At 39.9% G+C, this 1137200-nt stretch overlaps 5 protein-coding genes across 16 annotated transcripts; 4 read left to right on the top strand and 1 right to left on the bottom strand.

Moving 5' to 3' along the window:
* The first annotated feature begins 22648 nt into the window (after nucleotides 1–22648).
* Nucleotides 22649–40149, top strand: PYROXD1 (pyridine nucleotide-disulphide oxidoreductase domain 1). Of its 2 annotated transcripts, none has more exons than XM_040565797.1 (12): nucleotides 22649–22850; nucleotides 26803–26883; nucleotides 27978–28097; nucleotides 29522–29650; nucleotides 30943–31016; nucleotides 32059–32219; nucleotides 33239–33339; nucleotides 34358–34487; nucleotides 35026–35138; nucleotides 36738–36860; nucleotides 37132–37269; nucleotides 38087–40149. In XM_040565797.1, the coding sequence occupies exons 1-12, from the start codon at nucleotides 22770–22772 to the stop codon at nucleotides 38333–38335; spliced, it is 1500 nt and encodes a 499-aa protein (XP_040421731.1). In that variant the 5' UTR covers nucleotides 22649–22769; the 3' UTR covers nucleotides 38336–40149. The 2 variants fall into 2 exon arrangements, with proteins under 2 accessions (XP_040421731.1, XP_040421742.1); XM_040565808.1 differs by lacking the exon at nucleotides 22649–22850 and adding an exon at nucleotides 22975–23049.
* A 3263-nt stretch (nucleotides 40150–43412) lies between these two features.
* RECQL (RecQ like helicase) lies at nucleotides 43413–62342 on the bottom strand. The gene is given in 20 exon segments (XM_040565825.1): nucleotides 43413–44084; nucleotides 44284–44413; nucleotides 45279–45498; nucleotides 47065–47156; nucleotides 47931–48069; nucleotides 49691–49808; nucleotides 49894–50042; nucleotides 51267–51359; nucleotides 51913–52060; nucleotides 52270–52277; nucleotides 53277–53475; nucleotides 55067–55095; nucleotides 55098–55197; nucleotides 56064–56091; nucleotides 56093–56123; nucleotides 56126–56239; nucleotides 58133–58330; nucleotides 60409–60478; nucleotides 61403–61557; nucleotides 62218–62342. Coding segments are annotated over 18 exon segments (2001 nt in total). The 5' UTR covers nucleotides 60425–60478; nucleotides 61403–61557; nucleotides 62218–62342; the 3' UTR covers nucleotides 43413–43895.
* Nucleotides 62343–62380: 38 nt separating this feature from the next.
* GOLT1B (golgi transport 1B) lies at nucleotides 62381–75448 on the top strand. Its single transcript, XM_040565816.1, is given in 6 exon segments — nucleotides 62381–62541; nucleotides 66164–66255; nucleotides 67972–68035; nucleotides 68038–68149; nucleotides 71455–71536; nucleotides 72923–75448. Coding segments are annotated over 6 exon segments (414 nt in total). The 5' UTR covers nucleotides 62381–62516; the 3' UTR covers nucleotides 72962–75448.
* A 6788-nt stretch (nucleotides 75449–82236) lies between these two features.
* On the top strand, nucleotides 82237–148861 carry BCAT1 (branched chain amino acid transaminase 1). Of its 2 annotated transcripts, none has more exons than XM_040565780.1 (11): nucleotides 82237–82635; nucleotides 100429–100500; nucleotides 117538–117738; nucleotides 121085–121195; nucleotides 122060–122179; nucleotides 124115–124278; nucleotides 126837–126979; nucleotides 132581–132666; nucleotides 134603–134743; nucleotides 135927–136001; nucleotides 141306–148861. In XM_040565780.1, the coding sequence occupies exons 1-11, from the start codon at nucleotides 82627–82629 to the stop codon at nucleotides 141345–141347; spliced, it is 1164 nt and encodes a 387-aa protein (XP_040421714.1). In that variant the 5' UTR covers nucleotides 82237–82626; the 3' UTR covers nucleotides 141348–148861. The 2 variants fall into 2 exon arrangements, with proteins under 2 accessions (XP_040421714.1, XP_040421719.1); XM_040565785.1 differs by lacking the exon at nucleotides 82237–82635 and adding an exon at nucleotides 100272–100290.
* A 105147-nt stretch (nucleotides 148862–254008) lies between these two features.
* SOX5 (SRY-box transcription factor 5) lies at nucleotides 254009–899398 on the top strand. 10 transcript variants are annotated; one of them, XM_040565757.1, is made up of 19 exons: nucleotides 254020–254119; nucleotides 331602–331822; nucleotides 408927–409013; nucleotides 446670–446732; nucleotides 558807–558968; nucleotides 640329–640560; nucleotides 673707–673917; nucleotides 733022–733108; nucleotides 746503–746675; nucleotides 749098–749166; nucleotides 796907–797030; nucleotides 810366–810451; nucleotides 840080–840226; nucleotides 862972–863149; nucleotides 867919–868091; nucleotides 883771–883879; nucleotides 884752–884925; nucleotides 891350–891566; nucleotides 894877–899398. In XM_040565757.1, exons 6-19 carry the CDS (start codon nucleotides 640330–640332, stop codon nucleotides 895178–895180), a joined length of 2283 nt encoding a protein of 760 aa, XP_040421691.1. In that variant the 5' UTR covers nucleotides 254020–254119; nucleotides 331602–331822; nucleotides 408927–409013; nucleotides 446670–446732; nucleotides 558807–558968; nucleotide 640329; the 3' UTR covers nucleotides 895181–899398. The 10 variants fall into 10 exon arrangements, with proteins under 10 accessions (XP_040421696.1, XP_040421691.1, XP_040421684.1 ...); XM_040565750.1 differs by lacking the exon at nucleotides 254020–254119 and adding an exon at nucleotides 264570–265127; XM_040565762.1 differs by lacking the exon at nucleotides 331602–331822 and having other exon boundaries at nucleotides 254009–254119.
* Nucleotides 899399–1137200: the final 237802 nt, after the last annotated feature.

The following is a 1137200-nucleotide window of genomic DNA, read 5'->3' as shown; positions in this document are numbered from 1 at the left end:
TTCTTCAGATGGCAGTTTGGACACAGAAAGATACCCCAGAGACTGTCTAATTGAATACCCTGGGGGCAGGTTAAGAAAAGTGAGAATGGAACAGATATGCAGAGGATATAGAAAGCAGTAATCAGAAAGCTCATAAGCAATCACCTATGGCAAAGAAATGCATTTATGTAGACCATGCTAAGTTCTGGAAACCAGAAAAAAAAATGGAGAAGTACAAGCAGCACTTCAGCCAGACAGGATTCTGAAATAATTTCTACCATACCACAGAGTACATATTATTTTGTAGGCATAAATCATAATGATAGGTGCTAAAGAGCTCTGTACTATCAGGAATACAATTCTGACTATGATGTATCTTGTATTGGGGAATAAAACTAAAGAAATCAGTCAACATCGTAAGACAAAAAGTTCCTCCCCAAAAGTGCCCAAGGCAATTGGAAGGGAGCATACTTGTTCCTCAAATCTAAAATGCTCAAGTCCCACACGTAGAAGTATGTATTTCCAAAAAAAGGGATTTACATTATCAGTATGTCAGCAGAGTTTTATCTTATGACTCAGCCCATTTGAGTGAAAATATAGCCAATTATTCTTGATAGAAATAGCTTCATACTATTTTTTGTTTCAGGGATTGATTTGGTTCACTATGGAAATTTAATGAGGAACACTAACAGAGGAAATACAAAACTAAAACTGTGCAGCTTTTTAACTTGTTCATGGTGGTATCTGTTAAATATATTGTCTTTGGAGATTAACTTTATTTTTCAAATTAAGAAATTCACGATTTGACAAGATCATTGGGTTTTCTTCCCAACTCCTAGAGCTTTAGTTCAGCTAAAGACAGCATCTTTTGTACTCTGAGGTCTTCTGCAGAACTTGGCCAAGTATTCAACTTCCTCGAAGCTGATTATTCCAATGCTTAATGCATCTTAGGCTCTCCAGTTGCATATAAACTTTACACATTCATAATACATATTGAACTTCTGTTCTGTTCAACTACAGGAGCAGACTTCATCTAAATGGAAAATGTTCTAAATCTTCCATGAGCCATGGTCACTGTGACTGATAATTTAAAAGGAAAATTCTCCTGCTCCAAAACATAGACACTGAGACTCTATTTTTAACTACTTGGAGTAATATTAACTACTTGAAGTTTCAGTGCTCACGACAGCTTCATTAGGGCATTCAATGAAAGAATGAGCAATGACAAAGCCCAATTCGCTTTGCTTCCTGCTCGAAGAAAACAAAAATCTGGATAGTTTTAAATTCAGAACTGAAATTCACAGGAATTACACAAGAAATCCACAGCTATGGATGCTTAGCATCTCACCAAAAATGGGCCATTTGTTAAAGCTTGCATATCATATAAGAAATAAATAATCCACTCTCTAACACAGGCCACAAGGGCTAGTTTATCTTCAAAGCATTAAAAAAAAAATCATTGAATTGAAAGCAATCCTAAAGAGCTCTACTGAACAGAATACAATTACCCACATAGTTAAAATCAATGATGTGTGCTTATGAGAGATCTGTATTTTTCCTCTATTCATTCTGCTTTCAGGTCTGCTTCAGCTACAATCCTACTTTCACTGATGCTCCTTGTCTTTCCTCAACCCTAATGTTGCTCCCTGTTGCACACTTTTCCCACACTTGTTGAAATCTGCATGTGATTCCATCTTTAGCTTTTACCCAGTTAAAAATGAGAAGTATACAAAACAACTATTATTATTTATTTTTTTTATTTTGTATCTTCAATTCCTGTTCTAGACTGAAACTTTTTTTTAGGGGAATATAGAATAATGGCATGATCCTTCAGCTTCATGTTTAAATCTTCTAGGCTGCTCTCTACTCTAAGAGACAAGAGTGGGGCAGTTTACAAGTACTAAGACTTTCCTTTAGACCAACCTAGAATTTACTAGTGGGAATTAATTTCCTTCCTGCTCACAGGCTGGCTCTGACCTTGAACAAACTTTTGTGTCTCCTGAGGAAAAAAAGAAAGCAAGAACTACTGCTTCCCAAGAATCTCATGAAGTGCAATTGAGACCAAAATTTTCCACCAAACACTTGTACATCAGGTGAGATGGATGATATCTGGCAGCGCAATTCTGATTACACATTAACTAAAACAGTGACTTTTTTTTTTTAACCCAAATGCCTTTCATTTGGGAAACATTTGATACCTTTTTTGGACTCAGCTGAACATGGATATCCTTTCCCCATGTTCACATGTGCATACCTACCACTCATATAGACATTCAGAGACCAAGAACACTTCTAAAACTATTTCACTAGCTCACTTACTGAATTTTCTGGAAAACACAAGAAAATAAGACAGAACAAAATGATGGAACTGAAAAGCTATATATTGAATGAACCTACTTTACTAGGTGTTCTTGCCTCTTTTTTTCCCTCCAAAAACTGAAAGAGCTACATGATGCATCAGCACTGCTGCAAACCGTCTTTCTGACAATCTAGCATCTCTTATAGCTAGAAATATTCTTTCATGCCTGAGATTTTGAGCAGGATTCTTACAGCTAAACAGGCTGCAGGAGAGAAAAAAAGACAATTTTCACCACTGAATTTATTATACTTTTTTTTTGATCATGGTTATCATTGAGTAAACTCTCATTACTGGAGATACACCTAGAATTATAACCCTCAGGTCCATATAGGCAGCAATAAACAATCATTGGATTTATACATTTTTCCCAATACTGACCAATCAGAATGAATATAAGTCTATTTATTTGTTGGAATAATTATCTGGCTATATGGTTTATTTTCTAAGCCATACTATTCAAAAAATATTTCTATGAATGCATGCTGTGGTAAATCACATTTCTGAATTGATCTAGATTGGATAGGTTTGTGTATTGTGACAAATCTTTTACAAAATGTGATGAAATCCTGCTCAGAAAAATGTGTTTATTAGCAAGGGCGTTATGGTGCCCAATAATACTGACAGAAGTCTCTGTCTAGATTTAAGGCACACTACTCTTTTATAATTCTCTTCACCCACACTAAAAAGGACACTGCTAAGTCAACGCAGCAAATGTCCTACAAGAAATACTGGTGTATATGAAAGGGTATCTTTATTTGTAAAAATATTTTTAAGGAGAAGGGCATATTTATTCATGAACAGGGAAAAGACCAGGGGACAGTTTCTCTCAGTTTCATTTGGGCAACTTTGAAGGGTACTCTATCTAGGTAAGGTAAACACTGTCAGAATCAGGCCACAAATTACATGTTATTTAGTCTACCTATATCTTGTGAAATCATATATCTATATAAAGGAAAATTATAGATCATTTCAAACAAGAAATTGGTCCTTGACTTTGTAAACTGAATGGCTTGAAGTCAAAAGAACTGTGCTGATTCATGCTCCTGGCTCAGTCCTTATTTTTGTCACCAGTAAATTCACAGGGATTCTGTATTTACTTAAGAATATTTTACAAACCTATAAAAAACAAAGGGAAAAAATAATATAGTGTATTTTATGTAACTTGAAAGATGTTTGTGAAATATCGATTTTTGAAAGTAATGTCCTTATTATTTTTACTTACACAAGGCCATATTTTCTGGTCCCGGTAAAGTGATTGTTAAGGTTGTGGTTATTCTGTCAAACAAGGTTTTGATTTTAAACCTTGACCAACGTGTTTATAATTTAATGAATTCTGCCCAGAAGATAGGGCCATACTGACCTTTTCAAAGAAATTATATGACAAAGGAGAAACCAATTCTGACAGCTTCCTGCTATTAGAAAAATTTCATGTTCCAAAAACTTGTGATCAAGTTGAGCCTCTGATGCACCAGCAGAGTTAAATGAGAGCATCTGTGTTAAAATGACTCATCAAAAGGGACTAATGTAAAAAACACTGCAGAAGAGTTTCTCTCTCTACACATGATTCATAAACCTAAAAAAAAAAAAAAAAAAAAAAAAAAAAGATAGAAAGCTCTGCACTTGGAAAGTAAGAAGCCAGAAGACAGGAAACTGTCACATTTTAATAAATAACAGGATAACAGGTTCTTTCTGAAGATTTTATAAAGTTACTAAGCCTAATTTTCCTTGCACCCTCAGTCTTGTGCTGTTGGAATCATGATTTTTAAGACTTACTAGAACATTTTAAAAATAATAGACCTATAATGTTTTTTAACTTTGTGTGTGAGAATATACAATTTGCCTATTGGAATCTGTGTGCTAAAGACAAAGATGCTACAAGTAAGTTACAACCCATCTAAATCCGTGCAATTAAAGCCAGCAGCTATTTCATACAGTTTTTAGTTAAACCACTAGACTCTTATAAGTCCACAGTTCTGAAGAAGTAAGGGAGGTACCAGAATTTATCACTAGCTGCAAAGATGTCTCAACCAGTACATCTGCTGAGTAATCTCTTGGCCTGCATGTGTAAAAATACAGTGCTTACATATCTTATTCAGTTTAATTTACTTCCACAAGAAGTTATTTCTGGGGTTATTCTGTTCTCCTGCAAGATGAGATTTGAGCTGCGCATGGGACTTGCAAAGGTCTCGTCTCCTGTGTTAAAAACTTCTCTGTTGTTCAGCATTTACACTGCCATTGCTGTCAGAAAACATGGTCAGAGAAGGAAGATCAACTTTGAGGTAGGAAGACCAAATGTCATTGAAGTTCTGGATGTTAAATGGAAGACCTATGTATCTACTTCGGGGAAAACAGCACTTCCCTCTTCATAGCAACATTTATTCAGTCTGGTTTGAATTCAACATCAGCCAGTGCTGCTTTTTCAGGTGCAACCTTCAAATTTATCCATGGATACATGTTGACAAACAAACCATGCAAAACTTGGTAATATTCCAAAAATAATTTTCTTTACCGGAGTTCAAGAGTTGAGCCCTTAAAGTAAGGAATAATGTGGTCTGTAACAATCTTGTGAGAAATCTACAGCCACTACAGAATATTTCTATCACCTCTGCAAACAACCAGAAGCATGTGGTATCAATTTCACAAAGTCCTCCATTAGAGTAAGTTGAAATACTCTTACCATTTCTGTACAGATGAGAAGAAAGTCACACATGAAACAACTGAATATTGTCTTTCTTCCACCCCTTAGTCTGAGGACTAAGGATAATCAAAGCTCCATTTCCAGAACTACAAATCATAGTATGACTTCTTACCACCACCTGCCCACCTGTGAAATGTGTAAAGCATTTTGAGATCCTGAAATGAAATTGGCCACAATACGCCATAAAAATAACTGACACGGAAAGCTGTGAAAAGCAGAAAAATAAATGGGTTAAGTAAATGAACTTAAAGTAAATCTATTTTATAGCCATGAGGCTATTAAATAATCTGTTTTAGATTGTAACCATTTGCTCTCTAAGTTTCTTAACCAGAGATTGGGAGAGCTTGGAAAATATCACTGGGGAAGTTCACTACATATCTTTCTCTGAGTTCATGTAATTGTTAGACTAGATGACTGGCTGAAAGAGCCTTTGATCCAACACTGTATTGCTGAACTTATGCACTCAAGGAGGAAGTATATGGTATTTTATTTCTGTTGCACTGTATTCTTTTAAACTTACAGTCAGAGTTTTATAAATATCCATATATAGAATTACCTGTGTATACCCCGATTTGCCATACACTACAGATAACATCGCAGAGTGTGGTGTTCTATGTTGTAGTAAGAAGCCGTGTAATGTAACACATTTAAGATTTCAGAGTTTTAAAATACTACATAGAAATTACGTACTGAATGAAATTGGTAATGGCAAGGTATCTGTAATAGCAGAGAAGAGAAGAAATCTAACGTATAATATGCACTGCAGTTTTTCACCATAAGCCCCTGGAGAAATGATAAAAAATAAAGCAGTACACAGAACTTTCTGTCTCTGTTCTGATGGTTTCATTTATCAACAAACAAGTTTAGCTCCATGACAAGACTACAATAAGGGAACTATAAAGTTAAATGTGACCAAATGTTATTTGTTTTAGCTATCAAAACTTATTACTATCAGAACCACTGGCAATGTCACAGGCCTGCAAGAAAGAATCAAAAGCTGTGTTTTTTAAAACTATTCTTTTTAAAACAGTTAACACACAGTATGGATAGATATTTTTTTTCCTTACCTTGTGCCTCCAAAACAAGCCAGGGAAAACAATAACGCTTGAAAAAAAAATATTAAAGGTTAAATCTTTATTGTAAATGAAAATCTCCTGGGGAGAATTACACGTACATGACTAAATCACTGGTGAAGATTTTATGTAAATTCTGTTGATATGCTAAGCTTCCTGGCCACATCAACAGAAGACCATTGCTGGAACCAGTTTCAGAAACATTGCTAGGATGGACAAATAAAACTGATCTGTGGAAATAAGAGATTTGAAGCACTTGATTTAGCATTATCCACAAAATTAACTTACATACCATTTATCATTTCTTCCAGACCTGGAAGGATAAAAACAAAGGATAAAAATCCTGGTCCACAGGTAGGGGGATGAAGGGGCATCTCTGACTGCTCTAAACTACCAGTAGCCTCCTGGGTTGATGCTAGACTTGGCAAGGAGAAAGCAGCAAAACAATTTGGTGGTTGGGTCATATCACTGTTCAGTAACCCCTGCAGCAAACTATCCCCAACACTGCACCTGGACTTGATTTCATCAGGAATTCATTTCCCAACTCCAAAAGGCATCCCAGAAGCAAACTAACTTTTACACAATGTGGATAACCAGGAGAATCAGGAAATGAGTAAGAGCTGGGAAGAACTGATAAGGAACTAAAATATGCAGATTAGTTGTACTGATAAAAAATTTCTGTTAGTCTTTAATTCCTATGACTGGCCTCGCCTGCACATCCCCACACCCTCTGCCCAGGAGTACTATTATTAATGCTCAGGCATGAACTTTGTTGCACCTGGCTCCTGGATGGGTCTTGGGCTTCTGCTACAGTCATGTCTCGTGATGGGACTTCCTGGATGGACCTGGCTCATCACCACCCCCAGGCAGCCTCTCCATGCTGACAGCTGCATAGGGCTGTGCCTGTGGGTGAGGGTGAACCCTGCCTGCAAGTCATACAAACCCCAGGCTCCCTGATCAGCTTTCCAATCCCCCTTACCCCTCTGGGACTCCTCATGGGAGGTGCAGTTCCCTCTCCACATCTGACTTCAGGGTCCTCAGTCTAGTTCCATGGCTCTGACCAGCACACCCTGAAGGGTGGGGAGGCAATAGAGAGCACTAGGAGACCTTAATGGCCTGCCCTGGAACCCCACCCTGTGCCTTGGTGCTACATGTCGCTTCAGCCTGGGGTTTGCAGCCTTGCCTGCACCATGCTGCAGGTGCGCCTGTGCCCAGCCTAATCTTCACCTGGGCTCCTGGACCTGCACCATAGTCCTGCCACTTGCTTTTCCCAAGCAGCCTCCCTGGATGAACTCATCCCCTGCCTGGCACTGCCCCATGGGAGCTGCTGCTGCCACTGCCCTGCCAAAGTACTGGGGCAGCAGCCTGCCTGCCATGCCCCAGGCATCCCAGCTCTCCTGGCTCCCTGGCTATGGGGGCCAGGTGTCTTCCTTAGGCCCATGGCTCAAGGATCTGAACTTAGGAGAACATGTAGTTTGAAATATCAAACCTGGTTGCAGGACAAGCTGGTGTTGAGCCACTTGTTCCATTGGGTCCTTTGAAATGTGAGCTGAGCCCAAAGCCAGGGTGAGGCACTAGGGTAGGGCTTAGTGAGGAAAAGGTGAGCTGTAGCACTTTCTGCTGCTAGTTCTGTGGACACCAACCCTGACTTCCGTGACATTCAATAAAGCACCTCTTAAGCAGTTCCTATAAAGTCTGCAATGATTAGGGAAGGAAAAATCCCTATAGTGCTAATTTAGCAGGACTATCTGCACAGTACAACATGCCACAAGGCTGAGACCTATGAAATACGGTGTGCCCTCTACTGTCCAGTGAGCGAGACTGCTCTCATGAGATCTCATTCATTACTTCTCTGCTGACCTACTAGTGAAGTATTTCCATTGACTTTGAAAGGATTAGTTTAAAATATATATATTTCAGAGAAAGTATTGTTCTGAGAACATCATTTCTGAGTGTTCGGGACACGAGGAAACAAAGAGACAGAGTGACACTTGCTATTTAGCCATTGCTAGAAAGCAGAAGAGGAAGGGACAAACACACATACAAAAATAATGCTATGAAAAAAAAAAAATCTTTCCTGAAAGAATATCACTTCCCAAAGCTGAATTGCGAACCAGACAATTTGCTGAGGTGGCTCTGTGCTTGACCTATCTGGAGCCAGCCTTCTCCTCAGACGTCACAATCTGTCCAGGGGCAGTGCAGGTGACAAGCAGAAGCCGGTAGCTGGCAACAGAGCAGCATAACGACCCCTGATACTGTAAATTGCCCCTACAGAACTAATCCAGGCTGGCACAGATAGGCACAATTAATGTGAAGTGACACAACTGTGATCTGATAATGAGGTAACAGAATAGAACTGTCAAGAGTGCTTCCCTGGGCAATGATAAATGATGTCATCTCTATTTCAGGATGTTTCGGGTGGAAAGAAAGCTTTAACCACACAGACGATGGGAGGAGAATGAAAGGTATTATATCCAAGAATAACAAAAAAAGAATAGCAAAATAGGTTATATTGCAAATTACCCATATATTTGGGCTTACGTTCTTGCTGTAAACCACTGCATTGTGCATACTGAAAACAGCCATGCTCTTTTCCTTGAGTGGATCCTGGTTAAGCCCAGAGGCATTGCCAGGTACCTGGGTATACATCCATCCCAACTATTACTTTGATCTCAACATGGTTGATTCACAGTGTGGTTACAAGGTGGCTAGGAACTACAAGACTTGCACAGGACTTCAGTAGTGTTCAGGGAATTCCCCCTTTCTGGGTCTTCGGAGTCTCTAGTATACACTTTCCTATCTGCCCTCTCTTACCCAGGCAAGGGTGGCAATTTATGTAGCCATTTGGTAGCTTAACCAACTGATTGTTCCAGACTAACAACAAAGCCTCTAGACCTCCAGCTTGTCCCTGCAGTGCCAAGCCAAGGATGTTTCTGGTGTGCAGCTGGTTGGGCAGCCAAACGTAATTGCTGGTGACAGTAAAAGGTATATTTTAGGCCCCGCTAATGAAAAGTAAATTACTGGTCTACCAGGGCTTGTGCCCTGATGAAGAGGTGCAGTTGCCCCCTGATGAGAGGCTCCAAGCCAATGTTGACTAGACCAAGCACCACTGAGGGTGCGCACCTATGTATAGGCAGACATAGGTTCACACACCTCTTGCAATTCTTCTTGATCCTCATTAAGCCATGACAGAAATTTGGGGATTCTAGCTTCAGAACTCACATACTGTCCAAGACATCAATTCATCTGAATATCCCCCCAAAACTATGGGGGACAAACCTTTAACCATTGAGTCATACCACAAGTACAAGAAAAAGTAATAAGGAGGAAAGATGATGAACGACACAGCAGCAGCAAGCCTCAGATTTTCTCATTTTCATTATACAGGTTACAAATTTCCAGAATGTTTGGTAGACTGTAAGAAGGCATATTGGCTGCTGTTAGCAGTCAGTAGGTCCAGTTATAGTGTTCATATGTTTTTCCTCACGTTTAGAAATTTTGAGTTTGCTTAGGTATTTGCTGTTGTCCAGTTAATTCTAGAGAAATGGGAAGATGCCAGGATTTCATTTTTACAAGCTAGCATTTACACAAGCCAATGAAATAATAACCCAGTTTCCCATAGGGTGTTACACTAACATTTTATTTGGCAAATACATCAATCCTTACCCCAACAAATCATACTATTAATGAGGTAAAATATTCCCCATGCAGATCAGCAGCTCCTTCACACCAGAAGGCTAAAAATAAATACATTGTCCACTTAAAAAACAACAACAAAACTTGCAAAATAGTACAAAAGCTTTCATGAGGTTTAATTTTCCAAATTAGCTACAAGTGACTTACAAATAAACAATTAATTAAAAGAGCTCCATATGGCTGTATTGGGTTTATGTGGCAAGGTTTTGGTAGAGGGGATCTGCAGGGGTGGCCTCTGTGAGAACAGTCCAGCAGCTGCCCCATGTCAGATAAGGGCCAGTTTCAGCCAGCTCTGAAAGGGACCCACTGCTGGCCAGAACCGAGCCAATAAGCGATGTTGTTTGTGCCTCTGTGAGAGCAGATTTAAGAAAGAAAAAAAAAAAATAACAAACAGCAGCTGGGAGAGCGAGGAGTTAGAACCAGCCCTGCATCCCCCAAGGTCAGTGCAGAAGGAGGGCAGGAGGTGCTCCAGGCACGTAGCAGCAGTTCCCCTGCGGCCTGTGGAGAGGCCCCTGGTGGAGCAGGCTGTCCCCCTGCAGCCCATGGGTCCCACATGGAGCAGATCTCCACGCTGCAGCCCGTGGAGGAGCCCGCGGTGGAGCAGGTGGATATGGCCTGGAGGAGGCTGAGGCCCACGGAGAGTCCCCACAGGAGCAGGCTCCAGACCAGGGGCAGGGAGTGACTGCAAAGGAGCGGCGGAGATGAAGCGTTAGGGACTGACCGCAGCCCCCATTCCCCATTTCCCTGCACCACTCAGGGGGAGGAGGTGGAAAAGAGTGGATAGGGAGAAGGTGTTTTTACTTTGTTTTTTTTGTTTGTTTCTCACTGCTCTAGCTTGTTAGTAATAGGTAACAAATTTTATTAATCTCCCTACGCTGAGTCTGTTTTGCCCATGACAATAATCACTGAATGATCCCCCTGTCCTTACCTCAACCCTCGAGCCCTTTTCATCATATTTTCTCCCTCTTTTCCTTTGATGCGGGGGAGTGAGAGAGTGTTTGTGGCAGAGCTCAGCTGCCCAGCTAGGTAAAACCACCACAGTAGCATGCATATGAGTATACAGGGCACTACTGATTTCCCTTCTGTTTCTGGACCCCAGGGTATCCTAACTGAAGTGTTTTCTGACTGGGAATTACCTAAAGACACCATCAGGATAACAGGTCCTCTCAGCCACGTCAAGATTCATGAAAAGTGTGAGACACATACTCCGGCTCTCCCATCTCATGCCCCTCACCACAGTGTCAACACTTTGCCATCACTGTAATTTCCACTTTTCTTTGTCCCACAGGCACTTGAGAGCATAAGACAGATGATCAGCACTCTGGTTCGACTCGCTGGATGGGTTTAGTTATGCTCTGAGCCAAGGAGAGAGTCAATGAAATAGTGCTGTAGCCAGAGCTCCTCCTGTAATACACAACACAGAGGAGTGCATCTACCATGTGAGTTAATGAGCAGCATGTTAGATGTTTTACCACTTGACTGGTATCTGTCTCCAGCCTGCAGCTTGACAGAAGAATCCCACCCACTGGGTTTGCTTTCCATATACTGTGCAGAGCACAGCAAGCTGTAATCATACAGGTGTCATATGCAATGTTGGCATCTGAGGAGCTGTGCACATTTCACCACCACACAGTAACTGCTGTAAATGATACTGATCCTGCTCCTTGTAGGACATATTAACCTGTATGGGCCTATTCATGAATGAAACACTCTTTAGAGACCCACATCTCTTCTGCTGTCATCTTACAAGAGAGAACACAAAGGTTAATGGTCAAGTAACAGCCATACCCATATAAACCTCTCATAGACCCTGATAATAATAATGCATATTCATACCCACACAAATTAAAACAGAAGCCAGTCAACGTGTTTTCACTGACAAGTTTCTGAATGTTTGCTAATTGCTGTACTTTCAACTAATAAAATTATTATGACAACATGAAACATTAATTTAGCTGGTACTTAATTTTATCCGTTAATTTATTTTCAAGTCCAATGTGTTAAAATTATAATGCTTGGCACACAGACATTTCTTGGGAGAAAATCTGAGTACTAATCATTACAGAAATAATGAAAACATATTAATTTCTGGATATCTTGTTATAGAACACATCAAAGACAGCTTAAACAATGTGTGTGAATGCACTAGGATGATAATATGATGCGCAAGCATATTATAAAGGCATTTTCAAACAATCTGGTGATCCTGAGCAGAACATCATTGTACATCCAGGAGTCAGTGATCCCCAGAGAGCTAACCTGGCACAGTAGGTGCAGGCTACTGTGCTGCACACATCCCTCATCCACAGGACGAACTTAGCTAACTAATTGTAAAGCAGGAGCCCGTCATCAGCTTGCAGTCAGTCCTGGTGATTACGGGGCCATGCCCAGCTGCAGGCAGGCAGCACCTCCTGCACAGGGGTGTGCAACCCTCCATGTGATGGCTAATTCAGGCATGTGCATCTTGGCCATGACTGCTGCTTACGCTAACAGAAGTCCATTTCATCAATGTCTGTTTCATCAATGTCCATTTAATTAATATGTGATTAACATTAAATAATTCATGTGCATTTGGACACAATTCAATGTGTCATGCCCCATGCATTTTCATAGTGCCCTGTAGGGTTTGGCAGGACCAACAACCCCAACAAGCTTACACAGAAGGATGTGAGAAAAGGAAGACCCCTCTCACTACATACACAGAAGCTGCCTCTTTAGATGACATCATTTCCCATGTGTTTTCATATGTTTTGGGGATTTGCTTGTTGCCATTTTTTGACACTGTCATTTGATCTGTTTTATGTCTAGAGAAAGTATATATAAAGGAATGTACAAATATATATTTATATTTTATGTATACCTAGACACACATTATATATGTATATATATATATGTGTGTGTGTATATACATTATATGTACATTAAGATATATAAAGTGTACTGTTAGATTATAGAACTTGTTATTGATGGTACATGAATATACCAGCTATGTTGCTGTGTTCCCAGCTGCACATGCTGATCACAGAAGGACAGAGAAAGGCCTGTGTTACATAGGCAGTGTATGGGCCCACTTGCCTGCATCCAGTCAGACAACAGGTCTCATTTTAGAGGCTCAGTGGTCCAACAGTTGGCTGCTGAGCATGAAGTATACTGGATATAACATATACCTACCACCCCTGAGGAGCTGATCTAATCAAACAGATCAATATATTATTAAAAGAGCAAATGCATGTGCTGCTCTCCTCTCACAGTGTAACTGGCCAACAGTGCTACTGCAGGCTAAAAACAATTTCACTAACGATGTATGCTTCACAGTCTATACCTCCTATCCTAACATCTTCTGCTGGGACACCAGCTCTGTGAGGTACAGTCTGGGATGTTGATAGAGCCTGATGACACCCCAAGGGCCAGAGGCAAGTGCAAACACCACACCCCTAAATTGAAATTCATCCCTGTGGAAACCTTGACACATGGACCAGGAGCCATTACTTAATCCTAAAGGAGCAAGACAACATCCCTCATAACATGCCCCAACTTATGCCATATGTAAAAGTCTTTGTTTTATCTCATACAGAACTGCTATGTGAAGCCTCCCAGTAGTGCTTTTGATCTCTGCATTTTGAATATCAACAAACATGAAGTGCCAGTCTCCTGCCCTCCAGACACACCAAAGACTCCACCTCTGCCCTCCAGACACACCAAAGCTCCTCTCTGTCTACTAAACCTCATAAGCAACCAGACAGCTTGGTGAAATTTGCACCATCATGTACTGGGGTACATGAAACTGGGCATGGAGACTGATGGCAGGATATCTCTTTTGGTCCTAGCTCCAATGTCACTGTTATCCTACACTTATCCTCACAACCATTATTTGTTTTGTTACTCTCATATTATTAATTGTAGTAATTACTTTATATAAATCTCTCTAGTAGCCCAAAATCTTAATGGTATAATCTGCAATTTACAGCATCTGTAGGAAAGGCCAACTGTTTGTGGATCAAGGGGCAGAAGGTAGTGATCCAGACCAGAAGTCCATTGTACATTGAAGAATTAGTGATCCACAGAGCAGTCAACCTGAGTTGTCCAAATCTGTGCTGTGCTGCACATACCACCTGGCCTTCAGTCTTGTGCTGTGCTGCACATAATCCTTGGCCACTGAATGAATTTAGCCTGTAGATTGTAATGAAGAGCCTGTCTTGAGTTCCTACCAGGTACTGGCAATTACACCGCTCACATGGCATTGCTTCTATATAAAAGTGCAGTAACAAGTTCTCATGTGAACATCCTTCTTGTTGGATAGTAAAAATTAAGAAAGAAATGCTTTCTTATAAGAAAATCCTATAAGAGCTCAAAAGATGAAAATGCTGGGTAACCATTCCACAGGCAGGATCTGTATGGTGTGTTCTCACTGAAGACCCATCTATTGTTGCACAGCTTTGGGCTCCCAGTCCCAGAGGGACACAAGATTATCTACACTATTGTTTGTTTCCTTATAGTGTTAGCTCCAATAAATGGCATTTTTTAAGCAATACTTTACAGAATCTGAGTGTCTTTCTTACTGTAATCATAATGAACTAGCACCTCCTGGTGCCAAAACATTCAGATGTTTTCCCAGAAGCAAGTCTGTAGTTTTAAATGTGATTCAGATTAACCTCAATGATAATATTACATCTGTCTTTCATGTGAACCAAGTGCTGACTGACAAAAAAATCATCTTGGAATTTTTAACGTCACTCAGCCTGTAAAAGGTTCTGTGCTCTCTTAAGACTTTATCACTTCTCCAATTCCCTTCCAAAGGCTGCTCAAATAGTATGTGATTTTCAGTTCATCTTTATCATTCAATCAGTGGATTGGGCAGTTCTTGCCTCCCTCTGGTCTCACTGTCTGAATAATCTTTTCATCTGCTTGAGAAATGGAAGACAGTGAAAGAAAAAGAATTCCTTGTAGTATGTACTGCTCTAAAGATTTTATTGTCATAATCAGTACCTTAATTCGTTATTCATGACTGGTACATTACTCATATTCCCTGACAAAACCTACCATCTCGGCCCAAATCAAGAAAGACCTACACACACCTGAGGTGCCCAAACACACTTGCAAAAGTGGAAGGACAGTAGAAATATGAAGTTCTTCACCACTGGCAGTCAGTGGACTCTGCTTTTTGCAATTAGAGCCATGATCTAGATGTCCTTACTCTGTTCCAAATCACAGTGGCAATTTAGCAGAGGATACGGGGTAGTAGTAGTGACCAAGTCAACCTGTAACTACACATCATTTTTTTTTCCTTCATAGAAAATAGAGAACCAGAAAAAGCATTCTGCTTTACGGACAAATGGATTTCTTCCAGATATTTTTTGTGGACTACCCCAGGCCAATGCCTACTCCATCTATGCTCTACAGCAAGGATTATACTATTGGAGTTTGGGGGGATTACGAAAGTCACATTTGTGTATGGATTGTGCATGTTAGATAGGCAAAACCAAGCACTGAAGGTTTCATTGAAGCACACCTAACAGAGGCAGCCAACAGATGTATTAGCTGGTGCAGAAGTCTGTGGGTTATGCTTTGGGAGTTTCTGGACTTTTAGGGTCCAGTATCTTAGGGAAACTCTTGGGAACATTCTGAAAAATCTCAGACTGCCTGCTGCTGTCAGGTAAGGATGAGGTAAGGGGAACCACAAGCATATGGACCAGAGAAAGCTCTAGCAGCTTCTAATGAGCATGTTATCTGCTCTTGACACAGGACACCTGAAGCCTTTGTTACAGCCTCTACTAATTAGGGAGGGTCAAGAACCCTCTAGCTTGGGTGAGGCCTACGTAAGAACCAGACCTCGAGTATGCCTCCTAGAGGTGGCAGTTTGTGTAGAAGGGGATAAAGAAAGGGTCCTCAGTTGAATTTGGATCACTGTAACAGTCGTGGGTATGGTAGTGACACACCTTAGAGCTGTTTCTCCTAGAAATTGTTGGCCCGTCTATCCCTTTAATGTGGAAGTTTCAATGCGAACCAAGCTTTAAATGTTAGATGTAGCCTTCCAAGTCCCAAACTGCTGGGAGTGCCTGGAGCCTCTCTCTAATGCCAGAAGAGATGGCCCTCTGTCCTGCAGGAGGTGTGCTCTATTGAAGGAGCTGTATCATCAAGTAGAAGATTTACAGGAGGAAGTTACAGGCTGTTGTGGTGGTTTTACTCGGGTGGGCGGCCGAGCTCCACCACAACTGCTCTCTCACTCCCCCTCCTGAAAGAGGAATAGGGAGAAAATACGATGAAAAGGGCTCAAGGGTTGAGATAAGGATGAGGAGATCGCACAGGAATTATTGTGACGGGAAAAACAGACTCAGCATAGGGAGACAGTAAGATTTATCGCTATTACTAACAAGCTAGAGAAGCGAGAGACAAAGGAAAGAAACCAAAAGCACCTTCCCCCCCATCCACCCTCTTCCACCTCCTCCCCCCGAGCGGCGCAGGGGAACGGGGGAATGGGGGTTATGGTCAGTCTATAGCACTTCTTCTCCGCTGCTCCTTCTCGGTCACTCTCGTCCCCTGTGCTGTGGGGTCCCTCCCATGGGATGCAGTCCTTGCTGAACTGATCCAGCGTGGGCTGCTGACAGGCAGCAGCTCTTCAAGAACTGCTCCAGATATGTGTCCATACCATGGGGTCCATCCCACAGGAGCAAACTGCTCCAACCTGGATCCCCCACGGGCAGCAGCTCCTGCCAGGTCACCTGCTCCTGCGTGCGCTCCTCTCCATGGGCTACAGGTCCGGCCTGGAATCTGCTCCGGCAGGGGTATTCCACAGGCCACAGTCTCCATCGGTGCAGGTCCACCTGCTCCACCGTGGTCTCCTCCACGGGCTGCAGCGTGGAACCCTGCTCCACCGTGGTACTCCATGGGCTGCAGGGGGACAACCTGCTTCACCATGGTCCTCACCACAGGCCGCAGGGGACTTCTGCTCCGGCGCCTGGAGCACCTCCTGCCCTCCTTCTTCACTGACCTTGGCGCCTGCAAGGCTGTTCCTCACTCCTCTCACTCTCCCAGCTGCTGTGTGGCGCAGCATTTTTTTCCCGTCTTAAATATGCTCTCACAGGGGCGCAAACAACATCGCTTATTGGCTCAGCTCTGGTCAGCAGTGGGGCCCTTACCTAACATGGGTTCTTCTAGATTCTTCTCACAGAAGCCACCCCTATGGCCCCCTGCTACCAAAACCTTGCCACGTAAACCTACTACAGCTGTGCAGCATCAGTGAAGATGAAAGGGAGATGGACAGGTTCTTCTCTGAGACACAACAGCGTGAAGAGTGTCAGACCCCAAATGCAGTAGAGAAGCTGGCAGTGTCCATCCCCACTGTTAAGGTAAGCACAGCCTCTGGAGAATGGGAAGATAGAAGATGGTGACTTCTGGTACCCAGAAGAAGGCTCCTGTTCAGCCTGAGTTGCTTACATCTACAAAGTAGGCTCCTAGCTTTCAAAGCAGAAGAGGAGTCATATGTATCTGTAAGCAAAGATCTAGTCCACCTAGCCCTAAATCATGCAAAACATGCAGGAATAAATGGTAGGTCATTGCAATGGGTGACTTCCAGCTACATGGCGCACAGGCATCCATCTGTTGACCTATCAGCTAGAGAGGTTTGTGCTGTCTGCCAGGGAACTAGATCTGGGATATTGTGGAGGGACAGAGAAAGCTTGTCTAACCCTCTGACTACTACCCCCTACTGTTATTCCTTGTTGGCACAAATGATACTTCCAAGGGAAACCTAGCCAATAACAGAAGTGGCTATAGAGCCCTGGAGGTGGTAGTCAGGGGGTGTGAGGGCCCAGGTGGTGTTCTCAATTCCCCCACTGAGGGGAAAAGTTACTTACAGGACAGTTCAGCAACTGGCTATAGAACTGGTGTTGGCAACAGGGTTTGGGGCTCTACGACCATGGACCCTCTTTGCAAATCAAAGACTGCTTGGGAGAGAAGGGATCCAACTCACTAAGCATGGCAAAGGTATTCTTCCCAGTACTGATAGCTGACGTTGTAAAAAGGGATTTAAACTAAGAATGTTGGGGAAGAGAGAGAGTAACCACTTTGAGGGAGTTATGGGCAGAATTGAGTAAAGGGCATGGGGTGGTGTGACAGGAAGGGATCACAAAATCCTCAAAATGATGGTCAGTCTCAGCCTTCAGATGTAAACAAGGAAGTGTCTAGAAGGCCCCATTATGGAGAAATCCCCCAAACCTGTCTAGAACATCAACACACAGGGATGCCTCTCTAAATTGCCCATATACTGATACAGTATGGGGAATAAATATAATTGCAGAGCTACAAACTCATTGAGACTATGGATATGAGGTGGGATAGCTCCCATGACTAGAGTGTTGTAATGGAAGGATACAGGCTTTGTAGGAGGGACAGGCAGGAAAGATGAGGAGGAGAAGCTGCCCTCTATGTGACAAGAGCAGCTGGAGTGCATGAACTACTGTACTTGGCGTAAGTCTTGTTCAGGCTTATGAACCACAGTAGGCCTCTGTGCCTGTTCCTTGAACTGGACAGCTCATCAATAATAGAGCACCAGGTGGATGTTCAAAGCCATGAATAAAAGGAGGCACTCCCTTAAAGCAGGTACCCATTGAAATCCCTCATGGGGAAATGATGGATCACTTCAGAGTTCAAGAACAATACGTTAAGGAATCTGAGTTTGACTACAAGCCAATTACTTTATCTTATAAAAAGAGCGTCTGGAGAAAGCCTATTTGAGCTCTCCAGGGATCACAGCAAGCGGTAATCCTTGATCTCCCCCTGAGCTCGGACGTCTCTCATGGTACCCCTGAGGTGGAATGTCTTTCAGGGCTGATTCCTCGAGGATCAAAGCTCATCCACAGACAAACATTGAGAAGGGTGAGTAATTCACCCAAAGTGGGGGTGGAGAGGGGAGGGAGTTTGTAAGCGTGCAATTGAACTTAGAAACACCTAATACCCTTGTACTAGGTCTTGTGTGAACCTTGCCATTCTCGAACATTTAACTAAGTTCCTGTTTCCATTAGAGCAAATTCTGTTGAAATCACTGTGTTAAACTGGCTGATGATTAAATGCTGATTAAGTGCTGTTAAGAATCATACAATCTATTTTTTTTTTGATTTACCATAAGAGCATAAAAAATTGCTGTTAAATCAAAGTTGTGTAAAAAATCTATTTGCATCAAACTGGTGTAGTCAGCAGGATTGCAAGTAGTATCACAGAATGCTTACAAAAGCATGATATTTAACCAAATCCCACACCTGGGGAAGAACAGCCCCAGGTACCAGTATATGCTGGGGGGGCCAACCAGCTGGGAAGCAGCTTTGCAAAAAAGGATCTGGGGGTCCTGGTGGATATCAAGTTTGTGGCCTTGCCACAAAGAAGGCTAATGGCATCCTGGGCTGTGCTGGGCAGAACCTTGCCAGCAGGTCAAGGGAGGTGATCTTTCCCCTCTAGTCAGCACTGGTGAGGCCACACCTTGAATGCTGTGTCCAATTCTGGGCTCACCAATACAAGAAAGACATTGACACTCTGGAAGGAGTCCAACAACAAGCCAAGAAGATGATTAAGGGAATGGAGATTCTTTCCTGTGATGGAAGGCTGAGAGATCTGGGACTTTTCAGCCTAGAGAAGAGATGGCTTGGAGGAATTCTTTACTGTGTGGGTGTCCTGGTTTCAGTTAGGACAGAGTTAATTTTCCTCCTAGTAGCTGGCAGGGTGCTATGTTTTGGATTAGAATGAGAAGAGCGCTGATAACATGCAGATGTTTTAATTGTTGTAGAGCAGTGCTTACACCAAGCCAAGGACTTTTCAGCCTCTCTCTGTCCTGCTAGCAAGCAGGCTAGGGATGCAGCAGGAGCTGGGAGGGGAAAGACCCAGGACAGCTGACCTGAACTGGCCAAAGGGGTATTCCATACCATCTGACGTCATGCTGAACAATATATAGGGGTGGCTAGCCGGGGTGGAGGGGGGGGCCGGCTGCTCGGGGATTGGCTGGGCATCGGTCAACGGGTGGTGAGCAATTGCATTGTGCATCACTTATTTCGTACACATTATTACTATTAATACTATTATTATTATTGTTGTTGTTGTTATTCTTTTCCCTGTCTTAATAAACTGTCTTTATCTCAACTCACAGACTTCACTTTCCCGTTTCTCTCCCCCATCCCGGAGAGGGAGGGGGGAGGGTGAGCGAACGGCTGTGTGGTGTTTGACTGCCAGCCGGGCTAAACCACAACAGTGGGTTACAGAGCACTGGAACAGGCTACCCGGGGAGGCTGTGGAGTCTCCCTCCCTGGAGATCTTCAGAAGCTGCCCAGAGATGGTCTTGAGCAGCCTGCTCTGGGTGTCCCTACTTGAGTGGGGGCAGCATGGATCAGATGACCTTCTTAGGTCCCTTCCAACCCTAAGCCATTCTCTGTGAAGGTTATGCAATGGCATGGGAACCATGGTGGGTGCACAGTGACTATTTGGAACATTGAGCTCTCAATTAATAAAGAAAAAAAAATGTTTAATGACAGCCATCTACTTGCATAGTCTCACATCCTCTGCTACACTTTTCCTATGTATGCGTACTAGGAAGTTTGGCAAGAAGTCTCAGGAATTAATTTTTGATGGGTTACTGATATTAAAGCCAAGATCATTGTATTTCCTACATAAACTAAACATTATTAGTCTGGAAAAGTTTTTACAGATCTGCATTTATCATCCATGTGCTGTCAGTTAGAAATTAAGGAGGTTGCATAATTGTGAGCAACTGTTTTCAGTCTTAATTTGACCCACTGTTTGAAATATTTTTTTACATTTTTTGTGAATGGAAACAGTCATAACTTTTCTTAGTTTGCACAAGCAAATGCTCCAAGTAAAATGAGTTCTCTTGCCATTTATTTTATACTGCAGAATAAAATCCTTGGAAGGTATTCTTGTACTTGGTGACGCAAGTCTATCCAATTTTTTTTTTGCACTGTTTGGGTCAGGTCATTTACTCAAGTAACTCACAGTGGAATGGGATGTGTTCAGAGAACAAAATTTAGTTTATGACCAAAATGGTCAGCAATTCTCTGGACTGTGAAATTACCTCCAATGCTAGGGAAAAAGTATTTGTAACTAACTGCCATTAGGAAGTTGCTGTTTTGAAGACTGATTGATGTCTTGGTAGCAATGTCTAAAAAGGTATCAGCTGTGAAATTGTGTCATCTTCCGTGGTGCACACAATTAGTAGTCTCATCTTCTCTTCCAAAAGGGAAAAATAGTATTAAAGAATACTGTTCAAATTAAAAATATATGTTAAAAAGTCTCAAGTAAATGGACTGTATAAGCTTGAATTCATTTTAAGCGTGTCGTACTGAACAACTAGCATTGCTGGGCAGTTCATCACGTCGCTTTGTTATTTTTATACACTTCTCACATTAATCATAGTCTCTTAAATTACAAAAGTTATTTACTCCAATCACCAGAGAAAACTGCAGGTTTACCACCACCAAAGCCTGACAGGCCACCTCCAGTGGCGTTGTTTCTGAACAGCAGCAGGCGCCCATAGGGGAAGGACCATGTACCGCAGTGCAGCCACATGCTTCAACAAAGGATTGCACGTCTTCGTTTGGGAGTTGTGTGGGGGGACACAAGTGTCTCAGAAACATCAGCTCATTCTCTAGTTGACTTTATTATTTTATTAATTTTTATTTTTTATCACTTCTTAGAAGTACATGATGATCCAAGCTACACCTACAACACTGCATTCAAAACTCTGGGCGGGGGGGAGGCCTGTGAAAAACGAACGCAGTCTCGTGTTTTCATGTTTTTTTTCCAGATTTCTGGTTAAGGAATGAAGAAAGGCTTGAGTTTTTTATTTCACTTTTGTGATATATGGAGTAATAATTCGTGTCAAGAAGATGGTTTATGTTAATAAAGAAGGGGAGATGTGGGAGTGTGGCCATGGGGGTCGACAAGCCCCATGGTTGGTGATAACATCGGACTCTTAACGATGAGGCCATCAGGAATGTAAAGAGTTTAGAGGGAACAAAGAAGGATGATTCAGGAGACGCCATGCCGTCTCGGGTTGCTTGTTCTCCAGCCGTTAAGGCATGGAAGTTGCTGGGGGTTTGCTGGTTGCCGGGCGAAGTTGTTCGACTAGTGAAGAGTTAGTGGAAAAGGACTGCTGTGGGGCGAATAGTGTAAGAAGGGAGCCTGTCCTCAGTATGGGATGCAACACATATATAATGAAGTTATGTCATCAATAAAGAAGTAGCAGTTACTGATATTGAACAATGAAAAACACTGAGTAAACTGTTAAAATTTGTTGTTTAATGTTATATGATAACCATATTATTAGTGTGGCTTCAAGGGTTAACGAAACGCGGGAAATGACGGCCTCGCATAAGTTAGTGTCAATCACATTTTGTTACTTTCGGGAACCTTGTGGAGGGCAGAGCATGCGCAGAAGAAGAGGGAGCCGGTCGAAGCTGCCCCTGCGGTCTGGACGAGATAATTATATACGAAGCGGGGACAGGTCATACATATGTATAGGCGTACTAGGGTTTCTTATGAATATGTAAAAGCAATATTCTATATATTTAGAAAGTTCAACGGTTGTGCGTGTTGGTAGAGCATAGGCTTTCCGCGCACCCAGCGCTGTTTACTTGCCTCTTATAAATATTACTAAATTCAGATTGAGTTGTATCTTCATTTATAACACTTTTCACTCCTCGTAATTATTTGCGTGTTCTCAGCGGTCCCTCGACAAAGCCCACGAAAACGCTGACGAGCAAAGCCAACGCCAAGCCCAGAACAAGTTAAGTCCACAAACAGAGCGGACGGGGACGCGCCCCGCCCTGCCGCCAAGCGAGGAAGTTTGGGCGTAACCGCTCGCCGTAGGCGAAGTGCCGCCACCGCCTGGCGCTTCCCAGCAAGGAAGCAGCGGCAAGCGGCGGCCCTCTCCTTGCTCGCTGCGGCGCCCGGGGAAAGCGGAGGAATGGCGGCTGCCTCCGGCACGGCGCGGAGCCGCTTCGTGGTGGTGGGCGGAGGCATCGCGGGAGTCACCTGCGCCGAGAAGGTGCGGGCTGCGGCCCCGCCGCCACAGCGCGCATGCGCGGGACCCCAACCGGGGGGGGCGAGGGCAGCTACTCGGGGCGCGGCGCCATTTTGGCCGCGGCGGTCGGGGTGGCTGGTGGGGGATTGGTGGTATTCGGCCGGGGGACGAAATGCCCATAGGGGCAGCTGGCGGCGGGTCTTCAGCTTCATACAGTGACTACGTAAGCGTTCTGTGTCTCCCCCAGTGTTTTACAAAATTTTATTCCTTTTAAAGGAAACAGTATTTTATAAATAGTATAATTTATAGAGTAGTGAGCACCTCCAAGATCATTTGGTCCTACCACCAATGTCACCCACTAAACCATGTCCCTAAGCACCAGGTCCAACATTTCCTTGAACACCCCCAGGGACGGTGACTCCACCACCTACCTGGGCAACCTGTTCCAGTGCCTAACTAATCTTTCTGAAGAGGAATGTCTCCTCATTTCCAACCTGAACCTTCTCTGGCACAACTTGAGGCCATTCTCTCTAGTCGTATCACTAGTTGACTTGGGAGAAGAGGCCAACCCCCAGCTCCCTACAGCCTCCTTTCAGTTAGTTACAGAGAGCAATAAGGTCTCCCCTGAGCCTCCTCAAAGCAGGATTGTACTACAGCATACTCAGCTGTCTGCCAACACTTGCCAAGAGGGTAAAATTGCCTTGCACGTATTCTGATAACAGTTTATGAAGGCTTCATAAAGAAGGGGTTAAACCTTTGTATCATGAGAAACTTGGCATTCTGTATGCCAGTCGAGAGGTCAGCAGATCAAAAGATAGCCGTGTTTATAGCCATCCAGGACTGTACCATGACTAGGAGGAAGTTTGCTGTGCTGTGCTCCTTGTCATGAAAGCAGTGCATCAGTTTTTACGGAATCCATGCTTAGGGCTGCACACCTGTGGAGATTGGCCAATCCCTTCAGCTTTCCCTGAGCTCAAAAACTCTAAAAATCGCTTTGTTCACTTCTTGGTTTCAAGGTTTTTGGTGTTTTCAAAGTAGCAGTAACTGGAGGGAGTTTTGAACCCATAACATGGAATAAAATGATGTAGATATTAGTTCAGTGAAAAATATTCTAGTTGTCAGACAATAAAGCAGTATAAAGACTGTTTCAGATACATCGGTTCTCTGGTGATGAAGTGATATTATTTTATTTCTGACAATCTTGGGCATTTTATGTAAAACAAATGCAGAATAAATTACAGGGGAAAAATGATTGTTCTCCACCTGTATGGAATCGGTTTGGGTTTCTACCACTTACTAGTTGTTCTTCCTTTGATTTTTTTCACAGTTGATGCAATATGTGGGCTCTAATACTACAGGCACTTAAATACTGTATTAATATGAGTTATTACTTAAAAATTGTTTAAACTGTTCACAGAATTAAGGGTACTGTGTATCCTTGAGTGCTTGCAAGAATAAGATTTGGGTCAATATTTAATATTCCAGGAGACTGTGTTTGTCTGGAGGTAATATAGAATCATATGTAATTGGTGTGACCCTATTTCACAATACAGGTTTTTCAAATATATATTTGATGTATATAATCTTTAAGATTGCTTTAAAAGCGACTCAAGTTTGTTGTTTTCTTGATAGTGTTTCAGCAGCATTAATGCCAGAGTTAGGGGTTCATTTCCTTCCAAAGCTTGTAGTGAGTACCCCATACAGAGTCACTGCTCTGTGAGCTCACCTCTTTTCTTATGCTCTTTCCTTTACCTCACCCTTAATTTTTTTTTTCACTGATAGTTTTTTTCTTTTTTTTTTCCTGGAAAACCCAAATCAGATTCTTACATGATGACAGAGACTTGCTTCTTTATTTTTTTCATCTCCATTAAAAATGGCCTGGTGTGTTCTGGAAGGAATTCAGTGCTGTACATCTATAGCTGCCAGCAAGCATGAAATAAAAGGGGAAGATTGAATGCAATCTTTCTCAGTCCTGATTTTGAACAAGTAAGATTCCCTGGAACACAGTAGTGGCAATAAACAACTTCTCCATCATACTACATTTCGGGTATGTACTTACATGATGCCTTGTAGTTCAGGCTTCTCATGGTGCTAACTGAGAACAGTCATTGTTTCAGGTCTGTCTTAAAAAGTTCACTTAGAATTAGGTACTTTTAAAGTACATTTCAAAACAGCCTGACAGAATGTCTTAAAAGTTTTTGAGCTGTTGTTGTAAGTTTGGGGAAGTGGTGCTTAGGGACATGGTTTAGTGGGTGACATTGGTAGTAGGGTGATGGTTGGACCAGATGATCTTGGAGGTCTTTTCCAACCTTAATGATTCTATGATTCTATGTCTTACATAATTTCTACTTTCCATGTTTATGTTGCAACAGTTCTTTCCGATTTGTGATGATTTGCATGTGTACACATGTATGGTTAAACTTAATATTCTGTCTGGCAGATTTCTAATTTCAGTATTTTCACAGAATCACAGAATCATCTAGGTTGGAAGAGACCTTCAAGATCATGTAGTCCAACCTCTGCCCTAACACTAACAAGTCCTCCACTAAACCATGTCACTAAGCTCTACATCTAAACGTCTTTTAAAGACCTCCAGGGATGGTGACTCAACCACTTCCCTGTGCAGCCCATTCCAATGCCTAACAACCTTTTCAGTAAAGAAGTTCTTCCTAATATCCAACCTAAACCTCCCCTGGTGCAACTTTAGCCCATTCCCCCTCGTCCTGTCACCAGGCACGTGGGAGAATAGACCAACCCCCACCTCAGATAAAGAATGCACCAACCTCAATGACACTGAATGAAAATTTCTCACAACCACTCAATCGTAGTAAGAGGGGGGTGTAAGCATTAGAGCATGTGTAAGTGATGCAGAGGACATGATGTCAGTCTAAAAAAGTCTGAAAAACATCTGATGATGATTACCTAATCACATGCTGTCCGTGGCATTCTGAAGTTTTTCTGAAGCTTGTTTATTACGTACAAACGGGAGCAGCTGCAGAAGCACATCGTGCTATTCTATTGAATGAACTTGTCAACCTTTCTTTTTTCTGTCTATATGCAATAGTTAGGAAATACGTGTTAGGGATTCATGCTATAAGGTGTGGATTACATAAAGTGTTCACATAGCCTCACTAAATCCATTTGTGGTTTTATGCCCAGAGTATGGCCATGTTAATTTCCCTTAAATCAACAACAAGATTTAAAAACTTTGGCCTTCAGATTACTATGTTAGACTCCTTGTATCGGAAGTACAAGGATATATGCTATTCCCTTTATAGCTCAGTTGCACATGTATGACACGAAACACGCTTCCTGACAGCTTATACAGCCATTCTGTTAACATGTAGAATACAGGTGACAAGGAACTGTGGGTTTTGTCAGTGCCTCAGTGATGAGTGGTTTGTACTTGAAGGAGGTTTTTTATATGCTGTGGAAGAGCAATGCAGCATTTAAGATGGAAATTCTTCACTTTGGCTTGGGGCCTGTAAGAGTTGTGTGTTGCCTATAACACTCTGAAGGTGATAATCCTCTTAGCAGTTCAGTAAATTACATTTAAAATAACCAATAGGAATCAATATTTTCTCTGTCAAAATGAAGTCTGTGAACAATTAGTCACTGGTACTTAATAAAAAAAGTACTTCAGCAGTTGGGAGTCTCCACAAATCATGTGATCATAGTCGTCCTCCAGTTGGTCTTCAGAATATTGTGAGAATTGTCTTTTGAATAGTCATTTTTACAGTGACTGCAGTTCTTGAAGATGTATTTGTATGTGAATGAATTAAAATCTTGGGTCTCCAAATTCAATTTGTTTCAGTCATTCTGTCTTATTCTTCCCTAATCTTGAAATAGCAGTTATGGTTCGATGAGACTAATGTAAGGTAGCAATGCATATTACTGTTCCCCAATAATTTTATTGTCTTCAAGTCAAATTCTATGGATAATTATTTGCTCATCATGATTTTTGTTTCTTTATAAGCTGGCCGTGGAATTCCCATCAGAAGACATTTTTTTAGTGACAGCTTCTCCAGTTATAAAAGCTATAACAAATTTCAAACAGGTAAGAGAGCTTTAATTTTTGTTATGGTAATACCTCTTCAGAAGTTTGTACATGTACAGAAAATTTAGAGTCTAATCCTGAAAATGTCTATGATTATAAGAAAATGCTTGTGATTGTGTGTTATTTTATAGTGGTTCATAATTATATTCACAGTATTGGTGAATAAGCAAAGATTGAACTGGTTACTTACATGATTGAAATTCTTACTGCATTTCTACTGAAGCTTTATTACACTACTTTGTTAATGGGAATTTTTTCCCCAGAATACCCATGAGAGGAAGGTGCTTGCATGGGGGAACATAGAATCATAGAATCCTTGAGGTTGGAAAAGACCTCCAAGATCATCTGGTCCAACCATCACCCTACTACCAATGTCACCCACTAAACCATGTCCCTAAGCTCCATGTCCAACCTTTCCTTAAACACCCCCAGGGACGGTGACTCCACCACCTATCTGGGCAACCCGTTCCAATGCCTGACTGCTCTTCCTGAGAAGAAATGTCTCCTCATTTCCAATCTAAACCTCCCCTGGCGCAACTTGAGGCCATTCCCTCTAGTCCTATCGCTAGTTATCTGTGAGAAGAGGCCAACCCCAGACTCTCCACAGCTTCCTTTCAGGTAGTTGTAGAGAGCAATAAGGTCTCCCCTGCGCCTCCTCTTCTCCAGACTAAACAACCCCAGTTCCCTCAGGCGCTCCTCATAGGACTTGTGTTCCAGACCATTTATAATATAATGTGTAACATTGAGTTATTCTATCAAACTTTAACAAGCAGAACAAGTAGGCCATAGAAATGCACCAGGTAAATTAAAAAGCAATGCTGCCAATTCTAATAATACAAACCACTATAGCAGTTATTGCATCCGTCAGGGTAAGTAGCTTTAGAATGAAATTCTGTATATTACTTTGACTCTACCAGGGATGTGCATGATTCTGTACATAAAAAAGTACTTTTAGCAGTGTCACAAGAACATGTTTGAACACAATTATGTTGTGACTTCTTTACCGGAAATGAACTTAAAACATTTTGTTGCAAATTTCAGAAGTAAACATGGATAAATTATTCATATTTTCAATCTGTCTCTGATTCCTACAGGTCTCCAAAACACTTGAGGAATTTGATGTAGAAGAGCAACCAAGTTCCTTATTAGAAAGACGATATACCAATATTAAAGTTATACAGTCTGGAGTAAAACAATTGAAAAGTGATGAGCATGTAAGCTACTGTTTTCTCTGTTTTACTTACGTGTGCTTTTTCAAGTTATTAAAAAATCAGATCTAAGAAACACTTGAATGTTTTTGGCGTGAAATTCTGTTCAAGAACATTCTGGTTATTAAAACATAAGTTACTAAAATTAGAGAGAATACCTGCTGACTTTAATTTCACATATCACTTATGCTGTTTTTCAACTAGAAATATCTACAGAGGATGTAAATATAGATCAAAAATTGCTTGTTAATTAAGAAACCATATCTTCTAGATTTAATTCTTTGACACTTTAGATCTGTGGCATTGCATACTTGATTGGAATAGGAGGGAAAACTGTCAATGAAACCAATATTGTATACCAGTATAGGTGTCAGAAAATTTCTAACCCTTAACTGGAGGTCTCTGTGATTCCTAAATTACTGCTTGTTGCTACAGAGACAAAATGGTAACAACTTAATGGTGCACAGAAAATGTATTCTCAGAAGAACCAGTATTTCCAGCATTTCTTCTTTTTAACAAGAAAAATGTTGCAAGTATGAGCAATGTGCAGGTCCTATTTAGAGTCCAAGTCAGCTTGACATATTTTTTTTTCATTTCAGTGTTTATCAGAAATTCACATTCAGATTCTGAACTGTTCTTGCTCCTTTTAAGTTGCAGAGCTATGATTTCAGTCAGATTGTAACGCTATTAATGTTCTGAATCCAATTTTATTATTGTAGCCTCATTATTACATTGTTTTATTTTAGTCTCTATGGACTCCAGTATTTCATGTATGTGGATTTGAAGGATCTTTTGCCTGTTATCCCCAAATCTTTAAAAAAAGTCCCGTTGTGCAAAAACCACTGCAAACTAGTTAGCTTCTAATCTGGAAAAAAAAAATCATGTTAAGCTTTAAATATTGCTTGCTGCAGAATGATGTAGCTTGTTTATTGCCTACCCTTTGTCTTTAGCAAAGAACAGAATTTGCAGTATTTCTAAACTGTATTCTAGCCAGTCCCTAATTAACCCAACTCTACAGTTGTTTAAGTGTTTTGAATGAGATTCTTAATTGCTGTTTTATAGTAGTGCATAGGTCTACATCTATTACTGGGGTGGGGGGGACATGAAATCACAGAAACTGATTATGTCAGCACAGATAGTGAGTAGAGAGTGCCACCAAGAGGTAGTCTTAATATTTCATCTGTCTTTAAGCATACATGTTCCACCTTATTGGTCATAATATATTCTATACTTAGACTTGTAAGTTTGTAGTGAGTGTAATGCAAATAAAGTAACACATAATGAGAGAATGAAAGCTTGCTTTTTTTTTTTTAAGGAACTACTTACAGCTTTTAATATCTGCAAAATAGCTTAACATTAAGAAAAAAATAAAAGATAATGTTCTCTTAGATGTCTCCGTTAGTTTCTTGTTTCCTCTTAATTTTTAACAGAAAATTTTCACTGAAGATGGGAAAGAGTATACGTATGAAAAACTTTGCCTGTGTGCTGGAGCAATACCAAAATTAATTTTTGAAGGAAACCCATATGTATTAGGAATCCGGGATACTGACAGTGCACAGGTAAATGCTCTTTGGACTTACACTTATAGAATATATTCGTGCTTCTGATGCAAAATAGTAAAAATGGTTGCGGAGTGAAATGTAGAAACATAAGGTACTGGTTTTTATTATATGTCCTTAAATAAGAACATTTTCAGTAACAGAGAAATAGCTTTAAAATAGCATTCAATAATTAGTCACTAAATTTATTATGTTTATAGATGGCTCATAGTGTTTGTAACATGAAAATCTGGAACAAGTGGTGTTTGTTCTTTTGCCTTCCAGGCAGAAGCCAATTTGAAATGTAAACAGGAGGTAGGCACCAGTAGAAACTTCCTTGAAAAGGTGCATCTAGTGAACAATATGAAGGGCTGCTTCTCACAGTGAAAAGCTACTGAAGGACTGATTTCTTAGGGTTCTAGTGTAGCCTCTCCTTACTGTGCAGAATGGAGCTACAATTGTAGACAAAGATGTGTAAAAAGTTTTCACATGACTGAATAGGCTAATACTTCAGTGTGGAAATAGAAAATGAGGTTTGACTGCTATAGATCTTCAGATTGAGAGGAGGAACAGGGAAAGTAAGCACTGATTCTCCATAACATGAGCACTGTAGTTCATCAAATGACAATAAAAAAGGAGATACCTTTTCAAGCAAACTGAGGTGAAACTATGAAATTACTGTTGTGGTTTGTTTTGGGTATTAAAACTTTACCTGAGGTTTGGTTTGGTTTTGTTTTAAAAAGGATAATCAAAAAAAGAAGTTGTATTGGGTTGTATTTCTTTTATTTCTCTGGACGCTAAAATTTGATTTGGAGACTTGTTTCTTTTTTAAAAGTTTTTTGGGGAAATAAAACTGGTTCTCAGATTTGCTACAAATTATTTTTTAAATTCCTGAATTATGATCAGGGATTTTTAAATTGCTAAATGTCTCTATCTTTGCTCTCTTAGTGTTGTACAAATTATTGGGGATGTTTTACAAATTATGATAAAATTGGATTAATAGATAGATATAATAATGCTAATGGTCTTTAGAATAGAGAAATGTTTTCTGGATTCTGTTACAGGCTCTCTTGATTTTGCTTAAATGTAATTACTTCTGGCTCAGTTTGAGACTTACAAGGCTGTGGAAATAACTTTAGCCTTTAATGTGGTAAAACTTCACAGGCTTGTGAAGTTTCTGCAACATATTCTTAGTATAAGTGAATGTATATGAGTAACCTGAGAAAATCAAAATAAAAAGACTGAGGGCAAGAAGATACTAGAAAGGATATATTTGATTAGTTGGGGTTTAATTTTTTTCTTTTCTAACGCAGGCTTTTCAGAAGCATTTGGCCCAAGCTGAGAGAATAGTAGTGGTAGGAAATGGTGGAATTGCACTTGAATTAGTGTAAGTAAACTACTAAGTTGAAAATATACATATGCAAATAAAATCTTTACCAATTTGATGTTAAATCTTGTGTGCGTGAGTTTAGGAGAAGGTTGACGTACAATAAAGTTATAGTTCTTAAGGTACTTAGTAATAGAATTTGATTAAGAACCATTTTTCACCATATGGTGGAGCTTACTGTCACATAAAATTCAGAAAGCTTCAAAAGAAGCTTTAACGTTCAAGATGTCAAGAATATACAGCGTTTTTCTAACTTGGCACCAACAGAAATTTCTGTTTAGGATATAAAGAGCAATATTTAAATTATAAAACTTGCCTGATTTGTGGAGGCAGAAGAGGTAACAGGAATAGAGAGGCAGCTTATCTTGCATCCAGCCAAATTTAATTTGATAGAATTCTGAAGTGTCTTATGTGACCTTTGTCACAGGCAGGATATCAAGCCATAGGGTCCTACAGTCTGATAGATTGCAGAAACATCTGTATTATACAATTACATAGTCTTGTTTTGCTTTGCGGGGAATCAGTTCTTGACTTGGATTGCTACTAAATTGATGATGACTTAATGATCTTGAAGGTCTTTTCCAACCTAGATGATTCTATGATTCTATAAATCATTCTCTGCAGTCTAGTTCATGTTCCAGGTAATACATCTTTGCAGTTTTTCTGATGGATATGAACAAGATCTGAATGCCTGTTGCCAGCAGTGGGCAGTCTGGACAAAAAGACACATTTGTTTTTTCATTGTGGGGAACAGGAAATACTAAGTATTATTATTACAAACTTAGCCTGCCTTTCCCTCCTGCCCTGTGTTCAGTTGAGACGTGCTGGTGAGAAGGTATAAGCTGCTAATTTGAAGATTTTTTTTTATGGTTTCCTTACGTGAATAGTTAGAACCTGTAGTAGATTTTATAGGTTTGAAAGTCTTGGATCCCTTATTTGTAGCTTCTGGAATTAACCTTGCACAATTCTAATGGTCTTGCTGAGAGTCACAGACCCTTTTCTGAGTAGTCTGTCATTTTATCCATTGTTTAAACGTACGCAGGTATGAAATTGAAGGCTGTGAAGTAATCTGGGCTATCAAAGACGAAGCCATTGGGAACACCTTTTTTGATGCAGGAGCAGCTCAATTTCTTATTCCAAAGCTAACTGCTGAAAAACGAGAGACTCCAATTGAATGTAAAAGAACCAAGTATACAATGGAAGGTATGGTGTTTTAGTCTCCTAGCACTGCAGCAGCTGCATTTAATATTAAATATAGCCCTGAAATGAGTTAATTTAGCAGACCATAAATAGCTTACTATTGTTACCAGTGGAATTTCCTTCTTTAAAAAAAAAAGGCAATACAAAAACTCAATTAATGTAGACACCTGACAGCATGTAACAGTTAGCACATTTTGCAGTATTAGTTATCTTTATGTCTATGCCAAGTTTAAATTTGATTTTCGGTATTCAATCTGCTGAAGTACCTTCTCTATTATTTGACATATTTTAATGTTTTTCTGAATTATGTCAGCATTATGGAGGACGGTGCTGTCCCATACTAAGGTATCGGAGGACCAGATGAAACCTCACAGAACTTTTACAAATGCAATGAAGCTGTGTTCTTAATAGCAACAGTTAACTAGAACTGCATGAACAAATATTACACAAACATATATATGACCTATAAATTATAATAAAAAGAAGAGCATGAGTCTAGACTTCAGGTTGGAAGAATAAGTTTTAAAAGAGTCAGCCTAAACGTCACAAAGTGACACCCAATATTCTTCACTCGTATCATCATGTTAGAATTTGCAGCCTCATGGAGTGGAAGCCACTTAGTGCGCATTTGCTAGCGGATGGACATCAGTTTCACTATTAGCACTGACAATAAGCAACTGAGTTCACAGCTGGACTCTAGAACTCCAGTGCCTCAGAAGCTGTTGGGAATCTCTGTAGCTCTTACAGGTCCATGCAGGTACCTAACGGTGCGTGGTTGGTTCAGAGATGAGTAAGTAGTGAAAGGCATAAAACCAAAAGGTGGCAAAAATACTAGTTTGGAGTCTGATTTGTCTGCCAATTAACCATGTTTGGGACTTCACCTTACCTTGTTTGTTAGATGTTTTTGTCTTCCCTTTTGGCAGTTGGATTGTATTTCTCTTAATTGGGAATCCTTCTTCTGAATTCTGTAGGCAGTGAAGTGGGTATGCTAAATCTGATATTCTCAATCTCTCTGTCTTCAGGAAGTGAGAAAAAAGAAAGACCTGTAGCAGCATCTGACAAAATGGGCAGTGCCTTAGGCCCCGACTGGCATGAGGGCTTACATCTTAAAGGGACTAAAAAGGTATGGTCATAACCTTGCTTACATTTGTTTAACTGTTGCTTTAAATTGGTAAGGATTACAGAATTTATGATTATGAAATATAACATTTAGGGTTATTAGAACAAGAAAAATAAGATGTGCTCGAACGGATTCGTCAGAATCACATAGGAAAAAATGTTAACACAAATAGAATTGTTTTCTGTTTCAGGAGGGAGGTGATAAATCAGATCCACTGCCATGGTTTCATCAATTTCCTATTCATGCTGAAATAAATGTTGGCTTGCACATTTCTTCAGGACTGGTGTCAATCCTAGCTTTAAAAAGAAGCAATGATACCTCCGCTCTCTTAATTGTATCCGCCTTATGTGTATTTTAATATGTGAAAAAATAGGATGGTAGAATCTGTACAGAGGTACAGTTTCCTTTTACAGTATGTAATGAAATGCTAAATCACCAGTGCATACAAGCATTATCCTCAGATAGTGATCAGTTATAGATTCTACAGAGATGTCCTTACAGTATTAACTAAAGTATGTTCAGGATATTCACAGATTAATGGCCGTTAAAGGCTGTGGAAATGTGGAAATGATATCTTCTTTTTCTCTTTTTACAACATTTAAAACCTAAAGTGATTATTGTTATCAGAAATTAATTCATGATAGAAAATTGAAGGATTTGAAATCTTGAAAGACAAATTGACTTTTATTTGTCTGTTCTGATAAGTTCTGTATTCCCTTTTTATAAACTCAGGGGAACTGGAATATGCTTTCTGGCATGCTAGAAAAATCTATAAATTGTCATGATATTTAAAGGAGCGTCAGATAGCTGCTGAAAAAGCATATAAGTTACTGCTTACTGTGATTAGATCTATGCCAGATATGAAAGAGTGTGGGAACTTGGCTAATGTGCAATGCTGTAAGATGCGATATATGGTAGTTCTTTTTCACAGGTTAGTAATGCCTCAATTTAGGCGAAGGTGCATTTGCTATTAAAAATATTGTTAATCATTATGTTTATATTTTTGACAAACTTTCTTTAGTTTTCTCATAAAGTACATATTGAAAAACTATGTGAAGTAAAGAGAATACACCTACAGCAAGAATTTTTACAACTGCAACAGATGTCTTTGGCTTTTCCTAAGGAAGAGAAAAACGTAGAACCAGATGAGGGTAGGTGTGACGAAAAAAAGTGTGCTAGTGCCGATTAGAAAAGCATGTTGGAGATGAAGCAATGCTAGAGCACGTTTGATCTTGATTGCTTGTGCTAAAGGAAATGCAGATTTGGAAAACCAGTCCTTTATTTTTGTAAATTAAATGGAGTTTTAGCAATTTATAGCACTTGAACATTTATGGGCTACAAATAAATTACAAAATGCTATGAATCAGACCCTTCTTCCACAAAGTCATCTAACTACTTTGTGCAGAATATTTGTTCTTGTGGCAGCCCAATAAATGAGGGATTTGATTCAAGAAAATTCCAGAGAAAGCTAATAGTAGGGAACTAAGCTCCAAGTCTCATTTTCTGGTCCTGAATGAAAGTAAGAAGTGCTATAGGTAATCTCTGTGGGTATTATTATTATTTTCATAGCTAATAAACTTGAAATCTCAAATCATTTTTCTTCTTTATTTCATGTCTTACGGTAAGACATAAATAATACAGTAACTTCTGTTGGTTACATTCTCAGGGCAAAATTTTCCACTTTTTCAGTGCTATGGCCTGTATATGTGGAATTAACTAATGCAAAAATTTATGGATGTGATTTCATTGTCAGTGCAACTGGTGTTGTGCCAAATGTCAAACCATTTCTTGATGGCAATAATGTAAGTATGCTGATTTACTTTGAAGTTTAAACTGTTGGATTTTTTTAAGTAAGGGAAGATGAGTTCTTCCAACTGGTTTACATTTCTTTTGACATGAAACAGTGATTTGAAAGGTTTTGAATGCACAGCATCTCAAAATAAGGTAGGTATGTTGATACTGGAAATATCTACTAGGATAAAAATGAATTTCATTAGTGTTCTTGGCTTATTATATTGCTACTCATGATATATACACAGTGTATCAGTAGATACAATATACACTGTTAAGATGAAGTCTGTACAAAGAGGAAAACATTTCTGTAATTGGTGGTTAATGCGGCAAAAATGTAGAAACATTTTTGTGTTAATTGTGCACCATACACTTGTCTTTAAAATCTTTAAATTTTCTGCTGGGAAGAAAGAAGGCATTGCCAGTAGTCTTCATCTAGGAAAGTGAAGTTTAAAGGTGCTATTATTCATCAAGGGAAGTCACATGTTGAACCAAAACATGGTTGGTGATTATGGAGTTTGTAGCTGCCATGTGAATTTTCAGGCTTTGAAATCATTCTGTCTCCATGGTAGGGTATTTGGTGTTTTGCAGTTTCTTTCTATTAGGAAGTAAAACACTATCCTCTGAATAAAGCAGAAGAAAATTATGAAAACATACACTAATGTTGAGCCATGAAATGTTTCAAGGCCTGCATTATAAAATTAGGAATTAGATGTTTGCAATAGTATTTCTGGCCTATATGTAAAAAAATAAAAAATGAACTTTAAGACTAGATGTCCCTGCAACGTATTTGAATTTTGGCATGCTCTGTTACTTCGCTGCCAGGTATCAGTAATAATAATGTTGAAAAACTGTGCTGTGTTCTAAAAATAATACTTAATGTTTTGTGTCTTACCATGGAGCTCTTGCCACTCTATGTCATCTCATGTTAAATAATTTTATTCGGTATGCGATGCTACTGTAAGGTATTTTTTAATAGATGGAGCTTTGAATTATTTTAAAGGGTATGTGAAGGTCACTTGTGAAATGCAACGCTGATCTGTTCTTAAACTTGGTGAGAAAAAAATGTGTGGATTGGGAGGAAATTCTACTTTTGTAGGCTAATTTTGGTTTTGCTTATTTGAAGATTTGACAAGACTAGGGATAAATTCTGCGGGGGATTGGGTTGCGTTATAATATGGAGAATATTTTTATAGGGATGATTGCAAAAAAATACTTTGTTGTGGCATTCTTCAGGGAAATCAGTTTCATTCCCTTAAAAATGAAGAAGCCTGAAGACTGATGTTTGAATGTGTTTCTCTTAGGGTTATCAGTCTTTTCTAATTGAGTCAAATTAGATGGGAGAATGAACAGCCATAGATCGTTTACACCAAATTCCTTTTTCTCTGTTGTTAAATGAAAAGCAGAAGAGCATCTTGCTGTGTTCCCTTAGTATTAATTCATACTTTATATCTTCAAATGTTTCAATTAAGCAGTAGTGGATTTACTGAAATTTTGTAGGGAAGTCTGCCATTAAAAAGCAAATGAGACAACCACTTAACATGTATAAAGTTAAATCACTCAGTTAAAATTACTATTTTTCTTCAGTACTGATCTGTGCAAATACTTAGTTTGCTATAGGTGAAGATGGAGGTCTTAAAGTAGATAAATACATGCACACATCCCTGCCAGACATCTATGCAGCTGGGGATATCTGCACAGCGTCGTGGGAACCTAGTCCAGTGTGGCATCAGGTAAATTAAACAATTGTGTGCTCAGGAGCAATGCAATCTACAAAGTAAATTACACACTGTTACAAAGATGGGAGAAAATGATTAATTGAACTGGAAACCAGTAAGTAGACAATCCTGGGTGTGTTGATGGTAGATAATTTTATCTCTGTGGCTGAAAACCAAGTTGTTCAGCCTTTCTGACCGCAACAAAAATACGTAGTGGGCACTGATGAGAACAGTGAGCTTCATTCATTGCACAGTGACACATATCTGTGTTGGTTTTTTTTTTCAGATGAGACTGTGGACTCAAGCTAGGCAGATGGGATGGTATGCAGCAAAATGCATGGCAGCAGATGCTTTAGGGGAATCTATTGATCTGGATTTCAGCTTTGAACTGTTCGCTCATGTAACAAAATTTTTCAATTACAAGGTAAATACACTCTATCAGTTTTAAACCACTGAGTAACACACGTATTGCTTGTTTATATTCACGTGCTAACACTGAGCAGATGCTTTAAAGGGGGAATGGTTTTAAACTAGAAGAGGGGACATTTAGATTAGATGTTAGGAGGAAATGCTTCACTCAGAGGGTGGTAAGGCACTGGAACAGGTTGTCCAGAAAAGTTGCAGATGCATCATCCCTGGAGGGGTTCAAAGCCAGGTTGGATGGGGCTTTGGGCAACCTGATCTAGTGGGAGGTGTCCCTGCTCATGGCAGGGGGGTTGGAACTGGATGGTCTTTGAAGTCCTTTCCAACCCAAGCCATTCTTTGATTCTATGATACAATTCTATGATATCGATGAAACAGCATTCTCTATATAATAATTAATCTTTGTTTTTCTCCATTCACACTGACTTTGAATATTGAAACCAAAGAGGACAAGGTATATACAGACATATTATAAATTTTAATTGGTGAATACCAGCTGATCTACTTCACAACTCTGCATATATTCTTATTTCATTATCTCTTCATGTATCTTACTTCATTAAGATTCTGCACATAAAGAAATTCAATACAATTCAGCATGGTAATTGGATCATTATTGTTTTTAGTGATAACATTTCCAGGTGAAGGATTTTTAATTATACTGTAGCTCTGAAAGCCAGTGAAAGGGGGATTTTTTATTTATATTTTATTCTAGGGACAAGTATTTCCATGTTTATATCATTAGAACTGTTACCAGTGAAAATACTAAAAGCCACTGCACTGTTCTTATGAGTGACTTTTCTTTTTCCTTCTGTTAGGTGGTGGTTTTGGGAAAATACAATGCTCAAGGCTTGGGTTTAGACCATGAACTAATGCTGAGATGTACTAAAGGACAAGAGTATGTTAAAGTGGTGATGCAGAATGGACGAATGATGGGCGCTGTGCTGATTGGTGAAACAGACTTGGAAGAAACGTTTGAAAACTTGATTTTAAATCAAATGGATCTTTCAGCCTATGGTGAAGATCTCCTGAATCCAGATATTGATATAGAAGATTATTTTGATTGAATGAAAACCCATTTCCATTTTGTATAAAGTTTTGACATTGATTAATGGCTGATAAAACTGCTTCCTTGGGATTACCAGAAATCAGGGATAAGTGCAATTCCTTATTAAGATTTTGTGTTAATATTGTCAACTTACTGAAAAGCAAATTAGGTTAATCTGTGTACAAGCATAGGAACAAAGGCACGTGAATTAGTATTGGCAGTGAATTTTGATGTATGTTAGACGAAAACATGAGAACAGGGCTCCAACACCCCTAAAAAGCAAGCTTTGCTATGCTGTTAAGATAGCACTGCATTTACCTGAATGCAGGGTAGCTTTCACTGTTGAAAAGAACTTAAAGCTCTATGTAATACATGTTACATCCAGTGCATTCTTGCTTGGGGAAGAACTATCTATAATGTGCTACCATCCATTCCACTAGCATCCCTCCACTGCTCAAACCTGTGAGTACTTGCTGAAGGTTTCAAGTCTCTTACAGCTGATTACACTGTCTCTTGCAAGCTGGCAAATCTTTATGGCACCGGGCACTCAGCTCTTGCCACCTGGAATATGGCTTACAAATATACAGCAAGCTGTATAACTTTTTTTCCTTTTTTCCGTAACTTAATTTCTAAAAGAAAAGTATTTTCTACTCAGCTAAATGCAGAAGACAATCTTTGAACTATGAAAGCTAGGATGAAGTGTCCTTGAGATGTTAATTGAGAGCAGTATTTATTTTTTTAAACTGTTTGTCGCTTCAGCTCTCTAAGTATTGTGGTAAAGCTGCACCAGTGCATCTTGCGTGATTTTCAGCTGGACCACTGCAGGGGTCTACTCCAAGGAAAGGCTAACACTGTACCACTGGTGGCTGTCACTTGCCTCCAGTGAGTGAACTTCCTCCACCTTGCCAGAATCCTGTGGAGCAGGTTGCTGCATCCAGCTTATTTGGCAGAGGGTACTGGCAGACTTCTAAATGCTGGAAAGCTACAGGAAAAAAAGCTAGAAAGCTACAGGAGCATGACCCTAAGTGCAAAGTTGATAGGGATGTTTTGCAGTCTCAAGGCTAATTGGTTTGCAGGGTTTTTGTCTGTTTGGTTTTTGTTTTTTAGATTTTGTATGGTTCCCATATCCTGATGGAATTCTTCACAAACAACTATTACCATCACAAAAAAATTATGCAGGAGGATTTCTTGGCCACTTTCTGCCCTCTTCTTTTTTATACCATCTTGCGTATTGGTTCCAGGAAGGAATTTATGGAGGTACTAAATTCAAATTTTACTTGTGGCAACTAGTGACAAAATATATTACTAAGTTGCCAACTAGGGTTTAAGATTTAAATTTTATTTGAAATAAAAATCATAACAGGCTACCTGGATGGATGTTTAGTTATACAAGATGCACGCTGGTAATCATGATATGTATGTACAGACTTGCTTAAATCAAGTTCATTCTTTTTTGTTACTAGTAATAATTCAGTGTCTCATTTCCTAGGTTATAAAGCCCAACATTTCAAGCTATTCCTTAAAGTACTCCTTGTATTCCGTAGTGCTGTTCATAGATGTAAATTGTTTCATACTTGATTTTGGTTTTGATCTGCAGTTGTTACTTGGGAGTTAAGATTTAGGTTTAAACTGGGAGCATTTCATTGTATGAAGTTGGCGGTACATGTTGGGATTTTTCCCAGAAAATAACTAGAATTATTCTGAAGAGAATGACTGTTTAATTAAATTAATTAATTCAATTTTTGGCAAAGGATTCAGTTAAATGATAGGTGAAACTCTAATCTTTTGACTGAAGCTTATACCAGAAAAATAAAGATGAAGAGTTTATTTTAATTATCTGAGATTTTTTTTTGTTTTAAAATATTTAAGTTGATACACATCTGAATGCCTGAACGTGTCCAAAATGAAACCAACTAGACAACCAGAACCTAAGTTTATAATGAGTTTGACATCAGCTTACTGATCATTGGCTGCTAAAATCTTAAAAAATAAATAAATAAAAATCTAGCAAATAGATTATTCAGCCTCTTGTGTGCCTAACTAGCTCTTGCAGTCAGTAGCAGCTGTTGGGTCTTTACCACTATGGTAGCATAGTTACCTTTTTCTGAAAATACCAATGTACACATGCATTTAAGGAAGTCAACTACTTCTTTACTTAGCTGTATGTGTAGTAGAAATACATTCTCCTGCTGTCTGCAGCCCCTCTGAAATGAGATGCAAAAAAACGCTGTAACTGAAGATTTTCCCAGGTCCACAGAGATTGTCAAGGAGAGACTGTGACTCACAATGCCACCGTTGAGTCAGGAGGGCAGTACAGGTAGCTGAATTCCTCCATTACAGGTAAGGTTAGGCTTGAAAAGAAAAAGGCTTCCTGGCACATCCTTACATAACACAAAGTAGGATTAAACCAATAAGACACTGATAACATTTTAAATAATTTAGAAGATACTAATTGCATAAACGTACGTCTTTCTGAAAAGAAAGCACGTACTGAGCCCTCCATTGCAAAAGAAATGAAGCTCTTAACATACACTGACACTTGGCTGTATTAAAAAGAATCAGCTTTTCTGGACTGTAAGCACTGCTTCAGGTTGCCCGAATTTGAAACAAGGCTAAGTCATGGGGTTTGCTTATTGCTTAGAAAAGGGTATCACTTTCTTCCAGTCTACTTAGTGTATGAAAATGAACCTTTAACTATATAAAAAGGTTGGTATTTATATTTGACTAATTATTATAAAAATTTACAGAAATGTTCTGTGTTCCACAGCTACCTCTGAATAAGGCTTTGGTGGAGTAGATTTAAATCACTAGCAATCTTTATTTTCAGGTAATTTCATTAAGTAGGTGGCAAAGCTTCATCTGCTAATAATTCAAGGCTAGGGTTTGTTTAGTAAGAGAAGTTGAAAATGTTGCAACTAATACTGAGCAGCATGACCAGCCTTTTAAGGAAACAGCTCTAAACTACTTCTAGTTCAGCTAGAATTGATGCATATTCAAACCAGCTATTTTAATGGCGGTAACAAGATACCCATACAGCTACCACTGCATTTAAGACTAGCAGAAAAAGTAGAAGATACTGATCCAAGCTGCAAGTGCAGTTCAGCGTAAGAAACAAGATCTTGTCAAAGATCATCTGCTGTAGGGTTTGGTGCCTTTAAATACATGTAAGATAATGGTGCCCACAAGGCTCTAAGTTGAGATCAGTTTCAAAGGAGTTGATGAGGGTCATTTCCTGGTTAATGAATTTACCCAACAACATTTTGTAGTCCTGGTATTAGTGTGTCAATATACCTCATTTTCTAGTTGAGGAGAAAGGGGAAATACGGAACCCTGGGGCAAAGAAAGGGCTAAATTTTCACTTGAAGAAAGCTGAAGTCACCAGAACTACAAGCTCGTGGGAGCTTAGCATTTACTTGTGATTGTCAGAGCAAATGAATCTGTAAATGAATGTTCTAGCCTTAGGCATTTGAATGCAACAACAAGAAAAGTGTTAAGATTTACTCAAGTTCTTAAAATTTTTTAACAAAGTAGTAAGCACATACAGTGTCTACTTCATTAATGGTAGCCAAAGAGTACAAAGAATCAGTACAGTAATTTGTATTAAGTATTTAAAAGCACATAAAGGACATTATCTGTTGGCTCTTATTTTCAACTTTCAAGGTGTTCAAAGGTACTTTTAATACACAACCATGACATTCGTATCTTTGAGCTTAAGCACTGCTTAAATGTTAAGCATAAACAGAACAGAAGCCCAGCAGTTGTTACCAGAATTGAAAGTGTAGACAAGGCTGCTCCTTCAGCCTTATTGTCTCAACCAGGCTGTTCTTGCTGCCAACCCTGACAAATGCAAGTGGAACAGAAAGCACTAGTGCTTGGTAGCTGCAAAAGACTTTACCAGTTACCAAATACTCATGTTTTTTTTCCAAATTCATCAAGGTAAGAATAACTCAACAATTCTTTTTATCTTCTGTCCCTTTGCACGTACTATATCAAGGTCTTCCGATGTTCAACTTTAGGCCCAGAAAACATTCAATGTGGAATTCAGTTTTCCTGCCTCCCTCCTTGCAAACATCCCTCCTGTCTTCAAAAAGGAGGATCTCCAGAATGTGCCAGTCAGCATCACCTTAGCAAAGCATGCTGATCAACCCAACTGACTGAGCTAACTGCCCATGCAAATACAGGGATAGCAATTGATGATGGATACCTTGACTTCAGCAAGTCTCTTGACATGCTTTCTCATAATTTTCTCATTGCTAGAAACATCAGAGATACAGACTGGATAAACATACAACAAGGTAGGAAGAAAGTTGCCTAGACCACTTGATTCACAGAACTGAGACTGGTGGTACAAAGTCCAACTGGTCGCTGTTTACTAGTTAAAATTTAGGGTCATTAACAATCTGGATACTGGGATGGGTGTACTCCAGCCAGGCTGCAGATGATGCCAAAGCTGGGGGACCTGCTGCTGCACTGGAAGGCAGGGCTGCTGCTGTACAGAGAGACCTAGGCAGGCTGGACACATGGGCTGACAGGGAACCTTAAAGACAAAAGCGAAATCCTGCACCTGTGATGGAGTAGCACCAAGCAATGGTACAGGCCAGAGCCTGACTGGTTAGAAAGCCGCTTTGTGGTAAAGGACCAAAGCTCTCAGTAGGTAACAAACTGAACGTGAAGCATCTGTGCTGCAAAGGCACATTGCTAACAACTGCACAGTAGACTACATTTACCAAGAATGTAAGCAGCAGTTTGATGGATGCGACTCTTACTTGTGAGATGATAGCTACAGTGCTGGGTTCATTTTTGGACTTCCCCCTAAAAGAAACTGATACACACTATTGAGTCCAGCAGAGGGCTGCAAAGCTTTCCAGGGACTTGGGGAGAGAAGCTGAGATAACTGGATTTGTTCCAGATTAAGAAGAGAAAAAAAGCTGAAGTGGAAGGGGATCGTTGTCTTGAACTACCTAATGGAAGAGCATAGCAGCAATGGGGCCAGACTCTTCTCAGAAGAGCACAGTGATAGGACATGAGGCAAAAGGCAAGCTGCAATACAGGAAGTAACCATTAGCTCTAAGAAATTTCCTTTATTCTTTTTTTGGCATGAAGCTGCTCAAACACCAGAGCAGGTTCTGAGAGAGGCTGCAAAGTCTCCATTCATGGGGATAATCAAAACTCAACTGGACGCAGCCCTGAGCACACTGTTCTGACTGGACCCACTTTGAGCAGGAGGCTGGATTAGATTTCTGGAAGTCCCTTCCAACATGTGACTCTGCAATATTTACTATAGTAGTTTCTATACACTAGACTTCCAAAAGAGTTAATAAAGGCAACACAATAATTACTTACAGTTTGTAGTCATTGCTGTATCGTAAGATGCACACAATTATTTTGATATCAAGCAATTTTCCCTTAACCACAAGACTTTCGCTAGACTTGAGGATTTTAAAGATCCTTGTTTAAATTAAATTTTAAATTTAATTTTAAAAGCACACAAAATACCATTACTAAAACACAAATTGAGCTTACACACTGGATTGTCTATGGAGAGGCAAACATGAGATCCTAAATGTCAACTGTACGACTCAGTCAAGAACTACTGGCTGGTCACGTCCACCTGCTTGAAGCTTAAACTTCTTTGCTTTTAAGTTAGATCCACAGTTATGCCGCTTACGTTCTTGTGGCTTCTTCACTGCTGAATCTTGGACAGTCTCTGAAATAGTCTGAGCATTTTCACTACTTCCTTTTGAAGCTGAAGACTCAGATGGTTTATTCTGTAAGTTATAAACAATTCTATTAAAATTCTAACATTGGTTTTCTTTCTTAGTGTTCCCATGCAAAAGAGAAGATGATGTCTATTTCAAATTCCATTGATTGTATTATTATACAAAATAAATTGAACAGGTGCCAACCTCTTAAAATAAACTCTAATGGAAAGGTATACATATAGCAAGTTGGTACAGATATAATTACCCTGTGAACACTCTTCTTGTTTGTTGTCCCTTGTATTGTGATGTGGTGAGCCTCATTTTTCAGCAGTCCCGCTTTTGGTCCTATCTTCAGGTAGGATATTGTAGCAAATGCCGTGAAGCTGAAGTCTTCCCTGTATAAATTAAATCAGTTTTATACAGAACATTGAGAACAAAGTCAGGATAGAGCATGCAAGTAAAAAACGGGACACGTATGGTAACCCTTCTGATTGATGTTCCAAACAGCAGCTTGATTCTGCCTTACCTAGCCAAGCGGATAGTCACTTGATTTAGAGTGAATCTGGTCAATGCTTAGCATAGTTTAATTTGTGGACTTTTATACATATGCACACACACGCACATCTCAGTCTTCTGGAATACATGCAGGAAAATGAGGAAAAATGTAATCGGTCATCTGCTCACTCTCTCTAGAGTATAAAAAGTCAGCTGCATAAAAGGATGCAAAAAAATCTAGTCAAAGAATAAAGGGATTAAATGTTTGATTTGTGCATATTCTTGGAATTTTCTGAAACTATATGAAAAAAAAACGTATGACAGAAAACTAGATTACACAAGAAGCACTGCTGTTATTTTCGCTATGTTTTCTTAAAATTTCTGAATACCACTCTCCACATTAGCCAGCCTGTCCTGACTTAAACTCTATATGGGCAATCCCATTTGCTTTGCTTATCCATGGCATGTAAATAATATTCAGTATAAATAGCAGACTTCTCTGGAATGAAGCTTCCTGCAGACTTCTAACTGCAGAAGACCCCAACTTTTTAAAACTGTGAGAGATGCAGTGTTTCGAGTATTCCTACAATTCTATTTTAACATTTTCATGTAGAAATACAGTAGTTTTTATTTTTTAAAAATACATTAAACACTTCTGAATACAAGACTACGGAATATATCCATTAATATTGTAGCGAAACAACATGGCAATAAAGAAAAATGACTACTAGTTGTTCAAGAAGAAAGGAGTACTGCTATACATACCTCAGATACTGCTGCAGCAGTAAATGGGCAACGATTCTCTCCAGTTCCTCTCGAGGGAGCTTTGGTGGAGTAACTTCAGCCACCCTTAATTTTGATACACCTTTCCCAGACCATGCATCAACTAACTTCAGTGGAGTGAGTTTCTCACTCATGTTTTCAGCTTGCTCAAGTATCTTGATTAGATCCCTGCAGTACCCTGTGATATCCATTTTCTCAAGTGCTACAAGTAAAAATGACATAATATTACATTGTAAGTCATCACATATAGTTATTTAGATAGGATCCATATGTACATTAGGTGTGTATGTATATATAAGCACTTTTACATGTATAGATAAATCTTTCTGTATATGTATATATGTGCCATGTAATACCAATGCTTTCAGTGTTTTTTTTGTTTGTTTTTTAAACTGTAACTTAACAAATGGAGCTGTAACTTTTCATCTGTCCAAGTAGGATATACTTGCAGTGAAATTTACATTTATCTTTCTACTTTGTTATTAAAACACTTGCAAGCATGTTTACAGGTTTATATTACAAATGTTTACATTACAAACTGCCAATTATTTCAAAGAAACACTTCCAAAACATAATATTTGTACAGTAGCTACTATATTATTCTGCAACTGGATTCATTTTTCTCACCCATAATACTTATTATGGAAAGATCAGAGGTCAAAGAAAAACTGAGGAACATACGCAAGGCATTTCTTCTCTCAAAAACACTAACTGACAAAATAAGAGAGAAAAAATGTCACTACACAGATTATCTTCATAATGAATAATTATTACACAGCAGTAACACACGTATCCAAGCAGAACATAATGATCATGCTTCTACTGCATGATCAGATCATGGCACAGAATTACCCCAAATACCTTCCTCCAATAATAAGAATTAACTACTGAAAAGCCAGTACTACTCCTAGGTTTCCTCAGACCTCACTTATCTGTCAAGAGACCCTGATGGTAAACCAGCAGAACAGGCCATATTTCAACTATACTTCGCTACATTGCACCTTTAAGTCTTGGGTACAAGCCAGATCCATACTTTCTTCAACCTCTGAGCCAGGTATAAATTTCACCTATGCCTTGATTTTGCCAAACAACTTTATTATATAGATAGAACTTTATAATGCAAAAAAAAGTTAAACATCTTTGTTTTGTCCACTTTACCTCCAAAAAGCATACAAGAAAAAAGAAAATGTAATTCCCCAGGATGCCTGTGGGCAAAACGGAAGAACTTGTGTTCGATAATTGCATTCTACTGAAATCATCCTCTTCTACCATGCAGACTAGTTTGTTTCAGCTCCTCTCCCAAATTCCATGCATATCTGGCCCATATGCCTTCCCTCTTATAATCCTAACTTTCTTCTAAAGGAAGAGCACATGCTAGACAGATGTTGTGCCGTTAGAGCTAGCACACAGAAAAACCCTGAATTAGTGTGCTCAGTGCACACAAGCATCACATGCACACTCCTGACAAATGCAGGACTCATGAGCACGCAGCACTGAAATCCTTTGATATTTTACTGCTAAGTCTGAAAGATATCAAGTGTTTGGCATCATGCAAAAAGCCAATCTAGGAGGTATCCTGCTAAACACCCTGTATTGAGCAACACTAAATCACTGTAAACTGATGTTCATGACAGAAGTTGCACCTTGGAAACAGGCAGTATCTTAAACACACTTTACAGAAGTTGCTTACAGTTGGTTTAAACTAGATTATTTTTAAGCTAACCTTTTCCATGTTCTCTCTCCTCGTTTGTAAATACGATTTACTTACAGTTTTCTCTGCAGCAGTTATCACACATTCTGTTGCAGTGTGCAGAATCCCATACTTCATCAAAATGATGGGCTATGAGGACCCGGCGACACCTGAAAGAACAGAATAGCAAGAAGGGGCTATGGAAGATAAATTTACACACCTATGTTACGAATCATGAAAATGGCAAAAGTTCCTCTGGTTCAGCTTGTATCTCAAAACAAGCATAAAGAATTGTCTCAGGAAAATCAGAAGACAAATAGTGCAACATAGTATCCCTGTCAGTCATGCTAACAGGAGTAATCAATAGCTTTCAGTAATAGTAAATACTGCACTGGGGACAGTTCTGTTAAAGCAGAAAAGTAAGTATGATCTGCAATTCCAGTAGAATGAAAAAAATCTTCATAACAAACTGATTCTTAGAATGAGACCAACAAAGGCTGCGTTGAATGCATGAATCGTCTATAACACAGAAGTGTTTTCCATGACGTATTCAATACAGCTCAGTATAGCAGATAAAGCATTAAACACATCTGGATTCCTCTGCAGCCATCAAACACTGTTACCTTAGAGTAAAAAACACAGTGTTCCAGTACTTGCTCTGAATGGGATTTGAAATCCAAACACTGTTTGTTGACAGATATTTTATGTCAATGTAACAGCTTCCAGAACATTATCCTGAAGCTGACAAGCAACACATCAACATTGAGTTGTGTGTAAGAGTACACATAGTAGGCAGCCAAACTACAAACCCCAAAACTCAAGACTCTGTTACAAAGGCAGTGTTTCTACACCGTGCTGTCTGTTTGTTGTTAAATAGCCTTAAAAACAAACTACAAAATTAGCCTATTTAAAACCTAAGCAACCTAGCCACTATAGTAACTTACTTGCTTGCATTCTGGCAGTAAGACACCATATCGTACAGCTTCTCTTGCCCTACATTTTCCATCACTACCATTGAGCTGATTCTGAATATATCTCCAAAACCATAATACAAAATGCAGTCAGCTTTTTGGTCATCCCTACCTGAAATGCATTAAAACAAACACAAAATGTAGAGTTTAAGCATCTTCTGGTACAAATTCCACTCTTATCTGCATTGGCTTCTGCAGCCCCCATAGAGTACACCACTGTAACAGACTATCAAGCATAATATATCAGCCAACAGAACATAGCATGATACAGACTAGAAATAAAATATATTTAGAACAGTCTTCTACAACTACAGACTCAAGCAAACTAAAAATAGTACACAAAGATTCAGATTCTTAAACGACTGAAATATAGTATTACTGTAACACTGAAAATCAATGCAATCACCATTTCCTCACCCTACATCTCTTGGAAAATTCTATCCAAATATATATTGAAGCCTAATTCATACTTGATTAAAAGACACTGTGACCTTCAAATATCTCATTATGTATTCATGATAACAAATGAAGAGAGACTTATTTATGATTTGACAAAATACTCAATTTAAAACTAACTGTGCCTTCTATAGCTGAACTTAGATCATCTCTTCCTTCCTGTTGGCCACCCCTCCTGATGATGTGATGGGTGCCCTCCTAATGTTTGCAAGATCCAGAGAGCTGAGAAGGCCTGAAGAACAAACACTTTCTAGAAGTTTAACATAAAACAGAAAGGAACTACTTCACTTGGATAGGTAGTTGGAGGAAAAAGGCAAGTTTCATAAGCTAAGTGATACTTAGTGCTTAATGACCCTCCACTCCCTGCAGAAGAATCCCATTTAAATAAAATTATGTAAAAAGGAAGCAGATAAAAGCTTGTTGAAATCACCCTAAGTTGATAAACACTGTGAAATAACTATTTAGCACCTGTAAGACCACTGCCTCACCTATATCTACACTTCCTGTTACGTCCAGCACTATCTAAAAGTAACCAGATTCTAGTGCAAGCATATACAAACTCCCATAAACTTTGACGGCTTTTATATTTCTTTATCCAACATTGAAGCCAAGTTCTATCATAGAAGCAGAGTTAACATCTCAACCAATTGCCCTTCTTGGTCCTTACAAGGCTTTCTTTCACATATCTGTCTTTGAAAAAATAAGAGTGAGCACAAGCTAAAAAAAAAAAAATAAATAAAAATCGAACATCCAACAACAACAAAAAACACATTTTTTTTTTTTAAAGCTACACCAGCTGTTTAGTGCTGATATACACTGGTCAACCCTTAAAATTCTAACCCCCAGGCTCCCCATCCCACCTGTATTTCTGTGGCCAGTAAAATTCAGAGAGATCATATACCATCTAGAGAAAATCTGAGCAGATTATGCATCCCGGTTGCTATGCAAAGAAAACAATATCCTTTCTGTGACAAATCTAATCAATGTCACATCAGGGAATTATTCTGGTATGCCACAGATGCCACAAAAATCAAGTAATCCCAAAAATGCTGAGTAAAGGGCTAGATATTCAGTTATTTTTGCTACACTACAGTGCAGAGGCCTCAGACCATGAATGGTTTTTGTATCTGCTTTAAAGACTCTAAGTAGAGGCACAGTGGCATTATACACTTTGTAGCCCAACTCACAGACATGCACATGTATCTGAAATGAAAGAACAATTTTACTGGTTAAATAGATGTCAGCTGATGCTTTGCAAATGCTGTTTACTACAATACCTGCACGTCCGCTCTCTTGGTAGTAGTTCTCCATTGACTTGCTCATGGAATGATGAATTACAAACCTCACATCGGGTTTATCAATTCCCATGCCAAAAGCAACAGTTGCCACTACAACCTGAAATAAGATTAAGAAACCATCAAGGTACTAAAACACAATTTGTTTAAATGAGACAGAAGTCTGTGAAAAGTATCTACTTAACCTGGATTTGATTTGCTGCCCATCCTTTATGAACTTTGGTCTTATATTTAGCATCCATATTTGCATGGTAAGTCCCTGCCTTGATTCCCAGTTTCTGCAAACTCATAGTAACTTGCTCAGAGTCCTTCTGAGAAAAGCAGTACACTATTCCTGCACAAAAGCGAAAGATGCCTTATTGTAATGTCTTCAAAAATATTAAAAAACAACGACAACAAAACAATCCCCAATACTTAAGGAGAAAAAAATTTAAAAAAAAAATTAAATAAAAATCAGTAAGTGGTCCTCATGCCTATTCACATGTGGTATTGGTAGCCATGAATGGAATTTAAATAATCAATTTGAAAAAGACAAAATAGGCAAAAGGTAATATTCAAGTCCTCCTAACAGGCTTCCTACACTATGCAAAAAGTGGCTTTCTTATCTTTTAGGGTTTTCTCCTACTGCAGAGAAAAAGAGTTCAGTCTCCAGCTTTGGCTTGTAGACTGAAGAGAAAATATGGATGCCAATCTGCATAATCATGGCAGTATTCTATCAATGTTCAAGGTAGACAATGCTTGTTAGTGCATGTAAAGTGGTCCCTTTATTAAAGGGGTCCATCATGTCCCTCATGACATCTGAGATCTCACGTGAGATGTTTCAGATGAACTTCAGGTGTTCTCAGTTAAATCAACTTTTGTCATTAGTCAGTTTGGGCTAAGTCTACAATTACACACAAAGCCATGCAGTTTGTAATAATTTCAGTGCAGTTCTGTACACAGGGAGTTGCCCATTACAGCCACAGAGTTCTACAGCAGAGACAGGGACTGACTGCTGCTCCAGAAAACTGGGTCCTGTTGCCTTTGTAATATGACTGTCCTCTTGATTTGCAGTACATAATTCTACTGGATGCATAAAGTCCAGCTTTTACAGTTCTACCTTCATCACAGAAGCACAATTCACCCCATCATCCATCCATCCCGGGCACTGAGTAATACATTAATTTTATGATCAAATATGAAAAAGAACTGTTAAAGGTATTAAGTACACTAACACAGATACTATATGGGAATGAAGTAAGAACATACAGAACTTTTTTGAGACTTGTTTTTACTGTCTTAAAAATTGCTATTATTCTTACCCATGTAAACATTGTCCTACATAAGTCAACATTATATTTAATACTTCAGAAGATACAAGTAAACAGTAAAGAATGAAAATATTAATTACTCAAGGTAGGGATCTTATTAAGTTTCATCTCTTTTAACGTTGACTGTTCAATGTAAGGGGAAAGTGGAATTTCTCTATATGTTTCTCCATATGTTTCTATATGATCATTTGAAGTCATTCCTATAATGCTGAAGATTATAAATAATAACATGCTTTTACACTGTTTACCTGAGAGCCCTTTGTATCTTCCGTTAATGACCTTAACAATGTCCTCAATGAAATCTTCATTACTTGAAGGTTTATGCCGAACCTCAAAGGAAAATACACACGTGTCAGAGAGTTCTTCAAGGTGGTAAACAATCTGTCAAACAATTCTATCACCCTACTTCTCCCAGTACAATAAATACAACTGCTCTGTCATTTAACCAAAATTACCATACTTTGATTATGAAGAGAAAGATTACATCTCAAAAGCCCATAGAAAAAAAGCCCACAAATTTTCCCACAAAGAACAGTGAAAGAAGATACAGCCAGACAGAAAATACAGTACAACACAATAATTCACACCTTTTGCAATGATATGACATACTTTCCAGTAGGTTGCAGCAGTCTGAGCCTGCTGCCCACCTCTCCCTGTACACAGCCCTATCTGTGAAGCCTTGCTCACAGAGAACTGGGCAGCCCACATTCCTATGCAGATGATTGCAAGTTCAGATCAAGTCATTAAACAACACCGTCATTAAGTTGCAAGCTATATATTATGAAAATGGGTAATTGGCAATCTATCCTGAAATTCATCAGCTGCAACTTACAGAAGATAACATGACTGTGATACAGTTCAACAAACAGGTAATAAGAACATACCTCATAGTAAGATTGGGCCGGTTGAAAGATGCAGTAAAAGTAATGCATTTCTGAACATGCAAAATTGTCTGAGCATCCTTTAAAACATGATTTGTAGCAGTTGCAGTTAACCCAATCAAGGGAGCATTGGGAAACTGTCTTTTCAAGATACCAAGGGACTGTAGTCTAAGCAAGAATACAAAAAGGGGAAAGAAAATGTCTTATCCCACAGATCCAAAGTTTAAAAAAAGATATTCATCTTGATAGTATTATATGGGATAATAATGCAATAAATGTTGCTGATATTACTATTACTGCTAGTTACCACAGAGCTAATTTATATATCCAACTGAAGTAATAAGAAGGTTGTACTTAACAAAATGATTACTTTCTCTTCTAATTGAATTTTATAGAAGTCACAATTCAAAAGGCAAAACTTTGAAATAGAACTTCTTAAAAATTATAAAAATTTAAGTCGCATTGCATTAACCAACATTCAGATTATTTTGCAGGTCTGTTTTTAAGAAGAGGGTTGTTTGTGTTTTTTTGTAAATACAGCTTTGATAAGAAACAAGCAATGTGGAATTTGAAAAAAATACTGAATAAAGACTATACTAAGGAAATATTTTAAAAGGCTCAGTGCTGACAATGTCTTGTTGCCTCCAAACAGAAATGCAGCCAGAGATACATATCTAAATTCCACATTGCCTGTTTCACTTGCACCAGCTCTTTGCTCAGACACATTTTTTTTTTTTTAAATCAAAACTGCAAAGGTTGACTTCACAGTTATTTTTGCACCAAATCAAAGTTTTTCTTTTAAAGGCAAAGAGACAGTAAGTTGGTTTTCTACAACTGACAAGTTAAGAAACAATCTGAAGCACCTTTTCTTTCCCCGAAAATCAAGGGCATTATTTCAAACTGCTTTAGAAGCAATTAAAATATATCACATGAATTTCCAAAGCATTATCATCACCTCTAATGCAGATATCTTATCAGATTATGAGCCTTGGCATCCTAGAATTAAATTCATTACCTCATCCAGAGTGCCAAAAGAGTGGTATAAAAAATTACCCATTTTTTTCCTGTAGCAGATTAAAGATGACTGTACTGGCTATATTACAGGAGGCAGCCAAAAACAGTTTCATTAGCAGCTTTTCAGGATACTGACAGCAAAATGTATAATGAAATTGCTGCAACTTGCATGAACTTAGCTCCTGGACAAGGACAGAGCCATTTGCAAATTAAAAGTCCATGAGCTAACACAGATTCTTGCCATACCTAAGTATGGAAGTACTTATTTAACACGTGAAGAAAGAACTTGGCTTTATTCCAGGCCTAACTTAGTATTTATTGATGCCTGAATAACACTGCAAACTGGATTACTAATGAGCATACCAGGCCTGAAGTCATGGCCCCACTGACTACAACAGTGGACCTCATCTACAGCAATGTGAGCAAGACACCCCGCTTGGTAAGCTTTCTCTAGCTTTGACATGAACATTTTGCTTTTTGCAATCTTCTCCGGGGTCACATAAATGAGCTTCAGTTGTGAATTTCTGTTTAGCATTTCAGTATGAACCCACTTCACATGTTCCTGTTCAAAACAAAAGGAGAAATCAGAGGCGAACAAACTAGCGCAACACACTGAAGTTGCTTACTGCTAAGATTCTTAAGAGGTTATTAACAATCCAAAGGGGGGGTGACTAACACAGACTGATAAACTGTTACATAGTATTTACTGCTACTGTAAGTCTTTGCAGCTGATCACTACATATAAAACATTCATTTTTATACTTGGAAAATTTGTTACAGAACTTTGAAAAAGCAAACTATTGAAAGTTTGTCTTTGTTTAGGCGTGTACTATCTGCATTTTCCCATTAAGCTATAACAAACCAAACAAACCTGTGGTACTACAAGTACCAACCGTAACTTCTATTACTGAATTTTCAAAGTGCTCTACCTCAAAGCTCACTCTAAGTTTGGCAAGTTGCATCAGGCCACTTCCCTACCAAACACGCTCTCATGTGCAATTTAATGACTACGGCCTCCTGTCAATCAAGAAAAAAAATATTTCACTATGAAAAGTAATTGACTAATAACAGACCGGGAAATACATTGCTTGCTGGTCTCAGGATCGGTTTACCATCCCAAAGTAAAATAAGTAAAAGCCCACATTCCTCACCATGTCACTACTAGATAATAATAATCACCTCCTCCAACCTTCTTTCAAATCTAGAAACTGAGTAAAAACATAGAATAAACACCAAACAAAGGTAGCTCACATCCTTTAAATAGCCCCACGAAATCTATTTATTCCCTGAAAGATGTTGGCTTAAATGTGTTCTTGTTATTAAAACAAGAAAACAAGAAATTTCCATGAGCCAGCAGTGTGCCCTGGTGGCCAAGAAGGCCAACGGGATCCTGGCATGCATTAAAAGGAGCGTGGCCAAGGGAGATGATCCTCCCCCTCTACTCTGCCCTGGTCAAGCCTCACCCGGAGTACTGTGCCCAGTTATGGGCTCCCCGGTACAAAAAAGACATGGATCTTCTGGAAAGAGTCCAGCAGAGGGCAACAAAGATGATACGGGGCCTGGAGCCATCTTCCCTATGAGGAAAGACTGAGAGACCTGGGTCTGTTCAGTCTTGAGAAGAGAAGACTGAGAGGGGATCTTATTAATGTTTACAAATATCTTAACTGTGGGAGACAGAGGGATATGGCCAACCTCTTTCCAGTGGTTTGTGGGGGCAGACAAGGGGCAATGGCCACAAAATGGATCACAGGAAGTTCCACACCAACATGCGAAAGAACTTCTTCACGGTGAGGGTGACAGAGCATTGGAACAGGCTGCCCAGGGAGGTTGTGCAGTCTCCTTCTCTGGAGATATTCAAGGCCCTTCTGGACGCCTACCTGGGCAGCCTGCTCTAGGGAACCTGCTTTGGCAGGGGGGTTGGACCCGATGGTCTCTCGAGGTCCCTTCCAACCCCTACAATTTTGCGATTCTGTAATGCTAAACTCGATCATGTTATCCATACCACAGCATATATCTGGCAAGATACTGTTGACAGAATGGCATTAGCTGCTAAAACCGTGCCATTCATTCAGCATTCATAAATAACATGAACAGAGGACCAGACACCAGCATGTATTTCATAAAAAGGCATCAAATTGGGCAGTTAATCATACCTTACTGCTTGAAGCATTTAATAAAGTGCAGAAATGCCAAGCTGTTCCAGAACCATGAGCTGATCTTCCATAAGTGATATCAAAGGACATATCACGAGTGTGAAACCTGTAACAATAAATTATTTGGGCATCTGAAGCATTGTTTGAATGTTGTCATCTCGAATACATTTTAAAAACAAGCAAATGAGAAAACTATTACATCAATCCTGTTCTGTAAGAACTGCGCAACAGGAGCTTAAACTTCACGCTTAGTAGCGGATTCCTCTCCTAGACAGATAAGAGAGCGACAGGTCACATAGGGATATATTTGATCAACTGCCTTTGACATGAACGTTCTCTTAGAATCCAGACCACAAAAAAAATTGTGCTGCAACAAAGTATAAGAACTAATATACAAAGCAAAGCAAGTTAGATTCACAGCTGTGTCATGAGATAACATAACTAAGCAATGCTACGTATTGGTAGGTTAGATCTTTCCAAGCAATTGATGGCTTATTTAAAAAAAAAAAAAAAAAAAAAAAAGGTTTGAAAACTACAACTGAATACTTGTTTTTACAAATGAATACACAGAGTGTCTCCCAAATAAAAAACTGGATCTAAAACTTCAGAATGGAACAGAAAATAACAGGTAACCATACTTCAATAATTTACAAGCTGTATATAGAATTAAGAGACAAGAAAAAACTAATGACAAAGTGTTACGTTTTTAAACACTAGGGAAACTTTTTAAAGTAATGACAGGAACCTAAATAAATTATTTAAATTTAAATCACATCTAAATGGCACATCTGTTTTAAAGGTGCTACTGCTCCTTAAATAAATTTAAAAAAACAAACAAAACAAGTATTGCCAGTAAATCTCTCCCTCAAATCTTCATTCTTCCCTCACCCCCCTATATTGTGATATCAGATTCCAATGTAACACGCATTCTTCAAATAGCTACAGAAGAGAGTAACTATATCAAATTGTTTATATATTGTTTCCTCCCTTTACATACATCAGAACAGACAGCTGGTACTGATAACAAAGGCTCTTCCACCACCTGTAGGCATGACCAGAATACATCCTTTCCTGCCATTACAGCATTTACTGTTTCAAGTTGCAAGGACCTGAACTTCTGGAGTTTAAACTTGCTCTGCAGTGCAGTTTTTATCTTCTCATACCATGGAAAATCTGTTAAGAAAAAAAAAAGTATTTTATAACTACTTTCTTAAAACATATGGAACAGTAATTTACATATACAATAACGAGATCTGAAAGTGATATAATTTCAAATATGTGAAAGTTTTCAAAGATTCAATAAGGGCACACACAAACTGAGTCTGTATAAACTGATTTCTAGAAGATATACCTTGGAAACCCTATGAAAATGTAAACACAATCCACCTCCAGACTAAAAGCTTTCATGCACATAAATGTGAACTAATATTAAGAACTCATAAGTAGATGAAGGACTTTAAAGTGCTAACGATCTAGTCAATTGATTAGTCGAAATTAAATGGAAATGAGAAACACACTCTGAAAATAATAATTAAAAAAAAAAAAAACAGACAAAAACTCCTACAGCAGCCTTACTATTAAATTGCCCAAATGCTTCCTTCATACAAATGCAGCAATTACAAGTAGAATAATGAAGGCAGGGTTATCACTTGTTCCATATTCCAGAGATAATAAACATTTTAAAAAAAGGGGGGTGGTGGCAATCACCCAAAATAATAATGCGTTTATAACAGTTTTATTCTTTTTCCCTAAAAAGAGTTACAGACATGCACCATTTTAAGAGATAATACTTTCAAAACTTGAATTTCAGATGCACCAGGACGCATATTAACCATTTTCTTATTAATAAAATAAAGCTACAGAAAAACTGTGGGAATTCCAGTCCCCACTTCAAGCATGCAAGAATTAACTCTGGGACATGAGGTGGCATAGCTTCCTAATTTACAGAGATCACAGCTAAGTTCCAAAGTTCTCTGAAAACAAGAAAAGCTTCCCAATGATTTCAGCAAGCTTTATACTGAGACCAAATTTAGCTGTACTTCTATTCTATATGTAAATATGCAGCATCTGATTAAAATAGGTGTTAGGTTTTTAAGCTTAGGAGGAGAGAACAAGGCACAAAGACACCCAAACATATCAATTTCTTCAATAGCAGTGATTTGCAATTATGAAGTATCAATATGCGCATAATGTTTTACCAAACCTGGACAAATATAGGTTAGGCTACAAAATCAATTTCATTTAAAAACAAAACAAACCACAAAACAAAAAAAAAAAAAACACAAGCTACATACAATAGATACAGGCAGGCACACTAACCAATGCACTTCCAATTACACGTAAGTAAAAGAGGAGGAAAATAATAATAAAAGATCTAAATTGAATTTGCCAGGAATAACACAGTCAAGACCCACCAGCTATCTAGGACTTTCAGTTAATGTTTAATTTTAAAGATGGCACTTCCAAAAGAAGAGCAGTCCTCACACCACCATGGGACACTTGTAAGTTGGACCAACTCTACTGTAATAACGTATGCTACATGACTCTCAGCAGTCAGCATCCATCTGATTTGCATCATTAGGTAAAATGGTGGGGCTAAAATAACCCACAGGAGAAACCACGCATTGAAGCAAGAAAAAACAGAGAGACAGTGCAAAGTATCTTCAGGAGTGCAAGACTTATTAACAAATCCTGAAAATATCCAGACTAATTATTCCGTGATTATTTTTGATCTAAAAATAAGTATTGCAATACATGCAGATTTACTCTTGGATTCTTTTAGCAACTCCAATCAAGCTGTGACTTTGCAGCAAGAAAAGAATAAAAGTAGTTATAACAGGCCATTCTTGTCATAATTCTGTCCATAAGAACTCAGATTAGTATTAAGAAATGTCCAGGGAGGTAAGTACAAATATTAACCCATGTAATTAAGATGGCAGGCCACCCAGCTGAACAAAATGAAATGGAACAATATCATTATCCAAACAAAACTCTGTATGAACACATTTTTCCCATACATAATTAGATTAACTCTGTGCTAGAATATTTGAATTTGACTATTCAAACCTTTTTTGTTCCACGCTTCAGCTGAGGTTTCAGTTTCTTTACTTCCCCCTGCCTCCAAGTCTTCTGAGGACTTCTTTATCAGCCCTTTTAACATTGTCTTCTTCTGAACGAGTTCTTGCTGTTTATCCAGAAGCTCCTGAATCTGCATCTCCACTGCCTGCAGCTCATTTTCAATTGAAAGTAATTCCTCCTCTAGCACTGAAGAGAAAACAGGGTGAAGGCAAAACAGTGACTACTAATCACAGTTCTGAAGGGCATTGTGTTTCACGTGTTGATCAAGAATAACTGAAATTAAAAATAAACAGCATCTAGAGAAAAGACAGCATGATAGGCCTACCAGTTAAGTTTACACCATCTTAATCTTTGTACGTACCATGTAAAAATACTTAGCAAGGCTTAACAACATACGTGATTTTATATGACCTATTAATTTAAGAAATATACTCTATGTTGTCATTTCCAATACAGTGTATGAGAGATATGCAACATAACTAATAGAGAAAAAAATCACCTCAACCTAGTTTCTCAGAAACTCTGAGAAACTCTCTGGTGTCTCACAAGAGAAATGCTTGCCATTATCTTCTTTTCTGCAGATTTATATTGAGCAATGAAAAGCAAATTGCATCTGCCTGATATTAAAGCTGAAAGAGCTTCAATGAGCACAAAAGCAGTACTCCAGCCATCCAGCCATTTGCAATGTGAGCACAATGTTAGCACATGTTTATCAGAAAGCATTTACATGTAAGAATCAACATTAAACTCAGCAAGCAAAGGTTTTCTGAAGATGGAAATAGGGTAATAGCAGAAAGCTCTATTTCTTGCATCCAGATCTCCCTTCTTATGCAGTACCAGAGCATTTGCTAAATGTCAAGGTTTGAACATGGAGGACAAAAGCTTTTACAAACACACACTGTTCAAATCGGAAAAAGCTGAAGCAAACACTCCCCAAAAGGCTGACTTACATAAGTGAATCCTTGGCATGGATTTGCCTTTTTACATCCTTATGTGCATCTGTGTGAATTATGGATTGTTTCTAGAACTCAGGCCCCCAGGTTCACAAAAGTAATTAACATTTAACGCATACCACCACTTCCGAGACAGGTTAGCAAAGCATAAGAAATGTCTTTTCTTTTTTTTCCCTCCAAAATAACTGGGTTTGGCCAAAACATAGCAGATACGATAATTTGCTTATGGGAGTAAAATGATTCATATGGAAAAAGATATCCTCATTATAAATGGCACAAAATGGGGATACTTGTCTTCCAAAATGCCCACTTTTATTCAGCAGGAATGAGTTGAAAATGTCTTAAAATATGAAACATACTGTCAAAGCACTGAAAGCCAAGTCATTTGGCCAGATAACCTACTTACATTTTAGTTTTTAATCCAAGAAACAAAAAGTGATTCAGTTCAAAAAAAAAAAAAGAAAATGCAGGAGGATTGAACCAGGTGATCTTTAAAGGTCCCTTCCAACCCAAACCATTCTACTGTCTTATGAAAAGACCTTTTTCTTCACATCTGAAGCATAGAATCACAGAATGGCTCAGGTTGGAATGGATCTTAAAGATCACCCAGTTGCAACCCCCCTGCCATGGGCAGGGATGCCACCCACTAGATCAGGTTGCCCAGGGCCTCATCCAGCCTGGCCTTGAACACCTCCAGGGATGGGGCATCCACAGCTTCTCTGGGCAACCTGTGCCAGTGCCTCACCACCCTCTGAGAGAAGAATTTCCTTCTAACCTCTAACCTAAATCTCCCCTCTTTCAGTTTAAAACCATTCCCCCTTGTCCTATCATTATCTACCCAAGTAAAGAGTCCCTATCCATCCTTTTTATAAGACCCCTTTAAGTACTGAAAGGCTGCGATGAAGTCACCCTTCTCTTCTGTAGGCTGAACATCCCCAGCTCTCCCAGCCTATCTTTGTAGGAGAGGTGCTCCAGCCCCTTGATCATCTTTGTGTCCCTCCTCTGGACCCATTCTAAAAGCTCCGCATCCTTCTTGTGCTGGGGGCTCCAGACCTGGATGCAGCACTCCATGGGGCCTCACAAGGGCAGAGCAGAAGGGGACAATCACCTCCCTTGACCTGCTGGCCACTCCTCTTTTGATGCAGCCCAGAATGCAGTCGGCCTTCTGGGCAATGTGTAACAACATAGAGCTGACACACTCCTTTCTGCATACATTAAATTCATATAAAGAACAATGAAGAACATCACGTGATCGAGTCTGTTAGTCAAAAGACAGCAAAATGATCATACTGAATACTAATTTTGGATTACCTGCAACAGCTGCCATCTCTGGAGATTACAGAAGGCTATCCTCAGGAGAATTTGCTTAACCAAACTGTCACTAATAATAAAGAAAAAAAAATCATTACTAATCTTTCTAAACTTAGAACAAATTTACTGCAAGAAATTTTTCATTAATATATAAGGTGTTAGTATAACAGGTTAAGTATAGGTTCATTTAATCTGCCAATAATATTACCCAACTACGTGACAACACACTTTTTTCCCTTCTGCAAAAGAGACAGATATGAAGTCATAAACAGATCCTAAGGCTACACAGAGCTTACCAGCCTTCCAATGAAACCATGTGAATTTTGACCAAGACTTAAATTTTACAAAACACTCTCTCTTCCTTCGTAATAGATGAATGGTGTAATATAGACCAGTCATTGACCTACCTTAGGCCTACCTTTTTTTGGTCTCTTCAACAACTACTTTACAGAGAAATCAGAACAATTACATTCTGTCCATTAGAAAAGTATCCACCATAATACCTGGAGGATACTCACGCAGAAAAAGTGAAAGGGAGCAAATTCAATGGACCTGCACTAGAAGCTGATCCTACTGTATCCTACCTATTTTACTGTGTTCCTACAAATGGTGGAAAAATACATACATAAACAAAGACTATGCAAATAAAGGACCAAATTTGTCAGAAGAATTTGTATGCAAAACTAAGTCCCACACTTCAGACAGAAGTTGATAGGATAATTCAGCAGTTTCCATGTCACCCATGAAATCTGAGTTACGGTCCTGTCTTTCCACCACCTGCCACTTACACAAAAGCATCTGGAAATGTTCGCCTTTCCAAAATACAGAGCAGGGAGGGACACAAAGAAAATCAGTAGCTACAGAACTGACAAACTGCAAATGCAATACACTACTTCTGTTCCCCCCAAATAAACGCAATAGTCACAAATACCACCAGGCTGATAGCTCATAAGCCATTTTCTTATCCAAAGAGTGGGAAGCAAATTAAACTTACCTATAGAGGTTCTCCTCTATGGTGCTGAGGCTCTGTAAGCCTTTAGTTTAGATTCTGCCTCTAAAGAGGTAGCTCAACATACCTTCCAATTGATTATATAACAGCACTGCCAGCAAAGTCCTCATCTACCCTTTGACTCCTCAAAAATGCAGCTCCTAAGAAGCCGAATAAAGATGAACTCGTACCTTATGAGCCACAGGTGGACAAAAGCAAGTGAAAGCATTGTGCCCCTTAGGTAGTTTTACCCCACTGTACAAACAGCTGGTTACTACCACATCATCCCATTAGAGCTTTTCCTAAGTCACCCTGCGGCTCAGCATCCTGGGGCTGGGAGCTCCCTCACCCCCTTCCCTCCAGCCCCCGACTTGGAGCTCTGGGGTACCCCTGTGCAAGGGGCACGGTGCTCAGGGAACCCAGCCCATCATAGAATCAGTAGGGTTGGAAAAGACCTCCAGTACCATCTGGTCCAACCATCACCCTACCACCAATGTCACCCACTAAACCATGTCCCTAAGCACCAGGTCCAACCTTTCCTTAAACAACCCCAGGGACGTGACTCCACCACTTCACTGGGCAACCCGTTCCAATACCTGACTACTCCTTCTGAGAAGAAATGTCTTTTAATTTCCAACCTGAACCTCCCCGGTGCAACTTGAGGCCATTCCCTCTAGTCCATCGCCTTTACAACCGCGGAAGCGCCACTCACGCGACGGAGCAACAGGGCACAACCTGCAGGCAGCCCCAAAACCCCGGCGCGCACCCCATAAACCCCTGACTAAAGGATCAGATTTATTTCTTTTTAAAACCGAACCCACGTCACAGACCAGCACGCCGAGCGACCGTTCCCGGGTCCACCCTCACCTCCAGCCGCCCCCGACGGGGCTGCCTCGGTGCTTACGGCCGCAGCCCCGAAACAGCCCCAAAACGGCCCCAAAAGAGCCCAATACAGCCCCAAAACGTCCCCACCGGCTCCCGGGCCCCGCCTCTTCCGCTGCCGGCCTCCTTTCAGCCGGCGGCGAGGCGCAGGGGCTGCGTGTTTCCGGAGGACGTGGCTGCTGCAGCCGTCGCCGCTGCTGTACTCCCGCCGCCGTTTGCTTCTCCTGCCGCCGCCGCCATGATCTCGCTGTCGGACACGCAGAGTGAGCGCCGCGCCCGGCCCGGGGGCGCTGAAGGGGGGCCCGGCGCTGGGGCGCCGCAGCCGAGGCTGGGCGGGCCGGGCCGGGCCGGGGGAGCGGAGCGGAGCGGTGCCGGCCCGGTACTGGTGCCGGTGCCCTTCGCCTTGTGGTGCTGTGTTGGGCTTTGAGAGCCTCCCCGTGGGGCTCTGAGAGTGGTTAGAATAGAGCAGAATGAATGGGAGTTCAGTGCTGAACGAGCAGTAGCTGGCAGGTCGACCCCTTCTAATGCACTTCCTGGGTGAGCGTCAGAGGTTTTCTGTAGGTCCCCCTTCGGTGACTGCACGGTGCCGCTTACAGCTTGCTCCCGTTGAAGTAGAAGTTCACAGGTGGCGTTGAAGGGGTTATAGGGAGAGGGCCAGCCACGTAATCTAAAGTAAATAAAAACTTGTATGGTAGTGTGGTCTTGTCTCTACTGGGAGTTAGAGATGCTGAAAGGGAAAACACAAAGAAATCAAAGAGGGTCCACAGGTATGTAAACTGCCAGGTAAAGGAGAACGTTAGGCTTCTGGTTTAAACTAATAGCACGCACATGGTCCTTTTCTAGTATGGCTGCTGTGAAAGGAAATAAGGCTGTGCAATAACCACTGTAGTGTCACTTGAAGGAGGATGTGTAAAAGCTGTAAAAAAAATAAAGTTTATATCTGAGTTTATTTTGATAGCTGGGTACTGAGAAAAGATACTGAAAACCCAGCTAAGGCAAAGGATGAAGGTGGGCAGCAAAGCAGGCTAGCAAGATTCCAGGTAGAGGATTTTTTGAGCTGATTTCATGCTTCGTTACTGAATAGGTACTAGCTGTTTAATGTTAATTTCAGTTTTGTGACCCATTAAATCATTTTGGGCTTTGCTTTTGTCCATTCACCTATCATCGTGTCCAGACTGTTAATTGGAGGAAACAAAAATCTCTTCATGATGAAGAGATCTGTTCTCTGTTTTTACTTTTCTTGTTTAGGACCTTCACCTAACTCCTTGTGCTGGCTCTACTGCCTTTAACTCTCTGCGCCAAGAGTAGTAGGTAAATATGGTATAGTTTGGGGTTTTCGAATTATTTCTCTGAAGTTCCAGAGATCTCTTCAGATATTTTGAAACTCGCTCCTGCTTGGAAGAAAATAGTTAGCTGTAGAGTCATTAGTGAAGTCATGTGATAAGTACCTGGAGAGGCACACTGCATTAGTTGACATTTGAAAAAAAAAAATCTAAAGCTTCTGAAGGACTATAGTGCATGATTCTATTCTTGTTTTCATACCAAAGGACGTGCTATTGTTTTCCCTGAACTTTCACAACCAGTGTATCTTAAGTTTTAGTACTTGCTAAGTGATTTTGATGTAGTGCTGCAATATTCTCACAGCTCATGGAATTTTCACAGAAGCATTGAGAAAGCATTGCTCCCACCTCTCAGGAAATCAGTTGCTTAAAAAAAATAAAAATCAGAACATCAAGTGGTTAGTGTGTGTTTCTGTGTTCTAGACACTGAAGCTGTATTTGAGTAATATAGTAATATTCTGGTGTGGGAGGGAGAAGGCATTCAAAACCAGCTCACACCCTCTATAATACTTCCTTCTTTATTGTTTGCAAAGATGATGTACACAGTAGCAATGCTAGTCATACTTAACTTTATATTCTTGGGGGGGCTGGATCTGAATTCTAATATGAATCTGATTAGTAACATTTCTTTGAGATGAGTTCAGAAGTACTTCCCTCTGCCAATATCTCATCTGCTTTCAGCAGTAATTTTTAGCATGATAATGGTGGGCTCTTTTCGTTCTTTTTTTTCCCCCTCTGCTAACCAGAGAATATGGTTGGCTTCTGAAGAGAATCTGAATCTGTTGTAGCAGTAGGTGATTACAAATGTGTTTCAGGTGAATACAGGAGAGTGTAGAGTAATAAGTGCAGCAGCTGTTGGGAGTCAGCCTCTGCTTCTTGCTAGATCCCTACTTTGTGCTGTTTCTGAAGGAGGAATGAATAGTCGCTTCCAAGGGTTGCAAATCTGTCTTACTGGCAGCTGGTAACTCTTTTGGAGCCCTGCCTCCAAGTATTTTCCTCCCAGATTGTTTCTTGCTGCTTCTGAAGTAAAGAGCACTAGAGAAAAGGGCAGACAGCAATTGTTGTATTAGTTTCAGTCAGCAGTTTCATTGAAAATACAACTTGCAATTCATCTATGTTTCATCATAAATATTGTAAATGTCTGCTTAATTGTAATGGGTTATGTAGTAGTTTTAATCCTGAGTGGTTAAAATGTTCATAGCATAGGTTTAATGTGGTAGACAATATTGTACAATTACAGATTTAACACTGTGGTCTGCAGCCTTGCTGAAAGACAAGCCCTTGAGGAAGTTGGGGAATTTTAATGTTTCTGTACTCTGAGCTGTTCTGAATTTATTTGCTACAAATAAACTTTTTTGTTGTATACAAGTCTGAAATAGGCACTATGATACTACTTTTCTGCTAAGCTCTTCAAGCAACAATAAATAATCAAGTAACTCAACATTGCAGTCAAAAGGGCAAAAAAAAAAATACCTGCAGATAACTGTTCTGGCTTTAATTTGGCTAAGAGTAGTGGTGAAGGTTTTGGGTTGTTTGTTTTTGAGGCTAGGCCATACAAAAGTACTGGTATCTCCAATGTATGCTGGATTGCCAACCCATCTCTAATAATGCTGTTGTTTATTTATCCTGTAGGTTTCTAAATTCTCTAGTCATAAGGACAGTGGTAATGTAACGGTGAGCGCATGGATAAATGCAAAGGCTTTTGCAGCCAGGTTGCTGCTGTTCCTTTTCCTCTGCATTCAGTCTGTGTGAGAGTCAGAGGAAGGCCTTAAAAATTTAAGTTTAATAGTAGGATGTATTTGTATGTATGTTCTTCAAAATGCCTTGGAGGCTATTGCTAAATGGTATCTTTAATCATAGCTTGACACTTCTAGCCTGGTTTCCCAGACAAGCAAAGCTTCTGTCCTACTCTTGCCTACCTAGTGTTTCTTGACCAACCTTTTCAGACAGGCAGAACTCAGAGTATCTGCAAGTTTTGTGACAACTGGCAGGGAACCCAAGCTAATATTCAACAGCAGTCAGCACATGCAATTTGGAAGGGGCCTACAGCATTTGTCTGGAATGGTGTTTAATCCAGAAGTTGGGTGGAAGTGCCATGTGAGGCCTCAGGGATGGGAAGGATGGGTTACTTGTGTTACTGCAACAAACAAATGGGATAAGAGTTGCAAATGGAAATCAAGGTTTCATTTGTTCATAAAATTCTTTTCTCTATGCTAGCAGTAAATCAAAAGGGATCTTTGCCATATGTGTATATGCATACATGCTTTTGTTGCGCTCAGTTTCAGTATATAGTTTCAAATATATCCTTTTTATGATAAGCAGCTTCCACCGGCTAGTCTTTCTCTAGCTGGTATTGAAATAACATATCTACAAGACTGCTTTGTTTGTACACTCAGAAAAGTTTAAGTAGTCATGAAATAGTCTGTGAGCTTGTCTGTGAATTTAAAATGTCTTTATTAGATGTTGCAGGTTTCTCACGATTTTTATGCATGAGTTCTTCTGGTGCCATGTTCTGTTACATACTTGATCTTGTTTCTTTTTGCAGAGATTGGAATGGGTTTAACAGGCTTTGGAGTGTTTTTCCTTTTCTTTGGAATGATACTCTTCTTTGACAAAGCCCTTCTGGCTATTGGAAATGTAAGTGTGTACTCTTCAGTCTTAGATTCTGCACTGCTCATAGTTAAGTATATGATATATTGTTCTCTTTTTAGTTTAATACGTTAAATTGAAACTAGGTCACAAAAATACTGTGGTAACTTGGTGTAAAGGAGTTATGCTCATGATTTGAGTGAATCACTTTTCCCAATTAAAGTTAGAGCAGCTCATATCAATCTAACATCATACCTCCAGGTCAGGCCTTTGGTATGTTGTTCAGACAAGCAACACCTTGTTTTACAGTTGTTATGCTGATGCAAATAAGATTTTTAGGTTGGCTGTCATTACTAAGATGTTTCTTTTTTTGTGATCTTGTAACTGTCAAAGCTAAGTATCTATTTGGATAACAATACTAACATGTTCTGTGTGTTCTGTTAAACGTTGTTTTGCTGTGCTTTATCAGGGAAGAGAGAAGTGTGAATTCTTGATCTGGGCTTAGAAGAGCCAATTGCCTTTCATAGTAGTGAGCTGTAGTAGAGAGCTGTAATATCTTCAGTCTTTACCAAATGGAAGTTTTTGCTTAAGCAGGATTAAAAAAAAAATCCTAGTGCTGATGCATAAAATTCCCAATGCAAAACAAATGAAAAATAACATGGTGTTTCCTAAATCAGATATTGCTGTGCCTCTGCTGTTCCTAGCTTTGCCAGCCAGTCAAAGCACACAGCCTGAAAGACACTTGTGTCCTCTTTTGCTGATACCTAAAAGTCTGTGGTCAAAACTGATCAGTTTCTTTCTGTGGCAGCAGCATCGAACACTCAGATTTCCTGGAGGAAAATTCAAAAGTATGCATTTGAATTTGGGTGCATGGTGAAAGAGTAAGAAATAAAATAACACGTATTTTTTCTTAATGGAAGGTGGAAATATGAGATCCAGTTTAGGGAAAATGATGAATAGGTAGGAAGAGACAATGAAAGGCTCTGTGGTAGCCAAAGATAATGCAAGAAAAGGTACTGTATCCTTAGAGTTTTTTTAAAAAAGAAGTGGTAAGAAAGTTTCTTAAATAACATTAATGGATGAAGTTCAGGTTTATGTTAATCTTGAGTAAAATCTGAGATACTATCCCTCTTCAGCAAAAATGTTGGCCAGGTTTATGCTTACAGGATGAAATAACTTCCTGGTTGCTGAAAGATGCTTAAAGTGGCTTTAAATAGTCTGGAGTAGCATGATAGTGTTCAGCCTGTATTGGGTCTAGTAAATAGTTAAAGCTAAGGAAGGTAACTGATAATATCCTACAGCTTTTTTCCTGTTTTGCCTTTCCACTGATCAGCATGAGCTTTTGCAGGTGGCCATGCTGCAGAACAGAGGTGCTTTTGTGGCATGTCTGTTCCCAGTACCATTGACAGCTAAGATTCCTAAAACTAAGCTTCAGCACCAATTGTGGATAACGAGGGTACTTATCTTACAGGAAAGACAACTGTTGTCACCAGGTTTTCTGACTTCTATGTGTTTGTCAGAGACCACAAAGGTACACTTCTTGCTATTTTTTTAAGCAGATAGGTGAAAAATTTAGAATGCCAGGTACAGTGCTTTAAGATGGAGTTTACAAAAGAAAACACTGCCAAATTCTCTCTTGTTATCAATCTTGGTATTAAAATAAGTTGTGCAAAAATGCAATCTAATGTTTTAGAACATATATGCATTCTAAACTTAGGAATATAATTAGCTGTTTTCTTTATTTGGTTGGTTTTTCTCTTCTAGGTTTTATTTGTGGCTGGCTTGGCTTTTGTTATTGGTTTAGAAAGAACATTTAGATTCTTCTTCCAAAACACAAAATGAAAGCAACAGGCTTTTTCCTGGGTGGTGTGCTCATAGTTCTCATTGGTTGGCCTTTGATAGGAATGATCCTTGAAATTTATGGGTTCTTCCTATTATTCAGGTAAGACTTCTTTCCAAATTGCTTTCTGTATTGGTATGTGAAAAAATAAATGTATTTGTTTAGTGGTGCTGTATTGCAACTGGCAAAATAACATTATTTGAATGCTAACTTTTGAAGGATCTTCATTTGAAGTTGTTGGCTTACATTTGCAAGAGGTGAAAATTTGGTGTTATTCAGGACTCAAATCTGCTGATGTTTGTGAGGCAGATACCAAAATGATTTTGGTAATGTTGCTTATATCTAATCAAATAATTGTACAGCTTCAAACTATTTGGGAGCCCAAATTGTTAGCAGTGCTAAGTTTAAGTATTTTCTTCTTATAGGCAACTTAAATACCTAGGGTGTTTTTTTTTTTGGTGGAGAGTTTGCTCTTCTCTTTGATAAATGAGGCAAAATAGTTGGTTACAGACATCCTGGTTTTGTAAACTTACTTTTAATTACTGTGGTAGCCCTGTGGAAAGATGGTGTGTGTAATGTTTCATCACACTTGTGCCCTAGGATAGTTAGAATGTATGAGGTGCTGGTTTTAGTTACTGTTGTCCAAAATGCATTAATTATGAATTTTCTTGTTCTTGAACAGCAATCTTTGTATGTGTTACATCTTTATACATGTTAGAAGAAATATGGTGCATCTGGCACAACATGTCATTGCACTTCTTAAATGTAATTGTAAGGGTGAATCCCTTACAATGTGTATATATTTTTATTTACACTTCCATGGTTGAAGCTCCATACTCTGGAAAACAAAGTAGAAAGTGTGCTAATAAGAAAGAACGGGGGCTTTTATTGGTTCTTGGACTTCTAGTCAGAAGAAGACTGTTCAGTTAATACTTATTAATCTAATACAAGGCCCACTGAATCTTTTTCAGTGTTCAGCTGCTGGCTAAATAAGTCGCTTGTACCTGAAATCAAAACATTGCATTCATACTACTCTTTCTTCTACTTAGTAAAATGGTATGTTAATCTGACATTTAAACTCTTGAGATATCTCGAGTATTTACCTTGTTTCCTATTGAACATACAGATTTCTGAAAATTTGTCTTGCAGTTTTAACACATTTCTTATTGTTTTACACTGCATTATTCTGAACTCAACATTACTGCAAATGTTCTGGAAATCACTATTTCACTGAATACGTTGTCACTTCTTGCACATGTCACTTGGGTTTAATCAGCCAGTACCAAGTGGAGTAGAGTATCTTTCCAAACAGAATTATAAATTGCTATGTCTAAGCAAATATGATTATTCATGGATTATCTGTTTGTGCTAGCTAGGGGCTATCAGGGTAAAATAATGTTGAAGGGATTAAAGAAGGTCAGTAGTTTTCCTTAAGTCAATAGGACTATCTCTTATCCAGAAGAGTATCAACAGTGGATAAATAATTCTAGGTGAATGCTTCTCACATGTTTTAACTTAAAATGTATCTAGACAATCTCTTCTAGTGCTTAATAGTTGTCAGAATCTTAATCTCTTGCTACAATGTTGGCTAGCTACTACTTCAAACAAAGGTGTTTTGTTTTGCTTGATTCATTCATTTCAACCAAGGTCACCTTTTTGGCAACTTTTTCCTTTCTGAAAAAGGAAAAAACGGTTCCTTTCCTCATGCACCATTTTACACAATTCCTCAGGATCACCCAGCTTGTTTGCATACCAGGAAATCTTCATGGTTATCACTGGTCTGTGAAGTACATAATTCCCTTAGGCCCAAGGAATACAAGATCAGCATATGCAGTTTTGGATTTGTTGTATCAGCCTGTTGTGAGGGTGGGAATTTCTGCATGTCCTAATGACTTCAGTTACATGGCTTGCCAGGATTTTTATATGAAAAGCCTTTATATTTATCAGGAGCAATTTAGTTGTTCTACTAACTACTTCAGCTAAGGTGCATTTGGGTGATACTGTATTATCCTTTATTCAGTCTTATGATTTGTAAACCTCTAAAAACAGTTCCACTAGGTGTTCTGGTCGCTGAAGAATTTTTGTGTGTAGGTTGTCATCTCGTATAGCTGGACTACTTTTACACAATCATTTTTCACATACCCTGTAGAAGTAATAGCAGAGCCCCTGTTGTGCACAAAACAAAGGTTAGGTACTGGTGACCAAAAATACGAAAGAGGTGACATGATTGCAATGATTTCATTTATTTAGCATGTATCATCTCACCGAAGTGAGAGAGCCATGACTGCTCTCTTACTCTGATTTGGAGTAAGTAAATTCTAGTAAATCTGGAATGTCTGTCCCTTTTTTATTTAAGATACTGCCACAAGTTTCCTATCAGAGGTTTAGTCCTTCACCATACCTTCATGCGCTTAAATCTTATTCACTGGAGAAGGCTATTACAGTACAGTTTCTTGTTATACTCTAAACTGCTTTTGGAGCCGTGTTCAGATTACAGACATCCAAAGTTATGGCTAAAAACTATCCTACCCATAATGACTATTTCTTATTCTTGGCTATACCAACTGTTTAAGTGTCTTACAAGCGGTTCATGTGCCCTGCATATCATGATTTACTGGATCAGTGAAATGATCTGGTTTTTTTGAATAATAAGAAATCACAAGGACACGTTGCTGGTATATTTAAGATATGCTCAGCAAAAAGCTCTTACCAGTAAGAGGATGGTGAATAGTGAAATCTCGCTGTTCTGATGTGACTGAGGTTTCATTATGTGTTAATCCTTGTTCTATGGAGAGAGTATAGCTCAACTCAGAATGCCAATAGCAGCTGAATTGCAACAGTTGACTGCAAACAGCTGAGAAACTGCCACAGAAATTTCTTTTTACTGCTGCAGATACAAAGTGGATGTTAGACCATAGCAGCTATCCTAGGCAGCAACCCTGGCTCATTGTTCAAATTTCTGACTTTATGTGAATTTGTCAAAGAAGTGAATGTTCAACTGTCATGCTTAATTTTATTTATAAATATGAAGATTGCTATATATAGTTTCAAAGGGAATTACTTGGAATTAACTTGAAGTGTTTTTACATTGAGTATTGCAAGAATGTGTTGTTAGTTGGGAGCATCAGTTCTGTTAATTAAGTTGGATATTCACTTAGTTACTTTTTTTGAAGAACTGACTCAGAGTTATGAAGAAAATGTTTATGTCCATTTAAAAAAGCTTTTTGTGGTTTTTTCCTTTCTCTGCTGAATGTGTTCATTTATTTGGTAAAATAACTTTCAGTGAAGAAGCTACAGGACTTTAATAATCTTGGTTTTAAAGTTAACTTCTATTTCTTCATTTCACAGCAACATTGGAACAGTCTAATTATAAAACTAATAATAATCTTCTGATATCTTACCTAAAGGGGGTTCTTTCCTGTGGTGGTTGGTTTTATTAGAAGAGTTCCAGTCCTTGGTTCTCTCTTGAATTTACCTGGTATAAGCTCGGTAAGTGTTTGGTACTCGACGTAAAATTTGAAGCTTTTACTGTTTTTTTGTAATTATTGTTATTCCATTGTTTTGCAATAGTAGAAATGTATTGGAATTAAAGCAGATATACTCAGATTCACTGCTCCAAAGTTGTATTCCTGTATAGGTCTTGCACCATACAGATGAACTTCATTCCCAGTGAGAGGATTTTAAATGTAAAAGGAACAAAAAGACACTGTTGTGGAAGTTGCCCCTGCTTAAGCGTTGTGAAGTAGAAAGAGCGCTGAATTGTGACTCAGAATGCCAGGGTTCTGATTCCTGCCTCACTGTTGGCCTGAGGTGACCACAAAGAGGCAAACTGTGCCACTGTTCTGTGCCTGATCTACTGTCTGTCAAATGAGAAGGGCACTGTTCTCCTTTGTGCAGTATTTGGATATATGTGAAAAGTGGCATGTGAAAGCAAAGAGGATTGTTCACTGTTAACACATACCTTGTATGGTGAATCCAGAAACTCTTATGATTCATACTCATTCATCAAGTACAATATTTATTCAGGTCCCTTGTACCAGATTAATTCTTGCTATTTACTAAGCTTTGTACTTCTTTCAAATGCAGTTTTCCATTTTCTTGATTTAAGTAGTCAGGGCTTTGAAGACAGTTAACAGGTGCCAGAAAGATGCTAACCTAGGTAGGGTGTTTTGGTCAACTACTTTTACTGTGCTAATTTCTGTATGTATTTTGCCATAAATATTTTTAACCCTGGTTTTCAAAGCTACAGTTTTAATAGCTACTACTTAAAAATAAATAGCGGGTATAACTCAGATGTAAATAGTCTTTTTTAAAAATTAGTGTTTAAGATCATCTGTTCCAATCCTACAGTTTAGGCCAAGTTCTGGCTCATTTGTGATCAATTGAATGCTTCACTTGTCAATTGATCTTGTCTACTCATTTAATTTGATCATAATGGGGTTAAATCTTGTTATAACAAGATAATTGTTAATGTTTTATTCAAAGCCTACGTAGGCTCAGAAGAGAATCCACAGTAATGGTCAGTTGAAATATCTTACTTGGTCTACTAATGCATGTGTGGCTGATACTGTATTGTTTTGTTTTAATCATTAAGCTAGCAGTGGTATCTGCATTCTTATTTCCTTTTTCATTCTGTTGCATCTTCATGTTGCACTGTTAATGTCTATATGAGAAAAATGTCATGCAGAAACACAGTTGCAATGTAAGACTTTTAATTTTCACAAACTTAAATCATGAAATCTTGGTGAGTATTATTTGACTCTCATTTTCAGTCGCATATTAACTGTGCAAATAGCAAGTTATATTTGAGAGTAATTACACTGTACATAAATGTAATGCAGTCTAAAACTTTTCTACTTTTCTCCTTTTCTGCAGCTTGTAGATAAAGTTGGAGAAAGCAACAACATGGTATAATGACAAGACAGCAGAAGACTGATTCTAAACTTACTGTATTATTTATAAATCCTTTTGAAGAATACTCAGCACAAAGAGTAAGTTGTGTACAAAGGAAAAGCTTGTAACATTCTTTATGTAACAGTTTAATTTAAAATGTATAGTCAACAATAACATTAGAAAAGAAGCTCATCAAGTATGCTTCTAGGAAAAGTAACTCCAGAGTTCAGGAAGTAAACTGAAGAGGTGAAAGTCATGGAATAACATGTTACAACTGTTCAAGACTATTTTTGTTGATTTTTTTTGAAAACATGCTAGAGGCAATGAACCTTTTTGGATTTAAAGGTGCCTGTACTTTACCTCCTTATTGTCAAGGTGCAGTAGAGCAAACAGGCCTCCATTTTTAAGGGTGATCCCAACTTATCCAACCCTCTGCTTGCTACCCTCAGTGTGCAAAAAAAAAAAAAAAGAAAACTTCTTGTGTAACAAGAGATGTGTCTCTTGCATGAAAGTTAAGATGACTGTTCATCTTTAAGTGTATTGTGACAAAAAAGGAAACCCTACACTGTTCTGTTGTAAACATTTTTGTAAATATGTGGCTGAAATAAAACATTGTTATCTTAATGTTTCAAAGCCAAATGTAAGTTTGTATTTGCCTTCCTTTTTGGAATACGCAAAAGGTCAATCTTTAACTTCAGTCTTAAATGTTGGTTCTGAATGTGTAGAGTTCAAGAGGGAACTCTGGAAACTGACTTATGCTCCTTCCAGTTTGTTCTCCTTGTATTATGTCTGCATCTGGGTGAGAATGTAGCCCCTTCTCACTAACAAGAACTTTGAAATATATTTGGTTCACAAAACATGCATTTGGTTAAGGTGCTGACATGAACCTTGTGAAATGCATCTTATCAAAATATGAACATTTGTTTTTAAATGGTTTGAAGCTAAGGTTTCTTTGTTTATTCTGGAACTACAAATTGACTTTTATTTTTTACAGTAATAAAAGGAAAACTTAAAATTCTGTGTATGTGAGTCCATTGGGAGTAAATTGTGCTAACAGGCCAACTAAAGATCAAGTGTCAATCTCAATGTGTTTAGTAAATTGTTACTTGGGTTATCTTCAAATAATTTAAAACTTCTGTCATTCATAACAATTTAGCTGTTAGAGATTCTTATTTAACTTGGAATAAATGTCCCCTAATAACGTGAAGGTCAAATTTCTGCTTCTACTGGAATGTTAAACATTGTGCACTTCCAATAGATTTAGTTTCATAGCGTCCTCACTTTAAAAAAAAAGTTGTATTTGTGAAGGTCTTGCGGTTTTCTGTTGTTCTTAACTTTTTTTCCTTAAGTATAATGCTAAAAACTTAATTAAATGCAATGGTAGTGTTTCAAGTAGCTATGTAGTCTTAAAGGTCTGACAGATTTTTTATTATACAGTTAAAATTGGTATTTTTTCAGAACAACTGTAAGAAGAATCCTCACATACTAACCATTCTGGAAGTTGCTACAAAGTTTTTTGTATAAGGCATAAGTTTTTTCACTACAACTGCATTAATGCCTGCAGCCTACTATTTCTAGCTTCCATACTTAATTTGCTTTCTTCTCAAACAGGCACAAAATAATTCAGTGGGGGAAAAATATGCCATGACATTTATAATGAACATCTGAAAAAATCAGTTTTTATGAATGTGTATATGAAAAGTTGGCTATATTTGCCTGATAGCGTTTGTCTGTTACAGTTTACAGACAGGAGTAAATATGACTTGTGGCTCCTACCTCAGAGATGAACCAATTTTAACTGCTCCTGCAGATCTGTTGAGTGCTAAATGACTAGAAATAACACTACAACTGTTCGGCGAACTCATCGTATCTGCTTTGGTAGAGCAGTGGTCCTTACTGTGGGAATCAAGTACTGTTTAAAGCAGTATTTACATTAGAAGTCAGCTACCTGAAGATTTTTCTTCCTGTCTTTTGAAAAATAATCTAATGGGAGAGGTGGATTGTACCACATGACTCTGGAACTCTGACTGAAAGCAAATCACGTGGTAAGCTGAAGTACACTCACCAACAAGAAATCTCATATCTTTCAGAGGCGATGAAGGCACTGTGTATGATCTTCTAGCCCTCTGTAGGCAGCTCATCTTGCCTCTATTTAATTCATTATTTATTTTTAAAAAGTCGGTTTTTGTCAGATGTGAATTGTTGTGAGAAGCATCTGAGGGAACAAAATTGTATGTTGAATTTAGCTTTGTCTTTATCCCTCAAGGTAACATTGTCTTTCAGGTGGTTTTGTCAAGATAAATGTGGGTGGCAGCAACAGTCAAAACTACTTAGCCTTAAATGTTTCTGTCACTGTAAAAATCTCTAACAGAAACATGTTTGGAACTTTTCCCCTTTTAAATGTAATTTATAACTGCTGCTTCAAAAATCATAAGGATGGATCTTATTCTGAGCAAATTAATATTGTAAATATACTTGTCATACCTTGAATAAATGGGTACCTTTTTTATAATGTCTGTGTCTCCTTATATGCACATTTTAAGTGTTTTGACAAGCTTTCCTTTCCAAAGGTTAATGGGTATGCTTTGCGTACTCATACACTTATGCAGTGTAAGACAGCCTTGCTGTCTTACACTGATGTTACTTGCATAGCAAATAGTCTTTGATTAATCTTAAAAAGGTTGCCTCTTACAATAAACCTTTTACATAAGCATCCCCCTCTTTCTTCTTTAGGCATCTTTCTATACATAAGATGTTACTTGTTTTTGAATCAAGGAGCAATCCACATGTAATGCCTGGCAAATAGGATTTCTCAACTGCAGTATAACCCGTGAAAGCCTTTCTTCTGCTTTGTTTCTTGCTACTGTATAACCTCAAGCACCTTGAATTTCAGTACTTTAGTCAGAATCTGTCTATTCATGCTAGAGCTACAACTGGAGGCATGTTCTCAGCTGGTCGTTCCCATTCTAGTTTCAAACATCACAACAACAGGGAAATCACAATAAGGTGAAAAATGCTTTCTTTGTTAAACTACTCTGCCCTCTTCACACAGGAAGAGAGGAAATAGTTTAGGAGGAAGAAAGGCACATGTCTAGCACTTAGAGCAGGTCTTGGTCCCTGTGCTTTCAGTTTGTCGTGGATATGAGCATTACTTCTCTATGTCCTAGAGAGAGTGACCTGATAAGCAGGCTCACTATTCTGTGGTAATGTGCAAGCTTACAGACTGCTGCTGTTTATTTTCAGAGAGAGTAGGAAAACACCAAAGAAGGCATTTTAATTTGTTGAGGTGTTGTGTTGCTTCTGTGTGCTAGTTCATTCCTTAAAAACTTATTTTGACTGAAGTTCCAGCCTCTCACTTTTACCAGAGTTGGTTCTATCCTAAGAATTCCAAAGAGTTAATGCTTTCTGATTTAAAAAGAGGGAAAAAAAATCACAGCTACACCCAGTTATATTTGTTAAACTGTGTGAGATACAATGTTAATCTGTGTAGTTCATGGCCAGTTACTTTCAGGGAACAGTTGCCATTTATTAACCAAGAATAGAATACTTTGCAGTTGTTATTGCTCACAATATGGTACCACTATTTTCAGAGCCTGTGTCAGGGAAGTTTTTTTTTTTTTTTCAAAAAAAAAAAGCATCTCCTCTGCTGTAGGCATTACAGGCAAGGCTTCATTGAATTACTGTTTCCTTGCCAGACTTCAGTGTACAGACTATTCTAGCTGCTGCCCTTCTGGTTTGCTTGATTACAAAGACAAAGCTGACAAGTGGAGTCCACTTCCCTAAATTGACTATCGTGTATGTCTCCCTGCCATCTCCTTGGATGACATCACCAAACCTTCGTCTCCATCTCTCTGGCTGCTGTGTCCTGGCTTCCTTTGGCTGTTAACTTCTACTGTTCAGGTTGTTCTTACTAGCTCTGACAGCACTAGCATGCCCTTTCAAGACTAACCCATCAGAATGTGGCTTTTGTGGCCCCTATTTGTTCTCAGTTTTTCACCTGTAGTATTGGTCTTGGCATATTAAAGCATCTTTTAGAAGACTTGCTTAGTCCAGTGAAGAAATTCTGCAGCTGCTGTAATCCCTCTTCCAAGCCAATTTCAGCACATTTTTATATGCTCAAGCATCTTCTTCAACCATGTGACAGTTTGCAGGAAAAAATGACAGGACTTGATGTGGAGTAATTTGGTGTGCAATTCACGATCTCAAATTAGGTATTTGTTAAAAGATCTTGAGAAATATCCCCAAAACCCGTTTGTGTATTTACACTGGTCACTAATGTCTGATTTACCTGCACGCCTGGAGGTTTGTTTGCTGAAGCCCATGTACCTGCCAACAGATACCGGGGCCACCAGGGGAGCTACGAGGAAGAGAACAGCCGGGGAGCCACGTGAAAATTTTTGGCTGCATTGATGTGTACTTCTGTGGAATCATCTTAAATTCTAATTTAATTTAGACTGGGGAGCTGCGTTGGGGTTTTATACTGTCAAATGAGTGTTGAACCTTTTACAGAGAGCCACTGGCTCCGAAGTGCTTTGAGCTGGCCTGGCTCAGAGCTGGCAGTATTTGAAGTAGTCAGGTTGGAATTCAGAGATTGGGAAAGTCACCTTTCCACCTGCAACAACATAGTTGCCTCACTGTCTCCTTTTCACTAGTCAGTCAAAAACATTTCCGTAAAAAGGTCAAAGAGTGGGTTGCTTTTGGTGGAAACTCAGGATTCACGTGGCCCAGGTGATGAAGCACTAGGTAGAGTCACCTGATCACCTGCATGATCCACAGCTGCTCCTCCAGTAGCAACTAACCTCGTTTAAAAAGTCCCTTGGAGGCTTTGGTTCAGCAGTTGTGTGGATGTTTTGTCTTCTGGTGTGGGGAGGGTGTTGGCCCTAGTCAGCAGAGCTGTGTGGCAGGCTGCTGGAAGCTTCTGGAAGCAGCTTACAGGGAGGGGCCTTATGCTGCCACCACGACTGCTGCTGAGGGGACTGTGAGGACGCGAGAGGTGAGCTGCTAGGGAACTAGCTGGAAGAAACTTTGGAAACAAACTGTTCTTGAATAATTCCTAGGCTGTAATGTTTTTCTTGCCTCTTAGGATAGAAACAAACGACATGTTCACAAAGTGCTTATTGTGTAAAAAAGTGTAAAAGTGCTGTTTCCCTGAATGGGTGGAAATGAAAGAGCAGGAGATGTGTTTATTCCCAGTTCCAATTACCCTTGCATATATGAACATTTCCCCTTCAGCCTTTTCCTCAGTGTTTTTGTGCTTGTCAGGTGTTCTGTTGGTGAGTTTCCCTTCATCTTCTTTCATGACTTCTTTAATGTTTCTTTCTGAGTGTAATTATGAGATCTGTACTCCTTTATGGTGATGCCAGTTTAAACGCTTTCCACCCCTTAGCATGTACACAATTACTTCCTACTCTCATGCTTTCTGGGGGGCATTTTTAAACCCAGCTCATTCCAGCAATCGGCTTTACAGCACAGCCCACACACGGTTAAGTTTGTGCATCTGAGGAGGTGGCAAAATGGCACAAGGATAGACATGAGGAAATGAGCAGCAGGGAAAGGTGCTACTACAGAAAGATCTTAGTTCTCTGTACATTATATCTACTGAGACCTGACAACTAAGTCAAGCCTCTCTTCTGAGAGGTGAAATGAGTTTATGACTGAGAGAGCCTCCTGTGCCTTCATCTTTCCATTTCTACAAAAAATCCTAGTAGTTTTTTTCTCCTTTTACAAAATGGATACAAGTCATTGCAGCCACAAGTTTCTATGTATAAGGTTTACTATTTTGGCTTCTCCCATTAATTTGTTGTAGTCCCAAATAATGAAGCCCTAAACAACCTGTCCTCTGAAATAATTTAACAAATGACAAATTCTTACCCTAATATTTTGTGTGTATAAACACACACGTTACATGTGTGCACACAAAATCTGTGTAATAGACAGTTGTTTTCTATTAGGAAACATCTACAACACTGACCTTATTCTTGTCCAGAGGTTTCTCCTTCACTTACATCAGAATTTTGATAGCTTTCCAGAACTGTATTTCCAGTCCTGCAAGGCAGCCTTACTAAAATATTTCCTACAGTTACTTTCTTACTTCTGAGTGAATTTGGTTTTGTGACTGAAACCAGTCTCAGATAATTTTCCTGACAAATATTTCAGAAGTTCTTATATTACATCCTGCCCCCGCCAAACAAACAAACAAAAAAAAACTTTGAAAACTGTAGAAGATCAACATCAAATTTAATCACTGATTTGTCAAAATTATACTTTTTTTATTGGATAAGGATTGCTTTCCACATGCTTTACCACAGAAAGTTTTCAAATCTTTTGTTCTCATTCCACTTCAGAAGGAAAAAAATTCTCAGGATCCCAGCTTTCTGTTAAATAGAAAACCCGGTTTCTACCTACCTTCACCCTATCCTTGTTATGCAGACCAGTGTTATAAAAGGAAACCTTTCAGAGTGTATCAAACTATGCGTTTCTGCCCTTCGTTCTTCATAGAATTATGCAATTATACAAGGTACCTCTTTCAAAATTCACCATTTGGTTTTATAGAGCCTTTTTTTTTCTTTCTTTCTGGACATTAGTTCCTCATATTTCTGTGGCTTAAATGAGAGGTTATTCAGTTCTGGCTCGAATAATGAGTGAAACCCCTTCAGTCATCTGCAAAAATTCTACTCATGAGCCCGCAGCAAAGAGAACAAATGCTGTGCTGATCTGCACAGCAACAAAATGAATGGAACATGCTTAATTGCAGGGTTTTGTGGCTGTTCTACAAACCTAATCTGCCTCTAGGGCCCCAGGTGTTGAAGCTCATATTCGCCTTGTGGATCTCTAGAACTTCTGGTAACTCTTTGGAGTCAAAGTGTTTAAATTACCAAATTCTCTCATAGCTGTTAAAAACATACTCATTAGAACTTTAGAAGTTTACCTGTGCTGTCTTGTGTTCACAGAATGCTTTGTATTAAGGAAAATCTAGCATAGAAATGAATAATGTCCTCTTTTATGAAAATGAAATATTGAGAAAGTAGAAAATTTATGTTCTTATTGATGGATCGATACAGTTAATTGAAGATGTACAGGTAAAGAAGATAAAGCTGTGAGTGTCCATTGCATTATAACTTCTGGAGTGTTACATAAGGAACTCAAATTAGATTAAGGTAATACATGACAATACTGCAAAAATATATCTGTATCATAGAATCGCAGAATGGTTTTGGTTGAAAGGGACCCTTAAGGATCATCTCGTTCCAACCCCCCTGCCACGGGCAGGGAAACCTCCCTTGTCCTGCTGGCCACGCTGCCTTTGATGCAGCCCAGGATACAGTTGGCTTTCTGGGCTGCAAGCGCACATTGCCAGCTCATGTTGAGCTTCTCATCAGCCAACACCCCCAGGTCCTTCTCCTCAGAGCTGTTCTCCATCCATTCTCCACCCAGCCTGTATTTGTGCTTAGGATTGCCCCGGCCCAGATGCAGGACCTTGCCCTTGGCCTTGTTGAACCTCATGATGTTTGCACTGGCCCACCTCTCAGGCCTGTCCAGGTCCCTGTGGACGGCATCACTTCCCTCCAGAGAGTCGACTGTACCACGCAGCTCGGTATCATTGGCAAACTTGCTGATGGGGTACTTGATCCTACTGTCCATGTCACCACCAAAGATGTTAAATAGCACCAGTATACCACATTTACTAATGGCAAGTTCACTTTCTGGGGTGTTGCAGCAAGAAAAGCTGCAAGTTTTGAGGGAAGTTCTGTAGTTTTGGTGTCCTTTTTCTGATTTTTATTTGCAATTTCAGGGCCAGTTTGGCTATTAATAAAAATATCTCTTTTTAACATATAGCCAGTAGAGTTCATTGTTTTGACTTCGCACAAGAGGATGTACCAAACATCCTCCGCAATTCAGGTAACATTTCTCCTTTCTCTTTCTTTTCCTTCTCCTTTTAATTAATCGGTTAAAATTTAAGAAAGAGAAGAGAGAGTCTGCAACTGGGAAAATGATATGGAAATGGAGGCAAATAGAAAAGGGACAAGGTTTGCTGATGAGACTAAATCCTTCAGGGTATTGTGTTAAATAATTCAACGAAACTAGAGCAATCTGCAAAGAGTTGCAGAAAGACTATGAAACTGAGTTGTCAAAATGACATATAAAAATGTCTGTAAATATAAAAGGATGCAAATGGAAAAAAAAAAAATGGAAACATTGGTGAGTTGTGAATGACCCATTATCTTTCAGGAGAGAAATCTTGGAATTAGTCTGTAAAAATATCGTTTCAGTTTAGTGGGGGTGAAAGAAAAAAAAAAGAGCAGTCAAATTAGGAAACAGAACATCAGGATTATGATGATAAGAAAGAGGAAAAAGAGAAAATGAGAAGCAAACCTGGATATCTGCATTTTGAGTGTTTTCTGTAGTTCAGGTGCCCATCTGAAAAGCAGCTGAGGGAGCTGGGATTGTTTAGCTCGGAGAAAAGAAGGTTCAGGGGAGACGTAGTTGTACTTTACAATTACCTTAATGGAGGTTGTAGCAAGGTGGGAATGGGGCTGTTCTCCCAAGTGATGAGAGAAAATGGTCTCCAGTTGTGTCAGGGGAGGTTTAGGTTGAATATTAGAAGAAATTTCTTTACTGAAAAGGTTGCGTGGCACTGGTACAGGCTACCCAGGGAAGTGGTTGAGTCACCATCCCTGGAGGTCTTCAAGAAATGTGTAGACATAGAACTTAGTAACATGGGTTAGCAGTGGACTTGTCAGTACTAGGTTAGAGGTTGGGCTGGATGATCTTAGAGGTCCTTTCCAACCCAAACGACTCTCTGGCAAAAGACTTAACCATGTGATTTGTCAAGATGAAAGTAAGCAGGTTGTGAACGTTACATTCTGGTTACACCGGGGTTTTCTCTTAAGAAGAGTTCCCAGTTTTCCACTATGACTGCACAGTGTCGCCAGCAGGGCAGCAGCCTGGCTCTCACCTCCGGTGCTGGTTACCTCCCACCTGCCAGGTGCCTGCACACAGAGATGGAGACTAGGTACACCCCAGCTGCAGGGAGCAAGAGCAGTGGAGGTGCAGGCCATGCTGAAGTTCATGGCATTACACCCAGGGCCCCATCCTGAACCATGCAGCAAGCCCACCTGGCTCGAAACCGAAGGGCCTGCGTGGGCCCCTCCTGGGTTTCTTGCAGCAAGCAAGTTGTGCGTGGGGTGGTGGGCTTGGGGTGAGCCTGTTAGGAGCTGGGGACTGGCTGGCTGCCGAGGGGTGATCTGCGAGGTGCTGCCGTGTCAGGCAGCTGGGAGGCGAGGAGGAGGAGGAAATGACTCAGAGGCTGCAAGCGACGACTTTCGGAGGGTTCGCGCGGGCAGGGAGGAGAAGGAAGGCGCGCCGGGGAGGACGCGTTCCTCAGCCCCAGCCTTCAGCCGCGGCGGGGCCGATTTGGGGACGTGCGGCCGGGAGGAGGGAGGGAAGGAGGAGGCGAGGCGGGGCGGCCGCAGCCCCTCGCCCCTTTCCCCCGCGGCTGCCGGCGTGCGCGCCGCCCTCGCCCGCTGATGCAATCGGAGCCCGCAAGCGGCGGCAGCAGCAGCACCGGAGGTGCCCGCGGGAGGATCGGGCGGCCCTGAGCCCGCAGCAGCACCCGAGGGAGCGGAGGGCAGGCGGCAGGCAGCCCGCACCGCCGCGGAGCAGGAGCACCCGCCCCGGCTGCCAGCATGCTCAAGGTAAGCGGAGCCCAAATCCCCTCGTCCATCCTTCCGGGGATGCAGAGTAGCGGAGGGACTTTGCCTTGGCAGACAAGGAAAACGGTAGCTGGCCGCTTTGTGTTTACGGATTTTGATGCTCTGGTTTGTTATTTATGCCTGGCGAAGGAGCTTTCTGTCCCCGAGAGGTTTCTCGTTTGAGAAGCAGGATGTGTGTGATTCTGTCTCTTTCCATGTTGTTTCATTGCAGTCAGCATACGTGGAAAAGAAATAATGAGCGGGGAGGGAGAAGGGGGAAGGGAGGCATATAATTTCCTCTGGGGTTTTTCTTACAGTTTATTTGTAACATGGGACACTTAATGATTAAAAAGAAAAGAAACTGTCAAGGGTATGGTGTGCTGGCAGGCATCATGCCTTTTTATGCCTGTGAGTTTGTTATAGGTCTTAGGTCTGCCATTGTACTTAAAATAGACTTTGGGTAAAACCCAGTAATGTACGTTTAGAGTTTCTGAGTAATTTCAGAAATAGCTTTAAATAATGAAAAAGGAGTTGCTGGTAGTGAATGCTAACATGAGAGATGAGCATCTGTGGGAACTACCCTTTTACAAGTCGTGTTTATGTTCTGCTTAGTGAGGCTGATCTGAGGATTAAAATGAAGTCTTTGCTTGTCAAGACAAAGGGCATCGAGGTAGCAGGGGTGCTTTTCAATTAGATTGAGGGAATATCACAGCAACTTTATACCCTGTGGAACAGTTTCGCTAAGAAAAATACTTGGGTTTTGAAGAAGGTCGGTGCAGGGCTGACTGTGAACTTCACAGCTGCAGCCTGATGCCGAAGTTAACAGCTGAGAAACACAAGACTGAGTTATCTGCTGTCCTTGGTTAACTGTAACAGACGTAATAGGGGCACAACAGGTATGTGCCTGGCAGGTGTCTCCCCAGTTCCTCTCTGCTGCTGATAACAAGCATTGCTCTCATCCCACCTGGGATCTTGCCACCACTGCTCATTCCTGGGTGGGCACCAGTGGTGCAGTGCTACTGGTGACGGTGGGTGTGGAACAGGTGAGGGCTTTGGAGGGGCCTCATGGGGCCCTGGTGAGTCCCGCAGCTGGGGAGTGCAGCAGACCAATCCCAGCAGAAAGCTGATCTGAAACAGCTCGGGAAAAATACCACGCAGCTTCCCCCTGCAAGAGTGCTTTGGGACAGAATGCAAGTGTGTCAAGGAGCAATACAGACTCCCACATTTCCTACTTCTTTTGTTGAATCTGTTGTGAGTCTAGGAAAAAGGGCTTGATCTTCTGAGGTGTTATCCAGCACCTGACAGTAATGCTATGGCAAGCCCAGGTGGAAAACAGGTAGCAAGACAAACTATGGACATGCTTGCTTGCTCAAAGCAGCACTGATTTCTCATTGGATTCTTCCCAACTGCACAAAACCTGACTTTACTTTGTATTTTAACTGTGGAAAAGACAGTGTGAAGCAATAGCCGCAGCAGTAGAAGATCTGTACACTCTTGTCACCCTCATGTGGTGTAGCCTTGGGCAAGTTGGTTCTGTCTGAGCCCTTTACCCTTTCTTTGCCTCATCTATTCAGACTGTAAGCTCTTCAGGGTTATGGCTGTCACTATGTATTTGTAGAGCATGTATCAAAGATGCAGAAAATTACCAATATACTCCTGCAAAAAACAGTAACTTTATGAAGGTATCAGTAAACAACAGCATTATTACAGCCTGGTATCCCTTCATCTCCCCATTTCATTTCTTGCTTTTAGTCCCAATCTTTCCTTTCCCCTTGAACCATTTCCACCCTCAGCCCTCTCTTTCTGGCCTGTTTGAAGGAATTTTATGTATAAGAAATGAATTGTGCTGCTGGTTTCTGCAGTCCTGCCTTGTCTACCTATTGTGCTGATGGTTACTGACAGGCCTAGCTCTCCTTGTGGTGTGTGATCCAGTGGATGTTCTGATTTTTTCCTGTGGAAACAGAGTATTGAAATCTGCCACAAAGTCATAGGCAAAAAAGAAGATTACAAAATCGGGAGGTAGCTTTAACGCAATTGACATCTTGCTAAACCAGCCAATAGGATATACTTATCCTTGGTTTAACTTGATAGGTGAAAATAATTCAAGTGGAATTCGCTAGTGATGAATTTGTCCCTTGGAGGCCAATGTTAGGAAAGGAGATAAAACAGTTCATTAATTGCGTAAGCACTCAGTTTGTACTGGAGGAGTTCAGCCATTTTAAAACAATTTATTCAACCTGAACATGCTATAGAATCAGAATAGACGTTATTTCTGTAACTCCCTTTTGTTATGCTGCTTGCTTAAATGAATGATCATAACCAAATGTCTAGCAAACTGCAGCTTATTAGTAGGCTTGAAGCCAGGACCTTCAGTGTTGATAGAATGAAGGAGCTAGGGGGTTAACTGTTCACAAAATTTGCACAATTCGCCTTCTTAGGCCATGCGCCTGGGGACTGGCACCTTTATGTCACTTCAGTGACATGTGTACTCTGCAATGTTAGATTGCTTCGTCAAGGACTCTGGGCTCAAGCCACTCAGTACTGATGGTGGCATCTGACAGTAAATTGTGGCTGCCCAACTGCCATGATGGCTGCGATGCAGAGATCGAATGCATGACCTTTGCCTTGAGTATCTAAATTCTGGTGATCCTTGGGCACAGATCAGAGTAGTACCTGACCCTAATTCGTTATTCATAGTCACTCGCATGCCTGCAACTCAATACTTCCACTTTTTACATTGGGATTAAATGGATGGGTGGTCCCATTTACCTTGGAAACAATTTTATTACTTTATGACTATCCATTAAAGGGACAGTCAATATTACCTCATAAAATAGAGCACCTGTCGTAGAAGGGCAATTTAGCAAATATTAACATATGCTATTGCAAATGAAAATCCAGTATTATGCTTACGGAAAGGCCTAATGTTTCCCCTTCATGTGTGTATTAAATGATCTAAAAGAGTTGATTTCAATTGTTCAATTCATGTTATCTTTAAAACAGTCAAGAAGTTCTACCCATCTGTCTTGTGCATCTTGGCCCATATCTTATTATTGTTTTTACAAACTAATGTCATAATAACCTGCAACAGAGTTACTCATTTACTTTTCTTCCCTTGAGGTCTGCTGCTAGTTCCAAGCTTTATTTTAGGGTACACCTGAAGTGCGCCATATGACTTCTTAGCAGGTACACAGCTATTGCTAATTCAGTTTGCCTATTAAAGCATTTTGTACACCACTTGATAAAAGCACTCATTGTAAGCACAGAAGACAGATTGTTTTCCCTGGTAAACGAGTAAGGCTTAATTCAGCAAGGTGCTGATTCTACTCATTTCCACCAGTGTTCAGAGAGATCAGTGCCACTTGTTTAATTTTTAGATTGTTGTCTTAGTGTCATCACTTCTGTAATAAATGCCTGAATTTGGATTATCCTTACCAAGAATTAACTTTCTTAAACTTTGGCATCGAGGGACTGAGAGAACTGGACTTCTTCAGGAGAAGAAGAGGCTTTGGGGGGGACCTAATAGCAGCCTTCCAAAATCTCAAGTAAAATCAAGGAGATAGGCACAGGCTCAGCAATGATATATGGCAGGAGGACAAGAGACTCCAGCATAAACTGAAACAGAAGAATCTCAAACTGGATATGGGGAACAACAGTCAGGCAGTGGGATGGGTTGCTGAGGGAAGCTCCATGGTCTCTTTCCCTGTGGGCTCTCAAGACCCAAGTGGATAAAGCCCTGAGAAACCTGGTCTGAGCTCAGAGCTGACAACGTTTTGAACAGGAGGTTGGGCTAGAGACCTCTTCAGCTTGGGTCTTCCTGTGATCCTGGACTCTGCAAGGAGTTCCCCAGTAGAAAAGCTTCTGAACTAAGATACATTTTTAGTCTGGTCTTAGTCTTTGACATAGTAGTGCGGATTGGTACATGTCAGTGGAGGGCTTGCTATCCTTTTAACGGTCTGCAAAGAACTCTGTGCAAAGATGGTTCTCAAAGTCACTAGACAGATTTCTTTTTGAAAGATCACTTCTTTATCATGTTGCTATAGTAGTAATACCTTGTTCTTCTCTAGTATTCTCCACCCCCCCCCCCCCCCCAAAAAAAAAAAAAAGATTGAACAGTAATGTTGGCAAGTCTTTTCGCAAGTATGTTACTTTATTTGGGCCTTTTTATTTTTCAGGAGTCTTATCATTTTAATTATGTCATTAGGATCCATGGTACAGTTTATTAATGCTCATCAGCGAAGAAGACTGTACCTCTCCCCTATACTCGCAACATCTTCCCTTGAAGTAGCATACTTTTTTCCCCATTTACATTGGAGAGCCAAGGTAGTACTTTTTCTTACAAGCAGAATAAGTTGTTTTTGTTTTTTTTTTTTTCCATACAATGTATTTTAAGAATAATTCTTTAAACAAGGATTGTTGTACTAGTAGGAACTGGCCATAGCAAGGGAAGAGGTATGTCATAACTTCCAGTAGCATACAGTGACTACACAAGCACAATTTCTGCCACAGCTGTACAGATGCATGCACACACAAAAAAAAATTACACCGTATTCACATTCTTATATATTTGAGGCACTTGTCTGCCATAAGCTTTCTAAGTAAATAGATATGCCAGTAACCTATTTTATGTACATGAGAACTAAATTGCAGACTCTGCCTTAAACTGGATTAACTGTCTTTAGAAAGAGAAGTTGCAGTTTGGGAGACAAACAAAAGTAGCTTTCACATGCTGGGAAGTGTCTTAATTCTGTAACCATAAGGGAAGTCCATTTGGTTGTTCAACTATATTGGGTTCAGTTCACTTTTTCTTCTTTCCATATTCTTCTAACTTTTTCTAAATACGTGCTTTTTTCTAAATCTGATCCTGTGCTATGTCCCAGTCCATTCTACAGCCATGGAATAAAAGACAACTTCTGTAGCCAATGCTTTTTCAAATTGACAAGGGTCTGTACCATTAGAGGATTTGAACATTTACAGGCTGATTCTCTTCTTGAAGCCATCAGTGACATCAGCATTCATTCCTGGTTCTCCAGTAACCTGGAAATGCTGCATTTACAATTGTTTCTTTTTGGATCTTCTTTTATGTGGTTCTTCTGTAGCCAGCATTTTTTATTTTTTTTTAATTTTTGTCTTGTCAGTTAGCCAAAATACTTATTGTGACACACATAAAGTTCATGTTCTGTCCTGCCATTCCCAGGTGGACTGGATTCCAACAGGACAAATCAGATCCAGTTCTAAAGTATTTTAAGATGTTTACTAGCTTCATTAATTCAGAAACGATGGGGACATTCTGGTCAAGAGCATTACTATTCATGTGGGTTGAAGCCGGACAAAATCCTTGGTTCATGGGGGGTGTTATAAATAAGTCATTTATCACAGTAGATTGAGCAGAGTAGGGCTGGTTGATTATTGTTCTCTTATGATTCAAGATTGTATCAAGTCTGCATTAACTGCAATAGGTCTGTTTTTCTCTTTGACATATTACAAAAAGGGACTAGTACTAAAGTTATAATTTTTCTAAGAGAGACTGTATCGCTCTTAACTTGTGATGACCTTTTACCATGCTGTAATTTTGGCAGAGATGGTTGCTTTGTGTGCTTAATGTGAGCTTAATGCTGCTACCTCTACAAATACCTCATCTGTGACCATACTTTTTCAAGGACACTTTTAATGTGCTGAGTGTTATTTTGCTCTTGAGTTCCCTTGACAGAATCCAGTTTGCTCTGGGCACTGTCAAAAAATAATAAGTGATTTCAGATGAAGTACTTGCTCACAGGGAGTTCAGAGAGGACATGTAGGGTAACTTTTATGCTAAAGCATTACAGTGAAAATTTTGGAGTGTTATGATGCCTGTTTTTTCCAATCTTAGTGTCGTTACACAGTTGAATATACACTAAGCAGGTGGAGTATTTAGCTTTGTCACTAGTCTAATAGACTTTACCCTTTTGAGCAGGTGTCATCAGTAAAAACATTTTTTGTGGCTGTTATCTTGATTTATGTTTCTCATCTGATGTTTTTCCACACTCAAGGAAGCAATGTTTGATAGAAACGTAGTTGTTCTTTTTGTGGGTTGTTGGTAAGCTTCCACGTCACCATTTACATTTGCTTGGTGTGGTGGGTTATGCTTACTACCTCTTACTGAACTCATAAAGACTGTAAAACAAGAGAAGTTCCTAACATATTCTAAACTGGATGTCTATCACACAAATATGTGCCTTCTCTGTACCTTGCTGTTAATTCAAATAAGCAAGCAAGCATTGGCATAGATGCTGTCTTTAACCATGTTCCCAGAACTTTCTTTGCAGGTTATCTCTGTTTCTCATTCCCTCTACGCCAAAAGAAAGGCTTCAAATTCCTTTCTACTTTGTTGAATTGAGTCCAGTTAATTAAGTCAGTGTTTGAATGCACAGCAAAGGACACGTCACAAGGATATAGTCCAGGCATTGCTAACAGCCAGGAAGAAATCTCCCATTACTTCAGACCAATTATGCCAAGTTGAAAACCCACCAGAGCTAGTATAGACAGCACCTCGGCAGCCATCACCTCTGTGCTGTTATACAAGAATCTTGCGTAGGGCACAGCTGCACGTGAAGAGTGCACAGCCAAAACCACATCAATAATTTCCACTTGCTCTCCCTTGAGAAGAACTGTAATGGATGTGATGGGTTTGCACAAGGAAGAGGAGCTGTAGATTCAGTTCCTGGGGAGCTGTGCACGCCCTGTGCCTGCATCTGTCAGCCTCCCAAGGAATTCTGTGAAGCAACAGCCAACACACGTGAGGTGTGCTGACGGGACAAGCTATGTCTAAATTTCCTGTCTGTATAAGAGAGATTTCTATCTTCCTTCAGTTAGGTGTTGTGACTATAAAGACAGGATAAATTTTTAAGGCTTTCAGGTATTACAGTGAGAAGATTTGTTTAAAGATTATAAATAATGGAGGTCTCAGTTCTTTATCTGAAACAAGGAGAGTAAAATAACTGCAAGCATCACAGAGATTAGCCCACCATCAGACCTCAAGAAAAAGCACAGTATTTGCAACACCTCGAGCCAAAGCTTTGTGTTTTTTTTGTGTTTTTTTTTTTTTTTCCTGGGGAGGGTGGGGGGGGGGAGGAGGAAGGAAGGTGGGGAGAGTGATTTCTACCCTGGCTTTTGTCACGCATCTCAAGATACGTACTAGATCACTCAATTCATTGTAAGCTTTGAAAGCTCAAGCCATAGTCTTCCTGCAGCATGGTGGCCAGGCATCTAGGCAGAACATATATCTAGGTGTGCCCAGTTTTGTCTGCAAGCAAAAAACAGGGACTCTGCTCAGCTGTTTGAAAAGGCCAATGTAGCTAAAGAGGCACGGTAATACCAAATTCTCCTCTGAATAGACGGGTGGAGTGTACTTGCGGTATCGAGCCCATTCAGATCCCAAGTTAGGTAGCTGCTGCCATGATTTATCAGCTTCATCTGTTGGAGGCATAACAGCTAAACAAACTGCTTGGGGAGCAGGGAACAGGCTATAACTGCACCAAAAGCCTCACGCAATTCAGAAAGTCATGCTTCTCATGCTTTTGCACCACGGTATTTGATACTCAGTGATGAATTAAATAGGCTGTGCAAAGTTATCAGGGTTAAATGTGATAAGCCAGCATACGTCTGTCCTTTACAGACCAGCAACCATGTGCACTGTTGCATAATGTTTTATTGTACTTAGTGTTACTCGAAAGCCAGCTGTGTAAGTTACTGTTTTATTATTTCTAGTGGGAGTGTATGCAGGACTTCTGGGGGCAAAAAGTAACTCCAAAAGCTTTTTATTATTTCCCCAGAGCTTCTGTTTTCAGTGTGTGATTCATCATTGCTCAGTGTCTTATGTAAACCTTTATTCCAGTGGAAAATGGACTTAAATAGGACACAGTCTAAGTACTCTGAGAATAGCTACAAATGACCCCTTATACATGCCAGTGATTCAGGCCTGACCCTGTATTTGGTGCAACTGTAGTTATAAGCAAGACTGGAAACAGGAGTATGGCCTTATATACAGGATTTCATCTGCTAGTCTTTTTCTTTAAACATGTCAGTTCTCATCTTGAAATTCATCACTGTATCTGCTGTGATTTTTGTTTTGTTTTATTTTGTGTGTGTGCTGTTTTGTTTTTTCTCCTTAGAGTCTACAGTGATTTCTTTGCAAACTGCAGCTTTGGTTTCCCCCACTAAATTGTCTACTTTCAGTTGTACACCCTCAGTAACTCTTCAGACAAAGGTTTTGTTTGTTTCTGCTGTGTATGCATTCATCGTTTTCACATTATCATTTGGTAATTACATCAAGCCACTCTCCTTGGTCATCAGCTGCAGGATCTCTGTGTACTTTCTACCATCTGAGAACTTAACAAATAAATTTAAGACATATTTTATGTATCTTTAAGTTAGCTGTCTACTTGACCTGTATGGCTGTACCAATATACAAAATATGGACAGTATAACCTATGCTGGATGCCTGAGGAAAATAAGCAGAATAATTTTTATTGTGCTTAGGCCAACCTTGTGTAACAATGTAGTTAAAAATGTATCCTGTAACTCTGGTTCACGTTGCTATTAAATCTTAAGACTTTAATTTAGTACCTGACATTATGGAATAGATGAGCAAAGGGAAAAAACAGAGAAAAGGTAATGAGCACGAGCTTCCTTGTGGTTAACAGCAAAGTCCTTTACAGTTGTAGGAGAGAGTATTAAATAGCATTTATGCTGTCTTCTGTCCCAGTGTGACGTAAAGGATCTCATATCAATGAGAACAGGGCCTAAACACAATAAACCCATGGTGACTTTCAGGATTTTTGTTTATTTTGTTTGAGCACTAACCATATCATATAGCCATAAGATCGATCTGTTTAGAAAACAGGTGGATGAATTTATAGGTCAACTAGATCCAGCTGGCTGCTTTAATGTTTTTCTTTATGCTATTCTAGCAAACAATGCACTTGTTAAAACCTAATTAATGCTAGAGTGGACAAACAAATCAACAAAAGAGGCACTCAGAGGCACTGTTCATAGGAGTTAGAGATGGAAGAGATCTATTAGGTCATCTGCCTGTTCTCCTAATAGTACAAGACTGTTTCCTTTTATCAGAAGGGATGGTTCTGAGCAAGAGGATGAGGACAGAGAAAAATGTCAATGGAGACTGACAGAGCAACAGGAGGGTCACAGGGAGGAAAACCGATGTGAACAGAATGAGCAGTTGGCTTAGAAAACAAGGTTAAAGCAGATTGCATTTGGAGGTTATTTGCAAAGAGGATTTCTTTAGAGAACTTACCTGTTTCTGTAAAGAAAATAGGAAGTAGGATTGTATGGTTGTACAGGAAATGTATCAAGACAGATCTAACTGTTGAACAGAGATGTATGGCTGATTTATGTCCTCTATTGGATTGAAGTGATGGCTTTCAATGCTTTTCAAAAGGGAATGATCACCTTCTAGACTCCATGTTGCATATTTCAGAGCTCATCTAGTTAATTTTTTGAAATATCTGGAAAAAAAAAAAAAAAAAAAAAAAACTTTAGCCTGAAGATGAATAGATCCTTAGTTAGGTTCTGCTATCTAATCTGTGAGTTAATAGACTATATTAATTATTGTGTTTGTGCTGAACTCATTTCTGCCCTCTAGCCTTACTGATAAACCAGTTTGTCAAGCATGCATTTTTGGAGGTTTCAGAAATCGTTATTCTTCACCTTGCCTTCCAGGTGAACTGATATAAGCTTTCTTGTACAATGGATTAGACGTTACTGAACTTCAGATATCAATTTAAACACTGAGTCAAAGAACTGGCATTTTTTCCTAGACATGTTTCTCCCTAGAGTGCTGACAGCAGTGACTCTATATTGGCAATGTAGCCTGCACTTATTTAATCTTGTGACGCTATTTTAGTCTGCTTTCAGAGTTCTGATATAGCTATTAATGATACTAAATATGACTCTTGGACAGATTAACTGAATATTTCCACTGATTTATGATCATTGTTTTAAGGTTTTTCTAACCAATAAGTTGTGTTCATATAAACTAAATAGTCTTTTATTTAAACGTAATAAAAACTGTGATATTTGTTTCAAGAGGAGTATATTTTAGTTTGGTTAAGCTACTTAAATTTCTTTATATTAAACTAAACAAACTACTCAAGCCAAGAAATAAGTGTCTGCACTTGGAGTGCTTTGATGATAATCTATTTCAATTCAATCTTATTTTATGCAGTGCAGCTGTCTTAGATAAAGAAACTTTTGTATATTCTGACCTCTGATGCTTTCACTCTGATGCAAAATCATAAAGATCATGATTAAATTAAGTGGAAGCTTTCTTTTTCAGATATGATAGTCGCATTTTATTCTCCTTTATTGTATGCTGCTACTATGCTGCTTCTCTGTGTAATTAACATTAGTGCCAGCTCAAGGAATGGGGATGAAAGCAGCCATGGTAAGGTGATAACACCCAGCTAACAAGACATCAGTGCAGATATGACAGATAAGAGTACTCTTAAAGAAAGGGAAGCACAGAAATCAACACTCTTGATTCTTGGCGAACTAAGTGGAAAGCTAAGCACTGAAATTGCCCATGCTGAATTGTCCTTTGTTTGTTTCCTTGGTGCTGATCTGTGTATGCATTGAGGTGTATCAGTGGAGTTGCTCGGTCCATGTTCTTTGAATACATCATTGAAGACCATTGAGCCAATACACAGAGTGCTCTGACCCAACAAAAATATAAGTCTAAGATCTCTGGTTTGATGAGTGGTTAGAAACACCATTTAAGAATTAGTCTTCCTGCTCCTTCTGTTTTGTTGATTTTGAAAAGAGTAGATGTAAAAGAAGTTGTGAGAATAAGCTTTGTGACGGTAGTGTGTAGTAAGACATGCTGTCATGTGAATAACCCAGCTGATGAACTTACTTGGTGATGATGGTATTGTAACACACACTTGTGTATGCACATGTTCATATACATACAACACAAAGACGCTTTTAAAATATTTTTAGATCATGCACTATTCCTATGACATCTGAAGTAGATATGTCTGGCTGTTAGGTTCCATAAATGAGCTTCCTAGGCTGTACAAGTCTTTCGTAATGGTCATTAAGTAAATGTCTTTTTAGTTGATATCAAAAAGTGTTGTTTGACTCAGTCCTACAGCACTATTAAGAATTTCTCTGTCAGACAGTGGGTCATTCTTTTTTTTTTTTTTTTTTTTTTTTTTTTTTTTTTTTTTTTTTTTCCTTTTATTTTTCTTTTTTCCTTTTTTTAAAAAAAGCTATGATCATTAATGTTTTTTCCTGCAAAATCATCTTCTATGTGTTGTGGTTGTGAAATCATATAACATTTCCTAGAAGTAGTTGAAAACTGTTTTAAAAACATGGAAATATTCTATATGGCTGTAGCAATACACAGAATACGTGGCATATGCGTACATTGCACTCTATTTTATATCTGGAACAGAAAGATAACTCTGATTTGAATGAAGGAGTACCTGTCATCACACGCTTAATTTGGCTTGCCTATAGGCAGTACCATTGTATAAGTCATGTATTAAACTTACCGATTTGCTAGATTCATAGATTTTAATAAATACTGTAATTTCATTATCCTCCTGTGTAAATCAGAGCGTGAAATATTTCTTAGACACTTAATTGCCAGAAGCAAGCATTGGGAAAAGCAGTAAGACACTGTTTGAGCTTGGAGAAATGTCTCAGAAAGGACTCTTTTAATTGAAAACTGTTTTTCATATGACTTCTGACTGAGATGAATGTTCCATTTCATCTTCACTGTGGCCTGGTGACTGCTGCAGGATAGTCTTGGTTTTCAGTTTCTCTGCATAGCAGGAGGTGGGGTCACCTCAGTATAAGGAACCATATACAACCATAGCTGAGTGTCTTTGGCTTCTTTGCGTTCTTGTCCTTCATGAATAGCCACCTCCTGCCAACAAAGCACTGACTACAATTCCTTTGTAAGCAGCAGCAGAATGGAGTTGGGTGTCGTGTTCCCTGCTGCCACCACTACTCTCACCAGGGCACTAGAGCTATTAGTAAAATTCTGACTTAGTGTGGAGTAATCAGAGCTGTCTGCAGGCTGACTTGGGCACACTGACGGCATTCACAGAGGTGTTCGCACAGAATTTGGTACTAAATGTCCCCAAATCATTTTATCAAGAAAGCTGAACTTGAATGATAAGTTCCTTTTGTAATCTCAAATACTAGTAGCCCTGAGAAACATGCCTAAGAAAGAACTGAGTGTTGATGAAGATCAGCAGTGCATCAGTTCTGTGGGGGAGATGAAACCAAAAAGATGGTGAAGGAGTTTGTGAAGCTGCAAATCTTGAATTGTTTTGAAAAGCAGCCAATATAACCTCCTAGCTGAAAGAGTGAACTCTATAGAAATAATTTGCAATCTATTTCTTTACTCCTGCCTTCCACTAGGGAAAGCTTTCTGTTCCCCAGTGGTGAGAAGAGTTATTGAACAACATAGAAAAAATAAGTGAGCACTTAAAAATAAGTGAGGCTTCTGGTAATCTTCAGTTTCTATTTCATAACAGGGCCAGCCTACAGGATAATGGGGTAGCTAAAGCCTAAGAAGAGCAGTTTGACAAAGGATTGAATAGAATCACTCTTTATAGAATAGATAATCCCAAGTGAGAATGAAAACATTGATGCTACCACTGTGTCTCAAATGCTATCTAGTGTGAGAGCACAGGAGGAACTAAGACGTGTAGTCTCAGAAATCTTAGGAGTGTTTAGGTAGAATACAGGCCGATTTTTGTAGCAGAAGGTTCTTTCAGCTAAAGGATGAGCAATCTGTCTGCATTAAAAAGGTGGATTCTCTGATTTGAAGAAGCCATGAGCAACGAAAGGACACCTTAAAAGATAAGAATAACTAGATACAGGACAAAATGGCAATAGTGAAGTTGATCCCAGGTCAGTATTTTTGCTACAAGATCTCATGTCTGTAACAGAGTAACAGTCAGAATGTGTGCAAAGACAGCAGGGAAAGCCAAGAAGCATTGATTGGAGCATCCTGATGCTAAAAGATGTTGAAAATTCTCATGCCTAAAGGAGTCTGAGGGCCAAATGCAGGAGGTAAATATTCAGGTTTGAGGAAGCTCTAACAGATGGCAGGTGACAACTGTGAAGCATAAAATTTCCAAAAGTGCAGGTAAGTTACACAGTGGTCCTTCACTTACTGAAAAGAGACTAATCCTTACAATAAAGCTATATCTTACGTATCTTAGATTTTATTGTTATTATTTGATTGGAATTATGTACTAATGTGAGGAGGTACTTTTATCCAACCAACTTTATTGTGTTTAGTTTTGTAAACACCAAAGGATTTGCAAGAATTATTATACCATTGAGCTCCTCTATAAAAATAAATGATAAATTATTCGTTACCAGGTCTTTATTTTATTTGCATTTCTAAATGATACAGGGACACTTAAAACACAATTTTAAACAAAAATTAATCTGGAGTGTAATATGTCACACTCTTTTCTCATACAGGGTCTATGGTAATGATAAAAACCAGTGTGCAGTTTCAAAATTATCCAGTATTTTTTAGGGAAAACTGTGAAATACTGTACTATTTAAAATTTACAAAGAACAGTTACATGTACCATAAAGAAAATGTTGCTAGCTCTGTGCTACAACTTATGAAGTTATGCTTGTGTAATGCATCTTGATATTTTGGGCTTACAAGGGTTTTACAGACCTGAGTCAGTTTTGAGGAAACATTGACCCTGTGGCTCAAATTTATCTTTAGGATAACATCAGTGTTTTAATGGATGCAGTTTTAAATCTACCATGCTATTAACAACAAAGGGCAAATTTATGCTTGGCACATCTCTCTTGGCAAAGTTGGCACTAAACCAGGGAGTAATTTTCCCTATTGTATTAACAACGTTTCAGATTTAAAAGTCATGGAACCATTAAAATATGACTCCATCAATTAGAAAGCAATTGTGGTATGTCTTTCTAGTGCTCAGGGATTAACTCAATATAATTTCAGTGTGGTTAACAAAGGCAGTTAGCTACTTGCTTTAAACATATTTTAAATCTCTAAAAAAGAATGACTACATGGAGAACAGGATTGGCCCCAATGGCACGTGCCCAAAAATGAGCTGTTGACTTCACTGAGTTCAGTGGAGCCTTGAACTGAATGACATGATCAAGCCCCTAAGGGACTGTTCCTGTAGGTGGTCCACGCTTGAAATTCACCTAAAAGTTTTGTATCTTTTTAGAGATGAAAGCAAAGATTAAACAACATCCAGCTTCTATCCTCTCTGCACTGATGTCAACACTTGCTTTAGGGCAACTTCATAAAGCAGAGATGAGTAGAAACTGAAGAATCATGACTATCTGTTGTATTTGCTGTTACCAACAGTTATTCTTAGGAAATCCAGTTTTGCATAGCAGATGTTAGAGAAAAGCCACCCGTGGAGCTGGAGCTGCTGGAGAAATTTGTGCTTATACAGCTGGCAGCTACCATCCTGTCAGCTCTGCCTCCATTCTAATTCACTACAGTGTGAATTAAAATCAGTTGGCTTAATTAGTTTTGTCTTGGTAATAAGTTCTGTCTTAGTAATTTGATCTTCTTCTGTGATAAGGTCACCTGCTTAGTGGGTTAAGGGAAGGCCATGGATGTAATTTTTTTGGATTTTAAAGGCCTTTGATACTGTCCCTCACAGCATCCTTGTGAACAAGTTGTCCAGCTGTGAGATAAACAGGGTCATGCCATGCTGGGTGATGAACTGGCTTGATGGAGAGCCAAAAGGGTTGTAGTCAACATTTCTAGCAATGACATGGGTGCAGGAGTTGAATGCATCCTCAGCAAGTTTGCTGATGATGCTAAACTGGGAGATGCTGTTGGCTTTCTGGAGGGACAAGAGGCATAGCAGAGGGCTCTAGATAGATGGGAGCACTTGGCAGTCAGCAATGGCATGAAGTTCAACAAAGGGAAATGCTGGAGTGATGGTGGGCACAGGCACAGCCTGGGAGAAGTGTGGCTGGGAGCAGCTCGGTAGAAGGGCCCTGGCGGTGCTGGTTGGCACCAGGCTCAGCATGAGCGAGCAGTTTGCCCTGGCAGCCAGGAGGGCAAACTCCATTTGGGGTGCATTGAACACAGCACAGCCAGCCAGTCATAAGAGGTGTTTCCCCTGCTATATTTAGCGTTGGTGCAGCATCACATTGAATATCATGTGCAGTTCGGGGCTCCTCAGTATGAAAATGATGGTAAGGTCCTCAAAAGCATCCAAAAAGAGGGCAACAAAGGTGGTGAAAGGGCTGGAAGGCATGTCCTTTGAGGACACTGGGTTGTCCAGTCTGGATGGGAGAGGCCAAGAGGTGACCTCGCAGCTCCCTGCAGCTCCCTGAGGAGGGGAGGCACAGAGGGAGGTGCCGGTCTCTGCTCCCTGGGACCAAGGACAGGGCAGGGCACATAGGGATGGCCCAGAGCTGCACCAGGGGAGGGTCAGACGGGGCATTAGGAAAAATGTCTTTACCGTGAGGGTGGTCAAATGCTGGGACAGGCTTCCTACAGGGATGGTTGATTACCCAAGCCCCTCAATGTTCAAGAGGCATTTGGATAATGCACTCAATAACATACTTTAATATTTGGGTGGCTCTGAAGAGGTCAGGCAGTTGGACCTGATGATCTTTGCAGGTCCTTTCCCAACTGAACTATTCTAATCTAATTGACCTGCAGAAAAAGCATCTGTTATAAACTGATGGTATCATGGAGGTCTCCTGGGATTTTACCACTGAATTTGGAGGTGTATGAAGAATTAAAGGAAAAACAAGGACCTGTTTATACAGTGCTTAGTTCAGGCTGTCTCTCAGTTTAAGTAATACTTCAGTTCTGTTGTGGTCTGATACAAAATGCTGTTGACCAGACTCTACCAAAAAGACTTGTTTTTCTGGAGAATCTCCCCTTTGTTCCAAGGTTTATGGCAAATGAAACACTTTTTAAAAAATATTGTTTGAATAGAAATTATGTTTGTACATTGTAAAGGGATTTGTGATTTATTCAGCAGATCCTCATTTAGTTGATAGGAAGGAGTCTGTAGTTGTGATTGCATGCCTTACTGTAGAGGGTTAGGAAAAACTAAAAGAGGAAGAGAAGGGCTAAAGCTGATACTTAGAAAAGGCAGGAGGGATGTTATTGCCTCCCTGGGCTGTTGGGGCAGAAAGGGAGGAAGTGAGATCTTCTGTGGCTAGGAGTTTGTTTTTTCTTTTGCTGTTAGCAAGCCTGCTGTCCATTAACGGCTCAGTGATCACACTGTTTTCCCCCCACTTCCATTTGCCACGTTCCGAAGATCTGCAGAAAGGAAAAAGATCATGTTGTTTGCCTCGTGTGGGGGTCACGCTTTGCAGCCCGTGCAGCTCCATGCCCACAGGACATGACGGCTGCTGCAGGCTTCAGCTGGCCAGTGCTCTCCACGGCACTGCCACCCGCCCTTCACACAGCACTCCTCAGAGGGTGAGGGCTGCCCCGGATAAGGTCTTGTAGTCAGTCCACGAGGTGAACCTTTGCCCCAAAAGGTTTCCTGTGAACCTCTTTCCTTTAGGGGATTAAACCTCTGAGCTAGGCCTTTCCTGCGGGGGGGGGATTTCCCACCCACCCTCGATGCAGCTCAGCTGAGGGGTGGGAGGGTGAGAGGCAGCCACCATGTGAGGAGCCAGGCTGGTTCCTCTCAGGGCCTTTCTTTGCAGGGCTGAAAGCCCATTGTCTGTCGCCTCGGCAACAACATCCCTTAGTGCCTCTGTCTTTCCCTCCCTGCTTCAGGGAGTCCCTGTGACCAGCCTGCTGTTCCCCCCCAGGCCCAGCCATTTTCTGCCACATCTCAGCAGCTAGCTCTCCCTTTTGCCATCCCCTCCATCTCACCAGTCACGTTGCCCTTTAACCATTCTTCTTCCCTTCATCCCTTTCATGGCCCATCCTCCCAGGCATCAAAGATACTGCTCAGAAACAAGAAACACTGTCAGGCTGTATTTGTCTCCTTCCCTGCATGTGGTTGGGTGTAATATGCATTTTCCTGGCCACTGGCGAGGAGGTCTAGCTAGTGCAGGAGAGTCCACAAAGGTGCTATCCTGATGCTGTGAGAACTGGGGATTGTGGCTTTGGATAGATTGCTTGCACCTGTCCCTGTTAGCCTTCTGATGCTGAACAGAAGGATATCTAAAACCATCACTCCTTTTCTTTTAGCTTTTTTTTTTTCTTTTAGTGTTGTCAGTGGCAGAACTCTGAAGTTTCACATAGTAGATAATTCAAAATACTTTGATTATATATTTTTATTGGTGGGCATTCCTTATCACTGCCTTATTTTAGCAAAGGATTTACTAAAATCCTTTTCCTCTCTCTTCCATTCTGCTTAGTCAGGCTTCTCTGAATAAAAGCAAAGGCAAATCTGCTGGGTTGGATGCTTTAGTAGAGAAATTGGGATCTGATGAAATTGTGGAAAAACACAATGTATTTATTCAGTTTGTAATGAAATACCCATGCCGTTATCCATAGATTTATACCCTTCAGAGCAATAATCTAACATAAGAAGTTGTCACTCCTACTGAAGTCCTGAAATAGTAACACAAAATAACACACCTGAAGTGAAACTGAAAACCTAGAAGGTGGAAAATTATGCTAAGAAACTACAAAGAAAGGTCTTGTTGATATATTTGCGGATGATGAAGTCTGAGTGATCATTCAGTTTAATCTGTCTCTAAAAGAATTAGAGAATTAGCTGAATGTGTATTAACCTTTCTGCAACAAGTATTGAATTTGATTTTTATTCCTTATAGGGCTGTCAGAACGAGTGCATGGCTGGAGGATATTCAGGCGAAGCAACAAAACATGTGACTGAATCTTTCAAGGTATGTTGTTTGCTAAGAGATGAGTGTCTGGAGCATTTCAGTAGGTGGTGTCAGACAGCATCCATAACCTGCTAGTGATTGTTTTGCACGCATACTTAGCTACTGACAAGCTACTGTTTGAATTTCATAGTTCCGTAAGTTGCATTTGCTAAAAATGTTTTCAGTATAGAAATTAAGAAAGTTACAAGAAGAACTTTAATTTGTTACCATTTGATGTACTAACTAGAAGGTTAGGAGTCATTAAGAATAATTAATCTATTATAAGTGTTTTTTTTAAACTTGTCTGCTTCAAAAGCAATAGCAAGATTGATTTTTTTCCACATTAAGGTTTTATTGTGTTTTTGTTTTGTTTGTTTGATTTTTGTTTTTCTCAGACAAAGTCTATGTAATGCTCTATACTTTATTATTGTTAAAACTTGGCATTGTGAATGGTGTTTAAAAGTAGTTTTTACCATCTGGTCTCAAAATTACAGAGCTAAGAATCTCAGAAGGACTCTAAAGCACACCACAGCTCTGGCATATTATCAGCACTCAATGAGCAAACAGTACTATGATAATAAGGAATGCTGAGCAGCTGCCAGGAACTGCCATGAAATTGAACCCCTCTTTTTTTCTTTTCTTTAATCTTGTGCTTAAAACTGAGCTCAGTTAAGATACCACTCTTCTCCTCTGCCTCCTTACTGAATGTAGTGCTAGTAACTAAGAGCTCATTTTAAACAGAATATGGACACAGATGCCAACTTCTAATTTTCTGCTGAAAACAGAGAACATCAAATGTGGTCCTTTGAGTTCTACCTTCTGTTCTCATTCCTTTTTATTTTCTGCCTCTCTTTTGTACTTCTCTTGTATTTATTCCTTATGTCACATATCTGTAATTCTTTCTTTCCCTTGCTTTCTCTGCTTTGCAACCTTTAAAAAGCCTCATCTATCTTTTGCAGATGTTTTTTTAAAAAAAATTACCCAAAAACTGTTGACCTCACTTGTGCTTTTTCAGCAGTTCCTTTCCTGTTATTGCTGACTATTGTCAACAGTACAGGAGATGAAATTCTAATGATACACTTTGTAACCGTCACGTTCTTCCTGAATTTCTCGGGCAGTGTCACGGTTGTGCAGTCTTCTGAATTATGCTTAAGTAGTTATTTCCCTTTTAGCTTCCAGGCTTTAACCATATATAGAAAATAAATGCTGCAGAAAATGTGTTGGCCTCCTTGATAAGACTTATTCTGATGCTGGTCCCTTTGAAAATAGCTAAAAATTCTTAAGAGCCCATGACTGCAGGATATGACAATGTAACAACATGTAATTGATATTTTTTTTCCCCAAATCTCAACCCTCTCCAGTTCTTCTCTTCCTTATTTCTTTGCATTGTGTCCCTCTGGTAATTCTGCCCAAAATGATGTTTTAGGATGAATTTTCAACCTGAAGATCTGTTTTTGATATATCCAGCCATGCATCCAGATTTGGAACTTCAAGATTTCACATGTATGGAATGCAGAGTTTTGTGGAATCACCTTTAAGATATAGACAAGATAGATTTCAGTAGATTCATTCAGTAGAGTGTGCTAGTGTATTTAAAAACAAAAGTTGCTTTAAAGAAAAGTATCTTGTGTAACTGCACTTGTTGGCATAGTCCAGAAGGAGGACAGACAGAATGGCAGCAATCTCTGGTAGTGTTTGGGTCATGGGTGAAGTAGGCATAAATTAAAGCAGACTTGAGACAGATTTAAATTACACTGTCAGTCAAGTGGGTCCCTTACCAAAGCTTCAAATATTGAGTGGCACAAAACTGGATTTAATCCATTTTCCTTTCTATCTATACTTGCATATCAGCCAGCATGGCAAATCATTTTAGTGGAGAGTCTGTGTGAGGGGAAAGATATACTAGCAGGTGGGACAGATGGTCACAGAGGGAATAACGCTAGAAAAACAGCTGGCCTAAGCTAAGGTCTAATTTGTAAGTCCATTCCTGCCTTATGGCTTTGTTTCTGAAGATTAGCTGCTGTCACCAGGAAAGGGGTACAGCTCTTCAGAAAATATTGTACCATGGGACATGTGTGTGTATGTGGAAGTTATGATGGGGATATTGCAACTGATTACAATGTCATGTATAATTGCTGTCTCTTTAACTTCATTATCAAATTATAAAGAAAAAGGCTTATAAACGAAGGAAAAATAGCACTAGGCGATGACAAATAAAATAGCCTGGGTTCATTCTAGGGAACTTCACAGACAGTTCTGGGAAAAAGTTAGTCGCAACTTTAGAATCTATAGATAATGGTATTTCAGAGTTGGCCCATGTAGCTGACTGTGCTGAAGAAAGCTGCAATTTTGTGCCAGTGATTTCAGTAGTTCAATATTGTGGGAATGGAAATATAGATAACAGGCATGGTTTTGTTTATGCTTATAAAAACATTATTTGAAGTGGATAGCCAACATTTGAATCCAAGATTACCCCTCTGAAGACAGTATTTCATTTTAGAATGTACTGCTGTGCTTTTTAGGTGTGGGTAGGCTTTGAATTTTCCTGCGATTTGTCTAACTTCAAAAGGTGGACTTGAAGTGTTCCCATATGCTGGAAGGAAGGAAGGAATACAACATAGAGGATCTAGAGAGCTGTGAACCCCACTGCTAGCTGTTCACTGTTTTCAGTTCTCATGGAGTTCTCTCTAGTCAATAGGTCAGAACTGGCAATTTTCATGTTAACTGCAACTGAAATACCACAATTTGACTCACTTTTCAAGTTAAAAATCTCATCCTGATTGCTCTGTGATTTATAAGGTACTTAATCTATTGCATTTAGAGTTATCACACAACCAGTGGAACAGATAAACGTTATTTCCTTTGACATTTCTTATGCTACAGCTTCCTGTATTGTAGAAAAGGTCAAATATCCAGAACTAAATTTACCCAGCTCCTTCTACAGTGAAATCTTTATCTTCTCCTCAACTATTGTTTGCGCATATATATATATATATAATATATATAATATATATATATAATATATATATAATATATATATTATATATATATATAATATATCACAGAATCACAGACTGGTTAAGGTTGGCAGGGACTCCAGGTGGATTCTGAAGATCTCCAAGGAGGGAGACTCCATAGCCTCTCTGGGCAGCCTATGCCTATGCTCTGGCCCATGCACAGCACTAAAGTGCTGCCTGATGTTTAGATGGAACCTCCTGTGCTCCAATTTGAGACCATAGCCTCTTGTCCTGGCACTGGGCACCACTGAGAAGAGCCTGGTTCTGTCTTCTTTGCCCTCCCATCAGATATTATATACATTGATAAAATCCTCCCTGAGCCTCCTCTTCTCCAGGCTGAACAGTCTCAGCTCTCTCAGCATCTCCTCATAGGAGAGGTGCTCCAGTCCCTTGGTCATTTGTCTATCTATCTATATACATACATACATATATATATATGTACACATACGTATACGTATGTGAAAGTATATATATAAATGGCTGTGGTTTGTGACTATAACCGAAAAAGTTATACTTGTAATTTTTGTGCATTGTGAGCACTGGATTTCTAGGAGAGGCATACAAACCCACTAACTGAATGTTCAGTCATCCTTTCTACCACCAAATGTATTTCAGAATGTTGCACCAAGAAGTGCATATATTTGGTTTTGCTATTATATATGTCTTTTTGCATTCAGTACTACCATGAAACAGCACACAGCTATGTCTAAGGCACTTTATGATTCGAGGTTAGGGAACCTCTTTAATGAATTCATTCTTCTCATTGTGCTGTCACAAGACAGTGAATGTTGTTTGGGTAATGTAGTGGTGTGCTTCCATACTCATTCTAATTTGCTTTGTCTTAATGTGTTTATTAGCTCTGACTTTGGAATCATAATACTTGGTCTTAGGAAACTAAAGGCATCTATGATTGCCTTTTATTTCCCTCATGTTATCAATCGGTATGAAGAAAGATGATTTAATTTTTATGTAGCTTTTTCATGGAATTTATTTTCTTTTGAGAGACTGACACATGGAATACTTTGAGGTATTATCTGTTATGATTCTCTATGCTTTTGATTATCTGAAGCCATGTAGAATTAGTTGGGCATCTTATTGGTGCAAAATATAGTTTTTTTATATTTTAATTTTTAAAGGTGTATCCACTGTGCCAAAATGGTGCAGACTTTCTGGCTAGTGAGCTGTACTAAAGCAGAATAAAGTAGCTGTAGTTCATGAGTGGATCTGGATTGATATGCTAATAAGAGATTTATGGTAGTGGAATGGAGTTTCTGTGTCTGGACAGCTCCTCATGTTACTCCAAGCAACTCTTGGTGCTCCTGTGCTGTCTTCTACAGACAGAGCCAGCCGTCCCGGGCTTCAAGCCAGAGGGATGTGAGCCCGTGGCAGGCTGGAAGCTCAGCTGGTGCTGAGTGCCATCTGATGTGCCCTGTTGAGATCTTGGACTTGCGAGGCGGAATGCAATGCTATGCTACTATGCTTGCATGGCCTCCAGTTAGACACTAGCTGATATCTAACTGTGCAAGACAGTGGATAAGAGGGTATTTTCTGTAACAAGGTATGTTTTAGTATTTGTTTCTTGCATTGTTGTAGTGGTTTAGAGCCCAAGTTGTGAACTATCTACCAATGTGCTAAGTATTGTAAGACTTAAAACATGAAGATTATTTCCTCGCTATTGGTATAGTCTACAAATAAATAAACAAAATCTCTGACAGTTTTTCCAGAGGCCTAAATCTGTAGTCTATTTCACCTTTAAATAAAGTATGAGGAAACTGAAAATGCAATTCCAGAGCAGGCATTTGTGCTTCAAACTGGGAGACTGCCAATTCAAGTTTTACAGGTATTGATTTATTCTTACAGGTCTCTTCACCCAGATGTAGCTGTTCCTTGTAACAGGACCTTTAGCTGCGTGTTTTAAAACATGTAGCCTTTGCATCATATGTCTATGACCTTGGCTGGTTCTCTGCAAAACATTGTGCTCATTCTGTTTCCCTGCCTTGTTTCACGTTCTTGACAAACAATGTAATAGCATTAAAGATGAAAATAAAGTCTGTATCTCAGCCTGAAAAATTATTAAAGTATAAATAAAGTAGTATTGCAGGAGTAATCTGTGCAGTTAAAATGTAGGCTAGATACTGCTACTTTATGCAGCATTTCTTGTTACGTAGTATATGTTAGAAAGCGTTGGAAAAAAAAAACACATTTTTTTCTTGTGGAGGAAGATATCCCTATTTTCTAAACAGTCTATCAATGGAAAACCTCACTAATGGTAGATTATACGTTTGCTTTAATGAAACTTCACTAGTTATCATGATTCACTATCATGATTATACTAATGTAACTCAAGCGTGCCTATAATTCCTACCAAATACAGTAGGATGTAGTATTCCTTATTCAGGGAATTTTGACATTTTGACATATTAGGCAGTTACGCTTTATTTAGAAAAATACTGTCTTTGTGAAAATGTTGCTGACAGATAAAAATAAGCAATTCTCCAAGGGCACTGTTTTTTAAAGAGAAGTGTTTCTCTGCCAAATTTTCTTACTTCCCCTCCAATGCAATGATTAAAACATAAAACCAGATAATTCTGTATTTATTATGAAACATCTTTTAAAATTTTGAACTAATTGACTCTCATACTGACATAATACTGGAACATGGTCAGAGTTTCACTTCTTGAAGAGGTTAGGAAGAACATAGCACTTTTACTCTTATTTTATATGAGCAGAGGGTAGAGTTTCTGACATGACCAGAGCATGTGCATCAAGGGAACTCTGAAATGTTTTTTGGCATGAGGACATACGTGCACTTGTAGTTACCAGTTTATGTATAAGGCTAACTGCTTTATGTATAAAGCAGTTTTACATGGCTTATATTTTCATACCCCTTCCTTTCCACCTTCTTCTCAATTTGTCATTTTCTACTGACATCAATAAGCTATTTACCTGCTAAAGCATATGGGAACTCAGTAAGGTTTTTTATCATATTGCAGCTGTTGACTTCTATCCTTTTTTTTTTTCTGAAAATGCCCTGCTTTTCCATATTAAATTCTATTCTTATATAAATTCTATATAATTTTCTGTTATACCCCATTTTAAATGTAGATTGAGTGGATAAATAATAAAAGAAGTTCATGCTCTTTAAGTTGTATGGGGAAATATTGGCTGCAGAAACTTCCCAATATCTTGATGCAGTAATGGGCAGTCATTCTCCAAAATGAGTATAGAGGAATATTGGTTTTATGTAAACTGTCTTGAAGCAGTAAAATGACCAAGTGGGGAGTTGTGAGTGGATACATATGTATGTAACGTCATCCAAATGGCGTAAGTTTGGTGTCTTTGAGCCACAGGTCATCCAGCCCAGTGGGACTGTCATCGGCATTAGATCAGGTCAGCTCTGGCTTCATCTACTGAGTGCATCTACACATTTTTCATGTTTTCACTTTTTTTCTGAAACAAATTGGAGAGTAATAATATTATTAGACCGCAGTTACTTCACATCACTTGATTATGATTCCTAGTAGAGGATATATATGCTGTGGAATTACTTCCAGTGATTTACAATCAAATACATATGCTCACCTTCACCTGCCAAGAAGGAAACCAGCTACAGCACAGAGAAGATTGAGGGCCAAGTGGTTTTTGTGGCATTGTGCAATGCCTGTCTTGGTGCACAAAGTCGTGTAAGTATTACTAATAATAGCTGGGCAACACTGACTGCATTTCATATCTGCTGCTTTCATTCCAGTTATTTGGAAAGTATGCGTCTAGGTCAGAGTAATGATCAACACAGTGCATTTGCAGTTGTGTCCTGTTTTGATGAGGGTGAGGAAAAGCCCAGTGTGTGTTACTGAATGTTTCAGTGATTGCTGGTCACTAGGAGAAAATGGCTTTCTCTAAGTTACATGCACAGGTGGAAGATCCACTAATGCAGCTCAATTTTGCTGATGACTCTATTTGGCAGATCAGCATTTCTAAATCAAGTCTGTTAACACACAGTAGTAGCAGCAAGCAGAGTAGTGTCACTGCTTCAGGACTGGAGGAGCCAAGAAATACTGCTGAGCACAAGTTCTTAGTGCTGTGGAAATAAGTCACTGTGATTCCGCTGTGGTACTCTAAGTGATATTTTCCCAGCAGTCTGCGAGTAGGTTTCTCATGTCATGGGGGCCCCACAGCTACAGGGGTGCTTGACATCTGTGGCAGCTCTATACTGTTTTAGCTTGGTGGCAAGTAGTAGTTCTGTTTCTCTTCAGATGAGTAATGTCCCCCTAATAGCTGCAGGCTAAAGCAAATAGGTTTTCTAAGCTGTAATAGAGAAACTGATTGTCCAATTATCTGAAATTGTAGGATTTGCAAATAAAGCTAATTGTCTTCAACAAATAGCAGGAGCTTTTAACCAAGATAAAAGAAAGATGTTAGAGAGCCAGGGAACTGTTTTGCTAAGTTAATTTATAGCGCAAAGAAAGTGATGCTTTATCTTCTTTTTAACTAGGTGGTGAAGATATAGTTGGTGTCTGTAAAAGCACAGAGGTTGTACAAAACATATGGATTTATTTTTTTCTGGACTTATTTTTCATAAAGTGAAGAGTTATTTTAAAAATGCAAGACTTTAGCACCAGCAAGTAATTCCCAATAGAAACTATATGACTCCAAAACTTATAAAATACATTTTGTCCATATCTGCTTCCAAGAGTTCTTAATTTTCTCCAAATAACTTTGTTGTATGAAGTCCCCAGACTTGATATTAAATGTTTTCTTTGTTGAACACACATGAATAAGAACTGATATTTAGGAAGAGAATTTAGTGTTTTGTTTGTTTGTTTTTTGTCCCTCCTGCCCCCCCCCCCCCCCCCCACTTCTGCTTGCTCCACCACCCCCTTTCTGCTTGCTTCTGAAATCATCCCTATATCTTAATTCTCATGAACTAACAGCCTAGAGGGCTGAAAGAGTTTTATCCTAATCTCACGCATAGTACCTATTTCTAGGAATAGAAACTTCTACTGAATAGAATGAATTGGAACAATATGACAGTTTCTGTGGCAGATCAAGCCATGAAATTCATGGCAATTTGTAAAGCTTATCTTCTGTCTACCAGTGTAAAAGATGGAATTAGGGAAAAAGGCAGGTGCAATTAACTGAAGGTTTGAAGTAAGTCCTTAAATCTCTGTAAGAGACTGTACCGTGAAAGCATTTTATATTCCCAAAAAGAGAAGTTTTTCATGTTGTGTTTTTTTTTTTTGGTTTGTTGGTTTGGTTTTGAAATTCCATGGGAAATGATCCTTGTTGTTCCCTTCCAACTTGGGTTATTCTGTGACTCTGTGATAAATTTTGAACGCCTTCATTCTGTGAATCCACTCCCCTGCATGTCTGCAAGCTCATTAAAATCAGGGTAAGAAGATTTAATTGCAATTGCCCAGGACTTGGGCATGTGAGATTATGGTTCTATTCTTGGCTATCCCACATAACACATTTGCATGTTTCTGATGGCCAGGCTACTTAGCTGAAGTATTTCAAACTTTGTCTAAAATTTAGCTTTGCAATTCATTTCTTCCTTCATTAAGGCAGATAACCCTTAAAAATAAATAAATAAATAAATAAATATTTCACTTTAATTGTGTGAAATAGAAATGACAGTATTTCTGGAATCTGGAGACATCAGCATCTCTAATCTTTGTGCACCAAATTTATGTTTTCCTACAGCATTATTCAAACATCTAACACTGTGCCTCTGTACAAAAACGTGGTATTGGTAAAATGTCACAGATCTTGCTATTGCAGTTATGTGTCACAGGCCAGTGTGAGCACTCAGCTTGTGTTAGACTCAAACCTTCTTCTAGGCAAACTTTCTAAAAATGGAACATTGTGTTTATGCTACAATGCGGAAATACAGTGGCTGTAAGCACAGAGAAGCACCGCAATGTTAACCAAGTTGACAGAGTTTTGAGAAGGAGCAGTATATACTTAGTGAATAACATGAGTAGTGTTACTAATTAACGTGTTCTTTTAGTGAAGAAGGGCCCTAGGTATTTAAGGAAATGTTTGAATATGAGTCTGAGAGGGCTGCCTGTGCAAGGAATTGGGCTATTATAGACCTGCAGTCTGTGATCTCCCTTATTGTCCTATGTGGAATTGCTTATTTCTAAGCAAAAACCCAGGTATAGCTACACTGCATACATGAAGTGCTAAAGAGGATTTTTATATAACTAACTTGGCCAGCCATATCAGTGAGCTGCAGCAATGTGTTTTTCAGTCCAGTGCAATGACTGCGTTAAAGCTTGCTCATGCTTCCTCTCTATTGACATTTTGATTGCCCTAGTTAAGTAGAACAGCTGTTGGCAAAAAGTAGTGGTTAATATGACCAAAATGTAATGTATCAATATCCAGTTTCTGCTTCTCTGTTTAACAGTCTTATCAATATCCTGATAGTTTATTTTAGGTGCTAGTTATATTTCAAATGTTCTCTGTAATTTGTTGATAAATGAGATACTAGATGACTGTGTTTTTAGTAGATCTGAAAATATCAGAAGAGAACCAGGCTAATGAGAAAGGGACCTAAAATATTACTACTATTACTAATAAAGGAATACTAGTCCATTTAAGTTTCCTGAAGCAGCAGAAATGGGTGAGGCTGTAAAGATTTGGGTAGTTTTGCCTCCCTTATGATCCAAACTTCTATAAAGCTGGAGGAAGGGGTCTTGATTAACTTTAATGACGTTTGGACCAGATCAAAGGGAGTTGGTGCAAGGCAACATTTGAGCAAATGAAGAACAACTTAAAATTTAGTTGCTGCCATTTAAATCAATGATAGTATGCATTATCTATGTGCTCCAGTGCTTTGTAGGGCAGGGCTAGTTTCTTCAGTGCTTTCCCTACAAGCTACCCAGACTAGTTTTCCACCACCTTTATTTCCCTTCTGGAGTGTTTTGGAAGCTTGAGATAGCAGTTTGAGTTGGTCTGCTGCCATGTGTTCCCTTTTCACCCTCTAGGCAAGAAGTTTATGTCAATTCCAACCACATATATGTTGCCTTGTTAGGATTCAACATCAGTTTTTTATGTTACTTGCCTACTGTGCCAAATCAAACATTGCCGCATCAGACAGAGTGTTCATCAGGTGAGGGGAAAGGTTAAAGAAGTCAACAATGCGCTGTTCTCTCCCTTTCTTCCCATTGCTTGGGGATGTAGTAGAAGCTCATTCTTTGGTTTGACAAATATTTGATAAATATCTGTTGTGAATAGATTAGATACATACTTTGCAGAGAACAACATCTAGACAAAGCTAGACAAAGTCCTTCCAGACGTATTTTCTGTTGCTTCTATGATTAATTCACAAATGATTCAGGGTCTTGACTGTCTTTTGCTTTGTCACTTGCTCTGTTTATTACCCAATGTACTGTGAACCTGATGCAATGTTTCCAGGCCCCAGTCCAATTACATGTGCTAACAAATATTCCCAGATGAAGTCTCAGGGAACCTTTATGTTGAAAAATTTCTGGATATTCTTCCTGAGGTTGCAGAATATATTTTATTTTGTTTCTTTCTCTCTCTCTCTCTCTCTCTCTCTTTTTTTTTTTTAATAGAAGGAAGATTTGAATTTTCTTCCTGCTGTAATCTTATTATATCTTGACACACTTTCCATTTTCAAGCCTCAGGCTCCGCTGTAAATTTAAAATAGTAGCGACAGTAAAGGGATTATAGAATAGGTTACATTACTTTTTATACTTACAAGCTAGTAATAGATTTCTAAGAATTTTTTAAAACTTTTTTATTCTGTTTTATATTTTTTGTTCTGTTTATTATTTTCTTATTCTGATATAATTCTTATTGATCTTATTGTTTCTACTGTAGACTTTATTATTGTGATAACAGCCATGCTGGGCTTAGCCCTATACAGAAAGTGATGGTCTCTGCCCCAGAAAAAAGAAAGCTTTTCCAAAGAAGATGAGGATGAGAAAAGAAACAAAAGCATGGAGTAGTGGTTTGTCCATGGTTAATAGGAAGTAAATCTCTCATTTTTTGTTCAAATAGACCATGCTGCTATGGCGTCTGCTAGTGATTAGTGGGTAGAGGTGAGAGGTAGTAAGTCAGACAAATGAGACAAATATAAGACATGCTAGAAGTTGCAACTGATTGCATCCACTAAAGCAGTGTTCAGTATTTCTGTTTCTAAGACAGGATTTAGGAATAGGCAGAGTAAATGACTGTTTATTTTGTCCTAGGAGAAGAAAAGGACCAGTTGCCTTAAGTCGACACAACACACAGCCTCTACAACTTTTCCCATTTCCTGGCTGCATAGCCTGGCACTGCTGCTGTCTTGTCTGATGCCACTGGATGGAGGAGCTGGCATGCCATCCCTGATTTCTCAGGCTTGGCAATAGTTTGGCACAAGCCATCTCTGTTTATGCAGTAGTAGCTGTTAAGCATGATTTATGATGTCAGCCTACAGAAAGCAGGACCATGTGGTGAAGGCTCTTCCTGGATCAGGTTGCAATTCCCTGTGGGCTGCTCATAGTACCTGTTCTACAGAAGCAATTATGTGCAGCACACGGTAGCCTGAACCCTGCAACAGGAGGCTGCCGGGCTGGAATATCTCAGAATGAGCTGAGAACATTGCTTAGGTAAGCAGAAATAAATAAAACGTGGGCAATCCTCTGCCACTTGCAGCCTAACATATGGGAAGAGAAGGAGCTTCATGCAGTACAGATCATTTGCTCATTGGCTGCAAGGCCAAAGAGAGTTTGTCCAGGAGAAGGGAGGGTTTCAGCTTCCAGAGGCTGGAGGAGCTTTTCACTCACCTGGTTAGTATCCTCAGCCTAGCTTCTCCACTGCTTCTCCTTAGCAGTGCAAGCCTCCTCTCCTCAGTCTGTCTCATAGAAGGAGCCTCATGTTGAAGTGGCCAGGCAGAAGGTGTTGAGGGGAGGAAGCAGCTGTTCCAGCAGAAGAGAGGTGTGTTTTAGGGAGGGCCCAAAGGCAATGATGACAGTGCCACAGTCAGAAAGACAGGAGAATGACATCCTCATCCCTGGTGCCCTCCTCAAAACCCTTCTGTTTCATTCCAGCCTCATTCTGTCCAACTCCCCCAGCTACACTTTGTTAACTTTTCCCTCTATAATAATTCCTTACGCTCTTTGTAATCTGTTTCCTCCTCAAAATCTACTCCATAACTGCAACCTCAGTTCACTGTTCACAAGTGCAAGGGCAAAACAAGTTATTCAATTTTATCTGTGTTTCCATGTCTGTTATTGCATCAGAAGGCCTGATCTTTCCTAGGATATGCTTAAAAACTCAGCGTAAGTAATAAAAAGATAATTGCAGTTGCTTTGTGATCTTGAATGAATCACCCTTACTAGAAGTCAGAGAGATTACTTATTTCGTAATAGATTACAGTCAGTTTCACTGAAAGTATGTTAATGTTTTGAGGATGTCTGCTGCAACTTGCTGTTACAGCTAGGTAACTTGTAAGCTGTTGTACAGCTGAGGCTGCCAGTTCTGTTTGTACTCAGGTAAATGATAGAAATGCTAGGCCCAGTACAGAGTTTAGAAAAGTTAGGGTTACACCTCTTACAGCTCCTCAACTCTACTATGGTCTAGTAGTTTCAGTGCAGTGAAAATTGCCGCAGCCAAGGGTCATTTGGGAAGGAACTGGCAAAATTGGATGGGAAGAATAGGACAAAAAACACCATCTGCACCGACCCCAGGCAGCTCTCTGAGGTAAGAAAGGTAGGAGTGTAGTAATGGAAGTAAAAACTCTGGACTACTGTCCAGAAGCTACTGTCAGCTCCAAATCCACTTATGGCTATTCCACGGGCTGGATGGAATAAACATTAAAGTGACATCTTGGCTATGGGCACCAGGATGTCTTGCTGCAGCTTTGGTTAAAATTGACGCTGATCAGCATGTCATATTTAATTTGACTTAGCTCATTTACAAGATCTAGTTTGATCAAATGATGAATTTTAGTTTCAGGAGGTCACAGTGCATCTTCACTGGGCTGGGCAGAGCTTCAGTCTGGGTGAAGTCATGTTGGAATCAGCAGGCACTTCCCAGATAAGGGGCTATTCGAAAACATGCACCCAGTAGAGACAGTGACTGTTTGCAGTGCAGCATCTATATAAGCCTTTAAAAGCAGCAATATCCAGCTGGCTTCCCCACCACCCCTTTCTGCCTGCTGCAGGCACTCCTATTTCTTACAGGGTTGTCCAGAGTTGGGACCTAGGCACACAACTTGTAGGTACTATCCTGCTGTGACATGGAGAGTTTACAGGGCTGAAACTCAGTCCTTGTCATTCTGCTGTAGGCAACAAGGGTGGAACAGCTGTGCTTAATAGACTGTGTTTATCATCTATTTCTTCATCTCCATTTTCCTTTTTGTCCCAGCATTTACCGGTTTTGCTTCCAGTTTAATGGCATTATTAGGTGGCAGTGTCAGAAAGTGCTTAAGAGCACACTGATAAACAAAGCAAGCGAAACACAAATGTAATTTAAAAATGCCCTGTGTATTAGCAGTACAAACAGCAGGGTTCTGGGTGGATCTTAATGCCAAACTTTAATGCTGCTTACAGGGCTGGGGCAATGTTGACAAAGCAAAGAAAGAAATGGCGATTTATAAAGGTCATAGGTGATGCCATGGCAGTACCGTGATAATTTTTTTAACAATGTAAAAGTAACAGGCATTGATACTTAATCAGTACTCCTGTATTAGTCAACTGCCCTTGCTCTGCTCTCTTTGTGCAGGTTCTTTTGTGTGTCCATTTTCCCTCCCACTGGTGCTGCTTGAACAACAGCAAAAAATGCTGGGGCAGGACTTCGGGGCAAGCTAAGTGAAAGGGGTCTGTTGGCCAGGTGAGGTGTTATGTAGGAGACTTATTGCTCAGGGACCTAAAAGAGGTTGAGGGTCCTGGAAATACTCTGTACCGCAGATGACACAGTGAGAAGGAGCACCCCAAGGTGGGCTCTCCAACCACCACCACCCTCAACTCCTTTATTTAAAATAAAAAATAATTTAAAAAATTCATTGCAGCACTTGATGGTGTCTTGACATAAAAAGCATTAGGGTTTTGCTCAGTAAAAGCAGAGAAAGAGAGAAATACAATAGAATGAATAAAGGGGGAAGATCCTTAAAAAAAGAATTGTGAATAGTAATGGCCAAAAATAAAATAAACTCTCAAGAGAGATTTAAATTATAACAGAATTTGTCAGCATTATGAGGATCAGGAAAATTGCCTTCTTGCATGTTTAATGATTGCTGCCCTATTACTCTGCACTTAAGCTTATTTTTGAGCCCTTTTGAAGGATGTTCCTACTGCTGTTTGAAGGGCAAGTCAGGTGTCCTACCTGATGTTGGGTCAGGTGTTTGCAAAATGCCTGAAAGAAAGGTGAAGAATAGGTTTTCCTGTTGCTGAAAGAGGTGAGAAACAGCAGGTCAGCTCCTTGTCCACAGTTTGCGGCTCCAGGAAGCTCTGTGGTCTGGGAAGCACTTGCTTCCTTTCAGGACAAGCGTCATAGGCTTTCTGCCATCAAGTGACTCAACCTGAAAGCTAGTCTGGTGATTTCTGTTTGTGACTGCAGAAGGTCCCCAGTCCTTGGGGCTGAGAGCCAAGCATCCTGGACTATTGCTCTGAGCCATAGGCACTGCTGTGGGACTGTCACACAGCAGTACCTGTTTTATTGAGCTTGCAGGAGCGAGTTCTTGGTCCGGCTCTTGTCTCTAATGAGCCAGAACAGGAGTGATTCTGGCTCTGGGCCCCTCTTTGTACTAGCTGTCAAAACACGGCAGTATGTTCATATTGAGTGACATATTTTATTAAATTATTACTCATGTTATAGAGACTCTTTCCAAGGATCTTTTGAACCTCATGTCTCCAAAGCTGGAGAATATCTTTTATGGCAAGATGACTTATTTGGTTAAATAAATCCAAACGCTCCCATGGGATTGTTTCTTTGCTTATGGCTGCAGCTTGCTACTCCTCTACATGTGCTTGTGGGCCCATCAGAAGGACCACATTAAAATCCTTCATCATTCTTGAAGTAAAGGCTATTTGTTAATACAGTTGAGCTTGCCAAACTGTATTATGAGAGCCGCCTTACAACTATTGTGCTGCGCCCAAACTGAGGAAGGGCAAAATGTGGCCATACAGGCAGAAATCAGCACATTGGTGGGATTTGTAAGGGGGACAAGCCTGAATATGGGGAACATATTCTTGTTCCCCGGGCCACATTCAGTGTCAGGATTAATTACCTTAACAAAATTGGACCTGACATAAGACTGAAGCTTTGACTTGAGGGAGTGCTATTAATACCCCTGGCAGTAGGAGGAATCTTTAGAAGCCATGATTCAAGCATTTCTGCCCTGAGATAAAGGCAAGGATGTAATTGTGTTCTACATCAGTACTTAAGCCCCATTGACATCCTACTCCTGCATAAGTGTTTCCCTGAGCACAGTATTGCATTGTGGATATATTGCAATGTGGATATATTGCAAACACTCCTTTGTGGCTTTTTATTTCCATCCATACTCTTCTGGTGTGATATCTTTGTTTTTTTTTTTTTCCAAGTGCATGATAAGAGGTTGTCAGGTAAAATTCATTTTTATTTTCAGGGCATCATTAGTGCTTTTCCCATTGAGCGTTCACTGTCAGCAGTACAAAGGGTACTCTCAAGAGTTAGAGTAACTGCTTTTCATCAGTTTATGATTAGTTCAACCAAGGCAATGCATACTGTAATATCTAGACAAGTCCTATAATTGGAGATAGTTTGAAACAAGCTTTTAGCTATTCATGTGCTCCAGCTCAAAGTTAATTTCACATCTAAGCCATTAGGGAAAACAAAAACAAAAACACCAATAAGAAACAGACCACTGTTATTAAAGACATCTTGAAAATCAGGTTGTTGACAGAGATGGTGCCTGCGTGTTGTTTCAAAAGCTGGGACTAGTTGTTCTTCATTTTGTAAAATATATGCAGGTCTGAAAAGCACAAGTTAGAAGTTAGTGTATCTCTGGCAGACCCTCCTTTTTAGTGTCCAGACAAGTAATTTGAAAAGAATCTGAAGTACTGCAGTATAGTCTGTTTATATGCACCCAGCATAGAGGAGTAAGGTTTTTGCTCTGGGTTCTGTAGTAAGGGTCAATGCTTTCTGAGTATGTTAGGAAAGAAAACGGAGCTTCAAATGGGATTTTTGAGTTCTTCCTTCACTCTCTGACCAGCACAGCTTAAATGCTCAGAAGCTGTAGAAAGAGAATGAGAGAAGTGGATCAAGACTGTCCACTTCATAGCTTTCTCCTGTTGTTTTGCCCCTATCTATCTATGAAGGGAAGTGACGTGCCAGAGATCCTGCTTTCCTTCTTCCTCTGCTGTTCTTTACAATGATTAACACTATATAAGCTACTATGAAAAACATTCACTCTCTCCTAACCAAAACCAATACAAAAAACTATGTTGTGTTTCTGCAGCTAGTCATGGCTCGTAAGGGAAAGTCTCTACTGTTAATCATGCAGGAAAACATTTAGCCTTCTTTGTGCTAATAGGATCTTTCTAGGAAAATACAAATGTGAATGAACAAACTGGTGCAAACCCAAGTAACCTGCTGACTCAGGTCTCTCACTCTGGTTTATGCATTAAAGGCAAATCAGTGCAACATACTTAGTTGCGAGGAGGATTAGGTTCTGATGATCAGCTTAAGTTCTGGGATACAGCATCTGGGAGTTTCTGGAACTTGTATAGATGTGTTAATCTGATTGTCCAAGAAATTTTCATCTGATAATTTTCTATTTGTGTGTCTGTGGTTTTTTTCCCACCTTGTGCTGCTTTCTTCACTTAAAAGTGCTTCAAAATATGTGAACAACTGATCTAAGCAGTACGTGTGTATGGGTGCATACATAATACGAATGCTCTGGCAACTACTTAGAGGTAGACACAATTAACAATTCTGTCTATAAATACCCCTGCAGATAAATATTGTATTTTTCCATGTTCACTGATGCAGGAGTATTTTTCAATCAGTCTGACTTAATACTTTATTACTTTGGGTTTCATGTTTTTTTCAGGCTTCAGACTTGGTTATCATACCAGCTACGACTTTCAAGGAAAAACCAGACCCCAATGGTCTGGTATTTGGAACTGTGTTCACTGATAATATGCTGATGATTGAATGGTCTTTGGCTTCAGGATGGGAGAAACCTTATATTAAACCACTTGAGAACCTCTCGTTGCATCCAGCCTCTTCATCTCTGCATTATGCTATAGAAGTGAGTACCCAAATCCCTTTGGAAACTGCTATTTTTTTTGATTAGTTTCTGAAAACTGTAACTTTCTAATACATGAACTATTACTGCCTTAGTGTTTGAGTTACATTTTGATCTGATAACCGATGCCCTTTCAGAATAATTCCCTATTTACAGCCAAGGGTATGTTTTATGTTGGTATAATTCAGAACCAGCTCTGGTCTGTGGATTCCAGCTCACTTAACTTCTTAGCCTAGTGAAGGTGAACCCTTTCCTGTATGGTGGCAAATTCATGTGAGAGTTCATGAGTGTTCTAGATCACTGACGGGATCAGTGCAATTGCTGTCATTGATGTGACATAATGAAGCCCTGGATAAGACTGTGTGAGATTCCAAGAGTAGCTTTAATTTGAGGACTGAACACGCGCTTTGTGAAATTTATTTTAAGCTGTTTTAAAGGCTTGTAGCTTGGATTGCAGGACAGACTAGACAGATGCTTGTTTGCACCTCCAAACAGGTCTGGAGAACTCTAAACAAATTCTGAGGCATCTGGCATATAGAAGTGTATTGACACAGAGAATATTCAGCAAGGAACTTTGGAAAGTGAAATGTTAAGTCGGAAACCAGCGTGGTTAATAGTTTCCGTGCTTAGCTACTTACTGTCTAAAGCTGCCTTTTGCGTCTCCAGAGCAGCTTCAGCACTACTCACATCTGTGTGAGAGCTTTGGTAGGGTGCACAGAGCTACCTGGGAGCATACAGGAGAAATGGAAGCCTGCTTCTCCTCCCATCTCTGTGTAGGTGGGAGTCTCTCCACTGAAGTTAGTGGAGTTTCTCGTGCTTCTTTATTATTCTTTTTTCTTTCTTTCTTTTTTTTTCTTTTTTTTTTAACCTCTAGTAAATTGGAAGGTTCGAGCTTTTCCCTGTTTGTTGTCCCTGTGCTCCTCCCTTCACCATTTTTTTTTTGTGCTTGCTGTTTTTTCCCACCTCGTTCCCAAAGGTCCTGTGTAAATTACAACAGGCCTCTGTGACTAATGCTGCAGCTCTTGATCTGCCCAAGGAGTAAGAAACCACGCTGGAGTCCCAGATCTATATTTCACTCTTAGTAGCATATTGCTTTAATGCTTGGCCTCTGGCCCAGTTTGAAGTCATTGCTAATATGAATATGCTCTTATTTTTTTTCCATTTTTTTTTTTTATTCTTTTACCCTTACTGCATCACGTTTCCTCTAGCCAAGAGGACAGACAGAGGAGAATCTGGTGCCAATGCTGTGGCTCAATGAATACACAGTGGGTATAAAAAAAAAAAAATGATGCATTTGGCATTCCCTCCCCTTTCTCCTTGCCTTCATGATGCAGTGTGATTGTCTGGATCTGCTGAACTCCAGATCCAGTTCCTGTGATGTACAGATGTCAGATAATATTGTTTGCACACCACTGTAGTAACCAACCATCAAGCAACCTATGGTGCAGTTGCTCTCATTCAAGATGGGCATTTGTGGAACACATCACTGTCTCCCTTTTTAATAAGTGTGAGGTTTTGCTGAGCTCTGGAAGGTTAAAAGTATTTTGGAACAAAGATTTGACAGCTTGAGTACGCTTTGTGTTTCAGTAATGATGTGATTCTTATTTCTCTCAAACCATTGATCGAATCTTAGTAGTAACATTCCTTCCTTTTCCCTCTCATTAAAATTTCTGTGAATGTCTTTGGAAGAAGGGTGGGGGGAAAAAACTGTTCTGTGATAAGAACTTGTAGCATTATAGAAATGTGGTATTAGTAACTGATTCAATCAAAATCATATCAAAGTATCAACCATTACACCAGCTGTGCCATTAGTGTTTTTTTTTTTCTTTGTAGCTACAATGTCTATCTTAGGAACAGTTTGTTTGTTTTGTTTTGTTGGTTTTGTTTTAATATCTGTGTACAAAGCTTTTAATAAGGTTGGTATTGCCATAGGAATAAGTTATATTTTGAAGGCAAAAAGTTCTGGGTTCTAATTCTGGTTCTCCTGCATAATTTGTGCGTGGCCTAAGGAAAACTGCCAGGATTCCTGCAACCCAGTTACAACACAATTAAAATTTGTCATGTGGAAAGACCTAACTCTGGACTGTACAAAAGCTTTCTAAACATTACATTTCACTGATCCTTATGGGAAAATATTGTAGAATGTAATAATAATGAAGCCTCGAGTATTCTATTAATATTACTTACACACAAATGTAAGAATCTTTTTCCATAATCAAAAAACTGCATATATAGCCTTCAACCATTTAGAATGAATTTGCAGGCATTTTTTGGGAAGCAGTCAGGAAGAAGTCTGAGGATACTGACAGAAGTGATGTAGTTACATTCATGGAACTTACAGTAAAAATTAATGTACAAAGAAATGCTTCAGAAAATAATTTCTAAAAATTGGAACTCTGTAAGCATGAATGAACATTTAGCACTTAATCCAAACAATATTTTTACATATGTATATATTAATATGTTTATATAATACATGTGTTATCTATCTATAACTGAAACTGGAAATTATCAAGCTGTAACTGCAAATAACTATGGATGTTTTGTGGGCATAAGTTTTTTATTATTTTTTATTTTTGCTGTGGTTAGAGGACACTGTAGAGTATTCTGCTGAGAGGGCAGGGTGGGATAAGAATTTCTGGTAAATTTATTGTCAGCATCAGTCATCCATGTTCTGCAGTTTGATGGGACAATACTGACAAATTTAAGTTTCCTTTTAAGTATAGATAAAACATTGCATACATTATTCCTCTAGTATAAAGCTGATGCACCTGTCTCACATGCTAACTAAACCCCCTTCTACAGCATAGGAGCGGATGGGAGACGTAAGTCACCGAGATTTTGCTATGACTACAGCAAGAACTGCAACAGACTTCCCTTAATTACCATATCAAACTCTTCTTGCCAAAATCTGTTTTGGACAGAGCCCTTATAAAGATTAGAATATATCATTGAATTCTATAGGCCTTTTTCATAAGGGAGAGTACTGTTTGGCTAAGCCTTAGATATCAGTCAGAATATAAGGGAGTAGTTAAGTCAAACGCATGCTACAAATTTTAATTGTTGTAACCAAATTATGAGAAGAATGTTTATCAGTAAGTTCCCTGGCAGAGAAAGATGTATCAGAAGCACGGACAAGTCATCTTTGTAATATAAACTTTGTAATACTATACCTCACAGGAGTGTGTTGCAAGGATTAACTAGTCAGCATTTATGCTTTGAGTACTGTGAGCAGGAAAGTGAAGTTCTTTCATTTCCAAACAGCATGTTCTACTTTTGCACAGGTCATCATGGGATAACATGCCTCAATTAATACCTGACTTCTTTTCCCTCCTTTTTGGCTTGGTAGTTGTTTGAAGGAATGAAGGCTTATCGAGGAGTAGATGGCAAAATCCGCCTGTTCCGGCCAAGCCTCAACATGGACAGGATGGCACGATCGGCAAGGCGAACAACTCTGCCAGTACGTAGCCAAGGCATCTTACTCTCCTTAAGTCAGAGTGTATTTTTATTTTCGGAGTGCAAATCTCTGAAACATTATGGTAGTGTAACGTTTATCAAGTATGCTAACTCTTGAATAGTTCTGTTAAACTCTAAGAGATCCTATTCAGTGAATGGTTGGAAGTTATTTTTTCTGTTAAATCAAAACAGTGTTTACCTTTCTGCATTGTGTCCCTACTGCCTCAGGTGTGCACAGTCTATTTCTGAGGGGTGAGCTCTGCAAGCATGCAGACAGCTTCTGTTTGCATGTAGACAGTTGATTAAATTGCTCTGTTGCTAGTGTTCTTGTTTTTTATCTCAGTTAAATCCTTGACCTCTGAGTGCCTTCACTTTTGGTTTTGCTAGAACTTCATGCTGCTTTTAAGTAGTTGTATATTGGCCAATGAATTTCTTCCCATGCTTATTAGCTTTGCAGTAAAACTGGGAGACTTGGTGCGCCCTTTGGATCTCTAACCCAAACCCCTTCTGCAGAAGAGATGTTGCTGGAGCTCACAGCACACTCTCGGAAGTGAGGGGGTTGGCTGCACAGGGAGTTCTTTCCATGTGCTTTGAAGGCAAGAAGGGTCAATAGCTCCTTTTTCCTAACTCAGGAGGATGCTTTGTAGCAGCAGGAGGGCATTTGGGATAATGAATAAGAAGGCACAGAGGCGAAGACTGTAGGATTTTAAATGGGATCTTAAAGAAATGAATTCAAGGAAGGTGGTGTAGTCCTATGAAACCCTATGGGCTGAGGAAGTGTTCCCCTTAACATATGGATCTAAAGGACTACAGGTTTTTCAGGTTATATTTCTCTGTTTTCTTTTCTCCCTTTGCTTTTCCTTCCCAGAGTTTTGACCAGAATGAGCTGTTGGAGTGCATCCGGAAACTTGTGGAAGTAGAAAAGGAGTGGGTTCCATACTCAACTGCTGCCAGCCTGTATATCCGTCCTACCTTAATTGGAACTGAGGTTTTAAACTTTCTTTTTCATTCTTAATTTTTGTGTATTTAAGCACAAAGCAAAATCCTTCATCCATAAAGGCAAATATGCAGCAGTTGGTAGGCAACAGTATTGCATTTCAGGGACAATTTGTTTTTATGTTCTTTACCTCTGAGTTAGTCACCTGTAGCTATACTTCACAAATTTATGTTGACCACACCACCATCTAGTGGATATACTGATTCAGATTACAGAAAGTAAAGTGAATCATTTGTTCTAGGAAATTACAGTAAAACCTAAATTCTATTTGTTTTTGTATTGTAAGTATAAATGCCTTTTATACGGTAATGTATGCCTTTAAAATATTAACAATCAGGGGAGTATGTGAGAGTACAGAAGTTAGAAGCAGGAAGTGTATTTTAATTAAAACATTATTTTTTTTAGCAGCAGCAAGAGAGAAAGCTAGAGTGGTAGATCATAGGACAAAGAAACTAAAGAACTTGTGGTTCCCAACTAGACAAGTCACTTTTCTGCAATATCCATATCCTTATGTAGCTAGCATACGTGAGCACTATACACACGTGTTCTAGGACTTCATTAACTTAAAGTCTGTAAACTAGTTGCAGATTTGGGGATGGAAGGATCACCACTCAGCAACCATAAAGTGTTAATATTAAGAGGTTTTTCTCTTTCATTTTTTTTGGAAATTCTTCTGCTGTTGAGATTTGTTTCAATCAAACAAAATTACTGACCTTTTTTGAATCAGACCAGTTAGAAAACCCAGTCTCCTTTTATATTTTGAATAATTGTGTAAGAATGATGAAAAATACCAAGACCTCAATTATTTAATGTTTATTTTGTTAAAAGTTTTGCTGAAAGAGTAAGGTGGACAGAAATCAAAAGCACCCTCTTTACACCTGAGGAAGGCTTATGTGAAGTTTCCAGTAGTTCCATGTTTACCTTTTTATTTCCCCCCTTACTTCCCAGTCTAGCTTCATGTGCCTTGTGCACAGTATTTTGCTTAAAACTTTTGTCCAAGTCTTCTTTAGAAGAATTCAGTTCAATAATTACTAGTAGTAGTAGTGGAGACTTAACATTAGAACCCAAGGATGAGCTTGTTCTTTTTAGGAGACTAGTTCCTCTGAGTGGAGAGGAAATAGTAGCCCAAACAGCTGCCTGTAAGATCCCAAGAATTGCATATGGTCCAGAGTCTCCAGAGGTCCCTTCCAACCTCAACCATTTTGTGATCACTCTAGAGCTTTGCCAAGTATCATATAGATAAGCAGAGTCTTCAGCTGGAGAATTCAGACCTTGACCAGTGTCAGGCTTTTCACCTCTGTCTTCAGGTGTTGATAGTGATGACTTGAAGCATGAGAAGCCATCTCTCCGAAGGGGTAGGGGAAAAAGTGGTACATTCCAGATTATTTTCTGTCCTGCTGTGTGAACTGTTTCCAGTAGACAAATCATTTTAGATTGTCACAGAGCCAGCACCTGACTCTACCAATGCCAGTTCTAATTGGCATTGGCTGATTCTCATCACTAATATAGCTGACAGTGGTTTTTCCGCCATTGCTATTGCTCATGGTGGTCCTTGCCTCCCCAAAAGATTTTGCAGACTACTGCTCTAATTAATTCATATAATTATATAGTGTTTTTTCTTGAGGTAGTTTCTGAATTCTCAAAAGCTTGAGATGATTTGAGAAGATTAAAATAATATTTAGACAAGTGAAAGAGCTGTAAATGAGTGGTGACAGTGCATAAAACTAGTGTTGTCATGTTGCTTGGGATGGGGGGGAAGTTATATAAATATTTCTTCTTCATTGCAGAACTTTGCATTTTTTAGGTAAAAGCACTCCACTGCTGCAATTTCTCAGAAAGCAGTATTTCAGAAGCTAATTTTGCAGCATCTGATGTTTGGAGTGAAGTAAACCTGTAACTTTACTTGTTTACATTCCTTATTTTCAGCCTTCTCTTGGAGTGAAGAAGCCAACTAAAGCCCTACTGTATGTCATACTGAGCCCTGTGGGCCCTTACTTCGCAAGTGGAAGCTTTAGTCCAATATCATTATGGGCAGATCCAAAATATGTAAGAGCCTGGAAAGGAGGAACAGGGGACTGCAAACTGGGAGGGTAAGAAAACCTGATTCTGCATTTGTACGGAATCTATCTCCACATACCACATATCTCCACATATCCAAAGGAGATGTGTTTTTTAGTGAAGTGTCTAATCCAGCAGAAGTAGAGGTATTAGATGTAGCAGTTAAGCAAACGATATACTATGACAAAGACTTCAAAGTAGTCTTTTATGAATATTACCTATACAATTCAGTTGTGTATTTTGTTTGGATACTACAGTCAACTGGGCTACGGGGCGAGACAATTTTTACAGGCTCTCAGGCTGAGGAACTGGACCTGGAAGGTGTCCATGTAGTACTTTGGCTCATTTCCCTTGCAGAAGTTGACACTGAAGATATCACTTCTGTGATGCAGCTTTCAGTATAGCGGTCTGCTGCCAACCAGGCAGTGAGCAGCATTTACTGCTGACCTCCATCTTTGGCAGACTGTCCTGACAAGCCATCTGCAGTTAGCTAGGGGAGTATGGGTGTTTCTGGAAAAGCATGAGACAATTAGCTGTGTATATGTGACTGTGGTCTGGCAGTTTTCTGCTGAACTAGGCTGAAGTGCCACTTAGGTAGAAACATAATTGTGTACGTCCAACTACTTGAGTTGTCAGAATTAAGCTGCTTAGGGCTTGACTGGAGCAAGCAACTTGGATGTGGCTAAATAAATGACTTAATTGTGCAAATGTGGTCTTTGGTTTAAGCAAGGCTTTTTGTATTTACCTGAGAGTTTCTTTTCTAGGCAGGAAGTTAATAGCTGTCAAGTGCTGCTCAGCTGAGCTACTAGAATAATCAAATGGCAAGAAAAGAGCTTTTCTACCTTTGGTCTGATGCTCTGAGATTTTGACCTCCTACTTGTTGCTTTTTGTTGAGTTTGAGAAATATTTTGTTTCCTGTGCGTTCTTTCATCAGCTGTTAAAAAGAGAATACTCTGGAGTCACTGTTGATTTGATTTGCAATTGTGGCCCAGAGCTGAGACCTGAATTGCAGTGCAGTCTGCACTTTGGGGCTGCTGACTTGGGGGTTTGATGGTTGTTGAACATCAGAAGTGAAAGGGTTTTTTTGGTTGGTGTTTTTTTTTGTCTTTTTTTTTGTTGTTGTTGTTTTGTTTTCCTCCCAGAGCAGCTACAGGGTGAACATAAATTATGTAGTTAAGTTCATCCTGTAGGCAGCATTTTAGGAAAACACTTGCCCCTCAAGGATGTGAAATTCATCAAGGCTAATCTGCAGCTCCTAGAGCTACTGAAAAAAATAAGTTCACAGAATCACAGAATTGTAGGGGTTGCAAGGCACCTCTAGAGATCATCGGGTCCAACCCCCCTGCCAAAGCAGGTTCCCTAGAGCAGGTTGCCCAGGTAGGCGTCCAGATGGTTCTTGAATATCTCCAGAGAAGGAGACTCCACAACCTCCCTGGGCAGCCTGTTCCAATGCTCTGTCACCCTCACCGTGAAGAAGTTCTTTCGCATGTTGGTGTGGAACTTCCTGTGATCCATTTTGTGGCCATTGCCCCTTGTTCTGCCCCCACAAACCACTGGAAAGAGGTTGGCCATATCCCTCTGTCTCCCACAGTTAAGATATTTGTAAACATTAATAAGATCCCCTCTCAGACTTCTTTTCTCAAGGCTGAACAGACCCAGGTCTCTCAGTCTTTCCTCATAGGGAAGATGCTCCAGGTCCCGTATCATCTTTGTGGCCCTCTGCTGGACTCTTTCCAGGAGATCCCTGTCTTTTTTGTGCCAGTGAGCCCATAACTGGACGCAGTACTCCGGGTGAGGCCTGACTAGGGCAGAGTAGAGAGGGAGGATCACCTCCATTAACCTGTTGGCCACACTCCTTTTAATGCACGCCAGGATCCCATTGGCCTTCTTGGCCACCAGGGCACACTGCTGGCTCATGGTCAACCTGTCGTCCACCAGGACCCCAGGTCCTTCTCTGCAGAGCTCCTCTCCAGCAGGTCATCCCCCAGCCTGTACTGATACATGTGGTTGTTCATTCCCAGGTGCAGGACTCTACACTTGCTCTTGTTAAACTAGTTCTGTGAATGTAAACTAGTAACAAGAACTTGTGAACTAGTTCTTGTTAAACTAGTTCTGTGAATGTTTTTTTACTAGAAAAGAAATAGCTTACCTCTGAAGATTCTGTATTCCAAGAGGTCTAACTACTCATCTGTTCACTTGACATATATGAGATTAGGTGGATAGTTTTGGTTTTGCCTTTTTTAAACCATGCGCTGAATGAGAATTACTGCATCTGTCCAGGATTCCAACCGCTAAATAAAGATGAATCCTTTACTAAGGTGTCTAATTGCAATGATTAGAACATCCAGAAAATGGAACAAGAATTATTTCTGAGAAAATTTGGATGGATATATTTGAGCTGTTGATGCTACTTAGTCCTTCAAAATTTTGGGTTGTAGATACAAAATGATCTAGTAAAAAAACAGTGAAGTACTTCTAACGGAAAATGAGCCCTTTTCAATAAAGGACATGGGCACTGAACCTTGCACAGAAATAAGAAAATACCCAATGAGATACTCATATGTTTGCTCTTTCTTTTTGTTTCTGAAAGGAATTATGGTTCTTCTATTTATGCCCAGCAAGAAGCCCTGGAGTTAGGCTGCCAGCAGGTTCTGTGGCTCTATGGAGAAGATCACCAAATAACTGAAGTTGGAACAATGAATTTGTTTCTCTACTGGATAAATGAAGATGGAGGTATAGTGACACACAGCATGAAAACTATTAGAGTAGACAGTTGGGATCATAAGGCAGGTATTCATATTCTATGTACAAGGCTTCTAGAAGCTAATTGGACCCCCAGAATGCCAGCCGTCATCCACTTCTTCATCTTAGTGGGATAGTTACCTCCTTCCATAATCCACAAAATGATTGTTAGAGTGTCAATCATAAATTTTTAATGAAATGACTTAACAAAGGGAATGTCTATTCCCTTCTGAGGGCTTATAGGTGAGTTCTACCATTATGAAAGAGGAGATTCCAGAGCAGCCATGAGCAATGCCTAACAAATAACATACTTAAACAGCTGAACCATCCACATGCTCAGAAGGACAGAGTCTAGTCACGTATGGGTAGCATAGCAGATTTGCTGTCAATTTTAACTGTGTGCTTTATCTTGGAGATGTCAGAAATAATGCACATATACTAAAGCCACTTTATGGCTGTGCAACTCTTCAAACTCTTCCTTTGCGTGTGGGTTTTTCCCATCATCACTTTCCAGCAAGTCGCATGTTTCAGAAGCATGACCAAAAGTGCTTCAGCATCTAGCTGATAAAGCGCTCAGCTCTTTCTTTGAAGAATTTGAATGTCCAATGAAGGCAGACAGAAATGTGTCAGTCAGCATTCTACGTCACTGGTGTTCAAATGATACTTTCAAGATATGCCATTCTTATAGCAGTGTTTAACTTTTTGCATCTACACCTCTGAGCAGTGTACATGTTGCTTAGAAAACTATCTAGTTAATAAGCAGACATCTATTTAGGCATCTTGGAAACACCCACTGGGCATGCAAGTATTCAGTGCTTAAGAACAAATAGTTGCACCTGACTACTGGCTTAGAAGACTACATAAGTTTGAGTCCTTAGAAGAATGAGCCAGAATATATGGTGGTGAATGGAAGGACACCTCCTGATTTCCATGAGTGCTGGTCCTCCATGAAAATTGTCACTGAATTTTTGCATGGCAGCATATGCAGGGTTTAGACTCTGATTTAGTCATAGTGCCGTGGGTATCCTTGAAAACTGGCATTTTTCTGACAGTGCTCATCTGCAGTATAGAGACAGCTTTCTGTGGGGACAGCAGCATGCTTTGGATAGTGTAGTGTAATGGGAATGCAGCTACTTGACTCCTATCTCCAGTTTCATTACTTGTTCTTCTGCAAACTCTTTACCATTTCTGAAGGAGTGAAATGATGTTTTCTCATTGTTGAATAAGTCTGTGAAGTCTTGTGGATGAAACTGTAAATATGAGCAATCTCGTTGTTATAACAGCAGTGGACTTGTCAGTGTACTTAGATGGCTGAATTCACGCCTTTTGTAACTTCACTAGAGACATGAAAATAGATTTTGGCTCATTTTGTCCAGGGAAAGGACAGTGAAAGGGGGACATAATTAGAATTCAATGTTCTCATTGTACTTAAACCAGGAATATGCTAGAATTATCCAGCTGCAGCACCGTACTGTTCCAAAGATCTGCCAATCACTGTATTACCAGCGCACCGCTGAATAGTACCATTGTGAGGTGGCCGTAGCAAACAACTTGTAATTCATGCCACCCAGGCTAACTGTGTACTGGCAAACCTGCCATTTCACGCAACATGGTCATTAGCATCATTGGAGCACTTTGCTCTCTTCCAGTGTGTTGATTAATGCTTAATTTATGATATCTTTGGTTGAAAATCACTCTTGCTGCCAATATGTGCTATCCTATATCTGCCTTATAGCTTTACATAGTGATTTTAAGTGTTTGCTATTATTTTCTCTCACTTCACAACAGATACTTAGGCTGTGTTTTTGTTTTGTTATGCAAATTCTGCAGCTGAGAGAGAGAGTGATCTAACACAAAAAAGTGAGGCAGAAATTGCAAATCATCATCAAAAGGAAAATGCCCCTGTTTGTGTGTTAAGAGGTCACTGTAGGATAGTCTGAATGTGTTCTACGTGGTGTGTAACAAACCAAGGACCCAGCTCAGTAAAGTCCACTCTAAAGAACATCCATGCTTCCAATGACAGCAGGCTTTTTTTTGTAAGCCTTTGCTATATATTTTCAGTTACAGCATTGTGACTAAACATGACACATTGTCTTAGGTAGTGAGGGAGCCTGGAAAAATGTCTCATTTGTAACATTGTGGAGGAAGTTGTAGGAAATTAAGTAATTTCTTGTAAAATTATATGATATGCTGTATGCTACTTTTGTGTTCCCCCGTTCCTCTGGTTGAGGCTTGTGATATGACCAAATCTGGATCAATGCTGTTGCATAAATAAGGGAGCATGATATTCCATTCGTCAATAACTATTTATAGTTTATGTTCACAAAATGAAAATTTTGTTCACCCTGCTGTACTGTCCACCTGCCTCTTCAGAGTACATAACAGTCCCAAGAGGCTGTTAACACTAAACCTCTTATTTCCTTTGATAATGCTTTTTCTTCTTCCTAGAACGTAAGCTTGACTTTGTGGAAAACATTAAAATTTAAATGTATGTCCAACCTGAAGGTTGCTAACTATGAAATCTGTACACATTTGCCAAAAATTCAGTTTCTTAAGAGTGATTTGGAACCATTTGGGCTCTACTTCTAGCTTTACTGTTAAGGCACTGTGAAAAGCAATCAGGCATTATTTACTTTTTTGTGTTGTTATTAAAATGGGAATTAATAGCACCCACTTCAAAACAGCATACATAGGGTTAAAAATTTTAAAGGACTTACTAGAACACTCAGGTAAAATAACATGCAAGCTTGATTACTGTTCTGTAAGTGGAGAATTATTTCTGCTGTGGGAGTATGTTGTGTAAGTAGACTACTAACAATGTAATTATTGTTTCTTCTGCTCTAATAGAAGTTCATAGCAAAAGCATGGAGGGAAGAGCAGCATGAATGATACGGCAGACAAAGAAAAGGAGAGAAGTAATTGAGGAAAGGAAATCAGCAGAGATGAAAAGGTGGAATGATTGCATGAGGGGAGAGTAGAAGAAAAGCCTAAGGGAAATAAGGAGAAGAAAGAAATAGAAAGGTCCAGAACAAATTTGGAACAAAAGTCAGCCATTCACACCCATGAAACCAGGGTTCACTGGGTTCTCATTGACCCTGAAGTTCACTTCATATACATTATCATTTTGGTAAATTTCTCTGCATTGTTGTTGTTTGACTAGTACTGAAGGCATCCCATGTTTGGAATATTATCTGCTGTATGTTCGTAAATGCAGGTGTGTTAAAATTGAAGCTATGTAAAATGCAAGAGTTCATTTTAAAAATACCTTTAAACTCTCCGTGGGAGTTCCATTGTTATGTCATGCCTATACCATGTCTGGTGCAATGGGTCACTGGACTTAAACTGCTACTATTATAACAAGTAATAACAATAGTCAAAAGAAGAGAAACCCCAACATTTTCCTTTAAATGTTGTTTTACCCTTTTCTTACTGCTATAAATTCTAAGGCTCCTAGCCCACCAAAATAACTCGGAAGGCAAACTGACCCTGAGCTCACAGCCTGCATTCCTGGAGATGGACAATCTGGTGTCACATGGAGCCTGCTTTGGCATCGATTCACAGAGAGAACAAACATTTTGGCGTGCCTTGTTGTATAGTATTATCAGCTCTGCCAGATACCCAGGGGAGCAAATGTTCTTTAGGTGGCCCTAGGCTGGTAGGCATCATATGTATACTTGACAAAATTATACAGAACAGGTTGTTTGAAACATTATGAGACTCCCATGTCCTGTCTGCTCAGTGCTGTTTGGGGGATGGTCTGACCTGGCATCTTTTCAAAATGGCTCAAATCAATTAATAAGCTTTGTTGAACTTAAACGGGTTCTGGCCAAGATTTGTAGCAAAAGCACCAGAAAGAGAATGTTATCAGGTATGTAGTAACAAACTTTGGTATTAAGGTCCATGTTATTTGAAGCTTTCTGCTAGAGAAAGACTTGTATATGACTGTGTCTGCAGAGTCCATAGCAGGTGAGGTTGAAAATGCACTGTCAGCTTTCTACTGTTCAGAATGGAGGTCTGTGGCTCATGGAAAGTTTTCAAGTCCTCTTCTTTTGGTAGCTGTGCCAGAATTAGGATGTGATGGGCATCGTGATTAGGAGTGAAGAACTTTGTATTGTTCCTGACTACACGAGAAAGAAGAGACCACTGCTGTGCTTAGGAATCTGAGATAGGTTAGGGAATGGTACTACTGGTGAGTCAAACTAGAGCAGAATGTATATAGCCTAATCTAGGGCAGCTCATTACACGTTTTGAGATGATAGTTTATGTCGATTACATATGTGTGTGTGGATCCTCATAAAAGGAATGTGGAAGCATAGGTTGGAAAAAACATCTGTTTATTAATATAAATACATCCAGAGTTGGTTGCATTAAAAAGTAACAGACGTTTCCCAAGAGAATGGACAATGAGTAGCAGATTCAATGAACAATTCCATTTATTATCCTTTGTTCTTCTATTCCACCCCAGCTCCCAAAGTCCTGAGGAGGAGAGACAGCATGCTGTAGTCAGCCTGGAGCTGTGTATGCACTAGCTGCCAGGCAGTGTTTGTGCACACATTATCTATCTGACTGCTGCAAACAGGGTGTTCAGCTGCTAAGTTCAAACTGGTCTCTCTCAATGCAAGGATGAATAGCATGTTTCTCTCTTCTACCCAGCTGCAAATTCTTGCAGGACCTTAAGAGATTTTTTACGGCTGCTCCTTCTTCAAGACTGGTTCAAACAGGCCTAGATTCAGTGATTGCTTGCCATGAAGGGTAAAGGGGCATAACGACAACATAAAGATGCATATCTTGTTCTTTGATTTGTTCTTACCTAGGTGACAAAAAAAATCATGGTTTGTGGATTTAATGAGCTGGATAATGTTCAACAAAAATAGGGGATCCTCAACGGGAAGGGAAAATGGTTAGAAAAAAATATGGAGAGTATTCCTGAAAGACCCACTGACTGTAAATTTAAGTATTTACCAAGCATGAATCACCATGTATTACTGTTTCATTAGTTAGTGTTGGATGAACATTTATCTTTTTTATCTAAGAGGAAAGATCATTAAGGAGGTCTCTTTTCAAAATGCATTTGGCAAGGTTTTTACTGCTTTGCTAATTCAGTAAATGAGCTTCAAAATTCCTGGCAAATGTTTCATAATAATGTTTGGAATACTGAACCCCATATTCCTAAATAAGCTAAAGTGGTTCAGGGAAAGTCATGATCTTCCCTGGCATTATTATGCCTGGCTTTCCCTTGTGTCTCTCTAGTCTGAGTTTGAAGACTGAGCTGTTCAGTGGTTCCCAATAACTGTTCAGTGAATCCATTATTATGGAATAATGCTGAGGAATAAATCTTACTACTAGCCTTTACCATGTATTTATTAATATATTAAATGTATTTATTCCCTGTCCACTCATGTGTAGTCAAAAGGTTTCAAACACTCAACAGTAATGTGTTGGAGTTGAATTTGAGCAGTTTGTGTTCACAGAACTCTGAAAAATGTTGCATCTTACAGGGTAGAAAACATTTCTGATAACATTCAACAAGTTTTTGATTTTCATTTTTGGTGGTTTTTGACTTTTTTGTTTAATTTCTCTTGTATTTGACAGAAAACGAACTGGCAACCCCACCTTTAGATGGCATCATCCTTCCAGGAGTGACAAGACAGAGCATTTTGGATCTGGCACGCAACTGGGTGAGTGTTTTGACCTTTCCGATAATGGTTTCAAACATCATGTTATAACATCTACAAAAATATGTATTTCTGCTCTTCAGTATCTGGAAGTTCAACTGGTCTAGTCAAATCCATTAACCTAAATGGGAACTAACAAGCATATTGGTTCATAGATTCCTAGCAACTTCATCAGAATACCCAAAACTGTCACAGAGAACAATAATGAGCTTGTTAAAGTAGCTTCATATAGTATTTAATGTGAAAATTGTCATTAAATCCACTAGTACCAACAACATCAAGCAAGGATAGAAACAATTACCTTGTGTGACCACAGCTATACTTTAGTTATCAACACTGTCTGCCTGTCTCTCCACTTATTTCTCATGGTTGCACCCTTACTCCTAATAGCTAGCATGAAGCCTAAAATTAACCCACAATCTTAGTCATCTATCTGCTTACAGATTCCAATTGTGTAATGTACCCATCCCAAGTACCTATATGGCACTTGAATGGACTAGCTCATATCTTAAAATGCAGGGAACTCTTCACTCTGCCTGTACTGTATTTGATCGTACCTTGGTAAAAATACCATACAGCCAAAGGTTCATTTAGCCCATCCTCCTGTTTCCTGGTTTTGCCCAGGGTTATGTTCAGGGAGGAATAACAGGAATAAGGTAGGCATGTGTGACACTTTTCCCTTGGTGTTCTCTAAGCTTCCAACTGCCTGTAGTTGAAAAACTTCCTGAAATACAGTTTGCAGTTGAATGTAATGAAGAGAGCTAAGCATAATGAAGAGAGCTAAGCACGCGCTTCATGGGGTACATATGTCGCTTGTTGATCTATATTGGACTCTCATGCATCTTTACTCATACTAGTACTACTGTGATCTAGATTAAAACTAGTATAGATATGCACATGCACCTCTCAGACTTGTCTCCTTTACAAGACAGACAGGTATTCCTGGTTGCTAGGGCCTGTCAGTGAGACATCAGAGTCTCTCTCACATCAGTGCTCATGAATAATTAGGTGTCTTCTACTCTCTCAAAAATCGTTCTTATCTTCCTGTCCTCCATTTACTAACCTATCTGAAACCTTGCTTACATGGTGTCCCTGCCTTTCTCTTGAAATGCTGTCTTTTCCAGAGCTAATCACATTTCTTTGCTCTCTTTTGCACCTCTGTTCCATGTTTAAAAGCTTGCATATAAAGCAAGGGCTAAACTTTAGTTTGGCCTGGTAGGACGATAAAGTCTACATAAAGCCATGACTTGAATGTTACAAAGGTCAGTGTTTACTATTGCTCTTTAAAAGCTTTCCCTCAATCAGTTGCTATTCGTTCTTCAACACTTATAGAAGGTAAACTTTTTTTCCTTTTTAAAGACTGTCCAATGTGAATTGCTTTATGCATACCTGCAGTACAGTTAATTTCTGTAGGTGACAACTGCATGCAGACTGCAGGGTAAAATTTCACCAGGTGTTACAGAAAAGTACTGCATCCAGCTGGCATTACAGGTGGAATTAACAAATGGTATTTTGCTTAGGAATCGTCCAAGAGTGGGATGGAAAGTTCTTGTACAAGAGTCGTTTTTGTACAAACTTCTGCACTCTAGAGACCATAAGTAGTCAGATCCTGTGTCACATAACCCATGACAAATTCTGCTGTATTATTCCCTAATGCAATATTTGACATTGTGTGCCAAATCAAAAGGAAGTGCCACTTAGTCATCAGCATTCTACCTGCCAAATCACTGGCTTCCTTTTTGTTAGAGTCTATCTTGTGTGATACTACGAGGTTGGAAAAGATCACAAAATCACAGCCAAAACTTAGCTGGTTGCAACCGGACTAAGTAAAAATACGAGATAGTTCTATTAGAGATGTTTCAACCATGGAAAACAAACAACAACAAACACCATAATTTGTTAAACTTTTTACAATTTCTGTTTGATTCTTCTTGTGCAGGGAGAATTTAAAGTGTCTGAGCGATACATCACCATGAGTGACCTGACAGCTGCCTTGGAAGAGAACAGAGTGAAGGAGATGTTTGGTGCTGGAACAGCCTGTATTGTATGTCCTATCTCCAAAATTTTGTACAAGGGCAAGGTAAGATGGTTTTTTTGGCCTCTCCAGAATTTTCTCATAATGAATTGTAGTCAAAAGAAAAACAAAACAATCAAGCAAAACAAAACAAAACAAAAACCACAACCAACAACAAAGAAACCCACAAATGAGGTAGAAAAAGAGTGCTGCCTGAGGCTTGTAAAAAGATGGACAGTGTCAGTATGTTATTTGCCAAATGAGTTACTAGTATGTTGTCAGAATAGGGCATTCCCTCTCATCTTCTGTTTGTCTGTTTTCTTAGTTAAAATCACAAAATCTCAGTTCCTGAAAATAAGTGTAATAGTTCCCAGCCTGTTTGGAAATAGAGAAAAATAAATTCTTCAGCCTTCCTGTTATTGAGCATTTTTTCAAAAATATCAGGCTTCTGAGATAGGTGAGGAAGGGAACGATTTCTTCAGGGAACCAAATTTTTGACCCACTGCATTTTTTCTTCCTTAAGTTCATCTCTTTGTCGCCCCTCATGCCAGGGAGCACTGCTCTGATGGAAGAGCTGTGTCAGGAGGATGCCCATCTTCTTCTATCTATTATATACAATGTTGGAGATTTCTCCTGTACAAGTGGAATTCCACAGGATAATTCTTCAGCCTATTGGGCTGACTTGATGCTGTTAAATCAGAGCAAAGTTAGTTCACAAGGCTGGGGAATTTCAGCTGAACATATGGGAGTGTTTTGTTGCATCAAATATGAGAAGTACAGTAAAAGTATGTAAAGTGATAATTCTTGAATTAGTAAAATGGAAAAAATGTACTGATATTATCATGTGGTAAGATAATATGAGACATCCAGGTGCAGAGTACTGATAAGTAGTGTGGATTACTGTATGTAGCGGTTCTGCCTTTGCCTGTACAATTAACTGTCTGTTTTGGATGGATCTTTTGGAAGGCTTAGATTGGCATTTGTTCAAAAACAGCATGACAGTACAACTAATTTAACTTTTCAATGGCTGAGCATGCTCTCCTATAAAAACATTACAACAAACCTTACCTACTTTTAAGGAGGACTAGGAAGCTTGATAAATACTTATTCAAATCCTTGTTGACCCAAAGGGATTTATATTTATATAAAGCCATTATTATATGTTATTTTCTCTTTCTCTTCTCTCTCCATCTTATCTCCCTTCCATCTTCTCCACTTCCCCACCCCAACCTTCTTTACTCATTGTTAGCATTTGCACATTCCATCTATGGAGAATGGACCTCAGTTAACAACCCGATTCCTGAATAAGCTGAGTGATATCCAGGTAAGATGTTTGCTCTTCTTTAACCACGTCAAATAATAAAAGGTGACAATATGAAAACATTGGAAACAAATATTTTTAATAATGGCGCTATAGGCATAGTATTATGTCTTAGTTTGCTGTGGTTGATCTATCATTTTCTCAAGATGAAAAAAAAGTTATATGGATGGAGAGTGGTATATTTTTTCCCTTGATCTTCCAAACTGGGTATTGTTGCAAGATATTACTGTTACCCGTAAAAATCCAGTACAGTTGTTACAAGCTTCCCTTTGAAGGGAAAAATAGATGAAGCATCTTAATAACCACAATCATAGATGAGTATGGGCTAATCAATAAAGAGATATGTGAAGTAGTAAGCACTCACTAGGTACAGCAAGCTGATCATTTCTGTTTCTCAGTACTTTCCAATCACAAGGCCACCTCTTGTTCTTAAAACAGTTTCTTCCTCTGTGATTTGCTAAATATCACATTCTATATGGAATCTCTGATTGTCCTGCATGTCTGGGCATGGAAATCAATATTGTTTCTTTTACCATAAATGAGCAGAACATGATGACCCTCCTTATTTTATTTGACTGTTTTCTTTTCCTTTTTTTTAGGGTACTTAATAATGTGGGGGATTTGGGGATAGGAGTAGGTATTGGTAAGTTGCTAGGCCCTTTATTTTAGATTTGATAGTAGTAGCTGTTTGCCGGTGTTGTCATGATTTTTCATCTGATAGTTACTGCTCTGCATTCTTAGCTTTTGGCTCAAGGAGGTTCTTAGACTTGTTACTAAAATTTTTATCTTCCTGCCAGTGAACACTGAGTTCTGTTGCAGTACCCAGCAACTGTATGGATCCCTTAAAATAATCAGAACTTCTTAAGACAGATCCTAAAACTGAATTTTCTGTTTTACAGGCCTTTTATGAGTGTGTAGAAATAATCTGACACAGGGTTCTTTTGGTATTCTTCTTTAGTCTTGCTTCTCTACATATTTTTAAAGTTCACAGGTACTGGTCTCCAACATAACCACATTTTTTTTAACTTTCAAATATTTTCTAAGACTGGTAGCTCAAATATTGCAGCAAAACCACTTGACTGTTTTTCACTAGAAGGATGACAAGATCGATGTCTTTTCTTTTTCAGCATTGCTGGCTCAATAAAGAAGTCCTGATATTGTGTTACTTTTGTGTTGGTGGCTGAGTTAACTTTCATGGAAGGCAAAAAGATGCTCTTCCTGCCACATTTCTGTTGTTTCAGCTCTGCCAACTATAATGGCTTGTGATCTGTATCTTTCTCTTTAAAGACTAGGACTGACAGCTAGGAAGAAGCATAGGCATCTTTGGTTCTAAATTTTATGATTTGTTGAGGGAAGGGAGAGGCTTAGTACTCTGTGTTCCTAGGTCAATTATATATAATATTTTTATCATCTCAGTACACGAGAAAGGCTACACCATAGACTCTCTCCAGAATCCTGCATACCACAGTCCCATTTCATCTTTCTCATCCCTAAGTGCCTAATAGACCACATCACTGTTGGTGTCCATCACTTTATTCTTCTTCTTGCCATCTGTCTGGTTTTATGTCAGGGACAGGCTATGGACTGTGTAATTTTATTGATATACTTTTTATTGTGATATATACTGATCACCGTTCCATAGTGCTCTGCTCTGTTAAAGATATCTTGTTAGTATGTCAAGGATCTTTAACATCTATTATCATTTGTGTAATTCTTGTGTTATCTTCTGATGTCTACGTCATGCTTTTGAAAGCTAAGTTAGGGCCTTCAACAATGTATGGTCAGTTTGAGTCTCCACAGATCGCTTCTAACTGCAGTCATGGAACAGCTCGGCATCAGAAAGAGTTCAGGCCAGTTCTAGCACCTTCTTTTTGAACATTGTGTGTGAGGAGTTAGGTACTGCTTTAGCCGTTTGTATTACAAGACAAGCAAGTCCATTCTGTAGAAGAATGGATTGTGAAATCCAGAGTTGTTTCAGAAGACTGCAGTGGAATATGGGTCTTCCTCCCCTGGCCAGTAGATAGTGAGTCAAGATAAATCAAGATAGATTTATCCAACTTGTTCCCTGAGGTTACCTTCCTTCCCTGCTACCCCTCTCCTCCTTGCCCATCCTCAGCTTTCCCTTTTCCCTCAAGGCTCAGGAGGAGGCTGAAAAATATGCATTGCTTCTAACTTTTATCTTCTTTGGACCTTTATACATTACAACTATGCATACAGAGTTGAATGTACTTAGCATGTGTTCGTTAGTTTCAGGCCAACAGTAAATCCATCACTCCTGGAATCTGCTGGATTGTTACATACACATATACTTCTGTGTTTTCTTCCTTCTTTAAAAAAGCCAGGGGAGTTTGAATGCTTTATCATTAGGAACATGGTTTTAAAGATACTCATGGCTGCCTTCTCTTTAAGAGTCACTCAGCATTTATTGGTTATGTTTCTGCACGTTCCTACCTGTGGAAGTATGAGCTTACGTCCAAGTGGACAACAGAGTGTCATAGAGAAAATGATGCTGTAACACACAAAATTGAATAAATAATATTCATGAATGTCAAGACATTTTTCAGGCTCTTTCACAGAGTTCTTATATATATTCTACCAGAAGGGAAAAAGAAGAAAAGATCTCTTTGCAGCATCACTGGACTAGCATTATTATCGTTTGAGCAGTCTGAGACTGTTACTCCAGCGAATGTGCAGGTTCTGAAGAATAAAATGCAATGGAAATTACAGACAGACATAGCTTCAGTCTCTGTGCCATTGTGTTGTCTGAATTAAGGCAACGTATCTATTTCATGCTGGACAATGGACATTTGTGAGATAGTGATAGCTGTCAGTACCAACAGTGTCCTGGGTTTGAACCTATGACCAAGAGGTGCAGGGATCCATATCCAATATCATTATACCGACTCCTTTGAGTACAAAACATCCTTGTTTAATGTTTTCAGATTATCTTGATTATTGTGTTTTCAAGTCTGTTTTCATGCTGCTCATTGTTCTTTTGCAAGTCTTGCGTGTTCAACAGGATTTCTCTGGATTTGAACAGCTGTTCAGTGGGAACTAGAGCTAGAGTGACAAATTAGAAACTCATGGGCAGAACTGATTTAATTTCTCACACCAATTGAGAGAGACAGTAGTAGTACTGCAATATACATTTCCCTTCCTGTCACTGAGTGGAAATCATGATTACTTAAGGCCAATAAAGATTTTAGATAAATAATTTACAATGTATACAGTAATGGTGTACTTATGAATGGATTAGTCATAGAAGACTGTCTTCTGTAATTGCTTGAGTTAGGAGATACAGACATGAGATTCTTTTGTTTGGAAACATACTCACTGAAATACCAGTCAAATATTTTTGTGGTTTTGCATTCCATACTTCGAGAATAAACAAGCTTTTGCTGTACTCTCTAAAGTGTAGATCAGGATGCAACTTGGAATAGGTGAATAGAAAGTAAAATGTATTGTTTATACTGCATGAGATAAAATACGTTTAAACACTGAAGTCAAAGACAGCAGTGAACAGAGATTTAGTCAAAAAGCACATATTTCTCAAACTCACACAATTTATATGGGTAGACCAGTGGAAGACAGCTAGGGAAGGATAATGGATGTGTTTGTTTTTACAGAGCAGGACCTGTGGGAGAAAAAGAAGGATGGGATTGCCTAGCCTAAGGTCACAATGTTCTCGACAGAGGCAGAAAAGGAAACTAAATCTGCTTTTATTTCCAAAATGAAAACGTCTTGACTGTGGTCAGAATCTTCATTCTCTCTTTAATTCTGGAAGTAGGTTTGAACCATAGTCAAATGGCAACTCAGACCAGACCTTGCAATTTCTGAAATCAGCATCAGAGCATTATGATACTACCTAGAGCCATCAAGACTTCCAAGTAATCTCCTGTCTTTTTCCTGCTTTCTGATTTGTGAGTGGTGGGGGAGTCATCTTTTCTCTGAGAAACAGTGACGTGAAGGTCAAAGACTTTTTTTTTCTCTTCCATTTCCCCCATCCACAACAAAATTGCCTCACATCGGGGTAATTCAGTACTTTGTGGTTAAACTAATGATACATCTGTTTTTTCTTGGTTACAGTTCACAAGGCAACCACACTGACATCTGGGAATGTAAATTGGAGATCCTTTCAATGAGTAATTCTTTCCAAGGTCCTGTGCAGCACCATAGCAGTGTTTAGTCAACTACATTACAAACTGCAGAACAGACACACCAAAATTAATAATGAAAAGAAAAAGTAGATATACACGCAGAGCTCATTTAGAGGCTTTACTTACCAGAGTAAAGAGTAAAATGCAAGCAAACTGAATGTTATTTCCTTGTGCATCTAGAATTGTGTTCTGGCGTATCCTTATCTGGAGATGTTCTCTCTTCCCTGTGTTAGTGTGTCTTTATCTCATTTCCTGCTGATAGAGAAGCTGGATTTGGAGGAACTTTCTTTTACCCTCTCTTGGAGAGAATAGCAAGTGATCTTTTCAGCATATATAAAGCCTCCAAAAACAGTACTTTATTCCTTGCTAAAAAGTGTTTTCAAGCTCACTGAATATGGTACTGTAAGGGGAAGGGCTCTCAAGCTACATCCACCACTAGTCTGTCCACCTCTGCTTTACTTACATATGAACCATATGTGCATTTTTGCAGCTCTCTGGAGTGTTGTTTACAGGACTGGTGACAAAGAGCATTAGAACGCAGAGCCAATTTAGCAACCAAAAGTGCTGCCTTGGGACTGTGTGCTCCCCTGGAAGGGAAAACAGACCCATGTAGTAGGTCACTTTCATTTCTGCCTGGTGATCCTACTGGTTCATGTATGGGAAGACACCTTGTTTTATTTGGGTTGCAATTCTCTCTAACTGCATTCTGTGGTATTTGTGATTGGTTTTATTTCACGTTCAGTCAGAATGTTGCAATAAAATGACACCTTGAAACTAGAAAAAAAACGTGTGTGTTTACTGGAGCTCGAGCAGGGGCACACTTAGGAATAAGTTAGTGATCCGACCTCAGGGAATAACAATATCAAATTGATGGAAAGCTTTAGCGAGGCAGGACTATTCTGTATCATCTCTAATTGAGGATCAGAATCACCCCTTTATAGTTTACTCATTGAAGGACGCGTAAATCTGCAAGCTACTTTTAGGCTTTGCTCAAATCAAAGACAGAAGGCATATAAGAAATAATGTAAGCTACTATCAGGGTGCTGGATATGAATCCTTCTGAGGATAGATCTAAGAAGAAGTTATCATCATTACTGTGCACTTTTACTTTTAACTTTTATTCTTAAACTCCATTTTTGCTTTTTTTCAGTATGGAAGAGAAGACAGCGATTGGGCTGTGCTGGTGTCATGAAGGTGAAAGAATTCAGACCCTCCAGACAGAACAACCACAAACAATGACAACTTCTGTAGCTGCCTGTGTGTAGCATAGTTTCTTTATCACTTTACTTCCCAGGATGATTGTTTCCACAATCCAGCAAATGTGAACACAATCATTTTGTTTTCTACTGTAAGCCTTTTAGTAGAAGTCTGTCTTCTTGGTAGAGGTGCTAAATGTTAGGAACAGAACTTTCCTAATGGTTTCTTAGTGCCTCCTTGTGTCTTATGTACAGTCTAAAAATTTGTAAAATGCTCTTCAACTGCTCTTCAGTTTGTTTTGTTTGTTTTAACTGCCATCACCAGCAGAGCAAGTTGTATAACACAGACATCGCCTGTTAGTTGACCGCAGGGTTCTATTGACATTATTCTGCCTTTTGCTCTGTGTTCAAGAAACAGTTAAGTTTAGCCATATGCTCTTTCCTTTTGTAACCCGCTTGTATGGGAGATTTCTGAGTTTACATAGTCCCACAGATTCCTTCATCCATATTCTTTCAAATAACAGCTCTGTCCTTTAGGCCCACACACTGAGTGGATCTAGCATGCAAAATGCTCCCTGATAGACTGCTGCTTTTCCCTCCACGTGGGGATAAGCAGTGGCTGCCTGGGCAGGACATACCTCACTAATAGCTGAATACATCCTCCTGTACATGATGTTCAGGACTGAGCTAGACCATGCTGAAACAAGAATCACTCTTTGTTTGGCCTAACAGAGAGCTGCTGATGCAGTGTCGCCTTCTGGTGAATGTCTAGAAAATAACATTAAACAAAACAGTGGCTGTGAAAGTTGAACCGCTCTTCATTTGTACAAAGTGAAAGCAACCAAAGCAACCTTTGGAACGAGGATGAATTAAAAGGAATTTCCTTCAACATCTAGTCACATGATTTAGATCAGGAAAATATTTTCTCATCCTTCACTGCTCACTGTGAAACGTACCCAGCCTCCATTAATTACACGTGCATCTTAACTGGGTCTTCCTGTTTAAGGAGCAAGCTATGTTGTCAGCAGAAAATACCTAGCCCAAGACAGAAAGAGATTTAATGCAAACCCTGGTTTTGTTCTGATGAAGCATATTCTTCATATTCCGCTATTCTCTTACATGCTGTCTTGATATTATCTGGAAACATTATAAAGTATATATCCCATAGTTAGAGAAACAACATCTGTTTACTAAGAAATATCCTGTAATATTTATTAGCTTTGTCTTTTTGCACACTGACTTGTCAAATGGCTTTAAGATATCTCTAGCCAAAGAGGATGATCATATTCTGTATCAATGTTCCGAAGTGCTACTTCAGTATAAAACTGGTGGATCTTTATTGACACTAATGGAGTTCAGTAAGAAGAAACATTTATTTCCATAGTTTGCAGTAGAGATGCCACCAGTATTAAGGGAAATATTTAGCACTTTATTGTATGGTGTTTTTTTTAATTTTATTTTTTTAAGAAGACGACCCAACAACATCTCTCCCATGCTTTATAAGTTTTTTGTAGTTACTGGCATCTGTTAACATAGTTCAAAAAGGCAAAGTAGAATTTCTAATGGACCATCCATGCCTTACACAACTGCTGAAAAGTAGCATTATGGCTTTCCTGTTCGTTTTTGGTCAGATTTTAAAGACATACCCCTACTTAGCCATCTTTTTTTTGCTCCCTCAAATCATGACTTTTACTGTCTTTCACTGTGGTCCAATCTGATCTTTTAATGAAGAACAGTTGAAGGTTTTCTCTGACAATGTAACTATTGTTAAAATATTAGACAGTTTTGTCTTTAGAATACAACTGCAAGCACAAAAATTTGTTTCACTTACAGTAGCAATAGTACTGTGTGTCTGCTTTTCCAACCATTTGAATTGGTATAGTGTGCTGGTCTTTGTTCAGTATCTTACTACGTGTTATAAGCTGCTGGTATTCTTTCATTTTTCTTTAAGAAGGTGGGTAGAAAAATTAACAAGAGGAATATGTCAAGATGCAATGTGGGGTAGAGAGTTTTATCCAATGAGGCAAGTATCATAACTAAAGAGTGCCTTTAACTAAAATGTGGTATGTAGCTTTGTAAAAGTCATGTAATGAGCAACCACACATGGCTTCCTGTTACTGAACTGTGTAAATTTGTCCCCTTATGTTCATCTTAGATTTAGCAGCTAAAGAAAAAGTGGAAGTATCTAACTTCAGATATATGGAAAAGTGGTTGAACGATCCATTAGCATCTCAGAATCTTGATAGAGTTGGTGGGTATCTCGTATCAAAAGTCCCCATGAAGGTATGAGAGTACCAGCATTAATCTATTCACTAGTTGGAATGAATAAGGACCAGTTTGAATAATTATTTTACTGTGGTCTAGAAGCTGAAAGTTGTGTAAAACTCTTCTTAAATTGGATGCAAGTAATTTAATGTGAGGAAACCAAGTAGTTTCATTTATCGTGGTTTGCACTGTTGCCTATACCAAATAGAGAAACACCTCTCCTTCTATTGTACGTATTCAGTCGATGGAGACTTCAAAATTAAAAGGGTTGAAGCTGGAATGACCCACAGAAATGCATAAACTTTTCTAGCAGAGAAGAATGAAAATGTAGTGTGTGTATGGTCAACTGTTGTCTTTAACGTCTTGGTTACATGTTTTACTCTAGCTGTGGCTGTTTCTCACATGAAACTCAACATTGTGGTTGTTTGTAAATCCAGGTAGATAGATTCTAGATTTTAACATTTAAAACCTAAATAAAGGGAGCTATTTGGTCAGCATCATACAGGAAATTCTTCTGATCTTGCGTGATGTGCTACCCTGTATTCCACCGCTGTTTTTTATCCTGTTAACCAAAGGAAAGAAATAATATGGGTAAATAATTGTGTTTGGTATTGTGTTCTCCCCTTTTTTTTTTTGCCTGTAAAATTTCTTTGAGGGAATTGTGGTATTTCCTGAGCTACTAATAGATTGTAAAAGAACATCTGCACATCTCTTTTCCATGTGCCCTATTTGTTTAATTGCAACAGATTTACATAGAAAGAGTATGGTACGTCATAACTAGGCAATTATCCATTCTTCATTACTTAGTTATGGTTCTGTTAATTGATCATTTAAGACATAAGATAGTCTAACATTAGGAGAATTTGAGACTGTTCAAAAAAGATCAACAAATTAATATTGTTGTGTGATATTTGCATAATTGTCTGCAATTATTTAACGTCTAATTGGGTTGATCAAATGAGATTCAGACTTTCACATGTTTGTGCTTTACAAACACTGGTACTTTAAAATGATAATGATGAACTCTAATTTTTGTATGTTCTTTCTTCTCCCTTTCATTCTTTTGATTATTATTTTCAGTATTGAGCATGTCCTTAATTTTCAGTTTGGTGAGTATGATTCAAGTTTCAGGAAAGAAGTCCTTCAAATGAGTGATCGTTTCATGAAATTGGTATTTCATACAGACTGTTCTGATGCCAAGAGTTGTGGCATCAGCAACTGGTGTTACTTAAATAGATTATTAACTGTAATGAGGGCAAATTCACTGAGGATTTATAGTGACAAACTTGAGTAAGAATGCTAATAAAGGTCTCTGCTTAGAGTAGATAATCTTTTCAGTCTGTAGCAGAGCAAAGCAAATGTGATTTTTCTGGGATGTAGAAAGGAAATCTGACAAGACAAAACCCAAGGTAGTGAGACATCTCTGCCCTAGCCTTTACTTACACCTGTTCAGCTCTCTCAAGCCAAAAAGCGATTGTCTTCCACTCTTCTTTCTAGGTAAACTCTTGTTTAGAGCTTACCTCATTCAACAGAGAGATATTATTGGTATTCTCCTGCACACTTTATATTCTTATTTTTCCTCAGGAATGAACAACATTAGTTTGGAAGAATTTGGATATTTGAAAGAGTGATTTGTAATGTGAGTTTTTTGAAATGTCTGTGTACTACATGGACTTTGATGGAGGTAGACCGAGAAACAGCTGGGAGTGGTTCCATAGCCACCTGTTTAGAGGGGAAACCCTCTTGAATTCAGTGGCCTCTCCAAAACAATCTACCTAATCTCAGCAGATTGCTTAGTGTGATCTGTCTGTTGATAGTGCCTTGCTACAAAGTAGAATACAAAGATGATAGCTCAGCCTGTTAGACTATGGCACATTTTTCTCTCTGCATGGGATACATCCTTCCAATGGTAAATTTTAATATCCTAGTGGCAGGTTTGTATACTGAGAGGTGGGAAGGTGTAAACAACGGCTGAGCATGGCCTGCGGTAGGCCATTCTTTTGTATTTCTCTCCCTGCAAACAGATTTGCAAACGCTTTGCCTCTGCCTCTCCTGTCATGATGTCCTTTGGTCTCAAAACCAAAAGTGGCCCTTTAAGCAAATTTTGCATTGGTTTGCATTGCAGCAGTAGTGATAGTTTATTTAAAAAAAAAAAAAAAAAAGTTTTCTTCATCTTGCAGGTGTTCAGGGATCAGAATTGCATTTTTCCACCTGAGCATGTAATGCCTGAACAGACTGACCCTAGACAAGTATTCTAATCTATTTTTAAGTGCAGAGTAGTAGTAATACCAATCCTACTGCTTTTGACTCTAATCCAAAGTTTTGGGAAAAAAAAAAAAAAGCTTATTTTATTACAGATCAAATAAGCTTTCCAGAAAGCTTTTTAAGCAGCAGACAAAGATACCTAGTACAGTACAATACTTCCACTCTGAAGCAATCCTTGAAATTATCTTGATTATGCAGAAGTAAAAGGTTATCTGACTGAGAAATATATTTAAGTTTTGCTATGTGAACCCATAAACAAGTAAAATACGTAGTTCAGAACATATAGTAACATGCAGAAATTTCATGAAAAGAAAGTTCACCTCCTCCTCTCAAACAGTGCTATCTTCTTTAAAAGTGATGCTTGGAGGAAGCATTGTACCTCTCAATGTAGAATCATTAGACTGCAGCTCTTCTAGAGGTACACTTTGCCACATAGCACTGAGACAGACATCTGAATGAATCTTGGCTACAAGTTTTCTGAATTGCAGTCTTTAGATTTTGGAAGTGTCAGAGCTGTGTTTTACTGTGTTTTGTCGCTATCCTAAAGATTTGGAAAAATAATAATAATCTCTTTGCATAATAGCAAAAGAGATTACTGATATTGTATTGGTGGAAAACCATGCAGTTGCACTCCTGCCTATTCCTTGCTTTAAGCCCGATGGTTAGTGGGAATTTCAGGATATTTTCCCTGACCACGTAAAATCTGAGTGCTGTCTGTAGCACAACTGGCGAATATAAACAACTATCTCCATAAACAAAACTTAACTTCTTCCTTACTCTCAATGATAAAGTACATTGGGACCTAGCGTGTGTGCAATACTGAATTAGAATAGTCAAGCTTTAGATATTAAATGAAATTTTGGAATTAGTAGCTCAGATGGAAATAAATATTACTGATTGCACCAGCAAGGTTTACCACACCCAACTTTTCTAAAAATGCTGGTGTTTAAACTCATTAGTAGTAATAGCATGGCTAGACACTTGTGCCTGTCTTTGAACATGAATTTACCCTGAGCTTGCTTATCGTAAAACTTAAATTATTGTCTTAATTTGCCACAGTTCTGAATTCTCACTCCATGCGTTAAAAAATAGAATATTAAATTTAATGTGCACAGGAGGATCTTAGGGAGGAATAAAGAGGTTGATAAAGCATTTTGAAAGTCTTTAAAATATCTGGTGAATGTAGTTAAGGCAGAAAAAGAGAAGACAACTTTGTGGAGAAAAATAGCTATAGCATACCAAATGATTTTCTAATGCTTTGGAGTCCATCATATTACGTTTCATCCTCCTGTCCAGGATCATTTTTGTTATTGACCAAAGAGGCATGCAGGGAAAAGTAGGTCAAATATGCTTAGTGCTTTTTTTTATTTTTATTTTTTTAACCAAGCAAGGGTTAGGAAAGTTTCTAAGAGCTGGTTCTCTTGATATTGCTAACTCTTTAGGACTTGATTTTCTCATGTTTTTAGCAGTCATTTAAGTGTGAGATGGAAGAGCTCAGAAGTTATCTTAGGCAGTACTATCATGCAGGAACAAATTGATTTTCACTTTATGATCACGTTCTTCAAGATATGAACATGGTGTCTTTTAAATTTTGCATCTTTTTATAAAAACAATGCCTATCATTTTAGAACTTGATACAGTGTCACTGAGCAGTTATCTTAAACTATTACATCCTGGTAGATTAAGAGAAGAATGCAAGCATTCTTATTCCTTATGTAATCACCTTCCTGTATACCAAATCCCCTCTTTATTACGATTTGGTCTCTGCTAGAATTGTGACCTCTTCAGGTGAAATAACAGGTATTTTCTCTACTGTGTCCTGCAAGTGCACCCTGGGCTTTTTGATAAGTACTAAGAGCTGGCAGCAAATATCAGAGCAAAAAGCAAAGTCAAAAGTCTTCTGTCTCCAGAACAGGTATGCTAGGTATGAGAGTAAAATTGCCCATCTCCTTACTTCAGTCAAGAGTTCAGAAGATCATTAACATTCTCATTCAGTCCAAAATAGTGACAACCCAGGTATACCAAATGTCTAGTAGCATGGTAGATTGCTATTTATGAATGCTCCTATTTGATTGCTTAAATGCCTACACCTGTGCCTACATTCTTCATAATTTTAGCCCTAGTAGCTGAGTTAAAACCTGCAACACATTTATATACGTCATGAAAATGTAAAATAATAGATAAAAATGAATAGTAGTGATCCAGACCATCTAAAATTGAGAAACTTTTCTACATGTCAGTGGCCTATTTTGTTCCCATAAATTCTATTCATTTTCTAATGGCCCAGTAGCTGACCAGAACTGCAAGTAGGAGACCAATATATCATTAATTCTACCCAATAGTCAAGAATGTTGACAAAGAGTGAATCTATTCCCTCCATCTCCTGGGACAATGGTTTGGAATCTAACCTGGCCACTACAGTAAAGATTGACAGAAGATTCTTTGCCATGGTGGAGACAAGTAGGAGTTTTATCTAAAGCTATTTGCAAACAATTTCTGTCAGACCAGTAAATTTGGAAAGACAGATATCCCAATCTACCTGACCTTCAAGGCATTTAGAAGGCTGCAGTAGTAGTTCTTGGAATTGTAGCAGTGGGAAATCAGCAACTTAAGAGCGAGAAGTAAACACCTCTGAAGGGTCTCCGTTGTCTTAAATGTTAAAGTTAACAGGGTATTTTACAGGGATCTGAGCATATAAAAACAGTAAAGGACAGATGTGTGGAAAAAAAATACTGGATCAACTAAAGGAAACTCTACCTCATTCTTCTCTAAACGCTTTGTAGAAGCACAATTAAACGCTCCTAATGGCATTGTTACGTACAGACCATCTGGCATGAAAGAAACACTTTATATTTGTATGTCTATAAATCCTGTAATAACTGTATTTTGCTGGCGGTAGAAACAGTCTATACTATTTGCAGTTTTCCTCATCAAATCTGTAATTATGCAATGTTTCTGTCTCCAATAAAGGAATTTAATGGGTACCTGTTTTTGGCATGTTATGAAATCATCACTGTCAAGTACAGCTAACTAAGCATAATTACCCCATAGATGGGAGCTGTTATGAATTATTTTCTTGAAGATTGGCTTGAAAGAAAGAAGAACTACTGAACGAAGTGTGGCATTTAAGAACAGCTGAATACGATGCAAGTGGTGAGAGATAAGCTACATCATTGGTCAAAATGCAGAGCCTATATTCTGCCTTCTGGCTTCCACCGAAGTCCACGGGTATGGCACTCGTAACAAAGGGAAGAATGAGGCCTTACCCATGGCAGGCATGCATCTGCCCTGCCAAGCCTGGAGGCTGAGATGGTTGTTTCACTACAGTAAAATGCTGGGCAAATCAAGTAGCAAAACTACCTACCCGCTAGCCATGTTGTCATGAAACAGCTTATAATATGTCAGGACCATGTAGCAGTGATTGAACACAGCCCCCAGTTCTAAGGGGTTTGGGGTGATGAACTCAAGGGAGAGAAGCCAGAAAACAACGTTATACTTTGTGCACTTATTTCACAGTGCACTTTTGAGTAGTCATTACTCTAAAGCATGTCAACCAGTGGGAAGCCCTTTGAAGATGGAAAGCACTGGAAAGTGAGTGTCATTAAAATCTTGACATTTGCCATGTGTAGTAGCTATATTTACAAAAATACTTGACGTATTCCCCTTTTTCATGGCAGGGAATACTGTGATTAAAGGTAGTACAGATCCATGCTGTGGTAAAGTACACAACAGGGTAAATTTTCCATCTGGTTGGCTCTCAGTGAGTTCAGAGAAGGCTGGCAGGGGTACAGGACACTTTAAAGAAGTTGTAGACAGGTAAGTATTAAGAGTTGTTAATTGCTGCTGGTGAAACAAACCTAACATGTCAGAATCCAACTCTATTCCTGTGTTTTTGACCTCTCCGCTTTCATCCTAAGGGAACCTTTTGCAACTGTAAGCTTGAGCTTTAGTAAGTTTTCAAAACTCATTTATCCCAAGTAGTTATAATTTGAGGACTCATCCTGCAAGGGACTGAGTGGGCTGCAAACATGGACAGACCTGTGCCTTTAAGTAAAACTTGGAAGACCCCTTTTTTTCCCCTCCCTTTTGAAACATCCAAGTAACTAGCAATAGTTTCATTTAATAAAGCACTTGTAGCAATACCACCACCAACACTGTGTGCTTGGGATGGAGTGTATCTATTCCAAGGACTATGATCTGTGGGATACAGAGTCTTGTAAAGCTGATGTGACAAAAATAGTCTTTAAAATATTACAAGAGGAGGATGAAGCAGAAGCAAAAATACTGCATTCTGTACATACAGAACAGGACAAAAGAAACCAGGCTAGAGATTCCAATAATGTAAGAAACAGGTCATTTTTAAGAATCCCAAAATTCATTGATTTATCGTTTTTTTTTTTTTCTCCTTCCTTTTGCTCAGTGTTCTGTCATTGTGTCATCACTATGGTGATTTTGATGAGATTATGTGATTTCAGAACAACTTTAGACAACTTTTGTTTTATGATTTAAATTTTTATATCTTGCTCATGGAACAATTGTTTTCAAAGTTTCAACATTGGTTAATTTACACTCAGTAATATATAGGCATTTACTCTTTACTATGATGTAAAGTATAAGCCAACTTGTTTGTTTGTTTGTTAGATGGAGTTGAAGAGAATTCCTACAAAATTCCTAGAAAAATATCCTAACTAAACTCTGTTTGTGGGATAAATACCTGACTTTAAAGGATAAACAGAAAAACAAATGTTTTAAATGGGTCAGTCCTAACTACAGACTGTGTAAAATACATCCACCCTTTAATTTTAGACACTTTATATATCAAAGGGACTTAATAATGAAATATTTTAAATTATATTCTGATAGAGTGAGATAACAATTACATGTCTAAAGCACATATGCATATTCATGGTCTACAGAAAAATGTCTTTAGAACAAAAGACTGATCAGGTTGATACTGATTTGATAACACCAATGATACAGGCATTTTGTAAATGCTTGGCACACAGGTCTTTCATCTTCTGTACACAGAAGATATTTGATGATCCTTCTAGGTCTGCCAGAAGACAGGTGTAGGTAGAGCCCTGGTCTAGATGGTGACTGTGCAGCTGTAGCTGCATAGCAGTATGGAAGCATGTGCTTTTGCAGGAATGTACATGTGAGGGAGGTGACTTTAAACCTGTCCTGGTTAGATATACAAAGTAAATACATACCAGGAGGCTGCCACTACCAGAGACACTATCACCTATACAAGAGGTAGGGCTGTACTGACTCCCATTTTTAAAAGGGATGAAATTCATCCGGTGTTGCGCACTTAAGAAGAAAACAAAGACTGTGACTCACTTGCCTTTTAGTGAAATGTACATAAACCAACACCAAGCAAAGCCAGAGGGAACATCTTTCTATTCATCTGGTACTGCCTCACACCCTAAGTGAGGTGACTTTCATGTTCTGAGCTGCTAATGAAGAGAATGGCTTTGCTCTTCCCATTTCCTGCTGCTTGATCCCCACTCTTCCCTTGTGGCAGTAATGGCACTAAAATAGTCTAAGAGAGACCAGATCACTATTTGACCACAGAAAGGAAGACGTACACAGAGCCCATGTGTGGGAAGAGTAGGATTGCCCTTTTAGTGGTAGCAGTTTTTAAGGGACTAAGCCTGTTAAGAAGTCATATCCATATGAAATGTTAGGATTTCCGTATCTCCCAGATGCAAGCCACTTTTTTTATGGCTCTTAAATTTATATGCACCAGACCTTGCTTAAGTCATTAATGAATTCTGTGTTCATGTTTTTTCTTCCTTTAGCTCATGCAATCCTTGTGCCTGAGCAAAGACTGTAATGTTTGATTTACTGTGAGGTCTCAGGTTAGAAAAGAAACAAAAGTCTGAAAAATTTTGTATCTTCATCATAAAGGTATGGCTGAAAACTGATTAAAATAAAGATAGTGAAAAATACTTAAATCTTTTTAGTAAATCTCAGTGCCTGAAAATTTGAAGTAAGAAAAATGCCACAGCTCAGACTACAGCACAGCTACTGCTCCAGTATCTTTTACCTCTTGGGATGGGTCACTGACCACCCCATTGCTTTGGATCCCACCAGCTAAGACTAATTTTTCTCCCAAGTGCTTGTAAACTTAACATCACTGCCTTTGTCTGCCGCAAACTATGTCCTTACATCATGCAAAGAACAGAAAACCTGAGTGGTTTATCAGCTGCTTGTATTCCTTTCAGGAAAATGACATCTCTCAATTATCATCCAGTAAGCATCACCCATAGCACGTGCTTCCTTTGCCATTCCCTTGCAAGGTGGAATATTTTTATGGCTCCTGAGGAAAAACTGTTGTGCTTGAGCTAAATTCATGGTTAGAAATCCTTCCTAATCCCAGCAGCCAATCAGGTTTTTTTACAGAGGGTTCTCCCTCCAAAAGGGGCAATGTCAGTTGAGGAGAGACCCTGTCTGTCCTGATCTTGTTGTATCAAAATACTTACTTAGTTATCAGGTGGTGGCAATCTTCCATTATACAAGATTGCAAAGTCATTATGGGTATTGTGTAGGTGAGAGAAGAGTTACTTATCTATGGTAAATTGCTTTACTGAGATAAATTACATTTTCTCTTGCTCTGTTTTGGTATCTTCATCTACCCGTGGTGATAGTGTTGGGCTGGGAAGTACTAATAGCTGCTATCAGGTGAGTCATTAATCTGAAGATCTTCAGATTTATCGTGGCTGTGCCAAGGGCATTTCAGGTCACACAGTTTGTTGCCTGTGTGTGTGTTAGGGTAGAAAGCAGAGAAACATAGTATTGTCTGTTGTTTTCTGAAGGAGCAATCAAATTTTGGGGAATGTAAGGTTTATTTACGTGGCACATTCAAGGATTCCTGCATGAGGAACCTAACTTTTTGTAGTTTGGTCCCATTATATTCCTGATATATGAGTTTATTTTCTAACAAATATACAAGGTAAAGAGATAGTATTACCTAACTCATTGCCTGTTTTTCACTGTCGTGGAAAGAATCTGGTGAGACCCTAAATGCTGTCTACTTTCACCCTTGTGCAATATGACCTCCAAAGAGGCAAAGCATAATTTTATTTTATTTTTACTTCAGAGACCAGACTACAGTGTATCAGCCTAGGCAGTTTTATTTAACAGTATATGCATGAAAGCCTTGCAACTGCTACTGGCATTATGCATATTAAGCATAACCAATCAGTAGATTTCTTTTAGGTTAGATGGGTGCTCTGTCTTTGAAAGATCAGTGCTGCTGTGTTTCTACCTTACAACTCCTTACCTCTGCTAAGGGGAAACTTAGGAGCTTGGTTGCACCTCTTATAGCTGCTTAACTCTCAGAGTCCATTGGAAGGATTCCCTTTGTTAGTCTACATGCTGCTACATGCAAATGAGAACTTATTCCATATTTCATTTCACATTCCAACAAAAAAAAAAAATAAAAAAGAAGAACATTTGTACTCTTTCCCCATTTTTTCATATGTGTAATACTGGAAAGCTTTCTTAATACTAGGACAACATCAAATCATCAGCTAAGACAGATGTCAATACGGCCAAAGTTCAAGAAAAGCTTTATGGAAATTCCCAAAATTTTACAGGATAGGAACATATTTAAACACAAACTTTGTTTTCTGAGCATGCATAGATCTCTGCCAGAACTTGCAGCCTCTTTGTGGTAACTTCTTCCTGGAAAGAGAGAGTAACATGAGCAAGGCTTTATTATCTGTTACTATGATTTAAGCAACAGGAGGAAGAGCCAGCAATGTCTGACCCAGTGAGACTATCATCAAGTCATCTATGAAGGTCCGGGCAGAATTCCTCTGCTGTAGAGATGTTTAACCTGCTTTAACTGTTGTTGTTGCTTTCTCTCTGATAAAACAAATGCTGTCAGGAAAAATAATTTTGTAATTTTTAGTTTGTGTAAAGCTCGTAGCCAGAAAAATGTACAGTTTTCATTAAAAAAAAGAAAAGTATTTTTTCAGGGAAAAAGGAAAATTATGACTCACAGATCATCAGTAATCAACTGAGTATATTTTAACAATTACTGTTTCATTCAGTCTTAAGATTATAAGTTTGAGATCTTTCATGGGAAAACTGAAAATCAAACTGCAATTATAGTAAATTGCTAAAACCTTGTTGGCTTTTAACGATCTATTTTTAAAAGATACTGCTTCTCTCAGTTTCCTCTACAGTGCATAATATAAGTTTATCAGATAAGTGATTTTCATTAGGGGAAAATTATAAGCAATCTGAAAAGGAAGAGAAGATTAGCAGTTAGCCTTCATCAGTTACTTTCAGTGCCTTTGAGCAAAGCAGGTAACTCTCCTAGCTCCTATTTTCCAGCTGTAAAATGGGGTAATAGTTCTCAGCAAGCTGAGAGACTCCTGTGAGGATAAATGCAGAAGAACAAGCTGCATGATCAATGAGCAATGGAGGGCCATATGTAACCGAAGACAGATTCCACCATGGCTGCCTTCTCCACATTAATTTGTAATAGCATGCTTACTCTTTCAATTAAACCTCACAATCACATTTCTGCCAAGCTTAGTGTTGCTTCCAGTTTCAGTGAAACTTCACAAGTTGGAACATTGCCTACAGCTGACAGTGACATTTAAATGCAAGAAAACCAAGCTTATTCATGGCCAAACCTTGTATAATGCCAAGCCTTGTCAGTCTATGGTACAGATCTGGTTTAAACAAATAAACATCTAGTTCATTTTCACTAACCTTGGAAGAGTTTGCATCACCTAAATGCTCTGCTCTGGATCCAAGGGGTTATGGGTGTTCAAAAGTGAAGTATTTATACCAACAAGAGGCATCTAGGCACGGTGCTATGTTTTTGCAAAAGGGTGCTTGGTCACTTGAAATGTAAGCCCTTTTCTGTTTTTCATGTAGACCAAATATAACTTGGACCTCAGAGGAGGTGGGCAGGTTGTGAAAGGAAGGTCTTTCTGTGCCTACTTGTTCAGTGGCCATTTTTTTTTTTGCATATATAGTTTTCTTAATAGAGGACCAGCCGTTCTGCAAGCATAAAGTTATTTTATGTTATTAACCAGGATAGAGTAAAAGAATCCACACAGTTGAGACTTGAAACATTTACTCTGTTTATTTTTGTGATCTTCACCCAAGCCCACAGAACTAGGAAACCCCACAGCCATCTTGGGGGGGGGGGGGGGGGGAGGAAGAACACATTGCTATTGCTTAGGAGAGAAAAGATGGACTTAAGTTGCAGTTCAGTGACTTACCCAAGACCTTTCTGCTACAGAATTGCCTGTCTGCATGTGCAGTTCATAGCTGCAAGAGCCCTTTGGTGCTTGTGTGTTAGTAAAGAATCGAGCATCGTGGACTGTTGCCTGGCCAGGGCAGGATGCGGTCAGGCTGGCTCTGCTTTCTGTACCTGCAGGAGAGTCCCCTTCACAAGGAGGCTATTCTGTAGCTGCCTTCTGGCACCACGTTTATTTAGTTGACCAGATAGTCTTTGGGTGTACAAGATGAGGTAAGATGGCTGAGACATAGAAAGTAATACCCATGCTTGGCCTCTTCCTTTCTGCCCACAAGTGAACTATTTTTGCTATTTGAACTCACTCTGTAGTGTTGTTTTTTTGTTGTTGTTGTTTTGTTTTTTTTTAAAAAAAGTGAAGCACCTATTACTAAAAAGACTCTTCCATGGCCTCCACTGCACAAGTAAGGGCTGACATCTGCCCTGGAACCCCAACAGTCAGTATCTATTATGTTCATGTCTGTAGCTTGTTCCTGCTTTGGCTCTTCCAGGTTAACCTGATTTTCAAATGCCTGAACTGCAGGAACATTCATTCCCTGATAAAACACAGAGCTCCCAACTTCTCTTCATTTAGCTTTACGCCTAAAACCTGTCTTATCTCCAACAATCAGGCTGTGACCCCTCTGATTTCCACTGGTGGAATAACTCTTTATCACAATTCTAACTTTCCAGGCAAATTATTATTTTAACTTAAGATGTATGGCTGGATTTTTCTTCCTCCCTGAAGAAAGATGTCCATCGAGAGAGATGTGCAGCTTCTTGCTCCCCTGGAAACAGTAGAAGATGCAAGAAGTGGTATTGATTTTCATGCTAAAAAGAAAAAAGGAAAAAAAATTAAAAAGCCCTGCATGTTTTCTGTTCGCAATAGCTTCATCTGAGTAAACACAACACTGTGAAAGAGAACAGTAAAGCCTCTGTGAGGTAGCAGTGGGTTTTTAGACATGCTATACATACTCAACCTCCAAGCTGGCTTACAACATGTCTGATGTACTGTGCTCTTATGTCTATGTTTAGGTGCCTTTTATCAGTGCAGACATACAGCTGCAGCTCTACCGTGAAGCTTCATTTTTTGCTTATATAGTAAGACCATACCTGGCCACAACCCCACACAGGAAAAGCTATACCAGGAAAACCACATTTTTGCTAGAACAACGGAGTCATTTGGGGCTTTGGTTGGCACAACTCTGCTGGGGAAATCACAATTCTCCATGCTCCTAGTTGGCATTGCTGTTAGCAGAAGTTTGGAACAGAGTCATAGTTTCACAGGACTCTCATAGTTCAAGAAGGACAGATTGCCTTTGAACTTACTGATCCCAGGAGACTTAGGTCTTTGGTGTTTTTCTTTACAGTCCTGGGAGCTTGTGTGAGTTAGAACAGTCTTTTGCAGAGCTTTTGTAATGTGCTGTGATTTGTTTTAAACAAGAATACCCCTTCTTCACCCGTAGCTGCTTCTACCACACTATTTATAGGAGCAGATTTGTGTATTGTCTTCTCCAGGAGATAATCTGTAACAATTTTTACTCTAACCCATAACCTTTTTTTTTTTTTTTAAATGGCGAAGTTTGCCATTGGATTGGGAAATTAGATCTTGTTCCAGTTACCTTTGTGGCTTTAAGTCTTGTGCAGGAAAAAATATCTCAACCCTACAGACAAAATAACATTCCCCCTTTACCCTGTCAGCCAGCACCCTGCCTCAAAAAAAAAGAAAGTGAAAACAAATATAGAGAACAGAAGTAGAATGTGTATTTAAACATGAAACCATCTATATCCATCCTGCCAACAAACACAACAGTATTAGTCCCTTTTATACTTATTTTAAAACTTTAGGACTATGTTTCTTCCAAATCAAACAAAAACTGAAAGAAAATCCCTCTTATGCTGAAACAATGTACAAAAGAGAACATTTGGGAGAACCTACTGGAGAATGGATTGCAATCATCATTATTCAATTACTTAGAATAGAATAGTTCAGTTGGAAAGGACTTCCAAAGATCATCAAGACCAACTGCCTGACCTCTTCAGGGCTAACCAAAAGTTAAAGAGATTCCTGTTTCCTTACAAGTTTATAGAGTCTTGCATCACATTCTCTACTTTTTCATTAATATGCCCCAGATCATAACCAGTAGCATTTGTATTCGGAGTAATTTTTAATTTTTTGGTGTTTGAATTTCAGCCTGCCATTCACCTGTCAGTCTTTATTATGGTCTCTTTATTTACATTCTCCTGGTGAGAGGATGTCCTTGGCATACACAGGACAATGTTATGCTCCTAAACTCTCCATGCTTGTTGCCTAGAGAGGTGAGGGAATGGCCATGTGGCCACATTGGGCTACAGTATATTAAGCTGAGGTAATCGCAGTCTTAGGTAGAACATGCCTGGATTTGGGTTACTTGATTCTCATTTTGATTTCATGTTCACCCTTCAGATTCTTTGTGAGGAAGAACAGCTTCTGACAGAAGAAGTTTTCATTCATTTACAAAAACCAGGAAGTCATTAGCATGCTGACTGCACGATATGCTGGCTTTCAAGGATCAGTAGTCTTGCCTAACGCAAAATCACGAGTCAGGTCTTACAACCTTTTGATACAACCTTAAAAACCCAAGTATCATTTGCAAAATAAACTAAATATTTGTATCCCTCTTTCTTGGCTTCCATGTTTTTAAACTGCATGATGTGCATATTCCACCTTTTTCTCCCCATCAGATGTGATAAAAATTATGTTTAAAGACAAATCTTTCTTGTCTACAGCAAGTGGAGCTTTTTTAAAAAGTACTAGGTATTGTGGAGCTTGCAATAAAACATAGGCAGCTGTTTACTCTCTAATGGGTATTTTTTTCTAACAATGTTAAGAGGTCCCTACTTCATGGCTGCAGATATTTTGAAGTAGTGTTGCTCCAGCAATTTGTCATCCCTTACCTCACCATTTCTCAGGAATCTTTGCTGCCATATCTATTGGAGTCATCGCAGAGTCAGACAACATAATTCCAGTCTTTGCAGGTTATCTATAGCAGCACCCTGGTTTAGTGTTTTCAAATGTCTACCCATCCATCCCACTGACTTGAATTGTCATTACTGTGAAAAGTCTTTACTTTTTTTTTTTGTGTGTGTGTGAAAAATATTGCAGTATGACTAGTTGATTACAGTGAGAAACAGAGATTAACAGCATTGTAACTTTGTGCTAACATGTCATGCAGCTAACACACATCAATTCAGATGTATTTGAATGTTATGGGGCTGTGCAAAGACCCAGTCTCTGCTCTTTCTGTGCAAATCAGCACACCCTACTCTCTAGACCTTGTTTCTCAATAGGGTTTTTCAGGATTCTCGTCTTATTGGGGATATGCATTTGTAAATCACACACAAGTAAAAGTCCCAAAATCTTTGACAAGAATATAACCTTCAGCTTCATTGACTCTTCAGAAGCATTGTCCTCTCCCCACCAGCCAGCAATGCTGACCACTTTGTCTCTGTCCCAGGTGTTTGGGGTGTGCCTTGGCTGCAGCTGAGCTCAGGGGACTACTCACTTCTTTCTCTTCATTTGCCAAGGGTTTGGGCCTACAAACTGTGCAGAGTCTGGGCTTACTTTTTGTCTGTGGTAGATGTACAGTGCAAAGGATTGTTACCAAAGTACAAGTGGGATAATAGGGTAAGAACAAAATGAATGTCATAGTATTCCAGGATGAGCTTTAATTAAGAAATTTTAGAAATCTTTCAAGAAAGCTGGTTCTCCCAGTAGTTCCAGATTGAATAAATTTGCTAGGGTCATACTCCAGACCTATAGATGTCTTCTCTGGGAAATTGCAAGGCTTTACTCGTTAGCTGAAAGCAGAAGAGCTCCTTGTAGACACAGGGATGCTCCAGCTGGATTGCTCAAATCCTACAGCCAAGGCTACTGTCAGGAAAGGGCCTGTCTCACTTTCTTACCAAACCAGTGTTTTATTAGTTAGCAATAGATGGCGCTAAATTTCCACCTGTCCAACACTGTCAGCCAGAAAACGTATTTGAAGTAATTAGGCCTGCAAGATAACACTTAAAAGGGTTACTGCTGAAGTTGATGAAAGTGTGTGGGCATAGAGAGGCAGAAACGCCAAGATGCTTCACCAGCTGGAGAAGTCTTAGGTGAGATAGTCTGGCTGCCAGAACAGGCTGCCAAGATAGTCAAAGAGAAGGAGCCAGGAACTAGAAAATGATTTGCAAATTCTTGAGAACAGCTATTGCGATCCTCGTGCTGGCGGGGTCAAGTAATGCCTGTCATTATCAGAGATTGAGGATCCCAGGCCAGGCATGTTAATCCCACTAGAGATTCTCAGTCTAGTTGGTGGTTTGTCACAAACTCCCCTTGTTCTGGGATTAACCACAGCACAGGGGACACATCCAAGCTGTGCCAGTTGGAGCAAGGCTGTGCTGGCAGGACAAGAGGGAAGGGCTTCAGAAACCTTCCTACAGGCCTGCTGGCTCATCACCCCGTGGCTCTTGGTGCTTACAGGTGTGCGGGAGAGGGTATAATTGTATCTTGCATGAAGCAGAAAGAAGGAAGAGGTTTCCCTTACTGAATTTTGTGCTCCTTTTCTGGTGGTAGCAGGGAACACCTCCACAGTGCGGGTCTCAGTGCTTGCAGTTTTCATTGCTTTGTTTTTTCATTTGTGTGGTAGTTCAGCATCCTGGATGGGACAGGTACACGTGAGGAAAAAGACAGATTATTGCAATAGCAATTTACTCTCATGCGTCATGCTCTGGAAATGAGATTCGTAGGAAAAGAGGTTGTCCTGCTGGGAGCTGGAGCACTGCTGGTGCCATATGGCCTTCTCTGTACTGCTCAGTTAGCTATCCTTACCTGGCCACGCTGGACTGCTGCATGCAGCCCCCTCAAGGCTTTCTTAATGATGCTCAGCCTGCCGTCATGCAGGATCCAGTCCGAGATCCCTGCTTTTTAAGGTGCAGATGTGATGTTACTTAGTGAGGAGTGGAATGGGGAGAGGAGGCGTTTGCCCTGATTCGTTGGGAGGAGAAAGTATCTCTTGCTGCTAGGCAGTGCGTATCATTAGCCCTCAAGTGCTTTGACAGAGACACATATCACAAGGACTGCTCACTAACTTGTTTTCCTGAACCATTTTTCCCTCACAGACACACTTAACACCATGACTCTTTTTTTTTTTTCTTTTTTTTTTTTCCCCTATGATGGATAATCTTGTTCTACATTTCTCAGAAAGCTTCTCCTCAGAGCTGTTTTACACAATGCAGTGAACAGTTAGAATATCTTGTGGATGATGGCTGCATTGCATGCACACTTTGTGGTATGCTGCCTTCTTTATTAGGAGGGCAGGGGCTGGCACTGCTGGAGACAACACAAGTAAGGGTGTGCAGAGAGAAAAGGAAAAGCCCCCAGTTTAAAATCCTGACCAAGGATGTGGATGAGGCACATAAGATATGGAGACATAGTTCAAGGCCAGGCTGGATGGGGCTTTGAGCAAACTGGCCCATGGCAGGGGTTTGGGACTGGATGCTCCTTAATGTCCCTTTCAACCCAAACAGTTCTGTGATTCTATAATTTTGCTCAGAGGCATACCTGTATCAACTAGGGAAGCACTTTTGCTTCTCTGGTGCTTGTCATTTGAAAATGAAAAGCAAAAATAGAAACCTTGTAATAATTTTGCAAAATCATCATCATCTGTCAGTTCTGACTCTAGATCCAGTAGCACATCAGGAAGAAAAGCATCCATTTTTGCTGTCCAGCCATTCAGAATGTGACTTGCCTGGTGTGAGAAAAACCATCCAGGTTTATGAGGCTCATCTGGACTCATTCCTGCATCTTTCCAGCCAACTAAATGCTTCAGGACCTAATAATTCTCCTCCTAAATAATGCCTACTGCTTTAAAATGTGACTGTTCACCAGTTTGGCACCATCAGAGCAACATAGAGTGAATCTAATGCTTGAAATTTGTAGCCTAGAGAATTGAAGGTGGAAGCCAGAGCTGCACTCTGCTTTTGCCCTAGCCTCTTGCCCCTCAATAAATTCTTTCACCCAGGACTTCAGTTTTCTCTCTCTGTTCCTCTAATTGCACTCACCTCCTAACAGTGGTGTGAAAAATGATTGTTTGCATCTCTGTTCAAAGATCTAGTTAGAAATATTGTTATTATTATTACAAGGTAGCTCTCTGAAGTACTTTGCAAGAGAAAATATTGCTAGAGACTGAAGTTAGAGAGAGTTAAAGGAGTCTTCCTGCCATCAACCCACTTTTTCCTATCTGTGCTCACAAAACTATCTTGTAGCAACATGTGGGAAGGGTCCCCTGTCCTCTTTGGCAAAAACTTAGAAGCCCCAATGCCAAAGACCTTAAAGACTCTTCATTGACAGATGTTTGTTTATAAAGACTCTAGAAAGGCTGTGGTACACATCTAAGATCGTGAGACTTTCAGGCACTCAGCTGATGGTAAATGTAGGCTATTGCCCCTTGGTTGCCTGCCTTTGGTTTTGGGAGCCCTGCTGCAGGCAGAGGGTTTAGAAGGGCTGCTCTTGGTGCTGGTGGCTCATGCTGTTTTGAGGGGGAGAAGAGGTGGCTGCTGCCACTGAGCAGCAGAGCGCTCCTCCGCGTTTTCATATCGTCAGAAAAAGGGTGCATAGAGCAGAGACTTAGACCCATAAATCCGGTGTAATTAAAATACTGAACATTAACTGTTAAAAGCACTCTGAGCAAAAAGACTCCGAAAGACTTATTTAAAAACAAACAAACAAACAAACAAAAAAAAAAACCACAGAGTTTTCAATTATTGCTAAATGAAGCAATAAATGCACACACAGTTAGTGATGTATCCTAATTATTATACTAAACTTCTGCATTATTTGTAATGCACTCTGACTGGTGAGTGCAACAAGCTGCACAAGGCAGAAATGATTCTCCAGTGTCTCCTTGCTTCCAGAAGGTGTTGCTATTATACAGCACTGTTAAAGACACACAAAGTTGTGCATAAAGCAGGGTGGAATAAAATGTGGTAAGGCTGGATAAAAAATGTACACCATACTAAGTATATAGAATCCAGTCACAAGGATTTCTATTATGCAGGGAAAAGAGAGCCTTTAGTGTAGTATGTGTCCACAGTATAAATAGTTCGGCAAAATGTAAACACCAAATATTTCCACCAGAGATCCTTGCAACCTCACATACAGTAGCTCTACTTTTCTTTTTCATTAAGGGCTTCTTTTAATAAAGGGGCTTTTGTGGACTGAATTGGGAAAAATAGCAGCCACCTGTAACTTTTTTTAAACCTAACAGTACATATAGTACATCTATCAAAAGGGAAGGAATTTGAAACCTGCAGACTTTTTAAAGAAGCAAGTTCCACACATGATATAAAACAAATGCCATGTGTGCACCAAGCCAAGCAAATTAACAAAAGGGCAGGGGCATTTCCAATATTGCTTAAATAACTCAGGCTTAATAATGGGCTCTTTTCACACATGCACACAAAAGCTAAAATGTGTTTAAGAAGAAAAACATGCATTTTCATTGTATTGCAAGGCAGGAATCCTGATTTTTTTAGAAAAGCCATTAACCCTAAGCACATGAATTCTCTGTGGGTTTTCTGGGGGGGGGGGGCGGTGAATGTAGCACCTTGATGTAGAGGTGTTCTCTGTGGATAAAGAGGAAAGATTGGTTTGCCTGGAATGTTATGCATTGCTTGCTTGCCAGAAGTACTCTCTTGAGGCCCTTTCCTCACAGGAGAGGCATCACAGATGTCCCCTGGGTGCTGCTCTGTCTGCGATCAGTATTCAGAGGGAAGCCAAGTGCTGTGTGGGTGCAGAGACTGATGCGGTGCAGAGGCTGGTTTTCAGAGAGGCAGAACTTGTGCCATTCCTGTTACAGCAGGGTTGGTGTTTTTGGATGTTCAACAGTTCTGTGTTTAAAACCATGAAATGTTCCTAAAGGTGGCCCTTTAAGTCAGGGTGAGTATATTCAGTTAAATCACTTTTCAGAGTTAGTAAGTCCCTTATTTTCCATAGCCCCAGATTAGTTACACACCCGTTTCTTAGCATGACCTGTCAACTTCTGCTCTTGGTTGCTGGCGTGCTAGTGGTGAGCTATGGTGTTGCTTTACAGGGATCCAGATTTGTTAGGATTTCCTTAAAAAGGAAAAAATATTTTTAACATGATCATGCTTATGTTTTTCAGTCCAGTGGAGAGTGACAAAGAGACAGGACAAAAAGATACCAAAAAAGTGACTCATGCAGGAAATTTAAAATTACGCGTTGGTTGATATAAACAGTCCTTTGTATAGAACTGTTGTTCCCAATCTTCATTGGCTTAGAATAAGCAACACAACACGCCACACTTTGCTTTTCCTGTTGGCCTGCATTTAAACTTCTCAATTTCCTGTGGCCACAGCAACTTTAAAAGGTCTTGTGAATAAAACCTTTACCCTCCCTTCATACGAAACACAAAGGACCTCTACCACAGATCCAGTAGAGATGAACTTGGACTCCTCTGCTGCAGTGATACAGAACTATGTCTGACTACAGGACTTAAAAATTTCTACCTTTTGACTCCAGCCCTGCAGGTTTGTCTGACTGCATTCAACCGGAGTCTGAGGACAGAGGTGCCTCTGTGCCACTGCTATACTTGCAAGGTACCTGGAGCTGTTGGTGGCTTGTTCTGCATCTGAGGCATTACAGAGTCTCTCTGTGCCAACTGCTCGAATGCAGTAATGCTCCAGAAATTCCCCAGGCAGCATTTTGTCAATGCCAGGGGGCAACGGTGTGAACAAGAGCCACCTGCACCCACTAGAGATGGTGTCGCAGCAGGGGAACCCTGAGCAGTCAGCTTGGGTTTATTATGGTCCCTTTGTGCTTCCATAGTGTCAGCCAAGATTTTCCTCTAGCTAAAAGCACTTTGCAAACATTAACAAATAAACCTATGATTTAAGGTTTTGTTCCCCTTTTGAAAACACAGAAATATGCCAGAGAATTAAGTTGTCCAAGAATCACAGAGAAAATCACACCAGGGATGTGAACAGAATCGAGTGGTTCCTCATTCTTTTCCAGCCATATCTTTTCCCCCCAAATTTTTCTCAGTGGTTTCCTATTGTCTTGCCATGAAGTTAGATCCATTTTTTTTCAGAGAAGAACCTCACCTTTCTTTTTGTCTGTTACAGGCCTTAGAAGTTGTTACTCCTAGGGAAATAATGAGTCTCATGACCATTACATTCAGCTGCTTGGTTATGTGATTTCAGTGCCCTTGAATTAGAGCCTGAACCCTGATTCAGCCTTGAATGCAATAGTTCAGACAAGCAGGCACATTATTGGGGATCAACAGGCTGTGTGATGGCAGCTTAGATGCTGAGGCTTGATGCCACACCAGCTCCTCGTTTCACTGGTCTTTTCAAAAGATCTGGCTTAGTGTGCAGGCTGGTGTGGTGTTTTTAGCCTACCTGAAGAGCAGCTGTTATGGTTATTCTGTGCTATCACACTAAAAGGAGACTTCCTTTTGTTGGGTACTTTGGAAGTGAAAATTGCGTCATAATATAATGGCCCAGTACGTGTGTGAAACACTTGCCTTCAATGGACAGATTCAGAAATGTTTATCCTGTGCTTATGTACATAACTGTGTGAGCTGCCCTGAAGTGGCTGGGCACCAACAGCCAGTCTCTGTTGGACACTGTCCTTAAAAAGTGAGAGCTGTGCTCCCTGCCACCAGTTACAGTTCAGTAGTCATTGTGCACTAGATGAAGTTCCTGGATGGGCATATTTTTTTACACTGTTCATCAATCAAATGAAATATCTTAATGTAATATATATGTTTGAACATTAACCAATTTAACTAGAAGAAATAAGCCATCACTGTTTTCCAACAGTGGAACCTTCCTCACCTGCTCCCCTTCAGATAGTATTGGTGTTTTTTTTGTTTGTTTTTGTTTGGTTTTTTTTTGGATCCAGCTGTAGCAAAAAGGTAGATAACTGCTATACAGTTTAACAAACAAGATATCAGACTTTGGAAAGGACCTTTTGTCAGCTTTGAAGGAGTGTTTGGTACTACACTGTTTCATTCAGTATCTTAGACGTAGAGCTGGCTGAAATGAGGTCATATTCTCCTCTCCTCTTTTTCCTAACTTTGTCATTTTTTAGCATTTTTTTAAAACAAACAAAAAGAAATAGGAGATATTCGTCAATTTTAGCTGACAAATGAGAGTGTCTCTGCCTCTCCCTACATTTTTCTTTTTCAGTATGGAAAGGGAAGGGGAGGGGAGGAGAGGGGAGGGGAGGGGAGGGGAGGGGAGGGGAGGGGAAAGGAAAGGAAAGGAAAGGAAAGGAAAGGAAAGGAAAGGAAAGGAAAGGAAAGGAAAGGAAAGGAAAGGAAAGGAAAGGAAAGGAAAGGAAAGGAAAGGAAAGGAAAGGAAAGGAAAGGAAAGGAAAGGAAAGGAAAGGAAAGGAAAGGAAAGGAAAGGAAAGGAAAGGAAAGGAAAGGAAAGGAAAGGGTGAAGAAAAAAATATGAGGAAATCAAACTGGCAAGAAAAATTCTTTAAACTGAAAAACTGAAGAATTTTAAAAGGGGAGAACACTTAATTGCAAAACACTTTTTTCAATAAAAAAATATATTTTTATATCAAAAAGGGCTTCAGAACAAAAACAGTACAACAGTTATCTACATTGGTGCTGATTTCCCTGCCCTGGTTCTGCATTACTTGCCTACTGTGATAAACTATCAAACTGTCTGTGGTGAATGCAGAGTCCTCTGGCTTGGCCGGCTGCATTCTTGACCTGGCATTTGGTCTGACTGAAGCTGAGGCAGCTGAAAATAATGACTCTGTCACAAAGTGACAGTAGCCCTTTTCTGATCCGAGGCAGCACCCCACCCCTCCTAGGCAGGCAAGGCCAGCCTCTAACACCAACAGGCTAAGGATTTCAAAGGCCTCTTATGGGCGGCTGTGTCAATGGATCAGTCAGATTTCAAAACAATCTCTGGCCTGCCTGTAGCGATGCAATGGACCCTCTTGAACAGTCTGGTAACAGAGCAATCCCTGATCTCCAGTCTGACCAGCACAGGTCACTGCTGCCTGTGAGCAGCCGGTGTTTGGTAAGGAAGCTCACTATGCTACCAGCTGTCAAAGCCAAAGCAAAACAATTGCATCATGCAGGCATTTTTTTTTTTTTTTTTTTTTGTCCCATGCAGGAAAGAAGACTCTGTGTAGTAGTCATCAAGCTGCAATGTGTAAGGTTTTGTTTTGTTTTTCAATGCCGAGCAATCTGGTCAGTCATCCACACTTAACTGAACTCGGTGTGTCGCAGTGCCAGCTGCTTGTGGCCTCTGTGTCCTTACACTGGTCAGTCATTGGAAATATATGCTTTGTCCCTCTCCAGACCATCCAGATTTTAACAGGGCTTTCCTTTTGGGAGTCTGGGGGCTCTTCCCATAGCAGTTTTAAATGTATCCCTCAGAGGCTGTAGGTGTGAACAACGTCCTTCTTCCTCCCTTACCTAACATCCTTGCAGCACCTATAGAGGGGTGTAGGCAGAAGCTGGCCCCCGCTGTTGCTCTTCCTAGTACCAAAAAGCATCCTGGTGTGTGAGCCTTCCTTGTGGCAGAGAGGGAGGAACAGAAGGCGGGAGAAAATCCATCTACAATTTTCAATAAACACACAAATTTTGCTGGGGAAATGGCCCGTACATGGCTTGCTGGCTGGATTCAGCAGCAGGGGAGCCCACAGTTAATCAGCTTTGCCTTTGCCACTGAGTTTCACAGCAGCTGGAGCTATGTCCCATAGGAGGCAGAGATGACTCAGCTGCTGGACAAACAAGAAATTAGTACAATAACATTGAGAAAGAAATACCACAGTGAGCTCCTACCTCTTTGCCCCCTCCCCTTACGTGAGGCTGTATTAAAAAACAGCCCTTGGCTGGTGGTTCAGAGAGGAATGATTGACATGGTAGGAGGACGGAGAGTCGGGGCATGCGCTGGGTGTGCTTTGGCCAGGACACAGCTGGGAAGGAGGCAGGGGGGGCTCCCTTGGCTGCTCTGGGAGTTCATGCTGGGCCAGAAGCCCTGTCCACCTCCATCTCTTTGGTATGCGTGTCCCTCTGGCTTACTGTGGGCAGCCATAGCAGTTTTGGAGACAGGCTGAGGGCAGCCAAGGAGGAATGTGTGTCTGCTCCTTGTCTGGTCTAAGAGCTGAAGTGAGTGGGGAGAAGGCCTCCCAGAGCCTGGGGGAGAGCCCGGTGGGAAGCGGCTCCTTCCCCCTGCTGCCCAGCCTTCACCCCTTTGCAAGCAATGGCTGAATCCACGCAAGGCTGAAGCAGTGTTAGTGGGAAGCTGACAAACTTGCCATTGAAAGCCTTACATTGAGGTTTTTGAAACCTCAATGCACCAGGGACCCATACTGATCTTTGAATCAAGCTAACCCTGGAAACCTTCTGTGTCTGATAAATAAGTGAAGAATATCTCAGGCCGTCATGTAGAAAAAAGGCAAAAGAGAGACATGTGGCATTACTGCTCAGTTCTCAGTCCTAACATGTAAATGTCTGGTGAAGTAACTTAGGATTTTCTTCCTGTATGTGAGATCCAACATGGCACTGGATTTGTTTTTTATCTGAATGATGAATCTGTCACCTGAGGGAGAGGTCTAGCTGAGGTGGCAGTCTGGGATGGCGAATCCACTGACCAAGGCTAGGGAGTCCCCCCAGGCATCAGTACTGCTGCATTCACATCCTTTGTGAAGCACCTGCACTGGGCTGAAGTCTCTCCTTCCAAGTACTTGCCAGGTAATACTGGTAAGTTTTGCAGTACATATATACCACCACAGGTCAGAGGAATATGAAAGATGCTTATACAGACAAACAAACCACAGAAAAAACATCTCGAAAACAATCAAACTATTCATCTTACATACTCAGGTGGTAAAAAGAGAGGATTACAGTTGTCATGCAATTAAGAATTCCTAGAAAGAACTCAGATGCTATCATATGCCAGATATGATTTGTATTTATAAGGATAATTCCAACGTGTCAGTCAAGAGTGAAATGCTGGGCGCTTGAGGGACATACATTGCCCACACAGTTGGAGGGAAATAATTTGTGATCCTAGTTGTCCTTCACTATCGCTGAGTATTATTTAATACTTTGATTTCAATAATGCCCTGGGGCTTTGATTAAGGACTGGCAATGGGCTAGAGCACAGTCAAACTGTTCTCACTGTTACTGCAGTCATGCCCTGTCAATGGAGAAATCATCTTTCCCTTGAGTACTCTCCTTCTGCAGGTCTTCCTCTGCTTTTCCTAGTCAGCACACAGGCATGTCAGCAGCTTGCCCTCTGAGCAGTGAGATGTGCTTATTGGACATTTATCCATGTCCTTTTAGATATCATGCACAGCATTTAATTTTGATTTGTGTGTGCTTTCAGAGATGCAAAATGCTGAGCAGTTGGTGGGGGTAATTGCTGTCACTGCCTGATTTCAGACACAAGTTCTTGTTCCTGTCTCCCAGTTGTGGTTCTGGCACTCCTGGTAGGTGACCCTATGTTTCATTGGAGTCTTACTCTTCCTGATACAGGCAACATAAGGGAGACAAAGAAAATAATATCTTTCTCTATCTAGAATTTCACATATATTCAAAACTGCAATATATTCTTTATGTTTTTCTCTTGTTCTCTACTACAAGTAACAAGCATACATGTTATAAACAGTAACAGCATCTTGGGATTTTGGGATACATGGCTTTGGTTAACTATACCTGGCACATCCACTTTGTTTATAATGTTTTGAGGTTGTCATGTGTGTTTTTTTCTGCTCAGCCACTGATCTTGAAGTGAAATGTCCCACGCCTTAATGCTTATTTTTTTACTCAGTAAGTACCCTCGTAATCCAAGTAATCCAAGTGACCTCATGCAATTTCCATAAGACAAAACTTCACTTAATCCAGTCAGAGAAAGCAACAACAACAACAAACACATAAAATCATAAAATCAATTAGAAAATATTAAAATAAAAAGGGGGAAATGTTGGCATAGTTTGCCTGAGTTTGACCACCTAGATGAGGGAGCAGATCTCTTTGAGTATCGGTCTTTTCCTCATGAAAAATTATCATGCAACTGCTCTTCTTCAGATGGAAAGAAACCGAAAAACTATTCTTGGTTATCTGGGCTTCAGGACTGGCAAAATTTACTGTATAACATGTCCAAGCCAAGAAATCAAGATAGATTCATTCCCTGCCAGAACACTTACTGGTTCATCTCTTAAATGGAGCTGTTGCCTTTTGCTGTCCGTGGCCTACTGTTAAATTAAACTAGGATGCAAGAAATACACCAATACTTCTGTCATATCTACTAGTGAAAATCATTCTAGTGCAGACGTCTCGTCTTCACACTTAAGTATCTTCCAATGACTAAAGAATATGTGATATTCAGTGTCCCTAGAGAGGGACAGGTCACCAGTAACAAGTATATATTAAAAAATCTGAAGAAAGCAATGCTGTTACAAATATATCTAGATTAAGAAAGGTATGACGCGTGTAGGGAGGCGCATTTGATGCCTGTAAGGAGGTGCATTTGAAGTGCTTCTACACAAACGCACACAGTATGAGGAATAAAATGGATGAGCTAGAAGTCTTGGCCCAGTCCCACAGCTACGACATCATCGGCATAAGCGAAACCTGGTGGGATGAGTCCTGTGGCTGGTGTGTTGCAATAGATGGTTATAGGCTCTTCAGGAGGGACAGGCAGGGTAGGCGAGGTGGGGGGGGTGGCGATGTATGTGAAGTATGGGCTGGACTGTGTGGAACTTCAAGTTGGCGATGGCAAAATTGAGAGCCTCTGGGTAGGGATTAAGGGACGAACAAATAAAGGAGATGTCATTATGGGAGTCTATTACAGACCACTTGGCCAGGATGACAACAACGATGAATTATTCTTTCCAGAACTAAGAGATGCCTCGAGATCAACACCCCTTGTCCTTGTGGGGGACTTCAACTTGCCAGATGTCAGCTGGGATCACCACACAGCTGACACGAGCAAGTCCAGGAGGTTCATAAAGCACGTAGATGATAACTTCTTGGTGCAGGCACTAAGGGAGCCAACTAGGAAAGGTGCCCTCCTAGATCTGTTGCTGGAGAACACAGAGAGGGTCTTGTGGGGGACATGGCAATTGGCAGCCGTCTCGGTCATAGTGACCATGAAGTGGTTGAGTTTAAAATTTATGGTGACAGAAGGAAAACTGTCACCAAAACTTCAGCCCTGGATATGGGGAAAGCAGACTTCAGACTCCTCAGGGAACTAGTCAGCAAGGTCTCCTGGGAAACTGCTTTTGAACGCATTGGTGTCCATCAGTGCTGGTCAATCTTTAAGCACTGCCTCCTAAAAGCACAAGATCAGGCAATTCCAAAATATCAGAAGTCAGGCAGGTGGGGCAGAAGGCCAGCCTGGCTGACCAGGGATCTTCTACTGGAGCTTAAGCGAAAAAAGAAAGTGTACGGCTGCTGGAAGGAGGGTCAGAGAACGAGGAAGGAATACAAGGATGCTGTTCGTGTTTGTAGAGAGAAAATTCATGTGGCCAAAGCCCAACTAGAGTTGAAGCTGGCCATGTCTGTGGGAGACAATTAAAAAGGTTTTTTTAGGTATGTGAACATTAAAAGGAGAAACAAAGAAAACATAGGTCCGCTACTTGATGGGGAAGGTCTCCTCGCAGACAATGACATAGGCAAAGCAGAGACGTTTAACGCCTTCTTCACCTCTGTCTTCAACACTGATGATGGGCTTCGGGACCCAGGGTACCCTGAGCTGGAGGACCATGACAGTGGGAATGATAAACTCTCAACCGACCCTGAACGTGTGCGGGATTTGCTGCTCCACCTGGATCCATGCAAGTCCATGGGTCCGGATGGGATTCATCCCAGGGTGCTTAGAGAGCTGGTTGACGTCATTGTGGGACCTCTCCCAATTATTTTTCAACGATCTTGGGAATCTGGAGAGGTCCCAGTAGACTGGAAGGTGGCAAATGTTGTGCCAATTTTCAAGAAGGGTAAGAAAGAAGACCCTAGCAATTACAGGCCTGTCAGTCTCACGTCAGTGCCTGGTAAAATTATGGAGAGGATGATCCTTGAAGTTATTGAAGCGCACCTGGGGGACAATGCAGTCATTGGTCCCAGCCAACATGGGTTCATGAGGGGTAGGTCCTGCCTAACAAATTTGATTTCCTTTTATGATAAGATCACCCATCTAGTTGATCAAGGGAAACCAGCTGATGTGATCTTTTTGGACCTCAGCAAAGCTTTTGACACGGTTTCCCATAGGATCCTACTGGACAAAATGTCCAGCATACAACTAAAAAAAACATCATACAATGAGTGAGCAATTGGCTGATGGGCAGGGCTGAAAGGGTTGTGGTAAATGGAGCTGCATCAGGCTGGCAGATGGTCACTAGTGGGTCCTTCAAGGCTCCATTTTAGGGCCAGTCTTCTTCAATGTTTTTATAAACGATTTGTATGTAGGACTAGAAGGTGTTTTGAGCAAATTTGCCGACGACACCAAAGTTGGAGGAGTTGTGGACTCGTTTGAGGGTGGAAAGGCCTTGCAGAGAGATCTGGACAGATTGGAGAGCTGGGCAATCACCAACCACATGAAGTTTAAAAAAAGCAAGTGCCGGGTCCTGCACCTGGGATGGGGCAACCCTGGCTATACATACAGACTGGGTGACGAGACGCTGGAGAGCAGCCCCGCAGAGAGGGGTCTGGGGGTTGTGGTTGACAGCAAGTTGAATATGAGCCAGCAGTGTGCCCTGGCAGCCAGGAGGGCCAACTGTATCCTGGGATGCATCAAGCACGGCATCGCTAGTCGGTCGAGGGAGGTGATTGTCCTGCTCTACTCTGCACTGGTGCGGCCTCACCTCGAGTACTGTGTGCAGTTCTGGGCACCACAGTACAAAAAGGACATTAAACTGTTGGAGAGTGTCCAGAGGAGGGCGACGAAGATGGTGAAAGGCCTAGAGGGGAAGACATACGAGGAACAGCTGAGGTCACTTGGCCTGTTCAGCCTGGAGAAGAGGAGGCTGAGGGGAGACCTCATCGTGGTCTACAGCTTCCTCGTGAGGGGGAGTGGAGAGGCAGGTGACTTATTCTCTGTTATCACCAGTGATAGGACCCGCGGGAATGGTGTTAAGCTGAGGCAGGGGAGGTTTAGGCTGGACATCAGGAAGAGGTTCTTCACTGAGAGGGTGGTCGCACACTGGAACAGGCTCCCCAGGGAAGTAGTCACTGCACCAAGCCTGTCTGAATTTAAGAAGCAATTGGACTGTGCACTTAGTCACATGGTCTAAACTTTTGGGCAGACCTGTGCAGTGCCAGGAGTCGGACTTGATGATCCTTATGGTTCCCTTCCAACTTGGGATATTATATGATTCTATGATTCTATGATTCTACGATTCTATGATGTGATGAGAGCTACAGGGTAAAGAGCTTGAATAGGAAAACAAATAAGGAAATCGGTAGTATCAGTTGTAAAGTCTTCATTTATTCTAAGAAAGAATTAATCATGTATTATTATTATTCATTCACTTTTATCAAAACAATGAACAAACAAAACAGCAAAAAAAACACTTGCACAGAAGCCCACTTCATCTGTGAAAATGGTTTGTTTAATTTATCAGACATTTGTGAAGCATATTATCACTCTGGAATTATAATGCTCGCAAACATTACCTGTCGAGGAAAGTAACTGTTAATATTTCCTAATTTCAGGGGGAGAAATAAAGACTAAGGAGGTTAGTATCAGAATGGAGAAGAAAACCAAGCTTTTCTGCTCTCTCTTTTTCTTTCTTTCTTTCTTTCTTTCTTTCTTTCTTTCTTTCTTTCTTTCTTTCTTTCTTTCTTTTTCTTTCTTTCTCTCTTTTTCTTCCTCTCTTTCTTTCTTTCTTTCTTTCCTTCTTTCTTTCTGTCTCTCTCTCTCTCAAGCATTAGCCCATTGAATGAAGATGTCCTTGCCTCTACAGAAAATATAGAATGCTAAAATTGTTCCAGAGAAGTTGCTGATGACAGCTCAAAGAAAAAAAATGTACAAATGCTGTAAGCAGTAATTACACACCCAGTGTTTTCCATATTTTGCTTTGCTCATAAATATTGATCCAATCCCATGACTGCATGTAATGTTTCAATAATCTCTGAAGCCTATTTTTATTTTCTTGATTTATGAGAAAAGTTTGGGATCTTGCCAACCCAGGAACTCTTTGTTGGAACTTTTCTTCTGTTTTTCCTTTTTGTTGGAACTTTTCTTTGTTTATCCTCTCAAATAATATACTAAGACTAACCAAACTGTTGAAAATCATTTTTGAAACTCAAGAAGACAAAGGGTTAATTTAATTAAACAGATTAAATATCTGATTATCCCTTACTGTGCATTTTAGTTAGGAATTTACAGTTGCTTTCAGTACATGAACAACTCTCATCTTGCAGTGTATAGTGTATATACTGACTTTGTATTTATATATTATATACTGACTTGGTTCAGTGTTAAGTGATCATTCAGTATATACTGTGGTGAAAACTCAGATCTTCTGTCTTCTCCCAGCGTTGCTAGGAATGGGTGCTGTACAGGCCACCATTCACCTTTTAATAATTCAGTGTCATAGAGTGGCTGGTTTAGCTGAGTATATTCTAATCAAAGTTAGCATGAAAATAACTGTCCTTTAAGTTAGAAGTCCCTCCTGAGTTTTGAAAATTTTGTTTTTTGTCATTGTTTTTGTTGCTGGTGGTTATTTTTTTGGTGGTGGTGGTAAATGTTGGAACAAATAATATCCCATATTGGTTCTGTAATTAAGATACGCTTATGTTGGCTCCAAAGGTCCCTAATTACATCTGCGTTAGGGATGCTCTTAGAGAGAAGATAGTTATTTACAGTTTCTGCAGAGACAGAAGAGGATCTTAATCTGAAGCGTAGGGAAAACTCAGAAGAGTAGCCCTGGGCCACCATTTATGTTGTGAATTATTTCCTGGAGGTACTACTGTAAGTGTGCATTGTCCCATATATTTTACTACAAAGGGATAGACATTTATATTTTGGATGTAGCTTTTCAACTATTGGCTTCTACTTGATTAAATCAATGACAAAATTCCTTAGATTTTAATACTGCAGTCTTAAGTCCCTGAATAATAGATGCTACTCCCACTGAAAATGGCTTTCAGTAGGTAGTTTATTTCATCCAAAGTTTCCTGAAATGTCCTAGGCTTCATGAGCCAAGTTCAGCTCTGTAAGCAGATTCTTAAGGCTAAGTGTAAAACATTGTCAGAAGAAGATAGGTACATAGTAAAGGTCTCCCATAGAAGTTCTTTCTTTGTGTTTGATGAAATAAGTCAGAGCAAAAAGACTGAGAACCTCACAGTATGGAGATAAAAAGGTGTGGATCTTCAGGATGTAGCATGCTAGAGGTTTATGGCAGATTGCAGAAAAAGGGCAGTAGTGAACTGGATTAGAAGTATCAAAAAAATAAATAAATATGGCCACAGCCTGCCAGTGACAGAAAGAGTCATCTTGAAGTTATCTGTGTTTGGATGCTGTCTGGTGATCCAGGCAGAATTTGAAGTAATGCTTCCTGTCTGGCCACTGGCAGCCTCACAAACAGCAAGAGTTAAAAATTAACAATCTGAAGACAAGTCAAAATACACTCCCTGTCTGTAAAACAAAAAGTACTGCTTCAAACTCAGCCAAATCTGGCTGCTCCCCTATCCCCCACAATCACCATCATAATTACAGCAGCTGATTTTCCTCACACCCACCTCAGTGATTTCTGGGGGTTTTGGCCAGGTTTACATCCCCATATGATCCAGCCTACTTTTACTTATGTTTAGCGCATTGTGTAATAAGCAAAGCTTACATAAGCTAGGCACTGTGGCTTCAGCTTCAAAAACCTTCATCAAAAATAGGAGATCAGAAGCAAGATAACAACTCATGTAGTTGCTTTCCTAAGCATGGATACAGAATTAACTGTCTTTAGGCTAAGTGCTCAGCTGTTTCAAATCTGTAGAATCATTAATTCCTACTCAGTTAAGCTAATTTACACCTTGCTAAAGGTCTGGCTTCTCATCAGTGAGCATCCCAATATTGAAAACTTGAGAGTAACTAGTCAAAAAGAACTGGGATGAAATTTTGGCACATTAAAGCTAGGGGGAATTTTCTCATTACCATCAGATAAGTCCTCCTCTTACTCCAGAACAGCCAACTCTTCAAAGTCAAAAAAATGACACTGCAGTGAATCTCTGTTGCTGTTGTGAAACTGTTCCCATTTGAACAGCTAGAAGTCTCTGCTCTAACTCATTTTGTCAGGAAAAGGTAAACAGAAATTGAGGTTTCCTCACAAGAAAATGTTTGATTATCCTATTGAACTGACACAAACTGGATTCAGCGAGCTATAGGTGTATGGAACATTTTCATACTTTTAGACTATAATAGGATTGATCATGTTACTCTACTATCTTAACAGCCATGGATGGGGATTCTCTTGCAAGTAGGTACTGCAAAAATATAAAGTAGGAAAGCTTATGTGGCAGTGGATATTATCTAGGTGACATCCACAAGCCTGAATGTGATGTTTTCCAAAGGTTAAGTTGATTCCACTGATATTGTTTGGGGAGAAATTGCTTCTGAAGGAAAAAGGTTTTCACTTGTTGGGTAAGTCTGTGATCATTGTTACATTGATGTAGACACAAAATTATGCTGCTGAAGTTAATAGAGCTATTCCAAAATTATGCTGTAGCAGAGATCAGTCTCTGGTTTTATATTTTAAAACATCTGAGCTCTTATAAAGCTAGCATTCTATACTTTATGCAAAATAAAATAGCAAAGGCATTACTAGTAAAGAAGTTGAAGAAGTCCAAAAAAAGGCTGAGATACAACCCAGGAAGTTTCTGTATTTAAGGATTTATTTTTTTTCCAGTGTCTCTGCACCTTCAAGTTTGTTTTTTTGATTGTTTGGTTTTGACTTGTTTTTGTTGTTTTTTGTTTTGCTTTTACAATCTAATCTTTAGCATAATGGGACAGACACAAAGCCTTGGTTGAAAAGCTCCCCCTAGCCTGTTGCAATATTTATAAAGCTGTGCTTTTTAAACACGCTGCAAGATGGGCTTAGTAAAACAAAAGGCATTATAATTTATTGTTCCAAGATTATTGATTCAATAAATTAAGAATAATTTCCATGGAGAGTAGGAGCCCTAGCACTGTAAAAGTTTATTTATCTGAGCTTTAACTAGCATTGATTAGAGTATTCAAATTGTCCCAGTACTGTATAATTGCTCTTTATAGGTAGAATGCCCTCTGCTGTGCAGGAGACAGTAAAACAAACATTCAGCCAGAAGTGACAATGGCTCTTTTAAAAGCTAGGATTTTTATTTTATTTTATTTTATTTTTTAAAGAGGGAAGAAAGAGTTTGTGTAACGCTTTAAAAACACAGCCAGCTTTGGCCGAAGTAACTTGTTACATTGCCAGCACAGACACGGAAGACACTGCTATTGTTCTGAGAGGTGCAAGACATAAATATACTAGTTATATCCTTATATTTGACTATATCCAAATGAGAAAACCTTTTTCTGTTTTTTTTTTTTTTTTTTTAAAGTGCTATGTTGCACTGAAGTGCCAGGTGGAAATTTTTGTTACGTGTGTTTTTTTTCCTTTCTCTATTTTGTTTCTGAAGTGCCCACTGAACCTGTTCAAGGTAACTATGAAGCTATTGTAAATATGTTAATGATTCAAGCAAAACAAGCCATGCTTCCTGATTCACATTCACCATGCTGGGTTGCTCAGAAAGGAATATTTTGCCACCAGGGAGAAAAACAGCTGATTCAGTCCACAAGCAATTGCATTCCCTTTATGTAGAATACTTAGGACAGTTACATTTTTTAGACTTAGATTTATGACAGGTCTATCTTCTGATATGTATGATAACACTGCTTTTATTTTACAGCTCTGTTGATGTAAAAGATTAACAGTACCTTTTCCCTCTTTTGGTTTTAATAAAACAACGAACTGCTAGAAATGTCACTTAGAACCACAAGTTTGCAATAATTAAAACAAATTATGCATCTTAGTAACCCAAGGTGGATGATTAATGCAGGCTTTACATGATTGTTTGTGTTAAATTGTTTCTCCAAATGCAATTCAGGAATTTGAAGTTGTCAGATTAACTGCTGTATTTACTGGTCTGTTTGATTAGGTGAGCATAGTTTTATATTCCCTCTTGGAGACCTAAATAGCAACCATTTCCTACCAAAACAGCACACAAAACAAAGGCCCCATTCAGAGGACTATTCAGAGTGGGCAATGCTCTATAGCCCTTTGTATCCTGGAACAACATGGTTACTGAAGTGCCTCTAAAAGGTACAACATTTTTTTTAAAAGAAAACAATAATGACCATTATAATAGTAGTTGGAATATTACATTTTAGTCTAAAGGTAAATACCTTCTATCATAAATTAATGGATTAATTTCGTTACTAAGCTTAAAGACATATCTCAGAGGTCTTTATGATTAATATAGTAAAATAGGGTTTAACAAATGCTGTTAAAAGGATGTCTAATATTCATTTGAAATTTTAATTCACGCTGCCAGAGTTTGTGTCCACTCTGAAGTCTTTTCATGAACATTCATGGAGTTGAATTTTAAGAAGCATTCATAGGAAATGAATCCTAGGCTTGGATGTGTGAATTCGTAACTGAAGTGAATTTTAATTTCTTCCTTTTGGGGCCTTTTGCACCAGAAACTTGGTCATAAAAGCCAATCAGGGAATGGAAATGATACCGTGCGACTTTCCTCCCCACTATTACCTTAGACAACAAGTGCATAGTAAGCACAGCTTGAACTTTGATCATCATAGTTCAAACATCAAGATAAATGAAGTGTTTACAGTAGGTTTTGATGAAAAATGTATAGTACTTTTCTATGTCCAGAAGAGATGCTACACATTTTTCTCTTGGTCTGATGATTTTTATATCTTCTCAAGAGCAGCTTTGCTGGGACAGTGGAAAAATACTGAGGAATACTGAAATATTGCTAATAACTTTTTGGTATTTCTGGGCAAAGCCAACTCGATTGCCACATCATTCCTGAGAAGGGAGGGAAACAGGAGGGAACAACATCCTTCATCACCTCTTGATGCAACTTCTTTTTTTCCTTTTGAAGTGTAACTTTTGGTAAGAATAACTACAAGCAGCAGTGGAGGTAGGATGGCTCTGCCTGTCAACATCATGTTCTAATGGCCAGTAGTGTGGCTGGAGGAAAGCCAGCTTTGTATGGAAAGACTTTAGTAGGAGCACACTTACATGTAATTCTGCTTGATTGCTTTAAGAAACAAAGGGCCAAACTGTTAGGCTCATTGCTGACTTTACACTCTGAAGAAGGGACAGAGGGGTGGGTTTTTTGGAAGAGGGGACATGGTTTCTCCAGAGCAGGAAGTTTATGAGTAAGAAACCCTTGGAAGCTGAGTATTATGGAGAAATATCCCTTTCTTGCTCTATTTTTACACTCTTTCTCAGGCATCCACTTCTGGCCACAGTTGGAAGCAGAATTGTGAGCCAGATGGTCTGACCTACTGCATTTTTTTTCTATTTTTTTTCTTGGGAATATTCTTTCTAGAGAAACATGGTCCCTTTGTCATTCATGTAGCAATACGTAGAGTAAGAGAACACACACAACATGGAATTTAGGGAGATCAAAAAATATCTGCCTTCATGTTGCTTTCTTGTGCAGGTTTGAAGGAGTCAAACAACATGTGGGATGAATGCCAGTGAAATTCAGAGAGGTTATTGTGGCTTTCCAGCTCAGGAAGCTATAAAGTCTTCAGCAGCACTGAATCCAAAGTAGTCTTGATGAGGAGTCTTGGCTACTGCTTTTTCCTCACCCTCATGGAGAGATAGATGATGCTGTGCTTGGTTAGCATGAGCAATGTACCTCTGGGAACTTTCTGTGGGCCCTGTGCTCTGGGTCGCTAAAACTATTTTAAAGCAATGAACTACTGGAAAAATCTAATGAATGTGTTTCCAGCTATTGGGCATGTGCTTCTTCTCCATAGACATTTAAATTATAAAGATCTTCAGGATATGTCTCTGCGGTGTGTTGTTTCCCTTCTAGAATCCTATGTAAACTATGATGGATGGCTGTCAAATATGGGCATACTGCTCCCCAGCCTGTCTCCCAGTCATTAGTGGCAAAGGGGACACAGCTGGGTTGCTGGCTGCGTCTCTACACCAGGAGTGAGGCAAGGATGGTGTAACTAGAAGTAGCTGTAAGAGTTGGGAAACTGCTTGTTGGAGAACACCCACACGGCTCACAAAAATGCCCTGGGTGCTGGAGGAAATGAGGAAATAGAGAATCTCTTATACTGTAGTCTGTAGTGGCTTGATTAGGCACAGTGTTGCTCTGATAGTCTCAAGGACTAGATGGCTAATTACAACTGCAGAAACAAAATGAGGAGCCTTCTTCAGCAAGTAGGGATGTTAGAGTCCTCGGGGTGGGGTGGGGGGAACAGGAAAACTTTTAATTAAATTTATTAAAATTCAGTTAGGAATTTACAGTTCACAAGAGTTCACACTCCTAATGAATAGATGAGTATATTTCAGTTGATGGTGAACTATTTCTCCACCTTTTCTGCAGTGCTAAGGGGAAGCTGCTTGTACCAGCCACATACAGAAAAGCAGCCTGGGAATCTGGACTGTGATTTTAGTTTGAAGGAAATGTGGATCAGAGGAAACTGCTCTCACACCCAGAGATCATAATTGTACAAAGTTACAGTATATTCCTGATGACTTCGGTAGCTCCAAGGGATTTCACTGACTTCAGAAAATCCATATGATACAAGTTCCAACTGCCCCATCCAGATGACCTTTATACTGCTGTCACCATTCTCATAAGAGGCCTTTGGGAGCTACTTCTGATCCTGGAACAAGAGGCAGAACTGCTCTGGTTTGGCTTGTTCCCCTCCCAGAAGACCCTGCTTGGAAACAGAGTTCCCAGTGTCAGTGGGATGTTGTTTAACAAACTGAGACGGCTATGTTCTAGTCCACTACAGGATCAACAGTGAAATCTTGCTGGCCTGTATGCATCCACCTTGATGGCTTAACACCTTTAAGGCATGACTTGAAGTGAGGTGTATAAGCCCACAGTTGCAATCCCACCAAATCTTTCTCCGCTGTAGTGATACCTTTTGCTATTTGCATTTAAATTCCAAGTAAAATTATTGAGACCAGGTGTATTATTAGAAGTGCTTCAAGTTGAGCAGCTGAACATCACTTTTTCAGGAAAGCCTGGTTTGGTCCTCAGAGGGACCCAGCCTGTTGGGTGTTCTCAGGGTCAGATCCTTGCCATATACTCACTCACTGTCTCCTTGGGCTTCTTGCAAAGTATTCCTAAGCTTGTCTGCTTGTCTTTAGAGATGACCTTCACCCACTTTTTTCTTTTTTTTTTTCTTTTTCAAATTAACAGTCTACTGATTAGTACATTTGTTTCCACTTCCTTCTGACAGTGAAAATGTTCTCTTCCTCAACCGATCATTACATGTAAAACATGGTACCTTAGTAGGGACCAGATCCTGACTCTCTTCTCTGTTAAGTAACTGCCCAGTTACAAAGACATCAACTCACTGAAAATGCTGTTCTTTGCCAGAGCAAAACAAATCTTGTAGTGCCAAAGGCACTCAATTTCTGAAGGCTATTCCAGAACAGCAACCACCTCATAATAAAGCACTCAAATACATTTTTCAAAAACTAGTAAAATAACTCTGCATATATGAAGCATAATTGCACAGCCAAGGAGGATTACGCTATTTTGATTTTATTAGCTGACTCTTCTTTTAGAATGAAGTATCCAAAGATGACATAAAGACTTTTGACCAAAAATAAACAAACAAAAAAACCCACAAAACCTAAAAAATGAAGGGCTTTCTATTGAAGTTTTTCTGCTTTCCAGTTGGTATTCATTTCTTTCACAGTAGCACAAATCTCCAAAAGGACCAAACACCACAAAAGATGTCAGTCTCTAGGTCATGGATGACACGTATCTTTTCAGTTCTGAAAGGACAGGTGTTTTGAAATGATACCTATTCTTGAAACTGAATTCTCAGTGAGACCCACTGATGTTAGGCACTCAGCTTCTGCTGCTGAATGTCATTGTATTTTGGAAGCTAATTTCCTTTGAAAATCCCAGCACAAAGGAACATCAAAGAGCTATGACTTCATATCATAAAGAGCATCATATTATTGTGAAATAAAAGAAGGGAATATATAGTGAAGGGTTTTCGTTTGTTTGTTTGCTAGCTTTTCTTTCAAGACTCCATTGCCAATAGAAATCTTAGGAAAAAGTGGAGACTGCAGAGTCTATTAAGAAGAGATAATTTCAAAATATCTGTGGCTAAAAAAACTCCAAAATATTTTGTTTCAACAAAGTTCAGAGTTTTTAAGGAAAGAGGATGCTATTGAAAATGATGACTAGCAAAAAAAAGTCAGTCTTCTAACACAAACATTTCAATGGAAATCTTTCAGTTAGCTAAAGATGTGCTGTCATGTTGGGGTAGGGACAGGGGACTGTGTTATTTCTGGCATCACCTAGGTCAACAAGCAGCTAGAAGAGAGGATCCTACAACTGGTCCCTATGGAACGAGTACATTCCCAGAAAGAGAAAGTACCTTGGGAGGCTTAGGAAAAGATGAGGAAGGTTTATTTTCCCTTTTTTGGTTTCCTGCAGGTTGAAAGGAAATGAGACACATCCCAAATCAAATCCTGCCCAGAATGAACAACCTGACCGCTTTATCCTGGACACTTTATCCCAGCCTACTCCACAATGGAAAACACTATTGCTGGTAGCCACATACAGCACACAAATAACTCAGCTCTCAGTATACAGGCTGCTTTTTGCAGGACTAACATTTTAAAAAATCTACTATTGAGATTTCCAGAAAGGAATATTTTCATTGTCTTTAGGCTGCCTCTACTGCCTGCAGTGAGTGATTTTTTATCCTCTCAGTTTTCAAGGATCAAAGGCAGGTCAGTACTGAGCATCTGGAGATCTTGTCCAGTATTGCTGAAAGATGAAAGCATTTGATAAAGAAATCATTAAGTGTCTGATTTTACTGAGGTATTAAGATGAGTACTGCCCCTAACATGAATTTTACTGACACAAAAAAACTCCTTAACTATTAATATGAGTTGTCTGTCTGGTTGTGGAAAAGAGGGAGAATTTGCTGTAGTTCACACACCTCATCTGTTGCTAGCCCCACAACAACTCAAGTACTGTTTTTCGGCATGGCTATTCTCACTTTAAGTTTGCCTAGCTCTAGAGGTGAGTAGGCAATTTGAGCTAATTCTGTAGGAAATGTATAACATGAGATGGCTAACTTAACCGAATTACTTTACAGCACAGCATGCTGAATTATAACTCTTGTTGCATGAATCCTTTAAACACGTTTATTTAAAATTCCAGAGTAAGTAGACCCCTCTGCACTATATTAGAGTTTGCAAGAGATTTAAAATTGCCTTGAATAAATAAATGGAATCCGTAATTGAGGTATCTCTAGGGTATCTAACCTTATGCTTACAAGGGCAGAGTTTGTATAGCTGCTGGAATTTTTGCAGATAACCATAAACAATGATTGTTGACTGGATTAAGACACAGCCTTGTCTTCTGCTGATCTGCTACTCAGGACCAAAAATGGTTTGCAATTGTGGAGAGTTGTGGTATATACAGTCCTGGAGCTCAGAAGCGTTAGATTCACTGGTAACGACTGAATCAGTTAGTTAATGAGTCTGTGAGATCTGGCATTGGCATCCCTTAGTTCACAGCAGTCAGTAATATATAGACTCAGTGTGTATACATGCTGGAGCTTAATTTGCAATCCTACTTAGAGTGGAAAAAAATGCCACACTTAAAAAAAAAAAAAAAGCAAACAGGGTTCTTTTCACAGTGGACAGAGAATACTGTTAAACAGAGGAAGCACAATATCCCTTTTCATAGCAAGAGATCAAATGTCTGCAGAAGAGTTTAATTTATACTTCTTCATGTGCCAGAGCTGTGTCTGAGACATTGCAGCATTTCAGTTCTTTCAATCAGGTCATAGTTTCCAGCACAGATGACTTCATCCCTTTTAAAATAGAACAAATAGAATAAATGGAATTCCACATAATCATGGTAGGAGCTGGGATTATAGGAAATTAAAAGATATATTTAAAAGCAGAGGTCTGTGTGGTAAATAATCATGACACAGAGCTTGGAAAGCAGTGCTTGGTCTCTTCTCAGCAGTTAATGGGCAACTAGGGTCTTAGGCTCTGCAGCTTTCTGTAACATGGGGATGTGGGTGTATCCTAGAGGAGGATGACGAGAGTGATGGTGGATAATGTGCAGTATCACATTTTAAAAAGTTGCTCCCTTTTCAGGAGAAATATTAAAATAATGCCACTTGACCCTAAGACAGCCTGGACGAACACTGGCTGGTGTGAATCTGGCACGGGCTTTATAGCCTGTGCATTGCTGCACTGGAAGCACTCTTTTGATTGCTTTCCCCAGTTAGGTCCTCTGTTCCCTAGCTGCTACAGAATATTTCACATCTCCCTGCCACAGCTCTGCGTTGGCAGTGGGAGAAAAGGTGTTGATGAATTCTGTCTCAAATTTCTGCATGTCTGAAGAACGCCCTTATAAAGTACCAGCATATATTATACTGATATCCCCCAAACAGAGAAATAGCTCGCTGCAACCTGGAATACTTTGAACTATTGCAGGAAGACAAGTGTTTGCGGTATTTATTACAGCGGGAGAAAATGAAACTAGAAACATTTTTTTCCTTAATTATAGTATTTGCCCATCACTGCCCTCATTGTGATCCATGTTTTGCATCAAGAAAAGAGCTGTCAATACCTTATTGTAATATGAAAAAATTGCATTTTGCATCAGAGCTATTTTATTAGGCAATATACAAGCACACAGTGAAGACAGTCCTTGCTCCCAAAGGACTGTTTTGTCTACATAACTGAATGACAGACTCAGCTATTACATGTGTTATCTCAAGTCACAGAAGAATTTAGTAGGGAGACTGGGAATAAAATTATCTTTTCCTGAGTCACAACCCTGTGCCTTTAAAGATAAGATCACTTGGGTCATGTATGTCTTATGTATGTGCATGTGTGAATACATTCACATTTGTCTAGTATAACATGCAGGCTGGACTGTGGGTCTGCATCTTCCATATTTGTATCATTTTTTCAAATCATGGCTCACTATGGTAATGATTACACGGACAGGCTAATTCCATTTGAGAAAGTTTTTGTTTAAAAGCAAGTAAAACTCTGAAAGGAAAGGCAAATTCATCACTGGTGAGATGGCTGAATGCAGTCACATGCTGTTATAATATAACTTATCCTTAGGAATTCAGGCCTCCAATAGGCCTGCCTACCAGATAAGCTACAACAAGATGAAAGTGAGTTGCATCAGATTCTTGTGCCCAGAGCACGCAGTTCAGGCTCTGTTTCTCCTTCATTCAACCAGATGTTATACAAGAAACAGCACTCACACTCTTTCAGAAAAAGGAGATAAATGAGGGGAGATACACAGGTAAAAGTTTTATGCATGCCACTCTTCTAATACTGCTGAACGTTTCAAAAGTATACTTTAAAGCTACTTGTGTTGGCTCAGCTTCTTTAAAAGTTTAACCTGGATTGCTTTAATCGCAGAAAACAGAACTCTCTTGCTTGATTTTGGTAAATGCAGTCTTCTACTGACATCAAAGATTAGAGCAACAGCAATGCACTAGTTTGCCTTTGTAGTTCCAAGTTGCTCAAAAGACTTTTAATGTATTCTTGTAGGTGTAACCATGTGTCATAAATATACCCGCCAACAAGAGAGAAACCCTAACTCGAAAATAACTGTTAATCGATTACTGCAGAAAAACTGACAAAACCAAAGTGAATAATGCTAAAGGGTGTTAATTTGTGGATTTCTGTAGGCTTTGAAAAGCAAAATTAAGACTATATGGGATTATGGATATGTAACATAAACTGCGGGCCGTGTGCCTCACTTGTATAAATCAGCATCATTACACTGAGAGCCAGGAAATCTCTGCTGCAGCCCAGCTGAGAAAGTGGCCTATGACTCTGAACACATGGTGATCAACAGCAGTTTTGTTTGGTTTCATTTATTTGAGGAGGGGGAGGGAAATGAAACTAATGGGAATTTGCTAGACTGTTACTCAATCTGTAAACGTTTTCCTTTTCTGCATGAATGATTCTGCTGCTACTGAGTGGTGCAAACTGTATGAACAATGTTTCGTGCCTGCACTGAACTCTAGACCCCCAAGCCCTGGGGACCCTGGCAATGATGCTAAGAGATCATACAATCCAACAGCAAAACGATTCCAGGCAGGCAGCAGACAGTAGCCAGCACTGGCAATCAAGAGGGGCAGCACTAGCAGCTCTGTGCATTGTCCTAGCTTGTTAAATGGCCCCTCTTCCCATGCAAAAATGCAGGCAAATGCAACACATCTCTTCAGAGCTCGGCAGAATTTTTGCAGTGAAATTTCTTACTAGCTCTGTATATTTAGCCCCAGAAGAGACAAATTCACAAATCTGTCAAAAAAAATGAGATTATGAAATTCAAAAAGAAACGTTTTGACATTTTTATTTGAAATGCTTTGCTTTGTTTTGTTAAGTTTTGCTTACATATAACTTTAAAGTAATTATCTCAACAAAATGAAGGCAGGGTTTTTTCAGGTAGAATAAAATGTTTTGAATGTAAAATTAGCTGAAAAAAAAATGCTTTTGGTCTGGTCAGTAGTCATAAACTTCTCCGCTTGTTTTCCTTTGCTGTACCTTTCCCTGCATGATTTTGAAATGTGTACAGGGCCATTTAATGAGGAACAAATTCAGATGAAAGGCCATTAGAATATTTGTTGAGATGGCTAAAAGAAGCCATCTGACTCCAAGGTGCTGGCAATCTCATGAGAATGTGGAAAGTCGGGTGAACCATACCTCTTCCTTTGGATTTGTGGTAGACTTCTTGTAGAGAAAGGCAAAGGAGGAAACAAAGAAGTGAAAGTCAGAACCAAGATATACGCATGTACGTGTATGTGTGCACGTGTCTTCTTTTTCAGTACTTCAGACTAGAATTGGGAAATCTCCAGCCTACTTTTGAATTATACTTGTAAAGCTTTAGTAGCTTTTTGCTTGTAGTTGGTAGAAGAGAAAGTAGAGTTACCAGTGTGGACCACGTTAGCCATCAAAGTTAACACTGGGTATGTATGCAATTTAACATACTAGAAATGTCAGCTAACTGAAGCTCTCCCACCCGTCGGTGCTGTGAAGTGATAATGAATCCAGACAAGCTTAGATAGCCTTAACCAGCCTTTCGTTCAACAGCATCGTGAGTGAACCAAGCCTTGGCAGCCCTGGGACTGCAGAGCTCTTGCCGAGGCAGGGTGAGGCCGATGGCAGGCTGTGCTGAAAGGGGTGGCTCTGGTGTCCACATTGGACCCGATCCCACAGCTCAGGGGCTGCTCAGCCTCACAGGAAGGCTGGTGGCACCTGCCAGGGGCTGCAGGCAGCCAGGGGCTGCCGCTGTGGCTGTCTTATGTTACAGTGAGGGGGCAGGGAGCTGCCGCAGGGCGGGAGCAATGGGGTCAGCCTTGCTGACTCACTGTTGGCTTGCTGTCATGGTGTGGGGTGGTACCTACAGCCTACGGGGAACCTTCCGGAGAGAGTGGTGCATTTTGAAACTCAGTCAGCTTCTTCTGGCTACAAATAGCTGTATTGCTTTATTTTTAGCCCTGGTAAGGATTTAGAGTGGTTGCCAGTTAGATTAGTGAAATAAAGAAAGGTGGAGGGAACCATGAGAAGCCCACACCTTGAGTGTGCCAGCACTGTCCATACTGCTGCATCCTGCTTCATGAGGATGGGACACAACCTGGAGCAGCATAACGCACCTCTGTATCAGAGCACTTGTGCCCATTGTATGGGTCGTAGCTTATCTGGGGAGGGAGATCAGTACTTTTTTTGCAGCTGAAATTACTACACAGTTACACCAACTGGTATGCAGGCAGCAACCAGCCCTTGTCTAAGTAGTTGGCTTCTCAGAACAAATGAAGAATCCCAGCCTCACTCAGCCACTTTTCATTTTGGTATTATTTGCCTAATTTTCAACTGCATTGGCTTTAGGTATTTTCTTCCCAGCAGAGACCAAAGCTGTGATATGAGGGGAAGAAGGTTCCTACTGTAACTTTTAGCTGTCTCAAAATGTATTGCAAACTAAAACTTTGTAACCCAGGATCTATTTGGGCCTCAATGTACTGAATAATTCTCTGGCTATACTGTCATGCATATAACTTTTTTTTCACCATCCTGTATGATCAGGACTTGGTGTTGCAAACTGTGGGTTTACTTTCTGTAAATTAATGTAAAAGACAAGGTAAGTGCAGTGTGGCTGAGTTAATTGTGCAGGAGTAACATGGGGCCAGATACACAGTGATTATTGATTGAACTGAAGCCAGAGACTCAGCCCCTTAACTTTTCAGATCTCTGACTCCCTGATGTTGCCTCTCCCTCTATCACACTGCATTAGCTTAAAACGTAGCTGGAGCATTCCACGGTCGCTTACAAAAAAGGATCTGTGTGGGAAGGTGAAGGAGGCTGGTGGGGGCGACAGGCAATTCATGGGGAGGGAAAAAAAAAAGCTGGAAAAATCAAGAAATAGAAAGAACATAAGGGGGAACTGCATCTTTCCCTATAGTTGAGTGGAATACTCTTGGCATTTCTGCCACTATGAAGTACTGTGTGAAGTTATATATTGGCTCACCTATTATTCAAATCATTTAAGATGGCATTTCAGAGCAGGCAAGCATTTCATTATCCTGTCCCTAATTATGCAGTGCTCCATCACAAAACAGTGGTGAAATGAGTCCATTTAACTCCAATGCAATGTTGTCCAAGAGTCCTGAAATATTCTGGAATGTGGATGGCATTTTTTATTTTTTATAACAGGCATCTGCAAAAGTGTCTATTTAAGAACCCCTTGGCCAGTTTGCCTCAGACTTTGTTTTTTCAACAGGGGCTATAAAAACTGAAGGAAACAGAGTCTGAAGTTTCTAATTTCAGCCATTTTTTAGAAAATGACATTTGAAACTTACAGCAAAAGTGTTTTCCATCCTACTCTTGCAACATAAAATGGCTATGTAGACTTTAGCTCAAACTTCCTCTAAGATACCTTCTATTGAGACCACACATGGAAAATTTCAGAGCAGAATCCATTTCATAAAACTTGCAATAACAAGAGATTAGAGTGGAATCTCAGGGTATTTAACTAAAGTGCATGCTCTTCTCCAGAGTTATGTCCCTCTGACACACACATGCACATTCACATGCAGAGAACTATCACAACAATGCAAAAATCACGATTTGCCAACAAACAGGGCAAGACATTGCATTTATTTCATTTTCATATCAAGTGAGGGGAAACGGTGGTCTGTCAGACCCTGAAAATAATAAATGTGTGATAAATAATGGCTGGCTAACAGGGATCTATTTTTTTAAATTATGTATGTATGTGCATATATTCACAGAGGTGGTATGCAGTTGCATCTGTGGTGTTTGGAAGCCGTTGGTTTGCACAGACAACATACCCATAGACAGAGCCAGAAAGGTAGGTAGTTCCCGGAATGCGTGTTATGGGGGAATGGATTCAGAGAGATCTGCTTTGATGCCCACTGTAGGAGTGGGAGTACAGCAAAGACTGAGAATTCCTGGATTTCTCTTTATAATCTCCTGAGCAGCATGCAGCAAGAGATCTGCTGTAGCATCTATTCCCTCTCTGTCCAGTTTTCTTCCTCACTAGAAGCCTGCAAGTCTTGACTGATGTCTGTAAAACTTTCCATGCTGGTATGGCATGTGCTGCAGAGATGCAAAAAATACAATAGTGTAGCTGTCCAGTGTTGGAGCTAGGAATTACTGTTAGAGCTGGATCCAAAGCCCCCCTAGGGATCCACTTCCCTAGATCTGGCTCACATCAAATCATTCGTAAGTGCTAAGACTGCGCTGCCATACTGGAAGACTGCACAGCCTCTCTGGTGTTTTGATCCTCAGTTATGCAGGGGAGATAAGAAGGCTTCAGGCTTTGCTGCTGAACGTCTTGTAGGAAAAAATTGTATTTGGTTGGGCGTAGGGGTTGTCTGGGCAGCTTGTTATGCGTATCTCCAATAAGACACTTCTAACTAGGATAAAAATCTAAGCCAGATCACAAAGAGCCTGTGTACCAATACAGATTTGAACAGAACTGTGTTAAAAGAGACATTCCTGCAGGTGAGGCAGCACAACATGCGGGACCTGGTATTTTTTAAAGACAGAATTTGGCTGAGCACTTTTTCCTGCAGCAAAGGGCTGGGAGGCCACTGCTGCACCACACACCCATGGTGCGAAAGCACTGGCTGGCAGAGCGCAGGTCCTGCTCTTTCTTTGGGTGTCTCCCACCACATGCTCCGCTTAGCAGCACAGCCTGCGAGGCTCGGTGGCAGCACCCGAGCAGGAGGGACAGCCACGAGCCGAGCCCTGCTGCCCAGCACGCAGCAGCAGAGGCAGTCAGTGTTCCCACAGTGCCCACCAGGCCCTGGCGGCATTGGGCCAGCTGCGGGGCCCGCACTTGTCAGGGGCAACCTCTTTGAAGCCCGGCTGCTCTTCCCAGCCCCGTTCACTCCCTTCTGGTAGGTGTTAATACAAACATCTCCCTGGCCAAAAGAGCTCCGTTATTTATTGGAGGCTGCTTTCCTGCCAGCTGAGTCCCAGGCTTCGGTAGCTTTGCTGGAGCCAAACAACTGGATATATGTCTCCAAAGATATCGTAAAAACCTGGGTAAAAATGGGTATTGAATGTGCGTATGGAGCACCTTATGAAAGTAATCTCTTGTGAGTGTCAGAGCCCCGGCTGCCAAAAGAAACAGAGAGCCTTCTCTGGAAAGGGGTGCTGACAGTGACATGTATTAGTGCACTGATTACAATGGAAACATTTGTATATCAAATTATATTAACTGCACACCACTCCGACTCCTCCCCTCCCCCACCCTTTTTTGCCTTTTTTTTTTAAAGATAAAAGTGGAGGAGGGAAGTTTTTCTTATTGCTGATCAGGGAGTATTACTTGCATCTCTCTCATGGCATATGTTCGTACGCCTGTGGGCTCACACACACAGCATTCTCATTTCAAAGCTAGAACAGCTCTCTTAGCTCCTTTTCTTTTCCCTTCTTCAGGACTTCAAGGAGTGAGTAGGATGTAATCTCAGAGTGAGGAGGCTTGGTTCTGTGCCAGGCACTACTGACTTACCACGTTGTCCCTGAGTAAGTCACTTCACCTCTTTTATCCTTCATCTTGCCACCTGTAAAAAAGGGAGTGTGATGTTTTCCTTCCTTTGTTTAATTAACTAGCAGTGCTTTAAAAGTTCATAGACTGAAAGCCTTCACGTCACTTTTTTTTTTTAATTAAAACCTAATTGACTTCAGGGCACTGTAGAAATCTCCAGAAATGTGCAGTTTGAGTCTTATCTTACATGATTACTGTAGCCTCATTGTTTAAAATAACTTCCATCATTTTAAATACTAGTCTGCCTGTTGCAGGGGATATAACAAGAAGGCAGCCCTGATCTGGCAAGGCATGTCAGTGGTTCAGTACTCAGACAGACTTCTGCTGAGTAGGTGGGGAATCCTGGTCCTCCAAGCTCTATAGGAAAAAGATTTTGCCTTAAGTATCAAAAAATGGACAACTTCCCAAAGTGGGGATTGAATTTGTGCCATATCGTAAAAGAATCCAAGTTGCAGGGAACAGGTAGGGGGAAAACCTCTGGCATCTGCCCCAGTTTTCCACCTCTTGCCTGTCTTTTCCTTTGTCTATATTTCTGTCATTGAGGGTTACAAATTAGAGATTGAGAAGAACACCAGGGCCACCTGAACTGTTTTTTTGTCACTGCAAAGTTTTCTCCTGCAGCGTGCTTCCTGTTTTATTGTTCGCACATAGGGCAGAAAGGAGCAAAGATGTGATCAAAATGAGGGCAATAGCTCACCCAGAGCTCCCCATTCAGACTTTTCCTGAAAGCCCTTCTTTCACGTAGAAGCTGGGATCTGATGCTGTGATTCCTGCTAATTTGAATATAAGCCATTTTTGTATGCAAAGGATTGCTGACACCAGCAAGTTTCACTGTAATGATTACTATGGAAACGTTTATCTATAAATATAAAATTCTTTAAAGCTTAGCCTTTTATCTTTATAGAAAAAGGCCTGTTTATGTCACTTCTAAGCTTCCAGCTTTAATGTAGACATGAGCTGTTCTCATGCCAAACAAGATAACCTCAGTGTTAGAGCTGTGTGAGCTTTGAAACATGGGAATTTGAGCTAAAACTATTATTTTTTTAATATAATATTAATAGCTGCGTGGAAAGTATTTTAAAATGCCTTTCTAAGCCAAAGCTCTAGCTCACTTGCAGTCTTCTGTAGGTTTTATTATCATGTTGCTTGTACGGAAAACCTTCTTTCAGCTGCCAGTCAGTCCTTAAACTCCGTGTGTGTGTGTGTGTGCACGCACGCACGTGTGTGTGTTTTTGAGTGTATGCATGGTGATGAGGCTTGCAGAAGTACAGCAAAACTGGAGAAGTCACTTATTCATTAACCTTTTTCCTTTGGAGTGTTTTCAGATGTTGCTTTTCAAAGTCTATGTAAAAATATGGTTTCTACCTTTAGGTCCCCAAAAGACTTCCTTCCTTCCTTCCTTCCTTCTTCCTTCCTTCCTTTCTTCCTTCTTTCTTCCTTCTTTCTTCCTTCTTTCTTCCTTTCTTCCTTCCTTCCTTCCTTCCTTCCTTCCTTCCTTCATTCATTCCTGTCTGTCTTTCTGTCTTTCTGTCTTTTTCTCTGCTAATGACAAAAAAGAGATACAATTTTAAGTTTTTTTGTTACTTAAAGCCTGCAATGAAAACGATGCAGTAAGAAAAATGAGAAATAATATTTTTCTTTACATTTCTAAGATTTTAAAAATACTTTCCTTGATTTCATCATTTATACTTGAGAAATATATATATTTATATTTTTTTTTCAAATGTACACACTAATAGATCAAACACCCACATTTGCAGATACTCTAAACCTACCCCATTAAAGTTAGTCTCAAATAATGGACTTATGGGGATTAAGTAAAATATGTTTAGGGTGTTTTATTGAACACCCAAAATTTAATTTAGAACACAAAATTTAAAGTGTTCAAAAACATTTGCAGGATCAGGTTCCCACTGACTTGGGGAACAGAATTTGTGGCAGGCATAGAGTAAAATCATAACTGATGATAATCAGAAAATTAATTTGTCATTCATTGCCAGGGAGCAATTGATAGCAGCAACCTTGTCTTCAAGGGCACAATTCATGTACACATATTAAACTTTCTCTTTGTGTAGATTTTGATTATTAATACTGATGATTTTTTCCTTACACTTTTAGGTGGAATGAGAAAATGGACAATTAAATGGTTCATTTGAAATTCAGCTCTATATATGGATGAACTACAAAGTTCAGTTCAAGTGTAGAGGGGGCTTTAAGTGGCCTTTTTTTTTCTTCCAGCTTTGTAGGAGGAATAGGCATATCCTTGGCATAATTTTGACACCGAGGAGAGTCATTTTTTTTTAGGTTAAAATCTCTTTCCTGGACTGTTCTAGGGACTGCAGTCCTAACCGTAGTGCTTCCAGCACCAGTGTTTGAGAGGGAACCTGTGTTACAGGACTGAAGAAGCTGCTGGTGGTGAGGCACGGTCTGATCTTTCTGTTTGATTCTCCCTTTGTTCATTTTTATTCCTCAGTTTTTCTTACCAGTGGACTATTATGTAAGTTCTTTGAGATCTTAAATGGAAGTGCAGCTGGAGTATAGACAAACAGTTCTGGACTTGACTGGGATGTGTGTACGTCTGCCTGTCCTCACTCTGCTCTTCCAAGTTCGTTTTACAGTTTCTTGCTCTGAGCATAGCTGCAGTCATAGGAGTCAATTGGACACTGTTAGTAATTGGATATATTGTCTGGAAGTAAAAGATCTAAGAGCCAACATTAAACCCTTAAACAGGACATGTAGTAAAAACAATATACTGTGGCTCCCATAGGACTGAGGGAAATGCAAATAGTAAGATCTCATGTTGGATTCAGAGAGATACTCCCAAGTTTAGAAGCGTATTTGAATCCTATCCCAATAATTCAAACTTGTTAGATCTGTAAAATTAGTCTGTAAATCTCACAGGAAAGGCTGTGGGGTGTTTCAGCACTTTCATTTGTGCTCCTGGCAGGAACATGAGTATTAATACAAAAACATAAAAATGACCATGAAAGTAACTTTTAAAGCAGTCGCAGCTTTTTATTCTCTTTCAAATCCTACAGAAAGGATTACAGTTGTGGGAAAAGATTTAGCTTACTTTCTATTCAGTCTAATTGGCGTGCCCAGCCTTGATATATTAAACCATACATTGTTAATGTCTTTATCATGTCTTTATTTCTTGTCCCATTTCAAGGTTCAGACCACGGTCATCAATCCTCACCAGAAAACAGTTTCCTTTCCTAGGGCACTGCATTGTAAATGTAGCAGTGATTAAACCAGGAGCCCTGAGGGGCGGGGGTTATCATGATAACTGGTACCTGGGAGGGGAGGGGTCTGGGTGAACTTCCCTGAAGTAAAGACAAGAGTATCACTGGCAGGGGCTCACATCTGTGATGTTCTGCTCAGCCTCAATCTGTAGGACTTTTGCCTATTCTCCTTCCCATAAGCTGTTCTCACTGTGGTGCTCCAGAAGCACCATAACCAGGACAAAGATGATGAAGTCTTTGGGATGTGAAGTGCTTTTCTACTGGATGTCTCTGTGGCATTTCATACAAGGACGAAGGGGCAGATCTCCAGTGGGCAGCTGGGCAATATGTGGGTGTGTTGCAGTGAAATCAGCATGTTTTTTTCCTTTAGCAAACTGGAAATAGACTCTTTCCATCTGTGCCCAGAGACAGGAGAAAAGGCAACAAGCATGAACTGAAACATGGGAAATGCCACTTAAACATAAGAAACCCTTTCTTACTGTGCGGGCAGCTGAGCACAGCCACAGGCTGCCCAGAGAGGCTGTGGACTCTCCCTTCTCGGAGATTTTCAGAAGCTGCCTGGATGTGGTCCTGGGCAGCCTGCTCTGGGTGGCCCTGCTTGAGCAGGGGTTGGACCAGGTGGACCCTGAGGTCCCTGCCAACCTCATCCCCCTGTGAGTCTGTAACTCAGGTGCAGCTAACTCTTGAATGTATGGCTGAGCCACTGCACAGAAGGGACTGTTGTGTTGGAACTGCACACAGCAGCCTGCATAGCTTTACATCTCATAAACCCTGCCAGACCTGATCTGAGACTACCAGCATTCACCACGACCCACAGAAATACCCCTACGTTGCTTGGCCTAAGGACTGGCTAGTGTTTTGAGGCTGTAAATAAATGGCAGTAACACCAACTACTTGCAGATACACTGGTGCAAGTGGTTCATCTCATCCCTCCTCCAGAAGATGAAGAGAAGCCTGTGTGACAGTGAGGAAAAGTCCAACAGATTTTGCCTTCACTGGCAGAAATAAGTTATATTCCAAGGTAGTAATATTGCAGGAGACAATATTGCAAGACAGGTCTGTCCTCTTTGGTCACATTGGATTGTTCTGGCTTTGCATTCTGAGGAGGTACATGTGTTTTGTGCACCCTGAAGATGTTCACCCCTGTCTTTTCAGCACAATTGTAAATCTTACGTGAAAAAAGGCATACATACATTAAATGTATATCTATATATATCTGAATATTAAGCCTAAGATTTTGGTGGAGAAATGACCTGTGTCTCAGTCACTCACTTCAGTCAGCACCTTTTTTGCTGTGATGTGATAGCAAGTGTCATCCCTTCTGGTGTGTATGAGCGTGGAGGTTTATAGCCTTCTTAATCAGCTATACCACAGAAGTACCTGAAGAAACTAACTGCTAACTAACTAACAGAGGTATCTGAGGAACTAACCCATCAGGGCAGGCAGGTTTAATAGCAAACAGCTAGAAAGTGCTCTTTCCAAACAAAACACATTTCTGTGTTTCTTTCAGTTCTGTTTCCGTACCATTTGCAATGTAAGTAACTCTTTCCATTCACAAATGGACAAACACAAGTATGCGTTCACTCTTCCAACTCCGGGAAAAAGATTGCTAACAGGCCAACATGGAGGGGGCCCAGTGTACCTGGAATAATATGAAACACCTTTTTTGTGTGTATTAGTTTACATACCGTGTTCAGGAAACAGGGTACAGAAACTTCCTTAAAACTCCAGGAACAATAGCTATTGTTGGTTGTCGATATGGCATGAGCTCATATCCAGGATACCGAGAAAGGAACTCCTGACTACAACTAATATACTTCTTAACTCCTGGTGTGAAAGAATGTATTTATTGTTTTTGCAAAGTGAGATGGGGAAATACGGCTTTAAAAAGAGGTGGCTTGCATGGCAGGACAAAAACTGATGTTTTTTTCTCTTATTTTTTCCTCTTAAAAATGTAATTAAGGAATTTCTTATGGAAGAAAAAAGTTTCATAGTTGGGTTCCCAACAGCCTGGGTCAAAAATCTATTTTGAATTTGACTGCATTATGGGAAAATGATAAGATTAGTGTGACAGGTCTATAAAGTTACTCTAACTTTTTTTTCTTGCCTACATGTGCAATAGGGGTGGGATACAATTGCAGATGTTCACAGAGAACAGAGCTCTTGGTCAAAATTATACAGCAATGTGTTTCTCTGGATTTTTAAAAAGTTGATTAGGGTAGAGGAGCTTCTTTAATGCTACAGCCTGTCAGTCCTTTAGGAGCACAGCCTTAAGTTGTTTGAAAAAGAAATTTGCAGAACCCTGGCTGTTCTATCTCAAACTGACACTTACACTAGATTTAGTGGATACTCATGACTAAATTGTGCACTACAAAAGGAAAGGCCTTGAAGGGAGCCTAATCTTTAAATGGTATGCGCCAGTTAAAACACAGGAGTGGGAGTTAGGAGGCTCTGCAGCATTTCTGATACTGTGGCACCAGTCACGTCACTTAGTAGAGGAAAAGGGAAATGGCTCCTATCTGTCCTGTGGATCCTCCACCTCTGAGGAGCATTACCTCTTTTCATCCCTTTAATGCTTCCATAGAGGCATCTGGAGTATTTTGACAAAGCAAAACTTTGTCAAAATATATCACTGTATTGACATGTGTTAGTCTCTGCAAAGCTTTGCTCAGATGGCTTTTGGGTTCTGAGGGAGTGCTTGCTTGGCTTGCTGGAGGTCTGGACTGTGTAACACCGCAGCTGAATCTGTGCTCCCTCCAAGATGAGCTCTACTTGGTCACTTGGAGCAGGCACTCCTACCTCTGCACTCCCAGTCCTGCCAGAAGCACCCAGCTGATGAACGTGAAGCAGGCTTCCCTGGGGAATGGAGTCATCTTTCCTTGGTCTTGAGACAAAAGCAATGGGCACTCAAAAGTATTACTCCTTAAAAAAAAAAAAAAGTCTCCTGCACCAAAGTCTAATTTTTAACTACTCAAATGACTATTTCAGATGGTCTGCATGTTTATGTTGTCATACAGACATCTTGTAGGGCAAGTATTAAGGCTTGTAGTAACACTTTTCAAATGAAATGGTAAATTTTTAAGGATAAGCTCAATCAATATTAAAAACGCAATAAATTCTAAGCTCTGATGTCTAGCAGTGGGGGGTTTTAGGCTATATATGTTTTGAGGCACCAGTTTGCTGTAGAACTGTGTATTATTGGCTATTGCACTATATGGATGTTGCAGAAATAAAAAAAAAACAGCTTTAAAGGCTTCATACTAAAGGGGAAAAATAGAGAGTACCTTTTGATGTGTTTTTTTCTTATTTTCTTTTAGTTACTTGTCCATTGAACAATTCTCAAAATATCAAAGTATTTTGCTAACTTTTTCAGTGAATAAGTCTTGGTTAGAGACAACTCAGAGTATGTTTTAATATGTGCACTTTACATTTGTTACAAAGAGAACATGGCATTCTTTTGGTTCCATGGTTGCAAGACTTTAAAAATAAACTAGTGCAACATTGCAAATGAGATAAGATGCATACTTTGACATTTACTTTTGTTTCTCCAAATTTTAATGAGAAATTTAAATAACTTACTATGAAACATGCCTAGGAAGTGGTAAAGCTGTGCAGTGTGTGGCTTCAAGGCAAAAAGGGTCTTGTTCAAGTTACTCTGTACAAACAGGCCAGTATTTGTTCAGCCTGGAGTTGCTGATACACTTGGGTCTAACTCTTGATTTCCCAGGTGAAAAGCAAGGAGTTTTGGATGAGTCTTGTTCTGTGTTCTTGGACTTTCTCATTTTAAGGACATGTAGGAAAAGAATGCAAAGCAAATCCAAGTTCCTGGAGGGCAAAGTTAAGTGAAACTGCCTCATAGCTCTTAGGTCCCAAGGCTGTGATGCTGAAGTGACACGGGGTAGATGCTCACACCCATTCAAAGCCCTCCACACACACAGCCCTTGACCACCACCTGTCAGTAACAAGGTCAAAACCCACTCTTAGAACCCATATTTAACTGTGTTCTCAGACAAAACCCAGCCTACTTAGCAGAGGAACAACATCCTCTCCAAACCTGCCCAAGTGTGCCAGCAGATAGGTGCAAAACTCATGATCTATCAGAAATGTGGCTACATGCTAATATCAGGAAGACAGACATTTTTTAAATGAGCTTGGGTTTAAAGTGAGTGCTACTGTATTTAAAGAATAAGAATGGTTGTCTTCTATTGGCTAACCATGGGATTTTCTTCTAGAAAATAAGGATGCATTTGTCTTGCTGTGGTTAAAAATCACACCACTTAGTGCTGAAATGAAGAAGACTTTGTATCTAGTCTTAAAATGTTCTTCAGTATTACTGTTGATTCCTTACACCAATGTTTGTAATTCACGTACAATGCTGAGAAAAGCTGTCTAGTTTGAAAAAAAATCTCACTTGACAGATAGAATTAAATAATCCTTAAAGTATGCAGAGACTTTGCTTATATTTGAGAACACTTTTCCAAATGTTCATATTCCAAGGCAGCCAACTGGACAGCTCAGCTAGTATAAATCTGAGCAGGGAGAAGTAGGTTTAGAACTACTTTTGTAGGACTATTTTTGTTACCTTGGAAAACTACAGGGATGTTAGTTTAGCAAGTTGCAGCTTTGACTAGAAGGTCATATACTCTATACTTTCCACTGTATAATCCAGCTACAAAAGCTGCTATAAAGACAGCCTTATAAATGTTCAATTGCAACCTTGCTAAATTAGAATAACAAAACATTCCTTCCTAATGGGATAAGCCTTGCTGTCATACCTTCTGATGTGTCTGTATCTCCTTTGATTATTTTACAGCAAAGAAAACAGAAGTTGTTGTACCAAAAATACTGAAAATACTTAATCCTACCATGCCAGCTTTTTCCCGTTGATTTTGCTGCCAGCTCTGTATCAATGTTTATAGACATTCTCCTTCTCCCCCCACTCCTGTTTAGATTCCCATTGAAGAAGTGCAGGGAGTATAGCTGTGCAAGTACGCAAATGCTGGCTGCTGTGGGATGATACGGAGACAAGTTACTTAGAGTTTTTATTTTATTTTTAAACAAATGGATTAAGCACTTCTGTTAGTACAAATAGCACCACAGTAACTGGGCCTAAATGAGAAGGACTCCAGCCACTACGCTTCTCCACAGAGGACACTCAAAAACTGGGGCTGGGCTTCTCTCTCTTCAGTATTAGGACAAAGGTACTGTGAAGTGCATGGTGAGAGGCTTTTTGATTGTGAGGTATCAGACAGTAATATTTTGTTACAAACATAACACTAGCAATATATGTCACTTACCTGTCTTATATATGTAACTCTCAAGATAATTTTTATCCTCATGATCCAGCAACTCTCACACTAGAGAAAAAAATATTTTCCTTACCTTTCCTCTCACAGTTCTTTAGATCTATCATTTATCTATTTTTGTAAGCATAAGTGATGAGATTGAAAACTATTTCACACTGATTCTGTAGTAGAAGTAGCAATCTAGATTCTGGCATCATTTTGTAAAGTTCAAAGAAAAAAAAAAATAAAGGAATATGCAAAAAGCTAGGTGATGTTTTGTCTTCCAGGTTGTAGTCCAAATATAGGATTTAAGGAGTTCTCCTGAAAGAAACTAAAACAGTCATGAAAGGTGTGGTGAGATTAAAATATAGTCTTACAGGTTATTCAGAGTTCCCAGTTCTGCTCTGCCATGCTGTCTACACTACTACTTGCAGAAGAATGGACACATTCTGTCTTGTATTGAGTAGGGGCTGTATCCCTCAGCTGTCATGTGAAGGAGATGACAAGATCAGTCCCTCTGACTCTAGTTAAAACAGCTAACTTTGCAAGTATGTGCTGAGAATGTGTGTTAGAGAAAAGTATTTGTTTTTTTTTCAGAGGTCATTCTGAAGTCTTCTAAGTATCCCGGAGTAATTAAAATATCTCACTCTACCCACAAGGTGACAGACTCTTTTTAGTTCACTTTCCCTTTTTGTCACCTGGTAGCTTCATTTTTGTGACTACGGTAAATTCTTTTAATGGACCTTGGATCTCTACTTGCATGAGCAATCTTTAATCCAAGCATAATTCAGCATCTCAGAATTTCCAAAGGCAGATTTATTTGTGTTGCATTGCAGAATTTCAGGTTATTTTTTTTTTATGTTTCTTTGCTTTTTCAAAAAACACAACAGTCATGGTCAGGAAGAATTCCTCTGGCCAGCCTGGTGTACTCCAGCATGATCCAGTTGCTATGGTTATGTGGTTATGAGTGTCAATCTATGTAAAGATGAAAAATGTGTAGTAAGAACATAAGCATTAATGTGAGATATCTCCGTTCCTTGGTTTACAAGAGCATCACCACTACGATGGCATAATCATGATGGACTTGTAAGACACCACAGAAAGTATTCATGTAGCAGATAATGAGACAACATATAATCCAAAACTTCTTTGCCACAGTCAATATAAATAACATGGAAAACTGATACTAGAGGGGAAGCCTCTTCCAATGTGTTCCGCTTCTTTTCAGCATCTTACATTCAGAATTGTCACAGAAAGCAGCTCAACAGCTTTCACTATCAAAGCATCGTAATTCCTCCGCAAACCTGATGGTACTGTGGACAATCCAGTAAGAGGAGGTAGATCCATATGGCTCCTTAAAGGGCACTAAGACCAGATCCCTTTGCAGTTGCCCCTCAAAGCTGTCCCACAAAAAAAAAAAAAAAAAGGTGTGATATTGCTAGGACTGACTGACCTCGTATTCTCCAGTACTCTTAAGTTTTAGCTTTATAGTTGCAAGCAACTTTGAAAAAAAATATATTCCTGACTTATAGGGAAGAGGCTTTATTTTGCTGTGCCATGTGGATCTTTTTTTTCCCCCTTATGCTAAGTATTTGGAAGCTCTCCAGCATTTCCAATATTTGCACTCCTGCATCCCTCTCTACTGCTGTTATTTTATCCTGCTGCATTTTAATCCATCAAATTGTAAGTCCTTTTCTCAAAGAGTAACCAACAGCATTTTAAGCGTGAGGTAGGTACACTTTGGACATGAGACCAAAAAATCTTTGATGTTAAGAATGAGTTTTTAATTATGGGAACAGTGTGCCACTATTTCAAAAGGAAAACCAAGTATTCCTTTCCCCAGCTTTGCTTCCACCTGTAGTTCTGCATCCATATGCCATAACAGACATGACCATGGTATATCAGGAGGCACCTCATTAAAATACTCCTCCAGAATGAGAGCGATCCAAAAACAAGTGCCTGGATTTAATCAGACAGAGGAGGGAAAAAAATCCAAGGCTCTTCAAATCTCAGTTGACCTCTCAAATTCAGACGTTACTGTCTGTTTTGTATGGCTGCATTTATTCCTGGTTTTCAGACGGAAGTTGAGATTGGGAACAAGTTGAAAACTTTTAAGTCTGTCTCTGTGAAGAGGCAAAAGATGTATTCTATGTGTCTTTACTGTAAGATTTAGTCAGGAATCTGCTAACAGTGTGCTTGGTGAGCTGGTATTCTCCAGCCTGCAAGTCCGTTTCATATGGTAGACACCCCTTACAGACATGGGACTAGACAAGATCAGGATGGGCAATAAGGCATTAGTGAAGTGAGAGGCAGCTCACTGACTTCCAATGGTACTTTCTGGCATGCTGAAATGGAGGAGGGCAACTGCTATTCATAGCTGTAAGTTATTGGCTAGCTATGTTGTTGGGCACCAAGGAACAAGTTCTGGCCAGCACTTTTTTCATTATTGTTCATCAAGACTCTTCTTTTCTCAAATGCAACTTCCCCAAAAGGAAGCCCAGACATTGAGCAAAGAAATAAAGCACTAACTCAAAGACAGAAACTAACCCAAAATATTCCCTTTGCAGTGCTTTTCACTAAAACCATGTCACAGCAGTGCTCCTGTGTCTGGCCAATACTCATGTCCACACGAGTAGCTGTGTGTGTTGGGTGTGGGACTTTGCCAGCTGTTACAGAGGCTGAGAGTTTGTAAAGACTTACAAGCAATACCTGACTTCTTTGTATCCAGCTGGTGTTTTCATCCTTTAAGCTAAAAGTGGTGCAGGTGGGGCTGTTCTTTCTAGGGTGAACAGCTGAGTGGAGGAGGGAGGAGAAACTCCTGACCCACAGTGAGCAGAGGGAAGGAAGGTGAGCGTGGGGAGAAGGAGCTTGAGACATATGCTTATAGGTCAAAGATACTGCTGTAGAGAGCAGGGTGTAAAACCCACAGCTGGGTCTCTGGTGATGAGAATGAGTAGTTCCTATATACCAGAGAGTACCATCGTACCTGTGCAGTTTGCTGCAAATCAGAGCCATTAATTTGCTTGAATCCAGGCTTGAAAGCAATGACCTACTTGCAAAAATACAGCTACCAGGGGAAGGCTTGGGTATAAACCTTTTATTTCTGTTCTGCTTTAGCTAGCCTCTTTTAAGTTTTCTCCATTTAGTGCTGGCTAATTAGTTTATAATCTAATTACATTTGGCTTGTTTCTCTCTCTCTCTCTTTTTTTTTTTTTGTTTTTTTGTTAGTTTGGTCATCTTTAGGAAGCTCACTATAAGGAAAACTCTGGGAAGATGTAGTTCAAAGCTCTGACTGAGGAGGAATCCCATCAGGCTTTCCTCTGCCTGGTACAGGAGAGACCCAACCTGCATGGCTTGCTGCTAGTTAGTATTTGGGCAATGACACCACCCTCTCCCTAACTCAATTAAGATATGAGAAAGCGAGGAGCTGGTGGAGGCCAGCAGCTCTTAGACTGCTGAGCTGAGGCAAGCCACGCTCCTGTTCCTACCCTAAGCACAAGCAATGACCTGGCAGCAAGCTGTGTAACTCACGTTGGCTGTTCTTATGGGTGGAATGCTTTTGGGGTAAACATGAAGAATCAGTGTCTCACCTCTTTTTGATATGCGTTTGTTGTATATAATGTAATTAAAAAAACTCACTATAATCTTCAGATGGATTGCTAATTATGAAAGAATAACCAAACCATCTGCAATACAGTTGGGCATAGGAGGGCCTGGCTGACATCTTAGAAAATGAAAAGGGGATTTTTGAGAAACTTTTCCTATTAATTCATGCTGCCTGTTGGTCCTGGAATTCCTGTGGATATTACTGGGAATCAGTCATCTAATTACAAAGGGTCTTCAGTGACCCATTTGATTCTCCTATGCAATAATGGTTAGATTCGCAAGTTTCAAGAGCGTTATTTTTTTGTTCTGTTTTCCTGAAAACTTCTTGCTGTCCATCCACCTGTTTGAAGGGGCTATTTTATATTAAGCAAAGATATTCATTCAGGTCTTATTGTTGGGCTTGCTGTCACCTATTTATTCCTAAAGCAAACTCAAGGTTAGAACTGACTAATCACTAAAGTGATGGTTCCTTACAATAACTAGTATCCATGCAAAGATCTCATTGCCTTCTGCTTTTGAAAAGTCCTCGGCCTTCAGATTTTATTGTGAAGTCCTTACTAGGTCATCCAATTAATAGATTGACCTATATTTATTTTATTTCTCTTGCTACAGGTTAATTTTGTGGAATTCAGCAGAGAAATAAAACACAAAATAATGCTGCATCAGAAAAAAAATTATTGCAACGTAAGTTGAAAAGCCAAAACTGAAGGGCAAAGGTGGCAGGAAAGGGGGTACAGTACATAATTTCTGACGGCAAAAATAACAGCATCTCACAGTTAGTGCATTCAAATCTGTTTCTAGCAACTAATAGTTATTTCTTTTGGATTGAGGGGATTAGCAGTAACAGGTGATAGGACTTTAAAGTGAAAACATTAAAATAGTCTACTTACCAAAGAGTGTGACTCTTACGATCTCTTCATTGCTTTGTACTGTGTTTGTATCAATATAGCAGTTTGTATTTGCAGCTTCTAGAAATTTAATGTAGCAACTGCTACCATCTTATTAAAAGATTGTGGGTTTTGTTTCCTTTTTTTTTTTTTTTTTCTTTTTTTGTTTTGCTTAATATTTCCCGTCTAGTCTCCAGAAATAAGGTCTTAGGCTAATACCTTACAGAGAGGTATTGGGGACTGCCTTTGCTTAGTCCCCAAACAGGGCTAGCTAGGTATGTGGACTAGCTTGTGTTAGAGCTCATTTGGGCACCACAGGATTTAGAGCTGTAGCCATTCAGAGAGCATTAGCACTTCGAAAGTTTTAACCGACAAAAGCACACTTGTGGCTCGAGGAATACAGATGCTGAGAAAATGGTTAAATTCATGTAATGATTTGGATCTTCAGGACCACTTGATTCACCCTTGCAACCTTGTCTCCAGACAGTGCCACAGGCTTAACTCACCTGCCAAGAAGTGTGAGCATTCCTTCGAGTCTCTGTAAAGTGCATCTGTGTGCAACTTGGATAGCATTTACAAGGCATAAAATTACTGTTCAGAGTAACTCCCTTCAGCTACTTTTAAGTCAAGTGAAGTAAGAGTAAATATTTTTCAGCAGGTTGGCATTCCAAATGCCACTTCTCTTTCTGTCTTTGGAGTCCCTTTATATTTTTGTATGCATATATTTCATGCAGGTTCAAGCTGAGACATTTAGGGGTCAAGGGAAAGTGAGTCTGGAAAAATCACAGAACATTCTTGATAAATATTCACCAATATGGTAAATTCCATTGACGTATGTTTTTTAAAAAAAAATAAAATAGAAAGAAATATGAATACCTGAAGTGCTAAATTCATATGTAGAACTTTGTGTGTGATGATAAAATGAGAAAAAAAATAAATTTAGCTTGAGATTTTGTTGGTAATTTTAGTATTTACAACTTCAATTAAACATATCCATTACTGTTTTCTATGGTGATGAATATGTTTTTTTCTGAGAAGGAAATTATATGCTGACATGACAAGCATAGCACTAACCTGGAATTTTATTGCTAACGTGACAAGCAGCAGGGAAACTGTTTATCAAGCTTCTGGGTGTTGTGTTTCTGGAGCAGAGGTCTTGCTTCATTGCTAAGGAGCAAGGCTTGGCTAATGGAAGCATGCCACCAGATGGCGGAGAGGGTTCCCACTGTGCTATGTTGCTCCAGATTTTCAAAAAGGAGCCCAGTGCTGTGAATTCTTGCCCTGACCATAGTAGATGCAGCCTTGTTTGAAGAGGTGTGTAGGTTTTGCCACGTTGCATGGGACTCTGTGCTATGACACCTCAAGCACTTAAGTATGGCTATTTGTCTGCTTTGGCAATAAGCTTGGGCTTAAACTTGCTCTGTCTTCTGGGTGAATATTTCTATTCTATGTGAATATTTACACCTTTTGTTCTTGCTACTTCTTTCTCATGTTAACAGGTTCCACACTTATGACAAATAGTGCTTGGTCATGTTTTTTCCTCTTTCATGGAACAGATTTTCATAATGGCTAGTCCCGTTACTCCCAGTTCTGTGTGTCTGCTGGTGCGCTGGGGAGTGCTGCTCTGATCCAGGTCCACTCTGTTCGCACAAGTGAGCAAGGCTCACTCCTTCTCTGGTCTAATGGTGTTGGTTCACAGCCCTGAAAGAGTATGACTAGCTCAAAACTTGATTCTTACTTTTTCAATACAATCTGACTTCCTGTACAGCAGATAGGACACTCTGCTGCAAGTCCATTAGCTAGACTGTGTTTTGTTTTCCCATTTTCAAACCCAGAGCTGAATCGTTCTTCCAAGGGGCAGGACCAAAAGGTTGAGTGTGGGCTCTCTAGACTCTGAGCAGGCTCTTTTTGCAGTGCCTGTGAGTATAATATAGGTAAGATAACTCTCTGGACAACTTCAGACATCCTAGGTTAATTGTGTGTCCCCAGCAAACACCATCTCATTTGGAATCAGCATGATCAAGGTTGTGAAAGATCAATTTGTTGTTCTTTGTTCAGAAGATGTACTGGCTTTTCCTCTTTCTCCCCCTCTTAAAAGCAATCTTTGCTATCTCATTATGCATGGTCTATTCTTGTCCACATTTCAGATTCTGCTTACTTCCTTACAGTTCCTTAGGTTTTGTTTTCATTTTTTCTAAAGTCGTGTTATCACCTTGTTTTAACTGATTAATGCAGAAAAGGGCTGGATGAATAATTCATTATGTATGATTTAATCAAAGAATTTACGTTTCCTTTTGTTTCATAAAATGTCTGCAAATATATCAAAGCTTTCTCTCAGTTATTTGTTTTTGCAAAATTATTTTGCTAAATAATTGCAATAAATATTTCTTTGTGTTGGAAGTGTAGCATTCTTTGTGCAAGAATTTGACATGGGTATCTAACACCATTACAAAGTCAGTAGAGACAAAGTGGAAAGTTGTTATGGGTTGTTTCTTTTTTTGAGCTCTGCTCCCATAACTTCTGCCTGCACCTTGCTTGAAGAATCAGAGGAAGATAGGTCTGTTTTGGAAGGAGGTAGAGAACTAGGTTGTTTCTTCTCTTATTCTGTATCTGAAGATTTATTTAGAAGGATGACCCTGTATTAGTTACACTTCAAATGCTCATTTCTAGTCCCTTTAGCTCTAAAGAAAATATTGTAGGCTTATCTTGTGTTTTTACCTTCCTAAATTCTGATGCTTATTTGTCTGAGAGCCAGGTTATTAGGCATATACTTTGTAATGTGTATGGAGGAGAACAGACAGCTTCTACCCAAGTAGTAGTTACACTATATATTTTGTCCTGTCATGGATCTCTGGTGTTTTGTTTAATGAAGTTAGAAAAGGAAATAGCAATTGTTATTTGCAATGTTTCAATCGCTCTGAAATCCACAGACAAGTACTGCAGCTCATAGAAGTAGATGTAAAATGGCAAAAGCATAGCTGGTGTAGGAAAGATTTATTGACTGTGCAGGAAAGGTCTGGAATCTGGGGGCAGTGGATTGGCTCTGAGCATTTAATTTGGTGTAAATGGCTAAACTGATAAGAAAATATTGGTATCTGGCAGTGTCTGTTATCTAAAGACAAAAGCACCTTTACCAACAATTACCCCCTTCAGATTTAGCATCATACAGATACTTGTGTGTGTCTGTGTGTGTGTGTATGTACATTAACTTCTTTTTCTTTTGTATTATATGTGTGTTTATTTTTTATTTTAATAACCATTCTTACAGAGACCGAGGAAAGATCTGCCCTCTTAAAATAATGGCAGAGACAGAAAATCAGATGGTAGTGGGGGGAGGAACAGCCTTGAGGAGACTGTTTATGAAGGCTTTCATTCCATCATGTACCTTGGACATAGCTCAAGCGAGGGAGAATCTGCTATGCCAAATCTAAACTTGGCCCTGGAAGAGGCAGATAAGGACCTGTGCCTAGTGCGAGCCATGGGAAGAATCATATTTGGAGACAGGCACAGCTGATTGAATCAAAGATAGTGATAACCTGTGGATCAGACTATGCATCTTTTTGACAAGCATCAGCTGTTCGTTCCCAGCCTCTGGGTGACTCCTTTATACCAGATGCAGTATTTCAAAAAACAATTGCTAGTGATGTGGATTAGGGAGAAAAAAATCTAAATTGGAAGCAACCCAAGTTCCGACTATGCATGGGTGTCCCATGGGTCAGATGAGAGAGACTGTTTCCCAGGAATCACAGGCCAGATGACATTTGCAGAAAATGTGGAGGCAAAGGGTATTAGAAATGGAATTGTCTGAATAGGGGGAGGCTACATAAGAGGAATTAAAATTTTCTAATGCAGTAAGGTCACCATTAGCAACAATTAGAATCCCCAGCGTGGGGAGCTACCCCTAAATCGGTGCTATTGTGTGTCTGGAGACATCAACCGTGGACAAAGGATCTGGAATTAGTGATCCTTGGGAAACGGCAAGAGTGGAGGACAAATACGCTTTTGACTGCAGGAGTTAAATAGGTGGCTACTGCTTGTCAGCTACTGCATACAGCAGAAGTCCAGCTGTTTATCTGATCACGGCTGCTGCTTAGCTACGTGCTTTTTCAAGCTGGATGAAGCAAAAGTAAAAGCAAATGATATTACTTACTGTGAGGTGCAGTTAGTGGAAAAATTGTATGTCTAGAAAAGAATTTCAAAGACTCTCACAAAAGAAGGAGGAGGTCAAGAGCTTTGGGCAGGACACACCAGAAACTTCTACCAATGGCAGCTAACAGAAATACATAAGCAGTTGTTCTTATATTTTTTTTCCAAGAATAAGGTGTTTGTAAAACTGCTCAAGTGAGGGAGCGTTCAGAAAGACAATCTCATGTCCTTCTCCTCAGGAAAAGCAGGTACCATGGAGTGCCCAGTTATCTACCCTCACTTTGGGGTGGGTTTTGCAGCCCAAGATGTGTTTTGTGCTTCTGCATCTATACTGCCAAGCAACATCTGTTTAGCAAATTCAGAGAAAGCCTGAGTATATTTCTGTGCTCCTCAGAACATATTCAGTCTCTGTGAAGTGTAGCAAGATTTGTTCTTTCTCCCACACTCTCTCTCCTGCACAGATTGATGTTCATCTACCTCTGACTTTCCCTCTAAGATGACGTCTGAGAAGTTTCAGTGCTGCACAAGTTAGTGCATGGGCAAAAGCAAGACCCTCATACAGCCATATACAAAGATTTGTGATACTGCTGAGCATTGGGTCTGAGATCCAACCCAAGGGCTCATTTCTAGAAAGGTGAGGGGGAAAAAACAAAGGCATGAAAGGAAGCTGACCAGTTATGGACTACTAGAGAAAATGTGGGAAATGTGGCCATGCGAAAAGAAGAAAGTGTAGCTGTGATCTGGAGAAGAATATTTAGAATATTTATCCCTTTCCTGTGGGACACTGTAACTAGTCCTGCAGACACAAGACCTCCTCACATCGCAATGTGTTGAGAAGTGAGGTTAGCTAACTTACCTGAGAAGGGATACCAGAGGTCTGCAGGTGAGGAACTAAACGTGCTCCAGCAGGTTCCTCCAGCTCATAGTGGACAGCTACGAGCTCTCTGCTGTAGAGAAGACATTGCTGATACATTCTCAGGATGGGATAGTCTTCCACTAATTTACCAGCACTAAAGGACACAAACAACCTCCTATAACAAGGGCCACCTTTGAATGGTGCCCTATGTACACGACTCATGAAGTCGGAGCACCAGGGAAACCTGTGGTGGGCTGGAGCTAACTGGGTTTGGAGGGACCACAGTGGTATCTGAACTTTTGGTTGTTGCCATTTCACCTTGGAAATTTGTGCTGTTTTCTTGTACCAGAGAAGGAAAGGGTGGGAAAGAAGAAAATTAAGGCCCACTTTTATAAGAATTGGTAAAACAATTAAAAACGACTGGTAATTTTCTTCTGGGGGGAAAATAATATTTTTTTTATGCTTAGATATACCCCAATGTGTGCGTCGCTATTAATGAGGAAAACCAGGCCTGAGGATTCCAGCACAACATACATGGCAACCCAGCAAACATGCTAGGAGTGGGATTTCACTATTGGTGTTGTGCTGTTTATTATAAACCCTCATGGAGAGCTTCACCGTGAATTGAACTCAACCACAAGCTCTATTAGCCCCAACCTACAGCACAGCTCCTCCAGTATCATCATAGGCATAAGTCTTCTGTGGCTAGACCCACTCAAAAGTCACAAATCCTTTGCCTCAACGTTTAGTTTGGAAGGACAATAAAAAAGATGCAAGATAACAAAGATTCAAAATGATACAGGAGGATTAATAGACTACTTTCTTTCACTCATAATATTACGTAGAAAATCTACCATATCCTTTTAAAGATATTAAAAGGAGAAGAGGAAATGCTGGTTTAAATATAACTCAGACAACTGATGGGAATTATTGCTGTGGGATACCTATGAGCCCTGAATGTTGATAGATTTTTGAAAAAGAGAAGTGAGTGTATTTAAAGGTACGGGAAAATTAAAAGATTTAAAACAGAACCACAGAGAGTTGCATTCAGCATTGTGAAGATGAAATCTAAGCACAAATTGATAGAAACAGGCAGATGTTTCTCTTTTGGGTAAATCTTTTTGTAATCGTCCACAAGGGTTTCCTTGCCCTTACCTTCGAAGCTTTCAAGTATGACTGCTGTCAAAGACATCAGAAGTGCTACCACTGCAAGCTCACCAGGCTGTTACAAAGCTAAAACCCAGCAGAATGACTTAATACTGGAAAAGAGCAGTTTATGATGCAAGTACTTGAAAACAAAAGTTCACAGCCATGAAGGGTGAATTGTAGTAGATGTTTAAAGAGTAAAGCTATTTTTATCCAAAGGCTCTACTTAAGGCTTCCTTTAGAAGGTTTACATCCTCTCTGTCAGAGCTTATCCTCAGTTTGCACATCAGTCTGCCAGCTACACAGGACTAAAATTGAGTGAGCCAACTGAATCCACTTTAGCCTGGGAAACAAGGGCTTGCTGTTTGGAGGAACAGTTTTCAGACTTTGGCACCCAGAATGCCAGTGAGAAGGCAGTGAGAAGGTATTTGTAAGGACGCTGTGCTTAAAGAGAAGGGATTAGTAAGGTCCAGGTGAAGGCACTTCCTAGAGTGTCAAGTGTTTCATGGCAGAACTGTGACAAGGCAAATGAATAGTCACAAACTTTCATTACATGAGTTGTAACGTGTGTACATATATGTATGGATATACATACATGTATGAGTGAACTCGAGTGTAGATAAGTTCTGAAGGTACAGGTCACGTATCTCTATGAAGTACTGAGTTCAAAGCCAAATAATGCAGATTTTTTTGTTTCATTTTGTTTTCTTAGCATAGGAATAGCTGGTTTGAAACCCGCAAGCAGTTTTATGTCCATAAGAGTATTAAGCAAGAAGTTTTGATATGAAATCATTATCTTCCCTCTTCTAAATCCAAATACTAATTGCAACCTTGCTGTGAGCCTACAATATTAAGGCTATCATAGCCATAGCAACTGAAGACAACATTAAATGGAATACATATCAACTGCACAAGATTTTTTTGTTGTTGTTGTTGTTTGGGCAGTAGGCAAGCATTTCTTTTCAGCAGCCATGATAAATAGGTCAAAAGAACTTCCAGTTCTTCAAACCTCTGAGCTATTTTGCCACATATGCTCTGCTATCACTTAATATTTTGTGTATCTGTATAATTAATTTCAACGCAGGATGGTTTGTTAATCCACAGACACAAATAAAAACGCAAATTAAAATTTCAGCATGGATTTTACAATGGCCCATTTACATTTCAAGATTAAACCCATAATAAAAACTTTTGTGTAGTTATAATTGGGCTGCTTTTCCTTAAAACCAGGAGATAAAAATCTATGTAAATAGCCTCAAAAAGATATTGTGTTTAAGAAAAAACACTTCAAATGAGCTGCTTAAAGTCACCTTCTGTGCTTTGCATGGTAATTGTAATGCAAAATAACAAACAGAACAGGGCACCAACCACAGCACTTCAAGGATTATATTGTGCCATTTATATAAAGACAATTAGGCATTCAAAAACAACCAATATCAGTTCCAATAATAATAATAAAAAGTGGGGTGCATAAGGTAGTTTTATTGAAATAAGATTCCATTTGCTTGATTTTCCTGAGGGTATGTATCCATAATAATCTGTCTGGCTCCAAAGCATCTGAGTACACACTGAAATTAATTGCTGGGGACACTGCAGGGCACCATAGTTCTGTAGGCCATGAGTGATATTTCAGATCTGGATATATTTTACCTGTTCATGGGTATATATGAAGGTTAGTTTGACCTGGAGAAGATGTAGCTGTGCCTAGATTGTTACATAGCATAGAGGAAAACTTATATTAGCTTACTTATATTATATACTTACTTATATTAGCTTACTGCTTGAATTGCTTATTTCAGTTTTTAGGCAGAAAGTGTGAGAGAGAAAGCTGTATCAACACAAGTGTCTTTATGCAGGTATAATTGCTAATGAGATCTCTCTACCAGAAAAACCTCTAAAACATTGCACCTTAATTCAACACTACTCTGTCAGCAGAAATTTCGATTCTATAATGTAATATTTATGTATGTTTATAAATGGTTAAGAAAGGGCTAATATACATCACTAGTAGGGGCAGAAACTACTGGGAGGTATTAGAGATTGGCTGCTTATGCCATGATTTATAGCAATTGTCCTACTGGAAGCAGTAATTATCTAGTATATGATTATTAAAACACTTTTTAGCAAATTATTTATAAGGATGTTTTTCATCTAAATTACACCAGAAGTTGTTCAGAAGAGAGCTTTACATCAATAAAAATGTTTTAATACAGAGTATTGAAAAAGAATTTTTACCAAGCCTTGAAGTGTTGCTATTAATGGTAGACATGTTTATGAAATGGTAGTCTGTGTATAAAACCAGACACATAATGTGAATCCATTTCATATGAAGGAATCCATCAAGTTTCCTACCATTGTGTTTAAGAGTAACGGGGCTGGAGGTACTGTTTGACTCTACAGTCTAGAGGAAGAAGGCAGGACCTGGTCTGAAGAGAAGCTTGTAACTTGCTGCCAAGTAGAGAATCTTGTGGTAGATACTCTGTTAGGTGGGACTCGTGACCATCTTCCCTCCTGCTGCTCTGGTTGCAGAGGGCAGCAACGGATCAGGTGCCAGCTGTTTGCTGCTGCTCAGCCTCGCTCAACGTGTTGCATGCATGCTGCACCCAGCATCCTCGTGGTGCACGTAGGTCCTGTCTGAGTGACTCCCAATGAGCACCTGAAATTGCAACCCCTTTCCCAAATGGGGTAAACGAGGAATTGCTCTAAAGTCTGTGCTACAGGCAGCTCATGTGGCTGATGGGTGTAAACCACAATGTCACTTCAGGGTCCCATTTCCCACTTTCAGAGAGAAGAAATATTATTCTTCTGTGCCTCAGTGGACCATGTCAGGATGATGACACTCATACAGTAACATGGCATAAGTTCCAGTGGCAATTTTTGAAAAGACTATTTGCTGCTGGTGAAATAACCTAAATCAGAAACTTGTATGGTGCTCAGGGTACCCTTAGTCATTAGCAATGTGCTTAGATGGAAGTGAAATTGTGTCTCTGCATTTTGCAGATTCTTTGCATGGGAGGGAATACTTGTCTCTTAAGGTCTGCACGATGTGTGGGCAATTTTTTATGCAAAAATCCAGAAAAGGATTTCTGTGATGTTACAATAACCTGAACAATGATTTGTAGACTTGACAGTGTTATTAGTTGGTCTAAAAGATGTATATCTCACCTTGCAAACTGCATCTGCTTTTGTCCCTGGATATCATGGCTTCAATTACACCACAGTTAATACCCAGAGATCAGCTTGTTTAGCAAGAAGACATAGCATTTTAATTAACTCCACAAGGGCTCGGTGTAGTGCTCAACTAAGTTACTACAGGTATTTTGTTTACCCTGGGCATACTCAGAATCTTAACAGGAGTTTTGTGTAGCTATTCATTGCTCTTTCATGCTGGCTCAGCAGATTTTCCCATGATAATAGCATGATACCTGACTTTGTTGTAGGAGCAAGAGTAAAGGTAAGGCTTGCAAATTAAAATATGTTTAAAGCGTTTTGACACAAATTGTGAAAATTAAAAAGCTGATTGCACTTTTTATAACAATCTTGTCAGTAATATTCAAAGTGCTAAGTCTCTAGTATTCTAAAGGCACAGATTACCCTAAGTGACTGAAAGAGACTTCAAAGAATCTATAATTAAAATCAGTAACATGTACCGTATGTTTTAAAATCCTGAACTCCATTCAAGAGATATTTTCTTCACATAGTACCTAAGAACATATTCAGATATATTGATACTATTTAGTGATAGCCTTATTTAATGATCATCTCTGCTGAAGACTAGCTTCCACGTTTGTCATCTGAGTCCTGCATGTGGGACGATATGCCAGTGTACCATCCAGGAGGCAGGCTGACAAAGAAACGTGTCTCAGTCACAATATCATCCCATTCTTCTCTCTCGGTCCAGAGAAAACATAAAAAGGTGCAGTTTACTTCCCCCTGCCTGTCTATGGCTCCCTTGGCAAGTATGGTATGAGCAAATTCCTCTTAGTCTCCATTCATGCGTAAGGGCACAAAAGAAGAGAACAATATCTGCATTTTCCACTGTAACCCATACAATATCTGGGTAGGCAGTGTGACTAGACAGGGATTTGGGGAATTGTTCTCCTGCTCAGGACTGAATGACAAACTGTTTTTGCAAGAGCAGAGTCTGCTGGTGTCATTATACCGAACTGTCACTGACACACCTGAAGCTGCCTGTGGATGAAAGGCACTTCATAACCAAAACTTGTGTCCTTCACAAGGATTTATGAACGATTTGAAAAAAAAAAAAAAGTATAAATTTAACAGTGCTGCTAATAAGCTTTTCATTATTTCACTGTGAGTTATATATGCAGAAGAATGGAGGATTAAGATCACCTTACAAGTTTTGAGGTTTAGGAAAATGGAAATGGGTGAGGACAACTGGTCTTTTTTTAACCATCTGGGACCCCTTTATTTCTTCCCATCTTCCACAAACTCTCTAAGGTAGACATTACCACAGTGAGCTCCTTAGGCATGTCACAGCAAACTTCACCTAGAGAACAGGCTTTAATACCTCTAACTTAGCTAAATGTTCTTTAATTCTTTCTTCCCTATTCTGATCTTTATCCTATTCTATTTTTAATGTTAATGTTGTGGAGCATCTTGTCACAACTAACCTTTCATGTGAAGATGGGAGCAAGAAAAGATATGTGAATGTCAGCCTTCCATCATCCAGTGTTTGCTGTCCTCCCTCATTAAAAATTAAATTGTTCTTTTCTTTGCCTTGCCCTTATATTGTCACACATATTAGAAGTAGTTAGAAATATACAATTTTCTTCTTTCTTGGGAAGTTGGCCACTTCAAAGTGAATAATAGTGTTCATTGTGAGATGGGTTCGTGATTTTTTAAAAAATCTGAATAAAACTAATTTTCAGGACTTATCATCATCCGTACTCTATGAGCTTTTAGAAGCTCCCCTTTAGTATGGCTTTGAATAAGAAAGGTCTGAAAGCAAAATGGATTTTCGCTTAAACTGTTATCACCAGATTGTCTGAAATGGAGATTAGACTAGAGACAAAATAGTTTTGTTGGCCTGTTGGCCATTTATTTAGAGAATGAATTCTCCCTTTTTCCTGAGTATTAAAGTTCAGAGTCAGAACCATCAGATCTGTTAAAGTTAGGAGTAAAGGAGTAAAGCTCAATCCTCTCTTTTTTCAAGCATTATGAGCACTAGAAGATATTCCTATTGCTAGAATTGTTAGCCGGAGGTAGAAGGGAAGACTATGTAAGAGAGTGGTAAGAAAGAAGATCTGGATCTAAATATTCATGTTTCAGGAGCTATTCAATGATATTAGGAATAAATTACCAGCTAAGGACACACTTGATTGATTCTGTCTGAATTTGTTTATAATATTTTCACATAATTTCATTTATTCTTTCCTTTACAGCCATTAGAGGAAAAGAGAAAAAATATACAGCATATTGGAAAGAACACAGGGGAAGTTTTTGAATATAATGTTAATAATAGTTGATATTTAATTGAGATTGTATCTTTAATCTTTCTTCTTTTCCCCTGCCAGCATTTCATCTCTATTCTTATTATCTTGTTTTCAGTACAGAAGTATCACCCACTGGTTTTCAATTACAGCAATGCCTATATTGATTCTCCCCTTGATTTTTACTCGAAGCTGAAAAATTACTCACTTAAACCAATAAAAGTAGATGATGTGGTTAGTCTCGGGTTCCTTTTTTAAAATAAGCAAATAAAGAGGAATGATAAGCTTATAATGATTTTGAGTTAGAACGAACTGGTAGGGAAAGTCATTCAAATCATTTGAACTCAGAACAGTGTTATAAATTTATGTTTATCTTCACAGTTGTGGTAAGTGGTCCCTAAGAACACAAAACCTATGTCTATAATTCTAAGTTGCATTTGTCTGCTAGTGCTTGGGCACTGAGACCACCTGGCAGATAATGGATTCTGCCTATGCTTCAAGAGAAGCTTCCAAAAAACAGGGTGTCTCTATGCAAAGTGCCTATAGGAATGGTCCCTGGTCCATGCTAGCTCCCAGACTGTGGCCAGGAATTGTCTGGGAGAGTGCCAGCTGGCACGGCCTGAAAATCACCGCTCTTTTGATTTAATAGCAGAGATGATCACATTCCCGGGCTTGGGAAAGTTCCCAGGCCCTGCTAAATTTACTAACACAGATGTAGCCAGAGAACATTGTCCCTTCTAGAAGTTACATCTCTTCTTCAACACTTGTGTGCATACCTATATTTTAACACACAAATAGTCCCATGATGCAGTGATAACAAATTACAAGCTTAAAAGCGAGATTAGCTGCAAGATTTGACCTTAAATACAGGCAAACATCAAGAGTTGTCATGGTATAGTTTTTGGTGGCCATGTGTGATTAAGAATCAGTCTTTATTAGTGAAGAGTAAGTACACTCCAATTAATTCAGAAGCAGAAGCTGAATAGGAGGTTTACTGAGTGGCATACTGAAGGAGTTGATTCTGCACCCATTAAAAAACTCTCTTATTAGCTTCTGGTAAAGCAGAATGAGAGCTATCTACAGGAAAAAAAAAAAAAGTTTAAAAATGTCAATTTCACACACAAACCAAAACACAGATAGTGAAGGGTCAGTTTCTAAACTAGAAAAGTGAAGATCTTTCAGAATCTAATATCTCAAGTAATCTCAAATACTTTTAATGGAAGGCTTTGTAAGGGAATCCATGCAGATGCACACAGTAAAGAACCAGTAGGTAAGTAGGTGGGATTTCTCCACAGAAGGAGATGGGAAAGGTGGTATGACTCCACTGGATGTTGAAATCTTTAGAAGAAAATCATCTTAACTAACTACAACCATAATTGTCTGGGTTTGATAATCCTAGCTGCATCCAATTCATGCATGGTTAGCAGCTCTTATGTAGACAAAGTATAAAAACACTACTTGTTAGTCTGATGAAGAAACACTGGGAAGCCAAATCATGAATGCTTTCTGCTGACTATGCTTAGATTTCTACATGCAATCTCACCTTTTCCTTGAGCATGTGCATTATTCTTGCCCATATGTTACTGTGAATTTAACTTCTAAAACCAAGTCTGCTAGTCCACAGTGATAGTTACAAATACTTGGGTCATGATTTTCAGACACGTTCTTGTAGTCCTGGAAACTCCAGAGGACCACTTGCCAAAGAGGCCTTTATTGAAGAGCAGTTCTATTGTGAAACTTTTGGTGCCATCAAGCTGCTAGGCATCTGTCCTGCATGAGTCTCTGGTTGACCAGCACTTCTCTGAGCTTCAGGCTGACAGTTCTGCTTTCTCATAGACCAGGTGTATTTGCCCCATTTCAACATCCATCTCTCATGCTTAGAATTAATATTTGCTTTAACAAAGGCAAAGCTTTTCCTAGATTTGGCAATGCACGGGGTTCTTTTTATACATATAATTTCTCTACTTCTCTTGCGTTGTAGCAGCTTTTTGCTCTTTGGAAACATTCCAGAAAGCACCTGTACACACTTGCTGATTTGTGAAATGCCAGTATGGTAGGTTGTAATTTCCCAGCTCATTTCTTCTCTGAGGGTAAATTAATTGAATTGATAGCAGCAAATTTATGGTTTTATACAGGCTGCGTATACCTGCTATGGTACTATTTTAACATTAGGATGGGGTAAATGAGTCATAACTAATTATGGAGCAATTCCTGTCTAAGTAGTGATAGGAAATGAACGCTTCTCTTTCCGTTCTTTCTGGAGACCTGCCTTACAAGTAAGGTACCTTAAACTGTTGCCTACCTCTCCCCTCTTTTCTTTGCACTTAGTATCACACAGTCTTTGGTCTGGAGCCTTTAAAGGGTTTGAGAAACTGCCAAAAGACAATTTTTCTGAGACGGCTTACCATTACTGACATTCTCTTACTGTTTCTGTGTTTGGAGCAGGCATGCTGATGAGGGCTTCAGACTTGCTGGCTATTTCTGCATATTGACCACATTCTAATTTTCTTCTTCATCTGACAATTCCTTACCTGGAATTTATTTTTCCATTATTTAGAGTTAGACCAGCAGCTTTGTGGCTCCTTCTGAACCTGCATAGAGGCTCTTCTACCATAGCCACTCCTCTCTCCCCTACCTCCCTCATACTAAAACATTCATTTAGACTATAGTACCCTCTATACCATCAAAAGCTTGTTGTCATTTCCCGTGAAACCCTCAGGTGCCAAACACAACGCCAATGCAGCCTGCGGAAATAGTGTCTCCCAACGGGGATGCCTGAGCATGCATAAAAGTGGGCTGTGTTTTTCCAAGGCACCTGCCAGAACCTTGCTGACATTTTCAGCATAGGAACATATTTGGCATTGGACAGCTGTTCAGAAACTTTCTCCTTGTAGGTAGTAGAAAATGTTCCCTTCTTTAAACATATTTATATAATTCTTTTGGGCCTATACATATGTGAAAGGTTTCATTTTTCCCCACTGTGATGTCCAGGGAATTTACCTTCTCAGTTCCTATTTGTTCTATTATTCCTCACAGTGAACACAGTTCTTCCTTTTAGCCTCTTTCACAGCAACCTGAGCTGCAGGATGGTTGATTGCTTTTACTTTGTCTTCCAAGCAGTTGCCTCACAAGTCTGACTCTAACATCTCCTCTATTTGTTATACATTTACATTATATACATTTTTCTAAGTGCAATTTGTGGCATAAAAATTCTTTCCTTCCATTTTATTCAGTTGTAAAGTTTATGGAAATAAAGCATCCAGATTTACCAATTACCTTCCACTTTTCTGACAGTCAGCTGGTGGAGATCGTGATGTGCAATTAGCTTATGTTCCTGTATTCAATGTAGACCTACTGAGCATCCCATTGACTTGTAGGTTGAAATTTTAGCAAGGGTAAGCTGATGGTTTACGTATTGCTTCTACAAAGAATTTATAGGAGCTCGTTGGCCCTGTGTTTGTCACCTTTGAGTGTGACAACGTCCTGCCAGTTTGCTGACATTGGCTAAAAGCCCGATACAGTTCCAATGTCAGGCAGTGTCTTTGCTTGTGGTAGCTCCTAAGTGTTTAGCTGTAATGCTCCGTTGTCTTTCCCTCACCTTGTTTTTCTTTTTATTTAAAAAGAAATTATTATTCTTTTACTTTAAAATCCCATCTATGGGCTTTGGATGCTTTTCTGCCTGATGTCTATTCTTCTGTATTTTGGATTTCCTATAAGTCTACTGAATAGGTAACATAAATGTCATCCAGCAAGACTGTGCTGTTGATGGTTAGATCTTCTTCTGTATACCTTGCTATTAACCTTGTTCTACACAGTGCGAAGTACAGTTGTTCTGTTATGGTTTCCTTTACTTCAAGGGTTTCTAATAGTCTCCCTGAAGTGAGTTGGAATTTTATCTGCCTCTCAGCACAGGCTTGGTTTTGGTTCTCATTAGGAATCACAATAAGCCTCCTTCTTCCCTTCTTGACATTGCTCCATTGCAATTGAAAAAAATGAGCAAACTATAAAGCTACTCTTCAGCCTCGGATAATTTACAGACTCATCTGTTCCTTCTCCAGTTTTACACCCTGTTCTAAGACATCTGTAGGTAGAATTCGTATGCAATACACAAATGCCTCTAATGAAGGTTTTGTTTTTGGTTGGTTGATTGTTCTTTGTTTGTTTGTTTTGTTTTGTTGCCATAACTAGATATTGTCAGAATTAAGGTAGTCTTGGGAGATATAGCTACAATGTGCTTTGTGTGTGAATGCAATAGATACCATGCATGGAGAAACTCTGATACAGACCTTTATCACCCTTCATTTTTCAGAACAGTGTCAAAAAACAAGGGTTATTCATCTGGCTCTTAAGCAATTGATCAAAGTCCAAGATTTGCTTTCCTTCACTGCTTAATTCTCATTGACTAGCATTATGGAATCTGAGTCTTCTTGTGGCATGGAAGCATTTATTTCAGCAACTAAAATTTGGTGGATTGCAAATGGGAAGAGGATAGTAACAAAGTCATGAACTGTGTGTCAGGGCATGCTCCTTCATCTTTTTAGAAAAAAATGTAGATAGAATATAATCAGCTACTTCTAAGGGAAAATATAGACTGGATTCCAGGGAAAAGTATAGGTAAAGTGCTAAATAGATGTATATATAAAGTGTTAGACCATTCTTAAATACTATTGACTAAAAAAATAAATCACAGAAAAGAAAGCGTCAATCATAACTGTTTCCTCTGCACTCAGATTCACTAATTCTGTGACCTGACTTATGCTTTCTGCAGTCAGGAAATAGCTGTACCTCTAGTTTGAGAAAATTGTACAAGATAACGTAAAATTGAACTGCACAGTTTCCCTACTATTCATCAAAATAGGACTCAGAGTGTCAGCAAGTGGTGAGCAGCACAATGCACACAGCTATTACCAGTTTCAACTTATTGTCCTTAGGGAAGGAACAAATAGCTAGATTGAGACAGATGTTTTTAAAGAGTTCAGGTGTTTGCCTAGAAAATGCAAATTGGAAATAAAATCTGAAGTGAAACTGATACAACTACCAGAAAACAAGAGAGTTCCTTTTAAAGAGAGAGCTGGAAAATGGACACACAAAGGCGTTATTTATAACGAAGGTCCCTCCCCATAGACTAGGTTAGTAATAGTGTGTGGTTTAAATAAATGCAACAAACCAGCTATAAATATTAATATCTTGCTCCTCAAAGTTTTTTGTTAGAACGCTGTTTCCGGAACTGGGCTTTTCTTTTGAGGAAGGAAAAAAAGAGTCATTCCTTTAAAACAGAGCAATGGGAAAGCAAGAATTACTGAATAAAGGTTTCTTTTAATTTATTCACTAAAAATTCCTGGCAGGTAAAACTCGTTTAAAGGAAACACATTTTTTTCATGATCTTCTGAATTCCCATCTGTACTCAGACAGTTGTATTTACACTGTTACATTCTGCAGGAGCAAAAATTCTCTGATGTGAAATGCTGAAGGAGTTGTGCATGAATGTTGCTGAAAAATGTCTGTGTGCAGAATATTTCTTGAAAATGACAGTGGTGTTCACCATGATAGCCTCATGTAATCAGACTCCCAGCATACCATATGTACTGATCTAATAAGTTGTTGCTGCCCCCTAGCCAAGGAGACAGGGCTCTTTTCATTAAGTTGTAACAGCTCAGAAGGTCCTCAGTTTGTTCCCTGATCTGTCAAACTCATGCTAGCTAAGATAACTGTGTTAACGATATTTCAGGTCTGGGATACTTAAACTTAAGTATACCAAAAACAAAGCAAGCAAGGAAAGGAACTGAGAGCAAGAGAGATACTCAGTAAGTGCAAGCAATAGAAATTATTTTAAATTGTCTAAGTGGTTTAAAACAAAACAACAACAACAACACAACAACAAATCTACCTCTCACCCTTCTATTTGCTGGCACTTAGATACTTAAAATGCCTCACAGAAGTCTTGTCCAGATACTGGGAAAGTGCTAACAATTTTGAATTTGTCAGATTTAAACGTATATTTACTGTTCATTCCTTTTGGACCTAAAAAATCTTTTCTGTCCATAATCTTTGTCGTGGATTTTGCCTCATATTGAGGTATTGACTTCAATGCTGCAGTACTGTTTCTGTCTTCAAAGTCTCTGATTATCTTCACAGGCTGAAAAATCTGGGTGGCATTTGGAATTCAAAGTAATAAACTTTTCTGAAATATCATTAAAAAAGCAGTAAACATTCATTACAACACTGTCAACAGCAGCATTACATCATAACAATCCATTTACAGCCATTAATTTTGCAATATTTTCTGCAAGACAATAAAATTGTGCTGGAATAGGAAACCTGTATAACAGTTCTCCAGGCAGGATTTTTCACTTCTTGGATGGTGCTGTACGCAGGTTGTCAAGATTTCAAACTCTTTGTATTGCCACTATCTTTGTGTTGCAACTTCTGAAATACCAGTAAGTAAGAAGTTGTCGTTGTTTCTTGTAGAAATGCTCTTCTTACAGAGCATAAGACAATGACTTCACTTTGCTTCAGATTGTCAGCATATGCTGAGGTGTGTTCTTCCAGTATCCTTAGAAGATTAACAATTCAGGATTTCTTCGTGGCAGATAATTGGTTTATACCAGTGTGGGGAATACTGGAACTTCAAATACTTAAAACAGGGTGTCTACAAATAAGTGAAGAGTTAAAAATATGTGCACAACAATTTCAGTAGTGGAGAGAAGATAGTGCACTGGTACTCTGTAGGAAGCATCACAGTACTTGAAAATATGAAGGCTGGTGCATTTTAAAGCAAATGCAGGAACCATAGCGGTGATGGATATTTATGCAAAACTTTTTGTGTAGACATACAGAAGCAGTGCAGTATAAGGGTTCACAGTCACAAGCCTAAGAAGTTTCTGCAAGAAACTCCCAGCCAGCTAATGGAGGAGGGACATGATACACACACTATCTTGTTGTCCTTGAGTCACATTAGGTATTTGCTTGTTTATGAGGACTGACAAGAAACCGCGTGGTGTCTGACTCCTGTTTGGGTGACTGGGAAACAGATCCCTCGCACGCAACAGCAGCCACTCTCATTGAGAGCTCATTTGCCTGGCATGGAATTCCAGAGGCTGTAATTACAGATAATGTAACTCAATTTTCCTGTCAGGAATCTGCTATTTGTAGTACCAGCAGAACCGGAGTGTGTCACATCCCTGCCACACTCCAGCCAAAGCAGAAGCAGCTGTCAGGGTTGCCAAGCATCCTAGGGCAAGTGGGGTGCAGAAGAAGTGTATTTTGTACATTATTTGGTGATCAGCAAGCCTAAAGGATTACCCTGTGTCACCTCCACACATTGATACTATGGTGTGCAACTTCTGCAACTCTGTAGAGGTAACCTGTAAAAATGAGATAGTAAAACCAAAACAAATTGAATGCCTTGAGTGGGAAGCTTTACTATGCTTCACATGGTAAGCCCCATATATCAGTGTCCCTCTTTCTCATATATTGAATAAGAGGACTTATTTGAATAAGGAGGGATGTAATTTATAGTTGGTCAGGCCTTCAGAATCAAAGCTACATGCAGATTCTAAATCAAAGCTGTTATATTTAAGGATGTTGCATTTGTTCTAATTCATGCATTTAGCAAACTAGGTCTTTGGCTTTTCCCTCCATTTGTAGTTAAATATTGCCTCGGTTCCATTAGGGTCCACAAAAAATGCCACAGTACAAAATTCTGGGGAGGTACTGAACTTCTGTTGCCTGGGACTAAACATTGAAGCTTTGAAGTAAAATGTCATCATTAAAGCAAGTGGAAGTAACAATAGGACTTCTGTTTTAAAAGCTGACATCAAGACGCCTGCTGTCAGTGAATAACAGGTATCGGATATTTTTTCACTGAACAAAGGTCATCCTTTCTCTTTAGCTGATTCTTTGTATTTGTAAAAGTAAAATCGACTTTTCCCCTGTGCATAAAGGAATTTAACATACATGATAAAACAAAGGACCTTTCCTCACGTTCCAGAAATCCAATGGCTACTTGAGACTCTTTTCTTTGATTCAGGTTAGAATAACTGGTCACTGAATCTGCCCCCAACTACCTCTCCTGCTTGCACACTTTGTATATCCCTCCTATACTTGTGTGAAACACAGACATCTTCACCTGCAGTCACCTGGGAGGAGGATCTCCACCATACTATTCCTGTCTTCCAGCTTACCCTGAAGCTTAGTTCTGAACAAAGATTAAAAATAACTTAGCGAAACATGGGAGTTATATTTCAATGCATGCAGATGCAGCAGCTCTGATATATCACTAATACCATTGTGATGAGTACTTTATAACTTATAGAGATGTCACAGTTTGTTTAATGTCACTCACATGCCATGTACTAGCCAGCCAGAAAGCTGTGCATAGGATGTAGGAACTGTGGCGTGCTGGTGGGGTGGAAATCAGGACAGGTTTTCTTGGGGGCAGGTTAGAGTCAGAGAATCTGAATGAATCAGGTTATATAGAACACCTGGAGGTCATTTAGTCTAACCTCCTGCTCAACACAAGGCAAGCTTGGTCTTATTTTCAGGGCTGTAATTAAGTTGTGAAAATCTCCAAGGATGGAACTCTTACAGCCCCTCTGCACCTTTCCCAGTTCTGCACCAGGAAGATTTTTTTTTTCCTTTAGTTTGGTCAGATTCTCCCTTGCTGCAACTTGCTATCCATTGCCTCTAGTCCTTTTCTGTGTGTGTCCCCAGGACAGGTCTGGCTCTGTCTTCTTGATACCCTCCCTGTCAAGCCAGGCAGGCTGCTCTTAGGACCCCCAAAGTCACGTCTTCCCCAGGCTGAACCAGCCTAGCCTCTCCTCACAGGGCCGGTGCTCCAGCCCTTGACCATCTTGGGGGTCCTCTGGTGATTTTCTCCTGTTGGTTGGTATCCAAAAGCAGGACACCACACTCCATCTGTCTCACAAACACCAAGTAGAAGGGAATAACCACTTCCTTTGACCTGGTGGCTGCAGTCTTGCTAATGGTAGATAACCTGTGTTGTCAAATGATTCATTTTGCCTTCATACTGGACTGTGAAGCATGTGATGGCAATATGATTAGAGACAAGGTTTATGGAGGCAAAGAGGTGAAAAGAAATCTTATGGCAGACTATGAAGAGCATATCTATTCCAGCAAATTTTCCGTTGTTCAAGACTTTTAGGATGAAAGAGGAAGAAAGGGGTAGTGATATGAACAGAAAAAATGAATGCAGACCAAAGAGAGCTCACAAGACAAGCACACAAAAAAGCTTACAAAATACAGCCTTTTGTTCCCAAGTATATCCAGGTAAGGATCATCAATGCTTCTAGAGATGTTTGAGAGGTGTGGGTTTGCAGAAATACCTGTGGATTCTGCTGGTTTCATTGTTGTTGTTTGGCTGATTGGTTTTGTTTTTGTTTTGTTTTAAAATTTCACAAACTTATGTGGTCACAAACACACATAAGACCTGTCTGTACTGATGGGTACAGTTCCCAACCAGTAAGTACAAACAATTCATTTTCATAAACTAGGTATCAAGTACAGTACCTCAGACATTTTCTAGCCATCTGCATTAGTTACTTGTCCAGGATAACATATTGCCCAGCAATCCTAGCTGCTTAGTGTCGGGAAAACTGTACATCACTGCTCAAATCTGTAGTCTTCTTAAATCAGAAGAACAACCCTGCAGCTTTAACTGGTCCTCCAGCTAAGAGAATACTTCAAAAATACAACCAGAAATAATGAGATAACCTTATGCAAACAAATTTAGGCAAGAAAAGAGAAAGAAGGAGCAATTGTGTAGATGTTGGGTCTCCTTACCAGAAATGAAGACTGCAGTGATTGCATGCCTCTCGTGAAGCTAAAAGTTCAAGTACAAAATTTACAAATATGAAATATATAAATCTGGTCCTGGGCATTGCTTTTTGAATTATAATGATTGAGCTACATGGATAGGCATTCATTAAAATAACAGTCTATATGTAAGCAATTTTGTCTATGCATGTGTCTAGGATTCCCAAGGATAAAAGGACAGAGAAATGTTGCTGTAATTCATGTTGCTTTGGTAGTTTCTGCTGCCTCAGATTCACCAGGTCTGTTCTGTGCAGTGCACACTGCCACAGGATATCAAAGAGAAGCTACCTGAAGCTCCAGGGCAAAGGCCAAAATCAGTAACTTGCTCTCTTGGCAGAAGTGGAACCTGACCCCAAAACATTTAAGCACTCATTGGTCATTGTCTTGGGCTGGTCTAGGATGCCAAATCATTCGCGATGACTGCAAACCATCACAGGGCTCATCCTGAGCACCGAGCTCTCTCCAGAACAAAGCCACAGCAGCAGTGAAGGCTGTGCCCCCTCCCAGGGTATGGCACAGTCCTTCAGCCCTCTTGGGAGGACAAGGGAAGGGGGGGAGACTGCTGTGGCAGATGGCACTGCCTGAGGGACAGGAACCTGGTCAGTGCGCTGATCTACCACATGGGGACAAATGCACACTGCAGTTCATAATAACTGGAGGGCGTACAAGTATATGAAAAGCAAGTGTAGAACTGATCACTTTTAAAAGTTGTCAGTCTCAGAAAACAGAAGTTGCACCATAGAAGAGAGGGATTCTCTTAAAGATGATAAATTTAAGTAGGCATAGTGATCTCTCTCCCTTTCAGAGAACACATATGCTCAACCAAAAGGAAAAACCACATGACTTGAAGCAGGCATCTTCTAAGCGACCAGCACAGCTTGCTTTTCCATGAATATTAAGAGAATATCAAAAGGCAATAATGCTTGAAAAATTCAGCAATGCACAAAAATTTCTAACAAGTACTTCCATTGCTTTCAAATCCATGCCCAACAGACCGATAACTACACCTTTTCCTCCCTTTATGTGGACTTCCAGCTTTCAATCAAAAGTTCAGCAAGTGTTCTCAGATGCTGTGTTCACCTTCTTTAAAAAGTTTTCATATTTCTAAGAAGATGCCCTTTTATATAAAGTTATACAGAAAAGGCAAGCTTATTCACAGTGACATCATACCATAAAATTTGACTATTGCTGTATTTTTTTTCCTCTTTAGCAATGTCTGTCTATTTTGCAGTATTTATGCCATGAAATTAATGGCATAAGTGAAATAATTAGGGAAGGTATTAGTGGACGTACTTCATGCTTCAGTTTATGAGTATTAAACCCAGCAGTGCTTGTTAAGAAAATGCTCATATTTTTAGGTTTGTGTCCCTTGGAAGGAAAAGTACCAGCATGAAGAATAAACGTATCAGAATATATAGTTAAATGTGTCAATGGAATGAAGCAGGGAAAATTTTGCAATCTTTAGTCACACTTGTTAATCTTTAAAAACTGAAAGTGCAAGTACATTGCAGTCAGAATATATTTATTTTTAAGGGTAGTCTTTCTGAAGTACCTTACTTTGTATTGTGATGCTGCCAGGGAGCCTTTTCCAGTGACAAAGAGTTATTTCCCTAGGTGCTGTGCAAATGCAGTCAGAAGACAACACTTTTCCAAGCACACCACATTTAAATTTATTAATAACTGTGCCCAGATGCACCAGAAAATTGAAAGTAAAAAGTGAGAGATCCTCATTCTACCTTTGAGATTGGGTGAATGAAAGGAGAAAGCTTGTCCACTAAAGCTGCGGACAAGAAATTGTTGTAAATACTTCTGGTGTGCAACAGAGCAAGGACTCGCCTGCACCATGCAGTGACATGCGGCAGGAAGCTGGTGCCATGCGGAACAGTGTTACACCATGCACAATTGCAACCATGCCACTACTTTTTAAAACAGCAGTACCATTGCCCATGAAATACGCTGTTTGTGTCGAAGATTAACAGTCTGAATTAGCAAGGGAAGAGAGGAAAAGACAGAAAGATAGTTCTCTCTGTTTTGTCACAACTTCTATTGATGCGAGGGAAATGTTAGCATTCTTTATCTCCTCAGGGTACCCCTCAGTGCCCCAGCTCCACCATTTGCTGTATCACTCCTCTGGGAAACCCTTTAAGCCGTATGGTTCACCTGCTGTTCCTGCATTTCTGTGTGCCTAAGGAGTTGGTGGTGGTAGTGGTCCTTATTCTTTATTTTGCTTCATTCCACGTCTCATTTGGCTTTTTATGCCTTTTTTTCCAAATGAAACTGTCTGTTGTACTCTCCGTCTTTCTTCTAGCTCAACCAGCAGTATATAAATATGTTTCTACAAGCACGTGTTCCTTCTCCCATACTGCAGCAGCCAAAGAGAGACAACTTTTCTGTGTAGTGAGGGAGTTAGAAGAATCGAGCTTATTCATCTTTTAGGTATAGTTGATACTCTCTTGAGTAAGTCAATGGACTAGATACTCCAGCAGAGTTGTACGTACAGGCCTTTTTCTCTAACACTCTAATTCCCCAGAGAAGAGTAATCTGTTGATGTGTTTTACAGAGACCAAACCCAAAAAGGTTGTTCTAGGAGTGTGTGAACATGCAGAGTGCAGTGTGACATAGCTGGCAAATAATTTCTGAAGTGAATGCACAACTACTGCTACAGGACAGGTCTTTTGGTGGCGTACACAGTGAAAGGGAGTATGCTGTAATATGTGAAAACACCTACGTGAAAACTCCTATGGTTTTCACTGAGGAGGGATTCCCAGGGTATTTGGAACAGATGTGTTAGTCCCAGGTGACAAAGATTTAAAGGGTACATAATGGCCTTGCTGCCAACCAGTTGATCGTGGATAAGTGTTATCCTGTTGTTGGAGCTTGCTGGGGCTCATGATTTGACACAAGGAGTGAACAAATTCCGCTTGAGTCTCCGTGACTGCTGGTATGCTTACTTTAAAGTACAGAAGATTTGGTACAAAGGTTGCTTGGCATTTAGTCTCCATATGCAAGGTCAGCAGGAGAGTAACATGAAATGCACTATCAGCAGCAGTTTTCCATTACTGTATGCAAAAGAACTGCATATGAATGACATGGTAAGTGCTACATGATGTCAAGCTCAGTGGTGCATGCTAGAAACGTGGCTCTGTCCTCCAGGATGCAATTGCTTTTATTTGAAGCCCTGCATGCAGGAGAATGTGAATTCATGAAATGATGGCAGGAAAGAATATTCTCCAAAGTGTTTGTCAACCATTCTCAAAACTGGAGCTTGCAAAAAGAGCTGCTACAGTACTCTGAATGAGTGAACTGGTCTGAATCGGTGAACCAGTTCACATTTTTTCCAAGCAATTCACTCCTTGACAAGCACTTAAAAGAACTTTCTGAATGCTAACAACTATAATGAACCTGGAAAATTAGCACTTTTAGAGGCATTAAAAAGAATAAACTGATTTTTGTATCCAAAGCCTTGACTGTACATCTCTCAAGGGGAAGGAAGAAAGGTATTCATGACAGTACAGTGTCTTTGCTGCTAAGAATTGTAATTTAGATTGTAAAAGGAAAAAAGAACAACTGCATTCGTCTTCTTTAATGCATTGTTTTGGACACTTACATATCAAATCTGCTTTTCTATGAATATATTTTTCTCCCAGTTCAGACTTGTACTTTAAAATTTTGCTGCTCATTAACAGGAAAATAATTCAAATTTTAACTTAAAAAAAATAATAATTTCACTTTATTCATTTGGGAGAAAAAGATACAGAGGTAAACAGAGATTCTGCAAACATGAACAAAGTAGTGTAACCCTTGTTGAACCTACTCATCAGTAATCCTTATCCTAGCATAGGTGATGGATACTAAGGCACCATATCCAGTATTTCAAGGACTTGGGCACATTATACAGCATATCCGAAAAGTGGCTGTGTCATTATTTACATTGTATGGAACAAAGGAGTGTTTCAGAAAATGTCATGGATGATTAAAGCAGAAAAAAAATGGATTCCATTCTCCATACTGCCACTAATTTTCTCTATGTCCTCATACAAGTTTCATCTTGCAAGCTGTTAAGCACATGCTTTCTGGATGATCCAACTCACTTCAATGAGACTAATACATACAAGTATTCTATATTCAATACATGCAAGTGTTTTCAGGAAGAAAAAAGACCTTTAATTTTGCATGCCCCATTTCCCATATCATTAACATCAGGAGGATATATTTATTAATTTTGTGGGACTGCGAGGACATATAATTGTTTGAAATGTCAAAGGGAAGGTTTTAGCAAGTGACATGAAGATAGAGATAGCAAAAATGCTAGGATACATGGTACAAGTGCAGCTGAAATGAAAAGCTACCCTTTTCAGGGATATATCCACTATTCTAGAATTTTATTGAAATGTTTCATCATCAAATGATTTTAAGCTCCAAAAAAAAAAAAAAAAAAAAAAAAAAACAAACACATTTTAAATAAGGCTGCCTCCTAGAAGGGAAAGAACATCAGAAGAAAAACATTTATACAACTTTATGGGCTTTTCCTTTCAGCATCTACCTGAAAGGTTGCACATCTTTAAGCATATCTATAGATAAAATGAATTATTTAGTGTGACACTTTGGTATCATTCAGAATTCTTATTTGATTTGACTTAGACTTTGTTAGATCGATACACAACTATGACTAAGCTGAATGTAAAATAAATAGCAGGTTCATTCCATCTTGTTCCTTAGAAGGATATTTAATCTTTTGACCACCATTGTGTGTGTTTTTTTTGTTGTTTTTAAAGTAGTTTATAATTTCTGTGAGGTGTCAGCCTAACAATCCCCCCACACTGTGATCCTGATATGGACAATTGTACAGTACAGTGGGTGCAAAGAGAACAGAAGTTTTACTTGGAGATGTACGCTACTGAAAAAGAGGTTTTGCTGATTAAAAGACTGGGATTTTGCTTGTTGCTTTGCTTACCTTAATTATTAGTTGTGTACATTAGTGATTCCAGAATACAAAACAAAACATTTCTGCAATACGTTTTTAGATATAATAACCTACAATAGTACACTTGTTTTACTACAGAAAGTGAAAAAAAAATCACAATGTTTTAGTGAAAATAAAATAAAATAAAATAAAATCAAGCAATGGAAATGAAGCTTACACCTATACTGAAAAGTAAAATATCCATAACTTTGAAAAAGAACTTCCCTTCAAAGCATAGGATTTGTTTTCTTTGTAGCATTACTTTTGATATGTCTTGAGACCTGGAACGAAAGTCTTAAATTCGCTTCATGTTGTCCAGAAGAGGACCATCAGACAGATGCAGTTTGGACACTTGGGTGTAACACTAACGTTATATTCAAAACAGTGTAAGTTTATGCCTAAATGTTTTTGAGGATCTGGATGTAATTATCTAGACTAGAAGGCTAACACAAATGCAAAAACAAAGAAACAAACAAAAACACTTTACTGTGAAAAGGGATGTCCACCAGTCACCTTGCAGTAGAAACATCCTGATTTCTCTCTCGGCTACTAAACTGCTGAAATATGTAGTGTCATCAGTATTTTGGTATTCTGAAAAAATTATCAAAATAGTTTTGCCTCTGAAATATTTGGGTATTTTTATCCCAGTTTAATTATTAATACATATTATTATAATATAACAATATAATATAATTAATAATTATAATATAATTATTAAATTAAAATAATATAATTCTTATTATTAATAGAATATGAAGAACATACTAGTAGATAGCTGCTGAAGGATGTTTTGTTTATCACTAGGAGTCATCTGCTACAAGTATCTTCTTTTCTAGTCTTCAAGTTGTATTCATTTTAGGTCAAATTTCACCAAACAGAACCAGATTATGAGGCAAGAGAGGTGTACTGGTTTGGGTTTAATATGTCAGAGCCACCTCCTCTCTGTCTTTCCTGAGGCACTAAGACTTCTCCCTGAAGCTGTGATTTTCTGCCACTTGGTCCCTTTTATTTTATAATTAAGTAGAATGCAAAGAGTAAAATAAATAAATTATTTTACCTACTTGTATATTGTGACAAAATTACTCCTCATGAATGGGCTGTTTCAAGGTCTCTGAAATTAATGCTGTTAAATTCAGTGCTGCATTTGGGTGAAGTCCATCCTCTGCTTGTAGGCTTTGGGTGGTTTCTTTCTCCTCAGTCCCCCATGAGTTTGCAAAATAATCTTGCTTTTGTAACCTTTAGCTATACTAATAAAATGCATCTGAAAATCCTAGGTCTTTTGGAATAAAAATGGCTTTGTTTATAGGATTGATTTTCTTCAACTTATCAACCCCAAATGGGTACCTCATGCATGTTTATTTCTCCTGGCCATGCATAAAATCTACAAGAATAAATGGAAAAAGGCAGAATCCCTACCCACTTTTACATACACAGAGTTTTTGTAGACTTGGAGTCTGGCACTTACTTATTTGCAGTCACCTGTCTGAAGGTGGACAGGATTTTGGACTGGATAAAATGAAGAACCTGGCAGTTGTACTAGGGTGTCACGCAGCAGCTCTGAATTCCGCACTTTGCTGGCTAGGACCTCCCTGTAGATGAGCTAATCAGTCCTGACTGCAGAGCTACGGGTCAAGAGGTAAGTAGGTCAGTTCGGTGGAGATGGACTATGTTTTGGGGAAAAAGAGCAGTAAAATTAGTCAAGGATATCTCTTCTTCAGCATACAGTTCATAGAGATTAAAAGCTTTCTGTTATAGCTACAGATAGGGTGGGTTTTGAGGCGTGTCACAGCACAGAGTCCAGAGCAGCTGCTGTCATTTTAGTGGCAATACCAGAGCAATTCAAAAACCCTTGTGGTAAGGGCATCTTCGTGAATTTTATCTTCATGAAATTATGGGTGACATGGCTAAGACAATGGGTGAGAGGAATGTACGTGAACATACATATAGAAAGTGTGAACTGAATAATATATATATCATATGATGTATATAAATAATGTAACAAATATTACATTATTATACATCCAATGGATTGTATGAACAAAAATTGTGCTTTGCCTAAAGCATGTGGGAAACTGATGGTAGAGCTAGAAATTGAACGAAACCTCATGTGTTAGGTATAAGATCACTCTTCTGTAACTGCAGCAAAAAGCTAAAGGAAGGTTTATTTCTACATTAGCTCTCATTTTTTTCAGGCAGTATTGCCCTCCTAAAGATATCTCTTCAAAAGATGGACCTTTTAAGAATGTCTGCAGATCTGGACACCCTCAGATTAACTGGGGGCACACATTTCAAAGGCAGGTGGTGTTCATGGGGAATTCTCTGCCAGCAGCCCAGATCTCTGCTGCAGAAGTAAAGGATAAGTAGTAAAGGAGTTTAAATTTCCTCTAGCTGCCTTCTGTTGTGCATCAGCTTTGATCTGCCAGGATTACCTTGAGAGGTGGGAAAAGTAGTTAATTTTCCTCTTTTACGTGACACTTCCCCTTTCTCTAGGGGCTCCTGAGTTAGTGCCCACTATCTTTTAGGTGAGCTGAATGCAGTACCAGAACTTCAACCTTTGTGGCACTGACTGGCTTCAGATGCTGTCAGATAAGGGAGGCGTTTGATGATTTTCATCAGTTTCAGTGCAGCTATCATCTAACAACAACCAGCGAGTAGACTTTCTACTCTGATCAACCCACGATGCCACTTTCTTTACCTTGCCTTTTCCCATTTTCCACTGTGGCTCTGCAGAGCCTTGGTCCCTAGGGAACACTTTTTAAATATCCATATAACTATTTATCTTTCTCCAGCTGCACACTAAAACCATGCTTTGTGGTGATACCTTCAAAAAGATTTGACCATGCTTAGATGACTTCTGCTATGCTTATAAAGTGAAATATGTTGTATTACCGGGTTCTTTTACTCCCTCATCTTTTGCCTTTGGAGTCATATTTAGCTTTCTTTCTTTTTCTTTCTTTCTTTCTTTCTTTCTTTTTTTCTTTCTTTCTTTCTTTCTTCCTTTCTTCCTTTCTTCCTTTCTTCCTTTCTTCCTTTCTTCCTTTCTTCCTTTCTTTCTTTCTTTTTCTTTCTTTTTCTTTCTTTCTTTCTTTCTTCCTTCCTTCCTTCCTTTCTTTCTTTCTTTCTTCCTTCCTTCCTTTCTTCCTTCCTTCCTTCCTTCCTTTCTTTCTTTTTCTTTTTCTTTCCTTTTCTTTTTCTTTTTCTTTTTCTTTTTCTTTTTCTTTTTCTTTTTCTTTTTCTTTTTCTTTTTCTTTTTCTTTTTCTTTTTCTTTTCCTTTTTCTTTTACTTTTTCTTTTCCTTTTTCTTTTTTTTTTCTTCTTCTTTTCCTTTTCCTTTTCCTTTTCCTTTTCCTTTTCCTTTTTCTTTTTCTTTTTCTTTCTCTTTTTTTTTCTTTTTCTTTCTTTTTTTTCCTTTTCCTTTTCCTTTTCCTTTTCCTTTTCCTTTTCCTTTTCCTTTTCCTTTTCCTTTTCCTTTTCTTTTTCTTTTTCTTTTTCTTTTTCTTTTTCTTTTTCTTTTTCTTCCTTTCTTTCCTTTCTTTCCTTTCTTTTTCTTTCTTAAATTAAGGTTATTTGACACCATCCTTTTGTTCTGATCTTGTAGCACCTGAACCAATGGATTCTCAGCCACGGCCAAGGCTCCTGACTTCTCCAGTAATATAAATATTTGGCAACAGAGTACAGTGTCTGTCTGTTTTTAAACAACCGTCACATGGGAGCTCTCATGTCCTTGCACTGTTGTCAGCTGTTGCAAAGGACAGAATAGCAGATGGTAAAATGGACTAGAAAAAATGACTAACCACGACTTGAGCTCTACTTCTGCATGAGTAGTAAGGGGGATCAGAAATAATGCTGTTCTTTTCTCTGTGCTCCATCTTTTTGCAAACTTGTTGCCCTGATATCCTGGTTGTGCACATACTCAGCACAGGATCCAGCCAGTCCCAGCGCTGTGACCAGCTAACCAGCCTGCCTGCCAGAGGCTGTCATGGAAGGAGAGAGGTGGTGGCGGAGAGTGATGGCCAGGCTGCATGTGCACCTCGCCCTCAGATGTGCCTTGCCCTAAGGTATGCTCCTTAACTGCAGTGTCCTGTGACAGCCTCTCAGGCACCATGTACCGCTACCACATACTATGTATCTATAGGCCATCATATGGCTCAGTGCATCAGAGGTATATTGCAGACTGCTGCAAGCAACAGAAAGGATGAAACCTGAAATATGTAGTTTGTTTCCTTTTGGCTCCGTTTGAGCAAAAAGCCAAGCTACTCAGATGGTCACGACTATCCTGGAACTGATACGGGTATTGGTGGTAACCTTCAGGACTTTTGATGTGCGTTACCTCTCAGGGCAATTTGATCAGGAACATCATTAAATCAAGTGTGTAAAAAGTGAAATACAGCATCTCCACTGGAAACAAGTCATTTTGGCAGGGACCAGCCAGGCCTACCACCACGGTCTATGCATGGGGTAAGCCTCCTCTGACCTCCTGAGCTTTGCTCCCAAGACCCAAAGGGCAGATAAAATAGCATCATGGCAATTCCTAACAAATCCAATGAGTCAGTTCCTGGTAATGATGAGACCCATGTGAGCATGAGTGAGATCATTAGCACTGATTTCCATTTTCATTGCTCTTGATGGTTATTTTAGAAAAGGGTATATTTTCAACTTTTTTTTTAAGATGTTTTCCTATGGAAATAGTTCTTATGCAGTCATGAACTCTGTTTGCCAGCCTTCCTTTCCCCCCTCAGGAACTTTTGTGCCCATCAACAAAGTTTGGTAGAAAGATAGCAATTTCAAAGTTGGTAAGTCCCTGCAAGCTTCATGAAAATAGGTGGCTGGATGGAAGAAAAAGACCTTGTTAGTGCTATGAATGGTAAGAGACCAGAAAGGCAGCTCTTTGTATTGGTCACCAGAGAATCCACACCTCTAGATGGCAGGAAAAGCTTCAGAGTTTGCATGTTATTAGACCTCAAAGAGAGACACATCTACTGGAGACTAAAAAAATCTTGCTGCTCCCAGAAAAAATAATAAAAAATTAATTGTATAAAATCCACCCTATAACAGAATTGTCTGTATCTTGCTCTGTAGATTCATATGCTCCCACCTCTCCATACACATTAAGATTTAAGGTACTCATCAGTGGGAAATCTGTATTATCTCCCACAGGACTGCAGTCTCTCCTTCAGTACTAACATATTAAAACTAGACTTCTTAAACATTCATATTAATTAGTCTGTAAGGAACCATTATCAAAATACGGTATGAATACATAATTATGAGGGTGTGTTGTCTGACAGGAAAAGGAGGGTCTGATCCTGCCTCCTACAAAGTAAATGGCAGCTTCACTGCTAATTTTCTTATGAGAAATACCAAGCCCTGTGGCAGCAGAAACAGGAGACATTTTTCCCCTTCCTGCCTCTCTGGAAGCACTGTCCCACCCTTGCTGAGAAAGCACTTCACTTCTCCTGGGAGGGGAGCTAGAAAGAGGAGTGTTTGGCGGCTATTATCAATATTCATGTACAGCTGCAATTCACAGCCTTTATTCCCTGCTGAAACACACCGTTAGCTTCAGCAGGGCTTGACCTGCAGAAAGCGGGACCCTGTTAGCAGCAGCTAGGCCAGACCAGAGCTGGTTATGCTCACTTGTGCATCCTATGTCCTTCTCCCAGAGAGAACAGTCTGACTCCTCCCCTGTGTCTTTGTCACCACTCCTGCTGCCTGTGAGATGGGGCAGCATCTCATGAATCATAATCCTTTGGCATAGGCTGAGGGCCTCAGGCATTGTAGAAGTTCAAGCTCTGCTGTTTCACTGGGCTTACAACAGGCAAAACATGTCTTTGTCTCAGGTTAGTGCGGTGCCAGAGCCAAAAAGACACAGCAAGCTATGTGTTAACTTTCAAATATCAAGCCCACAGTTCATCCCAGGTTAGGATCTCCTCAAACTGGGATTTTTTCCTTTGTTTGTTTTCCTTTAGGTAAAAAATAGCATGGTCTAGGAAATACAGCTTGGGAGTGGAAAACTGGAAAGTGATCTTAGATCTTGTTTTTCTGCTACGGATCTGTTTGCAGCCTTGGGAGGACATTAGGATATTATTTCTCCAGCCCCAATTACTGCCTTCTTTATAATGTGCTAGAAAAGAGTTCCCTCCTGTTTCCTATCCCCAGGTTTTCCTTCTACTTGACTTAGCAAGAGCTGTATTTGTTGCTGGCACTAGAATCTCCCCCACTTAGCCAGCATTTCTTTCTGTCCTGCAGTTCCTGTGTTTCCTGTTCACAGCAGCGAAGTTGCACTGCACTGGGAGGAGCAAAGGTGGAAGATGGGCTTGTTCCCAGATGCCATCTCAGGGCTCTCCGCACTTCAGTGCTGTGAGCAGCAAGTGTTCTGGTAGAGTTCCCAGCGTGTCCAAAAGCCTGGGTGCTCCATCACCCAGCATAGCTGCCCTGCTGTTTTAGGAAAGGACGCCCTGGCAAGACGTCTTCAAAGTGACTACATTCAGCAGTGCTATGTGTTGGCATAACTGGACAGGCATGCTTAAAGACATCATCTCAAGATTTTCAATCTTGAGGCTTTACTGACTCTTACTGCAAGGCAGGCAGCCTTGTAAAAGAAATCTAACCGTGTACTTAATCTTGACAGTGGCAGCACCGACCTCCCCTTGGTGCCTTGCTTAACAAGTTCCCACTGCAGTCAACATTAGTGACCCTGGTGGTGGCTGGACACTAAAGTCTGAATTGAAATCCCTATTTTATTTTTAGCAGATGACCATTGCATATCAGTAACGGTGAAGGATATTTATTACTTAAAAAAACCTGGGTGTGTAACAGGGTTTTCCAACGGGACTTTCTCCATATGTGCAATGAAAATTTTCAGAACTCCCTTCTAGGTGCTTAACTTGTCTTTTTTACACCTGGTTACCTCTAAAAATCTGTCCTTCAGTCACTAATCACTTGAGCTAAACTGCTGCTTGTGAGCAAGCAGAGAGAAAGAATCTATATCTTGTTAGCAGCCTCTTAACACTCGAATGTCACCCTTTTTTATTAGAATTTCCCACACTTGAACATTCTGTTGGCTTTCAGGAGAGCGAGAAGTTGAAACATGTCAAGAGCTGAGAGAAAAGCTTATTCTCACCCTCTGTCTAAATGTTGTATGTCCGTGGGATTTCAGAAGAGTCCTGAAACTCCCAGCGCCAAAAGCTTGAGTTTGCTTGAGATGTACTTAGCCAGAAACACATTCCCAAACACTGGGTGTTTTCACCAACTTTCTCCTTTTACTAAGAAATGCTCTTTCTGTAAAATTAAACAGCTAACAGTCCCCATGAAATGAACATTTGCTAATCAGATTTAGTGAAGTCAGAACTGCATGTCAATGATGTGCTCAATAAATTGCTTAAATGTGGGACCTTTAGCACAGAATTTGACTATGGCAGTGATTATTTAGCTAGAAACTGCCATGAAAGCTGCAAGTAAAGCAGGCTGCTATACTGACTGTACCTAGCCACTAGAGAGAGACATTATCCCACGTAGTAAACTGAAGTGTTTCACTTGTGCATGTCCAGGGACCTCTCCTCAGAGCTAAATATCCTGTTCATCCAGAGCGGATGATATGATTGACTCACTGACTGTGTCTCGGAGGGCTGTGGCTGCAAGCATGCCATATGTTGCATGTACAAGGAGGCCAATCTAAAACGCCCTGATGGTGACAGGAGGGAAGGTGTTAAATTTATATTTATGTATTTTTCAATCAAATCAGCTCACCTGAGGTTAGACAAGGGAAGAAGCAGGTTAACTGTTGTTCTTTGAAGGAGCAGGGCAGATGTAATCAGGCCAGCACAGATAGCTTCTTGTAGTGTAGCACTCGGGCGTGATCAGACTTCTCAGGTATTACAGACAGACCAATAGCAGATCTTATAAAATGTACACTGAGCTTGCATAAGCCTATATAATTCTGTACACATTGATGCAGAGCCCTCAGCACCAGAGGTGCTCTGTGGTGGTTCCTGAAAATAAGTAATGCTGGCCTTGCTTTGGCCAGATATGTTATCATCTTTGATCGCTTACAAGCTCCTTGCAGATGTTACCTGCTCCCTTCCAGATGTAAACAGCGTGGCTGGTGGCTGGCTGGACACAGTGCCTTCTGCATTTGCAGACCTGTTTTTCTCACCTTTTTGGGCAGTGGCACAAGCCTTGTGTGGCTGCCGTGTCTCTAAGTGGTTTGTAACTGGTGTGCTGAGTTTTGCTGTGCTGTCAGTGGCAGGCACAGAGGCTGCACAGGTGTGCAAGTGGTTAACGTGGGCTGCCCCATCCTGAGACAAGCAGGTGCTCATCCGATCAGAAAGAAGAACTGGGCAGACTGGAAACTTGCGTGAATTGATAGCGGAAATGTCCATAAAACTAACACTACATTCAGGCTGATAAATGTGTGCTGCGGACTCGGATAATGCCCAGAGGTCAAAAGCAGCACATTTATTTGTAAAGCCTGCCAAAACATTCAAGCTTCCAAGCACAGGAAAATGTAGTTGAAGTAACAGTGGAATGGCTGCTGGTGGGAAATGTAAGAAGTCTGCTTGTGCTAAAAATGCATCTGGGTACAAAAAGGGCTTGTCCTGTGAACAGGCAGGATAGCGCCTGATGCAGAGTGGGCCTGCGCATTTAACCTCTGAGATTTTCTGCTGTCAGGTGCCAGCTTTGATTCCCAGAAGAGGAATACTTTAAGAGGGCAGTGAGCGCTGCCTCGCTGTTTTGATGTCTCACAGAGTACTGACCAGGGATCTGATATTAGGATCAAGTGGTTGTTTCCTATGTGATTAGTTAGTTTTATTTCAATGCAGGCAATGAATGACACTAGCGTGGTGTGAGTTTTTGTGTGTGCTGTTTAAAAGTCATTAGAAAATCACACAGTTCTGCTTTTTGTTGCACATCTAAACACTAGATAACTGGCATTTGATTTATGACTTGTAATTAGATTATTTTATATTGGTTCTTTAACTTCTAGACAGAATTTATATTAGTATATTTATTTGCACCTGTACTTCCTCTCAAGTTCTCAAAATAGCATAGAGATTCACATGTGAAAATCCCACTATACTTCACAGGCTGCTTTGAAAATCTCAGTATCAGCACTTCATTGCTATGAGGGTACAGATTCAGCTGTATGCAAACACGCAAAGAGAAGTCTCAGCCATGGGTTTCCACTAGGACTCAACTAGGTGCATGTTGAAAGTGAGTATTCATTTTTTGTCTTGCAAATTAGCAAGCACTCAACTAAGGGAAGTCCTCAATCATTATGCAAATAATAAACTGGTAAAATCCCCTTTTTTCTTCTTTTTATAGAACAGCACACCCTTTAGCGCATCCTCGGAATTAATCTGTTTTAAGGATTGATTACGGTAAGGCACTGTAATCTGCTGCAACATTAAAACATTAAAACAAAACCTCTTAAACCCCCCTTTTGAAAAGCTAACCAAGCGTTGGTCGCAGGCAGTGGTATTTCCTGGCCAGATGTGCTGATTCCGAGAAGCTTTTCTAGAATCTGGCACACTTTCTAGCATTTTAGACTATTTCACACTTCTACTTTTACCACATTTTCTGAATACTGGAAAATTACCTGTAAACATGAACGTTTAACTGAAAAGAAAACAACTGGGTAATACATACTCGTACATCACAGGATGGTGCAAACAGCATTTGAAAACTCTGTAAATCAATAAAGAGTTTTGAGGTTATGCACTGAGTAAAGAACATAGAATTACATACACACAACTACCATCTTGACTGCTGATATTAATTTCTCAAGATGAGAAAATTAAAAAAAAAAAAAACTAAAGGAAAATGTTACCCCCATCTTACAAAAGAAGAACAAAAAAATAAGCAAGATGAATTCACAAAATGAGAAACATTTTCTGCTTCTCCTCAGCCTTTTCAAAAATGGACAGGGATGGGGCTTTGTGTTCCCCCCATCTAAGCTGTTGTCCAGCTCCAGGCCAACATGGCAAATTTTCATTTCTGGTTACAGTATGCATTTGTCATCCTACCCTATGATTCGGTGAGTCCATACTGCTGTGCAGGGGATATAGGAGAAGATTCAGGAAATTTCTGAAGAGTTGAGGAGCTCAGCTGTGAGGGGACTTCAGTTTTCTCATTGTGAAAGAAATCTTCTGTGACAAAGTTGCAGCATTCCTGTCTACCAGCTAAATCTAGCTTCATTAGAGTTGTGCATAGGCACTACATAATTAACCTGATTTGCAGAGTGCTTTATTAAAGCTTTTTTTTTTGACAATTATCATTTTGCCTAATGAAAAAAAAAAAAAGTCTTTTTGAGTCCTCACCCAAATGCAAATGACCTCTTTTGGAGCTTCAGAGACCTTTCTGTAGCGTATTTTAAAAGTCACTGCCCGTTTTCATTTAGCTACCGAGGTGACAAAATATTGAAAGAGTGGCTGTCTTTGCAATATATGAATTCCTGCCCAGCACAAGGAGCACACACAAATAAGGAGCCATTGCTCAGTGTACCCAGGCCAGTTTTCATCTGCATGCCAAGGCGGGGACTCTGGGAACTCAGGTGGCCAGTGCTGTGTGCTTACACACTCATGCTGTGTATATATACTTAATAAATTTCCTTTGCTGCTGAGTATACACTTCACCTTTGAGGAACTCGGAGAGTAAGTATTTTCACTATTTTGAAGATGGGGAAGTTGAGATGGGAGAAAGCCAGGGGCTTACATAAAGAGGGAAGTCCTGGTGAGATAAGGAGCATGAGGCTTACAGGTCTGGGTTCACATCAAGCAACTACAGCACTGTGCAACAAAAACACGTTTCAATTGATTCCCATTTGTGGAGGGAAACAAGACCACCCAAACAAATGAATAAATAAATAAGCCCCTTTCCTGGAATGGGAATACATCCCATTAAAACATCTGTCATAAAACAGAAAGGTAGGCTAAGCTTGTACCTGTCATCTTTTTTTTTTTTTTTTTTTCCCCTCTGTTAATTATGGTGTTTCAGGATCCACTTTCTAAAGGACTTTGTAACTGAAGTGGCTGTTTATTCAAAGGAAACTTCTTAGGGTGGCTCAGCTTAATTGTGTTCTTGTTGGAGTGAAACAGGATGCTTGGCCCAAACCTGATTTCCTTCATTTCAGTGTGTTCTGTCACAAGCACTTTTCCTGCATCCTGCAGTAAAACATCAGTGAGTCTGCATCTTTTCCAGCATGGAGCACTTGAAGGGATGCGTGATCAAGGAAATTTTCATTTATCAGGCACAGAGAGAATTGGGATGCCCATGGCTTATCGTGGGCAACTCTTCTGATCCACAGTTATCCCCTTTTCCCACTAGAGGGGGTTACATGTTCTAATTCAGAGTGCTACAACAGCCCCAGATGAGATGGAGCTGCCACTTGTCCACCTATATATTTTAGCTGATACAGTTACCTCATAAATACAATAATGAGCTGACAGTACTAGGACTTGAGACCTTAATAACCATTAAAAAAATGTTTAATTACAAGGAAATTAGAGAGGTGTCTGTTAAGTGCTTGAATTTGCAACCTTCTGTCCACAAAAAGAAATCCAAACACTTCCCTGAATCATAGCTAACTTCCCACACACTGGTTATAAGCTATATCTTGTTTATTTCTGCATACATTACTCTCAGTACATGATTAGATTTGTCACCCATGACCCAGTATGCTGTTTGCAATTATTTCTTATATTAAATTAATCACTACATATTTACTTTGAGAAATTATGTATGATATATTGATGCGCGCATGTGTATAAGTGTATGTGAACACATGAACTTTCCTGATTGCCTTTCCTCTTATATGGCAAATTAAAAATAACTGCATTCAAGCCAGTGGAGCTATGCTAGACTATCAAAGAGTGGGGGAAAATGGCTACACAAACTTTTATTTATTTCCCATTTTAACTATTTCCACTTACTTTCTGAGTTTTGGGGGTATGGACAGTCAAATCTCCAACAGCAGATATGTGAACACTTGTGGCTCCAAGTTTTGAGGTTTCTGGGGTGGACTCTACTTGGTTTTGCTTTTTCCACCTCCCATGTCTTATGGTTGTGCCTGGGTGGGGTGATCTGCATACATATGGACTCCCACTGTATCTTTGGGACTTTGTGCAGCAGTAATACTACCCAGAGAACTACTTAGCAGAATCAGATCCTTCGTGAACTATTTACTGTGTGAAACTAATTCCTATGGCTTGTGACTTTTTCCTGGGTAATGTAAAGCCTCTTGTTTACACAATGAGATCTAATTTGTAGTAGCTCGTTTTCTAGGAAAACTAAAGCTTATGCTATGCATAGAATCAGGACCTCCAACTGTTTTTGTTTTGTTTTGTTTTGTTTTAAAGCTTTCTATGCCTATTTAGTTTCCATCCAATCTTTCAGATTTTTCATTCTCCCGGATTTCTGTTCCACACTGTATTTTGCTTTTCATTGCAAGGCTTTCTCTGTCTTTTCTGAACATCACTAATTCTCAGATGAACTCACACTCAACAACTTCCAAGCTGGAGTTGAATTTACAAACCAAATCCATTGTGTCTGACTGGGTTCAAAATGAAACAGAAATACTTCTAATCTGTTAGATTTCTGAGGTGCTAATTACTTTGCCATCTTGTATTTGCCTCCCAGTGCAAATTGGCAACCTGAATGCTATGAGGAAGTCTTTTAGTAATCTTTTAAGAAAATTATATGGAGTAATTTACTTCTGCAACAAGTAACTTTCTTGAGGAAGGCGATCACTGGCACCTACACAGTTGTGATAATGGGTATTTAAAGCCATAAAAAAACTTCAGCTTCAAAAGAAACCAGAATTATCCATGTTAAGGACCAAAGATTAAACAACCTTGTATGTTTTTTTACTTTTCTCTGTAGACATAGTGTTCTTTATCCACATATGAAGGGTGGACTGGAGCCTCCAATACATACTCATACAAAGTCCTTTCTTGACTTTTTGCCTGTGTTCTTTGCCATGATAATACTGAATTCAGGGGTACAGTGTTTTGCATAACCTCAGTGGATGATGAGCTCAGTTACACCTTGTTGCAGAGAAGCAAGGCAGAGATGGGAGGAAAACAATATTGTGTTTAAAGCAATGGCCTTGTACCTTCACGGAGCGTGTGCACAAACCCTTATTGGCACACAAATGAACTGTGTTTTTTGAAGTATTACATTGTTTTGTCTTCTGGGCTGCCTGGAGTTCTTCCAAGCGCAACTAACAAAGGCTTGAAGAAAGGATTCAAAACATCACGGGGGAAAAAAAAAATCTTTGCTACAGACTAGAATGGCTTCTGGTGTGTTGCCAGGTACCCAGGGGAGGGTGCACTGAGCTAATGGAGTGGCAGCAGCGAGCCCTGTGCAGGTACCCAGCTTTCCACACAGACACCAGGCAGCTGTCACTTCCCAGACTATGGGGAGGATGAGCAGGGTGCAGCAGAGCAACAGGTCTGAGGAGGAGAAAGGGGCATTCCTTCTGGGATATGCTTTGTGTGCACCACTTGAGGTTTTCTTGTAATTTTGTTTCGTGTTTGCTTCTGCTTGTCTCCCTCCCCTCTGCTCCCAACCAAAAATATGGTTAATCACAAATGAAATAAAGGTTTGTCCAGTCAGACATCAGTAGTGTTTGGACTTGTAGGCAGGCAGATAGATAGATGCACTGGGTAGAAGTGATTTTCTGTCTTTATGTAGACATATGAAACTCTAGTAGTCAAGTAGCTTGCCTTCAGAAATCAAACCATCCCAAACGATGATAATACCCACAGAACCCTACTCACTGTAAGACCATACGATTTTTTTTTGCGATTCCTATCAAAGCTTCAGTTCAACTTCTGTAATAGGTTGCTTTCTCTTTGGGAATCAATGAAGGCTGCTCTGGACAGTTCTAATAGTAGGTTTCATCATACAGATAGAAATATTCAGTGTCTGCTCACACATGGAAACGTGTGTAGTTTCACTACAAATGATTTTACCAGTACCCAAACCTTAAAGCCCCTTAGACGTTTCAGTTGGTTTGTCAAAAACAGTATGTTAATGGTAAAGCAAAATATCACATGGCTGTGTGTACCTACTTTCCTTGTAAAACCTGAAGCTTATTAGAACAAGAAACCAAACAGCTAAACCTTGGTCCTCGGTCAGCCATACAAGGACTTGGCCTATGGATGCAGTTTATAGTGGGTACAATTTATCTATGTGCAGTGTCACTGGAAGCCACCGTCCATCCTGCCTAGAAGCCCCCCAGCTGCACCAAGCACATGGAATGTGTCACGAGACGCAGAAGCGCGTGGAGACCCCAGCTGTCCCCCTGCCAGTTAGCCCCATCTCTGGCCATGGACATGCAGCACCTCAGCATGCCCCAGAGGCTTCCTGCAGGGGCAGCGCTATACCCAAGGGAGGCCCAGTTAGCTCCTTTTACTGTTTTGCCCCTGAAAACACAGATCCCATGGAACACAGCTGCCAGGATGATAATTGTTTTCAACCAGTGACATTCTTCATGAATGCTACAGTTTGAGAGGGGAATATTTTTGATCTGCTATCCTTCCCCCCTCTCCCCCCATCTGCCATAAGATGATTATAATCAATTGGCACTTATACAACACATCTGCTAACCAGCCAAAGATCTTTAAAATAACTTCACCTATTTCTGTTCTCCTTTTTTCGAAGCAGGGATGTTGAAGCCAGAGGAACTGACATGCCTCTCTCCAGGTCCCATAGGAATCAGTGACAGAGATGCAGCTGGCACTGGGCATGAATCCTGAATTGGCTGGTTTCCTACCCTGGGTTTTCCTCAGTGCTTACCTTAAGCATTTTCTCTTCTCCCATTTCTGTCTGACATCCATTACCAGAAATTTGCTAATCTCAGGATTATGCAAGGGAGCATATTTTCAGTCATAGGATGCTCACATGCTTCCCAGAACAGGGGGAACCCGAGCTCTCTGTTGCACACTTGTTGCCTGATGCACACACACATGCACGCACAAGCACTGGTTGAGACCTGACCATCAGGGAACTGATTAGGCCAAGAGGGGTGAAGAGATGAGTTTGTGAATTACACTAACAAGCAGGATTGCGCTTACCACCTCTGTTGAATAAATCTGTCCAAAACCCGTCGTTCCTCTCGCTACAAAAATAACGTTCATCTGTGTGCATTCTTCTCTGATGAGCTGTGTCACCACAGAAATGGTAATTCTGCCACTTATCAGTGAGCTGCTTTTTAGGAAAACAGGGGGTGAGGAGGGTAAACAGGCTGTAGAGGAAGGTAACATGAGAGTAGGACAGGTGATTAGTTTTCAATGTCATTCTGACAATTCAGCAACTAAACAGATTGTAATTCTGAACAAAGGGAGCTGAAATGGGAAAAGATAGCTTTTCCAGGTCCTGAATGCTTCAAGAGATGCTAACTGTTCCTAAGTAAAACACCGTAACCTGCTATAAACTAAATACTAATTATTTAATTCTCCTGACAGCAGTGAGCTTTCCAAAACCCCAAAAGGTAGGTAGGAGCCTAACCACCACCAGCAGCACAAAAGCTTGCTGTTCTATGGCTAAGGCTGTTCAGGGTTCCTCGGAGCTTACCTTTGGTACCTTTTCCTCTTGTCCCATGAATTTTGTCAACCCCCTTTTTTCCCCATTAAAATTCATTCTCTGCTTCCCTACAGTTGCTAGTTATCTCCCAGTCATCTTTGTCTTTGAAAATCTCCTTACCCCATGGGGAAATTTAATTAATCAGCTGCACGAAGGCCTTTACTATTTATTACAGTATCTCTATGAAACTAAGGATGAGAAAAGAATATTCCAGATATAAACAGCTGGGGTCTGGGTGGGAGGGACTTCACAGGCCCAGTGGCAGAGGGCTTCCCCCACTGCCAAGGAGACCCTGCTGCTGCCAGGCACTTGCTGCTTTGCAGTGATGGCCAGGAATTACAAGTGAGCTTCCGTCCATGGGATGGTTTCCTCGATACCCAGTTTATGATTCACATGCCCACTGGCCCATCCTCTTGCTTTACATGGTCTTCATGGGGATTTCTCTGGGGTCTTTTGCACCCTCATGTTACTGCATAAGAGCTTAAACAGAGGAAATCCACTTTTCAGGAGGTTCCACCTAAACACCAGGCAGCCCTTCTGTGCTGTTTCGGGGAGGGAGCACAGGCACAGGCTGCCCAGAGAGGCTGTGGAGCCTTCCTTCTTGGAGAGCTTCGGAAGCTGCCGGGACGTGGTCCTGGGCAGCCTGCTCTGGGTGGCCCAGCTTGAGCAGGGGTTGGACCAGACGGCCTCCAGAGGTTCCTGCCAACCTCAGCCGTTGTGTGATTCTGTGAACATTATGGTTGGAGAGTCCCTGCTATGAACTCTTGAATTTTCTTTGTCTATAAGCCTGGATTCTAATCCCAGCTTTGGGTTCACAAATACCAGCCCTGCTTCTGGACTGGAGGGTGAATACAATAGAGTTTTATGGCAGATTTCTTTTCTGAAGAGAAGGCCTTCTGTTTTTCCCAAACTTTTCAGTTTGTTTTGAAGTCAGTAAAGATATCGAAAAAAATAAGGGAAAAAATAAAAGGAAAAAAGAGAAAAAAGAAAGCTGAAAAAGAAGGAGGAAAAAAAACTAACTCAGAGCCCTCTGATCAGTTTTGTATGACTTTATTTTTTTTTCCCTTATGGGCTGTCTTCTTCCCTTCTGTCATTCTTTCACTCTCTGTCTCTTCTGCACAGTAAGCTGAAGCTGGTGCCGGTGGCCAGGGAAGCCTTCGGTTTCCCTGCCTAGGAGCGCTGCCCACGGGCTTGCCCTTTATTCCAACAAATGCTGGGACAGTACCATGCTCAGCCATCCTGTGTTTCCTGTGCTCCTCACCTGCACCATCAGGTACTTCAACTCATGATCAGAAGAGAAAATAAGACCATTTAAACCAATCCAAAACAAAAGTGAAGTTTTTTACCTGTGAAATTGTCAGGCTGTCAATAACAGTTCTTTACATAAACATTTTTGGAAATAGGTCAATTGGTTTATTTGCTTCTTTATTTAATTTTGATTGGAGAGAAGTAGTTCAGTGGGAATTAAAAAAGGATTAAAAAAAAAAAAAAAGGGAGAGAGAGAGAGAGAGGCTTTCCTAAATGACCTTATTTTTTTTTTTCTTTTTGGCAAAAGACCTGCAATCTAGTGTTCAATGTCAGAATGGATGGTGGGATACAGGCTCTCCTTGAAAACTCTTATGTGCTGTGATGGGATCTGTGGAAACAGGACCACCAGTCACATGGCATATAGTGAGAAACATTGTTGAAACTAACCTTTTTTAAAAAAAATACTACACACACCAATAGTGTAAGGATATATATATATATATATTTAGTGATTGTATGCATGTATGTTTTGCTTATGTTTCTTTTCTGGTGACTGAAGAGAAGCTATTTAGGGACACATAAGTGCCATTGACTTTCAGTCAGATAGCAGGTATGTAATTGCTTTTGAACAGTTGCATCAGTTATGTGACAATTAAGATCTATATTTTTAACGTGCACTAAAAGTTTTGCTCTTCTGCAGAGAAAAGGGTTTGGATGCTTTTGATGCTAAAATTAGCATGTTGAAATGTTTTAGGAATATCTGTGCCTTTGCTTTGATTAGCTGTGATCTGATTCTCATTGAGGTTCAGCATGGGAAACCTCTAAAAGATGTAGATAGCTTTGTATGTTTATATATTTTTGCTGCCTTGTGTTGCTGATATGTAGCACTTCCTATAGCTAGATGATATTTGCATATTGTATATAATTAGTTTATGTAATATTGTTCCATTTCTGACTTAAATGGATCATTATAAAAGCTGTAAAGTTCCACAAAGTAGCTCTGCAGTGTAAAATAACATGATGTAAATTATGGCATACGTAGCACGTGTTTCTTATATTGCGGAATATTTGCTTGTACCACAGACGCTTATGAAAATGGTAAGAAAGTAATGTGTTTGTTTGTTTGTTTGTTTTTCTCATGTTATTATTTATAATTTCTAATGCTATGTTTTAGATCCTGTTTCACAACCAGTCAGATACTCTTGTTGAAATGGTAAGGAAGTCTGAATAATTTGATCACAGCTAAGGACCATTCTGATTAGATACACTAAGAAAATGAAAGACACAAAGTGGTCTCCTCTTCTGGATGCATCCTGACTACCAGAGTAGTTCCCACAGTACTACACAGATAGCTAGGTTCACTTTGGAGCATCCAGCTGTGAGGTGACACACTTAATGCACCAGTGATCTGATCCAGTATAGAAAATCTTTGGGGCCTGATTCTCCAGTGCCTCTCACCTTGTGCAGTCATTTGTAGTGAACATAGCCTGAATGCCTACACTGTAAAACCAGAATACACAATATTTTGCACTGCTTATCCTTCACTGCATACTTGCAACCACATAAGCAGGTGAATGAGGTGAGACAGACTTCAAGTTCTCAAGAGAATTTTTTTTCTATGGAATTGTAAGACTTTTTGTTTTAATAGTAAAATATATAGACGTATGAGCCTTCTAGACAGTAATCTTATGAGCATTATGTAGGATACTTTCAGAGCAACAGAATGTGCACACTTTTAAAAATGTGCAGGTCTAATAGTCAAAACACAGATTATGACAAGTACTAAACCTGAGCCCTTCTCCAGAAATTCAGATGTTGCTAGATGGTTTAAAGTGTTATTTTCCTAACCGAGCAATCATTTGAGAAAAGGAGTTCCACTGACAATTTTAAATCAGTGATTGCCCTGTTACCAATACAAACGACAATTCATTGCATTTCAGCCTCCTCTCCTCTTTGTTTTTATGATAGTAATTTAGTGATATCAGAAGCTGTGTTACTCTATGAGGGATGGTAGTGCAAAAAAAAAGAGCTTTGCGTTAAAAATATTGTAACAAAAAATGTATATGCTCTATGATTTTTCAACAAATCACAACTAGCAGAATGAACTTTCTTGTAAGAAGAAGTATCTGTGGCTGGGGATTTTGTCATTTTTTCTTCCTTTCTTTTTGCTTTTCTTGAGGATATCATGCTAGATGATAAACCTATGGCAAATATGCTAAGTTTTTAAAAAGGGTCATATCATTGTTTTTCAAATTTATTTTATTATTAATTACTGTACCTTAATAGAATAAAAAACTTTGTCTTGTGGCACAAAGGATGGCTATGTTCAAAATCAGACACTTTTGTCAGTAACAGGAAATTGAGTCATTTTTCTGTCCTTTTACAGCATTTTTTTCTTTTGTTTTCATATAAGGACCACTGTAGAGATATTAATCTTAATAAAACAGTATATACAAATCCTTGTTCCTGTGCTAATGATAAGACACTAAGTGCTTGGTCCTGCTAAACCTTACTTACAGGAACTGTCCTCTATTTTCAGAAGTCACAGATGACTCCAATTACCTCCTTTTTTTTCAGTTAATCACTAGCTTTAGGAAATGGGGCTAGGTTTAAAAAAAAGAAGCATATCTGCTCTTGGAAAACTGCGCCATCTCAGGCACCACAATTTCTTCAACTTGTAGAGCACCCAAAACTGCTAATCACTTTGAAAACTTTATGTTGCAGTCCTTGCTTGAATTTAATGTGCATGCTGTGCACAATGCTGTGCCATGCTGACATACCTGAATTACGTGGGGGTCTGGAAGTACCACACATACACTGTCCTAATGGTCTGCCCTGGCTAATTAGTCCTAAGTGACCCCCACTGAGCCATGCAAGACACATTCCTCCTGGTTTCTATACGTAAGTAAGCATCGCTACATGGTTTCTCATCCTGCAAGTGCTTCCTCCACCTGCAGTGGAGACTGCACGGAAAAAACTATTAATTAACCTGGTGGTGGGGTAAACAGACAAGAAAGAAAGGGGACAGCCAGCATATACGCATGAGAATGCCAGCTAGGATCCTGGACTGGTTCTCTGGTTTTTGGTAGGCATGTAAGTGAAGCTGGGGGCATATGGGTCTCTGTGCCTTAGGCTACAGTATTTCCTCTCCCTATGAACCATGGCATAGAAACTATGGTCTAGGGATGCTATCACTTGGTTAGCTATTGTGGTGTAAAGAAAGGTATGTTTTTCCTATTTTGGTGTACTTGGGGGAGGTATAGGATGCTTTCATGGTCTTTGGAGCACCATGGAGACATGGGTAGGCTGAGAAATCAGATTTGGAAATGGACTGTGTGACAATACACATACTTATTCATTTGTTGGAATTTATGGAAATTTTGAGGTAATCTGAAGTATGGAATAAGGCTGAAGTTGGAATAAGAAATCGGCGACTTTGTAACTGGATTTGTGTTTAGGAAAGACAGAAATCTAAATAAAGTATTTGGGGGTTTAGGTGCTCCTTCCTTTTCCTGGGGAAGGGTTCAGAGGTTCAGATGTGAGCTTGTTCGAGAGATTTGGGAAGATCTGCCCTAAATTCTAGCTTTGTAATCCCTGCACTGGGCCCGCTTAACTGTTTGACATGTGAAAATATTGTGTTAATGAAGTTCCAGCTTGCTTCTTAAATCCATCCTTGTGACCGTCTTTATTCATCTGTGTGTCCTGAGAGATTATGCTTTTTACATATGTGAGTAATCTCATTGAAATCTAGGAGTTACTAATTGTAGGATGATGGATGAGTGTTGCTTGGGCCTTTAATCCATTTTTGAAACTGAAAGCTGTTTACAGGTTCTTGTAACATTTAATTTTTGCTCAGCATGGACAATGAAAAGCAAGCACCTTACCTTTTTCAACTAGCTCCCTTTTCCCTTTTTTTTTTTGTTATTTTGTGTGCCTGCAACCGTTTAAATTACAGAAGACCTAATCAGCATTTAATTTAATCAACATTTCCTGTTTCTTTCAGATTTTGTACCCATCTTCTACTAAAAATAAACATATTCCTTATTTAGTTAATAAGGTCTAAATGTGGCATCCAAAGTGCATTTCAGACCATTAGCTATTCTGCTGGAGCACAACTCTATCATTTAGTTTGAAGAACCAGCTAACAAGAAAAGGTTTAGAGAGCCCTATTCAGGCACACAACAACAGCATACTTATGTTCCCTGGGAAGTTATTTGGATTTTTTTTTTGAAACATCATAGCTGGGACTCTGTTGCCTCTGAGGGAAAGGAGACAGGACCTGCACAGAAGCAGATTACTTCAATTTGTGTAAGACAGGCTTTTCCTTATGACAGAAATCAGTGCAAGTAACACCCTGATTTTGGTATGGAGAAGCAGATAAGCCATGCTGAATGTAAAAGACAATAGTGATACTTTGATTGATTAGGACCACATAAGGGTGTTATTGGGCTGACACACTCTGATACGAAAACAGATATTTTTCTAAGTTCCTAAATGGTTTCTTCATTTTGATACGGCTTTAAGGCTAATATAGTTGCTCAATAATTCAATTAATTTGGCATAAAGATAATGTTGTTTTATAGATTTGGGCTTTATTCTTCAGTGCTGTCATTTATACCTCTTAAAGGTAGTAATTAATATTTTCCTTACAAGAAAAGTTGCATTTTACATCAGTACTTGTGAAAATGAGTGTGCCGAGACTCGACATACTAGAGAATTGGAGGGGTCTGAATTTTCTAGGAGGATGAACTCAAGCAGAACTGGAGACAAGTCAGTTCTGCACAAGCAGAGGTCTACCCATACGTTTTTTCCATATGGAGTCAGGACTAAAAATATCATTGTTAAACATCTAGGTACAGGGGGTGGGGGCAAGTTAGTGAAAGTGGACCTGTGTATAAACCACCTTCACTAACTACGTGCAAATTGATTTTTAGGTGTGCACTGCTCATTGTAAGGACGGGCAATACCTTTCATTTCAACACAGTTGCGTTCCATGTATTCAGCTAGAACAGAACCAGTCTCAAACGGTGCTCCCCTGGTGTTTGGAAACTGAAAGTTAGCCAGAACTGTGCAAATTTCCACCTGAAAATATGTAGCAGTCTTTGTTTTTGTACAGTACCCTACCTTTCATTGGCTAAGTCACGCTGAAAACGTTCTTTTGTGCTTTCTTTAGTTATTCGGGGTGGAAAAGTTGCTTGAAGCTGTGCTCCCAGCTGTGTCCAAGCCATGTGTACTAACATTCAACATCCTGTGTTCTCAAATATGCAGAGCTAAATAAGGATATGTCTTTAGGTTCTACTAAAAAGCATTTGGTTGACTGAAAATTTTGAAATGAGTCAGTATAGAGATGGTAACATCCTTCCTTTACCTAAAAAAAAACCAAACACATACACACACAAAAAAAGAAAGAAAAACAACAGAATGAATCCTCAGCAATCAACAGTAAATTAATTAATTATTGGCATTCACAATTATTGTTTTAAAAAGTGTTTGGAATGATGATGATAGAGTCCTTGAGGGATGAAATATTGCCATTATTTAAGCAAAACTCAAATGCAGCTAGTACCAGGCCATTGGGTCTTTTTTTTTTTTTTAATTCTCTTTTCCACTAAACACCTTAATCCTATTGTAGAAGTAGAAAAATACAGCTCCTGTGGAGAGCATAATACAATCTCACACCATTGTGCTTTTGATCTTAAATAAAATGCACCCGCATTTGGCTTTTTCTCTTTGCTCCAGATTAGTTTTGGACCCAACCACCCTAATTCCTTTCTTGTGTTGAACTGCAAGGAAATACAGCATGACTGTGAGGAGCTAGCAGAAAGCAAGAAGGGAAGGGGGAGCAGTGCTTATAGGTGGGATTCATTTCAATAGAAAAGAGCTCAGAAAGACGTGGGGAGGACACGCTTACTCCTGCCAGCCTAACCCAGAGACGTCTGGCCATAGGTGCCTCGGTGTGGCAGTACCTGAGCTCAGGTGGAGCTGCGTGCCCCACAGATGCAATGGTTGGGGTCATTGGCTTGGGGTGCCGGCCAGCAGAAGCGGGGTTTGCGTGAAATGGGGGGGACTCAAGACTGGAGGCTCGGATGACCAGTGTGAGCACAGATGGGGCAGTGCAGGGCGAGACTTCGCCATTCAGTGTGTGGGTACCTTTCTCAAGCGTCTCGACTTGATGCAGGTGAGGCAAGTTTGGGTTTTGGTGTTGCTGCGGGGTGTGGGTGGGTTGATGCAGCCAGACCATGGGCCATTGCCAGCCTAGCCTGCCTGGCTCACTGCAGCGGGGCAGCAAACAGCTCCCGAAAGCCACGCTGGCCCCTGGCACCCTGAGCCCGGCCAGAGATGCTGCTGCAGAGCTGAGGAATCCCACTTCTCTCCCAGCCTGGGTTTCCCTCCTGCAAGAGAAGTAGCAGGAGCAGCTGGGAGGGCTGATGCTTGCGTCTGCACAGTGCCGGCCAGCCTCCTGCCAGGCAGCGGTGCGTGAGATCCACGCTGCTCCCATCCCACCCGCAGCACGCCCGTGGGAGCTCCTGACACACAGCTACGGAGGGAGCACAGGCAGAAACATTGCTATAGCTTTTTTATTCCTTTTTTCCCCCTCCTTTTCATTTTTCCTTTTTCCCCCCCTTTTTCCCATCAGTGTTACCACCCTCCCTCCCCACTCCTACGGAGAGGTCTGAAGTCTCACTGAATCAGCAGTTGTGAACAGTCTCCGTGCTGTTAATGGTTTGCATCTTTTTGCATCAAAGGGTAAAAATCACTTAGGGACACGCACACAATGAAAAGATCATATACAGTAACGCATCCAAGCAGGAAAAAAAAAAAAAGGTTGTAATGCTCATGAATTTCAGATGAAGACTTTTTAAATCCCCAAGAAGGCAGTGAAATTGTTTGATTGTTCTTGTTAATTATTGGACTCGTCCCAGCATCAAATATTTGCGGGAGATAAGGCTTCCCTTATGAATAACAACCCGCCTTACTCCTCTCGGATCAGCTCGGCTCGGCTCGGGGCGGTCCCGCCTTGCCCACTCGCGGCCAGCCGGCTTGCACCAGCACGTGGGGCAAGCCAAAAAAACAAAAGACCTCGGGGGTGGGCAGCTGGGGGGGACGGGACCCGGGGGTGGGCAGCGGGGGGACCCCGAGCGGGGCCGGTCCCCCCGCGCCGGCAGCGCGCTGCCCGCCGCCTGTTTGAAGTACGGGGCGGAACCGAGACGGACCAACGCGGCACCCCACGACCCACACACCCCACAGCCCCCCCCACACCCCGCACACCCCACACACACCCCACAACCCACCCGTGAAACCTCCGGGGGGCGGCCGGCCGGGCCCCCGCCGGGCCAGCCCCGGGACGCGGCGGCGCTCACCCGAGATGGCGGACAGGAGGTAACGGGGAGCTGGGGGGCTGCGGAGTGGGGAGAGGGAAAAGGGGGGGGAGGGGGCGGCGACGGACGGGACCCCCCCCCAAAAAAATGCGGAGCGTTATTTGGAAGAGCCGCGGCCATGCGGGGAGCCCCCAAACTTGTGTGTGGGGCCGCGCCCGGCACCGGGGTCCCGGAAAGGGGGGGGGTTGCCGGGTGGGGGACACCCCCACACCATCCTCCTCCTCCTCTTCCTCCTCCTCGTCTTCCTCCCCCCCCCCGCCCGCAGGAGGAGGGGGCTCCCGAGGCCGAGGTCCGGCGGCGTCCCCCGCGCTGTGGGGAAGTTAACGGGGTGTACGGGAAGGGCTCGGTGCCCCCCCCGGGACTGATGATGATGATGATGAAAATGATGATGGTGGTGGTGGTGGCAGCGGGGCAGCGGGCGCGTCACTTACCGGCGGGGCCGGAGCGAGGGAGCCCCGTTGCGCAGGGGGAGTCCCCGCGCAGCCCCCTCCCCGCCGCCTCGCCTTCCTCCTCCTCCTCCTCCTCCTCCTCCTCCTCCTCGCCGGGGTGCGGGAGGTGGCCAGACACCGCGCGGAGAGCTTCTCCTCCCCCATTGTTCCCAGACTGTTTTTTTTTTTTTTTTTTTTTTTTTTTCCCTTTGCCTTTTGTTATTTGCCCTCGCATCGTGTTGTTTGTCTCCGAAGCCGCCTCATGACCGGCAAAGGGATTTCACCTCGTCCTTGAGAGACAGACACGCGGGGGGAAGAGAGAGGGACGGGAGGGAAGGAGGAGGGGGGCGAGGCAGAGCGCACCCGGCACCCCCGGCCCCGCCAGGCCCCCGCCGAGCACCCAGCGCCCGGAGGAGCCGAGCGAGCCCAGCGGGTAGGTGCGCGGCCGCCGCCGCCCTCGGCTTTCCCCTTCCCCTCCCCAGCTCCGCCGCGCACCTCCGAAGTTTGGCACAACTCCTCCCTCCCCCCTTCCTCCTCCTCCTCCTCGTCCCCCGGGCAGCCAGCCGTGCCCCCGCTTTGTCAGCAAACTTAGGGGGGGCTTCATTCCCCATCCCGGCTCGGGAGGGACGTGCCCGGCTCGCCCCGGGGGCGGCACGCTGCCGCCGCGGCCAGGGGGAGAGAGCCCATGGGAGGCCGTGGGATTTTGGGTAATAAGTGTGGGAATCTGCCAGGGGAGTAGGTCGAAGAGTGATTTGTTTTCGTGCTGCTCATGAATAATGGCCTCTAGCATTTATTTATTTATTTTTCTTAAACCGGCAGGCCAGATGAATTATTTTAATTTTTTTTTTTAAGAGAGATGCGTTTTGCTCCATCTCTGTCAGAGAATGAAGTGTTAACTTCAAATTAAAAAAGAAAAAAAGTTTTATTCCAGTTGTAGTACTGGAAGATATCATGTCCCTGCTGTCCCCCTCCCAGAAAGGCAGCAGCCTGCCGTCCTGAAGTAAACCACTCAGATTAAAAACTAGCTTCTTTTACATGAGAGGCTTGTACCGAATTCTTCATAAACATATTTTATCACTTGAAGCATACCTGAAAACAGCTACTTTTATCAGCTGCTGTTTCTGTATTCCCTTAATCCTACCCAGTGCTGAAACATACATCACTGCGTCCAAAATGAACTCTTCATCCTGAAAATGCGCTATTTACAACTGGTAAACAGGGACACTTTTTTTTCTATTATTATTATTTAGCTATAATATCTGACAAACATATTGCCAGCTTTGTTTTATGAGGCTTCTCCAGCTGAAACGGGAAAGGGTGGCACGGATTTGTTGTGTTTTGTGCAGGGATAGCGTGGCTATTCCGTCCTAGTTTGAACACGAGAACCCAATAAACACGTGGCCGTTATGTGTGGAAATCCTGCAACAGAGCTTTCCGGCTGAACTTAAACTGTTTTGATTGAGAGTTACACTGTAAGGAGTACACGACTTGAAAGCCACAAGTGTCTTTTGTAAACAGATGGACATTTGAGATGTATTGACTGTTTGAAGTTAATTCAGTTAACATGTGCGTGCACATGTATCTAATTTTGCCTGATCTAAGTTTTTCTAAGTGATGGAAGCTAATAGACGCTTTTTAGAAAGAAAATAAAAGCATGTGAATTTTGTCAGGAGATGCTTGAGTTGCAGCTGTAGAGGCTCTTACGGACTGCAATCGTCCTGTTGTCGTGCTCGTGTAGTAGCAGGTGGGAGTTGCAGAGAGCTTACTGCGTTCCAGTTAAGCGTGCGGGTAATTTGCTAATGAATTTTGAAACAGTAAGATAATGTTCCTGGTGTCACTACGGTGAGAAAGTATAAAAGTGCTTAAACATGCGCATTGCTGCACCTTTATCGTACGTACTACCTGCCAAAACCAGTTAGGTGGAGCAGTATCATTAAACTGTCAGATGTATTGTTTACAGTGGGATAGTTCCTTAGTGCTCAGGATGGAGAAACAGCAGCTTTCTGTTACTCATCATGAAAATACACTGCTACATTCCAAGAAGGTTTTTGTAAGTGGCGCAGCTAGCTATCACTACATAAAGCATAGAAGGAGATTGAGACTTGGCATCTCTGACAGTGGTGCTGTAATATAACGTGTACACAGGAGCTTTGTTTCTGCCTGCCGCTCATACTTAGCCTGATGTAAAACACTGCGATGTTGGCATATGGATACACCAAAAAATAGAGCATTTGTTGAAAAATAAGAATTCCAGCATTTAGGAGAAAGTAAATGAACAGTCCTTCTAAAAATACAACAGTATGCTACAATATTGCCAAAGCGCTGCTGGGACGCTGTTGTAAGCTGTCATATTTTTTGACCATTATAAATAGATTAGTATTATTATTACAAGGATTTTTTTCCTGTTAGCAAAGAAGATTTTTCCCTGTTTTCTGCATAAGGATCCTCGCATGTTCCTTGACCGGGCGAAGGCAGTGGGAGTGTTGCTTGCGAAGGAAGTGGGCAGCTGGGCCTTGCACCGTGGGAGTGGCCCTCGTGAAGTCTGTGGAGTCTCCTGAATTGTAAACTCTTCTTTGTAGCCTCAGTTTTGCTGATATTCCCTGTTTCTTCAGGACATTAGAGATGGTCTAATTCATCATTCATAATCCGTTATCCAGATCCAGATCTGGTTTAAGCAGTGTACTAATTTAGGCCTGAAACAAGAACCAGTGCTCAGCGGTGCCGAAACATTAGCAGTGTTTGGGAGTTTTCTTCCTTTTCTGTGGTGTCCATAGACCAGATTAGGAAAACTTCCTTTCAGATCAGTGACCAAACTGTAGGACTGTGGGAATTTGAAGCAAGATCTGTTTCCCTTTATGAAATTTAGTAACAGATAAGAAAATTCAGGTCAAGACCAAACCATTACATTCACATCCCACATTTAGTTACGATGCAATTACTCCTTCATTGGCATTCTGTGGAGAGTGGCTGCTACAGATAAAGTGGATTTCAGAGTGCTTGTGTACAGGCTCTTAAAGCAGCTTGAGTTTGCGTGTCACTTGCTCCACTGGTGGACATGTAGGAAAGTGTAAGACTGTCATTCTTGCAGTACCATCCTCTGTGTCTCAGGTGTCTTCAAGACTGTAGTAGATGCACACACATGGCACATACCCAGTACGTTCTGCAAACGTAAATGTAAAGTCCAAACAATTTTTTATTGCTTGCGGAGCACACATCGTTTATAGTTGCACATATTTCCAGATGAGAAGACTGTATGCTTCATGACAGTTTGAGGAGGGTCTCCTCTAATATTTCTGACAGCTTTATTTTCTGTCTTCTTCAGCCTCTTTCTTCCTCTTTGAGCTGCAAACGTAGATTGAGACTCAGGTAATACATAAGAGGATCCTTTAATGTTGGCTATTTTCAAAGGCACAAAGGACAATTACTTTCTCTTCCTACTAACCTCCTGCTGGCTTACTAGCTGCTTGGGAGGCTGGTGATTTTAAGAATGCCACTTTACCCAGTGCATCAAATACCGAGCAAATCTTTGCTCACCAAGATTCCAGCTCCCACACCCCGTGGTAACACCAAAAATTGAACTTGAGTGGCCCAGAGCGCCAGCTCCTACTGTGATGACTCATACAACCATCAGCACTTTTTAGACTTAAATTTGATCCATTGGCCCTGAGCAGTGCTGACAATTGCCAGCTAAAAGACCCTTCTGTGAATTGTCATTTAACGGGAGTCTTTTTTTATTTTCTTGTCCCAATTCCTGTTGTTTTAAATAAAAAGAAATCCTGGTGACAAAGCTAAAGTGTATTCTGTGATTATTGTTGGAAAGAGAAAAGTATTTACCTATATTTCAAGGAAATGAATTGCCTGGAAACTGCAGGTCAAAGTTATTTATAGTAAGGGTAGTATTCTTCGCTACTGTACAATCTCCTAAAGTAAAAGTCTTGCATGATTTAAAATTATACTTTTATGCATGAGTACTCAGTCCTTTGAATGGTTTTAGTTAAAATACATGTAGAATGTCTATACTGTATTAAAACTCCATTAGTCTGATAAAGGACACAGAACACTTAAACCTGTCTTTTTTAGTTTGTGAGCGTGTCCTCAGAGAAATTGAGCAGGCTCAACTGCCCAGTGCAATTTGATGGTATTTTGTACATTCCAAGAGGATCACTGAGTTTTACAGAACACGACCCAAATAAAACCACATCCCTTGGGGGAAGCAATTTCAGTTTGTAGTCTCCTGGTCTTTAGCAGGGTAGTCCAGGTTCTACTTGAAATGAGTTTAAAAGGTCTTGGGAAAGCTGACGTCTTAGTCAGTAGGCATAGATTTGCTATGTGGGGTACTTGCTTTTGCTGGTCAGTTCCCAGGGAAATGCTTAAGGTATGCTGGACTATTAGTAAAATTGCCTTTAAGGTATTTTTGTTAGTGGCTGTGATTTTAATGTATTTCATTTAATTTAATTCAAAACCCAATGTAATTTTTAAACCTCCGTAACAGGAGAACTAGTGGGACAAGGTGAGTTGCCTACTGATAGCAGAGCAACGATGGCTCCACTTGCTCTGAGAAGCTGCTTTGTCCACATCTTTGAGGAGAGGGGGCAAAACTGAGTTTTGCTTGTGCTGCTCGGAAACCTTGAGCTGGCTGTCAAACAGATGTAAATACGGTTTGCAGTGTCTTCAGTTTCTGTATGGGGTAAGTGAGTTCAACAGGTTTAGATTCAACTGTCATGCTGTGTTTTGTAGCAGTCGGTCTATTTAATTAAACTTTCAATTTTTTTTCAAATTTTTTCAATTTTTTCAATTTTTTCAATTTTTTTTTTCAATTTTTGTGGCTTAGTTCATTTAAATTCAGCAAAATGTGAGTATTTGCATAAGCATGGTGCTCAGTTAGGAAAGTGAGATTTCAATTCAGCCAAAGTCCTGTTTTTGAAGGTAGCATGGACAGTGCCCTGTTGACCTTCAGGGTGACTGAGGTACTGAAGTCACCCTGCTGAAAGGAAAAAAGAAAAAAGTTGTTTTCCTGAGTTACCTGCCTTCTGAAACATAACTTGCCTGTTTTGAAAGCCTGTGGATTGTGTCAAGTGTTTGTGAGGGGAGTTCTTCAAAAGCTCCAGAGACTGCAAAATTTACATGGATGATTCCTGTTCTGAGGAATGGTGTTGAGGGCAGTTTAGTTGTCACTAGTAGCAGAGATTGGTTCCTGTAATTCTTTGCACAGTTTTGTTTTCTTTCATAGCACCAGGGATGTTGGTCAGGTTGGACCTCAGGTGGCCACCTGGTGTGGCCACCTTAATAGAGCAGGATTGGTGCCAGCAGCAGATCAGGCCAGATGGGGCTTTGCCTAGCTGAGGCTTAAAAACCTTCAGGGATGGAGGTGCCACAACCTCTCCAGACAGCTTTTGGTTTGTTCTGGTGTGTCATCTTTCTCTGATTGTATTTCAGTTTGTGTTATGTTGCTATTAAATACATCTGTGTTTGTTTTTTAATGCTTTCTGGTCTTCCTGGTTTGATACCAGGACGATAATATGAATGTTTATAGGGTACATCCAAAAGCTAGCTTTAACCTAGCAAGACCAGTCCTTTGTGGCTCCCTCTGCCAATACATATTTCAGAGCAAGAACTTCCATCTCACTGTTGAGCGTAACAGGGACGACTCCTCCTGCTAGGCCAGTGTTTGCCAATGTGAAAGTGAAGCGTAAGACAAGGGAGATAAGCATTATGGGCCTGGTTCTGTGCCCACTGCCATCAGAGCAGACTTTGCCATTTATTTTATCCATTGATGCTAAAACCCAGAGGTGGTGACCCTTCCAAAGGTATATCCGCTTGAGTGTAAGTCCACGTGGGACTTCCAGAGGAGCGGAAGTAAGTTCAGCAGTCAGTCTTCACTGATGTTTAATGGGCTTGGGAACACAGCTGTTTTGTTTTGTTTTGTTTTTTTTTTAAAAAAGCTGTTTCAAAAAAAAAAACTTTTAAAAAATCCGAGTAAAACACTGGGAGTTTTGCTATTAATTTCCCTTATCTAGAGGTATGAGATTTTGCCCTCTTTTTGCTATTCAGAAAGTGTGGAGTCTTTTCAGTGTCTTAATAGGATTCAGTTGAGCCCGGTGCAGTTTCCCATTTGGAGCTTTTGTTTCTTCCAGCTCTCTTCACTGTCTCCGGCTTTGGAGAACAAGCGGAGTGTTTCTGTGGAGCTGTGGACGTTTTTTAATTGAATGAAATACACCCTTTAAAGAAAATGGGCATGCATGTGTGGGGGGAAATGAAAGTGTGTTGCTTTTTATAAAGTATCACCTGCAAAGTGCTTTTAAATAAACCCCTATATAAGCATGTGTGTTTTTTTCACTTGAAAGACACTATCTCCTTCTTCTAAACATTTGCACAGCAAAGTAATGCATTATTGCATTTTCATAAATAATTGAAAAGCAACTTAAAAGAAAGTAGGCCAACAGAAAAAAAAAAAAGGAAAGAAAGTGTCGGTTTCAAATTTGAGAGAAGAAAAATATGTTTCCTTCTTGATAGCAAGTCAGTTAAATGTTATTAAATCCCACTCTCCCACCCCAACATGACCAAAGACAAATCTGACAATTGACAGTTTCATCTAAAAGAGAGAGAAATGGGGAAAAAGGCTTTGGAATACTAAGTTGGTGTTGGTTTATTTCTTCTTTTTTTTCCTTTTTTTTTTTTGGTAAGAAAGGCAATTGTGACCCCTTATCAGTTTGCAAGTGACTGAGGAGCAAATCTCTGGAGGTCTGCTTGCTGGATTTTCAGTACAGTTCTCAATGCTGTGCTGTAATAATGCAAGCTATTTTAGAACTCTGCATACGTTAGTGTTCTGGCGCGGCATGATACAATAATGTGTGAAAAAGCATAAGATCACACCTTGGTGAAACTTGCAGATTTCCTGCATAATCCGACAGTGAGCTCTTGTCAGGTTTTGACTATATGTAAAGTGAGAATAAAGTTTCCAGAAGCAAAGCACAGGCCTTGGATGCATTTTTATGGCTGTTCAAGGATTTTGGCCCTGACGTGATTATGTATGTGCCTGACTTTAAGCACTGGAGTCCCGCTGTAGCCAACGGGCCTCCTTCTGTGCTTAAAATTTGGCACACGCTCTAAGTCCTTCACCAAATCGGAGCTTCAGTTTTGCTAGTGCTGAGAAAGATCAAAGAGCCAGTGTAAATTCTTAAAAAAACAATCAGTCACCATGAGCAGTTTCCACATAACGATGCAGTTCTCTCTGGTGGCAGAGCCAGATGTCATCTGTGGTAACAGCGCTAGGCCACCGGTCTGCTCACCTGGCTGCTGGTACCTTGGTCCTGAGCAGCTGCGACTGCGGGAGGACGGGCAGGCAGGAGGCCAGAATGTCTGCAGACACAAATGGGCTCACTACGAGATGAGGGCCGGAGGCTACATCCCAGCATGGGCATTGTGTGGGTTCCTGACTGTTAGTTTATGCTATATCTGAAGGTACGGACGTGTTGCAGCAGTTGCTGGGTGAGGCTCTGCGGCTTCTGTCAGGCAGGAGGCTTGACTGGGAGATCGTGATGGTAATCCCTTCTGGCCTTGAGATCAGCAATTTCTGGTATTAATATGTTGCTGTGCAGCTTCCTTTTTTAAGATTAGAGGTACTCAAAGGGTGGACCATGATCAGATGAGCACCAGTGAGTGGAAGCTGCACATAACTGATCGGCCTTCCAGAAGAAAAAACGTCAGTATGTTCATTTTCCCCTGCTTTCCTCTCAGATTCGCTCCATCTCCTTTTATTTTTTATAACCAGTATGGCTGTATTTTAAGTCACTGCCCACCATTTCCAAACAGTGTGATACATTTTCAAGGATTTGGAATTTGGGATACTTTGATATAAATTTGTGTAGGTTTTATTGAAACACCTGACATGTATGTTTAGTTCCTAAACACCTTCTGTGCTGGATTTATCCTCACAGGTTGTCAAGGTATTCAGATGACCTGAAACTGAGGAAGTGAGAGGGAGCTCAGCTGGCAAAAGTCTGACATTGAGTCTGACTGCGGCTCAAATATTTTTTTGCAGACTTGAGCCCAGGCTGCATAGGAGGTGAAGAAAGCCTTCTTCACCTTTGCCATTGTATCCAAAAAGCTCTGAGCAACATAATTTTTCCAGGTGATGAGCAACCTAGTTAGCTCACATTGTTTAAATCCAGTGACAGTTCTCCTTTGTGAAGGCAGGGTGGTGATTCGTAATAGCATACTCATGTTCCACCCTCGGCAGGCTCACTGGTGGAGATACTCCAGAGGTTCTCTGGTAGGTTTTCTCAGCCAGAGAAACCACACTGTCGGCCATCTGTCATGGACTACCGAGCAATGGTATTACCCAGCTTGTCGCTGGAAATTATTCACATTTGACACTACCATTTAATACGTTCCTGCAGGTTGGCTTTTAGTGCAGTAGGCTCGCAGCTTTTAACCTAGCTGCATGTTTTCAAGGTCCTGTGGCAACTGCGAGCACCAGAGGCATGCGGATCTTCACGTTGAAGATGTGGAGGATGCTCAGAAAGTGATGTTATTTTCTGTTTGGAATTTCCTTTCTCCTTGGTTGCCCTGACTGGTTATCTTTTAGGGTGTAAGGCCAAGCCTGTCTGTTTTGGGAGTTTTCTTGTAGAGGCTGAAAGATAGCTTTCTGGGCATAAGACAAAGTCATTTTGTTGACACAGAACAGTATGCATCACTGTTTGTGTTATTACTGTTTTACATTTTTTGTATTTGTAAGAACAGCATATTGATGGCTCTGTGTTAAAACTCTGTCTTTTAGTGGCTTGTTTTCTTTCCGAAAAAGGAAGAAAACTACATTCTTACTGAGAAAAACCCAAAATGATACTGGAACAAGTACAAGGGCTGTGTTCATACATGATCAAATTCAGGAAGATTAGGGCACTGTGTATAAATTGCTTTCATGTTCATTGGGTTAGCAGCTGTCAAATAAGTGATTATAGACGTTGGCAAAGCTTTTCGTTCCATAATCACTGTGAAACAGGGATAGAAATGTAACAGATGCCATTTAATATGGACCAGCACCTTGGTTCTGTTTCTGGGTCTGGCTCTTTATTGCGTTGTGGCCAAAGTTTTGTAGCAACATTTTTGTTTTAATTCCTCGCTACCTGTAAATGGAGATAATAGTACTCTCTCACTTTACAGGAGATTTCTGAGGTTGTTTGTTAAATAGTTTGAGATCCTTTGATGATAGGTATGAAATACATGCAATAGCATTGAGGACAAGGTTAAATTAAACAGTTGTGCTCTGACTGAAGACAATTATTGTTCCTAGGTCAGCTTTACTTCGCTGGGCAGTGTTAACTTACTGAAGGAATTTGGTCTGAGACTGTTGGGATTCATTTCCTGGGATTTTTTTTAATTTGTTAACTGACAAGGCTTTTAGATACCAGACACCATACTTGCAGACCCGTTGAAGAGCAAATGCATTGTGATGCTGTTTTTTGTAGCATAGGAGTCTATGGTGACTCATTTAGCGTTTGTAATGCCTGTGACAGATTAAAAAAAAATCAAATCAGTTACTCCCAGTGAGATGGATACTCTCAGCCAGACCCTATTTGAGAATTATTTGCAGCACTGTTAAGACCAAAGTACACATCTTCCCCCTCCCCCCCGAAAGAATCCGGCTTATCATGAAATGTTTATCAGAGCCATATAAACATTTCTTGACTGCTGAATTTTGAAGGGAAATTCTTTCGGTCTAACATATGTATTGCAAGCAAGCCTCTTCACAGATTAGAAAAAAATAATTAGCTTGGTTACAGCCCTACTTATTACCAAGCATGCCAGCATCTGGCAGGAGTAGGGCGATTTGGGAATTCACTGCTTGAAGCCATGGAACAAAGTGTTCTGATCCGACCCCAGCAAGCGAGTCCAGGACTTGAACTGGAATCTTCAGGAGCAGAAAAGTCATAAGTGTCTGGAAAATTGGCCTGTTGAGTCACCACGCAGGCACTAAAACAAAACTAATTTTAAGCAGGTCAGAGTTCAGTGATTCCCTCTGGAATCTAATTTTTTTTTCCCTTAAAAAAAAAAGTCTCATGTTTTAAGTGAAAAGGGTCAAAGTTGATGCACTGCTACAATTTTTGAATGCTTTCCCTTAAGAACAGCCACCCAGGCTAGGATTAGCATGAAGGGCTGCTAGGCTGGCACTTCAGTGTCTGGGTTAAAAATATTTTAAAGCAGTAAATGCAGTCAGAACAGAGAGAGAGATCCCTGGGAGCCTTCCTATTCAAAAATGTGCGAGCTCAGGGCAGCAACTGCAATGTAATTTAGGGCAGTATATGCTTCATAGGTTTAGAGAATATTGCCTCTTGTTAATGTTACATTGGAGGACAGTGGGATAGTAGTAATTTTAGAGAGGTGGTATTCCTGTTTGTTTTACATTGGAAACTTCAGAATAAATAAAAAGAAGCATCAATTGAGGAAGAAATGTAACTGCCGAAAACCAGCAATGAATCCACTTCTGAGCAGACTGTAGAAAGGACAGGGGAAAGTGGGTATAGGAACATTTCCGTGGCAATGCAGCTGCAAAAGGAACTTAGCAGACAAAGACGAAATCAGGTATGTACTTTAAAAGGCATGTGGGCAAACTTTTGTCTAAGAGCTCAGTGAGGAGCCTGCTCACATGAAATTACAAAATGTTTGGGGGGATCGAATGACAAAAAGCTTGTATTGCTTTTCCATTGCTGCAGAAATGGGGCTGTCTATAAGCAGGAATGATTCAAATAGCTGTTTTCAAAAAAGTGCTTGGGAGAGAGAGGGAGGTTTTTCATTTCCATTCCTTTATGATGATTGTCTCCTTCTTTTTTCCCTTCGTGTCTTACAGAGGTCCCTTTAAATCTGCAAGTGAAAAAGATGGGGTCTGAGCTACCTAGGAAAGCTTGAATCTGAATTCTGTTTGTGTCAGGCGTTGTGAGCTTGGTGATCTCTGTTTATCTCTTAGGAAATAGTCGTGCTTGCACAACATGGCAAATGCAATGCACAGATGTCAGAAGAGCTAAAACAAAGAGGGCTGTCTAGGAAAAGCAATGCCAAACCTAATGGCCAGAGTGGAGAAGCAGCAGTGGGGACTTCTGTCTTCTTTTTTTCCCCGCGCCTCTGCGTGGCCATAGGCAAATCTTTAGGCCAAACTGAAAGCTCCTTATTCCTGTTAGCAAGCTGTAGCTCCTGCAAACTGTGCTGTTGATAGGAGGATGTTTGTGGGAATGGTTGCCCACGTGTGGGCGCAAAGGTTTACGCTCTGGCCATAAGTACAGTTGTCAGACCGGCCTGCTAATTGACACCTATCCCACGGGGCTTCCTCTTTGGTGTGTAGTGACTGTTTGGTGTGTGGCTTTTTTAGGTGAGGTGCTATAAAGTTTAAAATGTATTAGAAGAACCTCAGTCGGCCTTGCTAGCACGTGAAGTTACTGGAATGTGTCCCCTCTGTGTCCACGCAGGTGTGCAGTATGTGGGGATTTGCATGGGAGGACATGTGAGGCTCTGAGGTCCGATTTGTCTTCCAGGTTACAGCAAGGTTCTCACTTTTCTCAGGCTTAACAAGTAGTGACCATAGTTTAGTAAAATATTTATTTCAATTTAGGGAAAACTTTCTGACATGCAGTTGCTTTTGTGTTTAAGATCACAGTTTGTAGCCCTTTGAAGTCTGCACGTTTGAAGGAAAAAGAAGTGCTTAGGATAAACTGAACTTGAATTAAATTGTGTAGGCAGATAACAGATTGAATTTGCGGTATGGCTCGTTTTGCTAAGGAAGTAAGTCAAGCAATGAGTAATGCTGGGCCGACTTCTATCACAACAGGAGGTGATGTAGCTTTAGTGCAAGGTAGTGTGGTTCGCTGAATCTGAATTATGGGCCGATTCTTCTAACTTCAGGGATGATAGTTCTGAAGAAAAAAGTTCATTTTTGATTTGTATAACTATGATTCACAATTGTAAAGCTAGGATAAAATCAAGCAGGTTTCCAGCCTCAATACTTTCATTCGCAGTGATTTAGAACTTGCAAACTACTAAAGGTTTTGGTATTATTTTTCTTTTTTAAACTTTGTATTTCTTTTCACTAATATGTGACCAAGTGGAGACTTAACAATACAAGAGAATTTTAGGGGGTTAAGAGACAGAACATGTTGTGGGAAGTTCCCAGATACAATCCTGATTTTTTTGTTTGATCTCTGCCTAAGTAATTCCACAGTTGTCCTTGTATCCAGCCCATTTTAAATCTTAGCCTAGCACAAGAGGGTTGCAGCATATGCATGCTGTGCTGATCCTTTTTGTTTAACTGGCAATGCTTTTACACTCAAACTAGCTATCAGAATATGATGGGTCAACAGGATCGTTCTCTTTATCATGGAGCACACCTGAAATATCTGCTTAGGCAATGCTTGTGATTTCTCAGCAAATACTCAGCCCAGTGGGGAGCTGCAGGACTCACCTCCATCTCCCAAGGGTTAACAGTAACCTATAATAATAATTGTGTGGCACAAAAATGCTTCTTTTTATGCATTACCTATTTCCAGAGGCCTAATTTGGGTTTTGTATCAAAATGGATATCACAAACACTTGAGCTTCCCGCTGAGAAGGAAAGTGCTACCGAGAGATTTCGTTCTCTGTTATTCTCCTGGTGTCCGAGAGGGGTGAGGGGGCAAAGAAACAATTGCTGATATCTCTAGCAGTAAGTATAAATAGTAGCAGGATGGGTTGCAAAGGTAAAACAGTTTGATAGTGTTGTTCCTGTGAAAGCCTGACCTTTGTTCTTTTTAGAATATATATGTGTGTGTGTGTGTGTCTTCATATAGGAAGCAAATTTACACATCAACAAGAAAAAAAAAAGTTGTATTTTGTAACTGCACAAAAATGTCACCTGTCATTAAAAGAAAAGAATATTGTAATGGAGTAAAACGAGGTTGTGTATTCATGCTTCAGCATGCAGACAGCTACATTCAAAGATCGGCATGCATGTGTCCCTGCTCTCTCTGTGTACATTTCATGCCAGATTCTACTGTAGATCCAATTGAACTGTTTTCATCAGTTGCTTTCCTCAAGAATTTGTTTGTTGAATGTTTTCACATACAAAAAGTTATGTTTGGATTTTTTTTTTTCTTTGCTGTAAGAAGTAGAAACAAGGAAAACAAAAGCTAGATTTTAAGAAGATTTTTTTTTTTTTTGAAATCAGAAATGCTTAGTGAACACCAGATAGTTTCTGCCTCCCTTAGTATTGATTTTCCATTGGAAAGGCATGTGGGAGGAGAAGGAAGATTTTAACAAAACCTAAAAAATGCTTGTGTTTCAGAATTTCCTGGCAGTTGCTATTTATTTTTTTGTACAAAATTTTGTTACACTGAACTTGCCCCAAACCCATCCTTTTCCTCCTGCCAATGTAGATGCTCCTGGGTTGGAGGAGCTCTTACCTTGCAGTCTGGTTCCTGCCCAGCCCACCCATGTCTGTCCCCTTCTCCTCTCCCCGACCTCCTGCTTTGGGCAGGAGGGTAGTTCCCAACAGGGAAGCTACCGTCTTTGGTCAGTTTCTGGAAGGAAGGAGTTCCCAGTGCTCTGCTTTGTTTTAGTCTGGAAGATTCAGGTGCTAAAACTTGGAGCTGGTTTGCCAGCTAGTGGGTACAGGCAGAATGCTTCACCTGCCTGGTGGGATTTATCCAGTTGGTTTCAGCACTGTACATGCAGGGGCGTATCGGCTTTGGCCTGCAGTTGCCTGGCTGAGCACAGAAGTGGTCCTTGAGAAAACCAGCGCTCGCTGCCCCGAGCGTAGCAGATTGAGTGCATGGCGGAGAGTGTGGAGGGTGCAAGCTGCGGCCCCGGTCTGCTGCTGAAGTGCTTTGGTGTGCTGGGCAAGTCTCTTGACCCCTTCTTCCTCAGTTTTCATGTGTTTAAGGATGTACAGACTTACCATCACACATGGGTGTTGCAAGAATTAATTAATTGCCATTTGTACAGTTTCGAAGACTTCTAACCCTAAATAAACAAGAACTTAATCAGTTATTTTTCTTCGTATTTGTACCACAGGAAAAATCTACTAATTTATTTCCAAGTGCATGACACACAAAAACTATCTTCACACTTCTAAGTGGAGCTGGGGCTCGATGCCAACACTTTTTTTTCCTAGTGAATATGGTATACTTGTACGTTCAGAATGGTACAACCTTACATTTTCAACCAGGATGTGGAAATTTTTTCTTACTGCATTTTTATACTTACAAGCTGTAAATAGCAGGCACTTCTCTTGGGTCAAATTCTTTGGTCCTCACAATTGCACCCATTGCCAATATCCTTTAGCATGTGCATTTCTGTGGCATTGCTCTGACTAGTAAACTGTATGTGTGTTTTTCCCCCCATGCATTCTGCAGTTTCCTTATACGTTAATTATTGCACTTTAAGCATCTGGGGATTAGGAGAGTAGAATGGGGACAAAATGTAATTGGGATGCTTGTCACCTCTTATCCTCTTTCCTCGGTGTGCAGAGAAGCTCCTTCGTATATTGATTTGGGAAAGCGGTGTAAAATTGTGTCCCACACCTGATGCAACAGTCTGGAAAGATCACGCAGAGCACTGGTTTAGTGTGGGACATGTAGGTGCAATAGGGTGAAAGGAGTCAGAGATCGTGACCATCTCTGAATTTCCTGTCATAAGGGAGTTAAATCAGAGCTAAGGGTTTGTCTTTTAAATTTCCTTTGTTTTAAGTTTTGTTTTTTTTTTTTTTTTTTTTTTTAATGAAATGGGGGAGGGAGAGCAATATGCCACTGACATGCTTTGGGATCTGAGGCTCCTGTGGACCCCATAGGATGTCAATGGACTCATTAAGATTTAGCCAAGTTTTATGCATTATTCATAATATACATTCACAGCATGCACCCTAAAGACTGTCTCCTGTGAATGCTTAGTCAGAATCATTTGCATTCTGTATTATGGATCCATAATATAGAATACATTTAGCTACATTGTGTGTATTATTCTTTACACATATTTGCAGCCTTTACTCTTCAGGAATATGCAGCAAATGTGTTTAAACAATAGCATGCAGTTGTGTTTTGTCACTCCATAAAAACTAATGCATAATAAGAACCCTAATGAAAATTAATTATTGCATATCAGCAATGGGCAGTTTTTTTTCCTGTCTTTAGCTTCAGTGACATTCTAAATGTACTTTTCTAACATATTTAAGAGGTGTTTTAAATTCTGGGCTGATATTTTGTAATTTTTTTGTTTTGAATACATACAAATACCATTTTTGATGTGGAAGGTTGGCAGGTGATGAAACACCAAATAAAGCTGAGGTGCTTAATAATAAGTGTCATTTGCTGTGAGTTTACTCTAATCCGACAAGCATTATTTCTGCTGTACATGACAAGACAAAAGAGTCAACAAAACACCACATCAGAAAATTAATTCTCTTCCTGTCATCTGGATTGTTGGAACTCTTCTATTTTCTTCGGCTGCTGTTACATCATGGTTATTGGTCTGGTCTCAGCTTTACCACAGATGCACTGAGTAGCCCAGAAATGTTCCTTAGTGTATATCTGCCTTAGTTTGCCCATCTATTACACAGAAATAATAGAAATTGTACTCCTTAAAGTCCTGTGTAGTAACTGTCTACTTAGATTTACTCTCTCAGTGCCCTGTCACTGCTGATAGAGAACATTCCTTTGGGAAATACTGTTCTTGCAGGAACACTGGATTTCTTATAGGTCCAAAGAGTGAAGTCAGGGAGATGTAGGAATTATAATATAAGCCTTTGATCCCTTTCCTTTTTCACGGAAGTGCTACAGTTCTGCAGATGACGAAAAAAAATTAAAAGTAGATGGTGATGCCTTTGTCTCAGGATCCTGGCCTGCAATGGCAAAGGTAGTTTCTCAACCCTAAATACACACAGTAACGAAGGACATCAAGTGACTTTTTGTGTAAATTTTTTTTTCCAAATGTTGTAATGCTTGATAAAAAGCCAATGCTTATCAAAATAATTAAAACAAGCAGTCGCACTGTCATGTAAGATTGAAATGGTTTTTCATCATAGGCTAAACACAGGTGAGTGTTTTGGCAAAGTACAGTCAGGAAGTTGGTATGAAACGATTTCAAAATCTTAAGGACTATTTATATTTACTTTTTTCCAGTAGTTCTTCCTGTTTGTCTTTAGGCAGCATTCGTGCATACATTCCCCGAAGAAACAATAGAGAAGTTGCTGGGAACATGTTATCTTTCGGTCCAAAAGTGGCTGTTGAGCTCTTGGTGAAATAACATCTTAAGTATACAGATTTCGTTGCCTTTTTGTTCAAAAGAGATGACCGGTTTTGGATCAGAAGTTTTCACAATTGAATTGAGAATTTTAAATTTGTTTATAAATATATGTGTTTTGCAGCATGCCATTGCTGTTACTTGTTCGTTTTGCTTACATAGAAATTGACAGTTCAAGATGTTTAAGGCTGAAGCATAGAAGCAAAACATTTCTTTTTTTCTCTTATACAAGATGTGGTAGAGTGGAATCCTACTTGGGGTATGGTGATATAAAGTGAGAGTAGTCATTGCAGAGGCAGCAGCTGTACTGCTTTGAGAGCAAACATTACATTGATGGAACCACCGCAAGGTAGTTTTCTGTCCAATAGAGCAAAGCCTTTCCGTCTTAGTTGCTGTTGCATGCAGGGGGCAGGGACAGGAAAGAAAGACAGCAGTTAGGAAATTGAGATTCAGTTTTCCCTTAGCCTAGTGCTGAAATTTTTTGTTACATCCTTTGAATTCTGAGCTCTCCTTCCACGTTTTCTCCTGTTCCATCTCCTCCCCAGCTGCTGCTGCTGCTGCTGCCCTGGCACCTCTCTGCTGCACCCTTTCTTCCTTGCTGCATCCGGAAAGCTCCAGCATAAAACCCAAACTAATGCATGCAAAAAAAAGATGATTACTTTGGTTTCTGGTGCATACTTACAACACTTACGTTGTCAGTCCATCTCATTAGCTGGACATCAGTGTCTGAGACCAGTGAGAACATATTTTTTTCCCATCGCAAATCAAGGAAACAGGAACATAAGTAGCACTTGAAAAAATACCCCTTTCAGATTGGCAAATATGCTATATATAAGCTGAACTGGCATTTTTTTTATTGTTCTCACGAATACCATCTGCATATCAGCAAATGTAAGTTCATTGCCATTTTTGATGCTGTGAAAGCTGCTTCTGGAGAGTGAGTAGAACATGCCTTTTAGTCCATCTCAGTTCAGGCTACAACTCTGTGTGTATGACACCACAGTCTCCAGAGCATTCTGTGATTCTGCTCCTTGTATTTTTCTCTTGAGCAATCTAAATTCATACTGTAAAATGTGCAGTAGTGCAATGAGTATGTTTTTGTTAGCGTTATTAGGCTTATGATGTGGAAAATAAATAACTTGCTACCTACTGTTTTGCAAAATTTCTAGGAAACTCCTAGCAGTTTTATTTAATATTTGCAATAGGTAGTTTTATCTTTCTAAATGATTTTAAACAGTCTTTCTTCAATGAACAGCTGTTTAAATAGGAACTAGGGTACATAGGAAATGAGCACTGTACATTAGGTGGACTCACAAGGGATGGTAAGAGGAGCAGAATTTTCTTTTCCTCTACTAATCTCTGTGCCTTCATGATAGTACCTTGCCTAACAGAGTGCCTCTATACCAGGTTGTAATTCAAAAATCCTCAAGTACTGTGTTACCATTATTAATAATTATACTATACAAGTAGTGATTTGAATGGATAGATTTTAAGGGGGTTTTAGTGTGTTACCTACCATATTGTTAGTCCATTGTACAGATGGAAAGGTGGTGTTTTTACTTCTGACTCGGCTCTTCAGTAGGAAAGACAGATTTTCCAGTTAGCCAACACTGTTCTGTGCTTTGTTCTCTTGGCATTGTCTGTCCTTTGTCCAAAATCATCTGCATAGTATTTCTGTCCATCCCTAATGTTAAAAAATCTACTCTCAGAACACTCACACATCATAGGGTTTTAAAAATAGTAAAATCTGATTTCTCTTTTAATAGCCCTGGTTTTTCGTTCAGGATCTATAACTTTGCAACAATAAGATTCAGTGCTTTAGAAAAGAAGCTGAGATATTCATATGATCACAAGAGTTCAGGCTTTAAGGAAAACACCAGGGATTCCAAGACAACAGAAAAAGTTCATGGGTATTTGCAACCCTGGAGCTTCCTGGAATACATGATTAAAAGGAGCCATGAAGACTCTCAGGTTTTGTGCTCCTCCCACACACAAAAGATATTTCACCTTGTGGTGCTTCATGGGATGCATAATATCCAAAGAAAAAAAGGTGAGACTGTGTGTCTTATATCCATGGTCCCCGTATAGTAGAGTTGGGAGCATAGGAATGCTGAGAACATTGTACTGCATTTTAGGGAAGATGGCATGATCAGATTTTTCTTTCTATTTAGGTAGAATTATCAAAGGAATATTTTTTCCCAAAATTTTGTTGAAGAGGAGATTTGCACAAATTCCTGTACTGAGCATTGCTTAGCAACTTTGACTGGTTCTGAAGACCCATGTCTTTGAAAAGTGTACTGTTCATCAGTGGCCCCTTCCACTGGTCATTGCTTCATTGTTTGTACCGTCAGGAGGTCAAGCAGCAGAGACCTTTCTCTTCTATTTTGCTGTCTCCTTCCTTACAACAGCTTCAGAAATCAGCTATGGCCATACTCAGCCAGGACTCTTTATCTCCCAGTGTGGACAAGGCATCATCTTCTATGTTCTGAGTTTCCATAACATTTTCTGATGTTTGTGGTGTGCACATACAAGTTTCTCCTAGGAATAATACCACCAAATGGCTGTTTTGTTTTGTTTTCTGGTGATTGCTGGTAAAGCTTGAATTCTTGCTGGAACTCGTTGCCAGGGTGTTCCTTCACCTCTGTTGCGTCTCATCCTCAGACCAATTAACAAGACATACAGTAGCCTGCTTTGCTATTTGTTCCTGATTTTAAAACCCCGAACTCGCTTTGCACTGTTTCCTCACTTTTGCTAGTTTTACAACAGTGGTGCTGCTCTGTTCTTAGTGCTGCATCTTAATGTTCAAACTGTTTTTGTAGCAACAGAGGAAAAAGCAAAGATGGGAGAACAGAGCTAAATTCATTCATGTCAGTGTTATTTTAATGCTAAATCTTGACAATAAATATTAGTATTATATTATTGATTGAAATGTTCAAGAAGAGGAGTTGCAGTCCTCTTTTGAAGATCATCCCTCTTTACTGAAAAGGGGGTTGAGAGCCCTGTTGAAAAGGGTAAAAGCTGAGGAGCCTGCTAGGTATGTCCATTTTAAATGTGTGCCATGTGTGCTGAGGGTGACTTGGTTCACACAGAATATTTGCAGTCAAGTCAAAAATAGAACTCATAACTTGCGTGCTTGCACTTCCTCAGCCCAGTCCCTTCAGAAACAAATCTCCACATTACTTAAAAAGAACAGAGCTGAAACATGACCGCTGGAGTTTTCATCGACTGCCAGTTGTTGATGTAGAAGTGAGAGTCAGGAGGAAGGTGAGGAGCAAAAATTAGGACAGCATATTGGGAGGCTTACGTAGATGTTATGAATGCTATACCTGCCCTGCAGTGTAGTCTTTTTGTCTTCATGGTTATCTGTCCAACATCCCCATTAAGTACTGAGTTACTAGAAATATTTTCAAACTAGTGCTGGTATGGTGATGATGTATTCCTGTAGTTCACCAGAACTAGGGATTATATGGAGTAAATAAGCTGCAGACAATTGCAGTCTTGGTTGCAGCTGGCTTGTTTCCTAAATATTAATACTAATACTACACTAGAAAAGTAAAACAATTTAAAAGAACTGGTTGGAAAATCTGTACAGGTGTAAAAGTTAAGCATATGGCAGAGCAGAGATTGCCAATGAAAATGACAGATGATTAACATTCATTAAAACTTTCAATTAACACCTTGAAAAGTTCCATAAAATAATAATGCATATAAATAACGTGTGATGTCTCCAAACACTCTTTTACCTGTTTTTAAGGAAAGGGAAGAGAGAGAGAAGAAGCAAAATCTATTGTAAAAGTACTTATTACAATGATTTTTTAGTCCTTGGTTTTTTTTTGGTTTTTTTTTTTTTTTGGAGGTCAATGGTCTAGTGCTAAATAAAATGAATTTATTTGAGCTGTCAGTATGAGAAAAAAAATGGCCTGGATGACAGTTAGTTCTTTGTGTTCCCAAAGATGAGCAAAAATTCCATCTTTTCTCCCAAGCAACAACCACAGGACAAGAGGAAATGGCCTCCAGTTGTGCCAGGGGAGTTTTAGGTTGGATTTTAGGAAAAAAATCTTCACTGAAAGGGTTGTGAAGCACTGGAACAGGCTGCCCAGGGAAGTGGCTGAGTCCCCATCCCTGGGGGTGTTTAAAAGATGTGGTGCTTAGGGACATGGTTTAGCAGTAGACTTGGCAGTGCTAGGTTAATGGTTGGACTTGATGATCTTTGAGGTCTTTTCCAACCTAAATGATTCTGTGAGAGAACCTGCAAGAAACTGCAGTGCAGTGTGAAAGAGGCTCTGATCATTTGACTAACTGCAGAGATTAGTACATGACAGAAACTGCAGTTCTGTCTTATAACCATTATTATCATCCACATTACTCCTAGCTTCAGCAAGATCTTTCCACACTATGAAGAATTCTGGGTCTGAGCCTTTTCTTGTTGGTGCATACACATGAACTAAGGATTTGTCTCATCAAAGTAAACTTTGTGACAGTAAACTGAAAAGTCAACATTAAGAGCTGACTTAGAAGTCAGTTCTTAATGTCAGCTGTTAATTACACCAAAAAAAAAAAGCTTCCAAAATTAGGTATGCCCAGGCTTCTTTGTCCAGAATTATAATTCTGAAGGGAAAGAAATGCCTTGGTCTTGTAAAAGCAAGCATGAGGTTTAAGTGGATTCATGTGTATATTACCTATGTATTCTTTGAACCTTGGGATTTGAGTTCTTTATTTCAAGAAGAGTCCATTGTTACTGGCACTTGCATTCTTTTTTCTGTTTTTGCTAAGTCATTGTGTGTGTTGCTGAGCATTTCTGTTGTACTGGCTAGGCCCAAGTGCAGCTGAGCTCTGTGCATCCGGGGGTCCACACCTCAGACATGATCTGCTCTACTCCATTCCCAGCTGAAATTCTTGCATTTGTTCCTTAGCCATCTTCATGTCTTCTTCATAACTGGATCCAATCAAGGCATGTGTGGTGATTTAAAATGTTAAACCACGTTTTCTTCCTTCTTAAAAGGCTGCTTCGTAGGTTAGAATGTATGCCTATGTGTTGTTGCGTTTTCATCCTGCCGTCTTGTTAGAGCTGCCATTTGAGGTAGTTGAGGACTCAGGCAGAACATTGTGATGGCTAGTTAAAAATATTACCAAATACCTTCATTAGTAAAGCTATATGGCTTTGGGGTTGTGAGAGAGATGGAGGGATAAATAAGACAGCTGTCTAAAATGTCAGTTAAAATGCTCAGTATTCACTTGGGCTGTTATTTCATACGTGTGGTTAAGAGTTATTTTGCTCTGTTTTGAGCTAGGTTGTCACTGTGTTCCTCTTACCACCAGGTGTAATTATTGACTAGACCTTGCCAAATCAACACTGCAGCTCCTTCCGCAGCTGGCTGTGCCTGTAGTCCTGCATGGGCTGCGCCAGGCAGACAACCCTGCCCCTCACAGCAGCATTTGGGGGCTGACATAGCTCTGTTACGCTTAGTGCTAACACTTTCTGCATTGAACCAGCCACATCTGTATTGCAAAGCTCTGGGCCTGTATTTTGTCTTGGTCCCTGGGACAGTTCTGCGTCACATTTGTAATTATTTCTGTGGGCTTTCAATTCAAAATGATGGAAATGCTGAGCAGATAGTATGGCAGGCTTGAGGGGTGGGGTGATTTTTCCATAACATAGCACTGAGTTTGTGTGTTTTGCATTCTGGTATTTGGTTTGTGGGTGTTTGAGGATGAGAGGTCTGCCAGAAAGACTGAATGAGCCAAATTTGGCATTACACGTAGACATACTCTAGCATGCATACACATCTCCTGCCAGACAGTTTCCCCTTGGAGGGGACCTTGCAGTTTTTTCCAGAAGAAAGCCAAGGAGAAAACCAGGTTTTGTGCAGCGGGGACGATCAGGGCACCTCAGTGCAAGAGTAAAATAGGAAGTGATCTAAGTAAACCGTGTACACACACGCATCCTTACAGCTGAAGGCTAAATGAAAAAGATGAGTTGGAGAGGTAGCATCAGTTCGAGCATACCTGCTCAAATTTTGGGGCTTTATCTCTCTATGTAGTCTTGGGGACCCCCTCCCTGAAATAGCACGCAGATTATGAAGTACAATTAAATAAAACTGCAATTAGAAGCAGCAGGAGGGAAAATAAAAATCTATTGGTTTGGTGTCTTTTTGCATTTGACCGCTCTTGGACTGCTATTTTCAAAAGTGATCAGCAGTGGCATCTCTTGGCTTCCAGGAAGGCAATGGGAATTTTACGGCTGACGTCAATGGGAGCAGAATGAGACCGATGTTAAGTGCTTTTTTTAAAATCCTGTCCCTAGTGCACAGGCAGTTTCATTGTTTTCCCTGATATTTTTGTGGGTCTCGCACAGATCAAGGAAGAGAAAATAGCACGTAAGAAAGATAAGTTGTGGTTGTGAAACCACAATAACTGCCAGAAGGACTTTGGGGGCAGCTGTGGGTCTTGGGACTGCTCTCAATTAATGTTACAGATTTGACTTGATTTTAGTACGATGCTATTACTTTGAGCATCTTTCCTTCCCAGAGGACATAATCAGTAAAGTCCACCCTTATCTGACACAAGAAAGTCCAACAGTCCCACTGATGAGCTCCTGATTTGCTGTAAATGGAATTTTTCCCTTTGGATTCATTTCTGTTGTCCTCCCGAAGCCTGACACCTCTCAAAAGTTCATGCGTTTGGCATGGGATGTAGAATGCATTTTCCTCTAAAGCATTTTGATAGGCTGATCCACAGTGAAGCCTTCACACTGTGATGTCTGGTCTCCCTTGATCCGTATGTCTGACACTGATTAGCATGAATGGCCAATATGTACGTGTGTGGAAGAGCTATTTAAACCTAAGACTTAACTTATCCTAGGACTCTAGGCTAATCTCTTTCACTCAGTTAAGGTCAAGGTTAGAAGATTACTCCAAAGAGCGAAGGAAAGGAAAACAGTTTTGAAAATTGGTACACAAAATATGTGTCTGAAAATGATGAATTTTAATCTCTCCCTTCCTCTCTTGCCATCCCTTGTATTTTCCTATTTCAGGCTATTTGTTAAATATGTATTGAAAGACATAGTAATTGTTTAACAGTAGAAGTGCTGATTTTAAAAGTATTTTGAATTAAGGAACGAGTGGTGCATTTAAATTTGGAGAATTCATAGCCAGGTGACTGAGGGTGTGGGTTAGCTCTGCAGAGTTCATCCACCTGATGCTACGTGTACTCACATGCTGCAGTAGAGTGGTGTTCTTGTGGCTCGTGGGGAAAAAATTGTGGTTTGTGGGACAAAAAGCTGATTAGAGTGATCAGCCTTTGCCCCATCTCCAGGGGATTGCTTTTTAGGTCAATCAGGAGAAATCTGTGTGGAATGTAATGGCATTTGTTGAGCAATCAAAAATTTACCCTTGAGCCTACAAACTGCTCTTGTGGTATTTAGCGCACACACACAAAAGAAAGATAACCTATGTTGCTTTTTTACCCTCTCTTTAAGCAAGGAATAATAAATATTCAGCATTGGCAGGAATCTGTCGTATTGTAGTTATGTTGTTGATTTTAACTGGGTGGTTCAAAAAATCATGTGAGGGATAGCCTTGATACAGATAAACTAGAGGATGCAGTAATGCTGCTGTTCAGAAGTCATGTACCATCATATAGAATACAATATTTTTTGAAACTATAGATGTGGTGTTACGTATGGGAAGAAGCTGAGCCTTGCACTAAAAGCATTGATTTCATTTATGTATGTTGTGTGTATTTCTTTGGTTTATAGTCTTTTAACAATACTAGCTGAAACAAGCTCACTCTTTGCCTTAGTTTCTTCTATTAGAAAGAAATAGTAAGGTTTATGTGTGTAGGTTTTCACCTTTATATCTACTTTAAAATCCTTATCTACTCTGAAATCTGTACATGAAAAGAGCACTGAAATGATGATTAAATGCAGCAGATTTATAAAAGTGGACTCTTTAAGATACCGTTTAAGTCGGTAAGATGAGTTAACTTCCTGCTCATTTCATCATATGGATGAGCTCCTGATATAAGAAGAGCAGCAGAAGTTTGGCTGCCGTATGGAAAAGGCAGTAGTCATGTTAAACCTTTACATTCCCTCAGGTGAGTGCTTCTGTCTATCTGTGGTGCATTTTGGGTTTGGTTTTGTTTTGTTTTTCAAAGTGAAATATGCATTCCTTAAAGCCCCAGTTATGCAGATTGTTTTGCAGCAGAAAGACCTTTACGTCTGCTCTCGAAACAGCATGGAAGTCAATGAGGCTTTGCATGCAGTGGTCTACACATATGTCTGGCAGGACTTTGGCCTAAGTTCTCTGGCTCGTGATCTGAGAAGAAAGAGTTCATCCTTCAAATGGGAAGAGGCTATTTTTTTCTGCTGTTGTATATATAAAGCCTGAGACTGTATTTTTTTGAAAATAATTTTGGTATTTCTTTTGTTTGGAGCATACCATGTCATAGCATCATCTGAGTTTAGCACAGCATTTGCTTTCAATGTTGGAAAGCCAAAGCTCTCGTAAAGATTTTAAATCGTCTGATAATATTTAATCAGTTCATAGACTGTGCGTGCTTGAATAGTAAGCACTTCTGAAGAGCTTGCACCTTTAAAAAAAAAGTGAAGTACACTGATAATATTGCAGAGTGTAGAGAGGTTTAAAATTATTGGAGCACTTAATTTTTTCTATAATTGCTTCAATTTGAAGGGAACTAGGCAAAATACCAAGCTGAAAATGAGTTGCATTAATCGAAAAAATCATCACTCAGAAAGTAGGATTTAAACCAAAATGCCCAATTAAAACAAAAACCACACCAAAAATGTTGGAGCTAAAGCCTTAAAGTGATGAGGCTCACATTCCTCTGTATTGGCTGTTGACTTTTGAGGATATTAGAGCAGCTTCACGCATGCATTTCTCTGAAGCCAGCAGAGGAGTTAAAGTAGAGTCTGAGGTGCGTTGCTTAGAGCAGAAAGCAGTGCATAGGGAAACCCACGTTTCTTGCTGTGCATCACAGTGGGTAGCAATCAAATGTGAGGACATATCAGCTAAAGGTTAAAATCTTTTTGTAGTAAGCTGACGATAAGCTAAAATATTTAACACCTCTGTGGATACCTTATGTTAGGTATAGAGCTTTTTGGTACTACACAATTATATTTCATAATGATTTAATGAGCCTTATTTAAAAAAAAAAAAGGAAAAAAAAAAAGTAGTTTTATCACTTGAAAAGTACCACACAAACCAAAACAAAAATGAGGCATATTGCTGCAGCTCAAGGCTCTTTTTACATTTTCAAGACAAGAAGTTTACCATTAAAAGTCAAATAGTCTGTTTTTTTCTTTTTTTTTTTTTTTTTTTTTCTGGTCTGTCTTAAATTTAGCATAAGCACTGACTGTTACTAAACAAGGGAAAGCTGAAAAGAATTTTTGTTTGTTTTTGAAAGAGGATGAAGTATTAGTGTGAATATTATACATCACTGGAACAGAGTCGGTCCTGACGAGTGAGTCTTGACCACATATGGTTCCAGTCGATTTTAATATACCAGGTATGACTGGGTTATACTCAGGCTAAAACAGACGGCCAGCTTTCAGTATGTAAGCGGTCATCTTGGAATGCATGGGACAGCTCATGAGCTAGAACTCAGCTGTGGATTTGGGTATCTGTCTGAACCCGAACCGCCTTACTCACCCTTTCTTTGCCATCGTGCAGGGTATTTTCAGATACCGTGCTTTGGTAGGATACAAACAACTGTGTAACTTTGATTTCATATTTTACCTATTACCTTGCACCATGTAGATGCGTGTGGTATGCATAGTTGTAGCAAGTGAGAAGTGACAAATGTATGGGTTCCTATGAAGGTAGCACCACTTGCATTTTGTCTCAGATCTCCGTGATGGCAGCTGGCTTTACAATAACGCTGGCACCGACAATTTCATTGTCTCAGATCCCCACCTGTGTAGCTGCAAGACTGTGCGCTGGTTGTTTCTAAACCACAAGTAAAGAAGGGTCACAGAGAAGTTCTGCCGCTGTTGTTCTTTTTATCATTATTTGCACAAAACAGTGTTTGGGCCAGAATGTGTCACCGGTGGGTAAGCTGTGTGAAAATTCATTTTAGTAAGTAGTGATTGAAGAAAAAACATGTATTTCCTTTTTATTTAAAGTCTAATAATTTAATGACTGCTTTCAAAGTCAAATTCTTACAGGGAAGTTCTGTGTTTTGCATGTGGCCCTATTGACAGGAACACACTGTACCCACAGCCTGTTCCAAAATGGCAAAAATGTTTGAGGGAAGGAAACCTGCATCCAAGTCCTTGTGTTTCTTAGCTGGGGAATAATAATAATCCATCCTACAGTAAAAGTACCATTGCACGGCTTGAATGCGAATATCTTAAAAAAAATAAATGTCTAGCCATGACCTTCACCTTTGGGAGGTGCCTGGGGTGTGCCCTGCATTGGCTGCGGCGGTAGCAGGAGCAGTGGGGCTGGGAGCAAGCAGCATGTGAGGGACTGAGGTCACAGCAGCAGGTGAAGGAGACATCCATTGGTTGATAAAACCATAAAAAAAGATGTTGATAAAACCTGGTTGTGAGTTTCTCCTTGCAGCTTCTTTGCTCTTCATCCTTGTAATCCTAGGCAGACTGGAGATATGTGCCTTACACAGAGCTCAGCAGAGTCAGGGTAGGGTGAGTAGGTTGGAGGTGGGCAATGGTGGAGCCAATGGGCAAGGGGAGTGCTCAACATTTTGTCTAGTTTTTACTTCTGCTTTTCCAGACCCATGTGGAACTTGACAGTTTTTGCCACTATGTTTAGACTAATTCAATATTTTAATGGTCTCTCAGACCAATGGCCCAATTTTTGAGGCAAATTCATGGAATCATAACTGTGAAAATAGTGTTCAGTCAGGCCTACTATTATTATTTTCTAAATATCTCATCAAATTTACCTGGGGATGATGGCAGATAATTAAAATTTTGCTGCAACTCTGCAAAGAAAGAAAGAAAGGATCAGAGTTTTGAAGGAAGTTAAGGGTTACTCAGGTCACAGTTGAAAAAAACTCTTCCCTGGGCCACCGGTGACATCACATGTGAGTTTCTATCACATCTATTCTGATGTATCAACCTTCTTCACCTCACCAACATACATTTCATTGTCTCCCCTGTTTTGTTGGTATGTCCTTCTGTGCTACATATACCTCAAGTTTTCCACATTCTGATCTTTCAGCTCAGGTCTAGCCAGCTACAGGTAGTATACAGCTACTGACCTGTGCTGGTACTCTGAGAAATTATTTTTACTGTTTGTATGTGCTTTTTATTCCAGAAATGTGTACACTAAACATTAATGATTTCAAAGTCTAATGTACTTGATAACAACTTCAGATGACCCAATTGCATGCTAGATTTTTGTATTTGACACTCTGCTTCCATTCTTTTCTTCCCCCCTATTTTTCATGCCCCCTTGTTGCTGCTGGTAATATTAATCATCCTCAGGAGCACACGTTCTGCAAGTTGATGTGCTGGAAGTTAATACTTTAAATAGTCACAAGTTTGTTTTTTTTCCCCCTTTCTCACCTGCACCTAAACCTATCTTCAATGCAGAATGAAAAGAAGAAGTGAGAGGAACAGCAGTGATGGTTAGCTATATTGTAATTCCACTGCATTTTGATTAGCCTTACGCTCAGTTTGCTTGGGTTTGTAAGTCACTCATCAAGGCAGATACAAACTCAGAGAAATAAAACCCCAGCTGCATTTCTGGAGGGATTTTGCTCTTCTTTCTTCACAGTGGAAACCAAATTCAAACTATTCAGCAGTGGTAGTGGGAGATGGGGGAAGGGAAGCTGATCGTTTTGGAAATGTCTGCATATTTTGAAGTGAATTTTTATTCTTCCACTGTTTTGTGTCTGATAATATTGAAAATAATTGTTGTCCATTATTGTTATTTGTCAATAAGGCTTATTCTTTTCTATTTCTTTTACTTGCCTTTGAAGAGATACAAAGCTGCCTCTCTTACTGTCCGTAGCTGATCTCTTATCATCCGTCCTGTACTTCTATCTTTGTAACATATATCTGTGAACACCTGTGAATATTCCTTACTGTGATACCTCTTCTGGAAAGCAGTATTTTGGTGCAAATACAGTAGCGGGTCACAACCATTTCACTCATTAACCCTCCATTATTCCACATTCTGTACAGTGCATTCTGTTTCTTGCTTTTAGTCTTTTTTTTTTTTGATTCCTCATAGAATCACGGAATATGTTAGGGACCTGTGGAGGGTATCTGTCTCAACCCCACACTAAAAAGAAAGACTAGTTTTGAAGTTAGATCCTATTTTAAAGTTAAATTAGCTTGCTCAAGTCATGAATCACACATAGCTCCACTGAGGATTAGGCACCAAACAGAAGTATGGTTGTACAAATTTTCTCCACGCAGCTTTGCCCTGTGAACTTCAACATGCACCCCTCAGACCAACATCCTGCAGGAGAGCTCAGCAGCTGCCAGAGACATGCATGCACACACTCTCTGTGTGCTCCTTACTCAGTCTGCAAGGGCTTGGTCCATGTGTAAGGACTGAGAGCTGATCTCACAAGCACTTGGTGGCTGATGGTGACCAGTACGCAGCACTTCATGGAGTACAGACTCCACAACTGAAATGTATCATTTAACTCACTTATAGGAGGAGACTTTATTTTAAATGCAAATATGGATGTTTTTATCCACACATGCATTAATGTTTTAGAGTCCTGCCAAGCTCTTTTAGCTGGTTTCTCAAGTTAATTATATGTTACATAGTGTTTAGGTCTTTTTATATTTCTTGAAGAAGTGTTTTAATTTGAAATATATTATATGCCATTTAACTGTATGTCTTGTATTATGAAAAGAAGTAAACATGAGCAAATGATCTCTGTACTATTTACCATTTCACAATAATGCCCTCTATGAACTGCAGAGTATTTTTTCAGAATGTCATGCAAAAATATTTTATGCTTCTGAGTATGGAAGTAAGAAGAAAAAGGTTCTTTCTGATTTACCCATTTTAAGACAGATTAATCAGCAGTACAGTCATTGGCAAGCATTGTTTTTAAATTAGGGGACACAGTCCACTGAGGATTTGTTGGGAAGATCTGCCAGTTCTTCTATTTCAGCAAGGTACAGTCTTGTTAGAGGAGTTGTTTTTCCAGCATTTTCAACCAATGCTGAACAACTGTGGACTACTTCAAAGAGCCTGTGAATGGTAGTGGTGAAAAGCAAGAGGTTCTCAACAGGCTTGAATTTGTTATCCAGAGGTCTGAGTTTTTATTGGGAACTTGTAAGGCTTCTACAGAGTAATGAAGGTCATAACATGTTTTGCCAACTACTAATCTGTCTTAGAATCAATGGACTGAACAGGAAAGACTCAAACAGTACCTGGATAACCACTTCAAAGAGGCACCAGAATGGGCTGTCACAGTATAGGGCGGTTGTGCATCCTTTCTAGTGCTTGGCAATTGTGTAGGGAGCCAGAGCAAGGGACTGATCTGGCTGCAAACTAACGCTTAGTTTTTAATTGACACACTGTCACACAAGCATCAGCAACTGTCCTGATGATGTAGCAGGAACATATGGCTGAGGGTCAAAGGGAGAAAATTGTCTTTTAGCAGATACTGGCTTTTGTGTTGACTCCTTGCTTACCCTGCTTTGATCTTAGCTGACCCCATTTTGAGCAGGCAGTTGGACCAGAGACCTGCTGAGGTCTCTTCTGACCTGAATTTTTCTGTGATCCTATGGAAGTGATTGTGGAACTGCTGCATCTTTTTTAAATACTTCCGTTTTGTTTTGTTTTGTTTTGTTTTGTTTTTTCCCAGCTGCAGGGTCTGAAATAAATGGAGGAGGGATTTTTCTGTTCAGCAGTCGGTTGGATAAAAACACGGACTCTGGCTGTAAGAATAGCTTTTTGGAGAAGGCAGCCACCCTGCATATGTGAACTGGCTTCGTGCACTGCCATCACTGCACCTTAGTGGTAGATGAGGAGTATATGGAGTCCACAGCTAGTGGTGGTTGGAGCTGCCCAGCAGGAGCTGTGAATACCTGCTTTGGGCTGACATACAAAGAGGAGACATTGGGGAAAACCCATTGTGAGGGGTTGTTCTGTCTCGAATGGCACAGGTGTAGTTGCATCTGCTTTGGAGCCCAGTATGTACAAGTAATTTTATACACAACTGTGAAGCTCTGTGCTGCAAGAGGTTATAGATGGTCTGAAGTATAAATATGTTAGAAAGCAATCAGTCAAGCAGATAGAAGAAAAGTCCATCAGGGCTGTTGAATGCAAAGACGCAGATGCAGTCTGGGGGCTGTGTTTTGGGGTACTTGGAAAGTCTGTGAGCTGTAGGTTGGAATATGCACAGGAGGAAGAATCACTCTATATCTGACTCTCTTCTCTAGTTGCTCACTGGGTATGTGTTCCCAATCAATGCCAGGGAATTGAATGGAGGGCCTTTTTCCTGGCTCCGTATGATTATTCATACAACCCCTTGAAGTCCTTTTGGAATCTGTTTTACATGGTTGTGTAAAACAGGGAATGTAGATGAACTGCTGATACTCCATGTGGTAGGGATTTGCCACTTGGAGATGGACTAGCTTTGAACTACTTGATGACTTTCATTGCCATTAAAAAAAAAAAAGTGCTAAATTTCATCATTATATTTTATTATTAGACTTCTGTTTGCAGAAGCATCTGTCATTGTAAAGCTAATTAAAATCTCGACTGCTGAAGTTAGAGCCCATTTTAGACTGAATGTCCTACCTCAGGCTGCTTACCTTCATACTGAAGTATGCTCGGGTTGTACTGTATGAGTACTGTTCCTCTGAGACCTTAACAAATAGCTAGGTGAGACTACATGAGACTCTTCTGCTGTGTGAAACTGATACACAAAGCTAACTGGGGATCCAGGAAATACTGACAAGGGATTAATGATTGCGAGATCAGATGCCATTTTTAAACATCAAGAAAAAAAAGCTTTTTTTTTTTTTTTAAATAAATTCTCCATTATGATTCCCATTTAAAAATAGCTCTTACAGTATTTCTTAGGAATTAAGGGTCCGTGTCCTGCAGTTAGGTCTCTGTGCTTTTGCAGAACTAAAACCAGCAGGGCTCCACGGCAGCCCAGAGGTTTGTCCACTAGGATCCAGCTGCAAGCCTGGAAGGAGACTTTGTTTGTGTCTTGGTCTTAGTTGCTCTGGACTGTAGCCAGAGTTTCGCCTCTACTTAAGGGCGAGACTGTACTCTGACAGGCTTTCTGCTGGTGCAAAGAACTGCTGGGCTGTGTGTTGATCCAGCATGCCTTAGACGTGTAGTGCAAATTATGTAGTATCTTAGTGTTAGCATGTTGACTTTTCCTCCTAAAGCCTGGTCATACTCGCATTATAAAGCTGATACTCACATTAAAGTTGGTGACAAAGCCCTTCTTCACTGTGAACAAGACTTGATTTTAAGAGACGTCGTTAGGATTGCGTGTGCCTGTGTGCATCTTTATGGGCTGCAGGATTTGCATAGCCTCGTTTGTTTAATCTTGTAGACTAGTTATGGGCTTACATTCTTCTTCAATGTCTGTCTGGTTTGTTTTCTCAAAGTGATGGGCAGGCCTTTCCCAAACAACTCTGATCCTCTAATTGATCTGGTTTTGGAGCTCCCATTGAATTCAATAGATGTTCTGAGCATGGAACAATTACCGGATCAGGACAATGTCTATTTAAGTTCAGTCAAGTCGTATAAAAGTGCCCCTTTTTCATCCCTTCCAGCATGAAATTGATTTCATGCTTTTCAGGCTCTTGGAGTATTTATTAAACTATCGTTTATTCATTTAGTTCCTTTATTATTTAATTTTATACCAAAATGTGGCTTTGGTCTGTAGAAGGAAAAGTGGGAAACATTTTGCTATTTTTTTCCCTCAAAAAGTACTTATGTTCTTGCCTGTTTTTTTTTTGTTTTTGTTTTTGTTTTTTTAAGGCACAGCACTTCTGTGCACCTTGGAACAGCAGTGGCTAACAGCTCTCAACAATAGAAGCAGGAATAATGGCAGGGGTAGCAAAGACATGAAGAGTGTTGAAAAGCAATATTCTTCAATGTTGGGAAAGTAATAAAAGGTCAGAATGAAGCTCAATAGAAAAGCCATTATGAAGGGAATGGGCAGAATTCTTGTTTTATGTTGCTGTCAAGAGTTTGGATTTGTTTTCTTTCCATTCTGACAAATTTTATTTAGTTTAATTCCGATTATTATTATTATTTGCTTTAACCCATGCAGCTTTACTAAATGTGATTTTAAGTGTGCACAACTGTAAATGGCTATGTTTTAGAGACTTTTTCTCTTTCTCTTTCTTATTTTGAACCTTCTGTATAATGAATTCTTAACCAAGAATTATTGTTTAGTATTATTTACTCAGAGCTAGGCTGTACTACCAGAATACAGACTGAACAGCAACACACTCTGCTGTTAGCTCTGCTAACTTCTGAGGACTGCTTACAAAGGAGGATGGGTGCTACTGAATGTATTTCATGTACTACTCAAAAGTCCTTGTCATTAATTGAATTCTACTGTGTCTGCAGTCAGTGTTGAAATCTCCATTGACTTCCATGCCAGCAAAATTAAATCGGCTGTGACTGCTTTTGATAACATCATCCTGGAATTTACTTTCTTGCCCCTAATTAATTAAAAAGACATTTTTGCCCCCATTAGTTATGGCCAAAAGTATGTTTTGAAAATAGGACAGATAAAATAAAATATGTATGGCTTAAAGAGATGCAAAATGGGTATTGATGCTAGAATCCATCCTCATTTTCTTTTGGTTTTGATGTAATAAAACAATTCTGTGTGATGGGGTGCTCATGTAAAGCACAGACCTCTTTTCTTTTCCCTTCCCTATATGAAAGAGCAGCAAAGTTGCCTGATACAATTTAAAATCAACATCCACCAGGTAAGTCTTTCTTTCAGGTATCTCACTGGCTGTTCACCGTCTACTTAGTCAGTATGTCCAGACAGGCAGTAATTTGGTCTATTTCACACCTAAATAATGTGTAGTGACTACATGTGGCGAGAGCCTACATAACTCACATTTTTTTTTCCTCTCCTGCATTTCATGTTTTTTCATCATTCTCATTTCTCCTAACAGTGTCCTATAATATCCCACTGCAGATAATGCTGTGAGTCTGGAAGTTCTATACAGATGTCCTCCCAGAGCTGTTAGAGACAGATTAGGCATCCATTTCAACAAAGAAACAGTCCAAACTCTGTACCAGTTCCTCTGGGTAGTTTTATGCAGACATCTTTTTGTCTGCAAATTTTTTGAGCAGTTATCAGAGACTGTGTCTGGTCTTGTTGTATAGTAGGGGTTGGTGATTTAAAAATGCTCATGATTTCTCTCTGCTGCCATGGAATTAAACACTACAGCTCTTGTTTACCTCAGAAGCAGATGAACTGTGCCACAGGCTGAATGCCTGGAAATCCCCAGCCTAAAAGTCTAATGATGAGCCCCATATGCAATCTACCACTGCCACAGTAGAGGTTAGTCTCAAATGTAAGCAGTAAGTACAACAGCTGCCAGATTGCTGCTCGAAAGACGCAGGTCCCCAAATAAACAACTTATTCCTTCACCATTTCCTCTTCCATTATGCATGGGGAGGAGTTTTCTGTTTTCTTTTATGTGTCTTCATTTGTTTTTGCCAAGTGCACTTAACAGATGAGAGAGTACCCTTCTTTGCCTTCTCTGGATATCAATGTTCTGAAAAATGATCACAAAATGCATTTGGACTCTCCTTCAGGTCTGGAGGTTGGAATTTTAAAGAATTGTGATTAAAAATCTTGCTTATATTTTGAATTAAGTTTACCTTTATCCTTTTGCCTTTTTTTTTGAAATTCAAGATGGTTAGACTAACATGTTTTTTGAAAATTGTTTTGTCACTGGGAAAAGGAAATGTTTTCAATATTTAAATCTAATTGAAGGCTGGCATATCCTTTTTCTTTCCTTTTTTAACCTCTCCAAACATGTACTTTTCAGATTCCTTCTTAGCTGTCTAAATTTCCCCTATGCCCTTTCTCGTTGATTTTATTAGCGTGGTACATTCCTTTTATGGTGTTCTACATTTTCAATTTTTTGTTCTTCTGTGGATTCTTCAGAGGGGAGTTGTGGCTGTCCACATCTGTCTCATTCTGGGTAGCAGCATGTGTTATCTCTTTAATAGGAAATTGGGCTTGCATTCTTCTTCAGGCATCAACATGGGGAATCAAGGTACGAAGTTGTCCACTGCCGTAACCAGGGCTGCTGGTAGAAGAGAGCCAGGGGAAACTTCTTTACATGTTGTGGTACTTGACAGTGCTGCTCAGTGCAAATGAAGTAAGCGGGAGCCCTTTCGTCATCTTCCCGCAGGCTGCGTTGGGTTTGTGGTCCCTCTGTGGTCTTTAACCAGCACACTGTCCCGTCTGGAAGACGTGTTCTTTGCACTTACATGTTAGATCTTCATAGGGAGTGCATATTTCCTAGAAAGATATAAATGATGGACATGGTATTCATACTTATTTGCCCCTCTGTCTTCAGTCCATCCTCCGTCTGCATATCTTTTTTCCACTCATTTCATTGCTATCATGTTAACTGCATACCATAGCCATTGCTGCCTATAATGTATTGTTTCAAAGCAGGTTGCTTGTTATGATAGAGTAGGATAAAAATCAATAAACAAATTCCAAGCATGTGGCCATTTGCTTGGTCAGTTTTGAATGATATCCTACCAGTATCATGAAAGAACAGATCTCACAAAATAACACAACAGAAGTCATCTTTGCCACAGGAAAACCTTGCAAGTAAAACCAATCTGTGTGAAATATGTGATAGCTGCTTCTGTGTTTCAGATGAAATTAATAGGCCAAGGTTGGAAACCTAATCCCATGTTGCAAACATCTTCCATGGCATCACCTGTGTATCATCCTTTCTCATTCAGTCATGACCATTTTTCATGTATCAGTACAGTATGATTCACTACAATGTAAGCAGAAGCCAAAAACATAGATGGAATCTTAGAACCATCACTGAAGGTTGAGGTTACTTCTAAAATTCAGTAGTTTTTGTGTGTGTGTGTGTGTGTTTTCCCTAAGATTGTTCTGTTTTCTATTTCTCTGTCTCTCTTGCAGGTTTTCTTTTACATGTAAGTAAATTGTTATTCTACTTTGCTTACTTCAAGGATTACAAGAAAATTTAGCTTGGGTTTTTAATTCAATGAAATTACTGCTTTTTAATCTAATTGCAGTTTGTTTAGTTTTATGTCCAGCTTAAAGCTTTAAACTTCTTGTAAAACACAGCATAAAGTACTGGGAGTTCTTGTACTTCCTAATTCTGTCTGGCATTTACAACAATTCTTTCACTATCTCTGAGGGTATGGCTCCTAGCTCTGCCAAGATGGGCTTAGAGTCTGATCCAATCCATTGACATGAATAGGAGTCTTTCCACGGATTGGGTAGGAGTTGATTCAGACTATTGCTTTACCTTTGCGAACTGAATTCTTCGTGGTAAAAATCTTGGCTGTGTTGAAGTCAGTGGGATATCTGCTATAGAATTCAAAGGACCCAGGATTTTAGCAAGAATATTTAATAAGCTATTTTCAGCTGTAGGATTTGACTTGGACATTCTGCTTTGAAACAGACACAGGAGATTAAGGTGGAAGAAAATTTCCATATTGAAACTTGATTAAGGTCAGAGTTACTATTAGATACTTGGTGTTAACTACAGCTGTGTAGGACAGAATTATCAAAGTCTGCAATTTGCCCGTTAAAGGAAAGCCTGGTACATGTCTGAGTCAAAGGGATACCACCCAAGTGGTAGCTCTGACTTTACATCTTGTTCTGTGGATGCTTGCTTTTGGCTAATAAAAATGCACGTATTCTTTGCAAAAAGGAAACAAACAGTGGATGAGTAAGGGGTAAACCTAATTGTAGGTTTATTTATTTATATGTATTTTAAGGGACAATATTTCATACATTTGTGAGCCAACCAAAAGAATCCTGATAAGTCTGATGATTGACTGCTCTTGTAGAGGCTTCCTGGGGCCCTGAGAGATTTTCCGTCTGTGAGAAGAATAATTCTCTTGCAACTCCACCAAATGCAAAGTCAAAACACAGGAATCACAACTATATAGGACTGGCTGTATATGGTATCCCACTTCAATCTCCCACACTCAACCATACAGCTTTCTATTTTTTTTAAGCATATGGCTAGTATGAAGTATAGTTAGATTTCCCATGGCCTTCCAAGAAGATCTATTATTCAAGTAACTCATTTGCTCTTGGATCCTTATGTCAAGGAAAATAAACATTAGATTTCATAGAAAACATAATCATGAACCATAATGTTGTCTGTATTGCTCCTGTATTTTTTCTTACAAGAAGTCTTTACAACCAACTGAAAAAGAAAAAAAGGCATCCAGAAAACTCTTAACGTAGTTCATGAATCTAGTAAGGAACTTCACTCATAAGGTCTGTGTATAAAAATCTACATTAGAATACATGCCTTTGCATATTTTTATTTATTACATTAGTCTACACATATGAAATTATCCACTTTCAGAAAGGCCAAGGTTGCTCTATATTTCATAAAGTTTTAATTTTTAATTTTTTAAAATCCTTTTAACAATTAAGAAGTAACTAAACTCTTAAACTGTTTCTGTCTGCCCGTAGGGCTTTTTGTCTTCCTCTATGTGTTGAAGGGAAATCTGAGCCTAAGAACACTAAAGAGGAAAAACATGTCTCATCTACTTGTCATGGCATCTATACTTTGCCATTTTTTTTGCCACCCAAATGTGACAGGGCAGCATAAAAATGTGTGAAGTCTGTCACAAATTGCAGCCAGGGCTGGGAATTCAGGAAAATGAGCTTTGCCTTTTTGAGACTTGCATTTAAATCCTGCAAAGTGCTGAGTGCCTTCTGAAAGGTTATGCTAAACTTGTTCAGCATTAATTCACTGGAGGTGTTCACCTTTTGGGATTCAGCCTGTAAAATGCATATCTTCTACATGGAACCCCTTGAAGGATGTCCGGTGTTGGAGAACATGACATGTTCCCTGTACTGTCATATATCTCGTATACGCGATATATCGTGTGTCAAGTCACAGGTGTGGCTTAGAAATATGGGAATGATGGCTGTAGAGACACAAAGTCTACCTGTACAAGAGTGCAGCAGCAGTACTGTTTGTTCTGCATTGCCAGAATAGCGTGGCCCAGTACAGTGGGATTGTTTCCTCAAAATCGGAAAGGTGTTCACAATTCCATGATGTGTGTATCCTTCCTGTCCGTTTCTCTTCTAAAGCGCTGTCTAGTGCCTTTTTGTGTCCCACATCTGCAGGAGCTCACAAGATGCTCTGGCTAAAGAGACTTGAGGAAAATGTAGCAACACCAAGCATGAGGATGAGGTCATTGCATTGATCTTACACTAACACCTAAGGGAAAGCATCTGTGCTCTAGCAGAGGTGAGCTGTTTTAAATTATCACATGAGAGTCCAGGTGTTTTGCCAGTCTGCAGCCATTCGGCACCTTATATTCCAACTATATATCCGTCTGTCTCTCTGTGTCTGTCATACTGCATGTGGTTTTTCATGTCATTGGCAGTACACCAGCAACACCACTCCTCCCTCTGTTACAGCTAGGCTCTTCTGAGAGAAGCACCTAGATGTGACCCCAGGAAGCTCTGTTCAGGCAGGAAAACAGCATCATTGTAGGTTTTTGAAATGAGAACTGACTCTGTTGTCATGTCCTGCCTTCTAGAATACATGGCAGCATCTGCTCCTTTTCTTCCAGGAGACAAGGGTGGGTCTGACATCTTCTCCTCCCTTTTCTCTCTCTCGCAGAGGCATTACCTTTCACTAGGTTAGAGGGTGATTTGGGAGACAGCCACATTGACAAGCTGCTTGTCTTTGGTGCCTGGCGCCATGGGATGAGGAGCTAGGGATGAGCAGTACAAGGCACAGAGCGGGCACAGCAGCTCTGCCGCCTGTTGTGTCTTCTGCAGGGAATTTCATCTGGAAGGGAGGGGGGTTGGAAGGAGAAGGGCGGGAGCAGAGAGTGAAACACAAACATCACCACTATCTTCAGTAAGAGATTTAGATCTCTGTGTTGGCATAAAAAGGTCATTTTGGGCCTGAGGGTTTTGACATTGTTCCTTTAAGTTAGACCCACAACATAAACTATTTTCAACACTTGCCATGAAGAACAAATGACCTTTAGTAACTTGCCCAGAAGACAAATGGTACGTTAACACAATAAATATACTTTGCTAGTATCATTCTTCTTCCCTTAATTTTCAATTAGAAATATTACCTTCTCTCTTTTACACAAAGGACCACATTTTCATGCTTTGATTTTATAACTGAGATTTCTTTGCCCTCTTTGGGATTGGTAATATTCATTGATAATTACTGGCTACACAATAAATTTCCTTTTGTTCAGGGACAGCATTTTGTACTCATTTGCTCAAACTGGGCTGGATGAAATGTGTAGATGAAGGAAAGAGGGGATAGTGAACAAGAATCACAAGACAGATCTACTATAAGAGCAGAGGAAAGGGAATCAAAGGGGCAGACAGCTGGTGCTGGTAAGCCTACTTTTTATCTGACTGAACTTTGGCAGCATGTAAAATGAACAATGAGACTGGAAATTAAATGTGAAATTCTCTCAATTTACAACAGTAAAGGTAGGAGGTATGGACGTTGGCATGTTGACTTCTGTTCCAGGAAATGTAGGTCCAGCACTCATCTTTGTGCTCATTTTTGTTTCAGAGTTAATGTTTCCAGTCTGGGTTGTTACGAAGCTAGCTGCCAAAGCACAAACTCATTGAAGGACCTGAAAGTGCATCATCAGTTGTATAAGGGTGAGAACACCAGGTTGTCTGCTGGGCCACACTCAGGCCGTGGCTTGGCCAGCTGGTGATCTCAAACCCACACTCAGGCAATGCCCTGGAAAAAAGGGAAGTCTGCAGTGTGTGCTAATAACGGGAGGGGAGAGCACCTAAAGGGAGGAAGGGAGATAAAAGATGAGTGCATCAGCTGTCCTAAACACAGTGCTGTGGCATCTTGAAAACAGTGGAGAAAGGAGGTGAGCAGTGGATGCTTCAAGGGAGCTGGGTAAAGTTTTGTCAAGGGGATGACAGAAAGGATGTTACCGTCACACAAGCTATAAATGCCTCAAAGAAGGGAGAGAATGCTGGTAGTGGGAAGATAGTCAATAAAGGGTTGGCATTGCACAGTGGCAACAAAATATTTAGAAAAAGGAGAGTGATTTGTCACCCACTGAATCACAGATACAGTTCCCTTACAGTCACAGATGCAGTTCCCTTACCATTAATAGGGCTTGGAAGGTAGGATGATTTAATGGGTAATGCAGAGACTCATTTGGCATTCCTGAAATGTTGGTCAATTATTTCTAGGGCTAATACAGGGCTCTTCATCCCAAAGGAATCCAGAACACTTTACACAAAAGTAGATTTTTCAATTTGCTGATTGGTTTGAGGATTACAGTTGTTTCGCATTAAATAAAAACAATTTGGAGAAGAGGTTTTTTGGAAGGTGGAGGGAGGAATCATTTGTTTCAGCTGAACAGAATTTGTTTTACAGAAACAGAAAGGCAAGATTTGTGTTTAGGATCCTAAATCTTTTGCAAACTTACTGTGTTGAAATAAAGAATTTTAAGCAAAGCCTTTGGAAATCAAAAATCAAAATACGTGAAGATGAGATAACATTTTTACATCTCCAGAAATTTTTATTTCTTGTTTTTGGATTAGACTGCCAGCTGAATCTGACCTTACTTTATACATAAATTAGTTGTCAAAAAATATTTTATCATCAACTGTAATATTTTTTTTTCTTCCTAGCTTTATGTTTATGTCCGTTTATGATCATTGAAGTGGGACTTAAACAGAGTTGGAGAAATATGCTGCTCTGAGGCAGTTTTGTTAGGGGAAAGCTGAGCTGAGGAGAAGAACCTTAAAGTGGAAGGAAGCAAGGGATGAATGAACTGAAAAAGAGGGAAAACTGAAAAGAGTTGGACAACATGAATAATGGTGACAGTTAACTTCCAAGAGTAAAAATAGGATTGAGAAAATGAGGATTAGGTATATGAAGATGAAAGGGGGAGTCGATGAAAAAAGGCTGACTAAAAAGGCAAAAATAGGATGCTCCACCTTTATTTTAGTGAATGCTTTAATTCTCCCTTTTCCTGAGAAATGCTGTATATTTCTAAATTTGGAAAGGAGGATAGGATAGCTATTTTTAGGAATTACTAATGTTTTTGGCTGCTAAGGATTCTATAGTTAAATACAGAAAAAAGAAAAATACAACAGTGTAAAAGTTAGTGCAACTTAAGAAAGTACCTTTGAAAAACACGACCTTAGTAACTTCTAAACTTTCAGGTCATTCTGCTTCTAAAGGGACAACACAAGGCCGTTATTACTTAAATTTCATGTGAACTACAGCCGTAATCCTGCAAACACTTACAGGTAATCGGCAATTTTTTTTCTTCTTTTAATGGAAACTGATACTCTCATACAATCAGGTGACTCTAGAAACTAAGGACTCAAGAAAAAGACTCAATCTTGCTAGACTTGTGATAAAAAATCACAAAAATCAGGTCTGCTTTTTTATGTTAGCCTTTAGCCCCAGGAGAGACTTCACCCGTAAAAGTTTTTTTGAGTGATTTTTCTTCAGACATTACAAGTGTATATGCCTGGTTCCCAGCTTAGGGAGCCTGGGTTCCATTTATTTAGTAGACAAGACCACTAGAAACTGAAAATTCCTTCTAGCAATTCTCAGTCTCACTTTTTTCTTCCTTTTTTTTTTTTTTAATAAAATTTTACTGAAAATTAATCAGTTAAAGCAGGGTACTCATCTTATTGGCCCTACCAGAACTCCTGAGGCGGGTTTTGCTGATCTCTCTTTTGATTGTTCATCCTTTTATAGAACAACACTAGGAGCCTCGAGGATACGTTTGACTAGCAACCACAGCCAAGCATTCACTATGTGAGAAGGGGGAAGGAAAAAAAAAGACCTGGGTCAGCAGTACAAACAGGGAAATGACACTGCCATGGTGGTGAGACTGAGGATTTCTGCTTCGCTGGTAATTTCTAACTTTCTTTTTAAATGGTTTTTAGATGTGGATTTTCAAATGAGCTCTTTGAAGTAGAGACAAGGGTATGCAGATGTTTTTACAAGAAAAAAATACGAGGGAAAATTAAAATGATCACTGCTCTCAATCCCCTCCAATCTTACCTTCTTATTCTCCACCATGGTGTATACAGAAGGGGATGTGGTTATTGATTATTATGTCAATGGTCCAACTGCATGGAAGCTACACAGAATGAATACTACAGTCATCTGGGCAGGGAAAACCATGTCATTGCTCTTGCTAGCACCCCACCACCATATTGGGTCAGTGCTCCTATATTGGCCTGTTGTTTTTTTAATGACATATTGGGTCATGATCTTCATCTCATGTTGCTGATGTCAGCGGGTATTTTGTTACTGTATTAGTGAAATTGAAATCAGTGCCCGATATTTCAGGGGTTATTCTGTTATTCTGTTCTTGCTCGGACAATGCATGGCACGTAAATGGTGTTGAGTTCTCGGTCTCTGAGTCATAAGTTCTTATTCTTAGGAATCGTTTTTTTCTACAGAACACATTATTTTGCATATGAATGTCTTCATTAAATTCATCTTTCCATCTCTGTAATTTTACTTACAAACCTGGAATTCTTGCATTTCTTATAGGTCATTACTGAGTTATTTTAAGCCTTCAATTTTAGATGGTCAGTCTGGGTAGCAATAGCTTAGGTAAAAAATATATATATTTTTTGAAAGTTTATGGAAGTCTTAAACAGAGCTAATGTCTTGTGTGTTCAAATTAATTTTCATTCATGAATAAGAAATTAAGAAGCCTTTGGTGCAAATGTAATAGACACATTTAGAAATTTGATTTATAGGTGAAAATTCAGAGTAAAAATATGTTTGCTTCTGTTCATCAGTTTGGGGAGTGGATATCTGTTTCAAGTACTGTAAAAAATGGTAGGTTGGCAGCTGAACCTCTGAACAGACCTAGAGCAGCCGGATCTGCTGAAGAAAGCTGACACAAGAAAGAATTGCTAGTGGAAGAGTTGATACTCAGAAATATTTAAGTGGCTGAGTATGTAAGACCAAATTGAGATATCAGGAAGACTAAGGAAAAATAAAAGCTGTGTGACTATGGGCAGTGTGTATCAGGCAAACACCAGATGAAACAGCCCCAACAGTGGAGTATTATGAGTTGTTTGAGCTCTAATTATGCACCGAGCATATGAGAAGCTGAAAGAGCGGGCAGGAGGGAGATATCAGTGGAGAAACAAGCGACGAATGAAAATTCTCCTCTGCTGGGGAAAACAGTTCATCCACAGATAGTGAAACTTCATAAATGGTCTCCTGTGGAGGCCTGTTTTTCCACTGCTTCTGCACATTGCTGTCATTCAGAGCAGTGGAAAATGTATACACAACACTAGCTTGTAAATTTACTGGAGTCCCAACATGTGTTTGCATGTGTGTGGGGTGGTAAACGTGTCTTTGCTCTTGGTCATCTGACAGCGTTTTCCTCCTCATGCACCTCACTGTCAGAAGCCACTTAACTGGGCTTAGCGTGGCACTGTGCCCAGCTCAGTGGCCATACTTACTGTCTGCATTTGCTATGTGTGGTTCAGGGACGCCTGCATCTTCTTATTTAAGTGGACTGAACAGTTAGTATAAGAAAAAGCAGTTTTAAAGGGTAGATTAGTGCGGGCAACCTTTTGACTGGTTTATTACATTTCTGAGATACCTACAAAAGGAGAGAAACAAAAATATATGGAAAACAGTAAGGGTAGTGAATTCTTCATGTCATTTGGTGTACTTAAGAGTAAGCCAGAGTTTGGGGACAGCAGCAGCAGCCATAAGAGGGTAAGTCGGAAGCTTGTAGGTCAACGGGAGATTTAGGTTAGGTGAGATGCTTCAGAGGGTTTGTTGGTGATGGAAAGAAGCTGAAAGTTGGTGACATTTGTTTAATAGAAATACTGGAAGTGTCTTAAAACTTTGAGTTTGAGGAAAGGGAAGTCAGTGCCAGGAAAACAAATCCAGTATGAGAACTTAGGAGAAGTTGGAGCTTTGTTCTTTAGCATGAGTTGACCTGTGGAAGAACCTGGGGCAAATCCAGTTCCCCCAGACCCAGCTTGGTTGTGCCAGCAGAGAAGAATAAAACAGAATGAGAGTGGAAAATGGGACTGTCACCTTGAATATGGGGGTTGGAAAGTGAGACTGCTCTTCTGAGAGGAAGTCAATTAAAATATTAATTGGCAGAACGTGTTTCCCAAATTTTGTATTTTGCTTAGCTTCAATAGTAATGGTTTTTCTTTTGAAGTGGCCAAACTGGAAGTAGGTAACATGAAAATAATATTACCTGGTCTCATTGCCTGGGGCTTAATTGTAGTGTCAGATAAGAAAGGTAGTAATTAATAACATGGAGATAAGCAGTGAGGGCCTCCCAAAACACAGAAGAGTATGACAGGAACTGCAAAGCTGCCATAGTGGCCTTTCAGTGTAAGAGAAAGTCATCTCAGGTGGTGTATATCAGTTTAAGCAGAGTCACAGTAGAAAATTTGCATTATAGAAATTAACTGTTGCCCTACAGCAGCATTTTATTGCATTTTGTTTTTAATTAGTCATAATTAAAGTCATAATAATAACTTGTGCAGTCCATTTTTGTTGATGGTTTCTTTAGCTTTAAGTCTCTCTTTTTGCTTGATTTGCTACCCACAGAAGTTGATTGGTATGGCTCTTCAGGCCTGTTAGGCAAAAAGCTGGCATTGTTAGTATTACCTGAAGATTAAACACACACAGAAACTGGGCTGCTCTCATCCAGGTAAAGAAGAGTCTTAAACGTGAGCCAGTGCCATGAGCTAACAGCTGCTTTGCCTGCAAAAACATCTTCCCCCACTAAAACTTTATTAACAGTTGTATAGCTTCATCAGTGGGAGTAGTGGTAGGAGGAGGCCTAATGTAAACACAGCACAGGTGGCTGTGTGGGGATTTTATCGCAAGGGCATCTGGACCTGTTCTGAACATAGCTACATATATAAGCAAACCCATCATTTCTACTGCTGGGGGAACAGAGCTGTTTTTAATAATGGTGGGAAATGATAGGGAAACCAAGTCTGTGTCGCATACGGGAGCAGTGGGTCCTTGTCCTCTACATGTGTGTCTGTAGGCCTCTCTTTGTCTCAGTTTCCCAGCCAGTAAGGTCAGGCTGCCCCGACAGAGATAGGATATGGCTCGTCAGTAGCTAATATTTTTGAAATTAAAGTAGTAGGGATTGCTACTATTCCCCATTTAGCACAAAGGTGAGATATTGAGAGGCTGAAGCTCTTTCAACCAGGCAGCCTGAAGCCTCAGTTTGACTGCAGAGGAAATCTATTACTCACTTCCTGCCTTTACTTAAAATAAAGAACACCCTGCTGCCCAGTACCATGTCTAAAAAGACACATCATCACTATTTTTTTTTTTGGCCAGAAAAAAAGTGACAGAAGGGGATTCCCCTGAATGTTTGATGATTTTCTGCTGTATGGCTCCGGCAGTCCCAGAATAGCCCTGCAGAACCCGCACTGAAACGGGAAGTTGAAGAGTACGAGCTGGTCTCACACATGCCTCTTTTCTGCTTTGGCCTTACTGGAAACGTGTGACTTTGTTTCAAGAAATAACTGAAGGGGCACAGTAGGAGAGGAGCAATGGACTTATATCCAGAAAAGGGTGTCATTAAGGAACAGAAGAGGAACTGCTTCTTTTCAAAGAAAGAACTTGAGCGGGAGGCACTGAAAGGGCCGTGTATGAATTCATTCTGACTCCTTACCCATAATACAACCTCATTCACCAACATGCTTAAGACATGCATGTGTTTTGCATTTGTATCGCAGTTCTGGATAAAAATGTAACATCTTCCTGATGTAGTTACGCAGCACAAGACATAATGAAAGTGCCATTAGCATGGACTGAAGGTGATAGTGCCATGGAGGGTTATACACGTTGGGCTTACAGACATGGTATGCTGATCTGAAAACAGTTGTGTGAACAAAGCCATGTCCGTACTTGCAAGAAGGTGAGCAATAGATGAGTGGACATGCTGAAATGGATCAATGTATCTGTAATTATATTGATACAGATAAATCAGTACAGTTTTTATATGCGATGAGATAAAAACTTTGTCAGCATGTGCTAATTGCATTATGAATTGAAGGCATTCACCTCTTCTTGGCCAATATTTGCATTTCTTAAGTTTAGCCTGATTTTGAATGAATCTGGCTTTTCCAGTGAGTCTGGATTTGAAAAGCAGGCTTTCACGTGTGGAGACTTCAGCGTTCCAAGTGACTGGGCAGATGTGCACAACAGGAGCTCTTAGGCAGACAAAGGGCTTGAAAATCTGTACCTTGCCTAACTACATATGCAGACCCCTCCAAGAACCTAATTTAAAATATGGGTGTTGAGCACTGGAAACTCTGGGCCCAGTGTCAATTTTTGCAGTTACCTAAACTTTGTTTCTGAGTAACTAGAACTTTGCAATGGGGAGAGCATGCCAGAGAAATGCCGTGCTGCAGCTGGAGATCACGAACATGCCTTTTAATAGCTCTCCATTGAGCATGGGGCCCTCCTAGGCAGCTGCTGACAGAGAAATAAATATACTGATTACCTGGTATAAGTGAAAAAACTTTAAAATTCTTTTAAAACTTCAGCAGTATGCTTCAAAGGGGTGTTATTTCTACATCCTCGTGTTAATTTACAAACAACAGGCCAGTGTTTAGTCAATTCTGAGTGTATTAGAGTTACTGTTATAATCACACTGACAATTGAAACATCATTTTCTAATAACTGAAATGAAAAAAAAAATCCATAGTCAGTGTAAATCATATTAATTCCACAGACTTCAATAAAGCTCCAGTGCCGTTCAGTAGCTGGATGTCAAATTCCCTGTAGTGATCTGTGGGTGATGTTCAAAGAGAATGAAAGTAACATGGTGATCCTAGACTTGGCTAGCATCTACAAGCCAATCTACAGTGTTTAGTAGTAGTACCTGTTAGCATCTACTGCTGTACTCTTAATATCACAATTTAACAGCGTTAGAAAGAACTGCAAAGCGTGCCCCCTGCTGCACCACCGCTCCTGACAGGAGAAAGGTGGCTTCATGGAGGAGCAGTTGTCACACCAGGTCCCTTGGCAGACATGTATCATACCACCTTCATGCATCCCCCAGCAAGCAAGGGGGTGCTTGCAGAGCAAAGCCCCAGCTGTGTGGTTTTGCTCATGTGTCTGTGAAAATGGGGCCTTGCCAGGGAGACCTTGTTTCTGAATGATGCACAGAGCTGTGGCCTCCCACCCATTGCCTCTCTGTCAGGTTCACAAAGTGGGCTATATGGGGCTTTCCAGAGACGGAGAGACCATGGCATGGTGACCCAGATGAGGGAGATACTGGCTAGTGATGGGCAAGTCTAAGGAGGGAGCCAGTTGCATGTCTTGTGTTCACCACATAACACTTAGCATTTATGTCTCTTGTGGGCTAAAATTCACATGAGGGTATCACAACGTCTGTTTTCTATACCTAATTTGCCCTGCAGTTGTGGTTTGACCTTGGCTGCTTCTTAAGAGGTTACCATCCCTTTTGACTCAACTATAAATGTAATTAATCAATAAAAACAGTAAATAAATACAGCGAGAAAGAGAAGCCAGAAGAAAAAAATTTAGCTCTTCATTGTATTTTTAATTAGAAGAGGAAAGAGCTGCTCTTTTTACAAACCACACATTTTAATATTGCCTACAATAAATGGTGATTAAAAGCATAAATGGTCTGAGGTAAGCCTGTGAGTGTTAGTAATTCCAGAGCTGAGACTTTGACTACGTCTGCTGTATAACCTCTCCCACTCAGAAAAATACACTCATGTGTACATATATATATGTATATGTGTGTGTGTGGCACAGCACTACCTATTATACTTTTTCAGTATGAACTGCATGCATATTGCACCTTCCTTTTGATGTTTCTCTCTGGCAGAAACATCACTAAAATGACTAAAATATGAGTTTTGTAGTTTTCATTTCTGTTGGGGAGTCTCTCTGGGGCGGAACATTTTCTTGGGTGATTTCAAGACTCACTGAGTTTTCAAAAGATCTGACTTCATCTCTCTGATAATGAGCAGTACATAAGGTTGAATTCTGCCCTCAGCTGTACAGACACAGCTGCCGTTGACTTCAGTGGGAGCTGCATGTACACATTTAAGGGCAGAACGTGGACCATAATTTTTAGGTGCGTGTAAATGCTGTTAGAGGCTACGCAGAGGTCATGAAGCATTGCTGGCATAGTGCCATGTATGATAAAGTAGGCTGTGCTTTATATTCTTCAGGATGCTTACTTTTAAGGCCTCTTGTGTTTTCAGAGATGAGGAGGTAGACATAGAGTCTCTTCAGTTGGTTAATATTTTTTTAATTATATCTAATATGTTAATTTCTTGCCATGAACTGTGCTGTAACACTGTTGTATGCTGTTGATCAACTCCTGGATTCCTCTCTAGAAGTGGCTGCATTTTCAGTGATGAAACACTATGAAAATTCTGCAACCTGGAAGATAAATGTATAATTATAATCGATAATTTCAGTAGGTTAAAATATTTAATCTTTTTTTTAATATGAGGCATATTATTGCTTGGAATGAGATAGGGAGAAAAAGCAGTATGTACAGTTTTAGTAGTTTGCATTAGAAATCTTTCTGTGTGGCCAGAATTGCATTAAGGAAACAATGCTTATGCATATGTGGTGCACCACCAAAAGGTGTGCACCTTTTCTATTGCTTCATGTATGGTGAAAGTATGAAAATTAAATTAGACTTCACGCTGATAAGTGACTTTACGTGCTGGAGAGTCCTCCTATGTTATATGATGAGGTTCTTTTGAAAGAGGGAGTTTGAAACCTGTAGAAAGATCTTTCCTGAGGCCTTTGAGATTGTGCTGAAGTGCTTTAAGAATGAGTTTTCAATTTGCCTATCTATCTAAGTGCTGTTCAGGTGAGCTTTAGAGCACTGTGATTAAGACTATTTTAATAAATCTTTAATATGCAAATCAGCTTCTGAAATTTGTGAACATCTCATGGAAGAATGTGCAAGATACTTGTGTGTGTATAATATATACACTTCTGTGAGTGCGTATATTATGTATGTGCATATATATACACACACACTGAGAGAGACGTGTTATTTTGGGGGTTGTAATTTTAGTGAGGTTATCCTGTGTGAGGCAGAGATCCTGAAACTCCGTGAAAGATAATTCTGTTGCATTATAATGTGGTCTAAGGATATGAATCTTCTTACATGTTCATGTTTAAGTTTTTTTAATCCAAATGATGAATACCTGAAATGCCAAAATGTTTAGGCATTCTAATCCAAATTATATGAGTAAGAGGGATAAGTATTCTTCATTTGAAAAAAGATTATATAGTCACAATGAACAGAAAAACCCAAGGCTAAATCTGTTACTCTTCACCAAAAATACAATTTTGTTTCCAAAGTGTCTCTTGAAGCCACCTGCGATGCTTGCCTAGGCACCTAGAAGAGGCCCCAGAGATGTATGCCTGACAACAATAATTTCCTTGTCTGTGCTCTTTGATTTCTTTCATTCTTTCTCTCTCTCTCTCTCTCTCTAGTGAGTGTGTGTGTGATTCCTTTCAAAAAGAATAGCTTACAGGGGAAATTCTGTTTTCAAGTTCTTTTTTTTTCACTTGGCTGAATGAGGAGAGCAAAAATTCCGTACTAAACTCAACTTACAAGGAGATGCTTACAAGCTGCATCTCCAGAAAAACAAGAGGCCAATCAGAGTATGCTTTTACACTTTTGAGTGATTCAAACTGCTGGAGAGAACCATAAAGTGGAAAGGACACTGAACAGAAGTGGCTGTAGTGATTCTGGTTTTAGTAAGCTCAATGGAGAGGAACAACTGGAGAGGAATCTAGTTAGTGTCTTATTAAAAAATCAGAATACTGAAAGCTAAAGAGGAATTACTAGTGATTAAACTTGTTTTGCAGTCTAGAGTTTGGGTCTGATGCAGTGATGTACTTTACTTTCTGAATCCAGCTATCGCAAATGACTTTTTTTTTTTCCCTTTACATACTGCGTATGGGCTTATGAATAAAGTTTTGCTAGGTCACTGCTCCCCAGTGTAAAATATCTTCAAAGAGATTCATTGAAGACTCTGTTTTGAATTGTTCCATCCTAAAAATGCCTGCTCACTAAGGAATAGTTGTGAGCTGAAAAATAACTCCAGTTGAGCATTTACAGTGAAATTCACTCTTCCATAACTCATTGGTGCGAATGCCTTGGTTTGCAGATGAAACCTGCTGCTTCTGTTGCTGATCCTGCCACTGTTGCCACAAAAGAGTTTAATATGCACACTTGAAGCTCTCTGCTGCTTTTCTTCCGTCCTATGCCAAAAGCTCACGCTCAGTGGAAAATACAGCCTGAATGGTGCATCTGAAGAACACATCTTCATGATAGCAAATACTGTCAGTATAATAATGTAAAACTCCACTAATGCAGGTGGCAATGCAGTGCTGCAGTATTTGTATCATTAAGATGTGAAAAAGGAATGTAATCAGAGCCATGAAAAGGTTCCCTTCAGCCAGTTCCACGCGTAATGTCATGGTGTGCTGCTTACGCGATCCAGCAATGATGGCTTGGCCTTTTTCAAATCTGGGCAGGCTTGTGCTCTGTTGGAGAGCCGTAACTAGCAACAGTGCCTGTCTTGGTTTTATGCCGTAGTATTACTCAGGTGCTTTCTGTTAATGAATTCAGAATGCGGGGGGATATGCAACTGGATAAATGGGAGATATCCTTCCTTCACTTGTCTCTCTACACCAATAATTTGCGTGTTACAGATCATCATGGCTCAGTAAGCATCCAGCTATAGTTCTGGTATGAAAATAGGCTTTCCTCATGACAGATATCAGTGTACTAATTTAGTTTTATTCCACTTCATGAAACTATACTATGATGGGTGTGTCATCCAGATGGATTTATTCAAGCACAGTATGAAAATGGCCATTACAGAAATAGACACAGTCATGCAAGTCACAATGTAAAACTTGACAGAGACAACACTGTAGTGCAATAAAACTTCATAAAATCACATTTAATGTTCAGCATTCAATAAAGTGATCTTATTTAGGTATTGGAATGAAACTATAATTTACTACTTTTGGGTTTGGATGAAAACTAAACCCAAAGGTTTTTTTTTTTTTTTTTTTTTTTTTCCAATGGAAAACATTAAGTATGAAAGATTCAGCGGTATTTTATAGGACTTCCAAATTCAAGCATATGAAATTTCTGCACCAAACATATGCTATACCTTCCTTTTTTTTTTTTTTTTTTCCTAAGTAGCCAAAGAGCATTTCTGCTGCTGCATGAAGAATTCTGTGAAATCCTTTTGGATAAAAAAACCAGAACACCATATTGTGGTATTCATTATTGTTTATTGATTTCCTCTAGTTTGTCTTACTCTTGTCCCACTTAGGATTTTATTCTCAGTTATTGCCACACTTCTTAGCAGGGTAAATTATATATTCGATATTAACAAGTTTCTAACACAGTATTACAATAAAGTACTATTTACTTGAGGCTTCAGTTCTAAATCTCTTAAATGAAAATACTTTTAATAGAAGAACAAATTTTCTTTCCTTTTTTTTCTTTTGTTCCTTCTTTTTCTTTCTCTCTTTCTTTCTCTCTTTCTTTCTTTCTTTTCTTTCTTTCTTTCTTTCTTTTTCTTGCTGTCTTGCTTTCCCGCTTTCCCGCTTTCCCGCTTTCTTTCTGAAACAGGTTTTCAAAACTTAATTTTGTGGAATTATGTTGTTATGGTGGGTTATTTACATCCTTCCTTTCGAAGAAGCCCGATAATTAACACGGGGAGTTGGATCTTTGGAGGGAAATTGTTTACGTTGTCTGTTGTGCTGTATGAAAATGTTGCTGAAAACCTTACTACCAATCTAGCTGACAGTAGTAGTAGTTAGAATTTAACATCTGTTTTTAATGCAGAGTTGTCCCTTAAAACATCTCCTAGAAGATAGAAAAGTGGAGGGGGAGTGGGCATAGAGGAGAGAATGTGTAAGGTTTTATGCTTATTTAACGTTTATTTTATGGGCTTCGGTTATGTTTGCTAAAATTGTCCTTTTAGGTAATATGAAATATTAGGTTCATTTTGAAGAGCTAAAACCTGATGGAATATTATTTTTGTCTAATGTGGCTTAGGCATGAGGAACTAAACTCAAATTGAAAAGTTAATATGTTCTAGATTCAAAAGTCAAATAGCTACTTTTGAAAATTAGCAGCTATGGTTGTAATTTTAGCTGTTTGAAACAATTTTCATATAGACCAGAAGAAAGACAAATTATTGTTTGCTTGTGTGAGTAATCTTTTGTTACAAAAATCATGGCAGATTTTACCAGGAGCGTTACTAAAGTAATTGCCACCTTTAAAATTCAGTGAAAAACCCGGTGATATATAAATATGGACTGAATTTAAAAGTATCCCTTTGACCATAGTGAGCTGATAAACCAGCTGCATGTATATCACTCACTGCTCTCCGATACGGTTGCTGACGTAATGCTAGCAGTAGGATACTGCTAGTATCCAGCTTTTCTGACTTATTTTCCTTTTCATGTCTTATTTCCCACAGTGTAATTCTTGTAGGCATATTTTGGCAACCTTGGTTTGTGCTTCTTGGAAAGCTGCTGTATCTTTCTGTCTGTCCTTTTTCAGGCAACAACACCATTGCTGTTTTATGACTCTATGGGGTTTTAACGTTTGAAAACCAGCAACATGGCCTCTTCTAAATCGAATTAGCCCAGCTGTAGTCTGTTCTGGCTGCTGATCTGAAAGCTGAAGTCATTCAGTCTGAGATTCCCAGCCAGCAGCACAATACATTGCACTGTTTCTGTAGTAATGAAATTCCCCTACAGTATATACTGATGCTTGTTTTTGATAGAGAATATGTCTGATGTTCAGAGTTATATTAACAAAATATTTGAAGGCCAGGGAGATTGCTCTTGTGATGAAGTTCTTCTCTGATGTTGTTATCATTAAAGCTGACTGAAAATGTTCCATTTAAACTGGTTTTGGAAAGCTCAGTTCTGAGAAATTTTTGTAGGATAATTTTTACTTCGCAGTTTCAGCTGCAAACAGAAAAATCTTTGTATGTGAATGCTGCTGTGGTGCCTCATGGGAATTTTAGGCCAACTGCACCCTGCAGATCTGTGTGCTCAGTGCCCAAGCTTTGCTGTGCATCCCTGAGTGTCCATAAACACTTAATTCTGTAGTCCCAGCACAAAGTGGAGCTACGAATATGGGGGAAGATGTAAACTGTTCTGTCATTTCTGTACCATATTTCCCAGCATAGTATCTAAATTTCTTACAGCAGCACATTCATCAATGTGGCCAGCACCTTTTACAGTATTCCCTCTGTAGCATGCAAAAGAAAATTGTATGTCCAATGCAAGTCTTCAGGTCCTCCTTTGTTGTTTTAAATATACAAACTGAAGTGTGCTGCATTGGGGAAAGAAAGCTGGAAGAGTTCATCCATCAGATGGAATGGGAAATTGCAAGTTTTTCCACAGACCCTTATTTCATTGAGAGCTGATGCCACATTACAGACCAGCTCCTTCAAAAAGCCTGCCTCCTGCTGTAGCATTACCATGTTGGTGTAAAAGCCTGCAGTGTTAAGTGGAGCAATCGTCTGCAATTTCAGAACTTTAAATGGCATTTTGAATATGATGAAAACATACAGTCCAAGCAGCATCCTGAAAGTAAGGACCTTGTTCTTACATCTGAACTGCTATGGAAGCCACAGCAGATGGGTCAGAATGTGCGGTTATGCGTATGAATCTGCAATGCTGAGGAAGTATGCTGCAACTTGTTGTGATGGAGGGCTTCTGATTGAGAGGAGTGCACACCTGAAATGCAGAGAAGCATTTCTGAATTGTCATTTCCTTGTTTGCAGCTTAAAACATCTAGGTGGTGTTTTTTTTTCTTCTTTTTTTTTTTTTTTTTTTTTTTTTTTGTCTTTTTTTTTTTTTTTTTTTTTTCCAGAGAGGTGGGTTATGAATTTCATTGGGGTGGGGGGGAAGGTGTGGGAGCTTTTTCATACAAAAATGTTTTTGCTTTGCTGCCTTACTCTGCAATGACATGTGTTTTCATGCAGTTGAAAAGCAATGTTTAAGCTTTGTTTGAAAAGGGATAAATGGAATTTGTCTAAAAAAAGTAAACTGCTTCTGTATGTTCTCCATAATGCTGCGAGGATCCATTTTTACAGAGTTCATAGCTAGATGAAGACAGACTTTAACCTTACTCAAATACAGTGGTAGCTGTGGTGTGGGCAGGAGTATGTCCTACAATGTTGGTCCAAAAAAATGAAAAAACATCATCTTCACTGCAACTCCGGGTTGCATTTCAGACCCACTGAAGTTAGCCAGAGAACTGGATAGCATCCCTGCTTTTGCCATGCATATTACTTACAGGGATTTTTAGGGACCCGAGTGGTCTTTCTGTGCATCCTAGCAGCTGGCGCTGAGCAGTTGGGTCGAGCCCCTCTCCTGGTGCCGGGGTTAAGTGTAGGCACAGAGATCAGAACCCCTTTTCCCCTTTTTGTGTTTCTTTACTTCCTTTCCTATGGCATTTGATTTTCTTTGCAAATTCTGTGTACAGATGCTAACTAGGCTCATTGTGTGATCTGAAGATTTCACAAAATGGGGTGCCACCGGTGCATGCTGGGCCCTGCAGAAAATTAAGCTCCTCGTGGGCAGATGCTCAGAGGATGGGAAGACTTGAAAAAAGAGGGGTATGAAGTACAGCATTTTCCCACTGGAAGGGACTGTGGCCATGCCTGCTCACCTCCAGAAAACACTCGTTCCCCTGCTTTGCTGTCTCCCTGCTGTCAATCCAGAGAGTGTCTCAAACTTCATTTGCGCTCATTTCACACAGAGTTTGCTTATCAGTCTGAAAGGCGACTGTCTGATCTTTCCTTTTGCATGCTTTCACTTTTAAGATCTTCCCTTTCTTATGTAAAAAAGGCAATTAGAGTCGTATCTGTTTATTTTAAACAAAATGGCTGTTAATTAGCGTGATCAAAAACCCTGCCATTGTAGACTATGGGTTTCACTTTGTAGTTGCACTAAATTGCGTACAGTTTGGTGCCAGCTGACATGATAGCAACACAAAGTCTGGCTTTTTTTAACTTAATGAACAAACAGATTTATGAGGCTTTGTTATCTTCTGGTTTAGATCTATAGGTTCTGAATGCATTATTTAGAGTTCTTGTTTCTTAATGGCTAATGTCATGTTGTTACTTATTAAGAGTGCTTTAACTTGCTGAAGAAGTTTCCTCTCTTTTGTATCCCCTTTTTTTCCATTTTCCTTCATTTTTTTGATGGCTTAATTAAACAGTGCGTCTGTGGTACACAAAACAGTTGAGATGTACTTCTTTGGTTTTATTCAGATGTTTCATCGCCAACTTTGTAATGCTCTTGTTCTTGTGAGGAGACTGGATGTTGTCATCCCTTAAAATGAGAATAAGGGCATTTCCGTATCTTTCTCACTACCTCTGTTACTGCCTGATATTCCTTCATAATGTTTGGAAGAACGATCCCCACAACAATCCACTAGTGCATTCTTGCTTTGCTTTGGAAGGGAATGCCCAGAAAGATGGGTGGTAAGCTGGGATACCTTGCCTTCCATCCATCTCAAGTCACGTATGTAGACCTGCCATCTTGGTATGAATGACAGCTTGCCCTTGTAAATGGAAAAAATATTTTAAAGAGTAAATGACATTTAACTAATAAGTGAGAATTTTGAGTGCCTTCTTTTTTACTGCTGTGATTATTATTTTTGGATGGAAGGTGCTCGTTTCAGACATTTTAGAGTACCTGGTTTTGAGTCTGGTGTTGTAATGTCTAATTACCATTGAAATAGTGACTAGAACTGGCAAAATTGAGAGTCGGACTTTGCTCAGAAGATCATCTGCTTTTTTGACCACTGAAGGACTGGGAACTGCAGTATAGTTTCCAGAACTTAATTTCATTTGACTGCACATATCCCCATCACTGAAGTTTCCACTGCTTCCTTAGCTAGCCATTTTGATGTTAACTTTTTCTGTATGCCGATAGAAGGCCTAATTGACCCAGTATTTCTAAAAGTAGCTGATTATTCAGGTACGTCATTATTTCCCTGCCTTTTTATCTGTTGGTCATTATTGAAGGATTCAAGTGAAATCCTTATTTGCATAGGGAAAATCAAAATTGAAGTCAAGTCATAAGCAAAGTCAGTGAGCCTGCATAAATTTGTTTAAAAGAAAGTGTAATCAGATCATTTTATGGGTTTTGCTTTCATCTAAAACTTTGTATTGAGTGTAGTTCTTGGTTATAATTCTCATAAAGTACATATTTAATTTAAATACGTAGGACAATTAGTACTTTTTCACATTGTTATATTTGAGTATTAAACCATACACAATTTCATATAGCAATACTGAAGAAAATTTAATTGCTATTATAGAAGACTAAGTTAGGAGTGTTCCATTTGTTTCATGGAGTATATGGTCCGTAAGACTCATAGAAAAGGAAAAAAAAAAAAAAAGGCCTAAGAAGGTTGATATGAAAACAAGTTGATAGTACTAAAATTTTTTGTTTGTTTGTTTGTTTTCCTTTTTGTAATTGTTGCACTTGTAATTTCCAAATTAAAGAGAAATGAGAGAAATTTGAAATTTCCACTGGAGAAGCATTTTCATAAAGTTTTTTTGTTTTGATCTGTCACAACATTGTATTGAAATAAATGGTTCCTTTCCTGTTTTAACACCGTAAAAGAAAAGGGAGCATCAGGTAAAAGAAATTTCAAGATGATAATTTGTCTTTACATATCAAATAGAGCTTTTTAGGGCTAAAGATATAAATGGAATTTTTTCAACTTTATCAGGAATTCTTTTCTCTGTTTTTTTTTTTTTTTTAATAAATTATCATTAAACCTGGTGAACATTCATTGAAAATGATCAGTATTGATGAAACAGCAATTTACAATGGAAATATTTGGAAAATTTTTTTGAGCAGATTTTTTTTTAAATAGAGAACAGAAGAATATGAAACATTATACAGTAAAACAAAATAATAATTCTGGAGAGAATGGAAGTCAATCACTGATGTCCATATTAACCTTAATTCAAGAGCAAGGGATTGGTCAATGAAAATAAAAAGGAAGAAATTTTGATAAAATAAGTGTATTAGACACTAAATGCAAATATTTTGTGGATCTTATTAATAACATTTATTTTCATAAAAATGCAAGCTTACAAATTAAGCTTCTGTGTGAATATTCAAAGTCTGAAGATAGATGAGATGTGTTTTCTGTCTATTTTATCCTTTATGCCTCAGAACATGAACTACCTAGTCAGGAGATGGTTTATGAACTGAAGCCTCTTATGACAAGTTATTTCATAATTGGTCAGTTCCAGGAATTTTTCACCTTTTGACGAAATGGCTGATATTAGTAGTTGTTCTTCATATTGGCTGACTGGAATATTCTATTACTACAAATTGTATAGGGGTATAAAAAATTATGCAAGTGGTATTTTTCCTGTGGTACTTAATTTACATATATTTTATGTTTAATTAACATATATAATATATTTTTTTCTGTAGATGTGATAGAAATGGGGCTTTGATCCATCTGAGTCCTTCAGCAGATGCTTAACCTTAAGCACATAACTAATCCCATTGTTTTCAGTGTCTTTAATCTGTGCCCCTAAGTGCTTTGTTGGATTGTGGCCTAGTATAATTATATGTTCGCAATAACAGTTGCTTATTAAAAGCAGTTGTTAGATCTCAAAAATAATATAAAAGAAATAACATGAAAAATATGTATCAAACAGTATTGCAAAAATACATAAAAATAGTTTCAGAATCCTTACTTGCTTGTCATTGCCCATCACATTGTAGAGTCTGCTTTTTGAAATGCTCCATTAATTTATCAGCTTAAAATAACGAGCGTAATAAATAAGATTGCACATTCATGTAACAATTCAGGCAATTCTTAGAAAGTTTTGTTTATTATTAATTCTGAATTCTATAACAAGGGTGCAGTTCTATTACATGTTTGTGTTATATGTCATTCTAAACAACTTAGAAAGACAATCATTGGTTGCTGTTTACTACAGGAGCTTGGTTCTCTTTTCAATAAGAACAACTGAGAAAAAGTAATGTTCATATGTTAGACATACTGGCTTCTATTTTCTGTGTTTCATCTCTTTATGTAGTTTGTGCTTTTCACATTTCCTCTCTCTTTTTGTTCCTAGATCTGTTCTGTAATGTTCCATGCTATGTCCAGCCTGTGTTGTGTCCTTTAACCCGCAGCAAACATTAAAGATAGAGTTAAATACAGTATTACTTCTCTGATAAAATATTCTGATGGGATGTAAGTGACCTTGTTCCCTAATGGCCACCCCAGCTGAATTTCACAGGTACTTGCTGTGAGAGTCCTTCTGTTTCTACATTAGAAATTGTCTGAAGTTTAGGGTAACAGAGATACATGAGGTTTCCACTGTTGAGTTTAGGAAACCAGTCTTACCTGTCAATGCTTGTGCCAGCAGCTTTGTGCTGGTATAAGTTAATTTACGGCTTTCTTGATCAACCTAATCCTCTGAAATATGTGTTCTGTTTATTTTATTATTGAAGCCCAAGAGACACCACAAAAGTTTCCCATTTAAAGGGAATTTTGCTTGGACTTTTGTGTTTCAGTGTCAGAGCTTGGGTATATTTTACAGTGATTTGTCCCCTGAGCATCACACAAGTGCACAAGCATCTTGTCTGAACTGCCAGCCAAATTTTTTGAGTGCATTTTCCAGTAATGGGAGCATGAGTGAGTGAGCACCAGCATACAGTGGTGTTTAAAGGGTAAAGAAAATGTGAAATGATCTGTAAATACCACTGTTGTGTGTGATAAAAAGGAGGGCATGGCTCTCCAAAGTTAGAATATCCAGCAATACCAAGTGAGTGCAATGCTCCTCCGAGTAAACCCAAAGTAAATGTATTTCTTTAGCTATGATCAAGGTGGTGCTGTGTATTTCCTTGGGCATGCGCATCCTTGGAGCTGTTCCTGTGGAGAGGGACAGGTCTCCAGCCCTGTCTGCTATTTGGTGGCTACATGGATGTGTTGGGGGAAATGTCACGCAGCTCCCCACTCACAGGCCTTGTCTGGAGATGCTGCACGTAGCCCTGTGAAGTAGCACTGTTTGGAAAAGGTGAAAACAGCAAAAGCGTGCAAGAAAAACCGAATCCCTTCTGCCTGAAGTAGCAGAGTAGTCTCCTCCCCCACCCACTTGGGAAGTAACAATTTCCCCTCAGAAATTAGTTCATTAGTGTGTATTGCTATTCATGCAGGAAGGTGTGTGATGTCCTGCGGCTGTATGTATTTGAGTAGAAAATGTCACCTCATATCAGATTCGTAATACTCCCAGCCCATACTGGCCCAGGGCATGTAATCTCTAGAGATCTGTAATGCACAATGACTGCATCGCTACAGCTGAATCAAAACTTCACTGCGTTCAAGGAGAGGATAATGGTTGCCACCTTAAGCAGCTCAGATAAATGACAAGTTTGGGGAAGGTCACCGCTCACTGTGTAAAGTCTTCCACGTCTCGCAAGAAAAAGAAAAATCCCACTTTCTGTTCGGCACCTCCCCCTGCTCCCTTTGCTTACACAGGTGGAAACGTTAAGATGAAATGGGCACTCAGCAGAGGGAGTGTGAGCGTGCGGCTGTTATATTTTGATGTGGTTCTTAAATTGCCCTTCGTTGTCAGAAGCTGTTAGGCTGAGGAGAGAAGTACGCTCCATGAGTGGCGGTAGGGATCGGTAATTATCTTTAATTCTCTACAGGAGCATGTGGAGGAGGAGTGCTTGCCCATGCCTTGGTTGGAGCTGGCGGAAAGGGAATAGGGACAAGGTCTGTCTGTGATGCTGGGGTGCATAGCGGGCAAAATGGGTTGGTGTCATCTCCTTTCCCCTTGGGCAGGCCGGGGCTCCCACCCCAATTCAGCCCCATGACAAGGGGTGGACGAAGGGCTGCACACACACAGGTAGGATCATCCCACATATTTTTAGCAGGGCTGATCAGCCCTTTGCCATCCCAAGCCCTCTAAGAAAGTGGCCTTCTTGCCCTAGGGACAGGCAGGGGGGTAAGAGAGGTACGTGCTGAAGCTGGGTGGGGTGATCGGAGCTGTGGGCAATCTGCAATAGGAATTGCTCTCAGCCATGGTTAAATGCATTTGCAGTGATACAAGGAAGTTTTTGGAGCCACCAGCCTGCCAGTTGAAGCAATACTGAAAAATGTAACACACCGTGCCCTAATCCGCTTAATATGGTCTCTGTCCGTAGCTACCCACTTGCTGTCTTACAGTAAAGCTGTTAGGTTTCTCCATGTCCAAGCAGAACAGAAAGATTAAGTGCGCCGTCGTGCTGCATAGTTTCTGGCAGAACTTCTTTTCTGCTGCACAGACTGTAAGATGCGTTTTGTTTTATTTTCTCTCTTTCTTTTGAGAGGTACAAAGTACAGTGACAGGAACTATCATATTCAATTGGACATGCTTTCTACAGATTTGTTAAGGATTTACTCTACACATTTGTAGCATTTAGTTGCCATGGCAATGACCTCGGTGCAAGAGGGAACAGCCTTTAGGTTGGACCTCAGATTTTCCTTTCATTTCCATTTAATTTGATTTGACTGCGAAATGTCACTTCCATTGCATTGATTAAGCTTCATTGCGGCCACCAGCTCTGTTAGAAAGGTTAAAGGGCAGGCCAGTGGCTGTCATTTTTCTTCCCCCGCCCTTCTCTGATATCAATACAGATGGGCTTTTTTCAGAGGAAGAATAAGGTTTTACCCCATGGTGCTCCTCAGTAAAAGCAAAACTAATGCAACAACAGTTTGAAGCTGTGCTAACCTGCAGCTTCTTCATACGGTTATGTAGCACTTAAAAAGCCATGGATTTGTTTCTCTTTTTCTTACTGACATAAGCTTCCCCTGAATAAATAACAACGAATGTCCCTTCCAACTCCAGCCACTGCTGAAGGAGGACAGCCGTCTCTTTTTCAAAATCTCTGTTATCCACGGGGTGTGTAATAGCTGCCTGCCGACTTCTTTGAGGCTGGTAATTAGCGCAAGCTGGGTGCAGAGGATTCCCCTTTGGACAGGCTTTTTTGAGTCTGTTTGGTATTTGCTGATTATGCAACAAGCGTAAAATAGGTAATAGCAAGCATTGGGATGGGAAGCTCAAAAGAAGACCTCAACCAAAGTGAGGATTGCTTAAACAAGCAATTTTATTAATGGCAAACAAAATAAAAGCACGATTGTGGTATTCTTCAGTGACTGTCAAAAGCGTTTTAACTTTGAAAGTGATACTGCCCATCTGTGGAATACAAAGGTACAAAAATTGTGCTGTATTTATAAAGACTTCCTGCTCTTGGTGCCTTAAGACTTCTGCTTTGTACTGTGTGGGCTGTCAAGGACTTAGATAAATTAGTATTGCAGAACCTACCATACCTCTTTCATGTACACCCCTGTAACACCAGGGACACAAAATATACCAACAGGCTGGCCTTCTGCTGTAAGTCAGGTTTTCTGCCACATGCTTTATCAGCTAGAATATCATCTTGAAATTTGTATATTGCACAATATCTGAAGTTAAGAATTCTCTGGCATAGTTTGGTCAAAACTTGAGGTAAGAGACTTACAGTTATATATATATTTTAATAAAATATCAGATGTTCATTTTGAAAACTTTGAGAAACTTTGTTTTGATCTTAAAAGCAGTTCTGTCATTGGATTTCCAAGTTTGTTTAGTTGGATGGAAATTAAAAAATGAATCAGAAATTTTGAAACAGCTGGGTAGGAAGGGAAGGATGTAATGAAGGCCCACTAAAGCAGGTTTGTGAGTTATCAGCAAGTAGGCTGGTGAGGCAGAGGCCTGAAAGGCCAAGGGAGAGAAAATGTTTGTCCAGCCACAGGGTAAATGATACAAAGAAAAAAAAAAAAAACTGAAGTACTGCACCCAGCTTAAAATATTTGTAGTTAAAGGACTGTTTTTCTTTCCTGACTGAACTGAGCTTCAAGTTAAGTCCCTCCATTTCTGGAAAGGAGGACTGAGCTAGTATGAAGACAGCTCCAGTTCTGGAGCCCTGTATTGGCTGGTGTGGAGAAATACCCCATGTGTAACTCACACATACTTCGGGGTTGTAGGGGGGAGAGGCTTGTACTTAATTTCTTTTTCTTATTTCTGCTCTCTTTATGACATGCAGCACCTGGTATCAGGGCCACCCTCTCAGGGAGATGTGTCCCCATCAGTGGTGACCAGAGCCAGGTGTGGAAGGGTGCAAATGCCTGCACCCCTTCATCCTTACTCCGTCAGTGCAATTCACAGGTGGAGGGGGACAGATGTGGATAAAAGGCTTCAGAGTGAAAATACTTCCTCGTGCCTCCTTGTGGATCATGGAGGAGGAGAAGGACTTCACCTGGCAGCCTTGAAGCTCAGAGCTTCATTGGCAGTAAAGAGGAAGGTGCAAGCAACCCGGCTGTGAGCTACCCGAGGTGTAGGACTGACCGCCAGAGGGGGGACACAGCCTGCGCATGGGGGGCAAACGCCTGTCATTTTTACTCCCTTTTCTATTTGCTTCCAAAAAGCTGAATGAATAAGCAGAGGCTGGGGGAAAGAGGGAAGAGGGAGAGAGAAGGAAGCCGCTCCCCGTAGCAAACAACGAGGTGAAAAAACTAACATAAATCTGCAATAACTTGTAGCAGTCCAGCTGGTGGCCCGTGGGATGATGCTGTTTGGCCCATTTGCTTTTCTGCTGCGGCCTTGCCTTGGGGCTGAGGGTGAAGGGGAGAAGCCAGATGTGAAATCCAGCAGCTGTTGAATACTTCTGCTTAGCCATGCAAATCCACCATGCCCACGGAGGGAGGAAGAGTTTGGTATTGCTTGAGCCTGGACACCAGCCCGTGAAGGTGCCCCAGAAATCAGGATCCAGCTCACAGCTTTGGTAGCACTGCACCGTCTTGGCCTTGGTTTGTAAGACAGCATGTTAGCTCTCACTTCTGTGTGTGTGTGTTTCCGACAAGACGTTACTGCCACTTTTTCTGCTTTCCATCCTTTGAAAGGACATGAATTTCAGAGGATGTTGATCAGCTTTGCTTTTGAAGAGAATAGTGTTAATATTCACAGAGTATAAATGCAGACACTGTGGACTTCCACAGAAAGTGAGTTCTTCTGCAGTAACGTTTCAAAAGCTCCAAAACTCAAAGAAAGTGTGAAATATCAGATGAGAAAAGATTTCCTCCTTTGTGCATTGTAGGTTTTAGTTTTTTTAATGTATCATGGTATTTGGTTTCCTGTGCAAAAATACTTAGTAAATTATCAGTGTTGGTATTGTTAATAATTGCTGTTATTTATGAAGTCTGTTCTGAGGAAAATAGGTTTAAGATTAACTACAGAACGTGGTGCTTGCTCTTCTTAGCACTTTGGACATGTGGTAGGAATATTATCTTTCTAAACTCTCAGCCATACTCCATGACAGAGATGGGAGAAGAAACAAATAGCTTCATTCAGATACCTCTTGTGTCATCCTCTCAGTTATAAACAGCGTAAAAAAAAATGAATCAGGTGCAGACAGATAAAAGCTAAATTCTGAAAATCCCTTTTTATTCTGTATCTCAAATCTTTGCTCAAAAAGGAGACGAGAGGGATTTATTACTTAGCTCTTCCTTTTTTCCATTTTTTTTAAATTTTATTTTAAGGGTGCAAAACCACAATGCTCCTTTTGTCACCAAAAGCTTGTCTGTAAGTCAGGGGCTGAGCAATCAAGGTGCTGCTCCACAGAGGAGCTGCTGCACCTCCTTGCCACCCTGAGGCAAGGTGTGGAGGGGCTCACCACCTGGCACAGAGCAGTTGTCATCTCCCTTGGGATGCCCATCGCAGCAGTGGAATTGAAGCGACACATCCTTTTCTACCTCAAAAACACTTAATTTTATTTTGAGTATTTACATTACTCCATCAGTGAAAGATGCTATCTCACCCAGGTAAACTGAATTTGTTGGATTCAGTCACTGAAGGAGATGCTGTTTAATTCCATGGCTCAAAATGAGCAGGATTCAGCAGCTCCAGCTCCAACACATTTTTTTTTCTCTTCTCAGCAGGAGCCAAGTACTGGCATTTCTCCCATAGCATCGCTCCTTGTTGTTTTCTCTCAAGTAAAAACAACAAAAAGATTAAAAGGAAGAAGGAGACAGATTTGAAAGAGGATCGTTAGCTCTGAGGTCTGATGGGACTGCCTTGAAAGTATTCACAACCCTGTGTCACCCGTGCCAAAGTCATACTGCAGTTTTCAGAACCTTTTATAAACCCTAGTATATAAAAATTCTTCATCTTTCTCATCTTGTGCTTGCTGTTTAACAGAAACAGTTCATAGTAAATTTTGTCTGTTTACCTCTCCTATTAGAATTTAATAATTACTTTGTGACATTCTTTTCTTTTTTTTTTTCATGTCACAGTATGCTATTAATATATTTGCTCTGTATTGGCTTTTACTGCTTCTCAAAACACTTGTACGGAGGCATAAAAAGAGAGGAGTCTCCCTTAGTTTAAAAAAAAAAAATTACCAATTTCAGTGTCAGGCCAGGTTCACAAAATTTTCCAAAATAGGTGAGTTATAAATAAAACTGAATGTGTTACTGTTTGGGGGGAAAGCTGTGGAACTCTCATTTTTTTTTCCTCCAGCTCAGCCCCAGAATAGATGCATGCTGTTAGTTTTTCACTTTGAGCTTCTAGATTCCATCAGACCTCAGACTTAGCAATAAGATAAGAAGAATTTGATGAACTGAAGAGTGAGTTTCATGCAGATATGAATCAGCCCTGATATCTTGGCTACGGTCATCATGTGAGTATGCTGTCATTGCAGCATATATGATAAATTTGGGAATCTTAAACTGAACCTGCTTGTCCACTGTGTCTGTGACACAAAGCAGGAAAACCAGATTTTTTTTAAATGTCAGAAGTAGTGTTTTCAGAGAAAAATATCTTACCTGTAGTCTCTTGATTCTGACTGTAAGCACCATTCAGATTTTGAGATGCAGGAGGACTACTGGGGTTTTTGGGCACCAAGCCTATATAAATATTAAAAATAAGAGGAAATTATAGAGATGTTTTCTTATTGTTAATATCATAACACATCTTTTGTGGGGTTTCCTCTCTGCAGGACTCTCCCTGCTGCAGTAGGTCTGTTTAACTGTCTCCTGTTATAAATACAATTCTGCAGAGCTGCTTCCACAAGCTGAACAATAGCCTGCAAAACCTTGCACAGAATTGGACAGGTCTGAGTGACCAAGTAAACTCAGTTCCCAGTGACAACAGAAAAATTAAGTCCAGCGTTTAAAGAGATGTGATTTGGGGGAGTTTATAATGTTAGTTTATTAGTCTTTAATGTCTGAAGGATTCAAGTGTGTGTTTATAAAGAACCCTTTTCGCTTTGCCCCCATTTCGAAGCACTTATTTTCCTTTCTGCTTGCAAAGATCTTAAAAAGATCTCAAGTCTTTGTACTTGAGATTGCTTTTGTTCAGAGTTGTCCAGTGCTTTCTCCCCTTTTATGTTTTTGCACTGTTTGCTTTGCCGTATGTGAACACACAGCCTGGGCTGTGTGAGCACATTGTGAGTTTTAATGTTAAATTCGGGTGGGTGAAATTGTGCATATCCTCCTGTTTTGGCCTTACTTTTTGCTGTGTGAGGGAACCAGCAAACGGAAATGCTGTTACTAAATATATAAATAAATCGTGGAGTGGTAGTTTCATAATTAGTTTAGCAGATTTTATTCTAGTTGATATATAATATTATGTTTGTATGTGAAAATGAAGAGAAAGTAAGAATAAAATTATATTTATCATCAATTTTATTAATTATGAGAAACTAGTTCACAAATACACAAGAGTACTATCTTCAGCAAATCCTTTGTCTTCTTGTTTGTTTAATAAATTAGATGGATGTACCAAATAGCATGCTGCTGGGGCAACATTAATTTTATTATAGAATAAGAAGTAGAACTATTAGTCTCTGTTTCTGGCATGTTTGTAAGCTATCTGACCTATTTTCTTCTCCCGCCCCTTTCATGATGCTTACCAAATTCCCCTTTCCTATGCCTAACATAAAACTTACAACTAAACCAGCTGATAGTCAGCCCTGGAGACATTACCCAGTATCCTGGCAAATAGATAAGATATATTGTTTTATATATTTGTGCAACAGGGAGAGACAGCTTCATCACTTTAAGCAAGGGAATAATCTGTTTACACTAGAGGAATAGGTTCACTTGTTATTCTTGCCTTCAGTTGTGGAGATATTTGCAGGGGGCAATATCTACCTCATTTCTACCTCATTTTTACCAATAGAAATAGCTGGATTGCTTGTCTTAAATCTATTATATTTCAAGAGAAGAATAAGCTGGGAAACTACGGTTCCCAGAATCCTCAAGAGGTATATAATGCCTAATATGGACTTTTAAAATTAAAACACAGTCTGTGTGGTTAGTTTTTTGCTACTGTTGGTATTCAGGAATTGGAAGTATCTAGACTGTTTTTAAATGACATTCCTTGCAAAAAGAAAACACACTTAGTATTGTGTTGTCACTGAAAATGAAAAGCAAGACTTTAAGATTGAAGGAGTGTTTCATTAATACTATAGACATTCCAGGTCTTCAGAAATCATGAGTATGTCAAAAAAATCTGTCTCAAATCAAAAATTTTAGACAGATGTCAAAAGTCATGAATCTTTCTTCTTTTCTTTATAAATGATTTGGATGTAGGACTAGAAGGTGTTTTGAGCAAATTTGCCGACGACACCAAACTTGGAGGAGTTGTGGACTCGGCTGAGGGTGGAAAGGCCTTGCAGAGAGACCTGGACAGATTGGAGAGCTGGGCGATCACCAGCCACATGAGGTTTAACAAAAGCAAGTGCCGGGTCCTGCACCTGGGATGGGGCAACCCTGGCTATACGTACAGACTGGGCGATGAGACGCTGGAGAGCAGCCCCGCAGAGAGGGATCTGGGGGTTGTGGTTGACAGCAAGTTGAATATGAGCCAGCAGTGTGCCCTGGCAGCCAGGAAGGCCAACTGTATCCTGGGGTGCATCAAGCACGGCATCGCTAGTCGGTCAAGGGAGGTGATTGTCCTGCTCTACTCTGCGCTGGTGCGGCCTCACCTCGAGTACTGTATGCAGTTCTGGGCATCACAGTACAAAAAGGACGTGGAACTGTTGGAGAGTGTCCAGAGGAGGGCAACGAAGATGGTGAAGGGCCTAGAGGGGAAGATGTATGAGGAGCGGCTGAGGTCACTGGGCCTGTTCAGCCTGGAGAAGAGGAGGCTGAGGGGGGACCTCATCGTGGTCTACAGCTTCCACGTGAGGGGGAGTGGAGAGGCAGGTGACCTATTCACTGTAAACACCAGCGATAGGACCCACGGGAATGGTGTTAAGCTGAGGCAGGGGAGGTTTAGGCTGGACATCAGGAAGAGGTTCTTCACTGAGAGGGTGGTCGCACACTGGAACAGGCTCCCCAGGGAAGTAGTCACTGCACCAAGCCTGTCTGAATTTAAAAAGCGATTGGACTGTGCATTTGGTCACATGGTCTAAACTTTTGGGCAGACCTGTGCAGTGCCAGGAGTTGGACTTGATGATCCTTATGGGTCCCTTCCAACTCAGGATATTCTATGATTCTATGATTCTTTCCTCTGAGCAAGTATCTTTCCTGCTTTTTTTATTTCGTGCAATTGGTGATGACTTTCTGGGTTTGGCACACTGAAAGAGGTATACATTGCTTAAGGTTTGAGGTGTGAAAATAAAAGGTATCAGTTAATCTTGTACTTAGTATTACACAATTTGGAATTTCTGGTATGACCTTGACCTCTTAATTTTTTGTAAGGGGCGTGGCTGCAGGGAAGGGAAAGGTCAGAGCCGTTTGGAAGTCAAGAAACTTACGTCAGTGTGTCCCTGAGCCTGAGTTATTGCATCCTGCACTGCCGGTAAACAGAGCATCATGCTAAGGTGGCTGTATGGACCAGCATGGACTTCAGTCGGACAGGTTAGAGTGCAGGGAAATGACGCCGTCCATACCTTGAACAGGCATTTGTATAGTCTTCAGCTTGGCCTGACCATCTTCATGCTTGGCCCAAGAAAAGAAGTGTCTCAGTAGCCAAGTTAGAAATGCAGCCCCATGTGGTTTGATACCCATTTCAATGTCTTAACCAGTAGACTGTGCTGTTTCCTCATTTCAGTCATCATCAACTCCTGTTTCTCAATTTTGTCCATACTTTTGAGCCTTTGGTCACATTAGCAAGGCCAGTGAGAAATATTTGGATATTGAGGAATTCAAGTTCTCAGGGATGATTATGTTTTGTTATTGGTCACAATTATAATAATATTTGTTCATGTGCTCTATAATTTTCCTGCTGAAAGTGCATTGTAAACTTCATCTTATTAATAGTCAATAATGCATCTATAGTGGATTTGTAATGGTAGTGGAGGGAAACACCATTTGAGAAATGTTACAATGTACTGTGATCCTAAAATACAACGGTCTCCTTCTTCACCATCCTTTTGGTTCATACATTCTTTCAAGATATACCAAAACGAGTCTTAATCTCTGTCTTCAAGATACTGTATTGTAGGGTATGTTTTAGCCTAGCTAAGCTATCTGGGATGAATTTTCATTACAGTGCAAGGTACTATTATTGTTCATGTACCATAATAGTGAAAATACTGATTTTTCATTTGTATTCTTAGAGCTTTGTATATACCCCAGAGGTAGATAAAGAGTTTATGAAGGAAGGTTATATTTAAGAGAAATGGGTATCGGTGCTATGAGATTATACCCATGACAGATGGTTGTAACTAAAGCTTCATCTTTGTGCTGAAAAGCTGAATGAAACAGTATTCAGATTTTGAAGTAATGTTGGCTTCATTTCAATGGGACTTTTGCCTGAGTAAGAACAGACTAAAAACTCACTAATTACTCTAATTTTTCGTATCAGTTTTGAGTAGATTTAAAAAATGGAAAAATCCTTTTTTTTTTTAAAAAAAAAAATTTTGGATTGATGCAATTCCAACATAAACCACGTAGGGGTTGTTTGTTTATTTAGGGAAATGTGTGCAACATTATGCCTTTGTTCCCTTGTATGACAGGATATAAAACAACATTGTTTTATTCACACTGAAAGACAAAATATCTTCCTGGGAATCACAAAAGAGATATTAAAGTCATTTCTTTGGCTCTTAGTTCCAGAGTTGGTCATGAACCTCAGAAATTCTTGAGGTTCAGTCTGGATAGTTACATAAAAGTTCAGATGCTAACCTTAAGCACATCCAAATATCTTTAGGCTGGAAATCTCTACAAGAACATATTTCCCCTTGACTTGGCTAATACAATGAGTTCAGTAAGGCTACACCCTGGGGAGTTTCGGCCCACCATGTAGTGTGTGTGCTTTAAGTGCTTACACTCAGCCACGAGGGTATTTTTAATTTTGTCTTGAGAAACTAAACTGAGGGACTTCACAAATGAAACCATCAGGAAGACAAGGTTAATTCTGGCCGCTGTTTGTGGGAGTATGGTGCCTTCAAATACCAACACATTTTTTTTCAGTGGTGGCATTTGGAAGAATAAATGAAGTGTGACTCCCAGCATCTCTTTAGTTGCCCTGAAAATGGAATGTCAAACAGCATATAATCATCTTCCTTGTTTAAAGAAAGAAGAGCAAGTGAGAGACCTAGTTTTCTGTTTGTGTCAGTTTTTGGATGTCTTAATATTCTATCTTGTCTAATTTTCCGGAGAGTGATAATAGAGTTCCTGTCAAATTAGAGGTTACAGACTTTTTAACCTATGTCACAAAAAAAAACCACCCTACATTACTTGTTATTACCATGAATATAATCCAAACAAAAATTTAGTTTTTAATGCTGTTATGCTGAAGGTTGCATTCCAAGCATATAATTTTATTCATTATAAATATTAAAAATATTCAGTCTGACATTAGCCTCCATGCTGCCCCCCGCCCCCCAACACACACACACACATACACACACGCACACACACTTTAAAAGAAAGGCTGAATTTGCTTTGGAGCAAATGTACTGCCAACTGGTCTGGTGAGTTGAAGCTGGGGCTCAGCCCCTGTGCCATCAGGACGGAGCTGGAATTACTGCCGTGATGCGATGTGCAGTTTCCAGGTTTAATTCATGTAGCAGGGAGGGTATTCTCAGACAAGCCAGCGTGTTGTAACCATCTTCTAGCAGGGAGCATGGATGAGCCAGGAGGGTAAATTTAAAGGAGTGTAGGTGCCCTGCGTTGGGGCTTCGCATGAGAGGAGCACAATGTGGTGGCACTGATGTATATCTAGCATAGTGCTAAAGTGGCACTTTGCCTTTAGCGCTGGAGAAGCTGCTGTTGAAGTACACTGAAAAACAGAGAGGGGGGCAAAGGCTAAAGCTGATTTAAAATAAAAAAGCCCTCATACTTTCCAATGGAAGTAGAGCTGTCGCAAGCACAACCTATTGTTTGGTCAAGTTTATTCTGATTTACTCGAATTCCAACAAATTTAGGCATGCTGTAAAAGGGTCCTGTTTTCAAGCTTACAGCAAACAAGGAATGAATAGAAGTGTCTCATTCTTGCCTATTTTTGGGTCAACCTCCAAATTCCCCTGGGGCTTCCACATCAAGCTGTGTAGCACCCAGTGTTCACAAAGATGCAAATCCAAGACTGTGTTTTTTGGTTTTGTTTTAAATCAGGTGAGCATCACATGCTTCGGTTTTGTAATGAGAGTTTTTGTACTGTCCTAATTAATACAGTGTGTCTCTCCTGGACCTTTGAAGTAAGTGGGAGTTCTGCCACCAATTTAAATAGGAGAAGGATTTGAGCCAATTTGAACAGAAGTTTTCACTTATCTTAGTGCCTAATCTTCTTTTTAAAGGGATGTGGGAGTATCAGCACCTCCTACGTAATGCTCGGCAGCATGCAGAAGTAGACTAGTCTGGTCACTTATGGAGGCCCATTTAAAACCGGTAGGATTATTCAGGTGAGTGACAAGGCTTTAAGAACAGATTTTAGGGAAGTTAATTCAGAGTGCAAAATGACATTTAACCCATCTGTGTGAATATTACCAGTTGAAACAGGCCACAAAATGATTTATAAATCTTAAGATTAAAAAAAAAACAAAAACCACTCTATATTTTTCTTGCTGTTGAGTTGTCAGGGTTCACACTTTCAAGAGTAGGGTGTTGGTTTTTTTTTAAGCATAAGAGCTAGTAGCTCAATTCCTTTGTTAAATTGGAGCTCATCCTCCTCAGTAAGTAGAGCAGAACTTTAAGAGAAATGCCAATTACGAATCTCATGATAAAATCACAATATTTGACAACGTTAGGCCTGTGTAAATGTTTATATATCTTTTCAGTACTTTTTCCCTAGAGAAAGACAGTTATCTAGACCTCCCCTACTGTCTCACTGAATTGCGATATATAGTTCCAGAGTGGCTGACCAAATATGGCTGATTTATCAGGAAAGTGGCAGCCTCTGACCGTTGTTTTAGGAGGGTATTGCGAAAACTAAGGCAAATTGCTGGAAGGTTTCTGCGCTTCACTGGAATACTTCAAGTATCTGTAAATTGTAGAATGTGGAAAACTGATGTTCTCTTCATGCTATGTCTCTTTTTCTTCACTGAGTGCAGAAGGAGCTCATAAATACTGACCTCCTCTAGTCTGCCACATGGTCTTTTTAGATTAACCCTGATTTTTCCCAAACTGCCTGTAAAATGATGTGTTGGAGTTTGTGTGCTTCATGTATGTCTCTTCAGTCTCCATGTAACATTCACCTAACTAAAGCCTTGCTGCCAGTAGCATTAAATAAATTGTATATTGTACTAGGTTTTTGGAAGACTTTGCCCTCCATTCCAAATGGCAGATTACATCAGATAATTGAGAAAGTTTTATTTGGTTTTAATTTAAAGGGAGTCTCTTTCCCTTAGATGTCCAATTCAAACTGATAAGAATTAGGTAACCACAACTATAGGTACTGCTATGTGAGGAAACAACTGTAAAAAACCAACCTAACAAATAAAAAAGCATTTCCTTTGGTGCACCAATGGCTGCCGCTTACTCTAAAATAGGTCGGCATTTCTGCATTCTAGAAAATGACAATATAGCTTTATTTAAGGGTTTTAAAATAAAATGTAAAAGATTATTTTATACATTCTGTGAAGCAAATACAGTGAGTATTTTTGTCTAAAGTTTTTGTTTTGCTCTGTTGCATAGAAGCCAGCTGGTTTGCTAGCTTGAGTGACCTCACATTCCTTAAATGTACTCATAAATCAAGCCAAGGCCATGCATTAAAAGCTGAGCTCTGACATTAATTCAAAGGAGGGAAAGTTTTATACATTGTGGGAGAAGTACAAAGCTGGACACCTAAGGCAAGTTTTTTCAGTTCTTACTCACATTTAGCAAAACTGCATTGTTCTGAGAGTCTTACAGATGACTTAGAAGTCAGCTGGACCCTGTATTCCTTAAGGTGAATAAAGGTTGGAAAAGCATGCCCCGAAGAACCAATAAGTATTTTAAGCTGTGCAAACATGCAGATTAAAAAATAATAATAAAGGAACATGGTGATAGTGAGATGATTATTTAGTACTTAATTACCTGAAAGTGTTATTCTTGTGAATGTCTCTAATAAAGGAAGTTTGGCAATATGTTCAATGAGATTGTCACAATTGAATGTTTTGGTGTGATTTAGTGAAAAGGACGCAAAGCATCAGGTTTGCATTAATAGGTTACCATGTCATTATATTTTTGGAAAGTAGTGATGTTTCTGGGTCACACAGGGATTTGGTCTCTGCAAATACTTCATTCTGAGAACCCAAGAAATGATGAGCAAAGTCATGTTGATTTTAGAAGCAGAAAGACAATGATGATAAGAAACATGAAAGTAAAAGACTTATTTACTTTTTAATTTCCTCTGCTTTTTAAGACTTTTTGGATCCTTAGGGGCTTAGTAGTGGGTAACTTAATATCTACTTTACATATTATTTATTGTTATTTACAACAACAACTTCATACAAAATCCAAAACAAAAAATCCTCTAATATTTCAAAGAGTTAGAGGCATAGTATTGCTGCCTGCTTATCAGTACGCATGCTGAGTGAGCAAGACCTTATCCTTATTCGTACAAAGCCACTAATCTTTTTTGTCCTGATAAGTGTGAAGGCAGACTCGATATATGCAGACCTTAAGTGAGCATCAGTAGAAGGAGTCCACAAGAATATTGATAAATTAAAACATTATTCTACAATTGGATCCAAATCAATACGTCTCAAAGCTGAAATGTTTCTACTTTGAAGAGTTACTGAAAAATTTTTAATGGCAAGTCCAGTTAAAATTTGAGAATATTTCAGTGAGATCTGGCACTCAGAGTTCAGAATAAAACAATGTATTTTAAATCTTCTGGTTAAAGAGTTTATGTATAGGGGAACACTTTACAATGAGGGGTTATTCAGAAAGGCCAGTTTAAGGCTGTCTTCATCTGTTTCTTTCTTAGTAGGGAAGGACGTGGGTAGAGCGTGATTCAGACATAATTTTTAGTTTAGGTGCTCTGAATTATTTCTTGAATAAGCTTTTTACTCTTCGCTGGTTATAAGTAACCGAAGAAGATTGACTTTCCTGGTGCTCGAAGTTACTTTTGTGAACAAACTCCTCATTATTGTTGATTTCTGAGTGATTTTTTACATGAAGAAAAGAAGTCTCCACCGCTTGCAGTAAAAAAAAACACAGTAACAACAAAGTTGAAGTCTTCCTACTTCCAGTATTGTTTGGCCTGTATCAAGATGTTATCCTTTTTCTGTACTTACTAAACAGTTTCAACAAATGTCTTCTACAGTCACTTCCAAGTAATTGTTTCACATTCAAAATAGAACACAGCTGAATTATACTTGAAACAATTCTAAACGTTATCAGTTCCTTTGACAGATAGGTTAAACTCTACAACAGAGTTTATATTGGCAGGTAAATGTCCTCTCATGTGGATAATAAGTTGGGAGATAAAATGTACTGGCATAAATAAGACAAATCATTACCACTAATATTTAAATACATTATTATTGAGAAAATTATTTTTACAATACAGACTCTGAACAAAGTGATTTTTCAATATGGTATTGACATTTGAGTAAAGATACTATGACAGGAACCACATAATGGAGTAAGACCTGATTGCGTTAAGTACTGTCCAAAACATTTACTGCCCTAGGCCAGTCCACACTGAATCGGCAAAAGTGGTTTAAAATGGCTAGCACCAGAAGTTTCTTTCTGCCTTTTGCACCCTGATCATTTGTACTTTAAGTTGTGCCATTACAGCTGCTTGTGAATCCTTGTAAACTGCAGCCAGAAGCAGTCTTCACAGAGTGACTTCACCAATGAAACCTTACATGGTATGGAACTTGAACATATCTTGAAGATTAGGAAAAAAAAAAACCAAACAACCAAAAACAAACAAACAAAAACCACCACCAACAAAAAAACAGGATATAGATAAGGAGATACAGCAAATGCAAGAGAAAAAAAATAGATACACTATTAGTCAGCATTAGTTGCTCCCATATTAGCATTTTAATCTGGAGCAGTGGTATGGTTTTGAAGAAAATCTCCCTCGTTGTCTTTACTTATCCTGTCAGCATGGTTTGAAGAAGGGTTTTGGTTTGTGTTGAACTAGATTCTGCTGGAGGAAAATAAAGTGGAAGCTCTTTTCCAGAAACATACCCAAGGTGCTCTAGGCGCTGATGGAAATATAGGGGTCTAAACCAGCAGTTGGTCCCTTGAAACTAATTTGAACTATAGGCATGGTGAGGACATTTAGTGCAGGTGAAAGGGATGAATCTAATCCCTAAGCCACAGATAATGCAGATATAGACACCCTAACATCAACTGCTATGATCTGCTTTTCTACCTCTATTGCACCAAATTGCTTGCTAATGTAGACATATCTAAAATAGGCAAATATCTTAGTGCACCAGCTGCCCAGCAGTCAATATATCCTTTGTAGACATCAAGGCAAGGAAGGAGCCTTGCCAGAAGATTTGTAGGAGGACAGTGAGGTAGCCTTAATTAATATAATTTAGTTAATTCATCTTGATAGCACAAAATAATAAAATATTATCACCCATTTAGGCATGAAGGGAATTGGTCTAAGAGATGGTATGTCTTAACCAGTTTGACATATGCAGACTGGAATTAGATCTAGGAGTTCTTAGTGCCCAGCTCTCCACTTACTCTTAATTTTCTTGCTACCCTTTCTAAATGGTGGACATAGACATTCTTTATTTATTTGCAACTGAGTTATTAAAGTAACCGGAAATCGATTAACCATGTCCACGTAACTTCTCTCTCACTCTCAAGTGAGCCATTCCCTCACTTCTCTTAGCTGCTTTCTTCAGAGTTTTTGTTTCTGCCTGTGCCCCAATTTTTCACACCTTGTTTAGACTTGTGTTTACTCTAATTCTACTGTTTCAAGTTTCCTACCTCCTTGAGACCACAAAGCACTTCAATAAAGGATTTCCATGTATTATATTTTGTTCTGAAAGTCTTATCTCATAGAGACATACTTGCCATTTTCTTTTTTTTTTCTATATATATGTAAAATTATGTTTCAAAGCCATTATATATGCAGCATTCTGCTTCATAGCCTGGGTTAAGATCTGTTTCTGAAACTGCAGACAATAAAGCATTTTTCCTAAGAAAAGTTAACAATGTGATAAATACTGATGCAGTGTTTCAACCCAGTTAATTATTTCTTTTTTTTTCATTGTTTATCATCATTTTGTCATCTTTCCATATCATTCCCCGCAATGCTTTGTGCTAGATTTTCTTTGAAAATTTCTTTCCTCTGAACTTACCATGAACTTGTCTGTAAAATACGGCCATAAAATGCCACTGACAAAACAAAACAAAATCCTGTATTCACTAATAAAAGAACAACACCCAGTTTTTCTCTCATCCCTCACTAAATACAAAAAGAAAAAAAGAAAAAGACAGAATTCATACAGAAAAGTCATTTTTAATTGCAGGTGTGAAGCAGAATATGAAGGCTGAGTAGAAAACAAGTCATCACACATATGAGGATATAGTTTAAGCCAGTTCAGAGTTTGTGCTTTGTTTCTTTTCTTCTCACTGTGCTGATGGCTATTGAGCCAGTAGTGTTAGCAGTGTTGGGATTAAACTTCATGCAACTGAGGGGGAGGAGGAGGATTGTGTTCCTTGAGATGTTCTGGGGGAGGAGAAGGATTATGCATATTCCTTATGTAATGAGGAAGAGTCTGAAGAACTTGAATGTGTACATGGAGGAGGTGGGAGGATTATCTTTTGATGTGAAGGAGAGGGAGCGGCTGTGGTTGTGATCCTTGAAGGAAACATCAGAAATAAATTACCTTCTTGTACAATCTATTTTTTTTCCTAATATTAGAGGGGGGGCTTTTTTTTTTCTTTTTCTTTTTTTTTTTTCTTCTGACGTGGAAGAAAGTTGGATTATGTTGGGGGTGGGAAGGCCATTGTGCCACTGCATTAGCTGAAGGATTACAACACAGACCTGGGAGAGTTGTGACCCAAGTCAGCCAAGTTACCTGAAACATTAATCTCTGAGGATGGGATGTCCTTGTTGTCCTCCAGAGGACCAAAGGAGTGGACAGGGAAGTCTCAAAGGCAGGGTTTAGGTGATACCTTCTGATGAGGGGTGGCCAGCTGATAGCGTGCAGAGAAGAGGTTTCTCCAGAGCCCTCTATACATGCTGCCTCTTCTCAGGTCTTGCACTGAAATGCTTCTGGTCTGTAGGCTGCGGGGCCCTTTGCTGGACTCAATAAATGTCATTTACTGCACTTAAAGAGGAAGATAGGGAGGTGGAACCAAGTCACCAAGAGATCAAGCAATTGGAATTTTGGAAGGACAAGGTTGTAAGAGTGAGGCCTCCCCCCCGGTGATCTGAGATGAGGTTTGACGTGTGAGATGGGGGTGAGGTGACATTAGTAGCAGGTCCTTCCAAACACCCTCAGCTTTCTTCATGTGCATGTTCCGAAGCCACCATGGCCCAGCAGCTGGCATGGAGGGCCCTGCACCCCCCAGAGCTGTGCCACAGCCACCCAGTCAGGCCCCCACATGCTGCTTTCTCTGCACGCTGTTGGAGCAGTCAGTGGCATAGTTTTGGCCTAGGTTCAACAGTCTTTATACCAACAAGGCTTAGAAGTGGTTTGGCAGTTACTGCAGGCAGGCCAGGCACTGCTCCTGGCGAGTATGCCCTGTTCAGGGGCAGGAAGGAGCATTTAGCCACATGGCCACTAACCAAAGAGCAACCCTGGCCCCTATTTGCTGGTCAGGGTGGGGCCAGATGGCTGCAGATGTCTGATCCTGCTGACATGTCCCTGATGGCTTTTCTCCTTCCTTCCTTGATGGTAGGAAGAGCTATTGGGGGAGCACAGGGGCCTGAACCGCCCTGCAGACCTTGAGGAGACCTCGCAATGGCTGTGGGGTGGGAGTGAGCGTCCAAGTCTCAGGCAAATGTCCAGAGAGTCCTAGGAAGCAGCATGGGGACATGGGGTGGGCATTTTGGTTTTAACTCTTCACCTACCAACAAAAAGTCTGTCCTGACTTTATTTCAAAGGACAAGTAGAAGCTGAAGTGCGTCCATCCCAGAAGAAGAACTGTGAATTAAGTCTCTACAATCAATGACAATTCTGGCGTTGGAAACTGGGGCAAAAGCTACTTTTTCCAAGTGATCGAGTTACCACAGTGTAAAGATTTTCCAAGGCAGTTGCAACAGCCTGAGAGCATCCCCACAGGAAGTTACGGCTCAGTTGGCACATAGTAAACCATGAAGCTGTGGTAAGTTTGTCTCACCATCATGTCTGCAAATGCTTGGGAGGTGCCTTTATCCTGAGCATATTAGCATTCATTTTCTCTAATGCTGGGTTTAAGCTTACTACAGCTGAGTGAAGAAGGCGAAGATAGTCTGAAAGACTACCCCCAGGAATTAAGTAACAACAAATCAGAGCTTGGATGCTTTTATATTCTCTTTATTTTTTGCCAAATACTACTTAGACTATAATAACACCTAATTATGAAATTCAGCTTTTACATAGTGCTTTTTATTCACAGATTTCAAAGTACTTTATCAAAGAGGTAAGTTACTATTATTGCTATTTTATGGGTGGAGAAATGGCAACAAAAGTGGTTAAGATCACCCACCCAAACAAAGATCAAGCTGAAATAATATATGTGTATGTTTTTATTCCGTGTCCATTGAATCCCGATATCATTTTTATAAACATGAAATTTTGAAGAGTTCTTAGTAAAAGATTACCTTCAGGATTTGCTAGTTGATTGGGGGATCAGAGCTGAACCTACAGATCTCCAAGATTCAGAGTTCAAATGTAGATTCACAGGGGAGATAAGCCTATCACCTTGTCAGATCTGCCCTGTCCTCTCTCCTGCATCAGGAAACATGCCTGTGGGAGCATATGCCACATGTGGCTGAACAGTTTCTCCCTTTTTATTGTACTTGGTCTGCTTTCAGCGTGAGAATAGATGGTGGAGGTGGGAACACCGCTTAGGCCCACTCCCACTTCCTGACTTGGTTTGGATTACTTAGTAAATCTCAATACTCTATATACTTTTTAATGCTATTTGTGGAAGACTAAAACAACTGCTACTTGTAGAAGCCCCCAAACAAAGTTCTAAGTGATGTATATTATAAAAGGAAGCATTTTCAATGACTCCAAGTGTCTGATTTTATGTATGGTCCAAGGTTTGGAATGAATTTTTATTTTCTGCATAAAAACAATAATACTTATGGTTAACAAGTTGTGGAGAATACCTATTTAAAGACTGGGAGAATGTACCCTATTGACTTCGTGAAGCAACTATGATCTTTTGTTTAAGGAGGTGGAATTATTTTTGGAGAGCTATCAAAAATATTTAATGCATGATTTATGTTATTCAGAGAAGGTGCCATAAGTAGTCAGGTGCAAGGTGAGGTCAGTGGTAGGACAGAGAGATGACAAAGCCCACCATGCACTTTATAATGCCTGTAGATTTACAGTAGCTTTTGTTTTCTAGTGCCATTCTTTTTTTTCCATCATGATCATTTCCATATGCAGTACTGGGAAAAAAAAAAAAAAGAGGTTTCAATATACAGTAGTTAATTACTATATTACAAGCTCTGATTAAATTCTTGGAGATTCTGCACAGTATGATGTCCATGCCAAGAGGGACATATCCCATCCTTAAGTGAATACATGTTCTTGTCAAGTTAACTTATCTGCATTTTACTCACATGAAATATTCCTCATCTCTTGCTTCTTGACACACGTGACTGATAAATGTTTTAAAGGCACATTTAACATTGATATTTTTGTGATATGAAATGACAATGGCTTCAATAATTCCCAGACTTTATTTTAAAGTGACACATTATGTGATGGCAGACTCCCCAGACCCTACCATAAGCAACACACTGGTAAGAATATATGTCGCATCAAAACTTGGTCTTTGTATGATGCAGACCTACATTTCTAGTATTCTTGCCACATGTCAGCAGTTAAATGTAAAGAGTGTTAATATTAAACACATCTCACAAATGCCATGGACATTCAAAAAAGTCAGAGCTCATGTTCCTCTATCAGCATTCAGTTTTCTTTGAAACATTTAAAGAAGAAGGATTTTTCTTCCCTGTAATCAAGTCCTCTGAAAAGGGAGATACAGTAGAAAGATTGTTATCAAGTCATTTGCAGTTTTAAATGAAGTGTTAAATAGGATTTTGTGAATTCTTGTATACTTCTTATCACAGATCTGTCAGGGTCATAGGTAGCTTTATTTTATTCAGATTTCTAGATAAAGATTTAAGTTCCTGTTATGTGTGTGGACAAATCTATCTCAAACAATTTTACACTTGAGTGAACTTTTGTATTCACAAACCAATAATTTAGTTTTCACATTGACATAGATGGGAGCGATCATTCTACTTGACCTTAGAGTTCTGTTAGATCAGATGTCTCCAGGAACTATGTTTGTGTGTAGCTTAATGACAGCGAAATTCAGCCAAATGAGCTTTGTATTGGCCTTATTATTCATTTGATACTAAACCTTTATATTATAGCATGTCAACACTTATTCTGACTTTGGCCCTGATTCAACTTAGTACTTAAACACCTGGCTACCTTTAAGGACTTTAGTGAGCTGTTGAGCTCTTATTCAGATGTTTAAAGCTAGGCTCTTGCTGAATATGGGCCTATTTATGTTGCAATTAAGTACTTATGCAATATTTTAAAAGTATGTTACATTGGCAGCAAGCAGATGGGCTCACGTGTGTGGTAGCAACATCTACATCATAAACTGCATCTTCATTTGGAAACATGACAGAGCACTGCAGAGCAGCCAAATATCAAGTCTTGATTATACCCATGATAGAAGGAAAGAAATAGTTTGTGCACGTACCTTAGCATATCCCAGGCTTGGTTAAAAATGTAGTCATGTGCTTCAATGCTTTGTTTTGACTTGTTACATGAATCGGAAGTAAGTTTTGGGGTTATATTGCTGCTGAAAGTTGCCAGGAATTGCTTTGTACAGTTTATGATGGTGCATAGTTCTGACCAAAGCATCACCGAGAATTGTGTACAGTCTGTGATTTGAGATTGGTTTGGTTATTTATTTTACTGAGTCAGTCTTCCTTTTCTGTACTGATACTTGTGCAGGTTCTGGTTTATTTCAGTATTTTTTTCTATATGGCACAGTTCAAAAGAGACAAGTTCTACCTCTGAAGTTAATATGGATGACAGTCTTATTATAAAATACATTGCCTTCCAAGCTGATGAGAGTAGGACAAATAGGCTTACCTTATGACTGTGAGTCGATAAGTGGCAATTCTGTCATGATCAAGTGAAGGAGACTTTGGCTTGTTTTAATATATGCAGTATTCATGCAGTAAAATGTCCTCGTAGTTGTGGGAAAGCTATCACAGAAATCTCTTATGAATCAGTGAAAATTTAGCTAAGGATATGGGACTTGTGCCCATAGCTTTGCATGGACAAATGTTTTAAAGAATTGAATGTGTGTTTTTTTACAAGGAATATACTTTCTGCCTTTTTCTTAAGTAGAGCAAGGATTTTGGAGAAATAAATTGTTCTCTTCTGTTCATCAGATTCACTTCTTAGTTTTCATTGAACATAAAAAGCTTACATCATTTCTGTTTCTGTTGGGTCAAGCTGAAAGCTAGTCAAGTCAAGAGGGTTACCCTGATTTAAATGCCAACGCATTGATTTGTGAAAGTTGAAGTGCTGGCCCATAGTATTTTTCAATAACCTTTCAAAACCAGCCCTCTGTTCTTGTCTTTTTCTGATTCAGAATGAAAAGGGAAGCTTTCAGAAATTTTCACTTAAAAAAAAAAGTCCGTCCTCCCAGAAGTCAACTCTAACCTTGAGAGAAAGACAGCGCTCCAGAGTAGTTCATAGCCCTGAGGTTAAGGTACTCCCTTCAGACTTGTGGAATTTCAGTTCAGGGCTCTGATTTGAAGCATGGGTTTGAACTCACAGCTTGGGTGAACATCCATCTTGCTGGCCTGTGGGGTGCTTGGGGGATGACTTTTTCTGTATCCTTCAACTCAGGTATTCCAGACTTGCGCAGTTTGGTTAGTGAAAGTAGCCCGTTGCCATTAAAAGCATTTTCAATTAAAATGCATTTAACTGAAGAAGTTGGAGTAAGTACTATTGATGGGTAGATTCTGCTTAGTCCAGCAAATGCAGCAGAGATAGGAGACGGAAGAGTTGCAGCGGCTGAGCAAGTAAATCATTTTAGGCTGTGAGGAGCAGACTCCTATACCCATTGGGAATCCCTTGAACTCCAGTAGAAGGGGAAGAGATCTACACTAGCAAACTGCCTTACAGGGCTGTCATCTGTAAATTGAATTTTTGCTGTAGGGAAGAATCAGCACTAGAAACATATGTAACTTGTGACCTTTGATTTTATTATTTCTTGTTACACTTCATAGCCTTTTTTGTTACTGGTTTTATTTGGAAGAAAGTGCTTTCACTGGTTTTCCACTTCAAATGATATGTAACTTCACTGCAAATGTGGTGTTGTGTCCCAGTCATCTACAGAATAGCTTTTTCCTCCCTTAGAATGGAAGTTATTTGTTTACCCTGGCAGAATGGAGTGCCACTGTCAGAATTAGAGATCCCCAGTCCGCATTCTGTTCTGCCATGGCATAAAAGAGATCAGTTCCCTTTGCTCAGAGTCATCTGTGTCAAAGAACTGTCCCGCAGAGAAAGGCGGGATGACTTGGAGGCTTCAGTGGAAGAGAACACTTTATTTTTTTCAGGCATGGTCTGGGGCTTTGCTTCTTCCATGAGTCAAAGCACACTGAAAGAATGGAAAGATTTCCACTGACCTCTGTGGTCCTTAAATCAAACCCTCCATCCTGTGCTGCTGGCCCTTACAGGTGATGATAATCCTGATTTACAGCTATACGTTGTGAGTTGTCTGTGGGTGGTGGTGTTTCTTTATTGTTTGTGCAGAGTCTCACATGGTAGAGATCTGGTTTTGGCTGAGGACTCTTAAGAAGTAATGAAATACAAATGACACCCAGGAGTAGTGATTTACCCTCCTGTTATAATACCTGTGAAATTGTTGGACCAAACTGGGAGCTTTGGCATAGCTGCCTTAAGTTATGACGGACTTAATCAGAAGCTTTTCCTTTCCTTTTTCATTTATCTTTCTTTTTTCCTTTCCTCCTTCACTTTCTATATTTCTTTGTTGAAATAAATTATTGCCATACTATAAACCTTTTTTAGTTTTGGTTTTTGAACCCATCGTTCCCTATTTCAAGAGCAGCATTTCACTTGAGGTCCCTATTCAAAGTGAACACATATGATAAGACAAATTGTTTCAACACTTGCTTGCAAGGCCAATAAAAAGAGATGCTGTAGTGCAAATTACCCTTGCAAATGCTCTCTAAAAAGCTAATAACATTTTTCCCCTGAAAGGATAGTTCTCAGCCATAAGGAGAGTTTCTCTTTTCATGTTCGTTTGCCACACAGATTTATAAAATGATCCCAAATCCTTGCACAGGCTGTGAGGGATTGCAGCTTTGAACTGCTGAATTGGAAAAGCTATTAATGGAAGAGGAAAAGTTTTCAATTTCAGTCAGATTGGGTCAGGATGGTATAAGCTCAGCCCTCCAAGTTTTGGTGTAAGATGGAAGGCTGTTTCTTCTTTGTTGATAATTTTCATAGCAAAATTCACAAGGTTTTCTGTTTAAATGCATGAAATGAGATGATAAGAATGTAAGGAAAAATCATTAGCATATTTGCTGCTTTTTTTTTCTGAAAACAGTCGTTTTAATTTGCTTTCTGTGGAATGTGGTATAATTGGAAACTTTTCAAAAACAGAACTATTAGGCAAGTGGTCAAAATCTTCAGAAAAAAGGTTCAAACATTCTGCACTGGAGCTTGTCTTCCATGCAGGCATGCGGGCAGCGCCAGTAATGCTCATTTCCCCTTCAGATGCATGTGCTGGCATGTGATATTTTCCCCTTCTGCAAAATCCAGCACAGGGTGCAGAGGCAGCCCAGCACTTCTCACTTGCATTTAGCCCTGTAGTGGTTGGGGCTGGGAGGCGGGTGCCTAGACCCCACTATCAGCAGACCGCATTTCCAACCCTACAAAAGTCCTGGAACTCTTCTACCTAGTGATGGTTTCCAGCTACACACAAATTCTCCTTTCGCAATAGCTCAGCAATTGTATGGGACTTCAGAAATCAGAACTTGGCCAAATTACTTCTCCTTCATGCCACTTTGACAGAAGGCTTTCATAAGAATTAAACAGCAGATAACCCATGTGAAATATCTTGTATTTGCTGCTTTTAGTGATGATGGTGTTAGCGGTACTCCAAAAAGCAGCAAACTGAACACATGTGGTTATGCGAGGATCAGCTTCCACCAGCTTTTCCCACAGTGCCCCCTGCATGCCCGGGTAAGGTCAGAAGTGGGACTCCCTCCACGAGCAGAGTTGCTGTGTGCAGCCCTCTCTTGCCAGGCCTCCGTAGGGGCTGGGAAATGCACTGGCTGCTGAGCGCTGGGCTGGAGCACCAGCTGATTTCCTACGGGCTCCAGCCACACACCCGGAGGCGACAGCTCTCTGTTGCTTCCAGCCTCTCTCGGGTTTGAAGCAGAGGTACAGAAATCTTGCCTGTAACACGGCTTGTAGCCTCACCTTGCATACACTGAGATAAGTGACATTGGCAAAAGAGTAGCTGCTATTTCCCCTCTCTAAACAGTTTATGACATCCTTTTGAAGCGTAACGTGTGGTGCTGTGTTCTCCTGCTGGAGCCAGTCCTATCTTCTTCCCCCACTTCCTTTCTGCTCTTAATCTGGTAACTGACCACTTACCGCATTTATTATCTTTGTAATTGAAACTGAGAAAGCCTGTGGCAGGTAAGCCCTGTGTCTCTGTGTGCCTGCTCTGATTTCTGCTTCCCTCAGCCCTAAAACCACAACCCTTCCCCCTCTCTCTGTAACAGCAAACCCTAAACACAAATAACTCTCAGAAGCCTGATGCTAATATATGTTTGATTTTGTTTGCAAGCTTGTCTTATGACCAGCTCTCAGCGTGGGAAGAAGCAGGGAGTGGGGGAGATGTAGAGAGAGAGTTGTTGCAACATATTTTAACATATGTGCTTTAGGCCTCTTGGTGGACTCCCTCTTGGGAAGAGGGGAGGGAGCGTGCCCCTAAGCAGTTGGTTGGCTTTGCTTGTTTCTATAGCAGCCTGAATGAGAAAAATCATGTTTTAACACTAATATGTCCAACCAAAAAAAAACCTAACAATTACAGGAAGAGTCTTTTTTATTATTATTGAAGAAATTGCATTAAAGATGAATGAGCATATATTGGAATAATTATGTTTTAAGGTGTGTAACATTAAAAGGTACTGAATGGAATATCGACTGTTTTGTAGGAACAGTAATAATGAGATTTCTGTCACCTAATCTTACAATAATTGGGTTATTACTATGCAAATTAAGGTATTACTTAAAAAAAAAAGAGGAGGTAAGACAGATCCTTGAGGCAGCCATTTATCTATCCTTAAAGCTATGCTGTCGATTCTCTTTAGGCTGAAGATCCTTTTTTTAACAATTTGGAGATGCTAATTTCATTATTTTTTCACCTATGTTTCCTACTAGAGTGTTTTTTGTTCTCCCCAGGTAGCAGACCAGGAGTGGTGGTTTTTGTATGTTTTCCAGTCTCTTATGGGTTCCTTTAGGAATAATTACATCAAATAACTATGATTATTACCTTTTTGTCCCCTCTTTTTTTTAAATAAAATAATGATTTGTGTATTTTATCTGAGATTTTTATGGCAGGATCACAGGGAATATACATAAATCATTTTTATCCTTTTTTCCTATAGCGAAGAATTATTGAACAGCTTGTTATAATGTTCTTGATTTTCATTAGTTATGAAAGTTTACTTATTGGCCATTTTCTGGCCTTGAAGAAGAACTGAGGCGTACTCAGCACCTGCATTTCTGAGGCTGAACCTCTGGTAAATTTTACTGGATCTGCCAGAGGCCTGGTGGCATTTGCCCTGTCCCTTGGTGTTAGAGGTAATATTTAAGATTGTGCTGCTGATGGGAATTTCCTTGTTTCAATGTGAGTATTAGTTTCTCTGTAATGCATAATATTCATAGAAGTTCTGTTTGTAGGAAAAATGTGCTCATAAAGTCTTTCTGAAGCTTGTATCGCTGCACTGTGACTGCTGTGGTTAACTGAGGTAGCTCAATTCCAGCTTGCACAGTTATGCCTAAACATGCTGCAGTCACACTTCTGATTGCAGAGTACGCATCCCCTAGGAGGTGCTGAACACTGGTTACTCCCACTGACTTCACTGCTCCCAGTTTTCAGTTTGTATCAACTGTACAGATGTGTCACTTCACCAATCCAGAATTTGACTTCTTCTGTTAGCATTTACTCGGGAAAGCAATACAAGATTTAGCAGTTGGATTTCAGGTAATTATAGTGTGTTATTCCATCTCAAAGTCTTTTGTATTGCCTCCTTGGTCTTCTTTCCTGTGAGTTCATGGTGATTCTTGCTTTCTCCCTTTTTGGTTCACTGCTTTCCCACACTGTATTGGAGCCTGTTTATAGTTATACTTAGTTTTAACACTTGCAGATCTTTCTTTTTTTTTTTAACATGTGACTCCCAAAAAAGGTAGAGGAGTATGGTCAACCAGTAGAGACACAGAATTACCACCTGAGTTCTTACCAGGCAGCAGCTTCCTCTGTGGCTTTCTGCAAACAGCTTAATCTCTTCTCATTTTCTGTCTTTATTACAAGTGGGATGTAATTATATCTAAAATTTACCTACCTCATAGGTAAAGTAAGTGATATTACCTCATTATTTACCTACTTATATTGTGGAGTGAACATCAGCATACTGAGGACACACTTATTGATTAATAAACATAAATTAATCAGGGTTTTTAAGGTGATTGGTTTCATGAATTAATAACATGTTTATTAATGATGCTGCATAATTTTACAAAAATGCACTTTGATAACCCTCTATATCTTGCAATGCTAAAGTATTTCATATTACTTTTGGCCTTCTATACAGAAATAAAAGCAGCAGCAGTGAGTTACTGCCTATGAAAGGGCAGGGCGTTTATGTGATACGAGTTACTGCCAGTCCATATCTCACACCACCATAACTCCCCAAAGGCATATGCTACCAGTATCATTTGTAAAGGGGAAAGCTTGGTGAAAGCTGGGAAATTCTACAATGTCCTTGGACATAAAAACAACTGACTACATACACATTAACAGTGATGTGGGGTCACGCTTACATGTTTCATGGTACCTGCCATCCATCCAAGAGGAAGCTGTTAAGCTATTTGGGATTCACAAGGAGATGGAGTCTTCTTATTGACTCTTAACTGACAGTTTCTCCTGTGCTCAGTGTATTAATTCTTGCTTGATTAACGGCTCTGGAACAAACCGAGCCATTGACCTTGTGGACCCCAGGTTGTTTGACTTAGTAATTAGGAAGAGTCTGTCTGGTTAGCTGGGTGTACCTGAAAAAAAGTTGGGAGCTGGGTTTAGATCTGAGTTGCAACAACATACTGTGAAAGAAAATTCACCATAATAGAAATAACAAGACATCCAGAAAAAAAGACCTGTTCAATTTCTCCATGGAAGGGCCATGTAAAACATCCTTTTATCCATTTGGCAAACCCTAAGCCTTTGCTTCACCATTGCTTCTAAGGAGGGTTGTGGTTGAACTAGCTGCAGTGAAATGAAATAATATTAAACCACTTTGCAGAATTCATGGGAAAAAAAAAAAAAAAAAGGATATTTGAAGCTCAAAAAGATGATTCTGTTTAAGATTTCAGTTTAACACATATGCATCCTGCCCTGGTGATTGCTGGTGGTTGCCAGGAAGTTCTCAAAGAAATCTGCAAAATGTCTAGTCTGTGTAACAGACGAGAGTGCTGGAAAACTGGTGTGAAAGTCCAGGGAGTTTTAGGTTTCTTTCTCCCTTCTCTCCAGAAGGAGTTTTGGACCATTTAGATAAGACGTGTGAAGCTTAAATTCTCTCTTTATACCCATGTGAACAAAGCCTCCAAGCCTCTACTGTTTGTTCTTCTCTCACAGTTACAGGTTGAGAACAGGGTGAACTCCTCAAGAAAGCTGTGCATCACAGAGCTGATGAGTGAACAAAATAAGCATTCCTTAGAAAGGAAACGAAATTTGAGCATGTTTTGGTTAGTACTGCCAGTATATTCCACGGTGTGAAAGACCTATGGGATAACTAGTTAGATAGGAACACCTTCTGGCTCTGCCACACTGCGTGTGATACATCCTTGGAGTACTAGCACAGGGCCACGGGAGGAGCCAAATGGTGTGCTGGGACATCCCACCCACAGAAGGCATTAAAACCTCTACATCAAGGTTGCATTTCCTCTACCAAGTGGCTGTTACTGCTCTGACTGGGGCCTCATGCTCACAACAGGTCAGAGCAAGAGAGGGAAGGAGAGACAATTTAATTTTACATCTGCCCCAGGTTCCCCTATCTTCATACACTTCAACAACTGGCTGCACCCTCACCGCTTTTAACTCCACCTCTTCCCAGTGTCCTTCAGCAAACCACCACCCACCTCTGCAAGCCTGGGGAAAACTGAGAGCAAGGAAAGCAGTTACATGAGACTGAACCTCCAGAGGGGATAGGGAATTAAGAAAAGCTTGCCCTTTGGCAAGTTTGCTCTTTGAGGGGGTGTGTGCCCTGGGGAGTCGGGAGGGGAACGTACAAGGCAGCATAGAAGGAGGTTTCAGGACCTGTGCAGGTAGTTACATTTTTTGCTGTTTTTTGTTTTAATTTACTGTTGTTCTCTTAAAGTTGTTGTATACCATTTGATGACCATCACTGCTAGGAGATGCAAACATGGTGTTGGTCTGTAACAGTCTGAACTTATTGGCAATTTCAACTTTCATGTGGAATGGGTGGCATTTCATTGTTTTTATGTTAAAACCCGTGATGAGTTTTTCTAAATCAATTGTTGAGGAGTCCACATACTAAGCATAGAACTTTATGGTCTTTTCTAATGCCCTTAACTTTAACTGGAGCTCTCAAGCGATTCTGTTAGGTATTTTATAGTCTCTTTTTTAAAGGCAAGTGCAAAAAAAAAATGCTGTCCCATCAGCATGTCTGAAGTCACTGCTGTTGAGTCTTCAGTAACAGACGGAAAAAGGTTTTAACAGTTGTAAGATGAAGCAAAACTGGCTGAAATGTGTGTTTAGATAGAACAAGATTGGTTGGGAATGAGATGTGGGAGTCATCAGCACAGAGGTGGTGAATTGAAGCCATCATTCCTCAATGATGTGAAAATACAGAACTATAATGCATATAATTGCTCAGATACTACAGGGACATTAAAAATACACAGTATTTTATGTAGCATAGCAATTTATAAGAATGTAGTTGCAGTTAGTGTGAGGGTAGTGGGGAAACCCTATAATTATTTGGGACATGGTGTTAATAGTAAGCTGAGATTCAAGTTTAAATAATTCATTTTTGTTTTACTTTTTGCTGGCTTTCCTCTCTTCTCTCCCTTTATATTTCTCATTTTAAACTCTGTCGCCCTTTCCCTTTTCACTTACTAGTAGGTGATTTCACCCTCTTGTGTAATGGCAGGCAGATGGCTCTCTCTGCAAATAATATTTAATGCAATTCTATCGCTTGGCCACTGAGCAGTGTTGCAGCAGTAGGGCAGTTGAACTCGCTGTGTGAGAAGTGTTAGCACACTTGGCCTCTTCTGGTATAAGGTTTGTGATTCCAGGCTCGCTTATCATCATGCTTTTTCCCAGGAGACTGTGCAAAACACTTGCTGAGGCACCAGGTCAGCTGTTAAAAGCTAATTCTCAGATGGGTTCAGCTCTCAGTCTATATGTGGGTAACCTATAAGTGAGAGTAATTTAGACATTTAACCAGACAAAAATCCATGCTGCAAAACAAATGAAGATGTTATTATAGATTTGTGATGCATTGTTTTTATGTGTAGTCAAGGATGATAATACTGGTACATCTCAAAGGAAAGAGATATGTAAAGGCATATAAGTATTTGTAGAATTAACCTGAGTAAATAAAATGTTATTTTATTCTCAATGTCTGATTGAAAATATTTATGGATGATATGGGATAATGTCCTTACAACTAAAGCTCTGGAAAGCTTCATGAATGAAATGTAATTTCTCTCAACTTCAAATTTATCTGAATTGGACAAAGTATGAGGAATGACTCCAGGGATAGTGAGAGCGAAAATTAGAATTAGCATTGTAAGTATAGTGATTTTTTAAGCCCCAAGTCTGTTCGTTGGTCGGGGCTTTTGTCCTTCTCCCCACTTCATGAAACTGACTCCTTCTTCTAAGTGTTCATGCAAAACTTATTTCAGTTTCACGCTGCATAGTTTCACGTCCCTTTAATTTCCCTTAGCATTCAGGCTGTGAATAAAACCCAAACCCCCAAGTGAAACTCAGCTGAAACCACTATGTTTTGCATAGTTTCCACCAAAAACCATAAATTGACCTTAGTTCACTCTAAATTTGGCCTGGATACACCTAAATGTTACTGAATCCTTAATGAAATTTTCTGTAGAACTGCTCCTGTATGCCTTAGATTTCCTTACACCTTGATAATACTGCTTTAAAGCTTGACTATAGATGCACAATTTTGGGACTGCTCTTCGGGATCTCTGACTTTTAGGAGCATAAGATTTTGTTTCTGACTGACAAAATTGCTTAAGCTCACCTGGAACGTCTGTTTGAAGAGCATCTTTCTTTCTTGCATGGCTTACTAAGAAATACAATAAACAGAAAAACACACCATGCCATCTTTCTGTGACTGGAAGGGGGCTAAGCACAGGTTGTTTAAAATGATCCTCTGGGCATAGCTATGTTAGTTTTGTTTTTCTTTCTTTTTTTTTTTTTTTTTTTTAACATGGGAGGAACCTGAGGGACATAGCATGACTGTTGAAGGGGTTAATAGTATCAGCAGTGCTATAATCTTCTGGGAGTTCACTTTCTCAATTTGACAAGTGAGAATCACTCTTGCGGTATTTGATTTTGAACTCCCCACCTTCCCATAAAGTGCATCTTTCAACTGTTGCCAGACTGCAGGTAGTTTTGGATAACTACTCTATTAGAAGCACGAACAAAGATGCACTCTCTGCGTGTATAACCAGTTACTGCTGTATTTCTCACAAGCTATGTGAAGTGCTTTGAATCCACAAAGATCCAGACCTTTACCATTGAACAGCTTCCAGAGTTTTTCCCTGTTGACCCTGCTGCTGGGCCCAGGAGTCACACTGCTGGTTGTGAGCTGAGCTTTCTTGATTTAATTTTGGTTAGGCTTGTGACCCCAATTGTCAAGGCCTCCACCTCCGAATTGGGAGCCACTGGCTCAGGCAATTTGCGTTGTGTTCTGGCAAATTGCCATTTGGGTAATTACATACTGTTTACTTTTGATATCTTCTCTGACTTCAAATCTGGGAGTAATTCCACTTCATTTCTTGTTGTGAAGTGGTGCTGTTGCTGGGCTGTTACAGTCTATTTTAGAAGAGGGCTGCCTCTGAGTAGTGGTGGAGGAAGCGATGCCTGTTCATAATCTGTAAATGATTGCTGTGTGCTTTGGATTGCAGGGAAGTCAGCCTATGTGTCTGTGGATGCATATGTTCATGTACGTATGTTTATATATAGTTGTTGGACTTCGCCAAGCAACAGTCTTAATGAAGCTGATAACTTCAGGGTGTAACAGCTATGATCTTTGTTAAAGATCAGTGAATTCAGATGGGGAGCTTCTCCTTTTGCATCTCCACGTACTACTGTGGGATGCTATGCAGGGTCACAAGATCCCTAGTTAGGCTGTAAACGGGAAACTTAATTTGTGATATGTACTTCAGGTTGCTTTTATCCATTTTTCTTTCAGTAAATGTTAGTTTAATTTATTTCTTCACAGTGTCTTTCTGAGTGGTGGGGGTACCATGCATTCCCTGGGGTCCCATTTTCTTTGCTTTGGGCAAAATGACTTTACCAATGTTGCTGGGAGATCTCTTGGCAGCAGTTCACTAGACGACAATATTACAGTCCAAACTCAAAACCTTAATCCCAGCCTGCTTCTTATATAGGGAATTAGTACCATTTTCATTTGAACTTTATTAGAAGGTTTTCCTCCACGGTTTTCTTCAAGGCAGAGAAACAACTTATAATGCAGTTTGGATTTGCGGTTTAGAAAAGGTGAATATTGTATTTGACTCTTGCAAAACATCAGCGTATAGACCTTGACCAATATTTGATGTTAGGTAGAAAAAACAGCCTAAATCAGTACTGAAATCTTTCTTCAGACCCATTTGACACTATTATATTAATAACTGTCATTTATGTAACATCTTTCATCACAGTGAATATCCAAGCAATTTACAAACACGTGCCTTGATTCCTCAGAGATATCTGCAGTTAGTCAGGTTTAAATTTGTCTGGGGTCACCAAGGTTAATAACTCAATTCCTTCAAAAGGTGCCGCGGTTTTAATGACCACAGCCCTTAGGACCTCTGAGACTCCCGTGCCGAACTGAACACCTCTGTCTGCAGGGTGCCTACAGCACCATGTGGGCACGCTGCCCGACTCCATGCAACCCAGTGTGAAGAGTGCAACCTACTGAATTAGCCATGCTTTCTGCACGAGCTCCTCTCCCACCCCCCGCAGTGACCATCCATCTCCACTGTGACCCATCCTGATGCTCCTTTCAGAGATGTGGGTGGGTCAGGTATCATGGTAATTGGATCTGTTTGTGTGGTGGTTTTATTTTTTATTTTATTTTTTTCAATTAAAAAAAGAAAAGTGAGAGGGGAAAATATGCAACCATGCTACTTCCTAAACTGAGATTTGGATGTGACTTACCTGTTGAGCTTTATTCTAATAGTTCAAAGAAGTGATGATTTTAAACTAGCAGAAAAACTGAGGGCATTTATGAGCCATGGTGATTTTGAAAATAGACATTTATGCAGATGAGCATAATGTGTGCGTGCTGCAATTCAGCACTGCCTAACTCCAGATGTCAAGCACTTCACTGTTCCCAGTGCATAGGTCTAAAATATGTTTGTGCATAACATAAACTTGGTTTTCCAACCACTCACATTGAGACTGATTATAAGAGCTGAACTACATCTGTGTGCTACTTGCGTGACTTCTTGTTCAGAAAAGTATCAAAAAGGGTTGCTGCTGCTGAGGTTAGCTTTAAAGAAATAGATCTTGTTATAATGTGTAGGACTTCTTTGTTTCATTGTGATGGATGTATATTATATTTGAAGCAATTCAGATGCTTAGGTATAACATCCAAGGATCTTCTTGAATTGGGCCTTAACTTTAAGCAGAGAGTATTGGAGTCAGGTAAGTATACTTTCCAAAACAGCAAATATACTCTCCAAGACAGCAAATCGAGAGAGGGAAAAAATGCTAGGAATTAAACTGTTTGTACAATTACATTCAAGATATCATGTTTAATGTTTACGTTCTCCTGTTAACTTACTATTAGCTGCGTTCATGAGCCATTTGTAGATAGCTGCATATTTATCCAGATAACTAGTGAAGCAGACATGCAATTGATGAGATTTTGACTCTGTTGAAATCATTACAATGAAGCTGGCACTTCATCCTATATATGCAAGCAGAGAGTATTAGTGTAAGCGCTCTTACAGAATGTTCTCATATGAACTATACTGTAAAATGTCATAGTAAAATGTAGCTGCAAGGCTATTTGAAATTAGTCATTTAGGTAATATAAATATTACTTCACAGGATTTATCCATTTATCAGTACTTCCCAATTCTATTGTATCCTAAGAACTACCTTAGCAGTAGATAAAGACAAATATCTATGTACAATCTAGTATCCTGGGGAGGAGTGTGTGGGTAAGATATTAAGTTGTGACCTCTGTTCTTCTCCAGAGTAAAATTACTTTGTTGGTTGTCTTCTGTCGGTATCACTGTAGTTTGCATAACTACTGATATTTTTAATAGACGCAATTTTTCTTTGGGCAATTTAGTACAAAACACAGATCAAAGGGAGAAATTGGTACAGTGCTTGTCACTGTGATTGTAAGAAAACTTGTAACCTGTGCCTAAGCTGTTGTCTTAAAATAACAAAGAATGTCATTAAAAACAAAATGTTATTACTCTCAACATTGCGGTTACATAATAGTACTACTTTTTACAGCTCTCACAATATTTTGGGCTGCTACCGATACTTTTGCCGAGAACACCGTGCCTCTCGATCCTAGTTCTGTGCTGCTCTGAGTAACCTTGGCCTGTTGGTGGGAGCTGCTGGAGCTGAGCTCTCGGAAGCACCCGGCCCTTCTGTGGCACAGAGCTTGATCTGCAAGTGTGCATCGTGAAACAGTGCCGGGCCTTTATATAAACAGCCTTGCAGGAAGTCAAGCCAAGGGAAGACTGGTTGATCGATGCTGCTCTCTGGTTTTGGGGCACGATGCACTATGTGCTTGAGGGCTCGCTGTTTCTCCTGTAAGAACCGTTCACCATCGCAAAGTGCTGAAGGCGGTGCTTGGCCCAGCGTGGCGGTAGCACTGCGGCCAAGGCATTTACAAAGTAGGTTTCTGAATAGCTGCAGGCGAGCTGCCCTATGGCAGCAGTGTGTTTGATGGCTTGGGCTGCAGTGCTCTAGATAGCCGTGGACTGTCTGCATGCATCAGTAACAGCTGAACACTTGCAGCAGTGTTAGTCATTGCTTTCCCTTCCTTACCTAGGCTTAGCGTTGACTTTGGCATGCTCTTTGCTATCGGCAGTTTTGGGAGGTGGGAGTAATTATCCAGAAGTGGAAGTTCATAAAATGCCTGTGGTTAACTCAAGGTTAGAAGGACTCCCAAAGGTGTGAGGGATTAAGTGCCAAACCATGGTTATTGGGAGCTGCCTTCTTGCCTGCTTGAAGTACTTGGAATACCCTTGACCATGGCTAAGTATTGTTTCTCTTCTCTATGAAGTGGTGGGAATCTGAAGAGTTAATTTTAATTTTTCTTAAAGGTCACTAATTGGAGAAAACACAGCAAATATCATCGTGCTGACCTTTGAAATCTGCCTGACCGTTCTGGGGCCTCGGTTTGGCTGCGGGCAGAGCAGAGGGACGGAGAGAGAGCAGTTGTTGTGCAGGCACCAGCAAGGGTTAATCAGCCTTGCCAGCGTGAACAATGGAGACAGGGCAGCTTTAAACGAAATGAGCTGAATATTTCATTCGGCCACTCAGCTGCCTGCTCCAATTGCCTCCTTTGCTAAAACGGGAGCTTAATCTAAAGTGACAACAACATCAGTTTCTATGTGCTCCAGTCACACAGAACATGACTTCCTTAACATAAACACTATTTACATGGACCGTCTGGATATAGCAGGGAATCAGGAGCGTGCCCAGCTAAGACAGAGGCTACAATGAAGGACGAGTAACAGGCAGCTGAGAATTAACATCAGCAAATGAAAGCCTGACCCTCAGAGGGCATGTCCCTGTTACATTTTAAAGCTAGAAAGCCTTGCACCAGTAACCTTACTTCCAGTAAAGACTATATAATTTGAAAGAAAATAGTACCTTTTCAGCTTAGATACTTAACCAAATGCATTACGTCTGACCCGTTTTCCTACTCCATATGACACAAGACGGAGGACCCCCAGCTGCAATTACTGGTCTTTCAAACAGCTGTAACCGATAAGCCGGCCTCCCCTTTCCTTCTGCTCCCATCTCAAAGCAGCTCCCACTTTTTTGTGTGAAGGGGGAGACAGTGCTGAGATGCAGCAGGGCTCCCAGGCCAGTGCCCACCCCGTGGCCTTGCTGCTGCCTGAAGAAGCTGTCTCTGGACCCCTGGTGCTGTGCTGCTCCTGGAAGAGGAGGCTGTGCCCCAGCTTGTGTTAACAAGAGAGGGACAGGCGGTGTCTGCAACCTGTCTTCTTCCCGTGGGCACAGAGGGGACCAGCCCTCTGGAGAAGGAAATGCTCACAGCCCCCCCGCTTGGCTGGGGTGCTCTGCCCAAAGGGAGGGCTTGTCCTCCTCTCTCCCTTTCAGAACTTGAAGGCTGCTCCATTTACATCAGCAGTATCCAAGCCATGATTCTTGGTGTGTTTTTTTTATTTTATTTTGGGGTGGATGGAAGGGGATGGGAGGGTGGAGAGAGTTTTTTTTTTTTTTAATGTTTTTATTTATTTACTTATTTTTGCTAGGCCACTGGAGGATTTAAGCGTTCATGGTCCTCTGTGTGTTGTCAAGCATTCGAAAAGAGGTGGCCTCCTTTGTGAGAACTAAGATAATTCGCTGTGGGGAGAAGGCAGAGCAGGACGGGGTTTGCTCTAGTGTGATACTTAACCACTGGTGGGGCCAGGAGAGGTTAATGCAACTTCCTTCCACCCTGACATGGGTGCTGTGAGCTTGGCCTTGCTCCCAGAGGTAATTCTGCTTCTCCCACCTCCCCTGCAGTGAATGCTGGGGCTGCCCGAGCAGCGGCATGGGCATGGCCATGAGCACCCTCACCCCCTGACCCTCACCCTCACACCCTCTACCAGCCCTGTTATACCCCTTTCCTCTTTCTGTCCCTTCTTCCCCTCTTCCCTTGGGCTTGCTGTTCATGCAGAGTCACTTGTTCAGCTGGGCAGGCAGGGCACTGTGCAACAGCAGGTCTAGGTATCAATTCCCCTTTGGGTAGGATTGGGAAATTCACTTTTCTTGACAGCTGTGTTAAGCTGATGGTCGCTCAAGCAGACATTTTTCAGGGTGATTTTTTGCTGTTTTTGCCGTCCTCAAATTAGAAATTTGTCTTGGGAAAAAAATAAAAAAGGAAACGGGGGATAATTTGGTGATGTGTTGTGCTGAGCAGCATTACAGTAGGGTACCTAGATCTTAATCAGACCATGCAGTAAGTCTTGAGAAAGAGGGCAAGACTGTGTGTTTTGCTGCAATTTTGTTCCCCGTGTGGACAGATACATTCCTTCCTTTGATATTAAGGAAGAGCAATAGTTCTGTACTGCCGAAGGAGAAATTTTCTTTCCAGTCATTTGGCTATTAGGAGAATTTACAAAGGTTATTGATGCCAAAATAATTTTTTGATCTTGTTGGAACATTTGCTGTCCTGGAAGACCAAAATGTGCTGGTACTTCTAGTATCACTTAATACTTACCATCTTTTATTACTGATCTTTAATTATTATAGTTTAGAAAGTTTGTGAAGTGGAGAAAATGAATATTTGCATCAAAATACAAGAGGACCAGTGAGTATAATCCCATAGCTATAGTCCTGAGCAGTTCCGTTTTTATATTAAAGAGTAATTACAGTTGCCAAGTTAAGTGGACTTCTGTGGCACTACTATTTAAAAAATAAAAAATACTGTAGTTAACTTTGAGCTGCTGTAGCTTCACTTTAAAGAAGGAACACAGATCACTTATGGTGTCAATACAAGACTTAAAATAGTAGCCAAAATCTGTGTTTTTTGATTCTGTCTGACTACCATCTTTCCTTTTTCCTCACTTTCAGTTCCAGAAGGGAGTGTAAGCAGTCACAGATTTACAGAATTACAGATGTATTCCTTATACCATCAGAAAACAAGGTCTACTATTCTTGAGATGCAATGCGCTGGCATTGGTTCAACAACTAACACCTCTTCAAAGAGAGCAGTCACTAAAATCAGCTCATTATTCAAGTGCAAGGGAAAAAGACAAGACAGAAATTGGACGATGGGGATTTTTAAGGGTCATCTGAAACACCATCTCTCAAGTCACCTTTGTTAGGTAATGATGCTGACCACCAGCTGGAACTGATAGATTTCCAAAGGTGCAGAACATAAGTTTATATTCTTACTGTTTCGTGAGGTAGCCCTTACAGCTTCAGCTGAAGGATTAGTGATCATTTTATTAAGCTTACTTCCTAAAAAGGCCACTCAGAGCTTGATCCCTGTGCTATAAATAGCTCTCATGGTTTCAGCCCTAGAAACAGGCATCATGCCTATCTGCCTTTGGCTGGTGGCAAAATGGAGATAGCTTTTAGATGAACAACAGGATATGCATGTCTCTCCACAATTTTTTTTTTTTTTTTTTTTGGAAAAGGTACTGAAAGAATATATAAGAAATTAAATAGCAAGAAAAGAAGCATCTCTGTACAGCTGGATATGCATTCAGCATTATTCCATAGGGACTGGCAGTCCCAATGAGTTCTTTGTGCTCGTATTTATCTTCTTGCATGCCCTTATATCTTCCAGTCCAAGTCCTCTATCTTGAAAACAAGCCTGCTCTTCGGCACTGTCACATCGTTGATGTTAGAACGGGCTCCGCTCCCTTCTGGAGAGGCGTGATCTCAGGTGCTTCAAGGGAGTATGAGAGTAGAAGGCAAGAGAACTTCTTCAGGCTCCCCGGTCCTCTCCATCAGGCCAAAGAGAGAGGATCAGGAAGTGTTAACCCCTTCTTTGGCCTGCGTTTCTCTAGGCAGGGAAGGCGTAACATGCTGGCCGCTGCATTGGAGAGTAGCTCTTGGATCCTAATACAAGTGATTATTTAAAAAAAAAAAAAAATCTCCTTTTCTGAGGATTACTAATCTGTCGGTTAGATGTATGCTTATTACATAGTTATTAAACCTAATGAATGTATTTTTAACATGCAATAATTATCTAATTAAATATAAAGCATAAGATTAAGTAGGCTAGCTCATACTAAAATGCTGTCTATTACAAGTAGATTTATTGAGGATTAACAACTACATAATAGAGCTGTATCTATTTCATGATTGTTAATCCTCAATGAATGTTTTTAATAATTAATTGGCACTTAACTAAAGGATTATGTTCATTGTGATGGAGTTTATGAAGCAATAGAATATTTTTTGTGGACAATTAGGTGCCAGAGGAAATACTCCTATGATATGGTTAAATAATTTGGAGGGGGAAAAAAAAGGGGGAAAGGGAGAAGCCTGGGGGAGAATGAGCAAACTACCTCTATTAGAATTTTATTTCTGTTCTTACCTGAGTTGGACAGTTTTGTTTGGCTTCTTATATATGTAGGAGAAAAAGCTGAAGTAAACAGCTACTTAGGAAGCAAGATATTTAACGCTGGAAAATAGATAAATGGGAGTGTTGTGGTTAAAAATGTGAGATCTTACCAGGTGGCTGATGAAGATCCTTCAGTATTTAAATTTCAACTCCAAAATCCTTATTATGCATTTGAATTAGTAAGTTAGAACATAAATACAGGATACATTTTTGGAAGACAATATAGAATTGTGACTAAATGTGTTCCAGGAACGTTTCTTGGTGTCAGCTATTAGAGGATACAGAAGAAAGTTGGATGTTCTTGAGGAGAAAGAAGCACTGTGAATTTTTCATAGAGTCAATTATGTAGGCAAACAGCAGAAAACATCTTCTGTTGGTTTAGTTGACCCCAGGAGAAGACACTGGTCATCGCCAGCCATTACTCTGCGCAACTTCTTAAGACTTTATATGGATATAAAAATTGTAACGCAAACATAAAGCTTTCTAGCGAATACTTAATGAGTTCCTACAATTAATGTATGGATACACACCCGTATCCAGATATACACAATGGGTTGCTTTAGAAAGAAGCTGGTCCATATTTTCAAATGGAAACTGACTGATGGAAATAAATGGCAGGTATTTTTTAGCTATTAACAGAGGATATTTACAATAATGTCAATACAATATTTACTTAATAAACTTAGCCACTTATGAACTTTAAAAAGTTCAGCTCCTTTTCCAGAGAATTGAATGGGAGAAGGGGAGAGGAAGTTTGTCTGCTTATGTGAACATACATTTTTTTCTATTTTTACAGCATAGATTAAATTTTCCATCTTTTTAAGTGAAGTCATACTTACCAAAATTTGCAATAGTAATTGGGGGGAGTTGTTGCTGGGATGTTTTGTAATCTGAACTTTTTACAACACATGACTTGCTGAGTGCTGTTAAAATTTGATCTTTCTGGATTGGGTTGTGCTTGAATCATGCCTTTTTTTGATGAGTTTTGGAAGTGATGATAATAGTGTTGTCTCTTTTTGGCAGTGTTGGATGTGCCAGTGCTATGTGGGACTCAGAATGGTTTGGATTAGGGGGGAAGCAAGGTGTGTTAGATACCCAAAAATCAATTTTTATTTTTGAAAATCATGGTTTGTAGTTGCTTTAGTCTGAAATTTTAGGAATAAAGAGTAAAGTGGAGTGGAGAGCCAGATCTTGGTCTGAGAAGTCCTGTGTACTCATCAAGCTTAAGGTCTCTGAACTCAGACTTTAATTGGAGAGGCCCTGACAGCTGGGAAGGCCCTGAAGGTGCAAGTTCTGCAGAATCCTAGGACTTCAGCATGTGCCATGTGGGTGACAATCACTTTCATACACAAGCCTTTTAAAAACTAAAAATAATAAAATTAAAAGAAAAATGTTGTTGGCAGGTTAATTGCATTTTCCAAAGGGTGGCATCCCCGAGTGCCCACAGGATTTGGCAGACTGCAAGACAAAGCCAGGCTTTCCCCCTAAAGCTTAACAGCAGTCATGTTGCAGCAGCAGCTGCTGCAGAAGGTGAATGTAGTGACGATATTGATGAGATTACTAATTTGTTTAGTAGACAGGGAATGAGGATTCGTCTGTTGGCTGTCATCATCCATCAGCCGTATGTTGCCCCAGGCAGTGGGTATATGCTGTTAGCCTGTTACTAATTTTACTTTGTTTTTTCTCAGCTTAGTTCTTTTCTTTGGTTCATTTCATTCATTTGTTGTGACTGAAAACTAAACAAGAAGAAAAAAAAAAAAACACTGCTACCTCTCTTTGTTTGTCAGAGCAGGTACCCTGCAGCTCCTGCCTGCAGCCTCTTCCGTTTGATTTGGCTGAAAGCTGGCGGTGAGAGAAGGGTTGGCCTATAAGGGAAATGCCTGTCAGGGCATAAGAAGTTCTCTCTAGAAACTGGGGTCGTAGCTTTATTTGTGGGGTCGTATTTACCCTTCAAAGTCAGGTGGTGAGAGCTCCTTTGTCATGACCTAGCATTGCACCAGCCTGCAAATGAACTGATGCTGTCTAGGCATCATCATATGTGTTGATAAACTGTGTCACTGCATGTGCCGTGACTGTGTTTGCCATGCCTCCTTGCTTGCATTTCTGAAATACTTGCACTAACTGTACTTCCAGCTCTGCAAGGGGCATGAAGTTTGTGTGGAGGAATTTGAGGGACAGCACTATTAATTGAGAGTCCGTGGGTGGTTTTATCCTGTAAAACTTGATTCTGATTATAATTTCCCAGTGGGCCAATTCTAGAATGGGACGTCTAATTTGTAGCTGTAGATTATTTGTCTTGGATTAAGATTTTCAAATTGAGTATCCATGTCAGAAATTATGCTTATGGTAGCTAAGGGGTCAGTTCACATAGTTGTCATTAAATCTGTACCATAATGTTGTCATACTCTTATCATTCAAGATGGGCTTGTTTTCATGAACATTTTCAGGATCTTTCTGAGGTAGAGATGAAAGAGGAGTCCGTCCACAGGGAAGTGAAGTTGGAAGTACCATTTTTATGGAAATCATCATGTGAACTTGAAAAGATTTAGTCAAAAAAAAAAAAAAAAAAAGGACATAGGTGTTGGTGGGGAAAAAAATTTTGTTTTGTGGCTATATTTGCACTTTTTTCTCTTCCTTATCTTTTCTCCTGTTTTTCTTCTCCCAGTAAAAAGTAATTAAGGACCCACCTCTTCAGTCTTCACTCATTCACAGTAAGCAAATTTTGATGATGACTATACTGTTAAATCGGATCGGCCTTGTGGTCAGCAGGTAGCACATATTTGTTTCCTACCTAGAGGGGTGGCGGTACTGGGAAGCCTTTATCAGCCACTGGTGGCTTTGCCAGGCCCTCTCCAGCTTCCAGGTTTGAGGTTGGTCTCCTTCCTGCTCCTTTCCCAGCCTCGCTTTCTGCAGTGCACTGGGGAACTCCCCAGCCCATTACAAAGTGATGGCTTCCCAGCACCTTTCTGCCTGCCTCCCAGTGCTGCACCCAAGGAGATCCAAGGCATCCTTCGGACCAGGTCTTGGAAGAGTTTGCAAGTGTCCGGTGTGGGTGGCTTTTGGTAGTGCCTCCTGGGCACAATGGCTCTGTCTGATAAGGGGTTTAAGTATCAATGCAGACGTGTCTGTTTATTATAAAACATGCCCTCCTCCGAAAACATCTGAGTTTATTTACATTGCAGACATCACACAGGAAGCGCAGAGTGTGGTCTTGTAATATCAACTTTTTTTTATGAAGTTATAGGGGATATATAAGTGAATTAAGATGGACAGATTCAAAGGAATTTCAGACAATAGATTTATGAATCTGAATAGGGTCATGTCCTTTTTTTTCTTTTTAAAGATGTCATAATCAGACTGCAAAACAAAGGAGTCCTATGAATCTTCTCACAGAAGTGCAGTTTGCTAACCAGACCTTTGAATCAGGCTGGTGGCTAATAAGCCACGAATTTAGCAGAGGGATGACTTTGGACAAACTTAGTAGTATTGAGAGCCCAATTTTGAAACCTTGTTAGTTCAATCAGCTCTCCATAGGTAAACAATTTTAGCATGCTTTCTGGGTGGCTTTTTGAATTTATTTTCAATTTTTAAATGCAATTGTTGATTGTTGATGCATATCTAGCATAGTTTTATTTTGCTATTTTTAACCACTTTCTTTTGCTTGCATGAGAATCGCTTACTGCTGCCTATCCATTAGAGAGATTAGGGTGGATTCATTCCAGTTACACTGAGCCCCAGATGGGGGCAAAAATAGCTGCAGAAAAGGTTTCTAGTAGCAGTGAAGTAGCAAATTCTCTCGAGGATCAGTGGGGCAAAGAAGAGCATAAAAGGAAAGCAAAGGGTGGCCACAAAAACTAGGTTATAGCTCTCAGCTTAGCATCAGTGGTCATTGAAACTTTATTCCCTGTTGAAGCTGTTAGTGGGATGAGACATGCAACACGGTCTTCCTTGAGCACAAAACCTCTCTGTATGTCCCATGGCTCTGCATTTGGGAAAGATGGATGCAGTGCTCAAGCTCAGTGCAATCATTGCAGAGCCTTGATTTTTATTTTTTTTTTAAACGCATAGCAGAAGCGAGTCTAATACATTTGCATGTTACATGTGCTCGTGTTTACACCATTGAAACTGGAAATGGAAAAGCACTTTTTCAGCACGCCATAAGGATAAACAGCATTCTTGGACTGTATGGGGGAAATTGCTGGCTATTGGGTTCTGATGCTCTTATTATTTATAGTCATGAAAGTGTCCAGGTGCATCGTGATTTTTCTGGTCTAAAGCTTCAAATGGAAGCTTTTTCCGCTGAATGTGTGGTGATGATTATGATGAGATCCTTTGAGGTACCTCATAAATTCCTGAGGTGAAAAGAGGTTTTGCTGTCTAGGAATGAATTGTGGTAGTTTGTTTTTAAATTGGCAGGAGTAAAGTTGGTGTTTCTCCTTTGTTTTCAAGTGACTTCTGTGGGGAGGGAAAAAAAAGAAGAAAAAAAAAAACTATCAAAAAGCAATGAGAAATGCAAAAGCCCTCTCTGTGAAATACCACATTAAAAGATGGCAAGATTTTGAGTACTTCCAGCTAGTTGCAAGTCTTTTAACAAAGTGTTTTTGCAAATTGTTTCTGTGCTGTGCGTGTACGTGTATTTAAACAGAGCAAATTATAACAGTGAGGAAAGAAGGGCATCCTTCAGTAGGTAGCAGCACAGCACTTTCTGTATGTACACACTGGGGACTGCGGGGTCATATCCTGTGGCACTTGGGGATGAGAGGGGAGAGGAAGGCAAGGAGGCAAGTCAGTAAAAGGAGGAAAAAGTAAAAACAAAGGGAGGGAAACAATGAGTGGGGGGATTTTGCTCCTGTTAGCAATGCCTTTAACAGCAGTGCTTGTACCCAGAGGATCCTGAGAAGGGGCAGTGTTGCTTTAAAAGCAGTAGGGGGTTGGAGCTGGGGGAGTGCTCACAGCAGTAAGTATAACACAGCTGTGCTCTGTTTATGCTTAGGCTACAATAAAAAAGCTATAAAATGTGAGATGTCATAGCTCCACTTTGCTTTATTTATACTATTTCCTCTGAGCTCTGTCACACTGCACATTCATCTGCTAAGTTGCAGCAAGAATGGAGATTAAAATATCACAGCTCAAAATAGGAGTCAAACGGAAGGAGATTCATCATAGCCCTATTAAAAATATGTAAATATGGGAATGAAGTCATTTTAAAGCTGTATGGCTCTCCTCCTCAGTGGGCTGGGGAAAGCTGTGAGTGATGCGCTGTGCGAGTGACAGATTTATGGGACTTGTTCTTCTTTCTATTTTTTACTCCATTCCACCAAAATACTTTTAAGATTAAAAATATCAATTTGAATTGCAAATTTTATCTGTGCTATATATAAGCATATATATATATATGTTTTTAAAAGGTTTTCTTCCTAACCGTTGCTTAAACTAATAATGTAAAGAAATATTATTTCTGATTAAAAGGGGTGGAAGTACATTCTGATGTTGAACTTGCAGTAGACAAGGTTTGCCCTTCTTGAGGGCTTTTCATCTGGGGTCCTCGGAGCATTCTGCCAGCATTATGTCAAGTCTCTTGTGCCCTCGGAGATAGAGGCCTCCTTTGCTCTCCTTATACAAAACTACACTGAATACTTGCAGCTGCAGTTCTCAGAAATGCCCTGTGGCACCCAAACCACGGTATTTTTAATGGAGGTTTGTTCCTTTTCTCCCCTGCAGCTATTTTCAAAGTGGAGCTGGGGAAAGAACTCAGAAGACCCGATTTCTGATGGTTTTCTGTAAGCACTGTGCAAAGATAGCTGCTTCCACTAGCAGGAGCAGTGTTCTTTTGAACTTTGCGGTGAGCCTGTGGTCTTTGATGTGGTCAAATATGGCTATGAGTTTTCCCCTGGAAGAACAAGGCACAGATGTTACAAGGTATTTGAGAAATGAGGGATTTTAATTAATACCCCGAAGATACTAGAAAGCCACCAAGATATTTCACCCACGCTTGGTTCTGAAACGGCGTTTTGAATAAAGGAGGTGTAATGTGCTGCCACTATATGGAGCTGTTTTGTAGGTCAGTGTGGGTAGAGTACAAGGAGAGGAAAGCCAAAGGGGCACCAAGGGAGAAGAATGCTACGCCAGCGCCTTTTTCTGTGATTGCAGCGTGAACTGGGGCGGGGGGCTGCAAGAAAGGCTGGAATCTCCTTGATGCAGGTTGACCAAGGCAAAGCAGGTATTGTCTGCATAACCTTTGCACCTATAGAATTGATTTGCTACTGAAGAATTTTGTACATCCGTACATCAAAGTGGGATCACTGTTCAGGTTTTATTCAACAACTGAATGGTGTGGAGATATTTTATCCAAAGGAGGAATTAAAAATTATCATTCAAGATTGTTGAGAAATATGAGCTTTCCTCTTTTTTTTTTTTTTTTTTTTTCTTCTTAAAATGATGGTATTAAAACCCCAGGAAAAGTTAACTAAGCACTTCAGTTTGTTATCAACATGTTGACTGTCATCCTTAGAAGCTGGTTCTTTGTGGATAAACAGAGATTCAGGAGGGTAAGACCAGGTACGCTTCTGTCCTGTAAGCACATCAAGTGCAATACTGAGAGCTGAAGGAGTCAAACCACGGTTTAGTCTCTGATTACCTTATTGATAGGACTGCCAAGGCACACATTATAGTTTGTGCAAACTGAAGTTCTGCTGTGAGGGGAAAATTGTTCGCTAGGTTAAAGTAGCCTCTCTTCTCATGGTACTTGCTTTTTTTCCTTTTTACTGGAGCAGTGGCTTTCCTGGTCGTGACGTTCACCCTGTCTTCTACTTTGGTGCATTGGCAAGAGTCAGGAGGAGTGCCCTTGGCTCTGGGTGTCCGTTTTTTTCTGTTGTGTGGTATTTTTTTTTGTTTGTTTTTTAAATCTTGATGCTGTAAAATTCAGGAAAAGTCAGTGATTTTTCACTGTTCCAGTGTGTGATTCTGGAGTAGTCCTGACACTGATTTATTCAATAAGCTTTTATTGCTGGTAGGAAACACGGATTCCCTTGATGAGTTACTTTTGTGGCATGCATATCTGAGCATTGCTGCTGTTGGCTGAGGGCAGTACTCTTGGTACTTACAAGTAATATAACCCGAGGAAAGCTGCAGATACAGGATACTAATGCCCTTCAAATGGAAAAATAATTGCTTGCCTGGTTAAGAAGTTGTTGTACTGAATTGCAGCTTATAGTATGAGTATCCAGGAAATGCTTTGTTTTCAAGAACATGCTGCCCTCTCTGTACTGGGCTTCTTTGTACCTTGGTGTTTTTCATCAACATGACGTTTATTCCAGAGAACCTCACTTAGTATGGGATGAGAGTAACATGGACTTGTGCAGGTGGTTGGGGTTTTCTGATGCTGGGTTGGGGTTTTCTGGGTGCTGTTTCAGCATGTTATTATAAGCATATTGACCTGATAACATTAATATTTATTTTCTTAATGCAACTGTAGTACTGTAAACTAGAGAAGGCTACAAAATTTTCATTGACTCGATGTATTCACAGCTTTTTGGGCATATTATATTATAGCTTACTTATAAATAGTGATCCTTCTTCTCCCAGATCACTTGTTTTCTTTTTTTCTTCTGTTTTGTTTTACTTCAATCAAAGGATGAATTGTCTGGGTAAGGATCCAAGGCTGACATTTGTAAGTCCCTGTCCAAAATCTAATGTCAAAAGTTACTTGAACTTTCAAAAATAAGTTGGGAACCTAAGCCTCATTGGAAAACAATGGTCTTGGACAAAAAAAGTCCAAGTAATCTTTGCTTTGTAATCTTCCCCCCTCCCCTCCCCCCCCCCCCCATGGCTTTGGTATTATATTTATTGCCTAAGCTATACATTTTTGGAATTATTGTGCTTCATTTAGCTAATGTTTTGCTTGATCTATGCTTCTTGAGAGAAAGGTACTGATATATCATGAGTAAAGGTAGTAATTCAAATATCGTGATATCTCTTCAGCAATGGGCCTTCTGGTAGGGGTGCTAGTAAGTGCTGTTGTATTTCAAGATCCAGATAGATTTGGAAAAACATCTGTCCTTTCATTAAGATGATGGTGGGGAGAAGGCTTGTGAACTGAAATTGCATTTCAGCGGGGTTCTCAGCAGTCTGAAAATCAGACTACTTTCATGCTTCAAGTCAATCAAATTCACAATTCCTTCCAAAATCTTATTCCTTGCATTTCTGCAAGTAAATATCTATGTACTTTACCTGAGATATTGTATTTGTTCTATATCCAATGCTGTGAAGTCTAATATTTAAAAGCTACATTTTTTTTTCCTGTAATTAATTTTTTTTTAAGAAGAAAATACCAGTGTTACTTTAACATAGCTAATAATAAATTTTATTGGAAAATTCTAAGAATAAAAGTCTTAACCTTAACAGATAATGATTGGTACATTATAAATATACTCATCAGTGGGCTCTGTGACTCTTAGATCTAAGTCATGTACTTCTATATACGTATATAGCTTCATAGGGCTGTCTTATTGATTGAATTTACATATGAAATCATCAAAGTATTATGCAAAGTTTAAGAAGTGCAGCTATGATACATTTAGTTAAAATTGGAAATTAACTTTGGAATTAGTTCCTCAATTTGAACATCTTAGCCTAGGCAAGAATGTGATTTAATTATTTGGGAGTCTTTTAAAGAAAGTCTTAGAACTGTGAATCCAGTTGATTATGAGAACCTAATTTGAGACTAAGCTATATTGACAGTTTCTAGGATATAAGAGAGTTCTTAGTTGCCCGTAGTAATCTGTCCAGTTGATATGACCTGCAGCTGTTTTCCTCTTTGTTTGAATCCAAGCGAAGAAATATTAGGTAAGAAGTCAGCATTGCTACATTTCTCTTCCTTGCTAGCAATGTCAGTTTCAAGCCAAATGTTGTACAGCTGTGCTGTGCTGAATAATAAAATACAGGTAATCCAGTGAATCCACTAAAGGATTAATATTTACAAAACATACGGCTCTCCCAGGCATACTATATCAGTTTGGCTAAATATGGAAGACTATTAAAGCTTGACAATACAACAGGGTAAGCCATTTGCTATCAGTTACATTTTAACTAGAGTATTTCCTAATGCCAATTGGTTGACACTGATGCTTCACAGCCTTTATAACATTTATTCAGTATATTTAGTAACAGTCTTAATGCTTACTAGGCTGAACATCAAAATTGCTACTAATGCTGCCCTAATTACTTTTTTAAAGGCAAACAAGACATATTTTTAGATGTTCTTAAATTTTAAAGCATTTTTCAAAGTATTACATTCATACAGTGCTGTTTATGCTGTGGATGTTTTTATGTGGACAAATTACAATGTTTTTACCCATTTCACTGGTTTCTCTGTAAAGGAGTAAGCCTTTAAGACTATCTGAAAACTAATTTTAAGACTATCATTAGGTTAATGATTATCAAAGTGGCTGTGCTTTTGAAACATTTATAAAAAGTTGAATACAGAAATAAAACTATGAAACTTTCACTCTTCATTGACCTTTTTGAGGCAATTGACTGATTTTTGTTATAAATAAAACTGTATCAAAGGGTGTAGAAGAAATATATGAAATAGGTTTTATGCTCATTTTGAAACAGCTATGTTAGCAATTAAAAAGGCCAACTTTTTTTTTGACTTTCCCAAAATAAGTCCCAATCAATTATATCTGCAATACTGCTGTGTTTTGATAGCACTGGAATTTTTTCACCCTTCTATGCTGTGAGATTTTTTTACTACTGTTCTGTAACCTTGCGTGACTTTCCCTGAGCCAGTTATATCAGTATAAGGCTGTTCCGACTGGGGGTAGGCTTTTTGCTCTGAAGGACTAGAATACCCATGTTAATTGGTTAGTGTTTTATTGTTAATGAATTAAGAGTACAGCTGAAATCATCTGTTTTCCTTTGAGTCACAACACTTGTGCCATCTTAGAGGGCAAGCACGAGGGCTGGGTTTTGTTGTCTTTCTCTGCCCCTAGGAATACAGGTAATGCATATATACTTCTGTTTTGGTAGATAGCTTATTTAGCTAGCCATGAGGTGACTAGGGAAGATCATGCTCTGTTTTCAGTTGATCTGCATCACTTGCACCACACATTGCAGATCATTGTTTCTTCTTGAAGCTTTCCATGATTTCACGGGTGGCCTTTTCTACGTAAAGTCATCAGCTGAGTCTTTTGCAGAATGACAGTTTCTCACAACCTCTTCTCTTTGGTTCACCTTCACTTGCATTAATTAGTAGCTTACATCTGTCCTCATGTTTGCTCAATTGCACTGGGATCCCTTCCCCCTTCTGATGTGCCAGCCTGTGTAGAAATGGGAGGCACTTAATGCCCAACTTTTGGTTCCTCCCAACTCTGTTCTGTGCAGCTTAGATGTGGATGGGTCAGATGGGAGACTGTAAGTCCTTCCTAAGCCACTTCATGTGATCCAGCCCTGTATATTTCCACATCTTGTGTTCTAATGCCATAATTACTTCCATGTTATATATTTTAATGTCTGTCTCTGCTGGCTACCCACAAAAATTAATTGAATAATAAGAGCAAGCAAAGAAGCTGAACTGGAAGCTTCAGGCTTAATGCAGAGTTGGCATCTGAGTCAATAAAAGGGTCAGTTTTCTTTTTTTGATGTATTTGCAGCTCCCATAAGCAGGAAAGAACATGCCTCCCTCGTTAGCTTTGGAGGTAGGCTTGCTGGCCATAATTGAGGAACTGCAGGCAGTGGTGGAGCAACTGGTAATAAAAGTGGATGGAATACATTCCCCTGGTGCCTGAAGCTGCCTGGCTGCTGTCCCACCACTGCCCAGGAGCACCTCTGTTTAAATTATGAGATTCTGCAGTGGCCGCACATCATTTTGGGGGACCACACAGATGTGGGTTCCTTGAATGCAGCAAGTGATCTTCCTGGCCAAACCAGAGGGGTTACGGAGTGGATCCAAACACTTAGCAGTTAGTGAGGATGATTTAGAAGAGGGGGAAATCTTTTTTAAGTACATTTCTACAAAATTCAGTAGAGAAAATGGAGTAAATGACATTACACACTACTTACCTGCAACCCCTGCAGAGACAATGAGTTTACACTTAAATTTACAGCTTCCAAGGATAATGAGGAGCAGTAACTACATGACTGTGCCCTGGAGAAAGAAAGAAAACCAAAGATAATGTACTACTTACTAGCTAGCCTAATGATGACTATGAGACAGTACACTATTAGTCCTACCATGTGAAACAGTTTATTGAGAGAGAGAGGGAGAGGCTCTCTGCCTCTTTCTTTCCCTCTCAATAGAGTCGCAGTTACATTTTCTCATTAACTAAAACAGGATAGATAAGAAGATAGATCCTTCCTTTGGATGTTTTTTTTTTTCCTTTGTCCAGTAAGCATCACAGTTATGTTTCAGGGAATAAATAGAGTGAGAGTAAATCTCAACTGATTTTATTTAGCTGGAGAAGTTTTCACTAGCAAAGTGGGAACACAATGTCAGACTGTAAAAATAAACAAATAAATAAAAACAAAGCCTCTATTTTAGTGCAGCAAAAATTAAAAAGAAAAAAAAATAAGTTGGTGTTTGAAATTTAATTATTTTATTGACTTTCTTACTGCAATTTTCTAGTATCCAAAAAGATGAATAGTGAAAATATGTAAATAACTGGAAGAAATTGTTGCAAGAGATTTTGACAGAATGTCATGATGTCGGGTTACCATGTTGATATACTTCTTAAAACCAAGTAACCAGTCTAATACCTTTATTCAGTGAATCCTTAGTGAAGTAACTGCATTGTTATTAAGAGTGTTAACAATGATAAAATATTTATTTGCATTGCAGTAATTAATTGAAGTCATTGTCTCTTAAAGTTCAAATAATTTTAACATCAGTAGGAATATTTTCACTAACTTCAGAGACTTGAACTCTGCCATATAAGAATATTCAGATATATTCTTAATGCTATTGGTTATGCTACTGTTCACTTGGATAATCATCATAATTTATAGATTCATCATACTTGCCTATAATTAAACTTTATTTTCAGAAGTATGATGATAATTGGATTTCTCAGTCAAGACAACTGCTGACATCAGCGCAAGAATAGCTGCACAGAGTGAGGATCCTTGAAGTCTAACATGCGGCGAGCACAGTGGTACCCCAAATCTCCTGGGTAGCATGCAGGGGTTGAATCCCCTCAGAAGGGGAGCCACAAGATAGCTGCTGAGCAGAGAGCAGTCTTCAGCGAATTAATACCGGCAGTGTGGGGCGTTACTGCCCCTTGTTTGGGTACAATTCTCCTTGTAGGAGAAAAAAAAACATGATTCACTATGACAAAAAAAAAACAAACCTGATGCAGCACCAGGGTTTAACAAATAGCAATATTCCAAGGATAGTGTGCTACATAGTGTTTTTCCTCCTCAAATTACAGGTTAAGGATCCAAAGGACAGCTAAGCACAGTGTGGAAGTACATGGGGGCTGGGAGTCACTACCTCTTGCAGAAGCCAGATGTGATCCATCAGGTGCCTAGTGGTGCTTCGCTTTTTTGTGTGACAGTGGCTTGCACCCAGTGGTGGCTCCAAGGGCCCCAGCAGGAGGGAGCCCCGCCTCCCTTCTTGGGAGGACCATCCAAAAGGGCTCCAACAGGCTTTGTTGAAGGTTGCTGCTTTGCCTAGAGTGCCTGGTATGAAGGTTGGCAGATGAACAGGGTTCTTGCTTCAGAGCTCAGGTTTTAACTTCCATGGCTAAACTCCCCCTAAGCCTCATCTTAGAGGCCTGGATGCTCTTTGAGTCTGACCCATGCCTCTCCCTTCCTTAAGCTGGCAGGTAATGTGGCATCTCAAGGGCAAGGAGTATTACACTTTTCCAGAATGAACACTGACACAAACATCCAGATTTCTTGTGTGAGTGGAGTACATGAAATATAACTTTTAAAATGTTAATAGTACCAGTACAAACCAAAGCCACGTTATCATTACTGCTGTCATGACTGCAGTCTCCCCTTTGGCTGCACTGGGACTGCTGGCAGGATCATGGCCTTGATACAGATCACTGTTGCTTTTGTGAGGAAACAAGTGGCACCAAATCTTCCTTTTTCTACCGTAACTATCGAATTTAAGGAACAGTAAATTGCATTTGCTCAAAACTGCAGTTAATATCTACCTTGGCAGGGGGTGGAAAGCAGGGAAGAACTCCAAATATGTAAATCAGAATCCTTCCTTCTTGGCTTTCCCGGGGAAAGGCACCCATAAAAACTAAAATCTCAGTGTAAAGACATTGCTAAATGGGGTGGCAGTCTCTCTTCATCAGACAACTGGAAAAAGCATAGAACAACTGAATGAAGTTGTTTTACATTGATTAAGGGAAAATATATTGAAACTAATTCTGTAATAACTGTTTAAAAACCACATTTTTAAAAAAGATTTTGTTACTAAGAGGTAAAATGCAGTTGTCACCTTTTCAGTACATTATATATGAAGAAATTGGTGTGTCCTGTACCAATTTTATCACTGGCACGATAACGACCTCAGGCTTTAAGAGTCTGCCACATCATTCAAAGCATAGTTGAACATTTGGCACATTTCTTATAAGTAAGGCTTTTTTTTCCTCTGCCCTTTGTGATATATGTGAGGATATAAAACACTTTAATAACATGAGGTCCATGTAGACAAACACTGTATTTTTTAGGGGCAGACCAGATTAAAAAAGGATTAAACATTCACATATATCATGTTAGATAACGGATTTATCAGGTGTGTTTCATGGCATATGCCAGCCAGTAGCTGCCTACAGTCAGGAAGAAATTTCATATGTGATAGTCTGTTACATCTCAATAGTATGTGTGATGCCTTATACTTCTGAGCTGTGAGGTTCTGGCTACTGCTAGGATACTTCATGAGGAGCTATTTGATCTGGTGAGCACAGCATATCTTTAATATTTTTATATCCTTAATAACAGTATTGTTTCAGGAGTTTACAGAGAAATCTTTTTTAGCAGTAGTGTTACCAAAGATCTAAACAGTGTTGTTATCCCTGCTAGTTTTTTATCCTGTTTTGTGTTTGTGTGTGCATGTTTGTCTCTGCTTCCCATTACTATCAATCTCATACTGAAGTACAAACAAGGATAGCGTCAAGACTGTTTGCGCTTTCCTGTATGGATGTGCTAAATATGTACTGAAGAGCAGAGCTTGTGCAAGTGGTTCTCATGTATGGTCTCATTAGGTGGCATCTGGGGTGATTTCTTCAGTCTCCAGATGCTAATCACTTGCTTTTAAAAGAAAGATGAGTATTATGGATTGACAAAATAAAAGCTGTCCTGAGTGAGACGGTGGGATCTAGGCATGCAGGTCTGACTGTAACCGGAGCTCCTAAATCTCCTTGACTTTTTTAAAATCATACCACTAAATCCTTGTAAAATACCCCTACTATCTGTGGGCTTTGTGTAATAGCAGTGGTTATTCAGCTTCTAAACAGTAGTCTGCTACAGTTTGCAAGCAGTCCTTAGGGTGTCCTTGTCTCCCGATGATGTCCACTGTTACATTGGTACAGGCTAGATTGCATTTTGGCTATTACCTGGGCAGTTTAAGTCAGTAGTGTTTCATTAATAACAAATGACTTGATACAGAATATCTCCAGTAAGAATAGCAAGGGGCCAGTTTTGCATTAATATGCAGTCGTAAGAATAGTAGTAGCTGGACCCCAGCTTGTATTTTCCAGCCCCTGGTCCTTAGTGCTGGAGATATTTCTCAAAACCTGACTCCTGTTCATTGCCATTTGTTTCATTTCTGAATAGGAATACAAGTGTTATCCAATACATGTTTAGGCACAGACTGTGGGTATATGACAACCACAATGCTTCCTTCACTAAGAGGTTACATGCTTCTCTGCTACAGCAAAGTATACAAAAGTGTAAAACCAGAAGTAGATAGACTTGTTTGTTTAAATCATCATCTTGAACCTTTGTGATGTGGTCAAAAACTGAGGTTAAAATCACTTCAGAACCTTTCACTTAAACATGTACTGCTATGTTTGAATCTATTCAGGAACAGAAGAAAAGGCTAAAATTGATTACTTCATTAGCTGACACAACCCAGGGGCAAGTGCACATTGTAGGTCCCACCCTCTGTGCCGATCACAGAAGATACAAGATACAGCTGCATGCAAGGGAGTCCCAGCTCTTTTGCTCTGTCTGTGGCTGTTTTCAGTTTCCAACGTCCCTGGTCCAGTCCCCAATGTGTTGGCCAAGGGGGCAACTATCTGCTAACATGAGGCAACAACAGTGGTGTTTCTGGCCTGGAAATAGAGAGGGAATATTTGAAATCCCATGAGAGGGAGCTTGTCCTTATAAGCTCTGCTCTGTTAAGAAGATGTAATAGTTGAGTGAGCCATGGGGATGGACGGACGGCTTCCTGCAGGAGATCTTGGAACAGAAAGCATCTGCAAGGCTGTGGTCACATAAGACTCGAACTTCTCAGAAGAACAGAACCAGGCCCCTAAAAACTTTGCTAAGATTGTGTAATGACAAAATACCAGGAAATGACCATAGTGGAGGTAGAAATACAGTTTTCTGAAGGAACTGGGAAGCATGCAGCCACTGAGTGCCAAAGAGCTTCGGCATGGCCTGGTCCTGGCAACAAGATCAGGAGCGGCATGGGCTTATTTCCAGCAGTGTTTATTAGGACCAAATGCTGTGACTTGTAAAACATGTTTTACCATGGCTGTGTAGTTGCTAGAGCTGGAATGAGCTGGGGGCTTCTGGATCCCTTGCTGAGGGCAGGTGGGGGCAGCTCGTCTGTGTGGGTTCAGTGAAATCTGTCTCTGTAGTGCCTCGCAGTATCCAGGTACTCCAGGCAGCATGGAGACAAGCTGCATGTTTGGGTGTGCAGTTATCTGGCTGTACTTGTTTCCTGAGACCTTTTTCTGAAGCTGTTAATTCAGGGTGACAGATAAGGACAAGCATATATTCTTTTCCACTGACCTACCTTTCTTGTCAGTAGAGCAAAAGACAGGCAAGACATTGTATGCAAAGCGATTCTTGTGATTCTCCCTAGAATGGAGTATTCTCACCCCTCTCCTCCCCCCAGTTTGTTCTTCTGTAAAGAAGAAGTACATATAATGCTAAAAATAAAAACACTTCTGGATAGGTGCGATGATTTCAGGTTAAGTTAAGAATATCTTTTCATTATGAGGAGAGATTAAATTTCTTGGAGACTTGCTGCAGACACCATTACCCATTTAAGTGTTTTCAAAATCAGTAAATGGCTGAATTCTGAGAAGCCTTCTCTTGCTTTTCCTTTAAAAACACAGTAAGTTCAGCATGCAGAATATTGTGGGAAAGTTGGTTTTCATCCATTGACACTGTTTAAACGTTCAGGATTTATGGTAGCTTCTGTGTGTATACACAACAGGCATTTTATAAATTAGATTGTTTGTAGAGTAATACAAGACGTAAATGATATTACTACAAATTCAGCAGCCGACTATATATTTTATATAATGTAACCAGTAGGAACGCAGAGGCCTGTCATGCCATCTTTCTTTTACATGCTGTGGGCTAGGTGCATCACTTATATAACTTCATTTACTCCAAGAGCTTACTTTTGGAAATATTATTGCATATAGTGGCTATGAAAAGGACTGTCTAAATTTTGCAATGCTGAAGGCTGTGATGGCAATTTTCCAGAAGCCTTGAGCTCTGCATATGATTTGCATAAAATATAACATATTTTTCATCACAGATAAATGCATGCTAATAAGGTATATATTAACTAGATGGATGTGTACTAATATTATGTGTTTTACCAATAATCATTCTGCGACTTGTGCTTTCTTTCCAACACGCCTGTGTTTGTAACCATCATGTAATGTTTAATTTCAAATCTGGGGAGGAGGGGATGACATTTCCTCAAGTATTCCAAAAAAGTAGTAGCAAATACTTATTTGACCAACCAAGAAAAATCTGATCTGCAGCATTCCGCTGTGAGGAGCACATTAATAAAAAGATGATGGGAATGTGGCTGCCTCCAGTGTGTGTGAAAGAATCTCTTTCCTACAGTGTGAACCAGAAAGGGCATTATCTGGCCTTTCTAAAGGGCATTTTAACACTATCCCTGTTTCTCAAATCCTGGCTGAAGAGTGGATCAGCAAACAGTAATCAGCAGACATGGATTCTAGGGAATGGGCAAAGTGTCTAATGACTAAACGCAGTGATTAGTGAAGGTAGGATCATGACAGGACCATAATCCCCCTAACAAACAATATTACTTTTTTTTTTTCCCAAAGCTAGTTAATACCTTGCCCTTTTAATTATCTTAGCATCATAGGGAAGTGACATGTTCTACCTGGTTCTCATTTTCCAGCAGATGCTTTTATTTGAATACTTGTGAACATATAAAACAAGCTTCTGAGCAAGAGGCTTCTTTCTTTCTAACACTTTTTTTTAATAACTCTGTTTTTTAATCCATTTTATAACCAGATTGAAAGTGTGCAGGTAGGTCTCTTCAGCTGCTTAGCGTGAAGAGCTGTGCTCTGCATGCCATGTCCAGGGTGGGTTTTGCAGCTCTCACAAGAGCAGGACCAAGAACCCTGCGCTGGGTGGCATATCCCTGGGGGCACCCACCTGCAAATGGATCCTCACCACCAGCTGCTATGAACTCCAAGGTCTGGCAGATAAACTTGGTGGCTTCACCTGGAGAAGGTTTGTTTTTACCCTCCATCCAAAACTTTTCCCATGTGAAGGAAGTGCTAAGGAGCTGACTGGTCTGGCCATGCTCTTTCCAATCCTGAGCAGCAATTTGAGCAGCTTTGGGATAAAGAGACGGGAAGGCAAAAGAGTAGAGAAGCAGCAAGGGTAATCTGGGGGAAGGGGAAGTAAAACAGAGTTAAGAGAAATCTTAGGTCGTAAGTGAAAGAACTATGTACTTGTTATTGAAACTATGATGGCAAAAAAGCTCCTGCAGTTTCAGAGATTCCATCATCTAAGGCTCGTGTTAGCTTTGAGCACCAGTGTCCCAGGCTGCGTGGGTTTTGTTTTTCCAGCCTGTTTTTGTCTTTTGGGGGTGGTGGTGGTTGTGGTTAATAGCGTGAATGGTCGCTGCAAAAAGCAATGCTAATTTCAGCAGGGGTGGTAATGCCTTGTTTCGTTTCACTTACTGTTTTGATTTTGAAAATTCATTTGGCATCAATCATGTGAGCTGAGCATTTTTTACAGTAGTTAGAGAACATCGACCTTTCTGAGTTACTGGCTGTTAGGAATGGTTCTTGCTGAATTTACTGTTGTTTTGAATATCAAAATGGCTTGTACGTGTGAAAAGTTTACTATTATAGCTCTTCCTAATCAAATCTTAAACAGATAATTGTGCTTCTAGTTATTTTTGGTGACCTATCTTTTGTTCTTATTCATGTAAAGGTGAAACTGGAAGAGAAAATGAAATGGACCCCTTCTATAAACCACAGAGAATGCAATTGTGACAGTTTATGATGCATCATGGAAGGTGTAGTCTCTTTAGGGATCCCAGCCCTCGAAAGAAATTGACGCCATGAGGCACATGCATGACTGTTTTGCTAAGGTGCTATGGAAGTGCTTTCAAGTTTATTTTTTGGGCTTTCTGCCATTTGAGGGATGGTAAGGGCAATAATTTGTGTTTCTAGGGCTTTCTCTTGTAAAGAATGCCTTATTTCTATATTGCTGGGAAACACCTGATTAGTCTTTTCTCATACGTACTCTTCCATAAATAGTAATTTCAAGAAAGAACTTCCTTTGCAGGCAGCGGGGCCTGGTGCATGCAGGGGACCCACAAGACTCTCTCTTCATGCTTATCCTGATTGCTGGCAGAGAGCTGTTAACCACATCATGCTTTAGGTTAAAAGGAGGGCATTGGTATAAAGCTGACCTTTGTACAGAATAAAAGACTGTTGCTTTTTAATAATGCCCTTTTGAATAAGGTTTCATTTTTCAGACAGTAGTTTTATTTTAAATAGTTACTTCATTTATGGAGGGATTGAAATAAGCTAAGACAGCCAGTAAATGGTCTGAACCATTCTAAAGGTGCCTGTTTCTGATACTCTGCATAGTGATACAGAAATAGTCTGACACTACTTCCTTGACCACAATATCAAGTGGGAAGAAATTGATTTTAGGCTTTTTCTGAGCATGTGCTGTAGAAGTGTTGTGCTTTAGGAGACAACTGCACTTGAAGGAGACAACCACACTCATGATTCAGTGTGCTACCAGACAGGCACTGCACATCGTGGTAGGTGACCTTGCAGAAAGAAGATCACTTAAGATGGTTGGCTGTAATCCCTCTCCCACCCATGACTCTGCTCTGAGCTGTAATCTGCCCCACTGGTGGAAAGAGCTCCCTGTTAGTTTCTACCTTGTTGCCCTTGTCTCTGTTTTTCAGATTTCCTTTGAAACACACTGATAGCAATTGTTTTTCCTTGAACTCAGGTTCATTAATTTGCAGGTGACTGAAGAGTGGCTGTATCTGATTTGTTTGCCTCTGAAGATACTTTCCTAAAATAGGAATGTGAACTGCATGTATCTTTTTCCTTTGCTGTTTCCCTGATGTCTGGTATTTTTCTTCCAGTCTCATATTTTTTGTCTCTTCACTGCTCAATATTTACTTGCATTTCCACTTTGGATAATCATATGTTGATATCTAGTATGTAAATTGAATTTAAACAATCAAGGACTCAGGGTCACTTTAGAAGCCTTTTGTGTGCATCATAGTCTTTTGAAGCTTTCGTACCAGTGGGTATGACACTTGAGAAACATTGGGGAAAATGAATGTTGGGCTAAAGTCCAAGTTTGGCAGGTTTGATGGTGTCATGCAGAAGGATGTTGTACAAGAATTTCAATTTTTTTTATAAATGTTTGTTTCTACAAGGAGGTGGAAGAATACTGGTAACTATGTGCAGCGACTACTGTGAAGGTAAAAACGCGGCTTTTCTTTAGCATGCTGACAGCCCGCTATTTCTAGGAAAACGATATGCTTTGGAGAGGAAATCCTGCCATACTAAGAAAGAAGTTTAGTGTCCATAGAGAGTAGGGAAGTTATTCAGAGGTCCCCCCAAGACCTTCTTTGCAATATAAGTACAGTTCTTGCTTTGTATCTGGTGAAGGAGCAGCCTACTGTCCTGGAGGTCAGGCTGGTGAGGCTTGTTGAAGGTGGCTAGCTTAACGCTCAGCCTGCATCCCCAGCAGGTAACTGTCACTATCAGTCTGCACCCCAGAACTAATTTACTGTTGGATGTGTCTCAGGCTTCACAGCACTGACAAGTTAGTTCAGGAAAATAAAATTATAATGCTCTACTATTATTCCCCAATAAAAGAAGAAAAAAAAATATGCTAAGGGAAATTACTAGTGGTAGTTGTTCCTATAAAAACTGTTGAGGGAAACAAAACTCTTTCACTGATGCTTTAATGATATTTTACCACCTCCTCCTACATATTTTTTGGAAAATTTGATTTTAATATAATAAAATACATTAGTTTTCAACTGTGTTTTTTCACTTTTTCTTTCCTCTATTGGGAAAGAGCAAGAGGAACACATTAAAAAAAATACAAAGAATAGGATGGATATTCAGAAAACTAAAAATATTTCAGTACTATGTGATAAATAGGAAAAAAATACCAAGTGTAGAAATCTTACTCTGAAAAGCTGCACTTCTTAAAAAAAAAAAAAAAAAAAAGTTTTATCCTATTTCCACTCATTACACTTTATTTCACTGAGAGAAAAAATAATCGAGACAAATACAAGACTGTGGATAGAATAACTTGGTCTGCAATAAGAACTGCGAAGTAACATGTATCTGTGAAATGACAGAAGATGTTAGAGTAGTAGCTAGCTGAGCTGAAACTTCACTAATGTACGAAAATCAGTAGCTAATACTCTTTAAAAAATGTCTGTGGATTGATAATGACATCAAGTGGATGGATTCTTTTTTCTCCAAGGGTATGAAATAGGTTGGTGCTCTCTGACTATGTGCTGGGAGCTCCTTATGCTTTCCACTGACAAAAAAAAAATCAGTCTTCGGTATTTTTAGGAAGTTCCATGTGTGTTTGTGTATTGTCAATGAAGAGTTAACAGTAGCTTTTGGTTGACTGCCTCTTTTATATGCTTGTGTGAAGGAAGTAGTAAGGAACTTGTGTTTCCTCTTGCTTTATTGATGTTTTCTTTCATTTTCATTCATGAAATTCAAAACCTCACTGTTAAATAATGGCACATAACAGGCTGTTGCTTTCATTAATACATGTTTGAAGGATAACGAAAGGAATGGGTGTAACCAGTTGAAATACTGCACTTGGACAGTCAATATTGAAGGCAGTATCAAAGCCCTTACTGTCTCTAAATGAATGAATGGATTACTTTTCCACTTAGGCTCTGCTAGCTCTTCAGGGTGACTGAATTTGATACCTTACTGCTGCTTAATAATAATAATAGTAATTCTTGCAAACAGGAAAAAAAAAGATCACAGGATCGTAGCGTATCTGGAGTTGGAAGGGACCCACAAGGCTGAAATCTCAGCAACATCACCAATGCAGACTTTTCCTCACGGATATTTTTGTTGTTGTCATTTTCCATCCTACCTCCAATTAAACTTGTGCATCAGTGAAATCACATAGTTCATTCAGAGACAGCTGTTTGGGGTCATGATTAGAGATACAAGAAATAATGAGAAAATGGGAGGCAAGGAAGAGAGCAAACTTCTGCAAAATTTATAATGATGGAGTATAAAGAGTGTGCTTTGTTCATTTCTTTCAATGGCCCAAAATGTGCTTCCTCCTCCTGCTGCATCCTCACCTGATAGCTGAAACCTGAGCTAACCTTCCCCATCGGTCAGGGCAAAAAAGTGGCAGTATATCCCGGGCTACTGATACGTTTTTGTTTGTTACTGTTGTACAGTTTCAAAAGGGAGGGTTATGAATGTGGGATTTCAGTGCCCCAACTCCTCAGCTGCTTGGAGGTGAAGGTGTAAGACTGCTCTGCTCTGTGATGGATATCGGCCATGGGGCATCGCTGGGAGGCTGCTGCCACAGCGCTGAGCCGCTCAACATAGATACCGGGGGCTACTTGAAATTGCAGAAAGAAGACCTGGCTCCATCACAGCCTTACGCTAGCACAGCAGACAAAGAATGAAGTGCTTGCGTTTATCTAATCGCCATGGAAGGCAGTCGTAAATGGCAAAGCAGTACAGTGATTTAGTTTCTGACCAAACCATCATTGCTTTCTGTTTGTGTGGATCAGGCGAACTTTCCAGACGTGGGACATGTTTATGAGCTTCTGTAATACTTTTTTTTCTTTTCCCCTGCATTTTTCCCATAGGCTTGTTCACAGCAACACCCACTGGAGGTAATGAGCAGTGACAGTATCACTGCAGCTTTCCCCCCGGGGAGCCAAGCAATGTTGGCTCCTATAAGCCAACGCTGTAAGCAGTGGGTTTTTATATAAAGGGTGGGATGCCTCGAGTCTCCAGCAGCATGTTTCCTGTCAACTAGGGGAAAATGCTTAAATAAAAAAGTCTAATAAACCTGGTCAAAGCAAAGCTGGGTTTTGGTTTACTCAGCTGCTGTAATGGGTTCTGAGAATGACATGAAGCTTAATGCAATCTAGTTTAGTTTATTCCTGAAGTAGTTTCATTGTAATCCAAGCAAGAAGTAGAGCTGTCACGATAATGCGAGCATATTCAGCAGAAGAAGCATAAGATTCTGGTTTTCAGAAATGCAACCCTAGGCATATGAAAATGTGGTATTAAAAGTATAAATATAAGAAGCTTCCGCTAAAGACATGGAAATGGCACTTGCGTGGCCTTCTGGTAGGGAGACAGATCAAGTGAACGTACGAGACCTGCGAGTTCTGTTGCTGTGTGAGCTGGGCTATAATTTAGCGAGCTGACAGGAGGAGTGAAGTATCTCCTCAATATCTGTGTTTGGCAGAGGAGATGAATGCATACATCAGGAAACAATGTTTAAGTGTTTTATTTCCTTATTTCAGCCTGTCAAACTGTCAGTGTAGTTAATGGCCACCAAGAGAGAGCGAGGGGAAGGGAGGGAGGGGAGGAGGAGGATAAATGGAAAGAAACAAAGGTGCTGTGGAGTCTGGAAGAAAGGAAAACTGGGAAGGATTAGCAGGGTGCTGAGGCATAATGGTCACTTGTACACAAATGTCCAAGCTCCCTCCATCAGCACTGACTTCCTCTTCTCTCCAGCCTCCCAAGGAAATTTGTAGGGATAATGAATGTCTCGGTATGCCAAGCTCAGTAACTTTATTTTACTATGTTAATTTTGCTGTGGTAGTAGTCAGGCTCCTAGTCAGTGCAGCATTTAAATATGATATGAAACCCTGCTGAAGTGGGATCCAAACGGAGTAAGATTGAGTTGGTTTGTTTGGAATTTGAGATCTTGAGATTCAGGCGATTTCTTTGTGTTGTTTTACAAATTGACTGTAGCTGGACATTTTTTTTTTAAACAAACAGGATTTGAATTGTTACTTTATTAAATACACACAGAGATATAAGTGCCTTGGGACTTGATTCTTTTTTGACACACCCACGTACCTTCCACTAAAGTCAGTACAAATGGAATGCTTTTCATAAGAGAAGTATTCTTAAGATGAAGCCAATGTTATGTATTATTTTCACTGCATGGAAACAGGACCAAACTCTTTCTTAGCACATCAAAGGGCATGTGGTTCAGTAACTGCAGGGAGGAGGATAACGCAAACTATTCCTGTACTTGGTTCAAAGATGACGGTTCTTCGCTGCCTTATTCATTGGGCAGGTTGGCAGGCGCAGGGCCTGCGGTGCCGCGGGGGAAGGTGGAGCTGCTTTCACACACCCTCGGGAGGCACCTTGCAGGTTGCGATTTGGAGGCACGGAGCCCGGGAAGCACGTGTCCCACGCCGGGCAAATGGCCGTGCCAAAGCGCTGCAGGCCCGCCAGGAGCACAGGGCTTGGTTGTGGCTTTGGTCTTGAGCAGCAAGGCCGTCTCCTCGGCTCCAGGGCCTGTGCCTCAAGGCAGAGGGCAGGGTTTGTGTTGGGGAAGGGAGGGACTGTTTGGGGTAAGCCTTGGGATGTGTAGTATTGATTTAGAGGAAAGGTTTGGTTATCGTCTGGGTTTGTCCATAGAATTATGAGGCCATGGTTTTTCACGTGAAGCCACTGTCATATCATGCAACGTCACAAGGTACAAGGCACAGGTATGGGGCACAGTAAAAATGAATTTTCCTTTGGCACGGTATTGTCGTGATAGTGTTGTCTATGATTCCTATTAATTGTTCCAGCAAAAGCTATTTGAATCCTGTAGTTCTTTTGTTTTGCCTATTTGTTTTGCCTTTTGCTGCTTTAAAAATCTACTTAAGTCAATCAGACACACAGGCAAATAAAATAAGGAAATAATGATACAATTGTGACTAGCATATTCTGTTGTTTTTGTAATGCTAGCAGTCACAAACTTGTCAATTTTTCTGTAGTTCTTTCTGTAAAGGAGAGTTGGAGTTTTACAAGAAGTTTTTGGTTATGAGGGGAACTTTGAGGAATACTTAGTGTGCGCTTTTGAAAACGATTAATGAGTCATGGAGGGTATCGCTGCTGGCTGCCTCGAGCAGCGATTCGAGCAGGCTGGGCAGAGCTGAAGGGAACCCAGTAAGATGGTATTGGGCTGGGAGCAGCCCTGGAGGTCAGGACAAGCAGCGGGTGCCTGATGCCATGTGGAGAAAGGATACCAAAGGAAAATCACAAAGGCAGGTATGTGATGAGGAAAGAAAGGGATGAGAGTGATTTTTTTGTTTTCCTGTGGCAAGTGGGTAAGAGGGGGTGAGGCTGCTTTTATGGATATGCATCCCTAGATCAGGTTTTTAATGGCTTTATAATGGGAATCCATCTGAACCCTTCATGGTATTAGAAGTGCTCTGGTTTAGCACCCATAGTATGAGGTGTTTGTCATCACGTGGGTAACTGAAAGGATAGAGCCTGGGACAAAGCATAGTCCACAAATTTCAGAAACACTGCCAGTGAAATACAGTAATGCTTTTTTTTAAATGCAAATGTAATCAAATCCACAGGCCCTACTTGGCATATGTGTGATCATGACCCCAAACACTGTGGTCTCAGGAGATACAGTGGGTTAAGAGAATATCTGCTCAAAACCTTAGCGTGAGGGGTTTCCAGTGACTCAAGGCAGGCTCAAGTCTGACCACACAGAGGTCAACCACTGCAGTGCTGAGAGAACTGGGCTGCCAGCGAGCCTTTGCTTCCAGTAAGACCCAACATCCATGGTTCATTTAAAAAGTACATGCTTCATTTCAGACCTGTAGCAGCATTACTAATGTCTGAATACGAAGACAACTCTGCATATTTAAATTTTACATATGATCTCGATGCAGATTTGAATTAACCTTCTATGCTAAGGTATCACGGGAGCTCCATATGAGTTGACAGCTGTGTTTCACACCAGCATTGAGGTTCTGTGCTTAAGTAGACAAATGACCCCAGTGTGCAGGCTTGTATGGCTGGAAGGACCAAAGAACCAAAGCAGAACTCAAAAAGGAAGAGACATAGTTAAGTCAGCTTGTTTTTCAAAGGAAACAGTTTACGTGCATCACTGGAGACTACTTCACATTGTTCTCATTCAGGAATATACATGGGAGATATTTTTGCCAATAAAAGCATTAATTCCTGGATAATGAGGAGTCCTTGCCATTCCCATGTGAAAGATCTGCCAGATTGGGTCAGATGACTCCACCTACTAAAACTATGTATGCTTATGACATGCACTGCTTTAAGCCATAAATAAATCCATGGCATACAGCCTGTAATAATCTTTCTGTAGAGCTGTACAGCCTACTACCCATTAGCTGATGTATTTATCATGCTTACTGTTCTTTTCCGTTATTTCTGTAGTATGAGTATGATGGCATCTGGTAAAGTAATTTTAAAAATATTGTTAAAAGTACAAAATACAGATCATGTGACGTACCCCTAAAGGTAATGGAGCTTTGTGTGGGCGCAGAAGTCATTATTGTGGATCAGCTTGTTGCTTATATCGCTGAAGTTCTTCATCTTCATACACACACCCAGTGCGTATGTGTATATACAAAAATATATATTTGTGATATATTTAAACTAATGTGTGTGCATACTTGACTATTACAATAGCAAAATGAATATAAGTATATAAGATTCCACATGTGGAGATGTTCATAGGGAGATGCTATTTTAGTACGTAGAAGAATGTGATCGTGTACTCAAGGATGCTGTTGTAATAGTTTCCAGAAAGGGGCAGACGTAATCTTGTATACCTACATAATGTTAGGCATTCAGAAGTAAGGAAATACCAGCTGTGCAATACCGATGTTCCATTGTTATTAATTTTTATGCTTTTTATGGAGGTGAAAGAAGACTTCTGCAATAAAAGCTTTTTGTAATTTAATTATGTTAAAATCCTAGTTTAACAGTTACTTTAAAAATAAAGGGGTTCCTCATTAAGCACAAGTGGCTGCCATCGGTGCAAGACTTGACATCATAAATCTCAATTTTCTTTGACTGTTCACAGGGTTTTTTTCTGTCTCTTCTGCTGGTTCCGGAGAATAAAAAAAAAAAAAAAAAAAAAAAGTATACCAACTAACTCTCCCTTCAAGTTCAAAACTGTCTTGAAGCCTTACAGTTTTACATATCTTACTAGGTCTGGTTTTAATTGGGAACCGGAACCTTCTGTGTCGCTTTCGTAGTGTCATATGCTGCTAAGGCTGAAATATTTTTTCAGCTAAATTGGACATTTTTGTGATGCTATTGCTTACTGCAAAAGCAAATATTCTATGAATTGTGATTAAAATTGTCAATGTTCTCAATGGACACTGTGAGTGCATTTCATCATAACCGTGCAGAGAAACAGCCTAAATATTTTGTTTCTTGTTCAGCTAAGTTAACTGAGTAATTGTTTGAAGGTTTAGAGACATATTTGAAAAGAGAACTTTTTTTAAGGTGTTTATGAAATGGCAACATGTGAAGAACCATGTACTGAGGATGTATGTTAACCTGCCCAGGATGTATGTAATTGCTGAGGTGTTGTTAACAATTGCTGGGTTTCTGAAAGGCTTTACAATCTTCCTCGATGTAGATGTTGAGCTCTGTAGCAATGCTCAATTACGTGGTCTTGAACTGGAAGAAATAAAAGCAGTGCTGTATCTAACTATTTAGAGTGTGGCATTTTGGTGTCTCCCTTCTTTCAGCAATTGAATACCATTAATTCTAAAGTGTTTAAAAAAAAAAAGTTTCAGCGCCCGCATGGGACTTTGCTAGAGTCAGAGCAGTTCGGTGCAGTAAGACTCTGGAGGGCTTTAAGGGCAAAGTCTGCTGTCAGCTATCTAGCACAGCGCTTAACACTGGCAGCTCTTGACAAATACTGCGATACCGTGCCTGCATCCCAAAGTTGTTGACATAGTTTTGTAAGTTCACTAAGAAAATAGCTTTTGTTGTTTGGAAATATTCTCTTATGGATATAAATGTTCACATGGATTTAACAAAAAAGGTACAGTTGTGGGAACTTTTTAATATAGATGCATATGGGGATAGTTTTGTGCAATAGGGAAATACTAAAGTATCAGTCTTCTATCAGTCTTCTAGGAAACACTGATGCCTCTACAATAAGACTGAATTCTAAGGTGTCCTGGAATTACTCAGCAGTGATGAAAAAATCTTACATTTGCATGCTAATAAGTTGGTGGTCTCTTTGAAACACTGTCTTTCTCCTGAAATGCCATGCAATAGGATACCATAGAAATTAATGCAGAGTTTTTGCAGTGTGTCTCCATCCTGGAGTTCATTTTGTCATACTCCACACCAAAAGCCTCATTGTCCTTGTTCTCCGTCAGCTGTTGCGCTTGCTGGGGCCTAAATTATCTTCTGGCCCTGGTGTTGCCAAATATTTTCCTGCTTGACCCTTTCTGCCCAGAAAGCTCCCAAACACGCATGCTGGCTTCTCTGGAAATCTCCAGTGCCTGAAGCTGGAGCTTGCGAGAGCCAGGACTTTCTGGGGATGTCTCAGAAACCCAAGGGTGCTTTTGGTGACAGCTTTTCACATATTTTCACATACATACCAGAGCTCCTGAGTCTCATCCACACTGGACTTCACAACCAGATAAAACCAGAAATTTTTCAAGTGTGCCTGTGCACAATATATACAGGTGACATTCATGTGTGTATGGAAATTGGCATGTTTTGATATGACCTTTACTGGTGTTTACTTGAATTAGAGTGATTGGCTCAGAGTTTTTAGTGTTGAAAGTAGTAACCTGTAGTTGCAGAACTGAAGTGTCAGGAAATATGTCATGAGATTCATTACAGGATAATGCTAACAAGTCTTCAGAGTAATTTGGGGATTAAAAAACATTCCATCTGTTGTATATTTTTGTCTATAAAAGATTGACCCCCCTCAGGTAATAAATTAAAGAGAGGTGACACTGTAGGATTCCAACTGTGAAGAATAATATTCAAATTAAAGGCTAATTCTTCAGCCAGAAGTAACAGTTGTATTTCATTGGACTTAAAAGAAGGATTACGTGTTTTACAGTATATTGGCTATTCTGTAGGTGTTTTAAGGTAAGAAAAGTCTCTCTGTAAAATTTGTTCTGAGGCAAAGGGGTGTGCCAATGCAAGGGTTTAAAAAAAAAATTCACAAAAGACTAACCCTTGTTTTTTTTATTTGCATTTTCAGTTTTTGTCATAGGAATTAAGTTTGCCAGTTGTGCTTAAAACAGTATTTTATATCCAAAAGGGACAGTATATCACAGACAGGCAAATGAACACCTTCTTTTAATTTTATGCTAGCTAAAATGGCTTATTTCTTGGAGGCTGTGTTCATTGCCTGCCTTCCTGAGACCTTTCTACCTCTTAACTCCATTTTACTTTTGCACCATATTTCTTTATTTACTGGTTAAAATTCTGGGAGGTAGAGAGAAGTATCAAAGTGTATGGTCAGAGAACAGTAATTCTTACAATTATAACCCTTTCTGGAAACACGGTGATGCTAGGTTTCAGCTATGCCCAATGTTTTTAAGCTTGTTCTGTGCTCTTCCCTTGAGGGTATTGCTGAACAAATAGCTTTAGCAGAAGCTGCAAGAGCTTTTCCAGTCAAGCAGAAGTCTAGGAGTCCAGATTCCTTGTTTCCAGTTCTGATTCTGCTGTAGTATCACTGTTACTTATTTGTCCCTTGACTTACCTATCTTTAAAATTGTAATGTTAGTATTTATCTTGAAATTTGGTGGAGACTTAAAGCCTGACTCAAACTGAAGTCAGTGGGAGCTGTTCATCTCCAGGTACGTGGTTGAACCAGACCTGTAGTTTACTGGTGTTAGCTGAGTCCTTGGAGATCCTTAGATGAAACCACCTACGAAATATGAAGAATTACTGCTATTTGCAGAGTGTTAGGGTGATAAGATAAATTCAAATACAGAGTCCTTGACCCTGGCTGTGAACAGTCTAAATTAGGCATAACACAACAAGAACAGGGATTTATTTTTTAAAGCTTGTGGGGAATCAGAAAATATATGCGTTATTATGTCTTCCCAAAATGCTGCAATAAGATGCTTTACTCCTCATTCCCTGCCTCATTCACAATTTTACAGCATTCTGGTTATTTCTGGGGGCAGCAGGGGAGAATACCACAGAGATCAAAAGATCTACAGCTGCAAATCTCTTAGTAGATCTGTCTGATGCTCTGGGTTGTTGGAATGGCTGTCAGTGCTGATTGGATTTCTGTATCAGAAGCTGGACACTGTGACCCTTTCCACTGGCAACAGTCCAGTAAAAGTCTATTGGTGTGGAGGTTCCCACTCAGTTGCTTTGGATTTGGCCTCAATTACAGAATTTGGGGGGTGGGGGTGAGGTGGGGGGAGAACCAATCTTCCTGCTTCCTTGCTGATCATTAAAACAACAACAAAAATTATCCCTGTTTAGTGTAGGTTTTGAGATTGCTTTGGTGCCAGGAGTTCTGCCACCTGTTCCCAACAGGACATTTTGTGAATAAGAAACCTGGTAATTTTTGAGTAATAATCGACACGTGTGCTTGCAAAGTGCACTTTGATAATCTTTTTAGTGAAGGAGATAAACCTTCTAAGCATTACTGATCACTAGGAGAATGGGTTTCTTTAGTGCAGCCTAGACAGACAGTAAATGTTTGTTTTCATTTGTTTAAAGGAACCTCAGCAGGAAGTTTTGAAGAGAAAGTCTGAAGTTTGTCTTGTAAAAACACAGTAAAATGTCTGATTTATGTATTTATTTGTTTGTTTATTTATTTATTTATTTTTGTATTCTGCTTGTCCTAGTGCTTGACAACGTGATAGTGAAAAATCAGCCTAGCCTGGAGGTGATGCTGACTAGCCAGGCTTCTTGGTGTTATGAAGGGAGTTAGAGTAGAAGCAGTTCAGACTGCCTGCTGGTAAAAGTCAGCATAACTCCATGCACCTGAGGGACCTGGAGGACCTGACTTGTTAGGTGGTGTGGAGACAGAAGCAAATACTTGTAACCATTAGTAAATTAGGATGCACCTTAAGCAAAGCCCAATGCAAGGAAAAGACACCTTACCAGCCTGGTGCCGGGCTGGGTCCTCAGCGGGAAGGTCTACTTTCCCAAAGGCATTTTCCTATCCTTGCCTTCCCAGGCAGCTGCTCTGCCAGACCCTTTCTCAAGCAGGAGGAGGGATGAGAAGAAACAGGGAATTAACCCTCTGCTTACGAGAGACTCTTCTCATAGTTGGCAAATAATGATCAAGAAGATACTATCTCCAAAAAAAGAAAGAAGACATTTGCTGTAATTGGAAGGGTCAGAGGTATCAGATAAGATCTTTCTGCTGTTGAAAATCTGTTTTACAATATCCCTCTAGATGGATAGACTGTTAAAACAGCAACAGTGCAGCCTTGGATTCTGGTAGCGGTAAAGGGGTTAAATCATTTTTGGCAGCCGTTGATCATGTAAAACCATAAAGCAGTTCCAGTAGAAAGAGATGTGTAGAGGTAGAAAATATCGGACCGAGTGCATGCTCTCTGCGGATAATAAAAATTACCCACTTTCTCACAGATGTCGAATCTGGCAGTTTTCCACTAAAAATTTGGATTGCATATCAACTATCCAAATTATTTTAGTGTCTGTTGAAGAGTGTGTTTGGCAGGGTTTCCAGTAGGAAAATAGGAAGTCGATTTGAAAACATTAATACTATTTGAATACAACTGCTTAAGCTGATTGTTCCTTAGATGAACTCCGGTGGAAACACATTCTGCCCAACAAGTCTCCAGGTGGAGAAAGGGGAGATATGAAATCTCTGCTTAAAAAGGCAGGGAGAGGGCTGCCCTTGGGATGCAGGGGTTTTACCTCCCTCCTTTTTTGCCCTCCTGCTTCCTTAGTTATGGACAGCCTGGTTAAATAACAGGGATATTATAATAGCTGGACAAGCATTTGAAAGGAACAAGAAGTCAAAAGGGGAGGATAGTCATTTAAGAGAGCAAGTATACAAAGTACTTGTATAGCTTCTTGGGTTCCAAATGAACTTTCCTGATTTGGGAAAGGCAGGTGAATCACGGAGGCCTCCTCAGCTAAGGTGCATATACAGCAGACAAATACCATCAAAGCACTAAGGTGCGGGTTAGAGGCATCAAGACTGGGAAGACAGGACAGCATAGAAAGCAATCAGAGGTACATCCTCATTTGAAATAGGGTATCTGGCACAAGACGGTCCCAGAACAGCACAGGATTTTGGAGTTATTACTGGACCTATGAGACAAACACTCAACTATTGAGCATAGGGTTTCTTGCATCTTTTGCTGAAGCAAAAGCAGGATAACAAATTAGTGAGGTGTGGCAATACTTCTATTCTTAGGCTGTAATTGAGACACAGTACGATGAAGTTAAAGAGAAGAAAGTATCGGAAGAACAGACTGAAAATTTCCTCACGCTGAGTTTGGCTAGAAAGTAACTTAAACCTATGGGTCATGGATATCGTAAAATACTTGAAAGCTAAATAACAGGACACTGATGCACTTCTGAAAGGAAGTGATGGAAGTGATGTTCTGGCAGGCACTTCCATTGGCTTTGACAGGCTACTTTAAAGCCAGCAGAAGTTAATATTTCTAACAGGGGATATAATCAGAGTAACGTTTTACTGAGTTTTTCACAGAACAAAAAGCTAATAGAAAAAAAATGCACTCTGATAGTCGTAGTGTTCTTCTAGACTCCTTTTGTCAGATCTTGACAGTGTCTCATTCACCAAGCATCATGAAGGATGCTGGTTTGACAGCTTGGACCAGGAGTAGTAGTATAACGGAGCTGTTGTGCTAATGTGACTTCGTTATTCAAGTCACATCAGTTTAAAACCAGTGCAGGGCTGGTAGGTTTGCAGGGCAGAGTAGCAGAATATTTCTTTGTAAATCCTGTGGCTCTTCTGTTTTCCTGTCCTACCTTTGTCCCCTTACTAAAGTCAAATACCCGTGGTCAGAAGAGCTGTCCTGCACTCCTGCTTGTTGTTGTTACTGTGCTGCCAGAAGACTGGCATATCGTTCTAGTATGAAGCTCAAACGTGAGGAAGGGAGTTTCTGCTCCAGAGAGCTCATGCTCTTCAGAGGTCAGAGTCAAGTGCTTCTCCTGTCTCTGATCTGTCAGTGCGCTGATACACTTCTAAAAATGCTCCTCATAAAAATTCTCTGGCTTTGCCACATTTAGTCTTTTGATCTGGTGCTTGGAGAATTATTGTCAAGCCATGGTGGGTATCTGAAGGAGAACAATGGAAATCCTATGGTGTTGTTTGTGGTGGGTTTTTGTTTTGTTTTTTTTGTTTGTTTTGTCTAGTAAAATTCTTGACATAGTGAAAATTGTTAGCAATTTATTAGTGCATATCAGAGAGGAAACCAGAATGTCATATTTTAGAGGACTTTGAGGACTCTTCTGATAGGTGGTCTGGTCAGTTGTTCCCATTTGCCTCAGGCAAGACGAGGTTCCCCAAGGTGGTGTCCATCCAGCGTATTGTGTGCTGGGCTGGGTTATGTGCTGCTGCTGGGGGCTGAGAGCACCAGTGGGTTCTTGTGCTGGAGTGGGGCCTGGGGTATGTCGTAGAGGATAGTAGTCTGGAACAGTAGAGAGAAGAAGAAAGAAACGGAGAAATGTTTGAAGTGTCTTTGGGGGGTGGAGGGGAGGGACGTGTACCCATCAGGTGATGATTAGATTTTCTTTTTTCTCTCTCTTGCCCATCCTTCATCTTTTCAGTCAGGAAATGTGTTCCCAGATACTTAGATGGCCTACTGGAAGTGATGAATGATCTGTGGAATATTTGGAAGATTTCATGATGCATCTTGTAAAATTATGACCACTGTGCCTTTGGGGATAGGTACAGTCTGTCATCTATGCACCTCAGAGCATTGTCTATATGCAGTCATTGTTGTGGCACACAAGATACTTATTGTAGGATCCCTACATGCAGAACTGTGGCAAAAGGAGTTTAGTTTTTGCTGCATTGTCTGTGGTAGAGAGTATCGCCAGTCAAAACGCTAGGTTCCAGTTGAGGACTTTCTCCTTTTTTGCCAGGATATAACACAGGGAGAATAGGTGAGATAATTCAACATGTGTATGTGAGGCTTGTCAAGTTGGTGACACACAGAGAAATTTAGGTCAAACCCAAAGCAATGCTATGCCTGATCATCCAACCACCGAACAGGAAAATATTTTTATTATCAAGGAAGACACCTGACAAAATAGCTTTTGGGTCTCTTAACTTGTGTCCACAGCCTCAAAACCTCAACAAATCTCACTTCTGCCTTGTGTAATAAAGATCGTTCGTGCATACATTCAGACTGTTTAGTGTGTATCCTATGTTGCTGGTACATCCTGACGGGATGGGTGAGTCAAATCGAATAAAACAAGTCCCTGCACTTCTTGCCAATCTTCAGTGTCAAACAAGGATGCCAAATGCAGTAGGCCTTTTTGTCTAGATGGTTTGCTTGGATCTGCCAATGTGATTCACTTTCGCAGTTAAAGACCTGTGTTACATACCTTTTTTTTTTTTAATAGATTTGAGGGGCAACTTTCAGTATTTCACTGCTTTCTTCAACTGAAAACCGAAAAAGTAAGAAAGGGAGTCAAATCCAGATGCTATGGTGTTGTCTAGGTCTAAATCTAGTCTATGTATGGATTTGGTCTCTTGCCCAAAGATTACAATGGAAACTGCTTTTGTTACTCCTATTGTAGGAAAACAGGAAGTTTTAGGAATTCCACGGAGGAGTCAGGTTTTGTGATATTTCAACCCCAGTTACAGGAACTGTTTTTGCTGGTTTACTTAAGACTATAGTGAGATTTATTTATTTTTTCAGTGATTTAACAGGGAGCCAAGGCAATGTGAGCAAAACACTAAACAACTCTCCAGTGCTCATATTTACACAGCCCTTTAACTTTTGGGCATACTTTTATATGTAAATTAGGCTGATTTGATTATACAGCCTTCCCCAAAGCCAGGGGCAATTTCTCTTCCTGTTCGTTGCATGTGTACATTTCTTCTACCATGGTAGGCATAAGTGTCCTTCATCTTCACAAACATATAGCCGGTAGGTGTTATAACAAGTCTCAGCTTGCTGAGAGAAGTCTGTAAAACTAAGAACTATTTTCCAATGTGGTTAATAAAATACTTTCCTGCTCCTTTATATGGTTTTAACAGACATTCAGGGTTCCAGTTCCTCTTAACCTGCTTTCCAGATTTCTTGGGAAATCAAACTTGGAGTTGAGAGCAGAACTGACTTAGAGCAGTCTAGATTCCACAGGCTGTAATCAATCAAAGCTGGTCAGGGCTTTAGATTGTTCTCAGAGTTAAACTATATGGAAGCCTATTATTTGAGGTACTTTTGTCATCAAAGCTTGGATTCATCTCTATAGGACTAGTAATAGAAATTTCATGAAATCTTCCCTTTTGATCTCTCTCTGTGAGATCTGTGGCTCGGCCAGAGATCCAGTTGTCAGGGTTTTCAGTTTTTCATTTTTCATCTTAATGTGGGTGGGTGGCTTTTGCCTTTTTTCTCCTCCCCCTGTTAACCTCCAGTTGAAAACCTTAGCGCATGCTGGCAGATAAAGTTACCACCGGTCAACCCTAACGTAAGAAAATAATATGAATTTGAGTAATTTGCCACGTGAGGCACTGACAAGTGTGTACAGACAATACATAATTTTCTGATTTTCCTCCTCTCCCCACCTCCTTCATCCAGCTCTGAGATGAATGTGGTAATAAGACAGACATTGAAACTGAGGCTTTCTGTTCTTGTTAGGTACTGAATTTAATTTTTTGTATTTGGATAGACTGTCATCTCAGCTGGAGACCTTCTCTGCTGTTCCTTGTAGCTGAAAAGTACAACTGAATTTTCATGTCTGACGCTTTGCAGGTAACCGTTACGAGTTTATTTAAATAATTCTTGGAAAGGAGGTCCATATTTTGAGCCCTTTTTTAGGCAGGATGATCTTCACTAGCTTTTGAGCAAGATTTATCCAAGAAAACTAAGCAACTTAGCAAAACCAAATAATAAAGCAGCACATTTTAAATGAACTGCATTCTAGAGGCAAATGTTTTTTACCCACATATATGTTAACGTACAGAATTAGTCTTAACCTGCCAAAAGAAGAGAATACACAACACCTTTCAAAGATGCAAATTGACAATTAACGAAACAATAGAGTTCTAGCCTCCCTTTGCTGAGGTGCAAATTGATAATCAGATTGCAATGAAAAGCTGGTCGCTTCTATTTAAAATTTAGTTGGAGGTGAAGGCTCCCCAAGGAAGATTGGGAGGGAAAGGGACAAAGTAATGCACGCAGTTCTGCACTGAGAAAAACCCACATAAGGAGCACTGGGATATCAGGCTGACTGCTGTAAACTGTACAGTTTGCGTATGATTAATTGTGACAACAACAGTGGTGAGAAGGGGATAGTAAAATTTGGTTATTTTACTGAATAGGAGAGGGCAGAATCTGAGGGGTAGCAGCCTCTTTTCGTTCCTGTCCATATCATATGCCCCACAGTGATGTTGATGAGAGAAACTGCAAACACTGTGTGGTAATTTTTTGCAGTCTCGCCCTCACTCTGCCCGTTAAAGTCCCTCTTGTATTTATCCTAATGTTTCACACACCCCTGAGTTGCTGTAGGCAGCTACTAGTTTACTTTATCCCACCTTGCCTCAGATCTCCTTTCCAAATATGAAATTTCGCATAATGATTTCTACTTCAGTTTAAGAGCAGATAAAATGTGAGGACTACTGCTAGCTTTTCTACCAGTAAGTTTTAGTGTCCGGCGCTCAGGAGACTGTAAAGCAGGGGTTTTTACTGCGGGACTGCAGGAAATTTCCACGTTATTAAGCTCAGGAGGACATGAGGAGTTCGAGATCTGTTTGGGAATTGCCATTCAGATGACAATCTGAAGAAATGATCATAAACTTTGTTTTCTATCTTCCAGCCATCAGACGCGTGTTCGCTCTGTGCTTTTGGCCAACACTAATGAAGTCGGGGCCTTGTCACATCCTTTCATGGCCTGTGTTATTTCTGCTGCTACATACTTATGAGTATTGCTGGGTTTTACTGGGATTTTTGCTTTGATTTTAGTTTACCCATGGCTGGTTCCAAGCATTGTTTACTTTTAAACATCTAATCTCTCAAAAGATCAGTGTTACCATGTGTAACTTAGCACTATGAGAAAGGAATTGGGTGCTTAACTTAAACTGACTCTCAGTAGGTCTTGTGGACGTTCATTTTAATTTTGTTCTTCTGAATTCTTTTCACAAGTTTTGTTACTATGGGAGATGAATTTTGGAAGTAGAAGAGTAATTTAAGGATAAGACCTTTTTTAATAATCTGAATAATTTGTGGCATTTGACAAATATATCTATGTATAGTCTAGGATTTTTAAGACTGGTTGGAGTATTTGAGACTTTGTTAATTTGAATCCAAGCCGTATGATTAAATGCCCTAGATATCTTGGAAAGTTTCAGCCATAATTATACAGTTTTAATGAATTTGTTGCTCTTGAAAATTTGAGTTGACAGCTCCTTGGGATGAAGTCCTGGCTAGCTGTAGCACATGATAGGTAGGGGACTGCAGAGCCCTGAGCATGCTGCATAGTACTCAGAACTCTCCAAACAAAGCTGAGGATTGCTCTTAGCAAAGCCAAGCCTTCCCATCCCCTCAACAGAGGAACTAGATTTTATGTTGTGGACAGCAGGCTGGTAGCAGACACCTGCCATCTTCCTCTCATTTCTGGTCAGAGTTTGTCAGCACATGTCAGCCCACCGGGATGGTCGTCACAGGCCTCATGGTGCAAGGAGGAGTGGAGAAGTTTTGGACACTAACGCTAGCAGTGACAGTACTCTTGAGCCTGCATTCAGGGAACGTATTAATCCCTCCTTCAGGTGTCAAGTTTTAGCACTTCTTACGTATTTTGATTAGCACTGACTAGGAGATTTTTAATCTCAGTGGTGTAGTGGCTTGTTGCATTTAGATACTATTTATTATGAACTAGGCCCAGACGTTGAATATTATCTGACTTCTCTGAAAGCAACCCCTCTTGAGTTAATGTAGTGTTTGACAAGTAAATAATAGTGTATAGTGCCCTGTGAACATGTTTTAACCTGCTCCTCATAAGTTTTCTTAGCTTTGATGCATGTATTTAAAGTATGTAGGATGCAAGACGTGTAAAGATAAAGAAGCTTGTTTATGCATTCAAGGATTTCTTCCTGGGCAAGATTCATGTTGATATCACTCTGCATAGCACTTTATTATCCAGCCTCAGGTACGAAGGGGCATGTAATCTGAAGTTTGGGGGTGGACTTATTTTTCAAATAAAAGCCATTAGGGCCAGCACTTTTGTCCCTTTTCATGTCTTGTGAAGCCTGTGTGATTTCTAACCCTTTATTTCTTTTTTCTCTCTTTTTTTTTTTTTTAAAGCTATTCATGTTTGCTGTCGGGCAGGGCAAATCAATCTTTTCTAAGTACTCTTTAATCATAAATCTAGATGTGTTAAGCTTGCTATTACCTAGCCAGTGGTAACCAGAAACAGAAAAAGGCAGGGGGGAATAGTCTCGACACCATGAGTGGGATCACAGGGCTGCTTGCTCTGTGCACCTTGACTTCAATGATGTTTTTGGTTTTGTTGGTGAGTTGATTTTTTTTTTTTTTGAGAAAGAGGCTACTTTAGTATTCTGTCTAATTAACGTGCTTTGTGATGTCTGTTTTGTGGGCTCTGAATGTTCATTTCACTGAACTTACATTTCCCCTCTGGTTTTCAATAAATCTTGGTGCACCTTTGTATCCTGCCATCTTTTCTGCTCTTTTTCCCCTAGAGTGTTAATTCCCACCCCCTGAATATCTGTAAAATCAGCATTTTATTTTTCCCCTCCTGAGCAGCTATTGCCATCAGCTGTTTTGAAATAATGGCTTTAGATGTGTCCCTTATAGTACCTTGACCCTTCTGTCTGATTTATCATTAATTTCCAGAGATTTGTTCCAGGCTTGAACTAATTCCTTTCCCCCAGGGTCTTGAGTTAGAAAACACACAGGAACCCACTTCCCTTGTTCTTTTGTACCTGGGACATTAATCATATTGCCTACCTCCCTGGCACATGGAGACACTCCCAGTATGGTTAAAGATATCCTGAATGTCCTTCGTTGGCTTTTGTTATAACAACATAGTTCTGAGTTTGTATCCTATCTTGCTACTGCTTGTATCTTGCATCGTGCCCCAGACACTCACACTCTTGCTTCTGGGAAGAGCAGCGCTTTTCTGCCCCAGTTTTCTGCCCAATTACTTCTTCCTACTTCTGCTTGGCACAGGATACTGTACCAGTTAAAAGGGAGCATACCCACAGTGTAGGCACATGATATGGCCATATGCAGTAGAACTTGGGCTTTATGTAACAGTGTAGGAATACTTGTAGATCATCGTTTTATTGGGCTTGTAAGAGTAGTCATCTTATGAATACTTCATAAGATGTGGTCAGCAGAAATTATTCTATCTTGGGTTATAAGTTTTCTTCATTTGAATGTATTGGTCTTAGTGGGATGTGTTCAGAAGGCATTGCACCAACCAGGCAGCAGATGATACCTGCTTGGACCTCTTCTGTCAGGTTGGGAACTGCAGAGAGGTCATGGAATGATGAAGAGTTAAGAAGTGATTTGGTCTTGAAAGACTGGGGATGATCAGAAAGACTAAACAGATATGAAAAATAGGTTTGGTTTTAATTCTTCCTAAGGCAGGGAGGTCAGACAATTTGCAGCTTAAAAAAAATATCTTGAAAGTCTTGGACATTAAGGAATCTGTGGATGTCCTAGGAACTCAGTGCAAAACAAAACAAGTGCTTTTATACTGAGTAGTATTAAAGTATAATTGTATTTCCTATATATTCTAATAAGTAACCAAATCTGAGTACAAAGTAGATGCTTGATGTTGCGTGATTCAGGTGATGCCTGGTGTGGCTAGGGTGCACCTGAAGAGATGAGGGAGAGTCAAAGCTGCACCACTGAGTACAAAACACCAACACATTCCTGTGGCAGTGGTGGGAATGAAGGCAAAAGGATGTCAGAACATTTGTAACCTATCAGAGTGAGCAACTCTCCTGAGTTACCTGTGCTAGGCACTATGAAAGTTATGTTTCCTTTTGAAAGTTAAAATCATAAATATCAGCTAGTCCTTTGGAGATCATTCCCATGCCAGGGCCCAGATATTATGTTCTGTTCTTTCTTAAAATAGTAATCAACTTTTTCCAGGAAAAGGACTGAAAAGATTGCTGTGCTGGAGAACCTGTTCCTTTGTAGCTGAGGCTCGCTGAAACCCTCTGCTTCTTTCCAGTTGCTGCAGTGCAGCCCAGCAAGCAGTTACACACTGCTGCTTAGACTGTGATTGCAAATGTAGTGTACCCATATCTCTGTGTCTTGAGACAACAGGAGCTGTCATGCTTGCCAATTCTGAAAAGTAACAACCCAGAAAACTAAATCCACCCTGACCAATTATGAATTTTAGCCCTCCTGATACAAAAAGAAAAGGGGGGAGGAAGAGAACTGAAAAAAAAAAGGCAGTGAAAATATTGATACTGATTTAAATACCTTTAGAATTGTTTTGTACAGTTACTGGAGTGGTTTAGTGACCTTTGATCACATGAAGTGCATCATTGTCTATGAGGCAAAGAATAATTAAATGTATATTACACATTGCTTCTTGTTTGCAAACCTCATGCCAACTAAGTTCAGTTGTAATCTGTGAGGATCCACAGGCACATTAGCTGGCAGAGCTAATATGTAACAACAATACAGACAAATAAACATTTTGAAAGGAAAACATCAAGTCCTACTACTCACAGTGTTTACTGACTTAGAGACTTCAAGCACTGTGGCTGTAGATAACAGTACAGCTTGCTCCTTGCCTCAGTATTGGAAGGATTGCACTGCTTCCAATGCCTGGGAAAAACTTGCCTAAGACCAAAGTATGTCATGAAGTTTTGTTTCTTGCAGGGATCTGTGAATAGAAACCCCATTTATGAGGCAGAAGCAGCTACAAATTGTACAGTGTGTTATGGTAAACAAATGACCTTGAGAGCCATGGAAAAGTCAGAGACACTTACGGGCCTGCATGCCACAGTGGGGGCATCCACAGGGGTAAGAGATTCCTCTCCATCTCATTGCACTTGTGCCTGGTGTCCTTGGATGAAGGATGCCTGAAATCTCAAATTACCTGGAGATGTTTTCTAGTAATACTAAGCTAGAATAAAAATAAATAAAAAGAGCTTTAACTAAAACAATTCTGAGACTAATCTATAAATGTCGGGATAAAACAAAATATGTGGGCAATCTCAGGTTTTGCTGATGACATCTCACCTTTAGCTCCCCAGCATCACTGCACTGGAGCCATGACAAGGTATGTGATGGCAGTGTAGAAACCAGATGCGGTGGTGACCATGTTTCCGGTGAGGAACTGGCATTTCAGCTGTGTTTTGTGGTTCAGCTTGCAATAGCTGCTAGCAGGAGGGGTGTGATGGGCAGCAGCTGTATAGTGATGGGCAGCACACACAGTATTTCTACTATGGGAAAATATCCCAGGTTGCTATATTGCTACCAAATCTTCTGTACAAGAGGGCCTGTGAGGTTCTGGAGGGCTGGGTAGCTGTTTCTTCTTTTTCTTTTCTCTGTACGTTAACTCTGCTTCTCATTTGATTGTGGGAGTGCCCATCGTTGAGCTTCAGAGCAGCTGGCTCCTCTCCTTCCTCGCTGCTCACTCTCACCATCTCACTTTGCCCATTTCCTGGAAACCTCACCCACCACTTTCTGCTCGGAAATGGTCATCTCTTGGGCAGATGCAGGAGCGCAGCATGGCTGGCTTGCTTGTAACCCTTCCTGTCCCTCTGTGCTGCTGCAGAGTGTGGCGAGAGGTGCCGGTGGTAAAATGCCGACCTGGGCCAGCTCCAAGGATGCGTGTGTGAAGCAGGACCAGGCTGCATCACACAGAGCAGCTCAGGGCAGGCTGCAGGAACAGTGTTTTGGACCCCATGGCGACACACCTGGTAACAGTTGGGTGTTGTTTTGGGACTGTGCATGTGTAGAATCAGAGTATTACTGTGGGATCTATGTTTAAAAAGAGGAGTTTCCTAATAATTTCAAGGTGGTAACGGGGGGAGAGTCTGCTGGAAAGCTGAAGTTTCTGCCTGTTTTGGTTAACTGATTCAGCCTTTCGAGGTCATTTAGGGTGGATTGATATGTTCTCATTCTCCGTATGTGTGGCAGTGCAAGGATCCTGCAGATTGCAATAAACGGGGAAAGGGAAGGAGCAGATTGTCCTACCGGAAAGTAAAAGACTCTTTCAGGATTGTGTAGGTTGTGTAATTTGAAGATCAACATTGCTTATGGTGAACAGATGGAGAGGATGATTAGAAGCTACAAGTGCCCTCCTGTGCTATAGGCCCAATGTCAGATAAACTACCTCTACAGAAAATTATCACTTTCTGAAATTCTAGGACAACTGTAGGTTGCGTTCTATGAAATTGAGAGAGAAAACTGGTGTGAGGAGGAGGAAAGGATGTAGACTGTTAACTGTGTGAGACTGCAAACTGCCTCTTGCGAAGCTTAGATTCGAGGTGGTTTTAGTGTCTGGGAATGGTCGGCATTGTTTTTATGAAACCGAGCAAAAGGAAATTCCCATTATTTCAATCCTGGAGCTCACTGTGGTGATCATTAGTACAAGCCAGTGTGATTTTTTTTTTTCTCCTCAGTGAGGGCACACTCACCCACCTCATGAGGTGTAACAGCATAGTACTTACCACACACCAGAGCACACATTAAAATCTGCCCCAGTGATGCATTTTGTTACACATGGCTGTAGTGGAAGTGTCTGAGAACGTCTGGATGAGATCAGTCTACCAGTGCATATACACTGTAAGACAATGTGTAGTTGGTATTAAAGGTTATTTATGGGTTGTGGGTTTGGGTGGTGGCTTTTTGTGTGTGTGCGCGCACCTTTTTGTTGTGTTTGTGTCAGATGCATTTACCTAATGAATGGCAGTGTTGTAAAGCAACAGACTGTGATTGGGGAATAAATCATGGGAATACACTGAGCTGACATAGATCTTTTCCCAGCTGAGAACGAAGCATCTTTCTCTAGGCTTAACTGGCAAAACTACCTGCATGCCATCAGGATCCCGGTTAGAATCAATACTGTGAGAAGTACGAGCACATACAACGGCAGGGTTCAAAATCTTGTAACTGAGTAAGTACACGCTGGTGTCTGGCCAGCACCTGACAGACAAAGCAGTCAGTGTCAGAGCAAGAAAGCACGGTGGAGCTTTCTTGTGAGCTGCATAAGGGCTGGGATGGAAGTTCTGCTCAGTAAGTAGTAAAAGTACTGAAATCAGGAGAAGACAAGTCTGTTTTCCCAAAGATGAAGCAAACCAAACTATAACATGGAAAAAAGAGGCTTTTGTTCATACCCATGGTTAAATCAATGAGAATTATGCCAGTGAGTTTAAAAGGGGAGATGTTCGAGCATCTGATACACTTCTCTGGCACCAACAGAGAGTCCTCCATCATGTGTAGAGAGCACTTTTCTCCAGCCGTAGAAGCCAAAGTCTTCTCAGGACCTCACATGTATAGCATGGGGTCAAAAACAATGTCTGCTCTTATCCCACCTTCTTAAAACACCAAGGAGTGGTTATCTCTTCCAGCTGTTATTGACAGGAGAGCCTCTGTTCAGGGCCCAGGGTGAGAGCACCACGTATTTGTGCACGTGTGCGCTAATCCACAAATGGCTCATATTTTAAATAGCATCTATTGTGTGTTTCTTACCAGTGGGTAAGAAGCTGGAAGTGTTGACACGTATTCCATGTACTTAAAAGAATATTTTAACTGCTGGCACCCTTTAGCAGCTTATTCTTGGTGGTGGTAAACATAATGGCAAGAATGTGCTGCACAAGGAGAAGAAAGAAATGGTCAAAATATGACTGCATATTATTCTGTTTTTGTAGTATGTGCGTGTTTGTTCATGTGTGTGTAAACATACCCTGCAGAATCAGAGTATACAGCAACACGGAAGATGTTACTAGCACATGTATATAATGTATGGTATTACATACAGAAATTGTTTGTTAAATGAACACTAAGATTGTGAAGTCAGGCACTCAAAGCATAGGAAATGCCAGAATTAGATTTGCCTGCACAACCTTAATTCAGCCCCTTTGTGCATATGCATTATGATACAGTCTTTAATTACACGATCACATATCAGACCACTGAAATGATGGTGCTGACAGAATGAGAAGATATTCAGTATTTTTTTAATCCTTATTGTTTGTGTGGCCCTGTGGCAAGCACGATCTGTACACATTTAAACCCTATCTTGAAAAAAGCAATTCCATAATATTCAAATAATAAACACATGTGAAAATTACTAACTTTTTTACATACTTCTCTGTGATTTTTATCACTATATTATTTGAATATGGATGTTAATTTGTTCTCACAATATCCATCTTGATGGTATGTATTCATTTTCCAGATATGGAAAATTTTTTTTTGAAGGGGATGAAAACAGACCAGCTCACTCAAAACCTGCCTAAGTAGTTACAATTGACCTAAAACCCTGGCAGCAATCCAGTTCATTTCAGTCTGCCTTAATCTGTTTTTTTATTTGTCAGGGGGGTTCCTGGACCACCTGAAAACATTTGAACCCACCTACCCCCGAGAAATGCCCTTCCCACCTGGCTTGGGGGAACACTGAGAAAAAGCATTTTTGTGCCCCCTTTCTGAAGCTGAGCTACCATGCATCCAGCAAGACAAGAGCCCTGCAGCAAGCCAGGGACCGAGCTGGCCTGGCTATAGCGTGGATGCTCAGCGCTCGGAGGGACAGGGCCTTGAATGGAGTGGTTGGTCCCATGGAGAGATACAGGCACTTAGCCTGATGTTAGCAGAAGAGAAGGTACATAGCTTAAGCAAAAAGGATCCTTGCTGAAGGGTGCTTTTCTGTCAGTGGATAGAGGGAAACAGAGTTCAGTTGGACTAGACTTCTCCTGGCCGCACCTCAGAGGCGTCCCCTCTGTCTCCACTGGATGTAGCGGGAAGCTAACTGCATTTGAGCCACATCTGACTTTTCAAAGTGTTGTTTTCACTTTATTTCAGCTGTCTGTATCTATAAAATATAGCAACAGTTGACTGCAAAATACAGCGTCTACACATAACATTCAGGTGTATCGGGTCAGAAAATGGGGCATGGCTGGCTAAGGGTTTCCTGCACAGACTTAGGATTCCTCCAAACTGTCCACGTTGAGCTTGCAAATCTCTTCCTTGTTCAATACTCACATTCCAGTACCTAAAATGAATGAGTTAATGGTCCAGCAGGCAACTTTGTTTTTAAGTATGCAACTCATGTTCATTCCCAGAGCTGGCCCTTCTTGGGTGATATCCTACTAGAAAAAATTGGAATGTGATCATGTAATTAGAGAGCATCGCAATGCATATGCACAAAGACCGAAAGCTCATGCTTTTAATGGCTAAATTAGGAATTATTGTACAATCTTAAGTCTAGTATTTTGCAACTGTTGAATGCTCACTTTTATTCAGCCTTTTTTAACAAGAATGTGTTTTGTAATGTAAAACTGAGGAATAAAAATACAATGTGGAGCTCTGCTGCCCTTTCCTCTAAGTTGTTAGAGGGGGTTACTTACAGATTTTCAGTAGAGGGCACCACCACTTGGGCCAGCAGAGTACTTGCTGGTAGTAGGCTGTTACTTGCTATTAGCTAGGGGCAGCAGAGGATGGGCTGTGTTGGTCAGAAGTCCAGCATGTACCCCAGACTCTGGGGGTAGCGTCCCCTGGCAGCACTGACGCATTCTGCCATGTACTCTAACTTTTTTTTTTTTTTTTTTTTTTACTTTTTCATCTTCACTTGTGATTCTTGCTCCTCAGCTTCTGCTGGCCCCATTGCTCTTTTTTTTTTTTTTTTTTTTTCCCTCAGTGCTCCTTTTTTGTGTTTTAGGTCTTTTCATTAAGTTGCTTTGTCTGTCTTTACTATTTCACAGAATCACAGAATTGTAGGGGTTGGAAGGGACCTCTAGAGATCATCGGGTCCAACCCCCCTGCCAAAGCAGGTTCCCTAGAGCAGGTTGCCCAGGAAGGCGTCCAGACAGGCCTTGAATATCTCCATAGAAGGAGACTCCACAACCTCCCTGGGCAGCCTGTTCCAGTGCTCTGTCACCCTCACTGTGAAGAAGTTCTTTTGCATGTTGGTGTGGAACTTCCTGTGATCCATTTTGTGGCCATTGCCCCTTGTCCTGCCCCCACAGACCACTGAAAAGAGGGTGGCCAAATCCCTCTGTCTCCCACACTTGAGGTATTTATAAACATTAATATAAAACGTTAATTATTAAACATTAATAAGATCCCCTCTCAGTCTTCTTTTCTCAAGGCTGAACAGACCCAGGTCTCTCAGCCTTTCCTCACAGGGCAGATGCTCCAGGCCCCATATCATCTTTGTGGCCCTCCATGGGACCCTTTCCAGGAGATCCCTGTCTTTTTTGTACTGGGGAGTCCAGAACTGGACACAGTACTCCAGGTGAGGCCTGACCAGGGCAGAGTAGGGGGGGAGGATCACCTCCATTGACCTGTTGGCCACACTCCTTTTAATGCACGCCAGGATCCCATTGGCCTTCTTGGCCACCAGGGCACACTGCTGGCTCATGACCAACCTGTCCTCCATGAGGACCCCTAGGTCCTTCTCCGCAGAGCTCCTCTCCATCAGGTAAGGAAGCAAACGACAGGGTGTGAGGTTTTGCTCCTTCTAGCTCTGTCCAGTGCTAACACCTGGGAGCTTTCTGGTGACCCAGAAGAGCAGCCGGAGGAAAGGTTTGTGAAGCCCTGTGGGGGGAGCAGGTTGGTTGGCACGGCAGAGGTGGATGTAGCGTGCCCAATGTAACAGGCTGGTCACTCTGTTACACTGATTTTCAGCAGATCTTTTCTGCATGTGTGCAAACTGAAAGCCCCATCTTCCACAGACTTAGCATTCAGGTGGCTGGTAGCAAAGGACAAGTCACAAAACTGTCACACTCCCGAGACAGATTTCAAGGACACTGAACAGCATTTTAAGCTGAATCACTGGTTTAAGCCAGGGCATCCTAGGAAAAGGCACGTGGCTCAGGTCATGAACAGTACTGCATTTAGGCACTAGAGTTCAGTTTTTGATTTGTATACTCACTGTTGTGGTGGTACTAGCTGCTGCATTTATTTTATTATATATAAAATGTATGGGGTATTAGGCTATCTCCAATTAGGAGTGGGGCGTTTCTGGCAAAGCGGAGGTCAAGGCTTGCCCACTAGTGGTGTGCCTCCTGCTGATACTTAGAACAAGTATTTGGGGAGAAATGCAAACTGTAACAGGGCTTTTACAGCAAGGGCTGTAAGAACTCTGTCCTCGTGAGAGGACAATCAGAGATTTAATGTATTACTCCAAATGTTACTTTGCCTTTTATTACAGAGCTGCTTGGGCTGACTGGCTGTATGCAGCATGGTTACTGAAGTAAGAAATACTGCTTTGCATTCAAGAAAGCAGATTTTCATGGTTGCATCTGAAAACAAAACAAAACAAAAAAAAACCAGCTGAAATAAGCCAAACTGTAACAACATAATCAATGATACCAATTTTCAAAAATAATTCATATTAAACTACTATAATACAAGTTTGGGGGATGTGAGATACAGCCATATGTGGAGATTCTAGTCAGCCTGTTGTTTTGGTGATAATATACTGTGAGGGGGGATGAGGATTTGCTTCTTTGCCAGTTTTAATAGAGGCAAGGTAACTAATTTGATTCTGGAGACTCTCATCATGAGTTGCTTGAAGGTGTTCAAATTTGCTTATGAAATAGTCCCTTCTGAGCTAAGGAGATGGAAATGAGACACTAAAAGGCTTTCTTGAAGTGCTTCCATGTTTCTCAGCTCAGAACATCACATTTGATATTAATATTAGGTACTGAGGCAAAGTCATCAGGTAGGAAAGGGAGGAAATGTAGAAATAGTCATTTTCTTATGTGTTTCCTCAGGATGCTATTTTGAGGCTTTAAAAAAAAAAATCATGCTTTGCTGATGAGGCTGCTGTAAACCAGGGAAGTGGCAGATGTAATTTAAGTCCCAGGGCCCTGCCCTAGAAGAGGTCCAATACTGGCAGCATACATATTGCTTATATGAAAGCAAACAGATGGATACATTTGGTCAGTTCTGCTGGGTTCATATGGAAACCTTCAGAATTTTTCCTACTGTTTTAAGTGGAATACTTAAATCTGTTATCTGCTAAGAGTCTGTAATTGTCCACGGTGGGTGCTTTTGTAGCTTTGAAAAGGGAGCATTTCCTTAGTGAGGATGTCTTTGGATCAGATATGTTTATCTAAGTGATGAAAGTTGTCCCTCCCCACCAATTTCCTCCCCACCCCCCCCCCCCCCATGCTCCAGGACCAATTCAGCAACTGCTGAGGGAGTGAGCTGGATTTTTCTCAGCTTCTGTGGCAGGAGAACTGTCAGCTGAGTCTTAATCATGGAGTTATTACTGGTGGTGAAAATGCAGAAGAGAGAAGAAATCCAGCTTGCTTTTCAGATGCTAGATTGATTGCAGAGACAAGTTTTGGTTATTGTTAGCAGGGGGGAGAGGAAGGAGGAGATGGGGAAAACAAAAACATCATATTTTCTTTAATTAAGAAAAACACTAATTTTCTGATACTAATTCATGCTAAATTCCTGTTGACAGTTTTTGATGTCTCCCAATTCAAAACAACTGAAAGCAATCAAGTGAAGGGAGAAGAATGGAGAATCAAAGAGGGGGAGTGTAGCTGTATTAAAAGAATGCAGCTTGAAGCATTAATACTTAGTCTGGATGGGGCGAAAGTGGGATTTATTGGTAATGCCTGGGACTTTTATTTGAGAGTACTCATAGGTTAGTATGTGTGCACACATGTAATGATCTAGTATGTTATCTGTTGCATGAAGGAAAAAATTGAGGTGTGACTCACTCTAAAAGCCAATCATACAGATATGCCAGCATCTGTATTATCATCACCTGACTTTTTTCAAGTGTATAGCATGTAAAAATATATATATATATATATATATATAAATGACAATGCTATCAATGACAGCTCTGTGCAGTATTAAAGTTCTTAAAGAAAATCATTCTTGCATTTGGAATCATGTAAGAAATAGGATACTTTTCTCAGAAAGTGTTTAGCTTTAAAGCTTTCCAGGAAGACTGTAAACAAAACAGAGAGAAAAATGAAATCCCTGATATTAAAAGCATGCTTCTATGAAGATTGCAGTTGTGAGTGCTTCTTTCTTTCTTTTTCTTTTTTTTTTTTAAATTAGACAATTTAGACATTAGAGGCAAAAATTTTCTTATTGCAAATGGGACTTAGAAAAGAAGAGTAGAAGCTGAGCTCGCTCAGAGAGAGAAAGAGGGCTTGAATTTGACAAAAATAATTTCTTCTCTATACCCGTCTTATCCTCCTGAGCTACATGCTTCTCACAGAAACAACTCCACCCACTGGTGCAGAAAATGGCCATCTCTTGTTATCTTCTCTGGAGGTTTTGTTCTGATAATGCTGGGTTTGGGGATTAACATGAGTAGCCCTATCAGAGTTTTAGATATGGTACCAATACAGAAAGATCCATCTATACAATTTAAAATACACCTGTTAACAGAGATTTAACAGCCATTTCATTCTCTACTATTCATCATATTCACACATGGGATATGCATTAACAGACTGAGCTACATCATTTCTATTCTGTAGCAGCATCTCTATGCAGTAATATTTTATGTAGTAATAATTTTCTTCCTATTACAGATTTTCTAACTATGTTAATGGCAGTAGACTGGCCACAGAGACATCCGTGAGAACTACCTTTGCAGTGACATTTAAACAATTTATTTGATCTTGCTTTAGCATACCTAATCATGCCTTTCTTTACGCTGTTGTCGACCTTAGGAGAACTTTGTATGTAATTGTGGGTCTTTCAATCACATTTAACTTTACAAAAAGATATGCAAATTTCTGTGATGTGTTATTTCTGAAGTCTTTGGTATGTGCAGCATATACATGTTCAGTTGGATACCCCTCGACTGCGTGGGCATGTTTGAGTAGCAGCTGCCCAGCAGCTCCAAGGCTGGTGGCTGAGTGCAGCCGTGTCTTAGCTGGGGTTGCTATCTTTTAAGGGTATGAAGTTGTTGGGTATGTACTTGGCATACCCAAAGCAGGAGGTGCTATCAATAAGCATTTTTTTTATGTATGCTAATGAAAAAAAACAGAGCAGAAAAAGGTTGATAATATAAGAGGAGTTCTATATATACTAGTTTACCATGCTGTAATAATTATCAATTGTAATTTAGAGAAACCAAAAAATGTGGATTTCTGGCTGAAATGTGCTGCTGATGTGAGAGTGCTGTTGGCTAAAAGCCTAAAATGATGACTTTTGCTTTGAGAGGACGTATTTCATCATGTACTTGATGTAGTTTTTTCCATGCTTGAGCATATGCAAGAATGCTTGTTCTTGGGATGAGAATGGTTAAAAACCACCCACTAGTACTACGGTTGCTCTGACCTGTATCAGTTACTATCAGAATCAGAAGTCCTGGTGTAAGGAGTTATTTTTTACTAAAAGATAAACCCACATGTTTTAAGTATGTCTTTTTCCATAAACATTTGTAGAATAACATGCAACTTTGCCTGCTTTATTTCATGCCTCTCTTTGCTTCTCAATCCTGGTCATGAAAAACAGAGTCACTGCCTCAGAAAGTGGTGTAAAAAGAAAGCCGGTTGCTTCAATGGGTCAAGCAGCTGGCCTTAGTGTGTGTTTGCACACAATGTGGTGTTACTGAATTACTGAACTGGATTCTTTGTCCATATGTAATAGCTTGTCTACAAACAATAATAATCACGGTACGTGTCACGCTCAGTTCTCAAAAGCACTGGAGCTTCTCTTTTGAAGGGGAAAATTCAAAGCAATCATCAGTTATCCTAAAATTGTCAGTTTTGGTTTCCACGTTCATACCAATTTTAGTGTCTGGTTCTGATTTTTCCATTATCCTGCATCTTATATACAGCTATGGTTTGCTGTTTGAAATGAGTAGTCCAAGGATAAGACGAGGGAAAACCACACTTTCTGTCCTAGGGGTAAAGGGAATTATATGTAGCTCAACTTTCTCAAGTGACAACATTCATTAGGCTGCTACTACAGACATTTGTATGTAGGCACAGATAAGTTGATATTTTCTGGGCACTTCAGTAATAAAATCCTCAATCAACATTTACAGAGGGTGTTAAGCTTTTTTTTTTTTTTTGATTTCTTCGCTTGTCACTTTCAAAAAAAAATATCTTGGATGGAAGTGTGAAACCACAAAGCTAAACCAAGTCCATTCTGACTTTCTTCAGACATACTTTTTCTTTTGCCTCCTTCCCTTGGATACGTGTGTGGGTCCTCCTTAATGTTCTCCTCAACCTACCGCGTTCTGTGTGGTCCCATCTGGTGTCTGTAGTAGTAGCAGCCTGACTGTTGCAGAGTGAAGAGTACCTTAGCCATCTTTAAACCAAAAGGAAAAGAAATAAAATACAGAATTGAAGCTATGAGTGTGGGCAGGAAAGAGGTAGCCCTTCCTATTGATTTTTATTTGCTATTTTTTTCTCATATGATATTTTAGTCTTGTTTTTTTGGTTTAGTTTTTATTTGTTTGGGCAAGTTTCTTGCCATTTACCTTTGCATTTGCATCTCCTATTGATTGGCAATTTTTAAACTGTTTATTGTGCTCTTTTGTTTAGCTGTTCAAGAGCTAAAACAAAAGCCACCAGGCCCTGTGAGGGACACATTTGCATGCGGCGAGCGTTGCCTGAGGAAAAAGTAATTGCTAATGCATATTTATGTGACACAAATTTGCCATTTGTTTATGCATAAAATTATCAATAGTGCAGGGCGGCCCAGCCGTAGAAAATGGTGACCTTTTTAGCTTAATAAATAGAAATCAGCTGTTATTGTGAAGAGATCAGCCATTTATTCCGTGTTGAGGGACACTGTCAGGAAAATGTAGATTGGTGCCGGCAATATCATTAAATGGAGGGCCAGTGACCCTTTCGGTATAGTCTATTATACTTTATCTAATAGGCGATAAATGACTCTGGTTGGCAAATAGATTTAAAAAAAAAAAAAAACACACCAACACCACCAACAAAAAAACCCACAACTCCTCCAGACCTTTCTCATTCCTCAGCCTTATGAACAGGTAGTAGATACTGATGAGGTAATCTTGCACAAGCCTGCTGGTGGTATTTTTCTAGCAAAAGAGTGACTTAAAGATAATAAAACCCAACCCCCCAAACCCACTCTGTTTAAACTTGTTTTGACTGTTTGGGGTTGGAGTGGGTAAAATGACCGAAGCCAGCATGTGATTCTCCCTAGTCCACGCCACCATAAGCAATATTCTGGAAGGCCCAATCGTTAATCTTATTTTGGCTCCTGAAATGAGAGCTCATCGTCTGGAAGTAGAAGGTAGGGTTGTTTCTGAAGACAACACGTTTTCAAAAACAGGGATTTTTTTCCTCATCTTTGTACAGTTTTTAAAGAGTGGATAAGAATTTGCAAGATTATACCTCAAGACACTGAAGACTTCACAGGCAGAATGGTTGCTCAGGAGATGTAGCAAAACAGTCTTGATGCTTCTCCACTAATTCACCTCAACCTTAATAGGCAGGCTTAAGACTTGAAGAGTCTCAAAACTAACAGCCGTAAGCCTCAGGAAGTTCATGTGAAACCGAAAGTACACGCTGAAAACCCCACGTTTCTGTTTCTCTCTCATTCTGTTCTGCATAGTGCACTGCACCGTGCATAACTGGAAGCAGCTTTATCCACCCCACAGGTGAAATATGGAGAGATGTGAGTCACAGTAACTGTAAATGGTTGTGTTTTTGGTGCATGATGGACTGGGCGTTCAGTTTCTATCCCCAGGAAATATCCACTAGATGTTTGTGCTGGCAGTATTTTACTTCTGAAAGGCTATGTTAGATGATGATGAGATAACTGGGCTGTCTATGTGGATAAGGCTAGGTGAGATGAAATCCCACCCGTTACCACAGTGGGACTGCTCACCTTCAGGAGCTGGAGACGTGCCTCTGCCCACCCCTCTCCCTTGGGCTTACAGAACATCCTGACGTTGTTCTGTGCTGTGGAAGGGCAGATCAGAGGCATCTTGAGACTTTGCTCTGTTTGCTTCCTAAAAACCTGCCACAATCTGATGTCATCCTTCCGGAAAAGCCACCACAATGATGGCACTGAGTGGCATCTTCCTGGCAGCCTCAGTAAAGTGGCAAAGGAGTGAACGGGATGAAGAAACCTGCCAACTGTGTCAGTGGAAAACTCTGGGAGACAGGGCCGTGTGGGGCTGATGGTGTGGAGGTTGTGGTCGGAGGCAGGGCTTCTGTCCTGGAGGCTGTGTCACTCTCATTTTCACTGCTGTCAAAGCTCAGGAAGAGTTTGTGTTGTTGTTGTTCTGCGGTTGTTTGTTTTTAATAGTAAAAACTACTGATATATCATATGGATCATAAAACATAGTATAGAATATATATGAGTACGTAATACAGAACACTATAATAATGTCGTAAAAGGCTTTGTTAAGAATATGTGCTACTGTTCGAGACTTCATACCAATGTTTCCTTGTGTATCAGGACAGTTCGTTTGTGTTTCTCTCTGCACTTAATTCCTGTGCACAGAGCTCTCACCTCGTTCTGGAATGCTGCCCTTCTCATCCCAAATAATGGGCTCCAAACCATGTTGCAGTATAAAAAATATTAAAAAGAGGAAAAAAAAAAAAGTACAGTAGGACATGTTATGGAAATGGAGAGAAGGTGAAAGAAAAGCTAAAAGTATGAATTTGTGGGGTGCATCCTATGAAATCACAGATAAGGTCACAGATAAGGTGCAATGAAATTTAATTACAGAGTAGGATCTAGTTTGTTGGGTTTTTTTCTGGTTCTGTCACTGCTCTCAGAACCGTAACCAAGAACCAAAGTTTCTGAAATCTTTTTAAGCATTTGGGGATTGCCTTATATTTTCATTAATAACAGCTATAATTATATGGTATTTTTACCTTTATATACATATTAACTTTACTTAAAGCTTTGCTTATTCCAAGTATTTTTTTTCCAAAGGCTCCTTTCTCATAGGGATAGCCCCAGCTCTGCTCCTGAAGAAACTCTGTCTGTACATCAAAACTCACAGCCAGTCATTAGCCTAAGTTTTACTTTTTCTTTTCAGTCATTAAAAAAAAGACTTTTGAAGTATGCTATTTGACACCAAGTAGAAAGATTTATGTAGATAAAATTAACAAGTAGAATATTTTGAAGTGTATTTTATGGGAATAAATTGTGGGCCCACACTGTTGTAAATTAACCAGGCTCTACCTGAGATTCTAGCTCAGGATATTACTACTATTTTCACAGTTGTGGTGGTGATGGATGTTTTTATTCCCTGATTTTTCTCGTATCTGTAATTGCTCAGGTGCTTCGGCCTACTTGTGGAAGAGCCTGTGCTAAGTACAGGGAAACAGAAAACAAGGCTTCTTCAAAAATGTAAAAATATCTAGGTTTATGGAAAGTCACAAAAGTTTTCTAAAGAAGAGTTGCTTGAGGGAGCAGATAGGTCAGACACAAGACAAGGATGAGCAAGTATCAGTGATCAAAGCTTTTAGTCAAAGACACAAGAATGAGTAAAATGACTGTTGCTTTTTCTTTGTAATTCTGCTTACATGAAGAAGACATGGGGCATCACTGCCTTGGTTCTAGGCTGCTGGCAAAGACAAAAATATGTAGGGGAATATTTGTTTACTGTGAAGGGCTACAGGTCTGATCTTCCTGTGATGTGTCATAATTGTCCCGGGATCTGATCCTAGGTAGGAATGAGTGGAATGGGGCTTGTTCCTTCTTCAGCTCTGGGCATGTGTCAGTTGTATTAATAATGTGTTAGGGTAGGAAGATGAAGGACAAATTTTATGTTGTGCTAATTAGTTGATGAACATTTAGTAAGATAACCAACCTGATGGAAGAGTTAAGTAATTAGTATTTTCTGGTTCTCTGGGATGTGGTTAACCAGGTAGTCTGGTAGGTCCTCCAGATCCTTCCTTTTTAAGGAAATTTTGCTGGCTTTCCCTCACTGAAGACTGACTGTTTTCCCCCTTCTTTGACATGATTTATTGGAAAAGCCCATAGAGGTATTCATCTTGCTAAGAGCAAAATTTCATGTTTGAGTAAACTTCTGTGTAAAATATAGAGAACACATTTCTGCTTGCTCATTTGACTGCTGAAAAGCAAAGTAGGAAATGGAGGTTTGTCCTAACAAGGCTTGCCTGCATGCAGAGCTCAGTATTGAACCAGGAATGGCTGTCTTTCGAAACCTTGCCCACCAAGCTGCTTTTGGTGCCTCTTGTTTTCCCTGAATGCTGTCAGAGCTGTAGGGCTGGCAAAGTAGTTGTATCCAGTTAAACCAGTAGAGAAAGTGTTTGGTTTTATGTGTTGAGGTTACTGACTGCAGAATTTGGTTGTGGGTTTTGGGGTGTGTACTGTGTTGATGAATAAATATAAACGCTTGTTTTCTATTCCAAATGAACTATTTTGGTTAGACTAGATTGATATTAATCAAAAACCATAACACAGCTTAGGGATGCAAAACCTGGCCACCACTGGCCACCTGAGATGGTGCGGGCTTTGGCTTGTGTGAACTTGACACATTAGGGTCTCAAGGATGATCACAGACTCATGCAACTGTCTTCACGTGATCCAGTTAAATAATGGTAGTATGAATATTTTATGTGTTCAAACCACTGCTTTGATATGCACTTGGGAGTCATGTAAAGCCTATTTTCGCTATTTTACAACTAGGTAAACTGAGGCACAGTACTGGGGAGCCTATGGCTAGATAGGGCCACATGGGTCAACCAGCCCCGCTGCACTCTTCCGTGCAACTGTCACGGGCCTCTGCAGGAGGGACTCAGCCCACATGTGCATCTCAGCCTCAAAACATCTTCCTCCTCTGCAATAGGTCTGTGTCCTCTCTCCCCTCTTCAACAACTTGGGAATAAAACAGCAGCAGCCCCAACTACAGCAAGTGCCTGGATCTGGGGTGCATCACACTCCTGAACCATGCAGGATGAGGTGGGGTTTGGGAAGTCACGCTGTCCAGCTTTAGTTGTTGAAGTTTAGGGCTTGCTGTCTCAGTTCGTGGAGATGCCTCCCCAAAACTCAGGTGCTACTTGGAGACTCTGGAGGCAGGGGTCTAAGTCACAGGGCAAGTACATGAATAACCCCTAGTCACAGGGTAACAGCTGAAAGCAGAAGCAGAAGGCTGCTTGCTCCAAGTCCCATCCTTGCACCACTAACCATGCTAAGCAGTCTAATCACACATGCACGTTATACTGGAGATAGAAGAAACAGAATCGATGAGTGTAGGTTAGCTGTTCAAACACTCAAGCGAAACAGGAGTATGCAGTCCTATCTTTCTTCTGGTTTGAGCTTCATATTGATTTATCATGATAAAAGGTGCCACTTTAGTTCTAATAATGTCTATTTTTCTTTTCTTTCTTTTTTTTTTTTTTCTTTTGCTATTACATATTTCTATGGCAGCTTTTACATGTGATATATTTTGGGTCACACATTAATTTACACCAGCCTCTGTTCTGCAAAAAAAAGTTCATGAACTAAACGAAAAGCGATGGGGAGGGGGATGTCTAGCAGAGCCCAGGGTTTTGTTTCATGTTTTGGATGCATTTTCTTTTTAAAATAAAATTGTTGATATGCATTTGCTTTTATTTTTCTAGCCTTCCTCTTGCTGGTGACCGGGTTCCTGTTTGATCCTGTTTACAAGCTTCCAAAGATTGAAAATAACCCCAACTCCTCTGCATTAGGTAGGAAAACAAAACCATATAAAGACATACTGCAATTACTCTGGAGGGCTAGCAATATGGAAGAGTGTGGTGTGAAGGAAGAGCTTGTGGAGAAAAAGGAGAAGGTTACTAGGTTACCACAAAAGACATTAGTGTACACAATTTTTCTCACCCACTCTTTTGGGCTGGGGAGGAGTGGGCAGATCAGCAAGTAAAAAAGGATGTTCTTCAGGATGTGTATTTCCATGTAGATGTTTTAAGTTTATCTGTACTGTCTGTTACTTGTTCAAGCAGTTTTGCAGTTCTATTTCAATGTATTCAAAACCTCCCAAGATATAATTTTGAAAGATTAGCTGGGGGAGGGGAGGTGTTTTTTGTTTGTTTGTTTTCTTTAGAAACTTACTGGCAAGATAAAGAATTTTTCCCTGAATTATTATAAACTTCTAGATATACATGCAATATTTTATTAGTATTGGTGTGTAAGTAGACATATCCTAAGTAATAAATTTTTACAAGCACTTTATAAAATGAAATACTTTACAGTTAAGGAGAGTGGGTGGAGGGAGAGCAATTCAGTTAAATGTTGTTTTGGGCCTGACAGGAGACTCAGCTATAGGTAATTCCACAGTTAGTGCATCGCGTTGATCCCATAGTAGTCCATGCTTAACCTGGCTGACATGAATAGTAAATATTTGCAGAGTTATGGATTCAAAGATAAGTACCTTCTTAAGGTGTTTTTATTTTGATTGTTATTGTTCTTTATCTTCCTATTGTGAACTTCGGGAGGAGTGGAACATGTCAAATGCTTCCGAGTGCCAGGAGATTACCCTAGCTTTACCTAGCTTGACCAGGTTCCTCTCAGTCATGAATTCTGGTATAGTTTATGCCTTTGCAGAAGGGGAGTGGAAAACACTACCACATCAGACATATACAAATATACAGACAAATACAGCCACAGTGACAGATAGCACTTATGTCTGGTCTTCATGGGTGGAGATAAAAGAAAAGGTATGGAGGGCAGCAGGTAGCTATGACCAGTTTCACTGAGGGCTTAGGGCCAACTCTCAGATGAAACCCTGGGCCAGTTTCTGGATTTCATTATGATTTTGTCCCCATGCAGACGACTATTCCATGGTTCTTGTCAGGAGAAAACTTCTAATCAAGTCTGAATGTAGGGTTATGAGATTAACTGATAATATATTGATGTAAATCAGCTTTTTCTGCTTTGTAGTGATGCTTTAGACACATATCAGACGACAATCTAAGTCAAGGTATTTTAAAGTGATTGATTTAGATACAAAAAGTTTTATGATTCACTTTTCTCTTTTCTAACTGTCAGAAGTCAGCTGTGACGTTCTTGTATTTCTTCCTCTTCTAAGTAAGCCTATCAAAGAAGAAATCACTAATTTACCAACCAGTGCTTAGTAATCAAGGAAGTGAAACTTCTACTTTAGAGAGAGACGAAATTCTTTGCTGAGTTGCTGAATGATTTTAAATAATATAAGCTTTCCATGTTGTACTGGGCAACTGACTTTTTTTTTAAGGCTTTCATTCTGAGAGGGGTCACCAGCCTTTGAGAATGAGCCACTTTGTTGACAAATCTGTCCTCTAAACTGAACGGCGTTAATTAGAACTTGATGCTGCAGATTCTTACTTTTTAATGTGGGTGGTGGTATCAACAAAAAATTATAATGACTTTGATTGAAAATGATTTTAAAAGGTCTGCCACCTGTAGATGAAAATGTGCATTACTACACATGATAATTATCAAGACTGAAGGCCATGACATGATCCGTTGACCTCTTGAAATCAAAACACTTACTGTAAAGAAAAAAGGGCACAGATTTCTCCGGCTATGTTAATATAGCATGTCTGTATATTCAACTATATCAGTACACTGTTATATATATAGGGTAAAAGATACTTTGGATTATCTGTTAGACCCAAATTTTCTGCCTTCTCCTCTGCAGGCTTGTAAATCTCTCGCTAATTTGTATGTTTTGAGATCTTTTTTCTTTTTTTTTTTTTGATCTAATGAAATTGCCAAAAATATTCAGGTGTCTGAGACAGCAGCAAAATGTCTCTGAGCCACCCTACAAAAATAAATGAGTTTTGTGTGTGCAGGATGAAAAAGAATGTGTACAGAAACAGATTTAAGCTTCAGGCTTTCTACAGGGGCATTTGCAGTAAGGGATGGAAGAAATAACCCAGCAACTATCATTGTAAAAATTATGAAAAGCACTTTGATGGTCTTTTTTAAAGTCAGTTCACTAAACAGGGGCCAAAGCAAAAGCCTGAAAGGCAACTCGTAGCTTGCCATTAACAACCTAAGCCCATCGCTGCTCTTTGCAGTTGAGAATGAGTGCTTCTGCATGCAGTAATGGTGAGAAAAACTAAAGGGAAATAAAGGATGCGAATGAAAGATTTTCTGTTTTCATATGAGTACTTGGAACACCAAGCAAGCAAGGAAGCAGCAATTTTAGCTAAGCTTAATGTAATAGAAGACCATTGCACCCAAACTGTCTCAGCAGAACTTCCTGCATAATTAGATTGTAAATCTTCTCAACTGAGGAAGTTTTGCCCAGGGTCAGATTGTCTAAGTAATAATCCATTCTACATAAATTAGAAGGTTTGAACTGCTGGGATACCTTATTATGTTAGATTTTTTTTTTTTATATTCCTAATATAACTAAGGAGAACAAAAGCAACAATTCTTTTTCTTTTCTCTTTTTAATTATGTTACATCTCTTTAACTTTAGACTAACTCAGAAGGCCTTTCCTGTAGGTTTTTGGATTTTTCCTGAGCAATGATGATGAAGTTGCTGCCTAGGCAAATTAATACATTTTTAATATACTTCAGAAAGTGATAGCACAGAATCCTTTGGCTGCCGGATTCTGTGATATCACTTCCTCAGTGAAGCATTTAGTAAGAGATTCTGCTGCTCTTTACTTGTGCTGCAGTTTTTGTGATACTGAAGTTTTTACCTCACACTATGACTCCTTTGTTCTGCAAAGAATAGCATTGCCATCTTCAGGGTAAGAATTAATGGACGTTAATTTACTAACAGCTAGTTTACAGCAAGCAAGCGCCTAAGTTTTTAATTCAATTATTTTCTTTGAGAAAAGGAAGATTGTGGGTACTTGAATTGTATATACAACTATAAGTAAAAGTGACAGGGGCTAAATCCTGAGGTCGTTATGCAGGCAAAAATTGCCTTTGGGATTTCGGTATTTGACCTGCACAAAGAAAACAGTGTTTAGTGTAACACCAATTAATGTGTAGGGACTTGTTCTTGTTTTTTTGTTCTACATCTGACTTTCACTACAAAATGGAAGACTGGCCATCTTTTCAGGAGAGCATATGCTTATTTTTGCAGGAAAAAATAATTTACTGTAGATCTAGAGGGTTTTTTAATCATATTTAAAGCCGTATTTAAGAAGCAGGCATATTGCAGCTTTTGGTCTAGACTCTCATGGTGTCTGTGTATACTCCACTGTTGCTAAAAACCAGGGAGAGGGGATGTAGAGGGACTTGTTGGAAGTGCTCACGATGCTGTGAGGTTCAGGCTGCTGGGGCTATTTTGGGCTTGTGCCGACTCCACAGTCCCTGTTAGGTGCATGCACAAGATCTGGACTCACACAATGATAGTAACTGGTAGCAGGATTGCAAAGTCGGCTTGATCTAGGTTTGTGGTGATTTTTTTTTTGTCAGATGTGCAAGTGTTGAGGCAGTTGAGAGATGAATTAAAAGCTATATGACAAAAATGTTAGCTTCTGTTGTTAATGATGTTTTTAAACATCTGTCTCTTGTTACTGAAAATTCATGTGTAACATTATGGTAATTTTTTTGGAAAGAGAAAAAGGAAACTGTCTGGAGTGGGGGAGGTAAGAATTCGCTATTTCCCATTTACTTCCTGTGTTCAAGGGTAGAAAGTCAGAAATGGAATGGATAATTCTTGGATTTGAAAATGCATGAATATTTTGCCTGGTCCTTGTTCTGTCTGACCTGCTGACCACAGAGTCACCGGGCAGTTTACTCTGCAGAGCGCTGACAGCTGAAGGCAAAGCCTAAATTTTGATGGACACAGCAACCACTCTCAGAGGTCCTGGAAACAAAGATACTCCCAGTCTCAAGGATGTGTGGTCACCCTTCTTTCAACTGTTGTGCAAGGAACAGATTTCAGCATATTTTTTTTTATTCTTATATATCACTGTGAGACCCTAATGGCTGTGGAAAATGAATGCCACTTTAAAAGACACAAGGGAAAGAAATTGAGGATCTTTGAAAGGCTTTTGAAACTGGTATTTCGGGAAAACACCAAAGCATTCAGGTGCCCTTGGAAAATGCTAGAGTAATGGAAATCAGGAGATAAGTGGAAGTCAAAAACAATGTTTTAAAATCCAGACTTGCTCTCATTACTGTCATTATAATCTTTATAAATAAATTACTCTCATATGCTTAAATTGTTCATTTTTATTATTATTATTTATTTAACAGCAAGTAGCAGTGTCTTTTTTCAGGAACTCCAGAAATGAAGAAAAATCAGAAATCAGACCTCCAGACTACTTTTGAGGCAGAAATAATCCAACCATTATTTCTGGTGTAAAAGGTTTGTGAATAGCATCATTTGCCTAGAAGCTGTTTTCCAACCTAATAACTTCCAGAATAATGACCTAAAACTGTTTCCAAGAGGATTAAGGCCCATATAACTATTAGGAAGTATAAGTTTTTGAAAAAGCTTATTTCTGATTGGCTGAGAGATGAGTTCTGATTTAGGCTAAAGCTGCTTGCTTAGGAGAATCAGTTTCAATCTCTCTGAAGTCAAAAGTGTTGAAGTAATCCTCTGGAGACGGATTGTCAGAGGGTTTTATATATAAATATATATGAAGTAGATGTATATATAGATGTTACGTATGGCTATAATGACCTCAAAGATGGTCACTTAACTGTTTTTAACCCATTCAGGACGGTGTTTTAGTCTTTGGCTTGAACTTGTCTTGGGAAAAAAAAGAAAAAAACACACAAAAAAAAGCATTCAAAATGGGTTGAGAACACAGCTGGACACTTAGCTTGTTGGTTAATCATCACCTGAACGCTCTTCATTGAAGAGACTGGAACAGAAATTAAATCTCTGCTGGTATTGCTGTGTTTGTGTTTTTAAGGTTGCACACACATATATACCTTACTCTTGTTAATTGCTTTTTTAGTTAGTGTGACCTGTAAAGAGGAGAGAGGAGAAAAGGTGGGCTCAGAATGACTTGGGAATATCTGCAGCACAGAGGTCAGGCATTAACAGTTAGAGGAATGGATGGATTTGCAATTGAATCCATTTGGTAAAAGTGCAACTCAGTGAGCAGCTCTTCAAATTTGCAAAGCTTCCCAACTGTGCATCAAAATGCTGGTGACAGAAGCTGGCGGCAGAAAGCACGTGAATTCACACTGACATGGATGTTAACCACCTCTTGTTCTTCACCTTTTTGAAATAATCGGAGCTAATGCTGTAGCTTCTGGCAGAATCCCCAAACTGTTTCAGCAGACCTCGCTGAAGACCTGAAATCACCAGCAAGTTCAGCCAGCTTTCTCCTAGGATGCCTTCACTGACCGCAGTCAGGATTGCTTTATGTATGTCCCGTATATCCCAAGACCACAGTCATGTAAGAAGGTGAGAATAAACATCTGGCATTAGCAAAGCAAAATAAAATTGTTTTAGTTACGTAACGAACTGCTATCACCAGTCATTTGGGAATTTGTAATAATATACTCACGTTATATTAAATCTGGCCTTTGGGTAAGTTTGGCCTTGTGTGCAATGTAAAGGTGATTTAGCAGACCTTTTCACTAATGATGTAACAGTAAAATCTGGCTGTCAACTGAGTATTTTTTTTAAAAAAAAAAAAAAAAGGTTTTGAGGGACACTGAAATTATCATCTAAAATGCAGAAGGGATTTAATCAGTGTCGGTACTTAGCATACAGCTGAACTGGGCCCTGTTCAGAAAAACTCTGATAATTTTTGCGTTGGTTGGTCATAACCACAATAGAGAAAGGCAAAGAAGTGTTTGCTGATCAGATCTATGGCCAAATTCTTATTTCTGATGCAGGATGCACAGTGCCAAAAATCTGATGCATATGCTTATGAAAGATTTTTCTGGTTCTATATGCACTATAAATATATTCCACATGGCTTTATACAAAGCTCTCTGTTATTTCAGTAAATCAGAAGCTACTAAGCCAAATCCAAAGAAGGTGAAGTTCTGAATAAAATCCTTTAACATCTTATGATTTTGAGACTCTCATTTAGAACATGTTTGCTTCATTAATTTGTGGCTTTGGTCTCAGTTGGGTAAGCATTGAAAAGATGAGCAAAATTTAATGGAAAAATCTTTTCATAAAGTTGTCTTGTTGTAGTTAGGCTAGCAGACAAGGAAAAGAAATTTCCTGTTTGTTTTCAGTATTCTTGGTTTCAGTTTTAAACCAGGAATATATAGTTTTTGTTAAAATAAATTGTTTAAGGAATACTGTTGCTGAAGATGTTTTCTGATGTGATCAAGTTTGGCAAAACAGCTTGTCTAGCATGAATACAAGTCTTCTCTGGGTTTTCACAGGAAAAATCTGTGCTCCATCCATTCCCAGCAGTGGGTCTAAGAGCATGATTGCAGTTTTGTCTCCCTAACGCTGCAGACAGGTCTGTTCAGTGGCCTTGTAGCTCCTCAGAATCTCCCCAGGCAGCACTGCAATGAAGTCTGGCTGTCGTCTAGCTGGTTTACCTTTTTGATGTAAGAACTTTGAATTCCACCATTTGAATTTAGAAATATTAGAAAAGAGTGGAAGTGGATTAGCTGCAGAGGAATAGAGCTTGGTAAACCTAAGCAGTAAACTAAGATCAGAACTGCAGAGAGACTTCCCCGCTGCAAGCAACAGGTCTCTCTTGTTCTCCTTTTTTTTCAAATCCCCAACCACCACCGCATAGTTAGGAACCAGAGTCAAGGGAAGAAGGGAAGTTGAGTGAATGCTTTCCTTTTTTTTTTTTTTTTCCCCCTAGCAGCAGCTGGATGTTTCTAACATAAAGTGCAGTATAGTTGTCAAGCTTGGTGATACAAATGCAATATCATCCCATTCAGTTGCTCCATCCCTTGCACGTAGTCAGAATTGTGCCTTCTTACTGTATTTTTTCCACGTACACAAGCTTATATTCTTTCTAGCATTGCAAATCTGAGATAGTAAACAGTCTACTCCATGCCCTGCATCATCTTGCACAGTAACTAAATAAATGTCAAGGGTCAGTCGGATTGTGGTTGCAGCTTTTAGCAGTGTAACCACAGCGGTGATTTCTGGGTTTGAGAAGATTTTAGGACAGCCGTATTGCACGGGGGTGTCAGGCAAGGGGGCAGTAACAGTGAAACTTGGGCTCTCTAGTCTCACACCGAGGTTTCGGCAGGAGCAGTTGGAACAAGTGTTCTGCATCTTTCTGCTCAGGTAAAAGGGAGAAAAAAAATCCAAGAATACTGACATACAGCAGATGCTCCTCAGTGAACCTCCATAAACTTAGCCAAAAGGTGGAACACGTAGATGATTTTATAAGTGGCCCGATGCTTTGTGTGCCTTCCTTTTCACAGGTGGGTGCACGAGCTGAGGGTAACACCCTAACAACTGGGGGGTGCCATGTCCCTGCCTGGCTGCAGCACCTCAGGTGGAGTGCCCCAAATGGCAGCACCCGAAGGTGCTGGCTGCTCCTGGGGCATCGGCTGCATCCTTCAGAACGGGGAGAGAGACGGGGCTCCAGCAACATGAAGTTGTGAGTCAGGAGAGCTGACGGCTTCCCATTTCTGCACCTTTGAAAGGGTTAAAGCTGAGGTGCTCTATTGTATTAATGATGGTTGTCTCTTCGCAGAGCCCATTGGGCTCTTTCAGGGGCCTCTCAAAACAATGAGTGCAGTGAGGCTGTTCTGTCTAATTACTTCAAGACAGGGATGCTAAAGAGGAATTAATGACAGTTGACAAGTGCAATTAATAATTATAGCAAAGCCGGGAGTCATGCAGCAGGCAGATGACAATAACAGGGTAACTGTAAATGACAGCTTTCATCCGTTCCCCCCTAGCCCCCCCTCCATCCTTCTTCTTTCTTTTACCCGTTAATGTGAGCTGCTGCATGCAGCCGGCCCGCTCCACGCACTGGCAAGGAAAGAGAAGGCGCTGAGATCTGGTCACTTAGGTTTGGACAATTTCTCACCTCCCCCGCAGTCCCTCCCTCTTAAAATAAATAATAAAAATATATTTAAAAAAAAAAATACTAACAGTAAGTACCAACTTAGCGGCACAGGCTTCTGTTAGCTTTCATGGTCAGGTGTTGACAAGACTACTTAAAATTCATGTTGGGAGATTGGAAGGAGAAGGGGACAGGGAAAGGCAGCAGCAAGCTGGAGTTGAAGTGGGATTTCCATATCAAAGGCCAGGCCTTTGGCTCTGAATGGTAATTAAAGTACCCAGATTTCATCTCCTTGGTCAGCTCATGAAAAGGAAAAAAAAATTAGAGAGAGGATTTTTTCACTCCCTTTAGACTACAGTACAGCAAGCAGTAAATTAAATGAAAGTTGAGCTAAAAGGTGCCTAACGCTTCAATCTCTTGCATCTAATAGAATCTATGATGTTTTTAAAGCATTTATTCAGTTCACATCTTCATCTTGCTGTGATTATAAAGGATATCATGTCTCCTTACATTTATTGGGCACACATCTTGGCCTTCCCAGGGTTGTAAAAGGATTTCACTTTGCATTATGTTGCTGTTGTGTTACGGCCTTTCAGTTAATAATAATAAAAAAAAAAAAAAAAAAAGGTTGGCGGGGAGAGAGGAAGAAAAACGGCACATTTCTGTGTAATTCCTAGCTGGTCATTGTAAGAACCACCAACACTGAGAACCAAATCAATGTAAATTTAATGAGGCATGGGGAACCTAGTAATGAGATACAACAGCCTCTCACCTTGAGATTGCTGGTTCAAACCTAGACCATAGCATTACTGAAAGCAGCCACAAACCAGCAGTCACATGGCAGTAAGTGTGCAATGTTTTGTCACCTCGGTCCAGTTCCCAGTGGCTACGTAGTGATGAAATGAAAGCCCGACTTACATTTGCTGGTGGTCTGTCTTCAGGGAGGAGGATTGCGTGAGCTCTGGATTTCCTGCCCTTTGTTCAAGTCAATCATGTTGATCATGTTCAAGTCGGAGTTGGGCAGTGACATGGGGCACCTAACCCTCACCTCCTCCTTGGTTCTTCTAGTTCCAGGTCTCTCAGAGATGCACCAAGGTCTGTGGAGCTATTGGTTTTGCCTTTTGCAGGCAGCAGGTGAACACCCAGAGCCTGAGAGTTTCATGAATGTCGCTGGTGTCCTGATTTGCCCTTCAGATTCTCTTTGGGTCTGGGCTTGCCTTGGACTCCTGCCTCTTACTGCACCTCAGTAAGCCCGTGGTTGCACTCTCTTTGACCCAGAGGGAAAAGGCAGTTTAGCTCTTTTCACTTTTACTCTGTAGCTACAGAAGACTGAGAGAATCCCAACGTTAAGTTTCAGAGCTGTGTGTGTACAACTACAGGTGACCAGCCTGGGTCTTATTTACCTGGGGGCTAAGTCAGAGCCTGCTGCAACTCACTGGAAATATATCTACTGGCCCTGATGGATGCTGGATCAGTTCCCTGAATTGAAACCCTGAAGTCCAGATGTTTTGGCACATTTTTCTAAAGTTACATCGCCAATATAGCAAATGTGTGCCTTCTGATGTGACCATTTTGGTATGGCTCATTATAGATGTGGGCAGTGCTGGTAGTATTCTGTTTGTATTAGCATAGCTGCTGTGGTGGAAGGTGTGAAAAGAGCTCCCTGAAACAAAACATGCAATGGTTAAGATCAAAATGTGAAAGGGGGGGGGGAGGGGGATTGCTGTGGCTGTAACAAATAGCAAGAACTTAAAAATGAGCCAGACTAAATGCTCACTGAACACAAAACCACCCTGAACTCCAGAGGTTTTCAAATCTAGACTTGTTTTCTAAATAGAGGCTGTTTTCCTTCCTCCTCTCCTCTTTTGCTTCCTTTCTTGCTCTTTTCCTTCTCTTCCTCTCTAAGGCGCTCTCTCCTTTTTTCCCCCTCAGCTCCAGCGCATCATTTTCTGCTATTGTGTTTAAAAAACTCTGCTGCAGGGGCTCTGAAATGAATAAAAATGTAATCCTCAATGTGCCCATTGTGCGCTCTCATTTGTTTTTGCTGTATTGATTTATCAGCGGAGGGAAATTACTCCCTGGAAGAGAGGATGCCAGTCAGAATGACATTTATTTCATAGTACAAGGAGGCTCTCCAGCGTGTTTCCATGTAACCCAGATATTGGAGCTGTAAAAGGGCTTGTAACAAGGTTTAGTGCTATGATTAGATCGTGTGGAGCACCTTGCTTTCATAACAACAGGCACTTGGCTGGAGTCAAGGCCTCAGGTTATGGTCAACTTTTTTTTTTTAATTCCTTTCTCCTTAACACAGAGTACTTGGCTTGTACCCCCAAATACTTCTCTGTTCAAAACTCAACCATGTAAACTTGAGAAATCTCATTTGGTATTTATAAAGGGTCTTGGGCTTTCATGTCACTGAGCTAAGAGGAGAAAAAAGATAAAGTATTTACTTATTAATCTTTTTAGCTTTGTGCTTCCTTACATTTCTGGTGAAATAACCCCATGATTTTAATTCACCAAAGCAAATCTTTTCCTCCAGTGATTGTAAGCTACAGTTGCTTAAGGCTAACAATTACCTGTAAAAATGAAGCATATTCTTTACCCAAAACTGCAATAGTTACACATTTTGCAAATAAAGATAGGATTTGAGAGGCTGAATCCTGGCCATGGGTTTGTGTGTAGCTGCTGTTGCTGGCTAGCTTGTGCTGAGGGCTTTGCTGTACTCGCTTGCATCCAGTGTCCATCGAACTTGGCAGTCCCTTTTCAACAGCATCCAGCATCAGGTGGTTCAAAGGGAGATCCCCAAACTCCAGAACAGGTCTTCCCCCATAGGACTGCTCTTTAGCAAATGGCTCGTTCTTGGCGGCATTTTATCTACCTTTGCAGATTTTCTGTTTGGAGATATTCTTAAAAGTCTTGACATGTTTATGACTATTTAAGAGCCTGGGCTTGGAAATAACCTTCTGGATTGTCAAGCTCTTCCTCCTAGCATGGATATTGATGGCATATAACCTTCATTAATTTCCTGTCATTTATTGTCATCAATATCAAGTTGTTGCCAATTTCTGCCTGTCTGTAATCCCTTTTTGACTTAGCCCAGGTCATGAGCTCCAGTGGCATCGTGTAGCAGGGTGAAATGTGCCCCGTAAGCTAGGAACTGCTCCTGCCCTGATCTGTGATGCTGGCAGGGAGCCCACTGCTCCTGGCTAGTGCAGAAGCACTTGGAAATCGGCAGTATGGGGTGCAGGAAGTTGTGTCTGTAGTGAAGATTGCTTGACGCTTTCCATCCTAAAACTCTTTTGAGCTGTTTATGTCTTTGCCAAATGATTTCAGCTTTGGCTGATATTTTCCATTTTGGGTGTTTGCCTCAGACATTTAAAAAAAAAAAAAAAAAAAAGAAAGAAATTTTCAGCCAAAATGGCTCAGCTGTTCCCAAGCTGAGAGAAAAATAAGTTGTTTTGCTTTTTATTAAGAGTATTCTTCCCACTGGCTTGATGGGAAGCCCAGCTCCCAAGTCAGAAGGCTATGAAACACTAACTCTTATGCATCTAGTAATTTACTGTAACTGGGGCTAACTAATCTGTGGAGTCCCTTTGCTGGGCTGCGAACCAGGTGGGTGGCTCACATGTCTCTGCTCTTGCTTTTCTCTTTGGGATGGTGGCTGGGCAGTAACAGTTAGGGTGAGCTTAGCTAGAACAAGTAGCCAATCTGACTACAGTGCTTTTTCCTGCTCTATAGAGGGGATAATGCTATTGCCACAATCTTATCCAGCTGAGCTATAACTCAGGCTGTGTTTGAGCCACAGAAAGCTGAGGATCTCTGCTAGCTGAGCTTGACCTGAACTGAACTGCTGCTTTCTAGTCTAGATGAGATGTGTTATTTTCCTCCCAAAGTTCAGGTCAGACATACAGAGAGAGTAAAAGGGAAAGAGTAATAGTGGACTGGGGAAGAGAAATAAGATTGAATAAGTGCTTGGCAGAAGCAGAGGACAGCGCTGCTGCTTTTGGTGTAGATGGGAGCATGCATACAAATACATCCGATGGAACTTCTCACAGTAACAGGAGCCTGACTCTTCCCTGCAGGTGATGGGCACCTGATATTTGCCTGAGGTATCCCGTTCTGTGGGCAGGCACTGACCCTTTCAGGAGAGAAGAAATTAAAGGTTTCCTGCTTCTGCCTCACTGTGGTAGTGAAAGACTAGTGAGAGGAAACAATATGCATCTGGGGAGTAAGGAATGGAGTCTGTGAATACGTGGACCTAAGGAAAGAAGGTCTCGGCATACCACGGACTGAGAAAGACATGAGGTGGGTTGGAGTACCAGAAGATCATCTCAGTAGTTACACTGGTCTGTATTACTGAAATTTAATATTGTTTATGGGTTATCTGTTTTGGCAATACATTAGGCAATGGGAAGGTTGATTTTTTTTCTTTGTTTGTTTTCTGCATACTCAACCAGCTATATTTGGAATGAAATACAGATACTGGTAACAAATGGATAAAGGAAAAACTAAGTTGAAATGGTGTTGTTGTTTAAAAATAGAAGCTTCAGTACCATACAGTCTAAAGCTATTTAGGCGTATGGAAATGTATGTAAAATCAATATACTACTATGTCATTTTTTGCGTCAGAATCAGCGCGTGTCTGTGCTGACAAAATGGCATACATTACCTTTTCCCATCTGTTCAAAGCACATTTAGTAGTGCCTTGAAAAGCTTTTGCAAGTCATGACATAAATACACAACTGGATGGTACAATATAAATAGAGCAGCAATTTAGTGAAACCTCCTTTAAAGGAAAATTATTTTAATCCTTCTCGGGCAAGAAATTAATTTTCAACAATAAAAAAATAGGTTTTAATTTAAGTGTAGCAGCATTTACCAGCCATATCCATGTTAAACATTTCTCCCTACCTCTGTATCATAAAATAGCTTCCAACGTGGATAAAATCCAAAATCAATTAGTTCAGTTTAAGTTTTTTGAAATTTCATTGTTAGTTTTTAAAGAACATCTTCCAGGTTGTCTCTAAACTTTGCATGAAAATTAATTTAGTTAGAAGTTTCTTACCACTTGCATATTCCAACCTAGAGGAGCTGAAGATTTACAGAGAACATTGGTAAAAATAGTATCATTAATTCCCACACAGTAGTACCTGAGTAGTTCTTCAAATGTCACTGTTTGTAATTATTGACACTTTATTGGCTTTTTAGCAGAGCTGCTTGTGCTGTCATGCCTAGCAAAACCACACCACTCTCCTTTACCTGATGAATGTTGGATGTCCATCCACATGACTTTAATGATGACTTTACATTTATATAAAAACTTTTTTCTAAGTAACACACAAATGAAAATATCTTTTAATAGATACAAAGAAGGCTTAGAGAGGTCGCTTACTATCTATACCCTATCCTAACGTATAGGACTCTTTTTACGTGCCCCAGATTGCCATTTCTAGGGCAGAGTAGTCCCAGTCTTCTAGGCAACCTGCAGGAGTGCACAATTTCAAGCTGCTTATCTGTGGTTTCCTTCTTGTCTGTGTAACCTGAGTATAATTCCTTCCATCAACTCCATGGTTTCTAACAACACTGCTGGTAAGACTTGATGCACAACAGCTTGTAGTATGTACTTGTCATGACCATCTATGTAATCAGAAGGAGCTAGAGATGTGCAGAAGTGAATGTCTGAAAATGAAAGCAGGTCAGAGAGTTTAAAGCGACCTTTGTTCTGTTTAATGTACTGCGAGTCTGCCGAAGCTTAGTGGAGCAAAAAACTCAAGTACCAGATAAATGCTTGTGGAATAACCATCCTGTCTGTGTAACGTTTTGGCACCTGGTGAAGGACCAGAAGAAAATAATAGAAATAAGAACAAGTATTTTGGAAAGTTTCTCTTTAAAATCCCAGTGTGGTTTGAGAACCTTCAAATTATTAACAGATTCTGGGGCCAAAGGGAATCAGAGGAGTGTGCATCTAATCTGGTTCCTCCTATGGCAGCAGTCTTAAAAAAAAAAAACTCCCTATTTTCTGCATAAAAACTAATGAAGTAAGTTTTATACAGGCACAATTTGGTAGTAGCTAATGTAACTTACATTGTTATTCTTTGCTTACTATAATGTTATCTTTGGAAAGCATTTGGAGCAAGAGCCAAAAGCAATGGAAAGACCTGCCTTTTGAAGCAGAGTTGGAAAATCTCGCACTGTGATGTTTGTTCATCTCTTCACCATTGCTGAATTTTGCTTTCACTTGCAAGTGTGAACCAGTAGATTAGACACTTCCAAGGGCTCATTCACTGTGAGGTTTTGCAGGTGATTTCAGTTTAATGCAACCAGATAATTGTAGCCCTGGGGCTTGGCTAGGTTATAAAGCTGCTAATCCAGACAATATTATCCGATCACATGTTGTGCTTATATGAGAGACCTCTGCCTTTAATAGTCTCTCCCTGTGCTTGTAAGTGTTTTGTTGTGTGGTGTTTTTTTTTTTTTTTTTTTTCAGTTTCAGCAGCCCTATAAAAATGAGACACAGGCTAAGATTAAGCTCTGGAACAAGTCACTGAAGTTATGCAGTGCTTGATTATCTGTACTCCATACATGTAATCCACATACAGTGTGTATCAGCTAGTTCATGAGGCTAATGTGTACATTCACCTCCTGGTTTACTACAAGGTGGTAGGCATTGACATCTCTGAAAAGTATGTATTTCATATCATAGAATCATAGAATGGCCTGGGTTGAAAAGGACCTTAAAGATCATCTAGTTTCAACCCCCCTTCTCTGGGCAGGGTTGCCAACCCCTAGAGCAGTCTGCCCAGAGCCGCATCCAGCCTGGCCTTGAATGCCTCCAGGGATGGGGCATCCACAACTTCTCTGGGCAACCAGTTCCAGTGCCTCACCACCCTCTGAGTAAAAAACTTTCTCCTAATTTCTAACCTAAATCTCCCCTGTCTTAGCTTAAAACCATTCCCCCTTGTCCTATCACTATGAACACATGTAAACAGGCATTACTCCTCCTGTTTATATGCTCCCTTCAAGTACTGGAAGGCCGCAATGACGTCTCCCTGGAGCCTTCTCTTCTCCAAGCTAAACAAACCCAGTTCCCTCAACCTTTCTGCATTAGAGAGGTGCTCCAGCCCTCTGATCTTAGTGGCCCTCCTCTGGACCCATTCCAAGAGCTCCACATCCATCTTGTGCTGGGGGCCCCAGGCCTGCATGCAGTACTCCAGGTGGGGTCTCACAAGAGCAGAGTAGAGGGGGACAATCACCTCCCTCTCCCTGCTGGCCACCCATTTTTTAATGCAGCCCAGGACATAGTTGGCCTTCCGGGCTGCAAGCGTGCACTGCTGGCTCACGTCCAGCTTCTTGTCTATCAGGACCCCCAAGTCCTTCTCTGCAGGGCTGCTCTCAAGTTCTTCTTCGCCCAGTCTATATAAATACCTGGGATTGCCCCAGCCCAAGTGCAACACCTTGCACTTGGCCTTGCGGAACCTCATTAGGTTCTCATGGACCCACTTCTCCGGCCTGTCCTCTGGATGGCATCCCTTCCCTGTACTGTATCGACTGCACCGCTCAGCTTGGTGTCATCTGCAAACTTGCTGAGGGTGCACTCGATTCCGTCGTCTATGTCATTGATAAAGGTGTTGAAGAGCACAGGTCCCAAGACCAACCCCTGAGGGACACCACTTGTGACCGGCCTCCACCCAGACATAGAACTGTTGACCACAACCCTTTGGCTGTGACCAGCTAACCAATTCTATATCCACCTAACAGTCCATCCTTCAAATCCATACCTCTCCAATTTAGAGAGAAGAATGTGGTGAGGGACCATATCAAAGGCTTTGATCAAGTCCAGGTAGATGATATCCATCGCCCTTCCTTTGTCCACTGATGCCGTCACTCCATTATAGAAGGCCACCAGATTGGTTAGGCAAGATCTGCCTTTGGTGAAGCCGTGCTGGCTGTCTCAGATCACCTCTTTATCTTGTGCGTGCCTTAACACATCTTCCAGGAGAATCTGCTCCATGATCTTCCCAGGCACAGAGGTGAGGCTCACTGGCCTGTAGTTCCCCGGGTCTTCCTTTCTCCCTTTCTTAAAAATGGGAGTAATGTTTCCCTCTTTACAGTCACCGGGGACTTCACCCAACAGCTATGATTTTTCAAATATGATGGAGAGCGGCTCAACAACCACATCAGCCATCTCTCTCAGCACCCTGGGATGTATACCATCTGGCCCCATGGACTTATACACATCCAGTTTCCTGAGGCGGTCCCGGACTTGTTCCACTGTCACAGTGAGATGGAATCCGCTCCTCTCACCCTCTCCTCGAGGTTCAGGGTCCTGACAGACATAGGAAACTTGACCACCAGTGAAGACTGAGGCAAAGCACTTACTGAGTACCTCAGCTTTTTCCATATCTGAGGAAGCCAGTTCTCCCATCTCATTTATCAGAGGGGGAACACTCTCCTTGGCCTGTCTCCTCCTGCCTATGTATCTGTAGAACCCCTTCTTGTTATTCTTCACATCCCTTGCCAAGTTCAGCTCCATCTGTGCCTTGGCTTTCCTGATCCCGTCTCTACACATCCGGACAACACCCCTGTATTCCTCCCAAGCTATACAACCCTGCTTCCACTTCCTGTACATTTCCCTCAGTTTAAGCTGCAGGTCCTTGCTCAGCCATGCCAGTTGCCCACCTCCTCTGCTCGATTTCTTCTGCTGGGGGATGGAGAGCTCTTGCACTCTCAGAAGGGTGTCCTTAAAGAGCTGCCAGCTCTGTTCCACTGCTATGCCCTTAAGGACAGTTTCCCAGGGGATCCCAGCCAATAATTCCTTGAGCAGACAGAAGTTTGCTCTCCTGAAGTTCAGGGTCCTGACTCTGCTTTTTGCCAGACTCACATTCCTCAAGATCACGAACTCCACCAGGGCATGGTCGTTACAGCCCAGGCAGCCTCCAGTCTTAACCTCTCTAATGCTCTCTTCCACATCGGTGAGCACCAGGTCTAGTAAGGCTTCACCTCAGGTCGGTCCATCTATTACCTGGACCAGGAAGTTATCCTCAACAGACCCCAGAATCTCCTGGATTGCCTAGAACCTGCCATGCCGCTACCCCAGCAGATATCCGGGTGGTTGAAATCCCCCATCAGGACAAGAGCTTGTGAGTGCAACAGTTCTTGCAGCTGAAGCAAGAAGGCCTCGTCAACAGACTCCCCCTGATCAGGTAGCCTGTAGCAGACCCCAACCACTAGATGTCCTTTACCAGATCGATCCTTGATTTTCACCCACAAGCTCTCAGCCTGGTCATGGCCGTTTCTCAGGCACAGCTCTTCACAATCTGTCCACTTCCTAACATAGAGGGCAACTCCTCCTCCCCTCCTTCCTCGCTTATCCCTTCTGAACAGTTTGTAGCCATCAATGGCCACACTCAAGTCATGGGAATCATCCCACCAGGTTTCCGTGATGGCAACTACATCATAGTTCCCTACTGGTGGCCTCCAGCTCCTCCTGTTTGTTACCCATACTGCGTGCGCTAGTATAAATGCACCTCAGCTGGGCCACCTTTTGGGAGGGAGAAGCCCTAATACCCTCTTGACCATACTCAGGTGTTTCCATAGTTACCAACCTCTCACCAACCCTTGTGTCCTTCCTGCAAAATATTATGTCATCCTCATCCTTCACCAAGACACAAGACTGTGAGGTCTTGCTAGCACATTCCTCACCCACAAGAACTGGCATGTTACATTCAGGCTCTTTATACTGTCCCCGGTTCCACCCCCAACCCCCTTCATACCTAGTTTAAAGCTCTATCAGTGAACCCTGCCAACTCCCATCCTAAAACCCTTTTCTGCCGGTGGAAAAAGCTATCCCTGTCTCTTGTCAGCAGGTCTGGTCTCACATAAATCGACCCAGGGTCAAAAAAAAACAAAACCCTGCCAGTGACACCAGGCTTGGAGCCAATTATTAACCCACTAGCTCATCATGTCCACTCCCTCATTATTTCCTGTAACTGGAGGTATAGAGCAGAACACGACTTGTGCTCCTGAACCCTTGACCAGTCTCCCCAAGGCTCTGAAGTCCTTCTTCATAGTCCTTAGAGGAGTTCTTCCTATTTCATCACTGCCTACCTGAAAAAACAAAAGAGGATAATAATCCAAGGGCCGTACTAGCGAAGGAAGTTTCTTCCTTACATCTTTAACCCAGGCCCCTGGGAGGCAGCAGACCTCCCTGTGTAGCGGGTCTGGTCTGCATATCGGGCCCTCCACTCCCTTCAGCAATGAGTCACCAATGACAATGACCCACCTTTTATTCTTTAATGTGGAGGTTTTAATGCAGTGGGTAGTCTGATTAGACTTTGGTGACGCCTCCAAGTAGGAAGAACCATCACCCTTGCCATTGTCCAGTTGTCCTCGCAGAGCAGTGTACCTGTTCTGCAGAGGCAGCTGGGGAGGTAGGGGAATCACTGGGCAGGTGCACCCGCTACGCTTGTAATGCCGAGCAGGGACCTTTTGCCATTGCTCCCTGTCCCCCAGTTCATCACTATCGTTGCTAGGGGGAGGAGAGGAGAAGGGGTTCACTGTACCAGGAACTCTGCCTGCTGGTCCCCTCCTATTACCTGCTTGCAAGGCAGTTGGGGGTGATATATTTCTGGTGGAGCCTCTGCTGGCTGCCTAAGCCTCAGGGCCGGTATTTGGGGTGTCACACCCCAGTGCCTTTCTTTCAGGCCTGGCAGGGAGTTGCTCCACCGGTCTATCTCCTGCTCACACTCCCTGATAGCCCTCAACCTCTCCACCTCTTCCTTGAGCTCTGCCACCAGGCTGACCAGGTCATCCACCTGCTCACACCTCACACATATGGTGTCTCTGCCACCCTCAGATGGCAGCAACAGGCTCAGGCACTCCCTGCATCCACAGACCTGAATGGCCGCGTTTTTGAGCTCCCCAGGGGCTGCCTTTGAACATCAGGGGAGGGGGCACTGCTGGCTCCGACTGCACCTCATCAGCCTCCCTCTCAAGGGCTGCCAGGCCCTGGCAGCTCCCTCGGCCGCATTGAGTGGCCTTGACGCTGGACAAAAAGCCCTGCCTGCCTTGATCCCCTGCTCCGCTGCAGGGTGTGTCTGCCCCGGAGCCGATCGCCTCGGCTAGTCTGGGCCCACATGTAGCTGGAGCAAATGTATGGTTTATAATAATAAGCAAATGTATGCTTTATAAGTAGTACTGTCAATTAACATGGTGAAAAAAAACCACAAAACAAAACAAAAAGAAAACCCACATTTTTTGTTAGTAGGTGCATATTTGTGAAAACAAACTTTTCATGGCAATACAATGGCTTGAGAGGAGTTTTTGGAGGAGGAAAGGAAGGAAGGAGGGTGAAATGGTGTCTCAGCCTCAAATCTGGACCTCTTGTTTGGCGATGTTTTTTTGCTCACCTTTAGTGAAATTCCCCTTATTTTGTTTAAAGAGACGGTTCTTGTACGTCTGTCATCCAGCTCTTCTAAATTCATATGACCAATATCAACCTCTTAAAGATTTAGATGAAAAATAAGGCCTATCACTGTCTGTCTATGCTGAAGAAAAACACAGTGCACTGCCCCAGTGTATGTAACTGTACAGCATCACTTTGGATCAAGATAGAAAATGGAAGGAGGGGCTGAATTTCTTCTGAGCTAGCCAGCAAAATACGGCCCTTAGGTTGGGTGGAATTGCTGTGACTGGAATAAGAAATAATTCTGAAATTGAGAACAGCATTCATATGGCATTTCAGCGATTCAGTGTGTTACAGAGCGAAGGAGATCTAAATACTGCTAAATTTATCAAGCCCAATTGCTTCCAGTTACTCCCTTGCATGACACTCATTTCTTTGTATGCTTCTCGAGCCAACGTGCAGCCTGGCTGTGCAGCCCCTGTTCTGAGGAGTAACTCTGGCTCCTCAGCTTCGTGGAGGATGTGGTCAGGCTGTGTGGTTGTGCCCTTAAGAATAGGTGTGTTGGGCTTTTCCCTGGACAAGGTGGCCACGTCATTGGGCTGTTCATGTTCTTATTACTAGATGCTATATACTTGTATAGCTAATTCCAACTGTTTATCAACAGATGTTTGTAAGAGGCAAACTCTTACAGAGTTAAATGAATTAATCAATTAATCCATTTATACCTGCCCTGCCTGGGGGGCAGGAGGGAAGCAACAACAACAACAACAACAACAAAAACACCACCAACAAAACCACAGACCTGTAACACCCCAACCTGCTGACCAGAGCTGCTCCTCTTGCTTGAGCCTGCTCTGGTGCGTTTGACCATGTACTGAGCAGACTTACCTTACCTTCAGCCCGATCTGGTGTCACCTGTTGTTCTGCCTTCTGCTTCCAGAACAGATTGGAGCAGAGAGTGCCTGTTTAAAAATGCACTGAATCAGGATTTTGTTGTCTTGTAAAATGATGGCAGCAGAGAGTTAGCCTGGAGTAGTAGAAGTCAAGTCACTCCACTTTGTTGGAGTACTTCTAGGCTTGAGTCACGTTCAAGGAAGGAAAGGAAGTGTAAAACTATTGGCACTGTGCAGTACTACAGTCTTTGGCTATCTGTTTTGGCAATTTTTTTTTAGGGGAGAAGAGAGACCCAACAGCATCCCCATCAAAGTTCTGCTAAATATATTTCTTTTAAAATGTATTTAATTTTAGGCAATTGTAACTAGCTCTGTAGTGTTCACTGACTTGGTCTTTGGCTCTGAGTTTGCAAAGACTTAAGTTTGTTAATGCATTTCAATTGTTCCTCCAGCTTCAGCATGGCTATTGACGTGTGCAGAGTTGCATGCTTGTTGAAATGTCTGTAAGATGCGAGCTTAACAAATAACAGATTTTACACTGGGGAATACTAATGTCAAATATGTAATTAAAAATCTTCAGGACAGGCAAATTTCTGAGCATGTGCAGTATCCTCTTTGTGAACCTCGAGATCTCAGCTGGTTTTGGTGAAAAACACAGAAAGCAATTAGCTTGCATCTTAGAAGCTAATAATAACTGAACCTTTTGGCAGATTTTGTGATGGGATGATTTCCTCTCTGTGATACAAGCCAAATGAATTAATAAAACTTTTTTTTTTTAATCACTTATTCTAACACAGCCATTTAGTTGTCAGAGGTGTATAAAAGGAAAGAATTTGAAACCTGGATTGTGTTATGTTGCACTGTAGACCTTTTTGTAAGGATCAGTCTTTCTTTGGAGAGACTTGTGTGTTCTTGTGTGTTCTATTTGAGAGTTCAACAAATCTCGTAAACTGAGTTCCCTTTATTTGCTCTTTATATAAAATTTGAAGAGATTTCTTCCATTTCAAAAGTAAAGGTCCAGACAGCTCTGCCTGGATAAACAATGTGAGTGAGATTTGGTTCTAAGGCAGGCAGTGGAGAATGACAGTAGGTGCCCTTGAAATTGGTGGTCTGTTTTCCCAAAACCAACAGCAACAAAAAAGACAATGGTTGTAAGCAAGTTTACCGCTGACTGTGCTCTAAGTGTGTTTCAGCTCTGCTCCCCTTGCTGCTGTGCAAACTCATTCAGTCCCTGCAATCGCTCAGTCTTTGTGGTCTCTCTGAGCATCACCAGAGATTCAGCAAGGCAACCGGGATGGAGAAAATGGTGTCTGCAATGCACAAAAAATGTCTCAGTCACCTGCATGGGCAAATCCAGTATTTTTAAACATGACAAATGCTCATTTCGAAAATGTACACAGTGGAACTCAGGTTGTGAAGAGGAATACAGACATCCCATTACTACTCATCTGGAGCTGAGGTTTGGTCCCCTGCTTCAGCACCGGCTTTCCTGGCTGACCAAAACCACAGCAAGTCATGTTTCTCCATGCATGTGTTTGGCTGTAAAAATGTAAAAGGAGAGCTGTGAAGATAGGTGTGTTCCATGGCAGTGATGGGGCCCGAGAAACAAATGGTATGGCTGCCCCTGTGGGGTCAGGTGGGTGTCTAAACCCCATCGGTAGAGGATGGTGTAATGACACGCAAGTTGTGCCACCGTTGTTCTCCAAATAGTGAGCAGCTGTCCCTGGGGCAAGAAGCAAGAGTTGCTGGAAGAGGGAAGAAGGAAAGAGCAAAGAGATGTAGTCCTAGGTATTTTAGTTAAATTTAGTTGATGATTGATATGTAACAACATTGGAGACTGGACTCTGTGACATGAAGATTCAACTATTTGGCACTGCAGTGAGATGTGTCTAGAAAAGACATTGCTTTCTCCTCTGAAAGTGTAGCTGGCTTAATAATGCATCCAAAAAGGATGTAAAGCTCCTTTCACCTCCTTTCACCTTACGTCAGTTTTTATTCTTTGGAGCTAGCTAGTGTAGGACAATGCTGAGATGCTAGTCATGATATCAAGGGGCATTCCCTCCCTGTCCCCTGCCCTCATCTTACAGTGAGTCAGAGACACTTAGGCTTGGTGCCCTGGACTGAACGACAAGTTTTCTGTGCTTCTCTCCCACATAGGCAAACATACCTGATGTGCAATGGGCTTTTTAACTGTTGTTTTGCTCTTGTTAATTGTAGATGTGGAAGGCTTTGTCTCCTTTGCTGAACTGTGAAACACATGCTGATTCCTCTGAACAGCTGGCCTAGAAACTGACTGGTTTTTCCTCTTAGCTTTAAAGCATATATAATAATATCTGTTGATCTTACCTTTGAAAAGCTCCCTCCATCATTCTTTTGAGCAGCCAGAAAATGTTGTAAATGCTTCATCCTTACCTGGGGCCCCTGCCCAGCCTTAGGACTCCTTAACCTCTGTTCCCATTCCCTATCAGGAGCAGTGATGTGAGAAATACAGACTGAAACTGCTGCTGCCTAAGGCCACTGTCTAGGCTGAGAATGAATTTGATCCGCTGCACGCTTGTATTTTTCAATGGAGCATCCATTTCTTCTGGTCCTTTTCCAACAGAGAAAAAAGCCCAAGCAAATGTTCACAGAGCACCTCGGCTCTTGTGGTAGCCTCCTACTAGGAGACTTAGGCTGTTCCCTTCAGCTTCTCGTGCTTCACCCATTTCTGGGATACCTGAGGTCTTGTGGTTTTGTGGGGAGAGCTGCAGAGCCTTAAGGTAGAGCTCTTCACACATGGTATGACTCTTCTGTGCCTTCTCCTCTAGTTTACAAAAGAAATGCAATGCTGCTGTGCATCCTGGGTTTTTGCTTCATGAAACCAGCCATTTGACGAAGGTGTTTTTAGATGGAAAGTACAATGAAGCAGGTTGTCACGATAAACTCAAGTCCATCTCTTAAACATAGGCATGCAAGCCAGCTTAGGTGCTCTGGGGTGCCCTGTCCTGCATCAGTTGCCTTTCGAGTAAGGTACCAGCCTGCAGCCATGCCCCCGTGTCAGGGGGGTGGGCATGGTTCAGCAACAGCTGGATTTCCAGCTCAGGGAAGGTGGGGCAGTATTTACCTATGGCAAAATGTGGCTGGTGCTTTTCTGCACCAGCTAGCTGTTGGCACAGTGGTGGTGGTGCAGCACTCTGCCTGGCCCGATTGCCTGTGGCAAGGCGCCAGCCCTGTGAGCTCAGGCTAAGGGTTTTGGGAGCACAGTAAGCTACGGTGGGGTCTGGCTGGGGGCCTCCACCCCAGACCCTTTCCCTTGATCCAGAGATACTGGATCCGGGGATACTGGATCAAGCCTGTGAAACACAGCCCTTCTGTTTCAGATGAGCTCTTGATTCAGTACTCACTGTCACCTCATCTGGGTGCATCTGTCCTAGCACCAACCATCCTTTTCATTTCAATACCCAGTGCAAGCCTTACCCTCTGTGTTTTATCCTACCTGGAGCTCTTTTAAGGAATAATGGTCTGCGTGGAAGTCAGTTTGGGCAAGTTAGAGATCAATGTAACCTTTTGCTCCTCTCTGCCCGTCTCTTTCAAGCGGCTTTAAAGTGGGAAGACATCCTCTCCTCCTTCCCCACTGCCCCTCTGCCCCAGCTCCTTCTCCTTGCTGCCGGGGAGTAAACAGTAAATGTTACATGTATTAACACAACGCTCCTGGGCGTGCTCCATGTGCGAGTCCCTGGCAGCCGTAAATTAATTAAAAGTAGACAGAAACCCTAGAAAAAAGCAAGTTCCCTTCCCCCTCCCCCTGCCCCTCTTTTCCTTTCTTTCTCTGTGGGTAAATAGCTAATTCCTTTGTTCCTTGCTGCACTATTTCATTTCTGCCATCATTGTCCTCATTGTTCTCTGAAACAGGAGGGGTCTGGGCCAGGAGCAGCCAAGGTCTTGGCTAATGACGGGAAGTCTTTAAAGTTTGCGCTGCATTTCATCTTCTCTGTGGGAGTTTTAGGACGCATCCAGTGTTTGATCCCCACCGTGCAACTTTGCTTCTAGTTAATTAACAGATCCCCATTACACTCTCTCATCTGCAAGCACATGGGAGGCCTATCAGGAGGTAATTCAAGGCCAATCTGAGTGATGGCAGAAATTAGAGAAAACGGTTGTTTTAGGGTTCTAACGTTCAGGAATAAAGCTCTCCCTTTGCAGAGGTGCCCTGTAAGTTTGGGGTTGTTTGCTTCCTTGTGCCATTTTAAGCCTTCAAGCGGTCTCCCGTACAATCAGGTCTCTTTTAGGGGGTTTGTTTTTTTTAGGAATTGTTGATGGGGGAAGGCAGTTTATTTGTTTTGCTGCTGCTTTGCTGTGCTGGCAGCCTGCGTGGCATACAGTTTGGAGGGCCAGTAGAAACAAAACCATGGTGTTATTAGCAAGATGTTTTCACCTTCCTTTCATTACCAGCTTCCCCGTTCCCACCAAGCCTATTATACAGGTTACAAGTGTCTTATGGCAACTTTTTTAGTGCCAAGTAAAACCACCACAGGCCTCCCAGCTGCAGAGCTTTGTCAGGCTTTCAGCTAAATACTGCATCTCTCAGGAGTGCAACCTTCTGTCGACTTTGAATGTTTAGAGTTGTCTGATATGTTCCCCCCCCCCCTTCCTCTTCCCCTCCCTCTTCCCCACCCTATGAGCAATGACCCCCTTTAACTAATGAATTAGGAACCGTTCCTGCAGTTGCAATTCTCAGTTCAGCACTTGGCAATGAGAATCAAACCAGGGCTATTTAGTGCAGCGTTAAATGGCCCACCACATTAGCCCCCTGGCATGCTAAGCTATTAGGTTGTTTTACTGTTGTTAAAGTTACATTTGTTAGGTGGAGTTGCTGCTCCAAGAGAAACTTAGTAGTGTGGGAAGAGGCAGGCAGCCCAGTGTCTTGTGGATGTATTGTGCGTATACAAGGCACCGAAGTTTTCCCCTCTCTCTGTGAGGCAATTAGAGGAGAAACTTTGTAGGTTTGTTGCTGTCGAGTGGGCTGGATTGACCATTTTGCTGCAGCAGGGAGCGATCCAGTCATTTGTTGTGGCCTTCTCATTCCCTGGTCATCCCTCAGCTGGGTGACAGCGTTGTGGAGTCTGCTGGCAGGCAGCCTCCAGCACTTTGGGAGCTCCAGGTAGGATCAAACTTTGTAGGCTCAGCCTCATGGGCTACCACCAGTATGCTCAGCTGGTCCTCTGGGCTCCTCATCATGTCCCAAAGGAAGAGCTGTGTGCATGCTCATTTCTCTGTTTCTTGGTGTTGGGCTAGTGAGGGCCTCTGGAACAATTGTGACCACACAGTGTGTCCCCCAAAGGCTGTGCTAGCACCCAAACTGCAACACAAAGCAGCTACAGAAGTGGACCTTTCTCAGAAATGCTCCAGAAATCCCTTGAAACAGAGGCTGTTGTAGACAAGGGATTCACCATTTTCTGCTACAAGAGAAAAAGGGGTATTATTTTGATCTTGCCATCAGAGCCATTTTGAAGTTCTTGGGCACAGTTCCTGCAACTGCAGAGGATGTGTATCACACTGGGAGGCGGGATTCACCACCTACTGTGATCTTAATGTACATGTGCAGAAGACTGTCTAGAAGGTATACGCACCTTATACATCATGCTTAACTTTTCCAACCCTCACTCTGGGTCATTGTCTGAAAATAGTATTACTTGTTTGCTTATTTAAGGAGCCTGCTGCCTTTATTCTGTGAAAGAATATCTAACTAAAATCTTAAAATATATATTTTTAAAAAGTGCCCTGGGTTAGAGCAGCTCACACAGGAAAAAATATTTCAGCAGGGCAGCAAAGACCATGTTTTAGTATTCGAGCCTCAAATACCAGGTTGAATTCTGACACGGCCCGCAAAGCCTTCTATGTTCCTGATTTCCCTCCAACTTACTAAAGCTTTTATGGACAAGAGATGAAAGAGTAATGTGCTTTTGCTCCCCTCTAGCCATCGATGTTCTGTGAAGCCAATTGTAGGTGCGTGCATTGGCTCCGCTCACCTGAATGATGTCTCTTTTTTTGCTCTTGCTCATTGTGCAGTGATTTGCATCCTCTCTTTCCACAGCAGCAATACTTCTCCATTGCTGGTTGATGTAAAGATATTATAAAGCTCTGACAGATTTTTTGGGCTGAGGGGGAATCAGTGTACAGATACAAAGTGTTGCTGTTTTGTTTGATGTAAGCACAATGAAATGGACAGCGCATTCATAGTCAAGGCACCCTGTTGCTGATGTGACCAGGGTAGACAGGGTCCTCAGCTGCTAAGCAGGGATCCTTGGATGTGCCACAGGGTTTCAGAGAGAATCCCCCTGCAAAAGGAAGCTTGTGCCAGTATTGTAGAGTGCTTGTGCCAGCCAGCTTGCAGGGTTGATTTGGCATTTGGCGTCTTGGTAGCGGCTGCCAGTGTGTGTGGTGGAAGAGAAGGGAATAAAAAAGAAAAACACATAGGGGTTTAAAATAAAAATGTAAAATTATTTGCTTTGTGCCATATGGGCTCCAATATTTTGACAAAACTAAGGCCAAAATTAATCATGCCAGGCTAGAGTTTTAGTTCAAAAACATATGTATAACTGTCCCCCAGAGTGTGTGTTTGAGTTACCATTTTCATACAGAAAAACCTTAACCTTTCAGTTCCTAGTTCTCTGCTCCACAACCTATTGCTCTGCTCGGATGAACTTTTCGGATTGTGTGAAAGTTTAAAACTTTTTTTTGGCAATGGATTTTCTTAGTTAAATGTCAAAGACATGGTGGATTTGCATTTTATAATTTTGTTCGGGGGAGTTTATTTTCTTTTTCTTTTTATGGAACTAAATGGATTTTTAACAAAAGTTGTGTTGAAGCTAGCATTTGGCCTAACAGAAGAGGGGAAGGGAACAGAGGATGAGGGAGAAGGAGCAACCAGGACCACTAGTAGTGGCTGAATATCTATTATATGAAGCACGGAAGTCCATTACGCAAATCCTGCATGTCCTGACAAAGGTGCTATCTCCACTACACCTGTAGCATAGGGGTTTTCAAATCAGGGATTTAATACAGAGCTATGGACTGTGGCCAGTCTTAGTTTTTAATTTGTGAAGGAACTGTTCTGAATATGTATGGTACTCTGATCTTCCGCACAATATAGACCATTGAATTTTTCACTGTAATTTTTCATCAAACACCCAGCATCCCATAAAATCTAGTATATTACACAGGTTTACCCTGCATTAGGTCATTATTGAACAAGTTTGGGTGTGTAATGAAAGCACAATACTGTTTTGCACTAGTGTCTGTTGTGGGCACTTTGCTTTACCACTAAAAGAGCCATATGGAGTCTGGCTTAATCCTCTTCAAAAGCAAAGTTAAACCGTACAAAGGCACTCCTGAACTAGAAAAAGGTTGACTGTGGAGTAGAGCTCTTATGCATTAGTTTTTCCGGGCTGGTTCTTTATGTAGACAAGTCCACAGGACGACATCAAATCTGGAAAGATCCAGTTCAGATGTGACTGAATCAGGTACTTTTGTTCATCCCACTATAGAGATGTGAGATGGATATGAAATTCAAATGTAGATCTCTATCTTAAAGTTTGGAAATGTTCAGATGTAGGATTTAGGCAATCTTTAATTCATGTGGATGTCAGCAATACTATGATTGAGGACAGTAAATCTATATCTATCAGTGACTGATCTCAAGATCAGCCAATCTATTATCATAAAGCCCCTCCTTTTAAGAAAGGGGAGATGTGGGTGGAAATTTGAAAGAACAAATTTAAACAACTGGTTTCCTTTCACTTTTAAAGCCAAATAGTGAGAGAGGCATAAAAGAGCCCCAGTTTGGATGATAACGAAACATTGCTTTGAAGTTCTAACTAAATTGCATTTCTTGTTCTCTGCTGTCGCCTGTAAGACTCAGAAAAATTGGACAAGCAGTGATTAGTATATAATAATGTATGTTCAAATAGCTTATGGTATTATGAAAACAAAAATTCAAAAGGCCAATATACTGACAGTTAAAATCTGTCTAAGGGGCAATAGGGGGGAACCTTCACAAAAACAATATGCTGATTGCATGCAGCTACCCTGCCGAGTCAAATCTTAAATAAATTATACATACTAGAGCTGAGAAATGAAGCAGTTTAAAATGTTCCTGTTCTGTGCTTTAGGCAATGCCTACATCCACTCTGTGTCCTTAGTGCATCAGATCTTTGGGCTGTTGGTTTGAGTATCCTGCCACAGTAACTGGGCAGTACCTGCTGCATCAGAAGCCAACGGAAAAATCCAGCTTTGTGTGAAGTCAGCTGCAGGGAGAAGAGTGGATGATAAACAATCTCTTTCTTGATTCTTTGACAAGGAATCTCTTTCTCTTAGGTGCCTCCCTCCACCTCCCAAATCTCCTCCACCCACCTCTAAGAAATCCCAATGAAGTACTGAAATGTGGTTTATTTGGGTAGGGTTTTTTTGTTTTTGTTTTTGTTTTTTTTCTCCACAGGAACAAATTAAAGCAGCTGAAATTCTTCAGAAATTTGGGTCAAATCTGACAAGTAATTTCAGCCAAAATAAAGGTGAAATTTTCTGAACATCAAAATGATTCATTTTAGTACACATGAAACAAAGCATTTTGATTTCTTGGGATTTCCAAGAAGACTCAGTGACTATACAGCCCAGTGGTAAGGACTGCTAACAGGGATGTAGGAGGTCGGATATTCTTATCTTTTTTCTTCCCAAATCAAAGAAAGGTCTTGAATATAATGCATCCTCTTCTCACATTCCATTCTTAATCTATGCATACATATACTCATGCATACACATTCATTGAGGGAGAAAAAGAATAATTCTGTAGGTTTGAGCAAGCTGATCCCTATGAAAATTGGTAACTGGGATCCATTCCCTGTGCCAGGGAATACTCAAGTGCTAATGTGGAGCTTCAACTGGAAAGACTGATAAGAAGAACCTAATATACCACTGCTGAGGGCAGATGCTTAGAGTATGGTGCATGCACAGTCCTTGCTCCAAATCACATTTCGTTTAAATTCAGCTCCTCCCTGTTGTGGTGAATACATCCATCCCTAAGATGCAAGGGCAAGGAAAGTTTAACAGTAAGACCTTGTAGACGGGATCTGCCTTCAACCTGCTGGCATTACCTTCTCTTGCCCAGGAAAGGTATCCCTAAGCAACAGCTACTTGTGCAACTCTACTTTTAGTAGTGAAGCTAATGCTTGAACCTAAGCTAGCAGAAACAACCCAATATCATTTAATAAACACAACAGACTTTGGTGGGTATTTGTGAGTTTCTCAGGATCAAATCACATTTCCTAAACTTCTGTCCAAAATCTGCATTAAAAAAAATAAAGGAAGAAAATTTTATGCACTAGCAAGGAGGGGGAGTGGAGGAGCAGGCGCCAATCTGTTCTTCTTAATTACCAGTGATAGGACCCACGGGAGTGGTGTCAAGCTGCAACAGGGGAGGTTCAGGCTGGACATCAGGAAGAGGTTCTTCACCAAGAGGGTTGGGTTCTTCACCAAGAGGGTTGTTGTGCACTGGAACAGGCTCCTCAGGGACGTAGTCATTGTACCAAGCCTGTTGGAGTTTAAGAAGCGTTTGGACTGTGCACTTAGTCACATGGTCTGAATTTTTGGGTAGACCTGTGTGGTGCCAGGAGTTGGACTCGATGATCCTTGTGGGTCCCTTCCAATTCGGGATATTCTATGATTCTGTGATTCTATGATGCAGTCTTGGTCTATGGCTAACAGAATCAAACAAATCACTAATTGAAAACCTAGAATGACATAAGCAAAGCATGCTGCTCTAAGTCTCAGCACCTATGTGATAGTATACTGTCATGAAATTCTTGCAGTTCTACCAAAATCACCTTCCAAAATTTCAAAGTTAAATCATAGGAAAGAAGAGCAAAATTTGGTCCCCACTTTTGGTATAGTATTGCTTGCTTGCTATAATTTTGATATAATAGGTACTATTTGAACTAACTTTTTAAAGTATATTTCAACATTGCTTAGGCACAGAGGCTAACGTGTCTAGCTTTCAGATAGCTTATTACCATTCAAATACTTTGTAGATAAATTATATTAAAAGAAAAAAAAAACTGTTTCAGCTTCTGACTCATTCTAAATGGAGACTTAGCTCTAAGTAATCAAAATTGCTTTGGTTGTGCATAGCAGCATTAAAAGCCTTGTCCACTAATTGAGTGAAGCGGCTCCAGTGAAGCAGCCTTGCCCCCTCATTATGTGGTCTTGCAAATGCTGTTTGTCATCGTCGCTTGCCGGTCTCAATCTAACTGTACTGCTGGTGCAAATTAACGGTAATTCGTTATGACACGCTGTGTCCTTCCAGTGAAACAACAATACGGATCTCGTACCACCCCCGCCCTCCTCTCCTTTCCTCCCCACACCTCCCAGATCCTTTTCCCACTTCAAGGTATCACCCCTGACTTCGCCTTCTAACTCCTTCCTACTAACTAGTGTGTCAGGGTGTATTGTGGCTTGACTGATGGATAGCACGTGGTGCTCTTCCCCTGACACATTGCAAAGAGATATGTGTCAAACAAAAGGCAGTGCTCTCTGGCAGCTCAGGGAATCTCGTTGCTGATGGAGGGCTTGTACTCCAGGGGAAAGCTCTGCGTACGCACGGGTACGGTCATCCACCTTCTGCAGTTCAACAACTGCACCAACAGTATGCTCCAGGAAGCAGGAGAAGTCACTGGCTGACATTTCAAATCAAAGTTAGTGAATATATGTGAGGTGTTGATATTACACCGTTGCTACTGTACATAAACTATTGTTTATTTTTTTTTCTTCCATCCTGACTGCAAGAAATGGTCTTAAGAAAATGAGGCTTTCATTAAGGGCACAGAACTCAAGAAATATCTGCTTTGTGTTGCAGTATTTCTTTGTCACTTCGTGGCTCACTCTCACTTTAATGATAGTCTCCACTTCTCACCTATTTGTTATGCTGTCCTTTTAAATTACAAACTCTATTGTAAGGACTGTTTCCTGCTTTGCATGTATAGAGAGGTTCCTGCAAGGGAGTCCTGATTTCAGCTGAGGCTTCTGTCCCAGATTCTCAGCTGGTGGGAGCTGGCTGAGCTCCACTGAAGTCATTAAATATATGTGAGAGGTCTATGGCGCATCATCGTTGTTATTGTTTGTATTGCTAGAGAGAGGGATATTCAGCTAGTGTGATCTTAGCCCCATTAAAGTCCAATTCTCACAGATACGCAGTCTTTCTTCATTTCACATATTTTCATTCAAAATGAAAATGAACTATTCTCAAGTAAAATCGAACGTTTCTGTTTTGACATATCAATTTTGAAATAAAATATTTTCCCCTGATACTTCTGGTGGGGGAAAATTGATGAAGTTATTGTTTTAGTATAATTTTCACTTAAAATTCAAACCACTGTAAGTTCCCAATTTAAATATATATATTTGTGAGGAGTCAAGAAAAGGAGAGAGATTCAGAAGAAACCCTAAATTTTTTCGAAGAAAGATTCAGAAGAATTCAGAACTGATTAAAATCAAGGTTGTGGCTCTGGGTTCATCCCAGCTAACAGTAGACACCTTTCTGAGGTCACTAGATCTTGAAAACTGCCATCTGAGCCTTTCTTGGTAGTCAGTGCAGAGATGCTTTTCACTAAAAACATTTCAGCCCGTTAGACCTTTACCATCCCCTAGGGCAGCCTGTCCATCTTTACCAGAGGGATCATAGGCTTGGCGGTGTTCTTAACCTGTGCAGTGAATTTAAGTTGGGTTAGTCCTCACTTGCTAACAGGTCATTGATTCTGGAATTAATTTTTTTTATTGATACTAAAAGGTCCACCAAATGATCTATTATCATTGTAATATAATGTAGACCCATCTACAATGCTATTCATCAGTAACGAGGTTAATGCCATTACCCCTGTTCTACAGATGAGAAACCCGAAGCAAGGGAAATGACTTGGCAAAGGTCAGCCAGAAAAGACATGTTTCCACCCCTACCCCACCCCCGCAGTCTCACATTATTTATTAGGAGAGAGCAAAAGCAAGGTTTTCCTTAACCTTAAGTCCTGGAGTTGTTTTTTTGTATGTTAGACTTTCAGCTGAACTAGATCTTTCCCCTGTGGATTCAGAGCTTGAGGATGTAATTTCTAACAGTCCAATGCCAAGTAAATAATCTACGAGAGTTCCTGTTTAAAATGTCACTGTACCCTATTCCTAGTTGTGTGGTTTTAGGGTTCTGAAGTATGCCTGAGAGCAGTGCTTCCAGAGTCTGACGCACCCTAAAATATTTCTTACGGTTGGACAAATTCTCTTATGCTCAGGAGTTGAGGTAAATATTTCGAAGGCTGTGTCCCTGTGGATGTATCATAGAAGAGGACAAGATCAGGACTACTTCTGACCACAGAAAAGAAGGGTCAGTTTCCTTGTTCAGGGTCCATGGTGTGCCCAATTGGTGGCACCAACACCATGTTAACTGGTTTAGTATGAGCTCAGATCTCTGCGTAATGTGGACCTAATCTCTTACCCATATAGTGCATACATTGTGATAGAGCTAAAATGCCTGTTATAGATGCTCCAGGATCGACGCTAGAGGTAAAGATGACTACTCTTCCAAATGATTTTTTTTTTTTTTTTGTGAAAAAATCTTGCTGCTTCAGAAGGGTAGAATTGTCACGGTACTTAGCTCTTTGTCAAGTGTTTTAGCACCTTTCCATTGAAAGCAACAGCAAAGGTCCTACTGATTTCAGTATTGCAGGTTCAAGCTCCAGGTGTTGCAGGGTGCTTGCATACTCAATGCAAAGAACTTTGGGTTCTTTGAACTGGGGAAAAATATCTTTAATTTAGATTATATATAATCATTCTTTATTGGAGCTTTAACTTGGTTAAGTATAATCAGGTAGCTATTGTATAATTTAAATGGCCGGTGATTGTTATTTGATAATAACAACTTACATTTATATAGTGCTGTATATCCCAAAGGGATCCCAGAGGACTTTAAAGACTCAACAATAAAATACACAACAAAGTAAACATTAATTACAATTATACCATCACTAGAAAATATGAGGATATTAAAAATCTGGCAGTCTGTGGCTTGCTTCCGCTCTCATTTGAATTCATTAGCCAAGCTCACCCAGAGTGCAAATGGATTATTAGTGGTTCTGCCATATCTGATTTAAGAAATGTTCTGTTCAAGTATTGCAGCGAGAGCAGAGGAGGGGAGAAAAGGGTGTAAATACCCTTCTGAGGTTGCCTAAAAAATCATCTCTACTCATGCAAGTTAAGTGGGGTGTTATTTCTGAACTCTGAGTCACTTGAATTCATCCCTCTCTTATTCAAGCGATTCTCGTGCTGTTAGGCTCTATGAGGCTTGCTCCTTGTTAGCATGAACTGGTTATCTTCCAAATGCCACATGCCTACAACACCAGAATGAAAAGCCCTAGTGCTTTGTACAAATTGCTCATCTCTTTTTGTACATAACCTATGAAATAATTTATACTCCACTCCTGTTATTGTTATTCTTGAGTTACCCGTGTTAACACCTCACTGAGGTGGGCAGAGCACTTTATACCTCTTGAGCTGCTCTTCCAGTCCCTTGTAGGTTCAAGTGTCAAGCTTTCTACTTTCTTTCCTTCTATGCATATTGTCAGTGCTGAAGAAAAAGATAAAAGCTTGAGGGATATTAATGTGTTATACTGTAGCATCTCAGATGTCATAACAGTCCCCAAAAACTGCATGTGGGAATTGGAGACCCAGTGCAGGAGGCACTTCATGGGCAAGTTGCATGAAGATAACTCTAGCCTTTGAGAGCTCACAACCCAGGACCTGAGAAACACACAAAGGAGAATCCCAGAACTGTTTGGGAGGGGAACTGTGACGGGACTACTTTCAGAGCAGTGTTGCTGACCACGGAAATACAGCCAGGAAGCTTGATGCTGTCTCTGTGGGTGGTTGATATAGGTGGTTTGCACTTCATATTGTTTCTTTTCTAATGTGTAATAAATTCTAGCCTAATCCTGAAAGATTTCCTGAACTCTGTGAAATCCTCACGATTTACAACTTTTTTTCAACAGTCAAGACAAGTTGTTTGCACCCAAAGATAAAGATAGATCACTTTTAAAATAAGTTTTGGGATGTCAGATAGAATATGTAAATTACTTCTTTAAAGTGGTTTGCAAGTTTTCTTGTCCATCAAGATGGTTTTCAGTTTCTGAAAATATTAATTTTCCCTGGCTTTTGGCCACAGCATATGAAAACACTTCATTTCTTCTTAAAATCATACTTCTTTCTCCATCTCAGAGCTTTTCTTCAGTTTATGTTTTTCTTTTAACACTCTTACTCATTTTGCAAAAAGTTGTTCACCGATAGACTCTTGTTTTTCAGGGTTGTAATGAAGCATGAGGGACTTTTACATTTTTGCGGTGAAAGTTTTGCATGGGTCTTACTGTAAACCTTTCACAACATCTTTAATTTGTTTATTTTTGGGAGATGGAAGAAAGGGAAATGGTGACTTAGAGACAAGCTTTCTGCTCCATTTCCTCAATACAGAGGATGATAACTCTTCAGTACAGTTGCTGTTACACCCAAGAAACTGAGCCTAATTAATGGTGATAGGTAGATCCACTGGTGGCCTATTGACTAGTTTGTAATCTGCAGTAAACTTGTTAGCATATGATTAAGAGCCTAATCTCTGGGTAAAGTAGTACAAATATGCTCAGGTAAATATCTAGGTAGAACCTTTGGCAGTTCCTGCCCTCTTCCACAGGGATTTGCAGATCTCAGATCTCAAAGTGAACACAGTGTTTTGGATCATATTGTTCTGATCCCCTCTGCAACCAAGCGCTGGGAATCAAAACACGCAGAGGGAAATGCTGTGAAAGTGTTGTTTCTTTTATAAGCTATATTAAAGAATAGATTGATATGTAATAAAAATTACACTTGTGATCACAAGACCTTGCAATAGGACCCAGGTCTTTTCACTCATTAGTGATACACAAGCTAAGAGAATGCTGAGCTGGTGTTTTGTGTGTCATGCTATGTTCGACACAACACTGTTATAAATGCAAGGATATGAAACAAATTCTTTCAGCTTGGTGCTCCACAGCATAACAGATTGTAGGAAATGTTCCCCCATGCTCTGGTTAAAGTTTTTGAAAAGTCTGGATAGCTCCTATTAGAAAAGAATCTAGCTAAAGACATCATCTTCTCTGAAAGAAAATCAGTACTGCACTTAAAAGGACTTTGTGGAATTATTTTATCTTTTATAGACTCATATAAAAGCAAAAAAAAAAAATTAAACCTGCCTTTTTTTTTTTCTTTAGATGGTCTGATTCCTAGTTTGAATATAGGGACTGAACTTGTGATTATCAAAGTCTACCTGTGGGAGCAGGAATAGAACCTCTTCTTTCACTTTTATAAACATAAATCTCTACAGTTTGAGATTAAATAGATTTCCTCAGGTTACTAGTAGTAGCCTTGTCTTCTATTTGCCTGGAGGCCATCTACTAAAAAGTGAAAAAATACATGCATATGTGAGTGGCAGAGATGTTACAAAATGTGACTTGCTTTGTTGCAGTGATCATTAAAGATGTGGAGTAAACATGGAAATGGAAAGGAAACTGGATGGAATCTATTTTTTTTATTTGCTGTAAAAACAGGTAATGTTCAAGTCAGCTGAAATCCTGGTGGTTAAGACTCGGATACAATGTGGTAATTGCAGTGGCTTTAGAAGAAAATAAAAAGTAAATAAAACATAGGAAAGATGAGCTCAAGTCAGAGCTTTAGTTTTCATTAATGTTTATGTTTTTAGAACAGAGGCAATATACTCTATACATAAGGAAAGACAATGTGTTAGTGAAAGTGGGTGCCTGAAAGAAATTAGTCTTTGTTCATGAGAGCATGAAACTGTTGAAAAGAATCTGCTACTTTCACACTGTCTTATACAAAACTTACGATGAGACTAGCACGGAAGTGTAAAGAAAGTCTTGGTTGTTCGTCCAAGAAAAATAGCACATGACTTTTAGTATAAATGGCTCTGAGCTTAATTCCTGCACTGGTTGGTATCGGTCTGCAAGACTCAGAGAAGGAGAGATGATACAAACAAGAACAGGAAACTCCTGGGATTTAATTATGGAAAATTCTTTTCAAAATCTCTGTACAAAATATCTTTAAAACATTGAAGAAATCAGTTAGAACTAATATCAAGAGTGGGATTGGGAATTATTACTACTGCAAGTTCTACTAAGTGTCTCCTTTGTTATGTTTATAGTGTGCGGAAAATAGAAATAATAGCTGATTAGTAGTCTTGACTTAGAACGCTCTGTTTCTTCCCCATATTGGATAAATCTCCTACTGATGGATCGATCATTTAATCAATCTACTAACGTGGCCTTCAGCACTATAGTATCTGAGTGCCTCCCAGTGTTGGAACGCTCAATAATGCTTGGTTTTTCCCCGGTTGTTCTGTACTCCTTGATTTGATTTTGCGCTTAGTTATACTGATGTAAATCTGAAACTATTCCATTGATGTTGGTGGAGGCTTACGAGCCCAAAGAGCAGAACTGAACCCCAGCTATTCTTCAGATGCTCTACTAACAATATTTTTTGGTTTTATTAATCAGGTCTCTGATTTATTCTCCCTGTTCCTGCTACATTTTTTTTTTCTGCTGCTGCTTTGGGTATGGTCCAAAGTCCACTGAAGTTGCTGTCACTCTTTGTATTGATTTTAGTTGACTGTGCTTCAGTTTTCTGCTTGCCCCTCTCCTTTTTCCCCCTCTGTAGACCCTGAAGGTTCCTGTGTGAGCTTGTGTCCGTCTCAGCAGTGACTTCTGATTAATTAAAATGGCACGTATTCCGACAGTTCTCTGAATAAGCTCCACACTGTATCGGCGCTCTACTCCCCATCTTTAATACCCATTGCCTCCCTCAGTTTAGTTCTCATTTAAAGAGATCCCCCTCTTCTCCACGTGCTGCAGGTCTTGCTCTTGCATATGGCACCTTGTGATTTGGGGAGAGCTTTGCTAAGGGCCTGACCTGGGTTCTGTGAAAATTGAATGGAGAAATCCCACTTACTTCCTTGAGATTTTTGCTCAGGATAAAACGCTGTAGTGTATAGGAATAAGGTTTTGAATGAGATAATTGTGGCTCTTCCTTTGATTTATTTTTTTCCTTTTCTTTTCTCCCTGCCTTCAGTGTTGCCAGCAGAAGAAAATAGAAAGAAGAGGAGCTGAGAATTTGAACTGGGAGACTTGGCAGGTAAGAGGTGTATTTTCTTCCTTGCCAGGCGAGGCATTTCTGGAAGTGCTGATGTGAGTTGGCAGCAGGTTGGATCAGCTCCGGGAGACGGGGCTGGCCCAGGACCTGCAAGACTTGAGCTGAGTTTCCTGTTCCTTGGCAGGCTCTCTGTGTGGTTACAGAGCAGGCAAGCGCTTCGTTTCACTGGTTCTTCACCTGTGATGGGGGCAGAACTGCTTCCTCACTTTGAGAAGGTGGACTGAGGAGGAATGAGAAAAAGGCTGGGAAATAAGTAATGAGATGCTGTAATAGGTGGCAGGGCACTTGAGCTACTTGGACAGAGTTGTCTAGTTCAAGGTTGGCAACTGTGTGGTGTGGAAAACTGGGCTATTGTTTGAAGTCTTTTAAGAAATGTTTTAGTGAGTTCCTTGTGTGATATCTGCAACTTTACTGAATTTGCTTATTTGAAGACTCATTTGATTACTTTAGTCTCATTTCCCGTTCTACATGGTTTTTAGATAGGGTGGAGGTGAAATACAGTATAATCACTTTCATATAGAAAGTTGTATTGAAAGCACCACAACAACTTGGGAAAGCCAAGCACTCACGGTTAGGAAAGGTCTTTGTGAACCACGATTCTCTCTGGGCTTACTTGAGGCAGATCTGAGGACAAAAGGCTTTTCTCAGGGACAAAAGCCACAGCCAGTCTGCCAGATTTCAAACCCTCTGAAACTTGAAGTGCTGGAGCTTTTTCAGAGGAAGAGCTCGAAGAATTTTAAGCATCATATTCCTTAACCTTGTTCTTGGAAAAAGTTGTACCATTTCCAAAACGTTCAGCCTGAGGCAGTCATGCATCATAGATAAATCAGCCAAAATGGCAAAATATTGGCGGAGTATGAACAACTGCAGGTAGTTGTTTAATCGCTTGTGTCAAGTAATCTTAATAACAGGTGTAGCTACTGCTCCAGTCAATTATATAAATTGTCCTGCGGTCTTTCCTGGGTTCTTACTGAGGCAAAGCTATTGATAGATAAGATCTGCCTAAGTGAAGTTTGAGGTTTTGGCCCTATGGCTGTCTTAAAAGATAGAGCTTAAATAAACAGGGAGTGCATGACTGATGTAATTGTGCTTCTCTGCCTTCTGTTCATAACACACGCTAGCAAGAACTCTTGATTTGCACTCCCCTCTCTCCCCCCGCAGTGCATTTATGAGACTACATTTATTTTTAATATTCAAACATCCAGAAGATGTAAATAACACCAAAACGAGTATTCTCCCATTTGGAATTCCCTGCTGGGGCCACCTGTCGTGCTTTGTCTGACATACAGATAACCAGCTCTGTGGGCAACAAGCGCCTCCGTTACTTGTGTGCATAGCACGTTGCACTGTGGCACTGTGCTGCTCTTTGGAGGGGGTTTCTAGCAATACACACCATGAGAAATACCTCACTCCTGTGACTGGGAGCTCACAGGTGCATCGAGCAAGCTCGGCCTAAAGTCAAAGGTCAAAAGAACTTTGGTAAATACGTCATTAAATATATAAATATGTTTTATATTATATGTGTGCATTATGTATATTAATATATCAATAAATCATTTTCTAACCTGAAATAGTTTGGTCCCTAACACTTGTAAGAAAACTCATCAATACAAGCTAAGCTACAGCATTGTAAAGATAGATTTTTAGTTACAAAACTTTTGGTCTGAGAATTTGTTTTTCATTGTGTATGTCATTAATACGCCTCTAACAAGCTGTACATGAAGATGATTAGGGATGTGTTGTTTGGTTTAGGAGAATTTATTTTCAGGGTTTGGATGTTTGTTTTTTCAATTTGCAAGTGGTTTCTTGAAATTTTCAAAACCGTATAATGGCATCTGGTTTTTGCTGTAAAGTTACATCATCTCAGAGCAAACCAGTGTAATGCATCAGCCTGTCTCCCTGTGAATGCTGGGTCATGTGTTTAGTATTAAAGATAGGTTTCTGTGCTTTTTTCCATAACAGTTTAGTTGTCTGCAAGGAACTGGTATTTAAAATATGGCAGACTTCAGATAGTTCTTCAGCCTCTGTTTCCACTACCTTTGATCAGGACACATTCAACTCAAATATGTATAAATTGCCTTTACATGTACCCCTTTTGATTTTCGTAGATGTGCTCATCCACACAACAGGAGTAGTGAGTGACTTCTTATTGTAGCTCCTTAGCATATAAACATTATGTTAATATAAACTGTAATCGGTTTTGGACCAATTAAGTGCAATTGATAAGTGCAAGTAAATACAGACACAGATCTCACTACAAAGAATGTGCAGCTGAAGTGATAACGAGTGACATGGAAAGGCTGGAGAAGACAACCGTCATACATCATGTTCATATATGTACAAATGTACATATAGACATACATACCTGTGTTTATCCCTGCAGTTTAACTCAACATCCCTTCTTTGTCAGATTAAAAATATGACTAAGAAAAATTAATCTATAAAAAGTTTGAACCTTGTGCCTGAACTTGTCTCATTGATGAGAATAAAAAGCAGTTGGAGATTGAAAGGGAGCAGAGGAGGTGATGTATTTTCTGGATACATTGTCTTAAAGTCATTAAAAACAAATTATTCAACCTTTTCCTAAATAAAGTATAATTTTTTATGACTTTTCCCCGTCTATAATTTTGAGAAAGCGTGAGTGTAAAAGTTGCTGAAAGTTTCTCCACGCAGATGTGGTAAGGCATGTTAAATCTGTAGTCTGCAATTTGGGCAGTCATTTAGGTTGGAGTGTGTAGCTTCATGAAACAGTGAAAAGGAGTTACTCTGAGGTTGTATGCTTGCCTCAGAGTTTGCTTCTAGTTTGGTAAATAACAAAGGTGTGCTCAGACAAATTCTCGTTGTGGTGCCATTTTCTTTTGCAGCTATGGTTTTGGTCAACCTGAGAATCTGAGTCTGTGTGGCGACAGTGGGAAGTGGGTTGGGAGGAATTGCTCTTACTGTATTACTTCCTCTCCAAAAACATCTCAAAATGAAACTGACTGCTAAATTGGCAACCTGCAAACTCTCAATATTTGCATGTATTTCTGAGTGTGGGTATGAGAGGGAGGAAGCTCCCATTCCTGCTTGCCATTTGTTTTCTGTTTCATCCTCAGCTTTGAGATCTGAATCTTTTATTGCCATGGACAGCTTTGTTTTTTCTTTTTGTGCTAGTTTCTGTAAAAGTCCATGGCTGAGGCTTGTTTGTGAAAGTTGTTTGTGAGAGGGTACCTCTGTGTGACCCACCAGGTCTAGAGAGTATCATATTTATGTCAAAGAAGCAAGTCCAAATTGTATTGTGATATTTTGTTGGTGTGTGTTGGTGATTACTGTTACATCTTTGTGAATTTCAATTGCAAGAACCTTGTGTTGCCTAGGGAGGAATTAGGATGATTTTATAGCACTATCACACTGTCTGTAGGAGAATGTTCTTTCTTGTCCCTTAATTTTCCACCCAACGGTCATAACTATTCCTAGATGATACAAGTTAAAATCACGTACAACCTCCACCAATACATCTGTGAATATGGGACCAAACAGAAAATTGCAAAATTGTAACTAAAGAAGCTGAATGCACCGGAAAACATGCATGAAATGTTCTTTCACGTTCCATTCTGTGAAGCTGAAGTTACTGTTTTTTCTTCTTAAAAAATAGTTTTCATGCAACCAAGACCAGATTTTTAAAGTAATCTTGATGGGTTTGGGGATCACATTAGGCAGGGCAGGTGGTGACCTCATCTAAATACTAAAATACTATGAGGAATGAAAATCATGTGGCTCTAAGAAGCATCAGGCTAGGTGGCGTATCATATGTGGCATCTGTCTAAAAGCAGTGCTGCTAGGGCAAGTGAGATGAGGTGGGGAATGAAATAGTGGCACTAGAGTCTTAGAGGAATGTAATAAACATGGAGATGCCTTGGATCAGCCTGCTTGGGATCTGAAATTGTAATACAGTGGTTTATACAATTGTTTCTGATTTCTTCTTACTGGTAAGCTGATTTTATATGTCCATAGCTGGATTCTTTATACCCTCTAGGTTAGGTGAGAGTGTGGCCATTTTCCTGATAGCAGTTTTGCTTGCTTTATAGAAACAATTAAAAAAAAAAAAAGAAAAAAAAAAGAAATCCAAGGATGAAAAAAGCATTCCTAAGTTGGTACACAAAGATAAGTTATTCCTCTGCCTTTCTGCTGTAAACAAATATGTGTGTGTGTGTGTGTGTGTGTGTGTTTTAACATCTGTGTCCTGGACATGGGTATGCTTTGTGATAGGAGTGTGATTTTCTTTCTGAAAACCAGATAATGGGAATAAGTGAATCAGTAGTTAAAAGCTCAAGTATTTCATTCATGCCTCCCTGCGGGAAGCCCTGTCACTGCTTCCAGCCCTCACCTGCAGGATCTAACCAGCTCTGGTGTAGCTGGGCCAACAGAGCAGCCAGTATCTGCTTGCCCTTTCAGCAGATGGGGCAGGATTTCTGAAAAGGTTTGCCTTCCTTTGGCTTTGAGGCTTTTGTGTGGGTGTTAACTTCTTGTTCTTTTTTTTTTTTCTGAAAGGGGAAATTATTTTTATTTAGGGAAAAAAAAGAGTCAAAAGCTTTATCTGGCTTTCCTGCTTTCTGCACGTGTTTAGTAATGTTTTCTACTTAGAGATGTCAGTCCAGCTTACCTGGAAGCAGTGTACATCTGGACTGTTTTTCAGAGGTGGTGAGTAAGTCTCCTTTTGAAGATGACGTGGTGTGTAGGCACCTCAGAACCTGTGAAAATCAGCTAGTGACAATTTTTCACAGTTTTCCTTAAGCATCATTTAAAAGTTGGTTAAAATTCCAAAAAATGTCAGCTCTATGGAGCTATTGAGCTTCACCAAAATAGAGGATCAATGCAGTGGACAAATCCTTCTTCCCATTTTGGCCAATATTGCGATCATTTGCAAAACCCCAGGAAGCTTTTGTCTCTCTCTTTTTTTTCTTTCTTTTTTTTTTCTTTTTTGCTTCCAGCAAGTTATCTGTTCAATGAAGGAAAGAGACTACCTTGTTTGCTAAATTTGGTTCTGAATTGTGAGTAGCATTTGAGGTGTTTGCTCATGTGAAAAAAGTTTTTCATTTCTAGAGTTTTAATCACTTTGAAGTAAAAGATGTTAAGCAGATTAATTGGACCAAGTGAGTAAGTGAGCACATAGAAACCTGAATGATTTAATCATGCAAGTTAACTTGCTTAATGTAAACACGTGAGCATGTAGGCATTCATGCTTTCCATGTAAAGGGTTTCATGGCTGCAGAGAGGAATGGACAAATGAAGCTTAGCCCTCCTATTCCTACAGAGCAGGAAGGACCCACACCCAGGGATTTCTGCTGCAGCAGCTGGTGCAGGTGTTTGGTTGCTGCATCCCCTCTGGACAGAGAATGCCAATTTCCAGGAGTTCAGCTTCATGGAGCCAACTGTGCTTTGTCTGTGGCTTCCTCTGAGGGAAACGAGATCTACCAGAAAGTGATCTGGATGGTTTGTGTTGGTTATCTGCCACACAAACTCACCACAGACAGGCTCACGGTTGTGGTACTGTTTCCTGATATGACACAGGGAACATCAGGTGCTGGTACAGGCCTGTTTATTTGAGGTTGAGCAAAAGACAAAGAGAAAGGAGAAATATTCGACAAGAGCTTACAAAATAATTTCCAGTAGGGAGGCTTGATGTAAAGTGAAATGTCGGTAAAAGGGATTTCAGGATTGTTGGTTTTGTTGTTGCTATTATTGTAAGCACGATTATAAGCCTTCCAGTTCAAGTCTGACCCATCACACTGAAATGCTGTCACCAGTATCATTAGCAAGCAAAGTGTTGCTAACAAATTCAAACACACAGCAGAGTTCTGGCTCTTAAGTGTCTGGACTGACTCCCAATATTAGGAACAGGAGTCAAACGGCCATCACTTCTCCAGTGCTAACACACACCCCGCCATTAGCAGTCCGAAGGCAATTTTAATAAAATACATAGCCCTGCTGAGCTGGTCTCAGAAGATAAATAAGCAATGTAGAAAAGAAGCTTTTGTTTAAAAGTAATTATTTAAACTGTGCATTACAGGTAATTTTCCTTTACCAGTAAAGAAAATGCTATCAGAATTTCAATAATAACTTTGTGTTACTTATCTAGATAACATGATATTGTCATTTCCAGGAGCTTAAAATGCTGTTTTATTTTCATTTTATGTCAAATACAAGGGTAAATGGGATCTGAGTGTTTGTATATATAAACATAGGGTTTGCATAATTTTCTGTGAGCACTGTTTTATTTTCCGGTGTTTTTATAGTAATATAACCATCTAATGATAGTTTCATAAACTGTGAGCTTGTTTTATTGGCCCAGCTTAAAACAGTAGGGTGAAGAGCATCTTCTTATTTTCTGTTTTGTGTAAACATGCTGCATTTCACAGTTGACAGAAACACAATTCTTTGAAGAGGTTTGTCAATAATAACCATAACAGTGTGGGAACTTCATAATGTACAAGCAGACATAGCCAAACTGAGTGCTTCAACCCATATGTAGCTCAGAAAAAGCAGAGGTATTATTTTTACCTCTGGGATTTTTCACGTTCAAAAATTAAATGAAAAACGTATTTTCTTCCTCTCAGCAGTATTCTACAGTGCAAACCTCCCAAATGATCACAAAATGGTTCACATCGAGGAAGACAAGCAGCTAAGGGAGGAAAACAACTTTTAAGTTCTCTTGAAGAAGCAGCTTCTGAGAAGATGGGCATCTTGCTTCAACGAAAGTATTTTTAATTTCTTTTAATTCCTGTTATGGATGTTTGTATATTTTCTCTTTCACTTATGGATGAAAGAAAGGTGGTGGCTTTGAGAGGTTACAAAAAGCCCTGACTGCATGGCTGAGTCCACGTGGGGCTGTCACCTCTAATAGTGGGCTGCAGGCCTGGCGTCCAGCTGAAAGCCCTGCAGTGTGTTCCGGCTACAAGGAGTTACAGCAGGAAAGGTACCTGAATGCGTTAAGTGCAGTTTTCAGCCCAAATTCAGACCTACATTCTGCCTAATCCCTGAGTGTTTTCCTACTGAATATCTCTGGCCTTTAGAAATGCCTGGCCAGTAGCAAGTGTGGAGGCCCAGGGATTAGGTGGATTTTTAGATCACTTACATCTGGCCGTAGTCTGTCTGCACCAGAGTTTCCAATTACCCAAAATGGACAAAATAGCATTTCCCTACTTCACAGAAGATTTGTGAGGATCAATGTGTTTAAGATCATGACAGTAGTATATATCTGTAACTTACATGGGTAATAGATCACCTTAAATACTTTTAATAAAAGTGGACACAATAATTCATTGCTCTGTCACAGGAATACTGTGATGCTTAGCGTTCATAATATATGTGAAAGAGGTTGAGATCTTTTGATTAAAAAGTGATATTGATATAACTACGTGAATTATTAAAGCGTCTGCTTCCACGCTGAATTTACTTGTTGACCTTGCCAAGCTGGAGTTTTAATCTCTGGCGGCTGAGCCTTGTCCTGCCTTCTGAGAGTTTCCCCCGCTTCTGGCAGCACTGACCCTTGCTTTGTTTTTTTCTGTTTCTGCTGCTTGGGAGCGAGGCCGCCTCCTGGTACTGCGTTGAAGGGACAGAGCCGGCGGGCGCTGCAAGGTGGGGAGGGAGCTCCCGCTGCCAGAGAGCTCAGCTGATACCAAGGTAGCGCCGAGATATTTGGGACTGGCAGGCGGAAATCAAAATGCCACCCCTTGGCTGCCGAGAGAGCTAAAGATTTGTCTCCAGCAAGTGACAAGAGCCAAGGTGCTGTCGCCCGCTTTCTAATTTTAGCGTGAGCACTGGCACGGATGCTACCTAGACAGACAAGCGCCGTTTCTGCCCAGCCCGACCTGCTGCTGCCGGTTCTGGTCCAAGTTACTCAGCTCAGTTTCTCTCCTGCTTTCAGGAAATGGTGTGCCGGAGGGAGAGGGGAAACCCCTACCTTTTTTCAGAAGGCGTGTGAAACTTGTGAACATATTTCAAGGCAGTAAAACTCATACCTTCTACTAGCTGTCTAAACAGCAAGTATTTATAGGAATGTTATTAGCAAGGCAGCAATTGATTTATGAAGCCCGTTTGATGTAGAAGGTGCCTGTGACAGTGCATATGATACATGCATATGAGAAGTTCCTGCCTCTCCTGTGGCTTGGGTGTGGTTCCAGTAAAGAAGCAGAAGTGGTTTGAGGAGTCCACTGAAGGGGAAAGAGTCAGTCCTTTCCCCCTCCAACGTGGCTAGGGCTTGTGTGATCATTACACAGCATTTTTAGTCAAATTGTTCTGGTTTTGAGTTTCAATTTTTGGAGATAAGTGGTCAGGAAAAGGTATAAAGAGTCTGAGATAGTTTTTGGTCTTCTCCTTTCCTTGATTCACAGGTCATCTCTGCAGCTCGGAGGCTGTGCTCTTTGATGCATTCACCTAGGCAGAGTGGCATGATGTTCAGGGCATCACCAGAAATACCTACAGCAGGGAGCTATCAGCCAGGTCCAGGACAGGTTTCATTGGCACTCTAACTAGTTGTTCATTGATCTTGGAGCACTCTAGGAAGGTAAATGTGGTTCAATATACCTATTTTGCCTCTGGAGAAATCAAGGCATAAGGGAAAGACTGCAGAAGGTTTTGTTAGCAGAGCCGGAGGACACTCAGATGTCCACTTCTGGGGTGCTTTTTGGTGATTCATTTACCCACATCTGCTGCTGAAGGAAAGGGGCAGCCCTGCTTCCTTGCCCTTCTGCTCTGGCCACACACTCTCATGGTTTCCCCTTGCCTGGCATTGGGCTCTTCTGCCCCACCAGCAGCCTGGTCAGCAAGTTAAGCTGGCAGAAACCTGACTTTGGGAAACAGTGAGGTATTTTCAGCTGATTTAGCTCCCTGAAGAGGTTCCTAGTGAGCTCAGACAAATGCCAACAAGACGCTGGTTTTGCACCATCTTAAACAACAAACACGAAGTGATCTGTCACATGTTGAAAACGTGTAAGGACTCTGCAACTAATAGTGTAGCTGTACTTTTCTTCAAATAGCCCATATTAATATATAGTCTTAAATTGAAGAGAGCCTATTGGTACACATTATTACTCTACTATTAGTATTAGCTATTATTAATGTTTTGTGTTTTTTTTTTTTTTTTTTTTTTTTTCATTCTTGTAATAATGACATGCCCAGCATTCAGCTATTCTGGGCATCATGTAAAAACTAATCACAAGTATCCTTTTGTCAAATGTGTCTGCAGATGGACAATACAAAGGAGTTGATATTTATCACGTATTTCTAAGGTCATTTTCACAATCTCCACTTAAAAGCTATACTTGCTCCAAGCACATCTTGCTTGATGGAGGATAAATTCTGCCTTTTTGAGTGGGGTAGTTTTTATTTATAATTGTGAATGTGTTTAGCCACATGAGGCTGTCAATCAGTGAGACGAAAGCCCAGTAGGATTATTTCTGTAAGTGGCCAATTTCCCCCACCCTTTCCCTCCAAATCAAGGACAGATGAAAGGTCATGATTAAAACAGTGATTTTTTTCCTAAATTGTAAGTAACAGTTTGCAACTGTTTTTTACCAAGATGTCAAAACTGTATTTTATCTTGCGGAAGAGAGGTGGGGGGAAAGAAAATTATAAGTTCTTGAAAATGTTGGCAATTTTCCAAATGGTTGTGTTGAAATTTATTTTAATTATTGTACTTGTGTCAGTTCCTAGCAGGGGTAAAAGGGGTAAAATAATTCACTGCAGTATTATGCAGCTATGGATTAAACAATTAATGGTGAACCTCTGTATCCTATTAGTATATTTGAATTCATTTATTTCAACAAATTGTTTTATGAGCCAGTAACTAGGAGATTTAACCATTTATTTTGTAGCCAAAACAGAACAGAAGAATAATTGTCTTGCTGAAACACATCTTTATCTATATGAATCTACCCAGGGAATTAACCTGAGACAGTCAGATAATGCAGAACATCACCGGAAAGTTACTTTGTCCCAAGAGTTTGGATTCCTAATGTATGGTCAAGCAACTCACCATTTGGGAGGGTTTGGGCAGTTGCCTGGTGATGCTTGCAGCATCTCTCAGCCCTGAAAGCGTTGAGGATTTGGACACGATCAGCAGTACTCTGGAAAATATCTTGGCTGTCGTTTTATACAGTAGTGTTCTTTTGAATACGTTAGCCACTCACGAGTCAGAAATAACACTGCCTGCCTGATCGTGTCATGTAGATAATTGTCAGAGTAAATACTTTTGTGAGCAATCTGTGTGCTCAATTTTGTATGCAAGATATATATTTACATTGACCAAATAAAAAGATGTTCTGAGGAGGCAGAACAGGGTAAATTACCTAAGCGTAAGAGGATGAGCTCTATTTGACATTACTAGCATATCTCCTTGTAGTTGACATTAGAAGTAAGCTAAGACCCTCATGATACCTTAATGGAATTCCAGCTAGTTGTATCTTCATAAATATTATATAGGTTAAATATTTTCTCCTCAATATAGGCATGAAACCAAGATGCTGTCTTTCTATGTCATTGGGGAACGTATTTATCTTGATAAAGAAGGTAAAAAGGGTAACCTAGTCTCAATAGCTTCTGTTTTTCCTTTTAGTGTTTTTCCACAATTTCATGATTTCCTTTTTGCCTTGAAGAATCCTGTGCCTTTGCAATGTGTGTTAAAATGTGTCAAGTTCCACCACCATGAGGGATGCATAATGAGATGGTTACAATATCACTGATGATGTGCGTGATGCCAGGAAAACTGGGTGACTTCAGCCATCTCTGCACTACTGCATGGTTCATCCACAAATTTGACAATGCAAAGGGCGTATGGATCAAGTAGAGCTGTGTTTGTATTTAAGGATGGACAGCAAAGTGAGTAATGTCTGTGTATATAATGCCAGTCCTATCAAAGAAAGGTCATCTGTTTAATACGCATCTAACCCTTGTGACTGTTTTTGCCATTTCCTTTTGTTCTCCTGTGCTGTTACTCTCTCTATTGTGCGTTTTAAACTTAAGAACTTAAGTGAAGAGCTTCTTTTTTTTTTTTTTTCTTATGTGGGCAGATGAGCAGAAGATGATGGTTCCACCATGCTCATAAACTTTCAGGTTGGCTAAGAAAATGGACTGCTGTTTCTGGGTGCACGCGCTTTTTGGTTGGTTGGTTTTGTTCTTTTTTTTGTTCTTTTTTTTTTAATATGCAAACATTTCTTTGGTAGTCAACCTAAATTGTGGGCAAGATGCTGAAACAACATACTAAATGTCCCTAGAGCTGTGGTGGTCAGTGGAACAGATGCTTTATTCTGCTGCATGTCTGCTGCACACTGTTGTTTTACTTTCCACTTCTGGCTGAGTCACATAAATATCTACTGCCAAGCTGTAGAACTAGGAATGAAGCATGAGAGAATTACTCTGAGGACATCAGGGGCATCAACAAGCATCAGGGGCGTGTTGATGTTGCATAGATGTGGTGCTACGAGCTGTTTGTCACTGGGAGCATTGCTGGGGAGCAGAGGTGTTGCCCAGCCTGATTATGAAGAAGGGTGCTCAGTCCTTCTCTTCTCCTATTTCGGTAAACTGGACTCATTGAAAATAAAGCATTTTTTTGGATTGGCTTTTTTAAATTTGATTCATTTGTCGATCTGTTTTCAAGTGGCAGAATGAAATTAGGGGTGTATGGAAAGGGTGAAGGTTTGGGTGCCAACTGAGAAGACTGTTTCAGGGTCCCTCGTTTTCAATTGCATACAGATAGTACAAGCTAAAGGTCAGCAAGACAATCAATATGAACGAAAGAATGTGTGAATGTGATGCTGGGAACACTTGCAAAGTATTCTGTATAAAAATATAAACAGTAGCCTATTTAAAGGTATGAAAAGAAGTGGGGAATAAAAGTAAATTTTACATGCACAACCCTTTCCTTCCCTTTTGCTACAGGAGAGGGGGGGGGAAAAAGATGATTTGTTTCAAACCTTTTCTGGAACTCTGTGAAATGATTTATAGATGAGGTGTGCTGTACACAAGAGCTTTTACTGGCTGCCTTTCCAATGAATTAGGGCCCTATTCTAGAAAAAAAAAATGTTAGCACTTTCTTTGCAGCCATCCTAGGCTTCCGTGGTGCGGAAGTCAAATGTAAATTTTGGCTGAATTGGGCCCTTATGGAGGCGGTGTTCAAACAGCCTGTGAGGAGAAGAGAAACCATTCAGCTTGTAGGCCTCTGCGTGCTTCAGAGTCCCTCGATCATTGCTGTAATTCTCTGAAAGCAAACTAATAAAACTTCCTATTGACTTGCACTTGTGTGTGCTTTGAGCATTTATTTACAGTCTACCATCAGCAGATTAAAAATCAATTAAAATCCATAGAAACAGCCAAAGTTACATACTCCTCTTTGCTGGTAAAGATTTTTTTAAAAGATTTTACATTAATACTTGCTGCTTGGTATTACTGAAGATAATGAATCAGATTCAGGCAAAGTCTACACGTCTTTAACTCTACAGATCTGTGCGTCTTTAGCTTTACAGAAGCCCTGCTAAGAACCTCTTATCCTCTGTGCCTCTCTCCTTCTGTAGAAATAGGGGAATTTATGCAACTCATTTAACTGAAATGAAGATTTTGAAAGCTCTCCAATACTATCATGATGGATGCTGTTGCAAATGAGTAGGGAAAACAATAATCTTAATGATAAAATGATAAGTTTAATACCAGTACATTAAAATAGAAAGTGAATTTTAGTACCGTAAATATATTAAAATAAAAGAGACTTTGATTTGTATTCCTGATTTTCCCTGAAAGCCTCAAAGATCACAGGGACCTTCCTGTGATTCAGAGGGAGACCTTTGTAGTCTCAGAGGCATGGTGCTGGGCTGGGAGTGAGGACACGAGGCTCTGCCGATGCCCTGCTATGGGAGGTTTCTGAGCGTATGGGTTTTTGTCGTAGGTCTCCTCTCCGTCTGTTTGCCTCCCGTTCTTTGTGTCTCATCTGTTTGTACCATTAAACTGTCAAACACTGTGCTGTTTTCACATTTCGTTATAGGTGTGTGCTCCAAAGAGTATTATGCCATTGAATAGTCATGATAATTGTTCTAATATGTTATTCATGTATAGATTGGGATGACATAGACCAAATTTATAATTTTTGGTTTTATTTGTCCTTTTTGTTTTGTGTCTTAATGTGACTTTAATTTAAAACAAAATTTCTAGTAACTAGATAAGCTATGACTTTTGTGCACTGCAAGTGATGTCCAAGTATCAACCACAAAAGAAAATGCTGATTACACTGGCAAGACAGAAAGCCAAGCCACTGAGAAACGGGGTGGGGGGGAGTGGGAAGCAAGAATTAAGGTAACTTGTGAAACCTTAATTTGGCTGTCTTGTAAAGATGCATGTTGGTAGACTGCTGTATTTAATACAGCGTAGTGATTCTGTTAGGAGAGTACAGAAAAGTCTGCCTCTTCAGAGAAGGGTCTGAATAACATAGAGTAAATAAGGGCAGGCTTTTACACCAAATGCTGAAAGTAAACAAAATATGAAATGACTGTTCATTAAGCAAGCTGAGTTTATCCTGCGGATGACATTTTATGGCAAAAAGACTGGTGTGATGTATTTATAGACTACCACGATGCATATGCACAAGACAACTGAATTAAGATTGCAGAGGGAACTTGAATCCCACGGTTCTATTTCAATTCTTCACTTTGCAACCTGAATAGTGTTTAGGGGTGGAGGGGAGGAACACCAGGAACGTTACCCTGTCTGTCATTAACTCTGTAATTTGTTGAGAACCTCGTGCCCAGCTGCACAGGCTTGTGCCCCTTTCTGCCTACAGGACTGTAACTCCAGGTTGCTTCCCTCTCGTGATGCTGGAGAGGAGAGTTGTCAGGGTGCTGGGAAGGGGGTTCCAGTTTTTCCTGAGCCACTTTCCCTGTTTCTCCATCTCCTTCAGACAATTCATGGCTTGTCCATACTGTGTTAAAGGTTTTCTTACCTTAGTACTTTTTAAATCGACTCTAGTCACTGCTTTTCAGTGGCTGCTGGCAGTCCCTGCTTGTCCTCATCTCGCTCTGTCAGACTTCCAGGTAGTTTTTCACATTCCCTGTTTGTTCCACTACAGTCCTGCAACAGCCCTCAGTCACCTGCTCATGTTACTCATCTCCCTGAGCTCCAGAGGTCAGAAATGCTCCTGGTTCTGAGGCTCTTCCTGGTATCTCCCCAGCTCCTCGTTCCACTTGTGTTCCTACCAAACCAGGAAATCTCTTACTAATTTTAATTATTTTTTTCACCTGAGAATATTTTTTGACTCCCGTCTGCATTTGCAAAGATTCAAAACTTTCCTTATGTTTGTCTAACTCCATCTCCAAGTTAATGTTAATATTGTTAATCTCCAAGTATTGTTAATGTTAACAAATTAAGTTGCTAAAGTTAATATACTAATATACTGAGGCTCTTCTGCTTTCCTTTTCATGATTATATATACCTCCCAAAATCTGTCAAAAAATGTCTTTTTGGAAATAAACAAAAATACCATCGCTTTCAATAGCACTACCATTTCATTCTTGGAATGTTGTACCACTTTACGGCTTTAAGGGTGGATTTGGTTACCTTTTTCTATTCCGAGCCCTGACTCATAACCAATTAGCATTACCTATGTGCTAAACTGATTCCTCAGAGATCCTTTCTGAGAGTGATTTTACATCATAGGCATTCTCACCAACTGAGACTGCTCATGTGCTGAGGTATTAGGTAATAGAGGGTCAGAGACTGTCCTCTGATACAATCTCATTGAAAAAGAAACAAAGCCAAACTGATGAGGTTTTCAGTATTTTACTTGACTCCGAAGTTAAGGCCCCTACATTTCTGAGTTATTGTAAAAATAACATATTAGCTGCCCTCTTAGAGCAATACACTCTTCCAGTTATTTCTCAGCATATTATTTCTCTTTTTAGATAGCTGACCTTTCTATAATTCTTCTAGTCTATGGAACAGTGCAGTTTATCTTTTCTTTGCACAACATCTTACTTAGGGTAACTGAGTGGGGAGGGTGGGGGATGGAGGGATGCATATATCTTCTTATTACTTTTTTCTGACTCAGTGTTTAGTCATTATTTTCAGTATCACTTAGTCTGTGGAAAGTTTTCCCCATATGCCAGGCATATTTTAAATATGCAACAAAGATCTATACCACAGTAATCCCTTATCAGATGTGATGCTTAACAAAGGATAGAGTTCATCCTACAGACTTGATAGGAGTGAAGCTTTTTCAAATGTTGTTATTTACACAAATACCAAAACTGTGTTCTTCTTTTGTTAGATGTGTTAATCAGGTTTCCCTGTATATTTCATTTCCCTTTCTTATTTTGTCTACAGAAGCATTTAGAATTATTAGGTTTGAAAGGTTTTCTCATACTTTAACAGTGGTACTCTTAGTTACAGGATATTGTAAATAGTGGATTCTTGCAAGAACTTTTAATAAGTACTGTTAAGCATGGATATACAACCTGTGGCTTAGAAAGTTCCCTCGTCAGGCATCCCTTCAAGCTTGTAGATGGTATATTGAGTATTACTGCATGTTTGTCCTCTTATTCAACCATCAGCTACTCAACACTGTTGTCAGAGGTAGGACACTAGACTTGGGCAGGCCTTTGGCTTATTAAAACAGTTATGAAATTAATACACTTGGGTATGTCTACAGTTAACAGATGGTTGTAAACTGGTTTGGTTTCATACCCATCTTTTGTTTCTATTTGTAATAAATATGTTCTGTTGGTTTTCTTGTCCAGGTTCCATGATATGTGCATATGTACAAGAATACCTGAGTCATTCTATGAACTTCTAACACCTTGCAAGTCCATGAGTTTCTGATTCAGGGTGCACACAATTCATGAGTCTTCCCCTAGATTTCAGTATGCATTGAACCTCAAACTAATCAATACTTCTTTTAAAGGTGTGGGCTTGAGAAAAGAGATCTTAGGAAAAAACAAACACAAAGAAAAAACAAACAAACAAAAAAAAACAAAACAAAAAAAACAGCAAGCAACTGTAAGAGTGCTCTGACAATGATACTAAAGAAAATTAAGTTTGTTTCCCGCAGAAGTTTGCTATTCATGGAGAGTGTTGGACCTGGGAGTATTTAGTTTTCTTTAGCAAATATGTTTGGATGGTTAACTGAATGTAGTGGCTTTTGTATGCTAACGAGATGGAGATCACAAGAGAATAGGTATTCCTTAAAATCTTTCCTGTAATCACTGAATAATGCTATTTATGGTAAGTTTGTGTATACGTGGATGTCTTGGGAGAAGGATGGAGGGATTATTTCTTCACAAAGAAATGGAATTCCTTTTCACAGGGAATTAGAACTCTGACTCTAGACTTGCTAATTTAAATAATGCTGGCTAAACAGACTTTTATAAAGCATTAAATGCTATTATGTTTTGTGAACATTAAATACATTTTCTGAAAACATCAATTTCCCATTGGTTTTCTTGCCTCCCTCATGCTTTTGAGACTTGGTCATAGTCAATGCACTGTGCACCAGAGGTCAGAGACTTTTGAGTCTGCTCTGATGCCTGATTTTAGTAGTACCATTCACCTCTGCTATGGCTTTTACCTACACCCTCATGAACAGTAGCCATTCATCCTGTGAACTGATTGAGTGTGTGGCAGCCAACTGGCAATGAGTTTGCAGCAACCCAGTATCCTTGGTGATAATGTAGATGTTCTGTGGTACCCTAGCAGCTGTGAACCTGGATCTTGCTGAATTTCAAAAATGTAGCTAGCTCTTGCTAAACCCCAAAGGCCACTGCAGAAAAATGATGAGAGAACAACAGCTAATCTTGGATTTTTAAGCAAAATTGCTAACAAATGTTCATTGCCAGAGACTGATACACATCAGTCTGTTTGAAGGAGTTGGAGTAAGCTAAATTCCCTTTGCATCTCCAATGCCCGTTAGCCTGAAAAGTTTGATTCTGATCATAGCTATTAGTTTGTGAGGAGGTTTTATGACTACAATTTTTCCCATTAGAGAATTTTAAGTTGAAATGTTTCTTGGGCAAACCACCATGGCAAAAGGTTGTGCATACGAAGAAAAACATGCTTTAAAATTGACCACTATGGCTAGTGCTTATCTTCAAGTTAAACGGTACTGTAGGCCATGTTCTATCCCCACAGGGTTTAGAAAGTTTGAATAAAATATGAGTGTAATCTTGAACACTGGTTATATAGCTCCTATTAACTTGTATAGGTTACTGATTATGCAATTTCTGAGCTGGTCACTTTGATTAGCCTTGATCATTTGAAAAAAATCAATTCACTCTCCTGGTTTTAATTTTGATAATTCAAATTCATGGTGTTCTTCATCTGCTTTGTTTGATGCTATACATAAATCACGGTTATAGACGAAACCAATTCGTGAATGAAAAGTTTCAATTCTTTTCTTTTTGGCTACAACTACACAAAGAAATCATCATTTGGGCAACTAATATGCCTAAGTATCCTTCAAAAGGAACTGTGATATATTAGAGCTGTTCAAATGTCCTCACAAATCATTTTGCCTTGCAGCTTTGATCCTGAAATATGTGAAATGATGTCTGATTTATGCCACTGATCCTTCTTTTAGATAGTTAAGTGTTCTTGCTTAATGTTATTAAATAAGTTCAAAGCAGCAAATAGGCCATCCTGGGCTGAGGACATTTGAAAAATAGCATTCCCAGCAAGCTACATATACAATATATGTTCTTTAGTTAATTCCTTTGCTTTTTTTTTTTGTATACTGCAAGCTACTGGAACTTTCTTCTACTCACATCCGTGGTTAAAACGGGTTTCTTTTTCTGCTGATAACTTTCTTCTGGGCTTTGTTTGCTTGTCAGGTGGTGGTGGGAAACAACCTTGGGACATTATGGGAAAATGAGAACTGGGACGGTGGTAACATGCTAGCAAAGGCATGAACCTGACTGAAACAGCATGAGAAAAAAACTGTGAGGGTATAAATAAGTAGGTCAAAATCACAGTCTAAGGAGCAAAGTCTGACTACTTTTAATGAAAAACTATCAATGTGTTGTGACTTCTGTTGTATCAGGTAAAAAGGAGAGAGGGAGATGAGAAAATTCTTGATTCTAAAATATTTATCAGTTGAAATATTCCAAACTTGCATCAGAATACCTAAGTGCAAATCTCTGCAGGCACAAGGGTTGCATAGGAATCACAGCAGCTCTAAATTTAGAAAACCTTTTAGTGGAAATGTCACATAGTTCAGACACTAGATTTAGGGATTTCAGTATGTTATATGAGCTTTATAACCAATATTATTCTTAAGAAATTTCAGTTGGAAATATAAAATCAGCATTTTCAGTGTGGGTATGATCTTTGGTGAAGCAAAGAGAGTCATTTCAGCCACTGGAGCAGAGCTACGAGCTAGAGATGATTTCCTCTCAACACTAAGCCTTCAGTAATATCAACCCCTAAATGTCACCAAGCTTTCAGATGTAAGACTGAGAAAGGAAAAAAAAAAAAAAGCCAATTTGAGCTTGAAACATAATTCTGCTACCTTAAAGGAGGAAATTAGGAGGAAATTCTTCACTCAGAGGGTGGTGAGGTGCTGGAGCAGGCTGCCCAGAAAAGCTGTGGATGCCCCATCCCTGGAGGTATTCAAGGCCAGGTTGGATGGGGCTTTAGGCGACCTGGTCTGGTGAGAGGTGTCCCTGCCCATGGCAGGGGGGGTGGAACAAGAAGTCCCTTCCAACCTAAGCCATTCTGTGATGCCTCTCTACTAGTTGTGTAGTCTTTCATGTCTAGATTTGGGAGTGACAATATGATCTTGTCCTCACTTGCTTGCCTCCCTGGATTCTCAGTTTTGTGTCTTCTCACTTACATACTCCTGGAGTACAAATGTAACTGCTTACAATGTCTTTTCTGGAGTCAGCCCTCTTTGGTATATAATGGTGGGTTTAGTTGTTCACAACTCTTTGTATGTGAATTATGTAAATTGTATTAGAAGATCTTTCTGGAGCTGGCTGCTTTGGACAGATTGCGGCTATTTCCCCTGTGACCTTAGCAGACCAGTGGGCTGCTCCCATCTTAAATTGCTTTCTGGAGGTTCCTGATAACATTTTCATAAGATAGCATTTAATATTGGTTACACATTTAGTTAAGCTTTTGGTTCCTGTTATCTTGCAGGCTTTTCACCGAGAAGTGACATGCAAATAATACAGAAGAGGCATTTTGGGCCTTTTGTAACTTGCCATCAGTTTTAGATAGCTGCTATGCTTCTTGGTAGGGCGATTAGCCAGTGCCCAGTCCTGGTACCCCTGTTGGTCTGTTTTACACGTGGGCTGTCTCCACTTAATGCTGCTACACTCTGCAGTAACACATAACTTGAATGGTCCTTTGACCTATGGTGTTAGCTGTTGAGTCCATTTCCTTTTTCTCAGGAAATTGGGACCTTCCAGAAGTTGATGTCAGTATCGGTTTTGAAGTTTTGCTCTGTTTGTTTTATAAGGCTATGCAGCAAGCCATTTTTCTTGTCAAGACGGTTGGGAAGGATGGTGACAGCAATCTCAAGAAATACTTTTTTGTGTGTGCTTTTTCTGAAAATGTATTCTTTATTCAGTCTAGGGCTTCCCTGTAGGTTCAGTCCTCAAAAATATGGCCATCAGATTGTTTTGGAGAGACGGCCAGATGGCTTGCTGCTAGGTGTCGTATTAAAGCCACTGTTTCGTAAAGCTGACCAAATCCAAGATTAGTCTGCTACCCAGATGCAATACCAGTGTAGTCATGAATGAGAACCAGAAGGTTTGGTACAAGCAAGAGAAAAACTGGTTGAAGTCTATCAGTGTAATGCAATCTATCAATGTAATGTAATTTCCGACTTTTTGTTTAGCATTTCCATCATAAGCACCACTTATAAAGTTTGTGGTCTTCAAGTGATTTGTCTAGCTTCCACTTAATAAAATAGTAATAAAAATAAACAAAAATAATATAAACATTTAAATGTTATATGAGTACAAACATATTATTAGTGAATACATATGTAAATTTCTACATAGTCTTCCTGTACTTTTATAGAGCATCCTGAAGACATCTGCATGAATTGGATAGCAGGCAGAAGCTCATCAGTTGATTATTTTGGTTTTCTTAGCTGCTCTTCTTCATGCTAGCCATTTAATTTTCCTTTCACCTGCTTCAAAAAAGTTATTAGCTTCAGATTTAGGATGTCTGGATTGATAGTCATTCTTTGTCATGAAAAAACATAATGACTTAAATCATTTGATGTCTCTGTTACTTGGGGCTGTGTTGGGGGGCTAAAAGTGCTTCTTGCTTTTGTGCCTCTACCCCTGTTAAGAGTAAGAGAGGTTCAGGTACTACCGCAGCTTGGAAAAGAAGTGTGAGAAGAACTGACTTGGTGCAAAATATTACAGTATTCTGGCTATGTTCCCAAAGGGTGCAATATGAAATCATATTTTCACAAAGTTTTGGTCTCTTAAGTTCATGGAGGGATGGGTTGTATTGTTTCATGTTTGCTTTATATATATTAAAGAATGGAAATCTTAAATAATAAAGGAGAACAGAAAAGACAGCAAGAAGTGTGGTTTGTGGGTGGTGTTTTTTTTTTTTTCTTTTGATGTTGTTGGGAGGCTGCACTTCTGACACCCAGATGATTCTGGGAGTTGGACTTTGGCCATGTACGGACAGCCAGAGCAGTCATTAGCGAATGTTGGCGCGGAGGCGAGTAGGGGAGAGTGAGCGAGTGCGAGAGGGAGCTTAGTTTATTTCTGCGGTGTCACATCAATCTGCCTGGTTAAGTGATTGAAGGGGAGAAACGCAGGCTGCAAAAGAAACTGGGCCCTGATTTGTTCAGGGTCACCAGCAGTGGTTTGAAACCATCTTGTTTGCAGATACCTCTTTCATGTTATTAGGCTGTCAGTTGAGTGACTTTGTAAGATTTATGGCTCGGAGCTGGCGCGCGTGCGTGTGCGCGGTGATGGCAGTGATGGGCAGCGGGGGGGGGGGGGGGAGAACAGAGATGTTATTGAGAAGACAGTGACCCATGCCTGCCTTGATTGAGCTTTGCAGCCTTTTGTCTAGTCCTAGTTAACCTCCCTACGCTTTTTTTTTCCGCATGCCCGTAAGTAGCTCAAGCAGAAGGTGAAGCGACGAGTGGTAAAAGGTTGCTCTTAACAACCTCGCTCCGCAATAGAAGCAACACAGTCTTACTGACTATGTAATGATGGAATAAAGCTGCTCACTGGGAAGGTCCCAGGCTTGACTTGCTAATACCTTTCAAACAGTTTTATTTATTTTAATGTTGTCAAAGCCATTAGCTGTGAGGGTTCCCTTTTCACCGGTAACCTCATATGGAAATGCTGATGTTGAGAGATAATTTAGAGGCATCACTGGCCTGTACTGAAAGTTGAACTGTGATGGTGTGTGTGGATGTTTTACTTTTGTTTTATTTTTTGTTCATTTTTAAATAATTTTTAAAAAAGGGTGGGTGAAGCTTGATCAAAGTAACATTTAATTTAAATTATTTTTGTATATGTATTAAGTAGTAATAGATTTTATTTTGCATAAATTTGAAACCTTTAAAATACTGGATTTTGAGAACTTTTTTTTTTTTTTGTAAAAGTTTGATAGAATTCAGAAAATAACAATTTCTTCTCTTCTGTTTATGCAGTTTCTAATTGTTCCAAGATCAAGGCAGGAAGTATTTTTAAATATGAGTAAGAAGCTTTTCAGAAACTAAACTCAGTTTCACATGTAGTGATTTAAAGTTGGCAGAAGAAAGTCCAACAACTAGGACTGGAGAACCTTTCTGAAACAAATTGTCACAGGCTTCTCTTACTTGGATGTTAAGAGCAGAAATAATTTATTTGTAATTAGCTACCCATAGTTTAAAGGAATAAATAGAAATTGCCATTTCTGTTTTCAATCTAGTAAAGTTAATTAATTTATAAGAATACTGTCGGCTGTAAATGCTTTGTAAATATCTGCCTGCATCTTTGGTATTGTGGTGGGTTTCCTGTACCTGACCATGAAATGTAAGCCCTTCTTCATGAAGGTGTTCTTCCACACTATTATTTGCTAATTGATATAGTTGTGTGAAAGTTTACAGTAGCTCTGCAGAATTAAAAAGGAAGTTAATATTTCTCTGTAAGGTTGTTTCCCTACTCCCAAGTTTGACAAGGGGCCCCGTAGTGAAGCAGCCTCCCTAGGCAGTTGCTGTACCCATGTTGAGTAACATAGGTCCAGCAGGAAGGGTACAAGGAAAATAATACAGCTGCCTGCTTTCCCTTCCCCATCTTACTGCAAGAATTATCTGCAGCACCAGTATTACAGCCTTTAGACATTTCAAATGACAGTGTATCGTTTTCGGCTTATATTTTAAAATTCCTTAGAAATTAAGTTGTTTTCTGTTGTTCTTGAAACAAAAAGTAACCTAATTCCCTCTTTATTTATTAAGTCACTAAGAAAGCACCCATTCTTTTCATCTGTGATACCTGTACACACATCTTGTCCCTGTAGCAACCTGATGTGTTTCAGTGTAACTGGGATCTTAGCTGTACAGACAGAGATGCCATTCTTTCTCCATTTATGGAAGGATATTGATGAAAATATGAGATTCATAGGCTGAATAAAATACTGCTTTCAGTAGAAACTTCTATAAAAAAGTTCTGACATAATCCCCGGAGAAAAGATGATGCTGTCTTTAAGTCACAGAAACTGGGACCTGATAGACCATCACCTTGCCCAATACCTAGGTTTGCCATAGCCATTGTGTGTGACCTTGCTCCCATCTGCTCTCAGTAATCCCACTGCAAAACGCATGATGTATTGGTTGGAAAGTGCCTGAGATCCTTGAATGGAAAACAGTCTGCGGTATGACTGTATTATGAATTGCATTGCAAAGTTAGTAGTTAACTTGTTGAATATTTAGAATATTTTGCAGATGAAAAGTCAGGTTCTTCATTTTTGGTCAAAAAGTGGATGAGATTTTGGGGAGTTTCTGACAAAAATGTTAAAGTTTATCATAAAGAGAATTTTGTTTAATTCTGAATTCTACCAAAAAGACTCCTTTAGCTACTTTTATAAATACAATGTCATTCTGATCAACTGTATTTAGACATACTTCTGGGAATTACAAAAGAAAAACTTAGAGCCATTGCCTGGGCACATAGGGGTGGTGTCAGGCAAGCCGAAGCTCAGCCAGTCTCGCCTTGCAAGGAACACCAGGGGCTGCAAAGGCAACTAGGTGGGCAGCAACCTGAGCGTGAGCTAGCAGTGGCTCTGGCAGCAGAGATGGCCAACAACCTCCTGGGCTGCCTCAATGGGGACATGGTCATGGGAAGCAAGGGATCATCCCCCCTTTTCAGTACTTGTTAGATCATAGGTGGAATTCTGTATTCAATTTTAGCTCTCCTGTACAAGAAAGTTGTCCACAAACTGGTGCAGGTCCAGCAGAGGGCCTACATGGTGGTCAGGCACTGGGGCACCCACCCTGTGAGGAGGGGCTGAGAGAGCTGGGCTGGTTCAGCCTGGAAAAGACATGTCTTTGGGGATCCTAACAGCAACCTGTCTGGCCAACAGGGAGGTAACTGCACAGACAGAGCCAGGGTCTTCAGGGTGGTGCACGGCAGGAGAGAAAAAGGCAATGGGGGCATGCATGGAAACCAGATTGCTTCAGAGTGGACAGGAGGAAAACCTTTTAGATGCAGGGCAGCCAGGCGGTGGGGCAGAGAGGCTGTACAGCCTCTGTCCTTGGGGCTCTCTGGACCCCACAGGTCCTGAGCAGCTGGGTGTGAGCTCAGAGCTGGCCCTGCCTCAGGCAGAACTAGAGACCTCCTGAGGTCCCTTCCAGTCCAAAGTACTCTCAGAGTGATTCTGTGAACTCTTCAGAGAAGTTGGTACACATTTGTTATTCAGCATCTTCACGTCTGTAATCTTAAGAAATTCTTCAGAGAACCTTCCTGATGTAGTTGTTTGTTGTTCTGATTAACAATTATGATTTCTGGAATAAATAACAATGTGTCTTGTCTGTTAGGAGACGTTAAATGTAGAGTCTGGTAGAGTATATGGGAATATTCAGTATGTTTCTTAAATAAAACTATTTTAAAGCCAAAGTGTTTGAAAAAGAGGAGGGGAAAAAAAAAAGGTGGTCAACTTTATACCATGTGATTGTGTTGTGAATTCTTGTTTTGCTTTTATCACTTGATTCAGTCTGCTCTTGAAAGTCATCCAGTCTTCTTTAAATCCATGGTGGCAAGTACGGTATTGCTTCGTTTCTCATTTTATAAGCTTCCTGACTCTACGTTTCAGCTGCTCACACTTACGTGAAATTAAGAAGTCTAACTGTTGGGTATTACCTTTTAGACCTGCTGAAATAGCTCTTCCTGCCTGCATCCTTATGGTCTCATTAAGAGGATGCTCACAGCATGCCTGACTCTAGTGAATATTTGCAGACCTCATTTGCCTACATTAGAGACAAAAAAAATGAAAAAAAAATCCTTTAGCAATAAACGGTTGAGTTCGTCAGTATCTGTGATCTGTGCAGTATGGTCCTCACAGAGTTGGTACCTCACAAGGCAAGGGCTGAAAGCTGTCCTTGTAGTTGAGTAACCATTGAAATGCTTTTTCCAAGCCCTTTCAGCTTCTGTATTACTCTTGGTCTGTGGCTTTGGGTAGTGATTGTGAAGCAAGAGGGCTACCAAGATCAGTGAGAAGTAATCTCTATGTGTCTCTGTTGGAGCAAGCCCTGTGTATCAGGGATGCATGTGGCTGACATCATTCTCATTCCTACTTTTTTACACCAATTATACAGTTGGGTATTAAATTTCTTTTTAATTTTATTTTGATAAGTTATCTTCTTCTGAGTCAAGTTATGGTAGCTTAACATAAAACAAGATCTAAAATGTTTGGAGCAACACTCTGGTTCCAACAGGAATGAGTCATCTTTGTGATTTACCTTTACATTTGTGACTCAACTGTTTTGTTTTCTCAGTGTTCAGACTTTCAGACTGACACTTTAGTTCTCTGGGGATTTAAAAAAAAAAATCCTTGACTTGTTCTGTAAGGTTGGGGTCATACTTTAATGCCAGATGAAATTTCCATTATCTCTCCATTTCATTTATGCATCGTGTTGTGCTTTAGCTGTTCACCTGCCCACCATGGGTGGCTCATTTAATTGTTGAGATGATAAAGGTATATAATGGATACATATTTTTAAAGCATGTTAGAATCATTTTGCAATGAAAGATTTATCTGAAGTAATATTGATGTTACATTTTTATTCAACAAAATGGAACAACCACAATTAATTTTAAAAGTATTAATCACAAGTGATGCAACTGCCTTGTTAATGAGGAGTGCTTGAAGATTACTGGTCTCTACTGCAAATAGATAGTAATATCATGGATTTCCAACCCTTGTTTTAGTTGATTGGAAGGATCTCCAACCCTTCTTTACTCTCTTTAAATCTCATGGTCCTGAAGAACTGAGGAAGAGGTCCTAGTAATGACATTTTTATCTCATGAGCTTCCTAGGGCGATAGACCTTGCAGTGCTCATCATTAATTTTGCTGTTGCTACCTTCAATTTTTATGCGCAACAGATGTCACTTAAGCAGTTCTCTTCAGCTACCAAATACTTTTTGTTTATTTTCATTAGCTGGAAAAGTTATTGAAGGTAACTGGGTGGTGGGACACTTCATTTTAGTAGATGCTGGATTATTGTATGGTCTCTGTAACAAACCTACTTCCACTTTTGACAAGGGATCTGGCACCTTGTTCAAGGAACAGCGGGATCTAGGACTGTCTGTCTCTTGAGAGGACCAAATGAGGGGAGAGAGCACCAGCCAAGATTGCAGTGTTTCCTTGTTGCTTGAATTATCCATAATGTCACAAGTGTAGGCACCACTTGGATTAGGATGGGAGCAATATATTTATGCTACACACAGGTGCTGCAAAAGAAACTAGAGGAAGTTTTAGCTAGAAGTTCTCCCTGACAGAGTGGAGGGAAGTTCAGCTCCCTGCGGAGCTGGGATAGTAGAGCTCTTACAAGGTGTGTTATCCTGGAAGAAAACTACACGTCAGTGAGCATTGCAAAATGGTGTTGCTTGGTCCATAGCAGAGCTAACCAACCTATGGAGCCTACCAGGACAATTCAAGTAGGCCATGGTCCTTGTTGCTGAGCCTGTTTCGGGCTGGATGTGGTATTGTGGTGGTGATAGGTGTCATGTAGCATAAAGAGGCATGTGGCATATAGCCTCACTATCTTTATTAGAAAAGGCTCAGTCTCTCATATGGCTGCAAGATTGGGCAGTGCTGTTTTTAGAAGGTAGAGTTTGGGGCTAAAGGCTTGCTGTCTTGCTGGAATTACAGGTTTTCCCTCTTTGTTTCTGACTTCTGATCTCACATGAGGAGAATTTTGTGTATAAACTGAGGCATTTAGCCAAAGAGGGTGCCTCGTCTTCGGCTGCCTGTTTCTAGTCCATGATACAGGCACCATGAAGTTGAAAAATACTTCTATAATTTGCTATGTACATTCACTGAAAATTCCAATTCGTATCTTTCCGCACCTTCATTTCAGCTAGCTGTTAGCGAGTTACGATAGACCACTTACATATCACCTAATAATTTTCACTTATATTTTATTCTGTGTATCAGTACAGATACAATCACTGCAGTGTCCATATTTACCACAGTTTATAGTTAAAGTTTAGAGCCCATCACAACATTTTTCATCTTTAAAATGTGTTTTCCTCTGGAATTTTTCTAATGAAACCGTAAGTTTTTGTTGGAATATGTCAAGTTTGATGAAACTTTTGTGGAGAAGGCTTATCTCCAGGCTGTATGTTCTCATCAAAACCAGACTCCTTACCTTCATGCCCAGCCCTCTTGCCCCACCAAAAGGGAAAAAAACAACAACTAAAAAGCCTAAATTAGAGATATGAGGACTCTTGTGAGTTTTCTGATGTGGCCAAGTTCTTATTCTGACTGATTCAAACTTAAGACTTGCTTCTCATCTTTCTTCACAACGGATGAAAACTTTTACTGCTCACTTATTTTGCTGTCTGGCTTAACAGGAGTGACCAGGAGACCCAGAGCGTGCTCCCATTAGCCTGTTGGGAAGCACACAGTACAGCATGTGAGAGACTTCATCCAAACTACTTAGGATAGGAAGTTGAAATTTGCATCTTGCATTCAAAGAGCATGCTCGAACTGCTAGTGTCAATGCTGTTGGTTTATTTGTTTGCTCAGATATGTTGTACTTTTAATAGTGCTGGCATTGTCCCTTTTTGAAACTGGAAAATAGTTGAAATTGGATAGTTTTTTCAAGGATGGGAAAACTATTCCCTGCTCAGTTAAATTTGAGAATTTTGAGAAAAAAATTATGCAGGTCTCTTATGTACAGTAATAATACATGGACCTACTAAACAAGAGTGAGGTGTTTTTTCATTTGTTGCCAGTAAAAACAGGTGTTCTGTCCATGGAGGATTGCGATAAGAGAGCTGGCTGCTATAAAGCTTTCAGGTTTTGCTATTTTGTATGCAATCAGTAGCAGTCTTGTCTTTCCTCTTAGGATTTTTGGTAGCAGTAGTAGTGGGCAAGTCATCTAAAGGTCTCCAGTTGTGCCCCAAGAGAAAGTGTTCAGAAGTGTTATAAATCTTGAAGTATTTATTTTGGATTTGATGTGAGTTTTTATAATATCAAGCCTTTATATATAGCACCTTTCATTCTATAGCATCCCAAAGCACTGTGTAGACTTAGTGGATAGAAAAAGACTCCATCCCTGTCCTTTCCTGCCCCTTCCTACCACCCTGACCTCCGGCCCCTCCCCTCAAAAAAAAAGAAAAAAAAAAGGAAAAAACAAAACAAAACAAAACAAACAAACAAACAAAAAAAAACCTGTTACCTCTGGAAGGTAACGCAGAGACCATTTGTCAGCATACAGCAGCAGCGTATAGCAGCATAGAAAACAGGGCAATAATTCGGGATGAACAAAAGGTAATTATGTTCCCTCCCTTTTGTCAGGCTTCTGGGTTGTTAGCCCTTGTTTGGTGAAGGCAGAATCTTCATTTTAAGTTTCATTGTGAAAAAACATTATACATAGCAATGTAGTGCCTCTGATCACCACATTAGTGAATTTATTCAGTTTGCTTCAGTTCCCCTCTGCCGTGTTCCCCTCTATCAGACTATGTGGGAGGGAGCAAGGAGGAGGAATTAGGACTCAGAAGTCCCATAAAGGAAGCAGAATTAAGGTAGTGAACTCCCTTGTGCTCTCAAGTTTCCAGACACCTTCCTATCCCTATTCCGTTTACATAAAGCTTTGTGGATTTGCAAGGACCATGAAGGGAAAAGCCCGAAGCACTGATTCCAGCAAATATTTTTCTCAATGCCATCCATACATCTAAACAGGATTTAATGCTTGTAAAAAAACAGAATTCTCCCCTATGGTGTGTAAGGACTTTCAGAAAAGGAAGCATGTTAGAAGAGGAGGAAAGAAAAAAACCGTTGGTAAGCAGCCACTTTTTAGACACAGACTTCTAAAGAAAGATTTCAAGTATATAACCTACATAGCCAATAAAGCAAAAAACAGTAAATTAGTTTGAAGTGCTGGGATGAAATGTATGTTTATATTAGCCATAGTGTTTGGTGTACACCACTAATATAAGGCATGTAATGTATGAATACATAATTAGGTGGTGTAACCTTTATTAGAAATAGAGGTAAAAATATTCCATGTAAATCACTCAATGTTGGAACTATTAGGAACCATACAAAGTTCCTAAAACAATTCAGTTAAATACAGAATATTTCCATAGTCTCTTAAAGTGGCGGATCTGATTCAGCAATCTGATTCATGTTCTGTGCAACCCTAGAATTACAGAATAATTTAGATTGGAAGGCACCTCTGGAGGTCGTCCTGTCCAACCTCCTGCTCAAAGCAGGGTCACCTACAGCAGGTTGAACAGAGCCACGTCCTATTGGGTTTTGAAACTGTCCAAGTATGAGGACTCCATAATCTCTCTGGATACCTACACCAGCATCTTGACCACTCTCTTGTCGTGCTCTACTGTCAGGGCCATGCTGGCTCATGCTTGTCTTGCCATCCATCTCCCCCGCTCACCACAACCCATACAAAGAGCCTGGCCTTGCTGTAGCATCAGATAGTGACCTTGGATGGAGCTTGTCTGGTCCTACTATCCCATCGGCTTAAGTGATCCCAAACTTGACTTTTGTCTGCTGTGGCTATTACTTTACATTCACAGGCTGCAGATAGGCTCAGGGACCTGGGAGGCAAAATTTACCAGTGAAAATGAGGCAAAAAATGGGTTGAGTATGTCAGCGTTTTCAACGTTTCATGTCTCCAGCACCCTGCTAAGCAGTGGGGTCATACTTTCATTATTCTTCCTTTTACTGATAAGTTATTTAGAGAAGCCCTTTTTACTGCCTTTCACATCCTTTCCTAGTCCCATCTGCTCCAGTTTTTCTAACACACTCTGTGTATGCTTGGGCAGTGTCTCAATTTGTCCTGTGTACCTTCTTCCTTTCTACAGATTGCTTTTTGTGCTTGAGCTATCTGAGGAGTTCTCTGCTCACCCATGCAGGCCTTCTGCCATGCTTGTTTGACCTTCTGCATGTAGGAGTAGACTCTTTGTGTTTTGAGGAGGTTGTCTTTTGGAAATCAAGCAGCTCTCCTGAGGCCCTTTGTCTCGCTGTACAGTCTCCTTGGGACTCTGATGAGCACATTCCTAAAGGTCACTTGGACTTGGTCACTCTGGGAAGTGTCAAGTCCTAAAGGTCAGCCACTGTGGCCAGTTTGCCTTGACTTTTGCATTGCTAACCATTTCTTCCTTTTTCTCGAGTGATAGGCCCAGCAGAGCATCTTCCCTAGTTGGCTGGTCTATTTCATAATGAGTTCTTTGGATGTTTTGCAGAAAGTTTCAAAATGTGTTACTAATGGTATATACATTCCCAAGGCAATCAAGGACTTCAGTTCTGTTTAAATAATTTAATATTTGTATTGTTAGTTGTAAAGTGAATCAATAAAATAATGCACAACCTCCATACATGGTAGTGTTAGAATGACCTACAGATTAATTAACTTTAGCAAAACAGTGTGAAAGGTTTTGGTTATTGGAAAGGGATAGAGAGTTTTGCTTGTTTTGTTTCATTTTCTTTTGCAGGGAAAAAAAGTGACCTTGGTAGGCAGACCCTTATTGTCTTTCTTTGACGAGTACTCTCACTTGAGTTTTCAAACCTCTCTGTTTAAGCATATAAAAGTAAAATAATACCAAATATATATTATGTACACATAGGCATAAATGCAAAAAGCGTCCTTTGTCATGTGGAAGTCAGCACCTTGGTATCCTACAAAAGCTGATACACAATAGCCACACGTTTAGACCCTCTTCTAGTAACTCTGCTGTTGCAGATTATCTTCTGCAGAGCATAGCTGCTTTTCATGTGGTGTCTTTGATGTACTTGTACTGTGCTGGTCAACCACCTTATCCGTATAGCATGTGGGGCCTTCGCGTTATTGAATATGCCAAGGTTTTAGATCACTGCTATTGTACTAATGTTTGCTTTGGTTTTTCTTTCTGTATAATCTTTTTTTTGCATCCACTGCCCACTGATCTGATAACACCTGTGTGCTACCAGAATTACATCATTGGTGTTTAGCAAAGGGGTCTTTGTCTTACACCCTCCTCTCTCTTTATGCTTTATTAAAGAGGATTTTAGTACAGATGCTGTGAATTCTTTCCTCTATTTCCTCCCACGCCAATAACAGAATTTCAGCCTGTGAAGTCGTGCTTTGTTATTACATGAGTATGGACAAGGGCATTCCTCTTACAGAAATTAAATGAAGAAGTAAACATGTAAGGAGGCATCTTTCTCCCAGAGTTTTAGCTGAAAGTATGGACTTTCAGGGAGACTAACTAGGGCTGTGCAAATAGTTAAAGGTTCTAAAATCAGGGATAGTTCAAGGAAGCAATCAAGATTTTTATCCAGCTCTTTAGAGTTTGAAGTATGCTGATAGAAATCTTATGCCAATGTTTTCTGTCACAGGAAATCTCTTGTTCCAGTTTCTGGAAACAGAGTGAAAAATCCTGTAAGCAAACAGTTCAGGTTTTAAAAACTAGTACTAACTGTAAGAGTTTATTAATTTATTTTGCTAGTCTAACCCAATGAATGTATCTTCACTGTCTGTGTTCTTGAGCAAAAGTATTATTTTAACTTAGCCCTTCTACAGCCAAAACTCCCAATTATGCTAGTAACTTTTATTTGTTTCCAGCCTGCTGGGTGAAAGCTCATTTTCATTATTGATTTACAGTGATTTCATCTCAGTGTGCTAATGAGGGGTTAAACTAGCAGCAAATTTTCCATCCTCTGGCCATCCCTGTTGTTAAAGGGATGTAAATGGTATTGTGAAGTAAACCTGTCTAAAACTGGCTCACGGCAAAAGAACAATGCTGCTCTTAAGACAAAGTGTTGGTACACCACAGCATTTGAGCAGGAACTCAGAAGAAATAGTGAAGTTTTAGATATTTTAACATTTTGACCTTTTTCAGAAAATGAACATATTCTCCAAAGCACAGAATATGTTGAATCAGCAGCAGGCGATGTGAAACCAGATTGTGATGTAATCTTCAAGAAAACCATATTTGTAATAAGGTTAATTAAATTTGCTGCAAGCTTGTGACAAGCATGCTGTAAGTTTGCCAGTAAATCTGGTCTTGCTTTATCAAACTGAAGGGCAAGAATTAAAAAAAAAAAAAAAAAAGAAAAAAACGGGAGAAAGAAAAAAGAAAAAGCTTCCCTCCTCCAGAACAAGTAGTGTGTTGCCAGAGGACATGCAGACTGGCAACAATAACTAATACGTTATGAGAGGTTGAACAAGTTTAAATGGGATTTGTCTCTGAACTGAAAGGCATATTGTAAGAAATTTCTTTGTCTCCTTGTGATGCTGTTAAATTGAAAGCACGATGGGAGGCTTCAGTAGAGGCAACAAAGGTTGAAATGATAGCCTGCTGTTTGCAGCAAGCATCATGGTTCCACTGATGGTCCAGACATCTGGTAACAACAGCCACTCCTTGTCAGGTTTTGCCCCACACTGGGCGCCTGAGCACTTTGCACTGTTTAACTCATCAGGCTCTTCTAGCTCAGTATGCTCTGCATCAAGAATGTTTATGTAGTAAAACAGAGCTAATTAAACATTTCAAAGGGAAACATTATTTTAACTCTAATTAGATATGATTACGGTTTCCTTATGCCTATGCTGGGTTGGTACTGAAGCTCTCTTGTTTCATTTCCTTACTGAATTCTGCAGCACTGTTGTTTCAAAATAATTTTTGCATCTGTTTAAGTAGGCTTTGTGTTCCTCTAGCCCAGAAACAAACTCTAAATCTTTGGTCAAAGATCCGCGTATTTAAAATTACACTGTATGACCCAGAGGCGTGGGGTAGGCTGGAGTAGGCTGATGCAGTCAGAGAAGTGGGAAAAGCCCCCTCACTTGAGATGCTTGAGGGTGCTCCAGACAGCCAGAGATGCTGGCAGGTGGGTGCAAGCGATGTATGCGACATCTGCTTTCCAGCCCCTGATGCTGTGATTCTAACTTTTCGTAATTATTGAATCTAGCATCAGTGGAGACCATCAGGTACTGCAGAGCTGTTACTGTATAAACAGATGGACACAGGTTCTGTGACCTTCCTGGAAGTCCATTATTAAACAAGGCACTTGTCACAGGCAAATATAAAGCGCATCCTTCTGTATGTATTTCATCTAGAAAGATAGCATCTGACAAAGCTTTGGAGACACATCATGTCAGGATACTAAACATCCAAAATGCTGAGAAACAAATACATAGGGAAATCAAAAAGAACAGGCTAATGGCAATAATAATCAGTGAATATTTTGTCAGTTAAGCAAATGCTCTATAACTTGTATAGTGTTTTCTAGCTTTTATGACAGAGCCAGTCTGCAGATCATATGGGAGAAGCAGACTGAATATAAGAACCCATCCTTTCTTTGTCATACCTAAATCCAAGTTTTTATACAGAATTTCTTCAGCTAAAGGACCTTCAGATGCAACTTAATTTCAGTTTTTCACTTGGTTTTCACCCCTACCCAATAATTTTTTTATTTTTTTTAACTCTAGCTTGGGTTTCAAAAAGGAGGGGAAAAAAAAGGCAGGCTTTCATTCAAAATGGTTCTCTGCAGTCCTAATTAAAATAGACTTCAATGAGAAGTTTTCTTTTCCTCTTCCAACCGAAGCTCAAGGGCATAGTTCTAGCTGGAGAGTATATTGTGCTCATTTTACTGTTTGAGTGGTTTGGTGGAGAAGCTGTCTTTCAAACGCAGAGCGACTACTACGATGCCTCGGGACTCAGCTGTCACATCAAGGCTGTTTTCCACATATATGTATTATATAATGTGCATATATCATCACCGTCAGGTAGCTGAAGTTTGTACATCTTACATGGAAACAACTTTTTCTCACCTTTAAGAAGTTCTCTCTACAGTGGGATTAAAGGTAAATGTATCGTATAATTCAGAGGGAATAATGACATGGATTGTCCCTTTAAAAAGAAAAGAATGATGCAAACTGAAAGACATATGTATAAATCTCCCTCCACATAAATTGAGCTGCAACGGCAGTGCATTATTCTTTCCTTTGTGCTACAAAACCAAAGGGGGGAATTATTTCCTTTAAATGTTACACTCAACTTAAGTGACTGCAAGAGTTGGTAGACCGAGAGCACTAGAAAAAGAAACCTCCCATTTAGCCACAGAGGAAATCTTCCATGTAGCCACTTAATTAAATAGGAAATGGCAGTGCATAGCCCAGGCATTGTCTCAGCCCTCGTGGAGAGGATCAGAAGAAGGTCAGGAGCTTGTTCATTTTCCATGCCCACAGCCTGTATCCTGAGACCACCAGCAAGGATGGCCAATTAATACCAAGGGCTTTAGGGGGTTCTGGGTTGGGTGGCTTTTTGTTTGGTTGTTGTTTGGTGTTTTTTTTTTTGTTTTGTTTTGTTTTGTTTGTTTGTTTGTTTTTTGTCTGCTAGGATCTAGACTGAGGTTGCAAATTCATTTCAGAGGGGCTGCTACAAAGGTGGTGACAAAGATTTCAACCACTGCATCTCTGAGTAAGAATGAGATTAGTCAATGGAAAATTGGTGCCTCTGTTTTCATAGCTAGCACTGCCACACCACCGAAAGACACTTTCTCACAAACTCCTGCAAAAGTTTGTTTTGTTTGCATACTTCAGTCTCCTGTGCTGAAGATACAATGGCAAAATGCAATACAGGAAACCCCAAACTGTCTCACTTTCAAAGAGCTATTTTTAAATTTTATTGCCTTACTCATTTTCAGAATCTGTACAAAGCTATTCCTGCTTGACAGTAAACTTTATAAACCTTACCAAAATTCCATTACTGCTGCTGGGCTCCCCTTCACATTATCCCATTAATGCTGATTATTAAAGACTCAATTGTTGCAGTGAAATTCTGGCAAATTTGAGCACTGGGAGCACCTACAGGCCAGGCAGCATGCAGTTGTTGATGGTGCGAGCGTCACCTGTAGCTGTCTGCTTGAGATGCTACTTAGGGTAATCTAGAAATTAGACTGACAATGCCAATTAGCATTGCATGTTGTAACTCACCCAGCAGATTCCAGAATTCACTGTTTTTTTGCTTACATCTGACCTAAGCTGGATTCAGGCCCTCTTGAGAACTGGAAGTCTCATGGTAACATTACTGATGAAGAAGGATGCCTGCGTTCTGCTGGCTGCTGGCCTCGTCTTGCCTGGTCCAGGCGTGAGTGTCGCTGCACACGCTGCCTCCTGCTGCTGCCATGCCCGCCAGGTCTGATGCTGCGATCCAGGGCTGGCTCGTTCCTCAGGGCCGGTGGTCTGGAAATCAGTGAAGTATCAGGCAGATAATCAGTAATCTAGGAACTGATCCATCTCCCACAACAGTTGCTGAGAGTTTTCTGCCTACTTTGGTGAGAGATTTTGGTGGGTTTTCGGTGCTGTTTTCAAAATGCTGTGTGATTTCAGTTTGCAAGTGGTTGGCTGTATGTTTTGCTGTCTGCAAGGATCTGGGTAATATTTACATCACAAATTTATTCCAAAGTAATATATGATTGTAGAGATAATAGTGACTTCTGTAAGAATTGTCTGTCCTTACATCGTCTAAAAATTATAAAGACTTGTAATTACACAGGTATTTCAAAGAGTTGAATTGCCTTCCACCCTGAGTGATTCACTGGAAGCGTGTGGCTGTGCATATATATGTACTGTATGTATACACACACTGTGTATACATAGATTCTCAGTTTCACTGTTAGTGAATGGAGGTTTGGAGATAACTGAGAAGCTTCTGACTGCATGTGTAAGGAAGGCAGAGACTGTGTGATGGTTTAATATGAGCAGAGCATAAGGTTAGCCGTTGCCTTCCGTTGCCCATATTTAAAAACTAGGAGCCCATTTTACGGCTAACCTTTACATTAAATTTAAATTCCCTGTTGGGAAACTCAGCTTCACTTATGAACGTAACTAAATAATAAATCATTAGAAATATAAAAAGGAAGGAGCATCAGGGAGACACCTGGCTCACTTGCATGTTTGTAATTCAGACTGTCTCAGCTGAGGGACCAAGAATATAGGTTGGATTTATACAGGCCCAGCCTGCAAGGGGATCTGGGATCTATCTGGTGGGGATATACTGGGGTTATCTTGGTGACATGAAAGGAGACGAGCCATTGTGTGCTGCTTTTCCTTGGTGAGCAAATAGAGGAGCGGTGGCCAGCCCCTGCCCAGCCTCCCCGAAGGACATGGGACCAAGTGCCATGCTGGTAGCAGCAGTGGTGTTGCTGTCCCCAAAGGACTCCGTTCCTAAACCCCACCCACACATTTTGTTTTGACACTGGCTGGTGCTGGGTGGCCCCAGCCCCTCTCCCCATGGTGTGGGCTGGAGCAGGCGGGCGCTGTGCAGGTGGCCAGCAGGAGCTGGCAGGAGAGGATGCAAGGATGAGCCTTCCTTGTGCCGGTGCGCTTACAATACAGAAATGCAGCCTGACAAGTCTGAAGCTGTGTATCGAAAGAGATAGATAAACTCTGTTAACCACAGAAGCAGGTTTTAAATACATTAAAATATTTTATCCCATTATTTGTTTTGACCAATTGACCACAATATTAAAAATTCAATCATGGAGCAGCTGACAAGTGCAGTTGCCTAATTTTATTTAAGGGTTCTTTTTTCCCCCCCTCTTTCCATTTTTCCATCCTGTTAACGCTGCTGCCTGTGCCCAGACAGTAATGGGCTTCTTGTATGCCCACGACTGTTATGATCATGTAAATTTATTGGTGCTTAGAAGAAGCGAGCTATTAAAACATTACAACAACCATTACAGCCAGGCTCGTGTTGGCTTTCGCTCCCAATGAACATATGCTTCCGAGTGAATGCCTAAACTCTTATTTATGGATTTAATTTAATATGCGGAAAGAATTCAAAATTAAATTTTGTGTCTGCCTCCAGAGAGTGTCAGTGTATAATAACATGGTAATTTTTACACATCTTTATGAGAAATGGGAAAATTAATTCCTTCTGACAAGTTGTAATTATTCGACTTGGAACAGTTGCAGCTGAGCAGTTTGCATGCCTGTTGTCTGTTGTTGCACAGTGTAAGGGGAAAATGTGGGTATGGAGATATATTGTGCGTCTGAGAGTTTCTAATAGCTTCTGACATTTTAGCCCTGTGTATTATCAGGGCGCTCTTTAAAGGAGCAGGGAGTATAATCTGCTACCTGGCTGGGGATGTGCGTGCGGCGGTGGACCCAGTGTCAGAAGATGGGGTGGGAATTACCTCGGTCTGCTTGAGGCTGAGGAATGGATTCTCAGCATTACTTTGCAAATTGTTCAAGCTGAAAGACAGGTAACATTATTTGTACGCTTTGGCCTCACTTACTTTTTCCCCTTTAATGAAAGTACAGGTGGAGGAGAAGTGTTGATTTTAGCTCCACACAGGCAGACTTTTACCCTGTTTAAACATGTTCTCTTTCTCACCAAAATAAATGACAGTTGAATGCACTTAGCACCTCTCAGCCACTAGGGACTAGCCCCTCAAAAAGTTAATGGCCTTTTACAATGAGAATATTTAAAAATAAAACACCCCTCTTGTTGAAATGTGGGCTTTCATGACAAATACTTTCATGAGGGTGACTTTGTTCTTAGCTAACTTAACTTCTGTTTCAGACTTTCTGCTGAAAGGTAGGACATGTTCATCAAGCACAAGCCTGAAGCATCACTGGATGTATTAGATAAAAATGAAATTTATTCAAGTGAATGAAGTATATATTCATGGCTTTGAAGGCAAACCTGGCAATACTGGGTGCTGTGTTTTTTGTCCTCATGGAATGGTCCCTTTGGGATAAACATGTACTAAAGGCAATGCTTGGAAAACATTTTATCAGACACACATTAAAGGAAATAAAAGTGTTACAAATAAAACAGCACTGTGCTTACTTTTTTTAATTCCCAATGACTTTTAGTTGCACTAGCTTGAAGGGTGCTAATGGTTTAGAAGGTGCTACTCCTTCCTCTAAGACACCAAAGAGGTTTTGTTGATGCACGTACTTGGCATATGAAGATACCACTGTTTAGGAATGTTTATTTCTCCAAAATGCAGAGTGCTAGCTCTGATAAACGTCCTGGTTACAATCTGGGTTATTGCTGAAGATGGCTAAGTAGTGCAAAAACCTGTGAGTTCACAGCTGCTTGGTTTTTGTGGGCATTTACCTTGAACCAAAGAATAACTCAACGTCCGAGGTCCCAGGAGTCCTGTTAACTCCAGTGGACAGCTTGGCCTGCTAAGATGCCAGCAGCTCTGTGGGAGGATGAGACCAGCCACTGCAGCACAGTGGGGCTGAGCTGGGACCTGGAAGCTGCGGCGGGAGGGTAGAAAGTGCTGCTGGTTTCATGACAGCAAATACCTTCAGGGAGTCTAGGGCTTTGAGGTCTTGTATGGATGAGTGGGTCCAGGGAGTTCACACACAAGGTAATAGAGGGCTAGTATAAATCAGATTTCATTGGGAATGGTTCATGTCTGGAGATCCCAAACTCTTTGGATATCACTTACTTCATTTAGACCTGCGCAGTGTGCTCATCAAGTCAAAGCTGAAGTTAGGGATGGTAATGAAACAAATGCTTCCCAGCTGGCACAGCGAGAGCATGGGGTGCTTCCCCACCAAGCTGCTCTGCTCCCTGCTGGGCTTGCCAGTGAGCCTGGGAAAACAGACTCGGCAGCATGCCCTGGGCATCTCCTGCCCTGGATTTGTGGTGCTTTTCTTCCAAATTCAACAGCGTGAACATCTACTCTGAGCTGGCTGGCAGGACTCTCAATGGGAAGAACAGGCAGTTCTCAAATTCATCTTACCAATGTTAGATGCTAGAACAGCCCAGGTGAATGGTATGCCAAAAATGCTTATTCCTCTCCTTTTTAAATCTCTAGGGATTATTATATTAATTTAATCTATCTCATAGACATTGATGTCACAGAAATCTGCAAGTCAGGTGGATTCTGTCTGTAGGGACCAGAGAGAACATGGAAAGTTGAATCTTCCACGTAAAGATGTCTCCTCTTTTTTTTTTCCTTTTATTTTTTAAACCAGTGAACAGTGAAGGTTTCATCTCCAGTTGCAATGGGTCAAGAACTGCGTGAAGAAAGAGCACCTCTTTCACAAGAAACATAATAAATAATCTCTAAAAATATAACTTGTTATGGGGGATTATTCTCTTAGATTATACCTTTTTTGTTTTTTTTGTTTGTTTTCCTTCCTTCTAGGAAAGTCTGTAGTTCAGTCCTGCTTTGGAGAAGCCTGTCCTAAGTACTGTCCTTTTATTCGCTCTTTGCTGCTTGTAAGGGGCTACTGCTCAGTCCGCTTTCCTGAAAACGTGTTCTTCTCATGCAGTACTGAGACGCTGCATTTGGGAAGGCAAGAGTACCAAGGGATTGTCAGTTTTCCTCCAGTTCATTTTGAACCACAATGAGAGACAAATTTAATGGAAAGGCAGTCTAGGTTTCTTCAGGAAGACTTAACAGCAGTCTTGTAATTACAAATTAGAAAATCATTAGAAAAAAAAGCAAACATGCTGCAACTCTAAACAACTGGATATGTTTATATATCGGCTATGTAGAATATATACAGTACTTGCATGCATTTCTGTAGCTGGCTTACTTCTTACCTTACCTACTAAGCTGGCTTACTTCTTACCTTACCTAGAAGCACCTAGAAAAGTTCCAAGGTGGTGAGAACTCGAGAGTTTGAGTAATATCCCATGATCTGTGTTTTCACTTACCTCACCTTTTATTTCTTCCTTCCCCTCTTATTCACCTTTGGGATTAAATGTTGGGCTACCACTGTGGGGTTTGTGTCATCCAACAGTCCGAAGTATTTTATTCTGTTTTCTCCTGGTTCACACCTACTAGTCAAGGATATCTGTGACCTATGCAAATGCAAGAACTCTTTGACCACATTTAGCCTGGAGCTGACCAACTGCTTTCTACCCGCTCCTACCTATTCCTCTTGTAGGTCTGTAAATGTATTCATGTCAAAGATGTACACAAAAAGCCAAATTTTGTTGTGTTTTAGAGGTGAAATTTTACAGTTTTTATCAATGGGATTAAATGACTGGTTAATGAGTCCTTTGGCTGGTCATGTCTGAAAAGGAGTGTACTGTTGCACTGCACTGCTATGGCAGCTCAGCCTCATTTCTAACAGTCTTTCCAGATTTTGGGGGTGAATGAGGAGACTGGTGTGTCAGGTTCTGTGATTTCCCTTTGGCTGAAGCCTGTGCTGGCTGTGCTGCTGTGTAAAGAGGCCAGTTTTGCCGTGCCCTTGTTTGTTGGGAGGTGTTGGGAGCCCGGGCAGTGTTGACTAGAAAGGGTAGGTGACACTAATCATGTTCTATGTGTGGTAGAATGGGAATGTTTTTTGGGGGAAGAATTGGTGAAAGAGGGGTGTGTCTCATTGGCACCCAGTTCAGGAGGATATATTCTGTGCCTGCTTGGGTCTTGCAGTGTCTGAGTTATGTTTAGAAGTATGTGGAGTAATCTATCTCATAGCATCATGATTTTTGTCAAATAGCTTCACCTAGTAAAATCTTGGTCAGCTTAGATTTCATTTCATTACCACTGCTCCCATGAGTCTTGTGCTGGACAGTATTTCTTTCCAACCTTTAAAAAGAAAAGCATAAAAGTAAAACATCTTTCAGCACTGAGCTTCTGCTAAGTGCCAGCTTGAATGATAGTCTTGTTTCGTTAAGGCAAATACAGTTTCTGGAGAGGTTGCTGCTCGTTAAATACATACATTTTCCTTAAATTAGGAGAGCTTGCCCTTCATGCCTGAGTATGAGTGAAGAGAAACACATTGAGAAGACTCTAGGCCATTCTGCAAAGCTTACTCTAGAAAATACTTCCACTTTTCTAGTCCCCAGCCTGGGTATAAAAGATAGAGAAGCAAGCAAAGGCGGATCACCAAGTATGCTTGATTATATTTATTTAATTCCCAGCTAACACCAAGTCCAATCTGAAATGTATTTTCATGCACATTGCTCAATATACCTATTTTCTACTTAACAAAAAAACAAAAAAAAAAGAGAAAAGAAGGGGGATTATTTTTCTTCTATTCCCATAGTTTCTCAAACTATCAGCCACAGTGTTTATACTGCTTCTGATATTAACATGGTGCTGTTCAGTTTGGTATGTCTAAGGAGTTTTCAAACACTGTCTTATCCAGAACTTTTTGTCATAAACGCAAGTTTTGTAAAACAGCACTGGTGGTGACATTTCTTCTTTGAATTTAAGTGATTTGGGGATCAGACAGTGGTTTAGAATGAGATGTGGAGGCTTCATGACTTCTCCTAGTTCATGAAACACAGAATTTGCTGTTTAAACATAAGTGAGCTTTTATCTTTAGTAATACCTCCCTTCAGTGGGGCGTTTTCCACAAACCCAGTTTCTCTGCACCACTTCTCTCTTTTACAGATGGCAAAATGAGATTCAGAAAGCTTAATTACTCCAGGACTCACAGAAAGATTGCAGCAGATTAAGAAATAAATCATGTTTCTTAAATTGCAGTCCAGTGTTTGAAAATAACAACATCTTTCTTTACTGTGCTAGATCAAGCTTAGTGATGAGTGAATAAAGTGTTCACCAGTACAATAAATGGATCTGGTTCAAATATACATTCAGAAGTCTGGATTTTTTTTTTTTTTTTGGAAGTTGCCAGACTTGCCTGAGATCCTTACACCTCCAAGTCCAGGCTTGTGCTCTTCTGGAGTTATCGCCTTCAGAAATTTTCCTGTACTAATGACATCCAATAAAACATTATTCATATTGCAAGCTCTGGCTGTCTTCTGGTGGTTTTGCTGACTGAGCAGCAAAATCATTTAAGAAGTTGGGTATGCAGCTGATCATTGCTACCGATCACTCTGTGGCTTTTGGCTGCTAAATTAATCTCTGTATCGGCTTTCCTTCTGTAAAACAGAAAATAACACCTACTCCTTTGGTGTGTGAAGTTTAATGAGTTGTATTGTGTTTGATGAGGTAAGACTGTAAAAGTTTTATCACAGTGCATCTGCTTCCAGTTTTAGTGAGAGTCAGGTATGGTAGAGAGAAGCTTAGTTGTGAGATAGCGGTTACGGGAAATTATTGAGAAACTTCTGCATATACGCTGGTAATCCTCAGTCTGGGTTTAGAGGTGCAGATGTGTGCATCCTTTTCTATTTAAACATGGGACCCAGAAAAATCCTGGCTCCTTCCTAGTCTGAGGCTTGTAACTTGACCAGAATTTCTATCCACTCAAAAGCCTTGAAATTTGGGCCCACTGACCATTTCAGTGCACCAAATCCGCCCTGCTCTTCCGTGGCTTTCTTCACTGAACCTCCACACGCTGCCCAGATCACTTTTCCCTTCTCCGCCTTTTGGTTCTGCATATCAGAACGTGCTTATAATCATTATATCCCTATCTATATCTTGCTGTCTGTTTTCCTTTTAATTAGGTTGTAAAACAATTAGTTACCACCGTGTCTCTCTTGGTCTCTCTCCCCCTCTCTTTTTGCAACTCCCCCAGTGCGCCCAGACCTGTTTGTTCTCCCCGCGCTGGGAGGAGGGGGCCCTCTCCTCTTGCTTTATTTACAGCAGGGTGAAGGTCAGATATAAACAGTTTTTGTTCTTGTGCTGTTGCTTTCTTTTGTGACCTATCCTGCATTGTTTGGCTTTTTTCCTCCCCCGTGCTTTGAAGTGCCGCACACCAGGTGTTCCTGTTCTGAATTACACATGAAAGGACCACATCCCTGGACTAATTAACTAGTAAACTGCACCCGCCTCCCCTGGGTTTAATTGATGCTGCTCTTAAAAGGGGAAGGCAGTTTCTTATTCCTCCTGATTTCACACCATAGTCATCTCCTCTTTATCTTCCTAAATACGGGAGATACTCTTGAATTTCTCACTCCCGGACCACACAGTGTTTAATATGTCTCTTCATTTCACAATTAATAAAACAATTATCCAGTACGACATTTTCTGTAAGAAATCCTCCATGTCTTTTCTTCCTCCCCTTTGCTCCTGATTTCTTTGTGTCTGACGGTTACGGCCGCTCTCCGGGGAGCGCAGCCCGCAGAACTGAACCGCTTCCTTCGAGCGGGAAGATCCAGCGTCTCGCTGCTAATTATTTCACTTGATTGTCTTGACCCAACAAAAGCATTGGTGTATGCCGACATGTTCCATGGCTGGCGGTTTCCTTCCCGGGGCAGGGCTTCTTGCCGTGCGGCGGACGGGAGCTCTCGGGTCCCTCCGTCGGGCCGCGTGGCAGCGAGCTGGCGGCACGCGCTCTGCACCAGGGCAGGCCCTCGTGGTGGGGCAGACCTCGTGCCGAGTGATCGCAGCCTCTTGGAAATTGGGCAAGCCTAAATCGCACCCGGCTCCTCGTGGGCCCCCCGACCTGCTCCCTGCAGATTTACCTTGACTGGGGACTTCAGTTTAGATTGGTACGTGGCACTGGGGGAAAACAAAAAGGGTTGTGTATGGAGTGGTGCTGCCGTTTAGCTGAATTGGTGTTGGGAGCCACTGAGTCAAATTCATACAGTTTTTCAGTGGGACTGGGTGTGAAAAATAGTGCTGGACTCTGTCAGGCCAGGTCTGCCTTCCTGGTGCCCCACTGGCTGGGATGGCCAAGGGTTGTGCACGTGAAGGGGGGCAGCCACCCAGCCCCTAACCCAGTATAATGCAAGCAGGAGTGACATGGGTGGGTGAAAGCAAGCCTTGCCTTCAGTCTTTGTGCACTGTCAGATTTGCCTTTGTGCTCGGGCAGGCAGGACCCCTCCTGGCAGGGCACAGGCAGCCTGGTGGTACTGGCCAGCAGAGTCACAGCAGGCTGCAAAGAACCATGCATAAACACTTGCAGGGAGGTTAGTTAGCTTTAGACTTTCTTGCACTTGAATGCAGTGTTTGTACCTTGGCAGTGCTTTGACATTTTAAGGTGTTAGGGGATGACTTCATTCCCTGGGTTTTCCTTACCCCCAGACAGGTAATTTCTTCAAATGTTTATGGTCATGTTATGCTCGTCTGTGTTACATAGTTATCCAGTCCTCATGAGCATCCTGTATCCTCCTTTAACTCAACTCCGTGTTAAGTCCAGTGAAGTCTTTCCAGTGACTTTAGCAATAGCTGATCCTATTCATTTGATTTGAGTTGTTTTCTACTTGAAATGTTTTATGTTTTTTTTCAAGCTTACCAGTCTTACGAAATAGAGGGGAAGGATTCAGGATGTTCCCAGAGAGCGAGTGGGATGCTGCAGCATTTTTACTTACTCGAAAGACATTTTTCCTTTCTCGATAGGTGCCACAGTGTTAGTGTATCACATACCTGCATCTTCTTGGATACCTGTGGGAGGGGAAGCTGAATTACTTTGCTATCTATCAGCATTTGGTTTCAGAGGTGGGACCTGAATATTAGTCAGATGCTTATTTCTTCATGGCAAAGATGTTCCTTGAATGTGACCTCTACTTAGTAGCAGCTTGGGGCCAAATTTTGGGGGGCTAAGAGAAATGAGAGCTGTCTTGTTCATGCCACAAAGACGTGTGTTATGGGTTCAGTGCTGCTGATGAGCAGTGTAAAAAGGAGAATGTGCTGCTTTCTTCTGAAATCACAGCTGTTCTGCACTAACATGAGCTAGGGCTGCACTGGGGCTACCATCGCTTTCTGTCATTGGAGATCTGAGAAAACACAGTCTCTAGTCCTGCTTCCCCGCTCTTACTCCCCACCATGCAGAAGTTCCCTGCTATCAAAAATATATTTTTGGCCGACAAAAGCCAGCAAAATCATCCCTCTGTTCTCCCCAAGGAGGGTACATTTCTCACTCTTGTATGGTGCAAAGTGAATTTCGTGGATCGTGTCATTTTACAGAGCACGATGGGACCTTAGGTTTTAGAGTCAGCCAGCTAACTGACACTGGAGAACAGACCTTAGTGCAATTAATTGTAAACTGACTGAAGCTTACACGTCAAAGACAGACTGAACTTTAATTAACATGCACCTTTAAGACAGGCATATTTATACTCTGAAACTATGTTAAAATAAAACAAAAAAAAACAGTTAACTCACTGATTTTTAGCAGAATATGAAGACAGAACTTTGTCCATTATAAGCTTCATAGCTCTGTTGAAATCCATGCCATGTTATGTTGATTTAAATAGCTTAAAATCTGGAGCCTCTTTTGCATTGTATTTGATTGTTTAGATTTAGTATTTCCTGAATTCTTAAAGTTATTTTAATCATTTTTTGCTAACATTTGCAATAAATCCCTTTTCAGGGAAATTTTGCTTTAAAAATACCTTCAACCTGGTTTTGCTTATTTCCTATCTTATTTTCTAGAAAAGATGTTTTCAGCTTAGGGCAGATACAAATGAAAACCTGAAAAAAGACATTTTATTGCCAAAAAGCACTGGTATAATTCAAAAGCACCTCTTGCTAAATCACTTGTGAGTGTCTCATCAAAAGCATAGGATATGGTTTTGTTAGCGCAGATCAGGTCTTTGAGAGTGGTTGTCATACACTTTCTTAATCTTAGTCCTTTTAACCCTTTAACAATTCTTTCTACCTTTCCCTCCAAGCTCCGATGTTCTATAATTTTTTGCTGCCTTCTTCAAAGACAAGTTTGCCAGTGTTTTTCTGATTAATTTTTATATGTCTGAGTTTTTCAAAACACTATCAGGTTATAACATACTGTTTAAAAGCCCAAACTCATCTTTTTTTATTAATATTACTTTTTGTTAGCAAAACTGAAAGTCTTGTCATATCCTGTTTACATTTCAGCTTTTCTTTTATTTCAGAAAAATGAAAAAGGTACAGAGGCAGAATCTGAAATTTTCAGAGGACATAAGAGAACATTTGTATTGTCATTCCTGCAATTTGAGAGCTAGCAACATTATCCTACTTCATTTCAAAGAAATAGCAGTCATGGCTAACTTGCTTTCCCAACTCTTTTATGTCTCCTTATCTCTCAAAGATAACATCTAGAGATACAATGCAATGGCATTAAAAACATAAAGGAAAAGGATATGCAGAATTTTTTGTTATTTAAATAAGATGCTGTCAATGTTTTTGCGTATAAAACATAGAGAACATTTTATTTTAAAAACACCTCTTGTTCTGTAAGTTTAGATATTGAGCTTCAAAGTGTTTGTCACTATCATTTTTAGGACGGTTGCAGACCAGGATAACTTAGTACAACTTCATGTTCAGAAAAGCAAAGTGTACTTGTTGGGTTGCTAGATTTAAATGAATAAGAGTTAGTATTTTATATACAATTTTATTTTGTCATTTTTCACTTTCCAAATGGCACTTGTCCCTGAACGTGCCTTACGTCTTTCTCAACTTCGATTGCTCCCAGTCCCCTCCCTCCAAATCTCTGGGCAGTGGGTTATTGTGAGGAGGACGCACTGAGCTCTCACTTGCACTTGAGTGAAAGAACCGATTTGTTAATTTGATCTCTTTTTAAAAATAAGACCTAAATTAAGTATTATCTTAATCAGCAATAAAATGTATTCTTTCAATTACTTGTTTCTCTGACTTATTAAGATAACTCTAAATAGTTTCAGTGAGTATTGTTGTAATTGTTTCCTCCTTTGATTTTCATTTCCTTAGTTGTCATCATCTCCTGGCAGCGGCAGCAGCTGTAAAGCAGATCTTTCAACAGCCTTGTTAATTGTGTAGAAATTAATCTGATTTTTAAAACCTTATTGATGTACGGATTCATGTGCCTTAATGTGCATGTGCATATGCTTGCTCACCTCTTCTACCCAGTGTATTCTTCTGCATCTCATGTCGACCTAATGCGCAGGTTGGGTCATTATCTCTGCTTACCCATGAGGACTAACATGCTCCTGAGGGGTCAGATTTCATTTCAGTGTTCCTATTGAATGCACTGAATACCTCCATGGAAATACAGAAGCATATGTGAAATATACTCGTGGCTTTTATGTCTGTAAGAAATGTTGTTTTTCAGCCAGTCTATCTGCCTTTTATTTTAGTCCATTCTATACATGCAAGGGGAGATAACATATAGATATGGTAACTTCAGTCATATATGTTAAACCTCATGAAATTGTATTGCTGTTGTCTTGTCCTTTTACCTATTACCATAAACCAGGTGATGTCCTCAGAAGGAGCTGGGAGTCGCACACCCACATCCCCTGAAATGCTGACCAGCTAATGGCCAAAGGATATGACCAAAATAGATGTGAGATATCATTCCTGAGAAGCTTCCAGACAACCTAGAATTTCCAATGTTCATAGAGTTCAGGAAGCCCTCTATTGGGTTTCATTCCTTTATGGAATAATAATAATAAGTTTAAACATCAAACAACATCTTGTAATAAGGAAAAATGTTGTGATAACTTACTTATATCTGAGGATAACTCTTCAGAGAATACAGGGGGAAAAAAAAAGTTTTTCCCTAGTTTGTACTTAATGGCACATGCCACTATGCAAATGGAAAGGTTATTGTTATATAATACAAGTATTAAACCAAAGTTATATATGATTGAGCAATAGATTCATTCATGATCCTACATGTGGTCATTACAGCTTTTGTGGTACTGGTTATTAATTTTAGCATTTTTTCTTAATTTAATAAAAAGTTACCTCTTTCTTCCTATCTTATTTGGCAGTGCTCTTTTAAAGAGCAGCATCCTCTCAGTACATGGGTGAAATAACTTAGACATCCATAAGTAAAATGCTGCAAAATACTTTGCATTTCTTTAGGATAAGCATTGACACAGAGGGATAAAATTTTATCATTTTAAAGATGGTAAAACAACAGGTTCTCTATGCCAATACAAGCGACAGAGGCAGGTGTAGCCTTTTCAACTTCAGTGAGATTTGGGTCAAGTTCTTAAAGAAATTCAGATTGAAGCTGTCCTTTCCACACATGTATCTGTCAGTAAAATGAGCAGCAGTTCTGTGTGTGGAGGAACTTGAGGCATGGAGCCCCTATACTTGCTGGCTGACGACTAGAGCTCGATTAATGTTTTTGTTCTATAAAGCAGCTATTCAGTGCCTGTTAGCCCAATGGGAGATGAAGGCTGAGTGTTTTCTTCCTCTTGTGCTGTCACATAACGTCAGGAATCTGGGAAAGAACCTTCACATGTGCAGTTCAGGGTTGTGAATACCTAAAAATAAGTTATTACAATGATTTTATTTGTGGAGTTGCTCTTTATCTTGTTGCTTGCCGTGCCAAACAGTCTAAGAAAAAAGTACAACAAACAAACAAACAAACAAACAAACAAAGTAGTGAAAATGCTATTTGGAAGTCGTAAATAAACTCTACATGAAAATCCCAGCAGAATAGACTTATCCTTTCATACCTATGAGACAGATAAATTGAGTATCATGCAGCCTACTACTTGTCTTCTGGATGAGTTATAAATCAAGGTTCTATCTTTCGCACATTGATGCCAGGCAGCTTGATATTTTATTTTAACAATGATGATTTTTATTTGGGTGACTAACAGCTTTTCTTCCTTACACTATTTGAGAGTTTTATTTCAGTGGTTGTATATGTGCTGTATGTATTTGCAAAAGACTTCACATTTGTTCAGATGGAGAGATATGCCATAATATTAAATTATATATATAAAACATGAGACCAATTGAGAATTCATTCCTATTGTGAAATGCAGTCTTTTGCCAGCTACTGCTCATTTAAGCTCTGCACATCTAACTTTTACAAAAACAGAAAAAGGGAAAACAACCCTGCGCAAAGGCAAGTCTTCAGTCACTGTGGTGAAGTAGTGTACATATTTCAAGCAAGCCTTGAATTAATTAGATCAGCACTGGTGACAGTGTAGGTGTGGCAGCCATCTGATGGATACGGAGGCAACTTTCTTTTAGAAGTGATAAACGAATATAGAGCAATTCTGGATTATTAAACTCGCAGCCATGGGTGAGAATAGTGAAGGAATATGTATAGGTACATATGCCTAAGTGTATGTATGTATGCACATGCTGCCTTAAGGTTGCTTTTTAAGAGTAGGTGGCTTGGGCTGCAGGATTTTTTTCCATGAAGTGTTTGGGGTTAATGAAAATGCTACAAGTCTTGCTGAGAACGATAAGCATCTCTTCCTCGACTTCCAGGAACTTTAAGTTCTCTCCAGTATGAACAGAAAATATTAGTCTTGCGTTTATGATGCTGTAAGGTGAAAGAAATGTGGAGATGTTCCAGGGTGCCACCTGTGTGTCAGTTCTGCAACTTCTGTTTTAGGTGCTTGAGCTAAGCTAATCATTTGAACTTGTTTTATAGTGAATAGATACAGACAGGCGCATGAACTGAACAGTTTTTCCTGCCTATCTTAGGTGCTTGCTTTCTTGGATGCACTCTCTTTCTCTCCATTCATTGAAGGGATAACTGATTTAAACTAGGCACTAATTTCCCCATGGCTGAAGGTTAGATAGGACCAGAAAAGTCCTTCAGAATCTTTACATTTGTATTTATACTGCCATAGCTGCCACGTATGTATTGCATGACAGAGTCTAAAACAGGTTTTAAAGTAATTTTGTTTTCAGGTAGGTTTTTTTTTAGTGTTTTTTTTTTCCACTTTTTCATTGAGCTTTCCTTGAAATCAGAATTGCACAGCTGCACACAGCAAGCCTACTCAGACAACATCCTTGAGGAAAGACAAGGTGATATTCTGAGAGTAAAACATGCTGTAGAGTTTGGGAAAGGGTAGGAGTCCAGCTCCTTGGATACTTTGAGGCTCCTGCAACACATTAATAGTTCGGAGCTCTTTATAAGGCGGGTTTATCAACAATGGCATAAGTTAATACATTGCCTCTTCCTTGCAAATGCCTGCTTAGTGTCTCTGTGGAACACTTTGAAAATGCAAAATATCTTTGAAGGGATCGTGAGGGCTGCCAGATGATATCAGATGAGTCAGAGGTCTGTTACTTAAAAGGAATCCTGCAGGACTCTTGTTTCACTGGTTTCCATTCTCCTCTGGTCTCCGCTGGAGACTAATGGACTAATTGGGCTAAAATATTACTCAAATGAAGCTGCTGCCCTTTCCTAAACTAAAAGGGGTTACTGAGCCACTGTTGTAATTTAGTTATTCAGCACAGAAGAAATGAAGAATAAATTAGTTACAAATATGTGTGGGATGGCTTTTTAATATATAGTCTGCTCAGTGTTATTTTGCAGTAGGTGCTCTGCTGAAAACGAAGGAACTTGGTGAAACAGAGCTGGTGCAAAGTACCAGACTGGGGTCTGCACGACAAAGCCTGCAGAGTTTTAAGCTTTTCCAGCGAGTGCCGGTATCCTGCATTAGAGCATGCTTAGCTCCTTCAGAAGGCAGGAGTCCTCTTCTGATTTTAATTTTATGTCTAGGCTTAGACTTTGAGCAGTCAGAGTTGGTTTCATCTGTACTGCGGGGGAACTTGTCTGTTTACCTGAATGTGTGTGTGTGGGATGCACCCGATGAGGCTGTACATGAGGATCATACAAACACAAACCTGCTTGTACTGCTGGCAAAAAATACTCTGGATGTTGTCTGCCAGAGCCCTTTGCTGGGAAAATGAGGGATGGGGGGGTGTGTCAGGGCAATCTGACTTAACTTCAATTGTCAGTATAAAAGGACAGAACACATCAACAAAATGTGGAGTATCAAATTGCCAGGACTAGACAGCATTCATCCACAAGTTCTAAAAGAATTCAAATGGGAAATAGACACCATATCAGACCATTTGGAAGAAACAACAATGAAGAATAGGGTTAATAAACACAAAGATAAATATGTTATATTGCAAAAGAGTTAATGGGGTTTCTGTTAACAGAAGTCACGTTTCACAGATTACTACAGTTCTGTAAAGGAGTCAGGGAGAGATCCTGGTGTTATCATCTCCTTTGATTTGAAAAGGCATTCAACAGGTCCCTAGCCAAAGGCTCCTGGAAAAACTTAGCTGTCATGAGATAAGAAGTAAGAGTCTCTATGGATAAATAATTGGCTAAAGGGTAGGAAACAAAGGGCAGGAATACATAGACAGTTTTGACAGGGTAAGGAAGTCAAAAAAAATGCAGCTGGTAATATGTTATTCAAAGAGTGAAGACATTGCAGAGAAGGTCTCAGCAGTGAGTGGTAAGATTAGCGGCAGGTAAAAAATACACGTATATAAACTGTAAAAATTTAACTTTGTGTACAAAGAAGTGAAGTATAAAGTAGCTTACCACTCAAGAGATTTTGGAGTGGTAACATCTAAGAAAGTGTCAGCTCAATCCTTAGTATGAGTGAATAAAACAAGTAGAACACTAAGAGTTTTTTAGCAAAGGAACAGACAACAGTATTGTGCTACTGTATCATCTTATTATATTATTATTGTGTCTTAGTGTTGTATTCATGGTTCAGCCACATATGGAAGACTGTGTTTGCTTCTGGTTCTCCAGTCAGCTGTGCAAATTGACTTCCACATGAGGAAGAGTAGATTGAGGTCCTTAAGCCAGTGGGTGATAAATGGTAGAAGTCTGTAAAATCATGAGTGGCTCCAGAGGAATTGAATAGGAAATGCTTGTTCAAACTTTCTTATAGTACAGAACTAGGTGACAGCAAAAAGGATGCAACGCATTGTGGGTGCAGAACTGCTTTTTTTTATTATTTTATTTTCCCCCTCTTTAGATGTAGTTAAATTGTAGAGCTCACTGCTGTGAGATGTTATGGACAACAAGCACTGGCATGGATCAAAAAGGAGTTAGATAAATTCACAGAAGAAAAATACATTGAGGACACCAACATAACACCAGCAAGTTGCTGGAGGATAGGAGAAGATACTGAGGAAGCACTATTCTGCGATTGCCCTATTTTTGTACCTTCCCCAGTGTTCTTGTGACACTAAGGCAGAAGACAGAGATAAACTGAGCAGATCTGTGGTCTAATCTGGTACAGTTGTTCTCATGTTATAATTTTACATAAAAGATCAACAGTTTAGAGTGCACATATGTATTTAAAGTCTTTAATTTGCTACTCTGTAGACAGGAAAGCATTAATGATTCTCTGTTTTGGGGCTTGACAGGAAAGGAAACCTAAAACATGTAAAAATGTAGGAATGTGTAAGTAGGTATGAATGAGGTTTCACTGGTGTCCAGCTGATAACAGTTCTTTCACAGTCATCCTGTAGTTGCCTGCTCAGTCATTTAAAGCACTATTTGTGGGATTTTCAAATGATAGAGATCAAACTGCTGAAAGCTGAGGTATGAACTTTCCTTTTTTCCATCAACTTCACCAGTTGGACTGTCCCCGCAGTTGGATGGCCACTGGGGCAGAGGACTCTGTGCTAAAGAAGGTCAGCCCTACCAATGCATAATACCAAAGCTACAGAGAGTCACTAGATTTCCATTTATCATACTTCAGATATGTTCTCAGTGGAAATGCTATATTCCTAGCCATTAAAACAATGACCTTTTTCTAGGTGATGTCAATGAAGGTAGCTTCTCTCTCTCTTTTCTCCTTTTTTTTTTTTCTTTAGCTCAGGTATGGTCTAGTTTGTTCAAATAAAAGTAGTGTTGTGTATTTTCCTTACACTTTCTCCTATTTCTGTGAGCAATGGCTGGGATTCTCAGAGGAACCTGGAGTGTAAGAGCTATCTGTTTCAAGGGAACTGGGATTCTAACTCCATCAAATTCGTTCACTAAATCCTTGCCAATGGGTTACAATGATCAGATTGCTTAGTGTTATTAATCTACCTACGTGTGTAGTCAGAGCAGCACCAATGGTTTATAGCTAGTGCAGCCCTTTAGATAAAAGTAAATTTGTTAGGCTAAATCATGTTTCAACTTGTGAAGGGCCTTTATTTGTTTGGAAGGTTAGATGTTTCAAACGTAACATGACGCATGCTGACTAAAAGTTAAATGATTTTGGTGGCTGGATTTGTTATAATAGCCACAGCCAAGAAATACGAACTAATCAAGGATTAGATCCAAGAGGTTGTTAGAGCACCAGAGATAAATGACCGGGATGTCTAAGAGAGATCTAAGCTGAGAGAGGCCAGGTACAAGTTAAAATAGCTCATTAAGACATCTATGTTAATAGGACATTTCATTGCCTAACTGAAAATGCCTCTTTTATATTTTACTTAGTCATTAACTCAATTGTTCATGACTCTGTTTGTGGTGTAAGAGGGACTTTTAATAGCTCCTTTTTGAAGGGAATATCATTAGTGCTTTCTTCACATAGTATAAGATAATATACATCCCCATAATCTTGTCAATATATTGTCATGCTTATACAACATCAACATTTTGTTTCTTATGAAAATACGATAATGGAAGGACTCTTGCTAGGTTGCCATAAAGTGAATATTATTTTTTCTTCCTGGAGCCCTCAGACTCTAAAACGGTGAATGCTCTTGAGGCTTTTGGATACACAAATGCAGCATAATTGACTCTGATGCAGTCAAGTCTCCAACTGAGACAAGAAATGGTGTTCAGAAAGTTTTCAGGGAATAAAATGCCTAGATATTTTTAATTCTAAGGTAAAATATCTGACAGGTCTCAACTCCAGGACTGCATGTTAATTTGCAAAATATATATAGACCTTTTCTTAACTCTAATTGTGCTAATCTTATTTTGGTCTGGTATCATTTGCATGATGTTATTTTAGCACTGCAGTTTGAAGAAGATGTAAGAAATCACCCAAATAATTACTGAAGCCAAAAGGGGGTTAAAAAAGGACCTACATCTCTGGGGACAAAACTCTCGTGAGTGCTGATAATGCAAGAAGTACTTTGAGAGGAAGTGGGAAATACAGGGAGCACAGCTGTCTGTAATTAATTGAAGGAATAATATAATAACTATTATTAGAACAACTCAAACAATACTTTTGGCAAATATTTTTGTAGCGCTTTAAATCAGCAATAGAGATTATAAGCAGTCATCACAGGGGCAGCGTTCGGGCGCTAATGACGGTCGAAGGCAGCAGTCGGTAGAGGGTAACGGGCAGGCAAGCCGAATGCAAACCTGCTGGCAGCCCTCCTAGCTCTGCCTGCCCTCGTCCTCATCCCCCCTTCTCCTGGCGTGTCGTTTCTGCTCTTGCATCCCGGGAGCGCTCCCGTGGCCGCTCGCCATGCGAAGCGGAGCGCGGCGCGGTTTCCTCGTCCCTGTGCCGGAGCCCTACCTGCTCCGCTCTCAGCGGCAAGCGGGTGGCCGGATCCATTGCCTGGTATTTAAGCGTTACCATAGTGATGAGTAGTGGACACTGCCACCTTTCTCTTTTTAATTAAAGAACAGATGCAGGGAAAGCTGATCTCTGGGTGACCCTCTTTAAGCTGACATCAACGCGCTAATTGTTTTCAATTCTTTTCTTCCCTCAGCAGTCGCAGCTCTGTCCTTCGTTCCTATCAAGGTCTCGCCTCCGGTTAGGTTAAAGCAGCAGTAACTCTTTTCAGAGGCTCCCTTTAGGGACCGCAAGCGGTGGCTGCTTCAGAGCGACTGAACTCTCTGCTCTCCGTTGCAGAGGAACGAGTGCTCCCGCCTGTGATGGGAAACTTCCCTGCGCTCAGAGCAGGCTTAGCAGCAGCGCTAAGCAGAGGTTTGCTGAGAGTATCCAGAATGCTTACAAAATGTAGACGTGCAAACTTCCATCCTCCTGTCACCTTGCACCATTTAAATATAACACCATCGTTGCTAAACGAGCAAGGCAGCTGTGGCTAGGATGAATTTGACTTGGGGAAGAAGCCTCCTGCCTTTTCATCCCACTTCAGCCCTCGACTCAGAAAGTAACCTCAGCTTTCTGCCTTAATTTCGTCTTTTTTTTAAATCACCTGTTGTATAAAATAATTGTGCCTTGCCCGGGTGTTTTAATGCATACTGTATTTTATAAAGAAGAACTGCTGCTAGAGCAGTCAGTCTTCATCAGCAATTGCAGTATGCCGTTGTCAGAGATTGTTATGTTTTCTTTTTGGGGATTGAAATTGCACATGGTATTCATGCTAATGATAGGCAAAAAATACATTATTTAATGCCTTCTGCTGTATTATCTGCCCTTTTTCCTTAGCTTCAGGCTAGAGTCAATAGGCAATTTAGCTCAAGAAAAACAGTCACCAAAGAAGAAAAGGGATATTATTCATCCTGTGCAGGTGTAAGTAAAACAAAAATAGCCTCAGATATCAAATTCAGACTTTTGGAAAGCGCTTGCATCACGTAAGTTAACTGGTGATTGCCACTGGATGTCCTCATTGCTGAAGTGAAGAGTTCGACTACAAGATCCTAAAGATCATCAGTGACAACAACCCTTGATATGCATGAGGCTATACTAACTGTCTATACAGCGAGATGGAAGGGCTGATATTCTTTGTTGTTGTTGTCTCCTTTATCTCTGGGCTTGCTTGAGTTGGAGCAAGATCTCATTTTCATGATAACCTTACAAGGCAGGAGATAATTTATACATATGAAATGCATCATCCTAACGCATTCACAATACTCAAGAAAATAATTACTTTAACTGTAGAGTCAAGCTATCTGATGAAGCAAGATTTACATTTGGGGTCATGAATTGCTTTGTATACAGTGCACATAGTTTCTTTCCTTAGCATTTTTCCTGTTGAAATGTAAAACAGAGACACAGAATTTGTGAGCTGGTCCGTGAAGTTCAGATCATTTTGTCCGTCACGTAAATACTGTTCCTCTGGCAGTTTTCACTATCTGTTGTACAAGTAGGAGACAAAGCAGTCTAAAATACTGCTAAATATTTTGTTGTTCCCGGAAGGAAAGATGGAAGTTTTCTTTCTGCTGTCTCCAACTTCAACTGAGAATTGAGGCTGAGAAATAAGACTGACTGACCCTATAATAATCTACCTATCTACTGCTCTGTCGCCTACAAAAAGATGCGGTCCTTTTTAAAATACACCAGTGGCATGGCCTCACTTAGTTTTTAAAACAAATGCAAGTCTACATGCAAATTTCCTTCATACAAAATAAGCAGAAATTACATAGGGGTGTTGAGCTGCACAGCACAAGCCCTACCAAGCTTCCCCAGAGTTTGCTGAGTTTTCGGATGTAGAACTGTATTTTGCTGCATCGTGAGGATAAAGTGAAGGTGTGAAGTTCGTGTCTGAATGTCAACATCCCACAAGTAATCTTTTGATGCATTACACTCCCACTTCAATTTGTCTGTAGGCATTTGAATTTTCTATATCAAGTCAGGGAAAACTGACAGGCAGAGCCAAAAATGCGTGTTGGCCTTCTATTCAAGTGAGACAGTGTGGGGTTTCCTTTCCCTGCAGAATTAGAGTCTCGTTTGTTTGACTGCAGCTGAAAAATGGCAGAGTATTCATTTAAACCAAACCCTAATAATAATACTGATGCAGAAAGGCCTTTAATAATTTTAAACAATAGTCATTTGTGACTTCCTTTATGCCAAGAACACAACCACAGAGAGAAGTGCTGCATGCTGGAATAAAGTGCAAAGCATAAGACCCAGCATAAACTGGGACTAGGTGCTTGGTAGGTCAGTATGTTCTGGCCTGATTTCAGCTCATCCACTGTAAGCCCTTTTTGCAAGATACACATCTGAAAGGGCAAGGCTTCTCATGCCAGTGATGGAAAGAGCATCCATGTGCTTCTGGGGTTTTACTGGAAGTTATCTACTGCTGGATATTTGCTCCATTATGATAGCAATTTAAACAATATTATGGAATGAAAATAATTTGAGCAGATTAGTAATTGGACCACCCATTTCCTCAACATCAGGAGACCAATTTCCTTTTGAGAATTATCAACTGTTAAGCCACAATGCTTGAAAATTTATCCTAAGTTACAAACTCAGTAGCATTTATTTTCTTTGCCTCAAAACACTGTTTTGATGTTTCCTTTGTTGTCAACAATGTACATGCTAAGGAAATAAGGGCACAGCTTATACTAGGTCCTCTGGTTTTCTTACATATTCTCTAAGATCATTCCTGTTAGCCATCTGATTTTTGCCACATGCAGAATTCATTAAGTCAGGTTCTTTAATATAATGCACTCCCGGATTCAGAGGCCACAAGGAATCTGTTCGGCACCTCAGTAGTCCATGCCCCATCGAAGCAGTGCTGCAGGCAGCTTTGTTTCCTGGCATACCTTCCACACACATGATACATGTACATCCCGGTACCCTGATGCCCTGGAGGCTCGCCACATTGTGTGCAGGGGGGTCATGTTCAGAGGGAGGAAGGAAACCTGGAAGTTGTACTTCTGCTTTTCACCACTGTCTGTTTTAATTACTTCAGATCCATATGAAGCTGTTTAAATTGTTGCTCTGACTTCCTGGGAAATCAATGGGCATTGGAGTCTTGAGGATTACGTTGGAATGTGGAAGTGAGTACCTGACTTTGCATCATGCCTTTGAAAGTATTGCAATACTGTACTTATGTGCGGTTGGTCCAACTCACTTCTGTGGTCGAAAAGAGTCTGCAAAGAGGCACAGGAGGAACGCAGTCTCATTGTTTACCATAAAGTATTACCCTGTTCCTTGTCAGCATGGATGCAGGACAACATGGATCCTTTGCCAAAAATAGATAGGTTGGCATAATGGAAAGACACTGTGAGGATAACTGCTGGAGATTGTCTGCATAAGGTTGGTTGGCTGTGGGATGTGTAGAGGGATTTATCATCATCCATAGATATTGGAAATAGGAATCCCAGTTAGGAAGCAGACATTATGCAAGTATGTGGTGAAAAGACAGAAACTCATAAAGCTGCAAGGGTTCTTCTGTAAAATGTGTGCGAGTAGCCAAGTGGGACAATAGTAACACTGCTAATTCATTTAATTAATATGTAATTTACTTAAAGTAGTGTTCATTCTAGTCTGTCTTTCTTCAGAAAGATGTTTTCTGCTGTGATTCATTTCCATTTCACTACTTTCATTTTCATGGTCTCTTTGTTAATTGCCAAGGCCTGTTTGATGATTACAGTGGCTAGTAAATGCATTGCTAAATTATGGGCATAAACAACAATGGAAAAAAAGACCCATTCATTTAGACTTTTTTTTTTTCTCCCAAGCAAAAGACTGTGTTCTGGATTCTAGCAAAAACAAACAATGTAGTATTTCTCCTATCCTATTTGTGCTGCAGCTTCTCTGTCGTTTTTGGGTCCATATGCTTTTCCATGGGGTACATATATATCCTGTATGGTAGCCAGGAACATACAATGTAAAGCATAGTAGGAGTTTGGGTATATTGAAACTGTGGATTCAAGGGGCGTACAGGTAAACTGGCACTCCTTAGAGCTGCAAATCCCCCAAGCATCCTATCACTCCTGGTGCGTGCTCCTCAGAGGAGGCCCCTCTGAGGACAGTTTCAAGTTAGGCTTGAAAGATGCTAGTGAGCTAATTAGGTAATTTTGAAACGATATCTGCTCTGCAGCAGAAAGGGGGGATGTTGCTCAGCGGGCCAGAAGTCAGGGCAAAGTAATCTGGGGGAAATGTTAGCGCCGTCCCTGTTGCGCTTGTGCTCTGTGTCTGTGTGTGGTTGTATTAAGTTAAACTGCGAAGAGGGAAATACAGCTTGAGTCTTCTGCCAAGTTGGTGTCAAACTAGGCATTACCACAGGCAGTTTAGTAAAAACTCTCCACAGAGGATGATATTTGTATGCAAACCTTTACTTCTTTTTTTGTTGTTGTTGTTTTTCCTCGGTTTTGCTTTTGATGTTTGCTTCTGCTCAACAACAGTAAGTATGAAAATAGCTCCCTTCAGTCTGGCTCTGATTTCAGTCCTCCTCCTTTTTCTGTGGAATTGTGGCATGTTGAGCTTAAAACCATCTTCACTCTAGAATACACTTAAACTTTTTTGCCCAGCCAAAGATGAAAGATTGTTTCTGGCATGCAATCAAAACATGGCTTGATCCTGTGTAACCCATGAGACTAGAGTGAGCAGTGTAAAAGTTACGTAGGTAGCTTTCCCAATGCCATAGCTTTTCCTGTTAGATGTAGAATTATTTTGGTGCAATTCAGTATTTATTTTGCCTGTTATAGAAATGTTGCAGTTTGGAAATATGCCTCTCTGTGTCAGGGCTTATGTCACTTACTCTATGAAGCAGCACAGTATTGTATAAATTTTAGATGTTACAGTTCAGGAGTTGGGTTCCTAAATGAAGTCTTTTGTGCTTTCTGTTAAATGCAGTTCTGATTGACTCAACCAAAGTGATTTGCTTATACTGCCCTACCTGTGTTATCCAGACATTTGTCAGATATTTTATTTCCTTTCATTTCATACATCTCAAACTACCAATGCAACCTTGTCATTGCAATTTTCACACCCTTTCTTTTTCTTTGTTCTATATGTCAGTGAAATCTTATCTCTGCAGTCTTCTGTCATAGGTCAATAGTCTGGAACAAACTTCATTTAAGACTTATATAGGAAAAACGGGGAGAGATTATAGGAAAGAAAGTTGGTGGCCACAGTCACTGTCAGATAGCTAGTGTCTCAGAGACTCAAATAGGTTTGAAATACCAACCAAAAGGGTGGGTGAGGCGGAGAAGAGCTGACCTCAGAAGACTGACTCATTTGGTTCAGGTGCCTAGCTGAACCTGTGGGACCTACTTTCATGTCACACAGTTCAAATTTGGTACTGGCAAAACTGGAAGTTGTTCAGTTCTTGCATTGCTTTGCTTTCGAGGATGGGACAAAACCACAAAGGTCAGGCCTGAATTTATATTTGTTCAGTGTTTTTGTTATTGTATCTATAAATAAATGTACAGCAGTATGTATAGGCTCCTTGAAAATCTATGAAATAAAGCTTTATTTCAGAGAGAGCTGTACTTGTTTTTCTTCAGTACATCCTTCACTGACAGATCCAGATACCTCTTTTAAACAAGGAACTGTCTTGTTTACATGTTCCTCTATTTCTCCTGTTTCCAGCTGCAGTTTCTGTTTAAAGTGGCTCAGAAAAGCTTTTAAAAAGCAAAGCATTATTTTGCACAGATATTTTACCTTAACTCAAGCAGACTAAAATGTTAAAAAAAAAGGGATGGGGTGGAGTCTGAGATAAAGCCCCTTTGACCTACGATCCCTGCTTTTTGCCTGAGAGAAGTGGAGAGGCCATAGCAGCATTTTTCTCTGTCCCCTTCCAAAATCTGCTCAACTGCCCTTTCTTTTAGGTCTGTGGGCTTCCACTGTCCCCTTTGATCCTGTGTTCAGTCCGGGAAAGAATAAACTTTGCAAGATTACATTCAGACAGTGAGTAGGCGTTCTCCAATTAATAACTTTTCTACTGTTTCTTCCAGGACATCGTTATTGTTTTTAACAAATAATGTTTACTCCTGCTTCATTTCCTGTTTGTCTCCTTGTCAGTTCCCTTTGATTTAATTGTTTGCAGTTAGCCAGCATAATGACACTGTGATCTACATCAGATCCATAAAACAAGTGATTAAAAAAAAAATAATCATAGGAGGTATTGTACACTGCAGGCTCAAAACACCTGGAGTCCCTGGTGCTGTTCATTCAGATCCTGGTAGAAGAACCTTCACTTTTTCCTGCTTTAATGAAGAATGCAACGCAAACTGTTTCTGATGTTTTGTTTGGATAATACTTAATGAAACAAGGACTCAGCCACTAACAAGGGTGGATGTTTCCAGATACAATTTGCTAAGGAAATCAGTACTATCACACTGGTGAACGTACTGGATTCTTGAAATAATAGGCCAAAAACTGCCATGATGCGGTGAAGAATTCAGGGACCTCTGATAGATATGAAGCCCAGTTGGTACTTGTAATTGTCTCCAGATTTGGACCTGCAGCAGCCCCATGCAGGGCAGCCAGTTGTGGTACCATGGGAGAACTGCAACTGTGGGTAGGACCTCTGCACCTGACCTTGGCAAAAGAATAAAACCCAGGACTTTATACCAGCAGCTCTCACATGAGAGACCTGGGAAAGTGGGCGCACAGCTGTTTTTTCACAGGATGTTCTCACCTTTTGTTTGTAAGGAATGCCACAGCCTTTAGAAAGCATCAAGTCCATGGTGAAAGAGATGCTGGGAGACTCACTTGTCTTTCCCACATCTGATTTTTGCCATGCTTAGCCTCTCCTCCTCTCTTTCTGACTATTACTAACCCTTCTTTCCTTTGAAGACACAGAGCAGCGTGGCTGCTGCTTGCCAGCGCGGTACCAAACACATCTCACAAAGCTCAGGTGCTTGCTGTGGCTGAGCAGCTGCCAGGGAAAGAGTCTGCAGTGCTATTGAGACCATAGGTGCTCTATTTTGGTTCTGACCACTCTGCTTTATTCTATTTATAGTTCCTCTTTTTTTTTTCCCCAACCTCTCCCTTCCTTCCTTCCTTCCTTCCTTCCTTCCTTCCTTCCTTCCTTCCTTTTTGCTATTTCATTTTAAAGAATATTCAGTAGTTCATAGTGAATGTTAAAAAGTATTCTAGGTAGAGAAACAGTTGTCTTCTCTCAGCTTTGTCACTTTCTATTACTCTTTTTTTTGTTGGGTAATATTTGTGTTATGTGGCTAGATCTGAAGCATAACAGAAAAATGGCAGGTCAGGGTCAGTCAGAAATCAGCCTAGGTTAACCAAGAAGCTGGGACCTTTGGGAACCATCTAGCAGCAGCAGTTGCTCAAGCCAGAAATTATAACACTTTACCAACGTGGGTGAGTTGGTGTCTTCGACATATGAACACGCAATGTAAAACCACAAGAACGCCTCTTCCTTTGACAAACAGGCCTTTTGCTTTAAAACCAGGTCTGTGTGACTTGTATGGGAGCAGAAAGATGAGAGGGAAGATTGCATGTGTATATCGGGGGAGAAATAATATAATTTCTGATAAAAGTGAACTTTCTACCGGCGTATTCTGCACAAGCAGAGAAAATGACAGTCCGGAGGGATGATGTACGAGAAGCATTATTGGTCATATTCCTTTAGGAACTGTCTGTTTTCTCCTATTATACATCATTATCTGGTCTCCATAATTATGGTCTCTTCAGTGGAATTTTGTGAATGTAACTGAGATTTATAGGGGCTACAAAAGAAAAATATTTTTGAAGCTGTCAAACACTTCTTGTTGTAAGACTGTAAAGTGTTGAATATCTGCCTCAGGCAGATATATTGATTTATTTAAATTCGCTTTTCCCTAGACATCTGCTTTGGTCACTCTTGTAGAGAAGATGCTGGGCAAGATGGACCTTTGGTCTGACCTAACACAGTCATTCTTGTTTGTTTGCTGTTCTTATATTGAATAATATGGGAGAAAAAACTTGCTTCACCCCTTTAAAAAACAGGAGGGAGAGAGAGAAAGTGGTAGCCTTTCATTTAAATAGTCATAATACCCCAAAGCAATGAAGTAAAGACTTAGAATTTCCCATGTGGTTGTCTCTGAGTCAGGGATATGCCTTTGTCACACCCTTGCATTTGTGCCCATATGTATCTACTTTGTGTGCTTTTAAGATATGCAGAGGAAGAGGAGAAGTAAAGGGATAGGCTAGGTCTTGGACAGTGAACTTGATGAGTTAATACTGGTAGACAAGAAGACTAGGACTGAACTGAAAAGATAGAGTTAAAAAAAGTGCAGAGGATTTAGGGGAAAGAGCAGAACGAGCATCTTCGTAGCAGAAACCTAGAATAGGTCCCCTTCTTTTGCTACTCTCAAATGTCTCCGAAACTGGGAGAAGATGCACTGGGTAAGGGCTACACAGCTGTGAGTTTATTTTTGCTCTTAGCTATTGCCATTAGCAGAGAAATGGGGGTGCAGGAGGTGGAGCTGGAGGTTCTGGGCCAGAGGATGAGTATGTCATTGGCAGCGTGATAAATGTGGTGAAACTGCTGTTTTCTCTCTTTGCCCTTTTGAAAAACGTAGGAAATTAGGCACACAAAAGCTGTGTTAAAATAACATTGCTTGCAAAGTCAAACACTCTAATTATGTTGCTCAACACTGTGTTGTTTGTGTAATTTCATTTCAGGATTCTTCTGTCCATATGTATGATACAGTTTACAATTATATGATCATGTACGTTTTTTCTTCTACACAGAGCCTCCTCATTCTTCACACAGGATGAAGATGGTCAGTTAATGAGCGACTGTTCAATGTTGCATTATTCCTTATTGTACAGTGTGTAGCACTGTACCATTCAATCGCATATCGCTCTTGTGCTAAAGACAGAATTATTTATTTTCTCACAGCTTTTTGTATGGCGCTGTTCAAGAGAATATCTGAGTTCATCACAAACTTTTAATTTACCCTCACAATAGATGTGTTAAAAAGCTGAAAAACGGTGATATCTTCACTTCAGAGATGGGAAGCTAGGGAGCAGAAATTTTGCTAATGTGACGCATCCAAGACAATTTGAGATATAAAAATCATCTGGTTTTGTGTGTTTCTTTTCAGTAGTAAACCTTATCTAGAGCATATTATGTTAAGAGTAATGTATCAAATGACTCAGGTTGCAGTCCCAAGTGCTCAGTAGTTCTGTATATCAGTTTCAAGTCGTACAGTTCAGAAAATGAGGAACACAGAGGTAGGGATACCTGGGAGAGTCCAGTTCACATGGCTGACCTCCTATAGGCTGCAGCAGGGAGGGGTTCCAATCCTCTGAGCAAGATCCACCTGTCTGCTAATGAGAGCTTTTGTTTCCTTCCTTCCACTCCTTGCCTCATTCACAACATACCTTCAAAATCTGCAACAAATGATTCAAAACCCCAAAACCACATCCTCAGTAACAACCCGTACTTGATTGGTTCCATAAGAAGACTTGTTCTGTGTGCTGAACAATAATCTGTGGTCCTGTAATTACTCTGTTGTAATCATCTGCCTAATGCAGCCAAGTAGAGGCTGCATAGGCAGTTATAATTCTCAAGTCTCACCTTTTGAGAACCAGATTTTGAAACATTTGTAGCATTTTGTATTTTGTGTTATTTTGTCTTTTTAGACTAGGTAAGGTGTATAAAACAAAACTTTTTTCCCCCTTCCAGTTTCCTCTTGCCTCCCCTACCACCCTACCAGTATCAGGTGATTTTTTTGTTTTTTTTTCTATCTTTTACAGTTTTAGTACAGATATTTCAATGCCCTGTAATTTATTCTCTCTCTAAATGTCAATTTCCTTGCTTCTGATGATTTGCTTTCAGATATAATGCCTAAAGCAGACTGTCAGACATTCTGAAAGTATATGATTCTTCTCTCAATATCACACAAGGCAAGTCTGGCTGGAAGAACAGGGGAAAACTAAATTGTTCTCATAAAAAAGAAAACACAGCACTAATATATCTTTATACTTATGTTCAGGTATCCCTTTTGTGTTATTAAGGGGACTCATGATCTTGTGTGTTTTCTCTACAGGGGATCACATTAATTTATATTTATAAGCTCTCCTATAATAGATGTTTTCCAGAAACATAAAAGTGAGTCCAAAAGTTCTTTGGATGCCATCAAACCAGAAATGAGCTCTGCATTGTATTATCCAGCAGGAAAAAAAAAAAAAAGAAAAAAAAAGAAGAAAAAAAAAAAGAGCTCCTCAGGATCCAAAAAATGAACTGATAAAGATGTATTTATTAACCAAAGGCTGGTCCTGCCACCTTTGTGGAGCTCCGATGATTTCAGTGCAAGGGAGCATTGAAATCAAGCATCTTTGTGAAAGCTTGATTCTCCCTGTCAGTACAGGCTTTCAGGATCAAGTCCTTGTTGTGGAAATGCTGTGAAAGACTTTATGAGAGAAGGGAGAAAGACTCTAAGCCATCAGTTGCAAACAGCAGTACCCACAAATGCCTAGGCCCTCAGATGCAAATGAGTTGCTGCATCTGCTGAGGTTGCCAGGCAGAGCTAATTCTTAATGAAGGTGGTTGTTGGCCTGTCTGGGCATGGTAGCCTGCCCCAACCGCAAGGTAGTGAAACTTCATGGAGTAAAAGCAGTTACTGGGTTTCATTACCTGGCAATTCTAGAAGGTTGCCAGTCATGTTGCTTTAGCATGGCTGGTAGACTTGCATACTCTGAAGTGCTTGGAAAGTTATCTGAGTAATCCATACTATACTAACGCTGTGGATGTAGACAGTTCAAAAAATGTCCATCCATCAGTGATTTTGTCTGGCTATCTATCTTGGTGGTGCTTGGTATCCTCTCAGATTTTGCTGACTGTGTTTTAAGCAAAACAGTGTTTTTATTTATTTGTTTATTTTCCCACTGAGGGCATGTCAGAAAGGCAGGTGCCTGAATGCCATCACAATAAATGAGTAAGGAGAAGCTATTGAGTCTAACCCCAGTTTAAAAAGGCAAGACAAAATTTTGACTCCATTTCAGTGGTTTCCAGGTATCTCTAAATAGATCATGAAGAACTTGAAGCAAATGTATTTCAGTTCCTGGTATCCTCCCCCACGTGACCCTATGTCCAGAACAGGCAATGTTTTTCAAATGTTGTTGGTTGTTCTCCTGGCGATGCTCTTCTCACCTTTTGCCTTCTGAGGAGTGATCCCACAGCAACCGGCCTACGGTGTTTTTATCAAGCAACCTGGATCACAAGGCGCACCAAACAGCACTCGCCCCAACACTGCAGTAGATCAGCTGGGAGCCTGTACACATTTCACCTGGTAGAATGCCATCAGAGATCATCTGCTGTTATGGTGGCTGCAGAAAAGTCTGTGATTCTCCCACCTCGTCCCTGTCTTCTGGGACACAAGTTATTGCTGCTGTGCCACAGCAGCCCTCTCATTACAGCTCTCAGCCCTGTGTGGCATCCTTCCTCTCAAGGGACTGTGACCCAGCTGGAGTTTGGAGGTGGACTTGCCTTCAGTGAGCTTCCCAGATGGATAGAAAAGGCTTTTAAACTTCATGTTCATGCTTCACTTGAAAATAAACAAAACCCTTTTCTTTAAACCTCTATTAAAAAAAAATGAGAACACTCACAAGAATGATGTTAAACATATATATAGAAATATAGAAAACCTGATTTATGATTATCTCCCTCCTGCTTAATGGCTCTTTATGATTTAGGCTCTCCCCTTCAGCCTTACTTTAATCCTAGCAGTGCTGTGACTTCTTGTCTTGTGGCAAACTGTCCTCAGTCCAGTCTGAGATGCCAAGAAACGCCTCTTTCCATCACCCGAGGAACTTGGCTGAGCATCATCTGAGTTCCTGATCTCATCTTGTATGCTTCTTCTACTGGAGACTCCCCAGTAGCTGCACACATGTTCTTGGTCCCAGCTCCTCGCTCTCACCCCATCTGCATGCCCCCCCCCCAGCTCATCCCTGCTGCAAGAGGGACTGCTCTTTCTCTGCAGGAACGGGCAATAGGGACAGAAGCAACCTTCTTCGCTGCTGCCCAACCACAGCTTTTTTGAAGAAGCATAACTGAGCTAGCACCCAGCCTGCAAGCCTTCGGCTAGCTGTAGGATATGAGCTGTAGAGGATGGAGGGATTATTCCAGCAGTGCTTTAGTTAGCTCACATATGTGTAGCTACAGAACGCCTTGAAAAATTTTGGCCTAAAGATGATCAATGCAAGTGTCCTCACACCACATGCTCCTTCAAGCAGCTGGTTCTGTTGCTGAGTTAATGATGTGCACTTCAGGTGGTGGAAAAAAATTGAACATGAAGGGAGATCTACCGGAAGGCAAAGCTGGACTTCTCACTCCTGTCTCCTCCCACTTGTTAAGTGCTGTTGCATGATGGAGAGAAGAGTTGAATCTGAAACAAGAGAATTTAAATCTGAGATCTAAAAACAGTTACAGTTTTGATGAGGGGCTGTATACTTTATTTAGTTCACTTGTAATTGGTTTTAATTTGTTGCATCTTTTTTTAAAACATTTGTGATTTGAATATGAATGTGATTCACATTAGCTTTTGATAATAAAAATAAATAATATCAGATTCAGTAGATTCAGCACTTTCTTTGAGAGTGGTGCTTCCTCAGCCCACCCGACAGTGTTTTTTTTCCAGAATGAAATATTCAATTTGTCAAGCCATAGCTAGGAGGCCATCACCTGGAAGGCTGAAGTGGTCTTCAGGGCTGAGAGTATGCACAGCTCCAGCAATAGCTATGAAAATAGGCAACTCCTACCTGTAGTGTCAGCTTATCTGCCACTCAATCACTGCTGGTAGCAAGCAGGGGTAGACTGAGCTGTGATCCATGGCTCAGTGTAAAAAGGACAGGTTGCATATTCTATTCTATAATTCTAGGAAGTATTTTCAGATTCCTCCTGTGATATTTTAGAACAGCATCTAAAAAAAGTACTCATTTTTATGGGGCTTAGAGTCGTGCTCCATTTCTTTATGCATTTTCCTTCCTTCAAGCCTGTGTTTTCAGTCCTTAGATATTACATTAGTAGTGAAACTTTCTTCTTAGGACCCAGATTATCCTACTGGAATAGAACAGGTCTTTTCATAAGCACAGTAGATTCAGTAACAGCTTAGATCACAAAGAGTAGTGCTAAGTAATTATGGCTTTGCCTTGTATTTTCAGGGTTTAGGAGAAATTTCAAAGTCAATTTACCCACTAGGTATCCAGCAAAAGCCCTTAGTGTGGTTTAAAATAAGACCTAACACAGAAGCTCCAAAAATGAAACTTCAAGGAGTATAGTAAGTATGGTCCTACTCTGTAACATATCTCCTTATTTTTGATTGCAAAAAGTGAGGAAGCTGAAGTAAAACACATTAAGAAAACACCTGAGCATATATTTGCCTAGCTGAGCAATTTCAAAGTGTGGTTCAGTACAATAGATGTCTTAAATGTTGTGTTATCGTATTCTTTCAATGTAGATTTTTTATTCTTGTATTCCTTCACTGGAGAGTCTGTTTCTAAATGGACTTCCTTAATGTATTTTTTTTTAAAAAACAAACAAACAAACAAACAAAAAACAGAAAATGATGTAGCTGATCAGCAAACTTTCAAGAAAGTTTTGGCCTTTTAATTTGTTTCTGCAGTTTGGCTTAGGCTGCCGTTTGTAGGTAGAAACCCTTGATCATCAGCCTACAGATGATGCTCACATATACAACCTGGTAGCTAAGTTTTACTCTATCAAATAAGAATGCACTAGTGGTACTGACTCACTCTTTTCTGGGTCTGTGTACAATCAAAATATGGGGAGCAAACTTGGAAGTAACTTAGTGGTATTAAAAAGTTGGCTGTCTTTTCCACATGTCTGGAACCCATGAGTCAGTACTCCAACACATACATTTTGCTGTTTAAATATAATATGGTATATGGTATGTATATTTTTATATGTATTAACAATATGGTTTATCATTCTGTAGAACTTTTTATCCGTAGTTTTTATGCAGGTTTGCCAGTTAAGTGAGTAACCCATTCCTGACGGATCCTGAGATTCTCCTAGACCGATGGTTTCAGACTGAATTACACGTTTTGCATCTGGTTCAGATGAATGTTCATATCAGGGAAGGTTCTTAAAATTAAGCCCATACTTAGGGGATTTCCTAAAGTAGGTTGGAGTTAAGTACTTGTTTGTTTTCCTTGTGAGTGAAAGCAGAATTTGGTCCCTAGCATCATGCTAGTTCTTAAGAGATAACTGCTCCAGAGAGACTTAGTATTGTAATTCAATTTCAGTATATTTGATCCTGGTGCAAAATAATCATAATAATAAAACAAAAAGCAGCATCTAGTTGATCCCCTTGTTCTGTAATTCTTTTCTGTCCTGAGTGACCATCCACCACAGGTACGGCAGACTGCGCCCCTTGCACACTGAACCCTTTGAGCACGAGCGGCTAGGCACAGCCTTATAGGATGTCTGGCTGCGCGGGTTTCAGATTTGCTGGCCACAGCTCAGCCTCTGTTCCAGCAGCAAGACGGGAACATGAAGTGCTTTCCGGTGTCGGAGCAGCGCCTAACACTGGCAGGATTTGTGTCAGGAGGCAGGGAGGCATCTGGGGGGGAAAGGAAGACAGGAGCGTGCAGCAGCTTAACATTGTGAAAGCAGCATGGTACAAAATGGAGGGGAAAAAATTGCCATAAGGGTCAGAAAGAGAAGTGAAGGAAAAAATGTAGTCTCGTTGCAGGATGACTACTCTGAAATTATTCTCTAACAAAGAGTTTAATGGCATTTGACTGTCTGCAGGTTAGGTTGCTGCGCTCCCTGTCGTCAGGCGGAGGGGGATTCATGATTTCTGATTAACTAAAAAAAGATGTGTGTGTTTTGGAGGTGCGTGGGTGAGGCAGTGCAAATGTCAAGTTAAGTACTGGTTATAAACAGTCTTTAAACAGCAGCACATTTTCATTCAGATCTTTTTAGGTTGTGAAGAATACTGTATCTCTAACGCGCATTTAAAATAAAAATCTTTCTGGCAGCAAGCTAACTGTATCTAGTGCAACGTTCTCACTCTGTCTCTCTCTCCTTCTCATCTGCTAGAAGGAGTAAAACTTCTGAGGTACATCTTCAGAAATAGCAGCAGTAGCCAGCGCAAATGTGCAGCAATTGATTTGCTGTTGCTGTTGCTTGCGATTGAAGCAGTTAAACCTTTCCAAGCAGGACTAAATTGTGCATGTGAGCTTTTGCATTGTTGTTCAAACAGTAAGATTCATAACGTTGCTAATGGCAAACAATGCGACAAAAAATAATAGCTCCTGTTTTATCATTTGCTTTCCTTGGGCGCTAAATGGTGTACTCAGGCATGCATATGCAGGTTATAACATAGCATATTTAATCTTCCAGTCAGTCTCTGCTGCTTCTCTCTACATACCAAAATAGCTAGGACTGGAGTAGTTACTCTCTCAAGCAGCACTTACTGTTCTTAGAAGGGCTTTTTGTTGTTTTTAGCGTTTTCTTTTTTTTTTAATCCGAACTAAGTTTGAACAACTGTAATGGTGGGAAAATCTATCCAGGGTTCATTCTTTTTAACACAGAATTGGCAAACCAGGAAGAATAGACTTTGTCATGTGCAAATATGGTGACCATAAATGGTGCTGGAGGCTTTTTCCATTGTCCTGTGACTTTGCCACGAGAGAAAGCGCTCACGAGAAAGAAAGACACGTTTGATAGAGTTGTGAAGACTGTTTGAATGGCAATTGGGCGTTGGGCATTGTCTTGCGGTGACCTCAATTCGGTACAGTAGGGACCCTTGAAAGCACTGTCTGAAGTCACAATGCCACCATTCTCCTCCCTTCAGCAAAAGGGATTAGTGAAAAGGGTGACGTTCCGTGCAGAGAGTTCCAAGTATTCCCTGAAACAAAGGGCCCTGAAATGTTTTTGAAGTTATTTTTAATTGAGTTGAACTAATTTAATAAAGGTCCTAAGAAGGAGGAAAAAAAAATATAAAGGAATGTGATTGTTTTATGATTCCTCACAGATGGAATGGACATTTATAGCATACTTCTTCTTTAGTCTTTGAGAGAACAGTAGCCCCATTTACAGCTACTGTTAGCAATTTAAAACTGCTCCAAAATGAAGTCTTTCAAGAAGTTGACAGCTTATAAATAAATCTGTCTGATAAAATTGAACATAAACTGCATCTGTGGTTAGTTTGCCAAAATTAATTCTACATTTAATTAGAGATAGCAGTCAAACATATTTAATAAAAAACAGTCTTGGAGAGTAAATCAAATGAGGTCGGATTTTAGCAGGCGCTTTGCTTTCCCCCCCTTTTTCTTCTTTCCTTTTTTTTTTTTTCATCCTCCCCTCCCAAAGAAGGATGAAATGCCCTCACCTCCATGAGCCCCAAATATTCTGCAGAGAGGGCTGAGGGGAGGCCTGGGCACCCCAACGAGGTTGAGTGGGAGATCCATTCATGGCTTGGCTCAGACAGAGGGAGACAACCATTGCACCGTAATCTTTGTTGATTTTATAATTAGGATTTTCTGCAACGCTGCTGGGTTTGCTGCAAACATTAAATAAATCAATATGCTGATCATTAACCTAACCACAAAATTGGGGTTCAGTATAGACTTAAACTCAGCAGCCCTCAAGTTCAGGAGTGTCAGCACGGGTAGACTGGAAGTTGGCTGCGCTGTAGTTATTAATTACCCTCATTGAGTAAAGTTGTAACATTGTTACATCTTCAAATCGAGGAATGAGGTCCCTGCATGCAAAATTCATATTCACTACTTCACATTCTTTTTCATGTGCAGCTCATTCATGTCTCTTCAAAAATGTTATTAGATAGACTCCTGAGCTGGTGTAAATAGGTACAGCACCCGCTGCATAAAGGGAGCCTGGCTCTTGGCAACAATTTAAAAAATATGGGATAATAAAATAATTCAGTGTCCCAGTTCACCAAATAAAGTCAGACAAGCTGTATCAAAAACATTTGATCCATTGCATTTTAAAATTAAGCGGAACGTTTTTCTTCTATAATCCTCGCTCTCAATGCAGCTATATCTCCACCACCAAAAACAAACCAAACTTTATTTAAAGCTCAGACCTTGCATAGGAGATTTAAGCCCACGCTGTAAAGACATTCAGAACTTGTTAAGGTTACTAGAAAAATCCTGTCTGCTTTTTCTTTTTTCTTTTTCTTTTTTTTTATGATGTGGAAAAAACATGATTTTTCGGCATAAGGTTTAGTACATGAGTTGATAAAACCCTTCTTTCAGGAGTCTAGATTGGGTTTGTATGTTTTGCATCCCAAAATAAATTTTGTAGGAACTCTCCATTCTCCATGTAGAAGGCATTGACTAACCATAACTGCAGCATTTTTCCTTCTCCTCCTTTTTTTAAAAAAAAATTTAGTCATTTTCAGAACAGTTTTAAATTTGTAGAAAGAGAAAGGAAAAAAAAAAAAAGACATACAGGAAACGCTGATAGGTAGCGTGGGTTACACATTCCTGGAGGTCATGATTAAAACCTTATTTAGTTAACCCTGTTAAAGATCTACTGTTACCAAAAACCCAAATGACCCACATATACATTAGGACCCCCTAACTGAGAAATGTGTAACATTTTTTGGTGCATTTTTTGTTAGACAGTATTGAGGCAGCACAGTAGCTTGCAGACTGAAATAAATATTTGTTCCTGCTTTGAACTGCAGCAGAAAGGGATCTCTTTGCTTTCCTTTTTAGTCTTAAATTATGAATGGTAATGTTGTTCAGCAGGGACTGGTGTTTAATCCAGTTTATGAGGATATCATGCATGTATATCTTTATTCATTTTAGGGAGTTTACGACTTGCAAGTCTAACAAATCACAGTGTGCCCCGTGCCTTAAGATGAACCATACTGGTGTTGTCTTTAACTTTCTAGGAACTGTGGCTGAAATTTCCAGTCAGCTAAGAAATCTGAAGTCACAAGCCTTTTTTAAGTTTTGTGGGAATTTAGATATAAAATTCCACAGGCAACTCTGAAAAACTCATCTCTTTATATTAAGGCAGCAAATAACTGCTTTCTTATTTCTGAAATACTTCCTGTTAGCTAAGCCCTGAATACCTAGACTTAGCATGTCAAAACTTATATTTATGTGTATTAAAAAATATTGGATTTGACCCTACTGCCATCTGTTTATGGCATATGTGTAGTTGTTATTGCTAGTGCTCCTAGAGTGAGATGGTTGACTTGAGCAGGGCTTCACATGGTTAATTATACTGAAACAAAAGCATTTTGCTGAATCAGAGGGTTCAACACTCTACCGTTATGTGAGCATTACCTTTACAGGAGTTATAGTAATTTTATATATATGCACATGCTCATTACCTGCAACATGCACATGGAAATACAGGTTTATTTTTAAAACAGCTGGTTCTCCAAATTCTGATATATTTCTATGAGTATGGCCTAGTGATGATATATATCATTCTTCTCTTTAGCCTTCATAATTACTTATTCAAATATTTCCTACTTACCGACATTTAAAAGTTTTCAAAGGTTTATCTTTTTAATGTAATGTTCGAAAGTGCTATGTGAAGGTCATTAAGACTTAAAATTGCCATTTTGAAGCCAAGCTAGAGATTTTTCTCTTCACTTAACACAGTTACGGTTTGAATTTGGAAGAAAAAATAGGGCTTACATAAAGATGTCTTTAAAAGTAGAGCAACTCCTTACAGAAATTAGCTCTTTCTTTTAATTGCATATCAGTGCTTGAATCTAATATGGAGTTATGAAGTAATAGGAGGTTTTGATGTTTTATTAAATATTTTTTAAAAGGTGGGACTTTCTGAGAATTAAGCATGCATATTGTATTTTGTGTACCAGGAGCATGGCAATTTCTTTTGTGTTACCAGTACTCATGTAGTCTAATATTGGACTGGTTTTGGTTTTAGACTTTTTTTTAGTTTAGTTTAGCACTTGATGTGTAATAGCTGCTTTTCAAAAGTATTTATTTAAAGTAAATAAAAGATAAGGAGATCTTTTATGTAAAAGAAGGCAAAGATACTCTTTCTTCCTCCCCCTTCCAAAAATGAGAAAGCCCATCCTTTGGAGAAGAATACTTTCTGTGCAGGTGGCAGATTTAGGCAGAGTGGGAAATCTCAAAGTCTTGGTCATCCCTTTGCCAAGGAGTACACAGCAGGATCTCTCAACATCTGAACATGTTCTCATCCTCTACTGTGAGAATGTGGCTGAAAAATTCAGGAGTTTTTTATTTTTTTAAAATCTGGAACTTGTTGATTGCATCCAGTATGTAAATAATGCACTCAGATCACTCAGGCTTTCAGTTGTGAGAAGAGGGCTGAGAATGGTGAACAGTCGTGTTCCCACCCCTGTACTCATCTTGTGACCACTTGAAGGACGTGCCCTGTTACTACAACTCCTTTGCCTGCTCCGTTTTCAGTTTTTATGAGACGGCAAAAACTGGTGGATATCTGGAAGTAAAGAGATATTTGTTGTTATTTACCTTTTATTGCTGTGGTCAAAAAAGAGAAGAAGCTCTTCACTGTAATATTCATGGCACATACAGCCTGGAGTAGCATAAGAACCCATCTGAAGACTGGGATTTGAATTTTGGCTGAATCTTCAGGTTACGTGTATTTGCATTTCTCAAGTGTATGTGTGGAGGGGACCGTTACACCAAGAAATGGAACTGAACTGAAAGTGTGTGAGGCTTCCAGTAAAATCATTTCCCATGTAGAGACTGTTGTGATGAAAGTAAAGTAGGATGATGGGTTATTCTGCAAGAAGAAAGCAAAAAGTGAATGAAAGCAGAGGGTGTTACGCTTCTGTCCTAGTGCCCAGTTAGGATATTTTGATAATAGTCTGAGTGGAGTTTGTGAAATCATTTTGGGGGCAGATGATACTGAGACGGAGAACAAGGGTCCCTAATCTGCCAAGCTTTTCCGTGAGCTGCACTTCAAGGAAATGTGCATGCCAATGCAACAGAGCTTGAACCTGGTTGATGTTATTCTCTCCAGAAAACTGGCACCAAGCCTTTTTGCTGTCTTAATAGCTTTCCTTCCTGACTGATAAAATCTAAAAAAGTTGTCAGGAGGGTAAAAGGAGGTTTTGAGGGGGGGGGGGGGGGGGGGGGGGGGAAGAAAGGAAAATATGCTCTTCCATTGTTTTAGCCACCACACGAACTTCTGTCATATTTGTAAGCACGCATATCTTACAAAAAGAAAAAAACAACACCATGGGTAGAATGATTTGGGTGAAGATGCTTAAGGGCTCAAGGCGCATCAGCAAAAGGATTGAGTCAGATTAGTTTCCTCTTCCTACCAGAAGATAAGGGTTTCCATGAACAGAGAGAAATTACAGGAGGAGGTGGAGTAATATGTCTATGTGCATGTCCTGCTTTTGCTATTTTATATTTTGTTTATCCTTTACCCTGTACTTTGTGGAAAAAGAAATGCTTAGAGTGGAGGACTGTATTCTTTTATTCTCTTTAACTAACTGGCCAGTCAGAGTTCCTGGGGCAGACAAAACCTGCAGGCATCAAGCTGAAGCTGTTCTGCCATATACACACGGCTGGGGAGCAGAGAAGTGATGCCCAGAGACTCAATGCAGTATTTGGTGAAATGTGATTTGCACCACTCCAAGGATCAGCAAGGCCAGTCTGTTTCCCAGGGGGTATGTGCAGGTGTAATTAAAGAGGCAGAAAGCACAGTTTGTTAATGAGGAACTGGAGGCCATCTCTGACAGCGTTTTATTTTTTTCTCTGCATCGCCTCTGAGAGTAAAAGATTATTCAAAACGGGAAGGAAAAAAGTCTTGAAAGTTTTACAGCTTTTTGGACAAATTTTTCAGTCACATTTAGAGTTACCAGAATGTTTCAGTTCCTGTACCTGGAACACAAAAACAAAGAAAAACAAACCCGTGGGTCTGTGTTTAAGAGAACACAGTGTTTATCACCTCTCGTGACTGCTGTCTAGTGCAAATCAAAGGCGAGGGGGAGCAGTGCTGCAGGGTTCTGCCTGCTGTATCTTATCGTTGCTATAGACAGCTCACTAGTGACAAGCGTGTGCAGGATGTTATTACCTAATGTCCCTAAATCAAACAAGACTGTGTTACAGAAATGAGCTAAGAGGACGATTTCAAATCTGTGGATAGCCAGAGGTTTGGCTTAGATAAGGCATCAGTGCTGCCCCAAATGTAGAACTGGTTTGGAGCTGAGAAAAGCAGAATTTTTGACTCATGCTGACTGACAGGGTTCAAGACTACCAACTTTAATTAAATTTCTGCTGTTTCAAGAAGAGCTTTCATGAGAGGAATGTTTTTTCTTCATCTATAGCAGTGCTGGATATTGAACCCGTACTGATTTTGGATTTAATCTGCATTCAATATACCAGCAAAGAGTTTCTGTTGTGGGACCTCACTGTAAACCCTCGTTGGGTCTGTGAGGCCTGGACTGCAGGCTCTGGTTTTAGCTGCAGTTTAGCTACACGTTCTGCCTCTGGGAGTGGGAGAGCAGTTTTCAACAGTTTCGTCTGCAAGTCCTGCCAGGCACCTTTTCACTTAAAATGCCCTGGACACCACTGGGATGGATTTTTCTCATCAGAGATGCCTCTGAAAAGGAAACCAGCCAGCAGGCACTTTGCATGGAGCAGCAGCAGGTTTGCTTTGTACATAAGCACGTCTGATTGCAGCTGTGTGTCCTTTGCCTTCTGCTGAGAACAGGCAAACCCAAGCCTTAAGGCAGGGTAAAAATTATTCCTGGTGCAAGTGTCCACAGCCCAAATGAGCATCCATTCACCCACTGAATCTTCTTTTGGCCAGTTTGCCCACAAAGGAAAACACTGAAGAAATTTGTTTTTTGTTTAGTTTTGTTTTTAAAAAAACACTCCATCTCTGAAGAAGGCTGTTTCTGAGTCATCCCCAGGTCTGTATCTTTTTGAAGATTTGAAAGATTTATGTAGTTTGACTAAGTTCGCATCAGACTCCACATTATGGACTTCCTTCTTTGAACTGACGCGAGCCTTCTGAGGATTGCTCATCACACCTGGAAACCAGACAAATTTCCCTCCTCTGAGCTGGAAACTCCTATACTTTTGGCTTCTCTCCCATTCTGCATTTAATTATTCTGAATTCCAGCATACCACGTTTAACTGCTACTTTCCTGCAAGTATGCTTTATTCTCCGGCTGTAGTGCTGCCCGGCCCATTGTGATCTGCAAGTGAGCAGCAGCATTGTGACAGGAGAGAAGGTTTGTTAAATTAAGACCCTCTTAGTCCCCAAGGAGAAGGGTTACTCACTCTTCCATAGATGAAAAATGACCTCTTCCTCTCCCCTTGCCCCCGAGGGATATTTTCTTGATATAACAACATGAAAACTTGGCAGGCTCCATGTGTTAGATGACACTGTATGCTGATGAAGAACATTTCTGTGATATCTCAGCAGGGGCAGACAAGATGGTATTTGGAGAGCAACAAGAAAAGGAATCAGATGGGGGGTAGATGTGGCTTTGCACAGGTCATGCAGTCTGCTGGTTATAACTCATAACCTGCCAAGACCTGAATGCGTGACATGGGGTTTTAGCAATGTGTGACAAATACCACAAATGAGGGACAGGACACCCAAGCGCAGGGGAGGCAAGAAGCTTGGAATGAATAGGGAATAATCTGTGCCCTTAATATAAAGAATTTGTAACATCGGCCTTAAAAATAGTTATTTCTGATTACTTTAAACTGACAGGATTAAAAAATGCGAGTGCCAGCACGAGGGGTATGCAGGTAAATTGTTGCTCTGAATTATTTATTTGTGAGGAAATTATGCTTGGGTACAATCAAGGATCAAATCCGTTTGTGTTGTGCAATATTCATTCACAGCAAAGAAAAAGCTGCAGCAGTGGCTGCTGCAGAAGGACGGTGATCAAAGGCTACTCACCAGAACTGGGTATAAAGTTACCGGTGTACTTCAGAATGAGGGGCTGAGGGCTGCATGGGTCGCAGAGTAGCAGTGTGTATGTTACCTACAGCAAATCCAATCAAGATGATGGAATTTTTCTTCCCTTTTGTGGAGGGATGAATGAGAGATTGAAAGAGATATTCAGATCTTGATATACGTTTCACTAGCTAGATTTATTCCTGGCACAGGCCCATTTACGTCACATTTTACCCAGCAATTTTTTTTTCCCATGTTTTATCTATACAGAACTTTCTGTCAGTCAGGTGCAATGTATTACATCAGTCTGATCGCTAACAAAATGTGCGAGGATGCATGTGGGGAGAAAATGTTATTTCCCTGAGACCTTCAGTACAGGTGGATACTTGTTGCTTAACTGTGACTTCGGGCCGTACATTTTCCATTGCATTTTGAAAAGAAGTCATCAAAGCAAGCAGCAGCAAAGTAAGTCGAAGGCTGCAGTTCAGAAGCGGCCCTTCAAACACCGATTTCCCCTGAGGTGCGCTGGCTCGCCTGGGGACGCGCTGTGCTCTGAGCCACCACCGTCAGTCCCTACGCTGGGCTCTGCCTGTCCTCTGCGGCGGGCAGGGGACAGCCAGAGGGACACAGATGGAGGGCGTGTTCCTGATATTACTCAGTTTGCTTCAGAAAGCAGCCCTCTCCCTTCTTGGAAAGTGATCACCACAAAGCACCTCCTGTGCAGAGAAAGGCTTTCCTCTCTGGTGGGAGGCTCACCAGCTGGTGCACATCCCTGGTCGGAGCAGCTCGAGGTGGCACGCTGAGAAGCCTCATCACCGAACGAAGGGAGAAAAATCCCAAATGCAGTTCCTGCAAATTTCACGAATTGAGGAAACCACTTTTTGTTAACAGTTGCTTTAACGGATGTTGATAAAGGATTTTGTCCTGTGAGGCCCCTTCTAACCTGGGTAGGCAATTGGAAGTTGAGGTTTGCACATTAGGACTTTCTCAAGTTCCTGACATTTATCAAATGCTTTTGACATGATAATAGCAAATTAAGTTTTATTTCAAGTGTGGTTGAAAGCCGGATGAACTCTTGCTATCCAACTACATCTGTTGTTTGCTCCTTCCAGAATAAATATTGCAGTTCCTAATGCAGAAACAGCTGGAAACCTTGCATTCATTTGTTTTCCCTGAGATGAAGTGTGTCCTGTGGGCTTACCTGATGACACTGCTTATGCACTATTTATTTAAGATGGCTAACTATGACGAAAAGGTACTCAGTGCAAGACTTCTAAAGCTAGTACTTTTCAGCCTGGACATCTAGAGTGATGTGCCTTGATCACTTTTACTTAAATGAGTGGATTCAGTTTTTGGAGGTGGTGACTATTTCTGATGCCAGTGGATTTCTATAGGAGATAAAATAAGAGCTGCCAAACCAAACTGGCTCCTCCTGACATGAAATAGGAGGAGCTTGATTCAGGTGTGCCACTTCAGAATAAGTAACAAATAAATTGCAGCTGAGAGGAAAGAAAAGTTGCAGCGCGTTTCAACTGCGGACCTACATTTTTTTGTTTGTTTTGATAATACCATTTTTGGTGATTTTTGTTTTGTTTTGTTTTTTTTCCCTCTGACATGACAAACACTGCTATAATTTATCTCCACAAAGTCTAATGTGTTCATTCCAGTTGTGCGGTGGGTGGGAAAGTGGGATAAAGGTGGAGGAGACAGAGGTGGATTGGCATAAACATTTAAACAGTACACAGCAATGAAGAAAGGCATCTTTTGTGTGCCTGGTTCCAGCAGAAGTTCTCGCTTGTGCTGCTGAAGATAGTTGGAGAAGATTAGAAGAGGCTCAGCTGGGGCAAGACAAAGGCTGACTGTGTAAAGCAGGATCAAGCCTATTAGCTTAGCGGAGCTGGCTGTCTTCTTGTTGGCAGATGTAGCTGCTGCGGTGTCGGACTTTGCAGGCTCCTCCTCTTGATTGTCAAGTGACAATGGTTGTGGTAGTAAATGACAGGGTAAAGTACTCCATGAATCCTTTATTTGTTTGGCAGTTGTAGCCTGGGATGGGGACTTAATATTGAATGGACTCCAGATTGTCTAAATTGCAATCACAGTGTTTATTTAAACAGTCTGTGGGGACTGCTAAAGCATGTTAACTTTTGCTTCCATCCTTTTCATGTTGCAAAGTATTGAGGTAGGAAAAGAGGATAAAGGGGACTGGAAAGGAACAGTCAGCACTGCACAAACAGGAGGATGCTAGCCATTCTCTGTAACTGCTAAGGAATCAACAGGAGTTTCAGTTCTCCCAATTAACATGTCATATGATGGACAGAAGCCTGCTGTGTTACCGAAGTAGGGGCTTTTCCTTTTATGGGTGCACTAATCTGTCACAGGGTACATGCCACTATCTCAGCTCACTTAAGTTGCTTTCAATGCGAGATCGCAGCTTGTAACATTAGCAAATAACATGTTCAGTACTTTGTTCTCCGATAGCATTACGGCCCCTAAAAATATGCAGACCAAGTTCACAAATCTGAGCATGGGACTGTGTACTGAAATCATCAAAAATCACCAAAATTATTCTAAATTCCTTGATTCCCATTTCAAAATATAAAGGAAAACTCAATCACCTTTAGAGCCCAAAGTACCTGAATATATCCTTGCAACTAAGTGAGCCAGAAAAAGGTTAGGAAAAAGCAGCCAGATGTAATGAATCTTAACTATAGAAAAAAAGTGTTATTACAAATTCTGGGACAGAGAAGGGTTTTCTTTAGCAGAAAGGGCCCTTTATTTCATATCATGGCTCAAGACACACGATCACATTGGAAGTGCTAACAACCACATTCAGTAACAGGTCACCACTTGTTCAGTCAATAAAGAACCTTTCTTGCTCCATGTTTTGCAGGATCCTAAGCCTCAGGTATCTTTGACAGAGCTGTAAACAATTATATGTGGCTATGTGTTTGCACAATCTGATAAAGAGGACTTTAACAACCTTGATGCCACATCTGGGGCACAATCCGTCTTTACTGCATCATGATCTTCTGCATCTCCTCTCTAATCGTACTATCCAGTTCAGCTCCTTTTGCCCGAGTACATGGTGATCTATGGCTTCTGTTTCCAAAAAAAAGCCTCCAGTTCATTACAGTGAGCACAGTTTCTTATTTGACCCCTTTGGGGCAGGACAAAGGTGTGAAAGTAACTTTTTTCCCCACGTAATATGTAGTTGTTGAGACTGTTCAGCCCTGGCAAAGACAGTGTGCGTGCAACTTGTCTGAAGACAGTTCTCCAGGTTGTCCTCAGCGAGATGGGGGTTCTGCAGAAGCATCCTCTTGCTCGCAGAGGTATGGGCACACAACGCTGGTGTGTGCTAACCACCAGCAATGAGAAAATGCTCTCATTTTCAGGAGGGATTTTCTTAGAGCACTTTGTTTTCCCTTAAAGCAGTCATCCTTTTCAAAGTAAGTTGTTTTTTTTTTTTTTTCGGTGGGGGAAGAGGTTAGCAATAATGACTCGATGTCTCAAGTGGGGTAGGATCTTAATGTTTCCCGTGGAGTTCTTGGCTATGCAACTCTAGCTCATCCTATATACTTCCTGTGGAAAATATAAAAGCACCCAGAGATGATCTTGCATACAGTTCTTGCTTTTGTTTAAAACCAAATTATGTTTTGACTCTTAATTTCAGAATGATTTTTTTTTTCATTATTACAAACAGATTTACAGTGTCTGCCACTGTATTTCACTGTCTGTAAATATATAATCCAAAAACTGGCCAGGTGACAATTTCTTGAGTCTTGGTATTAGTAAATCATCAGTCACATCATCCAGTCTTACTCTGGAAGCCTTTTTAGTAGACAGTGGTAGCAACAGCTCCAAGAAACCGAGACCCCACTTCAGAGAAGTACTTCTCTGAGTACATATGTAAGTACGCTGCAAGATACAGCTGCATGTAGGCATGTCCTGAGGTGCCCTCCCCACTCAGGGACTAAGAGGAGGTAATCAGTCCTATTAGGTGAACATCAAATCTGGAGGTATAAGACTGGCTCCACTTGGGGTTTGGTGGCTGATATGGTTGCAACAGCATCAGTATCGTTAATTCCTGAGTTGCCATCTTTTACTCCTAGCACCCTGAGACAGTGCAATTTAATGCCAGGCCACCACTTTTATGTATAATCACATTGTACGTACCTCCAGAGTTGCATGGTGCTTAAGCAAGGATTAGGTCAACTCTAAAGTCTGATTATTTGTTTTCATAATTACTATTGCCATTGTGTATATGGAAGGCTGACAACCAGCAGGAAGTATTTTTGAGGTCTGCACCCTGTTTGCTCTGACATCCAAATTAGCCCTTCATTCTTTCTTTTTTTTCTGTTTTCTTTTCCTTTTTTCTCTCCTGTGATATCCTTTTCTCAAATGAATGGGAAGCGTAAATCCTCTCGTTCTCTAGCATAGATCTTCTCTCTTTTTTTTTTTTTTATCCTCAGACACAAGGTGTTTAAGGCTACAGTTAGCTCACCAGTTCCTTCATTCAGTCACACAGCAACATTTGTGTGCAGGAAAAAATTGCCCTACCAAGCTGAGCAGTCATTTCTCATCCTCGAAAATAGCCAATGTAAATGTTCTAGAGGTTACTGAACGTGATGGGAAAGGGCTGCTTCTGCGTGCACTTGTCACTGGTTCTAAGCAGCGTTTGCACTCAGATTTGGCAGGCTGTTTTCCAAGTCCTCCCTGGTGCCTGCTGGGTGAGGGACTTCTCAAGACCTGGCAGTGAAAGCAGTGCCATCAAAGAAAGCAGCAGGGTATGGGACAGCAGCCCTGCTCCGTCCTCTTCCCCAGCCCACGTGAGGGCACCGTGGGTGCTAGCACTTGGCATGGGCAAGGGTGATCAGCAGACCCAGCAGTCCAGCCGAAGTCTGAATTTTGGTGATTGGACACACCAGTGGTGCGCAGAGCATGGGTCGGTCATGCTGACCAGGCAGGCTGCTGTGCAGTAGGCTCTCATCTATGTTTTGCTAGCAGCTGTTTGCACAAATGTGAGAAACAACCACTTTTAAGGTGAGTATATAGCGAATTACATGGGATTCTCTGAAAAGAAGTGTGCCATTGGGTTATATGAAAGTGCATCTTACTACGTGGGGATGATGCTACTCTATTATTGGCAATAGTGGGATGTGTGGTATGGTATCAATTTTAGATTAAGAAAGTACCTAGTGTGTTCAACAGCAGTGCAATTTTAGGAAATGTTCAGTGCTAAGATCCTGACTCAGCAAAAGACATAAGCCCTTTCTTCACTTGCACTGGAGTCAAGCTAAGCATGTATTTGTGTGCTTTGCTGGTCACAAGTAACAAAATCGCTCCGAGTTTTGTGTGGCTTTGGTTTGTTCCCTTTTATTTTTCCTTTTTAACTGATATTTCTTAAGCGTTGTGCCAAAGAGATAGTAGTGCCAGCTATGACTTTTTAATGTACAGATGATTGACTCAGTAGACCACAAACACTTCTTTGGAGCTGTTACAATCCAGTGCATTAAAGCCTGCTCAGGGATGGAGGGATGCTATATTTCCCACATTACTGATACAGTGGCCCTATTGTGTTGGAGCGGCTGTTGCGCATGTGTATCGTTTCCATCTGTCTGCTGAGACTCCTTAGGAAACTTGTGATGAGAACTAGTTACTGGGCTTGTGTGGCTGCCGGATCTGAAATACTTGCTTTAGAAAACCATGGAAGAGCTTGAATCACAAGACTGTAAAAAAGAACATCTATAACACACAAGTCAGCCCTGACCTTTCCTATCCTTTCCTTTCACACACACACACATTATTTTATTGAAATATGCCCCCACCCACAAAAAAAAAAAAAAAAAAAAAAAAGATACATTTTCAAAGGAGGAACATTCAGAACATTTTTTTTAAACAGTAATAATATTTCAAATGGTGTTTGATTGGTTTTGGATAATGCATTTGCCCTTGTTAATTACTGAATATAAGGAGCTCTAGAGATCAGTGCAGAGCCAGAAAGAGCCATCATTTCTAGGCTGTACAGTTGTCTGGCCTGATCTCCTACTTACAATAGGTCATAAGATTTCAGATTGTAATTTTATCGTCAAACCTAGCACTGCTTTTTCAGTTCCAATATACATTTGAGAAATCCATTGCGTGGAAAAGAGTATGTTTTATAGCATTATAAAAAGCACTGGCATAGTTGTTTGTGAATGGTATCTTGCATGTTATTGAGACAGCAAATAATGTATGCTTTAAAACGATGAACTCTAGTACAGAACTGACCTTTGGCAAAGCCTATTGCCTGATTGGGAACTGCAATTTTCAGTGTTTTTTTTCTCCCCTTTACAGTGTCAGCTTTGAACATGTTAAATCAATAGAAACCTATCACAGGGGTTAAAAGGAACATACAACCTACCAGTCTTTCAGCAGTGAGAGGGTTGGGTTGTGACAGTTAAGGAATTAATAACTCAAAACTTTATATGGTTGGTTTCTGTTTTGTTGTTTGTTTGTTTAGAAAAAAAAAAAAACAACAAACTTTGATTTGCATCCTGATTTTCACCATTCTACTATATACCTAAATAAAAGGGAAAAAGAAGACCAATAAAGAAAGAACTTTAATTGCTCTTAAAACTGCTTTTTAAACAGAAACCAACCATATAAATTTGAGAAGCCCTATCATTTTAGGGGAGGATCAGAGTGCCATAATAGAAAAATTAAATAACTTTGAGGAACAGGGGATTAACAGGCAGATAAAACTTCACAGCATAAACACCAAGGTGACTTCATTATGGACTATGGACAGGAATGTTTGCTACACCTTGTCATTTCCTCAGTTCAAAAGAGTGAGGGGAAAGACCCGGACGTTTAGGTGTTCACAGGATTACTCTAGAACATCAGATGTGACGATGTGAAAAAGACAATACCAGAGTAGGACATAACAGGTTTGGTATTTCCAGCAAAAGAGTAAAGAAAGTCATTGTACAAAGTGTCTAGAATATTGTGTACAGCTCTGCTTACTTGTGTTTTAAAGAGATTAATTTAAACTGGAAACATTTGAAGAATGGCTACAAAAATGATCTGGAGAACAAGGAGTCTTCTTAATGGAAAGGAATCAAGGCTTTCATTTGTTTAACCTAACAAGATCAAGTTGGTTACATGATTTATCTGCTATTAATACACCGAGAGAGAAGAACAAATTAAGTGAAGGGATGAGAAAAGAGGTGTTCATACGTACAGTGCTCGTTAAATTTAGGGTGGAAATTAGAAGCAATCTACAGGTAGGCCACATCTCTTTCAAGGAGAAGTGTCCCTCAAATAGTTCTCTACAGTGGTCTTACCAAGGCTGAACAGAGCAAAAGATTTTCTCCCTGTACCTTCCTGTATCATGCCCTGATTACACATCCCAGTGTGATGCTGGCCTTTTTCACGGTATCACCACATTGTTGACTTGTGATTGCCTGTAACACCCAGCTCCTCTCCCAGAGAACTGCTCCCTCATTGGCTGTTCCCCATCCTGCATTCATGCAGTTAACTGCTCCCACCTAATTATAGCTGCATCTTCTCATCCTGACTGTGTCCTTTTCAGGCTGCTCCTCCAATTTTCAGGATCGTTTTGGATCCGATTCAGCCTTCCTGCTTGCAGCTTCTGTCAGTGTGATGTTACCTGCAGGTTCCAAAAGAAGACTCTCTACTCCGTCGACTAAGTTCTTAGTGGAAAATATTGAGTAGCAGTAGGGCAGACCCTTGCAGAATGCCACTCTTTACATTCTTCCAATTTAGTAATGAACAATTAATAATGTATTATCTATAATAATATGTTGTTTCCCTATCTGCCGTATGATAGTTCCAGCAAGACCATGTTTCTTGATGATCATATAGTTTATTTCCATGAAGGTAGTGTCACACAGTTTCAAAAACTGAACTAAAGTCCAAGTATGGCAGCTACAACCTCTGTGCTCTGTACAGAACTATAAGTAACAGAAAGAAATGGGATTTGTTTAACAAGATATTTTCCTGACAAATCAATACTGATGTGTATTATATATCACCTTGTTACTGCCCACAAGCTTACAAAAAGTTCTTTTTTTTTAGTATTTTCTGGGAATTGGGGATAAACTGAAATTTGCAATTCCCCTGATTTTATTTTCTTTAAAGACAGGTACTATTTTGTTCTTTTCTACTCATACTTACCCTGCCCCTCATAAGTTCTACACTAACTGCTCCATACTTGCTCAGGGGCTTGCAAAAATGTCCTAGGAAAAATGCCATCAGGTATAGCCATTTGCATGTAGCCTAAACATACTGGAAGGATTCAAACTGAGTTGATCTTGTCTCAGAATATTTAATTTCATTAGGATATTTAGAAACAATCCACATTTGCTTGGAGAACCATTTGATTTAGTGAAGACTATTTTTCCATCAAAAAAACATTACAGAAGTTTTCTGATAACCCCTAACTAAGAAAGATCAAGAGTAAGATAGCTTCTGAGCAATTAATATTATAGATCTATAAAAATAATTTCTAATGAACTCTCCCAGTAAAACATATTTAGTAAATATATGCCGGAATATAAACTGATGTGCTGTTCAGCATCAGGACCTTTTCATTACATCTTCTTACAGACAGTGGTTCTGTCTAACTAGTGCTGTCACAAACATGAAGTGGAGATACACCTTCTAGCAGTAAGCCCATTTCCCATATTTGGACTGAGACTTTTTGAGTGGTATTAATCATAAAGATTTTGGAGTGGTATTAATCATAAAGAAGTGATTTTTGCAGTGTTAGTTCAGTTCCTAGTGGTTTTGTGTAATGATTACCAGCTTCTTATCCCACTATTTGGTTTGTTCTGGCCTTTAGTGTGTTCAAACAGCTAGCCAAAGTCATACACATCCTATATGCAATCCTTGGAGACAACCATCCTCAGTCTTACTGTGCCGAAAACAAATTCAGAGTTGAGATTTATGAGTATGTAGATAAAAGAATAGCTTTCTCTAGAAGGGTTTTGTGGGCTTTTAATTGCTTCTGTTGTTCTTACCAGACAATGAATTCCCAGTGAAGGCGTCTATAACTGGTCCTTGAAAGTTTAGAGCTGAGATGATTGTCGTTTTGGATTGGAGAGTTCAGGGAGGCTGAGTATCATCCTGGCTGGCTGTTGCAAGGTGATAATATTGATTTCTGTTCAAAGTACACAGAGATGCCTATAGATGTAGCCTGTGCCCATTAGGTTCTGAATGTAGAGCTTTTAATTCTTGGTAAGTAGCAGCACAGTGCATAGGAAGGCTTTAGCCTGTTTTGTTTGTTTTAACAGTAACTAGAAATAATACTGTGTGCATCCATTTAAAATGAATTGACCTTTTGTTAGAGTGAGGGTTGTGTGTTACTTGTTATGGGGTGACTCCATTTGTCCATGTAAATAGGTACAAAACAAGGATTATATCGTGCTCCTGCAGAACTGAGAGGTAGGTCAAATTTAATGGAAACATCAGTCATTAACCCTTTTACAGCAGCTGCCTAGGGAAATCCTTGTGGATGAAAGTTGTGCTGTTATCTTACCCAGCTCTGCTGAGCTGCAAAAAAACAGTGAGCCTAATGCACGTACTCTGTCTAGCATGGCTTACTTCGAAGCTCTGCACGGAGACAAACATAGACCTTTTCTTTTTCTTTCCACAGAATATGAATCAATTAAGGCTGCTAAGTTCCAGGCTTTTACCATTACTCATGGCCCTGCTGCTTTCCCACTGCTGTGCCAAGACTGTGGGGATTAGGTATGGGGTAGGCAAAGGCACATAACAGGAATCACAATGTTAAAGTGTGTTGCCTTTTCTGAACGTAAAAATGAACAGTTTCTTGAACTTGCAATTATAACAGAAAAGAGTCTACATTTTTCACAAGCTGTTGGGATTTCCATGCCTTCATGTGATTTGCACAACGGCAGTAATAAATCTGGGTGGTTATGAGGACATGTATAAGATGAATTTAAAAAGCAAAACGATTGTTCATTTCAAAATGACAGTGGCTCTTAAAAACGAATAGTTGCAAATAAATAATAGCTAGAGTGAATAGCAAGTTAAAATATTATCCATGTGATGATTTTTCTACAGTGCAGACGCAGGCATGATCCCTGCCACAAAAAGCCTGCAAATTTTGCACAACGGAATTAAACAGTTTCTTAGAGTTAGGTCAGAGCTGAGGGCTGGACTGAGGAACAATCTAAATCAGATCTCATCTTGAGTGAGATGCTAAAATTAGAAGCCTGAGATCCATCCTTTGTTGAGTGGAAAAGCATGTCCTGTTTAGTCCCCAAATTTTGGTGCAGAGCTGTTTTCACATTTTTGTTCTGCTGTGCTTGTAGTGTTAAGTGGCAATGTTGCAATGCATGGAAACTAAAAGCATTGATTGTAAGTTGTAGGAAAATAGAGGTTTTCTGTAAGCACTCCCACCCATCTGGAACTTGCTGCTCCCTTATAATCAGTCACAGATTGTTAAATAAAGTAGACTTTGCTTCACCCTGAACTCGTTCTTTATTCTTCTGTGAGTAGTCCAAAATAAGTACTGGATCCCTTAATTAGAACTGAATAACCAATTGGCTTGCATTACCTGCTGGCCTTCAGAGGTCTGTAGCCACTTTTCTATTTCCTTCTGATCATACTGTATTAGATGAAGGGGTTTGCTGGCCAGCTTCCACATAGGGTGCTTGCATTCTTGGTGACTGCAGTTAGTGTTTTTATTTATAATTTGTGCAGTGCTGCTTTAAATATTTTATTATCCAAAATGCAAATGATCTCCTTTAGCTTCCCTTTGTGGACGAACCTGTTTGCTTGACTTTCTGTATGTGTGTCATATTTCCAACTGACATGTAGCAGTGTGGGATCTCACATTTGGATACTTCTCACTTGGCACCGTGCTCATCCTTCCACTTACATTTTGAAGAGTAATTTCATATTTTCTTCTCTATCATTTTGTTTGCCAGCATGGATGAGAGCCATTCCTGGAAGGGGGGTGTGCGTTGGAGCTGGCACCGAGCGAACCACTGGCATAGGGAAGAGAAGCTGTTCCTGTGTCAAGAAGGCTTGGGCATGTCTAGGTTGTGCAGCCTATTCCACTCTCATCTTGTTGCCAAAATTCTGTGTGCTCCCTTATGCCAAGGCCTATTGAGAGACTGTCTGTGAGTGTGTGAATTTATAGATATTTAATTAATAATCAAGCAGATAATTTCCATAGTAATTGCCTTACCTAGGGTGGGGAGAGAAAGGAAAGGTACTCATGTATGTTGCCTACTGGGCCCTCAACTATAACCACAGGTTGATTTCTAACCTGGGTGTGACAGGTGAGGGACTTTTTTGTTTGTTTGTGCTCTGTTTTTTGTGGGGGGGAAAATCTGTGAGGAGTTGTTTGTTTTGCCTAATTGATGCAACACAGGGTTCTTCCAAACCAGCCCCCTCATCAGAAATCTTTGTTATGAGAAGCTGACTGTAATAAGGATTTGTTGCGCATAGCTCTGTAAATGTAACATGTCGGTGAGTGTGCGCCACGGATCCTCCTCTGCATTTGATCTGAATATGAATCTTACAGCCCTAGCTGGTGAGCCATGGCTGTTTAGTTTGAGCTAAAGCAGCTGTGTTTTTAGCTGTCATTCTTCATTAGTCATTACGAATATTAGTCATGACAGTGGCTAAAACTAGACTCTAGTTTTTGGCCCCGCTGTGAGAAGGTGAGTCAGGGTGAAACGATAGGGACAGGTATGCGGGCTGTGAAAGGGATTAGTAGTTTATACCGGTGTTTGTTAGATGAATTTACTGAAGCTTCCAATTTTCATTGAAATGTCAAGAGGAGACAGTGCTGGCTCCAGCTCTAGTGAGACGGCCAGGTGCTGCATCCATCAGCCGGAGCTGGGCCTCTCCTCAGGAGACCCGGAAACGTGGGATCTATGAGGGGAGCCTAACAGTGTCACATAGCTGAGACCTTAGCATGGTCCAGATAAAGTTAATCTAGTCTGGATGACTTGAGGAGCAGTGATCTACTGACTACTTTGTCCACTGTCCTCAGTTGTTGGCCTTTCATCAGTCAGAAGTTACTGTTTCTTCTTGAGGAATTTTTAGGTAAACTTCAAAATAGTTAAACAGTTTTGATGTCGTCATCATCTTTTTATGGGTTATGTAGGCATTTATAAACCAGAACACTCATTCTCCATCTTGTCACAACAGTTTTTACCATTGTAGCAGCCCCGAAGTCAAGGGAGAGGAGCAGAGACTCTTTTCTTGTTCTTGGAGCACTTCTCTTCTGATTAAAGGGTACTGTAACTCCGTGTTTCTAAGGTATCTCTGCAAGATTTAGCTGCTGCACTCACCCTGTGTCAGCTGCCTGTAATTACTGGTGAGGCAGCATATGACTACCCTTCCATCAACCCAGAGCTCACCAGAGCTACAAGCTGGAGGCAGAGATGCAACCAGGGATGTTTTATTGAGTACTGCTTGCATGTTCAGCAGCATGCTCGCCTTTCAGAGACTGGGGACGTTAGGCAAAGCATTGGAAAGGAAGAACCCCCAAAACTCCATCCAGGCATCAAGGCCAAGAGAAGAAACAGCAAAGAGGTGGACTGTGACACGCTCACATCTTTCAGAACTTCAAAGTGATTTTGAACAGTTGTAGTCTAGTCACTGACTCATCCCCTCCTCCCCCTTTTCACTTTTCCTGCCACTCCATGAACAGCATGTGAAAGCACTGAAAGAAAATAAGAATCTTAAACTCATAAACATACCTGCCTCCCATCTGGCATTCATCCCAGCAGCCTGGTGATCTCCTTAGTTGTCCAGCAGATAGCTGAAAAACAAGAGTCCTGTGAAGATTTGCATGTCACCATATCCCTGCCAGATGGCGGTTAGTAAAACATGGGCAAATTGCATTGGCTCTGCTTCCATCATGACAATCACAACAGAAACACTACAGTGTTGCAACATCGCTATTTTTTAAGCTAGGAAAATGAAGGGACTGTAAAGTAGGGCAATCGTGGGATGTTAAACACCAGTAAAACCTAATTGCAATGAAATAAGTAGGCTCTGAAGGGCACAAAGCACTGCTGAAGGCGATCCACATGTTTTAGTCTCACTATGGGAATGCTGAGGTGAGCTTCAGGAAGACTGTACTGCGCACATTTGCCTCACCGCTCTGTTGTAAAGCTCTTGTCAACTTTAATTTCTTTTTTAATCCCATTTTTGCTAAATGGCCATTCTTAATTTGATAAGCTTTTCAGTCTTCGGACCCCAGCAAAAAGGTAGCAGAATTGAGCTATGAGGCTTGTTTACAAAATTTTAAGCCAGGACACTGAGACTTGCTATTTCAAAAGGATAAGCCATCTGGAGTAATAATGGTGCAGAGAAAGAGGTCATCTTCAGGATATGGCAGGAAGTCAGGCTGCTGTTAGTGTCACGTGCTGCAGTAAAACAATGCCTTGACACCTCAGCTAGAGATTTGGACCCCATTTAATCAGCTATTCCCAAAATGCAAAGTATAAACTCTACTCTACCCACCTTGTTAAGTAGTGGTACAGTTCAACATGCAGCTGAGTCCATCTAACAACATCCTCCGGCTGAAAGGGGAGGCCCTGATCCTCCTTGCTTGCAGCCATTTGGTCTCATACTCTTGCCTGTACCAACTCTGGTATTTTTCAGACCCTCCTCTGAGCTGTGACCAAATAAATGTGATATTTGTATCAGTGCATGGCCTCTGCTTGTGTTTCTGGGACAAGGAGAAAGAACTGTCTTCCCAGGCATCATCTTCCTGCTGGTCCAGAAAACTAATTTTCCTTAGGCAAGAGGGCAGCTAGCTGGCTGCATGTAGGAGCATGACATGATGCCTCAGGAAGCAGCGGTTTGGGACATTGCTTAGGATCTCATCTGTGCGGACCAGAGCATAATGCTGCAGAGCACCAGATTTCTGCACCGCATAGAACCAGCAAGCACTTGTTTCAGGGCTGCAGTATTGGCCCAGTAATGTGCTTTAGTGTTTGAGGTAGCAAAAGGCTACCAAGAGGGAGTGTGGAACTACTTTTTGTTATTGACTTGCAATCTTACTAATGCTCATTTGGGTAGTTGGAAGAACCACCCTTCCCTTCTCCTCCCAGGTCCCCAACCCATCCTGAAGAATTTGTTTTGACTGGTATCAGAAAAATGTCACAAAAGCTTCAGACATTGCAGAGTTATCCAAAGACGCCTCCATAAACTTGCTAGTTAGTCGCTAATTTGGGACTGTGGGCTTTCAGCAGGAATTTGTGTTCCTTCTGATCCATCATGGTAAAAACCTACAGGGACTAACTTTGTAAGAAGTGTTGTACATAACAAAATTCGAGATCAGCCTAAGATAAAGAACTCAATTTGAAAAAGGTACTTATTCTAGTCTTTGGGTGTGTTTTACGCAAAAGCAGCATCACCCCTATGCTTATTTGAATCTGTGAGCAACTTTTGTCTAATTTCAAGGATAAAAGCAAGTAAGCGGGCAGGCTGATGCTGCATCCCCCACTGTAGTATATGTACTGCAGGCTGGGAAGCTGGCAAGGTATGTACCTCTGCTGACTTGAGAATTAGCTGTTGTCTGTTGCTTTGGATTCATTTTAGGTCAGGTGTGTGAGGAGAAATGGTTTTTTAGTCCTTCGGTCAGTCAAAAACCAGTTTGGCAGCTGCATGGCACTCTGCTCTTGGGTAGCTTGAGTGCCATGGGTGTCAGCAGAGCTGTAATGCCTAGTGCAGACCCCATCCCACCTTTTATAAGTTAATTTGATGTGTACTTAATGACACAAGGCAAAGATTTGCAAAGCTTTCCACAAGCACCAGATGAACTCACATGCAATTAATTTAAAAACTTGTGTTTGGTTTTCAGCATCAATGTGTTTGCTTGCCTTCAGCTTTCTTTCCTCTTAATCAGAGGTGCACTTCACATCGCTGCACTGCTTCTTCCCGCAGGTGTCCAGAGGAAGACTGAAAATATTTGAGCAACGTTTCTGAAATTCTTATATCAACTTTGGTAACTGATTTTTCTACTTGAATTTACAGTCTGAGTTACCTGATAATGTCCTGCTTTAACTGATAACACCGGAGCCACTAGCTTGTCTTGAAGCAGTATCCAAACGAGTTATTCTGTAGCAGCAGTTCAGCTTACCGCTAGCTGATGGAAGAAGGAGGATCTCCTCCAAACCAAATCTGTTACATCACAACTTAATTTCTACTTCTACCCCTTCCCTCTGCCTTTTATTCTCTTTTCTTCCTCTCAAGTCTTCTCCCCTTCTATCACCGTTTCTCTTAAATATGCCTGTTACCCTCAGGCTTTGACCTTGTGCAGGCAGTAAGCGCAAAGTCATGTTATTTGGAGTGAAGTAACACCAGTAGTCAGGAAGGAACAATGTAGTTCAGGCCAGATAAAATAAATCTCGCATTTCCTGTCAAGAAACTGGGCCAAAAGCAATGATGAGAGACAGAGGGGGCAAACCACGCGGCTCAAAACTAGAGACATATGGGTTAGAAACAACCGCAACCCTCGCTTGAAAACAGAAAACAAAAAGCAAAGCCATTGGATGAAAGAGAAATAATACCAGCTACTCAACAATAAAAACTGCACAACATGGGGTCTAGCCAGCTTTCAAGCCCATTGCCTGCACGGCACAAGCGGCATCTGAATTTCCTGCTACTGTACAAGATATTAATTGTCCTTTAATTAATTTAATTGATGTTTTGTGTTGCAAATTAGAAAGTTGATCTTATTCTGACTTACTCATTTCTCTACCAAACTCCCTTCCAGAACTGAGGACACTCTCTGACTAGAAGTTGTTGCTGCTTTTGTTTTGTTTTGCTTTGTTTTAGTTAATTCCTGGGTTAGTTTGCATAATAGCGAAAAATCCCAAATTGGTTAGATGGGTTTTACACTGTGACTCCGTTATCACAACAGCGAGCCCTTACTCCAGCACTGCTGGTGGAAGTGAATATGAATGAATGTATGAGTAAAGGGTTCACGGTCTGTCCCCAGACGACTGAGAGTTTTGAGTGTGTGTTTATTTATATGAAAAAGTCTGTAGTGTGCAGCTAAACTACAAAGTTAGGATTTGGAATCTTTTTGGATTTTCTTTCTGGAAAGGATATCAATGTGTGTGTGCGGAGAGTGATGTCATCCGAGGAGCATCCCTGCAGGTCAGAAAGCAAGGAGGGCGGCTGGGACTCTTTGGGATGCTTCCAGGGAGGGCTGCTTTTGGATCCTGATCAGTTTGGGAGGGTGAAGTGAAAGCAACGCACCAGGTATTGTAATAATGTTTAAACAGACCTAGCACTTTTCATCTTCAAAGTACTGTGCAAATATTAACTAATTAGATTGTTTTTCCTCCTCCTTAGGAAGAGTTAGCAAAATAGCAGTTGGGGAACAACTGGGGATATGATTTATTTAAGTGTTGAAATGCTTTGCATAAGTCCCTCACAGGAGGCCATTAGGAAAATGTGGTTACTTTAGGATGTGAAGAGAAGTCCTTTGTGGTGAAGAGACAGGAAGCAAAGAGCAGTCAGTTTTATTATGGACAAAGACAATATTTGAGTGCCTCGGTTGTAAGTACTGAGAGTTCAAAATGGGTTTTGACAACATATCTGAGAGGCAAAATTTTCTATCATGAACCGTGTGGGTTTGGATGAATTTGATAATGTTCTTGGATGAATTTAGTACAGAGGAGGGACATTGCGAAGCCCTCCAGGACAATTTGTTCATTTTCAGGAGTGGAGGGAAAACAGCTGAGTCAAATGGATCCAGACGTAACCAGCAGGATAGGACTCCACCTCCTGTCCTCCTAGGAGGAGGTTAGAGAATGACTTGAGGAGGGCAACTTATATTATTAAATAACAATAATAATAAAGTCCCCAAGAGATGGCATGGAAGGACATAAAAGGAAGGGGCAGTATGAAGACGGAGTAAGGCTAGCAATAGGGATAAGCAGATGAACATGTAGCAGACAGGTTTCTTCTCCCCATTTTTCCTGGGGAGGTGGTGAGGGTCCTGGGTGGGCGCAGTGTGCTCCCCTGGATGCTGGGGGACTGTCTCTCGCCCAGGCAGGGGCGAGCAGCACCCAGACAGGGTGAACGCAGCGCAGCTCCCACACGGTGTGGTCACGCTGCAGTCTGTCCCGTGGGCTTGCCTGTACAGACAGGCCCCGGGTTTGATCATCGCCAAAGTGAACATCCTGAAGGAAAGCTTAACTGATCTTACAGCTCCAGCCACAGAGCTGTCTAGCAGGGTATCAAATAGCAATAGATCCCACCAGAGAACCACTGTTAGAACAACACATCTTCAAAACAAACTGAGCACGCCCTGCAGGTATTCTTGTTTCTAGGTATTTCTGAAAGCTCTCTCTTAACTCTTTCAGGTGCTGTAAATCCAGCACAGGTGGAGTACCTGCATTAGGCATACCCTTTGCCTGGTTGAACACGATAGCTCCATTGTACTGATAGGATTTGCTTTGTAGCTTTAGCAGGATGTGGTTGCCGACTCATTTCCCACTGTTCTGTGTTGTGAGCTGAGCAGGGGAGAAGGAAGGGAGGTAACTCATTAATGGGGAGTGATATGCAAATGTCAGGCATGGTATTCATACTTCAGTAAAGTTCTCTGCCATTTATGAAGTATAATCTTGAAACAATTGAGTAATTATAACCAAACACTCCAAAATAGGTATGTTAGCATGACAGGTTCATTGGTACAAACAAATAAGGAATCCTTGGACACTGAGTTTATAGCTTCCTTTAGGAAAAGGATAATCCAATTTTCCTACCAAAGCTATAGGTAGATTAGACAAATTTGTGTCTAGAACAGGACGTTTGATTACCTAACACTTGAGGGCATCCAAACCTGCACTTAGGTACATTTTTAGCTAAAACCTTAATTTAACTCAGACCTCACTCATTTGGGATTGAATTAGCTTGTGGCTGAATTGTGTATGTGGGCTTGAGGATGAAATTTTCACGACATGTAACTTCATCAAATTTAGGTACCTAAAGAAGGATCCAAGGCCGTCTGTACAGTCAGTTCAGAGAGGCAGGCTCCTTCTGAGCAGCTCCCCTAGGAACCTTCATTGACTCTATGGACTGCCCAGCTGGATGCCTGAAGTTAGGTGGTATGAGTACCGTCTTGGATGCCTGGTGGGAGAGTGATGTCCTTTGAGTTCAGTTTTCAAAAGAGCAGAACAATGTGAGAAACTCTAGGCTTGCACTTGAAACAAGAGTCGAAGAATCTGAAGCTCTAAGCACAGGATTTCCTCTGATTTAAAGACCAAGAAAAGATCTTGAGTAATAAGTCTGAATTTCAGTGTTCCCTATAGCAGAGTTCAGCATGCATTCCTGGTCATATTAAGAATTAAATTCTCTTTTTGATTCTGGACATCTGTTAAAGTATAAGCTCATTATATATTAGAATTTTTCAGGGTCCTGGCAAGCAGTGCTTAGGATCTTTGCAACTGTGTGTCTCCAAGGACATGTCTACATACATGGGTATATACAAACACACCCATGCTCTAAGGCAATGTGCGTAGGTGACTATGTTGTTAAAAAGAACAACCATCCAAATTATTTATTACAAGAGACAGTAGCAGTCCCCTGCATTTAGATTGCCTCAGATACTGCTTTATAAAGTTTCTGTTGTACCAAAAAGCATTAATGCTGGCCTTGTTTTGAGCATCCTTTAAAATTTGTGGGGAAAAAAAAATCCAGGGCTCAAAAGTATAATTTTGTTGTGTCGTGAAACTCTGCTCAAATCTAGTGGTGATACAAGGCTATGGAAGTCACCATTCCACTATCGTAGTCTAGGAAGGCATGCCCCACTGCATTGCAACATTGACCAAACAGGAGTGTTGCAAGGCATTGTACTCTCCCAGCCTTCTCCCTGGACATCAAATTTCCTATCTCTCTCTTTCCGTAAACTGGCATTTGCTAGATTTTCCCCAGCAATTTAGTTAGGAAATGGGAAAAAGCGTTGAGATCTGCTGGCTACAGACCAGACGGTACCTTTATTCTGTGATAAATTTGCTGCAGTCTCCAGCTCATACCCTAAAGCTCAAGTGGTAGACTTTTGTGCAGAGGGTCAGAAGTTAAACCTTGCCAGGAAGGTGTGATTTGGAAAGTTTCAACAGTTGTATGTAATATATTTAGTTTTTATCTTTTTTTTTCCCTTTAGAAAAGGAGGAAAGTTCATGAAAAAACAATGTTTAAAGCAAATTGCAAAGCCAAACATTTACAATTAAGGGCAGATTAAGGTTGTCCCTCCAGTCACACTTCTGCCCTCTTGTGTGAATGCCCTGTGATACACTTTTCAGTTGCAAGAACCTGGGCTAGTCTTCCCTCTTCGATGCAGAGAATGGTCACACAACTGGACAGAATTAATGGGCGAGTTTTTAATACTAGTATTTCCTAACTTTGAAATGCTTGACTTTAACCTTTTTTCTGATGTTTTTTGAATGTGCACTCTGTTATTATTGATTTCAGAATAAACACTACACTAGATTTGAAGGGAGATATTTCTCTCTTGTACAGCTTCTCTGAATTTACCACAGTTTCATCAGGGCTGAATTTGGCCCATTATATCTTATGAATTGTATATTCCAAAATCAATATTAATAATGCCAGGTGCTCTTTTTAAAGAGATTGCAGACATTCATATAGTCTTTGTAAAGTTCATATGAAATGATACTGCCCTATTCTTTATTCATCCTTTTGGTTAATAAATAATCCTTCAGCTTTTCAGTAGTTGGTTTCTGGGCTCATGTTGGACATCTGTATTTATCATTTAGGAAGCCATCACCAGTTAATCTTTCTCCCTTCATATTTTTGACAGAAAGCCCAGGGTTTCCAAGAGCACTGGCTACTTCTCATTTTATTCTTTTATATATATATAAACTGTTCTACTGGTGAGTTGCAGTTTATCAATTGAGAAGTTGTTTAGCAAAATGTACTGTGTCAGTGAGGCACTGAGAAGGAAAATCAACCATCCACTTGCTGAATCTCTGCATTTGCTGAGATGCACCATTTCATCTGGGGATATGAGTGACTCACAGAGGTTGGAGAGACTCATAATTTCCATACTACAGCACTGTTCGCTAGGATTTTCTGACTTTTGTGTTTATCATTAGAAGCAACGTTACACAATGCCAAAGAAAAAAATCTAACCTTCATAATGTGCTTTCCTGACTGTAAATGGGGCTGGATATCCTGCACTGAAATGTCAGGTTAGATCCTTTGTAAACTCTGAAGCCTATTCTCAGAATAGAACACTTCTGGAGTGTATTAAATTGGTGTTAATTGAGAAACGCATATGCCAATGACATTTTAAGCTACGCTAAATAAAACCAAACCTTTAGCAGGTCCCTATCACAGAGAGATCCTGAGATTTCACTGAACCTGCTGCTGCCGTCATCTTTTTTCCATCTATGCATATGTTGCTTGCAATGATATATGGTAACTCCTGATGCAAATACCACTCATGCTGTTACAGCTTAAAAGGCCCAGAAATAGCATGCAAACACAATGTCTGTTTTTTTCTGTTTCACATTACAAAATCCTATGACCAACAGCCGAAAGTTTGATTCATTTTCCCTGCAGTTTTCACACTAGCTGACTTTAAAACATACATTTAGTGCTGCAAGTAATAAAAAATTCATCATCTCTTTTTTAGGGGACTAATTCTGCAAGTGTCTTAGGGTTCTCTAACCCCCGTTGCAGCCGAGCCACAGGGCAGCACCTCAGGAGGGCCCCGTCCTCGCACGACCCACTGCCCGGTATACCCACTGGCTCTACTTCCCTGACGTGGCTGGCCCCTGGATCAGGCCCTAAGCATATTGGTAAAGTACATGTGCTTTATCTTAAGATAAATAAAGCCATTTGAAAAACACAAAGCAAAATTGGGGTTGAAGTCCCAATTGTGTCAATATACACATGGGATGTGGCAATATTTTGTTGCACATTTGATTTTTTACAGAAAAGAAAGGGCAGCCTGGAAGTTACCTCGGGCTGATCTCAGCCGTGCTGGTAGCATGGGGCCCAGCAGGGCAGCGGTGAAATCTTGCTCTAATACTGATACACAAACTCTTCCAAGCTTGCTTTGCAGGACTGCTCATGTTAGAGCAGCTGTCTTCTGCTACAAGATAGGGCAAGAGGTCAAGAGCCATTTTTGAAGGGTCTGGTACCATTAAGCTGGCATGATATAGCTAGGAGTGAAACTCTCCCTGGCAGCTCATTGATTGCCAAACGACAAAGCCCACTGCAGCTTTGCTACTCAGTAACTTTTTGCCTTTGAACCAAAAAAAAAAAAAAAAAAAAAAGATTTTTTTTCCTCAAATAGCTCATGCAGCTTTTTTTTTTTTTTTTTTTTGAAAAGCAGAAATACTTTGGAAGATGCATTGTGTTGCTGCTGTTCAGTGCACTGTAGGACCTCTTTTGGTGGGAAGAAGATTTGTGGCCATCTCCTGAATCTGTACAGAAGGTGCTCAGGTTTATTTCTGACTGGCTACATTTCTAAGCAAAACTAAATAGACACTAAATCCTTGGAAGGAATTTGATGTCTGTAAAGCCCAGACTTGTAAGTGCCTGGCTCCTAAGTTAAGGGGAACAGGGGTCTGTTCCCTGGTAGCTTCCCCACATTGTAGTTACATGGAGACCCCAGTGCCTGTCTGATGCACAGCTTAGGGGGCTGCTCCTCTCTCAGTGGGTGCATCTTCTCTCCTGCATCCCCCTCCCTGATAAGTCTTGATATCTTTTCAGTGCACTTTCAGAAGTTCATTGTATGTTCTGGCATCCTTCTTCCCAAATTTTACAGATTTCTGGTGGTTGAGGTAAAGCCTTGGCTTGTGGGAACTGTGGAAGCAGTGGGAATATTTCATTGCCTAGGACACTGTCAAGCTGTAGCTGTGCTTCAGGTCCCAGAAAGCTGACCATGAGCCTGTCAGGAACAAGGAGTGGGGTTTTTAGCTCTAGTTATATGATGAATGGAAATTAATAAAGCCATTTATTTTTTGTAGAAATATCACCCTTCTGAGACTTCTCTTGTGTTGGACTGAGTGTTTAGTAGTGTCTAATTCAAGACATGTATTTTTCAAGATACGTATTTTTCATATCAGCCTGGTTCTCCTGTTTTTGTTTGTTATATACAGTACAATGCACAGATTTAAACTGAGAACATGCCTAAAATGTCCTAGAGAGAAGGTAGCATCTTTATTTGGATTTCACAGATGAGAAGACACAGAGCAATTGAGTGGTTTACTAGGACCAGGCAGAAACATCGTGGCAGAAGGGGGGAGGATACTCCTACTGCATGTTGTGGACATCATCTGTCCAGGCTGTCTGTCTTTCCTCCTCATGGCACATTGTCCCACCACCATCCACTGGAGTAGCTCTGGAGCGCAGGAGACTCGCGTGCTGTGGTTACTAGCTGGTTGTTTGCCATGCAGTCTTTTTCAGGATAGCTGCATAGAGAATTAGATTATAACTCACTTAATCGTGAACTTCCTTGTAATTTTTCTTGCTGCCTCCTCTCCTGTTAATGGCATTCTTATGTTTGAAGGACCACAAAGGTTATGCTATCAGAAAGGACTGTTCTTTTCTCCTTGTGCAGGCGGCATCTCTCAGGCATGATAGCTGCCTTACAGCCAGCATATGACCAGTGAGTTGCAAGTTTTAATGCGCTGTTATTAACCCTGGACTGGGGACTCCTTTGGTGATAACACTGTAGATTCAGTACTTGGGCTGTGCAGATTTTAACATAAAATATTATGATCGGTCTGTCTGTTTGCCCATCTGTCTATCTGTCCATCTATCTAATTGACCTACGCATATGCTGGAATCACTTGGGGAAGGTCAGTGGGAGTTCAGAATGGCAGAAAAAAGGTCAATTTTTGCGTGTGTGCATGTGTTTCTCAAGCTAACTGATGAGGCGTCTTGGCACAGCGTTTCAATTTAAAGAGACAGCCCCGTCCGTTCAGAGGATGTGAATGCCCTTCTTGTGAAACACAGTAAAGAGTTATTCACGAGAGGTGACTTTTTTACGGCTTTTCCAATGATAATGTTGCCTTGCAAATATCTCCAGTGATTCTGCTGAACTTGTCAGAGATAAGGCAGGAATGTGCGGCGGGGTCCAAGATTTTGTTTGTGTTTAATTAGGACATCTGTACATTCACACACCATGTGAAATAAAGAAAGAGAGAAGCCTTCTTGCCCTGGTGAAAGGGGGCTGCGTGCATGCAGTGGGGGCTCGTGGTGGTGTGTGACCGTGTGCGTTTGCGGTGGCTCTGCTAGATTCACAGCGCAACGAAACAGCTTGGAAACGTGCCACTCGGCAACTTGCCTTTCAGTCCAGTACCGAGCACACTCTTTCAAATTCCATTTTTTTGTGGATGAGCTGGATCTCTGTCCCACCATGCCCCCCCAGGACGTTAAGTTCAGGGCTGGGTTCGCGGCACGGGGCTGGGGTCCATCCCGCGCTCAGAGCTGCCGATGGTGAGGGAGACGCCTGATTTACAGCAGCAGCACCAGTTCACAAAGAGCCCATTAGGCAAGCGGAAGTCCCTCACAGGGTTACGAACCAGACAGTCTATACCAAGGCAGGTCAAAGGGTGAGCTTACTGTTTACTGAATCTGTAAATAGCTAATTATTCAGCTCAGCAACAGAGCGAAGCCCCACATAGGATGTAAGTCCCCAGCAATTCAATGTTATCTAGCGCTGAACTGATTTTAGGTCCAAATATCCCTTGCAGTAGCGAAGAGGAGCTCTCTGTGCTTTAAAACCTGTTAGGACATCGGTACAATACTGTGGGACCATTAAGGAGCCCTCACATGCCAGAAGCAGTTTAACAGGCCTGGTGTTGGGCACTTAATTGTGTCAATAATTATTCACGCATTAGCACCAGCTCCTCCTTAAAGTGTAGACTGCAGTGACTCTAAGTTATTACTGGTATTCATTACCAGTAAAATTAGCCTTTTTTCAAAGTGCAAAATTTATGTTTTATAAAAAAATATTGTTAGGAGTGCAACAGCTTTGCTCTACTCCCTGCTTGGTGTGGATGAAAACAAGACTGTATGGAGATGAAACAATACTTTTGTCTGGAAAAAGGCCATCAAATTAAGAGGAAGTAAAATGGGAAAGAGCCTCGTGCTTTTATTCTTTATTATTTTTTTTTTTTTTGGGGGGGGGTAGGGTGGAGGGGTGGGTTATGTACTTAAAAAGTGGGATAAGGGAAAAGTCACATTCCTGCCTGTCTTTGGCTGTGTGTGTACATGTGCTGTTTTCTCATACAGAAATTGAGAAAGATGCACAGTGTCTTTTGATTAATAAAGTGTTAATGTATATGCAGCTGTCTTTATGTTAAATGCTTCCTGGTGCACTTTGTTTCTTTAAATGCTGATCATTTACAGTGAGCGTGTACAGTATATATGCCTGGAGGGAGAGCAATTGTTATACAACTCTTTAATCCGAACCATGATTAAAACCCCTTTTGTTCCTCCCTCCCTGCATTACTCCAGCCTATCATCTTCTCTGAGAAATCATTTGGCAAGTAGATACGTGTATATTTTAAGAGAATAACTCCTTTAGAGAATCAGTTTTGCTTTTGTTCTGCTTTTGGAACTTAGTTTTTTGCATTTCAATATGCAGCAGTGTTCAAAAGGCGTAGGAGGGTCATACCCATTTTTTATGTGAATAAGGTATAATTGAAATATGATGTATGCAGATATCATCACTTCTACAGTAATTATCCAGATTGTTTGTTTAGTGGGAACATACTTTCAAGTAGGGGGTGGTCAGTGGCAATCATGTTGCGTGACATAGCTGGGAGAAATGGCAAAGAATATGTAAAGTCTCATACTGTGAAATAATACGTTACGCCGAGACTGTCTACTAGGGGGAATCATTAGGAGTTTGGAAGGTGAGGGCCACAGCGATTTCATAGAGAAATGTAAAACAGGACTGGGAGGCTTGTGCTCAGATCTTCGGGAGCGGCTGGGGTTTAGCATTCTGTTTCATGTGGAGACCAGCAGTTAATATGGTCCTTGTTGAAACTTGAAACAGCTCTATTAGTAGCTTGATTGGGGAGAGGAGAAGAGACCAAGAGTAAACAAAAATGTGCGGTCTAGAGATGGGCTTAATTGTACACAGTACGTCTTGCCTCTGTGCGGCTTATTCTAATCACTCCAAATGGCAGCACACACGCACGCACACACACACACAAATTTGATCTGCTCAAGCAGATAAAACTGCAATGTGTATAATATTGCCAGGCTAGAAGGAAAAATAATGGACATCTGTTTAACAATTCTCTATTGTAGACAGGATCATAGAAACACTGTTGCCTGCCTGTCATGTTCAATCAAAATGAATAAAATACTGATTTAAAAAAAAAAATCAGGCGTAAGAGAGCCTTAAAGTATTTGCTTACACTTTTTTGTTTTAATTTCAGCAGCATGATGATGAGGGGGAATCCCAGGGGCAGGAGGAGGTTTCAGTAACAGTGAAGGGAAGATTCTGTTTTGTTTTGTTTTGTTTTATCCTCAGTACAGCCGAGAGAGGCAAACAGCAGTCGGAACTAATTGTAGCTCGCTCAGGAAAGTCTTCATTAGCACTTGCCACACATGGTTACCAGATGTGCCGAAGAAGGGGTGGGAGTAGGGGGGAAGGGGTATGTAGAGAATAGGCTACACACTTAAACCTAATAATCTGTCTTTTGTTTTCAGGTCTATTGTGTTGGGGAGGGGAAGGATAGAGAGAGGGAGAAATCCTGGCTGCTTTTGCTGCAGCCAGTCCCTGTTAGCTGAATGGCATTCCTTGTCTCACAGTCTCCTCCAAGGAAGGGAAAAAAAACCTCAGTCATGGCCAAGTAAAAAGGAATTTATTTATTTATTTATTTATTTATTTATTTATAGGCTATCAGTGAACTATTATTCCATTGAATCCAGCAGAAAGTATTTGGATAATCAAGCTGGTAAACCACTACCTTTCTGGCCAGCTTGTGAATTTGATCTGGGCTTTTTTTGTGAGCTTTGTTGGGCTCCCAGAGAGTTGATGGGGGCTGATGAACTGTCCGTTCCAGTACCAGCGGCATCTCCTTAGTTCATGTTCACTTTGCTAGTGAGCGTGAGTAGTGGATAGTGAAGCCAAGTCCAGAAGGAAGATAGGAGCTTTGTGGTCCTGTCGGTCAGCCCTGAGGTTGTCATCTCGGCCATCTTCTGCCTGTTGCTATGAAAAAAAAAAACACCAAAAAACATCTCCCATACATAGTGGCTGTTGCTGCTGCAAACCAAACCATGGTCTTGCAGCCTATGTAGATGATTTTCACAGGAACTGGTGTTAATTTTACTGCAGATGTTACTACAAATGTTACTCACTGCTCTTTGGGAAAAAAGAGCCCCCCTTCATCCCCCACCAAACTGGTGACCTCCGGGGGGACCTTCCCAGCCGTCCCTACCTCCTCACCTCACCCCCCCCCCCCCCCCCCCCCCCCAGTTCTGTAGCAATGCAACTTCTTTCCCCTCCATCTCTGAAACCTTCCCTGCAGGGTGGTAGTTTTCCATACTGGCATCGTGTGTGCTTGGATGTCCTCTTTCTCTCAGGTCTCACCTCTTCATCCCAGTGACAAGGGAGCTTCACAGTATTTGGATGACAAGGCAGAGATGATTCTTCGAATTTTGAATAATCAGGACTGAAGGTTTAATTATGGCACTTACACATGATGTGCACAAGATTTATCACTCTGGTCATGTGAGAGAACAGCACTAGATGAACTTTTACTAATTAAGCACTCTGTTTCCCTTCTTTCTTGAAACTGCAAGGAGGTATAAATGTGGAAAATCACTTACGTTGAAAAGAAATGAAGACATTTTTGGAATCTTAAGTAATCTCAGTTGAACCTAAATCTTGTGGGCCCATTCTTGTTTTATCCAGCTCAGCTTGCGAGTCTGTAATCTCATCATGCTCTGGAGCCTGGAAACGTTCTTGCTCACAATCTCAAAGCAGAGCAGATGTTGCATAAATAGAAAATAGGTTCTGTGCACAACCTAATCTGAGCACAAAGCACAGAAGAAGGTTTGGATGAATGTAAGCTAATCATGGCACAAATCTGCTATACTTTGGGACTCAGGACCAAATTATTATTTTTTTTTCTTATATATATACCAGATTCCAGATATGCCATTCACTTTTTCTGAATGGCAACTTCCACCTACAGCTTTTCAATTTTTGAAATTGGGTAATATCAGTCAAATGGCTGGTAAGAATTAATCTGTTCAATTCCATCCTCTGTGTTTAACTGACTTCTCCGTCCAATGATCTTGTTTTTCCAGGTCCAAATTAATCAAAGTCTAGGAATCTTTCTTTCATGTTTCCTCAAGGGAAATAGTAAAGCCAAATTACTTAGCTGACTTAGTTGTATTCACCTTTCCTTCTGCAGAATTGTAGTGCCTCCTTCAACCCTGTTGAAATTGGCTGGATCAACTGACTCTTCTACACAGTCACCAAGTGTATGGCTTCCCTACAGTATCTTTATTAACTGCCAGAGAGGCCCAAGGAAAAAATTGGTAAAATTAACCTATTTACCATCCTAATTTTGCTGTAGCTGCTATTCCATCAGCTGTTTTCTTTAATAAAATTAAGTGCCATGTTTGCGATTTGTATAAGGCTATGCCACCTTATTCGCAAAAGAATGAACTGTGGTCATGCCAACACGCAATATGTAGAGACAATATCTCCACTTACAATAATTCTTGATTAGAAAAACCAACACTGCACACTGGATGTTTTTATCAAATTTTTATTCTTCTGGAGACATCAATACCTTTTTTTTTTGCCAGCTGTTACCACAGAATGTGTTTCACGTGTATGTGCTATTGCATACATAGTGAGATCACAGCCATACACAATACATATAATCATAGTTGATTTTTATTGTGACATATTCTGCAAAGAAATTAAGTAAAATGGTAAATGGCTGTCTATGATTCAGGTGCCTGTGCTCTCAGGTCAATGAGTTTTCAGTTACTTGGGGCTTCAGTAATACTTAAAAGTGCTTTCAGGAATTTGACACAATGAATGTAACTTTAGGGCTTTCTTCATAATATTAACTTTAATTATTATAAGTTAATTATTTAAACATTCAATTAATGTGGAGATGGAAAGCAGAATGATCAGATTTGCTTCCTGCTTTTTGTACATTTCCACGCTGAAGTCAAGGTTTCAGGCAACAAGGCAAATATTTTTATGCAGATGCAAAACTAATCAGACAAACATGAAAATATTCCTACAGGATTTCCTGGAGGCCTTGCTGGGGATACTGCAATGCAAATAATATATAATGTAAATAATAAATAATATAGCATGAGTATTGTACAGCAGTAGGATTCAGTTAGGGACCAGAAGTGGTGGGTAATCCATGTGAACTAGCACTACCATCCTTTTTATGATGCTCAAAATGGCATGGTTTCCCTGCTTGGATCTCCTATCATGCTTTTTTTACTCTTACAATATTCTTCTATAATGTACTCCATCAAAATGCATGCCTCCTCACAGATGATGTCATTTAAGTGGAAAGGAATTGTAAATCCTTCTTTGTCCTCCTGTAGTTTTTCCAGGGTAGCCAACTGAGCTCAACTACTTCTCTTTCCAGCGTGATATATAAGTAATCAATATGATTTATTGTCGATATGCATATCAAACAGTACTCTATGTAATAGAGAGTAGCCAGCATCACTCTGATGCTATGCAGCAATTACATATGGCATCATTTTTGCTCTCTGTGATTTGCAATTTTACCAATATAAAACAAGTAACCGAAATGACAGGCAGGGAAGTTTCATTGTAACGTTAGGACCCTAGGAGAGCAAGTTTACTGGGGAGAGAACAAATAGCTTTTCTGCTTTCCGGGGTAATTACTTGAATACAGAATGGCAACGCAGCAACATGAGGCCCATCTTTTGTCACCTCAAAATGGGGTGCCTGCGGCGTGCTGTCCAGGAGGAGCCCGCGAGCTGTGCAGGGCCCCGCGCTGGCACAGGAGATTGCAGCTCTCTGCATCTGCGTGGAGGGGCAGAGAAGCCCTGGTGGCTCCCAGCCTGCACAGACTTCCAGCAAGTTCCAGCTCTTACAGTGGGTTTGCAGGTGTTGGCTCTAACAGGTTTCAGAAAGGTTTGGGACCCAGTCCACCTGTCCTCTTGCTGGGAATTTTGCTACAGTGGAGACCAGAGAGAGGGCTAGGCTGATGCTCTTTTCTTAGGTGCAAAGGAAGGTGTTGATAAGGGATAAACCATCATAGCATGAATACCTCCCCCCACACTTTTTTTTTTCCTTCTGAATCTTCTGAGAAAGATACGGGTCTGATTGATACAATAGTGCTTACTTTGTAATTTTTAATGATTGGGGCATTTACAGTTTCATCATACACATGGGAAGAAACATAACTATGAAATAGAGGTGTTCTTGACTAAGTTTATTTGTTTTACTTGATTCTGTTTGTGATGAAACAGAACAGTTTCTCAACACTATGCTTGCAATTTTATCATGAAGCTTACAATGTGTAATGTGTCTAGTAAGCCCTGTTCTGAGATTCTATGAATGTGTGAGATTCAACCTCCCCTAAAAGTAAGTTTTTCCTCCAATGAATTTCAGAGAGAAAAAAAATTGAATGTCTGAGATAGGGGGCACCCTCAAGAAGTGGCAAAAAGTTGAAACAAAATGGTCTAAAATGCACTGGAAGGTATTTGTGTATGTTTGGTTTTTTTTTTTTGGGGGGGGGGGGGGTTGTTTTCTAAACAATCACTCTTATGACAAATCCTAGGACTTTAAGTGCTGGTCTGATGACTTTTGAGTAGTTGGGGCTGGTGGTACCTAAAACAGCCTTCAGACTGTCAGTCCTCTCCTTGGGTTGTTTGGCTTCTTGTATCCCAGAGCTGCATGCATCTTCCTGCGGGATCTTTCCCTTTCCCCTATGCTCTTGGGTCTTGGGTTGGGGCAGCAATTCATTGCTGTGGCTGCGGAGGTCCTGGCTTCCCTCTGGTCCCAGCTTCAACCCAAGAATGGAGCCAAGGCAGTCAGGAGAATGGAGTGCTTTCAGTCCTGCCTTCCCCTCCCCTGGGCTCAGCTTCCATCGCTTCCCTGCACATTGAGCATCTTCATTTCGATTTAGCCCAGGAACAGTGAGTTGTGATGAAGTGCCAGCCGTCTTTTGCTTAAAATTTTAAGGAGAACAGAAAGCAAATGACATGAAGTATGAAGTAAGTACTTAAGTAAACGTTTTAATCTCACTTGGGGCAGTTTGACAAAATAATGAAAACATACCACATATGTATGTGTCTGCACATAATCATTGTCGTTGTCGTTTGCTTTTGTTGTCAGCAGAGTTAAGCAGCAGAACATTTTAGGGAAGGTTGTGCTTGCGATTGAGCGGCAAGCCTCAGCTCGTGGCATGGGCACACAGCCTTTGCTAAGGCAGCCTGTAGCATCTGAGCCAAGCAGGGCTTCTTTGCAGAGCCCATTGGTTTTAATAACAGCCCCTGCATCTGAGCAAGTACCTGATCTTACACAAAATGAGAATCAAGATCTCAAATGCTAATTCTTTGGATTCATCTGAAAGTATAGCTTGCCAAATGTTAGCCTGTTTCTGATTCACGAGGGAGCGGAAATGCTGTAGGATCACTAGCAATAGTGCTTTCTAGAGGTAATGTCAGCCATAGTGTAATCCAAACCAGAAAAAGAAATTGTGTCCCGACTTGGCTTGTATTCATCTCAAATCCTGTGCAGAAGTTTGAGTGCTTGAGCAGAATATTTTTCACCAGACAGCATAACTATGATCTTCTTCATCAAAAGGAAGGAAGAACCAGCAGCAACAAAAATCCACATTGGTGCGTTATCAGCTAGTATTGCTTAAAATATGTATATATTTGACAGAAATTTGTAGGTCATTTCTTGCCTTCTGTAAGCAGATTTCTTACAGTTCAGGAAATTCAGGATTATTTTCATTTTGATAAGAAGGGAACATCCATTCAACAGACAATAAAAGCTGTTTTAAACCTGTTAAATACTATGAAATAGATGTGTACGGCTAATTAAGGTATGTGTTGAATAGTAATTATGTCATCCTGAGGGATTTACAAATAGAGTCTAGTTAAAATTTGATTCAATCTTCTATCATTCACAGAAGTGCAAATTATTATTCATTTAGGTGCTCTGATTTCAGTTCTAAAGGTAATCCAGAAAAAAGGGAGAGGAATTTCTGTTTTATCAGCATTGTTTAAGAGCTAAGATCCCTTAATTATCGCACTGTACCAATAGCCTGCTACCAACTTACTGAAGCAGTCACTCAGCTTTGAAACTAACAATTTACCCTCCAAGCAGAGAAAGATATAAGAAAAGTGTTTAGTCAGCAAGCAAATATACCAAATTGTATGTTTTGGCTTTTGTTGGTGCTAATGTTTCTGAGCTGTGCAAACGTGAGTCACTTACACAATACCTTTCAATCAAATGCCTCAAAGTAAAGGAGCCAGATTTCATAAGAAAAAAAAAAAAAGGCAAAGGTGAAATAAAGCTACTGAAGATCCAATTCTCTCAAGCTTTTGGAACATTTTTCCAGACTCTTTTTAAGGAACATTAGTAGACACTTTGCCTTCCTCCTTTGTGTAATTTTTCATGATAGTAGTGAAGAATTAAGTAAGATTCCTGATCACCTTGTGAAAGTATTATAGGTTCTTTTACAAGGAAGTTACTTTTAATGACCTGAAAAAAAACTTTACTACATTTCTGGATTGTAGTAATTGGCCATCCCTGTAGTTACCACTAAAGCTGGCCTAGAATGAAAAAAAATTTGCTTTATGAAATATTTTTACATCTTGAAATGAAAACTGTATCTTTCAAAGAAATTATGAATAATCCCAAAACACCAGAGGAGTCCAGGAGCTAATGGTGGCATGGTAGAAACACGTTACATTTCTGTTCTGCTTGATTCAGAGGTCCAGCATCTAGCTGCTGTGACTTCTCTTCTGTGCATCTGAGCTGACAGAAAAATTTTGTCAAAACTGAGCATTTTCTTGATAATTTTTGCTGCATTTCAGTTTTTTAAAGCAGGAAAAGCTTTTGCCACTAAACTGTCTCACTAAACTTAATTTCTTCTATCTTAAAAAAAATAATAATAATAAAAAAAAACAGTATTCTAATTACCAAAGTTATTGGATATTAATCAAGTTTTTCCTTGAAACTAAGAATACGTGATCTGTGTGGTTATTTTAGTAGCTATTGTTCAGGCTTCTTTGTAAGTGTATTCTACTTTGCTTAGGCTGGATATATTTGTTGTGTCATTTTATTGCAGAAGGGCAAATGCTCTCCTGCACTATTTTGTACCATATATGTTTTCATACTGATATCAGTGGGTCTAATTATGTATATTAAAGTGCTTTATGGGAATAAGGATTGTGTATCCCACCTTATGTAATGTCACCTCTCAGATGGAGTGTAGCAGCTGCCCAGCAGCTCTCAGAAATAGTATGCAATTCGTTAAGTTAAGCTTAAGCAAAGATGCTAGACTTTTTTGGAAAAAAATAATTCAGAAAATAATTCAAAATTAACTATGTTCTCATCTTACGTTTCTAACCAAAGTGGCATTTTGGTAAGGTGAATTAGAAGAACCCACATTATTTTTGGCTGGCTGGGTTGGGTTTTTGGAGAGGCAAATGGCTTTGACGTATCCATTTTCTGTGCTTGCCCCATCATGTTTAATCTTCTGACAAAGCTGCGTGCTTATAATAAGGTTTGGAGCACTATGCACTGAAAAAACATGGTCCTAATTGTTGATTGGAGTTTGGCAGAATATTTATACGTTTTCTTTCATACAGCTGCTTAGGATGCTTTATAGAGTTAGGTAATACTGGAATAGATGTGAACAGGGTTCCCAGGTCTTAGCAAGATAAGAGAATGTTGCTTCTTATCTGTGATTTGAAAAGAGAGGAAGGGTCAGTGAGGTAGAGATATATGAAATCTATTGCATACTTGGTAGGAGCTGCAGAGGAGGAGTATTTCTCACAGGTGGCTTGTTTGAATGGAAGGGCAGAGAGAGAGGCAGCTTCTAAAGGAAGGCAGAGGACTGGGAAAAATGTTAGGTAAAATCAGATAAATTTGTTGGCTTATTTGCTTAAAGAAACAGGTTCACAGTTTTGAGATGGTTACTGAGAAGAAGAGCATATCAAGTTGTCTGAGGGCAGCTTTAAATGCTTGCCTGCTGTTGATACTTTGGAACTTACAAAAATTTGTGGTCCTTTCTGGTTTTGGAGAGAAGGAAAGAGAATGGGATGGCTGTAAGACAGCATCGATTTTGGGAAGTGTACAGAAATACAAGGCGGTCTGCTGGGCACCAAGCATAGCTTAGCTGGGCCTTGCCTTGTCTTCCCACATGCCTCAGAGACATGTCAGAGATGGAAATGTACTGGAGGTGGTATGTGAAAGATTTTAGGCCACCTGTCCCCAGCCAAAAGTTAGCTGTATGGACATTTTTCTTCTTGGCAGCAGGAGCTATGAGGATGGGCAAGACCTGATTTCAAGACCCAGAATACAAATGGCAAACTTGGCAGTAGTGGCTGGCTGGCTCTGCAAGCACTGAAATAAATACTTCTCCTCTCCCTCCTAAGAAAACTTGTAGCTGACTTTCATGTCATGTAAATTGCAGGAGCTGCTGGCTACCTGGCTATGCTGGCATTCAGGTTGGGAGTGGAGCAGACACCCCTACAGCTGCTTGTCCCTGCCATTTTCTGGGGATGTCTTAAGTGCCTTTTTTGTGTCACAGTGGCAGCAGATGTATTTGGTCACCACAGTGGGCTGCATTGATCTTAACTACTTATTTTCTTGACACATCAGTGTTTGTATCACATCTATTCACATTCATTCACAGCAGTCTGATGCAGATAAGGAATATGAGTTGGATCAGCGAGAGGTATATGTCTTGAATGGAAAGGACTGATGGATCTCTCACAGGCCCGGGAGCTAGGGCTGTGAAATTAGGGCCTAAAATTCATGAGGTTGTGCCAGCTGTTGGAGAAAATCTTGTATTTGTTTTTTGAGTAATTAGAAAATGTTGAGAATGTGTGGCCAGTATTTTCCTCACTGGGCCGAAGGCTTCAAACTTACTTGCTTTACTAAGTAAAGTTGAAAATTTCCTATCTTAATGGCCTCGAGTAGCGCCAGGGGAGGTTTAGATTCGACATTAGGAAGAATTTCTTCATGGAGAGGGTGGTCAAGCACGGGAACAGGCTGCCCAAGGAAGTGGTGGAGTCCACATCCCTGCAGGCATTAAAGAAATGTGTGGATGTGGCACTAAGGGACATGGTTTAGTGATGCCAGTCGGTAGGTCAGTTGGTGGTTGGACTTGGTGATCTTGAAGGTCTTTTGCAACCTCGGTGATTCTATGATTCTATATTCAGCTGACTGAAGAAGTTGAAGCTTATTGTAAAACAGTTTGGCAGGATGCCAGTGTACAGCCTGAGGGAAGTCCCTTTGGACTTTCTGGAAGTCCAGATTTGCTTGCCATAGAGTAATAGCATGAATGAACATGAACAACGGGCAGTCATTTTTCCAAAAAGTGCTGCAGAGTGTTTCCTAGTGAAGATTTTACAATGAAGTTAAGCACCATGAAGCCTTTAATTGTACTAAAGAGCTACTGTCACTGGTCTATATGCAGTGAATTACTTTTTTGCCTCAAAAAGTAATAACAACTTCAGCTTCAGAATTTGTTAAAAATCAGGAGGATTTTTGTGAGAGAGTGATGTCTCTTTGGGACAAAGAGATGAAGAACTGCTCAATTGAACTTGCAATCTTGTAATAGAAATAATGGACAAAGGACAAGATTGTCTTTCTACTTCTTACTGTGATGTAAGCACAGCCCTCTTTTACAGACTAGTAAGTGGGCTAAAGTTTTGGACTTGCACATTTAAAGCTTGGATCTTGCTTTTGCACAGAAGAGTGGAAGTGTATGCAACAGCTGCTAATGCACATAAAATTATTTGTTACTGAGTTCCTAATACTAACAGATTTCAAAACTCACACTTGCATTCTGGAGCTGATGGAACGGTTGAGGGATTTACATCTAGCAGAATTTGCCTTCCATGTAATTTGGATGTAATGACTTAGTGTAACACAGGCAAAGGGTTTCTGACTCCTCCTTCTGACTCACAAAGGGTATGTGACTCCTTTTCCATAGCACAGTAGGCATTTCGTCTTAATTTTTGGTTACATGCAAAGAAATCAATATGTAAAGCAAAAGTGAACAGATACTGAAAAGAAAAGCATCAGAGATGTTGAATAGTCATTTAGTGTGCTGGCATTTAAAGCTGGCATATGTTTCTGAGTGCAAAAGGGCTTCAGAACTGGGGTGATTCACAAACTACTTCTTCCCTTTCAACAGCTAATTCAGAGGCAGCAGGTGTGTGAGCAACCCCCTGGAAAGAGGACCAAGTGTAGTTTGTGACAGATCTGAGTGGAGATGATCCCAAGCTGAAAGTCAAAAAAAGGATCTTCGTTTCAGTTCACCGAGCGATCTGGAATTTTATTCCAGCACCTAACACAGGTAAGAGGCTTCTACAGAATGTGGATCTCCTTTTCCCCGGCATTAGAATATGTGAATTCATCAGTAGTTTCAGGTTGTGAAACTAGCAACATAGTGCCACGTACTAGTACTGGCTTCCTGGTTCTTTTACTGGGCCTTCAGGTATCTCTGTTGGTAAAATCAAGTAATGGAGCCATGGTGCTTTTGTCAGCAATCCTACAGTAATATATGTATATGTAGAATATGTCTGGGACCAGAACCTAAGACTTTGAATTGACTCACCTTCCATCAGAAATCGACAAGCATGTCCAAGAGTAAAAGAGAACTGTATTGTAAATGTTCATTTCCATATAGGGGAAATTCCATTCCAGGAGAAATTTGACTTAAACAACAAGTCTAAATCAAGGTGGTAAATGTTGTTGGCTCTTGGACCCTTGCTGAAACTGGTTCCTGAAGAAAGTAAGTTTGGTTCTGAACTGTGTTGCTGTTACAAGAAAAACAAAGCAAAACAAACCAAAACTTTGAAACTGCAGCATGCTTATTGAAATGTTACAGTTAGACACTAGGGATCTGGCCAAGAGAGAGACTACCTGCACCATTCAGACTGGGCCAGCTGCAGACAGCTGTGTGGCAAAATGATTTTTCTGGGCTGATGGGCAGAACTATTTAGGAAGGAAATGAGGGCTATAATGAACTGCATGTCTAAGATTCCCACACTGAAGCTTCTTCCTTGCTCCTTTTCAATCTCTATAAGCTTTTATATTTACTTTTAGGCATGAGCTGCCAGGTTCCTGGTCAGATCTGGGCTTTCCTTATTTCTTTATAGAGGAAGAACTGTGGAGTCCATATAGAAAGCCCTGCCAAGCTCGTTACTTGAAAAGTTATGTTCAGTGGGGGCGGGGGACATGATCTGTGTGTATTTGCTGGAGGGACAATATATTTCAGATCATCGAAACTGAGGGCTCCTTTTCTCCATCATCATTTTGTTGGGGTGAACAAGACAATATGTGATTCTATTCTCTGTGGCTTAATTTCAGTCACAGATAGGTCTTCAGGGCAGTAATATCCTTCCTCAGCTGACATACCCTCAGGACCTCTGTATTGAGGTGTGGGCAGTGCACTGAATGTGTGCAATGTGTCCTATCCTGCCTCCACTGCCCCCACCCAAGTGCCGTTCCTTTTAAGTGACTGCATGATGCTTAAGCACAGCAGTATATGGCTTCTGCTGTCAGAGAAGACCCCCCTCAAAACAAGGAGCTGCTTCTGCAGTCAGGGTGCTTCCTTGGGGCAGCAGCCACAAAAGCTGCTTTCTGACAGAGAGTGTCCTTATTCCATAATCATTAGCCCTAGTGAAGGCATTTTGTCAGATTTAAAAATAATTAAAAAAAAAAAAAAAAGAAAGAAACTGGAAAGAAAAGAGAAAGAGAAAAGAAACAGCCAAAAAGGAGAAAAGATCAGGAATAGTTGGGATTATCTCTGTGCCATCTCTCAGGTCCAGTGACAACACAACTACAATGGGTAGCTTTCAGGACTGCATATGGTCTTCCTTCCGAGGGAGTTGATTAAGCGACTCCGGATGAAATTGAAATCCTGTGATTTGACCTTTGTCTGGCCTGGGAGGGCTGCAATTCGCATAACAATTTCCTTTTGTTCTTTGTTTGGAGTTATTAATCCAACATGAGCCTCGAATTAATCAGGGGTAGTGCGTTGTTACATTTCTAATTCACAGCTCCACTGCTTGTGTCTTTTTAATTAAGGCCGAATGATAGCAGGCCTTAGCCCCTGATTGCAACACTTACTAACCACACATTGAGGGATGAAGAGGCTAAATAGGCAGAATGAGATTACTTCAAGGTTTCACTTAATTGTTTTCTTCCTTTAAGTAAAGCACATTGAATGAACGTTGTTAATGCCAGGCTGGGAGTTTTTCTTTTATACGTGTGTTATGTGCGTATGTGTATGTGTGCATGCTGGGGTAGGGGGGGTTGTGACGGGTGAAGCGAGGACTCAGAGCTCTAATGGCTTAAGGGTTTGTAAAATTGAAGCCTTTGGTTATTGATTTAAACCATTCCTCCCACCTCCCCCAGGGCGGGGGGAGGGGGGGGCAACAGTAAAGGAAGAAGGCAGAGTAGAAGAGCATTAAACTTCAGTTCACTGCGTGGATTTGCTCGTATCCTGTTTGAACCCATTTGTTTATGTAGTTTTTCTTGCTGTTTCCTAGTGTTTCAAAGGTAGAAAATGCAGGAAAATTGAAGGCTATCAGAGATGCTAAAAAGAATTCCTGGGAGATGCAAAGCTCTTCAAAGCCAGTAAACAGTAATAATGATAATAAAATAAAGGCAAGTCAGTTGTGTCACACGCCAGATTTTGCTCATACTGAAGGATGTTTGAGTCATGTTTCAAAAGCTGTTTGCAAATTTTTATTGTTGGAGAAGTTCAGGGCCACAAAGGCGCAGGTGCTATTGCAGGGGAATAGTGTAGATGATCTCAGTTAGATTCATACTGTATAACTCAGCCTGTGCCAGCCACTCAGGATGCTGGAAAAGAAAATGCAGTGAGTGCCCATCCTTGCAATGTTTATTTGCACAAATAATTCCCTTAAAAAAAAAAAAAAAGGTGGAGAGAAGAAGCAGGGGGGTGGCAGGGGGGGGCTGGATTTTCATTGTAGGATCAGACCCAGTGTTTTGTCTTTCTGTGTTGTAGTACATTGGATATGATTGTTATGGAGAAAGGTTAATATTTAAGGTCCCAGACCTCCAGTTGGTGAATATACAGAAATCCCATTGAATTCAAGTTGTGTCATGTGCCTGCAGTATCAGATAGAGCTCTGTAATTGTGGGAAACTAACTCTTTCTGAGTTATTTCATCCATCCAGAGAGCTGGAGGGATGGGGGAAGTGTTTGCATGGAAGAGTTAATGTTTTTGTGTAGTATGGCAAACCAACGTTAATCATACCAGACTGCACAGATACAGAACTCTGTTCTGACTCTAGCATGGAATATACAGAGCAGCAACACTCTTCTTGCTTGTCTGAATCCTCAGTGCACTCTGCCTGATCCGTGCAGGATTATCTAAGAATGCAATGCTAAAGCCTCTAGATAGATCAGGCAAAAGTTACGGCATAAGCTCCAGAGGAAAATACTGCAGGTAAAATGTGTTTTTTTGAGATGAGCCTGAAAAGAACAGGCTGTACATTCAGAATTCCATAGAAATGTATATAATATCTGGAAACAAAAACAAACTAACACACAAATCTTTAGGTCTGGCTTGCAGTTGTTGCGGAGAAGCACCAATGACCAATGATTCCTTTCCATGCTCAGTCATGTCAACACAGGATTCACATTGAATTAGGTTCACAGGTTCAAAGCCATTTTCTTGACTTTACTACTCTTTTCTTAGGTACTGCCCAATCTTCTGGTAGGTTGCCAGCTCCTGTGCGGGGGGAGGTCAGTGGCATAAGAAGATGCACTATGTTTCTTGGAATAGGGCTTCCTTACTCGCAATTCAAGTACATTTCACATAGTTTTGTTTTTCAGAACCAGTTCTGATGCTATTACAATGAAAAACATCTAATTCTGCAAGTACTGCTATTGAATCAGACTTTGCATGGCGAGAATACTATTAAGTATGAGTAAGCACATCTGAATCTGACCAATAATCACTTATTTTTGTTTATTTCCATGTAAAGACTGAATGCTTCCAATTTGTCCTACTTGTTCTCTTTTTTTTCCTAGAAACCTCTGCAGGCCAGAGCAGGTTTGTTTAGCAGACTCAATTCCCCAACTGAAGTCTACTTTGAGGGCTGTTCTGTGTCTTAAATCTGCATGCTTTTTTGTTTGTTTGTTTTTTATTTATTATTGTTTGGAGGTTCATTGTTGTTGATTTAAAGCTGTCACATTACACGTCCAAAGGCTCTCAGGATGAATGGGTACCCCCACGTGTTTCTTGTGTTTTTCAAATAACGTCTTAAAAGCCAGTGTCTGTTTGAAAGCAGTTTCCAAAGTTTCAGAGAACTCCAGACATTTCTTGCCCATTTTTATTTTCATTTTAATCATGCCTGCAAGATCCACAGATCTTTAATATGCTGCACCTTTTCCTTTTCTTTCTATTCTCCTTTTACTATTCATTTAACACTAATGCATAGGTCTGTCTTTTCCCCTGATTAAATTAACTCTACCTGGTCTTGAGCTTATGTGTCTTCTGATTCTGCATCAGCAAACTGTAAATTTTTCACTAGCAAGTTATGTGGAAACGGCGTTCACCACTATCCAAGCTTTCATCACTTTGCTTCCAGAATGCTTGGTCAGTCCTTCCCTCATTCCTCTTCTGCAAGCAAGCATCACCCTGGTCCTTTTTGGAATCTGTTTTATTGTCAGTTTAGGAATCTCTTTCTTCCTGGCATGGGGAGTTTTCACTTGCAATTACTCTTTCCATACTTTTTTAGCCACTGAACCTCAAGGCAGGACCCATTGTAATAAAGCCTCTGTCACAATGACTCCAGGTTTGAGACCACCTGAGGAACAAAGATATGTTCATGGGACTCTATCATGTTTTCCCGGGTTTCCTCTGGGATCCGGTAGTTGTAGTTACTAAGCCACTCTACATCATATTTGAAAAATCATCACAGGCAGGCAAAATCTCCAGTGACTAGAGAAAAGGGAATATCATACTCATTTTAAAAAGGATCCCAGGACCTACCAACCAATCTGCATCATCTCAGTGCCTTGTATGATCATAAAACAGATCCTCTCAGAAGTTCTGTTGTAAAATATGGAAGATGGGGATGTGATTTGAGGCAGCCAATGTGGCTTTACCAAGGGCAAATTGTTCTTGGCTAATCTGGTGGCCTTGTATGACAGAGTGAATGCATCAGTGAATGAGGGAAAACGAACTGATGTCATCTACCTGGTCTTTGTAAGCCTTTGATATGGTCCCCCATAACACTCTTGCCTCTTAATTGGAGACATATGGTTTTGATAGATGAACATCTATCATATAGTTTTTGATAGATGGATATGGAACTGGGTGGATAGTTGCATCCAAAGCTAGCCAACAGCTCAGTGTCTAAATGGAAACCATGAATTTTCCCTCAAGGGTCCTTGCTGTGACCACTACTGTTTAGTAACTTCATTAATGACATGGATTGTGGCATTGAGTGCACCCTCAGCAAGTTTGTAGATGACACCAAGCTGTGTGATGTAGTTGATATAGTACAGGGAAGGGATGACATCCAGTGGGATCTTGACAAGCTTGAGCGGTGGGCCCGTGTGAACCTCATAAAGTTCAACAACGTCCTGCACCTGAGTAAGGGTAATTCCCAGTAACAATACAGATTGGGTGATGAACTGATTGAGAGCTGCCCTGCAACTAAAGGACTTGGGGATGGTGGTGGATGAAAAATTGGATAGGAGCTAGCAATGTGCACTTTGCAGCCCAGAAAACCAGTTGTATCCTGGGCTGTATAAAACGAAGTGTGGCCGTCAGGTTGAGGCAGGTGATTCTCCCCCTTTGCTCTGCTCTCATTAAGCTGCACCTGGAGCACGGCATCTGGTTCTGGGGTCCCCAGCACAAGAAAGATGGAGCTGTTTAGAGCAGGTCCAGAGGAGCCCATGAAAATGATCAGAGGGCTGAAGCACCTCTTCTGTGAAGAAAGGCAGAGAGAGAGATGTGGGGATTGTTTAACCTAGAGAAGAGAAGACTCTGTGGAGACCTTATTGTGGCCTTTCAATATATAAAGGGGACTTAAAAGCAAGATGGAGAATAATTTTTACCAAGGCCTGCAGTGACAGAACAAGGGACAATCTTTTCCAATTGAAAGAGGTTATATTTAGGTTGGCTGTGAGAAAGAAATTGTTCACATTGAGGGTGATGAGATGCTGGAACAGGTTACCCAGAGAAGTTGTAGATGCCCCATCACTGGAAGTTTCAAAGTCAGGTTGGCTGGTGCTCTTGGCAACCTGGCCTAGTGAAAGATACCCCTATCCATGACAGAGGGGTTGGAACTAGATTATATTTAAGATCCATTCCACCCCAAACCATTCTGTGATTGATTCTACGATAGCAGTGTTAAAATGCTTCCTTGTGTGGTTAACCCTATTTGTAAACTGTTGTGCAGGACCTCGCTATACAGCTAGAATTAGTTATTCTGTGAACAGTTTTCAGAACTTGGTTCAGTAGTTTGCCCTCTCTACTATATGGCATTTCTGATTCCTTTTAACTGCTCTGTGAGAGAAGTTAGGCTTCTTGACATACTCATGGACCAAAGGACTGGGGTGAAATCACAAAACATATGATAATGCTTTTTTTGTCCTTGCCTGAAGTGGCTTTGGTCTGCAGTAGTTTAAAGGATGAACACTGCTTCTTAAATATGTACAGTTGAAACAGCCACCGTGACTAGTCCACAAATAACTAAGGAATGACTTCCATTGCTGTTGCTGCTGTTATTCCTGACAGTTTTAGGCAATCTGTTGCTATTTACAAAACATTTCTGTTGAGATCAAACTGTCAATGGACACTCCTCTCCTCTCCTCTCCTCTCCTCTCCTCTCCTCTCCTCTCCTCTCCTCTCCTCTCCTCTCCTCTCCTCTCCTCTCTCTCCTCTCCTCTCCTCTCCTCTCCTCTCTCCTCTCTCCTCTCCTCTCCTCTCCTCTCCTCTCCCTACTCTCCTCTCCCCTCCTCTCCCTCCTCCTCTCCCTCCTCCTCTCCCTCACCTCCTCCTCCTCCCCCCCTCTCCCTCCCTCCCCTCCCCCCCCCTCCCCTCCCCCTCCCCTCCCCTCCCCTGCCCGACCCTCCCCTCCCCTCCCCTCCCCAATACTCCCCTCCCCTCCCCTGCCCTCCCCTCCCCTCCCCTCCACTCCCCTCCTCTCCTCCATCCAGCTCCTGATTGCCCAGGGATGTGCTCCACGCATCCACAAGCTGCCCTTGTGCAGCCCAACGTCAAATTCCAGCCACGGCACGCCAGCCGTGCTACCCCTCCACAATGTGTGGAGGTGCTGACGCTCCCTCTCACACACACCGGTGCCAGGTTGGCCCTGGCCTGCTGTGGTTGTCTCCTCTCCCCTTTTGGACATAAGGTAGAGATTACTCTTAATGGTTCTTTGAGTTCCTTGGTGCTCCTCCCTCCACGCTGTCTCCCCGCAATCCCCCTTCCCGTGCCCTCCCTCTCCCCCCGTGAATAGGAGCCTTTGATGTCGCACAAGAGAAACTGTTGGCTAACAGTCTGGAGGCTGCTGCGCTTGAGCTAACCACCACATGAAAACAAATGCGATCCATCATATTTCATTAACTAGCTGCCCCCTGTTCGGGTGCCCTTTTTTGATGTCAGAGCGCATCCTGACAGAAATCAAGAAGATATGTGATTCAGACCAGTAATAATACATACTGCATTGTATTGTAAATTACCTTTCTGGGCCCCGGTACTTTATCAGCCCCACTGGCCTTGGCTTGGGTACATTTTTGACTACTCAGTATATACAGTGTATTAGCGCAATGGAGATCATTATGTGGCCTGTATTTGAGTCATTTTTATTTAAGATGCCAAACAATAGCTGTTGATTGGGGGAACAAGAGGCGAACAATAATGTTCTGTGTCACATAATACACCACCATTTTCCAGCTTTGCTTTAGAAGGGCCCTCTTTATTGTTTTTGTATAAAAATGGTTCTTAGGAGGAGGAATATTTGCTGAGGTATGTCATTATTTTGCAAATTTCTATTATCTCATCATGTTGTCTTCATTGTAAATTGCAGCTAATTAGGAACCTAGTTAGAGCCCCAGCTTTGAGGCTGGCTTTTTTGTGAAAAGAGCCCACCGATTACCGCACTACAAGAGAGGAAGGGAGAGAAAAAGGAGATTAATCTGGTTACCTAGGCGACACTCGCTTCCATCTGCGAGGAACAATACATTTTTGTTTCCTTGGCTCAGTTCAGATCTGTTTTGTTTAGGGGGAGAAAAGAGAGAGAGAGGGAGAGGGAGAGAAGGGAGAGAGGGAGAGGGAGAGGACGCAGCCCCACAACAATGCTGGACTCTGTCTGGCCCCAGCTTACCGGCTGCGGCTCCTTGGCAAGTTCGGGTCTCAGGGGAGTGGGAAGATGAAAGAGATAAGCTCCAAAGTTGTCAAAGGTCGTAACCTTGCCACACAAAGCCAGCAGTTTTACTTCTAAATCCCCTTCTCCCGAAAAGCACTTAATGAAATAATATACTGTGCTTCTCAACACCCCGTAGTCTTTATTAAGCAGCAAGGCCCCCGAGATTGCGAATTTAAGAGTCGTTTAAAACTTCTGACTAAACAGCGGTGACTTGGAGCGTCTACACTGGATGTGCTGTTTTTTCCTGAGCAGGCGAGACAACTTTTCTTCCACCATCTCTTGTTAGTGGTATTGTGGCTTCCCTGACATGTTTTATAACTGCGTTCACACAGAAGGCAGAGGTCTGCAAAGGCAGGGCAGCCTGATTTTTTTTTTTTTTTTCTTTTTGGTTACCTTCACAAGGTCACAGTTTAACAGACGAGGCGACCTGTATCTTTCCTGTTGTGTATCCAACTATTAAACCTTTGCATGGCTTTTGCACAGGATAGACAATGTAGCTGCATTACTTGCTTCTTATTATGTAGTAGCTTGCCAGGAGAAGGACAGAGGTAATAACCAGAGCTGATAGAGCCTGGCTAAAAGCTCAGAAATACTCACGAGCTCTTGAACTGAATTGGCTAAATCCACAGCCTTTTGATAAGCATAATGCTTTCTCCAGGTGTTATGTCATCACGTATAATGTTTTGCTATCTGGTAGCGTTATGGATGATGACATAAAGTCACAAAAATATTGAAGTTCCCAATTTTAGCTTATCTGAGCTTTCCAAACCTGGACTGTGATGATCAAATCAGAACAAGTTATCAGGTTAACAACCCTAAACCTACTATTCTACATTGTTCTGAAGTACTGTTCTTGTATTTTCTTCCTCCAAAGAAGCTTCTAAGAGCTCCTTCACTGATGGTGCATTGCTCCTTCTGACTGGAAATGACAGTCACCGTGTTTAAAAATTAGAAATATTCAGGTGGAAGGAATGAATGACGTGTGGAGGGTGTGAGGAGTCTTGGAATTGAAGCCATTTGATTTTCCAGCTCTGCCATGTGCTTTCTGTGGGATCCTAGCCGATTCATTTGGCCTATTTCTGCCTCAGATCTTGACCTGTAAAGTCTTTCTACCATGGAGGATAGCATGAGGCTTAATGAATTAAGAATTTAAAGAGAGTTTAAGATCCTTGGATGCAGGGTCCTGTATCAATGCAGAAAATGTAATCCTTACCTATTCTGTTTCAATAAATGGTTTGTTGGGTACCCGTGAACAGTTCTTCTGAGAAGAACTCTGAAGCGAAAAATTAAATCAAATCATACTTGACTTTGTTAATCGAAGAGACTTGCTGAGATGTTTTGCAGACATTTGGATGGAGCAGTTGTCACCTCACAGACAATTAGCCCAGGTTTAGCTATCGTTTCACAAACTTTGTAGAGAATGTCCTCAGTAGCTTTGCGACATGTTAAGATGAGGTGGGGGAGGAAAGATGGTTATATGTAAACTGCCTGCAAAAAAGAGAAGGGAAACTACTCTTCAGTACAAAATTACTACTGCTGAGGGAAATGAAGTAGCACGTAGAGACTGTTAGCAGTATAAAAAATAAGTTATATTTCACAAGTTTATATAAATAATATTTTTTATATTTTAGTAGCAATATTCATTCTGAAGGAATCATTAAAAGCTGTCCAGAATTAGAGGAAAACAGTTCTTCACCCATTATTAGTGTGTGACTCCACATAACAAGTTAGAGAGATCTGTTAACTTTGAACTACATTATAATGTGGAGGGAATCTAGTGTTACCCTTCCTATTCTTAGAGACGGGGGGGACATGCATTTTATAGCTTTTGGTAGCCTAGACTATTTTTACATCTTGTGGATAAGGTAGACTGTGATTCAGTGTGGACAGAGACCATTACTCGTTAATCAGACATCATAAAGTGAAAAAAATGAAGACAAGTTACTCCTACTGGGAAGTGCTACACATGCATTTAGTCAAACAGCATTAGCTAGGAACTATCAAGGAAAAGAAAAATAAAGAAGGTGCAATGTCACTTTAAGAGACTGCTAGGGAGAAACAAAGATACACTTCATTCTGATAAGTTTCAGTTGCTAGGAAGATCAGGAATCAAGAATCAAAATAAAGGTTTTTAGGAAAGATTTCCAGGGCAGACCACGTATGAAAAGCTTTGCTGAGTCCTGAAGCCACAAAGATGGAAAGGTCCTGGGGAATCCTTAAAGTTCCCAGCAACATCTGGGTCTGCTTCAGCCCCAACATAAAAAAAAAGCATTTATGGGGAATTCTATGCCACTGTCATAATGACAAAGAATTCTGTTTCTGTGTAGAGTAAGGGCTTAGATCTGTTTCATTTTCTTGAAATGGGGGACATCTGTTATTCTGAGGAAAGGAATTGCTGAAGACTGTTTCCTCTCATGTCCTGGCACCGTTAGTAAAGTCTGCATTATTATAAACTTGTCTAGATAGACCCAGTTTGCAGTTGAGACTTCTTAGTACCCCAACCAGCTGGTGTTTTTGAGATGGTGAACGTGAGATACTCTGCGCTGCAGCCTGCAATCTCACAAGCTGTGGCACCAGCAGAGTCCTCTCAAAAAAAGAAAACATGCTGCCACCTAACATAGACCTGGGGCATGGGGCAGGGACAGTTTTACAGAAACAAGTGTCATAGACATTACTCCTGGAGACTGGTGCTTCCCAGGAAGGTCTTCTGTCTTTATTGCTACTTGATATAACGTCTGCTTGGATCTGTCAAATCTAAGAAAACAAAACTCAGAGAGGAGTATTGCTGCAGCCTCATGCAACTTTGGTGTTGAATCTTGGAGCAACCCAGAGTGTTGTCTTGAGCTGTTACTCTGAAGGTTTCTCAGAGGTTTTCTGTTCAGGCCAGTTCCTTATCATAGCCAGTTTAAGAAGTTTAGCTCTTAAATTCCATATATTTTGAAACTTTTTTTTTCCTGTGTTGTGTAATGGCTTCCCCGTGTTTCCAGTCCATTACTGTCAGTTCTTTTTGGGAATGTCAGATTGCATAAAAGTTGATGTAAACATTCAACAGAGCTTGAAGCAGCCCCTGAATGAATTCTGTCTTGGCAAGCCTATTCCCTTACCAAAACAATTTCTGAATGGTCATTGCAAGGACCAAGATCTGTGTTATTTCTGTGTTATTCTATAGTAAAGAATTGGTAATTATTTTTTGTATAGGAATTTGAGAAGATACAAAGGACTCAGAGGGACAGGACACAATAGTTTATGTTTCTTGGTCTAGCACTTCTTCAGACAAATTTACCTTCTCTTTGAAGTTAATGAGAAATTTCCCTGGGAGAATAAGATGTGTTGCAAATGTGTGATCAGTCTGACACTTGAGCAACCCCACAACTAGACACATGCAATGGACACTTGCTTTCAAAATTTAGGATCTCTGGAAAGTATCTCTGAAATTCGTCTGGTCCAAACCTTTACTCAACGGACAACTCTGAAACTAGTTCAGATTTTTCAGGATCTTATGCTGGGTCAATGCTGTATCACCTTTACTGTCAAGAATTTTTCCATATATTCGATTGCAATTTCCCTTGTGATTAGTTCTGCTTAACGATATAGGCTGATTCTGAAAAGGTTTCAGCACACCATGGCTGTATCCCCCAAGATGGCAAAATTATTGGTGCGTTATGGCTATCGGAGAGTGTGGTGCTAATGAGTAACCTTCTCTCTGTGTTTCCCTCTGTGTGTCTCTTCACCAATGCAACTATTGCTTCTCTGACAACAGGGAAGAAAAGAGGAGAGGAGGAAAAGAGGGAGAGAGAATCCTATTGCTTAGGTAGCAAATACAGTATGAGATCAAAGTGCTAAATACACAAGCTTATCCCTTTCTAGGCCACACCACATCAGTGGCTTGACTGGGGTAACTGAAAAGGGGATGAAGGAAACAATTGCTAATGCCTTTCACTTCTTCCTTACTTCATTTTTATCCATAGTTATCCAGTGCCAAAATGAGAGGACTTCTTTTGTATGTCATTTACATCTGTGAACAGAGAGCTATGTTTAGATTCTCGTGACTGAATAAATTCCTGCAGATAAGAGCTTTCTTTAAGACAAGCCCTATCATGTGGGCACTCTGTAAGACTGTTCCTCCCATTTTCCATCAACCCCTTTGTACTCTTCAAAAGTGGAAAAGACCAGTAGAAGCAGATATTGAGGAAATATCTTGGGGTAAACGGTTTCCCAGGTTAATATGGAACCAGCAGAATAAGTGTTCTTTCCTCTGCAAATGGCATTGTTCTTGATTAGCCCTTGAGAGAAGCTGACAGATACACCCTCTCTTTCTGCATGAAACATATGTTAGAGGCCTTTGAAGAGGACTTCAATACAGTGCACAGAGATTTTGTTATCTAGTAGATACCTCATGGTGCTCTGTTAAAGTCCTGGTCCCACAGTGGTTCTCCTTGAGGCAGGTTTATGGAGCCATCCTTTAGTTGCAAATCATATTTTTTCTGTCTTAGGTTATTGAACCTGCTAAAGTTCATGTACAGTGAATAATTCAGTTAGCAGGAAAAAAAATCATATTTCTGTTCATTGCTGTTTGTTGAATACACTTTTTTAGAGATGTTAATCTCCTCATACTGCTAATATTTAGTTTGTGCTTGGCTGTATGTAGGTCAATAGCTGCAGGTCTGGGGTGCCAACTGATGTCATTATTAATGAGAAGACCAGTATAGACGACAAAGGGGACTGCGAAAGTAGAAAAAACAATGTAAACACAGGCATTTAGGGTGTATGCAACATTTACCAGGCACTCAATTTGAAACATTTTATGTATGTATTTATTTTTAATTGAGCAGGTTGAAAAATGTCAAGTTGATTGGCTTCCTTTCAGAAGATCGTTTGGTGTATTTTCTTTACTAGTGCCCCCTGTGGACCTGCACACATCGATTACTCTTTCTTCAAGCTTTCAGTCTGGAACTTTTCATCACATTGGTGATCAGTAATTAAAAAAATAATTAAGGGAAATGGAAGGACTGATGGTCTTCCACACTTTGAAAACTGACACTGTAAATCAGATTGGAAATAGAAAAAGACAAGGAAATTAAGATTTCTCAAGACTTTTTCTTCCTCAACTGTGCTTGCATATGGTTTTAAAAAATTCCCCAAGCTAGACTGATTGCATACATTGGATGACTGAAGGCTTTGATAATTTAGCGTAAAAATCAAGTACACTATACACTATTCTCCATACTTGCTCAACTCTTTCTGTTATCTCATGTATATTCTGGCCTTTAAGGACAGCCTTTCTATAGACAGTGCTTTGTAGTATGTAAATGTTTCAGCAGCTAGATGAATCTTTGGCCAGCAAGTCAATAAAACTTGCTGTGAATCTGCACATTTTCTATTGCATTCAACTTTTATGCTTCCAGAGTGAAGATAATTAAGTTTTAAAAAGTTTGGAGAACTTGACTTTAAGCATTGTTGACAGTTTCAGGAATCATTGGGCAGCCTGACATAATGTTATTCATGATGAGAGAGCTGTCAGCATAGATCAGGAGTGGTACCAGAGAGAAATGTAAGGCGGTATTTTCGGTTTAGTATGTGGGGATTTAGCTGCGCGACTTCTATTAATAATGGGAGTTTTGCAGTTAAATCCCCAAGCATCATCCTGAAAAAATGCCCTGTAGTGCAGCTTGAATGAGAATTTTTGTTGGCTGTTGTTTGGACATTGAAGATCATCGTGTCTGAGCAGTGGCTCTGGTTGTTTCCTTCAGGTGCTGCTGAAGAGTAGGGGACTGCTGTAGCGGATGGATGGAGACAAACCTCATGACCAGTTTGTGATCTCTGTCTCTTTTTGTGCTTTTAAGCAGCAGTAGACACATCTGTCTTCCAACAAAAATGCCATCTTTGGGCAGATTTGGTCTATCAGTGTTTGTATACATTATGACTGATCCATCAGGATTATGTAGTTGCATGGCAATGCCTATAGTCATGTTTGTCAGAATTTCTGAGTGAGTTTGTTTGGACCTTTCTTTTCCTGGGTTACATTCTTGCTGAGTTTCCAGCATACTGAATAGTACCTTGCTCCAGATGATAAAAATGAAATTAGTAGCTGGCCTGGAACAGTAAACATGAGCAAAGGGATGTGGTCTTCTCTGTAATACTCTCTTTCTCTCTCCCTCTCCCCTCCCCTCAAACTGACCAAGATTATGCAAGTCTTGGGGTATCAAGTGAAGGAATAGGCAGTTGGCATGAGGAATACCCAGCTTGTGAAGGCAGCTTGTTCTGTCATTTGTGGTTCTGCGCTTAGCTTTCAGGTAAGGAGTGGAAGGCTGCTGGGAATGACTGAAAAGCCGCAGTTGAGAGCGTAATCCATAGACTAAAACCTCTGAAGTTGCTTTTAATTTAGTTTATTTCTATTGCTGTATAGAGTCTAAGGAAATGGAGGGACTTGGGGAGCTTTCCTCTCTCACAACAGCACAGAAGAAACAAAATAAACCAAACCAAACCAGTTCAAAAATAATCTGTAATTGGCATTGTCTATCTGAGTTAATACATTTCCATGAAAGAAGCAACCGTGCCATAAAAATGTGGCTGCATACCATTAGAAAGCTCACTTGTTTTGCTGTATAACTGCCTGGTGAATAGAGCCGTAGCTGACTACAAACCCAGCCCAACAGGTTATGTCTCACATGGAGGTAAAGGTCTTCAACTTTCATTGTCTTTAGAAACTGTTTGCTTGTTTGTTTGTTTGTTTGTTTGTTTGTTTTTTAGGGCAAAGACTATATTTCTGTATTTGTAAAGACTATATTTCTGTATTTGTAAAGTGTGCATTGTATTTTAAATGCTAACTTGATATAAATAGTAATAATAACAACTTCAATTCAGGATTTATTTGTAAGTCTTTCTTGTCTAATGATTCCATAGCTGTTTTTTCCTTTTCCTTACATATTCTTGCTCATTAAACTTTGATGTAACTCTATGGGGAAAAAAAGAAGAGGAAACATAGTGTATTAATCCATCAAAAGCAGTGCTGAAATGTTGCATGCTTCTGCTGAAAGGTCTCCCACCTCAATTTTAAGCCACAGCCTCAATCCGCTCTTGTTTCTGTTTACCTTTAAAGTATTTTCAGTCATTGTATACTTATAAAATAATTAGCATACTTCAAAAACCACTATTTTTGTAAAGCCAAGATTTCTATGGTATGAATTCTTCCCAGCTGTGACAAAACACTCTTAAAATTAGCAGTGGCTTGACGAGATCTATATGGGACTTTGTAAAACAGAAGCAACCTTTGTGCTGCTGTAGTTGAAGTTACCTCAAGCACTTCCCACTGCAACCGGTGTTTTCATGTGATGGTTTCAGCTGTCCACACTTTCTTGCAATGATTTTATTGTACAAAATTTCAGGTTTTGAGCCCATATTGTCATCAGATTTTTAAAAATGAAATATTTGACTTTCTAATCACACTGAAAAGTTGCTTTTTCCCCTTTATGTAATTAAAAAGATTTATTTTCTGTTAAGGTAATTCCATAGACTCTCTTGTTATTCCTGATGTCAGTTACCTTTGTTTTTGCATGCATGTCTTAAATATTTCATTGAGGCTCGATCTTGCAAGGTCCAGAGTACTTAAGTCATTAAATATGAGTAAGTGCTTTGTAGAATCTTCAGCTAGAGTGCTGGGGCAAGCCCCATAGCAGAGCCAGGGTGAGCCTTTGGATGAGAACTGGCACTCAGTGCTCTTGACAGTCTTGGACCCTGGGCTTCTCTCACTGTTAGGGCTTTACTTCACCTTACACCACTGCAGAGTGGTTATGGGAACATTTGTGTCCATTTCTGGGATTTGCTTTGGCTAATCAACCGATCCTTGAAAAATTCTGCATTCTTTACAGAGAAGTACACGGTATGCCTATTTTACTTTGTGCATGTATGTTCATAAGCATGCAAAACACGTATTTATTCCAATTTCTTCCCATAGTCCCAACCTCAAATTCTTCCCCTGTGAATGTACTGCAAAATTACTGAAATAAACTTTTTAATGCATCAGACACTGTGATGTGCAATCCATGTCCCATCCTGTAAGCCGATAAAATGCTAAAGCTTGGAATGGCTGCAGAATACCAGACAGAAATAATCTTTGTCCGTGTATAAGGGTTTAAGGCAGTTATACCCGTATATGCTGATTTGGAACAGTTCTGGTCTCTATGACAAGTGCTTCAGTTCAAAAACCTTTTGGGACAGACTTAACATGTTTCAAAAATACAAATACAGAGGAACTTGGTGTCCCCTAAATGTTGTACTGCTGATGTCTCCATAGAATAGGGATGGGTAAGCAGTGATCCTTGAAAAGCTCAAGTGTGGCTTCCACGCCTGAAGTGTGTCATGAGATCAACCACAAGTGCACGCTATCACAAGGTCTGAAAGCAGTCTACATCTGGCATTATCAGGTGTCTTCGGCATTATAGCACATGCTCAGCCCTGTACTGACATGGGATAGAGTGCTGGGATTCCTAGGGGAACTTTGCCATCTCCTGTCTGTGAGTTTCTTCTCTCTTTGGCTCTCAAGCTATGTGATATGAGCACTGAGGATCCTGGCCAGAGAAGATGGTGTTATATGGTTCTGGGGGGCAAGATACCAGCCGCCCTTGCAATAATGTGTGCCACAAGCAGAGTAACTCACTTTGAATCTTCCATTTGTTTTCAAGGAGAGTTGGGATTCTGATTCTTTAAAGAATCAAGCAGCACAAGAATTTATTTTGAGTACTTTGTTGTGGACTGTTTAGCTGATCTGTTTTCCTTTGTATACAAGAAAACAAGATGATAGAGATCTGATCACACAGAGGCCCTGGGCTATGGTGTTCAGGTTGTTACATTGCTTCTTGTATCGTGGTTTAGCTCCTGTGTGATGAACAGACTGCCAAGACAGCCTTAAGTGTTGGGAGACATTCTCAAATTTCATGTACCTGGTTTTAATCCTATTAGTCAGCAGTGTACTAAAATTCCTGACTTTATTTTGGTTAGTGTCCAAGGGAACAAGGAGGGTGATTCTTCCATCTACATCATGCTGGGTTACAGGACAAGGTTTGTGTTCTGCAGATTTTTCTTCCCTCCAGCAGAACTCAGCTTCTGTACATGGGTTGATTCTTTGGCATGGATGGGTTATTTGCGTCTGGGTGGTGGTGTGATGTTTGGAGGAGTTTCTGTGTGGTTAGGCCATTTGCAATTATTTCACTCAGACTGGATGCATCTTGCTTTCTCAAAGGAGATAAAACAACTCTTTTCTATTTTCCCCGGAGACCAAATGACTCCCTGAAAAAATGGTATTACTAATTACAGAGGAACAAGAGGGTCTTTCTAATAATTAGAAGTTACAATGCATTAAGAAGGGTTTTTTGTTGTTAGTTATCCCCTTTTTAGCTTTTGATTCCTTTCTGCTGCCATCCTGATTACCAAATTTATGCAGATAGAGACTGGAGTTCGTCCAGGTAGACTGAGGAGTGCTGAGGTGAGAAGGCTTATATCGTCTGTGGACTTGCTTAGTGTCTCAGTCACTACGTACTTGGTGGTATGGATTCTTTGTGCCATATAGCATCATTCATTCATGACATGCTTGTTAGCCTGACTTGTATCCAACTAATAATTCAATAGACATTAATTGTTGTAATCTGGATAAGAAAAGCACACACACAAGGCTAGTTTTTAGTATTCAGTTCATATTGGTGTACATGAAAGATAACCCCCACAGGGGCTCTGTCTACAAGCACCAGGGACTTCTCAAAGGAAAATGTGCTGACAGATCTCAGGTCAATACCATAATCATCCCTCACAGAGATTGACTCAGGACATACCGTAGGTAATGGATATATTTTTGTTCTGTTGGGATTTATGTCACTTTGTGGTCCAATTGTTCTGGACATTTTGTCCATCAAAGTAGGCGCATCTACACAGAGCAATAAAATAACAGCTTGTATCCTTGGATCTAAGAAACAACAACAACAAAAAATGCTTTCTGATCATTCAGGCTTTTCCATATCTGTGGCACTTTAAAAAAAATACATATATATATATGGTGGTGGCATTTATTGTCAAGAATTGGCTGCTATGGGCTTTCTTGGCTAGGAATGAATGCAGTTACCTACTGTTGTATCTCTAAATGTGCATTTAGGCAGCAGAAATTACCTGAAAAAGGCAGCAGAATTACCTGACTGTTATCTGTTGTACCCCCCTCTTCCTCCATACCACATATGGGCTTGTTGTGGCTGGTGTGTTGCTAACGAATGGCTAGGAGTCCGGTAGTGGGACAAAAGGTGAGCCCTGCCAGGCACAGCATAAAAGAAAACTGCTCAGAGGGTTGGGCTTGCAGCAAAAGAAGGTCTTGGGCAGCCTCAATCTATCTGGAAGTAGTGTAGGGATCTGCTTGGCAAGACAGCAGAGCAAGCTGCATGCATTTAAGAGTCTGAATAAAAGCCGAGACTGATTGAAAATTTGAGGGCTTTGTGAATAAACTCAGTAACTCGCAGCTCAAATTCTTTTCCCGTCTTCCCTTGTTATCTACACTTTCTCTGGTTTTCTTTAACACCTTCCTCCCTCCCTTTCCATTTTGCCTCCTTCCAGCACACCCCTCTGCATATCCATTCTTCTTCCTCTTTCCCTGGTTCTTTCAGTCTTCTTTATTTTCTCTAAGGAAAAACATTTCTGTTATTATTGTTATCTAGCCAGCAGGAAGAGCTGCTTCTAGTGCTGAAACTTACTCTGGCTCTGGGGTCATTGAATCTGGCCCATAGAGGTATCTAGGAGAAACACTTGGTATGTTGACACACTGAGATGAAGTTGTCATGATGGCTGCTTGGAACACTGTCTGATCTGACAGTATTTACTTTCTCTGCAGTTTCGGATGAAAAGAAAAACAGTGCATCTAGGGAGTAAAGCTGCAACTTGTAGCTTGGATCCGGTGCTCTTAAGAAAAATGTTATTTTATAAACAGACAGTGAAATGGTTAGCCATCGTAGAAGACAACATTATTGATCTGCAAGAATTTCCTGAGGCTGTTAAACTTCCAGGCGTCATGGAAACAATCTTCCCTTGATAAGCCAGAACTTTTTGAGGGAAGGAAATGTACTTTTAATCTTAAATGTTCCCTGTGAATAACTAGGTATCTCCTACCGAAATATATGAATGTAGTATGTTCTATTATATTGTGTATATATATGGAACCAATAATACTTGTGAAGTAGTCCATTCTTCCTCTTTCAAAGAAGTAACATTCATGCTTGTGCAGGCTAATGAATTGAGCTCTAGGGACTGAAATTCTCTGTTCATTCACAGAGCTGCTATACCACAGTCAGCAGCAAATTTCAGCCACATTGTATTACAGAAGTGCTCTGGTTTTATGGTGGATTTCTACTATAATCAGATAGGTAGTTCTCCATCTGATTCGCTCCTTGGCTTCTTTAGTTCCTTGGACAAAATCAGGATTTTCAGTCCTAATCCCAAATACAATTTGCTGAATTTTGAAAACGAGCAACAATCCTATTGAAATCATGACTCAGAATTAGCAACCAAAGAGAGATGCAGTACATTTTCCTGGTCTAGGAGTATTCTTAGCTGTCCTGTTGTTTGTGCCAGGTAGTATTAAAAAAAAAAAAAGAGCAAAGGCTGGGTCACATCTTAATTTCCAGAGTAGAAGTTGTGTTTCCTTTCTCTGTCCTGAAAAAAAAAAAAAAAAAAAAAAAAAAAAGCAGATTTGAATCATTTGAACAGGAGGAATATCTGATTAAGTAATGTTGGTAGATAATACTAACCCTTAAATGATGCCTACTGAAAATTCCTACCCATGTTGATACATTACTTAGACATAATTTCATTTCAGCTGGGGAAAAAAAAAAAGAAAAAAAAAAGGAAAGGGTCAAATTGTGTCCTCAGACAAATCCAAAGGCAACATTTACATTCAAATATGCAATGAGGTCATAACAAATCACTTGATCAGGAGGTAAGCTGCCTGATCTTTTCTGTCCGGCGATCCAAGGGCAGATCCTGGCACACGTTTGGTAAGTAGCCAAATTGTTTACTTTTATATGAACAGATTCACAAGAACTTTAATTTGAAGAAATTTCTTAGCTTGCATTTTGTACATGCACGAAAGCATGTAGCTCCTGTAAAAATGAGTTCTCAGATCTAGGTATTGGAACGGTGCTTGAGTTCTGGCACTCCACGGTGTTTCATGTGTATATAAAAAGTAGCCAGGACTGTAGCCCTGAGCAGTAACACCTTATTTTTATGATGTAAAAAATTTATCCCCCAAATTCCCACAGTTAGCTTGTACAGGTCTGTAAGTGATCCCAATTCCAGCTGCACTTCCAGAGGTTTTCCAGAGCTCTGTTGATTCTTCTGTCAGTCGCTAACTCTCCAGCTGTTGACAGCGACTTTCTACTCAAGTACCTATTCAAACCAGAACATAATAACATATTTTAAAAACTTTATAAAAGCTCTTTCGTGCTACTCTGACACAGAAATCCACAGAGGGTGATCAGAAAACCAGGGACTTCTTGTCCTCAGAAATCTCCAGGAGTGCCTGCTACTAGTTTGCTATCTGTTGTTCTAAACTTCACTGTGTTTTATAATCTCTTCACCTGTATAGTCTCCTGTGTTCTGAAAACATGACATATGTACATTGAAAATACAATGCATATCACAGGAAGAGGAGAGAAAGAGTCATTTTATAACTCCTCAGAGCTAATTACATGAAACAGTTAGGAAACCTCAGAGATTGTAATAACTACAGAGACTTTCTTCCTGCCTTTTAATTGAGACCAAGTGAATTAGCCAGATTAGTAGAGCACTGCGCATGTCAAGTAGGCACAAAAATGTTAGCTGTGTGCAAAGTTATTTGTTGCGCAAATGGGCTTACCCTGTGCTGTCAGGATGTACCTGAATTTAGCTTGAAACCTGAATGGCTCGCCTGTACTCTTTGAGGCCATTGGGACTGCTTTTTTCATGAGTAACACTATCTTTTTTTGAAATTGAAAGGACCAGCTTCTGGAGCATAACAGTTATTCCAATAAGCAAATGCTTCAGACCAAGTGCTTTAAAAAGCCGCAAAATATACCTCTTCCTCACTTCCCCACCTTTTTTTTCCCAGTGTGATCCATTGTATAGTATTGCAAAATACAGCTCTGTGAACACATTTGTTGGTATTTCCACATTTTAATAGTATTAACCATCTCTCTGGTTGAGATCAGCTACATATAATCCTTTTGGAATGTGATGCTCTTAATTTGCTACGTTTTATATCTAAACTATTGTGCATTGGCCACTGACCTGCCATCAATCAACTCAAATGCCTCGGTGCCCTTTCCATCCATTTGTGTTTTCTCTGTGTGTGCTGAGAATTAGATTTAAAGCAATGTGCCAGTGATTAAACAATTACTCTGTCCTCTCTCTTACATATCAATAATTTGAAAGAGAAAAAAGCCAGCTATTCTTTTGTGTGTTTGACTGTGGCCTCTAGCTTTGAATCTAGTATATGATGACAAAGTGGTGTCTGCTTAAAAAAAATAATAATTGTCACACATGTGGCCTTTTCAATTCCATTTGGGGACCTCTAACCATCATAAAACAAAGAGAGCAATTTAATGCAGGCTTTGATAATGTCATTTTCAGTCACCTTTTAATTAATAAACATGAAAAGCCTGAAATTGGATAGATCTTCTGAACTAACAATGGCAGCAATGTGAACTCATTTTCAAAGACAATTTTAAGGGTATTTGAAGGTGGGCATTACTATTTAGGGAAAGGCTCGGATGACAAACTACCAATTAACAGCCACTAAGACACATCTGGGCTGAGACTGCAGGACACTGATATTATACTGCTCTTCATGTGAGCAATGATTTTATGTTGTATAAGATCTAAAAGGTAGGAGAAGTTTATTACTTGGGACTCAAGGAAAGCACGGGGTAGCTGACTTCCCTACCAGGTTGGATGAGGGCTTGGCTGTGGGCCTGAGACATGCCTAATGCATGTCTTCTTTTTGCCTGCACACGCCTCACTGAAGGGTACAGCTTCTCCATGTGCTCACTGTGGAGGCAAAGGCACAATCCCTGCTACTGTAGCCCATATCAGTATATACACTAACCTTTTGGATGCTGTTAAAATAATCATTCTAAGTGGATAAAAGTCCATGGAGACTGCATATTGTTTATTAGACCCCAGGGCTTCTGTTTTGTTTCCTGGTATTTCTGGACTCCATAGAAGCCCTGCTTCTTCAGGAGGCCTGTTCCGAGACTTCCTCTTTCCAGGAGCTCATAAAATAGAGGAGGGAAGGCAAGAGGAGAGGCAGAATGGCTGTGACACCAGAAGTGGCTCTGCTTCCCATCTTCTCATTGCTTTTCCTTTTCTCTCTCACACACACGTGTGTTTACATATGCAATGCATAATCTGCAGCCAGAGCTAACTCCTGGTATTTTGACAAAAATGAGTTTACTCCAGATTCTTGTTTAGAGCTAAAATACACAAATGAATAATAACGCTATATAAAAAGTGAAAGTACTTGGTTTCAATTTACATACTCCTGAAGAAGTGATGTTCAGTAGTGTTAATTGGAACCTCAAGTGCTGATTACAATTATCAAGGGAATTTACCTCTCAGCAATGGTGGTATTGTAACAAGAAGACTACTTCTTTTCCTGAAGGATCAATTTATTACTGGTAATCAATGTTTTGCTACGTGGCATTTTAAGTTTTGTGTATCTTGTAAAAACGGGCAAAACAGTATTTTTAAGATATTTTTAAATGCTTCAAACTTCTTTAGGTTCGTAAAATTAAATTCCTCTGACTACAGAACAGAAAGTCCAACATAGTCCATCTACTTGGACAGTGATTGCCCTATCACAATGATCCTTTTGATCTGAAATGAACATGGGAGGAAGAAACAGTGCCCTTTGTGTCATCACCTGAAGGAGAACAATTCCATGTGCTGACATAGGGAAGCAGCTGGGGTCCTGAATACACATCCAGGAAAATACCTGTTGTCAGCTTTCTACCTTTTCAAGCCAAAAATGTTGAATTTGAATCCATCTGTTGACCACAACCATGAGGTCTGCACACAGTGAAGGTGTCCACCTGCCAAATATCAAGCTGTTCATCACAAATATAGAGATGATGATGATAAGCCATTCACCAACTCTAGATAAAATATAGATAATGTGAGGCATTGCTTGTAAAGTAAGCAGGAATATTCTCTGGTGACTGTTTGACAGTTGGTTTCAAAGAACAAGACCTTTGTAATTCAATATATTCAACTAAATCCCCAATACCTAAAGAGATTTAAATTCCTAAATTCCATTGATTTTGGCAGAAGTTAACACCTCCCATAGTATGAGCATAAATTTCCAAGTGACTACAGTGTTGATATTTATAGTACAGGTTTCATTTGAAATGAAAGGTTGTACTTTACCTGAGAAGAATGAAAAATAAATACCACAGAGGGAACTTAAAGGATTTGCTCCTGTAAGAGCATCATCAGTTTCCGCTACAATAAGGATGTTCTGTATCCCACAGCCTTGAGTTGAAAATGCTTCACAGATATTCAGGACTGGGATTTGGCACAGCCACTAATGAAATACAGAAGTGAAGACATCATTGCACAATGAAATGAAGGAAAGGCTATATCAATTCGAACTATCAGGGATAACTTAAAACCCACAGCTATCTAGATTTTTCCCAGCGGTGTTCCCTCCTGTTAGTACCTGCACTCACGCCAGTGAATTTAGAAGGAAATATCCCAGAGTAATTCATTTGCAAACATCTTTTCTGAACTAAAAAAAAAAAAAGAAAGAAAGAAAAAAAAAGAGTAGTTAATACATATGCAGAAAGGAAAATATTCTTATCTCATTAACAGACTTTCTTTAAGCTTGCTAAGATTAGAATACTTAGTTATTTCAAATTGGTAAAACATGCATTCATTATAAACATGATTATAATGATAACTTTGTAGATAATAATCAATTATTTAAATATGAATTATTTCCCTACATTAGAGTCATGTTTTCAGCTATAATCACCTCGGGTGCTCAATTCCTCCCTCCTTTACAGCACCTCTGGCTGTGTGTGGAGCATTAACCATTTGCTTCCAGACACAGACGGGGAGAGTGCCAACTTCAGAAACTAAATTTATCATGTTGTCCTGGCTAATAACTTAAACATAACTCTCCTTTGGACTTTTTTAGGTTGGAAAAAAGAAAAAAATTCCATGCAAGTGGCCATCTTAGACCTCCTTTTTTCACCCTTTCATTTTCATAAAAACCTTGCAAAAATGCACTGGGAGCAATGCTTGTGGGTTTAGTAAATCAATAACTGATGCCCCGTTTGTTTGCAACTACATGCAATCATCCATTTTCAATAAGAATTCTGAGAAGATTAGCACCCTGCAACAAGAGCTTCATTTACACTGTTCCAAGGCTTAGTGGCACAATAAACTCTCCTAGCTCGCATATGGTCCGTAACTCTAGATGACAATTTAACCAAGTTCCTTGCTTCTCCTTACACCGTGGAGAAAATCCACCTTGAAATATTAGATCTCTTGAGCATGTGCAACATGCTAAACATGTGTAAGATAGAATATTCACAACGTTTATGTGCAGCGAGTGGAATTTAATCTCTTTTATTCCTTGCTCCAAGTCTTGTCAGTTGTTTTCCCCATTCTTTAGTAGTCTTTTTAATATAGTTTGCACATATTTAATAGGGAATATATATTCCCTTGGAGGTTCTCAACACACTTTCAAGAGCTAGTTTTGCCTTGCTGTGACTCTGCAGCATATCTAGAATGTAATAGCACTATAATATACCTTTTTTTATAGATACATAAACTGAAACATTCAGAAGTTAAATGATTTGCTGGTGGTTATGTTTAGAGCCAATGACAGAAGGGAAGGAATTCATAAAACTGGGCTATCAACATCCTGTTTAACCTCCAGACACAGTGGTGCAATTCGTATCACCTAACTTCAGATATCTTCAAGGTAGACATTATGCGGAAGTTAGTTATCTCTTCTTCCTTTCTGGTCAGGACAGAGATACAGGCACTTGTGAGATGCAATTCACCAAATCCTTTAGTACATACTTAGAGTCGGTCAGATCAGTTCTGTCCTATGAGACCCTACTTCTCTCTGCCAACTCTGAACTGGGCCTAGCTCAGATACTAACAGCTATGATGAAGATGTGTACTGTTAGGTGAAACAAATTCCATCTGAGTTTTCTTCCCCATAAATTTTAATTCTGAGTGCTAAGTGGCTCTTTATCAAGGCTTCAAGAAGAATACTCTGGCAATAAGACTAATTAAATACTTAAAGGGAAAACTTAGCTGCTGCCAGATTTAACCCAGGAAGAAAAGGTTTATTAATGCCACAGAGCACTGAGCTGTGTATGGGACGAGGAGGAAGTTTTGAGCAAATGTCTTTTTTTTTTTTTTTTCTCATGATGGGTCAGTGCCTGAGATATTTATGCATGGGAAAATTAATTAGTGTCATCTGGAATTTTCAAAGGTACTTAAACAGTACTTCTGTAAGTAATTTTGAATACTACAGAATGATCTTCTAGTTGCATTTTAAGGCATTTTTGAGTATCTATTCCTAGGTACTTAAGAAAAAAAAAATCTGCCAGATCATAAGAGATGTTGAAGAACAGATATTCGTATTTGAGAAGGGGAGTAAAATATACTTGAGAAACTGTACTGCATTTGGGCATAGTGATTTATATGCTTGTAGGGATTAATAACTTCTTTACTTCATAACTGCTTCATAGAACAGCTGTGTCTTTCAGCCTATACTCTCAACTTTCAAAGTAGCAGTGACAGCTACGGATGAAAGTCCATTACTGCAGAAGGTGAAATGGTACAGTTGAGCCATTCCCAAGCAGTAAACCACAAAACAATGATAAATGATCTGCAAAGATTGACAGTGAGGTGTATAAAGTTGTCAAAACTGTGGTTGGACTGATGATTTGTCTTTATATCTAAAAAAAAACAAACAAACAAACAAAAAGCTTGATAGGTCTCTGAAACCAGTGCATAATTATCTTCAGCAAGTCTATTTCATTGCTTCTATACTGCTCCAGTCTAACTGCTCCCTCCTGTTTCATAACTTGCGAGCTGCCTGGGGCAGGAATGACATTTTTTCTCTGTGCTTGTGTAGCAACCACCATCCACTGGTGGCTGAGGTTCCTAGGCACTACTGTTACATTATGATAATTCTGTTCTGATAATTGCATAGGCACAGAGGCAGATGCTCAAAGTTTCATATATTCCTAGGTGGCTCACTAAATTAGAGGAACACAGAGGCAAAGAGAAGAGGGGGAAAAAAAGCAAAAAGTGAACAGTGTTTGTGTATAACGTGTCATTTTTTAACAATGTCAATTCGTAAAAATACACACTCATGTTTAGAATGTTTTGGACTTGTGCAGACTATGGAAAGATCCCACAATGAGGTCTGAAAATGTTTCTTCAAATGGAATTTGGCTTGCTTCAACAGAATACGATGATAGGTGTGTTTTTTGTTGGGCTGGGAAAAGAAGGTAAGAATTTCATTATAAATATCTTTGTAAATAGATCATTAATCATCATGACGGATATAAATTCTAAAACGTGGCATAGCTGGCAACCACATTCCTTACGTGAATCTAACCTAAACTTAATAAAGAAATGCCAAACTAACTGCAAAACACTATTCTGCCAAGATTCAGACTCTAGTCAATCATCCTGCCAGGTGTCACTGTGTTTAATGCTAGGACAATATATCACCAACAATCTCAGCTGCTACCAACTCAGCAGAATCAGACTATTTACTGAACAAAACCCCATGAAGTACTGCCAGAGGCACAAAAGCTAGGTCACTACCATTCTCAGAGGACGACTGTGAACTACAGCCTGCACAGAGAAGGATGTTGGAATCCTGGAAGTAGCCAGCACTGCTTTTAAATGTCCTGAAGAGGACACGGTGGCAGCTCGCTCTTTCAACTGCATCACTACTCACTTTAGTGGGAAAAGTTTAGAATTGAGGAGAGCACGATTACATGCTCACATCCCTTCACCGTGCCTGATGGCAGCACAACTGGTTATTCATACAATTTGTATGCTTGCAAAATGTGCTGCAGCTCACTCAAAAGCTGAAAGAGGTGGGAAGAGTCTTTTACCCTTTTACTTTCTTTTTTTTTTTGGGGCAGGGGGGAGAAGTAGAGGTGGTCTGAGTTTCTCAGATACTTGTGTTTCACAAAAAGCACAGAAAATGACCATTTTTTCTTAAGTATTTTCCATTTTAAAATGTGTAAAGTTGATTGCAGAGATCTATTCTATCCTAAGCAGTGTGTTGCCTGTATGTGTATGTCCTCTCTAATTGAAAATGTCTGGGGAGTCCTGAAAGTGAAAGAGGTATGTGAACTTGAAGCAAGTGCAAGGGCACATGTAATTGTTTTAAGTGATTTTTTTCTCTAAAATGTGTGTTTGAGCATTGACATTGACCACATGTCCCATGATGGAAACTCAGAGTTACAAACAAATTTGGACAACCGAGAACATTTATTTTATTTCCCATGACTTCGTAGGCTTCAGGGAGCACTAAATTCTATTTTGTTTCGGTCCTTTGCCTCTGTGCTAGAGCCAGTGCTCAAACTGGGATATGGCTTTGAATTTGTGAAAATGGACACGTTTTTAAGGTAAAAGCTCTGACCTGGCCACACATGGCATCAACACCATCAGGCAGATTTAGAATAGCATATAGGAAGGCCAGTGCAGGAGGTATCTCTGAGAAGCACTGGCTCCTACTGAGATCCTAATTCCCTGGGAACCCAGAGCCCCTGCCTCTCACAGAGGCAAGATACTGACAATCAGCTGATTGGCAGCATGTTGCCTCTTTGAGAGGCAGCGTCTGTTGGCTCCTGAAAAGTTCCTGCCAGCATTCTTAAACTCTAATTCGGGAAAGAAAATTACAATCTGGCACATCACCATTGGAAGGTTGCCGACCCCTGCTCTACACTGTACGAGCGGCGGCTTCAGAGAACAGTAGTATGAAACTTCCTTTGTTTGGTGCATCAGGAGCAGACGTCTGAATGTAGCTCTTCCACAAGGCTGTGTTCTGCCTAAACCATACGATCCCACTGAAGACAGCAAAGGCAATGGAGTTGTCCACGTGTTGACAGTGAACAAATTGTCTATTCCTATTGTTGCTGGATGAGCCACTAGGTAACCAGATTGATTTTATGATCCCTTACTGAGTGTTCAGGACTGGTGCTTGAAAAAGACATCTTTTATCTGTCAGCCAGTAAATCTCACATTGAGCTGCAAACATACTGGAAAGCTAGAATTCAGAAAGACTGTATTTATGAATAGAAACATTTTCAGAATAGACACTCTCCTGAACACACAGTTGTTTTACAGGAACTAAAGAAGTCCTTATGGTGGATGGATAAGCCAACTCAAGATAAAATAAGAACCAGTCTATACTTTGAACTGCTGTTTGAAGGGAACCTTTTTGAAGAACTTTAAAAGTTTTGAGTTTTGTTGGTCTTTTTGCTTTTTTCCCCTGCTTTTTGCTTTTTTTTCAGCTTAATTGGAAGCAAATAGTATACAATATGAGATGAGAGGGATTTTTTTCAGCATTATTCACACATAATAGATTTTTAACAAACTTTTTTTTTTTCTGTTTTGTCCACGTTATTCAAGATCCTGGCTATTTGACATCCATGTAAAGTGAAATCCTCAGTTGACCTAAATCCGAATACCACTCCAAACAGCATGTTACATACAATGGCCACCATTGTTAGCCTCACCTCTTTAGAACAGGCATAAATCCAAAAGAATACAAAGTAAGTACAAAAAACATTGGGTTTTCTTCAAATTAATGTTCGCTACGCATCCAGGTCATCCAGTAAGTAGTATGCCATCCCTTGGAAGTAGTATTCCATTCCATCTCTGTCTTTTTAGTAACAGATGATTGATGAGAAGACACCAGAGGAAGTTGCAGAGTATATCCCCAGTGAGATCCACCTCTATTTTGAACTCTTGTCTTGGCTTCCACAAATCCTTGCCATCTACTCAGAGAAGTTAATAACATACTAGCAGTGATTCAAAAAAAAACAGTCTTTTGATGAGTGAAATCATGGATGTCAAGCAACCATTCCACCAAAGGAAAATTCCAGATCCATTGTCAGGTTTTTAGCAAGTCTGTGCTCTTACACAGTACACTGTATTTTGAAAATGCTGTAAAAACATTAACTAGCTTCTCTTGGAAGCCCCACAAAATAGATGCTATTTTTTTAGAGTTAGTATACTAGTGCTAGACTTGACAAAACGTTGCCTAAAGATCTGAAAGAAGCTAGACCAGCACTGGCATTATAAACTTGGAAATTTCTACCATACAGTTGCCTGTGCATACTATTAGGCAGCTCATCCTTACCTCAATTACATTTTCTATACCTAGCGATTAGATTATGTATATACTTATTTTGGTGATGTATGTTGAAATCAAAAAAAGGGTTAATTTTGTACCCAAAATTGCTCAGAAAGTAAGTGTCTTTAGAGTGTTCATTTGAGAGAGTGTCCTGATGATATAATAGTACTTAGCTCATACTATAGTGCTGCTATCTTATGTTGTCTTGGCTGAGTGTGTTGTTTAACTGTACTGGAAGAATCATGTGAGGAATTCTGAATATATCATAGTGCGATTTGACAGTAATACTTAACGAAAATTAACTGTTGCCACTCCTTGAACATTTGAATGGCTTTGAGCAGGTATTAAAGTTGTAGAAAATGAGTATTTACAGAAAAAAAGACAGATAGTAATTTTAATGGATTGCTAAGTATCAGGTTAAAACTCTCGAGTTTACAGGTATTTCCAGCCTCTTTCCTGTCTGGGAGTTTTATTCCAACCACATCCATTTTCTTTACGTAGGGAATATCTTGTTCTCTTTAATTGGAGCTGCACTTAGATTCAGATCTGCGAGTGTTTAAAGTGGAATAGTGACAGAGCGTTAAGTGCCTAAATGAAATCTTGTGATCCCAAGAACCTCTTCTTAACTTCTGTCTGCCCTGATTGTGCCTATACTTCCCAGTTGCATGAGTTATTTAACTTAAAATAAAGCTCACCCAGAAGTGCTGCTGTCTCGGTATAAATGAGCAGAGTAGCACCTCTCCGCCTCTGAGATCTCTCAGAATGCTGTTCTGTGTGGGTTAGTCTCTTCTCTCACTGAAGGGAGGCCAGGTGTGCATTTCCTACTTTTTAGGAGAGTGGCCCAACCATTAGAATGCAGGAGAATCTGGGACTGGCCGAGATCCTGCAATTCTCTTAATGAAATGGTTCAAATTGGTTAGACAAAATAAAAGATTAATTTGGCTGCAGAAAGATATTTCTGTTCTAGCATAATGAATTAAGTAATGAAACAACTTTAATATTTTATCTATAGCCATTTAATGTAAAATGAAGGAAGAGGCTATAGAATACGGTCTGGAATCCAGAGCACCATCTTCTCAGTAGGGCACCTTCCCCGCTCTGTTAGCATGTCGTCATTGTGCCACATCCTTTCCAATCTAAATGAGCTTCCTGCATCTTATAGCAGCTTCTAGGGAGGCTTACTGCATTTGACTAGCCTTTAGTCACAGCTTTAAGATGTTGCAGTTAGAGCAAGTCATCAGGAAGAGCAAGGCATGAATTTGTAGCCTTAAGGCAGAGGAGGGCTGGCCCCAGCTTCTCCATTTCTGGGTGAATTCAGTAATTCTTAATCACTGAATTGTTGTGGATATGGGGTGCAGAGCCATTCGTGCTGCCCTTTCTTCTTCCTTCTGTGGCTGTGTTTCAGAGGAACTAAGTAGTCCCTTCTCAGCTCCTGACAGAGTGGCCCAGGAAGATCCAGAGTAGATGCCTTTCAGCTGTGGTTCCCCAGGGGAAGGAGTGGTTCCTCAGTAGCACTGAATTCAAACAGTGGCAGGGAATATTATTTGAATACTGTTCCCACTACTTCCTTATTGACTATCACAGATCAGTCCATCCAGTGTTTAAGGCACCCAATTTCATGTGTTATATAGAGAACTCCCGTGTGTAACTGGGAACAGCGCATTCATGTGTGACTGGTGTGTTTGCACTCTCTTCTCTGTAGGGAAGAAGGGTAGATGCCAGTTCCATTGATTTTTGTTTGGTTTAGGTATTGGAGGTTACTGGGTGGCTTTCACTACTGCATTTGGTTATTGGTTGTGTTACAGGTGGGTTGCATTGCAGGATCTATCATCGTGGTAAACAGAGGGGCTGGCTTCTCCCTGGGGGCTGGTAGCTGGCTGGGGAGCACAGGGGCTCCCCTGGGTGACTGGGCAGGACCTGGCAGCCAGGGTCTGTCCCACAGCCCCAGCCTGGAGTATGGGGGCCAGGAGCACCAGGGCAGCCCCAGGCATCGGGCACCTCCCTGGGGCTGAGGCCTGCGACATAGGCCTGTGGGTGGGTCCAGGGGGCAGGGCACATGGCTGGGCAGGGCAGGGCAGCATGGAGCTGGATCCAGTCCTGCTGGAGCCTGCTGCAGCAGGGGCTGACGGCCCTGGGGGCTGATGTGGGGCCCTGAGCAAGTGGGAGTACCCCAGGGGTGGGCAGGGCTGGTGGTGCCCCCAGGGCCTTCGCACCTATCATGGATTAGTTAGACCTGCTGCATTCCACCAAATGAAAATGGCTCATTTATTCCTGCTTTACATTTTCTGAAAAGTGTAACGATAGGTTTGCTTTCACATCGTTTGAGATCAGTCCTTATTTCAGACAATGCTTTCAACACTAAAAGGGTCATAAAAACAGACAGTTCCTGAAGAGCTTAGAAATAAAAATTGCTCGTCTCCCATCCTTCTCCCTCCCCCAAATTATTTAATAATGGAATGGGAAGCTTTCCCATAATCTTTCACTTGATTTTTGCTAATATGAACCTGTCAAAGATCGTGGCATTTCCTCACTGTGTGATGTGGAGCCAGCTGGAACCAAATAATCCACCCACATTTTCCATCATCTTTGTATCCTGATAGGAGCTTCTGCTCAGCAGAAATGAGAAAATACCTGTTGTTCCTTCCTTGCTGTCACAGTGGTCATGCTGGGGCAGTTTCCCACTAGGCTGAAGCGTTGCCAGATCTGAATAAATGTGACCAGACCAAAATTAATGGATTTTCTGCCTGGAATCCACACCCTACTCTTATGGCAGGTCAAGAGGAAAGTACTTTAAGAAATGACACTCTCCTTTCCACTCACTGCCCCAAAGAAATACTTTCAAGGATGAGTTAGGAACATTCCTCCTTTGGCTTGAAGATGCAGACAGAGATTTGGGTCTGTAAAAATGCCTCCCTTCATCCTTAGTCTTACTCCTACAGAAAGGAGAAATACCACTTTTATGTGAGCATGTAGACTTTCTTACCAGAGAACACAAGCAACTTCTATTCATTTGAATTGTAGTCTTCCTTGCTGAAGCACCTACAGGGGTGGGCAGCAGTGCAGAATACCGCCCCATGGTTTCAAGGCCTGATGGCTCTGCAGCTGGAGACAAGAATCTCTCCCATTTCATTTTCCGGTTTCCTGTTTCCAGAAGTCCCTTTTGGTCTGTATTGCATCTGTTTTAAGCATTAATGTTTTGCATGTAACATTTCTCAAAGTCTAATCCATTGCTATGGACCCACCTAGTGACGGCTTTATAGATTCTTTATATTCATAAAGGCATTTCACACTTATCTCTTCATTATTTTTGTTTGTTTTGTATTTTTTTGATGTTTGAAATGGATCACAGCAACCCAACTGAATGCTTTCTGCGAATGCTTCTTTTAGCTGTGTATTTAAACACAGAAGAAAAAAAAATAATAATTTTAAAAAAAGAAAAATAAAAGCTTATGTGGTGGTTACCTGCAAATAAGGGCTTATATGGAAGGAATATGGTCATGGAGATGACTTCAAGTATTACGGATGTATTTTGATCACCAGAAGTAAGAATTGTCTGTAGTCTAAATGTAAGGAAACTTTTAGCGACTGGTATGAAAATGGTCAGTATTAGCTTCCGGGTTAAAATGATGACACAAGACCTGTATATGTTGCTTATAGGGATCCTCTTCCATCTTGTAACTGACTCAGTGAACAAGGGAAGTTTGATGCTTCTCTATACATGCAAACTGTAAAGAAATGGGCAATATGCTATGGCTTTTAGTGATAATCTACTGCCTCATTGCTTTGTGCAGTGATCTGTGAGATTTTTGGATGGCCAGCAATGGCTCAGCAACATCTGACTCTTCAGCAACAGATGCTGAATATCTGAAAATCCTGGACAGGTGCTCCTGGTTTATGCAAAGAGTGACTATGTGCAGTCAGGCTAATGCAACAAAGATGCCTGGGATTCACTGTCCACATGATGTGGAATCCAGTTAAGCATATGTAACAAGTCTTTTGCCTTTGTACTGCCCATGTATGTGGGAGTGATTCTCCTTTCTGTTATTTCCCAGTTTGGGTTAACCTGTGAATCAGAATAGTCCAACAGACTGTTTCTAAGAAGATTGCTGACTGTAGTCCTCCCCACATTGTACTCACTGATTTATATTAATAACTGAATATTCACATATGAACAAACATTTTGTTACACAGATTCTGTGTATAGCAACCTTTAAAAATACAGTACTAAGAACTTGTCATTGAATATTCTGTATTTTAGGGATAGGTCATGTTATGGGAGCTTTTTGGGTATCAGGGAGAGTGGCAAGGAGACTGCATATATTTACCAATAATGAAAATAGTGTTCACAGCTAAAATTCTAATGCCAGCAAATATTTTATAAGGTTTATATATACATTTATTATTATTATTATATTAAAAAAAATCAATCTGTCAGGTTTAGGTTACTGTTGAAACTTTTCTGTCTTGGTTTCATGTGCTTTCTTTCTCAGCTAAGAAAATAGTGCAAGCATTTCACAAAACTCTGCAATGGGATTTGTAAACACAGGTCACTGGATCATTACTAAAAAATACTGTATTTCTCCTTATATGGGCTAGTCCAACCATGTGCAGAAATAATAACCAAATTATTTCCTTGCCATATTCTGTCACAGAAGATTTAAGAGGGAAATCTAACCCGTAGCCGTTCTTTTTCTATATTAAGCATTAGCTACTGTCACAGACAAAAGTGAAGGAAAAGGAGGTGCTACACCCATCAAATGAAGAGCAACAAAGTATCAGGTACAGTTGGATATACCAAAATGTGCTACTGAAAATTGATGGTTAGCTCAAATAGGGCTGCTAACTTAATATGTAGACTTTCCTTTAATATTGGCTTCTAAGCTGTAAAGTTGGAGAAAGCAATTTTTCTGCCTCTCTTTAATTGAACAGTAGAATTGACGCCGAGAATTAGTCTAATGAATTTTCTTTCCTTACTTGATAAATTGGTTGAAATAGTAATAAAAAATAAAATTAGGAGACATATAGATGAGTACTCTGGTACTATAGCTATCAGTCAGCATAGCTTTTGTAAAGAAAAATGATGTCTAATGATAATTCCTTGAGCTTGTCAACAAATAGTAGAAGACAGTCATTAGATTTTTTTGGCCTTTTAAAGCAAGTTTTTGAAAAAGATCTTCACAAGGGCTTATTGGAAAAGTGGTTGTGAGATAAGAGTTATTTTGAGAATTAGATAGTCCTGTAAAGGACAGAAGACAAAACTAAAAGTATATGATTGACCTTTGGTGTAGAAAAACACTACAGTGGGGGTACCCAAAATCTGAGTGCCCAAATCTGCCCAATCTGAGTACCCAAAGTCTGAGGCTGAACCATCAAGTCAGGGCTGTAGAAGATAGTAGAGGACTTCACAGGGACTACTTGCAGTGTAGGAAAATGGGCAGGCCGGCTACACAATTTAAGGCAGCCGGCAGCAGATGAGGGCTAGGAATGAGCTTCCCTCTCAGGTTACAGACCCCTTGTCCAGCCTGAGTCTGCCTTGCTTTGAAACATTGAGAACACAATATAGTGGGGAACTTTCTCCTGTTTTGAACCAGGCTGTAGTTTCTGTGCTTGAAGCAAAGTTCTTTAACTTCTGTGGTAATTTTTCTGAACTATCATTATAAGAAAATTTGCTCTATTAAACTATGTACATCTTTGTCTTGCAATTAAACACAAATCCCCAGTAATGTCATGGGCATTTTTTTAGTGGCCCAATGTGTCACAGCCCATAAATCACTCTAAAAGTTGTGACCTTTTCAGAAACTGTAGTCAAAAAGCTCCGTGTAGTTGCTTTTGTGCCAAAACCTGTCCCAACTGCATGTACCAGGTTAACTTTGACTACAGTATTCAGACCCCTCTGAGAAATTTATGGCAAAGTGAAAAAAGGCAAGTTACATGGACACACAAAAAAGTAGGTGTCTCCTGTCTCTTTTTATTTTCACGCAATTTGCACTCCTGGAGCCACCTGCTGCCATTTTATTGCTAGCTCAGAATTCATTAGAAACCAAGTTTCACCAGTGACATTCTCAGTCGTGAAATCTTTGCCCAGATTTGGAGCCACATTGCTCTCAAGAAAGGGCTGTGGCTACATGCAAATACTAGGAGAGGTGGTTGACAGGATGGATCAGATGGGGTCAAGTGCTAAAAAGGTATGTAAGAATGTGACTGTGTTTCTTGAAAGTGTTAAAAGAGTATCTGATACCTGATGTGATGGCATTCATTGTTTCTGCATTTTGATATTTCTCTGCATATGCCTAAAGCTGTTAACATGCAGAAGTTATCTAATTTATTTTATTTTATTTATTGGACAGGGGTCAGGCACTTTGTAAGTTATGGACTGCATTCTCAGTGAATCAAAATATTTAGGTTGCTTGCGAGGTTCAGTCCTTGGCATCATGTCACTAATTACTTTTGCACAACTCTGAAATAATGACAAAAGGAAAACGCATCAACAAAGAAAGAGAAATTAAACTTTGTAAAGCAAAACAAAAGCCCCATCAGAAACAGAAAGTGTTATTTAAGGGGAAAAGCGGGTGACCAAATGTGCAGTCTGGATTGAGTACAATGTTATATGGCAAGAGAAGAGACACTCAGCTTTGGATCTTCTCCAGGCAGAGAAAAATTTATGACGTAAGTTTACTGTGATAAACATTCCTGAGAAACTACTTTGTGTTTTAATCTTAATGAACATTTGTCTCAATCCAGTTGTCTTTTTTTCTTGTTGTTGGCTTTTTTTTTTTTACTATCTTCTTTCCAATTCTTTTATATTCTGAATATACTTCAGTGTCACCTGTTAAAGATCTGTCTTGCTTACAGGCTAATTGTTAGTAGGAGGTTATCCACCCTGTACCTGGATTGCATTAGGGCTTTTGAAGTGTCCCTAGATATTCAGATTTTCCCCACACTTACGCTTCAAAATACTGTAGCAGTACTTTCCCTGCTTTTTCAACAAGGTGCAGAAGTGTTCCCAGGGGCCCTCACCATGCTACCCCAGCAATGTTTCCAGCCTCTAGCTATCCCGTGTAAGGAGAGATCAGAAGCAAGAGTTAGCTTCTGATAGAACTGGCAATAACAACAAGCCATGGGGCTGTTTTATACTGCACTTATGTATTTGTTTCTCTGTGATAGTGGCTGAATTGGAGGCTGTGTGTTGGGAAGTAGGAGTTCAGCTTTTTGTTTCAATAGAACCAAATGGCATCACTTTTACTTTTACCCAAAAGTGGAAAATCACTCATAAAACTGCATCAGAGCTGCATTAAAATACATGAATGCATATAGTGTGCTTTTGTAGCTTTAGAAATGAAACATAACTCTACATACTCACTGACTGTTGTTTCAGTGTGCAAGGTGTAAGATAGCAACATATTTTATGACTCCTCTTACAGAGACGCATTTAATGTCATTAGAATCATTGCTTAATTTACAGTTTGATCTTCCCAGTGACATGTATAACAAGTTAAATATCAGTAGAGTGCATTTAATAAACACTAATTTGTAATAATCTTACCATAGAGTGTATATGTAGTGCAGGGAACTTGTGTGCATCGTACAGGAGAAAGGGAATGTACTTACAGCATCTATGCTTCAGCATCTATGCTTTTTGAAACATTTGCTATATAGTGGTTACATGAGTTCTTGTGATTATATGGATTAAGAAGGAATAAAATAGGCAAACAATTGACAGAATGCAAGAATTTTACCTTTTCTGTGTTTAATTACAATTACAGTCTAAATTCTAAACTGGTTTGGATAGGTTCCAGTACAGAGTGAATAGAAAATGGTAAAATTCTTTGGGATTATTTTATATTCTCTATTTTCTTTTAATCCAACTGAGTATCTAAAACCATGAACTGAGCCGTATGTGCTTGTGTTGTGGCCACCACAAATGACCTCAGGCTGTTTAGCTGAAGGTGACTGATAGCCCTGTGGTAAAAGTGTAATAAACGATCCTAATGGCACTAGAAGACAGCCACTTCTAGGGAGGAGAAGCAGACAGGAGATGTACCTGCGGGCTTGGAGAATTTTAATTGCAAACACGAGAGCAAACCTCAGGACCACAAGAGGAAGGCTGGAATGCTTTCACAAAGTACACAGGACTAGGCACAGTAGATTATTCCAAAAGAGCTTTGTGCATTCAACTGTATGATGCTTGTTTTATATCGGACAATCAATAGAAGCAAATCTGTTTAAACCCAGTGTCCTCAGTGCACAGGTTGGTAAGAGTAAGGCTGTAGGGGAAAGCACATTCAGACTTGAAATATGGAGACAAAATGTGATGACTACAGCCCTGTTCAGTGGATGAGTGTTTTTGTTGTTGTTGTTGTTTTTTAAAAAATAAAAAACATTATTATTGGGGGAGTGACAAGAGTGTTGTGATAAAACCTATAAGAAATATATCGAGAGAGACTCAGAAAGGCCCACTCAGTTGAGTGGAAAGATCTCAGTTTCATCATGCTTTGAATCATGCTCAACAATCACAATCTACTTTTATAAATAGATCAAAGTTGTGTTATTACGATACATAGGCTCAGAAGCTTATGTTTGGCTATAAAACTGAGGTTGCTTGTTCAAAAGAGACTCGATTTCTACCAGCTACTCCTCCACACACGCACCAGGGGAAAAGGGAGTCATTTCCGTTTGATGGGAGTTGGTTATCTGTATGAAACGAATTAAGTTCATCGTCCAGTATATTGTAGCAGGCATTTACATGTTCGTAACAGTCATTGCAAATGACACTGAGGAGGAACATTCCTGTTGGCATTGCCTTCCCAGAGGCTGGAGAACGGCTGGGCACTGGCGGCAAACAGGCCTGTCACTCAGAAAGAAATCATCCTGATTAGGATGGAGGCAGAGCACAGAGACTGCGCGTAAGGTGAGGCTGCAGTCTTCGATCAGGACGGCACATTGCATGCAAAATAGGCGTGCTTAAAAAAGAAGTTAGAAAAAAAAGACTGAAAGCAACAGGTTCTTATTTTAGTAACACTTTATGTTCAGAGCTTTAACGAGAAGCTGTGGATTTGAAACCTAGTTAGTTTCTTAAATCATTTCAAGCACAGTTCCTATCCATGGATATGCCCCTCTATTTTTGTGATTTTTTTTAACTGTTCTGTTTTTATTTTTTTTTTATCTATTTTTTGAACTGCTTCTGTGCAAGCCAAGATTAGTAAGACAGACAATAAAGAATGCTGTAGCTAACTGTCAGTACAGAGAAATAAAATAAGCTGTAACCAAAATAAAGGAACGTGGGGGGCAGGGTGTCAAGAACGTTTCCCCTCTCTACTTTCTCTCATTTATACAGTTTGAAGTTACATTTTGCCAAAATATTCATGTAATTTAATTTTACGTGTGTTTGCATATATTTTTATTTCTAAAAATTTAGTTATTTTGGGGTGTTAATTTTGAGGTTCCTTTACCCTGCCTGATATGCAGTGGACAGAATCAAAGAGTCCAGACATGATTTAAAAATAAAATAAAATATTAGGAACTTTATTGTAATATTTAGTGACCCTTAGGGAAATACGAATTGAAATTTTAGATGAAGGTTCAGATTTCTCCTTAAGGGTAGTGTCAGTTCTCTTTTACAGGGAGGGTTGCAGATGATAGGCCCCTATTAAAACTACAAATAAATAACTGATAAATGAGGGCTTCCCACTTGCAAATGAGAAGGTTTTACTTTTCCTCGAAGAAATTCAGTAAATTGAAAAACTCTAAATAGCACAGAAATTTCAGTCCTCCAGACCGCCTTCTCCTTCTCAGATTTTGCTATACTACATTCAGCGCTCAATTTTGCCAACACCAAACATGCCTGATGTGGCATTTACATTCTTTTAAAAAAAGCATAGATTAGTTATATTTCTAAGAGTTAACTTCTCCTCTTGACACATGTACTTAATTCCCATTAATGGAAATGGCAGCTAGGCATGCACACTGAAAGGAAAAATCTGTTCCGAAGCATATGATCCAAACTGCATTGTAGCTAAACATTTCCATACTCTGAAATAAGCACTCATTATTTGCAAGATATTCTTCATAGTCAATGCATGAACCCCACTCTATTCTCCCTTCACTCTATCTTAACCTGTTCCAAAACAGCCATTCTTAGAAATTTTAAAGATTTGTTCGTAGTGCTGTAGTTGCTTTGGATATATGCCTAAAAAAGAAAATCCATGTAAGGATCTTCAGAGTTTTGCATATTTTCTGTGAGAACTTTCCAGTAAATCATTCTGTGGAACATCTTACATTTCCTTGGACCTTGTAGGTCTCTATTATTAAAACCTACAGTGGAAACAACAAAAGCCCTTTTTTTTCCAGCACTTCCTTTACTTATTATATTGCAGCAGCTGCCAAAGGGACTAGGCTGAAGTGTTATCATTTGATAATTAAAAATAATAATAATAAAATTACTTAGTTGAAGGTTTTCTTTCTGCCCATATGCTTATATAAAGACCTGTGGATTCTATCTACACAATATTCCAGAGTTACGGTATTTCTAACTTGAGCTGGGTGGATAATTGATTTTTTTGCTTCACCTCTTGAACTGGAGAACCACAATAGCAACAAAAATTCAGTTAAGCACAAAAATTCAGATGAGAGTTTATAATTTGTTCCCCTCACCTAAATGAAAATCAGAGCTTTTTTGTTTAGTTCAACCCAAATTGCCCTGTTTTACCTGAACTTTTTTGTTTTGGACACCGCTTAAAGGAAGCAAAGCAAGAGAAATGCAGGTTTGCCAAACAAACGGAAGGGCTGAGGAGAGAGGTTTCACTTTTCTCCTCGTTTCGAGGTATTTGGGCTTGCAGCCTGAATTGTAGGCTTGTGAAGAGAATTGAACAAGATCTCCAGCATTGCAAATGGGCCTTTTAACTATGACTTGCTGAGTAAAAAAGGGCCATTGGGACTTGATATTACTGGTGAAAAGTTTTGGGACAAGGTAAAACTTTGTATGTCAAAAATTGGACAGTTGCATTTTCTTATCTCTCAGTTTGTGGTTATTTATCCAAATTCCTTGTTTTCTTTTCAATTTTTGATATGACGGCAGCTTTTGTTATATGTCCTGACAATTTCTAAAAAGCAAGTCTCTAAGATGACACAATTTGAAGAAAGTTTTCAAAGATTCCCTCAAAGCATTTGTTGAGCTCACTTTTTCTCCTTATTGCCATTGCAGCTGAACTTAGTATGAGAACATAATTTTATAGATAAGTCTGGACTGTTAATAATACAATGAAATAAATACAATAATAGAATATTAATACAGTAATAACAGTAACACTTTTTCTCCTTTTTGGTCCCAACTCTGTTTCCTACCACTGAGCTGGGAGCTCAGAAAATATGAGGTGAAGGAAGGACAAGCTGGAGACGGGTACCTTAGCAGAAAATACAGTGGGGTAAGGATAAGTGTTGTAAACTAGGGTAAGGGAAAAGCAGGGCTCATGTCAGAAACGTTCAGATGAATGATCTCCACTTCCTTTCTTTCTTCCACTTCCTCTCTCCTTCTCAGCTCTCCCTCTTGCTCATTTGTTTTCTCCCCCAACATTTCTTTGTTGGTGGGTTGCTTCGTTTTTTCCCTTTTATTATGGTTCTTGGTCCTGGTCTAGCCAATGTCCTGTTCCCTAATTCCTGGTGTCAATGGTGATTGCTCTGGTTTGTAATCAGAGTAGCAGAGAGCTGACCAAGGAGCTGGTCATAACACAAACTCAGAGGAGTATGAAAACGCTTAAATAAAAAATGCTACAGGGAGGGGTAAATATACCTGAACAGAGGGCAAACGTGGTAGAAGGAGGGCAGTTGTGGAGTTGAAGGGATATGAGGTTAGAGAGCTGAGTGGAGCTACCATGCAGTCAAAATGTGATAGTCCTATTCTGCCAGAACTTTTGCAGATCCTTTGAATAAAAGGTCGCCTTCATTTTCCTCCAGCTGGGGCTTCTGACTGGCTTATCTCTGCAAACTGCTCCCAAGGCCAAGTGTGAGAAAAAAGGGGGAAGCAAAGCAAGGAGTGGCAGAGAAGGACCAGCATCTAGAGAGGGGCAATTGAAGGGAAAATGAAAAGCCAAGGGGACTCACAAACATGAATACGGGGATGAAGTATGTTTTAGCTGCATGTAAAAATCACGGCTTTGTGGGAAAAGCAGGTGAAATACCCAACATGTTTCAGCAGCGCAAGGATTGTTGTCGACTGTGAGGCACATGGATCTTTATTCTCATCCTTTTGCTGCAGTTGGCTAACTGTGTCAGCTCGGGCAAGCGACTAAGCCTGTCTGCATCTCAGTTTCCCTATTTGAGGTCAAATTCTCCTACTAAGTAGCCTCCTACTCCACACAGAGATTTGCTGATTTGAATGGAGCCCCCGTGGAGTGAGATACTTTTCAATACAAATAAAGTTTTGGAATCAGTCCTAATTATATTTATTACCTGCAGAGGAGTAATGTGAGACGTAACGTGGTTTGAGACGCTCAGATGAAAGGGAAAGTATTTGGAATTGTTCTTTTTAATCATCTGCTGCCTTTTCAGCGTCTACCTCACAGCTGTCCTAAAAGGGCTAGCTACTAAATAACAAATAAAAAATCCTTGTATGTGGTAACGAGGTTTGTCAGGCTCCTGTGAACGAACCTCTGTGGAAAATATTATTTGCCAGGGGCTACCGAAGGAAGTCAGCTTACCCTGCCCCGCAGCGAGGAGCCATTAGATCTCCCTCGTGCCAGAATTTGACAGATCCTCTGTGACTCCGCTCCGAGCGCCGTGGTGTAAGGCAGACTCTGGTACGAACTGCCGCGAAGGCGCCTCCGCAAACTCAGCTCCAGCACTCCGCTTCCTGAGCGGCACGATGCTCTGTGGGGACGGCACGATGCGCCACGGGGACGACGGGCACGAGCTGACGGTGGCTGTGCTGCTCATGGCCAAAATGATCGTTCCGGGCTCGTAGCCGATAGCGCCTTGTGCCAGCCCTGGGCTGCCTGGCCCCTGCCTCAGCCTGCTGGTTTAGAGCATTTACACCGTGGGGAAATAGGATCGTGTTAAGCGGCGTGGCTGTTGGATATTAATAAAAATAATAAGCTTTTCTTTGGGGGGTTTCTTGAAGCCGGTGGGCATGAAAATATCGAACGTTTTAGGGCCGCTGTGTGGGAATGCGCGCGTACACTTGTGCGTGTTGCAGAAAGTAGAGTTGCTCTCGCCGTGTCACTGGGAGGTAGGGAAGAGAGGGGGCAGCGGACCTAATCAAACTGATGTGGGGTCAGAACCTCGTGGTTTTTAAAGGCCCTTAATGTTGTCCAGCTGCAAATTAAAGCAGGAAGAGAGAAAGGAATTAGGGTTGGGGAACTGGAAAGAATGGAGTATAGATCTGTGGTCGCGTGTGGGTGTGTGTGCATGTGTGCGTTAAAGAACAGGGAGACCAGTTTGTTACAGTTCGTTTTTTTTTTGTTTTTTGTTTTTTTTTCCCTTTTTTTCCTTATCCCTCCTTCACTCCCCCCAGTTCTGGGAGCTCGGTGCCAGGCAGACCGCTGGCCGGGCAAGGCACCCAGCTCTGCTCCAGGGGGCTGCAAGGGGAATTTCCTCGGGGCATCACCTGCAGCCCCCAGATCCTCACCTGGCCGCGGCAGCCGGGCAGGGGGACCGGGGGGGCTCGGAGGAGAGGGGTGTGCTGGGGGCCTTGGGGGGAGAAAGCTGCCCCCCCCCAGCACCAGGAGTCCCGGCAGGAGGAAGGGGAGGCGGTGGTGGTCGTCGTTCGTGCTGGCGGTGCTGGCGTGCTGGCGTGCGGGGCCGGTTGATGGAGTTTGGAGCCGAGGAAACTTTGGTGGCGTTGCCAGGCCGGTTCACAGCACTTTGTGGATAGCAAGAGCTAACAGTGAGACCGACAGAGTGAGTGACAAGTTGTTTACAGGTTTCCTTGAAGGGGCCTCTGCTATATTTCAATCTGTCAAAGTTGCTTTTCTTCCCTCAGAACAATGCCTGATTGTTGTGTTGTGTGTTTTTTTTTTCTTCTTTCCCCTCCCCAAAGAGAGAGAAAGAGGGAGAGAAAGAGAGAGACTAGGGACGGAGGGGGGGAGAAAGGAATGAAAATTCTTCGGAGTACAAATGCCTTTGGTAACATTTTTATGTGTCTAATCTTTTCTCCCCTATTTCAACCCGCGCAGAGTTGATAACTGTTTCAATTTAATCAGTCTGCTCTTGTTTTATCTTCTTTCTCCGCTGATCTTCCCCAGAGCAGGGGATTTGCTCCCGGTTCACCGCTTTAGGTGGATTGCCGGGCTTTTATTTTTGTTTTTGCCGCTCTCCCCCCCCCCCGTTTTTTTTCCCCGATTTATTTTACAATTTTTTCTCACCCCCCAACCCCCTCACCCCAAAACCCGCTCCCCCCACCCCGCCCCGCTCCCCCATCCCGTTCCCCCAGCCGCCTTCCCCGGCGGGGACCGGACCCCCGGGGGGGACTGGGGGGGGACACCGGGGGGGGGACACGGAGGGGGGGGTCTCGTCTGCGGCGAGGCGCGGCCCCTTTAAGAGCCTGGTCAAGGAGCCCTCGCTCAGAGCGAGCGCGCCGGGAGGGAGGGAGGGAGGAGGGAGGGAGGGAGAGAAAATCCATCGGTGTGGAGGGCTCGGGCTCACTTGACAGGTTCAGTCGGAGGCGACCGTAGGTGGCTGCTGTGACAAAGGGAAACTGCGCTTTTCCAGCATGCTCACTGACCCTGATTTACCTCAGGAGTTTGAAAGGTGAGGCGAGTTGGCGGGGCGGAGGGGGGGGGGCTGGGGAAGGAAGGGGGGGCGCTGCGATTCGGGTTGGGGGGGGGGGCTCTTATTATTTTTTTTTTAATTATTATTATTATTATCATCCCCCCTTCTTTATTGCGCGTTTCTCCGGCGCGCTTCCCGGTCGCTCTCCCCGCGCCCCGCCGCGCGTCTCCGCTGCCCTGCGGCGCGGCCGCGGGGCGCAAGTCGGGCGCAAGCTGCCCCCCCCCCCTTTCCCCCTTTTCCCCCCCCAAAAAAAAAGCAGCGTGCAAACCGCGTGTCCGCTGGGCGGGGGGGCGGGGCGGCAGCACCCCCCCCCCTTTCCCCCAGCACCGGGGCTGCCCCGGGGTGCGCGGCGGCGGGGGACTGCGGGAGGGAGGGAGGGAGGGAGGGAGGGGAGGGGAAGGGAAGGGAGGGGAAGGGCAGGGAAGAGAGGGGAAGAAAAGGGAAGGGGGGGCCCGCTTCGCCGCGCCCTCCCGGGAAAGTTTGGCGGCCGCCCGGCGGAGCGCACGCCCTTTTGTTGCTCGGCCGGCAGCGCGGCTCCGCCGGGCACCGCGGGGCCGCCGAGCGGGGAAAGTCCGGCGGGACCCCCGCAGCTGCCCCACGGGCCCCCCGAGCCCCCCGAGCCTCCCGCTGCACCCCCGCAGCCGGCGGCCGGGGCTTCCCCCCCCGCCGCCCGCCCCGCCGGGGGTCCCGGGGCCGGCCGCCGCCGGCCGCTCCAACTTGTGCGGGGGTAAAGGAGGGCGGGATGCGCTGCCCAGGCTTCTCTTCTTCTTCTTGTTCTTCTTCTTCTTGTTCTTCTTCTTCTTGTTCTTCTTCTTCTTGTTCTTCTTCTTGTTCTTTTTTTTTTTTTTCTTCCCCTCTCCCTCCTTCATCTCCGTGAAAGCTACCTCCTGTATAAACATTTGGTTGTATCCGACTATGCAATGCAAGCTAGGTGCTAGACCAGCTGGTTAAAAATATGCTAAGTCAAGCTGTTCATCGCTCAAACCTCCCGAATTGGGTAGTAAAGGCACAGAAAAGAAGGCAAGATAAAAACACTTTAAGTGGGCTGAGGAACATGCGTGCACGGAAAGGACGGGATGGAGCGCTTGAATTAAGAGATCGGAGAAAAATAAAATCGGGAAACGCAGAAAAGAACTATTTTAACGCTTTCGACCCTCTTTCTGCAACCAGAACACTTCCGTGCTAGAAAGTGGAATTGGTGTTGCTGCGCTGCTCCAAGGGCTCCCTTAATACAATTAATTTTCCAGACTTGCTTGGGCTATTCGGCGTTTTCCTCTGGTTTGTTATTATTATGGTAATAGGAAAAGATGGTTTTGTTCACGTGCATTGCATCAACTTAGTTCAACTACCTGGGGAAACTGGTACTGTTTCTGGTGTCGAATCTGGTGTAGCATCACAGCAACGCGCTTGTCTCACTCGTGCAATTAGTAGACCAAAGTATTTCATCTGCATCACTAAGATCATATGTAGAAATTTATAAGGAAGCGGTTTAGATTATTCTTTGAACTTTGTGATGAACAGCATGCTTATAAAGCCTGCAAAGCAGAATGAAGTCCTTTCATTTTCTGATTGCTGGACTTTTTTTTTTTCCTCTGAAGTCTCTCTGCATCGTATATATTTATCTAAATTTTATATACAAACAAATCCTTTTGGACAAAACATCTTCTGCAGAAATAAAGCAAGCTTCTCTGCTCTTTATTTCTAGGCATACGATTCATTTTCAGGGATCCCAGCTTTGCTCTTGTAAACATTCTAGTTAAATAATCAATAAACTGCTCTCCTTTTGCTATGCAGATAATAGCAAGCGGTAGAAATGGGAAGCAATAAAAACGAACCTCGGGACATACAATTTATTTATTTATTTATTTATTTATTTTACAATTTTCCCCCTGCAGTTGAAATTGGTAATACAAACCAATATCTCTGTTAATCATTACCATTTGTTTACATTGCGTGTGTTTGACTATAGTTACACACATATACGCAGAGTAGATACTGTCCGTGTAATATATGTGTATTTATCAGAAAACAGCCATGAGGACGCACTGTCGCTCACACACAGATACACAGACACACACGCTCACGGGGTTCACGTGTGTACATACGCACGATGTATGAGGATTGGGTTTTAGACGTTCGTAGCAGGTTATTTGCCCAGATCTGCAGCAGGCGCTGTTCTTGGAGCACATTTCTGCAGTCGCTGGGGTCCCACATGTCCTATCTGCATGACTGACTTCGGTTGTGCTGCTGCTGCCCGTCTCCCACTGTCCCCTTTTAAACTCGAACAGCGAATTGCAAGGAGGTAAAGATTTGTCAGGCAGAGTTGTTTGCAGTTCAGATTTCTGAGTGCCTGTATCTCGGAAGGTTGTTCTGCTTTCCCTGTTGTCTCTTCCGTGATGTGTCAGTGTATCCTGGTAAAGTTTCTGGACTGCTTGCAGTCTGAGGCACCCCAACTCGAGAGATCTGAATCAAGGGGGCTTCTCTCGCGTCTGTGGTCATTATCACGGGCATCTGTGGTACGCGCTTGGAATGAAAATAATCCTGAGTGTCAGACGAATAAACATTCATTAATTCGTTCAGCATCAGTAGTAAATTGCACTAGATTTTGTGAATTGGCATGTATAATTAATTACCGTACCAAAAATGTGAGGGCTTTCGTGCTTTCCCGAGAAGTTACTTGCACTTCTTTCTTTCTGTTTGTGGCAGTTCCGTTGCTTGATAGAGAGGAGCATCACAATGCGTATGCTGAGGGGGATGATGTTTGCAGAAAAGTAGTAGGAAGAAATTATAACTGGAATCTGCTCTGTTTATTACAGAGGGCAAGGTTAACTTCTGGGATGTACTTTGTGATGTACCTGTGGCACTCTGAATTGGCTTTATAGGTCTCAAAAATGATAACTTTTCTTTTGCCTTTTTTTCTCTTTTTTAAGTTTAAGATGAGTTATCATGCTTAAATATATCAGGCATGGCTGCAACAGAAAGAAAGTTTACTTTGAGGAAAAGGTAGAGATAATGCAGCCAGAACCATCATGGACAGCTGTGAAATTTACCAAATGATAAGATCTCAAAAATGCCCAACATAAAGTTTTAATGTCTTAATAAAATCTGGTAAATGAAAAATAGATAAAGTGACTGCTTAACAATGTCCCTAGTGTATGGAATGTTCTTAAACCCAAATTAATTACTGCATATTTACATTTCTCTGTAGACTGAGAGAGAGGCTATGCTAGGCACCAGGACAAAGTGGCATCCTTTCTCTTTCTCTTTTGCATTCTTTTCTGTTTCCTTTTTTTTTTTTTTTTTTGAATATGCCAATTCAAGGTAAAGAAGTATGCGGTGTTCATGGAAGAAAGAAGGTTAGCTTAGTGCTTCCACAGGAAAAAAGGAAGAGCTAGAAAAGACAAAAGGCGTGGATGGGAGCAGTGGGGATGGGGACAGCAGAACAAGTTTAGCATTGACAGTCACCATTTCTGTGCCCTGGAAACATTCCGTGCGCTAGTGAATAGCGTGTAGAGAGGAGAGGCTCAAAGATGTAAAGCAAGCCTCTGCTGGGAGGAGAAAAATATACTTAGCTGCTTCACTGCTGCACTGCACGAGTCATTTCAGACTCCCACTGAATTTATTTTGGGGTTGTACCAACACTGTCAAATGGAGAAATCATTTTCCTAAAAGGAAACTTTGCGTATTCCTAAGTGCTTTTCTTAGCTAAAGTTACCCTAAAAGCTTTCTTCTTCTACTGCGTTTGCTGGGAATTTTTTGGAGAAAGAATAATGCCTTTCTATCAACCGGCTTGCTCAGAATGATGTCCCACTCTCCTAAAATCTACCTGTAGAAGTGAGAGCGATTATTCCTTCATTTAAAGTAAGACAACGAGATTTCTTTAATACTGGGCTGAATAGCATTTGCCTTCCACGGAGATGCTTTCAGAAAATGACTTTATTGCTTGTGTATTTAGGTCTAGGGGTTTGGGATCTGAAGCACGAATGCAGTGCCAGTTAAAAGTTTCAGACGGTTGTTCTTTGCCGTGACAAAAATCGACACGATTTTATTTCTCTGAGATGAGTCTGAAGGAATCAATTCGCAGGCTACTCATTAATGTCCTGTGTGTGCTAATTTCATTTGTGGTGCTTATGCTTATCGAGGAAGAAGTTGACTGTTACAGATTATAGATTTTAATGAACATCTCAATAATTTACCAGTTGCTGCATTTGTGAACTAGACTTGGAACGCAAAGAAAGCGCAGATGAGAGAAGTGATGAGTGACACACCAGCCTGCACAATCCCACTGTTGTATTCACTGCATTTGAATCAAATCGGGAGTTTGGCATTACTAATTCTGGGTGGCTGGCTCATCGTATGCATTCAAGGAGTTAATTAAAACACACACAAACACATACACACACTCTCCCACCAAGCATCTTGCGATGTTTATGTGCATAGTGTGTTTGATTGGTACCTTTAGATAGGAGAGGAATTGTTTTTCCTTCTCTTGCTGTCCAGAGATCTTAAATACATAACTAGTTTACAAAATATTTACTACTTCTCGGGGAGCTTTTAATGAGCATTTATGGCTTTACCGTTTGAGAGGCACATAGTATCCGGCTGAGTTACTTTAATGTGAAGTTCCCTGATGATAGGATAGGCATTCACATCCGTGTAATGCGATGTATCAGTAGCTGTGTTTAAAAATATATATAATATTTATACAGGAGAAGGAGTATCTCCCAAGGTAGATTTACAGTTTCCTTGCATGCTTTCATACTGTACTTTAAAATAATCTCTTAATGTTGAAGTTTACATGTCAGCTACCTCTGCCTTCGCAACTTTTGCAGAAGTGAGTTTGATATCCTCTTGGCTTTGTTTTTTTTTTTTATGAATTTCTTGCTCTGGCCTGGTTTAAGTATAATTAACTTTTAAGTGGAGGGGGAAAATATTGTCCCGTTGTACCTGCGCGCACTGGAAACATTCAGTGCCTGTGAGTTCTGCTGCAGTGGTCAAGAGGAAAGGAGTGCTCGCAGCAGTTAATCCATAGCTGTGGTACGGCTCTGCTGATGGCAAAGAGCGGGCTTAACAAGGAGCACCCTTAGAAGCGAAGTGCTTTTCCTTTTGAAAATATTCGTGAATTTTTATCTCTTGGAACACGCACCAAGTCTCCGGTACTTCTTACAAGCGGAAAAAATCACGTCTTATTTGAATACCTTGAAAGTTACACCGCAAGCTAAGCAGATCCCGGCCACGTCCTTGCAGCACCTCTGCCAGTTGAAGTTACTTGGAGGACTTGGGAGCCCACTGGCATTTCTCTGCCTGGCCTTGGGCAGCGGGCATCCCCCAGCCCACAGGGCGGCCTGGCCCTGGGACGCTTCTCCATGCTCTGTCGGGCCCAGACAGCTGCCAGCGGGGCACCCCAGGGTGAGGAGTCCCACGGGGCCACCCCAGGGCCTGGGTCTGTCCCTGAGGCCGAGCCCGGTGTAGAGGAGGTCTCTGAAGCACCGTGGTGTCGCGGGGTCGTGCATCTGGAAAGACTGGAGGAAGTGGGTGGGGACTGGGAAAGCAGCTCCCTGCATTGCTCCTGCACCTAGTGTTTTCTTTTGTTTGTTTTTGTTTTTTTTTTTAGGATGGGTGCAGTGTTTGTTTGTTCTTAGCAGAAAAAGAAAGTGAGGAGGCACAGAGCTGGATTTTGGTCGCAGGAACCGCCAGGTGTTACTGTGCAGCTGAGGAGTGAGCGAGGTGGTGCCCATGCTGTGGTGTGCTTGCGGGGGTGGCTTAGCTGGCTAGTCTTAAGGACACTTCTGAACGTTGTCCTACACCCCGTTTGGGTCTGTCAAGGTACTTCTCTTCGAATTGTCTGTCTGTCACTTTAAGAAAAAAAATTTTGTTCAACGTGATGGTGCGATTTTTGACTTGTAGAACATAGACAGTTGAAGTGAAAATGAGAGAAAGCTTGGGGCTCGCTTTGAAAGTTTGAGATTGGAGTTGACCTTGTTTCCCTTAAAAGTGCTGGGGGATTAATCAGGTAACATTTCTCAGTCATTCTGTACGTAAATATAAAGGCTATACTGTAATTATGTTTGTTATTTTTAAAATTGATGTTTGATATAATAGATTGCCTTTTTATACATTTTTTTTTGAAAGACCAAGCATGGAAATTCATATCAGCAATTGCTTTTTGACATCTATAATAATTTTATTTTATTTCTGCTTTACTGTATACTTCTGTTGTGTTTTCTCAAGTTCATGTTGACAAACTTAATTGCTTTTTTTTTGGCTTTTTTTTTTTTCCATAGAATGTGGGTGTCTATGTGCTATTCAATCTCAATATATCATAAAACATTACCTTAGTGCTAACTTTTCAGTGTGGTTTTATTTTAGTCTTATTAATGCATATTTGTTTCTGTTTTACTAATCTTAGCATAATCCCATTACTTTTGGGGCAAAAACATAAGCAGAATGAATAGACATTGAATTTTCATGCCAGAAGAACCAGAGTTCTTTTCAGCAGTGAGGAACTCTGTGTGGGGGAAATGTGTTATTTTTGCATAGTTAAGACCATTGTCTTCATCTCCTGTACTTCACGAACCTTTGTAGCTCGGGAGAAAAGAGAACAAGGAATGTAGTTTATGTAAAGAGAAACTCATACAATTTGTCATCCTCTTGGTTTCTTTGGTGCTGAGCTTGTTGTTTTCTTGATTTTAAGAATGTGGGAGTGAAAAAAATGTCCCATATTTCATTCATTCATCTCACAGGTTGGGCATGGGCAACGATAATCAGTCTGACGGTGAGCTGGAGCTACTTGCAAACTCAACAGATAGCATAAGACCAAGAGTAAGGAAAATGTTAGTGGCTCTGAACAATTCAGAATTTTGTTCTTACTTTCTTAGCATGGTTAATTGGAAAGATTTCACCAAACTTCTTCAGCCAATTAAAAGTGTGAGCCTAGAAAAACACAAGAATGAGTGTGCATGCAAGCAGACACATTCCTGTTTGTTCTCTGTAGTTTGCAGTGTCCTGTTACTGGATTGCATTAAGCTGTTATCTGCCGTTTGCTGAGAGTCTCAAAGAGGCTGTACTTTCGTTGAATGGGATGTGACTAAAATTCATCGCAGCCCGAAAGACCTAAATGCAATTTTGCATACAGTTTTTATAATGCAGACAATTTAGAGGTATTTCTTGTTTTAAACAAGAGAAAGTTTAATGGCGAGCACGAAGCATCCAGTGTCCTTTCACCGCTGGAGGCAGCCTGCCTGCGTTAGGGTTGGGGCGCTTTGGTGGAGCTCTTTGCTGGGAGGGGGCACTGGCTTGCCGTAGTGCTGCCCATGCTGCATTTGACTGTGGAGAAGCTTATGGTTTCCAGAGAAATTCCCTTAGCGGCCTCACTGCAGTCACTTTTTGAAACAAGACTTGGAAGCATTTTCTCCAAAGCTTTAGTCAGGTTTTTATTCACAGGGCTTTCTCCCTAAATTTTGATGCTGTGGCCTCACTGGGGCAGAGGCATTTTTGGATAGAAATGAGATGTGTGGGAAGGTTGATAAGGGCGGAGGGAAGGATGTTCTTACCCGTTTGGCATGTCTATTAACAAACTGGGTCATTTTGTTGTGTTGTATTTACATGACTTGTTCCTGTGCTGGTGTGAAATGTGAATCACCAAAAAATTATTATTATTAAAAAAAAAAAAAAAAAAAAGCTAAATGAAACAAAACTGAAATAGAACTAAAAAGCTAAATGAAATCAAGTGAAAACAGAGCATGCAACATAATTCTTTTGGTACAGTTTCATTCTGCAGTTGCTGAGTAAAGCCAAATAGATTTCTTTTCCACTTCCATTAAAAATATTCAAGCTTTTGTGAGTTTGAAGTGCACAGAGACACAGAAAATAGAGTTGTATTTTCAGATTCTGCCTTTGGTTTGTCTTTTGCTCATACTTTTTTGAGATTTAAGTAGATATTTATGGGCAGTGTATTGTAAAGGTGGCTATTGACTCATCTTTGTTGAAATCATATGAACATAGAGTTCATTCTGCTTTTGCAACTGAGATGGGAATGCAGCAGAATTTCTCAGTGGAAGACTCTCGTCCTTTGCTTATGCTTTGTAAGTTCTGCTCAGATTTGATCTCCTTGCCTAAACTTTGAAACTAATTGTGTGACTCAGTAAAACAGTAGGCTGTGGTGCTTGTGTGAAATACCATGCAAAGTTGGAGAAAAATACTGTATTGCTCTCAAGTATGCCATGCATTTCTTTTATAGATAATCTGCATGTGTATTAGTGTCATTGATTTAGTGTGTTTTAGTAGAGTACAGGCATCCTGAATTAGGAACCCATTATGCTCGTCACTGTACAAACACAAAAAAGAAGGTTTCTTTCCATTCCACAGAGCAGCCTTTGTGCTTGGAGCTTAGACTAATATCAATGTGTCTTTGTATGGGAAAAATTCAGAAGCAGAGAGTAGGTAAGAGATCCCTAGCATGGTTCATGAATGAGATTTCAGTCCTGAAACTGTGCTTTTAGAGTTTTTAAATCGAGTAATACATGCGCATGTGTGTTCTATCTCTGTGTATTTTTTACACATATATATGTAGAAGTTGCTTTACTGCTAGAAGTACAGATATTGTTAATCATACTTCCTCTAATGTCTTCTGATTGGGAATCCAGAGCGTTTGGAAAGCATTAATATACAAATCAGGAAGATTTCTGTGCTCTTCCAATTGGGAAGCAAGATTAGCCTCAACCTGTAGATGAGAAAACTGAGGGACAGTGTCACAAAATTGTTTGCATGGATGGGTTTAAAAACTAGAGATATTGACTGCTAGTCCTGTTTTTTGACCTCTAAACCATCCTTTTCCATCTTGAGCTCCATAGAACTGCAAATTACAGACTTCTGTCTGCCCAATTATAATTCCTAAAGGTCTCCTTCTAACAAGATGAAAATGTAAGATTGGAATTACTTAAATATGTAAAACAGGGACTTTGGAGTATAAATAACAGTATAAAGTACAGAAATATTTACTGCCTGGGCCGTGCTGGTGAGGGCTGGCAGGGAATACCGTCTCCAGCCCTGCCAGTTGTTGGAGCGTGAACTCCCTACCTGGAGGCCACTGGGGAGAACTGAGGTTAGATGGCAGCGGCTAGGCAGCCGATTGAAAGACGGTGTGTGTAACCAAGAGTCCAGAAAGGGTTTCATCCTGGAGAACAGTTAACATCTTCAGCCATATGTACAAGAGCTGTCAGATGTTTTATAACGTAAGGACCAGGCACTGGGGGAGTCCAGGAAAAAATTCTTCACATGGAGAGTATTAATGTGAGGAACAGACTCTACCGAATGCAGCGGTGCAGGCAGCCGCAGCGAGCAAACCAACTAGCTTAAAAGCAAAAAGCATGGTACAGAACACAAAACGCATGGTGATTCCTACCCGTGTTCCTGACATCTGTTTTTTAAATGTGCGACAGAGATCCAAAATGAATGAAATGAGACAAGCTTATTAAGAGGAAGGAATTATTTTGTTATTCATATTAAAAGTTCTCCTAATCCATTTCGGTATTTTTTTCTGTTTCCAACTGCATGCTCAGTAAGAGTTGAGCTGAATCGGTGGGCTCTGCAGGTAGGTTTAGATCCGGCCTCTGTGTTGTGTCTCTTACCCATTTTCTCAACAGAGTGTAGTATAAAGTAAGGAGTCCTAAGTGGATTTGATCTGTGTAGCTTATGAATATTATGACTGAGCTATTAAGTTATTTTCTTTGATAAGCTTTTTAAGAGGGAGACTACTTTCAAGATAATGGATTATAATCAGGCATGTGCCATAGTATTTTAGTAGTAGTTATTCAGCAGTGTGTTCACAACAACCTATTTTGTGATAGGGCCAGCCAAGGCATCATTTTAAAAGGTGGCTATTCACACCGAGTGTTTGGTCTCGCTGGCACTGAAGTTCAGTGTCAGGTCCTAAAAGTGTAAGCCTAATTAATTAATGTTCTGCTCAACTCTGTGAAAAAGGCTGGTGTTTTTCACCTTGGTAAACCAGGATGGCACGAAGTGGTGGCTAGTGAGAAGACTGTGGAGCAGAATCCTGACTTTCTGTAACGTGCAGCTAACTTGCATTGGTTGCAATGCAGCCAGAATTTCTAAAGCACTTGTAGAGGCTTCTGCAGGCTTCTGCAGATCTGTAGATTTCGGAAGTTCTGTATGAGCGTGCTTTAAAGACATGTTAACTAAGTACTCCTCCTAAACAACATTGTGTCTCTGGCAGATTAGAGCCATCAGCCTGGTGGTGATGAAAATTCACCTGAATTCTGCCAGAGCTAACATCTGGGTCTTAGTGGACTTGGCACTGTACGCAAAATTAATCTTTGTTTTGAAACTGTGTTTTCTAAGGTAGTAACTCCCGGTTGTGGCCACCACAGTCTGAAGCGAGACCGCTACACAAAAAATGCAGTCTACCAAATATACTTGTGTTTGATAACCTTGGTTGTCAAAACTGTGACCTCTGTTAATTAGTCACCAGGCAAATTATTGTCTGCAGCTCCCAGACTCCATGAGAACCCCCGGCAGGTAGCAGAACCCCATACTGGTGAGTATTTCTGGATTTGCTCTTTGTGGCAATAAGCAGCCTATTGACAAACAACGTGAGAGGGATACCCAAAATGGAGGTGACGTGCTCCGGGTTATCGAGCATAACAGCAGCAGATACATCAGCGATTCTTGGAGGGCTAGCTGCCCTTGTCTGGAGCAGACCCCTGCAGAACAGCATAGCCTATTGTATATTTCTGTATTAGATCAAATAAACCCAATAAAGCATATTATTTAATCAATGGTCATCAAATAAGAAGGGCAGAGCCTTATTACTGCAATAATTTATAGAATTTCCTTCTCGGCATTTATTAGAAAGGTGAAAACAAGATGAGTGAAGTTGCCGTTGTTATAGTGGGGTAGAGTCTGCTATGGAAGCCTGTATTTTTAAAAGCAGCTCTAAAAAATAGAGCATAATAAAAGTTAGAAAATTATTAAAAAAAAAAAAAAGGAAGATAAATAAAATAGCTTTTTACATACATATGCAGTCTATTGAAAGGCCATCCAAAGCACTGATACCAATTTAAGAAGATGATCTTTTGCCTTAATTATACATCTGGGAGATATTAGTTGAACATTTTGTGGAGAACTGCGAATACCTTAGTTGCCAGTTGTCTAAAATGCTGCTAATGATTGCTTCAGTGCCAGTGTTTTGATGGCTAGAACCTAGGCCTGAATATGAATACAAAGAACTCAATCTGAAAAAAAAAAAAAAAAAGCATGTGCACACACTTTTTATAAAAACAGATTTCAACCATCTGCTTGGCACTTAGCTTTGCGACTATAGGCTCTGATATGAAAGGGAGCACTGTCCAGGTTATGAATGGTATCACTTTTATTGGTACCTTAGAAAAATCATAGTGTTTTCAGAAAGCTGGTGTATCCAATGGTTTTCTTCAGCAGAATAATGAAAACAACTGCCTCAGCCAAAATTTTGTTCCTTCCATCGTTCCTCTGACGGCGGTGTCTCCTTAACCTTGCTAAAGGGATTTTGTGGTGGAGAAAACTTTCTGTTCTGCACCTCAGCATTTCCAAATGTATCAGAGGAGTTTAGATGAGTGGCCCTTGGAGCTGACACCCCAGATGGTTTATGACACAAAGCACTGTTTGCTTAGGAATACGTTGTATGGCAGAGTCTGTTGCCCAAGCACTGCAGAGCGTGTCAAATCAGCATGGAAGTTAATGGACCAAAAGCCCTTCTGAATCTAACACTTTCCCATTTGATCTGAATTTACAGCTTTAAATCAGGACAGCAGTTTTCCTTTAGTGGTGCAGTGCTGGAAAACAAAGTTGATAGCATAAATTACAGGCATATAATGCAATGATTTTGACCCAATTCATCTGTTTAAAGGTTTAGAATGAATGAAACTGTATAAAATCTTTGGTAGAGAACCATTTGCAAAATATACAAAAAATTGAAAGTTAGGAGAGGATTCAAGTATGCGTTAATTTCATACTCTGTCCAGCCCATGTTTAACTCCTAATAGGTTAAGCAAAAGAAGATGTACTGTAGAAAAAAATCAAAAACATTTGGAGCTTTCACTTTTTGTTAGCAATTTAGGTATTCTTTCTTTGCCTTTGCTAGATGTATCCTAAAAATATACAGGATAAAATATGCAGCTTCTTTGCTTTTACCGTTTTTAATGAAGGGGTTTGAGAGTGTTTTCCTTAGGTGCATGTTTGGAAAAAGATGACGAAAATTCAACCTCCTGCATGTAACAAAGCCTCTGTGTTTGGCCATCCATTTAGTGCCGTGTCACATTAGTACTGCATTGTTAACACCTTTGGACAGGGCTAAAGGTTTCTTGCTGCTGTGACTAGAGAGCTGCTCATGTCAGATCATAACGTTGCTGAATGCTTTTCTCAATAAATGTACTTTTCATTTAAAAGTAGGGCTGGATTGTTTGCTTCTGGGATGTTAGGAGAGTGAATAAAAGGACTAATTGTTATTTTCATTCTCATTTTATAAAGATTCCTTTTCTCTACGTTACGTAGTCTTGAGAAAGTACTGCTTTTAACTATTGCATTTCATTTGCACGGGCTTGTCTTTTTATAGAGAGCATCTGAGATGATGAAAGAAAGATAAAGTTGAATCTCAATGGATAAAACGATGATAATACTGGCAACTTTAAAGCTTCCGAATAGTTTTAGATGAATCGTAATGTACGGACAGCAAAAATCCAACTTTTTAAAAAATGCGTGTGAAATAAGTCTTAACAGTATTAAGGTTTTATAGCCCTAACTGGCTAATAGACTCACGGTCCTGTGTGTTATTCCTGTCCTTTCTCTTCCTTCCTCAACTCTTCTTTCACCTCCTCCCTGACAAGCATGCTTTCTACATTTTTATGGGAAGCACCATATCTCAAAGGTAGAGATTAAAACAACAGGCCTATTAAGCTTAAGAAAATTCTGTGGCCATTTAAATGGTGATCCTAATGGAAAGCAAAAACAAAGACGCTAGTTCTCTGGCCACCATGTCTTCCCATAGCAACTGTACTGAAGTTATTTAACCAGCTTCTTAGTGAAACACTTCTTCGTGTTGCACACCATAAAATGGGTTTCTTCAAGAGTGGGATATAGCAGCCTATCAGCTCTTCAGCATTAATAATCACACAAGAATAAGCTCCTGTATTCAGGGGTGGGTGAGAAGAAATTCTGTAAGAAACGCAACGAGTGGGCTCATAATGAAGCCTTTACTATACGGCCCTGTGTTCTTGGAAATTTTAGAAGGGAAAGTCTATTTGACCAATGTCAACACTCTGGACATTTTCTTAGCTTCCCCTCCCTCTCCCTTTAGGTAATAGTCATATTTATTGCCAATTTATTTTCTGTAGATGCCTCCAGTCCACTGTGGTTTGAAGGAATTTCCAGGGTGGGTGCATGACAGGTCAAACCCGAGGCAGCAGCTGGTGGTACGGGAGGGAGGATTGGGAAAAGGAGGTGGCCGAGGGTAGGAGAGTGCAACTGTGGCTTGGAGCAACCTGCCAGTTGTCCTGCTTTTGATTAAAATGGCAGCTTTCAAGCTGGGTCCATGAACTGTTTGATTTGGTTTACCCTGTTAACCCAAGTTCCCTCATGGTGTTAATAAGGACAGAATAAATAGCTGTCTATCTCCTCTTTTTTTCCCTACTTTCCACTGCTAAAATTCTAGATGGGTCATGTGCTGTTGGTCTTAAACAACCTGGTGCATCACGTCGCCCTTCCCATTGAGTTTAAACATCTGACTGGAGAAAAGCTTGAGATGGAGAGAGGATGATTAGCAGAGGAAGATGCGCTTGTTAGATCTGGTGTGGCTCATTCTCCTGGATTTTGGCCAGTTCAACCTTCCCATCAGGTTACAGTGGCATTTGCAATGAGGCTGGGTGTAAATAATGGTTCAAAGGTTGAACTCCAGCTTTTTTCATTGCCTGTCGTTGTCATGATCCAAAATAAAGTGAGGTTAACGATATGCAGGAGTGCCAGTTTCTTTGACCATCTAGCTCCAGAGTATGGAGGAAAGTGAGGTCAGGCCCATGTCAGCACAGGACTCTGGAAATCCCTTGAAGCATCATGTGCTGTGTGTGCCTTCCAGGAAGCCCTATCTACAGTTTTGAATGTCTCCGGAATGAAGTTGGCTCCTACATTTCAAAGGCTATGTAACATCTGTATTTTCAAAGATTCTGTTGTATTATTTAACACTGAAAGCAGGAGGAAAGGACAAATGTGTAGGAAGAATGTATGGTTTTTGTAAAGAAATAAAAAATAACTGTGTGAAAGAATTTCATGTGAGCCAGCTAATACAAAAATGTGTGTGCCCTTCAAGAATTTGGGGGTAAATTAATGTTTTTAATAGTTTGGCTCATGTATCTAATTTATTTAGAAATATACCACTCCCAGGGGTGTCTGGGAGAAAATCTGAGCTCATTTTTCTGTGTCCTTACTTTTATCCATATGAAATGTCAAAGTGAGTGTTCTGAAATAAATTGATCTGTGTATTTAGACCTGTTTATCAGGTAGAATTCAATAAAGCAATACACATGCGTTGCAATTGTGAACTGTTGTGCAGATGACTCATTCTTTCTTTGAGATGAAAATAACCCCGTTGAACAGGAGGGTAGTTGTAGCACCAAGTAGTGGGTCTTTTACTGTGTTTTTAAAATTTTAAGAACACTTCAGGAGAAGAATAGCTAAAATTCGCTTCTCACCAGGCACTGAGTATCTTGTGTCAGTCCAGTTTTCAGTAAATGAGAACTTGGGTTGTGTTTGGAGGAGTTTGATGCCCTTACTGGTAGTCTTAGAAAAGAGGGCAAAGACTGAGCTAGTCCAGAGAGCACTGTTTGCCCTCACCTCCAAAGCTTTTATTACTGGCTCCTGTGCAGCTCTTGCTAGGAGCATCATGTGGAAGTTTGATCTTGTTCTTTGCAGTATTGTTGTGTGAATAAACAGAGGATATGCTTGTCATTCGGCCTCCTTTCACAAGCCCCACATTCATTTATGATCACAGGGCTCTGTCCAGCTCCTACTGAAAACAATTATAAGACTCTCATTGACTTAACTTGGATGTTGGATTGGGCCCATTAAACGGGACGAAAATAAAGTGCTAGCACTGTTAATGATTCCTATTGATGCTTTTCCTGGCACAAAGTACTGCACATAATTGTTTTTAGAGGAAATACAGTTGCATTTAAGTATTACATTTATTAGCTTTTTAAAGGAGGAATAACCAAACTGGACATATGGGGTGTTTGAAGTGTGATTGTGTGAGACTAAGATAATTTCAGGAGAATAGCTTAAGTCGCAGGATATGTGTGATGCCCTTTGTATACGAAATGTGGGATTGTGGAATTTATTTTGCGCATGCTGGTTTTAACTGAGAAAGAACCCAGAATGCAAATATATAGTCATATTTAGAATATATAAGGAATGCAGCCTAGCTGCTACAGACTTCAAGACCCATTAATCAGGCCTGATAGTGATGTGATCTCTGAAAATACTTTAATTAAGTGGGTTTAATCCTTATTAACAGTAAGTTGCTTGAAACCATACTGAGTAAAGTCTGAGAAGGAATATGGTAGGTTGAATACACAAACAAAGGCCAGTCCTGTTAGGCTCTGAGTGGCTTTGACACCTTTGAAGTTCTGTGGGTTTTGGACTTGCTATGAGATTAGGACATCAACAAAAGAATTTTCACTTTGTCTTCGTAATTTTTCTCTGTAACTAACAATGTCATTTCCAAATTAAAATGGGGCACTGCTCATCTTTTAGGTGTAATTCAGGCTCTGCCCCAGACCTTGCCATGACTCGATCAGAACATGTGGGATAGGCAGATGTTAAACAGTTTTTCTTAAGCTTTATTCTTTAGTTTTCAGGTTAAATTTCAAAATGTGGAGAAATTATGTATGTAATGTTTCCTGTTGACTTCAGTGTGATTTCGCTGTTGATGACTGATCCAGGTCCTCTTAAGAACAAGAAGGTAGAAGAGGGCACTGTTTGTTTTGCTGCTTTCTTCTAGTTCATTGAGAAGGAGGAGGGAAGGAGGAGGGAATGAATGAAATGTCAGAGCTTTTGTTGTTACCATTTTTTGAGAGATGTGTTCAAGGAATTATTTTGGAAGATGATGGTGAAGTTGTTCCTACTGTTTGCACTGCACGGCTAAAACATTGTGCTCTTGTATGAGGTAATAGCTGCGGTTTGTGGCGACATTATGAAAACATTGGTTTGTTATGATGATTGCAGAAAATTCCCAGATACATGGTAACGTATTTGTAATATTTTATTGAAGTAAAAGATGGAAAATACAGCGTAGTTTGGAGTCCCCTTGGACTGATTTCATGATTCAGGAATGAAGAACCAATTGTGCAAAACTTCAGTGGGGGTACATGACATCAATTAAATAACAGATTTTGGACCATTTTAGTATAGCTTAGTTTCATGATTATTTTTTAGTATCATCGTTATGTGTTACATTTTGTCGGCAGTGGGATGTATTTTACAATGTTAATAATCCAAGTTTGAATGTATATTTTCCTTTTGTCCTGTGAGACAGAGACAGTATTAACTGAAAGATAATGTTGCTGTGGGACGGTGATGTAGAATAAGGAGTGGGGCATAAGTAGTATCTTACAGGGTATGTAATATAGTCACTGAAAGCTGTCTAAGTATCTAGATGGGAAGGAGACCACAGACTTTCCTCTTAACATCTTATCATGAGGTAAGGCACTCATCATAATAAGCAGGAAGAGATTCCTGCCATACATTAACACGCTTGAGCCAGACAGGCTGGGCTCCTGCATTTCCCAGCTGTGTGGATTGAGAGATTTTAAATTAATTTTGGAACTTTTGATTACATCTTCATTTACACAGCCTATTTTTGTTTCTTCCTTAATTTTTTTTTTTAATGGGCATTTTGAACTCTGAAAGCTAGGATCATGTCTTTTTTTTTTTTTTTTTTTTTTTGCTTTTTGCTTTTCTTTTTGAGTTTATTAAGGGAATAGAATTAAAGCAACACAATATGACCATGACTCTCCAGGCACACACAACTGCTTCTTATCCAAGACAATTCTGTTTGCCTGTTAGTGATGTGGGTCCTTCGGTTCAAAAACTCTGCTGCATGTTCATTTGGTGTTTTCCATCACAGTCAGATAAACAAGCCAGGACCTCTAGGTGTTCAGCAGGAGTCAGTTGCACGAGAGTACAAGTAAGAAATGTTATCAGATTGTATGAGAAGTCCCAAAACAGCTGTATTAAGACAATATGTCACTATACCAGTAAACCAGCACAGTTGCTTGCTTAATTCACTTTTTCCTGACTGTTTTCATCTCTTTTTTATCACGTTGCAAAAGACCACTCTAACATATTTATCTTTCAGAGAGTTGAAACTTAAGCAGAATTTTCTTAATGCCTGTTGTTATGACATGTCTCTTATAAAGCAGAGCAGGATCTACAGCAGAGATATAATGAATGACCACAGTCAATTACTAGGATGAGGAATTGATTTCTGGTTTTTGAAAGTATACCCTTAATAATTACTCGTTTAGCTGAACTATCCTACTCTTCTTTAGTATGAGTTGTATACAGAAAGATAGAGGCATGATACATGTTGTTACTCATACAGCTGTGTCAGTAATGATATAAGCAATATAGATATGGCAAGTTGACTAGAATAAATAATGGCAGAGAACTGAACTGGAATATTTTGCTGTAGGTAAATACTGCCTCTTTGGTGTGTTAGAAAAAGCTAGACTATAAGCAAAATACAGTCTCAGAACAATTATATCAACAACATCTCTAAAGATGTTTTAGTCAAGTCAATGGGGTACTTTTTCTGGTGTCCCCAGTGATGCTTTATGTGATGAAACATCCAAACACACAGTATAACATTTATTCTGTGCAAGAAAGAGATATTTAGGGTCATGCTCTTTTTGTACACGAACATCCTTTTATAATGTGTTAAGTAGTACCAGGCTAACAAGGCAGAACAGGTAGGCTCACAGGGCATGTGACTTTATAGAAAGTTGCCACAGGTGAATTTAAAAAGGCAATAATAGTAATTTATTATCCTGATATTTTAAAGCTCAAAATGGAGTGCCCGAAGTTTCTGTTGCGATCATCAGCAGCTGAAGATGCTGATAACTTTGCAGGGTTAGGCATCCTCCTCACACGCTTCAGAAGGAGCTAAAGTCAAAACGGAGCTTTTAACTCCTTGAGGTGCTACGGCCTCACTAGAAAACACCCGTCTGCAGAACATCAGCAGTCTTGTGGTGGGGTGCAAAAGGGCATGGGAGAAGAAATGATAGGTGAGGAAGGAGGGGGAAAACTATTTATATTTATTCATTTGTGTGAGAGATACAGCTAGCATTCTTCTGTCCTACTTTTTGTGTTGTAAATGGATGGTGGTATCATATTGGGGACTTTGTTCTTGGATTTTATTTTTTATTTTTTTATTTTATTTTTGTTTTCTTTTTTAATGTAGTGGTGGTACGTCTTTTGGAATTGCTTCATTTTATTCTGTAACCAGGCCGAACAGGAGGGTTTGCTTGGCAATTTTTAGGCTGGGGAGGGTGCAGCTGGAAATGTAAGGGAGTGGCAAAAAGGGAAGGAAAAAAAAAAAAAAAAGGAGGGTTGGAGGAAACAAAGGTTGTTTTAGTATTTTCTAAGGTTCATGGCTATAAGGGTTTGGGTATTCATCATCCCGTGGAAAAAAAAAAGCAAGAGACGGACCAAGGGAACTTGTCCTGTTTATTTGACTAGGCCTTCCCTTGACTCAGTATGCTATAATCATCTTTATGCTGGTTGTCTTTCAAAGTATAATTAGCCTGGAAGTGAATGTGGGTGGTATGGAGAAGTAAAAAATTCAGAAAAAAATAAATAAGAAAGAAACGGTTTGGTGAAGAAAAAGGTCTTGTGTAGCTTTCCAGTTTTTTGGTTTGGACGGGGCATATGCAGTTGAAGAAGCCAAAGATGTCCTGAGTTGAAGTCCAGAGGCAGTTCACTAGAAACAGTCTATCTGGAACACGCCACAATTTATTACAATGGTGATAATACTTTGTAGCTACATTGTGCTCTCCTTGGTAATATCTCAAGGTGCTTTACAAATATTAACGGATTAATCTGCACAATGCCACTGACAAATAGGTGTTACTGCCATCCCCTTTTACATGCCTGGGGAGCACAGCAGCTCAGTTGTGCAACCCTTTTGCCAAGAGTTAAGAATTTAGGTTAAGTCACCCCACTGCAGCCAACGGTTCAAATATAGCAAGAGAAAAACTTAGTTGCTCTGTCTTCTGCAGGGTTTGCAGCTGTCCACTTAGCTGAACTCAGTTTTATTTTGGTGGACAAACTTGCAACCTGGACAGGAGGCAAAGTTGTAATTAATCCCTCTGTAATTGGCATAGCAGTAAGTAATTCTGCTTAATCCATTCCTTACTGTGAGGATGAAGTAAGGCTAAACATCTGAATTGTGGAGGGGACAAGGGGAAGAGAAGGGGTGTAGGCAGAGAAAGACAGACAGAGACAAACATTTAGTTTGCTGTGGTAGGCACACGTTAAGAAATACCTACATAAATAAAACACCTTTCTTAATTTTCCTCATTTTGCCTCTTGATTTAATTAGGTGAAATTCAGGGAAATAGATGATTCAGTTTGGAAAAATTTACTAAATTTTTTTCTTCCCTACCCCTTCTTGTCTTTCATTCAGTCCGTAAGAGTCTCTGGAGTGTGAAATGTGAAGACACCAAATTGGAATTAATTTTGCTTTTTCATTTAACAGATTGTGTTACATTAACACCACAGTATTGCCAAGCAGCAAACCTTTCCCTTCTTCAGATGTTAGCTGCTAATACAGACTACAGACTGCTGAAAGGGAACAGCAGTGCTGAAATGCTTTATTTAAGTTTATCTCCCTTGTGGCTCAAGTGGGCCCTGATTCTGCTAAGATGCATTCACAGGAGCGGTCTCCCTGAGTTCGCTTTTATTGCTTCCTGGCAAGTGAGCTGGATTCGATTTCGTGAAACATTGCAGGAGCTGGAATTTCAAAGCTTGCTCAATCCTCAGAGAGACCTTTGCGAGACTCTGTTCTCCTCGGTCTACACAGACACTAAACACGCTGAGGACACAATTGAATTAATCAGGACGACTCGTGTACATAAAATCAACCAAGACTCTATTTAAGAGATGACAACTTTGATATCATACTGTTCATTAGCAGCCAAGGAATTGTTGCAGCTTCTGTAACTGGATTATTAAATTGTTTACTGATGATAGGTCTTGCTTCCAATATTAAGTATGCGTTGAGAGTATTAGTCTAGTTCTACTGAAAAGAACTAGCTGTAAATGACATCACAGGATTTATTTTCTCTTCCTAAATTGCATTTTGTTTGCACTTTTGAGTGCATTTTTTGATTTTCAGTCCTACAAGTTCAGCTCAGGATCTGACAGTCAAGCGGAGTTCTCTCATGCTCTTGGATGACGATCGCCATACAAATTCTACAGCTTGAACTCTTCCCATGATGATACCTGCCTTTTCACAAAATGTTTGTTTTGTGCCCTTTCACAGTCAGGATGGATCCTGGAAGTAAGTTATGCAAATCCCAGTGGGGGCTAAATCTGATCTGCAATTAGTACATTATTCTATAGCATGTGATAAGGACATAATGCTAGTCAGTGGCCTATGGAGTAATTGGTTCTGCAGGGCCTGGTAAAGTAGTAATAAAGGGGCCTCAAATCAGAGAATGAAACAAAACAAAACGAGGTATATGGCTCTTAATGCATCCAGTGCCCAGGACTGTTTAGTGAGAAAGTGTCAGGTGACATGACCCCTGTTCAGTGCAGAATTGCACCGTAATAGTTCAGATCACGTTGTTATTCCTGCTGAAGTTGGCAGGGTTTAAAGCTCAAGCTCCCTCAGGAGCAGTGGCCCGTTCTTTGGCACCCTCTCACTGAAGAAAATACAAGTCCATTCCTTTGCTTTTTAGCAAAATTGTGTGTCATCTGTCTGCGAGAGACTATTCCATTTCAGACTTTCTGCCCTTTGAACCAGAATTTTCATATACATCCTTTAAAAATCCCATGCTACAATTGGAAGCCTAAATTACATGAATTTGAGAGAATCTTAGCAAAACTGCCTTTGAGGGATGGTTCTTCTTTCAGCTCTGGCACTGTTGCCTTTTTCCATCTTTACAACTGTAATCCGGTTGCATTTAAAATCATCAGGAATCAATGTGGTGTCACTGCTAATGGACCTGGGTCAGGAACCCAACGAGACGCCCATTGTCTTTAGTGTGAACAAAACTCTTTTACTCTATGCGTGTGTTAAAGATGACATGGTTGCACATGTGTAGAATTATCCTGTATTTCGTCTATTAAGAAAATAGGGGAATATGTTACAGTGCTGCTAGGATTGCCATCCTCAAATGCAGAAGGCTTCAGCTGCTGCTGTTTTATACCTACAGTCCAGGGTGGTGGACACTTCACCTGTTTGTTTATAGGCCATTTTTAAAGAATGATACACTCAGTGCTTCATAATCCTGTTCTAAGCATATACTGCATTTCTAAAATTTTTGTTACTTGTCCATTTCTTTCCCTTAATGTTAATTCTTTGTTTCATTAAACTGTGGTGTGTGTGACTATAAACAACTACATAGTTGCCAAGCTTGCAAGTTTACAGTTTCCTGGTCAGTGAAGCAGTTTTTCAGAATATAATTTGTCAGGTGAGTTTGATCCCACTGGAAATGCAAGGCATGTGGCATCAGGGCCTGTTCCCTGCAAGTTAACTGAAGAGTAACCACTAAGTTCAATGGAGTTGAATTAGGAACCATGAGAATGTTGGATGTCATGCCTTTGTCGTCATACAGACCAAATCCTGCTGAATTGTTTGTGGCGTATCATCCCCAGCAATTCTGCAAAGAGTTGGTCACAGCTTTTTATATCATATCACAGTTGCATTATATTGAGCAGTCTCTTGCCCCCCAAAAGGCCCTCTCTGCTTCTTTCCAACATGCAGCTGAGGGTAGCAAACACCAATCTGCCATTCTTGCAGCCATCTCTTCCCAATTTCTTTTTCACAGAAGCATGGAAAGATTTTTTTTTCAGATTTTTCTTTTAGATTTTCAGCATTTATTCTAGTAGAAGAAAATCAGAAAACTGCAGAACGGAAGGTGAAGTTTCTCTGCAGCAGCACTAGTTTGGCAGAACTGATCAATGCATATTTTATAAAGCACAGTTGAATGGCTCTAAATTAATTGTAACTGCTACTATATGTGGGAAGGTATAGAATGCAAAATATAACGTATGTTACATGTGCTTTCCTGTTGGTGGATAAGCAATTTTTAAACTGCCCAGGAAACATGTTGCTGGCCAGGATTCACTTGGCTGGGCTGCTGCCTCTCTCAACTTGGTTGTTAATGGCTGATAACACAGGTTGCAATAACAATAGTGCGTTTTCTGAGAACAGCATTATTTTCACAGTGCCGCTGATGGAAGAAACGCTTGCTAGCAGCTGATAATTAATGATCAATTTGGAGATTATCACAAACAATTTACAAAGGTTGACTTTTCCTTTAGAAGTCCCTTTGGATAGACTGGATGTTAAATTACCTGCCTAAGGCTTTTACTTTACTTGTGCTAATAAGATGAAAATGACTGTGTTTGAAGAGCTCTGAACTGAACTTTTCAGACTGTCTGATAATCCATACAACTCTTCTTTAAACATCTTAAGTGAGTGAGTAAATAGAGACTATAATAAAATTGAAAACCATCATATAGGCACATGTTACCACCCAGTCTAAGTAATGGGGCATGACAAATAAGAGGCACTACTGTAGAGTTCATATTTCCATTTTATGGCATACATTAAATATTTGATCGTCAACCAGCAGATAGAAACAATTGGGCTAAGAGTGTCATTTGCAAATAGAAGGATAAGATTTAGACTGTCATGGCCTGAGCACAGGATCGAGAACTTCTATATCTTAATCCGTGCTTCAATATCATCTCTTTACATAGTGGTGTGCAGACCACTTAAAATCCTCTTCTGTATTCCTTCAATCTGTAAAAAGGAGTTAGTAATCCTTATTTGCTTCAGAGGGGATAATAATCCTTATTTACTTCACAGAAGGGATATGTGAAGAGTAATTAGTATTTCTAAGTGCTTTTAAGGATGAAAAGAGTACTGCAAGTATAAAAAGCTCTCTAGTAAATTGTATAGAGGAAAGAAGAGCCAAAGAAGTAGGATGAGATTTATAGAGGTATGTGGCTGTTTTGAGACATAGACGGGCTCCTGGTCAGATTTTCAGAAGTGCTTAGGTACCTTCATACTGGAAGCACATTTGAAGATCTCTTGCAGAAAGACATACTCTTTTTTTTTTTTTTTTGGCACTTTAATATCTTTATAAATCTGGCTCATGCTTCATATCCATGACATATGGGGTGGGAGGGGGGAGTAGAGGGAAAGGGGTGTAAAGGCCTAGTAACAGCTGCACTTTCTGATCTTCCCCCTCTAAAGCAAGGATGGAGATGGGGTGAGAAAAGAGTAGGAGAGGAAGGAAGGAAAAAGCCTTTGTACATCCGATGGGTTCTTTTATAGGTGGGATGGGGTGGGCAGGCTGCAGACTTCGAAATGCCAGCAGGGAGGCCCACCACACAGCTGCATGCTTGGTCCTTGTTGCGGTGGAGCCAGAGGCATGCTGTCAGTTTAAAAAAAATAAAAATAAAAATAAAAATAAAAATGTTTCCCTAGCATTAGTTTTGTAATTTTGAGACTTTATGTTATGGTTGAGATTTTTAAAGCTTAAAACCTGATACACCTATGTGAGCCTTATACAAGAGAAAGAAAAGCGAAACAGGAGCTGGTTGTAGCTGCCCATCGTTAACCTTGATAACGCATTTGCTGAATGTGGCATTCCTCATTTTCACTGTACTATGGACTTCTCATCAGAGCTATTGAATAATAAGGGAAACTGGAAATCAGAGTGTGTGGATTGCTATCCGAATTTGGCCCTGGTTTGCTGTGTGAGGGTGGGGCTGGTGCTTGGACCTTCACTGAAGTCCTTCACCAGTGCTGGGCAGCTCTGTGGGTAAACAAGAACCAAACTGGTGTAATGGTTTATCTGTGAAATGGGTATTGTCATCAGTATTTCATGATGTAGGTATTTGAGATTCCTTTAAATTAGTTGTCCCAAGTAAAAAGCACTCGTTAATTGTAAATTACTGTGGCGGTACTTGGCAAGGGGTGAGTTTAATCTTGTGTGAAGAACAGGGAATGGGATCCCTTGAAGCTGGATGGGGTAGTGAAAAGAATTCAGTGAAATTCTCCAGCTAAATGCTGGTGTGTTGTTTGTTTGTTTGATGAATAGATTTCTACATAGATATGGCCAATATGTATAAAAATAATTATATATATATATATATATATATATATATATTATTAGGATCTCTTGGCAGGCTGGATAAAGAAACTTAGTTTTGCTGTTACAAAATACAGTACTTGAACAGACTACTTAATTTTTCCCCTTGATCACATGTCAGTATGCACAAAACTATCAGGAAAAATAATGATACAAGCAAGTAATACAAATAGCGATCACCAATAAAATGTTTTCTCTTTCAAAAGAAAATCAGAGCTTGCAAAGCTTTTTATAAAGGTAGTTAAACATTCTTATGTCTTGTGTAGAAATAATAATAATAAAAAAAAGGGTGCCAGAAAGATTCAGTAAATTATGTGGGGTCACAGAGGGAGCTGTTGAGTTCTTAACGTTGTGTCTTAGTAACCCATGTGCATTCAGGAGGGCACTTGGCAATGAGCTACCTGCTCACAGTTTCCATGTTTGTGCTGCTTCAACAATGATCAACCCCACAGGACACTGCCATACTGCAGAATTAAATTTCTGCTGTGTATTTCAGTTGTTCAACCAATCCTCTATCCGGGATGTCATTCAAACAATTACAGAGCTTGCCAGATGACTACTTACCCAAATCAAAAGCTATTTATTACCTTTTTGAAATTAAAAATTGGACAGTGGAACTTCTGTGTTGCGTTTTGTATCCAGTTCATGGTGGTGACATTGAAAACATAACTGATCGTCTGCCCGTGATAAAACTAGGGAGGTGTTTTGTCAGTGGCTGATACCAATGAATCATTTTTTCTCAGTGTCGCAGTTTAATATGACCGTGATTATTCCTAATCAACTCCATTATTTGCACTAGGTAGCCCATGGAATGACTGGGCATCCTTTCCCTGTTGAGAAGTGTTCTTTCCAGTGCCATCATCAGATGCATCAGCAGGCCTTCTGGGAGACTTCCCATCTGCAGCCCATGCAGTACCTTTTTATGGGGATATAGTGCAAACATGTCTGGTCATTCTTGAGTTGTTCTCGGTGCCAAGCCCATGTACTTGTTAAAAAAAAAAAAAAAAGACAAGGGGTGGGGGTGGTAGACTAAAATAAAGTGGGAAGAAACTTTGGTTGTTTGGTTTTGTTTAATAGATAAGTTAATTATCTAAGATGCTCAGCACCAACACCCCTTAGCCTGAAGGATTCTGAAGGTCCTCTGTCCCTTGGTTATGCAGGCCAAAGGTGCCCCTTGAATTCCTCCTTCACACAGTGGTCATTTTGCTGGTAGGAATCATGACATACATTTTAGATCTGAACATCTGGATTCAGACTCACTTATAATATAATTAGGTGTATTCCCAACACAGAGAAGGTTTTTGATGGAAGAGGTCTTTTCAAGAAAGCTATTATACCACTTGTTACAGCAATAGCAGTTGGGTTTACTTTACTGTAATGTATATTTATTTTTTTCAGAAGACTATAGCTCTGTTCTGAAGTTGGACCCTCCGTGGCAATACGTGCCTTTAACTGCTAGATTGTTTTAATACATCTTGGTGACAACAATTATACGCAAGCACATTTTAGTGGTGATTTTTTTAAAGCATGTTTGAAGGCAGCGTGTGGACAGTGTGATGTAGGGGAAGAGCCAAATGTTTATTTTAAGATGCGTTTGAATGAATCTGCCTACATAAACTTGCCAGTGCTAAGAAAGAGGGGCTCTGCCCCTTTTAGATCACAAAGGCCTCTCAGTGGGGGATGGTTTTGGTAATGGAAAAAACAAAAAAGGTTCCAGTATGTGGTGGAGGAGGTAAAATAAACAAACAGCAATGGATGATTGCTTCTCTCCATCAAGGCTTCTTTATTCTTGCGAGCTCGGTCAGTGGTCAGCATGTTAGACACCCCTCCCTGTTTTATCCATCCCATAACTGTGTTCTTTGACAGCGCTGGTTTATACAGCTGGGGCTTTGTGGGGCTTTATGGGAATCGCTATTGAACAACAGGCATGAAGGTAGACAAAGCACCTATGGAAGGGTGGATGGCAGACTTCCTCTGAGGTTCCCTGGGGGAAAAGATACTGCTTTCTGGGATTCTTGACTGCTTTCTACCCACCCCAAAAAATCCCAAAGATTTTGAGAGGGGACACCTTTCTGCAACCGCGTTTCAGTGCTGTCGCTCACCATTCTAAAATAAAATTCAAGACTCCTTATGGTCCTAAAGGTATGCTGTCTGTATATAATGGTCTCTCATTTTCATATTTGTGGATTTGTTTTTATTTAGAATAATGATATGCATTTGTTTGTGCGTGGGTTTATGTGCGCTGTATGGTTAATAGCTATGCTTCAATTATGTAACTGCTCCGGCAGCATCTAGGGTTAACATTTGTTAAGATGGGTAATTATCAGCTATTTGTGACTCGCAATAAATATTGGTCTTTCTCTTGAAATTTGACAGGCATTTCTTGAATCAACTATAGCAAAAATTCAGCTTGTAGTCAGCGGTGGGTTGAAGTCAACACACTTTCCTAGGTGCACAGTTCTAGCAGTGAGGAAGCACGTTCGTGTCTGCCACCAGCAATTTAGAGAAAGGTTCAGCAGCACTTTAAACCAAACACAAGACATTCAGAAAGCTAAAATGACAGAATTAATGCGGCTTGTACAAATACCACTGTGAGTGAGCAGGCATGTGCCGTGATGGATGATTACACCATGCATTTGTTAGTGTAGATTTTTAGTTCTTACAGTTTTATGAGTAAAAACTAGGAAAACAATATAACAGCTCTCAACCTTTCACAAGACAGCTGAAAGCAACTTTCATGGTACAACATGCACAGCAGTGAAGCCAGAGCCCTCGCATCAGCCCATAAACTTTTCTCTGTTTTACCCCTCGTGCGATGCATCTATTGCAACAGAGATGGCATGGTTCTGTGGGCAATCTGCAGCACGATATACGGGCACAGAACCACCTGAACACTTGAAATAAAAATTCATCTTCTCTTTTGGAATATCGTCAAAATGTCTAAGTAAAATTATTTAACCAATTTTTGTTTTACTCTATTTGTATTTCAGAGTAGTTTTCAGAGGCAGCAATTTTCACTAGTTTCTGAAAGGCAACATCTGGGCTTTGGAACAATCTCTTTTCAGCTTCGGAAATTCTACCTCAAATTGCTTAGACATTATAGATGTTCAAAATTTTTTGTTTTTTAACATAATAGAAAAGCAATAATGTATTTATTCCCTGTCATTTTGTTTTCAAGTTCAGTTTGATTTTTCTTTCTCAGGCTCTCCAGGATTATTTGTTCCTGGGCCAAGAATGCACCTGTCATGTATAAACTCCCCAAAAGGGGAGGGGGGCAGACACACGCAAGTGAACAAAAAATAATAAAAATTCTAGGCAGCTGGAATTAACTTGTTAGAAAGAAAATGTTTGTATCCATTAAAGACATTGCTTTGCCAAAGTATATTTTTGCATACATACACACACACACACACACAAAACTTTTCACTATGCTTGTAATTCTTAATGGTGTGCACAGGCTCTCTGAGGCTCCAGTTCTGCTCCCACTAAAGTCGCTGAGAGGCTCAGTATTTCTGTGATTCAAGTTCAAGCTATGAATGTATATGCATGCATATTTTACTATGGTATCAGTTTTACCAGCAAATGTACAATATACATATGGATGGATGCGCATAAGTGTTGCTGTGTTTATTTGCATTTTTGTTATAAAGCGCACATGATGTGGACGTGTATCTAAATGATGATTGGAGCAAGAGTTTGTGTAAGAATGGCAGAACAATACTTCAAGTTCAGATGCATAAGCATTAGCGGGTACATTGAAAATGATTTTAAAAGTGCACTTATTCGTGTTTATGAGAATCACTCATGCATGCAATGTAAACTTCTTACTCTGAACTTACTGGTAGGTAGGGAAATTCAGAGTGAAGTAGGAAAAAAAGAGATGCACTTTAAATTTAATTTTTCTAATTTTTGTTCCTTGTTCATTTATGATTGTATACAAACTCTGTTGAGGGAAAGCTGTTATTTAAAAAAAAAATCCATGTGTTGAGTTTAATATGTAAGTAGGGAAAACAAGGGGAAGGGAGAGAGGGGCTTGAAGCTATTATTATTATTATTATTATAATATATTGATAGCTATTTCTTTGTAACTCACATGATGAAGCTACAGGCTGGTGGAACAGTGGGAAAAGCTGTGTCATAAATTAGCAAGATCTCAATCAGAAGGATGGCTTCTTGTTCTGAAGTCTGGACATCTTTTGGGAGAGAACTTTTACTAATAATGTTGATTCCAGTGGAAGTAATTCATCATTTAATAATGCTTGAAGAAAATTTTATGTCAGCTTGATTAGATAAAGAATAAGAATGACCAAGAATAAGCTCCCTATATTGCAGAAGTTCTAGTATTAGCTAACTTTTCAGAATGAGCCTGCACTTCCTTGAATTTCTTTGTAAGAAGTCATTCATAATTGTCATAACTTTAAAGCTTTTTCAGCTCTTTGCCTTCATTTCACTCACTGTCACTGGAAATTAGGTACGCATGTCTGTGTGATGTATAGATTCCTTGTAGAACGCAGCACAGCTCTCCCACTCAGCGTCTGGAGACTGACTGACTTCTTTTCTGTCATTTTCAAGAATTTGTTTGTACGGCGAAGTTTCAAGGACTGAAATCTCTAATTATTTGACTAGACTCCTGTTGGTAGTTCAGCAGGCAGAAGAGTGGTGATTACCTAATGTCACGGTGACTGTGATGGTTCTTTCAGTGGTGATCAATTACTAAAACGCTACATGAAAATAAAACCAGAACTCTGCTAGTTCTGTTGTGGCATGAGGACAAGCACCAAAAGTTAAAATAAATAAAAAAACATAAGTAAACCAAACCAAACAAACAAAAAACCCACAAGAAGTATGAGGAGCTGAAGCGTGGGGGGTACATTTCTAAAAGGTTGGGGAGGGGGATAGGAAGACAGAGTTAATTTGAGGATGCACTGGAAAATAAATGAGTTTGTGGATTTAATTCAAAATCATCCAAGCAGAGTCTTTTGCATGAAAGAAGCTAGTGATCAGGCTTGGTTTACTTGAAACATCAACAATGACTGCATCCTGCTGTTTCAGAGTTTGTGCTGATAGATGCTCATCGTCTTTGACACTGCACCATTAAGTTTGTAGGTTGCCTGTGCTATAACTGCGTTTTCACTACATGGCTTTGTTTTCAAGAAGTTCTTTAAAAATCCACGTTTTGAAGTTTGATCTTTTAGAAACACACTTTTCAGCAGAAGAAAAGTCAGATCATATTTCTGTTTTGGAAATACACTATTAGATTTTGAGCTTCCTGAATCGACATACAAACTAGTGAAGAACAAAAGGCCTAGGAAGTTGACAGGTATGAAACAAAAGCGGGATACCAGGTTCTCATGCTACAGCTGCGTTTGCATGTATGTCTCTGGGGAAATCACTAAATTTCCCTGCTTTAAACCTACTAGTTACGGTAGAAAACGGGGACGATAACGCAAAGTCCTGTTTGAGATCTACAAAACAATTATGCAGTATTCTTTGCAGTAGTAGAATAGGGTCTTGATAGGAGTTCCTTTATAGCTTTCAAATTCAGTTGTGGTTGAGGTTTGGTTTGTTTCATACTAGAGTATTTCATTAAAATAACTTTGTTGCACACAAAGAATCTACCTGCTTCAAAAGGTCTGTGAAAATTTTTGCAGAATATGTGTTGGAAACATTCAACATGATTTTTTTTCACATCATATTTTTCCTGAACTTGTTTTTACAGTGTTTTTTCATACATGAATTTCTTGCAAGTGCAAGAAAATGGAGATAATAAATTTTTAGTTGAGAGCATAGTGTTCATAGAAAGGGGTGATTTTTTTTTTTCCTTTTTCTAATGAAAAAAAGTTTTACAAGATTTTTTAAAACATTTTATTGAAAGACACTGGTAGTGAATTTCTTACTGGAGCATTTTGAAACTTGTCAAAATGAAACCACTGGAATTCTGAAAAATATATTTTCTTGGAAGACATTTTCTACAATATGTGGGATATCAGGTTGATCAGTTGCACTGCTGTAGAGATACTAGTAAACTTCAAAATAGATAGAAGATAGCATATTCCCTGCCCATTTTATATTCAGGATCTTCTAAACTGGTTGTAGTAAAAGAATACTACCCCATTTGGTGAGAAAATCTGGAAACCAAAGCTGAAGGAGAAATAAAAGGGAGAAAGTGAGTTGGGTGAGGTAGAAATTACTGGGTGGCCTTAAGCATAGGAGTACTTGCGGAGGCTATAGTAATAGGCAACCTCTCAGAAATATTGCACAGGCTATGCCACGGTGATCTTAGTATGTATTAATGAAAGAAATTTATTCACGAAACCTTCTTTGAATAACACAATTTATTTGTAGCATGTGTGCATTTTTAAAGATGGCTGATTGATATGATCTTCAAAAGTAATAATTAAGAGATTATTGCATCTCAGTGTGAGTGACAGCTGAGGGTACGTTTCATGCTCATTCATTTATTGATTAGCAGACTAGAGATGTTTGCTGCTTGCTTTTTTGTTGTTTTTGTTGTTGTTTTTTTAATTGTAATATGACTTCAGTAAAGAATTCCAAACCAGGCTGCAAATGACTCAAAGATATTGCCAAGCGAAGTCTGTTTTTAGTGGTATGTGTAGAAACAAGTCGGGCTTGCAGTTCCCAGTGGGACAGAGTGTGGGAGTCTGCCACCCTTACTCATGTTGAGTAATACCTTATTACACAAGTAATCCTGTCAAAACGAACAGAGTTGGTTTTTTAGAGGTAGCAGTTATTCAGCATACAAAAACACTGAATGAGTTTGGGGCCAAAATGGAATGGAGACGGTCATTAATATTAATTGGCACCTTTTGGTCAGACTGTCTGCAGAGATCACAGGTTCAATAAACCTGGGAAAATGAGCTGCTTTATTTGTACTAAATGTGAGCGGAGATGAGGCAGATACATTGCTGGCAGTTTGGAAAAGCTTGATTGTGCATCTGTATGTGTGTGTTCGTATGGTACACATTACATGTATGTATATGCAATATTGCTGCTGTCTTTAATCATACATCGTTTTTGTTGGAAAAACAGAATCTACAGGATTTCCCTTGTGTACTTTCATTACAGGGCACTGTCCCTGCAGATCAGGAAAAGAGATAGAAATCCCACTGCAGTTCGTGGGACTAGTTTTATTTACAGCATGTGGCTTGAAATCAAGCCACCTTAGCGAGTAAATTCACAATGCTGTAGTTAGTTTGAATTAACTTCTGCGCTGTGGCTGAAGGATGAGATCTGTCTCTCGTGGCTGTATGTCCATCCTCATGCATCTGTTCAGATAGCGTCTCTTTGCCTGCCTCCTCTCTGTGGGGCCGAGCGATTTAAACTCTGCCCATGAGAAAGAATGAGTTTTTAGCTGCCAGAGAAACTCAAGAGGTGAACATTTTCATGCCGATTCAGAAACTGGCTATGCGACTCCAGTCAGGCGCTGTCACGCCTGGTTATGGTGAGAAAACAACAATGCCTCTCTTGATAAGGGAAAAAAGAAAGTCTTGCACACTCAGAATTCTGACATACAATTTAAATCATCTCCCTACATCCTGTGGACTTGGAGCTGTCAAAAAGGCAAAGCCAGTGTTTGAATGGAAAAGCTTTTTATTTCTTTAAAAAGTGTACCAACTATAATTATCCATAACTATGCAGGCCTGTTTTAATGCTGTTTTATAATTACAGGTCTTAATGCTAGATTATACAAAGTCATTTATAAATAGTCAGAACAGAGGGACTTTGGGAGTTTTTAACCTGTAGATTGCTGTAGGTTGTGGCAGCTGACGGGATTTTGCCTGTATATGTATGGTGTTAGCTGTGCAGTGATTGATGAATCCCTTAATTAACTCCCAACAAGTTAAGATTTATGGCCTCATATCTTTTTCTCCTGACACATCTGTGTTTGTCACTTTTGAAGACATGGATAAGCCATTTCTCCAAAAGCTTTTGTGGGTATCTGAAATGTTTCTGAGGTATTTTGCTTAATGTAACAAGATTAGAGTTTTATGACAAAATTTATGCAATTTTATGCCATGAGCAATCGAATTGGGATGGATGCTGGTTGTGTGCTAGAGGGCACTATCTCCTCGATTACTGGATACTGTTTTAGATTTATTTGGGGTGAACAACCATGTATCAAATGAACGAAAATGAACAAATGTAGTGGGGACACTTAAATGAGGTTCTGTTAGAAATAGTAATAAAGAAATAGACCTGTGGAAAGATTGCTTTTTGAGTCACTGAACTCAAGGAAAAGAAAAAAAACAACTGATGTTATTTGGTAGCCTGAAATTATTTGGGTGGATCCATTACTTGTACATGGCACGAGGGAACAATTCATGTGGATGCAGTGCGTCTCTTCCTCTCCAGTGGGAAAATCCAGCCACGCTGAAGTCAATCTGAAAACACTGAGATCAATAGGCACAGAGTATCAGTTTAAGCCTACAAAGAGTCAGCTGTAAATTGAAAGGTTGTAAAGAAATATGTGGAGAACATTCTATTGTAAGATGAATCACTCCAAGAATTTGTGGGATAAGTGTGTGTTAGAAAAGTGAGATTTTACTTCTCTGACCCCCCTCAAAAAAACAAACAAAAAATTTTTGCTACCAGAAAAATCATTTATTTTACAAAAACTTAACAAAATTCTGCATAATAACAAGTGTTTCTGAAGACAGAAAAAAAGAATCCCTTTACAAGAAATAGGGTTGTATTTGAATTCATCACTGGATCTAAGTCGTCAGTTCCATCCTAACCGGTGATAAAAATCAAGTATGGGCCTATGGTTTATAACTCAGATATGTCTCTGCAGTGGGCTGAGTTCTGCCTGCTTCCCACTGCATCTGAATGTTGCAGATTTAGGTTGTCTAAGAAATTCATATTTAGGTATTGTATTTATATTCAATAGAAATGATCTTCAAAATTCAGCTCATTTCAAAATTTAACTCTTGCTGCAAGTCTTAAGTGGCAAGACTCCATCTGCAGACATGCCCTTTTAGATGCAGTTTCTGGTCCACTGTGTTCCTGCTTTTCTGAAAGTTATATCTTGGTTTTTATTTTATTTTTTATCCTATCCATAAGTCATTGATGTTTGGGGAAAACAGCATTTACTGTTTGATTGTAATTACACACTTCTTTCAGAGTGGTGTAATTGAAAAGCTTTCTGTGTTTCAACCAGTTTGAAGAAAAGACCTTTAAGCCATGTAAGTTGTAAACCGCTGTGTTATCCATGAGGGTAGGTCCAGGGTATTTGCATACCTTTATTAAGATGGTATCATCCCAGTCCTTTGTTAATAAATAAATAATTAGACCTAGATCTGTTTAAAAGTGCTCAGTTTCAGATAACGTTGTTACTCAGAATTTAGCTATTTCCTTGTTAATACCTGGTATTAGCTCAGTAGGAAAATGAGGAGGTACGAAAAGAACAGAATACAAGGATATGGACTGTGGGAGCATTTCAAATTCAGAAGAGGGACTGATAAAGACCAATAAAGCTGTAGAAATAATGGAAAGACCAGCTGTGAATGAATCTACCCAGTATCATGTTGTCTTATGCTTGTGAAGCTATCAGTGATTTGATCCTTTGCTACTGTAGACTTTGGTATTTACTGTCCTTTTGGAAGACATTTCCAGTTGAAGTAGATAAGGATTATTTATTAAAAAAAAAACAACTTGCATTTTCTTGTTGAAATTTCCTAGCTGTTTGTAAGCAGTAATTTCTGTGAAACCGTAATGTTTGTTTGATGTTAGAGGTGGTGATGAGATGTCTGAAAGGACAGATTATGCCTAACTCAGGCTGGCTGTGGGCAGAACTACCTGGAAGACGAACTGTGGTTGTTGCCTGTGCTGTGTGACCCTTACCCAGCGCTGTGCCACTGTTTCTTTGAGTGTCCTAGTCACTTGGGAGACTACAGCAGATTAGATCAGTAACTTTGCCTTCTTAGCCACATTAGCAGTTTCTCAGCCTTCTAGTATTATGATGGATGGGTACACGGCTTGTAATTTAAACAGGGTCTTAAAAGAGCTGTGTGAGGAAGGAAGAAGCTGCTGCTTCCTTCACTAGTTTTCTCTCTGGCCTACAGTCCAACCCATAGGATTTTTAGTTCTCGATAATTGTCTGTTTTTCCTCATGCACAGAGGTAGTCACCTCTATTGCCTTCTTTGCCTGTTTTTATAAATTCGCTGTAAAAATGATGTCATCCCTGTTGGGAACAGGTGACAAGCAGAAGGTGGTGATGACCTGTAGCACCTTACTGTAGTGGAAACCGTATATGCATTATAAAGTTAGCAGAAGAGCTTTACTTCGACATGGTAGTCAAACCCTCCTTGTGAAGCAGTGTGGTAGAACCCATGGTTGTTCTGGTTTAATATCAGTAGGAGATTTTCACACAACTTGGGTATAGAGTATATAAAACAAACCTTCAGTACAAAGGAAGGTCTCCTTTCTCTATGTTACATTGTCAAATTACAGTGGAGAATTCTGTAGATGATTTACAATATTTTTAGTCATCTTATCAAAAATATAAGTATCCTAAAATATAGAACATTACTGTGCAATAACTGAGTAATGATTTTGTATCCTTCCCTTTTTGTTTACGAAAACTGAGACAACCACTTAGTGCTGATTGTCAGAGAGATTTTATGAAAAGCCAAGCTCCTATTAAGGCAGTGTTGAAAAAGAGTAACCAAAATGTTACACTCAGAATCAACAGAAAATTTATATCTTGGTGCAGTGCAATGCAAAATATGAATAATTCGCATTAACTTCAGGAAGGACTTGCATGTTTTCTGCAGAAGAAAAGCTTGGGATCTGTCACATAGCTGTAAAATGCTGACTTCAGTGGGCTTGTAGAAAACTGCCAGTAAGAGTCTATCTGGTGATCTCTGTCTTTATACATATGCTTCTGTGCAGACACGTAGGTGGGAAAGCCTAGAAGACAGAATTCAGGTAGGATGTATGAAGTGTTAGTCTGTTGGACTAAGTCAAACATTAATAGAAAATACAGATTGCTTCTCGATGTACAGGCAATAGGTGGTGTTCAGAAGAACAGGCGATGTGCAGCTGAGTATAGGCTCTGGTAGGGATTTTTTTATCTGATTTTTTTTTAAAATATAATCTAACTTGGCTCAGGAGGTAAAGTGCAAAATGAGATCATTAGAAACAAAATAAGTCCTAACAAAGGGCTGTTTAAAGTCACTGTTTGTTTTCAGACCCAGTTGACTGCTGCTAAGAACCATTTCGTGCTCAATATGCCAAATCGTATGGACATGCTCCACCTCACAGCAGCCCCACACATGGTTCAAGAGACTGCTGGGCTTTTGAAATGCAGTCCTTTAACTGTGAAGTGGAAAATCAAAATGGGGTAATTAGAATCATAAATGCTAGATTTTTGAGGAGGAGCAGTATTACTTCAGCCTGTCTTTTCAACTTTTATGTACAATAGCCTTCAGTTTCCTTGTTCATAACTTCTATTCCATTAAATATTTCTCATTTTTCTTTCTTTTCTTCTTTTGACTTTGTCTGTAGGATTTGTTACTTTTCATTCCACTCCGTATTACAGATGCCCCAGCTTAGCACAGTGGCCCATTATGTCATCCATGTGCATACCCTGATTTTTGTGAACAATGTTGCTGTAATTAATCCCAGAAGTCACTTGCATTTTAATACTCCACTGGACCCCTCTATTTTGAGGACCACGCAGGAAGTGTTCTGGGTTCAGACTGACTTGTAAGGTTTTCAGTAGTGCCTGGTTTAAATGAAAACTTCCAAAGACATAAGGATCGTCTCAGCCTTTCTGAAAGGTGAAGATGCACACATATTATCAAAATAATGTTAGAAGACAATCTCAAAAAAATGGGAAAGTGGGCCTGAATTTTGAGTCAGGATTTGTGGGTGTTTTTTATGGTGTGTGCTGTATGTATCTTCCCTTCCTATACTTTTTTATAGAGAGATGTGAATTAGGTTTATATGTGTATTTTTCTGATCTGGCTATAGGTAGAAAGTTTAGGATATCTTGACAACAAGTCTTCATTCATTTAGTAGAACCTTGTATTTGTGTTGTCAAAAAGCTTAGATTATTAATGAGCAAATGTTTAATTGCTTAATTATCACAGATCTGTGAATCTGAAAAGAATCTCTCAATGCGACTGTAACACACTATCGTTTGCATGGATGAAGTTTTATATACACAGACGTTTTGACTTGACAGCAACCTTTTTATTTTATTTTATTTTATTTTATTTTATTTTATTTTATTTTATTTTATCAGTAACGGTTAAATACATGCAGATGGTTATTCCTTTAAAGCTAAGTTGACAATAGCTTGTATCGGGAGACATTCTATCTTCTTACAGTCTCTTGGAAATGCAAAACCAGATGGGTATTTTTTTTAAAGGAATTGCATTTCATTATACAGTCTTCTTAGGTGAATTTTCATGTTTAAGAAGCAAGAATACAAGAGAGTGCTATATTAGTGTATTATTCTCACAACAAACAAGCCACTGTTCTGTTGCTACCTGCTTGGCCATTGTTCCCAATTGTGTATGCTTTGCAGTGGTATTTGGATGGTTTCCTGCTCTCTGCCAGCACAAAAAAGGCATTTTTGTTACAATGGCCCCTAACCACACAATGACGGCATTAAGGATTTATTTGGAGGTTTCATTATTTTCTCCTCTTTTGTTCCTTCCAGGATGTCTTCCAAGCGACCAGCCTCTCCGTATGGGGAAGCAGATGGAGAGGTAGCCATGGTGACAAGCAGACAGAAAGTGGGAGAAGAGGAGAGTGACGGGCTCCCAGCCTTTCACCTTCCCTTGCATGTGAGTTTTCCCAACAAGCCTCACTCTGAGGAATTTCAGCCAGTTTCTCTGCTGACGCAAGAGAACTGTGGCCATAGGACTCCCACTTCTCAGCACAACACAATGGTAGGTTTGCTAATGGTCTATTGTGCTTACATCCATTCTTTGAATTCTGCCTCTACAGTAGTTTGGCATCCAGATCTGTACCTTATGGAGTATACAATGCAGAGTTACACGTACAGAACATGCTACAATAATGTGAAAGCTCTGACCTAGCTGGACTGTCTTTACCTTCCGCTACAAATGCCAAATCCCTGAGAGTGCAAACTCCACTTTTCCTCACCTTTGCCTGCTGGCATTTGGGGTGCTAAAATTTTTTAGCTACATCAATGTGAATTTGAAGTGTGTGTGTTCAGCAAACAGTAAATGGTTTTGGAACACTGTAAGTGAGAGTCATGTTTGGCATGTTGTCTGAAATATCACCCCAATGACAAGTTTATGCAATAGTGAGGCACAGAAGTCTGTATAAAGGGTAAAAAAAAAAAAAAAAAAAGGAGAGAGAGAGAGAGAAAAAAGAAAGAAAGAAACTTGCGGTTTTGTCTGATGTGTATTTTACATGCCACACATACAAGGAAATTTACTATGTTTACAGTATTAAATCAGCCTACCACTGTTTCACATATGAATTACCACCTTTTTGTGCACTTTACAAATGACTGTGCACTTCAGTCACCACGTTTAGCGGCCCTCTGGAAGTCCAGACCTGGCTTTATGTAAAAGCTGACAAACAAAAAGGATGAGAAAGCAATGCCGCATTCCTAACTAGTAATGTAGTGTCACTACTGTGAGGTGACATGTTTTGACCCTTAATGTAGAGTACTGTGATATGTTTTTATAAAGGTTGAAAGGTGCAGGGAAAGGCATTGAAACCCCAGGACTTAGGCACCTCGACAAAGCTGTCTGTGTGAGCACACTTACACAGCTCTTGCCCGTTTCCAAATTGACTGCAACTTTTCTCTTAGTCGCCCACTTTGACAAGGGCACTGACAATTTCACTTTAAGTGAAGATAATGAATGGACCTGCATATTTGAAGGCTTTTAACAAGGCATCGCCAAATAGGTGATGGTGTGTTCTCATAAAAGCCTGCAACAGCTCCATAGTGGTATTTAAGCCCTTACAGCTCATTATGCATATGTAACAAGCCCTATGTAAAAAGCCTCAGGGATTATTATTTCTCATAGGACCAAGCCACAGGGTATTCACTGAAGCTGCTCTCCTAAACAAAATAATTCACTGATCCCAATCCATTTTTTCTTCCTTTTTAGTATAATGCTTAAGTTCAAACAGTGGTTCAGAATATCAAATTTTGTTTTATTTTGTGTTATTGCAACTTCTAGTGAATAAAGAGCCTCATTGGGAAAAGTACTCATGGACAGAAATGTCTTTTTTTTTTTCTTTTTTTTTTTTTTTTTCCCTAACTTTCTTGCTTCTGATCCTTTATCATACATTTTGTGGAGATGTAATTCTTAAATATTCAGTACCAGCCAGGTACTGGCTAACCAGGATGTTAGAATATGTAACTGGTGTATGAGCTTTGCTGTATTTAGGCCTATTTTAAGAGAGTATATTAAAGTTAAGAGACTGTTCCTGTCAGCACTTAAGTCAATAGGAAAAACTTGTGATGACTCCAGCAGTGTAGAGTCTAATGAAGTAAAAACTCATTGTCTGCTAAGGAGCCCAGCAGGCATATTCTAGTTACACCTCACTGAAACATTTAACTGCTGTTTAACTGATTTTAACCAGCTTTTCTATTCATTTATAATTTTTGAGATCAAGAAGTTTAGCTGATCATCTAGTGTGACTTCTTGTTACGAAGGATATGTTTAATGTGATGTGAAAACAGTGTATTATTTCTCTTCATAATACAAGATACTGTATTATTGCATATTTTAGACAGTTTTGCCATAGTAGTGAGATACTGTAGGGTCATTTGAAGCACTATTTAGGGTTGTAGGGACTGCTTTTGTCTTCATACATAAGAAGAAGAATATTTAAGAATATTTAAGAATATTTAAGAAAATTGCCAGTTTGTATGAACATGACAGTTTTGTAGTATTTCTGTTTTAAAGAGAAGCATTTAGTAAAACATTATTACATAGGTAGGTCAGAAAGGATGTAGCCTCTGTGTCTCCAGAAACAAGGTTGTGATCAGTATAAATTAGTTAAAATATACGTAATCCCTCCCTTGGCCACTGTGGTATGTATATCTCATAAGAAGGAAGTGGCTGAACCTTGTCGTTGGATAGCTTTTAGATGACTTCAGCTTGTGTGATTAGCAGTTGCAAAAGTCATTCCCAATGAATATTCTCACCTTCACAGCAGCACAGAGGTTGTCTTAATGCTGTTTGATCTGATATTCTCTGCTATTTTACTGTCTCTGGGAAGCAAACCCAGGTGTGTGCGCACGTGCACACACCACTGCACAGTGCAGTCCAATACAGTTTTATTGATGAAGCTCCAGCAGTGTGCTTCACACTTCTTAATAGCTTGTCAGCTGTATTACTACACCTACTGACTGAGTCTGCAAGTGACTATGGAGTTCTCATTTTGTAGCCACACGCTGTCCTTAGCAGGGTACACTTTTACTGATCTCCCCAATGTCCAATAAGACCCCATCAGACATACAGCCAGTCTGAAATCATGCAGCGCATCACTGCTGAACCCCTCTCAGCCATACTGCTTTCTGCAGATTGCTGGCTAAGACTTTTCTCCTGAGGGATTTCTAGGTAGACATGGTATATAGATCCACAGAGACCTTTCTGTGTTAGCTGCATGTACAACACCCATTTGCATGGGGAACAATCTCGGCAGACGAAAACCACAACCAAGGGATCTGGAAAAGATGTGCAATTACAAAGCTTTGTCTCATTGGTAGGCTGCTTAGCTGAATTCCTCTTGTCATCACAACCATCCTTGTCTTCTCATATTCTGCCTCAGCACTGTCTTGAAGGAACACTTTGGAAAACAATTTCAACCTTGAGAATCAATTTCTTGGCCTCACTTTTCTAGCTGCCAATTAATGCTCTGTTTCATAGGTTACTTCCAGCTGTGCTTCCTTTTATATGTCCTTCCAGGTGGGACATCCTAGGATCCTTAAGATAAAGAGCTGATTGTAAGAGTGAGAACTCAAGTTTGCCCAACTTAGACTTTCCAAAATTTAGCCTGTTGTAATTTACCAAGTTGTAACGACTCCTGCCTTTGACTACCAGCTTAGAAACACAGCTTTGAATTGCTGACTAAGTTTTTATAGGAAAAAGTTTTTATAAGTTTTTATAGAGGAATAATATAAGTTTTTATAGAGTTTTTATAAGTTTTTATAGAGGAAAAATTTTCAAGGAAGAAGTCTTCAAACCTTATCAGATTGGCAAAAAGCTGTGAAACCACGTCCTCCATCTTCACATAGAAAGATGGAAGATGCTAGAACTGCAGCCAGGGAGAGATTTGTGCAATAGGTACAAATGCAGATGGTCCCGTCTGAGCATCAGGAAACCCTTTTTTTGCAGTGAGGGTAACTGAGCACTGGGGCAGGTTGCCCGGAAAGGTTGTGGTTTCTCCATCCTTGGAGATGTTCAAAAGCTGTCCAGACATGGTCCTGGGCAGGTGGCTCTAGGTGGCCTTGCTTGAGCTGGGAAGTTGGATAAGATGAGCTCCATAGGTCCCTTCCAACCTCAACTGTGCTTCTGTGAATGGCAGGGGCAGCTGTATCCCATACTTTCTTCCTCTTGAAAGGAGAAACTATATGCTTATTTTAGCTAGGAAAGCTCTTACACTAGTAAGAAAAGAAACAATAAATTATCAGACTTAAACCAAAAGCTCAGAAGACAAATCAGACAACGTTTATCAGGGTGCCCCTAGAATGCTCATAGCAGGCCCTGAGTATATCAGGGAAATACTTGAGGATTACAGTATCAGTCAATACCTTTTCTGATTAAATGTGTTAAGGCTACAGTGTTTGGATAGTAAAGATAGTTGTTAGCCCATCTAAGTTCTGAGAGTTTATTTTGTTTATTTCTGACTGTCTGCCTTACCATGTTGCTTAATGCTTTGTGTTTTTGCCATCTCTCAGGACTACTGTTGTCACCAGCAGTGCCTGTATGCTAATTTCTGAACGTAAGAGATCTCTTTGCTAAAAGCACTGATTAAAGTATACTATGGATGTTATATACTGAGGTCAGATTTGACCATTTTTCATAAAGGTGTAATATCATTCAAATGCTGGATGAGATGGAAAAGACAATAGTTCTGACCAAAAATCAAACTGGAAAAACTGTAATTTTGACACTATCCAAACCTTCCATACTGCATGACTGCGTTTGCTAGCCCATGTTTGTCCTGCACTTTCAGTGGGATTTAGGATTCATTTCCAGCTGCGCTCTGAATTGATATGAAGTACTACAGTGCACTGTTAAATAGCTTTATTGCTTTACACTAACAAATGCTGCATTTCTGTGGTGGATGAAGTTACTCCTCTGGAAGTTGGGAAGAATATTAAGAAATTTTGATCATCTTAAGAATATTGCTTAAAGAGCTTACTGACACGTTGTCCTGTGCTTTTCCTCCACTTGTCCCAAACAGAAGGTTGCTTAATGCTGCATTTGAATTTTGTTGTTGCGTATGTCCTGGCCTGCACTTCACCTGTTGGTCTGGGTTTATCAGCTTGTGAATAGTGTTGGATCAGAACAACGTGTGGCTAGAACACTTAGCTGCTATTCAGAAGTCGTGAAGAGAATGGAAATCTGAATGTATGTAGCTTTTTAAAAAGTCAAATAGAACTCTAATTATACTGAGCTAAAGAATGCCTATAAAAAAAAACAAACACCACTGGTTTTAGAGAAATTTTAATTTCCAGTGTACCTTTGTGCATCAAGCTTAGGATAAGTTATTGTGATGGTACAATGCACAGTGTTGTGAACACCAGTGCTGTTATTGTGCCAGCTCTAATAATGAGAATTTCATTGTTTGGGGAGAGCAGTCTCCTACACTCTAGACAAAAGTGTAATTACTTTTGAACGATGTGGAATGTGCTCAGTTTAATAGCACGGAGAATAGATTCACAAAGATTCAGATAAAGCTAGCTTGGAAGCCATATGTGCAATGTGGCAGTATGAAATTGTTAGCAGGCACCATAATTACAACACACACACACGCACACACAATTTCACAGTTTAAACTATAAACTGTTGTTTTTGTAAGAGATAGACAGGTTTATCAGAACAAGACTATTTCAATTAAAACAAAGCAGAAATGGTGGTAAGTTTACATTTGCCTTTTTTTTTTTTGATGTTCTTTCCTCCTTCTCTTAATGATAAATTGATATTTATAAGATGATGAAATTGCATTGTTACAAACATTGCATTATAAATGTCATCACAAGAGTAGCACATGAAAGCAGTTTCCACAGATATAATTTCAGGCTTGCATCAGAATTTGATCTTTTCAATCTTTACACTTGCACTGTTGCAGGGAATGACTGTGCTGGTTACTAGGAAAGGGAACAAATAAAGAAGAATCATCCAGGACCCATCAAACAGCTGTAGAAGTTGCATATTGCATTATTTAGTCCTTAACCTAGAGAACTGGGCACAACCCTTGAGAACCAGGTGTAACTGAGCAAGAAAAAGTTTTGACACCTCTGATATATGCCTGAAAATATATCTTTCATTTAATATAGTATAACCTGCCCGTCCTCCTTGTCGTGATTTATATTCTCTCCAATCTTGTCCCATTTGTGTTTCTACGTATTGCTTATAGTATTTAACAAGTACTTGCAAACTACTTGTCGTACAAGTCCTATATAGGGTAGGTAAACCAATTAAAATATTTTCATCCTTCAGATGATGCAAAGAATTAAAGCCATAGCGCAATTCAGGAGCAGGATGTCAGTTTATGGAAGTTCTCTTGGCTGGTTCTCTATGAATACTCTATGAATACAGTGAATTTCACTTACTTGTGACCCTGGTAATCGATAATAGATACCTTATTCCAGCTGAAATAAATGGGCAGGAAGACTGGATGAAGTTCGAGATGGACTGTTGGTGTTTTCATCAGGCTCGGAAAGGTTCAAAGGTTGGTTAGGGGACAATAAATAAGTAATGAAGTAGGAAAACATATTTTTTTTTTCTGAGCAGGAGAGTTAGAACTGCATTTAAAACAGTAAGTGAACAAATCAAGACCAGACTTATCATTTATAAATTGCCTGAAATACAGGGTGCAGATGACTGTAGTTTTTAAAGGCCATGAAGAGAAGTGGAAACAGCAGTTGTTTGTTTTTGCTCAAGATCATCTTACTGTGAAGCAGTCACGTTTTTAATGGATTCATTTGAATGCAGTTAAGCAGAAAATAATCAACAGAAAAGTAAACACCTTTGTTTTATAGAAGTGCTGGGAACTGTATGTATCCATTGTTTGCAAGTGATTATATGCCTAGGAATCAATTCATTGACTTCATACTGGAAAATATCTTCATTTAAGCTTCTTGCATAAATACTAGCAAAATCTAATTCAAGTGAATAGCTGAAAAACTGCACAGGAAAAAAGATAGGTAAAAGCATAAAACCCACGATCCTTAGGAATATTTGAACCAGATGGTCTCTCTTAAGATGAAGAGAAAAGAGCTATCAAGTGCACTTGCAAAAAAATACTTAAGCCTTAAATGAAAAAAACTTGGTCATCTTTCTAGGCAAAGTAGTCAGCCCCAGGAATTCCACAGTGGACACAGTGGCTTCATTCCACATTAAGTTGAGGAGCACTGCTGAAAATGAAGTGGAGGGTGCAGAGAAAGCCTCATCAAGACTGCAAGATTGGTTTATAGCAACAAAGTAAAGAGACTATGTTTAAGTATTCCTACTTCTTGATACAGCTTTTGCTTTCAACAATCAGTTCCTAGTGGTGACATAACCTTGGTAGCATGTGTGGTATCTCCATCCTACTCAGACAATGGCTGTGGACTTTTTATAGTTTCTGCAGTCTAGGTCCATCACTTCTTGCACTCTACCCAAGTTTATTCTGCAGTTCTTTCCTTTTTTTTTTTTTTTCCCGGTGATAATAAATCTTTACAGTATTGCAGTGAGCCAGAGACTCTGATGCCAATAAAACACCCAGTTCTCCATGGTTCTGGAAAGAGAAGGCAACAAAAATGTAGTTAGTTCTCATGGTCTCCATTTCAAGTGATGGATTTATCTCCTTTGGCCAAGCTTCTGCACAGTTAGGAAGTTTATGGCTTCGGGCTGGCAGTGTAACTACTATCAGAATAGAGAGCAGCACACCAGGCTTTCATGCCCTTATCTAACACATGATGAAAGGCACATTGGAATCTAAGTTGGTTATATTTTGCACCCTGTGTAGTTCTACTTCTATATACCACCTTGACTCATTTTTGCTTCAGTAGCTGCCTGTTCGTTTTAGAACTTCCAAAACATTTTTCCCCTTGTGCTTTCTGTCTGCTCCATATGCTTTTCATATCTACCTTGCTTCTTCCTGGCAGCTGGTGTGGCTTTCTCTCTTTCTTTTCACTGCAGGTGAGAAAGCCGCCTTCTATACTTCCCTCCGTATAAGAACACTTGCTATATCGCTTTTTATCTGCTTGCAGTTGTCCTCTGAAAACCTTTTTCTCCATTACAAGTTTTCTTCCTCTGCTTGTAGTCATTATTTAACGTGGTCATTTTTATTATTTAATCCATTCTAAAGCATTTTAGTAAATAGCTCATATGAAGACATTGCACAATAAAATAAAGTATTGTGCTGTTAACTTGGACAGAATGTCAATAAACTATGGTTGGTTTTTGATATGCAGCTCTACTTTCAGTGGAAATATACCAAAACTGAAATGCATTGTGAAGCATTGGTCATGGTTTCTTGATTTTCAGGGTTGCAAGGAATGCCTGTGATTATCAGCTCTGGCTCCTAGAAGTGCCAGAATCTTCTGCTACACTAAATACAATCATGTTTTATGTCCTCTTCTCTAACTATCAAATGTTTGTGTTTGTAGTTGGGATGTTACCCACTGCAGTGACATTTTGAAGTATTTATTTCTTTTGTATCCTTTTTAATGGCTGAGTGAAAAGCTCTGTCATGTTTTTTGCCTTGTCTCTTTTAGGTATGTCTTTTCAGGTTATACAAATTAAGTTGGATTAGGCTGTGCCAAGGTGAGCCTTCTTTCTTTTTTTTCTCGCCATTGCAATGCTTTTGCAGATTCACCAGAAATAATGATGGTTGGAGTGGTAATGAAAATGTGGCTTCAGGCAGTTGCTAGCATTTAAAGTGTCATGTCATCCAATCATAGTGTTTTTTTTTATTTCATGGAGTTAACAACTTGCTCTTGTTTTGAGTATATCAGTGAAATATCACCTTCTTTTCCACTATCATCTTGGATTTAGTGGGTTTATTAAATTTCTCTGGAGGTTCATGGCTGGAGAAGAACCTGTGGAAAAATGGGGACTACAAATTTTAACATGGGTTTGCTTAAGTATGGGCATCTATCGTAGGCAGGTTATCTCCTAAGGCTTGTACAGAAACCTCCCTACACAAAGATTGACATGCAGCAATGTTATTGAACCAGCCAATGTTCCAAAGTGTTTCAAGATAATTAAATGGAGGAAACAACCTTTCTTCAGTAAAAATAATCCTTTACGTTTAGTGTAGCGAGCTTGCCTGGATAGTTTGGCCAGCCCCATTTCCAAATCCACTTTAACACTGTTAAATTCTTTGTTTCTTTTTCCAGTTCATGTACAGTTGGGTAACCAGATAAGGCATTTTTGCCTTTTGTGGAGGAGAAGTAAACTCAATGAATCCTGTGAATTTAGCATCACTAGATAAAACAATAGACATAACTGAGTGGAGATTGTGCCCAGTTTAATTAAGGATAATGTTTGCCAGAGCACCGTAAACAATACTGTCATTATGTATGGAAATAGTCTGCTTCAGCATCCTTTTTTATGCTTTTAAATTGAGTCCACACCAAGGGGAAAAAAAGGGCTATAAAGATTAACTTTTTGTGGTTTGTACAGGCAACAGGCAAATTATATAGATTGTCTAAAACATAGACCAATAAAATCTAACATCAGACTGTTATTATCTTTATTTATATTGTGCCCAGAGCATGATTTATTTTTATAGAGACAGAAAAAAGAAACATTCCTGCCCCAGAATGCTTAGCTTATGACCCTGTTCCTGCAAAATGATCTGTTTGATTGGAACCTAATGCTGATGGTAGCAAGAGGGAGGGAAGGAGAGGTCACCAACTATAACTCCTTCTTCACATAGCTTTTTGTAGGATTGGAGTTTGATGACACAAAATAAGAAATATTACAGCAAAAGGTAAAATCTTTCTGACATCTCAAGTCTGAATTACTCTGATAGATTGTGTGTATCTATACACTAAGTCATATCAGAAGTGGAAGCTTGCATTGCTTATTAATATTGCTAGCCACAAATAATACAAAATATCTGTGCTTCAGGCCTTCTGTGTTGATTTTCAGATTGAATTTAAAGTGAGGGTTTCATCTCTGAAACCATAAGCGAAGCTTCCTTCTTTCTCATAATTCTTTCCATTTTAACCTGCTGCTGCTGTAATTGGAAAAGCTGCTGAGGTTTGGATCTTTCTGTGTTCAAAGGCAATAGCATTCTCTGAGCTTAGCATCCAGCTTCCTAGAGTCTTTGGATCTCCAGAAAACAACCATATACCCTTATACAAAGTGGATATAGGACTTTTTGGGGGAGAGAGTTTTCAGTTGGGGGGCAGGAGGTTGTGTGTTTGTTTGTTCTTTAGTTCTGACAGCAGTCTCGATAGTAAATTTCTGTTGACTATAAGTCTCTTGGAGCACTAAGAGAACATTTTGGTTTTCTCTTATATGGTAAGGAAGTTAGAGTTAAGGTGGTCACTAACATAATGCAATGTCATGTCAATCACAGTGTCACTATTTGGGCTGAGGATTTATGGGTGAGGACTGAATAGACTAAATGTTTACAAAGTGCATGTCTAGAGGTAAGCTAGTAACTTTAAGCTTAACTTTATGGTCAATAGAAGTAAATAGGGAGTTACAGAGAGGGATTAATTTTGTCCTAACATATCTTCTAAGCAGGTCAGAAAAATCACACCCTGGGACTGCCTATTTTTCTTCAGAGGTTGCAACTGGAGCTTAGGGTGATAAGCTTAGCTGTTGATACCTATAGTTGAGACATCTGTAGTCAGATAAATTCAACCAGAAAAGCCTTGAGTGAGGGGTAATTGCCTGGCAAGAAAATTTACTTCTTTGTAAATAAGTATTTGTTATACAGAGCTTAGGTCTTCTGGGAATATCAGACATACTGCATCTCAGAGCTCAAAAAACTCATCTCTTTTGAGTTTGTGTCCTGCATCTGGCTGATGTCAGAGTGTCAGTCCATGGTATATTCCTTACAAGTGTTAATCTAGAATCTGCAAATACTTTTTTTATTATTAAGTTTATATTCTTTTGACATAGACAGCAATGCAGGTAGAGTGTGAGGCAGAACAGATTGATCATTCACAATAATTCCACGTATAAGAAGTTCAACTTTTTTTTAAACAATTTGATAAATTCTATTCGAAAACAGTTTTCAGTATTTTATATATCTGCAAACAGAACTTAAAATAGAGTGATTCACAGAATCACAAAGAATACATCTGTGGTAGATGATGTACTTTTCCTGTTTGCTTGTGGCCAGTGTAAACTTAGCTTTTGGGCAGAGACTATAGCTTCAGTTTTGAAGTTGTCAACATGACTATTGGGTAATATATTGACACAGAGCCACAGTGAGTTCACTAGTTTTCCATGTGGATAAACTAATTTTACCGAAATCTCACTTTCATATTTAGCGCATGTATCTTTATTTTGCTATGTAAAATACCACATACAGTTTTTGGTATCCATACTTGTGATTTTATAAATATTATCAAAAATTGTAAGTTTTTAGTTTACTTGATGAAATTGGACTATATTCCCAGCTTCCTGGTTGTTGATTTTTATCGCTGGCAATTCACTTCTGTTGTCTGTGCCTTAATTTATGTGATGGTACAATGGAAATAAAACTTATCTTTCATCCATGTTCCATTCATTAACATGTTCCATGTTCTATGGCCTAGTAGTAATCTCCAAACTCATGGAGATTCATGACTGCCATACAATGAGATTGGGGTTCAGCTCATAGGCACATAAAAGTTAGGTGTCTGGGCAGTTTATGGGCATAAACTTTCACAGTTTATGGAAAAAGATAACCACCTTACTAGAACAACCTTTCCAATCTTAAAATAAGCATCTAAGACACGAAAGATGAATTACCCTCTGAAAGTGCTTGTCTATTGACTATAGAGGGAGCCTTGATGACTAGTTTAGACTAGATGTCTAATTTGAGGCTAAAATTAGGTGAGAGTAATCCCATTCACAGTACACGGTGGAGTTAAAGAAATAACACACGTTACTGTGTAAATATTCTTTCATATTTTTCTAGAAGTAACCATGTTCAATCTCATCTTTTATTATTTTTTTTTTTTTGTGAATATTCTAGTGAACTTCTTTTTTAACCAGTGCTGATGATATTCAGTGGTATTTTAAGGATTGGATATGCTTTACTGAGAAACCTTTAGTTGTATATCCAGCCAGCAATGTTAAGTTCAAATAATAAATTTTACATTTAAATTTACAGTTTAAAATGTGTTGGTTAACAACATGAATCAGAGAACAGAAGTGCGCCTTTAAGAAGGCTATTTTGAAGATTTTCTCAACATTGAAAAATGGCATTGATTCCAGTGGTATTCCTCATTTTAAATTTAGTAAATTACTTCTCAATCACTATCATAAACTTATGTGCTTAATAAAGTGTTTGTCATTCTCGCTATGAGCTGAAATGAATGTCAAGTTTTATTTTTAAATTTAATTCAGAGAAGAGAACATAGTGTATCTAACCTGTTGTGTCTAAAGACTTGATTTAGCCGCTCAGTCATTTTTATAGCAGTGCTGGCAAGTCCGAATGCCATCCATAGGCTTAGTAGGTAGACCTAGCAATATATTAAATAAGAAACCATAGTTTAGTCTTAGACTTGTTTTGTAGAAACCTGTCTGCTTACTTGCCTTAATTCTATTTGCGTCCTCTTGTATGCTTAATCCAGAAAGTGGGTATATATACATGTGCACAGTTTCACATTTTGGCACTGTATTTGGTATATTGTGTGCTGTAACTTGTATCATGCCTGCGGGCCATGGGAAAACGACACAAATTAAATGTGAAATAGAGAGGAGACGTAATTTAAAACTTGCATGTTCTAGAGGTGCAGTATGGCATACGAGAGTTCCAACATATTGCAAAAAATTCACCCTATTTCCCCAACAAGCACGCCGTGTTTTCGTCTGTGCAGGCTGCTGGAGACACGGGCAGCTCCTGTAGGTGTCCGTTGTAGATAGCTGGTGCTGGGTTTCATTCGAAGGAGCATCCTGACCATGCTGCATGTGCTCTGTCGTCTTCTGCATCCTGCCTAACTGCACAGCACAGGTTGGTGTTCTCCTGTGCACTCCTCCCTGATTCTGTAATTATATTTATTTTACACAGACATGCGAGTTCCCTTTTCCCTTTTACATATGTTGTTTTGCTTCATGCTGAGAAAACTCCAGAGTCTGACAGGGTGGTGGTTTTTTTTTTTTTTTTTTTTTTTAAGCACTCCAAATTCTATCCAGCTTTAAACTCTTATGTTTATAACCCTGAATATCTCTAAAATGTCTTTACCTAAAACACTTTATGGTTTTATTACCAGGTTTATGCCAGTAATAATATTCACATCAGCTTTCTTAGGGATAATCTTTAAGCAGAACCTAGCAAGAAAGGCTTTGAAAACTATCATTCCCAGGAACGCAAATCTCAGAACATGAAACATCAGTTTAATCGCCCTCTCTGACAACTTAACACGACAGATTGAAAAATACAAGCCGATATGGAAGTGGGATCAATGGATTATCAAAGTCCTAAACATCTCCTCCTGCAGGAGGGGGCTACCGGGCCCACCGGCGCACAGCGGCAGCGTTGAGGTTGGCGCAGCTTAGGACGGCCTGACTGGCAGGGAACTGGGGAGGCAGGGAGGCAGATTTACATGCAGCAACTCAGGGGGCTTTGTCACGGCAATTGTATAAAGTGATATACAGTGCAAATCGACTCGAGCATGTCCCTGGATAGCAGGCGGTTTACAGCCTCTTCGAGCAGAGATTACTGCTTTATCTTGTCATACTAAATTAACGTGGCAGCACACTGTTAAACAGTGGTGACCTCTTCATCTGTGGAAATTGCTGCCTAGAGGAGAGATGGTATTTAAGACTCTCTCTCCTTCTCCTTCTGCCTCCCCTCCCCACTTTCTCTCCCTCTCCCCGTCTCCGTGTCTCCCTCCCTCCCTCTATTGTCTTTTTTTTTTTTTTTTCCCTGTGGGACCCTGAGGCATTTTTGGGTTAGGTTGTAACATTAAAGACAAAAAGAAAGAAGAAGGGGGGAAGGGAGAGGCTTTTAACATCAAGGTGACAACAGCTATGTGTTAATTGGGCCTTTGTTGTTTGATTAATAGCCACTTTGGTGTAGAATATGAAGACAGTTGTTTGGACAACTTTCTAAAAATGACATGTCCTTTCAGTAAACTGGGATTAAGCATCGTTCTCTGGTCTGCACGTTTTAACTCCTTGCTGTTACTGCACCCAGCCCTACGAGTGCTGCTATTTAGTGCAGTGCCGCCTGGCTCTTCCAGCACCTTCCCTGCCTGGCAGGCCTCGAGGTAGCTCTCCAGCCAGCTGCTCTCCTGCTGTTCTTCCTGAGGGTCAAGGTGGTGGGGATAGCTCCGAAATGTAGTTGGGCTGTTGTTTCAGACTGTATCAGAGGATTTTTAGAATTAAATAATTCTCCTGGAAATGCCGCTAACCGGGAAAAGGGCTGCAGCTCTTTCATTGGGCTGGCAGTGTGATACAGAAAACCGAGAGGAATAAATCTCATGTCTTTTTCAGTCAACTGAGGCGATGAAGGAGAGATCGTCATCTCTTACTTAGATAAGATTTTCTGTTCCTGACTTTTCTCTTTACTGTGTAGTAATTCACTGTGGGTCCAATCCAAAGCTCTTTGAAGTCAATATAAAGACTGCTTTGTCTATTAAAGGCTTTGGATCGAGACCCACAGGGCCTTAGGCAAATTATTGCAAACCAGTGTTATAAAGCCCTTTGAAATTTGCAGTTTTAAAACTGCAAAGGACTAATTTTTGCTATAACAAAAACTATAGCAGTTGGGAGGCCAGGTGAAGTCAGGTTGGCCAGTGTAGCCTTGGTGGTAGCCATATTTGTTCAAAATCATAAACTTATGGCTGCATCTTTGGGGTAAGGAGTCCTTCCCTTACCTCTTCCTTTGCTGAATCTTTTATTTATTTATTTATTTATTTTATTTATTTTATTTTTTATTTATTTTTATTTTTTATGTATTTAGTGCATTCTGTTCCCATGTTGTTGAGGCTATCAGTTGACAAGAGAAGATGCTTTTACTTCGACAACCCAGCACTGACTCTGGGCTGCCACAGGACTTCCACTACTTCAGTCATGTGAAGAAGGTTATGGAAATGTAATGAAATGAGATGAAAAAGGGCTTTATGATCATCTAGCTTGGATTTCTCCTTGCTGTAGACAACTGTTTCTTACTGTGAATTTCTTGAGCTGCCACCTACACAGATTCATGCAAAATTCTGTGCATTTTGTATTGTACGTTTTGCATGTAACATTTTCAGCGGCAAGCTTTTATTCACTTCTCTGAGATGCCAGCAGAGCTTATTTTTTGCAGCAGAATATTTGCCATTTGCGATGCTGTGTATCTGTGAACACTGATGTTATCGTTGTTTTCTTGGGATGAATTTTGAAGACCATTGAGCTAAGCACTTATACTAGAGATATGGAAAAGACCGACTTCCTGATTTATTATTTTTAGAAATCAATGCATTTGATAATTTATGTACAGCTTACAGAGGCCACATAAGTGGCTCATGAATCGATCAACAGCCAGCAAAAATGAAAGCTAATGAGCTCATTTCAGTAGCAAGTTGCTCATTAGCAGGTAGGCTCACTGATCTTTCAGGTTTTCCAGTTCAAAGTCACATGGTCTTTCCATGTTCTTGGAAGGAGTAGCTTCCTTGAAAAGAAAGAAACAGAAAAAGAGAGCATGGCAAGGTTTTGAACATTTTCTCATTGCTTTGACATATACATTTACGGTAAATGCTTGATACTGCGCCAGAGGAGCAGACCACCTAATGGTCTGCAGGGCTAAAGCTGTCCACATTATGTAGTACCACCAACTTTCACCATCTTAAAGTTGAATTTACTAGTGTACTCAAAAGATGTATGGGAGGAGGAGGATGGAGGCATCTTCTCTGCTTCTGCATAGAAATCTACATTCCCAGCACAGCACTATTCCCAGCACAACATTTTCAGCCCAGGTTTTCTCCAGCTCAACAGTGTAGATGTGGGATGCTAGAAACTACATCTTTGTGCAAAGCTAGGCGGTATGTGCTTCCCCCCATTCACAGTCCATGCGATGGCCCATCCGGGTTAGATAACACCAAGCTCCTGTCCTCCCCTCCCATAATCAAGATTATCTGATGCCTTGTCTGAAACACTTTGGTGCTTCCAGTATGGTTTATTTGCCCCTGTTGTTATCCTTATTGACTGAGATACCAAGAGATGAATAGACATGGGATTTAACCTCTCGCTAGGAAGTACTCTAAGGAGCAGTACTAAGCTGTACTGTAGATTTTATGTGCTAGGGCTCATAAACCTGCTTGAGAGCAGGGAACTGTTTCTGTTTTTATGCATTAACACAGTACATTGTTGTCCAGTCCTACCAGTGATATTTTTTTCCTTTTAGTAAATAAACAAATTCATTATTAATCTGTTCAAAAAGCAAAAACACTGGTTTAATTATCAAACCTTTGAAAGAAAATGCAAGATATTTTTTGAATCCTTATGTTACCTTTATGTATGAAAATATATACTATATATATAGAGAGAGATTTTAACTATCTCCTATAAACATGAGAAATATGCTGCTCCTGATCAGAAGGGAAAAAAAAATATTCTTGACAGAGTTGCCTAAGGCCCCTGAAGTATCCTGCAAAAGAGGGACTCTTGAAACATGTTTTTAAAATATATTTTTTTAAAAGACAGATTTTCCAAATCTCAGGAATAGATTTTCAACTGCCTGATTTGGCTTTAAATGAGTTGGCTGAATCAGTTTCTTTTTCTTTTAAGTAAGTCTATAAAGCTTTGATGAATCTGGCTCATTGTTTAGCACTTATCTCATGAGTAAAGCTTGAGAGGTTTGGCTTGAAACTTACCAAATCACATCTTTGGAAAATGGCCCAAGCCTATTGATTTATTTGAAAAAAATAAAAAAGAAAAAAAGAAAAAATCCAAAGGAAAACATAATTGAAAAACCTTGATCCAGCTTAGTGAATAAGTCCCTAACAGATCTATAGAGTCCCTACTGAGCGAGTGAGTCTGTTTCTTGATGTATATGAGCCCTGCACTTTATGGAATTGTAGGGCTGAGAAGGACTGCAAGAGGACATCCAGTCCCAGTTTCCATCCAGGGACCAACTGTATCAATGTTATTTCTATCAGATAATAGTCTAACGTCCTAAAGTTACTCAGTGTAGGAGAGTTGCAACCTACTAGGCTATCTGTCCAGGGTATTGCTATCTTTACTGTTAGGAAGTTATTTCTAATGCTTAACTCACATCTTTTCTGCTTCAGTTTTAGCTCATTAATTCTTGTCCCAGCTACTGTGGAAAGAATAAATGTGTTACTCTTTTCAGCAAATGTTTTGTATTTGAAGACTGAAATCACATTCCCTTTTCTGAAGTTTTCCTTTGGTGTGTGGAGGTCATCTCTACCGTATTTTTATTTAAAACTTCTACTATTTTGTTGCTTCTATGACACTAGTGGTAGTGGAAGCATTCACACTTTAACAGCTATGTCTCCTTAACAGAAAATTTCTCATTAATGACAATAACGCCTGCAGCAGGTGTACCTGAGATGCTATTGGAAAAGTCTAATTCCAAGTAAAAAGAGACTCAAGGTGGCTCAGTCACTGCTTCATAAATGGTGCTGAGTAGTTTTGTTCAATTAACTTGCAGTTAAATCCTCTCTGGTACTGCCCTGTCTACTCAGCTGTGGTTAAATTTTCTAATGGAAGGAAGGCTTTGTGTGTCACTGTCTTTTGCTTAGTTCACTGGCAGAAACCAAATCTGGGGGCTTTATAGATTCGCAGAGTTATGACTGCATAGCTGTGGAATAGCATAATGGATTGTAGCGCCTCCTGCATATCAAAGAACTGCCAGCAAAGGCTGAATACAGGTGCTTTTTGTATAGGGAGGAAGAAGGAACATTGAGTCTCAGGTCCTAGAGTGAGTTTTCAAGACCAGGATTTGGCAGGGAGGAAATCTTTTAAATTTAAGACATTTGATCTGGAAGTGGGAAAAAATAAACATCAGACCTCATGATAACAATTTTCTGAGTCACATTTGAAAAGTACTCAGTCTTCTGAATGTAATTGTTTTCATATGTACAAGATTAAGTGTGCAACAGATTTAAAAATCAAAATCCATTTCCTGTTATGATCTTTAAGGAATTCATTGTTTGTATAAGCTGAAATAAGAAGGTAACTGCTATAATGAGGGTTGTGCTTTTCTATATTTTATGGATTTAATAAATCCTCTACTAAAAGGAATTATCAAGTCAATCTTCCCACCTTCTTAGAAGACACTTAGTAGAATTTGACTTTAAGATCAGTCAGCAGTTCTCCTCTTTCTCCTGTGTTTTGGGCTACTTGATAAGAGAAGAGACACGTTCCCCTTAAGGTGATTCTTTCTCCTCTGTCTCTCTATTTTTACGGTTTGAGTTTTTGTCTTGTGACCATCAGAAAGAATGTATATGGATGAGCCATCTGGAAATCATAGTTGTTTGTGCTCATGGAACTTTTTGCATTTTACAAACCTGTGAAGTAAGTACTGATCTAAAGGGAGACCAAAGACTAGGAAGATAGTTCATTTGTTGCCCACCACTGCTTTTCTGTCTCTCTGCTGTGGTAACTACAACTCCAGTGGTGAATAGTTGGCAAGTTCTTCCCATCTGTGCATCTGAGAGAGGCTAGAGCTCAGTCTAGGTTACAGTGGGGGGAAAAAAAAAAAAAAGCTGATGATGAACAGCTCAACCTCATGCTTCAATCAGATAAAATTTCACAACATAAGGATATTATAGAAATTTTACAGAATTAATAAAATTTGAAGACCTCATGGATATAAACCACCATAGGTTCTGTAATTAAACAAGTTTATGTGGTAGTAGGGCTTTTACAGTCAGCTCACCAGATTGGACTATCTTGAACTGGCACAGACCTCAGGCTGAAGCTAAAAGCACAAAATAACATGTATGACCAAACGTGTCAGAACTCTTATGAATTTTTCGTGTGTGTTTCTGAGCAAAGTCTTTGAAGTTGCCTATAAATAGAGGATATTAGCATATATTATTTCCAAGAAAGAAGATGGACTTTTAAAAAAGAGCAAAAACAACTTGAATTGAAGGACAGTCCTTTAAAATGAATAGCTGTGTTAGGAGCTGGAGGACTTGCCCCAGGAATTGTGGTAGGAAATAGCTCTTCCTCACGGCAAAGGATCAGTTTATGCTCTTACAGTTTCGTTTTTTCACTTCCAGATTTATCAGTCCTCTGTCGGGTAATCTTTTGAACTGTTTTGATAAATAATTGTACTTGTGAAGGTTAATGGAGTGTCAGTCCCTTATTTACTCTCAAGTCAAATGTGGTGCATGCTAGTCAGAAGTGTAGCTCATGCTTTACGACCAGATGACCTTAACGCTTTAAAGCATGGTTATAGTCAGATAAATGACTGTAAAAATGACATTAAAGGGTCCCACATTTTCTGTCTTGCTGTGGCTTTAGAGGTCAAATTTAGTTGCATAAAAATATGATATTTTTATTAATTGCCTATAATGTTAACTTAACCTGGGGGTTGAAAATAAAGCAGTGTCCTTTTTGCCTCACGTCATCCCTAGTAATAAACATTTTGAAAATGGTACTTAACTGACTGTTGTTGATGATATGTCTGCAAAGCAGAGTCCAGTTCCTTCTTTTGTAGCTGTATTGACTCTTTAGTGCTAATGGCAAGCAAAAAAATTTTAGTCAATAAAGCAGGCAGATAGACATGACTCAGAAAATACATGGGGAGCACATACATTGAATAACGATGACATTTGCTACTGTTCTGCTTATCCGATATATTGTCGGAGGTTCATGTGTTACAGAAGCAGAACATGTTTCCATGTAAAATTCTACTAATCTGTGCCAATCTAAAATTAATACAACCCTTGCCCTCACAAGGATGGCTAGGAATTTACAAAGTTGCTATCTATTTTCTGGTTTATTTTCAAGGGTATCTTCATGCACTGCTGTAAAAGATTGCAGCAGAGATTGCAGCAGTGCTTATGTGAAAGAGTAAAACCCAGCACAAACTACTATTTCTTTTGAGAAATTCTCACAGCTAATTCTGGTCACGTTTTATTAAGTTTACACTATGCAGAAACTGACCTCTCTGGTACTGAGCCTAATTCTGATAGTTCCAAGGAAGAAAATCTTACTTTTCATTGAAGTGAATGATAGCTATGATTAAAAAGTAATAATAATAATAAACTCATACACAAAAGTTTAAAACAAAATGTGTTCTGGAAGTGAGGCTTCTTGACTGCTTAGTCTTCTGAACAAGTGATCCCATGTTTGCTGAAAATAACCCGTGGAAGTAAAAGCAGTTTGCTGATGGTGATCTAAAACTCTTGCTAATCAGTCAGTATTCTGGCTGGCTTCTTTAGATAATAAATATATGCTGAAATCAGGAGAATCAGGCTGGTGATTAATGTTTTAGTAGAAGAATGTTTACAACAGAATGTTGTTGAGACATTCCTCAGAAATTCTCAGTGTGGTCACAGAATTTCTACAAGATATAACTGTGCATCCCCTGTTCTGTTCCATGGATCTTCCTAATCCCTGATTTTCTCCTTTGAAGATGATATTTTGGTTGATTGGAATACCTGTGATTTACATAACATCTAATCTTTTTACATTAATGACTCCTGATGTGATAACATTATCTTGATTTGTATAAGCTTGAGGTGAATTTGAACATCCACTGTAGGGAATTCCTTATTTTATGACTCTGATTCCAAAATAATCAAGGAAAACTGATGTCACAATAAAGCTGTATAAAACCACATTGAAAGACAGGACAGCTGAGAGACTATGTTCATGCTCCTTCCAAAGTTTTTAACTTTTCTTTAACGTAAGGCCTAGATAGAAGGAAGAAAGTATCTTCTGCTTTTAAAAATGACATGAACACATGTGCCAATTAACACAATACTGATGAAAGAACCAAAGCTGTCATATTACAGCTATTGCTAATATTAATAGCCATGAGCATGGCTATGATGTACTACATGAAGCGCTCAAGAAAGCAGTCCATGGTCAGATATATCTGATGTTGCAGTGTAGTATCATTGACATATCTTGCTACTGCACTCTTCAAAGTGTCAAAAGTGTCTTTGGTTCTTAAGTTATGAGGCGCTGTGTAGTGTTTGAATAACAGAAATATAACACAAAACATACTGAGATGAGCTTTATATAAATATGTACAACTATAAATACATAAGTAGTGCAACTTCTAGTAAAATGTACTGTAAATTATATTTATATTATAAATTATACATATACATATATATATATATATATAAAATGATGAAGTGTGACTATTGCAACCAAATACTCTGTGTTCACCACCACCCCCTCTGTGCTTGAGGTCTCTAGGTGCTCAATAGGAGCTTTTAAATTATCTTTCCCTGTTTGATATTGCTAAGTATAATGAATGGATTGCAGAGAACTTTTTGTTAGAAACCTTCTGTACCCTAACATAGTGCTGGTAGGCACAGCGATACCTGGCTGGATTGCATCCTGAGACTCATTCTTAATAAATTTAAGGTCAAAAAAGACAGATTTTGCAAAAACATGCTCTATTAGTCAACCAATACTTCCTCATCACAAAGGACACTTACGTTCTTTCCAGCGAAAGTGGAGAAAATTGTCTTTCTTACTTGGGTTGAGCAATTCTGTGGGTTTTCCAGCATCACTTCATCATGACTGAAAACTACAGGGAATACTCAGAAATCAGTGATTCAAAGAGGAGCTTGGAGAAGGAAGGCTAATTCCAGCAAAAGTTATTCATCCCCTGCTGATGATGGGTAGTTGGGTATGACTGTAGAGGAGGAGATGTTCTTTAGGTTATTTTGTTTGTTTGTGAACATGACACGTAACGGTGGACAAGATTGATTGGTAAAGAAAATGTACAGTGGACCTAATCAACTGCAAAGATATGATGTCTTAAAAAAAAAAAAAAAAGAAAGCAGAAGAGAATGAGAATGAACTGCCTTAAAGCTAATAAAATGCATTTGTATTACTCAGAATAATTTAGGTAAGTGATGAGAAAGGGGAGGAAAATTAGCATTTCCGTACAGTTTGGTTACTGTGTAATTTTTAATCAGGAGTGTCACAACATCTCTTGATATCATCTTATCACAAAGGTCTCTTCATAGTAGGCAATGTATGCTACTGACTGCAGTTTATAGGAACAGAAGAAAAAATAACTGATCTGCAGAGTGAGAATTGTGAATCTGTCATGAATTAGAGTTTATTGGTTTTCTTGCATCACTTAACCACAGTGTAAACTAGCTCCTGGGCGTGGGGTCTGCCTGTGTGCATTTTAAATCTTGCTTAAAGTCTGCTTGATTGACCTCCAGAATGGATCTTAAATGCTGAAATGACATCATGCTACTCCCCTGAGCGGGGAATAATGTTGCCATTTGAGGTACATTGAGACCCAAAAGAGCAAACAGAGAATTGGTACCCAAGAACCCTTGGATGCTGAAAGTGCTCTGCTGTTACCTTGTTTTGAAACCTGGCAAGTCAGTTCATGTCATTTCCTAATTTGTCCTATATGTAATGCCACAAAGGGATTTTGTGAGAATTAAGTAACAGTTTTTGAAGTAGCTCTAACAAATATTACATTTATGCATCAATGCTATGTGGATTGACGTTTGTCATTATAATTTTTATTAATTATGCTGATATACGTGGCATTCTCTGATCAAACACCATCTTGTGTTGCAAGTGCATAGGATCAAAATAAGATTGATTCCTACTCTGTAAACATCTTCTGTGGAAATGACTTTCTGAAAATGTATTTATTTTGTGTTAATAACACAGAATATATGATTTTTTTTTAATTATTATTTATTTGCCATGTAATCTTTCTTCAAAAGCTGAGAAAACTGCTTTGGTTTATATCAGAATTCCAAATTCAGTTTCACTAAAATTGTGGAACGGTAGTTGATAGAAAGAGAATCAAGTTATATAGGACATAAAGAGAAGAACAGGTGGAATAAATTCAGGAGAGAAAATAGGTCTTTTAATAATTGTTGAAAAGGATGAAAATGGTTATTCCCTGGAACAGCCTATAAATTATTGTTTGTGTAGCCATTACTTAACATGAAGTGTAAGAGAGGATGCAGTAGACAGAAAGTAATTGGCCTATAAAAAGCAGGTACGAGAAAGGAGAACTTGTATAAAAGCAGATCTGTAAGTCCTGAGTGCAGGGTGATAAGCATTTCAAAAATAAATGAACAAGGCAAACATATTTCTAAACCAATAGAATTCATTTTGAAAAAGTCATATTCTGCATGTGGTATCTTATGCTACAGTTAACTCCAGTGGAGACAATGGGGCTACTTCTCAAGAAGCTATTTGATTTTAACATTTTTTTTTCTGGCCCTTCAACAATATGATCACTTCTAGAAGATTGCTTTCAGAAAAAGAAATAAAGTGATTCTAATGTTTATGTAGGAAAAGAATATTTTGATAGCTATCATCCTTTAAGTCTAGTTGTAATCATTTGAGAAACAAGAGAACAAATACACAGTAGAAATAAATAAATAGATGGGAAACATGAAGGTTCATGAACAACATAAACAATATTAACAATAACAAACCTTATATGTAAAGTAGAACGTAATTATTTTAAAAGTCTAGTGGATTTAGTCACGCACCTGCCTTTCTTGTAGGATACATGCAAGATTCCTGATACTAAATGTGTGGGTTAAGATCTTCAAAAGTATAAAAACTACTGGAAGTAGCATGGAATTCAGCCCATAAGTATGTGTGCAGTGTGAGGATTCCCTTCATAGGGTGGTTCATGTATCTCATCTGGATCTTCCAATTAGCCTGGATATGAGTGTTGTTTCATTAATTAAGAGCAGGTGAAGTAACTATAAAAAGAGAAGATAGTAACACACAAAGTTGGATTTACTGAATGTCAGAAAAAAAGAGGATTTACTGAATGTCAGAAAGACAGGTATCTTCTTTAAAAAGCCACAGTCACAGAGATCGTCAGAAGAATTTCTTGAGTAGAAATGAGGAGAAGTTTCCTAGGACAGCATATTCTGCACAGGTGTCCTTCATTATAGTGACTTTTTACTTACGCTTAGCCTCTTTGCTCTGTAGCAACATCTGTCTCTTGCATTATTCTGAGGTGGCTGGAAAAAACATGGACCAAAGGGAATACACTTATGGTAGTCCTATGCCTGCTGTAAGCTTTCTAGGTTTGGGCATTGTATACATGTAGTATGTGTATACAGTGAGCGCCTATAACAATATTTTAGAAAGATTGAGAAATAGATATCCTATTCTAGAAGTTTGAACAAGTGAATTATAGTACACTCACTGAAGTTTCAAGTGGTGAAGCAAAGAGAATAAAGTCATAATATCAGAGGAATCAAGGGGAGGCTGCATGGCAGCAAATAATCGAGTGTAAAATTACAGACTGATACAGCTGGCTGAAGTAATCCCAAACACAGATAATCAATGGGAGTGAGGCACTTGGAAAACAGTAATGCTGAAAAAGATTTAGGTGTGTTAAAAAATTAGATATGAGCTTGTAATGCAACAAGGCAGGAAAAAAGGCGGTAACAAGGTAATTTTCTCCTCCTCATAACTGTGCTAAGATTGCACATTGCATTCATTTCTGGCCGCGTTAGAGAAGTCAGCAAACTGGAGGGATTTCAGATGCAAGCAACAAATGATTAAAGAATTGTGGGAGCTGATTTGCGAGGGAAGACTGAAAGAGGAAAGGCTAAATATGGGCCAGTAATAGCAAAGTAAATATACGCTAACTGTACTAAATGATGCAGATGGTACAAGCTCTAAAGTGGAAGAGGAACAGTCCACACTACTGAAAGAAGGTGTGTAAGAAGAGTTTGGGGTGAAAGGAAGCAAACATGAGGCAGTGTTTCAGAACAGTGAAGGTTTTTTTTTACTGTGTACAATATTCATAGTGGGGATGGGAAGTCTCACTGTCTGTTTGAGACATTGTACTAGCCCAAATGAAATAACTGGGAACACACCAGTGGGCTAAGAGTGGGCCATTGTGTTATATCCCTGCTTTATGTGTGCTGCAGAATTGCACTACCTTAGGAGAATTAGGTGTATGAACACAGGCCCTTAAGGGAGCAGGATATTTTCTTTTCTTTTATTCCCCAGCTTGGAGGGAGGTTCTCTCCACGCAAGAGATCCTCCAAATCGCCCACAACACAGAGGATGTAATTTTGACTTAATCGTGTGTGGTTTGTGAGTACTTTGCTCCCTTGTCCTCTCAGCTACTCACGCAGAGGAATGAGGTGAAATACAATTGCTTGGTATTCTCCATGGGCTACCAGAGAACAGATGAGATGATCTTACATCTATTTGCCATCTGAAGACTGTGGTGAATCATAGTATGAAAGCCGAATAGCTGGAGACAGCCGTCTAGTCATTGTGGGCCTATGGCATTTTTTTTATTCTATTACTAACTGGTGTTCAGGCAGTCCTCTCATATTCTTTGAACGGGAGTTAGCACAGACAGTAGGTTTGTTTCATAGGAAGAAAGAGGTAATGCAATTGTTTTTGACACTGGATGTAGATTTCATAGTACTTAGAAAAATGGAGTTTTATGTGGGTAGTAAGCATGTATTTTTACAAAGATAATTATTTTATAGCACATGATTTTCAAACTATTAGAAGGATTTCACATATGCTGAAGTCTCTACCAAACTGTTTTGATAAGTAGTCTTATTTTTTGTTTAGCAAGGTCTTAAGGGTGATCTTTAGTCCCCCAGGGAAGAGATCATAAAAGTCTTAAAAGTGCTTTTGCAGAGTTTTATTTATTATTTTTAAGTATAAAGATTACTAGCAAGCAGATAACAAGGCTGTCATAGTACAACATGTTCTTTGTTTTTGCAGGTTAGAGCTAACATATTAGGAGTTCTCAAAATGCCACTTTTGTTTGTTAAGTATTTTGAGAGCAAATAGATGTAATCCTATGTTACATTCTTAAAATGAGTTTTGCTGGAGAAAGAATTGGTAGGAGAGATCTGGTCTGAGGATATGTGTCAGGAATTATGTCACTAGCCATGTTTACCCAATACAAAATAGTTGTTACTATTTTACTAAAGATTTGCAAACTTTCTGTGTTGTGAAGGGTGCACTTCATTGAAAGAAATGGGATAACGAGGTGGGCTAAAAATAAAACTAAAATCTGTAGCACAAAATAAATAAATAAGCAAACTGTTAGACATCCAATATAACAAGGCTCTAAAATTTCTCACATTTTCTTTTTTTTTTTTTTTTTTTACTTCAAATGTAAACAGTTTGCATACAATTCTTTGATTTGCAATAAATTGAGTAGTAATGGTGGGATAAGCAGTAAAAAAATACTAAACTTGTGTTGTATGATTTGGGATGGGCTGGAATGAAGATCAGCAAGAGGAGAAGAAATGTTTGTCTTTAAAACATTGGTTATCAGATTGTGCTCTGTACTGTAGATAGCCTGATAATGGTATGTTGAAGATGTGCAGAGGGTCAGCCAGTCACGCTGTGCTGGTTCCAACTACTTTTCAGGGAGCTATAATGAAATCAGTGGGAATTAAGTGAGTATACGTTGTGCATTTTCAAGCATTCTACTAGGCACCTCCTTCTATCTTTGGATACTTTAAGTCCTTGAAAAATCTGCTCTTATATTCTGTATATCACAGAGGGTAAAGTTAAAAATCAATATAAAATGAATTAAAAGTTATTCCTTCTGTGTAAATGCAGCTGAGCAGTTTCTAACAACTCATCTCCAAACCTTGGAAACACTTGAAATTTTCTCGTGCTCATACAGTTATGACAGCTGTCTGAGTATCACGGTATTTAGTAAAAAATCAGTGTTTCAGCATTGCTGTCAGCTATTGTGGGGTGGCACTTGATATAGGAGAGAGTTCACAATTTCCAGTTTCAGTTGATTGGTCTGTAGTGCACCACAGAGTGATATAAGGGCTGAGTGTTTATTACATCAATAAAAATGAAAATACAACTGCTATGAGGCTTTTGTCCAATCTATAGGCTTTTTACCTGAATTATATAAATTGATTTATATAATTTACCTGAATTATATAAAATACTCTAAGCCTCAGGAAATATCTATTATTGCCTCTTTTACATAAGGAGGAAAAAGGAAGGTGTCTCTTGTAGCAGAGTTTGTAGAGCAGATGGTCTTCTTTTTGAGCTTCAAATCATTTTCAACCAAGTTCGTAGATGTCAAACACTGGAAATGCCTTAGTCTTCTCATTGAAACCTCTGCCGGTATATCTTCTGTCTCATCAAATAGAGGTGGTTAATTAGATACAGAACTTGACATCAAATAAATACAACCTGGAAGACAAGAGGTAGTAATGATTGCCAAAAAAAAAAAAAAAAAAGTGTAGTACCAAGCAAAGTATTAACATTTTAAATGTTAGATGGAATCAGGCTTCTGTAAGTCTGATAATTGGTAATACTTCCATATGGAACGTGGATTCTCAAATGCATCATATCGTCAAAGCCAAAACAAAATCTGACTTAAGTGTATTTCATTTGACCATAGCATAATCATAGTGTAAAGAAAAAATGTACATCTCTACTTGATATGTTTAGTCTACCTAATTCAGGTAAAATTCTTTCTTCTCTGCCGTGATGACCTCTTCAGCTGACTCTTCAGCCCCATTCATCAACTCCTCATTCTCCATTACGTTTCAGATCCTCCTCATTAAAACCTCAGTCCTAGGGGAAAAAAAAAAAAAAACACAATAAAAACCAAAAAAAACTGTGTAAGAATAGCTGTCAGTTTGCATGGCTCTGATTGCAGAACCAGAGCCTGAGGATGTACATCTTTCTAGGTTTGATTACGTGACACCTTTCAACATCTCTTTTATCCCTCCTCGGATTATGTGTTCTTGTCAGTTCTTAGTTCCTAATGGTGTATTTATCTCCTTCAGCTTTTTTTTTTTTTAATCTCAGTGCCCTTTTACATTCTGTCTCCCTTTTCCTCTCTGTATTCTCCACTGTTTCTTTTAAATCTTCTTGGGGTCATTCCTTTCTATCACTGATGAACAACTTTGCTTCATGAAGGAAACAAATAGACAAGAGACGGATTTAAATGTAAGGTAGAAGCAAAGACATTCTACAATGTAAAAAGCACAGTATCCACTGGGATGCCTTGAGGAACACGTGTTTCATCTTACTGAAGGTGCTAGGTTGACAGCCACCACAAGCTATATAGAATTATGGTACTATCTGCAGTACAGCCTCTATGACATAGAACACAGAAGGAGACAATTTTCAAAATCACTTGAGTGATTTAAAGATATGATTCCCATTGAAAGCTGATGGTACTTATGCCCCTAAAGTTAATTACATTAATTAAGGCAAGATCCTAAATGGAACGGTAAGGAAAAATAAAAGATCATTCTTGCTTGCAAATGTTGTGTGTTGTTTCTTTCAAACCTTAAAAAATACTGGAAACGTCAAGTCTCATTTTTCTCTTAATTGCTGGTGGACCTCCTGTGGGCACTAGGAGTGTTTTTATAGCTTTCAGATTTTCCCTTGAAGTAGTTATATTGCTGAATCTTTAACATAAGCTTTTAGGGAAAGAATATCTATTAGGTAAAATAAATAACAAACAGTAGTTAGTACTGCTTAAGAATCATTTGTCTTCAGAAGTGTGAAGTATTCTGTTTTTTGATTATATCTTATGTCACACTGTTAGCAGCTTCCTGGTCACTATGGAGACTATAAAATAGATAGGCCTCAATGTGTAATGTAAAAAGTAGAGCAAAAAAAAAAATTGCTTTCGTGTCTTCTTTACACATTATAAAAGAGCAAAGAATGTGCAAAATTCCAGCTTTGAAAAAAAGAACCTGTTAGGTAGCTTTTAGGATCACAAGCTCCTTAAAATCAGACCATATCGTGCTTGTTTTAAAGACTCAAGTATTTTATTCCAGGTGTTTTCATCTGCAAAGCCAAAAGCCTGATTCTTATACATATATTTTTTTTTTCTGCAGATGCTGCCTTCTTGCATTCCATATGGTGGTAATTAACAGTTTCAGACTTAGTTTAGAGTTTTCTTTGCTTCGATTAGTGGTTGGTTTGGGACAAAAATTCAGTGTCACAGAAGCACATTTTGTCCGAGTGCAACTGCAGATAGCAATAAAGTACATGGTTAGATGAGGAAGAAGAAACTGAAATCTATTTAGAGCACTAAGTGATATTTTGGAAATCTCACTAAGAACAACCTGTTTCTTCTCATTAGGCATTTTGCTGTCCCTTTTTAGAGCTGAAATAGGTCTTGCTTGGACCCTGGAAAGGAAGAGAGAAAAGCTGAAAGATACAGTTGGAATGAATAGGTTCTTTTAACAGCAAAATGTTTGCACTTTTTATGAGAGCAAGGGTAACATTGTGTAATCTTTTAAAAAAGCTATTGCTCAGTGAGGATAAGTTCATTGTCCAGTGACATGACTTTTCCTGTCAATCACAAAGGTGACAAGGGGGCTAGATTAAGTAAAGCTTGACCAAGATTAACAAAGGAAGATTATTGACCTCATCCTGAAAGGGCAGAAGCCTGTTTTATCATTAAACCTTGGAAGAGGTATTTCCTCCATAGGTGGAAAGCTGCTTGGCAATACAGCAGCAACTTTATTGTAGCTAAACAAGTCGTCCTGTGGATTCTAGCTTGAGACAGAAGCAGAAGACACGAAACGTGGTCCAGTCCTTTTTCTTGTTGTTGCTGTGGGGGACAGAAGGTCCCAGGGTGTTTCAGTCAGCAGGATCTGTCTAGGTCTTGTCTCCCATTCTCAAGTGGGAAAAGCAAGAAGCAACAGCATCAGTTGTGGGTGAGTACAATCCCAGCACAGAGTTTGATGAAATGTGCCAGCAAGCATTAGCAGGGCGATTTGCAGTGCAAACGAACGGTAGAGCCCCATCCATGGAGCAGCTGCTAACTGCATAAAACTGTTTCCAGGATTAACAGTGACAGAGGCTGGAGTGTAATCACACTTGAACAGGTGAAATGGCTATGCAGCTGAGGAAGACTCTTCTTTGGGAAAAGAGTGTGTCAGTTTTTCCCCTCTTTTGGTGACTGAGATAGAGGGCTTCATGGGGCTTGATAGACCTCACTTTGAAATGTCATTAGTGGATATACCATTTGTTAGGGTGTTGTTGCTTTTCTCTCAGGTAGCTGGAAAAAAAAAAAAAAGTCATGCAAATTTTTTAAAGAAGGAACCTGATAAATCTCACATGTTAGGGGGACCTTCCTTCCCAGGGGATAAATGTTAGGCTGTTGCTGGGATATCTTTCTTGCCATTAAAAGCTTTCTCTGGGTGTTTTCAGGGGGATGATTAAACTCATGTACTTACTTTCAGAGGAGTTTGCTAAAAGTTTTTTAGCTTTTTATAACCATTGACATGAGTAAGTTTTATTTGGAAGTATCCTGTATTTTCTTTTTATATTGTTAAACTCCAGAACCACTGAAATTTCTTTTTTGTTTTCCTCAATAATGACGTAAGAAAGATCAAAATAAACCAGAAGCAAGTAAAGTGAAAGCCAAGATAATAGCTGAGCATTTCAGGTGGTTGTTCTGAATGACAATAAAAGGACCATGGACAAGTGGGGAAGGCATATTCTCGAGCTGATCTGCTGGAGTATATGTGTTGAACTCTCATCAATGCCACTAGCTGATGTGTGCACTCATCCACTGGTACGGAAAGGAGAGGATTCCTCTTAGACTGCAAATCACGCAATGAATGTGTGATTGCTACAGATCTTTTTGAATGAATAATTCACTGGTGTACCATAATTTAGCCCACTGAGATGTGATTGCAGCTGTTCCGCTACTGTATATGTGTTTTGATTAAGTGGAGTGTATGTTAAATCCCACAAGTGTATAAATAGCCCATGTATGTGATACGCAAACACCGCATACATGCACACATAACAAGAGCAGTCTAGAGAAACAATTTGTTTGGGGGATGACTGCTTAGATGTGTAGTAGACTATATGATTTATCTTTAAAAAACTGTGTAGAGCATTCCCTTTCCTTGTCCAGCTACAGAGTCTTCTTAGCTGTGGTACTATGTAAATGCTTTTAGCCAGAACTGTGGTATCAGGGCATCTCTCTCTTTTTAATGATTTCATCATTCCAAAACCTTTACAATGTAAGAAATTACTTCCTTAGTGCCTATTTTACAGGTAGAAAACTGAAATGCAGACACAAAGGTGACTTTTCCCATGGTTACAGAGAACATCTACAAGAACAAGGACTTGAGTGTCCAGAGCCTCGTCATCATGCTTTTTCTCACAGACTACTCTTCTGCCCTTTCCCTGTCATACTTTCTTTTCCCCAGAATTGGATGCAGAAAAAATTCAGGGATACTAGAAATATTGTGGGTTCCATTTCAATGTCAAGCAATTTGAGAGTTCAAAAATTACCTTGTATTACCTTACATATCCCTCCAATCCTTGTGTACGTAGATTTCTTTTCTTATAACAATCTTGTTATATACACAGAATATATTTGTATATGTAAAAACACTTGCCTGCACAAAAAATGCATGTGGAGACAGTGATGATTCCTGAGGTTTAGGCAGCTGTTGCAAGTCCTTTGTGTTTGTGTCCAAAATGTGACATACACAGAAACATGAGAGAGTGTCTTTGGGGTCCATTTTGGAATAAAAACAAGGAACTAGTGCCTGATAAAATTAGGAAGGATATTGTTTCTATAAATAATTTATGATATAGGTAGGTCTAAGAACTAAGGATGGCATTTGGCTTATCTGTCTTTGAAGTATGAACAAGAAAGCAGCTTTCAGGATATTTCCTCTTGGCGTTGTCTGTAGGAAAAAAAATTACCACTTGGTGACAATAGGTTTGAATGTTTGATAAAATCTGAACTGATGCTGAAGTTCATTACCTAGCTCATCTAGATCAGCATAAAAAACTTAGTTTTCTCAGGTGTGTACGTGTGAAAAAAAATGCATTCAGCTCCAACTGACTTTTGAAGTTGAGCATTAACAACTAGTAATTTTCCAAGTGCACGACAAAAACTGAGGGAGTTTCAAGAACATAAAGGAGTGTATCTGTTGACTAAAGTTGGAAAATGTTTTTAGGCCCTGGTCAAAAGCTCACTGACGTCAGTAGAAAGTCTCTCATTAACATCACTGGGTTTGGCTTTTGGGGCATATGATGGCCCAGATTGTAATCTCAGTTAAATCCGATTCTGTTAGGAAATTCATTCACTAGTATAACACATTCAAGCTGCTCAAAAATGTTTGCACTAAAAGTTTTCTTAACCAACAGCAGTCTTTTTGCCAAAATGAAGTAATCTGTGAAAACAAATACATTCTTAACTTCATATCTTCCATGTTCCTTTATTCAAATTTTGTTGAGATAGCTCCTAGCAATTAATTTTCTACTGAGGAAAAGATATATTTTTTTTGCTGAAGCGTTGGGGTTTAGGAAAACCTTAAAAATTATTCAAGAACAAGAGATAAAAGTATTACCAAAAAATCACTGAAAATGGATCGTGTCTCCCTTTCATAAAATAAAAACACTTTAAAAATTAGTAAGATTTTTTCAACCAAGTCTGTAACGCAGATCAGAAGATGGTCCAGTGACTTTTGTAGAAATAATATTAATTAAACATCTGGAATACAAAAATGTAATGCATCAGTATTATCAAAAAGAAAAAAATACAAGTCTGGAGAATCTGATAAAAATTGTTAATGTTTGCCACGGTATATTATGCAATGCGTGTACTCTTTTTTTGGAGTCATTGGCCTAAGTTTTGCAAGGTATAGATGGTGTACATTAGCAGAGAAAAAAAAGAAAGTGTTTCAGAGATTTGTACAGAAGGATATCGGAGATAAAAGGTGAAAGGAATATGTGCAGAGAACATTGCTTTATGTTGGAGGAGGCGTGGAGGAGAAGGCTCTCACATTAATGAAGGTGAGTTTGAAGATGCTGGAACCAGTTTTGGTTTCCATTAAAATTAATGAGTAGACCTCTGTGGAGTGTCACGTGAGGACGGTTGTGTGTATATTCCAGGAAGTCATAGAGTTTTGTCACTGTGCTGCCAATGAAAGTCATTAGGACCACCTTTGTGAAAAATACTGTCTCTACAAGAAATGAAGGTGTAAGATGGAAAAGTGGAATAGAAAGAGAATTAGAAGACGGAAAACTATTGCTTCATCCCTTAAAGATGGAAGAACTGCTTGAACTGTGTGTTAAAATAAATCATATGACGAAGGGCATTTAATATTTGATTACTATTTCATTTCTTATAGCAACTAGCCATCATGGCATTAAGTACTTTATAAAGTCAGGAAATTAATAGTCCTTGTAAAAATTGAAGATATTTTTGCAAAGAAAGTTTTAAAAGAGCAAACAATTAAAGGTAATCAATATCATTGTTATTAGGAAACCTATGAGTACAACACTTCTTCTCAATTAGGGAAAAACTGTATTTTATGTTTCTCTCTTGCAAGCTGATCTTTGTTCACTTCAGCCTGTAATCTTGGTTTATGCTTTATGGATAGCCTTTGTTCTGGGTGTTTTTGAAGCATTGCATGCCTTTTTAAAGGTTTCAACAGAAGAACAAACAGCAATGAACTCAAAGAACAAAGGATTTTTCTTTCTTTCCATCTTTTTTTTTTCTAACTTCTTTAAGAAAAGAAAGGTTTCAGCTCATTTTTCTCTTCTTTCAGGAAGTTGATGGCAATAAAGTGATGTCTTCATTTGCCCCGCACAACTCATCTACCTCACCCTTGAAGACAGAAGAAGGTGGGCGTCAGAGTGGAGAGTCATTGTCCAGCACAGCCCTGGGAACCCCTGAAAGGCGCAAAGGGAGCCTAGCAGATGTTGTAGACACCCTTAAGCAAAGAAAAATGGAAGAGCTCATCAAAAACGAGCCAGAAGGTAAGGAAAATGGCCAAACTTTTCCGTTTCGTTTTCTTTTCTCCAGTTTCTTTGGATATGTGTACTTTTTAATCTTCCCATTTTCTGCTCCATTTGCTTTTTCTTGCTAGCAAAATTGAAGTAAAGAACTCATAGTCTTGTCTACATTATAGGTAAATTTTAACAATATCCCATCACAGTTAACATATTTAGCTCTTCCCAAATGAGAGCCTTTGTCTGACATACGGTCTTCTTGTCACAGTTACAATAGACACATCATCATGTTAACCCCCTCAATATGGTATAATGAACATTGTAGTTTTAACAGCCTGGGGATCATTTACACCACTCCCTACCCCACCATTTTTAGAGCAAAAAGCAGGGTTATCAGCAAAGTAATTTTTTTTCTGAAATCTTGTGAAAAGTAGACATGCCATTATTTGAAAGGTAAGCAGTTAAATGTGGAATTTCTGAAAGCTTTTGGATGGAGCATGTCTTATCATGTCATTCTTTATTTACCTGTAGTGCAGGGTACAATACAAACAAACAAGAGTACAGGCTTTCTCTGCATTGTGTGTAGCCAGCAAGTTTCAGCCCAGGCATATAGGAAACATCTCTGGAGAATCAGGTTTTTTTGGGACTCTATGTCCAGTCAGTGATGATGCAATTTGTGCTCTGTGGACTAAGACCAAACATCTCATCCCTGAGAAGCCACAGAACAACTTTAAGTAAGATTTTCAGTTCCCATCTTTTTGGGGTAGAGTCAACCCCCTGACTGGAAGGTGTAGTTTTCACTGTATTCTCCATAGGTATCCAGCATATATATTTACAACTAGATTTCCAGGAGCCTGTAGGCCAGTTGGTGTTGCATGAACTCACTGAGACTTATTCCCAAATGCACAGTAATAGCACTATGTTTTCATTTACACTTGCCTATCCTGTTGTAGAAATTAATTTCAAATGTTTGAAAGCATGGCCTTCAAAGCCACCTCAGTGTTTAAGCATGAATTGACAGCACCTACAAGAAAAATTTATGACAACCTGCATACTGGAATGAAAATATGGATGCAAGCACAGTCACACTGTCACATACATGAACATGACAGGATTGTGAATTAATCTTCTCTTCTTGCCTGGAACATGCTGTAAGGGTCTGCTGGGAAAAAAATTCTTTGCCTCAGCATTTTTTGGAATATTACATATAATCACAGCATTTCATTTAGAGTTTACATTGACTTAATGGCCAGTGCTATGACCTACCTTGTGCCTTTGAATGGAAAAGTTCTTTCCTGAGTATGGGGAGGGAGGGTGGAAGGAGACCAGATTTCTGAGTGGAAAGAGCAGGGGCTTCTGTGCAGTGTATAAATACTGTGTTGACTATGAGGTTGTACCATCTGCACAGACTTCATTGAGGAAAGGCCACAGATAGCCATGAGAATGGTTACAGAGCCTGTGCATTATCTCAGCTCTACTAAAATGACAATATACAGCACAAACAAAAGATCTACAGCTTTGTGAAGAGATTGGAAGAGAGGGGAGGGGGAGAAACTGAATGTTGGGCTTTGCAAATGCATGCACCAGAAAATCTTTTCTTTCCTCTAGCCATTGTTCTATTGTCTTTCAAAGGCCATTAAAATGAACAGCAGGTTGTGATGAAAATTTCATTAAGCCCTAGTTAAATCATTATGAGGGTGCCATATTCATGTCTGCTTACTCCCCATCCAGGAAAAAAAATGAATAGAAAACGTTGGTTTTTTTCCCTTTCTCCTTAAAAGCGAACTAACAAAAGTTCAGAAGTTAGAAGAGAATGGGAAACAGGACATGAAACAAAAGGAGGCCAGTTAGGTGAGCTGGCTAGGAAGAAAATTAGACTTGCATAAGAGCATTGAAAGGTGTTGAGGGACAAATACATCATTTTGACAAGTCTCCCTCCCCCTTCCCTTCAGCCAACATGGTTGTTTTTAGAGTGGCTAATTAAAAAATATATATTTCTGGGTGCAGATGGCAAGACTGTTCTTAGAGATCCTCCACAGATTCGAGCCTCTTGCTGTAAAAGAGTCTCTTGCCCTAAAATCATGCTTGTAGTAGTACATACTTGTTCATACTTGTAATACTACTACAAGCATGATTTTTCAGTTTCAACTACAGTAGAAAATCTACATATCGTCATGGCTTCTTCATGTAGTGCTGAAGTACAGAAGTCAGTCACCACTGGTTACTGGTCAGGTAATTAGCATATTAATGACTTTCCTTGTGAATAAGAAAAGTTACCAGTGAAAATCTTTAGTAGTACATGTAGATAAGAATTCAACAATGCGTGATCACTGTGTATTTCAGTAATTTTTAGCCTTTCTTGTTTGTGGAGCTGTGTAGGGTAAAACCAAGAATCTTGTTTAAGCTTTGCTGTATTATGTCAACAACAATGATATAATACTTTATTTCTCTTTGGGAAGAAAGGGGAACATTTGCACCAGTAACTGAGATTTAATTAATCAATTTCCCATGAATCTTTTGAAGACCAAATATGAGCCAGATTCCCATTTCTCTATGTACTCACAAGTTTATATATTATTTAACTTGTACAATGGCCTGTGTTTGCTCTGTTTTTATTGTTTGAAATTGCCTTCTGAATTACTGTGGGAAATGTGCTTTTGAAGCATTCTTTCAAATGGCCCGTTTCTTCAAAATGGAAAAAAAAGAAATGTTGGTTAGACAACTTTAGGTCTTGATCCAAACCTCCTACCAGTCCGTGAAAGACTTCTCTTTTCTTAAATGGCTTTTGAGGACAAATGAGATATTCCAAAATATTGATACAGGTCTGACTGTTTTAAGAAAGTTTATTAACATAAGGCAAATGGTTTTCTTAAATTATGTTTGTCAGAAAGTAAGTTAGTACTTAGTAAATTTCATCAATAAATTACATCAACTTTTACAGTGTTGTGAAACTTACTGCTCAGTGTGCATGAACGCACATGTGTGTATGCATCTATTTGAATATATACATGTGCCCACACATGCATTGACAAGGGAAGTATCTCTGTTCATATAAGTGACTTCTGTGTTGCTTTGTTGTACATATGCCCTTGGTTATAATGTTCCCTATAGGAAGCCATACTACCTACTAATTCCTAAGAACTTTCCAAAAGCTTGTCACTTCCTTTTCTTCCTTGCATATGTGTTTGGTTTTGATTTTCATGGGGTTTTATACTTCGCTCTTAAGCCCCATGCTCTTTTTTTTTTTTTTTCCTGTAAACTTGCCATTTTACTTTTGCTTTATGAAAGTATGTGATTGACAATGAGTCATACTGACACAGAGGCATGGAGTGTTACAGTGAACCTAAAACTTGCGGAATTTTACTCATTGCTAATACAGTGTTCATTTTTCTTCTCTCAAATTCTGCAGAAAATCCTTATATGCAGCTTTAGTATTTAGGCCCCCAAAGGCATGAACCTATTACTGAAGTCACACAATGTTATCTTAAATGAAACATTCTGTCCTTTCTAACTTGAACTTCAGAAGAGGAGTCAGTCCCCTTTTATTCCTGGTATACAATAATGAAGATAATGGAGTGGGTTTGGAGAAGCCTTATATACTGTGACAGACCTCAAGCCCTTGCCCTGAGGGTCGTCTGCCGACCATGGGATTCCTTTTGCAGCTAAAATCATTAGGCGAATGAGATACAGGCATGTTTTTCTTCTGTTTTCTTAGGGCATCAGAGGATGGCAGAGACTCTCTGTCTGTCTGTTCTCTTCATTTGTAGAAATGAAATGGAAATCTCTTTGAAGTCACTGGGCTTGACACAAGTTCATGAAAGCAAAGACCAAAGCAGCCACTTAGCTTTTTCTTGCACTATTAATGGGATTGGATTGCTGTATTTTAATTTATGGTCTGTGCTTGTGGAAAATTAAATCTCTGAAATCTGTGTAGCCTTTGCTCTAAGCGTGTGGCTTGGCTCCTGGAAAAAAAAACAGGCAAACAAGTAAACTCTCTCCTATTTTTAGCTCACTGGCTCTTTACATCTCCTAAATTTTAATTAAGAATCAATCTTCTTCTTCAGTTCTGTTCAAAATGTTTTCAACAGGTTATGTATCTGTGACTTTGTGTTTAAAACAGCTGTACTGTGTATTTTGAGGCCAGATCTATATTATTGTACAGAATATGTAGGAATTCTTGATAAAAGGGATTATACGGACATCTGCCTGACCACAGAGGCTGTGTGTATGTGTGCACACATGTATGCATTCATTCATCTGCATGGCTCATTCTTCTTTAATAAGAATCTCTGACACTCAATTCTTTTTTGTTCTTGTTCTGTAAATACATATACACAGACATACATATAAAGTGTATATTTATAAGTAAATATTTATATAAATATGCACACACAAGAATTATGTATATTTAGTGTTTAGTATTGTTCCTACTCCAGAGTTTCCATCTGCTAGTCCTTAGGTCTTCTGAGCAGGAACAATTAATCTCAAGTGTTCAGAAAGCAGATAGTGTATATTGAAGCAGGGCTTCAACAGGCAATGTGAATACTAGATCCTCATCTATAATAGTATACTGCAATACTGTAAGTAATTATTTTGTCGGAAAGAAAGTGATGAGAAAGGCATCTTGGGCATGATTTTTGTCTTCTGAACATCCCCCAAAGGCTATTTGTGTTTGATGTTTAGGTTTACATTATAAATCACAACACCTGTTCCTGTGGTAATTTAAATGGCTGTTGTTTAAGCAGTTCTGTAGTCTATAAAAGTGTACCATGTTGAATTCAGGCTCTCTAGTTGAAATAAGATCCCAGAATATCTCCTAATATTATCAAACTTTTAATCACCGTATCTTTTAAAGAAATCAAGAGGTCTCCTTCTTCTTAAGCTGTAAATTCCGGAGCATACCATTAATGGGCACAAGAGAGTCCTTTGAAATGCAGACTCTCATTTTTAAATTATGTCTGATGAGATGGGAAGACATAAAGTGAACAGATCCAGGGGAAAACCCTAAGGGTACTCTGATTGGTTGAGGTTTGAATTTCTTTTATTTGGTGCTGCACTGTCCCTTTGACAAAATACACGTTGAAGAGGCTTTGTAATGCTGTTCTACTGAAGGACAAACAAGGATACTTTTCAGCTGAGTACTTTTAAGTTTTGTTCATACACTCCTGCTGCTGTAGAAGGATGCTTCAAGTGCATCCATTGTGGTTCCATGTTCATCTATGCAGTCTGTCACAAGAAAATGTGTCTTGTAGAGCGTGCCAACATTAAACTTCCATGCACTTCTTTCAGAGACTGCCATATGGAAATGTGCGTTCATATACTGCTGATTAAAGAAAAAAAGATGATGAAGTTTGTAAAATAGGCCTATGCAAAGAAAAGGCACTCTTAAATGCTGTGGTGGCTTAAAGTTTTATTAACAAGTGCTTTAACTCTGGAACAGAGGTAGCCTAGCTTGAAGTCCTGCCAGCTCTTACTTGTTCAAAGTGAAGTTGGTTCATTTGTCACCTTCAGTTTTTAAGTGTTTTCCTTCCTAATAGTTGAGCCTGATAGTCATGGCTTATTTCTATGGATGTTTTCAAAATTTGCTTAGATTCCCTTCCAAGTCTCTCATGCTTACATCCTCAAAGGTTTGTAGCTTTCGGATTTTTCTTTTCTCTTTTGATAAAGGCATCTGAGATGCTGATACAGCATCTTAAATATAGAAGAAAGCATTATAGTCAAGCGAGATGCAGGAAACTTGTGCTTTTGGAGTGAAGATGTAGTCCCTCTCCCTGTTCCTGTTTTAGAATGAAAGTCTTCTCTATTCTTCGTAATTCGTAATTCTCTATTCTTCGTAAGTCTTCGTAATTAAAATTTCCTTTCAGGGTGCATTCAATCCATAATATTGGACAGGAAGTAGCCAAAGCTAAATGCTTGCTCTCTCACTTCCCAAATTTTATATTGCAGCATATAAGTGGTTCACCAAAACCAAAATAATGATTTGGGCTCCTGTCTGCCCCTAACTCCCCCAGATAGGCGGACTCTTCAATAGTCGTCATTCATTTCAGTAGGTGTTTTCAAAGCTTGCTACCACTTTTCATTTTGATTTACCTGTTGCACCCAGTGTATTCCAGTTAGATCAGCCTGCAGTCTGGCTTTTTTTTTTCCTCTCTGATTTATTTTATTATTTTTTTTTAATTCTGGAAAAGCCATTAACTTTCTGAGCTTCATTTCAGCCCATGGATCGCTGCTGGAGAAACCTCTGACCCAGATGGGTAATATACAAATATACATGAGGGATTGTGCCAACTCTTTCTGCACGCTTCTGTGCCACAGCTTTTGGGGATGTCATTTATTTAAGAGTGAAGAGCGAGCCACCTGTTTCTCAGGCCTCTTGTCCCTCATATTAAGGGTTCAAGCCCTTGCTGAATAGTAACATCTTAATCTGGGCAACATGCACAGCATTTAGCAGAAACCTATTTGTTGAGCTAGCAGGGTTTGTAGGATTTTTTTTTTCTCTCTCTTACCCCCGAGGCGCTTGTCATGACCGTGCATATTAAAATTAATCAGACCTCCCAGGCTTGTGAGACTGTGTGGTTTAACATGAAGAAGTGGATCTTGAGTGCTTGCCGTAATTAAATAGGCCTGCTTGGTTTTGTTCTAGTGGATACTTGGTCTTTTTTTTTAATAAGAGCTGCTCATGGAGGAGGCACGGCCAGCACTAGAGGTAGTGGAGAGCTCACTTCAAAGTTCTCCCCACCACCTGCGCCCAGAGGATGGAGACCTGAAGGGCTCCCCGTGTGCTTTCTTAATAGTGCAATTTGTGACAAGAGAGTAGAAGGGGAAGGGGAAAATATGGCCAAATGAGTGAGAGAGCGATCAGGGAGGGAGAGGCTAGGAGCTGGGACGAACATGTGGATTGGCTTTTTGAAGTTGATTAAGATGACCTGTCATACGGGCTACTTAGCTTCAGATCTCAGTCTGTGCCGTCAGCTATTCACAAGGCTGTCTTGCGTCTTCTGTTTACCAGAAGCAAGGGAAAGCCTCTAGTATGGCAAGGAGCAACATTTGCAGCAACTCCCACTTGCTTGTTTTGCTAATGAAGTAGCCTTGTAAAAACACTCTGAAGTTTGAAGCCCTTGGTTACTTTTATTAGTTATGTGTCTGTTTAACATCAGCATTTTTAAGGTGGTTTGAGTGTTGCCACTTTTGCAGGAATATATACATCTCCCACACTGTAAATAAGCTGTACTGGGAAGACAGAACTCCATTCATAATAATTTCTTCTCCTACAGTTCATTGTATTGTGGTTTCTGTATTGCCTCAGGAGAAAACATGCTGTATGTGTGTGATTTCTTTACTGTAATGCATAAACTCAGAAAGCATTCAGACTAAAGGAGAGTTGGAGGGAAAAAAACCCTAAAACCTGTTATATAGTAATGAAGGGCTGATACCATTTAGCAATTCAACAAGTTAATTTTAGCCAAAAATTGTAGAAAATTTGGAACAGTCAACATTTTTAGACAAAATGTTTCATTGGAAATGGTATTTTTTTGTTATTAAATGTTTAAGATGATTAATCTGAAAGAGAAATGAAAACATTTCAGTTAGGATTAAATAAAACATTTTGGGTCAGGTGGAAACAGCTTTTCCCCTGCCTTGGTTTGGCAGCTGAAATGAAAAAAATAATAAGAAAAAAAAAAACAACCACCAACTAAATGAAAATGACTTTCAAAACCTGGAAGGGTTTGGGTATGGTTTTGTATCTAATGACCTGAGGAGGACAAATGAGCAGTTGTTATAAAAACATATATGTATCTGAATGTTATACATTATGGTTTTGAGGATAAACTGCAATATTTTAGTCAGAAAGGCTTTCAAAATTTGATTTCCTCCAAATGTGCAAATTTCTGTCTTCTGAAGCCTCAGTCAGAAAAGTTTTGCAGCACCTAAGGCATTTTACTTTGAAACAGATTTTGGGAGTTTGTCATACTTCATATGCTAGACATAACTTGGCATGCCTTTACAGCGGGAATCTATGGGTGTATTCCAGAGGGCCTAGAAGTCTGCAGTCATTACACCCCCCAGAATTTGATTTTGCTTTCTATTAAAACTCTTGCAATCCAGTACACAAGCAAAAAGCAACCCTTTATTTATCTATTTCCAAAACAGTTCAAATTGCTGAAGTAAAACCCAGCAGGTAGAATGATACTCCATTGATTTAAAAATTTATTGCACGTCTGTGCACTAACTCATTGCCATCTTTCTCTTTTTTGAAGTATTATTTTTATTCCTATTTTATTTTTCGTTTCAAGTCTTGGCACAACCCAAATGTAAAGAACCGTATTGACACTGCCAAGCATCTGTCTGGTGCTTGACAGCATCATAGAAACCCTTCCACTGTTTCATCTAGGTTGCTATTGGTTATTTAACAACACAATGCAAACTGTGCAGTGTGGGTGTAGATGAAATGGAAAGAAAGGTTGAGGTGGGGGGAAGGAGCCCTGTACAAGTAAATACGTCTTTCATCATATCTTTTGTTTGGTCTGTTTGCTGTGTGCTATTCTGTAGTCGACAGAAGTTGTTTGACAGGTCTGCAAAAGGGTAAGAAACCTTTTCTGAAACTTTTATTCTTCTGCATTTGTCTCAGCACAGAAAGTTTTCTGCTTTTGTTTTTCTTGCATTGCTTTGTTGCCACCTGTCTATTGTTGAAGGATTTTTCTACGCTGATGTGACGTAAGTTGAGACTTGTGAAACACTACTTACTGAGTGCTGATCTTGTACAGGTGAAGTGGACGTTTAGAGAGCTTATGAAAGGTTTACTGTGGCACTCTTTGGGGCAACAGAGTCCTTTCAAGCTCGCATTTTATTTATTTATTTAGTCAGGGGATGAAGGTGAAAAGGAAAGGAACAAAAAAAATTCAGTCTGTGCTTTCTACTGAAGAATGCCCTGTTAGCACTTGCGCAACTCTGAAATGTTTAGCCTTGATTTAATTCATATTTAAGATCTCTCCTCCCAGCACGTTAATATAATGTCAATGTAGAATGCATTGCATGATGTAATTACTGAAGAGAGCAGTAGTTGGGAAAACAGACGGTAATTGAACACATGGCTGTTTATTACAACAGGACAGTGCTCCTACGCTGGTATTTAGGGCATTAATAGGGAAGAATTGATTTGTTGTTTTAAGATGAATTCAATCACTGTTGCTTGGGCCTTTGTTTGTTCAGGCCGAGTTATGCTTTGTTTGTGTTATGTGCCCAAGAGGTTTACACACCAAAGCATGGCATTAGTCATGCCGAGGGCTTGGGAGCAGAGAGCCATTTAACTGAACAAAGGACATTTTTCTTTTTGGCTCTGTTTATCTTCCTCTCTGGTTTTGTTACCCTCTAATCTATCTCTATCTCTCACTCCCTTTTTCTCCCCCAGCTTCCCACCCCAAACATTTCTGATTGATGTAGAGGTCCTCCTGCTTTCTTCCTCCCCCCTCCTCTTCACGCACCCTCCCCAGGAAAAAAGGGGCCCTGATGGACGGGTGGCAGCATGGGGTTGTGGCACCACGCACATGGGAAAGGTTGTTCCCAACTTTGTGCAAGAAAGAATTGGTGCGTGTAGGGGGAAGCATTCAACTTTCAGGAAAATGATTAATTTCAAAGCAAACAGAATGGGAATTAGATGTACCCCTGCATGTCTCAGCCCTGATGTTTGGGCAGGAGGGAAGGCGCGCACCTTGTGTCACTCTTGCTGGATTCCTCTTCAGCTTGAGTCCATGCAGGCCACATCCTGCAACTTAACGAGTCTGCTGCCCTTTTCTCCTTTTTACCGATGTGAGGCAGAGACAGGAAGAGAGAGCCACATGACTGCAGTTGAATTCATGGTCTCCCCGTTGCAAGCTTTATGGTTTGTATTTTAGGCTCATTGTTCTTGAGAGGAATCTCACCTTGATTTACTTCTGAGTGCAGGAGTGTTAAAAGACACCACAGAACATGGTGGTCCAAATTCTGCTCTCAAATGTAAGTTCACAAATCCTGCTGAATACAGCCAAAGCTTGAAGAAGGCAACATTTGACCGAATACAGGATTTGTAAAGAACCCAGCATGAATTGGTCTTGTATCCCTAAACAGGCAGGGATCTTGCCAGTTTCCAGAAACAGAGACCTGATGAAAGGTAACAACAACGAAGTCTGTGCAGTCATTAATTGCTAGAAACTTACATTTCTTAGATGGTAATATATTTGAATCTAAGTAATATAGTGCATGATGAATTAGCACCCAGCCTTGCCTTTTGGAGGTATGTAAAGTACTAGCTTACACAGACTGAGGAAGGAGAGCCACAGATCTTTGACAGGGAAAGCCAGATTCTCACTGTTCAGTAGAAATAGCAATTCAGCACACATATACATACGCTGCAAGACACAGGGAAGGACATGAACCTCAGTTGTTGATTTGAGCTTATTAGCCATGGTTAACTAAATTATTGAATCTCTGAAAACATTAATAGAAGCACAGGAGCTGACATCTAGAAGAAGATCTGAAATTCAGCAGAGTTTTAATCCATGCCTGTAATCATAGGCAATTGGTTGTGTGCAGGACATGCTACTTGGTCATTATACACAAATCTTTTATAAATATCTAGGAAGCATAATTGCAAATGTCCAGCCCACATGCACAAGGGGAAATTTCCTTTCCACCTCAAAAAAAAAAAAGTTATTTCTTTGCAAGAATAATGATCACAGCTAAAGGTTTATATAGCCCTGAAGTTACTACTATTGGAGTCCAAGTAGTTTATCAGAAAGGAAAATGTCTCTCCCAACTTGGAAGTGGTTATCCAAGTGTCCTGTTTTTGCAGCATAGTTTGGAATGCTGCATTAGTTTTGTGCTGTAGATTAGGCCACGCAATCTCATGGTAAATAGATATTCTAGAGACAAAGATTACATGGAAGAAGAAAAAGCCTCTCAGTATTGTATGCATCCTTGATCTTTTTTTGCTAAATCTTTTTTTTTTCCTGTTTTGCCCACAACACATATCCCATTTCAGTAACTGAGCATCTTATCTCCCACAGAGTCAGGCATGAGGAAAAAAACAAAAAAAAAAAACAAACAAAAAAAAAAGAAAGAAAAAGGAAAAAAGTCAACAACTAAGCAGAAAAACTGTTTCAGCTCTAGTCATTACTGTGTATTCACGCAAATCGTATAAGATCACTGTCTTGTTGCAAAGTGTAAAGCCAGTTAATGTATTTTTGCTGAGATGTCTATACACTAGACTTAAATAAAGCAATGTATTTCCAAATAGTTTCTTTTCCTTCTGTGTGAAATTAATATATGAAGATGAAACTAGAGGACAGCAGTCTTTTGCTAATGATTTTCAGCTGCAACAATTCTGGATTCCACACTGAGCTCATGTACAGCCTTAATCAGCAATGCTGTTTAACTAAATATGGAGACATTTCACTGAAGATTATTTTATTTTAGGTCTTTTTTATGCATTTCCTCTTGCTGTGTCATCTAATTGATTCACAGCTCCTGTGAAGCTTTGGGGTATGGGATGTACATCCAGGCAAAATTCATTCTCCTATTACAAGTTTGGCCAAGTCAATCCTATCTGAATTCAGAGGAATTAAGAAAACATCACTGGGAGTCATTTTGTAGCTAACCATAAAATTTTCAGACGAATAACACACATGATGTGGGGTATTAGGTTATAACCTGTTCTTTCTGGTGAAAAACAATGTAGCTCTTTTGAGATGCTGGTCATGTTATTACATTATCATTTTTTACCAGTATTTTGTTGTTAGATCAGTTACTGAAAAGGGAAACAATGCACAGTGTTACACATTTTAAATTATTGGGGCCTACAGAAGACAAAAAGACAACAAAATTAGAGGCGCTTCCTTACATTGTCAGACTGCAAAATGTTCCCAGTTTTTCTAATGTAAACTCTTTTTGTTGGATGTTGGTGTGGTCCTGGCCTTATGCCTTAAATATAGCATGGAGTAAACTGCCATTAAAGTGCTCAAGAGAGAGTTCAGTTGCCAGTCCCATTTCATCGTTGGTTTCTCACATGCCTCTGGTGACAATTGATCTGCTTATATGGGGCATTATAAAGGTTTGCCAGAAAACAGACTAAACCTACCAATCACCATAGTCCTAAGTATTATCAGGAGCAAATGAGTTGCAGTATATGGCCATTTTTAACTCATCTGCTTCGGCTTTTTTAGGAGACATAAATACAAGTGAAAAAGCAGTAAGAGGAGAAGAATGAAGACGTCTTCTGCATTTGCTTAAACAGGCACCAGTGTGGGAAAAAGAAAGGGGGAAGCAGGCATGCATTTTTTTTAAGCTTTTCAGTATAACTCTTTAAGGGATGTTTAAGATGTGCGGTAGTCTTCAGGCCTTATCTCTTCCTTAGAATTCACACTTGAAATCTGATTAATCTTGGGACAGTGGAAATACTAGTGCAGATTTGTTTGTTTGATTGATTGATTCCTACTTTTCTTTTCTTTTCTTTCTCTTTTTTTTTTTTCAAAAATCTTGTTCCTGCTAGAAGAGGACATTAGGATTGTTTAGGCAATCCCAGGTAGCCTTCCTCACAGGCTGAATCCATTCCATATAGCTGTCAGTTCTTTAGCTTAATACTGGGTCTTAGTGTATTAATTCAAGGCTTTCAGTGATCTAGGACACAACATGTGCCAGGAGTAGGAACTAAAATTAGAGGCAGACTTTTGGCTGTGAGAGCTGCTTGAGGCTACTTGGGGTGAAAGAGGAAGGAAGAGGCCTGATGTCAGTCACTGACCAAGGACTGCACGATGTCCAAAGCATCCTTACAGATACTGGTGGGGGTTTTTGTGTTTTTTTTTTTTTTTTTTTTTCACAACATGCACTGAAGTGGAAGACCCTTCCTTTTTCTCCTCATCTCACTCACCGATACAGCAGTTGGTGGTTCATTTCACACACGTACTCCTTGTTGAGAGCTCTAATAGTTTGCTTGTTACAGCAAAGTCCAGTTCTCGATATACTGGGATTGTGATTTTTTTTTTCCTACTGTAACAGAGGAATGAAAACAAACTGTAACTAATCTGTGATAACGTGCATTAAAATAAAAGTGAAAACATTATGAAATAAATTGAAATCCTTACAAAGGATTCTAGGTTTCCATTCACAGAAAACAGCTCTTGATGATATAATGTAATGGCAACAGGAAAATTGCTTCATCGTCCTTCACTTCAGTGAGTACATATTGTTGTGTAAAATTTTATGTTCCTGGTGGTATGCAAGAATCATTCCCCTGTAAATTTTTTTCTGCAAATGTCTATAAATGGAGAAGAATTAGGCATTACTGTTTGGTTATGTAGATTGTCTTGTGATCTCTTCTTGTTTACTTCATTTAAACTGTCAAAACTGTTCTTGCCGTGTAGAAATAATGACCACATTACTTCATGAATATGAGAATACAAGGTTGTTTTAAATTGCTGTGATGCTTGTTCCTCCTTTATGGTCATTTCAGGACATCCAAAACATGTTCTTTGTGAAAAGATAAATATTCAGAAACACAAATCCATAGACATTTAATCTTTACTAAAAGATCTTCAATCTTTACCTTATCCTGCCTTATTTCTTTCTAATAAAGTCATAAGGTTGTACTTTGGCATTGGTGTGGGATTCACATGAACATAAGCAGGGACTGACCCTTGGTCTAAATAAGATACATAGAGGCCATTCTGTGGTACGAGAACTTTGCCTTATATTCAAACACAAAAAGATTTATAAGTTTTTATTGTTAGCAAAAGAAATTCTCCTTGGAAATTTGTACTGTGAATCTAAACTCTGATATTTTGCTCCTATTCATGTGCAGCACTTTCTTTGATGACTGTTGGAGTTCTGATCTCACAGGGAGAGGAGAATATTGGAGTTGAGATTTCTTGTACAGAGCTTAGAGGATAATATTGTGTTTAGTTTGTTTCACTAGATGCAAGCTAATCAGAGAATAATTAACAGTCAAAATGCCAAGGTCCTTATTCATGTAAAGGATCTGGTATTGAAGTCCTCAATAAAGTAACACTCACACTGAATTCAATGAGACTTTAAACTGAACAAATGCTTCAAGATTTGTCCCCAGCTAGTTTCCCCGGTCAGTTTTTAATGAGCATCCCATAAAGGTATTTAACAATTGTACTGGCTTTGATTTTTCAAGGTTTTGGAGAAAATTGCATTCTCAGGTGGTGAAAAAAAATGTTGAAACAAAAAGAGCACATTTTTCTGTCATGATGTCTATCATACTGTAAGCAAATTCAAAGACTGTCTCACCTCATGCTTACTGATAGGCAGTACATTAAGGATGTTATAAAGAGCATTGTACAGAAATTGCCAGAAGGAAGAATGAAAGCTGGTAGACAAATGTATTTTAGACCTCATCTTAAATTATTGTGATTGAGATAAAATTTAGATAGAAAGATAGTTATAGATGCCAGTATTTTTTTGTTTGTTTTATAAATGAAAGGGAAAAAATGCTACTGCAAAGATCACCATACAGAGCCTGGTGTTTAAATGCCATGATTTTGTGTCAGAAGCAGCAGCTAGTGTATCTGGATCCATCCTTTGCCTTGCTTTCCTCGGTTGTCACTGAGAGCTCCCAGGCTGAGACAGATGGCTGCTGGTTTAGTTGTGTGCGTGGGAGACAGGAACTTCCACATGTGATTTTTTACCATTTGGTAGTAATTAGTTTGTTGTATAAATTAACATTAACTGAACCATTCTTCAGGCATTGTTTGTAATTATCTTCTTTGAGCCTCTGAGTTGTGTAAAGAAATAAAAAGCGGAGAAGAAACTGCTTCTTATTTTGTACAGGGAAAGGACTCTATCATTAAGCAGAACAGAACAGCAATTATCATCGCATTCCCAGTAGACTGAAACTTTGAAAAACCCCTAAAAAGGCAAAAATACTTTTTCTGTAAATATTAATGGAATTGAATGATTTAGAAATGCAGATAGATTTTATAAATTTTACAAGAATGAAGTATGAATGAAAACAAGGGTGATCATACCTTCCTGACATCACCATCATCATTAATATTACTGCTACAACTCCTATCACCGCTACTACCTTATTTGGTGTTTGTTTGAGAGTAGAGGGTTTCTTTATTTTTCAAATATACATTCTTTCAATTTTATTCCATTTTTTCCACCTTTGAGATGTTTCCTGTTGTGTGATTTTTTTTTTTTATTATTTTTTTTTTTTGTGGTAAACAGTAAGGTTCTTGTGTCTGCATATTCGACAGCGAGCTATCATTAGTGATGGTTTTCTTGGGGGATTTCTGCCACTTCCAACCACCAGCCAAATTGGAATTGTCAGGAGAACAGCCTCTCGCATGTTACTTGGCAGTTCTGTTTCCAGACTTGGCCAGTGTCCAGAGATGCAGAGGTTCATGGATGTGAAAAATAACAGGCAAAATGCCCTTTGGTATTAGCCCAATATTTCAGCAATTTATTGAGAATCTCTGGGTTCATTTGCTGAAGAAGTTCAATGCTTGAGCAGGTAAGAACATTTTATATTTTGTTAGACTTAGGTTCTTTGCTCTGCTACCTAGCAGTAGGTACAAACTGTTGTAGGTGCCCTTCTAGTATAGCTCTCCTGCCGTGGATACAAAGCTGGCAAAACAGGCAACAGGGCACTGCACGTTGGTGGTACAGCAAATCCTTCTATGTATAGGCTAAGATACAGTAGTAAAACTCACGTAAAGTCCATCACAAGGCATTCCACAGCTTCATTAAAATTAATTTAGTATCCAACGTGTACCCTAAGGAGAAAAGTTCACGTGACTTGGGTTTTGAAGTGTTTTGGCATTTTCTTGTGAAAGAAAATGAAGACAATTTTAAACCCAAGCATGAGCTTATCTAGGCAAATCAGTGCTGACTGCAGGCTTACCTAAGTTCGTTACGTATAAGGCCTACCCCTGTGAGGTGTGTCAGATCTTCTTTCTCCTGGCAGAATCACCATTAATATTTACACTTGCCCAGGTAAACCATTTTGTCTGGACGATAACTTCTAAAAGAGGACTTGAGATTCTGAAATGAGTAAATATAGATGCAATGTATTTCAGAATTGTTCTGTTTCTCTTGGCACGGTACGTTAGCCTATATGGAGCGCCGTGCTGTTTGGGGAAGGAGGGAATGTGGGAGCTCCACTGCCTGGAGGCTGCAGGGGAACACTGTCAGAGCACACTTCGTTGAGGGGAAAGCTGCCATGGATGGTTTTCTTCATGTTTTTCTTTCTGGCAAGGGTTAATGCTGTATCTGAGAATATCTGTGATTTTCCTGGCTTTTGATATCAATGAACCAAACATTTTCTGAAGCATTCTTACTGAACACTTTTTTCTGTTTTCAACTATGAAAACTGAAGGTGCCAGCCAGGCTTTGATATTGCTGTGGCAGCCCAGAGGATAGGCTTACTGTGAGCCAGTGAGTGAGCACCTGAGCTCTGCAGTTCACCTTCTTACTACCGAGGGCATGTGGAACAAGCAGGAAGAGCTGTTGTATCAAGTATCACCATAATACTGACTATAAGTCTGTTTTTTCATCCCTGGAGGAATCCAAGGAGGAAATACAGGTCTTGTGGCTACAAGCACAGGAGCAGAGGGTCAGATACAATTTTTTTTTATTTTTTTTTTGGACAGACTTTCCACATGACCTTCATTCTCTGTGTCCAAGTTCTGTGTTTTTAAATCACGTCTGATAACAGCAACTGTGTACTTCTTCACAGTGGTCAAATTTGATCACCATTTCAGAGATGCAGCCTGACACTCCTGCTTACCAGAAGCGGCTAGACGTAAGTCAGGGGAAACAAGCTGGTTGGAAGTACATGTCTCTAACAACTCAGTCCCATTTGTCTGCCTAAACCAGAAAGCATATTGCAGGTTTAGTCTGGAGGCCTCCAGCCTGGGTTCAGGGGCTTCCCCATCAGCAGGACTCCCTTCCTTCTCAACAGGATTTCTGCTGGTGGAGGAGCCACAGAAGTGGGCTGGTAGTTGTGCAGCTGGCTCGGCAGCTGGGTACACTGCTAGGGAAAGGCTCAGCGTCCATACCTCCTCTGAGATTCTCCATTCCTAGAGGAGACGGTTCTCCTTGACAAACTTCCTGCTTCATAGCTAGGAAGGTGCTGGTGTCCGACGACAAGGGCTGTGCCTGGTCCTCCAGCCTGCATCCCCTCCTTCCCTGCCACATAAATGCCTTCTGGTGCTCCCTGGGCTTTTCCCTACTTGCCTTGTAGAAAAGTTGTTTATTTATTTTATCGACATGAGAGTTACGAGCTTTGGCACGGCAAGAATTTTTTGCTTTGTTTTTGGTTTGGAGGGAGTGTGTGGGAGCGCTGGCGACGAGGAGCTCAGAGCAAACACATTAATTAACCTGGGAGGATCGCAGGGCCGCTGGAGTGAAGGACTGCAGCTTTAACATCCAGCGATCTTTATCCATTTCTGGGTTCGGGTCAGAGACCTCGGATAAGAGAAGGAGAAGAAGGGCACAATGGGAAGCAGATGTTCCGGGCAGAGGGTTCAGCCTGCCGCCATGGGGTGTAAGCCCCCGCGCTCCCCGCATGCGGTGCCCTCAGGAAGCGAGTCCCCAGTGTCCGGCAGCCTCCGGCCTCTGCGGGGCACAGGACGGGCACACACGTACATACACACGTACGTGTAGACATGCTCCCATGGACAGTCCTGGCTCTGCCTTTTTCCTTTGGCCTACCTTGTCGAATGGCCCTGGAAGACTAAACAGGTGTTATCTACTTTTGATTTCAGTGCATTTAAATTAATCCTGTCAGCTCAGCTGTTAAAACAACTGTCATCTCCAGCTGTTAGTAATTTTCGACTGGGCACTTTTACAGGTTGCCAAGTTCTGAGCCTGCATTGTGAATCTCTCTCCCTTTCTCTCAAAGCGCTATAGTAACAGTTTGTATTTTTTTTTAAAGGGGACTTGCACTGCACTGTCTTTATATCAGACCCTGTTTATTATATATCGAAATAATAATATCACAAAACCCAACATCATCATGCCAGACTTCGGAATAAAGAGCTAAGCCATGTGTGGAGTGCAATGCATATCAATCTTCTGTGGGCTTGTTGCAGCCTCTCTGTGCATTTTAAATTTGAATGAGAGATGAATCAACCTGAGGCTTTGGGAGGGAGGAAGAGGGGGGGCTCTAAATTTTTATTGCCAAAAATAAAGCCTCCTTTTTAGAAGTACGCGTTTCTTTTTTTTCCCCCTCAATGCCTCAATGTACATTTAATTTTAATAACTAGCATTAACAGGAGGGACCTCATAATGAAAATATCTAAAATATGTTTAAATTGTTAGATTAATGGCATACACATGGTAGCCTTAAGAACTGTTGGGGGAAAAAAAAATCATAAATTGGATACATGTTATTGATTTCAATAGACACTCTCTAATGTGACATATTCCTATGGGGTCAGGATCTATAGTCCATTACCAGTGCTTCAGAGGCAGATAGCACTTGTGGATTACACGCATCTGAATCCTGACAAGGAAGGCTTTCTGTGCCTTTAAGGTTTCCACTGATTACAGTTGTCTGGCCAGATTTTCAACTGGTATAGAACTGACACTGCTCTGTTGACTTATTTTGCAAGCTGTCCTTAAAATACTGGAAGGGATTATTCAGGCATTCTTTTGTGTGTTGCTAGGAAAAGGATGTACTCAAAAAGTGGCTGTAGGTAATCTATTTTTCAGCAGACCATAGATGATTTCAAGTTTCAGGTAGCCAAATGAAAGGGATTCCTTAAAAAATCATGCTTTGTATTGTCTGTCTTTTACATAAATAAGGGCACTGTAATTATGCCTAACAATAAAATAAAGACTTCAAATTAGAAACCTCATTTCTTAAGATTTTCACTGTCTTTTACTTTTGAATTTCTTCAAGAAAATTCTGTTAAGGTAGGAAATATGCCCTGAATAACATCAGTGTAATTTCTTCCCTTTCACTCTGCATTCTTAAGCTCGGATGCGTAATTTTATTAAGAAAAAAAAAAAAAAAAGCCCCAAACTTCAGTAATTTAAAAGATAAAAGGAAATGTCAAATGCTAAAGTACCATCTAATCCAGCAGGGCAGGTCCTGATCCCATTTCCACCTTTAAAAGGCATCTCTGCTTGTTGGCATGTTCAGCCTGTAAGAGAGAGTTGCAGCTATCTGAGTAGCATCCTAAATTCCAGTACAATTGTTGCTGTTTTTGAAGGCCCCCACAATAATGTCTTTCTAGAGAAGTTTTGAAGTCTTTGTGAAATATATATCAGTCTTTGAGTGAGCCATCGTTACTATCTTTCTTCTCAAAGAAGATTATCATTTAAGTAGGACATGAAGCAACTTCTTCAAATTTCACATCCCTTACTAAACAATTTTAGTATTTTTCAGTTAATTATAAAATGATGAAATTGAAGGTCCCATTTAGTATTAAAATCTTGAATACTAGTTATGAAGTATGAATCTGTGCCTTTGCACACAGTAGTCTGTGGATATGTATGACCAAATTACATCCATGCGTACACAGCTACTATTGCTACTAGCAATAGCAGAAGCTGGGGTTGGCTAACTTGAATTGTGATCCATCTCTCATGCTGCATGGATAAATAGTGGAGCTACAGTGATTTACCAGGCCTATTTTAGTAGACAGTTTAACAAAATTTCCTTTTAAAACAGTTTAGAATAAGAATTTAGTCAACAATATATTAATCTAAAATTCTGATTTCACAGAAGCTGCTACTGGGCAGGAATGTTAGCTCAAAGCAAGTACTTTCTATATAATACTGCTGTTTTGAAAAACAAACAGAAGTGATTGAAAATGCAAATAAAGAAAAGACACGCTATTGTGGAAACTTTGTTTCTACCCAAAATCGAAACATTTCCAATTTAGTGCGATTGAAAAGTTCAGAATCTGATTCAGTTTTATGTGGTCATTTATAGTGTATATGATACTTTGTTTTTTAAACATGTGTCAAGTCCTGCTGGAACATGCATTGTTAAATGATCCTTCTTACAAGGATTTATCAATATAGGTTTAGGTTCTGCTTTGCAAGATGCCCCTAATTGGTTGAAAAACAACTGAACTTTGAAGCCAGACTTGTTTGGTGGTTCCTGAATTGACTGATGGATCCTGAAGTGGACTGCTGCTTCCCTACAGCTCCCATTTCCACATCTGGTGCCCACCACCATTCACAGCAGAGCTGACCTTTTATTCATGGCTTCTTCAACAAACTTGCAGCATCTCCTTGGTGCCAAATCCTGTTGATGGTGGTTAACTTCGTGCTGCAAAGGCTGATTTATGTGTATTTTTCTCATTGCATTTTCTCTTTTGCAAGTTCCTTTCCTTGCAGACACATATCTTGAATCTCCTTTGGCATGACACCAGTGTAAAAGACAAGTAATTCCAGTGACATCAGCGAAATTATCTATGTGGAAAACTGAAGTAAGTGAGACTGAATCAGATCCCAGTGCCTTCAACATACAAATGTTCATCCGCTTTGCTTACTTCCAAACCTTTGAGTTTTTTGTGCAACCTGAAAGGTTCCATTAATCTTATCTATATGTAGTAAAACCTTGTCAATTCACACTAATGATTCTTGAAGTTAACAGGTAAGCACATTTTTCAGCTGGCTTCCATTTGTGTGATGGAGTGAACCTAAACTCTTGACCCTGCACATCTAAATTTAGGGGTATTCAAAATCTCAATTTTGCAACTCGAGTCAATATTTAAATTTCTTTGACTTTGCATTTAGTAGTTTTGGCCAACTGATTTATGTTTGACAATCCAAAGGTGTAAGAGATACCTACACAGGCCATTATCTCGCAGAAGATAGACAGAACACACAGAGAAAAGGTGGGGGCTGTGGATTGCTCCAGCCTCACTGAGGAGTCTGCAGGCACACGAACACTCGTGCTGCTGAATTCATAAAACCTGGTCCCACACTCAGGGACCAAGGAGTCTCTTTTGTAGCTTGGAATTCAAGGGACCTGTGATACTCATAAGAGTGCTTGCCCATCCATCTGTGCTGTAGTTGTGTGACTGGAGTAAGTAGAGGAAGATTTAAGTGAAGTCTATTTTGAAAGGAGAGGAAAGATTGCTTCATCGCGTTTTTTTCACCATTGACTGAAAAAATGTGTAACATGAGGAAAACCAGACTCTGGTTATTTATACCTCCTTTCTTTCAGCTTTCAGCTTTCAGTTCCATGTTTATTTTCCCTTTCTTCTTACCTTCTCTTCCTATCTTTCCACTTGTATTCTTGAATGAGCTCATTAACATCCATTAACTAGATTTGACGAGCATGAACAAGCATCTCCACAGCAAGCAAGAAAAGTGACAATAATAGCAAAAATAATAGTGAAAATTTGATATCAACGGGACATGACTATGTGAAGTGCACTGCAATGTCAATATAGTGCAGAATATTGCTAGGCTCTTAATTAAGCAGTGATTTTTGTTCGATGAGATATTAAATCCAATTCTTGACTGCTCTTAAGGATCTCTAACCCCAATATATGTTAAGTTATGCTTCTGAAGTTCCTATATTTGTAAAACCAAAAGTGCCAATTTAAAATTATCGGTATACTGCCATGACCCCCTGCATGCTTGTTCTTATTTTAGTAGAAGAGTGAGAAATTTCAGTTCAGTTTGTTGTCTAGGAAGGACCATAAGCTAAGATGAAAAAAATACTCATTTGCATTCAGATATAGTGGTAAACACGTTGCTTAAATTGATAAAACTTCCTCAAGTAAACAAATCACGAATTCTGTGTCCTGCTAACTAGTGCCAACTATCTTCAATAGGTACACCTCAAATTAAATGCATTCAAATAGCTGCACCTGTTTTCAGTGGTACTAACATGAATTGCTTCCAATGTGAGAAAATGATTAATTTTTTTTGTGGATTTTTGTTGTTGGTGGTGGTGGTGTTTTTTCATTAAAAAGTTTGTTTTGTTACCTTTGTTTGTTATTTGTTTTGTTACCTTGGAACAAAACTTTCTTTATCCATTGTTGATGGGTGTCCTGGATGATATGGACCTGATGATATTTTCCTCCTAGGTGGACTGCTTCTCACTGGCCATGTGTCTAGGTTTTTCTGATTCCATCCGATCCATGGAAGATGACATATTTTGGTGCTTTCAGAAAAACACAGGAGATAAGCACATTTATGTTGCATTGGTGGGTTGTAATGAACAAAGTCAACAGAGCAAAGATTAGGACTGTATATTTCTGTGTTTGTGTATGTGTACTCACAAGTGAGTGTTTATATTCCTGCAAGAACTTAATGTAAACTGATTCCTATTTCTGTTTTTCTATGGAAGACAAGAAAGACAAAGCTCCACATTACACTATTTTTAAAAATGTGGTATATTCTAAAGTAATTGAGGCAGAGACCAGGCTGACTTTGTTTTCTGTACCAGCAGCTAATGTTAGTATATAACAATTATATATATACACATATATATATATTCCTTTATATTTATATATAGAAATAATAAGCTCACCTCACCTAACGTACACGATTATGTCTTTGTGACTTTCTTCAAAATTTTGATTTAGAATTTCCAAAATGTTGATGTTTTCTGACTGGTTGATGTGACATAGAAGAAAGGGATTTCCACCTTGGATATTGTCTTTTTAAATGGATTTTATTGTGCAGTTGTGAAGAAGCAACAAAATATATAATTGGAAGTAACTTATCTCCCATCCCACTTCTATCTACCTTTTTCCATAGCCATAAACTCCAGGCTTATCCACAGAGTATTTTTCAATAAAAAAAATGCTTGTAAATACTTGAGATCCAGTGAAAACAATTGGAGTGGACATTTTTACAGAAAGCTAGAAACACATTTACATCTTTTTTTTCCCTGATCAGCAAAACTGTTTTAAAACAAGTTTCATGTATAACTACTGCATTTTTCTACATTTATGGTTACGAGCAAGTTATCACGAGGTAAACAAAAGTTAAGAATTTGCAGCTTGTCAGTAACTTCTAGCTCCTGCCATTCCATTTGTAAACCGGTGTAGTGCTGTCTCTCTGTCATTGCTCTAAAGTTAGCATGTGGGCTGTGCAATGAGAGTAGGTGTACAAGCAACTACCAGTGAGTGGCCAGTGTGCTGCGAGTTCGTGTGGCAGCTGCTCGTACAAGCAGGTGTTTGGGTGCTCTTTCTTTGGACAAGGTCTGTGGCTGCTTTAGGGGTATTTCCCCTCGAGGCTGCTGTGTTGTACTAACACAGGCAGCTCTCCTACCAAGGTGAGAGAGAGTGGACTCCATGAATCTTGTCAGATCAATGTTACTTTTTAACACACACTATTAATTTGTGGTGTTTTGTTTTTTCCTGTTAGACAGCCAGTCGATTAGTTTAGTTCTCTTGTATAAATGATTTCCTCTCATTGCTACTTTTTACACTTGTCACATCTTTGTTTTTAAATGTGTATGTTGATCATCCCAAGAATGATTAGGTATTTTTCAACACTTACAGCTATAGGGAAAGTGGCTAGGACATAGTTTTAGGAGGCTTAATTAATTGCCCGGGTTAGAGGTCTCCTCCATTTCTCTCTGAGGAGTGGGGCAGTGGAAGGAAAACTCATGTGAACAGGAAAGTTCATGTGCAACTGTGAAATACAGGAAATATAAACAGTAAAATGAAGGAATTTGACTTTGATCGTATTCCCAGAACTATATAACAGTTTGCATACTATCTGTTCAGAGCCCCCTCCCTGCTTTTTTGGACATAGAAAGATATAAAAAGAAATTATATTTAAAGAAATATATTGGTAAATAAATAATCATTTTTTAAAAAGTTAATTGCAAGCCTTTCTCTAGACCTAAATTCCTTCTTGTCATACTGCCCTTGCCCTGTTCCTTCTCTTTTTCCCTGCTTCCATTATGTTGAATCAAAGTAATGGTATCTGCTTCCGTGGTTCAGGAGAAACCATTTGACCCCTTTCCTGAAGCATAAAAATCTGTATTATAAGCTGAAAATACTTCATGGAAAAATTCTGACTATCTGTCTTCCATAGTTTAAGAAGGATATTTACACCAGTAGGCATCAGGCTTCAGATTCAAGCTCTGACAACACCCACCCCACTTCCTCAGCTCCATGGAAGCTTAACCCTTCACCACCCAGCTTGAAATACTTTGAAACCAGCTTAGACTCACAAAGGTGTCTAAAGGAAGTAATAGTCTATTCACACTTCTCCCCATCCTGCAAACTATTAGGTATCATAACTGTAACTCTAAACTTCAGATATACCCTGTATATGCATGGCAGATGCAGATTGTATCAGGCAGACTAGATAATCTTGGCCGAAAGAAAATGAAAGATCTAGAAACAATTTCAGAGTCAGTGTAATGCCTTGTGCCATGACATTTTGTTGTGATATGATGAGATAATATTATGAGGCAGGGAGCTTGACTTTTTAAGTTGCACCTGCAGGGCAAACTAAACAAGCTTCGCCCCCCACATCTCCAGTGGTGGTTGCAGGACACAGTCACCCAAAATCCTTAAGGGCAAAGGCTAAGCTGGCAGGGCTCATGGAACCAGAGCACTGCAGCTAACGCGTCTATCTCCAGCCTGTGCTGTGAGGGTTAGAGCATTTGACTTTTGTGTTGGATTCCTAGGTTTTCTTCTTTCCTAAGCCTACCTTTTTGTGGAGATTGTGACATGAAGTTAATGTCCGGAGGACAGGTTGAGATTGTTGAAACTGCTTGATAGAAGATTATAGTTAAAAATCCTGAAATATAGTTTCTTTTTAGGATGTGTGTGAACACGGAAAATACTGTCTTTTATCTTCTGTGACAGGTAACTTTATCTCAATTTGTTGACTATTTTTCTAGGGTTAAAAGAACCAAAAAAAGTTTAAAATAGACCTGTTCTTGAATTACTAGAGGGTATAGGAAGTTGGTTGCGTTGACTTTCTGTGGAGCCGTTCTTTTTTATGAGAAAGGTTGGTACTTCAAAACTTCAGGTTTTTTGTTTGTTTTATTTTGTTTTGTTTTGTTTTTCCCTTGAGTCATTGGTGACAAAGAAAGAGAAGAACTATAGATTGACCCTAAGTCATTGAATGATGGCCTTTTGCTGCCTCATGGCACTAAAAGAAGTAACCATGTTAAATAAAACCATAATAATCCAGCCTATTTGGCAAACTTGTTGGCATTCTCAGCAGCATACTCCCCTTGGGTGCTCTCCTTCAGAGATACTCAGTGCCTGAAGTTACAGTGGTGTTAGGTTGGTTCTTCTGGTGAATTAAATCAAGAGTCTTATTCCTTGACACTTGCAGGTTTAAGCAAAACTGAATTCATTAATCCTATTTAAAGATCATCTAAGCCTACTGAAGTCAATGGAATCAGTGAACTTTGGATGAGAACCCCAGAGCATTACCTGTTGAAACTCTCATGTTGCATGAAGAGCTCCATTTCTTGGTTAAGTTGTTCGTGCTTTTTCCCCCTTTTTGGAAGGGTCTTCTCTATGTCAGGGTTATCGTCCTCAACCACTGCAGAGATCATAGTGTAACTGTGTTATACCTGTGTAAAGTCTGCTGTGCAGAAGCTCTTGTCTTCTGAAGTGGGCAGACTTAAAGAGTGATGTTAAGACCTAATACTTACTTGATAATAAAAATAATATTGTGCATAAATTTTCAAGCTTGACCAGTTCCAGGCAGTAGAATTCTGAGGCAATTTCTGGACAACTGCCCTTTGGGAAAATACATAAATGCAAATAATGTGCTAGGCAAGACCTTGAGGAAGAAAGTTTTGAATGGATGGTGGTACGTAATTTCAGTTGTAAACAACATGGGGTAATTTTGCCTTGACAGGATTCAACAAAAATGAATTGTAGTTAAATGAATTTGGTGTGCTATTGGGTACAGAGAGCTAACAGTTTGGGGTTTGCAAGGTTTCCTTTAATGTGGTTGTGCTCAAACTGTATATTAGACAGCTTCAAACTGTTAAATGTCACTCTTCTTGCTAGCACTCACTTCTCAGATTCTACAATATTTTCCTTTCTGTTTGTGTATTAGTTAAACACCTCTGCAATTCCAAAGTGAACCTTTCTCCAAAATGATTTCAGGACAAGGAAACGTTAATCCTGTAATACGTCACAATGTTTCCTTTTGTTGTTTTGTTTTGTTTTGTTTTGTTTTTTTCTTGAGACTTTTCCTTTCATTTGGTCTCTATCTCTTTGTCCAGTGCAAAAAGCCCCAGTGGTGTGCATGTGGAGGCTTGTATTTTCCTTTGCTCGGTACCTGCTTGTAGCCAAACTTCCAGGTCTGATCCACTTTATCCAACCCATGCTGGGAGAACCAGAGCCAAACAGGTTAAATGGTCACCTTCCTCTTTTAAGCAGTCCTAGGAAAGAAAATCGGACTGTGCTTATTTACTGTAAGACTGTTCCATTGTGTGAAATTTAGATCATCAGAACAGCCATAGAGCCCTACATTCTCCCAGCATTGTTGTGCAGACCACACGTGTGTTGTAGGAAAGTGTTGATCCACAGCACTGCTGTGTACAGGTACAAAAAGACTCACAATCAACTTGCAGCATAGTAGCATTTCCACCTGAAAGTACAAAGAATGCAATGCAAGTAGCTTGTTTTCACCCTCGGAGAAAAAGCAACAAACAAAAATGTAACCTCAAATATTAAAACAAAGAACCACCTTGCATGATCTTGATGGTGTCTTTTGTAAGGAGTTAACGATTTAGAAGGCTGTATCACATTTTTGAATGAGGCTGATGGACCTAGTGAAGCTGTTTCAACTTTCAGCGAAACTTAGAACTGTAAGTGTCCACTTTACCTTGAAATTCGACTTGGTCTCCCATGTGATTTAAATGTTCAAATGTTACGTTCAAATAATTCTTCAATACGTATCAAGCAAATGTGCCACCCTACGTGTCTTTCACTTATATTAGAAAAATAAACAAAATAAAAATTGTTGAATGTCTATTTTAAAAAGTGTTTTCAAATAGGCACTGTTTTAGAAAAGTGCTTCTGTCATTTTAATAATAAGCCAGTAATAGCACATATCCTGTACTACTTCAGTGTTTCAGATCTATGCTATTCCATCTCGTGGAAGAGGCAACTGTCACCTAACCCCAGAATTGTCAGTATTACTATTTAATCCCTGGTGCAGTAACCCTGAGAGGTGCAAACTCATCCAGGGATCCTTTGTGTGAGGTTTTGTATAGGCAAACTATACAAGCAGATCCTGCCTCGGAGTCCTTGGTCTAAAAGTAGTCTGAGAGAGGAGCAGTGGGGACCGCAGCCTGCATCGCCCCAACCTCACCCCAGCATGCTGGCCAACGCAGCGGATACAGGTTTGAACCTCGCAGCTTGGGCCCACACCTAATTAAGTTTGAATGTGGCAGAGTGAATTGGTGTGTGGGTGTACATCATCACATGTGTACCAGGGGCATTGCTCCGTGCTACGCTAATTAACCGAGTTTTTGTGAGAGGTGACGAAACCAAACTCTGGTATTTCTGTCTTTGCTGCGGTTGTAGTCTAAGTGAAAGAAGTAAGACAGTAACGCACATTAAATAAGTAAAAAAAAAAGAAAAGACTTATTTTTAATTGTGCATCGTATTTTTCTCATAAAAACCCTTTGTCTGTGGTACTTGGTTAATGAGAAAAGAGCTGAACTGTGGATTATGGGTATAAATAGCCCATACCAATTCTGCACATTTACTCCAGTAGTCCCACTTGGAGTGAACAGAAGGGATTATTTAACAAAAAAAGCAGAATTTGCCCCACTTCCTGATACAATGAACTGGAAAACCTATTCGTATAATTTTTCTCTCTTCATTTTGCTTTTTATTTCTGTAAATTTTTTTATTTTATTTTTTTAAGAGTGTTTATTTAGATCCCCCAAATCCTTCTTTACAAATACACAACACTTTTAGAAGAGAGGCTTCTTTAAATTCTGGAATGGTACTTTTCACACCACTTTATAATGATCAGATTTAATCGGTGTTGTCATTTTTTAAAGAAACACCTCTCTATGACAGTCTTAGCTTAACATAAAATTCACTAAAGCTAGAGGCACTTAGGCCATGCTTAATAAAGTTGGATTTAAGCAAATATTTAAAGTTAAGTGCATACCAAATGAATTTGTGAATTAGGGCTACATATACTTTTCAGCAGTAAGAAGAGTTATGGTACCTATTTTCTTATTGTATAAATAGTGCTGAAGAATTTAAAACTGAGATGTTTAGCTTTGAAATATGCAGTATCCCAATTTCAGCTGCTGCACTAAAAAAGTACTTTGTTGGCTCTATTTTAATATTGGCAACAATAGTTTCACTATATAAGTTCTAATTGGTTGCCTTTTATATGTTGTCTTTTTCTGGAGATGAGCAGGGAGATCTTCCAAATAAGAAAAATGGATGGGAAAAGAAGTTAAAGAAAAAAGGCTTAATTCACCTAAGTAAACATTCATGCACTGTTTTGTGTCAGTGGGAAGAATTCCAACCTGTTCTGTGGAAGGAATCAATGTATGCCTTAAATATATGTCTTGATCACTTTTAGCTCAGCACACATGCCCCTAGATATTACTCGTGGTCATAAAAGACCTTCCTAGGTCCTTTGGACAGCCTTGCAGCTGCGGTGCTTTACTTCATAATATCTTGTCAGTAGAAACAAAGGTGTGGTGCCAAACAGCCTGAACAAGGAAGAGAAAAGCTGAAGCTGAAATCCACATTCAAAATTAAAAGCTGCACCCAAGATGCGCACACTCTGTACACATTTTCCCATTTGTGTTTATAAAACAGACTAAGGCCGCATGTCAAGTTTAAATTTGCAAACTTCTGGTGTTTTGTGTGTAAACACCAAAGTAACATTAGCATTGCTTTAAACATGGTTTTGTTTGCTTTAATATCCTATAAATTCTACCCTGACATCAAATGTGTTGTTGAGTGTGAGGAAGCTGGGGGGTAATATCTCATCCAAGTGCAATTTTTGTCATCTTTCAAAACTATGGTAATGCATTTGATGATTCTTATCTGTTCTTCAATGTATGTGGTTATCTTTCTTATTTTCATTCTCATACATATCTATAGCACTGTCTAGATCTGGAAGATTTGATTTGCTGTGTATGTTCAAAGAATAGAGAAACTGATCCTGTGTTTTTATTATATTTTTCTGCAATCTTCTTGTAGACCTTGAAATTGAAGCTGGCACATTTGTAAATGTGATTTTCTTCCTTGGATCTTCTGAAAGTTGATTTTCTCCATGGGTAGATTAACCTGTGATTCTAGCAGTGACTTTGGCAAAATCAGCACAGTGGGGTATGGATACAGGAATTCTTCAGAGCTCTGAGTTACTAATTCCACTCTGCTCCTGTACATGAATCCATCATCCAGCTGATTGTATTTAAAGTAACTGACAAAGAGCTAGCTTTGCTTGCTACAAGTATGGAGAAATTCTGACAAAGGATTCACTGTTTGGGTGAGAACTTAATGAAGAAATGCTCGACCCATCCTGATACATGAGTTTAATTGATCACCTGCCTGTTTATCTCTCTCTTTTTTTTTTTCTCCATTACAAAATCTGGTAATTCCAGAAAGCTACAAAGGAGCATTTCAAGTCATGATTGGGATTTATTTTTTTAATGCTCCCGTGTTCAAAGCAATATGCTCTATTTGCCCTTCTTCAGTTTTGAAGTTGTCGTAAGAGTAGAAAGTTTTTTCCATATACATGTACACAGTTAGTGATGCCCTTTGAGGTCTCAGTATATAAAAAATCTATAGAAGAAAATGTGCTTTCATTTTTCCCTCTTGTGTACATGGGATGATTATTACTGCACTGCAAGGGTTGTGTGTTTCATATTTATTAAACTCTTCATGTTGGAGTACAAGTGCAGCTTAGTGTTATTTATTATACTTACATTTTCCATATTCTTGGTAATAAACAATAATCTCTTAGAAGTATGTATGCAGATTTTGGACAGAAGAACAGCACAAACCCTTTTTAAAATGGAATAAGCTCAGGAGTGAGTGGTAAGAAGCTTCCACATTAGACAATGCATTGACTTTGTTGCTGTTTGTATCTTAGCAGTGTGGCCACACATTATACTAAGGCCTGAGGTAGAGCATTCACTGTGTGAACATTTATTTCTGTCCCTGGCATACTTTCACATGCATGTTGTTAGAGTTGAGCTGAGTCATGCCATGCAATTTTAGGATGGTCATCAGGCATTTGGTCTAATTAAATCAGAAATTTAAGATACATATATTCTGTAAGGTTAGTTCAAAGCTAAAGGTAACACTTGAGCCAAACTTATGAGCCAGTTGGCCTTCTTTCCAAATGTGCCAAGGATGGAGTAGGCTCACACTTAAATACTGCTTCTGTTGACAGCTTGGATACAGCTGGGTCTAGGTGTGTAGGACTTGAGCCCAGATTTGAGCACTAAAGGCAAGAAAGATGTAGCCTCAGATACCATAATATTTACTGGACATATATCTGCTTGGTTGCAGTAGAATTATGTTAAAATGCTACAGAAATAGGGACTTCTCATAAAACTCCACTGAACTGAACAGGTTTCACTAAAATACAGTGACACTTGCTACAGGATTTGATTGGAAATTTTCAAATATTTTTACAGCACTTTTATAAAATGAATAATGTTTCACTTTCTTTTCATCAGAAGATGTTATCATCCTGCACTTTGTTTCCCAACTCTATTTATTACTTTTATTAAACATTTAATCTTTGAAGTGCAGTAGGCAGGTAGGTTCACACTCAAGATGCTGCAGTGAGTGTTCACGTTAAATATTTGCTGGCTTTTACATTTTGTCTTCAGAGAGTGCCCTTGGGAAACTCCCCTTTCCCTAAAGCACACACATGATCAGATAGTTAAACCTCTGGCAACCTTTCAAATTCAGACATCATTAATTCTATAGCCCCTTTCAGCTTCTGAACCCATTCACCAACTCCAAGCACATCAGTGCCACTTCTGCCGGTTGCCAGACTTCCCTAAGCCATTGTTTGGCTGGCAAACAATGGGACTCTCACCTTTTCAGCTGGCAAATCCCACATCAAATCCTGTCTGCTTGCCGTCCCTTCCAACTGAGAAACCCTGAGCATCTGCCAGCTGTTGGACTACCTTTCTTCCATCCTCAGTTCACTGCCGCTTAGCTTTGAGTGTCCTTCATCCTTGTCTGCAGAATGTTTTACCAGATGTTCCTCCCCCAGTCACACCAAATTCCTGGTACCTACCTCTTCCCCCAATAAAAGCTTTGGTCTGACAGCCCTATATGTTTCTTTTGTAGCTCATACCTCATGTTTTAGGATTTGGAATGCATCTTCATTTGTTTGGGGAATGCATACCACCTTTTCTTTGTGTTACCACAGCTAAAATTACTAGATAAGAACAAAGGCTCAACGTTGTTGCTCATGCCTTGTTAGACAGCACTGGATCCAGAGTTCTCCAATAGAATGGAGAACAGAAGCTAATCCTTCACTATGATGACATGAATAATAGTTATTGGTAGTGATTTCTATTTTATTTTTTACTTGAAATACTCAATTCATGAAAGCACATTTTACAGATTAGTAGATAAATGGCAGTGGAGTTTTTTTTTTTTTTTTTCTGAAATATTTTCTTACCTAGCTTACTCTTCCCTTTACTACTAACTTCCAATGTCTGTGTTTGCTTTTTATAAATGTTCCTTCTATGAGGGATAGTAGCATGTCTGGTGATCACAGTTTCAGGAAGTGGTGTTTGTCAGCTACATGAAATTTGCACTGAAACAAATGTAGGACAAATTCTGCCTACAAACTCAACTGTTGGTCATCTAGTAAGCCAAATACATCCTCTGAGTAATTCAGAAGCTAAGAAATGCTGTCCCAGATTCTGTCTGTTTTCAGTAGACAGAGGCAAACATCATGTTTTGTTGTGCATGGCAGTGGCCCTAAAACAAGAAGGACTGGCTGTGAATAAAAGCTATCTGGAAATTAGAAGGGTTTCGGACATTAGAACAGTAGGGTTCTGCAGCAAGCCTTTGATCAGCATGTTGGTGCAAACCCCAACAAACTACTTTACAGAAGAACTCCATAAGCTACTGAAGAGCATCTCATGTCATGCTGACTGCAGTATCAGGGGGATAAACCTGATGACCTAGAAGGCCCCTTGCAGTCATACATCGTGCTATGTAGCATTTATATGCAGTGATGAAGAGAAAAATATCAACAGGCCTTAAGATTTACTGTGTGTGCTTCCAGAGTTGTTGCAAGTCCCAGGGATTAATAAGAATATAGGATATGTTCTTTATAATATATATTAAGAAGAATATAGGGTATAGAACGCATATTAAAATACACGTTAGAGATACTAAAGTGTGTCACAGTTGTCTTCATTCTTCTAACTCTCTCTGCTTATTTGCTATTGACTTGACAAAATTTTGCATCACCATGCAGTATAGCTGTTATTTACAAAACAGAAAAAGGAAGTTAGATGCTAAAATCCGTGGCAAATTTTATTTAGAAATGGCAGATTAAACTGTCAGATACCAGGAAAGTAATAGTGCCCTTGTTACTCCTGTGTTTTCATTTTTTCCCTAGCTTGGAGGCTAAGCATTTTAGTCTGGACAGTTGAAGTTTGCAAAGTTAAAAGCAATCCAAAACAGAAGGACAGAAAGGGGAATTTTAGGCAGTCCAATTAGTATGAATTATTTCCAGCATCTTGTGTAGCATAAATTATGTTTTACTTTTGTTGACACTTGCGAAAAAATAACAGCTATTGATTAGGTCTGTCAAGCCCTCATGGCCTGATGAGATATCTTTGCTGTAGTCATGTGGGCAAAAGCTAGAAATGATTCTGAGAGAGTGAGATCCTCTACAATCGTCTCCTCTCATTGTTATTTTTAGTGGCTTTTTTTTAGCTGTACTGTATACAGTAGAACCTTATTAAAGCCTCACTTAAGATCCTCAGATAATTACCCTCACCAGGCTGCTTCTGGGAGATTTTCAGCAAACCATTTTTAAACACAGCAATATATTGATTTCTGAGGGGGGCAAGTGGGAGGTTGCTAATCTGGGCACTTGGGTCAAAGCTACTGTTCATGTCCCCGATTCCTTATTTTAGTGGGAGTGGGCAGCAAGTGTAGGCTCATCTCTGTCACCGATTAGAACTGTGTTGTTAGGTTTTGGTGCTGGCAGTCTGATAAACTGTGAATGTTGTATCTTAAATGTAGAACAGATGTAGATTTTACTCTGATGAAATGGGGGGACCAATGCTGACAGTGGTATGATGAATTTCAAAGGTGACAGTGAGAGGATATAGCTGTTTGTTTTCATTTTCAGACCTGAGCTGAGGAATAAATATAGTAATGGATGCAACGCTCTTGTGTTTTGGGGCTGTGTGCAAGTATATTAGGGTGAAACGTGCAAGTCTTTAGACTTTGTGTGTTCAGGTGAAACAGGTGGGAGGGATGGGTTTTTGAACAATTTGTTTTCCTGAGATTTTCTTACCCCTGTTAGTTTAGTATCAAGATGTAGAATTATAGCTCCCTAGCCTGGCTGTTTGAGCATCTTTTTTCTTTTTCTTTTTTCATTTTTTTTTTTTTTAACCACGACTATCCATATTTATGTCCAACAGCAGTCTTTGGTACTTGAGCAGCATACATTGTTAAATCATCTGTGATCCCTTTCTGAGGTGGATGGTATCACTCTTGAGTGCTCTTCTATTTTCTTTTCTACACAGTCCCAGACAGTAGAGGTATGTTGTTCATCGGCAAGAGAGGCCATGAATTTCTTCATGGTATCTATTCAAAATTCATAGAGGACTATTTGGAGATAAGTAGTGTGTGATAACAACCACAGTATGCAGACAGAGATCATCAAAATACTGGTGGATAAGAAAACTAATGGTATTTTTTCCTGCTTTTCTTCATTGGAGCTCAAAATATGGTCAGGATTGTGACATCAGTCAGAGAGAATTTGAGTGCTAGCGAAAGCTGTGGTACTTTGTCTCACGTCAAAGAGCACGTAGAATTAAAAACAAATTCCCACAAAACAATTCATATGAGAAAGGTGTGTCAGACATATGGAAAGGATTTAAGTGTGATGAGGGGTGATTGCAGTCCCTCTTCATCGTTTGTGATGGTCTTTTTCTGTCCTTTGCCAAGAAGTTCACACTTGGAACTGTCTCTGATCTGTCCTCTGTTCCCGGACTTTATGTGGCATTAGTAGCTAGAATTCCCTTTCCTCATTTGTGCTTGGCTGGAAGATTGCAGCCTTCCCTTTTGTATCTGGATGCTACCACTGTAATCCTTGTCACTGATTTGTAACTGAGGTTATTACAACATATCAGACAGAGGATTGATATTTAGAAACTACAAGGAAGATAATCACTCCTGCAAGAATGCCTTTCTGATTTCTCATGGATGACATTAGCCACAGGGGACACACCAGACCTGTTTTTTGACACCTTCATTGGCTTCTCATTATTTCCAGGTGCAGCTCAGCCAGGTGCTAGAGACTGGCAGAAAAGTCCTGATAGATTTTACACCTGGCTCAGCTCTAGAATAGAAGACCTCAGCTCTGCCACTGGGCCTTCTGGAGTGATCTTGGGCCAGCATTTCTGTTTCTACCTTATTTTCCCCATTGGGGAATAATGATGTCTTTCCAACTAAAGCTGGAAAATTGTGCAACTATTAGGACATACAAAGTCTTCATCACATCTGACACAGGCAAGCAAACACTGTCACTATCAGCTGATCTAATGAAGTACTCTACTTCTCCCCATAAATCTGACTTCCACCATATACCCATAGACTAGGTAGCTACAACACTACTACTGTAATGATAATGACCTCTTTTGTAAAGTGCTGAGATCTAAAAGTGCCGTACAAGAGCTTGGTATTAGTGTTATTCTCTCTTAAACTGGCTGTTCAGTTCTAATTGGGACCCTCAGAGTACCAGCCTTCAAAGTAATTGGCTTGGACACGCCAGGAAGGAATTTTGACATGTGCTGGCTTATGTCTCCCAGCTTCCCAAAGTCTGAGTTTGCTGGTTATTCAAGGTATGGTGCAAGGCCTAATTCTTAAGTTTTCCTGTCAGGAGAGTGATCGGAGTGCATCATTTTGCTTTATAGCTTTTCAGAAGTAGAGTAAGACACTGAGCTGGAATCCTAGGAGTTATGTAGTACAACAGTTAGAATACATTAATCACTAACACTCTCGGTTTAATTGCTGTTGCTATTCCATATGAGATTTGTATCCTTTGTGTCCTTACAACTGCTTCTTTAAAACACTGTATGCATAACTCGCCTGCTGAGATTTTTTGGTATGCCTCCTTTATTCCTCTCCCCTGTTGATTTTCAAACTCTTTCAAGGACTAGATTTAAATCAAGGGCCTGTCTTTGACTTTAATAAGCTTTTAATAAAATCTGAGAAAAAAATGCTACCAACACCCCTACAAGAGCAATTTTTATGAGGGTTTGCCTCCCTGCTTTAACCCCACAAGACCCCATATTCTGAGTACTGCTTCTCTACACACCTGGCCATCATTAAGTAGTCTTTGTTTTCCTTTCAGGCTTAACCTTGTTTTACCAAACATGGTGTAATGTAGTATTGGGGGGAGCCTATAAAAAAAGTAACTTCAAGTAAAGACCGACTGCCTGATAAACATGCCACCCAGTAAGAGGTTTATTTATTTCAAGGCAAGTTGAAAATATTGACTGTTTTGAAGCCTTGGCTATCTCCCTTTACAGTGGGATCAGTAATTTTCTTTTTCCTATTTTATTTTCTGTTATGTTCCCCATCCTTTTTTTTTTTTGTTTATTTAATGGAAAGATACAAGTATGTGAGGATTTTCTCAGAGTCCTAGAAAAACCTGGCCAGTTCAAGTTGAACAGCAGATAAAATGGTTAATGAGAACAGATTCCCTAAATTAAAGCACTTCAATGGGGTTTGGATTGAAAAACAAAACACGGGAGAGAAATGGAAGGGAATGCAATGTGGACATCAAGTGTGATGTTTCTCTCCTTTCAGGTAGGAGCTAGCACAGTAGTTTTTAACAATCAGCCCTGTGTGTTTGTGTGCTTTCCTTCCTTCCATGTTGTTTCACAGTTATCTGTTAGTAACAGCAGTATTATTACACACAGATTAAAAGACAGGCAGCTTTTAGGCTCCCTGACAGTTGGCCAGAGCAGAGATTAGAGATGAAAGTTAATCCCGTGAGGTAATAGCAAAAAAAGAGTACAAAGACATGAGATGAGCCGATAATGGTTTGTTTAGGTAAGAAGGCTTCCCTTTCCTTGGTGATTGGCTCTTGCTCAGTGGTGCTCGGAGGGACAGTTTCCCAAATCCTTCCGAAGGTTTAGAGCAGCTAGCAGTGGGCTGGGGAGAGAGCTCGGGGGAAAATATGGCAGCCAGCAGTGGTAAAAAATAATGAAATCATTCTAGCCATAAATGGAAGGTGCTGGACCATGGGGGAGATGAGAGATGTTTTCTTCCACAGCTGCAGAGCTATTAGTCAGTTAACACTTGAACAGAGCGAGGTTAAAACAGTTTCTAAGTCAGGGTTGGAAAAATCAAAGAAACGTATGTTTATGTTTCTTGTAAAGGGAATAATTTGAAAATGAAATGAAACTTGAATATGACCGAGGGGGTTAAAATGTTAGTAATCTGATAGGTTTTAAGTTATATTTCTCTAAGTTTCACTGTTCCTGGCTGTTTCATTGTACCTATTGCATATTCAGAGAAAAGAAAAAAAAAAAGTTTTTCGAAGATTTTCTTGTATTCAGTGTATTTGAGGATGTTCTTAAATCTCCGTGACATTGCAAGTGAAATTCAAACAAGCCAGCCCTTTATAGTCAAGTTATGAAGGAATATTCAACAGAAGATTAGGAACATGAAACAAGTGAATATTTACTGTGGTACAGACCTATCATTTGCAGCTAACACAGATAAATATGTGTTTGAAATAGAATCTATCTACCACCACTGGCAATTCAGCATGTTGCTGTAGTCTCAAAATTGAAGAGGTGGAAATTCATATCTTTGGTTCTTTTAAACAAAGATTGATGAAAGCAGTAGCATTCTGATTCTGGAATATAATAATAATATGATCCTGGAATGACCAATTAGCAGGCTAGAATTATTGAACCTGCCTTAAAGCTGGCTACTTTTTGCAAACACTAGGCTAAGAAGTGAACTGTAATAGAAATAAAAGTGTGCTGTCATGCATTAGGGCATCTAGCTATCAGAATTGATGGGGAAAAAAATCCCTAACATTTGCTTCTTTGTAGCCCTCTTTTGAAGAGGGCAGGGAAGTAGCATGAATACCAAAAAGCACAAATTATAAATAGAACTCCAGAGTGATCATAAAAATGATTTCCATAAGATACAATTTTTTTAATATTACAATTTATTTAGTTCCCCTAAGAATCCATTTCAAGGAGGCAGAAAATCAAACTCTTCTTTATTTTTTTTTTTTTTTTTTTTTTTCCTGTCAAGGATTGAATAGTTAGATATTACTAATATCTCACTTTTTTATTATTGAAAATTATTAGTGTGATCACAATAAATAAGTTTTGGAAGGAAAAGTGATGAGGAGGTTGGAAACTGACCGGTCTAAACTTAGAAGGAAGTAAAACTAATAAATGATAATAAAAATAATAATGTCATAACAAAGTACTTTGATTATTCAGTACAGTGTTTCCCATTGTTTCAGGGTCTCTGGGCTGTGGGACAGACTGGACTAGTAACATTTGTAGATTAGTGTTCAAATTCCTGAAATCTGAATAGTTTGTATTCATTGTTCAAGGGGTCTCTTTTAGGTTTGAGACAAAAGTATTAGTAAGTATTGTACTAAGTTACACTTTCTCTGCAGTTACACTTAAAAGAAGCGTTTGCAAGAAGCCATCTAACACTGGAATGGAAACACCGCTCCATAAATCAATAATAGGATGGTTTTATTTGAGAGGCTTACCATCTTTCAGGAAGTATCAGTTTCCTCCAAAACCAGAAGCAAAGGCCTTTGCTTTGGATAGAAGCACAGGATACTTTGTAGAGCCATAGACTATCATCTTTTGATGTGTGAGACCCTAGCATTGCTAAGTAATGCCTGAGGCAAGGATTTCTCATGAAGTAGTATGTCCCGGAGAACAGTACATCTGGAAGTGCCTTGTGTGGTGACAAGAGCTGCAGATACCTGCAAGATACTAATTTTTGAATAAAACAGAATGATAAGTGGGAATTTTCCCTTACAAAACTCCCTGACAGAAAAAAAAAAAAAAAAAAAAAAAAAAACACCTTTTTTTTATAACAACATTTTCAAGCTAGTCCTTTCTTTATTGCAAGTCTTTGTTCAAATATGATGCAGTTTTGCATCCCTCTCTGTGTGAACTCCTGTAAACCTGCCAAGGTGTGTCATGTCCTGTTTTGTTGTTTTGTTTTTGTTCATAGAAATTCAAGACCCATTTTCTCCTTTTTGTGCTTGAATGAGCAGGAAAAAGAAGTCAGGGTCCAGAGATGGTCCTTTTCCAAAGTGACTAAACTGAGTCATTCTTCCTTAAGTAATTCTGAAGCTCCCTGCATCAGGCGTAGTTAGATTAGTACAGAAGTCAGGTTATGAAGTTGAAAGAAACTGTAGTAACAAAATTTAGCCTCTTTTTTTTTTTTTCTTTAGAACAATTAGGCGAGAGAAGGAAACAGAAGGAAAATACCAGCCTCTCCACTTGCCAAAAGAATTTTGTATTCCTCTCTTCTGTTCAGAAGTAATTCACATTTTTGGATAACAATTTACCATAGCTTTTATAAACAGTGCTACTATAATTTGCTTCTAATAGAATTTCGTGGTGTACATAGCTTGCAGATAATTGGTTTAGGAGTAAATTGATGGGAGGGTTTTTCTCCAGTCTCTTTTTTTTTATCATTTGCTGCTACTCTGTGTCATTCAGAGTCCAACTCAATCAAGAGTCTATTACTGATAGCTGAACAATGTGGTGCCTACAGATCTTTTATGATGCAAAAGTGGGCAGTTGCATTGTGCATGTTTCAAAAGGCATGACATTAAAAAAAAAAGAATAAAACAACTTTACATACAGACTTTTGGATAGTGATTCATTGGAAATAGTTTTTTGGCTATAAATTTCTTGTTGAAAATCCTAAACTGAGTAACAGAGCCTTCTTCAAGATTTTCATCTGTTATTGAGAGTCAAAGAAATGATGCGAAGTTGGACTGTCTCTCCATTCTATGGCAGGCCTGTGGTTAGGTTCACAGAAAGAGGATACTAAATATTCCTCTGTGCTCTACAATTTTCGTCTTGCAGTCCCTTACATTCTCACCTAGTGGTGCATCTCAGTGCTTCACATATTCCTAACTTTTCCCATACTGAGGAATAAGGAAATAAGATCATTTAAGCTCCATGCATCATGGTTTGGTGCCATCAGATTCGATGTTCTGTATAAGTGTCAGGTGTTAGGAGTCTTAGCCCTTAGTCAGAAGAGAAATATATGTTATCTAAAACCTCTGTGATTTTTTTTTTTTTAAAGCAAACCAAAACATTTTGAAAGTCTCACCCAGATGAATGACTTCCTTTTGACTGAATGGGTTTGTTCCCTCTATGACTAGTGTATTATGTAGGTGAATAGGAGCATTCGTGTTCTTTTGAAGTGGGACATATTGGGGAACAATCTTCCACGTTCCATTACTGCAGTCAGATTTCACATGATGATGATGAGGTGATGTTTAGATGATATTCATGTACACTCTTTCTTGACTGTGATAGTCTACTTTTGTGGAATCTACATATTTATTTATAATCTTTTTTAAAACGTCTCCCCTGTGTCCCTTGACTTACATGGTCAGATGTGCCAGAAAAATAGATTTTTTTTGTTGTGTTTGGTCTACTGGCCAGGACCAAAAAGATGAAGTCTCAAGTTTCAGGAAAGTGAGGGAGAATAAAAAATATCCTCAAGTTTTTATGTGTCAAGGTCAAAGTATTTTATCTGAACTACCCTAACTGTTAAAAAAAAAAAAAAAAAAAAAAGCCATATTGTCAAATGAAAATCAACTTTTGTGATCAGGGATCAAATTGTAATTCGTAAAATAAATGTAGCTTCACTGTGGTACCATCAGAGATCCCCTGCCATACTGCTCAGCTTAAATTGTACCTTTCTCTGGGTGATATCATTGTGTAGGTAACCAGCAGTCATTCATGCTGCTATTGTACAGCCCTTCAGAAGACTGTGTGCCTGGAGGTGCAGTCTGACCACTGATAAAAGCCTTCACTCTGAACCAAACAGCTTTCCTCTGCTGTATAGTATAAAATCAAAAGGTAAAAGTTTGTCTTTGGTTTCTCATACCACTTCATGTTAATAGGGCGGTAGGGAACAGAAATGAAAAAAGTAACAGGAATCCCTTTATCTCAAAAAGTGAACCCACAGAAGATTTCAAGTAATTTTCTTTTCTTGCTGTTTTCAGAAACAGACTTCTATACAGAGTTGATCAATTTGATCTGAGAAAATAGTCTTTTACAAAAGAAGCTTTAAGCAAGGTCTCCATCAGTCATTCACAGGAAGATGCAGGGGATTTGGGTTCTATTTTTTTTTCAGTCTTTTCCAACCTCCTACGCGTCTGGGTTATAGGTGGGGTCAAGTTGGGAAGCATTAAAAGTCAGAAATGAACCATTTTTGGTATGCTTAACATTTATCCAAAAGTAAGAGAAGGTATTCGAAAGACATTTTTAGCGAGTAAACTTCCACAATCATTTAAGAGAGACAGGTGATTCAGGGGGTCTCAGCAGTGTCTATGATTTTAAGAAATTATCTGTACTTTCACAGTTTTAGAGGTTATCCCCATCACTAACAGAACAATATGTTCTCTGTGACGGGCAGCTTGAGGGATCGCATCGCTTTTATTCCTTTGGCCCTTGGCTGCCGTTTTGTGTGCATGCTGCTGGGTGTTCTTAGTGGCGAGGGGATTTCATTTGCAGCAGGGAAGCGCGTGTGCATGTGTGTGCATGTGTGTGCCAGAGGGACAGGGAGGGGGGCAGAAAGGAGCCTGTATGAAATGTTTTGGGGAGCAGGGCGAGGATACTGAATGCCAACATTTAGGCATTGACTGTGACATTGTATTAACCTTTTTAATGGATGTATGTAATAAAGTGACATGTAAATGGAGCACAAGGGGAGATATGACACTATATCTGGAAAAGGATAAAACAGCCAGTGAATACTGGGCTATTATAGCAGTTTGCAAACCTTGGATAAACTCAGTCAGCGGTTGTATAATTGGTTATTCAATCCCGACCCTTGTTCACAGCTCAAAGCCAGGAACACTGAGACCTGTTGCCAATTTGAGTGAATGCAGTGACTGTGCTCGGCCGGGGCCTAGCACTGGAGCCAGGCCTTTTCCTGTGGGCTGGTTTCCACCATGTCTGGGACTGGCGCAGTGACAGTAGCCCTTTTGTTGCAAAAGGCTGGCTGGTACTCCCCTCCTTTGCAAAATGTCTAACAGCTACACAAATATAAGAAAATAGGAAAAGGGACTTACTGTAGCTTTTCTCTTACCGAGTTAAATGTAGGGGCTGTGAAAAGGAGGCAAAGTCCAAGCAATAAGGGAAACCAAAGCGTGCTGTGAAAAGCTGCAGCTAGATAAGGGAAGCACCATGTTCCTCCAGCGTACGATGCAAGCTGCGGAGAAAGTGGGACCGTCTTAAATAGCGTGAAACACAATCTGTGGATCCAGCACGACGCTCTCCTGCTCCCCTCCACAGCACTCACCCCTGCACGCCTCTGAGAAGCCTGTGCAGATGAAGGGGTCCCTGTCAGCCTGCTGCGGTGGCCATGCAGCCAAGCACGGGGACTTCTACCCGGAGCCGCACCATAAAAAAGTGCAAAACCACCGATGCTGCCGCCACGGCTTGCGTGAGTGAGGCTGGTGTGGAGGTTGCTTCTTGTGCCATGGAGGCAGTGTTGTGTGAGCCAGCTGGAGATGAGCAGGGGGAGCGCTGCGAGTACCCCTGTCCCCTCCACGCGCACAGCTTCCCCATAGAGGCAGGGAGATATTTATGGAATGTCCTGACTCAGAGACCAGCTGTTTCTCTTCTAGTAAAATGGTAGTTAGAAATAAATCAGAAGAAGGTTTGATTTTGGTTGATGAAATAATGAATATTCAGTAATATATATAGAAGATGAGCCTAGATGAGCTAATGGTCCCTCCTGGTTTCCAGCTTTTTGTGAATCTGCAGTGCTATGAATCTACAGCTTCTCTTTTCCCTTTTCCCCCCAGTTTTCTCAGCTTTCAGCAGTGGGATCTTGTTCCTTTGTAAGCACTATAGTTTTTTAATGCACCTAGGTTACACGGTATTATTTTTGTCATGTCATCAAACTACATCACCTCAGAGGGAAGGGAATTGTTGATTATGCACAATCTTTTAAAGTTATGAAATAACATCGAGGTAATGGTTAAAAATTATATGCCTCTAGATCACAAAGAGATGGGCTTGGGGGCTAATCTCTTTGCCATTCTGATTTACTCTAGTTCAGAGAAAATAATACAGAGTGCCCGATTTAATGAAAGGCTGCAATTCAATCAAGAGGTTCTGCTGAGGTCATATAATATAAATGGTTACAGCACCTCTTGTCTGAGTTACAGCCTTGATAATTCAGTACTTTGTTGTTATTTATGAGGGTAACTTTTCAAAGTAATCTGCATATCTCCCGCTAAAACCTGCTTTGAAAATTTTATACCATGATGTCATTGAAAAAGAATTTTTTTCTTTTGGTAAGAAAAGAAAGGAAAAAAAAACACCGCAAAATGAGAGGGGAAAGGAATGCATTGTTTTAGAATAGAAAATTAATCACTTGGAAATGGACTGGTTATTGTGAAGCAAATGCAGAAAGAGTATTGAACTTGCGATACATGAGAAAAACTGCACAAACTCCTGCCGAGGCTTTTAATGGAAAATACACCACACCATCTCATTATAAACACAGCTTTGGGAGCGAAGAGTTGTAACTCTGGAGGAAAAGTGGCATTATAGAAATATATATATATACTTTTTATAATCATAGTTAATGTAGCTCAGCCTTAATTGAAGTATTCTGTGGGGTAGCAGGAACATGTTGTGGTAGGGGACCCTGGAATGTGGGTGTTTTGGGTGTTTATATGAAAGATGCAGCATTGTGTCTTGGTGGTGAAACTGGAATGGCTTAGTGGTCCGGCATCCAATGCACTGAGTCCATTGAAGCCTATCCCTATTGACATTGCAAAACCCACTCAACATGCACCTCATCTTCTTAATCCCCCAAATATTATCTATGTTTTACATTACAATGCAATATTGTATGCAAGGATAATGCACTGATGTCTCCCTTAGGTCAATGTTTCCAATTTGGTGAATTGTAGGTGTCTGACTGGAGAGTCTACAGAGGGTGTAGAAGAATGAATACTTGAGATGCCTCATTAATTTAATATAGCTAAGAGACTAGTGGGCTTAAAGGACTCTGTAGTAGCCCCACAGAGAACTACCCAAATGTGATTTAAATAGGATGGAGGAAACTTTTTATTCCTGTATTTTCTCCAAGTTAGATGTGTTCAAAGTGGTAATAGCTGCTTTTACATGTTTTAAACTTACAAAAATCTCTGAAATATATATGGAAACAAGTGTTTCAATTAAGCTCAGATCAAGGCTTTGCAGAAGCCTAGCTTTTGTGCAGAGCTCTCTAGCAATGCACACCTACAGTGCTCCTTTTTTTTTTTTTTTCTCTAGTGAAAGGTAAATGGGAGGGGGAAGAGGGGAAAAAAGTGTAACACACTGCCTACCTAGTAAACCACAAATCACAGCTGAGCTACACCTCTTCAACTCTGAAGTCTTGGAAAGCAAAATAATTTTTTTTTGTTCAAATTTTTAGAATTGAAATTCATTCACAAGATTCTCTGAGAACTGAAGAATTCCTGTTGCCAAATTTAGAAGCCATTAATAGGTTCCATCTAGCTATAGTAGGAATTCGAACATTTAGAGGTGAAATTTCAGAAAGATCTGGAAAAGGTTTGATTTCAGGATTGTTGCATTACATTTCTCCATTTCACTTCTCTGCATGAGCTATAATGAGATCAAGTTGTGTTTTTTTTTCAAATAAGAATTTATTGTGTCCATGAAGAAATATTCTAGTTGATTGAGAAATAGTTATTTATACCTTTCTGTGAAAAACAGTCATTTTAAATTTTCCTTAATCCCCTGGCCATATAATAAGTAAAATCCTGGTTCTTCTGTTATATATAAAGCAAAAGCTGATAGTGGCATTTTTGTCACTGTTCCATTTTCCACTACTTAACCCTCTCATCCTTGCAAGGATAGGCATAACATGTTCTATATTATGTCCTATAATGTGACCTTTTTTAGTTAGACTGCCTTTCTGTAGTCCTGATTCAGGTTGTGTTGGAATAACTGGAAAGATACTCTCTTTGATGTAATGAGAATTAGATGGGACCCTCTGGTTCCATCATCTGCTATAGCAGGGCTCAAGAAATACATGAGCAAATGGGAAAGTTTCCCAAAGACGTATGATGCTCTGTGAGGGACTTAGAAAGTTAGCCTCCGTTTTATACCAAGGGTCTATTAAGGCACTTTCATTTCTTTAGCGAAGGAGCAGGAAGCTGCGTAAATCGGTGGTGTAGTGCTTAGTGGTTGTGTTCACAGAACTGGGAGGCTCCAAGTTTAGTTTAGTGGTTAGAACATAGGCGAGAAGGAAAGCCAGCACAGAATAATTCTTCCTTTCTTTTCTGTTCTTCCCTGTAACCATTGTATTTTACGTGGCATTTGACCATGTCTATTTGTCATTCATGTGGCTTATTCCACCACCACCAGCCCCGAGTACATTGGAAAATGCTGTTGAAGAGGGAAAGGGGGAGATGGGAGGGCATGATTGTGTGGTTTTTGCCAATTGCAACTCTTAAGACTTTGCTGAAAGCTGCAGTCGTCAGTGTGGTTATGCGATACAGAAATTTATTCTATCGGCTTTCAAGGTATAGACGGCTTTCATTTACACCATAGCATCCCCCCAGGATTAAGTCATTTGTTGCTCTGGCATTCTCTTAAAGCCTGGTCACAAAAGAGAACTTTCTGAACAATGGGCCTGTTATCCTATTCAGCCCTTTCTGATCTATTAAATTCCATGTTACACCATTCTGCAATTCCTCCACACCCCACCTTCCCAGACCCCCTGTTCTCAAGCAATCTGGGAATTTGCCCTTGTCATTTGCCTCACTCCACAGGAGCCCCACATCCCTCTGTTTCCCCACCCCACTTTTGATACTGACTCTTCGCATATTCACATATATTTGGTATGACTCTCTTTCATACCTGCAAGCCACAGAAACATTTAACACGTTTGTGCAAAGACTTCACCATCCCTTTCAGAGAGAGATAGGTTTTAAGAGAAAATAGTTCATTTTTATCTCAAGGTTGAAAAAGAAAAGCAGAATTGTGTGTGGTTCTCTTTTGAAGCATCTCTTACTAGATATGAAATAAATTTGTTTGTAAACTGCATATTGTTGAGCACTGTGTCGGCAAGTGAGGTAGGTACTGCATGTAAGGGGTCAACGTTAGCCACAACATTAAATCACAAAAGGTATGATTCTGTATAACAGTTTGATAATACTCTCATTCAGACAGTTCATTAACATATTTCAGACGGGTGAATGGTAAAATTGAGGTACAGTTGCTAGTGTACTTAGATTCTTTTTTTTTTTTTCCCACACAGAACACCAGTTCTCTGAAGTTATTTCATTGCAAGCATTAAAATTTAGCTGAATTTCTTAGGGACTTGGAGTTTGTTTGAATCAAAGTTCCAAGTTACCCCACAAAGATAAAAGATAAAAGAAACGGGAAGGTAGACTCAGGAATCCCAGCAGTCATGCTGCCTGGATCTGTTTTTTGGTCCAATATGCTCTTCATTTACAGATTCAGTCTTTATTTGAAGGAGCTATCACTCCCAAAAAGCACACACTTTTATTGTCAGGAGAATTGGTTTTAGGGCTTGCAAGATCACATTCCTAAGTATAAGTCCAGCTCCTCATAAAGATTTGTCTTACTAATTCTCACACCATGCATTATGGTTTCTGTGTCCCAGCCCTTTATTCAGTTATAGCCTAATTAATGCTTGAGATCATAGTCAGAGGGAAGTTGGTTTTTTGTTTGTTCTTGGATAGGTAGGTATGATCTTTCTGAGGGTTTTGAATAAGAGACCAGAGTCTTGGGAGAGAAAATGCAGAGGTTTGAAATGTAGCTTCATAAAGACCCGTGTTGTTAGCCTGGGTGATTTGCTGCCTTCTGTACCAGTTAGAGCTTCTCAGAGTACGCTTTGATTCCTTCCTAGCTATGGAAAGCAGAAAGACAAGAGAATACAGATATGAACATCAGTGGTACCAGATTTCTGTATGTTAAAACAAAGTGCAGCTTTCACTTATTTAGAGCAGAAATCTGATGTCTGTCATCCTCACACCTCGGAAGCAGAGTGAATGTGATCCTGAACTGCCAATGTGGCAGGAAAGGTAGTCCCTTCAAAATGGTTCTTTCTTCTTCAGAACAACTTCTTCATCCTGCTTCAGTTCACTTTAAGGCTCCTCTTCAATGATCTTGTGGAACGATACAGGCGAATGCTCTGGAATTGCAGAAGAAATGGTTTTGTTTATGAGAAAGACCTTGTTTCAGTCATCCCAAGGGGATGACCTAGGGGCAGGTCTCAAACAGTTTGAGAAATATGTAAGGATGAGTGTACCTACAGCTCTCGTTATCTGATGGAACAAATTAGTTCCAAGGGCAACAAGGACAAAGTGAGAAAAGGCTAACTATAGGTGGAAGATGCAGTTTGCAGCACGGAGATGAAAGGGCTATTTCTTGTTTTAAAGTAACTTCCCTTCACCAGTGGAAATGCTGACATTGTCTATATTTCTGGGGTCTGTATTCTTTGTGCTAGGATTAATGTAGTGCCTCTTGATTGTTATCACTGTGTAAAGAGCTGCACAGTGAAAGGCCTTAATTCTTGGGAAGGTATTCTGTTCCTGCCCTGTATCCATCTTACTGGACCTTGGCGATTCATGAAAATGTGCTGAACGTAGATATCTTATGGAACTAGACAGAGGATGTTGTAGCATCCTGAGGTAGATGGAGGTACTCTTAAGTTTTCTGAAATAGTCTGAAAAAGTTCAGCTGCAGGGTATGCGTAAGATTCCTCCCTGATCAGAAAAGAATTAAGGTTTTTTCCCTTTAGAATGGTGGCAATCATCTGAAGGCACAGTTTATGCTTGAATCTAAATCTTATTGTCTTTACTGACAGCAGAAGCTCATGTTACTGCTCTTTGCCTCTTCGGTCTCATGTTTGCCTAGGCTGCTGCAGTTAACTCTTGGATGGCTGGGCAGTGGGGGAAGGCAGAGTTTGTGACCATTTCCAGTAGTCTTAGTGAGTGGCCGTAGCGTTGCACTGACTCTCCTGCTCCTTCAGTGCATTGTGTAATATAAGTGCATTTTGGTTTTTGACAAGGGAGTCATTTTCTTAGTCTTGTTCTGTATATCTTCTTTGTCTCTTCTTTTTTGTTCCTCTTTGACTTTTCTCTCTTTCTGACTTTCCTTTCCCCTTGTCTAGATCTATTATGTTAGAGAGCTATGCATAATAGAGTTTCTCTGATTTCTGTTCACTTATTTGGGGATAACGTGTCAGAACCGTTACATGGTTGAATCACCCATGTATCTTGATGTTATTCCCTAACTCAGGAAGAAAAATGCTAGATCAAAAGGAAATCCAATGTATTTCCTCTCCCTATTTACGGTGAAAATAACAGAGTCCAAAAAATCCATGAATGGAGACAAGTGAGAACAAACAGAACAAGTTGTCGAGGCAGATGGAATGCTGTACGTTGGTGGAGAAGCCTGTGTGCAAATCTTGGAAGATTATTTTAAGCAAGTCCAAAGATGACATTAGCTTTAATAATTTCTACTTAATTTGGCATAATGATTCCATGCAAGTATCATTTACATCACAACGAGCACTCTGATTTACTATGAAACTACCTGCACTTCAGAAGCTCTAGTTTACAGCGTACACATTTTTATTTTATTTTTTAATTATTATTATTGTTCTTATCTTTCTGGCATCTGGCAATCGATGATGGAGATTTTGTTTTCACATATGTTGTGCAAGAGGAGTTCAGGATGTGTAGTTGTTTAGCATCAGGCGTATGTGCTTTAATTCTCACTTCCAGTGGTAAAACAGTCTGTCATATTTTTAAAGAGAACAGAAATCTGAGCCTACTGTATGTTTTCTTTGTTGTTTTGGGGGGATATCCTTTTCAGTTTTCTATTTTCAAATTTTTAAATCCTTTCAATGGTTTTATTAAAATGCCAAATGAATATTTTATGGTTCTTTCAGTATTATCATTAGGTTCAAATTATAATAGTCCGCATTTACTCTAGGAAGTACACAGCCAATCTGATGACTATAGCCTTTTCACTGCAGAATTATGTCAACTTATAATTTAAATAAATAGGTCCAGATGATCAGAAGTTGCATATGCTTTTACCTCGGTTTGATCAATAACATGTGATTTCTAAACCTATCAGCTCCGTATGTCAATATTTGATGTTTTTAGCATTGTATTTTCAATTTCCCAAGCATATTTGTGCTTCAGGTGCCTTACTTGCTCTTTTACTGATTATGTTTGGACATGGAGTTGTCTGATTTGCCTTCGTATTTCCTGTTTTTCTTGTACATAGGTAGTACAAGGTTTGCATTTCACAAAGCTTATCTGTTACAGAAAGTTTACTAATGAGTCACATCAGCTAGTAAGTATATGTGTATTCGTTATTAGGATGAGAAGACATTTTGGCACTTTTTTTTTTCTCCTAGTAATAAAAGGTCCAAGTGTGGTGTTTAAATGGGTCACTTTCGTTTAAGAGAAAATTAACTTTTCTTCCATATGCCATTGTTCTCTGAAGAGAATTATAATACGGTTGGTGAAATGCTAAGAACGATAAAGAAAAATTATGTTAACCTGAAAAGAGGGAATGTCTTATTTATTGCCTAGCCTTGTAGTTATCCTACAAAAACAAATACTTGGGGTGTGGGGTGAGCTCTTCCTGAGTCCAGCGTGCGCATCCCCTTACTCTCGCTGTCACTTCTTGCCGTTTAACTAATGGTTATATCTCGATTCACCCCTCCCCACCTCCACTCCACTGACATCATAAATTATCCAGGTCTAAATGGACAACATTCATTAGCTGTGCACTTTATGGAAAGAGCTAGCTCAGGAGCTAAACGCTCGCCCATTTTTATTAAAAGTTAAAAAGCTCCTTGCTGTCACGGAAAGGGGAGGTTGGGGGAGGTACAATGGAGGACAGTGCCGCAGAGCTAATAAATAAAAATAATAACTATTACTATTGGTTGAGTGACCCAGGGAGAAGAGCACTACCGAGCCATTTGTTGTTCCCTTTCACTTGTCAACAGCAGTGGCTTAAAAGCCTTAGCCATTGTTCAGGGCCTAATAGCACCTGTTGGGAAGATAGGAAGACAGCTGTCAAAAAAAAGGGGGGGAAAAAAACAACAGAAAAAAAGAGGCGGGGGGAGGAGGGTGGAAACCAGTGATTAGTTCACTAACATGTTGGTGCAGCTGCAAGAGGACATTTCATGACTTAGGTTCAGCGGTGAGGCCTCCTCCATCCCCTGCTCTCCAGCCTCTTTGCCCCGCAACAGAAGACTTCCCCAGGGGCTGGCAGCAAGGCTCAGCGCAAGCAGGAGCCAAAAGCCTTCAGGAACGCCAAGCAACAGGGCCTGATCTGTGCATGCTGTTTGCTGAGAGCAGTTATAGTAAACAACAAAAAAATAGCCCCAAACCAAGCCTCAACCGCAGAAGTTGTGGCTTTTTGATCAGATCGCTCATTTCAGTTTTATTTTTATTATTGCTCTCTTGTGTTGGCAAATAAGGCTCTTCTTTGTCAGAATAAAGGTGACATGTAAGAAAGACCCAGAAGTAATAAGCCCCAAATACTAACAGTTCCCTTTACAGTTGATAATCTAGGGGCCAAAGTTGCATACGTTTTGGTGGTAGGAAATAATGGCTGTGGCTGAAAGATAGGCTATTTAGAAAATGGTCTCCCTAGCTTCATCGCTTATAGCCCTTGCTTTTGTCGTTTGGGGGGAAATAACAAGCACTTCAGGCTGTGTTTTTTTCCACTTTAAAAAGTCACTTTGAGATTTTCAGGTAAAAAATGCTATAGTAACTGTGCAGCAGTGTGACACTGTTGCTCTTGAATTTCATTCGGTATTTGCAGTGGAGTGGTTGAACTTCAGAAGGATTTCCTGGAAATTCTAGCCAAACCTGTAGTTCTCAATTATGTTTTATGATTATTTAGATGATATGCTTTTTGGCTACCTTAGGGTTTTGTTTTAGTGTTGGGAGGGTTGAGAGTTTTATTTGTTGAGAAGAGAAGATTTCTGTCAAAGGATAAACTAGAACATATTTAATGATAACTGTAAATACCTATAAAAAGTTGGTGTATAGTCATCTCAGTGAACACTTTTTTTTTAAGCTTTCTTGCTCACTTGGAATGTGTGGAAGATGTAAAAAATTAGCAGACAAAAACCACTGCCCTCTGTTAATACTAACAATATATTATGGCTCTTTAATTAGAAACTGACTCTGTTGGTAGCTCTAATACAAAAATATATTTCAGGGGAATATGAATTTCAGTGGAGTATCTCTAACTGAGACAGAAAAATAAAACTGACGTGAAAGTTAATGGCATTTAATTCCAGATGTCTCTGTTTTTATGTTGTTACTCTTGAAATAGTTTCTGGAAATATTAAAACATCTTTGTGGTTTCAGAATTTCAGTGAAGTTCAGGCTTGGTATAGTGCCTCCTTCTGTCAACTGACACAGGTTTTTTCCTGCAAAAATCAATTCCTTCTTTCATTTAGAGATGCCTGGAATTAAAGAAGTATTAGAAAGTTTAAAGACACATATTAAGGCAAAATTCTCTTTTTTCACCCATAGGAGAATATTTTTATTTTATTTTACTGTTGCCCTTCTTTTCCTAAGGATTCCCACTGGTGTAATTGTAACATCAATGAAAAAGGAAAATGTTGCTGTTCAGATGTTTGAATGTGAGTTACTCTGATTTATTTATTTATTTATTTATTTATTGTATGTTAGGAAAGTGTGGGGGGGGGCTTTCATTTATTTATTTGTAAGTTTGGTAATGTTAAATAACTTGCTTCCTTCTTGTCTGTTAATTTAATTAGGGGTGAAGAAGATGGTGGTAGCGGGGAGCTGGGATCATTCTAAAGATTGTGTATGCTGCAAAGGATGTTCCAAGCAAAAGTTCTGCCAGTGAAATGCCGCAGTTGGCAGAATGTGTTCACGATCAGCTCTTTCGGCCAGCTCACTGGCCTAGATCTCCAAAGGCAGTCAGGAGCCTAATTCCTTTCCAGAATGAGATTTATGCTCCTGAATGCCTTTGGGAATACAAAGCACTGAGTCCCAACAAATCTCGTCAACAAAAGAGACATTGTGCTGTGCATGGTATCCAGTACCATTCGCAGCGCCTTGGTGTGCCCTTCTCTGGGGGACGCAGTTGCTCTGCTGCAGGACTGGGAAGGCAGAGGCTGAATGAATCCTCTGCTGTGAGGACTGGCTATATCCTACTATTGTCTTTGCAAGGACAAGGATTTTGGTAGAGGGTAACAGTGCAGTGACTACAAACTACTCTGTTTCAGTGTTTATGCAGAATAATTAAGCTGTGTTGGTTTTATGAGTATTCCGTAACGCAGACACATCTCCATTCGAACCTGAGATGATCAGCAGCAGCTCCAGGCTTGGTGTGGAAGGCCAGGTTCTTGGAGGTGTCTGCGAAGCACACCACTGCCCAGCCGCACGGTTACACAAATACGCATGCCACACCGACAATAATGGTACAGGTGGCTGTTATCATATAGCAGCTTGCAACCACAGATTATCATTGTGGAGGGGGTAATGAAGGTACACTTGGTAGCTTTGAGAGGGTCTGTTGACACTAAGGTATGCAAGGCAATGAGGTATGTACTCTAGAAGTTAGTGTGCTGGGAGTAGCAGGGACTGAATGAGCTGGGATTCCTTGTTCTGAGTTGATAGTGGGGATGCATGCTTGTTCCGAGTCAACAGCCTGTTAATGAAAGAGGTATGGTATGCAGCCCCAGAAGGGCTTGGTGGGTCATTGACATAAACATTGTCACCTCAGAAGAATCTATAGCGACTGATTTTTAGAAATACTTGAATTTTTCACATTCTGAAAGCAAACTCTGTTACAAAGCTTTATACCAATAAGGAGGATGGAAGCTGAGAAAATCTTAACTGTTGCCTAAGTAACTCCAAAATGAATGTAGACTCTGCTGCTGGGAGACTGAAGGGCTGGTGGATGATATTACATGACAAACTTGGTTTCTTTGTGTTTTATGTAATATGTAGAGTATGACACTGCTCCCACAGTGAATGAGTGAGGTGACCATTTGTTGAAATGAGACAGCCTGAAAAGTACACAGTTAACAATACAACCATCAGTGCATTCAGGTGATGGAAACTATAAAAATTTCAGACAATAGCCTGACTGTTCCTGAGGGTGTAGTTGAATGAGATGCTGGTTTTGGCCACAAACCTGTCTTAAAAAGTCCCCGTGCCCTCCCCCTGCCCTGCTTAGCCATGTGTTCCTGCCTTGTGCTGTGGTTTGCTGGCTCCTTGCTTACATCCTAAGGGATAATTAATTCAACAACTGGTAGTATAGTGTATCTGAAGAGTACTCTAACTTTTTCCTTCCAAACAAATGTACTTGTGTTTTTAGGTAACTTTCCGGTAGGACTGGCAGTATGCATCAGTGAGCAGTTGGAAAAAAAAAACTGCTTGTATACTCGTAGATAAGAGTAAAATCATGCTTTTAGTGGCATTCATAGATTACTGATTTTGGTTTAAAATATTGTATAATTTATTTGTTGTGCTGTGGAACCTCTTCTGGCAATGTCAATTATTTTTCTTTAGCACAAGAAGCAGTACCCTTGTGCCAAAAAATCACAATAAAAATGTCCTATCATTCATATAGTGTATACTTCATTAATGCAGCATGATGGATATTGCAAAAGAGAGCCAGCAACTTGAAAACAACTATGGTATTATTAAGCATACAGGAAAACATGCAAGTATGTGCAACAAGAATACCGTGGTAACCTGATGTCATTGTGCTCTGCAGGTGACTGTGGTCACCTGTGGATAGAGAAGTTGATTTTGTCCTCTGAGATAAAATGCTATGGAACTAACATGTGGCTGGGGTGGGACTTGAGACTCTGAGAGCAGGAAGGCTGGCTATCCCTGCCAGCAAAGGGAGCTTTTAGTAAGTTTGGAAGCCACCCATGGACATATGTAGCCCAGCTGTTTTCTGCACAGTGGTTGTGATGGAGTGGTGTAGTAAGAGTCATACTATGATGTGCTGGCCAAAGCACCGTAGCTTCATAATATCTCATTAGAAGTTGAATATTTCATTCAGCTCTCTGAATTTGTGTCCAAAGACCAAAAAGCATTTTGTGTGTACGAACAAAGAAACCAACAGCATACTTCTTTCTGTCCAGTCATTGAAGCTCCAGCTAGTATTTTATCTAGCACCACATTTTTGCTTACTACACCTGAGGTGGATTTTTGTTGTTGGTTTGGTTTGTTGGTTGTTGTTCTTTTGTTGTTGTTGTTTCATTTTTACAGTCAGACTGTTTTCCTGTTGTGGCATCTAAGTCATACATTTGAACAATATGTACATTTCTAGAGGTGTTTCCTACTGTATTCTCCAAAAGTTCAAAATGCTTTCGGACCAGTAAGAAATTGTGGTGCTTCCTGGAAGGCAAGAGAAAAATGTATGTTGTGTGGTTTTTGATTTCCAAATTTAAATAGATTCTGTGTTGTGCCTGCTCATGATTCATAGTGTCTTGCCTAGCTGCAAGTAGTTCCCTAAAAGCATGATTCTGTTGATGGAGAACCATATGTGTATGCAGATGCTGTATGTCTATGTAACCTGCTGATACCAACTATTTCTTCACAATGATGCTTAATTTTCTTTGCTATGAAAATTGTTTATTATTTTATATAGGTAAGACCTTCATACCAAAAAGGGTGCATAAAAACAGGAATTTTGTGTCTGCATGTGCTTGTCTATTCTTTTAAAGGAAGAGTGGAAATCTGCCCTTAATCATGTTTCCTGATTTAAACCAGAGTTTCATTGTGGTGCAGAACAAAATGCCAGAGGGATGGTACGTCGATAGGTGAGGGTTGTAGAAATGGGGGGTGGAACTGAGGCCAACAGGTGTAACATATTTATGACCATAGCAGAAGAAAAGGGTGAATAATGGATGGGAGGGTATTTGCCAGCTCTTTCATAATATAAAGGAAGGTGCTTGCCAGAAGTAGAGGGTATATCAGCCAATGCTAAAGTTTATTCATGATCATTAATGCCGACCAAATACTCCTTCCTCTAGGAATGACATGTGTTGGCAGGAAATGTCTGGTGGTCTGGCTGGGTATTGAGCAACTCCTGGCTTCTCTCCACCCTGCTACAGATCATGTCATCATCTGCGTTGAGGCCAAACATCTTTCTTTTACTTTGTTCTAAGCAGTCTTTCTCTTTCATCGCAGGACAAGAACTGTTCACAGTAGTTATGGAGGAGGGAGCACTTGGGTCACCTCTTTGGGAGAGCAGCCGAGCTCAGACACCATTCAAGCAGGAGGCTCCAGTACTCTGAATGTTCCTCTAACTTGTGGTTGACTTATGTCAGCCTCCTTTCCTTCAGTAGTAGTTGTCCCTTCTTTATAATACCAGAGCTTTGCTGCCTTCTCTCCTCCTCAAATATGGTTCTTCTGGAAGTGCCTCATGTGAACAGCCCCCATCTTGTACCCTGTTACAGCATGATGAAATGACTTGCCTTTCTCTAGAAGCCGGCAGCTGTATGAGCCTGAAAGACTAGAGTTTTCCTTATAGTAAATACTCAGCAAGAGCAGAAAGAGGCAATAGGGAAAGAATTTGGCAGTGAAGACCATCCTTAGCTTTTATAAGTAGATTTCCTAGACTGTGACCCTGGAGGATGGATTAAAGAGAGCTACCAGAGGGGTTAGGCCTGAAGGGAAGGTAGTGCTGTGGGCCTGGTTTGGCAGGCAGGTTTGGATACATGTGACTGAACTGATTAAGTCACTCCCAAAAGGGAGTATCAACGCCTGAAAAAATAATGCAACTTCTGGAAGTAGACTAAATGAAACACGTCTACCAGACAGTGCTAAAAACAGTGACTCTTACTACAGCTTTGTAGCGCAGACCATTTCCTGGAAACAAACTGCTCCTTCCTGTGAAGAGCCTGTGAAAACTTTGCCTTTTAAGCAAATAAGTGAATGAAACCATGTGTAAAGGTCAAATACAGAAGGAGAAGGACAGTGCTACGCTTGTTAGCATCCAAAAAGTTAGATTAAAAAAGGACTGTATGCTAATTTACTCAGATGGTTTGCTTTTCAGTACTGTCGGAGCATTTCAGCATCTATATGCATGCCCAACATGTACAAACGCACACGTGCATGTGTACGTGCAAATGTGAGTAGTTAATGGGGGACTACTCCGCTTCCCAGAAAAGGCCCGAGCGAGAATCACCGGCTGCTGGCATCAGCCTTCAGGTTTCATGGGGCAGGGAGTCAACCCCAAGAGCGCTTGGCATGGGCAGGAGCGGCGGGGCCATACACGGTCACAGTGATGCCCGGCTCTCTCTCCTCAGAGGGCTGTTCTCCAGGGGGTCCTGCCATATGCACCAGTGCAAGGAAGCACGTGCAATTCACACAGGCAAGGGCAAAACAAGAGAAGCAAGATGAGCCATAAATATCTCCAGAAAAGAGCTAATGACTGATAAACGTGCTGAATAGAGACAGCAGAAATCATTTCTGTGGATTCATTTTTATCAGCATTAATCCAGTCAGTCTCCTCTTCACCAGCATTTCCTTAATGACTCCTGTTATTCTTTCCATCTCAGTCTTTCTCTTTCGTGCCCTACCTGTAATCCTCTTTTATAATAACACTTACCACTTTACGTAGTCTTTCTGGAACTAAAATATTTCTAAAACATTAATGAATTACTGCTCACAAACTACCCACGAACAACTCTTTTTGTAGATGTATTCATACTGTGCTGTGGATAAACTGGGAATTGTTTTACTGCGTGCCATAGGACCCATGCTGCAAATAGGTAATGGAGGGAGGGTCTCCTTAGCTCAAGTGGGGCTACGGAGAAGTGGGGCTAATCCTGGGCTCCTCTCAAAGATGGAATTAGGAGGCGTTGAAAATAGTAGTGATATGCAGAATGGCAGAGCATGCCGTCTGTAGCTGTTTGGAGTGCAAATACAGATTGTAATAATACATAGTTGTCCTGATGCATGTCCAAAATCTATAGCACTGTAACTCAGATGTGGTGAAATCGTTCTGTTAAATCCGAGAGGAAAACGAGTGCTAGAGAAGGGACTAGGAATAGCAACAGTTCTTGTGTGCAGACTACCTTTTCCAATTTCAAACTGCACAGTGTACATGCAGGCCTTAAAAGTTTTATTGACTTTCTAATGAATCCTGAGGAGTGCTTCGCAAGCAAGGTACAGTGTTTCTTTTCTTAATTTGTGCGCATCATCTTCCCAAAGAAGCCTGAAAAAAGCTGAACAAAAGCTAGGTTTGTTTCTGTGTAATTTGTGAAAGCTCTACAGTCATAACCTTTTAAGCAGTTATTTTTATTTAAGATGTATACTTTCAAATCTTCTTTTTTTAATGGGGTTCATAAATGACATAGTAAATGTTTGTTTCCAAGATATGGTGCATAATGTATTTCACATGCAGTTACTGAAATGTGATAGGTTGAGTGTGTGAATAGCATATTTTATGCAAGTACAATATGTTAACACGGTGTATAGTAGAATTAAACAAGCTGTTATTTAATACAGCTCTTCAGCTCTGTGAAGCAAGACAGGCGGGGAAGCTATTGTCTTTAAGAATTAAAGTTCTTTTTAAGTATTAGCAGGACAATTATTTGCTGGTTCTGTATCAAAATTGTGCTGAAGTGAAAATTGCGGTTCAAACCAAAAGGGGCTCGAATCTAAGTTAGTATATTCGATTAAACACGATTACGCGTTTTTTTGCGAAAGGAAAGGCAATCCGTATCATATTTAGAAGTTAACACGCAGCCCTTCAGCAGGGGAGACGCCGATGAGGTGAGCGCGCCCTGTTCCACGCCCGGGGCCGTTATATTTCCACACAGCCCTCACGCTCCCGCAGCACGGAGCATCAGCTCGGACCACCTCCTCGGCGCTCCCCGGCCGTCGCTCTTCGCCTCCTCGCCGCCGTTTGCGGGGACGGCCCCGGCCGGGCCAGGCCGCGCCGAGAGCCGCGCACGTTTTGTCGAGCCGCTGGGGAACGGCTTTGTCAGGGGCTGCTCTGACAATAGGCTGAAAAGTGCGACGTGGTGCCCGCAGGCTCCGCAGGGGGGTTCCGTAGCCGCATTCCTGCCTCGTTTGACCCGCAGAGCTACGTCCAGAGGCACGGGCGCTCGCCCCAAGTGAGCCCGAGCGCGGAGGACTGCGGGCGGTGGCGGCGGGTGGCCCCCCGCGGTGCGTGAGGCGGCCTTGCCGAGCGGGAGCCGGGGCTCCTCGCCGCCCCCTGCTACCGAGGCTTCGTGGAGGGCCCCTCGCCGCCCCCCGAGGCTTCGTGGAGGAGAAATTCGGGAAATAAAGCGAAAAAAAAAAAAAGGCGAAGGGCCGCGGCCGCGGGCGGGGAGCGCAGGGGGGAGCTGGAAGCCTCCCCCCGGGGTCTCGCAGCGCCTCTTCGGAAGAGCTCGGAGTTGGGGCTTCAAGGAAGTCGGCGGGATTAGCCAAACAAGATAATGAAGGCTCCTCGTAATGGTTTTTACTGTGGGGAAAATTAACCAGTTGCTAATAATTGTATGGTCTCTAGGCCAGACGGTCCCTTTGATAAGTTAACATGTACTCCCTTTATGCTCCTAGTAGGGGGTAAACAAATGCCTGAACAAATACAAATACACATAAACACGAATGTGGAGAATAGCAGTATATGTCTTAGATCCAGATAATAAGTGTGGGTATTGTTATTTAGATGGCGCATACTGGGACACTTATCTTTTAGTACACTCCATTTTCTAACTGAATGCAGTGCTAATCGTGGGATTGAAAGCTATTGTAATTGTGTACCCATCTAAATGCTGACAAGAATATACAATTACATTGTTTGGAATTGAGTTTAATGTTCTCTGAATTTTATTAGCATTTATATTTACTTATGCATTAAAATTCTACACAAAAAAAGGTCAGAATACAAGAGTTATAGACATAAATATCAGACCCATCCACACCCTCGCTGCATTTCTGCTGAAATACCGAACGAATATATTTTATTTTATTTTATTTTTAAAGGAAGTGATAGAATCTGAAATGAGCAAATAATGGGTTTCCATTCTAAGCAGTGCCTTTTCTCCCTCTGGATTTTGCAGTCGTTTAAAGCTTTTTTCATACCCAACTTTTTATTATTATTTATAATGTGCGTGTTACTGGAAAATCTTTCCACAGTATGCTTACCACCACGCGATGTTTAAACACACATTATAAAGTGGATGTAATTGTAAACACTCAGAGGGATATAATTACACGTAGCAGATTTAGGAGCTAATTCTTTGCTTCTCTCTCCCTCTCTGTCTCTCTCCCTCTCTCTCTTTTTACTCTGCATTCTATCAACATAATTATTTTTTGACTGCAGACTAACACCCAGAAATTGACAGGCATCCATTATAAGCAGCAACTTGTTCACCAAATTGAAAAACAATGAACTGCAGGTTTATATGTGCCCATTGTCATACGGAATTACCATGGCTTTGTTCCACAAGAGGAAAAAGCTAATGGTTTTGAAACAGCAGGTGACAAAACACATTCTTTTTTTTTTTTTTTTTCCTCCCCTCTTATCAGTTTGTTGATGAAGTCATTACGAACTGGGGCCCAGAATAGGGTTGGCCTTATTTTTAGCAGATAGACTTTTAATGAGTTCTATTGTGGAGACAGTCATGTTGATTTGCTTACATTTTTTTTCCCCCCCTTCACTCAGAAACTCCCAGTATTGAAAAGCTACTATCAAAGGACTGGAAAGACAAGCTTCTTGCCATGGGATCAGGGAACTTTGGAGAAATAAAAGGTAACACTCTTTCTGTGCTACAACTGAGAATTAATATACTTATATCATGGGCTTTATGGAACTTTGTTTGTTTGTTCCTTTTCCTTCCCCTCCCCTTGAAACATAGTAATTCGAGGCTTAAATGGAGTGTATGCTCTCCATCTGTAGTTAATGTAAATAAATAAAACGTTATATTGCCCTAAGTGAATTAATTTATATAAAGCTGTTGTTGCACATATCATTCTGCATTATATGAGGACGCATCTTGTTCCTGGACTGAAAAAAAGTCAACTCATGTATCAAACACAGGCTTATGTGTGGTGTCAGAGTATAGCAGAACTCAGCTTCTGAAATCTAAGGGTGATCAGACGTCCCTGTTAATGTTTGTACAGATTTTGATGATGGAGATTTTTTTGACTTTTGCATGTGTAGAGAAAAAAAAAAAAAGAGCAAAGTTTGTGTAATGGTATCTCTAGGTACCAAAATTAGCCAGTGCAGATTTTAAAAGACAGCGTACAACATCTGTGCATTAAAGCATGTTCTTTTAAAGCCGTACTCCAGAAGGAAAATGACAAAATTTGACCACTCTCCAGCAGCAGTAGCTTCTGCTTTGCCAAGATATTTCCCCGTTTTATATATATGAGGTCATTTTAGGGAACCTGTAGTTGTTCGTAGTTGTTTGTTTTCATGTAATTTAATATTTTTCAATCATTCTTCCTGAATACTTGTGATGAGGAACCAGCTCAAAATACATGTGTGGCAAAAAACTTAGTTTTCAGAGCAGCCGTTATTATTCTGAAAAGAAGCAGGGAGTCTGATCCTTCTTCCATTTCTATCAGTGTACATCTGGAGTAGCAAAATCAAAGCCAACGTCGTTTTGGAAATGTGAAAGTAGAATGAAATTAAAATTAAACCCTTCTTTTATGCTTTTAAATGAGATTTTATCCCTCTCCATTATTTTTGTTTTTTTTTTGCTTACTAATGGTGTCCCCAGTACAGAGATCCTCATTCAGACAGGCTCCCAGACCTTGTGCCTGGCAGGTTGAAGGACCTTCTGTGCAAGAGGTGGGCAGTATTCAGGAAAGACTGCAACATGACATGCTCTGAGAGGTTAATACATGGGTCAGTGTGCAAAGATGGTGTTATTCTAGTTACATGTGCCTTCCAGCTTGTCACAAATATGCCACCAGCATTAATTTGCTCTAGTCCTCTGACTTACACAAGTAGAAAAGTATGCCCCTTGCTTCCCCTAGTTTCTTTCTAAGAGTCTATAATTAAAAAAAAGAAAAATAAAATAAAAATCATTACATATGTAGGATAACTTTAGAACAGAATATCGTGCTTCAGCCCCAAACGGGCTGTGATATTATTGTTATAACCAAGGGCCAAACTCTGTGTTCTTCATTCCCACTGAGCCGAGCGCATTTTCTCCGCGCACGCAGAGCAACAGGTCATACAGAACAGGGTAGCCACTGGGCTTACCTGTGATTTTCGTTCTTTGAAAGTACATTGTTCTGAAGTAACAGCATCATCTGCCATGGACTGATGAATCTTTAAGAAGTTTTGGGCCTAAAGGACGCACTGGCGGCTTTCATAGCCACTTTTGGGTGTGTTTCGGCAATTCTTGCAGGATTTTTGGAGCTGCTTTAACTCCTGGTGTGCTGGAGCTTGCAGGAGTTTTCCCAGCGCTTCTCTCCTTCCGGACTCGCTGAAGCTGCACTGAGAAGTGCTGCGGACTGCGAAGGCAGTCTGCTACCAGTCCCTGTGATCTTGTTCTCTTGGAGGGCAATCTTTTTTCTCCCTTCCTCTCTTTCCCTTTCACAAGTTAAACTTGAAAGTGGCAGCAGTAGCTCTATGCTAGCAGGAAAGAAATTCAACAGTCCTTTCAGTCTTGCCTGGGGAGAGGATGGGGAGCAACAACACAGCCTCAAAGAAGAGTTTGCTCTGCTTTAATTTTTGTTTTTTAGCTTCATATTTTGAACACAAGTTGAGTTATTGTTCTGCAGCTCTGTTCAAAAGCCTCACATCTGAGGCTTTTTAGTGCAACTGTGGTGCTATGGTTGGGGGGCATGGTTATTAGGTGTTTGGATCAGGTTTGGCAGTAAGCTGTGAAAACAGGCGCTGGTTTATTTTTCCTACTGACTGCCGTGACAGTTGCAATTATTGTCCATTGTTCCTAGGTGGCTGGAAAGGAGGGAGGATACAATAGAGCATTGCCCTCTGGGGGTAAATGAATTTGACTTACAGGTTCTTGGGGGGTCACGCAGGCTGATTATTTAGTGCCCAGGAATGCGGTTTTCATGGCACCGCCAGTCATGAACGGCCAACAAACAATGGGTCAGCTGTATTGCAGCTGTATTTAGTAAGACAACATGAAAGGTGTGCAAGTGGAGCTGTTTTATACTCACGTATGCGTGTACAAACACCCATATATTACACTAGAAAATGTTTTTGTCCTTCTACATGAATGTGCAGTTATTAAGTTTTCCAGTTGTGATTTTTTAATTAACTTCTCTCTATATTTGGCTTGGCAGCTGCATTTTTTTTTCTTTCATTTCTATATTAGCGATATTTGGAAACACTGTACAAGTAGTGTCTTATTAATACACCCTGGAATGTGGACAGCACTAGAAGCTGTACTGCCCAACTGTCTCATGCACTGAATCGTTTTTTCCATATAACTGTTCAAAATTTCATTGTGTTTTTCATTAGATCTGGGGGAATTTTAGTATGTCATGTGCTAAAGTCTCAGCGCTAGGCTACATATTGTTAATGCCCAAGTCTGTGTTATTACCATTGAATTTTATTCTCTGGCAGAGATTAAAAGAAAGGGAGATGAAGTGGAAGACTTTATTTTCTATTAGTGTTATTTCTTTTAAGTTAGAAAGCAATAATATTTTATTAAAGATAGAGGAGTTTGTGAATGGCGGGAATAAGTCACCAGACTCTCTAGTTTTGTATTCAGTTCTTTCTCTTACTTGCTTTGTTACTTTCAGTAGCTGCTTTAAGTCCCCTCTTCTTCATTTGCATGCCTGTAAAATGGGAAATCCATCACAGAGAATCTGCAAAGGTTTGCTTATAAACTTTAAGGTCTCAGTCAGAAGGATCTGTGTATGTCCAGCTATTAAAGGAAAGGGAAATGTAATAAGACATTTCAGGGCTTGACTGAAAGATATGGCAAGGGAATACCCTTACAATGAATATGGGGCAAAGTCTAGGAACTGTCGTATCTGTAAAAATTTAATTCCAATGCCTCTGTTTGTTTAGAGAGGTGGAATAGGTTTAAACAAGTAATGCGAGTTTGGCAATGGGTATTTCTTAAGAATTTTTTTTTTTTTAAATCCATACAATTTTTACTCTGTTTAGAACAAGTCAGTCTATAGTAAAACCGACAAAACTTGCAATTAAATGGAAATATTTTTAAATGAAACTGTAAAACTATATATTGAACTGGTTAAAGTCTGTTCAAACTTACTTATATCCATCATATTCAAGAATGGGGCTCCAAAGGCCTCTGGGTTATTAATGGATATTGCAGTTCATTGGAGTCAGCGAGGCAGAGAGAACTTCAGCTCTCAGACTGATCATCTGTAGGAAGAGAATTACGGCTCCTCTCAGCAGAGCCTTCGGATGCTTGTGAACTGCCGGGTGGCAGTGGCTGCTTTCCTCCGACACGATGCTGCCGAATGCGGCAGGTGCAGCATGCAGGATGGAGCATTGATAGCCTAAGGTGTGAGAAGTATACTTCCAGGCTCTTCAGTATCAGTGGCCATCCCCATACTTAGAAAACAGGCATGAGACTTGCATTGTGCTGGCGTTGGGCCTCCTCTGAGCAGACTTCAGGGGAGGCTGCTGGCCCCGGGCGGCCAGGTGCATCGTGAGGCAAGCGGTCATGCCTATGCGGCTGGGAGCGAGGCAGCTTCGTCCGCCATGAAAAATCTCTTTAAAACTTCCCCGGTGTTCACAAAGCCTTTCTTCTAATCTTGTTCATCTCTCACTTATCGGGAGTTGTCAAGAAGTATAAATACGTATTTTGTGTGTTCCCCACTTAGCTAATTTGAATAGGCGTGTGGAACAAAAGGCTAAACTGACTTTTGTTTCTAATCTTTCTGAGTTGATTTTCTGTTGAAGTGAAGGCATTGTTAACAGTGATTGTGCCTGAATGTCTCAAGAAAGGCTGGACAAGCCTGAACCTGATTTTCTGTTGTTTAAAAATCCCTCTCTGTTGTACAGGTTAGTTCCTAAACAAGCCTGGCAAACGGTTTTCTGCATCCAATGTCAAAGAGATTACCATTAGGGGAAATTCAGCTCCTCTTTGTATTCACTTAAATTTAGGTGACTCCAAAGACTTTACCAGAGTAACTCCAGATTTATGAGTGTAATTGAAAGCGAGATTAGCCTACCAATCCTAATCTTTAATGCATGATAACATAAGACGTTTGTTTTGTGTGAGAACCAGTGCTCCAAGTTACATGAAGTGTCTGTGCAGGTATTACATCCAACTGTGTCTGATGTATGATAGAGCCGTGTTTGCCCAGGCTCTAATCTTGCTTCTGTGTTGGGAAGATGGGGCATGAGAGAGTACATAGTGAACGGTCTTAGGGCTGCCAATAATGGATAAAGAGAAATAATCCATTCAGTGATACTATAACTCGTTAGAGCCCGTGAATTAAAGACATATGTTATATAGATTCAATGTATGGATTAAAACGGATAATCTGGTAGGTGACACACAGAATCTTGAGATAAGTGGGCTATGCCGATTCGGTATATGGATTGTGAAGGATAATTCCATTTAAGTAACGCTGGACAAGTTGAAGACAAGTAAGCTTTGGGTAGTGCTCAGGTTATGTGCAGTAATCCAGTGAGTGACACGTTGGATCTCATAATCTGTAAACTGAAGGCAAGAAAGCTCGGGATTCTGCATTTAGATGTGGACAGGAAGAAGGTGGGGGGGGGGGAAGGGGAGAGATTATTCATGGGGAATACACTGAGTTTAAACCTGTGACTAATGAAACGCAGATCCCCAAGAGATGTGTGAAAGCTGCACACTTCTGTAGGAGCTGTGTGAATTTTGCATTTGCAAATTAGTGGTCAAAAAATGTTTCCAAACTTGTGTCAGATGTGGACGTTTTGTCTTTTCTTGTGCGGATAGTGTTGTATTTGGAGTGGGGAGAGGAGGGTGAGAGAGTCTTAAGTGAAGGAGGTAAGATACATGTGGTTGTTGGCTTTTAACTGCGATAAATTCAACACTTATTGCAACCTACTTAGTGGTTTTTTTGTGCTTATTTTTTGGGGGTGTTTAATGGTTGGCAATTTGCTGACAGTGAGCTTTAGTCCTTTGCTAATATCGCAAGAGTGCTAGCGGGGGAACTTGCCCAGCGGCACACAGGGGAACCTACGTTTTGAGAGGACATTTGGCAGCTGCCGAAATAGTGGAGGTTGATCACAGTGCAATGCAATACTCTCAGACTGCAGGGCAGTAGACAGTGCCAACTGAGCCACACCAACGCAGAACATCTTTCAGGCCAAATGGAAGTCTGAAATGGAGATTGTGACTGGATGGAGTTGCTCCTATTTGACCCTAGAATGGGAGGTTAGTTGGGGACAGTGTCTGTGAAGGGAGGGTTGGAGGAAACTTCCCTAAAGCATCTGAAATGCAAAATCTGAGAATTTGTGGCAAAGCAGCAAATTCAGACTATTTGGGATTATTTTTTTTTTCGTAAAGATACTTAGTGTGATGAGAAAAAAATCAGATTCTGTTTGAAGCAAATTCAACTTTTATTTTAAAAAGTATTACTAATGGAGAAAGTAGAATAAAAATGAACTAATTAGAGTAGCAAATGCCAGTGGCTTTATTTTATTTGAACATGTGGTGGTCAAACCACTGTGTTTAGACGTCATCCAGAGTGCTGGATGACAAAAAGGACTTAAACCAGTTCTTCTTTGTACTAAAATTACCTCAAAGATGTACTGGTAAAGTTGAATGTTGCTGAGCTACAATTACCAGTTTGTCAAAATAAAGCAAATACATAGATATTTCTTACTGTTTGTACTGCTGCTGCATAAAGTTCCACTAGCAAATGCTGTTTCTCTAGGCTAGTTCTAGCTTGTTGTCTAGACAGTCAAACAAAGAATAACCTCTGAGAAATAGTCAAAATACAAATGTTGTCTATTCCTTTTGTAACCTTGACAATAAGTTACTAACCTGGTTGAATACCAAGCTTTGTTTGCAGTCTACTGTACCAAAACTTTTTATGATGGCAAATGAAGAATGCTCACTGACAACTTCTTTCCAGTGTTGCGAAACAGTAATATGTCGGGCTGTTACAGAGCAGACGGCTAAGTTTTTGTCCCCACAGAATTTTAATTCGTGAGGGTAGTAATGGCAAAAGATGGTAATTGTTCATCATTTGTTTTTATTGGTTCTGCAAAGTCTTCCACTGAAACCTAAAATATTAAGACTGTCCACATGGTGAAATATATAACTTCCTTTGAGCTTGCTGTTCTAAAAAGGACCTTTATTTGCAAGCAAAAAAGATTCGTTACATAAATCTGTGGGTGCAGGCAAATAGGTTTGAATTCCAGGCTTTTTCTTTGTTTGTTTGTTCTTGTGGCAGTGGCCTGCTAAGTAAAAAGCAGTTGGAAAGTTTTATTTTATTATGCTGAGTTCCCATATCAATCAGATGAAGTCATTTAATTTAGGAAGGTAGGTAGCTGTAAGTGATGGCGGTCATTGTGTAGTAAAGTTGGCTTAAATGCTTAATGAAAAATGCCAGTTTTTGAATGTTTATGTCCTAGCAGCTCCAAGATTTACTGGCTTGAAAAGCTGTGTGCCAGTCTGTAATAAAACACTCCCTGAAGTATCGATTAGGAAAGCATCAAGGGAGTTTGCACATGTGCACAAGCACATACCCACATCCAACCACAAATTCATACAGGAACACCGCATCAACACAGAACTTACGAGTACATACTCACTGCTCAGTCACAAACATTTGACATTTCTGTTGTGAGTGAGGGAAAAGAAGAGCTTAAATTCTGAACTTACCTCTGCCGCTGAGGTCTGTTTATCAGAGCACGTTTGCTGAAAGCACGTAATGGCAGCTCCGCATTGCCTCACATATACAACCGCGGGTGACGTCAGCGGTGCATCTGCCTGTGCAGCAAGGGGAGAAGAGTCCTCTTTAAAATTATCACTAGGTTTTAAATAGATTTTTTTTAGGGGAAGCGTGACAAAGATTAGTTTGCTTGTCATCAGAAGAAAACTAGGCAGCCTCTCTATTTTACTTTCCTGATCTCCTTACTGAGCAGAGTAATACTGGCTTTAGATTTCTAATGAGACAGAGCAAAGGTAAAATTGGGATGGGGGAAGAAAAAGAGTTGGCAGTGGGATGAGAATGACAAGCTCAAGACAAGATACTGGAATAGAACCCTCAAGAAAAGATACTTGGTTTATGGACTGCTGCCCTGATATTTTTATTCATTCTGTGGATATAATAACGTTATTGCTAGTAGGAGTTTAACTCTTCTGAGGACAGCTTAGTCAATAGGCTATTCGGTTTGAGAAGCCTCCTCAGCTCTTCTTTTGATTTTATATTGAAACTGTTACATCTCCTAGCCTAAAAAATCTCACTAAAAATACATCACTGCAGCAAATGCTTGGACATGCTCAGATTTTAGATGGTTTATGTGTTGTAGTTATGTCCCCATCAGAGCTAAGTTAACCAGAAGCTGTGCTGTAGCACGGTTCTGTCACTTGGTTAGTGTGAGAGCGTCAGTAATTTCCTCATTCCCAGCGCTCCTCTAGACAGGACCCTGGCTGATATCAAACTGGGTCAAGCAAAGCTGAAAGTATTTATACACCGCCTCTCCCTGCTAAAGTCTGCGGTGAAATTTGTGGCCTTTACTGAAATTGTTCGTCTGATGACTTCAGCAAGGCCGGCAATAAAACAGCCTACAGTGTGTGAAGTTAAGAAAGGCTTCAGAGAAATTTCTAAAACTTCATGCCTCAGTTTTCTCATATGTAAAAGTAATACATAACAGTGCCTTTTTACCCGCTTTCAGTCTTTAAGAAAATCAATTAGCTAATGCTTTGAAATTAGAAAATGCTCTATACTGCATGCTCTAATTATTATTATCCATCTCAACATTATTTAAATACAGAGTACTTCAAAATATTCTTATTTCCATTTAATGTTTTTTTCTTCTTCTACAAAGCTTTGTAGATACAGGAGGATTTTTTTCTTTTGTAACTATAGTTAATGATATGAACATAATACAATATTATTGTGTCTTCTAGGCTTTATAACTCGCACATTGTTTTCTTTGATTTTTCTTTGAAAGACAGATGCTGACAGTTCAAAAGCTATTTACATAATTACCTTGATAGTAAACCGACTCGGGGGATGAATTTCACTGTGTGTGCGCGCGCGGGGGAGTGTGCATATGTGCACCTCTGATTGATAACATTCCTAGTTGTTTAATTGAGACATGTCACCGGGATTCGGGAGAGCCTTGCCTCATCTCTGCCCCTTGCAGAATACACTGGGTGCCACGCAGCTGCGATTAGATCTGTAGGTTGGCTGCAAGCAAACAGTCTGATCACTTGAACATTCACAGCAAACGCTTCAAATGCCTGTTAAAGAAAATATTGGCTTTCCCAATTTCTCATTTACATTCTCATTCTGTCTAATAAATTACAATGAAGTATTTACTGTTTTGATCGCAAAAGCAGTTTCTCTGCCTTTTTTTTTTTTCCTTTGGTTCTGTTTTGGATGGATATGCCAAGGTTTCTCCTGTTCGTTTTCTCACTTTAAGTGTGTCATTTGGTCATATTGGTGTCTTCATTCTAATGTTTATTAAAATGTTACTGTGACTGCCAGTTTGAGACTGTGAATCAGAACTAAGAATGTGTAATAGTTTATTTCACATTTGAGTAAATTTCTTTTACTACTTAAACACTATTATGGATAGTGTTGATCTGAGATGAAGTTTAGGTTTGGCGATACAGAATGCCACTAATTTGAGTCTTCTTTTATTGCCATCTGCTGCGGGTGTTGCATCCACAAACACGTGTTTTTTTTTTTCATTCCGGATCTCTTTTTGTGGTGGTAGAGAATAAGCTGATGCATCTGGGGAGCATCTTTTCCTGGGCCATTCACTGTTATCAAATCATAGCGTGTACTCTGATGCTCTGTTGCCTGTGGTGTTTTGATAAGTTGTGAAAAATCCACATTTTGCCATTGCAGCAGTAGAGTACATGAGAGAAAGGTATGAGCACCTCCAGCAATCTCTGGAAAGGCAGGTGGCCTGGTGGTTAAAAGCTTTGTTAAACATGAAATGTGCAACATCTATTTGTTGTGGATCTGACGGTAATTAAGAGTAATTTTTGAGGCAGCCATTGATGTATGCCACTCTCCTTGTACTCCTCACTCAATACCCATGTGAAGTAGTCTAGCTTGCTGTCAAGCTCTATGTGGCAATAAGGGGCACTTTTTTTCCCCCCTCCCAGCCATTCTGCGTGGTTGGAGTGAAAGCACCACGACCATCTGAATGGTGGGTGCGGAGTACGGAGCAGGCAGGCTAAAAGAGAGAAAACAGCGGTGTAGGACGGAAGTCCACAATCCTTGACTGCATACAATTTACAGCGTCTAGAAGTTGGCACAAAAATGGCAACTTGTGCTCTAACTTGGTAGTGTATTTTAATACACGTTCCTATCACTGAGTATACTTTTGTAGTGACCAAAACTTTTCACCATTGCATAAATAACTTTGCATATTGTTTGGCCTCAATTTGTTATGCAAACTAAGTTATTTATGAATGGTAACTGTTAAATGGCAGTTTTGATATTTCCATAAATATTTATTTGTTTTGCTATTTCCACAAAAGAAATTATAAAAAAGGTGTGCTAGGTAGTAAGGGCACAATAAAAAATACCAAACTTAAAACGAACACCTCATATTACAATCAAGACAGTCTGATTGAAGTACTTTTCTTCCTTTTAATTTTCACACTTCTATAAGCCACCAGTTATCTGCCAAAAAACCACCTGTGATTCATCATCAGTGTGGCTCATATGGATGTGTGGGTAAAGCAAGGGGAAATCTACCCCTAAACTCACCATCTCCCGGTGGTCTCCCATATCTGATCTTCCCTGGTTTTGTGCAGGTTACTTGAGAATATGGCTGTCCGAATACTTACTTTGCAGGGAATGATACCTTAAAGAATTAACATTGTAATGATACGTTATCAAATTTATTGGAAAGATGAGTTAATCGCATGAAAGCATGTACTAAGCTGTGTTTTCCAGAAAGTATTCTCCAGAGAAAGGGTTTTTTTTTTAAAGTTGTCAGTGATAAATTCTCCCCTCGAGTTTATTAGCAAACTGAGATTGTTCAGGAAATGCAGTGCAGGAGGGCTTGGTTTTGTCAGACTACTTCCACTCCAGCTGATAAGCCAAAGGGTTTACGTATTGTACTTACTGAGTTAGTACATGAAGCATCCCCTTTGGGCCCTACAAAGTTTCTTTAAAAGATAAGTAATAACAAAGAGGTCGAGTCCTCTGCATCCCTCCAGGTGCACAGCCATGGTGTGCCTAAGTGTTGGGCTTCACTGTCAGCTGCTGTCCCTGACCGCTTGCTCTTAGCTCACCCACACCTTCTCCTCATTCCTGCAGCTTACGGCAAGCTGTCATTTTCCCCGGGGAAGCAGCCTGTTGCTCCTCTGTAGGTAGACGAGACAGCAGAAGAACCTATGGCAGCTGGTTGCGCCTGCAGCTGTGGGGTTGTTTCTCGTCGCTGCCGGGGCGGGGCGCTGGCGGGTGAGGAGTTCTGCTTGCACTGCCGAGGCGGGTGGGAGCGTTCAGATGACGGCTCTGGGTACCGAGATGTCTTCTGCCCCTGCATCAGTCACTCTGTGACCCCTCTGCCTGTCAGTCTGCACACATGGAAACATTTTTCCACCTTTCATAGAATCATTAAAGGTTGGAAAAGACCTCCAGGATCATCTGGTCCAACCATCCACGTACCACCAGTATCACCCACTAAACCACGTCCCTAAGCACCAAGTCCGACCTTTCAAAGGTGTGGTGGGGATTAACTTAACTTGACAAAGTGTTTGTTGATTCCCAACTGAGAGCTGGCGTGGGATCTCAGAATACGCTGATGAACCAGTACTAGCTGAGTATCTTTGATGTGTGTTGCTGTATGTGTCAAATGAGTTATTTGAGAGTGATGATTTTTTGCTTACCCTTCGTTGAAAACTAACCCAATCCTGTATATTCCTTCTCTCTATAGTTCTTTCTCTCTCACTCTTCTGAATCCTCATAAAAGTTTAGAATAAAATATTTTTCTTTTTTCAGATATGTCAGTGTGTACATCATGCTGTGCTGCCAGTATCAGTACACTGATAGTCAACAAAGTGAACTGCTAGCAGCTGATAGGGCAAGGAAGGAGCTGTCTTTCAAATAATTCTGCTGTACATTGTGGAAGCATTGCACAGTTTTTCCTGGAGAAAAATCCACAAAGGGCAAACGAGTGACAATAGTCACTTCTAACTAATTGTATGTGCAGGTGGCAAGTGCATTACTTAAAGCAGTTCTCTGTCTCCAGTATTTGAAATAAAGGTTGTAAGTTAAAAATAATTTCTTCACCACTGCTAAAACACATTCTACCAGCTTTTAACAGAACAGTTTTAAAGTTCAGTGGTTTTGGTTTCAATGTGTTTCTCCAGTTCCCAGGGCCTACTACAGTTTTTTGTATACCATATCTGAGGATATTTTGCTGTAGCTCTCTGTTGTATAATGAGCGTATTTTCACATTGATCTCTAGCATTGTAATAAAAAGTGAATCATTACATTTCCTTTATATGTAAATATGGATTCTTTGTGTTTTATTTGGTGTACATAACTGTCTACAAATGCTTTAAAGGGCTTGGCTAAAGTAGCAAATGGGGATGCTGCTTGGGAGAGCAAGGATGAAATTAAGTAAATGTAAATGAAACCAAATATCAAGCAAATAGCCCTAATGATGACATTTCAAAGACTGTGGCCCAATCTTCTGAGGCATGCAGTAGATGATTCACTATTTCAGATATTTCAATCCAATCTTGAAAGCTGTAGTAAATATATTGTAGGGAACATTCCTGCACTGGCAGGGGGGTAGACTAAATGAGCTATTACCAGTAGCTCTTTTCCATGTCTGACTGATAGTTGGCTAGGAACGTGTTCAGTATAGTCGCCAATTTTTCTTCTTTTTTTTTTTTTTTTTTTCTCTTGGAGAGCATTGGTGACATTGGCAGAAGAACACTTCCTGTATTTTAGAAAGGTCTGTGTGGCAGGGTTGTCCCAAAAAGCAGACTGTTTTGAGAGGAGGCATAGAGACAGATAGTCCTAATCCTTTCCTAAAGCTTTTTTTGAGAAAGGATTTCATAGGCTCTGACTCATATGAGAGGGTGTGGTGGTATTGGGTTTATCTGTGGATTAGCTGCTACACATACTTTCTGGTCTTCTAAATTCATAGTAAAATGATACTAGATGTAGTGCCATTTTTGTTTCTAAAGTGTGATTCATAGTTTTTGATTTTTCTTGGAATTTTTCCTTCCCTTCCTTTATAACCACTGTCATTCTGTAAGGAAGGAGGACTTCTTAGAGAATGATTTAGAGATAGAGGCAGTCAGTTCCTGCGTCTGTGTCTGTTGAGCTCTCCTATAAAAAGCAGCTAATGACAGTAAAAATGAGAGATGGTGACTTGCACTTAACTCAGTTTTTCTGATATATTTCTGCAAGACTTTTTCCTTTAAAAATACTTAGCAGCAGCAACGACAGTGCTACTCATTATTGACAATTTAAATACTGTATCATTTCATCTTCATCAGGGCGGAGCAAAACGATGCAGCTGGCAGCGTGCTGACAGCTGCCGTGTGTTGTGTGAGCAACAGCGAGGAGGCAGAGAGGTTGCCCACACCAAGGGGACCTCCCTGCTTCCCATCCATTATGCAGGAAGGGTAACACGCACCTTACAGCTTCTGCAAGCGTCAGAGCATTAACGTGTCTTTGTCATAAGTTTCTGCCGAAAATGTGACTGTTTCTCCAAATTGCAAGTGTTGATTTTGATCCCCCGAAATGTAAACAGTGTTTAAAATTTGAAACTCTTTCAAAACAGGCAGTATTTTTTCCCTATTGATCTGATAAAAAGGCAACAGAAAATAGATGAAAGAGCAAGGAAACATTGAAGGGGGACACCAGATCAGAGCCTGCATACAGAATTATCCTTTGTGGCATTTTCCTGTGGAAGGACTGTGTGGTTCTCCTAAAACTTTGCTTGCAGTGAACCTGAAAAATTGAAATCTAACTAGCTCTAAATTTCCTCTCTTCTCTTTACATTTTTTTTTTTTTACACCATATGATGCTCAGGGACTCCAGAAAGCCTCGCTGAGAAAGAAAGGCAGCTCATGGGTATGATCAATCAGCTGACCAGTTTGCGTGAACAGCTGCTAGCAGCTCACGATGAACAGAAAAAACTGGCTGCATCGCAGATCGAGAAACAACGCCAACAAATGGAGCTGGCTAAGCAGCAACAAGAACAGGTGAATGATTATTATAGTGGCTTTCAGTTTAAATTGTCTTCTAGAAGGACTTTCCAGTAGCTTATCTTTTAGGGTCTATACTTCTCAAATTCATTCTCCACCTTTTTTTTTTTCCGTTTGTTTTCTTAGGCAAAGAAGTTTGAATGAAGATATATTGTAAGAATGCTTTAATTTGCAATATATACAATGGTTCTTTTTGTCTTTTAAAGATATGTCTTCCAGTTTCGGGGTATTCTCTTCCGATAGTTTTTCTTTTAAATCAGTGTAAAGAAGTGTGCAAATTCATCCCTCCTGAATAATCTTCCAGTGCTGCTTGAATTCAGTGATACTGAATAGGAACAAAACGTAGCATTTGGGTTGTAATGTGACAAATGAAAAAGATTGTTTTGCCAACTGTGGAAAAAAGTGAGGAAGAAGAATATAAAGTTAGTGAACAAGTTTGACTTTTTTTCTTCTACACTTGAGAGGCTTGATTTTCAGCTCTCACAAATATTCCCTTCACTGAAAATGCAAACATGTTTTCACACATGAACAGTTCCAATGTGAACACATGGACACATTATATTTTATGCAAAACTACAACTTTTCTAACAAATTTGCACCACACAAATTTTAACAGAAGTGAATGTCCATTTATGCACCTGAACATGAACAGAAAACCCACGGATGTCTGATTTAAAATCTTGTCAGTAGTCCATCCTGATGCCTCTTGTCTGGAAGATTTTGGTCTGAGCATGCATCTCAGCTTGTAATGAAACTTGAATGTGAATTTTTGTGAAACTCAGAGAACTCTGTGAATTCAGTCATGGTTGTCATACTTCAGTGTTTGTATGGTAGCAAACAAACCTTAAGATTCTAAAGCATTGCTGACATCCTCAGACATTCTAGCCTTGTTTTTCCCTGTTTTTGATTATTTAAAAGCCTTATGTTAAATCCTGTACATTTTGGCCTGAAATTCCACCTGGGGAGAGCGGGAGAAGTGACTTAAATATTAAACTAGTGAAGTTGTATCACGCTGTTATTTACATGGAGAATGTGGATGAAGGTGTGAAGGTGTAATTGGCCAGATCCTTCCGTGAGGAGACGTCCCACAGGAGCTACTTCCTTTGCCCTGACTATAAGTCATTACTGCTATAGAATGGTTGAATGATTTAAAAGTGAAAAAGAAAATAAAAAAAGAAGGTAAAAATTCCTGCGGGATTATTATTAGGATAACTAGAATTTCTTTTAATTTAAGAAATTGTGTAGAATTCTGTTATATAGAAACTAAAATAACCAAGCTTTCAAAAAAATGAATTGATAAAAATTATTTTGGTTGCTTAAAGAGAGGCTCTAGAAAGAGAACACTTGCTTAATCTTGTATATGTGGAATTACATGAGCGAGTGTTTCTTATGCTAATAGTTTAATAAAAGAAATGAAAGAAAATATCTAAAGAGAAAAATGCACAAAATTCCTCTCAGTAAGTATGTATAAGTAAGTTCCCATCTGACCCTGAGATGTGTACACATACCACAGGGGAATAGCAATACTCCTTAATGTTTGTACTGCTAGGCTAGCTATTCACAAGAGCAGAGCTTTTGTGATGACTTGGATGAAAGTTTTTCAAGTTTGCTTTTTCAGTTTGAGGCGTATAATGGTTTATCTTCATCAGTTTTCTGAGAACTCTAATTTGATTACACTGTTGTCTGCATTTTCCTTCACTGTATGCAAAATATACCTACCTTCCCAACCATTTAGGAAATGGTGGGAGAGGGTGGAAGTCCGTATGGAAAACACACGTGACTTTGAGAGGAGACTTGCAAGTACTCCATCGACTTGTGTGGATCTGTTTCAGCGTAGAGCTGTGTAGACTTGCACTCTGCCCCCTTAGTTCCTTTCAGCGGATGTTGTACCCATCAAAGCACAGAGAGTCAAAGTGATTTTTCCATACCTAGTTCCAGTCCCTTTGCATCCGTTTCTGCACCAATGAAATACACCCACTGCCTCCTGGGTGTCACATTTCCTCTCTTGGAAAACTTTGAATAGGTGGTACTAAATATAAAAAGAATTTTACTATCCATCCTCCTCTTTTTTTTTTTTTTGGCTTTTTCTGCCTTACCCTACTATTTTCCATCTTCGCTGCCAGTATTGTTCTTTCTCCAGCAGGGAGGAGCAGATGAGTGCTCACTTTTTTGTGACTTCAGTGTGCCATTTCAGATAATGAGAGAGGAGAGATTTTTGCATCAGTCTTCTCCTAACATCCAGCATAGCATTTCCGTAGGATTCCCTTTCAAGCTAGTATTTGCTGTTGCCACCCACCCTTGAAGGTTTATTAGCTTAACAGCACAGGTTAAAGAACCAAGCAGGGCGGAATATGACTATGCAGCAACTCCATGAATGATTATGTATATCTCACATTTCTTCTGTGCAATTTCTCCACAGATTGCAAGACAACAGCAGCAGCTCCTGCAGCAGCAACACAAAATTAACCTTCTTCAGCAACAGATCCAGGTCAGAGACTGCATCTCCACCCGTGCCCCTGTTATCTATTTCGTTTCTGTTCCCCCACGGTTTCCCTCAGCCATCATTGTCATAGTTTTTTGTTTTGTTTTTTTTAAATCTCTGCCAGTGGCTTATGTCTTATTTGTGGAAAAACACATGAGAATGTTAACTATCATTAAGCAAAAAAATTCTGTAAGGTCCATTTCTGTAAGTCCTTGTGTGGTTAACACTGAACCTAGAAGGATCAGGAAGCAGATGGGAGAGCAAGGTGGCGTTAGCAAGGGGTTGCTGGATCAAATGCTCTGAAATTGCTCTTCAACTTTAGATCAGGAGTGGCAAAAAAATGTTGCCAAAAAGTGTTGGATTGGAATGGATCTCTGACAGCTCTGTTTTTGAGGTTTTGCTGAAGCGGTTCTCTTCAGTGATCTGTAATCAAATGTCTCTCCTTCCTGCTGCCTGAGGTGCTGAAAGTCTGGAAACTTTCAACACATTGGGTGAGGTAATTGTCTGAATGAGAAACTGGTCAAAAGGTTGGTTAGATTCTGGAGAGCAACTGTGAAAATCCTAGGTATCTGCACATTTACTCCTAATAGGAGAAAGAAGTTGTTAACCAGTGAACTTTATTAAACCTCTTTTTCCTTAAAGCATTTGAAAGTTTCTTTTCGTGCCATTGGTTGTATTTCATTACTTCTCTTGCAGGTATATATATGCATAGCCCTGTCTTGTGAACAATGCAAATCAATTTGACAATAAAGTTTTTCAAAGAATAAGAAAGGCGGGGGTTGACATTTTACAGCTATCTAGTTATGGTTGAATTTCTGACTGTTTAAGTGTGCAGTTATTTACAGAGCAATGCAAGTCACTGTGGAAGTGGATGTTATGTTCTGTTTGTACAATAACATCAGGACCTTCCTTCCAAAACATCTCTTTAACGTTTTAGAATTAGTTGCATAAAATTATGTGCCACATCCTTAGCTGCTCTCTGAAAACATAATTCCCTCAAAATCAGAGGAGTTGTATGGCTTCACACTAGCCAAAAAACTGGCTGTCATTTTCAGAGGGTATTCTTTCATCATCAGGACTTTTGTAACTATGAAAAACTTCTGGGGAAGTTCCATCCCTCTGTTACAAGGCAACATATATAAGAAGGGCTTTGTTGTTGAAAAGAATTTTGATATTGGAAAGGCCTAGGTTGGCCTTGACCTCTGTTTGGTTGGTTGGTTTTGGTTTGTTTTGTTTTTTGTTGTTTGTTTTTATTTTTATATATATATTTTTTAATCCGTGGGAGGGATTTTTCTTTATTGCATTGTCTTTAATAAGGCTAATAAAGAAAAACAATACAGGATTTCTACTATAGCAAGTAAAGTATTTACATTTTTACTATTTAGCTATGAGAGTAATAGAGGAAGTTGTTGTATAAGCAGTGAATAAAAGTAAAGTGAAGTAACATAATTTGACCTCAAGCCTTTTAAGTTATAAGGTCTTGTAGATAAGAATGAAGTATGTCTTTTTTAGGGTAGTAGAAAACACCGATTATTGATAATGGGATATAGAGTCTTTCATCTCTTGATCTCTGATCCAAGTTTAACCTAAGTCAGTAGTAAATGAAAGTCAGCTAGCTATCATCTGATACAAGCTGCGAGCCTAAGAAATGATTTGGAGACCTGTCCCAAGGGATTTAGGATGAAATATTGACCCTTTCAAGGTCAGAGTTTCACCTCCAGGGTCCACTTCACACAAAGCCCATCAAATTTGGGGCACCCTCCTTTTGGATGGTCACATGATAAAGGTCAAGAATTGAACAGGCAGAGAGACAATACTGTCCTCTCATTCCCACAGAGATAATCTATTTGTAGTGAAATTTTGATTATGCTGCCTACCTCTTAACGGTTCCATGGTCTGTATCATCTTGTAGTCTTGCGAACCCTAGTTGCAGTCCAATTATTGTTAAGTCACTGAGAAAAAAGCATTTTAAAATAATAATAATAGTAAAAACACTGTCGATGAATACAAAGCAATACATTTCTTCTCAGTTGCATGCTTAGTTGACTGTTGTCAGAGCAAAGCAGCAATTCCTGAAGAAATCTGCCATTTTATATAAATGGAGACAATGAAATCACCCCAACATGCCCATGTTTAAAACGGTTGGTGAGTTTACAATCAGGTTATGGTGGGTGGAACAAAACTGTGACATGAATGTAGCTGGGAGTTCAGATTTTCTGACCATGCCGTAATTAATCTGAGAGGCTTCTGTCACATTGGCCTAGAATTTTTAAATAGCATTAGATTTATTGACAGGGAAATATTCCTACAAAGTCTGGATAACTATTTGACTTATGTGCAATTGAATGATTAGGCTGCAGTTATGAACACAACCTATTTATGACAAAGGATTCATTTTACTTAAGCCAATTTTTTCTAAGCTTGTAAGAGTTGCCATAATTCCAAATAAATTAGTACACAGAAAAAAAAAAAAGCTATTGAAATATTGTATTGAAAACATAATACCTTAAGGTTAAAAAAAAGTACAACATGGCTGACCCCATGATTTATGACTCTTTTCTCTAAGAGCACTAACTTGGAAACGTTTCCCCTTCTCCTTAGCCCAGCATACAGTCAGTCACCAATATGCACACAATACATAAGCAGAGAGAGGTTGCAATGTACCTTGCCTCCTTAGAGAACTGCAAATGCTGAGTATAACTACATTTCAATTAAACTAGCCACTTCTGTGATGCTGAGGAAAGATGCGTTAGCTACTTGAGCTTAGAAGGATGTACCTGGCACATGAGTGTCTAATTGACATTATGTCTTTTTCAAATTCATCCCTTCTGAACTAACTGGAAGGAGGTTTCATTGACACAGACTAGCAGCTTGTCTTTGTCTAGGGAGTTAAGTAAAAGGTAATGCTAAATGGGAGACAAGTTGCTGATTAGATTAAAATCAAGAATCCATATAACCTCATAATGCTAAAACATGATTTATAGAAGATTTTATGTTTTGGCAAATTGTTATAATAATTTTTATCTGCTTTTTGGGATGGTCTACATCTAGTTTGTGAAGGGGGGTTAGTTTCTCTGAATAATGAATTAAACCTTCTCCCATCTTATTTTATGCCGCTTTGGAATGCATCCTCCCATGCACACTGCTTTCAGTTCTGTTTCATCTTCATGTGTAGTTTCTGCCTGCAGAGTCTTTAGGATCTTCTGTCCTGCACAGCTCAGTCTTGTTATTTTAACCAGAAGTGAAGCTTAAATTTGTATTGTGTTCTGTTTGCTCTCATGCATCAACAACCCTGAAAATTTCAATCTGTATTTTTGAATAGCTCTGTAGTGATCTGCAGCTGTAGAACAGGCTGAGGAAAGAGCATGTAGACACAAAGTATTGCTCAGTGAGTTCTTGGACGAAATCTGGTTTTCTCCTTCAAGGCCTTAGGGGATCTCGCAACATCACCTCCCCATCTTCTTCTGTGAGGCCACAAGTGATTTCCTGGTATTCTTGCTCTCAAACATGTTGCAGACTGGGGCTCCATAGCTGTCTCATCAAGTGGGCAGAGAGTGAAAGAAACTTGAAGGCTAGATGCTGCTTTTTCATGGTTCTGAGCTGGTCCCCGGTACAGGCAATGAGCATGCTTGCCTTGAAGGGTGTCTTTGAGATGCAAAGTTTTGTGCCATGGTACAGTATATACCTTCCACTTGCTCAGAGAAAAAGTCTAGCCTAGGTTGATGGTTGAATAGTTTGCTTTGAAGCTCAGTGACAAAAGTCGCTTTAATTGAACTATAAATGAAATGCAGTTGTTAAAATTCATAAAGCAATTCATATTCAATAGGGCATGGTTGGTAAAATAGGTCAACCTTGCAGCCCAAATTGTGATAAAACCAATGTTGCTAATCTCACTATTTTGTAGAAAGCCTGACAGTGTTTTGGTTTTCTTCCTCAAGCCCCAGCTCTTGGAGTCATGTGATGACAAAAATGCCAGCTTTCATTTATTCAAAATGTAAATTTTCAGCTCTCATATTTCCAGGCAAAACTTGAAACCATGAACACTACAAGTTCCAAAATTAGAAGGCAAACAAAACGGAGGCCAAATGTTGTTTTTTAAACTGTTCTGATTTTTAGTCAATTTTTTTTTTTTTTTTGGAGAGCCCAGCTTAAGATCTTGGAATGCTTCAGGTTGCCAATAATGTAAAATTAAGATCTTGAAGCAGCAAGTAGCAACAGTGCTGCTTTACAGTGTCTCTAGCACTTGGGCCATGGTCTTGTTTGACTTTTTAGTTTTACACTGCCAGTACTTAATTACTAATTTGTATTCAATTCTGGGCAATGTAATTAGATCAAGAACTGAGTGCTATCTGAAACTTGAGGGCAATTCCTGCCAGACAGCAATCATTTGATGACTGCGTCTTTGTAATACAGGGTTCTTGTTTTCCTTCAGAACAAGAGACTTGTCAGAAGATGTTCTGATGGGACATCTTTTCTGTTGAAAATAAGGCTCTGAAGAACGCGTGGATTATGACGAAGTTCTGATGCAGCTCTAGGCAGCTGTGCGTGCGGCCTGCGCCATGGGCCAGGCAGGTTGTGACTTCTGCTTGGCGCCTGGCCAAGCTCCAGGCAGCTCCAGGGCCTGGTGGCACCTGGCAGGCTTGCCCCAGTCCTCCAGAGGCAGGCTCCCAGGTGAAATGCTCACCCAGGCCTGGATGGGCTTGAGCTCTGCAGGTCCTTAGCGGCTTGTCTGGCAGGGACTGTGGGCACCACCACCCTCCAGATTCCATGTCTCTTTAGGTTACAAACTTCCTGTCTTTTGTGCATCCCTTAGCTGCCCTGGGTGTCCTCCCGGCTCCAAATAAGGCTTTCTTCCAAGAGCATGGATCCATATTTCCATCCTACCCACCTGTTGTCAGCTGGCAGTGTCCCTTTCCACATGAGTTGCATTGGTAGATGGAGAGGCCTGGCTGTTCTAATATGTTGCCAAATCAGAATATTCCCATTCTCATTAAGTTCTGAGGTTTAAGGTGTTGTTCCAGTTTGGAATGTAATAAAATCTTGAACACTTGGAATTTCCTGCAATATGGTTAGGTGCTTTTGTTGCCAGATCTATTTTTCAAAATCTAGCTATATTTTGGGGGGAAGGAAAGAAGGATTTGGTTTCTGAGTTACACAGAAGTTCAGAAAAATATTTCTTATGCCTAAGATGCCAAGTTAGAAATGACACAGTTGTTATTGTCAAAACTTTCCACACGCAAAGAGGCTCTGGTTTGATTCCAGCCTTCCAAAACACTGGTAAGGAGACCTGCTTCCACAGTGCTTTAGATACCGTAATTTACACATACAGTTATCTGTGGAGACAATTTTTGTTGTTGTTTAGATTTGTTGTTGATTTTGAACTGCTCAGGTGAGCAATCATTTGTTATCCAGAACTGGCTGGTTGATGTTCAGGCCTGTTTGCATTCTCTTTGTGCAAGAAAACATTGAGATTTTGGTTAGCATGGTAACAGATGAAATTTAGTTGTAAAAAGTACGAGTTGACACAAGAAGACACTGACTGTTTGAATTTACATGAAGAAATCTGGAGATTTGTTCCCTGCCCCAACAAGTTTGCACTCTAAATTATACTTCCAACACAGCTCATCTTTTCATTTTCTGTGTTCGGCTGGAAAGCAAACTCCAGCAGGCCACTCCGTGAGCTAAATACTTGGAGTAGTTTGTGCCTATGATTTGGAGGGTAGAGATCCTTGCCCTTAGTTCTTGCCCTGCTAGTGTTTACTCAGTGCAGCCTTAAGGACTTGTGAAATCTCTTTCTTGCTCCCTAGCTGCTTATATGCCTGTAACCCAGATTTCTGTGGGAGGCTTTAAAGGGCCATAGATGATGAATCCTTCACTCAAGACACAAAAATGAGCAACCACTACACAAGCGGTTGGTTACAGATTTAGTTATGTCTGTTACTTCTGTATTATCGTTTTGCCTGGGAATTTTGATTTTCTCGGAAGTCAGTGACAGCAGAGCAGTGCTTCATGGTGCTACGACCCCTTTGCAAGCCATTGCACAGCAGAACAGTATTAGTTCTTCTGTAATTAAAGTCCTTTTTGCATATCAGAGAGAGGTGAGGACAAAAGGTTTCCTTGGTAGACAATAAAGCTGTTGAAGTGAGGGCCTGATCCAACTCCCACTGAACGTAGTGAAAAGACTCTTATTCATATTAGTGGGAGTTTAATGAGACCTTTCTTCAGTAGAAAACTGTGAGAAAGTATCTTCCTTCTCACTCTGCAAAATGTTTTCAGAACAGGCTCTGTCCACTGAGCCAGTTTGTTTTTTTGTTTTGTTTTTTGCCAGTGTGGATATGACAAGCTGTGACTGCACAGTCAAACCAAACAGGCTCATAGATAGGTTGGGGACATTTTGTCCAAATTCATCAAGTGTCAGGAGCAGCTGTTTTCCTGAAACTTATAAACATGGGCATACTGGATTTAGTGAGACAGGCCCAAGAAGGAGTCACACTGCAGCCTTTCCCATGACTTTGCAACCTCTTCCCAAACAACTGAGGTTGCCGGCAAAGAGGCTAAACAATTGTTTCTCACAAAAGCTCTGCAGCTGATGTCCTATCAGCTATCAGAATAACTCGCCTGTCCCTTAAGCAGGGAAAAGCCCCTGGGAAATTAATTATTTGAAAAAGCAAAACAAAACAAAATTAAAAAAAAAAAAAAAAGATGAGGTTTGGGGAGGAGATAGGAAAAGGGGAGGAGTGAGAAGAAAAATCTAGGCTAGAAGTCAGAATGAGCTAATTGCTTCTTGAGTTCAGCAAATAACGTATGTGTTTTGCTGAAGGATATGATGTATGCACTTTAAAGTAACCTATGGGCCTTCACTCGTTTCCATTACCCAAAAAGTTAAGTCATATAGAAGACTGCAGCTTGATGATCTGTTTATCTACACTTATTTATGTGCAGAGGAGCATTTTCTACTTATATACCACAGTTTTACTCCCAAAGATTACCTCTGTTGCAAGCATCTACTTCAGTCCCTGGCCTCTCCTACATTCTTACATAACCCAAATTTGCTGACTGGCGTAATTGCACCAATGCAGGCAAGGAGAATCTGTTTGGGATTTGTGTAAACCTGAATTTATTAGGATTGCAAGAGTATGCTTTCATCAGATAAACCAGCCTGTTGCCTATTCTGAGCTACACGATTACAACACTTGCAGATAGTGAAGTTTTCTTCAGTGTCAGCAGTCCAAACATTAAGAAATTATGAATTTGTTTTAAACTTCATGACCTTTTTTCTTGTAATTTTAGCTTTTTGTCTTAATTTCCTTTTTTGTTACTGAGATTTTCATATTTTCTTGCACAGTCAGAAGGGAGGGTCAGAAACTTATTTTTATTTAAAAGTAATAAAAATACTCCAGCAGCTTGGACTGTAAGAAAAATACCAACAGACATCAGAGCAGGCAACATTTTAGGCAAAGGCCTTATCTTGGTCTCTCTCTCCCCTAAGCAAACGCTGTCTCTGAGACCTCTTTACAGTCCTCTGTCTTCCCTTGCTTTTTCAGACCCCCTCTCTAATTTCAGCATCTCTGAGGTTCACCCCACAATTTTTACCCCATCTTTCCACTTCCAGCTCTCTGACATTGTGATCTTCCTTATGCAGCACCACCCTTTTCCTCATCAGCTTCTCCTTTCTGCCAGCTCTCTCATTTTTTTTAAATTCCTCCCTTGTCAATATTTCCATGGTCGTTTAATGGTTTTGATCAGTTTTATTGGCTATAGAGAGTACATATGTCATTTTGTGAATGTTTTTGTTCAAAATATGTGAGGTGGTAGACCTGTGCATATGTGAGCTGTGTTCCCGTTCATGTACCCATGCAGGTATTTATGCAGCATGCAGCAGAGGTACAGGAGCAGAAAGTACCACAGTAGTTTGAGTAAGTGGCTTGGGAAGCTGAATGTGAACTCTTTATAGCTGTGATCTTGGCAAAATGGAGTGTGTGCAGTCATGAGCACTTCTGTTGTGCAGCCAAAAAAGGCTGCCACTGCTGCCTCTGCAGTAAGGTAAAGCAGGAGATAACAATAAATTTTTTACTGCTGGCTGGCGGAGGTGTTTAGGATGTGTTTTCTTTATATCTTCATCCGCCCCTAATTGAAGATGCTTTAAAATTGAATGACTAGCAGTCAAAACGTGTTTGCTTCAAGCTGAGAAGAAAAATGCTGGTGTCTCTGCTTCCAAACTGATTGCGCTTTGTACACAACTGACAGCCACAGTCACTTTGAGTGACTGATAAGTGGGAAGCTTTGCCACTTATCAAGGAATGCACACTGAAAAGAAAGGACTGGAGCCGTTCAGATGCTTTGGCATGTTCAAAATAACATCTCACATCAGTCAGACTCAGAGGCACTAGGAGACATTTCAAAATAAACTTTGTATCTATCTATCTATCTAGAGGCAAAGATTCAATTTAACAGACAAATCACTATGTGGCATCACATTGGCTCTGAAAATGAGAACATCGTTATAATGGTCACCAGTTGCAAAATGACTCAGCTACGTAAGTTGAGAGCAATTATTGTAGGGTCCCACCCCCAAAACAAACCTAGATTTGAAAATTCACTACTGCATATCATTCTAGTGATTTCTATAAATTGGGGGTTTTCACCCCTGTTGGCCAAGCAATATTTGGTTTGTGTATCATGTGACAGCCTGAAGGATCCCAAAGATAATGAAACTCAGCCAAATTCTGATGTTATTTATTTCTTCTTCAGTTTTATGGAATATATTTGGGATTCCGTAGCGTTAACTAAAATTAGAAATGGGTTTTAAGGTTACATAGGAGTTGCTACACTTTTCAATGATACACAGCATGAACAGAAAATGAAACTTCGGTACGAGTTTGGTGATACTAATATTACCAAAAGGTGACCTGCAGGAACTGAGGCATGAAGAGTACATTTTCTTGTACTGACTCCAGTAATGACAGAAGTAACAGCCAGTGTATGGTTTGGCTGGTCTACTGGAGGTGATAATTTTCAACCTATCTTAAGAAGCATCATAGGAGTTAACCCGTTAGAATTCTCCCTGCAAACAAGGACATGTTGTAGAGCTGAGATGGGATGTGGGTCTTCATGTAAAGCAGTAGAACAAGTAGATGTAAGCAAGTGCGTATAATTTCCTAAATCGGAATTTGAACAGGAGAGACATAGTGTTGACTCGTGTCCCCTAGTAACACTCAAAAAAAAAGTTATCATGACTGCTACCTGGTTTGCAACTCTTGTCCTAGCAACACTGGCAGTGTTGCTGTATAAGGACTGTTATTTATATGCTGTGATTCTAAGCACTGCATCTGAGCATCTGATTCTGCCCAGCTTCTTCTATCTAAAAGGGTTATTTTTCTAACCAAAGTGGTTATATTTGAGAGACAGGTTATGTTTGACATTCTGGAGTTGCTACCAGCTCTCATACCTCCATTATCAAGAGAGAGGATCATTTAGTTTCTGCTGGCGATGCCTTGCTTTTCTGATTCATCTCTTGCCATGTTAAGTGGTCACGACTTCGTTTTGACAGCTCATTCAAAATAGAGTACTTCAAGCTTTGCTGGAATAATGGCTCAAAATGATTCATAGGGAAGAGTGTGGTTCCACCTACTGAATCAACACCGCTGTCTTCATCACTTCGGATTTTCCTCAGACATCTGTCTGATGATGCCTTACCCTGCATAGTTCAGGAGACAAGATGAGCTCACCGCTGGTGGTAATAGCATGCAAGAGGCCAGCAGAAACTGTTTTGCTTTTGTTGTCCACTTTCTGCCAGCTATCTGAATTGTACTGTATACATTAAAGTGGAGGGCAGTTACTTATGCTTGGTATTTGTAAGAACAGTAGATTAAACAGTGGAATCACTTGAAGGGTAGTGATTGAAGAGGCAATGTGAGTGAAGCCTGATTTAGAAGATGGAGAGGGAAGGGTGCAGTTGTCTAGTGGAAGTCTCTTATGAGCAAAGATGAACTGGAGAGTTATAGATCTCGTAACTCTCAGTCTTGATTTTGCATATTGTATGTTGTAACTATTTAAGGTCAACTTCCACAGAAGAAAGTTGAGTAAAATGTATAATGAGTAAATAATTTTAAGGAACATCTTCAGATTTTTGTTCAAATTGGACAGAAATATGCTTTGAAGAGGATAAGAAGTATACATCAGAGTTTCTTGCACTTAGAAGTCAAAGAATTTAAAGTTCCAGGGGAAAAAAAAAAAAAAAAAAGAAACTAAAGTGAAGAAGGTAATAATAAGAACTGAATAAGAACTGAAAGGGACAAATTTAATTTACAGTACTTGGAGTTTATAAGTATTTGACACAGTGAGGAAATTCATTTGAAATGTGTGTATTACCAAATAGATTTTATCAGGTTTGACTACTCTGAAAGACAACTGACAGCATTCAGCACATTATTCTAAAGTTGAAACTTGGTTAGTTTCAACAAAATTGCTCATAGATAGTAATTTAAAATGGATTTGGAAAGAAATGATCAAGAGATTTCTATACTTCTGTATGCTGTAAAAACTGTATACAAAGAAATACGTTGGTTTGATAATGAAGTGAGGTCTTTGAAAGTTAGAAGTGGCAGAACTAGGTTCAATGGGTATCTTTATTTTATTACCATACATCTCCGTTATGCATATTGAATAAAAACTGGTATCCTGGGGGAGTGGAATTACATGATAATGTAATTGTAGACTGCACTCACAAGAGCGAAAAATTAAAATTATGTGGACAACCTTAATTCTGGCATTCCCTAACTTTTGAGTCCTTGACATTTCATTCAAAGTGGCATTATTTAAACTGTGTGTCTGTGTGGTTTTGATGGCCCTGAAAGCACATACTGCTGATATACCAACCACCTATGATATAATGTCAGCACCATTTGAACCCTCAAGTGTCAGCATGGGAGAAGTGCCAGTGTCATTTGAGTTACAGGAGTAATGATATGTTCTCCTATGTTAGCAGGAGAAAAGTTACCTGGCCATGTGGATAGGAGCCCATGTTATGATGCTTCTCTCTTTCTGTATCTTGCTCCCTCTCTCTCCCTCTTTCCCTCTCTTTCTCTCTCTCTCTCCATCAAATTAGAGAAGAATATTTTCTATTGATGTCCTTCTCAGAAAGGAAGACTGATTACATCAGTGCCTTTGTTGAATTTGGGCTGGCTATATTGAAAATGGAGTTTGATGCTTTCTTTTCAATGCCCTCTACTTGCTCCCCCCTTTCTCCATCAGTGAGTTTGGGACCAAATTGATTATCATCACAAGTTACCACTAATCAATACTTTCCTCCTAATTTACCACAATCTTTATATTTTAGCAACATAATGGAGGCTGACGGTATAGAATTAAAGTCATAGATCTTTTAGTAGAGGTGTCTCTTGTTCTGAGTATTTGGTGGAAACCTGTTGAAGCATTTAGCCCTGTAAAGCTCTGTGTAGTTAGTTTATTTTCTTATCTTTCACGTTGTTTGTAGAATTGTGTCTGCAGTTTGAGTATGACTGAGCTGCAGTGCATCAGTGAGAGTTTTTTCTTATATATATACTGTATGTAATGAGTTTGAATTTCTTTGCATCCTCAAGAATCACTTAAGTATAAATTAAGAATCATTTCCAGATTTTTAACTCAGGAGTCAGAATTTGGAGTCCAGGAACAAGTAAGCATGTATAAAACAGCTTATCGATTACATTCACACCTTATACACAGAATTAAGCCACCTTAATAGCCATAAACACATATAGGTGCATATTTTCAGGCATGCATTTGGAATGCCCTGATTCAGATAGCAATTACAAGCATGATTAATTATCTGCGCGTGAAATTCTAATGTCTCTAAAGGATTTAAAGAGGAAGGAATCAGGATGTTTTCCATGTGGGCACCACAGGTTGTTAATACTTACCAAATTGTAGCTGATCTTAGATGTGAATTTTTTCAAGAGTTTATGAATTCTTCAGCTCTGTTGACAGTTCCTCTTCAGCTGAAATCATGGCAAACAGATAGAACCCCTAATTTAGATCGAGGCGTTGATGATCTCAGTGTTTCCCAGTGATGCAGAGAGACTGATGCACGCACTGAGATACAGAGTAAGCAAAAATGGATTCAAATTATTTGCAATTAGAAAACGTGAAAAAATCAAAACTTTCATGCTTTCTTCTTTTCCACTTCTGTGATTCTTTGGATGGCTCTGTAACTGGAGACTCACCTCTGAAAGATGCCTCTGTTTTTCTGCAGAACCTGGTTCTGGCAGCAGCAGGTTTCCCTGGGTACAATAGCTCCCCAGTGACTTGTTAAACGCAGGTGTTTCTCTGTCATTGTGATAAGAAGCAAAGTTCTGGAGAGCTGATACATTGTAGTGGCTGGAGTTAGAGTTATGCTGTTTTTCTGGTATTTCTTCTTTACTTGAGATGAAAAGCAAATTTGAAATGCAATTTTTCAAGAATTTTAGCTTTGTGTGTCATGAGTTTCAGGGTGTTATTTAAGTCTACTTTCCTTGTTTTTTTTCCTATTGCACAGTTACAAAATTCTTTTTGGTACAACTAGAATAAAGAAATTCAAATTGTAATCAATTTACTGGCGTAAAATTCTGTATTCTGTGGAAATAATATTTACGCTTCTTATTTAAAAAGAAATGCATCAATTTTAGGTGTTTTTATATCCCCTTCAGATATTGAGGTGGGTTTGTTGAAATCACAAGTTTGTCTCTGCATCCTTTTGTGAGGGTTTTTTGAGCTCAGTATCCTCTTAGCAGAAACTCTTGTTAAGGCCCCATGGGAGGAAAATTGTCCATTGTGTTCTTTTGAAAGCAGGCTATCTTTTTTCCTGGAGCTCAGCTCAAGCAAGTTTATTCTTCCACTCATGGATATCTTAGGAGGTTCCTGTCCTTTCTGGTGCCTAGGAAGCAGAGCTCAGATACGTATACTGTATTTGTTGCCATCATATAATCTGTGCAACTTCCCTTCAAATACAAAGAATTATGCTTTCCCCAGCTGTTCATTTGATAGGATTCTAGCCCTTCATTTAGAGAAGACTGTGCTTCTCCAATTCACATTGTTTGAACCATGGCCTCTCTTCTATACGTATTGTTTGTTTTGTCTTTTTTTGTTGTGCGTAACAGGTGTTTCTTTCATACAGCCAAGGCAGCAAGGCAAGGGCTTCCTTTATGGCAGATCTCTTGAGACTTTGATTAAACTCTTCTTTGTGATAATAATGCCACTGCCTTTAATTGAATTGCACATGTAATCTGTATTTGCACAAATGCCCTCCATCTCTCTGCCCTCGTTGCTGAAGTCTGTCTCTCTTTTGGTACGTGTGTTTGCCTTTTCTCCTGTCTTTTGCCACAGACCTGATTCCTTTTTACTTTTCCAATACTGCATGCACTGCCCTCTGAGCCTGGATGCAGCCATGGGAATGGTTTAAAAAGAGCAAAATGTTCTGCAGAAAGAACTGCCTTTTTTTCCAGTGTTTCCCCTTGCTGCCCCCACAAATATTGCCAGACAGTTGGGAAAACCTTCCTCAGTGTTTCTGAAGGAGGAACCAAAGGCTGGGAGCTAGGCAGTTGTTCTGCATCTGCTGAGCACATCTCAGTCCAGTGTGTTATAGGTAGCATAGATCTTGTCTATCCTGTCCATCTTTTTTCTTTCACAGCCTCAACTGTGGTTGAGGAGAGCACACTGCTAAAAACCAGGTTTCCTGCCTTAGGCATGGGAATGCATTCGGGATGTCTGGTCCATTGTGGCAAGTGCTTTGGTGCATTGTAAGGAGAAGGTACGTGTAAATCAGTACCTCATGGTACCAAATTGTGTAATGAACATCTAATCATGTTTCTAGTTTTTGTTTAGAATGGAACTTCCATACTCTCTGGTATGATCCTCATGACTCTCTAGTTGTTAAGGCATTTCCAGAGAAGCAATGCAAGCCAAAACTAGGCAAGAGGCTAGTACCATATTTCTTAGTAGCTCAGTTGGCCCATGCTGTTCAAGTATCCTGATGGAATGTTGCTCCCCTATAATACATTGTTCTCATGCCCTTCTTTTTATGCCAGGACATTTATTGGTTACAAGCCCCAGAGGTGAACAGATACAAATGTGTGTCAGTAAGAAGAGATGTGATGTATGCCCTGGGAACTGTGCCAAATGATTAAGAATATAGGTGTAATGACTTACAGGGTAAGCAATGCCTCCAGAGAACACTGCATCTGTACAGGCTGTCCTGTGAATCTGCACAAGTGGAGTAACTTGCATCATTTCAGTCTTTCATTTTAACTAGAGTTAATACGTATGTGGGGAGCTGTGGATGGACTCTCTTGCATTCAGTTTGAGACCCACCTTCTGCTGATGGCTTTCTGTTGTTTTGACCAGTTGGTAGAAATTCCAAAATGTCATCTGCTGTGCCTCCGAGAGCCCATCTCTATATAGTGTTTTTTTCCTCCTGGTGCAGACTCACCGGTAGTTAAAATGGCAGCACAGCCGAGACATGACACTAGCGCTGTATCTATTTTAGTGCCCAACTTTGTGACAGTGGCAGCATCTGTGAAAAATACAGAGATAACTGTCAGAAAGAGTGTTTGAAGGGCATTTAATTTAGAAATGTTAACCCCTTCTCATACTGCTGTTTGCTTTATCATGCAGTAGTTAACATTGGAAGATGAGACTTTAATAGCGGCATATAATATGGTTTCCTAAATTTTTTTTTTCTCTTAAAATACTTTGTCTTTGCACTAGGTAGGTAAACACTAACAATAAGTGTAGTTCAATATGTTATTTGACTCAAAACCCATGAAGTTTTATTTTTTTTCCTAATCACATCGTAGATGGCAGGGGCCTGAAATTCCCTCCTCCTGTACTAGTATAGAACATCATAAAATGAGAACATGCACATTTACAGCCACTTTGTGCTGACATAAAGATAAATCAACGAGATGCAGAAGAGACAATGATGTAACAATTTCATCAGGTCTCACACAGTTCCTTCTCTGTGTTAATTTCCTTTATGTTCAAGGAACCCAAGCCACTGTTTTAATAAATAAATGCAAAAAAATGACATTTTATTAAAAACAAAAAACAACCTATTCTAAAAGCAACCACTTCCGAAGTTCAGGCATGCAAACGTAGCTCACATGCAGCTCTTGTTAGAGTATGTAGGCAATTTCTAGGAGCCTCGCGCCCACGTTGCTTTCAGCCATCATCCATCTCCCCATTCGTTCAGGAAGAGCACTTTTGTGCGAGGTTAAGCCTTCTTTCCACCAACAGGGGACTTGAGGAGGCTCCCTTGGAAGCCTGTCATTGCTATTCTTGGATTTCACAAGACAGTGGTGCTTCTTGAGACATGTATGAAGCTCACCTGCCCAGAAGGATTGCTACTCAACAGTCTGCTTTAAGACGGCTTTGCATGCGAAAGACTGATTTTCTTCGTTGTGGGACTATCGCTCAATGGAAATGTCAGAAATATGGAAGGATAAATACCGAGTTACATTAAAAAGAGAAAAAAAAGAACTCTGAAATTATCTCCTGGCTCCATGTTTTCCGAGGTTTTGCATTAGCGGGGACGAAGTCACGGTGTGTTGACACAGTGTAATGTGCAATGACATAATACCTGGAATATGGAGACAGCGAGATGCGCAAAATCAAACTTATCTGAGTTTTCGCAGGAAAAGAAGGGATTAAACTTTGCTTTTTTTTTTTTTTAAATAAAAACTATCCTAGTTTGATTGAGATAAACCTACTCAGATCTAATTCTATCCAGTCTCTGGGAAAAGTGGGCCTTAAGATGTTGAGCCTATTTGCCCAATCCCTTTTTTTAGAAATAAAGATTAGGGTAGGAAGTTTGGTCCTTATCTCTAAGGTTCTTACTGCTTCAGAAGGAAACTGAAATACTTACATGAAGGACACTTTCTTGAACTTGTGATTTGTCTTCACTCAGATTACTTCAGAAAGCTTTGTCATTGTAGATTTCCCACAATGCTTGGCTATTTTTGTTTTATGTATCTTAGAGGAACTATGATAAATTCTTGTTACAGCCTATTAAATAGTAGAAAGAGATGTCAAAAGGCTCTGGTGATTTAAAATTCAAATGTTAATGCGTGTGCATGTTCCAGAAGCATCACCCCCCTTTTCATAACTGCTAGGTATGATTCTTCTCTACCTTTTGATCCCATGTGGTTAGTTATAGCTCTAAAAAATAACATTCAATCACTATATTCTACTGGCATTCCACACCCCATTTGCATGGATATTAGTAGTAGTATATGTTCCAGATCTTATATATCACTGGATGTTGTAATAGGTTTGTTTGTTTGTTTGTTTCCATTTCTTTTCTTTTTTTCTTTTCTTTAAATGTCCTGGTTTTCAGACCAGGGGACTTGAGGACAGAGGGGAAGCAGCTTGCACATCGTTACACTGTAGCTCCTTGCCAGGACCAGGAACAGAACCCAGATTGTCAGTCGTCTCCCATTGGGCCACAACGCAAAATGTGAACTGAAGTGCAGAGTTAGCAGTGATTCGGGCCTTCCAGGTTTTTGTCTTCTGTCTCTGTTTTTACTGTTTTTCTATAGGATTTCCCATTTCAGTGATAGAAATCGAGCACCTGCTGTAATGATTGTGGGGGTGAGAATGAGGTGAGAAGCACACGGAAGACAGGCTGTGTTGAATTCGGAGTCAGAGCTGTGTTGGTGTCATTCCACTGACATCAGCAGAATTTAATGTAGAAAATCTGATCAGTAAAAATAGAGTGAATAACAGGTAAAAAGTTTGTGAGGGTCAAGTTCTGTCTCTTCAAGGTGAGCAGAGATTGCCTTGCATTTTTTATATTTTTTGTGTTCAAATTTGTCTAAATCTATTCATTGTAAAGAAGGCAAGACTTCGTAAGCACATACGTTTCTTTGTCAAGCAACCCTTGATTCCATGAAAACTGCCTAATCAAATCATGGTGTAAGGCTCTTACTGGTCATTATGCATGAACCCTCTCTTTACCTTGACCACCATTAGGTATTTATTCCCTTCTGGCTGTGCTAAACTGTGCTAAATATCAGTGGGATGCCTGCCCATGTTTTGTTTTGTTTTGTTTTTTGTACTGGATTGATCTGCTCCAGCTCAGGAGTCGTTCATTCACTCACTCTCTTTCCAGTTTCTGGATACTTAACATGCTTTCAAGCCAGTCTCAGGGCTCTGGTTACCTACAGCCAGCTTGTTGTATTTAACAGGCACAAATGGCTGTGCCTCAGGCTTGCTTTTCCCTTCTCTCCCTCTTCTTCTTCTTCTGTTTTTCATTTAATGGCTTGCTAATAATGAAGCCACAAAGGCAGCAGTAGGGGCGGCATAAACACATGGTTACCTACGGGAGAGTTGGTGATGTTTTAGAATTAAAAAACAAAACAGGATTATTATGATAATAAAAGCCAAGACAGGTGCTGGGCACTTTGTTTATTCGCTGATTAAAACAGTCACAGTGTGACATCTTTTTATATAATAAACTAAAGAGGGAGGTGGATTATTGCATTGCCAAGGCTTTGAGTATAACTTAACAGAAAATATTTGAGAAGGACCATCTGATTTTAAGGGTCACTGTGTATCACTCCATGCTGGGAATATACCTGTTTTGCAGGGTGGTGGGCAGGGAGTCAGATATTCAAAAGAATTAGTCAGCTGCCAGAGCATTCATTTTCTTCTAATTTGGCATAGTCCCTTGTGAAGTTCCCAGGAAACAAGAGGGGGGACTGTCTAAACCTGTGCTTCTGCCATTGAATAGGATGTCATGCAGCAGAGGCAAGACATATGTTGCCCTCCTTGTTTCTACCATCTCTATAACAAGATGCCCAGCTTCTGTTAGGTGATTGTGAGCCCTTATCCTTTCTTAAACCAATATTAAGGTGTTTTGGATTGAGTTTTAAAAATCCTTAATCCTGTTCATCCTCTTCTGAACATATTGTGCTTGTATTTTTATAAAAATGCTCTTCTCGATTTTAGATTTGGCTTCCCCCCTCCTTTTTTTTTTTTCCTTTAATAAAAGGAATCAGTTTTATCAAGATCATTTTTCATATTGAGGTTACTTCATATCAGGCAGAATTTTATTTTGTGGAAATAGCAAACAGATTTTAGCCATCAGTGTCCTTGTTTTCTGTCCTTCAGGCTGTTTACACTTGCAGAAAGTTCTTGGCGTAACAAAGTTTGCTATGTTGGGAGTTCCGCCGTTACACGTTTATGTGCGTGTCATAAGAATTCTCTCCATTGTGCAATTAACAGTTTCTTCTCGTGCCTGATGCTCTAAATCTGCAAGTGCAGTACCCAGATACTTTTTTCTTTGTCAGTCTGCTTCAGGCTAAATGTTTAGACTGCCACTCTGAGTTAATTAAACACCTATTTGAAGTTAAGCTGTTGAATGGCAAATAAAACAATATAGTTGTTCCAGCCCTATTCACTGATTATTGAGCTTGACACAATACTTTCTGCTTTGTCCTGTTCTACTTTTCAGTCTCCCTTTCTGCTTCGTGTGCTGCTTTTCTAGATAGGGACACAATATTTAACAGACAAGAAACTACCTTTAGCAAGGGGCTTTAGCTGATGTTTCAGGAAGTATGTATGCAGAGATAATGCTGATAGTCCTTTTCAAAGTTCTAAACTTCGCAAATGAAACAAGTGTATCCCTCTTCGTGAGAAGCGAGTAATTTCATCTCTACCTACTCAACTAAAAATATCGTCATTGATCAGAAGAGGCAGCCCTAAATCCAGATAAAACTGTTAAACTTCTGGAATGAAAGAATATAGTGGGCTCTGCCTTTTTTCCTTCTTTGCTTCCAGCTTCCACAGTTGTTCTGATCTCCTGCTGCCATGGGAAATAGGTGTTCACAGGGTAGGCAGGTATCTTTTCACAAGATAGTTATGCCTATCTTGCTTCTTGTAGAATATCAGATTTTCTTAGGTAAAAATACATTTCACTGAATTTGTGCAGGAAACTGAGGGATTCACTATTTGTTTTAAAATGGAGTAATAAATAGGCTAAGGTATGAAAACTTACTGTATTGAAAACATTTTTCATTTAAACTCTTATTTTTACTGAAATTAGGTATATTTACTGAAAATTGCATATAAGCATCTTAAGCATGAAGTCTTAGAAAATGAGGAATTGTTACAGTACTCATTAAAAGCAGTAATAAAGTCCTTTATCTTTAGCAGGTGTTGTTTTGGGAGAACAAATTTCAATAAGTGGTCAATACAGAAGCCTGTGGGAGTTTGTTAAATTTTATTTTCTTTAACCTCCTTTGTATGTTCTTTGCCTTCCCCTCCATATACACACACAAACATAATTCTCTGCTATCCTGGGTTCACTTAAGCTACCTTACAACATGCTGATTTTACTTAGCAGCCTCATATACTATGAAAGGGATGAAAGTGCTCTTGGGCTTCAGAGGGACATAGAGGATGAGAATTAATTTCTTGTTCACTTGGTGTCAAACAGCTAGATGTGAAAGAAACTGGGACCTTCTTAGACTGCATGTTTGATTTAGAGGAGGCTTCGATGTTTACTCAAATTTCCAGCCTTCCAAGAATCACTCATGAGGACTTTATTCATACTAGTCACTACAAAAAAAGTGTGTCACCAACATAATGCAGTTTGCTTCAGTTGGGCTAAAGATCTGTGCTAAACATCTTTTGTGTTGTGTGCATGCATAAGTCAGCATTGACAATTCAGCAAACTACTAGGACAGAATTGATTTTAATTGTAATCATTTTCATAGCATAACAAATTCAGTTTGCTTAGTTTTTTCTTAGCTCACAGCATACTGAAACTATCATTGTTTTTGGATCGCATCTTTCTTGGGCATGATAGTGCTGCTGAATGCCTTCCTTGCAGAATTTATTTCCATTGCAGAGGACTGGAAGAGGTGTGAATGGTCTGAAGAAGGCAAGGATACAAGGACTAATGTTTGTAATGTCTTTATTCACTGTATCCTGCAGGGAGAGTGTCTTATTTTAATACTACTGCTACTAATATATCATTCAACTCAATTTATTTTTGTATTGCTACAGACAAGCTTTCAGCCAGCTATCCTGAACAATTCTCCTTAGAAATGCAGGGGAGCAGGCTTCAAGTTAAAGAGTACTAATTTGGATATGAGTTTTGGATAAGTGCTTGCAGGTACACCCTAAAACCAATAAACCTCAAGAGAATGAATTTCATAGTGTACTGGTTAGGAGAACCCCAGTTGTCTTCAAGTGTGTGTATGTGTGCACACACACAACTCTGCAAAGGCAAAACCATTTTTAATTCCCAGGACATCTTTGGTCATCATCATTATCCTCAATTGTACGTAGGGGAAGGTGAAATGTGGAGGAGTTAATCATCTTGTTTAAAATAAAACAATACAAACCTGATTCTTACAGCTAAGCAAAACAAGTCCATGTCTTTCTTTAGGCTTGACCAACAGTAAGATCTCAATAATCTCTGAAGGAGCTATTTTACTTTAAAAAAAGACTGCTTTTTTTGTTTTTGTCAGCACTATGATCATAGCAGGAAGAGATGGGGTAAGGATTAGAAAGCATAATGCATCAAAATGTAAGAGAATTCCTTATCTTTTATTAGTTGCATCATTTCTTTTTAATGACATAGTAAAGAATTGATGTATATTCCCTTTCTTCCTTGAAATATATGAGATGATTCAGATGTTCTTTAATATTATTGCAATTCTATCCATGTCCAAGCTACTGTTTACAGCACATTATATCCTCTGTAGAATCTCAGACCTTCTGAACTTTTAATTACTCAATGAGATTTAGATTTAAACCAATAGGCTTGTGTACTGGATAAGATACCAGTTTAGTCCTGCCCTCACTCTACAATCAAAGCAGAAAATGAATTTATAAAGTTTATGTGGTACAGAGTTTATCCGGATGTTGACCTGTGTCCTTCATCAAATGTAGATGGTCTCTATAGACAGCTGTCAAGTTTCTATATAGGGTACCAGTCTGGAATACTAGGTAGTTCTCCGTGGCCAGCAAGTAAGAAAGTTGATAAATTAGTTGTGATTGAAGTGCCTTAATCTCCAGCTAGAAGTAACATCAATCTTAGACAGAGACACTAACCTCAAATGAACTCATTAGCTCTCTTCCAGCAGCCTCTCTGCTTCCTCTATTCTTTATTATTGGCAACATCATCTTCCTCTTTATCAAGCAGATTTATATTCTAAGAAACCAGTTTGACTTCTCCTTCTCCAACAGTCTTTGTTCTCAAGTCTTCTTGACTATTTTGGTATGGCATTTCTAAAATCCAGTTGTTTTTTTTCTTACACCTGAAACTTTTCAACCATATCTTCGTCAGTCTTAGGACTTGATTGCTGAGTCTTCTGCTGTCATTACACTTCTGTTGTCTCTTTGCTTCCCTGGCAAGACTTTTGCCAAACACTGACCATCATCCCTTCGCTTCTGTGTATCTTATTGAACCTAACTCCTTCCTTCAGCCTGGATGTCAGCTCCTTGTTTTCCATAACATCAAATTAAAGTTGTGTTCTTCTTCCAAGGGTCTTCACAGATTAGTCACTCGTATTTTTTCTCTTACATTTCACTCTGATCGTGTTCTGTTCTGCAGGTGATGCTCACCTCCTTGTTTTGTTCATTCACTTTTCCTATCCTGTCCTACACTTAAATCCAAAATGCCCCAAATGTGTAGATTATCCTTTTCAAAATGGTCCAAACATTTGTATTGCCCAAATTATTCCTCAAATTTTAATGCTGCTGTTACCTGCAGGCAATCGGTAAATCCTTGAAATCTAGACTGGAGCCAGGCACGGCAACCTAAATAATCTTGGTATACATTTACTCCTTTCTGTCGTACCATGTTTCACACTTACGGTATCTTGTCTTAAAAAAAAATATCACAGAATCACAGAATCGTCTAGGTTGGAAGAGACCTCCAAGATCATCTAGTCCAACCTCTGCCCTAACACTAACAAGACCTCCACTAAACCATATCACTAAGGGCTATATCTAAACCTCTTTTAAAGACCTCCAGGGATGGCGACTCAACCACTTCCCTGGGCAGCCCATTCCAATGCCTAACAACCCTTTCGGTAAAGAAGTTCTTCCTAATATCCAACCTAAACCTCCCCTGGCGCAACTTTAGCCCATTCCCCCTCGTCCTGTCACCAGGCACGTGGGAGAATAGACCAACCACCACCACTCTACAGCCTCGTTTAAGGTACCTATAGAGAGCGATGAGGTCTCCCCTGAGCCTCCTCTTCTCCAGGCTAAACAACCCCAGCTCCCTCAGCCGCTCCTCGTAAGACTTGTTCTCCAGACCCCACACCAGCTTCGTTGCCCTTCTCTGGACTCTCTCGAGTACCTCCATGTCCTTCTTGTAGCGAGGGGCCCAAAACTGAACACAGTACTCAAGGTGTGGCCTCACCAGAGCCGAGTACAGGGGAACAATCACCTCCCTAGACCTGCTGGCCACACTGCTTCTTATACAAGCCAGGATGCTGTTGGCCTTCTTGGCCACCTGAGCACACTGCTGGCTCATATTCAGCTGCCTATCAACCAGTATTCCCAGGTCCTTCTCTGCCAGGCAGCTTTCCAACCACTCATCTCCCAGCCTGTAGCTCTGCTTGGGGTTGTTACGCCCCAGGTGCAGGACCCGGCACTTGGCCTTGTTGAACTTCATGCAGTTGACCTCAGCCCATCGGTCCAGCCTATCCAGATCCTCCTGCAGAGCCTTCCTTCCCTCGAGCAGATCGACACAGGCACCTAACTTGGTGTCATCTGCAAACTTACTGAGGGTGCACTCGATCCCCTCATCCAGGTCATCGATAAAGATATTAAAGAGGACCAGCCCCAGCACTGAGCCCTGGGGGACTCCACTAGTAACCGGCCTCCAACTGGATTTGGCTCCATTCACCACAACTCTTCGGGCCTGGCCATCCAGCCAGTTTTTAACCCAACAAAGCGTACGCCAATCCAAGCGTGTATGTATATATATATATATATGTATATATATATATGTATAGCATGTGCAGTACTCGCTTTGATCATGCACAGTCAGATCGTGGACTTCTGGAGTCCCTTGAACTTTCTCACAATATAACTAATAAATGATGACAGTAATAGAAAGATTTGCTTAACAGTCTTACTTCCTCTCCGATTTTGCCTGGATTCCGAGACCTGTTGTGTTTTCATGTGACAGAGCCTTGTGTGGCGTGTATTACATCAATGTAATCATGATAGTCACCTCCCTTAATTGTTCCCTTATTGCATGAGTCCCTAAAGCTCTTCCTGAAGTTCAGTTGTCAAAATGAACTCTGTCTGCCTACCATGGATCAGTTTTGTCCATGAATGTTAAAGGCTTTTAACATTCTTAAGAATGAGGATGGCTATGAAATACCCACCCACATTTGGTTTCGCAGCATCAGTTTCTGCTTCTTACTGTCTACTCTGTAGACTTTAAGTTGCTGCTAGTGCCAGGACTTGGGGATGCTGCGGAGCAAAGGAAGCTTCCTGAATCAGAGATGTGATTAAATTTAAACTTACTTGTCCCATTCCCATATAGTACGGGCCTCATCAAAGGTTCACTTTGAATTGTAGTCTGCATCATGCACAGCATTCATTCCGCTTATGCCAGAGAAAGCAAATAGTGGTAAAAGGCAAGCTGTAATAAAACCAAAAAAGCACCTGATGTTATCTGTTCCTTCTTGGGAACTCCTGCCGCTTTCAGTACGTTTGTGTGCAGCTGAGTGAAAGAAAGGTAGCAGTGGGATTATTAGTGAAGAGAGGAGCTTAGGAGAGACATGAAAAGGGGACCAGTTCTTATTCTGATTCCCTTTTTTCCCGTGCAGTTAAAAAGAGGGAATCATTTAAACATGCTTCTGTCAAACTCCTTTCATTGGTCTCTTTTTCTCAGCACAGTTACCAGTGGTTTCATTCATAAGATGATCTTGAAGGTTGTTTCAGTGTCACTGGGATATAGTTAAAGTATTTTGTAAAGGGTACCACTCAAGTGTAAAGATGCCTGGTAGGAAAAATAAGGCCCTCGCAGAAAAAGAGCAGCAGCCCATCAGATCTTGCTTTTTCAAACCAGGCAGGTTTCCCCATGGAAAGATTAATTACAGTCAGGTTTGGAAGACAGCCTTGCTGTGTTTTTTTTTCTCTGAACATTAGAAAAGATAAAGGGGGTGATTAGTGTGCACAAAGCCTCTGATCAAACCAGCACTGAGGTTTGTGACAGGAGGTTCAAACACTTTATGGATCACTGGTGCTGACAGGTAGATCACACAAGCCTTAAACAGATGTTTAGTGAGAAGATGAATGTGTGAGATCTCAAACACTCAGGGCTCCTATGCCTGGCCATAAAATAGCCTGTGAAGCATTAAAAAACATTTTATTTTTTTTAAACTGTCCCAGTCAAAAGGAGAAAAGGAAAGTACTAACAAGCTTGCATTCAATTTTGGATATATATTTTTTTAAATTTCAATTAAATATAACCAGGATCTTAAAGTTGTTAAACTTTTTTCTTGAGGAAATGAAGGCAATTCTGGAATGTGTGACCACAATTTGCCCTCTCTATGAAACTGTTGCTGTGAGCCAATGAGTGTGCATACTGTAACGAGATGTATATGAGATGCTCAATTGGAAAAGAGATATGTTCAAATTAAATTAGAAAGATCTTTGTACCAGCAAGCTTCAGAGACAGGGTGCTTTTTGTCAGATATGTATACTCTGTAGGATATACTATATCAGCACAGTGGCTTGAAAATACAGTCATTACTTAAGTCATGTTGAGCAACCTTCATTTACTAGACCTCTCTGAAAACACTGTGAGTTGATATGAATGGAGGAAAATCTTGCATCAGTGGCATTCATTATGAAAATTTAGAAGTTTGGGGCATAATTTTTATTACCTTCTCAAGAGAAAGTAGCTTTGCACTTTGTAATCATAGAATCCTCTCATTTAGAGGTGAAAATGTCCTGTGTGGGGGACAAGTGGAGACCCTCCCTATTTATTAAGACCTTGGCAGAATGTCTGATGAATGTCAGACACCTGGAGGGATCTATTCAATTTAGAAATGGGTTCAAGCCAAAAAAAAAATCGGAACCTAGTCTCAGATCTCAACGCTCTGGAGTTCAAGGACTTTTAGATAAAGGGTTCAACCATTCCATATAAATAATCAAATTACAGAATTTGGTATGGGCATGGATTATAAGAACCCCCAAAATCTAAGACTATTCTTTAGGGTTTGATTTAGTTGGCCTGGAAATCCCTGATCCAGGGCTTGAAATCTTTGCCATCAACCTTGAAAGCTATTGGTTCCTAAGTGTTTTTTTTCCTTATTTTTTCTCACATTTACTGAGTTTTAGTTCTTTTTAAAGAAATGCAAAAGAAAAGGTGTTTGTAAGCAACTTCCCGAATTATTTTTTGCCATCCATGAGTGTAGGGCTGCCTGTTTGAATGTTTCCAAGAAAGTATTGTTCTTATGTGACAACAGGTCAGGAAGACTCTGCATTAATTACACTAACATATGGTTATTAACAGATTCTAGCTCAGGGAGCAATACTTTACAATGTTATCTTCCACATAGTCAGATGTTAGCCATATTGTCAGTGCTGGCAGCTATTGTTTCACTCATTTACTTCACAGAGCTAATTACTCCCTAATAATAACTTTACCTTGGAGTTTTTCACTTGCTTGTGCCAGCAAACCTGTTCACACTACATATGCTAATTATTGGCACTTATTCATTATGTTAAGATAGCTTTAAGTTCAAGCTGTGCAGCCTGGCTTTCGATATGGAGCCAGCTGGCTGCAAAGTTCCACCTTTTTTTTTTTTTTTTTTTTTAAACTAAAGTCATTAAAAGTTTTAATATGGGCCTCTCTTGTTCTCTTTACAGGATTCAGTCTTTCAGGAATTCAGACACATAGTTGGTTACTCATGAACAATTGCAAGGAGTTCCCAGTTTTCTAAAATTATTTCTCAGAGCTTGCACTGAGGTGTTTTTTTTGTTAAGTGGATTGTAAATTTATTTGTAATTTGAACTACAAGATCATTTGCCAAAATGGTTATTCATTTCTCCCCTTCCCCCACCCAATTCTTGCTCTTTGCCTACGCCATCACTCCTTACACTTTCTCACTGGGAGTCTCAAGGCCTTTTCAGTGTCTGGTGGGGATGCTCTTTGTTGATTTTGTTTCTCTGTGCTCTCAGTGTCCAAGGGCCTAAACCTTCAAAGAGCTTTGTATGGATGGATTCGCTGATTTGTCCTGGGCTCAACATAAGTACAGCAAAGCAGATCATTCAGATTTGCAGCCTAAAACAGACAAATTTCATGGGATTCAGTCTATTATATCTTTCCAGAATTCTCTGTGATCCTTTTTCACACTCTAGAATAGTGCATATTCTCATAAAACCTAGAGAAATGTGGTGTCTTCTAAAGATGAAATACTGTCATTTGCATGGAGAGTTTTATGAATACCAACTGAACATCTACATGGGAATCAAGGACAATTGATTGCTGCTGCTGGTTGATGTTGTAGATACAGCATGGGATGTTACAGAACTGCCAGCTGTGACTCTTTAGAGTCCTGTGTCAGATCCTCATCTAGTATAAATCAGCATAAGTACGTTTCTACTATCTGGTGAACTGGTCTTATATTTTATGAAGTTCTTAAATGGTTTTTATCCAAGATAAGGTGAACCTATGTGAAATCCTATTCATTTTTATCAGTAGAAAGAGGTGACTGAATTTTTCCATATGTAAGAATTCAATCTGTATTGAAAAAATGGTCTATTTCTGCCTCCCCATGAGCAAGAAGCTTTGAATTCTATAAGCTTTTGAGCTACCCTGACATTACAAATAAAAGGTTTATTTTGAGCTGTGGTCTAGCTAACTTTATTTTAAAAATGTGTGCAGAAAACTGCTGTTTGACCATCTTATCTTTTCGGTGTCCACAGTACATACATTAGGATTTATAAAAATACTGTTTCCCACAATATCCTGTGCATTGTTTTACAGCCTCAGAGCCATAGATTGCATTCCTTTCTGTGCTACTGCTGTTCTGCCTCAGTATAATTCCAGTGATATCAATAATTTTTTTAATACATTTTTAATGAAACTGAAGTAAGCAGACTTGTAGTTGATCCATAATAACTGATCTTTACAGACTTTTTACTTCTGGTATTTCTTAGGCTAAAAAAATCGTGAGTATTGTTTAGTAAAAATATTATAACTGCAATCGTACATTATAATATCCAGTCTGCATTATACAAAGGTCAGAATTTGGGATGGGGGGAGTATATTCTGTCCTGAAGCAATTCAGAGCTATGAAGACAAATGATACACAAAAGGCGGGGTAGGAAATACTCCAAATTCTGCTCCTGGCACACTGCTTGTGCTGTCAGTGGCTGCGTTATATAAAGTAAAGCATGTCAAGTAAATCTAGCAGTGGTTCACACTAGGTCAGAGATGGGCTTTCGATTGGAAAGAAACTACAAATGAGTTCTAAAAAGCTCATTCTCAGCAGTGACCTTGGAGACGGCTGTTTGGTGCACCATCAGGTGAGGTTCCAGCTCACTTGAAACAAGAGAAGTATGGGGTGTTGCATCTAATAAACAGATTGTGTAGAAATGAAGTAGTCTGTCATTGTGGTTAGAGAACATTTGAACCAAAACCTTGAAGTACAGCTTGCATGGGAGTAGCCTTTCACCTATTTTTGTGAAAGGCTGAACCTAAATACCAGATCTGAATTCAGTGTAGGGATTTGGATCGGGACTTGACCTTTGCCTTTTGGACCTGTTTTAAGAAAGACTGGTATTACTGTTATCACTGCACGGAAACCGCTTAGTTACTACCTTGGTGGCATTATGCTTTCTTGATAGTCTTAAAGCATTACTGAAATAGCCATACCACCTAGCAACAAAATATTAATATTTTAAGTGAGGAACTGAAGTGGGGCATGGCTGCAGAATCTGTATTGGGAAGCTCTTGTTGCATTGCAGGGCTGTGGCTGGGAACCCTAGTTTTAAGAACAATGATGTAAAAGAGAACCCGGAAAGCCTGTGTGGATGGTTTGATTGATCTAGTCAAGTTAGTTTTGCAGGATTAGACATGGTATTTCAAGCCAGATAAATGAAGGCAGGGGTAAGCCAATCATTCCTGCTTTTCCTTCCTAACTGCTGTGTGCCTAAAATTGAAACTTACTTTTCTATACCCTTTCCATAACTAGAAGTTTGAAAACTAGTTGTTGAATCCACTGAAGGGGAAAGTAGATGTCTAAATGGAAATTTCTAGAGGTAATGTTAGTATTGGTGTCCATCTGACCTGTGGGTATGAGAAAAAGAGGAAGGTTGCAGGTTATTTTATCAGTTGCTTTTATGTCTGATGAAATGGGGACTATCTGTCAGAGCTGATAAGGAGAGAAAAGAATAAAATTGACTTGTTTGCAATTAAGGAAAGCTTCATCCAGCAAAAATGCTGTGACAAAACTCTTAGGAACTTGTTTATGTTTTTAAGGCAATTTCCTCAAGGAAAACGGTGAGAAAACACTTCATCTTTTTTTTTTTTTTTTCTTAAGTAAAAACTTTCCTCCTCAGATATTTGGCACTCCTGAAAATTTACTGGAGCCTGATGGACTATTCTGATGTTCTTAATGCACCTGAGAGTAACTTCCCAAACATGCCTTTCTTTATGCTAGATTTTGCCAAGATCTTCTGGATAAACCTCATCTGAAGTTTCTAGGACACAGCAACGTGGCTTAAAGGAGCCATAGAAGTACTTTCAAAATATGATTAGTACCTATTTCGAAGTCCCATATCACAAAAAGATCTTGGCCAAATCTCCTGTAATTCAGCTAGAAGTATGTTCTTTGACAGCCGACCACCTGTGAAGACTATGGAGGATAAATGACCTCTCATGAGAGTGGGGAACCAGTCAGAAAGTGTTTAATCTAAGCATGTATCTGTGCTTTGAACCATGTACTTTGAATTCTTGGGTTTACAACAGAAAGCCAATCTTGGTCTGAACTATGGACAGCCTATCTGTATTCTCGTACATAATGCATGTGAGGGAGCAGTAACTGTGCAGTGGACTGATACAGTAGGAAGGGTTTGTTGACATGTTTAGGAGACCTGTGCTACTTGCTACTTGTGCCTTATGCATGATATCTCCAGCTAATAGCAGTAAAACCTTTATGCTACCTTATACTGTGAAGTGTTGCATGAGAGCTGCAGATTTAAAAAACAACAACAACAAAAAACAGTTTAAATAAGTTTTGGAGTATTTCAGAAAAATTATTGGATATGTATTTTTGAGTCTCTCTGCTTCACAGAATCACAGAATCGTCTAGGTTGGAAGAGACCTCCAAGATCATCTAGTCAAACCTCTGCCCTAACACTAACAAGTCCTCCACTAAACCATATCACTAAGGGCTACATCTAAACGTCTTTTAAAGACCTCCAGGGATGGCGACTCAACCACCTCCCTGGGCAGCCCATTCCAATGCCTAACAACCCTTTCGGTAAAGAAGTTCTTCCTAATATCCAACCTAAACCTCCCCTGGCGCAACTTTAGCCCATTCCCCCTCGTCCTGTCACCAGGCACGTGGGAGAATAGACCAACCACCACCACTCTACAGCCTCGTTTAAGGTACCTATAGAGAGCGATGAGGTCTCCCCTGAGCCTCCTCTTCTCCAGGCTAAACAACCCCAGCTCCCTCAGCCGCTCCTCGTAAGACTTGTTCTCCAGACCCCTCACCAGCTTCGTTGCCCTTCTCTGGACTCTCTCGAGCACCTCCATGTCCTTCTTGTAGTGAGGGGCCCAAAACTGAACACAGTACTCAAGGTGTGGCCTCACCAGAGCCGAGTACAGGGGGACAGTCACCTCCTTAGACCTGCTGGCCACACTGCTTCTTATACAAGCCAGGATGCTGTTGGCCTTCTTGGCCACCTGAGCACACTGCTGGCTCATATTCAGCTGCCTATCAACCAGTACTCCCAGGTCCTTCTCCGCCAGGCAGCTTTCCAGCCACTCATCTCCCAGCCTGTAGCTCTGCTTGGGGTTGTTGCGCCCCAGGTGCAGGACCCGGCACTTGGCCTTGTTGAACTTCATGCAGTTGACCTCAGCCCATCGGTCCAGCCTATCCAGATCCTCCTGCAGAGCCTTCCTTCCCTCGAGCAGATCGACACAGGCACCTAACTTGGTGTCATCTGCAAACTTACTGAGGGTGCACTCGATCCCCTCATCCAGGTCATCGATAAAGATATTAAAGAGGACCAGCCCCAGCACTGAGCCCTGGGGGACTCCACTAGTAACCGGCCTCCAACTGGATTTGGCTCCATTCACCACAACTCTTCGGGCCTGGCCATCCAGCCAGTTTTTAACCCAACGAAGCGTATGCCAGTCCAAGCCATGAGCAGCCAGTTTCTCGAGGAGAATGTTGTGGGAAACGGTGTCAAAAGCCTTACTGAAGTCAAGGTAGACCACATCCACAGCCTTCCCCTCATCCACCAAGCGCGTCACTTGGTCATAGAAGGAGATCAGGTTCGTCAAGCAGGACCTACCTTTCATAAACCCATGCTGACTGGGCCTGATCGCCTGGTTGCCCTGCAAGTGCCGCGTGATGACACTCAAGATAATCTGCTCCATGAGCTTCCCTGGCACCGAGGTCAAACTAACAGGCCTATAGTTCCCCGGGTCTACCCTCCGGCCCTTCTTGTAGATGGGCGTCACATTTGCTAGCTGCCAGTCAACTGGAACCTCCCCTGATAGCCAGAACTGCCGATAAATAATGGAAAGCGGTTGGCCAGCTCCTCCGCCAGTTCGCTCAGTACCCTTGGGTGGATCCCATCCGGCCCCATCGACTTGCGTACATCCAAGTGTCGTAGCAGGTCGCCAACCATTTCTTCATGGATAGCAAGGGCCACATCCTGCTCCCCATCCCCTTCCACCAGCTCAGGGTACCAGGTATCCAGAGAGCAACCGGTCTTGCCACTAAAGACTGAGGCAAAGAAAGCATTGAGCACCTCAGCCTTTTCCTCATCTTTTGTAACTAAGTTTCCCCCCACATCCAGTAAAGGATGGAGATTCTCCTTAGTCCTCCTTTTTGCGTTGATGTATTTGTAAAAACGTTTTTTGTTATCTTGCTTGTGAAACTGCTTCATACCATAGGTCCGATAAAAATACAAAACTCACCCATGATAGCTTTTCCATAAATAAGGTTATCATTGGAGGCTAATGTCTTGAGATGTTTCAAGGCTTCTTGCAGGTATTGTGGGTCACATTAGGAAACTGTGAATCCTTCCCTTTTGTTCATAATAAAAAATTCTTGGTGTCCCTTATGGGTTACAAAGTACAGAACCTCAGAATTCCCTCTGTCCTAGGACTGAGTATGGGTAATACTGCAGCTCAGTAACATTACCTGGAAAGCTGGGAGGGAAAAGGCATATGTCTGTCGGTTGGCTGTAGAGAAAATGTGCTTCTGAGAGATTTGGGGTTATACAATTTTGTCCCTGTTCAGACAGGAGAGTGTGTACTGTGCAAGTGGAGCTGTCAGAGGTGTGTGATAAATACTGTTTGCATTCTGTTTGAATTTTCCCTTGGGTATCACCATCTCTAGCATGGTGCATGCCTATATGCTTGCATATGTGTGTGGACTCCTGTGTGGGGGGCATCTGTTTCGTGGGTACTGTGTGTATATATATATATAAGTGTAAATATCAGTACATGTGCACATACACACACATTTACATTTTAAAATAAATACCAGAAATGAGTTTTATAGATAGCTTCCCTCATTTGCTTGTGTGGTGTGTGAGACGTGTGCACTCACATCTACCGGGAAAATGTGTGTGTTTATAGTTCTCTATGGGCACAGATGATTCATGTGTGTATACAGACGCAGACAAACATACACTCACATTGTAATGCATTAGATGCACTTAGATCTATAGGACTCACTATTGACTTTAATTAGAATATCAGCATAGACTTCTTGTAAAAGACAACTTAGCTATTCTTTCTTTTCTTCTGAATACATATTTAATGTATTTCTGGCCTGAAGTGAGAGGTAATGAAGTTTTATTCCAACGGTTGTGTCTGAGGAAGGTTAAGTCCCTGGAAAAATCAAGGTGTGCAGCCAGATCAACCTGTGGGTGTGCTCTACTGGTCCTTCCCTAGCACTCTGTCATTTCAAGCCATGACAGACACTGTCAGATCATTCTCTTGAATATATGCTATTCCAGGAGAGTGCCAAACCACGACAGTTCTTAAAAAAGGCTTCTAAGCAAAATGTAGGCATCCAATGTTAAAGTAGAGGTGCTGAAACCATTTGATTAACTGAAGATGCTTCTTCATGTTTACTTAATAACATGATGGGAGTTTGAAGCTTGTCATTAATATTGTCATTTGTCTAAAAAATGCCTTCTAAGTGCTGCTGGGCACCAGGGTGACTAAGCACTGCATTATCATCTGAGCCTGGGTCTGCCTCAGCGCGTTGTTCCATTTGGTGCATCAGGACGGTCTGCCATGCAGCCCTAGAGGACCCTAGGAAAGGCATTTGCAGGCAGAGACTCGAAAAAAGCACAGCCTCAGCGTAATTGCAGCCAGGCGCTTCCACCAGAGGAGTGGCTGTGTGTGGAATCGGAGTGTCCAGCTGTTCCGGGAGGATTACAAGGGCTTTAATGGAGAGCACAGATGGAATCAGTACTATTGTCCGGAGTATTCTGGGGCAGAGGCTAAAATGTGAAGGATGATCAGTAGAGAGCTGATTGGAAAGAAAAAAGGAAAAAAAAAAAGTAAGAAAGAAAGAGGGGAAAAAAAAAATCCCCTTGTTCTCTAAAAAGCAAAGGGATTGATGCTGTCCAATGGCGAGGGTGCACAGGAAATAGTTCCCAAAGCTTCCTTTCATGGTTAGCAGGCATTGTAAAGATGGCACAGGTCATGTGTTGTGTGCAGCTGTTTAGAGGTTCTTACAGAACTGTTAGAGACTTAGCAAGGCCCATTATTCAAGGCTCTAAGGCAGTTTTACTGGATATGGACTACTGCAATTGTATAAGCTCTCCATTGTGTGAGTACTAATTTAGAGTGCTACCATAAGCCAGCTATACAATCCACGCTTCCCATGAATGAATGAGTCATCTTGATGAAAAGGCTCAGAGCACACAGCCCTGACTTTTAGTCTTAAAGGGACCTGATGTGTTCAGAATGGATCACATTTTAATGAACAAACTCCCTGGCAAAACATTTTGGTTTTGAACTGCTAAAATAATCCTTTTCTTTTTAGGGAAGGATATTGTACCCAAAGACTTTAGCTAGGTTTTCGTTTCTCTTACCACATGTTAGACGTATTTGTAATTACTGATTTGTTCTGGGATATTAAAGTGTTACTAATAAGCTCATGTAAACATAACAGGTTTCAAGGCCACTCAGTAAGCCAGCAATTCATGTCCTAAATCATTCCTTTAGGTGCCAAGGAGCCCCATGATTGTTTTATTCAAAACTGTTTGGCTGCAGGAATGCAGCTGTTTTTCATTAATGATGTCCATGCACATACACAAGCGATGTGTTGTTATGTAGCACTGCTGTCTTTCTACTTCCTTGTCTCTGGAGAATACGAGTACTGTCAGGACCTCTAATGCAGTTGTACTGTTGTTTGGTAAAGTCGTTCTCTGTAGAGTTCTTACCTGGATGACTTAGGGCCAGACCGAAAAAGAGGATTTGCTCTTTGATAACAGGTCTTAGATACCCTTCGGGAACATCTAAACTGGGGGACGCGGGAGGGCTTTCCAAGTTCATGTGCACATCCTGTCCAGCCATTATTCAGATGGTCCTTAGAAGAGCCTTCGTTCAAACACATGATCTGAAGCTTTGGGGACATCTGAACTTTCACAGCACCTGCTGATTTGAACTGAAAGGTTTCTGTAGTTCTCCTTCTGTGCCTGCCCTGGAACTGCTCCAGTCTAAATACCTAAATGCTTAGCTCCTGACTGAGGCTCATCGCGGTCCAGAAACAAGGCAGAGCAACGCTGGCATCACCTGACAGGCTCAGCCACCAGGATGACAGGATCATAAAATGTAGCTGCTTCCATTCTAACATGCCTCAGGAAAAGGAGGGGTAGTCCTTGCTTTTTTGTGTGCAGTAGCCTTGTGAAAGCTTAGCACTTGTCCAATAAATGGAAAGAACTGAAGTGGGGCTTCTGTTTCCTTCACATGGTGTCTCCCACATCTTGGGAGAAAAGTCTGAGATCCAGAGGTAGTTTGGGGACAAGATGTTTCTCCATGTTTGCCAAAACTGAGCTTCATGCAAAAAGAGACATACTGTTCATGTCATAAATGGAGCAAAAAAGAGATATCACTGTTCAGTATCTAACTAGTGATGACATTTGAGCCTACGTTCTGTTCCTCAGATGCCTAGTATGGTTTTTGATTTGATTTTAATTTATTTATTTCTTTTTTAATTAAGATATTTCTGCTGAGTGCCATGTGTGTCAATCTGTATTTGACTTCAGCAGAGCAAGGATTCAACAAAAAGTTCCTACAGGTCAAATTTTGCCCTTAAGAAAATGATTCTTATTACAAAGTCCATTTTCTGAGCTGAATACTACTTAAAAGCTAAAGGCATCTAAAAAATCAAATACTACTTCATTTTTTCATCTGCTGGTTTCCTCCTTGATCTCTCTTAGTATCAAATTAAGTTTATTGAGTCAGCTTTGTTTAATTGGTTTAATTTTACTTGTTCAGCATCATTGCCAGGGTTGTACTTTTCAGATTCACAGCTTTGAGTGAAAATACTCCCTGTGACTGGCAAGAGGAAACAAAAACAAAAGTAGCAGAGACATCCATCCCTGCCCGTGGCAGGGGGGTTGGAACTAGATGATCTGTAAGGTCCCTTCCAACCCAAGCTGTTCTGCTGTTCTATGATTATTAAAATGTTTACATTTTCTTAGGTAAAATGCTTCCAGAACTGAAATTTGGAGCAGAAAACATGAAACAAACCTGACAGTTAACTATCTTAAAGCAGTTCTTATTGAAGAGTCGGAACTATCATTTGTTTTATTTCAAGTCAGGTCTACCACATGAAGCATGTCAAGTATTACTGCCTAAAAAAAAAAAAAAAAAAAAAAAAAAAAAAAGCCCAGTCACAGATAAACATTTGCACAATTGTTTATCTGACGAAAATATTGCGGGTTTCAAACAAATCTTCACATCTTAGTCATGCCAGTGAGTGAGTGAAAACTATTCAAGGGCTTTTCCGGCTCTCCCCTTCAGCCTAACTCAGTGGCATCAAGTACTGTCACGTCTTGTGACACAACCAGAGCCCTGAGGATCAGCAGATCCCCTAGTTATATTGGAGCTGTGGCTGTCCCACACTAGTAAGAAATAACATTGTTGATTTGCATTGGTGAACCTGAGCAGGAAGCCCCCGATTTTCAGTTGCACCAAATGTCCAGCCCCAGAATCTGTGTTCTGGTCTAAAACTTTGTTCTGTCTTAAATTTTGCTTAAAGAGAACTCAGGAGTACTGTGTAGCCAACAGTGTTTCAGTATAAACCGTGTTAGGAATAAATAAATTGATCAGAAAAGTCCTTTTTTTCCTAAAGAGAAGTAGATGGAACTTAAAATGAATTCTGAATGGCCATGGTGTATGCGTAGAAGAATAGCGGAGATGGATAACATCACTGTGGTATTTTCAGAGCTTTTTACAGTGCTCTGTTATATCCCTCTCTCCCAGACACATCGCATCTACCTTCCTCTTTAGTATGCAAATGCACAATTAAAAGCATTCAACAGATAGAGATGAATAAGCTAATAAAGTGTGCTGCTAGTAATTTATTTTCATTAACTGGGAGTATGTGGAAGTACCCCAAAGAGCGAAGTGATGCTGGAAAGTTGTAATAGATACGAATCTATTAACTGCCTTTATGTAAGACAATAGATGTTGTGAATATTCGGCTTCCTCTCCAGGCAGTGAGCTAGTATGGTTAACCAAAATTGTTGAGTAATTGTTCTGTGGTTGAGAACAAAATGCTGAATTAAACTGTTCCCAGCACAATAATTGTGTGATTACAGCATTTATGTTGCTGGCCAAAAGAACAGTCATTAGGTTTGGAAGACTTACCAAAACCACAGGCTCAAAAAAAAAAAATGCAAATCACATGTAAATTGTCCTGTAATACCTACGGTGGCTTAAAAAATGAACTAGGAGTATGGTATGTGTATATTTAAAGGCAGGCAAGACAGAAAAAAATGATTGTACATTCAAGAACTACTTCAGACTAGGAAGAAAATAGCCAAAGATTATTCATTTTTACTCTGTTGTACTTTTCCCCCTCTTGTGAGATCCTGCACTTCATATATTATGAGTGTATTCTGCTTTGTGAATGCTATTATATTTTTCCCCACTGCATACCAATCAGATATTGTCTGGGAGTTGTAAGGTAGGTTGGGCTCCCACACCTAACTAAATCTTAGGCCAAGCCTATTCAAAGAGCAATATACAAGGAAGGCAGGCAGCAAGTGTTTATCTGATTGCTGTAATCCAGCAGTAAAATTAAAAATTGATTTATGATGATAGGTGCTCTTGTGAGGTAGACGATTTTCTTCTCTGTTGCATGGTCCATATCTAGAAGTGCCAAAGAAACATGTTCGCCTAGTCTTTTTGTGTTTTTCCTCAAATTTCTAATATTAAAGGTGGAGGAGGAAGGCAAAGAGAAACTGAAGGAGACAGCAAAAAAAAAAAAAGTCACAATGCTTAAGTCAATTAAAACTTTTGTGCCTGCAATTCAGTGCAGTAAACAAGCTGCAGGATTTGGATAGCTGGCTACCTGGCTGTACACAGCAATCAGAAGGTCAGATGTCTGTACTCTTACCATTGTATCTACAGTTAACTGTAGATGTATTTCTGTCAGCTTTAAATGTATTGCTGTCCCAAAATTGTAGGCACAAGATGAGAGACTGTCCTCAATCCTATTAAAAAATGCTCCCAAACTTATGAAAAACATTTTCAAATGAGGATTTTGGCAATGAGGAAAAAAAAGCATCAGGACATGAAAGGAAAAGTGGCTACGTATATATTTAAATATTCTTTCTTCTGCAACTTGAATACATTTTTACTTTTAAAATTGAACTTTTGATGGTGATACTAAACTCTTATTAAGGAACAATTCGACTGGCAAAAGGGACAGTCAGAAACAAGTCCGAACAGCTGAAAGATTGAAAAGAAGTCTTTATTGTGCATTTCCCTGGGCAGTAATTAGAGGCTATCCAACACTAGAAATGTGTTTTCCACGGAGGTTTCTACTAACATTTGGTCTTAGTTTTCCATTTGTCCATCATATTTAAGTGCAGGGGGTTTTAAGACCATGAAGAAAGAAATAAAACTCAATAGAAAATAATAATAATAATAATAGTAAAATGTCTTTTGGAAAGAATTACGTTGAGTTGTTGTAGCAACTAGTGCACTGAAACTGATGTCACTGGAGACCAGCCATACATTGAAACATGTATCTGATTTAATAATAAGAAGAAAATGGGAAAAAGAGGGAGCATTCAAAGGGCTTAATCAGTGGATTTAAGTGTAAAATTTCCTGAGCAGACCAATTTCTGCCAAAGTCTACACTGATCAGGTCATGAAGAATGTTTCCTTCCCCGTACTATATTACATTGTATACTGTTTTATTAAGTATGTCCCTCAACCTTTCAATTAAAAAAAAAAAAAAAGAGTGTACAGACTTTTAATGTGGAATTTGTTTTCCAAGTCTTTTGTATGAATTTTTTCTCTCTTTCTACATAGTATGATTATAAGTGAATGACTTTGATAAGACTTTCATGTCTGTTTATACTGTTGCACTATTCAGCAACTGAATGGGTTTTTGAATTTCTGCCCACTACATGATATTAAATAACCCATTTCTTGCCCACCGTCTACACATAAAAATTGTCATGTTTGTTTTAATTAATGATACTCCACTTGTCAAAGAGATACTGAGTGAAAAATACATCTTGAAACCTTAAGATTTTGTCTAAAAGAATACCTCTTCCTCTTTCTATCTTAATATTACCTTAAATCATATTAAGGAAATTGGCACAAAAAACACAACAAGAAATAGCTGTTAAAAGGCAGAATTCTGATGATCTCCGTGTCTTCTACACCAACCAATCTGAGTAACCAAGACTTCTGCATTAAGGATTATGAAAGTAGAACTGCTTTATATTATTTGATGTGACTTCAATATTTTACTATATGTAAAATCTTTACAAGGCAACGTGTCATGCATGGCTCATAATGAGTGGCAGTGGAAAAGTTGAAATATAAGGCCAGATTGCGGCACACTGCGGTGCTAGAGCGTTAGAGGGGAGGTATCTTGCCATGGTGGGAGCAAAGGAAGACCAGGATGAGAGGTGGGCTTGCCTTTTAAGTCTTTTATGTTCCGGTGAAGTACCACAGCACACCCACTAAATTCCTATTTTATCCTTACCTATGTTATAGACCCTCATTCCGTTAAGCAGTGTTTGAACCACGAGCTGATTGCTACTTTTGATTCAGTTTTTCTCCAAGAGTGTCTTGGGGTCATTAATACAATAACAAGTCTCTTAATGAAGGCAGCTCATTATTAAGTGGTCTAGGCATTGGATATTGATCTATTCATGAATTTGGACTTTACCATTGTGTCAAAAATGAGCTCATGGCATTTGCCTTCATCTGTACACCATTTTAAATCCAATTGTTTCCATATTAGAACTGTTCTCCCTATTTCAGAGATTTAAAAAATCCCACTTGGAACAGTAGACAGGAAAAAATAATACTGGAAGTTACACACTGAAGTGATTTTTTACTTGGATTTTAATATGCAGATATGGTACAATCAACAACAGGTAAAGGAAAGAGTGTAAAGATGGTCTTAACACAGATGTTTCTTAATAACTTTATATGACAAAAAATACTGGTCAGCTCTGTACATAACCTTGCTCTTGCCATCTATTTCTTCATCTCTTAGGGAAAATGCACTAAAGAAATCTTTGAATTAAATTATATAAAATAAAATAGAATTTTGCTTCTGATTCTGCAAAAACATATGCCAATACTTAGTAAATGAAGGGGCCCACTGTGTGAGTAGGCTTACACCCCAAAAGCTGTGTCTCTTCAGTCTGTGTAAGAGCAAGAACCACAAATAAAATAAATGTTTCCTTCCTAATCTGGAATCTGTCTGGGGCAGCTATAGAATCAACATTTTGTGAGGACACAGTGGTCCTGTTTGCATCCTTTGCATGAAAACATTCACAGTAATACTTCTGGTGTCAGGAGAAATGCAAAAGCACCTCAGAAGTATGGAAGAGAGAGCAGGGTGGGGCATTTCTCCCAGCTGACAGGATTTATCTGTCAGAGGGGAGCCGGCCTTTCTGCCTGTGATGAGGTGTAATACTACAATTTATTTCTTTACCTGAATCCATTGATTTGAAGCATTCACAGAAGTTACTGGACAGGCAATTTGGGTGATTCCTCTTCCTGTCCTCCCCTATCCTTGTGTCACACACTAGTGCTGATCCCTGCTTCCCATTCCTTCTTGTTCTTACAGCATACCCATTGATTAATAATGTTAATATTTGCAAAGTCAACCTTGTATGCATTAAAAACCATGCTCTTACAGGAAAACACTCTAGATTCTGCACACCTCTTTTGACTGTCATACCTGTCACTCCATTTCTAACAGCATTAAAAAAGGAACAGCCCTTACTTAACACAGAGCTGCCACAAACTGTCCTATTTGTTCCTCTCTCTTCCTTAGTAGCAGTAGTTAATGCTGGACCTTCCTTCTCGAGCTCTTTTGACAGTGATCTATAATACTGCCACACAACGAATTTTATCTGGTAAAATGGGAGTATTGGATATACCAAATAAAATACTTTGGAGAAAGAGAGAGAAGTGGGTTAGCACACACACAGAAAACACAGCCACTCCAGTGTCTTTAAAGAGAACATGGAAAATCAGAAGGAAACTACAGGTAACTTCTAGAATGCTGATATGAACAACATCAAGGGAAGTATACTTATTTTTGTCTCTGATTCTTTATTGCATGTGCAAAAAACCCCGAGTTCATTATAATGTGAATAATGGAACCAATATATAATAGATCAGCTAACTGTGAAAAACAGTCCACATGTGTAGCTCAAGAAATTATCCTACATGCTGTCTTTTAAAACACATCAGGAAATCTCACACCTGTTTTCTTTTCACTGACAAATGTTTCCCTGAATAGCTTACTGCTAGAGCCGTCAGCACTGGTCCAGAGCTCGTTGGGAAAAGCATTAAACAAGCATCTGGGAACTGTATGTTCTATCATATGCTGTGAGGCAGCGTCGGTTATTAATGTAAGCTCATAGACTTTCCAGTTTGAAGGGAGTGACTTTGCAGATAACTTGCTACATGACGGTTACATTTGGGAACTAGTTGCTATTAGCCAGGAAATACACAAATAGGGGACAATATGCCATATAAATCATCAGTTGTGACAGTCACAAGTTGATGGCAGCTTTCCATTATAGTCCTGGCTTGTCCTTCTAGGAAGGGTACTACCAATTAAACAAGACAATTAGGTGCTTGGAAGCTATGGCATAAGAAACAGTATTTGTGTGAATTTTAATTAAGGTGAAATGAATCAGTCTGGCCCAAACATTGGTCATCATACCTCTAAAGACAATTTTGTGACCTCTGCTAACTTCAGCCTCTTCACGGAACAAATGGCTCAATCAACCAAGCAATGGATCTTTTTCCTCTAAAAAAAAAAAAAAAAAGAAAGAAAGTGCACATTGTTTCATTGTTTTGAATTTTGCTCCAGAGCTGCAACTGACTTTGATTGGAAAGGGCAGTTTAGAGAATATGTTTCAGTCTTCTGGCATAGCTGTTACCTGAATTAGGGTAGCTTGTCCTGAGAGGCCTGTTTTTGCTGGAGAACCCCACCCACTGGGGTGCTTCAGGGCCTGGAGCAGCCATTCCTGCATGAACTCTTAAGATTTTGACTTAAACCAGCTTCATACTGGAATGAATTTCAGTGTGTCTTCTTTTTTATTTCAGATGGCCTCTTTGTTTTCAGTAGGGCCATTTGTGCAAATGCCTTCGTGGCAAAATTGCTCTGTGGATAACTTCCATGCTAAGTGGCACAAGCCGGAATACTCCTTGTTATGTGTCGTCCCAAATGGGAGAAACTCATGTCAGTGCTTTTCCCTCCTCTGCATGATTTTTCTGTACCAAATCAAATAGAAAAGAAGTCTTCTAAAGTTATCTTGGTTACATAAATGAATAAATAATACTGCTTTTTCTTCCCTTAGAGGTATCCAAGAGATGCTTCTTGATGCAAAAATACATTTTGGCTTGTATCCTTCAAAGTGCTGCTGAAGGTGTTTGTCTCTCACCAGCCATTTTGTTCTGTAGTATGAAGTGGCGGAGGGAAGCCTTTGGAAGCAAATTATTGACATGGGAACAGCTACTGTCTGTATTATTTGGCAGTTTAAGGCACTTCTCTGCACTTCGGTTAAAAAGGCTAAGCATGTGTTCATTCAGTAGTACTTAAAGACTTTTTGATGAAATGAATTTGAGATGGGTGCTGGTGGTGACACCTGGATTCTCTTGCAGGACTGAGCAAAGACAGAAAGTTTCCTGTCTGGAAAAGCCTTGCTTTTTAAAACAAAAAATGTTTATGTAGTTCTCTGGATTTCAGTTTCCCTCAAAGTTTTTTTCATGTGTTTTCTGTGAGCCAAGGTGCATGCATACAAACTATTACTTGTTAAGACGGATTGTCTCCATATTCCAGCAAACTAATAATTTTTTCTACACTATCATTCCAAATAAGATTCTCTTGTGGTAGTGGAGTTAAAATAGGAGGTATTTTTTTCTGCCTAAATAGCCTTTTTCATTCTTCTTAAAAGATTGCCACTTTTGTACGATCAGTACCACTGTTTGTAAACAATTGTGAGCAGTGAGGTGCTACTGTTGAATGGTCTGGGGTGTTCAGGCAAGAAGAATTTTGATAAGTAATGGTATGAACTGTGACAGCCTCTTATGCGACAAAGGAAAGAGTAATGTTTAGGGCCCAAAGCATCCACTGCAGAAAAATTCTCCAGTGAGAATCAAGAAGAAACATTGATCACAAAATTCTTTGCCAGGAACCCCTATACCACCATGCCTGGCAGGGGAGTGAGCTGCTTCTCAGCAGTAAAGGCAAAGCATTTGGTCTTTAGAGCATGGGGTAGGATGGGTGTGCTGTCTGTCTCCTGTGTGTCTCTTCTTCTTGGCATGCATCTTCTATTTTTGCTTCTTAAGCATTCACTAAGCACCCCATAAAAAGCCACCTCAAACTCGCTGGGAGGGTGATCACTGCATTACCCAGATAGGCAAGTCTCCCTGTTACATAGATTTGGGACACACTTAAGTCGATTTAGGGAACTGATACAGGGAAGAGAATGAGGAGAATAACATTTTCTTTTCTTATTTTAAACGTCACTGTAAGGGAAAATAGCAGATTGTAGTTATATGAGGACATATATTTTTATTTCCCTTAAGATAGATGTGGGGGGGTGTGAGAGAGAGAGAAAGAGCTGGCCAACACATGCTAATTAAAGAATCCAGTCCTCAGCAGAGTGTGTGCCACCATGAGCCAAGTGTTTCTGGAGGAAGGGGGACTGATGCAATTAAACATGTCATTTTTGAAGGACATATTTATGTCATTGCATGGTAAATGTACATTACATTCTTTTGTATACAGCAGAAGAGATACTTAACTTCTAAACAGGTTGTGGGCAAGAAGATATTCATACAACAATTCGAAATTAAAAGAATCATTCAAGCACATCCATGGTTCTAGGAATGTAAAATTTGAACCTCTTTGAGTAACTGACAATAGTAACTCAAATGAAAATAAAAATTAGACACACATCTACATGAACAAGCCATTTAGGAGATCATTTCAGCAAAGATGCTCATGCAGCTTGTGAAGGACATCTAAACAGCTCAAGGGTAAAGGACTGCTCGGAGTGTTGTCGGTTTGCAGAGAAGGGAGTGTTGCTTTTTGCAGCCATCTTATTCACACTGAGTAATTCGTTACTCCGTCACCAGTCTCACTGAAATTGATAGAATTGCTTCTGAGGAACTAGAGGTGGGTGGAAGATCAGTATTTACCCCTCAGTGTAAAGTGTTACACATGGATGCCAGGAACTGTATTGAATTATTTACCTTGGAGAGAGGAAAACTTGTACAAAAGTTTATGCTTTTGTAGCAAATACGGAAATTAAATTGGTATATGTCTATAAGGATAAAACAAATAAAACTAACAGTAGCTGCTATGTTAGGGGCTTAGGTTTGTTGAAAGTATGGGTTTGTTACTTGAGAAGTATTATGAGCCTTCTGGATTAAGCAAGAATCATGTGAGGGGAAAAACTGTGAACTTCTAGTGAAAGACTGTGTCAGGATGCTTGGGCATAATGGGCCAAAATAAGGTCATGCAACCTATCCTGATTCTGGTATTTCCTAAGCCTTGAATGCTTACCTTTGCAACCTTATTGTTTTGTCGAACTATTTTGTATTTGCAGCTATTTATATAATGACCCAAAGTGCATGTGGCATTTTACAGAAAATGGAGTAGAACTGCAATTGTCAAGTGTTTGCAGTCTAAATTTATACAAGTCACAGCAGGAGCTAGTAACAAACAGTAGGGGTAGCTGTTAAAAACATACTGCTTAGTGCTTAGGTAGCTGTGGTAACCATAGTATGTCCCTAAAAGTAGGTAAGAGACCAAAATTTAAACAGAAGTATTACGCTTATAATGAAGCCAGGAATGCTGGGAATCTGGCATTAGCTGCACTGAATGCACTTATTTATGTGAGTGCATTTGTTATGGTCAGGTCATAAAGGAAACGCACAGATCTGTGAAGATACTGGCCTAGGTTTCCACATCTTAAATATGTTCCAAGTTTAATAACAAATTTCTTTTGCTAAGAGTAAGTCATTTAAGGTCAGATTTTGAAAGGCATCAAAACAAGTAAAGATTCAGAGAAGCATTTCCCCGAACTGAAAGTCTTTACAGGCAACTCTGGTTGCTTCAGATTCCCACTTGCACCGCAAATACAGTATTAATAACTTGTCACATGCTCATACTGTTTTTTTCATTGTTAAGTTCTTTAGGGATAGTCTCCCTTTTGTATTTTCAGTGATGAGTATGAAGGGTCCCTGATACTGGTTTGGGCTCCAGTTAAAACTTGGTTTCAATTTCTTCCACTCCTAAAATATTTTGCCATAACAGAAGATGACTTGCTCTCCTCATTATAAATAAGAGAGGCTTTGCTCTCTTGGCCTGTTTGAACTCTTGTTTAACCACTTACTTAAGGGAAATATTTCTCAAAACCTAAATGTCAAGTGGTATGGTCTTCCTTCCTTCCTTGCAGCATGGGCTTCTCTCTTGCATCAAATTATTTGTCAGAGATACGTGAATGAAAGTACGAATTCCCTGAGCGGTGAACTGACTTTGTAGAGAACTACAACTCTCATGACATTCTGTTCATTTCTTTGCTATTTCCTTTATGTCAGATTCCTTTTCTGTGCATAACACACATCTGCAGTTTGTTGTGCAGCCCAAGAGTACTTCTGGTTAATCAGATATGTGGTGATTGCATTAAAATTGAGAGAAAGAGCAGGGAACTGTGTGTTCAGTTGACATTGGGACAATAATATGTGTAGTGAAAAAAATAGGCCCTTGGGAGATCGTATCTGCATCATCCAGACTAATATGACAAAGTATGTAAGAAGTTACAAGGTGAGGTTGTAGCCCATTAAATCTATTAGGATTTAAATTACAATCTTTCAGGAAATTACAATTAAGAAGAGATAATCAGTCACGTAGAGAGACTGGCAAGTGGACAATCTTGACAACTCTATTCATTTTTTTACTGTTAAAGATGTGTTAGTATTTTGTGTACATATATTTGTCCAGTAGCAGAACAAATTGGAAGGGCTGAAAATAGCTCTGGTTTGTAGTCCATTACATTGAAATTAGAAATGAAGAAATTATTGTCGAGAAAACTTTGGAAAGTATGCAAACAATGTAGCAAAACAAAACTTTTGTGAGAGCTGTTAATTGATGTAGTAATAGCTAAACAACAACAACAACAGCAACAAAAGGAAAATACCCTTTGCATAAAACTCAGAAGGAAGGGCCTGTATTCTGTGCCACTTGAAACAGTTGTAACCTAGCAATTCTGGGTAATAATAATAAACAGACAAAAGTTAAAATGTGGTAGTTAAATGAGCCATAAAAATGAAGAGTAATTTGTATTGTATTGTGTCAGGTAATCGGATTAAAATAAAATCATAATTGCACTTATTTGTATTTGGGAGAAAATGAAGTGTAGCTGTTTGAGTGGTGCTACATACATTCCATCCTGGAATGAAAATCACATTGTTTTGACTGCGTTATTTCTGTATCCATGCAAACCATCCTCATCACTCTACAGTCCTTACCTCCTTAATACAACTGTGTTTGTGTCATTGAAATTAGTGGATCTAAAGGCCCTGTGGAGAGACAAAGGCGAACAGTGATTTGAAAAAAAAAAAATGAATTGCAACAGTCAGGTTTAAGAAGAAAGGGCATTTTCCTGGTAAATGGGAATAAATGGGAATAAATGTTTCCTGGTAAATGGGAATTTTTCAGTGTGGTGTTTTGCTCGTGTATTTGGCAGTCACTTGGAATCAAGTGCAGACTTGTGCTCCATTGTGGGCTTGGCAATGACAATTTGTGTGTGTGTGGTGCTTTAGTTATATTAGCCCTGGAGGCAGAGTTAACACTTGCAGTGGGACAAGAGTATTTGCAGTCATCAGAGAACTTTGCAGTCAGCTTCAATAACATCACTCCATTTTTTTCACTTTTTTTTAACATTTTTTTTGGCAGCAAATCTCTTAGTAGAACCATCTGTCTTTCTATTAGTGTTTTTGAGTCCTGTTTTGAAGCTTCTTTGCTTGGCAAAGTCACTTTCATCCTTGGAAACCATTTAAAAAAAAAGTTCTGTGGCTTTTTGCCGAAGAAGAGTACTATGCAAAAATTCCACACGGCTGTTCATTTTTGTTCTAAAAGAATACAGTTACTTTGTCTTTTAAAAAAAAGGGCAAAAAAAAGACAAAAAGGCAAATATTGGACAGTTAGTTCTAGGGTGACTGAGTGATTATGAGAAGAAGTCACGTTTTAAATGTTTTTATCTCCTGAAGTCCAGTTAAAGTACATATGCCTTACAGTTAAGAGGATGAGAATAGAAAGCAGAGTACAGAAGTAACAAAAAATGGATTGAGTTCAGTGAATGGAGCCCCATCTACTCCAGTTTCAGTCCCAATCTTAATCTCCCACTGCAAGGATTTCCATCAACTGCACTCTTGAACTTCATCCTTGCAAATTGTTTCAGACTATAAAGATACAGGCAGCACACATATAGGTGTTAACAGATCCTGGCATAAATTAAGAGGTTACAATCCCAAGTTTTGTATCACTCTTCTGCTTTGTAGCAGTGTTGGGTGAACTGAGACATCTCCTGGATCTTCAGGAGATCAAATTAAAATAAAATTAAATTAAGATGCTGTACTCTGAGCTGTGGCAGCCAAAGAGCTGACACAGATTCTCTTTTGCCAGTTCTGCTACACAGGCAATAATGAAAGGAGTAATACCTTCTTATGCCTCTGGCTAAAAACAGTTGTCTACCAACACCCTAATTCTCCTTGTTTCTTAAGGCTACAGACCACATTTTTTTTTTTTTTTTTAATCTGCGGTAATGGATCTATATTTCCAATGCTTCAGCTTTACAGTGCAATTACAAATCTAAGATGACCTCTCTTAAAAAATGAGTCATTCTCTACTGACTGATCTCCAGAAAATAAAGTTTTACTTGTCAGTATGGTGGTGTTTTGTTTGTGTTTTTTTTTTTTTTTAATTAAAACTAGCCATTTAATTGTTTAATCTAGCAAACTTTCTGTTTCTCATCTGCGTGAAGTACAAAGATGTTGTCCAGTTCTACTAATTAAAACCTCTGGCAAAACTTGGTAAAAGCAATGGTATTAGATGCTGTGCCATGGCAAACCTCCAGTTTTGATGACTAATTTCTGCACGTCTTAAGTCTTTTGCAGTATCCACTTACAATATAATATTTTCCATTTCCTGGCTTCCATGGTTGTATACGGTTGCTGTGCAAAGTTGAACAGCTAGCACTTTAGACATAGCTGTGTTATATTTGTGAATAAAGTGTCTCAGCTTTTTTCTTAACATCTCAGAGACTTTGTCTTTTCACGTGTACATATAAATTCACATATATGGGCAGAAGAATAGTACTGACTGTGCTGTACATTACTTTTGCACACATTTGTACTTCTGTGTATTTGGATCTTTGTGTTTGGGCTCAGGATGAAAGCTATTTGAGACAAAGATACTGTTGCACAATGCGATAAAAGAGAAGAAAAGCCCACCCTGTAGTCAAATAGAACTGAGGTTTATGAACTGTGGGGGGAATAATTACTTGGAATATAGGTATGCGTCAGTGCAATCTTTTGATTTATTTTGGATTAATGTGATTCATATGAAGTGTTTCGATAATTAAGATGAGGCTGAATAGTTGATGCTACTGGAACATTATGGAGGAGCATATTCAAACCTGACCTCACAGAGTAGAAGTGAGAGAAAGCATGTAAGCAAACATTTCCCCTAGAAAAAATTCCACGTTTGATTTTCCCTCTCCTGTTCAGCAGGTCCAGGGTCAGCTGCCTCCATTAATGATTCCCGTATTCCCTCCAGACCAACGAACCCTAGCAGCAGCTGCTCAGCAAGGATTCCTTCTTCCTCCTGGTTTCAGCTACAAAGCGGGATGCAGTAAGTCCTGTAGACTTTTTTAGCTGGAAGTGGGTATAGGGCACATTTTCATGCCAATCTGTATAAAAGTGTCACCTCTCTAGCCCAGTGGACAAAGCCAGTAACTTGCACAGATGAGTTTGAAAGGCAGGAGTAATCAGTGTTGTATGAGAAGATTGTCAGATAAGTATGTTTCAATGTAACAGCAAAACATTTCACACAAGAAGTAGATTTGTGCACCTTCTTTCTGACAGATCTTTTTGACAAGTGAATGCTCATGACCACACAAACATACGTAGATCTGAAGAGAGAAGCTATTTGAAACTTCCCAATAAATTTCAACACTGCTGTAAGAAAATACGTTTTTTTCCTGAAGCAGCCTGCTTACTATTTGTGAACTGAGGGCCTATTCTAGTCTCTTTCTTCACACAGAACTCACATTAATCTCAACAGGGGTTCTGCACAGAGATCAAAGATAGCATATGCCTTTCAGTTTGATGGACTAACACTATGTTTATGAGAGCCTAACACTAAAAAATACCGCATCTACTTTTTTAATCTTTGAGAGATTTGTATTGTTCTCTACACTCTCTCAGTTTTTTGGGGGGGAAATTTTATTTAAAGATTTAAAATTTATTTATTTAAAAGATTAACTGAGGATCTCCATTTCCATGAACAGACTTAGCTAAAGGATGAATTTCATAGTCTCATTTTCATGCATTTGTGCTTGTATAACTCTTCTGACATCAGTCTCCTACTGAGTTATCTGGGATTTGCTTGCTCTACTGTTCTCTGTCGCTAGTATGTGTGCTTAGCTTTATTATGTCCATGTTAGTGTATCCATCTGCATCATTGACTAACCCATGAATTCATCGGTTATTTTGAGTTATTCAGCACTTGCCACTGCAGTAGTTTCACAAAATTAGAATGTAAAAAGATTCCTTTAGTTAAACTGGCTTAGCCCACAATTTGAGATTTCTTTCAGTTCCCGTAACATTGTAGATACAGTACTTGAATGAGAACTTGAGTTGCTTGGCCACAACTGCGTTTTCCTAATATTTTATAGTCTGGGACCACTACTGAAAATTACTGTTCAAAACACTTCACATCCCTCAGCAGCTACAGTGCCAAAGCATAGGCTCATTCAGTTCTTCCAGTGATTTCACACTCGTTCTTTCTCAAAAGGAAGAAGCAGTGATTCACATTACAGAATGTTTAACTGAAAGCCACATTGGATATGATGCTAACATAACTGTAGGCCTGGAAAAGGTCAAGAAAGGCACCCTATTAGATATATCTGGCAGATCAAGTCACTTCCATGTTAATGAAGTCTGATTTGGATAGAAAGAGTTGAGGTGTTTCTTTTCCTTCCTTTTACTGCATGTGCATTAACTGTAAGACATTCATATAGTACCTCACATCCATGAAGTACGTATGACATCACATGTTTGTGTAACCTTGAAAATGAAAAAGAGCAAAGTGGCTGCTGCTCCTGGCAGTAAGGCTTGGAATTAACAGCATGCCAAGGTCTAGGACTGAGCAGAAGCCAGTGGAAAAAGACAGCTCTGTGTTTGGTGATTCCCTGGCATGTTTGACTGAATTTGACTGAGAAGCTGAGGAAAAGTGATAAGTAGTCCAAAGGATTTTTTCTTTTCACTCACAGTTTAGTGTAAACAAAAGCATATACGGATTTAGCTACACCTAGAAAGCTTGTAGCAATGAAAAAAAAAAGTAGCTGCCTTAAAACTATAACATGTTCACATCAAGTAATGTTTTTGACAGGCCATTAAAACATATTTCTCCCACTTCTCTGTTTGCCCTTCTGTTTATCAGGCCTCTTGGCAAAGATGTGGTAGATTGTAAACCAAAGAGGTTTGGAAAAAATTTTCTGAAGTACCTGAATGATTTAGGAGACTACATCTCCATTTGAAAAGGCACTAGGATCTAAATCTAAAGGGTATTTAGCAAATATTTATACTATGAACTTCAGTACAGTCACCAATGCTAGCCTGAAATGAGATAAAGTGGATACCAGTATAGCACTGCATCAGAGAACTTAGAGCAGATTGATTTGCTCAGCTTCTCAGCATATTAAATGCCTGACTTTCACTAAGTTCACTTTTGGAAGCAAAGCCTTCTTATGTACTTCTGAAGATCCCACTACCTGCATCTTTAGCTGACTGCAATTGTGTGTTTTGCTGCCTGTACCTTATGAAAATGCATAAGGTGCATAGTACATAACCTGACTCCCTTTCATCTTCACAGGCCTTTTGGAAAATCTGTCCTTTTTTCTGGACTGATAGATTTTCAAAATTATTTTGCGTGGTTGATTGATAGGAATTGTCTAGTGGGATTCTGTTATTTAATAACATTAACAACCTGCACATAGGAACACTAAAATCTGCATGGGACAATTCAGTTCCAGTCACAAATAACTAATAGCCATGAAAATCAGTTCTTAGAGAAATCCAGATGGTGTTTCTCAATAAAAGGGAGATTTGAAAATTTGGGGGAAAAGGAAGGGGAGATTGCCATGATAAATAATGTATATTTTCATAAATAATTACTGACGTTGAGTACCTTGATTATGGGTATCGGGCTGAGGACATCTTGAAAGGGACATAGTATTTATACTGTTATGTACCCTGTCCATTTGTAAAATGAGACCTCCAAAAGAGTATCTCAAATTAAGCAGCATGTCGTCTAAGGCGCTCCAGCTCTCTAGTTGGTTGTGCTATGTGTCACACCTCATGGCGGGTTACCTTCCATCTTCTGTCTGCAGGCCACGTGGCTGAAGAGTTTACTGCCTCCTGCCGCTCATCACTGTGCCTCTAACTTCTGGCATACTGGCCAAGCTTCTTGGTTAAGCACTCCCTAACTCACTTCTGTCCAAACTGGGATAGCAGGTAAAATTCTGTTAAAATAGCTTAAACTAAGCTGGCTCATTTTGATGGAAACATGTTGGGAAGTGATTAAGCAAGCAGCTTGGTCACAGTGGTAACCTTTGGCAGGGGACTGTGGTTGGAGATGGTGGCCTCTTCATCCAGCACAGCTGCAGCTGGAAGAGAATGTGTGATCAAGCCTTGAGGTTTGTGAAAGAGAAAAAAGGATGAATACCTATTTATACTGCTATTTTTGTCTCGTTCAGCTTAGATAATGAAACCAAATTAATTTATTCAATACTTCTTGGTTCACCTGTCCATGTTAGAGGAAAAGAGGGTCAGATGTATGTCTTCCAGTGCTTTTAGAGAGTGTATGTGGTAGGATTCCTCAGCCAGTGTTTCCCAATTGAATAATGACTTAACCAGAGACAGTGGAAAGGAGGAGTACTGTTTTCTCTACAAATACTTCCTTTTTTGAAGGTGAGACTGTGAATAACACAAAAATAGCCATAGCAGGTCATAGCAGGGGTCCATTTAGATTCCTGTAATGACTAACACCTAAAGAAGAATAGAAGAACAGAGGAAGAACATACTGATACTTTGTACCTGCGTGCTTTGACAGATTCCAGCTGTCTCTGGACTCAGGGATGTCTCCCTGACTCAGGGATCTTCTGATTCAATGGTGGCATCATTGTGTAAGAGCTACTCTCGTTGAAAAAGAGAGGTTTATCTGCTTAGGTTCCTATCTGAATGGAAATATTCTAGAAGGTTGAAATACTGAAGAGAACACAATAATATCAATCTCTAATATAAACACAGCAAATTATTCACTTATACTTTTCAAAATATTTTGCAACATTAGGTAAATACAGGGAGGAGATGGGTAAATGTTTTCTCCATGGTTACATGGCAGGTTATGGTCTTTGGCTTTCGATTCAATGTAGTAAATTTCCTTTTCTTTCTTTTTCTCCATAGCAGGTCATGCTTGGGAGTGGCTTGGTTTTTCATTTTGTTTTGTTTTTTAAGCAGATGGTTTGCATTACATAAGAGACAATTTACACAAGTTGACACTTCCCCTTTTTTCTCTGTGGCATATTGTGTAGTGGTAAAGTTGGCAGAGAAAAACGGAGGAATTTCTATTAGGATTACATTTCTATTTAAGAAAAAGATTCATGATCTGTGGTTTCAATTGATTCTCGACCTCCATACCTAGGTGCAATTGCTTGGTTGTGTAAAGTATTAAATATTATTATTTACAACCAAATAATTTTTTTCATGTGAGGAAAAATAAGTTGGAAGTATGTGATGTGGCTATATTGTCTGTGATTAGCAAGAAAAATACTAGTTACCTACCTATTTGCTACATATCTAATCACTGTGTGCTATTTAGAATTTAAGTATTTTAATTTTTATGCAAGCCTCTTTGTATATTATTATTAACACAATGTCTAATATTTTTATATTTATATTTATCTAGTAAATATTAATACTATACATAACATATAGTATATATAACATATAGTATTAATAATACAGTATTAGCTAATTATTAGTGTATTCTTAGTATTAGTATACATTAATACTATATATAACATAGTATTATATATGTAGAACAGAAGTCTCTTTGATGGTGATGTTTCAAAGTGGGGTGTTGACTAAGTGACTTCTGCCATGTGCAGTTGTTAAGAGTTAACCCCAGTATCCTACGTATATTAATAGATTGTTTTTTACCAGCAGGTGAGCTCCTTCCATTTCAGCAGATGTTGAAACAGAGCCAGATAATTGCATTTCCCAAACTATAGCAAAGCTTTTCCCACACTTAGACTATGCAGATTGACTCAGGTCATTTAACCCTTCTAATTTTTTCTCATCCAGCAGTGTTTAACCCTATCATTTGTTACTACTGCTATTACTAGTTCAGCTCCACTTGTGATACTTGTTAGATAATACACACCTCCCAGCATCTTCACAATGGTGACCAAAATGTCAGCTCTACTGCGGTCTGAGAAGCCGTTGCTGTTGACTTCACTGAAGTCAGATTTCACACCAGATGATACAGATCTGCTAGGGCCACTCTTAGAAATAATTAGAATTTATTTAGAGTTAATTAATATTTGTGAAGTGCGTTGAAAGCATAAAAACAGTGTAAGCAATAGAAGACAAGAAATTTTCTATTGTGCCCTTGAAAAAACGCCTAGTTCCACCTCAGAGGAGGCTGCTCCTTAGTGGTAGCTAGCATGATCCTTTTGTGAATGCACATATGCGTAGGTTTGTGTGTGGAACGTTACAGTAAGATTGTCTCCTGTATAACAAAGGGAAAGAAATAAAAACTTGTTAAAACAAAGGAAGCTGCTTCTGGGGAACTATTTACAGAAAAGGAAGAAGGGAGTGAGCTGGGAACAGTGGTAAATCAGTTATTCTTCACCCAATGTGAGCAGCAGGATGCACAAAGACAGAATGCTTCTCACTGCCTCTTCTGTGGTTACATATTTACAGCATTGTTTACAATTATTTTTCTACTAAGAGACTGAATAGCACAAACTTCATAAAGAAGATGGGTTCCCCCCAATTAATGGTGCTAAGTAAGATTTATTTTGGAAAGTGCACTCCATTGCTTCTTTTAAGCATTTGATGACCCCTTTAAAAGGATGTGAAATGTTGATTAGCCTCTTATGGTAGCGTGGCACAGTGTGTTGGTGTTGAGGTTTTTCAATATGATTGAAGCTGTACAATGCCAGATAGTTTCTTCTTTGGAGGGTAAAGAACAACACACTTTGTTTTCTAAGCCAAGGTGTGCAAGAAATTGAATTATATGGGGATTTTAGGATTTGTTCTTTTTTCTCAGGAAACAATAGTTGCTAATACTGTATTTCAAAATGTTCTGGAAGTGGGATTTAGACCAAATATATTTTCCAGGTTATTCAGAAATTCTCATGAAAACTTCTAGGTAGCACTTTGTTTGCTGTTATACCTATGTTATTTTTATGGAAATATGCCAGATTTTAGAAACAAGAACTGTTTTTCCTTGCCCATTCCTCCCCTCCCCTGTGAATAATTTATTGTAACAAATCAGATTGTGTTCCCAGTCAGATGTCATCAACATGGGGCTTTCTGAAAGCACTTTAGTCACTATTTCAACCATATCCAATTAGGGGGGAAAAATGTGAATATACAATAGGTACATTGTATGTTACTTACATATCAGCTCATTGCTGCTAGAAGTGTTCTAGGTAAAATAATGCATACAAAATTATTGATGAAATATCTAATTACCTTTTAAAATTGGCAAAAATGTGTGAGATGAACAAGCCAAGCCTAATACAATTAAAATGTGCTGAATTTACTGTTCATCTGTGTTCTGAACAGTATTTCCTTGTCTGATAAAAATGAAACTCAGTTAATTGGTTCCTCATACAGTACAATAAAATTAATGTTTAGGAGTTAAATACCATAAACTTCCTCGGGGAAATTTGCTGATGTATCTCTGTTTTTTAGTTAGTCACATGTTTTCATTGTTTAATGGAGTATCATGTGGACTGTCTTATAATTTTTCTTGTACTTGGTGTCCATGTGTCTGGCTTCTGAAGAGACTGAGCGCTAATTTCTGGCTTAACTGTGTCAGCTGTATCAGCTGACATACAGGTCATTGACAGTCACCAAATCACAAGAAAAAATATTGACATTGCTATGCTTTTATCAGAATGACAAAAATAGGAACCATGTGTTGTGCAGACCACATACTGTAGCTTCTTTATAAAGATGCTAGTCATCTTTCAGAGCTACTGTTTATGCCTCAGAAAAGACTGAGCATATGTCTAAACTCTCATGTCCCTCCCAGGATAAGAAAAGAATAATAGCATTGTGGATAGAAACAGCAAGAATGAGGAATTTTTGGTAACAACTTTGCCTTCTAACATACGTGAGAATGTGTCACTTCTGTAAGGCTGCAAATGCAGTGGAAGGCATTGAAACTGCGAAAACTAACAACACCACTAAAGACTATTTCTAACTGAAAGAATCCCATATCTCCTACATCTATGCGTGGCTTCTCACAATAATGCTAATAAAAACAAAACAGGCAAGCAAAATAATGGTCCTGTGAAAACAGGCTGATAGTTTCAGCTCAGCTTCTAGACTATAACAGATACCTGATGTTTTAGCACTATTATCCCTAGTTGGGCTGCCAAATAAAATCCTGATTTTTAAATCTATGAGCACGTACAACTCCTGATGGGAATACATTGCCTTTCCTTAGTACTCAGACCTTTTGAATAAGTATCATGTATTCAACAGGTTTAAAACAAATATTTGGGCACCCTGGAAATCATAGGATCATAAGATTATTCTGGTTTGAAGGGACCTCAGGAGGTCTTTGTAGTCCAACTTCCTGCTCAAAGCAGAGTCATATATGAGATAAGACTAGGCTGTCAGGGCTTTATGCAGTCAGTGCAAGAAAATATCCAAGGATAGAGACAGCACACCTTATTTTGAGAGCCTGTTTCAGTGTCAGACTGTCCTCATGGAGAAAATGTGATCCTCTCTCAATTTAATTTATGTCTGTTGGGTCATGTCCTCTAGCCAAACACTGCCATGAGGAGCCTGGCTCTGTCTTCTTGATGACCTACCTCTTCGTAGGAATTGGAAGGCTGCTTTTAGGTCCCTCCAAAGCCACCTCTTCTACAGGACGAATTGTTTCTCTACAGTACAACATAAGCTAACCTCTTGTAGGTGGTAATTGCTCAGTGCTGTCCAGAAATATCCTCAAAGGAAGTCAGGCAATTTGGATTTCCTTTTGGAAGCCACTAGTGGTATCTTCTTGATACTTTCTTTCTTAACTGTTTAAATCTCCAGTGCCTAGGGCCAGAAGTTGGGGACCACTGCCCATGTCTTTCACAACCTCCCATTACTCTCACTTCCATGTTCACCACCACACCAGAAAACCAAAAGGAAAGTGGTGATGAGGGTGAGGGGGTGAGGGTGAGGGTGAGGGTGAGGATGAGGATGAGGATGAGGATGAGGATGAGGATGAGGATGAGGATGAGGATGAGGATGAGGATGAGGATGAATGAGTGGTGAGAAGAGATGCAGTGGCTTACCTGTCAGTTACCCATCAGCTGTGATAAATCTTTATAAATATACTTAAGTAATAAATTGAGTGTAAAATTACTGTGGCTTTTTCTGGAGCTTGTCAGACATGGGGAGAAGATAATGTAGATTCCTTTTTATTGAACAGAATCTACTATAGGGAAATGTTTATTCTGGTATTTTTCATGGAATTTAGACTAGCATTCTGTTTTTGGAAATTATACTTTAAGGATTTGTTTTTGTTTCATACTTGTTATTTTCTTTCCACTGTTTTATTTTTTTCTTCTCCTTCCATGACCTCCAACTTTTTTCATTTGCTGTCCCTGAAAGAGAGGTAGGAGGAAAACAATAAGTAAAAAAAAATCAAATTAACCAAAAAAAACATGGGAAATAAAACCCTTCTTCTCCTTTTCTGGTTTCTTTTTTATTTAAAGAAGAAAAAAGTCAGGAAAAAATCAGAGAGTTCTATTGTTTCATATAATCAGGTTCAACCTAAAAATCTTGTCAAAACATTATAATTTAACATTAGCATGTAACTTGATTTATATAGCAAGTAAGACAATTGTGACTCCTCTGAAGAGCTTACAGCCTGTCAGGAGATGAGACAAGACGCTAGGGGGGATTATACCATGAAGGAGAATAAATGAGTTGAGTGACAGAAAAAGGAATACAAAAATGCCTTGTGAGTTTAGGTGAATGGTGCTACACACATAATGTTAGCTCCTATGTTTTCTTTTCCCTTTAAAAAAAAAGTAATTTTCTTAACTTACTAAACTCCTTTGATAAAATTTTGCAAAACACATAAATGGTTTAAGAGCCACTGTTGTACTTCTAGAAGCATGGAAATCATTTAATATCTGTGAGTTTGGTAGCTAGTCAGTTGAAAATTAAGTTCCTCAGCACAGGGTTGTTATTTTGTGTTTTGGGACATGATGTCCACTTGGCTCTGTACCACAGCTTACTTTCACAGACTGTTTTCAGTGGAGAATGATGGGGAGGGTTCATAGAAAGAGTGGTTTAAAAGTGAATGTACTTTGTGAAAAATGCTCTTGTAAGCAAAATCTTAGAAGATTATTTTGGGCAAGGATGAAGGTGTGATTTGAAATTGAAAGAAGTTGCAGTGCATAAATTATCGGGAAAGAAGTTCTGGGTATGTTAGCGGAAGACGGACCAAAAGAAGGATAGAGAAATAGAGAATTGGCCCAGAATTGAGGGTTGAGCTTTGCCTTCTTCCTTCCATAAGCCATGCCTGGTCCATGGCATTCTCCTTTGCTTACAGTGTGCACCAACACCTCTAATACACCCCATCAGCTCATCCAGGCTGACATATCCCATTCACTTCTTTACAAGCTTTATCACTAGCACAAACTTATTTCTGTGCTCTTTTCAAGTAGTCAGTCTTGAATAATTATGTTCTTCAAAGTAAGTCACAGGGTAGCTGGGGAATGACTATGTATAACAGAAGAATTTGTCAGCTAATAAAATAATTTTTATCATGTTCTTGCAATAAAAATCCCAGCCTTTGACCTGCTCCAGATTTTACCATATATTGTGCTAAAGAAAAAACAACAGCAACAAAACTCTCTGATGCTTATTTTATAAGAAAAGGCCACTCAGAATAAGAGATGGAACATGAAAGAAATGCACAAAATGTTTCTTTTGATAGCTGAAAGATTCAGAGAGGTACACTCCTGCCTGTGTGCATTAGTGGATTAACAGTGAATTTTGTGCGTTGAAATGTAATATAATTGTTGGAGAATTTATTGATCTTTTCAGTGATAGAAGCTTGTGAATGACTTGGGAAATAGGTATTTCTAATAACTGTGTATCTTGCTTCACATTCCTGACATATTCCCAGAGCTTGGGGGAAAAAAAAAAAAGTGACTTTTTACATCTAAAAATAAGATATTTACTGAAGTATTAAGAAAATAGTTACGAAACACATTTCCCAGACTTCAGAATTAACTAAAACTGCCCAGACAAAACCTTGTCTAATATGGGAGAAAAAATTAAGAACAGTAGAAAGAGATACCACATTCTAGAGTAGTAGCAAAGAGTAGATACATATTTATCAGAGGAGACTTGAAACCTTTGTTAGTACTTTGAGAGGTAGTAGTTGCTCCTGCATTATGTGATGTGAGTATATGAGTGCTCCTCCATGTTCACATAGGACCTGGAACCTTCCCTTGGAAGGGCACTGGCTTAGGAGTTGTCTGTGGGTTTTCCACCAGGCTGTTGCATGACCTCGGATGAGGCACAGCATATTCCTCTCTTCTGTGCTTTGTCTCCTGTGGATGGTGTGCTCCTCCAGACAGAGGTGATCTTTTGTTAGATGTTTGTAGCGGGCACTAACCCCAACGGTGCCTTTGCTCGTCATTGTGCATTCTTCCAACTCCATCGCTGCTGCTGCTGTGTCTGTACTGTGGGAGCAGTGACAGGGATGTACTGTGCATAAATAGCACTTGTGAAAGATTTGGAGCACAGGCAGGGTGTTTTTTCTTCATAAGAACAAATGCTAAACCCCTAAGTTAAGCATGAGATAGCAGAGGATGTTCCCAAAGCGTAACGATGCAAAGATTCATGACGGACTACAGAAGCCTTTCAGATTTGATTTATATTTTTGTTCATTAAAAATATTTTGGAGTGCCAGAAATATGCAAAACCCATTGAAGAGCGAACTAACAAACAACTTACCTAGTAGACAGGAGAGCCTAGTTGTGCACAGTTAAAATCAGTTTTTAGGATGAATTTAAGATTTTTCCCTAGAATTACACCTCTGAAAAACTACATTAGCATGTATTGGTGTTGTAGGCTCCTGGACTTGCTTTCTAGACTTGTCCCTTAGGAGTCCATTGCTAAGGATGCCTAGGGAGGCATTCCCGTAAGCCACCAAATTCAGTGGTTGTGACTGTATGTGCATGACCATGGGGACTTCAATATATCTTATCTCATGAGTGCCCACCAGATATAACTACGAAATGAATCACAAAAAATAGGAATTAGTGCAACAGATAGGGTATGAGAATCTGCCTGGCTGTTTAGGGAGCTGAAAATAGTGAGATTGATTAATTGTGCATGAAGTTGTGGGAGACTGGGCTGGGGCTTATACATTTGTATAGAGAAATGGGGAACATGGGACTACACATGGAGTAGTTAATCTTTTAATTTGTATGTTTTAATATATATTAACTTGTAACTGTAAATTTAATGTAAAATAACATTCTAGTGAGCATCGTTTCCTGTGTTATTCTCTTTGCATTTGAGAAAGTAATTGTCTCATGTTCTTTTATGGCTGGTACTTGTACAAAACATCCTCTTCTAGAGAGGAGTCTTTTAGAATGATACTGGGCTTAGCCTTTGAGCTACTAGTGGTGTGGAAGCAGCTGAACATCATTCACGTTAAATCTTTGACCCCGTCTCTTTCTTCTCCACATCTTCGTATATTTAAGGCCCCTTGCTTGGGTCACAGGATAACTCCTGAGAAAATTTCAAGTCAGAGAAATTTTTCATGCGATCTGTGATATGAAATGGAAAGTATACACCTCAGTTAAAGCAAAAGGAAAGCAGAAAATATTAAGCAATGGCATCCTCTGGGAAAACAAACAAATAACCACAACAACAACAACAAACACAAATCAGGGAATCTGCTGCCCATTGATAATAAATACATAAAATAATAAAATGATAAATAAATAAATAGAGAGCTGTGGCCTGGTGCTGGTGCAGGGACTTTTGTGAATGAGGATGCTTGGGTCAAACTTTGGATTCCCATTGCTTGACTAGGTAGCATTGAAAGACTGTGAGGCTTCAGTCAGCAAAGCATTATTTAAGATGTTCTCACATATAAGTAGACATGCTCTTTGAGGTTAAATATCTGTTAAAATGCTTTCCCAGCCTAGTTTTTTTTCTGGACCACCATCTCTAGAAGTCAAAGTATTTAATTTGTAACAGGAGATCAAAATCAGTGAATGAAAAGACCTCTGTAAAGAACATAGCCTTATAAAAGGGAAAAAATAAACAATAGCAGTTTTCCTGAACTAGTATACACCAATATGGCTTATTTCTAACATTTTAAAAACACGAGATGTATTTCTTTGCCTTTGTTTTCTGTGTCCTGTGACTTAGGTTTGATACCATTATAAACTTTAATTCAGGAATAACTACTGATTGTACAGAACAGCTTGCATTGCCTTCTTAATTTGTCTTTTTCCCCAGTTCACTTTTAAAAAGTACAATAAAGGAGGAAAGGTTTTAATCTCTCTCTCTAATAAAATGTACTGAAACATTTAGCTAGATTTTCTTGATAAAACATCTTCACTTTTCTGTAGTCTCTTTTGAAGTGACTTTTTTAATGCTACAGAAATCATGCATGCTACCAGAACATAGGGACAAACAGAAATCAAGGATCTGGTGATCCTTGTTTGAGTGGAAAGTACTTAAACATTCTATCATTTGGAGAAGCAATATAATGCATGTAGCATTTTGTGTGTGTGTGTTTTACTTTTTTAACAGTTTTATTAACAGATTTGTTGGGGAGTTAGCATGAAGTTTATTTTAACAAATGGGATAAATAAGGAGTGAATGCTTCATAACATTAAAACATGCCTGTCTCCATCTTAATTTTTGCCACCTCAGGTGATATTCCTTCATAAATGCCTGCAACTTTTTCTTAAGCCTTTACTAGCTCCCTTTATCTTGCTCTGTACAGCGAAACCCTTACTAAAGCTGAAACAGTTTTCACTCAAAAGCAAAACTGAATCACAAGTCATGAGGTGGAGTTGGTGTGGGGATATCACAGGCTTGTCTCTGATGTACTCCACATGCTTTTTCCTGTTACAGGCTCAAACCCTGAAAGTGCAAAGCAAGGCTTTTTTCTCACCCAAAAGAAAACCCAGTAGTGAGGGGAGTGCCACTCCTGATCTGTCTGAGGCTCGGTTTACTAACAGTGACCAGAGTTTGGTTAACTCCATATTGCGGACAAGCTTGTAAATTTGTCCCCTTCTAATGCTGTGATCTTATCAAGGTTGTACTGTTTTCCTTTTCTTGTCCTCCACCCCCATCTTCTTTCTTTCTTCCCTCTTTTTTTTCCTTTTTTTTTTTTTTTGAAGCGCAGCCTTCTGATCAATGTGCACTTTTTTTTTCCATTTCCCTAAATACATCATGAAAAAGGATGAGGTTTCCGCCTTAATTGCTTGTGCCTTTTATTCACATTCCTCTCTCAGCCAGAATTGTGAAAAGAGTGTTAGTAAAAGGCTGCACAATAGAGCTTTTCATTAGGCCTCAACAAGGCACACAAAAGAAGGCTTTTGGAAGGAGTGAATGCAGGACTTTAATTTGCAGGTGGAGAGCAGATAAAAGGTGCTGACGCCTCTATTATTCTCTTACTTAGGTGACCCCTACCCCGTTCAGCTGATCCCGACTACCATGGCAGCTGCTGCTGCAGCAACGCCGGGCTTAGGCCCGCTCCAACTGCAGGTAAGTCCGGCAGCAGGCGGCAGAGCTGCAGGTTCCCCACATGCGGTAAGCTGTTCTTTGCTTCCCTCGGCGCACAGTGGCGTGAGCGGGTTTGTTGGTCCGCACTCTCCACACAAAACTGGCATCTGAAGCGAAATAATTTTCAGTCTGTGTTCATTTTCCTCGTACCTTTAGGGAACTTTTTGTTACGTTTCTGTATTTGTATCACCAATCTAACCACGGGTAGGTTGGCACATCAGATTTCAGCAAGCCGGTGTGTTAGTTGGCCCCTTCCATCAGACTTTCTAAGGCAGGCTGTGCAGGCCGCTGGGTTGTAGACTCACACTGTACCACAGAAAAGCTCTGTCCTGACAAGCACTTATAAACTGCTTAAAAGTCGCTTAACGTGATTATGGCCTTTTAGGCTGTAAGCCCGTAAGTGCAACAACTGGCCCCTCCTGACGTGTTTCATGGGACGCAGCGCATATTAGGCACTGCTGTAGCGCAGATAACTAGTGATTATACTAATTTAACATAGGCAATTATAAAACAGGTGGAAGGGCACGAAAGAATCTTTTTTTGAGCTATGTTAAAGAGTATGCCTGCTGGCTGGATGTATGGGATTCAAAACTCCCAATATCATTCTAAGTTTTGGAGATTTTAGGGTGCTGTCCATGGGTCTTAATGATAGCGGTGCAGATGTTCCTCAGCTGTTCCTGATCAGCCCCCCAACCCTCATCAAATTGTTGGAATTAAGAAAATTCGATGTCCATGTCCACACGTTTACTTTGCTGGTAGGATAAACCTAGGTAAAATTTAGGATTAAAATTAAATGAAGTTCCAAATCATCTCTAGTTCTGCACAATCCTGATTGACACTCTTTTGTAAGAAAAGAAAACAAAAAAAAAACACATGCTCTCCATTGCTAATTTGTTTCCCTGCTCATGATTATTTGCCAAGTCACATGCAACAGAGAGCTTTATACCTGCTAGGAAATGCTCAGCATTTATAAACAGTGCATGTAAAATGCATTCTCAAACTCAGTTTGGCCAGCATCAGTATGAAGTAGACTCTGTAGAACATTAGATATTTCAGTTGTTTGGCGAGCACATGAGAGCATGGGACATAATGCTGGGGAAGATTTTTTTTTTTCATTTTTACACAGCCAGCGGAAGTTAGCTGAGTTTCACAGAAATAGCTGCCAGTGTGTAAGCTGACACATTCCATGCACCACAGAGGTTAATACATTCATTCCTATTGTGCCTTTGTATGAAAAGCTACACTGTCTGTGTGTTAGTTTCTGATTCTGTGAGTTACAAATACCGTAGGCGGCTTAAGAATCATGGGAGCCATAAAAGTCATCCCTCTGAAATGAATTTTGAGGAGTAATGTCGGTATTGAAAAAGTACTTATAATAGCCAAACACACATGAACACACACATGGAAGGAAGAGGGGGAAAAATGAAAAACAAAAAAGGAGCCAGCTAGGAACGAGAAAAAAAAAAAAAGAATTAGACTCAAACCTCTTTTTTTTTATGCAGTCATTCAAGCTAGTCCTAAAATAATGCATCAGTGCTCCGGTAAGTTAGGAGGATGGTTTACTTTCATTTCAGGACCAGCTTTGCGCTATATCCCTGCATGTGGTGGGCTGAAGTATTCTGATTAAAATGGGCTTTATCACAATGACAATTTCCTTATAAGAAGGTGGGCTTTGTGCAAATGTGACTGACTTTATAAATATCTTAAGATGAGTTTAGGTAGTGAAGAATTTGAAAACCTTAGAGTCTTTGTGTTTCTGTGTAAAGGAGAATGCTGAAAGGAAAGTATTGACCAAATTCACCTATGTTGTTTTGCTACATGTTATTTAGTCTGGGAGAGTTTGGCAGCCAGTCAGTGGGAGAAGTTCAAACTGCTACCTCTGTAGACTCCTTCAAATCTTTCACATTTGATCTTTAAGAGTATGTATTGGTAGGAAAAAAAGATAAAATCCAGTTTTATTTCTTCACATCTAACAGTGGTTTTAGCTATCCCTGTAACCTAATAGAAATTGGACATGCCTCTAATTGTTTGGTGCCATTTGGAAGAGTTAGATAGGCTAGATGCTTAGAGAAAGATTTTTCAATAAAGCATTCGAAATAGACTCTCACCCATGCTAACGTGACTGGAGCTGAATCTGGGGGGAAATCACATGAAGATTATTTTGACCTTATTTGGGAAGACTTGGTGATGCAGAGTGTAGCTGCTGGCCTAAAAGCATTGTGCTTTCTGAACTCTGTTCAAATTCAGTTTAGCTCTTTGGTGCTTGTTTCTTCAGGATGCTTGTCGTTATTAACTGTCCAAAGCCACCTGTAAATGGTATGAGTGAACGTGCAGCCATTATAGTGTCTTTCAAGGAGGAACTCTTCTTCAGAAATTCACATACATTATATATAACCATACTGTTCTCTACAAACCCTCTGTCCTCTGGTCATCAGACAGTAGAAGGTCAGAAAAGTACAATGTTCCATCTATTCTCCTTTTTCTATCCTCCCTATCACTCATCTTTCAGGCTTCGTATACTAAAAGCAGTAGTATTCAGGGGAGATCAAACAACTCGACACAATGCACATTTTGTTGCTCCCAGCAAAATTTGGTACACAGCAGTATCTCAGTGAAGACAAAGCCAAGGAATCTTTCTTGTTTGTTTGTCTAGTGATAGTAAACATGCCTTTGTTATTTCATTAGAGAATTTTAAATCAGGGCATGACTTTAGTAGTATACTGTGAGATCAACAGGAAGTACTTTTCTATCTCTGGATGTCAAAATTGAATTTTCTTTTTATAAATGAAATGCAGAGTGTATTTATAGAAGAACAGCTAACATCTGATTGTTTTCCTGTGGCAAAGATACCCTTTGTTAGTGAAATGTAATCTCTCATTTTGAAATGCCCTGTTGATTCCCACTGACAGGTTCGTAGTCTGAAGCCCTCCATTTCTCTTCTCACCTTTAAGTTCCCACTGGGGTATACTGATTTTGTCATCTGATATCTGCCACAATTAGCTGTACATGATTGCCTTTATTTCCAGTATCCACAGAGAGACTAATGACGCGGTAAGAATGGAAGCTAAACCTTACGTTGTTAGATGCTGGGAAAGGGACAGATGTTTGGAGCCATGTTGGAGAAGCTGGAATTAATGTGATGCATGCTTGAACCTGTTCTGTGATAAAGAGCTGTCTATCAACCCTGTGTATTCACTCATACCTACATATAATGACAAAATGTTGTTTGAAAAAAAAGAGCTTTTAGCTTTCCTCTGTCAATGATAATATTCAGTCCCAAACTGTGAGAAGTATCATTTTAAAATATACTTCCATTGCAGTGAAATCCTTCTTGGTTTGCAGGTGAGTTTCTTATGTTGATTTTTGACCTGTAAATTTTGTATGGTCTTGCTCTTAAAGAGCAATGCGATGTGGTGATTTTGTGCTAAATGAATGAGAACAAAACTGAACATAGTCTTGCCACTGTGTTTTACTAAATAAGGCTAATGAATTGAAAGTTCTGTTGTATGTCTTATCTGAACATGATATTTTTCTATATGGCTCAGCAGATGAGAGAATTAAATTCCTCTATCTTGATGATCAACATTCATAGCTAAGATACCATGTGACGGGTTTTACACAATGTAAATACTAAGTTGGTACTGAAGTGATTATTCTAATACCAGTTGTCTCAGCATAGCTAGTATGAAACAGACATTTCCAGAAGTCGGAGGAAATTCAGTAAAAAATTATATCTTGTTTTTTTTTTTTCCTAAGAAAAAACAACCCCTGAGAGCTTTCTGAGTATTTCAAAATATGGGACATAATAGCCTGATCTAAAAATTGAGAGGGATCTGCACCATTGGGAGTGCAAATGGTTTGGACTTCCCAGATTTTTTGTTTGATAACCAGGCAGTAACAATGACTGATTAACTGGCAGTAATACAGATGTTGTATATACCCGTAACTGTACTGAAAGATAAAGCTGGATATATAATGACAGCTGCCAGTGTACTGTTACTATATGGACATTTAGTGTCCATTCAAAACAATACAGTAAATTGATCTAAAACTGACTTGCTTCAAACATCTGCTCTTGGAAAAAACACCCCAAAACGTTCTGAGTGCCCACATACAAACTTTCTTCCCTCTTCATCTTAGCATGAAATAAAGAGAACATCATGGTTATTGGTGGTTGTGTTCAACATTATGACCAAAGCTGTCTTTGTTAAAGGTGGCCTACTGGCGAGATGGGGAGGGACTCGTTATCAGGGAATATAGTGATAGTACAAGGGGTAGCAGTTTTAAACTGAAAAAGGGTAGGTTTAGATAAAAGGAAGAAATTCTTCACTATGAGGGTGGTGAGGCATCAGAATAGGCTAACCAGAGAAGCTGTGAGTGCCCCATCCCTGGAAGTGTTTAGGGCCAGGCTGGATGGGGCTTTGAGCAACCTGCTCTGGTGGGAGGTATCCCTGCCCATGGAAGGGAGATTGCAACGAAATGGTCTTTAAGGTCCCTTCCAACCCAAACCATTCTATGATTCTATGGTTAAATAGAACTTTGTGTCAGCTTACAAGTGTGAAGGTATTTTAGCTGGGTCTCAATTCTGAAGACCAGCCGTTTGAGGAATCCTGGTTGGTTCTCTTTAGCTATTTATATGAAGATGATGAGCAGGTTTAGAACTCAAACCTATCTGAAACAATAATTCTGCCAAATTTTTTACACTGCACTTTCTTTGCTAAGTACTTTGGTAATGTTTTTTCTTCTACTACAAACCTGTTCTTTTCAGTGGTGTGGGAAGATGCATACGAAGGACTGAACTTCAATGGAATTTAGCATATATAGTGTGGACCACATTTTAAGAAGAATTTGGGTCACATTTAGGCATTGACATACCTGGCTAGATTTTCAGAAAAGTTAAACCCATTTGGAGTTTGAGTGCTTCTCAAAATTGTTCATTCTGATGTTATTTAGGTGTCTGACTCTATCTAAATTTTGGTTTGGAAAATCTTGCCTCTAGTTATCTTAAGGTACCACATTAGGTATCACATAATCATCTGTGGTCTCCATGTTTGTTTTACTTGAAGGAAATGAAAAATGATAGAGCTATTTAACAAGTATACAGTGAGTGATCGAAGACAGACTGTTCCAATAGTCATATGACTTGCATTAAACATGTGTTACCTATGAAAGAAAAATAAAGCATGAAGACTGCCTGCTCAGTCAGATACTGTTTTTTCTTCTGGACTAGCTGCCTTTTGGCTTCTGCACCACTGCTAGGATGAGCTACATCTCTCCACTTGCCAGTTCAGATTAGTTCACTAAAGTATCTCCTTAAGTTTTGTTTGAAATGTTGCTGATGATAGAACTTCCCCTCTCTTTTTAAAGAGATGGCAATATATTTTCATGCATTAATTGACAAGCACATTGCTTTTCTTTTTTTTGTATATCTCTTTCTGATTTCTTACTGTGATCTGTAGACATAACCAGTTTTGACCAGATGAAGCAGTTGGACTTCCAGTGTTACACCACCTCAAATCTGTGAAACAAGGCCCTGAAAAAAAACCTTATGAATGCGCTAGTGATACATCTAAATACTGAAAGCTTGACTCTTTCCTTGTATTGGGAGCCAACTTGCCAGAGCTGCCATGACATACCACAGAATGGTTGAGGTTGGAAGGGGCTCTGAAAATCATCTAGTCCAACGTCCCTGCTCAAGGAGGGACACCTAGAACAGGTTGCCCAGGACCATATGAATCATTTCTGATTGAGAAGAAACGTCTGATGCCCCATTATTGTTGTTACTGAATGCAGCCAAGAGCCACCAATACTTTATCCATTATTCATTTGCTTTTCAATCTACTTTTATGATCTCTTTGGGCTATTACTGTAGTTATTTGCCTTCAGGAAGGTAAACTCTTCCGTAGCATTGCAAGATTATTCCTTCTATTTTCTGGGCAGCATCTAACTTTAAGCACCTTCTAAGTTGGCTTTTCAATAGTGAGAGTCAGTATTCTTTCCGTGTTTGCTTTTCTTCTTTACCTGTTCTCATTAATAGGACTCTGGCTTAATTTGTAGGGAACGAATCATTAGTGCACAATTTAATTACAATATTATAAAACTCAAGCAATCCACTTAAGCATAAAAAAGTAGAATTAGGTTTTCACTGTGAGCACACACATCTGGGGAAAAAAAACAGCAAAATACATAAAAAGCAACATTTCTCATTAGCATAACCAAAAGATGGTAGTTGTCCATCTGCCATTAGTTCAGTGTATTGCAATGCTGTTTCTGATGGCCATCACAAACAATGATAGTAATAGGAGTAATAAAACAACATAATATGTATACATTTTTGTTGGATGCCCTTTTAAATAGTTTTTTTAATTGTTGCAGTCATGCAGATTCTATACTCCCTGCTTCTGCCCACCAATTGTTTCTGACATTGTAAGTGAATGTGTTGGCCACAAGATATTTGCCACCTGTTCTGCAAATGAGTCGCCAAAATGGACATTTAAAAAGAGATTACTGAAGACCAACTTCCAGTTCTTTAGCTAGAGAAATGGAGCTTAGTGCTCTTCATGTAAGTGAAACTGCAGCCATTTACAGAGATTACAATCTCTGTGTGGTGGGGGAAGTTGTTTTCAAAAATTTGAGCTTTCCATGATGTATTTTTTGTTGTTAAGTGTTAGTCGTGATTGTAAAGTATTCATTAAACTGTATAAGCAACATTTGGGGTGAGGAGCTATTGATTGCCTTGACCATTTTCGAGCAATCCCTATGTTTTTAAATAGAAAAAGTTCCTCCCCATTAACTCAAAGGCAAGTCTCACAACACCAGGATGCAACTAGTCCTCACTTCAAGGATACCTGCTGAGAGCTAGAGAGTGCGATAGATTGTATAAAAGCATGAACCACAGAACATATCAGTCCAAATAAATCTTGTTCATGGTGGGTAAATACGCTTTATAGTTGGCATCTAAATAGCCCATACTTGCCTTTGATATTAACATATACAATTTTACAGGTAAAGTCAGTATCTCTTATCAAAATAGATTTGAATGAAAAACTTGATCACGTCATTTGATCAGAATCCAACCAGTTTCTGAAAGACAAACATTATGACAATATATATAAAGACTTTGTATTTTATTGAGCACTGTGAGTGTCTGAACATATGCTCAGTGAACATTTACAGCCAGTAAATACACATGGTAAAACAATATCATGGCTACTCTGTGGGTTGTCAGATTATAACTCCCTCCCCAGCCCTCCAGGGAAAAGAATTAGCCATGGTAGCATATTCATTTTATCTACATTAACAGTCTTTTCTGCATAACTTTCAGATTCCATCCATATCTATGAAAAATGAAAGACTGAAAAAAGACCGGCCTATCTTCCTTTCGGTTGTAACTCAGGCCTGCTGTTTGCTAGCAGACCTCTGTCTGCATGAGTGAGTTTTCTTGTAGGTTAAATAGACTGAATTCCCTCTTCCCCCTCCCTCCGACCCTGAGCCTGCAGGGCAGACAGACAGAAGCACACACATGATTAATACAGCACAGCTGCAGTAGTGACTCATTTGCATATGTATTAATAGAGGCAAAAACAACAATTCAATTACATACAGAGACATTCTGCATATTAAAGAACATATGCAAATAGGCCTGGAAAAAGTGCAGCCAGTATTTTCTCTGACTTTCCTGAGCCCATATGGGCTAGCATGAGAGCCTAGCAGTTTACAAGAAATCCCCTTTAGGAAGAACCTGTTACAAGATGCTTATACAGCTATTACTACACACACACACACACACACCCCCCAGGTTCCCAGAAGGAGTTTGACATTTGGACAATGGAACTAGCACAAGCAATGTTTTTTCCATGTTATTTTGTATTTACCAGCCTTCAGCTTCATATTGTTGTCTCTTTCCATATAATCCCCAGCATGCAGAAGCCCATTCCTTTGTGTCATCTTCCATACGCACACATTTATTCTGTTTTTCTTTCTCCTCATCTCTTGGGTTGTTTCCATTTTGTTTTGTCCTTTGTTTCAAGCTTTCTCTTACCTTCTTGACTTATACGAATTAGAAAAAAATGGTACATTTCTGTACCTTTTTCTTGTAGTGACCTTAAATGTCTCATACTAGTATGTTTTCTATGGTTTTCTGCTAGGGGGCCTTTAAATACTTTTAATGGGACTGAAAGGTGACTCAGAAAAGTTAACCTGTTGTAAATAGGCTTTTTTGTCATGATACTTGGTCCTTGACTCTGCTAAGAAGGTTGTGGAGGTCTCAAACCAAAAAGGTTGAAAATAAATAGCTCATACCACGGGTGATGTGATTACCATCTTCAGGTCTGGTACAGAGTCTGATTCTAGTAGTGGAAGCAGATGTTCTCTAAATCTGGCAGTTTAATAGGGAGTAGTTTTAAGCATCTTCAGGTTGAAAGTATTTCAGCATGGGAACTTAGACTGTAAGAAGGCTTATGTAGGTTATAAATAGTTTCATTAGCTTGAAGTTATTCCTAATGTTTGTGTTGTAACTAAAACACTGAGTGTACCTATGGCATGTATTAGGTGTACACACTCAGTATATTTCCTCACACAGGCCATTCACATTACTGATACGTAACAAAATATTAGGCCATGATACCTACCCAGTGCATTAATTTCGGAAAAGAGTGATATTTGACATCATCCTCTACAGACTGATAGAGCTCTGTTTCAACTTGGAAAGAAATAACAAGCCACTAAAAACTTTCAGAAGCCTGGTAATGCCATTAAGATGCCCAACTGTAATGTTTGGGTGGCAATACCTGTGTTTTAAGTAGTCTAAATTACTGGCCGTTTGTTTGAAATGTCTCTGTGGTGTGAGCAGGGAAAAATAGGTCATGCAAGAAAGCGTGCGTAACTGTCTGGCAAGCATACTTGCGAGGTCAGGTCATCCTTAATTTCTTTTCTCTTGTAAAAATGTTACGCTTCTTTCTTTTTGGGGTTAGCCTGACAGACGGAAGCAGATTACTCCTTGATTATTTATAAGGCATTAATTTTAGATGAATATTGCTGAAGTAACTGACATCATAAGTAGTTTTAGCAGCCTGAAGAAGAGTCTGTCTACAGATTGGAATATGACAGACTTCACTTACACAACGTCCTGTCTAGGACAAAGTCTGAAGTATTTGCAAGAAGAGAAAGCTTGAGGAATAAAGGAATATCTATCAGCTAAAACTTCATTTATTTTTCTGTGTGATACAGTTGGGGCTTTGGTAGGTTGGAGTGATGCTGTCAGTGGTGTGAGTTCAGCCAGCTGCATGACAAAACCTGTATCAAAATAGCAGCAATGGCAACACCTGTCTGCCAGACTCTAAAAGGGGGGTAAAAAAAAATCTGAGAAATGTCTTACAAAGTATGTTCTGTTGAGAAAGAGGAAGACAGACACTTCAGTACATATACCTTGGGACAATCTAAACAATGCATCTGTACAATGGCAGCAGAGTAAACTTGTGAAGTGTTTGTGTTTTACTGAGCATGGTGTTTAATGCCTTTATTTTTTTTTTAATTAGTTCTCCCTGGAAAGGTCTGGATTAAAAATCTGGTAACAAAACCAAAAAAAACATTTTTTTTTTTTTTTTTTTACTTTGTGCCCTTTGCACATTCCAGACACTGCGTTTTGAAATAGTTGGCTTACGCTACTGTTTTTCCTATTATGTTGTTTGCTCTTCAGAGGGATGTTGCTGAAAAGAAGATTATATAATCATGCAAATAAGATTGTATAATCCTGAGCAAACTGTCTGTGCGGGGGGAGAAACGTGAAACCACACTGAGTGAGGTTTGGCTGGCTCTGAAACCATAAACTGGGGGTTTATAGGCCTCCTATAAAACATGAAAGCTGCACTTAGACTAGTGAATTTTTTCTGGATATTTTTGGAATTCATTGTCTTCATGCTGAGCTTTGCCAATAGTGTGTGCATTTACAATGCCTCAGCAGAATCTTGTGACAGATGAACACACAGGAAAACCACAGATCACTCACGTGCACACTCTTCAAAGCTTGCAGAATAATGCTACAAATAACAACAGTGAGAAAAGCTGACTTATAGAAAACTAACTTCTTGCTAAAACTCAGTTACTCCTATAGGTCCACAAATCAGCTTGCTATGTTTTATGCATCCCAAAAGTTGACACAGAGAGAAGTTCTTTCTTGAAATCTTACTAGATCAGTTGTACTTAGGTCATATGACATGGTGTGTTGTTAGATGCAGGTTGGTATAATATATGAACTTGTAAGAATTTGGATTTATTTCCTCTTTTTTACTACAGTCATGTTTTTTCTCTGACGTTTTAGATCATTTCAAATTGACAAGGCAGAATGGGATAGAAACATACAAACAGCATAGTAAATGTATAGACAGGGAGGGTGTCTCTGGCCAGCGATATACATTGCAAACAAGAACAACAGTGCAATCTATTAAAAGCTCTTGGGCTCTTATTCTCATCCTGTTTTTCTTGCATCTGATTCCTTTCCATGGGTAACAGTTACCAGTGAGGATATTTAAACATCTTTTATGGATGGAGGTTAATATTAGGCACAGTTTGAAATTGTGAAAAATCTGTAGTTACTGTAGACCATAAATCTATGCTATAGACAACAAACCTCTGAGGTCAGGATTCTTGTTCTGTTTGTTTTCTTTCCGAAGTCAGCAATTGAACTTACCTCAGTAGAAGATACTGTAGTATCTGGAGATGAAACTTTCAGAGTGTTGAACTTATTCTGGTGTGTCTGGACAATATGAATCTGTTCCTGAGGTCAGGTCAAAGTGCAGTTATTTCCCCAATACCCTAGAATCAGTTTCCTCAAATGCCTTTCCTCCTTTCAGAGTGCTTAGTGTTTTCCACTCCAGTGGATTTTGTAAGATCAATCTGAACACAAAAATGTGGAGGCAATAGTACCTGTAGATCCTACTGGTCCTCAAGGCAAGCTTTTATGTTTGTAACCCACATGAGCTCTACTGGCCTCTTGAATTAAGAGTGTAATTGCTAGACTAGCCTCTACGTGTCCTTTCCACCTTGCAGAACTGATTTATTTATTTGCTGTTTTTACCAATGGTCTGTTTCACTTCCTTTCTGCTCATTGATAGCTAAGGAGAAAAGTGTTGCAAGCTCCTGGATTTGCATTCCTTAACTCCTTAGCTATTGAGGCCAGTCACATCACAAATAATTTACCCGACCAGAAACATACAGCAAATTTGTTAAGTCATCCCAGAGGCTTACAAACTCCAGAATTACAGGGAGCAGGGCTGTCAGCACAAGCTACCACTCGAGTTGTCTTTGCCTATTGGACTAATAAATAAATTGGACTAATATATAAATTAAACACAAAACAAAATAAAGAAGCATGTGTACAGGAAAGAAAAACACTTCAAAAAGTCACTGTGTTTTTAAGCTGGGAGAAGCCTTGGAATTACTATCCTAGGATTATCAGCACAACAGAAGGAAACCTGGGGACTGTTGTGTCATGGCTTTTTTCACCTCCTTCATATAGGTACAGGATCTGTTTCTCCCGAACAGGCCCAGGATTGCCAGTTTGTGTGCAGAGAGTGAGGTAAATTCCTTGGAGATGTGGGGTGCCACAAGGGGTGGTTCCCATCCTCCTGCTTGATGCACTCAGGGGTCTGAAAAGCTGAGTCTGTCTGCATCCCCATGGGTGCTGTGCTGGGGAAGGCAGCCTGACCCTCAGGACATCTGCATGGCAAGGCCAGCATCACCCCTGCCCTTCTGAAGGTGAAATGTCAATTCCTTAACTTACACTTCTGTCCACTGTGGAGTGTGAAAATAGCGTTTGGCAGCAAAGCATTTTCTTCTTCTTCTCCTAATTTTTCTTTTCCCTTTGTGGCTTGAAACACTCTTTACAAATTATAACAGTGTGTTCTCCGTTAATGCACCAAAACATTACAGCTTGTGATAGTGTTATTAAAGTGTTTTGGGCCATTACCGTAAAATACAGCAGCATATTTATTTCATTAAGGGAACCAAATGGATCTAGCTGAATTTGGCAAAAGAACATGGCTGAAGTCCTATTTCATCTCTGATGTTGATTTTACAGTTAAACTCTGAACTTCTGAAAATTAGAAAATTCAAGAAAGAAACACTAATAGATGTGTTTCATTTTGTAGTAGGTTAAATTGCTTAAATATCTCTTACTTTCCCCACAGTAGTTCTGCATTACTATCTGATCAATATTCCAATATTTACTTTGCAAACTTGGGGCTTATTGATGTTTAGGGCAAGCAGTATGTCATATCACAGAATGGTTGAGGTTGGAAGGAACCTCTGTAGGTCACTTGGTTCAGCCCCACTACTCAAGTAGGGCCACCTAGAGAAGGTTGCTCAGGACCATGTCCAGGTGATTTTTGAAAATCTCCTCTCTGGGGAGAGGAGCCTCTCTGGGCAGCCTGTGTCAGGCTCAGCTGCCCGCACAGTATGGAAGTGCTTCCTGATGTTTAGATGGAACATCCTGTGTTCCGGTTCATGCCCATTGCTTCTGGTCCCAGCACTGGTCACGTCATGCACATAAAACTTATTTCAACTTGCTGTCTTGCAGTGTCACTAATAGCTGCCTTGGAATATAGTTCCTATTAGGCTAATCAACCCTATTCTCATTATTATGGCAGCCTTGTTTCTTGCTATACACTAGTCTGATATACTGGTGGCAAAAGTAATTCGGACAGATTATATTAATGTCTATGTGGGAAAGATATTTAAAGAGGCCTGAAGGGATTTGGGAGCCCAACAATAATTAATTTCTTATGGTGGCTTTGAAAATAAAATATGCAACATTCACACTTAATCCTTCCTCCTTTCCACAGCTGTTCTATTTTTCCTGTGATTAGTTTTGTGGAAAGGAAACAGTCATTACAATTATATCAGAATATTTCATCGAGAGGTGGCATTCATTTTGTAATTCAGTTTTCAGTAGCTGCAGTGAAAGATGCAAGTACGCAGCACTTCCCATCTCTAGTCCATGCTGGCCAAGCTCGCATTTGCATGGTAGCTTGTGTTTGAGTACACGGTGCTTGCATCCACTTTCAGTGGGGAAAAAGAGAGAACTGGTATAATTTCCTAGCATTTTGTGTTGTGTGCTAGGTTGTCATATCCTATCCCGTATACTCTTGCATTAGATTTTTGCTATTGCACAGGTATGTGACTCTAATCAAATTGAATGTTCCCCTAAAAGCAATGCTGGTTACCCTGACTTGTATCATACCGTGTGGGCATGGGTGGATGAACTTGTATATATGACCTGAGGTCAGACAGGAAAAGTTAGAGAGAATCAAAAATGAGCTAGGGCACCTGCCTACTTAAAACTCTTTTAAGTGTTATGGTTAAATTTATGCATATTCTTAAGTCTGATTTTTTTTTTGTATCAGTTCACTTTCACTTAATTTCATTTCACTTCAGATTAATTGCTGCTCTGAATCAGGTCCTTAATGGATGTAGGATAGGTAGGTGGTTGCACATCAAATGTTCCTTTCATATCACACTGGGTGGCATTACAGGTTTGATTTCGCTAAAAGGTATTGTTGCTCATAATCAAGCATGGAAAGGAATGAATACTAAAAAAAAAAAATTGAGGAAATGTTATATTTAAAAAAAAGAGCTGATATGTCACTTTGCTCATCGCCTATGAACTGAATAGACTTCTAACCCTTAAAATACTTTCTCCCCCCTTTCCTTTTTATTGCCTGGAATCTTAAGAGCTTTATCATTTGCAGTCATAAAATGAAAATATACACCAAACCCTCAAAGGGCAAGTATGAAATTAAATTATATTTGGGCAGCTGTAACCTTTTAAAACGATCAGATTCCAGTTAATGTATTTCTTCCTGTTCCGAGTGCTGCCATGGTGTTTGATGGTGGGAAGCAGTCCAAAGGGCATTGGGAGATAATAAATTCACTGGAAATTTCACCCTGAGGCGAGCCTCGATACACCAAGGCTTCCATTTAGCGGGACTGACCTAAAAATCTTGTCACATCCAAAGGTCACTTAGGTTGGGGTTGGTGTGTCCCATCTGTCTTTCCCTGGTGCAAAGAATGACAGCTGAGCTCATAAACAGTCATCAGAATATGGAAGACAAGCAGGGGGAGAGTGAGGAGAGGGAGGAAGGATAATACAGCTGACAACTTCTTAGATTTCCTCTAGGCCAATGAGAATTGATACCATCTTTGGGGTTGCTTGCATCTGCTACTGTAGAAATGGCAATTCAGTTTAAGGAGGTTACAGTTAACTGTGGAAGCCTGAAACAAGTGATTCCTCTCATCTCTGCAAATGCCATGTAATTCTGCAAACACACCTTACACCACCACTAAAGTAAACATTTTGTACTTGTTCTCAGTCTTGTTGGTCAAAACAATTTACAGTTTATACAATGCTTTAATTTCAAGGAGGGTCAAAAGTCGGAAACACTTTAGTGTTTCTAGTTATGACCCTTATAGGTATCATCTATAAGAACAATTATTTTAAGGGGAACAATTTGGACAATGGGGCTAATTATGAACAATACTGGAAGGCAAGATACTTTCAATCTTATGAAAAATCTGTGACATATGTACTTTAGGATGTCACTTATCCTAAGCTCATTAAAATCAGTATGATCTTTCTACACCATAAATTAAAGAAAGGTCATTTGAGGGTGATTGTTCGTTATCTTCCAGCCATAGTTCTTACTTCTGCAATGGGAAGTAGAAGTAGATCCTTCCTATGTTTGCAGTAAATTAAATATCAGAGACAGGGCTCAGAGTGGAATAACAGAAGTAACTTTGAAGGACAAAGGTACATCTTATCATAATTGGTCTTCCTTTATTGGGGATGTCCCATGCAGAACATGTTCATTGTATCATAATGGCACGAATCTCCTCAAAACAAGAGGAGGATGAGAGAGTGTGTGCTGGTCATCACTGGCATTTAGGTGGCAAGGATTCCCTCTTGTACCTTCCCTCTTGGTTGGAAAAATGTATTATGGTGGTCAGTTTCCTCCTGAAACATAGTAACACCACACATGGTGTAACAGTGGGTCAGATTCTTTTTGGAATATGAAATTGAAGATGAAATTAAAAAAGAAATCACTATATAAAAGCAATGTAACCTTGGACAAAAGAGGGAAGAAAAAAATCACAATGAATCACCTGTGTTCCAAAACTTGCAAGATATTCGGTAAGTTAGGTCTCTAACTCCTGCTGGGAATTTGCTGAAGTTGCCCTTTGAACTTCAGATCAGATCTTTTTGAAGAAGATTGTAAATTGTATGTTCCTTTGCTTGTTAAAACTGAAATGGAGTATAGCACATTCACACATTCTTACAAACATACTATATATGAGGCAAACACAACAAAGAAGGGCAAGATTGGCCAGATGTCAGTGTTTGTCATCATTTTTCTTGGGTTCACACTCTACTTTATGTTGACATATATGTTCTCTACACAAATCTGAAGTTGCAGTCTGGAGGCAACTTTGGGGGATTTAGTTATGTCGTCTTCTACATGTTTTGTGCTGAAAATGTGTTTGTATGGCTTGCCACTTGTACAGCTTTGAGGAAGGCAAAGTCCCCTTCCATCTTACTTACGTAGCAAGTAAAAAGGAAATGTGTATTTTTCATGAACTTCATTTCACTTTAAAGAATTCATCTGCTAACACAAAATTAAAAAGTGGCCCAGACATGCCGAGCACAGAGTAGTTGGTTTTTTCCTGGTTTGTACTCAGGGAGTTAGTATGAGATTCATCTTTAGCCATGAACGTATAATTCATCTGGCCTAAGGTTGTGTATTCCATTCATGTTTCTCTAAAGGGAGCTCAAGGTGATTAGCTCAGACCTAGTCAGATGAATACCCCACGTACTCCCACTTAGTGTCTCTTTCCTACTGCAGTTCAATTTCTTTTTTCATTTGCCTAGGCAATTCCAGTTAGTAAGCAAGCAACAGAGGAAAATAAAGTGAGAATATCTCTGTGTTTGCTGGTGGGAAATGGAGCCTCAAGGCCAAATGATTTAATATTTCTGTAGTGGTTAGAATTTGTGAAAGACACTGGGTTGGAGTCAGTGCAGGCAACTTTTCAACCACCAAATACATGTAGCTTCTGCCTGTCAATTGAGTTTTCCATCCTTGGGAAGAGATACCTTGTGGTGCTGGGCAGTGCTTTGCTCCTCTGTGTTTTCATAGATAAATTAATTCTGTTTCTTGCCAAATGACTTTGGACAATCATCTGTGGTTCTGAAGTACGTTAATGTTGTTAAATACATGATGGAAAGATAGATGGTGAGGGTAAGGATAGTATTTAATACCTGCAATATTGGGAAGTGCTTTTAAGTTACCTTAGATGCTCTATTAATAAAAGTGAATATGATCACTGTCCCAAAACCTGTGTTATGCCATTATATTAGCTGGAGAAGTTGAGGTGTATTTTAGAGTTGCTGACTTTGGCAAAAACAAGATGTGTCCCTGCGTAATGGAGGACTGTACTGTTTCTTGCATTATTCATGCTTCCCACGCTGGAGTCACAAACACTGGGTAATGTTAATAATTGTCATGGAAAATTTTAATTGGCAGAAGTGTTTAATGTACTAGCGATAGGTGGGAGGGACAACGAGACTTTCCCTGTTCTGGATTGAAACGTGACACATTGCTAGCGATAAAGGAGAGCACTGAATGGAGTCAGTCATTGTTACATGGAGACAAGTGAGGAGGACTCCAGCATGATATCCCCAGTCTTTCCCAAAATGGGGATATTTACCAGTTGCCGACTGAAGAAGCAGTGAGTACTGTTCACCCTCCCACTGTAAAGAACAGCCAGTCTTGGAGCAGCATAAAAAGGGTCAATCAAATAGGTCATATGAAGAGGCAGATGCTGGAACATATTGTAACGGATTGCTGTGCGGTATTTGAAGATGGCTTGTGGAGTACAGAGATGGGGGGGAGAAGCTATCAGTGATGTTTTCTGCTGTGGTCACTGTAAATATCCAAATTCTAGAGGAATATTTCTGAACACAGGAAATCAAAGCACTAGCATTCCTGCTGTGTGACTTGCGGGCAGAATGTTGGAAAGGGAAAAGGAATAGAAGTACGAGTCCCTCTGTAGTACTCTGTGTAATATGAGTAAGTCTAGGTATTATCCATACACTGCCAAAGTCAGTGTCAGCCTTGGAACGTGCAAGTATTTTACCTGAAAAAAAAAAAAAAGAATAAAAATTACAGAGCTTGAGACTATATTAAACACAGAACTGTTAAACAGCTTCAATTTTAGCAGTGCCCCTAATTCACACCCACTCAAACACCTCCTCTCTCATTAACCCCATCATCAGACCCAAGTAACTCAAGTGAAATGAGATGGCATTAGGAATGAGGTAATGAACAACGATTTCTGGGTAATGTTATTACTTCATGACAGCAGCTCTTGCTAGTGTGACTACAGTTAAGAGAGTCTTGGTGTTTCCATTGCAAACTTTGGTACTCCCACCCCTTCTGCTTTACAGACAACTACTCAGCCAAAAGCAATTTAAAATCTGATTTTACATCAATTTTGGCTGTTGTTTTGAGTTGAAAATAGTTTAATATTTTGATATTGCTTTCTAAAACATGAAAACTGCTTTTTTCCCCTCTTAATCCAAATTTCTAGATGAACAATTTAAAATGTGGGTTAGCTCTTTTTATAACTCAGACACATTATTAGCAATTGAAAAATATCTCCTAGGATCGCACAGTAATTTCAATATTTAATGCTTCTGGACAAGCAGATCCACCTTTATGTTATAAAAAGTTCCATATAAAAATTGACATGAAGGGGAAAATTCACAAGTCACCATTTTCACTTAGGAGTCTACACTCTATCTGTTTTAAAAATTTACCCAGCACCTCAAAAGAGCTGTAAAAAAAAAAAAAAAAAATCAACTTTAATAAATAGTCATGGATGGATGGGGTGTAATAAGGGATTATAGAGATTGTTACTAGTTAACTAATGTTAATGTAGTGCACATCACTGGCTGTAGAATGTGAGCTTATGTAGGACCATATAAGAGATGTGTTAGAGATTACAGCCTTTTTGCAATGAATGGCATTTTTTTTGCTTGAAAAACAGGAGTGGGGAGAGAGATATTTCTGCATTCTCACCATTTACATTTAGGGGCAAAAGCCGTGTAGTTAAAAGACAGAGAGGATGCTTCTATAGAGTAGAGTAGCTCAGATAAGCTGGAGTCTGGGACTTAGCAGCTTTTGTCAGGATGGAAGGGTGCTGGTGGAGAAATACTGAGAAGCTTGCATTGTTCAGCTGTCACTGTAGCACTTGTTAGGCAAGTCCTCTGGTCACAAGAGCTTTTGTTCTGGCGTACTTAATTAGAATTGTATGAGTTTCCCTTGGCCAGCTTGATATTAAGATGTAGAAGGCTCACACTTGTTATGGGAACATGAGGTTTCAGCAGCCGCTTGTTATCGATATGGATTGATGAGACTAGAAGTAGCCATCATATTCTGCTGACCTGAAGGTGAAGTTCCAAAGTTCATCATGCTAGCTCTCCTTATGCTTGGGTGATACACAGCATGAGAGGAAAATAAAAGTTAAAAATTTAATTCCCTTTGACCTTCAATCATGTTATTGTGTCTACAGTTTCTTAAACCTTGAGTACAGAATGTGCCAAAAGAGACATATTGGTATGAGTTCCAGGCTAGATTTAAAGGTTTTCGTGCGTGGGCTGAAGTCTGATCATGCAGTGTCATTGGACCTTAGTGTTTGTGCTTTCATTTTAGTGAGAGTCAGAAACTGAATCCTGAGGGATTTCAGATTTTTTCAGGGACCACTTGTGGGTGAACAAAGTCTCTAAGAATTAAGAGTTAAATATCTGTATGTGTCCTAATGGAATATGTAAGTGTCACTCTTCCCATTACATCAGTAATGGGAAGCATGGAAATAATGAGATGGACCAGAAAACAGCTTCTTATGTTATTTCCTGAGAAGTTTGCCAAAGCTTCACAGAGGTTTTCAGTCTCTCTGGAGTTTTATGGACTCCACTGGAGGGGGAGTTTTACAGACCACACCCATTTTTATCATAAAAATCAAAGAATTAAAAGATTTAACATCTATTCAGTTGTTTCTACTACTTCATTCCATTAAATGGGCGCTTCCATATAACGGAGCAAACTCCAAAATAAATTAATTCAGTGCTTTTCTACTCTCAGCTCTCCACATGTATTTTGTTTACAAATAAGGGCCCTCTCCTCCACACACTCTAACATACCCTTTTTGTACCTTCCCAGTTGAACAAACATGCATTTTTTTTTAAGCATATAAATTATCCAGCTTATAGCAATAGGGGTGTAGGCACTTCTGTTAGTTTAAAGTGGATAGGACTCACTATTGAGAACACTAGGAGGAGTCTGACCAGAGCAAAACTCACTTTTCTGGTTTGAAACAAATCAAATTTGCTCTGATTCAATGAGGTTCAAGACGTTCTAGATCAAAATTGGGCCAATTTCTATGTAGTTGGTTGGAATTAGGTTTCCCTACAGGTCTAGGAAGTTTGATTGAACTTTTCTGCAGTCTTTGACTGCAGTAATAACAAGAGATGTTCAAGAAGAGGGAGATCCATGTGGGTTAAAGCCAGAGAAATTGTACATGTGAGTTGGAGCCATCCATAGTTTTTGCCATGTATTATGCTGGTGGGAAGGTGAGCTGGTACCCCATATTGATACCATGACTTCACAATAGAATCCTGTAAGACAAGGTAGAACTTGTTAGTTTTCTGAAGATCTTTGCTGGTGAGCATGTAAGGCAATAAACATGAAGAAAAATTGAATGAAAAGTAAATGGATTCATGTTCAACTCTGGTAGGACTTGTTTAAAAGTTTTCTGTGGTAGAGAAACACTTCAGCTAGAAAGCTAGCACCGCAGAAGGACTGACATTCTTTTCCCCCCAAATAATAACCTTATTCTACTTTCTTCACCTCCAAAAAATAAAACAAAAATAACTGTTTTAGCTGAATAAAGAGGCCATGTCATATCCTATTAACACTTCCTGGTAAGGAAAATTGCAAAGGGAAATATTCCTTCACAAACATTCTAGGAATCAATTTGTTTTAGTTTAGCTCGTGGAATAAGTACGTTTTCTTCTGCAGCTTGGATGTTCTGTCCACCACCAGTCCCTCCATTTCAATTTTCTTCTTCTACCCGTACTTCCTCCATTATGTATTCTTTTCAGGGAGGCTTGGCACAAGGGAAGCAGCTCAGATGCAGTCCTCAGTTCGCCTTTAAGGCACAAATGTCACATTCTTTCATCTCTACCCAAACTGGAAGAGAGTAGCTGTGGCTTTCTGAGCCTGTGAAAGTGAGCTGTGTTGAATGTTGTGTATGATGGACTAAGAGTTTGTCAGTCTCTGTTTCCTGTGCCTTTTTCCAGACCCTTTCACTAGGTAATACAACTCAGTTCAAAAAGTAAATTACGTTTTTGAATGAGTTGAGTGGATGTCATTGAGCTCCAGTACACATCAGATAACCAAGGAACAATGTTAATTTGTACTTTCAAGGACTGCAGATGCAATTGGATGGTTCTCCAGGCTCAGGAATATTCTTTATGTTAGTGGCGAAACACTAGAAGGAACACTTTTCTCATCTTACTATTTGATATTGTCATTAACAAATGAATATATCCATAGAAGACCTTTAGGAAGTGCACTGGCAAAAATATCCAGATGATTTTTTTCAATTTATTTCTGTTGTTTTATTTATTATTGTCTCCTCACCCAAACTGTACTTTGGTAGTATGACTCCGGTGCTATTGGGAGGTGATTATCACCTTTCTGCTACCTCTCAGGGGGGACTTCAGAATTTTAGACTCTTTATGACAGCTTCTCACAAGAGTTTCTAGAGCAGGCTGCTTGCTGTGCTCTACATGTACTGCAAAATACCTATTTCTCTACTTTATTCCTGAAGGAAAGGAGAGCCAGTTCATGGAGGGATCTTATAATCATCGAGATATAAGATATCAACATTCAAGTGAGCAAATTCACGTTCTCAAAATAAGAAATATAGTTGACCTTAATGTTTCTACCATGAGCTCTGCTCTTAACTTCAGGAGAAACAGTTTTCAGATTTGAAGTAATTAATTCAGTATGGGACGTAAAGCAGGCACGGAGTTTTCCTGACTTAATTCCCTATTGAATACAGCAACTTAAAATGCAAACAGAAAATCTATAAATAAAATTGGAGAAAGAGTCACTTAAGGAGATGTGTATAAAATAGTGAAATGCCTTAATTATAGCTCGGTAATCTGAAATATATAGAACCTTATTTACAGTAATTCTGCTGGCAATGTTTGCTTATTAACTACTCTAGTCACTTAATGGATAACAATGAATGATTATATACAATATCAGTTAAGTGAAGCAATGTAATATGAAATAAGTATTTTGTCAAATGGCCACTCACAGAATTTTGCTCTCTCAAATGGGAAAATATACTTACTGAAGTCAGGTGCTCAGAGTTAGTTGCCAAAAATTTGGATAAATCGAAAAATAAGCTCTCGGGAAACATACTTTTGGTAAACAAATAGGCAGCAGTGAGTTTTCTCCTACAAATATATAATGTCTGTGCCACTTTGCTGTTTTCAAGCTTCTAAATTGGAAAAGCCGTACTGGTATAGAAGTTTCCATGTGGAACCCTCATACAAACATTTCATCTTCGTTACAGAATAGTCAATTTGTGATAAAGGGACAGCAGTTTACAAAACAAATGCCTATTCTTCTTGAGTTACACAGCCCTGTTGTTTGTTGGTCTTCTGCATTACCACTGCCTGACTATATTCTCCTTACTAAGTACGGTGTCAAAGGTATGTCCTTACTTCAAAGAAAATAAATTTTTACCTTTTTTCGAATAGAAGAAGCTCTGTTGGCATAAGAATAAGTAATAGTACTGGCAGCAAGAATGACATTATATTCTGTTGCTGCACAGCAAATTAACTCTAGGAATAAATTGTTGATTTTTTTTTGTATGTACAATATTAATTGCTTCCATTGAAGGGGACACCATTCATCTGTAACATTTCATCCAACAAGCTTTTTCCAGAAGACATTATCAAGTTTCCTCTCCAATATGCATTCCATATAGTCACTCTATTTCAGTTACTGTCGTATGGTGTGAACATGGTATATATGGAAATGTAGGCCACTTGGGCAGTTTTCCAGTTAAAAACTCTTCATTTGTAAAGAGCAGGCAATCTTAAACACACAATGATTTTTTATCACAGAAACTAACAGATCTTATTAGCCTCTGATACGAAGTGTCTATTGATAAGTTCCTACAGTTGCATCCTGTAGAAAGATTGTCTCCTTGCTAAGGCATAGGACAAAGGAGACATGAGGTCTAGGCTTTAATCAAGAGTTTCCTACAGACTTCCTGTGTGACCAGGAATGGTCAGTTATATCACAGGTGCTGATTCTCACCTTGCTAACATTTGAATAGCATTATCCACTGATAGAATTAAAGAATGCTTTTGAGGGAACACTGAATTTATTAGAATTTTTAGAGTGCTGTACCATGGTTATTGATTGTCTTTCCCATAAAAGCTAATATAAATAACGAATAGCTAGCTGCACTTTACCTAAAATGATTTCCTACCCATCAAAATTAGTTTCTAACAAAACTCAGAGCTACCACAAATTGGTAGCACATTTCTTACTTTATCCACTGTTTTCTAAGCAAAGCAATCATTATTTTGAATGTACTGCATTGATGATAGAAGCCTTTATTAGTCCAGATACAGACTTAGAAGTCATTCAGTTTTTCAGTGACCTGGACTCCAGCCTTGCTTCTGGGTGCCAAGGATCCCCAGTTGGTCATACCATGGAAGTTCCAAATAAGAAAAGAACTAGTGCATTCAGCCTGGCATAGGCAGAGTGGTTCTGTTGACTACAGTGAGATTATTCTAGGGAATAAGAGCTGTGGGGCTAGAACCAGGGAGATCAGCTACCAGAATCATATTTTATGGAGACTTGTGGTTACTGATTCTAAAAGTAGTGTTTTTCTAATATGAGAGAGATGGTGGTTACAAGACTGTGTTTGTAACTTGCATGCAAGAAGCGTATAAATGAAGCCTTGTTCTGTTTGTGAATGCTTTACAGTTTTTCTAATGAGAACTTGTTTTTCTTAACGTTTCTTTCTAAGGAAGTATCATATTTTCTAAGGCTAGAGAGACTATTAGATTGTCTAGTCTGACCAAACAAGATGTGGAATATTATTCGGCATAATCAATTTTTTGTTTAAAGTTCATCTTCCAGAAACACTTCTGATCTTGACTAAAATATCAAGAGACAGAATCCACTGTTTCTTTAGGCAGTTCCTCCAAGTGTTACCGACACCCTCTGCTTAAAAGGAGCATATTACTTATCTATTAATTTGACCAGTCTTAACTTTTAAGTATTTATTGTTCTTTCTTGATTCATGGCTTATTTACATCTCTTCTTCCCCTAGACTCAATGCTGAGGGAAGCTAGGATGGGAGTTTTCAAAGGAAAAGCTGGTTACTGTGGCCACGCAAAAGAACAGTTTAGCTTTTCAACATTTAGTACATCCGCTCTAGTCCCTGTGTGGCCCACAATTTTGGGGAAAATTCATCCAGCTTGCTATTTTTCAGTCGGTCAATAAAGGAAACGCTAGTTCAAGTGAGGTCCTCTGCCAGAAGGAGTCTCATTGAACTTATGCACACCTCAGTGCTGACAGCCAGGGCAATTTTTGGGGGAACATTAGAGTGATAAAGATATACAGTAGGTAGAACAGTAATAATTATCCAACTCTATTCATAATTCTAAAGAACAAAATTAAATAAAAATAAATAAAATAGGTGCATCTCAGGATCTGAAGCTATATTGACATTATGTGAAAATAACACAATGTGAAAGCTAGCAAACTCAAGCAATGAACTGAGTAAAATTTAGTTTCCAGTGGGTTCTTTGTGCTAGGTTTTAAGGGGACTTTTAAATTTGTGTTCATGTATTGTCTTTCTTTTCTGAAATTCTCCCAGTTGGTGCAAACAAATGGCACTTAAAAGTCTTTGCTGAAGTTTTGAATGTACAAATTAGTGTGTCCCTTTGAAGTGTTGGACTGGGAATCTTTCAAGGAAACTCAGACACAGAAAAGATGAACACTTGGCATGTGTACCTTTTAAATATATAATGAAGAGAGAGATGAAGAACGTTTTTTTTGCATATCCATAAAGAATTGCTACCTATCACTGATGACAGCATCTTTAATTTCTGTAGTTATCTTTTTTCCTACATTGCCACTACTTTTAAAAACCTGTCTTACAGTAGGACGGGTCAAATGTTCGTTTTAAGTGAATTCTTTTTTCTAATTTTTTATTAACTCTTTAAATTAAAAAAAAAAAAAACCACAAAACTGAACAGATCCAAAATTAATTCTTTCTGCCATAATCACTTTGCATGCCTTATATAAGCATTAAATTTGAGGTAAAGAAAATTAAATTTGTATTCTGAATGAGAGATCTCAATTTATACCATTTTTTCCCCCAGATTATGCAAAAATCAAGGCTATCAAGGCTGTGAAGACAGAACAGGGCCATTCATGTGTGTATTTTTAATGATGGGTCTCAGAATGACACAAAAATTGAAGTGTTGACTCAGTCAACAGCTCAAACATTTAAGCACAGTGTTTTGGAAATTCATTACTGTGGTAACTCCACTAAAGAATTAGTTTGTATCAGAAACAAACTCATGCAGTAACTGATTCAGTTTCCAGTACAACCCCTCTCCCTCTCCCTCTCCCTCTCCCTCTCCCTCTCCCTCTCCCTCTCCCTCTCCCTCTCCCTCTCCCTCTCCCTCTCCCTCTCCCTCTCCCTCTCCCTCTCCCTCTCCCTCTCCCTCTCCCTCTCCCTCTCCCTCTCCCTCTCCCTCTCCCTCTCCCTCTCCCTCCCCCGTTTTTTGTTTTTGTTTTTTTAAGAACAGCTCTTAATCTCTAGTGTTCACTAATAAAAATATTTTAATAAGAGATAATACAGTAAAACAAATGTCTATAGGTGCTTGAATCAACTATCTCTGCCTATGTAATTGCTAACACTTTGTTCAATCCTTTTTAAAATTGCTATTAAATCTCATTCTCATTTTCTGTATTAATAGGACAAGAATTCATTTTTAGTATACCCTTAAAGCAGTAATGAGCATTGTTAACATGTAGCAACAATGCCCAAGGGGAAAGTTTTCAAAGCTGGTCTAACCTTAAGGCTTTACTATTGATGTACTGCAGAGTCATCAGGCCAAGAGCTGTTAGAGCTAGTCCATTTGGAGAGTTCAGCTGAATATTTCGGTTTAATATATTGGAAGAATTATAAATGGTTTCGGTAGTGACCTAGGAAGAAGTGGGGATTTTTGTTTAATAGCTTAGGAACAGAGGGGCAATATTCTGAAAATAACTTTACCTCTTGCTCATTTTAAAGTGTATCGTATTGTGCTTTTGTTCTGATGATTTTGCTTCCATACAGATTTTCATAAGAGGTTAATGAGAAAACATTAACAAGGCATGCAATATTGCACATGGGCAGGAGAGCTGAAACATAGTTATTTAGTTATAAACAAACAGTAGATGTTATTTTTTAATTGTTTTTTTCAGAAGCCTAGTTCTGCCTTCTTGAAGACATATTCTGCTTTTAATAAGATAGGTAATATTATCCTTATTTTATTTGTTATGTGTAGTAGAAATAAACTTGTCTAGTAGTAGTGCTTCACTGGTTTCAGCCAACACTGACTTCAACTAAATGCCCTAGTCACATTAAATGAGTCCAGACAGAGCCTATAGATTGATTGTACGAATTGTAGTGCAGGAAAATGACCTCCTTGAGTGCTAGCATTTCAGAATGGGTCTTTAGGTTGGCTGTAGGTTGTATAAGTGGCTTGAGGAGTCTGTGTCTGGTGTACATACTAAGAGGCTCAAGAATAGTGTATTAAAGCAGTGATATGCAATAACTTCATTTTCATTTCACTTTTTGTGATCTTGGTTTCATTACTGTGAAAAGTATAAGGTTACGTTTTAGATGATGGTTAGGCATTTCAAGAGAGACTGATTCCTACAGTCTGTTGAAATTCTGCCAGTGAAGCAGAGGTAGAAATGTTCTTTTGTTTGAGTTTGTTTTGTCTGTGAAATGAATGCATAGATTGCTGTCATTTAGCCATCTTGATTCACAGCACTTGGTCACACCGTTGCCCTTTCCTTGGGTATAAGCTAAAGGTCATCATGTCCTAAAACAGCTAAATATGAACAGACAAGCTCAATAGTGTCAAAGCTCAAAAATATTGACAGTCTAAGAAATGCACTGCATGTTGTATGTTTCTGTCCATTTTTTTTAAATGGTTGGGAATATAGAAGCAATTCTGTTGGTTAAGTTGAAATCGGACCTTTGCAATTCCATGAGATAGATGTTTTTCATGTTCGAGCTGGGCCTGATGTTGCTTTTCAGTAGAATACCTGGTTTGTGTTGTAGGAAGGGACTTTTTAAGAGGGCATTCTCACAAGGGACCTCTTATAAGATTTCATTTAATGTTTGCTTTAAACTTGCCAAATCAATTAAATAGACGTGAGATGTTGAACCTGATAGCAGGAGGACTAAGTTTGTACAAATCAAGAATGAAGTCTTTATAGGTTTTCTTCCACCTCTCTTTCCAGATTACTCCACTCAACTCTCTTGTAAGAAATCTGTCTTGAGGTATATTCCCTGAACTGAGAAAAAGGCATGATTTGAAAATCCATATATTCCGCATACCACCTAAGATATGGCTTTCTCCTGGGCTATTGCATGGGGAAATTATTTCCCCATGCTTATTGAGTCATCGTCTTGTTTGCATATGTTGTCAAAAAGCTGGTTGACGATAATACTGTAAGGAGGAATGATTCCTTCCAGCACATTTCTCAGTGGCCACTGGATGTGTGTTAGATGGTAATGATTCTTGGACACCATGTTGTGAATGTATTTTGTATAATTAGCGCTTGTGATTCATTCTTTGGACCTAAACTGAAGGCTCAGAGCTGTTTGAGGTAGAGATTTCCCTTGCTTTTCAAGGTAGGGATTCTGTTTGAAAATTCTTCCCCAAAGGCTTACAGACATTTCTGGGAGTCTCTGTCATCTACCAGCCAGTCCCTATATGGGCCTGTCAGTGATCTCCAGTTGGTTCAGGACTGCTAAGTGTCCAAACTGACTTCTGTTGTTTTTTACCTTTACTTCGGTTGTCTGATACCTAATTTGTAGATTCTCAACAAGCTCGAACCTTTCCTGCTCAATGGCTTTTCTGCTTTCGTCTTTTTTTCTCTAGTTGCCTCAATTTGTTTTGTTGGTTCTTGTATAGGGAGCAAAAGAAAGGCAAAACTTGATCCACTCTATCATGACCAGAGTCCAATTATGTTGTGCTGTTCCCTAGCCATGTATCCTATTTTTTAAACAACTGTTGCCCTTCTTATATATTAATTCATACATAATGCTGGCTTACTTTTCCTTGAACTGCCTGCTGCAGATCTTCTCTGGTTCACACAAACCCTTGTTCTTTTCTCCCTGGTGGATTTAGTCTTCTTTTGAAAGAATGAATGGATATGAACTTCAGCTGATAAATACATTCATTTGAATCTGTGACTGATTTGTGACTGGATTGTTTTTGATGACTTTTATCTGTAGTTGATTTGCATCTATTTGGCTCTGACTGGCTGGGGGTAACACATGGAATAAATAAATAAATCTGAGAAGAGGCAGAGAGAGAACAGATGAATGGATGATAGGGAAGGAGAGTGAGACTAAACAGAAAGGGATGGATAAATGGTGATGAAGAAGTACAGAAAAATAAGGAACAAGCAGCGATCAAAGTAGAAAAAGAGAAATTAAAAGGATTCAAAACTGAAAAGAATAGGAATTCTGAAAAGAATAGAAAGAATGAGAAAGAAGTAAGGACCTGGCGCCTGATTACACTTACAGCAGCAGAAATTGGATGCTTTTAATTATGTGAAAGGGCTAGGATTGTTTACCAGTGAAGGGAAGAGTTTGTACAGGAAACCATGGGACAATGTCCAGGGTTGGGATGATGCACACCCTTACTCATTTCTTCACCCCTGAGTTGTCCCACACTCAGAACAGTAAATTTTCATTGGATCAAGTTAAGTCTTTGCTACAAGGCTTACATACTATCAACTCTCAGTAGCAGTGTTTCTCTACCTTTTGCACAGTAATATGTGGAATATTCTCTGTAAGTTTGATTATACTGAATCCTCATTTTACTCCTTCAAGTTTGCTGGGTTTGGTTAGCATACCATTGTGCCCTCCAGTCTGACCTTTGTTCTTTTATCAGCATATATAATTAATTAAAAAACAACAGCAAAACAACTAAATAACACTAACAAGACTGTCTTAGACTAGTCATATTGAAGGTCCCGTGTTTTTTCACATCTACTTTCATGTTTCTGCATGTTATCCCTTGTCATGTTGCATCTTAGACACTCTGTTGGCACCTGCAGGCACAGAGCACCATTGTGCAGTGTTACACATTACACATGTACTGCACAGTACAAATAATACATAGCATGAGTCTTTGAAACTGAGGCTGTGACCGAGGAATGAAAGTCTTTGTTATTACATTACCTGCTCTCCTAGGCATCTGACTTCTATTTGGCTTCACTTGAATTCCTCGCTATTCACAGAGCAACAACAATTGCTGCCCACCATATTTATTTTCTCCACTTTTTATTCAGAGGTCAGGGCAGCTTCCAGGCACTGACAGTTTGCCTGTTTTCTCTCTCCTTCTGACCACTATCCACTAAACTCTTACTATAGTGCTTAACTTTAAAGAGATGACTAATTATAAGTATTCACATGCTAATAATCAAATATGTGTTCAAAGTTCCTTGCTGGTTTGGTTTTGAAGGGAAAAAACATTCCCACTGCGTATCTGTTTTCTGTCACAAAAAGATATCTTAGTCTTGACTGGAACTTTTAGTTGTTAATGGATAGCACATCCCCACCAAAATTTATATATCTATATTGGCTGTATTGGTGCTCCAGGACCCAACTGAGAGTGGACTCTCACAATAAGTGCTAAAGAAAGTTTTGATGTTCCCTGCCCCAAACACCTTACAGCCTGTGCAAACAAGACAAAGACAAGACAAGCAAGATGAGGAAATGTAAAATGGCAGCACAGAGACTGATATCAAATATTATGTGAATTTCCAAGTGCTCAATGCATATTATTGTTGGAGATGCTGTAATAGCTGAGGCCTCTCAGGAAAGGAAAGATTGCCCAGTAGCTCGGGCAAGACATGAAGATTAGCTTTTGTTACTTGTTTTGAATCCCTGGACACACATGGAAGCTAGGACATTTCTCATGGTGATGTCTGTCATTTGTCCCCTGAGGAATGAATCACAAAAGGTGAGATGACAATTCTTGTCTTGAAATATGCCAGTGTGCTAAATAAAAAATATCCATCAGAAAGACAATATATGATCTACAGCAGGAGAAGTTTTTGGAGAGTTATTTATTGATGGTTTCTTTTTTTTTTTCCCTCCTCCTTCTCTTCTTTGTCTCTTTTCCTCGTGTGTGTTTTCTTCGTTTGTTTATTTTTACAGCAGTTGTATGCTGCCCAACTTGCTGCAATGCAAGTGTCTCCGGGAGGCAAGATACCTGGCATACCCCAGGGTAACCTTGGTGCTGCTGTATCGCCTACCAGCATCCACACAGACAAGAGCACAAACAGCCCTCCACCCAAAAGCAAGGTACTGTACCAGGCCTGGAGACACAGCATTCCTGACAATGCTGATACTTGCATGTATGTGTTTTTTTTTTGTTGTTGTCTGTGTGCCTCTCAGTTGCAGGCAGCTTTGTTTTCATGATACCTCTGTGAAATGAGAGTATTCTTAGTGGGTTCCTTTGCAGTGCCCTAGCTATGACACTGTTGTTTCCTCCATCTTCAGTAAAGGGTAGTGGGTGGAGGTGACAGCCCTCCCATGCCAGCACACAACTGTCATTTCCTTTCAGGGCACTAAACCATGGTCAGATTAGCAATCTGGAAAGCAGTGAGGCATCCTGGGGCCCACTGGGAGTTTATGGAGGAACTAGTCTCCAAAGCAATGTGTGTTGTGTTGTGTTGTAAACCATGCTGGGATCTGTTCATAAAGGGAAGGGGTCTGATGAGTAGTCTTGGCCGTAGCTGGGTAATCAGGTCTGCACTCATTGAAGAGGTCAAGGTAGCAGCTTGCAGTCACATCTGTGTAACGCTGCCACTGCATGACCAGTTAGAGCTAGAAAAAGACACAGTATGTCCAGTGGAAGAAGGTATGCTCAGCATAAGCCACAGCCAAGCAAAAGTAACCAGTCAAAATTGAATGGCACTTCTTAGTTGTTGCAAACCAGCTAGGCAGAATTCAGTTAAGGAATGCAGGGAAGAAGCAATTCCATTTGGGTGACATCAAGAGCTTGATAAAAATGTGCCCTTTCTTTTTGTTAGTGTCCTCTAGCATGCTGTCCATGTCCTTTATTGTGTCAGAAAAGATTCCTTGAATTGACAATGGTGTCTTGTTTTTTACCGTAACAGTAAAGCAGCACAGATTAAAAATAACCAGACAAATAAATAATACTATTGTCAACTCAGTGAGATACATGTCCAAAGGATAAAATAGATGGCGTGGAACCAGTGGTGGTTGTGTTAATGAATCAAGCTTTAGGTCTATGTTTTCTGCATTCTCTCCTCAGTAAAGACTTTCTGGCTTCTCAAACTTGATCCTTGGCTTGGCTTCTTCTTTTATATACTGTAGAGCTGGGATCACAAAGCCATGCAGTGCCTGATGATACTTTTTTTTTTTTCCCCAAACGTCATGTCTATGGTTAACAAGAGATTTTTGTGCGTTTTACAAGGGGGGCTTGTGTGTGGCTAGTGGCTTGCTAGATCCACTATGCTTAAAATCCCAATGTTGATTTTGGATCTTTGTGCACAAGCAGAATGTCTGGTGAGGTCTAAGGGGACACAGTGTTTATTCTGTGGCAATTGTGGAATTACAAGGTCTGCCATAACTACTGGTAACATCAAGCACAACCGTCTTACTGGCAGCTGTCAAGATCAGCCCTTGCGTTTTACTGCTTTTTCATATTTGTAGGTGTTCCAGTGCCTTTGGCTTGCAGTCCTGTAGGACACAAACATAACTTATATGCAAATTGCGGAAAGAAAAAAAGAGTGGGCCACAAGGAAAGGAAGGGGGCTCCAAAAGGCTGTAAAATTGTGCAGCATGAGCCCTGTGATGCATGCTGTTTTCAATCTGCTGTGTGCCAGTTGGAAGCTCAGAGAGAGAGCGAGAGAAAGAGAAAGGATAATGCTGAGAAATGATAGAGTGGCTGTGACCTCCAAGCTCAGCCTGGAAATCCAAGACATTGATTTCACTTAGCATTCCTGCTGAGAAATCCGGCGGAGTTCAGTTGTAATAAAAGAACAAGATTCTGTTCTAATGGTAATGGCGTATGACAGACATACCACTTTGTCTGTCCTCAGCACCAGAGAGAGGAGAATTGGAGAAAGGTCACCTGACCCGCCTGTGGTGTTGTGTGAATGCTATACTGAGCTTTGAACTCCAGCCTAGAAGCACAATTATTTATAATACTAAATGATAAAGGAACTTTTTTAGAGCCTACAGTAATTAGAATAAAGCTTATACAATAGTGCAGTGGCCTGGCGCGGAAAACACGCTGGCAAATCCCTCATAGTGGCAGAAACTGAAGCTTATATGTTGAAACTAAACACCTCTGTTTGTGTCTGTGTGGACCCTCCTTGGCTTTTTCAGAGCTTGTTTGTGTTCAGCATTTTCAAAAATATATTGTTTGCTGATATTTTTAAATTAATACATATTTTTAGCTGTTGTCGGGGCGTATCTGTCTGAATTTCAGAGCCTTTTCTTTTTTTTAAACCCCAGCAGCAACTTGGTTCATGAAGTTAGTTCATGGTAGTCTTTCTCACTGTTACCGCATGTCAGATCGCCACAGATGAACAGTTAATGCCTTAGACAAGCTTTTGATAGATGCTGTTTGCTGAATTTTTATTTTCAACCCACAGTTTACACTGGCACAGCTTTGGAAGTACACTCAAGTGTTTAGAGACAAGGAGACAGCCTTACCTGAGAGTGTGTCAAGCTCCTGGCAAACATCTAGGTCACTTCTGAAAAGCTATGTTTTTTCCTTCTTGTATAGTGTTAAAGTTAGTGTGCTGCTCTTTGCAAGGATTCTTCAAAGTCGGCTTCAGCAGCAGATGGAACAACTGCTGGCTCTAGAAATGCTGAGAAGCATCAGAGGGAGTTTGCCAAGGATCATCCTTTAAATCTAGTAAGACTTCAACACATCCCTGAAACTCCTCTAAGACCTTGGCAACTCCCATTTTGGCAAACCTTTTATCAGTGGCCCTCACCAGTGTTTGAACATTGTGCTGGCCAGACTAACCTGGCATCTTCTGTTGTCTCACTCGCCTTTCAGCAGATGTGACCTGGAACGGTCAAATTCACTTCCTAGGTTTCTGTACTATAACTTTTAGGAAACCATAAAGTAGAGATGCCATTATGCTGTGCTGTACACATTCTGTCAAGTTTTGGTTAGGAAACTGAGCTGGTGTCGTACATTCTTCCAAGAAGAAATCTCAGTGCCAGAAAAATTGATTTAAGAAACAGAGCTAGTGGAGCCTGTCCAAAAGAAAATGCGTGCGTCTTGCGGAAATGGATTTTAACACAGCTTCTTCTTGAGCAGTTTTAAAAACAGCCGGTATGCTAATCATACCATTCAAATTTACCAAGGCCTCCTCCACAACCCATTTGAAAGGCAACTGTCTTTTAAGTTTGCCAAATTGTGCTGGATTTCCAAAGTCTGTCTTAAGCACATTTTGCATTTGATCCTGTAAATGCTTGCATGCTGCTCAGCTGGGTGTTCAAGGTGGTGACGTGCTCCCAAATAAGTAGGAGAGGATGGGCACAGGTGAAGATAAAAAGTAGGCAGAATAACTTAACCAGCCAATCTTGTGATTAACTTCAAGCCTCTTGCTTGTACAAGACCACCCAAGAGGGGTTAAAAAAGCCCACAGTGTTGTAAGGAATATGTTTATCTGAACAGTGACCCCTACCGCAGTACCAGGATCCTCACTGACTAAGTGGCATCTTCATTGTCATCAGGTGAGGTCATCATGCTCTTGAATAAGCACAGCAATATCACCCTCGCTTGTAAACAGTCAGGGCTCTGTTCAATCCTGCTTTTGTTCCATGCTTTTTATGTTGCACATTTAAATATAGCATCTAGTGCTTATGTGATGTAATATCCTACCCCTTTCCATGTAACCTTTCAAGTACAGTAATTCTGGAATGAATTTTCAATGTAGCTTGTAAATGTAGCTAAATGATTCCCAGTATTTAATGGAGCACAGTGCATTGTCTGTAGCATCTGCTGAAAAACAGGAGCAGTTCAGTGTGAAATGTGTCAGGAGAGAATTCCTGGGCAAATTTCTTTTAACCTTGTTATGACCTCAGCCCTAACCCTACTCACAGTTGTGTCTCCGTCAATGGCAACAGCACACGGATTGTCCAAATCAATTTTTTTATTCTTTTCAAATACTTCTGGCAGTGACGTTACTATTTGCTCAGCAGTAGCACCTGGGAGTTGTGACAAGGAAAGGAAATGTGTTTCAGACAAGCCAGAAACAGCACTAAGCAGTTGGATATACACAATCAGATTCTCCTCGGCTGCAATATCCAGACTAATATCAGTATGAATCCTTAACCAAAGATGGTTTATTTTCACATTATCTGATCCCTCTGATCACCTAAGTAAACGCTGGTTTGAAAATTTTTCATGTCACCTATAGTCAGCAATTGAATCTCCTTTGAAAGACTTGGAGCTTGCCCCTCTACCACAGCACAGACTGGTCTTCAAATGGCCAGAGATTCTCCAGGGGGAGTTCTAATTTGAGAAATATCTTCTGGCAATGCTACAGTTGCTGCTACATGCACCAGCTGCCTCTTGCATCCTGCTTATAATGTAGGAAGGATAGAAGAGGGGCCTACAGTGTGCTTATTACTCCATTCTCACCCAGACAAGGCAAGCCTGGGTATGAAACTGAAACTGAGTCACTGTTGAGTTTCTTACCAACTACCTCCGATACCAGGGACAAAATAAAGAACAGGAATGTTTGGATATGGGACTGCTAATTCAGACACACCACAGGCTGTGTTAAGAAAAATAAGAAAACTATTCACTATGGGGAGCTGTTCGGAGATTTTTCTGTCCCAGTCAAAACTGGTGAGACTGTACTTTCCAGTTTCAGTGGGAAAGCTCTCTTGACTGAGGAAAAAAAATATGAAAAAAAGAAAAGAAAAAATCTAAAAGCAGGGAAGAAGAACATGTCCCTAAAATTGCCTAGTAATAAAAACGTCCATCTAGATGATATTTCTGATTCTACTTCATACAAACTGTTGACTTGAACTTCATTTTAGGTGATTACCCTAAGCAGCCCGGTTAGTTGAGTATATCTGTCTCACTTTCTCTAATTTCTCTCTTTCATATGATAATGCAGAATGTCAAAATTCATCCTGGTGAGATCTTGGGGAAAAAAATAAAATAGGCTCCGTTATGTACATAGCTGCATTGGCTTGCTTGCCACATGAAGCTATGACTGTTTCAGGAGTCTAGCCAATAAGGCTAGACATACAAATTCCTTGTACCCTCACAGTTTCCATTTCTGATCACATCGTTTTTCATGATTGAGCATGTTAAAGGAAAGTATTTAATTTCAGTTCTAAGGATGATAGGTAGGTTGCTGTTCAAATGAAGAAGGACATCAGTGTTTCCTTTCCCAACATTTCTTTTTATTTAATGTAATCAAGTATTTCCAAAAATACGAGCTAATAGTTCTTCACAGCACTGTGAAGTAGTTCAGCTATAGGGCAGACAGCTGTGTCTTTATAAGAAGACTGATCATTGCTGTGTGCAGGAGATCGAATGGTGTGACTGTTTGTGTTAGATGGGACCAAACTCTTTCTCTTGTCTGCAAAATGCCAGAGAGGAGAGGAACAACCTGTCTGAAAGTAGCCCATTGCACACATTACGTCTTGTATACTGAAAGCAATTACTGTCCTCCTTATTACCTTATTAGTTGAAGAGCTCAGCAGCTGCTGAATGCCTATCCAAGCAGCAGGAAATTAAGGCATTCTTACTTTCAGTAAAGGGAGTACTGGGGTATTTCAAAGTGAAGAACAAGAGTTATCACTAAGTAATGTAAGATGCACCATTCCTGGTACAATATGGGGGCTATGTTTACAGAAGTTTTATCTCAAAGATTTGCAAGGCTCTCTTATTTTTGAGAATTTCTGGTCTGGGCATAATTCTTTATACACCAGTGATTAAAAATAAAACCCACCTTGTAAATGGATCTATTAAGCTTTTCAGCACCAGAATAGCAGTTAGTGCTAGAATATAATCTATCACTACATTCAAAACATTATTCAGTGCTTGCATTTCTCAATCCCTTTGTCAGTCCATCAAACAGGTTAGAAATAGCTGCCGGATAATTAAGGAAAAGTTTATAGTATGGATGCAGTGATGTATAGGGAGCTGAAAACCTCATCTGCCTTATCTGTGTTAAGCTACTTGGTGCTGTGCTACTTCTTTAGCATGTGTCCATTCTTAATGTAGAGTTTGTAGCTAATTATCTCTTTACCTGGAAGCCTTTTTCCTTTGCTGCCCATGCTTTTAATCCCAAATAGCAAAATACAGAGTTGGTGACAGAATCTTTTGAGGCTGTTCTCCTCCTCTTTGCTCTCCTTTCTATACACAACATCCAGGCATATAAACAATGACTTTTTAAACCACTTGCCAGAGCACAATGAAGTGATGTGTGTTAATGGAACTTCTTAAGATGCTCTTCTAAAATAGCGAGTGTGTTCTGAACAATAAAAACAGCGTTAATAGCAGTATCTAAAAGTCAGCAGCAGTAACAGTAGGGACTTGCACAGCATTCTTTATGCCTTCCAACCCTCCCTACTTTCCTAAAAATAAATCAAATACATAGAGGGGCTTCTAGGGTGCTTTTTCAGATTAACTCTCCACAATTCTGTTTCCTGATATCATGTCTCTCTGGTTGGAGCCTGTCTCTCAAGCAGAGTTGCCAGCCAGTCAGCCCTTGTCAGACTCAGTCAGCGCTTTTTATAAAGAAAACTCAGAAGAAAACATAACAAAAAGAAAAGGGGGGAGGAAAAAACTCTGAAATCTGTGCTTGCAAAACAAAAGTGAGCCACACAAATTAAGCAACACCGCAACATTTCTGAAAGAGATCTTCAGAAATCAGACGGGGAACAACAGAGATGTAAAGCAAAATGGTAATGACAGACATGCAATGTGTGCTTCTTACTAGTTCATTCTTTGCTGCTAGTGCCTTCCTTTAGCTGGTATGAATAAATAAAGCATCCACTTTCTTCCAAGTGGGAAAGTTGGGTGGTAGGGTGGTAGCAGGTAGTTTTTACCGTTTTTGGTTAAATGAACCACAGCAGTGACTTAGCACTGAAGACCTAGGTATTACACCATGCACTGTTACTTTCAGCCCAGGTCAGTTTCAGAATCCCTCGGTGTTCAGGAGTGTTGGAACCTGACATTTGGTTTCAGCTCTGTGTCTTATTCTGTTACTTAGAAAACATCGACTTCTGCTGAGGCTGTATGACAGCGCTACCCATTTAGTGTCACTTGGAACAAAGCACCTGAATGAGAGGGCAGCATTTTGCAAGAAGAGACGGGGGAGTCTGAAACAAGAAAACACTGTCACAGATCTGAGCGTTTTTTTTGGTAGCATTTTTTAATGCTACCAAGATAGCTGTTGAGTTGATGTTGCCAGTTGGTCAAGCCATCCTAAAAACAGCAGTAAGAGGGTTTAAGGAGAGTGTAAAATCTGGAGCTGCATAATGTAACAGAGAAAAGTTAGATTTTTCTAGTTGCGGTGTTTTTTGTTAGTTATCCTCACCTTTTGGGCGGTTTCATTCAGTGGGAACAGTTGGAAACTACTTAGGAGAGGTTCTTTCTGCTGTGGAAGTGGAACCAACCATGAGGAGAAATATGAGAAGTTCAGCTTGGGATGTAGCATTCTTCTCTAGCGGCTGTCAGGTATCACAGTGGACATCTTTCACAGCACTGCAAAGATGAAGGATCAATACCAGCTCTAAGTTAAACACAGGTAACAAAACCAGCCAGTTACACCAGTATCACATTAATTTCTAGTTCCCTTCATAATATGAAATTCAAATAAAGTAGAAGTCAAAAGTCCTTTATTCCAGAGAATTATTTTTCTAGAATCTGTGCTGTTAGACTTCTCTAAATCAAGAAATACGTTTATTCCAGGATCACATATGCAAAAAAAATAGCACTGCAGCCATGTACTGACTTCATGGATCGGGAGACAGATTGAAATGGAGCAGAGGACTCTGCTTCTACCAGGTCGTTTTAGAAGGAAACCAGGTACTTCACTTAAGGAATGAAATCTTTCACAGCTTCAGCTATAAGCGTTTGGGTATTTTGTAGTATGTGTTTATAATTGAAAGTCAAGTACATAGGCTTCTTTGGCAGAGATGTGTACTGGACAGCAGTGTAGCCATCTTTTACCAAAAAGAGAACTTCTTTTCAACATAGAAAGTAAGTTTCTGAGTTGAATGACTCAAATTCTAATACGATCAGTCTAGCAGCTTTCAGAAGTTCCTTGCTTTGTCTGCAGAGGAGTGGTTTGCTTCCATGTTACATACTAGATTTGAAATTAGATCCTCTTGACGCATTCTGGCAGAATGCAATTCAAACTAAGCATCAAAGAAATAAATTTTGTGGTAAGTATTCCTGTACCCAGCGTTGATTGATCACCATTTAACAAGGGAGCTCTACAACTTCTTTTTTTTTTTTTTTAAATCTAAAACATTTTAATCTGTGAAGTTAGCTGTAGATAGCTGAAGAGAAACAATATGAGCAGCAGAATGATGAAGGAATCCATTTTATTTTCAAATTCAAAGAGGCAGTTTCTTACAGGTTAGTGTTAACTCTAGAATTGTATAAAGTGCTTGGCAAATATTTCACTGAAGTTTCTGAGAACAACACATTTGTTGTACAAAATACATTTTGAATTATTTAGTCTAAAATGAAATGATAGGAGCTGGGATTTCAGAGAAATTGTGTGTAAATCGACGCTTTAGAGTATACTCATTACTCAGAGCAGTATAACTACATCTTGTGATTTTATAATGTACAGTTTCCTTGAAGTCCTAGCTCCTGGAATCATATGAGTATGTAAGAACCCCATTTAAACAAAAAGCTTCAGGCTATCATGGCTGAAACTTATAGTTTGATATGAATGTATCTCAAAGGCTTAGAAAGCAGCTAACAAATAAAATGAATTTATAAGTTATTATTTTAATCAAGTGACATTAGTTTTCAGTCCAAAATCATAGAAGGCTTCATGTTGGCAGCTCTACTATGGCATAACCATTTCTCAGCAAAATTATGCTTGCATAGTATATCCTGGTGAAAATGCTTAAGTAGTGTCCAGAGAAAACATTTGAGAACATCCAAGGAACATTAGAGACAGGCAAATGGAGGCAACAAGCCTTTTTTTTTTTTTGATGTAATTTGAATGGAGCTAATACAAGAAACCAGTTAGAAAATTTTGATCTCAGTCATGTGCCTTTATTCACTAATGATGCCAAATGGCAAATTCAAATGTGTACTTTTAGTACTAATGAATTAGTTTAGTTTCTGTTCATTTATTTCATTTCAGTTGCTACATTTTTCCCTGCTGCTTTTAAAAGAAGGACAACCTAATGCCATGACTGGCATCTCTGGAAAAGAAAAATATTAAGAAAAAAAGACTTTAATAAAAGATTGTTCAGTATGTTGACATGCTGAGTGCATGGAGAAGACCTTGTCTCTTACAGCTTCTCAATTTCCAATCATGATGTTACAGAAAGAATATAACTTGGAGTGGTTCATAAGTTATTAGTTCTTCTTAAACTTTTTTTGAGTGGATGTGCCAACACCTGCTAGTAGATTTAAAATAAGGGGCCACTTCTAAGAGCTAAGTGTGTATGGAGATGTAACACATGGGTTCGTGCGGGCTTTCAGCTGACATGCCAGGCAGTGACACGTCACGTCATGAATCAGCCACATCGAGTTACGTGATTTCAGGCTAACAGAACACAACAGGAGTTACACAGTGACAAACACAACTCAGTGTGACATATCCACAGGAAAACTGGCAGAAAAAGCTTCTTAAAATTGAGTTTCAGGGGTACATTTATTCCTCTCCAAAATGCTCCAGAGAAAACTATGAAGCAGTGTAGCAGCAAAGGGAGGCATGTAGTGACAGAATGACTAAAGTCATTTTAATTCAGTGTCTGATTAGAAAGAAAACACATATATATATATAACAATTCTGGAGAGTGTTTTCTTATGTCACATTCTTGTGAATTTCTTTCTTTCCAAAGGTAGCTCTCTCAGGGCTGCAGTCATTCCAGGTCAGTGATTATTTTTATCTTTAGCCGTGCTAAGAGCTGTATAGACTTCAGGTTACTGCTGTAAGTTAATATATTTTGAGTTGAGCTCTCGGTTGTCTCAGTAAATCTTGAGTCCTTCCAGTCTGAACTCTGTTGCTGTTTCTGCTTTGCGTATGGATCAGAGTGACCCCTTTGTGCCTGTTTCTAATACTCAGAGTCTTCTCTGAAATTATCCTTTTTCCCTTTATGGATACTCCTATCTATCCTATTCTGATGTCCACTGAAAATAGAGTCAGCAATTAAAACACTGGGAAGAATTAATTAATTTCTGTTTGCTTATTATTCATTATAAATGTGCGGATAGCCTGTGCTTTCAGTATTCTCTATAAAAGGCACAGACCTAATTCAGGGTCAGGGAAATTCAACACACACATTTGGCTGAGAAATGCATGTCAAGTAGCATTTCATTTGTGATATCAGAAGTTAAAATGGTGTCACGTGACTGTTTGCCCGCTACATTTCATGTCTGGATGTACAGTTCTTCATTTCACAGCCTCAGTAATATGAATTTCTCTACACAAAGTGAGTCCTCCCAGTGAACTGCAGCTCGTAAGCAGGAAGATGTGGTGGTGTAATACCTGGGAGATTCACCAGTGTACCAAACAAGTTAAGTATACAGGGGCTAGTGTGTGAAAAAAGATGACGACCACAACATGTTGGCTAGCCAAAATTAGCTAGTGAGAAAATAGCACAGATATTCCAAGGCCTATAGGCCAGAACAAATTGAATAGATAACTTTTCTTCTGCCTTCATTTTAAAACAAGCAAGATGTTCCAATAGTTCCAGAAGTAGTGAAGCCAGGTTTCATTTGTGAAGTCTCACGGTGCTCAGACTCTGGCTGGAGACGCAGCGTACCTCTCTTTGGGGGATTCCCTGGTGTCTGTTAGAACATGAGTAAGCATTGGAGGCTTCTCCTGAGGTGAGAAGTTTGGAGCGTCCCCCTTCCCCACCCCACTGTATCTTCACACAAATGATATGGGACCTCTGAGGACTTCATTCCTTCATCAAACCTTATGAAGACTGGCCGGTGCTCTCAAAATACCCAGAGGTGAAGGCTGCCAAACATACATGTATGTGCACTGACCTTACGTGTACACCCACACACGTGCAACCCCCCTAATTTCGAAGCCAAAAGTAATCCCAAAGTTGGACAACTCTCAAGGGTTTTACAGGCATGACATCTAAAATTTCAAGTAGATGCAGGATGTCTTGCTACTGCTTTTTCTGTGCTGCTGTTCTTCATCCCCAAATGATCACAATTCAGTGCTGGGTTGAAGGATTCCCATGATAGTATCATTTGGGACTCAGTTTGTAAATTGCTCTGGGCTCAAACAGAAGAAGATAACGCTATATAAATATATGTTGTTACTGGTGAAGCGATGAAATTATCTTATACTTACCAAATACGCTAGTGTCTTGTCTTGATCATAATTAATCAGTGATATGCACATTGAGTCAGTGCTCTAGGATTCATGCCCAGAATAAGTCACAAAACATAGCAGCTTTAGTACGGGAGAAAAGGGAGGGGGAGAAGGTCTCTTTTTTTCCTCCTTTTCTTTCTTCTGGATAAGATATAAAAAGTGCCCAGAGCTGGCCCTCTTCAGAAATAGTGAATCAGCCTCTTGGAAATTTTTTTCAGATGTCAACTTTCCTCTCATACACTTCTGTGAAGACAAAGAATGTTTTAACATATGTATTGAAGTTATCATTAAAATAAAAGGAGATCTGTAGACATCAGCTATAAATCATCAAGAAATAGCTTGTGGGTAACCTTTGACACAATTGAACCTACTTGAAATGAGCTAGGGCTGGATTCATTGCCTTTAGTGAAGCCAGTAGGTGGACTAATGTCCCCTCCCCCCCTCTTTCCATATCTTTCAATGTTAGCTTCTGGGAGGTGAATGTGTTCTGGCTGAGTGATGGAAATGAATTTGGATGTGTTCTTAAATAGACATTTGTCTTATGTCTGAAAAGAATAGGCCAATCTTAATGGTGTGATGCTGGGGCTATTTGAAAGGTATTTTTTTAAGGCAGTTGTCTTCTTTCAGCTTTACAAAAACTATTTTAACCAATTGTTTAGGCTTGAGGAACAGCATGGAATATCTATTGTGTAGAGATGCATGCATGTTCTACAGAATTAACAGGAAAATAGTATACAAAAATCTGCCTAATTTTACATAATAGATTTTTGGCATTCTTGTGATCTGACTTCAAATCCATGCTGAGTTTCTACAGTATAACAGAAATACTAGTTAGCAGTTGTTAATTTTAATTTCTAAGATGCTAGGCTTTTAAAGGAGCTGAAAGTGTTCAGCATCTCATGGGGACAAACTATGAGTCTTACTAATGAATCCAGCAATTAGTGGTTCATTGTGCCTGCCAGCAATTTGGCCCTGATATCGGTCCTGATGGTGATTTCATTTTTGCTGTTGTGAATCAGGAATAGGATCTGAAGTCTATTCACCAAGGGGGGGTTCAATACTTCTTCAACACTGTTCTGCTTCTAATCTGCATTCAGTACTGACTGCAGCAAACAAAAAAAAATGGAAGTACAATATATTTCAATTTTAATTATGATTATTATGGTTGATTAATATGTTCATTGGGATAATTATATAACATCAATAGTACTTATTAAATTTAAAGGGTTTTAAATGGTAGTGTCCCTATGCAGTTAGATAAACATATATATGGTGTACGCCCACTTTGCATAGAAGAAACCCTTTTCATAGATGAAAGGATGTATTTCTCCAATCATATAAATAGAGAATTGAGACAAAAGAGGTGGCCCTTTACTTTCTGTAGGCATTTGCATGACTGCAAAACACTGACATTTATGTTTGGTAATATTTTATGATAACTTTTCAAAGATTTCAATGACCATGTGCAAAATAAAATTAGATAATGAGTGACTCATTCAAGTTCACAGAGAAAGTTGGAAAACCAGGAACCGAACCCAAGTCTCTTTGGGTCCCTGTGTATGACCCAAGTAGTGAGCAACAAAAAAAAGCATGAGTATGGCATAAGAATAGGAATGACCCTTCCCAGAAGTGAACTCTCAAGTAGTTAAGCCCCACATATGTGATTGTGAGTGTGATATAAATATTAAACAAATCTTGTTTTTGTGTGAGTGCAGTACTCCATGATGGAGCATGTGTTTGCTTTGAACATTCCTTACAGTGCATCAAACTCCCTCCAGTTTCTGGAACTGCTGATTAGATTTCGTCTTACTGCTAAAAGGAGGTGAAATGAAAAAAATACCCAGCAAGGCAGAGTTGTAAAATCATTTTGATTTTAGTGATCTGGGATGTTGTTAATAGCATGCAAGTATTAAAGACGGATGAATTTTGTGTTGATAGTTTCCCTTTGAAAAGCTATTATTTTGAAAAACAAGTTGTCAGGCAGGTCATATCTACAGTTACAAAACATATTTTGACATTTTCATACAGCTGTATGTATCTATAAATAAAAACAGTGCATTTTATCTTTGCACTGCTTATTTGTAGTGCTGCATATGTTCCTGCCTCTTGGTGAAAAATCCACCTAGACTACATAGAGAGAACCAAAGTCAGAGAAGGCACAGGTGGTTTTTGAAAAAGAAATTCTTAGCCCACTGTCAGTTGTCCAAGCTGTTTGAAATCTCTTTTATTTCAAGCTTTTTTGACTTGTTTCTTCTAAAGTTTTCAACAGCTGTTTTTTTTGTCTGTTTTGTTCAGTTTTGTCTTTTTTTTCCCCCTGAATCTTACAATCCGTGCAGCATTTTTGCTTCTCCTGCCTGACCACAGCAGGAGGAGGGGGCTGTTGGTAATTTGTTTTGATACGGTATGCTTTGGTCTGTATTCTTTTTGAAATTAATTCCTTTTGCAGGTGTGGGGTTAGAGGTGGTGGTGTGCTCCCAGCGAAGGTGTCATCCACCACAGAGAGGAGGTGGGAGGCTTTGATCAGTGTGGCTTCTGTTTTCTTGTTGTTCATTTAAAATGTACCAGTTTGTAATGCTGTTTGGCTTTGCAGGTCCTTGTTTATTTCCTTCCAAGTCCTTCCCCATCCTTTCAGGTTTTGTTGTTTTCATTGCTGTTCATTCTGCTTAACATTTACTGGGGATTATTTGCTGGAAGGTGACGACTCCAAGTTCAATTTAGGCAGCAAACAAAATCCAGTCTAATGTCTATCTCTGTTTTTTTAAGCAGCCTTTTTATGGTGGGACATTATTAAGGACAGGATACCACGTGTTGAGGCTTCTGGGTTTTATAAGGACAGAATTCTGTAGCAAGGACTTAAAAATCCAACCAAGACCCAAGCTACAAGGCATCATGCATGCTTCAGTGCATGGGCTACTTCAGTTTCTACCCAGCACGAGTTCAGGAATACATACCACAGATCAAACTATCTGATAGCTATCTACTTTTTCTTGCAACTTCTTTTGAAGCACCTGGATGTTTGGGGGAAGTTCAAGAAAGTATCCAAAAAACAAAGCAACCAATAAACAAAAAACAGCCCACCACCAAACATTGGCCTGAATTAGAATGGCAATTGCTCCATTCTTCCATGTGACTCAGCTGTTTACTCACTCTGTGAGATTAGACAAATCGCTTAGCCACTTTGTGCCTTTTTCTTCTCATTTGTAAAATAAGGCAGAAGCTGTCAGAGTAATTATGAGCTTTAATTAATTAATATTCACTTCAAGCACTGGAGAAGTGATTTTTTTTCCCTCTTGCCATGTATTTCAGGGGGGGCACTTTGGAAGAAACATTCTGTTTAGGAAGAACCTTTCTCCTCTTGTCCCCTGCAACTCCATGATTCTCTTTAATGGTTTTTACTTCTGATGAAGTAATTTACATGGTTAAAAGCATGAAAAATTAGTTGTTGGCTTCCCCTGAAGATTTGCAGTGTCTGTGTTGGTCCTTGCTGACCCATGCCTAAGTCACTCATCCTGCTTAGTGGCTGACTTGAGCCATTTTAGAGAAGCACTTCATTATTAGCATTATACCAAATAGAGAGGTACAGCAGTGATGTAAGAAGTACAGCTGGAAAATAATTATTAGAAGCAAAAAGCTAACTAAAGAACCCAAATTTGGCCTGAAGACTGGACTAGCAGAATCTCAAATGGCAAGCCTTTCTCTGCATTGGCTCTTGTATCTTTAGTCAATATGGACCCTTCTCACAAGCTTTGCTAAAGTTTTTGTTGTTGTGTTGTTGTTGTTTTGTATATGAGGCTACTGAGTTAAATTTTCACTCACTCAGAGATGCAGAAAAAGAAGGAGCTTTTCACTGTGAGGTGCAAGCAAATGCTGAAAGCCCTTTGTTCCTGCAATGTTGGTTCATGCTGTACTGAAAATCCGTGCACTGAGTCCTGAGCAGCTCTCACTTCAGCTTGTTTTGGCCTAGACGAAGGGCAAGTGCCCAAACAGCAGAATAATGTCAGTAGGAGTAAGCCAGTTATTTTTGTATGGATGAAAATGAATGTTTGAAGTTTGGATCTGATTTGGGATAAGCATCCATAAGTCATCAGGTTTCTCTAGAGGTGTAACTGAAAACTCATGATCAAGCAAAAATAGCCCAGAAATTTCATACCAACTACTTTCCTCAAACACATTGTGCTGTTTGTCTGTGGAGATTAACAGGAGACTTCACAAGGATGGTGGGTGTTTTGGCAGTCCAAAGCAAGCCAAAAGCTGCAAGTATGGTTTGGAGGATGCTTCTCTGAGGATTTTAGAAACTAAATGAATGATTTTTGAGTAAACACAAGTCTTCTCATTTTGCTAAGTTTTGTTCCCTGATGTATGCTGTTGGCCAAACAGCCAGCCTTGAGCTCCAGGAGACCCCAAAAGACTAGGTCCCAGTGTAGCACTTGTCTTTCCTGAGAAGTTTTTGGAGTTGCTTTTAGTGTTCTGTGTGCACAGTCCTGTCCAGATGGTATGCAATATCCAGATCATGGTTGGGTGTAGACTTCAAGGAGGAGTTACATAGCTCCCTACACAGATCTGGGGTTTAGGCTGCTCTGCAGCTGAAACTGCCCCCACACTCTTCCACATCTGAGTTAACTGGAGGACTAAAGCGATCCTAAGCTTATTTGGCATTTGGTCCTCTGTTATTTCTGCATCTGTATTCTGTGGCTCGGAGAATAGGGTGATGTTACAAAGTAATCACTGTACATCCAGAACAAAAGGTTGTGGGGAACAGAGGGAAACATATAGCTCCTAGGGCCTTCCATGTTTAGAGACAGGTCATTTTGCATGCTCCTCTTTTGTTCTTCCTGTCTGTTTGTGAATCCTGTGTACAAATTCTGGAAACAACAGTACCACACACAAAGGGAAAACCACCCAACAGCTCTTTTCTTTGACAACATGTGGACTAGGCAAAATCAAAACTTGGGGTTTCCAGGGCAGCAAATTAGTCTTTGTAACTGCAGACTTCTTTCCTTTCAGTTCGTCTTCCTGTAAAGAAAAATGAAAGGGGAAGAAATTAGGGATCTTTCTGAGAGGACAAAGTCCCTGGAGAATATCCTCAGTGAGAGCCCATAGTGTTGTAGAAAAGTGATGGGAAAAAAAATAAAAAAAAAAAAACTTGTGTCACCTGTATAACAGAACAGATGAAGTTTGTGTTCTCACACCACTTTGGCCCCTGAACAGGAGTGGAGGCTGTGCAAGAATTGTCCTGTGTATGAATCAGCATTTGGGAGTAATTTTTAAATTGATTAGTCCCCTAAAAGAAGCAACTGATATAACAAAACCAATGCTTCTCATAAATCCTTTGTTTTGAGTCCCATGAGTAGGAATATTTGGGCAATATCAGTAAAGACTGGAAGCATTAACTGTGGTTGGGTAACACGTGCTAAGTCTAGGAAGTGTCCAGCTTCTGAGAGCAACATGTTTGAAGAATGGCACTCAGCAAAGCAACACCGTAAAAAAAAAAAAAATCTGCTTTGAATAAATTCAGGCTGAGATGTTTCTGCATCTATCACAGAACAAAAAGTCTGTGCATTTTGCAGGACCATGAAGGAAGGAGACAGTTCTTTCTAATATTTGCCTTCTGTCTTATCTTTGGTACCTTTCTTGTCCTTCCTGACAAGAATCTGGTTGTACCTTCTACATTTGGTGCTCAAACTCATGGGCAAGAGATACAGGAGAATAAAGTGAATTCTCTGCACCTGAAGAATAATTCTCTTGTGTTTATTATCATGTCTTGACTGAGATGCCTGTTTATAAGTCTGCATCTCTTTCTTTCTATGTAGTTAGAAAAATTTCCACCTTTGCAGGAAGGGACACATTATTCTTAATCAAAACTTGAGAATGTGGCAGGAGGAGGTGCAGCTGCAGATGAGCATTATCTAATTCACCCATCCTGTCATGTGAACATCCCTGCTTAATTTAATACAATTATTTCATCAGTGAGGATAATATCAGCAGCATGATTCATTTATACAACATGTTTCACAACTGCCATTACCTCTCGGCTTCTTATTATCACTATTGATAATTTCACCATGAGTGGCTTCAGAGGAAGGGGAGGGAATGTGAAGAAAGCTGCCAGTATATTTGTGTGAGTGCGTGGACAACTGTAGTCTGGAAGGGACAATGATGCTGAAGGATTTTATTTGCATATATGCGGTAGTACCTCTGTTTCCGTTACATGTTGGTTAGAGGTTTCTGGATGAGCAAGAGACTTAATGTATAAGCAAGCCACTGATGGGCTGCATTGTTCAGTGTGCAACAATAGCATCTTTGTCTTCTGTACCAGGCACAGCAGTGAGTGCTCTGTATTTTGCATTTCTGTTGAAATGAAGATCACCAAGAAACAGAAACAGGGTGGAGGAATGAGGCTTTGTTTCTGGTGAGGTGGTAGGTGCATTCTTTTAGAAACCCCCTCTCCAGCTCCTTATTTCTACTCATTTGGCTGTAATTTGTACTGTCAAGGTCATTTAAATAGGCAGCAAGATGTGGCAAATGTGTTCCCAGAGGTCATGAAAAGCCTCTTTAGTAGAGCATGCTAGGCTGTGCTTATGCCAGGCCATTTAAGCACATTTGTATAGCCAGTCAGATGATACACAGAGTAGTTCATAATTTTGTAATAAACCGTACAACCTGGACCTTCAGCGTGTGCCACAGTGGGATGCACCACTTGGATTTAAATTACAGTACAATAATTCAGTAACTTTATTTTAACAGTATTCCAATCTTTAAAATATGTGAAAAGAAGTTAGATTATAAAATCCAGATCGTCTAAGTTCTTCCTCCCCACACACCTTCTTTTCAGTCTCTGAGACTAGTTCATTCATCTGAGCTATCGGTCTTCTATTCATTTCTTAGTGTTGAAATAGCACAATTTTTAAGAAGTGATTCACAGACATTCTCAAAATCAGATTTCAGTCCCTTCTTTCTACATATTCAGATATAAAATAACCTTTTATCTTAGGAGGCAGTAAATAGAGACAGCATGACTGAAACATTAAAAAGACATCATTTCAGCCACCTATTTGTGACACTGTTTGGCTGTGTGAGTCAGAAATCCTAGGGCAATCTGAAACTCGCTACATTACTGTATGACCATCACCAAATCCTTTCCTTTTCTCTCTCATTTTTCCTCCTATATTAATAAGCGATTTGTGTTCACCTAGGATTGTATGTTTTCAAAGGACCATACAAACCTTATAACAGCAGTGTTAAGCATACTCAACTTATCAGCAGTATTTCTACTTAAATGTTGCTTGTCAGACACTTATGTTTGGGGATTTCCAATGTCTGATGCTTAAATACGAAAGCTCAAAGTTGTACAAAACCAGGTAGAATGAAGCTACAAAACTCAGCTCTTGAATATTCTGTATATCACCCAAATTTTGATGTAGATGAAGGGTTCTTCTTTCTTCCGTCTTATGTCTAGAGATCAGGTGAAAAAAAGAAATCTACATCAAATCAAGGATCTAATGTTCCATAAGCTCCAATGTTTTGGTTAATGATAGCCTTCCAATCCTGGGAAGCAAAGCACCAGCTTGCCCTAAAATAGCAACTACAACCATTCTGACACTGCTGTGATACAGGGGATGGGAATCTCTTACCAGTGGTTTGTTCTTGCTGTGGGTGCTTCATTTTGTTAGCCCCCCATTGCCCCTCATTGTGTGTTTTTGCTTATGCTTTATTCTCTACATTTATTTGTGCATGTGTGTGTTTTGTTTTGCTAGACAAATATGCTACTTTAAAGGAAATATTTCATAACCTTTAATCAAGATCATATTTTACTTTCATCACATCTGTGTTTATATTATAAGTCTTTTGGGTCTTAATGTCCTCTGCTCTAAGTATTAATCGTTTTGGCTGATATATAAATAAATGTTTGACTTTTTTTAACTCTTTAAGCAATATTGGCTTGAAAACAATTCCTTACCAATGGCATCTGAGAATAACTGCATGTCAGAAAAAGGCAGGGACCAATTAATACTGAGGTTTTTCTAATAAAAACTAAGTGCAGCAAGTAGTTCTAGGTTCTGTGCCCAGTATCCCACTGCTTAAAATCAAATCTCCTGACTATAAAGATACAGTCTACCTGGAATGAATATGCTACATCTATTTTTTATTATTATTGTTACTCTTATTTGTCCTAGCTGTCTTTGTGCTGCAACTATATGGAGTCTTGACATACCTGAAAGTGAAGCCTGCTAATCTATAATGTGGCAGAATGTTAACTGAAAGATTTTATAGTCAAAAACAAAATTAGGCCAACACCCAATTCTCCTCTAAGTTACACAGGTGCAATTCAAGAATGAAGACGGTGCAGTTCTTGGTTTAAACTAGAAGAGCAGAGAATAGGAACTCATCCAGAGAATTTTGAATTTGTCTGCAGATAGGATAAAGAGTAAAGTGGTTTACTGAGTATAGAACTGAAGGTCCTAACAGTCATCTTCACATTTAACACAATTGTATATTATTACCTGTCTTCCAGATATTTTTTAGACTTGCATGGAATAAATGGTTCCACTGTGGTTAAGGGGATAACTTAAATTATTATCAACTCTTGATTCAGCGTAGGATTTCTAAACTCTCTGCCTGAATTTTTTACATATTTGAGTTCCAGTGAGAATTTCAGAATGTTCTTTGAAATAAAAGAAGTAAAAAAGTTATGAAGACCAAACAGTGAAGTAATATCATTTTGTAAATACGTATAATATCGGAAACCTGTTTACTTATTCCGTTATATGAGAACCAAGATTCTGTGACCCCCAATTACTTTTCCATTAGCCTGAACACACAATGAAAGTGAATGAAGGGGCAACTTGGAATGACGTTTATCAGCTCTGGAGCTGTCAACTTCTATTACTTCCACAAGACCTTATACTTCTTGGCTTCAGAGAAGCTGTGCTGACTTGAATGAAGAAGAGCATTCTTACTACCGATAGTAGTTACAGCATAGACAGCTTCATCGTAGGATGCCTGCAATTGAGAAAACGCCTCCCCTGTTTCTAACTTGCATTAAATGAAACCAACACCACTGTTCTGTGGTGGATATGCGCAAGACTTCACCTTCATACCAGGCTAAAAAAGTGGGACAGAAGAACTGAGGAAAGGGAGAGGGAGCGAGGGAAGAGAAGGAAACTTTGTAAGGACAGGCTAACCCAGGGATTAAAGTGTGAGTGAGAGCCCTTGCCATCAATGATTTTGTTGGTCCACATGAACTGAAGTGCTGCTCTCAGACTGATTTCCATTGGCCAGAGGGTAAGCAGCAGCTTTTACTACCATATCTGAAACTAATTAGCCCCTTTTGTTGACACTTAGAATAGAGGTCAAGAATTGAATATACATAGAAACTAACCCTTCTTGAATTGAACTGGAACAAGTCTGTAGGCAGGTTTGCATTGCTTCTGATACTGTCTTTCAAAGAGATGACTTTGCTCTTCAGGGATCCTTGTCTGGCACAGGTTAGTCACTGTGTTTGGTTGGTTCACTGGTTAGTTAGAACTTAGACTTTTATGCAACTGTCTCAGTACTGATATAACAATATTATAGTTGCACTGTTGTGGGATTTTTTTTAATTGAAATCAATGGAACAGCAGAGCAAGTCCCCTTCCATTTAATGTATTTTAATCTATTTCATTCTAATACAGTTGGATTTGTATTTCTGTAAAGAAATGAGTGCCTTCTTATAATGTCAAATGTTGATTGAACTGGGCAACATTTTAAACCCAGTAGCTTAAGTCTCCTAGAAGATCAACAGAACTCTGCCTTCTGAGAATATAATAGATGAGTCTGAGAGTACGACCAATTTAATCCATTGTTTTTTCCCCTTTTACTGTTATGCACAAGTTGCAACTAGGATGGCTTAAACACCACTTTAAGGATGACACCTTTGTCCACTATGTTCTTGACACAATTGTTTGCCAAGCTTAAATTTATTTTTGACTGACTACTACAAAAGTCTTTATTTTTTTTTACATTTTTTTTTTACAATTACTTTTGTCTACTATTTTACTACTTTTGTCTACTACTACTGTAGTCTACTACTAAAAATGATCAAACATAACAAAAGTGCTTAGCTCAGAGCTTGCTTCTTTAAGGTAATTGAAAAGTTATATGACAGTACTTTGCAAAATTGTCTTGTGTTTGGAGACATACATCTAATCATACTTCCACATGTGACAGTTGACTATAAAATTCCTTTACTGCAGCACACCACTCTCTGTGGAAAAGAGTCAGTATTGTATGATAGTAGTTGCAGATACCTTAGCAGTAACAGTAAAGCACTCAAACATTGTACATCTAATTCCAGTCAGCATTGCATTGCTGTGAGTCAGGAATAATTTTTTAAGAGTGAATGTACTTACAACTTACGGAGATCAGAATCAACTTCTTCAGTGCCTGGAGCTGAAATAGCATCGTGTGTTGTAGCACTTCCTTTTGCTTAAGGGATGGTTTTCCGAAGTCAGTTTGAGAGGAGAGCAAAGCTGATATCTACATGGTTCTAATACCATATACATTATTTCTGGTTACTTAAAAGTCTGTTAAAGTGATTTGTAAAGTATCCCCTTTGCTGAAAAGGTTTTTCTCCCTTGCCTGTTTGTTTTTTGTTGTGCATTTTTTTTTTCCTTGCTATTATGGTCAAAGAAAAGCACATAACTTTGAATTTTAATGTATTCTATAGCACTGTCTGTTACTATATATAATCAAGCTAGGTTTAGGAATAATTCCAATTACCCTGCAAAAAATGTCACCCAGATATTCTGGTTTTGCATTGTAATGATTACTGAAATCTTGAAATCCAGCTCAGGAAAAGATGAGAAAATAGAGGGTCTTATGCGGAATGATCCAGGTTATTGTTTCAAATTTTGTGGAAAGAAATTGCAGGTTCTCCCTGCACTCTTGTTGTGGTGGGAAAGAAGTGTTATGTTTCTTACGATATTTTTGTACTTGCAATTCTAAGCCTGGAAGTTCAGAGGAAAGGATAAGTTTAAAAAAAGAAAAAAACGCAACAACAACCAACAACAACACCAAAGGCAACAAAACAACAACAACAATAAAGCCTACTCAATCATTTTTGCCCAATTTGGATGGTAGTGGTTGAATTTTAAGTAAAAATTCTCTCCATCCATATTAAGTTTAAAATAAAATAATAAAATAAAATAATAATAAAGTATAACTGTTAAAATACTCTTAATTTTCATCATAGAAGTACTAATATGAAGAGTTTCTTCAGGGACAGTTCTTAAAAACAAAGTGCAAATGGAGAATGTTCTCTGATTATATCATGCTCATTTACCAATCCATCAGTCACCTCAGTTCTGATCTGGAATGGCAAGATAGTATCACATTTGATCTTAATAAGTATCATACAAGCTTACAGGTTTAGAGGTTCATGTGAGCTGAAAACAGCTGAATTGCTTGGATGGTGGTGTGCCAACAGCAGTTTTTTGATAACACTCTTTTATCTTCTGCTCATCATAGGATGAAGTGGCCCAGCCTCTGAACCTTTCAGCCAAACCCAAGACATCTGATGGCAAGTCTCCCACGTCACCCACCTCTCCTCATATGCCAACTCTGAGAATAAATAGTGGGGCCAGTTCACTAAAATCCTCTGTGCCAGCAACATTAGCTAGTCCTTCGGCCAGAGCTAACACAATAGGTAAGCTCACTTTCATTTGACCTTCCTCATAATGGTTAATAGGTGTTATTTGAAAATGGGCATTTATCAGACAGCAGTGTATGAACTGTCAGAGGCTGACCATAACACTGCATTTATTGATGCCAATAAAGAATCTTCAACAGACATACCATTTCAAGAGGAGTATCTTAACTTTTACAGACTCGGAAAACAAAATCATGTGTTATTTCACATAATGCCTTATCACATAATGCCTTAATAATGGTCAATAAATGCTGTTTGTTTAACAGCATATGTTAAAGACAGACACCTGTCTAATGGCAGGCACTAAAGATAAGTGATATTATACCACATCATCTTAAAAAAAGCAGGTGATGAATCAAATTAAAAAAAAAAAAACATTAAATGTCTACATATGCAAATACATCTTTGCCAAAATACAGGTTTAATGTTTAGTCCACTAAAAAACTGCATGGTCCATTATTTTATCTCAGTCTAACTAGCAAAACAATTACCAGCTTCATTCAAAAAAAAACAAGATTTGTGATGTATCTTGTGAATAGTCTTGACTGGCTGCTTTTAACATTGTGGCAGAAAATAGCATTAATTATTCCTCCTGTCAATATTACCTCTTTGCCTATAGACCATTTAAATAATAATGGTCCGAGCAGTGATTTTGCAAGTCCTGTGTGTTAAAGGGACTGCTCTTTGCATGTGTATAAGTAAAAAATGTACACATCCCATTCTTCATCCTTCTAACTGAAACATTTTATTCCAAGAAGTAACCAAATGTAATATGAACTAAGATCTCAGTGTATAAATCAAGTTGTGCTAAGGGAATTGATGTAGACTGCTGTACCTTTGCTACTGTGAAACATCTCCAGTTGGCCACTTTCAGAGGTGGCACAAAGAATGAATGAAACTGTGAGTCAGACCTACCAGAAGCAACTTCCGTGATATCTCAGTGTTGTGTAGTGAAACTATTTTGTTTCTCTGTGGGCCTCTTCCAAGCTCTCTGTAGTCCATGTTCTACCTGAACGGTTATGTTCAGAGTTCAAAACACTGTGCATACAAGATTATTGCTAATGTTGATGAGAGTTACGTATATCAGACAGTAAATATGCTCCTGTGCCCTATAGAAAAGAAAATAACTTTATTTGTTATGACAAGTTACAACTCTGTAAATATTTCATAAATATCCCGTCATTAATTGTTAATGCATGTATTGTTCTTAATAGTCCTACACTGTTTAACACTGGTAGATAATAACATATTTCATTTTTCATTTGGTTGGCTCTACTGCTCTCCATGTACAGTGCACCAAATTTCAGTATTTTCACATTAAATTTTTTGTCCTCAAAAGACTGAGCACCACATTAAGATGAGGTATTAAGCACCTGACCTGCATCTCAGTGGCAGGACATCTCTTGTTCTCTCCTCTTCAATCATTTTTTGCTACACACCTGATGTTTTTCATAGGTTTGAGACCCCTGCAATTTACTTCTTTTAACAAAACGCAGATTTTGAAATGCTGTACCTGTAATGAGTGATAATGTAATTGGATAAAAGCTGTGAGGATGAATGAAGCTTTAAAGGTCACTCTTGCAAGAAGAATTAATGTGTTATACCATTAATAAACCACGGAAAACTGTGGAGAAAAAGATAACATACTTAAGTTATTGTTAATGACATAGAGTTCACTGCTGTTTATCTCCTAGCTACAAATATAGAAAGTGACTTTTTGAGGTTGCTGAACAGTATAACTGTGCATACAGTATATATAAGATAAGGCATCTCTAACTGTGGAGCAGGAACTGGACAGACATAGCCTACTTCTAACAAAACTGTATTCTTTGTGGAGGACTACAAGAAGAAAAGGCTTATGAACACTTCACAGAGTCCATTCTTGCTAACTGCTGGGTCAGGTCCAACCAAAATTATAGCTGATTACCATGTTGAAACCATCTGGTGATCTTAGAAAAAATGAACATAAAATTTTAAGTCACCCTCCAGTAGGAGCTACACCACAAAAACAGCTTGATAGCATTTTAATAAAGGTACTATGAGAGACTGGTATACTTTTTATCTTGAGAGATGGATCTCTCCAGGAAAGGTCACTGAGAAATATGCAGTCACTTGCCAGGGAGTTATTTCCACCATTTGAATGATTGGGACTGTCAATGCAAGAAAAGGGTTGTCTGCCCTAGATGTGCCTGGCCCACCTTGCTGGGGTGTAGCTGAGCTGTCACCTTTCACTGCCACTAACTTCAAATTAAAACCATTCTCTGAGAGCAGTTCTTCAGGCCGCTTGGTTCCAGTGGCATGGAGAAATGCTCATGTATGTTCTGCTTTGTCTGGGGAATATAAACTTATACCTTCCTGTGATTAAAAGTGTAGCTGCAGTTGGGCATACACATACATAATACTTTTCCTTATAGTGTATAAATTATGCTGCAGACTGAACAGTCACAAATGTCGTGACTTCATGTATGACTTTAAATCCAAGCATTTCTTTGTGGGAACAGGCATACGTCCGTGTACTAAAAACAGAAATGACTTCTCTCTGCCCTTTGCCATTATCTTCAACATCTCTATGCTAGTTTGGCAATCCTTGTAACTAAGTGCATTTTATGTAATGCGGTTCCCCTCTCTGTCAATAATTCACCACCTACCCTAAACAACAATAATTTACATTCAACTCGCTTCTATATTAATCATTTCCCTGCACACCAGCGTCTTGGCAGCTACTGAAAAACATAAGGAGAGCTTGCTTTTATTCACTGTCATGTGCCAAACTGTCTCAAAGATAGCAGCATTCAGGAAAAGCCAAATAGTCTGAAGAAGGGCGTGAATTCCAGTTCCTAGGCAAATTCAGCTGTATTACAGATTGAAAGTATTATACCTAGCCTAATCAAGAGCACAAGCAGCAGTAATACTACTGTTTGTTTGTTTGCTTCCTTTTTAATTTATTCTGACTACATACAAGCTTCATCAGTAACATACGCAAAGTGGGGAAGAAACCAAGCAAGTTGTTAAAATGGATGTTTAAAAAAAAAAAATGAACTGGTAGATATGTGTTGGTGCAGGTTATATCCTTTCTTACACTGGGAAAGCTGGAATTAATGGAATTCTGTTGGCTGGGAGTTGCTGAACAGGGACAGTTGATAAAAGCAACGTGGATCAAGTTGGTTCACTTAAAAGTCTCAGGGTAGTTAGCCAAAAGCTACCCGTTAGTAAAATTAGCAACAGTCAAACCGCACAGAAACTTTTCTTTTTAGTTTTTGCCCACTGTGTCTGTAATCTAGAAAAGACAAACAAAAAAAAAAAACAATCAAGCCCAAACCCCAAATGAAATCCTCGTAGCAGTGCAGCACTGAACTAATCTGACATCAGCTTCTTCCCCTGAAATGTTTTAAGCAGCAAGACAATGTCCTACGTTTTTTGGCAATCAGTGGATCAGATAGAAGAGTCTAGCAATACAACAAGGATGTGTAATCTGACATGATTAGACAAGGCTCTTTAGGAACAGAACATTCATAATTGAGACAAAGAAAGAGTATTAATAACACTTTCCTAACACGGCAGTTAGCCATTTTATATTTCCTTTCTTTAATCTTAGTGTTTTTCAACAAATCATGGGATTTAATAGCGTGTTTTGGCAGATTAGAGGATTTATGGCCCAGATGTTTTTTGTTCTAAAAATGGATTAGGGTGTAAAGTTTGCTGGAATCCATGGAACATGTTGAGGCAAGCCGGTCATTTTGTGTGTGATTAGTGCCTGCCTTCTGTCTCACAGTCCCTCCATCTGTCACAATTCACCAATGGATCTGGTTAGATTTAGCCTCATGTCACAAACAGAAGTCCCTTTTCTGGGCAATTTCATATTACAGATTCATTTTATGCCATTTTTATGCCCTAGTTAAAAGACAGAAAGAAGTGTGTGTGCATGTGCGTGTATGTGGAGAGGGGGAGGGAGATGGGTAGATATTAGCCTCTCTTTTAATGTTTGAAAAATAGACTGGGGCTTGGAGTCTCCCATCAGTATTCTATCCTGCAAATCACATGCAGATCATAATAAGTATAATCTACAGTACGCCGAAGAAAAAAAATGACAAAGTGTCACATTTAAAATTAAATAGTATTAGCTCTGCTGGTGATGCTTGTAACATTTTAAAAGGAAATAATTCAGCGACTACTAAGGCTAAGCCCTAGGCTGTGAATTTGCAGCAAAACAGTGGACGTTTGACCTACTATTAGTGGCGTGAATAGGAGTGGGAATGTAGGTCTGTGTAGCTGTGGTTTCTTGTGCAGTTCTGAATGACAGGTGGTGGTGGGGAGCAGGCAGGGGATGAGGCTTCTCTTCCCAGCCATTATGTTTCATATCTATAGCAAACCACCGCCACCTGTGGTTTATTGTAATGTATTCACAAGTTTTAAGATGGGGAAGAATAAAACCATCTATTTTTAAGAGTTTGGGATTGCTGGCATGATCAAAGCCTCCCCTAACTCTTATCCAGTTACATCCTGCTGCATGCAAACCACAGAGCTAACCTCTGCAGTGTCAAGGAAATACTGAAACTAATGGGATCAGATGTCACGATGATGATTCTGGCACTGATGTTTCTCATGTTTTATATCCAGGTGACTCTACCATAACAGTAACAGAATTACAAAGCTTAGGCAGGTTTGTGGACATTGCCTTTTAATTCTTTCTCATGAATAATGATGAAATATTGATGAATTTCATCTATGAAAGCTAAAGTGTTTTCTTGTAACTTTCTTTTTTTAAGACATCCTTTCTTCTATCACGTCGTCAGGTTATTTAAATGACCACGATGCTGTTACCAAGGCAATCCAGGAGGCCCGGCAGATGAAGGAGCAACTTCGGAGAGAACAACAGGTGCTGGACGGGAAGGTGGCTGTTGTGAATAGCCTGGGTCTCAATAACTGCAGGACAGAAAAGGTCAGTGTCTGAGCCTTCCTTTGCAAACCCCTAGAGATTGCATTTGCCTTTACTGGCATAGTTTCTTCCTCCCTTTTTTCCTCCCTTTATTTGCTCTATTTTCTTCACAATTTTAAAGAAAACAGTTGCTTCTTTCAAAAAAGCCAAAGGAAAAATGAAAACCACAACCAAAAGTTGACATGAGAGAAAGATGTGGAGAAACTTTGGGGAGAGCGGGGAGGCAGCAGAAATGGTTAAAGCCCTCATAAGAACTTTGGAGGCCACTAATTCTCTGTTCCAGCCTGTCAACATGTATTATGGCAAGGTGATATTGGAAATCTCTGGGTCTAAGTGGAAATCTTGCTTTATGGAAATGCTTACATGTGTTTGTGAGATGAGCTGGATTTGAAAATATTCAAGCTTCTTTAGGAGCATAAGCTTTGCTGATAGTCAGGCTCAGCTTCTGGGTATTTAGCCTTGTGAGGTTGTCATATATTATATTTTGTGACCATTGCAATGTAGCACTGTCATGTCACGTTAGATGACTTAACAGAATTGAAAAAATGGAGAATTGACAACACAAAATGCACCAAATGCTTGCAGTAAAAATGTGGAAGCAGCAGAATGCATGGGCCTTACTGCCTTCCACTTTTGAGCTGGCCTGTGAAGTTGTACTGTAACAACATAGCGACAGTAAATATCTTTAGAAAATTTCTATGTGCTCTATCTATCGCATCTGCTGAAGAGAGTGTGATCTGCTTTTCTCTGGAAATAGCTGATGTCTTTCCATGCACTGTTTTGGCTTGCAGAGAGTAAATACATCAGCTAGTCCGTGCTTCCACGTCTACAGTAACTGTCCTTATAATCCTGCTGTTTAAGATACACATCCCAACTCCTGCGTGTGTCTCAACATTATGTGCATAACAAGACTTCCTCCTCAATTGCTCTCTTCCTTCTGCAGTACCTTCTGAGATATCACAGCTTTTATTGTTCTGTACAGCTAAAATGACTGTTGCTGCATATGGTGCAAACTGAATTTTACTGAAACCTCTTCTAGGGCTTTTCACTGTAGGGCCTTGTGTGAATTGCTGAGATGGGCAGATAAATAGAATGAATAAAAATGATCAGCTATTTAGCAGAAACTTGAAAGTCAGTCATCCTAGGAAGCTTGTGAGTCAACCAATATTGTCCAGAGTGAGCAGATTGCTAATTTGGATAGCTTTCCATTTTCCCTGTTTTTAGATGGAGTTTGATCAATAAGCTGTGAGAAGCCAGCAGTCTGGGAAATGAATGTTAAATGTCCATGTGAGTCTCTCACTACTGTACTTTTTTCATCAGCCTGTCCTGGGTATAAGTGATGTAGAAATGACTCCAATTTCATGCACTTTCTGGAGAGGAAGGGGAAGGAAAAAAGAAGTCAGTGTAATAGGTATCCGGCAGCACATACAGTCTCTCTTGTAAGAGCATTGGTACTGGGAGAGAGAAAGAAAGAGAGGGATGGAGTATGTTTACGGCATTTCACATAGAAGAGTACCAGAACGGAAAAGGGAAAAGCAGGGTGTCAGATACAAGAAGAAGTGATCACAAGCACAAAGGAATTTATATTCAAATATTTAAGCATTCTTGAAAGGATGCTCGGAGCAGAAATTTCTTTTCTCTGCTCCCCATGTAGAAATGACTTTAACACTCAGCCAGATGCTAATGCAAAGTGACTCAAGCTATTCCTCGCAAGCATAGCTAAATTGCCGTTATTTGTTAAGCGCATTGAATTCAGCTGTGGATACAGCAGTTGGTTGCATTCAGAAAGCATCTGTACCCTTTTTTTTTTCTTTCCCCCCTTTTTTTTTTTTTTTCTTAATCCTCCAAAGCAGAGACAACTCTACCTATCTCCCCCCTCTCCTCCCTTGTGCTGGCTGGGAATTGTCAAGTGACAACCGACCAAATCCTTTTGGACAGGAAGCCTTCATCCTGAGTTCTATATACTTGCAAAGCAGGCCTTGTGGTTGGATCAGGAAGCCCATTAAAAGCACTTTGATGGTATGGAAATTCATCTTCATGAAGCACCCAGGCCCCTAAGCAGCATGCTGTTTAGCTGTGGTTACAGATCAGTCATTCACATCGGAGGGCAGTAATTGTGCTGACGGCTTGTTCAGCAATGGAAGTACATAAAATAATCCCAGGCCCTCCACCATAGCATTGCGAGTTAATCTTCTTTAATACAGATCAGCTGTTGTTCTAACACATGACTTTAGGCTGGCTCTAGTGACTCTGCACAGCCTTTTGATTAAGTAACAGGAGTAGAACCATCTGCATTCACTTTATTCTGTTACTTTCCTATTGTTGGGATTCTCCTTGCCCCTTCTGTTTTCACTTCTCACCCACAACCTGGGTTGAAGTTTATTTTCCTCTCTAATTCATGCCTCCTGATGGGCTTGTGGAGGGCACGGAGGAGTTGTTTTACATGGTAGCAGAAAGAAAAAATTTCAGCTCAGTTGAAAATTTCTCTAAAGCAACTGTAGGGTTTGGGTTTTCTGATGCAATAAATGCCCAAGCTTTCTCAAGGGCGCACCTATATTTTAATTTAATTTAATCTAATTTTATTTTATTTTTTAATTTTATTTTAAAGTGGAGACAGGGAATGACAGAACCAAATCTGAGATCTCCTTGACTATAATGGCATTTGGGTTGCTGGGGTGACCGCTTAAGCCAATAAGCACTAGTTAAGAAGTTGCACTTCTTAGGCACTTCTTGTATTTCTTAATTTGTTGTACGGTCTCCTGAACTGTCTCTTGCATCTGATCCCACAAAGGAAAAGAAGGAGGCTGTGAAGTTCAAGCACACGTTCTCCTTCCCCATATAGGCTATATGCTCTAGGCCATCCACCAACTAGCCAGCTGTGAAGTTCAGGTCCAGACTAACACACCAACTTCTCTAAGGTTTGTGGCTGTTTGACCTAGGACCTGACTTAAAGTTTTCTGTCTTGTGAAGAGTAGGATTTCAGAGGAAGGCAGGTGTTGCCATTTTGAATTAAATTTGATACTGGTTATGCCTGTTTTCAAGGAAAAGAAAACAAGGTAGTCGGGAAGGTGTGTAGTGACAAAGAGAAATGTGGCAGCGTTACCACTGCAGTGCCCACCAGGGTAGTCCCTGAGCTTCTGGGATGTTATGTTTGCTCACTGGTTGGTTGCTGACAGTGAGATTTTGGGGTGGTGGACAGGACTAAAAGAGCTAAAGTAGCTGTGTGGACATGGACATAGTTTAATTAGAAATGTATGTTACATTGATACTTGTGTAGAAGAAAGATCACTCTTCTTCCTTCAGAGTTATCTCAGTCTTTATGTGCAACCAGTACTGGGGCTATCTCAGGTTTTCCTCCCTTCTTTGCTGTGGTAGTTAGTGTAGCTGGGGAGGCTTGGATCTCTGAGACCTCTTGAGTCTTCTGTTGCTATTGCAGCCTACCAATGAAGGAAGTTCCGTTATGCCTCTGAACATGTAACTTAGTCTATCAGTAGCGATTTATCTGCAGGGGTGGCTGGGCAGGCTCAAGACTGGAAATCACCTTTGGGAGCCTGTTAAAGCTCTCGAGCCTGTTCTCCACATGTATACATGACCTGTTACTTAGCTCCTGTTCCCAGACAGGTTGATCCTTGTGGACAGCCAGATTAGCCAGCTGTAAGGCAGTAGTCAGACAGGAATTTTGTAGAACTGGAGAGACACTGTATAAAAGGAATCATAAATGAGAAAAGATTTTCAAAAATGGCTAGGATGATTTGGTTGAGTCACTTTATGGGCATCCAACTTGGACCATCTTGAGGGATTTGATTTTCAGAGGATTACAGTAAAAGCCATGAACATCATGATGAACATGGATTTTACTAAAACCTATTTTAATTGCAAATGCAATAAAACATATTTTTACTTTACTTTTCTTGGAAGCATTTCTGTGTATAAATGAGAAGTGTGTGTGTGTTTTTCTGGTTTCTTGGAAACCCAGGAGCATAGTTTTATTTGTAATTGTCATCTACAGTTAATTATAGCTTGATATGTACTATACATAAACAATGTTACCTATTATACATGTAGCTGAGAGCACAGATTGTCATCTAGTGCAAACACCACAATGGGCAGCATTAGAAAGTGGACTCTACTATTTGCTTGGCCCCAAAACTGCATGTTCCTCTGCAAATGAAATGTACACAGACACAAAGAACCAGCATGTGAGTGCATGCATACAAACCTACAGCACACTCTTGCACAGATACACAGCACAAACATGCACAAAGCTCTCCAGTAATTTTCTGACTGTAGTCAGAGTTTCAAACATTCATGTATGCACTTGGGTAACAAAAATAGAAGGAACAGGGAGATGCAAGCAGGCATTTGAGTTTGTGTCTGCATGCGCTGATGCACACACAGGTATTGGCTTCTGAATGTTGGAGCCTGCTCCTAAAGGCACAGGCAGCTGACAGGGCTGTGTAAGTACACACAGCCACACAAGAATTTCCAACATGCACGAATGCTTATAGCACTCTGAGAAGAGTGCATCACAATACATAGACATCCTGTGCTGAAGTGTTGCTTAACCTGTGATACAAATTCTCCTAGTTACTGTGAGGAGTGTGCCCTTCTAAAAGGCTCTGACATGTACTTGTCTGCTGGGCTGTAACTAAAGAGCTATTTGTAACAATATTTATTCCAGCTTTGTAAGCAGGAGCCTGTTTGTTACCTGTGCTTATGGAACACCAGGTTCAGGATGCCTTCCCTCCCGTTTCCACCCACCCGCCTCCCACCACCCTCCCCACTCCCACTGCCACCTCTCCCTCTTCCCCTTAAGAGAGTGCCAAACATGAAATGACAGTGACCAATGTTGACTTAATGTGGATGTTTAATAATGAAAAAAGTGTGTCAGTTCCAGCGTTAGTTACAAATGGCAGTAAGTATATCGGGTGGCAGCTCTGTAATAATTTTACATCCATCATTCCTTCCTGATGCCTCGCTGGCTGCCTGATGGATGGGGATAGCAGAGTTAACTCTTAAGAAACTACTGTGATCCACTGAGCTGAAATGAATTCTGTCCCTGCTCTCCCCTCAGGGAGGAGGGGGATATTAAAAGAATCTCAAACCGCAGATCCTGCTGTCTTTGAGAAATAAAACACTACAGCTCACTTTACTAAAGGCATAAGGAGGAGCTGTTTTAACACATGGGATTTAAACTTCTCTTGCAGTAGAGAATTTTACTTCAATAACAGTTGTTTTTCTTTTTTAATTCTCCTAATGGTTAAATTTGAACAAGAAAGGTGGGGAAAAAATGGAGGGGAGAGGGCAGAGAGGAGAAGAAAAGGGAAGGGTCAATAAAACCGAGTCTGACCCAGTGCTTGCTGCATACACTGAGAGTCCATGGGTCAGACTTGAGTGCGTAAGTTGTGATGACTGCAACTGCAGAGAATGGCACCTGGTGCGAGCTGGGCATCTCCCCAGACAGGAGAAACCCCCTGGAAGTAAGTCCAGAGGTACAGTACAAACATCATAAACCAAATCACTCTGTGAAAGTTAAAACCTACCCATTTTCATAATCTCTGAAGTATTTTACTGGTAAAATACTTCAGCATTTCCAGAGGCTGTACTGCCCACAGACATTAAACACACACATTTATCCCTGCACGTTCACCAGCCTGCTAATATATATGTCCTGTAATTTGTAGCCCGCTCTATTCCTCCCTGGCCTGTAAAACACCAGGAAGGATGATCAGTGTGACGTTTTTGTTCTCGTCTTGCAATGTGAGAAGAGATCCTTCTATTTGGAATAATTATTGTACAGTGTGGGGACCAGGGAGTATCTTGTGGACGATGGACTGATACAGGCTCTAAATCACCCTGCAACACAGAAGTTAATATATTATCCTAACAATTGTGTGTCCACTTCTTGTTCCCCTTTTCCCTACTCTCTTCCTAATTTTGTCTGACTGAGTTTCTTTGCCAGCAGAAATTCTTCTATGTGGGTTGCAGTCCTCTTTATTAATGCTATCATCACAGAGCAGTTTTCAAAAAGCATAACAACAAGGCAAGCAGGTATTATGTCATCACCCATCCATCACCCTGTATGTCAGCCTTTCAATAAGTCCAATCAGCAGTCTCAACAGGATTGTTCATATTAAAGGAGTCTTGTATTCAACAGGGCGACTGTATGCATTGTAATTTCTCCCAAAACTTTTCTCAAATTTAATTAAAAACACACGTCAAGTTCACACACTGCAAAGATCAAAATTGTTTTTGTCCAGCATTGGTAACTAAGCATTAAACATTTTGATTTGCTTCGGCTGAAAGTTTATTCTTTTTTTCCCTTTCCTTTTTTCCCCCCATTTTTTTTGCCATGTGCTTTGTGTAGCTTGTGTGTATTTATATTTACAGCCACTGCATTTAATGGCCACATGCCTTATTTTCACAGATGGCCAGTGGAAGACTTCCCCTCCCCCCTTTTCTTTTAGTAAAGCCTGCTTTTGGTTTTGCTACTTTTGTCACAGTGCCACTACTCTCAGTTAGCAAGTGCCTACACATGGGAGGGAGAGATTTTGCAATGAAAATATTTTTTAATTCCTCCAACAATTTTACCTCTGTTTTAAAATGTTTTTTCCTTTCCCTGATTGACCATCATCTACTAAATGTCCAGATATATTTTTCACAGGAAAATTAAGTGTGTGTGCATGTCTGAATTTAGTACATTGTTATGGTGGGGATGCATGGGCAAGGTCAGCTAATAAAAAATGAAACATACAAAGGGATGGACAAATGCTGCCCACAGATGTGTGCCTGAAATTCCCACAGAAATCAAGGAGAAGGGCATGCAGAGGCACGGGAAGAACTCCTGATCCTTGCAGCTGTCTTAAGTCTGAATGAGAACCTAAGTCTTCATTCACTCCAAAGAGCAAAGGCTGGAGGCGTTCACATGCTAGTGTGGATGAGTGAGGAGTGCAGCTGTTTATACCGTACTGGAAATTTTATTAAGCCCAATAAGGATGGATCAACTTCCTCCTGAAAAAAAAAATATAAATCATACAATTGATGTGAGTTCTTGTTACTTCTTTTGAGCTTTTTGAATCTTTGCGTTAAGTTCTAAGCTTTGCCCTACAGCCATGAGAGCTAATTACTTCCTGAGATCTTGTTATTACTTTTACATAACCACATGCCCCCTGTAGCTAGGGCTTAAGCACATTCATGGGCACCAGCATCAGTGCAATACCTCTGTCCAGTGCAACAGAGGCAGTTCTTCTGTGAACCATGCCTCACAAGGCCCCTGGGCAGCCAGCTTGTCCTGTTCTGCCAGTCGTGGTGGGAAGGTGCTTGCTCTGCTGTGTGACAAGCAACTGCCAGTATGTCCTCAGGGTGCAGAACTTCACCTTTAATAATACTGATGCTCATGCTGGGGAGTAGACAAACTAATAAGCCGTACTTCATGACTGGGAAAATGTGGCAATTTCTTTCTTTGAAGATAGAGTAGGTAGCGCATCAACTTCTTCATTGGGGCTGGAAGAAACGTTAGCAAAGGTTCTGCAGCCTTCACAATTTTAATACCTTCTAGGGAAAATGGGAGAGAATAGTCTACATCTCAATAATGCTACTGCGCAGATGACACACCCATTGTTTAATAAACAATTGCCAGGAAAATGGAGACTGTGTTTTTGCTTTCTCTTTATATGTGTGCAGACCCCCTTTCTCAGGATATGCTTCCTGGGTTGTGATTTTCATCTTGTTTCATTTTTGCTGTACCACCTCTTTTCCCCAGTTAACCCTTCCTTTCCTCACAGACCAGCTGTAGCATCTCTTTCTGACTTGCTTTGAAATCCTTCATTGGAATTTACAGAGCACATTTCATCCAGGGATCTCAAAACTCTTCACAGTGGTTGGAAAATGTCGTGATCTCCATTGTGCTTAATTTTGTGCAGAGCAACTGAACAATTCAGACAAACTTACAGAGCATGTCAGACCAGAAAGCAGTCTAGATGAGAAACTGGATCATGTAACTCTTAACCTATTTGCAATCAGCAGATTACAACTGGATTTGGTTGAGGTCGATGCCTATGCCTGCACTGTAAAAACTTTTATAGGAAGCAGGCAGTGTCTCATCATTCTGCTTTGCTTTTGCTTTCCTTTTGTTTCTTCCTTAAAGAAACAGGTTGATCCAACCCTACCTGCATTTTCATTTAAAAGTCCTGACTTACACTATCTCTCAGAGAAAAAAAACAAAGAAAAGGAGGACCTCAGCGTCCTAATTTCCTGTAGAATTGCTACTTTCTGTAAGTTTGTTTCCAAGTCAAATACTATATATATATATAAATAATTCTTCCTAGAATAAAGAATTATGAATATATATATATATTTATGTCTTAGGGAGCTGCCCCTTAGGGCTGCCAATTTTGTGAATATTTCTTCCCTTTTATTTCCTCTGTCTTGCTGTGAAAGGTACTGACTTGGGAGCTCTTAGAAACCAAAGTCCTACATCCAACAATGTATGGCAAAGAAAATGACTATACACATTTCAGCAAATTCTTCCTGTGATTGGGTGTCTGTTCTCAGGAGGAGAGTGTTTAAGTTCCTGGGCCTGCGCAATCCCTCATTTTTTTTCCCCAAAATGGCTAATAGGTCACCTCTCTGTGGAGAGCACTTCATATAGATTACAAATCAGATGCAATGGTTTTCAGGTGGTATTGAATGACTCTGGATTTGAATATATACCCTAAACCAAGATATGACACTCCTTTACCAAGTGACGTAGTCCCAATTAAGACTGAATATAACAATACTGAAACAAGTACTGTAAAATCAGGAAGAACTACAAATAAGGAAAGTTATTTTCTTTCTTCTAATGCTGCTTTTAGGTTCTGTGGGTGGATTATTCTATGAAAAAGAGAGATTTCAGATAAGGAAGACTGAAAGAGCTGAGGGGGTGGTGAATGCATTGTTTCTTCATACTCAACTTTGATGCAACAACAACAAAAAAAATCTCCCAAATGATAAATTGCTGAGACATTATAAATAATCTTTCATCTTCTTTGGTGGTCCACAGAGTTTATATAATTGGAAGGCTAAAACCCTTCTTTGTTGTTTCTTCCCTTTTCATTAGTACAGTAGAAGACTATAAAATTGCGCAGCCAGAAGGGGTTTAACAATTACTGAGTCAACATTTGAAAGTCTCACTCTATTTTATCATTTCATGCATGTGCTTTTTATGAGTTTTACAGCCCTGCAAGCGTTACTTAAGCAAGGTCCATTGTAATGGTGGTTCTGTAACTGCTCTTACTTTATTTTGCTTTCCCTAGTAACATGTGCCATCAGCAAGAATCACAATTCCACACACACAGAGAAATGAGAAGCTCAAGGTTACAGTTTTTAGATAAGATTCAGGAGTGCTAGTTCCGGTTCCTAAAACCACCAGACTTGCTGTGCAGCCTTTGACAATTCACTTAAATGTGACTCAGTTTCCCATCTGGTAAGCAAGGATAATGATACTGCTTTTTTTTTTTTTTTTTTTTTTTTTGTGAGATTACATGGCTAAATTCACTGATGAGTGCAAAACACTTGGGCAATGTGATCTATTACACAGAAAAACCTTTATCTAACTAGAGGAACCCTCCAAAAAGAGCCAAAAATTCTCTTATAGCAATTGTAGGCATAACATGATCTGGACTGTAACATGGTTTGGACCAGGCCATAAGCAGCGTGCACACTATGTTTTTTGAAGGAGTGTGACGTTAATGTATAGCAGTAGAGCCTGAACTGCAAATAATTCGTCATGTGCAGACTTCTGTGCGCAGCTGGCTATACTGCCAGTGGTTTCTGTAAGTTCTTGCAGCTCTGTGTCACCCATAAGGCCCACCTTCCTCCTGTTTACCACATTTTGAAAGATGGTGGATCAAAATTTTATAACACAAACTATTCTGATGCTTATTATTGCAAGAGGCAGAGGAATTGGACAGAAAGATAGGTTCTACAAAGTCTTCATTCATATCAGATGTAGGATAAGACTCTTCACCTTTTGGGGGAGCTAAGAAAAATGTCATAATTTTGAATGGATAACACCTGGCACCACCAGTGTGTCTGATAATTTAGAATGTTTTTCTGTAGTAAACAAAAGTGAACTTTCATTGCCGGATCATAGTATAGTAGCTTATCTGCCCAGCACTTTAAGATTTTGTGCATATTGACCACAAGGATTGTGTCTGAGTGGTTGATATTTACTGGGACTTGCTGAGAGAAGACTTCTGCCTCAGCACCACAACCTACATTAGATGATGCCACTAGACCTGCTCAATAATGTAAGATAAAAACTATCTTATGAAAACTGCCTATTTGAAAATACCACCTTTAGAGTTTACATGTGAACTCCTCCCCCAGAGCAGGGTGATAAATAGCTGGACAAACTGCACTTGGAGCAAGGGAAATGGGACAGTAAAAAGGACAATAACAGGCAACCATCTGTTTCTTTTTACATGTTGACACCGAAGAGAACAAAGGTAGCAGGCACTCTGTCTATCAGTGTGTTTGTAATTCTTAGGTGCAAGAGCTGATGAGCAAGTTTCTCCTTGCAGTCCATACGTAACAGTGCTTGGCTCTCTCCAGTTTCTCTACAAACACATTTTTTTAGCCTGGCCTTTCAGTTCACTTGGAAAAAGAAAGGCAGGAATGTGAAAAGATGTGCCTGAACACTCCTCCTCTGGTTTTCTACACTGGCTGTATTTCTGCAGACATTAAGCTTAGAGAAAAATAATATCAGGGGAAATGGGGGTAGGGTTAGGGGAGTAGAAAACTGAAGAGTGGACGGCTTCAGTAAAACTGCTAACCTTGAATTATGCAATCGGAAAAACATCTCTTGCCAAAATACAGTTCTCACTGAGTTCAGAGTATTGTCAGTGGTTGCCAAATACCCCAGCCAAAAGGATGTCTCCAAGAGGGGGAGGAGGGGTCCACTGCCATATGCCCGGCATTCACAGCATTCTGGAAGAATCGCCCAGTCCTTCAGGAGTGGAGGCATGTGCTTGCTCTCAGGTGCACCCTCAGCGTTGTTACCCAAGCCCAACCCAAGGCGGGGGCGGCAAGGTCAAAGGGGATTAGGTAGATGTGTCAGAATGTCTTATTTTTCAGACCTTCCAAGGTTTTGATTCACATTTGTGTAGTAGTGGGAGGAGTTCTGGCAAAGATTATCAGGCTGTTCTACATATGTTTTGACTCTTCTTGTTTTATGTTTCTTCCGTGAAAGAGACTGCAACCAAGTTCTTGTCATTTTTAGATCAATGTTTTGTTAAACTATGACAGCTATCCATGACAGAGAGCCAAGTAACTTTTGCAGCTGACCACAAAACTGAGTCGGACTTGTGGTGCTTAGTCATTTTATATATGTGTTTGGTTTTTTTTTCTACATGACACATTCCATGTGTGTATGTGTTTTTCTTTGTTATTTTAAATATAATTATAACATTGCTAGGAGCTGTGCTACAGATCAATCTTGTCTAGCAGATTACTTTCTTTGATTAATGAAGTTTTAGAAACTTCTCATCACACGCCTATTGATAAAACCTGTCTGGTTGTACTTTGGACAATTGGACTATTGTAGGATTGCTCTCTACAGTATTGTCTTCATTGTTTTGCCAGTTAGAATTTTAGATGATCTAGACAACAAGGCTCTCGCTGTCCCTTCAGAGAGTCTCTCCTAGAGTCCAACAGAAATGACCATTAGGACAGTTTGTCTCAACATCTGCCGGAGTTCTTCTTGGAGGTTAAAGAGCAAAAAGATGTTTATAAGTTATCTATTCAGTCTTCTGGGGCATGATCCAAAATTCAGAAATTTAGGAAAAAAAGAGTCACTTTATCTTGAACAAGAGATCCCCATGTTTCTTTGCCTGAAAGAGCAGAAGTATTCGTTACTACTTGTTTCCCTTGCTTTATGCAGTGTGATTTTTAGCAAGTCTCACAAGCAAGTCTTTGCAGCACTTCTCTGGGTCTGGACCAGCCTTGCCTCTTTTTCCCAGCATGATTGGGTCCACGCTCCATTTGATGCCAATCATGCAATGATCATGAGATTAATATTATTTTATACCTTTGTGGTGTGGGGCAAACCTGAAAAGTAGGGATTATCATTCTTGCATCTTGTAAAACCTGAAAGCACGTAGACTTTAAATCAGCTGAACTCACTCACCCCTTTCTTTCTGTGCCTGGCAAAGCAAACAGTTGTGGAGTTTGATACAGTGATTAAATAAGTTTAAGTCCAGCATAGTATGGAGAAATGTGCTGCAGCCTCCTGAATTTCAGTGCTGTATCACAGCTGCTTCATTAACATATGTTGCTGAACCTAGCGTGTATGTACTCTGTCTGCTATCACTGGATGGTACCACAGCTTGTTACTGTTTACACAGCTAAACCCAACATAATGGAGTGGTGGCAGTTCTAAGAACGTGTAATTTGCTATCAAATTAAGGTACTGATGATAAATAGACCCTCTTTTTGTATATCCTTGAAGCCCTTGTGTATCTCTGTCTGAAGTTATTCAAGAGGTTCTCTGAGATGAGTCTGGGCTAGCACTGCCAACAGGTTTCCAGTTTATTTGGGGTCAGGGAGGAGCAGGTATTTTTTTCCTTTGTTTGTTTGGAGCTTCCATAAATACTTTCTCCATAAACTGAAAGGATTTCTAGGAAAGCTAGCAAGAGGCTTCTATCAAATGGAAAGTAGTAACCCATCAACTGAGCACATTCAAGCAAAACAACATGGGAGTGCTGCTTAGCCCCTTTCAGGTATTTTATAATTTTTAAAGTGCTTTTGTACATTGGGATTGGGGAAAATCAGTTGCAGTGTGTTTTGTAGGAAGAGCGTAAGATAGGAAATCAGCACTCTGCTCACATAGCCGTGCTTTTGCATTCTGCCAGAGTGTCACTGAGACTTTCTGTTCTCCAATGCTGTTGCAGAGGTTTAGGAAAGAGCAGGCCTTAGACTTATCTTTGCCTGATATTTTTTTAAACTTCAGTATTTTTAAATGTTAATACAGAAGAGTGCATCTGGCTGTTTTGGCATCCTCTGTTTCAAGAGCAACAATATGCAGAAGTTCTTTTTAATTGCCACCTTAGAGATAGGGATTGAACTATGTTATCATTCTGTGTGTTAAAGTAGCAAGGAGTAAATTAGCACTGTGCTGAAAGGGTGTTTTTCTGCTCCCCCATGTTTCAGCTGTCCAGAGAGCCACCTCCAAGCACTGCAGGTGAGCAGTGCAGCCCATGTGCTCAGTGTCTCTCTGGATTCCCTTCCCTTCCCTTCCCTTCCCTTCCCTTCCCTTCCCTTCCCTTCCCTTCCCTTCCCTTCCCTTCCCTTCCCTTCCCTTCCCTTCCCTTCCCTTCCCTTCCCTTCCCTTCCCTTCCCTTCCCTTCCCTTCCCTTCCCTTCCCTTCCCTTCCCTTCCCTTCCCTTCCCTTCCCTTCCCTTCCCTTCCCCTCTTCCATCATGCCTTCACTCTCTCACTTCATCCAGTGTGGCTGTACCTCAAAATGCAAAACTTTTCACAAGATGGATAGCGGTGGAGCATCTGTAGGCTTGTTAAGTCAAACTCTGATAAACGAGCCATACCCACTGTGTACCTTGCAGACAGCATGCCAGAGTATTCGCTGACCTTAAGACTCAATCAGATCATGTAGGGAGAGTGTGGTTCTGAATGTGACTGCCTCCGACTTCGACAGCTGCACTTACTGCATAAAGAAAAAGCTGTTAAGCCTGTGCCCTTTGCGCTCTCAGCTCTGTTTCTCTAAGAGGTTTATACATGATTCAAGAAAAATCTGCAACAGAATAGCTCCCCTCCCCCATGGCGTACCGAACAAGAGGAGATGTTCTTTTATATTTGAGGTTGGTGGCAACGTTTTTAAATGATTGCTGACATACAAATTTGTGAACTCTATCATTATGAAGTTGATGGCAAATAGATTTTTTGGAGGAAGAACTGTTGACTTGCATTGTGTATCTGAGATCCATTTGGAAGAGATACAAACTCAATTTATTCCTGACGTTTTGTCTGCTCACAGGCTGCTTTGGAAATGAGAGCTAAGTTAAACCACTAAACCAAAGAGTTTGGTAAAGCTAAGTGCCTGAAAAGTTCAGGTGCTTATTTGAAGCTTCTCCAGGCTTTCTGGATCTGCTGTGCCTGGGAAATGTTACCGAAAGCCACTTGCTTGTGATAGACTGACTCTGCCACATGGGATTTTCTTGCAAAAACCAAGAGGATAATCCATCTTGCACTGTTTCAGCAGTGATGCATCTGGTTATAGACAGAGCACAAAAGTGATCCATAATGAAAGTGAATGTGAGGGGGAAGAAATTTAACCTAATGTTCCCTAAACTGTGCGAGCCTAGCCACTTGAGCAGATTAGCCTCATTTCTAAAACTCTTAAGAAAATCTTTGGAAAATGACTTCCATGAATTTGAACTGTTCTTTGAATTGCAGATGCAGGGACATCACATTGAGGGAAGCGTTTCTGTATTCATATTGTTCTCGTTTCTGTTTTCTTCTATAATACAACCCGGTGACATTATTAGGCTATACAGAATAGTTGTAAAGTCTCTGGTTGCCGTGTGAAATCTGAAAGTTTTTTTGTCTGTTGATCTTTTACAGTCTTCAGGAGTGAAACAGATCAACAAAACAGCAATCTTTCTTTCAGGAAGAAGCTCAAAAGACTTTTTTCGACTGGAGCCACTTTATTATAATTCAGCATCATGTCATTTTCTTAGCTTTGCAAAAGGCACAGTGCCTAACATTTTGAAATGTTAGTATTGCTTTCCTGAAAGATTTATTTTTAAACATATGATTGTCAGGAAGATAGAATGTTTATGAGTAATATACACAGGGAAAACAAAAACAGTTGGAAAATGGAACACCTTTGTATTTGTGAAGTCCAACAATGCAGAACAAAGAGAGGTATTTTGAAGAGAACATTGGAATTAATTGCCCTGGCATGTTGTTCTGGCAATGTCTGTAGACACCACTGCAGCCTGACAGATTAATTGGCAGCACGCACTGGCCTGTTGCAATCCAGGGTTCACAGATAGTTCTGAGTATGTGAATGACGGACGGGCTGTTAGGAGGGTTGGGCAAAACAGTCTGAACAGGAACACAAACCACTGCCTAAGTATCATGCTCAGTCCAGGCTGACCCTTTCCTGAGGCCTGAATAAGTTCAATTTAAAGTTCTTGGGTTTTTCCCCTTATGGTTGCTTCCTAAAATACCACCTTTTAAAAAAGAAAAAGGGCAAAGTTACTCATGTCTCTGCACTTTGAGTTCAGGCTGGAAATAGAGTAAAACAATAAATATGTTGCACAAGAGCGTGTATCATCTAAACTTCCAGTCCAGCTTTGCAGTCCCAGGGACACAGGGAATTGAAGTATTCTTCAGTTGTGCATCCAATTTTATCATGCTCAGCTAAACCAATCTTTTCAACTCTATGAAGTTAGCTCGTCACAAGCTAATAAGCATGTTTTAAAAAAGTCTTGGTAGAGTCTGCAACCATACTGCCTCCAAAAAAAATAGTATGATGTATTCTTAAATACCTGGCTCAGTAAACTGCTGTGAATTAATTGTTATCCAGCTTCCCTATCAATCTTCTACATTACCTACAAACTTTGTGGTTACAATAGTTAACGATTTTCCTGATCCAAATCCTGCCATCTTCCCCATATAGGACAAAACAACACTGGAGACCCTGACTCAGCAGCTGGCAGTAAAACAGAGTGAAGACGGGAAGTTTAGCCACACGATGATGGATTTCAACATGAGTGGAGATTCTGATGGTCAGTACACACGGCTTATCCTTGTTTCTAGTTTTATGTGTACATATCTTTGGGATCTGGGGGACAACCCAAGTGTTGTGGAGGTCTCTGAGGAGTTAAAGGGGTTAGCAATAAGTGGCTATGGAACAAGGGGGGAAAAATGATTCCTCATGGTGTTTTAAGTCTGGAGGTGATTTTTAGCCTTCTGTTTTGTACACTGTACATCTCAAGGCAGGACTAAAAATGTATTTCTGATGGTGAAAGTGAATAAAGGAAGCAAATAAATGTGGGATGTGATCATACAGTAAATCCATGAATTACAGACCTGATCATCCATGGATGGCGCACACTCTTTGTCTGTGGGAATTTGTTTGGATTTGATGAAGCAGGCTTAATGTTCTTTTCTTTCTCTGCTGTTGCTTATGTTGTTATGAAGGGGTAAGCGTAAAAACAGGCAGATGTGTAAGTATTCAATTGCTAGTTAGAGACTTGCTTAAGAAGAAACACCTGATGTTGCCATACATCACACCATTGCCATCACATTCTGTAAACAACAAAGGAAGAAAGTAAGAAGAAAATTTACATTGATAAGTGTTGATTTTAGGTTATTAAGTAGTAAAAGATGTCTTAGGAAAGCTGTTCAATATTTTATGTTAAAAAACAATGGGAACACTTCATCAAGTCTATACTATGTGATACCGAATCAATAGAATAACTAAAAATTAGTCATTATAGAATATACAGTATTTCCTACTGCTTCAAGTAAAAGAAACACCATTAACCTGTTTAGAACACTGACTCGTTTAATGTGCAGCACCTGACTTAGGTTATTGATGGCAGAAGCAGCTGTATGATGAAACACAAGTTGGGAATGCTTTTCTCTTTCGTTTTAGGAAGTGCAGGAGTTTCAGAATCTAGAATTTATCGGGAATCCAGAGGGCGTGGTAGTAATGAGCCCCATATCAAGCGCCCAATGAATGCATTCATGGTGTGGGCTAAAGATGAACGGAGGAAGATCCTTCAAGCCTTCCCTGACATGCACAACTCCAATATCAGCAAGATACTAGGTAAGATTGATAGAGCACTGTTCTTCCTGTAGCAAAACTCAGCACTTTTGGTGGAATAGAACTGAGCACCTGGCACAACTGAATTACTGTCTCTAGACTCTCTACTTACCTGCTTAATGACTGCATCAAGGACAGCAGCTACACAAACTTCCACCATGCTGCCCAGTGCTATACATTAACCATAACCTGAAGTGCTCTTGTGACTTTGTAATTACTCAGATTGTGGTGGTGGTTTTGGTGCAAAAATGTGAACTGAATGGATAAAACTGGTTAGTTCATTTCATTAGGCTGTTGAACAAGCACAAAATGACTGCTATCATGTATTCATCCATGTATTTCATCTAACTAGATTCTATGGGGTAGCACACCACAGTATTTGATGTGTGCTTTAGCACTTTCTGTTCAAAGCAATGGCCACTGGGGAAAGATCCTAAAATACATCCTTTTATTTTATACACTGACAGTTTTAAATTATTTTTATTTTGTTCCTGTTATATTAAATTTCCCTTCAGTGCATGATCTCTATCACAAGCTGCTTTTATTCTTAACATTCTGAAAAGAATTCTGAAATCAAAAAAGAAACATCAGAACTAACTTCCATATCCTTAACTCTTCACATCTCAAGCAGTATTTGTCATGAGCAACATCTACCAAATTTCATGCCATAGTTTTCCAACTTTTTACTGCTTGCTCAGATTCCCAGGACTACATTCTGTCCTGAGTTATTCCTCCGTAGGATGCTGAATGATACAGAAGGTGAATAACTGAGGATTTTTGAGGCCACTGAATTACTCTTCTGCAGGAAAAACAAAAACAAAAAACAAAAACAAAAACTGTGACCGTGTCAGAAATGGTGCATTTTTACCAACACATACTGTGTTACAGAAACTAAGCATCCATCATGCTAGTGGGTAAAAGCTTAAGCAGGGGCCACATTTACCTGGGCTACAGGTTTGGCTGGCTTTACAGAGATGTAAGGCAATTGTAATGGCAGCATTAACCAGTTGCAGGGCTGGTAATACGCTGAGTTTAGTCTGGTCAGGGGTTCGAAGTTCAGCCTGATTAGGGTGGTGTTATGAAAAGTTAGCAGGGGGCAAGTGGAAATGAGAAAAAATTGGTCAGAGGCAGAATGCATTAGCTGTGGATGGCAGACATGATGATATTAACCCATGATTAAAAGGGTGGTACAGGATGATTAGATTAGTTATGGGAGCAGGATTAGAAGGCTAAATAGGTTATGTTGATTTTAAAATAACCATATACTGGTTAAAAGGGATTATACTGGTTACAGGTGTATGATGTGATTAGTCTGAGGACAGGGCAGTAATAGTTTTGGTCTGTTTCTAAATTGAGAGTGGTCCTGGTTAAACCTGTTTTTAAATAATCAGCTTCAAAAATCTACAAGATCATTCTGAATGGCCCTTTTCATATAGAAAGTACAAAGAGAGCTTGATGTTTTCCCTCTTAACTGATTGTTTTGGATAACAACCTCTGACAGCACGCTGCTAATTCATTCTGCTTAAAACAGGCGCTTGAGCTGGGCTGACATTTTACGCAGTCTCTGGGGATCCTGGTTGACATTTTAAAGGGCTTCTAAGCATTTTATAATACCCTAAAATCTGGTTTTAATAAGACATTCTGCTGAAATTGTTAACATAAGGAATCACCTTTTACTATTTGGCGCTAGATCAGGGAGATATGGGGACATCTTTTTCTGATTAGATATACAGTAGTTGGAGTAAAATGTGCAAATTCATTACAGATCCTGTTGAGGTGACAGACAGTATAGCTGACTCCAAACTCTTTACTGTTTTGCTGCCAGATATGGGGAAAAGCAAGGTTTAAAGCAGGAAGAGATGATGTTTCTATTTCTTTCCAGCATCACGTTTAATTTTTTCTATTCCTCCTCTGCAAAAGAGAGGGATGCCCTGATGCCTTCTTTCCTGACAGGAACGTTGCAAAGGTCTCCCCTCAATTGCAAAAGGCCAGTCTTTTGAAGTCAGCAGGGAGCTCTCTGTTAACTGGCATAGGGTGAGCAGCCAGAAACTTACAGTTCAGCTGGTATTAGGGGCTCTTTATTAGATATCCACAATCTTTCCTTACCATTTTTTAGCAGTGCTGCTGCACATTGGGGTCAGAAAGCTCATTGTCACTGAGAGTGAGTTAGATGGAGTTGTCACCCATCAAGGGTCATTTTTGTAGTAAAATGAGAGGAGATGCCCTTCCCACCACTAGCATTCTCTAGGGATTATGTTTGACACTGTGGTATTATGTTTTGAGCATAAAAATTAGATAACATGGATTTGTCACTAAATTCATCTGTGCATACGTTTGTCATCCATCTGTTCATTGCAACTTAAACTTGTGGATAATGATTTTTTTTTAGTAGATTGTTAAAAAAGTGCTAAAGCGGGTCTGCTGGACCCTATCAATTTAATAATGCATTGTTTAGATATTTTTGTAAATATTTTAATTAATTTCACTGATAAATTTGCATAAGGAGATTAAGAAAAGAAGTTAGACAGTACCTTCAGAAATTCTCTCATAGATGCATATGTGTGTGAATACATGCGTATATGCATACCTATAATTATATATGTGCTTGTGTGTGTGCAAGTATTTTTTTAAACACAAAAGCAGCCCGATGCAGATACCCAGATTGGAAGATACCAGTCCCGTGGACTAAAAATTAGGAAGTATTATAAAGAGCTGAAGATTCTTGACAGAGAGACTTGGCTCAAAATCAGTGGTCAGCAGAGCTGTGAACCCCACTTAGCGCACATGTGTGTGCACCCGAGCACAAGTGCGTGTGCACTGGTGGGTGCCTGGCTGTCTGTAGCTGCCGGTGCCAGACTCAGATATCTGGCTGTCCTCATCAGCCCTGTACAAGCCTCACGTGGTCACAGTTCTAAACTGTCCTAGCTCATGTTGGGGGCAGGAGCCACGTTTGGTGCTGCAATGTCTAGTAATTTCAGCATTTATTTTCTAAACACTTCAGCCAGCAGATCAGGGAGAGCCGCGTGAGAACCCTGCCTGTCATTATGTATGCGTACAGGGAGGGGATGGGCTCATGTTTTTGTAGTCACGGAGAAAAGCCTTGCATACTTGACCCACTCAAAGCTTTCAAACACAGATGGTAAGCAGAAAGCTCACCAAAGAGTGTAAATCTTCCCTTAAAAAAAATTAAAAATAAAAAAAAATCAAGATATTTCAATTACACCTTATTTGGGCTTGGGTTTACGCTAGGCATAGGTACCCGTGTCTGCATGCATGTGTTTATTGACATAAACAACAATCACACATAAAGGTATTGCAAATATATTTTGTCCAAACACAAGGGATTGTCAACCAGTTTTAGTATGCTGATTGATGATACTCAGTCTTACCTTAGCCTGCCTGCGCATGCAAATGTCAGGATTGGAATAGTATATTCTTCAGAATTTCAAAAGTTCATATTTAAGACCAGTTAGAGAGCTATTTGGATTTTGCATATTAGTAAGAAAATAAATGAAAATGCTAAAATGTAAAAAAAAATAGGATTTATCATCAGAAAATGTGCACGTTTTCAAAATTTATTTTGACAGCACTGTTTGTTTAATTATTTATGATACTTCAAAACATACTAGTAAATTATATTTAGTGTATTTTGCAAAAACAATAAAGTCATAGTAAGAGTAGGTATCACTGCAGAAGGCAGCTATTAAAAATTTGCTAGGAAGAGAGGTGAGACTGCCAGGATTTTTGTTGCATTGAGTTAGCAGCTTAGGAAGGAAAAACATAATGAATGACATCTATGTATAAATATTGTATGTGTAACTGCATGTACAAATATTATGCATCAAAATTTCAGTTTTTATGGCCCTGATCCTGCAAAGACTTATGCGTTTGCCTAACTGCATCCACTATTTACAGATCTTTTCACATGAGGGGATAGGAATCTGCCTGTTTAGGTCTTCCTGTAGGATTGCAGCAAGAAAGCACAGTGGAAGAGGTATTGTGCTGAGACAGAACATTTTCATGAAAATTTTGCAAAAACTGATTTCAATTTCTACCTTTCTGTGTGTTGGTCTCAGAACATACGTGACTATTACTCAGTTCCTGAGCTGCAGGTCCCTTCACAGCATGTAAAACAAATGTCAAGATTTGTTTAAAGTCAGTGAGGTTTTCAGCTTTGCTATTCATAAATAAAAACTGTTTCATCAGTAGGAAATGGGGCTGGGGTGTTTTTTTAAGCCACCAGGACTACAGCTTGTTTGTGGTTAGAGGACTCTAGATTTGGACTAAATTTCGTTATTTTCTTCGTACGCTAAAAAGCCAATGTGCTGTTGTCTAAGAGGTAGAATTTGGAAGTAGACCTACATCTTCCTGTGAGAGCTGTATAAGCTTTACCCTGAATTTTTGACATCATTCAACACAAGCCCTATCTATGTTTCCATCTTGCACACTAAGCCAGCATTAGTAGGTGTTCAGTGTCTTGGCAGTCTCCACATGTTTATCACTATGTCATTTAGCCTGAAATCTTGGAGGCACTACAAGTGGGAAGTTGGTGTCACTTTTTCTAGTCACTCCCTCTGCCAGAAAAAACATGGGATAATTTCCCTGCAGGAGACAAAGCTGCTGACCACGATTCTGTAGGCAGAGTTTTGCTACCCTGTCTTAACACAGAGCCATGTCAGGGATGCTTGTGCTGAGCTACCAAGTCTGGCATATGAAGTACCATGCAGGAGTTTCAGATCAAATCTTAGAAACAATCCATTCATCTGATACGATGCTCTGCCTAAGTTAATAACAATTAGCAGAAACATTGAACTGTCTCCCATTCCAGAACTAGCTGGAGGATTTCTCCATCTTATATGTGAAAAAAATGATGTTTTTGACTCCACAGTAATGTTTGCTATAAAAAAGGATGTCCGTTGTTGCACCTCTGAATAAGGACACCATGATTTCCAATCACTTGTCTGTCATTGTGAGGCCAAGTTGGGTAACCCTTTGCACCAGAAGCCCAAACTGCAGCTTGGACTAAAGATTCAAAGAGCACTGTGGAAAATGGTGGTGTCAATAATCAGAAGGGACCTTTCTGGAGGGAACCAAACTATTTTCTTGCCCAGGAAGGGATAACTTTGTTCTCTGTGGTGAAAGTCTTGGGAACACAGTGAGCTAAGACCAGCCTGAGTAATAGCATGAGCTAAGTACAGCATGAATAACCATAAAAAATGAAGAAAAAGAGGAAGTCAAGTATGACATATGACATTATGGGCCAATTAAATTGAGAAACTGTTCAAACTTTTTTTTTTTTCTCCCAATGGGAAAATGGACTATTTTCCAATAAAGTTTTCCTTCTAGGCCACATGTTTCACAGCTTGGACCATTCCCGTTCTTTTGAAATGTATCGTACCCTGAAGTATTTCTATCGTCCATGGAAAAATCAAATAGGATAACTAACTCAAGAAACTTTACTTTCTGCTTCCATGCTATATCCTTTAAACAATATTAGTTTACAAATTTCAGGAGGTATTTGAAAAAAAATAAATGAAGTCTTCTTTATTTCCCTACCTCAAATATCCACATTAGCATAGGAAGAATGTCAGAAATCAGCCTGGCAATCAAGCTATACTGCAGCTCCATGGAGAGGTGTGCCAGTATCCCAGTGCTCTTCCCTTCATGACACATACTAAATTCTTTATTAAGATGGAGCTGGCAGTGCTCACCAGGACTTGGTCTTGGAGTTAACACCCCACTGAGACATACGGGATAGCTTATAGCTGTTAGAGGCATTGCTTCGGGATCTTTGCAGGCTCCTGTACCCAGCAGCATACCATCTATGATCAATTCATGTTCTTCTTTTCATGAACCTGGCAACTAGAAAGATAAGTTATTTGTAATGAAAGATTAAGCTGTAGACATGTGCATATCCAGAGTTTATTCCTGATCCAGCTATGGTGAAACACAGCAATTGGATCGCAGCAACTGGGATTGCTGCCTCCTCTAGAAGAGGAGGTGAAAACAAGACCATGGCCAAAGGAAGGTCTCAGCAGAGTAGGCTTGATATACCTGAGGGTTCTCTGAGTATTCCACTAAAGTACACTGCCTAGTTTTCTCAAAAGTGTCAGGGTCTGCTCATTATCAGGATGTTACTCTTATTAATCATCTGAAAAACATCATCATTTAGAAAAGTTTCAGTAAAATAGTGAGTGAAAGCTTTGAGTATCATCTCTGTCTGCCTCATGGCCATACTCAAGAGGTTTACCAGTGAAATGCAAACAAGACCTGACCCTTGTCTAGAAGCTATGACAGATTCCCAGCCCAAAGCGATATGACTGTCAGTATCTTGTTCCAAGTGACCTACTTGCTTCTCTGTCTTTTAGTGCTTGTGGATGAGTAGAACCTCATTTCTTGTTCTTTTTTTTTTTTTTTTTTGTGACAGGATCTCGCTGGAAAGCTATGACAAACCTAGAGAAGCAGCCATACTATGAGGAACAGGCCCGACTCAGCAAGCAGCACCTGGAGAAATACCCAGACTACAAATACAAGCCAAGGCCGAAGCGTACCTGCCTTGTAGATGGCAAAAAATTACGCATTGGCGAGTACAAGGCTATAATGCGCAACAGACGCCAGGAGATGAGGCAGTATTTTAATGTTGGGTATGGGACCTTTAAAAACTAACACTCATTTCAGCAAAAAAAATATATATTTCAGGGAGAATTCTTAATTCACTGTGGTAAATGTTATATGTTATTTGCAAGAACATTGTATATTGCTAACAGAATGTGAAGCTTATACTTTAAAACAATGTGTTCCAGGAGGAAGTTAGGCAGCTAGGGATTTTTTGTTGGCTCTGCTATACGTTCATCTTACAGTTTCAGCCAACTGTCTCCTTTCCACTCTGATCATGCAAAAGAAGAAAAAAAACTTAAGATTTTCCAATGAAATTTAAGTCTTCTAATAAAGTCTTGTAAGTACTACTTTATTATGGGATCTCAGAGGGTGTATCTGAATGGATCTATGGTAGTGACTATTAGTCCAAAAGCCAAAAATACTAGTTTGCATTCAGTATGATGTATTGCAAGTGGTCTGAACATATTGAACTTGAGCTGGAGTATGGACTTGAATATCAGGCATGAAGTTGTCTCCATGGTTCATTGTGATGGCATTTGTCATATTAGGGAGTGTCTTCCAATTCACTAAGCTAAATGCTTTGTGTTGAGTATAAATTTCAAGACTGGTTCAAGTAAACTCTTAATAGATCAGCTTGATATGATTAAACTAAAATCTGCCTGGAAAACTCACATGTCTTTTCTCTCTGGAAATTCTGCTTGGTTTTGATTACTACAGATCGAAAGCATCAGAAGTAATCAAATATTCTGCAGTATTTCTGTATTCACTCCAGAAAATTAAAATCCACACATTCGTCTTAAAAAAAATAAATAAAAAGCAAAAATGGCAACAGAATCAAGCCTCAGAAATAATGGAATTTATGTTCTGTTTCATCTCAGGCTGAATTTGGAATCATTTTAATATTAACTGAATTGAGCTGCACATCTCTTTAGTTAACAGCTAGAAGTAGCAATAAAGGAGAGAATATCTGTCCAGCAACTGTTAAGTGTCATCAGACTGTGTTTTAAACAGCTATAGTGTGCACTGTTATAATAAGCTGCTCAACAGAGAAATTTGAGCTGCTTAACCCTGTGGCGCTGGCAGGTCCAGTGATCCCAATGGTAAGCACTGAAACAAACACAGGGAAGTCAGCCAACATTTGGCATCAAGAGATTAAAAAAAGAGGAGGGGGGGCCTTCTGGAAAAAGAATAGGTGGCAACAGAGCCCCCAAAACACTGCTTATCTGGTTAACATGCATGCTTCATCATGGGAAAAAAATTAACCTTGTAACGCTCTGCATATTATTTAGCTTTCCAAACAAGGCTGACATTGAAATCAAGACATTTCTGGAGATAATTTGCACAGGGGCATCAAAGCACAGAACCTGGGGCGAAATCATAGAAGTTACTGACAAAGTGGCCAGTGACCACAGTGGGGTCAGTGTTTGATGCTGGGAGTCCCAGCACTGCAGTTGCATTCCTGGTTTTGGTTCCCCATCTGCTGCATCACCCTGCACAGGTCATATAGGGCTAAACTTCCAAACACAAATCCAGCTCCTGCTCAGGCACCAAAGTAAATGATGGGGTTTTCTAACAGCTCTCGTTGTGCCAGCTGCCTGGACATACTGAAAACCTGCCTGAAAGCCTGAGAGTGGGAAGGATTGGGCATTTTTTGCAACTCTTGTACTTAATGCTTTTAGGTCTTACTGTCCTCATCTTTAATGGTTATATGGTAAGCTCACCTCATCCTCTGGAGTGGACATTCTATAGAAGTGGAAAAATACTATTCTTAAATTATTGAATATTTGGAAAGCACTCTGAAAAGCACCATTTAAGTGCAAAGTATTCTATTGTTAAATATTAAAAGCAATTTAAGTGTGCTGAATCTTGTTACGGAAATGCTGACTCCAGAAAAACAAAACCTTCCTATTGAATTAAGAATAAAATGCAAATTAGACCTGCTTCCTACTTTAAGAGCTATGTCTTCAGCTGAGACAACTTATACTTGTTTCAGAAACAGGGAAATAATGATTGTACTGACAGTGGCCTCGCTCGAATGGCAGGCAGGAAGTATCTGAAAATGCAGCTAGCAATTCCAAACAAATGTAAAGCTCTTTGGCAGGGAAAGGTCTTTCAGGATCACTGTACTGTGCAGGGCTTACTGTACAGTCAGGGCACAGCCAGGCAGGGGAACAGGGGAGGGTTTCATTCTTAATTACGAATGTTCATCTCAAGAGACTCTGCCCTGTCTCCTGTGGCAAGGCTTTTCAGTGCAGATGGACACACCGCTGATGACATTACAATGTGCAGCATGTACTGAAGAGTATTACTGCAATGGAATTACTTCATGCAGCAAGGAAACAAAAGGAGCATGAATTTTAAACCTCTAGGCTTGTTGGGACCCTGAAGCTTCTCAGGGAAATAAACACTGGTATAACGCAGCTAGTGTTCTTGATGCAAAGGGAATTTCTATGGCCTGGAATAATTCGTCTTTCATTACTGCAGACAGGTTTCCAAGGCTTAGACGCTGTATAAAGGCATCCTATAGAGGATTTTCTGAAATGCTCATGTAGCTTGCTTGCTTGCTTTTTATTTATGTTTAAATAATACATGCTTCAGTTTTAAGTCTGGCTTTTCCCAATTTTGATCCACCCTGCTTCAAAGGTTCTGCTTTTCACAAGTGCCACTCACTGGAAACTATCACCTTCCAGTGGGAGGCCCTTAGTGATCACCCTGTAAGCCCATGTTGGCCCCAGAAAACCCACTGTTCCTCTCCCTAACAATGGCCAGGTCTCTGAATGAGTGTGGAGCAAACACTGCCTCATCAGTGAGACCTTGGCTTTCTCCTGATCCACTGGTACTTCCCTACAGCACCTCCCCTTTCCAGCGCGAACTACCTAGCCCTCACTTCATTTCTCCTGTTGGCAATGTGTTACTTTTATTTCCAGTCCTGTCATTGTCTTACTATGATTAGCTAAGATGTGGATTTTCAGAATACAAGTTGTAAATTGGGCCACAATTGAAAGGGTGCTTGCTTTTGTCTGGCAGCTTAGGGGACACAGTTGACTCAGTAAAGTTGCATCACAGGTAGGCAAGCTGAAGCTGTGTAGTTCAGGTACAGCTACAGATGTTTACAAAGGTTGGGTTTCTTTAGCAGTGAAGTTGGTTTGGGCTTGCTGTTCATTTCAAGAGCATCAGTTGCTGAATCTGGAATACTGATAGAAGGGTTGTCATGCATGGGCCAACCAGGAGCTCCCTCTGCATCCCTGAGAGCATGTGCTATGGGCTTGCTATCATACTTACGACCCTCTGCTCCTTCCAGTATTCCAATGTTCTTTTACTTTTTCTCCACGGCAGGCAACAAGCACAGATTCCTATTGCCACCGCAGGCGTAGTTTACCCAGGAGCCATCGCCATGGCAGGAATGCCTTCCCCACACCTGCCCTCTGAGCACTCGAGCGTCTCCAGCAGCCCGGAGCCTGGGATGCCCGTCATCCAGAGCACTTACGGCATCAAAGGCGAGGAGCCTCACATCAAGGAAGAGATGCAGACCGAGGATGTCAATGGAGAAATCTACGATGAGTATGATGAGGAAGAGGATGACCCTGATGTTGACTATGGCAGTGACAGTGAAAATCACATCGCGGGGCAAGCCAACTGATCAGGGTCCAAATATCATGTGACCTACAGGACTTCAAGGAGAAAAGGAAAAAAAAATAAAGCCCCATCTGGTTTATCCTTGCCAGTGGCCAAGCACATTAACTTTCTCATACACTGACTGTTACTTTAACTGTTAGTCTTAACTAGTTGGGACATCAGCTGACTAATAGACATCAGCCTGCATCAGAAGAAAAAAGGCTCAGAAGAAAGGAAACAAAGACAACGACGACAACAACAACAGAACGATATAAGCTATGGGTAAAATAATGCCAGTAATTCAGCTGCTATACCCAAGCACTGAAGTCTTACCCGTCGACCTTTTATTATTATTATTTTTTTTTCAAATAAACTTTATGGCTGTTTGTTCTACAATGTTCTAGAAATTCTCACTCAGGTACACAGTGCCAACAAGTGGCTTGTGAATGTGTTTTGTTGTTTTGTGCTACAGTTTAAAGAGAAATAATTTTTTTTTGGTAATGCACCTGACAGGAAAGAAAAAAAGACAAAATTCCTTTTCCCCTTCTGTCTCCTCCTCCTCCTCCCTGGCATGTCTGGGTCAGAAGCGTGTGTGTGTGTGTGAGTGTGCGGGCATGCATGGCTGGCAAGGAAGGAAGTGGGGAGCCTGTTTCTGTTAACCCCAACAAGCAATTATTTCCTTTCAAGAGAGGACTTCTCTTCATCAGTTGCACACCATACTGAGTCTTTGAGCAAGTGCCAAATTTGTACTACAGCGCTGAACTAGTCCAATTGCTTTTTTTTGGTTGGTCTCTGATTTTGTTTTTCTTGGTTTCCTTTTGCTTCCTGCTCTGTCTCAAGTTAGGACAGTGTTGTATCTTAGACAATCCCTTGAAGAACCTGATATACCAGCAGCTGGTGAGATTAGACATATATTTTTGGTTTTGGTTTTGGTTTTCAAAGGAAACTGTAGGTGCCATTCTCAGGTGAAAAAAGAGAGAGAGAGAGAGACATAAGAAATTTAGAGAAAAAAATATTTTATGATCTTGGATTTTCATGTGTGCGTGTTTATGGTACTAATAAGAATAATATTGGACTATTGTGAGCAAAAAGCATGTTCCGGAATGAAATCCCGCACCCTTCAAAGGACTTGGTCTGTAAGGAGCCTTTGCTTTTCATTTACACTTCAAGTGGCAGCATATAGAACATAAAGAAAGGATTGTCCAAAACAGGATTTGTTCAGCACAGGACAGGCAGCTGGAAATGTTAACTCCTCGCTGAGCATAATTAGGTTACTGTGATGTCCAGTTTTAATGAACTTGTACCTACGGGGTTGTTGAGCACTGATTTCCAATTCAAAAGGCAGTTGTTGTGTTTATTTTTTTAACTGGCATTTTTTCTCCTTTGCACTTGCAGAAATCCATTTTTATCAGTAGGATGTTTGTGTAGGAAAGAAGACTAATATCTATGAAGAACTTCTCGTATTCAGAAAAGGCATGTCAGAACCCCAGCCTTTGCAGTGCTAAGTTTCTCTTGCTGCTGCCTCTCACAAGTAGAGAAGTTGTCTCCTGGGCTGTAATACTTCCAGTGTTGTTCTAGAGCCCTTAGATACATTGCTTGTGCAGCTTTGCCTTCCTTGGGTAACAGCAACCAGGATGAGGGAGGCAGATTTACACAAGCGTAATGCCGAGCAGAAGTTAGCCTACTGTAATCTCAATAAGGTAACTGAATGTTACACTTTATTTCAGAAAAAGAATATAAATACAAGTGAATCATGGAGTCTCCTTTCATCTCCTCCCTCTGATATTCCTCTAGAAAGAAAGGACCCAGGTTCATGTAGCAAGACAGAAGCATTAGATCTAAACCAACCAACCAACCAACCAAAACAACTACCTCTCATTTCAAACAGCAGCTGTCCAGTAGATCCTCTCTGCCTTGAGAAAGAAAGTCTTAGGATCGTACAGAGAAAAAAAGCCTTCCTCTGAATCAGTTTTCTAACCGAGGATGCCACCTTTGTGTGGCTCACTGGAAAATCCCTGATCCTAGAGAGACTCATTGCAAGCATTCACTTTAACTTGTGAAAATAGCCCTGTGTATCTTTGTGCCAGCCAGATCCCAGCCCAAAGGTTCACCAGAAACACAGTCTTCAGTACTTGGCAACACTGATTTTGCAAATGGTTCCTTAATCAGGCAAATTTAGACCTCAGAGTAATCAGCCATTTAAATTTAGGTGCCGGGTGGAAAGGGCAGGTAGCAGGAGGGGCTGGGAAGGAGGACATGGGGTCTTCCTTTCCTGCTGGAATACCACTTGAAGTGTAACTTGACCTCTGCAGACCTTGTGCAAAGCAAACAAGAAAATGCCATTGAAGAGTTAGGACAGTAATCTGGCGAGCGGTTTGGACGTGTGTTAGTTTTACCCTGCAACATCTGTTTTATTTTTCTCCTTGTTTTCGCTTTTTGATGTCCACCTCTGCCTCACAAAAATTCTTTTCTGTTTTCTCTCTCTCAGAAGATTTGCTCTGAAGTTATGCTTGGAGTAGCTGATCATATCCTCCATGTCAGAGAGGGTTCTTTTTGTATTTTATGACTGTGTTTTTTTGTTTTGCTTTTTTTTATTTTTTTTTCAGTTGAACTGCCTCTTCTTGCTAGTGTTGTAATGGTAATTATAATAATAATAATAATGGTCAGCTGTTCCCAGATTAGTAAATTATGTATAATTTATTTTATTCCCTCCTTCCTTTTTTAACTTTATTTTATTCTGTTCTAATTTGGCAGTGCAGCAAATGAAGCTGTTAGGCTATTTAAAATGGATACCCCTCCCCACCTTGCCTTTTTATATATATATAAATATATATATATATATACATATGAAAACAAATCGCTTCTTCTTCTGCTCACATCATTCCTCTTTCTGTTATTTTAATTTTGGCCCCAGCCATGTCAACTTCTGATGTTTATTATAATGGAGTGAATTAATGGGAGTGTTGTTTTCAATCTTAATTAACTTCTGCTCTCTCATCACTTATTTTAGTTATTTAATTACACCAGTCATCTAGAGCCAATTTTTTTGAAGCACTCTGTTTGGATAAGAAGGAAAAAAAAATAGGCAATTGTTTTTATATCATTATTATGTACAATGTGAAAACAGATATTTGCTCCTTTTTTTTTTTAACTTTTAAATTTGTTCCCTGTCTTTGTGAACAAATTACGTCTGACTCTCGTGGGTTCACCTCACATTTGCTGTATGCTTGATTTCCACCACGTTATAGAGACTCTCTGGTTTAATTGTGTAATGTTGGGCTACCAGAATACTTTGTTTTAGCTCCAGGTAGGTGCCACCGCAGCAGGCATGATTGGAGCAAGTCTTGGACATGTGGGCTGGAAAGCCGGCCTCGGTGAAGTCGATGGAGAAAAGGCTCCTAGACTTCAACGGGACCGAATTTCAGCCCTGTGCTACGTCAGGGCTGCAGGAGATGCTCTGGAGATGCTCTCAAGGTGGCCCCGTCCCAGTCGGCAGGGTCCGTCCCATGCCAGAGGGCGGCAGGACTGAGCTCTGCCCTCATCACTTACCGCGTTTGCCTGAGCTAAGGCTCCGATGAACGCTGTGTTTGTTACCTGCACGTTTCCATCTGAGAGACTGCGCTAGAGCCTAGGGTTTGGTCAGGCTATTGGAATGGGTAGCTATAGCAAACTATCTGCCTCCTGCATCTGGATGCTGAAACTGATGCAGCAATGATGAAATAGGAAAAAAAAAAAAAAAAAAAAAAAGGAAAAAAAAAAAAAAAAAAAGGCTCTAGAGTCCCAAACCAGCAAAACACTTGTGCCTGTGCTAAGGTTTTGCTGGATCAAAGCAAGAGCGCCCATAAATCCTTTGGCAGTAGAAGACCAGGTTTGAAGACGAGGCCCTATTTGTCCCTCTTTCATTTCTCAGAAAAACGAAACAAAGCCAAACATATATTTATTAAAAAAAAAAAAAAAAAGAAGGTCTTGTGTTTTTTTTTTTTTTTTTTTTTCCTGGGTTCTCTGCCCTAGATCATGTAGGCAAACCAGGTTAAAAGAGATTAGGGTTGTATTAACCTACAAGCGCATGGAGGCCCTACCGCCGAGCTAGGCCTGGCTCCCCCTGCCCTGGGAGCCTGGCGAGCGAGGTGCCGGTGTGGGAGCTGCTGCAGGCCGATGTGCCACCTCCTCCTCGGGCAGGGGAGCTGCGGCTCAGGAGCTTACAAAACAACAATACCAGCAGTGGGGAAAAGGGGAAAAGAGGGAAAAAAAAATAAAAACTGAGGCACTTGCTTCTAAGCTCAACTAAATAACACAGAGTGTATCCTTTTTCAATTTATTCATGCCTTATATTAGTAAAATAGGATTTTTAAGTGCATTTAACATCTTTATTTAACCGTTCCGCTGTATTAATCAGGCCCCCAGAAAAGAACACTAGCTATTATTATAGCATTTAATTAGTTTTGTAACCAAATCCTCTTATTACGAATGCATATGGAAGAAATTCTTTCTTCGAAGACATTATTTCAAAGATTTGGTTACTGCAGTAGACTCTCTCTTTAATTAAATCATTTTTTAGAAAGTAAATTGTCTTTAACCTTTTTACAGCACATTTTCAGAGCTTTTTCTTTTTAATCCAAAGAGATGAGCTGTTATTGTCCCTGAAGAAGCCTCTGACATCACATTTGTAACATCGAAAATAATTATACTCCGTGGAAACGTAGACCTTACTTAGCAAGAATTCATCTGCTAGAATGAATGGCAACTATATAATATCTTGTGCGTTTAAGGGCATGATTTATCAGATAGGAAGTATTTTTGTCTGCCCACTTCTTGATAGAATCATATCTTCAATTTTGCAAAGAAATGTGTGTAATTCACTGGATGTGGATTCAAGTGTATCCTCAATTCACAGGGCATGGGCTGGATGTTTAGCTTGGTTTATATTTACATTTTTTCAACTTTATCTTAACTTGTCAGTTTCCCAGATTGAAGAACATGTCAAGTTCATTTTTTTCTACTGACTGATTTCTCTACTCCCCAGTGTTTTTGTCACTGGTTTGCTGAAACAGTATTTATATAGCTCCATTGGCTCTAAAGCTCTTACTCCTTCTAACGTTTTGGATTTTACAAGTGAAATGAAAATAGAAAAGAAATAGAGACAATCAAATGCCTGGAGCTTAAAACAAAGTATGTGCAACCTACCATCTCACTTGAAATTTAATAAAAGAAATAATTATGTAAATATAACATAGAGTTATAGATTTATATTTTGTTCATAACACATAGTGTAATATAAGTTGTATATTTTCATGTTTTGGTTTTATGTTATCATTCATGCCACAATAAATAAAAAAAAACAGGAGTTGATGTACTCTTTAAAAAAAATACAATGTGGGTTGCCACCATCCTGGGTTTTTGTTTTTGTTTTTCGTTTTTTGTTTTTGTTTCTTTTGCATTCCCCTTTTTCAGTATTATTGCCCTGCAAGGCACCAATAAAACAGCAAATGTGTTCTTTACCTATACTGTGTTCTGTTTCCCACTTATTGTAGCAAAGGTTGCGCTATTTAATTTTGTTGTCAGGAGAACAAAACACCTATGCTCGAGGAGGAAAACAAAAGGAGATTTAGGTTCAGCTTTACAGTCCACTCCAAAATTCAAGATTTTCACACAATCATAGGAAAAAAAAAATCACCCCATCTTTAAAATACCAGTATTAAGCTAGAAGAAGAAGGTGGTTCCTGAACAATGTAGTGCAGTACTGCAATGACAGGTACCACTCACTAAGCAGCTTCCAGTTCAGAGAGGACTTCTTATATGGGGAGGTGTGAATCCAGAGGTTTGGCACATGCCCACCTTTTCTGCTTATGTTCACTTCCTGCAGGTGTATCTGTTCAGATACCAAAGCAAATTCAGGAAAATACCCAATTATAAGCACCGATGACACAAAGCTATGAAAAAAATAGTCGTGCTCGTAGTTAGTCAAAATGTCCCAACATGCTGCCTAAACAGTTCATGAAGTTTTGACAGCAGCATATGGCACAAAGTGGGATGAAATGAATTTGTACCTGTTTTTGACAGTAAGTTATTCTGATGGGTGCTTACTCTCGAGTGCCTACGGCTTGACAGATGCCATTCTATGGTTCCAGATTTCCTAAAGGGGAAAGGCAATATTTGGGAAAGCAGGAGGTGGCACCTGGCTGATGGAAGTCCTACAAACCTGCCCATGCTACTGTTGTTGTCCTCTGTGCTATTCTTGGGAGCAGGGTGGCACCTAAAACAGCATCCCATCATAAAACCAGAGGTCCATTTTGGCAGCTCCATGATACAGCCTACCATGGGAGGCTCAGCACCCGAAATGCCAGCATCCTTTAGCCCCTTAAAATCCCTTTGTCCTTTGCATATACATCAGTACATGATGAGGGGAGCACCTGTCTACCTGACAGAGGAACAACCATGGCCATGCTGGGCAGTGTGACTGTCAAGTTGTGCCATGGTGCACGTTCAGCACACTTACCAACACCTGACCTGCTACTCGAGCCAAGACGTTTCGCTTCTTTGCCCTTTCAACAACCATGGCCCTGTAACAAGGACTACCACTGCCAAAGCTGTCTGACTCTACCCTTGCTGACATGGCACCTACCCCTGAAACACCACTAATGCCTTGACCTTCTCACTGTGCACACTGAGACGGAGGGACACATGGTTTTCAACTTAAGTGGGCAAGGTCAAGATTTGTGAAAAAAAAATGGAGTGAAGTCCAGTTAGACTCTAAAAGTGCAGCCAAAATTTTTTAAAAAGTGCTTAAGTGATATCATGGTCTAGACTTGGGAAGGGAAATGATTCTTTCACTAGACAAGTTGTGGTGGTTTTTTCTTTTCTTTTCTTTTCTTTTCTTTTCTTTTCTTTTCTTTTCTTTTCTTTTCTTTTCTTTTCTTTTCTTTTTCTTCTTTTTTTCTTCTTTTTTTCTTTTTTTTTCAAAAAATGCTAAAGCATTCCAGCAATTGCCTGTACCAGGAAGGAAGAAAATGAGGATAATTATGACATTAATCCATTTAAAAAAGAGAGACGTGTGACAATTAGCGCATTCCTACCAAGAAAGTAACATACAGATATATGTGTGTAGGAAAGTGAAAAGCCCCCCCCAAAAAAAGCCATGAAAGGTTATGCAAAAGCGTGTGTGCACCATGAGGAAACACAGTGCTGCCACTTCAGGATCAGCAAGAGAGAGTGCGTGAGAGCTTGTCAATAAGCCTCCAGTTAATAAATATTCAGCAATACTGTAGAGAAGCAATGTGGGAGATGAACAGGCAGTGGCGGTGAGGCCAACCAGTGGAAAGCACATGCTGAAAGGGTATGGAAAGTCTTCTGAACATATTTATCAACGTGATGAAGTGCATGCGACCAGCTGGGGGCGAGGCTTTGTCTCCACCACATAAACTTGATCTGAAAGTCGAGGCAAAAGAGACCTTACAGGTGCCCCTGGATGCCAGAGGCAGCATGGGAAGTTACTTAGGCCACGATCAGGCCTCCCCGTCCCCACCCCTGTGTAGGCCAAGTCAGATAAGAAGAGAGTCAGTACACCCCTCTGCAAAATCCCAAACACTCCAAGCAGGGAGTCCACCTGCACAGCTGGGTCTTGTCTGCACTGGAATGGTCCATACAGAATTGAAATTATGATTAAAAGCAAGAATTGAAAAAGTAGTTAAAAATCTGCCAGCCCCTCGTGGGTGAGTGGCTTCTTGAGCTAAATTAAACTTGGTTTAAGTCCTGGCTATCCCTTTAGTCTTAGTTGACAATGTTGGGAAGGCGGGAGGAGGGCTGGTCTGTCACAGGTAACGTAACCTGCTTGCATAGGTACTGTTCTGGCCAGGTCAAGGACCATTTGCTAGCACAGAGTATTTCCAATAGAAAATGGCAATTTTGGGGTAGTTTCAGGCAGCTGCGCTGGTGCATCGGCACCTGTGGTTGGTGTCAGCGGCACTGGTGTAGCAGCATGGGATTGAGTGTGTGTGCATGAAGGCAAGGGCTTAAACTAAGCCCTCAAAAGCCCCTCCTGCCCCCCTGCCAGAGCATCCCCTCACAGGGATTTGTGTCAGTTTAGCTTCACGCTATCAGCGCAACTTTCACAGGCAGTGAATGCCTAACCCGCCAAGGATAAATCAATGCCTCCTGTTGTATTTAGCAGAGATATGACTTAAATACAGTAAGTAAATCAAAGTAATTATTTAAAATTAAAATGATTTAAGAGACTTAGTCTGGGAGAATGGCGTGGTGGTAAGAGAAGCGGGGTGGAGAGGCACAGGACTTCAGCAGGCTATTCCTGACTCTGTCAGAGGCTTGCTCTACAACTTCAGGAAAATTACGCAGCCCATCTCCAAGACTGCCATAATAACACCTACTTCAAAGGGGTGTTAGGAGGCTTAATTCATTAATGCCTGCAAAGCACTTTGAGATCTTTGGATTAAAGGCGCTACAACAGTGCAAAGTATTATGAGCTACAGGAAAAAGCTCTCAGGCAAGCGTAGCATTAAATGTCTGTGGTTTAAAAAAATAGAAGGAAAAAAAAAGATTGGTAAATTGTGGGTGGGTGGTTGCTTGGTGGTTTTATTTATTTATCTATTTATTTATTTTTATTTTTCCTGTGGCCAGGTTTCCATTAGTCAGATCTGGGCTTTTTTAAACCAAGGCCAGGGGTGGTACAGCCCAAGGCTCCTGGAGCTCCCAGGTTGGACACATAATTGCTTTGACTCTGGGCTTCTTTTTAATCTAAAGTCCCAACTTTGTGGCTCAAAATCCTGTACTACTTCCCTCTAAAGTCATACTTACCCACTGAATTAAAGAACAACAACAAGAAGAAAATAATTTTGCCGTGTACAGATTAGCTGCCTTTTTTTTTTTTTTTAAAATTCAATTTAAGCATTCATTCACTCAAAGAAAAACTTATTCTTTTTGACTTAAAAGGGGTAGGATTTTCATCATTTCTAATTATTCTGAATCCAGAGGGATTCAAAATTCACAAAACAGGGCCTTTTGTAGTTACCCCTATACAGATACTCTACCTACTGTGAGTGCAATTACAGTGGACAAATTGTGATGGACAGTCACAAATGGACTAAATGGAGAGGCATTATTTTTAAATAGTGCCTTGGTCCTAAGTATAATTTCTTTCTGATATTAATGAAATTTTACAAACACCCACTTAAAGTGGTTGTTTTCTGCAGGTCCAACTTTGTCTGGTCTTCCCATGTGGCGCCTGCAGCAGCGTCTGTGCACTCACATGGGAGCACTGGAGCCCTGTGGGGCAGGGGTGAGCAGGATTCTGGTGAGGACACAAAGAGGTCTCCCAGAATAATGAGCTGAAGAGCAGTCATAGAGCTGTCGCATTTATCTTGTTAACCAGTTCAATCCAGACTTCAAGGTTTTTATCTTCTTTATATCTTTGAAACTTTCCGAGTACAATTACTGACTTAAAAAAAAAAAAAAAAAAAAAAAAAAAAAAAAAAATAACCAACAGCCCCACAAAGAAAACAATGTACCATAACAGTCTAGATGTATTTTTTTTAAGTGTTTCTGACTTTGGTGAGGAAAACCTCTTAACTTTACTTTGTTTCCAGGACCCATTGAAAGAGAACACAGGGGAAGTGAAGTATAAGTGATTCTGGCTCCCCGAGATGCTTTGTTTCAGTGCTGATAGAATATGAAACTTCATGTAGGTGGTGGGTAGAGCCATCATAACCTGCTTTCTTCTGAATGAATAAGGGAGGTCAATATATTATCGTATCAAGGAAGAAGAAATTACATAGGCGATTCCCCCACAGACAATAAAGACAATTCTGACAGCATGATCAAAACAACTGTATAACTTTTCTTTTCTCTTCTTACAGACACACCAGTGTTTAAATGACAGCTGAAAGACGATGATGGACTAAACACATTATTCTCTGTTCCATCTACTTTTTTATAATAGAAATATATCCTGAAGACTATATTCAAGTTGATCAAATAATAAGTCAATTTGTCAATAAAACAGATTAGGCAACCTGTCTGCAGAGATGATATCTGTCAAACAACATATTTTGTTAATACAGTCTGGAAGCAAATGCCTTCATGAAAGACAATACAAAGAAAACCCAGTGCCATTTTTGAGTTTATTGAAACACAGCTCTGAATTTGCTTTCACTCAGTAATAGATGGTTAGACTTTTTTTTTTTTTTTTCTCTAAGTTCTAGTTGCTAGTTAACAAGCCACAACTTGGAAAAGACTGGAAACAAGAGTTAATGGTGGGCTCAGCCTGGTGGGCACTGTCTACTGCTACAACGTGGCTGTATTTCCAAACCTCTTGCAGGAGTGGCTGGGTGCTGTCCCTCAGTCCCAGCCACCCTGACCGACCTGGCGGACACAAGCCATCAGTGGTGTGGGTGTGGGTGGAGTTTCTCCATTTCTCCATGCACTGTTTGTCCTCCCCCCTCACTACCCATGTTGCCAACTGCTGGCAAGACATTTACAGCATCGACTGATCTGCCTTGTCATATCATGAGCCCTGTCACTGCGCCCACCAGATTAAGCTATGATGCTTTGACATATTTTGTACACTGATGCAAATCATCCTTGGAGATGTTGGGCATGGCCTGACCTCAACTGCACTGTGGGGGGAGGCAGGGGAGGGTGAGTCTCTCAATTTGCTAACATACGTCAATGAATGGAATGATCAAACACAAGTGAAGTGTTTGAAGACAATTGCCAAAAAATATGGATTCCTAACTCAAATACAGTTTGAGTTATTCCATATAGTGTATAATCCATAGCTGGAAAAGGCAAGAACATGGACTTGAAAATTTCCATTTTGAGCACTGGGAACTTAGATTAACCAGTCTTGGACATTAGCAGAAGTTTTGCCAGGTAAAGTTTGAGCCAGCTGTTGTACTTGGGTGGTTCTCTCCTTCTTCCTCCCTGTACTAATGTCATATTATCCTCAGGAAAGTGGCTGATTCAGAAACACATATTCTTCTTTCTTGATTGAGAAGAAACATGTGATATGCAATAATAGGTTTGAAGGTTAAATTGAATTGTCTGGGGTTTGACTTTATTTTTTAAATAGAACTTGGGAACCATTTTGTTGCTGAACTTTTTTAATGCAAAATATACAGTCTAAGAAAACTGGAGCTACTGAAAAATGTGACCAGGAGCTCCAACAAGAGGATCAACTGTGGTGGTTGAAAACCAACCAAATAAACAAACAAAAAAACAAAGAAATGCTGTCAGAGATGTAAGCGCTTTTCCCACCCAAACTTACCTCTGCAGACCTAGACTGCTGTTAAGAATTAATGAGCTAATTTGCTACTGCTTTCAGTAATGCATTGACACATTGTGGGATAGAAAATCTTTTATTCAGAAAAAAAATATTTCCAAAGCTTCAAATGTGGAAACTATATCACAAAAGGTATAGACTGATAAAAAAATAATAAATCTCCTTGGCAATGTAGGAGAGTGGATTTAAAGGGTGCACTAAAAAGAGATGGTGTAGGAAAAAAAAAAAAAGTCAAATCGACAGTCAAAAATTTATGTCAAAACATTATTTTTTGTAGTGAAATTTCAATAATAGTCAAAGACATTCCCATAAAGTGTACTATTCGGTTCAGTCAGCTTCTTGTAGTGGAAATCACAGTTTACAAAACTGGATGGCACAGCCAGTAGGAATCTGAGCTTCCACCATTAATTTCTCCAGCCCCCTGAGTTTATGTGACCACACAGCAATGTTGAGTGCTTAATTATGCACCCAGCCCTACAAACCTTGAAGCACAAGATAGTCAGCAATCCACTCTCATTCAGAATAGTTTGGCATGTCTCCACATTGTAACTAACCAGTGTTACCCCTAGCAATTGCTCTTTATAGCAAAAACATGTGCAAAATGTCTTCATTCAGCCTAGTAGTATCATATGTCAATCAGATTCAGGATGCAGAACTGGCCAGCAATATCCTAAAAAAAAATCATCTTTCTTGCTTGAATCACTTTGAATTAACTTGACTCTGTCATGTTACTGGCAAGAATATTCTCTCTTGAGCATCTGATTTCTAATTTTTTCCTCTTTTTTCTCCCTTTCTTTTTTTTTCTTTCTTTTTTTTTATTTTTCTTGGTCTTTGGATTTGTCTGCAAGTTTCAAGGATCTGTTTAAGCTTTACAAGACCAACTTAGCCTGGGGCTTTGGCAAGCAATTTAACATTGTCTACATCGCACTGAAGTTTATTAACACCTTTCAAAACCTCTGCAAGTTTGTAAATCAAGCAGTGGTTCATTCTCCAGAAATAATAAGGGCCTAGTTTTGTTAACGTATACAAACACAAATGCCATATATGTATGATACATGCGGGTATGTATGGCATATGTATATTTATATTTAATGTCTAGGCATTTGCTGTGTGTCTGCAGCACTGAGACCTATCAAAATAAAGCCAGAGAATGACAGCACCTATCCACCTCTAAAGGTCTATCAATCAGATTATTTTTTTTATGTGTTTTTGTTTGTTTGTTTGTTTTTTGGTGGTGGTGCTGGTTTTGTCCTGTCCTCTGAAAGGGAATGACAGGGCTGACACCTGATGCTAACATGAAGCAAATACTGATTAACTACAGTGTAGCACTGATGTGATTTTCATGCACTTCTGTGAAGAATTACTCTGTTCTCAAAGACTAATTTATCCTTTTATTTTTTGTTGTTGTCTTAGGTGACTGTTATGATTCACAGATGCACAAAGTACGCCAATTTTGTCGTGTTTCTTCCAGATCTAGAGGAAAAGATATTGCTTTATATTAAAGTCCTGTCAAGATACACCCCCTTCCAACAGAGCAGGGAGAGCCATGTGTAACTCATAAGGAAAATGAATGCTGCTATTGTTTACAATAAATCAAAAAATGGTTGTTTTATTAGCACATTTTCAGCTTCTCTGATGCTTTCACAATCCTCAATGTAAAGTAGGTTGGTGGACGGCTCACATATCCTGGATCTGGAGGTGAGACCTTGTAGGATCCATCCTGGATACTGTAAGTGTGGATGACACACTGGGTGGGTTTTATGCCATCATGCCAACTTGTGTCAGGAGTCATCTCCTGCGCAGCCACCACAGAAATGAGTCAAAAATTGCAATTGCAGCACATGCAGAGTAGTACTGCATACACATATAACAATACAGAAGGAAAGCTTCAAATATTATATAATATCTGTACAAACTTACGTAGCCCTCCTTGGCCAAATGCATTATGCTCTAGTCTCTAACTATATGGTTATTTGCCCTTTTTTCTTCTTGGGGCCTTGGCTTAGGGCAGAGCACAAGATCTTCTGACCTCAGCACAGAGCAAGAGCCAGAGCTTCCCTTGAGCCTCACTGCTCCAAATGTCTTCTTCACAGTCCACCATGTGAGCCCTGCTGCAAAGACAAATTTATTGACCCTCGTTGGTATGCATTATTGTATTGTTTGAATTTTTCTCAACAGTTTGCCAACTTCATCAGATCTCTGGAAGGTCAGAGGGTAGGATAAGCATTGTTCTGTTGATGGCCAGTGAAGGCATAGCGAAATTAAGGTCAGGTAACAAGTGGATAAACCCCAAACCTGCCTGTTCATTAGAGCAGTGTGTGAGGGCCAGCCTGGTTTCTTCAGGGTTCAGTTGCTACCCCAAGCACCATGCCTTTCCACCAGGCAGATTAAGCCCCTGCTTGCATTTACACACACAATCAATAGCAAACTGTGAACATTTTATCAAGAATAGACAAGAGAGAGGAATTCATGCATCCTTTTCATTTTATTATTCTTTCACCCACTGTGATTATTTGCCTCTTATATCCCACTACAGACACCCTCTGCAACAGGTGAGGCAGAGGCCCAACCAAAAGGCGTTACTACATTGCTCCCCCTCAGCCGGGGCAGCCCCCAAGCAATACGGTGAAACAAAGTTGTTGTTCTTGAGCAACAGAGGCAGTGACAAAACTTCACACTGAAAGTTTGTTGATAAAACTTGCAATTTCCTAACTGCAGAAGTCTTGGTGTGGCAATCGTCATCCTACTTCTTACCGCAGCTATTTCTCCATAGTCTCAAACACATACACAAATACAAATATACACACTATGTTCTTTGTCTGGATGGTTTTTTAAGTGTCTTTCACGCTAGTTTTCTTCTTCCCTCAAAATGTCTCCCTTCCACGTGCAAATGGTAAAAGTGGCAGGCAGATGTTCTCCCACAGAAAAATCTTCAGGCCCAGCACAGTGCCATCTGATGTCAGTGTCAGCGTAAATCCTTCCTTTGACCTCAGCTGGCAATAGCTCAACTCTCTGGCTTTTTGTGGCATTTCTAAGGGTGGGGGGAAGATTATTTATTTTTATAAGGCAAGAGTTATTGAATTTACTGTACCTGGATGCTGCACAACTCTTTGTAATCATTACCAACAGATGATGTCACTGAAACTTATTTTTATGTCATTATCCTCACCCAAGGTAAATATGGAGCACTGTCATGCCATTACGTGATGTAAATATGTCATCATAATTTGTCTTTACACATCATAAATATTTTATTATGACATTATTACACCTCCAGATATCTTTTTCCATATGAATAGTAATTACTCAAAGTATTTACTGTAATTATGTCACTTGATGAAATTACAGTAATTACATCGAAAAATGATAGCCCATGACTAATGAATTAAAATAGCATGGAAATTCACATTAAAATGACATTAAAAATATTAAGGATCCGAGGCAAATTCAGAAAAGCAAGGAAATTCATAATTAAGAATTTAATCTCCAATAACATTGCAGGGTGCCACATTTTTAGATTATATCACGGAAGGAAAAAAAATAAAGTAGAGAGGTATTACCTGAACAGGAATAAAGTACAAAAGTGAACTGCCACAAAACATAGCCTGGCATTTGGGTATATGCGTATATAGAAGCAGTATTCAATGATATTTCATCAGGAACAAGAGGCAATGGACCAAAATCAGAGGTAGGGTGGGGCGCTGTCACTTTGGTGGAAGTTTTTATCTGAGAACCATCGGGGAACATAATTTGGTGAGAGATCAGGATAAAGTCAGCAAAACACTGCAGCACAGATCTGAGGAGCAAGAGGGCTGGCAAAACACAGAAACATGTGGATCTTATGGCTGACTGAAGGTTTGGTACCTAACCTGTGCTCACAGTGTAATGACACTTACAGTACATTTGCAAGCAAACAAGTATTTTCATAAATCTAGCTACCTTCAAGAAGCTACATGATGTACGGCTCTGGTTCTCATGCTGTGTTCTTGCTTCCACTTGCATCATCAGAGGTTTCTGTCTGACCAGAGAGGTACAAGGCCCTCTATTGCTAAGAAAATTAATCAACAAATATTTTTTCAAATGCACCTTCATGTGAATGAGATGATTTGTCATTATTTTCATTGTGGAAATATTCAAAATTGTCTGCACATTGTCCTAGGCAGCCTGCTTTAGGTGGTCCTGCAGAAGGGAGATCAACTAGATGACCTCAACCATCCTGTGATTCTGTATTTTCTAATCCCATACTCATTTTCTACATGAAAAAAAAAACAATTCTGTGGCCACTTTAAAAAAAGACTAAATGATGATGGTGCCTGAGAAGCAGTGATGAACCATGGATACCATTTTTGCTTATTTGCTGCCTGGTTTAGGAGTTGAGCCTGGCATGGATGGACTCAAAAAAATTGAGGTTGTTCATCTCCTCCTTTCACAGCTGGCTCTCTTGTAGGTCCCAGTTTGGTTGTGGTACCTCCACTGACTTCACTGTGTTCTCCATGTTCTGCTTGTTCTCCATGTACTGCTTTTAAACTGAGGTATACTGGAAGAGGAAACCATACTAAACTGAAACAGCTTCCCACCAAACAAAAGGAAGGAAGGAAGGAAGGAAGGAAGGAACAGAGAGAGAGAGAAAGAGAGAGAGAGAGAAAGAAAGAAAGAAAGAAAGAAAGAAAGGAGGAAAGAAAGAAAGGAGGAAAGAAAGGAGGAAAGAAAGAAAGGAGGAAAGAAAGAAAGAAAGAAAGAAAGAAAGAAAGAAAGAAAGAAAGAAAGAAAGGATGAGAGAGAAAGAGAGAAAGAAAAACAAAGAAAAAGAGAAAGAAAGAAAGAAAGAAAGAAAGAAAGAAAGAAAGAAAGAAAGAAAAAGAAAGAAAGAAAGAAAGAAAAAGAAAGAAAGGAAGAAAGAAAAAGAAAGAAAGAAAGGATGAGAGAGAAAGAGAGAAAGAAAAACAAAGAAAAAGAGAAAGAGAAAGAAAAAGAAAGAAAGAAAGAAAGAAAGAAAGAAAGAAAGAAAGAAAGAAAGAAAGAAAGAAAGAAAAAGAAGGAAGGAAAGAAAGAAGGAAGGAAAGAAAGAAGGAAAGAGAAGGAAAGAATGAAAAAGAAGAGAGAAAGAGAGAAAGAGAGAAAAACTCTGTTTCCAGTTAGAATATCCAGTAATAATTTAATATATGGTGCCATTTTAGAAAATGTGCTATTCATATTTATGAAAGGCTTAATAGATGCAGCTGCATCCTTTAACAAATTATTATAAGGCATGGTATGAAATGCATTAGTAAGAAATGCTTAACAGATGATGCTGTGACAAGCTGTTATAACGCGTGTTATAAGACGTCAATATTATTAAATCTATGGGCTTGGTTAACACATGAATATAAATAATTTTTATGCATGCTACAAATTGCCATGCTTTATTAATAATGAAGTGTTTATAAATGGAACCTTACTGTAAAGCATTATTAAATGCAGCTACTCAGAAGACCTTAGAGTAATACTGTAGTAGCATTATCATGCTGAGAAGCAGACTAGAAAGGCTGCTTTATTTTACTGTCTGAGTCGACATGGGTTCAAATACACTGGGCTTTGATTCCAGAAAACCCATGTGGTAGGGGCCACCAATATACATGGGCTGAAAGCTGCTGTTGTCACATTCTTTGTTACACTGAAATCACTCCAGCCTCACTTACATAGGATTTACACCAATGTAAGTACCAGCGCCATAGGAGTAACTTGTGATTAACCCTGCTGTAAGTGATACAAGCTGCAGGCCATGTTATTTTCCTTCCCAAATGAAGGTTAGCTAAAATGTTACTGTGCATTGCAAGGCATTCTTCTTGGCGGGAAAAAAAAAAAAAAAGAAAGAAAAAAGTACATGTGTAATGTACAATTCCCTGCATCTCAGTGTCTGCCCTGCCAAAAATTATCTTCCAAATATCTTCTGAAATTTTCCTTCTGCATTAATGAGAAGCATTTTTGTACAGGGCTTTTCAAAGCAAAATGTCACTGCAGAAGTTACCATGACTCAGTAACATGCAGGCGTGGCTCAGTTTATCTAGCCTGAACATTGTGTGGAAAAGTATGGTTTACTTTTATTATTTTAACCATGTCATGACTTCATGGCCGATGTTGTCTAGGTTTCCAGTGCCTCATTGTATTGGGCCAATATATTTATAGACAGAGAGCTACCACAGTATATATGTCTTGTCCTGCAGAGGTTGAAGCTAATGAAGAAAAAGACTTAGCAATTCTAGGACCACATAGCAAGAAATGATCACCATATGATGACACATAAAGTCTTCTAAATTTTCAGCTTTTTTTTTTTCAAATTATTAAGGATTTAATATTTCTTCCTTTCTTCCTTTTCTTTTTCTTTCTTTCTTTCTTTCTTTCTTTCTTTCTTTCTTTCTTTCTTTCTTTCTTTCTCTTTTTCTTTCTTTCTTCTTTCTTCTTTCTTCTGTCTTCTTTCTTTCTCGTTCTTTCATTATTTTGTTCTTTCATTCTTTCTTAATGAGGCTTTCTCCATTTTCAGCCATCTGCTCATTCTTCTGCCTACCAATGTTAATTTTTTATTATTATTATTTTTCACAATTCCCATTTTTTGGGGGTTGATTACCTCCTCCAAGCTGTAACTTAGTATACTTACTTAAGTACTTCTAAAAGGGCTGGAGTTCTTGTTACCAACATTCACATAGGACGCTTTAGCCTTTTCTGCACTAAGCACAGCTCCTCCCTCTGATCTAGCCCATGCCAGCATGTGCAGGTTTCCACTCAAGGTTGTGCAGCATTTTGCAGTCAAGTACTGGCATTATTAGAAAACACCACCATAGACAACTGTGGGAATAGGAAAAAAAATACTAATCTTTTGGATAAAATTATGCAGTGTTATCAGTATCATCATCTGAATTCAGTCATAGAGGTAGGCTACATTCTGGTACAGCAAAGGCCTCTGTGTGTCTGTGCATACTCACTCACAAGTTTGTGGGCACATCCTTGTTCTTGCTGTTCATGTAAAGTATTTTTGCAGCCGCTGATCCTGCATTATCTCAGTACTTCAGCATGGGACAGAAGAGCTTTAGCTCAGCTTCCCAGGGGGAGCCGATATATAAACAGTGAGACACTGACAGACAGATGTGGAGAGGCGCGTAGCTGTCCATAGTGGGTGGTTTCCGTGGAGGCAGAAATGCTCAGCTCACCTGGTGTTGCATGTCTCAGACACAATGGGAAACCTCTGGGGAAAGAAGGATGTGAGCCTGTGTTGCTCAGGCTATGGCAGCTGGGCAAAGCCACTTACTTCTCTTCCATCTCTTCCCCCTTTGATGCCAGCAGCCAGAGCAGGCCTCTTCCCAAGTGATGTAGCCCACTTCATTTATCACCTCTATTATCACCCAGGAATTGAAAAAGAAAACAAAAACATTACCTAACTTCTTGAAGCTCATAAATGTTGCATATGGGTTCATGGGTTCATTCTAAGTTCTGGGCAAATGTTCAAATAGACTTCTTTTTTTTTTTTTTTTTTCATAGATATATATTTACACTGACCAAAACCTTATTCTTGACTATTTCTTTTTTTTTTTTCTTTTCTTTTCTCCAGTGTTTCATGGCACACATAGACTAATGTCAAGCAAGCATGCTGAAGGACTCATGTTATATTTATCTATTAGCCTTAATGTAATTGCAATCTTCTGTATCTTCATGCATTATTTTCTACTCTGGTTTACAGTTCCTCCTGTTATAGTTCATCTCATATCACTTCTTTTCTTTGTCTTCCCATTCTTCATCATTAATTTCTGAGCCAACTTTTTACTTATTCCACGACTCCAGCACCCAAAAAAATTAGTATTAACCTTGGATGTGGAACTTTGTCAAAAATCCTTTCTGAAGCATAAACAGCACTGTCATTTCATTACAAAATCCACCACTGTGTTCCAAAACACTCCTTATTATAAAATTCAAGGTCAGTTGCCCTCTTCCCCTGTAACGTCTCAGCTCCTGGTGGATCCCCCTCCACCGCACCAGGGCTGGGAAATGAAGATGTTGAAATCACGGGGGTCAGTGCTTCAGAAATTACACCCGGCCTCATGGCTTGGCCACCGGCGTTCGTTCGAGGAAATTCGGAGCACAATTTCCACATCATAGTGCTTGGTAGGAACAAAGCAGAGGGCAGGCGCTGTCTGGGGGGGGGCGAGTTGACCTCTCCATTCCTCTCAAGGCATACAAGAGCTGTATGGGAGGCCCGTGCAGGTGCGAAGGATGGGGAGAGGCAAAAATGTGTCACAAGTACCAATGGGCACCTGAGGTGGAGCTGCCTGCCCTAGGCTGGTTTGGAGCTGAGGGCAGGATACCATGCAGTGGGGAGAAGCCCTCCTGCAACCAGCCATGGGCCCTGTGAGTATGGCACACCACAGAAGTGTCCCAAACCTGTGGGCGCTGGGCCTGATCCAGCACGCAGCTCCTTGCCTGCCTCTCTGTGGCATGTGGGATGAGCCAGCAGGGAAGCAGGACCGTCAGTGTTCCTGTTTAGCCTTTATTTACATGCTTCATACAGTCTGCATTGCTGTTTTATACATTTCTCTATTTAGATGATGTGTGAATCCCATGTACACTTTTTTCCTCAGAGTCATGCAGCGAGTGTTTGTTTGTGCATCTGTATTGTGCTCTACTTTTCCTCATGTTCACAGATTTTTATTAAAATATTTCCATAAAACAGGTTGTTACCAAAAATAAATGAACACATACAAATTAATACATAAAAACAGATGAGTTATATAGAATATTTACAAACAATGGGATGGAATTCAAAACTTCTTGTAAACACAGCATATAAATAAGCATATACATACCCCATGTTTACTACCATTTATTTTAAGAGTTGCTTAGTAGATCTGAGGTAGGCTAAGGCTGACAGACAAGATTTTTCTTCCCATTGTAGATTGTGGGTGCATCTAAAAGAACTCATTTAACAGCCAAATCAAAAAGATCTTATTTTATGCACAGCTTGTGGTTCCTCAGCCTGCAGAAATAAATGTAAGCAGTGTAAAAATTGGGTTCAAGGGCCATACCAAGGTGACCAAGCCTCGATGTCCATGTGTGGTAAATGAAGCGCAGAGGTTTGATGCAAACTGGACAAGGTAATGCAGCATGTGTATGGCACTGACACCTTACTAGGGGGTGGAATATGGGCATGGGACACACATTCACTCCAAAAGAGCACTTTCACAACGGGCAGGGTTCAAGTTACATGCTTAACCGCTCCTTCAGCATTGCTGACCTTCTTGGGATGATGCATGCAAAGTTGTAATTGTGTACAAGCTAACACAACCTTCTATACAAGCTGATATGAGAAAATATTTGCACTTAATAATCTCAAGTTGCAGAGGCAAAGCTGTATAGATCTTAATGATGTTACCCATCTCTGCAGTACAAGACCACTGTCTACACCCTTTTACAAACAGGCTTATTAAGAGACACGAGAGGCAGGGTTGACTTTTCCTCTGCTTCCGATAGGAGGCTGTTTTTGTCAACGTTTTGCCAGATTCTGGGAGTGTGAAATTGGCTGTTCATGTGCAGCCTGCACAAGTACTGTAGTTTGAAAGTGAAGGCAATTAATTTTAGTTGTTGACTTAAACTGCTGTTGAGAGGTACTTCATTTCCCGATTCTTCCTCCTATAAATAGATTAAGGGTTACGTGAAAGTCAAGTTGTGCTCGTTTGTCCTCCCTTTAGATAGATTTCCCATGACTGCTTATCTATCAGCTCCCCCCCTTAACACAATTTGTTTCTCAAATTAATTTAGCTCACTCACTCTCATTGGTCTATAGCCAAAAAATTGTCTCCTGTTTCTTTTTTTCAATTAAAATAAAGAAAAAAAAAAACACTCTGGAATTAATATTTTCTGGAAGGGAGATTGAGCAATGCGTTTCTTGAACTTATGACTGGGAGAGCTACAGAAAATCTCTTTTGGAGGAAGAAACATTTGTGTTAACAGCCTGGAAGGACTACTGGTGTTGGAGAGTGAAGGCTACACACAACACTGCAATGGCTCCTTGCATGCAGTTTTCATCAATCAGCTATCTTTCAATTATTATTTATTCATGTGTTGGCTGCAATCTTTCCTTGCCTTCTGGTGTGACCTGTGAAGACAACCATGTTATCTACAGAACTAAAGAACAATTTTGTTTCCTATGTAAACTTATTTTCAAGAACGAATGTTACCAATGCTGGGGATATTTGAAGTGTCCAACTTGAACACATGCATGCAGACTGGAGAAACAAAGTTGATTGATACACATTGATGTGCCTGGAGATGTTCAAGCTCCATCCTGTTGTTTAATGCAAATTAATCAGAGTGCTTGCCCATGGGCTACCTCATGTCTCCACTCCAAAACAGTTCCAGTCCCACGACCCAGCCATAAAACAGACACAGTAAACAGCTAGTGTGAGGGTTCAAAGGACAGACATATTTTCTGATGCAGATAAGGATGTCCGGGTAAGTATGAATCACAATTTTGACGGCAGCATTTGTATTTTTCATGGAATACATATTTAAAGAAAAAAATTCCTTGATCTAAATATTCTGTAGTTGTCTTACTGCAGTTCATCTGATCTGTGATCTGGAGCTGTAAAATTAATTTACTCTTTACCATGTAATATAGAGCTGAACAGAATTAGGAAAGGTCTGTGTTTTATCACTGGAGATGCCAAATCATTATCTGCTAACACTGCACTGCAGAACTCTTGCCAAAAGAGGAGGAGAAAATAGAAGTAATTTTAAGTAAGAGCAGATATTGGAGATACTTAGAAATACTTGTCCTTCTAATAATGGTATTCTGGTGTGTAGGAATGTGTGCTTGCTGAGGGTGTCTAAAATCTTTTGATAACCTAAAATATGGAGCCATGTTTTTTAATTTATATATGAACTATGCCATATTTTTCAGAGCTATCACACATGATAGGCCCAGTGCTTGTTTTTGACTTGTAATACATTTGTGATGCTAGGATTGGAGGGTTTCATATGGCTGTCCCTCAGCTTGGCCAGAACAACTGTTCCCATTTCACTGATGGCTATTCAGAGGTCCCAAATATGTGAGGCCACTGCTAATCCTCTCTAGTGAGAGTGGTGCTTCCAAGAGGTATCAGACTTTGTACTCCTACCACGAGCTGTGGTAACTCAGACATCCTGCAGACCCATTTAAATCAGTGTGCCCACACAGACAACTTGGTGGTACACCAGCAGGAGGTGTGGCAGCTCCCAGAAATATTGGGTTAATTGTACAAAGCGGCAGACTTCCATCCAGGAGTATTTCTTCTAACATCCATATGGCTGTCCCATTGCATGTAGGGTCACCTTCTGCAGATGTCCAACATCAGGAATCTTGTATGTCTTTCAAGTGCAATGATGTTCTCAGCCCATTATTGGTAATAAAATCATAGTGGAGTTTGGCTGTGAGCTGAAATAAAGTAGAAATGCTGATGAAATACTCTAGAAGACAATAAATAGAAGGTGAAAAGGCTATCATGATTTTGCACTATTCCTTTTCCTGAAGTACCTAGATAGAGCAGTAGAATATTAAGCAGATGAGAAGTTAATCAAAGAAATGTGTATGCAGATATATATTTGAACTCTTGCGTTGCAAACACAAGATTAGACTTTTGGTGGGATGGCACCCAGTAAAACTACCTACAAACTAAACTGGTGTCACTGCAGAGAAGCATTACCATTAGAAAAACAGGGTTAAAACTAATGCCCATTTTAAGTACTGAAATATATCAACATGTCAGGCAGCCGCTACCCAGCTAAAGATCCAGGTCAGAGCGTGGATGCAAGTAGATGCTGAGTGTCACAACTGCTTTATGCAGAAATAAAGTGGAAAGCACTTTTTTTTTTTTCAATAAAGACTCTTGAAGATAATAAACAAACAAAACTACCATTTAGCTGTCATGTTGCATCATTTTACATCTCACCCAATGCTCCTGTAATTGTTGCTAGTGATTCCGTGCATGAATTGCGTAGTGGGGCACATGAAATTATTACGGTAAAAGGTCAGGGTACATCATTGCCACCACAGGTTTTCAGGGGCTCTCAAACCCTATTCAGCAGAAGTATACATTTAAATCAGACTTGCACTGAATTTCAGAAAATCCTGAAAATACTTAACTATTGCTTGTTCATAACTCACAATGCAGAAACAGTAGTCATGAAAAAATTCAAAAGCAATTATAAAATAATTTTAAGTCACATTCGTTGTTGTTTGTTTGTTTGGGGGGGGGGGGTTAATTTGTTTTTTTGGTGTGCAGAGGTTCCCACTGACAATAGCTATTGTGAGTTGGATAATAATCTATTCTGAGGTAACAAATATCATATTGCTGCATCTGATTTAGGAAATATTTTTTTCTATCCAAGTTTTACTTCAAAAAATGAGAAAACACAGCCTTCCTTCCTTCCTTCCTTCCTTCCTTCCTTCCTTCTTTTTTCTTTTTTGTTCTTCCGTTCTTTCGTTCTTTCTCTCTCTCTCTTTCTTTGTTTGTTTCTTTCTCTCTCTCTTTCTTTCTCTCTCTCTCCTTCGTTCTCAATTTCTTAATTTCTTAATTTCTTAATTTCTTTCATATTTCTTAATTTCTTAATTTCTTTCTTAATTTATTTCATTCTTTCATTACCCTTGCAGTGATAAACTGAGGTTCCTGTGGAGGTGGTGGTTTGGAGTCTACCTTTGGCCTCGCTAACTTCTTTGCCCTGCACAGGCATGCAGCAGTACCCAGCTTTCACCTCTTCCTCCTGGTCCCCTGCTGCTCCTCTGACACGTGGCTTTTTAACAACGATGACCCATGGTTACTGCCTTCTTCATAAGCTTGGTCTGAACTCCTTTTTTGCCCTAGGTTCAATCTGTCCTGGCAGAGCTTCCGTGCAAAGGTAATTGTTGCAGTGTTAAAGTTTTAGCTGATGCGTTGAAGACTATGCTCATGACTGAGATAATTTTGTACCTGGCCTAGCTCTTTATTCCTTCAGTTGGCTTCCTTCTGTCTGCAGCACTCTGCATGAAGCTGCAGATTGCAGTCTAATTTTTGACAGATGTATCTGCAGAGAAATTTTCAAACTGAACCTTATTGCCCTGCTCTCCTTTTCATCAAAGGAAGAAGAAATCTTCTTAATGGATGTTAGAGAGTCAATGTAAACTCTCAGTGTCTCTCCATTATTGCCCCAAATTTGAGAAAAAGCTGTATAGAGCCATAGGACATTTCTATGCTCAAAGCTCTGCAGTTCACAGAAATATGCCTCACTTTAATTTAATTTAGATCTTTCGGGGAATAATAACACAGTAGTTGCAAAAGCACCAAGCCCCATATAGGCAAGATGTCTATACATTTATCCAGTCCCTCTAGAGAGTTTTGTAGCCTCTGCCGAGCAATTGGCTTTGAACTGTTTTGCTGCTAGCAGTACCCAAACTGGCAAGATTAAATGATACTTATTTATAGATGCCCATTGTGTGTATATATATGCATGTGTATACACATATACACCTACGTTATATATACATACAGGGTATACTCACCTATCTATAAAACTACGCACATTACATACACATGTATTTGTATATCTAAAAATGACAGCTTTGCTCCCAGCCTTCCATGTTGTCAGGTACGGCTCAGGCTGGGGGGTAGTTCTTGCTCCCAGGAGCTACATGAAGGTGCATCTGGGATCTCCTAAACAGCTAGCAGACGCCTCTTACACAGCATGATGAATCCAAATTAAAGTAATGCGATAACAAGCAAAGCAAATAAACCTATTTAATACTTTTTTCACATTTTGGGTCTCTAAAGGATTTTATGGCTTGGTAAGTCTGCCGTATTAGCAAAGTCACAAATTGTTCTTCCTCTGGGTTGCACAGCAAGTGCTGTGGTGATGTATAGCATCAATTAATATAGCATTCATGTAGTATAATGTAATACCCATTAGCACAATACAAAGTAATATTATGTGATTTTATTAGCTTGTATTAGTAAACACAGATTGCATTAAAAGCTGTTTCAGTTTTATTTTTTAAATGTTTATTTATGAAAGAATAGCCCAAACTACAGAAGTCGATGATTTTCTGACACTACAAAAATTAGCTGCCTGCAGATCAGCTTAATTTAAAGGCTTTCTGTCTTCTTTGAAAAGGTTAATAAAACTGTGGCTAAAGAAGACCCTGTGAACCTACTTATTAGGATTTCAAAAGCTTTTGACAAGTTCTCATAAGATGAGAGTATGAAATAAAATAATTACGAATGAGATGATAGACAAAGCTCATAAAGAAATTAAAACCCACTTTAAAGTCTGACAGTTTCACTTTGTTTTAATCATTCTCTGCCACAGTCACATGTGGCTGCATTAAAAAAAAAACACTGTACAATGCTTCTGCATCATGGCTTCAGCTGTTACTGTATTGAAAAGGTCATTTACAAACATTCTAGTCAATATTAAAAAAAGAAATATAAGGGACCTATCTTACAAATGATAACATTAAAAACAAAAGAAAACAAAAAGATAACAGTAACAACCCCCCTTTAATTTTAACTGTAAATTCAGTTTAGTCATTTAAATTTTGTGTCAAGCAAGACACAAATACTAGGCAATATGCTTAACTGCTGTCAGACAGTTACATTCACAAACTCTGCAGAGAAATGGCACTTGACACTGGCTGAGGATTTGGGGCAGCAGATCCAATAGTGTCGCATACATACGCTGAGATATCTGAAGATGCAGAGAGAGACACAAAGAGAGCCTCAATAAAAGATGTTACATGTTTGTTGCCAGTACGTTGAATAAACATTTGCCCTCTGGACAATATATATTTCAGTAGATAATTGTCTTTTCCAAGCTTTTCCCTTTTGCCATCAGTATTCTATATGACAAGTTTTTATTTTGCTGCTCATGATCATATTGCCTCAGATTGCATTGCGTTTTATGGGAGCAAACTGTCTCCAGCATAATGAAGACCATTCTGGCTCAGCAAACAATAGACAGGTACAGCTTTCCACAGCACAGCAATTTATTAAAATATGAAGGAGATACTAATGATGCTCTTAAAGGTAGGCAAAGCACATTTCATTGTATTCACTATGGGCTTTCTAATTAATTTATCCAGAAACAATGAAAAGGTATACAAACATGCAGACACACAATTACTCTCTGCACAATCACAGTTTCACTGCAGGGACAATGGCCTTGGTATGGAAATCACCTTGACTAAAGCAGATAAATGGTTTCCATACTTTGGAAAGGCTTCCTTGCTTAGAGAAGATAAAATAACACCAGCTTTCTGTTTACCAGGTAGAATGAATGCATTTTAAAAACCTAGAAGACTTTTCAAATACAATTATTGGAGTTGTTTTTTTGTTTCTTTGTTGTTGTTTCTGTTTTTTAACCCATGGATGCAGACATCTCTGAACCATGATAATACTTCACCTGTATTACAGAATAACAAAAACAGGGCAAGCTCACAAGACAGCACTGCATTCCTTAAATTCACCTTCCCCGCATTGCCTCATTTGCACTCGGTATATCACGAGGGATTCCAGTGGTGCCAGAAATATCAGGGTATGGTGGTGTGCGACAGTATTAATCCCCTTGCACTCGCAGTGTGTGTCATTGGTGTAACTGGCAATTTTTTTCTGTTGTTCAGGTGTACTGATGAGAGATTAAATTCGTTAAATATGAAAAGGCACGGCTATATGTATATAAACGCCATCCAAACTGGGAACATTTTAGTGGTCATAATAACTACACTGTCAAACTGCTCTCAAATCTGCAAAATACTTCATTTCAAGCACCTGGAAGTTTATATATTTAAAAGTAGAAGTGTAAATAATTGGTGTAGGGGCCCTGTTGCTCGGAGCAATCCACCCAGTGCAGCAGCACCCTTTGCACAGGCAGGTGGAGGAAAAATGCATGCTGAAGGCTGAATCCACCTGCACCAGCTCCCCTTACTCCCGCAGGGAAGCACACTGAAACCAGTAAGGCTCTCCATCTGCAGAGCCCTTTCTGAAACAGTTTTAATTTGCCCGCTAATTTCCTGTTACCGATCCGGGGAGATGAGAGCGCTGGCGACCTGCGTGTCGGTGACCCGGGCAGTGGTGGAATGACACCAGTGAGCACCTGAAGCAATACCCAGCAGAGCAGCCTGGAGGTCGGCGAGACTGTGCGCCTCACTCAGGCGCGTCTGCAACCTCCTTCCCCGGCTGGCCCAAAATTAAGAAGCCCATAAATAAGCACTGTTTTGAGATCCTTCAATAAGAAGCGGAAGCCAAACCATGTTATTAGAGCACTCTGGAGCCTGAATGCAACCTTTAATAATTGGGGTAAAAAATCTCAGAGAATTCTGCTGAGATGTAACATAATGAAATGCCAGACAATGTCACTGTGAGTCTATAGTGGAAAATACAGGCAAAACAATGTCAGCGGATGTCTGTGTAGACAATGTTATGATTTGAGGAAAGGCAAAATGCTGTCAATGGAAGTCTATATGCTGTAGATAGCATACCACAGTATGTGAATAAAGGCAAAATGATGTCAGGGCAATACACAATATGTTCAAGACAGAATATATTTAGTCTGAATAGAAAATCTGTCATGTAAAATAGTTGTATTGATTCTCATCTTCCACAGTGATGTGCTGTTATTTTTTACACTGTCTTTTTTATTAGATTTACCCTATATTCTAATCTGCTTTTTCCCACGTTAACACTTCCTTTACTCGCTGTAAGTGAACCACTACCATTGACTTTATTGTCTTTGGATTATTTGGATTTAAAAGAAAAACAAATTTGGACCAAAATCCTCACTTAAAAAAAACAAACAAACAAACAACAACAACAACAACAAACAGCTACATCCACACTAGAATTAACAGGACCAAGATTTGACTGTCTATCCTCTCACTGAATTCACAGACAAAAACAGAATGAAGTTGCCTATAAAACATCGGTACACGTATTCACATATACGTGCCCAGGTAAAATTCTAATCTGATCAGTTTTTTTTTTTTTTAGATGCATGTTGATACTACTATTTTTTCTTAATTATATGTCATTTCTGCCTAAAAATGCTCTGGTGGTGACCTTACATGATTTACACTTACATAAAATGGAGGCCTAATACCCAAATTAATTTAATTTGTACATATTTCATTATTTTTCTTAAGTCTCGGATTATTAGACTCTGGGTCCAAAAAATTTCTAGTTTTCTATACAGTCCTCCTAACTTCAATCAAACATTCATGTCCTAAATGGTCAGTTAATTTCTGCTAGGGCAGTGATGTTTCAGTTGCCAAGGGAAATGAAATATTTCCGGTATATTTTGGGCCCACCCTTCCCTCTTCTCTAAATCAAAGCTCACTTCAACTTCCAGCAGCTCCAGTGCCTTAAAGGTTAATTTCCCCGCAAGCCCTGCTTTGCAAAGCAAAGTATCTGTACTTATTGATGAAAGACTCTAAATATAACATGTAATTATCTAAATTATAATCAATCAAGGAAAGCACTGAAGCTCTCAGCCTTCTTCAGCCTGGTTAAAACTAACATTATTGCATTTGGTGCTCTTTTCTCTATTCTTTTCAGTGTTTTGACTCTGGACACTGGCAAGTCTAACTACATCTACATTAGCAAGTAATTTGGCATAACTGAAGCAGGTCTGCAGACTGAAGCAGCCGATGTTGAGGGTCCATGTAGCTACATTACATGTGGTAGGTGTTTTACTTTGGACAAGATGTAGTTTGGGCTCATTGGCCAAAAGACCCACCCATGCATGTGGTTCACAGACTCTCCACTGCCTGGTTGTTCATGTGGATCTGTGGAATTTGTGCTTCTTAGGAGTCAAGACATTGACACCTGACATTTATCACATGCACCTGGAGAGGAGTGTCTAGATTAGCTTCCTCCTCAAGGGATGCCATGTGGACATTTGGCAGCACTGCAAACCAAACCAGTGTTCAGCAGCTAGGGGACAATGGAAATTTGCTTCAAGTGGTGGCGCTTCTGCTCTGACTTAATACACAGAAGGAGGCGCAGCCCCCACTTCAAAGATCTTGTTTCTAAAAAGCTGCTTTCATACTGACTCCAAACTAAGATTTTGAACCTGTGGAGAAAGGCAGTCACGAAGTTTGGGCTGCTCATCTGGTGAGCTCAGTCTGGACCACAGACTTTGAAACTTGGTCTGTGCAGTGTAGTAGGGACATGACCATCGTGGCACCTCCAGAGTGCAAACTCTCTGAAGAAACAGAAAGACAAATTTCCAGGAGCTGCACACTGGCTCCTTTTCATCCCACCTAAAACACTGAACAACCAGAGTTTTGAAAGCTTGGCAGGAGGGTGGGGGGGGAGGGAGTTGGGGTATAGTAGGATCTACCAAGTCATTAAGGAGCAAAATTGGCATCATCTCAGAAGAAACTGGCAAAAGAGGTGGATGCAATCTTGGGAGCCATATCATCCAAATAGGCTGCTTAAGTTGTGGGAAGAGAAATTATCAATGAAGGCAAATTTTAGACAGAGTCTTGAATGCATTCCATCTTTCCTGCAAAACATTTTTATTTTTATAATCATCATTCTTTGAAAAAGATGAATCCTGTAGGAGCACATCTGTCACTCCACCTATCTCATTTCAAGAGTGTTCCAGCATGTTAAAAAAATACAAATTCTGAACCAATTCCCATAGTCCTTAAGTTGTTGCGTAGAGAGTCTTAGCTCAGATTTTTCTTGATCTTTCGGCCTTGCATTTCAACCTTTATGTTACATTAGTATGGTGTTCTTATGCTTAATTCGCCTCTCATCTGGATAATGATAATGAGCTGTTATTGACTAGCATTTTCCAGTTCAGTGCAGTGAACATTGGGTAGTATTCATAAAATGTTCCTCTTATGCCAGCTGAAATTGGTAGTGGTTCTGAGGCAAAAGGCCAGATTCATCAAAAGGATAATGGGCAGATATATTTTTTGTTTGTTTGTGTGTTTTTTGTTGTTGTTGTTGTTTTTGAATTTTAATGACTGAATTGCAATTGCTATTCTTTGTTTATCTATTTTTGAATTCCATCAGATAGCTTTAGGGATAAGTATCCAATTTCTGCATTTATAGGAAACTGGCACAAATTGAGAAAACAGAACAATTCCATGTTTATGAAGCATGAATTCTCACAGTAAATGTCAATATATTGTGCATTAATACACAGGAATTCTATAGTAAAGCACATATATATTAAATATTCATTCCTTCTGCACAAACCTTCAGCTTGGCTATTTTGTATGGCACCATATCACACCAGAGTCCTCCTGGGGAGCGTAAGACCCAGCTGTACCTACTGCTGCTTTTCTGTGAGAAGACCCCCATGTCCTGTGGCACTTCTCCCCCACCCCAATCCCAGATGTTACCATAGGGGTTTGAGCCCTGAAGGACCTTGCCAGGTCAAGAGGGGGCTCAGGGAGAAGTGGTCTGGAGACAAATGAGGTGTCTGCCCATGCTGCTGCCCCAGAAACATCCAGAAAGGGGGATGCTCTACCCATTCAAGGAGGCAGGAAGGATATCTGTCTGTACTGACTTTGCAGGGAAGTTTGATTGGGTTTGCAACACATCATAAGCACATTTATTTTTAAGGGAGCTGTATGCTTCATATGTGGCATGGTTGCCAGCCCATTACAGAAAATAAGAAATGGGTCTCATTTCAGCAGTTTGAAAACTACACTTGTGGTATGTGCATCTTCTGCCAGTGCCCACTTACATCTTATGCTTAAATTTAGTATGGAATCTCTTCTCCTGGTGAATGACTTGGAAATATGAGAAACCTGTTTTTTCTCACACTAAAATTGGTTGAGAAACAGACCACAGAGGAGCCTGGATTAGGCAGGAAGAGGACTATGTCTGCTCAGGCGCAGCACCCATCAGGAGAGGTGTCTGCCTAACCACAGCCATGTACAGTGACCGCCTCTCTTTGTAGGTCAAGAAGACAAAGATAAAGGTCATGTTCTAAAGAAAAAAAGAGGCAGATGTCACCCCCCCACCAAAAAAAAAAAAAAAAAGTAAATAAATCACCTTTCTACCAGCATGCTAGCATGAAAATCCATAAACAAAACCCAAACCTTATTGAACAGCAATGGGCAGCAGATACTGGATGGAGAGGGTGGCAGACCCCCCAGGTGTTGCAAAACTGCACCCAGGGAGGTTGGGCCAGGCTAGGCAGACTGGTCAGCCATCTATCAGGCTTTCCTGAAGACAGGATCCTGGTTTGTATTTATGGCATGTGGGCTTGGAGAAGCATGGTGATATCAAGCAGCAATCAGAATGCAAAATCACAAATTGAGGGTGGCGGGGGGGGGGGGGTGGGGGGGGGTTCGTTCACTTGTGAGGCCCACAGCTTACAAGTGTCATGGACATGTGGTGAAGACCAATGTGCACAACAGGCCCGTGGACCGCACCCTTGTTTCATGTACAGAGAATGTCATCTTCAGAGCAGCATCTCCCACACTGTTTTGTGATGACTTTCATTACCATCTTACAGAATATTGGCTCTATTAAGGAAAAGAACAGTTTTTACAGCATTTGCATTTTCTCCTGAAGTATGGCAGTCCAATCAACATTCTGTGGGCACGTAATCGAAGTCTTCACAGACAAGGAGGACAGGAAGTCATATTTAGAACACTGTCTGGGATCAATGGCTAGATCCTACAGAAACTTCACATCCTTGGTCTCTTCTTCCTGTGAGAGAGGTCAACATGAATATCTGGAGGCTTGCAGTGATGGGTTTTAAGCTGCTCATTCAACTCTATGCAGTAGTGTACTGGGTCAGGATTGGGCTTCGGCAAGCTGAAATACAAGTATTAGAGGGTAGGTCATCTAGTGACTTGGACCTTCAGTTATCCATACTTGCCTTGGTTCATTAAAGTCAAATTCCTCTCTATAGAGCTGATGTGAAGCAAGGTCTTCAGATTCTTCTGCTTTCCGGACAAGGAGATAAAAATGATGCGTGGCTCACAGAAATCTCCCACAAAATGTCTACCCAGGCCAAAGGATGGCACTTTCAGCTCACAGCACAAATGTGGCTTCTACTGTCTTTAAATCTGTTGAAATGAAGACTGTGTCAGGCAGAAAAGATTTTCCGCCTCTTAGGTATAGAAATGGATGTTCATAAGCCACCTCAGGTGAACAGACATGAGCTGTGTCATATCTCTATATTCTCTCCTTCCATGATGTGCATGCAGCGTGCCACTAAACACTGAAGCCTTCATGCTCACCCTAGATACTAGACTACTTGTGAAAATGAACATGATGTGACAAACAGAAGGGTCCAGAGGAAGAGTCATGTGAACTTTGGTGGTGCATGCAGAGCTTTTTTTTTTTTTTTTTTTTTTTTTTTCCAAAACTTCATCTGAGATAATCCACTGCAAAACAATCTGTTGGATTAACTGCTTTGACCTTGAGTCCTCCTGCACAAACAGCTGTTTGTCGCAGCTGGAGTTAGGATACTGCACTTCTGAGTCATCTTGAGTGAGGAAGAGTATTGAAGCAAAATTTGCGCTTGCCAAGAGTACTGGTTTACCTTGATTGAAGAACAGGCACAAGTTGTGATATGTAATCATATAGCAGCTAGAATCTGGCCCTGCAAGTCAGAAAACTTGGAGATGATGGTAAAAATGACTTACTGCATGACTCTGCACAAATCATTTAATTTGCTTGTACCTCAGTCTTTTACAGTCACCTGCAATGCATGATTAATAACATTTTAATGCCCATCCCCTGCTTATGGGATAATGAACAAACATTCTCAAAAACTGCAAAACACTGTGTAGATAAACACTTCGGTTTATCCCACACAGCGGGGAATTAGCTGAAACAAGAGCTGGGCATCTGTATGAAATGCCTCCGCACAGCTCTATCCGTCAAAGCTCACTGAAGTTGCAGGCATATGGCAATTCAGAACAACGGTGGGTGAACATGTTTAACCTAGTTTGAAACTCGGTGGAAGACTGCAGAATCTAAGACACTGCTCAGCCAATACTGAGTTCTCAGACTGCTTAGAAAAGATTCAGGAAAACAAGCATAAGAGAAGAGAAAAAATAGTGTTCAAGAAAAGGTCATATTAAGCACAGCAAGAATAGCTCTTTTACAAAGACATGCCCCTCTCAAAAATACCTAACATTCATAAGGGATCATTGTTCCACAACACAGACGTGCAGATTTGAGTTAATTTGATGATGGGGTTTCAAGATATTATTTTAATTTGTTTTCATTATTAATTCTTGAAAAGGAATACAGGGAAAATATTTCTAAAGTAGACTCAAAAGTTAAAAAAAACTTCTGCCTTCCTTAATGAGGCTTACCTTTTTTTAATTCAAAGTGAGCTTTTCTGCCTTCCCATGTACAGAACTGTGAATGTGGGGGATATAAGAATCCACACATCTTCCTAAAACAAGGAGCTGACTTCAGTGAAATGAAAGACTGACCCATACACAGGATTTTTGTGCTACTTGTTACAAAATAAGATAATAATAAAAAAAATGCTTCAACATAAAAGGCTTTGAATGTGTTTTAAGGAACATAAATCCTTTATTAAGGAATTGAATAATAATTGTGGGAAGCAGTTTAGCTGTTTGGTTAATTATCCTTTTTGCTCTCAGCTCTTAATGTGATGATGTCTGTATCATTTCTAGGGAAGTGCTAACTGGGTATGACTAATAAATTATGTTATAAAGGGAAGAGCTTCAGAAATAAAGCCTTCTTAGCTATTTTAACCTCTGCCATGTATACACAGTACTTTTTGGCAACTAATTGGTATCTACTGAGATATAGCTATTGCTTTGTACAAGCATTACTAGCTGTTGTTTTCTTTTCCTGCATAATATTCAGGGCTTCATGGAAAACTTTGAAAAACTTTCTAGTCTGATAAAGCTTAGCCTTGGTGCCAAACATCTTCCTTATTTATTTTCCCAATTGTTTTATTGAAATAATGACTTTTGTGCATATGGTGCAGTTTCTTGTTTACACAACAAGGCTCCATCCCTCTGTCCTTGCAGTATTGTTTGAACCCCACTTTGGCATCCCTTTCCATTGCTGGAGCTGGGTTTGCACAGATGAGAATCAGACTTCCATGTCAGCTTTTGTTACACCCAGGTGCCTTCCCCCTCTGATACTACGTGACAGTGCTACAGTTATCTGCTATTTGTGATGATCTGTTTTCTGAACGCCAGCAGTGGCAATTCATACTAAATGAGGTCCAGATCCTAAAAATTATTATTTTGTTCATATATTGGATATGTGAGCTGCTACGCTTGGTGAAATTTTCATTCAGAAGTATAACACTTTACCTGATTTACTTTTGGGTTGGAACATTTCTGAAAGGCTTGTCAGGGATTAGAGATGGGGTCCAGATCTAATAAGCTGTGACATGCACAGTGCAATAACATTTTTGTGAGTTGAAAGATGGTTAAAAGCTATAGAGCACAATATGCAAAACTTAGATACTAAGTCTCTGCAGTTTTTAATTCAGGCCTCTTTCAAGTGTACACTTTGATATAGCCTTTCCATATACGATCAGATTCCATTTTTTCTAAGAATCCTGGTTCATTCACTGAAAGGTAGGTACTGAGCATTTCCATAGAGCTATCCAGCTAAATACCTCTTAAATTTTTCCCTCTTCCGGCAGGGACAGAGGCAATGATGTCCGAATCTCCAGGAAGGATTCAACTACACAAAGTACAAGCAGTTTTTTCCCTTTCCCAATTCCCACGCCTCCTCCTCCTGAGTGGTTGCCTTTCAGATTCTGCAAACAAATGAGCCCTTCTTCACTGCAGGCTGCATGGCTCCGTCCTGTGCCCTGCATGAGACTGGGTCCAGTGGGGAAAAAAACTTGTATGTGATCATGCAACTAAATATAGTATGCAAAGGCTTACATGCAAGGTGGAGGTCTAATTAAGACTACAGAAGCAACCTTAATTCTGGAATTTCCTGACTTTTTCCACTCCAGCCCCTACTGTGTTGGAGAATTTAGCTGTCAAAGTCTCACAATTCTTCATTAAGTGTAAGTTTAAGTGAGTTTTTTTTTTAGGGGGAAGAGCCATAAGCTGACAATTTTCTGAGGGTGCAGAGAGAGGCAGATCTCAGGCAAAAAGCAAGGGATTCATGGTCTCCTTGAAATCTCTACACCAAAACATAGAGCTGGTACTGCTTTTCAAAAGTGCCTAGAAGAATTCTTTTAATGGCCCAAACATGGCATTTTTCCTTAATTGCATTTTCAGAACTGTCTAAACCATTCTAGCTGAAACTTTCCAGAAAAATTTCGCTTGAGACACCTGGCATGGAAAAATTCAGTCCAAGTAATTTAAAGCTGCAAAATTATAAGCAACTGAAAACAAAATCTTGTAATGGGAAATGTCAGGCAATTTTAGTTACTGATGATACTACCAGCTCTGTCTGTTTCAACATGAAAAATAAAGAGAGACAAGAAGAAAAAAAAAAAGACAGAATTATAAATGATAAAAGGAGAAAGCTTGCTTACTGGAAGAGGTGGGTTTTAAAGAGATTTTTGGAAGTGAATAAAAGGACTTTGACAGATGAGGTCATGAGACTGCTTAATGTGTTAGGAAGCAGCATGAGTGAAGGCATAAAGCTGAGTGAGTAAGGGGAAGAAAAGAGCAAGGTAAGACTATTGGAGGGTGTTCTGAGAAGGCAAATGGAAGAAGAAATGAGTAACACTACAAAAAAGATAGTATGAAAGTTCCATTGTTATGACCATAGCTAACATAATACATAGAATATCATCTGGCTTCACTTGAGATTCTCAGGTGCTTTGTTGACAGATAGATGGAGGAGACTGCCTCCCGAGGAGACATCCTGTTCTAATGTAAATACTTGTAAAATACCATGGGGTGGGGAGGTAGGGTGTGTGTGTGGGGGGGACTGCCTAAACTCACTTCTTCTCATACGTCTTAGCTGCAGCTCATTTCTAAATATTTTTCCCAAGATCTTTACTCCTACTAGTTCTGCTGACTTCAGTGGAATCAGTAAGAAGCAGAAACCATCTCAAAGGCAGATTTTGATTTCCAGTTAATTTTTTAGATCAGAATGTTCAGTACTGAATTCCTTGACATCTTTAGGGACTTTTGAATATCTACATACTGCAGAGCCAGTGCCAGCTATAGTTCCAAATCTTTCTTCATTTGGCAGGTTCCAGCCTTCAACTCTTGCGATCTTTATTAATTTGAGAAGCCCTCTTGACTGAAGTCGGTCATGCTCAGTTTTGTGGCAGGACATCTCAAGAACTAGCCTTTAATCTCCTTTGTTTTGCAAATGAATGGACTTTAGTCTTAATGATAGTGTAGAATATTCTACTAGTTTTCACGGTGCAATATTGACTCTTTACTCTTCTACCCGCACCCTATCTCAGGTCCCAGAGATTTAGAACGACTCATCATTTATGAAAAGCATTTTTCTCGATTTACATGCTAGACTCATATTTATTTGGGAACTGCTTGGAAATCTGTCATTATGGTGTTTGTGACAGCTTGACAAGGCCTGTTGCCATGGAAAGCTTTGTGATGTTGTACAAATATATTCCTAGGTCAGAAGTTCTATGTATTTTTTGGACATGGATGCTAAAGGGAAAAAAAAAAAAAAAAAAAAAAGAATGACTAAACATTAAAAAAGCAGAATAATAAAAATAACAACAACAACTAACATTTGATGCTATATTTCAGTAACTAAACAATTTCTCAAAGCATTTCATTTATGCTGTAACAATCCATCTAGCAATAAAAGTTTATTTATTTCCAGGGTTTATCCCCATCCTTAAAATATTCTTATTACTAGCCCTTTTGCAATACTGATGATTCCTCTATTAATAGACTAGCAGACAAGGGAGCTATTATTCTCACCCCCTATCTGTTTTTCCATTAGGTAAGGCTGACAGTCTCTGCCTGCTCGCAGTTCTATAACCTACCATGTGTTCAGGCCACTAAATAAAACTCATCCTCACGTGTTGTTTTTGGTGAAAATTATGACTAGACAGGAAAAGAGACAACAAAAACATGTAGACAAGTATGAGAGAAAGCTCAATATAGGTTTGCATCCAAAATAGCAATGTTTTTTTGGACTCAGACAGAAATAAGGAAGTGTAGGCACAATGATGTGGAAAGCCATCTGAGAATGTCTCTGCAGTTTGTCCCTGTTAATGACTGATGCCCTGTGTTTTAGCTCCAACTGTACCTTCATGCTGACACAGAAGCAGTCTTTCCAGACCTTTTTGCTTTCTGTAACACAATATTTATGTATTTCATAAGGGGATTCTTGAGCATGGACAACTTCAGGCTGTCCTGAGCCAATGTGATCCGTGGGCACCAGCTTGAGGTATTGTGTGCTTGCAGCAACCTCAAGAGAAGACAGTTCTTCCTCAGTTTCCTTTCTCTCTCTCTCTCTGCTTTCTATGCTTGAATGAAGAATTTTTACAAGCCTATTTGTTATGATAACATGCTTCTCCAAAACAGTGCTTGAAGTGGGGGAGTGGGGATAGGTTATGGCCCCACCGTTGTGAAAGGCTGAGGCCTAAGCACATGCTATATCCCTGGCTGGGGAACCTGGCTCCTGCTCAGTTCAGGATCCGTGAAGACCTGTGGGCCAGGGCCGTCATCACTCAAGGTGTAAAATACAACTGAAAATAGCAGTGGCTTGGTTTTACCCTTAAGAAAGATGCTTTCCCCCAAGCCAACTGGCATTTCCAAAAGAAACAAGGAACATGCTGAAGGTCTAGGCAAAAATACGGCAGCGTAGCATGGCACTGTGTAACACTGTACTTTGAGCCTGACTCCGGAGCCTCTAGGAAACTAGAAATATCTTTGACCAGCTTTCCTCACCTGCCACTCTTGCCCTCTGCCTTCCTCACCGGCCACCCAGCTGTGAAAGCAGCCAGGGGAAAGCCCTTCCTTTGGAGCGTTAGCCAAAACCTGCATCTCCTGTAACTCACTGGGCTTCCTTGGTCATCTCTGAAGACATGAAAGGTTTGCAAAAATGTTGTTATAATCTTTTTTAAAGGTCAGGAAAACTTTTCCAATACTCCAAATTTTCTCATATTCCTACACTATGTTGTTTACCCAGCTCTTTTTCCACAGTAGGATCTGTCTGTGCTCTATTTCTTCCATATGGGTTTTGGCTTCTATTCGTCTTGTTTGCTTAATTATATCCCATCAAACTATGAGGTACTGTATTTGAGATCCTTAAACATCAAAATGTCATGTATTTTGACTTAGAGTTCCCTGCTATTTGATCCTTATTTTCCTTAATCAAAGTGCTAACTTAAAAGAAGGGGAAAATGGCTGGAAACAGTGAAATGAGAATCAATCTATAGTTTGAATGCAAGCCACAAATATGCCATGAGAATGTAGACACATGCACATAGTGCCATCAAGAAAAATATCCCAACCCTCCCACACTTTTTACACATTACAACATATTAAAAAAATATTTCTGGTCAAAGTGAAATATGTCGAAAAAAAAAAAAAGTTTTCAGTACCTCCAGAATTTTCTGCAGACAGAGGCATGGAATTAAAACAACTCAGAAAAACTTTCCTGACAGTTCATTAGTCTAATCTTGATTTTTGGAGTTGTGGTCTACCAAATAAAGTGTGAATAAAAGGGAAGGTATTCAGATGACTAGTCTAGCTACTACCTGCTCCAGCAGGAAGAATGGCACTTCTGTGATAAGAATTAAGATACCATTGGGCAAATCAACTTCACTTCAGGTACCTGCATACCGCAGAGCAATAGGAGATCACATAAGAGTGCACATTTTGCATGTCCTGTGTATCACCAGCTGTGCTGGTCACCTATTCAGGAAAGCATCCTTAAGTGCTGTTGCACACAATGATGAATAGGAGCATCAGCTGAACAGCACCAATGGCCATGAATATGGGGCAATCCACACATACATAGGTACATATGTTTCAAAAGCTTGAAACAGAATCATCATTAAGTCTGTCTAAATAATCTGGGAAACTGAGGCATAGGATGATGACTATGTAGGGCAGCATTCACAGAGCTATGCCCGTGAGGATGCAATTCATGGTCCTGTGGCCCATCAAGCAGAGTGATTTTTTTTTGGTGCCCTTTAGAGAAGTGTTGTTATATACATTATAACTCTGCAAAGACGCCAGAAACTTCCCCCAGTAATTTATATTTCAGCTCAGTATCCATGAAGGCTTTTAAGGAGAAGATTCTAAATAAGGAACCAAAAAAAAGGTTGCTGTTTCTCACCATAATTGTAAACTGAAAATAAGCACTTATACAACCTAGCCCAAATATTAGTTAAAGAACAGGTTTATAACTAAGGATATCCTAAAACGTGTTTGAATTATTATATACACTACTTAAACAGTTAAACTGTCAGCTTAGAGTTTTGTATATCTACCTCATTAGCCTGCCTCCAGGGCCTGTGGTAGGTGAATCTGCATCTTAAAATTTTGTATTTTTCCATGCTTTATGCATCCTGTAAAATGCCTTGAGAACTTTATGAGGGATGTTGCATTAAAATGTGTGATTATAAATATGATTTACATATCTGAAACATTACAGAGTGATTATTGTTCAATAAGGCAGCGTGCATAAAAGGGTTATCTGCATGCTGTGCTTAGGTTTCGACAATATAATGTAATGAATTGTTCAATATAGTTTGTATGCTATTTGTCTCTGTTTCTTCTCATACTCCAGAGATGCCTGATATGCAGCCTTCTAACAAGGCTATCATAAATTGCTGAACAATAAACAGCCCTTGAGATTTTTAGATAGTATGTGGTTAGTATGTAATCCATCTTGAGGATTTTGATTTAGTGCCACAAAGGAACATCCTTGACAATGCTCAACATTGTTTTAAACTGCTGCTAAATCAATTACTGCATTTGGGAAATGGCATGCTTCTTCCGCTCCCTGCTCCATGCCGGTGGCCTGGCTGCTCAAGGAGAGATTAGGGAGCCCCGCTACAGAGCCAGATGGGTTCCCTGGAAATCACTGAAGTAACCCAGCTTGAAACAGTGATAACTAAGGCCTCCTAAAATCTGCACTAAACTGAGCAACTGAGATATCATTTGGCTGGATTGTCCTAGCTGTGTCTAGCAATGAATGGTTTACAAAACAAACAAAAATGCTTCCTTTCAGATTGGTGCTGTGTCATGGAACAATAATATCCACACGCACATGGTGGCTGCACAAAGGTTTTCATGCTCAGAGTGTGCTATATACATTGATTAATTTCCCCTTGTGACGTCCCAGAGAATTGGAGCAGTGTTATTATCCCCTTTTCACAGATGAGATACACCAATTACTTAGTGCAAGGCTGCCAGGGGGTTGGGAGTAGGGGGCGGCTCACGGACCAAAGATGAATGCTCTCTTCAATATAATGGTGTTACAAAGGGTGACCCAAAAAGTTAAACAAGACCAAGGCCATTCCTGTGTCTTTAATGTTTTCTTTTGCTCATCTGCTGAGGCAATTGCTGGGGACACTGAAGGCAAACGGAGAAGGGCACTTCATGTGTCTGAGCTGTAACCTTGCCCTTCTGCTTTAGAGACATAAATAAGGATTCCTAGGCAGTATTTTCTATATCTCAGGAGACTGCACAGGAGGAATATTGAGATGCAGTTATTACAACAATAATGTTCTGACATGTTTCAGGGGCTATGACAGTCTCAGAAATATCACTTCTATTGTGAGAAAAGGCGACTCGAGGGAGGGAGAAAGAATCCTGAGATCAAGGTAGAACGAGTCAAATTGTGCAGGATTCATTACTGAGAGCTACATGATCTAGTTTCTGAAGGATTAATATCCTCTCACCTCACAGTCTATACATTTCAGGTGTCACATCACCAGCCAAGGGGACCACATAAGCTTTCAGTCAGTAACCCCTCCAGGCTTTGGAGTTTCGTTCCCTCTCTCTCCAACTCCTGTCTTCAGAGGGTGGTCACCTTTTTCCCTAGATAGCCTTATGTGCCACTGATTCTGTACCTCTCATAAAGTCAATCTGATCAGGTATTGATCCTTCATCTACAGCATTGCTGGAAATGGCAGCCAGCTGTAGCTGTGAAGAACAACAACTGGCAGACACTCTGGTTAGCGTTGGCACTGGCTCTCTCTTACGAGATCCAAATTCCTGGGAACCAAATGTTCCTGTGATTCTGGCTTTCTGCTGCCAATAAAGCTTATGATACAAAGCTAATTGGCTTGTAACTTTTCTTGAAAATCTGGAAGGGAAATGGATAGGTTGCCTCTATTTATACACTGATATACCAAGAATCTGCATTAAGATAAGGGAAAAATATATACAGCAGTAGCCATAAAAAAGCCAATGTTTACCCTTCTTCACTATGAAGTGGTTTCTCAGACATATAAGTAGTTTTCATTTCAAATAAGCTTAACCAAACTGTAAGGGTTCTTTTTCCCTCTATTATCGCTGTGAAGAATAAGGACAGGAGGAGTTCATTGCAAAAGGGTATTTTTAAAGTCTCCTTCAGGGAGGGACTTCATTAGGGATTTGTATCCATTCTGCATCAAAACCGTGGCCAGTCATCACCCAGAAAATGACAGCTAAAACCCACTGTGAGAAAGATATTTGTGGGAGCTCCCCTTTGCTCAGCAACTGATGAATCATATCTCCATTCACATGTATGTAAAGGATGAGTTTATGACTGAAGACTATCTTATTCATCTTTGAATGCTTCCTCATAGCCAGTCTACTCCTATCAGTTGTCAGATGACAGAAACAGCAGTAAAATTCACATCTTCCAGGGATTAGAGGAGAGGAACTCTCCCAGCCATAGAAAAGTTGCTTTAGACTTGGCTATCATGTTAGGATTGGTTTTTGCTAAAAATAAATAAATAAATAAACATAAAAAATCATGAGGGCCATTTAATTCTGAGTGCTTTTAAAAGCATTTCAAGAAGTGTAGTCATGGAAATATAGCTCCCAGTCAAGTGCAAAAATAAAATAAAATAAAATCCCCACAGGATAGAAGGAATTAAGATTAAAATTGTCTTGGAGCATTTGTGCCAAAATCCAAGCAAGCTACTACTGAAAGTCTGTGGGTGAAAAAGCACTTTTCTTATGAAATAGTTCCTCCTGCTATGGGCCAGATCTGTTTTCACCCATGTAACTGAGAGCAGTGCTTGGATCCAGTTCAGCAGACATTTTGTTTTATGGGGCTTTCCTGGAATAAGAAGAAGAGTACTGAAATTGGGGAAGAACAGTTCTTTTTTATCTGTCCTGCTGAAACTGTTTCATAAGACCTGTTGACCACATTGAGAGGACCACAGAAGACCTAAAACAGAGCTGGAAGGACATGCCTAGGTATAAATCACAGACGGACACAGAAGGAGTTAGGATGCAACTTCAAACACTTCCAGCTCCTCCCTCTGTTCACAAAATACTATTGTTCTTACACTCTTATTAATGTGCCTCTTTCTAAAGCAACAGGGAGAAATAGAAACAGCTCTTTTGCACAAAGTGGGACTGAAGAGGTTAAAGTCACAAAATTCTATCATTCTTTATGGATCTTTTTATTTTCTTCTAGTTCATTTTTTCCTCAAAAGAATACACACATTATTTTTACCCTAGGTGTATCTGCTTCACTTGTTTTACTTCTCAGACAGTTACCTGGCTGTAAGCCAGCACTGCAAAATCAAATCCTGCCATTTATTTTAGGATTTGCTTTTATTATTCTTGCCTGAATTTCATATTTTTTTCATTTCTTATTACTTTATGTCATGCAGTTTTTGTTGTTGTTGTTGTTTTTTCTTTTCTTTGTTAGCTTTGTTTGTTTCCTGTCACTCACTGTTTGGTAGCTCAACTATCAGAGCAGAATGAAAAAGCTACATGCTAACCCAGGTTATATATATTATTGTCACTTTCCTACCACTGAAAAATGCAAACGGCAACCAAAAAGCAAACAGATCTGAGGTAGGTCAGTAACTTAGACTACAGTTCTTTGAGTTATGCCAACTCACAAGGAATCTTGAATTGCAGATACAAGGGCTGGGCTTTTAAAAAAGTCATTCTGTTTATTGAAGATGAAAGCAATACAATAAAAATGAGAATAAGCATGAACATCATGAAAAACAAACAAGAAGCAACCCAAGTCTCATTCTGACTGTACTGTACACAGAGAATCTTTTTATTCCTCAAAAGAGCAAAAATGTATTTGTAGCAGTCGGTCGCAACCCAGAAGTTTGTTTGGATCACTGAATCATACCCTCATACTGTTTAGGACTATAAATAGTTGTGACTGAAACGATCCTAGAAAAATCCCCATCTACTGCTTAATTTTTTTTTCTTCTTGAGGTTAAACCCATTTTCCTGCTAAAGATGTATGTGGAAATGAAAAAAAAAAAATGGTGGAGAAACACAGGCCAAATTCCCCAAACCAGACACTTAAAAGTAGTTCTTGCACTTTTAAGAGATGGACTGATTTTCCACACAAACTGGGCATCTGCCAACTTCCAGTGCACTCTGAGAACAGGAAAACGCAGTGGGTGCCTACATGCTGCCTTGGAGAGCTTTATTGTAGCTGCCTCTTTCTGATTTGCACTGGTTTGAGGATTAAGGACAAATCCACCTTAAAGCTTCCACTTTGAAAAATTTTGTCCCAGATTTTCCTGCAGCCCAGTACCGTCTCAGATACCTCTCCCTCTTTTTCAGCAGTGGCCTGTACCTGATGGAGGAGACAGACTCAGATAAAGCACCAGCCCAGGATGAATGCATGGTGTTACAGTGGCTTCTCTCAGGAAACAGGGGCACACTTTCTGAGAGTGTCTTAGTTACAAGAATATTTCTGATATCCCTAAGTTTTCCCATATCTTTCCTTGATGTCTCATTATTCCTCTCATTATTCTAAGGTGCTTCCTACTCTCTAGCTGTTGGAAATCTTTTTGCAATTGTACAGCAGATACATTGTCTGCCTTTCAGTCCCCTTTCCTAATCATGTAAATTCCAACTTGCATGGAAGGAATGAGACTTCTGAGTGGCGTGACTGTTATTTGGGCCCTTCAACATCTGATTCCTTTCTCTGGAATAATTTGCCCTTCTTTTGAAGGCAAATTATTCCAGTAGCCTCAACCATGTGCATTGTAGCTATCTCTACATTTTGAGTGGAATGAGAAAACAAGCACCCTTCACCAAGGGAGAGCACTGCAGCTGAAGGGAGAAATGCAACCACACCGCAACCAGCCACCGCTACCACCACGGGAAATGGCCAATGTGGCACAGCATTCGCTAGCCACAAGGGACGATAAGGCACTATTTTATCACCAGATAAGGCAGCCAGGCCCTAGTTTTCTTTGGGTTATTGACTCGTAACTCTCTTAATCGGTGAAATCTGCCTCTGGTCAGTTTTGTAAGCACACAAGGACAGTGCCTTCTGTCCTACACTTCCCAACCTTACGTATTAGTGCAATACGCAGTAATATGTCAAATGCCGTTTAATCTTCATAATCCAAGCAGATTATGTTCATAACTTCACCTCTGTCTGCTCACAGCTTTATCTCCTTTAAAAAATGTTACAGCATTTTTTTAGACAAGATTCACCCTTTACAAGATGGATTTATTTTTAACTGCCAGGTCTTATTTTCTCATGTCCTACCTGTACCAGTCTAGTTCAATGCACCATATGGGGCTCCACAATCCTGGTATATTCTTCTCAAAGTGCAATATGGCAATAATATTTGCAGTTCTGAACTTGCATTTCTGAAATCTGTGATAGTTGAAAGTAGCAGTGTGAAACAGTAATTAGTCTACTGATTATTGTTTTTACAAAGTAGAATATTTGCATTATTATTTAGAGAGGTTACAGCCTAGCTGCAGGCCCCGGCTGCTCATTCCTGCTGCGGCAAGATGAGGCCACAACAATAGACTGCAACTACACAAACAGATGATTTACGTTTGGCATAACTGAGAGTGTGAAAAACCTTGTCAGGGAGGAAGAGGTCAGAAAACGAGTGGCTGATGGGGAGGGAAGATATATTCTGACTGCAAATGTAAGAGGAGCTCTTTGCTTGGCAGAAGAGCTGTGCTCGCAGGTCACTACCCACCCCTGGCCTCTGGCCACATCTCCTTGTACTTCCTCCAGAGTTTCTGCCTCCTCAGTTGGACCCAATGTCAAATCAGCTGTCTGTGTGGCTTGTTTTAATTGAGCAGGCAAATAATTCTAGCAGAGAAGAGAGGAAAGCAGCAGGAACAGGAAGGATAACAGGCTGGGGAGTTTTCTCTTTCAGTGCCTTTGTGTTGTTTGGTGGTTGTGTGTCATCTGCCCACCCCTCCACCCCCCCCCACCCCCCCACCCGAAATGATTGCTAGTCATGTTTCCACAACAAAATTAACCATTCCATTTAAGACCATTTCTGGGGTGAAATCTTGAAAAGTTTTGTCATTAAGTTCAACTGAAGCAGGCCCAAGCTCTGAAAACTCTCATATCCTATTCCTTTCGGTTTTCTCATGTACTTAATCCTCACTGTACACTGAGTAAGGCAATGATCCTACAGAAAATGATGTATTATCACATAATTGCAGATTGCATTATATGGTGTATTCATTATGGGGCTAAACTGAGGTTACGCAGACAGCCTTACTTCTGGCATCTCCTAGCTTTTTAATGTTTGACTTTACATCCTTTATGATGGCCTTTGAATGAAGTTTGCAGTTGTAAGTAATGATTAATTTTGATGTAATTATTACAACTTTGCTTTACATCTGTATCTTATGGAGAATTTCACAGCTGTGTCCTTCATAAACAATGAGGATAGGAATTTGCTTGTTCACATGCTTAAGTTGCTGAGCTTTTCTCAATATTTTTTAAAGAGCTTTGATGACTTTGGATGTCACTATCACTGTAATTTTCACATTGTGATCCAGTAATATATTGCACTTTTCAAAGTATGAGCTTGGTAACTGATTTCAGTGGACTGAAATTTGTCCTCCATGAATCTTATAAATAAATAAATATATATATTTACAAATACTTATATCTGCTAATGATATAATTTTACCTCTTTATACTGTCACTGTTAATTAGTGGATTCTTGCACCAAATCCAGTGTTGAAGCACTGAAGGCTGAGTCAGTCTGATAGCTGCTTTGTTCTTACGAATGATTATTGTTTTAACAAAAAGTTCATGATCCATTTTCAAAACACAGTAAACATCAGGGATTTCAAGTGAGGCACATTCAGAAGTTCTTGGGATTAGGATCTATATGTAACTGTGGGCATGAAAGTCACTGTGCTGGCTTTGAGTTTTCTGAAGAGAAGTGAAGTTACTCTGGATGTAAAATTTGCAGGATTGGAACCCTAATTTGGGGTCACACTATATCCCATTCACTTCTTGACCCTGTAGTAAAAAAATTGTAATATGCACTCTTACTACCCTGTTATGTAAGGTAATGAAGTTTAAGTGTGTAATGCGTGAAGCAAAGTATCTTGGCTATGTAGCTATTACACTCAACTACCTACTTCTGACTCTATTATCCCCTATTCTAACAATTCTAAGGAAAAAAAGAATATCAGAAGAGTGTTAATGTTCATTTCATATTAAGTTACAACCTTGCTACTTTTAGTTTATAGTAGATGATAGTGTTACAGAAGACAATAATTTCACCACCTGCTGGAGAAAGGAATTAAAAGAGAGTAGTATTCAATAGCCGTTTTTCTTAACACATTTTTTCATTGATGATACATTAGGCTGTACAGCATTTTACTTTGAAAGAAATATGAAATAAACCCCAGAAATTTCAGATTACTTTGGTTCAGTCACAGCAAAATTTAAGAAATTCTAAGTCGATATACTTTACAGTATTTCAAAGGATTGTATAACAAAAATGTAAAAAGTCTTGAATTAGACTAAATATGACTTAAAATCTTAGTTTCTATAACTGTGCATACATAGTAAAAATGAGGACTAGTCTATTATCATTAAACTGTTTCAAATAATTCTGCCCATAGACCATACCTGGTGACAAAACTTTGGTTTTGTCAGTGCTTCCATTATCAGTTCTGAGCCAAATTTCCAGTGGCTTTAAAATTAATTCATAATGGTATTACTTCAGGTTAGAAAAGAATGCAGAATGTTCCTCTCCTGCACTCCTTCCTCATCCATTGTTGCCATTGAAAGTGGTAGTACTACCATTGATTTGAACTGATCAGCCCTCTGTAGAACTGATATCACAAAAATCTCGTATTTCTGTCTTAATTTTCGCAAGGGATCACAGTCATTGCTGAACCTAATTCAGGCATGTTCTAAAAGAAACAAACATACTTCTGATTACCAGGTTGTCAGTTCAAATCTACCAAATCTCAAAGTGACTAGAAGTAAATCACAGATCTTGGGAAAATTTAAAAATATGGATTCATATTCTGCACTAGAATGTCAAAATGACGTTTCACTGTATTGGTCGATTTCATTGAATATTTTACTTGTTTCTTCTGGAGGAATCACCTGGAATTTATTTAGTGGTCTGTGATAAGGTCATTGAGAAACTGGGGATTCCAGAATAACATTAGTTAAGGTATTGCAGGCCTTTGAATGAGCAATGGATGAAGCCACAGCCAGGCCTTTCTCAAAGTGAAAGTGCTGTGCCTTGGTCATCCTAAAGTGAGATGAGGGATATGAGTCATGGATGACTTTTACTGTGAGGGAGTATGTGTTGAAACCAAATCACTTAAGTGAGTTTGTCACTTAAGTGACAAACTGTCCAATACAAAGTTTTCCTTAGTCCAAAATACAGGAAAAGGAGAAGAGGACAGGGAGAGGAAAAGGGGAAAAAGACCAAACCCTTCTTGACAGCAGCCACTCTGCTAGCTATTGCAGTATTTTCCAGGGACATCAGATACCAAAGTTCAGGCTCTGAATCTTACCCTCAGATGTGTTGCTAGTAGGAGCTATGGCAGCCTCTTACACGTATAGATGTATTTTGATTTCAAAATATCTTAAACTTCATATTTTAATAATAATCTTCATATCTTAAACTTAATCAGACTACTGCTGAGATTGTGGATGGTTGTGGATGTGGATTGTGGAGGTTGTGGATGCCTCACCCCTGGAGGTGTTCAAGACCAGGCTGGATGGGGCCCTGGCAAACCTGATGGCATTCCTGTCTATGGCAGGGGGGTTGGAACTAGATGTTCTTTAAAGTCCCTTCCAACCCAAGCCATTCTATGATTCTATGAGATATTGTGCTCCTCTCTCCTTAGTATTGCTCTGTTAAAAACTTTTTCCTGGCAGAAATAAGAATATCAGTGTTTTTTAATTACTTTGTATATGCATTTGCCTTTAAGAAATCTCTGCTAAATAAGCCTATGAACAAAGCTAGGAGTCCTGTTGTTGCCAAGTTGCTGTTGCCATGTAAAGTGGCAAATTCTAATAATACTTTCTGAAGCCGTCTATATCCATTTACTTTTATTTACATATCATAAACTTCTGTGATTTGTAGCTTAGTAGATGCAATTTTGTTCTTAATGACAGTCTGGCAATTATATATTTATTTATAATTTATTTTGCATGGTGAGACTTCACCTATCTATTGTTTGAGAATATTTTTAATAAAACTATGAAAAAATTATTAATAAAGAGAAAAGTCTTTTTACTTCATTAAGAATGTTAGCTATACTGTCAAAACATTGATCGTCTCTTTCTCATTTAAATCTTCGTTAGAACAACTTTGTAGAGATCTTCTTCAGTCTTTGGTACAGCTTTGCTACTGACACAGCCCATGCACTTGAGGTCATTCTAACTACTCATGCATGCTTTCTGTGGCCTGGGCCAGGTGGACTTTCATTCGTAGACTTCAGAAAAGATTTGAATGGTCCCCATTCCCTTTGGCATCAGCTGTCTGGCCAATGCTGCAGAGCTCAACGCGAGGGGGTTAAAAGAGAAGAGATTATCTCCAAATTCTTGCTTGAGAGTTTACACACAGTGCATTTTGGAAAAGACAGTCTATACATTGGGAAGCTGGCTGGAAACTGCTTAACCCCAGCTGGCACTGAAATGTTGATAACAACATTCACTGATATCGCTTGTTGCACTTTCAGGGACAGACAGACAGCATGTGAATTTTTTAATTGCTGTAAGAAATCTGGTTCTCCTGTGCTCTTCCAGACTCAGATTTCTTAATAACTATGCTCTTTGCATGAGATTTAAAGATCCCAGCTTTCCCTTGTCACTAAACTACTGTGCAGACTTTGCACAGTTTTTTTGCATACTTATTTCAGTGTTTTATTGTGTTTTACTGAGTGAAGTGGAACCTGATCATATGTTGGACAAGATAAGACTGTGGAAGTGGGAGTACAAAGAAATTTGTCCTGAGAAATGATATCTGATATGTCTTCAACAATTGAAATATTGAGTACTTAAGTACAGATCTCAGGGGAAACAGAATGTTCATTGCACAGCTTATCTCTGCAATCCTTTTTCCACCTTTCCTCAGCAAAGAATTCAACAGGGCTTGACTCCTGATGTCCTACCCAAATGTCTTCTCCATTGCTGGATGCTGTGCTCAGCTTTGTACCTTCTGCTTCTGGATCTTCTTGCTTCTCTCAGACGTTTTGTGGTATCTGCCAGGATACCATGAAAAGTGCATCCGTTCTGTTGCTTTTTGCACTGCCAAGGAGGGCTAATCACAGGACATGTTCCACAAGTTCTGCAAATATATTAACCATTCATTTCACAGAAACACAGACGGATGGCCTGAGGATTGGTCCATGTTACATGGTCTCACATTCATCAGGGTCCACGTTTTCTTCTGTACCTAAAGTTGCCGTTCTTGTTTTTTCATATTTTTTCCATATTGCAAGCATGGAACAGGATCTATGTGGACATAACATTATCTCTCTCATCTCTAATCCTCTTCTTTGAGCAACAGTCAAGTTTCAAGATGAATTCCTGTCTGTTAAGAAGATGTGTGCTTTTCCTGATATCTTAATAATACCTTTCTTTTCATTGATGTCTGAAACATTCAGAATTTCTCTTTGGACAACTGGTCATAACATTTCTATGAAGACAAGTCATTAATGCAGTTTCTTCCTGAAATGAGTATATGCTTGCTTCTCTATGAACTTTCAGTAGCTATCTACAATATTTTGCAATCTAGATGACCAGATGGCAAACAGACAAAGCCTGTCCAATTAACACACTGTGCATATCCAGGTATCCTCAAGAACAGCAAGCACATATTCAACATCTGCTCAGTCTCAGCAAATGGTATGCATCTAAAATATGCTTGAGTTGAATTGCAATTATATAAAGCTGTGTTATTTCTCTCCATTATGATACCTACTGACTGCCCTTGATTTGACAGTAAATTCCTTTATGTTTTTGAATTGAATTATTGTCTCCTCAATGATCTTGTGCACAGTTTTCTCCTCCAAGAAGTGTTAGGGAACCAGTCTAAACCAAGAATTCTCTACCTTTATGGCAGAGATGGATAAATGAATAGCAATAATCAAAAGACTCATTTGTACATGGTAGATTGGCAAGCATATGTAACAGTCCACATGCACAAACAAAATTTCAAGGTACTGTCAAAGTGTTGAGGAGCTGTTTGGTGTGCAAGCAAGGAAGCATCCAAACTAGGCTCTTCAAGTACTGCAATCCTTTCAGTTATTCACCTGCCTCCACCATCTCTCAGAGCAACAGTAATTGTTCTCTTACTCTTCAAACCATTAGCCAGGGGCTTTTCTTGCTGTAACCTAGTGAATGGAGGCTGAGAAGCAGTGATGTATCTTCTCTGCATACTGTCTCCTCAAGTCTATCAGCATCATCACAAGACAATGTATGGTGACAGTACCAGCTCTTCTTCTGAGGCTGATCCTAGCTTACAGGTAAAAAGTCCTGCTTCAGCCTATTTAGTTTGAAATCTGCTGTATCAGAGTCAAATAAGCTCCACATTGCCTCTTAAAGACTGAACGATAAATAGCAGCAAAATGTGCTTGGTGGATGGATTTCTTACAGCAGGTGACTACATAAACTAAATCTTGGCAGTAGAACTTCAAGTGAGTGAAGTATTGTGGTTGATGGTCTTAAATCTTTCTTCTGCTAATGCTGTGCTGGAAAGACTGTGACTGAAATAGGTATAATTAGTGAACCGTGATTGAATTCTCATCATCAAGAAGACAACAACTCTCACAGTTTCTACTTTGATGTCATCGCTCATCTGTAAAGCTGTTCTACTCAAAACCACTTGAAGGTATTTTTTTTTTTTTTGAATTGGCTGCTTTAGACTGTCTTTAGTGCTACATTATCCATGTTGGGTTTAACACAAGCTGTCTGGATACAGGCTGATTTTTCTTTTCATGATAAAACATAGCACTCTTCTAAATTCTGCTTCCAGTTCATGATGAAGGTGCTTCTTGCTTGAATCTTCTGTTGCTGGCTTCCAAATATCCAGAATCTGGATCAACAATCTTACAATCTTCTGTGTTGCTATTTTTTGTTTTATTTACACTTCACAGTAACAACTTGGGTGATAATGACTTGCTACAGTCACTGTCTCTCTGCTGACAAGAGCAAAGATCTGTCATCATCTTCTATCTAGTAGCATTTTGCACTTTTGAATCTGCGTGCAGTGTATTACACTTAACCAGCACTTCACAAGTCCTTAGTCTTAAGCAATTGTTATATATATATTTTTATTTATTTATTTATTTATTTTTCCTGAAAAAGACACTATTCACCTTATATCTTGTTCCTCCACTTGGAGGTTTTCTTGGCGACTTCCATAAGTGTCTTCTGGATCCAGGAGTTGCTTTTGATGTAATAATTAATATGCAAAAAAAAAAAAAAAATCCTTATAACCATGCTGCAGAATTGCTGATAACATGTTGTACTTCACCAGTGTGTAAGTTTCTGCTGTAACCACACCTTGAATACTGAAGAAAACTATCCCATGATTTTATGCCTTAAAATGGTATTAGATTGTCAGCTGAGTCTTACAAGTTTTTGAATAACACATCATGCATGTGCATGCTTAGAAAGGTGCTGACTGGTATCTTATTTTCCAGTTCTCTCTACCTTTGCTTCAGACCTATAATGAAAACTGTGTGCATTTGCACATTATGAACAAAAATTCAGCAGCATTAGGGAAGCAGAAGCACTCATAGCAGACATACAGAATGATTGATACTGTGGTATCCAATTTTCATTTCAGCAGTCATCCTGGGAAACCTACTCCTGCAGAAAAGTTACCACATATGAAAAAAGATATAGTAAGCCATACAAACACCTGCCTCGGATTCAGACTTTGTCCCCCCTTTAATGCCACCCAGACTGGCTGATGGATAAAGTGGCTAGATTCTGAGTGGATATATGGATTAGAAGCATGTAGTTAATAGGATAAACTTCCTATTTGTTTCTGTATCTGAGAAAAATCCCGCACTGTTTTTCCACTGAGAATTTTTAAAATAAAGATTTGACATCTAATTAGTTATTTTCTTTTAAACATCATCTTTTGTCTTTGGAGTATTCCATTGTCCCTGTGAAATGCAAGAAGTCTTGCAGATCTAGGAGCTGTGTGAATGAGGAAAATAATTAAATGGGGTCACCATGTTAATGTTTTGTAGCACGACATGGAACTAACAGCCACCTCTTGTTTTTTTAAGTACTAAAAATTCTTAATCTAATTAGTTTCTTTAATCTGGCAAGCAAAGATACCTCCTCTTGACTCTATCGCTTTCTTGCGAATGCGACACCTTGAAGATCAAAGATGTTTGCAGTGGGATTGTATTAGGATAGCTAATTGAAATAAGTCTAGAGAACCTGGAATCAGTCTGTCTGTCTGCTGCAAGTGCTGGTTTGTACGTAAGCCTTCTTGTACTGGTGGAAAATGCAGCCCAGGTGAAAATTCCCAAGCACTTCTGCATCACTCACTTATACGTAAAACAAAATTAATTGTGAACTGGAATCAACTGACAGTGAATTTGGATAAATGAATACTTTTTCTCTTGGTTAGTAAAATACAAGTCACCAAGAGTTGAAATGAGGAGAAAAGACCTATCTGTGCTAGGCCATGGAAAAGCCTGAAGGCAGATTTGTGTGGGGTTTACACGTAATTCTATAAAACCAGCATTAGACATTGCACATACACATGAAATGAAGTCCCTGTTTTAATTTTAAGTCTCTGTGCTTCAGGAGGGACTGTCACCAGGCAGAAAGCCTCCTTTCCTGCTCGGTGCAGCTCCCTTCACCCTGCACGCTGAGCTTTTGCTGCTCCTATCAGGTTTCCCCTCTCCCCTTCTCCTGCTTTTTTTAGACCAGTCCTTTTCCTTCTGATGTTCCTTTTCATGGGTCAACTTTGTGGCAGATGACTGTGGGCAAGACAAGGTGACAGCTTTCCCTCTCTGCCCGGTCATCCAGGTGTCCTCTCCTCTGCAGTGGACTGGCTGCCGGAGAGTGAGGGGATCCAGCGAACAGAGGAGAGGAGTGGGCAGGGCAGAGGATTAACCCTGCTGCCCCAGCCGGCAGCCTGGCAGTGAGCAGGGAGCCCTGCTGCAAGGGTGGGCAGTAGGCAAATCAAGTGAAATAAAGGTACGAGTTCCTTCCCTTGCACCACGCGTGCTTGTGTGCAGGACAGAGAGAGCATCTTTGAACAGCTCTGTAACGTTGTGATAAGCATTTACTAACTCCATAAGCATTTATCAGCCATGGCTAAAATCTGGATGGCTGAGAATAAGTCTATTTTTTCCCCCCTCACTCCTAGCTTGGAGAATTTAATAATTAATCTAAAGTTCCACTGCAAGCATCCAAATTTAATATGAGTTTCCATTATTAACAACATTTAGCTTTTCCTCTCTTACAGGATGAAATTCACCTCCCCATCAAAAAAATAAATTAAAAAATCACCAAATCCCAAATTTGTTCACACGTTCAATGCCAAGAAAATACAGATTACAGTTAAGAGGCTAGGATGTTGCTTGCAATGCCATCAAAGCACCGAGCTGAGTGCAGAAGCATTACAGCCTGAGATGAGGCTCATGATTCAAACACATCATTAATACATGCGCTTCAAATACACACATCTGCAAAATCCAAAATCTGCAGCTGACCTTTGCTCACAACAAACCCATCCTTTGAACTGATGCAAGCAGATGTATCATGGTAAAGGTCATCATGGAGGAACAGGGACAAAGCCAGTCTCTTAGACCTCCAAAGGCAAAAGGTAGTAGAAGAAGCAACATTTAGGTAAAAAGAAAAAAGAAAGCAAATGTTTCCCACCTGCAAATGCTCACCCTCCACTACGCCCTCTGTTTCTCCACCCCATGCCTTCCCCTGAGGACACAGTGCCTGGCACTGCCTCAGTAGCTGCAGCAGAAAAGTCTTGGTGGCTGCGGAGCAGGGGGCACTGAGATGCCACTGCAGGCAGCAGCAAGCTCCCTAGGAACCACTTCTATGCAGGCGCCTACCCCATCATGCACAGGGAGCTGCAGAACTATTGCAACATGGAAGGAGGGGTATGAAATAACAGATTCCTCCTGCTGCTCTGGTGGCTGTCACATTTCACACCATACCTCTCTCCTTTTCACAGGCACTCTGGCTGGATTAAATGGATTAAGAACTGGTTGATAAATATGAATGGAGTTGTAAGTAGATGTTGAAAAAGGTTTTCACTGTTTCGTTCTCTATGAATGAATCATGAACAGAAATTTCTTCAAGTGCATTAGGAATTAATTCCTAGAGACTCCTTTTTTCTGCTCAGACTGACAAACTGAAGAGCCAAATTTTGCAAGAAAAATAAGTTTTTCAATTTATCTGAGAACCTCTTGCTTCAAACCCTGACTGCTGAGTGCAATATTCACTATGTAGATTATTCCAATAAAACAACATAACATTACAATCTGTTTCAAGTAAAAGGATCTACTTACAGTAGAAAACTTTAGATTTCGTAGCATGTCTGCTGTATCAAGTGACTGCATCTGATCAAGTCTCCCCAGTGTAGTGCTGCACACTTTAGGTGGTCTAAATCTGAGATTAATTGATGCTGAGGAATTTGGCTGAATGTTGGTTTTTGGTTTTGTTTTGTTTTGTTTTTAATCCTGCAATACGAGGCTGCTGTCCCAAAGTTTGGAAATGCTGTTTTATGTTATTCACAAATTGACAGTAGATCTATATATATATAGATATATACACACACGCACAAACATATCTATATAAAGATATATATAAAATTCAGATCTAATTTTAGATTTAAACTTCCTTGCAAATTTGTATTTGTTTGGGTCTGATGGCATGTTTAGGCTGGCTACTTGCTGTAAATACATTTCAATGTGAAATTTGTCCATTTGCTTCACATGGATAGCGTATTTCAATCTATAACTAGAAATAAAAATACAAGGGGTGTAAGCAGAAACTTCTGAAACAAAGAATAAAATCTTGGGAACATTTTTTCTGATCTTCCAAGAAAATGGGGCTTATCACTTTGTCCCATATGTGACTCTGTTTAGCTTCTTATCTGTCACTACCCCCACATCTTTCCCCAATAAGTTTGGAACATATTACTTACTGTCAGTCTAATCTGTAAAAAGTCTTAAAGATCATGAGATAGTGAAAATTAGCAGCAGAGTAAAGGAGCCATTTCTGACTGCCACATAAAGCAAACACTTCTCTTTTCCATACTATTTCACCTTCAGAGGCAATGGCTAGTGAAATGAAGGATAATACACCTACGGTCTAAGTGAGCTTCAAACTTGATATAACGCTGACAGCCTTTTGAGAGGCAAGGGAAGAAAAGAAAGGGATGGGACCTGGAGGTAAATGTGGACATTATATATGTCTTGGCACAAGAAAGAAAAATGCTTATGGTGTGCAATGAGATCTTCATGGCAGAGCACAGAGACTTGCAGAAGGTCTAGAGTTTTTTGGATAATGAGATTTTTCCTGGAGATTAGGGAAGACCCTAGGTTTTGGGGGATGGAACACAGGTGAGTGGACACAGACCTTTAGAAAACTGGGTTTTGTTATCCCTTGGCTCACAAAATTGTTTCAAAGGTGGGGAGGGGAGAAACTTCCCCCTTTATAATACTTCTGAACATTCCTAGGTCCTAGCAGTTCCAGGCTTCATCCTCAATGAAGTCTGCTCTGGGACAGTTTAGTCCTGATTAGAAGCCAGTGCTTGTGAAAGCCTCACAAGAAGTCCTCCTGTGAGACTTCCAATTGATACAGCAGTCACGTAAAGCTGAAATAATTCAGTAATAATTACAAATTATATGACCTGCACACATGAGCTGGATTTAGCCTTCCGGCCTTCTACCTGTTCCTCAGAGGAGGGTTGGAATACAGTAGTTTTAGCAGCACAGACCATTCACATAGCCAGATACCAACTCTTGCAGGAAGAGGAGTGCCAGCAAGTAGCCTGGCACCGAGTCTGAGTTTCTGCTACTGTGCTTGCTTTGGAGAAGGTCAAGAGCTTGATCAGTACTTGCCCCCTACCAAACCCGTGGGTACTTACCACCTCTCTGCATCAACATAGCTGGACACTAGGGCAGCTGTGAAGCCTAGAGTAATGTTGATTAGTATATGGTATCCAGGCTAAATTACCTAAACAGTTCTTTTCTGCAGTTTGCTCAGAATGGTTAGGCATTTTGGCAGGATCAAAATACAGCAAGGACTAAAGGCATCAGTGGTAAACATGGCCCTCATGCGGTACATACTGATAAACTGAAAATACTGGGTGGTGAACACATACTGAATTGCATCTTGAGAAGGGATGACTGTATAGATATCTCTCTTCCATATGCTGCCACACAGGAGGGAATTCAAAGTGTGCAGAGCAAGTAAGCTGTTTGGTGATTTGGAGTATGATGCATCACACAGATCAGCTCTTCCCTGAAGAGGCCAGCTAAGGAAGAGCCAGTAAGGATGTGAATTTGGAGAATTAGTCTGCAATAAGTCCAGCTTGGACACTCAGTGCTCTATCACATTACTGCAAGAAAAGAGTGCTCACCAAGGCAATTCAAGCATAGCAGCTAATGCCATAGGAGAGCAGTAAACTCTTATTCTTGCTTTCTTCTCAGTAACGAGTCTGCGTAGTTATATCCTTAATGTGCTTTAGATAGAGTAAGCCACAATGCAATTAGGATGTCCATATGGAGACTCAGTGCAGCATAGCTAGTACACTGTAAATTCATATCCTCGCTTACTGAGAATTAATTATCTTGTAGACAAGCCATGTGTCAGTGAAATCCATTTATTACTTCATAGGATATATGGTCTTCTAGGGAGGCTGGACCAAAAGAAATGGAGGACTGAAGCTATGATTGGCAAAGTAAAAACATTGGTAGGAAATGTAGTTTTATGCCAAGTCAGTTGATTTAAAAAAATCTGGCTTGGTTTTCAACATCCCTCCCCCATACTCTAATTTGGGTCAAACAAAGCCAAACTGAAATATTTTGTTTTGGTTTTCTATGGGGAAAATGATACATTTTTCTTTCTTTTTTTTTCTTTCTTTTTCTTTTTTTAAGAGAATCAACATTTTCACATGGAATTTGTTCAGTTTCTTTTATAGAAATTGCTTCTTTGTCAAAGTGATATTTATATGAAAATTTTTCATTTGGTTCCACTTTAGCTTATTTGTCCAAACTTGTATCTGCTGTATGTTCAGAGAAATCAACAAAGTTGAACCAGAATGAATAATCCTCTTACAGAACATGCTTTGCTGGAATGGCAGCCTTTTTTCCTCCCTGTAATCAAAATATCACTGGAAGTAAATCTGTGTTGCCATTGCACCTATATAACAAAAGACTGTCTTAAGAATTCTTATGATTTGAAAACTAGGTCAGTTAATTGTCCAAAAAATAATATAAAGAAAAGAAGTGGGGAATTACTGTTGGAAGCAAATCCATTCTTCAAATTTCAGTGAGTCTGCTCTTGATGCAGTCAGACTTGATTATGGTTAGTAAACCTTTGAGATGGAGATTGGGTTGTGTCTCATATCTTCATTACGTGTGATTCTAGAAAAACATATGCATGTGTCATGGCACCTCGTTGTTCCTCTGATTATTTATCATATCTTTGTGGGATGGTTTTGTTTCCCACTATGAAATGCAAATTTATCTTGCAGTGCTCCTGCTGTCTGTACAAAGGTTAAAAGATATATAGATATACATTTAATGTTATTTTTGCTACTTTTAGAACTGGCTTTGAATGATTATTCTAACCCAATAAAGATTTTTCACTGCCTACATTTTCTGATTTTAGTTATTTTGCTTTAATTACCTTTTTAAAAAACTTTGCAGTTCAGATTATACAATCATGGACCAGTTGCTGACAGACTAATTCACAGAATACGGTCGGTGCCAAGAAACTGCAGTTTACCATGTTGTGAACATTCAAACATTGCTGTAGGGCATCTTAAAGGGAAGACTGCAAATACTCTTCCCCCAGAAATAATAATATCCTCATATAAATTCAGGGTTTCAGGCACTGTTGACATCAAAAGGTTTATAATCCTTGTGTGAGTAATCAGCTGAACAGTTGAAAGTACCTTAAGCTTTCTGTGTGTCAGCAAAACTCACATATGACGAGAAGAGTGGCTATGCCACTATTTGAACCTCTCGCTATTCAAAACTTCACCCATGCAAGTCACCAAAATGAAGCTCCATCCTCCAAAGACTATGGAGATTCTCTGACATGATTGTGTGTCTACTTGAGGTTCAGTGCAGCTTTTATGAAGCTGGACAGTTGAATACACATACGATTTCCAATAAGCTTCTAGGCCTAGTCTTCTTCACTACTGTTACTCCTAAACACCAACACTTTGTTTCACTGAAGTGAAGCCCAATTCGGAATAAAATGTGCAGCTCACACTGGTATTCATTTTCTTTTCTCATGCAAGGTATGGGACGGGCACTTGTGCTGACACTGGTATCATCAGTGCAAAGATCTCGCTTAGATCAGTGGGATGCACCACAACTTTCTTGTTTGCTACATCACAAATTTCTTGTTTGCTACAAAAACATAAGTGAAATTATAAGCATTAAATAAAATAATAAAAAAAAATGATTTCAATACATCATACAACCATACTGTGGACCCACCTGACTACAGATTATTCAGGTATCCACTGGTCATAGAATCATAGAATAACTTGAGTTGGAAGGGACCTACAAGGATCATTGAGACCAACTCCTGTCTCCACATAGGACCACCCAAAAAACAGACCACACGTCTGAGAGCATTGTCCAAACGGTTCTTGAACTCCAGCAGGCTCGGTGACATGACCACTTCCCTGGGGAGCCTGTCCCAGTGCCCGACCACCCTCTGGGTGCAGAACCTTTCCCTAACACCCAGCCTGACCCTCCCCTGTCTCAGCTCCATGCCGTTCCCTCGGGTCCTGTCGCTGTCCCCAGAGAGCAGAGCTCAGCGCCTGCCCCTCCGCTCCCCTCGTGAGGAAGCTGCAGGCTGCCATGAGGCCTCCTCTCAGCCTGCTCTGCCCTGGGCTGAACAAACCAAGGGAACTCAGCTGCTCCTCATATGTCTCCCCCTCTAGAACCTTAATCATCTTTGTAGCCCTTCTTTGGACACTCTAACAGTTTGTGTTCTGCTTATACTGCGGTGCCCAAAACTGCATGCAGTACTCAAGGTGAGGCTTCACCAGTGCAGAGCAGAGTGGGACAACCACTTCCCTTGACCGCTAGCAATGCCATGCCTGGTGCACACCAGGGTACAGGTGGCCCTCCTGGCTGCCAGGGCACTCTGTTGGCTCATATTCAAATTGCTGTGGATCAAAACCCCAGATCCTTTGATCATATACATTCAACTTCTTTCCAGTCTTTTGCTTACAGACTCTTTGCCAATGAATGTGGATTTCTTTTTTTGGTTGGTTTCCATTGCTCCAGAGTGGGCTTCACACCAGTCTTGCTCTTTGCCTTCTTTACAGATAAAGGAAAAAACTGCTTACCACTTTCTGTCCCTCACAGGATGTCTACTGGTAGCTAGCATTAATTATGAATCTGTTCTGTTAGCTCTTTTTTTCCTCTGACTCATTTTAACACTTACTAACTTAAAATCACGGTTCTCCCAAAAACCTTGAGAATGCAGATAAAATTTAATTTCTCCTAAACTTCCACCCTTTGCTTTCTAACTTGTTATAAAAATAGTATACACAACAATGAAATCTAGGAGGGAAAGTACATTTCCTGAGAGTAGCTTGACTCTCTACTATTTGGGACTAGCACTACAAGTGCTGCACTCAAATACAAAATCTTGTCCTAGCTTATTATTATGTCAATGACAGTCACCTTAACTAACATTTTAAAAATCAGAGGTATAAAATAATACACATACTGGCATAAACCAATATCAAATTAAATCCAGTCCCACACCATATTTTCAGCAGTTTTTAAGACCTTCACCAACCAATTGCACAGTTGGCTGAGACCTAAGTAAAGGGCTGAGCCCACCTACACTGCAACTAGGATTGCATTAGGATGCAATCAAGCACACTTGTCAGCTGAGAGGAAGCAGATAGGAAACAAGAAGGCTTTAAAGCTACCTACCAGCTGATCCTGGCAGCTGGAGTGATGCTCCTCTGAAGAGAGTTTACACTAAGCTGTTTGACTTTGCAATGGAACAGACAGGAGGAGAAGAAATGCTCACACAGTCAGGCGTTAATCCCAGCTGTGGAATAGAAAGAGGCAGTCAAGTGGAAGACATAAGTTGCAAGAGTTTCTCAGTGATGCTGCTGGTGTTCTCCTGGGAAGGCCAGGCTTACTCCTGGTGGGTTTCCAAGCAAAGACGGGTCCCTGGGGAGGGAAGCAGAGTGATTTGGGTGGTCAGAATATTAAAGTTCTCATTTGGACAGAAGCCTGGTCCTAATTAACAGTGTGAAAACACCCCAAGTTAGCTTTCAGCATCATTCTCTCTGGTTAAGGACTTCAATCCCTCACTTCTTACTAGACTCACCATTTCACTTGAAATCAGGGCTTCCTGAGTGAAAATTTTGCATACAGAAGATGTTATTTAGCTCATGTGCCACGGCATGACAAAGATGTGCAACAGAAATGAAATCATTTCCCTGTGAAATGAATTAAATAAATAAATAAATAAAATTGTAAATGATCATTTACCTATTCTTAAAGCTTAGGCTCAGATAAGATAAATATATCAATTTAATTTGCATGCCGGTGGAATTTTGCCTCCAGTGAAAGCAGATCAGTGGGAAGAGCTTAAACTGAGGGGAGTTTGAGTGTCTGATGCAAAGAACCATGTTTGATGCTTTTTCTCCTGGCAGTAAAAATAATTTTTCAGAGAATAAACTTGTGTATTCATTAGCACCACAGCCCCTTCCACACAGGGTGCTCCTTGGAAAAGTACCAAGCAAGCATGACTATTAATTCAGATCAATATGTGACTCTGACAGAGAATGCGAAGCATACCTAACCCAGCTAACTATGCCCCTTATAAATGTCGTGAGAGCACTGTGTCACCCGTGCCTTTCCTTTCTTTATTTCCATTATCCATCAGGACAGGCCATGAGGGAATGCCTGGGAACTGTGTCGTTCTCTGCAATAAGCCACAATGCTAATGAGGCATAACAAATTGAGGAAGTATCATGTATAATCCTGATCCCTCATTGACACTATTACCAGTATAGATTTCAATTCACCATTTGTTACACGCTTAATACAGACAAAGTGGGAGGGTGTAGAAGAATTACTCCTTCAGTCATTGCATTTTTTAAACAGTTGTCATCCTCCAAGACAAAACTCTCTGGTAATACCCTCTGTTTTTGCTACTGCTGTTTCTCAGCAGGATTTGCTGCTTGTTCTTGTAGGGGGTCAGCCAGACTTTGTCTTTCTCACAGTTTCAGTTTCCTACTGGGATTAAGGGTCTAGCATATTTCTGCAACAAATCAACCGAACCCAAGATAAACAAATGTACTGAACAAGATGGCTCTGGTACGCGCCTGTATTTTAGGAGTCAGCTGCAAAGTTTGTTTTTCATAAGCTACTCCAAAGGGAAACCAAGGTGAACATATGATTTTAGGGAATTCTCATCAAAACGATGGCAGATTTTGTAGTTTGGTGGGGTTTAAATTAGAATGTGAACTGTTTCTTTGTATGTGTTGTTTTTAGTCAAGTACTCTGTCATTCTCCCCAGAAATGGTATTTTGCATTACTTTGAAGAATCCTAGGGTGCCCTGCAGACAATGAACAATGCTTCACTGTATACTTATGGTGGAAAATGGTAAAAATTTATCAAAAATATTGGGGCAGGCTATTAGTCTTTAAGTCATTCTTTTGTTAACCTAAGAGCTCCGTGATAGAGCTTCTGGCCTATGGAGAGACTCCCTCCAGGCTGCTCATCCCCTACAGCCTTGCTTACAGGTCCTCCTGATGGTGGAATTGGGCAGGAGAAACCTCCCAGCAGCTCGCTGACCTGGGGAAGGTGCTCCATCCCCCTGCCGTGGCCAAGGGGATAGGGACAAGAGCCAGGTACTTCCATGGGATTCTGTTTCCTCCTTTTAGGGACCATTCTGCTTTTGTAAGTACCCAGGCAGAGGGAACTAGGAGGCAGGCTGAAGGCCTACCAGAGCAAACAATATGCCTGGACAGTGGTTACTCGAGCATGGGGGGGCCTGGCTGCCAGGAAACACACCTCGGCCCCAGTAATCCAGTCCCAGGTGCAACAATGTACACAGCTCTCAAACTGGTACTTCACCAACACTGGAATCTGCAAACCGATGACTCCATGCTAAAAGGTTAACCTCTGCTTTAGACGTTTGTTAAAAGGTGTGCACCAGTGCAACACCGGTATTCACCTGGGTCAGTGTTTGGCACCTCTACACATTTTAAGTGATGCATTTAAACTGCTGCTTAATCAATAAATAAAGAACTTTTCAAAGACAGAACTTTTCAAAGTAGAAATTTTTCCATGGTAATGAATGCATTTTAAATGGGGAATAGGGTGAGATTTTCACAGAGATCTAACAAAATAGAAGACTGATAACAGATAGAAGGTATTTGACAATGAGGTATAAAGTTATTATCGCCACTTGATTAGGAAGGTTTTTATTAGTCACCTCTGATTGCTCCTCATAAATGGTGAGACCATCTAATATCCCTATAATGATGGCCTCTATGCATGAGTATTGTGATAGTTACAGTAAACGTACTACGTAAGAGAAAGAGCACTTGAATCTCTTTATAAGACCAGATCTGATTAGGAATTGTACTCCAGATATGCCTGTGTTAAACTGCGTACAACTTTCGGGCCATACATTCATTGTGCTGAGTGCTTACAGCTTTGGGAAGAAGAATTAGTTCCTGTTCAATTCAGTATTTTATTTTCTGGATAAATGCACTGGTTTGAGAGAAAAGGTATTCACTTTAGCTCAAATATGACTATCTCCATAGAAATGTACTGTATATGAAAGGCCTTTGATTTAAGTTCTTGACATGCTTTCAAATGATCAAGTGTCACAAAAAGTGGTAACTTTTGATCTCATTAATGAGCTAACTGAACGATAGTTTAAATGTAGCCTAGCATTTTCATGATTTAAATTTTTATCAGGCTGTTTTAAATGGAAGGACTGATTAATTTTAATAGGATTTCTATCATAAATGGGAAAACTGTCCAAATTTTGTAACCAATTCATTTTTCACTTGAAACACTCTAAAGTAAAAAGCTACTTAATCAGGTGATTCAAGCCAATGTAGGGCAGGTCTACACTATTAGCTGCTGTCTCATTCATAGATCTCCCATAAGTTAATTTCCAAATGTTTATGGTCAAACAGAGAAGTTTAGCATAAAATAACATCTCTTTGGAGAAATTCATATGACTTTCTTAGTCATATTAGCTATATATTACAGCTAAATTGAACTCCTGTTTGCTAAACTCTGTTACAAAAGCTGTCAGACAGTATAAAAATAAAAGAACAAAAGGTCCTTCTTAAGCTGATGATAAGGAAGTTTAACCAAAAAGTCTACTGCCGCAGAGATGAAAGAAAGACTACTGCTCGATTGGCACAAATTAATGACTAGGCTGACAGCTTTGGACAGCTGACTGTAGAGACCTAAAGATTCTGTGGAGTTTTTAGACCTGATTTCTCACTTACAAAAAGATGAGTTTCTAGTGTCCTGATTGTGTAAGGGACTCCTAAGGTAAGTATAATTTTGATCAGGAAGTTTAAAGTAAAGATCAAAGGAAAAGTGCAAACCTAGCTGCTGGTTTTGTGCACTATGTGATGCTACATATTACATAACTGTACAGGGTTTATGTGGCAAGGTTTTGGTAGTGGTGGGGCTACAGGGGTGGCCTCTGCAGAGCCCAGAATCAGCCTCATATCAGATCAGAGCCAGCTCCAGCTGGCTCCAAAAGGGACCTGCTGCTGGCCAGAGCTGAGCCAGTGAGCAACGCTGTGAGAGAGGAGTGCGAAAATGTAAGAGAAGAAGCCCTGCAGCCACCCAGGTCAGTGCAGAAGGAGGGCAGAAGGTGCTCCAGGCACGCAGCTGCAGTTCCCCTGCGGCCTGTAGAGAGGCCCCTGGTGGAGCAGGCTGTCCCCCTGCAGCCCATGGGTCCCACATGGAGCAGATCTCCACACTGCAGCCCATGGAGGAGCCCCTGGTGGAGCAGGTGGATGTGGCCTGGCGGAGGCTGCGGCCCATGGAGAGCCCCCGCAGGAGCAGGCCCCGGGCCGGAGCTGCAGCCCGTGGAGAGGAGCCCATGCAGAAGCAGGGGGGCTGGGGGGAGCTGCCGCCCGTGGGGGAACCGTGCTGGAGCAGTTTGCTCCTGATGGATGGACCCCATGGTACGGACCCATATTGGAACAGGTTTTGAAGAACTGCAGCCTGTGGGAAGCCCACACAGGCTCAGTTCAGGAAGGGTGGCATCCTGTGGGCAGGATGGAGCAGGGGAAGAGAGTGAAGATGACGAGTGGCAGAGACAAGGCATTATGGACTGAGCACAACCCCATTCCTCTGAACTGCTTGAGGAGAGAAGGTAGAAGAGGGGAAAGGTGTTTTTAGTTTAGTTCAGTTCTCACTGCTTTAGTTAATAGGTAATAAATTATATTAATCTCCCTTACACTGAGTCTGTTTGATGTGACTTAGTGAGTGAATTAGTGAGTGATCTCCCTGTCCTTACCTCAACTCATGAGTTTGTTTTTTTTTTTTTTTTTTCTTTGTGTTATATTTTATCCCCCATCGTTCTGAGGAGGGGGAGTGGGAGTGGCTTGGCGGTTCTTAGCTGCCCACCAGTGTAAAGCCACCAAAATACCACACTTTTTTCCACTTGTTTTTGCTCACTTACTGATGCTTCTTGCTGCTTTTCTCCCTATACTTCATCCCCTTTTCCTTTTTTCAATGTTTTCTTTAATTCTGAGAATAACTGAAATTCAGTTTCTTCAGTGTGATTCAATACTCATGTACCTAGATGAAATACAGGACATTTTTTAAATTGAAGAGAATGATTTGTGGGTTATGTTGTGTTCTACATTAAGATAACAATAGCAAATTAATAATAAAATATGAAAGGAAGGTAATAGCTAATATGGTTTGTTTTGTGATATTATGAAGTTGATTAGCTTTTTATAATGATTTTTATTGCTGACATCCTGTAGCAATAAATGATCAAATCTATTACACATAATTAACTATCATTTATTATTGTATCCACTGTTTATAATTCAACAGATAATTTCCTATTCATTATATACTACATTAGACATTCAGCAAGCCCTAAATCTGCATGGTAGTGTCAGTATGTAAATATAGTTACACAACATGGATAAGCTAAGTAGACTAGAAAACAACAACAACAAAAAAAATAAGTTTCTTCAATTTGTGATTGAGTTTACATTACACTCTATATCAGGCCACATAAATCGAGTGCCTCGGTTTCCTCATCTGTGTTGTGGGAGTAACAAAGCCCGCCTTTCTGAAGTGTTTTGATAGTCTTGGATGAAAGGCTCTAAGTACAAAGTATTATCTGTTATAGCTGTGGCTTTGCAAATCTTTGCTAGTTAATAATGCAGTGTGAGTTGCTGAAAACTGAGAAAATTTGCTTGCTAGTTACAAAGGACGACTGCTTCACCTCCTCTCCTTTTTGTCATTGTAATGGAAGCTATGAATATGCATCTTTGTTGCATTATTGCGAGAGGCAGTTATTTGCCCCTTCTGAAAAAGCCACAAATTATACTTCAAAGCTAACTGAAGATGGCATTTTTTTTCCCTTTATGTTTTTTTTTTTTTTTAAATTAGTTTGGGAAAACTGTGAGATTGAACATAAGCTCACAAGGTCTCTAGGCATGAAATTCAATGGGAAAGCAATACAAATAAAATCAGAGAAGCCAGAAGTTCTCTCCCATAAACTGTGGAACTTCATGTTGATGTTCTAACATTTTAGCTATTTTAAACATGGATTACTACAGCAAAGTCAAAGCAAAAAAATAATCAAAAATAGAAAATAGTAAAGACCTGATCACTAAAGTCTGCTATATGTACAGAGGTATGCTGGTTGTATTTATTTCATGCAAGGAAGAAAACCAAAATGGTTATACAAGGTTAACACTTAGCTTAGACTACTATTCATTTAAATACACTGATAGTAATATGGACACATGCTGGAAAACTTAGGAAAGGCCACCCATTTAAGCTCCAAGATAGGGCACTCAGAGGAGAAGATGTACTAGATGAGAAGAGGCGATCACCTCCAGCAGCATGCAACCAAATCCTTACAATCATTAGCACCTAAGTACTTTCTAGCAGGTGGAGATGCCCGTCTTACCCATACTGAAGGCTGCAGTGCAGGCACAGCGTGCTTCCCCTGTGTGATGGGGCTGGCACGTCCCCATACTTCCAGCAAGAGCAAAACAAGACTCTGAGTCAGATTTCGTGAAGTTTGGATGAGGGCTGCCATCCCCACTCATAGCGTCACCTTTGATGATACCCTTCCCATGCAGTCAAGGTTTAATGGAGTATAAACACAATGTGAAAGAAAAGGACATCTGTTTTATGCAGTATTCTGATAAGAAATTATTTTTTTGTTGTAACATCAATTTTGAGATTTTTTTCAAGGAAGCTAGTACAATCACAAAAATAAATTATAAGTGGTGTTGTGACGCATACAGGAGCACTTGCAAAATTCAGGACTGACAGTCCATGTCTGATCACTCTTGCTGTCCTGGGAGATAAAACATCTATCTGAAAACAAGGAATTGTCCTGAGACAACTGTCAAGTAAGAAGGTATCTGTATCATACTGACATGCACACATAAGCAACTGTATAGGAACTGTACTTTGTCTACATAGTACAATTTGCATTTGGTTAAATGTATTAACTGATTATAAGCACACACAAAGCTTCAGCAAAGACTCTAACATCTGACTTAGCCAAACTTGCATCAGCAAGGCCATAAATGTGGAAGATGCTGGGTGACTCTGGACAGCTGGTCACAGCCAGTGAAAGACTTCATGGGTTATTTCTCCATGCTAACCATCAGCCTTCAAATATTCAGACAATGTGGGTTTCCCTTTTGTCAGCTCCCCGTTGTGGTTTTCATGGTGCCCAGCACTCCAGTACTTAGCACTTCAGAGAAAGAAACCCATAATGTCGCAGCCGAAAGTGCAATACCTTAGGGGAAAAAGTCTCATCTCCAGGCCACGAGGCAATTTTCTTCTACTCTGAAACATGAAGCATGATTGCCCTTGCTCTGCTTCAGTGCTCTAAATTTGGCAGGAGTCCTATAAAAGTGAGGCATCATTTTCTTTTCTGGAGTCTTAAAAGCAGATTTACAGGATGCCATGTGAAGTGTTAGCTGCACAACTGGCATTAACATTAATGAGAGACTTGAGTGTAACTTCCATGCAGCAGGTAGAAAATGTTTCTCTAAGTGACTTGTTTCAATGTTTTACTTCAAGTATGTTTCTATATTATTTGGCTAACACAACTGTGCACTATGAGTCAATCACAAATATTTAAATGCAGCACAACACATGTTAAGGCCAGTGAATAAGTACTTTGGACCTGTTTTTAAACCATACTGGGACCATTTCACACCAATAAGTCAAAGGAAGGGGGTTGAAAGCGGGTACAAATGCCTTTAGAGTCTATACTTACACAGACAATTCTTCTGCTGTTCTCATAGTCTCAAAATAGTGTATATCAAAACATTCTGAAATCCTTTTTTTTATTGGTACCTTCCTAACATGGCTTTTTAAGTAACTGGCCAACTTTAGCCCAGGCTTTCCTTTCAGTCCTGGAAAAGAAAAAAAGAAGTTGGCATACGAATGTGAATGATTTAAAAATTAGATGCTTTCATCTCTTGAAACATTTCAAATGTGTTGAAAAATAGATTACAATACTGAAAAAAAAAAAATCAAGATTTCAAAATGTTTAAAATAAGTTAGTTTTCTTCATACTTGAATTACTCTGCAAAACTTGTTGAGGCCCAAAACTCCTTAAAGCATTTGCATTGTAATTTCTTGACTATATAATTTCAAAGGAAATCCTATTTTAACTTTGTGTGTGTCAACTAAACATGAATCCGTATTTTTTAACAGAAAGAACTGGAGCAGGTAGCAAGTAGCATAAAAATATGCAAACATTTTCATTTGTTTTTCTTTTAATTTACATATGAAAATTTCATCAAGAGCATGTCAAAGTGTCCAGTTCTACATCTCTGTCCAGTTCCAATTGTATTACAAGGAACAAGCTCGATGCAAAACCAAGATTTTGAACTTCTCTTCTTGAGTGTTCTTGTTCTCACATAAAGATTGCAGCATGTCATTCTTTTCGTGATACTGCTTTTGCCTTAGAAGCCACCTTTTTCATTTTTAATTATTTTTCCACAGACTATATGCATGTTATATATATATATGTGTGTTATTATATGTACATATATATATACATATATATATATATACAAATTACCCTTAGCTAACACTTTTGGATGGAACCTACCACTTCCCAAGACTTCAAAAGCAGAATAAATCAGTTAAGAGGGCTACTGAAAGGGGATGGTTAATAACCACAGTCACAGGAACTTGGAAAATCAAGATTTATAGTGGCTTCAGTTCAGACTTCGATCTTACTACTGCAGCAGCTTGGAGATGCTTAGACTTTGCTTTGTGTCATTAAATGTACAGAAGGAGGTGTGGCAGGGATGGGCTCCTGAGGTACAGTGCAACAAATGATAGGTGCTTAAAAGATCAGAGACATGATAGCTTGAGTAAAGGACTCATGACATTTTGCCAGTTTGATTTTAATACCTGGAACATCTGTGGCATCACCAAACAGCCTATGATTTAGCTAAAACATCATAAAGATATTCAGTGTCATAAAAGTAACATTTTATTTAACCTTCCTGTAACAACTTTAAGAACAGTAATCTGTTAGAGTAGGCTGCATGTCTGGCACATGACAGTGGATGAGAATGAGTAATCAAATCTTAAATATGTATTTGTAGCAATATTGCTTCAAAGTTTTTGCAAATATTGCTAAAAAGTGTGTGATGGGAAGAAACAAAAAGAGCTACAGCAAGCAAAATAAAATTTCATTGTCCTTAACTGGGAGTTGGGAGAATAGAGTTTCTCAGTACATCGACATGGGTTTTATTTATTGCTTCATGTCACTTTATGCCGATCCCACGATGGCTTTCCGCCCCTCCCCTGCCACAAGCAATGGAGATAAACAATGTATCTTCACAAAGAAAAACATTCTGAGCTGGTTCCTGGACTCTTAATTTTCTTGCTCCGTGACTCCAATTATGGACCTCAGTCCAGCGCTCAGCATACTTGGCATCTGAGAACGGGGACGAGGCGAAGGCACATGGCACGTCCTGATGCTTTACAAGGGCAGGCTGCAGTAATGGGTCTTGGGATCCTCACCGCCAGCCGTTCCCACCCAAGCTGCCTCAGAAAGCAAAGAGGAATTTCGCAAGCCCTGCTGGGCCTGGCTGGGATAAGTGCCATCTCCCACGTGCCCAGCTCTAGACCAGCTCATCTGGAGAGGTTCATGCTATGGGCAGTGGGGCAAACAAAAGCAAAAACAAAGTGCTAGCAGCTCCAATCTAAAGAAAATATGTTTTCCACAGAAAATAATTTGTGCCTTGAAGGCATCTTGTTGTATTTATTTATTTATTCACTCATTCACTTTTTTGTTATGCCTTTCATATGTATTTGATATCTTTCCTGCAAGACAAGAAGGGACAAATAATACCTATGCTGCATTTCTGTAAGTATAGAAGCCCTGAGAAAATGAAGGATGTTAGAAAAGGACTTTTTACCCCAGTATCCACACTGTTTTGTGGGATCTCTACATTATTGGCAGCTTTCCTAATCTTCCTCCTGGGCTCTTTATCACGCAAATATTTCTCAGTGCTGTTTACTGCAGTTAATCAGCAGTAACTCAGACATCCCCTCCCCAGACTCATCCCTACACATCTCCCAAATCAGGGTTTTCCAGGACTCCTCAAGAAGAAGCCCCAGCTGCCCAGGCACACACCAGTGCACCCTGACCTCTGCGCCTCACTGAAGAGCTGCAGAGCATGGGTAACAGTCTCCATGCCAGGCATGCTCTGGTTGGCCAGTGGTCAGATACAGTGGTGGCTACGCTGGCAGCTGAAGTTGCCTGTGCCATTTGCACACCCTTATATGTTAATGTAGGGAGTACAAGCCAAATAATAGAAAATATGTGTATAAAGTAGCTTTGTGCTCCGACAGAACTTACGATGAGAACTGTGTGACTTCTGAGGTGTTTATTTTTGTTGCCTTAACCAGTTTTCCTGTTCTTGGTTTTATTTATTTCTAAATAGAAAGAGACAAAGTCCTCATTTTGTTACTGACAGACACACTGGTCACATAGCCATTCATTTGTTGCAGGCACTGTGCACACTACACAGTGAATGCCAAGTAGATGCACACATTACTACATTTAAGAAATACCTTTACGTGTTTTAAACATATCTTGGTCTGCATTGTCTTAAAGAAGTATGTAAAATGATCATTTTTAATGCTGCAGGGTCTGTTACTGTGCTGAGCCTTGACAATCATGTAAAAGATTGTGCTGGGGTTTACTGTCCTCCTAACAAAGCAGCTGCTCCCACTATGAAATCTCATCCCAACCTGCAAGAAAATCAGCAGGTTGGCACTGATGTAGGGGGTGACGGATGGTGAACAAACATGATCACTGCATGTATCACGGAGGGGTTTCCACGAGAGACAGGGAACTATCATTGCCATTTGTCAATAAGGCAATGATGAGGCTCCATCAGAAATACAGAACACAACTTTTGGCTATCAAAGATCTGCAAATATAAACTAAAGCACAAGCAAAGAACAACTGCCAGGAAGATGAGGAAATGAAGAGTACACCATCTGAGCAGAGACTAAGATCTTCATCCTTTTGCATTGAAAAATAATTCTGTGAGGGTGATGACTCCTTTTTGCCTATATCTGAGGGTAAACACTAGGAGGGAGAAGAGCTAATTAAGTAAATGATAAAACTTGGTACAGTAAAAAGTTGCTATAATCTGGCCTAAATAATTTTGGGCTGAAAATGAAAAAAAGATTATTACCTGTCAGAGTAGTGAGACTCGGGGTCCATTTCTGAAAGAAACTATGGATAGTGATCACCTGCTCTTCCAGAGAAGGCAGTTCATTAAGCCCAGGGATACTTAGCCTTTGTTCCTTTGCTACTGATATAACTTATAGTAATGGTGAGAAAACTAAAACGAAAAATGATGTAAAGGCAAAAGTGCTTCATGATTTTTATGTGTAAATATGCTTCAGCCTCCATTCTCAGATGCACACAGTGAAGGCAAAATCACTTCAAGATTCTGAAAAGGATAAGGAGCAGTAAGATCACCAGAAACACAACCATGTTTTCACCTAGTTACTCCTGCATGGTGCTCAATAACAAGTGTTTGGCTAAAGCATGTTATCTACATGTTAGCTGGGGTGAAGACAGGAGACCAACTCTTGCAACATCTGACACCAACTGGCTTGCAAGAGGTTGTTCTTATTATGTCCAGTCTTTTTCAGTGCTTTGGATTAGGTCTTTAGAGGTCTAGGAATCACTGATTGAACTGCTGGACAAATGTAACCCTCTTTTCAAAGTGACGACTGGATTTCTCAATAGCATAAAAACATACATAGCCAGAAACATATTTTGCATGTCCCTGAAATAACAGAGATGCTGGTTATGTCTGTACAAGGCTGGCTTATGTGACTATTTCTGTTCAGGAGCTAATGAAGTCCAGTCATGAAGTCAATGTGTTGTGTGGTTACAGCAAGGGCTGGTATTCTGGTTTCTTTCCCAGGCTCCACACTGACTCAGTATGGTGCCCTCTAGTATGTGAAGTTACTGTCTAGGTACATTCACCTTCATGCCTGTAAAATGGATTTGTATTTATCAACCTCACATTCTATTTCAATACAAATTCACTAATACTTGTGCAGGAATTCGCACTACAATAGTGCTATATAACATTGCATATAGATGAAAAGGGTAACTTGCACTTGAGATAATGGGGAAGAAATCCCGTAATGGGCAGGGGTTTGGTTCTAATCGAAAGAAATCCAAAAGAACAATAGTGTAATCAAGCCACTTTTAAAACTTGCTATTAAGTTACTAATTTAACTAGGAGCAGAATTTGCCCCAGTGTCAGAATCTAGAATATTAATAAATAATGACATAAATAGCAACTACAGAATTAAGCAATTAATGAGTTCTTTTTACCACATGAAAGGTCCTGATACAGACTCTTTAGCTCTTGCTAATGAGAAAACCAGACAGCTTCTCCCACAGGCAGTCTGTCAGCTTTCTTCAGGCATTTCATGAATTTTGGTCAGAGCGTCCATGATACACTTGTAGGTGCACAGGATGGCATGTACTGTCCTCGGTGCAGAAGAATGCCTAAAGCCAGACTGAGGTTGGCCATCAGTCCAAAACTTAGCTTCACCGGTTTACCGTTTAGGTAAAAAGGGCAATCTTGCAGAGTGTTTAGAAACATAATTATTTGGTCCTTCCTATTGTTTTATGTGAACTTTTCTTTCTTTTCCACATTAATCCACTTTATAAGAACAGACATGAGCTGAAGAAAGCCAATTATTTGACAATTTAAAAGGTGAGGGGGGAGAGCTAAAACAGTCGCTAAACAATAATGAAACTAATGTTGAATGGCATTCAATTAATATTTATAATGTGCAGCAATATTAACAGCAGAATTAACTTATTTTTGTATGTCTGACAGCTCTCTGGTTGATTAAGAATTGCATGATGATATTTTGCATATTTCCCATGCAAATACAGTATTATTTGCACAATTATTTTTATCCTTAATTGAAGTTTTGTTTTGAAATCACTGTTTTCTGCTGTACTAAAGCTCTGTAAGTGATCTTATTAGGGATTTGATTTTTTTTCCCATCATCTTATCATGCAAATCTACATTCTATAGGCTATATATTGCTACAGTCTTCTGATGTGAAACAGGAGCCTCAGAAGAGCTCATATAGGAGCTCCTCCTCAGAGATTGGTGGGAAGACCTTGTAGCAGTAACCACAATGACAGGAACAGTAGTAACACGACTGCTTCTGAGCTCCATCAAGGGTGGAAATCTTGTTTGTATTATGGCACTTAAGAAATACAAAGAAAGGTGGTCCTTGCCTAATACAATTAGAGTACAAAATCTTCCACTTTTACAATGCTAATTTAGGGAACAGTTTTGGTAGAACCAGCCTTGACTATAGGAAGGAAATTATTCAGCTAATACTATTTCATAACTATACTTTGATCTTTACCAATTTGCCTGCTTGTCTATTTTTACCTGTCAGTAGCTAGCATTTTCAAATGCATCTGCCCAAAACCTATTGCTGTTTATGCTCCCAAGTTACTTAGTAGAATATTTACATGTGTACCTAAAAGTGCAAATAAATGTTTAGTCAGTTTTATGGAAAGAAGCAGGCCAGGAGAGAGATTACTTGCATGGAAAACCATGGGAACTGGGTGTTTAGCCTAGTTTGCATTAGACGTCTATTGCATCTCAACACAGCTAAGAACTTCTCTAAACCTGAGTTTAAGCAGCTTTGTAAAAGGACAAAAGAAAGGAAAACAGCAAGGTTTTGGAGCATTCACCTTAATGCTTCTCATAATTTATGTGGAATGTTGTAAGCCTCCCCCAACAGGGCACCCAGTAAAATAAATGCAAATGATACTGTGAGGATGGGGTGCCCAAGTACAAACAGCCCTTTTGCACTGCTGTGCATCAGTACAGTTTTGTGCATTTCATTTCCTACTGGGAATAATTTTATTCAGGTTTTGATTAGACTTACTTGACATAATCCTGGTTTCAGTCCTAAAACCATGTAGAGATTTTACTGAGTTATTGGTTTATGACAATGGAGGCAAAGATCTACATGAAACGTGGATGTAATGGTAAGGACAACAAAGAAAAATAACTTAGTACATCCAAAATGTAATGTCAGAGGAAGGGTGGAAGCCCCCATGACATGAGTCATTTAAAATTTCCCTGGCAAAGGCACTATGCAATAGACAGGCTCAGTCCTGTACTGGTTCAGTATGATGATACAATAAACTTTTCTTTCTCCCACATTAGTGATTCTGTGCTAAAGGTCTGCACTGGGAGATGTTTCTCTGTACTGTTTAAAAAGAGAGGAAAGGACGGAAGTGGATGGAGATGGAGCGAAAAGAGAAGGAAAGGTTTTACTGGTGTTTTTAACTCTTTCCCACTCTCATGATTTTCTCCCTCTAATACTGCTGGCCTGCTTTCAACAATAAAGAAATAAAGGATGAACATGGAAGCAATAATTTATCTCCATCTCTAATTCCTTCCCTTTCTCTCTGAACGACATTCAGAAACTAGGCTGTGAAAAAAAACATCTTCCAGTAGCCACTTTTTCATGCACTCCTGAGGCACCCAGAATGACAAGTTTTGGATCTACATCTGTATCTTCACACTGTTTTACCATTCCTTTTCTTCTGAGTCATTTACATTATTTGAGATACCCTAGTAACACCTATCAAGTTATTCAGAACACTGTATTAAAGAATAATAATCCGATTTTCTATTAATCACAGAGGAAAAAAAAAGTATAAAGATGTAGAAGGGAAAAAAAGAAAATGGCTCTGCTTGCCCTAGCAGGTAAGTATAAGCTCAAAAGACCTGAATTCATGCCTTGCTCTGCCAGAAACTTTGTGTATGACACTGGGCAAATCATAGCCTCTCTCCACCTCTGCTCACAAACTTCAGGATAGGAACACTATGGACATTTTCCTTCTTGAGTGCAGTGGGTAAGGTTAAGGGAAAACATTTGTCTTATGAGAAGATACAAACACTTTCTGTAGAACAAAAAGAACAAAGTGAGTAGAAAACATACTCAAAATTGTGAGGGAAGTGTAGACTACTGTAATGACAACATGTAAGTACAAAATAAAATAACTGGCCTAAGCTGTAAAAATCTTAGGTGTAAAGTCTACTAAAAAATATGGCATGTACTTTCTTTGCTTCAAGTAAGTATAGTGCTACCTTATACTAACAACATGGAGGAAGTGGCTTGCTTTTATGTATATCCACACATAAACAAGCATCTTAAATGAAGCCTGCCCTGTACCTATCATCTTAAATTTGCTCAAAATATAAATATATTTTTTTAATATATTTTTTTCTGGCAGTAGTGCATACTCCTCTTCCCTATACACACAAAAAAACAAAGTTAAGCTGAACAGCGGTAAAAGTCTTGTGGTCAAATTCTGCTTTCAGCAGTATCTGGGAAATTTTAGGCAGTATTTTCAAAGGAACTGAGAGATGAGGCTGTTTCTAAACACAGCAAGAGAACATAGCTAGTTTCAGCTCACCTTTCTTCATTTTCTCCAGTATCAGCAAATCAACACTGGAATTACTACAGCAGGCAGGAACACACCTTCCTGCACACAGCCTGGATCCCTACCCTGGAGTTAGGCATGCATGATGGCCCTCTTGGCCAAAAAAGGGTCCAGGGCAGACCGTCTTATCAGACATAAGTGAAAGAGAAGGAAAGGTCTCCACTCTTTAGCGGTTAGACTGGGAAAGCAGGAGAAGCCAGGACAGCTGCCTGCAGTCCCCCACCTGTAGATTTGAGTGACTCTGATCTCTAAAGGAAGGGAGAAAGCTCTGACCACCAGACTAGAAGATATTTGGGGATGAGGAAAACTCAGCAGCTCTTGATGGAGTTTTTCTACTGTTGCCTGTAATTGAAGACTCATTGTGTCATACCATAAGAGAGGGAAGGAAGGATTTCAGCTGTCTAGACAAGCAGACAGGAACTTATGGATTCCAGTCCCTACAACATTGACAGCAAAAGCATTTTTTCAATAACAATTTATCTACTATTGAATAAAGTAAAGAACTATTCCAGGAAACAAGAACTTCTTCCTTTTAGTCAAATATCCTAGCCTTCAGGCTATATTTTCATATACGATCTTATTCTTTTTGATAGATAGATACATAAGAATGTATGTAGAATATGATGCTTATTCGGAGGCATTCTCTGTTTCCGAGTTATTTTTATTTTTATTATTCCCTGACTAGCTTTAAACTACCCACAAATGTGCCCCTGATAATGATAAGTCAGGACCTCTCCTTTGAAGTGGGAGCTGCAGGCTCGAATCCCTTAAGAATAAAAGCAAAAATCAAAATAAGTTTCCCACACCAGGACTGAGTGCTCTAGCTCCTGACCCAGGGAATGGAAGTTGGGGGGGGGGGGGGGGGGGGGGTTGGGGGGGGAGGGAAGGGAAGGGAAGGCATCTTTTTTCTGGCATTTCGTGAGAAAGCAGCCTTCATGGCTGTACCCTGCTTTTGGCTTGCCTGTCCAGCTGTTTGCTGGGAATACCTGTGTGCACACATCTCCAGCAGGTGTTCAAACTCAATTTAGGAATGAACTAGACACTAAGTAGGTCAGCCCAGTCCAACCAGAGGAGCCTTCTGAGCAAAAGCGAAATTGGAGATCCGAAGGTCAATGGTAAAAAGTGGAGCATGTCCAGGCTTGCATCTGAGGTTAGTGGTGGGTTTCAAAGACTTTAAAATCTTACAGTGGGGATCAGAGTCCCAGTGAATAGATGTGTCAATGAGATAAGCTTGTATCCTGTGCTACAGCAAGGCCTGCTGCCTCCTGGAGAGGTGTCATCTTGGTGCTCGCTCCTTTCCCATGCCCCTCATCCAGGTAAGATATGGTCATGGTGTTAGGTGCCTGCAGGGTGAGGCAGGCCCCTCTGCCAGCTCCCTAGTACAACCCCCTCCTCCCAAGGGCCTCAAGCATGAGTGGCAGGCCCAGCTTACACAGGTGCTGCACCTTGTCCCCCCTGGCTGGAGGATCACAGGCCCCTTCTGCCTGAACGACCCCTCACACTGCATGGGGGAGCTGAGAGACGGGTGCTGGCTCTTGCTGAAGTTCAACTCACTTCCATGCAACATCTGCCAGCCATATCCCCACAGCTCCTTTTCGGTTTCTGCTACCGGGGGAGGCAGGCAGGGCAGACTGCCCGTGGAGGTGGCAGCTGATAGGGTCCTGTTCCCTTCCTGCTCACACTGCAATGCCCTCCCTGCACTGGGGTCATGGTAGTCCTAAACATACACCCCTTGGTTTGCATACCACTTGAGGAACCATGTTGATTTCAATCCTATGCAGGCTGAATACAGTTCTGGTGTCTCAACAGGTGGGAATGGCTTACGTTAGTCATTAACAGACATAACACTGAGGTTACAAAAGGTGTCATCACACCAGAACAAAAATATCCCACCAGATGGCTAGTTTTCCTTTCACCCACAGGGAGGCTCTGAGGGACAGGAAGTCCTGGACATGGGAGGAGGCTCCCAGTGACCTCTCAAGGGACTTGTGGCCCAGCTTTGTGAGCTGCAGCAAAGCATCCAAATGTCAGGCTGTTTATTTTAACTGCCCCAAATCCAAACTTTTAAGGTTCCCTCACCCAGCTGCAGCTTGAGGCCAGCGCAGACTTCTTTTTTTGTTGGAAAGGAGACGTGGGAGGGAATGCGGTGGGCAGTAAGCAATAACAAGTACAAGAGAAATGTTCGTTTCAAGTAATTGAAGAAAGCAGTTAGATCCCTTTTTGGTCATGTTCTGAAAGTGAAACGAAAGGGGCAACCTTCTGATTTAAATTGTTTAAGAAAAAAAAAAAAAGAAAAATAATAAGAAAGCACACTGTGTATACAAAAAAAAAATCTAAAATTTGCTTAAGCATAAGTATGCTAACGAGTGCAGAGTTCTCCAAATATGGACTCAGTGTGCATCAGAGGGGCATGAGCCAGGTCTCATGAGTAAACAAAATAAAAATACCAGAGGGAATGTTTTAATAGCTTCTTTTAATTCCCAGTTTAAATAGATTCCTTACTTAATTTGTTAAAGTATGAAGCAGTGTTGATTTGGTAGTTGTTATCTGTTTGTATTACTGAACGCGCCGGGGCCTGATCCTATGTTGGGGTGACTTCACACCAGCAAACTGCACTGGAGACAGGAGCAAATGCCAGCAGCAAAGCGAAGGACCAGAACCATGATTTCCAACAGGCTGTTTTGCAAATATGCTTTTTAACCAATGGAAAATCACTGTTCCTCCGACTACTGTAAAAGCACAAGATTTAAAGCTTTGCTGAGACCATGCAAATCTAGTAGGTTGAACTTTCCCAGAAAAGCATATTAATCTGTCAGCTGAAAGAGTTTCGGAGAGAAATGCTGACAGGGAATTGAACTGGGATTTGGGAAACCTGTGTGCAGTTCTTGGCCTGACTCTATCACTCGGCTGCTTGGCGGTTTTAGACCTGTCCTCCCTGCATGGTGCCTTGGCTGCACACTTGGACACTGGAGATGCTGAAACCGTGTACATAAATTAGTGATCTACCAATAGTAGCAAACTTTATCAATAGTTGCAAAGCCTGGGAATTGCAGCCTTCTGGAAACCTCTCTGCTGCTGCATCACCACATGCCTGCATGCAAGTCATGGAGTTTCGCTGCTTCACCGTTTACACATGTGCCAGTCAGACACAATTCATTTTACCCACTGTGCAGAGGACTAGTAATAACAGATTACTCTTGCAAAGTCCCTTGGAAGCTTTAATTATTAAACATGATAATTTGAATCATCCTAAAATATCAGAAAGTTGGCCAGGTAGAGCAAAAACTTGAGGTACACGAGGTACAGATTCTCATTCAAATTACTGCCCTTTTTGTTAAGTGAATTTTAATGAGCACAGCCTGATTGAAAAACTATTAGTTGTGAATGGCAACAATACCTACAATTTATAAACCCAATACCTTTCTTTTATTCTCATATTGGTTGAATTAACTTTCCTTTTCAGTTAAATGACTCTAGACAGCCATTATTTCTATCTGGCTCCATGCCTACTGTCCAGTTGGACAGAAAGACATTTAGATAGTAAACTTAGTGCCATTTCTTTGAGGTTTCTGGAGAAGTACATGTAGAAAGGAAGAAAATTGGTCCAGTGCCATGAACTACTGCTCAAAACTCATAAATAATATCTTCTGCAGGACTTATAATTTAAGGAGGGAGATTAGCTATGGTAATATGAATTATTATATTTTTGTCTCCACCCCACTCTCATATCCTTTGCTCCTCAGATGCATTTTCACCAGGTGGACAGGCAGGTTTTTAATGTGAGCAGAGCTCTGGCTGAGATCTGGGTTTTACCTCCAGAGCTGGATGAATGTGATCAATTTATCCTCTTCCTGCTCTGATTTGTCTGCTGGCAAATCACCAAGCAATTCCCAGCTAAGAAACTGTCGCTGTAAGATGATATATAGGGTGAAATGGAGAGCAGTTCCTTCCTCAATATAGCTGCAGATGATGTAGTCAATGATAGCCATTTTAGGTGGAGAATAAAATTCAGTCATCTAGAAAGCAGGCTTCCATCTTGTTTATACATTCTGAAAAAGCTGTTACACTGGAAACATTTTATTTGCATGGTCAATGAAAGCTATTTTAGACATAGAATAAAGTTCAGTCTCGTGGAAGGCAGAACTTCATTTTTTAATGTATCCTGAAGAGCGCTTACACTGCATCTTACTTGCATATTCATGGTCAAGAAGATCCTATGTTATTAAGACAATGGAAGAAAGAGTGTATGTTAGCTGAGGGCACCTGGGCTCCTTTCACAAATGGGGCTTAGGTTCAGTGCTAGTCCCTCCAACTTGTGGGTGCCCTGAGCCCCAGAGGATTTGACACCTAGATGGCTGTGGAGGGGAGAGCAAGGTGCCTGTCAATGAGATTTGCTAAACAAGTAACGCCCTAAATCAGCACGTAGAAAACATGCCTTAAACCTCTGCCACCTGTGTGCATTAAAACTCCAGGTGTCAGGGGGAGGGGAAGTACCAGTGTAAAGATTAGTATTAAATGGGGATTGGGGAGGGGGAGGGGAGTTAAGAGTTGCAGACTCATGTCCTAAGATTGGGCATTTAGGTTCTCAGTTGGACTAACGCCTCTGTCTTCAAACTCTTCCTGGCTGAAGTCCTTTGAGAAAAACTCCTAAGTTTGCTCTGAGTGCAGGTGAGTAACTATACCCACCTTTCAGAGAAATGTGTTTGTCTTAAGACTCTTGAGGTCAGCCATCAGGTTATTTCAAGAATGGGCATGAGTGGGCTGAAATTATGGAGACAGTGCTTTCTATATTTCTTTGATGAAAGTTCTGAAGCCAATCCTTGGTAGAGACTGCCGTTTCCTTTTCTTGCAGTTATAGCTTTGTACATTTCCTTATTACAGAACAAACCTAACCTAGCAAGAACCTTTAGATCTGGAGGGGAGACTGTAAGAGAAGTGAGGGAACAACTTGACCTCATACAATTGAAAGAAAGAGTCCTAGGGATGTTTATGGTAGGAATGGCAAAGAAAAGAAGATCCCAACAATCTGAAACTGCTTTTTTGCAGGGATCACAGATTATTTTCTCTCTTGGCTTTCTTTCACCATTGTGCGGACAAGTGGGCCTCCCCCCTCCTCTGCCTGCTACTACGATCACAGAAAATGGTGTGGAAGTAACGTGCCTCTCCCAGATGTCAGAAGCTGCTGAACAAGCACAAAAGAAAGTTAGGATGGGAGAATCATGAGGACATGAGTCATGAATTTCTTTCAGTCCTCATTTCAATTACTTCCTGCCTCTTAACAGGGAAACAGGTACCACAGAGTGAGTGCAGGAACATCCATAGACACAGAGAAAGTTTGGAACACAATAAATGTTATTTAAGAAGTAGGTGCTGGTTTAAAGAAATGACATTAATTTCTTCTATATTTCTTTATAGAACATCATAAAGAAAAACTCTGTCAGCTTTGCTAATTGAACTCGGTTCAATTAGTTCAATTACCTAGGTTTGCACGGTGTCCCAGTAAATCCTGTACCACATTCTTTTTTCCTGACCCACCCCGCTGGTGCTGACAGGGAAAGAACTGGTTCTTCGCTCTCCATAACATGAGGAATTCCTCACAGAGCTGAGGAATTAAATGTGGCTGCTTAAAACAGATTGCCTTCTCCTTAAAATGATGTTAGTTAAACAAAGCTATCATTTCCTATCACAATATTTATGCTTGCTACTAGCTATTCTGTCTCCAAGTTACTTGCTGGTGCAAGGTGGTGATCGGAAAAGAGAAAAGTCTGTATTTTGGGCCTTTTTTATTTATGAAACACTGGAAGAAAGATTAAGTAGCATTAATTCATCTTACAATGTTTTCACAGCAGAAAAAAAAAGTTGGCAAAAATTACATTATACAAGCTCAGTCAGCCAGCTCCCTGGGTTGTACTGCTATTTGCCCTGGGCCAATTATATTTTACATGATCAACACACCCAATAATTAAATAATGAATTGGTTTCTTTTGGAAATCCTATAAAATGTCATGGACCAGAGAATATTTATCTTGCCTCTGTGATTCCTGCTGAAGAAACATCTGGTTCTTTTTTCTTCAATCAACATGAAGCCTGAAGGGGCCCAAATTCAAAAGCAATTATATTTTATGTCATTTATGTGCATTACAGAATGACAAATTTAAGTTGTTGGAATATGTGATCCCACCCTCCCTATCCAATTTATGTTGATCACATTTTCAGACAGCCATGGAAAGAGCTCTTGCAGATTGATAAAAGTTGTTGATCTACCAACTTCTATAACTTCATTGCCAGAGTTTACAACAACAAGGTACTTGTTTGAACATAAAAGCAACCACTAGACTGTGCTTCCCAGGGAACATTGCCAGGGAAAACCCCAGAAAATGACTCTTTGTATACACCTAGTAGCAGGTCCTTCAAGCACACTTTCAGCCCTCATTTGATTTTGAAAGAGAAGCACAGTTTTTTCTTTTAAAAATTATTATTATTTTTTTTTTTTTTACTTTGAGAAGGTTAGAAGATTTTAATGAAAGAAGCCTGCAGTTGCAAATTCTGGATGGTATTACTTTCCACTTCTCATAGACGACTTATTTTCATACTCAATGTTTTGAGCTTCACTGTTTCAGACACTGCATGGAAACTAGAATAAGTTTTATGGAGCAATGGTATCTCTAATGTTTGTTTGTAAGCAATAAGGCAGGCGTACTTTATTCCCATATGCTGGCATCCTAGCAGAGCTCAAAAGCTAAGATGGTGAGGAGACCCTGAAGTATCTCTCATGTTACAATGCATGGTGTTGGAGATTTAGTACATGGTAACATTTCTTGCAAGTTTTATTTGAATCAAAATCTATTGGACTGTGCTAGGAAGCTTAAACAGCACCATGACAATACTCTCAGGAACGTCTGATGTGGGTGGATTAAATGTCAGGCTGCTAGAAGTACTGTCTTTGAGAAGAATAGAGAAACAAACACACATCTTCTATAAGTATTGTTATGTATTCAAAAAAGACAGCATTAGCCTCCTCCAACTTAGAGAGTTGATCTCAAAGCTCTTAAGATTTAACAAAAAATAATACATGCTAGGTGAGCTATTGGGATTACTTCAATATCACTTTGAGCTTTTCTTCCAGTTTATCAGAAACTAACTTAAAATTTTTGCCTGCTTTCCGTAATACGTTGAGATGTGAAACAATCCAGCCAGAGCTTGTCACCTTGTAAAGGGGATGTCATGGCTGCTCTGATGGAAGTTGGAAAAACTGCCTAATGAGTCTCTTTATAAGTCTTATGAGTCAGTTCCAATAACAGTAACTACATTTTGCCAATGTAATACCCATTTCCAGTTTCTGCTGGGTCCTTTTTCCCTCCTGGTCTCTTTGACTGTTTTACTATAAGAGGGGATGAAGTGGTGGGGAAGATGTGGATTTGGATAGTTGCATTCAGATAAATGCATAAATCAGTTTCTTAGCTTTGGAAAGTATTTTAGGATTTCTCAGCTATGTTTCTTCTCTGTGCATATATTCAGATCACTTCTGTTTACTGCAAAACAAACAAACAAAAAAAAACGATTTTGCTACAGCTAACCTTCCAGAACCCAAATCACAATTCAGAGGAGTGATCTGTGACTAGGCCTTAATTGGAAGAAAATGCTTCACTTGCTTGGTCCAGCCCTCTGCCCATCCTCACCAGTTTTGAAGATGCCACTGCTACTTCCTCTTCCCTCCTCCCTGGGATGTTCATCACCCCTTTTCCACTCCAGCCACATCTGTGGGCTGCTGCAACAACTTCAGAGCTGAGCCAGACCAAACGCACCTACCCAGACCACGGTGACACTCCAGAGCTGCGCGGGTGAGCCAGCACACTGGTCCTCCTCTGGGAGCCGTGGGCGAGACCTGGGCTTGTTTTGGGAGGAGGCACCATGGGTCTGGCTGGGTCCTGCCCCGCGCCCCCACTGCAGTGTGCTCACGCTTCCCTGGTGAGCTGCCTCACCGCTTGGAAGCTGCTTTGCTGGGGAATAACTGGAGATGAGGATTGCCTGAGGATGTCGGCCGTCTCCGCCTATGTGCAGCTGCATGGCTATACATCAGCTCCCAGCATCATATAGCTAGACCACAGTGCTCCTTGTTTCCAGCTTCTAAGCTGTATGAAAAGGCAGCTAAAAATACCTTAAATACTTTCCTAATGTTCCCTTTCCATGTAAGCAACTGCTGTGGGAGGAAGTGGCTTGTACATTTTTGTCTGGTAGGGGTGGTTCACTGAGAAAATGTTTAAGAACGCCTATACAAGACCATACTATCTGATGAACTAATCAATTTATGTTAAAAAGACCAAAAAAAAAAAAAGCTTTGTATAGCTGCTCAAGTTCAGAAAGCTTCTTGAACTTCTGAAGTAACTTTTAGGCTATCCTATAACTTGAAAACTGCTGAACTGCTGTTTTCATAAATATTCCTTCACAGGCATAGTGAAACAGGCTGTGTTGACAAGCGGGAACTTCTGCTTGAGCCAAAACTTTGGCAACAGTTTTTTTTTCTGGAAGCCAGGGCAGCAACACTTCTCTGGCACTGACAGAAAGGCAAAACGCTCACCGGTCCAGTCTACCACTCTTGACATACTTCTAATGTCATGAAAATGTCACAAATTCAGTGTCAGCCAGTTACCAAGGGAAGTAAATGCTCCATAGCTACCTTTCCCAATACAGTATGTGTCCTGGCACCTTTGCCCAACAAAGCTGGTATTCCACATCTTGTGGTTAAGCTGCATTCCCAAGGGGTGTTGCACTATCTGTGATTTTCTGCAAAAACTTTTCAAGCACAGTAACGCGTATTTCTTGTTGACAGTTTGAAGTGAGAGAGAACTGTCTGCCAGGCTGGCATATAGAGCCCCAAGTGCTGACTGATGCCGTAATGCCTGAGTCAGTGCTGAACCACTGCCCTAGCACAATGCGAAGAGGGCTGGATATGCCTTGATTTGGAACAGGCACAAGATTATGAGTACTTCATCCCATCACCCTCCTCCCAACAATGGTAATTGTAAGTCCTGTGGTATTTCTTCACAAAAAAAGGGCTGTTAGCTTACGCTGTACTGGCCAAAATTCCACTTCAGGTCATTTCCTTTGCCTTCCCACACTCACTGCCTCTAATTTAGAGCTGATATTCATTCTCCTAAGCTATGCAGTTACTGTTCTCTGACCTAATTAAATGGTGACTCCATTGCAATGGATAGTTGAGAAATTTGTTTTCAGAACTATGATCAAAGCAGTTTCATCTTCCTTATGTGTTCAGCACTTGAGAGAGAAAAGAAAAATAGAATTTGGACCTGGTTTTGTTAAGTAATTTTATTAAGCAAATTTAATTCATCTGTTTGTTGCAAAATCCTGAGTAGTTACAATGGATTTGCAATATTGTAATTTCAGGAGATATGTGCAGAGGTAAGAGCTCAAGCAACAATTCTCTTGAGGGTCTCAGCACCCACTGCTCACAAGGAATAGCAGAGACTGATGGGGGTCTCAGCATCTTTCAAAATCGGACCCAAAGTATCTCAGGCTGGACTCCAAAAGCAGAAACAACTTATAAAATTTTTGACTTGAACAAATACAAGTTTCCCCACTGAGCTACTGTAAGCAGAACATGAATGAGGCAGTCCTTTGTACAGAGAAGTTGCAGCTATAGTAACAAAGGCAGCTTTTCTACGCAGCTCATTAAGCTAGCATTCATATCACCTTTGGAATATTTCTTATCTCACCCTTGTGCCATATGTTTCAGCCAGTTTCAGTTAGCACTGAAAGACTATAAAATAATCACAGCAAATGCCTAAAATAATGCAGGAGTCAGTAACATTTCTTGTAAGCATTCTGTATCAGCCAGAATTTTTGCTAATGCTTATTCATTATATAGGCAAAACACCAGATCCTTCATGGAAATCGATGGCTATGTGCTTCTTGATTTTAATGAGATTTGTGTCTATTCAAAGTAAGTTCAGAGAGAGAGAAGGGTTTGTTTTGTTTGTTTCATTTAGGACCTTGGCTTCTCAGGGTTGTTGAGACTACTCATCTATCCTGATATATTTAGATCTTCCAGAGTAATCGCAGGTGGAGTCGTTATTCTGGAATTGCCAAACCTATTTCAGCATTGCCCACTCATGGAGAGAGTTCTTCCAGAACAGCTATGGCAGGCAACTTTCCCACACATTCACTGGTAGCAGTTCAAAGTGACTGCAAATCTCAATCATTTGGTGGTTCTTGGGAGCCCATCAGAAACAAGCGGCTCCCTTGTTCCTGGCCTTGGTAGATACATGCCTGCAGCTCAGTTGGCCGTAAGTAGATATCTTGGCAGAAGAAGCAATGAACTGAACTATTTTTAGCATTTCAGGAGGAATTCCTACATTATACCTTTGACTCACGGTGGCAATTTAGGTGGGGAAAGCTCATCATACTGATGCCCATGTTGCACCTGTTCTACATGGGGGACACAAGCCTCCACAAAATATAAAGCTGTTCCCAACCAGCTTGAGCTATACTATTATATATTTTTGTCCCTAAAATTGGTCTCTGTTATTGCCATAGAGGTCTCAGTACATCTATTCTGCACATCTGTAAAAAGTAAAAGAAATCAGAAAGATCTATAATCTTGTTTTGCAAATGAATTACTTAGAGATACAGTAAGGCTCTAGACAGGCAGTGTCTTCCTGATATGGATGTGTTGTAATACCATATCCCAGCATCTCTCAAACACCCCAAATCCTGAAGCAACTACTGGCTGATGGGTTGTTCACACCTCCTGTGGCACTGAAGCTCAGTCACACTATCTGAAATGACTTCTTTAAGCTCTATAAGCTGAATTTTTTCTCTTCCAGGTTAAGAAGTGCTCACAGAAGCTAAGGAGGGTAGTAATGCTGGCAAAGACTAAAAGCAAACAGGTGAATGGTAGCAATTTGTTAAAGCTCACTGTTGTTTGCTAAATTAATGTATGTCCATGGCATAATGGCAAACTTTCAACAGGATTTAGCTGCTCAACTCTTGCCTTATTGCTTCTGTGAATGAAGTCTCTATCCACAAAATCCCCCCTGCTACTAGTCCTTACAAAGTTTAGAAATACATAGAATGCCTGTTTTTCCCAGCAACTTTGTTAAGTATTGGAAAGTTTTGGGTTTTTTTTGGACTTGCTCAGGACTTCCCAAGTTTTCAGTGTCAGGTAGCTAGGCCTGCGATGGGCTCAAGGGCTGAAAGATACCTCCTTGCCCCACTGTGGAGTATTGAATTGGGATGTCCTTTTGGAGCACTCCTCCTGGATTGAGCCTTCCCCCACACTGCCCAAAGAAGGTCCAGAAGAAAATCCTGTCTGACCCCTCCCCAAACACCTTGTAACTCAGCCATTACAAGTATTCACCAAGACTTTAGTAGGTTGAGATTTAATTCTACTCTCTTTGGGAAGATTTCAACCCACATTTCCAACTGTGAATTCTCTAAACAAGGGACCATGTTATATATACAAGGAAGGCTTTGGCAAACCTCTTTTTGAAGTGTTTCCACAGTGCTTGGACTAATGAAGTATTCGTTGGGCCAGGGAGAGTAGAAGTGAGAGAATAAGCATGACTCCACTGCCTTGAGCTTTCCCCAAGGGGAAAGACCTAGGTTTTGTCCCTGCTCTAATGGCTATTTAATGTTATATCATTAGATTATACCATATTATATCAATACACTTTATATTACATATACACATGTACATAAAAGAAAATATGAAAGTCATTACAGTGAGGACTGGGACCCAGATTTCTCCTCCTAACCTCCTCCTCAGGAGGTGTCATAATTACTGGACTATGAAGTCATACATATTCTCTCACTCTCACTTTCTATGGCCAATTAACATTTAATTATTCCAGCCCAAGTGAAAGGTTTTTGATAGGGGAATTTCAAGCCCTGTAGTCAGCTGTAACGTGGTGGTTAGTGCTGGAGTGGGTTCAGTGCCTCCAGGTCAAGGAGGGCTGGAGCTTGCTGCAGTCAGCTGCCGTCCACAACCCCAGTGGCCTTTCCCCAGCGGTACCTGCTAGAGAGCTTTGCCACGTGAGCTGACATTTGTGGTTCTGATCCTCAAACACCTCCCTCTCCTCACCTAATGTATAGGCAGTACTGCACCGGAACCTATTGCATAACTGTAGGTGCCATGACGTTAAATAAGAGTTAAAGGCTATGATGTCTGAGCTCTTTTCTACATCCACCTCAAAATGACCTGCTAAAGGCCAGGTTTTATGCCAAGCAGCATCCTAAATCCTGGACCATCCTTCCTTCTTTTTCTCTGATTTCTCAAGTTAGGCAGATCTGTGTCTAGCTAATAAGCAGATGGATGAGTTCAGAGGAAAATTGAAGTGATAATGTTGCTAGGAGTTTCAAAATTATTTCATAGTGGTTGCAATGTTTTAGGGAGGGGTATCTGTAATCATGCAGCTTATGAATCATGGTTGATTTTATGAGGTTGTCAGACTGAAAATCATCCAGCCTTTGACCTAGCGTGGACTTACAGGCACGGGTAAGCCAGGAACAACTGAATGACATTAGGGAGAGACCTTTTGATAGTGAACTAGCTGTTACACATTTGTGATAGTTACCAAGAGAAGAACAACGATATACAGTGGTGAGTGTATATCACCAGAGGATTTAAAATAAATGCTGAAGGCCAGGTAAGATGGACAAAAAAGTTAACAGAATAAAAGGAGACCTTCAAATCAAGAATGCAAAACTAAAGACGAGGTCCCTCAATCAGCAAATAATGCATTGCCATAGAAAATAAAGGCACTCTGTTAATGCTATATTAAGCTTAAAGAATACCTTGTCATGTTCAAGGGCCAGAGGTGGTGAAACATGTTCACAGATACATATATTGTATTACCAATGTCAGAGTAAGTGATGCATGTGACTCTTCTGCAAAATCTGCAGGTTTTGCTTCCTTGTACGTACTTTATTCTGGCTAAGGGAGCCTATATCAGAAAGTTCATATCTTTTGTAAGTTCTGGAATGTCTGGGGTGGAAGTGGTTGGGATGGGGGTATGAGGCACCATGGCAGGCACCCAGGCCAGCTGGTGCAGTGGCCAAACTGTAGATGCCCATTTTCAGCAGGAAAGCAGTAGCAGATGCTCCTACCAGAGTATCTAGAGTAGAGAACCAAAGCCAGAAGCAGGGGGTGGCCTTTGGTCACTCCCTGAAACCATAAAACTTCAGGGGCCACCAGGTGTCTTCGAACAGGCAGTGTAACTTCTTATAAAAAGCTGTGAAAACAAGATTTTGAATTAACTGCAATGGCTACCCATATTTCCCTTAGCTTTGCTAGGACACACTGTTCTATTTCATGTCTAAGCTGCGTGAGAGCTATGAACCAGCCCTGCTGTGAATACGCTCTGACAAAGAGGTGGCTGTGTTTTGTTGGGCGGGAAAACATATGTCTTCCTACATCCTTCATGGTCAATGTTAACAACACTGCCTAATGCTAATAAAGATCTATAGATAGATGGGGGGAGGGGGGAAGAGACATCTTTTGTAATTAGACCTGATTACATAACACTTCAGCTTTTAACTACTCCATTGCTAAAAGTCCTCCATCCATTGCTTAACACTTTCTATTGCACCTGACTTATTTTTGAAATGTAAATAATAATAATAATAATAGTCTTAAAATACCAAACCATATCTCTACTCTTGGAGGATAGTATTCTTTTTCACTTCAGTGGATGTTGATCTCCAGAACATTTTTCATTACATATCAGTGGAGCTGGATTTGATGATTCTGCCACTAACACCTGTAAATCAAAGGAAAGATGTGCAGGGTTGTGCTGCTCTGACACCTCATCTCATCCCTGACCGTCACATTTTCACCTGCTCATTGTGTGAACACCTGTGGCGTGCTGGCGATGCAGCTGGTCTCAAGCCCAGTGATAATCTGAGCCAGGCACAGACTGTGGGCTGTTTCAGCACTGGTTTGTCTTCCTGGCTCCCAGGTCACTTCTCTGGCTCTGATTCTGCACAAAGGCCACGCTGCAGGGATTTCAGTTCTGGACTAGACCTGAACTGTCCTTGGATCTACATCCCTTGATACAGCTTACTTTTTAAAACATGTAAAGCGTACATTTTAGTAAATATATTAGAAGCTGAAAGTTAATAAAAACTCTCTTCTCCTTTTGGAAACTACTTTAAAATATCACATTATAAGAAATTATTCTCTTTCATCTAATAAAACTATTCATAAACTAAAAATTCTGGAATGTAGCACCCATATAAAATAGTTCTTTTTAACAGGGAAAAAAACAGCTGTCTGATCTAACTTGAACTCATCATAGTTAGGAGCCTTTCCTTCTTCTGAATGAACCCTGGGTGCGTCCCCAGAAAAACTTTAAAATTACCTTCCCTCTGTATGTCTCAGGCACATGTTCATGCATACCTGCACACATGCTCTCTCACACACACGCATGCATACACACCCCTTCATTTTTTTAAAAGCAAATTTCATGCTGATTCAGGCTAAGGAACTCATAACCCTAAAACCACATGAAAGTTTGACATTCTTCCCTCTGTCCAGCCAATGAAGTTTTGTTTGTTTGTCTGTTTAATTATAGCATATAATTATCAGGCCCTTGCCCAAAATAATTTTATATTCTTTTTGATGAGAGGTTTGCTATGCTTCTCTCATGAGGGTATGTTACAGGCTGAAGAACCCTGCTTTCAAGAGCCTTCCTCTAGTCTTTCACCTCACTCATCTTCAGCTCAGGACAGATAGAGCACAACATATCACAGTCTCTTCCCCTGCACTATGGCCATGCACTGTGACATCTGCATCTAGTGGCAAACAACCACACACACACACAAACAAACAAAAAACCCCCCTTGTCTCAAGTACAGTGGGACTCTTTAAAGCAGAAACATCTGTCTACCAGAATTTAAACCAAGAACAAAGCTCATTTATCGTAAGTTCTACCTACACCAGCAGCAAGCATATACCATGCTTCCTGTCAGGCTGACCTTTATCTTCAAGTAAGAGAACAGCAAAACAAGAAAAGAACAAATACAAAGTTCCTAGAGGAGAGCACAGCATGTTCTGCCTCTGCAACACATTATAGGAAAAGTAAGAATAAGAAGCTTTAAACAAAGACATCGCAAAGGTAGATAACATGGCAAGAGCAGACAAAGTTAAAGGAAGAAAACAGAAACATTTAACCAACCACACACTCTGGAACACTAATTTTTCTCTTTCAACAGCAGTTTTAGGACTTCCAGGAAGTTTTACACCATTGTTTGTGGTAAACAACAACCTGGTCACAGCTCAGTATCAGCAGAGGATTTGTTGTTCTGGTGACTGTTGCTATTGTTTAGGAAAACAAACGGAGAACTGATGAAACCAGGTCCTGGGTCCATGCTGTCACTGAAACAGAAGCCCAGTGACAAAGAGAGGGGGGAAATAAAGGAAAAATTTCAAGCCACTAAAAGCCACAGAAGAGCAACAAAAATCTCAAACACACAAGCAAGAAAATGGGAAGCAGATAGGAAAAAGAAGACCTATGCCTAAATTAATCTCTACCTTGGATTTTCCTTTTTCTACACATCTTTGGTGGTGGTGGTTTGTTTGTGTTGTTTTTTTTGTTTGTTTTGTTTTGGTTTGGTTTACAGGTAACTATCTCTCTAGCAAAAAGAGCTCCACATTCACCCTGATATTCAGAGTATTATTTTAATACTGTTCTTTAAAACAGGGAGACATGCTTCACTAACAAAAAGTTGTCATCAGCTTGATTAGACAATCTATCATGCCCTTTGATGAAAGGCAAGAACTTGAAACAGCAATAAAAAAGATTCTAGCAAGGCATACCCTGGTGTGGGCTAATGTTTTCTTATTTGCCACTGTACATAAACTCTGTGTGTAATGATGTACAGGAGCACCTGACATACACAAGTTCTGCTTGCCAGAAGGCCACATAATTCTGCATCTGGTTCCCCATTTCTGATGTCAGTGTTCAAGATCCAACATCCCCCCATGGAAGCTCACTCCATGCTGGTTTTGGAAGAGGATATGCTAGAGCTGTCACTGAATACTCCTTTCGTGCCTGTGTAAACCTATTTGGATTTGTCCTGTGTACAGCAGAATCTCATTTCATATAGCTCCTGTATAACAAACTTTCTACAGCTGGGGAGGGGGCAAGACAAGGTTCCCAAGGCACCTGATTTCCCGAAGTACCAACATCTGGAAACTGCTTCTTGCCACAATCGATTCAGAAATTCTGGAAAAAGCAGCAATATTTTTAGGCATCAAATTATGAAGTTAGGATAGTTATTTCAGTATGCTTATCTTCTACGAAACTGGGTGTTGAGCCGATGAAAGGCTAAATTTTACCTTCAGTTACTGCAGCCCCTCTGTCTTGGGGGACAAGTAGCTGAAGTGTATGTGCAGAACATCTTAAATGTACGAAATTGGGGCATTTCAAATTTCCCTCCATTTTGCAAATACAGCACCAGACACAGCCAGTCTTGAAGCCCAGTCAGAACACGTTCCTATAGAAAACTTGAAATGATAGCTTTACATTCATCTGTTAAAAAAAAAGGCCCATATACTTTGTCCTCACTTTTCACACCTACTCAGTGTCAACACCTGTTTAGCCGTAGATTTTTGAAAAGCGATAGCTTATTTTAATATTGTTGCAAAACTACTTTGTTTCTTCATGAATTATTTTATTTCATATTATTCAACATATATTGTTTCTAATACATATCTACAATGTATTTTGGATAGAAAGAGAATCTCTGATGAACACGTACTAGTGAGTTCTAGAAATGCAGATAATTTCCTTCACTTAATAATAGTTTTCTTTCCTCTTGGCTGCAGACTCTCATAACTAGCACCATGCCAAACATTCGAAGATTGGATTATGGCCTGTCGTACTTGATTATTTTTGTCAGCATGCTGACCCAGGGTGCCCTTTTCTTGTGTTGTTCCTTCTGTTTCCATTTTTCATGTCATCCAGCTTTTCATCTTGTCAATCAGCTTTTGACTTTCTGATTAAAGTGTCTGTCACAGGAGCAGCCTGGTCTCCAGTCAGTTGTTTAATTTGTTCCTCATGGCATCCAATTGAGTTATTCATCTGGCCCAGCTGTTCCCAAGTGCTTCCAGCATCACTTTTTCATGTGTTTGGGTTTAACCTCTATATCTATGCACAACAGTGTGAATTGTTCCATTCATTCTGTTGACTGTGGATTGCTTTGCCTCCGTCTAATGCCTTGACATCACTAGGCCGGCTGCTACTGTATGCTGCGGCTGAACCAGCTGAGGGAGAAGCAGTATTTCACCCTGGTGTTATGGTAACAAGTACAACCAAACACACCAGTTCTCAAGTATTAAAACAGGCCTGATTTTTAACAATTAGGAACATGTAATGGAAAACTCTGCTCTCTGAGATTTGAATCCACCCAAAAAATACTGTTGATGATGCTTGGCAGGAGGAAAGAAACGTTAGTTTGCCAGGAATTTTTAGCATTCACTCGAAATCGGTTCGCTTCATTATCATGAGAGATGCTTTCTCAGTGCCAAGTCTAGGCCTGGTGTAACCCAGCCATAACTCCCAGTGACTTATGTGTGAGTTGCACAAGCTCACAGCAGGACTAAATTTGGTGATCTGACTGAAGTCGTGCAGGCATCCAGTCGGAACAATGGAATTTGAAGCAATTCAGTGCTGTCACAGCAAAATGCTCAAATCTTGTTGTCTTGCTTTAATTGGTGCTTTCAGAGAGAATTAGGTAAGAGGGATTAGCATTACATCCTGACTCTGTTCCATGACTTTTCCCCTCTGGGATAAAAAGTGGTATGCCTCAGTTTCCCTACTGGATATAAGAACACCCACATCACATTGGGACAAAGGAATCATTGCTTATTAAATAAGGTGAAGCTGAAACTAGAAGCTAATCTACTTGAGTAGAATGCTGGAATAGTTTTGAACTGTGAAGGAGCGCTCACCAGGGAGGAAGGTATTTTCTACAGATGAAACACATATTTGACAAAAGTCAAGCAAAACCCATGTTGCATACCACGTGTTGATTGTTTTAGGGTTTGGGAAGATTCTTCTTCATCCCATTTGCACTACCACTTGTTCCACTTCTTTTCAGTTTTCTACCACATCACAAAGTATTATCATTTGCTAATGGCAGGATGACTTAATGACCTTCCTCATATAAGAAATTCTCTGTTTCAGTGTAAAAGCACATTGCGTTTATATATGTTTTATCTCATAAAGTTACAAATGAAAGAATTTGATCCTAAGCTGGGTAAGTAAACTGCAGCTTTTTTCTTATTGTGCTAGCATTCGTTTCTCCACAGACACATCAAGACTCTAAATGCACTGTGAGTTTTTAGTAGAGTTTTATATACCAGAAGAATTTTATTAAAACAATATTAACTCAGTCAAGTCCCTGCTGGATGGCTGTCCACATCATAAAAACCGCCAGCTTAACTGGCACTCACTGGCACCCATATAGGAACTCTCAGCAGGGAAGCCAAGGACTGAGCGGACCCAGGTCCTGAAGCGCCCTTTCATCCCTACAGGTGGTCCTTCCAGCTCAGAAGTGAGGTACGTTCTTGGAGCAGTACCATACCTGTTCTGGGGCTAAACAAATGACTTCAGCTTTCATCAACTTCATGCCAAAACTCTTCAAGAGTCTTATTTCTTCTTCTTTTTCTTTCTTTTTTCCTTTTTTTTTTTTTTTAAATAAAGAATCTAAAGTTTTGCTTCCTTGTTTAGGAACCTGCATTCTTTCTGGTTGTAGTTTTTGCATTAATTTAGAAAATAGGGGTATGCATAACAGAGGATCAGGAAGTATCTCCAGCAGCATTTTGAGTTTTGAGCCATGGTAAGTCTAATAAAGAAGAGATTTCTGCCTTCCTCTTACTTTCTCACTGACTGTTGAAGCAGCCATAGGACCCTTTTACAGAATGCAATCTGGCTTTAATCACTGCTAAATGGTTTCCATCCTACTAGAAATTTGTTTGGGAAGGACTGCTTCTGGAAAACACTGCTGTGAAATGCATGTTATTTGGAATGGGTTTGTATTTGAAATGCATTTGATTTGGAATGGGTTTGTATTTTCTAACCTCACAATGTTGTAGGATGGGTTAAAAATATGGCAGAACAGAGTGAATATGTGCATTGGACCTAATAAGTACGCACTTTCTATTAGTATCTGAGTCTCTCTTGGGTACAAAAATGGAAAAGGAAGAACTAGTTTTGAAAAATAAACTGCATCCCACAGCTGTGTGCAATATACCCAACCAAAATAGGCTGTGCAGCTATTACTGCTGGGCTTCCTTGGAAACTTTGCCCCAAGTCCCCTGAATTTGGTTTCCTCTTACATTCTTCAGGAGGTTGACTCCTTCTTGGTTAGTCAAGAAAATAATTGCACAATATCTCAAATCTGCCCTTCCCCCAGTTTCTTGTATCATAAAATAACTCTAAGCGCAATATGTTATGCAAGTCTGTGATCATCCCTCTAATTTCTTATAAAAGATATGACCTCGTTATCAATGAAGTTATTTTTAACGTACTGATCATCTGAGCTAAAACCTCACAGATAGAAATGCAAAATACGTTCTAATCTCTCTTAAAGCTCAACTCCACATTGGTTACACTCAATTCAAATTCTATGTGGTTTTCTTTGTAATCAAAACCAACTACACTGCTTTCAAGATATACAAAAGATGATCTGAAATTCTGGGGTACAGCCATAATCTTAAGGTTATGCTGCAATGCTTGGGAATATAGAGTTGTACTGAAATTTCTAACACCTGAGAATGAAATCTGGCTGCTAGCACACATTTATTATGATCATTCTAAAAATTTGTACAGTACACAGCCTAAATCAGGGTGAGCTATTCAACTGAATTTCTTTATCATAACTGAATTGATTTTTTATGCAAAGAGAAAGCAGTATGCAGTTGTCAGATTATGACTCCTTTTTGTTTGTGTATAATGAACTGTACTTCTAAGCAGTTGGGAAGCCATTTTATTCTTAAAGCTCAATGTGGACGGCAAAAGATATATATACTCAGTAATCTTTCACAGAGATTTTACATTTGTTCTTTTTTTTTTTTTCCCTTTTGTTCTGTTCTCAACCTAAAAGAGAGGTCACTTCAAATGATGCTATATATATTGTGCTCTTTATGCACCTACCAGTACAGCGTCTATGCTCTAAGAAGACGGAAGATCTGCAGCCCCTCGTTCCTTTTACCTTTGATGTCTTCAAGAAGTGACTGAAATATCAATATGTTTACTGAACATAGGGGAAAAACTACTTCCCCCAGGGTGAAATAACTGGGTTTACGATGACATACAAGACACCTCCCCTGTAGAAGAGGACAAGCTTCAGGGCACATATAAATATGCATCATATACACGTAGTCACCCTCCCAGCTAGAAGACATACATGTGTTTAACAAGCACATTTTGAATGCAACCTGCTTTAGCTTCTGTTGCACTAATAACTCCTGCAATTAAGCAATGTTGGTAGCCAATTAGCTCACATTTTTCTTCATGCTGAAGGAGCAAATACAGGCAGGTATTTAACCCCTTTTGTGCCCTTGGGCCATCAGCATACTTAATACTGGGGAAACTGTAATCGTAATCCTTTCACATACAGTTTTTCTTCTCTTATATCAGGAGGTGATAAAACGAAACAGCACGATTGAATATTGAAAAGGCTGGATAACTTTATGAGTATTGCTACTACTAATAGCCACCTTATGTTTAAGTGAAATCTTTCGCATGGGAGGATCTAAAAACTTCACAATATGCACATAAGGATAATTTCACTTATCATCGAACTTTTCTGAGGCAACCCTGGTGTGTAAAAGGAAGACACTGTTAGATGAACAGCAAGCTAGGCACTTAGTAGAAATGCTAGTGCTACTCTATAACCTCTAAACCAGGACCTTCTTTGTAATGGGGAGATTACATGGTGTGACTGTCCTGACAGAAAGCCACTATGGTGGTTCTAGAAGTTGTCACCAAAAAGTAAATTTTTCTCCCTGAGAGTAGGTAGAGGCTTCAGTCTACAGTCTTGTCCTCATAGTGCATTTCATTTTTTTAAAAGCTATATAGAAATACTATGATATTATATATATATAATATTCATTTACTTCCATCTTCTGTGTATTCAGTTTCAACACGTCATCCCATAACTACCTATTGCAATGCTGGGCTAGGTGATATTTTAATGTGCTCTAATTTCCATTTAAAATTCTACTGGAAAAGTGTGAAAAATCCTTTTTGTGTGTGTGTGTGAATAGAGCCTTTAATGCTCAAGTTTAAATGAATGGTGTATTTTTTGGCTAGGTGTCAAAGACTTAACAGAACTTGTACTATAGTCTTCTCACAGGAAAAAACAAATAGTTTCACACTGAGGTATTTGGAAACAGGTGTGCTGAACAATTACAGAATGTTACAGCTCTTGGAGGCAACTCTCCAAGAAATTAAGGCCCTAAAATGTATAGTAACACTATCACATTGATAAAATATCTAGTATTGAATCCCACTGGACAGAAAAAATACTGACTGGAGCACAAGGAGAAGATGTGATCACTATTATGTCAGGGTATGAAGCAGCTAGAGTTGTTGCCAGCAGGTCTGGAAAGAAAACAATAGAAAAGCTTCACTTGGAATGTGGCTTGGAACAACAGATCAACACTGTCTGCTCCCACTCTCAGGGCCACCACCCTGCCTCGAGCAGCAAAACACTCTCCTGGCCATACTCAGCAATGTGCCTAATGGAGCCATCTCTGCTTATTCAGGACACTGCGAAACGGCTCTACAAAACTGAGCAGCAACCTTATTTGCTGATAACCCTCTCTCCTAAAGCACCAGTTCCATGTTTCTGTTTCACCTTATCTCCCCCCTGTTTTGATTCTCTCATGAAAAAATAATATTTCCGTGCTTCTCTTCCTTGGTTATGACATAAGTAAGTCAAACTCTTTCATAAAACCCGTAAAGCCAAGATTCCACTTCCACCTCCCGATATCTAACAGCCATCCAGAAACAACAGTAAGCATTTCAAGGTTGTTATAAATCCACAAAAAGGAACCCGACCTTTGGTTTACCCCTGTGAAATGTTGTCCTGCTCTTACAAAAATATTTTATGTCCCCAAAACTTCACCATAACCTATTAATTTACTTTGCATTCTCCCACTTTGAGGCCAATATTCTCAGAAATCTGAAGTGGTCTCCTGCATCATATCTGATTTATCTTCTACCCCAAGGCAAGGTGACCCCACCTCCTCACCCCCCCAAATTCATCAGCTTACACGTGCAGTGCTTCCATGTAGTGTAGAGGGGAATTCCTCCCTGACTCTCACTGCATTCAGGTTATGGCCCTATCATTATTTTAGCACGTGTAGCTACACAATTTATTACTGGTCACAAAATTATTCCTCTCATTTTCAAATCCAGCCATGCTATTTGACTCTATGACCTCCCGTGGCAGCGGATTCCAGAGACAATTCTTCGCCTTTGCCAAGGCTGTAACAGAATGTTTAATGTTGAAGGATGAAAACACATTATCCCATCTTTGATGTTTAAAGAGAGAGCAGAGACCTCAAGACCTTTCTGCATATTATACAGTGTAACACATTTGTATGCTCTCTGCAGAGCTGGCATGCCTTATTCAAGGTCAGTTCTGCTCCACACTCTGGTCCAGCAACCTCCCTCCTAAGTTTTCAACTTTCTGTTATATACCAAGCTGCTGAATTGTAAAATAAAGGCTAAAACGAATGAACACTCAAGTGACAAATAGAAGAAATCCTATGCTTCGTACTGCTGTTGTGCTTCTCCAAAAATGTATACCCTATAGCACCCTTCATTCAAAGACCTCAAAGAATTGCTGCAAAGGTGAGCAACTGCCCCGGTACCAAGAGATCTCTGAAACACATGCACACTCCCAGAAGATGGGGTAAGAAGTTATTTTCCTGATATTAGTGCAGACACAATGGTGCAAATTAATTATATTTGTCAGGAGAATCAGGCTTACAGAAACTGAGGTGTGGATAAGAATTGATTTGGCCAACAGTCACAGAGCTAGTTAGCAGCACAGTGAAGAAAACAGTAGATGTCTCCTGACTTTCAGTCCTTTCTCACTAGTTGCTGGGCAGTACTGCTGCTGTTCCCATAATAATCGTACTACATGCTTAACAAATTGTGTGAATGCTAGTGAAAGGCAAGTTAGACTAAGGATGCTCTTCAGGCCCCAAACAGCCCTTCTTCTGTAAGGCTTTATCAAGCTCAACAAGCTAAGTCTGGATCATCAGCCACTTGTAAGACGCAGAAAAAAAGTAAGACTCCAGGTCTCTTCATGATACTGTTTGGGCTTGTCAAGGGACAGGTGTTCACACACAAGTTTGGTGAGACTTCGGGATCTTATTATGGCTTCCAATGTGGCAAAAGGTTTCATAATTATTACTTCATATTGTGAATTCTAACCAGATTTCATCAAAAAGGAGCTTTTTTTTTTTTTTTGAGAAAACTATGTTCATTCTAAAGACACTAAGAAAAAGAGCACTGTCGTTCTGCTTTGTCCTGACTGAAATGCTGTAGACATTATTTCCTTCAATAAATAAATAAATAAATGTAGTTCTCCATCAAATGACGACAACTGTGTCTGTCATTTCCCCTGTTCATGAGTGACATTTCATGATTAGTATTTCAAAAATCTCTTGACTCCTAAAATCAGAGTGTACTGAAACCAACTTTGCACCTGGTCCTCAAGCCTCAGCAGCCAAAGTTCAGCGATGGAGATCTCTGTCCTCGTCAGGGCAGACTGCTCCCCACCTCAGTCCTCTGCTGCTTTTTCCTTCTTCTCAGGTGGCTGAAAGAACAAAACCAGCCACCAGACTTCTGCTCAGGGAAAGCCTGTGTTAGGAGGCAGAATGACTTCCCAGGCACAGCCTCGAGAGGCCCCAGGTTCTGTTTCCACCTCTGCTGTTTCACTTTCCCCTTTGGTGCAATACTAACAACAGCCTTGCAAAGTGGTTTAAGATTGGTGTTGAAAATCCAACCATTATCTCATGGAATATGATAATTCGGATCTGCCATTCCTGCTGACTTCATGTTTGGCTTGAAAAGTGCATGCCAGGCTTAGCTTGCCTACTGATCTTGTTGCTGGAATTTTTTTCTTTCAGAGGGGTGAACAGAGACAATGGGAACTCAGTACCAATCTTAGTGATAAAACATACACTGCCACATTATAATATTACATTACATATACATCCACACACTAATATACATTCACACAAACTCTGTCACACCAGTTCTTTAGCATTCCTTGTTGTATGTAAATGTAAGTCATTATAATCCCCATACAAAATTAATTACAGTCAGAAATTCCCACATTCCTATTTTCAGAGGGTTAACAGATATTCTTTTAATTTGGCTTTACCATCATTTCAAAATAAAAGCTCCTTGCCTAACGTTTATGAGGGCTCTAAGCTTAATTGCATTCATCTTTATCAATTCTTGAAACTGGCTGATATATTTAAATGAGCTAAAATAAAAAGGGTTGCGGCAACTGAAGTCTCTTCAATAAACTGAAGAAAAATTTCCAAAAGACTATGGAAGCAATAGTGACCAAAGCTGTAAAGAAGAAGGATTTTAAAACTAATAAGTTGCCAAGTGGATCCTTTTCTTAATTAGTCTTCCTTTCAAAGAATTAGTGAGTAAAAGACTTAAAGAAGATGAAGTGAAATTTGAGTGTTACCCACAGTCTATAAATAAGACTTGAATTAGTCTTTCATTTGGCCTATGATAATTCTATTATTTCTCCTTCCATATTCTAATTTCTTTGTCTTCCTTCCCTACATTTCTTCACCATCAGGAGATATGACATTGATTAGTGGAGGAGACTTTGAACATTTTTCAACCTATAAAAGCACCTGAGGTACATTGCTATTCTTCTCCACTTAGGGTCTTTGGTGTTTGGTTTTGTTTTCTTTTCACTGATAAATGTTTATATCTGGGCTAGACTTGGTAATGGTAGTGAGAGGTACTGTCTTCAGCTCTCAGCTCTGCTGCAAACGTCCTCAGCAGCCTTAGGAGGTTGCAGCCAGGGACAACAGTGGAGGTGGCTTTTCTCCTTAGGTCTGGTCCCTTTTCTGTGACTGAATTCCCAGCCAGCAGTGTGATGGAGAGGTGGGAATACTGGGAATGCTTCCCACTCTGCCTTCCCTGTTTACTTTATAAACTCATAAGATTATAAATTCTGTTTCTAAAGAGTAGGTTTTTTTGTTTGTTTGTTTTTCTTTCTCTGCAGGCAATGTTGCTCTTTTATCTACTGTTATGAGTAGTATTGAAGCAGTGATCACTAGTGAGCTTCCTCTCCACACATGGCACTTCACAGCCTGGTGCATGGGTCCAAATGGACAGCGCAACTCTGACCCACACCACATGCAGGTGGTGTCTTAGGCCATGACAAGAAGCAACAATTTAGAATAAATGCAAAATTTCTGACCCTCAGAGCACTCATTGTTTCAGACTTTTCTTTCAAGTGAGACCTGGACTGGAGCTGAGCTGGAACTAGAGGGTCCAGATTCACAGGTCTTTATTAATCCATTCCTTGGAGGCCAGGAGCTAACATCTACTTTATCGAAGAATTTTGTATTGCTGTTTTCTGCCACACAGCATGGTTGATAGCTCTGCCTGTGAAATTTATTTGATGCCATAGAAACAGGTGATGTAAAAAATAGCTTTGATTTAAATTTGTGACAAACTCACAGAAGAGCTATGATTCTCTAATGGTTGGAACGAGGAGATGCAAACTATGGCAGATCAAGGCAGATTCTTATTTTGACAGAAGCAATGACTCACTGGGTGACCATGGACAAGTCGTTCAATTTTCTTGTACTTTAGTCAACAAAACTATAAAATTATTAAAAGTCAAAAAACAAAAAGTCCCCAGATTTTACTGAAAAACAAATCCTTCCTCTGAGCTCAGTTGGTGAATAAATGACAAAAACAACAAGACGAAACATGGGTGTAACCCACAGCTTTGCCAAATATACCACAAAAATATGGAGAGGGTACAGAGGAAGAGAAGACAGAGGGAAAAAAAGATCAGCAAGAACACTGAAATGCCTCAAAGCACATGAAATCATATTAACAGCAACAACTTCAACAAAAGAGAGTATAGATGCCCGCAGGGTGGTGAGTAGGAGGGTGTATTCCAAAGCAAAATAGCAATCAAATGATCTAATGTGCTTTTCATCACAAGCAGCCTTTAAGACTAGATAGTTATTGTCTCACCCTTTCACAGGGTACACTATGACAAGTATTTAAATGTGTCTGGAAACAACACCAATCAGACTTCAGTACGGTTAATGAAGGCTGGTTTGTCCAATACTGTTGTAGGCAGAAGCATGGATGCCTAAAGGCACTGCTGCCTACCAGTGATGTTCTCCTATTTTAATTTGCACAGTGACACCTGCCTTGCCAGGGCCACATGCAGAAGCCAGAAGGGTTTAGGCACCATGCATGCTGCAGGAGTCTGAAGGACCTGCACCACGTGGCAGGGCAAACAGGCTACCTTGTGTGCTCTTTGGAGTCCCCTGTGCATTCAAGAGGTATAGCATGCTGCACAGCATGCTGCAACAGGTGCACCCTTTGGAAACCCTACAACATGCTGGCGTCTGGCTTTCTTGGTCATCTTTGTAGCTGGGGTCTCAGGCCCTTTTGGGCCTGGCTGCTGCAGAGTATCCTCAGATCTTTTCTGGGACGAGACAGTGTGAAAAAAGTGACACCTCCTGAAACATCAGCATCTGTGTTGCCTGGCTGAGGTTTTTACAGAGCGAGGTTGCAGCAGAAGGTGCTGTTGCTTTATACTGCTCTTCAGAAAGAAAGCAGGATGACGCTTTAGTGCTGGCTACAGCATCCAAGTGGCTGTAAGAGAGAAAGAACATGAAACACAGAGGAAAACAATGAACAGCGGAAAAGTCAGAGTTAGGCCTGCAGCAGAAGAGAGGCTACAAAGGTATCTTCAAAGGCTTTTCTGGGGAAAAAAAGAAAAAAATAGTAGCAGACAACATACATATTAATGAACCAGAAACAATATTGAAAAACAACCTATTATCCTTTCTCAGATCAAAAGAACATGAAGATTAACACCTCAGACATCAGACCTCTGTGACAGGGAGAGAGTGGGCTTAGCAACAAGTCTGCTTCCCCCAGCCTTCCTCTGTTCTTGTGACCCAGATCAGGCAAAGAGGGTTCACTGCGAGGAGCTATAAATTGGGCCTTCAAGCCCAGCAGCTGCACAGTGGAAGCTTAAAAAAAAAAAAAAAAAAAAAAAAAAGGCATTAAAACTGAGCAAAGACTCAGTAAAATCTGGACAGGCATGGAGAGAAAGTGAAGAAGAAAATTATCTGGGCTACAATGCAAAGACAAGATTTACTGTCTTGCCTTGTTTGAGGGGAGTGCTGAAGCACTCAGGGAAAGATGTGGCATTAATTTGCACACCCCTCTCTGAACTGCCCAAAGGCTTCCCAGTGGCCATCCAATCTCCTCTCCCCTCCTCCCACACCCCAGCCTTCTTCTCCTACAAGACCATGAGGCTCCCCGGCTTTCCAGGAGAAAGGGAGTCCTACAGTGTTCTTCCCTGAAAAGGCATCTTCATCTGAAAACCAAGGACATTCTCTGCTGGGGATTGCATACACTTGCAATGGGAATGGCTCAATGATCTGATAATGCTTTTCTATATTTAATCTCTTTGATAAGCAAAATAGCAATCTGACCAAAAAGGAATTTTCTCTTATTAGTTTTCCTCAGCACAAACTGTTGTTCAGGGATGCCTGCCTGGTGCACAAAACCACTTCAGCATGATAAGGGCATTTACGATAATGAAATGAAAGCCACCCCAGAGGTGGCTAGTGTAAAGGAAAGGTACCTCTAACAATGACAATGGGGAGATACACATTCATTCTCTGTCAGAGACTTCATAACAAAAATTCCTTTTTCAACACACCTATCTGCTATTAGCAGCTCACACTTATCAGGGGAGTTGAATTTCAGATCAGGTTCTTTCTGATTTTTGCACTCATATTCATACATGCACTGACGATGAAAAAGGATCAAAATACAAAATCAGAAGCCAGCACATTTTTCATAGTTACTTTGATGCTTCATAAATTATGTGATCCAAAAAAAAAAAATATTAATAATAATTAATAAAAAATAAAAAAAAGAAGGAAACAATTTGGTTTTGCCACAGATGTGACGGAACCAGATTTCAGCCCTTCTGAGATCAGCAGAAGTTTTGGATTTTCACTTGATTTCACAAGAAAGATTCATTAGATAAGAGTTAGCTATGTGTTTTTTACTACAGCCTTTTTCCTGAATCTAGCCATTTCAAAAATGATCCAGACTTTTCTCAGCTGTGACAGGACAAGAGCCACAAGACACAAGGTGGAACATGAGAAATTCCTGTAAGATTTAAGGAAAAAGCTTTTCAAAATGGAAGTGGATAGCCACTGGCAAAATTGACCAGAGACACTGTAGGACCTCCACCCTCTGAGAAATTCAAAATTTGGCTGGGCACACCCCTGAGCAACCTGCTCTATATGGAAGTGCTTTGAGCAGGGTATTGGACTAGACGGACTCTGGAGGTCCCTTTCAGCCTATTCTGTGAATCTACATATGGGAAGCACAGTAATTTACTACATAACTGCAGTACGTAGATTGGATCTTTGACCCTGCTAATCTTTAGATGCTAAAGAAAACAGTGTTAAACATTAAGAATAAAGCCAAACTCAGAGTTTATGAATATTGAAATTAGAACCATTTACAGGAAGAGAGAGATTTTGGTGCAAAAAGCTGTTTTGCATAGTAAAAAATGCCGTTGCTAACAAGCTTATGATTTAAGCAGTCTTTCATTTTTTACTGAAAGTTTGCATGGGTGGTTTGAAACCCACTCCAATCTTGTCTTTCTACAGCAACAATAAGATCACAGAAAACTTTGTTTTAAAATCAAGAAAGTAGACCAAGTTCTGGGTTGACTTATACCTTCTGCAACTTCAGTAACAATTAAATTTCACAAATAGCAAGGTAGGACAGGACCTGCTCTGGAGCTCTTCATAGCTGTAAAGCTTTGTGCTCTTCATACTGCGTGGGAATTTTTGCAAGAACAGGATGATAACTGATATTTCTAATGCTAGATTTGAAATATCAAGAATATTTCTCATGGGGTATTTTTGTATTCCTATTTCCAATTTTCCAATTCTCCAACTTTTCTTACCTTCTCTTTCCATATATTCTGTCTCTGCCTCACTCCTAAGAAAAAGAAGGTAAGTAGGAAAGATGTAGAAACTTGCATTTCTGTGTGGGTGAGAGGAATTAACAAACCAGTTTTCAAATTTCCATTCCTGCGACAAACAGGACTGTTCTAGTTTTATACACATAATCTGCAGGTCCTGATTTCCTGTCTTTCTTGTAGCAGTAAGTAGGTTTCAGATGGCTATGGAAAGCCACTTAAACCACTGAAGTTTTTATGGGTTAACCCATCATAAATTACTATTTATTCAATTATGAATAATGCCAAGCAAAAATATATAGCAACTGTGTAACTGTATGATGGAAAATAATGAATAAAAGGTTTAAGCAAATGAGTCAAAACACATCATTGTTTCCTAAAGTCTGAGACATATCCCCTTGTGGGGTATGAAGAACTAACAATGGGTCACAGAAGATGAATACATTAAAATGGGCGTGTATTTACAACATATGGTAGTTTAGCAGGAGAAGCAAAACTGTGTTACTTTAAGTGCAGCAGAACTTAATTTTCAAAAGTTTGGGAAACGATCTAGATGCAGCATGTTCCTACCAGCCCATGACACAGGGAAGCTGTTTTTATAAGAGTTTCAGGCAATTTTTGCATGTGATGGGGGCTTCCATGATCATTGAATAATAGGACAAAAATGTGACCACACTCAGCTGACCCAATATGTAGTTAAGTTCTGAGCTACTTGCCAACTGCTATGAAAAAGAAAGAGGTTTAAAAGATATGTGGTAGGGATGAAGTCTTAACATACTAAATTGAATGGAAATTCTTCCTGGACTTCAGCACGTCCATCACCTAAGTGGTACAGCTCACCAAAAAAGTCTAACTGCTATTCTTCCATCTCTTTGGCTATGGTTTCACAATGGGCTCAGAGGTTAAATGAGTTGGCCATTGGTGCCCATTCATGAAACTCAACAGCTCTGAAATACTTTCATAAAGGCTGCATTCAAACAGGAGCTTAGACCCACTAGGGAATAACTGTGTTTATCCCGTTCTTCTGGAAAACAGCATTACTTTTCAATGCAAGTTATATTTCTGTATAAAATATGTTGCATCCTCCTGACATCAGTCAGGAGTCAAAGTTTTTAGCTGTCTCCTTAAGATGGATTTTTAAGAGCACCCATCCACAAATCAAAGCTTCTATCTAGACAGTAATCAAAGCTTCTACCTAGACAGCTAAAAAAAAAAAGGTCAGGCTTTCAACTGAGCTAAGAACACAGGGCAAAATTTTCTCACAAATAAGCTGCAACTCTAACAAGAAAATTGTTGGGGAAAGAGTTCTTCTGAAAACGTGGCCCCACTTGTGGGTATCAATGCTAGAAATTCTGGCTCTGTAGTGACATAGTAAGAACATTGTCTCTTTTGCCTCCAATCCCTCAGCCTTCTGCTTTGACTACCAAAGAGATTATTGTCTTGAACTTTAAGGAATTAAAGTTAAAATATGCTTGCATACATACCAAATCTTTCTCAGATATGTCTAGTCAGTTACACACAACAAACACTTCTTTCCTCCTACTATCACCAGAAGAGACACACAACAAACACTTCTTTCCTCCTACTATCACCAGAAGAGATGTCTGTATTCTTTGTTTTACACCTGAGTTTAATTTTCAAAGCTCCTAAGCTGTTTGTGGTCTAGGAAATATCAAAGACAAATTGTGTCCCCAGTTATAGGGGACACATTTATTTTGAAAGAGATGCCCTTCAATTCATAGCTGAATTTGGTCAAACAGCAGTTCTCAAAATGTGTTCCATTGGCTGTTAGCTGTCTGTGGGGATCTGTCACATGGTCCACGTTTTGTTGTTTTCTTCCTAGCTATGAAATACTTTACTAAAAGTTAACTTCCAATTAGTAGAGAAATACATCACTTAAGTCAGGTATTGGACTAAGATTGAGAAGGCTTGAGTTTTGTTCTTCACCTCCGCTTTGTCTAGCTTATTTTTCTCTGCTTACCTTCTACAACTGTTTAGTAAATATTTTGCTAGTTGAAAAAAAAAAAAAAGAAACTTCTGGCAGCACAGATTTATCAAGGGTAACTAATGCCTGACCAACCCAGTTGGTTTCTATGACAAAATTATTGGATCTGTGGAAAAAACAGTAAGGAGTAGATGTCGTTTACCATGATTTAAGCAAGGCTTTAAGCACTATCTCCTACAGTATGCTTGTACCCAAGTTGAAGTGTCACAGACTGGATGGGTGGGCAACTACATGAGTAAAAAGCAATTGGATGTTCAGGCTCAGAAGGTCATGATTAATGGATCATACCTGGGTGCCTGTGGCAAATGTAGTATAGGGGTCTACAGTGAGACCTGGCTTGTTTAATATCGTTATGATTGACCTGGAGGAGGTGATGGGCTGCCCTCTTGCCATGTTTGCAGATAGCACTGATTTGAGGGGACCACACTTGAGGGCAGAGATGCCATCCAGAGGGACTCAGACAGGCTGGAGGAAGAGGCCAACAGGAACTCCATGAAATTCAGCAGGGGTGACTGAAGTGAACAGCCCCTTAACACTGACCCCAGCCCTGGGAAGGAAGAGCCCTGCCAGCACACAGGCTGGGGCCAGCCTGCCTGGGGAGCAGCTCTGAGGAAAGGCCCCACGGCCCTGCTGGGTAGTGAGCAGAGCATGAGCAGCAGAGGCACCCATAAGCTTCTCAGGCTCTATCAGAGGGGGCAAGGCCTGTAGCTTGCAGGAAGGGGTCATCTCCCTTTTCTTAGCATTCATTAGACTGCGTCTAGAATATTACACTCTATTCTAGGACCCCCAGTACAATAAATTTGTTGATAGACTGGCACAGGTTCAGCAGAGGGCCACCAAGATGGCTGGGGCCTGGAGCACCTGCCCTGTGAGGGGAGGCTGAGGGAGGCAGGCTGGTTAAGCCTGGGGAAGGGATGGCTTCTGGGGTCCTAAGAGCAGCCTGCTTGTCCCTACAGGAAGGTGATTGAGAAAACGGTGCCAGGCTCTTCAGCAATGGGAGAATGAGAGACAGGAGACGTAAGTGGAAGCAAGAGAAGTTCAGGCTGCATATAAGGAAAACCCTCTTGCCCATGAGGCAGGGCCCACTCTCCCAGTCAGGCAGTGGGGCAGGCTGCCTGAGAGACTGTGCAGTCTCCATCCTCAGGGACCTTTCAGCTCTCAACAAGGCAAAGCCCTAAGCAGCCTGGTCTGAGCTCAGAGCTGACCATGCTTTGATCAGGAGGTTGGAGATCTCCAGAGGTAACTTCCAAACCAAATTATTCTGTGATTGCACAATTTCTAGTGAGCACTGAATCAGATCCTCTGCCAAGGACTCGCACTGACTGTGTGCTCTTGTCCTCCCTAGAGCTCCCATGTTCCAGCCTGTGACTCCAGGAAAAGAAATCCTGGTGTACTTCCCAGGTTACATTGGACTTACAGTGCACTCTGTGAACTATGTCTCATTCAGCTCCTTTCACTACACATGCACTGAACATGTGAGCAGGTCACAAACAGTAGGTCCAAAACACCTGACAACACTGTCCTGGACAGGGTCAATAGAGAATTTAATCTGCCACTTACACCTGCACCCCTGCCATCACTCTGCAGGGTATTGAGCGAAGTAGCTCTAAATCCTTCTCAAGAGAGCTGTTGCATGTTATTATTACGCTGAAATATAATAAAGTGCTTAAATAGTCACTGTGGCAAAAAGCAAGAGAGATCTATGGAGAAAAAAAAAAAAAAAGATTTTTAGCCATGTATCTGGGAGCCATGCTCACTTTCACGAGAGCTGTTAGCCAGATGAAGCAGGCACCCTCTCAGGATGTGGAGGTTCACATCAGATGTGGAAGGAAACTTTTGCCTACTGTGTTCCGGGCACAATGATATTAGGAAAGAGCCTTTTACCCCTTTAAAAGTCTAGTTTGTGCTTCCTGTCCCTGTGCTACGGTCACATAATGAGCTGGGGTCACCATTCAAATAATAGTCATGTATATACACAATGTGCCACACACCAGTTGCTAGGTAAAAAGCACTGCCTGCTCTGAAAACCTTGCAAATCCCAGCTCTTTATTTCCTTTACTTTTCCTCCATGCTTCAAAATGAACATTTTTGTTTTGGATGAAATGGAATGTATGTTTGCATTTTGCACTAAATAAATGTTTTCAGATTTCCATTTTGGCAAGAAAAACAAAAAATGAAGTTCCATTTGGTTTGACTCTAACTTATTTTTTCTCCCTCTTTTTTAAGTTAGGCACTCTAGCTGAAAAAAAAAAAAAAAAAAAAAAAAAAAAAAAAAACAACAATTATTCTCACAGCCGTAGTCACACGTTTTCCAGGCAGTGCCTGAAATGTTTCCTTTCAGATCTTTGCAAGCAGTTTATAGGTTGTCAATTCGCTGCTGCTTCAAGAACAAGAGACGGCAGTTCTTCCAAGTGAACAGCTTCGATGACTTTCCTGACTGATGCAAATGTGTTACGCTGTTGACAAAAACTAACTATGAAAGTTGACTGGGCTATTGCTGTTTGCAGTAACTGGTATTTTCCCTGAAAATTCTCCTCCCACCCATCAAATGGAGCATGCTATTTTATCAAGTCAGTTTGTAATAATCTTTTTGTACCTCTTATCTTTTATTTAGACAAATAAGAACTAATACATTTTCAGGAAGTATAATTTGTCACTTTAATGGCTAGAAACAATTCCCTGAGGAGAGGCCAGGCATTGAATGCATATGGAGGCCAGAATATCTCATACCAATAAAACTGACCTTTTTAGCCCAAACTGAAACACGAAGAGAAGGTAGCATGGAGAATTTTGGCTATATCTCTGTGTCTATATTTCAGCTATTTGCAGCTGAGAAGAAACAGGGAATACAGCAATTTTATTACCGTGAATATTGTCAATACCTATAGCACACAACCACTGATGTGGCTCCTGCCCTGAAGAACTTGCAATATAAATTAATACATGACAAAATATGTGAAAAGATGCAGCAGATGACAGAGGCCAAAATCTCAAACCATACAAACTGCAGTCAAAATCCTGCCGAGGTAGGCAAAGCATCCAAAAGGTAGGCAAGCATCCAAGTTTATGGATCCAAGTGCTGAACCAGCTCCTTAAAATATATGAAAATATGCACACACATTAATAAGAAGCTAATGATAGCAATTTTGTTACTGTAGGTTAGCTGCTAGAGGTAGTGCTTACAGGCTTCAGGAGGAAGCTAATCTGGTATATACTATGACACTGTCTTTAAAAACGGTTTTCAACCTCATCAAAATTACAAGAAAAAAAAAAGTAAATTACTTATTATAACTACTAATCCACATAGATTAACAGCCACCAATCAGTTTCAGAGGGATGAATGGATTTTCATTACACAGGCACACACACAGAATAGACAGCAGGATATTGGGGCTCAGTTAAATATTGTTAAAAGATCAAAATAAAATTAAAATATTTTTATTTCATATTTATATTTTTAATTGACAGGAAAATGGAAAGAAGACATTGAAATACCATGTTAATATCTGTACTATCTCCACTGGCCACTCAAAGATTTGCTTCTGATTTTAAGGTTTCTCAGCTCAAGAAGATGTAGATTTTCTTGGCAACAGCTGCTGTGTAAAATATTCTGAGATAGAATTTTTTATCATAATTAATAATAGATGAAAATTTCTGCGTTTTTGATGTTCTAAACTCTATGCTGTTTGATTTACGATGTCTTTAGAGTTGTTTTTCTAGTAATTCTATTCCTCTTTCTGTTGGTATAAGGCTGGTCGTCTCTTTTATTTCCCTAGTGGAGTTGGTACAGTACTCTTTTCTTCCTTTCTCGCCTTCTTTTTCTGTAAATATATTTCATAAAGTTCCCCTTTCTTCCTTAATGAGACTGATCCCTATGCTCTGTAAGTTTGTTGCTGCAGATTTTTTTTTTCTTTTCTCTCCCCAACCCCCCCCCCCCCTTTTTTTTTTTAACTCTGCAGAGGGTAGTAATAAAACCTCGGTGCAGGCTATTGCAGCTAGGAGCATGTTCTGTGTGTGCTCTTGTAGAGCTAGCTATATTCTCTATAATGAATGTTTTAAACTGAATGGTGACTGAAGAGGCATAGTCTTGTTTGGGGGTTGAGTTTTTTGTCTTGCATTGTGATTTTTTTCATTTGGTGTTGGGGTTTTAGGGAAGCGTGTCTTGCAAAACGTACTGGATAATGCCCCATAATTGCTGGTTTATGAGAAGTTCGATACATGTGCATATAGGCTGTTATTATTGCATCAGCACTCCCGCTCTTGTGATAATAGAGGGCCATATGTCATAGCTGGGACATTTGTGACAGCTGTAGTTAAACCTGCCAAAGAGTTTCCTAAGAAACCCCTTGTTTTCTGCCATTCGAAACTTTTTTCAGCATTTCACCCGCAGAGTGCAAATTTTCCAGGAAATATTTATACCACAAAAGGAAAGTTTTTGGATAAGCTCGGCCAGATATAAATACAAATTCCATCATTTGTAAATACAACAGAGTCCAAAGAAAAGGACTCTTGCATGCTGGGATCCCACCTGACAAGCAGAGATTCCTTCCTGCTTCTTGGCTTGACCACGTGAGAGTAAAACAAAACAAAAATCTACCATGAAGTCATTAAGAGTCTTTTTTCAAATCTTCCATTCATCAGGCTGTGAAATGAGAGTCAGGAACACCCTCCGTGGAAGAAATTAGCTCCAGCAGAAACTTAAGATACTTGCTGAGGTTGTGAGGTACTGACTTACTACAAACAATATGGAACAAAAACTAGCACCAAAACCAGATGCAGGTGAGCTGTTTCTCAGCTCACTTGTGACAGGCTGGGCAGGGTGGGTTCCCACAAGGCTCCTTGTCAGTCCAGAGAGACCACACAGTGCCCACAAGCCATCTCCGTCCTCCCTTCATTCTCCCTCCATCCTCTCTCTGTCTTCCCTCCACGCTCTGCCAGCCAACAGGCTGTGCTCAGGACAAGCTGTCTTTATGCACTACTGGCATAGCCAGTAGTGTGTTTGCTTGGGGGAACAGTGGGGAGGCAAATATCGGGTGGCTTTCCACAGCGCTTAGGGTATAATAAAGTACAAGTTAATGGCCTGAATTAGTTCCCCCCTAGAGGGGGAAATTGCTCCTAGGAGAAGAGCCAGCACAAGGCCTAATGCACCATTTAGGTCTGATTTCAGTCCAGGTTTGTGGTCTCCAAGGGTGAGCAAGGCTCTTGCTGGTCTGGGTGAATTTCACAGCCCAAACCAGGGCCAGGAGAGCAAGTAGTGAGGTTCAGGGGTGCAGGTTTGTGCTCAGAGGCTGCCTGCAGTTGACATAGACAGGAACAGTTGTGTGGGGTGGGATTACACCGCTGCTCAGGTGGGCAGCTTTCACTCATGCTTTGCAACTTCATGGGGCCTCCTGCCTGCCTCCTTAGGAGCATTTGATCCCTGTCTGAGTTTTCTGTGCTGCTCTGAGCAACAAAGACAAGTTTGCTTATCCCTGGTGTCAGGGCCGCAGGGGAGGGCTGCGCATGACTTCTCCTGGCACACAGGGTAGGAAGGAAACAGCCGTCCAAGAGGCAGGAGCCTTCGTTTACTGAGTGGGATCCTGGCATGTGATAGTTCTTTTCTCTGGAGTCCCTTGTATTTATAAATGATGGAACTTGTATTTATAAACAAACAAACAAACAAACAAAAAAGCAAATCAGCTCCAAACAAAAATAATACATACCCTCTCTGGCTCTTTGTCAGTGTTATTACAACATGAGAGCCAGTAAAATTTCACCAGAGAAGCCACTGCTTTCAAGTAAAAAGCAGCAGTAAGAAATCCCGTCTGTTCTCCTACACCGCCTGCTCCCCTGCTTCAGTGCCGTGCAAGTTTAAAAGGCCACTTCCATTCCTGCCTTGCAATACCATTTAAGTAGCATTTGTGCAGCATGACTGTCAACTACCTCCTAAACATCTACAGCAACACAGTTGTTTGGGTAGCTGGTTCTCAATATATATCCTTGTGGAAGTATAAGCTTGCCACTTATATTATTCAGTTTCTGTGGGAGGTGGTTTGTTGTTGTTGTTGTTGTTCAGTAAAATCTATATATTTGCCTATATTGCAATATGCCATATGGGTGTGCTCATGGTAGTGTGGCTTTTCTACTGTCTGCATTTTTATTTGTAACACTGCACTTTCCATAAAAGATTTTGGCAAAGGCAATGGAGAATCATAGTTTAAATTTAATAATATTAATTTACCATCCTTTTTCCCCTTCTTTTTTTCTTCTGGATTTTTAACTTAACAAACAGCCTCTAGTGCACAGACACTAATTTCTTCCATGATAACCCCAGGAGATAACATTCTGGCATTCCTTAGTAAATTGGGCCTTGTAAAAACTATGCCTGGGTGGTCCATGATTATCTTTCTAGAACCAGGCTGTTCACAGTCAGATCATTTTTTCTTTAACAATAATAATAAAAAAATGCTTACTGAGACATATGTGTCTTTCAAATCAATGCACTTCTAAATACTGGCTGGGAAATAAGAGTTAGGCGTACTGCACAGCATTGTACTTCCATTTCTAAAATATTGTCACTATTGTCTTAGAAGCACAAATTTTAACAAATGTGTTACTGCATTAGTACCTTGTACATCATCCTGAGAGATCCCTTCCCAGTACTCAGAGGCCTGACCAGCCACACATTCATCCCCAGGTCTGACCAAGCATTTCCTGAGTTGGTTCCTGCACATAATTAGCATTTTGCAACAAGATCTGTGCTGAAGAAGAAGATGGGCAGAAAAATTAGGAAACCTATCAAGGGCATGTGTGGTAGTTTGAAACATCAGTGACTATGCAATAGCATATGCTAGTTAATAGTGGAGTTAGCTGTGTTACAGCACTATGGTCTGCAGCTTTGCACACAGAAATAAATGGGACTGACACTGGTATGTGACCACACCTTCATAGTGAGGACCACACAAAACCCATCTAATAGAGGCAGTTAAATACTCCAGACAAGGATTTGGCCTAACTCTTTGTGGCAGGGAAAATACACACATGCATCATATAAAATTACTTTGTTCAAATGCGGTGAGAGAAAATTAATTTTACATCTGACCACAGCCTCTGGTATTACAATAGCCTAATATCTCTAACAGCGGTATGTTTGGCAAAGCCTGATTCAAGTAGCCTGGAAAAGAAGATTTAAAAATAGGTAGTAAACCTTCTCCACTCACACAGATCACATTCATTAACACCAGAATCTTTCCCTGCTCTTTCTTTTCTAGCTCAACAAAGGTCTGAGGACCAAATTGAGCCTTACTCTTCCTTCTGCAGCTATGCTCAGTCTGCAGAACAAACAGCACCAAGCAATGAAAATGGTTCTACCTACCAAGGTTGGAAAAGCCACAGACAAAGGAGACCATGGTTGCGAACAAACTTAAAGATGCCCCTTAATTGCATGGTGTAATAACAACAGCAGCAACGATAATAACAACAATGAACTATCTCATTTTAAAAAATAAAAAAGAAAAGAATAAGCAGCAATGATACATATCCTTATAACCAAAAACAGCAAAAATATATAAATGGATGAAGTCATTCACTATTGCAGTCAATCGCAAATTATAGACACCTTGTGAAAGAAAATAATCTTTCCTTAATAGAACCAGCAATGCAACACAATAAACAATGAATCTTAAGGTTAGAATAGGTGGTGTACAAGCAGCATACAGACCCACAGTTGCCCCAGTGGTATTTTAAAACTAAAAGGTGTGTTTAATACAGGTAAGTGCTTGTGGCCTTACAACGGCTGAGAAGTGGCTCACCAGTCCAAAAAAACTTGAGAGCCACTAGCTTAGGAAAAGAGCAAAGAGAAATACCTTACAGATGAAAATACAGGAACATATGGAGAATAATATTTCCTGGTCAGGTTGGTCGGATGTCCAAGCACCCCATGATTTTTAATAACCGTAAAAAACAGAAGTCCATTTTCTGTTTTACTTGGAAATGTACCTTCTTGGCTCTTGCAGATCCAATGGTATAATTTGTTCAGCCAAACATTTGCTTATTACTGATTCAGAAGGCAGGCCAAAGATTCACTTGGCAATTCTCTATGTCCATTATCCAACTTCAAGCTTCACTCAAAATCGCTCCATTTATGAGCTTAGATGAGATAACAACCTACAACAGTATGATAGGTGCCAGAAGAAGTCCAGAGGTGCTCACTTAGTCATAAATGTTTTGGACATAATTTTTAATCAGAGTTAATAATATTCAGACCATAATTGTAACAGTCCAACATTTTATGGATAAGAATTGCAGAATTTATCAATAGATGTGAAAGTCCCATTTGTTCTATTACTCCAACTGGGACCATTTTTCTATAAAATATTTTTTTTTATGTCTCCATTAACGTAAGATTGGAAGGGACCTCTTGAGTCATCAAGGCTAGACAACCATCCAACTGTCATAAGCAATCACATCACATAATCTCTTATACAGAGATTGACTGAACTGTGTTTTGCGAGCAGTTCCATTTTTATTCCCACCACATCTCTCGGAGATGCTGTTCAGAACCTCAATAGTTTAATGTTTGAGGACCTTCTTTTGCCTTCTGACTTTCTGCAGTTTTTTTGACTGGTTAAATACATTTAATCTTTTATTTTGATATCTAGTTTAACCAGCTCTTCATTCCCCTGGCATATGCCCTCGTGATGAGTTTACAGATTTACAGATGCTACTTTGCTAGGTTTAAAAAAAAAAAAAAAAAAAGTTGTTTTTAGTATCCTCTCAAAACATAGGTTCTCTGCTCCCCTACTGCAGGCCCTTTGAATCTTCCTCTGCTCTGAGTTCACCCTTTTTGAATGTGGTTGACCTCAGATGTACAGAGTATTTTAGGTGAGGTCTCAAAGATTGCAATCACATTAATACTTCCTTATTACCTCTAGGGTACTTGTCAAGAGCCCTCTTATTATTCTCCTTGCTGAACATATTGCAGTGGGAAGCCTACCACCCTGTTCAGCCTCTTGTGGTTGCTTTGCTGGAGTCTAATGGCACAAGTAAACACCTTTTCCAAGCCACAGTCTTTCTTCATGGAGCTTAGGGAACTATGGGAAGACTTGACTGACCTCCAATCATCTTTGCACTCTTCTATCAAATTATAGCAACCCACTACAAAGGTGTCCTGAGAAAAAGCATTAAGAATACTCCCTGTACCTTTGTATTGGATTCTGTAGTTTAAAAACAAGCTGTATAGTAACAGATTGGCAGTGTTTCTTGATGACTCCCTTGGTTCAATATCTTGAAGCTGTAAGTACGGAAATGGTAGAAAAAGTGCACAACAAAATATGCAGTCCAAATAACATCTACAAAGCTCTCCATCCCCCTTCCTTTTAAATACCAATGAAGAGGAGAACATATCAGGGAGGAGTATATTCGTTCAATCAGTTCTATCAGTCTTGTGTTACTTCTGTGGCGCCCTTCATGCAGAATGATCACAAAGAACTTCACTTAAACTAAACTCAAACGCTTACCAAACTACAACTGAGGGGAAGCAGAATAAAACAAATTAGTCTAGTCAAGGCTAAGGCTTAAAAATGCCGAGGGCCCTATTAACTATAAAAAGCTTACAGTGTCTCTGTGTGTATGCACTTGCAAGCATGAGAGAGAAACAATATATGTACATGAAAAAAAAAAAAGAAAAAAAAAAAAAAGGGAATTAGCAATCCAGGCTGCTTCAGAGAGATTGTGCACTTCATTCCTGATTCACAAAGAAAACTTGCCTTAAAAGTGACCCATATTCAAGAATTCGAGACCTTCTTAGGATACCATCCAGATTAACATAGGTAACAAGGCTGGCTGGGAGCAGCTAAAATCTCTCTCTACAATTCAATTATGATACAGCATGGGGACATGTGTTTCCACATGGATTTAACGTGGAGCCTTATCCATTGGGATAGAAAGGCACGGCACAGCTTTTCTTGTGCTCATAAATACTGGAAACATGCAAAGTGCAAATTAGCTGGAATTGGCAGGACCAATATCTGTTACAACATCAGATTAAAAGCCTGCAACTACTGGCAATTTTATGTAGCATGCTGCGTTAACATTTTGTTAATGTTTTGCTAGGGAAGTAGGGAAAATAATTGTAAAACTTCCCTGCATAAATGTACACTTGTATCTTAACAGAATGCTGGGGGAGAAAAGCAATGAAAGAATCAACACAATTATAGACAAGAAGCCTGCTAAAAAATACTGAAGGCACAATCACACACGACCATTTCGCTCCTCATCTACCCCAGCCATTGTGGGCTGTTCTCCCAGGGCTGGAGACTAACAGAAAAAGAGGTTAAAAAGACTTTCATGGGAGAAGAGAGGTGTTCAGGGAAGTGTGATCTCTAGGGAGGATGGTTCATTGCTGCGAGGAAACATCTTCTGAATCACCACTGCTCTCAGTGAAGAGCAGTTTGTTTAGAGGGATGGTCTGGTCCATGCCTTCTGGGAGATGGGACTTTGGGACACAGTGGCTGTGTCAAGGCCAGGAGGTACATCTCAGGGACTGCAGGGGTCTGGAGGGAGGGAAAAATATGATACGGTGGCATTGCTGTGGTATTTAAGATAGTTGGACTTGGTAAGTCAAAGCCCAACAAGTCACAGAACTATAACTTTGTGGAGCCGCAGCAAACATTTGTTAGTAAAACAGATCGCCAAGAAGGCTTGTACATAAACGGCACATTTCCCGCTCACACATAAAGATCCCACCCAAAAATGGAGGGACATAATAAAGAATGACAAAACAAAACAGAAGCTTCCATCAGTGGGATGATTTTGATTTTACCTAACATAAGTCAGGTACAACTTTAACAAAAGCCAAGAGGGCTTCTGAGTCACGGCAGTCTCAGAGCTGGTCAGTACAGACACACAGCCCCCGCAATTGTTGCTTGGCTCTTACTGTGAACCAACTGCCCAGCTCCGTCTGCCTGTGTGGACACAGCTCCTGTGCAGCATCAAGAACAAAGCTGATTAAAATACATCAAAGCGAACTAAGTATTTCTGCCAGGGGAACTTTTATTGTGAAATAAGCACGTGCATCTCTTAATTGAAAAAAAAAAAAAAAAAAAAAAAAGGAAAGAAAAGAAAAAAGAAAGAAAAAAAGAAAGGAAAAAGAAAAAAGAGCTTTACAGCTTTAAAATTGTACTATTGCTTTTCCTTGGCATGTTGACTGTGCAGAACAGTCCTTACTGTAGTAAGATAAGCTGAGGAAAAAAATCCCATTGAAATTTAATTTTAAATGGCATCAGAAGGAATTTTGAAAAAATTCTCCCAGTTGCAGGGTGGTAGTGGGGAAGTACTGTCTCTAAATAGTCTTTTTTCCTGGGTGGGGGGGGGGGCAGGGTGGGGGGGGAGGTGTGTGTGGTGGCTGGAAATCAGACTTCTGAAAAAAGCTTTAGCTACAATAACCTTTGGTTTTGCTAGTTCAAAGCAACTTCATAGTTCAGAGATTTAAAGAATGGGACCAATTTCAAATTAAAAAAAAAAAATCAGTTATTGAAAGAATGCATCCAAATTGCTGTTAGTTAAAATTGTGAGCATTCTCTATAGCCATTTTCAATGTTTCTTGCTACTGAAAATTCAAGATTTGGAAAAAAAAAAAAAAGTCAAAACCAAAATATTATGGAAACAACATTAACGAGATTACATCCCCACAAAAAAATTAACAGTACAAGTAGTAAATACTGAATAGAAGGCAAGACGGTTACACAGAAATGTAAAATGGCTTAATACGATTTGGTACATTTTAGGATTATTGATGAAAACTAGACTGTTTGTGTATTATAGAGCATACAATTTTATCCAGCTATTCCTGAATCATACATAAGGCAGAAATGGAATCACACTTATCTATGTAAATGTATAGATATATTTATAAAGATGCTTATTTAGCTTTAAAGTCTTAAATTAACAGGAAAGCTAAAACATCTCTTGCTTCGTCATTTCAGTGCTCATGAAGTTAGAATTTACACCTTGAGAAGAAGAAGCATAGAAGAGAGAAAGTTCTTCTTTTAGAAGAACTAAAATTTACAGGAAATTCTACTTCAATTAATGAAAAGCCCTGGTCAGAAAGCTGATTAAATAAAAATAATAATAAAAAAAAAAAAAGATTAAAAAAAATCTGATGGAAAAAAAAAGCAACAAAAAAAAATATTAATTTCAAAGCAATGCAAGCAAAGCATTATTATTACATGTATTTATCAATCAGGAAAGATTCTGCATTAACTGCCAATGGTAGAAAATTATTGCTAAAACATCTTGGCTACATCTCATAATAGAAGGATGAAACATTTTTTGAATACAGGGTTTCTGCTTCCATCACACCAAATCAAAATTTTCTGAAAACATATTGCTTCATAGTTATTAAAAATAAATCATAAAATGTACTATTTTCTCATATTACAGATATACACATGATAATACTTTGTGTTCTGTTGCATCCAAATCTTCAGCCTCAATGACATAATCCTTTAGGAGGGTGTCTACTAGTTCTTAAATGGAAGACACAGTGTACTTTTTTTCAGCTGAAGTTACATTTCACAAGAAGTGCCCAACTATTTTAAACTAAGACATTGTTTGGAAACATATTCCATCCTTTTATAGAAACATGATTGCCAGCTAAAGCCATGGGTATAAATATTAGAGAAGATGAAAAAAAGCACATCTTCACAAAGATTTTCCAAATGCGTGTGTCACCCTCCCCATACCTATAACTGGTAGAAAATCAGCAACTCTAAGTTTTCCCAAACTTCATTTATTTAAAAATAAAGGTTACACCCAGGACCAAGTCCAACAGTGAAATCAGCCATGTAAACAGGATGGAAAAATCAGTTATTCTCACATATGGAGAGTTATAAAAGGTATGTGACATATGGAATCTGTATTTCAGTTAGGTCACAGTTTTGCTATAACACTTTTTTTGCTTTTTTAACCTAGTAGAAAAATGGTTTTCAGTTGAGAAGATGGAGATGAAAAAGAAAACCTATTGACTGTTGAATCTGAAGCCCTATCAGGGCAGGATGTTGTACCCAAGAAAGATGTGTTAAATAACAAATATGTAACGTGTGTGGAGGATATGTTAGATAAGTGTGTAATGTGCTTGGTTTTAAAAGCAAACAAATAAAAACTTAGAAAAATTAATCTTTGTTTACTCTATTATGAGAAACTCCAGGTTCTTTAATATTCTGTATATTCATCACAGTAGGAAAATATGAAAACTAAAATTCTTGTGGGATGGGAAAACTGTTTCCTGCCCATCTTTGACCTCTCAGTGTAAAACTGCTAAGCGCTTTGGTTTACAGTACAAATATTTCTGGATATGGCATCCATCTGTTATGTATTAGTGAAATGTTTCTGATATTCAGCATTCTTTTAAACAGCACTATTACAATTTCATCGAGAAAGGTTAATAGCTAAGTAATAGTCTGACAGGTTTACAGTGGATGGTATTTCTGGAAAGAGTATTTGCTGTTTAGCATTTCTTAAGCAGAGCTGTTAAAATTTCAACCAAAGAGTTTTTGAAACTTCAGGATGATTTATCATATGTGGGGTGATTACACATAGTATTACTCTTAAAATGTTTCTTCAAGGAAATTTGACTATTTTTAACACATAATTTAAGGCTTTAAATGGTATGCATGAATTTACCATAGTTATCATAAAGTATCATAAAGATAACTCTATCAGTTTTTGAAATATTCCTTGTCTTAGCTACATCATGACTGTTGACCTTATTTTCTCAATAAGTTTAATAGGTATAACCTGCTTAAATAAATGGAAGATATGCTGAATCCCTAAGAAGTCAAAGAACGTAGAGAACAAGGAAGAAAATTTAAAATCCCAAACCAAAGATCTATAGGAAATGCCTGCTAAAAACCATGGATGAACCCCATTTCCATTCCAATTGCTTCCAAGCTACATCAATAGCCATGCTGAATGTTTCCTTGCCAGGCTTTCCAATCTTGTATGGATAAATGATTGGGAAGCTGTTTCCCCAGACACCTGGCTGAAAATGGTACTAAGGTGCAGAAAACTCTCCAAATGCTCCTCACCAGCTCCTGCCTTAGAGCTGAGTCAGAAATCTAGATACTTATGAATCTGTCAGGATAGGGTTCCTAGGGGCTTGCCGTTAGCTTCCTCTGCAGTCCTTATAAAATCTTTAGAAGATCCTTTGCTCTTTGGCATCATCAGCAGCAAATTTTAGTTCAATACACTTTTTCCCAAGCAGCCTCTCCCAATACCGTGCATTGTGATGCCATGGTCATGGCATTTTCATTCCTCAGGGGCATGGGAAAGGAGAGATGGTTTCAGATTCCTTTCTAGTTTGTTTTCTCTGTTGGTAACCAAGCACTGGAAGAGGTTGCTCAGAGAGTCTGTGGAGTCTCCTGCCTTGGAGATATTCAAAACCTCTCTAGATGTAGTCCTGAGCAACTGGCTCTTGAGCATGGGGGTTGGACAAGATGACCTGCAGAGATGCCTTCAAGCCTCAACCATTCTGTTATTCTGTGATTCTTTCATGCTGCCCTGTGTCTCAACCTCATTTTTGTTTCTCCTTAGTGTGTGGAGGGGTTCCTGGTTTCTGACTGATAGTGAAGGTGACTTTTCCCCACCTCATTAGTGGTAATGGCCAATAAATTAAACATAAATTATGCAAAGCCATGTCCAACCACATTAACTACCAAACCATGATGCCTACAAAAACATCTCTGTGTGCTGTTCTTCTACCTCCTCGTTTTTCCTCCAAGTCTTCCGGGAGTTTGGGACAGTGCTACCTGCTGAGCTTTTCTGTTCCAAGAAAGAGGACAAAGGATAAGCCGAAGGAGCAACTTCCCATTATTCATCCCCAGCCAACAGCACCACTCCCTCTCCTCCTGGATAGGATGGAGCAGAGCAGAGCTGTAAGTGTAAGGCATCAAGCAGGGTAGCATTTTGCTAGGACGTGGGATCTCAAACCCAGCAGAAGGTCCTAGAGACTCCAGTGCCACTTCTGTTCTAGAACCAGGGTAAGGACTGCCAGGGAGAGGCCCCAGATGGAGCTGCAGGGAGAACCAAGAAGAGAAAAAGAGCAAGATCCCCAGCACCAGCACTGGTCTGCCCAAATATCTCCATGCCTTTGTTTCCAAAGCTTAGCAGTATATAGAAACGGGTGATGTTGAGATGTCTGTACTATATCGATACTGTTAAAGAGTCCAGCAGAGTTGCACATCACTACCCTGTGGGGTTTCTTCCTGAAGGAGGACCTTTTCTTCCTGTTTCAGGTTCAGCTGAAAATGAAGCTACTGTTACAAGGCTTCATGAGCAGCTTTGGTTGTGGAGTCACCCCCTGCAAATGGGCCTGTCTTTATGCAAAACAGCACTCACTTACTTTTCACAAGTTCTTCAGCAAAATGCTGGCAAGGCTGACAAACAAATGGGAAATCTCACATGCAGGATTTATAATTTTAAACTAAAAAGAAACTTGGGTTTAAATGTACATATTTTTAACCTGGAAAGAAAATAAGCAGTGATGGCAAAAAGCAGAATTCACAGATAAACTGCAGTAAATAAACATGATGTACAGAGAAGTCTGCCGGGATAAAAGGCACTCTGAATTTCACCACTAGATCCAGGACCAACACGTACAGCACCACAGAGCTACATAAAGGAGGCAAAATGAACCTCAAACTCTTCTGCAATCAGGGCAGCAGACCTATTTCACACAATGAACCAGTTGATCAACCCAGACACAAAACCAACTTGATAGATCCAAGTATCAACTGTTGTGAAAAGCTGTCTGTGCTTCACTGATTAGGTTGGTTGAATACATATGGAGCTAATTAGAAAAGAAAATTCCAGCTGCAAACAAAATGTATTGTCTGTCCCATCTTGTACAGCAGAATGTAAGTTCCATCACAAAGTTTTTGAAGCCTTAAAAAATATTGAAAAACGCTGAAAAACATTACAGCTACCCTCTATACATCCATGTGCCTGACAAAAGTCAGCAAAGAGCAACTGTCATCATTACTATAGGAAACAGTTTGTGTTTCTGTCAGAAGCACTCTTTGAAAGGGAATCACACCCACCAGACTCTTTCTAATTACTGCTCCATTTCCAGTTTCCTCTTTCTGGCCAAAATACATACATACAAAAGAAGTCATCGTTAAGTTCCTAACATCCCTAGAGCCTGACAGTCAAGCTTGGGTGGTGGTGCAAAACTGAGTTAGATCTACAGAAGAGCGTAGCTTAGAAAGGAAGGCGTGTGAAGAGCTGCAAAATGTCTTTACTGAAAACAGTTGTTCCCCAACTCACCAGGGGTCTGAATCCACATGGTGCATTTGGCTCTCTGTTAAGCATGGGGATTGGGTATCCAGGAATACTTTCAATCAGGTTGAGGAGTCTGAAGGCATGAGACTAAGCCCTAGGAGACTGTTGCCTTACTTCACTCTAAGCTGGGTTACTATCAGTAACTTCAGTGTTGTAACCAAAGCTGAATATGAAAATAACACACTAATTTCTCCAGGAAGGGAAAGGAGCTGCCTGCCTTCTCCATATTACAAACCATGCTAAGGATGTTCTCCTGTGGTCTTCAGTTGACTCCTGTCACCTTCAGCTGGTTTCCAATGCCTATTTAATGCTTTGGTCTCAGTCTTCAACAGCATGACTCACAGGTATGTAACTGAATTTTGACCCCCAAACCAAAATGGTAGGTGCATACCTCTGTAGCAATGTCTATCACCAAGCACAAACACCACAAGAACTTTGGTCAAAATATAATCTGATAAAGCCACTTATGAAGCTTTTTTTTTTTTTTTTTTTTTTTCCCCCCAGAGAAAGCTCAGTGTTATCTAGCACCTGACCATATTAAGGAATGATGCAAAACTTTCATAGAATCACAGAATGGTTTGAGGTGGAAGGGACCTCCTTGTTGCAACCCCCCTGCCATGGGCAGGGACACCTCTCACTAGACCAGGTTGACCAAAGCCCCATCCAGCCTGGCCTTGAACACTTCCAGAGATGGGGCATCCACAGGTTCTCTGGGCAACCTGTTCCAGTGCCTCACCACCCTCAGAGTAAAGAACTTCATTATATCTAATCTAAATCTGCCCTCTTTTAGTTTAATACCATTCCCCCTTGTTTTATCACTACACTCCCTGACAAAGAGCCCCTCTCCAGCTTTCTTGTAGGCCCTCTTTAGGTACTGGAAGGCCACAATGAGGTCTCCCCAGAGCTCCCTTATTTTCCATGTGCCTTAGTATATTTTTGAAGAGGATCTGCCCCATGATTGTGCCAGGCACAGGGCACAGAGGTGAGACTGACTGGCCTGTAGTTCTCTGGGTCTTCCTTTTTTCCCTTTTCAAAAATGGAGGTTATGTTTCCCCTCTTCCAGTAGGAACTTCACCAGACTGCCATGACTCTTCTGAGAAAGTCTTTCTCCTCTAAGGGATACTTGCTTCATATGAAGTGTACTAGGTAACATTATAAGAACACTGAGTTTTTGCAAGCTGAGACCAGTTCCTCATGAAAACAACTTTCTGAGGAGGTACAGCTTCACAGTCACATTTCTTTTTCAACCCCTAGAAATTATTCTCTTCTGCCAACGCCTGTATTTGAATCCTAACACTTCCATCTCCTTCCACATCCCTATGAGCCCTTACTCAAACCTCCCACAACACCCCCAGGCTCCCTTCCCACCTTAAAAAGCTCAGTATCTTTCTTCCAGACAGCATTTCAGTGCTTACAGTTGAAACATACAGAGTCTACTTTTATTGATTCTGTCTACCAATATTGGTGTCTACTAAGATTATCATTAGGATGACCAACAGCCTGCTAGGTCACTGTTACACTTCCAAAACAGCAACTAAGGGTAGGAGGAAAGAGGTTAAGTCACTGAAGTTATTGTACTAATAATATTTTAATAATTTTCCAGTTCCAAGACGAAGCATAATTCTGTCCAGACACAAAAGAGTGCATTGTAAGGAAGATACCAGTATTCACCAAGAATAGACTGTGAAGTGGTCTGTGAGATCCTGGTAACAGCAAAACCACAGACAAAAATGTGCAGTCCACTCTGGGGCATCTTTTGCATGTATCAACAAAAGGCACTGTATCTCTTTTTTTACGTTTGGGTATGTGCAGAAATTATAATTGGTTTTGACCTTTCCTCTTGTATTTGGTAAATGAATGTCAGACAAAAAGAACAAGGCAGTTGTTTTGAATATCAGAGCGTTTGTAGGCCTCCATCATGAGCATTTCTACCTATTGCATTTCTTAGAGCACTTCACAGTAGGAAATGGTGATGCTAAATCTACATAAAAGCAGTAAATAAATAAATAAATAATCCAGGAATTTAGGAAAAAGAAAATGTGCACATTTTTAAAGCTCAGGAATCATAATGTGTAATGGTTCATACCTATTGCTGACAAGCTGAAGGTAAATGAAAATATTGTTTTAATGGATAACTACCTGAAATACCATAAAAATAAAAAAATAAAAAATTAAACCAAGACATCTCACCTACCATACAGAATAGTAACCCAAGGCATTTTAATTGACGAAGAGTCAAGAGGCAAGATAGAATACGAGTTGACAGCAAGTACTGTTCATAGTAGGTAGCACTGAAATGTCTTGGTCAAAATTCAAAATCTTTAGAATTGTTCATTTTTAACAACAACAAAAAAAAAAAAGCACTTTTGGTTTTCAAATTACATAAATAATACAATAATAACACACTTTCAATTCTTTTCTTGTAAAGCAAGAAAGCAGATGGTATAAATCCAGATTCCCTTACATAAAAAACATTCTTCCAAAATTTGTGCTAATCTCTATTTTTAAGATGGGCTTCCATTTTAAAACTGAGCTGCTACTTAATAATTTATCTTATTGGGATTAAAAACAGTCTCAGAGTAATTCACAAATAAATAAATAAATCCATTGTACTGTGACACTTTCTGTTTGGGATGTTCAGTGTTTATTTCATGTACGGTTAATGGATGTTCAGGCTTTCTCAGAGTAGGAACAACAGAGCTGCATCAACAACTGATGGAGGAAGGAAAAAGTGGAAATGCAGGAGATGAGAGTGATAATAATCTAAATGTCTGTTTGCTTGTTCATGTAATCAGTCATATCTCTGATGGAGTACACAGCTCTTCACTAACACATATGTTACCTATACTTGGGTATACAATGACACACCACCATTAACTCCCCCTTAATTTTCTTTCAATAAACTTTTTTATATGAGAGTTACTTTTCTGGAGGGGGGTTAAAAACATAAAAAATACAAAATAAAAAACACTCTTCCTACCTGCACAACTTTTACCAGTTACCAGTTGCAATTTTGATAATAAAATACTAGATGTTTATTCATGGTGTATGTGGGGATAAAAGGCATTGGGAGTTTTTTTCACAAATGGTTCTGTTTAGAACAAGGCACAGTAGGAGGAGGCGCTGGCTCTGGCATTGCATCTCAGTATTACAAGCTGCAAAAGATCTGTTATTCTTCCAGACTAAAGCTGTCAATCACAAGGGACTGTGAGAAATGATGCAGTGGTTAGAGATGTGGACTAAAGTTCACAAGAGACCAACTGATTTGCTCTTGCGACCTAGCACAAACTTGAAATTCTGGTCTCCAGAGGTAAAAGGTTAATGGAATAACCTGTTTTTTTTCATCTAGCTCCCTACTACCCTTTTAATTATTGCTATTATTTATTGATTTATATAGTAACATGCAACATAAGGTACTCAGCAAGGAAATTATGAAGCACATAAAATACAGTTAAAATGATCAAAGAGATATCTGGTCTGAAGAGATCTGTGATGACAAATACAGAAAAGCACTTCTCCGTCTTGGAGAGAAACATCAACGTCACTATGCCTGGTTATGCAGATGCAGAGAATGAGAAAATGAAAAAAAAAATGTGGGGAGATCCATCTGTAAGCAAAGAAAGAATGGGGATTTTAAAAACATACACTTGGTTCAAAAATGTGAAGACCATCATATTAAGAGCCCAAACAATATAGAATAAATCTCACCATAAGACAAATAATTGATCAGAGGACTTGACTTCTTTTAGTGTCCAAAGGAATCATTTTGATTATTTTAATGCACAATATTTGAAGCAGGACTTCAAGCAATATTGCCCTGGAGTACTAAATAGAGAACAAAACCCAAATTTTCCCTGCGTCTGACTGGAGTCAGATACAATGTTCCAGCGCTATGACCTATAGCAAGGCTCCTAAAGGGTGCAAGGGTGTCCTGAGAAGCTGCAAGAACTGGAAAATATCAAGGATGTTGATGTGTTCTCAATGCATTGCCAGTAGGAAATGGGAACAGGGGCTGCAAAAGAAAAGAGTATGCTGTGATGGAGACCTGCTGTTGTGTTCCCCTGTGTTCAGCTGCCACGAGAGTGTTAGGTGCCCCCAAGTCCGGTGTGCAAACACAACATGCTACCAGCTTCCACACGCAGTGCTCGGGCTGCATTTGATGCTGTGCTAATGCAGCCTGGAGCCAGTAACTTCAAAGGAGCACATCAAAGCTGTTATTCACAGCGGAGAAGGGAGTGTGAAGCTGGGTGGCATTTTTTTTCTCCCCAGTGAATATGAAACTTTAGGAGGCTTCCCAAAGGACATAAGAGTGATTAAAAAAAAGGAAAACTCTCCTTCGTATCCTAGGGAAAGGAGGGTAGAGGCCCCATAGAGGCAGATGGAGGAAGAAATGAAAATTTCTCTCTATTAATACATCTCCTAGATAGCCTGCTATGCTGCGAAGCGGGGGGAGGGCAGGAGAGAAAAGAACTAAGTTTCATCTTTGTTTCATTGGTCTTTTTTTTTTTAATCCAAGTCACAAAAGCTTAAAATGATGAAATGAGCATGTGCAGTCTGACTGAGATAGGAGACAGGCAATTACTGAAACTCTGGGCCACAATATCAGCTGCCTGCTGACTTCTGCGATTGAATTAAAACTATCATAAGAATAATGCAAGGACTTGCCCTTGTCCTGCTTGTCTATGTGTTTATTTAATTTTCTGTCCAACTGACTCTCAAATAAATTGGAAACAGCTGCCATTTTTTTGATTCAGTAGCTCCATTACCCCCCAATGACATCATTCTGGGCACGCTCACCAACAATAGGTCATTATGCAGCAATTACTTTATTGATTTATGGAAGTTTTTAAGCTCCACCAGGAATATGCACATTCAAGGAAAAAAAGGACTTTTCCTTCTGCGCTCTTCTAGTGAGTTGCTGCGTGAGGCAGGGATAGTATTAAGGACATAATTTGAAATTTAGATTACAAAGGAAAAAGAAGGAAACGTTTTTGCTATCGGTCACATAATCAAAGGAAAAAGAAGATTTCAGAGAAAGATCCAGCTGTGAACTGATGTTTAGAATCCATGATTTAATGTGGTAATTAAACATATGACGCAAGTAAAATTGCTACGTAATAAGCTGGCACTAAAAGCATGCAACATTTGCTGTAATCCACCCTAATGAAAGCTCTGATGCATGGGCTTTTTGAGGCAGTGCAAAACACATTTAAGAATTATTATCACATGGAAACATTTGCTTTCTTCTGTTCCTATCAATATATTAGATCAGCCATCATTTATACATTATACACAATTCTAAGAGAGGAATGCAAAAATCACATAGTGCAGATCTGATTCATTATGGTCTTTCAGCCTTTAATCATCTGCTCTGTTTGAAAGTGTGGAATTTTGAAGAAGACTGACACCGCAAATTAAGACAATTTGTCATTTTCTGTATTCAAAAAATGTTGGAATATGCAGGGAAAAAAAAAAAGTATTTTTGTACTTAATAAAATAGTGGTATGCAATGCAAGAATTTTGTAATTTTTTGATATAGAATGGGTATTAAACTATATGGAACGTAGATGTAGATATCCCCTTTATGAAAAGCTGAGAAGTGGGAAAATAATACTAACAAAAACTGTGTCCGAACATGTATTAGAATATGTGAATGTGGCTTATATTCATACCTCTTACCATTCACTTCTAAAACATCTGTAAGTTGCTTTTCTTTGTGTTAATGTTTGGAGTCTAAAACTGGCCATCTACAATAATCAGTAGTGCAGCCAGTATTTTCAAAAATCTAGAGGAATTGGGTGCCTGAGCTTCACTCTGTTTAGCAAGAGCTGTGTGCCTAACTTGGATATTCAAACTTCATTCTTTATTTTCTTTCTGTTCCTGACTTTGATACTTAACATGTTTGAGTCATCCACTGAGGGTAAAGAAGTCAAGCCATGTGTTTCAGGTGACTCATCAGAGTCATGCAACACAGAGCCTCTGATCTTCAAGGACAAATAGGTGATAGCAGCAAGCTCTTAATTCAAAGGCTGAAATGTACAAACTATCAACATTTCTGCAATGATTCCAGTTACTTTGAAGACGTGGCCACGCTGGATAAGTGAAATGAAAACTTAAAAACATCAGAGTCAGATATTCCTTCACATTAGCTTTTCTAGACGAGTTGCAAACAGCAAACAGTCACAGAAACTAGCCTCAGCTTGCCAATGATTCATAAGGAGAAAAAAAAATGGTTGGATAAGTTAATTATAATGAAAAAAAATGGTGGTTTCTAGAAAACACCTCCAGGAAATGTCTGCAGGTCTGCAATCAGCACCATGTGGGTATATAACTGTGCCCAGCAGACTCTCATATTATGACTTGCAGAATTGAGGCTTAGCTGTAGATTGCTATCACAAGTCCTTTGAGAAAGTATCAGAATAATATCTGTGAATTTTTATTCTTTTATGGCTGCATTTTACAGTCAAGTCATTTCATTTGTTGTGATATGTCCAATGTCCATTTTCACATCAAATATATGTTAATATTTGAAAAGTTGGGTGTTTTTCAGCAAAATGGTCCTGGATGAAAGAAATATCCTAATTTTTAGGAGGTCATGCTTTGAAATGCAAAAAGCCCTAAACAGCTCATTAGATCTGCTGGTGTCACATTGGAGAGAACTACATAAAATGCAGTAAGATACTATGATTAAAATAATAACATATCTGTATTTGATCATATTTTTGCATTTCACGCATTCAAATAAACGTGCCTGAATGATCAGGATGTTCCAATGGCATAAGCTTAACTCCTTTTTTTTTCCTACTTGCAACACACAACCAATTGCACTTTGATTCAAAACCATGGAATGAACTGAGATGTTTTTCCATGGTCTGAATATCCTTGTTTCTTACGTGCATCATCATGAAGAATATGTCATGAAGTCAGACACAATACCTGTTTCATTATGTGCCCATAAAGTACTTGAAACTGAAGCCAGGACTCGATGATAGCAGTGGCCATACCGTTATACGACCTGGTTATGTGCTTATGCCATTTTTACCACGTTCTACGCAAATGTGAGTGCTCTGCATGGCTCAGGTGTTGTGTTAATAAAGCCACACCAGTAAACTGCTTTGCTCTGACCATTATAGTTTTGTTAACTTTGCCGGACTCCCCCTGTTAAACAGCAACCTATGAGAAAAGGCCTATCAAAATTGACCAGCTGCTTATTAAAATAATTAGCATTAAATTCATTTAAATAGCTGTTTCAATACCAGAGCAATGCAGGGAAGTTAAAAAACTGAAACAACAGCAGAGAGAGATTTTCACACTGATAACGGGGGACCCCAGCCTCCTTTCTTCCTCCTGTGCACCTCACACAGGCAGCCTGGGAAGTTTTCATGCATGTTGAAGCTGTGGTTAGTCCACGGGTATCGAAACTCTGATTGCTCATTCTGGTCACAAAGTTGGTCAGGAGTGCGGAGAAACACTACAGTGGGCATTGGTGCTTGCAGCTGCGAGAGAAATACGCGTGAGGAACAGTCCAAACTGAACGCCTCTCGCAACCCCGTCCCGTGGTTCTCCCTTGAATGCCCATCCCGACCCTTTGCCCTGCTGCTGCTGGCTGGAGCCCCACAGGCACCAGGTCACAGTGCTGTGTCAAACCATGGTGGGGCTGCTGATGGATCGATGCTGCTGCAAGGGAACAGGACAAATACGCTGCTGACCTGCAGAAACAGAGCAGGGTGCTAAAAATCCCCCTTGGATACCGGAAATCCTTCAAAGCCAGCAAACTGGCTTACTACCAAACCAACCACTGGTGCCAGAATGCATTTCTATGGTAAATCCAGTGACAGGTTCTGCAGTCGTACCATAAATAGTGCACCTTCTCCTCAAGTGGGTTGAAATGTAATTCTACTGAAATTAATAGCGCTACCTCGATTTATGGCAGCTGAGAATCTGGCTCAGCACGTTAATATCTCCATTGACAGCTTCTGCTTTTAAGTTATGGCTCCTCAGTTTAGAAATTCCACCAGGAGTTATTTGTAATAAAAAGGAAATTCCTCTCTGCCACTGTCCCACCCCGCTGGTATTGAGAAGACTGCAGACATTACAAAACCACACATTTTGTGCCTTTACGATATGCAGGTTCCCCCATGAAGCAGACTTTCTTCGTGGTACAAGGGTGACCAAGACCCTAGGTTTCAGACAAATGAGGTAATTACACTTTAGTCAATGGTAAAATAGTAAGCATCTGTTATACTCTGGCATTTTCCTGTTTTGAAACCCTAGGTAAACTGTCCTCTGTGTCATTATTTATCTCTAAAAGGCAGAGTAAGTAAGCAAGGCAACAGTTAAATGAACTGCATGCTACAGACAGTCAGTGCCAGAAGTAGGATCAAAAGCCATGAATTTCTGGACCTGCTAACCAAATTTCTCTGTGTAATTATATTCACCATTTACAGTTAGTAAAGATATGTAGATATTGAAAAACATCAGAAAAAAATCAAACACCTTCTGTAATGGTGTCTGTGTCTGTCCCATTGTTTGTATAGACTTTCCAGGAAAATACAAAGGCGAACAGCCAGTTAGCTAGATAGTTACAGACACAGCCAAGGGATGCATTAGCAAAAATAATCACTGGTTATCCTCAACAAATGAAGAATTTAATTGTGCTCTTTGGCCTAGGCAGCCTGGCTTTCAGTCTATGTTTTTTCTCTCTGCGCACAATTTCCATTTTGCTCTGGATACTTCCATCACTTTTATGGAAGGGGTTTTATCTTCACAGTAGCCTGTGAGGTAAACCTAGCTTCAGAATTAGGAAACTAAGGCACGGTGTATTTTTAAGTATAAACCAGAGAAGCTGAGTTGCAAGGGAGACACAGGTTTTTTCTTTGCACCAGATCACCTCTCGCAACTCAGGAGCATGAGGGGTTATCACATAGGAGCGGAGGGAACTGTGCGGTACCCAGCTGAGCCCCCCACACCAGCACCCTGCCTTTGTGCTTTGTGTAGGAAGGCACCTACAGGAAGGTGGTACCGCAGGCATGCTTCATTAACTGCAAAAGCAAGCCTGAGGTTGCAGCTGTGGACAAGGACTTCGATCCGTCCTGCCCCAAACTGGAGTGCCACTGGGAAAGGCTGTGAAAGGGTGGTGCTGGCAGACATGGTCACCTCTCCCCAGAGCCAAACCACCCCAAGCTGCATTTGCTCCTTTAGCGACCCAAACTACCACTGCTCTGCAGCCGTTCCCCTGGCTGACATCTCTCAGGCATCACAATAAAATCTGATATATGCAAATTGACAAAGAGTATTTGCTTTTTACCTTAAATATAGTTTTTCAGCTGAACTTTGCATTCTGTGGAGATGCATTTTTGAACACCAGAACTGAGCATAAAATTCCTTTATTGAAGTGGCATATACTAGGCAGGTATGGCCTAAGAAACCTGGCAGTAACTTACTCTGTGGTTTCTACTTTGTTAGACTCTGTGGAGCCATGAATCTATCTTGTCCTTAAAAAACTGAAAGAGGGGGCCTTTAAAATGAATATAATGCTAAATTTATGTGCCACAGGAGCAGCATATCAAGGCCTCTGTGCTGATTAGACCCAGATGTTGGTAACAATGTTAGTGTTATGGACCAACTGCAGGTGTGGGAATAAATCCCTTTCCCTGGGACCCTCAGCAATCAGACGAGTGGTTTCTTCTGGCTCTCAGCTCACAGTTTTCAATTAGCACTACAATGGTATTGTTGTTCTCCAGCATTAGATCATATGTCATGTAAATGAAGTTGAATATACACTTTAACTCGACAAGGTGATTAAGGCCAAGGATACATATGTTCACTATTATAACACGATCGAGGTTAAAAAATAATAATAAAAAAATAGCCCTGACATGCCATAAAGTTTTTATTATTTTGGCTTATCAGTAGATTTTCACATTTTACTTTCATAAAACAGAACACAGTGTAAAGCAGGGCTAGACTAGAATTATAATAAAAGGCAGACAAAAATATTGTATGTGTAAAATTACATATCTATGTGTGTGTGAGTATAATGCTTAATTTTGGATTTTGTGTTTTTATGTGACAATCTGACATCTGACAGCTTGGATTGCTCTTTATTTCCTTTCCACATTTTCTGTCCACTCTCCTTACCCTTTCCTCTTTCATGTCAACGAATAGTGCATGCACAACTATTTCCAGAGAAGAAACAGGGGTATTCCTGAAAAGCCATCCACCTCAGAGCAATGAATCCAGCTCATCAGTGCCAGAAGCTGTTTTCTCTATCTCCTTTGGGTTTCATGATATTTAGAACACCACCATGGCTCACTAAAACATATTAAGGGCTCTATTAAGTAAAGGGGCCATACTCCTCTTCCACACATGCATAATTCCCATTAATGTCAATGGCCATTACCTCTGCAATGAAGAGTGCAGCCACTAATATTTTTCTTATATGTTCACTTTCATCAGGTTCTCTGTGCCAGAGCAGTGGGGCTGCATATTTTTTGGTGGTAGCAAAACAAAAATAAAAGGGAAAGCCATGGAAAAGTAAAACGGAAGAATGACACAACCCAGCACAGAGACAGGTTCTGATTTATTGATTTCAGGAGAGCAAGGTGATTTCTCTTTTCTGGCAGAATATGGGAACTGCAGACACAAACCTGTCAGGAATACACGAAATACATGGAGTCCCTGGGGTTTTCAAGTCTTACCAAAGGTTATCAAGCATCACTCTCTTGCCACCATAGGCCATCACAGAACAGATATGGGACCTAGCCTGAACTCAGAACAAGCCACAGAATGATGGGACCCACAGGCTGGCAGACCCCTACACTGGCAATTACATTTCCTCTCTTAGAGGGTGGAGCTCGAGAGCTCATCAGGTTCTCACTGATGATCTCAAAAAGGACTATAAGCTTCTCCGTTGCTGTCCATACAATCTGGCAGAGCAGGTGCCTTTGAGTGTTCCTGGACAATTGAACACAAAATCACAAAGAAAATATCCTTTAAGGAGGTGCATCTTGGTATGAGAGAAAGAAAGTTCAAGTCTTGGATGCTGTATTTGGCTCTTATCATATGTGATTCTGCACATAACTTCCTCTGTGTCTCTCCTTCCAATAGAATGGGTACAATATCTGACAAATAAGAAATATATAGATGCAATTCTGGCATTTACATATTTTTCAATCCAGGAGCCAGGGAAAACTGCATAGCATTGCCCATGCAAATATTCAATTAATAAAAATAATTGTGTCATCATTTATTAGTACTAAATATTTTCTATGCATCTTTACTCTGCAGAAATTTTTCAACATGTTTTGTCCACCTGTCTGAGGTTCATACCCCTACTCTTTCCTTAAACTTTTCCTGCCAAGTTTGGAAGAGAGACTGCTATTGTACATCTAGAGGCTGTGACATGATGAGGGATGAAGTACGGAGTCTCTAGGTGATGGTGTTACATAGCTAAATACTATTCATAGATATTCATAGATTCGCTTTTGTACAACCTAACTTCTGTTTTAACAGCATTAAGAGACATGTACTGTACCTATGAAGAGTAGTAATTCAAGATACCCAGAGGAAAGTAAATCTATTTCATGTAGGATTTGAGAAGTCAACAGTTCTTTTCTGCACAGATTTGAAATAAGAATTGAGAAAACTCATATTTCTCTATGAGGAGTTGCAAATCCTCAGCAGTCAAATATTCCTGACTCAAAGGCAAGCTAGTGAGGAACACAGCACAGAACTGGCAAAATTAAAAGGAGAACGAAAAGCCCAGAAAGACATCCAAGTCAGAATCCTACCTGGGCTTTCTACCATGAGTTAAGGTATATTCCAATGAAGGGAAAAAAAGAAAAAAAAAAAAAAAAGAGAGAAAAAAAAGGTTGTCTGGCCTGCTTCAATTATTTCTGGCTATAAAAATAGCAAGTACTTAAGACTTGTTCTATAGCAATGAAACAACCTGGAAACCTGCCTCATACAGTTTTATCTACACTGGGCTAATCGCAGGACACTGGAAAGTCTCAGGATAGGTAATGTGTGGAAAAAAGGAAAACTCTGTCATTAATGACTAATAAACAGGGATAGACCAGACAGCACTGGTGTGCCAGCTCAGAGGTGACAGGTCTCAGAATGCACTAATGCAAACAACAATGTCCTGTGTACCTCCTGTGTATGTCCTGGCTCACACGCAAGAGATGCCTTGCAAAAAGTCACCCTTTCCTGTTCCTGAAGTACTGCCTTTGTAACAATGTCAGCATATATTAACTTCATCAGAAACGTTCCCTCAAATGGTGTGCTCTGTATGGCTAACAATTCTGCTGAACAACAATTAATCCATGCTGACAAATTTGTCAGATGTATTGGAGCTATTAGCTAAGGTTTCAACAAGTTATTCCCACGTTAGCACAACAGGAGTTTTGTGGACAGTCGTAACAGTAAATCATGATAATAAAAATGCTCGTACTGCTATATTAAAATGTTATTAATAATATCTAACTGTTATATGGAACCTTTAAGGTTGTTCAAAAGTTTAAGGGGAGAAAATGCAATCTGGGGAGGAAGGAGGAAACTATCATAAAGATACAAGTATGTTTGTTTAATATGAGCTACATAAAGGAGAGTTCATAAATGGTCTGTCTAGGAAACAAACACAACAAGAAATTGTCGAACTTACTCAAATATATGCAGTATTCAGGAATACAAGCCACTAAATATTTTAGGCCTGGGATACCCCTTTTATTCAGTGACCATAAATGTTCCACAGCACTTGCACGTTTCCTGTTTTAGAGACCAATACAACAATATATAGGTAAAAGAGAACTTTTTACTCTGCCCCTTTTCCTCTGCAAATACCCCCAGATCAATGATGTCAAATCCTGCATGCACGTGGCAGTGAGAGAGCATGTGTGGAGGAGAAAAGAGGGGATAGAGATGTGGTCTCAACTCAAGGTAGAGAAGTTGTCTCTCTGCTGTAAAAGAAGATGGGCTTGTTCCAGGAACCATATCTCAGAGGATGCAATGATGGTACCTGGATATACTATTTGAACCAGGAAATGATAAAGGAATTTCTACAGAAACTTTGTCTCCTGCAAGTATTTCCCAAGCAAGAGGAGTCCTCTGGGACTTCATTCTGCCAGCCTTAGGATCGCACTCAGGGTCAGAGGAGGTGGTACAGAAGGTATGGCCATTAAGACCAAATCTACCTCCAGTAAGGTGGCCACAGTGAAAAACAGAAACCAAATTTTGAAATGTTACCACATGATTTCTACTTTTGTCTTCAGCCATTCCACCTTCCTTTCATTTATCATTTTACTCACTATCCTGGACACCAAAGGCAAAGTTAAAGCTGTAGGCGAGTAAAGTAAAGCTGTAGTCGAGTAAAGTAGCAGCATGAAACTAGTAAAGGCCAAGCTAACAGAAGTTTATTGTAGCAGATATTGATTCATAGTTGTTAACCACTGTGAATAAAATATAGACAACAAGTGTGCCACTTAAAACTGACTAGGTGTGCCATTTACCCATTGATTGGAGAGAACAAAATCAATGGTGCAGGCTCTGCTCCACAGCAATCACGCCACAGACAGAGGAGTGTATTTCAACAAGGCACCAATTAAATGGATTCTTCTGTTGTTATAGCCCCATCATGATGTGAGCAGTTTTGGTCCTAAGTAAAAGCAATGGGCCTGTGTAATCACAACCCACTAAAAAAAAAAAAAAAAAACAGTCTAAAATTCAGATCATTTAAATGCAGGTGTCAAAGCACAAAAGTGAATATGAACTCGGGATATGTAATAAACCTAGTCCATGATAGCCCTGTAGAGTTATCTTTCCCAGCTCTGCTTCCTATTTAGCAAGGCAAGCACTGAGGAGCAATGCCAACCCTTGCATCTTGAGGAGGACAAAAGACTGGAGAAATTGAGAAGAGACTGTTATCCTACTGTTTGCTTTCTGTTGACAGAAGGTTAGGGAGTTCAATGGGAAGTCTGTAGAGACAAAGGTCATTTCTTTTGTTATAAGAAACTCCCAGCTCCTTCCCACCCCTCTGCCAATGGTTTATAATGAAAAATGTAAAAGTGGTTTAGGCACTTAAAGACTTCTTCTAAGTGTAGGTAAAATACCTTTCAAATTAAATACAAGTACTCAGATGCAAACCACCAGCACAGCAAGCACTGTAAACAATACTTACATAGAGTGGGTTTAATGAGTCATATATCAAAGAACTAGAAATACTCACCTCAAACAGACCCCTCACAGTAATCACTAAGCTCAGTGGCTGAGCTGTTTACACTAAAGGCCATTCGTTATGCATGCCCTAGCAGCGAACAATAGGAATATTATGCTGAAACGTTGAGTAAATCTATCCCACCTTTCATCAATACCTTTATGAACCAATGATTCCGTGGGGATGAATGGCATTATTCCACAAAGTATTGTGAAAACAGATGCCATTGTTAGACCCACAATACATTACTGATAACCAAATAGAGGCAGAGCGGAAAGGAGCATATCATTACTGCAGGTGAAGAAAAGAGAAGTGTTCTGCAAACACATGTAGAGGAAAGAATATGCTTTTTATGCTTCTCACTCATAGTTAAAGTATAACTGATTTTCACATTTAAGCAACAGCTTCCTAAATATAGCCTCGACAAACATCTGCCTTTCCTTCACTCCCCTGTCTGTTTTTGGAACAAATTCTGACCAATTCTAAGAGGAGGAATTTAAAAATAAATGTAGGATGCTTGAAAAATTGGATCTTTTTTGAAGTTCTCTCTTACTTGTACTGGGAGATCTTGCCTGAAGGCCAACAGTGGCTGAGGTTGCAAGGGGAGAGGAGAGATGTGAAGGAGAGAAGGGCGATGATGAAGGGAGAGAGGATGAGACTTAAAGTCCCTGCATGGATGTCTTGTTAGTGCAAGAGCATCCCTCACTGGCCAAGAGGAGGCAATGACCTAGAATAGGTTTGCCTCTCTCTTCTGGATGATATACTAGTCCTGAAGCCACCAACAGCAGAAACATCTTGAGGTGTAAGAAAACATGTTAGAAAAGTATGGTCAATATCTGAGTGAATACAGATAATAAAGGATTTCTCTGCCTCAGATTCATGCCTCACACGTTGCCTGTGTTTATGCCTGTATTAAACAGAGGTAGAGAAACATATTAATAGATTATTTCCATATAGACAACATGTATTTCTAGAGATAATTTGTGAGCATACACCTATTTCTGATTAATTCAAATTACAGACATTTCTTTTAAATTTTTGTATTTAACTTACATCAATTAATCAGGTAAGGACATAGCAGGGTCTAGATTTTGGCAGTTCCCCTGGGACAAACATTAAAGCAGTGAAAGCAGCTGTAACAGCCGTTCTCATGGTTTAATGCAACTGTTCTGGAAGCAAGCCATGTACACATCCCACACAGTCTGTTTGTAGTCCAGAGGAGATATAGAGGTAGGAAATGTAGACAACCAAGGCCTCACTGTCCTCACTGCTAGGCACCTTACAAACACATGAAAAAGCCAAGTCCTTGGCTAAAGGAGTTTATAACCTTATTTAGGACTAACTGTAACTTGCAGTTAGCCTCTGACTACAGTATCCCCCTCTGTCATTTATATCTATTGGACATACGTGCTGCAAGTGAACATAAAGTAACCACATCTTACTCAAATGTCATACACCCCTTAAGTGAAAATTAACTAGGCCCCGTGTTTATTACAGTGGAGCTTGCTAGACCTCCTTGGGTTCAGGGTCAGTTGGTGTTTCTTTATGAACCTCTTTATGAAAGTTTTCAGTGCTTTATAGCTCAGCCATTAAATTTTGCTCCAGGCTGAAGCTTCTCACAAAAGGTTTAATTCTAGGAGATTTTTATTATTTTTTTTTTGGTAATATATTTTCAAAGAGATCTCTTTGGTCATTTTAAAAACATAAAAAGAGTAAAAAAATAAAAAAGAAAAGGAAAACAAAAAGTTAATTGGTTTTAGGCTGTCTTTAGGGCTCACCATAATTCAGAAACAACGTAGAGCTGGGCATTTTTGGTGTTTGAAGCCTGTCTACTGAGTTTGTACTGGGACTTTTTATTGCATTTCAAATATGCATGTCTATAAATAAGCAGTCCTACACCTTTTAATGGTTATTACAGTGTGTTTTTCACCCCTATGGGCTGAAATCCTGTTTGTCTGACTCATGCAAACTACTCCATATTGAGTATGACAAGCAGTTGTAAGCCTCCATTGTCAATAACAAACTTCCAGAGAACTGAAACTTTCCTTCATTTAATTGTGCAATTTTGGGATGTTCCTTAGATTTCCATTTTTTGCAGAGTTTTGGTAATGTTGATTGTTCATGGCACTTCCATGTTTTTGCTGAAATTACTTCCTGCTCTGGCCACAGTGGTGTTTTTATCCCAGGTCTAGGAAGACCTGGTCAACGGTTCTATGTCTGGGTGGAGGCCGGTCACAAGTGGTGTCCCTCAGGGGTTGGTCTTGGGACCAGTGCTCTTCAACATCTTTATCAATGACATAGATGACAGAATCAAGTGCACCCTCAGAAAGTTTGCAGATGACACCAAGCAGAGCGGTGCAGTCAGTACAATAGAGGGAAGGGATGCCATCAAGAGGGACATAGACAGGCTGGAGAAGTGGGCCCATGTGAGCCTAATGAGGTTCAACAAGGCCAAGTGCAGGGTGCTGCCCATGGTACTGCATGAGTACAGACTGGGAGAAGAACCTACTGAGAGCAGCGCTGCAGAGAGCGATTTGGGGGTTCTGGTAGATGAGAAGCTCGACATGAGCCAGCAGTGTGCGCTTGCAGTCCAGAAGGCCAACTGTATGCTGGGCTGCATCAAGAGAAGCTTGGCCAGTAGGTCAAGGGAGGGAAGTGCCCCCCTCTGCTCTGCCTTGTGAGGCCCCACTTGGAGTGCTGCATCCAGGTCTGGGGCCCCCAGTACAAGAAAGATGTGGAGCTCTTGGAACGGGTCCAGAGGAGGGCCACTAAGATGATCAAAGGGCTGGAGCACCTCTCCTATGAAGAAGGGTTGAGGGAACTGGGCTTGTTTAGTTTGGAAAAGAGAAGGCTCCAGAGAGACCTCATTGCGGCCTTCCAGTACTTGAAGACAGCGTATAAACAGGAGGAGAAATGCCTGTTTACATGTGTTGATAGTGATAGGACAAGGGGGAATGGTTTTAAACTAAGACAGGGGAGATTTAGGTTAGATATTAGGAGAAAGTTTTTCACTTAGAGGGTGGCGAGGCACTGGAACAGGTTGCCCAGAGAGGTTGTAGATGCCCCATCCCTGGAGACGTTCAAGGCCAGGCTAGATGCAGCTCTGGGCAGCCTGTTCTGGTGTTGGAAATCCTGTCCAGAGTAGGGGGGGGTTGAAACTAGATGATCTTTAATGTCCTTTTCAACCCAGGCCATTCTATGATTCTATGATTCTACGATTCTACAATTCTATGATTCTATGATTCTATGATTCTATGATAAGATGAGTTTGTCAGCAGTTCTACCTAAAACTGATCCTGTTCAAACTTCCCTACTAAGATTGATTTCTGCATGTTCCCAGCTCCTAGAGTCAGGAAAGGCTGAGGTTTGAATGTTTAATAATATCCCCCTCATATGTGACTGGCACAACAAAAAGAGAGGCACAGCTTGTCCTTGTGAGTTTTGGTGAGTTTCACAGGAAGGCCACTGGGACTAACGTTTGGACCAATGCATGCTGTGTGAGCATCCTCACATGATTTCTTACAAAGAACTATAAATGAAATCATTTACAAAAGCATCCATATGAATATTCACACTGAGCAACTCGAGAGTAGGAAGTGCTGAGAGGTGTATCAAAATCTCAGCGTGGCTGACTTTTGGCTAGGGATCTCGAGAGCTGTGAAACCCTGATCGCAACAATGCCCTGGTCCTGGCACAGCTTGTACATCCCTCTATCACCAGCTCCATTATTTCCCTAAGCAAGTTTCAGTGCAGAAATGTTTCTATAAAAATGCTGTAGTTTCCTTTTTCTCTCATCTGGAAGCCAATCAAAGCTCATCTTCAACCTAGCTTCCTCACTGGACCCCAGCTCTTCTCACTACAGACTAGTGCCCCTGCCAAATGCATATATTCCCCACCCTTCCTCACTCTTCCTGCCATCTCCACACCATGTCCACTTTCCTTCCACCCTGCCTCATGCCTCTTCCTCCCAAAATCTCCCCACTCCAGCCCCGTTCTGAAAGAATCGACATACCATTATTTTAAATGCTGATACGGGCAATATCAAGGTTGGTTCAATTGGTAAGTGATAACTGCACCATGCAGGCTCTGTGTGCCTGTAGTTACAATGATCCCACTGCATTTATTACACAGAAATTGGTACGTGGCATGTAGAGCACATGCCTCATGTGTCCTGCCAGCCCCACAACATGGCAGCTTGATGGGAGAAGAGATGTCCTGCAAGCATGATCCCAAAGCTCATGTGCATATTACGTCTACCTATGGGCAACCCTAAACTTGCCCAGGCTAAGAGGGTTATGCTTACAGTAATTAGTATTACTGTGCACATCATGTAATTAATATGACACAACCGATATGAAATTAAAGGAGCAGCAACAAAGAAAAGTTCCTCCTAATTTATGATAAAAGGAGAAACAGATGTTTATAGAAAGACAAAGGAAGCAAAATATAAGGAAAGACACTCACATGTTCTATTTCTGGTAAACCTCAGGGGCAAAACTCAGGTTTGTGCAGGAAATAATATCTGTTGCATATTAAACTAAGATTTATTAGGATTTGTAGGACAGCCAGCATAAATACAAACCTATACTTTACCTGTAAACTTAAACTTTTATTAGATGGTTTCATCCTAGACCTGAATCTCTCTCTACAACTACCCCTTCAGGCTATGTCTCTATCTAGTAGATTCTTTCTGCATAACAGCTCTAATATATAGCTCTTCCTATCCACTAATCACGGCACATCTTGATTACTGCAACATTCTTTTCTCTGGCCTTGACAAAAGCAATCATCCTCATGTCCATTAAGAATATGTCTGGCAAAAATTATTTTCTAGCCTGTTTCTTTTAACCATTTCACTCCTCTTTTCATATTTTTCTGTTGGCATCTTTTCCCTCTTACATCAAATACAAAACTACTTCTTGTTATTTTAAAGGAACCTCGGAGCTGATCTCACTCATACTTCCTATCAGCTTTTCTTCATTATGAGTTGTTTACTCCTGTCTGGCCTATTAAAATTTCAAAAAAACACTTTCATGGTTTGTCCCACAGGTTCTCCTCACAGACTTCAAAACAAAAGGTTTACACGGTGACAAATAAATGCCATTTCAATGTTCTTCTTCAAACTTCTTAAAACATTCCTCCTTCATGAAATCTAGAAAAATTCATCAAAGGTTAAGATCACGGTGTGCTGAGACCACCGTCTACCACACTGACCAATATTGTCCCTTGGTTTCCTTGAAACACCCTCAGTTATGTCTGCAGCCATATGTTGTCTCTTGTCTTGGGCTCAGATGCATAATCAAATTGCCACAGCTTAATGAGTACCACGTGTTAGCTGAGCCAAAGTAGTCATTTGCATAGTTCTAAGCCACAGCACGTGCAAGTTGAAATGCACTAACTTAAACCTCAGTGAAATGGGTTTAAGATATTCAGTTTACATTATGACAGCTAAAAGTATGCATGCAGTGAGTCATCGTGGCAGCTTGTTAGACCATTGCAACTTCATCATCTCTTTGGAGCCTTATACATTCAACTGTTTTAGGAGCAAAATGTGTTGTGTTTTTTGTTGTGTTTTTTTTTTTTTTCATAGATCCATGTAGCAGTTAGAGTTTTTGTCCAGAACAGAGCTGCTAGGATTTACTACTATACAATAAATAATTATAAGACATGGCACCACAAAAAGACAATGTTATGAGAAACACCAGATGCACTGTTCCTGAAGCGGACTGATCTGTCTCCATTCTTACAACAGCTCCCTGTTGTAGCATGCTTCTCAAGAGGTGCTTATACATTATCACATTGTTCAGAGGTCTAATGTTTCTCTTTTTATTCCATGTCTTTTCTACTGAACATGTCTTTGACTTCTGCATTTGCATCTTGCCCCCTCCTTTCCTGATTTTTTTTTTCCTTCCACTTATTCTTCAGTGTCTGTACCATATATTATCAACTTATTTTTTCCTCGTCTTATTTTTTCCTCTTCTTATTTCTTGCTTCCCCATTCCCCACCTTTTTTCTTCTCCTTTTTAGCAGCAGCTCTGGGAAAGAGAAAATGAAGTCTTTTTCACCCTTTAAAACTCTAGAGTTAGTACTGCCAATGTAACAAGGTATCATTTTCTTCGAATAAACACAACTTTTAAAAACTTTTTTTGTGTTGGAGTTTGCATAATCTGAGGCCATGCTGCAGTTCCAAAGTCACACGCAGCCATGTGGCCAAGTTTATGTCAATAAACAAAAGTACATTCCTTCACTTGTGGTATTGAAGAGGACACAGAGAGGAGTTGAGGGCAAGTCTCAACAAGAGCTACTGAATAATTTGAAAATATTAGAGGATGAGCTCTTTTGTCAATGGGAAAGAGATAATTGTTGTTAGGCTTCCATTCTGTCATTCCCCAAGTGACAGCACTTCTGTCTAGCATCTCTCTCTCTCCCCTCTGCCAGTTTATGCTTCTAAACTGCCTGCAGCAGGAATCCTGGACTGCAGCAGTATAAAGCGGTATATCTTTATACATAATCCAAGTGGCCAGGGAGAGATGAGAAAGTTAATGATTCATCCCTTGATGAGCTGGAGAAGATATGAACTGGCATATTGGTTTTTAAATAAAGAATTCCCTCCATCAGCAATACAGGCTTGTACAAGCAGCTATCAAATACAATTCTCAGAATTACTAAAGTGTCTTTGGAATACAAGTCCAACTGAAAAGTATTATTAAAACTCAGACTCTCCTAAATTGTTTAGCCAGAAAATGCTATGAGAGCTTTTGAATGCCTAAGGAAAAAAGCATGTACATGTTCAATTTCAAACATGCTCAGAGACAAAATAATTAATTTGCTGTGCAATCCAGTGAGGCAAGCCTTTTACCCTCTGAAAAAAATGGAGGAGCAGGGGGGAGGGAAAAAGGGAAGAAGGAAAGAGAAGAGAAGCGTTTCTGGCTTGGATAAGTATCACAGAATCACAGAATCATCTAGGTTGGAAGAGACCTCCAAGATCACCTAGTCCAACCTCTGACCTAACACTAACAAGTCCTCCACTAAACCACATCACTAAGGGCTACATCTAAACCTCTTTTAAAGACCTCCAGGGGTGGTGACTCAACCACTTCCCTGGGCAGCCCATTCCAATGCCTAACAACCCTTTCGGTAAAGAAGTTCTTCCTAATATCCAACCTAAAACTCCCCTGGCGCAACTTTAGCCCATTCCCCCTCATCCTGTCACCAGACACGTGGGAGAATAGACCAACCCCCACCTCGCTACAGCCTCCTTTAAGGTACCTGTAGAGACTGATAAGGTCACTCTTGAGCCTCCTCTTCTCCAGGCTGAACAACCCCAGCTCCCTCAGCCGCTCCTCGTAAAACTTGTGTTTTGTTCATGAATAAGATCTCCAGCAGATTTAAAGAACGACCCAGTGAGTTTCACAAAACAAGCTTGGAAGTGTCAAGCACCATTCTGCAGACACGGGAATCACGGAGTATGGGATCCTGATGTACCTATGCAATCAGTGAGCAGTTCTTTGCATAGTAACCCTGCTTAAGCTAAGATTGCAAGACTATGGGGTTTGCTGTTGAGGATTTTTTTTCCAATGTTACTGTCTAAAAACAATAACAATGCAAACTTTGCAAGAAGACAAACTAAATCATCAGCACTTCTGCAAACAAAATAGCTAAATACTGATAATGCTGCTTCTATGGATTCCTACTTCCAAAAACTAAACTAAACTATAATTTTTTTCAAGGATGTGGTTGGCTCTTTTCTAGATCATGGTCTAGAACTGCAAACAGATTTGCAGGCCAAATTCTGTGTTTTTTTCATAGCTGATCTATCTCAGATTAATGGAATTTATGCAACAAAAAAAAGAGGAGTTACAATGTGAAGAACATCTATAAGGATAGTTGCAAGGTATAGCCATCCCTTTTACCTATCTCAAATATGCACTTTGCCTACTTGGTCCTCTAAACATTTCTCATAAACATATTGCTGTGACTGAGCTAAGTCATTGTCAACACAGGTGTTGAGATCTACTATCTCTTTGAAGATGTCGCAGGAAGGATATGACACAGGAGACTCACCTCCCTCTGTGAAGGCAGATGGAGATCTGACAGGTTAACCTACGATGTCTAAAATGGCACTAAATGGCTATGTTGAAGCAAGCTGGTTGAACCCTTAAAGCCAACAGCACAATATCCACCAACCATAAAATAGGTAACATATTCTTACTGGATATCTCCATATGCCATAATTCTGATCCAAGACATAGATTGGTCCTACCCTGCTGAGGATATCTGGGTTATTTTGCTGACATCATTGTATTTTGAAGCTGAATTTGAACCAACATCATTACCTCATTATCATGCTGTTCATCACTGGTACCTAGGCCTGTGCTGAAAGCCTACACCTTGGCTAGTCTGTAAAGCACTTTTTGACTGAACCAGTAAGCATGGATATAAACCAGTCATTTAATTTGTGCTCTGTTCAAATGGTGAGAGAATGAAGGGGGTCTCATAGGGATGGAGGCCCAGTACAGAAACCATCAGAGACCCTGACTGCACAGTCCGACCTGCAATCTGCAGGACATGGGTTGTTTTTACAGGTTCATGTGTAACATGGAATCGACTTCTTTCTTCTGCTGTTCCCATATGACAATTTCCATCCTAACTAGCAACAGGACACAAAATTAAATTATTTGAACATTTTGAAACCCGAGAAATAAATGAGCCTGGGCCCTGCACTCCCGAGTTTTAATAATGTTTGCATTTAGACATTATTGTGCAGTAACTACCATCCATGTAGTAGGCTGAGAGACATTCCTAGATCTCAAGGACCCCATCTTTAGAAACATTGAGGTCTGGATCCTTCCAGTCTTATCAATATTTCCTTTGAGGAGGGGGGAAAAGATAACTTTGGCTTTTTCAGTGGTTGATTTCTTCTCTGAGGTGAGGGAAATATTATTATTTTCCACACCAGTTCACCTAGATCTGTTTGTAGCATAAGAGACAACCCCTCTAATTACATGTTTTATATTTTTCTAAGATTCTAGGCCAATTTATTTCTGCAGAAAACTGTATCTTTAAATTGTGAAAATCACTCCATAAATTCTGAGTTAGAACAGTCAAGGTCTGATACCTTATCTGTGCTCTTACTGTGTACAAGGTCACATCATCAGCATGTAGATGTACAGAATATTTCATGAACTATACAGCGTCGACAGGTCATTAATAAAAACTGCAAAAGTAAAAGCCCTCTAATTAGCTCCTGAGGTAACTTCGCATGTAACATTTTCACCTCAGATTCAACACCATTAAACAAAATGACTGGTGTTTGCTCTCTAATGTAGCCAGAGAGCCATTCTACTGTAGTTAAACTCAGCCAAATTGAGGGAAACTTAGATAGCAATATGTTGCGATTTATTGGATCAAAGGCCACAGTCAAATCAATATAGATAGTTCCAGCATAAAAAATTATAATGTATGTCTATAACAATATCAAGGTTACCTTGAAAAGGGCAATGTAGCAGGCTAAAAACATGACTAAAATAGGGTCAATACATTATCTTTGAAAGGAACGTTCATTAATATTTGAGCAATTTGGAGAAAACAGAGAAAACACAAATAGATTATAATTAGGGCAATACAACAGGGTTACTATAGAATCATTTCAAATGGTCAGGTATCTCAAATTAGAAAGTAGCTGATATAATAAAGATCCAGCAACAGGTTTGAGAAGAGATTACAAAAGGTATTTAAAGAAACGTGATAACGTTTCCAATGGCTAGCACACTGGCTGGCTGGCTGGCCATATTGGGCGCATTGCCTGTCTTAGAGCAGTAAGGCTGCTGCTTTTTTGGGGGGACATGATTTTCCCATTGCAGTATGGATGACTGAAATGGCATTTTCATGAGCATTTTCTAAGGCAAGGTAAGGTTAGGTACACAGGTGTTATCAGACACCACAAGAATGCAGAAGGCAAAATAAGAGATTAAATCATTATCTCTTCCTCCTTATGCAAAAAATGCTTTTCATATAGGAAGGGAGGATTGCAAGATTAACTGGGAAACACTAGCTGGGTTGAAAAGCAGTAAATTCCTCTTCCTTCATTGACCGCATGCAATTGGGAACAACTTGCTAATCAGAAATTAACTGCTCCAAGGTCTCCAAGGCTGCACCTCTGCTAGGAAATAAAATAGGACAATGGCACATTCAGAACAACAGCAGGCAAAGTGTTCTGCTGTTACCCATGGCTTTGGCCCATGCCAACTAGCATCTCCCAGTCAGTACATAGGTACATATCATGAGGCAGCATGTGGCAGGACTACTCCCTGTTGGTATCGTGGCCCGCTATACTTAGTAATTTAGATGCAGCCCCTGAGTCTGATCAAGCTAAATGGATAGAGTAATATGTTCCCTGGGAGGAGCAGAGGGAACTCCCTCTTTCAAACAATGTGTTTGGTAAATGTCACCCTTTCTTCTGTTTGCAAATTGCCACTGACTGATTTTTCATTAATGCATTTGTTATTTGATACTGTCTGATGAATAGGTTGTGAAAAAAGGTACCTCAATCTATGCTCTGTTTTTGTTTGTTTTTGGTGAGCATATTACTTTTGACTATTTGTTATTTGATATTTATAGTGGTTGGTCACCCAAAATACATTTGCATTGCTTCTGCTTTCTGGATTACTTGAGAGAAAGAGATTAATGAGAATTTGAGATGTCCAGACAAACTAATCCAAGTGTGAAGAGATTAGCATACATACCCACGAATTGCATTCTGTAACCGTCTTGTAAACTTAAAGTCCTTACTGTAAAAGGTACACAATGCCTTTTACATCAGTACCTAAAGTTGAATGACATGTTGACAATTTTAAAAATCTGGAATTTATTTTAAAGCCATTTAAAAACCTGATAACCCAATTCACTGCTGATATAATGGAGACATTAAAGCTGAAATGAATTAATTTGTGTCAGCTTATAACAACAGTAAATTTTGACATCTTTCCACCCGTTAACCTGAACAATGTGAATTTATGTTTTGAATTCCTTGAAATCATTCTTAAATGCAACACAGAAGTAGCTCAAGCTCAATGCTCTGACATTCCCCTCAGAGGGGCAAGTTGCCAGTCTTTAAATGAGACTCTCACTAAAATAACACCCCAACTGCTCCTTCTGTCACCCCTCACATTCAAGAGAGGTTATTTCCACAGAGGTATAGTGGTCTTGAACATGGAGCAAACAAATGGGCACAGCTGAAGCTATGGGAAATTCCAGTCTCACCCAGAGTGATGCCCACCCAACATGAGCAAAATAAACAAAGAAACAGGAAAGACAACTTTCCTTTTACATAACAGACTTCTCACGACCATGAGGCAAACTTATTAGACATCTGTAGAGTTTTTCAAAGGCAGCAGAGTCATTGCTTGGTGCTAGACAAAGTACAGTAATGGAGAGTGTATTCCTGGGAACCATTCTGCAATGGCCCATAGTGGGTTCACTGCAAGACCTAATAGCTCTTCAGCCAACTGTCCTGTGATTTCTTTCTACTCAGGCTTAATAACTTTCTTAACAAGTTTCTTTGTAAAACTATATATGAAGCTGTTTTTTTCCCAAGTGGTAATTGCCCCAAATATCCTGGAATAGAGCTATTATCATTACCAGTGCAGTTGTTACCATAGTTCCTAAGCAGAAGATTGCAATAATAACCCAAGAGCACTTGGGTCCTGAGCACTCGGACTGTGCCTAGAAGTCAATCCAAGTCTTCCTATTCTGCCACATACTTGCCAGGTTGTGGTCTCTGTCTTATGTTCCCCAGTTTGTAAGTGGATAACAAAAATACAATCCATCTAGGCAAAATACTTTCAGATCTAGTTCTAAGATCAGATGTATTTCACCTATATATCACCCTTTCATCCATACACTGGGCAAAAAAATAAAATAAAATTGATATTTATTGCTAATTGTTTAGCTGAAGTAGGAAACATGGGATAATAATACTATAATAGAAACTCCTTATGGTGTTAATTGAAATAGTTGAACTTTGTCCAGATATTATTGAAAAATATTTGATGAGGAAAATGCTAAAAACATAGGCAAGAAAAAGTAAAATCATGTGTTAGCAGGCAAGCAATGATTTCTGCATTATTACAGCATCAACTTGTTAATCATGTTAACAGTTTTCTATTACATTTAATGTCATGTAAGTCCTATGCTGACTGAGTTGTCAGCGTTGTCTGTGGCAGCCATAAGAAATACCAGCATCTGGGTCTAACAGTAGAAAGTTAGTGGATAACTTTTACTTTAAATCAAGATATGATACGATTGGATAGTTACTACTTGACATGCTGAAGCCTTTTCTTACTAAATTTAATCTAAATAGTGACTAATTTAGGGGTAGAGGTACAAGATTTTTCATAACCAAATGAGAAAGGGACAAACTGAGGCCTGTGTCTCCATGTCTCTGTGAGCATGATCACCCTTCCAGATGTGGCAGAGTGGTATCTGTCTACACAAGGACAAGCTCCAAGGTACCACTCAAGGAATGGGATATAACTCGTTACATAACCAGATGGTTGGCCATGGTCTTTGTCTCCAGGTACTGTTAAACTGCACCAAATTTAACTGAGGGAGAATGGCTTATAAGTTTCAGCCTATCAATCAGCCCTGCTTTACTTCATGTTTTGCTGACCTGTTTTGATTTGGGTGGTTGGCTAATGAATAAGTACCTGTATTTACTCCAGAATTCATAGTTTAATGTTATTCAATAGGCACTTCCAACACTTTCTATTAAAATGAACATACTGTTCTATAAAAATAAACTAAATGTCAACTCAAACACTGATGGAAAAGGATGTGAAAACAAAGTGTATGTTGTTAGTGAAGAACTAGAGACAGGCACTAGAACTGTAATCTCTTCAACTGAACAGCATGTTTTCCTTCTGGAGCTACTGAGATCCAGGGATCCTCAGTCTGACTGTTATCCTTATTAGAAGAGACAGTCTTTCATGCTGTGTTTTCAGTTGTCCAGACTGGACCTCTGATAGATTGCCAGGGCCCTTCTTTCTGCTTTAATTGCTAACAGAAGAATAATCTTTAATACAGACAAAGTTCTGACCAAAATTAGAAGACATTCAAAAAGCACCTGACAGTGGCCTACTCAACAGCTTGCATTGTTCTTCCCAGCAATATACTTGACAATGAACACAAGATCTCATACATGGAGATGATTACAGAAAGTGTCTATGGATTTGAAAGAATTGGAGCAAGAAAAATATGTGTGGAGCAGATGCAGACACGTTGTCACAATGAGATTTAGCAACAGGAGGCAGCAAACCAAATGGTAACAGGTTAGGTGAAAAAGGAGCTAGACCAGTTTCATCTCAGCTGGCATTTGTTCTTTTTTTTTTTTTTTTTTTTTTTTTTAAAGTTTATAGCTGAAGGCAAAGTATTCCAGTTATTGAACACAAGGGGCCAATTCTCTTTGGAAGAGCTGAGCCCAAGTAAAGAATGAGGCATTTGATCCACCAGAAATACGCAAATGAAGAACTACAATATAATATATGGAGGAAAAGATTGTGTTGCTTTCTTCACCTAAATCTAAGCCTTCATAGAAATCTAATGATCTTATTTAGTCCATAGATTAAGATCTGAGGAGAAATGTAATAAAATTACAATAAAGGTTATGTATCAATAAGGTGTCAGTTGTGCATAGGGATGAAGTATTCTAGTCATAATTAAATTTCAAATCTAATTATAATTTGAGGAGTCCTTTTAATTACATTGCAATATTTTGCTTTTGTAGGAAGATGATTGCTATAGCATCTTTTATCTGTAATTTTCTTTTAATTAAAAAATGTAAATAAATCAAAACCACCTACTTAAAATATTTACATCTTAAATGAAAACAAACAAAAAACATAGGAATTTCTCCATCCACTTCTTATCAAATCACACGTAGGTCTATGTTGTTGGGTTGCTGTTCTTTTTTTTTCCTAATGAAGTGGTGAATTTTACGCTAGCATTTATTTCTTCCACATAACCAGAAATGTTGAGGACTTTGGACAAAGTAGAAAAAAGAGCTTCCTCAAAGCAAAGACAGGAGAGATATTAAACACATCTTTGTTCTAAAGATATTGGGCCTGCAGTGCAGCCTGTGAAAAGCTGCTGGACTATACTCCTTCACTCTGTCCCACCAAACTCAACTGATCAGGAGTACAGCAATTTTGGGTGCCTTGTCTTCGTAATGCAAGCCTCCTTGTGCTTACATTTCTTCTTCCTTGTGTTTCTTTGAAGCATTTAGTCACGATCAGTTTATGTCACCTGCCTGCATGCCAACACTGTACGCTGGCTTGACCAGTTCCTTTTTCTCCCCATCATTAGGCTTCCTGATGGCCTGATTAAATATATATTAAAATATATTTATAAATGTATATATATATATTTATTCTTGGCTTTCATTCATCTAAGCAAAACATGCAACCATTTCTTACTCTTTTAATACAGGGTCTCTGTGTGCCTGTGCACCTGCTCCAGTTTGAGTTAGCCTTTCCTCAGTAAAGAGAAGAGAGAGCACCAGGTGCTCCAGGCAGGGATTCCCCAGAGCCTCTGCTGTGGCATAAATCCTCTGCTGTTACTGTAGAAAATTCTTCTCTTATTTGTTATTATTATTTTTCTTATGATTTTTAATAATTTCCTTCAATCTCTACCCTTCCTTTGTGTCTCTGGTGTACTAAAATCCTTATTTGGTTGTTTTCATCTACTGTTCTGTTTATTTTCCTTTCTCCAGTTGAAAAAAATATTCAACAATTTTAACAAAACATCAGTTACTCACTGTATTAATTGGACTACATATCAGACAAAACAGACTGGATATACCACTTTTCCTTTGCTTGGAAGATCAGCTATTTTATATATATTTAAAAAAAAAAAAAAAGCTATCGGTTTAATCTGGCATAAACTTTTGTAAACTGATGTTGTATTTTATGTTATTTTCTCTTTGTCCTGCACCTTTACTCTACAAGCTTTGCTTTAAAGCACAACTTACAATTGATGACAAAGAACTAGGTTTGTAATTGTCCAAATACCTCTTCTGACTCCTGAAAACACATGTATATTGCAAATGTATATGTAAATGGATATGTATACATGTGTATGTGTGTATGTGTCGTTACTCTCTTTCCACACAGTCCTATCTTCCCTTGGTAGACAAAACACATCAGAAATCAGACAGTTTCTTCAAAGTACTGGTGTGGAAGTTAAATGGTACCCCAACACTGGAATGAGTTAAACTCTGACTCTTGTTGCCTTGCTTATGATAATTGTCTTCACTTTCATTTCCATACCTTTATTCCTATTAGCTCACCTTGCTTTGCTTTCCATGTTCAATATTACTATGTTAATGGCAAAATACAAATTTATTATCCACATTTTGAGGCCTTACACTAGTTTTCATCTCTATCCCATGCTACTGTAGGCTCTATCAATACAGCTCCTGACCTTTAACACATAGTTTGCTGTCCATTACTTTTTCATTCCTCTTAGGTTTTGTGCTTATTTCTACTATACAAGTAGTTTGGTCACATTTTTGGTCAAATGTTTCCCCTTTTGTTGAGATACAAATTCTTAATTGATTTTGAAATGTGGATTAAAGAAATTCTAAATTTCTTCTGTATTTAATTCCATAGTTTCTCATCCCAACACATTTCAAAAACTACATTTATTAGAGCCTGGGTTTTATGAACTCAACCTTTGAACCTTCACCTGTCCTGCCATTTAAGTTAAGTTCCAGCAAATCACTTTGTAAGGGTTATTTTCTACCACCCTGCTCCCCTCAAACAAGCTTAAATTAGTATTGATTCTCAGTTGTTCAGTAAATTTTGTTGAAAGAAACAATCTTTCTCCCATTGCATTCAGTCACAACTAGATTTTACCATTATTCATAGGATTTGATCTCCAAACTACAGTTGACCTGTTAGCCCCTAATTAGTAGAATGAAAACAAATGTAAGCACCACTTTGGAAAGGATTGGGCACAGAAATTAAATACACCCTTTAAATTCAAGTAGATTATTAACATGTGTATAGTTAGTCATATATATGAGTTATTCCTGGCAGTCTTGTGAACTGGACCAAGCCAATTATTTAAAGTGTCCTTGACTGCAAAAATGTATGATAAAGAAGTGTTGCTAGTGCATTCAGACAGGTCCTTGGATCATTCAAAATTAATCAAATGGGATTTGATCCTTACCCACAAATTCTCTTCACCAGTAATAGTAATGGAGATTGTTTCTTCACTTCCATCATTTACAATTTCTGTGCAAGTGAGGAAGAGTGGCTGGTGAGGAACAGGTTTTTGCATTACTTAATCTATACACTTGCCAGCAGGGAGGAAGCTGACCGATGTGTTCCTGACCCCTGACAACATTCCTGATGTATGGGGCAGGAGGGTGCAGAGAGGCTGGTAGAGGAGGCAGATGGCATAATCCACATCAAACTTTGTATACTCAGAGAGGGTCACTGGTACGTATGGGCTGTTCTATGAGATTTCTTAGGCTGTGGGTTTACACCCAGTTTTTCAATGTCAGAGACACTTAAGATGTTAATGCTCCCTAGCTTCTTCTTGACATTATTCTTCTGGTGATGACCAACCCCACAGCAGACCCAGTCGCAGGGAATATATGAGCAGTTCTCATTTGTTTCAGCACCAAATTAGACAGTTAGTTTAATCTGCTGATTAAGACAGTTTGAGCTGACCTTGCTGAGTCTGCAGTAAGGCTGACTGGGTTGCGTTCACACATTGGCTTCTCCAGACAGCACTGCAAAAGTGAGAGCTTACAGCTGGTATGCAGCCTCCCAAGCAGCTGGGTAGCCTGTAACGTATTCACCACACAGATGTTTGCAAAATGAGTATCTATCCACAGCTTTTCCAGAGGAATCAACTTCAGGCTGCTGAGGCCCCAGGGTGGCTGTCACCCAGGCCATACTGCTTCTCTACAGGTTAGGCCCTTAGACATGGGAGACGTCACACACAAAACAAAAGAGAAGGACACAAGTACCTGTATGTCTTGATGCCCCACCTAATCACTGGCCTACAACAGAAATATGCTCCAGACTGCAGGGAAATGCAAAACATCTGCAAGTAGCCAGTTTAGCAGCCAGTTGTCACTGCGGTACAGCGCACTCCAGGCTTGGCTTTTTCTCTCCATCTCTCATTTGAAGTAACAAGAGTGCAACATACATTGGATAATTGCAGTGTTCTCCTTAGATAAATGAAGTTATTGGCTCAATGCCTATTAGCATTACCTAACAAAATCTTAATTAGGCTAGAATTGCAAAAACTGTTGAAGCTCATGTTAGCACATCAAGTGACTATAGCCAGACAGTTTTTTTAAATCAGTGTCCCAGCTTTCCTGTTAACAGTTTTGGCTTATTGGACTTCACCTTTAACTTTAGCACTCACATTCACTAATTTTCAAGTATGCTTTATGTGTATGAAGCACTCAGAAACCACTGGATCACATGAGGACTTAAAAATTCCTCCTGTCTAAAATTATCCATAAATTAACACTTTCACATTGACAAAGTCATCCCCAACCAGCAAAAACCTTACTAGTTGCAACAGATGTGTAACAGAAAAGAAAGGAAGAAAAAAAAAAGAGGCAAATAATTTAAATATTTGACTACATTTTGTAAACGTTGGTAGCATGTGGCCTTGGAGGTAGAAAAAAAATCAAACGGGGAGTTTCTGAGTCAGATTCTAAGAGTGAAAGCAATACTAAGTTCTTCAAAAAGCTCAAATATCTGACTCTGTATTGCTCCCTTGGCCAGAAGCAACTTGGTGATGGTGGTCAGACCTGAGCAGCTACAGCAGCACGTTCTTTCTCAGCACAGCGCCATAGGAAAAAATAGATCACAATTATTTTTGGACTGGATGCAGCTGAAGCAGTTACCATCACAGTCAGATGTACCCCCTCCAAAGGTCACCAGCCACTGAGGAGCCGGCAGGATATGTGCCTCTCGCCCGCCGCAGCTCACAGCCCAGTGAGCTAATGGGAAATGCCATCATCTTCCTCTGCACACTGAGGTGCAAGCTGCGGTGTCTGAGGGGGACCACAGGGCCCTTTCCACCAGTGTGACTGCTGCGGAGGTGACCTCCCACCACGGCTGGGCAGGGAAGGCATTTCGCTGCCGTGGACAAACTCAGCCAAGCTGTTTGACTGGAGTCCGGGAGCAAATGCAGCCAAACGGGGCATTTGACAGTACCAAAGTCACTGCTGTGCTGAGCTGAGTGAATACTGCTGCTGAATGTTTTAATGAATATTTTAATGGATGGATTAGGGCCCATATAATTCTGAGTGTGTTTTTTAAAAAACTTGCTGTGCTGGTGTCGCTTCCACTTAAAAAATCAAAGTAAGATTTCACATGACTTCAGAATTAGGCCAAAGCCAAACGCCTCTGAAGTCCTGCCCTTCATGCATGCTGAACAGGACAGGGGTGGGAGAGCAGCAATGTTTTTCATTTAGCATGTCCATGTCAGTGCCAGTTTTCTAACATGCTTTTCTGACTGGGCCACATTTATCGAGCTGAGCTTGCTTTCCTTTTTTTTTTTTTTTTTTCTGGTTTACTTTGTTGTTTTTTTAAATGTGACTTTTTTGGACCAGAGAAGTAGTTACTGGAGTGCTCTTTTGCAACTTGGCTGTAGCCAGTGTCTCTGGGTGATCACAAAAGCTTACGCTGTTTTGCAATAACTCCCATCTCGATGCACAGCACTAGAGCGGCCCTCTCACAGAGCAGCTCAGGAGTTTCCTCCACTAATTGTATCCCCGCCAGTTGCTGATTTCCCCACAGCAGCACAAGCCAGACTTTCTTACAGGCTGTTAATATTTTCCACTCCAGCCTCCCATGCCAAATTCTCCCACGGCTCGCTACAAGTTTCCCGACGAGATAGGTTTTTCACAGGCTGTTCAGTGGACTGGCATGGGCTGCCGAGGCCAGGCCTCCACCACTCCACCGACACTGGCCATGTGTGCCCCCGGGGATGGCCCACGTGGCAAGGCACAGCCTGGCCTTGCGAGCTGGGGCGTAATCTCGAGAGAAGCCTGGGATTTGTGCAGGCAGACACCAGTGTCACCAAAATCAAAGCGCGGCCTGCTTGGGCCCACAGCCGCTGCTCCCCCGGCGCGAGGACAGGAGGTTTCCTCCTGGACTTCCCGGGGAAAACAGGCACTGGTGCCGCCAGCAGCCAGGGAGGCAGCCAGGCAGTCAGCGGTGACTAAACTGTGCCAGGCCCAGAAGAGCCTGGAGGACGCAGTGACTCAGAGGCACACCTCTGGCTCCCTGTCCTTCCCCCGGCATGGAGGGGGGCTGCTGCAGCCCCCATGCTGTCTGGAGGGCAGCATCTGGGTTTCTGCACCCCCAGATCCCTCACCTTGCAGGGGTGGGATGCAGGCCAGCCTGCAGGGGAGGTACCTGCCCTTGGGGATGCCACAAGGGGAGCTTGGAGCTGCCACAGATGAGGGAGCCCCCCAGTTAAAACCTGACCAAGCAGGAGCAAGGAGAAAACAGAAACGGTGTCTGTCCTGGCCAGGAAACAGAGAGACAAGCTTTTGATGGTGTCTGACAGAAAAATAGGCCCAATGCTGCACCAGTTTCGTGGTGCTCAGGAAGATGTCCTGCAAGGACTGTGTGGCTGCAGACACAGGGGACAAGTGGTAGGAGTCACTTCAATCCACTCATTCTTACTGTAAAACAGAAAAAAAAATAGCCCCAAGGCTGTTTTTTGGAAGTTGCGTTATTATTTTCCCAATGAGGCTGGTCAAAGCAGAGATCTGCCCAGCTGTTGTCAGGGTGAGAGGAAGCCAGGGGCAGATGCAGGGGCTGTGGGCAGCAGAGGGCTGTGTGCCACCTCTGCCCTGCCCAGCAACATCGCCCAGCATGACAGCTACAGCACATGGGAACATCCCTGGGAATGGCAAGAGCTTTGCTGACCATGCATATGATGTAAAACTTCAGGCTTCCAGAGTTGGGGGATGATACAAGGACCTGTGCTCTCTTTCATTTCTGTACACGGTAGTTGTTTAGACCTAAAAAGACCAAAAGGCTACAAGTGTGATCTACAAGTATACTGAAAAGTACGCACAAAAAAAGACAAATGCATAGAAATCCCAAGCTTACTAATGCTGTAAAACACTCGTGACATTTTTAAATCGTCCTTGAAATTTTTAGGTGGGTCAGCTTCCAGTTCTGACTTGCAGCACTTTAATTGCTGGAGTTAGTGACACTGTATACCAAAGAAACACTTCAGACAAAGCTGCAGCATATATTCCCCTCGTTCTTCTGCTAGTAGCAGTGTGTTCATTTTTAATAAAAGCACTAAGGAAGAGAAGCACATCACAGTGAAAGCAGCAGATTTACAACACTGCACATGCCTTTTCCTAAGACACTCCTGCCTTCTTCTGTCCCCAGCCCCAGGGCACTGATCTACACATCATGCACCTTACAGGTCCAAGCCAGGACTATGGTGGTCCACCGTATCAGCGTTTAGTTGGGAAAAACAAAATCCACGACTATGACAGGCCTCACCTCTCCTAAACAAAAGTTGCCAAAAACAAGTACCCAGGAGGTAATGTATACAGTTTGTTGGATATTTCTGAAAAAGTGTATACTTATTTCTGTATCCTGGGGAAGCCTAATCAACACAGAGCTTTTTCCCATTCTGCTGCAGGCTGCTTGGCTCAGTAGTTCCCACAATACCATAAGTGTCAGTTTATCTTTGCTGGCTACAACTCTCTCAGTCTCCTGCCCTTTACCCTTCTCTCACAGATCTCTTTCCCAGACAGCTACTATTTTCCATGCAGCAGAAGCAGCCACAGTCTCTCAAATATATTATAATTTTTCCCAATACCATTGTCTCTGTGTTTGCTGCTGCTTTGGAAGGGCACAGCTTCTCCCAGCTTGCTGATTTCCCTCCAGTCTTCCAGACATCATCTCACATAATTTTATCATGGCTTTACTGCCCAATCACTTGCCAAACTACTTGTAGCTTTTTTTCTGAGCTGCTCTGCAGAGATTCTGTGCTTTGGTTCTGTACATGCCTCTCAGTGTCAATGTTTTTTCCCCTCGTATTCTAACAGCCAAAGATTATCCATATAAAGCAATGTAAAATACACCATTAGAAGGACTTCTTGCCATGGTGTTCCCAGTTATTTTAGCTTTAGGCTTCTGTCCTGGGTTACTACAATATTTTTTTAAGTTCATTTTTCCAAGATCAAGACCAAAAATATCTGATCTGACAGGCTCTAGTAGAACACTGTAAAAATACCTCCACAAAGCTGAGGAGTGTCTTTATGATTTACAGCTTTTGTTCCCCGTTTAGTTCAAAGATTAGAATCTAAGCATTTGACCCCAGCTGTTTTTTCTAATTCAGCTGACAGCCCTTTTTGGCAGAAAGCTGCCATCTTCTCAGTGCAAAGAGCTAAAGACTGGTTCTTCAAACAATTGACAGGTACTGACATCCACAGAAATCAGGTACTCGGCACTTAAAAATATTTCAGGAATAGAACATGGTAGCAATGGCTTGGGTCTGGGCAATACCCAACTAAAGCCCCAAAGAAGGTTGTGCTAGCATAAAGATGAACCGATGCCTGGAGCTGAGAAGTAGCAAGGTTTAGATTGTGCAACAGAAAATTTAACAAGACCTTGAGCCATATCCAGCACCAGAAATGATGCTTATGCCTTGGAGTAGTGTGGTGTCAAGATGATTAACAATGCTGCTAGTAATGCTGTTTTCCAAAATGCTCTGCACCAAGTCACGTGCATGTATTGTTTCTAGCTCTGCTAGGATAGAACTGTGCACTGTGTCTCCCGAACTCTCTAGGTGCTGAGCTCCTCAAATCACATTTAGATGCTTAATAAAATTAAAATATTTAGTCAAAGACAGTAAATGGCTTCTGCTCATAAAGTAGGAATGGAGAAAGCTGGGGAAATATGGTGTGACAAAGAGAGTGAATTGAGTTGACATATGAATTTGATTTTCTCAGGAGTAAAGCTTGTTTTCATGAAGCAAAATGAGGAAGGTGGAGATGCCATGTCTCCACCCTTCATGAAGGGATTGAAATATAGGACAGAACTCTGGGCAAATGACAACATCTTCCTTTCAGATCTGTTAGGGTACTGGTCTTAGAAGCTAGGGAGCATCCAACAAGACCTGTAATATACTTCAGTATCTCATGCAACAAAAACTTTTAAGTACCATTAATGAGCAATCTCTAGAGTTAAAAGGACCCAGTATCAGGTTATGGCCAAAGATTCTATTGGACTGAAGGATCATTGAGAAGCATTTTTAAAATCTTGATTAATTTTTTAAACTATAAGTGTGGATTCTATTTCTTTTGGCACATGCAGTTTGTGTCTTTGAATAGGTAATATGACATATTTATGTGTGAGATTATCAATTACTGTGTGATGAGTGATTAAATTTATATGTTCAGAACCTGATTGACTTTCACTGACTTTTCCATTTAAAGAAACCGCTGCTTATATGCAAAGCACAAATCATCAGCCCATTCTTAAAAGGTAATGATTGCAGAATAATAATTTATAATAGCAACATTAATATCAATTATTCTGCCTGTAAGAACAGTTCCCACATACACTAAAATTTGAATGTGAAAGAGGCAATAACTTACTAAGATTATATGTTCTGTATATGAAAAGGGCACAAGCTTTCTAGCAACACTTCTGACAATGTAAATGTTACTCACTTTGAAATTTTACCACTAGCTACGCAAAATTCAACACTGTTGGTTTACTACGAGTAACTCTGCTAGAACTGGAACAAGACCACAGAGAGACTCCAGTGAAGGACTTTGGACAGGTAAAAATGCAACAGAGAGTCTCAGAACAAGCTAAATCCTTTGCTTTCAGAGCAATAGGTAAAAGATGTGTGTATAGATAATCCACTAGAACATTCTTCATTCTTGCTGTTAAGATTAAAAAATACTTTGGGTTGACCAGATAGATATCTATCACAGAGATTTCTGAACACTGGGAGAGCTGTGGGATTTTCCCCAAGGACAAGTGATACAAGAGACATAAGACATAAACCAAGACACCTACCGAGTGGTTGTGCTTTTAAGGCTGAGGTCAAAGACACTGTCATTTCAGTAGGTTTAGTCAATTTCAGTGTCTCATGTGTGTCATTTTCCTCAATTTCAACCCTTTGAAGGAAAGCTTGAAAACAAGAGCCACTCATATACGATTTGCTACATGCCCATGTATACATGAGAGCCTTAAACAACTGTGCAAATGGCCTTGTGAATCTCACATAGATCTTAGCTACATGACTCACATGACCACCACCAACATTTTCACAGAAGACGACATTAGCAGGGAGGAGGATAACAGTAGAGCAGGCCTGACCAGCAATCATCTATCAAAAAGAAACCTCTCAGGAGTAGAGAGAAGAGAAGCACCTCACATCTGTGTACTAGAACCCCCCAGTATCTCTTGGTCCTGTCTCTCTCAGTGTCCTCCTCTTCCCCCAGTGCTGTCACAAGAGGAAAAAACTAGGTCCTAGAGAAGGTGGTAAATGATCCCAGGCTGCTGGGAAGCTGATCTTGCAGAAAGCCTTCCAGATGACAGAAACGGTCCCTGCAGAGGGGAGTGGGCTACAGAGCACGGCAAGTCTAAGTATATCCACCATCTCAAACAGCCTAAATGACTATAAATTACCACAGGCTTTGCCCCTGGTAATTACTTAGTCCCTCTTCAAGTAAAGCTTCCCTTGACTTGAAGGAGGAAGTACTCTGCTGTGAATGGAAGGTATCTAAGGAGTAGATATACCCCCTTGGTTTGTTATGACCATTATCAGACGCTAACTTGGCAAATACGTTCCCAAACTTAAACAGCTAGGTTTAGCAATAGAACAGTACAGTCAAGAACCATGTTGGCTTAAGAAATGGGTATGTTCACATAAAATAAGAACTGACCTAAACTTGATCATGATATTTTCTGAGATTTGTAAAAGAAAAAAAAAAAAAATGTTTTGTATGTCTCTGCACTTCAACACTCAGTGTAGAGACTACAGTTATAGGTTCTTTGGAAATGCAAATTAGACAACAGTGCCTGATTTTGCCTGGCACAAGGAGGGGAAGCGCTAAAATATTTTCTGATGGGTCTGAGCCAGAAGTCTAGAAGACTAGATTTAAAGCTGGAGGTTTAGATAGATATTTAAAAGAAAAACTATTGTCACAGATTTTTTATCTCCACTGAATTCAGGACGTACTGAAGTCTCCTGACAACTGATATTCTTTTGAGATTTTCTACCTCCAACTTTCCATCGAGTTTGTACAAAAACACTACCTCATTTCGTGGCTAGTTTTGAAAACTTGCATAAAGAAATGTGAGACCAAACCACAAAGTTTGGATAGCAATCTGCACTTTTTGCAAGTTTATGGGGGGCATTAGGATCCCAACTGCTCTACTTTGAATAACTCCCACTAGGTCTGAACTGAAAAATAAAACTAGACATGTCTGTAAGCACTGGAACAAACTCTGATCCAAGTTATGTCCAACAAAATAATGGGGGGGGGCATAACTGGCCTGTTTTCCTCTTCCTTCTGGGACTACTTAATAGATATATATCTATTCCATCACGGAACAAATTGGCAAATTGATGTCCATCCATTTGTAATGCTTTTCTAGCACTGCCCTGTACTTTTACGTCAACATACATATTTCTATTCAAGAGATCATTACTATTATTTTAAAACAGATGGTTTGAACATAATCCACATAAATAGTAGATTGGCACTGCCAGTCATGATGGCATGTGTAGAAAAGAGCTGGCGGATGCAACAATATTTAAAGATTAGCAGTCTGGGACACTAAAAATGACAGTGTCTCTTGCCACTGAACCTAATGCTCATGCTGTGGCATTCAAATAAAGCCACAGCAGCCATCATGCCAAGAGATCTGATAAACTTGCTGGTTAAAAAAAATAAAGTTTTACTGCAGTGATCTACTGATACAGTGGGGAATGGCATAAGCCCCTCTGTCTCAAGGAGGTATGAAACAGACTTCTTGCTGTCCTTGTGTTGGGATCAACAGATGGAGAGCAGGTGACAATCTGTGCGTTGACCACTTCCGTGAACATGCCAGGCATGGCTTTGGCTTTTCCTCTGGGAAACTAGGAAACTATCATTAATATAAAATATATAATTGTTTAAAATTACCTATAATCAGTGTCCAGTTGAACCTGTAAAAACATAGCATATTTTGGAAGCGCTTTCAGTGTATGTGTGCCCTGCAGATGACCCTACCCCAGCTGTAACTATCTCAAGTTGCAGCTGATGGGAGGAATGCAACATCACTCCAAGCTGGAAATCATGTCCATGACACTTCATCAAAATACCCACTTAATAGCCCACATCTCTGCTGTCTGGCCAGTTTATTCCCTCTGCTTGGGTTGCCATGCTGACTCATCTCCCATTCCTAATTTTGTGCATATTAAGGCTGGCACATTAATTCAATTCTCCTGGGTCTGGCTTGCTTGCAGGCACGTTCAGTCTTCTTGACCAGCCTACATCCAACCTTCTCTTAGCTACAAGAGCATCTAGGACCTGGTTGCATTTGTCATTGGGTAGTGGAAGAATGTCGAGCTTACTCTTTTGACAAACAGGTTCTTATTTTGGCTCACTGAGGTCAGTTGGAGGAGAACTGAGCCCACACAACACCCCATAAATACTAAGAAACGGTAAAAACAGCAAGGCTGTCAGTGTGGCTTCCATCACTGGTTAAAGGGAGTGGATAATGTGCTAGTTCAAACAACAGAAGCTAATAAAGCACACATTTTGAATTTCAGTAGCTAGTTGAAAGACCGAAAGCTTCAAGGGCATGACAAACCCTTTGAGGGTTTACACATGATGCACATTCACAAGTCATGAAGTCTGCCCACAATGCTTGTTTAACCACATGACACTTCAGTAGAACAGCCAGCCATATGCTCAAAGTGCCACTGATGCCTTCCTGGCCATGCACCGAAATGCCTTAAGGGTAGGGACGGAGATTATCCAGGACCCAGGGAAAAAAAAAAAAAAGGGGGGAGATAGAGCGAAATTGGTTGAAGACTTAACATGCAGACTCCTAAGACCATTACAGCGTACATGGAATTGTAAAACAATTTCTTGCGCAAGCTATAACACACCAACAGAAAAAAACACTTAAAACATCTTCAAACTATCAAAGTCAGGGATGATTTGATAGAACCTCACAAATCCCATAATCTACTGTAAGTAGTAGCTAAGACTTTGGCTTCACCCATGTGTCTGCAACTGGGGAAGAAGCAGGAGGATAATTTATCCAAGTCTGGGGTAATGAAGTGTTAACAAAAACCATATGAAGTTATTACTACACCCACAGGCTGCAGAATGTGAAGGAAGGAGAATCTCAGGAGACCTACCTATTTTCAGTCATCTTCTACTTCATAGTTTATCAAAAGGTGTTCACCAAAACAGGAGGCAAGCAACAGAAATTAAGTGATTCATTAGGCCTAATGAACAATGCTGATCATATCATCTCTAAAATACAGTCAGACGACATTGATATATACATACTTTAACTCATTCTTCCCAACTTTATTAGGTACATATGTCTACAGCAGCCACAAATGAAACATTCTACAACTAGGCTGCAAGCCAAAAACTAATTTATTCTTTAATGTGGTAGTGATTACTTGGTGGTTCCTTGAGCAGAGATGACAGGTCTGAGCTAATGGAGTTGTACTGTAAGTTAATATAAATCATGACAGAGCAATTAATTACAGAAACCACTGCAAATCCCTTTGTTAGTTTTCCCCATCACCAGAAGGATTTAATAATGTTCATTTTGCTAAGTTCCAGTGACATTTACAAGTCTTAAACCATTTTTAATCAAATCAATATCTCTGGCTGCTAAATTTAGTTGTGCTTTGCTAGCAAGTCCTGGAATGCATCGATACTAATGTTTCCTACCTTCTGTTCAAGTAAATCGTACCGAAGCCCCATACTCCCTCTTCGTTTGTTTACATTGAGTAATTGGGATTTTGTATTTATTTATTTATTTATTTATTTTTTAATGAGCAACATAAGAAATAAGTGCATCCAAAGAGCTAGGAGACAGCAAGCTAGACAGATATACAAATATCAGTGCTTATGATGCATATCACGTAGTTGAAAAATTTAAGGAAATTTTCCTTAATTGGTTGAAGGTGCTCCAAGCCAAAGAACTATGGCTTGTTTGGGAACTGTGGTGCTCAGATGGAGCTACGGTTAAGTCTCTGTGGTTAACAGAAGATAGAGGGCACACAGACCTCTTTCTGTCCCTGTGTGTTCTTGGATCTGTTACCAAAGCGTCCAAAACACTTGAGTGACAACTAATTTCCATTTATCTCAGTGTGAGCTGAACACATACCTAAATACCTTTGAAGACTGTGGGTGGTGATCTCACACATTGTTTTTGCATGGGAGAGTCTCTTGCTTCCTTTGTATCTCACATTTATAGCTATAATCTAGGGATAATCATACTCCCTCTGTTTGTCATATCCACTTAGATTTTAAGTCCTTTGAGGCACATGTTGTCTATAATTATATGTGCATACTATGCCTAACAAAAAGGGAGTTCTGAGGCCAACTGCACTACAAGAAAATTAGCAGAAATATCAACAACAATCCTCTATGCTTATATCTAGGGACCTTTTCCAGATAAGTTACTGTACAACACTGAGTATTTGCAAAGCAGTTTGAAACGTGCCATTACAAGCATCAGGAGTAATTAGGTCCAGTCTGTGCTTTCCTAAAATGTTTTAGTTTTGAAATGGACTTTTCTATAAGCAGGATTAGAAACATTATTTTTTAGTATGATTTTTTTTTCATTTATATGCTTTTTAATATTATTGCTATCAAACCCAAAACAATTAGCTGGTTCCCGAGTTGCTCATCAAAGATATTTAACTTTCCTCTGCAAAAATAAAATGCAAAAAATTTACCAGTTCTGGGTTGTTATTCTGCTCTGTCCTTAACAGCAACACCACCAAAAAAATCGGGAGCAGTTGGACATTCTGCTGCATTTAGATCAGTATCTTTTTCTTCATACCTAATGAACACATGCACAACAATGGCTCTCAGATCTCTGACACCCTCAAGGGACTGCACACAGGTCATGGACTCTGAACACCAGCACATCAGCACGGAATAATAATAATAATAATAAAAAAAAAAGAAGTAAAACTTCAAAGTCACTGCTAGCTGCAAGATTTCTTCTTTAGAAACCTAGTAGCAAGTTTTACCTTATTTATTTCATTTTAAGTACTTATTTAATTAATTTTGGTGAGATTCAGCAATAAAGTAGTAATACAGTTCCTTGGTCTATGACCTTTGTGCTGCTCCCCAGAGACAGGAAAGAATCATTGTAGCTTTTATATTTTTCATTTTTCTGCAAGCATAAAAACAAAACAACAAGATCTAAAGGAAGAATGGGAGAGAAAAATAATCCAAACTTTAAAAATAGAATTATTCCCACTGACGTTCAAAGGTTGAGCTGAGACAGAGTTCCTCATCTGCACTTTCCATTAATGTTGGGTCTTTGTGTAAATAGTATAGATTGGTAACTAGAGTTTCATTTCTTTTGTTCTTCCTCTGGACAATTGCTTTCCATTTTACCTCAGATGACACCGAGTCATTGTGACAGAAGCCCCCAAGACCTTGCTGTGATTCTGTAATGACTTAAATTCACCACTTTCCCAGAGTGCACTAAGACATCAGGCTTTTATGTCTTGAGCTGCTGCATTAAGTCCTAATGGAAAATTTCTCTCCTAACTTAAGAACTATCTTACCTCCCATGAATAAACAATGACAGCATATGGATCAAGAATGACCTCTGATACATCTGTCTTCAATGGAGGAATCACTGTAAAAATTGATTTCCTTTCACCCTAAAGCAAAAAGGTCTTCCCTGTGCAGAATTAAACACATACAAAGCATAAGATATATTCAAATGCAGTGCTGCAAGTAGAGGCATTTCATTTAATATGCAGCTATGCTGGAGGCTCAGACCAATCTGAGATTCAATTTGCATTATAATTCTAAAAATAATAATTCTCTAATGAGAATATTTGAGTGTATCTAAGTGTACAGACATAAAATTCATTCTGGAAAAGAAATGACTAAACACAATTGATTTTCTATGGGGAGCAGGAATTTAGGAGCTTAAGGGAAACTAAAAAAAAAAATAAAGAAAATCACAAGCTGACCTTTTTTTTGAAATTTGCTTAGTTGACTGCATGTTTTCTGAAGTAAACATTGAAAGACATCTGAGCAGGGAATGTATTCCCTTTTGTAGAAGGACAATATACATGGCATGAGCATGACTCTGCTGTTATATGTATGGAAAAATCATGTTCAGCACGTTGCTGGCTAAATACAATCTAACTTCAGCTAATTACAATCCATGTTACCATGTCCATGTTAATCACAAATAGGATTTCTCTGAATCCACATTAAAAACAGCATGACTCCTGGACTGGATCAGCTAACTTTATCTCTCTCACAATTTTTAATGATGTTACAATTTCTCTTCAGTGTACAGAAGCACCTATTGTCCAAGTAAGTATCACACTTACTAAGAGATAGTTATTAACAGAATCAATATTTGGTTATTAGATATTGCAAGATAATGGCTTTTAGTTTTTTAATACTAAAAATCATTATTGTTGTTGCTTTCCCTTCAGTCAGGAAAAAAATGAAATTTCCACGGTGAAAAAAAAAAATCTGTAATCAAAATATTAGAATCTATTCACAGCCTGCCTCTTTTTTTTTTTTTTTTCCTGGATGGAAGATGGACCAAGAAGCAAAAATTACTGCATCTTCTGAATGTAGAGAATATCCAAAACTGAACTGAAATATTGTGTCCATCTGACCAGCTATTTTTTCCTATTAATATGATACTGAGTCCCCTACTTCCCCTACCACGTTGGAAAAAAAAAATGAATATTCGCTACTGAATTATTAGAATACTAACATGGTCTAATATGCTTTACATTCTTTTCTAGGATCTGGCCCTCAAAATATTGTGGAGTGAAATGTCAGGCAATATTACAAATTACTCATATCACACCCTGTTTGTCTAACAATGACTTCAGTATTAATTCAGATATATAATTATATGCACGTGCAATGAAAGAACGATACCTAAGCTGAAAGAAGAAAATGCAAGGTGTGCTATTTTAATAAGACAGAGGAACATACCCATTCTTTTAATGTGGCCACTCCCCAGAGCAGTATTCCCAGTTCAGCACTGAATTTTTAAGTTAAATATTTAACTTAATAGAGTTAAAGGGTATGTATGTATTTGTTTGCACAGGAGGCAGAGAGAGCCTTCCTTTATCCTCTATATGCTGTTTAAAAAAAATAAGAAGAATGCATTAATTTTCTTTCAAGATGCTCTAAGGGCAAAACATGAGCTTTTGAACACTCTGCTGTTTGTTTTTTTTGTTTGTTTTGGTTTTGTTTTTTGCCCCCTGTCAGAATTCTCAAAAACTCGTTCTAGGAAGATGTGTGGCCAAAGCCTTTCTCTCTTCTCACCCTATGCAAAAGCTGAGAAGGTGGTTTCACAAAGACATCCTGCCACTTCCACTGTAGTTTTTCTTTCTGAATGGAAGGAATAGTCTGTACAGCTCTTCTTCCAGTGGCACAAAGCTTAAATTAAAAGTTTTTCAGCGCACTGCCTCACAGGTCCACTGCTGAGCACAGCTGGGCTTCCTGGTCCTTGCTATCACTAACCTCCACAATCATCCACCCTCCCCTGCTTCTGTAGGCTCCCGCCCTGGTCACTGGGAACTCCATGCTCCCTTCTGGAGTCATGGCTCATCTCTTGCTCACTCCAGCAGCATCACTTGCAGGGAAATGGGAAAAGGGAGTTTGTGGTTGCTGAACGACCCTGGGTAAGCCACTTTTTCTTAACTGTCTGAGCATGCCGAGCAGAATGCAGCCTTGGGTACCATTGAAGACTCTGGGCTATAAATATTGCAAAGTATGTTTGGAAGACCTCATTGGTATAAAAAAACTGAGAGATAAAAGTGTTAGCATATAGACCAGATATCAGCCAAATAAACTCAGATTGTATTCATGGAGGATTCATACAGCCGCATCTGGAGTGAAAACTGCAGCCAACGTAGCATGTAGCTGTAAGGAAAAAACAGTATTCCCTGGCTTATTTGTCCCTCTCTTAATTCTTGCAGGGTATTTACCTTTCATACTGCTTCTCTGAACAGACTAGTAGCTGATTTGGGTAACAACATACTAGGAAGTATTCTGAAGGTATTGTTCTTTGTTACAGGCTTCTTTATTTGATACTTAATTAAGTTATAAAATTTCCCCCCCCAAAAAAGAAAGAAAGGAAAAGAAAAAAGCAAGTTCCCCATTGTCTGTATTTCCAGTAACAACAGCACAATCTGTATTTGGACTTAACTTCTATATCAGCAATTTCCAGATATCAGTTCTTTCCACTCCTCTGAGGGAAGCTGAGTATTAGATTTATCAGGTTGATAGCCTTATTTCCTAGATGGTGTTTGGACACTCTAGAGATGGGAGCGGCATGGTTATTTACATGCTTTTAAGTTCTTCGTGGCAATATCTGTCATTTGCTGTGGATTTGTGCAGCACAGAGCACAGTGGGCTCCCAGCTTGAGACCACCCAGGCCCTAGCAGAGAATTTTGTAACTGGCCGCCAGTACATGCCTGTTAGCAAACCCTTGCTCTTGAAGTGCCAGCTCACCGTGAAATCAAACGGGATCGAAGCTGGCATGCAGCTCCAGCTGGCCTCGGTGCGAACAGCAAATCTGGGTACAGCTGCTCCATAAGCTAGGGGTCTTTGCAAAGACACATCCATACGCTCACCACACAACAGTGAGCACGTACCCTGCTGAAGACGCAGTCATGCGCTTCCCTCTCAGGAAGAAAGGTATGGTACCCCATGCCTCCAGCCCCAATAATTCACCCTTGGCATTTAAGGGAGTTTCTGCAGGAGCACTCAGCACAATATAGGATTACAAATTAAACTGATACAGACGTGATTCAAAGCCCATTTGAATAATGGGAAAGACCCCCATTCCTTTAAGCATGCTTTGGCTCAGGTTTTGGAGGTGACTGAAAGTAAAATGTATGGCAAAGAACTGTCACAGAAACAACAAACATTCAAAGGAAGAAACTGAAGTATTCTGTGTGGCCAGATCAGTCCGATTCACTTCTTCACAACTGTGTCTCTCCCTCGGCATTGCAAACTGCCATCTCTAAATTACAGTACTTTAACACCTGACTGATACGTTTTCCCCCAAATAATAATATTTCATACCCGAATAAGTGGCTTGTAATTAGGTTTACTTTTTATCCTTACAATGCCTTTTTTAATTCAAATACTGGTGACCATTAGAGGGAGTTGAAGAATTCACATATCCTAGAAGATGGTTTGATTAGAAATAGTTGTTAAATTTTAAGATCAGAGTGATTCCTTCTGCTCCTCGCTCGTTCTCCTGCATTCACACTTTACAGGAAGCTCATTAATAGATCAGTTTGCCCAGTTTGTCATCTGTTTCATTATGCAAAATACATACGTTTCATTTACCTTTCCTGTGGAAAAATCAGTTATCTTCATCTTCATCTTCTATCTAAAATGACTTCTTTGGGTTTCTTTTCAACCCCTGAACAGCTCAAAATCTCTAAAATCTCAACTGGTGGTAGAATACCAGGGAACCCTGATGTGTGCCAATTGCAATGTAATGATCTTTATGTTCACATTTAAATGGGAAGTGCAATAGCTTAGAAAGCTGACCACTAGGAAAACCTTACACTGACCTGAAAGGAAAATAAAATAGTTTAAAAGCTCTCTGAACATTATCAAAAGATCTATTTGACATGGAAATTAAAGAAGGAATTCCTAAAACGGAGCTTCAGTTCCCAAGTCTTTGGTTTTACATCTATAGGAATTAAGTGTAAAAAGTTTTTTAGTTGCTTATCTTATTTCTTGACTTTTCATAGTTAAGTTCAGGCTTTCTCTTCACTAAATAGCTTAGAAAGTCCTAGGTTGGATCTGCTTCAAAACATTTCTATAATAATATAGATGGTATCTGACCAGCACCCTCCAGAGACTATTTATTCTGTTTATTGATATTTCTTAGAGATGTACTGCAGACTCATAAAGATGCATGAAACATGATAAATTTTAAATAATGATAAATTCATTCCACTAATTGGTCACGATTTAAGTGCTCAGTTCAACCAAGCATTTAAACACGTGGTTAATTTTATGCATCTTTGTCCCCCTGACTTCGTAGAAATTAGAAGGGATTACCAGTGTGATGATGTGCATCCCTTGCCTGTAAGCCTCGTGGCCTGGTGGCCTTGATGCTTTTATCACCTACCAGAAGATGGGCATATACTTAACACGTTTGTCATTTAAGGTTTCAGTCGCGTTCATGAGTATGCATAAGACAAACCTCTTCTTCAAGATTCCCCCCTGAATTCAGCATGAATTACATGCCTAACTTGCAAGATCAAGGTTCAAAAAAATATGACAGTAACTGAAAAACAGAAGACTGAAGTGGAGAAGAAGAATGCAAGATATGCACTGCACAGACAAATAATTATAAAATTATATCTTGCATAAGGAAAGTAAACTCTTAAAGCACACTGCTGCAGAAAAAATGTTGAGAAAATATTGAGATCTACTCTCATCAGCAAACCATTAGATTTCTTTCACTTGATGCTGGTTTCACTCTCAATCCCGAAAAATATGTGTTTTATAGAATAGTCTATTGCAAAAACACCTTTGTCATTCCAGGATGTTTAATGCTATACCTCAGATATGCACTGTGCTGGGACACCAGAACAAACTTTCAGTGAACTCCCTGGGGTAGCAAACAGATCAGCCATTGCCGTGACACTTTACTGAGAAGAGTGTGTCCCTTTTCCATATCAGATAGCCAGTAGCACGTATCAAGCAAGCTTCTTTATCCAGACTCCAGATATTTCTGGAGTTGTTTCTTTCAGCATCAACTTAACAGCCTTTACACTGGGCCACAAAGACATACACCATAGATGCATACAATCAGAGCAACCCGTGAGTGACTTTTTTCCATTTATGTAGCTTTTTACGCAGTCACAATATTGGAGCACCTCCTGGTTAGCAGGAGAGAAGGCAAACAAATCACTGTCTTGCTTTTGTTTCTCTCTTCTACACACAGAAAAGCTTCAAAAGGAAATTTTGTCTGACAGCTTCCTCACTTTGGTGGACTGAAGTTCTAAGCTGAAAATCACGTTTGTCACTGGATTTATAAAGATAAAAGGGATATATATACTAGACAAGTAAGAGAAAGATCTACATTTAATTTCATATGAGAGTATGCAATACTTCTCTGAGGTTTATTTGATCCATAAAACTTCTGGTTTTTGTAAGTGGTTTCCAGAAATACCTCTTTCTAAGCAATAATAATAGAGGAAGAAGAAAATACAGTCCTTGTATGTGACTTCAACCACAGGCAGACTTAGGCTGATCAATATTTGGATGGTGGGGATTGAGTTTTGAGAAGACTTTGTCATTGAAGCTAAATTAGTGCAAAGTTCTTTTTGGGATTAATCTTTCATAAGGGTTTGAAACAAAGCCAAATGCTCTGAGATGCAATTTCTTTACATTTTTTAAGAAGAGAAGATATCATCAGGACCTCTGGAACTACACAGATCACAGAAACTTGTTCAGTAAACTTTAAATATAAGTTATAAAAACATCCTTGACTGAAAAGCTTCGTGAGACGAACTATTACAACCTTGCATAAATTATTCCAACAACTGACCCTCTACTTTAAAAATTATTTTGTTATTTCCTTATTATTATCTCCCTATTATTTTGTTTGAATTTTCAAACTACTGGATCTTACAGTACCTTTTGTTGGGTTATTTTCTTTTGTTTTACTAGATTAAACAGCTGTGTCCTAGAAGTCCTTTCCTTGTGCAGAAGCTTAGAGCCAACAATCACCCCCAGCCTTGTCTCAAACACTCTGATAGTTTAGGCTTCTGAAGTTTCTCACCAAAAGGAATACTTTCCAAACCACTTTTTGATTTTTTTCCAGTTTTACAGTGTTCCAGCTCACACAGTTTTCTTTAAACAGTCTCAATAATTCCGAACACAATGGCAATTTTACATTCCTACTCCTACATCACAGTTTCTGCTCGTGCAGCCAAAAATCATTTTATCTTCTTTACTCAAGTTTCATACCAGGAGCTAATTTTCAATTATTAATTCTAAAGACTTTTCATTGCTGTTGTATCCTGAATACAAACTCTTAAACTGTAAACATGGTTTACGTTAGTTTTGGACAAATGAACATATATTTATCCATGTTAAAAGGTATGTTTGTTTAAATGTGTCCATTATATCAAGCAATCCAGACCTCAGTGCAACAGGTGACTTGCTTCCATTACAGCCTTTCACTTCACAAATAAAATACTTGTATTATTAACAATTTCAGCCAAGAGTTGCCGTATGTTTTCCAGACAAAAGACACTGACTAACCAGATACAGTCTCATAAATGGCTTTTTTAAGTGATGATTCCTATTTATGGTTCCTTTTGAGACAATTTAATAAGATTTTAATTAATTGAATATGGATGCAATCAATCTAACCCAATATGACTTATTTCATGTTTTTGCTGTATTTTTTTCTGCAGGACTATGTCAAATACTTATAATAATTTTAATTATATCAACACAGTTACATATTAATATACAAATTAGTGATCCTATCTGAAGACAACATCATATGCTTGAAAAACCTTTGCCTTATATAAAATCATTCTGATAGGCAGTGGTAAGGCACCCATCATTCCACTCTTTAATGGCAATGCCCATTTCAACTTTTCCACATTTCTTCCAGGATCTCTATCATAACCAGCCTACTCATGTATTCCAATTTATTTTTTTAAATACTAGAATGACATTACCATTTTTCCAGTACTCTGACACTTTTCCTTTCTTTAAAGATTAATTCAGTGTTCACAAACTTGTTTTAATACACCTCCTTGGCCAATTCTTTCAACAGTATTGGCATTAACTTACTCAGTTGTGAAGAGTTTGAAACATTTCACTTGAAATGTTTCTATTCAATCTCACAGAATCACAGAATCGTCTAGGTTGGAAGAGACCTCCAAGATCATCTAGTCCAACCTCTGCCCTAACACTAACAAGACCTCCACTAAACCATATCATTAAGGACTACATCTAAACATCTTTTAAAGACCTCCAGGGATGGCGACTCAACCACTTCCCTGTGCAGTCCATTCCAATGCCTAACAACCCCTTCTGTAAAGAAGTTCTTTCTAATATCCAACCTAAACCTCCCCTGGCGCAACTTTAGCCCATTCCCCAATCTCCTAATATTAGGTACACAAGATGAAAGTATTTCAATATCAAGATAAAATATCATCTTGTTTCTTTCCAAATATAAAATATAATATCTATTGATTACATCTTTATTTATATAGTTACAAATATCGCCATCCTTGTCCAATTTTGAACATATACCACTACTGAGATTTAATTTGTTCTTCATGGGCTTTAAGAATGCTTTCTTACCCTGCCCTTTTGGGCATAGAGGTTTGTGTGTTTTTGTTGTTGTTGTTGTTTTTGTTTGTTTGTCTGTTTTTATTATTATTTTTATTGATGCATTTAGTTTTCTCTGCCAGTTGATTTAATTTCTTAAATGTTGCTTTATGCTCACTATGATCAGCTCCCCCTTTTTTATTTGCTACATACTGTTGTTCTGTAGGTTATTTGATTTTCAGAGAGTGTTTGTAACTGTCTTCACTTCCCTTTTTAGCAGGATTTTTTTTTCAGCAATAGAAACCTTTCTTGATTGCAGAGCTGGGGTTTTTTTGGCATCTAATAAAGCATTCTTAAACAATTCCTAATTATCATGCACATTCTTGTGTTTAAATTTTTCCTCCCACTCAATTTTGCTCATGATTGTTTTCCGCTTTGGGAAATTGGCCTTTTTAAAGTACCAAGAATATAATACTGTTTGCACAAAACAAATAAAATTAGATCATGATTGCTTGCACCTAGGCAACCATCTAGTTCAGTGATCAATTCATCTTTATCTGTCAGAATATGTAATTAGGAATGTCCCAATTTGGCTGCAGTGCCAACAATACTAGTTTTAGAAAGTTACCTTTTTGAAGTAGCAGCATGAAAATTCCAGCACATGTGCCAAAATCTAACAGCACAGTTCTTTGCAGGACAAAGGGGTGGTTTAGAAAGTTGCCTTAAGTTCTTCATTTCCTTCATCTCATGGTCGGTAACATAGTTCCCTATTTCTACATGATCATCAGCAAGACCCTCATTTATTAGATGTTCACCATCTTGTGCCAAAAATCATTAACAGGACATAATGAAGTAATACCTAAATTGGAACTGTAATCACAAAATATGCCCTTTCTGGTTTTGATTCAGGACATGAGCTCAATCTTTTGACGGCAGATCCTAGCACATGGAACTGATCCAGCCCCTCTAAATATAGGGTTCAACATTCCAGCTTTTATCCATCATTTATTTTGCCTCCAAATAGGAGAACAAATGTGGCAAGTTTTCTTTGTCATCTTGAAGCATAGACTGAAAACTAGAAGCATGTTCTTAAACCCATGTCTGCTCTCAGGGTTTTGCAGAACTTCCTAATCCCACAGAAAGACAGATTTCTGCATTCCAAGACTGTCATTCTGTGGTTAATATTCATTATATTTTAATGGAATCAAGTCAAGGCAGAATACAAACCTCTCATTTTCCATAGAAAGTCTAAAAATTGATACATTCTTAACTTTGAACTTTGGGGTTTTTCAGAGAAGCTTTAAAAATGCATTAGAGATTACCTTCTGCAGCATCACCTATTTTACAAAATAGTTCATTTATACATTTGTGGCCAAAATCAAAGGATAACAGATGAAGAAATTTTGACTCTTCTTCTAGTTTTAATTCTTGATCTTTTCCTATGTTTGTGTTGCCAAGACACTAATAATTAAACCACAGAGATTGCATGAAAATGGAACTCCCAACCCAAGAAAAATGCTGAAAAGCCAAAACTTGCTTTTTTTTTTTTTTACTTTTTCTTTCAAAGACAGCTTTACTTTGGAAATTCCTTTTTTTTTTTTTTTTTTCCCCCAAGGCAGGAGCAATCTGCAAAGAAATATGCTCCTCAGATTTTTTGGCTCCTGCTCACCCAGCTGGCAGGATGCTAAGCTCCCAAAATTTGGAGAAACATAGAAGCCAAATAGCAAGCCTACTGGGGAAACTGGTGGACTACAGGAAGGAAAACAGGCAACTCCCCCATCCAAACTGCAGGCACCAGCCAATGGGGGGCTAGTTATACTGGGGATGGGGGAAGTCACAAGTAAGGCAGCCTGCCTGGTAAGCTGTAGGCCCATGACAGATTTTGTTATATGAGAATCTGGAGATAATCCATTGACTGGGCTGTAAAGTTGGTTGAAGCCTTCCAGTCCATCAAAAATCGCGGCAGGGATATAGGCTGGCCAGTCCACGTATACGGGTTATGTCAGACATTGTAAAGCTTGAGTGTTGAGACAGCTCTTGGTTTAAAGTACTGGTATGCAGAGAAACTCCTCTCCCAACGACCTCACAAAATACAGTGTTTTACATTTACCTGAGATATATATATTATGTATACATAGGTATGCACAGAGCTTGAGCAATACCATGGTCTTTCTTACGTCTGCCACCCTCTCAAATGAATTTTTATCATAGAAATCATTCAGAGTTCATCACTGGTGAGGAGCCTGTTCATTGAAGCTCATTATTGTTCTAATGAATTACAGGCGAGTGCTGTAAGTGATTGCATTATAATAGTCAGACTCAGCCATTCAATGAAAATTTAATTACAGAGTACAGGGACATGACAAAAAAATCCATGCCTGTGTTCTGGAATGCAACCTCCCCAGCCCCAGCTGGCTACTGAAAGTCTTCATGCAATTATGCTTTCTCTTAATCACACCCATTTTTTAAGAAATGAAACAGGAACTGAAGTACACAGCAGCTATAACAGCTCCTTTGCCTGCCCCTCTGCAGGCAATTCCGAAAATCTTTTGTTTGCTCTTTGGGTGATCCACATACCCAAAATCTGGTAAGCATTTCTGAGAATATCCCACTCCTTGTAAGTAGGAAGGGATGTAAGTAGGATGGGATCCTACAAGGCTGACATAAAATAACTGACATCAACAGTTACACCAATTTAACGCAAATGAGGATCCCCTCTTTATGCTTACAGGAAAAGATCCAAAGCCGTCCTACTAGTCTCTGCTGCAGAGACTTTGCCTTAAGTCTCCTGTCTCCTGTAAAACATCACATAAATTAATGGATTACTATAAGAAATTAGTAGTTTGCTCTTTCAGTAGGGTCCACACTAACACCTGTCTTGGTGCTAACAGCATAGTGCCTGATGAGAATGACTCCCTGATATGAACCTGAGGCTTGTGTGGCCCTGAAGGAGCCCAAAGGCCTCCTGCAATGGCTTCTCCTTGTCTGCCAACTCCATTTTACAGCCATTGAAGAACCCCACACACACACACCTGTGCCGCAACAATTGGGTTATAAACCAACATAACCTGATCATCAATGAAAGAATCTTCTTAGCAGGCAGTACTGTGCTGAAGATGACAACCACCAGCACCATGTACTCCTTGGCTAATAACATGAAGAGGCTGAAAAAGGAGAGATCTAGTACCATTAAAACAATCCCTGAACTGAGAGAAAAGATTGCACCGACATTTACTGAACACCAATTTATTGCTTAGTCAGTAACAACGATCTCTACGCATTAAAACAAACTTCGTTAACAATTGTGAAAATAACCCTAACTTTGTTTATGCAATGCTATGAAGTTATTTCCTACACCACAATCACTTTTCCCTTTTGTGCTTCTTTATGATGCCACTGTGAAAAAGTAAAAATTTCTAAGAATTTTTGAACTTCTTCAAAATTTTATTGACATCCCTTTGGGAGATTTATGGAAGATTTTGCCAGAGAAGTTTAAGAACAATTGCTGAATATGTCATATTGAATACCCATGACACTTTTTTTTCAGCAGTCTTTATAAGATAAGAAATAATTTTACCTTACCCTTGAGGTGCTGTAGAGAAAGACCTTTTTGCCCTTGAGATAGGGGAAATAAATAGGGTAGAACAGAGTCAGTAATTGTGCAAAGAGAGCCCACTGTTCCCTTCAGTGAATCATCTAGGAGTCTGAATTTCTTCACTTCCCTTAAAAAATTTCTCTTCACATAACATCAGACTGTTGCTAAAGTTATACCACAGTCTAATGAGATAACATAATTGCTAACACGTGCCTCCAAATCATATACTGTGATTAAAGCTGAGTATGTTGTATGAGCACATTATGGATTGTACATCTGATATTAGCAGGGCAGCGTTATTAAAATATAGAGCCAACGCATCCTTTCTGCTGTTTTCAGTTTATTCTCTTTTATATATGCATAAAAAATGCTCTCCTGCACAGAGTTCACATTAGCTATTTCTGTGGGCACATGAATGGTTAGAGTATTTGACAGCACATATTCACAATAGGGACATTTCCCAGTGGAGTATCAATGATGTTCAGAATTAAATCACATCTGTTTAATATTGCACTTGTCCTAGTCTGCAGACTGCAAATACAAATCTACTGAATTAAAGTCACTATGGTCTTACCTAAAGAAATGGGTACACCAGAAAATATCTGTAACCATGAGTGACAGTACAGACAGCACCTGGAAACGGGGAAGGTATTACTGATGCACCTTATCATCAGATCCCCTTGGAAAGGACTTCTATGTTTTGTACTAAAGTAGCCAAATGCCTATGCCTGATTCTTTTTTTCCAGCTGATGCGTAATTATAAATAGTGTGTTACTTTAAATATCAGAGTTTTTAAAAGTATGTATTTTTACAAATTAATTTCCGGTAATAACTGGATGTCAGGGGTATATTGCAAAAGTCAAGACTAGCATCATCCAACTCAGCTGAGAGCTGCTTTAGCACAGGCTGGAGGTGGCTGGGCTTCAGCTGCAGCTTTGCTGCAATCACTTACAAACATCAAATGATTGAGGAGGAGGCAGAGAAGGAGAATTTTTAATTTTTTTTTTCACTTCTAAGTGCAAGTATTCATGGAAAAAAAAAAATCATAAAAGCCAGCACAACATTTCTGCTTTCAGAGAAAGTTCTGGCCTGGTTTGGGGTCCTTCTAAATAAAGGGTTAGGGTCTGGTGATGTCTGATCCCAGATGAATTTTTCACAGTATGAACATTACAGATAGGCATGGAAGAGAACAGGAAACAAGGGCTCTTACTGGAAGTTCCCCTTGCTCAGATCTTGAGATCTTGCTGGTGGTGGACCAACCCTTCTAGGGTTTCTTCCTATGGTGCTTTCTAGGATTTTTGTTTCCCTGCAGCCTATGTCCTGCCTTCTCAGCCCAGGCAGCTTCCTCACCCGCTGCCTGGGCCCAGGGACCCTTCTAAGCCCTTCTCAGCTCTAACATTTTGCTGAAAAGAAGAGAGAAAGAGAGACCAGCTGAGGTGGAGAAGGAGCAGAGGCAGTGAAAGTGAAGGGAAGTAGTAAGGTCCACAGGAGCCTACAAATGAGAGTTGGGCCAGAAGAAGAGCATGAACCTACCGCGAGCACTATAGTGATCCTATCAGTGCCTGATAGTTTAGCATTATACACATAAAGCACTGCAACTCTGACATGGCACAGGTTTAATGCTCATCATCATTCCTTCATGAGAAACCTCAGAGGATAACAAGAAGAAATAAACCGGTGGATCCACCTCATGTAGATGTTACCATGAAGATCACTGGAGAGAGGCTGCTTAGCAAGAGCGTAATTCAGTAGGTGTGCTGTGCCCTGACAGAAGTGACACTGGTATTCCAGTCCAGGAGAAAATGAGTTTGGACCCCTAAGCCAGTATCCTACAGTAGGATTTATTACAAGCCATGAGACCTGTTCAACACCACATGCTTTGTCGTTTCCTCTGCTTCTGCCCCCTGTAGATGCTAGCACTCTGCATTCATTGAGTACAGCTTTTCAGGTGTCCTGGTCTCCATCTTTACAATTAAATCCTAATTAAAACACACAGGATTCCTGGCTGCTGGTTTTCTCTTCTAGCCCCAGAGGATGGCAGAGACCACATACTTAGCTCTGTGGCTGGGACAGTGTTGATAGTTTGCTTCATGACTGCTGTCCATAAAGCCTGTCAAAACTGGTTATACTTTGCATATCAGCTGGATATGTTAGATATGTATGTGTCAGGCAACCCTCATAAAAGGCAAGTGAAATAGAGCAAATTCGTGGCATACTGAACACTGAAATCATAAAACAGCGGTCTATGTTAATGGTATACAAACAGAAGCAGACTTATTTGAATTCTATCAGATGATGCCACATAGTTTAAAAGATATAGAAGAGCTCTTTTGAGCTATGAAAGAAATGTTTTGAATCCGTACAATTAAAAAACCTTTACTGTGTCAGTGTTCAACCTGAGAGATAACAAAGGTATGTGGACTGTTAAAATAGTATTTTCCACTAGCATAAGAGAATCTTAAATTTGGATTACTTTCACATCAATCAGATTCTACAAGTTGGTTGTGATCCCAAACAGAGTATCTTAGTAAGTGAACCACTTCACTTTATATACTAGAGCAATTAATTACCCTTTTAACAAAATTGATTGTAGCAAGAGCACATTTTTTCCCCCAGGAAAAAAATAAGAATAATTTAACCAATTAAAATCAAGGAACTAATAAAATCCAGCAGCAATTATCATGCAAAATCTTTTGCTCTTTTAATATGATTTGCTCTAATTCTACTGAAAAAGCAGTACAGAGGAAGTAAGCTCTTTACTGTATCTGGCAGGGAAAAAGAGAAATAAAAGAATATAGAAAGGGATGAATGATTTCTTTTTTTTTAAATGTAGATTTGGTACAGTAGTGATAATTTAACTTGGTTCTAAGTACACTGGGCAATAAATGGCCTCATAAATGTGGTGGGTAAACTCTGAGGATACAGCAAGGAGCCATTTATTGCCTTGTAACCTCAACGGCAAACTAAAATTATCTCCTAAATAACAGATTTTCGAGTTTCACTGAATTATTGTGTAACAGAGGGGTAATAACTTCCCTGTATCTCTCCCCTGGTTACCAGTAAAATGAACAGCACGAATTACTTCCAGGTAATATTAGGTGTCACTATTTTTAGCAATTTCAACCTTGAAAACTTTTCCAAGGTAATGAAAGTGAAACCCAGGCTGGATTTGGGATTCATATGCTGACAACCTATTCAACTTTCCAGAAAAAAAAAAAAAAGCGAAGTAATTGCTACCTTCTGACTCTGTATAGAAATTCAACTTTGTATCCCCTGACACTTATGCTATGGGGCACCATGACTCTGCAGGATAACATGTGATGCTGACCAGTGGCATCCAAGCTTCAGCAGCTTTGGGGGTATCACTGCTGGTGCAATTCATTTTCAGGCTGGCAAAATCAGCCTGAAAACTCCATGAGGCTGTCACCTCCTCAGGCTGTGACCATGCAGGTTCCTGAGGCAGGGCTGGAGCTGTGCAAAGTACCCCTGCAGACCAAGCACCTCCGAGGCTCCCCCAGCAGCTTGCGTTCAGGTGTGGTGAATGAGGAGATCAGCTAGAGAATACTGAGAGAGAGATGTATTTTTAGGGGGGTGAGGGGATTTCCGCAAAAAGACAGAAATAACTGATGTAGAGTAATACAAGAATTCACAGACTATTTACGTAGGTATATTAAGTTCAGGTGGTCTGAATGTCTCTAATCAAGGTCCTCTCCCCCTTTCCTTTACACAAATACTGCTGTATACACTAATGGAAACAGTACTCTCATGCACATTTCTGAACTAGCAAAGCCTAGCTCAAGTTTTGGAAGATTTATTTTACCCAAGCTATGTCACCTGTCACTGCGTACAGAGAATTTGAATGAGTCTTTGAATTGTTAAGCTACCTACATCTGCCAGGATTCTTACATCTCACTAGAACTGGCATTGTAACTAGGAGTTAACTGGTCTTACAAAGTTTCTATATATGGAAAATACCAACAAACAGCATAAAAGGGTAGAACAAAACGTTCTTTGTCAAACGCAAGTTCAAGTTTGCACTCAGAAATACACAAAGATCTATAATAATAATATTTATCCATCACTTATCTAGTATCTTAGACATTTTACAATGAAACAGATAAAATAATTCCCAAGTTACAAAACAGTCCAAGTTAATATGAAACCATAAATAAAATTGAGATACAATGCCAAGAGCTTTTTGGAATGGAGTTTTTTTATTTATTTCAAAACAACTAATGCTGTGTTGATTCGCAGGTCAAAAAGTCATATAGGCAAAAATACTGGCAATGCATCAAGTGCTCCTGAATACGCCAACTGTCCCATCTCATTCTTAAAGAGATAAATATTCATAGAAAACAATTTTTGCACTTTGAGATGATCTTGGCAGCAGAGGAAATTGTAGGCCTATCTGAATAAGGAGGTAAACCAACAAGCAGGTAAATTCCTGATGCTGGGAACAAGCATGTGGATCAGACGGAATGCAAATCTAATCAGGCTTCCCAAGCTTCAATCACTGCTATGTGAACAATCACCAAATACACTGTGTTTTTCACACGGCCTGCATGGATTCTGGAGAGAAAGCAAGGCCAGATAGGCAGCATAGGTCTGGTAGGATAAGGGAAAGATGCCTAGCCCGAGGCTTTGGCAAGGAGAAAACCATCTGTGAGCTGAATGTGCTGCTTCTGTTCAGAGGATCAGACTCTCCCCTACATTTTATATATATAGCAATTATGCTAAGAAAATACGCTGACTCCATGACTCCATTTATTTTTTTTTTTTTAGCCAAGTAGAAACTAAGTTTCAAAGCCCAAAATAATGTTTGTTAATTAGTCTAGAAAGGAAGAGTATAATGGTCAGAGGTTATGAAGAATGTCTAGAAAAAAAAAAGTTCTTCAAAAGCCTGGAAGTCAAAAACTACCTTCATAAAATTGAAGTCCAGCTTTGCTGGAATTACATGGCATAGTCTTGGCATATCTGAGTTTCTTGCAAAGCTGTTGTAGAGATGCTTTTCAGACCTTTTCTAAAAAAGGAAGCAGTTCTCTGGGTAAGTAGTGACATACAGTCTTCTTGGCAGTGAGGTGTGCCAAGTAAAGCCACTGGATAGACGTGAGACCTTCCAAAAGATGAAACACCTAATCAAAGTAAAAGTTTAGGCATGACTCAAACAATATTATTAATTATGTTGGAGATGCTCTGCTAAAGAAACAGTTGAGCAGGGGAGAAATGCACAGAATTTAAAAGAGAAAAAGAGGCAGAAAGAATACCATCCTAGAGATACCCTGCCAGCATCTGCCGGAGGGACTCGAGCAATAGCCAGTTTGGCTAGTAGCCAGTACCATCTGTGTAATATCTCATACTATATGAAAAAGAGAGCCAAACAGAGATGGTTTACTTCATTTAATACCAGGAGCTCGTGACTCCATCTCTGAGTTTGTGGAGCATCCTCCTTCCAAACCCCCCTCTGAAAGTCCCAAAGGAACAAAATAATACAAATAAGTAAGTAGAAACTTTTTTTTTCCCAATAGGAGAACTTTGAAATCATTGAATGGGACAATAATTTGATGGCATATTTAACAATTTTGAAGGTACAGAGATAAAAATTCATAAATCTGAAATATAGCTGTTTCTGCCTTTTAAAAAGACTCTAAAGTTATAGATACTCTTACCTAAGAAATGCATCCATAAATAGGTGCTATCAATATGGTCAAATCGGATTTAAAAAAAAAAAAAAACTACCAGCTTATTACGGGAAAGTGCCTCTTTCTATAATTCTGTTGACCTCAATGGATGTTTTTAACCCAAGTTAAATGTAGCAAGTTCTTTTTCAGTCAATGAAAAATGTAAATAGAAAATAAATTTTGCAGAAGACAGAAAGACACTTTTGAAAGGAAGATTAATAAATAAGTAATGCATTTACTTTTTGTTAGTGGAGAATGAAAAATTGAATGGAATCTTGTCCAGTGTGTATTAGCAGTACATTTCCTTCTGAAATACTTGATGAAGCACATACGTTGCCTTATCATAGCTATTAAATTTTGTCTGGAATTCAGCATACCTCTTAACTTCAGGAATTTGACATGCACATCAGCCTTCTGGAGATGGACTAAAGATTTCAGAAATATCCCCAAAGACTCAAGACTTTGACTTCATAGTTACATCCATTAAAATAATAAATGTTTATCCAGGAACATTCTGTTGGAAAGCGTAGAACTTTATATGCCTCATTTGAAAGCTCTTGTAGGACTTAATCCAATAAGACATTCAGAAAACACTACAATAAAAAGACAATTTGTGTTGGTGCTTATCGAGTCATTTACTCTTTCAGTGAAAGCACTCTGATGCCTATTTTGCCATAACATACAGATATCTGATAGAGTAACCTCTGTAGAAAATAAAGGCTCTGAAGCTCTGTGAGGAGACTATACTGTCCTCTTCTCCAAGTGCATTCCTCCATTTCTTCAGCATCCACCTAAATCTGCTAAAAAATATGGATATTGCTCATTCAGAAGAGATTTTAAGTTCTTGCCTTTCTCCATTTTGGCCTCTTCAGATATGTCTGGCTCCTTTCTGCATCAGACCTCCGTTCCTAGGAGTTATGCTCCAACTGTGTTGGACATATTTAAAGTGCTTGATGCTGCTCATCTAATTAACATTCTGGTGAACTGTTTCATCATTTGTATTTACAAATTAAGAATAGCATGTCAGCTCAAAATGTGAAATTATTTGAGCAGTTCATATTACTGAATCACTGCTCAAATCTGTTGTGAAGTAAATTATTTCCCTTGAAAACTGAGAAAATTGAATGAAGTCTGGCTTGGACAACAAGGTGCTATGAACATGTTCAAAGTCCATTTTGTAATTTTCATCCAGGGAATTTTAATTAACGTTTCCTGAATGCAGGCTTCTACGCTAGCTAGAGCCTTTGACTTCCTCCAAAGCCAAGAATTTAAAGTGCATTTCTTCCACATTGGCTGGAGGTGCAAATAGATCATTGCCACTAGAGTCTGCCAATTTTTCAATTTATATTGAGCAATTCTGCATTCTCAGTTCTGTAAGTGACTTGAATAATCCTACTTATGAAAAACTGCTTCTCTGGGGAAGTCATATAAGGGAATCTGTACAACATCCTCCAGGTAGCAAGTCAGTATTACACCCCCCCCCAAAAAAAAAAGCATATATGTACGTATATACATATTTATGCTTACATGCTTATATATTTGTAGGTATTTCTGCAGCCCTCATTAGCACTCCAAAAATGATACAAAGTTGACTGAAGTCTGTGAAAGAATCCCCATGTGTGCCAAATGCAGGTAAACTCAAGGAATTATTCCATAGATTTGGAATGCATCCATTCATTAATCTGAATCACCATCTCATAAGTAATTACATACACTGAAAAAAGTCCAAGGATTGTGAACATTAGCACGGGTCCTCTAGTAAAAAGATCATAGCTAGGTATTCTTATGGAAGAACACATAGTAAGAAGTTCACACATAAGTAACTTAACACTAGTCATAATGCAGTTCCATATATACGGAGGAAGAAACTACATATTTGTAAAGTAATGTGGTCACTGCCACTTTTTAGTCACCAGTTCAAACAGAAAAAGCTGAGCATGCTAATACATTAACTTCTCCTGCCAGCCAATATAAAATTGATTATCCCATGCCAATTCCGAAATGTAGATCAGACGGTGTTACTGCAGTTCTTTGCCTGTGACATTTTATTCATTTTTTTAATCTCCTCTTCAAACCTTATCTCAAGATTCAAATTTTGTGCCATTTCCTGTCCTCCCTACAATCTTTTCCTCTAGAGTAAGGTTTTAAAATCTTTCTTTCTGTGAAAAATAGCACTTTACCTGACTCACTCTGACCTTTCAGTATTCCTATTTTACTTGGATGGACAATTTCCTTCCCTACTCTTCTGTCTTTTTAGCAGGTTATAAGAAAGCACTGGAAATGACAAGACCTTAAGGGTTGCCAGCACTTAAAAAGTTAATGTGTTGTTTGCTTCCTAAAGGCTAAGTAGGATGGCTGAGATCACTGTCATCACCAAGACACTAAAACTGTACAGTCCTGATTCCTTTTTAACCAAGGTTCCAGGAAAAGAATCCAATAAATATTGGATCCAATGATCAAAAAAAAAAAAATCCCTTGTCATGAAAAAGATATTTCAATAACTGTATTGATCTAGACAGAAAGGAAAACTGTCAGTATGAATCAAAACACAGCTAACTGTCAGCAGCTCAGCGATACCATTTAAGACACAGAAAATGTAGATTGTCAGAAAACCGAAGCAAATGAAAGATTTGCCACATTTCAATATATAATAGAACAAGTAAATTACCTCTTCATAGGCTACTTCTTAAGCCCTTTTAATGGACTATTAGAAATAACCTAAGAAAACCATAATATTTTCTCTGCATTGAAAAATGATCTCCCCCAACAGGATATTCAACATGAGGAATTAAATATACAGAACTGATATACTGTACTGGGTTACTATGTTACTGTGATAGGTAAATGGAGCTGCAATTAAGAGCCAAACTTGCCTGCAGACAGCAAAATGCAACTCCCAGTGAAGCGCGTAAGCAGCTTTGTGAATATTAGATAACTGTACAAGAGAAAAGTAAAATGTACGTTACGGGAAGACAAATGACCATTTTTTCTAAGAAGTTTACTGTGGGCAACACAAACACTTAGCAGAACCCATGATAGTCTTGCTGATTTCAGGGAGCATTAGAGATCTGGATCTGAGAAATATATTCAGTCAAGAATTTTGGAAAGGAAACTAGGTTTTATAAATTCTGCATGTGTGTTAGTCAGACCATATATATATATATATATATATATATATATATGCAGTATGAAATGAAGACTTTTGTCTGTCTTAAATTACAAGGCTTATCAGTACTGTCTTATCTAAATCTTTCCTATTACATTTTCAGGTTCTTCCTTTTGCGATGCTCTGAAAATGTTTGCAAACTGTCAGGGCTGCTATGCAGAGGAATGGTCAGCAAAGCATAAACGGCAGGGTAACGTATGCCCCACAGCCATCACCTTCCTCCCTGAAGCTGATTGCCCAGGTGAGAGCACACAGCTCTTTTCTGTGACAAGATTCTTGTGTAACTACCTTTCCAGCAGGAACAAAAAAAAAAAAAAAAAAAAAAAGGTTTGCAACCAAAATCCTTCCAAATTTTGTTTAGATATTGAAATTACAGCATGAATATTTCAGTGATATTAGCTTGGCTTTCAAAGGCAAAATATACCCCACTCCCAACAAAATATGCTGAAAGTGTAACCACTATAATTATATTCTCTAAGACATTTCAAAGTGCAGATAATACCTAAATATTTATAATGAAATTCTACACTATAAAAGCTTGTTTTATTTATCTTAAATGTACCTTTACCAATTTCCTGTTAAGTGTATCAATAATATGGTCCAAGATTTTTCTAGTATATATATCATTACTGTGTGACTGTTGACACCAAAGCAAAAAATTCTGCACTCAAGTTTTTTCTAGTAGTTAATATTGTAATAATATTCTTTAGCTTTTGTCAGGCCCAATTTAAGGCTACTAAAAGAAGTCTGACTTTCAGAAAATGGATGTTTAGCATTTTCTGATTTTCAGCCATATTTTAAGAGTTTCTAACTGGGAAACAAATTCAAGGGTGCCTCCTCTGAAATCCTTTAGTCCTTTAGCCCTTGGCATATGAGGGTGGCAAATGCGCTCACCACCTCCCTGTCAGATGGTTCACTATGAGTGTAGGATTCTGCCTGGCAGTGGAGGTATGGACTCCTTTCTACTGTCAAGTTAAGCTACAGACAAGGATCCAATGAAGCCAACAGTATCACTTCTTTCAGACATCTTTACTTGCCTTTGAGAAGAAATTAAGAGTTCATCTGGCATCATTAAATTTCTATTCCATGCTGCTGAAAATAAATGCAGCTTAGTGTAGGATTACCCTCCTGAGTCTGCTGAAACTTTTGCTAAGAGCGTTTATCTCAATTCATCTCACCTGACTGAAATTAATGACAATCGGCAGTATACACGTCCCAGAGATATCATCCCTTATCATTGCAGCTTTTGGACTTCAGGTAGCAACTGCTGAACAACAAGTCTCCATCCAATGAACCTTGTTATCAATGGGTCAAAAATGCAGGAGGAATATAGTAAAAATGAATATTGGCACTGTGTCAGTAGATGAACTTTACCGGCAGCTAAATCTATGTGTGGAGCTAAAATTTTCACAAGAAAGTAAAAGACATAGCTGCTTAGCTCTGAAGCCGACTCGGCCTGCATGATGGACAGGCTGTGAATAACACCACGCAAGTGGAAATGAAGAGCTCCATGCTCCAGCCCTGCCTGCTCAGGGAGAGCCTGCTCTGATGGCGATAAGTCTCTCCGTGATGGAGGGTGCTGCTCTGACAGCAACAGAGCTTTGGCAGCAGCATGGGGCTGTTATCATATGTTCCCACATGAACTGCATTTCCAGTGAGTTTCTGCTTTGGTGCGTGAAGGGTTTAGTTTGTTGTGGTGAAAGATCTCAGAGTGTACCACAATGCTGGGCCCATCACTGAATGGGAAAGGGAGAAGAAAGGAAGGGACACCAACAGGCAATTGCTTGGAGCATTTATTCAGGATGCCAAATGTCTGCTGATATCTCAAAGGAACTGCAGTCCATGCTTTCTGCTTCCAAAAGCACAGCAGAGGGTGAGAACCCCCTTGACAGACCCCAACCCACCTGACCTGAGGTGGGACCCTTTCACAGGATGAGTAACAGTGAGTTACTAGCTCATCCTGGCTCCCTGGTCAGGGATCACCAGCCCTCCTTTCCTAGCCTCTCTCCTGATGCGCTGTCCGTGGTGACCAAAGGACAAGGGTGTTGGCACCCACTGCCAGGGTGCAGACTATCCGTGCAGGCTGCTGCTATGGGAGGCAGGGAGCAGCCTCGTCTGAGGAGCTCAGTAGTAACCCGCAGTGATTCCCGTACCCTGAGACGGCCCCGGTTGCTGCTGAGGCTGGATTATACTGATCTAATGCCTCAGACGTGCCAGGCATTGCACAAGGAGTCCAACAATTTAACTTCTGCTAGAAGCTGAGGAGAACACAGAGAGGCTTAAACACAGATCCTCTTCCAAATGTAACCCAACAGGCTCACCGATAACAAAGGAAGTAAAAACACAGAAACAACCGTGGAGGAACATCGATGGCAATAGAAACCATATAGCAGGGGGTACAGGGATGCAATTATAAAGAAGAATCTTTCATGATGTATTTTCTGATATCTTCAAAATACAAGCTGATCTGTAAGGTTGGTAATTAGAGTTCTGACACTCGGAGGATGAGAGATCTGAAAATGTACACGGGACAGACGCCTGAGACTCGAACACTCATCCTAATTAAAATCTATTATTACAAATCAGTATTGCCTTTTTCCTTTCTTCAAAGTTACATTAATTTGATAAAACAAGCTGCAGAATTTCAAATGTTAATCAAAGAGATAACAGTTTCACAGGACAGATCTTTAAAATTCTCCCTCTTGTACTTTCACAGAGAAGACTGTAGCTGGAAAAAGAAAAAAAAAGCTGAAGAAATATTTTCCTATTATTGCTTAACAAGAAATAGGCAACTAATCAAAAGAAGATGCAGTAAAAACAAAAATAAACAAAACCCCACATCTGCTATCTCAATAAGGTATCAGAAAAATCCTCTTTATTTCTGTGTAATGAGACAGCATAGTTTAAAACACAACAGGGTAAATTTTCAAAGCAGCAAGCTGATCTATATACGGATCTTATTGACTCTACACTGGCCACACAGCTAAATCCCCAAGTGAATCTCTGACGACAGAGAATCTCTAAAGACGAGTAAAGGTGTTTGATGTTAAAGATGCGGGCTGCCTTGTGGAAAACCCTATAGAAATAAAAATTCATTTTCATAAAATCATAAAAGTTAAATGTCCATCTTCTCACAGGGGATCATTCCTTTCCAGCAAAGAGTTTCTCCAGGAAGAAGAGGAAATTATGCTTTTACTTACAGGCCACAAACCAAAACCTGAGTTTGTCAATCTGACCAACTTTCTATGCAAGACCTGAAACTAGATTTTGTACCTAATAATTTTGCAGCTACAGTTATATATTATATAAAAGATAACCAATGTGCACTTATCTAGCCTGTTATCAGCTACTGCAGTCCTGCCAGAGCATGCTGCTGTGCTTACTTACACTTATTTTTCCTGTGTGGTAGATGTAGCTTATAACAATGCTTCAACATAAAGCAGATGTGCTCTTTCAGGAAAAGCAGAGATGGCCCAAAGGTGAGCTGTTAGATAGCACTGAAATCAAAGACATACTAATGATTTCCACAAAATATATATGTCAAGAGGGAAAAAAAATGAAACAAATAATGAAACAAAGGCAAGAAATGGTCTTCTGGGGTTTTCAGTAGCTGTAGGGGAATATATCTGGTAGCCTTTAAAGATTCTATGATTAGCTTTTCACAAACACAGTTCTGCATAATTCTGCTTTCAGATCATTCTGGGGAACTGTGTAAATATTTTCTTCAGCATGAGCTTTTTAGTGAACTGTATACTTCTGAATTTTACTTTGAATTTGGTTTTTAAAAGTCATGAAGAAAACTAATTCTCCACTTCTGAAGAGTACCTGGTCTCACTTGGAACTCTGTATCCAAAACCAAAACAAAACTATGCAAAGTTTTATAGCCTGTAAATACATTCAACCATCTGGGATGAGCTTCAGAATTGTATTTTGTGGTTGCATGTTTTGTTTTCAAAGTTTCACATGGTTCTGTGTAAATAATTTATCAAGACTGAGATGAAAAAGAGGTGTTCTCAAAATCAAGAAAATTATTTTAGGACAAAACTCAGAGAAACTAAGCTGTGTGACTCACATAAATATAACGTAACAAAGCTTCACTCAAAGTCCACTCTGAAACAATCAGCCTCCAGGCTATCCTGACATTTGAGAAAGTTTGCCTATTATATTTGGTTTATCAGTGAGCCTTTAACTATTACAGAATGACAATCATTTTTACTTCCCTTTTTCTTTTAGAACAGAAATACTTGCAACAAGATGCTACAGAAAATGCTGTTCTTGAAATATATCTTAGTTAGAAGTAAGAAAATATCGATTAACTCTCCAGAAGGCACACTCTCTTGATACCTCCAGCCCATTTTTTTCACCCATGTTTCAGGTACATTCAACCTTACTTTCAAATAAAATTCAACTCTAATTGCTGTTTTCTACGTAGCAAGCACTAAGTATTATGCTTTCACGGAATAAAAATAAGTAAATAAAGGGAAGGTGTCAAAATGACAGCAAAACAGAACGTTTAAAAGTCAGCCTGCTACAAAATTCAAATGGTAAACAAATATTAAAAGTGGTACAGAAGCTGCAGCCTTCTCTCCCTCACATAAGGGCTGCTAAATTACTACACTGCCCAATCTCAAAACTGTTAAATAGAACTTCAAACTAAAAATAATTGCTGCCAGAAACACTGAATTTTGGAAATGAAAATGAGTCCAACTTGTAAAGACATTTTCAAACCCTCCCACAGCTCCAACCAGCTCTGCAGGCCGAGTCCCCATTTCCCCTCCCATGTCCTCTGCTTTCTCCTCCCTTCCAGAAGGTCAAGTCCTTCTCACCTGCCTGACCATCACCCCTTCATCAACCTGACACAGGCAGCCTTGAGGAGGGAAGGTGGGGAAGGAGGAAGATATTGAGGCCCATAGCCAAGCGAGGGGCGGAAAGCAAAGAGTCTCAGTTGCACGCATGGGGAGCCAGAGCTTGGAGGAGGTGGTGGGGAGCGTGGGGTGCCCACAGGGGAAGGAGCTGCCCCATGCAGGCCTCAACCAGACCCCTGGTTCTGTGATACTCTGGGGGAATCAATCATAGGGGTTTTCTACCTTGTATTCCACCTTTTTCTTGTATTTGTCCTCACAGACCTGCTTGTTTCTTCGCTTCTCCCACATTTGGAGTGGGTGGGAGCAGAAGAGGCTGCCACACTGACCATTTCACTTCCAGTTCACTTGCTCAGCTGAGGGAAAGGATATGATCCATTTCAAACCTGAACAGTGTTGTTTGCCAAATATTACTCACTTTTTAAGTAAATGGAAAGCTCCTCTATGAGTAAAATTGTGGTATCAATGCTATGGATTCCTTTCTTAATTAAAAATGTAATATAAAATTATATGTTGCCAGTTTTTTGGAAGAGCAAGTTATTCATCTGAGTCTGCTTAGAGGTAAGTCTTCTTCCTTTTAAGTACAGTTTTGGATATGGCCTTTGCTGCTCGTTCTCCCCAGATCATATATTAGCTGATGCTTGTATCTCTAGAGTGAACATGAAGACTTCATGGGAAACAAGGCCTGCTAACTGGTGTGGGTATTAACTCTCAAGGAATTACTTTTATGGCCACAATTCTGTCAGTAGAGGAACTGACAGGCAGCAGACCTCAGTCTAAGGCAATGCAGGAAACAGCTTCTTAGCCTAAAACACCCAGAAAGAGGGATTCAAGCCCAGAGGCACTGCCTGAACTCTGGCATAGCCTCATGAGGGCAGTGGAAAAGAATAAGAAATATTTCTGCATATACAGACAAGGACAGAAAGCTGCTTTCGGCCTCCTTGTTAGTAAATCCTTGCCCCTGTGAATGCAGCAGTCTCTTTTGTTAGGCAGTAACCAGCAGAAACCAATGGGCATATTTGCTGCTGGCACGTGCTTCATCAAAGCCAGCAGGATTACTGCAGGTGCAGCCTTAGGGTGGGTGGTCCAGGGCGTCCCTGCTGCTGCATTCCCTCTGCTGCTCTCAGCCCCTTCCAGGAGAGATCTCCCCACCTCCTGGCACTTCTTGGTCCTTGGAGGATCTACATACGAATCAGTAACGTGCTGTCCTCTTCAACACAGAGCTTGTGGAGATGCTTGGTTTGCCTCAGCCATGAGCACTGCAGCTCCCATTGACATACACGTGCACAACACATCCTTCCCATTCAAAGCAAAGGCTGACAGGGTCATCTTCTCTGTCCAGAATTTGAACCATGTTATTTCCATCTCTGAACCTCCAAAACAGGAAATCACTTAAACATATGATTAATCGTAAGTGTGTGCTTAAGCCCAGACCTTTAGAAATTCATTTCTATTGATGTCAATGGTAGTTCAGATTATGCCTGATGACTTTACTAAGACAACGTAGGAAATTTTGCACAAACTTCTTCTATTTTACAACATTGAGTCAAAGTGCCATTTGGATCTAGGATGAAGTCCTCATTGTATTAAATATATGAAAAAAATTGCCAGTTACTTCAACAGAGCAAATTTTGTTTATAAGGTGCATGCTTCAGAGAGATTTTTTTTTCTCTCCCTAAATCAATCTCCATTAAAAACAAATTAAAGGTTAGAAAGAAAGCTAAAACCTCTCAAAGGATGAGTGAGATTTTCTTATTTCATATAGTCCAGAGCCACTATGTCAGAACATGACAGAAGCTATACAATATTCATGTTAAAAACGGGGCTCAACAAAACAGTAAGCTTTTCCACACGGTAAGGTGGCAGAGTACAGTTTGTTTGCCACTACCAGTTTTTGAAGAGTAGTGAGAATAGCATCAGTCTGTATATCCTGTACTAGCCGGTAACTCCCTTGTAGCACTGGGACGCAGAATTCATTGACTGTTTCACAAACAGAACCCCATAATCCAATATTCCAGGATTCAGCTCCTAAAAGGAGAAGATTCTCAGTGATAACTCTTCTTCTTAAAATGTTTCCATCTGTGAATCTCCACGTGTGGAGAATGCCAGTTACTAATACTGTACTCTGGCAACTAGAGCTCTAATTTGTGCAATATCAGCTCTTCAATGTTTCAAAGATTAATTTAAAGCATTAACAGAGAAGAGTTTACAGTTAATATGTGGCAGGGGCAAAAAGAGAAGCAAAGCACATCCTGAAAAAGAAAACATTTATAAAATGGTGTATACACCATCACTTGGGCATGCTGAGTCTCAGAAGTAATGCAGAGAGACAGAGTTTGTTTTCCTTTTCTTCTGCAAAACTACAATGAAGTGATAATGACCTCAGGAGTGTGTGTGTGTGTTTATTCCATCTTTGGCCCATTTGATGGGGTTTTGGCCTAAGGAAAAGCTAAAGGCTAAATGTATTTTAAGTGGGCTAAAACCAAGATAAACACATGTCCCTGAGGTCATTATTTCCATTAGATGACAGCTTGCATAAAATATCAAACGCATTGTAAAAACAGTGTAAACTTTAAAAAATATATTCTTTCATAGGTCACCACATCTTTTAGAAAGTGTATACTGTTTCTAAGCAATTGTTTCTTCTATTGTCAAAGTTCCTTCTTCAGGAACAGAGAAAACAGTGTTTATTTGGACTTCGGCTATGCATGACATAGTCTGGGCTTTGCAATTCCTACACATAGCACTGTAAAATGCAAACAGTGTATCCAAGCAGTAATCATGCTCATCATGCACATAATAACTGTGTACATAGAAATATCCATCAGCTACACAGCAGCTTCAAAGATTTGATCTACATGAGGAAGATTGTTGGTGTTTTAGAAACCTTGCTAGGACTTCATGGTGGGCACACATGCTGTTTAATAAGGTTTGTTTTTGCGTCTGGTGTGGACACAATCCATGCTCATAATTGAGAAGATGACGTCAGCATAGTTTTGTCTTGCTTCTTGGTACATTTTGTGGGCAGTGATAACCAGTCAGCCCAGAAAGCTGTCTGAAAAACACATGTCCTCTTCAGGTGAGTCTGGAGCAGGCAATTTGTCCTGGGCGCTGGTGCTTCACCTTTCCCCATGCAGCCTTGGACTGTGTTGGTGAGGTTTATCACCCCCATTTTTCTTCTCCAGTCCCTCAGATACAAAACTCACATGCTTAGTACAGCTTGCTCTCGAGCTGCCTGAGCCTGCTGAAGCCCTTAGAGTGTTTTTGTGGATCACAGTTTGAAAGCTATCTTCTGCATAAGAGAACACTGATGGAAAGATTTATTTTGGGGGAAAAATAACACACACAGTCTTGAATCGTTCTTTTTCTCCTCTGCCTTTTAGAGCCCTAGTTCTGCATGCCGTATGCTCACCCAGACCTCCTTTTTTCTCATTTTCTGCATACTGAAAATCATAAAGGAACCCACAATTTTACATTTGTTTTCTCAAAATTTTCTTGCTGAATCCAGTGTTGAATTAAGTGCTGCAAGTATTTCACAGTTCCCAGCAAGTGAGCCCATTTGGGAGGCATTGTGCATCAATTGTGCTGCAGTTAATTTACAACTTCTCCTTCACAGCCACTCAGAATAGAAAAAGTGAAAAGCTGAGGTTTTTTTTTTTTTTTTTTTTATCAATGAGCAAGAGCATGTCAGAAGACAAAACTATAGCTAAGTCTAAATCCACACCTGGATTTAATCTATTTTCAGTCTTCCCCCTTCTCTTTAGTCCTGTTAGACTTCAATGTTGTCCACACTGTTTCTCTTCTGTAATATTATCACTTGGCTGTTGGTTTAGGCAAAAGACAGCAATTTTTTAACCTTCTCTGAGTGACACATGGAAGACCTTCCTGCATAGGGGGCAGGAAAGCAAGGAGAACAGACAGCTTGTAACAATGCCGTCGCTTTGTTCTTAGAGGCCACTTTCCTAAAATTAGCTTTTAGTGAATGTTTGTTTGCAGCAGACTGGAGGGAATTAGACCATTACAGCTAAGACTACTCTTCTTTTTTTGGATCATTCATCCTTTCAAAGATAATCTAATTCTACCACACGGTACTCTTAATAACTTAGCTCTTTTTTACCTGGCATTAGATAAGTGACTTGCATTAAATATGTGGATTAAGTTGTGTAATCACTGAAGTGCTGTGCTTTTTGTACTTTTATGCAATTACAGAATTTAAAAGCATTGTTATAAGTGAAATATGGGGTTGGGTTCTAGCAGGAATTTTAGGATTCAGAGTGGAAGATTGCATGAGGGGTTTAGCAATATGACAAACATTGCTTACGTGACCTTAAAAGGCTTAGAGCCGGTTTCAGTTTTGTCATTCCAGGGGAGATTTCTTCCATTATTCTTTGTTACAATCTGCTGAACTCTTATTAGCCTCAGTAAATCAACGTTCACACTGAATTGGAATTATTTACATGTAAATCTGCTATTGTCACTTCATTTGTATGAATACAGTTGTAGCCCTATTCAAAGTAAGAGAAAACTGCATTGTCCAATTTCACTGTATGTCTAGCTCAGCTTCTCCTTCTGTGCAGTTACGGACAATATGTTATTGCTCTGTAACTAAAAGTACTGGACCTGACAAAGAAATTTTAGGGGCCAATTGTGTTAAGTTTCAATGATGTGGTGAGCTGTGGCTCAGGATTTCCCTTCCAAGTCCACTAGTTTGGATAACTGGCACTCTCACTGCCACTGGTGCTTTTGAGGGTCATGATTTCATTTCTGGGATTGTTTTTGGTTCCGCCATAAAACTTTCCTCCTGAAGGTGAATGGAAGCAACCAACAGGTGCTTGCCAGTTGTACTGGCAGTAATGAGCTGAGAAACTAACTGGAAAATGCTAAGACGGGAAGAAAAAAAAAAGAAAGAATGAAGAAGCAATTCAGCAGGAACGTGATGTTTGGGGTGGACAGCAGCAAACGGGGCAAATTGGACACGGATGATGAAGAGCAATGGAAATTAGATCTCTTACATGAGAGAAAGTCCATTGACTTCAGTGGAGTTCCTGATGATTTCTGTCCAGACTTTTGTTTTCAAAGAAAACAACAGGGAGAACTTCACGAAAAAGAGGAAGTGGAAGAAAGAAAATATGGTTTAGAAAGGAAAAGGAAAGCCTGAGATAGTATGAAAAGCCCCCAAATGCTAGTGACTAGTACAAACTGCTGTTTCCTTCTCTGGTGCTCTGTTCCAGCTGTTTCTTCAAAATAACTACATCCAAACAATTTCCTCCAAATTCTTCCACCTTTTAAAAAAATTCCCAACACTACACAGACAACTCTGTACATCAAAGTCCTGCAAACATGATAACAATGACTTTCAGTTGTTGGGAGCAGCAGAAGCAAGGCTCATGATGCTGTTGTGAGCAGCCACTGCTCTGCTTAGCGCAGGAGCGGAAGCAGCAAACCTGCCCTCTGGAGCTTTTGCTAGCAGTTGCCCATTTCTGAGGTGTTTGCATCGGTAGTATTTCAGTTGCTAGTATTCCTGGCCCCCTTCCCTACAGTTCTCCCTCACCCCCTACAACATAAGAAATGACTCTGAAAAGAAGGGTGGAGAGATGGCTTCAGAGGTTTGCTCTTATTGTCCATTCTCTTCTTTCTGTGTCTAGTTCTCCTACAACAGCAACAGCAAGGCACATTTCTTTTCTTCCTGAAACAGTCCCATTCTGCGCGGCTCCAGTGATATTCGTAGTTTTGTTTTTATTAGTGGTTCTCTAATTCCTCAATTTCTTTTTACAGTCTGATCTTTATAGCATTTTCCCCTGACTTTTTTTTTCAAAGAAATATACAATTGTGTTTAAACTTGGTCGTTCCCTCTCTCTCTGTTAAAGAAAGGAGTAAAATATGCAGAGAGGAATAAAAACGCCTTTGAATAAAAGGCCAATTACACTTATATAACATTACATTTCCTGCATTGAATTTGCATACTGCATCAATAGTTTTCAGAAGACTTCCAAGAAATAACAAAGAAAAGAACAAGAACGGTCTATGCCAAGAACATCCCTAAAGAAAAAACAGCCATTCTCTTTGAATACTAAGAAAACAGTGTTTTACTGCTCAGAGCTCCCGATATCCTCCTTCATTAGAGAAATATCTGCAAGCTGTAAAGTATCTGCCCTGGCAGAGGATTCACAAATCACAACAATTACCTGCTTCTTTTGGAGACGGAATCAGCTAATTACCCACCAAAGTTTGGATTGGACATCTGCTACCTGACTTGCTTTAGTATCCACCACAGAGTGCTTCTTGGCAAAGGTTTTCAGCTTTTCTCCTCACCTACCTCTCACTTGGAAAATGATTTGGATGCCATCACTAACCATTAAGTAAAATGAGGATGCTTTGGCCTAGGGTACCTGATCCCTGGATGACCGATAGGATTTCTCCCTGCTTCAGGCCAAAGTCAGTACTAACACAGGTGGAAGAAAAGTAGATGAGAGGAAGAAAGAGTGGGGAGTAAGGGGGGAGGAAGATGAGATGGAGGAATACTCAATTAGACTTCTAGTGGGCTGAAAAATAAATAACTGGTAGCCCCTAAAGTAATATGGATTACAGTTTGGCCAGCACTAGGGATGAATCACATCTGGCGTCCTAGGTGTTACTGTTTATCTAAACTACCAATAGCATCTGTGTAAGCACGTCCTGCCAGTATCATTGTCTAGCATCATCTTTAATGTTAGGAAATGAGTATAAAAATGTTATACAAACCTCTATTAAAAAAACATACAGACACACTTTTAAAACTCACTGCCAGAAATCCCTCCCCAAGGAGAAAGCGGACCCATGTGTAGGCAAGGGGCACTCCCGCTGAAATCATAGGAAGTTCCACCCACTGAGGCGAAGGATGAATTTGCCCCTGGTAATAAAGATTTCTGCCTCACACAAATGAGAGACAGCTGCTTACACTGACGGTATGTACAGAGCCAGTGACTCATGGCAACACCAGGGTAGGAACCCAGGCATCCTGACAGTGATAGATGTCACCCTGATACCAACATCAAACAATTCGCCTTTCCTGCTTTCTCTTTGAGCATACCAAGTTTAACACTCCATCTGTATTCATTCTCTAAATTTAAATCTAATGATTAAAGATAGATTTTAAATGGCAATTTACAAAAAGGGGCTGATTTCTTTACATGAGAACCACATCCACCATAAAAACCACATTCGCATTGAGAAGGATGAACCACAGGGCCTGACCTGACTTCTACATCTCTCCAGCTTCCAAGATACTAGAAAACATAGAACAATTGAACTTAATAGGGATAATTTGCCCTGGGATCTCGGGCCAGAATGACATTGGTCTGATGTTATAAAAGATTAAGGCAAAACGCTGACTATATTGCTGGGTCTGACATATCCTGCTTTTGCTTGTCCTCGAAGCTCATGCTTACATTAGAGCTCAGAGGTCTCCAGCTGCATTTTTTGTAAGTTCAGCCATTTTCTTTATTAACCAGAAAGAAAATGATAGACCTCATTACAAAGTCCTGGAAAGATATGATTAATTACATGGCCACCCACCAGGCTCAGTAGATACTAAGTGTATGTTCCACTAGGATATACACAGAGATACTTCGATATCTTGAAAGCATATTCCTACATATTTTGCAATTTCACCACAACCAATTATGTTTGAGAATTATCCCTAAGTAATTGTGAAAGACATCACCTTTTCTTAAAACAAAAGGTGGTGGGTGGGGAAGAAAAAAACTTCCAAGAGCAGATGTGTCACTCCATTGGTCATTGAAAACCTCTGAAACAACTCCACATAGCCAACTCTGTGGCTACACAGCCATGGACAGGTCACTGTGCTTCTCATTGCTTCACTTTTCCGTACAAGCTTTCTATAGGAAGTGAGTCTATGCGTGGATCAGTCCTGGGATGAAGGTCTGCCCTGACATTGGTCCCCACAGTATCACACGTAGCAGTGTTACACTGCATAGCACCACACTGCGTCGACACTCGCTGAAAGAACAGCAAAATGTAGACAATGTTAGATCTAGCACTGAAATATAGCCAATTAAATGTCAGCATTAACTATTTTCACCTTCGGGAACAATTAGAAAACTGTTGATTCAATATGTAGTATTTAATATTGCAAATGCAACGTTTGGGTTTTATCAGTTCATGCACAGCCAGACAAGCAGCTTTTGGCCTAAAGCAAAAGAGTGTCATGGTTTTGGCAGGGACAGAGTTAATTTTGTTTGTAGAGGCTCACACAATGCCATGTTTTGGATTTGTGATGAAAACAGTGCTGATAACAGGGGGATGTTTCAGCTGCTGCAGAGCAGGGCTCACACAGAGCCAAGGCCTTTTCAGCTCCTTGCGCTGCCCTGCCAGCGGGGAGGCTGGGGGTGCACCATGAGCTGGCAGGGGGCACAGCCAGTAGAGGCGTCCCAACTGGCCAGAGGGACATTGCACTCAGCAATAAAACTGGTATAAAGGAGGAAGGAGGGGGGACGTTCGGGGTGATGGGGCTTGTCTTCCCCAGGGACCGCTCTGCATGCTGAGCCCTGCTCTCCTGGAGGGGGCTGAACTCCTGCCTGCCCATGGGAAGCAGCAACTGAATTCCTTACTTTGCTTTCCCCAGTGAGCCATCTCTACCCCAGCCCCTGAGTTCTCGCACTTTTAACTCTCCAATTCTCTCCCCCATCCCACCTGGGGATAGTGAGTGAGTAGGTGTCCAGGGTGTCCAAAACCCAAGTTCTCCCACAAACTGGATGTTATGAATCTAAAGTGTATCCTGCACAGAGCCTTGTTGTGTTTTTTTTTCTGCTGAAAACTTTTACAGTGCAGACATACATTATCATAACAAAGTTTCATGGCATGTTGAAAATGTAGGGAACACATAAAAAAATTGCATTTGATAATGCAAACTGCAAGGATTACTGTTCCAATTGTATTATTCATGTACATATTTAATTCAGTAAAAAGGAACTGAACCTGAATTTATTTGTAGCTGCTACAGAATTCCCACTTTATCACAGGATTCCCCAGGGTGCCACAGGAACAAGAGGGCCTTGATGCAGAATTTAGATCCAGCCTCCACATGGCACACGAAGTACGTGAAGTGCAAACCAAGAGCAGGCAACGAAGCAGATTCCTTCTCCATTTACACTACATTACAGAAGTTAATGACTCTGCGCAAACTAATACCTGCCCGAATCAAAAACCAAACCAATGAACACTATTTAAGAGCCCTTAATTTTGAAATGTAGCAACCAGTGATAAGGAAATCTGTAGGGGCCAGCGAAGGCTTTAGACTTGGGACATAAACTAAATGTGGAGGTTTTTAGCCAGAGCTCGATCACTTAATTTGAGCCTCCTCCAGTTCTTGGTTAATTTTACTTTTAGCTGAACTTACTGTTTTGAGAGTCGTGAAACACTCTTCCTAAGTTAACCACAGCAATTAGCAAAACACTATATTTGTCATAAGATATATAAAGATCTGCGGGAAGACACCTGCATTCAGATTTAAATTCATGAAGAATCGCTTGCTCCATTTCATACCTTTCCCCACTCTTTCCTGCCCCTGGTCTCACAGCAAAAGTTTCTTGGCCGGCCACACGGGAAGGGCCCAAGTCCCTCTAGCCCAGCTCCCCCACAGCCTGCCGCAGACCCCAGACAATGCCATCCCCGTCCCCACTCCTGTCCCTGTCCCCAGCTGCAGCATAAGCTCGGAGCCCCAGTGAGAGCAACGTGGCACCACCACCAATGACGGTGTTGGGCCCTGCACCGCCACTTGGGCCCTGCACCGCCACTTGGGCCTGATGGCCCACAGGGATGCTTGGGATGCTCCTTGGAAATGCTCTTACTGCTAGCCCTTGTCAGGAGCAAAAGTTAGAGGAAAAGAATACAGCTAGAGGTTTCAGGTTGGTTAACAGTCATTTCTCCCTTAACTTCAGTGGAGTATTGCAGGCTTTAAAGGCAGAATGACCAACACACAATACTTCTAGGCACTTACTCAGTCTCAACACTTTAAGGATGATCTAAAATCTGCTATATGGCTCCAGAAGAATCCTGCACACTCAGAAAGATCACAACAGATGGAAAAAGACAGACAAGTTAAATAGGACAGAAAGAAATTCCCTGCTACCAGGGAAGAGCTGGACAAAATGATTTCTGTTACTTTTTTATTTCCTTTAAAATACTGAATAGAAGTCAGTTGTTTGAGAACTAATCTTCTGAGATTGGATCTGAGAAATATGACTCACAAGCATTTATCCTTCATAAACAAAAACATAAAAAAAGATTAATAAAAATTAGCCCTAACCTACTATTTAGCTTTAACCATCACCTCGGGGGCCAACCACAACCTTCTTTTAAATCTCTGCAACTACTAGTTCAGGATTTCCAGTCTTGAATTTAGAGGTTGGTTGCATTTTAAGTAATTCATGGGAAAGAATTAAAGGCATGCATTACCAGCCAGGGATGAGGTGGAGCATGAGAGCTCAGTAAAGCCTTCAGGAGTGAAAAGTCCAGCTCCTGCCTAACACAGCTCTCTGAAGAAAGAAGTGGCCAGCATGGAGGTCTACACATGGTGCAGATACTCGGTTCGTGCTAGTGTGGCCACATTGGGTTACAAAGAGAGGCAGCCTTACAGTCATGGAAGCAGTCTTCTTATTGCTGCACACTGCACAGCACAGACAGTTTGGGGTTTACCTGGTACTGAATCCTGCTCCTCATCTTAGACAACTGTAGGCAAATGAACTTCAAAATACTTGTATGTGTCCAGACTGAGATGACTGATTGAAGTTCAACAGGCAAACAATAAGCCACCTAATATTTGTAGTCTCATTGCAAACCATGGTAGAGATCTCTGCACAATTATTTTTTCAGTTATTAATGAGTACCAAATGCTTAATTCTCTCACAAGAGCATCTGAAGTCTTCCAATTGATTTATGTTTTAAACTATTTGATATTTTTTTCCAATGTGGAAGGAGCTATAGAGATGCCTATCATATTTCTCTCCTCAACTGTACAGTTTGAGTCAGCAGCCCTACATCCTCCATAAAATTCTGAAACACCCATTCTTCCTCACACATTTCTAATAAGCGTGTCAGGGTACTTAGGCACATGACCAGCATTAAGTGGAACAGAGCCTACCTTAAGCAGTGATTAAGGTAGCAAGAAATGCCAACGTCAGTCAAAATGGCATCTCCCTACAAACCATGATAATTTGTCTGTCCAGGGCACTGATAAGACTGCTTCTACATAACCATTTCAGTTTGGGGTGCCTGACATCAAAAAGAAGTCTTAGAAGAGTAGAGGATGAATTACTAGATGACATGAAAGGAAAAAGAAGTAGGTGGGCATATGGGTATATAATAAACGAGGATGGGAATGTTTATTTATGGACTGGAGTCAGAAAAGAGGGTGATAGGAATGGAAATAGTTTAGTGACTACAAGGGGTGAACTAGCAGCAATGTGATAAAAATAAGCAAAGGAAAAATTTAGTCTGAATAGGAGGAAATATTTCTTAACGGCAAGGTATGTTAGGCTGTGGAATAGCATCCCCAGAGACACCACAATTGCCTGAGTAATTTAAAACTAGATGAGACAAAGCACTTGAGAATTCATTGGGGGAACAGTCATGCCCTGCCATTATCTAATAGGTGTTTTCCATCTCTAACTCGTGTGATTCAACTGACATTAATTGGCATCAGGGTGTGAATCAAAATAAAATACGACTCCTAAATGCTACCAGACGTCACAGTGATCAGTTTTCCTGTTACTGCTTTTCAGCAAAATGGAAGAAAGCAACAATAACTTCAGAGACCTGAGTGTCATGATCGGTTACAGCAAATTTACATCATGCTAAAAAATATTTTTAAAGTAATTCCATTCTGGTATGTTATGCTGACAGCTAAAATCCTTAGCACCTACAGAAGTGCCTCTCAGTTGAGATGCTCCTGGTGCTCCACAAAGAGTAGCTGAATCATAGACTGAAGAGTCTGGGATAGGAATAAAGAAACAAATTTCTTTACAGAAACATGTCCTAACTCTGGGGAAAGAAGATTAAAGTTTTCAAGTACAACAAGAGCAACATCAACTCTTGAAATGGTTAGTTACATCAAGGATATTTTTCCCACAGTCCAACTACTTGTATGTTTAATCTCCAGCTCTCCAGTAGATATCTAAAGTTTACATGCTGCACCAAACTCCTATCATGTTTCTTAGTGACTTTGCTTACATTTTATGCAGCACCCTTTACTGTAGTATAATCCAAGAACTCTCTTTTCCTTAGCATAATCAGTTCTTTATGTTAGTTTAGCTCTGCTCCCACAGAAGTCAGAAGAATAAAACATTAAACCAACACTAAAGGCATTTGGAAAACTCATTCTCCACTCATGAGATCGCTACTGAATATTTTGAAATACTTAATATTTTAAAAGCAAAGTCTATTCAGACTACTTGGTAGATTTTATTTAAATATTGAAGGTAAAAATAGTTTTACTTTCTAGAAACATGGGACTGTAGAACATCTTCAAAGCCCTAACACAGCACTAGGGAAGAATGAAAAGAATACCTTTCCCCCATTTTAGAAATGCAGAAACAGGAGAGTAGCTAAGTAATTTGCCAAAGGTCACCCTACCAAGAGAAAAAACAAAACAGTCATCCATCCCGATACTTGTTCTAGGCAAAGCTGGATGCCCATATGTCCCTAGGATCCAATTGCAAAGCCTCTGCTGTGAGTAAGCCAAGCCCCAGTGCAACCACAAAGCCTGAGGAGCAACTCCAAAGGAAAGGTTCCCAAAATCAGAGGAGCTCTGGGCTGCCAGGTCGTAGAGTCCTGGAGAAAATAATGGAAAGGACCGGAGAGGCATTTCTGTTAAAAGAGGACTTATGTCATGAAGAAGATCTGCTAACTGTAAAAGTGCAATGAGTAGTAGGTCAATTAATTTTGAGTGAATGTGCCCGGGGAGTGGTCACCTGATTTGAGGGCAATAGCTTCCAGCATTGGGTTATGAGGGTTTTTGGTGCTCGCTCTTTTGCTCTCCAAATAATACCATTTTTTAAGCAGTGACTCATGTTTGTGAGTGGGGAAAAATAACTCAGTGAGCACCAGAAGTTTAATTTCTGCTGGTTTCAGTATAGGGCTTGAGGTAACATATTAGTAATGTCCTTAAACTTAATCCTCAGTCTTGTTAATGTCAATCAGTTCCTGGCAAAAGGTTTATATATATTCTCAGAATATGCCTGTTTATACTATTACCTTAATTTTACAGGAACTGCATCATCATAAAAAGATTAAGCAACTTTCCCAAAGTTGTGCAGGAATCTGTGGCAGAACAAGGAACCAAAGCTTAGTTTTCCACAGCCTGCCAAGTACTCCAGCCCTTGGATCATCATTTCTCTCCCTCTAATAGTGCAACGAGGGAACATGTCTATCATTGTTCTGAAAACCTTAAACAATTTGGAGAAGTCTTTACATCTCAATTGCAGGAACAGAATAAAGAGCTTGTATTCACCCACACTGGTGGTGCAGGGAAGCAAACCAAAGAAAAACTCTAGTTTGCTTCAGCTCCGACTGAATTCTTCTCTGCAGTCTTATCTGTATAAAAATCATTCTCTGTTTTCCATTTTCACTGGAAGCAACAGTTAAAAATAACAAACTGCTGTAAAAAGTGACCCTTTCTGCCACAATCCTGTCCAGGACACAAAATGGAACCATGTAAATCCTTCAAGAATGCTGATTTCAGCAACGATCTTGCCTCTATTTTAAAAGTACAGTAAATCATGGAGGTTCAATGTAGCACATGGTTGTCTTGGACTCCTATTTATACAGGAGCATAAACATAACCACTCTTCCTAACAACAAGAATCCCAGCGAGAAGGATTATCAGAGGCAATTTTAAATGCCCCATTACTTAGAAACAGATCTGGCCCATTTTTAAAATAGATTTCCCTGAATGTCATTATAAGCATCCGTTCTTTCAGACTTGGTGTGTGAAATGAGAGCTGGATGATGGTAGCCTGATGCCACGGCTGAGAGCAGTGCGCAGAACCCACCGCTTGAGGGGGGGTCTCTCACATCGAGACCCATGCACCGAGCCACCACCACCACCAGGGACAAGGTCACAGGAGGATCCAGAGGAGGACAGTATTCACACTTTTTATAGCACTTGAGTACAGAGTGCAATTTGTATTCAAATACAGAAGTAGCATGCATTTCTCTATACTGTCACCCCGCTACAACCACACCCCTTATCTCAAATGGCCCATCTTCTCTGGGAGCCCAGAAATCATTTCTGTGATTTTTCTTTCTCAGTACTTTTTAATTTTCATTGGTCTAGTTTGCCTGTCCACAATGGAAGTGTGCTATGTGGTCAAGAGTTTTCTACTGGAAAATGCACTCTCGTTTAGCCAACTAAATTAACTTCATGCCAGCTAGTGAACCATGCTCAGACAGTTCTTTATGTTCTGTGCCTTTTCTGCCTCAGAGTAGATCTGAACTAGCAAAAGAAAAAGACACATGCAGTTAATAATGAACCACCTGAGCCACTCTGTTCCCTGTCTTGAGGCAAATTTACATTTTTAGGAGCCGTTCCTAATTTACAGTTATTTAAATAACCTTTGTTGTATGAAGGGCTCTGTCTGAGCCATCCGTGCCAGACAAGGCACCCCACACTGAACGGCGACTCTGACCTTTTATTCTCAGGCCAGGGAGCGAGGCACGCCATGCACTTGTACACTCTGCCCCTGGGCACTACTCTGGGTAAGTCGCTTGGACAGCACCTCTTGCCAGCTGATTCACAGAGTGGAATCTGCATAAGCTCTTGAAAAGAAATGCTCATTAATATTCCTAGCCAGAGGCAAGTGTGCTACAACTCAGGGAGAGGAAGGGTCAGGGGAAGGGAAAAAAATAAAAAGAAGGGAAGAGAATTGAAGGCCTCATAGAGCAAGTCAATACCCCAAGACAAGTGGTCCCTTTGTTGCCGGAAGAACAGACCATTCTGCTCTTGGAAGCACTATGCAAATAGACTGAAAACAAGGAGATATTCTCTATGCTATTTTTATCAATAACCCGAGAGTATCAGACTAGGACAGCCCCTTCCCCTAGGATACTCAAACAATTTAACGCAGCCAAACAAAAGGATTGGGGACTTCCACAGAGCATCGGCCCTCCTTCAGCCAACAAAGCAATTGCAAAAATTCCCCGTTTGGCTCAAAACATTCTACGGATATGTGCGCTTTCTCCAGTAAGCTTTCTTCCTCTATTTGCCACCTCCTCCCTTCCTCCCCATGCTCCATGCCTCGTATCCTGCTCCCCTTCAGCTACAGAAGTTTCCATCCCTCTACAGTAAAGTGGAGGGATTTTGCTAGTACCGGGAATTATAAGAAGATTGCAGCAAAGCATATGCTTTTATCTGAAAACAGGAATTGCTTGCCATTCTCTCCCCCACTTCTAGAAAAAGAAAAGAGGTGGTTATGTTATAGTTATTCATTTTCTTTTGATCTAAGTGATATATCACTTTTCCTATTAGGATTTAATTTGCTTTAGCATGAAGAGATCAGCAAGTGAGTTCTGTTTTAATTAGACAGGTACTAAACAGTTTGATAGTAATTTGAATACTGACAAGCTGGAGTGCTCACTGGTCCATGAACAGAAATGATATTACAGTGTTCAACCTGCTTGAAGAGGAAAAAGTCCCTTAAATATTTTACAAGCACGGGAAAAATGGAAGAGAAAGATATGCAGAACGATGAGATGAAGCATGGCCAATAGGATATGAAAGCTGTGAAAGGTGACCTGTAACCCACCTGTAAAACTTGTTAGCTACCTGTCTGTAGCTTCTGCTGCTCAGCATGAGACCTGATTTAGCAACATTTACTGCAGGTAGGGGCGTAAAGCCAGAACGCAGAGCCTGGAAAACCATCCCTCATAACCAAAATTTTGGAGCCATCAGGCACCAGCCCTTGAGAAGAGTGAGCCATAAACATGTCACAGAAGTCAGCAGTATGCATAGATGATGAGAAGCACGCAAAGGCTGAGCTTGTGCAGGTACGCTTCCTTCTCCTTGCTGCACAGCCGCCTCTGTGTGCTCATTTGGAGTGACCACAGCCACTGCCTCCTCCCGCTCTATGCAACTTTTGCACCACAGCTCTCCCCAATACCCCATTTAAGACAGCAGGTTCTTTCACCAACTCTTTTGCCTCACCCAGCATGTGCACCAGCTTGCCAGTGATTAATTCCTTAAAAAGAAGGCTACCTAGGAGTCTTTTCTGGATTGAAAGAGACTCATCTCTCCTTTATTGCTCCTACAGGAGCTACTTCTTTCCTTCTCTGCCTTTCATCACGCAAATCATGCTTCCAGGAGCAGAGTCGCTAGTTCAGCGAGCAAAGGCTCTGTTTTATTTAAGGTTTCTCTGTTACTGCAGCCCAAATGTCAAAACCAAAAGCAGTGCACTGATATTCTTACTCAACCAAATACAAGCATACATACGTATATATGCTGGCGTATATAAGTTAGCATCTCCAGCTTCTGAATACAGCAACACAAGCCATTGCAAATAGTATTAATTCAGGTGTGCTAGCCTGCATTGCACCCACCAATAAGTCACTAAGCTGATCTGGGAGAGACTCTGAATCATTAAATATGTTCCTTGCAGTACAAGCTATTATCTTTTCTATCATCATTTGCATCGGAAGAGATATTTCCCATGTCACTCAGGCAATGAGATATATAGTATTAAATATCCAACATTGGGGCAGGGGAGGAACAAAGCACCAGTAAAAATACTAATGTGATATAAAGAGTGCTGGGCCTAATGAAAGACCTCACCCCAAAATATCTAATAGCCCAGATCTTCCTTTAGTGAACAGAAATGGAAACAAACAAGTGGGTCTAATGCTCTAAGAGCCTGGTATAACAACCAGATTCACAAACTCCCCTTTAGCATTTTAAATGAATGAAAATTGCTATCTTTAGGAGAGCTGGAATTTCAAAGCTGCTGGAGTCTTTTAATTTCTTTGGGTTATTAATGCCTAACTCCTGCAAATTTCTTTGAAAGTCCCATTATAATAATTAAAACCGGGATTTGTTTGAAGAACTACATAGCATTCATGAGAGGCAGAGCTGCCTAGTGATGGAAAGAGGACCATATAGGAGTCACCATTACTCATTTTAACTCATTTGCCCAAATCACTGTGTGACCGGAGCCGATATAACCTTGTTTCCTCATTTCACACACACAAAAAAATAAATAACATTTCTTCTGTTCCCTCAGAATTACACTGTAAAGCTTATTTAGTTACAATATGTGAGGTTGTGTGTTTCACACATAATCACCTGGAGTTAAGCCAATCACTCAGATGGAGACCTGCATCATTTAACACCGCCTAAACTGCTCAGCCTGGGTAATAATGATTTCCCACTAATTAAGGCCACAGCTTCTAAAAACTTCAGTTTCCCACACTTTGGATCTATCCACAGAAAAACACTAAAAACAAAGTACTCTTTACTCTGTATACTTTTCTCCTTCTTTCCTTTTCCGTGATCTTTGCGAACTCCATTTCTTTCCTCTTCCTCTTCATTTTCTTATTAAAATGCATTAAACTAAATTAAAACTTCTTCAGCTGACTCCAGCTTTCTGTCCAACCACCAATATGTTCTGTTCAATGAAATCAGAGAAAAGCAAAGTCACAGGAGATAAAAAAAAAGACAAACAAATGCTTTGCTCAGGCTGGTAGCTTCACCGAAATGCATGTTATAGGGGTATGTGCTGTTGCTTCAGCTGTTGCGTCCAAAGTTGCTGGAGTTCCGTACTGCAAACATATCTCCTAAAAAGCAGCAGGGTTTCATGCTGGTTGCTGTAATAAGTCTGGCAAGCTGGCATGTTTGTAAGCAAGACAGATATTTAGTTTCTGGCTTCAGTAATCTGGTATTGGTCAAATTTTAGAAAACTCGTGGCAGTTCAGTTCATCAGATGAGGAGGCAACAGCAGTGGTATCCAGGAAGGGCACCTACAAGCATGTGCAATGGCAGATTTAAATCCCAGACAAGGTAGACAAGGATTGACTGTTTCACTGAGTTATATGTCAATCATTTTAACTTGCACATTTCCAAGACTATTTTTTCAGCTCTCAGTTCCTCTCCTCAAATTAAGTATACTTAATTTGAGGGGGCATAAATGCCCCTTCTTTTTGCAAATTCTCTCCTCCTCCTTAATTTTCTGGAATTCTCATTCCATCTCACAACAATCATCTCTAGGTAAAATTTCATCTTCCCACTTTCTTCCTGTTCTCCTCCCTGGAAAAATCTGACTCTGCCTTTCTGATAGTGCCTCGATGCCCATTCTCACTCACAGCTGCTGCCTCTTCTCTTATTTTCCTGCCTTTTACACTGTGGAAAAGATATTATGATGGAGACCCAGAGTTATAGTTTCCTGATCCTTCAGCTCTTAGCATTTTCATACCCTGCCTCCCTCAGACACAGTTTAGTTCACCAGTTCAACCAGTTTTCTTGCTGAGCCTTCTCTCTAGGCTCCCCTTTTCCCCTGAAACACCCCTGGGGCTCTAGAAAGCTCTTCCAGCCTCTCCCAGTGCATTTCCCTGCAAGAGCCACTTCTGCAGTGGCTGGAAAGAAACTGTCAAATGGCAAAGCAGAGGCAGATAGATAGCAATGGCTGCTCATACTTTTGGGGTTACATCACTGATTTTGATGATTTAGGGCTGTCTGTTACCTGCTGACTAACTCTCTGTATTTATTCCCCTGCAAGTGTCAGTCTGGAATTAGATGGCAAATAAAAACTTGCAGATAACTAAACACTAGCCTTTAAAGGGGCTGCAGGAGCTCATTCCCACTCTTTGCAATACATTCAAAGATGGTAATCCCAATGACTTTTAATTTTCCATCTTGCTTTCAAAAGTGAGCTGAAATTCATTGGAGTGTGGGCTCCTAAGTGCCTGAATCACTTTCGAAAGCAGAATTTATGAGGTTGTTTTAAAACATTACCCTCTTTGATTTAGGGGTTTTCTTTTTTTCTGTCCCTGCTCATAGTCAAAGTGTAGGTCAGACCTCTGACTAGTAGCATAGAGCAAATAATACCAACATTGCTCAATGTAATTTTTCCACTCTGCAATATTTAAATGTACAAAAACTGAAACACAGAAACTTCCAGACTGTGCTGTTAGCTACAGACCTGTCAGACTAAGGGATTTTCATGGGAATAAAAGATTAGTGTTAGTCCCCTGTACACGTCCATCTTGCACGTCATTGCTGCCCTGATATATTAGCACTATGAGGTTACACCTATCCTATTGTTTCCTTCATTGTGAACTAGGAGATCCAACTGGGTCATCCTCAAACGACCCAATGAGTCGATCCAAAGGCAATCCCTTCACAACTGGGCTAATCAGTTTCAGGTGTTTGGGGGTTTTTTAGGACATCATAAAACTGACTGCTTGAGCATGCACATATACGTTTCTATTTAATAGTTCCACGACTATTGTTTTTGTATATGCAGTTGTTTTATAGCCACACAGCCCTGCTGCAGGGCTGTAGGGACCCACCTTTGTGTTTTCACTGTTTGCAGTCAAAATCAATACTCAGATTCAGTCACCTCAGCCATGCTCAGGGACTGCCCCGCCTGCTCTCCCACTTGCACGCTAAGGAGGCGTGGGCGAGGGAGGGACTGGAAGCCCTGCGACAGCCCAAGAAATGCCCTGCTGGGACCCACCGAGGTCAGGATTCAGTCTGTGATAGCAGCAAGAGGAAATGTTGAGCATGCCAGCCAGGCCTCTTCTGCCACCCATGCTCCTTGTATTTCCCCTGCAGCTCCACTTGCTATATTAACAAAGTTAGAGGGAACTTCAGACCATTTCCTTCTGTATATGATCACAGACCTGGTACCAATGGATTTGCCTAATGCTTTTTTGAATCTGCTAATACAGAAGGATAGCAGAGCTCCGGCAAGCAGCAGCAGAAGGCTCCTAACAAGCATTAGACAGAGAAAAACACCTTGTTCTGGTCTGAAGATAAGAACCAAAGTAATTTTGAGGGAAGAGACATAGGCTTGCCCCATTCCCATCTCTCTCCTCTTGGCTACATCAGGTGTTCCACACCTGTCTTGCATTTGGGGATGAGACAGTGATTGGAAGCCAGCTCCCTATGTGCTCTGTGAAGATTTACAGACTGAGAGGAAAAAAAGTACCAGTACAGCAACGATTTTAGATACAGACAAAACATGAATGTTTGAAAAAATCATAATGAAAACAATTACCTGGGGGAGAACATTAAGTAAAATCAAACTGAGTCATACTTTACCCTACACATAACACTAATATTTTGAAGTCAGCTAAGTATCTGTCACCTAGTTAAAAGAGGAGTATGAGCCTGTATATATCTGAAGAACATATGCATCCAGGAGAGAAAAGGTTACTTATCTTTCAAATAAAGTTAACAGAAAAGGAATTCAGCAGTGGTAACAGGATATATATATATATTTTAATTACGTCTCATATTTCTTGGTCTCCTAAGCTACAGAAATAATTGACATATGGTAAACTCTTGGCCAGCCTTGGAAAACTCCAACTAAGTTAGAGCCACAATGACTCCCATTAAACTGCCCTCTCCTTCCCAGTCATTCTCCCAGCACCTTTGATCAACCCTTCAGGCTCCCCTCACCCCTTTTCCTGTCCCAAGGCAGGATGTGCTCCCCCAGTGTCATTCCCAATGTTTAACTACCTTTTCTGTAAGACCCAGTGGTGGAGTTCCCACAACATCTCCAGGCTATGCCACCCATTCCTTCCACTACCCTTACTTTCAGAAAGTGATTTCTAACATGCAACCTGCAGGTTAAATCCATTAGTTTTGCCTCAGCTATTGCAAACATGGAGTCAATGGAGTCAGCATTATTTTCAACTACACAAAGCACTAGACTTTACGTAGTTACGTATGGTTGTCATGTCGCTCCAAGTCCTCATTTCTTTGTCCTAGAATAAAATTTGTTTTCTATTCATCAGTCACATTTCCTGGACCTCTGGTCTATCACTGTTCTCTATTTTCTCCAGTCAGCCCGCATCTTTCTTGAACTGTGCTACCCAAAAGAAGATACAACCTTAAAGCTGAGGTCTTATTGCTGCTAAACGGAGGAGGAATATTTCATGGGGCATGTAGGCTGTTCTCCTGTTCGTACACCCCAGTATGGTGCTTGTCTTTTTCACAGCAGCATGAGTGTTGGCTTATGTTTGGCTTATACAGTACCATGTGTCTCAGATACTTCTCTACAGAACTGCTACCTAAGGCTTCTTCCCGTCCTGTACATCTGCAGTCATATCAGCCTGAGTGTGACACTTGTAGCTCTTCCTATCAAATTATATTTAGTTTTTTTGTTTTGTTTTTTCAAATGATGAATCTGTTTTGATGAGGGCTATTTTTTATTTCAGTCCAGCTCCCCAATGTACCTTCAGTCTCTCCTAGCATCATGTCATCTTTAATTTAATAAGCATGCTCTGTTTTCTCACCCAAATTGCCATTGAAATATCGAGTGGTACTGAACCCAGGACTGACTCTTGCAGGACACCTTCAATTCATCCTTTCATTTTGACAGCAAACCCTGCTAACTCTCTATATTCAGTTTTCTAATTGATTTTGTGCCCAGTCTACAGTAATTTCACCAATATTAGGTTTCCCTAGCTTACTTATCAAAATGTCACAAGAGACAGTGTCAAAAGCCTAACTAAAGTGAAAATATGACATCTGCTGCTTTTCCTCCATCCATAAGATCTGACACCCTCTCACAAAAGGAAATTAGATTGCTCTGACACGATTTGTTCTCGACAAATACATTTGGGCACTATTCATCTTGTTAACTCCTCTGTGCTTACACAGCATTTCATCGGTTACTTGTTCCAGAATTTTTCTGGGAGCCAAAGCACATGATGGTATCTAAGTTGCCCAGCATCTTTTCTCCTCCCATGCAAATGCTGACACAACACATGCCTTTCCCTGGACTTTGGTGGCTCGTCCACAGCTCTCAAACACAAACCACTGACAGCTCCAATACAACTTCAGCCACTACCTAAAGTGTCCAAGGAAGAAGTTCATCAAGACCAGCTGACTTTAAAATATTTAGATATTTTCTATCTTGTTTGAGAAAGAAAGGAAACACAGCAAGAGTGTTCTTTACTCTGAATTATTGATCATCGAAATGCAGTTTTTACATGGAAAGATTTCTAAGTCTAACCCAGTCTGCAATCCTGAATCAGGCTGCAAGCCTGAACCCAAAGGGTGGCAAGTGCTCACAAGTTCCATCGTAATTAAGCCTGTTTAATTGACCCTGTTACGGCTCACTTTCTCAGCTCTCTTGTGACTTGAGAGATGATATTTTCCTATTTAATGTCTCTGAAAAACATGTGAGCGGTATTTGTGGTGGTAGGTCAGCTCTCTCTTGACTGTGTGAAGAATCACAGACAACAGCCTAGTGTACTTGCACTGAGTTAATACTTCACTGCCTCCAAGAAAAAAAAATAAAAACAAATAAACAACAACTCCTTTTGTTTGCTGTCCTTCTTTTCAAGTATCAGACATATCACAAGACATTTGAAGTTAATAAAAACAAGGACAATTAAACCATGCTAAGGCCAGCAAACCAGTCATGTGCTTCTTGCTTTTACATGGCCTGATCATGTGTCGTCTCCTGCAGCTAGATAGGATGCAGATAGGATGCTAGATAGGTACTTCAGATCTTTCCAAGATACTCTGGCTGTGGTCAGCACAACTGTTTTGCCCTAAGATTTGTGACCGTTACCAGGACATATACACTGGCAGTCATTGCTAGCTCTGCTCACATGGGAAAATCCCAGAGGCATTTTTCTACAGCTATTTTACTTTCCAGTTCTACTTGCATTTGGATGAAGGTCAATCAGTGGATTAGCTTCTGTTCCCTTAAACCCACTGACTTCAGCCAAGCAAAGAAAGACTAATCTTTTCTTGGACTAGCCTCTTCTTTTCGCCCACTACCATCAATTAACTGAGCTTTGTGGAAACTTGCTTCAGAACCCATCCCGCTAAAATGGAAAGTCAGCCCCAAATACCGCGATGCTGTCCAGCAAACCCTGCTGGCCACCTGGACATGAGGTGGGCACACCGCCTGCTTCTCAGGCAGCCCCATGCCACTCTGAAGGGGAGCTTGGTACCACTGAACGTGTGAAATGGTTCCTGCCCCCAGTCCTCCCTGTGAGACCAGCAGGATGGCTCGAGGTGCTAGCGATCCCCCAGACCAAAAGCAACTCTAGCCTCAGTAAACCTCAAAAGAAGAAATGCTTACAGACAGCAAATGTGATCTTCCACTACTCAATGGCCTGGGCTGCTTTTCTCCCCTACAAACTACTATTAAAAACAGCTGTACGTAGCTGTGCCTTGAGCTGAGGCAGTAGAAGTAGCCCTCTCAGATTCCTACCCAGATCTTACCAAATCTTCCCAATTAGGAAGCTGAGGACGCCTCCAGTAAGCGTGCCTGCTTTTCTCCCTCTTTTTCAGACAGAGAACAAAATTGAAAGCAGTTTCTGTTTGGTAAAATATCTTCACAAATGTTGGGAAGAGAGAGTAGTTTTGGAATAACAGCACCAGAGAAGCTGGAAGTCAAACTCCTCATTACTCTACTCCCCAAAACTTTCTCAGAAATATGATTCTTGATTTTCCTTCTTCCTCCGTCTTTGATTCTTTCAAATATTTGGATGAAACACTCATTCTGCAGGCAGAAATGACACCCCATTTGCTTTCTGCCTTCCCCTGGATGAGCATCAATTTTTTTCCTCTAAGAAAAACAAAGCACTCTCGAGTCGCAGCTCTTGACGGGCGGCAGTGCTGCATCTTTCCATCCCTGCCTGTGCACGCAGCAAGCGCAGCAGCAGCTGCCACTGGTGCACAGACCTCCTCCCCTCAGACTTACAACCTGTCTTAATGTTGAAAAACAGTTCAAGGTAGCACTTGAGACCAAACGTGCCATTTTCCTTGTCAAAATGAAAGCTGTAAATTTTAAGCCTAATGCTTAATGTATCCAGATATTGAACAGAGGGACTTTTATCCTCAGCTTAATGGTCTGTCTAAAATCATCAAAAAAGATTACTTAAAAATTCAAGGTCCTCAGAGGTCCCATAAAATTTCATGGAACATTTTTTCAGGTTTTTGGGGGGTGTTAGGGTGTTCTTTTTTTTTTCCCCCCTTCCTTTCCCCCCCCATACATGCAATGGAAAAACATGGATAGAAAGATTTTTATCTCCTTTCTCTTCCCCCCTCCCCCCCCCGATCTTAAAAGACTCACGGACAAAATCTGGCTATATTCAGGGGAGCCAGAGCCTTGGCTGGAGTAAATCATCCTAGCTCTGCTAGTTTGTAAGAAACAAGGATGATTTATACTGCCAGCAGATCTTGCCCTACCCGTTTCCTTTAAAAGCTGCACAGTGAAGTGAGATCTAATACTTGCAAGTACTCCTCAGAGACTCGGATTCTAAAAATCATGTCTCACTCAACCTGTCTGCTTTGTGGGTTTTGTTTATTTTGCTAACGTTGGTTAGATGCCTAAGGATTTGAAGGTTCTGTTTATTTAGTTTTCAGACATTAAATTGGGAGAATCAGCTGTATTTTCTTGCAGGAATTTTCAAAAGGGTTTGCACAAACCTACCCTCTGTTGCAATCCCGGGTGCAGAGGAATAACTGGCAAAGCATTCGGTGCCAGTGCAAACTTCCCTCCTTTCCCCCAAACAAAGCAGCCCCCCCATCCCCAGCATCGCAGCACCTTTCAGTGCCCAGCAGTACCCGCCATGGGCTAAAACTAGGATTCGCAACAGAAAAAGGCGAGCAGCATTTGGTAATGCTGCATTCAGAAAACTTCAGTTTTAATACATATTTACCAAAATCCCCCATACACTAAAAATGTGCATAAATGTATACTGACAAATCTTTTTCTCGCTGCTTTAGTTTGGCAGAACTGAAATCTAAATGTATTTTAAATCCATACAACTAAAAGCTTTTGAAGTGTGTCGGCATCTGTCCATACCTACAAGCTACATTGTGTAGCCTGTATTCAAACATTTGTCTGTTTGTCTGTAGCTTGCAATAAAAAGCATTATTAAAATAACAAGTGTACACGGATTATAGGCTGCATTTTGAAATGTTGGTAAACACAGTGTTTATATGTCAGACCAAAATGCTTCCTGAGAAGCTGTCGGTAGGAGTCAGTTTTACAAAAACTTTCTAATTGTTTCTTTATTTCTGCTCCCACCTTTTCGTTATACTTTCTTTAAAAAAATAGGCACACATTACTCACATTGTGGCAGCCCCTCAGACAAAATGCTTTCAAATGTAAGGCTGATGTTGGGTATATGTAAATAGCACTTGTGTGAATAAGTAGAACCCAGAAAATTCCTTGTGCAGTTATGTTTTTGCAAAAACACAACTATCAGGCAAGAACTTTTTCTCATTTTCCACAGATGAACCGAAACCTTACCATTATTTTAGAGAATTTTAGAGAACAGGGACATGTAAATCTCAAAGTTTGAGGTTATACTTCCTTTAATCAAGCACAGCAGTATGTGTGCATGAAGCTTCATTGAACTGGTAAAACACACTTAGCTCCCTGCATTCAGCTGCCGTAAAATATTCCCCCTCCCAAAGTCTAAGCTATATTGATTTATATAATCTGAGGATCTGTTCCTGCCTCTATGAAATGGTGCTGCAAACTTTACCAGGCTTACTTGCAAGATTTTTAGCACCTCCAGTTTCTATTTTTGGTTGGCAGGATCATATAAGCAACCTGATTTTTGTTTTAAAAACAGTCTTTCTGTCCTTTCATGTCCAAACTGCTTGTATGCTTTGCTCACTGCTCAAATCCCTAAGAATTTATTCTCACTTCAGATCTAAATAAAGGGCAAAGGTTCACAAAAGTGTCTTGGTTGTTTGTTGTTTTTTTCATTTGTTTGTTTTGTTCCGCCTACCCCTACCTCTCCCCAAAGTAATTTTGTGTGGTTGTTTTGTTTAATGATGGACATTATATAAGAAAAAGTACATCTTCCACAGCTTTGGCTCTACGTATAATACCACCCAAAATATACAAATTTGAGTTTAATGTTAACAGCAAATATTATATCCATTCTCTACGCTTTTCAAGGAAACACAAGACTGTGTAGTTAATGTTTACAAAGGAAAACCAACTTGTCTTTACAATAACGGTCCATCTCCAGAGGGTGTGAAATATATTTCTATAGTGCCAGCTCTCCCACCCTGGGAAATACGGTGATTGCAGGGAGGAGGCAGCTGTGCTTCTCAGAAATCCTACAGCAGCCCCCGCCACACATCACTCTGGATGAAGTGCCAGGCAGAGAACGGTGTGGAATTGCTACTGTCTATTACCTGTGCCTGTTCCTTTCAGTTCAGTGGAGGAATTTAAAAAAAGCTGTAATAAATGCATTCAATAATTGTTTGAATTGCTGCTGTGCATTCTGTCATAAATGGTTTATGGATAACCATCAATTCGTTCTGCTCATCACTCTAACAAGTTCAATGTACTATTCGGAGCAAAGAATGACTATTTATTTAACAGCTTTTGGCAGGAAAATTTGTTGCGTGCCACAACTTTACAAAGAACATTAAAATCAATGACAATTTATAAACCAAAGACTTGGAATTATGCTTTGGATTCCCATAATTCATCAGAATAAAGCTGTCAGATACCTTTTATTATAAATTAATAGCATGTTGTCTACAAGCTTGGCAGTGGCAGCTGTTTGCCAGGTTAGTAGTGACATCTAGTGGGTATTTTTACCCATAGCTACTGGTTTGCTGTTATTTCTCATAAGAGTTCACTGTTGCATTTTAGCTCTTGGTAGCATAGGAAATGTGCAAAGAAAATTGTACTATGTCGTGCAGAAATTGTCATCAGTTAACATTACTTCGGAATTTTAATTACAAAGAAGTAGTAGTGACCTCGAATAGTATGCTGGTACTAATACAATCTTGATATTTGGACTGTCAGGTTAGAGATTGTTTTTGTATACTCTTCTTGCCAGCTACATTAGATATCCGTTACTCTTACATTGCATTTAATGGTGAATTTACTCATTTCCTACTGGAAACTTTTGTCATCTTTGTAATGCACAATTATTTACTGCAAAGATAAGCATTTCTCATGTTCTATTGGTTTGGGGAAATCCAGCTTTAAACAGCAAGAGATACAGCCTTTCCACCAGACTCATTTGTAAGAATTCTTTAATCTACTGCAAGTGCTTCCCCAAAACCCATCTCTCTTGAATTTCTACTTTCAGTTACCACTTAAATTGCATACAGAGAAATAAAGGCATTATTGGATGCTGCAGGATGGTAGATTTTCCTCACTCCTCCCCATATTCTGCAAGGCAGTTACTCTTGCTTTAATGTTAATAAGAATGAAGGAGCAGTCTGTAATACATTTTTTTCACATTTTTTTCCATCTACTTCTTGTGACTACCGAATAATAATACATAGAAGTTGTAAAGAAACTGTATCTGTTTCCAGCAGCTTTGTTGGCTTACAGAGGTCCTGATGATAAAAAGAATACATGAAAGATAATGTGTGAAAATTTTCCTTTCTACTTTAAAATGTCAGGGGATATAGAGCTGATAATCTTCCACCCATAAGAGTGAATGGTAGCAAATGTACATACAGCGGCAATCTTTACATACTCACACACATTTTCCTATGTATTCTGATCTTATTATATTCTTAAGAAAAAAAGTCCATGTTTATTTCTCTGCTGAGAAAAATAATCGCTTGTGCAGCAATTCTCAGGCTGATGTGCCTGCCCATGGTGTGTACAGTGATAGCTCTGCCCTGGATCATCGGGGGCACCAAGGAGTAGGTGCCCAGCCGCCTAAAGAGGTACTACATGCAACCCACCGTCAACAGTGGCTGCTTCCCAACACAGACACCTTTAAAGTCATCTTATTTCCCCTGGAAACAATCTCTAGCTATCAGAGATAAATGGCTGGGGAGGTTCTCATTGGTATAAGGACCTGCAATGCCTGCTACTAAAAAGCATCTGAACATTTTGACCAGTGGCACACAGCTCTTGACCAGTGACAGTCCTCCTACTTCTGCCTCTCCAGCTACTTACACTGTCTCCAGCTGTGTGGGCTCGGAGTATCTCAGTTGTAAAGTCCTTGCACACTCCTTCCTGAGAGGGAGGTTATTGCTGTCCCGCTGCGCAATCAGGTGGGCCAGTCTGAAGCTGCATGGCAGAGCTGAACACGCATCTCCTGAAACCAGCACTGCAGTAATGGGACCATCTTCCCCTCCCTCTTGCAAGCTGTTGTTGTTAGGTGGGCCCCTGGCAGGCTCTGCAACCCAGCCAGCCTTTGCAGAAATACCTGAAACTTCGCTCCAGGTCAATGGTGTGCAGAGGCAAAGGGTGAGAGGAAGTGCTTCCCTCACTATCAGCCCATAGCTAGAAAGTCCAATTCAAAAGCACCTAAGATAAGTAGTAAACATCCTGCCTAACTTCAGTCATCCACAGATAGGCATCTAGTCCAACTACCTCTTTAGGATTCCTCTGCTGTCAATGGGAAGGGATATGCATCTCCAAAAGCTGATTTATCTCACCTTCCTGAGATAAAACACTGTCTGGAGGTGCTTATCTCTTTCCATTAACTACAGAGGGAATCCAGATGACTAGCTGAGACTGAATGCTAGAAAGCTGAATTAAGTCAAGTAAATCCCACCTATATAGATAGGGAGCTGCATGAGATATAACGGCAGAAAGAGGGGGTACCAAGCAGCCAGAAATCAGGCAGCTGCACGACAATCATTTTGCTACCAGCCCCCACATTTTCCCACAACTCCACCTAGCATTTCTACAGCAGGCTGTGATGACCTTTGAAAAATATCAGCACTTTAATAACCAAAAATACACCATCAAAAACTAAAGCATAATACATACCCCAACAGAGAGGCCTCTTAGGAGGAATCTACACAAAACCAAGAGCTTTTAAGTTTTTGTCTCAAGGGGCTTAGAAACATTGCCTATTTCTGTAATTTTCTAACGAATCTTATATAGTTGCTCACCCTAATTTCTCAGCTCTCGTCATGCAACACTTCAAGATTTTTGGGAGGGAATAAACGGGGGTACTGAAAAAAAAGAAAAAACACTCTTCCCTCTCACTCAGCTATCAGAAAGTTATAATGGGAAGACACTAATCCACTATGCTAACAGCAACAGCTCAAGTTCAAAGGACAAGCAAGGAAAACTCCATGCTCATTATTTTAACAAATTTCATAACTGGTAACACAATCTTCTTGCGCCAGCGCAGCCAATTTATAATTTTTCTCATGCAGTGCTCTGAAAACAGTTTTATGGATCCCAGAGGCCCTTTGCCAGGCAGTGGGGTGGGGTATAATATCTGACATGGATTATAATTTCTAATTTATCACTCATTATAATGTTACTCTCAAAGGAAGAGTACCTGCTCTAACCTCCAAGATCTGTTTACAGCTACTCACCCACTGCTGAAAATCATCCCCAACAACCACAACCCACCTCCTTTGTGCTGCTTTCATCACCAGTCTGTGAAGAGATATTATGCCAAAGCCTACACCTGTCCTATAAAGTTTTGAGAAATCTCTCTGCTGACTTTCTTGATCCTTCAGAGCTCATCATGTCCCTCACTGGAGCACTAACTCCTAAGCACTGCACTTAGCCCAATGCCCAGCACACCAGGCTGTCCCCAGGGCATTACACGGATAGAGGGCCCTGGTCACAGGCCAGGCAGGACTGGTGGGGCTGCTTGTGTTCAAGTGGCTCGCAGCTCAGTCCTCTACCCACACCGGTCCCTCTACCCACACCGGTCTTTTTGAGCAAAAGTATGGGGTGGGTACACGTGCTCATGGTTTGTGAGAGTCAGGTTTCTAGCCCTAATAATACACAATTAAAATCAGAGATACTCAAAGAGACTGAAATTGGGCAGAATTACTATAACCTGCCATAAAGAGCAAGGCGACCCATGGGATTAGCATATATCCTCAGTGTGCACATATTTCTGAGACAGGCTGTCATGGCATGTCATAGCAATAGATTTAGTAGATCTGGGAAAAGGCATTCCCCACGTCCCCCCCCATTTTCGCTACCCAAGGTATAGCTTAGTGGCTTCTCGGCCACAGCCATCCTTACAAGCCAAGGCTCTTCAGAAGGCTTCGGGGTGCTGAATTCAGGAGTGATGGGTGACTTCTGCCAAACTATTTATACCCTCTGGCAGGTATGCAGATTAATGTTGGGGTCTCTGCAATGGCAGAATTGACACAGGAGGGAGTTGGAAGAAAAACTACAGAACAACTGCAACCAGCACCCTCGGTGCTCACTTTCCCCAGTGCCTCCACACACATTCCTCTCTTCTGGCCCATTACAATTAAACTGCTGCACAGGATTTAAAAAATCAAAAGTAATAATTAAAACACCTGTCAGAATCCTTACATCCAATGTGAATGGTCACTCAGGCTCGGTAGGTCAATGGTGTAACAAAGTTAGAAAGTTACACACAAGGAATAACCTCCAGCCGGTCAGAGGAGAGCTGCAGAAGTCTGTGCTCTCACTGTCCCTCACTGTGGCTTGTGCTACTTTTTCCTTCTTAATTTTCAACTTGAAATGATGTGCTTTGCTGCCAAATCTGAATTTTGGCCTGGAATTCTGACTTATCCTAGAAAGCTTTTGATAGCTTATTTTCTCCAGACTTCTGACCAGCTTGGGCAGTCAGACTGCTCGCCTCCAGCTCACCCAAGCCACAGTCCTCTCAGTGAGTCACATCTGCAAGCCCCACACAGGGCTGAGCCACATGTTTGGTTTGGTGTGGCAAAGCACCCAGACAGTAAAACCAAAAGAAAACACTGCGCACTTCCACGGCATTCAGTGCCACCACAAGCATTACCAAGGCCCAGACATTAAGAACAGCATGCGTAAGCAAGGCCTCACACTTTATGCCACCCATCACTTGCAAGCAAGGATGGAAAGATGCAGTCTGTTAGGGGCAGGGCTACACAACAACTGTCGCATGGGAATTTTCTGGATCTGCCACTGATATACCTCGTTCTTGCACTCCCACAGCAGCACCCTGCAATGGCTGAACCGCAGTGAGAGCCAAGCAGAAAGCTTCCTGTTTTCCCAAATATAAAAGCATCTAAAAGCCTAGCAGAGCATATTCCAAGCATCTGCTCTCTTCCGGACATCAACACAAAAATACTGCAAACCTTCATGCCTTATTAGACTGAGATTCGCTCTCTTTCTGGTGCAAATAGGGCTAGTGTTATTGTACCACAAAAAAAAAAAAAGGGGTGGGAGGGTGGCTTTACAGCTGTAGAGGACAAGCCAGTTAATTCTTTAAGGGCCATACATACACACACAGACACCATAGTCCCAACTCACTCAGAGGTTAGGTGCCTTATTTTCAAAAGGACTTTTTGGTGTGGGGGTCTTTTTTTTTTTTTTTTTTTTTACAGAAAATGGCTGTTTGAAATGGACAGTATACTATCCCCAGTGGAGTCAGTAGACGACATAAGCAGTGACAAGCTCTGGAAAGCACATCACCAACTATGCAGAAACAGGTTATGTAAAGCCAGGTTCCCTAAAACCTGGTTTGCATCCACTTTTGCTTCCAAGTCGCTGTATATTAAGCAGGTCATAAAAGCATGCTGGGAAGTTGTTTGAATTCCTCAGATGAGAGATGCCAAAAACTCCCTCCAAGCTCAGAACTAGAGCTAGTCAGAAAACAGGAAATGTTTTGTATAACATTTTTGCAAGCCAGGAAGCTGAACATTATCCATTATTAAGACTAATATGAAACAAGTTTTTGAGCTATAAGATAAGCATGTTTTATGTACAGTACCACACCTTTAGGCTCAGGCCAAGAAAGGTGAGTCAAGTACTGACTACAAATAGTTCCAACTAAAATCATTTTTTTTAGCCCACTCTAGTTCTGTCATTGGTAATGGAATTTTTCCTGGATCCCTGAGTAATCAGAAAGCATGAGCTTCATTTGTTATTGCCATCTAAAGAAAGCTGAAAGGACACAAAGCTGGGGCTTGCAAAGCCTCACCCACAGAACTTTGCTCATGGCTTCTGTGCAGCAGCTCCATCATCTTAATGTGCTCTTCAGTCCTTCTGATTTCCTAGTACAATTTTACATTAGAAATACACTATGGAAGGGATAATGACATCACTAACACACTAAAAACTTTATTAAGCTAAATATGATATATGATGATGCTCATATTCTTGCAACTCACACTAAGGACAGAACTTCCAGCCCCCCAAATTGTCTCATCTGCAAGGAAAACGGCAAGAGAATATCTATAAGCCACTCTGAAAACAAGAGTCTTACTTAATAGATAATGCCTTTTACTTATTCTTCCAACCACACAGAGGAAAAGGCTTGGTTACATGTAAGTACAGGCAGAAATGGTGTTTGAGGTGAAGGAGAAAATGAACCAACTGTAGCAGATAGAGAGAAAAGTATATGGGATGTCTACAATTAGCTTTTTATCATCATAATTTAGGGCCCTCATTGCAGAATAGACAGCATAAACTTCGAGATTCGTTCTGAGTTATCGAAAATATAGTAAAATGTGGCCTAAATACCTACTTCCAGGAGCCTCAGTACAGAGAAATATTAGCAAAGCAACCTGATAATTGGTTTCCTTTTCATATTGGAACTCTTCAGCTGGAGTATAAAGGTGCAACAATATGGAAAAACAAAGAGTCAGAAAACAAAGATGCCAAGTAAACCAATATATTAACCACCCCATAGGTTGGATTTAAATACACAGGAAAAGGTCTGAGATTTGGTTACATAAATAAGTGTTGAATAAATAGAAAACAGGTCTCCAATTCAAATAACCAATGCTTAAAATTCTTTGAAAGAGCATAAAGGTATTTCAACTCTCTAAAAAAGTTCAGTAAATATATAACGATTTTAAATATAAAGAAAGTACATCAGAAGGTAAAACTCCATAACTGGTGCATGCTTCATATTTAGACATTGAAAACTTTGTATAAATTTGTATACAAATAAGCATTTGGAGAATACTGGGTGGATTACAAGTCTGAAGTCTACAGAACATGAAATCATCACAGAGACTAAAACTAAGACACAATAGTCAGCAGCAAAACTCGGAATAGTGTGGGTATCCGCATGTTCTGTGCTTGTCCTCTACATTGTGTTGTTTCTCAAATAAATGTTTAAAAAATAATCACACTTCAGAGAACGTGTTTGGGCATCGTTTGCAAAAAGATATGGGGGACGGCCATATCTTGTAAAGCAAAATAGGGAGGAAAAAAGCAATAGCTGCACATCTACGTTAACATATGGGCTTGAGAAATATTAGTTACAAGACAGGAATTCAATCCCATAAACATGGAAAAATAATTCTAACAAAAGGAGCTGAACAACTGCAACCAGAAACAAAAAAGTAATATTGACACTAAGAATGAGAATCACTTAAGCTAGCAGCAAGATATTGTTTACCCAAGGGCAAAATCTTTTCATCAGATCAAGGATGCAAATATCAAAATCAGAAATGATGGAACAATTTCAGATGTAGAAACCTGTCTGTCTTCATTGTCCCCAGATGCTGGATCTGTGCTGCACTCTCATTGGGACAAGCACGCTGGAAAAAACAGGGGATGGTTTAGCTGGTAAGTGGGATGGTTTTGGCCTGCTACTTTCAAATATCCACTACTGCTCTTGATCTTAATTGTCAAGCAGGTAAAAGTGTGGTCTATCCAAGTGCAATAAATGAGAAGGAGTATCTTCAGCAGAGCTCAAGTTTCCAAATTCTGGTTGACAAATTTCTATTTTTATGAGCAAAAAAAGTGTGAAAAAAGTGTGAAAAATTAAAGTGTTTAGTAACGTATGAGCTACTTATGCAGACTTGTAGCTGTGGATATAAACATCTCAAAGAAAATATTGTCAGACAAGCACACAGAAAGAAAATCTGATTCTAAAGAAATCAATGGCAGAACTCCCGTTGACTTCAGTGGAGTCAAGATTAGCACTATATTATGCTTTCCTTCTCTCTGTTTCAGGAAGATAAAAGGACTTGTCCTTAGACTTCTCTGCCTCTGTTTCATTGCCTATAACACTGCAAATACCTTCCCTGGCCTTTGGAGGTCATCCCCATGAAGACAGGGCTTAGACCACTCAGTCACCTGCCACCTCTCTTCCATCGCTGGTCCCCTGTTCTCCTCTCTTCTGAGCTAGCACTGCAGCTGACATATAGGAAAACAGGATGCATGGCAGGCAGGCAACTTACATATGGGCTCCTCCATGCAGCAGAACTGCAATAGTTAGCAGGTCAGACTAGGATGGAGAGATTTCCAATATAAAATCCCTACAGTCAGAAAATACCACCCTTCTCAGAGACAGATCAGCTTTGCTTACTAAATGAAAAGATAAAGAGTCACTATGGATAAGGTTCTCCACTTCCACACAGTAAAGAAATAGGATTTTTTGCAAGAAAACTGCATCACTCATCCCTTCTGCCAATTGCACTTAGAATACCATTCACTGAAGAGTACAAGCAGGAACCACTGACTTTAGTATAACTAAACAGTATGATATCTCATAAAATGTACAGATGCTATTTAAGTCTAACTCTCCTGAGCTTCCCCATGATACGCATAAAAACATGACAATAGCTTTTCAAGTTATAAAGTGTTTAGATGTTACTGAAAAAGGCAATCACTTTCTGATCTCTTCAAAAAAAGTGTGGAGAAGATGTTTGATTATCTGCATAAGTCTGGCATGTTTTTCCTGAGCTAAGAAAGGATAAAACTTCCCTATTCTTCTGAAGTCTTTTTTTTAAATAGCATCTTAAAGATTTTTGCATGTCCTTTCCTCCCTCTGCTTTGTAAGAGAACATAAGCATCCCAGGATTGCTGAGTTTAGAACATGTGAATTATAGAGGATCTTTAAGTCTTCACAGCAGCTGTTTTTCAAGCGTTGTTCTTAAATCATAAAAGATAGAATAAAATGAAAAAAAATCTGAGCTCCAGGAAGAAAGTGTGTTTGATCCTGCAGGACACATTTCAAAAAAGCACTCAAGAATCTTCTTAATTAATTGGGATTACTCATTTCTGCAAAAGAAGGCATCTGCCTGAGCACTTAGATGGGCTAGGTCGGAGTCCTGGAGCTCTGTAATCCTGACATCTTCCACTCCTGCTGGTCCTCACCTTGCAGGAAACACTGCTGCAACATTGTACCAGCAACATAGGAGATTTATTATTATTATTATAAAAACTGAAATGAAAGAGATTTCTTCTCTCACATCCAGAAACAGAGCACGTGCAGTGCCAAGAACTCCATCCAGCTGTTGCACACATCTGTGTCCAGACAGTAGGTCCAGGATCCACTGCCATGCCAGGGAGGACAAGGCACGCCAGCTCCAAGCCCTCCTTACACCTCCTGGTTTCCTCTTTGGAGGGTGAGCACGTGCAGGGTTCGTGCCTTTCTGTACCCTCCTGGAGCTGACAGCAATCAGTGTCTCCATCCTGTCCCACCTCTGTGAGCCACTGGGAGTTGTTCACAGTCCTTTGCCTGCACAGCTCAGTGCACTGTGGAACTGCAGGTAGATGTGCTGGGGCCTCAATGGGCTGCTGCTCTGCATGCCATGATCACCTGTGCTTCCAGAGTCTGTGCCTGCTGGTGCTCGCCAAGCCCAGATATTGCCAACCCCACCTGAGCCTTTCCATTATAATTCGCTGTACTACCTTAGCTTGGATTTCTGGTGCAGTGAAGAACCAATACCATGCCCGTCTGCATCACTGTCACCTGGCCGGCACCACAACACAGCACTGTGATGGAGCAGGGGGGCTGGCAGTGAAGGGGACAAAGAGAGAAAACCCAGACTAACTTACCTCTGCCTTGGTGACAAAGCTGAGGAAGACTAAGTGCTGATATTTAGAGGCTGAAGGGTAGAAGACACTGTAGCCTGGCAAAGCCTACCTGCTACATTGCCTGCACACAGCCACCTCAACATACCTGCAGCAACACAGAGCCTTCTCTAACCCAGATAAGCCCTATTTACCTAACTTGTATTTCTTTATCTGACAGTTCTGCTATTGGAATAAGCGACTGCTTTTCTTATCAAATTGAGAGAAGGAGCTTCTCTCGCATAAGGAAGTGTTGATAAGCTTGAACGTCCTGAATTTGCAGAGCAGAAAACTATCCAAAGCATACAAATGGGTATGCATGACCACAAGCAATAGCAGGGATAGCCTTACAGCACCAAAGATGTGTATCACTCTGTGTTGGACCTCAGTCTTCCTCTTTCCTGTTTTCATAAGCGCTAAGAGTTTAGCTTTAGTAGTTCATTTCCAGCTTGTGAGAGAGGATATGTGAAATGGGCTCCCCTCCCATTACAGTGAATGTAGAGGAAAAGGCGGGGTTTTACTGCCTTTTTTATTCCTCCTTTGTCCTATAAATGCAGTATGACATTTTTTGGCCTGTTATCATCGACAGCCAAAATCCCAGGGGTCTTGAAAGCAACTTGGGGAACATTAGCACTAAGAACAGGTCAGGGGGGCTTCCTGGAACACTGACGCGGAGAGCGCCGGCTGTTCTGTATGCGTCTACATTTAGCCTTTTTGCTCGACTTGTGATCTCAAATTCTGGGAGCCGATACATAATAAACCAAAGCAGCTGGAGAAAGCTCTTTCTGGATTATGCCCAAGTGGAGCAGTTGCATGAAGGATTTCAGCAGCTTCCAAGAAGAAGTTCAAAGACATCAAGACGTGTGACAACTCTGGCAAGCTGCTGCAGTCTCTTTAGTGGAAAAGTATGTTGAATACGAACTGTCGGAAAAAGCATCTCTTTCTCTCGCATACAGAAGACAATACAATTTATATCAGTGAGTTTATCACACAATTCCCTCATCAGAGAAGCAGCAGCTTCCCCTTACAAGATCTTAATTTATCCCATTTCTAGTTATAAGAACTAATCACTTATGTTTATAAAATAACATGAAGAATCTTTACACAAGTTGGGTGCAAATAAGCGTAATCAGGCAGAGCTCCACTGTAGTCAGGGTTACTACACCAATGTGCAAGTGCTCGCTGCTTACAAAGAAAGAGTATGTTCAGAGGCCCACACTGGAAATGCCATACACAAATGGAATCAAACTCTTTCCAGCTACACAGCTGGATAGCTGATAAAATTCACTGACAGCACCACAATGTCTATGACCAAAAGTGAGGTATCAAAAAGACAGAATTTAGCACGTATATTTGTGCGTGCATCATTAAGAAAATATATATATAGCCAAAGGATTTAAGAGAAAATCTTTAAACAGGAGTCATAATGAAGGAAGCTTGTAGCATCACCAAATCAAGGAAGCCAAATCTTTAGCAGATGCAAGATTTTGCAGGTTCACTGCAAACCATGTAGCTATGCTAATTTATAGCAGTTGAAGATCCAGCTATCAATCTGAATAGCCACCTCAGCAGAGGTAAGATATACAAAGGAACTTTCCTCAGTGTTTTATGCACTAATTATTTCTCACTGTATTCCTAAGGCAACCAAATCACTCCTTACATTTCCAGTGGTATTTCAGCTTTGAATATAAAAGGAAGATGTTACCAGGCCTGACAAAGTTAAAACGTGTGTTTACATGTATTCCTCTCCATTAATCAAGAAGAGTATTTCTGGACTTTTAAACCACACTTCCAGCACCTGGCCCCCACCCAGCCCACCTGCTCTTCCCTAAAGCCCCATCCTCTCCATCACGAGGTGGTGCTCCCTAGGAGAGCGCTACAGGAATCCCTTCAATCTCCCGTTAAGAATACTTTATCTGGACTGCCAGTAGAGCTCTTATCTCCTAAAACAGATTGTGTTTCTAGGATGTGGATCCTGAAATCTCAGGGGGGGAAAAGAAAGAAACCACTTCACTTTCCCCTGCCTGCCTTTCAAGGACCACTGATGGTCCATGGTAGCATCCCATCTCAGAGGAGGCTCCTCCTCAGCATCTCTGAGGCAGCCCAGCTCTGCCCCAGCTTTCTTCTCACTCCCACCCTGCAAACAATCCTTGCACGTGCAAAGGCCAACCATGTTCTCCTGGGCAAAATTCCACCCTTTACAAGTCACTCTACCTGCTATTGTTAAATGTCAAAACTTTTTTTTTTTTTGACTTTAGTGGACTTACCCCCCCTCCCATTTCTAAGCTAAAGTATAGCCACTGGAACTAAGAAAGATCAGGTTTCTTTAAATGAAATGCTGGATGCCTGCAAGACATCATATTCTTACAGAAAATAAAAATACCACATGGAGCAGATAGACCAACCATATTAGGATTTCATGAACAAGCTCTTAAAAACACAAATCCAGACCTAATTTTGTATTACCTGCATAACAAATGTTATAATTCTAACTTCAACTGGTCATAACCAAAAAAAGACCAATGTAGAATATTATTGTGCAATGCTGGATTAATGGTTCAGTCACACAATAATATCCTACATGTGTCTTACCACATTCCCAATGATCCAACTGCATAAACCCATAAAAAGGTTATGGGATTCCTTATTCAATAGAAATAATAAAGCTTACTTTTCCAATTTTGTTCATTAGAGGGAATGGTTTACTAACTTGGCATTTAGAGAATAAATATCCATCCTGCCTGGTCATATCACCATCCTAAGACAATAACCATAATTAACAGTACTAAGTTCTTTTCCTAGAAGTATTCACCCACTATCACAGTTTGGGTGCCTCAACTAGTTACTGAATAAAAACAAAAGCACGTCTGAAGCGTACCAATAACAAACTACAGCATAAAATAATTAAACCCAGAGCATGTCATGCTCTGGTCTCTAAAATAATAATAGTAAATAATAGTAATATTAATACGTAGTGTTTAAATGACACTTCTTAACACACAGATATCAATGAACTTTATAAAAGCAGGAATCACCATCTCATTTACCAATGCAGAAACAGAGGCAGTGTGTAGGTGCAAGTGCCAATGTGACCCAGCATGTTGGTAGCAAAATCATGGCTTAACCATAGGAAAAAAAATCTCATGACTCCAATCCTTATTGTTGGGGGGAGGATTCCAACACCACAGTATTTCAGGTGCGCACACAGTAGTATCAGTGAATCCACACGTGGCATGTCTCCCACTTTTTGGTCTCTGCCACATAAATCTCGTAGTAAGGACCTGATTCTGGAAGATGACCTTTTATACTTCATCACTCCCTATCTACAGGCACTAGAGCTGCTGCACCTTCTGGCTTACGGGCTGCTACAGAATATAACATATCCCAAAGCATCACCCAAATAAATGAGACCTTGATTACATCAGTTGAGCTTTAACTGACTAATCTGATATGAAACGGAAAACAAAGGAGTTCAGTTAAGTGTTGTTTACTTCATACTTCTTGGACCACAATTGGGCCAGAGAGTGACAGAAACCTTATACAACCTTAGACACAGAGGAAATCAAATACTTTGGGGTGGGGATACATAATGAGCAAAGTCATGGGTGTCTTATGCCAACAGTCTGTTACAAAACACAATAGATACTTAAGGCAGTAGCTATGGAGCATGGGGAACACCATCCTTTTACAGTCATAGATATTAGCTCTCTATTAGTTTATTCAGGTAAGATAGGAGTACTCACACTCAGAGAAGTAGATTTTTCCCCACTTCAAGCAAAACAGCCTTTTCCTTTTGGGAAGGAACATGTTGAATGAAAAAGAACATCACTTCTTTGTAGGGTTTTCAGCACCTCCCATAAAATCCTTGGACAAACCGATGAAGTACAGGCTACATAGACAGCAAGGTTGACTGAAAACTGGCGAGACTTCGGGGGTAAAAGGGTCACAGTTAGCAGTGCAAAGTCCAGGTGGAGCCCAGTCACTAGTTCTGTGGCCCTGGGGTTTAACCTCTTCACTAATTACCTGGATGATAGGGCACACTACTCTCAGCAAGTTTGCAGTTGGTGCAGAACTGGGAGGAGTGCCTGACAGACCAGCTGGCTGCACTGTTATTCAAAGTGACCTCAAGAGGCAAGAGAAATGGGCAGAGAGAAAGCCCGTGAAGTCCAACAACAGGAAATGAAATGTCCTCCCACAGCTGCGGAGGAATAACCCCATGCACCAGAACAGAGTAGTGACTAACTGTCTGGAAAGCCACTCCGTAGAAAAAGACTTGGGGCCCCAATTGACCACAAGTTTACCAAGAGCTAGCAGTGCACCTTTGCAAGAAGGCCAGCATCATCCTGTGCTGCACTAAGCAGAGTGTTGCCAAGAGGTTGAAGGAGGTGATCCTTCCCCTCTGCTCAGTCCTGGCGAGGCCACATCTGGAGCACTGTGTTCAGTTCTGTGCTGCCCAGAACAGAAGAGGTACGGACTTATAGATGCAAGTCCAGCAAAGAGCTGTAAAGATGATTAAGGGGTTGGAGCATTTCTCATATAGAAAGAGACAGAACTGGGACTGTTCACCCTGGAGAATAGGAGACTGGGGGGACTGAGGCAGGTCTGATCGGTGTGTATACATACCTGATGAGGGGAGTAAAGAAAACAGAGCCAGACTCTAGCAGCAGCCAGTGAAAAGGCAAGAGGCAATGGGCACATAGTGAAATACAAGACATTCCATTTAAAAATAAGGGGTTCTTCAGTTGTTTTCTAGTGTGAGGATGATAAAGCTCTGGAAGAGATTTCCAGAGATGCTGCAGAGCCTCTATCCTTGGATCAAAATCTGACTGGACAAAGACCCAACCAATCTGTTTTAGTTGGCTCTGCTTGGAGTAGGGGGGTTAGACTAGAAAGAGCTTTGAGGTCCCTTCCAACCTCAACCATTCTGTGATTTATGGTATTCCTAAATCCCACAGACATTTGATACTGTTTTCCCACTATTGCCTCCCCAAAGTGGCAATGAATTATTTGTCACAACATACCAATGCACAAGCAGCTCCCTCCACCAGCAAGCTTTACCTCAAGTTATAAAGAAAATTCAACGTCAACAGAACCTAATTGCTCACTTTTTTTTAATCCAGTTTCAAAATAAACCCTCTTGATAGCAAGTGTTAGAACAGCATTGCTTGCTTTGTTCTCTAAAAGGTGGTAATGACTATAAAGTTCAAATAGCTTTCTTCATAGTTGAAAGGGTGTTGGACTTGGTCGTGAAGGCTGGATTCAGGAAGTGCCATTGAGACAATGGGGGTTAATTACCAGCTTTCTGCATGGGTTGTGATGACAAGTGGCCTCCACTCCCTTTAAACAGACTCAGCTTCTTAAACACACCAATCAGATGGAATATGGCCATGTCCCAGTGTTTACAATGTCAATCCAGAATTTACAAGTGAGTAATTAGTAGTGAACCCGCTATTCTGAAGGCAGGAAAAAATACAGTATTTCTCCTGTAACAGAAAAAAAACATAAAGAAGTTCCCAAGCACTGGTCAAGACTTTCAATTGGGCACTAGCTTGAAATAACATGGAGAAGACTCCAAAAGAAAGAAAACAAGTTTTCCTCCTCCACTATTGGGACAAAGTAATTCACAGCAGTGTCTTGAAGGGTGCAGGTCCCTTCTGCCAGGCTGCTTCTGTGTTTCTAGCTGGAGCATGGAGGGGCCCCATCTCCTCTTCCCCTCAGCCTCACTTCCCACTTTGTGCCAGGACAGGTGACCTGAGCTCTTCTCCCTTTCCCCCCCACCTCAAACCATGAGTCAATGGTAGCCAAGGCACCCAGAGCAGTGAGGCTCTGGAAAGGAGAACAAAATGCCATGCCATTTCTGTTTCCAGTTACCTTAGCCTGCCCACTACTGATTCATTTGATAAGAATGTTTTTTGTCTCATTGACTAACCACCGTCACATAACCCACACTTTATGTAGTGTCAGAAGGGAAAAAAAATGATTTTGCTGGCAACATAGCTCAATGCTTTGCAGAGATACCAGCATCAATCCCCAACAACTTACTCTCCGTCAAGAGCAGCATGCTCACGGCAGCACAGTGTGCTTCCAGGTCCACATACCCTGATAATGAGCACACATTTCTTTCAGGGCCTCAGCAGGCAACTCTGGGCAGTACCATATATACTTTTGCAGATGCAGATACCTCAGCGCATTAAAACCTTCTCCCTGTAGGCATAACATTATCTTCAAGATTGCTGCAAAATAGATTCATTTTCCTCTCATTTAAAAAGAGGTGAGCAAGAGGCAGAGCCCTGTTTCTACTTCCATCGTTGATTTTAAAACATGAGTTTGTTTGCTACTCTGAAACAGGTCTAAAAAAATGGGCTAGGTCCCTAGATCAAAATAGCACCATAGACATCAGTACTTACCCTCGATGACATTTTTAAAAGAAAGCAGTGTTTTCAATGAAAAGGAGGAATACAAAACAGTAACTGCATTGTTTTTAAATATCTTGAACTGAATTAAAGGCTACGGGCATGTCTGTCTTCTGTAGGCACAATTTTGTGTGGAAATAAAGATTGGATTATTTGGAAGAAAAGTTTAATAGAAAATGTCTTTTCTTCTTGACAAATTGTGTGCCACAAGCATTTTTGAAATGGTTCATCCACTAACAGAAGAATTTACGACAGTTTAATTCCCTGAGTTAAAGGGGAGAAAAATGTAAATGATGCTGCAAAGGTAACTGGGCTACCAAGAAGCAGATGGTTTTAATTACCTATTTACAGGATTGTTTATACTGGGAATTTGAAAGAGACACACAGCTTAGAAACAATACTCATTGTGGGAACTCCCTGTACATTTTAATTAAGCCAGATTTTAAATGGGAATAAAAGGAGATTATTGAATGTTACCCGAAGTCAAATTGACACTTCAAAATCATATGTGCCTTGCACACAAAGATTTAGTTATACCAGATGCGTACAAAGATACACAAATCTGTGCACGCTGAGTCTCACCCTCATTTTTGCTCCTCTTGTTTCCTGCTGTTCCAGTCCTGCAAAGAGGCCGCAGCTGCATATGGCAGCATTATCACACAAAGAAGTCTGGTTCACTGGGTTAAATTTGTGTCTGGATGTCAGTGCGGTTCTGTCAGGGGTGGACTGAACTCCCAACACTGGTCTTCAGCTCTCTGAGCCTGATCCCCCTTTCCCAGGGAATCCTTTCTCAGTGGCAGAGCTTGAAGTGAGAAAGCCCAGCCAACCTCCACCAGATGCTGAGCGCTAACTCGGGGAGCAGCTATGGGGGGACCTGAGCCCACCCAGCGGCTTGCCGCTGCCAGCACAGGAGAACCAGTTCCCACCCACAGCACTACCTGCCTTTATTCCTCACTCCCGGTTGTTGCTCATCTCTTGTTACTTCTATAGGTCCTCAGGGCCTTTCCATGAGATGGCACACAGCATCAACAGAGAAAAAGAAAATGTTTTTGGTCAGGCAGTGAGCTCTCACCAGCCCCAGGTACAGCAGAAGGAGAGGTCAGCCCCAAGCACTGCGGCCTCCCTCTAGCCAACACAAACAGACTGAATTGGTTTGCAAAGACTGGGCTGAGGCTGGGTTTCAGCAAGTGCAAAGCCCTCTGAGGATCATCCTACGTGATGATTAAAGTATGTTTTTGCTCAGTTTTTATCCCCTTCAATCCTTACCATGAGCTTTTATGGTCCAAACATGGGCACACTCGGAAGCAGCAAAGTTTACAGAAGCTAACCAAACTACACGAGAATGTCAGCCTTGTGCTTACTGAGTCCCAAGAAAAAGGTGTTCACATACAGCACTTCAACCTACACCACCTCTTCTACCTATTTACTAGATCAGTCTAAAATTGCACTTTAATTTCAACTGGTTAATGGATGCCAGACATTATCTACAACTCAGGGCAACAATGAACACTTTTTTTTAATAATCAAGATCAAACATAAGTAGCATAAACACACTAATAAATCAAGTGAGAAAATTATATCTGCAAAGAAAATATGCATAAGGAAGGGCTATTCAGCTTCAGTGACTCGGTACAAACAAACCCCTGGGGCAAAGAATAATTACAGCATGCTCTCTACAAATGAATAGAATAACCATATCAAGCCAAAATTCAAATGCATGGCAGCTCTGAGGTTCTTCCAAGTCAGAGAGAGAAGCCACGTAGAAACGTTTTGCGTATGAGACAAATCAAGAAGAGCAGAAGCGCCCTTGCTTCACCTCTCCTGGAAAAATGAAGATGTACATTACCTCGCAAAGAAAAAGCCTCAGCCAAGATATACTATTACAGAGAGGAATAGCTACCAGGAATTGCCCTGGCATTTTGTGGGATAACAGCATGCCCCCCGGAAATTATGCCTGACATGAAAATGTTGTCTCAGTCCATTACACTGGTGCAACACCAGAAATGGGAGATGATTTCACAAGTTTGAACTGAAATTTTTCTTTTCTCAAACTGTTGCATATGCTCAAAAGCCATTATGTAAAAAGTCAGTCACTTCTTACTCAGCTGAGCCACAGCCAGTAAGTTCATTGATACTGAGTTTTTCCTGCTCTTGCAAACACTTTGGACACTTTTACATCTCTTCTCCTGGCCTGAGACTGTGGGACTGAGACCACATTTGTTTCCTAAGTGTGTACACTGCAAGGGACTGACTAATCTCAGATGAGGCTGTTACAATCTACATGCATGTTCCTGCAATGCAACGTTTTCAGTTTAGATAGCAATACTGATTCAGAAGAGATATTTGCAAATTAAAAATAAATTAAAATCAATTTAATTTAATTTAAAATAAAAATAAAAAATAAAATCCATACATAAAAGCAAACAAAAAGAGGGAAACAGATTTAACAAGCATTCAAAGTTTAGCCTCATTTTTTTTCTGTTGCTAGTGAAAGCCTTTCTCCTGTAAAATTTCACTCAATAATCCAGCTTCCTCACACTGATATGAAGGATTGCAGAAGGTGCAGGGCCTCATATCAAGTCCATACTATGTTGTTAAAAAAAAAAGACAGAATTTCATGGAAAAACATCAAACTGCTACAGCATGTGCCAGCTGGGAACTTACTCGTTATGAATAAAAAAAATGGTCTAAAAGAAGATAATGCCAGAACTCCCACTGCATTCACCAGGACTGGGTTCTGTCCTTGAGAGTCTCTTTTGTTTTTAATCTATGACAAGTTTCCAAGGCTTATATTTACTTATATTTATCTTACATCTAGATTCCAGGTACACTTTTACCTTCTTATCTATTTGTAGACATTAGCTTTGTATTATTTTTTTAATACTTTTTTTTTTTTATCACCCCTGCTGTTACGATTTTTTGGCATACTGACTGCAGCCTTCTGGACTATGCTAATCTCTGACAAGACTGAGACACAGACCTAACTAAAATTGTCTAGTACAGCCAACACCATGCTTAAAATAGTTTCACATTTTTTTAATCTATTTTTACTGGCTAGGGCAGGATTTAATCTTTCAATCATAAGGTTGTGCCTTAGATTTTATTTTAAAATGTGTTAGAAACTTTTTAAATACATGTTTTGCTATGTGTATCTTCTGGTGTGGGTTAGATAACTTCAAACCCATATAAAATTAGGAGACATGAGTTAGTCTTTGGCAATCAGAAATATCACATAACTTGCCTTTTCCAGAAGAGTGTCCTTTACAGGAAGCCTGATTATAGTCATGCCAATGTAAAACTACACCTGTGCATTTTCAATGCAGTCACCTTGCCTCTACATGGCAACTGATTTTTTAATTCCTCTCCCCTCCATCCCCATAATCCAGTTGCTCAAAATACCATATTTTTTTCAGCTTCATACAGACAGGAAAAAAAATCCAATATTTATTAAAAAAATTAAATTGCCCAAAAGTTTGCTTTAGTTTCTGTTTGCTTTCTACTCAGCTATGGCAAGGGGAAAGAGCAAGAGAACTGCCTGCAGGAATCCCTCAACTACCATTAGTCAATTTTAGCACACACCCCCCACCCCCCCCCCCCAAAAAAAAATTAGAGAGAGAGAGAGCGCGCGCGCACGCTATCAGAAGGTAGAGACAGAAACAGCAATTATTCCACCCAAGACCTCTCTCCTTGCTTATAAACCTAGATAGCTTATAAGCCATCTAGATACTTTGTGTTTGCTTTTGTCTCTTGGCCATTAAGCATAAAAAATATTCAAAATTGCTACTGAAGTTTGTCCTTGAATTTTAATTTTTAAAGCTTCTACTCCTTATAAAAAGCCTTTCGAGCCAAACTCGGGATGGGACTGGGACAGAGGCCATAGGAAACCAAAGTACCTGTGCCTGGTACCATGTTATAAGAGATGTGCTATGGGGTAATAACAGCAGCAGGACTGGATAAACACAAAACTTGTAGTGTCCCATATAACGAAGGAAAAATGAGAAAAAAAATGGATGCTTGTGTGGATGCTTATATGGATGCTAATATATTGCTACTGGCAGATTACTAGGATGGTGGGAGTGTTCTGTAGTGCAGGCCTCCCAGAAGAGGATCAAGACCTACATTGCAAGAAACTGAGATAAGAAAATCGGAGAACAGCTTAAGCAATCCTTGGGGCACTGTGGCAGCAGACAGGGGCAAGCAAGGCACACAGAAGTCCCCAGAGCAGTGACCTGGCCCATCCCGCACCTCCTGCCACTGCACAGCCCTTCCCCATGGCCCCCCCAGCCATGCACAGGCAGCTTGTTTCACACACTCAAAGCAACAAAAGAGCATTTTCACCTGCACCTCACTCCACCTATGTCACAAAGGCTGGGGAGCCAGAAAGCTTGGCAATCATGACCTGTGCAGTCAATGAAACAGCTTTGCTGGGGCTCGATTCCCTTTGTCACAGATCTCCAGGTAAGAAATAGCATTGTAGCATGATGTCACACCATCTCAGCCCTTGGATTAAAGGGTCCACTTCCAGAAGAAATTCAGCTGAAGAGAACACAACAGCAAGAGGAAAGTTCAACTCCATTTCTCATGTTTGGAAAACAGAGCTGGTAGTGGGGACTTTTGGATTCTGCTCTCAGCTCCACACTGCACTCACATGGTAAGTCAAAACTCACACAATATGCAAAGTTTCTGATCTGTGGCTGCAGACAAGGTTGGCCATTCTTAGCCCTACACACTAAAACCCCTTATAAATAACCCCATTTTGAGAAAGCCGTCCTTACCCAACTTAGGATTCAGTCTCTCCTCCAAGCTGGGCAAGGTAATGCCAATGCAAGGTAGTGCTCTTCCTCTATCAGAGGAAGAGCAAGCGAGGCTTAGCTAATTGTTTATAAATTCATTTTAGGTCTCAGAAGAAAAACACTACTTAAATATTTAAAACTCCTGAACTCCTTCTAACCTATTAGAAGTCAGAAAGTAATTTTCTCTAGATATGCCGAACTGTCTAGAAGTGATTATGACTGAATCTATGAGACATCAGTGGTATCTATACAAGTAGTACGGAGGCAAACAGGTCTAGGATTTTCATTAGAGACTTGCCAAGGTTGTATTAATTTATAAGTAGACGCTCATTAGCAAAACTCATACATTTCTAACATCTGACAAGTACTGCCTCCAGCATAACACTAACTGGGACCTACAATCAAAGATACCAGCCTAGAGCATATTGGATCCTAATAACAAAGTTAACCGTTAGAAACAATACCAATTATTGAAACAGACTTAAATTAATAATTGGTGATCAAAAAAAAAAGTCACTTATACATAGTATTTCTCTCAAGTGCACATCTTTTCTGCAGATATTTCCCATCTACAGAAAAGCATGGACAAGGGTTTCTTTTGCCAGCAAAGAAGCTTTTTGCTGTATTAGGGCATCATAGAGCTGGTTGTAATTTGCCACCTTTTGAAAATAAAAGGTGTATCTCAAAACTGTTTTTTCTGTCAAGAAATAATATGTGTATAACTTGTTTTTACAAATAAAGATTTTTTTGTTTATTTGTTGTGTTTTTTGATTGTTTTTGTTGTTTGTTTGTTTTATAATTTTAGGGACACTGGATTTTGTCCTCCTGTCTTTTCCATTTTCTTTTAGTAGTTGAAAAAGACCCCAATGACAGAGAGAACCCAATGAAAAATAATTTTCTTAAAAAGTATATTTGCATAAAGTTCTTTTTGAAGTGATCAGAATTGTTCATTATGATGGTTTCTCAAAAAATGTCATCAATATTTGTTCCTTTACTGACAAACTGTAACAGTGCCCCAATGTCTGCTGGGCTACAACTCGATAAGGAGAGCAGCTACAGCAAGAGATTCTTGCAGGAAGCATTCAGACACAGCTAACATTTTCCTATTAGTAAGAGTGAACTTCATTATGGAGGAGGAAGCTACTTCTAGAAAATGGATCAGCTCCTAAAATACAGCCAATTTCTCTAGTTATTCAAAGCAAATGAAAAGCTGATGTTAACATTTGTGCACTTTGAAAATGTAAGGCACCGCATACAACTAAAGCCAAGTGTAACCTTGGCAATAGTCATTACTTGAAAATGAAAGAGGAACTTTTATATTTTATTTGTTTACATTAACCTTCATTTTTTCCTTTTAACATACTGCTTGTGAAAAGTAATTGACCTGCAGTAAGGAACACATAAGCCCTTTAATTTACTACATAACATAGATAAAAGGCTGGCTTATGCAGGAGAATTTCCATCGTGGTAGTCCAATAATACAGATACAGTGGGTATGAGTTTCAGAAGCAAGCATACAGAGATCCACGTATTTACTACCTCTGAAAAAAATCTCAGTAAAGATTCCCAGACTGATCCAGTCAGTTATCCTCACTAGGAAATTAGAGCCTGTTAGTTTTACTAGAATATAGAATCTGGAATTGAGACATCCAGGCTTTTCCTCTTTTCTAGTTCTTCCAGTTAGATAAGGCAATCATGCTTTGTCAAATTAAGACATCTCTGAGTGCTGTTTAAGGCAACGTTTGAAAAACACCATGCCCCAAAAAGCAGTACAAGCTTTCCCATTGGTTATAATAAATGCCAAATAAATGCAAAGATTTTTTTCATAAATATATATTTTGAAACCATATAAAGTCAATACTTTCAGAAGTGACTGATAATTTAGGTGCACTGACTTTGAGGTGCCTAAATGGAGACACCCCCAAATATTTGACTTCAAGAGCAAGGATGTGTTTAATCATCAGTCACCACTGAAAATCTTGGACTAGGTTTCTGTTAGGAGTAACCAGCACCAGCCCATTGTGCAATGGTAGCTGCATGCTGGTTTCTGCCTGAGAAAAAGATTCCTTTGGTCTCCTATGCAGGCAGGGACCCCACCATTTCACTGCTGTTGGAACATACCTTCAGTTACTCCTATCTGTAATTAAAGCTGACATACCTTACATGGGCTGTTCACCTTTTATTCAACATGAACAGCGTGCAAAAATGGATGAGAGGTTCACAGGAAGGAAGCAGTTAAATGATAAAAATGTGAAATGTTATGCAGCAAGCTGTGTACAATTAACTAGAATTCAAATATACACCTTGTTCCAATCCAAGCCATTTATCAGATAAAAATAGTCTGCTAGAAGAATGTCATGATTAATGATGTGAGACTCCAGCTAATTACTGTTTCCTCCAGAAGTAATTAGGTTGGCATTGCTAATCAAGATGAATGAACACTCTGACCCGCTTTTTTAAATGTAAAACTATGAGCTGCAGCAGCAATAACATCATTTAGTTCAGGCAATGTAGTCTTTATTAGGCTTGTAGTTTGATTAAATTCTTTTGTTACACCGGGCTTTCCACACATGAACAGATGAATGCTGTGATGTTCAAAGAGTTTGTCACCCTTAATTAAAGACTGAAAAGGCTTGTTCAATTCACAGGGCAATACACAGGACAGCTCTAAATTGATAGCTTTTAAGTGGGGGATAACTGAAGGAGTCATAGGGTTTGCCCATCTGCAAGAGGATCCCTCCTCCTTCCACAATTTTCCATCATAGTAGCTGGAAAATTAGTATCAGATATTTTTGTATTGATTCCATTAGGCAACATTCATTTCAACAGAACACCTTTTCACATGCAACTATACAGCTTCACTTGTATAAAGAGAATCCATTATGAATTAAAAGAAAAGCTGTAGGAAGCATATCCAAAAAAGAAGCTAATTTATCATGCTATTTTTGACTGTGACCCTTTTGCTCAATGAATGAGTCCCAGAACAGCCTTGTCCTCACCTTTCCAACGGTTTACATTATGACAATGTATGTCACTTCATACGAGAGGAATGGG

This window comes from Cygnus olor, chromosome 1, assembly GCF_009769625.2.
Source record: "Cygnus olor isolate bCygOlo1 chromosome 1, bCygOlo1.pri.v2, whole genome shotgun sequence".
NCBI lineage: Eukaryota > Metazoa > Chordata > Aves > Anseriformes > Anatidae > Cygnus > Cygnus olor.
The sequence above is the reverse complement of the archived record's forward strand: the minus strand, read 5'-3'. Positions and strand labels throughout refer to the sequence as shown.

Coding starts and splice junctions, on each gene's coding strand:
- BCAT1 (XM_040565780.1), top strand. Junction 132,667..134,602: donor TGGATCTGGCACGCAACTGG/GTGAGTGTTTTG, acceptor CTTCTTGTGCAG/GGAGAATTTAAAGTGTCTGA. Junction 136,002..141,305: donor ATAAGCTGAGTGATATCCAG/GTAAGATGTTTG, acceptor GCTTTTTTTCAG/TATGGAAGAGAAGACAGCGA.
- SOX5 (XM_040565720.1), top strand. CDS start 603,147: ATGCTCACTGACCCTGATTTACCTCAGGAGTTTGAAAG. Junction 733,109..746,502: donor GAACTTTGGAGAAATAAAAG/GTAACACTCTTT, acceptor TATGATGCTCAG/GGACTCCAGAAAGCCTCGCT. Junction 883,880..884,751: donor CATGAGTGGAGATTCTGATG/GTCAGTACACAC, acceptor CTTTCGTTTTAG/GAAGTGCAGGAGTTTCAGAA.
- PYROXD1 (XM_040565797.1), top strand. CDS start 22,770: ATGGCGGCTGCCTCCGGCACGGCGCGGAGCCGCTTCGTGGTGGTGGGC. Junction 26,884..27,977: donor CTATAACAAATTTCAAACAG/GTAAGAGAGCTT, acceptor TGATTCCTACAG/GTCTCCAAAACACTTGAGGA. Junction 34,488..35,025: donor AAACGTAGAACCAGATGAGG/GTAGGTGTGACG, acceptor CCACTTTTTCAG/TGCTATGGCCTGTATATGTG.